We start from the raw sequence: 1,153,433 nt of genomic DNA on the forward strand, positions 1-1,153,433 counted from the left end.
GACCGATGGAGAGCAAGGGAATGCTATAGATGGGAGCTTTGTGGATGAGGGTGGCAACTCCGTATGCAGCTGGTGAGCCTCGACAGCATGTGAGCTCTATGAGCGACAAGAAGGAGAGGCTGTGATCTTGCTAGAGTCTTGTAGAGACTTGACTATGGCGTTCCTAAGTAGCAGGGTAGGAATGCCTTGAACTAGAAGGTGTGCGGTGAGCTGGGTATTGCATGAAGGAGGAAGGTGTCGGGAGTGTTGTAAAGAGAGCATGGGCTTGCATTAGTTGTGGGTTGAAGGCAAAGAAGCCTTAGCTAGGGATAGCGAGCTATTATACGTGAGCTTGGTTCACTTCAGATTCAAAAAATTTAGATGAGAACTCATGGATGGCAAATTTTGTATATGAGATGTGTGAAGGCCTTAAGTGGTTGTGGACGATGAATAATTGTAGTTGTGGACTCCGCTCACAGAGATGGTTTCTAAAAGATGTATCAGTACACTTGAAGATCAAAGAGTTGGCGTGTAGACCTTGAGAACATGTATAAAGGGCTTGCATATCCTATGATTTTGTGATCATGCTACTAGAAGTTGGAGCACTTACTTGATGTTGACAGGACACTCCCTTTTGGTTTCATGATCATGATGACAGTTGAAAGAAGTACTCCTGTGGGGTGTGGGTTCATAGCATGTTGTTCATTTCTTTGCTCATAGGCTATGGGGAAGTAGTGGTTGTGGCCAGAGTATGAGTTTGTATATAGAGGTGTGTAGAGACAAGGATGTTAAATGAATGCCTTTTACCTTGTGATTGTGCTATTCAGTTGTTTTAAATGTGGATGAAGGTGGCTGTGAAGGCGATTTTGGCTATACTGCTTTTGTCCATCCACCGTTAGTTGCATCCTCAGCTCTCTCACTTGATCCTGTGGGAAGTAAAATTGTTCATGATATCCAAGAATTGGTCGGTTAAAAAGACCACCTTGTTCATATATATGTGCATACGGGGAAGGCGTCTTGGCTGCCACTGTGGAGTATCTGGCTTTGTTACTGGAGGCTGCTGGAGTGGAAGGGGTTTTTGAAGAGGAGGAAGGTAGGCTGGGCCATGCTTTGCTGGCCATATCTCCTGTTACCCCCTGGCTGAGCTAACCCCCTAGTTGGGCTGGGGGTTCAGCCCAGCTAGGGGTTCCTAATTCAAGAGCTTGCTACAACCAGCTAGGGGAGCAGGGAGCAGAAGCAAAACGGGAGCAAGAGGTACGGGCGTACGAGTACGGGCGGGAGCGGGAGCAGGAGCAGGTACGGACATGAGCGGGTGCGGGTACAGACGGGAGCAGGTACGAACGTGAGCGGGACGGGAGCAGGTACCAGCATGGACAGGAGCGGCCCGCGGGGGGAGGGGGCTAGTAGAGAGGCTACGAGAGGGGGGGGGTGGAGAGGCTACGGGAGGGGGGGAGTGGAGAGACTACGGGAGGGGGGGCGGAGAGGCTATGGGAGGGGGGGCGGAGAGGCTACGAGGGGGGCGGAGAGGCTACGGGAGGGGCGAAGAGGCTACGAGAGGGGGGGGCTGGAGAGGTTACGAGAGGGGGGGCTGGAGAGGCTACGAGAGGGGGGGCTGGAGAGGCTACGGGAGGGGCGGAGAGGCTACGAGAGGGGGGGGGGCTGGAGAGGCTACGGGAGGGGCGGGGAGAGAGAGAGAGAGAGAGAGAGAGAGAGAGGGGAAGAGGTAGAGTTTGAGAGGCTGAGGGGGCTGAGAAGGGACTAAAGAGAGGGGTTGAGAGCTGAAAAGGGAGAGGCTGAAGGCTGAGGGGGGCTGAGGAGTGAGGGTTAGGTGCTGAGAGGGGAGAGAGGGGCTGAGGGGTGAGAGGGGAAAGGATTAGGCTGAGAGGCGTTGAGGGGAGAGGCTTAAGCTGAAAGGGGCTGAGGGCTGATAGGAGAGAGGCTTAGTGACGAATGGGCTGGAGGCTGAGAGAGGCTGAGGGAAGAGAGGAGAAAGACTGAGGGAAGGATAGAGACCCCCTAGATAAAGCTGCAGAAAATGAATCGACTCCTGGTCCAACAATTCCTGGTCCAACCAGTAAGCTAACCAGCCTTAATAAACAGCAATTGTGTGGCGCAATAAACCAGTGAACAGTACGGCCCAATAACCAGCAGATTGTATGGCCAAATAAACAGCAGATTGTACGGCAATCTAGTACGGAACTCTGCCCTTGTAAACACAGATAAAGGTGCGACTTTTGCAGCAGAGGTTTGGCTCTGTGTATGGACCACAGCTGGCAGCATAAGTACACAGCACTGTGTACGGACCACAGTACAGAAAGGAGAGCAGGAGTACAGCCCAACAGCACAATGATGTAAGGCACGATTCTTCTCTTGGGAAATGGCGAAATATTTGACAGTTTTGGATCTACTTTTGTGGCAGCAAGACCAGCTACAAGGCTGGGGGGGGGCTGAGGATCAATAATACAGCATCCGAAAGTGACTCAGGGACCCTCATGAGCAGCTCCCTATCGTGCCCCTCTTCCCCCTTAGCCTTCTAGCCCACCAAACTTTTCAATGCTAGAGCTCTCGGAAATCCACAAGGGGCTTGTAGAGGAACTCTTTCAACTGCTCAATTGTTCAAAAACATAGTGTTGTAATGTTAATATGAACTGTTTGGCAAGATTTGCATTTTTGACAGTTTGTAAAAGTTCCCCTTATTTAGGGAAGGTATCACTTTAAAATGAAAATTGTTCTGTCCCAAATGATTTTTGTTTGGACGTTTGCAATGGGTGCGACACGTAGCCATTGGATGCTGTGACCTATAAAATTAGATCCATTGTGCCTGATCTTACCACCTTTTCTTAAGAAAAGATCGATTCCTACATGAGCCCAAGTAATTAGTTTGGGATATAGAGAAGGACTTAATTAATGGTTTTAAGGAGTTGGGGATTATCAGGGAGGGTGGGGATATGTTTTGAAGTCTCATGTATTATTTGAGCTCTGCATTTTTCCTGAACTTACCTAGAGGTGTTCTTGTGTGCAATCTGCAATCTTGACAGCAGTTTCTGAGCTACATTTGTTGCATAAAATGAATTTTATGAATCAGATTTGGGGAGAGGGTTTTCTAGGACATGATGATTCTGTAAAACTATGCTGGATTCAAATTTTTTTGAGCTATATAAATGTTTGTTTGACTTTTGTCAATCAGACTGTTGTGGGTCGTAAAGGAACTACATTGCTCACTAACAAAGATGGTGAGGTGACAAGGTGAGTTTGCAGTGGATTTCTTCTCTTTTTTTCCTTCCTTTGCAGATGACATAAAAGTCTAGGATGCAACAACTGCAACAACAATCTATTAATCTTTGTGTAATCTAATTATTGTTACAGCCATTTGCAAGGCATGTTCACTCGGACAATTAGATTGATTGAAGCTGGGCTTCAACCAGTGTAAGTTTCCACATAGATGCACTGATTGCATGTCGTACATATCATGGTATTGCTATGTGCATGTTGTTCTGAAAAGAGTGCAGGTAGTTTTTCAATCTCTATAAGTATCTATGAATAACGCTTGTCTATGTCTCGATGCTGCAGGTATGTATTTGATGGTCAGCCTCCAAGTCTAAAACATGGGTTACTCGCAAAACGGTGCGATACAGATTTGAACATATATTCCATCCAAATTGTTCTTTCGTAATTTCTATTCAATCATATGTGTCTTCCCATCATCCAAATAAGGGATTGATATTGATTTACAATGTATTCAGTGATGCAGCTCGGCAGGTTGCGGCTTTGGATGTGGCAGCAGTGGTGCAGGTGAGTCTGATCTTTTCTTTCCTGGAATGTGGTTTGTTCTTCCACGTAGCTGGCTTTTGGTTTGGTAAGGTCCATATATTACTGATTTTCAGGGCTGCAACAATTCGGAGATCGAAAAAATGAGTAAACGCACTGTTACTGTAAGTGGATCATCTTTTTTGACAAAAGGATTTTCAGTGTTTTGAACTTGTGCCATATGATTTGTTGATCTCTATTTGTGTCTACTTTAGGTCACAAAGCAGTATGCTGAGGATTGTTGCAAGCTGCTGCGCCTTATGGGAGTTCCTGTAGTTGAGGTAGTTTCCAATGCAAACATATTTCAAGCATCAAATTTATTGATCTTTTTTAAATCCTGGTTAACAACCAAGAGCAAAGTTGGGGCTTAAGACTTTGTGAAATTCTTATTTCAGTAGGCAAAAAGGATAGCAGAAAACTTTGAGATATACTTAATAACCATGTACATAGCATGGTGTGAACTTTAAAATTTCTTCACTATTATCAGCACTTTCATGCAAATACTGTGCTCTATTGATAGATTTTTTTTGACACGTTGTCGCCCTTCTTTAGTTTTGAAATTTCCTCTAGTTGAGCTTGTCCTAACACGTGGTAATCAATGGAATATAGATGGCATCTCCCCACCCTTGTGCCATTGGTGGTGCCAAAGAATTTCAGATCCCATAGGATGTTGAACAATTGATCAGGGAATCTTTCTTTTTCCCGCCTTTTTTGTCTCGCTTACTTGCAATGTCAGTCTCCTCTGTTTGCTGCCTTTTTTGTCTCGCTTTCTTGCAATGCCAATCTCCCCTGTACTTCCTATCCCTCGTTCCTCATCATTATGATATTTTAGCGAAGTACTAGGTCTTCTGATCCTTAACAGAATCAGTTTGTCAGAGCCTCTCGACTCTGGCTCTTTTTGAACCAGGGACATCTGCTGTTGCAGTGCCTCTACCTTTGTTGATACATTCAATGAATTTGAATGAGCTCATCAGCATCTTCCCGAAGCCCCGAGATGACTGCCCAGCCATATGTGCTGGACAAGGTGGCCCACGCGGCTGCCCTAGACACGCTTGTTTGACAACCACGATATAGCACCTTGACCAAGAAACATGCATATCCTTGTGTGGATCTTCTGGTCTCATGATCTCCTGCATAATCATTGTCACAGAATCCATGCAACCTTGGATTACTTCCTCTGCATTCTATTCCAAACTGTCTTGTACCTCTGATGTATCTCAAGACTCTCTTGGCTGCATTCCAATGAGACTATTTTGGATTTGCCATAAACTGTGCAAGTGAACTTACTACATAACAAATATATGGCCTTGTGATAGTCAGATATATAAGAGATCCGATGAGCTGTTGATAGTACTTGTCATTGACTAGGCTTGTCTGGATCTTTAGTAAGTTTCAAGCTCTGTTCCATGGAAGTGGTTGCAGCCTTGCAATCTACCATATGAAACTTCTTTAGGAGACTATCAACATATTTCTGTTGGCTCATGAAGGTGTTGTTTGAGTCTCTTCAGAACTCAATTCCAAGACAATAGTGCATAAGTCCAAGATCTTTCATGTCGAACTCTGTAGATAAGTCTTGTTTCAGCTTGCTAATGAAGCTGTCATTACTTCTCATCACAATCAGATAATCTACATACAAAAGTGCAATAGTAATGTCTTCCCCTTGAACTTTGTAATAGAGAGTATGATCTACATTAGACATCATGTATCCTACATTAGCAAAATACTTGTTGATTCTACTATACCAACTTCTGGGTGCTTGCTTCAAGTCGTAGAGGCTTTTCTTGAGATGGTAAGCCTGATGCTCTTTCCCTTGTTCAACATACCCTGTTGGTTGCTGCATATAGACTTTCTCGTCTGGGTAACCATTGTGAAAAGCATTTTGGACATCTAGCTGATATACATTCCATCTACTGAGTGTCGCTAGTGACATTGAAAAACCTATGGAATCCATCTTTGCTACTGGAGCATAAGTCTCATCATAGTCTTGACCATATTGCTGTGCATATCCTTTTGCAACTAGTCTAGCTTTGTATCTTTCAATACTTCCATCTGGATTGTACTTCACTTTGTAAACTCATTTGTTGGCTATGGCCGTCTTTCCTGGTGGAAGGTCGCATAATTTCTATACAAAGCTTCCATTTCTTCATTCATAGCAGTTTGCCATTCTGGCTTGTCAACTGTGTCTTCGAAGTACACTGGCTCTTCTGTAGAAGCGAAGTACCAAGAGGAAGTAACAAGATTCCTTTAAAGAGCAAAGTGCTAATATGTGCCAAGCTGAGGAGGATTTGACAGCCGAGTGCAGGTCACTTAGGAGCAGCTGGAGGGTAAGAAGGAAGTTTATGATGAGCTAATTCAAGCGCACGAGACTATTGCAACCTGCATTGCGAGGTGGATCGCTTGAAGGATCTCGCGAGCAAGGCCTAGGAAGACGTCATCACTATTGCCGAGAAAAACGTGAAACTGCAACATGCTATGCAATGCTTGCAGAAACATGTTTAGGAAAATTGGTAGTACCTCGGGCTCAACTCGAGGCTCTTGAGCAAGAAAACACATACCTAAGGGAAGTTGCCACAGAGGGATATGCATTAAAGGAGGAAAATGGTGTCCAAACTTATGACAGTCATTGCACTGAATGTTTGACACGTTGGTGGATGCATTCCCTCTTTCTTGAAATCTTCCTCTGTTGAAATGATTTCCTCTTGGATGCTGGTGCTGATGTTGCTGAGGATGTTGATGCTGGTACTGACTTTGATGTTGATGTTGGTGACCACTCCTCTGAGACGCTTTACCTCTGCCTCTGCTTCTATTTGAAGCTGTGAATGCTTGATAATTGAAATGACCTTTCCATGCTTGAATGACCCGAGTCCTAAGTTCTTTCACCAAGTAACACTGACTGTAATTCTTTCAGTGTTGGAATTTGCCGTTGAATGGCAATACTCTGGAGTAGATTCTTGTATCGCTCTCTTAGTCCACTCAGGATGACTTAAACCATTTCTACGGGATTCGTAGTTTCTCCCACTGTTGTGAGTTGATTGTTGTAATCCTTGATTCTGAGTATGTAAGCATGACCAGCTTCATTGCTATTGTGAAAACTCTGGTTGATCTGGTTTCTCACTGTAAGAATCCTGGATGTGTTCTTGGACTCGTAAAGAGCTATGGACATATCCCATGCTTCTTTTGATGTCTTCATTGTATTGATCTATCCTAACATGACATCTTGCACATTTTGTGTGATCAAATGATATGCATATTTGTCTTTGTTGTCCCATTCTCCTTGTGCTCGGGAAATGGTAGGATCTACTGCAAATGTAGACACCGTTGTTATAGGTGTAGAACCTTTTGCTTGTGCTGCGGCAATTGTGGGAGTTGCTGCTGAACCGTGAGATGGTCTAGGTGTAGATCCATTGACATACCCCCATTGAAGTACAAGAATGGTCTCCATTTGGCATTTCCATGTGCTGTAGTTTGAATTGTCTAACTTAGCAAATGCCTTCAAATACTAGTAGACATGATGCAAGAAATGTAGTAAATTTGCTGTGAAAAAACATTGTTTGAATCAATTGCAAAACACTGCCTATATCAGCTGAAATTTGAACCGTCAGATGGTCTAGGTGTAGATCCATCGACATACTCCCATTTGTCTTGAAGTACAAGAATGGTCTCCATTTGGCATTTCCACGTGCCGTAGTTTGAATTGTCTAACTTAGTGGATGCTACTAGTAGAAATGATGCAAGAAATGTAGTCAATCTGCTGTGAAAAAACATTGGTTGAATCAACTGCAAAACACTGTCTGTATCAGCTGAAATCTGAACTGTCGGTGAAGATAGAACTGCAATATTTCCAATCTGTTACAAGGCTTGTGTGGCAAACAATGCTGGGAATAGCCAAGAGGCTTTACAAGGCTCAAATAAAGTGTGCACAATGCCAAAAAATAGCCACTAGGCTTTACAATTGTGGTAGGTGAGTGTAATCATGTGCAATCTGTTCTTTGATCAATTGACCAATGCCTCTGAAAACTCTGAAGTTTGCTCACTGATGTGCGAAGGTCGGGTTTCAGGACATGTAATGATGTGAAACCGCATGTGAGCATAGGGACTGACTCCGAGTAGGAACTATTTGAGAATTTTTGGGCATGGCTTCGATTGGCTACTTTGGAGTTCTCTCCTCTAAGGATGATCTAATCTACTCTGATCTAAATCTAGACTAACTGTCGAGCAATGAAAAAGCAGCAAGTAATTCATTTTCTTTTGTTCTTTTTAGGTGCTGGGTCAGATGCGTGGATGAAGATGATTGTGTGCATGCAAGAAGTGGATTTGATGCCGAGGCTACAAAGTGTGTGATACTTGCCCCGAAATGTGTGCGTGATGTGACGAGCCTATAGAGCACAAAAAATCGAGTGTTTTTTCTTTTTAGAGCGTCCTCAAATTCTTTCTAGAGCAAGAGATACAGCTTACTCTAGGTGGAGGGGCGAAAAGAGTGCAAATGATGATGTGACACTGTGATGTGGCAACTGTGTTGACATGAAAAGATTGTGCCTATGGGACACTGTGTGTGAGGTGGCACCTGTGTGCACATTCAACATTCAGAGTGTGCTTGTGAAGAGGTTACTATGCTTGACAGAGGGGCTGTGCCACATGGCAATGGTGAGGTGGCAGTGTGTTGATGTGGCAATGCTGACATGTCTTGATGTGGCAGCTAACGTGGTTGCTGACATGTATGCTGACGTGGCTAGTGACATGGCAAGCTGAGCTGGTAGATCAAGTGACACGTGGGCCTTGATGACGAGCCAGATGGATTGCGCCTGATGACGTGTTAGAGGATGTTGACACGTGGCATTGTGGGGTAAGCTCTATTACGTGTCACGATAAGAGGATGACGACCAACAGCTTATGAAGGCAACCAAGCTCCAAGCTCCACTCACGGATGACTCATCTACATCACCTACGACCCTGCAACAACACACGACCTCAACAGCCACAATCGACCCAAGCGCACCAAGCTCCAACAGACGTGCATATTGCAAGCACAGCAACAATTCGGTCGACTCTCAACTGCAGCGACCAACGGGCACTACACGCCTTTAACCCGCAACGCTCCTGCATCCTCAATCCACAGGTAGCTCTCTCCCGCCACAACTCCTGGCAACCAATTCATCAGGCAAACGAAGGCTCCAATTATCGACTCACGCTCAGGCAATCGACGCCTTCAGCGCGACCACCAAGCGCAGACGCCTGCTAGCAATGGACGAGGACGACGGATGAAAATATCCGTCAACGGAATCCAAAGATTTTGTCAGCATATTCCAATTCTGGGCAGCCTTATCTAAAAGAGATATCCAAGACACGTGGCAACGCTAAGTATTAGCTGCCACGTCTCACTCTATCGTGAAACCGCCACATCATCAGTGGCTAAGAATCTACCAGATCACACTCACTGACATCTCCTCTCTCTTCAGGCTTGGGGTGCAGTTGACTGGGGTTACAGTGGCACTCGTCAAACGTCGGGTAGTGGTTTTGAGGGCACGAGAGGTTACTCATCCAGATAGCAGACAACGATCCATTATGGGCTTCCTGCTTGCATTGCCTAGTCCGCCGTTGGGTGTAACTTGATGTTCTATATGCCTATTGTATATGCCTATTGTATTGTATTGGATCAAATTGTGTCTCCATATGAGGATGATGATGCCAGGATGCCTGCATAGGTTTATGGTGGACATGCACTATGATATCGAATATGTCTACACACAATTTTCTACCATGTGTTAGGATGCTCGCTTGGTAGCTCCACCCTTTTGCTCACTGTATCAGGTTTTTCTTCAATCTCATAGACCCATCGGTCTTTAGCAGAATTTTATAAACTTTTCTTTCCTTTTCTTCCTAAGAACAAAGACTTTGCTCATATCTCTCTCACAAAGAAGAATATTTTTCACAATGAAATGAACGGAAATTTCTCGAACAAACAAGAATTCTCTCACCGGAAGAGAACTCTCAAGATTCTCTCGATCTCTCACTCTTAGAATGGCGCCTCAGTGGAAGGCAGAACCGTGCTCTGATACCATGAACAAATATGGAGAGAAAAGAGAAGAAGAGTGGAGATGAGCAGAGAGGGCATAGCTAGAGAGCACATCACAAATGACTAACTGTGTATACTAGATTTAGTTGAAAATGATGAATATATACAAACCCCTTTAGAGTTAGGGTTAGGGTTAGGGTTTCCAACCCTTTCCTTTTTAGCACTCTTTTGGGTTAGTGCTATGCACATATCGAACATGATGTTGAGATGAATCCTCAACACAACATTACCTTGTTTGGCCTTGTTTGCAAGATCTTACCTAAGGCTATCAACTTGAGACTTGCCCCTTTCTTACCACACATTATTCAGCCTACCCGAAAGGTTTTGTACTGGACTGAAGCATTTTAGATAATATCTTTACTTTTTGGGAGGCCACAACGTTGGCACGGTTCTGCCACGAGAATTTACTCTTGATTTTGAGAAGGCTGCTTCTTGAGGGGACTTTGGACAGGATCCGATTCATGAGATGGTGGATAGTAGGAGTATAGCTCTCTACTCCTGGGCACATAGCCAAATATAGTTAGGGGAGCCCAAGGGGACAGATTTCATGTAGCCATAATAGTGGTCAAGAGGGGATGGCCAATCAGCTAGGGCGAAGGTGGTTTCGGATGCCATTATTCAGAGGAGGGCTAGGCATTGTGGACCCAAAGTGCAAGAGCAGCACATTACTCTCAAAGTTCATTGTCAGATGCATGTTGCATGGCAGTGAGCCGTGTGAAAGGAGCTACTCTTTCACAGACTTCATGAGATATGGCCAGAGTTGGAAGGCCCTTGGGAGCCTTGTGCTAGGTGAATTTTTTCTAGGATGAGGCCTACTTGCTCGGGTAGGAGCTCAGAAGTGTCACATAAGACTCAGTAAGAAATTTGGTATCTAAGCCATTGGGCAGTAAGGAATAGGTGCTTCATGGAAGCCAAACTGTTTCAGTTTCTATGAGCTTCATCATATATAATTCCTGTGCTGTTGATCAGTCTATTACTGTTATATCAGTGTGTGCATGTACACGTGGGTGCGGGAATATCCAGTCATGACAGTCTGAAATGGTAATCACAGAGTGAGGCATGGTCGGTATCACAGAGTGAGGCATGGTCGGTATCACATGTTGTCATGGCCATATACCTTATTATTACAGACAATTGTCATCGTTTATGTCTATGTTTCCAACATCATGGTATCAAAGATCACTGTAACTTTTTGTCTCATAGGCACCTTCTGAGGCTGAGGCTGAGTGGCAGCTCTGTGCAAATCTGGCAAGGTAAATTTCTGACTTCTTGATAACCTGACTATGGCAGTCAAGCTGGTTTTATAGCAGGCTCGTTTCATCTTACATCTTAATTAGCACAGCATTGCAGTGAAAGTCTGTTTTCATTTATATTTCAGGTCTATGCTGTAGCATCTGAAGACATGGATTCACTTCCTTTCGGAGCCCCTAGGTTTTTAAGGCATTTAATGCAGCCCTCCTCTCGCGATCTTCCTGTCCTGGAGTTCAGTATTTCCAAGGTGTCTGAAAATCCCTTTCCTTTTTTCAAATTCTGATCATGCATCAAACCCTTCTCATCTACTTGAAGGTCGTTGAACTATTTGGATACATGCTCCAGTTTTGAATGTGTTTCACTTCTCTGTTCTTGCACAGGTGTTGGAGGAGCTGGGTCTTACTATGGATCAATTTATAGATTTGTGCATTCTTTGTGGCTGTGATTACATTAGTACCATCAAGGGCAAGTTTTTTATTCTGAGTCTTTTTGGCCTATTAAGACAGAAGCTTGCAAAATTTTATGTCTAGTGTGATCAAATCATATTCTACTTAACTGAAATGCTGCAAGCCTAAGCAATTGACATCTGAAGGTGAAGTCAATTACTAGGGCACACGTTCAGCCTAGCATGTCAAAGTAATGTTAAAATGTTTTGAAAATATCATGACTTTCATATGGAGGATTTTGAAGAGCCTACAGGGTCAATGCAAAGTCACTTTTATCAATGTGATAATCCTAACTAAGAAAACCTGAAAGACAGTAACAAGAAAGACAAATGAAATAGGCTATAGTAAGTGGAAGAAGGTTGTTTGGTGTTGATGATCTATGTTTTTAAAAAGAGTGTGTCTCATGATGGAGGATTGACACCATTAGGCAAAGCATGCTAGAATTGAAGAATCGTGTATTTGTATACATCACTTTGATGAAAAATGTGTCCTGTTGGTTGAGATTCTCAGTTCAGAGGTCCAAGGGGGCCACTGTCCAAGGGAATATTAATCCTCACATGACACATGGCCCTGCCTAACCGCCGAGCTCCTCCCATCCCTTTGCAAAAGGAGCACCCAAGGTATTGAGAAGAGAGGGCATTTCACTCTTTTTATATTTGCCATTCATTATTCACCATATGTATGTGGCCACATGGTGCTCAGCACGTTCATGAGGGCCAGTAACCTCTTATTCTATGTGCTCTGCCCATTTGAATGCCACGAGGGGTGGGCCTATGCTCTAACAATCCCCCCTGTAGGCCCAACTCCAGAGTTACTCAGCCATAAAAGTTGTCAACATGTGCACCTGGGTCTATCTGCCACTTGTCAATGAATTTCTGAACTCAGGTCCTACCTCCACCTGTCACCACTGTGAACCCTTGAATCAGCTGTCCAGTAAACAGTTGCCAATAATTGCCATTGGAGAATTGTCTCTCCCCTGCGTCGGCAGCCACAGACTACCATGTCGCACAGAAGCCAGCCACCACCATGAAATGCGCATGCTGTCATGGGTTACTGCCCCCGTGACAGCCACTGCAGGGGACTGCCAATGCCAAGTGTGTCATCATCCATGATAGATCCGCCATTGCCATAAATGCCATGATTTGCGCTGTGCAGTGCCACTGTCATCATGATAATCTGCCTGCGGGGGTCAGCCTGCCAGGCAGCACCTGCTGCTCTGATACCAACTGAGAGGCACAAGCGGGTCACATGTCCAAGGGCATGGGGGTCATCACTTCCCACATGCCACGTGTCTAGGCTGCATGGATTCAGACCCTGCCTAACTGCCTATCTCCTCTTTCCCACGCCTTTGAAAAAGGGGGCCCCCAAGTATTGGGGAGAGAGGGTATTTAGCTCTTTTATATTTCCCATTCATTATTCATCGTAGGTATGTGACAATTATTACCCACTATCTTGCTACATGTGGCGCTCAATACCTTCACGAGGGCCCTTAGCCTCTTATTCTACGTATTCTGCCCATTTTAATTCAACATTGTGCCACAAGGGATGAGCATATGCCCCAACGGATGTTAACCATCATAATTAGTCATGTATCTTCCAGACCTAATGCTAAGTTATGTCTCCTGTTGCACAGGTTGTGTTCCTTAAATGAATACACGGAACTCATCATAAAGATCACATGTTCACTTGCTGTATAAATTTTAGTTATAGGAGGGTTTTTGAAGAGTTCCGAAGGAGAAATGCCATGTGGCATGTAGTGACATAAACTTTGAATGGGTCTTTCTTGCTAAGCCATGCCCAAAGCTAACTAGACAGCAGAAAATGGATGGACCCTCAAGAAGTGAGAGCAGGAGGCTAGGAAGTTTGCATGTGCAGCAAATTTCAGAGTTGAATGAACGTTTGAATATGATGCAACATGTATTATTTACGGAGCAAATTAAACAAAAACTTGTTCAAATCACATAATCGTGTGGTTGGATTGTTTGAGACAAATAAGCGCAATTGTGAGTGACCAAAGATACTTGCTGGTTGGTGAATTATTGGACCAGACAGTTCTCTGCTATACATGTTTATGTCATCGCTGCCCTGTGTGGAATGGAATTTCCTTCTATGTTGCCACTATAGAGCGACAAATGACTGTTCTGTAGGTCCGGTTGGAACAATGTTTGATTTGTGACAACAAGGCTAATTGAGATGTAGTTGATCATTTCATTGGTGTGAAGATGTTCATCGAACTGTTAATAACCAGGATGTGTCAAGAAGTGAATGTGTTTCTGTGGAGCACTTCTTCCCTTCTGATGCAGTGTTTAACCTTATTGCCCTTGCTCTTTAAAAAAATTTAATCAGTAAGATTGGATATATTTTAGTCTTATGAAGGTATATTTTTTGTCACCTTAGCAGACATGCAAGTACTATAACGGTTGGAACAATGTTTGATTTGTGACAACAAGGCTAATTGAGATGTAGTTGATCATTTCATTGGTGTGAAGATGTTCATCGAACTGTAAATAACCAGGATGTGTCAAGAAGTGAATGTGTTTCTGTGGAGCATTGCTTCCCTTCTGATGCAGTGTTTAACCTTATCGCCCTTGCTCTTTAAAAAAATTTAATCAGTAAGATTGGATATATTCTAGTCTTATGACGGTATATTTCTTATCACCTTAGCAGACATGCAAGTACTTCAAGAATTTTTGTCCAAGTGGTGGCCAGCTGATGTGCTTCAATGATAAATCATTGAGGGTGCGTATGCCCCGGCAGCTGCCATATCACGCTTGTTTCAATTTGTAAGATTGGATATATTCTAGTCTTATGAAGGTATATTTTTCTATCACCTTAGCGGACATCCAAGTTCTATAAGAAATTTTCGTCCAAGTGGTTGCTAGTTGCTGTGCTTCAATGATTTATCTTTTGAGGATGCACATGCCCCCGCAGCGACGTTATCGCGCTTGTTCTATTAAAAATTCTAATTTGTGAGATTGGTATATTCTAGTATTATGAAGGTATATTTTTGTGTCACCTTAGTCGACATGCAAATTCTATAAGAAGCTTCGTCCAAGTGGTGGCCAGATGTTGTGCTTCGATGATTTTATCTTTTGAGGATGCGTATGCCCCGACAGCTTTCTTATCGCGCTTGTTCTATAAAAAATAGGATATATTCTAGTCTTATGAAGGTATATATATTTATATTCTATGATTGTTGATTTTATTCGCATTGGCTTAGTGGCAGTTTCTTAGATGAAAGTTGTTGTTTGCAGAGTCTAATTGGATTTGAAGTCTTGTAAACATGGATAGAAATCTTGAGCAATAGTTGGAGCTTGAAGGAGAAACCTGTTGTGTGGACCTTGTAAAATTGGGAGTCCAGCCGATACAATTCCTATCGCATCCTATGGCACACGATATTGAATCGTTGAATGCTAAAGTTGGAACTGGAGAGGATGCCTTGTAACAAATTATGATGCACCAATTGTAGGCAAATCAAGGTTAGTAAGGGTCATGAAAAATTGTGCGTACATTTGCTGAAGTGCATTCTAGAGAGAAAAAGAGTAAAGGACTATTATTTAGTATCCATACACAATAAAATATAAAGCTGAAACAATCAAACATAGTGAACTACAAACCTGATAAATATGCACTTCGAATGAAGTATAGAAATGTTGACATTATCAATAGTTGGCTTCACAAATGAGATCTACGTCGGCTAGCGTAAAAGCACACGCTGCAGCGACACATAGTCAAAAGTCATGAACTGAAAAAAGGACGATGAGACGGAATTCAACGTGAAGTTTAATCTCCTGTGACGACAGATTCCAACAAAACTGGTAGAAGCAAGACATCATGACCAGATATAACAGTCTACGAAGGATACCAACGGAAGATTGAAGGATTCTTCAACAACAAGGAGTAGCTTGCTTGCTAATGGTCTATCATCAGCAACAACTCTGCTGAGTGCTCTGCACCTTCACGAATTGCATTTATGTGAGCTTCCATGAAGCTTATACTCATGAAGGTCGTCTTTGTGGCCATATTTTTTGGTGCATGAAAAGGCTTTATCAGATATATATTTGAGATTGCAACGCAGAGATTCTACTACGACTCGAAGTCAGATTCATCAAGGGTGGCAGCTATCATTCCCTAGAGTTATCTGTTGATTGATTGGGTTGCTCTCTGGTAGAATTTCTATTGATCTATGCCGTCCTTTTAAGTCGGGATAGATTTCGCGTGACATTTGGGCAAACTATTTTTTAAACCTTTGACTAAGCTTTCTAAGGTTGCAATAGAGTGACACATAGCAGCTTGCTTTATCCCTTTTTGGCCCCTTGAAAACTCAGAGATTCTAAGCACCATACCACCAACCATGTGAAATTTTTGGCCAAGTGTAAAATCAAGAAGAGAAAACCGAAATCCTAGTACTACCATCATGAGAAGAAGCAAGGTTTCTTCGATTTCTTAAGCATTAACATGTACTTGTATGGTTGTGGTGACTTTTTCTAGAGCTAGACACTGTTGAGAAGCAACAAGCTTGGTAAGATCATTCCATGGCCTCACATGATGTAGTTGATAAACTCACGGGTGTTGGATACAACACATGGCTTTCCAAAGTCATATATCTACTCATGAAGAAAATTTATGGGAATTGATTAAAGGACGAGATACAAAGGAATCTTTTAAAGATGAGTGGGAGATGAGTAAAGAAAAGGCACTTCGGTACATAACTGCTTCATTCAGAGATGAGTGTATTAACCATATTCACGGAATCCTGGATGCAAAGCTTGCTTAGGAAGAAGTGAACAAGGTGTTCCGGACAGATGCACGACACTCAAAGGCTAAATTATTAATGCAATTGTATATGCTCAAATTTGATCCAAAAGAAGACCTCACTAGTGATCTTAAAATATACAAAGCATATACAATTTTTGAGTTTTCAAGGGAGCAAAAAGGAATAAAAGAAGTTGCTACACGTTACGAGAGACCTTAGCGAAAGATTTAAAAAATGGTCTGCCCAGAAGTCGCGCGGAATTTATCGAGAGCTATAAGGACGACACAAATTAACAGAAATTCTACTAGCGAATAAGTCAATCAATCAACAAACAACTCTAGGAATGATAGCTACCACCCTTGATGAATTTGACTTCGTATCATAGTAGAACCTGTGCTTGCAATCTCAAATGTTTATATGATAGAGTCTTCTTGTGCATCAAAAAACGCGGCCACATAGATGACCTCTATGAGTATGAGTTTTGCGGAAATATAAAGGGTCTAGAAGCTCTCACAAATGCAACTCACAGAAGGTCCAAAGCTCTCAGCAGACTTGTTATTGATGATAGACCAGGAGTAAGCAAGTTGCTCCCTTTTGTTGTTAAGAACCTTTTTGTCTTCCATTGGTGTCCTTTGTAGATTGTTGCATCTGATCATCGTGGATGTTTTGCTCTGCCAGTATTGCTGAAATTTGTCGCAGAAGGTTCAATTTCACGTCGGATTCTGTTGCTTTGATTTTTTCTCACTTCATTGCTTTTAACTGTGTCGCTCAAGCATAAGCTTTTACTCTAGCCGGCGTAGAAGTAATGGTTATCGTTGTATTGCCTGTTCTACTATTCCTAGGTTGTTTGTAGAATGTAGCTTCAACCTATACTAGTTGTGTAGCTAGCTACTGCACGTGGCACGTCATGTATAACTAATGGCAGACAAAAGCATAAGACTGTAACACTCTATAGACTAGCAGTGAGTTGATGGACTAGTACACATCATACTACGGCGACCTCAAGGCATCATACTATGGCAGGAAGGACCCTACAACTTGCTCTGATACCAAATGAAACTAGGGTGGAAAGAGAGACGCCTCGAGAAAGAAAGAAAGAAAGAAAGTTTATTAAAGTCTTCGGAAGACCGATGGGTCCATGAGATTGTGAAAATCCTGATACAACACACTGTGGTAGTGGAGCTATTAAACGAGCGTCCATACCAATGCAAAGTGCAAAAATGCAGAATGGTAGTACTAAGTCCTAAGTACAACATAGTCATCAATATCAGCATCATCATCAATATCATCATCATCATCGGCAACAGCAAGATATCAGGATGGATGAGGCAGTGGAGGCATGAAGTCAGCAATAGAGTGCTGTCGGCCACTCAGAGGTGCGGTCTTGGCACGTCTCCTGGTCGTAGCTTTGCGTTTGATCAGGGCTACTGTGACCCCCGTCGGTCGGGCTTCCGACTCTAAACAAGGAGGGGATGTCCCCAAGTGTGATCTGTGTGTCGATCCTCTGTCTGAGTTGTCGGGTCACAGGCTCCAAGTCACGGTCATGTCGAGGCCTCGTCTCGTGGGGGTCCATGTGATCTAGCTAAAAGAACTCCGTGATAGAGCTCTAAGAGGGATCAACCGAGGAAGAAGTCTGCTCCTGTCTCCATGCTCGGAGTATCCTCTCGCGGTGTCTAAGTGCCTCATGAATGAAACTTGCCAAACACCGTTGGTCTGGGTAGGAGAGAAAACAGGCCAAAATCCCATAACTATCCCTGAAGAGGCAGTGGAAACGCCCTCGGATCTCATAGTACACAGGACACTTGAAGATGAAATGCTCCTTTGTCTCAACCTCCTGCATGTCACACAGTGTGCATATGCGCCTCTCCCTGGGTAGTCACTCTGCTTTGCCGCTCTCGATGCTAAGTCTGTGTGAAGAGACCCGAAACTGCCCAAGAGAGATCCTCAGCAAGTGGGGTAGGTGAATCTGCGTGTATCCTGGTGGGTCAATGAAACCCTCCGCTGTGATATGTAAGAAGTGATCTCTGTAGAAGCTAAGCTTCACTGGGAGTTCACTCGGTCACCAGGTCCGAAATGTGTAGCTGTAGTAGATCCTCACGGATAACCTGGTTGACCTCGTGTGATAGGAGGGGAGAAAACGGAGCATCCATGCTGTACTAGAAGGGAGGTAGTCTATCCATGTGGAGCCCCAGTTGCTCAAACCATCTCTCTATACGTGCATACCAGCACCTCTGGTCTCCTCCTGCTGCAAGTGCCATAGAGGAGGATAGAGCTATCCATGGTAGCTTGCTACGCCCCGAGGTATAATCCCCATATTTCCTAACTCGGTACAGATACGTGATGACCTGAAATGCAGCATCTAGTTGTAAAGGGGGTGACCCAAACTCAGCCTGAATGATCTGGTGAGGAACGGATGACTTACCACGAATCATCCGTGATAACATGAGAACCTGCAACCACACCACACGGGCCCACTCTGTATCCGACAAGTCTGGCTCCCAACAAGGGCTGCCATGCATCCCCGTTGGGCGAACCAAACAGTCAGAAAGCAACCCCTTGGTGCGTGGATCTCTAGTCTGGCCAATGAAGCATACCCTCTACTCAAGCGTGCCTGCATCGCGGGTCTCATAGTGAAGCTGGGTCCGGAGAAGATAACCCCAAGATAAGTGTATGATGAAACTATCTCAACAGATGACCCCTCAAATGTGAACTGCTTCTGACACATGATGGCTCAAGATGTATTGAAGATCATGACCTTGGTTTTACCCAGGTTGACCTTCAAATCATGAGACTCACAAAAGGATTGTAGTGCGTCTAGGTGTCTCTGAAGCTCCTCTGCTAAGGAAGACAAGAGAGCCACGTCATCTGCGTAGAGCAAAATCTGGATCAACGTGTCCGCAAGAGAGCAACCTACACCCCCCTCTGTCTGCATCACTGTCTCAAGCTCGTCAATGTAGAGGCCAAACAAGGTAGGCGACAAAGGACACCCTTGTTTGATTCCAATGGTGCTCATGATCTCATCTGTCCACCCGGATCCTGCCCGAACTCTGCCTGAAACTCTCTTGTAAAGTGCCATGACAGCCCAAATGATCTCCTGGTGATAACCCAAGTTCTGTAGGCGCTGTATGAGGCAGGCTCTCGGAACCGTGTCAAATGCCTTGCGAAAATCCACAAAGCAACAATAAACCCTCTGCTTTCGTGACCTGGCCTCCTCGATGATACATCAGAGTGTGAGAATGTGGTCCATGGTTCCATGATCATGCCGGAATCCGGCCTGTCCTGTTGCTCTAAGTCCTCGACACTCTGTAAGTCTGCTAACCTCGGAGTCAAGTACTGATGCATAAATCTTGGACATGACATGTCCAATCATAATGGTCCTGTAGTTCTTCGGGCTCATGGGATCCCCTGCCTTGTGGATGGGTAAGATAGTGTTAATGGTCCAAGTGTGTGGAAGCCCCAAACAAACAGCTTCATTAAAAAGCTTTGCTAAGATCGGGGCTAGGAGGTTAATCCCATCTGCAATGAACTCAGTGCATAGCCCCTCATGATCCTTTGCTCGGCCATTATGAAGTTTCATTACGGCATCCTTTACCCCTCCTCTAGTGAAGAGGGTGCAGGATGTGGGGCGAGGCATGTGTAAGAGATTAGGGACTGGCTGATTTGGGATGTCATAAAGTGTGCGTGCATAATCAAACTAGATCTGAGTGTCAATGAGTGACGAAGGGGACCGTCCTTCTAGAAATCTCCACCAGAAGTCCTTAGAGTTGTTACTAAACAAAATGTTCAGTAGCTCCTCCTCGTTCCGATGAACGAAGTCTAGTTTCTTCCTCCGTACCGGTCTATGGGAATGCGTCAATTTTACGAGCAAAAACCTATGAGCAGGTTTAGCTGAGCGTGTTTTTCAAGAGATTTAAAAAATTGTATTTCTTTAGGAAACATGGTTTTTACACTTTTATTTTAATAGAAACTAGATCCCTTTATCATAAAAATATATAGACTTGTCACTCATTCATTTTTACATAACATAAATTTTCTTATTCATAGACATTCTTTTGTTCCCCTGTTATCACCTTAAAAAAGTGTTGAAAAATAACTCCTTTAAGAAACATCCCTCATAATCACTCTCAATGTAATAATATTATACATATATAATTACTTATTAAACACTTTTATATCATATGGCAATATCTTTCTATTGTTTTTATAGCATAAATAACAAGATATTTATGGACATCTTTCTAAAGAAGTTTAAATTACTATAAATAAGTATTAACTTGGGCTTCTATATCACTCTCATAAAATACATGTAATGTTTAATACTATATATCCAAGATTTTCTAAAATATAACCCCATTGATGTGCTCAAATGGGGTTTTCCGACCAATTTGAGTGGTTGAATGACTATATTTGGATATTGGATGTGAAAGTTATGTCACTTTTAAAAGTGCTACCCAAGGTAGTTTCGCCAACGAAACTACCTTGGAAGACCTACTTCAGTCTACGGTATTCGCGTACCATATCTGGTGCGCTCAGAAGACTATTTTTGGTTTCGAATCTGAGTTGACGGTGTAAAGCCTTACACTCATCATCGTACCAACTATTACAGGGTATGGTTCCAGGGAGTGGTGGGCGGGTGGAGCGGGTGGTGTGGGGGAAAGCGTGAATGGCAGTCTCGTGTAGTGAGCATGTGACAAGGGCAGCACGATCCTCTAAAAGGGGTATGAAGTCAATATAAGCGAGAAGTATGTATAGACGGCCAGAGTAAGAAGGTGAGTGATCCCGATCAAAGCGTATATCGTGGTAGGTGGAGTAAAGAAAAGATATGTATGATCAGCCCCTGGGGGGAGAGGTGCTACAGTGAAGTCAGTAATGCGAGATGTGAAGACAGGGAATCCCATGATGTAATCAACAACACTAGAGCCCCCCCATGTGGAAAGCATGTGAAACCACCACCTGAAGTGGGCCATCTATCAAGACCATTATAGATAGTGAGATCATGTATCTTGCCGAGGTCTATTAGGCCTTGCCCATAAGATGAGAATGGACCTCGCCTGTCAGCCGAAACCCGTAGCATACCTGCCTCCTCAAGGTCAATATCTGGCAGTAGTGCGGAATCATCTTTGAAGTCAAGAATTGGTACCTGACAAGCCCTTATCCTCGCGTTGAAGTCCCCCACTAGGAGGACTTCTCCGCAGCTAGAGAAGTCAACGATAAACTGATAAAGGGCAGCAAATGGGGATGTCTCATCATCACCTCGGATATCTTTGGCAAAGTGGGAGGTCTCAAGGGGAAAGTAGCAAACTGCGACAAACAGATCCCGGCTGTCCATGTCCCGAATCCAGATCCAAAGAAATTTGGAATGTGTATCTCTCTGCTCTACTAAAATGGTCCCCCGAAGTGTGGATCTGAAAAGGACTGCAACTCCACTTGAACCTCGAACTTCTCTTGTACCCCTCGTCTCATCTCTGTAGGCAGACTCCCATGTATATCCGCTGACTATTGGAAGAGGACGCTCTGGACTCTGATGTGTCTTTGTATAAAAGACTATGTCGTGGCCTGTATAGGATTCCAAGAAGTTCCCTAGTTCTAACCATAAGGTACCATTACAGTTCCAAATGGTGCAGGACAGGGTCTCGGATATCTGAGTCTCATAGACCATGCTTCACTATGTAGGGAAGGGGGCAGGTGCCCTACGGGGGCCTGTAAGAAATCATCCCTGTCGTACCACTGTCCATTTTCCCTCCTTCTGAGCTTGATCCCGCTGCAGCAGCAAAGAGCGCCTCTCCTCAACCTGTAGAGGTGTGAGGTCCTCATCCATAGAGATCGCTGGCTAATCTCGAAGGACTTACCTGCGTCGTAGAGCTGAAAGTCATGCGTGAGTGTCATGGAACCGTATGATCAGGGGTTGCTCTCGGTTGGGATCTCTCCCCACCTGCCATGCCCTCTCTATCCTGTGCTCAGCCACACCCAGGGTAGAAGCCACGAACACAGTCGCATCTACCATTGGTGTAGCCTCAGTGCGTGGGATCCCGTGTACTTTGATGTTCAGAGCCTTACTGGCTCTCTCTGCTGCTGCTCCATGAGGGTAGCCGAAACGGTTACCCTTGCGGGTTCTCGTTTGGCCACGTCAACTCATCTGGAAGTCTCCTCAATAGCAGATTGCATGCTCGCAATCTGTGCCTCGACCATCGGGGTACTCCCTGGGACAGTGTGTATGGCTGTGACCTCCTGTCGGAGCTGCATGATATCCTGTCCGAGTCCTTGAATAAGACCCACCTGCTCCCGAATGGCCCTAGCCTGATCCTGTATGATGTGGCTCTGCTCCTGGTTGAAGCGGGCCTGCTCCCGTGCGAAGCGAGTTAGCTCCATCTCACGCTTACGGAAACTATGTATCTCCATGAGCAAGGTCTCACAGGCCTCTGGTGTATCAGCCCACCCATGTCCATGCTGAAATTGTGATGACTGTGGCATGAAAGTGTGGGACTGAGTCCGGAAACTGGACGGTGACTGGGTGAACTGGGTGAGGAACGGAGATGACAGTGGAATGGATGAGGCAGTCCCAATGGGGTGTGGGAGCGTGGGCTGACTAAGAGGGAGAGGAGAGAGTGAAGCGTAATGCGGAACAGTGTATGGCACCTCTGAAGTAGGGGTCATAAGCGGTGCGAGAGCTGTAACAGGAGAGCTGGGGAAGGGAACAACAACCGGCGCCATGGGCATGAGTATGTCACTGATCGTAGATGTAGAGGGAGCTGAGATTGAAACTGGAGCTGAGCCTGAAGCGGGGGCTGAAGTCAAAGTAGAGATAGAGATAGAGGGAGCTGAGGTTGGAGCTGAAACTGAAACTGTAGCGGGAGCTGAGGTTGAGGTAGAGGTAGAGGCTGAAGAAGCTGAGGCGGGTCCTGCCTTTGCCTTGCTGTCTACCCCGAGTCCACTTCGGTTGTAATGTGTGTTCACATCCTCCAGTTTCAGTTGTGTCGTTTGCTTTTTTGTTGTTGTTATCGTTGTTGTTGTCGTCGTCTTTCTTGGCTTTGTCCCCCATTTCTCTTGGTCTTTTTCTTTTTTGGGGGGGGGTGCAGGTCTTAATGTCCGACTGGGAGGAGGAGCACCGGCTCCCCCCCCATAATGGGAGGCACGTCCAATGCAAGGTGGTGGGGAGGCGGGGTGGAAGCTTGAGGTGGAGAGGCAGATGCAATCGGTGATTGAGGAGACGTCCAGATGAGTCGACGTGGCCAGATGGAAACCTGCAAGGGCAACCGTTTCGGCTACCCTCGTGGAGCAGTAGCAGAGAGCCAATAAGGCTCTCAACATTAGAGTTAGTGGAATCCCACGCACTGAGGCTACACCGATGACAGATGTGACGGATTTCGTGGCCACTACTCTGGGTGTAGCTGAGCACAGGATCGAGAGGGCATGGCCGGTGGGGAGAGACCCCAACTGAGAGCAGCCCCTGGTCATACTACCGTTCCATGATGCTCAGGCATGACTTTCGGCCCTATGATGCAGGTTAGTCCTACGAGATCAGCCAGCAATCTGCATGGATGAGGACCTCACCCCACTACAGGTTGAGGAGAGGCGCTCCCTGTTGTAGCAACGTGATTAGGCTGGTAAGGAGGGAAAGTGGGCAATAGTCCGAGATGGATGACTTCTTACAGGCCCTCGTCGGGTATCATCCCCCCTCCCCCCTTGCAGCATAGGGAGGCAAGGTCTATGAGACCCAGATCTCCAAGACCATATCTTGCACCATTTGGAACTATAATGGTACCTTATGGTCAGAACCAGGGAACTTTTCGAAATCCTATACAAGTTGCGACATAGTCTTTTACACAGAGACACATCAAAGTCTGAGCACCCACGACCAGTAGTCAGTGGGTACATGTGGGAGTCTGCTTACAGAGATGAGACCAGGGACACATGGGGAGTACGTGGATCAGGAGGAGTAGCAATTCTCTATAGATCTACCCTTTTGGGGACCATTTCAGTAGAGTAGAGAGATACACATTCCAAGTATCTTTGGATCTGGATTTGACACACGGACAGCCAGGATCTGTTTGTTGCAGTATGCTACTTCCCTCCCGAGACCTCCCACTTTCCGAGAGAGATTCGAGATGAGGTTGAGATATCTCCATTTGCAGCCCTATATTAGTCCATTGTTGATTTCTCGAGCTGCAGAGAAGTCCTTCTAGTTGGAGACTTCAACGCGAGGACAGGCGCCCGTTAGGTACCACTCCTTGACTTCAGGAATGATTCCATTCTACTGCCAGACGTTGACCTTGAGGATGTAGGTATGATATGGGTTTCGGCTGACAGACGAGGGCCAGTCACATCTTATGGGTAGGCCCTATTAGACCTCGGTAGGATGCATGATCTCATTATCTATAATGGTCTTGAAAAATGGTCTGCCTTGGGTGGTTTCACATGCTTCCCACATGGGGGAGGTTGTAGCGTTGTGGATTACATCAAGGGATCCCCTGCCTTCACATCACGCATCACCGATTTCACTGTAGCACCTCTTCCTCCAAGGGCTGATCACACTTACCTTTTCTTTAGCATTTCCACTCCCTGCCCTTGCACAACAGCTTCCACCCCACTGAGTTCTTACTCCACCTATCATGATATATGCTTCGATCGTGACCACTTACCTACTTACTCTGACCGTCTGTACATACTCCTTGCTTACATTGACTTCATACGGGCAGTTTCGGGTCTCTTCACATAGACTTCGTATAGAGAGCGGTAGCGCATAGCGCCTACCGAGGGAGAGGCGCTTATGCACATTATGTGACATGCAAGAGGCTGAGACGGAGGAGCACTTCATCTTCAGGTGTCCCGTTTACTATGAGATCCGAGTGCGTTTCTACTGCCTCTTCAGAGATAGCTGTGGGGTTTTGTCCCAATTCCTCTCCTATCCAGATCAGAGATGCTTGGCAGGCTTCATTCATGAGGTAGTCTGGCACCGCAAGACGATCACGGAGACAGGAGCATACCTCTTCCTTGGGAGACCCCTCTCAGAGCTCTATCATAGAGTTCTTCAGCCATATCACCTGGACTTCCCTACCTCGACATGATCGGGATCCAGAGTCAGTGACTCGACAGCTCAGATAGATGACGGGTGCATAGGTTACACTTGGGGATATTCCCTCCATGTTTCATGTCGGAGCACGGCCGACAGGGATTACTGTAGCCCTTGAAAGGCGTAGAGCTATGACCAGGAGACATCACAGGACCGCACCCTTGAGCGGTCGACAACACTCTATCGTTGACTTCATGCTTCCAGTGCCACATCTACCCCTGATGTCTTGATGATGATGATGATGATGTGACTGATATGTAGTCGACCATTGACGTGACTATGTTGTACTCAGTACTTAGTACTACCATTCTGCATTTTTTTGCATTCAACATTGGTGTGGATGCTCGTTTAGTAGCTCCACCCTCACAGCTCGCTTTTATCAAGATTTTCACAGTCTCATAGACCCATCGGTCTTCCGAAGACTTTAATAAACTTTCTTTCTCATCCAATCATATTTATCTCTTTCTCTACCACTATTGTACCCTTCTCAAACTCTCAAGCATCATATGTTCCAACATCTTTGGCTTGAATGATCACATAAAACCGGAGGTTAGATAAAAATATGCAAATACATTGGATGGTGTAATAGCAATTAGATTAAATTATGAAGATGTAACAATCAAAATCAATAAGCAAGATGGTGTGGTCATTTTTATCCAAGTACCACCAGAGGAGTCAAAAGAAAGATTTCACCTATGGCGGCCAGGTCGTGGTCACCTAGGAGTTAACTCAGCTGAGTACCATTATAGTAGTGAAAAGAAAGACTTCACCCATGGCAGCGAGGGCTTGGTCAAAGTCGTCTTTTGACTCTTGAGCAGAAGAAAAAAGTAAGAAGGGAGGGCTTATGTTCTAGACGTCTTTAGCCACATCAGTGGAAGGATTGTCCAAAAAATAAATAACGATGTATGGCAAAGATGGTGATATCAAAATGTGATGCAGAGATGGAGGAGAGTTCTAAGGTTGAGAAGCTTCATTTTCAGTTAGCAGGATCTTCTCACAAATCATATTCTATTTTGCTTGTTGTTTGTTGCTAATAAAATAGAAGATGCACTTGATATCCTTCAAAACCCATAGCTAGGGATACTCAAACTTTGTCGAGAGGTAATCTATGTGGCTGAAATGGATCTGAAGAAGATTGATGCTATTCTAGTGTGGCTAGTATTCCAAGCATGTCATAGGTCTGTGGCAATTCTTGGGGTTAACTTTGTTTAATAGAAGACATACCAGAGCAGATTTTGGTGTCTTCTCACTATTAACTGAGTTGACCTTAGATAAAGTACGTTATGTTTGAAAAAAGAATCAACAAGAGAGTTTTGACAACAACAAAGAGAGCATTTGCTCAAGGGAGTGTGTGAAAGATTGTTGATCCTTATAAACCATTTGCCTAGAAAACGATGCAAGTGGTCATGCGGGTAGGAGCAATTTAATTGCAAGAGGGAAGACCTATTGCAAGCAAGTATTTTCATGTTAGCTGAGATGGAGAGTATGAGAGATTCAGAGTGATGGGGCAACGCAGGCTTTTAGGCAGATCATGCTACATTGAACCACGTCTTCACACTAAGAGCTATCATTGAGGAGGCTGGAGCATGGAAGCGGAGAGTTTACTGTTGCTTTGTGGAAAACCTTTGACAGTGTACCACGAGTCTGCCTATTCAGACGGCTACTTGATCTAATCAGGATTGAGAGTCAGAGCACTATATGTGCGGGTATCAAGCAAAGTCAAGACTTCGACTGGATAGACAGAGGAGATCATGAGCATGATTGGGTTGTCCGATATTATTGGCCTTGTTTGACCTATACATCAACAAGTTCGAGCACTTCATCAGGACTGCGGGAGGTGCATCTTCACTCTTAGCTGGCTCCTTGGTGGATAAAATCAAAATCATGATCTTCGACACATTTTGAGCGACAGCAGAGTGAGTGCAGTTTACCTTTGACATAGCTCCAATGGAGATTGTTGCAGCGTATACATACCTTGGGGTCCTCTTTTCAGGCCCGATCTTTATGATGTGATTGGCTATGCAAGCCCATTTGAGCACATGGTATGCTGCAGTAGCCGGACTCGATGTCAGTGCTTTTACTCACATTTTTAGGATTCCAAGAAAAAGTCTCTTCTCTTTGACTCGCTTGTCTTAGTAGTCTCTCTATATGGGGCAAGTCTATCTCCAAAAGATTGGTCCTCCAAAAGATGTGTCCCTCAAAAGAAACGATCGTACATCCCGCTGGGCAGACAAGCGAGTCAAAGAGAAGAGACTTTTTCTTGGAATCCTAAAAATGTGACACTCGAGTCCGGCTAGTGCGGCATAAGCATCAACACCCATGCAAAAAGCAAAAAGCAAAATGCTACATGGTCGTATCATAACTATAGTCCTCTACATCATCACTATTATCATCATCATTAGATCATCTCTCATGAGAATACAAAGTGAAATATGCTCCAATGTCACGACTGTGGTCCTCTCTATCTCCCCTCGTTAAGGGTGGGGAGCGAGAGCTTAAAATCATAGATAGAATGCTGCCGGCTGCTTGTAAGTGGAGTCTTGCGCTGTCTCCTTGTCACAGCTCAACGTCTAACAAGGGCGACAGTGACCCTTGTCGGTCGTGCTCCCACTTTGAACAATGAGGGAATGTCCCGAAGTGTAATTTGTGCGTCAACCCTATCCTTGAGCTGTTGTGTCACCAGCTCTAGGTCCTGATCGTGTCTAGAGCCTATAGGGTGGGAGCCTGCATGGTCCGGCTACTGGAAGAACTCCGTGATCATGCTTTGAGAAGAGTCTACTAGGGTATGCTCCACCTGTCTCTGTGATCGAAGTAGGCGCTCACGATGTCTGACTGCCTTGTGAATGAACGTAGCCAAGCATCTCTGATCTGGAAAAGAGGGGGAGAGGAGAGATGGAAATGGAGGACCACCCAATAGGATTCAGCACACAAGATCATATTAGCTATCGCCTTCATCAAATGGAAAGGTAGAATGATCCATACCATACAAGGGGGTGACCACCCATTAAATAGAAAACCTAGTTCTCATCTCTTAATCAACACCCTATCCATGATCCTCATCCACCAATGACATGTATGTGGATTTACACTGATGTACAAATCTCAACACACATCACGGCTTCCATCCTCTCCATGGGCCTTAGGCATAATATGTACTAGTGTTTCTATGTTCATCTTGCACTTGTCTTGGGTGTAGATGCCTGCTTAGAGGCTCCACCTATTCAGCTCATTGTATCTAGTTTTTTCAGTCTCATACAACCTTCGATCTTTTGAAGTCTCTCTCTCTCTCTCTCTCTCTCTCTCTTTGTCTCTCTGTAGAGCCTTGCTCTCCTCTCTCTAGCCTCCCGTTAGCCTCTCCCGTACCTTCCGTACAGCCTCCCGCTAGCCTCCCCTGTACCTTTCGTACAGCCTCCCTGTCCTCTCCTCCAAGTCTCCCTCAACTCCCTCAACTCCTTCAACATCCTTCAAGACTCGGCACTTTACAGTTGCAGCCATGACACCCTCTCCATATGCATGGAATTACCAACAAGAAGGCTCAAAACGACCCATCCTCGGGCAACAGGATCAGATTTTCTATCTGCAGCAGTAGGCAGTGAGAGAGCTACGATTGGAGCTGGCAGAAGTAAAGGCCCGACTTCGCATCTTGGAAGGGCCTGGTAAGTAGGCAGTAATTGATGAGGCTGTAAAATCTTGTAAGGATCCCCCCCCTACCCCGCAGCTAGTCTCTACAGTCAAAGATCTTGTTCACACTGAAGTACAAACTGCTAAGAAAGAAGTGATTCTGGAAGTGGACAACAAAGCAAGTCTGTGTGATATCCAAGCAGAGATTAAAGAACACGAAGCTGGATGTGAGAATGCGCTGAAGATTAGAATAAGGGGGCTCCCAGAAGATTGGTACAAAGAGGACACATATAGTGAAATATTAACAAAGATCAAATCAAGCTTGCCCAACATTGAATGGGTGAATGATGATGAGCAGGATGATGACGACTCCAAGCCAGCTTCTATTTTGCACCATAGAGGTCATGCAACCTTACACTTAAGTCAAAAGATATGCGGATCAAGCTTCTTTGACAATCTTACAAGCCGAAGGGCACCAAAGTATGGATAGTAGAGGAGCTTACACAAACTCAACTCAAGATTAAGGCAACTGAATTAGCTAAAGTCAGGGCGGCCATAAAGGATGGAAAATGGGCAGTTTACGGTGAAGGGGTGGCACTCATCAGAGAGTTTAAATCAAAACCAAAAGACTCTCAGTCTTGAACTGATGTATGGCTGTTTACTCTTCCAAAATATCATGTAGGTACTCTAAATAATTGGGGTTGCTTTTTGCACTCCTTGGGAGCTGCCATGTGCCCTCCCTAAAGCAAATGTACTAGAGGGTTTCTTGCTGTCTTATAGACCTTTTGGTCTCCAGTGGCCGTTAATAGGCTTTCTTTCTTTCTTTCAGCAAAGGGTCTTAGCGCGCCCTTTGCCTCAGCCCCTTGTGGCTTGTATGAGTTTTTCTCTTTGGTGTCACTTTGTCCCATAGGCCCGCGAGGCCTTCTGTGGACGTTAATATATCTTTCTTTCTCTCTCTTTCTCTCTCTTCTCTCTCCTATGACTAATTGATTCAGTAGAAGCATGAACTGTCGATGAAGGGAACACATTAAAATCTCACACACTCTCTCTCTCTCTCCACCTATTAGTAACTGATTGAGCAGAAGCATGAACTGTCGATGAAAGGAACACACAACACCTGTTGTTTGTTGTGTGTGTGCAAATGAAGGAGGACGTGTTACAACTGTTTGCGAAAAGGATGGAACACCTAGTGTTGTGATGCTTTCAGGAAATATATAAGAGAGTGGAATACTTGGCATGCGAGATGCAACAATTCGTGGCCTCTATGCATGCTTTACATTTTCATAGATTGAGATATCCATCGGTTGTATAGTCCCCATAACTAGATCCTTTGGACTGCTCCAAGGTTCTCATAGCGGCTGGCTTTGTAACTAGCTGATCTGTACATTGTTTTCTTCAAGCTTAGTCAAACTCTCTTATTTCTACAAAAAAAGGAAAAGGAAAAGAAAATGAGTTTCAACTGGTAAGACAATATGTTTGTAATATCACATTTTGTTTGCAAAATTAAAGGGTCAGAGTATTTGTGCATTCTTTTTTGAGTTTTTGAAGCTTTGGAAAATTTGTTGGGTGATGTTTGTTCCGCAGGGGTTGGTTCACAAACGGCACTCAAGCTGATTCGGCAACATGGCAACATAGAAACATACCTCATGAACTTGAACATGCAAAGGTAAAAGAAGTTTTTTGCATATAGATGGCTCTATTTCTAAGATTAGAATTAGTGGAATTGATGAATTCAGAGGTATAAACAAGGTTTCCAAGATGATCTTCCAAAAAACGTGCATCCTCTATGGTGCTGTTTTAGCAAAGTGAGGCCTGCAGCCTCCTGCTTTCCCTTTCATAGGCTGAAAGTTAATGCTACTGCTGCTCGTTTTGGAGACGTTCCCTGGTCTCCATCTAGCTCTCTTAATATGTTGCTCACACTCTGTGCTTAGAAAATTGTGTTGTTAGACAAGAACAATTTCAAAGCCATGGATATGCCTGTTGGAAATGTCACCTCCCCATCTGTAAGCCCCCATATGAGGAGAGCACGGGGGGGGTGAACCTGGGTCTTGAGAGACTGACACATGGGCAGGGTAATGTCTGCCATGTGGGCAGGAATCAAAGAATGAAGAAAAGAGAGGTACCCGGAGGAGCCATGGGAGGGCTGCAACAACTGGAGCTTATGGACGGAAAGTCGGCTATGGCTGCTCAGCTTGGATCAGGCCTGGCAGAAGCATATTTGGAGCAGCACCAGATGGCAGGGTATTTGCAGAAGATAGGCGCCTGTGTGGCAAGCCAGGCGGCGGGGTTCGTGGGCAGGAAAACAACCTACAGCAGGCCCTGGATATGGCACAGCATGGCGGGCCAGAGAGAGCCTGCAGAGGGCTGCAAAAGACAGGGCAGAGGGCAGGAAAAAAGGCTTGCAAGAGGCGCCTACAATGGCAGAAGCAACAGCCCAAAAAGGGCCTGGCAAAAGCAGATTTGTAAAGTTTGTACAAAATGCCTATCTATATCTTTTGAATTCACAATTGCAGATGTATTTCCCTCTTTCCATAGAATGCCCGCTTCCATTTCCATTTCCAACATCATTTGAGGAGAGCCATTGTTAGAAATGACCCAACAAAGGGTACGCACAGCGGAAGACTGATAGAATTACCCAGGAGCTCACACAGTGTGGTGTGGGGTGTGGAATCACAAACTTCTTAAACTTATGTGCATAGCATAGGTGTGCAGACTTATCAATAAACAATGAACCAACCAGAAAGAGAAACCGCCAAAATAATATATTTCCGTCCAAAGCTATGGACACAATACAAAAGAGATAGATCCAAAGTCCCACCAATGGTGTGGTCCTCTGATCTCTCCACAAGGTCCTCCTCCTATCTGCCGGTTATCTCTAGACTCGAGCCCGCGTGCTCCACCTCAAGCGTAAGTAGACTTTCTGTCTAGATCGCAGCTTCTTGCTGCCCTAGAGACAGCCAAAAATCCCAGCCCTCTGTGAGCTCAGTCTGCAGCTCTTCTTGTTCTCCTCTACCTCCTGAATGTAGGCCTGAGGGAGTGTATGCTGATGCTCCTGCTGCTCCCAAGTGTGCTGGCTGCTGGATGATAAAATGAGGCCTGGGGCCTCTCCTTTTATAGCCCCAAGGGCTGCTGACTAGAACCGACCAGTCTGGCCGACCAGACTGGTCTGTAAAATCCGACTAGGTTGGCTGGTCCAACCAGCCCTGTAAAAGGGCAATTGCAAGTTTTTTGGAGTAAGTTCATCTATTTCTTTTGTAAAAGATTGTAATTGCAAACTTGGTCTACAAGTCAACCAAGTTGTTTACTTTGTAATGCCCTTTGTTTCGGGCATAGATTGATGAAATTTTTTGTCACCTTTGGATAGTCAAGTGTGACAAAACTTAGTATATAAGAGTTGGATTTTTTAAAATTCAGATAGTTTGGATCTTCTACTTTGGGATAGTTCTCAATTTTATGCATATTTCAATCATGCAATCGTCTCATGCACTTGGAGTTAGTGCTGAGAGAGATTTTGATGAAGCTGGCCATAGGCAGCTTGTCGATCAGGTCTTCGAGCTCCCCTACACATCTAATCCCTATTTAGTCCCGACCCCTCAAAGGTTCGATGAGTAGGAGGGCAGCTACAAGGCTTCCCAAGGGTACCTCATCAGCTGTGCAAGATGAATGGGTGATGCCCTTCTTGAAATTTTTGTCGGCATTTATCGGCCTGTAGAAGAGCATTGGCAATGTCCATAGGGCATCTCGTGGCCAAGACACTTGCCGCATATGAGGATTGGTTCGATGTAGATTGGGAAACACGTTTCTACAATAACTTTCTATCTCAACTCCAAACATGTGTGTGTAACCACGCACATTGCAAATTGAGGGTGCACTTGTGTGTGCTCAAGCACAAGCTCATAATGGAACAGGAACCTTGCCCAGAGCTACCGAGCATCTCAATAGTAAACATGCCAACAACGGCAACACAGGGAAGGTGCCCATGTCGGGACTTTGACTACATTGACGAAGGCAACCAACCAAGAGTGCATCAATAGGAGAGGCCAGCCAGAAGAGGAAGTAACTCAGTCTGAGGAGGAGAAGGATGAGCCAACAAAGAACAAAGAGTCCAAGGCAAATAGAGAAGAGTCTAACAAACTAATAGACCTGGAAGCGCATGATGAAGAGGCAAGCACGGAAGAAGGGGAGGAACACGGAGAGGATTGGTTAGTGGAGGGCACGACATTGCGACTGTAGACATATGAGGTGAGCAAAACGACTCAATCTCCCCTCCCACTACTCTTAAGGAGCCAACTATGCTCTAGGAACACAGAGTCACTTGATTATCTACCGGAGTCAACAGCCTATTGTACTTCAATCTAGAAGCCCTTAGTCGCAATCATATGCAAGAGGCATGGAACACCCTCAGCAAGAAGGAGCGAGGGCATCCAAAACCTTGCAATACATCACAACACATTGCGTGCCTCTGCAAGTGCTGCTACTCTGAGCAGAAGGTCAAGCTATGGGAGAGCAGACTGTAGGCATGCAACACTGAGCTCGAGCCAAACGAGCAAGCTCCAAGATCGGATTATGGAGCTACTTCGAGAGCTCCACACGGTCCAAGAGGAACACGATGCCTTGCGGGCAGCCCACAACCCATTAAGAGCATGGCAAGAGCAAGAACCCACAACATGGGCACCAACCAAAGAAGAAATAGCTCGCTTGAGGTCTCGATACAAAGCCCAACATAATAAAACTTTGATTGCTAAAGGCATAAATGGCTGAATGCCCGGGGCAAGACAAAATTGAAGCATTCACGGCCAAGCGCAACATGCTTAGAGAGGAGCTCACCTAGCACCGCTCAAAATAAGATGAGTAGGCAAGGACTTTCGACCAGATTTAGGATCTAGTACGAGCCCTCAGAATCCCAAGTAAGCATCCCTTCAAGATGTCATGGCGACGGGGTCTAGATGACTAGCACGAGAACACCGGCTCCCAAGATCCTTGATCCACCACATCCAATTTAACTACCTCTGCTTGGAAGGCCACGACCACAACCTAGGGCCAAACATTGAATGGTTCTTACCAAACAGCACTGACCAAGGCAGGGTAGAAAGAGGTGGAAACTATGGTCGCACTTCAAGATTACAAGTCCCCCGCCACAATCATTCTCTTGGAAAGCGACAAGGAATTGGCCTAAGGATGGCACCTATAAGGTCACGTGATTCCAGAGACCCAACTACTATTGCATGTTGTAAGTGCTGAAGCCAAAGGAAAGCTCAGAAAGCCCTAAGCTAAGCTCAGCTTGTTCGAGGCCACCTCAACCGGCAGAGCTCAGAAAGCCCCAAGCCAAGCCTAGAGGCTAAGGTTGCATGAACGTCATACCAACAACCATCCCATTCTCCGACACACGACTTCGAGCGATCTGGGGTCTGAGGCACGGACATTGTCTCCCATACCCCTATACCAACCGCCTACTTGGATGATCCCTCTCAACTACCAATGAGCCTGTACGACTGAATGAGCCATGATCATGATCTCCATACCAAGGAAAAGACAAAGCGAGAACATGCACACTACCGAGAGGAATGGCGGGTCTAATGGATTGGATCGCGGCATTGCCGATCTCAACCACAAAGACCTTTCCTACATATTTCGCAAACCTCCTCACTCTTGTCAAAAAGCTCTTGGCAATGGCCCTCACCAAGTCAAGATCAATGTGGGTACATCTCACATGGATTTACAGAGAACTAGTGGAGAAGTGGACAAGCAGCCGGGCAGGCTCCAAATTGGGTACAATTCAAGTTTTCCCACAAGGGCATCGTACAACCCAAAAGTGGTGCAGGTCATTGAGTAGTGGAAGGAAGAGTGGCAGATTTACGTGGAGGTCTTGGTGCGAATCACTGCATTATACCGTTGGCTTGCCAAGTTGACTTCCATAGACATCGGTGATCATGCAGTTTGTGTGATCTGAATGGAAGAACTCTGTGATCTTGCTCTCTAAGATGAGTAAATGCTGTCTATGTCAAGGCCGCCTCATGGATGACGGCAGCGAGGCGTCTCTGGTCGGGATATGAAAGAAGTCTAGAGAGGGACGCAAAACCGTTTCTAAAAAGACAATGATAGTGACCACATATGTCATAGGACATGGGGCATTTGAACACGAAATGATCCTCTGACTCAACCTCCTACCGATCACATAACATGCATAGGCGGCTCTCCCTAGGTATCGTATTAGCTTGTCCACTCTCGATACGGAGTCAGTGTGATGAGACTCGGAACTGTCTGATGGAGATTCTCAATGAATGCAGTAAGTGGATCCGAGTGTACTTTGGTGGGACGATGAAGCCAACAGTATACCTTGTGCTTCCATGACCTAGCCTTCTCTATGACACTCCTAAGTGTGAATACATGATCCATGGTCCCGTGGTCACGCCGTAATCCTGCCTTCCCCTCTACCTGGAGACCTAGCATCTCTGCAAAGCAACTGACCTCTGTGTCAAGTACTGATGCATAGATCTTGGACATAACATGTCCAATCATAATGGTCATGTAGTTTTTCGAGCTCATGGGATCCCCTACCTTGTGAATACGTGTGATATTGTTAAGTGTCCATGTTATGCTCTAGCTGAGATAGCATGACCCCAGAAAGATCGGTGGGCATTTTCTCTTAGATGACTGACTTTTGTAATATTTTATGTGCGTAAATAAAATGGTCAAGGGAAGTAACTGCCACGGTCCTAGGTGAGGGTGTATTGGCATCGACTAGGTGGTTCTGAGTGCTAAGGCCTAGGTGCACCTTAATGTGTAAAAATGCGAAGGGGCAAATGTTTTAATTGTGCCCCAAGAGAGGGGTAAATGGTGTACCAAGCTAAAGGTCTAAAATGATGACATGTGGCAGGAGGGAATCATCTAGGGAATTGAGGGCTTGTGGATAAGCATGAATGAAGAAAATTACGTATCTTTTGATGCTTGCAGTCTACAAGAGAGGCTAGGAGGAAATTTATGATGCCAGCGCCTGTGATATTATATTGCTTGTAATTCGACGGAATAGTAAGGATAGAAAAGTGAGCGTATCATTTGGTATCAGAGCTTGCAGGTTGAACGAGGGGATTGCGTACGAAGAGAGCGCAGAACAGCGGGGTAGGCTGGCGACGGGCTTTGACGGGCTCTTGGCGACGACACCCTTTGGACTCTTACTCAGGACCTCGGTGTCCCCTGGGAGGATATCCAGTTTGCTAATGGCCTCGAAGATCACTTCATTTATTCGGGTGATGTCCTCAAAGTCCTTATCCCAATTGTGCCATCCCGTCGGAATTTTTTGCAGCCACTGAGAACACGGCCTTGGATAGTGAGGCTTGGCGACACAGCTTGGGATATCTCAAAAAAAAAAAAAGGGTGGGCATACCGTTGGAGGATCTGCTGAGCGCCAACCCGTCGCTTCGCGAAGTGTTGTTTCCTGGAGAGGTATTACAGGTACTGGAAGATCCGGAGAGAGACTTGAAATTCAAGGTCTCAGCACAGGATTAAGCTGTGTAAACAGTTAGGTGAAGGGTTGCGCATTTGATAGGTGGCGCAGATTTTCGAGGCTTGGCAGAAGAAATAAGTCGAGACATCTCCATTACGTGGAGTTTCCAAGGAGCAGTTCTTTTCTCTTCTATACAAATTTTCAATTTGCAGTTTATTATTCCTGTACATCAAAGGGGAATCTGAAGTGAAAAAATAAATAAATTTATTTTCCCTTTTGAAAGAATGGAAGCAGAGGGACATGATTCCAGGGTAAATCCTGGTGAATCTAGAGTACAATCTATACAACAAGTGTCCCATCATACAACACCTACTCTGGTGGGTAGGATTTTTGTATTAGAAGATGCTTTACAACAGATCATGAACCAGCAGCTTCAAGTGAACGCTGATTAGAGAAATGGTACAAGCCTTGTCGGCTAGACCATCTAGAAATGAAAGGGGCAAAGCTCCAGCAGAGCCAGAGCCCAGTATACACTCATCAGAACGTGTGAAGGTCAAGGTACCTAATATTGCAAACTATAGACCGGAAAAGTACGCTGGTCGGATGACCGAGCGCAGTTCTGATGTGATTGAGGTTTGGTTACACAAATGGGAAGAAGCCTTGGCCATTTGTGAAATCAGATCTGATCTAAAGAAAATCCGCAAGACCATTCACCTGTTTATTGAGGCAGCAGATAGGTGGTGGATAAAGCAACAAAAAGATCAGGTTGCCCCTACCACCTGGGAAGGGTTTAAAGCTGAATTTAAGAAACACTTTCTTCCACCTGACGAAGAGTCCCAAGCTTGGGATGCTTATAGAAACCTTTGCCAGAGGAATTTGTCGGTGGCAGAGTACACTGACAAGTTCAGGGAATGTGTTATGAAGATAACAGACCCTCTCCCTATGTCGGTTCAGTTGAAAGACTATATCTATGGACTGAACGACAAGATTAAAATGGAAGTTCGGGCTAAATATGTAACTACATTAGATGAATCTATTGCAGTAGCCGTGAACTACGAGGATGCTAGGGGCAGACCTAGTGGGTTTGTGTAGGCAGGGACTCAGCATGAGTACCCGAGAAAAGGGGGATTTCAGAGGAAATGGACTTCAAAGACAAGTGTCTCGCAGCCAAGTGGCCAAACCAAGCAGGTGAAGCCGGTTGAGGGACCAGCAAAGACAAGTACCACCATTGGAGTGAAAAGAAAAGTAACTCCAATGGCAGCCCGGGCTTGGTCAAAGTCCTCGTTGATCCCTGAGCAAAAAGAAAAAGCTAGGAAAGAAGGATTGTGCTTCGGCTGCCTTCAGCGACATCAGTGGAAAGATTGTCCACTAAACAAAGACCGTCGCACGGCCAATATGATAATATCTGAATGCGATGCGGAAATGCAAGAGAGTCCCAATGCGGAACATATGCAGATGCAATTGGCGGAACCTTCTCAGAGGTTAGTACCTGTGTTGTTAAGTATGTCTGTTACTAAGTTAGTAAGCGGTGTAGTTGATAACATCCTTTCAAAGCTCGCAGCAACGGGGTATACGGTTTTCGATGAGCTCGAGTTGATTAAAATGAAAGGGCAAGTAGCCAATCATAATGTGATTGTGTTGTTTGACTCAGCGTCAACGCACAATGTAATTAACTCGAAGCTTATTAAGAGGCTTGAAAACTAGTCCGTCTGACTATGCTTATACAGTCAGGATGGCGGACGGAAGTTCAACTGAAGTATGGGACCAGAGGGTTACCCAGTTGGAACTTCGAATTCAGGACTATGTTGAGAAGCTGGACTTCGAGTTGACGAGGCTTGCTCACGCAGATATAGCCCTAGGCATGGCTTGGCATTTTCGGAAAAATCCAGCCATTGATTGAAAAAAGCATATTTACCAGTTCAAGATAAACGGAGTAGAATATGTTTTGCGAGGTGAAAAGGATTTACCTCGAGGACCATTGATTTCAGCCATGGAAATTCGGAAGACTCTGAAAGAGTTTCTGTGTTTGTGTATAGCATCGGTAGAGTCGATTGATGATGCATCGACTAGCACTGAGGCTACCCAAGATGGGAAAATGGCCGAGTTGGCTAAAGAGATATCGGAGAAGTTCTTTGATTGTTTTAGGGATGAGTTATCTTATGGGTTACCTCCAGAGCGGAATGTTCAGCATAAAATTGAGCTTATCCCGGGGGCAGAACCTGTAAATAGACCTCCCTATAGATTAAGCTTTACAGAAGAAGCTGAGGTGCGAAGACAACTGGAAGAATACCTCAAGCTGGGGCAGATTCAACCCAGTTTTTCACCTTTTGCTTCACCAATGATATTAAAGAAGAAGAAAGATGATACTTTCTGTCTCTGTATAGATTACAAAGCATTGAATAATATCACTATTAAGCACAGGTATCCGATGGCTCGGATCGATAATTTGCTAGATGCATTGTATGGGGCCGTAATTTTCAGTAAGATAGATCTTAAGTGTGGCTACCATCAGATCCGTATTAGAGCCGAGGATGTGCATAAAACCGCTTTTAGAAGCAGGTTTGGTCATTATGAGTTTTTGGTAATGCCCTTTGGACTTACCAATGCTCCAGCTACATTCGTCATGCTTATGAACGATTTACTATGTCCGTATATCGGAAAGTTTGTAGTACATTTTATTGACAATATTCTGGTATTCAGTAAAAGTATTACTGAGCATCATGAACACTTAAGAATAGTATTCAGTACTTTGAGGAAAGCCAGTCTTTATGTAAATAAGAAGAAAACTATATTGTGTATGGTTAGACTTGAATACTTAGGATTCATAATTACTCCAGAGGGGGTAGAAATGGATCCAAAGAAAGTGGCTGCGATACTGACTTGGCCAATCCCTCAGAGTCTGACCGCTTTGCGATCATTCTTGGGATTTGTCCAATTTTATCGAAGGCATATCAAAGGATATTCCGAAATAGTATCGCCATTGACTGATCTGACCTCAGATAAAGTACCTTTTATATGGGGACAGAATCAACAAGAAAGTTTTAACACCATAAAACAAGCTGTGGTACAGGACCGGTGTTAAAAATAGTTGATTCCCAGAAACCGTTGTTCCTTGAAAGCGATGCAAGTGGCATTGCGGTAGGATCAGTTCTCCTCCAAGAGGGAAGGCCAGTAGCCTTTGAAAGCAAGAAGCTTTCTCCCTCTCAACGAAATTGGCCAACTCATGAATTAGAGTTGTATGCTGTTGTCCATGCTTTGAAAACATGGCGACATTATTTGTATGGATCAGAGTTTTATGTGGATGTTGATCATGGTACTCTGAAACATTTTTGTAAACAACCTGACTTGAGAGGCCGCCAAGCTAGGTGGGCAGAACTCATGCAGGAGTTTAATTTGACGATTCGGTACCGAAGAGGAAAAGATAATAAAGTTGCTGATGCGTTGTCACGCATCATGCATAACATGAGTTTCACGGTGTTAGAGAGTGCTCTAATGGCTGAGATTAGAGGAACTCAAAAGGTAGACGAGTTTGTCCAGAGCCTTTGGCCTAAGGCTCATGTGTTAAAACCCAGGGAAAAGGATGACCTGGCATCCAGAAAAGGCCACACTTATGCAAGATATGCCATAAGGGATGGTATGCTGAAAAGAATTGGCAAGGTAGTGATACCTAATCAGAATGATCTCAGGCAGAGAGTCATTCGACAGTGCCATGATAGCCCATGTGCGGGACATCCAGGAGTCGAGAAGACACATGATCTCGTGAAGCGAGATTTCTTTTGGCCAAAGATGAAAAAGTATTTTCATGAATATGTGACACGCTGTTTTTCGTGTCAGGTAAGTAAGGCAAAGCGGGTGAAGCCACCCGGACTTTTACAGCCCTTGGAGATACCACTAAGTAAGTGGGAGAGCATTTCCATGGACTTTATTGTAGGGCTGCCTACGACACAAGGTGGATATGATTCTATCCTTGTGGTGGTTGATCGTCTTACCAAGATGGCTTACTTCATTCCAACTAGAGAATTAGTTAGTGCCCTTAAGTGGCGGATTTGTTTAATAGACATATATTTCATCTGCATGGATTACCCAAATCCATAGTGTCAGATAGAGATGTCAAATTTACCGGTCATTTTTGGACTGCGGTATTTGAGACACTAAGGACTGAGTTGGGAATGAGTAGTGGGGATCATCCAGAAACGGATGGCAGACAGAAAGAATCAACCAAATTTTAGAAGATATGCTTAGAGCATATGTGTCATTGAGGCAACATACATGGGACAAGTGGTTGCCATTGTTGGAGTTTCCCTACAATGATAGTAAACATTCCTCTACAGGGTTCAGTCCGTTTGAACTGAACTATGGTTATAGGCGAGCGAATCCAACTATAGTTGGAGTACCTCAGAAAGTGCCTAGTGCCACGAACTTTGTGGTTCAGATGCGGGAGACGCTAGCACTTGCGAGAGCTAACATCCGCCAAGCTATGGATAGAGCTAAGGCGTATGCGGATGAAAACCGTTCCAATAGAGAATTTAAGGAAGGAGAAAAAGTTTTTCTCAGAGTTCCTTCGCACTCTAAGTCTTTGATTGCAGGAGAGTGTGCTAAGTTATCACCTCGATATTGTGGGCCATGGTTAATTCTAAAAAGAATAGGCAAGGTAGCTTATAAATTAGAATTACCACCAGGTGTAAGGTGCACCCAATGTTTCATGTTTCTCGTTTAAAATTTTTTTTGCATACGGGTGACTCACTAATCGAAGGTGTTGTTTTGTTTCAGGAGATAGAGGATAGTGCAAGATACAAACCAACAGGAATCCTAGACCGAGGAACAATGCAAGTGCGCAATCGGAAGATACCCACGATGTTGGTTGCATGGCATGGTTTACCTCTATCAGAAGCTACCTGGAAATCCGTATACGAGTTACGGAGAGTGTTTCCAGATTTCATCATCGAGGACGCTGATGCTTTGAAGAGGGAAGGAATGTTATGCTCTAGCTGAGATAGCATGACCTCGGAAAGATCGGTGGGCATTTTCTCTTAGATGACCGACTTTTGTAATAGTTTATGTGCATAAATAAAATGGTCAAGGGAAGTAACTGCCAAGGTCCTAGGTGAGGGTGTATTGGCATCGACTAGGTGGTTATGAGTGCTAAGGCCTAGGTGCATCTAAATGTGTAAAAATGCCAAGGGGCAAATGTTTTAATTGTGCCCCAAGAGAGGGGTAAATGGTGAGGGTGTATTGGCATCGACTAGGTGGTTATGAGTGCTAAGGCCTAGGTGCACCTAAATGTGTAAAAATGCCAAGGGGCAAATGTTTTAATTGTGCCCCAAGAGAGGGGTAAATGGTGTACCAAGCTAAAGGTCTAAAATGATGACATGTGGCAGGAGGGAACCATCTAGGGAACTGAGGGCTTGTGGATAAGCATGAATGAAGAAAATTACGTATCTTTTGATGCTTGCAGTCTACAAGAGAGGCTGGGAGGAAATTTATGATGCCAGCGCCTGTGATATTATATTGCCTGTAATTCGACGGAAGAGTAAGGATAGAAAAGTGAGCGTATCAGTCCATATGCGTGGAAACCCAAGGCAAACAGCTTCCTTGAATAGCTTTGCTAAGATCGGGGCTAGTATGTCAATCGCATATGCAATAAATTGAGTGCAAAGTCCCTCATGATCTTCCGCTCGGCTGTTATGGAGCTTCAGTGCCGCATCCTTGACACCCCCTTTGTTGAATAGAGTGCAAGTTGTGGGGCAAGGTGTGGGCTGGTGGGGGACATCATACCAGCTGCGTACATGTGTGCGCCAGACTTGGGTGTCAGTGAGGGGTGAAGGTGATTTTCGCTCAAGACTTTCGCGAAAAGTCCTTAGAGTTGTTACCGAACAAAGTGTTCATTAGCTCCTCCTTATTTCGGTGGCGGACAAATGCCTGTTTCTTCCGGTGCACTAGACGACAGTACTCACGTTATCATGTTAGGTTCATTCGGAAGGTCATGTTTGGCCTCGAGATGGAGCTGTTGGCGAAGAGCCTTATACTCCCCATCGTACCAACTACTGCAAGGCATAGAACCAAGAGGTGGGGGTCTAGTGGAAAGCATCTAAATGTACGGGAAAGCATGAAGGGCGGCCTGATGGAGTGAACGGGTTGGCTAACCTTTACCAAGTTCGCAATGAGGCATGTGTTGCTTTCTTATGCAGGCAATTGGAGAATGTCAAAATGGAAGAGCATGGATGCATACATCACAAAAATCAAGGATTTTCAAGAGCAGCTCATTAATGTGGATGAAATTATTTCAGATGCTCAAGTAGTGTCCACGACACTCAATGGACTTCCTGAGCCCTACCAGGGGTTCGCTACTACATTGAGGTTGGCTGCCATGGGCAATCCCAACACTTATACTTTCGACCAGCTTGTTTCCCTTCTCCTATAGGAGGAGCAGAGTGGCACAAAATGTGCTGCCTCTCAAATTGCAAATCAGGCTTTTGTCGCTAATCACGGGCAAAATTACAGCAAACCAAAGCCTTCTAGAGGCTCATCTACTGCTGGACGCTCATCTTATTCTGCCCCGTCTGATGCAAAGAAGAAAAACAGCAAACACTGTAATTATTGCAGGAAGCCAGGACATGACATTTCTGAATGTCGCAAGCGCATCGCTTCTGAAAGAAAAAGTAGCAAAAGGGACTTGCTGCCACTACTACTGCTGCTGCCTCAGATCAGGGTCATGAGGCAGCAAACATTGCTCACCAGGCATTCACGGTGACATGCCAGTACCATCCAGAGAAGCATGCTACAGCCTTGTCTATCTTAGATTCTAAGTCACATTGGTGCTTTGACAGTGGTGCTTCCAAGCACATCAATTCTTGTAGATCACTCTTTCAGACATTGAGGGCTGCTCCACATGGTGGCACAGTGACATGTGCCAACAATGCATCATATCTCGTGAAAGGGATTGGCCAAGTCGAGGTCACTCTAGTGTCAGGTGATACGATCATGCTCATGGACGTTTTGTTTGTCCCAGGTATCAAGAAGAACCTCATCTCCATTGCAGCCATATCCTTGAATGGCTTTCGGGTTCTCTTTGATGGTTATCGATGGGTCCTCCACAAGACCCTGGCAGAGACACATGCACACAACCAACCCAACACCTACTCTAGCCTCACATGGGGTAGGCACACCCCACAACAAAGGCCCTCACTCCTGCTCTACACATGATCCATTTGGAGATGCTAAACTCTAACACAGACACCCAACCCCCATCTTACTGGCTGAGACAGTTGTGGTACCTCTCAAAGGAGAAGCTCTATGCCAATTCATGGCCTACCTCAACAAGGTGGCAAAGATGGATACTAGTAGGATACGCACAAGGCAATGGAAGCTATGCAAAACACTGAATAGCACACAGAGGGGATGCCATGGATGTAATTAGGGGCCATAACGGCTGCTGATATAACGGAAGATGCATGTAAAATCAGGGAGTTAGTGGTGCAGAAAATGTTGATAAAATTTGTGGCAAGTTCGTGAGGGACCTAGAGCTTTTCCAGACTTTCCCATAGTGTATTACACGGGGCTGTGTCAAAGGCTTTCTTGAAGTCTACAAAACAGCAAAAGATGGCCTCTTTTGTATGTTTGGCCCATTCCAATGCAGCCCTTATGGCGACGAAATGGGCCATTGTCAAGTGTTTGGGACGAAATCCTATCTGGGATGGTGCCCTAACTCCTTGTGTCTCAGTCCATTTGCTGATTTTTTACTCAATGATAGTGCCATATAGCTTGCCATTAGGCTGCTTACGATTATTGTACAGTAGTTTTTTGCCACCCTACTATCCCCCCCTGTGGATTCTCAGTGCATGAGATACTCCTCTATCCTCGAGATACTGGGGTTTGATAATGAATCCCTCCTTTGATACTCGCAAGAAGTCGTCGCGATAGAACTGGGTCTTGGTGGGAGTTCCTGGTCCTTCCCCTTAGTCCGGGATGTGTGAAGCTGGAGGAGGTCTAACCGTATAATACGGTTGATCTCATCTTGCATGATCAACTCAGGAGGTGCATCCATGCTATACTGAAAGGAGGGAAGCCTATCCATTTGGATACCGTGCCTGGCCATGTAGATATGCATGCATACCATGTGTCTGCCCCGCTATTTGCGAGTCGTCTGGATGACTCTAGGGCCAATCTCGGGAGTCTCCAATGGGGTAAGTCTCACACCTTGTGGATGAAAGTTACTGTTTGAAAGATGGCATCAACCTGGAAGGTGTCATGGCGAACTCTGCCTGTACTATCTCATGTGGAACTGAGGGCTTACATCGGATCATCTTGAATCCCATCGTCACCTGTAGCCGCTCGAAGCTCCTCCAATCTGTCCCCGGAAGATCACATCCCCAGAAAGGTGCTGCAAACATGACAGTCGGTCGCACTAGTGTGTTGAAAAGCCAGCCCTTTGTCGGTGGATCCTGGAACTGCGCCTGGAAACAGTGCGCTCTAGTCTAGCCCTAGCAATAGCTGGACATTGGCCTCGCACCTCCGCCTCACCCCCGCCTCACTCCCTGCCTCTCCGCCCTCACCCCCTCGCACCTCCGCCCCACCCCCTCGCACCTCCGCCTCACCCCCTCGCCGCTGCCTCTCCGCCCTCACCCCCTCGCACCTCCGCCTCACCCCCGCCTCACATCGCCCCCCCTCGCTACGCCCACCCCCCCCCTCGCCGCTCCGTCTCACCCCCCCGCTCCACCCTCCCCTCCCCGCCGCCCACTCCGCTCCTCCCCCGCCTCCCGTTTCGCCCCCCCGCCCCTCGCCACACCACCCCCGCCCCCTCCCGCCCCTCCATCCTTCCGCCCCACCCCCGCCTTTCCATCCCGCCCTTCCGCCCCCGCCCCCCCCGCCCCTTCGCTCCACCCCGTCTCTTCCGCCCCGCCCTTCCACCCCGCCCCTCTCCCGCCCTCCCGCCCCGCTCCGCCTCTCCCCCGCTCCCGCTCCCGCCTCCTCACTTCACCCGCTCTCCGTCCTCACTCCTCCATCCCGCGCCACCTCCGCTTCCCGTCCTCCCGTCCCGCTTCCTCCGCCCTCCGCCCTCCATCCTTCCCGCTTTTCGCCTCCACACCCGTCTCCTTCACACCCAGGCTCCACCCTCCCGCATCTATCCCCCCTTTTTTCTGGGTGGCAGCCTCTTCTTCATCGAAAGCCTCGCAGTTTGTCTTGGCGGTATAGCGGCTCCCTGCCCTGAACCGGAGGCCCAGTCGGACCCTCCCTCTCCAGATGCCTACCGCGTCATCCTGACAGAGCAACAATCATCTCGGGTTCAGGAGGTTGCCAACGACTTTGCCCTTACCTCTGTTTATGGCAGAGTCATTGGACATTCTCCCTCCAGATCAGCCATCAGGGACTGGCTCCGTCCACTCTCATGCTAGAGGACGGCCATATTGAGGAGGTGGCCCTTATGGGAAGGGGCATCTTCTGGCTCAAACTCTCCAATGCGAAAGCTGCGAGCAACCTGATTGCTGGCTCCCCCACGTCGGTGGATGGAAAGATTATCATGATAGTCCCGTGGTACCGTGGATTCAGCGCAGCGGATTTTGATGCTCGGTTCCGTATACCTCGCTATCCAGTGACGCTAGTTTTTCCAGGTCTTGCTGCTGAGCTGCGGCCGATTGTCAGGGACCTGGGCTCCCACTTTGGCTGGGTTATGCACGACACTTTCGCCGATGCGGTGACTACGGCAGGAGCCCCTCGAGTCCGTGTGGCTGTGGCGGATCCTGCGACTCTCCCTGCAGTGATCGAGATCGTGACAGATGCCGACAGCATCACCCAGAGCATGGTAGTCACCGGACAGCCAGGCCAGTGCCTGAGGTGTCACGGCTTTGGGCACCTGGCGGCTGTTTATCCACGATTCGCCAGCTCTTCTCGGCCTCCCCCGCCCCCTCCCTCTCCGCCCCTTCCGGGCAGCCACGTCAGGAGGAGCAGAGGCAGCCGGAGTTCGGTCCAGAGTTAGCTGGCGGTTGGACTGAGGTTAGAAGGAAAAGAGGAAAGAACAAGAAGATTTCTGATAAAGGCAAGGAGGCAGAGGTTACCCAACCTGCAGCAGCACCTCAGAGACCTGACAGGCAGCCGCCCCAGGGACCTGGGAGAGCTTCTTCTTCGACGGTAGCCCGCCCTTCACAGCCTCAGGTCCCCCTCTCTTCCGTTCCCCAACCTCTTTCCACTCAGTCCCAGCCCCTCCCCCAGCTGCACCCCACCTCTCCCGACCCGCAGCTTCAGCCCCCGCCTCTTCCTCCTCAGCCTCCTCCTCCTCCTTCTCAGCCCCAGTTCCAGATGCATCCCCATCCCCCCCCCGCCTCTCTCAGCTCTCCTGCAGAGTTAGCTGCACCGACGGCTCCTCAGCCGAGGGCAGCCCCCGCTCCCCCTCCTCCTCCTCCTCCGCTAGTCGCCTCCGAGGAGTCTGAGTTGCCTATCCCCCAGCCTCCTCCCCCTCCCCCTCCACTGGCAGGACACCCTGAGTCTACACCACCACTGGAGCAGGCTTCTCTGTCCGCTAGCCCCTCAGTGGCAGACTCTGATGGGCCTCAGCTTCAGGAGAGAGAGCTTCCTCGTGACTTTTACAGATCTGGTCCCTGGGACTACTTGGATGTGGCCGACCTCGGGACCTTCCCTGCTTGCCTCGACATCAGTATCTTCCTGCTCCGCAAAGGGGCGGATGGGAAGATAGCCGCCTTGGCCCCTAGGGATGGCCCTAGCTTTGCTTTCACGTTCCTCAGCGACGGAACCGAGACTTGGACAGACGACTCGGTCTGGGAGGCTCTCAGGGAGCAGACGCACGCTCAGGTCTGCTCTTGGATAGGCCCGTCCGGTGGGCAGCTTCTTGAGACTCAGTGGTCCGAGGGTGATGTGCGCCTGCGGTGGCGTTGCGCCGCCAAACGCTTCAGACTGATTGTGATCCTCAGGCCCCCCCTGTCATGGCCCCTCCCCCAGGATGTCAGAGCGTGGACTCCTCAGAAACTCCGAGCCTTCTACGGGATGACTACTTCAGAGATCTCGAGCTGGCTCGAGAAAGCTTTCGCTCATGGCACCAAAGGCCTCTCGCCTTTGCTGAAGGTGTTGAAGAACAGGCAGGACGACCCAGCCTCCCCCTCCAAACCTTCTCATAAGCGTCAGCGCCTCCACTCCGAAATGTCAGCTTCTTCTTCGACTTCGACCGCGAGCAGACAGTTGTTCGCAGCCTCCCAGTCCTCACCATGAGCCTACACCTCGTATCCTGGAATGTGAACGGGTTTCACTCTTCTGGCACCCGTGGTCCTAGGAAGCTCATTTTGAGACAGGAACTTTAGCCAGCAGTGATTGGTCGTTTGGATGTACTTCTGCTCCAGGAGCACAAGCTTTCTGCGGCTCACTCTCGTAGATGCGGGAAGATTCTCCCTGGACGCTCTCACACTTATTGGGAGCCCTCGATCGGCGCACTGGGGAGGAGTGGTGGTGTCTGTACTTCCGTGGGCGAGCAGCTAGCCCAGGGAGTTTTCGGTCATGGCACGTTGATCCCAGGCCGTGCCCTTTGGGTAGGCCTGGAACTGGAGGGTTCCAGAGTAGGAATCCTCAACATTTATGCTCCCACAGACCTCCGTTGCAGAGCCACCTTCTGGAGGACACTTACAGGGATTCTCCCAGACATGGATTCCTGGATTGTTGGAGGTGACTTCAACAATCTGGAGACCTTGGAGGACCAGCAGGGCAGAGGACCGGAGTTACAGGTATGTCTCAGGCAGAGCAGTCCGCTTGGGACTCTTTTATCTTTGCGACAGGAGGTAGGGACAGTTGGCGAGACCCGTCCTTCCGGCGTTGGCACGGGAGCTTGGACTTCTCGTGGGGCTTCCGCAGGGAAGGAGGTAGACTCCTGGAGAGGCTGGATAGATTTTATGTTAGTGATTGGGCCATCAGCAGAGGCGGTCAGGCGGGTATAGTTCCAGGGACGACACTTTCCGACCATGCGCCTGTGCTCTTATCATTAGACTCGGCAGTTCAGGCCCTTCCCCCCCGCTCATGCCGGATTCCCGACTCCATTTTCTCGAGGGTGGACGTGCGCAGCAGTATATGCAGTCTATGGGATAGAGATTGGGGCGAGTGCGTGGATCTGGTTGATTCGGTGGCGCAGGCTTTGCAGGAGTCCAGCCAGATTTGCCAGCTCGCAACCCTACAGGTTCGACAGGAATGGTGGGGTAGAGAGAGAGCTCTTCGGAGGGACCTCGTCTCCATTCAGCGACTCCAGCAGGCAGCCCCGGGCTCGGAGGAGCTTCGAATCCAGGCCCTTCGAGCCAGAGCCCTTCTTGAGGAGACCCTCCAGCGCCGCTCAGAGTTTTCCTATCACGCCTCTCTCTCCTTCTGGGCTCGGAAGGGTGACCGGATGTGCAGGGAGTTCTTCAGGACGCATGGCCAGAGAGTAGCAGGTGATCAGCTTCGGAGTCTTAGGACAGCGGAGGGGCACATCGTTACGGATCCGGGTGAGGTCTTGGGGTTGGCCACCGACTTCTACAGGATCCTTTTCCAGCAGGAGCCGCTTGCCCCTCACACTCGACGCTCCCGTGAGGAGGTGTGGAGGCACACTCCATCCCTGGTCCAGCCCAGCATGCAGCCGACGTTGTTGGTACCGTTCACCACGGATGAGATGTTGGAGGCCTTGATGGCCATCGACGGGCAGAAATGCCCGGGTGAGGATGGGCTATCCTGGGCATTCTTCACCTCCTTCTGGGATAAGATCCATCAGCCCCTCCTAGCAGCTCTTCAGAGGATTTTCAGCAGCGGTTATATGCCAGAGAGCCTCTCCTCGAGACTGATTTGCCTCATCCCGAAGGGAGGAGATAGACAGGAGATCCGTCAGTGGCGCCCGATCACCCTCCTTACCACTGCCTACAAAATCCTTGCCAAGATGATCAGCGCCAGAGTTCGGCCTCTACTTCCAGACCTCATTCATGACACTCAGACAGGCTTTGTCCAGGATCGCAGTATCCTGGATAATGTCTTCACCTTCTCAGAGGCAGCGGAGTGGGCTCAGCACAGTGGATCACACCTAGCCATCCTACTTCTCGACTTTGAGAAGGCCTACGATCGAGTGGACTGGTCCTTTCTGGAGGGGACTCTGGAGCGACTAGGTTTCCCAGCAGGATGGATTCAGGGTATTTCAGCATTGTACAGGACAGCTTCTAGCAGGGTCATCATTGGCGGCAGGATGGGTGAGCGTTTTAGTTTGGAGAGATCAGTGCGTCAGGGCTGCCCCCTTGCTCCTTACCTGTTTCTCTTCTTCGCTGAGGCTATGACATACTACCTTCGGGCGAGGTCTACTGGGATCAGGGGTGTTCGCCTTCCACTTCGGGAGGACACGGAGCTCCTGGACTCGGAGTACGCGGATGACACAGCCCTGTATGTCCAGGACGATGAGATGATGCTGGAGAGGGTGAGGATGGCCCTGGAGGTCTTCTGTTCGGCTGCTGGTGCGAAAATCAACTGGAACAAATCAGTTGGTTTTCTCACAGACCCCGGGGCTTGCTCTCAGTGGGAGAGGTTTTTGGGTTTCAGGTGGATCCCGCCGGGACAGACAGCTAGATACCTTGGTTTTCAGGTCGGCCTGGATATCACGCCAGCTCAGCAGTTTCTCCCGGTGCTAGATTCCATCCGACGGAAGCTGGCTTTCTGAGCACTGCTAAGCTTTTCCTTGCAGGTCGTGCCCTGGTAGTCAACCAGGTCCTCCTAGCCACGGCTTGGTATGTGGCTTCCTGTTGGTGTTTCTCGAGATCCAGCGTGACACAGCTTAGGAGGTTGGTTCGGAACTTCCTTTGGTCCGGGGAGGATGGCCTCAGAGATACCAGAGCCAGGGTTGCTTGGCAGACAGTCATTCTTCCGCAGGCTGAGGGTGGCCTGGGGGTCATCGATCCAGAGCTTCAGAGTCAGGCCCTGTTAGGCAAGCTAGTCATCCGCGGTTTGACCCCGGGGGGGCAGACGTGGAAGATGCTACTTCAGCAGGGGGTCGGTTCTTGTGTCCCGCGCCGAGGTGGAGAGTGGCTTCCGTCCCTCAGGTGGATCTTCACTTCCGCCCCGCTCACTCAGCCCCGCTCCCCACTCGTTCGTAGCCTCCTCATGGTTTGGAGGCGGCTCCGCCTCAGTCTCATTCAGTCCCCTCCTAGCTGTCAGGAGGAGATCGATCGCCAGCCGCTTATCTGGAATGATCAGGTCAGAGATGCCGAGGGCCTTCAGTTGGGGGAGAGATCACACATCAGGTGGGATGGCTGGATGCGGGGGCCAGCCCGGTCCCTTCGAGTTTGGAGGGACACGTACAGACATTTGGAGACGGCTGATCTCGCAGACGCAGCTGGAGGTGCCCGTGGAGCCCAGGCGAGACATACGGAGATCGACGGCGCGATCCGAGCTGATTGGTTGGTTTCACCTGAGCTTCAGATCCTCATGCCTGGTGACGACCGTTGGCTGGGACAGTTCACCCCCCGTGGCATCCCACTGGTGGTCGCAGGACGTATGGACGACTCCTCTGTTTCCTTCTTCGCAGTTATGGGGGATGGACGACTCAGGAGAGAGGATGCGCTCATCGACCCCCTACTCCCATGGCAGAGGGTTCCGGTCGTAGGCCTCATGGGGAAGGTCTGGCGGACCGATCCTAGCATAGAGCAGGATCAGCTGCAGCTTTGGCAACTCTGGCTCTGGGAGGGGCGGGCCTTGTCAGAGCTTGATTGGGACCCAGGAGAGTGGAGATGGCCAGAGATTGTGACAGGACAGGGGCCGACCTCTTTCTTTGCCTACAGCACGACTTTGGGCAGGCGAGTTCTTGGGAGGATGCAGAGCCGCCCTCCCACCCAGCGGCCCAGCTGGTATCCACAAGGTATTTCCAGGTTCTTTTTGCAGGCCTTCTGGAAGGCCTTGTGGGAGAGCTGGCGGCCGTGGAAGATCTCCTACTTCCTATGGCTTCTTGCCCACAAAGGTCTTCCAGTGGGGAGCTAGTTGCGGCAGATAGGCCAGGACGAACGTTGTCAGATCTGTCATGAGGATGAGGAGTCACCAAAACACTGCTTGTGGAGTTGCACTCGCGCCCAGGAAGTGTGGAGGTGGACTTTCGGGATTCTTACTCGCGCAGCACCGGAGCTAGGATTGATCACTTGGGGCGCGTTCTGTTGGTGCAGCACCGCACCTGGTTTTCATCACTTATTCGAGGCATGTCAGCAGGACCCCACTTTCCTTATCGCACAGGGGACGTGGGGGCCGCTCGAGAGTATCCCGCAGCACCTAGCAGAGGCTGATACAGGAGCTCAGGAGAGGCAGCCAGTCTGGGAGATTATTAGCAGCATCGCAGGATGGCACATTTGGACCTCGCGCTGCACGCAGATCTTCGGTGGCACCTCCTTATCGACTGCCCAGATCATGACTGATATTTGGAGCGAGATTATTCATACCCTCAGAGGCCAGTGGGACCAGATAGAGGGGGACTCCCGGGCCGGTCGGGAGAAGCGGAGACGCTTCCTCCGGGCTTGGGACACACAGGGCCTCTTCTTCGAGCAGACTTCTTCGAGCAGACTTCTTCGAGCAGACTTCACAGGGCCTCTTCTTCGAGCAGACTTCGCAGGGCCTTCGGTGGCGCTACTCACCACCTCTCTGGCTGTTCATTCACACTCGCCTTATCCCTCCGTGAGAGAGAGCTTTACTTTTTTGTTACCTTTTTGGGCTGCGTCCGATTTGTGAACGCAGCCCGTCAGCTACAATGCTGACCTCTTGTATCTTGTTCTCGAAGTAATATAATTAGCACTGTTTTTTCGGCAAAAAAAAAAAAGTCTAGCCCTAGCACTACGCCCTCGTGTTAGTCGTGCCTGGGCTGCATGCTTCATCATGAAGATGGGTCCTGTGAAGACTGCTCCCAGATATGTGTATGACTACACTATCTCCACTGGTTCACCACGATAGGTGAAAGTGAGTCGGTTAGTCACTGCTCGTGAGGTGTTGCAGATCATAACCTTAGTTTTCCCAAGGTTGACCGTCAGATCTCTCTCTCTGTAAAACACCTCTAAAGCCTTCAGATCTCTCTGTAGTCCCTCCTCTAAAGAGGATATGAGGACTATATCATCAGCATATAACAGTATCTATATGAGGAGATCCCCTAGTGATGAGCCCTCACCACCTATGCGATCTATGAAAGATGTGATCTCATCAATGTAGAGTCCAAAAAGAGTTGGTGAGACAGGGCAGCCCTGCTTCACCCCAATGGTGCTCCTGACCCACTCCGATAGGCTGCCTGGGGCACGGACCCTGCCTCTGACTGACTCATATAAGCTCATCACACCCCAAATCAGTATCTCTGGGATTTGCATCTCCTGTAGTCTCTTGATCATGCGGGATCGTGGAACAGTGTCAAAAGCGTTTCGAAAGTCTATGAAGCATGTGTAGACTTTCTGATGTCTGGACCTTGCCTCCTCAATGATAGCCCTCAGAGTAAAAATGTGGTCTAGAGTAGAGTGTCGTCTCCTGAATCCTGCCTGCCCTAGTGCTCGTTGCCCCTGTGCCTCGGTGTGACTGCTGATCTCTCTCTCTAGCACCGATCCATAGATCTTGGCGAGTGTGTGGCCAATCATGAGGGTACGATAGTTCCCGGTGTCCATGGGGTCTCTTGCTTTGTGTATCGGTATGATAGTAGTGGTGCTCCATGCTGGTGGGAAGCCGTGGCAAACTGCAAGGTTAAACATATGTGCAAGGATCGGTGCTAGGACCTCTTGCCCATGTGCGAAGTGCTCTGTCCGAAGGCCTTCGTGATCTTGTGCTTTCCGGTTGTGGAGCCGGCAAAGTGCTGCCCGCACATTCTGCATAGTGAATAGATGACAAGTAGTGGGCCTGGGCATAGTGGACATGTCTGGCGGTGTCTGCCTTGGGACATCATATAAGGAGCATGCATAGGTGTGCCACAGGCCGGGATCGGTGATGGGGATGGATGGCTTTTCCTCCGCGAGGAATCTCCACCCAGTGGTTGGATCTCCTCCGTGAAATGATCTGATGATCTCATCCATCCTATTTGTGAGGAAGGCTTGTCTCTTGCGGTGTGTCAGCCACTGAAATATCCTATGTGCCTCGTGTGGCGTCAACTGACCCAGGGCTCGCTCCCATGTGAGGTGGGCTCGCATCTCTCTGCACTCATCATCAAACCAAGGGTTTTGAGGCATCTTCCCATCTCGTACCCATGAAGACTTGGTCGTAGGAAAGGATCTGGTGGCAGCATCCTGTATCACTGTGACAAGCGTAGCTGAGGCGTGGGCGAGGTCTAGATCAGCCTCCAATAAGGCTGGAAGCTCTCTGGCTAAGTGGCACACATACACTGGATCAAGAGCACGGTCAAAGTGGATCTGGGTACGGGTAGCGGTAGGAACTCTCCCTGTGCCTGGTGTAGTAACAAGAACATCGAAGGCCAGGTATGAGTGGTCAGCTCCAAGTGGGGGGGGGGGGTATGGTGAGGTCATGTATCCGTGAGACAAAAGCTAGTGGGCCCAGTAGGTAGTCCACTGTGCTAGTCCCACCTCCATGTGGGAAGCATGTGAATCCCTCAGATGATGGCCATCTTTGAAGGCCATTGTAGATGATGAGGTCGTGGACAGCTCCCAACTCAAGCAGGTGTCGCCCGTATGCTGTCACATGCGAAGTATTTGCAGAGAGTCTTTGAGTCCCAAGTTCTATTGCATCTAACTCTGGCATCATGTGGGGATCTTTCTCATATGTGAAGTCAAGTAAGCCCACTTGCGGATGCTAGTGGCTGAGAGGCGGAGAGGCTAGGGGAGGTGACACAGGCTGCTAGGCTGCTAGGAGGCGGCAAAGCAGCATGGCTGGAGGGCTGAAGGAGGTGGCGGAGCAGCATGGCGGGGCAGAGCAGAGCAAAGGAGCATGACGGGGCTAGGGGAGGGGCAGCATGGCGGGGCTAGGGGCGGAGCAGCATGGCGGAGAGAAGAGAGAAGAGAGAGGGCGCTTCAGGAAACATATGGATCCCTTGTGTATTGCATTGAAATCCCCCAGAAGGAGGGTGTCTCCCTGTCTGGAGAACTCTATGATATCCTCATGTATCGTCTCATAAGGGCTGTGCTCCTCTGTAGTGACATCATGAGCATATGATGACGTGTGCGGAGGGAAATAGCATACTGCAATGAAGATAGGTCGGGCATCTAGTGGAGAGGCTAGGGGAGGTGATGCAGGCTGCTAGGCTAGGGAGGCTGCTAGGCTGCTAGGAGGAGGCAAAGCAGCATGGCGGGAGGGCTGAAGAAGGTGGCAGAGCAGCCTGGCGGAGCAGCATGGCGGGGCGGCGGAGCAAAGCAAAGCAGCATGGCGGGGCTAGGGGCTAGGGGCGGCGGAGGAGCATGGCAGGGCTAGGGGAGGGGCAGCATGGCGGAGAGAAGAGAGAAGAGAGAGGGTGCTTCAGGAAACATATGGATCCCTTGTGTATTGCATTGAAATCCCCCAAAAGGAGGGTGTCTCCCTGTCTGGAGAACTCTATGATATCCTCATGTATCGTCTCGTAAGGGCTGTGCTCCTCTGTAGTGACATCATGAGCATATGATGACGTGTGCGGAGGGAAATAACATACTGCAATGAAGATAGGTCGGGCATCTTGTGGCTGCACTCGTATCCACTTAGAACTGAACTTCCCCCCAAAACTCAGAGAACAGTCAGCCTGAGAATACTATGAACCCACAGCCCACACTCCTAAGCTTCCATCAAGAACAACAGCTCGTAACACCCACAAAGCTGCAACAGCGCCACCTCCTCTCCTTCTCTATCAGTACCCAGGAATCTCCCACGATCAAATCAGCATAAGATCACAACCATGTCAAAGAGGCTTCCAATTCCTTTAGGATAGCTTCTCTTCCCTCACAAAGCAGAAGATCAGTGATTGGCGAATATCTGCAGCAAGCATCAATCTCACGTTCTTCCACGAAGAGTGACCAGCTCCTTTAGGACAACCATCATCGATGAAGGTCCAGTTCCATTGCCCTTAGCCTGCAATTTCTTCGTCCCTCTATCTCTTGCATACGGAATTCATGGAGTCTCTGTCGCTAAGATTACTCCATGCTGCATCGTAGCGCCACCAACAGTCCTTTAGATGATCTTAGCCAGACCATGCATTCTGTGCATCAGCTCACGTGCAAACGATGACCGTCTTGCCTGTGTGGTAGCCATGCTCAGCCAACTACAAACAGCTCGCTATCTCTGGAGATCTCCAGCGCCAAGGTCTTCTCATCACACACAAGCTCACAAACTCCCTTACATGAAGATAACCAGCAGCATCCGCAATAGCCCTTCTCTCCCATTCGATCTGAATTCACCACGTAGCTGTAACCCCGGAGCACCCAGAGCTTATCCTTTCCAAACCTGGAGTCCCTTTGTGCCAAGCATGCAGTCGGAAATCCCCATCTCATCACGTACGTAGGCCTTCACTTGATGGGCGCTTAGCCTTTCGCTTTCATCTACTAGACTCCTAGTTACGTGCGTCGCTTCCTCTTTACTTCAGAAATTCTAGATTTCTCTACATGTGATCGATCGCAATCTAGAAGCTCTACATTCCTTGCTACGTAGCCACCTTTGCATGAGCAGGATGCCTTCCCAATCAGTCCAGCCACCTCAGCCTAATTTGCCACCTCATCAGTGACATTTTACCACTCTCAAGAGATTTCCCCCAAATCACACACCCAAGCAATAATTGCCCCAAAATCCAACCTTTACGCACACCCTTACCATGCAAGCATTTAATGCTTATTCACCCACAGACTATCATACATAACAAACCAATCCCGACACACCGGAAAATTACTGCCCTCATACACATAAGGCTGGGGACAATCACAAAGACCACATGTCATCCCTTAACAAAACACCGTCGCACATTGGATATCATGCTCTTGATTATCTTGGTGCAACCACACTGCATTATCATCATATCCCATGAAGTCCCTGCAAAACATACTTTATTGTCTCAAAAACTATACATTAGTCCATCATGCTTGTGAAAGAAAAATCCACAAATGCCAAAAGCCCACACCTACCCTAGATGTGTATAACTATGTGCCTACCCACAGCTATAGACAGTGCTCAAAAACTTGATACAGGTTTTGTCCTATCATTTTGCCCATCCCCAAGTCTGCAGACATTCATGTCTTGCAGATAGGGGTATATAAGATTTGCATTTCTTTAGAGACATCCTCATCAATGAGGTCTTCCGGCTTGTCCGGTTTCATCACAGTAGGTCCACAGTTGCCCACACTCATGATCCTATGAAAGTATTTCTTTAGTCTGAAGCCATTTATTCTATTCTTATGCTGCTGACCATCCAAATCCTCAAGTTGATATGAGCCATTTTTGAATTTCTTCGTCACACAAAAAGGTCCATCCCATTTGGTCACAAATTTCTTCTTGAAAGTAGAATCCAAACTACTGTTGTATCTCAAAACTAGATCACCCTCTTATCCTTGAACTTCCTGTTTGCTCTCTTCTGATTCTCCTCTTGAATTAAAGCATAATGTTCCACCGCCTTTTGTCTGTCTAGTTGTGCTTCCTGCAAATCCAATAACCTGTTCTAGAAAGTAGAATTTGAATCCTCGTTTATCTTCATTAACATCTGTAATGCAGGAATTTCTACTTCCAAGGATAATAGAGCTTGATGAAATGGTGAAAACTGGGTGCCTTCTTTTACTGCAACTCTGTAAGCCCATAAAGCCCAGTGCAAAGCAAGGTCCCACTCCTTCTCATGTGTTCTCATGATCTTTCCCATGATATTAGTACACACACCATTAAACTTTTCATTCATCCCATTACATTGGGGATAATAGGGACTTGCATATCTGTGTTTAATCTTCAGCTTTCCACATAATAAATCCATCAGTTCACTTCTGAAACTTGGACCTCTATCAGAAAGCAACTCCAGTGGCACACCAAATCTACAGCAGATATCCTCATACACAAATTTACATACAGATTTCGCATTGACAGCCCACACTACTCGTGCTTCAGCCCATCTCGTCAAATAATCCACAGCTATCAGCACACAACAATTTCCCCTGGCTGTCATAGGTAGAGGACCGATGGCATCTAGCCCCCATTTCTCAAAAATATTATAAGCAAGCATGATATTTCTGAGTTCTGGATGTAAGATTCTCTTACTCATCTGTTGACACTGTAGGCATGACCTGCACCAATGTCTTATGTCTCTCTGGAGGGATGGCCACACATACCCTTCTGTAAGTATTTTCCTCAGCATGATTTTGAAAGCAAAATGTCCTCCACATACTCCCCCATGATCAGCTTGTAGAATATGAAAAACTTCCTCATGCCAGGGAATTCTTCTAAGCACCAGATCAGCCCCTTATGTAAAGAACATCATCTATCAGACAATAAGAAGTACAGCTTTTAATAAATCTGTATATTCTTTGTTTCGGAACTTCTTCAGGCACTTTACCAGTTAACAGGAAGCTTTCCTCACAAGACAATGTCTCCCTTCCTTTGTATAAGGGCTCCTGCACTCCTATTGCATCAACAATGCTGTAATTTCCTGCGCAGCATCATGTATCTCTGGAGATCTCCAGCCTAAGGTCTTCTCAGCGCACACAAGCTCACAAACTCCCTTACGTGCAGATAACCAGCAGCGTCCGCAATAGCCCTTCTCTCCCATTCGATCTGAATTCACCACGTAGCTGTAACCCCGGAGCACCCAGAGCTTATCCTTTCCAAACCTGGAGTCCCTTTGTGCCAAGCATGCAGTCGGAAATCCCCATCCCATCACGTATGTAGGCCTTCACTTGATGGGTGCTTAGCCTTTCGCTTTCATCTACCAGACTCCTAGTTACGTGCGTCGCTTCCTCTTTACTTCAGAAATTCTAGATTTCTCTACACGTGATCTATCGCAATACAGAAGCTCTACATTCCTTGCTATGTAGCCACCTTTGCATGAGCAGGATGCCTTCCCAATCAGTCCAGCCACCTCAGCCTAATTTGCCACCTCATCAGTGACATTTTACCACTCTCAAGACATTTCCCCCAAATCACACACCCAAGCAATAATTGCCCCAAAATCCAACCTTTGCGCATACCCTTACCATGCAAGCATTTAATGCTTATTCACCCACAGACTATCATACATAACAAACCAATCCCGACACACCGAAAAATTATTGCCCTCATACACATAAGGCTGGGGACAATCACGAAGACCACATGTCATCCCTTAACAAAACACCGTCGCACATTGGATATCATGCTCTTGATTACCTTGGTGCAACCACACTGCATTATCATCATATCCCATGAAGTCCCTGCCGCCTACCCTAGATGTGTATAACTATGTGCCTACCCACAGCTATATACAGTGCTCAAAAACTTGATACAGGTTTTGTCCTATCAACGTGCATGTTCCTCTCTCCGTACCACAAATATGAGTGGCCTCAAGTGTGTTTTGAAAAGGACAGCTACACCTCCAGAGCCTCGTACCCCACTCTCTCTCCTCATTTCTTTCCTAGGAGTAGACTCCCAGGTGTATCCTGTCACTGTGGGCAGAAGATGATGTCTCTGCCTGTGTATGTCTGCGAGAAGCCATGTGGGTTGGACCAAAGTGTGCCTTTACGGTTCCATACAGCCATACTCAGCTTGTTTTGTGCACTCTTCTCCCGGCTCTGGCACCGTCATAGTTCACCCTCTTCTTTCTCCCCTTTCTCCCCTTCTCCCTTGTCACCTCTATCGATTCTTTCTCGAATAATCACTTTGCCATCTCTGTAGGCAGCCCATTTCCCTACCTCTCTTGCTGCCATAACCCGTACCATCTCTTCTCTCAGATGCTCCTGCTGCAACAGTGTGAGATCGTTATCCAAAAATATTCTAGTTCCTTTCAGGGTTGCCCTCATGCTCATGAGAGTGGACCTGTCCATAGCTGTTCGTAATTTCATTATGAGTGGTCTTGTTGGAGCTTCAGCTTTGCCAACCCTCCATGCTGTCTCGCATGTGAGGTTGACTCGCATCTTGGTGAACAAGGTCGTAGCATTGGACATAGGGGTGTCTCCAAATGTTAGGCCTCTGACTAGGACATTCAATGCCTTGCTACTCCTCCTTTTCTCTTCCTCCAGGGCTTCAGAGATGATCTCTTTCTTGGGGGCTGCCATACCCTTCTTAACCACATTCTTCCATTCTAGTATGTCTACGTTACCTTTAGTGATTTGGTGTGTGAACTCAGCATGCTTCCCTTGTATGGTTGTTTGTAGCGCTGCCATCTCCTTCTTAAGCAGCTCATTCTCGGTTCTCATCTCTTCCATTGCTTTGCACGTACCTTCTGATACCCCCTGCATATCTCTCAATTGCTGTAATTCTGTCCCCATGGCGTGCATTTTGTCCTTGAGGTTGACCTTCTCATCTTCCCATGCCTCTTTCTCCTTTTCCCATTCATCCTTCTTCCCTTTCTCCTTTCGCCATTCTTCTTGTATACGCCCCCCTTGCTTCTTGATTTCATTCAGGGTCTTATCAATATGCGTCTTTTCTGCCATCAATGCCACATTAGTGGTCTCGAGGCTATCGACCTTTTCGATCAAGGCCAAGAAAATTTTGCTAAGGTGGGTTAATACCTTGGAGGTATTCTTTGGGGGTGTTCCTGCCATGTACGCTGGTGGAGTGGAGGTAGCAGCTCACGGGGGACCCTGGGGCATCATCTTGACCTCCGGTTGCAGTTGGGGGGGGGCTTCTCTGTTCAGTCACAGTCCGGGGGGCCTGCGTACTCCTTGCACAGAATTTCGAGGGTCTTTATTGGCCCTAGTGCAAGCTTTTTGTATTGTTTAGGTAGGTAGGTACAGTAGGTGGGAGGTAGACTAGTGGTGGTGTAGGGGGCGGAGGCGGAGAGGTTAGGGGCTGCGGCGAGGCTTGAGGCTGAGAGGTGGGGCTAAGGGGGGTTGCACAACGGGCTAGGCTAGGGAGGCGGGGCTAGGGGCGGGACTAGGGGCTAAGGCGGAGAGGATAGGAGCTGAGGTGGGGAGGCTAGAGGCTGAGAGGCTAGGGGAGGTGACGCATGCTGCTAGGCTGCTAGGAGGTGACAAAGCAGCATCTCGAGAGGGCTGAAGGAGGTTGCAGAGCAAAGTAGCATGGCGGGGCTAGGGGCGGAGCAGCATGGTAGAGAGAAGAGAGAAGAGAGAGGGCGCTTCAGGAGAGACAAAGATGTATTAATGTCGGCGGGAGGCCTCACAGGCCTATGGGACAAAGTACAAAGTACACCAAAAAAGGAAAAAACTCACATAAGCCTCAATGTGTTGGAGCAAAGGTCGCCTAGGACGGTTCTGATGATGAATCCCTCCTCGAATACTCTTAGGAAGTGGTCGCGATAGAATTGGGTTTTGGTAGGGAGCTCTTGATCCCCCCCCGCCCCCCAAGTCTGAGATGTATGGAGCTGGAGGAGGTCTAATTGTATGATACGGTTAATCTCATCTCGTGGGATCGACTCAGAAGGTGTGCCCATGCTGTATTGAAAGGGAGGAAGCCTGTCCATCTGAATGCCGTGCTTGGCAAACCATACGGATACACGTGCATACCATGTGTCTGCTCTGCTTTGCTCTCTGCAAGTTGTGTGGAGTAGTTTTGCTAGCCCTCCCAGCGGTGAACGAAGCAAGAAAGACGGTTTCTCGTCCGTTGGAATTTTGCTCTTCACCGACAAACAAAGAACTCCCGTCACCGTTGGTCTTAAACTCTTCAGAGTCAGAGAAGAATATCTCAAGCCTGAAGATGGAAGCAGACCAGGAAAGGGAACGGTTTTGACTTCTCCACGTTTCCCAAGGAAGGAAGGCTTTAAGGGCCAAAAAGAAAAGGAAATGCAGCAGACAAGTAAAGACTCTTCCTTCCATTCCCAAAGAGGAGACGGACTAGATGGAACCGCAATGGACGAATGCCGGAAATGGAAGAGAGGAGGTCCAAGTGGCAACACCAGCACAGCAAACCCAAGGATCTCAGGGAGTTTCAGAGCACCAACAGACCCACTCTGATCTCAGTAGGAGGATCTCCAATTCGAGGATGAGGAGAGCACATATTTTAAAGGTAAAGTGGCTGCTTTCTTGGATGAGGATAGACTAGATCAATCTATTGAGTGGTTATCCTCTCATGCCCTTATAGGTTTTCTTCCTGGTCCAAGGCCTCTTGCTGTCGTCCTTGAGAACTGGCTTAGAAATAACTGGATAAGAAAAGGCCTTGGTTTTACTTGTGTGAGATTTCTTCGAAAGGGATATTATTTTTTCTGTTTGAGAAAGAGGATGTGGCCTGGAAAGCTCTCCACCATGGTCTTTGGACCATTAGACACCAACCCCTATATTTAGTGTTCTGATCCCAAGAGCTCAACCCAGATAGACCAAGATCTACTTTCGTACCAGTGTGGGTGGAACTCCCTGATCTCCCCTTTTCATTAGTCAATCAAGCTCCCAACCTCTGTAAGAGCTTGGGTCAAGTGATAGATGTTGAAAAAGAACAGCTCCTTAACCCTAGAGGGCACCCACCCCCAAGTTTGTGTCAAGCTTGATGTGGCTGAGGAGCTGCCATACACTCTGGTTATAGTCAATAGAAATGGGAGCATATTCATGGAACAACCTCTAGTATACAAGAATTTACCAAATTCTTGTTTCCTCTGTGGCTTATCCTCTCATGTTGTTAAAAACTGCCCTTTGAAGAGGAGTACAGCAAAGATTCCCCAGCAACCTCCCAAGCAACCTTCCAAACACAAATGGTCTGCCAAAGAAAAGCAAAAGCCTCAGATACAAGAAGATTTTGAGCAGAAAGGGATTAGTAATGTCCGAGATAAATCTATAGAAACAGTCAAGGAATTCAAGACTCAGTCTTTGAGAGAAACAGTCACCTTTCCTTTGGTAACAAACAATGCTTATGAGGCCCTGATAGAGCAAAAAACTGATAGACTCAAATGTGTTGATAAGAGAAGGGTTTTACTCCTGCCATGAAGAGGGTAGGGGAGGAACTGCAATAGGTGTTCTTTCTCATTACTACAAAGACTGTGTGTTCAATTTTCAGCAGGACATTAATCACAGATGGATCTCTGTTAAGTGCAAACTGAGGAGGGCGACTCTCACAGCGACTCTCACAGTTGCTTCAGTGTATGCCCCTACTGGTGCTATGGCCAGAAGAGCCATGTGGGAAGCTTTAGTTGATATAGGCAGTGATTGTGTCGTTTTAGGGGATTTCAATATGGTTCAGTGGTCTCATGATAGATGGTTGCAGAAAGGTTCTGTCCTGAGAGGTTCTGAGCTTCAAATTTGGGAAGATCTCAAGGAAAACCTGCAACTGGTTGACATAGGTTCAATGGGCCTTTTTACCTTGTGCAACAAACAGATTGGAGAGCTCAGAAGGGAGGCAAGACTTGATAGAATACATGTTTCTCAATCCCAGATCAGGCCTTGGAAGTCAAGCAAAGGGTTTTCTCTTCTCTAACTTTATCAGATCACAAGCCTCTCCATGCTTGGTTAGATTTGGAAACTGGAAAAAAAGGTATCTCATGGTTTAAAGCTGATCCTTCTCTTTTTAGTCTTCAGACTGTTCAGGAGCAAATCTTGGAGAACTGGAAATTAGCTTCTCCTCTACGGATTCTTGTTGTCAAGGGTGGCAAAATCTAACTTGGGTTATCTTCCTCTGTGCCTGAATGGAGATGTCATCAAGCTCATCCCTAAGGAAGGTGACAAATTTGTGTTAAAAAATTGGAGACCTCTGACCATGCTAAATTGTTCTTATAATTTTTTTGTTAAAGCCCTTGCTCTTAGAACAAGATGAACAAATGGATTCTCCAAAAACAAAAAGGCTTCATAAAGGGTGGCAGCTTTTGGAAGCAATCATATACAATCCCTCAAGAGCCTGTGTGGAAGGGAGAGTGTGGAGCACAGACACACACACACAAGCAGGATAAGCAACAAGAAGTGTGGGGATAAAAGGTATGTGTGTACCTCCCCTAGCACACAGTGAAGCTTTTATATGAAAGGATAAGGTTACAACACTAAGTACGGTGTACTTAGTGTACTTAACAAATAAAGTACTAAGTGTACTAACTGTACTTGGGTGGCCATAGAGCCTTTACCCCAACAACCTCCCACTTAAAGGCAATATGCCCTCAAGTAAAAATAAATGAGGCTCAACCTATACCCATCAACTGTCGGCAATGTGCAAACCGCTCTGCAGGCAAGCCTTTTGTCAACAGATCTGCTGGATTATCATCTGTGTGAATCTTGACAAGCTGAATCAGCTTATCATCTATCACCTCCCTGATACTTCACATCAATGTGCTTTGTCTTTGCATGAAAGACAGGATTGTGTGCCAACTGAATAGCACTCTGACTGTCACAATGCAACAATGGAATATCACCTATAATGCCCAAATCTCCCACTAGCCGAGATAACCATAAGGCCTCTTTGCATGCCTCTGTGGCTGCAATATATTCAGCTTCCGTAGTAGACAAGGCTATGCACTGCTGCATCCTTGACATCCATGACACTGCACCTCCAGTGAATGTATAAACATAACCGGTAGTAGACTTCCGGTTATCGGGATGACCAGCAAAATCTGAATCCACATAACCATGCACCTTTGCATCTCGCTTGCCAAAGCATATGCACAACTCCTGTGTGCCCTTTAGGTATCTCATGATACCTTTCACTGCATTCCAATGCTTCTTGCCTGGATTTGCCATATACCTGCTAACCACTCCCACTGCAAAAGCAATATCAGGTCTGGTAGCAACCATGGCATACATGAGACTGCCACAAGCTGAAGCATACGGAATCTTGGCCATTTCAGCCCTATCAGCATCTGAGTGTGGGCTGTCCATTGCACTGAGTTTCACATACGGAGGCAATGGAGAACTAAGGGTTTTCCCACCCTCCATATGAAACCTGTGCAATACTTTGCCAATATATTCGGTCTGAGACAAATACAATAAACGCTGTCCCCTGTCTCTCCGTATCCGCATTCCCAGTATGTGATTTGCATCACCAAGGTCCTTCATATCAAAGGCCTCATGCAATCTTTTCTTAAGGTCATCAAGCTCCTTACGAGCTCTACCAGCAATAAGCTTGTCATCCACATATAAAATGAGAATGATTAAGCTGCCATTGGCAGCCCTTTTGGTATATAAGCAGTGATCGTCATCACTTCTCCTGAAACCTTGGGACTTCATGAAGGTATCAAATTTCTTATACCATTCCCTTGGTGCCTGTTTCAGCCCGTAAAGGCTCTTTTTAAGCTTGCATACAAGTGACTCCTTGCCCTTGACTGCAAATCCTTCTGGCTGCTGCATGTAGATCTCTTCATGAAGATCACCGTGAAGAAAGGCTGTCTTCACATCCATTTGGCATAATTCCAAATTCTCACATGCAACCAAAGCAAGTACAATCCTGAGTGTGGTCATCTTAACCACTGGAGAAAAAATCTCATCAAAATCAACACCATACTCTTGCTTAAAGCCCTTGGCAACCAACCTGGCTTTATACCTTGGCTTAGCTCCAAGTGTGACTTTCAATCTATACACCCACTTGCATGGCAGTACTTTCATGCCCTTAGGCAACTGCACCAATTCCCAAGTACCATTTTTATGGAGACTGTCCATTTCAGACTTCATGGCTAGTTCCCATAGCCTTTTATCATGCATTTGCACGGCTTCCTTGTAACAGGAAGGTTCTCCAGAATCTGTAAGCATAATAAAATCTGCTCCTGGAACAAATCTGTCTGGCGGTTTCATTTGTCTAGTGGACCTTCGGACCCATTGGTCTTGCTGTCCAACTTGCTGCTCACCTAAAACAGGTTGCTGTTCTAGTAGATCAGGCTGCAGAATTATTCCTGGGAGGTCTTCCAAAGGTGGCATGTCCCGTAGTACATCTTCCGCCACTGCGGGCTGTCCATTTGGACCTGCTGCAGCATCATGCATTGGCTGATTACGCTGCTGTTGTGGCTGATTTGCAGCCTGCCTGAACTGTACAGGATGTCCCGAGTCATCAATGTCAACCTCTGAAGCATCAGAAGGCTTATCTGCTGCCTTAAACATACATGACTCATCAAATAAGACATCATTACTGCGTATTAGCTTCTTATTCACAGGATCCCATAGGCGGTAACCCATCTCACCACTGTCACCATATCCAAGAAAAATGCATTTAAGAGACTTAGGATCAAGCTTGCTGCGATTTTCTCTGCGTATATGCACGTACGCAGTGCAGCAAAAGACCCTCAAGTGCTTATAGGAAGGAGGTTTTCCTGTCCAAAGCTCCTCTGGCACTCTGCCATCTAGTCTTTTATTTGGTGACCTATTGATGAGGTGTACTGCTGTTTTTACAGCTTCAGCCCAAAATCCATGAGATAAAGCAGCATGTGACATCATAGAGCGAGACTTTTCCTGTATGGTTCTATTCATACGCTCTGCAGTGCCATTTTGCGCTGGACTGTAGGGAGCAGTGAGTTCTTTTTTAATACCTCTAGCATCACAAAATGCATTGAATGCATTAGACATATACTCCCCACCGTTATCTGACCGCAAAGCCTTCAATGTTCTGCGTGTTTGGTTCTCAACCATAGCAAGCCATTTCTGGAACACTGGAAAGACATCACTCTTCAATCGAAGAGGATACAACTACACCTTCCTTGTGGAATCATCTATAAATGTGACAAAGTACCGTGCACCTCCAAGTGAAGGATTAGGCATCTCACACACATCTGTATGCACAAGCTCAAGTTGAGCATCTTTATGTCCTAATCTCCTTTTATGAGGACACTGTAACTGTCTACCATATATGCAGTGTTCACAAAACATTAAATCAGAAAATTTAAGAGACAGTAAGTAGCCAAGGCGAGCCAATTGCTCCATTCCACTTATGCTCATATGTCCCATCCGGCTATGCCACATAGAAATATTCGGCAGCTCGGTGGCATGAATATCAGCATGATTACATACTTTAGCATGAAGAGTATACATTGTGTCAACCTTAGAGCCTCTAGCAACAACCAGGGCACCTTTGGTGACCTTCCAGAAACCATGACCAAAGCTGGTCACAAAACCTTCATCATCCAACATGCCAGTAGAAATCAGATTTTTCTTGACTTCGGGTACATGCCTAACATTGTGAAGCATAAGCTGAGTACCATCAGCAAATACAAGCCTGACATCTCCAATACCAACAATGCTGCATGCATGATTATCCCCTAGAAAAACGACTCCATTATTGCCTGCTGCATATCTTACAAACAATTCTTTGTAAGGTGTAACGTGGAATGAGGCACCTGAGTCAATGATCCAAGAGTGCATGTCTGCAAAATCATGGTGGGAGACTTCCCATATTGTAAATTTATGAGCATATAAATACAATGGATTTTACCAAAAAAAGCATGTCTGCAAAATCTCCTGCATGGAGAGAATGAGCATCCAAAGTAGAGAGAAATAGAACCTCTCCCTCACTGTCATAACCGTGTGTAGAATGAAGCTCTTCAATCTTCACACTGCTCTTGCCACTGCTTACTGGTACAATTGCTTTTGCATCTGACACATCAGTGTTTTTGGCTTTGTCTCTCTTATCATTTTTCAGTTTAAAGCACTGCTTTTTAGTATGTCCCTTTTTGCCACAGTAGTAGCACTCAACATCTTTGTTGGAGCAGGACTTGCTCCTCCCTTTTCCCCTTTCCTGAGATTTGCCTCTTTGCTGACTTCTCCCCCTTGCATTTAAGGCATTGTTAGGCTTTACTGCATCTTGAGCTTTCAGCTTCTGCTCTTCTTGCAAAATCAGCCCTGTGATATCTGAAAAACTTATGAAAGTGTTTGCATTTGTTACAGCTGTGGTGAATGTATCCCAACTTTCAGGAAGAGAAATCAAGAGTGCCATACCCTTGGTTTCCTCTTCATCTTCAGATTGAAGAACTTGCGCAGCCAATATATCTTTGTGGCTACACTCTGCTGCTCATATGTGTCCTGTAGCTTTTTCCACACACCCCAGGCTGTTTTTTCACCATCCACATTCCAAACAACACTCTCATGGAGTGACAATTCAATAATGGACTTTGCTGACAGATCAGCTAGTGCCCAAGCATCATCAGATGTGCCAGTGGGCTTCACACCTTTGTGTATAATAGGAGCATGAAACTGCCTGAGAATTAGCACATTCAGGACCATCTTTTTCCACATTGGGTAGTTAGCAGCACCCTGCAACTTTTTAATATTGAGAAGAGAAGATTCCGAGGATGAAGCCATTACAATCAGCAAGAAATATAACCCACACTTGGGTGCCTGACTCCCTGCAAACTAAGTGCACAGATGCACTTGTAGTTGTGCTCAAAAGTTAATTCCTGCAATTTTCTCCCACTTAACAGTAAATACTGTTTGTTTCCTGCCGGCTGCAGATCCAGAAAAGTAATACTTAATGCATTAATTGAGGCTCTGTAGTGCAGTACAGCAGTACCTTGATTTGACACAATGTATGTCCCTGCTGTAACAGTGAAAACAGCACTGTTTTATGCACTTTAAACTTCAGTAAAGTGACTGTTTACAGTCCAAAAATTGACTCCGGACAGTACCCGACTGTACTTTCTAGTACAGCAACAGAAATTGACTGTATAACTGTCCAAAACTGTCAGAATTAGACTTTCTCTTGCCTCTATAACTGTGTTACACAGTTTAGAACTTGAATGAGGCAAAAGCTTCTTGACTAGAAGCCAAATTTGAAGATTTTAGTGCATACACAGCTTTCCCAAAGCTCCACTGATTACATAAAGCATCCAAGTGTTTCCCCCAACACTGATATGCATAACAATGTCAAAAGCCCCAATTCATATGCATCTGCCACTGTCCCGTAAGTCATAAAATGCATCAAATCCTTGCACAAATCAACTCCAATCAGGAGGATATACGCAAATAAGTGCGTGTAGAAGCCAATGCTTGGCTGTGGCTACAAAAGCCCCTTGATTCCACAGTTCAGAAATGAGAATTTCTCTCACATTGGAGGAGTAGATCTGCAGATCTACCTCACTGACAACAGAAGGAACCCAAAAAACGGGTGAAGCGGGCTGCTATCTCCGAGCTCTCCGGCGATGGCGATGGCGATGGCGAGGACCTGCACCTGTGGACACTTGGCGCTTATGGCGAATTTGCTGGTGGCCTTGGCCCAGGCTGGCGGCGATGGCGTCACTGGTGGCTGCTGGCCGCTGGCCGTCGGTGGCTGCTGGTGGCACCGATGGCGCCGCTTCACTGGCTGGCGCCGCTTGGCCGGTGGCCCTTGGCCCTGGTTGGCGCCGCGTGGCCTTGGCCCTGGCGACGCACGGCCTCAAAGGGCTGCTAGCGTAGCGCTAGCAGCTGAAGGCGTCAATGGCGCTGTCTGAGGGCATGGCACTGTGCCTAGCGATGGCTGACCGACGAGGCTGGTAGGCGAGGAGAGCAGGAGCAGCTATCGACGAAGCTGGTAGGGGGCGCTTTCTTGCAGGCTGTCGTTGTTGCCTAGCGATGGCTGTTGGTGCTCCTTGGCTGCTGGTAAGACCCACGTTTGGGCACACCCACGAATAGGCTCTGATATGAGTTGTGGAAGGGAGAGTGTGAGAGCACACACACACACACACAAGCAGGATAAGCAACAAGAAGTGTGGGGATAAAAGGTATGTGTGTACCTCCCCTAGCACACAGTGAAGCTTTTATATGAAAGGATAAGGTTACAACACTAAGTACGGTGTACTTAGTGTACTTAACAAATAAAGTACTAAGTGTACTAACTGTACTTGGGTGGCCATAGAGCCTTTACCCCAATAGCCTGGGATTAGGTGAAAATTTCACTTCATTTGTTGCCTTGCTTCTCTCTAATGCCTCAGCCAGAATTTGTCTTAATGGGGAGATGAGCCAAACTTTTGCACTACAGAGATCCATAAGGCAAGGATGTCCCTTGGTCCCTTTGCTCTTTGCCATTGCAGCAGATGCCTTGGGGTGGCTTATAAAGGATCAGGTCTCCAGGAATTCAATTAAGGGAATTTAAGTCCCCTCAGGTAATCAGCTGGTCAACCAACAGTTTGCAGATGATACCAACTTAACTATCAGGAACTTTGATTATTACATTCAAAATGTCTGGATCAATTTTGCCTTGCCTCAGGTTCTAAGATAAACCATGCCAAAAGAAGATATGCCTTGCTCATTCCTATGGACTTCAAAGTGAGTATGAAAGACAGATGGGAATGGTTTTTAAATAGACTTAAAAAAAAGTTGGACAGATTAAGAGGTTTCCAGGCAAATCTAGCAGGCAAAAGGGTTGTCCTTAATCATTGTATCTACCCAATTTCTATTTTCTACCTCTCCTGCTGGTGTCCATCTAAATCAGGATTAGAAAACTTTATAAGAACCTGCAGATCTTTCCTTTGGGGGGGAAGTGACACTAGAAGAAGGATCTCAAAGGTTAGGTGGTCCTACTGTACCAGGCAAAAAAGTGAAGGGGGACTAGGAGTAGTCGATGTATAATTGGCTGCTTTCAAACTTGCTGCCACTTGGATTGTAAAAGCTAATTCCTCTCCTAATATGGATTGGGCTAAGTGACTATTAGAAACTTCAAGTTTGTCAGAACTTACAGAGTTCCTAAGTGGAATTCTTTCTGCTATCTATAACCCTAAGCCATGTATGACTAAGGGCAGTCAGCTATGGAAAACACCGTGGAATGCATTTGAATAAATCGAGTCAAATAGTTTTCTCTGGCAAAGGATCTTTCATGGCATTAGCAATTAAATGATGAGGACCTTTCTAGAGCGTGGCACCTCTTTCAAAAAGGTTTACAAACTTGGGAGGACATGTGGGATAAAGGTAACATCAGATGGAAGACATGGGTAGAGATCAGAAGAGAATTCAGACTGGGCAATGCTGATCAAGAACTTGTCATGAGCAGAATACAGCTCTGGTGTGGGGAGCTGTCTTGGAAAGGGGGCAGAATCTCTCTTGCCCATTCCCACCCTTGCTGAAAATATAGAAGAGATAGTTATCACACTCAACACTAGATGGAAGCTTTTTGACGTAGAGAGAAAGTGGAAAACAAGATTTATTTTGATATGGAAAAAAAGATTCTAGAAAAAATGTCCACACTTCTGTGGTTAATCCTTCACAAAGCTGTCTGGACCAACTGGAGGAGCCTGAGTATTGGTAAAGGGGATGGAATGTGCAAAACATGCCCTGGGACAAAAGAAGATATTGTTCACCTTTTCAGCACATGCCCTGGAGCTAGGAAATCTGGAAGTTTATCCAGATCAAGATAGGAGAACCTGTCAATTGGAAGTCTCTGCTTTTGGGAGATGCACTGAAGATTCCTTATGCCTATTATCAGGGCGCATGCACTTTGGTTTATATGGATTGCCAAAAATGTTTTTTAGTTTAATGATGAATACTTAAGTGCTGAACTACTATTTACAAGTTGGTATGATAAGAATGCTCATTTGCTTACTAACTGACTGTTTTGGCCCAAGCTAAGTTCCATCTAGACATAACTATAATGATCAGCTTGCTCAGTTACAGGTGGAGGTTGAGGAGCATCTCAGAGCCTTTGACAGTTGCACCAACTCCCCACAGGATTGACAGACCTTGCCTATCCCTTCTCTCTTTCCTGTTAAAAGGAAGAACCTGTAGAATCGCGTAGGATAGAATAGATGCATCTTGCAAGAGGTGTGAGAGCTCAATGAAAGAAAGATGGTAGTTCTCTATTATGATTGTGAGAGAGAGGACTCTCTCTTATAGAAAGGGGGAGAAGGTAATACCTTCCCTACATCAGTGGGAATCAGCCCCTACATCAGTGGGAATCAATCCCTACATCAGTGGGATTGCCTTTGTCTTACATCATCACTTAGGTCACACACTAGACACATCATAGCACTTGATGTGCCTTTACAACACACACAAACACACATGTGACTCCCCTAGATGCACACATGCACCATAGAGCAAGCCCTTGATCATACTTATCCCAACATACCCCCCCTCAAGGGGTTGCCTCTTGCAGTGTCAAGGATACATCTAGTCTCATAGTTTCTCATGCCATCTCATGGTGGTCAAGGATAAATCTATGGCTAGGATCTCATGCTAGCAAGGGTTCCCAAGGGTGTGAGGTTCACAGAAATGGGATAGACAAAACACATATCACATGGTCTACATCATATGGTGACCAAAGGTGATTTACCTAACATATTCTTTTTGGAGTACTACTCCAGGCAGAGAACCTCAAGATTTGACCAAGTGATGATAAACAAAAAAGACAAAGTGCCTAAAAAGCATAGTCTTCATAGGAGGCCTCATCTTGTGGAGGCACATCAACTGAAAGTAGATTGGCAGTTTCTGACTTTGTAGTTGCTTCCTTTTTGGCTTTACAATACTTTTCATGGTGATTGTTTTTGCCACAATGTTTGCATGGATTGATCTTGAAGCAATCTTTTGAGAGGTGATTAGTCTTCCCACAATGTTTGCAAGGTGAAAACTTGCCCTTCTGAATTTTTATGGCATAGGCTGTGTCATTGCCTCTCCGGAGTTCCATGTGCCTTTCTTCTTCTTGAAGAGCAGTAATAAGACCTTCAAGAGTAGGATTAGGAAGATTTTTCAAAGTGGTAACAACATGATCATAATCTTCAAGCATACTTTTGAGCAACATTGCCATTGCATCATCTGTAGTGATTGGAGAGTTGATAGAAGCAAGTTGAGTCATGAGACTCCGCATATGATTGACATGGGCAGCCAAAGGAGTGCCACTAGCCATCTTCAATTCAAAGAAAGCAATCTTAAGTGACAATTTTGAGATGTGAGAGCTAGCACAAAAAATAATGTCAAGCTTCTGAAGGAGACTCCAAATCAGAAATGTGATGAATATAGTCATCTCCTAAGCCAAAGAGCAATGATGCCATAGGCTTTCTCCTCTCTAGCAGGATCTCTTGCCGGGCGTGTCGAAGCTGAGGATTCTCCAGCATTAGAGGCTATTGAAGAAGAAGTTGAAGCATGTTTGAGAAGCCCCCAGAGGTTTTCCCTCATCAATGCAAACTTAACCTTCATTTGCCATGTGTGAAAGCCTTTACCATTGAACTTATCCATATTCAAGAAGGTAGCCATGAGAGGGTCTAAACCAGAATGGGCAGTGTCTACTCTTTTACAAGGCTAGAAAGAGTTGAAAAACTTCAAAGTACAAGCATTTAGTGTGGCAAAGACTTGTAACCAAATTCCATACTATAAAACATAATGGAAATGATGCTTCCACTTGCATGCTTCATAGAGGTGGCTAAATGAAAGTATTCCAAGCAAATCCAGGTGTAGCAACTTAAAGGAAAGCTGTAGCCATAGTTTTACTGATGCTATTCAACACTTTAAAACATCAGAAATGCTAAAGTAGCATCTAATCTAGCATCAAACTCACAACTTTGTCAAAACTGTCCAAAAGAGAGACCAGAACTTGGAGGGTGCAATTCTCACAGCTCATAGCTCTATTCAAGGGGATTTTTATGCAGGAAGAAAGGCCTTATACCAGAGAAGAGCTACCAGCAAGGAGCGGCGCAATGTTGCGCAAGGTCGCCATAGCCAGGCTTGAGAAGACAAACTAGTTTTTCGTCATTTTCTCCTCCATCTCTTGTCCAAATGAGCTTAGATTTCAGCAGTAGTTTGCCCTCAGTGTCATGCAGCACGGGCTCAGAGGAATTTACAGATAGGTAAGTACAGAGGCGGCATTGCGCGAAATTTCGTTAGAGAGTGTGAGTGTTGGGGTTGCGCGTACAGTCGAAATTTTTCTGATTGCTTGCAACTGGAAGTTCGCCCATACGTGAGGAGTTTGCAGCTCAAGGGGTTTGGGCAATGGTCGTTTGTAGGCAGAGAACAGAGCTCTCAAAGATTTGGGAAAGGAGGAGGAAAATGGAGAAGATGAGAAACTAGTGGTTTATGCTAGAGATAGCATCTAATGCTAGACTAGGCTAGATCTAGAACCTAATGCTTTGATACCAAGTGTAGAATCCCGTAGGATAGAATAGATGCATCTTGCAAGAGGTGTGAGAGCTCAATGAAAGAAAGATGGTAGTTCTCTATTATGATTGTGAGAGAGAGGACTCTCTCTTATAGAAAGGGGGAGAAGGTAATACCTTTCCTACATAAGTGGCAATCAGCCCCTACATCAGTGGGAATCAATCCCTACATCAGTGGGATTGCCTTTGTCTTACATCATCACTTAAGTCACACACTAGACACATCATAGCACTTGATGTGCCTTTACAACACACACAAACACACATGTGACTCCCCTAGATGCACACATGCACCATAGAGCAAGCCCTTGATCATACTTATCCCAACAGAACCAAGTGTCTAAACTTTGTTGGTTGAACATGAGAAGTATCTCTCTTACTATACCAGATGCATTAGCCTCCAACAGATATTGCAGATCTTCTCTTTCCCCGCTCTCTCTTCTAGTAAGAAGAGCCAGTGGAGTGAAGTGTTTTGGTTTTTCACTTTTCAATGAGACTTTATGTTTCTTAATAGCCATCCCTCCCTTGAGGAGAAGCTTTTGTACTTCAGGGAAATTATTGTATAGATCTTATGATTATAATATAAACATCAGTCCTTTTTTTGCTCCAAAAAAAAAAAGACTGATGCCAGGTATGTGTAGGACTGCACTATTTCTACTGGCTCACCATGGTAGGTGAAGCTGAGTCGACGGAGTACTGCACCTGAGTTGTCGAAGACTATTATAACCTTGGTCTTCCCAAGGTTGACTGTCAGGTCTCTCTCTCTCTATAAAACACCGTGACCTTTATGATAGGCCTCTAACGCACAAACATACACCGAACACTAGAAAAGGGACGGCAATCCATATTTTTCATCAGCACACCTTGCAGCAATCATGACTTCTACAACCCACACTTTCAATTTCTGCTTTTACAAACAAGAACAACGATTAAAGGAGGCTCTCATACATAAGGAATACTCTGGTATGGCGCAAAGTAGGAGCACCACTCTTCTTCTAATCATAGGACACTCACAACCCTTCTCTGCTCCTAAAACACAACTGCTTTCCTATGCCTTTCACAACAAAAACAGGTCGCCTATCCTATTCTGTGTTTTCGACCCTCTCTCTGTGTGCTCGGTTCCTTTTCAAGAGTTCCTGCTTCTAATTGAGACTTATATACCCATAAGAGCACTCTGCTTCTTCATCATCACCCCCTTCAAGCATCTCTAGCTCCACTTCATTGGCCTTTGCCAAGTTTGATTCCTCATCTATGATCTGAGAGTCCAAAGTGTCATAAAAAACTCCTTCACCACCTTTTATAAATGACTCTGCAGCACTATCATTGGCGATGGCAAAAACTCTTTGTTACATCCCATCACATCATTAGTTTCCTCTGATTTCATTACATCGTATCATTGGCATTACCAGTCTGTGAAATTGATACATCGGAAAGAGATCCACTACTTGGCGTATAGGCAACAGAGGCACATCCAAAGAAGGCTATACAAGCTTTGATGCATAAGACCACTTCCCTTGTAAACTGGGCACATTGGTCAAACACAACTGATGCATTTTTCACTGCTTGGTATGTGCAATTTCAACAGCTTCATCAAAGTAACGAGGATTCTTCAATTCCACCTTCAACGACATGAGCCGAGCGACAAAATTCTCGATCTTCAGTGCTTCGAGCGGTACTTCAGGATGCAAAGAAGCCTTCCATTCTTGCTACAACTTAGCAAGGCGATTCAGGTAGTGTTTCACATCCTTAGTGGGCGCTTGCTAGTGGTTACACAACTCCTTCTAGATTGGTGTTGGCCAGCGCAAAAGGTAAACCTCCCTATATAAGGGACCATTGGGGGCCTTGCAAGATTATTCTGTATCCTCACAATTAGCTGCAAGTTGGAGTAGCAGGGAGGCCAGGGATCAGGGGACCTTGTACCTCACACAGTGGCTGCAGACAGGAGCAGCAATGGAGGTGTTGGATAAGCACAAGAGCAGGATCTAAGAAGCCCATTGAAGCTCCATATGAGCTGACATTTTTGGAGGTGCCAGGAGGAGTAGAAGACAGTTCTGAGGAGCCAGGGTCCACGTCTAGGCAGTACATTGATCATGCCTTTTGGAGGCTTTGTCCATCTTTGGAGCAACACATGTCTACTGTTTCTACTCCACTTTGCATGGTTCAATATCTGTGTCCACTGTCTGCATCTATCTCTATCTACTTGTGTGTGCACAATGGACAGGAGCGAAATTTGAATTTATTTCTGTACCTGAATTGAATGTTTGAGCAGTATGAGCCTGTTATTTGTAATGATTGATGAATACTGGACCTTTTTGGAAATGAGGTAATTTGGTTTATCATCTGACTTGGAAACAGCCACGTTCAAACTTAACGTATGTAAGATATTTTATTTCTGGGCTTGCATATTGTACTTCACAGTGCCTCCCTCACTTCCTCTTTCGCCACTTCCTCCTCGTTTAGTTCCTTTAACTTCCTCAGTTCCAAGAGTTTAGTTTCTCGAGACTATAAAACAAGACTACTCTACCTAGATAGAATAATGTCTCTGGGTCTTTTTTCAATAAAAGTTTTTGAAAAATATAATGTCAAAGTTCTTTTTAAACTTCAATACATCTTGGAAAACTTCTCTTTTGAGGATTTGAATCTAAATAAGCTCCATTATATACAACTTAAAACTTCGTTGGATTGCTTCTTAAAAGTAAAAGCTTCCTTTCAAAGCAAAGAAGTCTATCTAAATAAGGAACTCTTGATTTGTATTTTTACTTCTCTCTCTCTTGACAAGATAGGCTTAAACTCAATTGTGAAGTCTCCTGAAGTAACGGATTCTCTCCCTCATTTTGTGAGAAGAATTTGGAGTCAAACTGTTGTTCTACGGCTATGTATAAATGGTGCTTTTGTGGGTCAGTCTGGTTGTCGCATGCACATTTGCCTCGATGCATTCTTAAGTCTCTCTCTTTTTTTGGGGGGTTTGGAGGGGGGGGGGGGGGGGGGACAAGTCTGTAATTGTGTCCTCAGCTACAATGTATTCATTGCATTGTATTATACAGTTATACCTATTGTCTGATCAATTGTATTTTCACAAGTCTGTCCTTGTGAAGTTTTGTTGAATTCCCTCTCCTCAGATACTTCCAGGTGTTTAAATGATTTTTGCTTCATGATGTGCTGTATTTGTGGGAGCAATGCTCAGATATAGAGTGCCTGATCCGTGGCCATATCAACAAGCTCAGCTTCTTTTCAAGTTTCCAGAGGTCACTGCAGCAGAGTGCCAGCTAGATTTTGATCTGGTTGCTCCAGATGAAGAGGTTATCAGTCAATGTATTCTGAACCATGTCTAGTTCTTGCTGCTTAGCTCTCTGATTCTATGCATTTTTTGTTTTAAATGAGATTGATTCAGCATATTATATACAGGAAGTATCTTGTTCATCACCCTAATTATGATCAGAAAATTTGCACAAGCAATACCAACCTGGGAAATTTTTGTCTAGGGATTAAAATCTTTCCTTGTGGAGGAAAACAGCTTCAACAGCACTCGAGTTCTTAAGGTGAGGAACCAGGATTATGAATTTTGTAAGAGATCTAATGGTGAGATGAACTTGTGTGCTTATCTATGGTTTCATGAGCAGAGAACATACTTTCTGAAGACTGTAGTGGTATGCCTATGCAAGTGTGACATTTTTTATCTGTTGTTTCAAATTGGAAGAAATGTCTAAACAGAAAGAGATGTCAGTGTTGATTTGAACGTTTTGTTCTTTTGGAAAAAAAGATCACCTTCTCAGCCTTTGGTAGCACTGGATCAGCCTCTCTCCTTGCTTCTCTTTCACCCGCCTCCACATGCTAGTCCCGCTTGAGACTCCTTTGACTCCCTCCAATCCTCCCCCTCACCTTCTCTTGATTCTGATTCAGGAGCTCTCTCACTTGGGTTCTACCTCTTTTTCAGCAACTATTGCAAGCCCTGTCTAGAACAGCTGCTCCTATGGGAGTTTCAGCGCTTGGGACCCTGGAATTTGGAGGCATATTCCCTGGGTCTTGCAAGGGGACACCATAGGGGCAGTAGGGAGTTCTTCCTGCCCCTTCTAAGGCGTTAACTTTGCAGCCCCACAAGGCAGGGAAAGTGGACCTTGAATTTTGTTGACCTTGCCATGAAGACCTTGATAATGCAGATGCTCGGGCACTGGTTAGGCCTGTAGGACCCTGGATATTGGCTTGAGCTTTGATAGAAGGTTGTCTTTCCCCCAAAGCTAGACCATGGCTTGGATATTTATCGGTAGTGATTCAATTGGATACGAATGAGATTCAACAACATCACTCATTGGTCAGTAAACCAGTGTTCTAGCAAGGTGAGAGTGTCGGCTTTGATTCTAATTTATTGGACCCACAAGGTGGGCATAGAACTATTGATGCCCTTGATGAGTTATCGCACAGATCTGGATTTTCTCCCTCCAAATCCCTGTAAAATCTGCCAGCCTCAGAGATTGTTACACATACCTTAATATAGTAATGATATTTATTACTGGCAACCATCGTCTCGATGAGTTGGACCATAGTGAGCTGGAATGTGCAGTTTTCACAATCATGTAAGAAAACAGACACACCGTCTCATTCTTTGACAAGAGCTGCAGCAGAGGGCCCAACTTTGTGGATATTCTTGTGCCTCAAGCACATGTTTTCTCAGTGGATATCAATATGTGTGGGCACCTTTTGCTAGGGAGAAGCCCTCAAATCTGGTCACCACTGGTGGGATGGAGTGAAGGATTTCAGTTAGCCTCATATCTATTTGACTAGGGAGGTCATGTGAAGAACCAGTCTTTTCGAGAATGCAAATGTGTGCCATGCATGCAGAATTTGAATGCCAATTGGCCCTCCAATTGGGGAAGAGCGCCCTCATTAGAATACTTGTTTCTATTTCAATCTACATGCAAGGTGTGTGTGAGAGATGGCGGATGAATGCAAGGTGAATGAAGAATGCTACGTGAGATTCACAATGAAAGGGTGATACCCTTTCATTAATGTCCCTTGAGATCACTCAAGTTCCATCTTCCCATTTACACCTACCCTTAGCCTATGACCCATGCATCTACCATTCGATGCACCTTAATGCACCCTTCCATTCCTATTGCCCCTAGGACCTAGACACGTGTGTGCACATTTTATTAATAAAATAAGTATCACATGTCCAAATTTGATGCCGTCTGAAGCAACGGCTCCAAGTGACGTAGGATGCTCTGACTTTTTGTACAAAGGGGAACGTAAAGAATTTGAGGACCGTGTTATCTATAGCCATGGTCTACCTAGTTCAATGAAACATTTGGGTGAGAGAATCGTTTTAATACTGACCAATTTGTTGAGAATATGTTTCAGCTTATTAAGCAGGTTACTATAAAGAGATTTCAGCAGCTAGGTATTCAGAAGAGGATTCTGAGCATGAAGAGATACTGAAGAGGCACTGCAGTGGTACTTCTGTATTTTGAATATTCAGCATCAAGAGGAGGATTTAAGTTTTGATTCAGAAGATATCGTGTACTACCATGAGAAGACTATTTGCACATTATGAAGAGGAGATGAAAATGCAGAAGTAAAAGAGAAGTGTATGCAAGAGAAAAAGACAAGAGAGGATCCAAAAGAGGATTTCTGCCGAGTCAAGCCAGAGGGAGTGTCATGACAAGAGAAATCACTAATCCGTGATTATTAGACATTAAAACATTATTATATATTATACGCCAATGGTGTAACATGTATATGTATTTATGATGGACACCGACCGATTTGTTATGGCGGTGGATCATCTGAGTAGACAGGACCCTGATGCCAGAGTCTCATTCTTGAAGAGAGAGCTATCTCATACACATATGGATGAGGGAATTTTAGAGAGCATGTTTGCAGCAAGAAATGATGCCAAAGTCTCGTTCTTGAAGAGAGAGCTATCTCATATACATATGGATGAGGGAGATTCCATGAATGCTTACCTCACAAAACTTTAGGATTTGCGTTGAAGAGCTTCTTAATCTATAGAAACTCATCAATCTCTTTTTCCAGCTCTTCTATTTCAGCCCTATTCATCCCATAAGACACTCTACATGGCGGGGGAAATTCTTTATTCTCTGTCCATACTCTTCAATGAATATGCCTACTCTCTATTCAGTTCAATGAATGGATTGCATTTACTCTTGGTTCTATGTTCATCGTAGAGTCCTGGGATGAAGAGGTAGAAGCCTCACCCTGCTGCTTGGATGCTTTGCCTTTCCCTTTTACCGAATTGGTTTTGGCAATTTTGGCTAATAGAGTAGGACATTTATGCCATGGATGCCCTGGCTTATGTTTCTTACATCTGAAACATTTACCCTTCTTAATAGTCATGGAAGGAAATGGTATCCATTCAGGACGTGATTAGCTGTTAACATTTTGTACAATAGCTTTCTCTTTTCTTTTGTTGAAAGGTTTCCGAGGATTCATTTTTCTCTCAGCAATCTCAACCAACTTAGTGAGGTCTTTCAGAGTGGTTGGATTGAACATCTCAACCTCATACCTCACTTTCGGGGTTAGGGCTGCTAAATACTTCTTCCTTCTATCATCCTTACTCTTCTCAGGTAACTCTAAAGAGAGTTTCCATAACCTAGCTGTAAATTCAGGGTTACTCTCATTATCGAATTGCCTGAACCTTTCCCAGCGGAAGGTCAATTCTTTTTCATGCCTCAGAGGCATGAAAGTGGCCTTAGCTGCTCTATAAATTTGGACCATTGAAGAATAGGCTCTTCTCCGGTTTGTAATAAGAACCACCACATCAAAGCATCCTTTTGTAGATGCAATGTGGCAAGAGCAAGCTTCTTGTGGTCGGTCTTATCTTGATGGGCAAAAAATGGCGAATCCAATTGAGGCTTTTATTTACCTCTCTTGCTCCATCATACTTTGGGAATTCTATTCTCTCTCGAGATTGAAATTTGGCTCCCTTCAAAGGGGTACCTAAATCGTCATCCCCAAAATTCAGCACTCTCTTAGTCCCTAATTTTGTCATCATGGACTGTTCGAGAAACGAGCTTATCAACAGGAGACTCTTGTCTCCCTCTTGCACTTGGATTATAATCCATGTGTATGGGATTTTGAGTTAAAGGCGTAAACAAAGCGCCTTGCTCTTGGATGGACTCGTTTCTCCCTTCGTTTCTAAAGAAAAACTCCCTATCAAGAGATTCTTGAAGTAGAGATGAAGCTAATTCTATACGTGGGTTATCATACTCAATATGTGTGTAACTGTCATCTACATTATCCTCTTCAAGAGGAGGTGATGGTGTTTACTCCTTATCTCCTTCTGGTAGTGGAGAAAAAAGGATAAGTTCATTATTAAATATTCTTTCCTTTTAGTAATGCAAGAGCGAAAATGACTTGCTGTAATTTTAGAAAAGGGGTTTACTTTATAGCAAAAGTCAAGTGTTGTAGAGTTGGTGGTACTTATCTGACTCCCGCTTCGCTTGTGTCGAAAAACCACTTCAAAATGACCTCTTCTTTCTTAGATGCCCCTCCGGTACTCCCACCCACCATCCCGATTGGACCACACACCAACCAAGTCATTCGAGAGGATCTCCAACAGCTACACATCTTTAGGACCTGGTTGGAGCCGAGGGAGCTCCCAGTGAAGCTGCCAGTGAAGCTGAGTTTCTACAAAGATTATTGTCCTTGTATTTCAGAGGAGGGATTCATCACACCACTGGGGTACACTGAGCTTCATATGCCTCACTCACTACGGACCTAGGAGAAGCGTATATTGATGGTGGATCGCTTATGCATATCGTGCGACTGTCAGGAGGTTGAGTCAGAGGAGCATTTTATTTTCAGGTGCCCAATGTACTACAAGATCCGAGGTCGCTACCATTGCCTCTTCAGAGACGGCTCCGGGCTCCTTTCCAGATTCCTCGCCTACCCAGATCAAAGATGCCTTGTGGCCTTCATTCACAAGGGGGTCTGACATAGAGAGTACTTACTCAGGCGACGGGGCTTGGCCACATCATCAGACACCTCTCAGAGCAGGATCACAGAGTTCTTCCCATCGAGTGACATTGATCGTCTAGTCTCTAGCCGCAGACGTGACAGAGACCCCGACCCCGATCGTAGCACGACACACGAGACATCGAGGAGACACACAAATCACTCTGGGCCTCCCGTCATTGTTTAGACCCAGGATACGTCCCACGGGAGTCACGGTGGCTCTGGTCTTATGTCGAGCCTCGTCCAGGGGACCGAGACGCACGGCACCCCTTAACGGGCGCCAGCGTCCCATCATCGGCTATGCACTAGCCAGGGCGACATGACATACGGAGGATTCCACTCCGCTCCAATCCTTTTCTTTTCTTTTCATTGTTACATCCAGATGTATTTGATTATGTATGATCAGACTGAGGGTTCAGCACGGGTGATGATGCTCGTTTCAATAGCTCCACCCTTACTGTGATTTGTATCAGGTTTTCTTTCAGTCTCATAGACTTATCGGTCTTCCGAAGACTCTAATAAAATTTCTTCTTTCTTTTCTCTTTTAGCCTTTCTTCCTTGTTTTTATGCTGTAAACTGGTACACTCCGTTCGGGCTACTTGTTTTGAGCAAATTGGTGCTCTAGATACCGTTATAGGGGGTACTTGGTGGGTGGATCACCCCCTTAAATCTTGTTCCGATCCGAGTTTTCGTTGGGGAGAACGGGGAGGTCTCTTTTCCTCACGGTTTAAGGGTTTTAAGAGTCTATTCACATGGGGGGGGGGTCACCCCGTTAGGACACCCCGTTCCCTGTCCAAAGACCACAAATATTAGAGAAATCCTTTACCTCAAGGATGCCAAATTCCATGCCTATAAAAAAAACATATGGAGCTCTCCTGCCGTCTCGTTTGTCTTGCCAGGATGTCCAGTAGGCCTCGGACTTCACACAAAATCCGACCAAAGGGTTGTTTAAGGCACACATTTGGCGCTCATCGTGTCCTCTTTCGCTCGGTATTGTGCCGCGTCGCTGTTGTCTTGCACACCTGCATCCCTCCAACACGGGTTTTCTTGTGCCCTCTTCCCGTGCATTCTGCGTTGGCTGTTATCCTGTCTGCTTGCGCCCTCCCTCGTTCTCGCTTCTTCTCCTTCTCTTTCTGTCCTGGTAGTGGCTCGTCGATGCTCTGATACCAAATGTGAAGAACTAGTCTTTTCGAGAATGCAAATGTGTCAATGCATGCAGAATTTGAATGCCGATTGGGCCTCCAATGGGGAAGAACGCCCTCGTGTGAGTACTTGTTTTTATTTCAACCTACATGCAAGGTGTGTGTGAGAGATGGCGGATGAATATGAAGAATGCTACGTGATATTCACAATGAAAGAGTGATACCCTTTCATTAATGTCCCTTGAGATCACTCAAGTTCCATCTTCCCATTCACACCTACCCTTAGCCTATGACCAATGCATCTACCATTCAATGCACCTTAATGCACCCTTCCCTTCCTATTGCTCCTAGGACCTAGACACGTGTGTGTACATTTTATTAATAGAATAAGTATCACATGTCTAAATTTGATGCCGTCTGAAGCAGCGGCTCTAGGTCGACTAGTCCTATCTACTCCGATGATCCACTGCCATAACAAATCGGTCGGTGTCCATCATAAATACCTATACATGTTACACCATTGACATATAATATATAATAATGTTTTAATGTCTAATAATCACGGATTAGTGATTTCTCTTGTCATGACAGGTCACACTCATGGTTGGGTACCTCAGATTACGGGTGTTGAACATAAATGCTCTAGCTTACGCACTGCAAAGAGCCCCGTTTCGGTGCTAGTGTCTACTTGAGGATTATCAGAGGAGACTTCAACAACTTGGACTTAGGCCTGGGCTGCCATTGGAGTTACTTTTCTTTTTACCCCAATGGTGGTACTTAATTTAAAAGGAGACTCAACTGGCTTCGCCTACTTGGCTTGACCACTAGGCTGTGAGACACTTCCTTTGCTAACCCACTTCTTCTTACACCCAGTTTTCTTTGGGTACTCATACCCAATCCCAACTGCCCAAACCCATTTGGTCTGTTTCCTTTGGCATCCTCGTAGTTCAAGGCTATGGCAATTGCTTCATCTCGAGTGTTCACGTACTTAGCCCAAACTTCCATCTTGATCCAATCATTCAGTCCGAAATAAAATATTTTACCTGCACCGATTGAAGAAGAGGTTCATAAACCTTCATTACACATTCTCTGAATTTATCGGTGTATTCAGCCACTGATAATTTCTCAGACGTAAGTTTCTATACTGATCCCAAGCTCAGGATGCTTTGTCAGGAAGCAAGAAATGCTTTCTAAATTCTTTCTTGAACCCCTCCCAAGTTGTGGATGCCACTCCATCCCTTTGCTGTTTTATCCACCATCTGTCCGTTGCATCATTAAAGATGTGGGTAGTGTCGCAGATTTTCTTCATGTCATTCCTGATTTCACAAATGGGGAAAGCCTCTTCCCATTTGTGCAACGAGTTTTCTATGACATCAGAATTATAGTCAGACATCCGACTAGAATACTTTTCTGGCCTATAGTTGGCAATATTAGGCACCTTAGCCCTCCTAGGTTCGATTGTATGAACATTGTTTTTAGGCTCCATTGGATCTTTACATTTTTCCTCATGGGATGGTCTAGTCGACAAACTGTGAACCATTTTTCTAAGCTCGGATTGCCCTACATTTGCTTGGAGTTGCTGAGGCAGAATCTATTGTAAGGCATCCTCTAATAAAGCATTCTACGTGACAGTGTATCCACTTGGCGTGACAACTGCGGGGTAGTTCGGACTCCTGATTGTACGAGATCAAGCTTAGAAGCTTCTTCTTCAACTTCCATTGCTATAGCTTTGCCTTTATCTATAGAGCCTTATTTCTAGGAAGTTTAACCTGTCCGGGTTAGTTGAGTTTGAGTGTTTTGATAATTTATTTATAAAAACACTACCGCCTGAAACTGTATCTACAACTGAAAGTTAAACTCCCAAAATCAGCTAACTAGGCATATATGCAACTGCAAACCAAAATTGCTTTTCCCTATGCTAGGGAAATTCCTGCAACCTCAAGTAAATAGAAACAACTACCGCTCCAGTAAAAAAAACTCGGTAAATAAAAACAACTACTGCTCCAATAAAAAAATTCAGAATTTTCCTTTAACACAACAAGCTGAGACTCAGATAAAGCAAGGAAACCCCTTGGTCATTTTGTGCTGCATTGAGAGATCAACTTGCCCAAGCGCAAGGAACCTAGAAGGCGGCAGGAATGATTGCTCAACGTTTTGAAGGAAGAAGCTCATGTGGACATCATCAGCGACGAAGTGATCGAAGGAGGCGATTTTTTTTTTTTGGGCAATCAAAAAGCTCTTTGGAAATCTAGTTCGATGATAATATGTGCACTTCAACTACCAGCCTTTACGCTCTATTCAAGAAAAGAATCACATGTATAAAAAAGTGCTCAGCCTCGCCTTTTGATTATTGCATACGAGGCTCCCAACAAACTAGGGCCGATTTGTTACTGAAGGAATGAGCTGTGCAATGAAGACTGGACCCAACTTGTATAAAAAAAAGGTCGATTATGTGGTCTGCCATGGATCCAAGATGGGCATGTCTTCTTGTGATTTGTTAAGGTCACCTGTGATCGGGGATAGATATTGAATAGACACGTGGGCACAACATCTTGGGAAACGATTGAAAGTTGTGTCGCTTAATATACCAATCGTCGTCTTTTCATCAAGTTGGCAATGGAGAGACAACTGCCAATTGCAACGATCACCAACGAGATCACCAGCCACCCATCATCAAAACCCACGTAACACGCGAAGAACCACCAAGATCTCTGTATGCAATCAAAACGTTGTGTACTATCTCGTCATGATCGCCTCCATCTCCCTTTTCCGATCATCGGCTCTGATACCAAATTAAACAACCAACATGAACCATAACCAAAAGCTACGCACAACACAATTTCTCCTTACAAATCGCGGGCGATGGCACTCAATTAATCCTCCCAGCGAATCTGTGTGACAACAAGCTCGATTTTGAATCATACGTGAATTCTCCTGCATGTTGTACACAAAGTCCTCAACTCCCTGGATGATTTCTACATGTTGCATGTCAAGTTCCTAGGGCTATCTTTAGGTGTATCATTTACCCCTCTCTTGGAGTATCACTTAATTCCATTTGCCCCTTGGCAATTACACATTTTGGTACACCTAGGCCTTTGACCTTAGAACCATCTAGTCAATGCCAATTCGCCCTCACCAAGGACCTTGACATTAATTCCTTTAACCATATACTTGAAGCGCATTAAATGAAATACAACAGTTGCTCCTCTAAAGGAAAATGCCCACCGACCCTTCGGAGGTATGCTTGAGCATAACAACAAAGGCTCCTTGCTAGCTTTGTAAGGTCCATTAGAGCCTTTTTTTTTCCCAAGAGAAAAAGAACTTCTATTTATGCTTGAAATAAACCACCATACAAATCAGCAAAAAACCAAAAATTGGTGCTGACCATGGGACAAAGAAAAGCGAGCTGGTGTCGCCAAAAAATGGCCAACTTGTTTCTATGAGAACCCAACGTATGGCTTAGGGAATCTCGGGAATAGGGGCTAACAACCAAGGTGGCGGGCTATACAACCAACAAATGCCTCTCCCAGTGAGGATATAGAAAATGCTTGCAGGCCATGCCTTGCAGAAATGCTTTCGCCTTTTGGTGATTGCTTTAGAACCTGGAGTCCCGCGCTCCCAAATGGCACGTAGGGTGTAGATGATGTCCTACCAGATGGCGACAAGAGTGGCCACCGGAGTGGTCTGTTGGCCCCCATCACCAAACTGTAGCAAGCAACCTAGATGTTCTAGGCAATGATATTGGCAACTATCTCCCACACACTATCCTCTGTCAAAGGTGTAGGGCGAACGTGGCTTGAAGGAACCACCTCATGTACCTTGATCTTGGCCACAATCTGTGTTATGCTCAAGTTGAGGCAACATGACCTCGAAAGGGTCAGTCGACATTTTCCTTTAAAGGATCAATGTTTGTATTATATTTGTTTGGGCTTTACGTAAATGATCAGAAAGGAATCAAAGTCAAGGTCCTTGGTGAGGGTGATACGGCACTAGACTAGGTGGATCTAAGGCTAAGGGGTATAAATGCATTAAATGTGCCAAGGGGCAAATGATTTCAATGATATCCCAAGAGAGGGGTAGATGATGCATTTAGGAGGTACCTTGAAATGTACACATGTGGCATACTAGATCCATCTAGGGAATTGGGGCTCGTTGGGATTTCGCAAGCAGGAGCTTTTACGTAAAAAATGGAGATTTTGTAAGCTTGCTACCATCGAGGTTGGCTGGGAGGAAAATATGTGCCTATGCCCGTGATTGTAAAGAGAAAGATAGGCCTTTGAATGTTTATATCGTCAATAAAATGTACTACAAACTTCCCGATATACGGACGTAGTAAATCGTTCGATCGAGGACAGCATGTTATTTAGCTGCAAAGCTGTTGGATCGTCTCGGATCGCTTTTCAGGGTCTGAATAGCTGGCGTTAAGATTAGTGGATATCCATATAGCTGTGCTCCGGTTTTCCATTAGATGTTACGGGTTGTGGGATTTTGACGTCAGTGTTAGCGGCTTCGATGCCTGTGTTTGGGTGCCAAGGTCTTAACCTTGAGATCGTGAAGTGTTTCTAAAGACTTCGAAGAAAGACTCACCTGTTACTTGGTCAAAGGATTTTGCTGCGCAAATGTTTAATGGATTCAAGCGATGGTTTTCAAAAGCTAGTTGTAGATATTGTGAACGCTGGTGGGAGCCATACGCTGATTGGAGAAAGCCCTGCGTTAAAGAGTTCATTCACGTCGTCGATGTCACGAGCTGGGCGTAGAGGATAAGTTGATGCACCTGCTTGCGTGTGATTTCGACCGGTTGGACGCTGGGTGATGAAACTCAAATCGTGGTGGTTCAGCGTAGTAATCGGTAGATTTGTATATTCTGTTAGCAAGCTCCGACTAGCGTCAGTTCGTTGGGAAGCATAGTCGAATCAGGGGATACCTCATCCTTGCAGAAGAAGGGGCCAACGTCAAATGAGGATCACAGGAATTAACTTTTTCAAATGAGGATCACAGGAATTCACTTCTACAGACAAAGGGCACAACCTTCTACGTTAATCGTTAGCTGCCAAGTTATCAAAAGCATACATGGGACAAGTGATTGCCATTGTTAGAATTTGCCTACAGTGATAGAAAACATTCATCTACAGTGTTCAATCCGTTTGAGCTGAACTATGGTTATAGACCAGCGAATCCAACTACAGTTGGAGTACCTCAGAAAGTGCCTAGTGCCGCGAACTTTGTGGTTTAGATGCGGGAGATGCTAGCACTTGCGAGAGCTAACATCCGCCAAGCTATGGATAGAGCTAAGGCATACACGGATGAAAACAGATCCATTAGAGAATTTAAGGAAGGAGAAAAAGTTTTTCTCAGAGTTTCTTCGCACTCAAAGTCTTTGACTGCATGAGAGTGTGCTAAGTTATCACCCCGATATTGTGGGCCGTGGTTAATTCTAAAAAGAATAGGCAAGGTGGCCTATAAATTAGAATTACCACAGGGTTGTAAGGTGCACCCAGTGTTTCATGTTTCTCGTTTAAAGAAATTTTTGCATACAGGTGACTCACTAATCGAGGGTGTTTTTTTATTTCAGGAGATAGTAGATAATGCAGGACGCAAACCAACAAGAATCTTGGACCGAGGAACAATGCAAGTACGCAATCGGAAGATACCCACGGTGTTGGTTGCATGGCATGGTTTACCTCTATCAGAAGCTACCTGGGAATCTATATCAGAAGCTACCTCTATAAATTAGAATTACCACAGGGTTATAAGGTGCACCCAGTGTTTCATGTTTCTCATTTAAAGAAATTTTTGCATACAGGTGACTCACTTTTCGAGGGTGTTTTTTTATTTCAGGAGATAGTAGATAATGCAGGACGCAAACCAACAAGAATCTTGGACCGAGGAATAATGCAAGTACACAATCGAAAGATACCCACGGTGTTGGTTGCATGGCATGGTTTACCTTGAGATCGTGAAGTGTTTCTAAAGACTTCGAAGCAAGACTCGCCTGTTACTTGGTCAAAGGATTTTGCTGCGCAAATGTTTAATGGATTCAAGCAATGGTTTTCAAAAGCTTAGTTGTAGATACTGTGAATGCTGGTGGGAGCCATACACTGATTGGAGAAAGCCCTGCGTTAAAGAGTTCATTCACGTCGTCGATGTCACGAGCTGGGCATAGAGGATAAGTTGATGCACCCGCTTGCGTTGTGATTTTGACTGGTTGGACGCTGGGTGATGAAACTCAAATCGTGGTGATTCAACGTAGTAGCCGGTAGATTTGTATATTTTGTCAGCAAGCTCCGACTAGCGTCGGTTCGTTGGGAAGCATAGTCGAATCAGGGGATACCTCATCCTTGCAGAAGAAGGGGTCAACGTCAAATGAGGATCACAGGAATTAACTTTTTCAAATGAGGATCATAGGAATTCACTTTTGCAGACAAAGGGCACAACCTTCTACGTTAATGTTAGCTGCCAAGTTATCAAAAGCATACATGGGACAAGTGATTGCCATTGTTAGAATTTGCCTACAATGATAGAAAACATTCATCTACAGTGTTCAATCCGTTTGAGCTGAACTATGGTTATAGACCAGCGAATCCAACTACAGTTGGAGTACCTCAGAAAGTGCCTAGTGCCGCGAACTTTGTGGTTTAGATGCAGGAGATGCTAGCACTTGCGAGAGCTAACATCCGCCAAGCTATGGATAGAGCCAAGGCATACGCGGATGAAAACAGATCCATTAGAGAATTTAAGGAAGGAGAAAAAGTTTTTCTCAGAGTTCCTTCGCACTCAAAGTCTTTGACTGCAGGAGAGTGTGCTAAGTTATCACCCCGATATTGTGGGCCGTGGTTAATTCTAAAAAGAATAGGCAAGGTGGCCTATAAATTAGAATTACCACAGGGTTGTAAGGTGCACCCAGTGTTTCATGTTTCTCGTTTAAAGAAATTTTTGCATACAGGTGACTCACTAATCGAGGGTGTTTTTTTATTTCAGGAGATAGTAGATAATGCAGGACGCAAACCAAGAAGAATCTTGGACCGAGGAACAATGCAAGTACGCAAAGATACCCACGGTGTTGGTTGCATGGCATGGTTTACCTCTATCAGAAGCTACCTGGGAATCCGTATACCAGTTACGGAGAGTGTTCCCAGACTTTATTATCGAGGACGCTGATGCCTGAAGAGGAAAGGAATGTTACGCTCAAGTTGAGGCAACATGACCTCGGAAGGGTCAGTCGACATTTTTCTTTAAAGGATCAATGTTTGTATTATATTTGTTTGGGCTTTACGTAAATGATCAGAAAGGAATCAAAGTCAAGGTCCTTGGTGAGGGTGATATGGCACTAGACTAGGTGGATCTAAGGCTAAGGGGTATAAATGCCTTAAATGTGCCAAGGGGCAAATGATTTCAATGATATCCCAAGAGAGGGGTAAATGATGCATTTAGGAGGTATCCTAAAATGTAGATATGTGGCATACTAGATCCATCTAGGGAATTGGGGCTCGTTAGGAGCTTTTACGTAAAAAATGGAGATTCTGTAAGCTTGCTACCATCGAGGTTGGTTGGGAGGAAAATATGTGCCTATGCTCGTGATTGCAAAGAGAAAGATAGGCCTTTGAATGTTCATATCGTGATATTCTGGCCTAGAATCTAGAAGACTAGAGTGGTGGGGTCTATCGAGAACGCATTCCCCCCTCTATGAGCCACGCGACTGAGAACGCATGCCCCCCTCTATGAGCCACGCGACCATTCCCCAAGTGAAGTTTCTCTCTATCCACTATTTTCAAAGCTATTGAATCACATCCTCTACGCTGTTGGGCATCCCTAGAGACAGTGCGGAATCAATACAACAATGGCATATGCCATCCACATGCATCTGTCGATGGACAGCAGGCCACCATCTAGAAGAAATAGGACATCTTCCATGTGCGTAGGCTGATGATCCAGAGGCACGACCAGAAGCAAGAGATAACCTCTCTGAGGATCTCTTGCTCTACCCATCGTCGCTCCCTCGAGGGGATCCATGTTGACGCCTCCAAACGCAGACATCGGTGTATAGGAGAAAAAGGGCACCTTTTCCACTCTATCTGAGTGCCCTACTCGAGCAAGCCAAAACCACTCCCCTAGATCCCACTGAATATCCCTAAGAGGGCGACCCTTCCACAACCAGAGTTTCCAATGTTCCCTCTCTATCTGTGAAAGAACCGAGTCTGGATCAACATTCCAGGTCTTGCCCGAGCAGCCCATGTTAGAATTATTGTTATAATTTAGCAGTGACCAATGTAATGTAATAAGTAGGTTAGGGACACTTTTCCCTCATTTTAGAGGTTTCCCCCCCTAACCACAGTTAGTTCACTAACTACGGTTAGTGAAGGATAAGGTTTTGTCACTTAGACAAAACCTATCCCACTCTTCAGTTGTATCACACTCCTCTATTGCAACTATTGCTTTCAGCTCTCACTCTCCTACTCTCTTGCTCTCTTGCTCACACACTCTGCTCTCTCTTCCTTAGTACTCACATTTGGTATCAGAGCAGCAAGATCCTGCTCTTTGCTTCTTTGCTCGCAAGCTCCTTCTCCAAGCTCAACAGCTCACTGCTCCTTTGTATCTGCTCCTTGCTCAACACTCGACGTACAGTCGGTACGACCTCCACGTACCATCGCTGCCTGTCCGTACAAGTACCGTTGTCCATACAAGTGTTGTCGTCCGTACACAGCAGTACAGCGCCGTACTACCATAGCCGTACAACTGACAGCAGCGCCGTACTACCTTCCGCTTCAGTCGTACAGTCTGCACACTGCTCCTGTGAGCAGTCCGTACTCTATCGTACAAGCGCTGTAAGTTTGTTGTATTAAGCGTTGTTTGGTACAAGTACCTGCGCTGTACCTCCATTGTACGACTACCGTGCAAGTGACAACAGACTGCTGTACTGCTTCCCGCCATACATTATGTACATTCAGTACTGCCTACGTCCGTATTGTTCCAGGGCCAGCTCTTCAGTACTAGCTCTTCCGTACCAGCAGCCTGTGTCTCTGTACATCCGTACAGCAGCAGTCCATTCAAGCATCTTCCGTACAATCCGTACTATTGCTGCAAATCTGTACTGTTGGGCATCAGTTATCCGTACAGTTGGGCCCTTGTACCTTTCGTTGGCGTTGGACCCTTCGTTGGTGTCTGCACTTTGTGCAGGTTTTCCTTGCAAGATTTTCTTGCAGGTTTTTACTTTACAGAAGAAGAGCAATTTGGGAACTTTGCAGGTTTTTTGGACTCAGATTGAGTCACATTTGAGCACATTGGCAGTAGAATTTACTTCTTTTGCAGATAAATTGCAAATTGGGGCTTTCAGTCAATTCGCCCCTTTTTTTTTGAGTTGCAATTTCTTGCAAAAAATTGGAGCTTTCTGCTTTACACAGCATCTTCTTGCATTTTTGGGGCTTTCAGGCAATTTGCCCCTTTCTGGTTGCAATTTCAAGCCACAAATTGGGGCTTTTGTGTTGGGAGAGCAATTTTGCAGGTTTCAGTTCACACTGCCTTTCTGTAAGTGCTTTGAAGCACTTTTGGCAGGTTTTGGGAGAGATTGGATGCTCTGGCAGATTTCTAACAGAGACATTACAGAGATTTGAGTTGCATTTTCAGCCAGTGTTTGGCTGTATTTTTTTTGGGAATTGTGCACTCCATTCCCAGCAAGGGAATTCAGATTTGCATTTGCTGTATTTTCTTTCTTAGACATGGCCCAGCAAAATCAAAATGATTTCGAGTTTAGTGGTCTCTCACAAGAGGATAAGCTGGATGGTACCAACTACTCCCTCTGGAGTTTTATGGTACGCAACATTCTGATTTCCCGTAATTTGTGGGACTACGTAAATGGGGATGAGATCCGGCCAGAAATGTGGCACCTAATATCCCTCCCCAGCAAGGAGGAGGCAGAGGTCGTGCACAGGGTACATCTACAGGATAAGTTATTGGTGCAGCTATAGCTACTACTCCAGAGCAAAAGAGATGGGATTCACGTGATGCTTTAGCTTTGTCGTGTATCTCTCTTTCAGTAAAAAGATTCATCATTCCGCATATCCGGTTGTGTAAGACCTCAAAGGCAGCAGCTCGGAATGATGCCAGGGTGTCTTTTTCGAAAAGAGAATTGTCTCATACACATATGGAAGAGGGTGACTCCATGTCAGTGCACCTCACAAAGCTACATGATTTATGAGAGCAATTGCTGAATATTGATGAGATCATTCCTGATTCAGAGATGATTACCACTACTCTGAATTCTCTTCCTGAGTCTTATCTCAGCTTTCATACCTCGCTAAATTTGTCATTGAGGGGGGGTGCAAATCCTCTCAGTTTTCACGAGTTGATAGGACTTCTGTTGCAGGAAGAGCAGACAAGGAAAAACATGGCTTCACGAGCAAGTGAACATGCCATGCTTTCAAAATTCAAGCCTAAAGGAAAGGGACAAGCAAAGACATCAGCAAATCAGCCTTCCAGTGGTTTAGGACAGCTTTCTCAAAAGGCTAAGGGTGATGCAGGTAAGCACAAGAAGAAGGGTATATGTCATTACTGCAAAAAGCCAGGTCATTACATTGGAGAATGCAAGAAGAGGATTGCAAAAGAAAAGAAAAATAGCTCCGGTATGGCTGTTTCAGATTCAGCTCCTCATGCATCTGACAATGAGGAAGCTACAGCCAACTTTGTGGAACACGACTATGCCTTTTTGTCTTGCATTTCAGACTCTCAGTTGGCTGCTCCGGATACTACAGCCACTTGTAATGACGACTCTTATGCTTTTCTGACATGCAGTTATGATTCTTCCAAGGATGCATCAGCTTTCAGTGTCAATGAGACACTAAATACATGGTATTTTGATAGCGGTGCCTCAAAGCATATCACTTCCAGGAAGTGTCTTTTCACATCTGTGCATCCACCTCCCATTGGTAAAAAGGTCACATGTGCCAACAACTCCTCCTATTCAGTTCGTGGTACAGGAGAAGTTGAACTTACAGCCATTGATGGCTCAACATTCAAAATTTCTGATGTCTTGTATGTGCCTGGTATCACAAAAAATTTACTTTCAGTGTCCACTCTTAACAGAGCTGGATTTCAGGTCATTTTTGAAGACGACAAGTGTGCAGTCCGTGACAGAGAGAATGACTATTCCTTGAGATTGTCTGGCACTTTGTTACGTGGTCTTTTTCAGCTTGACATGTATGGGAAAAGACCAGCACATGCTCTTGCAGTTTCCACTCCTACTGCTGCTATGCAGAATGCTGAGTTATGGCATGCCAGATATGGACACATGCATCATGGCAGCTTGATGACACTGCAAAAACATGCTATGGTCGATGCATTGCCTCCTCTTGAAACACCTCCTCCATATGCCTGTGAAGGGTGCATTCTTTGTAAAATGCACAGATTTCCTTTCAAGAAGGATGGATCAGTAAAAGCTGTTCGAAAATTACAGCTTATTCATATTGATGTCTGTGGTCCCATGAGGGGGATTGAATATGCCAAATACACGCAACACGATGTTCTACTCTTGCAGGTAGATATTTTAAAATCCTTTGACACAGTTCAATGGGATTTCATATCGCAAACTATGCGAGCTTTGGGGTTTGGACAAAAAATGCAGCAGGTTATTTATTGGCTTTACAGAGATAGCAATGCAGCTTGCATTATCTCTGGGGATATCTCTGATGAGTGGACTCTTCGTTGTTCGGTCCGCCAGGGATGCCCTCTCAGTGCTTTATCGTATGCCATTGCTACTCATCCTATGCTGCAATATATTGATCATTTTGTGGCTACAGATCACTTCATGGCTTGGAATTGGATGCTAATCGCAGCATGGTTGCTCAAGCTTATGCTGATGATTCTTTCTTTACCCCAAAGAATACGCCCCATGATCTTGGTGCCTTGATGCACGCCCTCTCTATTTATGGTTTGGCAGCTGGTCTTCATGTTAATTCTAAGCTGCTCCCTTTGCATTCCAAAGACTGGCATAGTCTATTATGGCCCGGGGATATCATTCCACGCACTCAATTTGTTCGTCATCTTGGTTACCCTTTGGGGTGGGAACTCACTCATCGACAACAAACTGATTGGGTTTTGGCTAAGCTTCGGAAAAAGCTTGAGTATTGGAAACTGGCAACCTGGCCTTTGCACGTTCGTCTTTGAATAGTGCAGTCCATCCTTGTGGCATATATTCAATTTTACTTGCCATTGATCATGTTCACTTAGGCAGATCTTACATCTTTTATGTCTGTCTTTATGGAACTCTTCTGACGATCAAACATGGCAGAAAAAGTCTCAGGCTGCTTTCGATGCATCACATTTGTTCTCCCAAGATGCATGGTGGATTGAACATCACGGATATTCATGTGCATATTCTTGCCCACAGGGGAAAAATGTTGCTGCAATTTCTGCAAGGTGATTAGCCTTGGGCTCTTATGATTAGGACTCTGGTCACTCATATTAATATTTCTGCGTTTGGTCATTGGCAACTCGATCACTGGGATTTCTTTTTTGGATGTACTGATGGCACATTGCTTGGATGCCCTTTTGTCTCCCGCTTGCTTCTTGACTGGAAGCATGTTCTTTCTCATCAAGAATGGAATGGACGGCAATCTTTGCTTGGGAATTCTTTGAGAGCTGAAAGCATTCACTGGTCGAAAGTCTTTCAGCCTCCCTTGGCTTTACGGGAACCTCGACGTTCCTACTTTGTCTCGTTTAAAGGCATCACCTCGGTTGTTGATGTTATAGATGATGCTGGTACTGTGCTCCCCTTTTCTCTAGTAGCCACTACATATGGATTGGGTCCTCTTCTCGTCCTTTGAGGCTATCTCAGATTACTGTACCTGCATTGTATAAATTCCTTTTGCCTCAACCTTGGGTTTCAGAGAGAGGTGATTTTGTTTGGCGAATGCATCGCCCAGCCAAGTGGTGGAGGAAAAGATTACAGCAACTTTGGGCCTATAAAGTACCGCTTCGGCAACAGGTTTTCTTTTGGCGAGTTCTTTTGGGAGTGTTTCCATCTGGACAGCTATTAGCTCATCGACACATTGCTCCTGCACTTTGCCATAGATCTTCTGCTTCTTCGGAGACTGTGCCTCACTTGTTTTGGCATTGTCCGTGCTCTCATGAGTTTTTTGATCTGCTTCGACAGCACCTGCGAGCGAGATTCCCATCTATTCCGTTTGGGAAGTTCTTCTGGCTATTTGGGTTTCATCCATCCAGACCGGAGTTTCATCTTTTCTTCGTTTGGGTTCGCTTTTTGGGTTCGCTACTGGGCACTATGGACTTTATGGACATATAGGAATTGTAAAGTCTTTGGTGATCCTACTTTCTCTCTGTTTGGCTTTTTAGGCGTTCTCTGCAGCAATCTTTCTTTGATTGCTTGCAGACCCGCTGCATAGATCATGAGGTCTTTTTGGCATATACTGAAATTTTCAGTTGATGTAATTGTAGCACCTTTTTTTGAGGTTGCTACTCATATAATATAGCACCAAAAAAAAAAAAGTGTGTGTTCCCAAGTGTAGAGAAGTGGGTGCAATGAAAAGAGTATGGCCTTTTTTTGCCATTCTGAAATGACTTATGCTTATGACACCTTCCAAAGTGATGATCTGAGGCCAGTAGGAAAAATGCCTGGATTTCATACTTCCAGCTTACAAAAAAGCAATGAGCAAAATAAGATCCCTACATTAGGATACAATCAGATCTTTGTCTTCAGAAAAGCATTCAAGAAACTTGGGCTCACAGGTTCCAAGCTTATAAGACATGCCTTGGCAGAATGGAGATCCACAGATACACATAGAATTATAGTGTAATGTAGCATGTAGGAAACTCCTTTAAAATTCTGCAAGCATCCAGGTAGGCTAGAAAAATGCCTGGTAATGCTGAATCTACAGCTAAAATGCTCAACAGATCACCTCATGATATGTTACAAAAGCCTCCATGGCCCAAGATGGCCAATACTACATTGTGGACCAAAGCCTCCACTATTATACTCCTCTCTAGCCAGCCCAAGGTCGACAGCCCATTGCATTCCCCACCATCCACGACTCTCATCTGCCACTCAAGGGAAACCACAGCCTCATCCTCATGTCGCTTGACACTAACTCGAATTTGTGTGTGTGTGTGTGTGTGTGTGTGTGTGTATATAATTACGATAATAGGGTCTTTGGTGATCCTTTTTTTCCACTTTCTGCAGCAATCGCTTTTTGATAGCTTGCAATCTCGTGTCTTTGATCATGATGTATATTTGTCCTACAGTGAGATTTTCTCTTGATGTATTATAGTTCTCCCTTTCTGAGATAGATTTTTTTGTAATATAATGACTCAAAGATTCCACCCAAAAAAAAAGTGTGTGTATGTGTATAATGGTTTTGTTCCTTGTAGGCACATCACTGATAATATTGCAAATGCCTATGTTGGAATAGAATATGCATAATATACTCAACAGGATGTTTTACTGCTGCGAGTTGATATTGCTAAAGCATTTGACACAATTCAGTGGGATTTTATTTCGCAAACCATGAAGGCATTGGGTTTTGGGCCAAAATTGCGGCACATTATTTATTGGCTCTACAATGACCATAAAGCTGCTTGTATCCTATCTGGAGATGTTTATGAAGAGTGGACCCTTTGGTGCTCAATACAGCAAGGTTGTCCACTACGTGCACTGCTATATACCATAGCCACTCATCCCGTGCTTCAGTCTATGGATCATCTTGTAGCCTCTGATGAGCTTCACGGTCTGGAAATTCAAAACAGCAGCCCTTTGATTGCTCAAGCCTATGCAGATGATTCCTTTTTTACTCAACAAAATACCTAGCTTGCTTGATGCAGGCCTTATCATTATATGGGTTGGCGTCTGGTCTTTATATTTTTCAGAAATCTAAATTGTTGCCTTTGCATTCTAAACTCAATCAGATGGTTTGGCATTTGGGTTATCCTTTGGGTTGGTTGGTTACACGTCGCCAACAAAGCTGATTGGATTTTAGCCAAGCTGAAAAAAAAGCTGGAATATTAACATGGCCTCTTTATGTTAGGCTACGAATTGTTCAATCCATTCTGGTGGCTTATATTCAGTTCTATTTGCCTCTCATGATGTTCAGCAAGGCCGAATTGTCTTCTTTTATGTCCACTGTTTTGGAAACTTTTTGGTGTTCAAAACATGGCAGGAAGAGTTTGAGATTACTCTCATTACAGCATCTCTGTTTACCAAAAATGCATGGGGGATTAAATATCCAAAACATTCTCATGCATATCCTTGCTCACAAAGGACAGATGATGTTGCATTTTCTACAGGATTCTCAGCCTTGGGCTGCAATGATACGTCATTTGTTATTACAGCTCAACACTCCTGCTTTTGGATATTGGCAGCCTACACAATGGGATTTTATTTTGCGTTCAGTGGAAGGAAAAATTAAAGGTTGCCCTTTTGTTTCTAACATGTTGTTGGATTGGAAGCATATCCTCTCTCATTTGGAACAGAATGGACGAGATTCTTTACTAGGCAACTCTCTCAGAGTAGAGAGTACACATTGGTCTAGAGTTTTTGTCCCTCTGTTGCAAGTGTAGGAACCTCGCCGCTCGTCTTTCCTCAGTTTAAAAGGCATCTATTTAGTGACAGATGTCATTCAAGATGATGAGTTTTCTCTTTCTTTTCCATTGGTGCTACAAAATTGACCTTGGTATGCATTACAGATCCATTCGGCGGAAAATTACAGCTATGCTTCAGCCTTTTCAGCCCATTTCACCATTGGAGCTTCAAGAACGTCTTCATGATTGGATTATTACTTCTCCAGGATCGTTCTTGAAACATATTACTATCTCATATTATACAATCACATATTACTGTCTCTTCACTATACAAGGTCCTTTTACCCCCACCACATCTCACAAGCTCAATCAGCTTTGGCAATTGAATCGCACAGCAAAGTGGTGGCACAAAAGATTGAGACATATTTGGCATTCTAAAATGCCACTCAGACAACAAGTTTTCTTGTGGCGGGTACTATTGGGAGTTTTTCCATCTGGGCAACTATTGGCACATAGACATATTGCTCCGGTTGTTTGTCGCAGATGCTTAGCTCCACGGGAGTCTATGCATCTACTTTGGCATTGCTCCTCCACGCAGGATTTTCTCACTTTCCTTGGACAGCGTTTACATGCCATATTTCCACATGCTTTCTTTGGAAAGTCTTTCTGGATCTTTGGGATACACCCAGCTACAAAAGAGTTTGATTGGTTTTTTGTTTGGGTTCATTACTAAGCACTCTAGACTCTATGGAAAGATAGAAATCATAGAGTCTTTGGTGATCCCACGTTTTCAATTTTTGCTTTCTTTAGGCGCTCTCTATAACAATCTTTCTATGATTGCTTGCAGACAAAGTGCATAGCTCATGGTGTATATTTGTCTCATATTGAGGTTTTCTCTTGATGTATTCCTCATCATCCTATTATGGGATGATGATTGTGTGATATAAAGCGACTCAATTTTTCACCCAAAAAAAAAAAATGTGTGTGTGTTGTGTGTGTGTCTTACAATGAAATCTTTTCACCCAAAAAATGTGTGTGTGTGTTTCACCACCCCCCAAAAAAAAGTATGTCTGTCTCTCTATTTGTTTGATACTATCTTTTGATGCTTGTAACTAGAGGTCCCAGCTTTTGGGACTGATTCTAGTAATATAATCTTCAATGAACCCCCCCCCCCCCCCAAAAAAAAAAAAAGTATGCGCGTTTGGACTTTTTTGCTATCAAATTCATTAGGCTCCTTGGACCCTCTGGAAGGACCGTAACCATCCGGGTCTTTGGTGATTATTCTTTGGCTAAATATCAGTTCTTCCGTGCCTCTCTACAACAATCGTTTTATGATTGTCTGCATGCACAGGACATAGATTATCCAGCCTTGTCATATAATGATGTCCTCTTATGTTTGTAATCTTGAGTCCCTTTCTTTGGAACAATATAATGACACATGTTTAAAAAATGTGTGTGTGTGTGTACTGCAACCATTGGATCTTTGGTGATCCCACTCTTGCTAAATATTAGTTTTTCCAGATCGCTTTATGATTGTCTACATGCATGGGATTTAGATTACCTTGCTTCCTAGTCATATAATGACATCTTTGGACGCTTGTAACTGGAGGTCCGAGCCTTTCGGACTAATTCTTGTAATATAATCTTCAATGAATTTCACCCAAAAAACAAGTGTGTGTGTGTGTGTGTGTGTGTTGGAAGTGGATGATATCTTTGATCCAGTTAAGGAGTATGCAAAGCATGCCATTATAATTTTCTTCCTAGGACGGATGCCTGTTGCAGCAGATGTTAGGAATTGGTTGACTCGAACCCTGGGTGGTTCTTATGTCAAAAAAGTTCATTATGCAGCGATGGGCTTTTTTGAGATCATCATGGCTGATGAGGAGCACGGTCAGGTTTTGCTGGAGCACTCTCCTCTCTTCTATGGCCCCGGGATTATCAAGCATTGATTCGGCATCGTTGCCTTGTTTGGGTAGAAATTGTGGATTTTCCTCAATGCTCGTCTTTTCTTCTACCTAAAATTGCAACCTCCCTCGGTAAGGAGGTATGTCCACCGCGACCCAATCGAAATTTGAATCGCTTCTACATTTTGTGGGATACATATCATCCCACTCCATCTTCATATTTGGTTACTGTGAATAATGTTTTCATGGGGAGTGCCTTTTACAAGCTCAAGTGGGGGCTGTTTGTAGGTGCTTGCTTTGAATGCAAGCAATTAGGACACATGGCTTCACAATGCCCTTCCCAAGCTCCATGGCTGCCAGTGCAAGCTGAAATGGTTCAGCCTTTGAATAAGAATGCAAATGCCTCTTCTGTGGTAAAAAACAAAGGGGTTAAACAATTTTTCTCTGTTCAAGACAAAGGCAAAGCCTCGGCTGTTTCAAATGGTAATGCTTCTTTTCTTGCGCCTTTGTCCTCTCCACCTCAGGGGAAGGGGGGAAAAATTTTGACTGATGGATGGCAAACTCCTTGCAAAGTGATCTCCCAGAGGCAACCTTTGCCTTCTCAGACTTGAAGTGGTGCATCCTCTCATGGGAAAACACCTACTGAAAACTCTGGTGTTGGCTTGACCTGGGCTGTTGTCACTGCAAATCGGACCTTGTTTCCTCAAGAAGAAGTTGCTGCACTTTTGTCCTCTCCTCATGCTGATGCTTCATCCCAGGGCAGAGGCCCGGACATTAAGGTGGAAATGCAGATGTAGACAGCCCGTTAGTTGTTGTACATACCTGTCCCCTAACTGTAAATATGCTTGATCATCTGAAGTGTGTTACTCTCATGTACAGGGAATGTGTGATGGTCGCAAATGGAAACTGGTTTGGATGGATCAAACATTTCGTGGGATTTCTTCTCCATTGCTGGTGCAAATTGAAGTTTGAGCTGCTGCTCCTCCCCGTGAGCTACTGTCCCCCCCTCTCCCTCTCTCTCAGCCAGCCCCCTCTCCCTCTCCCTCTCCCTCTCCCTCTCTCAGCCAGCCCCCTCTTCCTCTCCCTCTCCCTCGCTGCTCCCCCCTCTCCCCCCCTCGCTGCTCCTCCTCTCCCTCCCCTCTCGCCAGCCCCCTCTCCCTCCTCCCTCACCCTCCCTCTCCTCTTCCTCCTCCCCGCCCTCCCTCTCCCCCCCCCGCTACCCCCTACCTCTCCCTCCCCGCCCAACCTCTCCCCCACCCGTCAGCCCCCCCGCCCCCCTTCTCCTCCCCCGCCCCCTCCCCCGTCATCCCTCTCCCTCGCCAGCCCCCCCCCCGCTGCCCCTTTCTCCTCTCCCCCCCCCCGCTGCCCCCCTCCCTGCTGCCCCCTTCTCCTCCACCCTCCCTCTCCCCCGCCAGCCCCCCTGCCCCCTTCTCCTCCCCCGCCCCCCTCCCTCGCCCTCCCTCTCCCCCCCCGCTGCTCTCCCCCTCCCCGCTGCCCCCTTCTCCTCCGCCCTCCCTCTCCCCCGCCAGCCCCCCGTCCCCTTCTCCTCCCCCGCCCCCCTCCCTCCCCCACGCTCTTCCCCCCCCCGCTGCTCTCCCCCCCAAGGTGATCCCCCGGGGGGGGGGAAAAAGAGAAAAAAAAAAAAAAACCTCCTCCCTCTCCCTCCCCACCCCCTTCCTTCCTAACTCAGCTCCCCACGCCTCCCCCTCAGCCTACCTCCGTCTCCCCTCTCTCCTCCCCTCTCTTTCTCCTTCTTCCTACCCCTCTCTTTCCCTTCCCTTCCCCTCTCTCCTACCCTCTCTTTCTCCTTCTTCCTGCGCCCGCGTTCAGGGCATCCTGGGTAGTAGTTTCACGGACGAAGCTTTTTCAGTGTTGGAATCGGCCTTTTCACATTGATTGGCAAATGGATCCCCATTCAGCCAATCTCCGTCCACCTCCACCGGCCGCGAGAACCGTCATTTTTTCAGAAGATGAGCCGCAACAGCTCAAGAAAGATGTGGAATTAGAGGGCTCCACATCACTTTTCACCCGCATCTTTGGGTCACACCCTTCCAGATCAAGACTGGATGCTGGTGGCGTTACCAGGAGACCTCGCCCCTCACCTCAAGGATATTCGACTTTTGGGACGTGGATTCTTCCAAGTGGTTTTCAACTCCCACGAGTCCACAGCCCTTGTTCTCAAAGCTAATCCCCTGGCTTTGGGTTCGAGGAGGATCTTTCTTTTGCCCTACACCTTGGGCTTCGATCCGGTCGAGGAGGACAGGTAGGTCACATCACTGTTCATTAGGTTTCCTGGTCTTCCTCAGGTCTACCATCGACTGCTTGCCACTATCGGAGCCACATTCGGAGTGGTCACGGAGATCCCCTCCCTTCCTGGCATGCCTTCTTCCTTGGCAGAGGCAGTCAATGCAGACGGGGTGCCTCGTGTTAGGGTCATTGTCTCTGACCCTAACATCTCAGATGACCACATTATGCTTCAGTGTCCAGACGGCTCTCTCTTTCGACAGAGAGTCAAGATTTCAGGTAGACAGGACTAGTGCAGGATTTGCAGGACCCTTGGGCACTTTGCTAGAGACTTCCCAAGGAAGAGAAAAAGACCCAAGAGGTCTTCTGGTGCGGCTCCTTCACATACTACCATGACTGCACCTCCCCAGCACCCTGTACCACGCACTCCAGGACCACCAAGAGCAACAGGGCGCCCTGCTTCGCGCACCCCAGGACCACCAGGGGCAACAGGGCGCCCAATGCCTGCAGCACACCCAGGACCACGATGGAGAGCTATCAGAGCGGCTCCCTTACCTGAGGAGGAGACTTTTGATCCTGTTCAGACAGATGCCTTCTAGACTCCAGAGGTGGATGTTGCTGCAGCCCCAGACACTACAATTCCACATCAGAAGGGGCCTTTAGATCCACCAGCCCCAGTCACTTTGGTCTCTGACCCCTTGGTTTCTGACCACGAGGGGACTACAGGTACTTCTTCCCCGCAGACTGTTTCTGCCACAGTCAGGACAACCGAGAAAGTGCAGGCGCAGATGAGGGCTCCTGATTCCTCTTCACCTCAGCCACCTCCAGTTCTGCTGATAGAGGCTTCGTAGGTCCTTCTTCTCCATCTTCCACGAGTGCAGGTCTTCTTCGCACTTCTTGGCCAGACTTTCTTATCAGGAATTCTTTTTCGGCATTGGCAAATTCGGCGACTTTCATGGATGATGAGGAGTTTGTGCCCTCCACCTTAGGGGTCCCGGTCATTGGGATTCTTCTGACAAGACCTCCCTTTCAGCAGGTGTGGGGATCCTTTCACCTGTTGAGTTTCCTGCCCTCAGCAGGAGTGTTTTGGCCCAGGGGAAGCTGGTCTCCTCTACTAGGCCGGGTAAGCCTTTCCATCTAGCATCCTCCTGTCGATGAGGATAGTCAGCTGGAACATACAGGGCCTAGGCGGAGTTCCACACCGTTGCCGTAGGCAGCTGATCCGGAACCAGCTTCATCTAGGCATCACTGGAGGTGCTATTGATATCCTTTTTATCTAGGAACACAAGCTGGATGCTAGTGATGGCTCTAAGTCTGGCAAATTGCTTTCGAGACATACCTTCTAGTCGCCTGCTATGGGCACAAGGGGAGGTACTTGCATTTCGGTCTCTCTTTCTATTCTCCCCTTGGTTGCTGGTCATGGTATTATCTCCCCTTCTAGAGCTCAATGGATCATTATTTTGATTGGAGGGCGTAAGATTGGTCTTCTCAATCTTTATGCTCCCAACAACAGAGGGGAGCGGATCTCCTTTTGGAAGGAGTTACTCTCTTGGGCCCCCATTGCAGATTCTTGGATCATTGGTGGTGACTTCAACATGGTTGAGTTGCCTTCAGACAAAAAGGAAGGCAGACAAGGTGGAATTCATTCTTTGGAGAGGGCAGCCTGGGATGCCTTTCTCTTTCAGTTCAGTGGCAGAGACACTTGGTAGGATGATGCCTTTTATATTATGCCACAGTCACTCCTGTACTCTTGGTCGAACACGAGAATACACATGCTCATTCATGCACGGATTGACATATTTTATGTAGACAATTGGGCACTTGACAGAGGAGGATCTGTATGCATTTCTAATGGGGTTTCCACCTCAGATCATTTTTCAGTGGTGTTTAAGATTCTTGAGCCTCATCGGTGAGGACGCTCTGCCAGTGTCAAGATTCCGGATGCTTTCTATGCAGAGGAGGGGTGGAGCTGTCCATCCATCTCAGGTAGCTGCAGCCTTATCCGAAATTAGTGACTATTATCATACAGTCGCTGATTCTAGGAGACGTGAGATTCTTAGGTGTGAGATTGGTATACGCCAGCAGTTAGCATCCCTTCAGAGGGAAGAGCAGAAGAGGCCCACAGATGCTTGGATTCAGGAGCACCTTGCTGCAGCAAGGGTTCTTTTGCAGACATTGTTGGATCAGAGAGCAGAGTATGCCTTTCATGCACGGGAATCCTTTTGGATTCAGATAGGTGGCAGGGTCAACAAACACTTTTTCTCTACTCATGGGCCCAGACATAGTAGAGTTAGTGTTTCGCAGCTTGTTGACTCAGATGGGGTGTTGCAGTCGGATCCTGATGCTATCATGCGTGTAGCTTCAGATTTTTTTGCATCCCTTCTTACTGCAGATTCCGGCACACAGGCCATTGATGATGCCAGAGAGGTTATTTGGCAGTGTATCCCTGTATTGGTGAAGGATGAGATGTATGTTTCTTTGGATGCACCTTTCACCAATGCAGACTTCAAGACTGCATTACTTGCCCTTCACAAGGGCAAGTGCCCAGGTTACCCCCTCCTTTTTTATTACTTTTTGGGAGCAGATTGGTGATCACATTACATCAGCCCTGCAGGGCATGTCGGACTCTGGTGAGATGCCGGACTCGCTTACAGATGGTCTCATTCATCTCATCCCAAAGGGGGGTAATAAGAATCTTGTGTCTCAATGGAGACCCATCACTCTTTTGGGCACTTTTTACAAGATTCTGGCGAAAGCCATCAATCTGCGGCTACAGGTTTTTCTTCTAGATTTGATCATGACACGCAGATAGGGTTTGTGCATGGCAGAAGTATTTTTGATAATATTTTCTCATTTTGGGAGGCCTCAGAATGGGCCATGCAGAGCCGCCAGAGATTGGCCATTCTACTCTTGGACTTTGAGAAAGCTTACGATAGAGTAGACTGGGATTTTTTAGAGGGTACTCTATCTCGCTTTGGTTTTTCATATGCATGGATTAGAGGAGTATCATCTCTCTACAGATCAGCCCATAGCCAGTTGCTCATTGGGGGGGTAAGAGGAGACAGGTTTCAGATTTCCAGATCCGTCCGCCAGGGATGTCCTCCTGCCGCGTTTCTTTTTCTATTTGTGGCGGAAGCTATGAGTATCTACATTAGATCTCAAGCTGATATTTATGGGCTGAGACATCCTATCCGACGGGAAGAAGAGCTCCTGGATAGTGAGTTGGCAGATGACACGGCTATTTTTTTGGATGCCTCTCCCAGGACACTCACTTTCTTCCTGACAGCCTTGGATTTGTTTTGCACGGCTGCTGGTGCACACATTAATTGGCATAAATCCAGTGGTTTTTGGATTTGCGAGGATGACACCCCGGATTGGGTTAATGATATTGGCTTCACTTGGGTACAGAGGGGCTTCTCCGTTAGATATTTGGGCTGCCAAGTTGGGGTGGGCATCTCTCCCTCACAACAGTTTGCTCCGGTGTTGGAAAGCATCAGAAGAAAACTCCTTTTCTGGAGCTCAGTCAAACTTGACTTGTCCAGGGTGGTGGTGGTTAACCAGGTTCTTCTAGCCACAGTATGGTTTGTATGCTCTTGTTGGTGCCACTCTAGGGATTGTATCACTCAGCTTAAGAGGCCTGTACGAAACTTTTTATGGAGTGGTCTAGATGGCACAACTGATGTTACAGCCAGGGTGGCATGGGAGACCTTGATTCTTCCTAGAAGAGAAGGGGGTTTGAATATCATTGACCCAGATCTACAGTGCAGAGCTTTACTCTGCAAGTCCGTTGTGAGAGGGCTTATGCCAGGACAAGAGCCTTGGAAGGATTTTTTTATCAGATGCATACAGTCTCGCACGCCCACTTCAGGAGAGGATTGGACACACAGTACTAGATGGGTTTTCACCACAGCCCACCTCAGGTCTCCCTCTTCCCCTCTTATGGTTGCTATCCTAAAAGCATGGGCTAGCTTCAGGCGTACTCTTCGCAGGATTCCCCTATCCACCCGTGAAGAGATTGAAAGGCAGCCTATCATGTGGAATGACAGGATTTTGGATGAGCTTGGCAGACCACTTGGAGCTTCTCCTTACATGCAGTGGCCAAGATGGGAGAGGGGCCCTGCATCTACAGTGGGAGCATGGAAAGCCTCCAGGAAGCTTCCTGCAGACCAACAGGCCCAGATGGTTCTCCTGGATAGGGGCATTTTCCAGATTGGGAGTTCCTTTACAGGTGATTGCTTTTCTTGACCCACATGAGGATGCCTTAGTATTTGATGTTTCTTCGAGGGGCAAGCTGTCCACATCCACAGACGATATCTTGTTGGAGGTACCGTTTCAGCCAGTCAGGATAGTGGGCTTCATGGAGCATGGCTCTCTTTCATAGTGGTACTTGGATCCTGACCCGCTTCTCCTCGCCCTTGGCTCATGGAGGCTGTGGCTCTATGGAGGTGTCCCAATTAAGTTTTTGCAGTGGGACACTGGGGATAGATGAAGGGCACCGAGAGAAGGGCATCCCCTTCTTTCGTTACACGGTCAGTAATGCCAGGAAATTCCAGCTCAGCTCTAGGGGTTGGAAGCCTACCAGAGCTCCTCATTGGGAGAACTTTCAAATTTCTGCTGACTTGCAGAGAATTTTTTTGCAGAGGCTCTGGAAATTCCACCGGAATAGAAAAATCACTCTCTTCTTTTGGCTTTTTATTCATGGTGGGATAGCAGTGAACCATTGGAGATCCAAGTTCGGAGCTGACCCTTCTTGCCCTCGCTGCCTTTCTGCTTTGGAGACAATACAGCACTGCCTATGGGATTGCAGACAGGCAAGAATCGTATGGAAGGGGATTGCAAGACCTTTCAGTACTTTTGTTCGCCTACCTTTCTATATGACCTGGGGATCAGTGGCTTGGCTTACTCTTTCAGGGCCCCATGTATTTTTTTAGAGACTTGACTCCTCTTGGGCTCTTCACGTCCGACGACACCTTGTGGAGTCGTGCTCTCTAGAGGATGTTCCGGCCACTCTTTTCAGGGCTGCTCACTCCTCAGTCGACTCTCCATGGGAGATCCTAGCTAGCATTGCAGCATGGCACATTGGGAGAGCCAAATGCACCGAGGCTTTGGAGGATTCTCAGGTTCACCCTTCTCAGATCTTGGCCAGTACTTGGACAGATATGATACACACTCTGATGGCCATTTGGGCGACCATGCAAGGATCATCTCGAGCAGCCTCCTCCAGGAGAGTTACTTTTCTCAGAGATTGGAGAGACTCTCCCTTCTTTGTTGAGACTCCTACAGGGTTGAGATGGCATTTTCAGCCTCAGCCTTGGTTTCTTTCTACCTCATTCCTCTGAGGTGTTTTTATTACATGCTTAGCATGGTGTATTTCCGCACAGAGCTTGCTCTAGCGGGTTTCTTTCTTACTTAATAGAAGTCTCTTTTTTGAAAAAAAAAAAAAGAAACTGGTTTGGATGCATATCAGGCAATCGCAGCCTGATATAGTTGCTTTGCAAGAGCATAATCAGCATATGTATGATGGTTAGATAGGAATGATATCTTCTATGCTAGAGACCACTCCTTTTCTGGTTTGGCTTTTTTGGTAAAGCACGACCTTCAACCTGTTGTGGCTCTCAATGATCGTGATTCACCATGGTAGATGGATTATTGTTCAATGCCTTGTTCAAGGGGAAATTTTTAAATTTGCTGCCTTGCCTAAAGCTTTTGCTGATTAATAATAGTTATCTGGAGCATGCTAACTTTAAAGCCTTGGTCTTTGATGCTATTCAGCCTCTCTCTTGTAAGATACACATTGGTTTGGATTATGCCTGGCACGCTTTTGTTGCTCTCATGCAAGCAACTATTCGGGATTATGGCAAATCCTATATGCAAGCCACAAGGGAACTGTAGCACATGCCAAATTTACTTGTCAGAGTTTGACTGAGCTTGCTCATCTTCACCCTTTGTCTTCACAGGAAAGCATGCTCTTATGTCAGGCTCAATTCTCTCTTCAATCCAATGATCGTAGAAAGCTTGCTAAATGGGAAACCCGATCCAAACAACGGGCTTTTTGCTCTTCCAAGAAATTTTTAAGAGTTTATACTACAAAAGACAGGCTGCCAATATCTGTCGGATCCAGAGTCGTGTCTGCATGTCAGCTTCTTTTGCAACATGTTCATCCAATTCTGCCTGATGCTCAGGCTTTGGAACTTGAACATCCCTTCATTGAAAGGGAATTTTCTAATGCACTGAGATCTTGTGACAGATGGAAATCTCCAGGATGGGATGGTCTCACTATTGAATTCTTTCTTGCATTCTGGTATCTTCTTAAATTCACCTTGTTGCAAATGGTATATATAGCATGGCAAAATCAGCAGATGCCTATGTCATGGAAAAAGGGTCTTCTCACGCTGATTCCAAAGAAGCAACTATGTGATTCACTTGGTGGCCAATCACGCTCATGCCAATCATTTACAAGATCATTGCCAAAATGGTGGTTGATCGGATTAAAGGTTATTTACATGATGGGTTGCATCCCTACCGGCTTTGTTCCACGTCGCCATATCACAGATAACATTGCCAATGCTTATATTGGGATTGAATATGCCAAATACACGCAGCAGGATGTTCTACTCTTGCAGGTAGATATTGCAAAAGCCTTTGACACAGTTCAATGGGATTTCCTCTCACAAACTATGCGAGCTTTGGGGTTTGGACAAAAAATGCAGCAGGTTATTTACTGGCTTTACAGAGATAGCAATGCGGCTTGCATTCTTTCTGGGGATATCTCTGATGAGTGGACTCTTCGTTGTTTGGTCCACCAGGGATGCCCTCTTAGTGCTTTACTATATGCCATTGCTACTCATCCTATGCTGCAATATATTGATCATCTTGTGGCTATAGGATCACTTTATGGCATCGCAGCATGGTTGCTCAAGCTTATGTTGATGATTCTTTCTTTACCCCGAAGAATTTTTCATGATCTTGGTGCCTTGATGCACGCTCTCTCTGTTTATGGTTTGGCAGCTGGTCTTCATGTTAATTTTCAGAAGTCTAAGCTGCTCCCTTTGCATTCCAAAGACTGGCATAATCTATTATGGCCCGGGGATATCATTCCACCCACTCAGTTTATTCGTCATCTTGGTTACCCTTTGGGGTGGGAACTCACTCGCCGACAACAAATTGATTGGGTTTTGGCTAGGCTTCGAAAAAAGCTTGAGTATTGAAAATTGGCAACTTGGCCTTTGCACGCTCATCTTCGGATAGTGCAGTCCATCCTTGTGGCATATATTCAATTTTACTTGCCATTGATCATGTTCATAAGGCAGATCTTACATCTTTCATGTCCGTCTTTATGGAAATCTTCTGGCGACCCAATCATGGCAGAAAAAGTCTCAGGCTGCTTTCGATGCATCACATCTGTTCTCCCAAGATGCATGGTGGATTGAACATCACGGATATTCATGTGCATATTCTTGCCCACAGGGGAAAAATGTTGCTGCAATTTCTGCATGCAGCCTTGGGTTTTTATGATTAGGACTCTAGTCACTCATATCAGTATTTCTGCGTTTGGTCATTGGCAACTCGATCAATGGGATTTCTTTTTTGGCTGCACTGATGGCACTTTGCCTGGCTGCCCTTTTGTCTCCTGCTTGCTTCTTGACTAGAAGCATGTTCTTTCTCATCTGGAATGGAATGGACGGTAATCTAGAACCTCGACGTTCCTACTTTGTCTCGTTTAAAGGCATCACCTCGGTTGCTAATGTTATAGATGATGTTGGTACTGTGCTCCCCTTTTCTCTAGCAACCACTACATATGGATTGGGGCTCTCATTATCGTTCTTTGTGGCTCGCCATATTACTTCTATGCTTTCGCCTTTTGTTCCGATTCCTCCTTTGGAGCTCCAGGACCGGTTGGAAGATTGGACTTTAACTTCTCCAAGGTCCTTTCTCGTCCTTTGAGGCTATCTCAGATTACTGTACTTGCATTGTATAGAATCCTTTGCCTCAACCTTGGGTTTCAGAGAGAGGTGAGAGGTGATTCTGTTTGGCAAATGCATCGCCCAGCCAACTGGTGGAGGAAAAGATTACAACAACTTTGGGCCTATAAAGTACCGCTTCAGCAACATGTTTTCTTTTGGCGAGTTCTTTTGGGAGTGTTTCCATCTGGACAGCTATTAGCTCATCGACACATTGCTCCTGCACTTTGCCACAGATGTTCTGCTTCTTCAGAGACTGTGTCTCACTTGTTTTGGCATTGTCCGTGCTCTCATGAGTTTTTTTATCAGTTTCATCTTTTCTTCGTTTGGATTCGCTACTAGGCACTATGGACTTTATGGAGTATAGGAATTGTAAATTCTTTGGTGATCCTACTTTCTCTCTGCCGACACTGCCTCCAGATCTCACAGGAGGGCTTCATCACACCTCCGGGTTACACACAGCTTCATCTACCACATGCGCTCCGGATCTCCCTCGGTCAGTTTAGGGTTCGAGAGCGGACGCGCAGAGGGTATCCCATGAGAGGGCCGCCTTTGCCCACTTTGCGACTTGCAGGAGATCGAGTCGGAGGAGCACTTTGCTTTCAAATGTCCTATCTATTATGCCATTCGAGGCCGGTACCACTGCCTCTTCCGCGACGGATTCAGCCCCCTCCCACACATGCTGCAGTTCTCGGATCAGCGATGCCTCGCTGCTTTCTTACATGAGATGACTCGCCACCGAGATACCTCTCTCTGAGCACGGCGACACGCGCAGCACACACAACGTGAGGACACCCAGCGGCCCATCACTGATTTCTTCCAGTTACAGGATACCTCTCCTCAGTCTAGCCGACGACGCGGACGTGAGCGAGAGCCAGAGCCACGACAGCTGCGCGAGCGGACAGACTCACACATCCGGGTCCATGACATCTCGTCTCTGCTCTCTGCCCGCCCCACCGGGGTTACCGTTGCCCTCATCCACAGGGCCACCCGCCACCCCCGACGACCGAGCTCGACTAGGCCGCATGACGTCAGAGGCCAATCATCTATCGCAGGGTTTTTTCCGGCCTTCCATTTGACGGCCCCTCTATGATTGGTCTCTGACGATCACCACCTGCACATATATATTGTATCTCCCCCCTCTGTCCCATTTTTGGTGCCCTCCCCTTCTTTTTTGTATCATTTGGAGGTAGACACATATTTTTTGTATCAGGACTAGACACACCGTCCTTCATAACCTCTTTTTTGTAGAAACGGTTGGTTGGCCCGTTTTGAGACCACCACCGTTATGCTCATTGTATCAGTTATCTTTAGTCTCATAGACCTTCACGGTCCCCCGAAGACTTTAATAAACTTTCTTTTCTTTCTTTCTTTCTATTTGGCTTTTTTAGGCGTTCTCTGCAACAATCTTTCTTTTATTGCTTGCAGACCCGCTGCATAGATCATGAGGTCTTTTTGGCATATACTGAAATTTTCAGTTGATGTAATTGTAGCACCTTGTTTTGAGGTTGCTACTCATATAATGTAATCAATCAAAGATTTCACCAAAAAAAAAAAGATGTGTGTGTGTGTGTGTGTGTGTGAGTTTTGAGAAAGGAGGAGCGACCTCTGCCCGTACATCCCCGTCAAGGCCTCCGTACAGCATCCCTCTTCCATCCGTACATCTGTACAGCCCCCGTACAACGTCTGTATGCTGTCCGTACGTCCATCCAGGACCCGGTTTGCAGTTCTGTACAGTTTTGCCAGCGCTACCTCCGTACAGTTCCGTAGGGCCTCCGTACATGCCCTGCTGCAGTTCCGTACAAGTTTTGGGCAGGCCCTGTCTTCAGCTCCGTGGTCATTTGCTGTTTTCGTACAGTCCTGCTTCTGTACGCTGCTTCTTCTTGCTGCTGCTATCAGCCCTCTCGATTTCCTGGCTGTCTACCCCTGAGTTTACTCCTCCCTCCCTCCCTCCTTTTTTCCCTAGCTGTTTTTGCCCTTTCTGTGACCTCTTGCAGAGCTTCCTTTTTCTAGTCCAGTCCTTTATTCTTTCTCCTTTTGTTGTTCTATATATATCGCACATTCTTTACCTTTCCTCTTCTTCAGAAAATGGCAGAGTGCCCATATGCAAAGACTTTTCATAAAGAAAGATCAGTCCAAAGTAAAAATGATCTTCACCCTATTGTGGCCTTCAATGATCACCATGGTTAATGGATGATCATACAATGCCTCATTCAAGGCGACATCTTTGAATTTGCATCAGTATATGCTCCTCAATCTTCCGGGAGTCGAGCTTTGGTATGGGATGCCATGCATAAATATCCCTAGCGGCATTATGCTTTTATCTGTGGTCTTTTCAATAATGCCCCACAACCGGGAGATAATACCTCAAGCCACACTCACATGTTGGCTTCTGAAAAGCAGACATGGTCTGATTTTTTGCTTCAGTTGTCTCTCGCTGATCTCTGGAAGGAATTGCAGCCCATGCTTCTAGGTTATACCTTTCAGCATAATTCTCAATCTTCATATTAGGCACGCTTGGACATATGGTATCAGGTTGATCCACAGCACTATGATGCCTTCACTTGTCAGGTTTGGATAGACCATGCTTTCATATACTCTGATCATGCTCCTCTTTAGCTGATGCTCCTCTGATCATGCTCCTCTTTAGCTGAGGCTCTCTCTGCATGACTTTCCAGATGACAGATTGGCTTGTAGATGCCTTTTGCTGATAAATAATGGTTACCTTGACCATGTTGATTTTAAAGCCATGGTTTCTGATGCCATTCTGCCTCTTTCTCATCAGATGCACATTGATCTAGATTATGCATGGCAGGCTTTTGTAGCAAGAATGCAAGCTGTTATTTGGGATTATGGTAAATCCTACATGCAGGCCACACAGGAGACCGTGAAGCATGCCAAATACACTTGCTAGAGTTTGACAGATGTCAGTCATCTTCGGCCTTTGTCTTCAGAAGAAAGCACGCTATTATGCCCAACTAAATTTTGTCTCCACTCGAATGATCGAAGAAAGCTTGCTAAACGGGAGACCCGATCTAGGCAAAGGGATTTTTTGGATAAAGCTTGCTCTTCCAAGCAATTCTTTAAAAGTTTGCATTACTAAAGACAAGCTGCCAATATTTGTCGGATCCGGATGCCTCATGGTTCTTGGTCCTCATCTCAGAGCTTGCTGCTTTTTGTGTGCAACACTTTTCATCTCATTTTGGGCATGTGGACATTCTTTCTCCTCAGGTTGTGTCTGCCCGCCAGCTTCTTTTGCAGCATGTCCATCCCATCCTCTCTGATGCTTAGGCTTTGGAATTGGAAATTCCTTTCATTGAAAGAGCATTGTCGGATGCTGTTAAATCTTGTGAAAGATGGAAATCTCCCGGACGGGATGGCCTCACTATGGAATTTTTTCTTGCTTTCTGGGATATCCTCAAGCAGACTTTGCTGCAAATGGTCAATTCAGCCTGGGAAAATCAGCAAATGCCTATGTCATGGAAAAAAGGACTTGTCAAGCTCCTTCCAAAAAAGCAGTTATGCGATTTGCTCATTGGTTGGAGACCAATAATGCTCATGCCAATTATTTACAAGATCATAGCCAAAATGGTTGTTGATCGTATTAAAGGTTATTTGTATGATGGGTTTCATCCTTCGCAATATGACTTCGTTCCCCGTAGGCATATCACAGATAATATTGCCAATGCTTATATTGGAATTGAATATGCCAAATACACACATTAGGATATTCTGCTCTTACAGGTGGATATTGCAAAAGCCTTTGATACAGTTCAATGAGAATTCATCTCGCAAACAATGCGAGCTTTGGGGTTTGGAACAAAAATGCAACAGATTATTTACTAGCTTTACAGGGACAGCACTGTGGCTTGCATTCTTTCTGGAGATCTCTATGATGAGTGGACTCTTCGTTGTTCGGTCTGTCAGGGATGTCCCCTTAGTGCTTTATTATATGCCATTGCTACCCATCCCATGCAGCAATATATTGATCATCTCGTGGCTACAGGCTCCCTTCATGGTTTGGAATTGGATGCAAATCGCAGCATGGTTGCTCAATCCTATGCTGATGATTCGTTCTTTACCCCGAAGTATACGTAGAATGATCTTTCTGCTTTGATGCAGGCTCTATCTGTTTATGGTTTGGCAGCTGGTCTTCATGTAAAATTTTAAAAGTCCAAGCTGCTCCCATTGCATTCTAAGACTGGCATAGTCTTTTGTGGCCCAGGGAAATCATTCCACCCACTCAAATTGTTCGTCATCTTGGTTACCCTTTGGGGTGGGGTCTCACTCGTCGTCAACAAACCAATTGGGTGATGGTCAAGCTTTGATAAAAGCTAGAATATTGGAAATTGGCAAGCTGGCCTTTGCATGTTCAGCTTCGGATAGTACACTCCATCCTTGTGGCATATATTCAATTTTACTTGCCTTTGATCATGTTCACTAAGGCAGATCTTACATCTTTCATGTCTGCCATTATGGAAATCTTTTGGCGTTCCAAACATGGCAGAAAAAGTATCAGACTGCTTTCAGTGCATCAACTTTGTTCTCCTAAGATGCATGGTGGTTTGAACATCATGAATATCTAGGTGCACATCCTTGCTCTTAGGGGAAAAATGTTGCTACATTTCCTGCAAGGTGATCAGCCTTGGGCTCTTATGATTAGATCTCTAATTACACATATCAGTATTTTTGCCTTGGTCACTGGCAAATCAATTATTGGGATTCCTTATTTGGTCGTATCGATGGCACTTTGCCTCGCTGCCCTTTGGTCTCTAATTTGCTTCTTGATTGGAAGCACATCCTCGCTCATCTGGAATGGAATGGTCGACAGTCTTTGATGGGTAATTCTTTGCGAGCTGAAAGCATTCACTGGACGACAGTTTTTCAGTCTCCACTGGCTTTATAGGAACCTCGTCGTTCCTATTTTGTTTCTTTTAAGGGCATCACTTATGTTGCTGATGTTATTCAGGATCATGGCTCTGTGCTACCTTTCTCTCTGGCAGCTACACGGTATGGCTTGGGCTCTCATTATCGTGCTTTGTGGCAACGAATTGCTTATATACTTTCGCCATTTGTTCCGATTCCTCCTCTAGAACTTCAGGACAGGTTGGAGTTTTAGACTTTGACTTCACTAGGGTCCTCTTCTCGCCCTTTGAGGCTATCTCAGATTACGGTGCCTGCATTTTGCCTCAACCTTGGGTTTCAAAGAAAGGCAATTCTATTTGGCGAATGCATCACACAGCCAAGTGGTGGAGAGAAAGAGATTAAAGCAGCTTTGGGCTTACAAAACTCGTCTTCGACAACGGGTTTTGTTCTGGCGAGTGCTTCTGGGCATTTTTCCGTCTGCACAGATGTTGGCCTGTAGACACATTGCTCCTGCTCGTTGCCACGGATGCTTGAGTCCTCAGGAGACTGTGCCTCATTTATTCTGGTTTTATCCATGTTCTCGTGAGTTCATCGATCTTCTTCACCTAGCGCCTGCGAGCGAGATTCCCGACTAGTCTTTTTGGAAAGTCTTTCTAGCTCTTTGGTTTTCATCCACCTAGACCAGAGTTTCATCTTTTCTTTGTTTGGGTTCGCAATTGGGCACTTTGGACTTTATGGATAGACAGGAACTGTAAAGTCTTTGGTGATCCCATATTTTCTTTATTTGGTTTTTTAAGGGTTCTCTGCAGCAATCCTTCTTTGATTGCTTGCAGACGCACTACATAGATCATGATGTATATTTAGCATACACTGAGATTTTCTGTTGATGTACTTTTGGTTGCCTCGTTTTGAGGTTGCCACTCTTGTAATATAATCAATCAAAAGTTTTCACTAAAAAAAGTGTGTGTGTGATACAATCGGCCATGATGAAGTCTCTAATAGAATTGAGCACTACTTGGACTCCACATTGTTGGTCTGAGCCATTCTCTAGGACTAGAGTGCCTCTTAGGGTACATTTCATTAAGCAGTCACTGGGCTCCTATCGGCGAAGGTACTACAGGAGAGGTGCGGGAGGCCTTCTGACAACAGAGCTTGAGAGAGACCAATGAGATAAGGAGGTTTTGGATCAGCGGACCAAGATTTTGGGCTGTGAGTACTAAGGGAGAGAGAGCAGAGTGTGTGAGCAAGAGAGCAAGAGAGTAGGAGAGTGAGAGCTGAAAGCAATAGTTTCAATAGAAGAGTGTGATACAACTGAAGAGTGGGATAGGTTTTGTCTAAGTGACAAAACCTTATCCTTCACTAACCGTAGTTAGTGAACTAATTGTGGTTAGGGAGAAAAACCTCTAAAATGAGGGAAAAGTGTCCCTAACCTACTTATTACATTACATTGGTCACTGCTAAATTATAACAATAATTCTAACACCCCCCTGCAGTGCCAATGTCATGTATAAGGAAATGATCAATCACCAAAAGGAGATAAGTTCAGGGCACTGCGAAATGCCTCAAACTTTTCACGTGGAAGTGCTTTGGTGAAAATGTATGCAACATTGTCATGTGTTGACACATAGATCATATTGATCTCTCCTGCATGCAACTTCTCTCTGACGTAGTGATAGTGAACCTCAATGTGCTTCGTGCGAGCATGAAACACAGGATTCTTTGCCACTGCAATAGCACTCTGACTATCAGTGAGAATTGGAGAAGGACCCTCCAATGAAAGATGAAGATCAGCAAATAAACAACGCAGCCAAACACATTCAACTGTCGCTGTGAAAGCTGCCCTGTACTCAGCTTCACATGAGGAGGTAGCCACTGTAGACTGTTTCTTGCTCAACCAAGAAATACAAGCTTTGCCCAAAAAGAAACAATTGCCACTTGTGGACTGCCTAGTGTCATAGTCTCCAGCCCAATCTGAGTCACTGTAGGCATGCATCTGCAAGTCACCCCCCCGGGAAACATCAAGCCAAAAGACTTTGTACCTTGCAGGTAACGGAAGATGCGTTTTACAGCCTGCCAATGCATAGTCTTTGGGCTGTGCATATACTTGCTCACCTGAGAAACTGCAAACTGAATATCAGGTCATGTATTGCAGAGATAAATGAGGCATCCAACAGCCTGACTATAGAGTGTGACATCAATTGATTCACCTGCATCATGCATTGTAAGCTTCAGCCCCGGCTCCATGGGAGTAGCTATGGGCTTACAATCCTGCATGTTGAATCTATCCAAGAGTTTCTGCACATACATGGATTGAGACATAACGATGCCACTTTTCTCTTGAGTGAACTGGATCCCCAAATAAAAGTGTAGCAGCCCCAAATCTGACATGTCAAAAGTGGTCTGCAATTCAGCTTTAAAATCTGCAATATTATCCTCATTTGACCCTGTGAGCAGTAAGTCATCTACATAAAGAATGATGACTAAAATATCCCCCCCATCCTTCTTGATGTTGGACTATTGTGCAGCCCCTTGCTGGTTAGAAAGGCATGAATTTTGGCATACCATGCACGTGGGGCTTGTTTCAGCCCATACAAAGCTTTATTCAGCTTGCATACCTGAAGTGCATTTCCTGAAATTTGAAAGCCCGGAGGTTGTTTGACATAAACCTCTTCCAATAAGTCTCCATTAAGGAAAGCTGTTTGAATGTCCAACTGATGAACATTCCATTGAAAATTTGCAGCCATGGCTATAACTAACCAGATGGTTGTCATTCTGGATGTAGGAGCAAAAGTCTTCTCATGGTGTTGAATTTTCTGACTGTACGGACAAAATCATACGGATTTTCAACAGTAATTTTTTTTTTCCTTGACAAGCAAACTGTACAGACTGTACGGATTTTTCTGACTGTACAGACGAAATCGTACGGATTTTTGACAGTACACAAAAAAAATTTCGGATTTTCTGACAGAGCGTATGGACAGAAAACGGACGTCAAAAGGAACCTTGAGGGTGTCAAACTGAGGGAGAAACAAGCAGCTGTAGCGTGGGAGCACGAGGGCTAGCACGGAATCTCACACACACACTCACACACTCTCTACCACTTGGGAACACACACAGGCCAACACTTGGTGCTCTACACTTATGAAAACATAAAACGCCAGCATAAATTGTTCTTGAAACACTCACACTTAGCCCCCCCCCAAAAAAAAAACCTCATGACTCCCACTGCTCTACACTTAGGAATGCATAGAGACCAACTCAATAATTCTTGAAATACTTCTCAAAACTGCTCACCCTAGGCTGTGATATGCAGGAGATGCAGCAGTGAAATACTGCATACAAGTAGATGACCTAGCCTCTGTAGTACCATGGCCATGGGCAGGAAGGCCTATGATATGGATGCCAGGTTGCAGTTAACTAGGTCCTGGACCAGATTCTTCTGTGACATACTAAGCTTGTTTATTCATGACATGCTGAATATGAATCATTGTCTACGGTAAATTTCCTTCTTTTTTTCAAAGAGGGGTGTTGCTGCATGGTGAGTAATGAAACGTTTTGGGCCATTGAGAGTGAGTCTCCCATGTAGGAGAGGTTCATGAAATAAGTTTTTCCGAGTCACATACTTCTGTGCACAGGATAAAGCATCATGGGACCTTATAGAAGCAAGAGCAGACATTAGGGTTTATTTGCAAACTTCAGCATGATAATAATGTTAAACTGTGCTCAGGGAGAGAGAGAGAGAGAGAGAGAGAGAGAGAGTGCACGTTTTCATACTTCCTTCACACATATTCACCGTAGGGCACAAATTTGTGGATCATAGAGACAGATTTCATTTTGCAAGCAGCAGCACAGAAATAAGGTAGGAGTGATGGTTTAGCTTGGCGTAGGGATCTTAGGAGATTATTTAGGTAGTGGAGTGGAGTGGGTGGGGAAGGGATCTAGGCTTATTGCCTTGCTTTGCTCCATATATTCTGTACCTTGTGCTGGTGCAATACGCTCACCAGCTTGACTGCGTCATTGAGGAAGGTGAGACTTAATTTCAAAATGCTAGTGGCATGTCATGGTCAGAGGTGCACCGCATATGGAACAATGCATTCACAGAAAAGATACATCTGTCAATTCTTTTTTCCTTTAATATATTGCTTCTATCTTGTCAATATCAATGCTCACTTTTTTGTTACTTCTACTGAGTACAGGCCATAGAGAGGCTTAAAAATGCTGAGAACAAGTATCTGATGTCCATGAGACCTGCTTCGTTGCTGTAAATCATGGAAACATGCAAATCGCAACATTTCCAATGCAGCACTTATCATCTGTGAGCTGGGCATTTTTCTGGGAAAGGCCTATCATTTTCCAGGTTCTCCTCTTCTGTATTCTCTCCAAATATATAGTTGTAGGATAAATGCAAAAAATAAAGACGCTTCTTGCATTTAGTTGCTTATCTAGCTGGTTGAAATGGTAAGTTTTATCCTGACAGGATGGAAAAGTATGTGGATCAGAGGGAGAGGTAGCTCAAGAAATCTCGACCAGCGATGTGGGAAATCTTGTCTGTTGGGTCTCTTGAAGATCAACTGTCATATCTGAGGCTGGACGTTTTGTTGTGGGAGTCTTTAGTTTCAAAATTTTGTACGCTTACAGATTCTACGGCAAAGACGGAAAATGGGTTGAAAGCAGGGAGGGTTGTGCTTCTTGCTGTGAAGCAACAGCTGAATAGAAAAATGATGTTTTTTCCTTTCGTAATTGTGGAGAAATCCCCCCCCCCCCTCTTTTCACTCTTGCTTCCCACGGACAAGGATCTTAAAATTATGTCGTTACCTGTCAGTGGATATAGATATGCGTGTGCATCAATTTATGTAGCTACCAAAAATGTCAAATTATTACTAGTGCAATGCATTGCCATATATATAAAAGTTCACTTCTTAACGCATTAAATTGTTGAAGCTATGATTAGCCTAATGAAACTTATTTCGTATATTATTTCTTCAGATGGCTTGTAATCCTTGTTTGACTGTGTGATGCTCAATGTAACACGAACATTAGAGTACAAGAGAAAGCATTCATATGAGATTGTTTGATTCCTTCAGCGATTGTTATTATTATCTTGTTGTCACTATCATCGTTATTTCTCATGTCGTTGTAGTTGTCTTTGTTGTTGTTGCTTTGCGTTCTTCTTCCATAGGTTGCTTGAATGTTTACTGGCTAATTAATTGTGAGTTGTTTTTGGTAGTTCTTTTCCTGGATAAAGTCTTAAGGAGGTTTTAAGGAGAGTATCTTTTGTAGACTCTTTTCTGTAGTTTTCAATGTTAATAAGTTGAAAGGCAATGGTGTCTAGTGACTCAAGCTTTGTATATGTTGTCGATAGTAGCTTGTTGTAATGCTAAATTGTTGTTTGTATTTCGTAAAGTGTCATTGTGTTTTCTTTTTGTTGCACTATCAGCAAGTTGTTTGGAAGCATGGCTCCAATAACAAATAGAGGCCACCTAAAATGGGGGAAGGGCTAAGGAGAAAACAGCCCAAGAAGCGAGTTGCCTAAGAAAATAAGGACCAAAAGGAGGCAACCCGATGAAAAGAACAACAAAAAAAGAGAGAAAAATAAGAACGAGACAAAAAATGAGATAATTTCGACCCAAATCATGGATATGAAGAGCTTATCAAGGACGATGGAGCTTCTACCAAGACGAGGGCAAGAAACACCTCGAACAACCAACCCCTAACTTGAACAACATTAAGTTTGTAGTCCATTCATTCGAATAGTGTACATCTAGTATAGCTACTCCAATAAAACCACCTATGGGGAATGAAGAAATAGGATCCAAAGTGTGTGTCTTGTATAGCTACTCGAACAAAACGACCTATGAGGAATGAAGAAATAGGATCCAATTAGAGCGTTGTTGCAAAAATAATCTCGTAAAAACAAGGTAAGTCACGGAAGGGTCTCTTTCCAACTATTTTTAGATCCATGCTCGCAGGGACAACTTAGTTAGCAATCCAGGTCTTCAAGAATCCCATTTCTCAATTCATATTCAAACACGAGACAAAATCTTGGAACCAAGTAAGTTCTAGAATCTCCTTCCCACTATTCCTACTGAGTGCGCTACGATTTACTCCATAGGAACATGATCTTGCCAGATTGGTTGAAATGATATCGAATCGCTCTGGGTATAACTCAAGGGCTCGTATTCTTGCGTTGGGGATCAAATCTGTGCCTTCTCCTCAAGGACTTGAAGTCCACGAACATTCTGTTCGAATGATGGTATAATACCTCTGGTTGCACATTATGGGCTTGTTGGAATTATCTCTGGCAAGTTGTCATTTTTTGAAAATTCCTCGCGAAAACTCAACTCTAGTAAGAAATACATAGAAAAGATGGACGTATACGGATTCAGGGTGGTGTTTCTAGAGCTCCTCATAGGATAGAAGCTGATTTCGTACATTGGGGACGAGGACTCGAATCTAATGAACTAAGTGATAAGGTTGCAGAAGGATGGCCGAGTTGGTGGTAGTTGAGACTTGCATGTTCCATGTAGAGTGCTTAAGCTTGCAATTCTATGCTTGAGCAAGTAGCCAACACAAAGGCCAACTATGTTATTGCTTCAATTATCGATGGTGTGGGAGGGAGTGTGTCGCCTCTAAGAAGCCCTAGATCAAGCGTGAATGAGCTACTTCTATTGTAAAAGAACATCAAAATTGAGGGGATTATCTACGTTTTCGCTAGATTGTAGCAAACTACGCCATTCGGTTTCACTGAAATGTTGTTGTAACCTTTCAAAAATTTCGCTAACAAAATTTCTTCTATGTTCTCACGTTGTGTTCTGATGTTTGAGGCTAAACTAGTGTGAAACCCATGGCAAGCCATGGCCTCTATTTGCATGGTGAAATGCAAAATAGAGCACATAGAATCTTGAAACTCTATAACTTATGAGAAAAGTTCATGAATCTATCAATTAATCTATGTCATGTGTTCATTACATGTTTTAACTTTAAATATTGTGTGTTGCTTCAATAATTTTTATTGTCGTTGTTCATGTTGACTCTTCAACTCCATGAAGGTATTGCCATTACTTTTGAACCCTTGAAAAAGCCTTTAAAAGGATCCTCTATTGTGATGCTGTGGCTTGCAAGAGTTTTGTCATCCTCCATTGTGTTGCCCATATTGAAAGTCAAAATGGCTAGCATAATTGTCATTGAAACATGTGGCATGACACATGTTATATTGCTTGGGGATACATTGTCATATATGGACACTGGCACACGCTACATAGGCCAACCTCGGGCCTATTGGAAAAGCAAGAGCATGCAGGTGTTGGTGGAATGTGGATGCTTGTCCCTTATTAGAGATGTCACTTCAAATGTCATTGGAAAGCGGTCTTGTAGCAAAGACGAAGTGTAGGTTAGTGGCAAATCGATTCATTGTGTACAAAGGTAATCAGGCTTGACATCTTGGTTACCTCAGTATGGATGAGGACATTTTGGGTGGTGACATTGTGAAATGGGACATGTCCATTGTGGACATTCTCATACCTTTTTTCTAGGGAATTTGTAGGGCCACATTTCCGACAGCTTCAAGCAGAATCTGGTAAGATAGGGGCCCCATCACCCACTAAGACAAACATATATTCACTACATTTATCCAAAGACTACCATATTTTACGGTGAACTGCATAATAGGTCATTCCATGGCCAAACTCGTCACATTATGGTTCACAAATGTCTAACCAAAGAAATTGTTCCATGTATGCGATCTTAGCTCTTGGGCACTCAATGCGTCTATTGGGATTGTACACCTGTACAAGCCCTTTTGGACACTTGGATAAATGAGGTCTAATGGCCTAAGGCATGAATGAAGCCTCAAATGGCATTAGGCATTTATGACACATGGAATTTTGTCTTATGTATATGTGGTGAGTGTGAGGGTCTAGAGCTATCCCCCTAGTTCATGGTATCTACATTTTTGTGCTTCATTGCATAGAGGAAATAATTCTTCTTAAGTGGTCCTTATATGATGAAATGAACAATGCTGGAAGGTTGATGTATCTTTCATGCATGAGTAAAGGATGGGAAGCAAGAGCATGCTACCACATGGCAAGGAGGCTTTATCCCACATGTGAGCAAGCAATGCAAGAATGTAATTCACTCTTATCAAAGGGAGGTCATTTTCATGCAATAAAATATGTTAACTCCCAAGTGTCTCTATGAGTGCAAGTCTCAATCTTGTAACTTGATTGAACTTGAGTCTATGCTTATTTAGTCTAACTCTTCATCATGTGTGCAATTAGGATTCATCCACCTAGGCACACCATAGATACTTAAGGTACTCATGTTTCAACATGTTATCTGAACCTGGTCATGCCTTCCGATGAGGCATAGTGTTTGTGAAGAGATTTAGAGAGATTTCTTAATTATGATCTTTTTTTGTGAGTTTGAGTTTTCATTGTGTGCAAAAGGCTACCTTTATCATTTGCCATCTACCGTGAATTCCTATCCTTTGTATGTTTTGAGAGAAAAATATTTAATACTATTATAGTCTGCATGCCTTTTCCTATAGTCTAATATATAGACACAAAGCTATCTACATACTATCTACACTGATGTGCAAGGAACTAGATAGTCTACAACAATCACAAAGAGACTTCAATAGCCAAAGAATTGACAACTAAGTGACATAAAGGCAAGCAACCACCAATGACTTGGAAACAACATGACTACTACAAGCACTTAACCTAGATGGTAATAAGTTACACATGAGTACATCAGATGCCAACTAGCAAAACACCAACGACATGGTGTCAAATGCATCAATCACATGCAAGTAAGGGAAGAAGGCTTGAGATTTTGACAAGTGGCACCAATCCACGAGGTAGATAAGGCACCTGAGCATTTGACACTTGTTAAATGACATGCGATAGGTTAGGTATCCCAATAACTGATATGTGGTAGGTAGCATACTAGTAATTCCATGTCAATAGCCTACCACCTCATCATCGATATGTGAGAGTGCCACATCATCAATACCACACATGGTAGTCCAATCATCAATGCAACCTAGGCACACAATGCCCTACAAGCACAATAGCCCCCTTCTTCTTGATCAAATTTTGGCAAGCCATAACTTTTGATCCAAAAAGAATTTCCATAAACTCCAAAAAGAAAAAGTGATAGTTTTGCATACAGTAGGATTTTGAATGCTTTGTATGCAGAGGACGGCCTCATAGAGGCAATGCTACAAAAATTGGGTGTCTCATATGCAGGGCATAGTGCCATCTCCTTCACATATGGCAACAACAATGTTAGATGTTAGTGATTTCTATCACTCCATCCCTAGTAGTAGGAGACAAGGGACTATTAGACAAGATGTTGGCCTCTGATAAGAAGTTAGTAGTGGTGAAACTAGACATGAGAGCTTTACTTTGATGCAACTTTCACCAATCCGAAATTTGGGACTGCACTTCTTGTTCTTCTCAAGGCCAAGTGCTTGGGCTTAGATGGGTTGAGATCCTCCTTTTTTGATGTTTTTTGGGACAAACAAACTATCATGTCCATCGAGTACCATTTGCATGGCTAGGAGCCTTACCCTATCGAAAATTCAGTGATGCACATTGCACTTAAAAAAGGGATACAACCATAAAAAAAGACGTCGTGCTACTCCAAAATTCAAATGCAATAAAACTTATAATAATATTTATTAATTAGAGGCCTACAAATTTTGGTCCCGTTTCGACCATGGATGCCCAACATGCCCATTGAAACCTGCTGCCCTGGACCCATAGTGTCCTAATACATGCCACATTGGGTTTTGCTTTAAAAAGTGGGCATGAAGAACTATTTTGTAGACAAGATTTGGTAAAATTCTAGGTCCCTTAGTGACCTAGACTCATACCAAGTCTTGTGCCATTATGGGTCATAGAGCCATGGATTTAGCCTTGCCGTATCAAAAATTCAATAATACAAGGTGCGCTTAAAAAAGGTATACATAGCCTAAAACAAGACGTCATGCTATTCCAAATACAATAAAGCCTAGTATAAATCTTTGTACCATCATGAATTAGAGGCTTGCAAATTTGGGTCCTATTCTGACCATGGATTCCCAACATGCCCATGGAAATCCAACGTCGATGACCCACAATGTCTTGATACATGCTACATAGGGTTTGTCTTTGAAACGTGGATGTGCATAAATGTTTTGTGGATAAGATTTGTTACAAATCTTGTTCCCTTAGTGACCTAGATTCATACCAAGTCTTGTCCCATTACGGGTCACGGAGCCAGGGACTTATCCTTGCCCTATCAAAAATTTAGTGATGCAAGGTGCACTTAAAAAAGGAATACGCACCCTAAAACAAGGTGCCGTGCTATTCCAAATGCAATAACACCTAGAAAGAATCTTTGAACCATCATGAATTAGGGCCCTAGCCTGGTCCCGTTTCGACATGGATGCACAACATGCTCATGGAAACCTGATGTCTTGGACCAACAGTGTCCCAATGCATGCTATAGGGTTTTCCTTAAAACGATGGACGTGCATAACTATTTAGTGGACAAATTTTGATACAAAGCTTGGGCCCCCAGTGATGATTGGAGAACATGTTACCTCTACCCTGCATGGCATTTAGGACTTTAATATTATGGCTGATTCACTTAGGGAGGGCACACACACACGCACATACATATGCACATGAACATGCACATATATGTACGTATGTATGTATATATATATATATATATATATATATATATATGTATATATATATATGTATATGTATATATATATATGTATATATATATATATATATATATATATATATATATATATATATATGTATATATATATATGTATATATATATATATATATATATATATATATATGTATATATTATATATATATATATATATGTATATATCTATATGTATGTATATATATGTATATATATGTATATATATATATCTATATCTATGTATATATATGTATATATATATATATATATATATATATATATATATGTATATATACATGTGTGTGTGTGTGTGTGTGCATGTGTGTGTGTATCATAGCTAAGGTGGCTTGGGAGACTGTGATTCTCCCCAAGAGGGAAGGAGCCTCAATATAATTGATCCAAACTTGTAATGCAGGGCCTTGATTTACAAGGTTGTGGTTAGAGGGATGTTGTTAGGGCTAGAACTTTGGGAATATTTTATTTGATGCGTACAATCCTCTGGTCTCCTTCCATAGGTGGAGATTGGATGGATGGTAGTACACAATTTTCACTTGATGCATATAGTCCTACTCTCCTTCCATAGGTGGAGATTGGATGGATAATACTAGGCCAATTTTTACTTCAATTCATCTTAGGAATCCTTCCTCCCCTCTTATGGCTACCATCCTGAAATCTTGGGTAGCTTTAGGAGAAATCTTTGGAGAGTCTCCCACTCTTCTATGGAAGAGATTAATAGGTGCCTATAATGTGGAATGATAGCATACTTGACGATCATGGTAGACCTCTTGGTACTTCTCATCATATGCGGTGGTCTAAATGGAGAGAGGTCCCGCTTCCTCTATGAGTTCTTAGAATGATTTTTAAAACCCTCCGAGTGATCGCAAATTGCGGCTTAGTAACTCACCTAAGAGGAATTGAAAGGAGAATTGAGAAAATTGATGCAACCATACCCTTGGATTGTGTTGTCATATGACATGCCTCACCATTTCTCCCCTTGGATTTAGGGCTTTTACGAGGTCAAGTATCCCACTTTAGGTCATAGGACTATGACGAGTTTTAGACAAGGATGCCATGTTAGTTTTTATGTTCACTCTAGAGGGAAGTTGTCTAGGTCCAAGGATGTGGATATCCTTACAAACATTGTTCTAAGCCTGTTAGTGTTTTTGGTTGTGTTTCTTGACTTCAGATTGGTACATAGACCCTAATCCTTATCGTCGCTGTCCCTTGGGTTCATGGAGGATATGACTCTATGGAGGTGTCCCATAAAGTATTCGCCATGGGACCCCGAGGAGTGGGAGTGGATTGATGCAAGAAACCAAGAGAAGAGCCTCCTCTTCTTCCAGTACACCATACATTATAAGTAATTCTTTGAGATTTCAACTCAACCTCAGAGGCTAGAAGCCCACCAGAGCTCCTCATTGGGAGAATTTTCAGATTTCTGCTAACTTGCAAAAATCCTTCTAAAAGAGACTCTGGAATCACTCAAGAATAGAAAAATCACTCTTTTCTTTTGGCTTCCATTCTCAGAGGGATTGTAGTAAATCAATTCAGGTCCATGTTCGGGATATCTCCTACTTGCCCTTGTTGTCTTTTTATCGAGAAGTCCATTTAGCATTGTCTTTGGGATTGCAGACGAGGAGGGTTATCTGACAGGGTATTGTGTGCATGTGCGTGCAATTGGGCAACACGCACACACACATGCACACATGAGAGAGAGTTGAATCTTTATTGGAATAAAAGCGACTCAAAAATCATGGTAATCAAGCCATATTTAACTTGCTAAAGGAGCATCCAAAAAGTAAATTCTTATGTGGCTTTTCAATTGCATCACTACTAGTTATCTGACAAGCATCTTAGAGTGTGACACACTACTTTGAGCCTACTCATGACGACTAAAATGAAAAATCAAACAATCTTGCTACATATAAGCCATAGCATTAGAAAATGCATTTTCCTCTTTAAAAAAAAGGGCACCACTTACGTGACTTTTCATACGTGCCCACGGTAGGATTATACAAGTTGCTGCCTTCCTTAGACTCATAGCTTGCTTATCCATAATGTAAAATACAAGGCCCTTACAAATCTCAAACCTTAGTGAAGTCAAGTTCTAATATGGCCATCCAAGGCATGTTCAACCACTGCCTTTACTACTTTTCATGCCTTGGCCATTGTCAAAGTCTTTCACTACTTTGCAAATAAAACTATCGTTCAAATAGCTTTGGGACATATTTTGGACTAAGCATTTTCTTTCAATTGAAAGTCATTTGTTGTGTACAAAAATTTGACAAGTCATTGATTTTGCCTCAATGGCATGCCTGAATGATATACCTTTTTTAGTATAGTGTATGAGTTGATTTTATGTTTCCAATGTAATATAAAAACCACAAGATCCAATTATCTAATTTACACAAAATAACGTGTCTTCATTGATTTAATCATAGCATTCCTTCGATTAGCACAAACTCAACATATGAATTAAGAAACATAAAACTTGCAATATATTGCAAGGTCATGTATTACTACTGCACATATGCAATTGAATTCAATTATATTTATTCCTTTCACATCATTTCTATCTCTAGCATAATCTTATATTACACTCAATATGATCAAGTAAATACTTACTTCTAAGAATGTTCATTATTGGTACAACCTACCTTCGTAAAAGCACGTGTGAACATTCACTTTTTTGGGTACATGGGTGAGTCCAAGCACATGATCATAAGTTAATATAATTATTTCATGGTACTAACAAAACATTATATATTATCACTCTCTATTTGATTTCTTAAACATGGCCCTTTATAAAGGTCTTCATAGAGGCATTACTTCTTTGTTTTTATCCAACACATCATATGGATTGTTTCAATGAATAATGCCAACAAGCTATCATCATCAAGGAAAGCATGCAAATCGGTTGATCATCCTTTTGGCATAACGTTTTAGGCTCACACTTTTAATTGCTTTACAAGCTTACGTCCTTGAACCAAGCTTCATAATACGTTTTGCTTCCATTTATAATGGTGCACCTATTTACTTTCTATAAGCTATAATTGTCTACATTCTATAAGCTAAGAATAACCATGTGAGTTTAATTAACTATGCAAGAAATTCCAAGAATGATTAATGTCTTTTCCACTAAATTTGTTTTCTTATGTGACCAAACGAGGACCTAACAATGGGTTGAATTAATCTATATGATATTCCTACACAGAGGACATCAAAAATTTATTGTTACAAACAAAATTGCACCAAGTATAGGATTTTCTCTCAATATTTTGTTCAATTTCATCACCTTGAAATGTATGTTGTACTTGTACTTGTTATACTCCATTGCTATGTTTATCTCATGGTGACAATCCATGAAAAGTGTGGTAATAAGCTTACAATTACCAATTAAATGTGTTCTTTTGTAAGGTCCCTCACAACCCCTTACGATGTGTCTTATTGATTTGATTTAGAGTTTGTTTTGCTTTGTGACCCACTCTTTTGTATTCAACTTTAAATCTAGTGCATTTTGATAAAAATTATTCAAGGAAAAAGATGAAGTCCATATAATTCCTTGTTAGTATTCATGAAAGGCACCGACCAATTCAACAAGGAGCCCTACCTTCTAATTGTAAAGTATGAATTGGCACCTTTTTAAAATGACTCAGCCAACCTTATATCCAACGTCTTTTTAAAAATATTTTTTAGACCGTTTAATCTAGTACATCACCCCATAGCGTAGGATTAAAACATGCCTTGGTTAACCAACAGTAATCCAATGCTTTGATTAGGCAACACGTATCATTTTAATGGTTTTAAAACTGCACTATATCATGTCCCTATGTAATGCATGCATTTTAGTAAGTGAGACTTATGGGTTTTTTTTAATAGTATACATAAGATCTATTAGCATCTCAATTGATCACATGCCCTTGTCCATGCACTCTTTGTTAGAGAGCATTTCCATGTTACCGATTATCATGTCTCTAAATTTTCAATTGACTTAATATATACTTTCCAATCTTCTCGCTAGGGTTTTAAGGGCTACCACCAACATCGGGAAAATTGGGAAGATTAAGTGTGATAGTGTCGCGCTATTAAGGTTAAGTCTATCGCACAACCACCTTGGTGGAAGTATGCCAGAAAGCCTAGCAAAGCCAATTTGCTAGACCTTTCCTCCAACTGGCTTGAGAAGCCTATTCCGGATAAGGCTCTGCTTGATAATGAATCCATCACATATTTGACAAGAAGCCTAAGTGTCGCCAAAACACGCATCAAACCTACAACAAGTAAGCTACCACAAACCCTACATCCTCACATATACCAAATGTGAAGTTTCCAAACTTCGAAGTTGATCGTTTGCATTATTACACCAATGTCGGCTTTAGTAATTATCATTCTTGGCATTACGCTTCGCTGGTATTGCAAGCTTGCGAGACTATCAATTCATTCTAAGCAGTTATGCATGATTCCAAGCACTACTCTTTTGCATTCAAAGTCTTAGACTGTGTTACTATACATTTTGTTCTCACCCATCCTTAGGTTGTTTCAATTGTTGTAAACTCTTTTATATTCAAAGTTTTCACATTTTTTCCTATACGTCTTATTCTCAATCATTCTTGGGTTGTTTCAATGGTTGTAAAATTCTACTATAGACTTCAAATGCAATATGCTATTTGAGGTGGGTGGTAGAGTGTGGTATCATGGTATATCATCATCTCCCCTGAGTGCCAACATAACTATTTTTAGGTGGGAAGATGTGAGTTGAGATAAAAGAGTTTAGGTTTACTCATTTACTAACCTTTTTTACAAATTCATGGGAAAAGGTGGTAAAGCTTGTAACTTTTAGAACATTCTATCTATTCTCCACTTTGCTTGATGAATTTGTTATGTAGTTGGGTTTTTGGTTCTTAAATCTACAACCTTGTAAAACCTTATTCCTTGTATCCTAGCTTCTTACAATGATTGAACTTTGACTTGTTCTTCAATTTGCATTCACATCAATAGTGGCCCATCCTTTCACAATGGTAACAATTCTTAGTTGCTTTGTTGAAGAGTGCTTGTTCTTCATAGTTAATAGTTGTTGTTATAGTTGCCTTCATCTCCCTTTCTTTTGCACATTGTAGAGATGACACACATCCCTCAATGTTGGATCAAAAAAAATCTTCAAGGTTATTGTCAATGCATTGTCTTCTCTAGGCATGCTCTTTAGGAGAATTGTAAGTGCATCCTATGTTTGCATATCTAATCCCTTTTGATTGAGTCATTATGCTTTTTATTTGTTCACAAAATTGTGTCAAGGACTCATTAAAGTTCATTTGAAGCCCTTAACACTTAATTTTGAGATTTATTTCTTTTTTCTTTGCTTTAGCTCTGAGCACCATGTTCAATTTATCCCATGGACATTTAGCATGCTCATTGGACTTTATGTGATGGATGATATTAATATCCAAGTGTAGCCAATAAGTGATATCACTCATTCATATTTTGCCTTAGCTTTGAACACAATGTCCAATACATCCTATGAATCTTAAGCATGTCCTTGGAGTCTATGTGATGGTAGATTAGTGTCCAAGTGTAGCCTAATAAGTGATAATACTTGTTCAATGAGTGTATCAAGAAGTACATTCAGATTTGAGTTTATAAGCTTCAAATGAACTGCAATGAGTCCTCGGCATAGTTTATGAAGAAAATAAAAAGCATCATGACTTGACTAGAAGGGATATAAATGCAAAGCTATGAGAAAAGCATGCACTTGCGCTTCTCCTTTCACCTTGAAGAATCTTCATTTAAGATGTTAACGATGCATCTTCCCTCTAATAAAAAAACATGAGAAGAACTACCACTTGGGAGGATTGACAAAGTAGGATCTTGTGCATGTAAATCGTTCTCCTACTCGTAATATGTCTCATCTTCAACCCTTAGACTTTGCTACATGTTTGGACTGGGCATGTTCTTTTGCAAAAGTAGCATAAGCAATGAGAAAAAGGTGAACAAAAAGGTGAAAAAAAGCCAAAATCTATGAGGCAAAAGGAGAGAAGCAAGGAGAGATAGACAGACAGACAGAGGTGTGGGGGGGGTCCACCTTTAAATGCTCATCATAAAAATTATACAAAGCTAGCTAGTCATAGTATTGCTAAAGCATACATTAGTTAAGTTTGTCAATATGCCATCCAAAACTTGAAATTATAGATAAATTATGTGGATGTATCTTAGTGAAAGGCATCCCCAAGCAACCCCCCATCAACTTGCTTTGCAAAAGCAAGATTTCGAAACTTTAGGAAGCTTCACCCATGAAGTGGGTTGAGGTAGGCAAGACTAGACACTTGATAGCCTTCAAAAATATGCCAAGTAGTATCTAGAACAAAGTAATGGGTCGCTTAGGGAATAGTAGGTCTGACATGAGGTTGACATAAGTCCATTCCCATACAGATATAGGAGTTTTATGCATATCTAAAATCAAAGTTATCATTGTTATTCTTTTGTATGTTTTATGCATATCTGAAATCAAAGCTTGAAGCCTATCATTGTTATTCTTTTGTATGTTCCAATGTTTGCTTGCCACAAGTTTGCCATGAAATAAGGGATTATTGTATAAAAGGCTCATGTTAGCCTTAATACTAGGGGCTATAAATATTTTGTAGCCTTTCTTAAAATGAAAAGTGCTCTCCAATGTGCCACCCTTGAACATGTCAACCTCTTGCAACGTGTCTTTCCTTGGCAAAAGATCTTGAGTGTCAACAAACCTTTAAGCTAGCTTGAATCCAATTATTAGTGTAATAGCCTAGTCTCGATTTTTACTTATCGAATCTCTCATAAAGCAACTAAGTTTGGACGTTTTCTTTCTTTCATTTGTGCCTTTCATTCAGTGCCTAAATCTGACATCGATTTCATTGTCACTGGTTTACCTTGGGAAAATCTTAATGTCAAATGAAAAGGAGAAATGGAGAAATTTTTCATTTTTTCATATAAAGTTCGTATATTATATATGATATGTTTTTTGGTAAGTGAAAATTAATGGTAGAACAAGCTTGTTAATGGAAGAACAAGGCTCATTATGAATCTTAGGTAGTGCTTCCATTAGCTTTGTTTTGTGTTGTTTTTGTGCACTAGTGAATAGTGATTGCAAGGAGGTGCTTCCATTTGCTTTGTTTTGTACACTAGTGAGTGGTGATTGCAAGGAGGTGCTTTCAATAGGACCCGAGGAGGTAGAGGTGCTTCCATTAGGTTTGTCTTGTGTTGTTTTTGTCTTGTGTTGTTTTTGTGGAGTGTGGAGTGGTGATTGCAAGGAGGTAAGTGGACCCTCGAAGTGCAGTTGCTGTTTGCCCACGTTCTTCCAAAACCAACTATTAAAAATTGGCAGGCTTGCAACAACAAGATAAATTTATGAAAAATGAAAAATGCAACACAATACAACAATCTCCTTGTCTCATTCAAAGTGTAAAAGAAGAAGAAGACGACGAAGAGCATGCACGCGCTTCCCATGATGCACTTCGCAAATTTCAATCACGCCATCAGCAATCGCGTGCCAGTTGGGCACATCTTCCAAGGTCTGCCGATCGGAGTTTGCAATCGGCTCGTGATGATCGGCGTTAAGTTTTTGTTGTTCATGGTGGGATCATGGAGGTTTTGAATATGCAACTCGCCGGGATGATGATCGGAGTTTTTACTTTGATCCGATCGCCGTTCATGGTGATCGAAGTTACTTGGATGATGAGCAATGGGCTCGTGATGATCGGAGTTTGCAATGGGCTTGCGGTGATCGGACTCATCGGAGTCATCGGAGTGACTTTGATGCAATCGGCTTTCATGGTGGGTTGCTGATGGGCACGTGATAGGATTCCGATTGCAATCGGTCGGTTTTCATGCCGGGAGTCTGTAGAATGTGTAGATGATCGTATCCTCCTTTCTCGTGGAGAATCGAGATTTGTCCGTCTACATGAAAATCTCCGTCCGGCGTCTACATGATCGTATCCTCGAGATCGGAGTCTGGAGATCTGTTGTGGGAATCGGACTCTCTGAACTCTGTAATGCGTTTTTGGCCGTTGCAGTAAAGGAATGCGTTTTGCAGCAGCAACTTTTTTGCTCATCGACAATTCGACTTTGAAGTTTGAACTCTGTGTAGTTACAGTGTAGAACACGAGCTTTCGTTTACAACTTCCAATTTCGAAACTCGGCAATGTCGGCACTATCGTAGCAAGTTCGAAGTACACACAGACTCAGTGCGATCCCGAGCTTTTAGAGCTCTTCAACTTCGTTTTACATACGAATCTCACTCCCCATCTGCACCACCCACTCCATATATTTGGACGAATGGTCGCCATTAAGAGATGGCAAGACGACAATCCGATCGAGTCAATCGAGGTCGGCTCTCTGCCACACAGAACATGACCGGCTGTCACACCCCTTTGAATGCTCAATCGCAAGCACTCGCAGACGCTGCACGATCGTTAGCTAATATTTGCAACAGGCCACGACGGCAGCACGGCTCTTCCACCTTGCAGCTTTGTCACTTGTGTTTCAATCTCCTGACTCCGTCCTCCTCCTCGCTCAGTTGCTATGTCCAAATCTGCTCCTATCCCCTTCCACGCCCGTGTCCGGTCGCTTTTGCGTAGGTTGTTTCTGTGAGTGCAAGCCGCGTCCGCTTCAAACCTGACCCCTTACGTGCCCCTCTCCAGTGCCCGCCTGAGCAAGAGATTCCCATGTCCCCTCGCTTGCATGTCAATCGACGGAACGTGTTACCGACCATCGTATTGACAATTCAATCAAATCCCAAACTGGAAAACCCATCCGTCACTCACTTCTCCTTCCATCAGGATTTAAAAACATGTAGTCAACGGCACGCAGACCTGAACTTTTGAACACCTTCGACTCACAAAGAGCGTCCTCCTCTCGGTTGCCATGCGCATCTGGTCCTCAAATTGCTAGACACATCCGTTCGCCAGCATTTCTAGCACATAATGGAAGTTCCCATCCAACTCAGAGGACAGCAAACCACACTCAGTTGACCGTAATGCCCTGCTCTAACAACGGAGTTTAAGCTAGCTATTCAGATACGCGCAATTCCGAACATGAAACATCTGATTTCGTTCCCTTCTACACGATTGCCCTTTCTTCTCGCCCAAACATAGCCTTTTACAAGTTCAGTAACTCGTATAACAAAAGCTTGCTCTCTCAAAACAAGGTAAATAAATAATTGCAGAGAATCAATGAGGGAAAACGAAAGACTTCCATAACAAACAAGGTGGAATGAATCTATAAAAGTTTCAAGGATTACAGAATCATCACATTCTCTCCATATTGTTCGGAGAAATTTTATGGAAACTATACTGCGTGAAACCGCTAAGGTTCTTGTCCAAACAGTGGGTATAACTCTGTTTATAGGCTGCAAATTACAACATGGAAAGAGAGATGATGTATCAAATGATGTTCCGATTTGAGCGTCTATGAACACGGGCAAGTTACGGAGGATGTAACTAAGAGCATGTGGCTGCCCTTGTCCGGTCACATTGCACAGTGTATGAATTATCCGTTCAACAAAGCGTCAAGCCTAATGTCGGGGAGGACTGTTAGCCAGGCGCCTCCTCATCATCTTCCTTCTCCGGCGCAGAGGCCTGCAGCTTCACAGATCGACGGCTGCGGCCATCTCTGCTGCTGCTGGATTCTCTGCGCTCCCTCGACAACAAGGGCTGATCTTTGGCCTCCTTTCCGATGTCGAAGTCGATGGTATCCAGTTTGACGCAGGAGCAACGGTCGAGGGAGGTGAAGAAGGCTGTGTAGATGCCAGAGCTAACCCATCCGGCGACACGCTCGAGCTTGCTGGGGGGCAAGGGGGAGCTGGGGGAGCGAGACTTGTGGTGCATCATGGTGACTTGAACAAGAAGCAGAAGTGGAGTGGGAGGCTAATGGGTACCTATTGAACAAGCATAAAAGTTAGCCCTGTAGCTTTTGCTATAAATGTCTAAGTCAACGCCATTTTGTACTTGACTTTACATAACTCGAGTTTAGATTACCCATCGTGAGTTCAAACCCAAGGGGCACGTCAGGATTCTATCTTGGTCACCCCGTATCGGGATGTTGTTGGCACTTTCAATTTCAGTACAATGCAAAAAAAAAAACACCATGGTTTAGACTCAAGCACCAAGGCTGAGTTCACACCACCGAGCGCAGACCCCGGTCGACGACTGCGCCCAAGGTTGTCCACCCATATACATATGGTGGATTCATGTCGCGACACCCCAAGTCACACCGACTGGACATATAGCTCAACCCTAGTTGTTCACGCTTATTGGGTGGTGTGAACCGACCATGGCACTCCCCTCCACCTCTTTGGACGGCCTTGACTTAATTTTATGTACGTCGAGGTAGTGTGAACCCGGCCTAATTAGATCCCATCCCCATGCACAGGATGAGCATGGATCCTCGGCTCTACATTACTGTATGCCAACCATCACGCAACCAGTTGGCAAATCCTTTTTTGAGGCCCCATGCATCATTAGACAAATCTCACCAGCTCTGCTACTACAGGACCAGGCACAATGGTGCACAAGAGAACAAATTTCCCATGGCAGGAGGCAGCGGATCACAAACTGGCAATCCAAAGTGAATGCAGATCTTTTTTGGAACAAAAATGGTGGAGTGAGCATTTCGGTTGATAGAGGGTGCCCCCAGCCACCCCCTAGAGTGGATGAGAATATTCGCTGGACTCATTCCACAAAAATCAGGGCGCGGCAACAGCTGGTTGCATGGGGCCTCAAAAAAGGCTCAAGATCTTTGGACGTGTGGCTTCAGCCGTCCATGGGGACCGGCCCTAATACCTATGCTAGCTCCTCTGGAGGTCGAATGGCAATGCAAGTTTCTTTCAAAGATAAGGTTTTCTAGAAGCAATATGCATCCCTTTCAAAGCCAATAGGGAGAAGGTTCCTCATAAAGTCCTTGTTTGGTCAAATAGGAAGAAAGCAGCTCATAAATTTCTTGTTTGGCTGGTGCAAACATGGGTTCCCCACATAGCAAATAGTGAGGATACACCTAACACATGAGAGAAATTTGAGAAAACACCTCACATACAAATCGTTTCAATATTCATCTCTATCCCATTCTCCGAGTTGGTATTATGTATTGCCATCTTGACCTCATCATCCTAACAATGGTTCATAGCAATGACAATGCCAAAGCATGAGTTTAAGGTCACCCTCTCCAACCAACATTATACCTTCAAGGTGCACACTCACCTTGTGTATGCCATTATAGTATGCACCCGATGAGTAGGTATATGTAGTGGGCCCTTTTCATCCCTATCTTGCCTACCCTACATATGTGATTCCTTGCAAGAGATCAATGCATGCATATTACAAGCATGAAGTGAACATTATCCCTCAATTTCAACCAATCACGTGCTTTTTTTCTCTAATTTTGTCAAATATGTATTAACCTCACACAGTTTGCTTGTATTCAACACACTTAACACATCCACGAATGGAGAGGGCAAGGGTACCTCCACTAAAAAATTGAAAGAATTTTCTCTTCCTCACCATATGCGATAGCCAAGGGCAACCATGGCATGTTGGTGTTCTTGAGGGATTTCTTCCTTCTTTACTTATGAACTCAATTTACATCTCTAGGAAAGGCACATTATGGATTGGCAGGAACGTCCCACCTTCTTAACAAAGATAAGAGGAAGGTCAATATCTAGTCCCTACATTCTAATCTATCAACGCTCCATGAGAGGGAAATCTATCTGTGTGTGAGTATAACATCGGAGAGAGAAAAGCCCATCATAATTAAATGTTGAAGTTCTCTTATCCTCATCATCTTGATGAGAATCATATGGCCATGCCTTGTGTCACTAGCCGATCTAGATACCCTCTACCTTACAACCACTTAACCTTATTATTGGATGTATGTATCATAGATTGATTATTGGATGATACCCTCCGCTTATAACCATTGAATCTTCTAATTGGATGTATGTATCGTTGGATTATAACATCCACTGACAACCACTGAACCTTAGTATTGGACGTATGTATCATAGATTGATGCCATTTTGTGTATTCTATTTCTAACAACCTTCTTAATTAGTACCCTACTATATCATATTTAATGTCCTTATGTGGTCCTATATCACAAAGCACCAAAAAGGATAGTTCTTTATCATTTGGCTCTATGTGCATCGCACTACATAATTATTTCACCTTGATATTTTGAGTGTGCATTCAAGTTTGTGCTTATTACAATATGCCAATATTCCATGAGGGTTGATCTCTTTCATTCTTACTAGTCCTCATGACATTTTTTTATGAGATACCCCTAAAATACTCATAGGTCAAAGCACACGTACAAATACCTTAGAGCTCAAAGATTTTCAATCTTTTTCCTATCTAAAATGATGTTGGTATCTATATATTTATAAGGAAATTTATCAAATTTCTACTTAACCTTTTACCTTCTTATAAATTATTGGTGGTGCCACATTGTATATGTCTAGCTAATAATGAAATCTTTGAAACTTGCAATAAAATGGGCTAAAGTTCTATCAATTCCTCAAATGACACGTTTAAAAAGATGGAGTTTATAATTAGATGACAGCAATATGCAAGGACGAGAAGTTTTTGAATAACATAAGAGAAATTATTTATGATTAAAGAGTCCACAGTATACTTTCCTTGTACAATTATGACTAAAGAGCCTACTATACTTTCCATGTACAATTATGGAAAATTAAAGTGGTGATCTTGACTAATAGATTATACAATAGAGCATATAAGTCATGATCATTGATATTGGCATAATGATATATAGATTTTAACAATTTTGGGAACACCAACATATAATATGAATAAGTACTTTATTCATTTTTGCACCAATAATGTTCTACCTTGTCTGAGAAAGAAGATCCCGCTATTGCACGAGTATAACATAAATTACAAGAGTTTAAATATAAGGGCCCTTGTCATGAATCATAGAGAATCGTGAATAATGGTGCTATAAGACTTAGTGGAGTTATTATACATTACATTGATCAAATCAATCAAATGTCACATACAAACATATAGATTTTCTTGATCCCTAATACTATTATAAAGTTTCTAGTTTGCTTTAAATTTACAGGTGGTGATAGTCAATGTTAAGAAGGTCATGTAACTTTTGACTTTTATTGGACATATCATGACCATCTTTGGAATTATTATACATTACATTGATCAAATCAATCAAATGTCGCATACAGCATATAGATTTCTTGATCCTTAATACTATTATGAAGTTTCTAGTTTGCTTTAAATTTACATATGGTGACAGTCAATGTTAAGAAGGTCACATAACTTTTGACTTTTATTGGACATATCATGACCATCTTTGGAATGCTCTTATACATCACTATGCATCCTCGAAACACAAATGGGTCCCTCTTTTATTAGATTCATTACGATAAATATATTTAAACATCACAAGATCAATGTCAAAAGGCTACACTTATAATTCTTGACCTAGATATATAGAATTTAATTTCATCTCTTTTCTATTGCCATTTAATGAATGTCCATTAAGCAACTTGCCTGAAGACCAAAAATGATGATAGAAGTAACGTAGTTTTTATCACCAAATCAAATTATCAATTGCAATATTTTGGCATAATGACCATAATACGAGTGATCTTATGATGCAAGAGCATACATTCCTCATTTGTATACTTGTGGATGATTTGTGATAAAGTAGATAATTGAAGGTTGTATGCTTAATTAAAAGGCATGCAATATGTGGCAACCCATATTGTAAAGTGAAGAGCTTGTTTTGGGGATAGAGAAAAGTGGCAATTCAATGATTGAGGGAAGGTGGAAGAGAGGCCAAGCTACCACCTTTGTCCCTTCCTTGTTGTTCATACTTCTCCTTCCTTCAAACCTACTGTGGAGAATACTCACATGAGAAATTTTCGTATAGAGAATAGAGTTGAAGCTCCTCCTTCCTTCTTGTTGGCTAGGGTGGTCAGTCTTTATTGAATTCTCCTATCATATGTGTTCAAGTCCTTGTGATAAAAAGCCCTTTATATATTTTTAGAGAATTCAGGAACCCCTAATGTAGGAAAGTGCCTCTTATAGAAAGGCTAAAGTGTATGTACAGACTTAGAATTTTTGAGGTCGTACCCCATCTATACCAGTTACACTTTAAATTCAAGCCCCATTCAAACTAACTAAAAATTGCTTCACCTTCTAAAGAGTAGGTCTCTCCACTATTGAAAAGAATTTAAAACTGCATTCATTAATAAGAAGGAAGGGTGGAATGACAAGGGGAGGATAAAGAGGAGAGTTATTACTGATGACATCCCTCAATTTATGAGGATAAGGGACTCTTCTCATGTTATTTATGAGGGTAAGAATTAAGATCCTTATTACTTTACTTTTTACACAACATCTCTACTGATAGCCTATTGGTAAGACCGGTGAGGATATCTTGGCATGAAATTTTGAAACTATCCCTTTGACCTTATCTTAATTAGGCTACTCTACTTTTGACCTAAGAAATATATTGAGCTTCCCAATTGAAAATGAAAGCCCTTTTCAATTGTGTCTCTCCTTAGGTTAAGTATAACTTGATGAGATTAAGGGTCCATTGCAATTGAAAATACATTTGTTGGTATTCCAAAGTATCTATTACTCTCTTGTATTGGCTCTAAGTTGCTATCATGTTGAGAATTTCATACTTACATGAGAGATGTTGATGTCCATTGTGTTTCTTTGCTTCATTGGTGAATCAATTAAGGATTTGGATGCATTGGGACATGCATCTATGCATGTTGTCAGAGATGTGAGAGCCTCCTTCTGAGAACTTACCTACTACATGTTATTAGCGATGTGAGACCCTCATACTGAGAACTTACTTGCTACAAATTTGCAGGGTTACCAACTAAAATCTAATTACATAACTACATCATATGTCTCAGTAGATGGAGTTGCATCCATGCATACATGTGATGGTTGTGTATCCCTGGAGTTAGCCTATATTTATGTAAATGGATGTGCCTTGTGCTAAGGGACTACTTGCAAATGTGCACATGATAAGAACATGGAGGTTGGTCCATACTTGCAAAATTAGGATGTGTCTATTTCTATTCTCACAAGACATATGAGGTGAGAATTAGGACTATACATTGGTACATACGCTTTCAAGGTAACAAAAGGTCAAAGTAGGTTCTATTTCCACTCATGGATCTAATTTGGAGTCATGACTAGAATATCATCTGTGTGATCTAAGTATGAATAGCTCCATGTTGGAGACTGTGTGGTGCTCTTTAAACCCCTCAAGGGGCATATATCATCCATTGCAGTAGCCTTTAAGGAGTAGACCGGAGTAACAAAATTGCACGGTTTGACCCTACATCTAGGAGGACCAAGAGAGAGTCGGGTGCTACATACATAGCTCAAGGAAGAGCTTCACCCTTGGCTACAAGAGAGAGTTGGGTGATGCATAGATAGCTAAAGGGAAGGCTTCACCCTTGGCTCTCTTTCAGGGCATCAAGGCGTAGGGATCAAGGCACGGTGACAAAGTGAACTTTCACTCACCCACGACCAAATTTAAGGCGCTCGATGAAGATGCTTGCTCTTGTAATTCTTAGTAAAGCATGCTTAGGTGATGGAAGAGATGCCAACATTAAACACTCTGAGTTCGGGGATAGTTGTTAAAGGAAAGAATCATATGGTGATGGCAGAACTAAGTTCACATTACTTAGGAAAAATGACAATACTGAATGTACAACAATATAAATGAATGGGCAAGGAAATCAACTTGTATTAATAGAACTCTTTACAACCAAGCTACCTTGGCTTGCAATGAACACTCAATAGCGACTTCCTAACCTAGCAAGATCAGATGAGAGGGAGAGTGCTCATAACAACCATGCTCTCTTTGCCCTTCTTCCTGTTACAAAGCCTCTTTCTCTAACTAAGCCAACTACCTTCTAAAAGACATCGCGCTTGATGTGCCACACTGCTACTCGCTATTGGTTGGAGCACCCGTTAGTCACCTACACCTCTAACTGTGAATGGTGCTCGACCCAACAAGTTTCACTGCTTCCACTACCCTTGAGCAAGGTAGCACTTAGTAGTTGTGCTCTTGTTTTAACCTTAACCTATGCTTCTATTGGCCTTACCTGAGGGCCAACATTTTGCCTCAGCTATCCTTGAACCGGGTCCTCATGATGATGGACTGGAGGAAACCCTCCATTGCTCAAAAGCTGATGCTCTAAGCTTAAAGCCGCAAGGATGCCGATGTCATCAATGTGGGGTAGCGGAGTGGGTTGGTGGAGCAGAGGTCCAGCTTCATCTCTGGGTGGCGACCGTGGAGATGAAGTGGAAGCCATCAAGTCAGGACCAAAACTTTGTTACACTTGGGAAGGCCATAGATACAATGAACTAATATCTAAAGGTGGCCTCTCTAGTTTGGTGAACTAGTCTACTGTCCATAGCTTGGCAACGGGATCTTTGACCGGATTCGAAATACCAAGTGCTAATTCAAAATGGGTCACATACCTGCGGACAGGTGTGACTCGCTCCTACCATTTAGTTAAAGGGTCCTTGCATAGGTCCCACATATTATTGCGCATGGCCGCCACCTCTATAACATGGGTACTTGGTAACTTTTCTAACTCCTTTAAAATCTATGCGTAGTAGGACAGCGACTCCGGCATAGTAGGCTTGGAGAGTTGGCAGATACGAGCAACAATCAATCATCACTCAGCTTTGAAAATTTATGTTGAAACGTGGCCGACTCGTCAACAAAATGATTGAAGGCTTTTATGGCTCGATCATATATAGAGATGGCAGGTTGAACTTGCCCTAAAACGCCATGATGTAAAGACTGTGGGGGAGCAGGATTAAACTCGACCTCCTCAATTTGCTACCATGCATGATAATGAATGGGCATCCCTTCCCGGCCTAGTAATCAGTATAGGACTTCATATACTACCATGGCTTTTAGAAGATCCTACCTTGACAAAATCGGCTTGGCATCAAAATCAGCTCGAACGTTCGAATGCCCACATCATGACTGTTGTCCACCAAAAATGAGACTTTAACTACGGCCTCTATAAAATTGTAGCAAGTCTAGGTGCCCATGCTCTTGGCTTCAACTAGGCCCACCGGATCAAGCAAAGGTAATGCCTAGGCCATTACTTCCTCTACTGCCTTAATACCTTAGGTACCTCCACCTTCTATAGGTTTTGGCTTCGAGGCACTTGTCTGGGTGTTGGCCTGAGACAATTGGCACACACCAACTCAACCTATTGTTGAATCATCATTGTATGGTGGCTGTCTCTGGGGCAACTTGCGTGGATGCCCATTAGGTACTTGGAGGACTTGGATAAGAGATTGAAGCTGGGCATACTGCTCCAATTGTGCTTGCAACTCAGTGTTCTCCGCCCTGATGTCATCAGCATCTGCAACCACCTTTGACGAAGTCGAGCATTCTCTGTCTTGAGTGCTTCCAGTTGGATTTGGGCTACCTGGAGGACCTTTGGGTTGACCCTTGTCTACTACATTTTCCCCACTTGTCTTGGAGCTTGACATTGGCCGACTGCAACATTCACCAACTCATTTTGGGACTTGGCAGCAACTATTCGTAACCTGTCCACCTCAACATTTTCGGACATTGGCCGAGTGCAACATTCACTAGCTCATTTTGGGACTTGGTAGCTATTGTTCATAATCTTTCCACCTCGCACTTGAGGTTGCCATAGTCTTGGCTATAGCTCAATATGAGTTCGACTTAGTAGGGAATAGTTTTGTGGCAATTCGTTGTGTACTGCCCTCCTGCTTTCTAGCTACTCATGTAAGCTCTTGCACTCGGGCATGAGATCCACCTAGGCCTACCTTAGCCTTGCCATTTACTCTTCAAAGAAACGAGCCAACTCCTCCCTATCAGCGCTTGAAGAAATAAATTGTGATCCAAAACCTGGGAAGGTAGACAGTGGTGGTTAGCTTAGTCAAGGGCTTGAGTTCCATGGACCATATTCTACCTTAGGATCTGCCATTGGGAGTCAGTGGCATTCCAACTAGTGATTATCTTGTGTCAGCAAGGGTCAAGGGAGAATGGATCAAGGTGATGGAAGTACAATGGCACTACCTAGAGGCTCCACTATCTTGCCATCTTTTTGCTTAGGCTATCGCTCCTGGTCAATGGGTGTCTATTGTGGTTATTCGGTATCCTCTTTTTCTTTCCCTTTAGTAGGACCATCTGCCAGTTGCTCCTTGGAGATGTCATCCTTATGTGCCCCCTTAGAAAAAAATTATAACGCTAGTTGCTCCTTGGAGGTGGCATCGCCACCACTGTTCCCCTCTGGTGGCTATTCATTCTCCTCATTGCCTTGTCTGCCATGATCATTCAGCTCCTCTAGGCCTTATTCTTCCAAGCATTGCTCATCATCCTTTGCTCTTGATGGGCTTGCTCCACCAACTGATGGAATCGTATTTAGCCACTATACCTGGCCAGTCGTAAGTCTGTAAGGTAACATGTAGAGGTGGGGACTGAGCTTGCAGTGTGTTTGTCCCTTGCTAATTGCCTTTAGCTAGGACTCAAATGCCTTCTCAAAAGTTGTGAACCTATTCTCCACTACAAGGTCATCCTCAAGAGTTGCCACCAGCCGAGGTACATATTGTTGTGGAACATAACATAGCCCATGCTTTTCTTCAGGCCAAGAAACTCGAATAGAAATCTACAAACCATCCTTAGCCCCTCATCAAATACCTTGCTGATCAAGTAGCCTTGTGCGATCGCACTACTGAGCAGAGGTTAAGTGTCCTGGGTTTGGGTGTGCCTTGAAGTAAAATACCTCCTCTAGCAATGATGTGACTAGGTGACCATGAACATTGTTGATGATGATGATTGGATTTTGGATTCTAGTGCTTCATTCCATGTTACTCCCCATAGGGAATGGTTCTCCACGTATGACAATGGAAAGGCCGTGCATGATTTCACGTTGAAAGTAACCTCAGCTCTGGGTATGGCAAATTTCCCTTCGACCGTTAGATTTCCTTTCACCATCACAGAATACTTGGCCCTCTCTTGCGCTGTGCAGGCTGCTGGATACATCAACAAGCTCATCAAACGCAGCCTTGCTTGGCTCATCCTCCTCCCTTCTCCTCCCTCTCCTCCTCCCTTATCCTCCCTCCTCCTCCCTCATCTCCTCCCTTCTTTTCTCCCTTCTCCTCCCTCCACTTTCTTCCTCCTCCTCCCTCTTCTCCTCCCTTCTTCTCTCTCTCCTTCCCCCCCATGCTCTTATGCCTTCTTCCTCTCCCACTCCTATGCTCCCCTTAGTCTCTCAACCCTTGACCTCCATGATCTATGAGGGAGACGTGTTCTCCACCATGTACTCTACCATGAACCTTGGATGTAAGTGATGGAGCCAAGAAATTTGCAAGAAATTGCAATAAAATGAACGACGAAGATGATGGAAACCCAAAACCAAATGTACCCAAATGGGATCTAAAATTGAGCATCCCATCACTTAAATAGCTGCATGATCAAGAGGAGTACCTCTTTCTTAGATATGATTATCCTAAATTAATGCCCCCATAATGTTCAAACTGCCACATGTCGGCATGTGTATCCCTTCCCCTATCACTAAACAACTAACTGGAACTTGGCCAAATTCCCCTATCACTAAACTGCCACATTTTGAAGGGAAGGCCAACCCTATTCCCTTTATACCACTCTCTTTCCTCATTATTTTACAACCATCTTGGGCCTATTTGGATCCAAGGCATAATCCTAGCTCTACAGACTTCCCACTATCCATCAAATGACATTTCCAACTAATGTAGTTAGCAATCGTGCACCTTTTTTATTGTGGATTTTTTGTTGGACTTATGGATTGGCATTTGTGCAGTAGCTCCATGATTGGAATATTAAGGATCCCTATAGGTGGAAAGGCTTGGAGACATCTAGAAAAGAAGTGGCTAGAGTTTGGGCTTGAGTGCTCATCATTTACATCTTGGACTGGCTCTGGATAGTGTTATTCCCTTCCACATCAGTCCACATCATGGTCCAAGGAGGGTCCAAGTGGCCAGTAGTAGTCAAAATATTCCTCCTTTGCTGACCATAAAGAAGGGGCATTTGATTCTTGCAATCATTGTGCCAAGCAAGCACAAGGTGAAAGACATGGATGTGTATCTAGCACCTTTGGTGGACGAGTTGCAAGTTCTACGGAATGGCATGTAGGTTTATGGCATTTCCAAGCCTTTGGGTCAACATCATTTTTTAGTAAAAGTCATCTTGATGTAAACCATGTATGATTATCTTATTGATTGTGTTCTTCTTTCACTTCTCAAGGATGTAACTTGTGTCCCTGCATTTTAATAGGTCTTCAAGTGTCTAGATACTTGCATGTCTAATAGTTTGTGCAGTCGGTACTCAAAAGATAATTTGAAGATGGTATTTGAGAACCACTGTTGGTTGCTTCCTATGGACCATCCATATTACAATGACTCAAGTAAGAGGGCTCTCCTACTCAGTTCAAATAATGGATAGTTTGTGCATGTCCAAATTGTGGAGATAGTTTGTGTAGTCGGTACTCAAAAAATCTTTTAAAGATGGTATATGAGTAGCACAAGAGGTTTCTTCCTATGGACCATCTATATTACAAAACAACTCAAGTAAGAGGGCTCTCCTGCTTAGTTCCAGCCATCCACAAGATCCACGAGAGAACCAATCGGCTTTAATAGAGAGATTAAGCATCCTTTCTTCTTGTTTCTCCATCATTCTCTCTCCTTCCACTTTTGATTTCTCTCTAGTACTCTCCCCCTAGCCCAGTGCTTGCCACAAGCAGCCTCATCTCGTGGTGCCATGTGTCCCATAAGGGACATCTTTCATTATCCTCTCTTAGGCTATCCTTTGCACCCCTCATAAATGCTTAGAGGCCTAGGTTTGATCCCTCTAGGCCCTACAATATGCAAGCATTATTGGGCTCTTTGCAGTCATAGAGCTTCCATGATTATGGTTGACCTAATATTCCCTTCCCCTTAATAATATTACGTCCTTGAAAAATAAATGGGAAATCTCCTCTGGAGATTGCTTACGCTTTCCCATGTTGAACTCTCTTCAGGTCTATCTTTCCACTTAACTAGACATTCTTGCCATATTGTATGTCATGGTCTTTTTTCTTCTCAGGCTAAAACTTTTTTTGGTTCATGTGGTAAAGTAGCAGGTTCAATGATTTCAAATAGGACTTCACTTCTGATGAGATTGTCATCATCTCCTGACTTTCCTTTTAGCCTACTTACATGAAACATTGGATGCACTCTATGTGGGGGTTAAAGGTCACTGTGCCTTTACCCCGGTTATGTACAATACTCAAACACATATATAAATGAATGAAAAAGAAGATTAGGGTGGTTCTGCACCCACTAAACTTGTGTGGCTCTCTGTCTCTCTCCCTCCTCCTTCTATTCTTGCTTCCGTTGAGAGCACTCTCAACTGGTATCAAAGCCTGGGTGATCTAGCTGAGCGTGCGTGAATGCTTGGAAGCTCAACAGCTCTGTGGGAGGAAGGAGAAGCTCTGTGGGAAGCTTTGTGGGCGACTTTACTTGCATCTGAGTTGCAGAGACCTTGGAGGAACCTTTGCAAAAGTCACTTTGGCTTTGCGAAGTGGTTTTGAGAGCCTGTTAAGTGGTTTCAAAGAAAAAGTCGTTTTTTGAGCTTTTCCCTCTTCCGTTCGATGACAGAGACTCCATATTGACTTATAGAGGCAACTATTGCTTGCTTTTGGTGTCCACTTCACTTCAGGAGCTTGGAAACACCTTCATTCTTGAATCTGGGATCATTTCATTGGATTTCTGACTCACTGTGTCAGTTCCTGCGTTTTTTGCCCAGGTGTTGGAACTTAAGTTTGGAGCAACCATTTGCAGATCTGTCAGTTCCGGTGGACTCAGGAGGTCCTAAAACTTCTATGTTGCTCATCATTCGCACTCCGGTTGAGTTTACAAACAGCTTTGTTTCCAAAAACGTTTTTCAGTCCGTGTGTTGGACCCAGTGATTGATAGGTTTGTTCCAGGGGTAGACTATGTGATGCTTACTGATTGCGGGGAGCCTTCTTGCTATAGAGAGGCTATGATGCGTGAGGATCAACGCAAGTGGGAGTATGCTATGCAATCAGAGATGAGTTCACTTATGAAGAATATGTCACTGTGCCTTTACCCCGGTTATGTACAATACTCAAACACATATATAAATGAATGAAAAAGAAGATTAGGGTGGTTCTGCACCCACCAAACTTGTGTGGCTCTCTGTCTCTCTCCCTCCTTCTTCCATTCTTGCTTCCGTTGAGAGCACTCTCACTCTACATCCCTCTAGTAAGGCTAATTTGTAATCAAGTTCTCCAATTCTCTTAAGTATTACGAATGGTCCACAATACCTAAGAGACAACTTTGGACATTTACCTATCTTTAGGGATTCTAAAGATTCAAGTACCCTAAGATAGGCTTTCTCATTTTCTTCAAACTCCAACCTTCTATGGTGGGAGTTTGCATAGCTTCTTGCTCTATCTTGAGCCTTTTTTATGCTATCTTTAGCTAATTTTAGCATTTGATTCAAATCCTCAAGAAACTCTTTGGGCACTTGAACCTTTTCTTTTTTGAGTCTAACTACCATTAGGGCTCTAGGTTGAAATCCATACATCATCATGAATGGACTAAAACCTATAGCTAAATGTTTAGCACTATTATATGCAAATTCTAATATGGACAAATACTATTCCTAATTAGTTTTCCATTTACTTACACATGCTCGAAGCATATCCTCAATGACTTGATTGACCCTTTCAGTTTGACCTTCACTCTCCTCAATCCTCATATTCAAAGAAGTTTCCAACCTCATAAAACATAGCCCTCCAAAAATGATTGTTAAATTTGCTATCTCACTCACTAACAATACCGGCTAGTAGCCAATACAATTTATAAATATGCTCCACAAATAGCCTAGCTAGTTCTGGAGTTTTTGTTGAGATATCGAGCTCCACTCGAGATATGCTAGGGTGACCGTTGTGCATTTATGTCACCGACTTGTTAGCTACAAATGCGGTTGGTACATCGCCCAACGAATAATAGCTGGATGACAGCTATCCTTATCTACACTAGTTCGTGGCTCAGTTAGTATGCCACCTTAGTTAGTTGAGTTTGGTTTGAGACCCACATATAGGGTTCTTCTATTTTCTTTGTACTTGAGTTCTTTTGGCTTTCACAACTAAGAAGAGGAAAACTGTTTTCAGCCTCCACCTTTGTGTGTATTCCCCCATTGTGATTGTGAGAAAGCCTCAAGTGAGACTCCTTCCCTCTCTCCTACTATCTTCACATGGTATCAGAGCCTTGTTCGTGGTAAGGAGCTCAAGAAAGCAAACCAAGTTCGCAGTGTCTGTTGAGATATCGAGCTCCACTCGCGATATGCCAAGGTGACCGTTGTGCATTTATGTCACCGACGACTTGTTAGCTACAGATGCGGTTGGTACACTGCCCACGAATAATAGCTGGATGACAGCTATCCTTATCTACACTAGTTCATGGCTCAGTTAGTATGCCACCTTAGTTAGTTGAGTTTGGTTTGAGACCCACATATAGGGTTCTTCTATTTCTTTGTAGTAGAGTTCTTTTGGCTTTCACAACTAAGAAGAGGAAAACTGTTTTCAGCCTCCACCTTTGTGTGTATTCCCCCATTGTGCTTGTGAGAAAGTCTCAAGTGAGACTCCTTCCCTCTCTCCCACTATCTTCACAGTGTCCTGGTAAGAGGACCAGTGTTGCTTTCCTTTTTCGAGTTTGGGAGCAAATCTCTGCAGGTAGCACAGCCGGAAGTGCAAGAGTGCACTGTCTCAGATTGAGACGCCCTTCGTGGTGTGGCGAGAGGGCATTATATGCTGCGGGCAAGGGCAAAGCCCTTGGTGACTTTATTTTTTTGATTCGAGGTCATTTCGGGGCCCATTTTGGAGGCGGAAGTTCTCCGCAGGCACTCAAAAAAAGGCCCTGTTTTTGCTGTGCGACCACTGTTCTGCAGGTCGGTGAAAAGTTGCCGCAGATATTGCATCGTATGCCTGTGTGCAGAGACATTGGGAGTTGCAAATTCATGCTTGTTGCCTGTTGATGCAAAATCGTCACTAGGAAGTGACTGTGTGGTGAAATACCACTTTTGTCAGTTTTGCAGATCTGCCCGTGTGAGGCAAAAGCTGTGTTTTTTGCAGTGAGAATATTTTGCAGTGTTCTGTAATGGCATCTAATTCTCTTTCACAGATTGTCACTGAAAAGCTTGACAAGAACAACTTCCAGGCATGGAAGTTTAGAATGACGAATTTCTTGATGGGAAAAGGCTATTGGGAGTTCATTACAGGAAATGAAGAAGAACCTGTTCTTCCTAATGTTCCCAATCAAGAGGAAATGCAGGCATTCAAAGGATGGCATGAGAGAGCCAGGAAAGTTATGTACTGTCTGTCTATCAGTATTTCGGACTCCATGATTGTGCATATTCAGGATGCAAGTACGCCAAAGGAGGCATGGGATACTTTGGCAAAAATGTACAGCACAAATACGCAAGCCAGGAAAATGCAGCTCAAGCAGGAGCTGCACAATGTGCAGAGAGAAAATATGAGCATCAATGACTACCACATGAAGGTGAAGAAAATTGCGGATGCACTTGCTTCCATTGGGTCGCCAGTGGATGATGACGATTTAGTTTCTGTGACCTTGAATGGTCTAGGAAAGGATTATGCACAGTTCCGGACATCCATTGCCATCCGTGAAAAATTTCCTGATTTTGAGGAGTTGATTGCTCTTCTAATTTCTAAAGAGCAGAGAAATGGTGGTGCATCTTCTTCAGCAGGAACTTCAAAAGAAACTGTCTTCTACTCAAATGCTGGCAGAGGTAGAGGCAGAGGTAGAGGAGGCCGATCTGCAGGCCGTGGTAAAAATCAGAATATGCAGCAAATGCAAGAAAACCAGTCCTATGCAGGAGGACGTGGTAACTCTAGAGGCAGGGGGAGCCAAAGAGGTCGTGGTGGATGGCAGAGAGGCCAAAATGCAAATAGCAATGTTGAATGCTACCACTGTGGTAAAATGGGGCATATGGCTAAAGACTGCTACAAAAAGCAGAATGACATTATGAATGGAAAATTGCAGCAAGGCAATTATGCATCCTCTAGTAGACAGGGTGATGACAGAAATGAGCATTTGTTTATGGTGCAGCATATGACAAATTCTGTGACAAGTGCAGAAGAAAGCAATGATGTGTGGTATGTTGACTCAGGTGCGTCAAACCACATGACAAGTCATGCTGAATGGATGCAGGATGCAAGGAAAATGGAAAAACCAGGATTTGTGGAGACTAGTGATGATACTGTACATCCTATTGTGCAGATTGGCAAAATTCCTTTGTCTATGCAGGATGGGAAAAAGAAATACTTGTCTGATGTATTTCATGTCCCGAACATCACCAAGAACCTAGTTTCTATTGGTGAGATGGTTGAGCAGGGCTTGCAGGTCAGATTTAATCCTCATGGATGCTTTGTTGAGGATATGAAAAATAATGGTCGCTTGATAGCAAAAGGAAAGAAGAAGGGCAGGATGTTTACGTTGGATGCGGACATGCCTGAATTGAGTGCAACAATGTTTGCACATGGGACCGGTGTAGTTGCAGATATTGATATCTGGCACAAACGCATTGGTCATGTTAATATACAGCGACTTAAATCAATGCAAGCCCAAAATATTGTTGCAGGATTGCCTAAATTCAAGGTTGCAGAAATGCACAATGTTTGTGAAGCCTGTCAATTTGGGAAACAGGCAAGGAAACCTTTTCCTAGGCATATTCAAGAGAGTAAAAAGCCATTGGAATTAATCCACTCTGATGTGTGGACTACTAAAGCTACATCTATTGGTGGCTATCACTATTTTGTCACATTTATTGATGACTTCAGCAGAAAACTTTGGGTGTATTTTATGAAAAAGAAAAGTGAAGTGTTTGGGCACTTCAAAGCTTTCAAAGCTATGGTTGAAAAAGAAACAGGCCTGCAAATAAAATGCCTAAGGTCAGATGGAGGGGGAGAGTACCTCTCAAATGAGTTTGCAAGGTTGTTGCAGGAGCATGGTATAAAGCAGCAATATTCATGCAGTCATACCCCACAGCAAAATGGAATTGTAGAAAGGAAAAACAGGCATATTGGAGAGGTATCTCGGGCTATGCTAAATGAAAAAGATCTACCAGATTATTATTGGGCTGAAGTAGTTGCTCCAGCAGTTTATATAATGAACAGGACTCCCACTGCAGCAATACATGGCATGACGCTAGAGGAGATGTATACTGGTAGGAAACCAGATATTTCTCATTTGAAAATTTTTTGTTGCATTGCCTATGTCCATGTGCCAGATGAGTTGAGGTCCAAGTTGGATCCAAAAGCTAAGAAGTGCATCTTTATTGGTTATTCTCTACAGTAGAAAGGGTATAGATGCTATAACCCCTCTACTCGTAAGTTTACAGTGAGCAAAGATGTTGTTTTTTATGAGATGAGCAGCTGGTATAAACCAGTAAATGTGATGATTGATGTAGATGCACAAAATGGTAATGCTGCACAAAATTCACAGCAGCAATCACAAAATATCAGTGGACCTGCAGTGTCCTCTAGTAGTGGTTCACATACCTTGCCATGGACAGGTAGATTGAGATCAGGAGAATCTCCTCAAAGCAATGCAGATAGTGGTACGCAGGTATCACGAAAAGGAAAAGAGAAGGTAGATCAGCCCATGTTTGATGTGAATGTAGGTCACTCTTATGTGGATGGTGAATCCAGTGGCTCAGAGCAGAGCATTGATGATGAGTTGGGTATTCCTTCTGTTGTTACACCTGGAGTAAGGAAGACCAGGGATGTTTTGAGAGCACCTGGAAGTGAGCCTATTTTGTGCAGGTCTACCAGGGTTAGGTATCCTATGGATAGGCTGAAATATAATGGATTTACAGCCATTCACTATGCCTATATGGTCAAAGTGATACAGGAACCAGAACCTACTTCTTTTGAGCAAGCCATGGGAAATGAAAAATGGGAGAAAGCCATGGATGAAAAAATGGATGCCTTAGATGCAAATGCTACATGGGAATTGGTGCCTTTGCCTAAAGACAAGAATGCAATCGGCTGTAAGTGGGTTTATAAGATCAAGCACAATGCAGATGGTTCTGTGAATAGATACAAGGCAAGATTAGTTGTCAAGGGGTATGCACAGACATATGGCATTGATTATGAAGAAACTTTCAGCCTGGTTGCAAGGATGGCAACCGTAAGAGCAGCCATTGCTATGGCTGCATCAAAGGGATGGTCTTTACATCAGATGGATGTAAAGAATGCCTTCTTGCATGGTGATTTGCAAGAAGGGGTCTTTATGGAGAAGCCAGTAGGTTATGTTCATGCTATTCATCCTAAGTTTGCTTGCAGGTTGAAGAAAGCCTTGTATGGCTTGAAGCAAGCACCTAGAGCATGGTCTGACAAGATAGGACAGTATCTTATCACTATTGGCTTTCAGATTTCCAAGGCAGATTTCTCACTCTATGTGAGAAAAACAGAGAAAGGGATTATGCTGCTTGTCATTTATGTTGATGATTTGATCATCACAGGTGATAGTGATGAAGATATCCTTCATGTGAAAATGCTATTGAGGCAGAAGTTTGAGATGAAGGATTTGGGAGAGCTGCGTTATTTCTTGGGCATTGAGGTGATTAGATCACCAAGTGGGATACAGCTCTTGCAGAGGCAGTATGGACTGGACATGCTGTCCAAATATGGGATGACAGGCTGTAAGCCTATTTCAGTTCCTTTGGAGCAGAATGTGAAGCTGAGCGCAGATGCAGGTGAGCTTCTGGAAGACCCTACTATGTACAGACGCATAGTAGGAAGTTTGATTTACATGACTATTACCAGGCCAGATTTGAGCTATGCTGTTGGGTTGGTAAGTCAGTTTATGCAGGCTCCAAGGAAACCGCATTTGGATGCGGCTCGATGCATACTCAGGTATGTGAAGTCCACATTGCAGTATGGACTATTTTATGAGGCTGGGGTTCAGATACAGTTGCATGGATACACTGATGCTGATTGGGCTGGTAGTATTTCTGATAAACGATCTACCAGTGGGTATGTGTTCTCTTTTGGGAGTGCTGCAGTCACTTGGAGCAGCAAGAAACAGCCTACAGTTGCCTTGTCGAGCACAGAGGCTGAGTACAGGGGTGCAGCAATGGCTGCATGTGAGGTAGCTTGGTTGCATAAGCTACTCTATGATATGCATCAATCTACAGATGGGCCAGTTGTCATTTATTGTGACAACATGAGCAATATACACTTGGCAAAGAACCCAGTCTTTCATGCTAGAACAAAGCACATTGAGGTGCATTATCACTATGTGCGGGAGAAAGTGTTACTAGGTGTTATTGATCTAGTTTATGTCAGCACAGAGGATCAGGTAGCTGACATCTTCACAAAAGCATTGGGCGCAGAGAAGCTGCGCAAGTTCAGAGACCTGCTTGGTGTGCAGGAATTGGGATTGAGCTCGAGGGGGAGTGTTGAGATATCGAGCTCCACTCGCGATATGCCAGGGTGACCATTGTGCATTTATGTCACCGACTTGTTAGCTACAGATGCAATTGGTACACCGCCCACGAATAATAGCTGGATGACAGCTATCCTTATCTACACTAGTTCGTGGCTCAGTTAGTATGCCACCTTAGTTAGTTGAGTTTGGTTTGAGACCCACATATAGGGTTCTTCTATTTTCTTTGTACTTGAGTTCTTTTGGCTTTCACAACTAAGAAGAGGAAAACTATTTTCAACCTCCACCTTTGTGTGTATTCCCCCATTGTGATTGTGAGAAAGCCTCAAGTGAGACTCCTTCCCTCTCTCCCACTATCTTCACAGTTTTAACCTCTTCATTGGTTGGAATAAAGGGAGCCATCTTGATCAATCGATTCACAATTACCCACATAAAGTCATGCCCCCTCAGTGTCCTATGTAGTCCAACAATAAAATCCATGGAGATACATTTCCTTTTGCAAGAGGGAATCTCCAATTGGTGTAGGAGAACTCCTACCTTAAGGCATTCAGCCTTATTAACCTGGCATTTTTGGCACTTCAATACATAATCTTGGACGCTCTTTCTATTCTAGGCCAAAAGAATTGCCTCTTTAGAAGCACATATGTCTTCTAAATTCCTAGGTGTCCAGCAATCGGACTATAATTACAGTCAAAAATAATTTGGCACCTAATGTCATTGTTATCCAGGGCACATACTCTACCCTTGTAGATTAGGTAGCCATCTTCTAATAGCATATTTTTTCCACTTGAGTCCTTTATCACCAACTTGTGATGTGTCACCATTTCCATGCAACTCCTCAGTGAAAGCTCCTCGATTTATTGAATCCCTACTCATAATTGCTCTCATATTTCATAAAAATGAGGATCAAACTCCCCTTTTTTTCTCAATGAATCTAGGAAATAATTTTGGAATTGAGTAAAACTCAATTCATTAATAATTGGCATTTGGTTTAGGGAGTCTGCTACCACATTGAACTTCCCCTTCCATTTATCAATTGGATATCAAACTCTTGCACTATTTCAGCCCATCTAGCTTGTCTTCCTTTAAGATCTAGCTGATTGGAAATCCATGTTAGCAGCCATTGAGCATGTTGGCGGCTGACCTGAGCTGCAAATGGCTCAGGATTGAGAAAGTCCTATGGGTTTTGAGCCTCACGTTAATAGCCATTGAGCATGTTGATGGATTTAATCCACCTAAGTCCTACGAATCTTGAGCCACAAATGGCTCAGGATCAAGGAAGTCCTATGGGTTTTGAGCCTCGAATGATGGCTCAAGACCGAGGTAGTCATTGGGATTGCCCAAATTGGCAAGGATAACACAATAGCCATTTAGATCCCAAATATGGATAACACAAGAGCCATTTGAAGACAGAGGGAAGGTTGTGAGCCTCAACATATGCCTTGGCACCATATGGGCCCAAGTGATTGTAACAAGAGAGACAGATAGACAGAGAGAGAGAGAGAGAGAGAGAGAGAGAGAGTGGTATAAGGAATAGGGTTGGCCCTCCCTTCAAAAGGTAACTTGTATAAAGGGCCAAATGGTTGACTTTGGTCTTCATTGTTGTATACAATCTTTGAGAAATACAAGCTCTATTCTTAATCATGTGTTGAGATTAAATTTCTCTCCCCCTTCTTCTCGGTGGAAACTCTATTGCAACGATCCGGTAGGCACTCGAGTGACACGAGTGAAGGCTTCACTATGCAATGCTCCCACAAGGAGTTGCATGGGAGTGAGGAGCTCCATCGGCATAGTTCTACCATCCCCACGACATGTGTGTCCATGCCAGACAATGCATCTTTGGCACCGCTGTCGGGGAGATACGAGGTATGCTTTTGCATTTGTTTAGCTTCCTCCCATAAACAACCCACTGCACATGCCTTTAGACCTTGTTAGTGGAGATTATGAGTGGATTGGAAGCGGAAACTAGTGAAGAAAGAGTGATTTTAGAGTAGGAAAGCTCACTTTTCAACTTTCTATCCATAAAGCCATTGTCATGCATTTGAGCTTTTTTTTAATTGTTTTTTCATGTTCATTTATACAAGGAGGCAGCTAGAATGATTGCTAACTAGTTGTAGTGTCAAATCAACTAAAAACACTTGAAAATGAAGATTGGAGTGGATCTTCGAAGTGGTTTTGGGTGCTTAACAGTCCAATTGTAGAAACCACTTGTTTGTGTGCCAAAAGTCATTATTTTGTGATGTTTTTTGTTTGTGGTAGGTATTTTAGGTCCTTAACAACCCTCCATGCACACAAACCTTGAACAGAACTTGGAGAACCACCAAGAATCATCAGAAGGGAGTTGGCGAAATGGCATGTTCCCAAACAATTCCTATCCCCACAACCTGTGGCCTTAGCTCTATTATCCCATCAGGAGTTGATCTGGTGCCATAGCACTATCTTGTGAGACTGACAAATGTCAGTCACTTAACCTGCCACCTTATTTATGACATATCAGGGTCTGCTATCCCATCGGCTTGACAGATGTTGACCCAGTGCCTTAAGACTATACCCACGATCCTGTTAGATATCAATGCTCCTTTCTCATGTAACTACGCGGGAACCAGCTAACTCTACTTGTAAGCCCCCCATATGAGAAGAAGGCATTTGAGTAGCTCGGTTATCCAGTAGGTCTTGGTTTGGACACCAGATGGGGGCCATGTGTGGCCTGATGGCTGGACGGAGTTGGCACACTACCAACTAGGCTATATGCAAGTGCGGGAAGGCATCCCATGACTGACCGCATTGAGGGTCGATGGAGCATTTCTTGGGGCAACCCACTCTCGGGTTGCGGGGCCTGTTTGGAGTCCCAGATGATCTCGGATGGCTGTGGGCCGAACGGAGACTGTAGGTTAGTTGCTCTATTTTACGCACCGGTTCTATCGTGTGGTCGGTGGCCTATTTCGGGACCCCGACCCCCAGTCGACCGTTTTGGGTGGACTGGGTCGGTCACCCAATTGAGCCCAATCGACTATGACTAGTGGCTATATAAGAGCAAGCCCATGAAGCCCATTTCATCACTGGCTATAGCAACCCTGAATCCTTAGCATCCAACCTCCGTCCTCTACTGTTTCCAACTCACCATCAAAGCTTCTTTCACAAGAGCGCACGATTGGGAGGCAGCGCTATCTATTGTATCAGTTCTACAGTAATCAAATTTTTTATTCTCCATACTATCTGTTTTCTCTCTTATGTACGAGATCCTATTATCTGTTGAGCACAGACATTGTATTGTTTTCTTACATGGTATCAGAGCCTGGACTCTAGCAAGAAGATTTGGTAGTGTGTTTCTGTTTGTGAGCAGATTGTGAGAGATGGCCCAGCCCGCAAGACTGCGAATCCCACCGTTCGACGAAAGCGAAAAGTTGGACGGCTCTAACTATCCACTCTAGAAGTTCAAGATGAAGACCATCCTAAGCGCATATGAGCTTTGGGACACTACTACTGGGGTGGACGTGAGGCCGGTTGCGAGACCGGATCCAGCCAATGCATGACAACAGATAGTACCAACTATGGATGAGATTCTCACGTGGACAAGAAGAAATGCAGATGCACTGTTTTCTATTGTCTGCAGTGTAAGTGATTCCGTCAGGGCGTTAATTCAACATGTCACCACAGCAGAGGAGGCATGGACGGTCTTGAAAAATCAGCACGAGACCACGAATCAGACACGGATTCAGAATCTGGAGACTCAACTCGTGAACGAGAAATTGTCTGAGACTGAAGCAGCAAAGAAGTTCATCACCAGGGTGAAGAATCTGCGTGATCAGATGACTGCGATTGGCATCACCATCACCAACGAGGATCTAGCACAAAGGTGTATACGGATTCTCCCACCAAAGTATGACGGTCTTGTTACGATGCTGAATACGCAGAACAGAAATCCGCCCCTCAACTTTGAGGATTTCAGCATGATGCTTCTGGAGGAGGAGATGTGTCAAAAGACGAGGACTGGAGAAGATTTGACTTTCTATGCTGGATCAAAGAAAGGTATGGGTAAGGACTCTGGTAACCCATCTTCTTCTGATGATAAAAAGAGAAAGAAGAAGATCAAGTGCTTCTATTGCAACAAGGCAGGGACAAGCAAAATGAGTGCCAAAAGAAGATTGCAGATGAGAAGAACGGAGTAAAGAAAGAGTCCAGCAACAGCACGCAGGCAGCACCAGTAGAGCTGTTTGTAGCAATTGAGGAGATTTGCACGGAGGAAGTTCATGTACCTGCGGATGAACCTTGGATCATTGACAGTAGTGCATCGCGCCACATGACCAGTCGGAAGGATTGGTATACCTCTCTACAGCCGGTAGGGAATGACATCCTAGTAGCAGTCGGCAATGATGCAAAATGTCCAGCAAAAGGAAAAGGTACGATTGCTCTCAAGTCAGATGGAGTTGTAAAACAGTTGTTCGATGTTCTTTATGTGCCAGATATCAAGAGGAACTTGTTGTCTGTTTCTGCGATCACGGATCGGGACCTCAAAGTTCAATTTGATAAGAATGGTGCACAGATCCTGGATCTTCACGGAAAGGTCGTTGGTAAAGGTACACGGCGCAACAACATCTACGAACTCAGCTTTTAGTGCTGGAGCTGATGTGAAGAACACTAAGCTGTGGCATGAGAGGTTTGGTCATCTAAACCTTAGTTCTTTGAAGGAGATGCATAAAAGTGGAATGATTGCAGACCTACCAGAAATTTCAGATCTGCCCGATGTATGTGAAGCTTACATGATGGGCAAGCAGCATCGGCAGCCCTTTCCTAAAGAGGCCAGTAGGGCAAAGGCTCCTCTAGAGCTCGTTCACATGGACCTCTGCAGAAAGATGGAGATGGAAGCTTTGGGTGGTTCCTACTACTTCATGACGCTGATCGACTACAGTAGAAGGATATGGATATACTTCCTGAAGACTAAAGACGAGGCTTTTAGTAACTTCAAAGAATGGCATGTAATGGTCGAGAAAGAAACGGGGAAGAAGGTGAAGAAATTGAGATCAGACAGAGGTGGAGAGTTCACATCAACTGAATTCGAGAGTTACTGCAAAAGTCACGGGATCAAGAGGCAGAAACCCCCGCTACATACATCACAACAAAATGGAGTAGCAGAATGCAAGATGCGCGTCATCTGTGAAATGGGCAGGAGTATGATGAAAGGGAAAGATTTGCCAAAGAGTTTCTGGGCTGAAGCATGTAACACTACAGTTTACATTCTGAATCGTAGCTACACGAAAGTTGTGGATGGGATGACTCCACTACAGGCCTTTTCTGGTAAGAAACCTTCAGCTGCACATTTTAGAGTTTTTGGATGTGACTGTTTTGTGCATCTCCCTGATGCTAATAGGACCAAATGGGAACCGAAGAGCCGGAAGTGTATTTTCTTGGGCTACAATGAAGAGGCGAAGGGTTACCGTCTCTATAACCCTATTACCAAGAAGGTAATAGTAAGTCGCGATGTGGTCTTCTCAGAATAGCCGCATCAATTGGAGGAGGATGCTTCGTTCCCAGACAACTAGGACTAGGATATCCATCCAGTACCACCACCACCAGCAGACCGAACTCCCCTAATGGTGCTTGGGAGGATTCAAGATAAAGAAGATGAAGAAGAGCCTGCATAACCACAATGGCAAAAGCCATTCCTAAAGTGGATAAAGTAGCTTTTGGATGGCAGAGAACCTCCAGCCATTGAGGAGGAACCATCCGAACACCGCCGGTCCAAGAGATAAGAGGAGCAAAGAAGAGCGTAGGAACACTTGGTCAACTATGCTTTGATGACAGAAGTGATCCGTGCTAAGTGTCTTGAAGAGGCACAGGGTGATGATAGGTGGATGGAGGCTATGCAGTCGGAGTATGGCTCCATAATGAAGAACAACACTTGGGACCTTGTGGATCGTCCACCAAAACACAAGGTAATCGGCACCAAGTGGGTGTACAAGACCAAGTACAAGTCCGACGACACGTTGGATAAGTACAAGGCTCGGCTCATAGCAAAAGGATTTGTACAGGTACATGGTTTTGATTATCAGGATACTTTTGCTCCCACAGCTCGACTAACCACAATTCGCAGTGTTTTGGCTTTAGCTACCCAGGGAAGTTGGCCCGTGTTTCAGATGGATGTAAAATCCGCCTTTCTGAATGGGGATCTCAAGGAGGAGGTATACGTGGAACAACCACTAGGTTTTGTGATCCCTGGTTCAGAAGGTAAAGTCTATAAACTAAAGAAGGCACTTTATGGGTTGAAACAGGCCCCACGAGCGTGGTACCAGCGAATTGATGCCTACTTTCTGCAAAACGGGTTCAGGAGGAGCCCATCAAATGCAAATTTGTATATCTTCAAAGAAGGAGGCAGGTGTATGATCGTGGTCCTTTATGTGGACGACCTTGTCATAACAGGGAACCATGAAGAGAAGATCTCGCAGACCAAAGCATTTGCTAGGAAGAGAGTTTGAAATGACAGACCTCGGATTGATGCATTTCTGTTTGGGGATTGAAGTTTGGCAAGAGCCGAAACAGATCTTCATTTCACAGCTGAAGTATGCTGGAGAGATATTGAAGGCATTTGGCATGGCTGAGTGCAAGACAGCTGGTACCCCTATGGAGGTTGACGTGAAGCTCTCAAACGAGGATTCATCACCACTAGTGGACGAAGCGAAGTACAGAAGGCTTGTGGGTAGTTTGATTTACTTGTGCAACATACGGCTGGACATCAGCTTTGCGACTGGTGTACTAAGCAGGTTTTCCAATAAGCCCCGGGAGAACCATTGGAGGGTAGGGATGCGGGTGCTAAAATACGTCATGGCATCACCTATACCAAGGGCAACATCTTGACCGGATTCTGTGACTCGGATCGGGCAGGAGACGTGGACAGCAGGAGATCAGTGATAGGTTACTGTTTCTCACTTGGATCTAGAGCTGTGTCATGGGTCAGCAAGAAGCAACCCACAGTTGCTCTTTCTTCTACCGAGACTGAGTACAAATCAGCATGCTTTGCTTCTTGCGAGGCAGTGTGGTTGAGGAGGATTTTGGGGGACATGGGTGCAGTGCAAAACAAGCCTACACAGTTATCATGTGACAATCAGAGTTGCATGGCGATTGCAAAGAACCCTGTATTCCACGCTCGCACAAAACACATTGAGATTCAATATCACTTTGTACATGAGCTCATCATTGATGGAGAGGTCAACTTGGTGTACTGTCCGACTACAGAGAATGCTGCGGACATCTTCACAAAGGCTCTTGGAAGAGACTTGCTAGAGAGACATCTTCATCGACTTGGCATTGGACCGAAAAAGTAAGTTCACTTGCGAGTGGACATTGAGGGGGGGTGTTAGATATCAATGCTCCACTCTCATGTAACTATGCGGGAACCAGCTAACTCTACTTGTAAGCCCCCCATATGAGGAGAAGGCATTTGAGTAGCTCGGTTATCCAGTAGGTCCTAGTTTGGACACCAGATGGGGGCCATGTGTGTCCTGATGGCTGGACGGAGTTGGCACATTGCCAACTAGGCTACATGCAAGTGCGGGAAGGCATCCCATGACTAACCGCATTGAGGGTAGATAGAGCATTTCCCGGGGCATCCCACTCTCGTGTTGCGGGGCCCGTTTGGAGTCCTAGATGATCCCGGATGGCTGTGGGCCAAACGGAGAACGTAGGTTAGTTACTCTATTTTGCGCACTGGTTCTATCGTGTGGTCGATGGCCTATTTTGGGACTGATGACCCCTAGTTGACCATTTTGCGCGGACTGGGTCAGTCACCCAATTGAGCCCAACCAACTACGACTGGTGGCTATATAAGGGCAAGCCCGTAAAGCCCATTTCATCACTGGCTACAGCAACCCTGAATCCTTAGCATCTAGCCTCTGTCCTCTATTATTTCCAGCTCGCCATCGAAGCTTCTTTCATAGGAGCGCACGATTGGGAGGCAGCGCCATCTATTGTATCAGTTCTATAGTAATCAAATTTTTTATTCTCCATACTATCTATTTTCTCTCTTGCGTACGAGATCTTGTTATCTGTTGAGCACAGACATTGTATTGTTTTCTTACAGATCCGTCCACCTACACCTAACCCTCTGACTGGTGCCATCCTGGTATCCTACCAACTGTTGCTTTATTACTAACCCCATGACCATTTCCATACTCACATCTCACCGAGTTGAATACCCTGCTACCGTAGCTTTAATGCTAACCCATTGACTCGGAGGCATACCAACCTCAACCTAACCCACCGACACGTGTCAACTGCTATCTCGCCACCCATTACTTTACAACTAACCCTCTGACTAGTGCCATGCTAGCATCCCTCTAAGGTAGGCTATCCCACTGACCATTGCTTTATTGCTAACCCCATGACCATTGCCATGCTCACATCCCACTGACCGTCACCTTAAGACTATCCCTATGATCCATTGGCATACAACTAACCCTCCGACTAGAGGGATAGCTCTGGTAACAAATTTGCTGACACCAAAAAAAAAATTTGAATTTGAAGCAAGGTGTACACTTGCAATGATCTCATACATGCACTTGAGGTCCAGGCGAATTTTGTCCAAGGAGTCGGAGCCCGAGGATAGCATTTCGAACTACTCTCAACCTACCTTTCATCCCAGTTTTGGTTCAACTCCAACAGGGAGTTCAATCCCCAGATCTCACTTAGTGTTAGGGCCCCAATGTAGTGATCCCTCTAGTTTCGAGAGCTTGAATGAGAAAATGCAAGAACCCACGGGCCCAAGGGCCTCCACAGCCCCCTACGCCAACATAGCTCCACCTCATTCTCTTGCTCCTTTTACAGCCTCCAAATTAAGGGGGACTATATCCAACATGTTTGGACAACTAGGCCGATCGGATTCAGCAGAAATGGAGAAATCTTTTGCCAGCATGCCCACAGAGAGGGGAGGCCAGCGACACCTAGTCCTTAAGCCACAGGTAGGGACTAAGGCCATCTTTGTGGACTCAAGACGCATAGCATGCCACAAGCAAGGACTAAGGCCATCTTTGTGGACTCAAGACCCACAACTACCCTGACTCAGAGTGCATGGAAGATGAAGACCCATGGATGAGGTCCTTTGTGAGACAAAAACCCATCCTTGGAAAAGCACGGAATTTCCAAGGGGGAAACTCTTATGAGTTTTAGACCTTCCAGGTGCCCCCAACATTTGCCGGCTATGTGCCCTTGCAAGTTCCACCTTATAGACCAATGCAAGGAGCGTCCATGCAAATGCCTAGTAACTAGCTTGTTCCTGAAACCCAACAATTTATTCCCATAGTTTTAGCCACAATATACAAGGGAGTGGGCTACATAGCCCCAAACATTGGTACCATTACCCCAATGGACCCTGCTACATGGACAAGGCTTGAGGCCATGTCTACATCCTATTAGGCCCACAACAGTGCCGCCTCCACAAGCTTCCCAAATAGTGCTATCGGATGAGGCGATGCACATCATGGTGGATGCACTAGGGAGGGGGGCCACTTCACCCCCAATTATACTCGTATTTCCCACAAGGATCACCAATCCCTCTAGGAGTTGACCCATAGCCATATCCAAGTTGATAACTAAATTTCTCAGGGATGGCGATCTAGTCTCCCACGTGGAGCAATTTGAGCAAATATATGAAGCATTCGATGCTCTCGAAGATCCAAAAATGGTTGATGCATTTGGCCTTAGCCTAGATGGCCAGGTCGGCAATGGTTTAGGGCCCTCTTCCCGCAGGAGAAAGTCAATTGGGAGGTGTTATGGAAAGCCTTGTAGGGTTCACCCCCAGTGGTCACAAGTGGAGTCCAATTAATCAATTGTATGAGGTGAAATAGAATGAGGAGGAATCCCTTCAAAACAGAGGTAAACCATGTGGATAATTGGACAGAAGCTCCTCGTCATCCATCTCAGGTGTGTTTGCATACCTTCAAAGAGCTCTGCGAAGCAAATTTGTTGAGGAAGTATGTACAGGACCAGCATTTTCATGCCATAACTTGTCACATATCTTGCCATGCCTAGCAGAAAAATTTGTCATACCAGTAGAAAAAGTTATCAGACCTAGCCATGCTTGGTGAAACAAGTCTATATCAAACAGATGCTCTCCATGAGATTTTGCAATTACTCTAAAGTAAGAAACTCCCTATTAATTTGTTTGCATGAAACTTGAATGCCCACGTTCAGGTCTATAACTGAAAGCTTCTTCACTCATTTTCAAGGTTATCTACTATTCTTTTCAGTCCAGTACATAAGCTGTCCCAGAAGGACCTTGACAATTCTAGGATCAAACACCTTAATTCTTGCTGTGAACCACATGAGAGGATGAGTGACAAATGACCATTGCCATGCTTTCTCATTGGATTGGCGGATCCAAAGTTGCATGGCTACTTAATGGTTATGAATCCCACTTCTTTCAAACTCTGCAAGAAGGTAACCATCCGTATAAGTGATAATATGATGGATAAGAATGTCAAGGACAAAACTATAGCTCCATCTGAGGTATCACCATCGGTAAGGTCTTCTAGTATAGAGCCTACCAAGAAGGAGGATAAAGAGTCCAAGGAGTTAGATATGGGCGAGTTGACCTCTAGTCTATTGAATTAGCTGGGCTAGTAGTGAAAGGTAGGGACCTCCAATGAAGCACCGAGTAACCCCCACTTATTCCCGAGGAGACAATGTGTGGTGTTGGGTATGCAACGACATTTCACCCCTCAAATGAGTGCCCCTGCCTCAGAGTAAGGTAAGACCTCTACTGTGCACACTTTTATAGATGGGGGAACCACAATATCTCTCAGTGCCGATGCATGGGGGAACCGCGATACCTCTCAATGCTGAAGGTGATCTACCAGTCGAGGACCCAATTGGCCCTAACGACCCCACCCAACCCAATGAATGTGCAAGGAGACCCTTTAGCCAATCCAAGGCAATATAGGGCACAACATGCTCCATTACCACCACCCATATTATGTTCACAACTGCCCCCACCTCATATAACTCCAATCAACCAAGTATTGGTGGAAGAACTACCTAATGATTGGGAAGAGCCGGAGCATGTTCATGGACATCCCGACTATCATCCTTATGAGGAGGGAAGTGGCATCATAAGCCACTACCTCTTGCATGAGGATCAGCATGTTCCAGTATATCAGATAGTTCTCGTGGCCGCGAGGGCAAGAGACATGAATTCTTTGGCGTGAAGGCCCCCTGATCCAATGTTATACACATCAAGGTCCACACCGGGTAAGCAAATGCCCATATAAGGGTGTACCAAACACCCATGTGTCATGTTTTAAATGCCAAGGGCCGTACTTTTTAAAGGATTGCTCATATAGGGATCTTACCCCTGTGGTCCCCCCCACAACAGGTTCCACGCCCTTGTGTACTGGTTGTGGAATGGAGCATTTATTTAAGGATTGTCCCCTATGTAAGGAGACTAGTGACTCCGACCACCCCGCTCAAGAGCACTAGCAGCAATTTACTAAGCATTGAACAAGTTCAAGTAGCAGCAATGCCCTTGAAGGTCATCACAAGGATGCAAACAAAGGCCCTAGGCAAGGAAATGAAGAAGCAAGCAAGGAAAGATAGGACTCCCACATCTCAAATTCCCGAGTCACCCCAGCCCCCGCAGACCAAGTCCAAGAAGGTCACCAAGGTGGGCAAAGGAATGAATCAAGTGCTTATCCAAGATGGTTCAGATGAGCAGACAACCATCCTCACCACCTCCTCTACATTCAGATGAGCCCCTTCTCAGGACGATCCTAGTGTGCCCCCATATTTGGAGGTAAACAATTCAGTGCAAGCCCAAGGCCTCCATCTCCACCTTCTTATAAGGGAGCATATCCGGACCAACCTTAGAGAACAATGCTTAATAGACACTCAGAACTTGGTATAGGAATGCCAAGAGATATTTGAGCATAGTCTTAAAGTCAACAGAAGGTCGGATACCATCCACCTAGACCACCTAACTACTCATAGGGGGAAAAGGCACTTAGGGTGCCAAAGAGTGGAAGAAGAGAAGCCACCCAGCTCCGGTAACTCAAAGGTTATGGACTTGATGCAACGGATGCTTCAAGAGGACCTAGTGCTGCAAAACCTAAGAGAGGAGAAAGACCTCTACGGCTTTGAGGATCCACTGTCGATGGGGAGGGAGACCTCTTAGGAACCACATGATATTGCCGAGTTAGCGGCCTTCCTCTCCACAGAGGTCAGATGCCAACTGCATCCTTGTTAAGGGGGAATCCTATCCTTCGACGAGACCTCTCAAACTAGATGAACAGGACAAGGTCTTCCAACACCGAAGACAAGCAACCACAGGAGGAGGGTTGGAAGCTACCTAATGTCCCCATCAATCAGTTAGGCCAGTACTTCAAAGGTGATGACACTAAATGCAGCTATCCCCATAACCTATCAGAACCAAAAGGTTGATGCCATCCTAGATGGGGGAGCTGGTGTGAGTGTCTGCACCAAAGAATGTTTGGAGATGTGGGGAAAGCATGCCCTCAAGTGAACCCATGTGGTAGTAAAGCTAGCCAATGGTAGAACTGCTGAACCCTTGGGAGTTCTCACCGGTATTAACATTACGGTGTTTGGCTTCACATACCCCATCCAATTTGTGGTTATGGACTTCACCCAACATCCCGCATCCTAGGTAGCTCCTTCCTGCTGTCCGGACTCGTACATAATTGGTGCACGGACAACATCTATTTACATCATGAGGAGCAAATTGTGCAAGTGGACCTACGCACATACAAGTCCCACCCACTGTCAGGCCACCTATTTGCTGTGGAATCCGACACAACGGACAAGACCGCATCCTTGAAACTATTCCAAACTTGTGAGAGAGAAGACGATGAGAAGGAGGTAGATGAGTTTTGGTATGCCGCTCTCCCCGAGCCAAAGTTCTCTCAGAATTGGATGCACATTCTGGTAAACATTGACATCTAAGAAAGAATAGGGTTCAAAATAACAACCCCTAAGAGTGAAGAGTTGAATACGGTGGTGCCCCTTAGGATGTTTAACATGCTCAAACCCTACGAGGGGTAGTAACGGTCAAATCAAACCTCCATTGGCTAACATATGTGGATGCCCCTCTTTCCCACCATGAGTTTTCCTCCAATTGGGGATCTCAATTGAGTATAATTACCTCTCCAGTTGGCTCCATGAGTACCATGAAGGTACCATGGAAGAGCCCCCTTTAGGTCCAAAGCTCTGAAGATCCAAAAGCCCGAAGGCTTCCACCAGGGGCAAGGGGGAAGCCACCCAAAAGGGAGTGGAGGAGGAGAATGAAGAGAAGGAGGACCTACAAGACAAGTACCTTCTCATTTTAATGCCTACATGATAGAGGACCACAAAATCTTATACCAGTAGGCCAAGAGAACCCAGGAAGTAGGCTGCTTCCAAGGATATGATAGCCTAGTCAAAGTTAAGGAAGTAAACCTGGTGCTAGAAGGGGCAGAGCCACAACCGGTATACATAGCAGATGACCTCACCCCCAACGAGGAGAATGCCTTCATTGCCCTCCTTTGAGAGTACAAGGACTGCATGGCTTGGAAATATATAGACATGAAGGGTGTGCCTGCTGAAGTCGTGCAGTAAAATATACCCATGATAGATGATGTCAGGCCAGTGCGATAGCGTCCCTATCCTATGAATCCCAAATATACGTGAGGGAGGAGATCCAAAAACTCATAGATGTGGGATTCATCTATGGCGATAGAGCATACAGACTGAGTGTCACCCATCGTGATAGTCTTGAAGAATAATAAAAAGATCCAAGAATGTGTAGACTTGAAAAAGGTCAATGTTGCTACAAGGCGTGACCACTACCCATTGCCTTTCACAGAGCATGTTCTAGAAAGAGTAGCCAGGAAGGAAGCTTACAACTTCCTAGATGGGTTTTTGGGGTACAATTAAGTATCCATCGCCCCAGAAGATCAACATAAAACTACATTTGCTACAGAGTGGGGTGTGTATGCGGCCAAGGTGATGATATTTGGGCTCACCAACCTGCCCGCCACATTTCAGCGGCTAATGATCACCACCTTCAAGGTTTACCTAAGAGACTTTGTAGAAGTCTTCCTCGATGACTTGTGCATGAATTCGAGATCAGATGATCATCTGAAATACTTGAAGCTAGTCCTTAAGAGGTGCAGGTTGTACCGGATGTCCCTAAATCCTCTCAAGTGTCAATTTTGGGTCAAACACAGCATGATCCTCGGTCAGATAGGGTCCAAGAATGGCATCTCCATGGATTACGATAAGATCAAGCTCATTCTAGAGTTATCTCCCCCCATGAATGCCAAGGGAGTACAGTAGTTTACATGCCATGTAGATTACTATTGAAGATTCATTTTGTTCTACGCAAACATAATTGGCCAGTGTACAAGTTGTGAGTAGTCTTTGAGTGGACCGAGGAATGTCAAAAATCCTTCGAAGCCCTGAAGCTAGCTCTAGCCACATCAACAATATTGTGGGCCCCATACTGAAATCTAATATTCCATGTCCACATCTTGAACTTTGCCATCGGATGTGTGTTAGAGCCCAACCAAGGGAGTACAACTTGGACTACTACCTAGTGAACTTTGCCAGCCGGCAATTAAACGATGTCAAGGTTAATTACACTACAATAAAGAGGGAAGGCCTGGCCATGGTCTATGCAGTTAAAAAGTTCATGCATTACTTGCTCCCCAACAAGTTTGTCTTTTTTGTTGATCATCAAGCACTACTATACTTGGTTAACAAGCCCTACATGATAGGATGCGTAACAAGGTGGATGTTGATCCTCCTGGAGTTCCAACTTCACAATCGCGGTGCGTAAAGTAAACACCCACATCCTAGCAGACCACCTCTCGAGGATTCGCAATAGGGAAGCTCCAACGGGAGTCGAGGATGACCTCCTAGATGCTCTCCTATTTCTCATTGACATAATTCCAAAATGGGCAATCGAAATAGGTCACTCCCTGGCAAACGGGTTACCCTTGGAAAAACCCTCGAGGGACAGAGCCTGCAAACTCATTAAAGACATAACATTGCACCAGCTAATTGCAAGCCAACTCTACCACATGGGCAAGGATGGCATCATGTGTAGGCATGTGTGAAAACACGAATATATTGACGTGCTCAAAGAACCCCATTTAGGGATAGCAGGTGGTCACTTTGTCGATGCTGACATTACGGCACGTAAGGTGTTATAGGTAGGCCAACTCTCTTTGGAGATGCAGCTGAGTTTATCAAGCGATGCAATCCCTGCCAAAGAATGAAAATCCCACATAAAGCAGATATGATGCCCCTAACGGGAATAGTAACTCATCAGCCTTTTGAGAAATGGGGCATAGATTTTATTGGTCCCATAAGCCCTGCAGCTAAAGGAACAGGGACCAGATACATTATCCTGGCCACATATTATTTCACCAATTTGAAATGGGTAGAGGGACAAGCCACAAGGAAAGCTGATGCGTGGTCCACATCTAAGTTTTTATATGAACAAGTCATTGCACGGTTTGGGTGTCCCTTGGAATTAGTCAGCAATCGAGGAACTCATTTCCTCAATGAAACCATAGAGATCCTAACTAACGAATTTATGATCATACATAGGAAATCAATGCCATACTATCCCAAGGCAAACGGCATGGCCAAAAGCTTGAATAAAACATGTTGCATGAATATAACTTGCACAATCAAAGCCATTTGTACCAACTAGGAGCACAAGCTCATCGCAGCATTGTGTGCCTACCGAACATCTTACAAAGTAGCAACGAACTACACCCCCTTCAGCTTAGGTCCTATCGATAGATCCAAGCTCTTCAGGACATCCTCGCACAGGAACGATCCCTCATTGTCGTTTTGCAAGTCAAAAATGAACAGCTTTGCACCTCTAGACACCCAGAGGAGTCCACGTTGGAAGACAAGGAGTAGCAAGAGTTCACAATGTATAGGGAGGTCTCTGCACAACTTGCCAGCTACACATTATCCCCATGCAACATCCCCCAAACACTTCAGATGCACTTCGACACCCTCCGCACACAGAACCTCATCTTCCACATCAATCTCACCACCCCTCTCCCACCCAACCATCGTCCACTGCAATCCCGACCACTGCTGCCCCATCCTCGCCATGTCCTACTTCTCCCTTGAGCTTCAGCCTTCCAGCCTCTCCCTAATCTTCCCCTCCAATTTTCAAGCCTTAGCCGCCCATCCCCTTCTCTTGAACTTCCAGGTTGGTGTTGAGTAATCACTGAGTCCACCAATTAATTATCCACATGACAATGACGTGATGCAACTCGCCAAGCCTGATGAATTGAGCCCATGGGTCTGTACTCCCGAAAGCATCCAAGCCGACATCGATTGGATGCAGACCTATGGCCAGGCTTCAGTTGTTCAAACTCAAGAGCATTTAACTACCTATCGTTCCACAACCTACCACCCCCTAGGCATCATTGGACTCACTCGAGTCCTTGGTTAGCAATTTTGAAACCATTCATGTAGCATACCCCAAAGATGTCACCAAGGAGGAAGGGAAGGAAGGCATCTCTGCCTTCAACGATACTGTGCCCCCGCAAAATTCTACACCCAGATCCCACACACCCTTCAAATCCCACCCACCCCCCTAAATAACTTGCCAATCCCATCCTGCCTCCTCTTCCCCACACAAACCTACCCGAATACTTCTCTAATGCCTCCAACACTAGCACCGCACAACAGGGGACTTCCCAGTCCATCTCCTCCAATGCTCATGTCGACCTCCCAAATGAAGCGCTCAATACCTTGCTCCAACCGACAATTCTGGTCCACAAGCTGACCAACCTTTCGCTTGTGGGGAATGCAGAGGAGGAGGAACCCATGCTAAATGTGGATGATGATGTTTCTCCAGCACCCCCCTCCTCACCACTAGAAGATGTAATGACCTACAATCCTTCCCAGACTTACCTGATAGCACCCTCATGGATCACTGGAAGGCAAAACTCGAAGGCTCCTACCTTCACCTATACAAAATCATGGAAGTTTGCCCCCCTCACTACATTTGTCACTCAGTCCTTCAATGGATGGAGGCAAGGCAATCCAAAGTGTACACATGGTAGCTACCACTTAGCCCCAGACACGCCCATTCCCCTCACCAACTCAGACACTGGCCTTCAACCCCAATGGTGCACCCCCTTTTTTAAAAAGGAGCAAGTTTGGCACTACTATCGCAGCACATCCCTCAAGCGGCAAATCCATCCCCTTTATATGCCCATGGAAGGACGATGGACTGGGACTCAATTCTGGGAGCTCCAATAGAAAGATACCAATATCATATATAACTTCTCTAAGTACAACTTCCCCAAGGAAATGACTCAAGAAGGATTTTGCTTTCGCCTTCAGTCATTCAATGATACCTACGGCTTGGTATTCGACCCCACGGTGGTAGCAGCAATGCACTTCAATTACCTTATCCTCCTTCTGCTTCGAGATCTCCCCACCCATAGTCTTCCCATTGACGACAAACTCCACAACCTCAACAACCAAATTGTCCCCAACCTCGGCCCTTGCCAATTCTAAGACTTACGCATGTAACTTCAGGTCCTGCAACCTCCATGGCCATCACATTCGAACATTCGAGGACATGCATGCCACCCACTTCTAGAAGTACCGAGGGGCTTATTTTAGGCGATTTTCCCCACTACAATTGGACCACTATGCAGTACTCCAAATGATTCTCTCCACCCACCTCCTACAACACGGCTAATCCGAGGATGGCTCAGCAACAAGTTGGGGGGGCATGTTAATAGCCATTGAGCATGTTGATGGATCTGACCCACCCAAGTCCTACAGGTTTTGAGCCGCAAATGGCTCAGGATAAAGTCCTATGGGTTTTGAGCCTCATGTCAACAACCATTGAGCATGTTGACGGATGTGACCCCCCCAATTCCTATGGATTTTCAGCCGCAAATGGCTCAGGATTGAGAAAGTCCTATGGGTTTTGAGCCTCAAATGACTCATGACCAAGGTAGTCGTCGGGATCGCCCAAATTAGCAAGGATAACACAAGAGCCATTTGAAGACAGAGGGAAGGTTATGAGACTCAGCATATGCTCAGGATTGAGGAAGTCCTATGGGTTTTGAGCCTCAAATGACTCATGACCAAGGTAGTCGTCAGGATCGCCCAAATTGGCAAGGATAACACAAGAGCCATTTGAAGACAGAGGGAAGGTTATGAGACTTAGCATATGCTCAGGATTGAGGAAGTCCTATGGGTTTTGGGCCTCAAATGACTCATGACCAAGGTAGTCGTCGGGATCGCCCAAATTGGCAAGGATAACACAAGAGCCATTTGAAGACAGAGGGAAGGTTATGAGACTCAGCATATGCCTTGGCCATATGGGCTCAAGTGGTTGTAACAAGTGAGAGAGAGAGAGAGAGAGAGAGAGTGAGTGAGTGAGAGAGAGTGGTATAAGGAATAGGGTTGGCCCTCCCTTCACAAGGTGACTTGTATAAAAGGCCAAATGGTTGACTTTGGTCTTCATTGTTGTATGCAACTTTTGAGAAATACAAGCTCTCTTCTTGCTCATGTGTTGAGATTGAGGTTTGCTTGCTCTCCTTGTTTGCTTTTGGTGATTGCCATGATCCCCCTTCACCTTCTTCTCCTTATCCCTCCCCTTCAATTCTTCCCTTCCCCTACTCTTGCTCTTTCTCTCCCCCTTCTTCTAAGTGGAAACCCCATTGCAACAATCCGATAGGCACTCGAGTGACACGAGTGAAGGCTTCGCTACGCAATGCTCCCACAAGGAGTTGCACAGGAGTGAGGAGCTCCATCGGCACACTTCCAACATCCCCATGACACGTGTGTCTCCATCAGACAACACAATCCATTTAATGCTTTCTTGACTAAAAATTATCTCAAATTTGACACCATACAAATAGTGCCTCCATTTATGGAAAGCACAGACTATAGCATATAATTCCTTCTCATATGCCAAGTAATTCCCATGGGCACGTCTGTGGTCAACCCTTTCCACTCCAACAACAAAATCATTGGTGTCTATTTTAACCATGAATGGTTCATTGGCATCCACTACCTTTAAGATAGGGCTAGATGCTATAGCCACGTTTCACCCCATTTGAAGGTACTTTCCTTCCCTATAAGTTGGTCTATCATTGGAACATCAATTTTAGCCTAACCTTGAATGAACTTCCTATAAAATCTTGTTAAACCTAATAATGTCTATAATTCTTGTAGGTTTGTCAGTGGTGGCCATTCCAATATGAACCTTACCTTTTCAGGATCCATACGGCGGATCCCTCCTTGGGATATAATATGTCCCAAGTACTTCACTCCTTTTGCAAAGAATTAACATTTAGATTCTTTTGCCAAAAGATAGTTATCTCTAAGCAGTTGGAGCAATTTCCTCAAATGTTCCAGATGCTTTTTTTAGGTTTTACTATAGATGAGGATATCATACTATAGAAAATTTTCCTAAAGTGTGTGTTCATAAGTGTTATAAAAGTTATTGGAGCATTAGTTAGCCAAACGGCATTACTTTGAGCTAATATTGTCTGTACCTAGTATGAAATGATGTCTTAGGGACATCCTCTTCTCTAATTCGCCATTGGTGATATTTTGATCTTAAGTCAATGTGGTAAAATATTTTCCCTTGCTTCAAATGTTTGGGCAAAGGTCATGCTACTTGGAACTACCCTAGAAACAAATAGGTGGGAGCTAAATCCCCAAATAAACCTTCATAAAAACAAGTACATGCAGTGCAGGTGTTGCCTCTTAATGGTACTTAAAAGTACACTGAGTAGAGTTAATCTTGAGGACAACACCCAGGTGTGTTGTCTATCACCTTGGCAATGTGGCAGCCCACCTTTGGTCCTGACGATTCAACAAGGATGCATGGAAAAATTAAGGGACAAAAAGTAAGAGTTATGGTCGATGATAGCGCAACATATAATTTCTTAAACTATTCATTAGTCAAAAGATTGAAGTTGCCATAGAGTTCAAGTTCCAAAAAATATGTGGTCTCTCTAGCAAAGGGCAGTGATAAAAAGGTTGGGACACCATGATTCATGGTGTAGAGGTGGACATTCAAGGCTATCAAGATGCCTTGGATTTCTAAATTATACATCTCGATTGAATAAATGTTCTTCTTACACTCTTTCTTACTAGAGGCAACATAAAGTCACATATCTATTGGACCCATTGCATATATTCAAAAATGTGTCAAAATGCTTGTGGAGACATATGATTGGGAAGAGAGATAACCCAAAGGCACGAGCTAACTTGAAAGTGATGAAAACGAGCCTTTTGGCCAAAACAAAACTGTGCCGGTAGGTGACTTTACCAAAGGCACCATGGGTATTGGAAAAAGCAGAAGAGACCTAGGTTGAGAGCGTTATCGCAATTATGAAAACCTCAATTGCGTACATGCATAACTTAAAGGATGCCTTTACTTCAAATGGCATAAAATGATTCAAGTAACATTATTTCCACTTGAGTTCGACCCATTTTTAACTCTTGTTTCAATTTTACTGACATATCATTGTTTCAATAGTATGTACTTCCAATTGCTTTGCAGGGATGTAGCACTAAAGATGCATTAAAGGCCATCAACAAACTCAATGTATTTGTAAGGTATGTTAGATGGTTTGCAAATTCATGTCTAATTAAGGAGAATCCATTACCTTTACAATACCCTTTGTTCAATGCAATGTGGGCATATGGTAATCACTACCGAGTAGAAAAAATTGATGTAAGGCGCAACATCTTTGATCAAGGAGTCATGGCCAATTTTTTGCAAGATAGTAGAGCTAGTGCAAGGGATACAAATCTCATCACGGGACAAATGTATTATGCTGGAACCATACAAGATATTTTGCAAAGTGAATTTTAGAAAATTCAAAGTATTCATATTTGATGTGAAATTGTTCAAAGTTGTCTGCAGAGGTGCTGAAGCTACAAACAAGAAGGATCCAAGTGGGTTTTTTGCCATTGACTCAACAAAAATTTGGGATGACCTTAGTGACTCATTCGTGCTACCCATGCACTGCAAGCAAATAAGCATTTTCTTATATATATATATCATTTGCCCTTCAACTTCATTAAAGCTTATATGAACATATCATGGTTTTTTGTTTTGGGTGGTGTTTCAACCCGATTGCATGGACAACCAATGGTGCTTTGTGATTCAAGTTGCAACTAGAAACCGACATGTATTTGAAGATGTGAAAGTAGAGAAGGAAATGGAAAAACATGAAATAGATGGGTTGGAAGCTAGTGCTTCCAAATCACCTTCTACAAGAGTTTTGGAAAGTGAAGATAGTTTGAGTTCCTTGGAGGATTTCTCATATGTTAACTTTGGAGACCTCGATCTATGTGCTAAAGATGTGTGAGACCTGGCCACGGATGATTGAGAGGATGAGCATCAATATCACAATGTAGATTTGGGTGACGCTTTAATTGATTAAAAGATGGGGAACAACTTTCTTAAAATATACTTTTGGTTGTGAAAACATTTGAATTTGATTTAATTTTTGCAAGCCCTTTTGGGCTCAAAATTTATCCAAAATGGTGGGAAAAAAAGACAAATAATCATGGAGAGAGAGAGAGAGAGAGTAAAAAAAAAAATCAAAGAACTTTCCTTTAGCCCAAATTGGCATCTAGAGGAGGGCGCCGGCGCCCTCCTCTAGATGCCAGTTTGGGCTAAAAACAATTTCACAACTTTTGCTAGAAATACTGGCGCCCTCCTCTGGACGCCAGTTTGGGCTAAAAACAATTTCACAACTTTTGCTAGAAATATCCAAATTTAGTCATGTTTGGTATCAAAATGATCAAAACACATCAAATGATCTCATTTCTCTTGTTAGTTACATGAAATTCTAACTCTGGTGTGATTCTATGCATGCTAGCTCTCCTTTAGAAGCCCTTTTGGCCTGAAAAATTTACCCAAAATGGTGGGGGAAAAAGACAAATTATCATGGTAAAAAAGTTAGGGGGGGGAAGAGAGAGAGAGAGAGAGAGAGAGAGAACCACAGTGCAAGCATGAGAGAGGGGATATAGAGAGATATGATAGAGTTACGCAGAGAGAGAGAGAGAGAGAGAGAACCACAAGCATGAGAGAGGGGATATAGAGAGATATGATAGAGTTACACGTAGATGGAGATAGAGGGTCTATACATAGGATGAGAGAGAGAGAGAGAGAGAGAGAGAGAGAGAGAGAGAGAGAGTATTGGAACCTCAAGTGGATGAAATTGGGAAGCTATAAAAATGAGATACAGGGCATTGTGCTTATAAATTGTGTACCATATAAGCTTGTTGAGGATGTGTGTGTGTGTGCGCGCGCGTGTGTGTGTGTGTGAGAGAGAGAGAGAGAGAGAGAGAGAGAGAGAGAGGGGGGGGGGGAGAGATGTGACAAAGTTAGACATAGACGAAGATAGAGGGTTGCAATGAGGAGAAGAAGGACGAAGACAGAAAAGAGACAAAAAGAATATTGTGTGTGTGTGTGTGTGTGAGAGAGAGAGAGAGAGAGATGTGACAGAGTTAGACATAGATGGAGATAAAGGGTTGCATTGAGGACAAGTAGGAAGAAGAGAGAAAAGAGACAAAAAGAATATTGTGTGTGTGTGTGTGTGTGTGTGTGCGTGCGTGCGAGAGAGAGAGAGAGAGAGAGAGAGAGAGAGAGAGAGATGTCATAAGTGGAACAAAACATGTTAGTTGCAAAAAAAAACTCGCTTGTTGCCCCCCTCCCCCTCATAAATAGAAGGGAGAGAGCAATACCCCTTATGTAACCTTTTTTTTTTTTTGGCGAAAAAATAACAACTTTATTAAAGTAGTATAAAAGATTAAAAAAAGAAATTACAGTTGTGACAATTCTCGAACTGCTAGCGCTCCTCTTCTATAAGTACAAAATTTCCTTATGCCCAGAGTCTGGCTAAGGCTTTACAAGCTTCGTCCTTGTAGCCAAAAGATACCAACATCCTTTGAATCTCCTCCATGTAGCTTGCTATCGGTATTCTTCCCCGTGGCAGCCGTTGGAAGGCTCTTCCATTTCTAAACTTCCATATGAGAGAAAGTATGGCAGCCCTCAATGGAAGGTAAGTTTGTTATGCTTCCCTCTGTCTCCAAGGAGCGTTGTTCTCCATTGGAACTTGATGTCCACCTTCAAGCTAAACAGTTTCTTCTCCATTGCCGTCCATAGTTCCCTAGAGATGGGACACTCCCATAACAGGTGCATATGTGTTTCTCTAAATCTAGAGTGGGCACTCCAGATGTATGCGGGGGTTCCATTTTGAGAGCTGCACTCTTACCGGCAATTTACCTATTGCTATCCTCCATAGTAGCACGTTAAGTCTGTAGGAATGAGTGGCATCCCACACTCTACTTAGTCTAGCCACCCATCTGTTAGTCCCATCTTGCGAGGCATGGAATTTCCATTGCCTACGAGCTACTAGTGCACCTGTTGCTTCCTTCACAGTCATAAAGTCCTTGCAGGTCATTCGATTGAAAGGCTTGCCTGTGGGGCTGATGAATCCCTTGAAATCCCGTGTCTCTCTCAACAGATTGCTCGTCGGCCAATTGGTGTTGATCCTTTGGATAGTGCTGTCTACTAACTATTTTTCTCTGTTGCTGAGGTCGAATTCCTCAGTGATCTGTTCAAGCCTCTTCCACGTGTTTCCACCTGGGTCCCAAATCTATCTGTATGTTTCGAGACCCTTCTTTGAGATCCGCATAGCTAGTCTAGGATTCTCATGAATTACTGCGGGGCCATTTGAGAGAGACCAATCTGCTACCCATAGAGATCTGCCAAGTGACGCATCTTCGTATAGATTGCGTAGGCCGGTCCAGGTGACTCCTCTCATCTTCATCTTCCATATCTGAAGAAGCTTGGATGGTAATTCCGACTAAGGTATTTTGACCTTCGTGTCCGAAAGGACAATGTCCTGCCACGATGCTCTTACACCCTTTGGTGCATTCCGAATGATCAGTGCTCGTGCTATCTGTGCCCAAGGTTGTTCACTGCCTAGCTGGAGCAATGTTTTCGCACATAGTGTTTCGTTCTTAGTCTACATGCTTGTCAGACCTAATCCTCCTCCTTTGGGAGAGAAGAACAGCTTCGCTTTGAATGCCTGCCATCTTCCTTCCCATACCATATCCATGATGCATTTGTCCACCTCTTTTAGGCATGCGTTCGAGAAGGGGAGCATTGACAGCACATAGACCATCAGGGATTCTAGTACGTGCTTTGCCACTGTTAGTATTCCTGTAAAGTGGAGTTGCTTACCTTTCCACTGGTCAAATTAGACACTTATCTTTTGGAGGGCCTAGTCGAACTTTCTTCTTAGGGTGATCTCTACCCCTAAAGGGCATCCCAAGTATTTAATGACCTACCCAGGTGGCACCCAATTCAACAGTACCCTGTTTGTCCAATCCGGTCTTGGTCCCCAAGCAAGCCACAGTGCTTCAGTCTTGTTGTTGTTGACTCTCGAATCTGATAAGACAACAAATTCATTGAATATCTCCATAAACCTGCATACGTTTATTTTGGAGGCTTCTAAGACGATTGTGTTGTCGTCTACAAAGAACTGGGTGCAGAAGTTAGAGTTCTTCTCCCGGTAGGATCATGCCCTTGAATAGTCTAGCTGACAAAGCAGGGGTTCCGTAGTTACAGCAAACAACAGAGGGGCTAGCGGGCATCCCTGCCTTACTGATCTCTGCAGTTTGAACTTTTGATAGTGGTAGCCATTGACTGAGATGGTTGCCCATGCATTTGTTAACAACATTTTGGTGAGTCTATAGAACCCTGCCCCAAGCTCGAGTGCATTATGAAGTCCAAGCTTACTCTGTCGTATGCCTTCTCCAGGTCCATGTTCAGCATAACATAGCTTTCTCTGCTTCCCATTGCATAGTCGAGTGTCAGTGTGGCATTTGGAACTGCATCTTTGATATTCCTACCGGCCACAAATCCGTATTGAGAAGGGTGGATTGGTCTGCTCAAGAGGTGTTTGATCTGATTTGCAAGTAATTTAGCTAGAATCTTGTAAATGGTGTTTAGCATTGTGAGTGGCCTCCAGTGGTGGGGCGGAGCTTGTTGCGGAGAGAGAGAGAGAGAGAGAGAGAGAGAGACTTCGAAAGCCCCCCAAACAAAAAAACACACACTCTCTCTCTCTCTCTCTCTCTCTTTTTTCAGGTGCTGAATTCAGCAGCAGAGCAGCAGCAGCAGCAGCAGCGCCGGCTTTCGATTTTGCAAACGCCTCACGATTTTGGACGGCTTGGATCTTCCCTTTTTCTCGTGGACGCTACTCGTCCAATCGATTTGTCACACACACTTGCAACAACAGCACCAGCATCATCCTCATCATCATCATCGTCCTGTCCAACAACAACAACAACAACAACAACAACAACAAGCAGCCTTTCTTTTGCACTCCCTCTCAGGTACCCTCCCCTCTTTCCCACCCAAACCTCTCCTCTCGAGTCTCGTATGTCTAATGGGCTCTCCCTTCTTCTCCCTTTCCCCCTGCCCAGCTCCCTCCCATGGCGGACGCCTCTAGCCCCTGTAGCCAAGACAGCCCCGCCTCCGAGGATCGTGGCGCTAGCCATGGTGGTGGTGGTGGTGGTGGCTCTGCGGGCGATCGTGAGCTCTCCGCCGTCCGTGAGCAGGACCGTTTCCTCCCCATTGCCAACATTAGTCGAATAATGAAGCGCGTGCTCCCTGCGAACGCCAAGATTGCCAAGGACGCCAAAGACACTGTGCAGGAGTGCGTCTCAGAGTTCATTAGCTTCATTACCAGCGAGTATCCCTTGTTGCTCTGCTTTCGCTTTAGCGAGGCGAATCGATTAAACTTCCTTACTCATGGACTCGACATCTTGTGTTGATTCAAACTAATTTGAGGCATCGAGATATTCTTTAACGACTAGACGCAGAGCAAGTGACAAATGTCAGAGGGAAAAGCGTAAAACGATCAACGGAGACGACCTATTGTGGGCTATGAGCACGCTAGGTTTCGAAGATTATGTTGAACCATTAAAGCTGTATCTTCAAAGGTTCAGAGAGGTACTGAAGTTTTTTGATGTCTTGCAACTTATGCCTTCTTAAGGATTGTGACTTTTGACATGTCTGACTTAAAGGTTTAAAGTCCGTTGCAGCTGTTGTTTGTTCTTTCAATGCTGACGAACTGGTTCTCTTTCTTTGGTGGCTCTGACTATGCAAATATGATTACGTCCAAATCAGTTGGAGGTGAGACATTTTCTACCTTCCCGCCATATACTTGCTTTTATTAAATCTCTGCACCCGGGAGGCTGCCTTGTAAGTTATTTTTTTAGTGAAAATTTATTATGTTTGAGTCTAACGTAAGTATCACATGGCCGAGCAGGGTGACAATAGAGTGCCTCTTGGGAACAGAAGTGGGTCTGAGGCTCCCCTTATGTGGGATGCGAGTGGCTCAGCAAGTGTGTCCAATATTCAGGTAATTGATGTTTTCTTTGCATTAGTAGCGGTAAACTCTCAGTGTTTCTTGATAACGGAAGTTGGCATCGTGTCGTGTCCTTCCGTGAGCTTTGCATGTGAATAATGCTCCCTCCTTTCCAATAGCAGTGACTCGTGTTACTTCATGTGGAAGGGGAGTCAAGTGGTCAGCTGGTCAGGGACGGAATCTCGGGTCAGCTCTAACTCCTTGCATTCGCATGTCTGTTCATGTCAGCAAGTGGATTTTGTGTATCAGCTTGAGATGATATTCTCACAGGTCTCTGAGAAAGAACCTAAGCTCACTCTTTGTGTGCAATTTAATAGGAATTTGTTTTTACTATTATCTATCTATGCATCATATATGGCAGATATTATGAAATTCAGTAAAGACGATCAAGCACGTGCACCTTAACACATTCTTGCCAGTTGCTTCAAAGCTTTAGACACTAAGGCTACAAACATATTGGGATTATAGGGGCCACATATCCACTTGTAAGGTCCCAAATGAGGACGACATTGGGGAGGTGTACCAGCAGCATGTCTGTGACGAGAGGCCATGTGGGCCCTTCCAAAGGCTGCTATGACTGTATAGGGAGCCTGCCATGTAGGCAGTGTATGGAGATCAGATCTTGCAGAGGGCAGCAAAGCGATATGGAAGCTGCACGGCTGCCTACAGGAAGGAGCCTGGCAGGTGGGTGGAGCAGAGGACCAGGTCAGTAGTAGATGTTTAGGCGGGCCAGTAGGCGCCAGGTGGGTGGAGCAGAGGACCAGGTCAGTAGTAGATGTTTAGGCGGGCCAGTAGGCGCCTGCCACATGGCTACACAGGTCAGCAGTCAGCAGTCTTGATCCGTGTCAGAAGGACAGATGGTTGGGCTGGTAAGAGTACCATGTGGCAGTCTGTCAACCATTACACTGGTTGGCCTAGTCTGTAGATCTGGTCAGGTAAACCCTAGTGTGGGTCATCCAGATCAGCAGGGCTAGGTCATCATTGGGTGGCCTTGGATATTATTCTGTATTAAGTTTTTGCTACGTCCAGAGCAGTACTAAGGTCAGAGATCACCTCATATTTGGGCTGCATCCAGAGAAGCAGGGAAAAAGTGTGCAGTGCCTAACCATTGGGTGGCTGCATTGCAGCGCAGCGAGGAGGTCTGTTGGTGAGGCATCTAAGCATCCCACTGAAGCTCCCTTGGAGCACGCAGGCTGATAATTGATTAAAGGTGCCAGGAGGAGGTAGAAGACAGCTGTTTAGGGTGCCAAGGGTCCAATCTATGTAGTACCTTATCTGCTAGATGATGGCACATTGAGCACTCTTTTGTATCAGGTTTTGTCCATCATTGGAGCAATCTAAATTACATTTACTGTTCTACTCTACCATGCATTGTTCAAGATCTGTGTTTGTATCTATACATGTGTGCACAAAGGAAAAGATTGCGATTTGATTTTAGCATTGTGTGATGCCTGGGCTATGTATCTTTACATTCTTGTGCGATTTGATTTTAGCATTGTGTGATGCCTGGGCTATGTATCTTTACATTCTTGTGCTGCGGAAGTGTTGTCTATTGCAAGCAACCTTCGAACAAGCATTGGCTTTGGTCAATCGAATGAATTTCAAGGACTTCCATTGATGTCCTGACCAACACAAATGATGCTGCTCCCCTGAACCAAGTAGTCCTTTTTTGTGCTGTGGTTACTGTGACACATCAACAAACTTCCAACCAACTTCCTCTGGCTCAGGAAACTCTGCTTTGTTGAGGTTATCTGGCTATCCTTGAGCAGAAGTGGCCTCCAAGTTGGTCCGAGAGAGCCAGGAGCAGGGTTGGCAGACTGGTTGGGCTAGTCTGCTGACTGGGTTGGACATTTTTGGGGGCTTCGCCGCTTCCAGCCCTATAATAAGGGCCTAAGCCCTGGGCATTATTATTCACTCTTTGTGCCTCACAGAAGGCTGCCTAGGAGAGCAGCTGGGAGGCTAGCACCCATGAAGACTTTGTATAAATGGATGCTCAAATATGTGTGGGTGTGTGGATTTGTATGTGTGAGAGCATATTTTTATACTATTGTCTACACCCATTGTTGGGTGCTGATGACTGGGGATGTCATAGTAGCTAGTCCTTGCTATGCATGATGGAGTTTATGGTTTTCAACCTTGTGAGTGACTATCATGAGATTGAAACTGCACTATGTTGTGTTTTTAGAGGATGAGTATGGGAATGTTCCTGGATTCATCTAGGTATAAGCTAGCACCCACAGTGGGTGAGCCTCACATTGCGCGTTAGTCTAGAGTAGCAGAGGCCATACAATGGGTAGTCCATCCTCTAAATCATCTGAAGGGTGAAGAGCAATATACCATAGGGACATGGAAATTAAGGAACTCGAGCAAACAGAGCCTCCATTGTCTGTCCGTCGGGGCAGCAAAGGAGGTCTGTTTGCAGGGCATCATTATGCAGCCTACTGAAGCTCTAGGAGAGCACGCAGGCTGACTGTTTTGAAGGTGTCACGAGGAGGTAGGAGAACAATTTTGTAGTTATGGGGGTCCACATCTAGGCAGCATCTTGCCACTAGATGGTGGCACACTGTGCACTCCTTTGTGCAAGGTTTTGTCCATCTTTGGAACAATATATATATTGTCTCTACCCAACAGATTCTGGAATCTTTTGAAACCAAGATGCGTGGGTACTCATGAGAACAAGATTTGCTCACTAACTTGTTTTTATTTTTATTTTTCTCATTTACTCATCATTTTGTCTAACGTCGCTTTAGTGCCAGCCTTCGCCATGGTTGAGTCTGCCCTTCACCTTAGCACAAAGACTTTGTATAGATGGATGCTCAAGTGTGTGGGTGTGTGGATTTTGCTCTGGAGTACGAGAGGATGTAAGCTCCCTCTTAATCCCACGTGTATCATAGAAATGTTGAAAGTCATGAGAGAGATACTCTCCACCATTGTCAGTCCGTAGGCATTTAAGCGTTCTACCTGACTGATTCTCAACCAAGGCCAGCCATTTCTGAAATACCTGGAACACATCACACTTCCGAGCTATAGCATAAGCCCACACTTTCCTAGTTGCATCATCAATGAATGTCACATAGTATTCAGCCCCGCCTAATGACCGTGTAAGCATGGGACCACATACGTCTGAATGCACCAAATCAACCTTTTTAAACTCTTTCTTTCCCCTTCTTTTATGGGCTGATTTAGTCTGGTTCCCATAGAGACAATGCTCACAAAATTCAAAATCAGAGAAACTCAAATGCGGTACATAACCCAAACGGCATAAGAGTTTCATTCCATTCTGGCTCATGTGCCCCAACCTGCAATGCCACAAAGAAGTGCTTGGCTGCTCGGTTATTGCAACAACATGATCAAATACCCCTGATACATGTAAGGGATACAAAGTCCCACACTTGGCACCCCTGGCCAAAAGCATAGAGCCCTTCTGAATTTTTCAACTCTGAAAGTCAAAAGTGGTGTAAAAACCAGCATCATCTAGCTGACCCATTGAAATAAGACTCTTGGTCAGCTTAGGCACATGTCTCACATGTTTCAAAACAAATGCAGACCCATTTGCAAAAGAAAACTTTATGTCACCTGCTCCCACTATGTCACATGCATAGTCATTTCCAAGATGCACACAACCTGTCTTTCCACTGTCATAAGTGGAGAACCATTCCCTATGGGGAGTAACATGGAATGAAGCACTAGAGTCCAAAATCCAATCCTGGGAATATGCATCATTTGAAGTGGTAAGCAACTCTGCAGATAAACTAGACATGAAGAGAACGTCATTATCACTATCATGTGTGACTGCATTGATCTCCTCGATCTTCACTTTTCCTTTGTCCTCCCTTGGACTCTCTTCCTTTTGATTTGCACCCCAATTTGCATTCTTTTTCTTATCCTTTTGCTCTCTTTTTAGCTTGTAGCAATCCTTTGTCATATGGCCCTTCTTGCCACAGTGGTAACACTCAATGTTCCGTGCCCTGGATTTGCTACGAGACTTCCCTCTTTCTTGGGACTTCTCCCTGAACTGTGATCTGTCCCTTTGCACATTTAAGGCTGCATCTTGCTTGTTGCCGTCCATAGACTTCCGTCTAATCTCCTCGGCTAACAAGCTACCCACAACATCATCAAATTTCAGTACTCCACCAGGTGCAGTGTTACTGACAGCTGTACGGAAGGTATCCCATAAAAGAAATATTGCCTTAGTCTCCGCATCAAAATTCATCTTTTGAGCCTGAAGCTGGCTGAAAATAATATTGAATTCATTCAAGTGAGAAGCAATGGAGACCCCTTCCTTCATTTGCAGCTCAAACAATCTCTTCATTAGGTAAACTTTATTAGAGGCAGTTTCCTTCTCATAAGTGGCACACAGTTTCTTCCACAAATCTTCCGTAGTCTGCTCATTTACTACTGTGAAATAATCTGACTCTGTAAGATGAAGTCTAATAGTAGACTTTGCTAATGCATCCAACTCATTCCAATCATCCTCAGACATATTTGCAGGCTTAGCTTCAATCCGTGCCAAGGGTTTAATCTGCTTCTTTTGAATAAGCACATCCCTTATTTGTTCTTTCCACAAAGAAAAGTTTGTCCCATCAAACTTTTTAATGCTAAAAAACTCCTTTTCAGACATGGAAGAGGATGCCATGATGCAAATGAAGCAAAAATCCCAAATGCTAGTGTCTACAAGAGAGAATCACACCAAATACCAGGTGCACCTAAATGTGTATGCCACAATAGAGTGAAATATCACCAAAACTCAAAGCTCAAAGCATCAAAGATGCATCTGACTCATGTGCATATACTATGCATCCATATGAGCAAATCTGGCCCAAAAGAAGATGTCAATAAGTGCCAAATGACTCAAGCATAAACACCGTCCACTGGCATATGCATCAATAATATCTCATCCAAGAGAGCATAGCACTATCAGTGCATCACCTGCAATGTGTCAAAGTTGTCCCTCAGCATAAAATAGCATCCATGTGCAAAGCGTCCATAAAAAATAGCATGCCACAAGGCAATTTGGGGCTATCGGCGCATCCAATAAGGACCGCAATGCATCCAAATGGCCTATAAATCATTTACTGCAACCCAATGCATACCACGAATGAGTGCACACTGCTCAAACTGCAACCAGAGTGATCTGCATAAGGTATGCTCAAGAAATCATAGTCCCACGGCAATGACCGCTACTGAAAATAGAACCTGAGATGCCTCAAAACATGGGCGCCATTGCATAATCGGACTCAGCAAGAAAATCTACAAATATCTCTCTTCTGCCAGAACTCCAAAATCCCAACCGATGAGTGAGAAATGGAAGTCAACACTTATCCACTGCCATGTGGCATAAATCTAAGGTTTCAAAACCTTAGAATGAAAAATTCATAACAGAGAGACGAAATCGAATACACAGAGATCTATAACTCTGAAAATCCTCCACCGAATCGCGCAAGAACTGACAGGTAGGGGTTTTTGGGCGTTCGGAACGCACTGGGACAGACGGTTTTGGAAACCGTGGTCTCAATCACTGGGTCTAACACACGGACTGAAAAACGTTTTTGGAAACAGAGCTGTTTGTAAACTCCATCGGAGTGCGAATGATGAGCAACATAGAAGTTTTAGGACCTCCTGAGTCCACCGGAACTGACAGATCTGCAAATGGTTGCTCCAAACTTGAGTTCCAACACCCGGGCAAAAAACGCAGAAACTGATATAGTGAGTCAGAAATCCAATGAAATGATCCCAGATTCAAGAATGAAGGTGTTTCCAAGCTCCTGAAGTGAAGTGGACACCAAAAGTAAGCAATAGTTGCCTCTACAAGTCAATACGGAGTCTCTGTTATCGAACGGAACAGGGAAAAGCTCAAAAAACGACTTTTTCTTTGAAAACACTTAACAGGCTCTCAAAACCATTTCGCAAAACCAAAGTGACTTTTCCAAAGGTTCCTCCAAGGTCTCTACACACTCGGATGCAAGTAAAGTCACCCACAAAGCTTCCCATAGAGCTTCTCCTTCCTCCCACAGAGCTGCTGAGCTTCAAGCATTCACGCACGCTCAGCTAGATCACCCGGGCTCTGATACCAGTTGAGAGTGCTCTCAACGGAAGCAAGAACAGAAGAGGGAGAGAGAGGGAGAGAGAGAGAGAGCCACACAAGTTTTGGTGGGTGCAGAACCACCCTAATCTTCGTTTTCATTCATTTATATATGTGTTTGAGTATTGTACATAACCGGGGTAAAGGCACAGTGACCTTTAACCCCCACATGTTGGCTGCTTATGACAGAGTGGGGATGTCATAGTAGCTAGTCCCTGCTGTGCGTGATGGAGTTTATGGTTTTCAACCTTATGAGTGACTATCATGAGATTGAAACTGCACTATGTTGTGTTTTTAGAGGATGAGTTTGGGCATGTTCCTGGATTCATATACCTTCTTTCCTTTGTTCTATAAAAATTTTTGATTTGTAAGATTGGAGATATTCTAGTCTTATGAAGGTATATCTCATGAGCATAGCTCAATGATTGTCTGCATAGCTCTCTATGCACTTGTATACACATAATGAAAGAAGTGATTTGAAATAGCCTTGTGATTTCTGGGTATATGTTTTATAATCTTCTGCTCTGCGGGGAGTGTTGGCTGTAGCAAGCAGCCTCCACCTCTGTTTTCTAGCAAACTGGCCTCCTCTTTGGTTATAGAACTGCTCCTATCGCAATACCACTTGCATTGGTTTCTAGGAGTGGTTTTTGGGGATCAATTTTTTAAAACTCGTCCTTGAGCAACTGCTCTCTTTACTACGTTAAAACTTTCTTATTGATTCGTTCCCCAAACATACAGTACTTTATCTGAGATCAACTTAGTTAAAGGAGAGACAATATTAGGATACATTCTGATGTAAAACAGAACGAAGCGTAAGAATGACCAGGTTGGTTAACCAACCAGTTTGGTCGGTCAACTGCCTGGTCAGGTCGGCCTGTTTCAGGCCCGATTTAAAGGATCCTCAGCCCCTCAAGCCAGGTGGACAGTACAGCAGTCTTTCCAGGGCAGTTCTGGCTTCCAGCAGCCCCACATTTAGTCCTGCATTTTGCCAGCAGTTTCTGGCTCAGTATCTGCATCCGCAGTAGCTGCGTGATCGTTGCGGGCATGCATAGGCAGTAGTTAGGGCATTTTTGCCAGTATTTATATATCATAAATAAAGCAGTGTACAGTGGTTAGGAAGTTCTCTGGTGTCCTCCATGCTTGAGTTCTCTATTTACTTCCATTCATGTACACATGCTCATTTAGCTTCTGCACAGCAAGTCCTGGCATGTTTTAGAATTCTGCATGGCGAGGCAACAAGACTGAATCAGGAGCTGAAAACTGGATCAGGCACTTACGGCCAGAAAACTACAAATTAACCTCAACTTATGAGGGAGGAAACTCTGTGAGGGAGGAAGAGGACAAGAGTGACCCTAGAAGATGAAGACAGTGGCCACACAAGTAGCACATACTCTGTTCCGAATTGAATAGATACAAGGTTATATACATAGCCCTGTTTTTTATTCTGACAAAAATTTACACAATGCATTTACGAATGCTGTTTACACTGTGTGGGACGTGGCCTTGTACACACAGCCCCTTGTGCACCTCATTTTCATAGCTTCTTGATTCGATAGATTCACAATCTGGAAGTCCCTGCCTTGCAGCCCTCTGCAACAACCATCCCTCTTATCTCCAATTGTGTTCTTGAAAAACTCCCTTTCAAAGACACCTTTGGAGAAGATCTGATTATGTTTTCTTTTGCTAGGAACTGCCACCTTGTTTGAGAAAATTCCTATTCAGGCCTGCCGACAAAATGTACCGCCATTGTTGTTCTTCTTTTGTTACCTCTGGCCATTGCTGTTCCCTTGTTTGTTATCATGGCATTACCATATAATGCATTACTCGTGGGTAAGTTTTATGGAAGTGGGCTTCCCACATCGTAGACAAAATAGCAGGTACTTCTCATGCAAGGACTTTTGGAAGCTGTCTCCAAAGAAGCAGAGTCAGGAGCAGACCGGAACATATGGAAACAAAGCAATTAGAGAGTCATAGCTATCATAGGGCTCGGCTTGCAGACTCACTGGCCGCATCATGTTGACTCGAAGTCCACTGCAAATCTTGTTGCTGAAGACGAAGTGGCCATTGAAGTTGTAACAGAGGTTTACTTTTTACTTAGGCTAAACCTAGGCTAAAGTTAGTGGAAAGGTCTTTATTGGCTTGTAAGTGTTTTTTCCCTTTCTTTAGGGGATACCTTAAGTTGCCATGTGGCATCATAGGAGGTAATCCCATAAGCAATACTGCTTTGTACTCCCCTGGGCCATACCTATATAAGGGCTCTAGTTGTACTTGGCATATTCATTCATGACTTGTAGTTCATTACTGAAATAGAATATACAGCAAGCGTTCAATAGTCAGCTGAATTCTAAAAAGGATTGACTTCCTCCTGTCCTTGTGCAGCCCCTCACAAGTCCCTGTTGAAGATCCAGCCCATGATCTTCCTCTCCTACCCTTTTCCTAAACATAACTATAACTTTCCTGCAAATTCTAGTAAACTTAGTAGTGTTTACTGTTAGTTAGGAGCAGTCCTGTTGCATTGGTATCAGAGCACTTTTCGTTGGAATTTGTGGGAAATTCTTTGTGCAATCACTTTGAAATTTGGAGCATCTACTCTTGAGCCTAGGGCCTACCTTTGTGCAAAAATTCAGCGCCAGAAGTGCTCTTTGTTGTGAGCTGCCACATGGCAGGCTTTGAAAAACCCTGATTTTTGAAGTGCTCAGAATTTGGGGCTTCTTACATCAGTGAAAGCCCTTGCTTCCCTGATCATTTCTATGTGTGAGAATCCTGAAATGGTGGAGTATTTAGTCAACATTGAAGTGAATTTTCTCTCTGGCGCAAGAGACTGAAGAAAGCGACGATCTGCTGTTTTCCTGCACCTAACTAAGGCGTTCTTGGCTTGATCTGTTCGCACTAATCTCATAAGGCTGCTCCCTAAGTTTGGTGGTGATCCGAGACTATTTGGAGGAGTTATGAGCTATTTTGACTGGCTGGCATGGAGGAACTGCTGCGAACTTAGGTGTACAGATCCATTTAGGGTCAGCTTTAGTGCATATGGTCGCCTAGCTCCATGAATGCAATTGACAGAGTGTGATAGTGATCTGGTTTTTTGCTACTGAGAATTTCGAAAATCAGTTGCAACAGCTAGCGCAGGATTGTTATGTGCCAAATGTCTATCAATTTCTTACCATCTAGGTGTTATGTTAAGAATTTCTACTCCTGATTGGCTCTTTGGTTCAGTCTTAGCATAAGGATCACCTAATCAAGTGGGAAATTTCAAGCTGACCTACGAAATTAGCGCAAGACTAGCATTTGGGGCTTTTGGTATTGGTTCTTGATTAGGGCTTAAGACAGTGCATTTACTCTAGATTCAAGTCATTGAAGATGCCTGTAAAGAGGTCTACTAGTCAAGCTAGTAAGCAACCAATTGGTATCCTTGATTCCATCAAAAAAGGAACCAATTGAGATCAGGCTGTAGTTTCTGAGCCCAATGATCCTCATATTGGCAATGTTCAAGGGGATTTAGCAGCAACTTCTCAAGTACAAGTATTCCTTAACCAAGAGCAGATCATAAAGAGTTGTATGGACCCAATGCTACAAATATTCAAGGAGTTAACTAATGAGATTTAGACCAATAATCAGAGGATTGACCAAAGGATGTAGAACATGTTTGCCACTTTTAATAAAAGGTTGGACCAGTTTCAGAGAACCCAAATTTATGATGGGAAGAGACCTGTGGATCCCCAAATTGATGGAGACTCAGGTTCAGATGATGATGATAATGATCCTATACATGTAACTGAACCGGTTGGTTTTATGGCTTTTGCCCGAAGGACCTATGACTCTAGTGGAGTTACGGCTCACATGGATAAGGATTCAACATATGGTAAGACTACTAATAATAACAGTTCAGCAGCTGAAGAGTTGTGTAAAAAATTCCATGAATATAAGTTTCTACGAGGAGACCTTAGGGTAGCAATGACATTCCAGCAATATATACAAATAGTTAATCTATCGAACCAAAAGGACCTATTCATCAAGACAAAGATATGAAAGACAAGATTATACTTCCTAAGTTTTAAAGGTGATTCTACCTCTTTTGAGGATTGGGAGGAATGGCTCAGCAAGATGGATGACTACTTACTTCTATATCCAAAGGGTGATCAAGGTTAAATCAGATTTGTTGTTCTTCATCTGGAAGATTATGCCCACTCTTGGTGGAGGCATCTACAGCAAGAAGGGTTAACCTTTAATGCTTGGGATGAATTCAAGGCTGAAATGCTTAAAACTTTTATATCTCCTTTTACTAGAGATCAATATTTTTGTAAGTGGTATGATCTTACTCAGCAAGGATCAGTGAAAAATTATATCAAACAGTTTTGGAAATTGGCTCTGTTTGTTCATGGTATTGATGAAAGAGTTAGAATGCTCAAGATCATCGATAATTTGCACCCTAGTATTGCTTTAGATGTTGCAGCTCAAAAGCCCAATTCTCTTAACAAGGCCATGCAGTTGGAAGAGCTTTATGAACCCAAATACAATTGGAAGGAGAAGACTTTGGGTATTGGTTACTTTGAGACTAAGCCTATGGTCAAAGGGATTTCCAATGATGAAAACAAACTTCCTGCACCTATTTAGGTTCCCCACAGTGTATGGCAGTGGCATGGGACAACCTAAGGCTTACAAGGCTACAGATGTTGGTTAAGTAGGTGATAAAAGAAACAAGTTGGTTAAGCAGTTATCTCAAGCAATTATTGATGACAGGAAGAAGAAGAAGCTACCGTTGTGGTGAGAAATGGACCCTTGAACATAGGAATGTGTGCAAAGCAAAGACAGGAGCAAAGTTGAGCTTGATTCTAGAGATTGATGAGGATTATTCTCCTAATACTTCTGCAGCAGAATCTGAATTTCATGAATACCAGGATTGTGTGAATGAAGGCCTTGATGATGATGGGGATCATAGTTCCAAAAAGGGGACTATGATCCAGGTGGGTTATCCATGTTTGACACCATGCTTATGGATGATAGTTTGCCAAGGTGCCCAAATAGATCTAGATAATGGAACATTGAAGTTGTTGAAGGTTATGAGGATGAGATCAAAAATTCTGATGGAAATGATGCCGTTGATGATGATGAAGTGTATTGGGATACACAATCAGTTGTGTACAGCATATCTCCTGATGTTTTTATGGGCTGCAAGGACTCTCAAACCCTTAGGTTAAAAGGAACAATCAATAACAGACCAGTCCACATTTTGGTTGATAGTGGGAGCACTCATAACTTCATTAATGCAAAGACACTTCAAACAGTGAGGTTATGCCCATCCACTTTGGATCATGGGATCAAAGTTGAGGTGGCTAATGGTCAGCACTCCCACAGTAAGCAATATTGTCAGGTTGCTCAAGTGCAACTTTCTCAAGACTATACTTTTCATGGAGATCTAATTGTCTTGGAAATGGGACCTATTGACATTGTCCTTGGTTGTGAATGGTTGAGAACCTTGGGAGAATTCTCTATGGACCTTAACAGGCTGTATATGAAGTTTATGCATGAAGGTAAGCACATCACTTTGATGGGTCACCAATCTCCTAAATTGTCCTTAATTTCTGCAAGAAGAATGGCCAGAGACCTCAAAAGTGTTTGTGGAGTCTATGCTATTCAGTTGACCAAGTCTCAAGAGGGTAATGGGTTGTTGGTGGAGGATAAAGACATGCAGTCCCTATTACAGCAATACTCTGATGTATTTGCTGATCTTCCCAACCATCTTCCTCACATGAGAGATGTGGATCATGCAATTGTGTTGCAGCTAGGATCTAAGCCAATCAACAAGGCTCCATACAGACTTTCTAGAGCTGAAAGAGAAGAGGTGGCAAGGCAAATAAAGGAACTCCTTGACAAGGAATTTATTATGTTACGCTCTAGCCGAGGTAGCATGACCTCAGAAGAATCAGTCGACATTTCCCTTAAAGGATCTATCTCTGTAATATATGTGTTTGCGCTTCATGAAAATGATCGGGAGGGATTTAATGTCAAGGTCCTAGGTGAGGGCTGATAGCACCAGACTAGATAGATCTGAGACCAAGGGCCTAGTGCTAAGATTGTGCCTAGGGGCAAGGAATTAAATGCATCCCAAGAGAGGGGTGAAATGTTGCATTAGGAAGGCCCTATATGGATGACATGTGGCATCTAGATCTATCTAGGGATTTGGGGTTTGCTAAGGCTAGTGAGAGAAGAGAAGAAATGGATTCACGTGATTTTCAACGTAGATCTCTGTCTCGCTTGCAAGTCTTAGCAAGAATTGGCTGGGAGGAGAATCATGGTGCTGCTCCCGTGATCTGCAGTAGAGGCTAGATTAGAATAGTTGGGTGACATATTACACATAGTCAGTCACCCTTTGCCTCTCCTATGTTATTGGTTAAGAAGAAGGATGGCTCATTTAGAATGTGTATTTATTACAGGGATTTGAACAAAATGACAATTAAGAACAGGTTTCCTATCCCTAGAATTGATGATCTACTGGATGAGCTTAGAGGGACAAAGTACTTCACAAAGATTTTGACTTAAAGTCAGGCTATCATCAAATAAGGATGAAGGAGGGAGATGAACATCAAAGTGCCTTCAGGACAGAACGTGGGCTTTATCAATTTAAAGTGATGGCATTTGGTCTAACCAATGCACCTGCAACTTTCTAGGCCCTAATGAACAAGGTATTGCAGCCTTTCCTCTATAAATTTGTGATGGTATTCTTTAATGATATATTGATGTACAGCAAAACAAAAGAAGAGCATTTATTGCATGTCGAGCAAGTATTGGAAGTATCGAGGACACAGCAATTGTATGCCAAATCAAGTAAATGCACTTTCATGGCTGAAGAAGTGGAATATCTGGGCCATATTGTCAGCAGTAATGGCATTAAGGTGGATCCCAGCAAGGTAAAGTGTGTAAAGGATCGGTCTATACCTGAGAATATCACCCAGCTTAGAGGTTTCCTTGGTCTAGCATCATTTTATAGAAGATTTATAAGGCATTTTTGCTTTGAGACCCAAGCATCATGGGACCAATGGTTGCATCTAGCTGAGTTTTGTTATAATACCACCAAGCACATTTCAATTGGTATGTTTGGCTGTAAAGCTCATGTTCCATCAACCATTATTGATCAAGCATTGACCACCAGCCAGCAAGCCATGCTTGGCTGTAAAGCTCATGTTCCATCAACCATTATTGATCAAGCATTGACCAGCCAGCAAGCCAAGGATGATTTGGCTCACATGACTGCTCTATCACAGCAATGTAAAGATAACATGGTAAGGGCCCAAGCAAGGATGAAGGATTATGCTGATGAGCATAGGAGAGATCTTCATTTTGAAGAAGGGGATTATGTGTTTCTCAGATTACATAAGTCTAGGCATGCTTCTTTGGAAGGTAATACCAATGTTAAACTTGCTTATAGGTATTATGGACCTCACAAGGTTTTGAGGAAAGTTGGGGAAGTGGCTTATGAGTTGGAGCTTCCATCATCCTCTAGAATACACAAAGTATTCCATGTATCACTTCTCAAGAAGTATTTGGGGCCTAAGGAGCAAGTTATGGAAGAGCTACCTCCTATGGATGAAGAGGGCCAGATTGAGTATATACCTGAAAAGATCCTTGGATTTAGAGATCATGTGTTGAGGAACAAGTCCTACATGGAATATCTTATCAAATGGAGAGGTCTACCTGACGAGGAGTCTTCTTGGCAGCCATCTACAATTGTGGAGCAGTACCCTCAATTGCTTAGCTGAATTCTATGGCCAAAATTGCATCTTTATGAGCAGACCTGATTTTCTCTTGCTATATGGCATATATGGACAGGTTGCAGCCAGCATTCACTATCCTTTCTCAGATCAGCATGTCTCACTGGATTTTATGATTAGATCTGTTATATTGGACAGCATAGCTCTGCCACCTGGTTGCTTGGTTTCTTGGGAATATTATGTGATCCATTTACAGATCAGCATGCCTACAGGGAGGTACTTGACTGAGAAACTTCATTATTCAGCTGATATGACCAGAATTGAGCTATTCAGGTTTACAAGGATTGTATGTCCAGGTTACAGCCTTTTCAAATTTGAGGACAAATTTCTAATTGATTAGGGAGGATTGTAACAGAGGGTTACTTTTTACTTAGGCTAAACCTAGGCTAAAGTTAGTGGAAAGGCCTTTATCGGCTTTGTTGGCAGTTTACCAACATGGTATCAGAGCCCTTTGATCCCCCTTGATCCCATTTCTGCCACATCATCATCTTCTTCTCCATCTTCTTCTTCACCATCTCTTCCCCTTCTTCCCAAATCTTGCTAAAGCCTGTTCTCCTCCGTTTCTCTGCCATTCTCCAAGCCCTTCCTGCTGGAGATACATCTTGAAGGGGCGAACCTTTGGTTGCAAGGAATTAGAATATCTTCGTCGCTGCAAGTCGCCATTTCACGCAGATCGTCGAACCTATCTTCCACGATTTCTCTGAGACTACTCCATGTTTCTTTAATTCCTTTCAGAGGGAGCTTCTCCACACCTCGAGCTATCCTGTGCTGAAATCTGAGCAGCAATGGCTGCATATTCAAGGTGAAAACAGAGAAAAACCAGTTGAAATTGAAGAAGCAAGCTATGGCGCTTTGACGCGGATTTGCGCCCTTTCTCCTCAGTGGACCTTCTGTGGTATATGAGCTTTCTTTTGCCTCAGAAAGCCCTTTTTTCTTTGCTTTGGAGAGTGAGATACAAGCCCTCCAAGTTCAGTCCTTTGTTTTTGACAGTTTTGACAAGGTTTTGAAAGTGATGCTACATTACTTGTCAAACCGGCTTCAACTTCTTCTTCAACAGCGTCCAATGCTGGAGAATCCTCAGCTCCGACACGCCCGGCAAGGGATCCCGCTAGAGAGGAGAAAGCATATGGTATCATTGCTCTTGCTTTAGGAGATGATTATATTCATCACATCTCAGACTTAGAGTCTCCTTCAGAAGCTTGGCAGAAGCTTGACATGATTTTTGGTGCTAGCTCTCACATCTCAAAATTATCACTTAAAATTCCTTTCTTTGAATTGAAGATGGTTAGTGGCACTCCTTTGGCTGCCCATGTCAATTCCATCAAGTTTTTCCCCCTCCACCCCTCCACTCCCCCCCCCAACCCCCTCCTCCATTCCCTCCATTCCCTCCCCCCCCTCCCCCCCCCCCCAACCCCCTCCACCTCCCCCTCCCCCCCCTCCACCACCCCCCCTTCCATTCCCTTCCCCCCCCACCCCCCAATTACATGCGGAGTCTTATGACTCAACTTGCTTCTATCAACTCTACTATCACTACAGATGATGCTATGGCAGTGTTGCTTAAGAGTATGCTTGAAGATTATGATCATATTGTTACCACTTTAAAAAATCTTCCTAATCCTAATCTTGAAGGTATTATCTCTGCTCTCCAAGAAGAAGAAAGGCACATGGAGCTCCGGAAAGGCAATGACACAGCCTATGTCATAAAAATCCAGAAGGGCAAGTTTTCACCTTGCAATCATTGTGGGAAGACTAATCACCTCTCAAAAGACTGCTTCAAAATCAATCCATGCAAACACTGTGGCAAAAACAATCATCATGAGAAGTTTTGCAGAGCAAAAAAGGAAGCAACTTCAAAGACAAAAAATGCCAATCTACTTTCAGTTAATGTGCCTCCACAAGATGAGGCATCCTTTGAAGATTATGCTTTTTAAATAATCTCTATGTATGCTGTAGATCTCTCTTTTTATGTTGAGTCAAGGTACTCAGCCTGGATAGTCCTTCAAAATGAATGAAACAAACTATTATGTTTTTGTGTGTTTTTGTAAACACCTCTGGTCACCTTATGATGTAGGCCATGTGTATGTGTTTTGCTCCATGGTACCTCCTGCAGACATTGTGTGCATGTACATGCAGGGGAGATGACCATTGGAAGGTCTTTTGTATCCCTTTTGTTTACCTTACATCCATGGGAACCCTTGCTAGCTTGAGATCCTAGCCATTGATAGATCCATGACCACCATGAGATGGCATGAGACACCTTGTGCTAGCTGTATCCTTGACATAGCCTGAGGCATTCCCTTGAGGGGGGGTTTGTTGGGATATCTCAAGGTGTACGCCTCAGGTACACCTTGGTTTCTATGTGTGAGTGCTAGAGGCACAGTAAGCACAGTTAGGTGGTGGTAGAAGCCACATAGGATGATTGAGAGAATCTAAGAGCAGATTGAGGAGATGATTGTGGAGCTCTGAAGTGATCAGTGATGTCAGTGAGTATGTAAGAGGTGCCTACATAAGGACCTCACTCTTCTTCATTCTATATGCAAGTATTCTGAGTTTGTGTTCACTCTATTATTTCCTTTCAATTTACTAACAGGCTTCTAAGTGTTTTTTCCCTTTCTTTAGGAGATACCATAAGTTGCCACGTGGCATCCTAGGAGGTAATCGCATAAGCAACACTGCTTTGTACTCCCTTGGGCCGTACCTATATAAGGGCTCTAGTTGTACTTGGCATATTCATTCATGACTTGTACTTCATTACTGAAATAGAATACACAGCAAGAGTTCAATACTCAGCTGAATTCTAAAGAATTGACTTCCTCCTGTCTTTGTGCAGCCCTCACAAGTCCCTATTGAAGATTGACCCCATGATCTTCCTTTCCTAACCTTTTTCTAAACATAAGGTACTACACTACTTAAACTTTCATGCAAATTCTACTAAACTTAGTAGTGTTTACTGTTAGTTAGGAGCAGTCTTGTTGCATGAAGTGGAGGAAATAGTTGCAGCACCAGTCCAAGTCCACCTCAAGGAGGTAGACGAAGACTGGACATTCTAATAGCTACCTATGTGAGTCAATAAGGGATCTTTGCCTTGGGTAGGTCCCCTAAAATGATCGTATTTGTGTCTTGCATGTAAGACTTGGTTTTATAAAACACTCTAGATTTATCTAGTGCAGAGTTAGGAGCCAGAGGGGTGACGAAATTGTTGGCCATGCCACCTTGGTTGCAGTGTGTGATTAGAGGACTATTATGACACAAGAGGTCTGCATGATGAGTTGTCTTTGAGACACATCATGTGATGAGTTTGTGAGATACCATCTTTCTTCTCACCACTTTCACTCTGAAGGGGGGTTTGTTGGGTATTTTTGAAGGCTATAGTGTGAATAGGGTTATAGCTTTGCGTGTTGTTATGGATAAATTTGACCAAAGTAAAAGGCATAAATATGTGTGTGTGGCAATAGTATAATAAAATATGGTGTGCTTAAGGTTCATGGTTGAGGTGGCAGGACATGACCATGTGTCACCGGTCCAGTGAAATCTCACGAACTGTAACTCTCTAACCGTAGGGAGTTTTCTCTTGTTGTAAAAAGTAAAAGTACTTCATTTCATGTGCTTTATTCATATCTGATACTAGATTGTAGATTTTGAATTTTTTCAAGTTCACTCTTTGGACGCACGTTACACGAGGAGAGTGGATATTTATGTCACTTCTCGACGAGATTAAGGATTTGGTGCTTAGTCCTCCGCTCATTACGGCTACCAATTGGCGAGATCTCTTTCTTGATCTTCATGTCGATCTTCAACAACTGATTATACAATGCATTGTTCAAGAAGACGACGGGTGGAAAGATACATCGTGGATAATTGAAGGTGAAGAATTAGTGATACACTGGGAAGACTTTGATTTCAATTCTACTCATTATGCAGTGATCGAGCTACTTGCTGCATCGGAGGTAATTAAAAGGATGACATTCTTTGAAGGGTGGGATGCTCCCCAAGCTTGGGGGAAGATTCGACGCATGTGCTTATTAATTCCTGTGGATAAGCTCGTCTTGAATGATTTCTTCTCGATCTCATTACAAAGGTTTCTAGGATCCGGCTATGGTTAGTAATGTTTCGACCAAGGAATCGCTTTGTACCTAATCAACCTTTTGTGCCTCATTTTGAGTTTAAGTTGTAATTCTTTTTTGTCTAAAAATAAACTATCAACAAAGGATTGCAAGTTTATTTGGTGTTGAATGTCTTGCTCAAGTACTGGGAGAGCTTATACTTCAATCATGCATGAAGCGAGTGGAAGCACCGTTCCAACAAAGCCGTAAGCCACGAAGGAGAGTGATCATTTGTAAGGAATGCAAAGGTTGTGGTGATCATGAAATTAAGTTTTGGGCATATTTGATACAAGTTCACCAACTTCGGAAGATCATCAGAAAGGTCCTCAAGGACATTGCTCAAAAGAAGGATGCCAGACTGCACACATCTTGAAGAAATAGCATGGTGATTACAAGAACTGGAAGAAGCTGAAGGTGATGTGCAAGCTCTTCAACTGTTGACATTTGTCATGGCATTCTTATTTACCTTGATGAACAACCTCATGCAACGCCGTGTCTCTAACCCTCGCGTATAAAGATGGATGCGATATCATGAGGGTTGGTTCTTTTAAGATTGTCTACGAGCTATTCTATGCTGAAGATTCTTCCCGTGTAGTATTTCACAATACACCAGTCACATCCTACCCTGCCTATGTGTGCTTTGTGGATGTATCTTCACCTGATTTTCAGTTCAAGCTACCTCTTTCCATTGTTTGCGAATAGATAAGCCTCATTTCGACTCTCTTTTTTATTTTTCAAGCATGGCTGACATTCCCGTGTTCTATAGACGGGTTGAAGAAAATCCAAATAAGTATCTTGTGGCCTTCAAGCGTCGTCGTGTTTCTCTCAACTTTCTTACTAAAGCGCCGTTGTTTCTCTCAACTTTCTTACTGAAGATAGATGGTTGTTGGATCTTCCCATATTTCTAGAGGGTTTGGCTTAAGTCTGGCATGGAAAGCAGGTCGGCGACGTTCGTCAAAGATGACCAAGGTTAACAGCAGCGATGATTGAGTATTTTGACAAAGAAGAGGAGCCGGAGAATGTGTACCTGCGTCGATATGTGGATCGAGCGGTCGTGCTCCTCAACCGTTTAATTATCACACAGGAGGACAATGCCAGATTTCGAGTTGGAATGACTCAGCATGTGTTGGGCTATTGCCTCAAGCTTAAATGGAAGAATCCAGAAACTATGGTGCTATCACATGAGATTGATTAACTACGCCCACAAAAGCACCTGAGTTCCCAAATTTCAAATGGGATCCTAAAGGCCTTGAAGGTGTTTGTAAGGCCGAAGAACCACTCCTTGGGAGTGCGACTCCTATTGAAAATCCATCACTGCTCTCACAAAGCAAAAAGCTTAGAAAGTTCAAGCCCAATGTCAGAAGTTTAATAAAGTTTAGTCTAACCTCGCTTCAAAGAAGACGATTGTCCCTTCGTAACTTTCTCAATTCTTGCAACAACCACTTGGGAGATCTAACTCAGCGGCATATCCCCACCCCTCATCAGGGATTTATCCACCGCCTCTACCTCAAATGTATGGTCCTCCCTTGGATGCTTACCTCAAATGTATGGTCCTCAACAAGGAGTATATCCTCAAACTCCGTCTGGAAGATTTTTTCAGCCTCGTCCACGAGTCTGTCTCCTTTCTACTTCCTCGGTCCGTCCTGCTAAAGAACCCGGAGTCAATGACCTAATCAAGGTCTTGAATGATCTTCGGCTTGAGATGATGGGTATCAGAAATCAAGCCAATCGTCCTCTAAGAGAAGGTGCCAATGTTATGTGCTACGAGTGTCACTAGAAGAGTCATTATCGCACGGAATGTCCCAATATTCCAAGGGTGAATCTTCTGAGTGAATCAAGCACCGAGGATTCTAACGTAGAGATGATCGACCTCGAAAAAATAAGTCATATCACCTCGGATGCTGTCTAAACCGTGGACCGGGCCGTCCCAAGAAGAAGGTGTCCTTCTTAGAGTCCCCAGAGGCTGAGATGGCAGACCCACCAACAAAGAAGACTAAAAGATCTCGCAGGAGTAAGTGGTCGTCCTCGGATTTATTCATCGGCTCGAGACGAGATTTATTCGGTCGTTTAAGATCTTGCTCATCGGTCTTTGAGCATCACACTCCCTCAACTAATAGCATTAAGCCCTAAAGTAAGACGTGAGCTGCAGCAAGGGCTCTCAACAAGGAGCAAGAAAAAGGGAAAGGTACGAGAGGTTTCTTCTATCTTTGAAGAAATTGATCGGCACCCACATACAATAGATGTTCTCGTAGATAATTGCCGTGTTAAAAGTGTGTCGATGGGAGAGCTGCATGTAATATCATGGTGTCCCGTATCATGAAGAAATTGAATTTGAAATGCGCAAGGCGTTCCTCTACTCGATATAAGGTGACGAATGATCGACGACTCGTCGCACTAGGAGTCATTGAGGATTTGCCTATCACTGTTAATGGGTTAATCACCACCGTCAATTTCTATGTAGTGGACATCGATACATGCAGAAGTTACCCAGCCATACTTGGGAGATGATGGTTGAGAAAGAGTGATGCAGTCAGCTAGTGGAAGATAGGACACATGTCTTTTGGTGCTTCTAAGGAGAAGATCTCGGTGCAACCAAGTGTCACGGAACCAGAAGAAGAGGAGCAAGATAGTGATTCTCTCTCATCCTCGGTGTCTGAATCGATGGAAGAATCAGAGGGGGGGAGGACTTCTCAAAGGAGGAAGTTTACTCGATGGAGGTGTTTCCGATCTTGCCACTTGCAGAAAAGGAAACAACTAGTCCTCAACAGCTTGAATCTATGCTTTTCTGAGACCTCACTTCAAGTGAGAAAGACGAGTTCCTAGAAATGTTCAAAGATTTCCCTGACCTCTTCGCAACTAGCTACTGCCACCTTTGCCATGTGATTGTCATAAAGCACAAGATAGAGCTGAAGTCTGATGTGAAGTCTGTGGCTCAGAAGTATCGGAGATTAGGGTCCCTACAAACTGATGCTTTGCGTTCAGAGTTGCAGAAACTTGTAGAAGCTGGGTTTATTGCTCCGGTTCACAATATTGAATGGGTTTCATCAGTGGTAGTCACCTCAAAGAAAAATAAGTGGCGGTCTGCATCGACTATAAGAAACTCAATGCAGCCACTAAGGCGGATCAACATTCTCTTCCCTGTCAAGACCTCATTCTTGAGAAGATAAGTGGTCATGAGATGTATACTTTCTGTGATGGTTACTCCGGGTTTTATCAAATCAAAATTGCTGAGGAGGATGTACTTAAAACCACATTTGTTACACCTTGGGGAACATTTGCATTCAAAGTAATGCCATTTGGCCTCACCAACGCTCCTGCTACCTTTCAAAGATTTATGCAGATGGTGTTTGCTCTTTATTTGGGGGTTTTCTTGGAGGTATTTTTAGATGATTTCTGTATATTCTCGGCACGCAAGGAGCACGTTATGAAGGTTAGGTTGGCCTTCCAAAAGGTCAATGATGCGAATGACAGTCTTAATCCTGATAAATGTACCATTGGAGCCACTTAAGGGAGGTTACTGGGACATATTATCTCATCTGAGGGCGTCAAGCTTGATCCCGAGAAGGTAGAAGATATCCTCAAGCTCTCCCAGTTAATAATCAAACGTTAGGTACGCTCATTTGTCAATCTAGCAGGATACTATCGTCGCTTCATTGATCAATATGTTGCTTTGACGCGACCCATGACTATGCTACTAAAAGATGGAGTAGATTTCTCTTGGGATGAGGATTGTGATCATGGGTTTGTACAAATCAAGAGTGCTCTGGCTTCAGAACCCATTGTACGCAATCTCGATTGATCAAAGACTTTTTATATCAATCCTGGGTTTGGTGAGCACACTCTGGCGGGTATTCTTCTCTAGCAAGAGGAGGATTGGTTCATGTATCTCGTTCGATTTACTTCTCGACAATTGCTCGAAATTGAACGATGCTACTCTGAGGCTGACAAGCATGCTTTGTCTTTGGTGTTATGCATTGGGTTGTTATACCGTCAAGGCTTGGATGGGGTACTAAGACGGGCCATTGATGCAGATGAAGTACCTAAGGTATTGAAGCATTATCATGATGGATTTTGTGGAGGCCATTATGCCGGTGACTATACAGCTAAGAAGATTTTACATGCTGGGTACTACTGGCCGATCTTGTTCAAGGATGTAACTATGTATTGCAAAACTTGTGAACCATGCCAATTCTTTGGTAGGAGGGATTTGCGTCCTGGGCAACATCACCCAGCGATGTCTATCCATCCGTTTCAGAAGTGGGGAATAGATTTTGTTGGGTCCCTGCCCATGACTGCTCGCAAAAGAAGTATCTTCTGGTAGCCACTCAGTATGTTACTAAGTGGGCTGAAGCTATCGCCCTCTCCAGTGTAAATGGTAAGGTAGTTTTAAATTTCATATTTGAACGTATCCGCACAAGATTTGGGATACCCATGGAAATAGTATCTGACCATGGGAGTTCATTCTTAAATGAAGCAGTGGAGTTGCTCATGGATCGCATGGATATTGATTACCACACTTCTAGCATCTATCATCTAGCGTCCATGGGACAAACGGAGCGGACCAACAGCCTCCTTTGTAAAACCATGGGAAAAATGGCCACAGAGAATAGGAGCCAGTGGGATTAGAAGGTCACTGAAGCTATGTGGGCTTACAACATCACTCATAAAAGGTCTATTGGTCACACTTCTTTCGAGTTGGTGTACGGTATTGAGATAAGTTTACCCCTAGAGATAGAGATTCCGGCCTTGAGATTGGCACAAGAACAGAGGATGATTGAAGATGAATATGTAGAGGTCAGGTTAGTACAACTTGAGAAGTTAGATGAAACCCGACGTCTTCCGCTACATCAAACAGAGATTCAAAAGAACCGATGAAAGGTCCGCTTGGATGCTGAAATTCACAAGGGATGGGAAAGACACTTTGCTGAGGGGGATGTTGTGCTATGCTTTGATAACAGATTGGACCACCAAATGGATAAGAAGTTTCTGCCATTGTGGACTGGTCCATACAAAGTCATTAAGGAACGTAGCAATGGGTTTGTACAAGTTCAGGAGCTGCATGAGCTATATGGCAAGAAGGTGATCAACAAGCATTATCTCAAGTCCTTCTTTGTGTGTGATGGTCCCAGGCATGAAAATGCTCTGCATTCCTTGCCTGGGGAGGGAACTGTTATGGATAAATTTGACCAAAGTAAAAGGCATAAGTATGTGTGTGTGCTTGTATGTGTGGCAATAGTATAATAAAATATGGTGTGCATAAGGCCCAGGATTGAGGTGGCAGGGCATGACCATGTGCCACCCTTCCATGTAAGAGGAGCTATAAGGTGTGTTGTACATAATCCATGGTAGTATTAATATAAAATGATAAGGTGGCATGGGTTCTCCATGCACCACTCCTTCACCTAGGCGATCCCACGTCTGCATTTAGTGAGATATGATCCAAGGACCATGGGAGAAGTAATATAAAATAGGTGGAGATGGATATCATATAGGATTATTCCCTCCATGTAGGATAGGCCCATGTGGGGGGGGTGTAGAAAGTCCAAGAATGCAAGTTAAATAATGGGAAAGTAGGATGAGGTGGCAAGATTCCTTGTGCCAACCCTCCTAGATGTTTGAACGTATTATAAAATTGGGAAGAGATCAAGGGAGTATCTTAGACTTGGGATATGGGGGTTGATGTATGTGGAGAAATGAGACAAAGGGTTGTCACACACAATTGAGAGTGCGTAACCGCCTAGCCTACATGGGACACTCTTCCACACACACCATGCATGTGGAAGGATGCATTTATTGGGAGAGATCCCCTCTCTTGGCTATAAAAGGAGGGGGCTATTCCTTAATGGAACACACTCATTCTTGTAAAGCCGCCAAGCTAGTACTTTGATTTTCCCCCCCATCTTTCCAATAAAGCATGACTCTCTACACACCATGCATGTGGAAGGATGCATTTATTGGGAGAGATCCCCTCTCTTGGCTATAAAAGGAGGGGGCTATTCCTTAATGGAACACACTCATTCTTGTAAAGCCGCCAAGCTAGTACTTTGATTTTCCCCCCCATCTTTCCAATAAAGCATGACTCTCTTCCCTTGATGTTTCCATCCCTACATTCCATCTCCCATCATGTACATGCTCATTTTCCCTCTCTTCCTTCCCCCTTGTGCCATAGTTCCTCTCTTCATTCCCACCTCTCTTAATCTTTTTTTTCCCACCTATGTTAATGCTTCTTCTCTCACGTTCCCTTTTCCTCCATAGTCCTCGAGCGTCGCTATGCCTAGCGTCTAGCCTCATGCATTGAATTCTTTTCTAGTTAATAGTGTCAATGTGAAAGGGGTTGTGGCTTAGTAGGGTATGCCAGTGTGAACATGTTTGGTAGGTGTAAGTGGTTTGGTGTGTCACATCATCTATGATATCAGTGAGATTCTCTCATCTGACATCGTCAATGATGTATGTGTGTGAGGGTAAGGCTTCCTCTGCCTATAAAATGAGGCTGCTTGTACTTGGAATCATCGAAATCTATGTTAGTACTTTGCCTCCATACTTGTGTCCATCATGTAGTCTCACTCATCATTCCATCATGAATAAGTACCCTACCTACCTACCTACTCATAAATCTATTCAGACTTCCCAATTGCTGGATCCAATGTGTACCTTTATGGGCTTTCTCCATCCAAACATTGGCTATTAGGCTGCAGAGTTAGCATTGTGTAGGGTACTGTGGTCACACAACCACACTACATGTGGGGGGGCTATTCTGTAGGTCCAATAATTGGCAAGTAGACCATCCACACCCCACTTGGTTGGGCAATTTTAATACCTCCATGTAGCTAGGTTTACCCTTAAGGAAGACTAAGGGGGAATGAAACTCATGTCCTATTTGCCTAGGCATGTGCTCCATTACCACTAACGAGGCTGTTGTGTTGAAGGTTATAAATTGATATATACATAATACTTACAATGCCGTACTTTAATGGGGTTGCGATTATGGTATAAGAAATCTTGGGCCATCTCGGTCGTGTGAAAGATGCCACTAGGTAAGTGTAGGTCTGCATGATCCCGGGGCCTGTACCATGCCTCTTAGTCTCACCCATGTAGGCCTCAGTATTGGGTATATGAGGGTTGTATGCAGCTCGTGGTTGATGAGGAGACCTTCCCAATAATATTTTGTTTGTATATAGATTGGTGCAGTGTGCTCCGATGAAGATTGATCATTGCACTAAGTCCAAATATATAGATTGGTGCAGTTTATGCTCCAGTAGATTGCACCAAGTCCAAATATTTTGTGAGAAATACATGAGAGCGTGCTTAGTGTGGACGAGCACATTCACCTACTGACATCATACTCTTGACATACATGCACTTAAGACACTGATGACAATGGGTCTTGCATGCAAATTTAATGCTCTGAGTTTTTGTGACAAAACTTTGTGGTAATTTGCCTGGAAAGTGGCTGAACCTTTTTAAGCGAGCATACTTCTTGAGAAGGCTAGAAATATTTACTCATCTGCTTTTACTCGGTTAGGGCATGTAATGTGATTGCAATCATGTTGGGATCAAGTGTGTTCTGCAGTTTGTGAAGTTAGTGGTGCTTGTGTGAACTTGTCTCTGTTTTCACTTTTCCTCATTTTACGATTGTAGAGTGTTATAATGTAGCCCGCAAGGTATAATACGTACTGATGGTGCCAGGATCTTATCACAATGTGCAGACGCAGCAAGGAACTGAACTCATGGAAGCCAACTGTGTGAAAAGGCCCAAGCGCCCATCATGAAGGCACAAAAGTGATTGGTACTAGATGACAAAGAGATCAGTCATTGAACAATCTACATTAAGAGGAGTTTTATTTTGCAATTACATAACATAGGTAGATTCTGTGGTGAGATGGATTTTAGGGTAGTCTATATCCTCACTTGAGCCTTCTCTGTTAGTGACCCTCCTAAGCTCTCCATAATATGCATGACAGTGGTATTCTGTATAATGCTATTGTCTAGCCCTTTTAATTGGGCAGTCCAATGTTAGATTGAGAAAGGATTTTCCTCCAAGGTGAGGAGAGATTCAGCACGGTTTTTGGATGAGTGAGAGTGGTAGAAATATTACCCCCAACGTTTTGGCATACATTACTTTAGGGCAACACAGATAACGTTTTAATTGGGCAGTCCAATGTTAGATTGAGAAAAGGATTTTCCTCCAAGGTGAGGAGAGATTCAGCACCGTTTTTGGATGAGTGAGAGTGGTAGAAATATTACCCCCAACGTTTTGGCATACATTACTTTAGGGCAACACAGATAAAGCAATTTTGCTGCATAATTTTGTGTGTATGTGGCAATGCAAAGTGTGCACGGCTAAATCCTTAGGTAGGTATTTGTCATGAGTGCAATTGCAAGATGCTGCTGAGTCTCTAGTATTCTTGTGTTCGAATAAGTTTACAGTGTAATAGGGTTATGGTATGGTTTTGGGGATTAGCCATTCTCTACTTTATTGGCTATTCCATGGTGTCAGGATCTGCAGAGAAACTAAGTATGTGTTTCAAAGTTCTGGGAAGTATCTTGGTACAGAGAAGTGGTATAGAACTTTCTTCAACATGGTTTATATGATTTCAAATTGTGTTGTGGACTGCTAGCACATTATGCATGCACATGGAGAAAAGTAATGAAGAAACTCCACTCTACCTATGCTGTAGTTGTTATGTCTTTGGAATTTCCGTGTGTGGGGAGCTTCAAAGCCCATTTTCTGTAGTTGTTATGTCTTTGGAATTTCCGCGTGTGGGGAGCTTCAAAGCCCATTTTCTTTTCAGTTATTAGGTTTGTTCTATTTTTGGGGGTCAATTTGGCTGAAACTTGTTTCATCAAGCCCACGACATTGCTGATATTACTACTGATATTACTACTCTAGCTTCTCTTGTTTCACTATAATAAGTGGATGTGGGAACGGAAGATGGTTATGAGGCAATTTGTCAAAACAACTAGCTCAAAAATCCTCACTTCATTAGGTACTTTACAATGGTAATAATCACTTAATCTTGTGGGGGGGTCAAAAAGACCCATATGCTATGGAAGCTTACAGTTCCATAACAAATGGCATAGTCATAGTTGTTTTTAACCTGGTTGAACACTCTACATGTGAATTGGTAGTGAACTCAAATATGATCATTGCTTCTTGCTTGAGATGTAAGCCATGACCCATGGTATTGCTTCATGGGCACTCTACATACTATCCTAAGTGCATGTTAATAAAAGAGCACTCAATCCTACTAGATATTCATTGTGTTTCACATTTCTAACACTAGAACCAAATAAATATCACATGAGACTCATTAGTTAGGGATTTAACTTGGAATCAATAAAAGAATCCTTGGTCTAATTTACAGAGTAAGCACATCTCACCACATCTAATGCCGCTTTTTTCTTCTCTTGCTTGAGGAGTAGCCTTTTTGAACCACCGAACCAAGTAAGTATCACTTGAGACTTAATTAGTAAGGGATATAACTTGGAATCAATAAAATAAATCTTGGTCAAATTTATAGATGAAGTACCATCTCACCACACCTAATGTCACTTTTTTCTTCTGTTGCTGGATTTTGAACCATTGAATGAAATAAAATACATGTTGGACAAACAATGTGTCTTGTTATCAATCCTATAAATACAGGATTGGCATGTAAACTTCATAATCTCAAACTCTATTTAGTAAGAGGCAAACTTGTATAGTTCATAGAATTAGCCAAACTTGTTCATTATCACGTTAGGTGTTGTACTACTACCATAGGCTTAGTCTTTCGTGGTATCTGTTGTAATTTTCATCCAAAAGATATTACAATTAACTCACTTAGTTCATCATATTCTTGATAGAAGTAATTTTCAATAAAAGATATCACAAAAACAATAGTGTCTTTGGGGAAACTAATAAGGCACATATTGAATTGTTGGTCTTGTGGGTTGTGTTACATGTACTTTGGGACGGGCTTAAGCAAATTATCTAATAACTCACGTGGTAGCATGATCTTATATGTTAGTGGCTTTCCCTTTTTAAAATCCTTTTGCATTAACTCTTTCAAATTACTAGTACAAGTTTGTCTAATAGAGTCCTATTTAGGCAAACAAGAGGCTTCTATTTTACAAAACGTTGTCTGCATATATAAATGATAGTATCCCATTGTTGCATGAATGCATGCAGCCCAATTACATATTTTTGTTCAAAAGTTTTTGATATTTACGCATATAATGCACATGCTTAAGTAGTGGATTGGAACGATTGGAATGAACCATGTGGATACACTCTAGTTCAAAAGCACTTGGAAAATATCAGGCACCATTTGACATCATGCACAATGCATTGATGTCTCCTAGAAGAGTAATGTTTGGTAGTATGATAGGTCAAGGCGCGTCATTATTGACCCACCTTCAAGTCCAACAATAGAGGTCTAGGTATATATTCACAGCCAAGTCGCTAGCATTGATTTAGATTCCCATCTCTCCTAAAGAGGCCAAGGAGAAAATTCTAGTGAAGGTTCATGGTATGGAGGGTAATGGAAAGCAAGAAGTCATCCATTAGGCAATACAAAAATGTAATGCATCTCCACCGATAATGCAATTGGTTTCTAAAATGCAAGACATGGTCACCACTCAAGTGAAATCTATGAAGCAAGAGATGATCATTGATGTGAATAGCAAAGTGAACAAAGTTGATATTTACAAGGAATTGAAAGAGCAAGAATCTAGGGTCAATAATAGAATGATCTTATGCGTTGGGGGCTTGAAAGATGGATGCCTTCATGATTATGAAGAGAAAGACATAGACAATATAAATAAGAAGGAAATACCATAAGTTGAATACGGGACGAGAGCGATATAAGTAATATTTGTCAAACTCGCACTCAAGCACAAGTCTACTTTAGAGGGAGGGCAACAACAGTTAAGATCCTAAGACAAACACATAAGTTGAAGGGCATGAAGATTTGGATATCTAAGGAGCTCACGCTGACCCAGCTCAAACAAAGAAATAGTGAACTCGCCAAAGTAAAGGAAGCATGCGATTTATCGTGATGGGCAAGCATTGATTAAGGATTTCAAATCTAAACCCAAACACTCTCAGTCTTAAGCTGATGTTATAAAGGGCACACTATAATAGTACTAGAATGTAGTTATGCCCTGGGAGAAGCCGAACTTTGTGCAATCCCCCGATCCTCTCTGGTTTTCCAGATGTAGTTAGTCACTTTTTGGAGGTTGTACTTTGTCTCATAGACTCGTGAGGTCTTCTGTAGACATTAATAAATCTTTCTTTCTTTCTTTCTCTCTCAATCGCTCAGCCATTAGGGAAGGTAGCGAGAGTTAAGATTCTCAGACAAACACATAAGCTGAAGGGTACAAAGATTTTGATATTTGATAAGTTCACTTCAATCCAGCTCAAAAAAAGGAAATGTGAACTCACCAAAGTAAAGGAAGCATGCAAGGCATGTAAATTAGCAGTTTATCGAGATGGGGAAGCACTAATTAGGGAAGTTTATCCCCTCCCCTTGAAAACAAAAAGAAGAAGGGGTTCAGACCCCTTTGTTAGTCATTTGGAGGCCAAATGGCACCCCATTTGAACCCAAATTTCACAACTGTGAAGCTCTAGCATGAAGGAACTTTTTAAGGCTGATTTTCCATCATTTTGAACTAATCAAAGTTAGACTTCATAGTCATATACACTCACTTGAAAGCCACAAGTAAGCATTGTTTATGCACTTGAGATCAGAAAGGAGGATTTTGATCAAACTTGTTCTTTTTGTAGTCCTTCGCAAAATGCCTTGGCTCATCACAACATAAGCATTTATTTACCTTTTCCTCTTCTTCTTGTTCTTTTCATATGAAGAGTTTGCCCTATCATTAGATTTGTCCTTCTTGGTCTTGCCTTTGCTAGGCTTACCCTTGCCCTTGCCTTTGCTCCTATCTTGAGCTAGAACCTCCTATTTTAGAGAACTTTCTTGTACCTACAATGTTCTCCAAACAATTTAATCCCTCTCCCTTGACAAGCAACATGGTGGAATGACAATGTGATGAAGGAGAAATGCATGAAGATGATGATGTTGACAATTATCTTCAATCAACAATGAAACAATACCAACAACAATGGGAGATGACACTTTGGCAAACTAGAAATGCCAAAGTACAATGGATAGGAGATCTTGAAAGATTCCTTGAACTCCTTGGCACAACATTTCATGCTGGAAGTATTGGAACTATTGGAGTCCTAGTGTGTGTGGTCCTAGAGTCCTAGGAATGTCCTACAGTTGTGTGTGTGAAGAGTCTTGAGGCCACTTGTGCCACCTCATGTGGTAGGTGTGATTCCTCCCCTAGATTATAGGATCTAGATTCTCTTGAGTGTGACCTCATCTATGAGATGTCAGTGTGGGAAGATAAGGCTTGCCCAGCCTATAAATGAGGCCATGTACTTACTATGATTTCACCATCTATCATCAGCTATTGTGTCTCAGCTCTTGTCTCCAATCATGTGATGAGTGTCTCTCACCCTCTCCCCATTTTCAACAAATGGTATCAGAGCCATGAGCACGAATTGCCTGGAGATAATCGACACATTTCCATCTTGATGCCGACTTGCTTCTACGCCTATCTTCCACGGCCACCAAATCTGGAGAAGCTGTCGACCAGCAATTGATGAAGCAATGTTCTTGACATCATATGTAGTTGCTAGGCCATGGAGAAAGTCCCTGCGCATTTCTACACGCTCCCCCGCTCAGTTTGTCGCCTGATTCTGCAATTGCGTCTTGTGGAGATGAAGCCACATTGAAGCAGTCGGCCTCCCTCGCAATCTGCTCATGCATCTATCTCGGCCAGGAATTCTGTCCCGACTGGGAGAAAAGCTAATGTTTTGAAGGACGCCACTTTTCTCCATCGCTCCTGGAAAAGCCTTTGCTGAAGACTGCGTGCTCCTCCCCTGTTTTCACTCTTCACGCCACCATGGGAGAAGACTAAGCAGATCTATTGCCTGTTCTTGCTAGGGCCGTGGCCATCGACTCGTACGTCACCGTCTCACCTGACCATCAAAACTGCATCAAAGTGCCTCTGCACGCCATCTCACCTACTGCAAGTTTCAGTCCGGACAGTGAAAGAAAGATGGCTCACATGGTATGACATGAAAAATTGCTGTTTTTAAGCTACTGTCGAGCATGTATTTAGTATAGCTCCATGTCTTCCAATTCCATTCCTGAAGTTATGCTTCTGAAGGCTGAAATCAACATTCTTTCGTGATAGTCTGAGGTCTCCTCTGTGCCTTTTTTTTTTGAATAAACATTGTAAGGGATTTAGACACTGGCTGTAATAACAGCTAAGACCTTGCCACCAATGGATAGCATAAGAATCTCCTCATTCATCGAGAAATTCTCAGGGAGCAATTTCCCAACTTGGCAGACGAAACTCCAACTTCTTCTTATGCGAGAAGGCATATGGAATATCACCAATGGCAAGAAGCCAAAACCCAAAAGTGATGATGCTAGAATCAGTTGGTGGGAGAATCAAAATGATAAAGCAATGGCTATCATTGGCCTAGCTTTAGTTGACAACCTTATCCACCATGTGGATTTTCATAAGACTGCAAATGACGTTTGGGAAAAATTAGAGAATTTGTTTGGAAATAAGATCAATAATTCCAAAGTCTTTCTCAAACAAAAACTCTTCAAGCTCAAGATGAAGGAAAGTGAAACCCTCAATGAACACTTGAGCAATCTTGGGTCAATTCTCCAACAATTATCTGCCATCCGAGCCATTGTTGAAGATGATGATCAAGTTGCTGTATTTCTCTCAAGGATTGAAGACATTTCCAAGTACAGTGAGATCCTTGCTGTCCTAAGAGTCAGCTGCAATATGAGCTTTAAGAATATGGTAGCTCATCTCATTGATGAGGACCATAGGCTTACAGAGAAAGCAGAATCTTCCTTTGAACCTGACAAAGCATTCTTTCTCAAGAAATAGCCCAAGAAGAAAGGAAAACCTCTTAAATGTAATTACTGTCAGAAGCTTGGCCATACAAAGGATCGTTGCTTCAAGAAGATGGCAAAGGTACAAGCCAAAGAACATGCCAATCTGGTTGCGGAGCAGAGCGAGGACGAAGACGATGAAGCTACACCTTCTAGACCTAAGGAACAAGCCTGCACTGTTGCTGTTTCTGGTCTATCCCTCCATGAGGTGATAGATGAAGAGTGGGCTTTCTAGAGCTGTGTGTGTGTTAGGTACTCTGCCTTGGGTAGTCCCCCTAAAATGATGTAATAATTTGTCATTTTGTGTGCCTTGTCCCATAAAAGGCTCCACTTATTTCCATGTACCCAGTTAGGAGACAAGGGGGTTGTTATGTCTTTCCTTTATTAGGCCTAGCCGAGTTCCAGGATGTTGGTGTACTCTCCCTAGACCTATGAGTTGGTCATGCATCCATGCTCAAATTTGAGTCTTTGATCACGTTGACACCTAAGCCATGAGAGTGCTTGGTTCAACCTCTGAATTATGCTCAGTTGTTAGCCTCTGAGATTGCCTGGGATGCACAGTCTGGATGATGTCATAGTTTCTCACCCTAGCTCCGAAGGGGGTTTGTTGGAATTATCGGAGTTCTAGTGTGTGTGGTCCTAGAGTCCTAGGAGTGTCCTATAGTTGTGTGAGTGTGAAGAGTCTTAAGGCCACTTGTGCCACCTCATGTGGTAGGTGTGATTCGTCCCCTAGATTATAGGATCTAGATTCTCTTGTGTGTGACCTCATCTATGAGGTGTTAGTGTGGGAAGATAAGGCTTGCCTAGCCTATAAATGAGGCCATGTACTTGCTATGATTTCACCATCTATCAACATCAGCTATTGTGCCTCAGCTCTTGTCTCCAATCATGTGATGAGTGTCTCTCACCCTCTTCCCATTTTCAACAGGAAGGGACCAATTAGACATCACAAAAGAAGCTTGGTTTCTAATGGTCTTGATCAATGAGGCCTCTACATGGTATTTGGACCTTCTTGTGGAGGGAAGAGTCACATGGGATCTTCTATCTAACTAATTCAAAAGGAGGTTTCAAACAAAGTTACATGTTGACCCGCCGTTTAACTAAAAAATGTCAATCATGCATGGCATAGAAAATGTATCCATCGTGTTAGAGCATTAATCATTTTGGCCAATATTTTGCAATAGTGGATGGTGGGCAGGAATGAACATACTAGCAAAGATCTCTATGAAAAATGGGGACTGCCACCAATGAGGACATCCACATTCAACATAGACTAGCCAACCCTGAGGTGAAGCCACTGGGAACCATGCATAATGTGCCCAAAAACTTACTAGAGTTATGTTCACCATACTACATCTTCCCAAAGGGATTGACATCATACCAAAACATTTCTGGGAAGACCATGGCTTAGAGAAGCTTTAGTACTCCATAATTGGGGAACAAATATGATCACAATTCAAAATGGAGATACTGTATCGAAATAAATTTGGGAAACGAGGAAATCAAACCCACTATCCCAAGAAATATTGATGACACTTCTTCCATCAGAGCGACCAGTCATGCATCCTTTTAGCACTAAAAGAGCTCAAGCCCATGTAAATTGACATCAACAATTGGACACATGCATTGGCCACAATTGATATCTGTGAGACAATACATCCAATGTTGCCAGATGTGGATGCACAAATGGTACAGCTAGAACCACCAATCTAGGATGAAGAATTAGAAGTGGTGGAAATATCGATCATGACAAGTGTAGAATGGGATAGTGATCCAGAAAAGGCCATAATTGAAAGCTATGTTGCAGACTTTGACTGAGACACTTTGACTGAGACCTAGAAAAAGAAGCTGACAATGCCACATAGAAGGTCAAGTCTTTCATAATGATTTGGGAAATCCATCAAGCATTGATGGCAGTAAGTACCCAAGATAGACCCTCTTCCACTAGAAAATAGCAAACAATCTTGAAAAAGGAAAATGGTTGTGCAATGCTAGAAAGATAAGGTGGAACACTTCAATTAATACAAAAGGATACAAGCAAGAGTGATGGAAGTGTATTTAAAAAAGCAAACACAAGAACCTAATCCACCTAATTTCCAATGGGATCCAAAGGAACTTGAAGTGCATGCATGGACAAAGAACCACTACTTGGGAACCAAATGCCCATTGAAAATCCATTACTAGTATCACAGAGAGAGAATTTTAGAAATTTCAAACTAATTTGAGAATGAAGGATGAAATAAAGAATACAAAACAAAAAGAAAAGCAAGAGAAAACCAAAGCAATTGATCAAGCATCTTCAATAGCAACTAGTAGTAATAATAGTAAGACAAGGATCTCACAGTGCTATGAGGGCCTAAGAGAGGTTCTTGATTATTTCAAAAAATGATACAAGATGATATGCAACAATGGTAATGCCTAGACTAGTCAGAGAATCAGAACTCAATGAGACAAATAGTGCATGGGAAACCCCAGTTTATGAGGGCCTACCAAGACAAGGGAATTGAACCTTGCTTTGGATGGAGAAGAAGAAAAGCCTATGTATATCAACAAACAACTCCCACAAGACGAAGAAAAAGAACTAAAAGAATTATTGGTGGAATACATATATTGCATGGTCTTACAAGGAAATGAAAGGGATTTCCCTTAAAGTTGTAGTGCATAACATACATATTAGGGAAGATTCCAAACCTAAGATATATGGATCCTACAAGACAAATCCAAAGTATGGAACCCACATAGATGAGGAACTAGGATAATTAGTAAATGCAGGTTTCATTTATGAAATTGAGCACATGGATTAGGTGTTAATAATTTGTGATTGTGAAAAAGGAGAATAAGAATCTTAGAATATGTGTAAATCTCAAAAATATCAATGTAACAACAATAAGAGATCACTACCCAGGTCCCACTACCATTAACAAAAATAGTTCTAGAACGGGTACCCACATCAAAGTATATAGCTTCATGGATGGGGTTAGCGGGTGCAACAAACTGTGCAAATTGTTCCCAAATATTAGTGAAAGACGTTCTTTGCCACATGATGGGGAGTTTTTGCATGCAAAGTCATGCCATTTGTATCAGCCCTAGCCACTTTTCAAAGGGTCATGTACACCACCTTCAAGGCATTCCTAAACAAGTTTCTTTTTTTGCGCAAAAAGTAGTGCTAGTTATATTACTTGAAAGCGAGAGTACAAGAAGGCCTGAAGGCCAGCGGGCTGTAATCATAAAACGAATTCAGCCCAAGAAGTCAAAAACTAAATACAAGCCTCCTAGGGCATAATCATCGGAGAGTGGACAAACAGCCACGGTGGAGGGGCGTAATGCCACTGAAGACTCTGAGTGGAGTGCTGGAAGAATAACTCCCGGTGGTCCCAGTCGCGAAGGAAACGTCGTCTCTTTTCCTTCCCTGCTCGGGATTCTCCCTGAATCTGATCCCACTGACCCTTAAGCGTGTGAATGATCGTGCTCTAGATATCTACGAGGGTCTGGGTGGTAGAAGAAGTCTGAGCTCCTACAGTCTGCGCACATCTGGAAGTCTAGATATGCCAGCCTGTGGTGCTCCCTATGATCTCCCAAACTGGGTGCCGAGGCGTCGCTCCTGCATCTGTCTCTGTCAAATGCCACGGGAAGCTGTCCATGTATGCCCAAGTGGCCTGCGTGATGAAAAAGACGGGATCCTGTCTAGAGAACTCATAGGCCAAGTGATGTCTCGGCTCAGTGCTGCACCAACAAACGGCTCCCCAAGTGATCGGTCCTAGCTCGGGTGTAGCCCTAGCTAAGATCCCCATGATTCCCTTCCAAACCGCGTCTGCGCATGCGAGCAGCTCCAAAGGCAATGCTTCAGGGACTCCTCCTCCTCAAGACACATCTGACAATGCCCCTCCTGCCCCATCTCTCTCAGCCAGCTACCAACTGGAAGCCCCTTGTGTGCCACCATCCAAAGGAAGTAGGAGATCTTCCTTGGACGCCAACTGGCCCAAAGAGTCTTCTAGAAGGTGTGAAGAAAGACCAAGGATATCCCCTGGGCATACCACTTATGTGCTTGTGTGGGTAGCCCTCTAGCTTTGAAAGAAGCTGATTGGCATGCACTTCTCTGGCCAGGCCACATTATCTCTTCCCATACTATTGTCAGGCATCTAGGCTACCCCATTGGCTGGATATTACCCCGCATCAACAGCTCAAATGGGTACTTCAAAAGATTAACAAGAAGCTGGAATACTGGCATTTGTCCACTTGGCCTCTACATGTTCGACTTCAGATAGTACAGTCCATCATTATGGCATATGTGCAATTTTATTTTCCTCTTCTTCCCTGGTCTTTCAAGAATTTGGCTTCCTATATGTCCCAGGCTATGGAGATATTTTGGAAAAGCAAATCTCATAAAAAGGCCTTGCGACTACTACCTATGTAGTCCATTTGTTCACCTAAGACTCATGGGGGGCTGAATATTCTCAATCTCCAGGTTCATATGTTGGCAAGAAAGAGCACTATGATTGCTGATTTCCTTCAGCAAAAACAGCCATGGGCTATTATGTTAGCAGCTATGTGTGGAAACATGGCGACTCATGCATATGGGCATTGGATTACAGATCACTGGGAAGCAGTCATGTCCACATTTCAAGGGAAAATTCCTGGTTGCCCTGTTTCTTCTACTTTTATTCATGATTGGAAGAGAATTCTCTCATATGCAAAATGGACAGGTGCTTCTTCTCATCATGGTAATTCTTTTCGATTGGAAAGCATCCATTGGAGCAAGGTGTTTGAATTGCCTCTCGCTCTACAGGCACCTATTAAAGCATACAATCTCATGAAATTGGGCGTCAGATTTGTTGGTGATGTTGTGGATCAACAAGGTTGTATGCTTTCATTTCCACAAGCTTGCAGGACATTCTCCTTGGGCCTGCATCATAGGTCCATTTGGAGAACACTTTCAGCTATGTTGCAGCCATTTGTTCCAGTTCCTCCACTGTTTGCACAGAACAGATTAATGGACTGGAATTTGACTTCTTTACCTCCTGCTACCCATACGCTCTCAATGCACAATCTGACCTCTTCGAAGGTCTACAGATTTCTTCTTCCACCGCCATGGATTGACAAGCATGCCAACACTCTTTGGAATTTGGATAGGCCTTTATCTTGGTGGCAATCACGACTCATGAAAATCTAGAAAGCCAAATTGCCATTGAAACAGAGGCTTTTCTTTTGGAGATGTATAGTGGGAGCCTTTTCCATTGGGGTTAAATTGGCAGCATGCCGCATTGCTTCCCCTTCCTGTCCCCGTTGCTCTCATCATTGCGAGATAGTTCCTCACCTATTATGGTCTTGCCCACACTCCCGCATACTGATCACTCATGTTTCTCATTTGCTGCAGCTTCGGTTTCCCTCTATCAGATTTGGGAAACTCTTCTGGATGTTTGGATGCCTCTCATCTCAGATGTCTCCATTCCTCCTCTTCTTTTACTGGACTCGCTTTTGGGTACTATGGACCATTTGGACACAGAGACTGCATTCTAGGATGGGTCAACAGTTTCCTCGGGCATATATTTTCTTCAGAATGTCCCTCAAGCAATCCTTATATGACAGTTTTGCTGCAAGGGACTTGGATGCCACTAGCCTTGAAGTGTTCTCTACCTGTTTTTGAGTTTTTCCATTGGGCTCTTTTTTTGAGTCTCATGTCAGTGAGTGGGAGACTTCCCATCTTGTAAATTTATGATAATATAAATACACTGGATTTTACCAAAAAAAGGTTGTGTGGGTAGCCCACGCTGGAGAGCCCCAAGAGCACGCCGGCCCGTGCGTGTACTGTAAGAAAAGAAGGGGGTAGGGTTCTCTGAGGTCTCCGACGGTGGCCAAAGCCACTCCCCTGGGTTCCACTCCACCTCTGACAAGGAACGGCGCTCCCATATCCAGAGTCTCCAATCCTGGTCCTGCATAATCAGGGGTCTATATGCCAAGTCTTCCCTTGCAGCCCTACAATGCGAAGGCGCTGCCAGGGAAGCTGGGGGTTGATCACGGCCTCTCTGCTCTGTAGGCGACTGTCATCAGTGATGGAGAAGAAATGTACCGAAGAATCCGAGAAGAGGCCTGCCACCACCAAAGGAATGCCTCGTGGAGTGAACTGTCCTAGCCACCTCTCATCTCCTGGGAAGAGTTGTCCGGTGCCTACGGGAATCCTCCAACATGCAGGGATGGCATCATCAATCTCCGCTCGCCGAGTCTGGATCCCACGTGCCGTACCTACTGTTGCTGCCAGCTCGCCTGGGCTCATCCTACTGTAGACGTCCCTCCAAACCCGGAACGAGCGTGCGGGCCCATGCGCCCAGAGCGCCCAAGGGATATGGGATCTCTCTCCAAGCTGACGACCTGTATCATCTATCACCTGGCTGCTCCAGATCAAGGGCTGTCTGTTTGTCTCCTCTCGGCAGCTAGGGGGAACGTGAGAAAGGCTGTGTCACAGCTTCCTCCATACCGAGATGAGGCTACGGAGGAAAGGGGAACGGGGCTGAGTCAAAGGAGCTGAAGTGAAGATCCATCCAATAGAAGGCTGCCAAACACCCCCTCTCTGGGGAGTACACCCACTGAGACCATGCTGTAGCAAGAGCTTCCACGTCTGTCCTCCTGGGGTCAGACCGCGAATGACTAGCTTGCCAAGAAGTGCCTGACTCTGCAGCTCTGGATCTATAATGCCAAGGCCACCCTCTGCCTGGGGAAGAATGACCGTCTGCCAGGCGACCCTAGCTCTGGTGGTGCCAGAACCGTCTGAACCTGACCATAGGAAGTTCCGCACCAATCTCCTCAGCTGGGCTACACAAGACCTCGAAAAACACCAGCAAGAGGCCACATACCAAGCAGTGGCAAGAAGGACCTGGTTGACCACAAGGGCCCTGCATGCCAAGGAAAGCCGAGCCGTGCTCCAGAAAGCAAGCTTCCGTCGTATGGAGGCTAGGACCGGCAAGAACTGCTGAGCCGGTGTGATGTCCAGGCCTACTTGGAATCCCAGGTAACGTGTCGTCTGTCCTCTAGGGATCCAGCGAAACCCCAAGAAAATACCCCACTGTGAGCTGGCTCCCGGATCTGTAAGAAAACCAACTGACTTATGCCAGTTGATTTTCACCCCAGCCGCAAGGCAAAAAATCTCTAGGGATAGTCTCACTCGCTCCAGAGACTCGACATCATCCTGCACATATAGAGCTGTGTCGTCTGCATACTCGGAGTCCAACAACTTGGCATCCTCTCGAATAGGGAGATGCATCCCGCGAAGACCAGTGGTACGATCTCGAAGGAAGTGTGTCATGGCCTCCGCAAAAAATAGGAAAAGGTAAGGCGCTAATGGACAGCCCTGTCGCATCGAGCGCTCGAGTGTGAATCTCTCCCCCATCCTGCCGCTAATGATAACCCGACTGGAGGCCGATCTGTAAAGGCTAGCAATACCTCTGATCCACTCGTCCGGGAAACTGAACCGAGCGAGTGTACCTTCCAAGAAGGACCAGTCTACCTTGTTGTACGCCTTCTCAAAGTCGAGAAGGAGTATGGCAAGGTGTTGGCCAATGTGCTGGGCCCATTCCGTCACCTCTGAGAAAGTGAAGATGTTGTCCAAGATGCTGCGATCTTGGACAAAACCAGTCTGGGTGTCATGAATCAAGTCGTGTAGCATGGGGCGGATGCGACTACTGATCATCTTGGCGAGGATTTTGTAGGCGGTCGGAAGGAGGGTGATAGGGCGCCACTGTCTGATCTCCTGGCGGTCCCCCCCTTTGGGGATGAGGCAAATCAGGCCTGTTGCAAGGCTCTCTGGCATCTGCCCACTGGAGAAGATGTGCTGGAAGGCTGCGAGCAAGGGTCGATGGATCTGCTCCCAAAAGGTGGTGAAGAAAGCTCTAGAGAGGCCATCCTCACCTGGGCATTTCTGCCCATCAATAACACTCACCGCATCCTGCAAATCCGCAACAGTGAAAGGAGCGAGAAGGGTGTCGCTCATGCTGGGCTGCACGAGTCTCGGTATAGACCTCCACACCTCCTCTCTGCAAATGCGGCCACGAGGGTCTGGGGGCTCCTGCTGGAATAATGATTTGTAAAAGTCTGTCGCCAAGTCCCGGACCTCATCTGGATCTGTCCTGACACTACCATCCTGAGTCCTAAGGGAACGGAGCTGCTCCCCTGCTGACCTTTGTCCATGAGTCCTAAAGAACTCGTTGCACATCCTGTCGCCTTTGCTAGCCCAGAAGGACTTGGAAGCATGAAATGAAAACTCTGATCGACGCTGGGTAATCTCCTCTAGCATGGCTCGGGCCCGAACCTCCTACTGTCTGAGCTCCTCTGTCTGAGCTCCTCAGAGCCAGGAGAGGACTGCTGCATCCTCTGAATCGAGGCGAGATCACGTCTGAGACCCCTCTCCCGTGCCCAACACCGCTGTCTGACCTGAATCGCCTCCTGCTGGCAAATGCGGCTAGGCTCAGCAAGCGCCTGAGCTACCTGTGCTGCCATATCCCTGGTGGGGTCCCACTCCTGCTCCCAAAGGTCCACTATCCTGCTGTGAACCGCTGCTCTGGTGTAGATGGAATCTGGGATCCGGCATGAGCGTGGAGGTGAGGACTGAGAGGCCGAGTCCAGGACTAGGATGACTGGGGCATGGTCTGAAAGTGTCGTCCCTGGAACCACTCCTGACTCTCCTCCTCTGCCAAGCGCCCAATCACTAACATAAAAACGGTCCAGCCGCTCCAGGAGTCTGCCTCCCTCCCTCCTGTAGCCCCAAGAGAAGTCCAGACTCCCAAGCCATCTGCAAAAGGACGGCTCCCTCCAGCTGTCCTGACCTCCCACTATAAAGAGGAAGGAGTCCCAATCTCCCTGCTCTGCCTGAGCTATACCGAGGAACTTTGGGCCCCTTCCCTACTGATCCTCTAAGGTCTCAAGGTTGTTGAAGTCCCCTCCTACAATCCAAGAGTCCATCTCTGGCAACAGGTTTGTCAAGGATCTCCAAAAAACGGATCTATGTCTGAGATCAGTCGGTGCGTAGATATTGAGGATACCGATGCGGGATCCCTCAATATGTAGGCCCACCCAAAGCGCACGTCCTGGGATCAAAGTGCCAAAACCAAACACATGCTGAACTAGAGAAGCGTCGATGGAGGTACAAACACCCCCGCTTCTCCCCTGCTCACCAATCGAAGGTTCCCAGTAGGTGTGGGAGCGTCCTGTGAGGACCTTCCCACAAATACTGGTCTGTGACGCCGAAAGCTTGTGTTCCTGTAGTAGGAGCACATCTACCTTTCCCACCAAGGCTAGCTGGAGCTCCTGTTTGAGCACCATCTTCCTGGGGCCACGGGTGCCTGATGAGTGGAACCCGTTAACGTTCCAAGAGATAATGCGTAAACTCATGAGGAGGGAAGGTGGGCCACAAACAGTTGTCTGCTTGCGGTCGAGGTCGAAGTGGTCGGGGGATGTCCTGTGTGGAGGCGGAGGCGCTTCTGTGAAGGTTTCGAAGGGGATGTCGGATCATCGGACCCATCCTCTAAAACCTTCAGCAAAGGGGAAAGGCCCTTCATCCCGTGGTAGTAAGCTCTCTCTAACCAGCTCGACGCCTCTACCAGGGAGATGCCGTAGAAGCCTGCAACCTTTGAAGTCCTCCAGGGATGAAGCCCATCCACGTAGGCCCACTCCAGCGGTGGCCTAATAATGACCAGGAGTCGGAAACGTTTGGCGCTGTGGTGCCAACGCAGACGAACATCACCCTCCTGCCACTACTGCTGAAGAAGCTCCGCTGCTCTGCTACCAATCCAGTCCTGCACTTGCTCCTGGGTCTGGTCTCGTATCGTCTCCCAAACATTTTCATTCGTCCATTGCTCACTCCCTTCACTGGAGATAGTGAAGGAATAGCTAGGACCATCGTGCGGAGCCAGAATGGACACCTTACCCTCCGCCCCCTTGCGGAGGAAGAAGATGCTGATGTCTAGGCATGCGGGAAAGGAGCCAATACCCGCTGCATCCAAGTAGTCCCAAGGACCTGCTAGGTAGAACTCCAATGGAAGAGCTCTAGGAGCAGCCCTTGGGCTAGGGGATGAAGATGAGGAGTGGGCCACCGGTTCCGGGCACGTAGCCGCCATATCGCTTGACTAACTGCGAACTCCCAAGGTGGGGAAGGAAAGGAAGAGGAAGGGGGAGGAATGGGAAGCGAAGCGCGAGCGGAGAGGGAGGTGAGGTGAGGTGAGGTGAGAGGGTTTTTAAAAAAAAAAGTGAAGTGAAGTGAGGTGAAGTGAGGGGAGGTGAGGTGAGGCGAGGGTGGGGTGAGATGAGTGGAATGGAGGTCAGGCGAGGTGAGTGGAGAGGGAGTGAGGTGAGCGGCAAGGGTGGGGGCGAGGAGCGGGCGGGTGGGTGGGGAAGCGTGGAGCGGAAGGGGTGGGGAGCGTGGAGCGGGCGGGTGAGGCGGGTGGGTGGGGAGAGTGGAGCAGAAAGGGGTGGGAAGCGTGGAGCAGAGCGGGTGAGCAGGTGGGTGGGGGCGTGGAGCGGAGAGGGTGGGGAGCGACGAGCGGAGGGGTTGTGAGGAGTGGGGGAGGGGAGCGTGGTGGAGAGAAGGAGGAGTGTGGAGGAGAGGGGGCAGCTGGCTGCGCGGCAGCAGAGCGGAAGGAGAGGGAGGGGCCACGCAAACGGCGAGGGGGGGGTAGACGGGGAACGATGAGGAGGGAGGGAGCTTGCAGGAGCTAGTACATCATTCCTAAACAAGTTTCTACAAGTCTTCCAGATGACTTGTGCATACATTTAGTAGTGAAAATAATGGCTTGAAATGTCTTGAAGATGTACTAAAAAATGCAGAGAGTATGGCATCTCCTTGAACCCTTTAAAATGTCAATTCTTTGGTCACACATGGAGTAGCCTTGGGACACATAGTCCCTAGACATGGGCTTGCTACCGATGGCGACAAAATTAAGATAATCATGGAATTTCCATCCCCAAAAAGTGCTAAGGGTGTACAAGTATTCATGGGCCATGTAGGATACTAGAGAGGATTCACCTTTAGGTAGCATGATTGCAAGACCCCTATATGAGCTATTGGTCAAACAAAACACTTGACAATCTCCTCACCAAAATAGTAGAATCAAAGCATTCTAATTGGTAGAAAAACTAAATGCAACCTTATGGACATATCAAACCACACTTAAGGTTAGTATAGGACTTATGCCTTTTCATTTGATGTACGGACTTGAAGCAGTGGTCCCACTGGAATTTGTCATACCAAACTTATGCATAGCATAACAAGAATGCATAGGACATCAAGAGTTCGTCTAAGAAATTCTATACCAATTAGAGAAGCATACAAAGACAAGGTTAATAGCCTACCATGCCATGATAGCAAAAACCAAAAGAAGGCATGGAATAATAGAAACCTCAAAGATAAACAAATCAAGTAAGGTGGCCTATTTTTATTTCACAACACCAAGGTCCAAAAGGAAAAGATAAAAAATCTACATCAAGGGCCTTATAGAGTAAAAAAGATGAATCATATTAGAGTTATGTTGCTAGACACACTCAATGGAGTACAGTTTGCCTCAACAATCAAAGGGAGTAGAACAAAGCACTACACTATCAACACACAAGGTATCCCTAATAAAAATGGAGATTTGGGAGTCCAAGATTTTCCCTAGTTGGCATTATATTGTCACACACACTGACTTTCATATATATGAGTAGACACAGATAGGTAGCCAATCAATTGATTTTAACATGGGACCCTAGTCATGGGTCCTAGATACCCTATGAGTTTCCCAACAAAGAATCATATAGGAGGAATTCCACCTCACTAGCCAGGCATAGAGCACTTTCACGTTTTGAGCACTGTGCATATAAATTGCATGAATAAAAGAACCAAGAGAAAATTATTTCAGTCCACGCTCATGACACCCTTGTCAAAAGAACAAGTAAAATCTATGACCACTCACAAAAGAACATGCAATATTGGCAATTGACACTATCAAAAGTTCATTAATCAATGTATTAAAATGGCAAGATAAATCTCACATCTTGACATGACAAGGACAAGAACTTCAATACCACCACAATAACAACTACATATAGTAGGCCACATCCACCCCTATGTCAACCACCAATAGAACTAGAAAGTTAAGAGTCACCCCAAAGGCAATCATCCATAAAGTAGAGATGTAGAATGGTGGTAGTAGACATAGACAATGATGCAAAAATGCATCAAGCAGGACAAGGAGAGTTATCACATGCCCATAAGGATCAAGAGCTAGGAGAACTATAAATAGATTCAACAAGCACCATCCAAAATGCAAATAGGGTAACTATAACATTCAAGGTAGGGAAGGAGCACCATTCTTCTAATATCAACATGAATCTCCTCACTAACACCAGATACATACCCACTAGAAAGCCTAATACCTAATTTGGACAATCAACCTTTGCCAAACTTGCACACACAAACAACACATTTGCTAACCTTTGTAAGAAAGCTGAGAGTTCTCACACTAGCATATGGTAGAAAGTCTAGCACCTAATTTTGACAATTCAACATTTGCAACCTTTTGCCAACCTATGAAAATAAAATTGAAAGCAAATAAAACAAAAAATTTAAACTTAGATGCCATTAGTAAGCTAACCTTAGTTACCACAGTATGCATGAAAAATCAATAAGCAAAATACTATACAATGTTTTTACAAAAATTGCATCATCCAATTGGTCATACATAACTATGGACATAGAGAACCATGAGAAATAAAAGGAGAAGAAGAAGATAAAGAATACAAAAGACAGACGTTCATCAGCTACAAGAACTAGTCCATCCTTTAAACATTCAATGAATCAATCCAAATTGGTGGATAAAGTGGTCTTTGTCAAATATGTTCAATGAATGATCTAAATCAATGTTATGTCAATCCCCCATGCAAACAAGCTTCCCATAGCAAAGGGGTATATGAATCTCTTTCATAGATTGCCTACTTAATAGTGTTGTATCGTTGCAATGAAGAGTATAGTAAGCAACTCATTCAAACATACTGTTGCATTAGAAAACAAGAAATATAAGGAACGATTTGAGTGAATGACAAGCCCATCAAAGTGTATTTAGCCAACTCATTGATGAAAGAGGTTTTTTAATTTCTTAATGGACATAAAAGATATCCTACCAAACACAAGGTTACAAAATTTACACGTCCTTCCAGAAAAGTTCATAATGACAGAATTCCAATGACAAAGATAATATGAAACTTTGAGAGGCAATTAGGTGCTTGCATGCATTGACCAACATGCTTGGAGTAAGCACAACTCTCCAAAAATGCACATAGTTTGGACACTTTGCTTGGAGTAAAGCAAAAATTTGCATACCATTTAGGATTGGTCCATGCATTTCCCAAATAATATGTCTAAATATGCTACAGGTGTATATTATACATATAATTACTTTTCTCTCCCTCTTATTCATTGTAAGTTTTGTTAGAGATTAGGTGAAAGGACAATCAAGATAGGAATCTCCTAATTTATTGATGGACATTGAAATCTCAACATCAAGCAAACGAGAAGGATTGTGTAGAAGTATGCACATTGAACTATGCTTAGTAATGTAAGATGAGGCTTAAAATGAGCCAATTGCCAATCCATGATCTCTAGGGAACGATTCCTCGAATATAAAGCTAAAATTCAGCCATTAGGTCTCTAGAAATACCTTCACTAGCTCCTTAAACAATGCAAGACACTACAAACATCACCATTAATGTTAAATTGATGGAGTATCAAGAGGAAATCATTTATTTTCGATTAGTCTCCACCTCCTCCACAACTAGCTTCAACACAAATACAAAGCTTCTCTCAATATGATACGCACGAGGAATTAATTTCATGGTCACTCCAAGGTTACAACTTTGCGAAAGATAAGTGATGAGTGAGAGTGTATAAAAAAAGATCACACACATAAGCAAGTAGAAAACATCGAGAAGGTATGAGTGACTAATTGTACATTAGCTTGTATTTCACAAAAGATAATCCTAAAGGGGTTAGGACCTATCTATGCCCATGAGCATTTTTTGGCACGTTTACACTTACCTATTCACAAATACTACTCTATTACTTAGATGATGAACCTAGGGGTGAAGAGGGATTGAATAGTACTAGATCTATCACTCCCATTACTCCCCCCTTAATGGAAAATCCATTCTTTGTATCAAAATACGAGATTGTGGTGATTCCTTAAAAACTATTTTTAATGTGGTTTGGTAGAAATAATATATATTTTACATTCCATAGCGTGATGTCATCAATATGCAAACTTTCCTTCATGAACTTCTCTCATATGTATGGGTCCTCGATCGATGTAGGATAAATCTCCACCGTCTGATCGAGGACCTTTCATAGAGGGAATTTAACCTCCTATGAATAAGACAAAATCAGCCCCCATTTCCACACAAACCAATAAAAACCTTCCAAGTGTCATTTTCCAACCCCTCCCGTGGGGGAAAGGGCTAGGGTCAAAGGGCCAGGGTCAAAGTCCTCCCCCGGCCCTTTCCTCTAGATATCAATATGCTTTGTTCTTAAATGATATCTTGTATTCTTTACCAATGCTTGTGCATACTATGTTATCGCTATTAAATCTTGTACCTTTCAAGCCAAATTGCTTCATATGCTCTCTTCTTTTTAATTTAAGTGTGTGTGTAGCCAATGTACTAGAGACGTATGCTCTAGTGATTGTTAGATAAAATAATCGAGCGGAGCAATGAGTATTGGTAGTATTTTTCATTCACATTTTAATTATCTTCATTTTTAATCAATTTGAAGTTCTATTCCATAGGATTATTCGTGATCATATAAATGTGATCAAAAAATAATTCATAGCACGATTAGGGGCGCGTAGTCGGATTATCAGTAGTTATAAAGGCAGCGTAATCATATTGCTTGTAAGTAGGGCCTATGCTATTTTGTTTATATATATATATATATATATATATATAAAACTTTGAGATGAGCTCCTTGTGAGTTTTTCCCTATGGTCAACAAGCACGTCATTTTCGGCACTGCTGCTTTTCTGTGTCTTTGGCTCAAGCAGGGTAGCCATTATTTTCTAGGTTAATGTTTTTAGACCATCGCGAACATTGTCTTTTAAGTTAAATGTTGTTGTTCATTGAGAGAAGTATGTAGTGGTGTCGCTTTGCTTCCTAGTCTTTGAATTAGGGGGTTAAAAAATGCACTACGGTTGCTCTTTCTCTTGTGTATACACCGAGAAGACATTATGGCATTTCAACTCTTCTCGATAATGGATAGTGGCTACTTCTTCCCATGATAGAGGGAGTAGTATAGCAATGTTTTGATTAAGCCTAGGATAGATGTGCATGGAGAGATTATGAGTGTTGAGAGATTAGGTATATTATACCTGATTGGGTTTAGAGTTTAGGGTTGGGAAGGTTGGGAAAGAAAAGACATATTTGAACTATGATGCTGCTCTTGCATGACAAATGGCCTCCTTGGTTTTGGTTGAGCACATGGGTATTAACTCTAATATGTATGATTCTGTATCACATGTAGACATTTCATAGTGATTGAAATTGTGTTAGTAAGAGAGAATGAAAATTTTAGATTGATCATTTCGTAAGTCAAGACATTGCACCAATATGAGATAGGATGAATAGCTACATTGATAGAGCAACATGAGTTGTTAATGTGCAATAAAAAAATAGTACATGAAAAGAAAATGTTGCATTATTTGCACGACCCATTCCATTCTTTTTTGTATTGATTGGAAACTATAACGATGGTAAAGCACAATAATCTACAACTTACGATGATAGGAAGAGATCGATGGAACAACCGCCATTATGAAGGACAAAGGCCTTAGGAAGGCTAAAGACTGTGGACAAAGTAGCTGTAAATAAGATAATAAGAAAATAATCAAGGATTGCATTGTTGTTTTTGTCACATAATGGAATGGAAGCATCATCCAAAAAGATGTTGCAGCTAATGAATGTAACCCAAATTCATGTGGGAAACAAAAGGTTATGGCTTATCAATTTCCAAGGTCCGTACATTTTCTTCAAATAAAGGCCTTCCCGATCTCATGGACCTCACTTTTGTGTCCAATGTGTTTACTTCTACCAGATTGAAATATAATCCTGGTTTATAACCATAGTTATATGTGTACTTCGTATTGTATACCAACAGATAAATTTTCAATGTACATTTTTTAAAAACCACCCATTTAACCCCCCTAGCCTTGATGCAACTAAAAGATGCCAGTCCAAGTTGCCTAGCCCATATCTTTCTTCAGCCTGTATACTATCGCATCATTCTTCAGCCCATCTCATATTTGATACTAGCATTGTCAAGGTCCTTTTGGGACAGCTTATGTACTGGACTGAAAAGAATAGTAGATAACCTTGAAAATGAGTGAAGAAGCTTTCAGTTATAGACCTGAACGTGGGCATTCAAGTTTCATGCAAACAAATTAATAGGTAGTTTCTTACTTTAGAGTAATTGCAAAATCTCATGGAGAGCATCTGTTTGATATAGACTTGTTTCACCAAGCATGGCTAGGTCTGATAACTTTTTCTACTGGTATGACAAATTTTTCTGCTAGGCATGGCAAGATATGTGACAAGTTATGGCATGAAAATGCTGGTCCTGTACATACTTCCTCAACAAATTTGCTTCGCAGAGCTCTTTGAAGGTATGCAAACACACCTGAGATGGATGACGAGGAGCTTCTGTCCAATTATCCACATGGTTTACCTCTGTTTTGTTTTTGCTTAGCTGAAATTTTCTAGATGGCTCCTTCAACGAGTCCCTTGATCAAAATACTCGTTTCACTTAGACAACTGAATCCAAAGATGTTTTGTGATATTATCTTCTCAGTTGTTAAATGCTTCTTCTCTTTTCAAGATCCTCTAATCATTGAGAGCGCATATCATAGCAACACCTCGCTGTATCCAGTGGCTTGCAGGATGCTTAGAAGGCATTCTTATACGCATAAGAAAGTTCGTGGAATGCCCTGTTGTGGCTAGCACTCCTTTCCTCTCTGCAGTCCTGTAAACTGGGCAATTGTAGTGGGGATAGTCTTGAATTTCTGATGCCCGGGAAGGCTTCAACCATATTGTCGGGGCAGGAACATAGATTACTTTAGGCTTTGATTCGCACAAACACTTTTCTGTAGAATCCCATGAACATCCTTCCAAAAATAAACCCTTAATAAACACTCCCTCATCAGGTGCACTTGCAGGATCTTTTTCAATCATTTGAAATTCAAATGCGAGTGTGTCAATGGCCGATTTGTGTTTTCGAGCATAGTTTTGCAATGCGGCTGTCATAAATGACTGTGCAAAGAAAAAGCCACTGATCCAGTGAACGATTGGGGGTCCATTTTCATACCAGTCCTGTAGCATTTTCACACGGTCAAGAAGATCGGTAATGTATGAAGAGAGTGGTTTCAGTGATGGATACGAAACTTTCTTCCAGATATTAGGAACCTGAAGAGTGAAAACAATCAAATCTCTTAGGATACCACACATCTTAAGGGGTGTGAAACTCTTAGTCTGAGTATTGCTGTCACATTATTTTAATCAAATTTTGAAGACATCATTTTACCGATTGTTTGCTTTTAAATTTTTTGGGACAAAATAAGCCTTTTTCCTCATCACATCCAAATAAAAATGATTCTATCTTTATCAATCATATACTGCTCAAGTGACGAATGAATAGCTAGATACCTGATTAACAGCAATACTGTGATAGGCAGTTTCCAATTCTGCAGACATTACAACAACTCCTCGTATTGCCTTTTCCATGCTTTTGAGGGTTGTCCGGATCCTAAAATGAGGTTTGATATTGGGATTATCTGTCTAGTTTGGGGAGTTTTTTTTTACAGCTCTGTACTGTATAGGATTGTGCAAAAAACATCATTATTGACTGACAGAAAGTAAGATTTAACTCTAAGGATGCACCATACCGATCAAGAAGCTTGTTGAACCGAGCCATTTCCTGGCTAAGGACCGAATGCATACTTTCTTCATATAGAATAGGATATTTGGTCTCACAAGATTCCAGATCAAAATTTGGTGGTATTATTCTTAAAATATGTTTCACAACTTCAGCAATGGTTTCAGAGGCTTTTTGGCTGCTTGAACTACCCACTGTTGTAGCTGAAGCTTGGAGCATAGAACTGAAAATGAGATTCGTTTCATTTATATCTTTGGTGATGTCTGCATTAGCATGTAAACCAAAAGCCTCTGGCATTGCAATAATGGGAAAGTCATCAATATGAGACAGGTACGATTCTATATCTCCTGGGTGTGGTGTTACGTATATGCCAGACTCGGAAAGTCTGTAGCCAGTTTGAATTATTTCCTTGCAGTACACTCTGCTCAATATTGCATTTAGCAATAATCTGTCTTTGTCATCTAATATTCAACAAAAAGATCAACCATAGAACTTTGTCAATAAATTTAAAGAAACTGCTGCCAATTTTAGATCAACCATAGAGCTTTGTCGATAAATTTAATGAAACTGCTGCCAAGTTTAGTCTACAATATCACTACATTTCCTTAACAAAAAAGCCCCTTCCTGATTTTCGCTAGGTCGTTGGGACTGAATTGCAATTTCTTGAATTTTAAATTTATTTTGAGTCTTTGCACTCTTACTCTGCAGGTCTGGTTTATTCCTATCCATGCCCTTAATCTATTCTTGAATGAAAAGTTAGAAGTTTAGACAAAAGCTACACAGATTGGCAAAGTCAGATGGTCTATAAGAGAGATGCCCTAACTGCATAGAGGACAGTTTTCATTTGTTTATGGTCTGTCTGCCTGCTAGACAGATGTGGAATTTTGTTCGTGCTTGCACTGGTATTAGATGCAATCAAGGCATTTGCCTATTGGGGATGCTTGTTAGAACATGAAGTCAAGTTGAGTGTGTTTTAGTGTGTTCTACTAGGAGTTCTAGTAGAGTCTTATGTGTGGGTGCCATGTGTCATATTGGGAGATATCCCATATACACTTGGTATGATTGTACTTGTGTCACACAGCAACATACATCAAGGAGTCTACATCAAGCTTTATCAAGCTCATTTCCTTTTCCTTTCACTTTCATTATGTTTCCATTTGAGTATTATCTTCTCTCTCCCTAGCCTACCCTCTCTCTCTCCCTCTCCCTCTCCACCATGTTCCTTCATGTGGTATCAGAGCCATCCTCCCTCCTCCCTTTCTTTCTTCCTTCTCCTAGTCTTTTGCCTCTTGCTCCTTGAGGGAGGCCCAAAAAGAGGAGCTACTCTCCCTCTTTCCTCTTGGAAGGCAGTCCTTCCTTCACCCTTAGCCTCTCCATGAGCTACTGATCTACATCGACTTTGGAGTTGTTTTCGTTGGGTTGATTCATGGAGCTTTAGAGCAACTTGGTCACCATTCTCGTGGGCATTAGTGGGCATCTTCGTAGAGGAAAAGACAGCTCGTTTTTTAAGTCAAAAGCAGCCCCGTTTTTGCTGAAAGACAGCTCGTTTTTGCTGTTTTGGGGGTGTTTTTGTGAGGGAAATAGTTGCTTACTGTTGCGGAGACATTTTTACTACTAGTCACCCTAAAAATGACCTCATTTGGAACCCGTTTTTTAAGAAACGACCTAATTGAAGAGTGTTTGTGCTGCTGTTATTCACGACTCAAAATGTTGTTATTCACGACTAAAAAACGCCACCATCTGCCCCGACTGCAAGCTGAGTTGCTGCTACAGTCTAGATTATTCTAGCCTTTGCTCCGAGCTCCCACTTCAGCCCATATTGTTACAACATTTGAAGTAGACATGGAGTATTCCAAAGCGAGATTTGTATTGAAAAGTTTTCTGGTAAAAACTTTCCAACTTGGCAAACCAAGCTGAGGCTTTTGCTTATGAGGGAAGGTATGTGGAAGGTGGTTAGTGGCAAATACAAGAAACCTGAATCTGATGAAAAGAAAATTGTAGCGTGGGAAACTTTCAATGAGAAAGGTCTTTCTACCATTGGTTTGGGTTTGTCTGATGACGTTATTCATCACTTGGATTTTGATGACACTGCACATGAGCTGTGGGACAAGCTAGAGCGCTTATTTGGCAATAAAATTATCAATTCCAAAGTGTTTCTTAGACATAAATTCTTTAAGCTCCATATGAAGCATGAAGATTCTCTTAATGCTCATTTAAATCATATGGAATCCCTCATCACCCGACTTACTGCTTTGAAGGTCCCTGTTGGGAAAGATGATCAGGTGGTTATCCTTCTTTCCAGCATTGAGGATATTCCTTAGTTTCATGATATGATACCAGCGCTTTGAGTAGCACGGGATATATCCTTTGATGAAATGGTTGCAATGCTTCTTGATCATGAACGAAGGCACAAAGATGTCCATACGGAACAGGCATTATATTCCAAGGGTAAAAAACTGTTCAAACCTTTCAAATGTATGGACTGTAAGAAGCTTGGCCATACAGAGGACCGTTGTTTTCAGAAGCTTGCCAAACAACAATCCAAGGAGCATGCTAACTTGGTTGCAGCTACCACTAGTGAATAAGAAGAAGATTGACACTCCGACACCAACTTTTTCTCTCACTGCTCATCTCCAAAATCTATTCTTCCCTTAGGAGGTAGATGAGGATGATGAATATGTCTTCTAAAACATGTCCATGAGCTTGATGTATATGGGTATTCTTTTTTTTTTTGGCAAAAACAATGTGACTCTCATATGGTTTTATGAGAAACCACTTGAGTTATAGGCCTTGTTGGCCTCTTCTTCTCCACATGCTTGATATAGCTTTCCAAGCCCAAACCCAGTTTTACAACCGTTGCCACTTTTACACATAGTAACAACAGCCCTCTCAATGCCTACATGGTGAATGGTAGATTAACTAAGCATACGGATATGCCTTTATAAATTAGGCTTTTACAAGGATAGCTTTTAGGGAAAATGCAATGAGATAAAGTAAAGAAACACACTTTGGTACAACTTGACAAATAGGCCATATAGAGAACCATATGCCCAACATATAAAAACCTGCAAACTACATCCGGTCTTCGATGCTCCATGATTGTAATGCATCCTAAACACCACTCTCATCACATAAATAGATAGGTAAATGACTTCATGGGAATAGGAAGGTCTTACCAATGTCATTTATTGTCGCATATAGTGTCTAATCCTCTACAAAAAAGAAAGAAAGAAAGAAAGAAAGTTTATTAAAGTCTTCGGAAGACCGATGGGTCTATGAGACTGTGAGAATCCTGATACTAACAAACTGTGAGGGTGGAGCTACTAAACGAGCATCCACACCAATGCAGAATGCAAAAAGCTAGTGCTAAGTACTACATAGTCATGTCAGAGTGATCGACTACACACCAGTATCATCATCGTCATTAGGTCATTCAGGTGGATGAGACAGTGAAAGCATGGAGTCCACGATAGAGTGTTGTCGGTTGCTTGCGGGCGTGATCCTATATCATCTCATGGTCATAGCTCTGCGCCTAACAAGAGCTAAAGTGACCCCTATCGGCCGAGCCCCAGCTCCCCAAGTGCAATCTGTGCGTCAACCCTCTGTCTGAGTTGTCGTGTCGCTAGCTCTAGATCCCGCTCATGTCGGGGCCTTGTAGTATGGGGGTCCACATGCTTTGGCTGGAAGAACTCTGTGATCGAGCTCTGAGAAGGGTCTACCAAGGAGGAGGTCTGCACCTGTCTCCATGATCAAAGTAGACGCTCGCGGTGCCTGACTGCCTCATGGATGAAAGCATCTCTGGTTTGGATAGGAGAGAAATTGGGGCAACACCCCAAAAATATTTCTAAAGAGGCAGTAGAAGCATCCTCAGATCTCATAGTAAAGAGAGATGTAATGTGTTTGAGGATAAAATGTTGAAACCATGTGTGCTAGAGACCGAATTTTAAAACATAATCACTAATGTGGATTAATACAAGGCTAGAAGCATGGTTGAAAAATCATGGATGGAACTCACAATGTCCCATACAATTGATTAAAGAAAAGATAATGGAGAGCTCAATATATTACCAGAAATAGCATATAAGAGCGACCATGAATATACCTCATTGTGGCCAAATGCTTGATGGCTTTATTGAAGAGCTCCTTCACACTACAAATGCAGGAATTCAAAATAACCCCCACGTTGATGTACATGCAAGATTTTGTAATTATCTCACATGTGGATGTAGATTTAGAATTCAAAATACCCGACACGTTGATGTAGATGCAAGATTTTGTAATTATCTCACATGTGGAGGTAGATTTAGAAATCTCTGTAAGTAAGATATCATGGCATGGATATAGCCATAATCGGCATGGGATTATAACATACATAGTAGCTAACAAGCTCATTCAGGATAATCAACAACGTCGAAAAAAGCATCCATAGTCATCCTATCTTCACTTTCCAAAACTATTGTAGAAGGGGTGCTGGACTAGCTTCCAATGCATCTATTTCTTGCTCTTCCATTTCATTCTCTACTTCCACATCTTGAAATACATGTCGGTTACTAGGTGCAACTTGAATCACAACCACCATTGGTTGTCCACTCGATCGGGTTGAAAGACCACCTAAAACAAAAATCCATGATATATTCATGTCAGAAACTGTCCCGACATGCTGACATCAGCAATTGCTTACATGGTTGCTTTTCGGCAGCTTGTTGATGTGGTTGACCCTCATGTGGCTACTATTCCGGTGTTGTATTGTTGTCTTGGGACAGTTCTGTTGTCTTGTGATGATGTGCCAGCTTATGTGGTTGCCACATGGAATGTAGACTGTTGGCATCAGCGTGTACCTGCCTAGGATCTATGGCAACCCTTGCTTGGTAGACCTTGGCATGGCCTTGTAGCCCCAGGACAGTTAGTTCTTGTTAGCTTTCAGTTCATTTGGGACAGTTAGGTCAGTTAGTCATCGTATGACTATTAGGACTTTTCCTACACTGGTCTTATTGCTAGCTATTATCTCAGCTTTTTCACAATCTGCAATAAATGCATTGTTGTATCTATTCTTGTTTGCTGCTCCTTGCATCCCAACAATGGTATTAGAGCCGGCCTTCAATTCAGCCCTCAGCTATCCCTTCCATCGATCTCTGCCCTACCCCAGCAAAATCCCTTTCTGGAGTCATCATTAGCCTCTTTCTGAATAGCTGCATTTTTAGGGGAATAGACTCTGTTTTGGAGGTGAAAGTCATCAGTTTGGAGGGGGTTCTTTCTGGTAGTGTCTCCACCATTCAGAAGCAGGGAAAGACTTGCTGTTTTGTTTTTTTTTTGCCATTGCCTCTGTGTGGAGAAGGAGCTGTTGCGATAGCCATTGCCCCCTTCTTGGTCATTCCTCTAAAATTTGCAGGTATGAACACCCTTGGCGCACTTTTTTTGGGCAAAGAAAAAGCCGATTATATTATAATCATATGTTTTGTACAATGATGTCAAGCTTTGACAAAATGTTCTCCTCTAGAGAGGAATTTCTGTCTTGCATACAAGAAAACCACTGACTAAAAGTGGGAAACATCAAAATTGGTAACAAAAATAGAGAGGAGCCAGAGCTCAGTTTGACAGTTTTGAACAGTAAATTATGATCCAGTGATGATCTACTTGTTGAAGGCTGAATGTGCCTCATATTCTGATCCTAGGATGCCTCTTTGTCCATCCATAAAAGAGAAAGTAAGCTGCAAAAAACTATGTACTCCAAACCTTTGCTGCTGCTGTTCTGGCAGCCACCAAGGCAGCAACAATTCTGGTAACCAACATTGATGCAGTGGACCTGGGAACAGAGGAGCAGTACCATAGCCAAAATAAGTGCCAGATGAGGCACTCTAAACAGTAGGTTCTGTTTTGACTGGGAAGAGGGATGGCAGGAGTTGTGCTTGCAAATCCACCCCTGAGTTGGAGCATCTCCCTGCATCCTATGTGTTCTTCCAGCTCTTCCTGGAGTTGAGATACCTGGTCATTATAGTTATGATATTCTTGGTCCAATAAGAACTTGTCCTGGACCACAGCCCATAGTGATCAGTTAGTAAGATAATAGCATTCATACCAATTAACAAAGATCTGTTTAGCATGCATGACCTCTTCATTGAAATGAAAAGCATTTCTGGATATCCAAATAAACTATAGTGCGTAAGCCCTGATGTGTGTCCATGTGGCATAAGGAATTTTGAGAGCATCTCCCAAAAGAATAGACTTCCAGTTTATATAGGTTTACCTATTCTTAATTGCACAAATTTCCAGGCTTTTTTTTGCTCTGGGGCAAGCTATGAACAGATGAAAGATGTCTTCATTGATGCCCACACAGTGTTTGCATGTACCATCGCCCTTACCAATGCTGAAGCTTCTGCAGTTGGTCCAGACAGCTTTGTGTAGAATTAACCATAGCAGTGTGGACATTTTCTCAGGGATTCTTCTGCCCCAGATCAGCTTAAATCTGATAGCCATTTTCTTTCATTGTCAGAACAGTTCCATCTAGAGTGTAGTTTAGTAACAATCTCATCTATGCCTTCAGATGGAGTGGGTATAGGTAAGAGGGTTGAGCTGCCTACCCATCCAAACTCTCTAGAGAAATTAAGAATTCTGCCTCCTTTCCAAATGATGTCCCCTTCCCACAGCTGAATTCTGCCCATAATCAACTCTTGGTCTGAATTGTTGAGTGAACTCTCTTCTTATCTCCGACCAAGTCTTCCACCTGAGATTGGTCTTGTTCCATAAATCCCCCAACGAGATAGCCCCTTTCTTCACCAAGTGCCATGCCCTCAGGAAGTCATTGTCACTTAGCTGTTGTTTAGTGAAAAAGGTAGAAACTTAGATTAAATCTAAAGCAATAAAGCTTCCTTTTCTAGAGAGAGTGATGTGGCTTTTTATCTGTTCAAAGGCCCCCCATAGGGTTTTCCATAGCTGGCTCCCTTTGGTAGTGCATGGTTCTGGGTTCCCTATGGCTGATAACAAAGGATAATCCTTCCATCTAGGAGCTCTGTAAGGCCTCGCATGCTTGAAGTTCCTGAGGAGGAGGTTAGCCCAATCACTTTCAAGAGTTGTGATGGCTTTGATTATCCAAGTAGCTGCTAATTTATAGGCTGCTAGCTGTATATTTATAACACCCAAGCCTCCTTCCTTTCTTGGTCTGGTGCAAAAAGCCCACTTGACCTCGGCTATTCTTCTTCTAGTGTCACTTCCCCCCCATAAGAAGGATCTGCAGATCCTTATGAACTTTTCCAAACCTGATCTCGAAGGACACCAGCATGAGAGATAAAATATAGCAATTGGGTATATGCAGTGGTTTAGTACTACCCTTCTTCCTGCCAGGTTTGCCTGCAATCCCCCGAGTCTGTCTATTTTTTTAAAAACCTTTCAGGAACCAATCCCATCTGTCTTTCATCTTAACATTGAACCCCATACAGATACCTAGCAGTCTAAATATCTGCCCATGAGGGATTCTTTTACAACCCATCTGATCCAGAAGGTTTTAGGTGTCTCCAGATAACAATGCATAACCTATTTTAGAGTGATTTATTTTTGAACCAGATGCATTACATAATGTATCCATACAATCCATAGCTCTTTGTATGTCTACATCTGTGTTTATAATAGTAAGAGAAGTATCATCAGCAAATTGCTGGTTTACTAGCTGCTTTCCTAAGGGGAGCTCAATACCATTGATTTCACATGATCTCACCTGCTCTTTTATCAGCCATCCCAAAGCATCAGCAGCTATAGCAAATAATAGAGGTGCCAGTGGGCATCCTTGTCTTATGGACCTTTTCAACATGAAGCTCTGAGACATCTCTCCATTCACACACACCTTTGCAGAGGCATTAGAAAGTAGCAAAGCTACATAAGAGGTGAATTTGGTTCCCAGCTTCAAACTGCTAAGTGATTGAAGGAGAAAATCCCAATTAAGTCTGTCATATGCCTTATCAAAGTCTGTTTTAATCAGACAGATCTCTTGATTGCTTCTTCAACATGAGTACAACCTTCCCATAGGTCGATGATTGCTTCTAGAAAATGCATGTTCTTTATGAAGCCTTTTTGTTCCTCAAGAATCCACTTGTCCATTTTGCCTCAATCTCAGAGGAATTGCTTTGGCATATATCTTGTAAGAACACTTTAACATAGTGAGGGGCCTCCAATTTTTTAAAACTATCCTGTCCCCTTCTTTTGGTGTAAGCTTAATTACTCCTCCATTTAAGTGTTTTGGAAGAAAGCCCTGTTTAGCACTCTCTCTCCAAACAGACAGTAAGGAGGATCCAATAGTGTCCCAAAAAAACTTGTAGAATTCTGCAGGTAGCCCATCTTCTCCAACAGTTTTGCCATCATCCATTGCAAAGGCAGCCTCTTTGAGTTCCTGAAGGGAGAGATCAATTTACAGATGTTTTTTGTCTAAGTTAGACACAATGGTTTGTCTGGCTGATTGGCACCTATCTCTAGCCTCTAGGACCTTGGTATCTGCTATGTCCACAGTACTCAAAAGGTTTTTGAAGTGACTGACTATGATGTCCATATTTTCTGCTTCTGATTTAACCACTTCACCATCATCCCTCTGCAAAAAAGGAATTTCCTCTATATGTCTCTTTTTTCTAATCCTCTTGAAGTTCTCCTTGGTTGGTTTGTCTATCTTGCCTGCCCACCAATCTCTGAAGTAGATCTTGGTATTATGTAACTTGATCTGCTCCTGTATCCTGATTTCTTTTCTTTTGACCAGTAATTGGTCTTGAGCATTGAGATCATTACTTCTAGCCCTTTGTTCAAGTTCTTCAATCTCTTTCTTAATCTTGTCCATTCTCCTTGCTCTGATGGCAGCTCTGTTTTTTCTGGCATCCTTTAAGATTGTTTGGATGCTTTCAATGGCATCCTTCCAACACTGAGACAATGAGTCAACTGCTCTGCAAAGGAAAAGTTTCAATTTTCTATAATCTGTCTGCACCGTGAACAAGAAGGGGTCAGCTTTGAACCAAGAGTTACCTTTCTTCCCACTCCCCAAATCAATACAAGCTAACACTGGCTTGTGGTCTGATAAGGTGAGAGAGGAAAAGGTAGATTGCTTGACTTCTTGGTCAATCAAAGATTGAGAAATATACACTCTATCTAGTCTGGCTTCTCTCCTCAGATTACCTACTTGTCTGTTGCTCCATGTGTAAATGCTAGGAGTCCCAATGCCCACAACTTGTAGATTTTATTTGAGATCTTTCCATATTTGTTGTTCAAGACCCTGATTATTGATCCCTTCTGCATCCATCTGTCTTTAGCATTCTCCACCATATTGAAATCCCTCGTAATAACACAGTCAATTCCTAAATTCAACATTGAATTCCATGTGGCTCTTCTTCCATGGATCCTGTTGGGACATATACTGATACAGCTGTGAAAGAGAAGCTTTTCATTTTGCATTCTAAAGCAAGCCATCTGTGATTTGAGTCCTGCATGCATTTGATGACACAATCCTTGTAGCGTGAGAGTATCCCAATTGCAGTGCCACCTCTACCTTCCTCATGATTTGTGAAGTACCATATTCTTCTACTGTCAACATTTTTTAGTCTGTTTTCCAGGGTGTCATTAGTTACTTTCACCTCTTGTAACACAAGAAAAGTAGGAGACAAAGAGCTATCTCTCAACCACTTGGCTAGTTCCTGACTCCTCCAAGGGTCAGTTAATCCACATACATCGAGTGTAAGAAAAGTGAATGGCTTATTTACCATTCTTACTCTTTCCCTTTTTAGCCTTGGGGACTGGGCTTGCTTGTGATCTTCTACCTTCTTGCCTGTACTGTTATCTGCCACTATTTCTGCATTTTTTACCAGATCTTGGTTTTTTGGCTTGCCTTTGACAGTACACTTTGGCTTGGGAGGGAGATTGGCCTATTGTTGGGCTGGCTCCTACATTGGTTTAGGACCATTTCTCTTTAAAGGGCAACTTTTGACTGTGTGAGTTGATAATCCACACAGAAAACATGAGTCAGGAAGGTTCTTGTATACCAAGGGTTGCTCCATATAGACACTCCCATTTCTGTTAACTATCACCAGAGTCTCTGGGAGCTCCTCAACAACATCCAACCTAACACACACTTGGGAGTGGCCTCTAGGATTAATGAATTTCTCTTTTTCCACATCTATCACTTGCCCTAAGCTTCTGCATAAATTGGGAGCTTGATTTACTAAAGAGAAGGGAAGATCAAGGAGCTCTACCCAAACAGGTACAAAGGTGGATCTAGGCTTGTCAATGTTGAAGTCCTGGGACCAAAACTCTAGATAGAGAGGTTGATGCCATATGGTCCAGACAGCATGGTGAAGAGCGTGGATCCTCTGCTTCAAAAAGGAAAAAGAAGAACCCTTTTCTTAAGAATCTAACACTAGTTACCACAAGTCCTTTGTTGTCTTTGATTGATGTTGTCGTGGGTCTTCTAGTGCAACACTTTCAGCTTCTCTTCTGTGTTCTGGTGTCTTGGTTCCTCCACTTGTGTTTGTTGTCTTGGGGCCTCTGCTTGCTCCATCCTTGGGTTGAGAATTTGGAGTCCTGCCTCCTGCGTCTCTGTCTGCATTTGGCCCATCCGTGAAGCGGGGAGAGGAGCTCTTGATGGGCGCCTGTAGATTCTCTTTTTTCTGGCTCGAAAAGAGCCCAGAACCCGTGGCGTCAGCATCAAAACTGCTTGCCCTTCGTTCGGAGTTTCCTCTTGGTTCACCTGCTAGTCCCCAGTCATCTCCATTGCGTGCGCTTTGTAGTCTGAGGGAGCTGTGAGCTTCTCTTGATCTTTCATGTTCTTCTTTGCTGGTAGAGCTAGCAAAATGACGCATGAACGGGGGGGTGAAGAGCCCGCCTTCCACTGCCAATGGTTGGAGAGAGAGGGATCACATCGACAGTTCTTGATGGTTCATTCTCTAAAGGTGGCGATGAGAATGTCTCTTTCAATAGAGGGGAAAATGTGCAGGATCTCCATTCTAGACGTCTTTGTCGAAAAGGTCCATGTCGAATGCATGCAGGGGTGGTGTCACGTCTACAGTACTTTGAGAAGGAGCTAGATTTGGAGGACCTCTACCTCCAATGTCAGTCCCCATCTTCAACTCGGTACACAATAGGTTTTCCCTTGGGGCACTTTTCCTAAGAGTTTTTTACCCTAGGGTTGCTCTCCTATGTAGAGGATATAGTCGCCATTTTGTGTGTTCTCCCACATATACAAATTTTTATTCTCAATACAATTCCACATTTTGGTCCTCTCCTCTCATCCCCAAACCCAACAAATCATTCATTTCATTATTGCATCCCGAACTAATGAAGTATTTTCCTGGGGTTTGGGCATAAGCTTGAAGGCATCCTCATTTCCCCTTTCTGTTTCTCCAAGCTTGCCATCTTGTAAGTGGAAAAGAAACTCCTAGAAGTGCAAAAAGAAAGGGAAAACAATTAAGTGTACCTCATTGTTTGGAGTGAAAAAAGATCAACATCAAAACTATAGATGGGCTGGCGGGAAAGGGGCAAGGCAGGAGGCCGGTGAGCCAATATAGCCCCAAAACAGGGTTTTTGAGGCCCAAAAGCAGGCGAAAAGACAGCCCTACGAGACAGGCTGATAGAGGGAGAAACAGAGCAGAAGAGAGGGAAGGCAGAAAGTTAGGTCACAGGGGAGGAAAATGGATAAGAAATCGAAGGGGTGGAGCATGGTGAAAACCCATCTCCATGGATCAAAACCTATGTATTGAATGGTTTGCGAGGGTGCCAAACCTCCTTACTTGCTTCTTAGCACAATAGACTCTGCATCTCATGAATATGACGAGAAATGTTGAGGTAGGTCTATGTAATTGAAAAAATCTATCTCAAGATTGGTTGGATGTGTGTTTATGGGATCCCCATAAAGTACTTGCAGTGGGACAATGGAGAACAGGAGTGGATTGTTGTACTAAACCATGAGAAGAGCCTCCTATTCCTCCTCTACATTGTTAGCAATGCCAAGGAGTTTAGCTCAATTAGGAGTTGGAAGCCCTTGCTGGTGAGGAATATCAGATTTCTGCAGACTGCAGAAATTGTTTTGGGGAGGCTTTGGCAGTATCTCAGGAATAGAAAAAGCTCTACTTTCTTTTGGATTTCTATTCATGGAGTGATTGTAGTAAAACACTAGAGGTCCAAATTTGGCGCTGCTTGTTCTTTCCTGTATTGCCTATCCACTGAGGAGTCCATTCTCATCATTGCTTTTGGGATTGCAGACAAGCCAAGGTTGCATGGAAGGGGATTGCTGGACTTTTGAATAAATTTTTTTCCTCTCCTTTCTTCATCACTTGGGGCTCAAAAGCTTGACTCTCTGTCGGGGCTCCCACTGGTGAGGAATATCAGATTTCTGCAGATTGCAGAAATCATTTTGGGAAGGCTTTGGCAATAGAAAAACCTTTACTTTCTTTTGGATTTCTATTCATATTGCAGTAAAACACTGGAGGTCCTAATTTGGGGCTGCTGCTTTTTTCCCATATTGCCTATCTATTGAGAGTGGAGAGGCTGTACCTTCTTCTTGGACGTCACTACAGATTTGAGGTGGAATTTTCAGCCTTAGCCCTGGATTTTCACCAGGCCTTTCTATTGAGTAGGGGTAGGGCTTCTCTGGGTTTTTTTCTCATGCTATGCATGGTGTACTCTTGCCTTGAGCACCCTGCTCTTGGGGATTTTCTCATTTGGTAGAAATCTTTTTCATGGGAAAAAAAGAAAAGGGTAAAATGTTCGGTCACCGTGAAAACATGTCAAGTACAATATTGAAACAAAAATGGTGAGTCTTGTGTGTTATGTTTTATAGGGATTCTAACAATCACAATCAAATAAAAAAATCTTGGTAGACACATTATTTTATATCTTAAGGTAAAAGATACACCAGGAGACAATTGACAAGTGAAGTATTACACTTGTGGAGCTTGAAAGTGTTAACAATTTCTTTAATAATTTTTTGTTGATCAAGAGGATCTAGTGTGCATGAAGGGTGTCCTTTCTCATATGAGAGAAGTAGCTTTGATGTGGTCTGCATCTTCTGTTTCTTAATGTTTTGTATAAAACTTAATTCAAAGGACTTCTTCTGGAATAGAAGAACCTGAATATAAAGTTTCATGTCCAAAATCTGGGACTGAACCTTTTCTGATAATACTAGAAATATGTCAGAAGAATGGTTGCTATCTATACCTGTAACTCTTCCACCATAATTGCATTCACCAGTAACATACTTCAGTGCTTGTAATGGAAGGTTCTCTGGGGTACTTTCATTGATATACATGTGTAGCTGGCGCACACTGTAATAATAAAAAAAGGATAAGAAACTATAATAAGAATGAGAAAAAACCAGGAATGATAACACTTTGGAAACTCCCCTCACTTCCCCTAATATCTTAGTCAATTAATATATACATATATTAGAGATGTACATGATTATATAGGCAATCTGACTACCTGATCCTCAGGTCTCCATCATCAAAACCATAGGGGATATTCCAACCAAGCGGTCCAAAGTTTCTCCTTTCTTGAACAACAGCATGGAAAAAGCAGAGTCCAAAGAGAAGACTTTTGAAAACTGCAGGCTGTTTACAACTCTCGAAAAACTCCTCATTGGATATTGGATCGAGATTATATGACCTTCTCATGTTTGCTCTCAATCCCTTTGGTGGTTCGTTCGTCATCTTGACTCCATTCTAACATGGTACAAGGAAATACAAGTATGAGATTTACATTCTTGCTAGCTTTAAATATATAACCGATTGCACGAGATCACTTACCCCAATTTAATGTGCCCTTAGTGCACTGCACATGTAAAAGCACATTAAAGTATTTACCTGTGACAATCCTAATAACAAAATTATTGACCTATGACATCTGATAGGGGTCCTAGTAGCAAGATTATAGAGGGGTGTGTTGTTTCTTTCAACATTTTAAACAAAGATGATAATATCATGTGTGGGTCTCTTGTAAACCCGCCTCCGCTATGGAGCCCAGAGGGAGGTGGGGCATCACAAGGGCTTCCGGATGGGGACCATTTCATGTTGATCTGGTCACTAAGGGCCGGGATATGTAATTAAACACGAATGGGTAGGAACGTGTTCTACAGGCCAGGGGACTAGCTCGCAGCATTACCTAGAGACCTCTCATCCCATCTCCCTGATGTTCGCCTATTGGGATGAGGATTCTTCCAGGTGGTCTTTGATACTCTGGAGTTTGCGGCCACATTGCTTAGGACTACTAACCCTCTGATGCTAGGCTTTAGGAGGATCTTCCGCTCACGTTTCCATTTGGGGCTTCGACCCTGTTGAGGAGGACAACCACATGTCTTCCCTCTTCATCAGGTTTCCCAGCCTTCTCAAGTCTACTACCATCAACTCCTTCCTTTCATTTGAGATGCCTTTGGTCTGGTCGAAGAGATCCCCCCCTCCGTGGCATGCCCTCTTCAGCAGTAGAGGCAAATAGGTCCGATGGGGTGCCCAAAGTTAGGGTCCTAGTCTGTGACCCTAATATCACGGATGACCATGTTATGCTTCAGCGTTTGGATGGATCCTTCTTTCACCAGAGAGTTGAGATCACAATTAAGCATGACCAGTGCAGGATTGACTGCTTTAACTGATTTTTTCAAGGAATATGTCGACATATTTGCTTGGTCCTACAAAGATTTAAAGGGAGTCCCGGCTGAGTTCATGAAGCACCACATCGACCTATACCAAGAGGCAGACCCCGTGATCAAAGGCCCTTACCGCATGAATCCCAATTATGGCAAGGCACGGTCCAAGTTGACATCCACAAAATGGAACAAGCCGGGTTAAAATATCCCGTGGACTACTCAGAGTGGGTCAGTGGAATTGTAATAGTTCCCAAAAGGGAGACGGGAAAGCTTCGGGTCTGTGTGGACTATTGCAATTTGAATGCTGGAGACACTGGCTGGTCATGCTCCGTACTCTTTCATGGATGGGTACAGTGGGTACAGCCAAGTTCGGGTCCGAGAACAAGATCAGTTGAAGACCACCTTTATCACCCAATGGAACGTATGCCTACAGGATGATGCCTTTTGGTCTCTGCAATGCCCCGGCAACATTTCAGCAACTCGTCAACAAACTCTTCCAAGAGAATATTGGAAGGTTTCTTGAGGTATTCTTGGACGATTTGTTCGGCTTTCAATGGTGGTAAGAACGTTTCTCACCTCGACCCTGTTGTGCAAACTGATCACATCAATAAGTTGAGATAGCCTCTGTAAGATCCTCCTCTGTGTACAAGGCATCTGGAATCCTGATGCTGGCAGACCGGCCTCTCAAGTGAGGCTCTGAGATAGCCAGCACAACAGGAAAGTGGTCTGAAGTGGAAACCCCAGTAGCAATGCATACCGATCCACCTCTGTCTAGTGCCCAATCATCTACATAGAATCTGTCAATGCGTGCATGAATAGGCATCTGCTGCCTTCTGTTCGACCAAGAGAACAGGAGGGACTGTGGCTGAATAAGAAAGGCATCGTCCAACCAAGTATCTCTGCCACAGAAGTGAAAAAGGAAGGCATCCCAAGTTGCTCTCTCCAAAGAGTGAAGTCCTCCTTCTCTACCCCCTTTTTTGTTTGACGGTAACTCAACCATGTTAAAGTCACCTCCAATCACCCATGAATCCGCAATGGGGGCCCAGGAAAGCAAATCCTTCCACATAAGGACACGTTTCCCTCTAATGTTGGGCATACAAGTTAAGGAAACCAACCTTACGCCCTCCAATCAAAAGAATAATCCACTGAGCTCTAGAGGGAATAATGACTCCGTGTCCAACAACTAAGGAGAGAACCGACTGCGAAACTGAAATAGAAGTGCCCCCCCTGGTACCCAAGGCAGGCGACCAAAAAGTATGGCCAGAAAGCAACTTGCCTGACTTGGCACAATCTCTAGAATCCACTTTGTGCTCTTGAATAAATAAGATATCAATGGAACCCCCAGTACCACCTGGATGAAGCTGATCATGGACCAACTGTCTACGGCGGCGATGTGGGACGCCACCTAGGCCCTGTATGTTCCAACTAATAATCCTCATCGACGAGAGGATGTAGAGTGGAACACCTTACCCGACCTAGTGGCGGAAACAAACCCCTCAATAGGGGAAGACCTCCTGCTCGAGGAGTGAGGAATGGAACCAAGTGGCGGAAAATCAATAGGGGAAAGAACCCTACCACCTGAAGAGGAAGCCCTGTCAACAAGAAACCCAATCACTGGCTCACCAAAAGTAGCGGGCACAAACTCCTCCTCTAGGAAATCTGAATCATCTGCTAGGGCTGAAAATGAGTTCCTGTGAAGCAAGCTAGACACCGGAGTGCAAAGGATCCCTTCTGAGGGCAGAGGATCAATAGTGTAAACCATCCCCTTCCCCCTATCCAAGGGAGGAAGTGAGGACTGCTCTCGATCCTGTGTCTGCCCAGCCGCGGAGACCTCTACTGCCTCAAGGAGAGTGTCTGGCACCACTGGTTCTAGGGAAGAAGCTGCAACCGGGGAGGAGGTCGAAGCTTCAGTGTCTCAGCTCGAGGTGAAGCAGAGTCCACTAGTGTACCCTCGTGAACTGAAGGAGGGATCTGCACACGAGCTGGAACCCACTGGAATGCGTCGCGTGCCCCTGAGGTAGGCGGAGGTCGAGGAGCAGGTGATGGACTTGTACCACCCCCCTGTCGAGGCCGAGGAGTAGGTGCTGGACCTATACCACCACCATCCTGAGGAGGACCGCCATGCGGATGTCGAGGAGCACGTGTTGGACCTGTACCACCCCTCTGTCGAGGCCGAGGAGCAAGTGCTGGACCTGTACCACCCCCTGTCGAGGTTGTGGGGCGGGAGCTGTACCAAAGTGCTTCTTGGGCCTTTTCTTCTTCCTGGGGCAATCCTTGGCAAAGTGTCCAATGGTCCTGCATATCTTGCACTGGTCCTGTCTGCCTGAAATCTCTACTCTCTGGCGAAAAAAGGAACCATCCGAGCGCTGGATCATAACATGGTCCATCTTGAGGTTAGGATCCTTACAAAGGACCCTAACTCTAGGTACCCCATCAGCCTTGGTTGCCTCTGCTACAGTCAATGGCAACCCAGGGAGGGGTGGGATCTCAACAACCGCGCCAAAATGCTCCCCAATAACAGAAAGAAGTCGATGGTAAACCTGGGGAAGCCCGGGAAATCTGATGAAGAGCGAAAAGATTTCCTTATCTACCTCCACTGGGTCGAAACCAATATCAAAGGCGTCAAAGAAGATCTTCCTGTGTCCAAGGTGTAAAAACTCAGCTTTGAGCACAGTGCTCGCAGCATCTGGAGTGTCAAAAACAACCTGGAAAAAACCTCGTCCCAGAAGACGAACATCTACCAATCGTGGAGTGAGGTCTGGGGGGAGAGCCGCAAGCATCCAGTCTCTGGCTGGGATCTAGAGGGGTGAGACCCGAAGATGCGTGCTAGCAACGTGGTAGAGCATTCAATCTCTACATCCTTCTTGAGCTGCTGCAACTCGTCTTTAGAAAAAGTAATAGTTTTCGTGGCTGGTGGAGGTGGAGTAGGATTGGCCGACGGAATATCCATCGCTAATCGAGGTGAGAAGGCCGACTTTGACAAACTTGGGGGCTCCTTTCGCTCCAAAAAATGCTGCGGGAGAGGGAGGAAGGAAAAAGGCGGGGGTAGGGGGGTAGAGAACAGGGATAGGAGGTGAGGAGGGAGTGGGGGTAGGGGGCGAGGAGGGGAGGGGTAGAGGGGAGAGGTTGAGAGGCTGAAGGGGAGGGGGTAGGCTGAGAGGGAGGGAGTGCGCAGCTAGGGAGATGAGAGGGAGAGGAAGGAGGGGCACGGAGGGGGCGGGCTGTGAGGCAAGGAGGGGGCGGCGGGCTGAGAGGAGAGGGAGAGGAGGGAGAGGAGAGGGAGGGAGGGGGCGGCAGCACAGGCTGAGAGGGAGAGAAGAGGGAGAGGAAGGAGAGGCAGGGAGGGGGCGGGCTGAGAGGAAGGGAGGGGGTGGCGCAGGCTGAGAGGGAGAGGAGAGGGAGAGGAAGGAGAGGCAGGGAGGGGGCGGGCTGAGAGGCAGGGAGGGGGCGGCGCAGGCTGAGAGGGAGAGGAGGGAGAGGAGGGGGAGGGAGGGGGCAGCGGCGTAGGCTGAGAGGAAGGGAAGGGGGCGGCGGGCTGAGAGGGAGAGGAGGAGAAGGGAGGGAGGGGCTGAGGGAGGTGGAGGGGGAAGGGCTGAGGGCAAGGGAGAGAGGGAGGGAGGGGCTGAGGGAGAGGGGGCAGCAAGGGAGCGGGGAGGAGCAGCAGCTCAGTTCAGAGGTTTGGGGGGAGCGAGTATCTCTTTGTCCCTAACACATTGATCATGGTAATAGAAACCATTTTGGACCAATGCAGGTCCAAATTGGGGCAGATTCCACATGTATTCGTTGCCTTTCTAGTAAGGAGTCTATTCAGCATTGCTTATGGCAATGCAGACAAGCGAGGATCCTTTGCTAGGGGATTGATAGATTATTAAGCACTTTTATATGTTCTCCTTTTTTCATGACCTAGGGCTTGGTAGCTTGGCTCTCTCTTTCATGGCCTTAGGTATTTTACAAGAGACATGACTCTTCCTGGGCTCTTTCAGATCGATGACACTTGGCTGAGTCATGTTTCTCTAGGTGACATTTTTGGCCTACCTTATAGACCTATGCTTGAGTCTATGGATACCCCAAGGAAGATTTTGGCGAGCATATCAACATGGCATATTTGGAGATCTAAATGCACATAATCCTTGGATGGTTCATAGGTCCACCCTGCACACACATTGGCCAGTATTTGGGCAAACACCGTACACACCTTGGTGGAGAAAGAAAGAAAGAAAGAAAGTGTATTATTGTCCACTAAAGGCCAAAATGGGCCCATGGGACATCAAGAACTCTGCGTACAAGATAGCACAAAATCAACGTGCCACAAAGAAGAGGCATCGTCGAATATCATCTAAGTGCTACGCAATACAATGCAAGTGAAAGTACATAATGTCAAATCCGAGCCTAAATACAAAGTAAGCTAGATGCAAGGAAACCGCCCCTGGGTGCAAAATGGGGGGATGAGTACAATATGTCAATGCAAAGATACAAGTCCAGGTGTCACGGAGTCTGAGAACCAAAATAATACTGGAAATCCTGTCCATCGACTCTGCCTCCTGCTATGAGAGTACAAATCTGAGCAAAAGTGAGGTGAGCGGCTGGTGGGACGAGATCTCCATGAGTAAGTCTCCTCCGAAAAGCTGCCATCATCCTGGATCGTCTGGAGATGAAGCGGCGAGTACGTCCCCTATGTAACAAGATCCTGCGGCATCTACAAACCATCTCATATGTACATCCACAGGGTGGAGGCATGTGTCCTGTGTGAGCTCTGACCTCCTCGTGCTCCTCCTGATACATGTCATCTGGTATAGCGTGTGTCTGAGCTCTATCGGGTTGGGCTCTATCACGCTCCGGTCTGTGCTGATGGTCTCTAAGGTAGTGTCGTTGAAGCATAGTGGCCTCCCTGACATAAAGAGCTAGGCAATGCTGATCCTCATAATCCATCACTCGTGAGAGAGGTCCAAAGCCATCCGTGAAGAGACAGTGGAATCTCCCTCTGATCTCATAATATAGCGGGCATCTGCAAATGAAGTGCTCCTCTGACTCCACCTCTCCCATGGTGCAACAAGGGCAGATCCTGGTCTCTCGGCCTGGACGCCGTCCATCCTCCATGCGTCGCATCCTACCAGCCTCTATCTCGAGCTGATGTGAAGAGACTCTAAGCTGGCCAAGGGCAATCCTCAGTGAGTGGGACATGTGGATACCTGTGTAGCCTGGTGGAATGACAAATCCATCCTCTGAGATCCGAAGGAAGTGGTCACGATATGTGTCCATCTTCGTCGGAAGCTGCGTGGGATAAATCCAAGTGCGGTACGTATGAAGCTGCAGCAAGTCTGCTCTCGTGACCTGACTAAGCTTGTGGCGAGTCAACTCGAGATGAGGGGCATCTATGCTGTATCGGAAGGGAGGCAGAGAGGGGTAGGCTAGGGAGAGAGGAAGTGATACTCAAAAGGAGACATAATGAAATGGAAATGAAATGACTAGGGCAATGAACAAAAATGAGAGTACTCACATGTAGACCAAAGAGCTTGTACCTTGATCCTTGATTGATTTGACACTAGACAAGTACAGCTCTTATATAGAGCACACACACATATGAACACCAATGCATATCGGATAACTCCCAATGTGACACGGTGGCATCCATAGGACACACTAGAGTAGAACTCACTTTTTCTTTTTGTGGGAAGAAATCTTTTATTTCTATAGAATAATTACATTCATAGCTACTTCAAAAACGAAGTAGCTACTACTCAACAAAAGATCTCAGTATAAGCTGTATACACATCTTGATCAATCAAACGAGTCTGAAAACAATCGTAGAATGATTGTTGCAGAGATTGTTTGAAAAAAAGAAAGGATGAAAATAGTGGATCACCAAAGACTCTATGATTTCTATCCATCCATAAAGTCCATAGGGTCCAATATCTCACCCATACAAAAAATAAATCAAAACCTTGTCTTTGTGGATGAAAGCCAAACAACCAAAAAAATATGCCAAAAGTAACAGTAGGAAATCGCTGTCAAAGCCTCTGTCTGATGAGAGCAATGAGATCAGAAGTATTTGGACAGGACCAAAAGATGTGGAACACTGATTCAGTAGAGTGCGGGCATCTGTGACAAACAGCTGAAGCAATATGTCTGTGTGCGAGTAACTGTCCAGATGGAAAAATGCCAAGGAGAACTCGCCATAGGAAAAGCTGTTGTCGAAGAGGGACTTTGTAGTGGCAAAGGAGACGCAGCCTTTTTCTCCACCACTTCATTGGACGATCCATATGCCAAACAGTATTTGCTCTGTTGGAAATCCAAGGTGGAGCTAATAACACTTTATACAGTGATGACACTGTGATATGTGAAAGCTTCAAACGACGGACATATGAGGAAGGAGAGCGTAAAATCTAATCCTCAAGCCGATGCTGAATTTCCAAATGAGGTACCGGCAAGTACGGTTGGAGCATTGCTGAAATTTTATGCCATAAAGGACGATAATGAGCTCCCAAGCCATATTTGCGAGCAGCCAAAGAAAAAGATAGAATTGTGCCATCATCCTGAAGTACATCCGCCACAGATGAAATGCCTTTGACGGAGAGAAAATAAGAACGTCGGGGTTCTTGTATGGCCAAAGGTGGGTGGAATACTTTAGACCAAAAGAGATTCTCTACCCTCAAAGAGTTGCCCGAGAGAGAGTCCCTGCCTTGCCATTCCAAGTGGGATAGAATGTGTTTCCAATCAAGAAGCAGAGAAGAGACAAAAGGGCATCCTCTGATCTTGCCTTAATAAGAGAGAGCGGATCATGAAAGCCCAAGGCTGATCTCCTTGTATAAACTGCATCATCATTTTCCCCCTGTGAGCAAGTAAATGCATTTGAATATTGAGAATGTTCAGACCCCCGTGCATCTTTGGAGAACAGAGACGATGCATGGAGAGTAATCTGAGACTTTTCTTGCCATGTTTTGAACGCCAGAAAATTTCCATGATAGCTGACATAAATGAAACCAAATCTGCCTTAGTGAACGTAGTGAGAGGTAGATAAAATTGTATGTATGCTATCAAAATGGATTGTGTAATTCGCAGACGAACATGTAATGGCCAAGTTGCAAGCTTCCAATATTCAAGTTTTGCCCTTAACTTTACTAGCACCCAATCAGTTTGTTATGAACGGGTGAGTCCCCAGCCTAGAGGATAACCAAGATGTCGAATGAATTGAGAAGCAGGGACAATTTCCCCAGGCCACAGAAGGTTGTGCCAGTCCTGTGCATGTAAAGGCAGCAATTTTGATTTTTGAAAATTTACCCGAAGGCCAGCAGCCAATCCATATGTAGAAAGAGCATGACAGATCAGCCCGAGTATTTTTTGGAGTAAAGAATGAATCATCAGCATATGCTTGAGCAATCATGCTGCGACTGCCAAGAATCTCCAAACCGTGCAGCTGGTCAGTGTCCAAGAGGTGATCCAGATATTGAAGCAGTGGGTGAGTGGCTATGGCAAAAAGTAAAGCACTCAGTGGACATCCTTGTCTGACAGAGCAAGCAAGAGTCTAGGATGGAGAAATATCTCCTGAAAGTATGAAGGCAGCTTCACTATCTTGATATAGCCAATTGATGAGTTGCTACATTTTTGTGCAAAAACCCAAAGCCTGCATAGTCGATGAAATGAAATCCCACTGAACTGTATCAAAAGCTTTGGCAATATCAACTTGCAATAACAAAACATCCTGCTGTGTGTATTTGGCATATTCAATTCCAATGTAGGCATTAGTAATGTTATCTGTGATATGCCTACGCGGGACAAAGCCATATTGTGCAGGATGCAACCCATCATGTAAAAACCCCTTTAGCCGAGCAACAATCATTTTGGTAGTGACTTTGTAAATTACGGGCATAAGAGTGATAGGTCTCCAGTCTGCCAAAGACTCACAAATTTGTTTTTTAGGAAGGAGTTTAACAAGACCTCTCTTCCATGTGTCTGGCATTTTCTGATGTTGCCACGTAGCATTCACCATATATAGTAATGGATGCTTCAAAATAGGCCAGTATGCTAGAAAAAACTCGACTGTTAAACCATCCCATCCGGGGATTTCCATCTGCCACATGATTTGATCGCATCTGACAGTTCCCTCTCAGTAAAGGGTTCCTCCAATTCCAAAGCTTGAGTAGGGGAAATGATTGGAGAAACATTTTGCAACAGTAAATTTCGTGCAAGCAAAACCTGTTGCGAGGGAGGAGTTGCAGAGCCAAATTGCTGGGAGAAGTTATGCACACAAACAGAGGCAAGCTGTGACCGTGAAGTAGTCCATGATCCATCGGGCATAAGCACTCTGCAAATTTCTGTTTTGATTCTCCTCTGATGCAAACTCTTGAAAAATTCTTTGGAAGAGCAACCTTTATCTGTGAAGGCTCTTTGTCTTGCTCTAGTCTCCCATTTTGCCAGTTTTCTGTGATCATTTAGTTTAAGACAATGTCTGGCCTGACATAGTGTGGTTTGCTCATGCATGGACAATGAACGATGATGACTGAGTTCAGTGAGGTCTTGACAAGTAGACTTGGCCTGAGCAATGGTTTCCCTCAGAGTCTTCATGTAAGACTTGCCATAAGCTCTAATCACCATTTGCATTTTAGAAATAAAAGAAGCCCAGACATCATCAGCATGAAGATGGCTGCTAGAGGAAAGACAATGAGCTGCTTCAGTAACCATTGCCTTGAATTCAGCATGTTGCAAATAACTATTGTTTATGATTAGATGTCGCCTTTGTGGCAATCTATCATCTGGCATCTTATGAAAAGATAACCGCAGCCATAGTGGTGCATGGTCTGAATGCACAAAGGCATAGTCAATCCACATTTTGCATGCGAAATCCCCATTTTGTTGGGGAGCGACACTATACCAACGATCCAGTCGTGCCTGATAGGCGGAAAGAGCATTATGTTGAAAAGTGTAGCCCGGTGACAAAGGCTGCAATTCCTTCCAAAGGTCAACCAGATCCAAATGCAAAAGTAGTTGAGACCATGCATGCCTTTCAGGAGATAACATATGATCGTGGCTGGAAGTGTTGTCTCCCTATTGTGGAGCATTATTGAAATCCCCACATATGTAGGCATGATATCTCCACAGGTATTGTTGCATAGCATCCCAAATTGTAGTTCTGTCTCGAGATGACTGCGGTGCATAAACTGAAGCAAACTCAAACACCTCTCCTCTAATAATGCATTGGAGAACAAGCCATCTGCCTTTGTTGTCATTTAATGCAATGACTGGTTGAAGCTCATGTTTGATCAGAAGGACAACCCCTAGGAAAGAGTGCTCCCCAGCATAGAAAATGTCATATCCACAGTAGTGTCCTGTCTTGCCTGCATAAATATGTTGCTTGTACTCTTGTAATGCCACTATGTCAGGCTGAAATCTGTTGATGTACAGCCACACAGATTTCCATTTCCTACTGTCACACATGCCCTAGACATTGAGTGTAAAACATGTGATGTGAGCAGTCATATATACAGATATTTATAGTAATGTAACAACTATGTACAGCAGCAAAATGTATGAGGTCAGCCTTGCATTTCTATCTCAGGGTCGAGGCCTCGCCCCTGAGAACAAGTAGTCGCCTGAGAAGTAGACAGCAAAGCAGCAACCTCTTCTTCAGGGAAGAGTGTTCTGCTGGCTGTTACTGCAGCCCATGTAATCCCAATTCCTGTATTGGTCTCTGGGGTGTTTCCACTAGAAGATGCACCATTCCAAGTGCGGGAGGGTGGAATTCTTTGAGCAGAAATAACTTTTCTTGGGCTCTGCCAGCCATCAGTTGAAGGTTGCTTTCCTTTGGGCAAGGATTTAGTAGCAAGAGGTGAATGTGAAGTGAGATTCGCATTGGTAGCTACTGAATCTTTGCCTTTATCCTGACTCCCAGAATGTTGTCTACTGCTTTTATTTTTGTTGGCAACTGGAGTAGGAGCATCTTTAGTGGGCATGTGGACTGGCAAGGTGACATGAAGCATTTTATGTTGGTTCAGTGGACACTGTGAAGCCATGTGTCCAAACTTTTTGCATTCAAAACAGGCCCCTGCAAATAAACCCCATTTGAGTTTATAAAATGCACTCCCCATGTTCACATTATTCACCGTGACTGAATAAGAGTCCGGTGTGGGATTATCAGTATCCCAGAGAATGCAAAATCTGTTTGAGTTGCCATTTGGCCGTGGTGGGCAGACCACTTTATCTAAAGAGGCTGCAATTTTAGGCAAAAGTGAGGCCATGCATTGGGGGAAATCAACAACTTCAACCCAAACTGGGCATCTGTGTCGGATTAAAGCCTGAAAGTCCCTTGTGGGAGACCATGGCAAGACATGCACCATTTGCTGCCCAAAAAAGAGAGGTGAATGTTCCAAAAGCATTTGTCTGTGGATCTCATCCACCATGATAACCTCGAAAAAGCCCCTGGCTGCATAGTGTACTTTACGAACAAAAGAGCCAGCCAATTTGCGTGTCAGCCAATTGCCTATCTCTGCAGCAGGTGGCATCCGGCCTGGAAAGAATAATGACTATATTCTTGGCATACTCTCTGACTGGATCCACAATTTCATCGACCTCAACCATGAGGCCAACTGAAGGAACCGAGTCTTTCCACTCTTTTCTCGTATCTGCAAATCCTTCATGCATTACATCATATACTAGTTGAGCCTCAAGCGTGTCATGCATCGGGTCATGCTGACCCTCAACCTGCTTTTGCTTCTTGCAGGGAGCTGAGCGCTCCTTTTGAAATATTTTTTCATATGAATACTCTGCCATGACTTGGTAAGAAAAGGAGCTTGAGGATGAAGTACCTGTAAAAGGGTGGCGAAAGCCAAAAAAACCAGTCCCAAAGGAATATCAGAGGAAGCCCACAAGAGAGAAGAGGAAGTGTATAACTGGTAAGGAGAGAGCAAAGGGATAGGTAGGAGTTGGCGGAAGACACAGCTAGGGAAGACACCGGAGGGAAACCCCAAAAGTATTCTGACTGTACAGGAGGGCTATGCTTGTACGGAAAAGTACAAACGTACGGACGCCGTACGGCGGCCGTACAGATGTACGGATGAGGATTGTGCAAGGTTGCTAGCGAGAGATAGAGATGCTGACGGAAGGCGAACGGACTGAAATGTACAGAAGTGTACGGATGCACATAAATAAAGTTTCGGGAAGAAGAAACGGTATCGACGCACACACACGCAGGGTTGGAGCGAGATCACGCAGGATGTGTAGAGGGAGCAGTGTGGTCGTACGGGCTGTCCGTACTGACGTACGGCACCTGTACGACAGCCGTACAGGTGTACGGGCAGACGGGGGAGCTGTACGGGGCTCTCACGACCTGATCACCTCTCTCCAAGCGCTCGCTCTGGACTCCACACACACGTATGTACACCTTCTCTCTCTCTCACACACACACACACACACTAGACTAGAACTCACACTAGAACACACTAGAACACACCAAACTGACTCAACTTGGCTTCATATTCTAACAATCGCTCCTCTCATGAAAATCGATTAATTAATTTGATTTGTGATTACATGATCATAATTAATCTAAGGTGTGTTAACTTGATTAACATACTAATCGATCAATTAACCTACCTCCTTCCGTCGCTCTCTTCCTCCCTCCATCTCCACCATCACCATCTCTCAGCCTCTCCTCGCTCCTCTCCAGCCTCTCCCTCCCTCACCATCTCTCAGCCTCTCCCTCCCTCGCTCCATCTCTCAGCCTCTCCAGCCTCTCCCTCACTCGCTTCCCCCTGCATCCCTCGCTTCCCCTCCCATCACCATCTCTCAGCTCTCTTTGCTCCTCTCCACCATCTCTCAGCCTTTCCTCACTCCTCTCCAGCCTCTCACTCTCCCCTCCCTGCTCCCTCTCCCTCCCCTTCCTCGTACTCTCCCGCTCCCTCTCCCTCTTCTTCCCCTTCCTTCCTCTCCTCTCCCTCTCCCTGCCCTTCCTCCTTCGGCTCAGCGCCTCCGTGTACTTATAGACCTCACCCGTCTAGATCCCTCAGCTTCTAGAGACTTTTGATTTATGGCGCCTTCTGGAGACTTCTAATTAAATGCACCATTGATTAATCGCGATTTCTCTTACGTAAATTTTGACCCACTCCCCTGCTTTTGCTTCTTGCAGGGAGCTGAGCGCTCCTTTTGAAATATTTTTTCATATGAATACTCTGCCATGACTTGGTAAGAAAAGGAGCTTGAGGATGAAGTACCTGTAAAAGGGTGGCGAAAGCCAAAAAAACCAGTCCCAAAGGAATATCAGAGGAAGCCCACAAGAGAGAAGAGGAAGTGTATAACTGGTAAGGAGAGAGCAAAGGGATAGGTAGGAGTTGGCGGAAGACACAGCTAGGGAAGACACCGGAGGGAAACCCCAAAAGTATTCTGACTGTACAGGAGGGCTATGCTTGTACGGAAAAGTACAAACGTACGGACGCCGTACGGCGGCCGTACAGATGTACGGATGAGGATTGTGCAAGGTTGCTAGCGAGAGATAGAGATGCTGACGGAAGGCGAACGGACTGAAATGTACAGAAGTGTACGGATGCACATAAATAAAGTTTCGGGAAGAAGAAACGGTATCGACGCACACACACGCAGGGTTGGAGCGAGATCACGCAGGATGTGTAGAGGGAGCAGTGTGGTCGTACGGGCTGTCCGTACTGACGTACGGCACCTGTACGACAGCCGTACAGGTGTACGGGCAGACGGGGGAGCTGTACGGGGCTCTCACGACCTGATCACCTCTCTCCAAGCGCTCGCTCTGGACTCCACACACACGTATGTACACCTTCTCTCTCTCTCACACACACACACACACACTAGACTAGAACTCACACTAGAACACACTAGAACACACCAAACTGACTCAACTTGGCTTCATATTCTAACAATCGCTCCTCTCATGAAAATCGATTAATTAATTTGATTTGTGATTACATGATCATAATTAATCTAAGGTGTGTTAACTTGATTAACATACTAATCGATCAATTAACCTACCTCCTTCCGTCGCTCTCTTCCTCCCTCCATCTCCACCATCACCATCTCTCAGCCTCTCCTCGCTCCTCTCCAGCCTCTCCCTCCCTCACCATCTCTCAGCCTCTCCCTCCCTCGCTCCATCTCTCAGCCTCTCCAGCCTCTCCCTCACTCGCTTCCCCCTGCATCCCTCGCTTCCCCTCCCATCACCATCTCTCAGCTCTCTTTGCTCCTCTCCACCATCTCTCAGCCTTTCCTCACTCCTCTCCAGCCTCTCACTCTCCCCTCCCTGCTCCCTCTCCCTCCCCTTCCTCGTACTCTCCCGCTCCCTCTCCCTCTTCTTCCCCTTCCTTCCTCTCCTCTCCCTCTCCCTGCCCTTCCTCCTTCGGCTCAGCGCCTCCGTGTACTTATAGACCTCACCCGTCTAGATCCCTCAGCTTCTAGAGACTTTTGATTTATGGCGCCTTCTGGAGACTTCTAATTAAATGCACCATTGATTAATCGCGATTTCTCTTACGTAAATTTTGACCCACTCCCCCCCCCCCCCCCCCCCGCCATTGACTAATTAATTAATAGGTAGTTTTCCTAACCGGGCCGGGGGGGGAGGGGGCGGGGGGGGGCGCTATTAGCAGCTCTTTAAAAAACAAGGGCCCAAAAACAGGTCAAATTAATTTGAAGTTTCACATGTGGAAGGAACAGTACCTGTAATACAGTTATAGGAAACTTTGGACTTGGATAAGATGTCATCCACAACCGGAAACCAGGATTTACTTCAGCTGGAACATTCTCACAGATCCTCTCAAGCTCAGGCATCCAAGAAGGTGCAAGGTGACAATTTTGAAGCAGGACCCATGAACCTGTTTCAGAAAATAGAACCTCAAACATGTCAAAATTGCCATTGTGATCTTCCAATTAAATGTTTATTGCATGTGCGCTACCAGAATGTACATATGGTCAACATATAGAGTCAATGGTTAGACCTGTCGCCATAGCATCCATGATCAGTGTTGTTGCCTTGGGTCCTTGACCTTGACCAAGGGACACAGGTGCAATTTTATCTGCCATTTCCTTTTCAGCTGCAAAAAACAAATAGAGATTCAAATTACCGCAACACCAACATTATATGTCCAATTTCTTGATAAAAAGTTAAATGATATCCTAGACTCAAAATTTAAGTTTTTCTCGAAAAACAAAGCCATTACTCCTCCCAGCCCCTTGCCCTCGACCTGGCTCTACCAGCCTCTTGTCACTCGTAGCCTCCTCCAATTGTACAACACTTCCCCCCCCACTCCTTGCCTTAACCTCCCTCTCTAGCTTCCGTACAGTCCGTACGAATACCAAATTAGCTTGTATGGACATCCGTACAACTGGCCTACTCGGTCCTCTTGGTCTAGTCTATCTCCTCTCCCCTCTCCTCTAGCTCTCACCCCTCTATTAGTCTATATACTGTATGACGTCATACATCGTGTATGGATGCCCATTCAACCCTGTACGTGCCTTCTTCCGTCCTGTCCCTCCCAGCAGTCCTTCCCTCCCGCGGATCAATCCTCCTTGCCTTCACTCCACTCTACTTCCCCTTTAAACCCCATCCACTTTGCTTCACCTTCCCTTCCTCTAGTTATCTTAGTTTCCCTCCATGCGCGGCCAGCCAGAAGAAGTAGGAGATCTTCCTCGGCTGCAAACTGGACCATAGACGCATCCAAAACCTGGAACAGACCTCCTGGGGCACCCTCTGGGCCACCTAATGCCTCTTCCTCGAAGGGGTCCAAGTCGAAGAGTCCATCTAAAGCCTCTTGCTGCACCTCGTCCACCTGCTCGGTGAGGCCAAGCCTGGAAGGCCAAAACCACTATCCTGGATCCCACTAGACCTCCCTAAGGGGCCTACCTTCCCAAAGTCAGAGGCGCCATCTAGGGGCATCCTGCTGGGAGGATCAATGTGCCACTCCTTCTCCAATTGGCCCACCACTTTGATCATCTACCAATGAATCCCATCCCAACTCCCGTCCATGTCTGGGTCTCTCTCCGTGAGTGCCTGAAGTAGGCCGCCAGGCCCTACACGGAAGAAACCAGGCTGCATGCTGCCTCACTGAATCATCATCCTCAAGGGGACCCCAAGTCTAAGAAAACTGACCCAACCACCTGCTATCCATCCACACGCGGAGTCCCTCCCACCAAGACTCAGGGATGGCTAGGTCAATCTCCCTCATCCGCTGCCCTGCCCCTCACATATGCACTATGGCTCCAAGCCTTGCCTCTTCCTCCATGGGTAATCCGCTCCTTTTGCCAAAGGAGCACGCCGGCCACTGTCCCACTGTGCCCATCCAATGTGAGTCCATAGCTCGAGAATACGTCCATCCTATCCATGATCTTCGGGTGTCAAATGAGGGTTGACGCTTGAATACGCCGGAGAATATGTCCATCCTATCCTTGATCTCTGGGTACCAAATGAGGGGTTGCCACTCGAACTCCTCTCTACAACGGGGCTGAGCATGAGGCCCCTTGCTAATCTCTGCCAGACCCTATGGAGGCTCCTCATCATGGGGAAACCTTTCCCCGTAAGGGGGCCTCTGAAAAGATCCATCTTTGTGAATGATGCCACTGCCCCCCAGTGCGTTAGGGTAATCTGGGAATGCCCTTACTATAGGAGGAGCTTCCAGGGCTCTGTGCCAGGGGTGAGGCCGCGAACAACCAACTTGCCCAAGAGGGCTCTGCTTTGCATCTCTGGGTCAATGATACCCAAGCCTCCCAATCTTGCGGTCTGCCAAGCGACCCGAGCTCTGGTAGAAATTCCATACTAAAAGTCAGAGCTGTCCAATGCACTCTTTGTGAAAACGTTAGCAAGAGGCAATTTACTAGGCCGTGGCAAGAAGGACCTAATTTTCCACTAAGGCACGGGCCGCTAGGGAGAGTTTGTCGAGCTCCAGTAAGCCCTGTGCCAGGGGTGAGGCCGCGAACAACCAACTTGCCCAAGAGGGCTCTGCTTTGCATCTCTGGGTCAATGATACCCAAGCCTCCCAATCCTGCGGTCTGCCAAGCGACCCGAGCTCTGGTAGAAATTCCATACTAAAAGTCAGAGCTGTCCAATGCACTCTTTGTGAAAACGTTAGCAAGAGGCAATTTACTAGGCCGTGGCAAGAAGGACCTAATTTTCCACTAAGGCACGGGCCGCTAAGGAGAGTTTGTCGAGCTCCAGTAGAGAAGCTTGTGCCGAACACTCTCGAGGACCGAGGCAATCTGCTGCTCTGCTATAATATCAATACCCACCTCGCATCCAAGGTATCTCGCTGTCTGGCCCTACGGAATCCATCGAAAGCCAAAGGCACTCCACCACTCTTGAATCTCTTGTGTCTCCTTAGAGCCTGTGAAGAAACCAATGGATTTTGTCCAGTTGATCCATGCACCCAAGGCCTCACAGTAGATAGCTAGGGAGGGCTCCCCTGACTCTCTCCAAGCTCGCTGTGGTGCCATCTACGTACAATGCCGTGTCATGAGTCTACTAGCAACTCCTCCTCCTGTCTGATTGTGAGCCTCAACCGATTGAGGCATGCCACTTACAATCTCAAGTAGCAGCCCAATGCCTCGCTAGGCGATGACAACCATGTCACTAGGTGACAACCATGTCAGCGAGCTATCTAGATGACAACCATGTCACCCAGTGACAACTATGTCAGCGAGCTGACCAGATGACAACCATGTCACCGAATTGGCCAAGTAATAACTATGTTAGCGAGCTAGCTAGATGACAACTTGTTACCTTATCACACGACCACCTGTCGACAGGCGTTGACCACATGACGACATCTGTTGACCACATGTTGACCATGTGTCAACACAAGTTAGCCACGCGATCACACGGGTTCATCCAGGAGTACTGTCCGAGGCTGTTAACCACAGGTCGACACAGGTCAACCACAAGTCGACACAGGTCAACCACAGGTCGACACAGGTCAACCAGGAGTACCGTGTCCAAAGTGATCTCATCAAGAGCTGCGCACATGGAGAGTGAGCTTGGCACATGGAGCAATCAGGAGTATTTATATTACACAGTGGTTCAGTGATACAGTGGTGCAGTGGTGCGGTGAACCAGCTCACCTGCACATGGAGAATTTACACCATCGGGCTGGCGAGTCAGGGAGTCAGAAAGTTGCCGAAGCCATCAAGAGGTGCGGTGAACCAGCTCACCTGCACATGGAGAATTTATACCATCAGGCTGGCGAGTCAGGGAGTCAGGAAGTCGCCGAAGCCATCAAGAGAGCCAGCGGCGCAACGGCTATCCTCAATAGCTAAGGAGATAAGAGGATGACCAATGGGAAGAAAGAGGGGAGATTCTCAGCAAAGAAGGGACCCTCCAAGGCGGGGGATGAGGATGAAGGAGAAGGGAGAGAGAAGAGGAGGCATTCGCATTGGGCATTGGGCATTCGGCATTCGAGAGGGGAGCGAAAGAGAGGAGAGTGAGGAGAGATAGAGGCTAGAGCTACGAGCTCGCCAAGGAGAGAATGTGGAGAGACTTGTGTGCACCTTTTGTCTACTATGGGGATAGACCTGTGTATTCTGATGATTTGCGACTTGTGTATTCTTGTGACTTGCGACTTGTGACCTAGGGACACGTCCAGTGATATGTACATTGGCCAACTCGGTCACTTTCTCATCTCGCTTGTCTCTTCCGGATATGGGGATTGTTCACCAGTGTAGGATTTTCTTATTTTGCTTATGTTGTGGAGTTCACCGGTGATTGTCATTTAGCATAGTGCACTCGTACGTCGTTGTCCACTGCAGTATAGCATACGACACTCGCACACTACTGCACGGTGCGCTCTGCACGATCCATTGCATTAGAGCATTGCAAAACTCATGCTTCTCACGCCAGTGGCCTTTGGCCTCCGGTAACACTTCCGGAAGGATAGGAACCCCTCCCCCCCTCAAACAGTTTATGGCGATCACGGTGGGACACTGCTGGTATTGAGTAGCACGAGAGAAGTCGTGATCTAGGGTCCTAGAGAGAGGTCTTATGCCGAGTAGTTCTGAAACCTTTGAAGGAGCTAGTGATAGAACTAGGAGGTACTTGAGGAGAGTGGAGAAAAGACTTCCGGCAGACCAAACTAGGTACAAGAAGCACTACGTGCGACGTAAGTTTGCGAAGCCCTCAACTCGAGCACAAAGTGAGCCCACTGGAGCAGTAGCCAGAGCAAGTAACTTCATCGACACTCTCATTGACTTGGATCAACAGGAACCCTGGTGGTCAGATCCGGGCTCCGGAGAAGAAGAAGTGCAAAGCGGAGATCAGGTGAAAGAAGAGGGTACTAAGGACGAGGGCTCCTCAGGGACTCATCAAGGTCAAGGAAGCCCCTCTTCTCTTCCTGCAACGATGTCTTCATCAACCACCTCTTCTACCGGAGTGGTGACCCCATCTGCTCCTGCCTCAACCTCTTGTGGACAAGCTGCTACCTCATCTGTTATGCATAGCTCCGGGCTCCTAGCTAATCCTTCTTCTACATCTATTCCATTGGGAGGTACTTTTGCTCCGGCCATGCCTTTACCTGCCACGATGGTTTCATCTCCCTTTCCATCCACACCAGTGTTGCCTTTTCCACCACCTCCTTCCTTCCCTTCTGCCTACTCATCCATGACTTCAGCTCCGTCCCTCTCTTTCCCAAATGCTCTCCCATCCTCTTTCACCCCCACATCTTCCATGTTCTCACCCTTTCCCTCTGCAACACCGAGACCCCCCACTTACGCGCTACCATCTGGGTACACTCCCTCTATGACTACATCAGTAGTGACTTCCCCATTGTGGTCCTCCACAGGAGGAGTTGTCGGGGTGGTCTCCTCCTTGGGAACACCAACACTTATTACAGCCCCATCGGGACTCCCTCCAACTCTTGCATCTTCTCCAACCTCTCGGGTGGGGATGGCCGTTCTCAGTTCCCCAGACAGAGCTAGACTTCTTGAGCTACTCAACAAGGTCCACGTGAAGACTCAAAAGTTCAAAGGCCACCTCCATGAGGATGCGGAAGCTCATGTGAGGAAGTTCCTCACAGCATGTAAAGCTAAAGGTGTGGAGAATGAGCATGCGTTCCTTCACATCTTTCCTTCGTCATTGGAGGATGCAGCAGATGTATGGTACAGTCAATTTCCTCCGGACCACTTCCAGACGTGGACAGACCTAAGGGAGGAATTCTTATGCACTTTCAAGTTGGAAAAATTCGAACACATGATTGTCCAAGAGTTGTCCACTGACACCATGAAGCCTGGAGAAAGCATCTCTGAGATGTACACAAGGATGAGGGTCTTGGCGGCAAAGATGTCTGTGCCACCTAATGATGCTGTTATGGAGGGATGGTTTTTGAAAGCATTACCCCCTTCCATTGCTATAAGGTTGGTGGATAAACTCCCTGAACATGCCTCACTTCAAGACTTCCTAAAAGAAGCTGTCAAGATGGAACGGTCACAGTTAAGCTTTGCCTCATCAACGAATACAACCACCCAACTCCCAAGAGAGGAGGGATCATCCGCATGGCAACAACTCAAGAAGGAGTTAGAAGAAATCAAAGAAGGCCTGAAAGATAGGATAAAGGTGGATGGCCAATCGTCCTTTGAGGCCCAAATTCGAAGTGGCCTTTGGTGCACCGAATGCAAGGGTTCTAACCATGGTTACTGGGAGTGCCCCTCCAAGCGAAAGGTACCTACTTCTACCTCATTTTGTACATTTTGTGAGATCCATGGACATGATGCCTCTGAGTGTAGGTACCTCAAAGGATTAAGGAAGCTTCTTCCAGAGTATACCTCGGGGGAACCTCTAGTTGCTGCAGTCAACAGAACGGTACCCATAACTTCTGGTCCAGCAGAAGTATCTTCTGCTCCCCCTCTTGCACGAGCATCTGAGCCACCTCCTCCTCCTATCATGCCACCTCCATTGCTTCCGACTCCCCCTTTGCTCCAAGCTCCGGCCCCCAATTCAATTGGTTCCCCTTATTTCTATCCTCAGCCATACTATGCCCCGTACCAACCACCTATGTCAGGAGGTGGCTATGGACCCTCTTATCAACGCGGTCGAAGGGGTGGTTTCAGAGGTGGACGCGGAGGTGCAGGCAGAGGTACAAACTTTAGAAGACCCATCATGTGTTACAGATGTGGTGAGTACGGCCACTACCAAGATGATTGTGGGACCCTCTTGTACACAGTGCAACACAAACGACCACTACACCAGAGATTGTCCCAATAGAAGAGTGGAACCCGCATCCCAAGTGAATATGGTTGATGTAGTAGTGGCGGGGGAGGGCAACAATCCCCATTTGATTGGCGCAGTGTTGGGCGCTGTGACACGATCACATACAAAAGGTGACAAATGTAAGGGTGACTCAGAGTCAGCACCGGAGACCTCAGCACCAATGAGTTCGACAAGTGTTCCCCCACGGAGGTCATTCTCCTCCTCCAAGGTACACAGTACGCCCAGGAATAGACCACCCATGCTGGCTTCTGATAGTGATTCAGAAACAAACTCGAAGGGCCCACAACCATTAAGGTCAACCACTAACTCTGGGAGTGCCTCATCCTCGGGGGATCACTCTATGCCTTTGAGGTATCAGGAGGTAGTAAAGGGTGTCACGAGAGATCTTCAAACAAGTTCTGAAGATGAAGGTAGCACACCTCAGCTTCCATCCCGCAAGTCCGAAACTGTTAGGTTTGCAACAGAAGTGACAACCCTCGGACAGTACCGGGATAAGGAGGCACGACTAGGTCCTCCCACTTTGCCCCCAACAGCACTCAACAGAGAAGAGGCTATGGGGACAAGACCTAGTTCTGCCCAGGAAAAAGGGAAAGGAGTAATGGAAGAGAAACCCCTGGAGACAATGACTCACAGTTCAGACCTACATCCACATCCTCGTGTAAGCTTCGACCCTCGGCTAGAGGCTAGGAGGATGAAGTTGCAAAAGGCTAATGCTAGTGTCCACCACTACTCCCTGTTTGAAGATCTTATGAGTTTCAAACCCAACCTCACTCTACGACAACTTTGTCTATTGTCCCCCCAAATCAAGCATCAGACTATTACATTTCTGAATCGCCTCCCAGGAGGTCGACACAAGGGATCTACTCCGAGTGGGCCACCACCAGAGACATTACCGGCTCAGCATGGGTCTACACCGGACCACTTCTCTGCCTACGCTGCCCTCACTTGTGAACAAAGTCCCAAGCTCACCGTGGAAATCCATGGAGTGGAGCTGAAGGACGTCTTCCTCGATGGTGGGGCGGCTGTGAACATTATGCCAAAAGGTACACTCCAAAAACTAGGGTTGAAGTTGACAAGTGATGTTCACTTTCAGGTACGCATGGCTGATCAACGCAGAGTAAAACCAATGGGTGCAGTCAAAGGTGTTCACATGAAGATTGGCGGAGTAACTTTTCTCTCCAATTTTGTTGTCCTTGATATGACCGAAAATGAACAAACTTACCCTCTACTTCTTGGTCGGCCATGGTTGCGGTCTTCAAAAGCCATTCAGGATTGGTCAACTAATGAAGTTCGATTGCCCCTGGGATCGACATCCCTCGAAATAGATATGGTCACAGGGCAGGCAAGGCACATACCAATAGAACTAGGAGAGGAGGATTTTGAAGAACAAGCCGGAGTCGAAGAGGAGCATTGGGCCTGTGGGGACTGGCCCAGGGGTGGTGACCAAGGTATCAATGAGGAGACAACCCTAGAAGGATTTGAAAGTTTGACCTACTTGTTGGATCGGGCTGATCAAGAAGACGAGGAGGCTGTCATTTTGGATTGGATGGGAGCCCTGGGCTCATTAGCGGTCAACATGGTGGAACTATGCCAACAAGAAGATCAAGAAGAACACCTACTTGCAGTGTCAGAAATCCACCCAGAACGACAGGGTCTGGCTGAACTAGTTTACGAAAGGATGCCCTTTGGACTTTGCAATAGTCCACACATGTATAAGAGAATGGTCACTAGGGGTACTACAGTGGACACCACAGATCGTACTGAGGACAATGATGGTACTGCAGTAAACATTGAGGATCGTCCAGTGGCCGACATGGAGGACATTGGTCAAAATGATGCTGACAATACTATAGGATACAATGAAGGATCTACTAGGGACGAGGCTAGTAGGGCACAACCCACCAATGGTACTTCAGAGTACAATCATGGTATTACGGTGCACAACCATGGTACTACGGTGTACAACCATGGTACTGCTAAGTGCAATGATGGTGATAGAGAAAACAGGAACACTAATGAAGACGAGACTGATGATGATAGTGATTTAGAAGAAAGTGACATAGACATTGCTGAACTTGAGGAGAATCACCACCAACAGCTTGAGGTCTTGGGCGGACCCAGGGTGCATACCGGATACAGAGATGAGGACATGGTCGATCTCACTTTGCTTGACCTTTTTTTATCAGAAGCCGACCACCCCTCAATTCAAGACCTTCCGGAAACCACTTATGAGGTGGAAGGCTTACCTTACCGGGGCATGCTGAAACAGTCGCCGAGGCATCGAAGGCACACAACATCTGCAACATCTACTGATTCTACATCTCAGTCAATGCCTGAGAACCCCCCAGTTACTTACCCCTCATCTTGGTTGAGAGAAGTGGAGGGGGACTTTCCCCTTGAAGATACTCCAGCACATACAGGACTGAGAATGGGTGAACCAAGTACCTCAACATCCCAATGCATTGCCCCTGTTGATGAGGCACGGAACTGGCGGTATCTCAACATTGGAAGTGAGGACCAACCCAGGCATTTGAAGTTAGCCACTTGGGTCTGGGAACATGACTATCTTCTAGCTGCAGTCACCGACCTTTTTAAAGAATTTGTGGATGTCTTTGCTTGGTCCTACAAGGATCTGAAGGGGGTGCCCGCTGATTTCATGGAGCATAGCATCGACTTATATCCCGATGCAGACCTTGTGATTAAAGGTCCATACCGCATGAATCCCAACTACGGCAAGGCAGTCCAAACAGATATACAGAAAATGGAGCAAGCAGGATTAATCTACCCAGTGGATTACTCCGATTGGGTCAGTGGAATTGTCATTGTACCCAAAAGAGAGACCGGCAAACTTAGAATATGTGTTGACTATCGGAGTTTGAATGCTGCAACACGACGTGATAGGTTCCCCCTTTCCTTCACAGATAGAGTGTTGGAGACAGTGGCAGGACATGCTTTATACTCATTCATGGATGGATATAGCGGGTACAACCAAGTTCGAGTGAAAGAACAGGATCAGCCCAAGACTACCTTTGTCACTCAATGGGGAACATACGCCTACCGAATGATGCCCTTTGGATTATGTAATGCCCCGGCAACCTTTCAACGACTTGTAACCAAACTCTTTCAAGAGAATATCGGCAAGTTTCTTGAGGTATTTCTAGATGACTTCTCTGTTTTTAATGGTAAATCGGCCTCCCATCTTGATCCGGCCATACAAAATGATCATCTACATAAGTTGAGATGGGTCTTTGATAAGTGCAGGGAAGTGCGCCTGTGTTTGAACCCTGACAAATGTTTCTTTCTCGCACTCCGAGGTGTTCTCCTTGGTCATATTGTTTCTGCTGAGGGCATGACCACGGATCCCGCAAAGGTAGAGGTGATCATCTCATTGCCCATCCCTCGTACACCCAAAGAGGTGAAGTCCTTCTTAGGGCATGTAGGATATTACCGAAGGTTCATACGTTTCTATGCCGACATTGCTATTGCACTGACAGAACTCCTACATCAAGACCGATCGTTTGTCTGGGCCACCCCACAACAACTAGCCTTTGATGATCTCAAGCATCGCCTCGTGAAGGCCCCCATCCTCCGGCAGCCCGATTGGGACGTAATTTTTCATGTCCATGTGGATGCTAGTGGGTGGGCAGTAGGTGCTATACTGGCTCAACCTAACTAGGATACTAAGATTGATTTGCCCATCTACTTCGCGAGTCGACAACTCAATGGAGCAGAACGCAATTACAGTACCACAGAAAGGGAGGGCCTCGGCATGGTTTATGCCATGACCAAGTATCGTCACTACCTCTTGGGCAACAAGTTTGTGATCATCACTGATCATCAAGCTCTTAAGTATTTATTGAATAAGCCTACTCTTGGTGGCCGGATAAGCAGATGGATTCTTCTCTTTCAAGAATTTGAATTCGACATTGTGGTGAGGGCTGGGAGACTCCATCAACCTGCAGATCACTTGTCCAGGTTACAATCCGGGGAACCAGCCAGTGGTATCACCGATGACTTACCCGATGCAGGCTTGTTCGGGATAACAACACTACCTGATGAATGCCTATTTGCGGTGGACTGCTTCCCACCATGGTATGCCAACATAGTACACCTCTTGTCTACAGGTGGCTTTCCTCCGGGATTAACTTCAATAGAGAAACGCAAACGGATCCTTCAAGCTGCTCCTTTTAAGTTGATTGCAGGTCAATTGTACAAGCTTGGGAAGGATCAGATCTTGAGACGGTGTGTGCTTCCGCACGAGACACAATCCATTCTTAAAGAGGCACATGCTGGCATAGGTGGAGGGCATATGGCCTCAGATGCTACTGCTCGTAAGATCATGCGAGCAGGGTTCTGGTGGCCCAAGCTCTTCCGCGACTGCCATGTTCATGTGACCAGATGTGATTCATGTCAACGAGCGGGCCCCGAGCCTACGAGGCGTGAGTACCTCCCTCTCAAACCATTCACTCCGGTGCCTCCCTTCTATCGCTGGGGATTGGATTTCATTGGACCCATCTCTCCTGCCACACGCCGAGGGAACAAGTATGCTCTGCTTGCCACCGACTATGGAACCAAATGGGTCGAAGCCAAGGCAGTCAAGAACTGTACAGCCAAGGTAGTAGCCACATTTCTATATGACCAGATCATCTCTCGGTTTGGTTGTCCTGTTGAGTTGATAAGTGATAGAGGGTCTCACTTCCTAAATGACACCATTGCTGCACTAGTTCACCTGCTTCAAATAGTTCACAAATTTTCATCTCCTTATTACCCACGTGCCAATGGTCTAGCTGAGAGCTCAAATCGCACAATGTGCAGGATCGTGCATCGACTTTGCCTAAACTCTCTAGCCGATTGGGATGACGTACTTCCAGCTGCTTTATTCGCCTATCGAACGGCTTACAAGGCGAGTACTGGGTATTCACCCTTCGAGCTGGTCTATGGACTGGAGGCCGTTATGCCTTATGAGTTTCATCTTGACACTCACAGGATTCTTCCAGCCAAAAATGACAACTTTGAAGCCTGCACACAATGGAACGCTTGTGGGATTTGGAAGCACTGGCAGAGCATCGACGTGAAGCAGTTTTCGCTCAAGAAGTTTGGCAGAAGCGACAAAAAGCTTGGCATGACCGGAACCTCAGAAAAAGAAATTTCAAAGTCGGAGATTTAGTACTCTTGTATTCCAGTAAGTTTCTCAAACACAAACCTAAGTTTGTGAGTGGTTGGACAGGTCCATTTTTCATTGCCAAGCTTATCCCAAGTGGTGGAGTCTACTTGGCCACTTTGGAAGGCAGACTCCTACCTGCACCGGTGAATGGGTCACGCATCAAGAGGTACCATGATCAATGAGAAAACACCCTCCTAGTCCTTCTCCTTCCTGGTGACATCTTCTCCCTCTGAGTGAGGGCCACTTTCTCTTTCTACAAGGGTCCTCCTCTCTGCCCCTAGTGTCACTTTCTCTCTCTACATGGCTCCTCCTCTCTCCCCTTGGCGCCAAATTTTTCTCTCTAAATGGGTCCTTCTCTTTCCACCCGAGTGTCACTTTCTCTCTCTAAGTGAGCCCTCCATTTTTCACCCCGAGTCACTTTCTCTCTCTAAGTGAGCCCTCCATTTTTCACCCCGAGTCACTTTCTCTCTCTAAGTGAGCCCTCCATTTTTCACCCCGAGCCACTTTCTCTCTCTAAGTGAGCCCTCCATTTTTCACCCCGAGCCACTTTCTCTCTCTAAGTGAGCCCTCCATTTTTCACCCCGAGTCACTTTCTCTCTCTAAGTGAGCCCTCCATTTTTTACCCCGAGCCACTTTCTCTCTCTAAGTGAGCCCTCCATTTTTCACCCCGAGCCACTTTCTCTCTCTAAGTGTGACCACCTTTTTTCATCCCGTACCACTATCTCTCTCTAAATGACCACCCTTAAAATGTGGCCTCCCTTTTTCACTCTGTGTTACTTTCTCTCTCTAACTACGGCCTCCCCTTTTCATCCTGTTTTACAAACTCCTTCTCCTTCTACCTTCTCTCCAACTCCTACCTCTCTCTTACAAAACCCTTCTCTTTCCACCCTCTGTCCAACTTCTACCTCTCTCTTACAAAAACCTTCTCTTTCCACCTTATGTCCAACTCCTGCCTCTCTCTTACAGAAACCTTCTCTTTCCACCCTATGTCCAACTCCTACCTCTCTCTTACAGAAACCTTCTCTTTCCACCCTATGTCCAACTCCTACCTCTCTCTTACAGAACCCTTCTCTTTCCACCCTTTGAACAGCCCCTCCCCGCTCTCCCTTTACCACCACCCTGCCCCTCCCTCCTCCTCTCCTGCACAACAGCCCCCCCTCTTCCCCCTTTACCACCATCCTTCCTCCCCTCCTCCTCTCCTGCACAATAGCCCCCCCTCTTCCCCCTTTACCACCATCCTTCCTCCCCTCCTCCTCTCCTGCACACAACAGCCCCCCCTCTTCCCCCTTTACCACCATCCTTCCTCCCCTCCTCCTTTCCTGCACACCAGCTCCCCCCCCTCTCCTCCTTTACCCACCACTCTCCCCCCCCCCCCTCCTCCTCTCCTGCACAACAGCCCCCCCTCTTCCCCCTTTACCACTATCCTTCCTCCCCTCCTCCTTTCCTGCACACCAGCTCCCCCCCCTCTCCTCCTTTACCCACCACTCTCCCCCCCCCCCCCCTCCTCCTCTCCTGCGCAACAGCCCCCTCTCCCCCTTTACCCCCCTCCCTTCCCCTCTCCCCTCTCCTACGCCACAAACCCCCCCCCCTCTCCCCCTTTACCCACCACCTGCCCCCCCCTCTCCCCTTCTACGCCACAGCCCCCTCTCCCCCCTTTACCCCCCTCCCTTCCCCTCTCCCCTCTCCTACGCCACAAACCCCCCCCCCCTCTCCCCCTTTACCCACCACCTGCCCCCCCCTCTCCCCTTCTATGCCACAGCCCCCTCCCCCCCTTTACCCCCCTCCCTTCCCCTCTCCCCTCTCCTACGCCACAAACCCCCCCCCCTCTCCCCCTTTACCCACCACCTGCCCCCCCTCTCCCCTTCTACGCCACAGCCCCCTCTCCCCCTTTACCCCCCTCCCTTCCCCTCTCCCCTCTCCTACGTCACAAATCCCCCCCCCTCTGCCCCTTTACCCACCACCTGCCCCCCCCTCTCCCCTTCTACGCCACAGCCCCCTCTCCCCCTTTACCCCCCTCCCTTCCCCTCTCCCCTCTCCTACGCCACAAACCCCCCCCCCCTCTCCCCCTTTACCCACCACCTGCCCCCCCCCTCTCCCCTTCTACGCCACAGCCCCCTTTTTCCCCCCTCTCCTGCGCTACAGCCCCCTCCCTTCCCCTCTCCTTTCTCCTGCGCTACAGCCCCCTTCTCTCCCCCCCCCTCTCCTGCGCTACAGCCCCCTTTTCCCCCCCCCTCTCCTGCGCTACAGCCCCCTCCCTTCCCCTCTCCTTTCTTCTGCGCTACAGTCCCCTCCCCCCCCTCTCCTGCGCTACAGTCCCCTTCCCCCCCTCTCCTGCGCTACAGCCCCCTCCCTTCCCCTCTCCTTTCTTCTGCGCTACAGTCCCCTCCCCCCCCTCTCCTGCGCTACAGTTCCCTCCCCCCCCTCTCCTGCGCTACAGCCCCCTCCTCCCCCTCTCCTGCGCTACAGTCCCCTCCCCCCCCCTCTCCTGCGCTACAGCCCCCTCCTCCCCCTCTCCTGCGCTACAGCCCCTCTCCCCTCCCCCCCTCTCTTGCGCTACAGCCCCCTCCTCCCCCTCTTCTGCGCAACAGTCCCCTCCCCATCTCCTGCGCAACAGTCCCCTCCCCCTCTCTTGTGCATCAGCCCCTCCCCGCTCTCCCTTTTCCCACCACCCTGGCCCTCCCCCTCTCTCCTGCGCAGCCCCCTCTCTCTGCCCACGTCCCAGGAGCAACTCTCCCCCCTTCTCCCCCCTACACCCTTTGCATCACCTCCCCTCCTAGCTCCAGCCCCCCTCCTCCCCCCTAGTCTACATCTGTCCTTTTACACTCCCTCTCCACCGACACCCCTTCCTCACTCTTTTCCTCTCCATCGAAGCATGGGCCTGCACTGGTGGATCTGCTAAAGTAATCTCTCGTAGCAGATTCCGGGCTTAACCTCGACATCAACACCTCCTCCTTCCTCCTTGCCTCTCCAGACCTCGACATCGACACCCCTTCCGTACTCTTTTCTTCTCCATACGACGCCATCGTTCATGCCTACCCGTGCCTCTCGTCACAAGTACAAACCCAGATTACCCCGCGATACTTTATTCGTTGCCTTCCATCGGGCTCGATCAGGCCACACGACAGGATCGGGACCATCTTCCATGGCATCACTTGGCAAACGCACCACTGATGACCTGGGTGCCGGGTCTACACCACAAAGCACTTCGAAACGACCTCGAGCAGTTGCAGATTCACCTCCCTCCGACAGGATCACTATCATATCGGATGAGGAGCTATCCCCTTTTTCGAGTTCCTCTGATTCAGATCATGGAGGCTCTGACTATCTGCCCCCCACAGGTACAATCAAAACACCATCCAAGGCATCCAGTGGGCACAGCGGTCACAGTAATGGTGGCGGTGATTTGGCCCCACAAAGTACGGCTTGTGATCTTCCACCCCCAGCTTCATCCTCCTCAATCATTTGGGTGGTTTTCAAACCTTTCCTCGATCCCACACTCAAGCTGTCTAGCATCTTGTCACCTGATGAGATAGCCCGCATGTCTCTCGTGGAGTTTGATGATGTCACACTTCCCCAGGTGGACGTCCAAATGTGTACTGCGTTCATTCAGTCTTATGACTTTGCAACAGACACATTCGGATTCTTGAATTCCCGTCACATGTTCACTCCTAGTCTCGTATCCACATATCTCCGTCTTCCCACACTTCCCTTTTTGCCACCTCACACTGGCTCACCCACATTCCTGTCCTTCTTGTCTACCTGTAAAACTCATCGCAGAGGACATGAGTGCAAGAAAGTTCTCGAGGGAAACAGCCGAGAGGCGCTTCTAGCGAGGTATCTGTTCACACACTTCTACTCTGCCCCAGGCCACTTCTTCATAACCAAGGCGATCCATTCTGCCTTAGACTCCATCCTCTCGGTCACTCCCTATGATTTCGCCTCACTCTTCTACTCTGCCTTTCGTAACACAGTTCGCAAGCGTCGGGGCACATATACCTGTACTTGTGGGCCCCACCTCACCTTCTTACTTCATCAGTGGAAGGCCAACCCTCCGCCCATTGTCACAGGTCGCCTCCCTTCCACATCTCTCTCCCCTCCTGTCACCCCTCTTCCACATCGTTCACTATCACTCCAGTGTTCCTTCCCCCGGGACTGCCTCTTCTCCTCTTTCGCTCAGGAGGACACCTCGGCGAGCGCCACCTCATGAAGTCTGCACCGGAGCTTCTTCAGAATATTCTATTACCGGTGCCACAGCGTTACCATCAGTGACATGTCTTGTATCGTGCCAGGACTTGCCTCTCCATCAGTCACACTTGTCCAGGCTTCTCCAGCGATCTCCAGACTTTCCAGGGGAGGGATTGCACCAGGTACACCTCCTGTTGTACCAGTGACGACGACTGTTGTACCCGGGACTTCCTCGACAGGTGTATTGTTACGTAGGACTGCAGCTGTTTCGTCTTCACCCCCTACCACTTTCACCGATGCAGTCATCACCACAGTTCAGGCGACCTCTGACCATGTTTTGGACCAGGTGTTGGACCTGAATCTTAGCCTGGGACCCGACTCCCACTTCCATGGGCTTTCTCAGGAGATGTCATCCCAGGGTGTACTTCACATTTCGGCCTCCCCAGGCAGAGACAGGACTAGAGACGGGAGTGGGAGCCCCTCTCGCGGAGATGCTCCATCGGCCACTTCAGCCTCAGAGGAGGTATTTGAGGGAGGGATTCTGCCCAAATCTGTGGATTGCCCACCCCTTCATGAGAATGATATGTTCACAGCTTACATAGCTGCTTCATCGGGCCCACCTCTTTCAAATATTTCCCTGGTGGAAAAACAGAATGAAGATTACAGCCAACTACTATCTGTCCTTCACAAAAAACGCTCACCAGTATGTGGGGAAGAGGAGGATCTCACTCAAATCTTCACCATTCCCTTGCAGGACTGCCTCGCACAAAACAAAAAGATCTCCAGGGCCCCGACATGTTTTGTGCACTTGGACAAATTGGCACCTACAGGAAACCTGTCAACCGAGGAAGAGGGAGCTCTTCCTGACATGTTTGAGGAATTGGGGGACGTCATTAATTTGGCGGACAGGATGAATTACAGCGACAGGTATGCGTGGATGAAAAGGTCCCTGCATCTTGCTCAGCGTATCATGGATGACACCTTCACACAGCTTGGGACAGCGGTCTTCAATTCCACAGGTTATGCTCATAAGCTCCTCTCTCAACAGCAACATTTAAAGTTAGAATTCGAGAGAGCTCAGGCAGCCCAGCAGCGCGCCACTAGCGTAACACTTCGACAACAGGAGGAAAGGTGGCAGAAAGAGAAGGACTCAGCAATACATGAGCGTGACATCGCTTGGAATATTCAGAAGGCTGCCCTTGAGGATCGCCTCCATAGTCACAGGCAGGAATGGGAAGCAGCAATGACATCTTTGCGCAGCCATCATGCTGCAGCCCTGGCAACTTTGCACAGCCAGCATGTCACCGAGGTGACCAGATTTCACCAGGAGATTACCAAGTTAAAAGAGTCTTTGTCTTCCTCCGAGATTGCCAAAGAAAAATCAGAATCCAGAGTGGCTGAATTGGAAAACAAGTGTTCATCCATGGAGGAAGAATTCACAGCTCTTCGGATGCAGTTGGCCACCCTCCAGACTTCCCAGTCCACCTTGCAAGAGCAAAAGGATCATTACTACCGGCGATACCACCGATATAAAGACAAGTATGAAAATCTGAGAAATGTGATGGACACGCTTGAGTGTGAGGAGGAAGCACCCCATCCACAGATACCTATGCCTGAGCCAGAGCAAAGGGATGCGCAAAAAGCCACAGAGCCAAATACGGAGGCAGAAGAGGAGAAGGCAGAGGAACAGGCTGCAGCTTTACCACCCTCTGTAATCTCATAGAAGAGTTGATAGATGGCTGTTGGTGTTTGAGTTTTTTTTTTTTTGCACTGTTAGATTTTGCCAAGCTGTTTGGCCCTCACTGTAAATATCAGTGTTTTACCTCAAGGTGTACTCAGTTTTTTCTGCAATTTTCCATGCTGTCCCTTGTAATACAGCAGTTTATTTTTCACATCTCCACTTAATACAAATCATGGATTACTCCCACGGCCAACCACATGGTCTGTACTCTTTCTTTTTCCCACTCCATCACCATATCAATGGTTTGTAAGTTCATCTTTATTTTTCTTTGACGAATCGTCCAACCTTTCTATTCACCGGGACGGTGAATGATAGTGGCGGGGGAAACTGTTACCTTATCACACGACCACCTGTCGACAGGCGTTGACCACATGACGACATCTGTTGACCACATGTTGACCATGTGTCAACACAAGTTAGCCACGCGATCACACGGGTTCATCCAGGAGTACTGTCCGAGGCTGTCAACCACAGGTCGACACAGGTCAACCACAGGTCGACACAGGTCAACCACAGGTCGACACAGGTCAACCAGGAGTACCGTGTCCAAAGTGATCTCATCAAGAGCTGCGCACATGGAGCAATCAGGAGTATTTATATTACACAGTGGTTCAGTGATACAGTGGTGCAGTGGTGCGGTGAACCAGCTCACCTGCACATGGAGAATTTACACCATCGGGCTGGCGAGTCAGGGAGTCAGAAAGTTGCCGAAGCCATCAAGAGGTGCGGTGAACCAGCTCACCTGCACATGGAGAATTTATACCATTAGGCTGGTGAGTCAGGGAGTCAGGAAGTCGCCGAAGCCATCAAGAGAGCCAGCGGCGCAACGGCTATCCTCAATAGCTAAGGAGATAAGAGGATGACCAATGGGAAGAAAGAGGGGAGATTCTCAGCAAAGAAGGGACCCTCCAAGGCGGGGGATGAGGATGAAGGAGAAGGGAGAGAGAAGAGGAGGCATTCGCATTGGGCATTGGGCATTCAGCATTCGAGAGGGGAGCGAAAGAGAGGAGAGTGAGGAGAGATAGAGGCTAGAGCTACGAGCTCACCAAGGAGAGAATGTGGAGAGACTTGTGTGCACCTTTTGTCTACTATGGGGATAGACCTGTGTATTCTGCTGATTTGCGACTTGTGTATTCTTGTGACTTGCGACTTGTGACCTGGGGACACGTCCAGTGATATGTACATTGGCCAACTCGGTCACTTTCTCATCTCGCTTGTCTCTTCCGGATATGGGGATTGTTCACCAGTGTAGGATTTTCTTATTTTGCTTATGTTGTGGAGTTCACCGGTGATTGTCATTTAGCACTCGTACATCGTTGTCCACTGCAGTATAGCATAGTGCACTCGTACATCGTTGTCCACTGCAGTATAGCATACGACACTCGCACACTACTGCACGGTGCGCTCTGCACGATCCATTGCATTAGAGCATTGCAAAACTCATGCTTCTCACGCCAGTGGCCTTTGGCCTCCGGTAACACTTCCGGAAGGATAGGAACCCCTCCCCCCCTCAAACCCAACTATGTCGGTGAACAAGGTGACCACAATGTCACCATGTCAAACAGGTGACAACTATGTCAACTAGAGATAGAAATAACCATGGTCACTTGCGTACTCCAACGAGATCTCTCGTGACTCCACCTATCAGAACTATGTCAATGGTGGTGCAGGGGCAGCCAGCCAAGATCTCACATGGAGACGATAAATGCACACCAAAGGAGTCAGAGGGCTAAGCGGCGCACAGAGAGGTGCACATGGGGTATTAGAGAGGTGCACATGGGGTATCAGAGAGGTGCACAGAGAGGTGCACATGGGGTAATCATATCACCAACTAGAAGGAGGCTGGCGAGTCAGAAGTGGTTGAAGCCATGAAGAGTCCTAGGGGTGGAATGGCTAAGAGACCAAGAGCCACCACCAATGGGAGGAGGCTGGCGAGTCAGAAGTGGTTGAAGCCATGAAGAGTCCTAGGGGTGGAATGGCTAAGAGACCAAGAGCCACCACCAATGGGACATAAGAAATAAGATTTTCAGCAAGGGAGAGGGACCCTCCATGGGAGCGGAGGGGATGGGGAAAGGAGGGAGAAGGGCATTCTATGATTGGAAGGGGAATAGGAGAGTGACACGGAGGTCTTGGGTGAGCTCTCCTAGTGTAACGTTGTGGTGTTCTACTGATGTACTTCTCTTCTACTCTGAATACTATGCTTCTCCCCCTCTCTGTTCACAACTATAGCTCCCCTTCATCCCGTGTATTCCCCTCTTCATCCCCCTTCACTTGGGATAATGGTCCCTATGTTATGTGGCTTGAGTTCTCTTGTGTTCTTGTTGAAGATGGCTCTTGTAACTTCGTTTTGCTAGGCTTGCATCACTCTTGCACTCGCTCGCACCTTCGGTGACACCATTGTTCTCATGCGTTCCGTCGTTAACAACATCGTTCGGCATGCACCATCGGTGACACCAGTGGTCCTCGCTTACTTGCTCCTCGCACCAGTGGCCCTAGGCCTCCGGTAACACTTCCGGAAGTGTTAGGAACCCCCTCCACGACCCCCCCCCCCCAACCGCCCCTCATACATCATCCTATTCTAAAATTAAAAGAGTGATATATTCCATTCAAAACAAATCATACAACAGGTGGGAGAGAAAGTACTCTATCCCTAGCCTCAACAATGTGGCAAAAAAGCCATGGAGGTGGTCTAAAATGCCACGACATCCCAAAAGGGGTTAAGTGAAAAATGTCCTTATGAAGGATAAAAGTCTCCCACGAGCTGCCAAAGAGGTGCCTATACACCTCTCCCACTGACTCCTAAGAGTGAAGATAATCTCTGCCCAAATGGAAGCGAGAGTGTCAGCCTCCGTGCATCATCCTATTCTGGGATGATGATCTTGTAATATAAAGGAACTCAATTTCCACCCCCCCCCCCCTCCTCCCCCAAAAAATAAAAATAAAAATGTGTGTTATATTGAGGTTTTCTCTTGATGTATTCCTCATCTTCCTTTTCTGGGATGATGATTTTGTAATATAAATCAACTCAATTTTTTACAAAAAAACAAAAAAAAGTGTGTGTTTTTTTGGGGGGGGGACGCATGGTGTTAAATTCTTTGAAACATGAATACACAGGTCTAGTACCTGCAAATCTGAGCAATGCAGCAGTTGGATCGCTTCCGGCTGAAAGAACAAAAATCAGTGGGCAGGTCACACTTGATTCTCTATAACATGCTTCGAGATTGAACTGTGGAGGCTGGACAAATTCAGGTCCTAGCTGCTCAGCCACAAAGTTTTGTATAGCTGGAATCACTTTGTCAGGTCTAATGCAGCGCAACAGAAGCAATCTTTGAAATGAGCTAACTTCTGAAAACTTCCCAGGAAATGTTTGCTTGTGGGGCTCCAAAGAAGTATAAAAGTTCTTCCAATCCCGTTCATTTGATGACATGTGAAGGTCCAGATGCTCAAAGGCTGGTACCTTACTCAGTCTAGTGAGCTCTCCCCATGCTTTTTCAGAAAGCCATTCTGAAGCTGGATTGGGGCTATCTGGTGAAGGTCCCATCCCACCAGTTAAAAGAAACATCCATTCTTGGGCACTGATCTTTTTTTCCACTTCCAAAATTCGGAAAGCCAAGAGACAAGAGAATAGGAGCTTATCTTTCTCAAATAAAGAACGGCATATATTGTTGTACAGAACCAGGAGGAAAAACTTCTGAATAATGGAAAGCCTTTGCTTCAACTCAGAGGATTTTTGACTTGAGGTAATGGACATAATGAAAAGGGAAGAAAACCAGGGAAGGCTATATTGATACATAGGATCAATGTTAGCTAGATCAGAGATGCAGAAGAATAAGGTGGCTGCAGAATCACCACAAGATGCATAACCTTTTCGAGCTTGGTCAATGTTCTTCTCTGTTTCTTCTGCCAATGTCTGGATCATAAGGACTGGATAGGTTATAAAGGAACCCATAAAAACGTACTTGTCAAAATGAACATTGAAATCTCAGAAAATAAGCTTATCCAAAAGTACATTTCAGTTACCTGCTTCACTGTGATGTCGTTGCCAACAATTTTGGCCTCTGATATTATTTTTACTGCAGTCTCATCTTCCAAAATGTTTCCCTCACTGCTAGATAACACTTGCAAAATTTGATCCTCCAGCTCCTTCAGCCTCCTTTTGTTTTCTGCACTCTGGATAAAAGGATTTTAACTTTATCAAGACATTTCTTTTCTACTAGTCATCCTTTATCATGAATTTTTTTAAAATCTTTTTCAAAAAAAAGACTTCTATTAAGTATGAAAGAACCTCCCTAAGCAAAGCTCTAGGGAAAAATACATCATGCTAACATGAAAAAACATAACCCAAAAAGGGAGGGTAAGATTAAACTCTTGTAAGATGGGAAGAGAAAATCCAAGGTTGAGGCCAAAATGCCACCTCAACCCTGTGTGGATTCCTATATCATGAATTGAATATCATGCTTTTAACATACGATTCCAGATTCATGAAACAGAGTTGTCACATTTCATGAATTGAATATCATGCTTTTAACTTGGAGACATGATTCCAGATTAATGCAACCCCCTCTTCCCCCAAAGATTCCATTATTACCATACATGAGTATGGCCGGCTATGAAGGATGATGTAAATACTCCCTCTATTTCATGCTAAAGTTTTTTCTGTGAAGTAAAAAAATGTGTTCAGTCCGCCACAAGATTACAAAGAATAAAAATAGACTGGAAAAATCCTAAAGTTAAATTTATGATACAATGGCCAGCCCTCTGAGAAGCAACCCAAGAGATGCTACTATTACTCTCAGAACCTGTTGGTATTGTATCTTCAAAGGGTGCCATGATTACAAGACCTGACAAATCCTGGCATCCTGAGCTGTAAATCTCTATATAAAGAACGCATGGAGATGTGAATTCCAATCCACAGATCTGTGTTGACTCCTTGTGGAGGGATAAAGATTCCACACAACATTTGCAACATCTGTGAACAGTAAACGTGCCAAAAAGGTAAGCTACTCAATATCTTCTACACTATTTTCAATCACTGGTAACCACAGATCCTCGAGAGGGGCAGGGTTTGCTGGCAATAGTCCTCAGTAGGTGATGATGACCACCATTCCTGACGTAAGCCTTGTTTACAGCAGAATTCTAATTTCCATACTCTCGGAGATTGTCACTTGGCACACATGCTAAGTCCCAATCTTCCTGAAGCTTATATGGGGGTGTGCCAGGCTACCTGCCAAGCCTCTGCGCTCAACAAGATGCAGTGGATCTCGATCCCCTTATGGAGAATAAAGGCCAAAAAACATGAAGGTGGGTGGAAGAGGAGGGAGATGAAATAAAAAAGGAGCTGCAGCAGTGATGATGGAGAGACAACTCTGTGACATGAAGACGCACAATTTACTTTATACCTATTTTGTTAATGTTGACCAAACCCAAAAAAATCTTTGTTGGGATACTAATTATGTATTTCAAGATTGTAAAGTTTGCAGCTACAGCTTTACCTGAACAACAAGCTCATTCTTTTGCTGTTCCAAATCAGGCCTTTCTCGTGCCACCACTACTCCTAAAAGCTGGTCAGATAAACCCTCTTTTGTAATCATAAAATTCAAAAGTGTAACTTTCACTGAAGTTTCTGGTAGGTAATGTGGATTTCGAAGCTTTGTGGTGATGTAGAAGCGAAAGTCATTGTTGTATTCTATAGTCGCATCTCCAAGTCGTATACATGCCATACCCCCAGATTTAAAGACCTGTATGGAGAAATCCGCATTTTTAGAGGTTATGTATTCAACCACTAGCAACAATCTCTCTCTCTCTCTCTCTCACACACACACACACACACACACATTTTTTTTTTTTTTTGGGTAAAACCACAGCTTAAATTATCAAAGACTATGTAATACAGAAGGTGAACTCCGTGATGGAGTCAACCTTTGAAAGTCAAAAGCAGTGGAAAAAAACATCCAAGACCAAAGTATCCAGATCTCCCTGTTGAATACAATCATAGAGTGATTGACGAAGGGATCCTCAAAAGAAATAAAATGGATCAAAGGAACCAGAGCCAAATGATAGATGAGTCCTCTGCAACCAAATGCTCCATAATGACCAGAAACGGACCCAGGTGAGGAACAAGGCAAACGAGCGAAGTCGGGGAGGGGTGCAACCAAAGATCCAATAGAAGCGGCCAAAAACCACCGAAGGAAATTGGAGCCGAAGACAGTGCGAAATCCGATGAATAAGATCCCTGGAGGTGGAGCACGACCATAATAAATGTGGGATGGTCTCCAATGAAGAAGCACAGCGCTGACATCGAGAAGAAGCAATGCCGCGACGAGCCAAAGTAGTGCCCACCGGTAGAGCTCCAACCAAACAACGCCAGAGGAAAAGGCATTGTTTGAGCGGCAAAGAACTTTTCCAAAGAGATTCGAGAGTTCGTTGCCACCAAATCAAAGGCTTTAAAAGATGCCAGAGTCGATTACCATGATCATGAATCCATGGCACCGAACAGAGCCCATGATAGACCCTGTGAGAAGTAAGGTCCTGTAGAGAGATAGGAGCTCCAGAAGGGGAGTGCAGAAGGAGACACCAATCCTGTAGCCGATGAAGAGGCTGCAAAGGAGGGGCCGGCAAAAAAGGGGCAAGCATGAGACCAATAGCATGCCAGAGAGCGCGATGATGTAAACGGAGAGCATAAGTTTGGCAAGCGACAGGAAAAGAAAGGAAATAACCCTGCTGGTCGACCACATCTCCCACAAAACGAATACCTGTCTTCATTAGATTATAAGCCTTGATGGGATACCGCAAGGCTAAGGGAGGAGAAAAAACTGCACTCCAATGTAGACTTTCAAGGCGGAAGGAATTCCCCTGTGGAGAAGGCTGACCTGTCCAAGAAGCAGTGGAAAGTACAGTTTTCCAATTGCGAATGAGTGCCGTAGCACATGGAGCACCTGGAATGCTACCAGAGAAGTGGCCTAAAACTGCTTCCCAATGATCTGTAATCCAATGTCCGTAAACATGCGATCGCATAGTAGTACACATGGTAGCGAGCATAATAGCCCAAGGCTGATCCTGCATAAAGAAAGTGGAGAGGAGGGTAGCCTTTCGCGCTAAGAGATGCAGATGAATATTCAAAATGTTAAGCCCCCCATGCGACTTGGGCGAACAAACCAAGTGCATTTTGAGTAAGCGCAGGGCTTTACAATGGTTCGTTGTTTTCCAAAGTATCTCCATGGCACTGGACATGAATGTGGAAGTATCCTTCTTGGACCATGGAAGAAGTGGCAAATAAAACTGCACATATGACATCAAGATAGATTGGACAATGCGCAGACGGACATGTAGAGGCCAAGTAGGCAACTTCCAATAATGTAGCTTCCTTTGCATACGAGAGAATAACCATTGCATATGCTGCTTGGGAGATAGAAACCAGCCAATAGGATAACCAAGGTGGCGAATGAGAGCATGTGAATCTAAAATCTCTCCTGGCCAAAACAATGCATGCCAATCGGAAGCAGTGAGGGGAAGCAATTTAGACTTTCTGAAATTAATAAACAGCCCCGCTGCCAAGCCAAAATCAGCCAATGTGTCCATTAGTATTTGAACATCAGAAGGAGTATTTTGGAGCATAAAAAAAGAATCATCAGCATAGGCTTGGCTAGAAAGGGCTTGCTGCCCGGAATGTGCAAACCATGTAAGGAATCATCTTCCAAAAGGTGATCCAAACGAAGAAGCAATGGATGCGTAGCCACCGCAGAAAGAAGTGCACTGAGAGGACAACCCTGGTGGACCGATCTTCCCAAATGCCAAATAGAAGAAAGGTGTTTGCCCAAAAGACATTGGGCTGTTGCATCCACATAGAGCCAATAAATAACATGAACAATTTTGGGGCCAAACCCGAGGTGGCTCAGAGTTTGTGAAATATAATCCCATTGGACAGTATCGAAGGCCTTGGCTACATCCACCTGCATAATCAATACATCCTGCTTGGAGTATTTGGCATACTCAATACCAAGCATGGCATTGGCTATATTGTTCATAATCTGCCTGCGTGGAATGAAACCATACTGTCTGGGATGTAATCCAGCATCCAAAACCGTTTTAAGTCTATGGACTAGCATCTTGGAAATAAGCTTGTAGATGACAGGCATAAGGGTAATTGGTGGTCTCCAATCTGTCAAATATTCACATAAAGGCTTCTTTGGTATCAGCTTAACAAGACCATGCTTCCAAGAAGTAGGGAGAGATTGATGTTCCCAAGCCACATTGATAATTTGTAGAAGGGTATCCTTAAGCTCATCCCAAAAGGTATGAAAAAACTCAGCAGTGAGTCCATCCCAACCAGGTGCACGAGATTTACCCAGCTTATGAAGTGCATCGGTAAGATCATCCTGCAGAAAAGGAGCATCCAAGGATAAGGCCTGCTGCGGCGAGACAATAGGGCGAACCATATCCAAAAAAACACTTGCGAGCCTGCATGATATTCTGGGAAGGACAGGTGGGGATCCGAAGAGCTGCTGGAAATGGTGAACACAAATATCCTGCAACTGAGAGGAGGTCTGGGTCCACACACCATTGGGGGTTTTAAGACGATGGATAGACTGATTTTTCCTGGAAGCATGCAAATTCTTGTAAAATAGTTTAGAAGAACAGCCCTTGTCAAATAAGGGTTTGATCCTGGCTCTAGTTTGCCACTTATGTAATTGCCTGCGGTCATTGAGAGCAAGTATATGTTTGGCATGGCATAGATCCTGTTCCTGAGAATAAGATAACACATTATCCTGACTAAAATCAGCAAGAGAGTTGATACATTGCTTTGCCCAGGCCACCTGGCATCTAAGAACAGCCATATAACCTCGACCATAATCCTCTATCACCCCTTGAAGGCGAGTCACTAGTCTCACACACACACACACACTTTTTTTTGGTAAAATCCAGTGTATTTATATAGTCATAAATTTACAAGATGGGAAGTCTCCCACACACTGACATTAGACTCCAAAAGAGAGCCCAATGGAAAAACTCAAAAACAGATAGAGAACACTTCAAGGCTAGTAGCATCCAAGTCCCTTGCAGCAAAACTGTCATATAAGGATTGCTTGAGGGACATTCTGAAGAAAATATATGCTTGAGGAAACTGTTGACCCATCCTAGAATGCAGTCTCTGTGTCCAAATGGTCCATAGTACCCAAAAGCGAGTCCAATGAAAGAAAAGGAGGAATGGAGACATCTGAGATGAGAGGCATCCAAACATCCAGAAAAGTTTCCCAAATCTGATAGAGGGAAACCGAAGCCGCAATAAACCGAAATCCCACAGATCAGAAGCATAAAAAGAAAAGCTCAATGCAAGATGCATGCATATCACCCTCATGGCAGGCATCATATAAAGATTGCCGCAATGAGGCTCTAAAAGATTCATATGACTTTTGAAACTGGCGGCCCAAGTATGCCAAATTGTGCTCTTCCCAGATTGTCCAAAGAGCCCAATATCTCACCCATGAGAGAAAGAGTGAGTATTGAGATAAAGGCCTCCTAAATCTACCAAATAGCCAAAAATGTTTCCCTAATATGTGACTCGGGAAACGGAGGCAAAGATGATCTGAAATTTTCCCAAGGAGGTTCCGAGTAGACGGGCAATGCCAAAGCAAATGAGGGACAGTCTCTGAAGGAGCGTGACAGCGTAAACAGGTGGGTGGTGCAATGTGACGTTTGGCAAGTGTAATTCCCACTGACAATGTGCCGGTCATGCATCTCCAAAGAAAAAGTCTTTGTTTCAAAGGCATTTTACACCTCCATAATAGTCGGAGATTCTTCCGCCACCATGAAAGGGGCTGCCTGATATGCCATAGAGTATTAGCATATTGATGAATCCAAGGGGTAGGTTGAAGAAGCACACACACACACACACACACACACACTTTTTTTTAATGTATTCACTTCCCCTTCCCCTCCTCTACCTCTCAACCTGCCCCCTTCCCTCTCAGCCCGCTCCCCCTTCCCTACCTCTCAGCCCTCTCCCCCTCCTCCGCCCCCTCCTCTCCCCCGCTCCCTACCCCCCACCTTAGCTTGCTCCTCCCCCCGCTCCCTACCCTCTGCCTCAGTCCTCCCTCTACCCCGCTCCCTACCCCCCGCCTCTAACCCCTCTCCTCTACCCCCTCTCCTCTACCCTCCTCTCCTCTACCCTGCTCCCCACCCCCCGCCTCAGCCCTCTCCTCTCCCCCGCTCCCTACCCTCTGCCTCAGCCCTCTCTTCTACCCCCCTCTCCTCTCCCCCGCTCCCTATCCCCCTGCCTCAGCCCTCTCGTCTACGCCTCTCCTCTACCCATCCCCTTCTTTTGCTTCCTGTCTCCCCCCTCTTTCATTCTCCCGCAGCGCTTTTTGGAACGGACGGAGCCTCAAAAGTGTTTGAATCGGCCTTCTCACCTCAATTGGCGATGGATATTCCGTCAGCCAATCCTATTCCACCTCCACCGGCTGCGAAAACTATTACATTTTTTGAAGACGAGTTGCAACGGCTCAAGAAGGACGTAGAGATTGAATGCTCTACCACGTTGATCACATGTTTCTTTGGGTCTCACCCTTCCAGATCCCAAGCCAGAGATAAGATGCTTGCGGCTCTTCCCCCAGACCTCACTCCACGACTTTTAGATGTTCATCTTCTGGGACGAGGTTTTTTCCAGGTTGTCTTTTGACACTCTAGAGGCTACGAGCACCTTGGTCAAAACTGAGATTTTACACCTGGGACACAGGAAGATTTTCTTTGACGCCTTCAATATTGGTTTCGACCCAGTGGAGGCAGACAAGGAAAATTTTTCGCTCTTCATCAGATTTCCTGGGCTTCCCCAAGTTTACCATCGACTTCTTCCTGTTATTGGGTTGCATTTCGGCGTGGTTGTTGAGATCCCCCCCTCCCTAGGTTGCCATTGACTACAGCAGAGGCAACCAGGGCTGATGGGGTACCTAGAGTTAGGGTCCTCCGTAAGGATCTTAACCTCACGATGGACCATGTTATGCTTCAGCGCCCGAATGGTTCTTTTTTTCGCCCCAGAGTAGAGATTGCAGGCAGGCAAGACCAGTGCAGGATATGCAGGACCATTGGACACTTCGCAAGGGATTGACTCAGGAAGAAGAAAAGGCCCAAGAAGCCTTCTGGTACAGCAACCGCCCCACGGCCTCGATAGGGGGGTGGTAGTCGGCCTCGATAGGGGGGTGGTACAGGTCCAGCACCTGCTTCTCGGCCTCGACAGGGTGGTCCTCCTCAGGGTAGTGGTACAACTCCTACTCGCCAAAGTGCTCCACATCGACAGAGCGCTCCTTTGGTACCGTCGCCTATTGCCTCCGGTGCCTCACGACCTTGAGGGGCATCTGCCGCACCTCGTCGGGTTCTAATTTGTGTGCAGATTCCACCTTCAGTTTACGAGGATGCATTAATTGACTCTGCTTCAGTTCGGGCTATCCCTCCAATCTCACCTCACACAGTCCGAGACGCTATAGCTTCGACCTCCTCCTTGGTTGCAACTTCTCCCCTGGACCCAGCAAGTCCCCCTTTATCGGGTTCGGTGCCAGACCCTCTCCCCGTTCTACAGGCAAGAGAGGTCTCCGCGGCCATTCAGACACAGGGTCATCTTGAGCAGTCCTCACTTCCTCCCTTGGATAGGGCAAAAGGGGGTGGTTTATATTATTGATCCTCTTCCCTTAGAAGGGATCCTTCGCACTCTAGTGTCTGGCCTGATTCACAGGAACTCATTTTCAGATCTACCAGATGCTTCAGATTTCCCAGAGGAGGAGTTTGTGCCCTCTACTTTTGGTGAGCCAGTGATTGGGTTTTCTGTTGACAGGGCTTCTTTGTCAAGTGGCAAGGTTTTTTCCCTTGTTGATTTTCCGCCACTTGGTTCCATTCCTCGCTCCTCGAGTAGGAGGTCTTTCCCTATTGAGGGGTTTGTTTCCACCACTAGGTTGGGTAAGGTATTCCATTCTACATCCTCCCGTTGATGAGGATTGTTAACTAGAACATACAGGGCCTAGGCGGCATCCCACATTGCCGCCACAGACAGCTGATCCTCAGCTTCATCCAGGTGTTACTGGGGTTTCCATTGATGTCTTATTTATTCAAGACCACAAACCGGATTCTAGGGATTGTGCCAAGTCAAGCAAGTTGCTTTCTGGCCATACGTTTTGGTCGCCTGCCATGGGAACTAGGGGAAGTACTTCTATTTCAATTTCACAATCGGTTCTCCACTTAGTTGTTGGACACGGAGTCATTATCCCCTCTAAGGCTTAGTGGATTATTCTCTTGATTGGAGGGCGTAAGATTGGTTTCCTCAAGCTATATGCCTCCAACATTAGAGGGGAACGTGTCATTATGTGAAAGGATTTGCTCTCCTGGGCTCCCATTGCATATTCATTAGTGATTGGAGGTGACTTCAACATGGTTGAGTTATCTTCAGACAAAAAAGGAGGTAGAGAAGGAGAACTTCACTCTTTGGAGAGAGCAGCTTGGGATGCCTTCCTTTTTCACTATTGTGGCAAAGATACTTGGTTGGACGATGCCTTTCTTATTCAGCCACAGTCCCTCATGTTCTCTTGGTTGAACAGGAGGCAGCAGATGCCTATTCATGCACGCATTGACAGATTCTACGTAGATGATTGGGCACTAGACAGAGGTGGATCAATATGCATTGTTGATGGGGATTCCACTTCAAACCACTTTCCTGTTGTGCTGGCTATCTCAGAGCCTCACTTGAGAGGCCAATATGTCAGCATTAGGATTCCAGATGCCTTGTATACAAAGGAGGACCTTACTGAGGCAGCCTTGCAGATATGGGTTTCTCATGTCCAGGGTGGGCAGCCATCTCCATCACATGTAGCTGCTGCCTTTTTTGGTATTAGCGACCTTTACCACTCGGTTGCTAGTACCAAGAGACGAGATATTCTCAGACGTCAGATTGGTATTCGCCAGCAGTTGGCAGCTTTGCAGAGGGAAGAGCAGAAACGGCCTTCAGATGGTTGGATTCAAAAGCGCCTTGCTACAATAAGGGCTCATCAGCAGACATTGCTTGATTAGAGAGTAGAGTATGCCTTGCATGCACGGGAGTCCTTGTGGATATAGATGGGTGGCAGAGTCAATAAATACTTTTTCTCTACTCTTGGCCCTAGACATAGTAGAGAGAGTGTGTCCCAGCTTATTGACTCACACGGGGTTTTACAGACAGATCCAGATGACGTCATGCGCATAGCGTCAGATTTCTATGCCGCCCTTCTTACTGCTGTAGATCCTGATACATAGGATAGAGAGGATGCCAGGTTATTTGGTAGAGCATCCCTAAGTTGGTGAAACTGGATATGCATGTTTTTCTTGATGCACCTTTCACAAACACAGAGTTCAAGACTGCACTTTCAGCCCTTCACAAGGGCAAGTGCCCAGGTTCGGATGGCCTCAGCCCTTCTTTCTTCATTGCATTTTGGGATATGATTGGAGACTACATTACATCAGCCCTGTAGAGCATTTGGGACTCTGGCGAGATGCCCGGGTCGCTCACAAAGGGTCTCATCCACCTTATCCAGAAAGTGGGTTGCAGAAATTTTGTGTCCCAGTGGAGGCCTATCACACTTTTGGGGGCATGTTACAAGATTTTGGCCAAGGCAATCAGCCTTTGATTGCAGCCCCTTCTCCCAGATCTTATTCATGACACTCAGACAGGATTTGTGCATGGCAGAAGCATTTTTTATAACATCTCCTTTTGGGAAGCATGCAGAGCGGCCAGAATTTAGCCATTCTACTCTTGGATTTTGAGAAAGCTTATGACAGAGTAGATTGGGGTTTTTTGGAGGGCACCCTTCTACATTTTGGCTTTACAAATGCTTGGATCAGAGGTGTTTCCTCTTTGTACAGATCAGCCCACAGCCAGGTGCTTATTGGTGGGGTAAGGGGTGAGAGATTTCAGATTTCTAGATCAGTCTGACAGGGATGCCCCCTTGCTCCTTTTCTTTTTTTGTTCGTGGCTGAAGCTATGAGTATCTATATTAGATCTCAATCTAAGATCTTTGGGCTGATACTTCCCATCATACGAGAAGAGGAGTTACTTGACAGTGAGTTGGCAGATGACACGGCAGCTCACTTCTTTCAGGACAGCATTGGATTTATTTTGCTTGATGGCAGGGGCACAGATAAATTGGCATAAATCCAATGCCTTTTTGATCAGTGACGAGGACACTCCATATTGGGGGCTTAACATAGGTTCACTTGGGTTCAGAGGGGTGTGCCAACCAGATATTTGGTCTGCCAGGTCGGCTTGGATATTTCTTCCACGCAACAGTTTGCTCCCGTGTTGGAGAGCATTAGGAGGAAGCTCCTTTTTTGGGGCTCAGCCAAGCTGGACCTTGCCTCTAGAGTTGTGGTGGTCAACCAGGTCCTCTTGGCCATGGCCTGGTTTGTTTGTTCTTGCTGGTGCCATTCTAGGGATTGCATCATTCAAGTCAGAAGACCGATCATAAATTTTCTTTGGAGTGGGCTTGATGGCACAGCAGATGCATTAGCCACGGTGGCTTGGGAGACCCTCATCCTTCCTACACAGGAAGGGGGTCTCAATATTATTGATCCAGATTTACAGTGCAGAGCTTTACTCTGCAAGATGGTGGTGTGGGGACTTATGCCAGGGCAGGAGCCATGGAAGGAATATTTTATTGGCAGCATACAGACCTGCACACCTTCTTCAGGAGGATGAGCAGTATTAGATGGATCTTCACCGCAGCACACCTCAAGTCTCCTTCGTCCCCTCTCATGGTTGCCATCCTGCAAGCATGGGCCAGCTTTAGGAGCACTCTTCAAAGGATTCCCCCTTCCTCTCGTGAAGAGATTGATAGGCAACCAGTCATGTGGTATGACAGTATTTTGGATGATCTTGGCAGACAACTTGGTGCTTCACACTACAAGTAGTGGTCCAGATGGGAGAGGGGACTTGCCTCATCTCTGGGGTCATGGAAAGCTTTCCAGAGGCTTCCAGAGGAGACTAAATCTCAGTTGACAGGACATCTCAGAGGGAGTGTAGGGAGGATCTTGCAGATTGAGGCAGCCCTTCTAGTGGATTGGGTAGACACAGATGATATGCCTCTCACTTGCTCCACTTGGGCAGGTGGTTTTACGAGAGGGGGTATTCCTCTTCAGGTTTTGGCCTTTCGAGATGCACATGGAGATGCCTTGGTTTTTTATGTGCATGATGGTGGCAGATTGTTCAGGTCCACAGAGGACATCTTGCTTGAGTCTGCCTTTCAGCCTATCAGGGCTGTAGGTCTTTTGGAGCAGGGATCAGATTTAGAGTGGTTCCTTGACCCAAACCCCTGGCTTCTCTCCATTGTGCTTTGACTCTACGAGGGAGTTCCCATTAGGTATTTGCAGTGGGACCCTGGAGAGTGGGAGTGGATTGACGCAGGGCATCGAGAGAAGAGCATCCCCTTCTTTCGCTACACGGTCACTAATGCTAGGAGATTCCAGCTCAGTAGTAGAGGTTGGAGACCTTTCAGAGTTCCTCATTGGGAGGCATTTGATATCACTGCAGATTTGTAGAGGTGCTTCTGGAGGAGCCTCTGGAAATCCCACAGGAATAGAAAGATCACTCTCTTCTTTTGGCTTTCCATCCATGGTGGTATTGCAGTGAACCTTTGGAGATCCAGATTCGGAGCCGACCCTACTTGCGCTCGTTGCCTCTCTGCTTTGGAGACAATTCAGCATTGCTTATGGGATTGCAGATAGGCGAGGATGATTTGGATGTGGGTAGCTAGAATTTTCAGTCACTTTGTGCACTCCCCTATCTTTATGACATGGGGCTCAGTGGCTTGGCTTTCTCTTACTGGGCCTCAGGTCTTTTATGAGAGACATGACTCTTCTTGGGCCATTTCAATTCGACGTCATCAAGTTGAGTCCTGTTCTTTGGATGTGGTACCACACCTTCCTTTTACAACAGTACATGCCTCTGTGGATACCTCTTGGGAGATACTGGCGAGCATAGCAGCTTGGCATATCTGGAGAGCCAGATGCACAGAGGCAATGGAGGGAACTTAGGTTCATCCCTCGCACACATTGGTTAGTATCTGGATAGACACCATACATACTTTGATGGCTGTATGGACGAGCATGCAGGGAGACTCCTGTGCAGCCTCAGCTAGGAGGGCTTCTTTCTTCAGGGAATGGAAGGATTCTCCTTTCCTCTCTGAGACTCTTATAGGGATGAGGTGGCACTTTCAGCCTCATCCTTGGTTGTTTTCCATCTCATTTTGAGGGGCTTTATTTATCCTCATGGTTACATGTTGTATTTCGCTTTGAGCTTGCTCTCGTGGGTTTGTTCTCTTACTTAATAGAAGTCTCTTTCTTGAAAAAAAAGAAAATGTAGAGTGGTCTACATCAAGCTCGAGGTAATGCACTAATCAGAAAGATCACTGTAGTGGAGTGTGTCGGAGTAGTATCAAAGAACTCACATCTAGCTCGGGAAGTTTTCACCAATGTTGGAGTAGGCACGTGAAGGAGTCACCGCAATGTAACGTCAAGAGCTCACATCAAGGTTGGAGAAGGCGACATGGGCGTTAGCATTAGGGATGGAGGTGGCAAGCTAGTTGATGATCGGAGCCTTTTGCTTCCTGCGTAGTCGTTTGCCGTCCAGTTCTGTAGTGATGGAAGCTTGCTGGAGTTTGGTCGTCAGGCAACAGGAGCTGCGTGGGTAGCAGCTACAGCTAGAGCTAAAGCTGCGTGGGCAGTAGGAGGTGCGTGGACAGCAGCAGTAGCAGTTAGGAGCCAATGTGGGCTATTGTTGGCTAGCGGAGGGGAGTTGAGCAGATAAGCACGATGACGGGTAGAATGATGGGCAAAGGAGCAGTAGGATGGCAGGTAGAAGAGCAGCAGGATGGTGGGTAGAATGAAGAAAAAATGGCAGCTCAGTTGGCTGAGCAATGGCGGGTGCTGCAGCTCCACACGGACCTTCCTTGCTGAGGCTTGGGTGGAAGAGGGAGTGCTCAATGAAGGAGAGGAGAAGAGAGATAAGGTGGAGAGGAACTCATGAGGAGAGGGAGTGGAGGAGCTAACCTCTCCATAGGTCTAAGATGGGCTTCAAGACTCCCTCATTCCTTGAAGAAAGCTAGCTCTGATACCACATGAAGAGACTGAAGAGACATAGTAGCTAGCTAGGAACGGAATGGAAATATGGAAAGCATAATGAAAGGTAAAATGGAAACGAAAGAAAGTACAAGTGCAAGGCAATAACCAAAATACTCACAATGTATTGATAGCTTGATGTTGACTAATATGATAGACTCAAGACAAGTACAACACTATATAGTGTGACACTAGACTCTAGAAAGTCACAATGTCTATGGGATATCTCCCAATATGACACGTGGCACGTCTAGGAATCACTAGACTATAAAACACTACCTAGACCACCTAGAACACTTATTTTAGACTCAATTTGGCTTCATATTCCAACAAATCTATCCTCCGGAAAGTCATGCACGGAGAGCCTCAACCAAAGAGGAGCATGATTAGAATACGTGAAGGCATGATCAACCCAAAGTTGACAAGTAAAGGCATCACAATGCTGCGGATCAACTTGATACCATCTATCCAGGCGTGCCTGATAGGAAGATTGAGCATTGTGTTGAAAGGTATAGCCCGGGAGTGTGGGTTGTAATTCCTTCCAGAGATCCACCAAACGCAGCTGAACCAAAAAGTCAGACCATGCATGTTGTTCAGAAGTTAACATATGAGTGTGGCCCGAAGTATTATTTCCCGGTTGCGGAGCATTATTGAAATCACCACAGATGAATGCGTAGTGTCTCCATGGATAAGTATGCATGGCATCCCAAATCAAAGCTCAACCATTGGAAGATTGAGGGGCATAAACCGATGCAAATTCAAATATTTCTCCTTGAAACAGGCATTGCATAATAATCCATCTACCATGGCGATCATTGAGAGCCACAACGGGATGAAGATCATGCCTCACCAAAAAAGCCACTCCAAAGAAAGAGTGCTCTCCAGCATAGAAAATGTCATAACCAGCAAAATGTCATGTGTGACCAGCATACATGTGCTGATTATGTTCTTGCAAAGCCACTATGCCTGGCTGCAATTGTCTGATGTACATCCACACAAGTTTCCACTTTCTAGGATCACACAAACCCTGTACATTGAGTGTAACATAGTTGATGTGGTCAAACATATTTACAGCTATGGGACAGTTATATACAGCAATAAACAAACTGACTATGTCTGCATCTCCATCTCAATATCTAGACCTCTGCCCTGAGAAGAGGAATCAGCCTGAGGCAACATCCTCTTCTGGGAAGAGGGTACGATTGGCAGTGACTGCAGCCCAAGTCAAACCAATGCCAGAGTTTTCAGCTGGTGTCTTTGCCTGTGAAGATGCGCCATTCCAAGTCCTAGATGGCAGAGGTCTCCTAGGAGAGAGAACTTTGTGAGGAGTTTTCCATCCTTCATCCAAATTTTTACCCTTCATTTGAGACGGAGAGGCCGAGGGCATAGGAAGAGGAGCAGTAGCATTCGAGACAGCCGGGCTTTACCTTTGTCTTGAACAACAAAAAACTGTTTTACCCCTTTGTTTTTGACTACCAAAGGGGCATTTGCATTCCTATTCTGAGGCGGAACCATTTCAGCTTGTACTAGCGTTCTAGGAGCTCGGGAAGGGCATTGTGAAGCCATGTGCCCAAATTGCTTGCATTCAAAGCAAGCACCTCCAAACAGTCCCCTTTTGAGCTTGTAAAAAGCACTGCCCATGGAAACATTATTGACAGTAACTGAATAAGAAGCTGGCGTGGGATTATCTGTGTCCCACAAAATGCAAAAGCAATTTGAATTGCCATTTGGTCTTGGTGGACAGACCACCTTACCAAGAGAGGCTGCAATTTTTGGCAATAAAGAAGCCATGCACTGAGGAAAATCCACAACTTCTACCCATACAGGACAGCGATGCTGAATCAATGCCTGATAATCCCTGGTAGGAGACCAGGGCAGCAATACATGGACCATCTGCTGGCCATAGAAGAGCGGGGAGTGCTCCAGCAAAATCTGTCTGTGCTCTTCATCAACCATTATCACTTCAAAAAACCCCCTCGCTGCATAATGCACTTTCTTGACATAGCAACCACCTAGGGTTCTAGTCAACCAATTGTCAACATCTGTAGCAGTAGGCATCCGTCCCAGAAAGAAAATAATGATGGCATGTTTGGCATAATCCTTCACTGGGTCGAAGATATCATCTACCTCAATCATGATACCTGAGGTACCTAAGGTAGGAACCGGATCATTTCAATTTTTCCTTGTATCCTAAAAACCCTTGTGCATTACTTCATAAACCAGTTGAGCCTCTGGCATGTAGGGGGTCATCCTGACCCATTGCCTGCTTTTGTTTTTTGCTCTGAAACGATTTTTTTTTGTGAAAGGTCTTCTCATAAGGACAATCTGCCATTGTAGCAGAGGGAGAGAAGGAAACAGAAAGCAAGACAAGAGAAGAAAGGAGGATAACTGGAAAGGAAAAACTATACAAAGAAAAGAAAGGACAATGTACAGTACGGAAAGAAAATAGTACGGACAGCCGTACATATGTAATGATCATAGAGCCCAAAAGTGACTAGCAAAAAAGCCAACATAGTCTGGTCGGGAAGCATATCGACCAAATAAATAAAAATGTCTACCAAAAGTAATCTTAGGAAAGTCCTCAACCTTAAAAGAAAGTCTCGAGCAATAAGGACAGGTCTTAAAGAGATGTAGCATAGTCTCCCTCAGATGTGAACAAGTAGAGCAGACTGAGGAAGAAAAACAACATGATAGCCTTTGCTGCCCATCAGACCCTGATCTCTTGGGCAGTGCCCAAAGATTCTACAAATCCGACACTGGGTCCTGCTTGCCCACAACCTCAATTTTCTACCAAAAAATAGGGCCATTTGGATGTTGGAGCATAATATGGTCTTGTCGGATAAGGGTTAAACATGATGACCTTAACCTTGGGAACCCCATTCGACTTGATAGCCTTTGCTATTTTAGAAGAGGGTAAACCAAGGAGAGGGGGAATCCCTATGACCAACCAAAAAGGAAGCTCCGATCGTGGCAAGGAGTTGGTGATAGACCTGAGGCAAACTGGGAACTTTGATAAAGGGTGAAGTGACACATTTGTCCTCCTCCACTGGGTTGAAAGCCTAGTGACAAAGGTAAGAAAAAAATATTCTAGGAAGCAAGTGCCAAGGGGCTAGCCTTGAGCACTGTACTCGCGACTCTAGGAGAATAAAAAACAACCTAAAAGACACCTAGCAACACCTCCCCCCAATAAACAAACATGTGAAAGGGATGAAGGTAGAAAGCTCCAGTTCCTAGCTCAAGTCCTGGAGGGATGGGACCCATGATTGCGTGCAAAGAGGGTGGTGGAGCTCTCGAACTCCACATCCCTCTAAAGCTGCACCAGCTAGTTTTTAGAGACTATGCATGCTCTCACAGCAGGTGGATGGTTGGCTGAATGGATCCCTTTGTCACTTGAGATAGAAGACTAGGATAAAGGAAGAGAGGGGGTGGGGAAGAGGGGGAACGAGAGGGGGAAAGGAGGGGTGGGGGGCAGGTAGCAAGAGAGGGGGGAAAGGGGAGGGTGGGTAGCAAGAGAGAAGGGAAAGGGGAGGGGAAGCAGGTAGGGAGGGAGGCAGAATAGGAGGGGAGAGAGGTTGAGGGGCAATCGCAGGAAAGGGAGAGAGGCTGAGGGGAGTGGTGGGGGGGAGGGGCAGTAGGAGAGGCTGAGGGGTAGGGGTTAGGGGCCAGCAAAGGAAGCTGAGGGGAGGGGGCAGGGTGGGTGTAGCAGCGGGGAGAGTCAGAGGGAAATGGGGAGGGGAGAGAGGTAGAGGGAAGGGGTGGGCAGGAGAAATCAGGGGGGAGGTGGAAAGGGAGGGTTGGAAGGGGAGAACACAGTAGAGGGAAGGGGTAGGCAGGAGAAATCAGGGGGGAGGTGGAAAGGGAGGGGTGGAAGGGGAGAAGACAGTAGAGGGGAGGCGCAAGGGGAGGATACAATAGAGAGGAGGTGGAAGGGGGTGAAAAAGCAGAGGGGAGGTTGAGGGTAGGGGCGGGAGGAGACATGATCAGGAAAGGAGGGGGAAGGGGGAGAGGCAGGTGGCAGCAGAGAGGGGACAGTAGTAGGGAGGATGGGTGACGGTGAGGGAGCTGCAACTTTTTTTTTTTTGCGAGAAAGACTTCTATTAAGTATTAAAGAAAACCATTAGAGCAAGCTTCATACGGGAATACTGGATACACCATGCAATGCATGAAAAGCTCAAGAGCCAAAAAGAAAGGATTGGGGCTGATAGTGCCATCTCAATCCAGTAGCAACCTCCACCTATGATGGGTGTATCTGGGTGTCATCCAAGGCCTCTGTGCATCTGGCTCTCCAAATGTGCCAAGAGGAAATGCTAGCCAAAATCTCCCAAGAGGTGTCCACTGAAGCATGTGAAGCTCTGAAAGGATTATGTGGTACATCCTGAAGAGAGCAGGGCTCTATCTCCTGTCGGCGGATCGAGAGTGCCCAAGAAGAAGGCTCACCCTCATAAAACACCTGGGGCCCAGTAAGGGATAACCATGCGACTGAGCCCCAAGTCATGAAGAAAGGGAAAGTATGAAAAATGCCGAGTATCCGAGCAACTCATTTCCAAACAATTCTCGCTTGATTGCAGTCCCAAAGGCAATGTCACACTGACTCCTCTGTAGAATGACAACGAGGGCAAGTGGGATCAGCCCCAAATCGTGATCTCCACAGGTACACTGCAATCCCTCCATGAATAGAAAGCCAAAAGAAAAGAGTGATCTTTCTATTTCTAAGGGATTTCCAAAGCCTCCTCCAGAAATTCCTACGCAAATCTGCAGTGATGAAGAAGCTATCCCAATGGGGGGCTCTGGAGGGAATCCAACCTCTATTGCTCAGCTGAAATCTCCTGGCATTACCAACCATGAAACGAAAGAAGGGAATCCCCCTCTCTCGGTGTCCATGATCTATCCACTCCCACTCTCCTGGGTCCCACTGCAAGCACCTGATAGGTGCACCTCCATATAACCACAACCTCCAGGATCCCAGGGCCAAGAGCAGAGGGTCGGGGTCTAAGTACCACTGCAAGCCTGCTCCATGGTCCACAAAACCAGCAATCCTGACAGGCTGAAAGGCAACCTCTAGAAGAATATCATCCGTGGATCTAGAGAGTATACCTCCATCCCCAATGTCAAAGACCAAAGCATCTTCCCTCGAACCTCGAAGAGCGATCACCTGTAGAGGAACTGCTGTCCTCGAAAAAGCTCCCATCCAAGTGGTGGAAGTAATAGGCACCTCAAATGTCCATTCCACCGGGATGGCTGCATCTATCTGTTGAATCCTGCGTGCTACCCCTCTGAGGTGACTCATGGACTGTAGTCTCTGATCCTCAGGTAGCCTGATAAAAGCCTTCCAAGTGCCTACTGTGTAGGCAGGGTCTCTCTCCCATCCAGACCACTGCATATAACGGGAAGTGCCCAGAGGTCTGCCATGCTCATCAAGTATACTATCGTTTCAAATGATCGGCTGCCTATCAATCTCTTCAAGGATAGAGGGCAGAACCCTTCGAAGAGTGTTCCTGAAGCTCCCCCAAGCTTTCAGAATGGCAGTCATGAGAGGAGAGGCAGGAGACCTGAGAGAGGCGGAAGAAAATATCCAGCGAGGGCTGTCCACCCAATCATCTCCTAAGGTAGGTGTGCAAGCCTGAATGCGTCCAAAAAAGAAATCCTTCCAAGGTTCCTGCCTAGGCATGAGTCCCCTCACCACCACCTTACAAAGCAATGCCCTGCACTGCAAGTCTGGGTCAATGATATTAAGTTCCCCTTCCCATGTAGGGAGAATAATGGTCTCCCAGGCCACCCTCGCTACAACATCTGCCGTGCCATCAAGTCCACTCCATAGAAAATTCCTGACTAGTCTAAGGAGCTGAGTGATGCAATCCCTATACCGGCACCAGCAAGAACACACAAACCAGGCAGTGGCCAAAAGAACCTCGTCGAGTTTGGCTGAGCTCCAAAAAAGGAGCTTTTTCCTTATACTTTCTAATACTGGGGCAAACTGCTGTGCTGGAGAGATGCCCAATCCTACCTGGCATACCAAATACCTGACAGGAACACCCCTTTGAATCCAAGAAAAGCCAATGTCAACTCCGCAACCTAAAGTGTCCTCATCACTGATCCAAAAGCCAAAGGAATTATGGCAATTGATGTATGCCCCTGCAGCTGAGCAAAAAATATCCAAGGATGTCCAGAAAGAATCAAGTGACTGCGAAGAGGCCTCAATAAAAATAGCAGTGTCATCAGCCAACTCATAGTCAAGAAGCTCCTACTCCTATCTCAAGGGCAATCTCAACCCATAAAGCTCAGCCTGAGATCTAAGGAAGATACTCATAGCTTCTGCCACAAAGAGAAAGAGGAAGGGGGCTAAAGGGCATCCCTGACAAACTGATCTGGAAATTTGAAACCTGTCACCCCTTACCCCTCCAATCAAAACCTGGTTGTGGGCTGATCTGTAAAGGGAGGCCAACCCTCTTATCCATGCATCTGAAAATCCAAACCATAGAAGAGTGCCCTCAAGAAAACCCCAGTCTACTCTGTCATAGGCTTTCTCAAAGTCCAGGAGTAGAACTGCCAACCTCTGCCCGCTCTCCATAGCCCACTCTGTGGCTTCTCAAAAGAAAAATATATTATCAAATATGCTCTTGCCATGCACAAAGCCTGTCTGAGTATCATGGATGAGGTCTGGAAGAAGGGGCTACAACCGGATGCTGATCGCCTTGGCCAGGATTTTGTACAGAGTACCTAAAAGAGTGATGGGTCTCCAATGGGATACAAAATTCTTGTTGCCACCTTTCGGGATAAGGTGTATGAGTCCCTCGATCAATGAGTCAGGCATCTCACCCAAGTCCCAAATGCCCTCCAGGGCTGAAGTAATATGATCACCTATCATATCCCAAAAGGCTGTAAAAACAGGAGTAAGACCATCGGAACCAGGGCATTTGCCCTTATGAAGGGCGGAGAGAGCACTCTTCAATTTTGTGTTGGTAAAGCGTGCATCAAGTGAGCATATCATCTCTGGTGTGACCAACACAGGTAAACTCTGCCAAATCTCATCTCTAGCCACATCTCTGGCCTATGTGTCAGCATCTGCAGAAAGAAGGGAGGCATAGAAAGTTGTCGCTAAGTGCATGACGGTATCCGGATGAGATTGCAAAACGTCGTCAAAGTCAATAAGCTGCATGACACTCTCTCTACTATGTCTGGGACCAAGTGTAGAGAAAAAGTGTTTATTGACTCTCCCTCCCATCTGTATCCAAAAGGACTCCTGTGCATGGAAGGCATACTCTGCTCTCTGATCAAGCAATGTCTGCAAGTGAGCCCTTGCCATAGCAAGGCGCTCTTGTACCCAAGCATCATATGGTCGTTTTTGCTCCTCCCTCTGCAAGGCTGCCAACTGCCGGCGGATACGAATCTCCCGCATGAGTACCTCACCTCGCCGAGCACTAGCAATGGAGTGATAAAAGTCGCTGATACTGACAAGTGCTATGGCCACATGTGAAGGACCGGCCACCCCCCCCTGCATGTGAGAAACCCAGATCTCCAAGACTACCTCTGTGAGGGTCTCATCCGTGTATAAGGCATCGGGGATCTTGATACTGTGAGACCGTCCTCTCAGATGGGGCTCTGAGATGGACAAAACTATCGGAAAATGGTCGGAAGTGGAAACACCAGGTGCAATGCAAACTGTCCCCCCTCTATCAAGAGCCCAGTCATCCACATCGAATCTGTCATTTCGGGCATGGATAGGCATCTGCACCCTATGGTTTGACCATGAAAACAAAAGTGACTGAGACTGAACATGAAATGCATCATCTGACCAAACATCTCTGCCATTGAACCTGAACAAGAAGGCATCCCAAGCCGCTCTCTCGAGGGAATGAATACCACCTTTTCTGCCTCCTTGTTTATCAGAAGGTGCCTCAACCATTTTGAAGTCACCTCCAATAATCCACGAATCTGCAATGTCAGCCCACGAGAGCAACTCTTTCCAAAACAGAACGCAGTCCCCTCTGTTGTTCGGAGCATAGAGGTTGAGGAAACCAACCTTACATCCGTCAATCAGAAGTAAAACCCATTGGGCCTTGGAGGGGGTTATGGTACCGTGTCCAATGATCAGAGGGAGAATAGAATCTGAAACTGATATGCATGTACCTCCTCTGGTTCCCAAGGCAGGAAGCCAAAAAGTCCTGCCTGATCAGCTTACCTGACTTGGAGCAATCTCTGACATCCAGTTTATGTTCCTGAAGAAAAAGCATGTCTAGGGAACCACCTGAAACACCTGGATGGAGCTGATTCCTGATCAGCTGTTTGCGACGGCGATGAGGGATGCCGCCCAATCCCTGTATATTCCAACTGGCTATCCTCATCGGCGGGAGGAAGCGGGTTGGAATACCTTACCCGATCTGGTGGCGGAAAAAGAACCCTCCATCGGAGCTGACCTCCTACCATACACACGAGGTCCAAGGGGAGGAAAGTCCACAGGTGAGAGAGAGAAATATCTCTCAAAAGGGATGCCGATAACTGACTCTCCGAAAGTGGAAGGTACAAAATCATCATTTGGGAGGTCAGAGAAGTCCTTCAGAGTGGAAAAGGAGTTCCGCTGAGCCAGTTCTAGGGAGGGGGTGCGAAGGATTCCTACCGAAGCAGGGATGGAATGTAAGACCCCCTTCCCTCTATCCACAGAAGGAGACACCTGTACTGAGTCCTGATCAAGAAGTGCTACGGATGTGGTGCCAACAATCTGGGCTGCTGAGGAAGGTACAGCCTGATCCTGGGGTGGAGTTGAACAAGGTTCCTGAACACTAGTCTTCTGAGGCTCCAAGGGGGTAAACTCGGAAGCGGTGGATGTGTGATCTAAAGTAGAGGGCCTAACCGCGACTGGAACCCACCGTGGACCAGAGGTGGTGCAGGGTGCAAGAGGGACTCGAGTAGCCCTAGGAAGGGGGGGGAGCCTGTGTCTGAGGTGGTGCCTGTGGAGCGGTAGGTCCTGTACCTGCTCTTTGTCGTAAGCTAGTACGAGCTGGTTGCTTTCTAGGCCTCTTTTTCTTCTTTGGGCAATCTCTCGCGAATTTCCCGAGGATCTGCAAATCCTGCACTAGTCCTGCCGACTTGCAACCTCAAATCTTTGGCGGAGGAAGGACCCATCGGGTCACTGTAGCATGATGTGGTCATCTGAAATATTAGGGTCCTGGACAATGACCCTAACCCTGGGTACCCCATCCATCCTGACCGCCTCAGCAGCCAAAGAGGGCTCGCCAGGAAGAGGGGGGATCTCTGCTACCACACCAAACCTCTCTCCAATAATTGAAAGAAGCCGGTGATAAACTGAGGGGAGACCAGGAAACCTGATGAAAACAAAAACTCCCTGCTTGTCCTCTTCAACTGGGTCAAGCCCCAGTTGAAAGGGAAACAAAAAAATCCTCTTGTAGCCTAGAAATAGAAACCTGCCCTGTAGCAGGTCTCTCGTGACGTCCGGGGAATCTAGACACACCTGAAAGAAACCTCATCCCAACAAACGAACATCCTTAAGGTGGGAGGTTAGAGCTCCTGGGGAAGTGCCGCAAGCATCCAATCTCTAGCTTGTGACCTGGAGGGGTGGGAGCCATGAATACATGTGAAGAGAGTCGTGGAACACTCATGCTCCAATCCTTTTGCAACTGTTGTAGCTCATCTTTTGAGAAAGTGATAGTTCTCGCGGCCGGTGTGGGCGGTAACGGATTGACTGAGTGGGAGCCCATTCGTCAATCGAGGTGGAAAAGGCCGATTCAAACGCAAGGAAGAACTCTGTCTGCTTTCTTGAATCCCAGGAGACCCCTAACGGAGAATAGGGTACTCCAGATGAGGGGAGAGGGTGAAGGGAAGGAGGGAGAGAGAGGATGAGTAGAGGAGGAATTAGCAAGGGGATGGGGGGGGCAGCAAGGAGGAGGGAGAGGAGAGGAGGGGGGGATAGAGGAGAGGAGTGGAGGAGAGAGGGGGAGGGGAGGGCGGAGGGCGGGGGGAGCAGCAGGTAGGAGGCAGCGCGCGGGGGAGGAGGCAGCGCGCAAGGGGAGGCTGCAGCAGCGCAGGGGGGGCTGCAGCAGCGAGGGAGGGGAGGCGGGGGGGGAGGTGAGGGGTAGGGGGGAGGAGAAGCAAGGAGGGGAGGGAGGAGGCGGGGGGAGCAGCAGGTAGGAGGGAGGGGAGGGAAGAGGCTGCGCACGGGGGGGAGGAGGCAGCGCGCAGGGGGGGGCTGCAGCAGCACGGGGGGCCTGCAGCAGCGAGGGAGGGGAGTCGGGGGAGGAGGCAAGGGGAGCAGCAGGTAGGGAGGGAGGGGAGGCGGAGGGAGGGAGGGGAGGGAAGAGGCTGCACGCGGGGGTGGAGGAGGCAGCGCGCAGGGGGGGCTGCAGCAGCGAGGGAGGGGAGGGAGGAGAAGCAAGGAGGGGAGGGAGGGGGCAGCAAGGAGGGGAGCAAGAAGGAGGGCAGCAGGAGCATCGGGGAGCAGCAGCAGTGAAGCTTTTGTGGTCCACCCCAGAGCTGCAACTTCTGAATTCAAGAGCTATTTTAATCTCTAATTTTCTAGAATTTTTGTTGATCGGCCTTTTTTTTTTTTCCCCTTTTTTTCACAAAAGAGACTTCTATTAAGTAAGAAAGAAACTCGCTAGAGCAAGCTCTGAGTGAAAATACAACATCATGAAATCATGAGGATAAATAAAACCCCCTCAAAGCGAGGTGGAAAACAACCAAGGCTGAGGCTGAAAGTGCCACCTCAACCCTGTAAGAGTCTCAGAGAAAAAAGGAGAGTCCTTCCATTCCCTGAAGAAAGAAGCCCTCCTAGCTGAGGTTGCACGGGAGTCTCCCTGTATCCTCATCCATATGGCCATCAAAGTATGTACGGTATCTGTCCAGATACTAGCCAAAGTAGAGATGAACTTGAGTACCCTCCATAGCCTCTGTACATCTGGCCCTCCAGATATGCCAGGATGCTATGCTCGCTAAAATCTCCCAAGAAGTATCCATCGAGACATGTACATTTGTAAAAGGAAGGTGTGGTACCACATCCAACGAGCAGGACTCAATCTGATGACGTCGAACCAAAATAGCCCGAGAGGAGTCAAGTCTCTCATAGAATACCTGAGGCCCTGTAAGAGAAAGCCAAGCCACTGAGTCCCATGTCATAAAGAATGGGGAGTGGACAAAGTGACTGACAATCCTGGCTAACCCCATCCAAATCATCCTCGCCTGTCTGCAGTCCCATAAACAATGCTGAATAGTCTCCGAAGCAGAGAGGCAACGAGGGCAAGTAGGGTCGGCTCCGAACCTGGATCTCCAAAGGTTAATTGCAATCCGACCATGGATAGAAAGTCGGCCATTTTCTTTGGTTATTGGGGTGAAGCATTTTGGCTCACATTTTATTTTTGGTTTTGGGGTGAAGTATTTTGGCTCACATTGTCTGATTGGGTGGAATCGAAACCACATTTTAGGATGGATGTCCCCTTGTATATAGGTACTTCTGCTCCCCCTCCTAATGTACCATTGACATTTTTCATCATGGTTGTATTCATTTGCAGACAATTCTCTGTCCTAATTGTGCCATCTTATCTGTTTTAAGGAATTCACTCCCTGTTATCCTCCTACCTTGAACTGTATCTCCTCTAAACAGAATTTAAGTATGATTTCCCAACCTGCCCTTTGTTTTAAATTCTCCAATTTTTTGTAGGGATGTTGGACTTGTTGGAATTCCCCAAAATACAATCACCAAGAACAGCATGCTCCTTCATCTGTAGAAAATCTATATTTCAATAACATTTACTGGAAGTTGTAAAAGAGGGCAGCTTAAAAGTGGCGAACTATATCAGACTTTATATTAATTGTTTGACAAAGATTCACATAGAAATCCTTGCCTGTCTCAACAACAATGGCTCAAGTGATGGATCAAGCTCCTCTCCCACATTTTCTAAGAGGACAGGAAGCCCAAATTGGATAGCATTCTCCAAAGTCCGCATATATTCACCACCTCCAGAGAGCTTGATAATTTGTAAATTTCTTTCACGCTCCATGTTTCTGATCCACTTGTTTGCCTGACCCTGTGATTTAAGCATGCAAATTTTGCTGTAATTCGCTTTACATAAAAGCCTAAACATGCTGTATCTTTCCAAAAATTTAAGAGGAAAACTTATTTTTCATAGGTCTTCGTGACCGTATGCTAATGCCAATTAAGGAAAAACAACAATACATTTAAAAATTATTTTAATAATAGTAGAAGAAAGTACCTGAGGGTCTATCATCAAGGGCCATCTACGAGAGTTTGCTACAATTATTCCATTATCAGTGGAGAACGAATCATTGGGGAGCCCTGAAATTATCCAATCTCGAATTTGGACTGGATTTCCCAGGACTGCCTTAAAAGAGAAGGTTGGAGAGCGTGGCAAGTCTTCTGATCGACACATTGCCATCCATGTCTCCACAATTTCTTGCCGATAACTACATCAACATTCATTTACATTAATAACTTTGCATGGCCCTAAGGAAAAAATATATGAAACCCGGAATCATAACGAAGTACAACTTCTCTCATGCCAAGAGAATTCTTTCTTGGTGGGTTAGAATTGGTTTCTTTTGTTTCCTGTTTCCAGCCAAGGGAATTGGTGAAAACACCCATTTCCCTTCTCACGATATATCCCTTTACCTCTTTATATATTATGTGTACACTGCTCCAAGTACATTTCATGAATGTTCACATAAAATACAGGTATGTATATGCATGCAGACAACTACCGAAATTTTTTGTAGATTCAAATAGGTTAATATAGAGCCTAAATGAGATATATGATAACTCAGGATTTATGAATGTGGGTAAGGAGGATGCCTTCAATTGAAAACCTGATCTCACTTCTTACAGACTGTTATGGTCTCAACTCTCAGTCTATAGAAGTTTTAATGGGAAAATCATTTAGCCGAAAAACCCTTTTGAGCTTCCATGAAATATTGGAACTGTCATGTACTTGAATAGGCCAATGTAGGGATGATTTTTTCCTCTCTGTTTTTGAGGCAAATCCCACAAAATGCTACCCAATAATATCACACCCAAATAAATAGATATGTCTAGTTGTTAAGTGTTAGAAAATGGAGTCAAGATGAGTCAATTTGGTGTGTTCTAGTGTGAGTTCTAGTCTAGTGTGTCCTACGGATGCCATGTGTCACATTGGGAGCTATCCCTTATGCATCGGTGTTCATATGTGTGTACTTGTCTAGTGTCAAATCAATCAAGTATCAAGCTACAAGCTCTTTGGTCTACATGTGAGTACTTTCATTTTTTCATTGCTAAGTAATTTCATTTCCATTTCATTGTCTTTCTTTGAGTATCATTATCTCTCTCCCTAGCCCACCCTCTCTCTCTCTCCCTCTCCACCATGTGCCTTCATGTGGTATCAAAGCCTCCCTTCCTACCTTCCCCTTCTTCTTGCTCTACCTAGAGGATGATAGAAGCCCACAAATGGAAGCTACCCTCTCCTCCAAGGTAGAGTTCACCCTTAGCCTCACCATTGTTTGGAGCTGTTGGAGGAGGTCATCAACATCGACCATTAGCCTGGAAAGCCTCGCCATCAGCTACCCCTTCAGCCCCCCTGTGGGGAGCTGCTGCCACCGAGCTGCTGATGCGCCATTCGTAGACTCTCAGCCAGGCCCTCGTAGCCTCTCCGAGAGCCCCTCGTTGCCCCCCCGCACCAGCTTTCAGCTGCTCAGTTACCTCCGCCACCCATCAGCCACTCCAGCCTGATCTCCGCCAGTGCTCAGCTACCCCTGCCAGCAACTAGCCAGCTCTTGAAGCTGGCTCCATTGTGTGCGCCTCCAACGAATATGTACTAGGACCCCAAGGCCCCCCCACAACCTGCAAACATGGCCCCAAGGTCCCCCGCGATCTACAAACAGGACCCCAAGGCACCTGGGCTGCTTGCGAATTGCGCTAGGGCTCTATGCCCCCCGGGAGCTCCTTGTGCAATCGAATCTGGGGCTCCTAGCCCCTGTGAGCTCATCGTGAGCTGCAGTAAGCTGCGCCAGGGATTTCACCCCCCCTCCCATGAGTTGCTGCTGTTTTCTTGGCAGCTCAAGGGTTTCTATGGGCAGCCCTTATGTGGTGGACAAACCCACAGAGCCCAACCATGAAGGACCTGCAAATAAGAGCAGAAAAATCAGTAGAATCTGCTTTCCGAAATTACTAGAGAAGAGGACATTAGGCTCTCCTTAATTATATCTTTCTGGAATATGAAATAAATAGTGAATAGTGAACAGCAAACGCTCTATTGGATCATGACGACACGGAGCTATGTAAAAGCTCTCGAAAGTGCAATGATAGTCTACATGGCAGGTTCACCACCCAAGAATACTTCTGAGGTCGTGACTCACCTCAGTAAAATTTGTATGGCCTCCTTTGTCTGCACAACCGGAAAGCACCAGACCATGAGGGGCTATGTACCGAGCACTTCGCACATGGAGAGGAGATCTTGGCCCCGGTTCTAGCACAGTTGTTCAACCATGCAGTATTTCACGAGTTCCCACCTACTTGGAGCACTACCACCATTGTACCGATACATAAGGCAGGGGACCCTATGGATACTAGGAACTACCTCACTCTCATGATTGGCCACACTTTGGCTAAGATTTATGGATTGATATTGGAGAGGGTGATCAGTAGTTAGACAGAGGATCATGGATAGCGGGCTCTAAGAGCCATCATCGAGGAGGAGAAGTCGAGACGTTAGAAGGTCTACACTTGCTTTGTGGACTTTCGGAAGGCTTTTGACATAGTCCCTCGTGATGGAATTGTTTGGATACTAAATCGAGATCCACTCAGCTATGAATAGCACACACACATAAAATATAAGATCACCTCACATATGATATGAAACCCAGAACTCAAATAGTAATGCATGAAGAGAGATGCGACCAGTTTATTCACACACAATATTTTGTTTGTTGGCAATACAAAGATAGGACATGAATCTCTATTGACTCTATAGCAAACCGGCTGCAAGAGAAGACATCTACGATGACTAGATCTCTCTGTCGACTCTCATCAAAGCTCTCTAGACAAAAAGACATAAATCTTCATCTCCATGCGCATATAAAGCTTCATTGCTGCCTTGATCACCGCCACGATCAATCTTGAGAAACCACCATGCACCGAATACTCTAGACTTACCAACACATCGTGTTTCCGCCACGCACCCTCACATGCACAAGTTAGCCAGTCACCTAAGCCCTACTTGCATGAACCAATGAGAAACTGTCAACCAACAACGAGATACGAACCACCAAAAGCCACGTACTCTTTTGTATTCTCCTATGAGGGCGTACTCAACATACCCTCCTTCGACCCAAATAGGGATAGATCAAAAGAAACCTAGATCTTTATCGACACCTAAAACATGATCATTCAAGATCATCTAACACAACTGCATCAGAGTAGTTCTTCAACGTGTCAACCAAACTCCTCAAAAAGCCCAATCCTGGTCCTTTTTAAAATCCTTTGCTGACACTAGATCTGCCTCCTCCTTTCGATTTGCTTTTGCCATATGACTAGTCTCCTTCTTCTTGGAAGCCTCATCCTTCTGCTTTTTCAGACAAAAGCGTTCAATATGGCCGGGTTTACCACAGTAGTGGTAGGCTCATCCTTCCCTCCTTCCCTTGTACTTATCTTTCGTCAAGTAAGCATGATCTCCAACTGGTTGTTGGGCGGCTTCTCACTTTTCTTCGCTTAGCAACAATGATATGCAATCTAAAAAACTTGCTCCATCATCTAGCCTTAGAATACGTACCGTATTTTCATATTTTGGTGGAAGACCTTTAAGTAGGATAGCCTTCTGATCGTCATCCTCGACTTTGGATCCCAATTCATTGAGTTGCCTGATCAAATTCTGCAATCGATTAAAAAACACTCCCAATTCCTCAACCTCGCTCATTTTTATGTCATAGAGCTCCTGCTTGAGCAAGGCCTTTGAATGTCGCATTTTCACTCCAAAGAGTGTTTCCAGAGGTACCCAGTTATCAGATGCACTCTTCAAAATATCAAGGTGATGAAAGTACTTGACTCTCAGTGCTCGTCCCATCATCCCGAGTGCTCTTTCATTCTTCTGATCCCAGACCAAGAGCCTTCTCTGCATCCACTCCATAAGACTTGGGTTTCTTTTTCGGTTCCTGAAACCACTCCCTAGAGATTCTTATGCATAAGCCTTAGTCGAGTCGCCATCTGCCAGCTAACAAAATTCCAACCATTAAACTTCAATATCGATCCTTCCTTCTCTATCTTGTAGGTCTCCATTTTTGTCCGTTGCTGTGAGGTCTTCTAAGCTTCTTTGGCACCACGATCAATGCTTGCTCTGATACCACTGATGGAATTGTTTGGATACTAAATCAAGATCCACTCAGCTATGAATAGCACCCACATAAAATATAAGATCACCTCACATATGATATGAAACCCAGAACTCGAACAGTAACGCATGAAGAGAGATGCGACCAGTTTGTTCACACACAATATTTCTGTATGTATTTCGATCAACTCGACTTGGACACAGTTTGAATTGGACACATGACTTTGCCACACCTCTACTGAGTTTATTGGCAATACAAAGATAGGACATGACTCTCTATTGACTTTATAGCAAACCGGCTGCAAGAGAAGACATCTACGATGACTAGATCTCTCTGTTGACTCTCATCAGAGCTCTCTGGACAAAAGGACATAAATCTTCATCTCCATGCGCATATATAGCTTCATTGCCGCCTTGATCACCGCCACGATCAATCTCGAGAAACCGCCATGCACCAAATACTCCAGACTGTCTTGTTTCCGCCACGTACCCTCACATGCACAAGTTAGCCAATCACCTAAGCCCTACTTTCATGGACCAATGAGAAACTGTCAACCAACAACAAGATACAAACCACCAAAAGCCACGTACTCTTTTGTATTCTCCTATGAGGGCGTACCCAACAACTCGCTCTCGCCTGATCAGGTGACTACAGGAGTTGCATCTCCCAGCGGTCATGATTTGGGGAGTGATGAGTCTATACGAGTCCGTAAGAGGGCAAGTCCGCATTCCTAGGTGCTATCGAATAGTAACGCATGAAGAGAGATGCGACCAGTTTGTTCACACACAATATTTCTGTATGTATTTCGATCAACTCGACTTGGACACAGTTTGAATTGGACACATGACTTTGCCACACCTCTACTGAGTTTATTGGCAATACAAAGATAGGACATGACTCTCTATTGACTCTATAGCAAACCGGCTGCAAGAGAAGACATCTACGATGACTAGATCTCTCTGTTGACTCTCATCAGAGCTCTCTGGACAAAAGGACATAAATCTTCATCTCCATGCGCATATATAGCTTCATTGCCGCCTTGATCACCGCCACGATCAATCTCGAGAAACCGCCATGCACCAAATACTCCAGACTGTCTTGTTTCCGCCACGTACCCTCACATGCACAAGTTAGCCAATCACCTAAGCCCTACTTTCATGGACCAATGAGAAACTGTCAACCAACAACAAGATACAAACCACCAAAAGCCACGTACTCTTTTGTATTCTCCTATGAGGGCGTACCCAACAACTCGCTCTCGCCTGATCAGGTGACTACAGGAGTTGCATCTCCCAGCGGTCATGATTTGGGGAGTGATGAGTCTATACGAGTCCGTAAGAGGGCAAGTCCGCATTCCTAGGTGCTATCAGATTGGGTTGAGACCACCATAGGGGTGCAGCAGGGTTCCCCCCTCTCACCGACTCTATTCGGGCTATACATTGATGAGATCACATCCTTTGTTGATTGCCTAGGGCTACATTGATGAGATCACATCCTTTGTTGTTTGCCTAGGAGGAGAGGGCTCCCTATTGGCCGATTTGATGGTACAGATGCTACTACATACAGATGACATAGTCCTCATTTCGTCCTCAGCTGAGGGTTTGCAGAAACACATGGAGGCCTTGGAGATGTTATGTAGAGAGAGGGACCTGACAGTCAACCTTGGAAAAACCAAGGTTATGATATTCAACACATCCCAAGCAGTGCTTCATCAACATCAACATCAACAAAGTTTCACTTACCATGGGGAGCTAGTGGACATAGTGCAGTCCTACACGTACCTAGGGGTGCTATTCACGGCGATGAACCATGCTGCCAGAGCGTGACTCATACGAGGGAAGGGTGCTCTGGCCCGATTAGAGAGACAGTGATTCTAGGTGCATTTCCAAGATCCACCGATGAAGAGCTGGCTTTTTGACACTAAACCGACTGCCATGTATGCAACACCTTTTCGGGGGAGTGACCTTTCTACTGACACGGTAGCGATGGGGAACCGCATCAAATGTGGGATACATGCGAAAGAAAGATGGAGCCTGTATGTATTCAAGGAGGTACTCTTCATTGAGCATCTTTGGTCTATGCCAAGCAAGTTGTGGCTCCAATTTCATACTGATCTCTGGAGTGATTTGTGCTTGGCAGATACTCATTGAAATTCCGGAGAGTTCCCATCCTCCTTTTGACTATTGCCTCCAAAAGTCACCAATGGGATTACTCTTGGCTAATCTCAATTAGTAGCGATGAGTCCTTGATATTTGTAGCATTCAATAATTTGAAACAATGCTTTTTTGTGTATTATTACAAGCAGAAGTCATTTTGTCAATGCTTCAATCCCATCTATTCCAACAAGTAGGAGTACTTTTGTAAAAGTATTCATCTATCTATTAGATTTATAGGCAGATAGACACCTCCTGTGGACACCTCCTTTCATGATTATCACTCTGTGGAGGTCAGCTGGGTACACTCCACTCCTCTTGCTCAAAACACTACATCCACTTGGCTGATTTGAGAGGCTACAGGTGATCAGGGATCCAGGATGATTTGGAGTAAGCCTTCAGTTCCCCATCAGATCATATAGACAGAGTTCACCATGACACCGCTCCAGGTGGACGCCCTCTTCCAGACTGTGACGTTTCTCCATAGAGTTTGGGCCCTACCTCAGTGGAGAATATTAGAGATTGGCACTGGAGTCATGCTGATGCCTGGCAGAGAGAGGTGATACAACATGGTATGCACGAGTCTCCACATGGTTTGATAGCCACAATATCCAAATGGATAGGCTCCCCCCCGTTTAGTACAGCATGCATGCACCACCAGAGCTCCTTCCACATGATGAGATTAACCGTATCATACGGTTAGACCTTCTCCAGCTTCACACATCCCAGCGGGCTTGGAGGGGATATCAGGAGTTCCCCACCAAGACCCAACTCTATCATGACCACTTTTTGAGGATATTGGAGCATGGTCTCATCATCCGACCCCAATACCTCGAGGATAGGAGAGTCTCACATGCCTTGCGGATTGCTGTGGATGGACAGATTGGATGGACAGATACAAGTCTCGTCCCATCAGCTGCAGATTGAGGCTGGGAGAGCGACTGGCATACCTAGAGAGCAGCGGGTCTATAGACTATGCACGATGGAGGAGGTCGAGATAGAGGAGCATTTTCTATGTGTTTGTCCGGCCTACTATGAGATCCGAGGGCGATACCACTGTCTCTTTCAGGAGGGACTCGGCTTCGGACCACTCACACGACTGATACATTTCCTCGACCAAGTCTGCATTGGGCTCTACCTGATTGAGATGTGGAGACAGAGAGATTCCCTTGTGCGGCAAGCCAAAGATCAGCTACCGAGAGATTCCCTTGTGCGGAGACAGAGAGATTCCCTTGGGAGAACTTTCAAATTTCTGCTAACTTGCAGAAATTTTTTTGGCAGACTTTGGAAATCCCACCGGAATAGAAAAATCACTCTCTTCTTTTGGCTTTGCATTCATGGTGGGATAGCAGTAAACCATTGGAGGTCCAAGTTCGGAGCTGACCCTTCTTGCCCTCGCTGCCTTTTTGCTTTGGAAACAATACAGCACTGCCTTTGGGATTGCAGACACAGGCGAGAATCATATGGAAGGGGATTGCAAGACTTTTCAGCACTTTTGTTCGCCTACCTTTCTATATGACCTAGGGATCATTGGCTTGGCTTACTCTTTCAAGGCCCCAGGTCTTTTTTGAGAGACTTGATTCCTCTTGGGCTCTTCACATCCGACGACACCTTGTGGAGTCGTGCTCTCTAGAGGATGTTCCGGCCACTCTTTTCAGGGCTGCTCACTCCTCGGTCAACTCTCCATGGGAGATCCTAGCTAGCATTGTAGCATGGCACATTTGGAGAGCCAGATGCACTGAGGCTTTGGAGGGTTCTCAGGTTCACCCTTCTCAGATCTTGGCCAGTACTTGGACATTGGTTCTTTCTACCTCATTCCTTTGAGGTGTTTTTTATTACATGCTTAGCATGGTGTATTTCGGCACAGAGCTTGCTCTAGCGGGTCTCTTTCTTACTTAATAGAAGTCTCTTTTTTGGGGGGGGAAAAAAAAAGATCAGCTACAGTTGATGCCTCAGGACACCGAGCTAGATCGAGCACAGACACGCGTCACTGATTTTTACGCATCCGAGCGAGCACCATATGAGATCGAGGGGGAGAAGCTCGAGGAGACGAGAGCACTATGGATCAATAGTGAGACCCGTCATCACTATGATATGGCTGGACGAGAGATGCGGAGACCACACATGACATGTGGGACGACCAGAGCATGCATGATTGAGGTTCGACCTATCTCAACGCTCCTCAGAGGGGACCACTAGAGATGAGGCATTACTCTTGATGTAGTCAATTGGATACAAAGATCCAAGAGAGCGTGCCCCCTGCCACCGTGGGAGATAGCCCGACATACACAAATACGTGAGCTCTTTGCATCACTTCAGAGGGCCATCAGGGAGCCGGGCTATATAGAGCCTCCACACGTACTTGGAGCTCTGGTTTTGAGCAGTGGATTGCCCTCTTTTTTCCTACTATGTTTTGTGCTAATTGTACTAGGCTTTTTGCATTCTTAGCATTTAGCACTCATCAACAAGGGCCTTAGTGAGCCCTTTGCTTCAGCCCACAGTGGCTTGTATGGGTTACATATATCTTGTATCTTGTCTCTTAGACCCGCGAGGTCTCCTGAAGACTCAATACACCTTTCTTTCTTTCTTTTTCCACCATGTGCCTTCATTAAGGCTTCACATTTTGTTTTTCCCAAAAAGTTTACTTCATTAAGTACGAATGAAAGCTGCAAGAGCGAGCTCTAATGTGGGATTACATCATGCCATTCATGAGAAAAAAAAACCAGTTCAAAAAGAGCTATACAGACGACTCGACAGTGGCTGTTGCAATATGACAAAAACTTGAGTACACACACAATTACATAAGCGGGACAGTACGTCCAACATTAACTATACATGCTTGTACTACCAAAACCAATGTACAAGGAAAACAGTGTCAAATTAAATCCATTATTTTTTTTTTTTTTCAAGAAAGAGACTTCTATTAAGTAAGAGAAAAAACCCGCGAGAGCAAGCTCAACAAAGCGGAATACATCATGAAATCATGAGGATAAATAAAAAAACCCCTTAGAGTGAGGTGGAAAACAACCAAGGCTGAGGCTGAAAGTGCCACCTCAACCCTGTAGTAGTCTCAGAGAAGAAAGGAGAATCCTTCCATTCCCTGAAGAAAGAAGCCCTCCTAGTTGAGGCTGCACAGGAGTCTCCCTGCATACCCGTCCATACGGCCATCAAAGTCTGTACGGTGTCTATCCAGATACTAGCCAATGTGTACGAGGGATGAACCTGAGTACCCTCCAAAGCCTCTGTGCATCTGGCTCTCCAGATATGCCAGGATGCTATGCTCGCTAGAATCTCCCAAGAAGTATCCACAGAGGCATGTACAGCTGTAAAAGGAAGGTGTGGTACCACATCCAACGAAAAGGACTCAGTCTGATGACGTCGAACCGAAATGGCCCAAGAGGAGTCAAATCTCTCATAGAATACCTGAGGCCCTATAAGAGAAAGCCAAGCCACTAAGCCCCATGTCATAAAGAATAGGGAGTGGACAAAGTGACTGAAAATCATGGCTACCCCCATCCAAATCATCCTCGCCTGTCTGCAATCCCATAAGCAATGCTGAATAGTCTCCGCAGTAGAGAGGCAGAGAGGGCAAGTAGGGTCGGCTCGACCTCCAAAGGTTCACTACAATCCCACCATGGATAGAGAGCCAAAAGAAGATAGTGATCTTCCTATTCCTGTGGGATTTCCAGAGTCTCCTTCAGAAGCACCTCTGCAGAACCGCAGTGATATCAAATGTCTCCCAATGAGGAACTCTGGAAGGTCTCCAACCTCTACTACTGAGCTGAAATCTCCTGGCATTATTGACCGTGTAACGAAAGAAGGGGATGCTCTTCTCTCGATGCCCTGCGTCAATCCACTCCCACTCTCCGGGGTCCCACTGCAAATACCTGATGGGAACTCCCCCAAAGAGCCAGAGCCTCCAAGACCGGGTGGAGAGTAGCCGGGGGTCTGGGTCTAGGAACCACTCTGAATCTGATCCCTGCACCAAAGGACCTACAACCCTGATAGGCTGAAAAGCAGACTCAAGCAAGATGTCCTCTGTGGACCTGAGCAATCTACCACCATCCTGCACACTAAAAACTAAAGCATCCTCCTGTGCATCTCGAAAGGCCAAAACCTGAAGCGGAACACTGCCTCTCGTAAAAGTACCTGCCCAAGTGGAGGAAGTGAGTGGCATATCATCTGTGTCTACCCAAACCTCTGGAACGGCTGCCTCAATCTGCAAGATCCTCCCTGCACTCCCTCTGAGATGTCCTTTCAACCTTGATTTGGTCTCCTCTGGAAGCATGCGGAAAGCTTTCCAAGACCCCATAGATGATGCAGGTCCCCTCTCCCACCTGGACCACTGCATGTAGAGTGAGGCACCCAGTGGTCTGCCATGATCATCCAAAATACTGTCATTCCACATGATGGGTTGCCTATCAATCTCTTCACGAGAGGAAGGAGGAATCCTCCGAAGAGTGCTTCTGAAACTGGCCCAAGCTTTCAGAATGGCAACCATGAGAGGGGATGAATGTGATCTGAGGTGTGTTGTGGTGAAGATCCACCTAACACTGCTCATCCAGTCTCCTCCTGAAGAAGGTGTGCACCTCTGTATGCTGCTAAATCCATTATGGATGGACCACATACTGAAATTGCAAGACTATATGGAGCAACACCAAGTAACAACCAACAACAATGACTGCAGTGACTCTGAAGATGAAGTTCACACATATACATTGGTACATAGTATATATACTGCAAAACAAGTTGTTGACTTCGATTCTCCCCACTGAACACCGTCCTTTTACAGCTGTACATGCCTCTGTGGATACTTCTTGGGAGATTCTAGCGAGCATAGCAGCCTGGCATATCTGGAGAGCCAGATGCACAGAGGCTATGGAGGGTACTCAGGTCCATCCCTCGCACACATTGGCTAGTATCTGGATAGACATCGTACACACTCTGATGGCCGTATGGACGGGTATGCAGAGGGACTCCCGTGCAGCCTCAGCTAGGAGGGCTTCTTTCTTCAGGGAATGGAAGGATTCTCCTTTCTTCTCTGAATCTACTACAGGGTTGAGATGGCACTTTCAGCCTCAGCCTTGGCTTCTTTCCACCTCACTCTGAGGGATTTTTTATTTATCCTCATGATTTCATGATGTATTCCGCCTTGAGCTTGCTCTCGCGGGTTTTTGTTCTTACTTAATAGAAGTCTTTTTCATGGAAAAAAAAAAAAAGACAAGTTTTTAAAAGAGCTAGCATTTCCAACCTTGTTCTGTGGACAACTAAGAAACTACAATGTCCCTACACGAACACGTTACCAAGAAGTAGCTCGATGGAAGCTTATGATTAAGGACCGTCGATTCGCGTATTGCATAGAGAACCTATTCTTCAAGACGGTAAAAATTCTCATTCGGCAAGTTCTCTCTTCGACTTGGGTGCGTATGACGAAAGCACAGCTACGTGGAAGAATGTTGAATGCAAGGGATAACATAGAAGACACCAACATCGAGAAGCTTTTGTAGTCAAACATAGGGTGCCACATTGCTACATGCCTAAGTACCATGCCTGCTGCCTTGCAAGATGAGGATTTGTTGGGGCCTGAGTCTCACACTATCAACCTTGATGATGCTATGGATAGTGACTCTAGTGCTATTAGTTCCTCTCATGCAGAGAAGAGAGCTAGGAAAGAGGGCGCTTTCCTATTAATAGACACAGCTCCAAGCATCCACCCATCATCCATAACAATTGATGTTGATGTTCTGAAGGCATCCAAGATGATCTCAAACCTAGCTAGTAACCACAAGGTTATTGGTGCCTTGGGATCTGACAATATCATCTACAGGGAAGACCTGGTTACCAAGGTATTTAAAAAACAAGTGTGGTCCAAGGATGGGAGAAAATTTGGAGAAAGTGTCTAAGCCATCTCTAGAATAGGGTTTGTGGAGTGGACATCATAAGCAAGAAAACCCTACATCCATATATGGTCACTTCTTGGATGTGATTACCTTCTAGAGCAAGACTTTCTTGAGCCTTTCGCAGGACCTATCAACTAGTGGTCCTAAGGCCCACTAGGCACCCAATGATTGCTTGATCACTGAGCTCGTGCGCACTGCATGCTCAATGCACTTCTCATCCTTTGGTATAAGCTTCCACTTAAGTTCCTCTGGACAAAACTTAGAGGGTCACCTTAACAACCACACTAGCATTGAGACACAAGCTGCTGCACAAAAAGGAATAGCTCCACAAAGAGGGAACAGAAAAGGAGGGAGGTGAGGTAATGGTGGAAAAGAGCGAGAAGAGGGAGTGTGAAGCGAGAAGGGAACCAAGGGAGATGTTCAAGGAGGACAAGAAAGAGGGATGGAGGGATAAAATGGAATGGAGGGAGGGAGTGGAAAGGGAAGGGCCATGGAGGGAATGGAAGGGGATGAAGGGAGGGAATGGACGCAAGCGGGAGGAATGGAAAGGGCAAAGGAGAGGAGGGAAAGGGGTGTGCAGGGGATGGAGGGAGGGAAAGGGGAGTGTAGGGGATGGAGGGAGGGAATGTGGGAAGGAAGAGGAGGGAAAGGGAAGTGGGGGAATGGAAAGAGGAGGGAGGGAATGGAAAAGGGAGAGCAGAGGAGGGAAGGCAAGTGGGGATGGAAGGGGGGGAATGGTAGGAGGGAAGATGTGGAAAGATTGAAAAGAGAAGGAGAATACGAGGGAGGAAAAACAAAAGGCAGCAAGGTGGGGAAAAAAGCATTTGTGTTGCCTGACAGTAGAGGGCTTCTAGCTGCCGACTGGGGGCTTGGAGATGTTGGATTAAGAAGCCAAAGTGAGTCTAAAATGAGTGTTCTAGGTGATTCCAAAATCCATGTAAAATCATAATTTATTTATATTTTTTATTTGGGGATTTTGCCACCTTAAACAAAATTAACCCAAATTGAGGCCTCTTTCCGACATCTGGTGATTCTCCGACCGACATTTTGAGAGTCACCATGTGAGTGCTCCATGTAGCTGCCCCATGGACTTCACCGACATCTTTATTGGGGCATTCCTGCATAGGGCTTCATCGACATCTTCATCGACAAACAGGAATGGGCACTCATATGTGCCGCCAGCTGCTTGGAGGACATCTCTTAAAGCGATCTTTAATAATATAAAAAAAACTACATGCTTGATGTTATTTTGGGGTCCCCCTAAAATTATATGTATTGAGTGGTTGGTTTTCATTGAGTCTAAAGGTCCTCTGCCTTGGATAGTCCTCCTAAAAAGATGTATTGGTTTTCCTATTTTTTGGTGTGTGACTTCATCCCAGTTTCCCGATATGAAGCCAAGGGGGGATGTACTGTGGGAGCCATATGTATTGGCTTTGATAGGTCTTGTAATCAGGCCTAGCCCAGTTCTAGGATGTTGGTGTATTCCTAGACCTATGAGCTGGTCATGTAGCCATGCTATAACGTGAGCCTCTGAGCATGTTGAGTCTCAAGCCATGAGAGTGCTTGGATCAACCTCTGAACACGCTCAGACTTTAGCCTCTGAGTTACATAGGGTGCATAGTTTGATGACCGTCATTGTCATGTTCTGTTCTTGGTTCCATTCCAGTAGTCTCTCACCTTGCCTTCATGGAGGGGTGTTGGAATATGAAGCCAAAGTGAGTCTAAAATGAGTGTTCTAGGTAGTCTAGGTGTGGTTTTATAGTCTAGTGAGTCCTAGACATGCCACGTGTCATATTGGGAGATATCCCATAGACATTGTGACTTTCTAGAGTCTAGTGACACACTATATAGTGTTGTACTTGTCTATTGTCTATTAGATCAGTCAACATCAAGCTTTATATCATGTGAGTATTTTGGTTATCATTGCCTAGCACTTGTTCTGCCTCTTCGTCCTGCCTCTCCCTACTGCCCTCCGTCCTCCACCCCTCTCCCCGTACCTCCCAGCACTTCCCTTCCCCTCCATCCTCCTCTCCCTGCCAGCCCCTCCTCTCAGGCTGCTGCCTCCTCACCTGCTGCTGCCTCTCCCGCTCCCTTCCCTCCCTCTCCCACTGCTGTCCCCCCCACTGCCTCTCCCACTCCCCTCCCTCCCTCTCCTACTGCCTACCTCTCCCTCCCTACCCCCACTACCTCTCCCTCCCTACCCGACTACCTTCCTGCCTACCCTTGCTGCTTTCCCTGCCTCTCCCTACCCCCCGCTGCCCCTCCCTCTTTACCCCCTGCCCCCCCTACTCCGCTTCCTCTACCCGCCCCTCCCTCCCTACCCCGCTGCCCTCTCCCCTCCTCTCCCTACCCCCCTCGCTGCCCCTCCTTCCTATCCCCCTGCTCCTCCTACCCCCCGCTCCCCCTAACCCACCTCCCTTCCCCTCTCCCGCCCCTACCTTCTGCCCCTCCCTCCCTCCCTCTGCCCCTTTCTCAGCCTCTGTCTCACCTCCTCTATCCTTCCATCCCTCTCCCCTCCTTCCCTCCCCCTCTCCTCCTTCCCTACCCTGCCCCCCCTTGCGTCCCCCCCCCTCTCCCTCTTCAACCCCTCTAGGAACAAGAGAGAGATTTTCTCTCTCTGGCAGCACGTTGTCGAACGGACAGAGCATCTTTGTGTTCATGTCGGCCATTCCACCTTGATTGGCGAATGGGTTCCCATTCAGCCAATCCTCAACCGCTTCCACCGGCTGCAAAAACAGTTATCTTTTCCAAAGACGAGCTTCAGCAACTCAAGACAGATTCAGAGCAGGATTATGCCACCTCACTCTTTGCTCACATCCACGGTTCCGACTCCTCCAGGCTACAGGCTAGGGATTGGATGCTTTCGGCTTTTCCTGGAGACCTCACAGGGCACCTCACCGATGTTCGTCTGCTTGGATGAGGGTTCTTCTAGGTGGTATTTGATTCTCCAGAGTTAGCAGGTTCACTTCTCAGGGCTAGTCCTATAGCATTGAGCTCCAGGAGGATCTTTTTGACACCCTTCACTTTGCGTTTTGATTTAGTAGAGGAAGATAGCAAGGTTACCTCACTTTTCATCAGATTCCCCGGCCTTCCTCAGGTCTACCATTGACTCTAACCGTTGATAAGGAAAAAAAAGGAAAGACAACTAGGAATTATGTACTTCACCACGTTAGATAGCTGAGACTTCATAGGGATCAACTGCAATGTGGGCTCATAGATGATGAGCTTATGAACCAGGTTCCGGAGCAGATATCCAGAGCACGCAAATAACGAGTCAATCTCCCACACAATCTAACTAGAACACACACACAGGAACACACAGACTCTTTGAAAGAGGGGAAAGAAGGCTTCGACTTGTTGTAGCTCTGTGTCAACCAAGAGTTGTTCATACACACAGTCGTTCTTTGTACGACAAATCAACCACACATGATGTATCTACAACATCTCCTTCTAGCAGCTTGTATAAGTAAAACAGCTCGTACTTATGCTTCTTGTACAGAATCCTCATGCACAAAGAACCTCCAAGAATGCTAATCCATCGAGTCATCCCCTCCACCTATAGATTCATGAAACCTCAACGATCAAAGTCCCTATCATGATTTCCGTTCAGTCACTATTGCATCTGCACACAAGCTATACGTCATACTCAGAATTGTAAGCAGCCACATCAGGAGTGCTTCCAGCAGCGACAACTTCCAATTTGTCTTATGTTCCAACTAAGCTCCCCCACAGCGTGCACACTTGTGCGTGATTAAGAAAGCAAACCAAGTTCGCGGTGTCTTAGTAAGAGGATCAGTGTTGCTTTCCTTTTTCGAGTTTGGGAGCAAATCTCTGCAGGTGGCATAGCCAGAAAGTGCAAGAGTGACTGTCTCAGATTGGGACGCCCTTCACGGTGTGGCGAGAGGGTAATATATGCTGCGGAAGAGGGCATTTCGGCCGTTTTGGTGGCGAAAGTTTTTCCCATGCACTTAGAAAAGTACCCTATTCTTGTTGTGTGACCACTGTTCTGCAGGTCGGTGAAAAGTTGCCACAGAAATTGCATCGTATGCCTGTGCGCAGAGATATTGGGAGTGACATAATCATTCTTATTTCCTGTTGATGCAAAATCGTCACTAGGAAGTGATTGTGTGGTCAAATACCACTTTCGTCAATTTTGCAGATTTGCCCTTGTAAGACAGAAGTTGTGTTTTTTGCGGTGACAGAATATTTTGCAGTGTTCTGTAATGGCGTCTGATGCTCTTTCACAGATAGTCACTGAAAAGCTTCACAAGAATAACTTCCAAGCATGGAAGTTTAGAATGACGAATTTCCTTAAATGAAAAGGCTATTGGGAGTTCATTACTGGAGCTGAACAAGAGCCAATTATTCCTAATGTTCCCAATTAACAGGAGTTGCAGGCATTTAAAGGATGGCATGAGAGAGCCAGAAAAGTTATGTACTAGCTGTCTATCAGTATTTCAGATTCTATGATTGTGCATATTCAGGATGCAAGCATGCCAAAAGAGGCGTGGGATACTTTGACAAAAATGTACATCATAAATACGCAAGCCAAGGAAATGCAGCTCAAGCAGGAGTTGCATAATGTACAGAGAGAAAATATGAGAATCAATGACTACCACATGAAGGTGAAGAAGATTGCAGATGCACTTGCTTCCATTGGGTTGCCAGTGGAAGATGATGATTTAGTTTCTATGACCTTGAATGGTCTAGGAAAGGATTATGCACAATTTCGGACATCCATTGCCATCCGTGAAAAATTTTCTGATTTTGAGGAGTTGATTGCTCTTCTAATTTCTGAAGAGCAAACAAATGGTGGTGCATCTTCTTCAGGAGGAACTTCAAAAGAAACTGTCTTCTACTCAAATGTTGGAAGAGGTAGAGGCAGAGGTAGAGCAGGCCGAATCTCAAGGCCGTGGCAGAAATCAGAATATGCAGCAAATTCAAGAAAACTAGTCCTATGGAGGAGGACGTGGTAACTTTAGAGGCAGGGGGAGCCAAAGAGGTCGTGGTGGATGGCAGAGAGGCCAAAATGCAAACAGCAATGTTGAATGCTACTACTGTGGTAAAATGGGTCATATGGGTAAAGACTGCTACAAAAAGCATAATGACATCATGAATGAAAAATTACAACAAGGCAATTATGCATCCTCTAGTAGACAGGGTGATGACAGAAATGAGCATTTGTTTATGGTGCAGCACATGACCAATTCTGTGACAAGTACAGAAGAAAGCAATGATGTGTGGTATGTTGACTCAGGTGGCGTCAAACCGGTCATGCAGAATGGATGCAGAATGCAAGGAAAATGGAAAGACCAGGATTTGTGGAGACTGGTGATTATACTGCACATCCTATTGTGCAGATTGGTAAAATTCCTTTGTCTATGCAGGATGGGAAAAAGAAATACCTGTCTGATGTATTTCATGTCCCGAATATCACCAAGAACCTGGTTTCCATTGGTCAAATGGTTGAGCAAGGCTTGCAGGTCAGATTTAATCCTCATGGATGCTTTGTTGAGGATATGACAAATAAAGGTCGCTTGATAGCAAAAGGGAAGAAGAAGCGCAGAGGATGTTTACGTTGGACGCGGACATGCCTTAATTGAGTGCAGCAATGTTTGCACATGGGACCGGTGTAGTTGCATATATTGATATCTGGCATAAACGCATTGGTCATGTTAATGTACAGCGACTTAAATTAATGCAGGCCCAAAATATTGTTGTAGGATTGCCTAAGTTCAAGGTTGCAGAAATGCATAAGGTATGTGAAGCCTATCAATTTGGAAAACAGGCAAGGAAACCATTTCCTAGACATGTTCAAGAGGGTAAGAGGCCACTGGAATTAATCCACTTTGATGTGTGGACTACTAAAGCTGCATCTATTAGAGGTTGTCATTATTTTGTCACTTTTATTGATGACTACAACAGAAAAGTTTGGGTGTATTTTATGAAAAAGAAAAGTAAAGTGTTTGGGCATTTCAAAGCTTTTAAAGCTATGGTTGAGAAAGAAACAGGCCTGCAAATAAAATGCCTAAGGTCGGATGAAGGGGGAGAGTATCTCTCAAATGAGTTTGCAAGGTTTCTGCAGGAGCAAGGCATAAAGCAGCAATATTCATGCAGTCATACCCCACAGAAAAATGGACTTGTAGAAAGGAAAAACAGGCATATTGGAGAGGTATCTCGTGCCATGCTCAACGAAAAAGACCTGCCAGATTATTATTATGCTGAAGCAGTTGCTATAGCAGTCTACATAATGAACAGGACTCCCACTGCGGCAAGACATGGCATGACGCCAGAGGAGAGGTATACTGGTAGGAAACCAAATATTTCTCATTTGAAAGTTTTTGGTTGCATTGCCTATGTTCATGTGCCAGATGAGTTGAGATCCAAGTTGGATCCAAAAGCTGAGAAGTGCATCTTTATTGATTATTCTCTGTAGTAGAAAGGGTATAGATGCTATAACCCTTCTACTCGTAAGTTTACAGTGAGCAGAGATGTTGTTTTTTATGAGATGAGCAGCTGGTATAAACCAGTAAATGTGATTGATGATGTAGATGCATAAAATGGTAATGCTGCACAGAATTCACAACAGCAATCACAAAATATTAGTGGACCTATAGTGTCCTCTAGCAGTGGTTCACATACTTCGCCATGGACAGGCAGATTGAGATCAAGAGAATCTCCTCAAAGCAATGCAGATAGTGGTATGCAAGTATCACGAAAGGGAAAAGAGAAAGTAGATCAGCCCATGGTTGGTGTGAATGCAGGTCACTCTTATGTGGATGGTGAATCCAGTGGCTCAGAACAGAGCCTTGATGATGAGTTGGGTATTCCTTCTGTTGTTACACCTGGAGTAAGGAAGACAAGGGATGTTTTGAGAGCACCTGGTAGTGAGCCTATTTTGCACAGGTCTACCGAAGTTAAGTATCCTGTGGATAGGCTAAAATATGATGGGTTTACAACCATTCACTATGCCTATATGGTCAAAGTGATACATGAACCAGAACCCACTTCTTTTGAGCAAGCCATGGGAAAAGAAAAATGGGAGAAAGCCATGGATGAAAAAATGGTTGCCTTGGAAGCAAATACTACATCGAAATTGGTGCCTTTGCCTAAAGACAAGAATGCAATTGGTTGCAAGTGGGTTTATAAGGTGAAGCACAATGCAGATGGTTCTGTGAGCAGATACAAGACAAGATTAGTTGTCAAGGGATATGCACAGACATATGGCATTGATTATGAAGAAACATTCAGTCCGGTTGCAAGGATGGTAACTGTAAGAGCAGTCATTGCTATGGCTGCATCAAAGGGATGGTCTTTACATCAAATGGATGTAAAGAATGCCTTCTTGCATGGTGATTTGCAAGAAGAGGTCTATATGGAGCAGCCACCAGGTTATGTATATGATGTTCATCTTGAGTTTGTTTGTTGAAGAAAGCCTTGTATGGCTTGAAGCAAGCACCGAGAGCATGGTCTAATGAGATAGGACAGTATCTTGTCACTATTGGCTTTCAGATTTCCAAGGCAGATTTCTCACTTTATGTGAGAAAAACAGAGAAAGGCATTATGCTGCTTGTCATTTATGTTGATGATTTGATCATCACAGGTGATAGTGATGAAGATATCCTTCATGTGAAAATGCTATTGAAGCAGAAGTTTGAGATGAGGGATTTGGGAGAGCTGCGTTATTTCTCGGGCATTGAGGTGATTAGATCCACAAGTGGGATATGGCTCTTGCAGAGGCAGTATGGATTGGACATGCTGTCCAAATATGGGATGACAGGCTGTAAGCCTATTTCAGTTCCTTTGGAGGAGAATGTGAAGTTGAGCACAGATGCAGGTGAGCTTCTGGAAGACCCTACTATGTACAGACGCATAGTAGGAAGTTTGAATTATATGACTATTACCAGGCCAGATTTGAGCTATGCTGTTGGGTTGGTAAGTCAGTTTATGCAGGCTCCAAGGAAACCGCATTTGGATGCGGCTAGATGCATACTGAGGTATGTGAAGTCCACATTGCAGTATGGACTATTTTATGAGACTGGGGTTCAGATACAGTTGCATGGATACATTGATGCTGATTGGGCTGGTAGTATTTTTAATAGATAATCTACCAGTGGATAAGTGTTTTCTTTTGGGAGTGCTGCAGTCACTTGGAGCAGCAAGAAACAGTCTACAGTTGCCTTGCCGAGCAAGAGGCTGAATACAGGGGTGCAGCAATGGCTGCATGTGAGGCAGCTTGGTTGCATAAGCTACTTTATGATATGCATCAGTCTATAGATGGGCCAGTTGTCATTTATTGTGACAACATGAGCAATATACACTTGGAAAATAACCCAGTCTATCATGTTAGAACAAAGCACATTGAGGTGCATTATCACTATGTGCGGGAGAAGGTTCTAGTAGGTTTTATTGATCTAGTTTATGTCAGCACAGAGGATCAGGTAGCTGACATATTCACGAAGGCATTGGACGCAGAGAAGTTGCGCAAGTTCAGAGACCTGCTTGGTGTGCAGGAATTGGGATTGAGATCAAGGGGGAGTGTTGAGATATCGAGCTCCACTCGTGATATGCCAGGGTGACCGTTGTGCATTTATGTCACCGACTTCTTAGCTACAGATGTGGTTGGTACACCGCCCATGAATAATAGCTAGATGACAGCTATCTTTATGTACTCTAGTTAGTGGCTCATTTAGTATGCCACCTAAGTTAGCTGAGTTTGGTATGAGATCCACATATAGGGTTCACCTATTCCTTTTGTACTAAGAGAAAGTTCTTTTGGCTTTCACAACTAAGAAGAGAAAAATTGTTTTCAGCCTCCACCTTTGTGTGTATTTCCCCATTGTATATGTGAGAAAGCTGCAAGTGAGACTCCTTGCTTCTCTCCCACTCTCTTCATAGGGGATACAGGTACTCATTGGAGAGGAAACTGAAGATGAAGGAAGGTGACTTGCCACTATGGATGGGAGATTGGTCCTCCATTGATATAACAAGTAGGTGAGGTGTAGCCCACAAGTGCACGTGTGAGTCCCCCTATGCTTGCAGATAGTGTTGTGGAAGGCATAATAGAATAGAGAGGGTAAATCGTATGGAGTGGTGGACTCCTATGCCATCCCCTCCCTCCTGCACCTCCCCCTTCTTCTCTCTCTTGCACCACCATCCCCCTCTTTCCTCGTGTCCCATCCTCTTGTGCCACCTTCCTTCTGCACCACCACCTCTGCCCCATCATCTCCTCTTGGGCCATCTTCTTTCGCCAACATCTCCCCTACCCCACCCCCTCTCTGCGCCATCATCTCCTCTTACGCCATCCTCCTGCACCACCATCTCCCCTAGTGCCAACATCAAAAGATCTGGTAAGTCTGCCTCCCGCGACGCCATATTACTGATAACATTGCAAATGCCTATGTTGGGATTGAATATGCCAAGTATACAGAGTAGGATGTGCTTATCCCCGCAGGTAGATATCGCAAAGGCATTTGACACCAGACTATACATGCTTTATAGCTCAGACTATGTAGGCTTTGGGATTTTGTCAAAATTTGCAGCATGTTATCTTTTGACTTTATCGGGATAGCAAGGCAGCATGCATTTTATCTTAAGACGGACTCACAGTGGTTTCTTGACCTCGATCTCCTTCTCCTTGCACTGGGTCTTGGAGACTTTGGTTATATGGTGGTTCCCCTATCAGGTTCTTGCGGTGGGACCCAGGGGAGTGGGAATGGATTGATGAGGGGCACCGAGAAAAGAGCATCCCCTTCTTTCATTATATAGTCAGAAATGCCCGAAGATTTCAGCTCAGCAGTAGAGGTTGGAGGCCCTCCAGAGCCCCACATTGGGATAGTTTTCAGATTTTTACAGTTGTGCGGAAAAACTTTTGGCGTAGGCTCTGGAAATCCCTCAGGAATAGAAAGATCACTCTTTTCTTTTGGCTTTCTATTCATGGAGGGTTCGCAATGAACCTGTGGAGATCTAGTGACCCTACTTGTCCTCGTTGCCACATTGCAGTTAAGTCAGTACAACATTACCTTTGGGAGAGGGGAGGATGGCTCAACAAGGGAGGGGGAATGCACCAAGGAGAGGGAAGAGGGGGAGGCGCAGGAGGGAGGGGATGGCGCAAGAGAGGGAGGGGAGGATGGCATAGCAAGGGGAGGGGGGATGCACCAAGGAGAGGGAAGAGGGGGAGTTGCGGGAGGGAGAGCATGGTGCGGGAGAGGGAGGGGAGGAAGCAGCAAGGGGAGGGGGATGCACCAAGGAAAGGGAAGGGGGAGGCGCAAGAGGGAGGGGATGGCGCAAGAGAGGGAGGGGAGGATGGCACAACAAGGGGAAGGGGGATGTGGCACAATAGGGGGGGAGATGGCCCAGGAAAGTAGATGGGGAGATGGCGCTGTAGGGGAGAATGATGCAATGGGGGAGGGCAGGCACGACACTGAGAAGATGGCGCACAAGGGAGGCCACTATGGGGGAGAGGAGGGAGTGATTGAAAGGAGGGAGGGAAGCGATGGAGGAGAGGGAAAAATAAGGGTTCCCAAAAAGCAAGTTGGCCAAAAATAGGAAAAGTGCTAAAAATAGCACGGCGAGAACAATGGTCACGATGGATATGGTGAAGAGGAGGGATGTATAGAGAGGTGAAGGGAAGGAGAGAGAGTGGTCATGTCAGAGAGAGGTGATGGGTTGGAGAGAGAGTGGTCTGGTGGACAAGAGGTGGAAAGAGAATCTAACATGTAGAGAGAGTTGATGGTGTGACGAGAGGTGGAAAAGCAAGGCAACATGTGGAGAGAGGTGGTGGGGTGACAAGAGGTGTTAAGAGAAGGCAACATGTAGAGAGAGGTGGTGGGGTGACGAGGTGGGAAGAAAAGGCAACATGCAAAAACAAAGGAGCTGGTGCTGCTCCCCGACTCCCCTACTGCACCCTCTCATCCTCTTCCTACTCCGCCCATCTCTCCTCCCTCCCTAACTCCCCTCTCCCTCCTCCCACAACCCCCTCCTTGCCTCCCTACACCCGCCCCCTCAGCTCCTTCCCCCACCATCTATCCCCGCCCCCTTCCCCCGTACCTTCAGCCCCTTCCCCCGCCCTCTACCCCCGCATTGTCAGCCCCTGCCCTCTACCCCCGGCCCCCTACCCCCACCCCCTTCTCAACCCCCTCAGCCCCTACCCCTGCCCCCCTCCCCCGCCTCCCTCAGCTCCTCTCCCGCCCCTTCAGCCCCTTTGCCTCACCCCTCCTTTCCTCCCTCAACCCCTCTCCTTTCAGCCCTACACCCCCCCTTGCTTTTCCGCCTATCCCTCCCCCATTTTCTAGTCTCTTCTAGCCTCTCTTTCTTCAGACTCACCCTCTGCCTTCACCCTCTTCTCTATCCTTGTAGCCTTTTTAGTTGGACGGAACTCAACAATGTTCGAGTTGGCCTTCCCACCCCAATTGCAATGGCTCTGCCTTTAGCCAATCCTCGCCTGCTTTCACAGGGCACAAAAACCATCACATTCTCAGAAGACAAGTTGCAACAGCTCAAAAAAGATACAGAGTAGGAGAGCTCGACATCACTCTTTGCTCACATCCATGGGTCCCACCCTTCCAGGTTATAGATCAGGAACTGGATGCTCACCGCTCTACCTAGAGACCTCACAGGGCACCTCACGGATGTTCGTCTACTTAGTAGAGGGTTCTTATGGGTTGTTTTTTATTCCCTGGATGCAGCAGGTACAGTACTTCAGGCCAGACCCTTGGCACTGAGCTCTAGGAGGATTTTCTCGACACCCTTTTCTTTGGGTTTTGACCTTGTGGAGGAGGATGGACGGACGTTTTCACTCTTCCTCAGATTCCTTGGCCTCAATCAGGTGTACCATAAACTCTTATCTTCCATTGGAGCTGCTTTCGGGATGGTCACCGAGATCCCCCTCCTCCCTGGGATGCCTTCTTCGGCAGTAGAGGCAGTCAGGTCGGACAGGGTACCACATGTTAGGGTCATTGTCTCTGACCCTAACATCACGGATGACCACATCATGCTCAAGTGTCCAGAGGGCCCATTCTTCAGGTAGAGAGTCGAGATCGCTGGGAGACTGGATCAGTGTAGGATTTGCAGGACTTTTGGGCACTTTGCTAGAGATTTCCTAAGGAAGAGAAAAAAGAAAAGGCCTAAAAGGTCCACAAGTGTAGCGCCTCATAGCACCTACTCAGCTGGACCTACTTCACGATCAACTGCACATCCTATGACTTCTCACGCTGCTGGATCTTCCACCTCTCGCCCAGGACCATCGGCTATAGCCTCTCGTCCCTGGACCTTTGTTTACAGTGCGAACGGGACCTTCAACACATCCTATTCCAATCATCCCCCGTTGGGTGCCAGTCAGAGTTGTTGAGCCCGTTCCACCTCAGGAGGCTACTGCAGGTGCCAGAGACCCTAGGAGATATTCATGTTCTAGTTCCTTGTGCTGATGAGGTTGCTCCTGTCCCTTCAGATGTTCATGTAAAGGAGATTTCTCCTATGGAGCAAGCCGTTGTTGAAGCCCGCGCCTTACTCCAAGCTAATGCTACTCTTTTAGCCAAGATCCATCAGCAGCAGCCCCCTTTCTCTCTTGTTCCTACTTCTTTACCTCTTGACAGAGGCAAGTGGATTATCGCTTCTACTCCTTCATCCGGAGGGATCCTCCGCACACGTGCGCAAGGAGCATCATTCAGGAATTCTTTTGCAGTTCAAGTAGACATGGAAGAGTGCAGCTGATTCGTAACAACTTCATCCAGGTGTTACTGGGGGCCCCATTGATGTTCTCATGATTGAGGAACACAAACTGGATGTCAGGGATTGTGCAAAGTTGGGTAAGCTTCTCTCATGTCATATATTTTGGTCATCCGCCTCGGGCACCAGGGGAGATACTTGCATTTTTGTTTCTTCTTTGATGCATCCCTTGGTGATTGGACATGGGATCATAGTTCCCTCTAGAGCTCAGTGGATCATCCTTTTCATTGGTGGACATAACGTTGGTTTCTTAAACCTTTATGCCCCCAATTCAAGAGGGGACTGTGTCCTTCTATGGAAGGACCTTCTTTCTTGGTCAAGCATTGTAGAGTCTTGGATCGTTGGGGGTGATTTCAACGTGGTTGAAATGCCCACAAACAAAAGAGGAGGTGGAGAAGGTGGTATCCATTCCCTAGAGAGAGCAGCTTCAGATGCCTTCCTTTTTCGGTACAGTGGCAGAGATGCATGGCATGATGATGCTTTCCACACTCAGCCACAATCACTCCTATTTTCTTGGTCAAACGGGAGGTTGCAGATGGCTATCCATGCGCAGAATTATAGATTTTATGTGGATGATTGGGATCTGGACAGAGGTGGGACAATATGCATTACACCTGGGGTGTCCACTTCAGATCACTTTCCAGTTGTTCTGTTTGTTTCAAATCCTCATGGGAGGAGTCTCTCTCCCATTATCAAGATTCTAGATGCCTTCTACGCAGAGGAGGGTCTCACGAGACAATGTTGCGGACTTGGGTATCTCACATGCACAATGGGCAACTTTCCTTATTAGATATAGCTGCAACCCAATCAGATATTAGTGATTTTTATCATTCAATTGCTCGTATCAGGAGAGGTGAGATCCTCAGGCAAGAGATAGGTATCCACCAGTAGTTGGCTGCTCTTCAGAGGGAAGAGCAAAAGAGGCCTACAGATGCATGGGTTTCGGAGCGCCTTGCTGCAGCAAGGGCTCAACAGGAGTCACTGTTAGATCAAAGAGCAGAGTATGCCTTTCATGCCAGAGAGTCATTTTGGACTCGGACGGGAGGTAGAGTCAACAAATAATTCTTCTCTACTCTTGGCCCTAGACATAGTAAGGAGAGTGTTTCACAGCTTGTTGACTCAGACGGAGTTTTACAGACACATCCAGATGTCGTCTTGTACGTAGCCACAGATTTCTATGCCTCCCTTCTTATAGGAAATCCTAACACACAGGCCAAAGATGATGCTCGAGTTGTTGTTTGGCAGCACTTACCTATGTTGGTGACTAGAGATATGATAGTCTCACTTGATGCACCCTTCACTAACAGAGAGTTTAGGACTGCTCTCTCTGCCCTTCACAAGGGCAAGTTCCTTGGCTCAGATGGACTTACCCCCTCTTTTTTTATTTCATTTTGGGATCAGATTGGGGATCACATTACCTCAGCCTTGCAAGGCATTTGGGACTTGGGTGAGATGCCAGACTCACTTAAGCAGAGCCTCATTCATCTTATCCCAAAAGGGGGTTGCAGGAATTCAGTGTCTCAGTTGGCCGATCACTCTATTGGGTGCTTTGTACAAAATCTTAGCAAAAGCAATCAGCCTTTGGTTGCAGCCCTTTCTTCCAAATCTTATACATGATACACTGATGGACTTTGTGCATGGTAGGAGCAGCTTTGATAACATCTTCTCATTTTGGGAGGCTTCAGACTGGTGGGCCATGCATAATGGCCATAGGCTTGCCATTCTACTCCTAGACTTTGAGAAAGCTTATCACAAAGTAGATTGGGGCTTTCTGGAGGGTACCCTCGTTCACTTTGGATTCACAGATGCATGGATCAGAGGGGTGTCAGCTCTCTACCGATAGCCAGGTGCTTATTGGTGGAGTCAGGGAAGAAAGGTTTCAGATTACCGGATCAGTCTCTCAGGGATGCCCTTTAGCCACCTATCTCTTTTTATTTATGGCTGATGAAGCTATGATCTATTACCTTAGAGCTCAATGTGATATTATAGGGCTGAGACTTCCGTTGAGGCAAGAGGATGAGCTTGGATAGTGAGTTGGCAGATGACACGGCTGTTTTTTTGGATGCCACACCACAGACACTCACCTCGTTCAGGACATCCTTGGATTTGCTTTCCACTGCATTGATGAAGGGCACCGAGAGAAGAGCATCCCCTTCTTTCGTTACACAGTTAGAAATGCTAGGAGATTTCAACTTAGCAGTAGAGGTTGAAGGCCCTCTAGAGCTCCTCATTGTGATAGTTTTCAGATTTCTGCTGAGGTGCAGAAAAACTTGTGGCAGAGGCTCTAGAAATCCCTCGGGAATAGAAAGATCACTCTCTTCTTTTGGCTTTCTACGCATAGAGGGATTGCAGTAAACCTATGGAGATCTAGATTCTGGGATGACCCTACTTGTCCTCGATGCCACGCAGTAGCAGTTGAGTCAGTTCAGCATTGCCTTTTGGAGTGCAGACAGGCGAGGACGATCTAGAAGGGTGTTGTTAGGATTTTTAGCATTTCTCATAGAGCACCCTTCTTCATGACTTGGAGATTAGTGCATGGTTATCTCTTACTGGCCCTCAGGTGTTTTTCGAGGGACATGACTCAGACTGAGCCTTCATTATACGACGACACTCTGTGGAGTCTTGTTCTCTCTAGGATTCCCTTCACTCCATTCAAAGCTGCTCTGGACACATCATGCGAGATTCTGGCTAGTATTGCAGCTTGGCATATTTGGAGGGCCAGGTGTACGGAGGCCATCTGGGAGAACATGCAAGGATTCTTCAGAGCAACTACTGCCAAGAGAGGTACTTTTTTCAGAGTTTGGAGAGGATCTCTTTTCTTTTTTCAGTCTCCTTCAGGGTTGAGGTGGCACTTTTAGCCTCCACCTTAGATTTTTGTTAGCTTTTGAGCTGGTTTTTTTTTCTTGCATGGGATGTTGCTCTTGCGGTTTTCATTCATACTTAATGAAGTAATCTTTTTGAAAAAAAAAGAAAAGAAGGCAACATGTAGAGAGAGGTGGGGTATGACAAGAGAAGGTAAGATAGAGAGATAGGTGGCGGTGAGACAAGAGGTGGAGAGAGAAGGTGTGATATAAGAGAGAAGGTGAATTGACAAGGGGTGGAAAGAGAAGGTACTCTACAACTGAGAGAAGGTGGAGTGACAAGGGGTGGAAAGAGAAGGTACTCTACAACTGAGAGAAGGTGGAGTGACAAGCGGTGGAAAGAGAAGGTACTCTACAAGTGAGAGAAGGTGGCAGGACAAGGGGTGGAAAGAGAAGGTCCCCTGTAGAGAGAGGTGAGAAGGGGTGAAAAGAGAAGACCCCATGTAGAGAGAGAGAGAGGGGGTGACAAGAAGTGGAAAGAGAAGGTGCTCCACAAGTGAGAGAAGGTAGAGTGACAAAGGGTGGAAAGAGAGTCCCTGTGTAGAAAGAGAGGGAGTGACAAGGGTGGAAAGATAAGGTGCTCTGTAAGAAAGAGAAGGTGGAGTGACAGGGGGTAGAAAGAGAAGGCCCCATGTAGAGAGAGAGGGGGTGACAAGGGTGGAAAGAGAAGCTGCCATGTAAGAGAGAGAAGGTGAAGTAAGAAGGGGTGGAAAGACAAGGTGTTTTGCAAGTGAGAGAAGGTGAAGTGACAAGGGGTGAAAAGAGAAGGCCCCATGTAGAGAGAGGGGGGTGACAAGGGTGGAAAGAGAAGGTGCTCTGTAAGAGAGAGAAGGTGAAGTGACAAGGGGTGGAAAGAGAAGGTCCCATGTAGAGACAGAGGGGGGTGACAAGGTGGTTTGCAAGTGAGAGAAGGTAAAGTGTCAAGGGGTGGAAAGAAGGCCCCATGTAGAGAGAGGGGGGTGATAAGGGTGAAAAGAGTGTTCAGCAAGAGAGAAAAGGTGGAGTGACAACACGCTTGATTGGATGAAGTCAGGAGACAAGATGACATACATGAAAGAAACGCAAATGATATATACAAGCGTGGAAAGGAATTTCCTCATTGAAGATGGTACTTCTTGACTCGTGACCCATTCATTGGGGCATGTAGGAGCTGGCCCTCCAAAGTGGCCAAGTAAACACCTCCACTTGGAATATTGGCTATGAAAAATGGGCCCGTCCAGCCACCACTGACAAACTTAGGTTTGTGTTTGAGAAACTTACTTGAATACAACAGTACCAAATCACTGACTTTGAATTCAATTTTCATAATGTTCCTATCATGCCATGCTTTTTGTCTCTTCTGCCACACCTCTTGAGTGATGCCTCAGGCCGAATGCATTCGGATCCCATAGACGTTCAATACTACATGCTTCTAAGTTGTCATCCATCTCTGTGAGCACCCGGTTGGTATCCATATGGAATTCATAAGGCATAATTGCCTCCAGGCCATAGACCAACTTGAACAGTGAATACCCATTAATCGCCTTGTATGTGGTCTGATAGGCAAATAAAGCAACTAGACATCCTAGTTTGCTATAACAACTAAGGTATAGACGAGTTAAGATCCCACACATTGTCTGATTGGAGCTCTCAGAGTGCATTGTGTAGGGATGTGTTGGTGTCGTAGGTTGTAATGCAGTGAAGCCGGCTGTATCAGTGCATTATGCAAGGGGACGGCATGTTGAGAAGAGAGCCCAGAGAATGAGCACAAGGAGAACAATCATCATATGCGCCATAGTCGTGAATAACCCCATATGCTAGGGAATAGAAATGATGAGAGAGTGACCAGGTTAGCCGAAGTACACAAGTCACTAAAATGGAAAATGAATAGCCGAAGTCATAAGTCACAAGAGGTGGCCAATGCCAAAGTACACAGGCTCATCCCCACAGTGGACACAAGCTAAAACGGGCGAGCTCGTAGCTCAAGCCTCTATCTCTATTCACACTCTCTTCTTGGGCGAGCTCGTAGCTCCACCTTGTATCTCTCCTCACACACTCCTCTCTCACTCTCTCAGGAATGCCAAATGAATCTCCCCACTCCTCCTCTCCTCCTTCATCCTCATCCGTGGTTCCTTGGCGGGTTCCTCCCCTTGCTAAGAATCTCTCCCCTTCCTCCTTATTGTTGGTCCTTCTATCTCCCTTAGCCATTGTGCCGCTCGGTCTCTTGAAGGATTCAGTGACTTCCTGACTCACTAGCTTCTTCTAGTCAGCACCATGTAAATACTCCATGTGTATCTGACTGCTCCATGTGCATCTATCACAGTGGCCTTGTGTAGTGAGCTGGACCATCTAATGACGTCCTTTGCCATGTGCAGCTATTGATGCCCCTAACTACTCCATGTGCGCCACTCGACATGAGATCGCCTTGTGTATGGTACTCCTTGGGTGAACATGTGGTCGACATATGGTTGACATGTGGTTGACACATGGTCGACATGTGGTCAATGCCTGACGACATATGGTTGACATGCGGTCAACACATGACGACATATGGTTGACATGTGGCCAACAAAAGGTCAACAAGTGATTGCTTGAGAGTGTATGTATCTGCAGCAGGGAGGCAAGGGTAGATGGATTGGGCTATAGGTCCACGAGGGGTTGGAGTGGTGGTGGTTGTCTCCTGACAACAAGCTGTTTGCTCCAAAGGCAGTCCAAACAGTGTTGTATAGGAACCTCCCTTTTTGTGAGAGCACCTTCCACTCAAAGTCTCCAACAAGCTATCTGAGGGAAGGGAGTCCTGGTCCTCTAGCACAGGCAGGAAAGGCGTATATCTCCATCATAAAATTTATTCAGAGCTGGCTAGAAAATGTCATTCTTATGTAGCTAGAGAATGCACTCAAAATCTCCAACAAGATATCTGAGGGGACAGAATCCTGGTCCTCTAGCACAGGCAGGCAAGGCATATCTTTGGTACTTCAAATCTTGTTAGAAAATATGTCATTCTTTGGTAGCTAGAAAATGAAGCGATCACAAAATGATAGAAGAAATTGCAGATGAAAGACCCTGCTTGAATGGAATTTGTTATCACATCCAATAGTCCGGTCATTACATTGCCGATATTTCAATTATGCAATAAGCTTTACCTTCAAAAATGAGCTTCAACCAGAAAGCAAATAAATTCTCCTATTCCTCATCATTTTTTTAACGAGCAATGAGATCTTACAAGAGAGTCTTGTTAAAAATGGGTTACTGTTATACATAGATAATATCTTTTAAAAATAAATATGTAAATTAAGGACACAAGGTTTCTGAACCTTGCGGGAAATGCTCCAAGATATGCAATGATTCCAGCAGCAATCAAGACATCACCAACCAAATTCCCATATTGGTTTCCCAACTCCTTGGCTGCAGCCATCCAGCGAGTTCTTTCTCCACCAAGGCCTCCAATAAGTTGTTCAGCCCTCTCAAGTTTGATTGTACACATTTTTACATCATGCTGAGAACAAAACAGAGAGCAGTTTTAAGACACTAGAGTACTAAAGATTTACAATTTCCTTTTGTAACAATTATCTAATCATTAGCATACTTTAGGAGAACATGTTATAACTAAACATCTTGAAAGCTCACAGGGCCTTAAGTTGTGACACATTCCTCAAGCTTTCTGATTCTTTCCTGATCCAAGAATAACAACGATTTGAAAAAATGTGCATATTATCACAGCTTTGAGAGCATTAAAAATTAAAGTTTCAAGAGATCGGTAATGCTGTTGAGATTTTCTGAAAATTTCATCATACATATGTCATTTTGCCTTTTCATTCTCTGATTTACTTTCCAAGCATGTAAAGAACAAGTCTCAGAACAAGAGTTCTAGTCATCTAAACATGCTTTACGTTTTGAGGAAAGGATTGGAGGTGATTGTTACAAAGTTTGTTGTGGGTATCAAGCCTAACATGTTGATACAATTTTCGTTCAATATGGAGCACTAAGGCCTACCACATCATCACTGCCGCATCAGCAGTGACATCAACAATGTTCATACCAGTCTTTGTGGACTCGGCTCCAAGCTCTTGGTTCATGCTACCTCAGCTCAAAAGGCTTCCTTGTACTGATCGAATCAAAGCTTCCTGCCCTGGCAAGAGTCCTTTGACCACCTTGCATAATGAAGCTTTGCTTCGCAGGTCTGGATATGAAATATTGTGGCCACCTTCCTACTTGGGTAGAATAAGAATCTCCCAAGCCACCCTAGCTCTAATATCTGCTGAACCATCTACACCACTCCAAATACAATTCCTTATCGGTCTTCTAAGCTGAGCAACGTAGTCCCTAGAATGGTGCCAACAAGAACAAATAAACCAACTCGTGGCCAGCAATACCCGGTTAACCACCACTACCTTGGAAGCAAGGCCAAGTTTGGATCAGCTCCAAAAGGAAGCTTCCTTTTGACACCCACCAGCACATGGGCGAATTGCTGTGATGGAGATATGCCCACACCGACTTGGCAACCTAGGTACCTGACATGTGCATCCCTCTGGATCTAAGTAAAACTAATGTCAGCTCCCCCAAGTTGGAGTGCCCAATGGATGTTTACTTCAGCCCATCTTAAAGTTCCTTCCTCCCTCTTATGGCTGTTATTCTAAAAGCTTGGGCCAGCTTCAAGAGTACTCTTCAGAGAGTCCCCCCTTCCTCTCAGGAAGAGAGTGACAAACAAGTAGTTATGTGGGGATGACAAGCATGGTGGACCATTAGGTACCTTTCATTATATGCAATGGCCTTCTTGCGATAGATATTCTTCTTCCTTTGTAGGCTCCTGGAGGATTTTCAAAAGCCTTTCAGATGATTGCAACATCTAGTTAGTAGGTCAGCTCAAAGGAAGTGCAAGGAGAATCCATCAGATTGATGCAGACATATCGTTGGATTGGGTTCTTTCAAGTGTCATGGGACACATGGCTAGGAGCCTTTACGAGATCCGGGATCCCACTTCATCTTGTGGGACTACAAGGGTCAGATGGGGATTCCTTGGTCTTTGATGTTCACTCTAAAAATAGATTATCTAGATCTACAAATGATATTCTTATTATGCATATTGCATTTCAGCCTATCAGGATTGTACGTCATGTGGAATATTGTTATTTGAAGTTAGGATGTACTAGATCCAAGTCACATCCCCTTGGGTTCATGGAGGCTTTGGCTCTATGGAGGTGTTCCCATAAAGTATTTGCAGTGGCACCCCGAGGGGTGGGAATGGATTGATGTAGATACTGAGAGAAGAGCCTCCCCTTCTTTCGATACACGGTTAGTAATGCCAAGAGGTCTTAGCTCAGGCTTACAAGGCTCGAAGCCCACCAAAGCTCCTCATTGGGATAATTTTCAGATCTCTATTGATTTGCAAAAATCCTTTTGGAAGAGACTCTAGAAATTCTTAGGAATAGAACAAGTATAAGTACTCATGGGCGCTGCCTTAGGTTGTGCCAAACACAAACGATTGCTAAGATGAATGGATGGAGGGGGAGTAAGAACTCAACCCCTCCCCAGCACGATCACCAAACTATCCTACGCCCTAGGGTAAGGCAACCTACAACCAGAATAGACTCAAACTAGATATAAGGCTCAAATGATGATCCCCCCCCTTTTCCAAAACAAAGGTCCCCTTCAAATACAAGTATGGCCACTTCCCCAAGGCATCTTCACCTCCCATCATATGTGGGATAACTCCTTTTATGCCACATGGCACTCTCCTACTTAATCTCCATTTAGGCCTCTTCTACTACATTCTCCACAAGGCCTACAACATTCCTCTTGAGCTTTATCGGTTTTTCACCACTATGCTCTCTTAAGTGATGTTGTTGCTTCACCATTCAGAGCAGTGCATGCCACGGTGGACACTCCTTGGGAGATGCTGGCGAGTATTGCAGCATGGCATATTTGGCAAGCCAAATATATAGAGTGAAAGATCATAGTGGTAGGGAGAGAAGCAAGCTAACACTAGGAATCGAAAGGAAAGATAGCAAGCATAATGGAAATGAAATGGAAATAAAATGAAAGCAATGGAAAAGTACTCACATGATACCAAAGAGCTTGATGTTGACTAATATAAGAAGACTCAAGACAAGTACAACACTATATAGTGTGACACTAGACTTAGAAAGCCATAGTGTATATGGGATAACTCCCAATATGACACGTGGCATGTCTAGGACTCACTAGACTATAGAGCACCCCCTAGATACCTAGAACACTCATTTTTGACTCACTTTGGCTTCATATTCCAACACCCCCCCATGAAGGCAAGGTGAGAGACTACTGGAATGGAGCCAAGAACAGAACATGACAATGATGGAGTCTACTGCTTTGTGCACCCCAAGTAGCTCAGAGGCTCAAATGAAGCATGGCTACTTGACCCAACAAATCAGTCTTGGGAAATGCACCAACATCCTGGAACTCGGCTAGGCCTGATAGAGAGACCCATCAAAGCCAATAGAAAGGCTCCCACAATACATCCCCCCCTCTGGCTTCATAACATGACTTGGTAGGAAGCCACACACTCAGGAAATAACACATCATTTGAGGAGGACTATCCAGGGTTGAGAACCTTTATTGACTGAAGGACACAAGACTCATTATTACAAGCATTTTTTGGGGACTACCCAGGGCAGAGTACCCAAACACACATAGAATAGAAGTCCCGATCATCAGGTACATAGACCTCTGAATGGAGAGAGAGATCTCTGATGTCGGCAGTAAGAGCATGAGTTAGTGTCGAAGCATCATCTTCTTCTTCGTCTTCACTTGTTGCAGCCCCAACCAAGTTAACATGATCCTTGTGTTGTTGTTTGGCAAGCTTCTGGAAGCAGCGATCCTTGGTGTGACCAAGCTTCCCACAGTGATTGCATTTGAAAGGCTTGAATTTGCCTTTGCCTTTGCCCTTGGAGTACAGTACAGTTGAGTCCAGTGTCTACATACCGTCTTTCATGATCAATAAGCATAGCAACCATATCATGATAACCCATTTGTGTCACACGCAATGCTGGTATGATCTCCCAGTACTTAGAATTGTCCTCAATGCTCGAGAGGAGCACAGCAACCTTCCCCTACAGGGGCCTTCAAACTAGCAAGCTGAGTGACATGCGATTCCATATGATTCAAGTGAGCAAGAAGAGAGTCTTCATGCTTCATTTGCAGCTTGAAGAATTCTTGTTTGAGGAATACCTTTGAATTGATGATTTTGTTGCCAAACAATTCTTCAAACTTAGCCCATAAGTCGTGAGCAGTGGAGTCATAATCAAAATGATGAATAACGTCATCACCCAACCCCAAACCAATGAGAGAAAGAGCTTTGCCATGCAGATTCTCCCAGTGTGCAATTTTCTTTTCATCTGATTGTGGCTTTTTCTCCTTGCCATGCACAACATTCCACACTTTATCTTTCATAAGTACAAGACGCATCTTTGTTTGCCATGTAGTGAAGTTCTTACCATTAAACTCTTCGAACGAAATGGTAGTTGATTTGGAAGACTCCATGGCTGGAAAAGGGTAGAAATGCAAGTGTAACTATGGCAAGATCACCTTGGTAATTTCTTCATGAGCTGGAGCAGGTCTGGAACTTCTTCATGGCAGACAGAAGTAGAAGGACAGCAGCTCCAAGAGAATGATGGGCAGAATACGGGCACCAACTTGCGGGCAGTAGCTCCAAGAGAATGTCGGGTAGAGGAGCAGCAGCTTGGCAGCAATCCCGAGGGCAGCGTGAGCAGCAAATCCAAGGCTGATGGCGAGGGTAGAAGCAGCTGCTATTGGGCACGCATTTCGAGGCTAGAGCAGCAGGTGTACGGGGAGGCAAGCAGGCTGGTACAGCACGGGACTGCACAAAAACAGTCCATATAGTCTGTACGGCCTGCTTACAGCGGGCTGTACGCCTTGTTTGCAAGTCGATGGAGTAGCTGGAGGCGAGGTTACTAAGGCGGCTGAAGAAGGGGTAGTTGATGGCGAGAAAAGAACATGGTGAGGCTTGGGTAGAAGAGGGAGTGCTCAAGGAAGGAGAGAAGAGGGCAGCCTTCCAAGGAGGATGAGGTAGAGTAGCTTCATTGGCCTCCCTTACCTCAACCTCTTGGAAGGGAAAGAGAAAGAGAGAGCAGGGCTAGGAACATGGCTCTGATACCACATGAAAGATCATAGTGGTAGGGAGAGAAGCAAGCTAGCACTAGGAATGGAAAGGAAAGATAACAAGCATAATGGAAATGAAATGGAAAGAAAATGAAAGCAATGGACAAGTACTCACATGATACCAAAGAGCTTGATGTTGACTGAAATAAGAAGACTCAAGACAAGTACAACACTATATAGTGTGACACTATTAGAACATGAAGTCAAGTTGAGCGTGTTTGTGTGTGGTCCTAGAGTCCTAGGACATATGAGTGTGAAGGTACTTGTGGGTGAGCAATCGGTGCCACCTCTTGAAGTTAGGTGTGACCTCATCCATGAGGTGTATGTGTGAGTCAAAAGATAAGGCTTTAGCCTACAAAAGCATGTACTTGGTGAAGCATCAATCAATCAATATCTGCATTAAGTTCTTGCAATATCTTCTTGTATCTCTTGATCCGAGCTCTCTCTCTCTACAATATGGCAGTCACCTTCAATCCACCATCATTGTATGCAGCAATCCCTGCATGTCAGCTTCTTCAATTGGTATCAGAGCAAGGTTACTTGCCCTCCACTTTGGCAACCATCAGAACTGCTATCATCTATGCACGACTTTTTTCCTCTCTATTGCTCTCCTACCCCTCTGCTCAGCACATCAATTCCCTGAATCTTCTTCATCGTGCTCAAGCCTGGTCCCGTTGATTCCCTGCCTACTCATCAAATGTTGTTGATTCCTGAATCTTGCTGAAATTTTCCACTTACTGCTGCTGCGCTGCATTCCCCACTATCGCAGATCAGTTCTTCACGGGATTGGCGATCCTACTGGGAATAGTTCCCTGTAGGTCAGGCTCTTCACCCCCTTGACAAGCATCTATTGCCGCTCCTATTCAAACTCATATTTTCATTTTCTGTCCTACTATTTAAGTCTAGGGGGAAGTGCAGACTCAGATTTCCAGCTGTACTACTTCTTGAGCAGTCTGCACCTCTTCATGCCCCCATGATTCTTGTGTGCTCTCTCAGCTCATGAATCTGTTCAATACAAATCTCATGGAAACTTGGCAGTGAATCCCACTCTGGATCTTTCCTACAACGACTTAAAAGGATGAAGCCTGAAGAACTTAAGCATTGGCTTGCGGCCTTTCCATTTCATAAGGAAGCTCTTCATTTGATGCTTTTCTACTTTCAGGGTATATACCATGTGGCTAAACGCATAGCTGCAGTTCGAAATGTTTATACATGGAAGCCGCCTCAGCAAAAGACCACATATCACATGCTACGCATCCTTTTGTTGATTCAATTGTGTGTAACAGGGGGCAATTGGCTATGGCACTACGTTTTCCCTTCACTGGAAACATGCAAGCAATTAGACTCAATGGATCACGCTGCTTTGCCAGCAGGTCCTCAAGGAATTCGACGTTCAGATGAGGATTCCAATCCAATAAGTTACAAATATCTCCCAATCTCGAGAGATCTTTTATTCCTTTATTTCCTGAAGGTTGGGTGCTCTACCCTTGCATCATCCATAAAAGGAATGAAATAAATTGTGGTGTGTGTTGGTCGATAAAGGTTCTCTGCCTTGGATAGTCCTCCTAAAAAGATGTATTAGTTTTCCTGTTTATTTGTATGTGGCTTCCTACCACTTCATGTTATGATGTATTGGAAGGAGTCCTTCAATTAATGAGTTCTCCATTGTTGAGCCTATGAGCCATGCTTGGTAGAGCCTCTGAGCTTGTTGTGCCATGCTCTCCAGCCTCTGAGCCATGCTCTTAGTCTTTTGCATCCATGCATGTTGGGCCTCTGAGCCATGCTAGATGAGCCTCTGAGTCTGTTGTACCATGCTCAGTAGCCTTTGAGCCATGCACACTTGCCTCTGAGATTGCATAGGCTTAAAGTTGGATGTTGTCATGGGTGTGACTTCTCTCCTCTATTCCCTCACCTTTCCTTCATGGGGGGGTGTTAGAACATGAAGTCAAGTTGAGTGTGTTTGTGTGTGGTCCTGGAGTCCTAGGACATATGAGTGTGAAGGTACTTGTGGGTGAGCAATTAGCGCCACCTCTTGAAGTTAGGTGTAACCCATGAGGTGTATGTGTGAGTCAAAAGATAATGATTTATTGGACACTGTGAAGCCATGTGTCCAAATTTTTTGCACTCAAAACAAGCCCTTGCAAATAATCCCCATTTGCGTTTATAAAAGGCACTTCCCATGTCCACATTATTCACCGTGACTGAATAAGAGTCTGGTGTGGGATTATCAGTATCCCAGAGAATGCAAAATTTGTTCGAGTTGCCATTTGGCCGTGGTGGGCAGACCACTTTACGTAAAGATGCTGCAATTTTAGGCAAGAGTGAGGCCATACATTGTGGAAAGTCGACAACTTCAATCCAAACCGGGCATCTGTGTCGGATTAAAGCCTGAAATTCCCTTGTGGGAGACCATGGCAATACATGCACCATTTGCTGCCCAAAAAAGAGAGGTGAATGTTCCAAAAGCATTTGTCTGTGTATTTCATCCACCATAATAACCTCAAAAAAGCCCCTGGCTGCATAGTGGACTTTACGAACAAACGAGCCAGCCAGCGTGCATGTCAACCAGTTGCCTACCTCTACGGCAGGGGGCATCCGACCTGGGAAAAATAATATGACTGCATTCTTAGCATATTCTCTGACTGGATCCACTATTTCATCTACCTCAACCATGAGGCCAACTGAAGGAACCGAGTCTTTCCACTCTTTCCTCGTGTCTGCAAATCCTTCATGCATGACATCATATACCAGTTGGGCCTCAAGAGTATCATGCATCGGGTCATGCTGACCCTCAACCTGCTTTTGCTTCTTGCAGTGAACTGAACGCTCCTTTTGAAACGTTTTTTCATAGGAATATTCAGCCATAGCTTTGTAAGAGATGGAACTCAGGAATGAAGTACTTGTAAAAGGGTAGTGGAAGCAAAAAAACCAGTCCCAAGAACACAACCAACACGTCTATGCAGAAAAGACAGGACACTACTATGGTTATGATATTTTCTATGCTGGGGAGCACTCTTTCTCAGGGGTAGTCCTTCTGATCAAACATGAGCTTCAACCAGTTATTGCTTTACATGCAACAATATCCATGGAGATATAATGCCTATATATGTGGGGATTTCAATCCACAATAGGGTGACAACACCTCCAGACATGACCATATGTTAACTCCTAAAAGGCATGCATGGTCTCAATTACTATTGCATCTAGATTTGGTTGACCTTTGGAAAGAATTGTAGCCTTTGTCACCTGGCTACACATTTCAACATAATGCCCATTCTTCTTATCAGGCACGTCTGGATCGATGGTATAGTGTAGCTCCACAACAAAATGGGGATTTTACATGTAAAATGTGGATTGACTATGCCTTTGTGCATTCAGACCATGCACCTCTCTGGTTGCGGTTATCCTTTCATGATATGCCAGATGATAGATTGCCACCAAGGAGACATCTAATCATAAACAATAGCTATTTGCAACATGCTGATTTCAAGGCAATGGTTACCGAAGCATCTCATTGTCTGTCCTCTAGCAGCCATACTCATCTTGATGATGCCTGGGATTCTTTTATTTCCAAAATGCAAGTTGTGATTAGAGCTTATGGCAAGTCTTACATGAAGACTCTGAGGGAAACCATTGCTCAGGCCAAATCTGTTATGCTCTAGCCGAGATAGCATGACCTCGGAAAGATTGGTGGGCATTTTCTCTTAGATGACCAACTTTTGTAATAGTTAATGTGCGTAAATGAAACGGTCAAGAGAAGTAACTGCCAAGGTCCTAGGTGAGGGTGAAATGGCATTGACTAGGTGGTTCTGAGTGCTAAGGCCTAGGTGCACCTAAATGTGCAATAATGCCAAGGGGCAAGTGGTTTTAAATGTACCCCAAGAGAGGGGTAAATGGTGCACCAAGTGGAAAGGCTAAAATGATGACATTTGGCAAGGGGAACTATCTAGGGAAATGAGGGTCTCGTGGATATGCATGAGGAAAAGAAAAGAACGAATTAATTAGAATACATGTGATCTACGAGAGTAGGCTGGGAGGAAAATACAGATGCCATCGCCCGTGATCTGTGTCAACAAGGGAATAGAGTTTCTTTCAGTAGAGATAGAGTTTGTATCAGTTGATATCAGAGCCGAGGCTACGAAGGAGATGGAAGTGGGATCGTCGAACGACTTTAGCGCCAAATCGACAGACTAACTGTTGGTGTAACGTGGTGACAACGGACAAATTGGCCTACGTATCGTTTGGCGTAGACTATCTTGACGGAGATCTCATACGGTCCTTCGACATCGGTACTTGGTGGCTGACCAGATAAATACGAAGCCACGGGAAGGAACGTGGTCCGTCAACGAGTACGGGATCTCTTTTAGTCAGCGGATAATCTACCTCGTGGGATTTTGACAGACGACTGCGTGCAGATATTAGGAGGTGAAACGGAACGAAGGCTTGGGGTCATAGTTGACGTAACGAAGACTGTACGGGACGGGACCTGGTTGACGAGCACTTACGTTCATTTACGTAGGCCTCCCTCTATCAAAACGCTGTCATCTATAGCTTACAGAGATCCTGGTTGATTGACGGTGTAACAAGAGAAACAGGAAGAGTCGTCATCGCCATTGTCTGCCAGTTTTTCGTACCTAATTGACATTATAGGTCCAGAAGGTCGCACGTGAACCGACGCGCATCAGAGGAGCTTTGGTATCTTTAACGGTGGAAGGAAAAGATTGTGGTTAAAACCCGATCGTTGAACTCGGGATATATATTAAAAAAAACGAACCAGAGATAAATACGACAAAGAGGACCAATCGAAATTTCGAGGAGAAATCAGGGAGCACCTTCTTTCGATACAGTTTTTATATATGGTCCTGTTGTTTTTGCACCGTAAAAGGAATGTTCAGAGTATTTTATAGTTGGGAGTTTAGGGCGCAGGAGAAAGAAAAACAGGAAAGCAAAATAGAAAAGAAGTGTATATATATCTTTTATTTGGGTTCTAGAAAAGACTGAAAAAAAAAAAAAGAAAAAAAAACCATTTTTCATTGTGAAACTATGGAGGCAGAAGGGCAGAATTCTAGGGTGAATCCTAGTGAGTCTAGAGTACAGTCTACACAACAGATGTCACATCACACAGTAGGATTTCGATATTAGAAGATGCTTTACAGCAGATTATGAACCAGCAGCTTCAAGTGAATGCTGGTCAGAATGAGATCAGGGAGATGGTACAAGCCTTGTCGGCTAGACCGTCTAGAATTGATAAGGGCAAAGCTCCAGCAGAGCCAGAGCCCAGTATACATTCATTAGAGTGCGCAAGGGTCAAAGTGCCTAATATTGCTAATTATAGACCGGAGAAGTACTCTGGTCGGATGACCGAGCGCAGCTCTGATGTGATCGAGGTTTGGTTACACAAGTGGGAAGAAGCCTTCGCCATTTGTGAAATTAGATCTGATCTAAAGAAAATCCGTGAGGCCACACACCTGTTTATTGAGGCAGCGGATAGATGGTGGATAAAGCAACAGAAGGATCAAGTTGCTCCTACCACCTGGGAAGGGTTTAAAGCTGAATTTAAGAAACACTTTCTCCCACCTGATGAAGAGTCCCGAGCTTGGGATGCTTATAGAAATCTTCGTCAGAGGAGTCTGTCGGTGGCAGAGTACACCGACAAATTCAGGGAATGTGTCATGAAAATAACAGACCCTCTCCCTATGTCGGTTCAGTTAAAAGACTATATCTATGGACTGAACGACAAAATCAAAATGGAAGTTCGGGCTAAATATGTGACTACATTAGATGAATCTATTGCAGTAGCCCTGAACTATGAGGATGCCAGGGGCAGATCTGGTGGATTTGTGCAGGCAGGGACTCAGTATGAGTACCCGAAAAAAGGGGGATTTCAGAGGAAATGGATTTCAAAGACAAGTGTCTCGCAGCCAAGTGGCCAAACCAAGCAGGTGAAGCCGGTTGAGGGACCAGTAAAAACAAGTACCACCGTTTGGGTGAAAAGGAAAAATAACTCCAATGGTAGCCCGGGCTTGGTCAAAGTCCTCATTGACCCCTGAACAAAAAGAGAAAGCTAGAAAAGAAGGATTGTGCTTCGGCTGCCTTCAACGACATCAGTGGAAGGATTGTCCACTGAATAAAGACTGTCGCACGGCTAATATGATAATATTTGAATGCGACGTGGAAATGCAGGAGAGTCCCAATGCGGAACATATGCAGATGCAACTGGCAGGACCTTCTCAGAGGTTAGTACCTTGTTTGTTATGTGTATCTGTTGCTAAGTTAGTAACGAGTGCACCTGATAACATCCTATCTAAGCCCGCAACAACGGGGTATACGGCCTTTAATGATATGGAGTTAATTAAAATGAAAGGGCAAGTGGCCAATCATGATGTCATTGTGTTGTTTGACTCGGCGTCAACTCACAACGTGATTAACTCCAAGCTCGTGAAGAGGCTGAAATTAAAGACAAGTCCATCCGACTATGCGTATACAGTCAGGATGGCAGACGGAAGTTCAACTGAAGTATGGGACCAAAGGGTTACCCAGTTGGAGCTTTGGATTCAAGACTATGCTGAGAAGCTTGATTTTGAAATGACCAAGCTTGCTCATGCAGATATAGCCCTGGGTATGGCGTGGCATTCTAGGAAGAATCCAGCCATTGATTGGAAAAAGCAGGTATATCAATTCAAGATGAATGATGTGCTTTATGTCTTGCGAGGTGAAAAAGATATACCTCAGGAACCGTTGGTTTCCGTGATGGAAATCAGAAAAGCTCAAGTAGAGTTTTTATTCCTTTGCACAGCATCGGTAGAGCCGGTTGATGATTCTTCGGCTAGCACTGATGTTACGCAAAGTGGTGAGATGGCCAAGCTGGCTAATCTTATAACAGAGGAGTTCTCTGAATGTTTTAGGGATGAACTACCTTATGGGTTACCTCCAGAGCGGAAAGTTCAGCATAAGATTGAACTGATCCCGGGGGCAGAACCTGTAAATAAACCTCCCTATAGAATGAGTTTTACCGAAGAGGCAGAGGTGCGTAGACAACTGGAAGAATACCTCAAGTTGGGGCAGATTCAACCAAGTTTCTCACCTTTTGCTTCGCCAGTGATATTAAAGAAGAAAAAGGATGATACGTTTCGCCTCTGTATAGATTACAAAGCATTGAATAATATCACTGTTAAGCACAGGTATTCGACGGCTCGGATTGATGATTTGCTAGATGCATTACATGGAGCCATGATTTTCAGCAAGATAGATCTTAAGTGTGGCTACCATCAAATCCGGATTAGAGCCGAGGATGTGCATAAAACCGCTTTTAGAAGCAGGTTTGGTCATTATGAGTTTTTGGTAATGCCCTTTGGACTTACCAATGCTCCAGCAACCTTCGTCATGCTTATGAACGATTTACTACGTCCGTATATCGGAAAGTTCGTAGTACATTTTATTGACGATATCCTGATATTCAGTAAAAGTATTACTGAGCATCGTGAACACTTAAGAATAGTGTTCAGTACTTTGAGGAAAGCCAGTCTTTATGTGAATAAAAATAAAACTATACTGTGTATGGTTAGGCTTGAGTATTTAGGGTTCATAATTACTCCACACGGGGTAGAAATGGATCCCAAGAAAGTGGTTGCGATACTGACTTGGCCAATCCCACAGAGTCTGACCGCGTTGCGATCATTATTGGGATTTGTCCAGTTTTATAGAAGACATATCAAAGGATATTCCGAAATAGTATCGCCATTGACTGATCTGACCTCAGATAAAGTACCTTTTATTTGGGGACAGAATCAACAAGAAAGTTTTAACACCATAAAACAAGCTGTGGTCACAGGACCGGTGTTAAAAATAGTTGATCCCCAGAAACCGTTGTTCCTAGAAACCGATGCAAGTGGCATTGCGGTAGGAGCAGTTCTCCTTCAAGAGGGAAGGCCAGTAGCCTTTGAAAGCAAGAAGCTTTCTCCCTCTCAAAGGAATTGGCCAACTCATGAATTGGAGTTGTATGCTGTTATCCATGCTTTGAAAACATGGAGGCATTACTTGTATGGTTCAGAGTTTTATGTGGATGTGGATCATGATACTCTGAAACATTTTTGTAAACAGCCTGACTTGAGGGGCCGCCAAGCTAGGTGGGCAGAGCTCATGCAGGAGTTTAATCTAACGATTCGGTACCGAAGAGGAAAAGACAATAAGGTTGCTGATGCGTTGTTTCGCATTATGCACAACCTGAGTTTCACGGTATTAGAGAGTGCTCTAATGACCAAGATAAGAGAAACTCAAAAAGTGGACGAGTTTGTCCAGAGCTTGTGGCCTAAAGCTCATGTGTTAAAACCCGGGGAAAATGAAAAGGATGACCTGGCATCCAGAAAAGGCCAAACTTATGCAAGATATACCATAAGGGATGGTATGCTAGTTAGAAATGGCAAGGTTGTAGTACCTGGTCAGAATGATCTCAGGCAGAGAGTCATTCGACAGTGCCATGATAGCCCGTGTGCGGGACATCCAGGTGTCGAGAAGACATATGATCTCGTGAAGCGAGATTTCTTTTGGCCAAAGATGAAAAAGCATATTCATGAATATGTGACACGGTGTTTCTCGTGTCAGGTAAGTAAGGCCGAGCGGGTGAAGCCACCCGGACTTTTACAGCCCTTGGAAATACCACTAAGTAAGTGGGAGAGCATTTCCATGGACTTTATTGTAGGGCTGCCTACGACGCAAGGAGGGTATGATTCTATCCTTGTGGTGGTTGATCGTCTAACCAAGATGGCTCACTTCATTCCGACTAGAGAGTCTGTTAGTGCCCCGCAAGTGGCGGATTTGTTCATTAGACATATATTTCGTCTGCATGGATTGCCTAGATCCATAGTGTCAGACCGAGATGTCAGATTTACCGGTCATTTTTGGACGGCGGTATTTGAGACACTAAGGACTGAGTTAGGAATGAGTAGTGGGGATCATCCTGAGATGGATGGTCAGACGGAGAGAGTCAACCAAACTTTAGAGGATATGCTGAGGGCATATGTGTCATTGAGGCAACATACGTGGGACAAGTGGTTGCCATTGTTGGAGTTTGCCTACAATGATAGAAAACATTCCTCTACCGGGTTCAGTCCGTTTGAACTGAACTATGGTTATAGACCAGCCAACCCGACTATAGTTGGAGTACCTCAGAAAGTGCCTAGTGCCGCGAACTTTGTGGTTCAGATGCGGGAGATGCTAGCACTTGCGAGAGCTAATATCCGCCAGCTATGGATAGAGCCAAGGTGTATGCGGATGAAAACTGGTCTATAAGGGTATTTAAGGAAGGAGAAAAGGTTTTTCTCAGAGTTCCTTCGCACTCGAAGTCGTTGACTTCAGGAGAGTGTGCTAAGTTATCACCTCGATACTGTGGGCCGTGGTTAATTCTAAAGAGAATAGGCAGTGTAGCCTATAAATTAGAATTGCCACAGGGGTGTAAGGTGCACCCGGTTTTTCATGTTTCGCGCTTAAAGAAATTTTTGCATACAAGTGACTCACTAATCGAAGGTGTGGTTTTGTTTCAGGAGATAGAGGATATTGCAAGGCGCAAGCCAACAAGAATCCTGGACCAAGGAACAATGCAAATACGAAATCGGAAGATACCCACGGTGTTGGTTGCATGGCATGGTCAGCCTCTATCGGAAGCTACCTGGGAATCCGTATACCAGTTACGGAGAGTGTTCCCAGATTTCATCATCAAGGACATTGATGCTTGAAGAGGGAAGGAATGTTATGTTCTAGCCGAGATAGCATGACCTCGGAAAGATCGGTGGGCATTTTCTCTTAGATGACCAACTTTTGTAATAGTTAATGTGTGTAAATGAAACGGTAAAGAGAAGTAACTGCCAAGGTCCTAGGTGAGGGTGAAATGGCATTGACTAGGTGGTTTTGAGTGCTAAGGCCTAGGTGCACCTAAATGTGCAATAATGCCAAGGGGCAAGTGGTTTTAAATGTACCCCAAGAGAGGGGTAAATGGTGCACCAAGTGGAAAGGCTAAAATGATGACATTTGGCAAGGGGAACTATCTAGGGAAATGAGGGTCTCGTGGATATGCATGAGGAAAAGAAAAGAACGAATTAATTAGAATACATGTGATCTACGAGAGTAGGCTGGGAGGAAAATACAGATGCCATCGCCCGTACCTAAATGTGCAATAATGCCAAGGGGCAAGTGGTTTTAAATGTACCCCAAGAGAGGGGTAAATGGTGCACCAAGTGGAAAGGCTAAAATGATGACATTTGGCAAGGGGAACTATCTAGGGAAATGAGGGTCTCGTGGATATGCATGAGGAAAAGAAAAGAATGAATTAATTAGAATACATGTGATCTACGAGAGTAGGCTGGGAGGAAAATACAGATGCCATCGCCTGTGATCTGTGTCAACAAGGGAATAGAGTTTCTTTCAGTAGAGACAGAGTTTGTATCAAAATCCGAATGTCAAGACCTCACTGAACTCAGCCATCATCGTTCGTTGTCCATGCATGAGCAAACAACACTATGCCAGGCCAGACATTGTCTTAAATTAAATGATTACAGGAAACTCGCCAAATGGGAGACTAGAGCAAGACAAAGAGCCTTTACAGATAAAGGTTGCTCTTCCAAAGAATTTTTCAAAAGTTTTCATCAAAGGAGACTCAAAACAGAAATTTGCAGGGTGCTTATGTCTGATGGATCATGGACCACCTCACGGTCACAGCTTGCTTCTGTTTGTGTGCATCATTTCTCTCAGCAATTTGGTTCCGCAGTTCCTCCCTCACAACCCGTACACCGCTCCCACTGACTCCTAAGAGTAAAGATAATCTCCGCCCAAATGGAAGCGAGAGTGTCAGCCTCCGTGCATAAATGGCCCCCAAGGACAAAAGAACATCATGAACACCATATCCGCTCATAGGATAAAATCTGTATATATTTTTCTCCACATAGATTGTGCATGAGGGTAGACACTGAACACATGATAGTGTCAATTTGCGGGTTGTGTGTGAATAAGCCAATGTAACTGGCTGCACATGTAAAAGACCTTTTTATTTTGAACTTGAAAGACTAAAAGTTTTTTGCAGGGACTTATCAGGGAAATGATGAATTGCAATGTGGTTGTACCAGACTTCCAGAGCAAGGTGGTCCAGTGTGTGGTCAAGTGAAATGTTTTTGGGGTCATGAAAATCAAGTCATGAAGGGTTTTTTAATTTTATTTTCCTGAGTCAATGTGTACTTGGATGTTACCCATGTCAAGGGGCTTTTCATTTCTGTGTACGGGGGATCATTTTGCTTGCACGAAATTTACTCTTGCAACATGTTTCTCCTATTATTTCCACTACTCAAGCTTTGGAATTGGAGGAACCCTTTACTGAGAGGGAACTATCAGATGCAATCAAATCCTGTGGCAGATGGAAATCTCCAGGATGGGATGGTTTAATAGTTGAGTTTTTTCTCGAAGATTGGCCTATTTTGAAGCATACATTGCTACATATGGTAAATGCTGCATGGCAAAATCAGAAAATGCAAGACACATGGAAGAGAGGTCTTGTTAAACTCCTTCCAAAAAAGCAAATTTGTGAGTCTTTGGAAGACTGGAGACCTATCACTCTTATGCCAGTCATTTACAAAGTCACTACCAAAATGATTGTTGACCGGCTAAAGGGGTTTTTACATGATGGGTTGCATCTTGCCCAATATGGCTTTGTCCGGCGTAGGCATATCACAGATAACATTGCTAATGCTTATGTTGGAATTGAATATGCCAAATACACGCAGCAGGATGTTTTGTTATTGCAAGTTGATATTGCCAAAGCCTTTGATACTGTTCGGTGGGATTTTATTTCATTGACTATGCAGGCATTGGGATTTGGCACAAAAATGCAGTAACTCATCACTTGGCTATATCAAGATAGTAAAGCTGCCTCCATACTTTCAGGGGATATATCTCCATCCGTGACTCTTGGCTTTTCTGTTAGGCAAGGATGTCCCCTAAGTGCTTTACTTTTTGCCATAGCCACTCATCCAATGCTTCAATATCTGGACCACCTTTTGGACACTAACCAGTTGCACGGTTTGGAGATTCCTGGCAGTCATGGCATGATCACTCAGGCATATGCTGATGATTCATTCTTTACTCCAAAAAATACTCGGGCTGATCTGTCCATGATTATGCAAGCTCTTTCTACATATGGATTGGCTACTGGTCTTCCGGCCAATTTTCAGAAATCAAAATTGTTGCCGTTGCATGCACAGGAATGGCACAACCTTCTGTGGCCTGGGAAAATTGTCCCCGCTTCTCAATTCATTCGACACCTTGGTTATCCTCTAGGTTGGGGACTCACCCGTTCCCAACAAACTAATTGGGTGCTAACAAAGTTAAGGGCAAAACTTGAATATTGGAAGCTTGCAACTTGGCCATTACATGTTCACTATGTTCACTAAGGCAGATCTGGCTTCTTTCATGTCAGCTATCATCGAAATTTTCTGGTGTTCAAAAAATGGCAAGAAAAGTCTCAGATTACTCTCTATGCATCGTCTCTGTTCTCCAAAGATGCACGGGGGTCTGAATATTCTCAATATTCAAATGCATTTACTTGCTCACAGAGGGAAAATGATGATACAGTTTATGCAAGGAGATCAGCCTTGGGCTTTCATGATCCATTCTTTCTTATTACATATTCATACCTCTGCCTTTGGGCATTGGCAACCTACTCAGGGGGATTTCTTATTTGGCTCTATCCAAGGCAAGATCAGAGGCTGCCCATTTGTCTCTCGCCTGCTTCTTGATTGGAAACATATCTTATCCCACTTGGAATGGCATGGCAGAGATTCTCTGTCGGGAAACTCTTTGAGGGCTGAGAATATTTTTTGGTCAAAAGTATTCCACCCTCCTTTGGCCATACAAGAACCCAGACGTTCTTATTTTCTCTCCTTCAAAGGCATTTCATCTGTGGCGGATGTACTTCAGGATGATGGCACAATTTTATCCTTTTCTATGGCTGCTAGCAAATACGGCTTGGGAGCTCATTATTGTCCTTTATGGCATAGGATTTTAGCAATGCTTCAACCGTACTTGCCGGTACCTCGTTTGGAACTTCAGAATAGACTTGAGGATTGGATTTTACGCTCTTCTTCCTCATACAACCGTCCTTTGAAGCTCTCACATATCACAGTGTCATCTCTGTATAAAGTGCTATTACCTCCGTCTTGGATTTCTCACAGAGCAAATACTGTTTGGCATATGGATCGCCCAATGAAGTGGTGGAGAAAAAGGCTACATCTCCTTTGGCATTACAAAGTCCCTCTTCAGCAACAGCTTTTCCTTTGGCGAGTTCTCCTTGGCATTTTTCCATCTGGCCAGTTACTCGCACACAGACATATTGCTCCGGTTGTTTGTCACAGATGCCAGCACTGTATTGAATCTGTGCTTCACATTTTTTGGTTCTGTCCACATACTTGTGATTTCATCGCTCTCATCCGACAGAGGCTTCGAGCGAGATTTCCTACTGTTACTTTCGGAAGATTTTTTTGGTTGTTTGGTTTTCATCCAGCGAGACAGGGTTTTGATTTATTTTTTGTATGGGTGCGCTTCTGAACACTATGGACTTTATGGATGGACAGAAATGATAGAGTCTTTGGTGATCCACTATTTTCATCCTTTCTTTTTTTCAAACGATCTGTACAGCAATCATTCTACGATTGTGTTTAGACTCGTTTGATTGATCAGGATGTGTATACAGCTTATACTGAGATCTTTAGTTGAGTAGTAGTTACTTCGTTTTTGAAGTAACTATGAATGTAATTATTTTACAGCAATAAAAGATTTCTTCTCACAAAAAAAAAAAGAGTGAGTCAAAAGATAAGGCTTTAGCCTACAAAAGCATGTACTTGGTGAAGCATCAATCAATCAATATCTGCATCGAGTTCTTGCAATATCTTCTTGTATCTCTTTATCTGAGCTCTCTCTCTCTACAATATGGCAGTCACCTTCAATCCACCATAGTTGTATGAAGCGATCCCTACATGTCAACTTCTTCAGACACTAGACTCTAGAAAGCCAAGTGTATATGGGATAACTCCCAATATGACACATGGCATGTCTAGGACTCACTAGACTATAAAACACCCCCTATACACCTAGAACACTCATTTTTGACTCACTTTGGCTTCATATTCCAACATAGAGGCATTGCAGGTTTACCCCTCTCACACATCGGCCAGTATATGGACTAACATCAAGCATACAATGATGGCCATCTGGGCGACCATGCAAGGGCCTTCTCGCGCAGCCTCTGCAAAGAGAGCTGCATTCCTTAGAGAATGGAGGGGTACACCCTTCTTCTCTGAGTCTATCACAGGGTTGAGATGGCATTTTCAGTCTCAACATGGTTGTTTTCCATCTCTTTATGAGGAGTTTTTTTCGTGCATTGCATGATGTATTTTTGCTTATAAAGAGGAGCTTTTTCGTGCATTGCATGATGTATTTTCGCTTTGAGCTTGCCCTTGCAAGATTTATTTATACTTAATGGAAGTATCTTTTTTACTCGAAAAAAAAAAGATTCTCACACGGAGTGGTAGAGAAGAGCGTTTTCAGATTTCTAGATCTCTCCGCCAATGCTGAGGCAACGCGTCACTTATTCGATTCGTAGACACACATTACTCATACAGAACGATGAAGGACTTCTCGACAATGAGCTTGTGGATGAGAACTTTTAGTGTGTTTCTATGGAGTTCTAGAGTAGTACTATACTACTTTATATCCTAGAGTGCCATGTGTCACTGTGGGACTTATCCCATATACATTTGACACTTAGAGTGTGTGTGTGCCTATCCTATAAAGGCATTGTACTTTTCATGTCAAATCACTCAAGTCTCAAGCCTTTCTTGGTGATGTAAGTACTTTAAATTGGTTGTACATTTCTTTCTAGCTTTCTTTCATTTCCATTATGTTTGTTTAGTCTTGCTTTCACTTTCCATTTCATGTCTTGCATCTACATGTGGTATCAGAGCTAGGCTACCTTCCAAGAGGTTGAGGTAAGAGATTGAGGACATTGAAGCCTCTCTTCCTCATTCCCCTTGGAGAAATGCCTTCTCCAATCCCACCTTGAGCTCTCCTCTTTTCCACCGTAAGCTCTTCTCCTCCTACCCAAGCCTCACCAACATGGAGCTACCCATCCATGACATGATGCTGAGATTCTACCACAACTTGGAGCTGCCACATATCCCATGCTTTGCCCACCATTGCTCAGCCAACTGAGCTGACATTGGTTTCAGATGGATAGAGAGGGACACTACCACTAGATACCTGGGCTGTGAGGTAGGCATTGCAGATATAGTCCTTGTCCCTCTTGCATCTTTCTCGTGATCCTGTTATACATTTTAGATTATATCTTGATGAATTTTGTTTCACTTGTAAGGATTATACTAGTTCGGCTTCTCCACTAAGGGTTTATTTAGTTTTATCGCATTCAATGCACAATCACTTTTGAACAGAGTTATGAGTCATTAAATATCTAGTTACAAAAGTATGTCTTCCATTCCTTATTTTGGTTTCATTAAATATTGTACCTTCAAATTTGAATAGTAAGTTCTAGGAAATGTGATGTATGAGAGGTCAGACATATACCTGAAGATTTTCCTTTTTCAACATGATTGCTTCAAGTTCTGCTTCCAAACCTGCCAGCTTTTGTAGGATAATTTTCAGCTCCTCTTGTTTTGCCCGTAAACCTTCCATGACCTTTTGATATTTTTCTTCTGCAGCCTTCAGTTTTTGCCTTTTTGGAGCCACAAATTTTGCCACTACATCATACTTGTCCATGGCAATTATCCATTTGCAAAGCCCCTCAGCTGCAGCTGAGGCATTTGCAGCTCTTTCTGGTGTGAATTCAGGATTATTTATATAGTTCTGACGTATTTTTGCCATAATTTTAGAGTCTATGTTATCTTTGTCATACTCCTTTAAGTTGGAAAGAAAATCACGATTGTTTAGCAATGTCACAGATGGTTTCCAGTAGTCCAGCACAAAGCCTCCTTTTCCATCAGGAAGCTTTGCCGGTTTTACATCAAGGATCACACAAACAGCCTCCATGACCAGCTTCACAGCTGCTGGAGGATTGGCCAGCTTCTTCACATAATTTATGTCATTTGCTGATAAAGTATCAAGAGCTGCTAATGCTTCTTCGAGAACAGGCATGGCACTTGCTAATGCGGCTTCACATTCATCCCTTATGAGTTTTGCTTCGGCTGCCTGTTTACTTGCTTCTGCCTCATCACGTTGAACAACCGATTTCTTGGGTTCAACTACCTCCTTCTTTTCCCGTTCCACTTTGAGCATCAGCTTTTCCACCTCCTCAACCTAGAAAAACAGCAATGATAGTTCATGTTTTTAGCATAATGTCCTGAACTCACTTCCATGCTTTAGACACAGAGGATAATTCAGAAATTTTCAATGGAAAGGAGGCGAGAAAAATATGATGTTATTATGATAGGTTTATAATAGTATAGATGTATTGCATGCAGCTGCAGTCCAAACGCTTTGAAAATAGCATATCAGATGATGCATCCTTATCAGAAAAATCAGTTCCTACTTACTTTCATTTGGTAATTCAATTAAAAACAAGAGTGCTAAAGTCAAACAGGTGTTTACAAAGAATTGACCTGTTTGATGGCAGATATTTGGATGTGTTTGAAAAATTCATCATGAAAATAATTGTTATAAGGAGATTTCCCAGGCAAGCATAATACTTTAATATAAACATTGTGAAATTGATCACTTAATGAGGTGACGTACAGTCGTGATCAGCTTGGGCTTTAACTCAGTGAGCTCTTGCTGCATGACCGCCACTTGTTCAGCACTAGAGCTAAGTTTTTCCAAGCCCACTTCATACCCCCGTTTTTGCTTCAGCTTTTCTTCCTGCTTTGAGAGCAGAAGTGTCTGCAAACAAATAAGACACCAGATTTGTCATAATCTGGCACATGTTCATTGGAGCCGTCATGTATATCAGGACCATGCCTAAGTTCATCTCTAATGGTCCTGAAAATGAAATGAGAAGTATTCATAGTCCAAAGGCAGGCTTGAATCAAATGCAGATTGTAGGGAATTCGGCACGCTGTATCTTACAAAGAAATGGAAGGTTTGCAAGGCTACTGTCAAAACATATTCCAACCTGAAAAGTTGAAAGAAGCTCCAGATATGACGTAGGTGTCACATAGTTATACCGTCCCATCTTAGTTTTCATTTCATGAGAGAAATAGTGCACCCTTTCATGAAATGCCTACAACAGAATACATCACAGTCGATCAAAAGTTCAAACAATCTAAAAATTGACCGACGTCGATTAAGGATGTGCTTTTGGCAACTCTTAAGCCTTCCTGTGAATATGAAAGAATAGCACATAAAAATTACAGCATGGCATAAATTTTCAGATTTTATTAAATAAACATATAAATAACAAATATATACAAGTCAACACTATGCTCCAATAACTATAAATGACAAATGATCTTATCCTATTCAATTACACCATTCATTTACACAGAAATAAAGCAATGTAGGAAAGCCTGGTATGATTTTCTCACCTTGCATATACGTACAATACTCGTACGTATTCTGGTGTCTAATGAAATTTCTTTCAAAAATTTGTATGCAACCGCCTCTAAGGCATCTTCTGGCCATTCCTATAGATGAAATTGTGTTCTATGTTACTAGATTCACTTCCATCAAAGTCTCTGTAAAATTATATTTTTGAAGAGTTCTCTGTCATAATGTTAAAATAGTTTTTATAACACATACTTATTGGAATGTATCTACGTATGTTTGGGAGTAGTTCTTATGCTCTCTCACCCCCTATTGTGGAATACTCCAGTCACTTAAAGCCCAAATGATCTTCCATCAAAATACTACTCCAGGGTATTAAGTTTTATGTTTATACCTGGAACCAGTCTATGGTGCAACAGTTGACCAACGATGGAAACTGTCTTATCCTGTCTTTAAATGCTTGCCCCACGGGGCTCATACAAAAAATGACATGAAGGTTCTTCTTACATTGGTTTACAAAAAATCTCCAACTTTCTACTGGCGTATGAAGCTCTATTCCCATTTTTGTTGCTTTTTCTTTAACTATTTCTTGGATAGTTGCCTTTTCATCACCGGGAAAAATATTTGGAACCTGTAGGAATAAGATAAGATGATCAAAATTCAGTCAAGATGATGTGTTTTTTATATATATTATAGAAAATACGTGTATCTGATTGCATTATTTTCCATGTGCATCTGGATTCATTTTGTCTTTCTATAACTGCCATTATAATATTTTTTGCACAAAATCTATGTGATAATTATACGACAGTATGTATCTTATTGCCCTGACACTAGATCAAATTTTTGATAGATTAAAAAATTTTAGACTTTGATTTGTGGGTATTTTGTATAGATATCCATAAGGCCTATTTATCCTGGTTCATATCCTGTACCTCTCCAGAGTTCAAGAGATTATTAATATCTTCCACAAAGCCTTCATCTTTGATTTGCGTATCATTGAAAAGGAATATGTTTGGTAATCCTGGATCAGCTCCGGATTTTCTTAACATGCTTTTCAAGTCTTCCCTCCATTCAATCATGGTATAGCTTCGGCTAATCTCAACCTGAAGACATGTGTTAGTGATTTCTAATTCTGAAAGTAGCATGGTTTCTTGTCTAACATTCTTAGAGAAAGAAGATGATATGTAGAAAATGCAGTATTGAAGCTATTCCTATATGATATTAATGAGGATTCCTAAACCTACATAAGTACCGAAATCTTAAAATAATGTGTTTCTATCTCCTAAGAGGACCAACACCATCTGCAGCAGTTTTCTCTAGCACTACTTGTGATCAAGCACCAGGGCGGCATAGTGTGAATGTTCATGCGAGCTAAATGGGGAACAAGTTGCAAGTTCAGGTTACAAGTTTGTGTACATTACTCTAACAAGAGAATCTTTCAAACGTCGGATTGTCCTCTCTCCTCTGTACTGCTCCCCCTATTTCGCCCTTGCCCTCTTCGTAGGTTGCTTACCACTTATCATCTCAGACATCAATGCTCCCCCTTCCTTCAGTCACTTTCACATTTAGAAGTCATAGAAAAGATTAATTGGATTTTGTCAGGAACAAGCAGTCCTATGAGATACAGGATGTGCAAATGGTTGAAAATTACAAGTAATATTTGCACAGGATGTGAGCCAACATTAAAGGACGAGTGAGTGATCCCTGACAGTGTAAAGTCCAATCTTCAAGACGATATTGAAGTTCAATTCTTGGAATCAGTATGAAAGGTTGAAGCATCTGTTACACACACACACACATGTGACTCCCCTAGATGCACACATGCACCTTAGAGCAAGCCCTTGATCACATTTATCCCAACATACCCCCCCTCAAGGGTTTGCCTCTTGCTATGTCAAGGATACATCTAGTCACATAGTTTCTTATGCCATCTCATGGTGGTCAATGATAAATCTATGGCTAGGATGCCTATCCTGAAGTTCCAAACGAGGTACCGGCAAGAATGGTTGAAGCATTTCTGAAATTTTGTGCCATAAAGGACGATAATGAGCTCCCAAACCATACTTGCTAGTAGCTGCAGAAAAAGATAAAAGAGTGCCATCATCCTGAAGTACATCCGCTACATAAGCAATACCTTTGAAATATATAAAATAAGAACGCCTGGGTTCTTGTATAGCCAAAGGAGGGTGGAATACTTTGGATCAACAAATATTCTCAGCCCTCAAGGTATTTCCCAACAAAGAATCCCTGCCATTCCATTCCAAGCAATCATGAAACGATTGCTGCAGAGATCTTTTGAAAAAAATGAAAGATGGAAAAGTAGGATCACCAAAGACTCTATGATTTCTGTCCATTCCCTGCCTGGGGGGGGGAACTGTTATGGATAAATTTGACCAAAGTAAAAGACATAAATATGTGTGTGTGCTTGTATGTGTGGCAATAGTATAATAAAATATGGTGTGCATAAGGCCCAGGGTTGAGGTGGCAGGGCATGACCATGTGCCACTTTTCCACGTAAGAGGACCCATAAGGTGCGTTGTACATACTCCATGGTAGTAATAATATAAAATGATAAGGTGGCATGGGTCCTCCATGTACCACCCCTCCACCTAGGCGGTCCCACGCCTGCATTTAGTGAGATATGGCCCAAGGACCATGGGAGAATTAATATAAAATAGGTGGAGATGGATATTATATTGGATTATTTCCTCCATGTAGGATAGGCCCATGTGGGGGGGGGGGCTATAGAAAGCCCAAGAATGCAAGTTAAATAATGGGAAAGTAGGATGAGGTGGCAAGATTCCTTGTGCCAACCCTCCACTTGTCCTCCTAGATGTTTGAACGTATTATAAAATTAGGAAGAGACCAAAGGAGTATCTTAGACTTGGGATATGGGGGTTGATTTATGTGAAAAAATGAGGCAAAGGGTTGTCACACACAATTGAGAGTGTGTAACTGCCTAGCCCATGGGAGACTCTTCCACACACACCATGCATGTGGGAGGATGCATTTATTGGGAGAGGCCCCCTCTCTTGGCTATAAAAGGAGGGGGCTATTCCTTGATGGGACACGCTCATTCTTATAAAGCCACCTAGCTAGTGCTTTGATTTCTTCCCCCCATCCTTCCTTTCAAATAAAGCATGATCCTCCTCCCTTGATGTCTTCATCTCTATATTCCTCGTCCCATTATGTACATGCTCCTCTTTCCCCTCTCCCTCTCCCCTTGTGCCATAGTCTCCCTCTTCATTCCCACCCCTCTTAATCCCTTTTTCCCACCCATGTTAACGCTTCTCCCCTCACGTTCCCTTTTCCTATATTCCCCTCGAGCATCGCCATGCCTAGCGTCTAGCCTCTTGTCTCGAATTCTTTTCTAGTTAATAGTGGCTATGACAAATAGTAAAGCATTGAGGGGACAGCCTTGCCGAACAGAACAACCAAGAGTCCATGTTGTAGAAATATCCCCTGAAAGTATGCAGGCAACTTTACTGTCTTGATATAGCCAATTAATAACTTGTTGCATTTTTGTGCCAAATCCCAAGGCCTGTATTGTTTGTGAAATAAAGTCCCACTGAACAGTATCAAAAGCTTTGGCAATATCAACTTGCAATAGCAAAACATCCTGTTGCATATATTTGGCATATTCTATTCTAACATAGGCATCAACAATGTTGTCTGTGAGATGCCTATGAGGAATAAAACCATATTGTGCAGGATGCGACCCATCATGCAAATAGCCTTTTATCCGATCAACAACCATTTTGGTAATAAATTTGTAAATAACTGGCATGCACAAAGGCATAGTCAACCCACATTTTGCATGTAAAATCATCATTTTGTTGCGGGGCTACACTATATTAGCGATCCAGTTGTGCCTGGTAAGAAGAAAGGGCATTGTGTTGAAAAGTGTATCCGGGTGAGAAAGGCTGCAATTCCTTCCAAAGATCAACCAAATCAAGATGAATCAGTAATTGAGACCATGCATGCCTTTCAGAGGTTAACATATGAGTATTTCCTGATGTATTGTCACCCTGTTACAAGGCATTCTTGAAGTCCCCACATATAAAGGCATGATATCTCCATGGATATCGTTGCAGGGCATCCCAAATTGCACTTCTATCCCGAGAAGATTGAGGTGCATATACAGAAGCAAATTCAAACACCTCGCCTTGAATGATGCATTGAAGAATAATTCATCTGCCTTGATTGTCATTTAAAGCAATAACTCGCTGAAGCTCATGCTTAATCAAAATGACTACACCTGAGAAAGAGTCTTCCCCGGCATAAAAGATATCATAGCTGCAGTTATGACCGGTCTTTTGTGCATAGACATGCTGATTGTGTTCTTGTAATGCCACTATATCAGGCTGAAATCAATTGATATACGGCCCCACAGATTTCCATTTCCTACTGTCGCACATCCCCTGGACATTTAAGGTAAGGCATTTGATATGAGCAAGCATATTTATAGAGATTTATAGGAAAAAATAGTTATGTACAGCAGCAACCTTCAGGATGTCAAACCTGCATTTCTATCTCAGGGTCAGGGCCTCTTCCCTGAGAAGAAACATCCGGGACAGCAATGCAGCAACCTCTTCTTCAGGAAAGAGGATTCTGCTAGCTGTCACTGCAACGCATGTGATTCCAATTCTTCAGTTGGCCTCTGGAGAAAATCCACTAGAAGAAGCACCATTCCAAGTGCGAGGGGGTGGAGGTCGTCGAACATAAATAACTTTTCTAGGACTTTGCCATCCATCAATTGGAGTTTTTGGTCCTTTTGCTGAGAGTTGAATAGCAGGAAGCGAAGGGGAAGAAGCACTCCCATTTGAAACAAGTGGGGCTTTGCCTTTATCCTGATTTGCAAAAAACTGTCTATTACCTTTATTTTTATTTCCAATAGAGGCAGGAGCATCCTTATTGGGCATATGAGCAGGCAAAGTAGCAGGAGGCATTTTATGCTGACTCAATGGACACTGCGAAGCCATGTGTCCAAATTTTTTACATTCAAAACAAGCCCCTACAAATAATCCCCATTTCAATTTATAAAATGCACTTCCCATGTCAACATTGTTCACCGTGACTGAATAAGACTCCGGTGTGGGATTATCAGTATCTCAAAGAATGCAAAATCGATTAGAGTTGCTGTTAGGCCATGGTGGGCAAACCACTTTGCCTAAAATTGCTGCAATTTTAGGGAAGAGTGAAGCTATGCATTGTGGGAAGTCTACAACTTCAACCCAGACCGGACATCAATGTCGAATTAGAGCCTGATAATCCCTTGTGGGGGACCATGGCAAAACGTGCACCATTTGCTATCCAAAAAAGAGTGGCTAATGTTCCAAAAACATTTGCCAGTGAATCTCATCTACCATAATGACCTCAAAAAAGCCTCTGGCTGCATAGTGTACCTTACGAACAAACAAGCCAGCCAGTGTTCAAGTCAACCAATTGCCTACCTCTGCAACAAGTGGCATCCGACCTGGGAAAAACAAAATGACTGCATTTTCTCTAACTGGATCTACAATTTCATCCACTTCAACCATTAGACCAACCGATGGAACAGAGTCTTTCCACTCTTTCCTTGTGTCTACAAATCCTTCGTGCATGACATCATAAACCAGTTGTGCTTCAACAGAATCATGCACGGGGTCATGCTGACCCTCAGCCTGCTTTTGCTTTTTGCATTGAGCCAATCGATCCTTTTAAAAAGTTTTTTCATAAGAGTATTCAGCCATGTCTTCTGAAGAAGATGGAACCCAAAAAGGGGGGTACCTGTAAAGTGATAAAAGAGAAAAAACAGCCCACAAAGAAGAAGGAAATAATGTATTTGCAAGGAGAAGAAGAGGAAAGAGATATTTGGGGATTTAGAGAGAGGAAAATGTAGGTTCTGGAGAAGGAAAAGAGAAAAAACCAGAAAAAGATCCAAGATGAACTAGAAATCAGAGAAAAAAGAGAGGTTCTGGCGATGGAAAGAGTACACAAGACCCAGGAACCAAAAAGCGTGAGTGGAAGAAAGCAATGAAGGAAGTGAAGACGGACCCCAGTCTACAGCACATTGAGGCACGAAGGATCCAAATGGAGCAATATGGAAACATGCATTTTGGAGCAGGGGGTGTTAAAACATGGGAGGCTCAATTTGCAAGTATCGATCTCAAATTATATTGTGTTTATGTGGTTTATTAGGAGGTTGTTTCTTTGTACTAACCCCTCTGCAAATTGTCATCTTGCAGCTTGATATCGTGGGCAAGTATCCTACTCCTGTTGAGACAATCTACCACCGCCACCATCGCAGAGGAGATACATGGAGGCAGTTCTATGATGACGGGTTGATTACTGAGGAGCAGTATATCCGAGCTACTGGAGCGCCCCCTCGGGTATTTAAAAGTAATTAAATAATGTCAATATTGTAAATAAAGATTTGATTTTTCATACATTGATACACGTTGTCCCTCATTTATAGGGTCCTAGGGCTGATCAGGAGGAAGAAGATGAGGAAGAAGGGAGTGAAGAAGGAAGTAAAGAAGGGAGCGAGGACGTAGAGAACTTAGATTAGTCGAAGAAGTAGTGCTAGCTACTCTTGTTTGTACTTGAAGCCATTGGCTTGGCTTCGTGCCTCTCGTATATATACACTCCTCTTATTTTTTGTACTTGAAGCCAAAGGACATGGCTTGGCTTCGTGCTATATGTATATACAAGAAGTTTTTGCACTATGAATTAATATACACTCCTTTTATTTTTTTGGCTTTCAATTTCCTTGTGCAACGTTCTATCAATAAATGCCTTGTGATCTAAATGTTTTGAAGTTGTAATGTTTTATTCAAAATTGTAATCGTCGGCTATAGACATAATTGGAATCATGCTAATTAAAATGCGGTTGGCTGTAAGAATTGAATTGCACAATGTGAAAATGGGATTCTTGTAACCACATAGCATACACAACATACATAGCATTCTGTTCAACCACACAAAATTCTGCTTTTATTAAAGAAAAAGATTCTATAGAGCGTCTACAAGCACGTCTATGCACACGTCTTTCTGTTTTTTTTTTTAAATTTCTAAAGAGCGTATAAAAGCGCGTCTATAGGCACATCTATCTGTTATATAGATGTGCCTATAGACGCGGGTCTGTAGATGTGCAAATAGACATGCCCGTAAGTTTTTTTAAAAGTTAAGAAAACGCGTCTGTGTGCGCGTCTGTGGGTGCTTTGTCTTGTTGTGATCCACGTGTCCAGACTATCAGTCATCTTAATGCAGGCCGCCACCACCTTTGTATTATATTTGGATACTCTCCCGACCAATACTTCCAACTCTAGATCCTCCAATTGGGCTACCAATTCTCGTAAACCTATAAAAGGTTTCATGTGAAATGTGTTAATTTATGTTGGGAATACATTACCATGTAAATTTGTAATCTAAAATGTTCTCTGTTTTAGGTCCTCCATATCTTGTTACTATTCTATGATGAGCTGGCTGAGCATAGTGATGGCACTGAAGAGGACACTCATGAACCTGTGGAAGAAGAGGATGACCACATAGATGATGGACTGGCTGAGCATAATGATGGTACTAGAGAAGACACTCATTGATTAGCAGAAGAAGAGGATGACCACCTACTTACTGATGTCACTCGAAGGCAGGTGGTGCCGGAAATGACTCTTGGAAGGGTTATTGAATCGATTGTGCATCCTAACCAACCTAGGAGGGGCCAAGAGACTGGATGACTTGAAGGAACCGTCCACATTCAGACTGGAGTCTGGAACTTCAGACTTGCAAGGCAAGGCCATAGCATATAGGGAGAAGAAGATGTCGCGGACCTTGCTCTACTCGACTTATACATGTCAGAAGCTGACCCCCCAATGACACAGGAGGTTCCTGGAACTACATACGAGGTGGTTTTTGATAAGTGCAGAGAAGCTAGGTTGTGCTTGAATCCGGACAAATGTTTCTTCCTCGCCTTACGAGGGGTTCTCCTTGGCCACATCGTCTCAGCTGAGGGAATGAGACCACGGACCCAGCAAAGGTGGAAGTGATATTGACCTTGCCTATTCCTCGCACACCCAGAGAAGTCAAGTCCTTTTTGGGACATGTGGGTTATTATAGAAGATTCATCAGGTTCTATGCCGACATAGCGGTGGCGTTGACGGAACTCCTTCGCCAAGAGCAGTCCTTCAACTAGTCGGCACCTCAACAACTGGCGTTTGAAAACCTCAAGGATCGTCTAGTAAAGGCACCCATCTTGCGGCAACCTCAATGGGATGTCATTTTTCATGTGCATGTAGATGCAAGTGGGCTGGCGATCAGGGCGATATTGGCCCAACCAGATGAAGAGCACAAACTCGACCTACCTGTGTACTTCGCAAGAAAACAACTCAACGGAGCAGAAAGAAACTATAGCACCAATGAACGCGAGGGCTTGGGCATGGTCTATGCCATGACAAAGTATCGGCACTATCTCTTGGGCAGTAAGTTTGTCATCATTACTGATCATCAAGCTCTCAAATACTTACTAAACAAACCAACGCTTGGGGGGAGATTGAGTAGGTGGATTCTTCTATTTCAAGAGCTATTTCAAGAGTTTGACTTTGACATCCTAGTGAGAGCAGGCCGATTGCATAAACCAGCAGACCACTTGTCAAGGATCTCTTCAGGTGAAGCAGCCATAGGAGTTGATGATGACCTTCCAGAGGCGGGCCTTTTCAGTGTCGGTGTCACACCAAAAGATGACTGCCTGTTTGCTGTGGACTGCTTTCCCCCATGGTATGCAAACATTGTACACTTGTTGTCTAAAGTAGAGTTCCCCAAAGGGTTAACTCCAGCACAAAAGCGGAGGCAGATTGTCAGGCTGCTCCTTTCAAACTGATCGCGGGTCAGTTGTACAAGCTGGGGAAGGACCACATTTTAAGGAGGTGTGTGCTCCCTCATGAGACACAAGCCATCCTTCAGAAGGCTCTCACTCAGGAATGGGGGGAGGTCATATGGCACTAGAGGCCACTGCTAGAAAGATAATGCGCTCTGGGTTGTGGTGGCCAAAGCTATTCCAAGACTGCTATGCTCATGTGCGCCGCTGCGGCTCATGTCAAAGAGGGGGGCCGAAGCCTACCTGACGGGAGTACCTTCCCCTTAAGCCATCAGCCTTGTACCACCCTTCTATAGATGGGGATTGGATTTTGTTGGACCCATCTCTCCTGCAACTCGAAGAGGGAACAAGTATGCTCTAATTGCTACTGATTATGGCACTAAATGGGTGGAGGAGAAGGCTGCGAAGACTTGCACTGCTCAAGTTGTGGCCTCATTCTTGTATGATCAAATCATTTCTAGGTTTGGATGTCCTGTGGAATTGATGAGTGACAAAGGTACCCACTTTCTCAATGATGTCATTACTGACCTCATCACCCAACTACAAATTGTTCACAAGACCTCTAGTTCATACTACCCTTGAGCCAATGGTCTGGCCTAGAGCTCCAATCGGACCATGTCTCATATTGTGGCTCGGTTATGCCTTCATTCCTTGGCAGATTGGGATATTCTACAACCAGCCGCTCTTTTTGCTTACAGAACAGCATACAAGGCTAGCACTGGATATTCACCATTCCAGCTAGTTTACGGCTTGAAGGCGGTTATGCCCTATGAGTTCCACATGAAAACTACTAGGGTCATGGCAAAGATGGATGATAACTTGGAGGCATGCACACTTGAGAGATTATGGGATCTTGAAGCCTTGGATGAACATCGTCGTGAAGCAATCCTTGCTCAGGATGTATGGCAAAGGAGGCAGAAAGCATGGCATGACAGAAATCTCAGGAAGAGGGAATTCCAAGTTGGCAACTTGGTCTTGTTATATTCCAGTAAGTTCCTGAAGCATAAACCCAAATTTGTCAGTGGTTGGATAGGGCCCTTCTTTATCACAAGGATTATTCCCGGTGGAGGGGTTTATTTGGCCACCTTGGAGGGCACGAAGTTACCAGCACCCATAAATGGCTCACGAGTAAAGAAGTATCATCCTCATTTACTCTTCTCTCTTTGGATAAGGATTTCCATTCCTATTATTTGGATTTTTATTCATTCAAAAAAAAAATGTATTCCTTTTCCTAATCTTCTCCTTCTCTGGCAAGATGGAAACAGCCCTTGCCTTCTCTGGCACACACATCTCCTTAATCCTTCTTCACCCCTCTGTCACCAAGGTTCACCCTCTGTTCACACATGTTCACCTCATGTTCACTTCATGATCACCCATGTTCATCCCTATCATGTTACCTCTCTGTCACCCATGTTCACCTCTAGGTCACCCCTAGTTCACCCCTGTTCACTCCTATGTCACCCCCCATGTGCACCTCTCTGTCACCCATGTTCACCTCTAGGTCACCCCTGTTCACTCCTAGGTCACCCCTGCTCACTCCAATGTCACCTCCCCATGTTCACCTCTGTCACCATTGTTCACCTCTAGGTCACCCCTGTTCACTCCTACCCCTGTTCACTCCTATGTCACCTCCCCATGCTCACCTCTCTGTCACCCATGTTCACCTCTATGTCACCCTTGTTCATCACCCCTGTTCACTCCTATGTCACCTCCCCATGTTCACCTCTCTGTCACCCATGTTTACCTCTAGGTCACCCCTGTTCACTCCTAGGTCACCTCTATTCACTCCTATGTCACCTCCCCATGTTCACCTCTCTGTCACCATTGTTCACCTCTAGGTCACCCATGTTCACTCCTAGGTCACTCCTGTTCACTCCTATGTCACCTCCCCATGTTCACCTTTCTGTCACCCCTGTTCACCTCTAGGTCACCCCTATTCACCCCTACTTCACCCCTGTTCACTCCTATGTGTTCACTCCTATGTCACCTCCCCATGTTCACCTCTTGGTCACCCATGTTCACCTCTAGGTCACACATGTTCACTCTTAGTTCACCCCTGTTCACTCCTATGTCAACTCCCCATGTTCACCTCTAGGTCACCCATGTTCACCCCTAGTTCACCCCTATTCACTCCTATGTTCCTCCCCATGTTCACCTCTCTGTCACCCCTGTTCACCTCTAGGTCACCCCTGTTCACCCCTAGTTCACCCGTGTTCACTCCTATGTCACCTCCCCATGTTCACCTCTCTGTCACCCATGTTCACCTCTAGGTCACCCCTATTCACCGGGCACCCCTATTCTCTCCTATGTCACCTCCCCATGTCACCCATGTTCACCTCTAAGTCACCCCTGTTCACCCCTTCACCCCTATTCACTCCTATGTCACCTCCCCATGTTTTCCTATGTCACCTCCCCTTGTCACCCATGTTCACCTCTAGGTCACCCCTATTCACCCCTAGTTCACCCCTATTCACTCCTATGTCACCTCCCCATGTTCACCTCTCTGTCACCCATGTTCACCTCTAGGTCACCCCTGTTCACCCCTAGTTCACCCATGTTCACTCCTATGTCACCTCCCCATGTTCACCTCTCTGTCACCCATGTTCACCTCTAGGTCACCCCTGTTCACCCCTAGTTCACCCCTGTTTACTCTTATGTCACCTCCCCATGTTCACCCCTAGGTCACCCTTGGTCACCCCTAGTTCACCCCTTTTCACTCCAATGTCACCTCCCCATGTGCACCCCTAGTTCACCCCACCCATGTTCACCTCTAGGTCACCCCTAGTTCACCCATGTTCACTCCTATGTCACCTCCCCATGTTCACCTCTCTGTCACCCATGTTCACCTCTTGGTCACCCTTGTTCACCCCTAGTTTACCCGTGTTCACTCCTATGTCACCTCCCCATGTTCACCTCTCTCACCCATGTTCACCTCAAAGTCACCCCTCTTCACCCCTAGTTCACCCATGTTCACTCCTATGTCACCTCCCCACGTTCACCTCTCTGTCACCCATGTTCACCTCTAGGTCACCCCTAGTTCACCCATGTTCACTCCTATGTCACCTTCCCATGTTCACCTCTCTGTCACCCATGTTCACCTCTTTGTCACCCTGTTCACCCCTAGTTCACCTATGTTCACTCCTATGTCACCTTCCCATGTTCACCTCTCTGTCACCCCTGTTCACCCCTAGCTCACCTATGTTCACTCCTATCTTACCTTCCCATGTTCACCTCTCTGTCACCCATGTTCATCTCTAGGTCACCCCTATTCACCCCTAGTTGACCCCTGTTCACTCCTATGTCACCTTCCCATGTTCACCTCTCTTTCACCCCTGTTCACCCCTAGTTCACCTATGTTCACTCCTATGTCACCTTCCCATGTTCACCTCTCTGTCACCCATGTTCACTCTAGGTCACCCATGTTCACCCCTAGTCCACCTATGTTCACTCCTATGTCAGCCCTCCATGTTCACCTCTGTGTCACCCCATGTTCACCTCTTTGTAACCCATGTTCACCTCTCTGTCACACCTGTGTCACCCCTTGTCCACCCCTATGCTCACCCTATGCTCATCCCTAGTTCACCCCATGTTCTCACCCATGTTCACTCCCATGTCACCCCTTGTTCATCCATGTTTACCTCTATGTCACCCCTTTTGTTCACCCATGTTCACCTCCCTATCACCTTGGTTCCCTCTCTTGTCACCCTAGTTCACACCTATTTCACTCCATATTCACCCTTTGTTCACCTTGTCACCACTTGTCACCCCATGCCATCCTTCCATCTTTTCTCTCTCTTTTGGAGTGGGCCATGTACATTTGAATTTTTGAACTTGGTGGGATTTTGAAAAATCATGCCTAGTGCTTCCTGCTACCTAGCTATTTTTGGTGAAGGCCTTGCTATTTTTGGCAGCTCTTGGCCACCCTACTCCAGGCATCCATCTCGCGCCTCCATCTTCCAAAGCTACGTAGAACTTACATCTCTTCTTCCAAAAGGCTATTTGTGGCAAAACTGCTATTATTAGCCATCCCGAACACTCTACATCAGCTTGCTGCGTTGAACTCTCCACAACTCGTCATCTTCTCCTAGCGCAAACACTCCCTCTGCATCTGCCATCTGCTCCCAACGATTGCTCCTGGGTGGCGCCATCTTGGATTGTGTCATCTCCCTCTAGCCCCTCACTGCGCCACACTTTGCGCCATCTTCTTCCTCTACCTCCCCACCCTGCACCATCTTCTTTCTCTACCCCCACACCTATGTCCAGTTCTTCCTATGCTATCTTCTGTTCCTGCGCTGCGTCTAGTTCTTCCTGTGCTGTCTTCTCTCCCTGTGCCACTCACTGTGCCTTGGGCCATCTCTACTCCCAGGCAATCCCTATGGGAGCAATTCCTTGCAATACCAACGCCATCTCCAGTTCCTTCTCCACAAAATTCCTGCGCCATCTCCAGTCCTGTTCCAGGTAGCCATCTTGGCTATCTCTAGTTCTGGTTCTTGCTCATTCTAATATATGCGCCATCTTTGCTCACCTCCTCCTTGCGCATCTCCACTACCTGTGCCACCCCTACCACACTCCATCTCCCTTCTCCTGCATTCAAGGTCTCCTTGTACTTGCATCAGCTTTCCCTCTCGATATCACCTGGTCAAGTCCCCTTCCTGCTTCATCAACATCTCCCCTTCTTGCTTCATCATCAAGTCCCCTTCCTGCTTCAGCTCACCTTCCCGCTTCGTCATCAGCTCCCCTTCCTTTCCTGCCTTCCTTTCTTGCCTCGTCATCAACTCACCTTCCTGCTTCAGCTCACCTTCCTGTCATCAGTTCACTTCCTACTTCGTCATCAGCTCCCCTTCCTTTCCTGCTTCCCTTCTTGCCTCGTCATCAGCTCACCTTCCTGCTTCATCATCACTCACCTTCCTGCTTCGTCATCAACTTCTACTTCACATCTTGTTCCTTCTTCATGCTCGAGAAGAAGCCCAAGTATAAGCCATGGTTGCCCAGAGATAAGCTCTTTACCCCTTTCTATACCGCCATGACGTCCCAGGTAGCCTCTACAGTGCAGGTGACCTCATCCATGCCTACAGCTTGTACAATATAGACGACTTCATCAAGGCCCACTTCATCAACAGTACCCACTTCATCAGCAGTGCCTACTTCATCAGAGCAGTGCCTACTTCATCAGCAGGGCCCACTTCATCACCACTATCCACTCCATCATCAGTGCTGACTTCATCAATGATGCCTTCTCCCCATCTTGGCCCGGACATCACTATCATCTCAGATGGAGAGCCACCACAATCACAACAACAGCGGGAGGTTCTTTCCCACTCTCAGAGCTCCAATCCCTCTTCTTCTGACCATGGGGGCTCAGATTACACCCCTTCTACATAGAGACCACATTCAGAGGGGTCGGGTGGGCCAACAGAGATACAGAGCCCTTCGAAAACCACCCCTCCTCTCTCCCACATTCGGGTTATGTTTAAATCTCTTCAAGATCCAAACCTCAAACTTTCCTCGGTGTTGACATCTTCAGAAATCTAGACCCTCTCTCTAACTGAGTTCGACAAGGTCATCTTCCCTCCTGTGGATGTGGAACTGTGTACAGAATTCATAAGATCTTATGACTCCGTCACCGACACTTTTGAGTTCCAGGCAGCTTCTCACACCCAATTTGGTCTCACAGTACATGGGGCTCCCTACTCTCCCTATTCAGCCTCCTTCCGATGATTCACCACATCTCCTTTCATTTCTTTCACAGTGCAAACCCAACAGGAGGGGATATGATTGCAAAAAGGTTTTGGAAGGTGGAAGCAGAGAAGCAGTGATCACTCGCTACTTCTTCACTCGCTTCTATTCAGCACCCGAGCATTACTACATCGCGAAAGGTATCCGTCCTGCTTTGAATGCTCTCTTCACCATCACTCAGTATGATTTTGCATCCCTCTTTTATTCAACATTCCGGGCCACTGCTCGAAATCACACACGCAGAGGCACACACACATGTACTTGTGGACCTTACCTCTTGTCCTAAGGGGAACAGGATTTAGCCTCAGAGCTAGGGGTGCTTATGCAAGTGCCGGTTGCCTATACACTGGCATGGGTGCCACTTGGTATTGTTGAGGTTGAGGTGGGTTGTTACGCATGTTGAAGATGCAACTGTTTTCATCTTGGCCGCCGACAACGTAGATATGGCACCACAACCTTGGCACTGGATTTGCTTGTGTAGTGATCCTAGCTCTTAGGATCGGGCACTTATTTGCTATATGATTGGCCATGCAGTGTGGACACCAGACATTTTCTCGCCGTGGATATGTCTGAATTGGCGGTTGTGACAAGTGAAGTTTTTGTTCCATGGCCTGCATCATGTCTTCTTTCAACTTCATGGTCATGACCTCCAGGCGATCTTCATTTGATTTTTTGCAGTGGACTTTGATTTGCCCTTTTTCAAGCGCTTATCATGCGCCTACCTCTTGCACCAGTGGCGGGCTGCAACACGTGCACTTTTTCCTCCACCTTCACATACTTCATCTTCTCCTCACCATCCACCTTCCATCCCTATGGTTACCCACTTGAGATCACCTTCACTGGCTCTTAGTGCAGCCGCAGCATCCTAGGCCTCTGTTGCATTAGTCTCTATCCCCTCTTCCTCTCCCATCTCCATACCCACTCTTGCTCCACCCACATCTGCAGCACATGTTTCTAAGCCATCCCCTCTTGGGTCAGCCTCTGGAGCTTTGTCATCCGTTGCTCATGCAGGAGTTGCCTCTCCATCCATCCCCTTCGAGGCAGATTTTGATTTCCCTGATGATGTTCTCCCGGTCACTCCTCTGCCCTCCTCAGGTCGCATGACATTACCACTTACCTTCCCCGCAGTCATGACCATTCCCCCTCCGATCATCACATCAGGGTCAGTAGGGTGCACAGATACGAACATTGGCCCCACAACTCAGGGGGGTCCATCGACAGTAATTATGGCAGCAGGGACCCCTGCCTTGGGATCTCATGGTGGAGAGGCATCAGAGCGACATAGGTTATTGAACTTGAATCTTACTTTGGGAGACACTGGTAACGCGAAGACACCACCCCGGGTGTCTCGACGACTGAGCCCTGATCCGAGTATGGAGGCTGCTAAACAGGACCCACTGGAAACTCGACCTGGCGTGGTTATTTTTTATTGGAATAAGATACCTTTTCAAGCTGATTGTCCATCACTGGCCTCAGAATGATATGTTGGATATCTACTTCGCATCCTCCTCAGGAGATCTATTCACCCATGAGGCCCAGATAGAGGAACAGAGCCAGGAACACAAACGGCTTTTGTATGCATTAAAGCAGAAGCGGTCTCCTGTTTGCATGGAGGAGGAGGACCTGGACTAAATTTTCACACTTCCCTTGCAAGAGACGCTCGTTTCCAACAAGAAAGCATCTTGAGCTCCAAGTTGCTACCTAGACATCGACACACTGGCTCCGGTGGCAGCTCTCGAGGACCCAGAGCAGGAAGGGATGAAAGCAGCCTTCGAGGAATATGGCGAACTCATTGACATGGCTAAACGAATGACCTATCGAGACAGGTATACATGGGCTAAAATATCCCTTCATATGGCTCAGCGCATTATAGATGACAGCTTCATTCAGATGGGTGCCTCCCTCTTTAATACTACGGGTCAGGTTTGCAAGCTTCTGTCACAAAAGCAACACCTCCGCTTGGAACATGAGAAGCAGTAGTCAGCATGCATAAAGAATGGGATACAACATTACAGGTGAAAGAAGCGGAGTGGGGAGCAACTCTACATGCAAGGGAGGCTGCGTGGAAAGCTCAGCACGACGAGTTTCAGTAGTGTCTTGCAGCGAAGGAGGCAGAGTGGACAGCCAGTAGGAAAGTTTTGGAGGACAGTCACTCAGCCCAACAGGCTGAGATCCAGAGGGAGCTTGCAGCCCTACAGGACAGATACACCTCATTGGCAGAGGACAAGCATACTGTGGATCAATAGGTGGAGGTGGTGTAGAGTCAGATGAAGCAGATTCTCGAGAAGGACTGTCTCCAAGTTTCACATTCCAAGTTGCAGGACGACTTCCATGGGCTGCAAACTGAAAATTCTGCACTCAAATCTAGATGTGATCATTACAGGTCTGACTACCACAGATATAAATCCAAATACAAGGACATCCGCAACCTCATGGACACAGTTGAGGAGGAGGCAAAGACCACCCTCGGAACATCACCACACCCTCCCCCTCCCCCTCAGTGACCTTCATCCAGCAAGCAGTAGCTCCTGGATCTTTCATTTCAGCATTTCTTTTTCCGAGCTTTGTGCATTTGGATTCTGCAGTTCTCATGTAAATAAAGGAATTTTGGAGTTGTATGGCCATGAGCTAGTTTTATTTCAGTTTTGGCGTTGTATGGCCATGAGCCATTTTGAATTCAGTTTTGCAAACATAATACGGATCGAGCTGCTCCTCTCCCCGTGAGCTGCTACCGCCCCGCCTCTCCCTCTCTCAGCCAGCCCCCTCTCCCTCTCTCTCCCTCCACCTCACCCTCGCTGCCCGCCCTCTCCCTCCCCTTTCTTGTCCTCCTCCCTCCCTTCCTCCTCCCTGCTCTCCCTCTCCCCCCCTGCCAGCCCTCCCGCCCCCTCCCTCTCCCTCCTCGCCCTCCCTCTCCCCACCCGCTGCCCTCCCTCCCCCGCCCCCTCCCCCTCCCTCGCCCCCTCTCCCCCACCCGCTGCCCCGCTGCCCCCTCCCCCCCACCCGCTGCCCCCCCGCCCCCTCCCTCCCCCGCCCCCTTTCTCCCCCACCCTCCCTCTCCCGCTGCCCCCTCCTCCCGCCCCGCCCCTTCCCTCCCCTTCCCCCTTCCCCACCCTCCCTCTCCCCCCCCCCCGCTGCCCCCCTTACCCCCTTCTCCTCCCCCGCCCCCCCCCCCCTTTCCCCCCCGCCCCCTCTTTCCCCCCCTCCTCTCTCCCCTCCCCCGCCCCCTCCCTCCCCCGCTCCTTCCCCCACCCTTCCTCTAACCCCCCCGCCCCCTCCCTTCCTATCCTGCCCCCTCCCTTCCTCTCCCCCGCCCACCTTCTCCCTCCCTGCCTTCAGCACCCTTCCTCCCTCCTAATCCGCCCGCTCCCTCCCTCCTACCCCCCCCCCCCTCTTTTCCTCTCCGTCACCTACCCTCTCCCTTCTATCCTATCTCAGCTTTGCTCCGCTTCTCCTCTCCGTCCCTTCCCCTCTCTCCTACCCTCTCCTTTTCTCCTCCTTCCTACGCCCGTTTCAGGGCGTTCTGGGCAGTAGTTTCACGGACGGAGCTTTAATAGTGTTGGAATCAGCCTTTTCACTTCGATTGGTGAATGGATCCCCATTCAGCCAATCTCCGTCCACTTCCACCGGCCGCGAGAACCGTCATTTTTTCAGAAGACGAGTTGCAGCAGCTCAAGAAAGATGTGGAATTAGAGGGCTCCACATCACTTATCTTTGGGTTACATCCTTTCAGATCACAGGCTAGAGACTGGATGCTGGCGGCGTTACCAAGAGATCTCGCCGCACACCTCAGGGATATTTGACTTCTGGGACGTGGATTCTTCCAAGTGATTTTCGACTTCCACAAGTCCTACCACAGTCTGAGCTGCTGCTCCTCCCCGTTCCCCTGCTGCTCCCCCTCCCTCAGCCCGTCTCTCTCCCCCCTCAGCCTGTCCCTAGCCCCTCCCTACTGCTCCCCCCCCTCCCCCCTGCTGCTCCGCCCCCTCCCCCTGCCTGTCCCTCGCTCCCTCCCTCTGTTCCCTGATTCCGCCCCCTCCCCCCTGCTGTCCCGCCCCCTCTCCCTGCCTCCGTCCCCTCCCCCCTGCTGCTCCGCCCCCTCTCCCTGCCTCCGCCCCTCCCCCTGCTGCTCCCCCCTGCCCCCTGCTGTCCCGCCCCCTCTCCCTGCCTCCGTCCCCTCCCCCCTGCTGCTCCGCCCCCTCTCCCTGCCTCCGCCCCCTCCCCCCTGCTGCTCCCCCTCTCCCCCTGCCTCCACCCCTTCCCCCCTGCTGCTCCGCTCCCTCTCCCTGCCTCCGCCCCCTCCCCCTTGCTGTCCCGCCCCCTCCCCTGCTGTCCCGCCCCCTCCCTGCTTGCTCTCCCGCCCCCTCTCTTCCTCTCACTCCTCCCTTTCTTCTCCTCTCCTTTCCCCTCCCTCCCTCTCAGCTTGCCCCTCTCCCCTCTCAGCCCCAGCCCCTCTCCTCCTTCCCTCCCCTTCCCCCCTGCTTCCTCCTAGCCTCCTTTCCCCTCCCTTGCCCCTCGCAGCTTTTTTGGAACGGAAGGAGCTTTTTTTTTTCTGTTCGAGTCGGCCTCCTCACCTTGATTGGCGATGGATTCCCCGTCAGCCAATCCTACTCCATCTCCACCGGCCGCGAAAACTATCACTTTCTCTAAAGACGAGTTGCAGCAGCTCAAGAAGGATGTAGAGATTGAGTGCTCTACCACTTTGCTAGCACGCATCTTCGGGTCTCACCCTTCCAGATCCCAAGCCAGAGACTGGATGCTTGCGGCTCTCCCCCCAGACCTCGCTCCTCGATTGGTAGATGTTCGCCTTCTGGGACGAGGTTTTTTCCAGGTTGTTTTTGACACTCCAGAGGCTGCGAGCACTGTGCTCAAGGCCGAGTTTTTACACCTGGGACACAGGAAGATCTTCTTTGAAGCCTTTCACCTTGGTTTCAACCCAGTTGAGGCAGATAAGAAATTCTTCTCGCTCTTCATCAGGTTCCCCGGGCTTCCCCAGGTTTACCATCGACTTCTTTCTGTTATTGGGGAGCATTTTGGCGCAGTTGCTGAGATCCCACCCCTCCCTGGGTTGCCGTTGACTGCAGCAGAGGCAACCAAGGCTGATGGGGTTCCTAGAGTTAGGGTCCTTTGCAAGGATCCTAACCTCGAGATGGACCACGTCATGATACAGCGCCCGGATGGTTCCTTTTTTCGCCAGAGAGTGGAGATTTCAGGCAGGCAGGACCAGTGCAGGATTTGCAGGACCTCGGGACACTTTGCCAGGGATTGTCCCAGGAAGAAGAAAAGGCCTAAGAAGGCCTCTGGTACAGCTACCGCCTCAGGGCATCGACAGGGGGGACAGGGGGGGGGATTAGACCCGGCACTTGCCCCTCGACCTCGACAGAGGGGTGGTACAGGTCCAGCTCCTGCTCCTCATTCTTCACGTGGCGGTCCTGCTCAGTCAGGTGGTGGTACAGGTCCAGTACCTATTCCTCGGCCTCATCAGGGGGGTGGTACAGGTCCTGCTCCTCGACCCCCACCTCCCTCAGGCACACGCGACGCTTTATAGTGGGTTCCAGTACGTGTGCAAGTCCCTCCTTCAGTTCACGAGGGTACCTTAGTAGACTCTGCTTCACCTCGAGCTGTCCTTCCTGTCTCACCTTGCACAGTCCGAGACGCTGAAGCTTCGACCTCCTCCCCAGTTGCAGCTTCTTCCTTAGATCCAGCACTGCCAGATGTTCCTCTTGAGGACGGAGAGATTTCCGCGGCTGGGCAGACACCGGGTAGAGAGCCTTCCTCACTCCCTCCCTTGGACAGGGGGAAGGGGATAGCTTACACTGTTGATCCTCTTCCCTCACAAGGGATCCTTGAGGAGCTGCTTGACAGTGAGTTGGCTGATGACACAGCGATTTATTTGGATGCCTCTCCACAGACATTGACTTCTTTCAGGACAGCATTGGATTTATTTTGCTTGGCGGCAGGGGCGCAGATAAATTGGCATAAATCCAATGGCTTTTGGATCAGTGATGAGGACACTCCAGTTTGGGGACTTGACATAGGGTTCACTTGGGTTCAGAGGGGTGTGCCTATCAGGTATTTGGGCTGCCAGGTCGGCTTGGGTATTTCTACCACGCAGCAGTTTGCTCCCGTGTTGGAGAGCATCAGAAGGAAGCTTCTCTTTTGGAGCTCAGCCAAGCTGGATCTTGCCTCTAGAGTTGTGGTCGTCAACTAGGTCCTCTTGGCCACGGCCTGGTTTATTTGTTCATGTTGGTGCCATTCTAGGGACTGCATCATTCAGCTCAGAAGACCGATCAGGAACTTTCTCTGGAGTGGGCTTGATGGCACAGCAGATGCCTTAGCCAGAGTGGCTTGGGAGACCCTCATCCTCCCTACACAGGATGGGGGTCTCAATATTATTGATCCAGATTTACAGTGCAGAGCCTTACTTTGCAAGATAGTGGTGCGAGGACTTATGCCAGGACAGGAACCGTGGAAGGACTTTCTTATCAGCAGCATACAGAGGTGCACACCTTCCTCAGGAGGAGACTAGATGAGCAGTGTTAGATGGATTTTCACCTCAGCACACCTCAGATCACCTTCATCCCCTCTCATGGTTGCCATTCTGAAAGCTTGGGCTAGTTTCAGAAGCTCTCTTCGGAGGATTCCTCCTTCCTCCCGGGAAGAGATTGATAGGCAGCCCATCATGTGGAACGACAGTTTTTTAGATGATCGTGGCAGACCACTGGGTGCCTCACTCTACATGCAGTGGGCCAGGTGGGAGAGGGGACCTGCTTTTTCTTTGGGATCTTGGAAAGCCTTCCGTAGGCTTCCAGAGGAAACCAAGTCAAGGTTGACAGGACATCTCAGAGGGAGTGCAGGGAGGATCTTGCAGATTGAGTCAGCCCTTCCAGAGGCTTGGATAGACACAGATGATATGCCTCTCACTACCTCCACTTGGGCAGGTACTTTCTCGAGAGGCGGGGTTCCACTTCAGGTCTTAGCCTTCCGAGGTGCACAGGAGGATGCTTTGGTTTTCAGTGTCCAGGATGGTGGCAGATTGCTCAGATCTACAGATGATATATTGCTTGAGTCTGCTTTTCAACCTATCAGGGTCGTAGGCCTTTCGATGCAGGGATCAGATTCAGAGTGGTTCTTAGACCCTGACCCCCAGTTACTCTCCACCGGGTCTTGGAGACTTTGGCTCTATGGAGGAGTTCCCATCAGGTATTTACAGTGGGACCCCGGAGAGTGGGAGTGGATTGACGCGGGGCATCAAGAGAAGACCATCCCCTTCTTTCGTTACACGGTCAGTAATGCCAGGAGATTTCAGCTCAGTAGTAGAGGCTGGAGACCCTCCAGAGTTCCTCATTGGGAGACTTTTGGTATTACTGCGGATCAGCAGAGGTACTTCTGGAGGAGGCTCTGGAAATCCCACAGGAATAGAAAGATCACTATCTTCTTTTGGCTTTCTATTCATGGAGGGATTGCAGTGAACCTTTGGAGGTCCAGATTCGGAGCCGACCCTACTTGCCCTCGTTGCCTTTCTGCTTCGGAGTCTATTCAGCATTGCTTATGGGATTGCAGACAGGCGAGATTGATTTGGATGGGGATAGCCAGGATCTTCAGTCACTTTGCCCATTCCCCACTCTTTATGACTTGGGGCTCGGTGGCTTGGCTTTCTCTTACAGGACCTCAGGTTTTCTATGAGGGACTTGACTCCTCCCGGGCCATTTCGGTTCGACATCATCGGGTTGAGCTCTGCTCGTTGGTGGATGTGGTTCCACACCGTCCTTTTATAGCTGTACATGCCTCTGTGGATACTTCTTGGGAGATTATAGCGAGCATAGCAGCCTGGCATATCTGGAGATCCAGATGCACAGAGGCTATGGAGGGTACTCAGGTTCATCCCTCGCACACATTGGCTAGTATATCTGGACAGACATCGTACACACTCTGATGGCCGTATGGACGGGTATGCAGGGGGACTCCCGTGCAGCCTCAGCTAGGAGGGCTTCTTTCTTCAGGGAATGGAAGGATTCTCCTTTCTTCTCTGAATCTACTACAGGGTTGAGATGGCACTTTCAGCCTCAGCCTTGGTTTCTTTCCACCTCACTCTGAGGGGGTTTTTTATTATCCTCATGATTTCATGATGTATTCCGCTTTGAGCTTGCTCTCGCGGGTTTTTGTTCTTACTTAATAGAAGTCTTTTTCATGGAAAAAAAAAAAAAACCCTTGTTCTCAAAGCTAATCCCTTGGCTTTGGGTTCGAGGAGGATTTTTCTTTTGCCCTACACCTTGGGCTTCGATCCGATCGAGAAAGACAGTCAAGTCACATCACTGTTCATCAGGTTTCTTGGTCTTCCTCAGGTTTACATCGACTTCTTGCGACTATCGGAGCCACTTTCGGAGTGGTCACTGAGATTCCCCCCCTTCCTGGCATGCCTTCTTCCTCGGCGGGGTGCCTCGAGTTAGGGTCATTGTCTCTGACCCTAACATCTCAGATGACCACATCATGATTCAACGTCCAAATGGCTCTCTCTTTCGATAGAGAATCGAGATTGCAGGTAGACAGGATCAGTGCAGGATTTGCAGGACCCTTGGGCACTTTGCTAGAGATTGCCCAAGGAAGAGAACAAGACACGAGAGGTCTTCTGGTGCGGCTCCTTCACGTACTACCCCGTCTGTACCTCCCCTGCGGTATGTACCACGCACTCCAGGACTACCAGGAACAGCCCTGCTTCGCACACTCCAAGACCACTAGGGACAGCAAGGCGCCCAAAGCCTGCAGCACTCCCAGTACCACGTTGGAGAGCGGTCAGAGTGGCTCCTTTACCTCAGGAGGAGACCCTTGATCCGGTTCAGACAAATGCCATCCAGACTCTAGAGGTGGATGTTATTGCAGCCCGAGATACTACAGTTCCACATCAAGAGGAGACTTCAGATGCACCAGCCCCAATCATTTTCGTTTTTGATCACGAGGGGGCTACCGATACTTCTCCCCCTCAGACTGTTCATGCCACAGCTAAGGGAGTGTTTGCACAGATGAGGACTACAGATCCTTCTTCAGCCCAGCCATAGGCCTCCTCAGCTCCCAGCTCCAGATCTGCTGATAGAGGCCTGGCAGGTCCTTCTCCTCCTTCCTCCACGAGTGCAGGTTTTCTTCGCACTCCTCGGCCAAACTTGCTTCTCAGGAACTCTTTTTCGACACTGGCTGATTCGGCGACTTTCATGGATGATGAGGAGTTTGTGCCCTCTACCTTAGGGGTCCCGGTCATTGGGATTCCTTTTGACAGAGCCTTCCCCTCAGCAGGTGTAGGGATCCTTTCACCTGTTGAGTTTCCTGCCCTCAGTAGGAGTGTTTCGGCCCAGGGGAAGCTGGTCTCCTCTACTAGGTCGGGTAAGCCTTTCCATCCAGCATCCTCTTGTCGACGAGGATAGTCAGCTGGAACATACAGGGCCTAGGCGGAGTTCCACACCGTCGCCGTAGGCAGCTGATCCGGAATCAGCTTCATCCAGGTGTCACTGGAGGTGCTATTGATATCCTTTTTATCTAGGAACACAAGTTGGATGCCAGTGATTGCTTTAAGTCTGGCAAACTGCTTTTTGGTCATAGGAGAGCTTAACGGGTGAATCTAACGAGAAACCAAGGGCAGCTGCAGCCCCATCATCCCACACAATCCCACCAATCTGCATCAACAGATTGACATTGAGAAGTTTAGGATCTGGGAAAACATCACACCATCGTAGTAAGCCATCCAATGACGTGGAATCTGTATCCATCCCATCTACATTCTTCCGAGCCATTTCACACTGTAGCCTTGCATCTTGAGCCATTGCAAAGAGATAACCGTTGGACTTGAATTGTGAATCTAACGCTCTGTTCACATAGTCAGATGAAGCCAGATCGTAACCATAGTGATCTGGAGAGTCCTCTTGCTCGGACTCGGAGCCAATACCCGGGTCCGATTCCTCAACTCGTGATTCATTGTCATCGTCTGATTCATCATCTCGAACACCCATAGCTCGGTGGATTATTCTCTTGATTGAAGGGTGTAAGGTTGGTTTCCTTAACCTATATGCCTCCAACATTAGAGGGGAACATGCCTTTATGTGGAAGGATTTGCTCTCCTGGGCCCCCATTGCGGATTCATGGGTGATTGGAGGTGACTTTAACACGGTTGAGTTACGGTCAGACAAAAAAGGGGGTAGAAAAGGAGGTAGAGAAGGAGGACGATGCCTTTCTTATTCAGCCACAATCCCTCCTGTTCTCTTGGTCGAACAGGAGGCAGCAGATGCCTATTCATGCACGTATTCACAGATTCTATGTAGATGATTGGGCACTTTACAGAGGTGGATCGGTATGCATTGCTGCTGGGATTTCCACTTCAAACCACTTTCCTGTTGTGTTGGTTATCTAAGAGCCTCACTTGAGAGGCCGATCTGCCAGCATCAAGATTCCAGATGCCTTTTACACAGAGGAGGACCTTACAGATGCAGCCCTGCAGATATGGGTTTCTCATGTCCAGGGTGGGCAGCCATTGCCATCACAAGTAGCTGCTGCCCTTTCTGGTATTAGCGACTTCTACCTCTCAGTTGCTCGTACCAGGAGACGAGATATTCTCAGACGTGAGATTGGTGTTTGCCAGCAGTTGGCAGCTTTGCAGAGGGAAGAGCAGAAACGGCCTTCAGATGCTTGGATTCAGGAGCGTCTTGCTGCAGCAAGGGCTCATCAGCAGGTATTGCGCTTGATCAGAGAGTAGAGTATGCCTTTCATGCACATGAGTCCTTCTGGATTCAAATGGGTGGAAGAGTCAATAAAAATACTTTTTCTCTACTCTTGGCCCTAGACATAGTAGAGAGAGTGTATCCCAACTTATTGACTCACATGGGGTTTTACAGACAGATCCTGATGATGTCTTGTGCATAGCTTCAGATTTTTATGCCGCCCTTCTTACTGCTGATCCTGAGACACGGGATAGAGAGGATGCTAGACAGGTTATTTGGCAGAGCATCCCTTTGTTGGTGAAACCAGATATGCATGTTTTGCTTGATGCACCTTTCACCAACACAGAGTTCAGGACTGCGCTTTCAGCCCTTCACAAGGGCAAGTGCCCAGGTTCGGATGGCCTTACCCCCTCTTTTTTCATTGCATTCTGGGATATGATTGGAGACTACATTACTTCAGCCCTGCAGGGTATTTGGGACTCTGGTGAGATGCCCGGGTCGCTTACAGAAGGTCTCATCCACCTTATCCCGAAAGGAGGTTGCAGAAATTTAGTGTTCCAGTGGAGGCCTATCACACTTCTAGGGACTTGTTACAAAATCCTGGCCAAGGCAATCAGCCTCCGATTGCAGCCCCTTCTCCCAGATCTTATTCATGACACTCAGACAGGATTTGTGCATGGCAGAAGCATTTTGTATAACATTTTCTCTTTCTGGGAAGCCTCAGAGTGGGCCATGCAGAGCGGCCAGAATCTAGCCATTCTACTTTTGGATTTTGAGAAAGCTTATGACAGAGTAGATTGGGGTTTTTTGGAGGGCACCCTTCTACGTTTTGGCTTTACTGATGCTTGGATCAGAGGTGTTTCCTCCTTGTATAGATCAGCCCACAGTTAGGTACTTATTGGTGGGGTAAGGGGTGAGAGATTTCAGATTTCCATATATGTCTGTAAGGGATGCCCCCTTGCTCCTTTCCTTTTTTTGTTCGTGGCCGAAGCTATGAGTACCTATGTTAGATCTCAAGCTGACATCTTTGGGCTGAGACTTCCCATTAGAAGGGAAGAGGAGTTACTTGACAGTGAGTTGGCAGATGACACAACAGTTTACTTAGATGCCACTCCACAGACGCTGACTCCTTTCAGGACAGCATTGGATTTATTTTGCTTGGCGGCGGGGGCGCAGATAAATTGGCATAAATCCAATGGCTTTTGGATCAGTGATGAGGACACTCCAGTTTGGGGACTTGACATAGGATTCACTTGGGTTCAGAGGGGTGTGCCTGTCAGGTATTTGGGCTGCCAGGTCGGCTTGGATATTTCTTCCACACAGCAGTTTGCTCCCGTGTTGGAGAGCATCAGGAGGAAGCTCTTTTTTTGGAGCTCAGCCAAGCGGGATCTTGCCTCTAGAGTTGTGGTGGTCAACCAGGTCCTCTTGGCCACGGCCTGGTTTATTTGTTCTTGCTGGTGCTATTCTAGGGACTGCATCACTCAGCTCAGGAGACCGATAAGAAATTTTCTTTGGAGTGGGCTTGATGGCACAGCAGATACCTTAGCCAGGGTGGCTTGGGAGACCCTCATCCTCCCTACACAGGAAGGGGGTCTCAATATTATTGATCCAGATTTACAGTGCAGAGCTTTACTATGCAAGATGGTGGTGCGGGGACTTATGCCAGGGCAGGAACCGTGGAAGGCCTTTCTTATTAGCAACATACAGAGGTGCACACCTTATTCAGGAGGAGACTGGATGAGCACTATTAGGTGGATCTTCACCACAGCACACCTCAAATCACCTTCGTCCCCTCTCATGGTTGCCATTCTGAAAGCATGGGCCAGTTTCAAGAGCACTCTTCGGAGGATTCCTCCTTCCTCTAGTGAAGAGATTGATAGGCAACCCATCATGTGGAATGACAGTATTTTAGATGATCATGGCATACCACTTGGTGCCTCACTCTACATGTAGTGGTCCAGGTGGGAGAGGGGACATGCATCATCTTTGGGGTCTTGGAAAGCTTTCTGCAGGCTTGCAGAGGACACCAAGTCTCAGTTGACAGGACATCTCAAAGGGAGTGCAAGGAGGATCTTGCAGATTGAGGCAGCCCTTGCAGAGGAATGGGTAGACATAGATGATATGCCACTCACTTGCTCCACTTGGGCAAGTACTTTTACGAGAGGCGGTGTTCCGCTTTAGGTTTTGGCCTTTCGAGATGCATAGGAGGATGCTTTAGTTTTTAGTGTGCAGGATGGTGGCAGATTGCTCTGATCCACAGAGGACATCTTGCTTGAGTCTGCTTTTCAGCCTATCAGGTTTGTAGGTCTTTTGGTGTAGGGATTAGATTCAGAGTGGTTCCTCGACCCAGACCCCCGGCTACTCTCCACCGCGTCTTGGAGGCTTGTTGCCTCGTTGCCTCTCTGCTTCGGAGACTATTCAGCATTGTTTATGGGATTGCATACAGGTGAGGATGATTTGGATGGGGTAGCCAGGATTTTCAGTCACTTTGCCCACTCCCCATTCTTTATGACATGGGGCTAAGTGGCTTGGCTTTCTCATATAGGGCCTTAGGTATTCTATGAGAGACTTGACTCCTCTTAGGCCATTTTGGTTCGACGTCATTAGATTGAGTCCTGTTCGTTGGATGTGGTACCACACCTTCCTTTTACAGATGTACATGCCTCTGTGGATACTTCTTGGGAGATTTTAGCGAGCATAGCATCCTGGCATATCTAGAGAGCCAGATGCACAGAGGCTATGGAGGGTACTCAGGTTCATCCCTCGCACACTTTGGCTAAGTATCTGGACAGACACCATACATACTTTGATGGCCGTATGGATGAGTATATAGGGAGACTCCTGTGCAGCCTCAGCTAGGAGGCTTCTTTATTCAGGGAATGGAAGGATTCTCCTTTCTTCTCTGAGACTCCTACAGGGTTGAGGTGGCACTTTCAGCCTCAGCCTTGGTTGTTTTCCACCTCACTTTGAGGGGGTTTTATTTATCCTCATGATTTCATGATGTTGTATTTCCGCTCAGAGCTTGCTCTAGCGAGTTTCTTTCTTACTTAATAGAAGTCTCTTTTTTGCCCAAAAAAAAAAAAAAAAAACACTTTTTCTCTACTCTTGGCCATAGACATAGTAGAGAGAGTGTATCCCAACGTATTGACTCACATGGGGTTTTACAGACAGATCCTGATGATGTCGTGCGCATAGCTTTAGATTTTTATGCCGCCCTTCTTACTGCTGATCCTGAGACACGGGATAGAGAGGATGCTAGACAGGTTATTTGGCAGAGCATTCCTTTGTTGGTGAAACTGGATATGCATGTTTTTCTTGATGCACCTTTCACCAACACATAGTTCAGGACTGCACTTTCAGCCCTTCACAAGGGCAAGTGCCCAGGTTCGAATGGCCTTACCCCCTCTTTTTTCATTGCATTCTGGGATATGATTGGAGACTACATTACTTCAGCCTTGCAGGGTATTTGGGACTCTAGTGAGATGCCTGGGTCACTTACAAAAGGTCTCATCCACCTTATCCCGAAAGGAGGTTGCAGAAATCTAGTGTCCCAGTGGAGGCCTATCACACTTCTAGGGACCTGTCACAAAATTCTGGCCAAGGCAATCAGCCTCCGATTGCAACCCCTTCTCCTAGATCTTATTCATGACACTCGGGTGGGATTCGTGCATGGCAGAAGCATTTTTTATAACATTTTCTCTTTCTGGGAAGCCTCAGAGTAGGCCATGCAAAGCGGCCAGAACCTAGCCATTCTACTTTTGGATTTTGAGAAAGTTTATGATAGAGTAGATTGAGGTTTTTTGGAGGGCACTCTTCTACGTTTTGGCTTTACTGATGCTTGGATCAGAGGTGTTTTCTCCTTGTACAGATCAGCCCACAGCCAGCAGGTACTTATTGGTGGGGTAAGGGGTGAGAGATTTCAGATTTCCAGATCAGTCCGTAAGGGATGCCCCCTTGCTCCTTTCCTTTTTTTGTTCGTGGCTGAAGCTATGAGTATCTATGTTAGATCTCAAGCTGACATCTTTGGGCTGAGACTTCCCATTAGAAAGGAAGAGGAGTCACTTGACAGTGAGCTGGCAGATGACACAGCAGTTTACTTGGATGCCTCTCCATAGACGCTCACTTCTTTTAGGACAGCATTGGATTTATTTTGCTTGGCGGCGGGGGCGCAGATAAATTGACATAAATCTAATGGCTTTTGGATCACTGATGAGGACACTCCGGTTTGGGGGCTTGACATAGGATTCACTTGGGTTCAGAGGGGTGTGCCTGTCAGGTATTTGGGCTGCCAGGTCGGCTTGGATATTTCTTCCACGCAGCAGTTTGCTCCCATGTTGGAGAGCATCAGGAGGAAGCTTCTTTTTTGGAGCTCTACCAAGCTGGATCTTGCCTCTAGAATTGTGGTGGTCAACCAGGTCCTCTTGCCACGGTTTGGTTTGTTTGTTCTTGCTGGTGCTATTCTAGGGACTGCATCACTTAGCTCAGGAGACCGATCATAAATTTTCTTTGGAGTGGGCTTGATGGTACAGTAGATACCTTAGCCAGGGTGGCTTGGGAGACCCTCATCCTCCCTACATAGGAAGGGGGTCTCAATATTATTGATCCAGATTTACAGTGCAGAGCTTTATTATGCAAGATGGTGGTACGGGGACTCATGCCAGGGCAGGAACCGTGGAAGGCCTTTCCTATTAGCAACATACGGAGGTGCACACCTTCTTCAGGAGAAGACTGGATGAGCAGTATTAGGTGGATCTTCACCACAGCACACCTCAGATCACCTTCGTCCCCTCTCATGGTTGCCATTCTAAGTGCATGGGCCATTTTCAGGAGCACTCTTCGGAGGATTTCTCCTTCCTCTCGTGAAGAGATTGATAGGCAACCCATCATGTGGAATGACAGTATTTTAGATGATCATGGCAGACCACTTGGTGCCTCACTCTATATGCAGTGGTCCAGGTGGGAGAGGGGACGTGCATCATCTTTGGGGTCTTGGATTTCTGCAGGATTCCAGAGGAGACCAAGTCTCAGTGGATAGGACATCTCAGAGGGAGTGCAGGGAGGATCTTGCAGATTGAGGCAGCCCTTCCAAAGGAGTGGGTAGACACAGATGATATGCCACTCAGTCGCTCCACTTGGGCGAGTACTTTTACGAGAGGCGGTGTTCGGCTTCAGGTTTTGGCCTTTCAAGATGCATAGGAGGATGCTTTAGTTTTTACTATGTAGGATGGTGGCAGATTGCTCAGATCCACAGAGGACATCTTGCTTGAGTCTGCTTTTCAGCCTATCAGGGTTGTAGGTCTTTTGGTGCAGGGATCAGATTCAGAGTGGTTCCTCGACCTAGACCCACAGGTACTCTCCACCGGGTCTTGGAGGCTTTGGCTCTACGGGTGAGTTCACATTAGGTATTTGCAGTGGGACCCTGAAGAGTGGGAGTGGATTGACGCAGGGCATCGAGAGAAGAGCATCCCCTTCTTTCATTACACGGTCAGTAATGCCGAGAGATTTCAGCTCAGTAGTAGAGGTTGGAGACCTTCCAGAGTTCCTCATTAGGAGACATTTGATATCACTGTGGATCTGCAGAGGTGCTTCTGGAGGAGACTCTGGAAATCCCATAGGAATAGAAAGATCACTCTCTTCTTTTGGCTTTCTATCCATGGTGGGATTACAGTGAACCTTTGGAGATCCAGGTTCGGACCCTACTTGCCCTCGTTGCCTCTCTGCTTCAGAGACTATTCAGCATTGTTTATGGGATTGCAGACAGGTAAGGATGATTTGGATGGGGTAGCCAGGATTTTCATTCACTTTGCCCACTCCCCATTCTTTATGACATGGGGCTCAGAGGCTTGGCTTTCTCTTAATAGGGCCTCATGTATTCTATGAGAGACTTGACTTCTCTCAGGCCATTTTGGTTCGACGTCATCAGATTGAGTCCTGTTCGTTGGATGTGGTACCACACCTTCCTTTTACAGATGTACATGCCTCTGTGGATACTTCATAGGAGATTTTAGCGAGCATAGCATCCTGGCATATCTGGAGAGCCAGATGCACAGAGGCTATGGAGGGTACTCAGGTTTATCCCTCGCACACTCTGGCTAGTATCTGGAGAGACACCGTACATACTTTGATGGCTGTATGGATGAGTATACAGGGAGACTCCCGTGCAGCCTCACCTAGGAGGGCTTCTTTCTTCAGGGAATGGAAGGATTCTCCTTTCTTATCTGAGACTCCTACAGGGTTGAGGTGGCACTTTTAGCCTCAGCCTTGGTTGTTTTCCACCTCACTTTGAGGGGGTTTTATTTATCCTCATGATTTCATGATGTTGTATTTTCGCTCAGAGCTTGCTCTAACGAGTTTCTTTCTTACTTAATAGAAGTTTCTTTTTTGCCAAAAAAAAAAAGAATTCAGTTTTGCAGTTGTATGGCCATGAGCCAGTTGTTTTCCAATTTTGGAGTTGTAAGGCCATGGGTCCCTTCTTTCTCAATTTTGGGCATGTCACAGACTCAAGGTCACTTTCTTATTTGCAATTTATACTTAAAATTTTCTCACACAGAACCTCAGTCATTCATCGGGACGGTGAATGATAGTGGCGGAGGATCTGTTGTATTCTGAGTCTCCGGTCAGGAACTCCCACCAACAGTCACACCTGGGTCACATCATGGTCACCTGAGCAACATGCCAAGGTTGTTAGACCTTGGTCATACCTAGTCGCATTGTGTTCACACGTGTTCACATCTTGGTCACTCTGGAGCAAACAGTACGTGACTTGGACATGACTTGACTTGGACATGACTTGACATGACTTGGACATGACTTGGACATGGACATGACGGGAGCAATACATGACTGAAGAGTACCAAACCTCAACCTCGACTGACACCATGGATGTTTATCTGGAGCCTTTGATTGATGAGCTTGAGATATTTTGGAGAGGTATCAAGCTGCATGATGTGAGTAGGCCTCCCTTGTCATGAGACATCATCTGCAAGGCAGTGTTGATGTGGATGATGCATGACTTCCGAAGCTATGGCAAGTGTTCAGGGAAGCATTGAAATTGCTCAGCCAAATTGGATCTTGCCTCTAGAGTTGTGGTGGTCAACCAGGTCCTCTTGGCCACGGCCTGGTTTGTTTGTTCATGCTGGTGCCATTCTAGGGACTGCATCACTCAGCTCAAGAGACCGATCAAAAATTTTCTTTGGAGTGGGCTTGATGGCACAGCAGATGCCTTAGCCAAGGTGGCCTGGGAGACCCTCATCCTCCCTACACAGGAAGGGGGTCTCAATATTTTTGATCCAGATTTATAGTGCAGAGCTTTACTCTGCAAGATGGTGGTGCGGGGACTTATGTTAGGGTAGGAACCGTGGAAGGCCTTTCTTATTAGCAGCATACAGAGGTGCACACCTTCTTTAGGAGGAGACTGGATGAGCAGTATTAGGTGGATCTTCACCACAACACACCTCAGATCACCTTCGTCCCCTTTCATGGTTGCCATTCTGAAAGCATGGGCCAGTTTCAGGAGCACTCTTCGGAAGATTCCTCCTTCCTCTCGTGAAGAGATTGATAGGCAACCGATCATGTGGAATGATAGTATTTTAGATGATCATGGCAGACCACTTGGTGCCTCACTCTACATGCAATGGTCCAGGTGGGAAAGGGGACCTGCATCATCTTTGGGGTCTTGCTCTCCGCAGGCTTCCTGAGGAGAACAAATCTTAGTTGATAGGACATCTCAGAGGGAGTGCAAGGAGGATCTTGCAGATTGAGGCAGCCCTTCCAGAGGATTGGGTAGACATAGATGATATGCCACTCACTTGCTCCACTTGGGCAGGTACTTTTACGAGAGGCGGTGTTCGGCTTCAGGTTTTGGCCTTTTAAGATGCACAGGAGGATGCTTTAGTTTTTAGTGTGCAGAATGGTGGCAGATTGCTCTGGTCCATAGAGGACATCTTGCTTGATTCTGCTTTTCAGCCTATCAAGGTTGTAGGTCTTTTGGTGCAGGGATCAGATTCAGAGTGGTTCCTCGACCTAGACCCCCGACTACTCTTCACCGGGTCTTGGAGGCTTTGGCTCTACGGGGGAGTTCCCATTAGGTATTTGCAGTGGGACCCTGGAGAGTGGGAGTGGATTGACGTAGGGCATCGAGAGAAAAGCATCCCCTTCTTTTGTTACACGGTCAGTAATGCCAGGAGATTTCAGCTCAGTAGTAGAGGTTGGAGACCTCCTAGAGTTCCTCATTGGGAGACATTTGATATCACTGTGGATCTGCAGAGGTGCTTTTGGAGGAGGCTTTGGAAATCCCATAGGAATAGAAAGATCACTCTCTTCTTTTGGCTCTCTATCCATGGTGGGATTGCAGTGAACCTTTGGAGATCCAGGTTCAGAGCGGACCGTACTTGCCCTTGTTGCCTCTCTGCTTCGGAGACTATTCAGCATTGCTTATGGGATTGCAGACAGCAAGCGAGGATGATTTGGATGGGGATAGCCAGGATTTTTAGTCACTTTGCCCACTCTTTATGACATGGGGCTCAATGGCTTGGCTTTCTCTTACAGGTCCTCAGGTATTCTATGAGAGACTTGACTCCTCTCGGGCCATTTCAGTTCAACGTCATCAGATTGAGTCCTGTTCGTTGGATGTGGTACCACACCTTCCTTTTACAGCTGTACATGCCTCTATGGATACCTCTTGGGAGATTCTATAGCGAGCATAGCATCCTGGCATATCTGGAGAGCCAGATGCACAGAGGCTTTGGAGGGTACTCAGGTTCACATCCCTCGCACACATTGGCTAGTATCTGGATAGACATCGTACATACTTTGATGGCCGTATGGACGAGTATGCAGGGAGACTCCCGTGCAGCCTCAGCTAGGAGGACTTCTTTCTTCAAGGAACGGAAGGATTATGCTTTATTCTCTGAGACTCCTACAGGGTTGAGGTGGCACTTTCAGCCTCAACCTTGGTTGTTTTCCACCTCACTTTGAGGGGGTTTTATTTATCCTCATGATTTCATGATGCATTCCGCTTTGAGCTTGCTCTTGCGGGTTTTTTCTCTTACTTAAAAGAAAGTCTCTTTCTTGGAAAAAAAAAAAAGTTGATCAGAATGAAGCAGTCTGGCGCAATGTTGCACAGGGTTACACCTGTTGGTGCACATGGGAAGCAGTCCAATAGAGTGCATAGGCGCCGGTACTTGGTGGTGCACATGGGAAGCAGTCCAACAGTTAAGAGGTATAGGTGGTGCACCAACCCTCGCAACCAACTAGTGTCAGGAGCACATGGAATAGACAGGAGAAATCATGGAGCACGGGATTCATTGACTCAGAACGGGTTGGAGTGTTGCAGAAGCCATCAAGGACGAAGCGGCCCACAAACGGTGGAATGGCTAAGGATGCAGGAAGACATCCAATAGGAAGAAGGAAAGGAGATTTCCAATGGGGGGGAGCAGATGAGAAGGTGAAGAGGAGGAAACAGGACATTCTAGCAGGGGGCGAAAGGCATGAGGAGGGAGTGTGAGGGAGAGTCAAGAGCTTGCCTCATGGGTATCTTCCCTGAGTGTATCAGTCATCTTGCTTCCTAATGAACTATGGTACTTCCCATCTCTCAGCTCTCTTCTCTAAGATCTCTTCCCATTGTGTTCTCCTCCCCTACTCTCCCTTCACCTGGTACGACGGACCTTGTGTCATGTGGTTGAAGTTCTGCTCAGTTCATGTCGAGGGTTGGCTTTTATGATGTTGTTCCGCTTTGGTCTTCTTCTTGCTCACATCACTTCAGCACTTGTACCGCTTGCACATAGTTGACACCATCGACTAGCACTCACCTACGAACCATCAGTGACACCTATGGCATGTCTTACTTGCGTATGTTCTCGTACCCATGGAAGTCAAAATACTTCTTGTTTGTCTAGTTTATCGTTGATGGACTACAAATTAAAGTTCAGGTGATTTTATTCTTCTTGTCAAATGAGCACTTGAAATACCTCCTCCATTCAAGAGACAAGTGTTGTCTCTAGTGCCTCCCAAAATCCCAATAGGAATGAAAATCCTCAGAGGGTTCTGGTGTTTCCAGTTCCCAACAAAATTAGGGAGAGGAACATAGGGCCAGGAAAAGGCAGGAGAGGAACATGTCTAATGACGAGAAAAGAAAACAATGGCAAGAAAGTATAGAAAGTGCCAAACTTGGGTAGAAATCATCCAGGTATTTATTTTGTTTGTAGAGAGAGAACTCCATTTTAGAGATTAAAAACCCATCCAATTGATCATCCGATAATCCTATGTTTGTAAGAAAATTAATATTTCAATCAAATCATCTGATGCATATTTTCTCGGGTGGGGTTTAAGACTTCTGCAATGATATTTACCTGGAAGACCTGCATGGCAGAAACACTAGCTGCAAGTCGAGTTAGACTCTGCCTACCACTTCCCCCAACTCCAACTAACAGCATGTGTCCACCAGGTTGTTTCAGAACTCTGCAGATTCTAGAGACGTGTTCAACAGCAAAAAGAAATATTGCTAGGTTCATTGGCCTTTTGCTGACCCCATTATAATCTATGAGGTAATTTTCCATCAGCGTAATAAGATTTGGAACATTGACAATTTCATCATAAGTGCGAGATTCAACATCTTCATTTGTATAGTCTCCAAAGAAACATCTAAATAGCCAGCACCATTTAACAAAAGGTTAATGTTCTTAATCAGTTGGAAAGAAATGCTTCCAACATGCCTTTATGTTAAACTTCACTGTAACCTCTTGATCAAATACAGAAAATATCCCTTCAAGTTCATCTTTAAAAGATCCAGTCAATTTGATTAATAATTTCATACCTCCATACTTCAAACACGCCTTTATGATAAAGCTCAATGTAAAATGCAGAAAATGTCAAGGTCATTAAAAAGATGGAGTTCAAATTCCTTTCCATGCCTTAATTTCAAGCAACTTCGGAAGCAAATTTGATCAATATTTTCATACCTCCTTATTTCATTATGCCCAATATTAGATCCTGAGTCCGACAAAAGATGAGAAAACAACTTCCCAAAATCTTGATTGAAGTGTTTTTTTGTTAGTTCCTTGAGGAAGCTAAGGAGCCAATTTCTGTCTTCATCATCCACAAGACGATCATAAAAGACCCTCAATACTTCATGTGTCCATAACCTGATATACTGCTTGCAACTTTCTGCACCTTGTGGTACAGTCGAAGGCTGCTGCAGCATCATGCCCTATAAGATTGAAAGAGAATGATATCTTAGTTTTCCAAGGAAAATCTCTTATTTGTTCTTTTTATTAGTTCTTGAGAAACAGTTTATGTTAGTTCTCCCAGGATCATTTATGTTCATAAAAAGATTTGCAAACTACCAATAGGACAGATGGGTTAATAGAATCAGCTTGTGTTAGTTCACTAAGGGTCATTCATGTTACCACTAGTACACATGGATTAGTTGTGCAAGGTTCATTATGTCAGTTTCCCCAAAAACAGTTTATGTTAGTTCTCCAAGGGTCATTCATGTTTATAAAAAGATTTGCAAATTACCAAGAGTATAGATGGATTAATAGAAACATTTCAGCTAATTTTACCCTCTCCTTTGGGGATCGAAATTCAGGAGGATGATCTGGAAATTGGTTAACAGGATTGACATGTTTACAAAGACCTCTCTAAGAGGATTGCATAGATGATCAACCGTATCAGCAATATTGACTAAAATTGGACTATATTTTTAACGAAATGCAGAAATAAGTCATGACACTGAACAATTTTCCATTAAGAAAAACTATAACATGTTGGTTCCAAATCCACAGTATAACCTAGAGGGATAAAAAGAGAGATTAATATATTGGGTGATAGTTAATGAGGTTAGTTGTAAGGCAACCTGTTTTTTTTTTTTCAAATGAAGAGACTTCAAGTATGAAAGAAACCCCAAGTGGTGCGAAGTTCATGATAGAAATACATCATGCAAGGCATGAGAGACCAACACTCTAAATAGGCAAAAAGCATTAGCATCTATTTACTATCTTCTTGAGAAATGGGACCTACGGAAGCTAATCCGGCAGCAATAACAGAAGCAGCAGGAATCAAGGGGTTCGTATTAATCTCCTCTTTTTTATTTAATTCAACCAATTCCGACTTAGCAAAAATCAATGCCTACTGGAATAATTCTGTGAATGCTCATAAAGAGAGCTAGAAAAGCACTAAGGTTGAGACTGAAAGTGCCACCTCAACCTTGTGGTGGAATCAAGAAGAATGGGGAGCCACTCCACTCCCTGAGGACCTATCCTCTTGGTAGAAGACGCCCAGGAAGACCCCTTCATGCTCACCCAAATGGCCATTGAAGTGTGTTGTCTGAGGGGGGGGGTTTCCTAACACTTTCGGAAGTATTACCGGAGGCCTAGGGCCACTGGTGCGAGAAGCGAGTAAAACGTGCCATAAGTGTCACTGATGGTACGTAGGTGAGTGCTTGTCGATGGTGTCAACTATGTGCAAGCGGTAGATGGTGTCAACTATGTGCAAGCGGTACAAGTGCTGAAGGGATGTGAGCAAGAAGAAGACCAAAGCGGAACAACATCATGAAAGCCATCCCTCGACATGAACAGCAAAGAACTTCAACCACATGACACAGGTCCGTTGTACCAGGTGAAGGGAGAGGAGGGGAGGAGAACACAACGAAAAGAGATTTTAGAGTAGCGAGCAGAGATGGGAAGTAGCATAACTCATTAGAAAGCAAGATGACTGATACACTCCCAGAAGATACACACGAGGCGAGCTCTTGACTCTAGCCTCTCACCCTTCACTCCCGCCTCTCGCCCCTCCAGCAAAGTCCCCCTCCCCTCCCCCTTTCCCCCTCTTCACCTCCTCCTCCTCTGCTCCACTCCCCGCTACCAATCTCCACTCCTTCCTCCTATTGAGTCTTCTTACACCCTTAACCATCCTTAGCCATTCCACCGTTTGTGGGCCGCTCTGTCCTTGATGGCTTCCGCAACACTCCAGCCTGTCCTGGGTCAGTGAATCCCATGCTCCATGTGTTCTCTGCGCTCCTGACACTAGGTGGTTGAGAGGGTTGGTGCACCACCTATGCCTCTTAACTGTTGGACTTGCCGCTTGGTTGTCTCCGTCAGGAAGCCGGTGTGGCAGCTAATCCTTTATCTCCAATCAATTCCCGTGCTCCATGTGTTCTCTGTGCTCCTGACACTAGGTGGTTGAGAGGGTTGGTGCACCACCTATGCCTCTTAACTGTTGGACTGCTTCCCATGTGCACCAACAGGTGTATTCCGTGTACCATTGCGCCAGTACTTCCCTCTGATTGACTTTGACCATGGTGAGTGAGGTTGAGGTTTGGCACTCTTCAGTCACGTATTGCTTCCGTCATACCCAAGTCATGTATAGGTCAAGTCATGTCCAAGTCAAGTCCATGTCATGTCCAAGTCATGTCCAAGTCTATTCCATGTCACGTCCAAGATGTGAACACATGTGAACACGCTGCGACTAGGTATGACCAAGGTCTAACAACTTGGCATGTTGCTGAGGTGACCATGACGTGACCCAGGTGTGACTCTTGGTGGGTCGCCATAAACTCTGAGTACAACAGATCCCCTGCCACTATCATTCACCGTCCCGGTGAATGACCTAGGATCTTGTGAGAGAAAGTTAAGTGTAAATTACAAATAAGAAAGTGACCTTGGGTTTGACATCCCAAAACTGAAAAGAAAGGGCTCATGGCCTTACAACTGTAAAACTGAAAAAAAAACTGGCTCATGGCCATACAACTATAAAACTGAAAAAAAAACTGGCTCATGGCCATACAACTCCAAATTCCTTATTTACATGAGAATCCAAATGTACAGAGTTCGCAAAAAGAAATGCCGAACTAAAAGATCCAGGAGCTACTGCTTGCTGGATGAAAGTCAGGGAGGGGGAGGGGGTGGGTGTGGTGGGTGTGCTGATGTTCCAGGGCTGGTCCTTGCCTCTTCCTCGACTGTGTCCATGAGGTTGCGGATGTCCCGCTGGATTTGAGCCTGTTGGGCTGAATGATTGTCCTCCAAAACTTTCTTGGTGGCTGTCCACTCTGCCTCCTTTGCTACAAGACATTGCTGAAACTCGTCGTGCTGAGTTTTCCACGCAGCCTCCCTTGCCTGTAGAATTGCTCCCCACTCCGCTTCTTTCATTTGCAATGTTGTATCCCATTCTTTATGCATGCTGGCTACCTGCTTCTCATGTTCCAAGCGGAGGTGTTGCTTTTGTGACAGAAGCTTGCAAACCTGACCCGTAGTATTAAAGAGGGAGGCACCCATCTGAATGAAGCTGTCATCTATAATGCGCTGAGCCATATGAAGGGACCTTTTAACCCATGCATACCTGTCCCGATAGGTCATTCGGTCAGCCATGTCAATAAGTTCGCCATATTCCTCGAGGCTGCTTTCATCCCCTCTTGCTCTGGGTCCTCGAGAGCTGCCACTGGAGCCAGTGTGTCGATGTCTAGGTAACAGCTTGGAGCTTGGGATACCTTCTTGTTGGAAGCGATTGTCTCTTGCAAGGGAAGTGTGAAAATTTGGTCCAGGTCCTCCTCCTCCATGCAAACAGGAGACCGCTTCCGCTTTAATGCATACAGCAGCCGTTTGTGTTCCTGGCTCTGTTCCTCTATCTGGGCCTCATGGGTGAATAGATCTCGTGAGGAGGTTGCGAAGTAGGTATCCAACATATCATTTTGAGGAAGTGGAGGACAATCCGCTTGAAAAGGTATCTTACCCCCAGCAAAAATAACCTCGCCAGGTTGAGTTTCCAGTAAGTCCTGTTCAGCAGCCTCCATACTTGGTTTAGGGGTCAATCGTCGAGACACCCGGGGTGGTGTCTTCGCATCACCAGTGGCTCCCAAAGTAAGAGTCAAGTTCAATAACCTATGTCGCTCTGATGGGTGACTGAGGGTGAAAGCAGCAAGAAGTGACCTAGGGTGAACAGGGGAGGAACAAGGGGTGACATAGGGAGGAGCATAGGTGACAGAGAGTGAGCTTGGGGGGTGACATAGGAATGAACAAGGGTGAACTAGGAGTGCACAGGGGTGACCTAGGAGTGAACATAGGTGACCTAGGAGTGAACATGGGTGACAGAGAGGTGAACATGGGAAGTTGACATAGGAGTGAACAGGGGTGACCTGGAGGTGAACATGGGTGACAGAGAAGTGAACATGGGGAATTGACATAGGAGTGAACAGGGGTGACCTAGGAGTGAACAGGGGTGACCTAGGAGTGAACATGGGTGACAGAGAGGTGAACATGGGGAGTTGACATAGGAGTGAACAGGGGTGACCTAGGAGTGAACAGGGGTGACCTGGGAGTGAACAGGGGTGACCTAGGAGTGAACATGGGTGACAGAGAGGTGAACATGAGGAGTTGACATAGGAGTGAACAGGGGTGACCTAGGAGTGAACAGGGGTGACCTAGGAGTGAACATGGGTGACAGAGAGGTGAACATGGGGAGTTGACATACGAGTGAACAGGGGTGACCTGGGAGTGAACAGGGGTGACCTAGGAGTGAACATGGGTGACAGAGAGGTGAACATGGGGAGTTGACATAGGAGTGAACAGGGGTGACCTAGGAGTGAACAGGGGTGACCTGGGAGTGAACAGGGGTGACCTAGGAGTGAACATAGGTGACCTAGGAGTGAACATGGGTGACAGAGAGGTGAACATGGGGAGTTGACATAGGAGTGAACAGGGGTGACCTAGGAGTGAACAGGGGTGACCTGGAGGTGAACATGGGTGACAGAGAAGTGAACATGGGGAATTGACATAGGAGTGAACAGGGGTGACCTAGGAGTGAACATGGGTGACTAGGAGTGAACAGGGGTGACAGAGAGGTGAACATGGGGAGTTGACATAGGAGTGAACAGGGGTGACCTAGGAGTGAACAGGGGTGACCTGGGAGTGAACAGGGGTGACCTAGGAGTGAACATGGGTGACAGAGAGGTGAACATGGGGAGTTGACATAGGAGTGAACAGGGGTGACCTAGGAGTGAACAGGGGTGACCTGGGAGTGAACAGGGGTGACCTAGGAGTGAACAGGGGTGACAGAGAGGTGAACATGGGGAGTTGACATAGGAGTGAACAGGGGTGACCTGGGAGTGAACAGGGGTGACCTAGGAGTGAACATGGGTGACAGAGAGGTGAACATGGGGAGTTGACATAGGAGTGAACAGGGGTGACCTAGGAGTGAACAGGGGTGACCCGGGAGTGAACAGGGGTGACCTAGGAGTGAACCTGGGTGACAGAGAGGTGAACATGGAGAGTTGACATAGGAGTGAACAGGGGTGAACAAGGGTGACCTGGAGGTGAACATGGGTGACAGAGAGGTGAACATGGGGAGTTGACATAGGAGTGAACAGGGGTGACCTGGGAGTGAACAGGGGTGACCTAGGAGTGAACATGGGTGACAGAGAGGTGAACATGGAGAGTTGACATAGAAGTGAACAGGGGTGACCTAGGAGTGAACAGGGGTGACCTGGGAGTGAACAGGGGTGACCTAGGAGTGAACATGGGTGACAGAGAAGTGAACATGGAGAGTTGACATAGGAGTGAATAGGGGTGACCTAGGAGTGAACATGGGTGACAGAGAGGTGAACATGGAGAGTTGACATAGGAGTGAACAGGGGTGACCTAGGAGTGAACAGGGGTGACCTGGAGGTGAACAGGGGTGACAGAGAGGTGAACATGGGGATTTGACATAGGAGTGAACAGGGGTGACCTGGAGGTGAACATGGGTGACAGAGAAGTGAACATGGGGAATTGACATAGGAGTGAACAAGAGTGACCTAGGAGTGAACAGGGGTGACCTGGAGGTGAACAGGGGTGACCTGGAGGTGAACAGAGGTGACAGAGAGGTGAACATGGGGGTTGACATAGGAGTGAACAGGGGTGACCTGGAGTGAACAGGGGTGACCTAGGAGTGAACATGGGTGACAGAGAGGTGAACATGGGGAGTTGACATAGGAGTGAACAGGGGTGACCCAGGAGTGAGCAAGGGTGACCTGGAGGTGAACATGGGTGACAGAGAGGTGAACATGGGGAGTTGACATAGGAGTGAACAGGGGTGACCTAGGAGTGAACAGGGGTGACCTGGAGGTGAACATGGGTGACAGAGAAGTGAACATGGGGAATTGACATAGGAGTGAACAGGGGTGACCTGGAGGTGAACATGGGTGACAGAGAAGTGAACATGGGGAATTGACATAGGAGTGAACAGGAGTGACCTAGGAGTGAACAGGGGTGACCTGGAGGTGAACAGGGGTGACCTGGAGGTGAACAGAGGTGACAGAGAGGTGAACATGGGGGTTGACATAGGAGTGAACAGGGGTGACCTGGAGTGAACAGGGGTGACCTAGGAGTGAACATAGGTGACAGAGAGGTGAACATGGGGAGTTGACATAGGAGTGAACAGGGGTGACCCAGGAGTGAGCAAGGGTGACCTGGAGGTGAACATGGGTGACAGAGAGGTGAACATGGGGAGTTGACATAGGAGTGAACAGGGGTGACCTAGGAGTGAACAGGGGTGACCTGGAGGTGAACATGGGTGACAGAGAAGTGAACATGGGGAATTGACATAGGAGTGAACAGGGGTGACCTAGGAGTGAACAGGGGTGACCTAGGAGTGAACATGGGCGACAGAGAGGTGAACATGGGGAGTTGACATAGGAGTGAACAAGGGTGACCTAGGAGTGAACAGGGGTGACCTGAGGTTCAACATGAGTGACAGAGAGGTGAAGAGGGATTAAGGAGAAGTGTGTGTCAGAGAAGGCAAGGGCTGTTTCCGTCTTGCCAGAGAAGGAAAAACTCAGTTTTTATTGGTCTCCCACCAAAGAGTGCAACGGGGTAGAGAGTAGAAGCTTGACAGGGTTAGGAAAGGGAATACATTGTTGTTGTTTGAATAAATAGAAATTCAACTAATAGGAATGGAAATCCTTATCCAAAGAGAGAGAGTCAATGTGGATGATACTTCTTTACCCGTGAGCCATTTACAGGTGCTGGTAACTTCTTGCCCTCCAAGGTGGCCAAATAAACCCCTCCACTGGGAATAATCCTTGTGATAAAGAAGGGCCCTGTCCATCCACTGACAAATTTGGGTTTATGCTTCAGGAACTTACTGGAATATAACAAGACCAAGCTGCCAACTTGGAATTCCCTCTTCCTGAGATTTCTGTCATGCCATGCCTTCTGCCTTCTTTGCCAGACTTCCTGAGCAAGGATCGCTTCACGACGATGTTCATCCAAGGCTTCAAGATCCCATAATCTCTCAAGTGTGCATGCCTCCAAGTTATCATCCATCTCTGCCATGACCCTAGTGGTCTTCATGTGGAACTCATAGGGCATAACCGCCTCCAAGCCCTAAACTAGCTGGAAGGGTGAATATCTAGTGCTAGCCTTGTATGCGGTTCTGTAAGCAAAAAGAGCAGCTGGTAGTAGAATATCCCAATCTGCCAAGGAATGAAGGCATAACCGAGCCACAATATGAGACATGGTCCGATTGGAGCTCTCGGCCAAACCATTGGCTCGAGGGTAGTATGAACTAGAGGTCTTGTGAACAATTTGCAGTTGGGTGATGAGGTCAGCGATGACATCATTGAGAAAGTGGGTACCTCTGTCACTCATCAATTCCACAGGACATCCAAACCTAGAAATGATTTGATCATACAAGAATGAGGCCACAACTTGAGCAGTGCAGGTCTTCGCGGCCTTAGCCTCCACCCATTTAGTGCCATAATCAGTAGCAATCAGAGCATACTTGTTCCCTCTTAGAGTTGCAGGAGAGATGGGTCCAACAAAATCCAATCCCCATCTATAGAAGGGTGGTACAGGGCTGGATGGCTGAAGGGGAAGGTACTCCCGTCGGGTAGGCTTCGGTCCCCTCTTTGACATGAGTCACAGCGGCGCACATAAGCATAGCAGCCTTGGAATAGCTTTGGCCACCACAACCCAGAGCGCATTATCTTTCTAGCAGTGGCCTCTGGTGCCATATGACCTCCCCCCATTCCTGAGTGAGCCTCCTGAAGGATGGCTTGTGTTTCATGAGGGAGCACACACCTCCTTAAAATGTGGTCCTTCCCCAACTTGTACAGTTGACCCGCGATCAGTTTGAAAGGAGCAGCCTGAAGAATCTGCCTCCGCTTTTGTGCTGGAGTTAACCCTTTGGAGAACTCCCCTGTAGACAACAAGTGTACAATGTTTGCATACCATGGGGGAAAGCAATCCACAGCAAACAGGCAGTCATCTTTTGGTACTGTGGCGAAGGAGGTGGGGATGCTCTTCTAGTGACTGAGCTGGTATTAGTTGGTGATGAGGCCTCCGATATTGATGTTGAATCATCCTTACTACTGTCACCCTTCATTTGTGACCTAGTCACAGCTCCCAACACTGCACCAATCAAATGGGGTTTGTCACCCTCCCCCGCCACTACTACATCAACCATGTTGACTTGCGATGTTAATTCCCTTCTGCCATTGGGACAATCTTTGGTGTAGTGGTCATTTGTGTTGCACTGTGTACAAGAGGGTCCCCCGAATGGTTGTGTACAATCATCTTGGTAATGGCCGTACTCGCCACATCTATAGCACATGATGGGCCTGCGAAAGTTGGTACCTCTGCCTCCACGTCCACCTCGGAACCCACCCCGTCGACCGCGAATATAAGGGGGTCCATATCCACCCCCTGACATAGGTGGTTGATACTGTGCATAGTAGGGCGGAGGATAAAAGTATGGAGCCCCAAATTCACTAGGAGTAGGAGCTTGGAGCAAAGGAGGATTAGGAGGATTAGGAAGTAGTGGAGGTGGAATGATAGGGTGGGTGGGTGGTTCAGGTGCCTTCACAGGGGCTGAAGCTAGGGGTATTGGCCCTGAAGTGGTCGGTGCAGCTTTGTTGATTGTAGCCACCAGTGGTTCCCCAATTGGATACTCCGGCAGAAGCTTCCTCAACCCCTTAAGATACCTACACTCGGAGGCATCATGTCCATGAATTTCACAAAATGTGCAAAAGGAGGTTGGGGTGCGTACCTTACGCTTCGATGGACATTCCCAGTAGCCATGGCCAGAACCCTTGCAGTCGGTGCACCAGAGACCACTTCTTATCTGAGCTTCAAAGGGTGACGGTCCATCCACTTTTGTTCTATCTTTCAGACCTTCTTTGATTTCTTCTAATTCCTTCTTGAGTTGATGCCATGCCTGTGAGCCCTCTTCTCTCGGAAGTTGGGCGGTCTGGGCGGGTGTTGAGGCGAAACTTAACTGGGACCGTTCCATCTTCACCGCTTCCCTCAGAAATTCTTGTAGTAAGGCATGCTTAGGAAGTTTGTCAACCAGCCTTATAGCAATGGTGGAGGGTAAAGCCTTCAAAAACCACCCCTTCATGACGGCGTCATTGGGTGGCACCGACATCTTTGCCACCAAGACCCTCATCCTTGTGTACATCTCAGAGATGCTCTCTCCAGGCTTCATGGTGTCAGTGGATAACTCTTGGACAATCATGTGCTCGAATTTTTCCAACTTGAAAGTGCGTAAGAATTCCTCCCTTAGGTCTGTCCACGTTTGGAAGTGGTCCGGAGGAAATTGACTGTACCATACATCCGCGGCATCCTCCAATGACGAGGGAAAGATGTGAAGGAACGCATGCTCATTCTCCACACCTTTAGCTCTACATACTGTGAGGAACTTCCTCACATGAGCTTCCGCATCCTCATGGAGGTGGCCTTTGAACTTTTGAGTCTTCACGTGGACCTTGTTGAGTAGCTCGAGAAGTCTAGCTCTGTCTGGAGGACTGAGAACGGCCATCCCCACCCGAGAGGTTGGAGAGGATGCAAGTCCCGATGGGGCTGTAATGAGTGTTGGTGCTCTCGAGGAGGAGACCACCCCGACAACTCCTCCTGTGGAGGACCACAATGGAGAAGTCACTACTGATGTAGTCATAGAGGAAGTGTACCCAGATGGTAGGGCGTAAGTGGGGGGTCTCGGTGTTGCAGAGGGAAACGGTGAGAACATGGAAGATGTGGGGGTGAAAGAGGATGGGAGAGCATTTGGGAAAGAGAGGGACGGAGTTGAAGTCATGGATGAGTAAGCAGAAGGGAAGGAAGAAGGTGGTGGAAAAGGCAACACCGGTGTGGATGGAAAGGGAGATGAAACCATCATGGCAGGTAAAGGCATGGCCGGAGCAAAAGTACCCCCCAATGGAATAGATGTAGAAGAAGGATTAGCTAGGAGCCCGGAGCTATGCATAACAGATGAGGTAGCAGCTTGTCCACAAGAGGTTGAGGCGGGAGCAGATGGAGTCACCACTCCGGTAGAAGAGGTGGTTGATGAAGACATCGTTGCAGGAGGAGGAGAGGGGCTGCCTTGACCTTGATGAGTCCCTGAGGAGTCCTCGTCCTTAGTACCCTCTTCTTTCACCTGTTCTCCGCTTTGCACTTCTTCTTCTCCGGAGTCCGGATCTGACCACCAGGGTTCCTGTTGGTCCAAGTCAATGAGAGTGTCGATGAAGTTACTTGCTCTGCCTACTGCTCCAATGGGCTCACTTTGTGCTCGAGTTGAGGACTTCACAAACTTACGTCGCACGTAATGCTTCTTGTACCTAGTTTGGTCTGCCGGAAGTCTTTTCTCCACTCTCCTCAAGTACCTCCTAGTTCTCTCACTAGCTCCTTCAAATGTTTCAGAACTACTCGGCATAAGACCTCTCTCTAGGACCCTAGATCACCACTTCACTCGTGCTACTCAACACCAGCAGTGTCCCACCGTGATCGCCATAAACTGTCTGAGGGGGGGGGTTTCCTAACACTTCCGGAAGTATTACCGGAGGCCTAGGGCCACTGGTGCGAGAAGCGAGTAAGACGTTCCATAAGTGTCACTGATGGTACGTAGGTGAGTGCTTGTCGATGGTGTCAACTATGTGCAAGCGGTAGATGGTGTCAACTATGTGCAAGCGGTACAAGTGCTGAAGGGATGTGAGCAAGAAGAAGACCAAAGCGGAACAACATCATGAAAGCCATCCCTCGACATGAACAGCAAAGAACTTCAACCACATGACACAGGTCCGTTGTACCAGGTGAAGGGAGAGGAGGGGAGGAGAAACAACGAAAAGAGATTTTAGATTAGCGAGCAGAGATGGGAAGTAGCATAACTCATTAGAAAGCAAGATGACTGATACACTCCCAGAAGATACACACGAGGCGAGCTCTTGACTCTAGCCTCTCACCCTTCACTCCCGCCTCTCGCCCCTCCAGCAAAGTCCCCCTCCCCTCCCCCTTTCCCCCTCTTCACCTTCTCCTCCTCTGCTCCACTCCCCGCTACCAATCTCCACTCCTTCCTCCTATTGGATGTCTTCTTACACCCTTAGCCATCCTTAGCCATTCCACCGTTTGTGGGCCGCTCTGTCCTTGATGGCTTCCGCAACACTCCAGCCTGTCCTGGGTCAGTGAATCCCGTGCTCCATGTGTTCTCTGCGCTCCTGACACTAGGTGGTTGAGAGGGTTGGTGCACCACCTATGCCTCTTAACTGTTGGACTTACCGCTTGGTTGTCTCCGTCAAGAAGCCGGTGTGGCAGCTAATCCTTTATCTCCAATCAATTCCCGTGCTCCATGTGTTCTCTGCGCTCCTGACACTAGGTGGTTGAGAGGGTTGGTGCACCACCTATGCCTCTTAACTGTTGGACTGCTTCCCATGTGCACCAACAGGTGTATTCCGTGTACCATTGCGCCAGTACTTCCCTCTGATTGACTTTGACCATGGTGAGTGAGGTTGAGGTTTGGCACTCTTCAGTCACGTATTGCTTCCGTCATACCCAAGTCATGTATAGGTCAAGTCATGTCCAAGTCAAGTCCATGTCATGTCCAAGTCATGTCCATATCAAGTCATGTCCATGTCAAGTCATGTCCAAGTCTGTTCCATGTCACGTCCAAGATGTGAACACATGTGAACACGCTGCGACTAGGTATGACCAAGGTCTAACAACTTGGCATGTTGCTGAGGTGACCATGACGTGACCCAGGTGTGACTCTTGGTGGGTCGCCATAAACTCTGAGTACAACATGTGTACAATATTGATCCGTCCAAATACTAGCCAATGTGTGTGAATGGTGGACCTGGGAGCCATCCAAAGACTCTGTACATCTGGATCTCCAAATATGCTATGCTGTTTTAGGTGGGGACGCAGAAATACCTCAGGAATAGGAAAATCACTCATTTCTTTTGGTTTTCTTTTCATGGAAGGATTGCAGTGAACTTATGGAGGTCCAAGTTTGGGGTAAACTCCACTCATCGTTCTTCCGTGAAGACTATTCAACATTACCTATGGGATTGCACACAGGTGAGAATCATATGGAAGGGGACTGCCAAGATTTTCAGTATGTTTACTCCTTTTCCCTTCTGTATGATCTGAGGCTTAGTGGCCTGGCACTCTCTTTTGGGGCCTCTAGTTTTCTATGAGAGGCATGAATCTTCTTGGTCTTTCTCGATACGATGACATTTAGTTGAGTCATTCTCTCTGGTTGATGTTACCTTTTTACACTTTCAGGCCTGTGCATGCCCTCACTACAATGTCAAAGTCAAATTGTTGAAAAATAAGTATCCACCTGCTTAATATACCCCCAAGTGTGGGTTTGTTCAGCAAATACTTGAGAGCTTGATGATCAGTGATGATAATAAACTTACTGATTTAAAAATCTCTCTCTCTTGCCCCTCTAATAAGCACCTCTAGCTGTGGGCGGATCTGTAACAAGAAACCCCTCTTATCCAAGCATTTGAAAATCCAAAATGTAGGTGGGTACCCTCCAAGAAACCCCAATCTGCTCTTTCATAAGCTTTCTCAAAATCCAAGAGTAGAATGGCTAGCCTCTAGCCATTTTGCATAACCATATCTAAAGCCTCCCAAAATGAAAAGATGTTATAAAAAATGCTTCGCCATGCACAAAGCCCGTATGTGTATCATGAATGAGAACTGGAAGAATGGATTGCAAATGCAATGTAAAAGGTACCCAAAAAGAATGATTGGCCTCAATTGGAAAACTCCCTTTGGGAGAAGATGAATGAGGAGTCTATGCACGAGTGTACCCGATTTCTGTATGGATTATGTGGGATTCATTTATATTGTTCTATAAATTACCAATTTTATTTTACTCAAGAAAAAATCTCGGCAAAGATCTAGGGCTGAGGGGCAGCATCCCAACATCCACCACAATCCAATACCAATCTTCCTAGAGGACAAACAACTAAGCACATAGTTCAGCAGCTGTAGGACAAATCAATTGTAGGGTGCATTTTTTACTTCATCTCCAAACATGGACATTCAAGGCTGGTTCAAGCAAGCCTCCTTTGGCAAAAGATCACATGTAGCTCTTTAAGTTTTTATTTTTATTTTTTCAAAGGGGGAAAAAAGCGAACTTCTATCTAGCATGACCAAATATACATTGAAGCAGAGAAAAATCGTGTGGAGACTTAAAATAAATCAAGTTGACAAGAAGTGAGGCTGTTTGGACAATTTGGAGAGTGGAAGCGCCATGAAGATCATGTGGCAGTAATTGAAATATAGACCATGTTCCAACTTTCTCACGAAGTCTCTTCTCTTCTAGGCATTAGTGCATGCATGCATGGAGCCCTGAAGTCTTCTCCAGGTGCTCACCAGGATGTGTGTAATATCCTACCAGATCAATATAGAGTGATTGAGAGGTATAGGTTTGGGTCCCATATAAGGCCTCTGTGCAGCTAAATCTCCAATGCGATGATATTAGCAATGATCTCTCAAGTTGAATCTATGGAGGAGGCATGACTTCTGTGCAAGGGAACTGGCTTCACATTGAGAATCATAGGCTGAGGGACTCTCCTAGCTATAAGAATGGTATTGTCTAAATCATCACCCTAATAGAAAATCTTTGGACTCGGTGGCTGAGTGAGCCAAGACACCGATCACCAAGAGATATAACTAGTGCCCCTTCTCATAATCTCAAACAAGTGTGCAATGCCTTGCCAGATCCTCTAGACGTTTTTGTACTCCCAAATGATGACAAATGGGGAATTCAAGGATGTGAAGGATGTCATCTATTCCATGGTCTGTCTCCACATCTTGACGATGAGTCTGTCGAGCCAGAAGAACATGAAAATAGCTATTCTTTCAGGGTCGACCTCTTGCAGAGCTTGACTGGGACCCAGGTGAGTAGGCGTGGCCTGCTCCGGTGGTAGGTGCTCGTCCTCTTTCTTTTTTCCAGTACTCGACGAGGGCAGGTTACAGGCTTCAGCAGAGAGACTCTCATCATCTACCATCTGCCTCGCAGCATTGGCACGCACAGGGACTTACTGCAGAGCTCTTGCTGAGTTACTGGACTCACTTTTGGGGCATCAGTAGAGCCAGGAAAGTCTCCTACTTCCTTTGGCTCACTATTCATAGGGTATACCTATGGGTACTTGGCTTCAGCAGATGGGTAGACCCTCCTTGTGTATGCGTTGTCAGCTGGCAGAGGAATCTAGTAAGCATTGTTTATGGAGATGCCCCAGCTCTAGAGTGGTTTGGACAGGTATCTTCAGGATGTTCTCATATGTTACATCCGAGTCCTTTCTAATGACATGGGGCGCTGCCCTATGGGGGAGAGGATTTGGAGCCTTTGCCCTCTATGAGTCAGAGCCAGGAGACCACGTCGCCAGAGACGGGGTCCCACAGATGTTAGCATCATGGAGCCGCAGGACTTACTTCTGGTACCAGTACCAGCTCAAGATTCCAGGCCTACTTCGCCTGCAGGTTCAGCCTGGGAGGTGATTTCTAGTATTACCCTATGGCGGATATGGTGTTCGCGATGTTCTTTTGTCCTTGGGGGCCATTTATGCACGGAGGCTGACACTCTTGCTTCCATTTGGGCGGAGATTATCTTCACTCTCAGGAGTCAGTGGGAGCGGTGTACAGGCACCTCTTTGGCAGCTCGTGGGAGACTTTTATCCTTCATGAGGACATGGGACTGCTCATTATTTTTTCATTTGACCCCTTTTGGGATGTCGTGGCATTTTAGACCACCTCCATGGCTTTTTAGCCACATTGTTGAGGCTAGGGATAGAATACTTTCTCTCCCATCTGTTGTATGATTCGTTTTGAATGGAATATATCACTTTTTCGGTTAAAATAGCTATTCTGGTAGGATCTCTAGAGTCATCTCCAAAAGTGGGTCTGCATGGGCAAACTAACACCAAAGGGCTCCCAATGTGCTCTCCAAGTGGGGGTCTCGGTAACCTGTAGAGCTGGCCTCATCTTGCATTCCTAACTATGTAAGCGAAGAAAGAAAGTCTTGCGTTCTTGTTGCATCAGTCCATTCATAGCTTCTGGAATGGGCATCCATGATATAGCCAAGTGCCATGGATAAGTCATGACAAGCAAAAAGTAAGGACATCCACCATCGCCTTCATTGAACACGACCACTCTGATTTATGTAAAAGTTTTACTTCTTTTTTTGTAGTCTCATTTTGTTGATAATTTATACAAAGTTTAGATTTATGGTGGTGAATGTTTGTAAGGCGGGACATCCAAGAATGTGCTTTTTAAAATTAGGTTACTAGATCTACAAATTAGTTTCCACGCCTAAAAACCTAGGCCCTCTTGAAAGATTTACTTCACTCTTTAAATACCATCATCTCTAAAGTATTGTTCCTCGTGTTCATGAGACTACTTGCCCACACATCAAGATGTCCACTACACACTTGGCTTATCATGATTTCATACCTACCACCACTCCCTATGGAATAGATAAATTAAATCTATGATGTTTTCAATCATAAAGTTGAAGTGATGTGGATGGCTTAGCCATGTGTAGGGAAGCCTTGGATTTTATGAATGACTACATGAGCTCATCTAATATTTGGTTAGACCTTGGTCATGCACCAATGGGATCCTTATTCCCTTCTGTTGTATTGTCCAGGAAAGAAAATTATGTTTTGGTACACATTATGGAAAATTTGCAAGAATCTTAGTCACCACTAGATGTTAAGAAAATATAAAGCAAATATGAATAAGAAGTCAAATGGCACAAGTTTTGAGTCTTAGAGGTGGCATACTAAAAAGAAAGATCCACCGATATCTAGTTTTGTTGGGTTTCCCACAATTGGAAGAATATTGGGATGTGGAAGAAGCAATGGATACATACAAGTGCTGGGCAAAGATAGTTGCAAGATTGGAAGGGTGATAGAATTTGATGCAATCACGTGGACATTAGAATTTCCCATTCATACAAAGCTACTAAATGCCATAATTATTCATGAAACTTTCACAAAACATTAACTTGGAAAACAAAAATATACTATACTATACTATTATATTATTAATAGAACATTTTCAAAGTGCTTATGTATGAAAGATGGTGATGGAGATGGAGATGGAGACCTGCAAGCTAGATTTCCTTGCCCACCACTCAGGCCAGACTACGGGCAATAAGCCATGGAAAGGACCTGTATAAAAAGATGGAGGATGAGAATGGAAATGGTAATGGTGGTAGAGGAACTAGAACTTTATAAAGAGAAGAGACAGTAATATGTGCAAACTGCAGAGGATGGTATGACAAGCCTACAGAAGAAAGTGTCCAGTCTTGAAGACGATCCTGTAGATGCAATGGAGGAACCGGCTGAAAAGGCTGGAGTTTCAAAGTAATCTTATGCCAGAGTGGACGATAATGCATTCCAAGGCCAAATTTGGCAGCGGCCAAAGGAAAAGTAAGGGGAATTCCAGCATCATCAACAACATCATGAACCAAATGAATCCCCTTGAGACTCAGAATATACGAACGTCGAGGCTCCTGCAAAGCCAAAGGAAGGGTGAACAATCTAGACCAATGTATACTTTCAGCTCTGCAAGAGTTGCCCTGCAAGGGATCACTGCCATGCCAATCCAAGTGAGAGGATATGTTTCCCATCCATCAACAAATGGGAAACCAAAGGACAGCCGGGGATTTTGCTTGTCACAGAACCAAAAGGAAACTCCCACTGGGAAAGCTGCCAATGACCAAAAGCTGGAGATTCAACATGCAAGAGTAAATGACGAATCATGGCAGCCCATGGTTGAGAACCTTGCAAAGACTGCGGCATGAGTTTCCCCTTATGGGCAAGAATGTGCAGATGGATATTAAGAATATTAAGACCTCCATGCATCTTTGGAGAACAAAGCTGCTGTACTGGAAGCAAACGCAAGCTTTTTTTGCCATGGCGAGAACACCAGAAGATTTTCAGCACCTCAGTAACCAACAAAATCCAAATAATGGCTCACATTAGATTAAAAAAACGCTTGTAACATGGTTCCAACAATCATGTCCCAAAAGCAATGAAAAAGGAGGGTGTCAACCCATCTGAGCCTGGGCATTGGCCCTTGCGGAAGGCAAGAAGTGCAGTCCTAAATTCCCAATTGGTGAAAGGTGCATCACAAGTGAGACACTCATGTCTCGTTTTACCAATTTTAAAATACCTTTCCAAACTCTCTATTTGACATCATCTCTAGCACGTGTATCACAATCTGCTGAAAGAAGGGAGGCATAAAAATTAGTAGCTATACGCAAGACAGCATCAGGATCTAACTGTAAAACCCCGTCAGAGTCAATAAGCTAAGAAATACTTTCTCTACCGTGTCTTAGGACAAGGGTAGAGAAGAAGTGTTTATTGACTCTTCCTCCCATTTTAGATTAAAAATACTCTTGTGCATGAAAGGCATACTCAGCTCTCTAATCTAACAAAATCTGCTGATGAGCCCTTACTATAGTAAGGTGCTCCTGAATCCAAGCATTTGTAGGCTCTTTTTTCTCTTCCCTTTGCAGAGCTACTACCTATCAATATTTCCCTTAAGAATCTCATGTCTCCCGATACTATTGATGGTATGATAGAAATCACTGAAACCAAAAAGGGCTGTTGTCACATGTGAAGAAGATGGCAGTCCACCTTGCACTCAAGACACTCAATCTGTAACACATTCTCTATGAGACCTTCCTTTGCATACAAGCATTTGATGGTACTGGTAGATCCACATCTCAACTGAGCCTCATAAACCATCATGACTACTGGAAAGTGATATGAGGTGAAAACCCTTCGTGAAATGCATACTGAGCCACCTCTGTCTAAATCCCAATCATATAAAATTGTATATCTAATCTGCAGTCTCTTGCTCGACCATGAGAACAAGAATGAATGAGGCAAAGAGTGGAAGGCATCATTTGTCCAAGCCTCTTTGCCAATGAACTGGAAAAGAAAGCTATCTCAAGCAGATCTCTCAAGTGAGTGAATGCCATCTATACAGCTGCTCTCGTTGCCCGCCTGGCTGCTCCCGCTGCCCCCCCCGCCATCTCCTCCTTCCTGAAGTCGTCCTCTGCCTCTTCCCCGCCATCTCCTCCTTCTTTACCGCTTTCTCCCCCGCCTCCTCCTCGTCTTCTCCCGCCTCCCCTCCTTGCCATCTCATCCCACCTCCCGCCTCTCGTTGCCCCTCCCGCCTCTCGCTGCCCCTTCCGCCTCTTCCCACTGCCCCTCCATCTCCTTCCGTTGTCCCTCTTGCCTCCTCTCTCTGTCTTCTCTGCATCTTCCTCCCTGCCATCTCCACATCCTCCTTCCCGCCATCTCCGCCTCCTCCTCCCCGCCACCTCTCCACCTTCTCCTCACCTCATTTCTGACTCCCGCCTTCTCCCTCCTTCCTTCAGCTTGCCTTCTCCTTCCCTCCCCCTTGTCTCATCTCCGCCTCCTCCACCGCCATCCCTCCGCCTCACTCCACTCCCTCTTTGCCTCCTTCCCTACCGGTTTTTCTTTTTCTTTTTGTAGTGGGAGCTTTTGTGCTTGTTCGGAGAAAGAAAATCTTGGTGGTGACCCTTGGTTTGGCCAAAGGGGCTCTGTGGCAGCACTCTTGAGTCCCACAGCCGTTAAGGTCCTTCTTTCTCCAGCCGACAAGCAACATAGGTACAGCAAGCAGTTCAGTCCCTCTTCGACAAGGCGATTGTGGGCAGAATTGTGGGTCTCACACCCACAAGGAGACAAGTGCGAGAGTACTTCCTTGACACTTGTGGAGCAGAGCCCCATTCTCCTTGGCCCACATTTGGTGTACCTCTTCCCTTGGTACCACGGCTACCACGGCTTTACAGTAGAGGACATGGACACAACACTCCATGTTCCTCATTTTGCGGTTACGCTCCATTTTCCGAGGCTCCCAAAGGAATACAAAGCCATCCTCCCCTCTATTAGTCAATCGTTTGGCACTATGCTTGAGTCCCTGTCAAATTCGGCCGCATCAGTAGTAGCATACAATGGGGTCCCTAGGATCAGACTGGTGGTTGAGAGCCTAGATTCCCTCCCAGAGTTGATCCTCCTTGAGACCCTCGACAAGAGTACACTTTGCCAGTGAGTGGAGATTTCTGAGTTACCAGGCTAGTGCCTTCATTGCAGACAGATGGGTCATTCAAGCAGAGACTGTCCTCACGAGGCCAAGGCCGGCATCCCTGCCCACCACCACAAGGACAATAGAGTCAGTAGGCCAACGCCCAACACCCCTCCAGACAGGAGCAGCAAGAGTCTCAGACCCCTTGGGTGACACCTTCAGAAGGGGACTGGACCCAGGTTAAAAAGAAAAAGAAACCAAGAAAATTGGCTCGAAAGTGCCGTAGGTAGCGGGCTAGACACAAGGGGGGGGAGAGAGAGAGAGAGAGAGAGAGAGAGAGAGAGAGAGAGAGAGAGAGAGAAAGAAAGAAAGAAAGAAAGAAATTTTATTAAAGGTCCACAGAAGGCCATACATGGCCTATGGGACACAAAATCATCCGAAAGGAAAATACATCATCAACGATGCACCAACTAGGTGGCCTCATCGTAATACCGCTAAGATGCCAAAAATGGCTACAAAAATCCTAGATACAAAATGAAATGAAATAGAGTACCAAAAATGCCTAGATACAAAATGTAAAATATGAAATATGAGGAACATCGTCTTCCCTAAGGGGTTTGTGATCCAAAGAAATGATGGAAGTCATGGCCATCGACCATGCCTCCTGCCATGAGTGTGAAGATCTGGGCAAGTGTCAAGTGGGCTGCTGGCGGTGCCAAGTCTCCATGGAGCAATCTCCTCCGAAAATCTGCCATCATCCTCCGTCGTCTAGAAATAAAGCGACAGGTACGGCCTCTGTGTAAGATCATCCTGCGGTGCTGCCGGATCATGTCATATGTACATCCTCGGGGTGGAACCATTGGTGCTCTCTGGCAAGATGGGCTATCTCTGTGCTCATGGTCCTGCGCCTCGTCCTGCTCCTCATGAATAACCAGGTCTCTGGCAGGGATGCGACGGTGCTCTCTGAGGAATCTCTCTCTGTATCTGGTGATCTCCCTGATGAACAACGCTAAGCAATACTGATCCTCATACTCCATAATCCGAGAGAGAGGTCCAAATCCGTGCCCAAATAAACAGTGAAATCCGCCACGGATCTCATAATATAAAGGGCATCTGCAAACAAAGTGCTCCTCAGTCTCCACCTCCCCCATAGTGCAACAAGGGCATATCCTAGTCTCTCGCCTGGGTCTATGTCCGGTAGCTGTACGACGCATCCTGCCGGCCTCAACGTCTAATCTGTGGAAGATACCCTGAGCTGGCCCAAGGCAATCCTGAGTGAGTGCGACATATGAACGCCGATATATCCTGGGGATATGATGAAGCCATCCTCTGAAATCCTGAGAAAATGGTCACGATATGTGGCCATCTTCGTAGGAAGCTCCGTGGGATGAACCCAAGTGCGAAACGTGTGTAGCTGCAACAAATCTGCCCTGATAACCTGGCTGAGCTCATGTCGAGTGAGAGGGAGGCGAGGGGCATCTATGCTATATCGAAATGGTGGCAGCCTATCCATATCCAAGCCCAACGAGGTGAGCCATGTGGAGAGTGTGTGGTACCAACAAAAAGTATGACCTCTCTCCGCTAACATCTGCGAGGATGTCAGTGCTAGCCACGGTAATCGTGCTCTGCCTACTGCTGAGTCTCCGAGCGCCCTGATCCTATGCAAGTATGTAACTGACTGAAATGCTGCATCTAGCGCTAGGGGTGTAGCTCCAAACTCTGCGAACGTAATCTGATGCGGTACCGTGGGCTTCGCTCTGATCAATCTGGAGAACATGATGATCTGTAACCTCTCTACTCGTCTCCAATCTGCAACACTGAGATCTCCTTCCCAAAAGGGGCTAGCATACATGGCTGCAGGTCTCACCAACGTATCGAAAAGTAAGGACTTCGTGTCGGGATGCTGAAAATGTGACTGTGCACACTGCCTCTCGAGAAGAGCCAAGGCGGCATACCCTCTACTGATCCTATCTCGTGCTGCATGCGTCATGGTGAAGACTGGACCTCTAAATGTGGCACCCAAATATGTATACTCCCTGACTAGCTCCACCTCCTGCCCATCAAATGTGAAAGAGAACTCGCCTCTCCTATAAACCTGGTATGACGTGTTGAAGACCATGACTTTGGTCTTCCCAAGGTTTACAGACAACCCTCTGTCCTGACAAAAGCTGTGGAGTGCATGGAGATGTGCCTGTAAACCCTGCTGGGAGGAAGAAATAAGAACCACATCATCTGCATAGAGGAGAATCGGTATCGTGGATCCTGCCAGTAAAGAACCTGTACCACCCATCGTCTGTATGTACATCTCTAACTCATCGATATAGAGACCAAAGAGTGTCGGAGACAAAGGACACCCCTGCTTCACCCCTATCGTACTGCGTACTTCCCCCGACAGCCCCGCCCGTGTCCTGACTCTACCTGTGACTCTCTCATACAAGGCCATGATCGCCCATTGAATCTCCCCACTGAATCCCAAGTCACGAAGTCGCTGGAAGAGTCTGAAACGCGGCACAGTGTCAAATGCCATTCTGAAGTCCACGAAGCAACAATAGAGCCGTTGCTTATGTGACTTCGCCTCCTCAATCAAAGCCCTGAGTGTGAAGATATGATCTAGAGTCGAGTGCTCTGCACGAAATCCTGCCTGCCCTCTAGCTCTCATGCCTGTCGCCTCGGCATGGTCATTTATATGTCCTTCTAGAATGGTCGCATAAATCTTGGCCATGACATGGCCAATCATAATGGTCCTGTAGTTCGACGCCTCCAAAGGATCCCCCGACTTGTGTATGGGTACTATAGTATTTTCTAGCCAACTAGGTGGAAGACCTGTACAAATGGACTCGTTAAAAAGACGGGAGAGGACTGTAGCTAAGGCATCAATCCCATGGATTACATACTCCGCTTGCAATCCATCATGGTCCTTAGCTCTCCCAGTCTTCAAACGATGAGCTGCTGCTCGGACACTATTGGATGAGAATAAGGCAGAGGAGGTGGGTCTAGGCACATGGGATAAGTCGATCTGTGGCTGGTCTGGAATATCATATAAAGTGGAAGTATAGGCAAGCCAAACCTGCGGGTCTGTAAGAGGAGTTTTTTTTTTTTTCCATGAAAAAGACTTCTATTAAGTAAGAACAAAAACCCGCGAGAGCAAGCTCAAAGCGGAATACATCATGAAATCATGAGGATAATAAAAAACCCCCTCAGAGTGAGGTGGAAAGAAACCAAGGCTGAGGCTGAAAGTGCCATCTCAACCCTGTAGTAGATTCAGAGAAGAAAGGAGAATCCTTCCATTCCCTGAAGAAAGAAGCCCTCCTAGCTGAGGCTGCACGGGAGTCCCCCTGCATGCCCGTCCATACGGCCATCAGAGTGTGTACGATGTCTGTCCAGATACTAGCCAATGTGTGCGAGGGATGAACCTGAGTACCCTCCATAGCCTCTGTGCATCTGGATCTCCAGATATGCCAGGCTGCTATGCTCGCTATAATCTCCCAAGAAGTATCCACAGAGGCATGTACAGCTGTAAAAGGACGGTGTGTAACCACATCCAACGAGCAGAGCTCAACCCGATGATGTCGAACTGAAATGGCCCGGGAGGAGTCAAGTCCCTCATAGAAAACCTGAGGTCCTGTAAGAGAAAGCCAAGCCACCGAGCCCCAAGTCATAAAGAGTGGGGAATGGGCAAAGTGACTGAAGATCCTGGCTATCCCCATCCAAATCAATCTCGCCTGTCTGCAATCCCATAAGCAATGCTGAATAGACTCCGAAGCAGAAAGGCAACGAGGGCAAGTAGGGTCGGCTCCGAATCTGGACCTCCAAAGGTTCACTGCAATCCCTCCATGAATAGAAAGCCAAAAGAAGATAGTGATCTTTCTATTCCTGTGGGATTTCCAGAGCCTCCTCCAGAAGTACCTCTGCTGATCCGCAGTAATACCAAAAGTCTCCCAATGAGGAACTCTGGAGGGTCTCCAACCTCTACTACTGAGCTGAAATCTCCTGGCATTACTGACCGTGTAACGAAAGAAGGGGATGGTCTTCTCTCGATGCCCCGCGTCAATCCACTCCCACTCTCCGGGGTCCCACTGTAAATACCTAATGGGAACTCCTCCATAGAGCCAAAGTCTCCAAGACCCGGTGGAGAGTAACTGGGGGTCAGGGTCTAAGAACCACTCTGAATCTGATCCCTGCATCAAAAGGCCTACGACCCTGATAGGCTGAAAAGCAGACTCAAGCAATATATCATCTGTAGATCTGAGCAATCTGCCACCATCCTGGACACTGAAAACCAAAGCATCCTCCTGTGCACCTCGGAAGGCTAAGACCTGAAGTGGAACCCCGCCTCTCGAGAAAGTACCTGCCCAAGTGGAGGTAGTGAGAGGCATGTCATCTGTGTCTATCCAAGCCTCTGGAAGGGCTGACTCAATCTGCAAGATCCTCCCTGCACTCCCTCTGAGATGTCCTATCAACCCTGACTTGGTTTCCTCTGGAAGCCTACGGAAGGCTTTCCAAGATCCCAAAGAAGAAGCAGGTCCCCTCTCCCACCTGGCCCACTGCATGTAGAGTGAGGCACCCAGTGGTCTGCCACGATCATCTAAAATACTGTCGTTCCACATGATGGGCTGCCTATCAATCTCTTCCCGGGAGGAAGGAGGAATCCTCCGAAGAGAGCTTCTGAAACTAGCCCAAGCTTTCAGAATGGCAACCATGAGAGGGGATGAAGGTGATCTGAGGTGTGCTGAGGTGAAAATCCATCTAACACTGCTCATCCAGTCTCCTCCTGAGGAAGGTGTGCACCTCTGTATGCTGCTGATAAGAAAGTCCTTCCACGGTTCCTGTCCTGGCATAAGTCCTCGCACCACTATCTTGCAAAGTAAGGCTCTGCACTGTAAATCTGGATCAATAATATTGAGACCCCCATCCTGTGTAGGGAGGATGAGGGTCTCCCAAGCCACCCTGGCTAAGGCATCTGCTGTGCCATCAAGTCCACTCCAGAGAAAGTTCCTGATCGGTCTTCTGAGCTGAATGATGCAGTCCCTAGAACGGCACCAACATGAACAAATAAACCAGGCCGTGGCCAAAAGGACCTGGTTGACCACCACAACTCTAGAGGCAAGATCCAGCTTGGCTGAGCTCCAAAAGAGAAGCTTCCTTCTGATGCTCTCCAACACGGGAGCAAACTGCTGCGTGGTAGAAATACCCAAGCCGACCTGGCAGCCCAAATACCTGATAGGCACACCCCTCTGAACCCAAGTGAACCCTCTGTAAGAGGAGTTTGAGATTTCAAGCGAAGGAATTTCTTCCAGAATTCCTTGGAATCACAGCTGAAAAGTAAACTTTTCAGCTCCTCCTCATTCCGGGCTAGAAATTGGCGCTTTTTGCGTCGCACCAAACGCTTGTAACTCTTCTTGGTCTCAATGAGGAGGGGAGACTTCTCCTGTGTCTCAAGGCGAAGCTTCCTGCGGAGTTCTTTACACTCCTCATCATACCATCCATTACAAGGCACAAGACCGACTGGTGGAGGACCGGATGTGTGGCAAGTGACGGGGAAGGACTTGTGGGCTGCCGAGATGATGGAGGTATGTACAAGGTCCCACCGATCCTGTGTGGAGGGTAGGGCATCGAGAAGGTGCGGACGGAGAAGACTACTCAGGTGCTGGCTATAAATATCATCGAACTGGTGGTCAAAATGAACCTCATAGTATGGCTGACGCTCATGATGTCTAGAAGGGGGGGCATGAGGAATCTGGGTAAGAATAAAGTGCAGACGTGCATGATCGGCTGAAGGCATAAAAGGGTCGACTGTGAGGTTATGTACAAAAGGGATTAAAGTCGGGGGACCCAAGACGTAATCAATGACGCTCGTACCACCACCCGCGAAGGGAAAACATGTGGCTGTGGATGAATGCGGCCACTGTCGAAGTCCATTATAAATGACCATGCCATGCGATGAGAGAAGCTCCAATAGGCGATGTCCCTGATCTGTCACCTCTACCCCTCTATCTGAAGATAAGCGTGGAAAACTCTCATCTGGGGCAGCTGGAACTAAGACTGGATCCTCAGCAAAGTCCAAAATCTCTGCCTGTCTGTCTGATGTCCTCGCGTTGAAGTCTCCTAAAAGGATGACCTCTCCGCGGCGTGAGTACTCCAATACATCGGCTGACAAATCCTCAAAAGGTGACTGTCCTGGTCCATCTGAGGCATAACGAGATTGTCTCGGGGGAAAGTAGCATACTGTAATAAACAAGTCTCTCAGAGGGGGTCTCCTGATCCGTACCCAAAGAGAGAGAGGCACCTACAGAGGAGCAGCTGCTGCAGGATCCCATACTTGGAGACCCCCCCAACAACAGGGGCCACTGTTCAGCCAGCTGATCCTCCCCGCCTCCCGCTCCCCTCCGCCCCCACCTCCCCCTCCTTCCCTCCCTCCCTTGGACTTGCCTCGACTCCCTTGCCATTAGGAAAGGGTAAGATAGCACCCCCTTCCACTTTCCAAACTTCAGCTTGGGCATCCCCTACCGAAGGACTTTTGGAGATTGGGGCTCTGGAACTACCTAGAGATTCCAGACTCTTACCCTCTACCCTTGGAGGTAATGCTTGTGATCTTGTAGCCCCAGAAAGGGGGTTCGATCAGCGTAGTAGGCTCCCAAGTACACCAAGTTTGGAGATTCTAGTTCACCTCCACAGGGTAGGAGAAGTGGTTCCCAATGGTATTTGAGGCTACGCTGGAAGATCAGATTTCATGCATGATAGAGTGGATGGGGCCACAGGGACTGTGGACCTTTGGCACGCCCATGGTGCTGAAGTGAATTTTCAGTTGAGCTTCATGCAGGAGAAGCCAAGGTGTGGTTTGGCAGTAGGGGTTATCAGATTGCCACTTGAGGCAATCGATCGAGCATACTACTGGCCACTCTAGAAGTGTGCTAATTTTTTCGGGGTAAAAGTTTCCTTCATGATGAAGTGGGCACAGAAAGTTGGCATTGAGCTGGTGTCCACCCTAGTATGCCAACATGCGGACACGGACTACTCGGCCCCCAAACCCCCGGTAAAGTCACGAAAGGCAGTCTTTTTGGAACAAGCACCCACTCACAGGAGAGCCTTCTTTTCTGCTTCCCCGTCCTCATGAGCTGGACCATAGTGAGTTGAAACGTGCACGGGCTCCACGAGCGTGCTCGTAGTCAACCACAGTACCTCATCCTTTGGCAGGAGTTACAGAGGGCAGTAGTGGACATCCTTTTGATACACGAGCATGTGTTCTCAGCATCAAACATCAGACAGCAATACCATCTCCTTCAAGGGAGAGGCGCAGAGGTGTGGTCCCTTGCTGTAGGACGGAGCCCGAGAGGTCTGCATCTTGGTCTCATAGGCACTGGCCCCATCAGGGTGAACTTATCCCAGGACGGACAATTTAGATGGGAGTCAGGATGGGAGAGTCCAAGATTGGGATCCTGAACATGTATGCCCAAGCATGCAAATAGCATAGTCTGGCCTTTTGGAGGAGACCGACAGAGTGTCTTCCAGATATTGACTCCTAGTTTTGTTGGAGGAGATTTCAACAACCTGGAGTTTGGGGAGTACAAGCAGGGCGGTGCTTCATTCTCTGAGATGCCAGCAGTAGGGCAGAGCACTTGGGAGCAGTTCATCTTCATGATCAATGGCAGAGACCCATGGTGGCGAGAGCCTGAGTTCAGCAAAATACCTGAAAGCCTCCTCTTCTCCTTTGGCCATAGGAGACATGATGGACTTCTTGAGAGGCTAGACCATTTCTACTATGAGCTTGATCTTGTGGTTTTCATTCATACTTAATGAAGTAATATTTTTGGGAAAAAAAAGACGCTTGTCTGTGGACACATGGGCGAGGCGTTTCCTCTCTCTCGCTCAATTTGCCAGGGCTGTCCCCTCGCTCCCTTTCTCTTATTGTTTGTGGCGGAGGCTTTGGGCTACTACTTGAGATCGCAAGTGGTGGGCCTCACAGTGTTGAGGCTGCCAATCAGACAAGAGGAGGAGCTGCTAGACTCTGAGTTTGCAGATGACATGGCCTTGTACGTAGAGGGCACCGCATTGAGCTTAAAGAGAGTCAAGGGAGGCCTTGGGTGCGTGGATCAATTGGACAAAATCCATCAGTTTCTTCACAGGCTCTGAGGAGACACATGAGATTCGAGAGTGGGGGAGCGACTTTGGCTTTCATTGGATTCCGCGGGGCCAGACAGCAAGATACCTCAGATGCAAGGTGGGTATTGATATGACAAGGAGCAGATTGGCCCGGTCCTCGAGAGTGTTCAGTGCAAGCTTCTCTATTGGAGCTCGGCCAAAATCTCCCGAGCGGGCCATGCCCTAGTGGCAAACCAGATCCTTCTTGCCATGGCCTGGTATATCACCTCCTGCTGGTGCTTTCAAAGAGGGTGCATTGGGCAACTCCGACAGCTGGTTCAAAACTTCCTTTGGACAGGATCAGACGGCACGAGAAATACTAGAGCCCAGATCACTTGGTAGATAGTGATCATGCCGCAGGCATTAGGAGGCTTGGGTAACATATAGGAACACAAATGGAGAAGAGTTGTGAACACAAGAGAACAAGAAGTGAACACAAGTGAACTCCAACTGAAATGTTCAAATTAAACAATACAAGTACTTAGTATACATAGTACTCCAACTAAAATGTTCAAATGAAACAATACAAATACTTGGTATATATGGTACCCAAGTACTAGTGGTCAACCATATAGTTGACTTATGGCCTACAACACCGTATCATTGTAGATATCTCTATAAATTCCCCCTCAACGATATGGATGAAGTACTTTGGAGTCTAGTATCAGTAGTACCTCAAGTACCTAAAGTATCATGGTTGCACAAATTCATCCACATGTGGATATAGCAACCTATGGGAGTACAAAAGAAAACAATGAAATTTACAACTCCCCTTGACATTGTTTATATGTCTTGTATCCCCAAGCCATGTCAATGTTGTGTGAAACGAGGCGCTGATGGGATTTTAGTAAAGATATCGGCCACATTGTCCTCAGTGGAACATTATGTCAGGTAGATGAAGCCATCTGTAATACAATCCCGCACATAATGATAGTGATTCTCAATGTGTTTCATGCAAGCATAAAATACAAGATTGTTTCCAATAGCAATGCAACTCTGGCTATCATAGAAGATCTGAGTTGCATCACCATCCTGAGCATGATGCAAGTCATGCAGAAGCTTCCTCAACCACATACATTCCATAGTGGCTGAATTTGCAGCTTTGTACTCTACTTCACTGCTATGGAGAGAGACACTCGGTCTTGTTTCTTATTGAGCCATGAGATACATGCCGAGCCCAATGAGAAGCAATAGCCGGGAGTGGACCTCCGATCATCTATGTTCCCTGACCAATCTGAGTCTTTAAAGCCACTTAAAAAAATGTCGCCATCTGGAGCATAATGCAGTCCATAGTTAAGTGTACCATGTACATAACAGCAGAGTACCCTCTTCATTGCATTCCGATGCTTGACTATGGGACAATGCATGAACTGAGATAGAAGCCCTGTGGCATAGGCGATGTCTGGCCACATAGAGGATAAGTAAATGAAACTACCAACTAGTTGCCTGTAAAAAGTACCATCAAACTTTTCAACCTCATCATGCTTAGTCAACTTGAGTCCTTTTTCCAATGGAGTGGCCACATGCTTACTATTCTCCATCTTAAATTTCTGCAACAACCCCTTGGCATATTTGGTCTGTGACATAGAAATACCCCCTTGGGTTTGCCAAAATTCAATGCCAAGACAATACTGTAAGAGGCCCAAATCTGTCTGTCATGTCAAAGGTCTAACACAAGACGGATTGGCCTACTGCAATTTGCTGCAAATTACTGCTAGTGAGTATGATGTCATCGACATAAAGCACAAGCATGACCAAATCTGATTTTTGTTGCTAAACATATAAATTTAGCTTTGTATGACTGTTAACAAAGCCCTGGGACAGCAAGAACTGATGTATCTTATGATACCATGTATGAGGCGCTTGCTTCAGTCCATACAAGGCTTTCTTGAGCTTGCATACCTTGTGCTCTTGTCCCTGAACAACAAAACCCTGGGGCTGATGGACATAGACCTCCTCCTTGAGATCCCCATTGAGGAAGGCGGTCTTGACATCCATCTGGTACACTAACCATCCATGCAGCAAGAGAAATGACAGAGTGAATGGTGGTCATCCTGGCCACTGGAGAAAAAGTCTCCTCTTCTTGTGCATACCCTTTGCAACCAATCGGGATTTGTACTTCTCAATTGTACCATTAGCATGGTACTTGATTTTGTAGATCCATTTTTTGCCAACCATATTCTTGCCAATGGGCGCATCAACCAAGTCCCATGTAGCATTCTTTTGAATGGATCTAATCTCAGCTTCCATGGCTTTCTACCATGCTGGATTTCCCTGAGCATCCTCAAAGCGCAGAGGCTCAGTTTTAGCTTCCATCATTTGGGTCATGAGAGGAAAATTCACCTACTTCTTTGCATTTTGAGTGCTGGCCCTTGTTCTCTCCAATATAGGCTGATCTTTAGCATCTGCAAGTGTCAACCTAGCCCAACTGAATTTTCAGCTCTCCCGTTGGGAATAGCATCTGAAGTAACATCCTTTGCACGGCGCTGATAATGCTTCCAAATATTGGGCTGTCCCTCCCCATGAGCTGGCTGCAAATCTGAAACATTGGAGGGAAAAGAACCCTCAACATGTGGCAACCCTGCTCGAGTCTGAGAGGTAGAGGGAACATCAACTGGAGAACCCAAATCAGAATCATCCGCAAACTAAATGATGTCCAGAGGTGTATCATCATATGTAGGCAGCTCTCCTCACTCATGGGCTGCATGCTATCATGCTCTGCAAAAACATCCCTGCTTATGATTACTTTCCTTGTGGCTGGATCATAAATCCTAAAGCCTCGGCTTTCAGTGCTACACCCCACAAAGATAAATTTAATGCTTTTATCATCAAGCTTGGATCAATTTTCAGCCGGTACCAAAGCATATGCAACAGACCTAAAGATTTTGAAATGATTTCACCTTGGGCTTGTGCCCATAAAATGCCTCAAAAGGTGTCCTGTAAACATATGCTTGTGTAGGGCAGCGATTCTTAATATATGTGGCTGTAACAATTGCTTCACCCAAAAATGATTTTGACATTCTCTTAAATTTCAGAATACACCGTGTCATCTCCATGAGAGTCCTATTCTTCCTCTCATTATGCTGAGACGTGTATGGCACTCTTTTGTGATGCTTTATCCCATGCTCTTTCTAGTATCCCTCAAAAGCATGTGAAGTATAATCTTCCTATAGGAACAAAGTGGAGATAGGTTGTGTTTCATGCGAGCATGAAAGACAGGATTGTTGGCTATGGCAATGCAACTGTGGCTGTCACAGAAGACAGAGTTTGCTTCGCCATCCTGTGCATGATGCAAGTCATGCAAAAGCTTTCTTAACCACATTAACTCCGTAGTGGCTGAATTTGCAGCTTTGTACTCTGCTTCATTGGAGGAAAGAGAGACTCGCTCTTGCTTCTTACTGAGCCATGAGATACAGGCTGAACCCAATGAGAAGCAGTAGCCAGTAGTGGACCGTCTGTCGTCAATGTCCCCTGACCAATCTGAGTCGGTGAAACCACTCAGCTTTAGATCACAAACTAAAGCATAATGCAAGCCAAGAGAGAGAGAGTGCCATGGACATATCTGAGAACCCTCTTTGCTGCATTCCAATGTGTGATCGTGGGACAATGCATGAACTGGCTCAAAATCCTTGTGGCGTAGGCAATATCAGGCCGTGTAGAGCATAGATATATCAAACTACCAACCAACTGCCTGTACAAAGTGCCATCAAACTTTTCAGCAGCATCATGCTTACTCAGCTTGAGTCCCTTTTCCAATGGAGTAGCCACATGCTTACAGTTCTCCATTTTAAATTTCTGCAACAACCCCTTCGAATACTTTGTCTGTGACATAGAAGTCCCATCATGGGTCTGCTAAAACTCAATACCAGCCTCCTCCAGGAGAGTTACTTTTCTCAGGGATTGGAGAGACTCTCCCTTCCTTGCTAAGACTTCTACAGAGTTGAGTTGGCATTTTCAGCCTCAGCCTTGGTTTCTTTCTACCTCATTCTTTTGAGGTGTTTTTATTACATGCTTACCATGATGTATTTCCGCTCAGAGCTTGCTCTAGCGAGTTTCTTTCTTACTTAATAGAAGTCTCTTTTTTGCAAAAGAAAAAAAAAAAAAAACTCAATGCCAAGACAATAGTGCAATAGGCCCAAATCTGTCATGTCAAAGTTGTGACATAAAGCGGATTGCACTGCTGTAATTTACTGCAAATCACTGCCAATGAGTATGATGCCATCCACATATAGTACCAACATGACCAATTCTGATTTTTGCTCCAGAACATACAGATTTGGCTCTGTATGAGTGTTTACGAAGCCCTGGGACAGCAAAAGCTGATGTATCTTATGATATCACGCACGAGGTGCTTGCTTCAGCCCATATAGAGCCTTCCTGAGCTTGCATACCTTCTGCTCTTGTCCCTTCACCTCAAAACCTTGGGGCTAATGTACATAGACCTCCTCTTTAAGGTCTCCATTGAGGAAAGCATTTGGTACACTGGCCAAGATCTGAGAAGGGTGAACCTGAGAACCCTCCAAAGCCTCAGTGCATATGGCTCTCCAAATGTGCCATGCTGCAATGCTAGCTAAGATCTCCCATGGAGAGTCAACCGAGGAATGAGCAGCTCTGAAGAGAGTGGCCGGAACATCCTCTAGAGAGCACGACTCCACAAGATGTCGTCGGCGGATGTGAAGAGCCCAAGAGGAGTCAAGTCTCTCAAAGAAGACCTGGGGCCCTGAAAGAGTGAGCCAAGCCACTGATCCCCTAGTCATATAGAAGGGGAGGTGAACAAAAGTGCTGAAAAGTCTTGCAATCCCCTTCCATATGATTCTCGCCTGTCTGCAATCCCAATGCCTACAACATCATATCTTTGTAATCTCTTAGACTTCCCAATTGTCAAAATTAAGTGTTCCAATTCTAGAATTGGTTTGGTTCTCAGCCAATACTTTGAACTCCTTAAACCAATAGAACATTTCATATTTTCTTTTTATGAGAAAGAGCCAAGTGAACCTAGAATAATCATCAATGAATATTTTACTTGCCATTGATCATGTTCACTAAGGTAGATCTTACATCTTTCATGTCTGTCTTTATGGAAATCTTTTGGCGATCCAAACATGGCAGAAAAAGTCTCAGGCTGCTTTCGATGCATCACATTTGTTCTCCCAAGATGCACGATGGATTAAACATCATGGATATTCATGTGCATATTCTTGCCCACTGGGGAAAAACGTTGCTGCAATTTCTACAAGGTGATCAGCCTTGGGCTCTTATGATTGGGACTCTGGTCACTCATATAAGAAAATACCGATACTCTTTATGGGTTGCGACATTCATTGGTCCACAAACATCACTATGCACAATCTGCAACACCCGTTATGCTCTTACCGAACCTGGACAATCTTTTTGGAACGGTAGGCGATGCAACTTTCCAAGAGCACAAGCTTCACACACCTCTTGAGCGGGCTGCTGTAATTTTGGCAATCCTTCAGCCATATTATGATTATGCAAATATGCCAAAGCTCTGTGATATGCATGATCAAACCTGGCATGCCATAAATTACCTCGAGTAGAAGAAGAGACAGCCATAGCATGCTGATTATAGGACTGAGCATCAAGCTTGTAAAGACCCATGCTGACCTCATAAGAACCTGTAGCCACAAGCTCATATCCTTTCTTTGGATCCTTGATCCTGCATTAATCATCCTTTAATTCCACAAGCATGTGTTGATCATGAGCCATGGATGGAACGGAAACAAGATTTTTCCTCAAGTCAAGAACATACCAAACATCACAGATATACTTTTCTTTCCAGAATCCAAAAGGATGGGAACATCTCCCACTCCTGTGATGTCCTAAGTGGCATCATTGGCACAAGTAACTTGTCTGCCACCATGAACAAGTTTGATTTCTTCAAACCACTCTTCCCTGTGAGTCATGTGCTTCAATGCACCACTATCTATATACCAAGTATCTATGGCAACAAATGAAGAATCCCCAGATGAAGCAAGAGAAGCATCATATGCAACTAAATCCCCCCCTAGCACCAAAGGTGTCCTGAAATGCAATAAACACATAATCCTTTCCCTCTTGTGTAAAGTTTGCATGAGATGGTGAAGCATTGGAATTTTCAGTTGGTGCACATAATTACTACTTGTGCTTTGCCTCTTTTTCTCATCGGCAATCCTTTACTGTCACTCTGCAATGTAATGACCAGGCTTCTTGCAATAATTGCATTTGCCTTTCTTCACCTTTGCACCTTTATCTGCATTTCTTGCACTTGTGTTTGCATTCCCCTCTTTCCTGGGCTGATAAGCATGGCTGGTCTTTTTCTGAAATTTACCCTTTCCATGAGTGGCAAGTGCTTGCTCACTCGAATGGGTTGAATTGGAAGTCAGCATTTCTTCCTGTAAGAGCAAGCCAACTAACTCGTCAAAACTTAGTGGAGCAGCCCTGAACATAACAGTCAAGAAAGTAACAGACGTATCATATGGAGATGACTTCCCAGAGAGATAGAGGCTTGGAGGCAAGCTCTCTCTTATCTCCGAGGAGCAAGCACCAGCATAGAGGAGATTAAGGAGGCGATCCCGGACTCTTGGTGGGAGGGATTATGGATCCCTTGGACCCCCCATTGCTGGTCAAGACAGTTCTCATTGACAGGGTACCACTCCAGATACACTTCTTTCGGAAGACTCTTGGCTTTCCCCAGTGTCACTTTTACCAAGTGGGACTAGGAGGATCTCTCCAGGCTGAGTCAGAGATGGTGGAGGAGACAGAGGTGGACTTAGAGTGGCAAAAGGTCAGAATTGCTAGCCGCATGGGCGGGCCATGGTACATCGACCCCTCCATAGTCTTATCGACCCAGGAGGGAACAATATGGATTTGGGAGGGCAGACCTTTATGTGACCTTTAGTGAGACCCCGAGAAGTGGTTGTGGGCAGCCCGCAGCGGGCACTCAGACCGGGTGGAGGAGGTCTCCTTCTCATACACTGCTCATATTGGGCGCTGTTTATAGCTTGAGGCAGCAGCATGGTCCCCCATGAGGGAACGTCACTGGCTAGAGTAGGATGTCCTGTGAGAGGTCATGGGCTGCTTTTGGCCCCGCCTTTGGACGAGTTTGCACCCATAAAAGTTTTCTTATTTCTTCTGGCCGTTGACGCATGGGGGACTGCCCATTGGCCTGTGGCTGGAGTAGATGAGTATAGATGGCAGATGCATTGGTTGTATGAATGGAGTTCTGGAGACAATCCCACATGCACAACAAATATGGCTAGCGTCCTTCGGGATTGTTGCTAGCACACGAAGGATGAGCGCAAGGATTTCACGTCGGGGATGGTGGCCTGGCTCACAGAGGGAGGCCACACCTTTGCGATCGACCGTGTCACATCGGATTATAGGATTCAGCCCTCCCATTTAACGCCCACCACCTCTCCCGGAGGATGGGGTTTGGGAGACTGTTTCCAACAATACTGTTTGGAACAACTGGGTGGCTCGTTGCAGCCAGGTGATGGATAGGTAGGCAATTTCTCTGACAACTACCCTAGTAGCCATTTGTCAGGATATCATATTCACCCTAAGCGCCATTTGGGTACTCCACGCTCGAGAGCCACAATCGAGAGATGAAAATGCTTCCGCCAGATTTGGCCGGCAGGCATCTTCTACACCTTGTCCGCGAGAGGCAAGACCACCACCATGGTTGCTAGCTCTTGTTTCGGAATCTCTATAGGCAAAGTGCCTTGAGATCCGGAAATGGGTGTTATTTCTTGTAGCTCGGCAACCTGCACTTTTTCTTGTTTTCATCGGCAGCTCCTTTTGGAAGCTGGTTTTATGGATTTTCAAGCATTACTAGAATTTACCTTTCTTTAAAAATTAAAAAAAGAGAGATGGAGGAGGCAACTGAAAAATGACCTCGACCAACCCTAAATCGTCAAAAACAATGTGGCGGCTGGTAGAGAGGCCACGAACGGCAGTTCGAGCTGTTGAATAGCGAGAAGGTGGCTCTACAATAGTCACCCTTCCTGTAGGAGCTACTTGGAGCTGATTTCCGGTGATGAAGTGCCTCCAAACTTCCTTGAAATGCAACAACAGCCCACGAATTTGTTAAAGAAGGGGTCTAGAGCAGTCGCCCTAGCTGGAAGTTTCCTGCAGACCGCCGACAGGCCCAAATGGTTCTTAATCTTAGAGGGAGTGTAGGGAGAGTCCAACAGATTGGTGCAGCCTTGCCCTTGGATTGGGTGGACACAGATGACATGGGATGGGGGAATTTTCTAGATTGGGAGTTCCTTTACAAGTGATTGCTTTTCTTGACATGCATGAGGATGCCTTAGTTTTTGATGTTTCTTCAGGGGGCAGGCTGTCCAGATCCACAGACGATATCTTGTTGGAGGTACCGTTTCAGCCAGTCAGGATAGTGGGCTTCATGGAGCATGGCTCTCTTTCACAGTGGTACTTGGATCCTGACCCGCTTCTCCTTGCCCTTGGCTCATGGAGACTGTGGCTCTATGGAGGTGTCCCAATTAAGTTTTTGCAGTGGGACCCTTGGGAATGGGAATGGATAGATGAAGGGCACCGAGAGAAGGGCATCCCCTTCCTTCGTTACACGGTCAGTAATGCCAGGAAATTCCAGCTCAGCTGTAGGGGTTGGAGGCCCACCAGAGCTCATCATTGGGAGAACTTTCAGATTTATGTTGACTTGTGGAAAATTTTTTGGCAGAGACTCTGGAAATCCCACCGGAATAGAAAAGTCACTCTCTTCTTTTGGCTTTCTATTCATGGTGGGATAGCAGTAAACCATTGGAGATCCAGGTTCGGAGCTGACCCTTCTTGCCCTCGCTGCCTTTCTACTTTGGAGACAATACAACACTGCCTTTGGGATTGCAGACAGGCGAGAATCATATGGAAGGGGATTGCAAGACTTTTCAGCACTTTTGTTCGCCTACCTTTCTATATGATCTGGGGATCAGTGGCTTGGCTTACTATTTCAGGGCCCCAGGTATTTTTTAAGAGACTTGATTCCTCTTGGGCTCTTCACATCCGACGACACCTTGTGGAGTCGTGCTCTCTAGAGGATGTTCCGGCCACCCTTTTCAGGGCTGCTCACTACTCGGTCGACTCTCCATGGGTGATCCTAGCTAGCATTGCAGGATGGCACATTTGGAGAGCCAGATGCACTGAGTCTTTGGAGGGTTCTCAAGTTCACCCTTCTCAGATCTTGGCCAGCAGTACTTGGACAGATATGATACACACTTTGATGGCCATTTGGGTGACCATGATCTCGGGCAGCCTCCTCCAGGAGAGTTACTTTTCTCAGAGATTGGAGAGACTCTCCCTTCTTTGCTGAGACTTCTAAAGGGTTGAGATGGCATTTTCAGCCTCAGCCTTGGTTTCTTTCTACCTTATTCCTCTGAGGTGTTTTTTATTACATGCTTAGCATGGTGTATTTCTGCACAGAGCTTGCTCTAGCGGGTTTCTTTCTTACTTAATAGAAGTCTCTTTTATGAAACAAGAAAAAACCAACAACTAAAAAATGTGAGATCAGGAGCTGCTCCTCTCCCCGTGAGGACCTGCCTCCCTCCTCCCCCTCTCTCAGCCATAGCCCCCTCCCTCTCCCTCACCCTCGCTGCCCCCCCTCTCCCTCCCCTCCCCCGCCCTCCCTCTCCCCCCCCCCCCCCCTCGCTGCCCCTAACCCGCCCCCTCCCCCGCTCTCCCTCTCCCCCCCCCCCCCGCTGCCCCTACCTTTTCCCCCGCCCCCTCCCCAACCCCTTCTCCTCCCCCGCTCCCTCCCCCACCCTCCCTCTCCCCCCTCGCTGCCCCTTCCCCGCCCCCTCCCCCGCTCTCCCCCTCTCCCTCTTTCCCTTCCTCTCCCTTGCCCTCCCTTTCCCTCCCCACCAGACCCTTCCCTCCCTCCTAACCCTTCCCTCCCTCCCTCCTATCCCCCACCCTCTTCTCCTCTCCCCCGCCCACACTCTCCCTCTCCGCCTGCAACCTCCCCCTCCCCCGCCCCCTTCCTATCTCCTTCCCTTCCCCGCTCTCCTACCCTCTCCTTTCTCCTTCTTCCTGCACTCGTGTTCGAGGGCGTCCTGGGCAATAGTTTCACGGACGGAGCTTTTTCAGTGTTGGAATCGGCCTTTTCATTTCGATTGGCGAATGGATCCCCATTCAGCCAATCTCCATCCACTTCCACCGGCTGCGAGAACCGTCATTTTTTCAGAAGACGAGTTGCAGCAGCTCAAGAAAGATGTGGAGTTAGAGGGCTCTACATCACTTTTCGCCTGCATCTTTGGGTCACACCCTTCCAGATCACAGGCTAGAAACTGGATGCTCGTGGCGTTACCAGGAGATCTCGCCCCACACCTTAGGGATATTCGACTCCTGGGATGTGGATTCTTCCAAGTGATATTCGACTCCCACGAGTCCACAGCCCTTGTTCTCAAAGCTAATCCCCTGGCCTTGGGAGGATCTTTCTTCTACCCTACACCTTAGGCTTCGATCCGCCGGTCGAGGAGGACAAGCAGGTCACATCACTGTTCATTAGATTTCCTGGTCTTCCTCAGGTCTACTATCGACTGCTTGCCACTATTAGAGCCACATTTGGAGTGGTCACTGAGATCCCCACCCTTCCTGGCATGCCTTCTTCCTCGACAGAGGCAGTCAGTGTAGATGGGGTGCCTCGTGTTAGGGTCATTGTCTTTGACCCTAACATCTCCGATGACCACATCACGCTTCAATGTCCAGACGGCTCTCTCTTTTGATAGAGTCGAGATTTCAGGTAGACAGGACCAGTGCATGATTTGCAGGACCCTTGGGCACTTTGCTAGAGACTGCCCAAGGAAGAGAAAAAGACCCAAGAGGTCTTCTGGTGCAGCTCCCTCACGTACTACCCCAACTGCACCTCCCCAGCACCCTAGAGCAGCAGGGCGCCCTGCTTCGCGCACCCCAGGACCACCAAGGGCAGCAAAGTGCCCAATGCCCGCGGCACACCCACTACTACGGTGGAGAGCTATCAGAGCCGCTCCCTTAACTCAGGAGGAGACCTTTGATTTTGTTCAAACAGATGCCTTCTATACTCCAGAGGTGGATGTTGCCTCAGTCCCAGACACTACAATTCCACATCAAGAGGGGCCTTTAGATGCACCAGCCCCAGTCACCTTGGTTGCTGACTGCGAGGGGGCTACAGGCACTTCTTTCCCGCAGATTGATCCTGCCACAGTCAGGACGACCAAGAAAGTGCAGGCACAGATGAGGACTCCAAATTCCCCTTCAGCCCAACCACAGGCCTCCTCAGCACCCAGCTGCAGCTCTGCTAATAGAGGCCTGGCAGGTCCTTCTCCTCCATCTTCCACGAGTGCAGGTCTTCTTCGCACTCCTCGGCCAGACTTTGCTTATCAGGAAGTCTTTTTTGGCACTGGCAGATTCGGCGACTGTCATGGATGATGAGGAGTTTATGCCCTCCACCTTAGGGGTCCCGAGTCATGGGGATTCCTTTTGATAGGGCCTCTTCTTCAGCAGGTGTGGGGATCCTCTCACCTATTGAGTTTCCTACCCTCAGCAGGAGTGTTTCGGCCCAGGGGAAGATGGTCTCCTGTACTAGGTTGGGTAAGCCTTTCCATTCAGCATCCTCCCGTCGATGAGGATAGTCAACTGGAACATATAGGACCTAGGCGGAGTTCCACACCTTCGCCGTAGGCAGCTAATCCGGAATCAGCTTCATCCAGGTATCACTGGAGGTGCTATGAATATCCTTTTTATCCAGGAACACAAGTTGGATGCAAGTGATTGCTCTAGATCGGGCAAACTGCTTTCCGGACATACCTTCTGGTCGGCTGCTATGGGCACAAGGGGAGGTACTTGCATTTCGGTCTCTTCCTCTATTCTCCCCTGGACCTTTAATAAAATTTCTTTCTTTCTTTCTTTCTTGGTTGCTGGTCATGGTATTATTTCCCCCTCTAGAGCTCAATGGATCATTATTTTGATTGGAGGGCGTAAGATTGGTCTTCTCAATCTTTATGCTCCCAACAACAGAGGGGAGCGGATCTCCTTTTGGAAGGAGTTACTCTCTTGGGCCCCCATTGGAGATTCTTGGATCATTGGTGGCGATTTCAACATGGTTGAGTTGCCATTAGACAAAAAGGGAGGCAGACAGGGTGGAATTCATTCTTTGGAGAGGGCAGCATGGGATGCCTTTCTTTTTCAGTACAATGGCAGAGACACATGGTTGGATGATGCCTTTCATATTATGCCACAGTCACTCCTGTATTCTTGGTTGAACAGGAGAATACACATGCCCATTCATGCACATATTGACAGATTTTATGTAGACGATTGGGCACTTGACAGAGCAGGATCTGGATGCATTTCTACTCGGGTTTCCACCTCATATCATTTTCCAGTCATGTTGCAGATGCTTGAGCCTCATCAGAGAGGACGTTCTGCCAGTGTCAGGATTCCGGATGCTTTTTATGCAGAGGAGAGCCTCACAAAGGATATTTTACAGATTTGGGTTTCTCACATACAGGGTGGAGCTGTGCATCCTTCTTAGGTAGCTGCAGGCTTATCCGGAATTATGACTATTATGATACAGTTGCTGATTCCAGGAGATGCAAGATTCTCAGACATGAGATTGGTATACGCCAGCAGTTAGCGTCCCTTCAGAGGGAAGAGTAGAAGAGGCCCACAGATGCTTGGATTCAGGAGCGCCTTGCTACAGCAAGGGCTCATTTGCAGACATTGTTGGATCAGAGAGCAGAGTATGCCTTTCATGCACGAGAACCCTTTTGGATGGGTGGTAGGGTCAACAAACACTTTTTCTCTACTCATGGGCCCAAACATAGTAGAGATAGTGCCTCGCAGCTTGTTGACTCAGATGGGGTGTTACAGTCAGATCCTAATGCTGTCATGCGTGTAGCTTCAGATTATTTTGCATCCCTTCTTACTATAGATCCGGGCACACAGTATAGATGATGCCATAGAGGTTATTTGGCAATGTATCCCTATACTGGTGAAGGATGAGATGTATGTTTCTCTAGATGCACCTTTCACCAATGCAGAATTCAAGACTGCATTACTTGCCCTTCACAAGGGCAAGTGCCCAGGTTCGGATGGACTTACCCCAACTTTTTGGGAGCAGATTCGTGATCACATCACATCAGTCCTACAGGGCGTGTGGGACTCTAGTGAGATGCCAGACTCACTCACAGATGGTCTCATTCATCTCATCTCAAAGGGGGGTAATAGGAATCTAGTGTCTCAATGGAGACCCATCATTCTATTAGGCACTTTTGACAAGATTCTGGCGAAAGCCATCAGTCTGCGGCTACAAGTTTTTCTTCCAGGTTTGATTCATGACACACAGACAGCGTTTGTGCATGGCAGAAGTATATTTGATATTATTTTCTCATTCTGGGAGGCCTCAGAATAGGCCATGTAGAGCCGCCAGAGATTGGCCATTCTACTCTTGGACTTTGAGAAAGCTTATGACAGAGTAGACTGGGATTTTTTAGAGGGTACTCTATCCCGCTTTGGCTTTTCAGATGCATGGATTAGAGGAGTATCCTCTCTCTACAGATCAGCCCATAGCCAGGTGCTCATTGGGGGGGTAAGAGGGGATAGGTTTCAGATTTCCAGATCAGTCCACCAGGGATGTCCTCTTGCCCCTTTTCTTTTTCTATTTGTGGCGGAAGTTATGAGTATCTACCTTAGATCTCAAGCTGATATTTATGGGCTGAGGCTTCCTATCCATCGGGAAGAAGAGCTCCTGGATAGTGAATTGGCAGATGACACGGCTGTTTTTTTGGATGCCACCCCCAGGACACTCACTTCCTTCCGGACAGCCTTGGATTTATTTTGCATGGCTGCAAGTGCACACATTAATTGGCATAAATCCAATGGCTTTTGGATTTGTGATGGTGACACCCTGGATTGGGGTAATGATATTGCCTTCACTTGGGTACAGAGGGGCGTCTCTGTCAGATATTTGGGCTGCCAGGTTGGGGTGGGCATCTCTCCCTCACAACAGTTTGCTCTGGTGTTGGAGAGCATCAGAAGAAAGCTCCTTTTCCGGAGCTCAGCCAAACTTGACTTGGCTTCCAAGGTGGTGGTGGTTAATCAGGTTCTTCTAGCCATAGCGTGGTTTGTTTGCTCTTGGTGGTGCCACTCTAGGGATTGTATCACTCAGCTTAAGAGGCCCGTACGAAACTTTTTATGGAGTGGTCTAGATGGCACAACTAATGTTGCAGCCAGGGTGGCTTGGGAGACCTTGATTCTTTCTACAAGAGAAGGGGGTTTGAAAATCATCGACCTGGATCTACAGTGCAGAGCCTTACTCTGCAAGGTCGTTGTGAGAGGACTTATGCTAGGGCAAGAGCCTTGGAAGGATTTCTTTATCAGATGCATACAGTCTTGCACGCCCACTTCAGGAGAGGATTGGACACATAGCAGGGGATTGCAAGACTTTTCAGCACTTTTGTTCGCCTCCCCTTCTATATGACCTGGGGATCAGTGGCTTGGCTCACTCTTTTAGGGCCCTAGGTTTTCTTTGAGATACATGACTGGGCTCTTCACATCCGACGACACCTTATGGAGTCGTACTCTCTAGAGGATGTTCCAGTCACTCTCTTTAGGGCTGCTCATTCCTCGATTGACTCTCCATGGGAGATCTTAGCTAGCATTGCAGCATGGCACATTTGGAGAGCCAGATGCACCGAGGCTTTGGAGGGTTCTCAGGTTCACCCTTCTCAGATCTTGGCTAGTACTTGGACAGATATGGTACACACTCTGATGGCCATTTGGGCAACCGTGCAAGGATCCTCTCGAGCAGCCTCCTCCAAGAGAGTTGCTTTTCTCACAGATTGGAGAGACTCTCCCTTCTTTGCTGAGACTTCTACAGGGTTGAGTTGGCATTTTCAGCCTCAGCTTTGGTTTCTTTCCACCTCATTCTTCTGGGGTGTTTTTTATTACATGCTCAACATGTTGTATTTCCGCACAGAGCTTGCTCTAGCAAGTTTCTTTCCTACTTAATAGAAGTCTCTTTTTTGCAAAAAAAAAAAAAAAAAACCCAGCAACTTCATCTTCACCAATGGCGGCAGCTCCAAGCTTGAATTTGTTGAAGAAGAGCAGCTCACAGAGAGGCTAAGGGTGAGATGGGGGCTGTCTCCACATGAAGGAACATGGTGGAGAGGGAGAGGGAGAGAGATAATGATACTCAAATGGAAACATAATGAAAGGAAACAAAAATGAAAGAAAGAGAAATTGAAGTACCAAAATGAAAGGACTCACATTGATAAGCTTGATGTAGACTCCTTGATGTGACACACAAGTACAATCATATATAGGATAGGAGCACACACTAGAATACCAAAGTGTATATGGGTTATCTCCCAATATGACACGTGGCACTCACATATAAGACTCTACTAGAACTCCTAGTAGAACACACTAAAACACGCTCAACTCGACTTCATGTTCTAACATATAGCTGGTTTGTCACTGCCTCGGTCTGTTTGTTGTTACGTTGATCCTGCTCTTTTACAAGAGTATATCCATTGCTTCCTTGGCCATACTTCTTTCCCATATGTTTCTTTATCATACAAAACCTAATTATTTTTAGGGGAATATCTTTGTCACAAAAGTATGTCAAATAAGAAAATCAATACCAAGTTGGAAAGAAAAATAGTTAATAATCATTTATATAAATTTTTTCTTTTTATAATAAAGTCACTGCTAAATGAAAAACATAATCATAGATATTGTTTTGAGACAAATAGGAGAGCACCCTACCAACAATGAGGTGCTACCTTTTGTCAAAATCCTAGATGATAGGATGATATCATTGAATTCTAGGTGTGTAAGATAGATACTAATCATTGAATCATTGGAATAAATTTGTTTATTACAATAAAGTTATTGTTAAATGAAAAACATAATTATAGATATTATTTTGAGCCAAATAGGAGAACATCCTGAAAAAATAGAGGTGCTACCTTTTGTCAAAATGCTTGGCATGCTCTACTTAGACAGAACAAGAAACAAGAGAAGGGAAAAAGGTCCTTCAAAGCAATGGCTATATAACACCATGTTTTCATGACACTTACATTAGACTTGGCAGGCTCTTGATAAAATCACTACTCTTAAGTTAAGTCAAGGAAACAAGCACTCTTTTGATTCAGAAATTTTCAAGGGAAACAGAGCAGATAACATGGGAATCTCTAGGGTCTGTAAGAAAACTTGTAAAAATTTCTTGCATTAGCACAATGCCTAACTGGAAGAGGAGCAAGATGCTGTAAAAGCCATTGAAATATTTTATGATGACACATCAATAATTTCCAAGTATTTTACTTTTTTTTTTTTCAAAGAAAGGAACCTTCTATTAATGCTTGAAAGATTTCATACAAGACAACAGCCCCAAAGGTGCTGAGTATGAAAAAACCAGAAAAGGCTGAAAGAAAAACCGGCCTGTTCCAGAGAAGCCCAGCTCACTGCCTAGGGGATCTCTGGAACTGGGGCTAACAGCCAAGTAGGGGGGACTATACAGCCAGCGAATCCCTCACGGAGTGAAGATGTAGAAAACACCTGCAGGCCAGGCCTTGCAGAAACGAACACGCCTCTCAATAGTCGTCGTGGAGCTTGGAGTCCCACGCTCCCAGGTGGACCGTAGAGTGTAAATGATATCCTACCAGATGGCATGCCACCAAGGTAGCCGAGGGTGGAACTGGATGCTATCCCATCACAAGACTGCAGCGAGCCACCCAAATGTTCCAAGCCGGGATGCTGGCTACCACCTCCCAAACACAGTCTTCCCTAGGAGAAGGAGGAGCTAGGGCATCAGGGGGGGCTGCCTCATGGAGTGCAATCCTCTAAATGCTCTAACCCTATATCTGGTAGGCTGGGGAGATCTCATCAATCTGAAACGCGTGTCCTGTCTCTATCAACAAAAGTCGATAATTATGTCGTTATTAGCGTCAAAAAATGTGTGTCGATATGTAAGCGTCGATATATACCGACGCTGGTAAAGACCATCCCCCAGGTGTAGTCTCCTGTGAAGACTCTGCATACATGTCATGATCCTGAGGGCTCTCATCAGATCCTCGCTACGCTACGACAGCTCCATAGGTAGCGTGAGATAGTCTCCAGGACACCATCTAAGCAGCAATGGCACTACCCCTCCACTCGCATTTGCTCCAATCACGGGTCGATGGGCAAGCCTCCGTGGCTGGAGCGAACATTCCGGTGCACTCTCTGGGTCACCCAATGTCTCTCCCTCGAGGGAGTGCCGCCCCTGGTGGAGGGCCAGAATCACTCCCCCGGGTCCCACTAGACCTCCCTTAGGGGTCAACCCTCCCATAGCCAAAGGCGCCATCTAGAGGCGTCCTGCTCTGAGATACTGGGAGGATCAATGTGCCACTCCTTCCCCAAGCATCCTACAACTCTGATCATCTGCCAGTGTATCCCATCAAGACTCCCAGTGAGGGGCTGAAGTAGGCCTCCAGATCCTACACGGAAGTCCTACACGGAAGAAGCTAGGCTGCGTGCTGTTGTGCTGCATCAAAATCTCCAAGGGAACACCAGTACGGGAAAACTGTCCCAACCATCTGCTGTCTCTCCAAATGTGAAGTCCTTCCCACCAGGACTCAGGAATGGCTAAGTCGATCTCGCCCATCTACTGCCCTGCCCCTCTCAAATGCTCTAGGGTGTCAAGCCTCGCCTTTGCCTCCATAGGTACTCTGCTCCAGCGACCAAAAGACCCTGCTCGACCACTATCCCATTGTGCCCAACCAATGTGAGTCCGCTGCCCAAGCATACGTCCCTCCTGATCTTTGACCTCTGGGTGCCTCATAAGGGGCTGACGCTCGAACTCCTCTCTGCATCTGGGCGGAGCACGGATGAGACCCCCTGCGAGTCTCTACCAAACCTTGTGAAGACTCCTCATCAGGGGGGAGCCCTTCCCTGTAAGGGGGGCCTCTGAGAAGATCCATCTATGTGAAGGCTGCCACTGTCCCCCAGTGCGTGGGGTGTTCCTCAGAATCCCTCTCTGTAAGAGGAGCTTCCAAGGCTCGGCGCCTGGGGTGAGGCCACGAACCACCAACTTGCCCAAAAGGACCCTGCTCTGCATCTCCGGATCAATGATACCCAAGCCTCCCAGTGCCTTCGGCATCACCATTTTCCAAGCTACTCGGGCCCTAGTGTTCCTCGTGCTGTCTGAACCTGCCCAGAGGAAGTTCTGTACCAACCATCGAAGCTATCCAATGCATCCTCTGTGAAAGCACCAACAGGAGGCAATATACCAGGCAGTGAGGTGCGACCTACGAGGGAGAGTTTGGCCGAGCTCCAATAGAGAAGCTTGCGCCGAACACTCTCAAGGAGCAGGGCAAGCTGCTGCTCTACTATAATGTCAATACCCACCTGGCATCTAAGGTATCTCGCTATCTGGCCCCGCGGTGTCCATCTGAAACCAAAGTCACTCCCCCACTCACAGATCTCTTGTGTCTCCTCAAAGCCCGTGAAAAAGCCTATAGATTTCGTCCAGTGGATCCGTGCCCCCGAGGCCTCACAATAGATAGCCAAGGCACGTCTAACTCTCTCTAGACTCGCTGTGGTGCCCTCAACATACTAGGCTATGTCATCTGCAAACTCTGAGTCAAGGAGCTTCTCCTCCTGCCTGATTGGGAGCCTCAACCTTGTGAGACAGGCCACCTGTGATCTCAAATAGTAGCCTAGAGCCTCCGCTACAAACAAGAAGAGGAAGGGAGCTAGTGGGCAGCCCTGGCGGACCGAGCGAGAGAGGGGAAAGGCCTCGCCTGTGTGTCCTCTGATAATCATCTGCTGACTAGAGCTCCCTGCGTATAGCGCTGAAAGTCCTCTGACCCATCTGTCTGAGAATCCCAATCTCCTCATAGTGCCCTCCAGGAAAGACCACTCCACCCTGTCGTAGGCCTTCTCAAAGTCCAAGAGAAGGATGGCCAGTGGCTATGACTCCTCCCTGGACCAATCCACTACCTCCCAGAACGTGAAGATGTTGTCGAGGATGCTGCACTCCATGACAAACCCAGTTTGTGTGTCATGGATGATGTCGGTAAGATGAGGCCGTAACTGCAAACTCAAGACCTTGGTGAGGATCTTGTATGCAGTATCAAGCAGAGTGATCGGCCTCCACTATTGGATATCTGACCTATCTCCCCCTTTCGGGATCAAACAGATCCACCCCCTGCACAAGGACTGGGGGAGAAGGCCTGTGTTGAAAATCTCCGAGCAAGCTAAACGGAAAGGGGTGGAGATAATCTCCCAAAAGTTTCGGAAGAAGGCCGGAGTCAAGCCATCCTCCCCCAAGCACTTCTGGGTCGAGAGAGCCTTGAGGGCTTCCTAGAGCTCCTTATCTGTAAAAGGCTCCTCAAGTCTGCTCATAAGTCCCGCGAGACTACTGTCGGAACATGATCCCAAACTAGCTCTCGGGCCACAAGACCAGCTGGGGTCATCCTCTCTGTCTGAAAAAGTTGGCTATAAAATCCGATGGTCATGTCAAGAATCTCCTGCGGGTCAGTGTGCATGATGCTCTACAAGTCTCGAAGACGCTGTAGCTGTGTGCCGGTATATAAGGGCCTAGTGGTCTGAAAGAACTGCTTCGTCATCCTGTCCCTCTTCTATACCCATCGGGCCCAGGTGGAATGGTAGGAGAACTCAGCCCGCCACAGCTTTGTGTCTTGAAGAGACGAGTGCTCTCCAATTTGTCACTAAGCCACTGAGAAATTGGGTCCTACTCCCTGAGCCTCTCGATGGAGGCAAGGTCTCTCCTCAAAGCCCGCTCGTGCTCTTGAAGGGTCCTCCTCCGCCTAAGGGCGTGAGCCTGCAGCTCCACACTGCTCCTCTAAATCGCATCTACCACACATGCAGCCCAGCCCTCACTCAGTGCCATCTCTGAGTGCTCCCAGATCTCTGCGACCCCCTTCTGGGGGAGACCTCAGCGGGGCTGATCCAAGTGAAGTATCACTGGAGAGTGGTTGGACATCGTGGTACCTGTCAGAATCCCAGTAGAATCGCCTCTGTGTAATGCCCAATCCCCAACATAGAAGCGGTCCAATCTCTCGAGCAATCCATCATGTCTCCTGTGTCCAAAGGAGAAGAGAAGGTTGCCGAACTCTGGCTCTCTCCACGGGTCTCTACCACTGATCATGATAAATGAACTGCTCCCACGTACTACACTATGCTGCTAGCATCTCTGAGAACGAGGTGCCGCCCTGCTTGTCTTTCCCAAACTCCAGGTTGTTGAAGTCCCCTCCAACAATCCAGGAGTCAACTTCTGGATGACACTCTGACAGCCTCCTCCAAAAGGCCGAGTGCTGTCTACACGCTAGGGCATAAACGTTCAGGATTCCAATCCTGGACTCTCCCGTCTGAACTCCCATCCAAACTGCCCGTCTTGGAATGAGCTCGCCGCGATCGTAGAACTTTGAAGCCAAAGTCTGTGAGACTGAGATGCAGACCCCTCCGCTCCGTCCTATTGCGGGAGACCACTCCTCTGGACCTCTTCGTGGGAGAAGGTGATGGCGTCGTCTGATGTCTACTGCTGAAAACATGTGCTCCTGAATCATAAGGGTGTCCATTGCCCGCCCTACCACTGCCCTCTACAACTCCTGTCGGAGCATCAGGTACTGCGGTTGACTACAAACACGGTGGTGGAGCCCGTGTATGTTCCATCTCACTATGGTCTAGCTCACGAGGACGGGGGAGTTGGGAACAAGGCTCTCCTGTGTGTGGTTGCCCATCCTAGAAAGACTGCCTTGTATGATTTTGCCGGGGTTTGGAGGTCGAGTAATCAGTGTCTATGTAGCGTCGTACTAAAGTGGATACTGGCTCAATATTAATCTTCCGTGCCACTTCATCATGAAGGAGGTTTCCACCCCGAACAACTCTGCACGCGTCTGGAGGGGCCAGAAGTGTGCCTGCTCCACCTTTGCCTCCATCGGCAATCTGATAACTCCTGTCGCCAAACCACACACGCCAAACCACACACTGGCTCCTTGCGCATGAAGCTCAGCTGAAAGTTCACCTCCGCGCCATGGGCGTACCAAAGATCTAGTCCCTGTGGTCCCATCCACTCGTCCATCATGAGCATAATATAATTACCCAAAATAGCATCAAACACCTCCGAGGACTACTTCTCCAACCTTATAATGGCAAACGGAAATCTCCAAACAGGGTGTGTCTGAGATCCCACTGCACTGATCAAACCCCCCTTTCGAGGCTGAAGGACCATGAGCGTGACCTCCAAAAGTAGAGGGTATGAGTCCGGGATCTCCAAATAGTTCCAGGGTCCTAACCTCTAGAAGTCTCGCAGTAAGGGACACCAGACTGGAAGTGCAGAAGGGGGTGTCGTCATTCCCTTGCCTGATGGCAAAGGTGTTGAAGCGGAAGAAGCTGCTATTAAAGTGGAGAGGGGGGCGGTGGGAGAGTGAGAGGTAGGGACGCGGGGGACGGAGGGTGGGGGGCGGGTGGTGAGAGTGACCATAGAAGGGGGGCTGAGGGGGGGGGAGGGGGCCAAGGGGAACCCTGGAGGGGGAGGGGGAAGTGAAGAGGAGGAGGGGGAGGGGTCGAGGGGGGGCAAGGGGGAGGAGGAGGGAAAAGGGCGACCATAGGCCTCCCCTGATCAAGCACGTCGGGGCTCTAGATCGGCTCCTCCACGGCCCTCGTCAAGCTAGCGTCTGCGGCTTCCGCCATCACTACATCTGGAGCTCTTGGGGCTCTCAACTGCTACAAGGTTGGGTGCAGAGGCTAAAGTTCCGAAGCTGGAGGATCGGCTGGATGGACAGTGGCCTCTGCTGATTGGGGAGGTGGCTCCTATTGTTCCTCTTTCGAGGCCTCTCGATCAACCCTGTCCCTCTCCCTACGGTTGATCCTCTGTCTGCGGCGTTTGCGGGCCTGGTTGCTTGATTTCTTTTTCTTTTTAACCTGTGTCTAGTTCCCTTCCAAGGGGGTAACCCATGGGGTCTAAGACTCCTGTTGCTCCTGCCTGAGAGGGCGCTGAACTCAAGCATGCTAACTCTGCCTACTTTGTGGAGGAGGGGGGGGAGGCGCACGAGGGAGGCCACGGGGGCAATCTTTGGCGAGGTGACCCATCTGTTTGCATCGAAGACACTGGCCTGGTAACCCGGAGATCTCCACCCTATGGCGAAGTGTGCCCCCTTCCAGAGTCTCGAGAAGGATCAGCTATGGGAGGGACTCTGGGCTCTCCACCACCAGCCTAATCCTGGGGACTCCATCATCTACTAGAACAGAGGCATCCGTCTCTAGCGGGGACTCGAGCACTGTGCCCCCCGACCAATGGAAGGGAGGATGGCTCGATACTCCTTGGGGAGGCCTGGGAAGCGGAGTGTAATCAGAAACCGTGGAACATGGTGTGTCGTATCCATGTCCTCCACTGTGAACCCATGATACCAAGGAAAGAGGTAGACAAGGTGCGGGCCAAGGAGTATGGAGCTCTGCTCCTCAAGTGTCGAGGCGGTGTCAGAGGAGCTCGGTTGGATGAGGAAAACACCTTGTCCATAGATGGTGACCTCCTAGATGTTGTCGTCCTCTAATGTCAAGCTCGCCTAAATTCACTCTCCCATCTGTCTCCGTGCAGGCATGAGGCCCACAATTATGTCGGAAAGCGCCTTATCCTGGAGGAACTGAACTGCCTGTTGTACTTGTTGCTTGTCAGCTAGGGAAAGAAGAACCGTAACGGTTGTGGGAGTCGAGGGTGTTGCCATAGCGTCCCTCTGGCCGGACCAAAGGTCACCACCAAGATTTTCTTTCACCGTAACAAACACGAATGCTCCCGCGGCAGGGAGGCAAATGAAAAAGGACGAGGCGGAGAGGCAGAGGAGAGGGCAGGGGGGAAAGGAGGGAGCAAGGGAAGGAGAAGGAGAAAGGAATGAAGAAATGGAAGCAAGCGGGAGACGCGGGAGAAGAGGAGAAGAAGACGGTGGGGAGAGGCGGAATGGCAGGGGGGGGGGCGCTAGTAGGAGGGCAAAAGGACCGGAGGAGGTTCGAGGCGGCAAGGAGGGGAGGTGTTGGCTCTTTCCCACGGCTTCCGCAGGAAGAGCAGGGTATTCTTAGTATGCAGGGTTCCAAGGTTTTTTTCACCTACAGATATATCGGGGTTATCGTTTCTAGTATATGTGTAGCTTAGGACCTCGAGTCGTGTTTCGGTGAGAGACGTAGGCTTAAGTGTGATAAGCAAACATAGTGCATGCATGTGTAAAAGGAACGTGTATCATCATGATTGAGATAATGAAGGCTTTCGCCTTCATTGGGGGTTGCAGGGTTTAGAAAGAGGTTTAAGAGTTAGAAGGAGATTCCAAGGTTTAGAGAGAGGTTCCAAGGTTTAGAAGAGGGTCTTGAGTTAAAAAGAGGTTCTAGGGTTAGAAGAAGATTCCAAGGTTTAGAAGAAGTTCCAAGGTTTAGAACGAGCTTTAAGGGTTAGAAGGAGATTCCAAGGTTTAGAGAGAGGTTCCAGAGTTCAAAAGGGATTCCAGGGTTAGAAGGAGGATCCAAGGTTCAGGGTAGAGTACATGGTGGAGAACTTGTCTCCCTCGTAGATCATGGAGGTTAAGGGTTGAGAAACTAAGGGTTTAGGGGGAGCATAGGAGTGGGAGAGGAAGAAGGTGTAAGAGCATGGGGGAAAGAAGAGAGGATGGAGGAGGAGGAGGAGGAGGAGGAGGAGGAGGGAGGAGGAGGAGAGAGGAGGGAGGAGGAGAAGGGAGGAGGAGGAGGAGGAGGAGGGAGGAGGAGGAGGAAGAGGGAGGAGGAGGAGGAGGGAGGAGAAGAGGGAGAGGATGGGTTGCAAGGTTGGAGAAGAGGGAAGGAGGAGTTGCAAGGTTAGGACATACTTTTGGACGTGGAGTGCAAGGAAGCATGGACACTTGAGACCATTGCTTGGAATACCAAAGTAGAACTCAACACAATGCCCCAAAGAGTCTGGGCTTCATTCCATTATGGGGTATTTTTACAAGTTGGAGAGCTTCTCTCTCTGCATGTAGAAATTGTAAGAAATTCTCTCTCTACATGTGAAACTCGCATGTAGGAGTTGCATGTAGGAGTCGCATGTAGCACTCGCATGTAGGAGTTGCATGTAGAACTCGCATGTAGGAGTTGCGTGTAGGAATCGTATGTAGAACTGGCATGTAGGAGTTGCATGTAAAACTCACATGTAGGAGTTGCATGTAGAACTCGCATGCAGAACTCGCATGTAGGAGTTGCACGCAGAACTCGCATGTAGGAGTTGCATCTATGAATCGTATGTAGAACTTGTATGTAGAACATGCAAGTTGGATTTCTAAGAGGGATTATTTCTAGCCTTATGCAAGTACAAGTGAAGCTTTGCCGCTACTCTACACACACATTCTGTTCTTCCTAAGTCAATGTTGGCATAGAGACAACATACTCCCGGATCCATTTTATTACCTGTCCTCGAGTTATGGCTTATTTTGATTTTGGAGTTGGGATGCCATGTGCGTAACCCAGTGGTTGTTGAGCTTGTGGCATGTGAGTCGTTCCTGCTGTAATGCTTTTGTACCATACAATTTATGGTATGTAGTCAGGAAGCTTATCTCCTCTTGAAGAGGGGTAGACGGTCATGAATTTCAGAGGGGATCTCATTACTGAGGCTGCGGACTCTGCCATCGAATCTTCTTGGGAAGAGGTTTGACGGGGGTCTCGTTGTTGAGGCTGGTATTTCTTGCTATCTTGCATACATGTTGGATGCGATTACACCCATATCATTGAGCTTGTAGATAAGTTTGTATGCAAGTCTGATATTTTTGCATTTAGGAGACGGCTATGATGTTTAGCGGGGGTCTCGTTGCTGAGGCTGCAGACTCTTTTGTCAATTCATCTTGAGTTTTGGCATAGCTTCTTGTCCTGCTTGTGAATTCATTGCATGCTTTGAGAGTATGGAATGAAAGTGTGTGATACTATTACTGATGTAATCTATTATGTGCCTATGCAAAATCGTGTGAGTGCACGTGATGTGTCTAACTTTATGTTTATTTGTGGGATTTAATAGGGAAACTAAGACTTAATCATCCCTAATACGAAATTGATTAGGTCTTCCTAAATGTGCAAAAACGTGTATATGCCAGTGAGTGGGCGTGTAACAATCTAGTGCAAACCATATGTGCAAAAACGTGCATATTAGTGAGTGCTCGTGATACAATCTAATCCTAACTATGAAAGACTTGGTTTCCCAAATCTTCGTTTTTTTCGGGGATGGCTTGCGTGTTGAAGTAGTAGCGCTTCAGTCGGGTCCCGTTTATTATTGTGTTGAATTAGACTCCATCCAATGTTTCTAGCAGCATAGCTCCGATGGGATTCATCTTTCTTACTCGGTAGGGTCCTTGACCTAGATACTTCAGTTTCCCCTTGTGTACTTTGGCATTGTATAATAGAACCAAGTCACCTTCCTTTATGTCTTTAGCTTTAAGATTTCTATCAAACCATGCCTTTCTTTTGCGTTTTTTTGTTATCATGGCATGGTAGGCGACTAGTCTTATCTTTGTATGCTTCTCCAACTGATAGAGTCTTTCTTTCAAGGATTCATGGTCTCCCATGTGTTCCTGTATGTGTTCCTGTACTGCTATGCGTAGACTTGGTATTACAAATTCTAGTGGGACCACAGCTTCAAGGCCATACACCAAATTAAAAATTGTGTTCCCTGTACTGACCTTGAGTGTGGTTCTGTATTCCCATAGGGCTGCATTCAGTTTCTCTGACCAATCAAAACGCTGTGGTTCTACTACCTTAGTGAGGATAATGCATATTATTTTGTTGGTGGATTCGGCCTGTCCATTCCCTTGGGGATAGTAGGGTGTGCTTTTTCTATGAATTACCATAAAGCCAGACAAGAGTTCTTAGATTACCTCATTGACAAAATGTGTGCCTCTATTCGACACAATTTCAATGGGGCATCCGAATCGGGTGATCACATTTTCATATAAGAATCTTGTTGTGCTTCTGACATCTGCCTTTCTGACTGCTTTAGCTTTGGCCCATAGCTTTGGCCCATTTTGTAAGGTAATCAGTGGCCACAATGATGTAGTGTGTCTGTGTTCCTTTTGCTGCTGGGTGGATGGGACCCACATAGTCAATCCCCCATTTTTCAAATGGTTTTTGTGCAACAACTGTTGTTAGGGGATTGAAGTCTTTGTATTGTGGTTAAGTAGTTGATAGGGTGCAGCCTTTAGAATTAGTTTTCTGGCATCTACTGTTTTCATTTCAGGAGGTGGTCTTCCTGTCATTAAGTACCCAATGATATCTCCACACCACTCTGGAACAGTATCTATTTGAAATAGTGTGGCATCTGGTAAGTCGTCTTCTACTCCAGTGGCTTCTTCTCCCGACTTAACTCCAGAGAGAGGGGGGGGGGAGAGAGAGAGAGAGAGAGAGAAAGAAAGAAAGAAAGAAAGTTTATTAAAGTCTTCGGGAGACCGTGAAGGTCTATGAGACTAAAGATAACTGATACAATGAGCATAACGGTGACGGTCTCAAAACGGGCCAGCCAACCGTTTCTCCAAAAAAAGAGGTTATGAAGGACGGTGTGTCTAGTCCTGATACAAAAAATATGTGTCTACCTCCAGATGATACAAAAAAGAAGGGGGGGGCACCAAAAATGGGGCAGAGGAGGGAGATACAATATATATGTGCAGGTGGTGATCGTCAAAGACCAATCATAGAGGGGCCATCAAATGGGAGGCCGGAAAAAACCTTGCGATAGATGATTGGCCTCTGACGTCACGTGGCCTAGTCGAGCTCAGTCGTCGGGGGCGGCGGGTGGCCCTGTGGATGAGGGCAACGGTAACCCCGGTGGGGCGGGCAGAGAGGAGATTGGGGAAGGTGGGGACAAGGTGAAGGAGGGGGAAGAGAAGGGAGGGGCATGGGGTGGGGAAGGGGGGGTGAGCAGAGACGAGATGTCATGGACCCGGATGTGTGAGTCTGTCCGCTGGCGCAGCTGTCGTGGCTCTGGCTCTCTCTCACGTCCGCATCGTCGGCTAGACTGAGGAGAGGTATCCTGTGACTGGAAGAAATTAGTGATGGGCCGCTGGGTATCCTCACGCTATGTGCACTGTGCGTGTCGCCGTGCTCGGAGAGAGGTATCTCGGTGGCGAGTCATCTCATGTAAGAAAGTGGCTAGGCATCGCTGATCCGGGAACTGTAGCATGTGTGGGAGGGGGCCGAATCCATCGCGGAAGAGGCAGTGGTACCGGCCTCGAATGGCATAATAGATAGGATATCTGAAAGCAAAGTGCTCCTCTGACTCGATCTCTTGCAAGTCGCAAAGTGGGCAAAGGCGGCCCTCTCGTGGAATACCCTCTGCGCATCCGCTCTCGATCCGTAATCGGTGTGACAAAACCCTAAACTGACCGAGGGAGATCCGGAGCGCATGTGGTAGATGAAGCTGTGTGTAACCCGGAGGTGTAATGAAGCCCTCCTGTGAGATCTGGAGGCAGTGTCGGCGGTAGAAGTCGAGCTTCACAGGAAGCTCGGGGTGAAGAAACCATGTCCGCTAGGTGTGGAGCTGGAGCAGATCCGCTCGAATGAGCCGGTTGACCTCCTGGTCAGTGGGGGAGAGGGGAGATGGTGGAGCGTCGAGGCTGTACTGAAAAGGAGGCAACCGGTCTAAGTCGAGGCCCAGTCAGGTGAACCAACTGGAAAGACGACTATACCAGCATCGCTGGTCCCCATCAACGGATAAGGCCATAGAGGAGGATAGGGCTAGCCAAGGTAGGCAGAGGCGACCGTCGTCGGAGGAGCTGAAATCCCTGGCTCTGTGTAGATAAGTGATAGTCTGGAAAGCTGCATCGAGCTGAAGGGGTGAGGCGCCAAACTCTGCTAGAATGATCTGGTGTGGTACCAATGGTTTGCTGCGGATCATCTGAGCAAACATCAGTATCTGTAGGCGCTCGACTCGAGCCCACTCTGTGTCTGAAAGGTCGGCTCCCCACCACGGGCTACCGTACATGCCTGCTGGGCGGACCAAAGAATAAAAAAGGAGAGACTTGGTCCGCGGGTCCTAGAAGTGGGAGTGGTAGCACTGTCGCTCCAGCCTGGCAAGAGCGGCGTAGCCCTGGCTGATCCTAGCCTCCATGGCCGGGCGCATCGTGAAGATCGGGCCTGAGAAGACAACGCCCAAGTATGTGTAAGAGTCAACTATCTCAATAGGGTCGCGGTGAAGAGAAACTGCTCTCGGTGCATAGCGGGTCTGAAAGTGTTGAAGATCATCACCTTGGTTTTCCCAAGGTTGACCTTCAAGTCATGTGTATCACAGAAGACTTGAAGTCCATCCAGGTGTCACTGAAGACCAGTAGCAGAAGAGGATAGTAGTACTACATCGTCTCCGTATAGGAGAATCCGGATGACAGCCTCCATAAGAGAGCAGCCTGCACCTCCGAGTGTCCTGATGGTGGTCTCGAGCTCGTCGATGTAGAGGCCAAATAGAGTCGGTGACAAGGGACATCCTTGTTTGACTCCGATAGTGCTCGTGATCTCTGGGGTCCAGCTGGTGCCAATCCTGACTTGGCCCGTCACTCGCTCATAAAGAGCTACTACTGCCCAGATAACCTCCCAGTCGTAGCCTAACTCTTGCAGGCGTCTGACGAGTCGGGCGCAGGGAACGGTGTCGAATGCCTTGCGGAAATCCACAAAGCGACACTCGTCAGACGCAGGGAACGGTGTCGAATGCCTTGCGGAAATCCACAAAGCGACAATAAACTCTCTGTCTCCTGTGTCTGGCCTCCTCAATGATCCCTCTAAGTGTAAAAATGTGATCGTAAGTCGATTGATCCGTCCAGCCTGTCCGAATGCCTTGAGCCCCTGTACCTCTGCGCGAGCACTGACCTCGCCATCTAACACTGATGCATAGATCTTGGACATAACATGTCCAATCATGATGGTCCTGTTTTTTGCCGAAAAAACAGTGCTAATTATATTACTTCGAGAGCAAGATACAAAGGTCAGCTTGTAGCTGACGGGCTGCATTCAGAAATCGGACACAGCCCTAAAAGGTACAAAAATAAATCACTCTCTCACGGAGGGATAAGGCGAGTGTGAATGAACAGCCATCGGGGTAGTGAGTAGCGCCACCGAAGGCCCTGCGAAGTCTGCTCGAAGAAGAGGCCCTGTGTGTCCCAAGCCCGGAGGAAGCGTTTCCGCTTCTCCCGACCGGCCCAGGAATCTCCCTGAATCTGGTCCCACTGGCCTTTGAGGGTATGAATAATCTTGCTCCAAATATCCGTCATGATCTGGGCAGTCGATAAGGAGGTGCCGCCGAGGATCTGCGCGCAACGCGAGGTCCAAATGTGCCACCCTGCGATGCTGCTAATAATCTCCAAGACTGGCTGCCTCTCCTGAACTCCTGTATCAGCCTCTGCTAGGTGTTGCGGGATACCCTCGAGCGGCCCCCACGTCCCCTGTGTGATAAGGAAAGTGGGGTCCTGCTGGCATGCCTCGAATAAGTGATGGAGACCAGGTGCGGTGCTGCACCAACAGAACGCGCCCCACGTGATCAAACCTAGCTCCGGTGCTGCGTGAGTAAGAATCCCGAAAGTCCACCTCCACACTTCCTGGGCGCGAGTGCAGCTCCACAGGCAGTGTTTTGGTGACTCCTCATCCTCATGGCAGATCTGACAGCATCCGTCCTGGCCTATCTGCCGCAACCAGCTCCCCACCGGAAGACCTTTGTGGGCAAGAAGCCACAGGAAGTAGGAGATCTTCCGCGGCCGCCAGCTCTCCCACAAGGCCTTCCAGAAGGCCTGCAAAAAGAACCTGGAAATACCCTGTGCATACCAGCTGGGCCGCTGGGTGGGGGGGCGGCTCTGCATCCTCCCAAGAACTCGCCTGCCCAGAGTCGTGCTGTAGGCAAAGAAGGAGGTCGGTCCCTGTCCTGTCACAATCTCTGGCCAACTCCACTCTCCTGGGTCCCAATCAAGCTCTGACAAGGCCCGCCCCTCCCAAAGCCAGAGTCGCCAAAGCTGCATCTGATCCTGCTCAATGCTAGGATCGGTACGCCAGACCTTTCCCAAAAGTCCTACGACCCGAACCCTCTGCCATGGGAGTAGGGGGTCGATGAGCGCATCCTCTCTCCTGAGTCGTCCATCCCCCATAACCGCGTAGAAGGAAATAGAGGAGTCGTCCATACGTCCTGCGACGCCACGGGGGGTGAACTGTCCCAGCCAACGGTCGTCACCAGGCATGAGGATCTGAGGCTCAGGTGGAACCAACCAATCAGCTGGGATCGCACCGTCGATCTCCGTGCGTCTTCCCTGGGCTCCCCGTGCACCTCCAGCTGCGTCTGCGAGATCAGCCGTCTCCAGATGTCTGTACGTGTCCCTCCAAACTCGAAGGGACCGGGCTGGCCCCCTCATCCAGCCATCCCACCTGATATGTGATCTCTCCCCCAACTAAAGGCCCTCGGCATCTCTGACCTGACCGTTCCAGATAAGCGGCTGGCGATCGATCTCCTCCTGACAGCTAGGAGGGGACTGAATGAGACTGAGGCGGAGCCGCCTCCAAACCATGAGGAGGCTACGAACGAGTGGGGAACGGGGCTGAGTGAGCGGGGCGGAAGTGAAGATCCACCTGAGGGACGGTAGCCACTCTCCACCTCGGCGCGGGACACAAGAACCGACCCCCTGCTGAAGTAGCATCTTCCACGTCTGCCCCCCCGGGGTCAAACCGCGGATGACTAGCTTGCCTAACAAGGCCTGACTCTGAAGCTCTGGATCGATGACCCCCAGGCCACCCTCAGCCTGTGGAAGAATGACTGTCTGCCAAGCAACCCTGGCTCTGGTATCTCTGAGGCCATCCTCCCCGGACCAAAGGAAGTTTCGAACCAGCCTCCTGAGCTGTGCCACGCTGGATCTCGAGAAACACCAACAGGAAGCCACATACCAAGCCGTGGCTAGGAGGACCTGGTTGACTACCAGGGCACGACCTGCAAGGGAAAGCTTAGCAGTGCTCCAGAAAGCCAGCTTCCGTCGGATGGAATCTAGCACCGGAAGAAACTGCTGAGCTGGCGTGATGTCCAGGCTGACCTGAAAACCAAGGTATCTAGCTGTCTGTCCCCGTGGGATCCACCTGAAACCCAAAAACCTCCCCCACTGAGAACACGCCCCGGGGTCTGTGAGAAAACCAACTGATTTATTCCAGTTGATTTTCGCACCAGCAGCCGAGCAGAAGACCTCCAGGGCCATCCTCACCCTCTCCAGCATCATCTCATCGTCCTGGACATACAGGGCTGTGTCATCCGCGTACTCCGAGTCCAAGAGCTCCGTGTCCTCTCGGAGTGGAAGGCGAACACCCTTGATCCCTGTAGACCTCGCCCGAAGGTAGTAAGTCATAACCTCGGCGAAGAAGAGAAACAGGTAAGGAGCAAGGGGGCAGCCCTGACGCACTGATCTCTCCAAGCTAAAACGCTCACCCATCCTGCCTCCAATGATGACCCTGCTAGACGCTGTCCTGTACAAAAGTTGAAATACCCTGAATCCAACCTGTTGGGAAACCTAGCCGCTCCAGAGTCCCCTCCAGAAAGGACCAGTCCACTCGATCGTAGGCCTTCTCAAAATCGAGAAGTAGGATGGCAAGGTGTGATCCGCTGTGCTGAGCCCACTCCGCCGCCTCTGAAAAGGTGAAGACATTATCCAGGATACTGCGATCCTGGACAAAGCCTGTCTGAGTGTCATGGATGAGGTCTGGGAGTAGAGGCCGAACTCTGGCGCTGATCATCTTGGCGAGGATTTTGTAGGCAGTAGTAAGGAGAGTGATCGGGCGCCACTGATGGATCTCCTGTCTATCTCCTCCCTTCGGGATGAGGCAAATCAGTCCCGAGGAAAGGCTCTCTGGCATATAACCGCTGCTGAAAATCCTCTGAAGAGCTGCTAGGAGGGGCTGATGGATCTGGTCCCAGAAGGAGGTGAAGAATGCCCGGGATAGCCCATCCTCACCTGGGCATTTCTGTCCATCGATGGCCATCAAGGCCTCCAGCATCTCATCCGTGGTGAACGGTGCCAACAACGTCGCCTGCATGCTAGGCTGGACCAGGGATGGAGTGTGCCTCCACACCTCCTCACGGGCACGTCGAGTATGAGGGGCAAGCGGCTCCTGCTGGAAAAGGGTCCTGTAGAAGTCAGTGGCCAACCCCAAGACCTCTCCCGGATCCGTAACGATGTGTATCTCCGTTGTCCTGAGACTCCGAAGCTGATCACCTGGCTGCAGCTCTCTGGCCATGCGTCCTGAAGAACTCCCTGCACATCCGGTCACCCTTCTGGGCCCAGAAGGAGAGAGAGGCGTGATAGGAAAACTCTGAGCGACGCTGGAGTGTCTCCTCAAGAAGGGCTCTGGCTCGAAGGGCCTGGATCCGAAGCTCCTCCAAGCCCAGGGATGCCTGCTGGAGTCGCTGAATGGAGGCGAGGTCCCTCCGAAGAGCTCTCTCTCTGCCCCACCAATCCTGTCGAACCTGTAAGGCTGCAAGCTGGCAGATCTGGCTGGACTCCTGCAAAGCCTGCGCCACCGAACCAACCAGATCCATGCACTCGCCCCAGTCGCTGTCCCAAAGACTGCAAATACTGCTGCGCACGTCCTCCCTCGAGAAAATGGAGTCGGGAATCCGGCATAAGCGGGGGGGAAGGGCCTGAGCTGCCGAGTCTAATGATAAGAGCACAGGTGCATGGACAGAAAGTGTCGTCCCTGGAACTATACCCGCCTGACCGCCTCTGTCGATGACCCAATCACTAACATAAAATCTATCCAGCCTCTCCAGGAGTCTACCTCCTTCCCTGCGGAAGCCCCACGAGAAGTCCAAACTCCCGTGCCAACGTCGGAAGGACGGGTCTCGCCAACTGTCCCTTCCTCCTGTCGCAAAGATAAAAGAGTCCCAAGTGGACTGCTCTGCCTGAGACATACCTGTAAACTCCGGTCCTCTACCCTGCTGGTCCTCCAAGGTCTCCAGATTGTTGAAGTCACCTCCAACAATCCAGGAATCCATGTCTGGGAGAATCCCTGTAAGTGTCCTCCAGAAGGTGGCTCTACAACGGAGATCTGTGGGAGCATAAATGTTGAGGACTCCAACTCTGGAGCCCTCCAGATCCAGGCCTACCCACAGGGCACGGCCTGGTATCAGCGTGCCATGACCGAAAACTCCCTGGGCTAGCTACTCGCCCACGGAGGTACAGACACCACCACTCCTCCCCAGAGCGCCGATCGAGGGCTCCCAATAAGTGTGAGAGCGTCCAGGGAGAATCTTCTCGCATCTACGGGAGGGAGCCGCAGAAAGCTTGTGCTCCTGGAGCAGAAGTACATCCAAACGACCAATCACTGCTGGCTGAAGTTCCTGTCTCAAAATGAGCTTCCTAGGACCACGGGTGCCAGAAGAGTGAAACCCGTTCACGTTCTAGGATACGAGGTGTAGGCTCATGGTGAGGACTGGGAGGCTGCGAACAATTGTCTGCTCGCGGTCGAAGTTGAAGAAGAAGCTGACATTTTGGAGTGGAGGCACTGACACTTATGGGAAGGTTTGGAGGGGGAAGCGGGGTCGTCCTGCCTGTCCTTCAACACCTTCAGCAAAGGCGAGAGACCTTTGGTACCATGAATGAAAGCTTTCTCGAGCCAGCTCGAGATCTCTGAGGTGGACATACCGTAGAAGGCACGGAGTTTCTGAGGAGTCCAGGCTCTGACATCTTGGGGGAGGGGCCAAGACAGGGGGGGCCTGAGGATCACAATCAGTCTGAAGCGTTTGGCGGCGCAACGCCACCGCAAGCGCATGTCACCCTCGGACCACTGAGTCTCGAGAAGCTGCCCACCGGACGGGAGCAAACCTGAGCATGTGTCTGCTCCCTGAGAGCCTCCCTGACCGAGTCGTCTGTCCAGGTCTCGGTGCCGTCGCTAAGGAACGTGAAAGCAAAGCTAGGGCCATCCCTGGGGGCCAAGGCAACTATCTTCCCATCCGCCCCTTTGCGGAGCATGAAGATACTGATGTCGAGGCAAGCAGGGAAAGTCCCGAGGTCGGCCACATCCAAGTAGTCCAAGGGGCCGGATCTGTAAAAGTCGCGGGGGAGCTCTCTCTCCTGAAGCTGAGGCTCGTCAGAGTCTGCCACTGAGGGGCTAGTGGACAGAGAAGCCTGCTCTGGTGATGGTGTAGACTCAGGGTGTCCTGCCAGCGGAGGGGGAGGGGGAGGAGGCTGGGGAATAGGCAACTCAGACTCCTCAGGGGCGACTAGCGGAGGAGGAGGAGGAGGGGGAGCGGGGGCTGCCCTCGGCTGAGGAACCGTCGGTGCAGCTAGCTCTGCGGGAGAGCTGAAAGAGGCGAGGGGGGGGGAGGGATGGGGATGCATCTGGAACTAGGGCTGAGAAGGAGGGGGAGAAGACTGAGGAGGACGAGGAGGGGGCTGAAGCTGCGGGTCGGGAGATATGGGGTGCAGATGGGGGATGGACTAGGGCTGAATGGGGAGAGGCTGGGGAGAGGAGGAGAGGGGGACCTGAGGCTGTGGAGGGCGGGCTACCGTCGAAGAAGATGCTCTCCCAGGTCCCTGGGGCGGCTTCCTGTCGGGTCTCTGAGGTGCAGCTGCAGGTTGGGTAACCTCTGCCTCTTTGCCTTTATCAGAAATCTTCTTGTTCTTTCCTCTGTTCCTTCTAACCTCAGTCCAGCCGCCAACTAACTCTGGTCCGGGCTCCGGCTGCCTCTGCTCCTCCTGGCGTGGCTGTCCGGAGGGGGGGGGCGGGGGCGGAGAGGGGGGGCGGGGGAGGCCGAGAAGAGCTGGCGAAGCGTGGACAAACAGCCGCTAGGTGCCCAAAGCCGTGACACCTCAGACACTGTCCTGGCTGTCCGAAGACTACCATGCTCTGGGTGATGCTGCCGGCATCTGTCACGATCTCGATCACTGCCGGGAGAGTCGCAGGATCCGCCACAGCCACACGGACTCGGGGGGCTCCTGCCGTAGTCACCGCATCGGCGAAAGTATCGTGCATAACCCAGCCAAAGTGGGAGCCCAGGTCCCTGACAATCGGCCGCAGCTCAGCAGCAAGACCTGGAAAAACTAGCGTCACTGGATGGCGAGGTATACGGAACCGAGCATCAAAATCTGCTGCGCTGAATCCACGGTACCACGGGACTATCATGATAATCTTTCCATCCACTGACGTGGGGGAGCCAGCAATCAGGTTGCTCGCAGCTTTCGCAGTGGAGAGTTTGAGCCAGAAGATGCCCCTTCCCATAAGGGCCACCTCCTCAATATGGCCGTCCTCTAGCATGAGAGTGGACTGGAGCCAGTCCCTGATGGCTGATCTGGAGGGGGAATGTGCAATGACTCTGCCATAAACAGAGGTAAGGGCAAAGTCATTGGCAACCTCCTGAACCCGAGATGATTGTTGCTCTGTCAGGATGACGTGGTAGGCATCTGGAGAGGGAGGGTCCGTCTGGGCCTCCGGTTCCGGGTAGGGAGCCGCCATACCGCCAAGACACACTGCGAGGCTTCCGATGAGGAAGAGGCTGCCACCCAAAAAAGGGGGGGGGAGCGGGAGGGTGGAGCCTGGGTGTGGCGGGAGGATGGAGGGCGAAGGGTGGAGGAAGCGGGATGGGAGGGTAGGAAGCGGGGGTGGCGCGGGGTGGAGGAGTGGGGGCGGGGAGCGGGTGAGGTGGGGAGGCGGGAATGGAAGCGGGGGGGGGGGGGAGGCGGAGTGGGGCGAGAGGACGGGCGGGGGGCGGGGGAAAGGGGTGGGACGGAGGGGCGGGGTGGAGCGAAGGGGCGGGGGGGGCGGGGCGGAGGGCAGGAGGGGGAGGCAGGGGTGGAGCGGAGGGGCGGAGAGGCGAGAGGGGGCGGGGGCGGAAGGCGAGGGGTGAGGGGGCGGGGGGGGAGGCGGGGGGTGAGCGGAGTGGTAGCGGGGTGGGGTGGAGCGGAATGGCAAGGGGAGAGGGGACGGAGCGGGGAGGGGTGAGCGAAGCGAGGGGGGGCGGAGCGTGAGGCGGGGTGTGAGGGTGAGGGTGGAGGGGCTGCGGTGAGGGGAGGGTGAGACGGGGTTGCGAGGGGGGTGAGCGGAGGTGCGAGGGAGGGTGAGGGCGGAGGTGAGGCGGGGATGGCGAGGTGAGGCGCGGCGGCAGCGGCAGGTGAGGGGGGGTGAGGGCGGAGAGGTAGGGGCGGGAGGGTCGAGGCGAGGAGGAGGGCTAGGGGAGGTAGAGGTACGGCGGGGGAGGGGGAAGCTCGCAGGAGCTACAGTGATGAAGCTCAGGTTGCTTTCATTGAGGGAGTGAACTTTTTGGATACAAGTGAGCAGGCTGAAACTGTACATCAGTTAGAATCATGATGGTCCTGTAATTCCCTGGATCCATGGGATCTCCTGCTTTGTGGATGGGTGTGATAGTGTTCAAGGTCTAGGCTCTGGGGAACCCGCGGCAAACAGCTTCATTGAACAGCGTTGCCAAGATGGGGGCTAGAGTTTTGATGCCATAGGCAATAAACTCTGTGCATAGGCCCTCATGATCCTTAGCTCGGCCGTTGTGAAGCTTAAGCGCTGCGTGGGTGACTCCCTGGGTTGTGAAGAGGGTGCAAGAAGTGGGGCGGGGGGTGGCTGAGAGGTCGGGAGGAGGCTGATCAGGGATATCATAGAGTGTACGTGCATAGGAGTGCCAGAGAGAGAGGGGGGGGGGGAGGGGAGGGGAAGAGAGAGAGAGAGAGAGAGAGAGATAGAGAAGGGGGGTGGAATCACGAGGGGGGGGAGGAAGGGGGGACGGAATGGGGGTTAAGTGGGGGTGGGGGGATGGGGGGTGGTGAAGGGGGTGAGGGAGTGGTGGGTGGTGGAGAGGGAGGGGGGGGGGGGGGAGGGGAAGGGTGCGGGTGGAGATGGGAGGAGGGATGGTGGAGGGTGAAGGGGGTGGTGGAGATGGAGATGGAGGAGGGGGGAAAGGGTGGTGGTGAGGGGGGAGGTGGAGATGGAGGAGGGGGAGGGGAAAGGGTGGTGGTGAGGGGGGAAGGTGGAGATGGAGGAGGGGGGGAGCGGGGTGGAGGGGGAGATGGAGGGAAGGGGAGGTGGTGGAGGGGGGGGGAAGGGGAGGTGGTGGAGGGGGAGATGGGAGAGGGGGTGGTGGTGGTGGAGATGGAGGGGGGTGCCTGCGGAAACCATGGAAAAGAGCCAACATTTGGCGCCGCTGTCGGGGAGACTAGCGTCTCAAGTAAAGAGTAAGCATACACAGGTATGTGTAAAAAACAAACAACTTCGAACTTTCACGAGCTTATCATTGAGAGCTAAAATTTTTCCAACTCAAGTAAATAATTTCCTAGCTGAAACTCTTCGTTATCAGTTTAGAAAAATGCATGTTTTCTGGAAAAACAGCACCTTAAGGAATAAATCAAACCATGTAATGGTTGTCAAAGTGTAGAGCTTGAAATTCTGAACATTTCTTCTTTTTACGGAAGCATATTTTGACACAACCACCAAAAGTTATGGGCAATGAATGATTAAAGGTTCTATATTCCATAACCCAAAAGAAAAATTAAAACCACCTCCCTAGTCAAACGTGGACAAATTCAAAGCTGCACATGTATTTGACTACTCAAAAGTGGACAAATTCGAAGGTGCACATGTGTTTGACTAAATCCAGAGCTCCCCTCTCCTTCCCCATAAGAGAGCACCCATCCCTCTCATACTTTTTCTTTCACATCTTGCCTCCATCCTCTTCCCCATTTCGAGCCCTACGCAAGACACTCCTCCCTCTCCATCGACCACCACCCTACTCCCATCCTTACACGGTGAGTTACTTCACCATCTTGCAGCGATAAGCTAGCCATCCACCCACCGTCCATTCGTCCTCTCCATCGACCACCACCCTACTCCCATCCTCACATGGTAAGTTACTTCGAGCCCATCTCACAGCGATAACCTAGCCATCCACCCACCGTCCATTGGTCCTCAACAATTCCGTTACATCGAGAAAGACTTGGAGAGCGTTCAGGTGACCATCTCTTCCTCCCTTTGGATTCCGTCAAAGTTTTCCATCCGTCAAAGTTTTTTCTTTTTTTCTTTTTTTTTCCCTCCCCCTCCCCCTCCACCATTCCCCCTTTCCCTCCATTCTCCTTTTTGTCACCTATAGATATATCGGGGTTGTCGTTTCTAGTATACGTGTAGATTAGGACCTCGAGTCGTGTTTCCGGTGAGAGACGTAGGCTTAAGTGTGGTAAGCAAACATAGTGCATGCATGTGTAAAAGGAACGTGGATCATCATGGTTGAGGTAATGAAGGCTTTCGCCTTCATTGGGGGTTGCAGGGTTTAGAAAGAGGTTTAAGGGTTAGAAGGAGATTCCAAGGTTTAGAGAGATGTTCCAAGGTTTAGAAGAGGTTACAGGGTTAGAAGGAGGTTCCAAAATTTAGAAGAGGTTCCAAGGTTTAGAAAGAGGTTTAAGGGTTAGAAGGAGATTCTAAGGTTTAGAGAGAGGTTCCAGAGTTCAGAAGAGGTTCTAGGGTTAGAAGGAGGATCCAAGGTTCAGAGTAGAGTACATGGTGGAGAACTCGTCTCCCTCGTAGATCATGGAGGTTAAGGGTTGAGGAACTAAATGTTTAGGGGAGCATAGGAGTGGGAGAGGAAGAAGGTATAAGAGCATAGGGAAAAGAGAGAGAGGAGGAGGAGGAGGAGGAGGAGAGAGAAGGAGGAGGAGGAGGAGGGAGTGTTGGTGTAAGCAAACTCTAGGTTGGTCAATATGAGAGCATGGTTGAAAGGAGGGACTGGATCAGCCACTTGTCACTTGCATGGCTGGCTGCATGGAGTACCTTAAGAGAGAGATTAAGGGCCGTAGTCTCTCCTGTGATCACGGGTTGCTGGTGGCGCAGTTGTCTCTATAGTTGGTGCACTTGATTATGGCTTGGAAGCCGATCGTGATGAGCGTGGTGACAGTCTCCCATATAGTTCATGGCTCGGTGCCTCTGTCAATCAGTCGTTGTAGCTAAGTGTGTGTGAGTTGTAACTCCAACAAGCTCGGTTGAAGGAGATGAATAAAGCTGTCGCCTATGAATAAACGAGGCTGCTTTTCATATCTTTCACTATTATTTCATGCACTATTTCATGCACTAGTTGCTCAGCTCTTGGAAAAGATAGCGATCTCCCTTTTTCTTACTGCATGCAATAGTTTTATATGAGCTGAGATCCATCAGGGAGGAGGAGAAGGGAGGAGAAGGGAGGAGGAGGAGGAGGAGGGAGGATGGGTTGCAAGGTTGGAGGAGAGGGGAGGAGGAGTTGCAAGGTTAGGACATGCTTTTGGACGTGGAGTGCAAGGAAGCATGGACACTTAAGACAATTGCTTGGAATACCAAAGTAGAACTCAACACAATGCCTCAAAGATTCTGGGCTTCATTTCATTATGGGATATTTATATAAGTTGGAGAGCTTCTCTCTCTGCATGTAGGAATTGTAAGACATTCTCTTTCTACATGTAGAACTTGCATGTATAACTCGCATGTATAACTCGCATGTAGGAGTTGCAGGTAGGAGTTGCATGTAGAACTCGCATGTAGGATTGCATGTAGGAATCGTATGTAGAACTTGCATGTAGAACTCGCAAGTAGGAGTTGCATATAGAACTCGCATGTAGGAGTTCCATGTAGGAATCGTATGTAGAACTTGCATGTAGAACATGCAAGTTGGATTTCTAAGAGGGATTATTTCTAGCCTTATGCAAGTACAGTGGAGCTTTGCCGCTACTCTACACACACATTCTGTTCTTCCTAACTCCATGTTGGCACAAATACAACAGGAGGCGAGGAGGCGGAAGGAGGGGGGGGAGCGAGGGCGGGGGAGCAGCAAGGGGAGGTGGAGCGGGGAAGGCAGCGGGCGGGGGGCGGAGGTGGAGTGGGGGAGAAGGCAAGGTGGGAGGCGGAGGTCGAGCGGGGGAGAAGGCAGCAATGGGAGGTGGGGGAGAAGGAAGGACGGGGAGTAGAAGTGGAGCGGAGAAGGCAGGGCGGAGTGGAGAGGGGGGACAGGCGAGGTGCAGCAAGGGCGAGGGCGAGGCAAGGAGGCAGGGCGGGTAGCGGGCGGAGCAAACAGGCCGCCGCAGGCAGAGGGAGGGAGCTCACCGAGCAGCTCCTCCATTCTTGGCTACATACACTAGGACCTACTGTAGGTATATTCCAAGTATTGTACTTATGACAAGATCCATGCCTTTTTTTTTTTTTAAAGTATCAATCCTTAACTTGTGTGTGTTTTTCCATTCAAAATAGGTTTCATATTATCCATGAACAAAGTAACAACAAAAAGTTGCCTCACCTTTGGCTAAGTAAGAGGAACTTACTTGAATAACTTTTGCATAGTCTCGAAGATTGAAGGTATAATGAGATTTATTGGGCGTAGGAAGAAGATGATCTCTAGCTTCATTAAAAACATCCATAGTGGCAGCAATCACACGTGATATCAGCACTGTAATATCATGTGGAAATGAATGTTTGATACAAAGGTGCCATCTAAGTATAGTTGAAAAAATGAGATGAAGGGAATCCTCATCCACCTGAGGAGCATTTCTCATGTCAATACAAAAGTATATACAAGAGCAAACATAAATACACTTCAAGCTTTATATGACTTTGTAGTAATAAAAATTTTCATCTACAATCAATTAGTTATACATGCTGCATATGACAACCAATTATATAGTACCAAAATAAAACAGGGTGTTTAGTGAGATGAATGGAATCCTCATCCACTTGAAGAGCGTTTCTCATGTCAATACAATAGTATACCACGATAGTAAACAAAAAACACTTCAAGGTTCACATCATTTTTTAGTAAGAAAAATCCTTCGTCTACAATCCTAAATCATAAAATGGTTATACTTGCTGCAGACGACAATCAATCATACATAAAAAATTAGAAGAGGTTGCTTTAATATGTCTATTTTATGTAACTAAGGATCTGTAAACTCTAGTTAGATTTTTGTAACATTCTCTTGCAGCAGTGAGCAAATAGTACATAATACTGTATAAGAATGAAACTAGCTATAGAAAGATGTTCAATAAGCATGGAGAGTGCTTCATAGAAAGACTAGTAACTTCGTAGGTGCTTCAATATAGTGAGCTGGTCTCTATTCTTCAAATAAGGCACCCTCTGAAGGAACATGGTGGAGAGAGAGAGAGAGAGAGAGAGAGAGAGAGAGAGAGAGAGAGTAGACTAGGGAGAGAGGAAGTGATACTCAAAGAGAGACATAATGAAATGGAAATGAAATGACTATAGCAATGAACCAAAATAAAAGTACTCAAATGTAGACCAAAGAGCTTGTAGCTTGATACTTGATTGATTTGACACTAGACAAGTACAGCTCTTATATAGAGCATACACACACATACGAACACCTATGCATATGGGATAACTCCCAATGTGACACGTGGCATCCATAGGACTCACTAGACTATAAAACACCTACTAGACACCTATTACACTCATTTTTGACTCACTTTGGCTTCATATTCCAACACCCCCCCATGAAGGCAAGGTGAGAGACTACTGGAATGGAACCAAGAACACAATATGACAATGACGGTCCAAGGTGAGGGACTATTGCAATGGAACCAAGAACAGAACATGACAATGATGGTCATCAAACTGTGCACCCTATGTAACTCAAAGGCTAAAGTATGATCTTGTTCAGAGCTTGATCCAAGAACTCTCATGGCTTGAGACTCAACATGCTCAGAGGCTCACGTTATAGCATGGCTACATGACCAGCTCATAGGTCTAGGAATACACCAACATCCTGAAACTCGGCCAAACGAGACCTATCAAAGCCAATACATGGCTCCCACAATACATCCCCCTCTAAACCTATCAAAGCCAATACATGGCTCCCAAAGTACATCCCCTCCTGGCTCCAAGGGCTAATGAGAGACATGGAGCTAGAGTAATGATCATGCCGTGTCTGCAAGGTGGTATGTGAGCTTTGAAGGGTGGTAAGCTGTGCACGAAGCTGTACAAACTCATCTTCCTTTGTTGCAAGTTTATCTTCTAATTCAGCCACCCGGGAATCTAATTTTTCCTTTGCAGACATCAATGAAGTCAGGGAGTTTTGTAACTGAGTGAACTCATGCTGTAATTTGGTCACCTCACCGGCATGGTGGCTTTACAGGGCTGCCATGTCTGCCTCCCACTCTTTCTGAATGAGGTGGTGATCCTCAAGAGCAACCCGCTGAATATTCCATGCTATGTCCCGCTCATGTATAGTAGATTCTTGCTGTTTTTCCCAGCCCTCTTCTTGCTTCTGAAGCATCACCTCGGAGGCTTGTTGTTGTGCTGCCTAAGCTTTTTCAAATTCCAACTTCAAGTGTTATTACTGGGAGAGGATCTTATGTGTATATCCCCGTTGAATTAAAGAGTGCGGCTCCCAGTTGGGTGAAGGTGTCATCCATTATGCGCTACGCTAGATGCAAGGATCTCTTCGGCCAAGCGTATCTGTCATTAAAATTCATGCGGTCCGCCATATTGATCGCATCCCCCAGCTCCTTAAACATGGCTGGCACAACACGTTCTTCTACTTTTGCCAGACTCTCCACCACTAGGGCCAGATGATCCAAGTCCACGTAACAAGTTGGTGCCCTAGAAGTCTGGTGGTTCTCTGCTAGGGATTCCTATAAAGCGATGGTGAAGATCTGGTCAACATCCTCCTCTTCCAAGCAGACAAGAGAGCGTTTATGTGAAGGACGGATAGCAATTTCTTGCAGTCTGTATTTTGTTGCTCTATAAGGGACACATTGGAGAAGGATGGGCATGAAGAGGCAGCTTTTACGGTGTCAACATATCATTCTGATGGAGGGTGGGACAATCAGCTAACATCGGCAATTTTCCCCCTTCAAATACCTGCCCTTCGGGTGTAGACGCCTAAAGGTCTATCTCGGGTGCACTCCATCTCTGCACTGTGGAGTGTGTAGGGGGGCCTATGATGAGAAATGTGAATAACCCCTTGAGAAGCATGAGGAATGATCTGAGAGTCAGTTCCCAGAGCCAAGTTCAAATCCAACCCAAGGTGGGGCCTGCGAGGCCTACTTGCTGCTGATCCTGGACACAGGTTGTGATAACCACATCCGTGAGAGTAGTAGCCATGGAAGAGGTCATAGACAAGGTCACCATTTGAATACCCGAGGCCACTCCATGTAGGCCTGATGTCGCTCCCTCCAAGGAACCTATGGAGCGCACTGTCAGAGATAAAGTGTTTGAGGTGGTCTCCTGTAGAACATTCATGGAACGAGACGTGACACTTTGAAAAGCATGCCCTGTCGTCCTTGGCTGAACATGGGCCAGACCTATGCTGGGGAGGACTGATGCTAGCTCCTGGATGGCTGATGTGTGCATGTGTAAGAAATCCATGCAACTCCATGTGACCCTCATCCATGAAAGTTGCTAAATCTGCCAGTGCCAAAAAAGAGTTCCTGATAAGCAAGTCTAGCCGAGGAGTGCGAAGAAGACTTGCACTCATGGAAGATGGAGGAGAAGGACCTGCCAGGCCTCTATCAGCAGAACTAGAGCTGGGTGCTGAGGAGGCCTGAGGTTGGGCTGAAGAGGAATCTGGAGTCCTCATCTGTGCATGCACTTTCTCGGTCGTCCTGACTGTGGCAGGAACAGTCTGCGGGGAAGAAGTGCCTGTAGCCCCCTCGTGGTCAGCAACCAAGGTGACTGGGGCTAGTGCATCTAAAGGCCCCTCCTGATGTGGAACTGTAGTGTCTAGGGCTACAGCAACATCCACCTCCGGAGTCTAGAAGGGGTCTGTCTGAACAGGATCAAAGGTCTCCTCCTGAGGTAAGGGAGCGGCTCTGATAGCTCTCCACCGTGGTACTGGGTGTATTGCAGGCATTGGGCGCTCTGCTGTCCCTGATGGTCCTGGGGTGCACGAAGCAGGGCGCCTTGCTACTCCTGGTGATCCTGGAGTGCGTGGTACAGGGTGCTGGCGAGGTGGAGTCGGGGTAGTACGTGAAGGAGCCGAACCAGAAGACCTCTTGGGTCTTTTTCTCTTCCTTGGGCAGTCTCTAGTAGAGTGCCCAAGGGTCTTGCAAATCTCGACTCTCTGTTGAAAGAGAGAGCCATCTGGACGCTGAAGCATGATGTGGTCATCTGAGATGTTAGGGTCAGAGACAATGACCCTAACACGAGGCACCCCATCTGCACTGACTGCCTCTGCCGAAGAAGAAGGCATGCCAAGAAGGGTGGGGATCTCAGTGACCACTCCAAATGTGGCTCCGATAGTGGCAAGCAGTCGGTAGTAGACCTGAGGAAGACCACGAAATCTAATGAACAGTGATGTGACTAGCCTGTCCTCCTCGACCGGATCGAAGCCCAAGGTGTAGGGTAAAAGAAAGATCCTCCTCGAACCCAAAGCCAGGGGATTAGCTTTGAGAACAAGGGTTGTGGACTCGTGGGAGTCCAAAATCACTAGGAAGAATCCACGTCCCAAAACTCAAATATCCCTGAGGTGTGGGGCGAGATCTCCTGGTAACGCCGCCAACATCCAGTCTCTAGCCTGTGATCTGGAAGGGTGTGACCAAAGATGCGGGCAAAAAGTGATGTGGAGCCCTCTCATTCCACATCTTTCTTGAGCTCCTGCAACTCGTCTTCTGAAAAAATGACGGTTCTCGCGGCCGGTGGAGGTGGAGGGAGATTGGCTGAATGGGGATCCATTTGCCAATCGAAGTGAAAAGGCCGATTCCAACACTGAAAAAGCTCCGTCTATGAAAATACTACCCAAGACGCCGTCGAACACACGCGCAGGAAGAAGGAGAAAAGAGAGGGTAGGAAAGAAAGAAAGAAAGAAAGTGTATTATTGTCCACTAAAGGCCAAAATGGGCCCATGGGACATCAAGAACTCTGCATACAAGATAGCACAAAATCAACGTGCCACAAAGAAGAGGCATCGTCGAATATCATCTAAGTGCTACGCAATACAATGCAAGTGAAAGTACATAATGTCAAATCTGAGCCTAAATACAAAGTAAACTAGATGCAAGGAAACCGCCCCTGGGTGCAAAATGGGGGGATGAGTACAATATGCCAATGCAAAGATACAAGTCCAGGTGTCACGGAGTCTGAGAACCAATATAATACTGGAAATCCTGTCCATCGACTCTGCCTCCTGCTATGAGAGTACAAATCTGAGCAAAGGTGAGGTGAGCGGCTGGTGGGGCGAGATCTCCATGAGTAAGTCTCCTCCGAAAAGCTGCCATCATCCTGGATCGTGAAGCGACGAGTACGTCCCCTATGTAACAAGATCCTGCGACGTCTACAAACCATCTCATATGTACATCCACAGGGTGGAGGCATGTGTCCTGTGTGAGCTTTGACCTCCTCGTGCTCCTCCTGGTCTCTATCCTCTGGTATAGCGTGTGCCTGAGCTCTATCAGGCTGGCCCATGGGCAACAAGGGCAGATCCTGGTCTCTCGGCTTGGTCACCGTCCACCATCCTCCATGCGTCGCATCCTACCAACCTCTATCTTGAGCTGATGCGAAGAGACTCTAAGCTGGCCAAGGGCAATCCTCAGTGAGTGGGACATGTGGATACCTGTATAGCCTGGTGGAATGACAAATCCATCCTCTGAGATCCGAAGGAAGTGGTCACGATATGTGGCCATCTTCGTCGGAAGCTGCGTGGGATAAATCCAAGTGCGATACGTATGAAGCTGCAGCAAGTCTGTTCTCGTGACCTGGCTAAGCTCGTGGCGAGTCAACTCGAGATGAGGGGCATCTATGCTGTATCGGAAGGGAGGCAGTCTATCCATGTCTAGTCCAAGAGATGTGAGCCACCTAGTGAGTCTGAAGTACCAGCAGTATCGGGCCCCAGATCGATCGTGCCAACTCCATAGAAGATGCAAGTGCTAACCATGGCAACCGAGCTCTGCCTGCTGCTGAGTCTCCAAACTCCCTAACCCTATGCAAATACATGACCGACTGAAACGCTGCATCCAATGCAAGGGGAGTAGCTCCAAACTCTGCTAGCATGATCTCGTGCGGAACTGTAGCCTTGGCCCTAATGAGCCAAGAGAACATGATGATCTGTAACCTCTCTACTCGTCTCCAATCTTCAGCGCCGAGGTCTCCTGCCCAAAAAGGATCTGCATACATCGCAGCTGGTCTCACCAATGTATCAAAAAGCAAGGATTTCGTATCGGGATGCTGAAAGTGGGACTGAAAACACTGACGCTCAAGATGAGCCAACGAAGCATACCCTTTACTAATCCTATCTCGTGCTGCATATGTCATGGTGAAAACCGGTCCCCTGAAAACTGCCCCCAAATAAGTGTACTCTCTAACAAGCTCAATGGGCTGTCCGTCATAAGTGAAGCAAAACTCATCCGTGCTGTAAATACGATCAGAGGTGTTGAAAACCATAACCTTGGTCTTGCCAAGGTTTACGGTCAACCCCCTGTCCTGGCAAAACCTGTGGAGTGCCTCAATATGTGCCTGGAGGCCCTGAGCAGTAGAGAAAATGAGAACCACATCGTCCGCATACAGGAGGATAGGAATTTAGGATCCTGAGAGAGTAGAGCCCACACCGCCTGTCATCTGTATAAACATCTCTAGCTCATCAATATATAATCCAAAGAGAGTAGGAGAGAGCGGGCAACCCTGCTTCACCCCAATCGTGCTGCATACCTCCTCTGAGAGCCCCTCACGTGTCCGAACCCGACCAGTGACCCTCTCATACAAAGCCATGATAGTCCACTGTATCTCTCCACTGAAGCCCATCTGGCGAATCCTCTGAAACAATTTGAATCGCGGAACTGTGTCAAATGCCTTCCTGAAGTCCACGAAGCAACAATAAAGCCGTTGCCTTCGTGACTTCGCCTCCTCTACCAGTGCCTTGAAGGGAAGGAGAGTATAGAGTGAGTGGGGAGGAGGAGGTAGGCTGAGGGCGGAGGCATAGGGAGCTGAGTTAGGAAGGGGGGTGGGGGAGGGGGAGGTTGCAGGCGGAGAGGGAAAGGGTGGGCGGGGGAGAGGAAAAGAGGGGGGGGTAGGAGGGACGGAGAGCGGGTTAGGAGGGAGGGAAGGGGCTGGCGGGGAGGGAAAGGGAGGGCGGGGGAGAGGAAAGGAGGGGGCGGAGAGGAAGGGAAGGGGGGGGGGGGGGAGAGCCGGGGCAGGGTAGAGCGGGGGAGGGGGGGTATCGACAGTTTTTTTTTTTTTTTTTTTCATGAAAGAGACTTCTATTAAGTAAGAGAAAAAACCCACGAGAGCAAGCTCAAAGCGGAATACATCACGAAATCATGAGGATAAATAAAATCCCCTCAAAGTGAGGTGGAAAACAACCAGGGCTGAGGCTGAAAGTGCCACCTCAACCCTGTAGTAGTCTCAGAGAAGAAAGGAGAATCCTTCCATTCCCATCAAAAATTTTGAAGTTGGTGGCATAAAAAATTGGTGGTATCAAAAGTTTTGAAGTTGGGATTTGTTTGTTGGTCCTGACTTAAGTTACAAATACGAAAGCCCACAACATCTTTGGTCTTTGAGGTTACGAAGATGGGAGTCATTCGTTAATCCATTGGGTCAATAGTTCTCTTGTTTGAAGTTCAGTTTAGGTTGTCTTATGAACCTTGTCTTTATTAGAGCTGGTCAAGCTTATGTTAAGGCTGCTGGCCTCTAAGGCACTTCCCATTTATTTGGAAAGTGTTATATGTATCTTTCACACAACCGAAATATCTATCCAAAAGTGCTTGGCAATAAGGAGATGGAGAGTAAGGGGAAAGAAGATCTATGGTAGAAAAAGAAGTGGGAAAACCAAGAAGCCAAAATGATGTCAGCACAAATGCAGAAGGGGAAGTAAAACAAAAAGAGAAAGTTGTTAGATAAATTGATGTTTAGGGGACACACTTATGGACATGGTCATGTGGTGTGTGTGTGCTAGTGTGCTAGTGCTTGTGCTTGAGTATTGGAAACTGGCAACCTGGCCTTTGCACGTTCGTCTTCGAATAGTGCAGTCCATCCTTGTGGCATATATTCAATTTTACTTGCCATTGATCATGTTCACTAAGGCAGATCTTACATCTTTCATGTCTGTCTTTATGGAACTCTTCTGGCAATCCAAACATGGCACAAAAAGTCTCAGGCTGCTTTCGATGCATCACATTTGTTCTCCCAAGATGCATGGTGGATTGAACATCATGGATATTCATGTGCATATTCTTGCCAACAGGGGGAAAATGTTGCTGCAATTTCTGCAAAGGTGATCAGCCTTGGGCTCTTATGATTAGGACTCTGGTCACTCATATCAGTATTTCTGCGTTTGGTCATTGGCAACTCGATCACTGGGATTTCTTTTTTGGCTGCACTGATGGCACTTTTCCTGGATGCCCTTTTGTCTCCCGCTTGCTTCTTGACTGGAAGCATGTTCTTTCTCATCTGGAATGGAATGGACGGCAATCTTTGCTTGGGAATTCTTTGAGAGCTGAAAGCATTCACTGGTCGAATGTCTTTCAGCCTCCCTTGGCTTTACAGGAGCCTCGACGTTCCTACTTTGTCTCGTTTAAAACAACTCGGTTGCTGATGTTATAGATGATGCTGGTACTGTGCTCCCCTTTTCTCTAGCAGCCACTACATATGGATTGGGCTCTCATTATCGTCCTTTGTGGCGACAAATTACTTCTATGCTTTCGCCCTTTGTTCCGATTCCTCCTTTGAAACTCCAGGACCAACTGGAAGATTGGACTTTGACTTCTCCAAGGTCCTCTTCTCGTCCTTTGAGGCTATCTCAGATTACTGTACCTGCATTGTATAAAATCCTTTTGCCTCAACCTTGGGTTTCAGACAGAGGTGATTCTGTTTGGCGAATGCATCGCCCAGCCAAGTGGTGGAGGAAAAGATTACAGCAACTTTGGGCCTATAAAGTACCGCTTCAGCAACAGGTTTTCTTTTGGCGAGTTCTTTTGGGAGTGTTTCCATTTGGACAGCTATTAGCTCATTGACACATTGCTCCTACACTTTGCCATAGATGTTCTGCTTCTTCGGAGACTGTGCCTCACTTGTTTTGGCATTGTCCGTGCTCTCGTGAGTTTTTTGATCTGCTTCGACAGCACCTACGAGCGAGATTCCCATCTGTTCCGTTTGGGAAGTTCTTCTGGCTATTTGGGTTTCATCCATCCAGACCAGAGTTTCATCTTTTCTTCGTTTGGGTTCGCTACTGGGCACTATGGACTTTATGGACATATAGGAATTGTAAAGTCTTTGGTGATCCTACTTTCTCTCTGTTTGGCTTTTTTAGGCGTTCTCTGCAGCAATCTTTCTTTGATTGCTTGCAGACCCGCGGCATAGATCATGAGGTCTTATTGGCATATACTTAAATTTTCAGTTGATGTAATTGTAGCACCTTTTTTTGAGGTTGCTACTCATAAAATATAATCAATCAATGATTTCACCCCCAAAAAAAAAAGCTTGTGTAGGACATGGTGTGAGTGCTAGTGAGCACCATGGTAGGTGTGTCAGGTGACTCATCAGTTAGGTGTCACCCATCTAGGTGTGATTGAGATAAGTTAGGGACTTGGTGGCCAGTTTGATGGAGAACTTGGGGGTGTTACTGATGGAGACAATCAGGGAGATAATCGTGGATCTAGAGCCACCTACTCAGGGGCATGGATATATCTGATATTACACATCATTGGGGTCATTTTACTACTTTTAAATGGGTTCTTCTAACAATCAGACTGGCAGCTTCTGAATATGGACAAGATGCATTAAAGAGTGTGGAGAAGGACAAAGAGCAAAAGAGTTACGCAAGGAGCTACATCAATATTGATATGCTTGTGCTCTCGGAAACTATGAAGAAAAGGATGACTTCACCAACATTGAAGAAATACAAAGGTGCTGCAAAGACCTCTATCACGGAGGATTTCATCCAAGGGGGCATTGACCCTACCACCTAGTTTTACGTTGTGTGTTTGAGTCAATAAGGTGCTCTGCCATGGATAGTCCATCCTGAAATGATATGTTATTTCCATTTTAGTTAGTCATGTTTGCCTGCTTTGAGTCATATGTCCTATGGTGATACCCAAAGACACATATTCCAGGTGGACTCTCTTGTTGTAAACTGAGGTAAGAGTGAGGCCATGGTGGAGCTAGGGCGTCCACATGTGCCTACTGCCAATGCAATTGGAGTGAGACATGAAGGGCTACTGCCATTTAAGGGGGGGTATTGGATAAATTGATGTTTAGGGGACACACTTATGGACATGGTCATGTGGTGTGTGTGTGCCAATGTGCTAGTGCTTGTGTAGGACATGGTGTGAGTGCTAGTGAGAACCATGGTAGGTATGTCAGGTGACTCATCAGTTAGGTGTCACCCATCTAGGTGTGATTGAGATAAGTTAGGGACTTGGTGGCCACTTTGATGGAGGACTTGGGGGTGTTACTGATGGAGAGAATCATGGAGATAATCATGGATCTAGAGCCACCTACTCAGGGGCATTCCACTATATGTAACTATACTCATGAATGAAATCACTACTTGTCATTGCTCTCATTTGCTCACTTGCTCTTGCTCATGCTCCATTTCTAACAAAAGTACGGTCATAGAATGTGAAAATAATTAAGGGTAAGGCATGAAAAATGGGACAGATGTATAAAAAACTTTTAATAAGGTCAAAGTGTTGTGCCAAAAGTTAAGGCATGCTATAAATCATCGTTACAAGCATTTGAGCATAGCTTTCAAGACCAATTTGGTTCTTTTCAAAGTATTCTCATTGTATCATACATAAGTACCAGTAATGTGTCTTCTAAATGAAGCATTTCAAGCGCTTCTCCATGCGGATGGTCCTTATGAGTTTATCAATGAGATGCACTGGCCTTCTGCTACTGTTCGATATTCCATTTTGAAAGAAAGAAATACAATGAACCATGAAAGCTACTTACACGGATTTCTTATGTGATTAAGTCTCTTACTTGAGAAATGGCAATAGTATTGAAATGTCTTAAATATCTCTGTGTGACATAATTTCTTCCACCTCCTGGAGGACCCATTGCACATACGAATTGAACATCCACAATATCTCGGAACACATTATCTCTCCCAAACCACCCTCCATGATCCATGTATTGTCGTAGAAGCTCTATAGGAGGTTGAGCACCATACACTTCAGGCTGCATCAACACAACAAGTAAGATAATATTGTTAAAAAGTTACATGCCCCATGAATATATAATGCTTGTTTTGGAAAAGAGACTTCTCTTCAATATGACTAACTACATCAAAGCTAGGAAGAACTCCTGTGATGAACAATGCATCCCAATGGATATTTAGAAATAATCTGGCTGAAAATGAAAGCACCATAGCCAATCAGGTGCATAATACATAATTTAAAAATTAAGGATCAACAGAATCACAATAAAAGTTATCATATCAAGAAAGAAAACTGCTTTGAAGTGAGATAAGTCTTATAGGGTATTTGGAAATTAGCGCTACAGTTAAGAATAACAGAAAAGATCTACAAGCATGCAGAAGTACCAAGACAACGTTCTAAGAGGTGAGATTCCCTTTAAAACATACAATGATAATGATCTTGTAATGTGCGGCTTCACAAAATCCTACATCATGCTTTTGTCAATAATACACGTCATATCCCTTGATGTATTTGAGGATTTTATTCTGACTTCATGTATTTTTATCATACTTAATCGAAACTCATGTTTTTGCGTATGTGTATGTTGTACTCTCAATTTCTGGCTAGGGAGTCACACCTGGGTCACATCATGGTCACATGAGCAACATGCCAAGGTTGTCAGACCTTGGTCACATCTAGTCGCATCATGTTAACATGTGTTACATCTTGGTCACTCTGGAGCAAACAGTACATGGCTTGGACATGACTTGACGGTACATGACTTGGACATGACTTAGACATGACTTGACATGATGACTTGACATGACTTTCATGACTTGACATGACTTGAAAGTACATGACTTGTACAAGACCTGGACGTGACTTGGATCTGACGGGAGCAACAATACTGACTGAAAAGTACCAAACCTCAACCTCGACCGACCATGGTCAAAGTTGATCAGAGTGAATTATTGGCGCAATGATGCATAGGGGTACACCTGTTGGTGCACATGGGAAGCAGTTCATCAGAGTGCAAAGGTGCACATGTACACAAGCGGTACCAGTTGGTACACATGGGAAGCAGTCCAACAGTTAAGAGGTATAGGTGGTGCACCAACCCTAGCAACCAACTAGTGTTAGGAGCACATGGAATAGACAGGAGTACACAAGGAGCACGGGATTCATTGACTCAAAACAAGCTGGAGTGTTGCAGAAACCATCAAGGACGAAGTGCCACGGATGTATGGTACAGTCAATTTCCCCCTGACCACTTCCAGACGACCTAAGGGAGGAATTCTTACGCACTTTCAAGTTGGAAAAATTCGAATACATGATTGTCCAAGAGTTATCCACTGATACCATGAAGCCTAGCGAAAGTATCTCGGAGATGTACACCAGGATGAGGGTCCTGGCCACGAAGACGTATGTGCCACCCAATGATGCCGTCATGAAGGGGTGGTTTTTGAAGGCTTTACCCTCCACCATTGCTATAAGGTTGGTTGACAAACTCCCTGAGCATGCCTCACTACAAGACTTCCTGAGGGAAGCGGTGAAGATGGAACGGTCCCAATTAAGTTTCGCCTCAACAGCCACCCAGACCACCCAACTTCCGAGAGAAGAGGGCTCAGAGGCATGGCGCAACTCTTCATGACTTGGGGCTTGGTCGCATGGTTATCCCTTATTGGGCCCCAGGTGTTTTATGAGGGTGAGCCTTCTTGGGCACTCTCGATCCGCCGGTAGGTTATAGAGCCCTGATCTCTTCAAGATGTATCAGTTACTCCCTTCAGAGCTTCACATGCTTCAGTGGACACCTCTTGGGAGATTTTGGCTAGCATTTCCTCTTGGCACATTTGGAGAGCCAGATGCATAGAGGCCTTGGATGGCACCCAGATACACCCATCATAGGTGTTCACGGGTATTTGGAGTGACACATTTCACACTTTGATAGCCATATGGGCTAGCATGCAGGGCCCTTCACGGTCAGCCTCTTCTAGGAGGACTATATTTCTTCAAGTTTGGAGGGGTTCTCCCTTTTTCTCGGAGGTTTCTACCGGATTGACATGGCACTATCAGCCCCAATCCTTTCTTTTTGGCTCTTGAGCTTTTCATGCATTGCATGGTGTATCCCGTATGGAGCTTGCTCTAACGGTTTTCTTGAATACTTAATAGAAGTCTCTTTTTGGGAAATAGGAGTAGTTGCCCTCCCCTACCACTACTACGTCAACCATATTCACTGGAGATGTGGGTTCCACTCTTCCATTGGGACAATCTCTGGTGAAGTGGTCATTTGTGTTGCAATGTGCACATGAGGGTCCCCCGAATGACTGTGTACAATCATCTTGGTAGTGGTCTACTCGCCCCATTTGTAACACATGATGGGTCTTCAAAAGTTGGTACCTATGCCTACACCTCCACGTCGACCTCGGAAACCACCTAGTTAACCACGTTGATAAGGGATCCATATCCACCTCCTGACATAGGTGGTTGGTACGGTGCATAGTAAAGATGAGGATAGAAATATGGGGCACCAACCGGATAGGGTGCACATGCTTGGACCAAAGGGGGAGTCGGAAGTGATGGAGGTGGAATGATAGGAGGAGAAGGTGGCTCACATGCTTTTCCAAGAGGAGCAGCAGGAGGTACGGGTGCTCGCTAGAAGTTATTGGTGCGGCTTTGTTGACTGCAGCAACTAGAGATTCCCCCAAAGTATACTATGGGAGAAGCTTCCTTAATCCTTTGAGGTACCTACACTCAGAGGCATCATGTCCATGGATCTCACAAAATGTACAAAATGAGTTAGAAGTAGGTACATTATGCTTGGAGGGACACTCCCAGTGACCATGTTTAGAACCCTTGCATTCGTGCAACAAAGACACCACTTCGAATTCGGGCCTCAAAGGAGGACTGGCCATCCACCTTTATTCTATCCTTGAGACCTTTGATTTCTTCTAACTCCTTGAGTTGCTGCCATGCTAATGATCCCTCCTCTCTTGGGAGCTGGGTGGTCGTAGTTGATGATGAGGCAAAACTTAACTGTGACTGTTCCATCTTGATTGCTTCCTTCAGGAAGTCTTGGAGTGAGGCATGTTCAAGGAGTTTGTCAACCAGCCTTATAGCAATGGTAGGGGGTAATGCTTTCAAAAACCACCCCTTCGTGACAACATTATTAGGTGGCACAGACATCTTCGCCGCCAAGGCCCTCATCCTTGTGTACATCTCAGAGATGCTTTCCCTAGGCTTCATGGTGTCAGCGGACAACTCAGTCATATGTTCAAACTTTTCCAATTTGAAAGCTCGTAAAAACTCATCCCGTAGAGCTGTCCAAGTTTGAAAATGATAAGTAAGAAATTGGCTATACCATACATCAGCTACATCCTCCAATGACAAGGGAAAGATGTGTAGAAAGGCATGCTCACTCTCCACACCTTTAGGTTTGCATGCTGTGAGAAATTTCTTCACATGAGCTTCCACATACTCATGTAGGTGACCTTTGAGCTTCTGAGTCTTCACATGAACTTTGTTGAGTAACTCAAGAAGTCTGGCTTTTTCTCCAGGTTCTAAGAACCACCGTACCCACCCTGGAAGCTGAAGCGGGTGGGAGAGCTGAAGTGTCTCCCGATGGAGGAGTACTCAATATGGGTACCATGGAGACATATGGTGGAGCAGCTGATGAGACAACACCCCGTGCAAGAGACCACACTGGTGCCATTACTACTGATGTAGCCATAGTGGAGATAGATGGTACTGCATATGCTGCACGCACTACCGTTGCGAAAGTAGATGGTGAAGACATAGGGAACGTGGGGGCCAATGAGGATGCAGAGGCAGTTGGGAAGGAGAAGGAAGGGGTCAAAGCCATGTATGATGAATAAGAAGCAGTAGAAAGGGTAGAGATAATGGAAATGGCAGTGTAGAGGATAAGGACATGACCGGAGCAAAAGGTGACACCACGGGTGTCACGGGGATGTAGAAACTAGACTCGAAGGACCGGGGTTATGCATAGCAGACAAGATAGTAGCTTGATCACTGGTGGATGTCAAGTCCGGCGCTGAAGTGGGTACTACTCCCATTCAAGTCGTTGAAGTGGTTGTTGCTGATGAAAACATCGTTGCAACATGAGACAAGGGGCTCTCTTGACCTTGATGCGCTTCTGAGGAGCCCTCATCCTTAGTCCTTTCCTCTTTCACCCGTTCCCCACTTTGTACTTATTCTTCTCCAGAGTCCGGATCTGTGACCACCACCGATCTTGTTGGTCTAAATCGATGAGAGTTTCTATGAAGTTACTTGCTTTGGCTACAGCTCCAATAGGTTCACTTTGTGCTTGCCCTAAGGACTTTGCGAACTTCCGTCTCACGTAATGCTTTTTGTGTCGAGTTTGGTCGGTCGAAAGTCTCCTCTCCACTCTCCTTAAGTACCTCCTAGTTCTCTCACTAGCTCCTTCAAGGGTATCAGAATTACTTGGCATAATAACTCTCTCCTCTAGGACCCTAGAGCTCCACTTCCCTCTTGCTACTCAACAACAGCAGTGTCCCACAGTGATCGCCATAAACTGTCTGAGGGCGGGGGGGTTCATATCCCTTCCGGAGGTGTTACCGGAGGCCAAAGGCCACTGGTGTGAGAAGCATGAGTGTTGCTCTAATTCCATGGATCACACAGAGTGCACCGTGAAGTGTTGTGCGGGTGTCGTAGGCTATACTGTAGTTAATTGTGCCGTATGAGTGCACTATGCCAGGTGATGGTCACATGAGAAATCTATAACATGAGCACAAGAAGAGACAGTCATCATGCACTAGTGAACAATCCCCATATAAGAAGGAAACATAAAGAATGAGAGAGTGACCAAGTTGGCCGAAGTACACATCACTAGAATAGCATCCACAAGTCACAAGTCACAAGAACCAGAATACACAGGTCTATCCCATAGTGGATAGAGAGGTACAACAGGCGAGCTCATAGCTCAAGCCCCTATCTTCTCCACACATTCTCTTCCCTCGGTGAGCTCGTAGCTCCATTCTCTATCTCTCCTCACACTCCCCTCTCTCTCTCTCCAATGCAGAACGCCGAATGCTCCATGCTCCATCCTCAATACTCCCCTTCTCCTTCATCCTCATCCCTCTGCATTGGAGGGTCCTCCCTCGCTAAGAATCTCCCCCCTTTCCCTGATTGTTGATCCTCCTATCTCCTTAGCTGTTAAGGATAGCCGTTGCGCCGTTGGCTCTCTTGATGACTTCGGCAACTTCCTGACTCGTCAGAGTCAGGGTGGTAAATACTCCATGTGTGTGTGAGCTAGATCACCATTGAACCATTGTACACATCTTCACCATGTGCAACTATTAATGCCCCTGACTGCTCCATGTGCACAGCTCTCAGTGAGATCACCTTGGGCATGGTACTCCTGGGTGAACATGTGGTTGACGTGTGTCGACTCATGGTTGCCTTGGGTATGGTACTCCTGGGTGAACCTGTGGGACGCATGTTGACAGGTGGTCAACGCCTGATGTCATGTGGTTGACATGTGTTGACAGATGGTCAACATGTGGTCAACACATGTCGACATGTGGTCACACCTGAGGACAACAATTGCTTGGGGTGTCTCTATTGTAACATGATTTCTCTAGTCGCGCTAGTTGCATCACCAACCAAGTAGCCTGGCTTTTCAATTAGGACCTCACTCCAGCCAACATACAACTCTTGCAGCACTCTCAACACCATCCCTAATCCTTTTAAAAAAAACAACGCCTACACCCATGAGCCTTCAATGCAACATCTCATCAAATAGTCCACTAGTGCACACAGTTTCGTCCATCCAAAACGGCTCCCTCTCTCTTCAGCTCTGAAAGTCGTGCGTGTGTACAGCCTAGACACCTCACACCCCCGTACTCAGCAACTAAGCTCTCCGCTCACGATCCATGTAGCAGTCATAGGCGATCCGTGCATCAACGAGCCAGTAGCTCTCACCTCTCTTCAGCCAGCCAAAAAGCTTTTTGCTCATCCGCTCCCCCTTCTCTCTTTCGTGCGATTGTCCTTTTCATGAGATCACCAAGCTCTCTTCGAGGACTCTCTAGCAGCCGCCATTCCACATACCTTGCCAGGTCGTCGATCCAAAAGCACCACAATTCTCTTTACGCAGCTACCTTGCATGCACATGCCAACCTTTCCAGAAATTCCAGCCACATCACCACTTCCATTTTACCACTCTCCAATTCCTTTCCCCCAAATCGCACACCAAGGGAATTAAATGCCCAAAACCCCACCCTTAGGCACACTTCTTTCACAAAGACTCAAGCTAGGCATTTAATGCACGCATGCCACACATGACCATACATAAATCAGGCCCAAGGAGTACATGAGTGCTCACATGACTTCACCACAATACGGAACCACTAATGACATTATAAACACTTGGCAAAGGACTACTATGACAGACATAGTTCATCCACAATCAACACCGTGACACATTGGATACCATGTCCTCTAGATGCTTGGCACCCACACTGCATCTCATCATCTCCCAGGAATCCCTGCAAAAACACTTTTTTTAGTATCTTCAAATACAGAGCCAACCTTGTAACATGTCACATTGGCAAAACCAAACACCCCCATACCTATACAAATATGTGCATAGTTCCTATCCACAAATATCTCTGAATTGTGAAAAAATATCTAGAATTTTCCTCCCATGAATAGGTTTCCCATCGAACCTTGACAGACTCTTCTTCGAATATACGACATCACAAATGACTACTAACTGTACATGACAAAGAAAGATTCACAACCCTCACATAACGTTTGCAATACTGCTCTGATGCCAATTGTTAGGAAATTGGTGATTTACTTTAAAACTATCTGCATATGTTTGCATGAAAGGGATAAAGCTTCATACATAATTTGAACTACATAAAATGATCATGAATCACATGCAATCCTCTGACAGTTGAAGAAAAGCAATTGTGACAAAATGCATGAACCATAATCTCTTTATTAGACTCGACACAACATTGCTCATAGGGACTTCTGCTCACCTCGACCAAAGCTTGCCTACCCGTATCCGGTTTGAAGCTTACAACAAAGAAGACTGAGACTGGTAAGACTCACTAAGGACGGTAATCTAATGAGCAGCTTCTCAACACATTGACACCCTCACGAGCCTGGACAAAAGGAGAGATCTCTTTGCTATCACATAGATTTGTAGGCGCCATGCACTGCCTCTGGAACAGTCTCTACCACGCCGTTCACCACCAAGTGTCTACCGTAATGGCTAGTCATAATAGGGATGGCCAATCACCAAGTCCTCTGTTGCATGGACCGATCACGTCCTAGATACTACGGCAAAGAGTCCATGGTTAGGGCTGTGTCCTTTCTTTTCCACGGGCCAGGAGGCAGTTTTTCTTGGGTTTACATGACAGGCCTATTTGGCATCCTCTTTCTGATATGTTGCAACCTTTTCTTCCAGTCCATCGTTTGTTTACTTCTCTGCCAATTTTGGATTGGAAATTTGATAGAGCGCTCCCATGCTATTCTTCATTTTCATAATCTTTTTTCTAAATAATTTTTTACTACTGCAGCCATGGATTCAAGATCATCCAAATCATTTACGGCATCTCAAGAAGCCCATTACTTGGTGAAGGGGTTGTCTTGCCCAAATCTGGGGTAGTAAGCTTCTTCTCAAGCTTGAAGTAGGGTGTTTTCTTATGGTGATCTTTGGTGGGGGAATTACCGCTTGGATCTTTATTGGCTGCCAAATGTATAGCCTCTTTAGCATGCCCTGTATGTTTGCATCCTAGGGAGTTTGTGCAACGTCCTTTCTGGACTTGTCCTGCCACTCGTGATTTTCTTCCCAGGCCGTGAGCTGGTCTTCGTGCTCGTTTCTAGGGATGTCCTTTGGCTTGCAGTTTTGACTATTTGGTAGATATGCCTCTAGGCCAGATTATGATCAGTTCTTCTGGTAATGCCATTTTTGGGCTTTGTGGTCGTTATATCATGCTCGTAACATTCGTCTATACGAGCACTCTTGGTTGGTTATTTATAATTTCTTCCATTCTTCCTTGCATCGATCTCTCCAAGATGCACATTCTCTTGGAGACGTCCTTTGGCCCAGTTAGAAGTCTTTTACTATACTGTTTCCAGTTTTAAGTAGTAGCTGTCTCATTTTGAGACAGCTATAAATGAATATTTTTTCTAATGAATACTGCTTCTTACCCAAAAAAAAGTGTGAGGAGTTAAAGTGTGTGAATGGGTGAAGGCTTGTGTAGGTGAGTGAAATTGGGAACGGGGTGAGGGTGGAGTGGAGTGGACCAGCTGTGAGGGGGGCAGGCTCCTGTAGTGAAGGAGCCTGTACTGCATCCATACAGGCTTTATGGGGATCTATACAGTCTGTACAGACGAGTGGGGTAGGGTGGCACACAGGGAGGTGGAAGGGCTGGGAGAGAAGGTGGAAGAAGGGCAGGGGGAGGTGAGCACAGGCGGACAGCTCAGAGGGGAGGTTGAATGGAGTGAAGGCCGGATGGAAAGGCAGAATAGGACCCGATTCTAGGAGAGGCTGAGAGGAGGCAGGCAGGTGAGAGGGAGACTGGATGGTGAGATCTAGAGGGAAGGAAGGAAGGACAGCAGGATGAGGGATGGGACAGCAGGGATCGGTTGGCAGCTGAAAGGAGGAGGAACCAAAACTGTGTAGTTTAAGATTATATTTCAGGCTAGAAAGGATGGTATTTTGATTAGCACAAGCAATTGATTCAATGTGACATAGTAGGGTTTAGATGATTTCAGAGAAACATGGTAGGTTTTAGGGAGGACAATCCAGGAGTAGATCCTCAAGTCTCTCATATAGCTTGAAAATGGTTTTAAAAATCTGTGCATGATTAGAATTGTGAAGTCTCTTGACTTTCCAATTGATAGTTCACAAGTTTACCTGGGGCATATTTAAGTCATCCACAAAAATGATTAGACGCTTTCCCAAAGGAGGTCCATAAATTCCTCTTTTTCTTCTATCAAGCTGCCCATCAATTTGATTCTGAGTCATATTAGCTGAGGTACGTGCCGAGAGGCAGACGAGAACAAACATAAATGTTTCTTTTGAGAGACCCTGAATAAGGTGTTGATTGATATATATAGTTTTTCCAGTGCCAGTGGGCCCCACTAAAAGCATTGGGATACCTGCCAGAATGCATTGATTTAGCAAATATGTGTACCTCATTGTGTCTTTCGTAGGTATAATAATTTCATTAAAGCTTGTAGTCTCTGGGATTTCAATATTTATAATAAGCTCTGTCCAGAGGGCCCACTTTGACAATCCCTTGTCAAACACGTAGTCATACATTGTTGCACCATCATCATTTGGCATTAGCTCCACCAGTAGAGTCTCAGAATTTGTCAGGATGTAAGCTTCGTAACCTTCAGGGGTATGGCCAGTTGCTAATTTCCTAAAAAATATTTCAAAAGTATTGCGTCCTTCATCCTCACCAGTACATCCAATTGACCAGACCAATGAAAATATAAAGATGGAATCTACCCAGATTTTCCTCTTTTCTTTGCCCATTGATTTAACAGATTCTTCATTTTTGAACTCATCAATTAATGAATAGAACAATCTCATCAGTGACATGACAAGATTTGCATCTGAAGTTTGAGATACTTCCTTGATATTTTTACGAACAAACTTGATTGAAGGAGGCACCAACCACTCAAACAGCCCTTTCAGATGAGATCTGCTTTGACCATCAATACTTGTGGGAAGAGTTTCCAGCCATGAAAGCATAAGTGGATGCCATCCTAACTGATGTGGCTCTAAGTATACCATACCACAGCGACTTACAGTCGCTGGCGAGGCTACTGCAAGGTCACCAACCTGCAACAGAAACTTCTGTACATCAAACTTTGAGATAATTCCCAAAACTAAACATCTGAAAATGCATTGATGATTGTATGAATCCATGTCATATGGATCTAAAACGTGAACGTAGAAAATCTATATTCATCCATAAATTCAGCTCCAAAAAGAAATACAATAACTTGGTCCAAAATAGAGAATAGACATGAGGACGTTGAAGAAGTTAATGACTCAAAAGAAAACCATGATGTGGATACAAATTGATATAAGATTTCTAAGGCTGTAATATTAGATATGTTGAAAACATCAACACAAGAATGCATTTGTATTACCTCAAAGATCATGTTCATAGATGATGACATTTGGATGATTTCACTGTTTGGAAGACACAGCTTTTTATTATCATCCAAAACAGTATTCATGTTTTCAATCCAAATAGCATCAACTGGACCATCAAGAACAAGCCATTTGCGGTAATCCGATTGATCAGATGCTTGCTCTCGAAAGCGAACAGCTAAAACTCCATCAATCCATTCTTGGGTAACAGCATCAGCTTGTCCATACAGTTGTCCCATAGTGACAGATTTTGGATTTACGAAAGCAACCTGAAGAAGGGTTATACAATCATCATGACATGTTTGACAGAGATCACCATTCAAATATCATCAGACTGTATGCTTACAGATTCAATTCTCCTCCCAGAATGAGAGATTAATTTTCAGTGGCTGAAATGCACATGCTATATTTTTTGCTGATATCAGAATCTCTCATGCTTGTAACAGCAGGAGATCACAGGCAAATATTTGGCATTCTATGACATATATTATGATCTTTCAGTTGCATATATCATAAAGCAAAATACATACATCCTCATAATGTTTTCTAAGCATGGAATGAAAAGTGAGGAGTGGATATATATTCTTGAATTTTCTAGTTCTATAAAATGTTATGAATTCCTGAATCCACACGTACCTGGAAACCACATTGTTATCTCTTAATGTAATCCACACAGAATGTGACTAGTAACAGTCATTATGTTGAAGAGAGAAGCATTGGACTGGCATTTGTAACTGTTTCTGCTTACAATTCCTTCCTTTCTTCTTTACGCCCTCCATGTTCAGGTTCCTATCTCCTCGCTTACAACTACAATGAGGCAGCTATATATTTTCGAAAAAAAACATTCCCTGCTCGTCACACTTCCTCTTCTCCCTGCCATCTCCTTCCTCTTTCTTTCCCACTCCTTCCTCCTCATGCCCCCTTCTGGTTTGTTGTCAGCTCTCCCCGCTCCCCGCTCCCCTTTTCTGCCCTTTGCTGTCCCTTTGACGGCCTGTTTTGCTGTGCCTTTTGTTTGCTGAAGGCTGCAAGGCTGCCCTTCAGCTCCTCCTGGTACTCGCACCATTTGGCACTCCTTCTAAGAGTTTTTCTGCAAGCTTTTCCTCTTGGTGATCCTGGCTGGTCGTTTTCTTGCAGCCCAATACAGATTTTATCAGTTGGAAGGGGATTTGCTGCTTGTGCTGGTGGCTCGGGGGAGTTTTTGCAGGCTGGGTGTAAAGCCTTGGCTCCGCCCTGCCTGTACAACCCCTGGCCCTTCTCACAATGGTTCTTTGGACCCTCTCTTGGCTAGTGGTTCAGTGGTTGGCCCTGGAATCCCTTTGGGGTGATAAGCATTGCTAGTATTGGTGCCCTCTCTCATTTCCCCTTGAGAGGCCACTTCATTGGAGATTTCCTTGAGCTATCTTTTTCAGTTTTTCAAAGGCTCTTCTAAAGTTGTTGCAGCTGCTCCAATCAATTGGGAACAGACCCTCCAGCTCTCCTTTGGTGGTGGAGCTAGTGGCCCCCGAGCCTCCTCGTGTGTGAAAGCAGAATCGGACCTGGTGGGGCACGAACCATTGGTTGAAAAACCAGAGAAATACTATGAAGACACCAAAATGTTTTAGAGGGCTACGACCAAGGAGCTACTGGAGCATCTTCATCGACAGACTGGGATTGGGCCAATGTGGGTTGGTGAGAGGGGGTGTTGGAATATGAATGGTCACCTCCCCACTTGTGAGCCCGTGTGCATTGGGAAAGAAGGACCAGAGAGAGAGAAGAAAAGCATGGGGCTGCCATGTGGGTAGCACAAGGCAAGGGAAAGTACCTAGCCATCTAGGACTGGCTAGAGCCAAGAGTGTGAACACAAACAAGCCTAAACAAGAGGCGATGATGTCAGCCATGGTACGTATAGTACGGAGTTGAGGTGCATGTGTATGGGCAGATCAAGGTACTAGCAAGGGGTTGTAGCATGGCGCTGATGAGACTGGCATAGCTAACCTTAAATGCCTTTATAGAGCTGAAACCATAGTCATGTTTGCAAACACACCGAGAAGAAACACAATCCCAATATAAACTCAAATCACCATAACTAGAAAACACTGAGAGAACATCATGTACCAATAACTGCCAATAATTGTCGAAAACACAAAGATCACTGAAGCATATATCAATCACATCCTCCTAGGAATCATAAACTCATAAGAAGAACCCTTGTAGGATCAGATAGAACCTTTATGCCAAAGACTAACTAGGTGCCTGGAATCTCTTGGACCTTGCTCTCAAATCCTTTGCTAGCTTTGCTATTAGAACTTGTGAGCATATCCGGAGACCTATTTTGCAATCAAATCCACCATCTCACACATCGGTATTATTTCTTTTAGAAACCTTGAGTGTATGTGCTCAGCCCATGTTATATATGCATGGGAAAACCAATTGGCCAGCCCCGACACCAAGAGCAATAATGCTTTTCTCAGTTAGCTCCTTACTGATACGTCCTAGGTTGCCAAAATCTCGAATAAAACCATGTTTGGCTGCCTTCTAGATGTGCACGTCCTTTATGCAGTCGACTCACTCGAATTCCTCTCAGTCTACACATGACCAACCATGATAAACTCTTGCAGTCTACTCGTAATCTATTCACTACACCCACAGTGCCAATGTGTGTATATTCACAAAGGACCCACAGCTGGTTTGCTTGTGACTATCAAACCTTCACGCCCATCCTCTTGCACAACCCAAAGCAAGACATATATGAACAACTCGGTTCTTATTCCTTCAAACGCAGCCACAACGATCAAAGACAAACCAGCGGAAGCATTGAATCCATTCAGCCTCTTCATCGTGCTCAGCACCGATCACAATTGCTTGCTGCATCTCGCAAGCACCATTGCAAATCAGAACTAGAGCCGCCTTTGATCATATGTATCATCAACATAAAAGACCTGTTACGACCAGCACAAATCTATCAAACAAGCCCACACTAGAACCATGCGTTGTGGCCAAGAGCCCAGCCAAACACCCTTGGCTTGCTACAGCCGCCTGCCTTCACAGTGCAAAATCAAAACTAGAACACCGTGAGTATATGGGATCCATCCAACATCAACACAAGCTCATCAATGGCTCTCTTCAAAGGAGCCATCTATCTTTGCAACAATTTACATTAGAGCTGCACCTCAGACTATACACAATATAAGTCACAAGGTGCTAGCTACGAGTAGCACAACCCGTGGCCTCCACAATCAATCAACTCACGCTATAGTGAGGATTGCCATGAACTCTTGAGCAAAATCTCTATTGCCTTTTGTGTGTTATCTCCTCTCCAACTTGCCTTCGAACTGCAAACTATTATGATCACATACGTGATTCTTTGTATTCTGTGAACAAGTTGTTGTCCTTCTTGCCCTATGACACAATCAGTTCATTCCAATCAAAAGAACTCAGCATGAAGCTGACCCATTGTATTCACTTGACAGATATGTTGTCCACGAACTTCAAAATCAACCATATGCCTTCTCTATCAAATCGACCACCCACACTATAGATGGCACAACCCAAACTTCACTTGAATCAATCGAAAACTCCTCTACAAAGAGCATAAGCTCATGAAACCATCCAACTGAAAATGAGCCCAAAGCTCATGAAATATCTGATCAGCTGCTCTCTTCGACCTGAGACAAGAGCAAGAAGATGGTCTCAATCTGATCCTTTTATCCTTCTTATGGATGGCTAACTGGTAGTTGCTTTTCACTTCCTTTACTTCTCATCCCTTGCTTTTCCATGCAAATCTTTGGGGCTCCTTTCATCCACCAATGAGAGCTTAACCTTTTATCTCTCTTTCCCACCCTTATTTATGGTACTCCACTTTTTGTTGTGGCCATGCAAAGTACTCCTTACCTATAGTCTCTTCAAGAAAAGTATGGGTTCTTCTTTTAGCGCCTTAGTGACCACTCCTTTTTCCTGTTTCACTGCCCCTTCACTATGAGTTCCTTTGAGAGCACACAATCTTCACTCAATCCACCATCCATTCCTTGTGTCAATGCAAGATCCAAAGCCCACATCCAGGCTCCATGGCCATCCAATCACCACATTAGCACCAAAGTCTTGTCATCATTTCTTGCAATGGTTCTCCATACAAGCATATTTATTTATGAAATATATAGTTAATACAAAACATTGCTTTCAAAAAATAGAAGAGGTGGTTGTCATGCTATTCACTAGCTACCATCTCCTACCCTATCCATGCTAGCTACAGGTGTACCTATCAGTGCTATTATCACCTACACATCAGTGCTCTTATATATGACCTATATAGCATTTTCCTTCTTGTACAAAAAGATATCAGTTGCACAAAAAAAGCCCATCAGCGCAGACATGGCGGGGGAGATCACGAGCTTGGTCGGCCACTAGACAAGGCTGGTGGGACTGGTTGGAGCCATCCAACCAGGCCAACATGTGGGAAGACCAAGGGGCCGGGCTCCTGCATGGAATAGTGGGCCAAAGGCCTTGTTTCATGGACCCCAAGTCGGGTTTTTGGGGCCAAACATGTCAGCCAGTAGGTCGGCTGAAGCAAACCCCTGGGTTGGCCAATTGGGCATGGGGGGTTGATTATTTTGCCGAAAAAACAGTGCTAATTATATTACTTCGAAAACAAGATACAAGAGGTCAGCATTGCAGCTGACGGGCTGCGTTCACAAATCGGACGCAGCCCAAAAGGTACAAAAAGTAAAGCTCTCTCTCACGGAGGGATCAGGCGAGTGTGAATGAACAGCCAGAGAGGTGGTGAGTAGCGCCACTGAAGGCCCTGCGAAGTATGCTCGAAGAAGAGGCCCTGTGTGTCCCAAACCCGGAGGAAACGTCTTCGCTTCTCCCGGCCGGCCCGGGAGTCTCCCTGTATCTGGTCCCACTGGCCTCTGAGGGTGTGTATAATCTCACTCCAGATGTCAGTCATGATCTGGGCAGTCGATAAGGAGGTGCCACCGAGGATCTGCGCGCAGCGCGAGGTCCAAATGTGCCATCCTGCGATGCTGCTAATAATCTCCCAGACTGGCTGCCTCTCGTGAGCTCCTGTGCCAGCCTCTGCCAGGTGCGGCGGGATGCTCTCGAGCGGCCCCCACGTCCCCTGTGTGATAAGGGGGTCCTGCTGACATGCCTCGAATAAGTGATGAAAACCAGGTGCGGTGCTCCACCAAGAGAACGCGCCCCAAGTGATCAATCCTAGCTCCGGTGCTGCGTGAGTAAGGATCCCGAAGGTCCACCTCCACACTTCCTGGGCGCGAGTGCAGCTCCATAGGCAGTGTTTTGGTGACTCCTCGTCCTCATGACAGATCTGACAACGTCCGTCCTGACCTATCTGCCGCAACCAGCTCCCCACTGGAAGACCTTTGTGGGCAAGAGGCCACAGGAAGTAGGAGATCTTCCGCGGCCGCCAGCTCTCCCACAAGGCCTTCCAGAAGGCCTGCAAAAATAACCTGGAAATACCCTGTGCATACCAACTGGGCCGCTGGGTGGGAGGGCGGCTCTGCATCCTCCCGAGAACTCGCCTGCCCAATGTCGTGATGTAGGCAAAGAAAGAGGTCGGCCCCTGACCTGTCACAATCTCTGGCCATCTCCACTCTCCTGGGTCCCAATCAAGCTCTGACAAGGCCCGCCCCTCCCAGAGCCATAGTCGCCAAAGCTGCAGCTGATCCTGCTCTATGCTAGGATCGGTCCGCCAAACCTTCCCCACGAGGCCTATGACCCGAACCCTCTGCCATGGGAGTAGGGGGTCGATAAGCACATCCTCTCTCCTGAGTCGGCCATCCCCCATAACCGCGAAGAAGGAAACAGAGGAGTCGTCCATCCGACCTGCAACCACCAGTGGGATGCCACGGGGGGTGAACTGTCCCAGCCAACGGTCATCACCAGGCATGAGGATCTGAAACTCGGGTGGAACCAACCAATCAGCTAGAATCGCTCCGTCTATCTCTGTACGTCTCGCTTGAGCTCCACGGGCACCTCCAGCTGCGTCTGCAAGATCAGCGGTCTCCAAATGTCTGTACGTGTCCCTCCAAACTCGAAGGGACCGGGCTGGCCCCCGCATCCAGCCGTCCCACCTGATGTGTGATCTCTCCCCTAGCTGAAGGCCCTCGGCATCTCTGACCTGATCGTTCCAGATAAGCGGCTGGCGATCGATCTCCTCCTGACAGCTAGGAGGGGACTGTATGAGACTGAGGTGGAGCCGCCTCCAAACCATGAGGAGACTACGAACGAGTGGGGAGCGGGGCAAAGTGAGCGGGGCAGAAGTGAAGATCCACCTGAGGGACGGTAGCCACTCTCCACCTCGGCGCGGGACACAAGAACCGACCCCCTGTTGAAGTAACATCTTCCACGTTTGCCCCCCCGGGGTCAAACCGCGGATAACTAGCTTGCCCAGCAGGGCCTGACTCTGAAGCTCTGGATCGATGACCCCCAGGCCACCCTCAGCCTGCGGAGAAGAATGACTATCTGCCAAGCAACCCTGGCTCTGGTATCTCTGAGACCATCCCCCCCGGACCACAAAGTTCCGAACCAACCTCCTAAGCTGTGCCACGCTGGATCTCGAGAAACACCAACAGGAAGCCACATACCAAGCCGTGGCTAGGAGGACCTAGTTGACTACGAGGGCACGACCTGCAAGGGAGAGCTTAGCAGTGCTCCAGAAAGCCAGCTTTCGTCGAATGGAATCTAGCACCGGGAGAAACTGCTGAGCTGGCGTGATATCTAGGCCGACCTGAAAGCCGAGATATCTAGCTGTCTGTCCCCGCGGGATCCACTTGAAACCCAAAAACCTCCCCCACTGAGAGCACGCCCCGGGGTTTGTGAGAAAACCAACTGGTTTGTTCCAGTTGATTTTCGCACCGGCTGCCGAACAGAAGACCTCTAGGGCCATCCTCACCCTCTCCAACATCATCTCATCATCCTGGACATACAGTGCTGTGTCATCCGCATACTCCGAGTCCAAGAGCTCCGTGTCCTCCCTGAGGGGAAGGCGAACACCCCGGATCCCGGTAGACCTCGCCCGAAGGTAGTATGTCATAGCCTCGGCGAAGAAGAGAAATAGGTAAGGAGCAAGGGGGCAGCCCTGACGCACTGATCTCTCCAAACGAAAACGCTCTCCCATCCTGCTGCCAATGATGACCCTGCTAGAAGCTGTCCTGTATAATGCTGAAATACCCTGAATCCATCCTGCTGGGAAACCTAGTCGCTCCAGAGTCCCCTCCAGGAAGGACCAGTCCACTCGATCGTAGGCCTTCTCAAAGTCGAGAAGTAGGATGGCTAAATGTGACCCACTGTGCTGAGCCCACTCCGCCGCCTCTGAGAAGGTGAAGACATTATCCAGGATATTGCGATCCTGGACAAAGCCTGTCTGAGTGTCATGTATGAGGTTTGGAAGTAGAGGCCGAACTCTGGTGCTGATCATCTTGGCAAGGATTTTGTAGGCAGTGGTGAGGAGGGTGATCGGGCGCCACTGACGGATCTCCTGTCGATCTCCTCCCTTCGGGATGAGGCAAATCAGTCCCGAGGAGAGGCTCTCTGCTGGCATATATCCGCTGCTGAAAATCCTCTGAAGAGCTACTAGGAGGGGCTGATGGATCTGATCCCAGAAGGAGGTGAAGAAAGCTCGGGATAGCCCATCCTCGCCAGGGCATTTCTGCCCGTCGATGGCCATCAAGGCCTCCAACATCTCGTCCGTAGTGAACGATGCCAACAACGTCGCCTGCATGTTGGGCTGGACCAGGGATGGAATGTGCCTCCACACCTCCTCACGGGAGCGTCGAGTGCGAGGGGCAAGCTGCTCCTGCTAGAAAAGAGTCCTGTAGAAGTCGGTAGCCAACCCCAAGACCTCACCCGAATCAGTAACGATGTGCCCCTCCGCTGTCCTAAGACTCCGTAGCTAAACACCTGCTGCTCTCTGGCCATGCGTCCTGAAGAACTCCCTGCACATCCGGTCTCCCTTCCGAGCCCAGAAAGAGAGAGAGGCGTGATAGGAAAACTCTGAACGGCGCTGGAGAGTCTCCTCAAGAAGGGCTCTGGCTCGAAGGGCCTGGATCCGAAGCTCCTCCGAGCCCGGGGCTGCCTGCTGGAGTCGCTGAATGGAAGCGAGGTCCCTCCGAAGAGCTCTCTCTCTGCCCCACCACTCCTGTCGAACCTGTAGGGCTGCGAGCTGGCAAATCTGGCTGGACTCCTGCAAAGCCTGCGCCACCGAATCAACCAGATCCACGCACTCGCCCCAATCTCTGTCCCATAGACTGCCGATACTGCTGCGCACATCCTCCCTTGAGAAGATGGAGTCGGGAATCCGCCGGCACGAACGGGGGGGAAGGGTCTGAACTGCCGAGTCTAATGATAAGAGCACAGGCGCATGGTCGGAAAGTGTCGTCCCTGGAACTATACCCGCCTGACCGCCTCTGCTGATGGCCCAATCACTGACATAAAATCTATCCAGCCTCTCCAGGAGTCTGCCTCCTTCCCTGCGGAAGCCCCACGAGAAGTCCAAGCGCCCGTGCCAACGACGGAAGGACGGGTCTCTCTAGCTGTCCCTACCTCCTGTCGTGAAGATAAAAGAGTCCCAAGCAGACTGCTCTGCCTGAGACATGCCAGTAAACTCTGGTCCTCTGCCCTGCTGGTCCTCCAAGGTCTCCAGATTGTTGAAGTCACCTCCAACAATCCAGGAATCCATGTCTGGGAGAATCCCTGTGAGTGTCCTCCAGAAGGTGGCTCTGCACTGGAGGTCTGTGGGAGCATAAATGTTGAGGATTCCTATTCTGGAACCCTCCAACTCCAGGCCTACCCAAAGGGCACGGCCTGGGATCAACGTGCCATGACCAAAAACTCCCTGGGCTAACTACTCGCACACGGAAGTACAGACACCTCCACTCCTCCCCTGTGCGCCGATCGAGGGCTCCCAATAAGTGTGAGAACGTCCAGGGAGAATCTTCCCGCAGCTACGGGAATGAGCCACAGAAAGCTTGTGCTCCTGGAGCAGAAGTATATCCAAACGACCAATCACTGCTGGCTGAAGTTCCTGTCTCAAAATGAGCTTCCTAGGACCATGGGTGCCATAAGAATGAAACCCGGTCACATTCCAGGAGACAAGGTGTAGGCTCATGGTGAGGACTGGGAGGCTGCGAACAACTGTCTGCTCGCGGCAGATGTCGATGAAGAAGCTGACATTTCGGAGTGGAGGTGTTGACGCTTATGAGAAGGTTTGGAGGGGGAGGCGGGGTCGTCCTGCCCGTTCTTCAACACCTTTAGCAAAGGCAAGAGGCCTTTGGTGCCATGAGCAAATGCTTTCTCGAACCAGCTCGAGATCTCTGAAGTAAGTAGTCATCCCGTAGAAGGCTCGGAGTTTCTGAGGGGTCCAGGCTCTGACATCCTGGGGGAGGGGCCATGACAGAGGGGGCCTGAGGATCACAATCAATCTGAAGCGTTTGGCGGCGCAACGCCACCGCAGGCGCACGTCACCCTCAGACCACTGAGTCTCGAGAAGCTGCCCACCGGACGGGCCTATCCAGGAGCAAACCTGAGCGTGCGTCTGCTCTCTGAGAGCCTCCCAGACCGAGTCGTCTGTCCAAGTCTCGGTGCCGTCGCTGAGGAACATGAAAGCAAAGCTAGGGCCATCCCTCGGGGCCAAGGCTGCTATCTTCCCATCCGCCCCTTTGCGGAGCAGGAAGATACTAATGTCGAGACAAGCAGGGAAGGTCCCAAGGTCGGCCACATCCAAGTAATCCCAGGGGCCAGATCTATAAAAGTCGCGAGGAAGCTCTCTCTCCTGAAGCTGAGGCCCACCAGAGTTTGCAACTGAGGGGCTAGCGGACAGGGAAGCCTGCTCCAGTGGTGGTGTAGACTCAGGGTGTCCTGCCTGTGGAGGGGAAGGGGGAGGTGGCTGGGGGGTAGGCGACTCAGACTCCACGGAGGCGACTAGCGGGGGGGGTGGAGGAGGGGGAGTGGGGCCTGCCCTCGGCTGAGGAACCATCGGTACAACTGACTCTGTAGGAGAGCTGAGAAAGGCGGGGGGGGGGGATGGGGATGCACCTGGGACTGGGGCTGAGAAGGAGGAGGAGGAGACTAAAGCGGAAGAGGCGGGGGCTGAAGCTGCGGGTCGGGAAAAGGGGGGTGCGACTGGGGAGGGCTGGGATTGAGTGGAAAGGGGCTGGGGAGCGGAAGAGAGGGGTACCTGAGGCTGTGGAGGGCAGGCTACCGTCGAAGAAGAAGCTCTCCCAAGACCCTGGGGCGGCTGCCTGTCAGGTCTCTGAGGTGCTGCTGCAGGTTGGGTAACCTCTGCCTTTATCGGAAATCTTCTTGTTCTTTCCTCTTTTTCTTCAGTTGGGTAACCTCTGCTGCAGGTTGGGTAACCTTGCCTTTATCGGAAATCTTCTTGTTCTTTCCTCTTTTTCTTCTAACCTCAGTCCAACCGCCAGCTAACTCTGGACCGGACTCCGGCTGCCTCTGCTCCTCCTGACGTGGCTGCCCGGAGGGGGGGGGAGGGGGCGGAGGGGGAGGGGGCGGGGGAGGCCGAGAGGAACTGGCGAATTGTGGACAACTAGCAGCCAAGTGCCCAAAGCCGTGACACCTCAGGCACAAGCCTGGCTGTCCGGTGACTACCATGCTCTGGGTGATGCTGCCGGCATCTGTCACGATCTCGATCACTGTAGGGAGAGTCGCAGGGTCCGCCACAACCACACGGACTCAGGGGGCTCCTGCCGTAGTCACCGCGTCGGCGAAAGTGTCGTGCATAACCCAGCCAAAGTCGGAGCCCCCAGGTCCCTGACAATCGGCCGCAGCTCAGCAGCAAGACCAGGAAAAACTAGCGTCACTGGATCGTGAGGTATGCGGAACCGAGCATCAAAATCCGCTGCACTGAATCCACGGTACCAAGGGACTATCATAATAATCTTTCCATCCACTGACACGGGGGAACCAGCAATCAGGTTGCTCGCAGCTTTCGCATTGGAGAGTTTGAGCCAGAAGATGCCCCTTCCCATAAGGGCCACCTCCTCAATATGGCCGTCCTCTAGCATGAGAGTGGACTGGAGCCAGTCCCTGATGGCTGATCTGGAGGGGGAATGTCCAATGACTCTGCCATAAACAGAGGTAAGGGCAAAGTCATTGGCAACCTCCTGAACCCGAGACGATTGTTGCTCTGTCAAGATGACGCGGTAGGCATCTGGAGAGGGAGGGTCCAACTGGGCCTCCGGTTCCGGGCAGGGAGCCGCCATACCGCCAAGACAAACTGCGAGACCTCCGATGAAGAAGAGGCTGCCACCCAAAAAAGGGGAGATAGATGCGGGAGGGTGGAGCTTGGGTGCGAAGAAGACGAGTGAGGCGAACCGGGGCGACGTGAGTCGGGTGGGGGAAGCGGAGGCGCAAGTGAGAGCGGAGGCGGAGAGCGGGAAGGATGGAGGGCAGAGGGCGGTGGAAACGAGGGCGGGAGGCCGGGAGGCGGAGGTGGCGAGAGGTGGGGGCTGAGGATGGAGGGCAGGTGAGGTGAAGAGGCGGGAGTGGGGGTGGGGGCGGGGCGGGGCGGGAGGGCGGGGCGGAAGGGCGGGGCGGAAGGGGGCGGGGCAGGGCGGAAGGGCGGGAGGGGCGGGGGGCGGCGTAGCAAGGGGGCGGGGGGGTGAAGCGGGGGGGCAGGGGGGAGCGAAGTGGGGGGCGGGGGGCGGGCGAAGCGAGGGGGCGGGGGGGTGAGGCGTAGCGAGGGGGGGGTGGAGTGAGACGGAGGGGCGAGGGGGATGAGGGCGGAGAGGCAAGGGGAGAGGGCGGGGGAGGGCGGGTGAGGGCGCAGCGGGGTGAGGCGGAGGGGCGAGGGGGTGAGAGCGGAGAGGCGAGGGGGTGACGCGGAGAGGCGAGGGGTGAGAGCGGAGGGGGCGAGGGGGTGAGAGCGGCGAGGCGAGGGGGTGCAGGCGGCAGCGGCGGGGGTGAGGCAGAGGGCGAGGGGGTGAGGGCGGAGAGGCAGGGGGTTGAGGGCGGTCGAGGCGGGGGGGAGCTAGGGGGGGGTAGAGGTTGCGGGAGGGAGGGGGAGGGCTCGCAGGAGCAGCTCGAGATGCTAGAGTCCAATCATAAGGTGATTACTGATTTTTTCAGTCAGATAGCATGGACTGGTGGGGTTGATTATTTTGAGCAGGGCTGGAGCCCTATATAAATGGGCTATATGGGCCTCCATATCACATCACCTGGAGCAGTAGACCAGCATCTTTTGGGTCTCATCCAAGAGGAGAGCAGAGGACTAGAGAGATGCATACTAAGCTTGCCCACCTAGGCTGAGGTTTTGGATAGCATCGTGCAGTGATCCTTTGGATAGAGAGTCTACATATGCTCAATGGAGCACACGGGCTCAGAGATCTAGAGGTCTAGAGGGATTTATTAGGAGAACCTTTTGGTATTGTATCTTGTCCAGTTTGTGGACGGACAAAAACATAAAGTGTTGCTTCTATATTTGTCTCTAAGCACAGTCTATTTGCTAGTCTACACACACACACTACACACACACATGAATGTTGTGAAGTACACGCTTTTTTTTTTTTTTCGTGGAATCTTTTAGTCATTATATTACAAAGAAGCTATCCCAGAAAGAAGAGCTATAATATAAGAAAATCTCACTATAGGACAAATATACATCATGATCAAAGACACGAGATTACAAGCAATCAAAAAGCGATTGTGAAGTACACACTTTTTTTTGGGTGAAATCTTTGATTGATTATATTATATGAGTAGCAACCTCAAAACAAGGTGCTACAACTACATCAGCTGAAAATTTCAGTATATGCCAAAAATACCTCATGATCTATGCAGCAGGCAAGCAATCAAAGAAAGATTGCTGTAGAGAATGCAGAAAGTCGCCTCTCTGTGAAACCCAAGGTTGAGGCAAAACGATTTTATATAATGCAGGTACAATAATCTGAGATAGCCTCAAAGGACGAGAAGAGGACCCTGGAGAAGTCAAAGTCCAATCTTCCAGCCGGTCCTGGAGTTCCAAAGAAGAAATCGAAACAAAAGGCGAAAGCATAGAAGTAATTTGTCGCCACAAAGGACAATAATGAGAGCCCAATCCATATGTAGTGGCTGCTAGAGAAAAGGGGAGCACAGTACCAGCATCATCTATAACATCAGCAACCGAGGTGATGCCTTTAAACGAGACAAAGTAGGAACGTTGAGGTTCCTGTAAAGCCAAGGGAGGTTGAAAGACTTTCGACCAGTGAATTCTTTCAGCTCTCAAAGAATTTCCAAGCAAAGATTGCCATCCATTCCATTCCAGATGAGAAAGAGCATGCTTCCTGTCAAGAAGCAAGCGGGAGACAAAAGGGAAGCCAGGCAAAGTGCCATCAGTGCAGCCAAAAAAGAAATCCCATTGATCGAGTTGCCAATGACCAAACGCAGAAATACTAATATGAGTGACCAGAGTCCTAATCATAAGAGCCCAAGGCTGATCACCTTGCAGAAATTGCAGCAACATTTTGCCCTTGTGGGCAAGAATATGCACATGAACATCTGTGATGTTCAATCCACCATGCATCTTGGGAGAACAAATGTGATGCATCGAAAGCAGCCTGAGACTTTTTCTACCATGTTTGGATCGCCAAAAGGTTTCCATAAAGATAGACATGAAAGATGTAAGATCTGCCTTAGTGAACATGATCAATGGCAAGTAAAATTTAATATATGCCACAAGGATGGACTGCACTATTTGAAGACAAATGTGCAACGGCCAGGTTGCTAGTTTCCAATACTCAAGCTTTTTCCGAAGCTTAGCCGAAACCCAATCAGTTTGTTGTCGGCGAGTGAGTTTCCACCCCAAAGGGTAACCAAGATAACGAACAAACTGAGTGGGTGAAATGATATCCCCGGGCCATAATGGACTATGCCAGGGCCTGCATCAAGGCACCAAGATCATGGGGCGTATTCTTTGGGGTAAAGAAAGAATCATCAACATAAGCTTGAGCAGCCATGCTGCGATTAGCGTCCAATTCCAAGCCATGAAGTGATCCTGTAGCCACAAGATGATCAATATATTGCAGCATAGGATGAGTAGCAAACAATGGCATATAGTAAAGCACTGAGAGGGCATCCCTGGCGGACCGAACAACGAAGAGTCCACTCATCAGAGATATCCCGAGAAAGAATGCAAGCCGCATTGCTATCTCTGTAAAGCCAGTAAATAACCTGGTGCATTTTTTGTCCAAACCCCAAAGCTCGCATATTTTGCGAGATGAAATCCCATGGAACTGTGTCCAAGGCTTTTGCAATATCTACCTACAAGAGTAGAACATCCTGCTGCGTGTATTTGGCATATTCAATCCCAATATAAGCATTGGCAATGTTTTTTGTGATATGGCGACGTGGAACAAAGCCATATTGGAAGGAATGCAACCCATCATGCAAATAACCTTTAATCCGATCAACCACCATTTTGGCAATGATCTTGTAAATGACTGGCATGAGCTGAATTTAAGATGATCCCATAATGCAAGAAAGAATTCAAAAGTGAGACCATCCCATCCTAGAGATTTTCATCTACCACAGGATCTCAGTGCATCAGACAATTCCCTTTCAATGAAGGGATGTTCAAGTTCCAAAGCCTGAGCATCAGACAAAATTGGATGAACATGCTACAAAAGAAGCCGATGTGCACACACAACCCGAGGAGAAAGAGTATCCACATGCCCAAAATGAGTGAAGAAGTGGTGCACACATAAATCAGCAAGCTCTGAACGAGATGTTGACCAAGAACCATCAGGCATCCAGATCTGACATATATTGGTAGCCTGTCTTTTAAAGTGAAAACATTGGAAGAGCAACCTTTATCCAAAAAAGCGCATTGTCTGGATCGGGTTTCCCATTTAGCAAGCTTTCTGTGATCATTAGATTGAAGAGAGAATTGAGCCTGACATAAGAGCATGCTTTCCTCTGAAGACAAAGGGTAAAGATGAGCAAGCTCAGTCAAACTCTGACAAGTAAATTTGGCATGTGATACAGTCTCCCTTATGGCTTGCATATAGGATTTGTCATAATCCCGAATAACTATTTGCATCCGAGCAACAAAAGCCTACCAGGCATAATCCAAACCAATGTGTATCCGACGAGAGAGAGGCTGAATAGCATTAGAGACCAAGGCTTTAAAGTCAGCATGCTCTAGATAACTATTATTAATCAGCAAAAGCCTTCAGCAAGATTCCTCATGAGAAAACACTTACTGCAAATCGGACCTTGTTTCATGAAGAAGTTGCTGCACTTTTGTCCTCTCCTCAGGCTGATGATTCATCCCATGGCAGAGGCCCAGACATTGAGGTGGAAATGCAGACGTAGACAGCCCGTTAGTTGCTATACATACCTGTCCCATAACTGTAAATATGCTTGATCATCTGAAGTGTGTTACTCTCAATGTACAGGGAATGTGTGATGGTCGCAAATGGAAACTGGTCTGGATGGATCAAAAAAGCTGCTGCTGCTCCCCGCTCCCTCCTGCTGCCCTCCTTGCTGCTCCCTCCCTCCCCTCCTTGCTGCTTCCTCCCTCCCCTCTTACCCTCGACTCCCTTCCTCCTCTTCCGCTGCTGCAGCCCCCCCTGCGCGCTACCTCCTCCCCCTTGCGCGCTGCCTCCCCCTTGCGCACTACCTCCTCCCCTCTGCCGGCTGCCTCCCCCCTGCGCGCTGCCTCCTCCCTCCTCTCCCCCTTGCCTGCTGCTCCCCCCTTCGCTGCTGCAGCACCCCCCCCGCTGCCTCCCCCTTGCGCGCTACCTCCTCCCCTCTGCGCGCTGCCTCCCCCCTGCGCGCTGTCTCCTCCCTCCCCTCCCCTCCCCCTTGCCTGCTGCTCCCCCCTGTGCTGCTTCTCCCCCCTGCGCTGCTGCCAGCCCCCCCCTGCGCTGCTTCAGCCCCCCCTCGCTGCTGCCAGCCCCTCCCCCTCCCTCTCCTCCACTTCTCCTCTCCTCTTTCCTCCCCTCCTCTTCCTTCTTCCTCTCCCTTTGCTGCCCCCTCTTCTTCCTTCCTTCTCCTCCATCTTCCACGAGTGCAGGTCTTCTTCGCACTCCTCGGCTAGACCTGCTTCTCAGGAACTCTTTTTCGGCACTGGCAAACTCAGCAACTTTCATGTATGAGAAGGAGTTTGTGCCCTCCACCTTAGGGGTCCCAGTCATTGGGATTGATTTTGATAGGGCCTCTCCCTAAGCAGGTGTGGGGATCCTTTCACCTGTTGAGTTTCCTGCCCTTGGCAGGAGTGTTTCGGCCCAGGGGAAGCTGGTCTCCTCCACTAGGTCAAGAAGCCTTTCCACCCAGCATCCTCTTGTCGATGAGGATAGTCAACTGGAACATACAGGACCTAGGCGGAGTTCCACACCATCGCCATAGGCAACTGATCCGGAATCACAGCTTCATCCAGGTGTCACTGGAGGTGCTATTGATATCCTTTTTATCCAGGAACACAAGTTGGATGCCAATGATTGCTCTAAGTCTGGAAAACTTCTTTCAAGACATACCTTCTGGTTGCCTGCTATGGGCACAAGGGGAGGTACTTGCATTTCGGTCTCTCCTTCTATTCTACCCTTGGTTGCTGGTCATGGTATTATCTCCCCCCCTAGAGCTCAATGGATCATTATTTTGATTGGAGGGCGTAAGATTGGTCTTCTCAATTTGATATTCAAGTTTCTCAAAGAAAAATTGTTTCTTTCCCTAAAGTCCTTTAATAAATATACTAATTCTCCACTTTCACTCAATATTTCATATTGTTTCACTTCATTGTATTGAGGCTTCATAGAGGGTGGATCGAAAAGTCTATTTTAACTTTTTTATAAGATAATCATTCTTACTTCACTAGATGTCTATTAAAGGAATTAAGTTTAAAAGAAAAAGAAAAGGTTGCTTACCATGGGTGGGTAATCTTTCCATGGCGAAATTTTATTCTGGTCTATCAATTGTTCTCGTCTTAGATTTTTCTAGCTAGATAAAGTTGTAAGTGTATAGGAGTTTTTGGTTTGTCGAAAAAAAGTTTTCTTTCTTTGATTGAAGTTTAATTAGCTTTTTGCTTGGTCTTGTTCATTATTGCGTGAACCTATAATATATACATATATATTTATATCTATAATTATTTATATTTATATTTATGTATATTTAAGTAATTTATGAGAGTCAAAGAGTATGGTAATGAGTACCTCACCCATTAATTTAGTGGCTTTCTCTCATTGAAGTTTAATTAGCTTTTTGGTTGGTCTCGTTCATTATTGTGTGAGCCTATAAAATAAATAAATAAATAAATACATATATATATATATGTATTTATGTATGCATGTATGTATGTATTTATGTATATATTTGTATTTTGTATTTATTTCACCCTCTCCCCTCATCTGGAGTACCCCTATTTTTGTTAGGGGTCTCCTGGGCTTCAGGAAAGCGGACGGAGTTCTTTTTTTGGTTTTGAATCGGCCTTTCCCACCTTGATTGACGAATGGGTTCCCATTCAGTCAATCCGTTACCGCCCACACCGGCTGCGAGAACCGTCACTTTCTCAAAAGACGAGTTGCAGCAGTTGCAAAAGGATTTGGAGCATGAGTGTTCCACTACTCTCTTCGCACGCATCCATGGCTCCCGCCCCTTCAGGTCACAAACTAGAGATTGGATGCTTGCGGCAGTTCCCCAGGAGCTCACCCCCCACCTTAAGGATGTTCGTTTGTTGGGACGAGGTTTCTTTCAGGTGTGCCTAGATTCCCCAGACGTCACGAGAGACCTACTACAAGCCGGTTTTCTTTTTCTATGCTTCAAAAGGATTTTTTTGTTTCCCTTTCAACTGGGCTTTGACCTAGTTGAAGAGGACAAGTAGGGAGTTTCTGTTTTCATCAAATTCCCTTGTCTTCCCTCAATTTATCACCGGCTACTTTCAGTTATTGGCGAGAGGTTTGGTGTGGTAGCAGAGATCCCCCCTCTTCCTGGCGAACCCTCTTCGGTTGCTAAGGCGGTCACGATGGATGGGGTACCTAGGGTTAGGGTCATTGTCCAGGACCCCAATATTTCAGATGACCACATCATGCTACAGCGACCCGATGGGTCCTTCCGCCAGAGATTTGATTGACGGACGTAAGGTTGGTTTCCTCAACCTCTATGCTCCGAACAACCGAACCGTGTTCTGTTCTGGAAAGAGTCGCTCTCGTGGGCTGACATTGCAGATTCATGGATTATTGGAGGTGACTTCAACATGGTTGAGGCATCTTCTGATAAGCAAGGGGGCAGAGAAGGTGGTATTCATTCCCTCGAGAGAGCAGCTTGGGATGCCTTCTTATTCAGGTTCAGTGGTAGAGATGTTTGGTGAGATGATGCATTTCATATTCAGTCTCAGTCACTTGTTTTTTCATGGTCGAACCATAGGGTGCATATGCCTATCCATGCTCGGATTGACAGATTCTATGTGGATGATTGGGCTCTTGATAGAGGGGGGACTGTTTGCATTGCACCCGGTGTTTCCACTTCTAACCATTTTCCATTAGTTCTGTCCATCTCGGAGGCCCATCTGAGAGGACGGTCTCACAGTATCAGAATCCCCGATGCCTTATACACGGATGAGACTCTCACAGAGGCAGTCTTAGAGATCTGGGTTTCTCACATGCCGGGGGGGGGGGGGGGGGGCGGTCCTTCACATGTGGCCACAGTACTTGTCAGTATCAACGACTTTTATCACTCCGTTGCTAGTGCTCGGCGAGGTGAGGTACTCAGGCAGGAGGTTGGTATCCGCCGGCAGTTGGCAGCCTTGCAGAGGGAGGAGCAAAGACGACCATCAGATGCTTGGGTACAGGAGCACCTTGCTGCAGCAAGGGCTCACTTGCAGACATTGCTTGATCAGAGAGCAGAGTATGCCTTCCATGCACGAGAGTCATTTTGGATACACATGGGAGAGAGAGTCAATAAACACTTTTTCTCTACACTTGGTCGCAGACATAGTAGAGAGAGTGTCAGGAAGCTTATTGACTCTGACGGCGTTTTACAGTCTCATCCGAATACCGTCTAGCACTTAGCGACAACTTTCTATGCCTCCCTCCTTTCTGCAGATCCTGACACACCGAGAGATGTGGCTAGAGAGGAAGTTTGGCAGAGTTTACCTGTGTTGGTCTCACCAGAGATGATATGCTTACTTGATGCATGCTTTACCAACACAGAATTCAAGTGTCCCTCTCTGCCCTTCATAAGGGGAAATGCCCTGGTTCCGATGGTATTACTCCTTCTTTCTTTATAGCCTTTTGGGATATGATAGGTGATCCTATTACTGAGTGGACTATGCAGAGAGCGGGCAGAGGCTAGTAGTTCTACTCCTGAACATTGAGAAAGCCTATGATAGAGTAGATTGGGGCTTTCTTGAGGGCACTCTTCTACGTTTTGGTTTTTCAGATGTATGGATTAGAGGGGTGGCCTCCCTTTATAGATCAGCTCACAACCAGGTTTTGATTGGAGGGGTAAGGGGTGACAGATTTTAGATTTCTAGATCAGTTCGTCACGGATGCCCTTTAGCCCCCTTCCTCTTTCTTTTTGTGGCAAAAGCTATGAGTATCTTCCTTAGATCTCAAGCTGAGATTTTTGGGTTGAGATTGGCCTTGACACGGGAGCAGGAGCTTCTTGACTGTGAGTTGGCTGATGACACTACTATATTTATTGAGGCCTCTTCGCAGTCACTTGATTCTTTCCGGACAGCCTTGAATATTTTTTGCTCAGCTACAGGGGCACACATTAATTGGCATAAATCCTTCGGCTTTTGGATCAGTGATGAGGAAACTTCAGACTGGGGAGGTGACCTTGGCTTTTCCTGGATTCAGAGGGGTGTTCCTGTCAAATATCTGGGATGCCAGGTAGGGTTGGGCATCTCTTTAGCACAACAGTTTGCCCCAATACTAGAAAGTATAAGGAAAAAGCTACTTTTTTGGAGCTCAATCCAACTCGACGTTGCCTCTAGAGTTGTGGTAGTGAACCAGGTTCTTTTGGCCACCGCCTGGTTTGTGTGTTCTTGCTGGTGCCGGTCTAGGGATTGCATCACTCACCTCATTAGACTTGTCAGGAATTTTTTATGGAGTGGACTTGATGGCACAGCAGATGTTGCAGCGAGGGTGGCCTGGGAGACCATTATTCTCCCTACATCTGAAGGGGGCCTTAACATCATTGACCCGGATCTACAGTGCAGTGCATTGCTTTGTAAGGTGGTGGTGAGGGGACTCATGCCTCGGCAGGAACCTTGGAAGGATTTCTTTTTTGGACGCATTCAGGCTTGCACACCAACCTTGGGAGATGATTGGGTGGACAGCCCAAGATGGATTTTTACTTCAGCCCCTCTCAGATCTCCTGCCTCTCCTCTCATGTTTTCCATCCTGAAAGCTTGGGGGAGCTTCAGGAACACTCTTCGAAGGGTTCCGCCCTCTACCCTAGAAGAGATTGCGGTCATTTGGAATGATAGTATACTTGATGAGCATGGCAGACCATTGGGCACTTCCCATTACATGCAGTGGTCTAGATGGGAGAGAGGCCCCGCCTACACAGTAGGTACTTGGGAAGGCATTTATCAGGCTACCTGAGGATCAGAGACTGCAGTCTGTGAGCCACCTCAAAGGGGTAGCACGCAGGGTTCAGTAGATAGATGCAGCCATCCCGGTGGAATGGGTAGTTGAGTTGCCTATTACTTCCACCACTTGGATGGGAGCTTTTTCGAGGACAGCAATTCCTCTACAGGTGATCGCTCTTCGAGGTCTCGGAGAAGATGCACTGGTCTTTGACGTTGGGGATGGAGGTATACTCTCTAGATCCACGGATGATATTCTACTAGAGGTTGCCTTTAAGCTTGTCAGGATTGCTGGTTTTGTGGACCATGGAGTGGGCTTGGAGTGTGGTACTTAGACCCTGACACTCTGCTTTTAGCCTTGGGATCTTGGAGGTTGTGGTTGTATGGAGGTGCACCTATCAGGTGCTTGCAGTGGGACCCATGAGAGTGGGAGTGGATAGATCATGGGCACCGAGAGAGGGGAATTCCGTTTTTTCGTTTCACGGTTGGTAATGCCAGGAGATTTCAGCTGAACAGTAGGGGTTGGGTTCCCTCCAGAGCCCCCCATTGGGACAGCTTCTTCATCACTGCAGATTTGTGTAGGAATTTCTGGAGGAGGCTCTGGAAATCCCTTAGAAATAGAAAGATCACTCTTTTCTTTTGGCTTTCTATTCATGGAGGGATTGCAGTGAACCTGTGTTTTGGGGCTGATCCCACTTGCCCTCGCTATCATTCCGCAGAGGAGTTAGTGCGACATTGCCTTTGGGACTGCAGTCAGGCGAGGACTATCTGGAAAGGGGTTGCGAGGATACTCAGCATTTTTTATACTTCCCCTTTCTTCATGACTTGGGGCTCGGTCGCATGGTTATCCCTTACTGGGCCCCATGTGTTTTATGAGGGTGAGCCTTCTTCTTGGGCACTCTCGGTCTGCCGGCAGGTGATAGAGCCCTGCTCTCTTCAGGATGTACCACTTACTCCCTTCAGGGCTTCTCATACTTCAGTGGACACCTCTTGGGAGATCTTGGCTAGCATTTCCTCTTGGCACATTTGGAGAGCCAGATGTACAGAGGCCTTGGATGGCACCCAGATACACCCTTCACAGGCGTTCACGGGTATTTGGACTGACACGGTTCACCTATTGTGATGTAAAGATTATCTAAAAGAAAATCTATCCAAGAGCAAACATCTTCCACACTTACTACCTTTGTGTATCTTTTCTTTTTAGAATCTATGTCATGATCTTTATTTTTTAGCCACAAAAAGTCAAAGCATAAGGCTGTTTTCTTTGTCAAATCTCAACTTGAAAACTTCAGCCACTAGCTTTTTTATTCTAAACTTCAAGTCTTCCAGCTCGATCTTTGTGTAAAGCGTGGTAAAATCATAGGTTTGAAGGAGAATAGGAGACTCTTTTTCCTAAATGCTTCGAGAGGAATTAAAAAATTTTACAACAGGAATCACTCCTACAGAGTCATTTAAAATCCAGCTTGAGTGCAAGGGGACATCTGCCTCTTTTAATAAGTCCCTCCAAAGTTCATGGATACTAGGCAACATGGCTTTGAAGTAGTAGCTTAGCATTTAGAGACATCCGTCAAAGTAGTCTCACAAGCAGCTGCAATAAATCTTGGCTTTTTTGGAGTTTTGTGAAACTTCCAAGCAGCACAAAGAAAAGGTATACTTGGATTGCAAACAAACCCATAAGACTTGCAAAAACTTTGATATTTTGAGATTAGATCCTTTTGAGAAACTAAGGTAGGGGCGCAAGTTTTGGCAGACAAGTTCACTTCTCTCAAAAGACAATCTAAGTAAAACTTTTTGCAAATAAAAACAAAGTTATTGGAACATTTGTCCATATAAGAAATGACAAAATTCCTAAGGAATTTTTGAAGAAGAGTTTCATCTTCTTTAGAAAGATGGTTACTTTGCTTTGAGCAATTAACCGAAGGGACTTCTTCTAGTTTCAAAGCAACTTTCTTCAAAATCTTCCCTTTCCATTCTAATAAGATATTTTGAACTCCTAAACATTCTTCTAATTACGAAACAAACTTAGAGATTCCCTTATCGATAGCTTTTAAAAGGCAAGACTCTTTAAAAGAGTACAATCAAAATTTCGTGCTTTTCATGAAAAGGTCTCTTAAGTTACTAGAAAGCAAAATTGAGGTATCAGCCATGACTACATGTCCTAAATCAGCATCAATAAAGCTTTGGAATCTCTTACTTTTACAACAACAAGGTTCTCTAAGGATAGAAGATTTTGAATGCTCTGAAAGCCTTTTACCTATCTCTCCATAGTTGAAAGCCTTTTATCCTAAAGTTTTTACATACTTCCAAGCTACTACTGGATGCTTCCAAATTCTCCTCACAAAATGAGGGAGAGAATCCATTACTTCAGAAGACTTCAAAATTGAGTTTAAGCCTATCTTGTCAAGTGAGGGAGAAAAATACAGTCAAGAGTTCCTTATTTAGATAGACTTCTTTGCTTTGAAAGGAAGCTTTTACTTTTAAGAAGCGATCCAATGAAGAAAAAGAACTTTGACATTATATTTTTCAAAAACTTTTATTGAAAAGAGACCCAGAGACATTAATCTCTCTAGGTAGAGTAGTCTTCTTTTATAGTCTCGAGAAGCAAAAACTCTTGGAACTGAGGAAGTTAAAGGAACTAAAGGAGGAGGAAGTGGAGGAAGAGGAAGTGAGGAAGGCAACTCACGAACATCAAGTGAGATTGCAAGAGAGCTAGGACAACCCCGTAACATAACTTTAGGTTTCCATACGATGTTAGGTGTATGACTATGTTGGTAATGAGGAATGTTAAAGGGCTTGATATGAGTTCTCCACATCAAAGGGTTCTTTTTAGAGGTTCTTTTATTTTTACGAAGAGTTGACTTTCCTTCCAAATTAAAACCTCTTGGGAAGAAAGTGTGTAAAATTCTCATCCAAAACAATTCACGAGGACGAGCAGCCTTGTAAAAATCCTTGGCATTATTAAAATGGCCCTCTATATGCTCAATGGGAAAGCAATGAAAAGATTCAAAACCAAACTTTGCCATTGCCACATATAAGGGTTTTGACTTCTCAATTAAGGAATTCTTCCTATGAACTTTTCTAGCTTCCCTAACATGTTCTTGAAAACGAATAAAAGCTGTCCTATAGGTTTGTCTTACATAAAGTATATTACTACTATGTATGTTATAGACAACATAAATTACTCGCGTGGCATGAATAGAACTAATAGAAACAGAAGTCTTGAGATGCTTGTTTCTAAGACGTCTTAGTTTATTAAGAATTCTTATGTTATTATTAGTATAATGAGTGCTAACTAATAAAGCCTTAAATTTAGACCAATTAATTTCACCTTTCCCAAAATCATGAAGATCAGTCATGTTTGACCTAGCTAAAAAGTTAAACCTTTCTCTATATATATTTCTTCTAACTTTTTGGTTTTGATTTACCGAGCTAGACCCAACTAAATCACCTACTAAAGAGACAAGACCATCACTAGTATTTCCAATGCTGTTCGGTGAGGTCAAACGATCCAACATTGGGGAACTTGCTTGCACTCTCCCTGCCCATCCCAAGGCAATTTCTCCCTTGCTATATCCCCTAACTCTAGCAGGAGCGAGACTAGTATTTAGGGGGGGGCTTGCTTGCACAGTCGTTACTTGTCCCAAGGTAACTCCTCCCTTACTATTACAAGGGAATGTCACAGGAGCCAGATGACATCCCAGGAGATCGCCCTGTTGGTTTCCAAAAGGCGAATTCATCATAGCATATATCGCTAAGCCAATATATCCCCAAACTGGCGATTACAATCAGGGTTAGCTAGGGCCCCAAGGCCACTGTAAGAGCTTAATCAACCTAGAAGCACCAAAGAAAGAGAAAGAGAAAAGGAAAGTTACCAATAATTTTAAAAATAAAAATAAAATAAAATAAATAAAATAAAAAATAAAGCGGTCATACAGTGAAATAAACCGAGGAGAGCAACTAAAACAAAATGCAAAAGCACACTTTTTAAAGAAATAAATTTAAAAAAAATTAAAATTAAAATTAAAAGAGAGAGCAAGACCCTTCACGGGCAGCCTCTTCTAGAAGGACTGTATTTCTTGGAGTTTGAAGGGGTTCTCCCTTTTTCTCAGAGGTTTCTACCGGATTGAGATGGCACTATCAGCCCCAATCCTTTCTTTTTGGCTCTTGAGCTTTTCATGCATTGCATGGTGTATCCCGTATGGAACTTGCTCTAACGGTTTTCTTTAATACTTGATAGAAGTCTCTTTTTGCAAAAAAAAAAATTAAGAGAGAGAAAGAAAGAAAGAAAGAAATTTTATTAAAGGTCCACGGAAGGCCATACATGGCCTATGGGACACAAAATCATCCGAAAGGAAAATACATCATCAACGATGCGCCAACTAGGTGGCCTCATCGTAATACCGCTAAGATGCCAAAAATGGCTACAAAAATCCTGGATACAAAATGAAATGAAATAGAGTACCAAAAATGCCTAGATACAAAATGTAAAATATGAAATATGAGGAACATCGTCTTCCCTAAGGGGTCTGTGATCCAAAGAAATGATGGAAGTCATGGCCATCGACCATGCCTCCTGCCATGAGTGTGAAGATCTGGGCAACTGTCAAATGGGCTGCTGGCGGTGCCAAGTCTCCATGGAGCAATCTCCTCCGAAAATCTGCCATCATCCTCCGTCGTCTAGAAATAAAGCGACGGGTACGGCCTCTGTGTAAGATCATCCTGCGGTGCTGCTGGATCATGTCATATGTACATCCTCGGGGTGGAACCATCGGTGCTCTCTGGCAAGATGGGCTATCTCTGTGCTCATGGTCCTGCGCCTCGTCCTGCTCCTCATGAATAACCAGGTCTCTGGCAGGGATGCGACGGTGCTCTCTGAGGAATCTCTCTCTGTATCTGGTGATCTCCCTGATGAACAACGCTAAGCAATACTGATCCTCATACTCCATAATCCGAGAGAGAGGTCCAAATCCGTGCCCAAATAAACAGTGAAATCTGCCACGGATCTCATAATATAAAGGGCATCTGCAAACAAAGTGCTCCTCAGTCTCCACCTCCCCCATAGTGCAACAAGGGCATATCCGTCTCTCGCCTGGGTCTATGTCCGGTAGCTGTACGACGCATCCTGCCGGCCTCAACGTCTAATCTGTGGGAAGATACCCTGAGCTGGCCCAAGGCAATCCTGAGTGAGTGCGACATATGAACGCCGATATATCCTGGGGATATGATGAAGCCATCCTCTGAAATCCTAAGAAAATGGTCACGATATGTGGCCATCTTCGTAGGAAGCTCCGTGGGATGAACCCAAGTGCGAAACGTGTGTAGCTGCAACAAATCTGCCCTGATAACCTGGCTGAGCTCATGTCGAGTGAGAGGGAGGCGAGGGGCATCTATGCTGTATCGAAATGGTGGCAGCCTATCCATATCCAAGCCCAGCGAGGTGAGCCATGTGGAGAGTGTGTGGTACCAACAAAAAGTATGACCTCTCTCCGCTAACATCTGCGAGGATGTCAGTGCTAGCCACGGTAATCGTGCTCTGCCTGCTGCTGAGTCTCCGAGCGCCCTGATCCTATGCAAGTATGTAACTGACTGAAATGCTGCATCTAGCGCTAGGGGTGTAGCTCCGAACTCTGCGAACGTAATCTGATGCGGTACCGTGGGCTTCGCTCTGATCAATCTGGAGAACATGATGATCTGTAACCTCTCTACTCGTCTCCAATCTGCAACACTGAGATCTCCTGCCCAAAAGGGGCTAGCATACATGACTGCAGGTCTCACCAGCGTATCGAAAAGTAAGGACTTCGTGTCGGGATGCTGAAAATGTGACTGTGCACACTGCCTCTCGAGAAGAGCCAAGGCGGCATGCCCTCTACTGATCCTATCTCGTGCTGCATGCGTCATGGTGAAGACTGGACCTCTAAATGTGGCACCCAAATATGTATACTCCCTGACTAGCTCCACCTCCTGCCCATCAAATGTGAAAGAGAACTCGCCTCTCCTATAAACCTGGTATGACGTGTTGAAGACCATGACTTTGGTCTTCCCAAGGTTGGGAGGAAGAAATAAGAACCACGTCATCTGCATAGAGGAGAATCGGTATCGTGGATCCTGCCAGTAAAGAACCTGTACCACCCATGGTCTGTATGTACATCTCTAACTCATCGATATAGAGACCGAAGAGTGTCGGAGACAAAGGACACCCCTGCTTCACCCCTATCGTACTGCGTACTTCCCCCGACAGCCCCGCCCGTGTCCTGACTCTACCTGTGACTCTCTCATACAAGGCCATGATCGCCCATTGAATCTCCCCATTGAATCCCAAGTCACGAAGTCGCTGGAAGAGTCTGAAACGCGGCACAGTGTCAAATGCCTTTCTGAAGTCCACGAAGCGTTGCTTACGTGACTTCGCCTCCTCAATCAAAGCCCTGAGTGTGAAGATATGATCTAGAGTCGAGTGCTCTGCACAAAATCCTACCTGCCCTCTAGCTCTCATGCCTGTCGCCTCGGCATGGTCATTTATATGTCCTTCTAGAATGGTCGCATAAATCTTGGCCATGACATGGCCAATCATAATGGTCCTGTAGTTCGACGCCTCCAAAGGATCCCCTGACTTGTGTATGGGTACTATAGTATTTTCTAGCCAACTAGGTGGAAGACGTGTACAAATGGACTCGTTAAAAAGACGGGAGAGGACTGTAGCTAAGGCATCAATCCCATGGATTACATACTCCGCTTGCAATCCATCATGGTCCTTAGCTCTCCCAGTCTTCAAACGATGAGCTGCTGCTCGGACACTATTGGATGAGAATAAGGCAGAGGAGGTGGGTCTAGGCACATGGGATAAGTCGATCTGTGGCTGGTCTGCAATATCATATAAAGTGGAAGTATAGGCAAGCCAAACCTGCGGGTCTGTAAGAGGAGTTTGAGATTTCAAGCGAAGGAATTTCTTCCAGAATTCCTTGGAATCACAGCTGAAAAGTAAACTTCTCAGCTCCTCCTCATTCCGGGCTAGAAATTGGCACTCTTTGCATCGCACCAAACGCTTGTAACTCTTCTTGGTCTCAATGAGGAGGGGAGACTTCTCCTATGTCTCAAGGCGAAGCTTCCTGCGGAGTTCTTTACACTCCTCATCATACCATCCATTACAAGGCACAAGACCGACTGGTGGAGGACTGGATGTGTGGCAAGTGACGGGGAAGGACTTGTGGGCTGCCGAGATGATGGAGGTATGTACAAGGTCCCACTGATCCTGTGTAGAGGGTAGGGCATCGAGAAGGTGCGGACGGAGAGGGTAGGGCATCGAGAATGTGTGGCAAGTGACGGGGAAGGACTTGTGGGCTGCCGAGATGATGGAGGTATGTACAAGGTCCCACCGATCCTGTGTGGAGGGTAGGGCATCGAGAAGGTGCGGACGGAGAGAGAAAGAAAGAAAGAAAGAAAGTGTATTATTGTCCACTAAAGGCCAAAATGGGCCCATGGGACATCAAGAACTCTGCGTACAAGATAGCACAAAATCAACGTGCCACAAAGAAGAGGCATCGTCGAATATCATCTAAGTGCTACGCAATACAATGCAAGTGAAAGTACATAATGTCAAATCCGAGCCTAAATACAAAGTAAGCTAGATGCAAGGAAACCGCCCCTGGGTGCAAAATGGGGGGATGAGTACAATATGTCAATGCAAAGATACAAGTCCAGGTGTCACGGAGTCTGAGAACCAAAATAATATTGGAAATCCTGTCCATCGACTCTGCCTCCTGCTATGAGAGTACGAATCTGAGCAAAAGTGAGGTGAGCGGCTGGTGGGACGAGATCTCCATGAGTAAGTCTCCTCCGAAAAGCTGCCATCATCCTGGATCGTCTGGAGATGAAGCGGCGAGTACGTCCCCTATGTAACAAGATCCTGCGGCGTCTACAAACCATCTCATATGTACATCCACAGGGTGGAGGCATGTGTCCTGTGTGAGCTCTGACCTCCTCGTGCTCCTCCTGATACCTGTCATCTGGTATAGCGTGTGTCTGAGCTCTATCGGGCTGGGCTCTATCACGCTCCGCCGGTCTGTGCTGATGGTCTCTGAGGTAGTGTCGTCGAAGCATAGTGGCCTCCCTGACATAAAGAGCTAGGCAATGCTGATCCTCATAATCCATCACTCGTGAGAGAGGTCCAAAGCCATCCGTGAAGAGACAGTGGAATCTCCCTCTAATCTCATAATATAGCGGGCATCTGCAAATGAAGTGCTCCTCTGACTCCACCTCTCCCATGGTGCAACAAGGGCAGATCCTGGTCTCTCGGCCTGGACGCCGTCCATCCTCCATGCGTCGCATCCTACCAGCCTCTGTCTCGAGCTGATGCGAAGAGACTCTAAGCTGGCCAAGGGCAATCCTCAGTGAGTGGGACATGTGGATACCTGTGTAGCCTGGTGGAATGACAAATCCATCCTCTGAGATCCGAAGGAGAGAGAAAGAAAGAAAGAAAGAAATTTTATTAAAGGTCCACGGAAGGCCATACATGGCCTATGGGACACAAAATCATCTGAAAGGAAAATACATCATCAACGATGCGCCAACTAGGTGGCCTCATCGTAATACCGCTAAGATGCCAAAAATGGCTACAAAAATCCTAGATACAAAATGAAATGAAATAGAGTACCAAAATTGAGAGAGAGAGAGAGAGAGAATTTTTATTTTTTATTTTTAAAAATTTTATTAAATGAAAAGAAAAGAATAATAATAAGAATAAATGAGAATAAGTTTAGCCCTTGGGGCTTCTGCACCCGCATAAGATAAAACAATAGTTGAACAGCTGATCACCACTTGGACGAAAATTCAAAGAATTCACATGTCCGCTAAGGTGATAGAAAAATATACCTTTGTAAGACTAGAATAAGTCCAATCATGCAAATTTAGATTTTTTGTTGTTCTAAAGATTAAAAAACTAAACAGAAAATAAAAGAGAAAATGAAAGAGAAGAAAAAAGAGGTAAACAAAAACACTTATGAAAAACAAAAGGAAGACATACTTAGCAAGCAAAGCAACACTTATGTCGTCATCAGTGCCCAAGCATAAGCAGCTATACTGGGTTTCTAAAGACCCGCGGAGTCTCTTGGGCAAACCCAGGGCTTACTAAAATACGTCAAATAAACAAAAGAGAGAGAAAACAAGAAATAAAGACGAAAGGAAGCAGGTGACTAAGCAAAAATAAACAAGCAAGTCAAGAAACAAAATCTTCCAAAAAACTGGAATATCGCTCTCTCTCTCTCTCACTCTCTCTCTCTCTCTCTCTCACTCTCACTCTCACTCTCACTCTCACTCTTATTTAAAACATAAAAAGCTAAATGGCCCTTTACACTTATGTATCATTTCCTACAAAGAGGCGAAAATACATTTCTAACTTAGAAAGCACAAGCACACTCAAACAAACTTCCTTATATAGGCCTAAGCTCCAACAACCCACCACGGTAGTTGCATGGAGATACATCTAGAAAAACAAACAATCACGAGCTTGTCAAGTCACAGTCACATTCTATAAAAAATCGGGTTAATATTGTACTTCCACAAAAGTAAAAGAAAAGAAATCTCTCTCTCTAGCTTGTTATAGTCTTGTCAAAATCTTGTTTGTTTTTTGGTCTTTGGTGGCATGCAACCATCCACATTAACTGGAAAGTTCCTTGTTAGCTTTTGTACACAAACTTGAATTATGATAGTCAGGATTCATCATGGATAAAGAATTTCACCTGTACTTTCCTCTCATCGTTCAATCCTAGTGCTGCTAAATCTGAAAGAGCACGTTGAAGAATCCGTATAGCAGATGTTTTACCAGAAAATGGTTGTCCTACTAACATGAGTCCATGACGGACTATGATCATTTCATACAATTGAATGATTTTTGTCATGAAATATGGAATTGCTTGAAGATTCATCTGCTGGCAGTTATCTTTAATGGCTTTATGTAAATTGGTATAATCAGGCTCAGGAAGTACTACTCCAGGAAACAAATCTGAAACAATTCCATTGAATAAAGGTACATCTTGAGACAAAAATTTGCAAAGATTTACATCGATAATAGATCGCAACATGAGAACAAATTCATCCTCCTCGGGGTAACGCTGCTTCAGGTTGGATGCTGCTCTAAGAACGGCAATTACTGCTCTCATTCCATAATCGTAATGATCTTGACTTGAAAGTTGTTCACTGCAAAGTTGATAGGTAGCTACAATCTTCCTTGCACAATCTCGAGCCTGCATGAAAATTCAAGAAAAGTACATGAAGCTTCATGAATTCTTGAACCGTGCACCTATAACATCACCAGATTCATTGTAGTTCAGCACATTGCAATTACTAGAATATTGATACAGATAAGCATTTTGTGGAAATATCGGTTATCAGCGATACCAGATAGAAATGAAAATCACTGGGTGACAAACAATATCACTCCTTCAAGTTCACATTTTCCAGTTAGAATCATGATGGAAATCAAATATTATTCTTATGACTTACATAAGTTCAGCCAGGCTGCAAAAGGATCATGGTAATTACCAGAAGATATCCACTACTGTACAAAATAATCTCACTTATCATAGCATAGTCAGGCACCATCATGGCAACTGTACGGAATAATGCCTTAAGATTATCTGGGAGTTCACTCCTCCCAGCATATCCGGGGTTCATTGTTATGAATACATTACACGTAGGCTTTAAGATCAGCTCTGTGCCCTCAAAAACAAACGTTTTGACTTTGTTCTGTATTGCCAACTGTATCTCCAGGACCTGAAGTGTGAAAAATAAGAAGACAGGTCACATCAAAATCTGAGCCATCCTGCGACTGCATAAAGGCACTGTAAACATGGTGACAAGCAGACCAACTCACTCCATAAGATAGTAATCCCAAGCTACAATCTAAAGTTCTGAATTGCATGACCCAAGTTGCATGAAAGTAATTAATTCTGTAGACATACGAACACTCTTTAAAATGAAAGGAAGAGCTGTTTAGTTCTTCTGTGTGGACTTGTTCATTCAGTCCCAAAGGAAACCTACTTGGATCAGAAAGTCTCAAAGATGCACAGAAAAAAACATATTTACAATTGAATTTTCAGCTAGACATATTTACAATTGAATTTTCATATTTCAGCAAGACAGAGCTGATATACAACATTCAAAGTTATGCTTAATATTTTAGTCTGAAAAAGAGAAATAGGTTAAATCTGAGGGAAAATATATACAAAACGAGTTTAAAAAACCAATCATATATAAAGAACATATTTGGGGGGAATACAAACTTTCTCAATGAAGAACACAGAAAAGTACATCAAGAGTTTAACATGTATTATGTCTCAGAAACAAGAAAAAATGCATGTGCGATGTGCGATTAGTAAAGAGCATCACTACCAGAAAAGTTACAGCCTGCTCCCTGTCATGCCTCCTCTTACCCCCCTATCTCTTCCCCTCTAAGTGCCTCCCCCTCAGCCCTCTAGCTCCTCCCCCCATCCTTGCTTCCTAATTGCTCGTTTGTTGCTTCTACCAGGCTTGTAAAACACACCATCAGCCTGTCTTGGATTTGCAGCACACTCCTGCAGCCTGCTTTGGAATTCGTGACACCCTCCTGTTGCACTTACTCCAGTCTTGGAGCAGAACGAGCTGATAAATGAACTGAACCTTGCAGCTGGTACAACGTTGAAGAAATTGAAGTTTGCAGCTGAGTTCAAGGAGAATGGCGAGATGGTTTTTCCAGAAAATGGCACAAATGAAGCAGCTCTGAAGTTACAATTCCTGGCAGCTATGATGACTCCGAAGTTTGAGAGCAGGACCCTTCAACAGTTGCACAACTGAGTTCTAAAGCAAAAAGGCTCAGCTTCAAGAAGGCAATAGAACAGGTTCAAATTAATGGAACTAGATAGGAGGCATGCGAGGCTAGGCTAGATAACAAACATAATGAAATGGAAATGGAAAGCAAATGAAATTCTTAGAAAGAAATGAACAACCAAAGGAAAGTACTCACTGAAGGAACAAGGGAGAAGGGAGAGAGATACGAGGCAATCACATGATGAACAATGAGATGGGACCATGAACTTGATGTAGATTGATTGGTACTTTGATAGCAACAAGTACAAGGCCTCATTATATAGACTCGTGAGGACACACACTGACATCACTGATGATATCACAGAAGAGAATATCTATGACATCACCAAAATCTAATCTAGACTCTTGACTAGGCCAAAGGACACTTGACCTTTCAAACTCACACAAGACAAACCACAACCATGTTCACACTAGAACCGTGTTCACACTACCTAAGCTCCAAAATGCTCCAACACCCCCCCTCGGAGCGATGGCGGTGAGACCCTCGGGAAGAAGTAACCGATCTCCAACTCTACCGCAATACTGCAGAGAGCGGGCTTATATTGTCAACACCTCCCATGTTATAGTAATCCCCTCAATCAGCTTGCGACCAGCAGCAAAGACCATCACCACTTAGTCACCCCCCCTTTCTCCCATGTGGGTGCAAGTGGACATCTCAAAGCTAAGGCTCACATAATAAAAGAAATACAATCATTTTAGAGGAACTACTCAAGCCAAAGTACCTGTTATTGACTTACGAACGCACAAGGACATTTTTATTGCATTCATTTTGGGGAGCGACCCCGGGCAAAGTACCCTACATGCAAAGACTGAACTAGAAACCAAAGGGGTCCTCAAAAGACTCGGACTTGAGCAACTCCTGCAAAGATCTCATCTGGCGGGTTTTCAGGTAGAGTTTCCTCCTCTGCAGCAACCAAGTGTGCATGATAGGAGGTAGGTATGTGATTGGATTCAAGCGACCTTGGTACTAGAGGGTGACCTTGGCTCTAGAGGGTGACTACATTTAGGAGGTTACCATCTATGGTAGGGGGTCTTCCTCCTCCAGTTGAGCTCCCCCGACACTTTCCAGGCTCTCATGGAACAAAGACCCCTCCCTCTTGGCCCACACATGGTTTACTTTATTCTTTGGTACTACAAGTTCACTATGGAGGAGATGGAGTCGACGCACCATGTGCCCCGCTTCCTGGCAGTGGCGCTTTGCTTCCTGAGGCTCGCAAAGGAGTATTGGATCATTCACTCCATACGCAGGGCTTGTGGCATGGCAGCTTCATTGGTTGGATGATGGGATAGCCCAACTCAGGTTGATAGTGGCGTATCCAGAGACCCTCCTAGAGGAGATCTTCCTCGAGACTCTCGATGGTGGAGAATTCACATAGCATATCAAGATCTCTGGGTTACCTCGGCCAGTGTTTATGGTGCAGGGAGGTAGGTCACTTAGCTCGTGAGTGTCAGAGAGGTGAGAGCAAGGCTCCGACTCACACCCGACAGGAGTAGAGGGTTGCTCGCCCAGAGAGATCTCCGCACGAGTCTGGTTAATGGATGAGACCCCCTGGGTAGAGCCCTAGGGAGGGGGGGGGCTTGACTAAGGTGAAGCACAAGAAACCCAATAATAAGGTATTCCGACAAAATCATAGTAGGTAGCATGCCAGACTCCTCGAGAGTAGGATGGTAGAGGGTGAGACTGTGCCCTCACCCAAAAGGAAGCAGTTTGAGAGAGGTTCTTCAGCCCCCCTCAAATTCCAAAGGAGGAGATTTTCTTCGACACAGTCCCCCTGGCAGTAGGAGCTCTGCAACAACATACTACAATGAAGATCGGTCGGGCATCTAGTAGCTATACTTGCATCCACATGTGACATGCATATTCCTCTCTTCGTACCATAGGTATGAGTGGTCTCAAGTGAGTTTTGAAAAGGACAGCTACACCTCCAGAGCCTCGTAGTTCCCTATCTCGTACTCCACTATCAGCCTACTACGAGATTCGGGGACGCTACCACTGTCTCTACCTAGAGGGGAGTGGCTTCGGTCCTTTGTCACAACTGATCCATTTCCATGACCAGGTCTGTATCGGGCTTTATCTGATGGAGATGCGGCGACACAGGGAGGCGCTTCTACGACAAATCAATGAGCAGCAGGGGATGGTCAGGCCACTACAAGACACGCCTTCGCTGTTCTCCTAGCCGCTCTAGAGGCAGCCCTTGTCCCCCCCCACACCAGAATTCCCCCCCTGCTGCTGTTACCCTCACCTTCGTCTCAATTTCTCTCTGTGCTAGGGCATGAAGACCCATCTCTCAACCGTAGCTTCATTGTATTTTGTGCGTTGAGGTTCATCCTCCATAGCAGCTTCCATGAGTGACTATGCTTGCACAAGGAAAATGGCATGCTTCTTTGCATACTCCTCTTTCTCATACAAGTTTGCACTTGTTTAAGGAGTTGGTCCAAGAGTTGGAGGTTGTCTCCACGACCCTAAGGATAGCTTTAAGTGTGAAAAAATAGCGTCAGTCTCAATCTTTTCATTAGAGAGAACTTTAGCACACATTTGGTACCAGATGCACCACAAAAGAACACTCCAAATATTATTCTAGTTGGAGGGCGCCCTAGTTGGGTAATCACTGAGAAGTATATAAGCAAAATTAAACGGCAAGGGAGAGATTCGTTTTTGAACTAGATCCTAGAGGGACCTAGAGGAGGGACAAATAGATGTGGACTTCCTGTGCTATGTGGCATCTTCTACACCGCCAATCTCTCTCGCCAATTCGTCTAGCCCTTCTTGTTATCCACACTGCCTTGTATATAATGAGCCACAACATATAAGATTGTTTCTCAAGAATGCTCCTATCTCAAATTCTAGTAAATCTTTTAGTCCAGATCTTTTTTGAGTCGCACCTGTGCCATTTCTGGTTGAGTTATTCTACAAAGAGGCCTGGTCGTCAAAAAATATTGGAGTAGGAAAGATTTGTTTCCAAGCTACCCATATAAATTCTTTAAGAGAGGGTTGTAGCCATCCTTCCATCCATGGGAGGGTGTCCCTCTCCTAGAGGTTCCTTCGTTAGCAGGGGGAAAATCTTTCGGCGAGCTTTTTAATGTGAGCTTTTTTACCATTTCCTTTGTTTTTGCGAGCTTTTTTTAGAAATCCATATATGTTTTTGTTATAAGAAAGATGGGGAGGTTAGAAAGAGGGGGAGAGGATATAGGATATGTTCATTTTCATAGCATGTGGGAGGGGTGGAAGAGTGTATACTATGCACAAGGGGGGGGGATATGAGTGGCAGTAGGAGGCAAAAAATTGTAGAAGATATGTCCATATTCAAAGTAGAAGGGAGGAACTATGGGAGAGATGTTCATTTTAAAAGTGTATAATTTGAAAGGTTTGACCTCATATTTGGATTCCTCGTCGAATTCCGGTCATTTTGAGTACCAACATGGCCATATTCCGATAAAAATTGTAGGGCCTATTTTGAGTACCAACATACTAGGCCCAACATACTAGCGCAGACTCAAAATAGGCCCAACAATTTTTATCGGAATATGGTCATGTTGGTACTCAAAATGACCGGAATATTGTCACGTGCCGCCAAAATCTTCAATGAGCACTGCACCATGAGCTGCTGCTCCTCCCCGTGAGCTAATGCCCCCCCCTCTCCCTCTCTCAGCCAGCCCCCTCTCCCTCTCCCTCTCCCTCGCTGCCCCCCCTCTCCCCTTTCGCTGCTGCTCCTCTCCCTCCCCTCTCGCCAGCCCCCTCTCCCTCCTCCCTCACCCTCCCTCTCCCCTTCCTCCTCCCCGCCCTCCCTCTCCCCCCCCCGCTGCCCCCTACCTCTCCCTCCCTGTTGCCCCTACCTCTCCCTCCCCACCGGCTAGAGACTGGATGCTAGCGGCGTTGCCAGGAGACCTCGCCCCACACCTCAGGGATATTCGACTTTTGGGATGTGGATTCTTCCAAGTGGTTTTCGACTCCCACGAGTCCATAGCCCTAGTTCTCAAAGCTAATCCCCTGGCTTTGGGTTCGAGGAGGATCTTTCTTTTACCCTACACCTTGGGCTTCGATCCGGTAGAGGAGGACAGGCAAGTCACATCACTGTTCATTAGATTTCCTGGTCTTCCTCAGGTCTACTACCATCGACTGCTTGCCACTATCGGAGCCACATTCGGAGTGGTCACTGAGATCCCCTCCCTTCCTGGCATGCCTTCTTCCTTGGCAGAGGTAGTCAGTGCAGACGGGGTCCCTCGTGTTAGGGTCATTGTCTCTGACCCTAACATCTTAGATGACCACATTATGCTTCAGCGTCCAGATGGCTCTCTCTTTCGACAGAGAGTCGAGATTTCAAGTAGACAGGACCAGTGCAGGATTTGCAGGACCCTTGGGCACTTTGCTAGAGACTGCCCTGTTGGGGTAAAGGCACATTGCCACCCCTTTATTAAAGGTTGTTGGGGTAAAGGCACATTGCCACCCCTTTATTAAAGATATGACACCTATGACTGTCTTAAGACAGTCATAGGGGGAAAACCTAATCCTAATAAAACTTAAGAGTTTGTGGTGTGGCTCATCACTTCACACCCGCATCTAGAGTGTCACTCTCTCTCTCACCCTCTCCCTGTTGTTCTTCTCCCTCTTCCCTTCCCCCTTCAACTGGTATCAGAGCCAGCCTCTCTTCCCCCTCTACCCCTGCCTACCATACCCTCTACCTCCCTCGGGACTTGTGCCCTTGGCATAGCGCAAGTAGCTAGGGCTGCAGCGCGGGCAGTGCGCAGGCAGCGCGTGGGCATAGGCATCGCACGCGTGGCCGCAGGCAGCGCACGAGCAACAGCTGGGCTTCGAGCCTACGTGTATGGACGTACGGTCGTCCGTACAGCCGTACGGACGACCGTACTGTCAACCGTACTGTACGGACCGCCGTACGGACTGCGACAGTGAGGTGTTTTCTTTCGATTGGGAGCAGCGTCAGGGATCTGCGTCAAGGAAGGCTTTTTTCGAAACTTTTTTTTTGTACCCTACACAAGTACACAGGTACAGCAGGTACTACAGTGCTGCCAGTACAAAGGTACAAAAGTACACAGGTACAGCAGGTACATCAGTTTTTTCTTTTTTTGAAAAAAAGAAAAAGAGAAGGAGAGAGAGCACTCTGCTCTTCATTCAGGATCATTTTTCAGTTCTCAAAACTGTGTTTTGAAAGTACAGCAAGTACCTTCGTCTCCCTCGTGCTTGAGGTGACCAGTACCACAGTGTGTGGTTGATTGCACAGTTATCTTGTTTTGGGAAGGTAATGCCTTGATTTTGCAGAGGACTTTTATGCCTTTGCTGAGTGCAAATCTCAGCTTTTGGGTGACATTTTCAAAGGGCTTTTGCCTGGAAGTCTATGCAGTGTATGCCTTGAGGCAGTGTGGAGCCAGGGAGCCCACATTGGTCTTGTTTCCGCAGTGTATTCAGTGACATTTCTTGCAGGTCACATTTTGTGTACGACACCTTGGAAAATCTCAGTTGAGCCACGCTTGGCCAGGGCGCATCGAGTTTACTCGGTCCCTAACTGTCCATCGTTGACAGTGCTCAAAAGATTTTCTCTTCAGTGTTTGTACGTTGGGATCTGTGTTGTTATTGTGTACACAGGGCTATTTATGCATTGCATTGTGAGGCGAAAGTGCCAGGAGAGCGCTGCATTTTGTATGCTACCTCAGTGTTGAGGTGTTTTTCACTTGGTACAGTTGTTAAATCAAGGGGCTTTTGCCCAGATTTTGCTTGACAGCACTTGGGTTACTGTCAGAGACCTTCAGATGCCTTTTATCCCCTTGGCAGAAGGGTGATTGCTTGGGATTTGTCCCATTTTTTGTTGCAGGTTTGTGACAGGCTGAAGAGTCTGGAGCTTCTTTTTCAGTGAACAAAACAGTGTATGACAAGTGGTTTATGCATATAAAATCAGTGCAATACCTCATCTGAGGTGGGAGAAGTGATCAAGACAGCAGTGTTTTGTGCTTTATCAGCTGATGATGCACTGTTAAAGCACTTGTGGAACAGCTGCAGCATTCTGAAATTACTGTTTTATGCCTATTTGAGCACGGTACAGTGTGTCAGAAGGGAGTCAGGTACTTTCCTTATCTGATATGGCATCAGGGGGAAGTGAATCATCAATTCTGAACATAAAGAAGTTGGAAGGGGCACACAATTATGCATTATCGGCAGAACAGTGTTTGAATGTACTTCTGCTTAAGAAGATTTCTAAGCCCATAAGGGTGAAGGGTGTCAAGCCATCTGGGATGTCAGATGATGAGTGGGAGGAGCTAGATCTGTCCGCGAGGGCTGCTATCATGCTTACTCTCAGTGATTCTCTTGTGTACAATGTTCAGGCTGAAAAGACCTCTTATGGTGTATGGCAGAGGCTAGCAGAGTTGTATGCCCAAAAGAGTTCAGCCAGTAGGGTGTATTGGTTGAAGAAGCTGGTTGATCTTCGCATGAAGGAAGGTACAGCTATGACCTCACACTTGAGTGAGTTCAATGCCATCTTTACATAGCTGATTGCACAGGGGTTGAACCTTGATGAGGAGTTCAAGGCTACTTTCTTGTTGTGTACCCTTCCTGAGAGTTGGGACACTTTCAAGACCACCTTGTCTAATTCAAATGTCACTCTTATATATGCTGATGTAGAGAGCTCTCTTCTCATGGAGGAGATGAGCAGGAAAAATAATGCGGGCAGCAAGTCTTCAAATGCTTTGCAGGTACAGGAAAGAGGCAGGACTCAGCAGAAGGGGAGATCTGCTAGTAAGTCCAAATCCCGCAGTCAGTCCCGTGGTAAAAAGGATATTGAATGCTTTTATTGTGGCAAGAAGGGACATGTGAAGTCTAAGTGCTTCAAGTTTATACGGGATCAGAAAGCCAAGAAGGCTGAAGCAAAGGATGCAGGCAGTGGAAGCAAAGGCAAAGGCAAGGCCAAGGTAGATGACTTGGATGTAGTGAATGTTGCAGCAGAGGATAGTGACAGTGACAGACATGAGGTATTATGTTCTTCTGCTGTAATTGCACACATATTGGTTATTGATGGCCATGACATGCACACCTGGCTCTTGGATTCAGGTGCTTCTTTTCATGTTACTCCTCATAAGGAGTGGTTTACTTCCTACACAGGTACTCATGGAGTTGTTCACCTTGGGAACAACTATGCATGTCAGATTGCAGGGATTGGCAGTATACAGATAGTATTCCCTGATGGACGGTCATTTATGCTTGATGGTGTTCGCCATGTGCCGCAAATCAAGAAAAATCTGATTAGCACTGGCTTGTTGGATGACAGTGGTTACCACACCACATTTGGGGATTCCAAATGGGTGATTACTGATGGCCAGGTTGTAGTGGCTGAGGGTTATAAGAGTGATACCTTGTACCCTCTTTATGTTTCCAGTGTAGGTAATCATGTTGTTGCCATAACCGAGCTGCCAAAGATTTCATTGTGGCATAGCCGGTTGGGACACATGTCCGTTAAAGGAATGCAAGAACTATCATGTTTGGGTTATCTGCCGTCTCTTTCTTTTTCAGATTTGCCTACTTGTGATCATTGCATATTTGGCAAGCATTCTGTGACTCCTCATAAGAGGAGAACTCCCCAGAATAGAGCACCGCTTGATCTAGTGCACACTGATTTGTGTGAGATGCCACAGTTATCACTAGGGGGTGCAAAGTATTTTATTACTTTTATTGATGATGCCACACGTAAAGTGTGGGTCTATTTCTTGAAGCATAAAAGCGATGCCTTGGATGCTTTCAAGAAGTTTGTCGCTCAGGTTGAGAATCGGACAGGTCGCAAGCTGAAATGCCTCAGATCCGATAATGGGGGTGAGTATGTGTCACATGCTTTTGTGCAGTTTTGCGAAGCTAAGGGCATCAAACAAGAACTCACAGCCCCTCATAATGCATCTCAAAATGGTGTAAGTGAGCGGATGAATCGAACTATTTAGGAGAAGGTTCGATGTATGTTGTCTTATGCTGCATTGCCCCATGGCTTTTGGGCAGAAGCCGTGCAAACAGCAGTTCACATTATTAACAGGTCGCCAAACAAGGCTTTGGAGTTGAAAGTGCCAGAGGAGGTGTGGTCTGGCAAGCCACCCTCATATAAGCACTTACGTGTGTTTGGCTGCGAGTGCTTTGCTCATGTACGCAAAGAACTGCGCACCAAATTGGAGCCAAAGTCTCTCAGATGCATCTTCATGGGTTATGGTGACGAAGGTGAAATGGGGTACAGGTTATGGGATCCCGTTAAACGGAAGATTATACGCAGCAATGATGTCATCTTTAAAGAGGATAGTGTACACAAGGAACCCGTGCAACCTGTGGAATACAGGAGGGTTATTTATGATGATGTTGGACAGCAAAGAATGCCCATTCATATGCAGCAGCAGGCTCCTGCAGATAACCCTGTTCAAGAGGGTATACAGGCTAGAAATCAGCCAGATAATTTTGCCAATGATGCACCACTAGATATGCCAGCAGATGGGGCTGTAGAACAGCCAGATATGGTGGTACAGCCACCCGTCATGCATGAGCTGGACAGCAGCCTAATCCGGAACATTTTGTTAGGAGGAGCACCCGTGTACAACGGCCTCCTGCCAGGTTTGTTCCAGGAGCCAATAATGTGGCTGATTTTATCATGCTGACAGATTGTGGTGAGCCTTCCAGCTTCAAGGAAGCTATGGGAAGAACATAGAAAAGGAAGTGGGAGAAAGCCATGCAGTCAGAAATGGACTCCTTACTTCAAAATGATACATGGGACTTGGTGCAGCTACCTGCAGGCAGAAAGGTTTTGCCATGCAAGTGGGTTTACAAAGTCAAAGTGGATTCAAATGCTTTACCGAGGTATAAGGCCAGATTGGTTGCCAAGGGATTTAAGCAGGAGAAGGGCATTGACTTTGATGAGATCTTTTCCCCTGTCGTCAAGATGACTACTTTGAGAGCAGTGTTAGCTCTTGTTGCTCATGAGGACATGGATTTATGTCAGATGGATGTGAAGACTGCTTTTTTTCACGGAGATCTCCATGATGAGATCTACATGAGTCAGCCAGAGGGATATGCTGTTAAAGGGAAAGAGCAGCTTGTGTGTAAGCTCAAAAGGAGCTTGTATGGACTCAAGCAGGCACCAAGAGAATGGTACAAGAAGTTTGATGCCTTCATGCAGTCTCAAGGGTATCATAGGTGTGAGACCGATCATTGCTTGTACACCAAACGGGCAAAGGATGGCAGTTTGATGCTACTCATTCTATATGTGGATGACATGCTGATTGCTAGTAAATCTCAGCATGAGATTAGTGCTTTGAAGAAACAACTGCATAAGTCTTTTGACATGAAAGACTTGGGTGATGCAAACCATATTCTTGGCATGCGGATTACTCGTGACAGGTCCAAGGGACTTTTGTTTCTGTCACAAAAGGAGTACATTGACAAAGTACTGCAGAGGTTTAAAATGGAGGGGGGGAAGTCTATTAGTACCCCGTTGCCTCCACATTTAAAACTCAGCAGTAAGGACAGCCCCAGATCAGATGATGATAAGGCTGAAATGGCCAAGGTTCCGTATGCATCTGCAGTTGGTTCTTTGATGTATGCCATGGTTTCCACTCATCCGGATATTGCTTTTGCGGTGGGAGTCATCAGCAGGTATATGGCAAATCCAGGCAAGCGGCACTGGGAAGCAGTGAAAGGTGTCTTGAGGTATCTCAAGGGTACCAAAGACTTGTGCATATGCTATGGTAGGCAGGATGCATTGGTGCATGGTTTTACAGATTCAGACTATGCAGGGAATGCAGATAACCGGAAATCTACTACTGGTTATATTTTCACATTTGCAGGAGGTGCTATATCATGGGTGTCTCGGTTGCAGAAATGCGTTGCACTGTCAACTACTGAAGCTGAATATGTTGCAGCCACTGAGGCCTGCAAGGAAGCAATATGGCTTACTCGGCTGGTGGGAGATTTGGGCATTACAGGAGATATGCCAATTTTGCATTGTGATAGTCAGAGTGCTATCATGTTGGCAAAGAATCCGGTCTTTCATCAAAAGACCAAGCACATAGATGTGAAATATCATTTCATCAGGGAGGTACTGGAAGACAAGCGACTTGAGCTTGTGAAAGTGCATACTGATGATAATCCTGCAGATTTGCTCACTAAGAGCTTGCCTACAGAGCGGTTTGCACATTGCCGCCACATCATGGGATTAGGATGAGACCACTCTTATTTTATGGTCTTGTATACAGTAACTGTATATTGCTGTAATTTTTATTCTTTTCTCCCCTTTAGGCATATTGGCCTTTAGGTGGGAGGTTGTTGGGGTAAAGGCACATTGCCACCCCTTTATTAAAGGTTGTTGGGGTAAAGGCACATTGCCACCCCTTTATTAAAGATATGACACCTATGACTGTCTTAAGACAGTCATAGGGGGAAAACCTAATCCTAATAAAACTTAAGAGTTTGTGGTGTGGCTCATCACTTCACACCCGCATCTAGAGTGTCACTCTCTCTCTCACCCTCTCCCTGTTGTTCTTCTCCCTCTTCCCTTCCCCCTTCATGCCCATCTTCTAGTGCGGCTCCTTCACGTACTACCACGATTGCACCTCCCCAGCACCCTGTACCACGCACTCCAAGACCACCAAGAGCAACAGGGCGCCCTACTTCGCGCACCCCAGGACCACCAGGGGCAGCAGGGCGCCCAATGCCCGCAGCACACCCAGTACCACGATGGAGAGCTATCAGAGCGGCTCCCTTACCTCAGGAGGAGACTTTTGACCCTATTCAGACAGACGCCTTCCAGACTCCAAAGGTGGATGTTGCTGCAGCCCGAGACACTACAGTTTCACATCAGGAGGGGCCTTTAGATCCACTAGCCCCAGTCACTTTGGTTTCTCACCACTTAGTTTCTGACCACGAGGGGGCTACAGGTACTTCTTCCCCACAGACTGTTCCTGCCATAGTCAGGACAACCGAGAAAGTGCAGGTGCAGATGAGGGCTCTTGATTCCTCTTCACCCCAGCCACAAGCCTCCTCAACCCCCAGCTCCAGTTCTGCTGATAGAGGCCTGGCAGGTCCTTCTCCTCCATCTTCCACGAGTGCAGGTCTTCTTCGCACTCCTCGGCCAGATTTTTCGGCACTGGCAGATTCGGTGACTTTCATGGATGATGAGGAGTTTGTGCCCTCCACCTTAGGGGTCCCGGTCATTGGGATTCCTTCTGATAGGGCCTCCCTTTCAGCAGGTGTGGGGATCCTTTCACCTGTTGAGTTTCCTGCCCTCAGCAGAAGTGTTTCGGCCCAGGGGAAGCTGGTCTCCTCTACTAGGTCGGGTAAGCCTTTCCATCTAGCATCCTCCTATCGATGAGGATAGTCAGCTAGAACATACAGGGCCTGGGCGGAGTTCCACACCGTCGCCGTAGGCAGCTGATCCAAAACCAGCTTCATCCAGGTGTCACTGGAGGTGCTATTGATATCCTTTTTATCTAGGAACACAAGCTAGATGTCAGTGATTGCTCTAAGTCTAGCAAACTGCTTTCAGGACATACCTTTTGGTCGCCTGCTATGGGCACAAGGGGACGTACTTGCATTTCGGTCTCTCTTTCTATTCTCCCCTTGGTTGCTGGTCATGGTATTATCTCCCCTTCTAGAGCTCAATGGATCATTATTTTGATTGGAGGGCGTAAGATTGGTCTTCTCAATCTTTATGCTCCCAACAACAGAGGGGAGCGGATCTCCTTTTGGGAGGAGTTACTCTCTTGGGCCCCATTGCAGATTCTTGGATCATTGGTGGCAACTTCAACATGGTTGAGTTGCCTTCAGACAAAAAGGGAGGCAGACAGGGTGGAATTCATTCTTTGGAGAGGGCAGCCTGGGATGCCTTCCTCTTTCAGTTCAGTGGCAGGGACACTTGGTTGGATGATGCCTTTCATATTATGCCATAGTCACTCATGTACTCTTGGTCGAACAGGAGAATACACATGCCCATTCATGCACGGATTGACAGATTTCATGTAGACGATTGGGCACTTGACAGAGGAGGATCTGTATGCATTTCTACTGGGTTTCCACCTCAGATCATTTTCCAGTGGTGTTGCAGATTCTTGAGCCTCATCGGAGAGGACGCTCTGCTAGTGTCAGGATTCCGGATGCTTTTTATGCAAAGGAGAGCCTCACAGAGGATATTTTACAGATTTGGGTTTCTCACATACAGGGTGGAGCTGTCCACCCATCTCAGGTAGCTGCAGCCTTATCCGGAATCAGTGAATATTATCATACAGTCGCTGATTCTAGGAGACGTGAGATTCTTAAATGTGAGATTGGTATACGCCAGCAGTTAGCGTCCCTTCACAGGGAAGAGCAGAAGAGGCCCACAGATGCTTGGATTCAGAAGCGCCTTGCTGCAGCAAGGGCTCATTTGCAGGCATTGTTGGATCATAGAGCAGAATATGCCTTTCATGCACGGGAATCCTTTTGGATTCAGATGGGTGGCAGGGTCAACAAACACTTTTTCTCTACTCATGGGTCTAGACATAGTAGAGATAGTGTTCTGTAGCTTGTTGACTCAGACGGGGTGTTACAGTCAGATCCTGATGCTATCATATGCGTGTAGCTTCATATTTTTTTGCATCCCTTCTTACTGCAGATCCAGGCACACAGGCCATTGATGATGCCAGAGAGGTTATTTGGCAGTGTGTCCCTGTATTGGTGAAGGATGAGATGTATGTTTCTCTGCATGCACCTTTCACCAATGCAGAATTCAAGACTGCATTACTTGCCCTTCACAAGGGCAAGTGCCCAGGTTCAGATGGACTTAACCCTCCTTTTTATTACTTTTTGGGAGCAGATTGGTGATCACATTACATCAGCCCTGCAGGGCCTATGGGACTCTGGTGAGATGCCGGACTCACTTACAGATGGTCTCATTCATCTCATCCCAAAGGGGAATAATAGGAATCTTGTGTCTCAATGGAGACCCATCACTCTATTGGGTACAGAGGGGCGTCTCCGTCAGATATTTGGGCTGCGAGGTTGGGGTGGGCATCTCTCCTTCACAACAGTTTGCTCCGGTGTTGGAAAGCATCAGAAGAAAGCTCCTTTTCTGGAGCTCAGCCAAACTTGACTTGGCCTCTAGGGTGGTGGTGGTTAACGAAATTCTTCTAGCCACAGCATGGTTTGTATGCTCTTGTTGGTGCCACTCTAGGGATTGTATCACTCAACTTAAGAGGCATGTACAAAACTTTCTATGGAGTGGTCTAGATGGCACAACTGATGTTATAGCCAGGGTGGCTTGGGAGACCTTGATTCTTCCTACAAGAGAAGGGGGTTTGAATATCATCGACCCAGATCTACAGTAGTGCAGAGCTTTACTCTGCAAGTTCGTTGTGAGAGGGCTTATGCCAGGGCAAGAGCCTTGGAAGGATTTTTTTATCAGATGCATACAATCTCGCACGCCCAATTCAGGAGAGGATTGGACACACAGTACTAGATGGGTTTTCACCACAGCCCACCTCAAGTCTCCTTCTTCCCCTCTTATGGTTGCTATCCTGAAAGCATGGGCCAGCTTCAGGAGTACTCTTCGCAGGATTCCCCCATCCACCCGTGAAGAGATTGAAAGGCAGCCTATCATGTGGAATGATAGGATTTTGGATGAGCTTGGCAGACCACTTGGAGCTTCTCCTTACATGCAGTGGCCAAGATGGGAGAGGGGCCTTGCATCTACAGTGGGAGCATGGAAAGCCTTCACGAAGCTTCCTGCGGACCAACAGGCCCAGATGGTTCTTAATCTTGGAGGGAGTGCAGAGAGAGTCCAACAGATATTGCCCTTGGATTGGGTGGACACAGATGACATGCCTATTACTTGCTCCACCTGGATGGGGGCATTTTCCAGATTGGGAGTTCCTTTACAGGTGATTGCTTTTCTTGACACACGTGAGGATGCCTTATTTTTTTACGTTTCTTTGGGGGGCAGGCTGTCCAGATCCACAGACGATATCTTGTTGGAGGTACCATTTCAGCCAGTCAGGATAGTGGGCTTCATGGACCATGGCTCTCTTTCACAGTAGTACTTGGATCATGACCTGCTTCTCCTCGCCCTTGGTCATGGAGGCTGTGGCTCTATGGAGGTGTCCCAATCAAGTTTTTGCAATGGGACCCTGGGGAATGGGAATGGATAGATGAAGGGCACCGAGAGAAGGGCATGCCCTTCTTTCATTACACGGTTAGTAATGCCAGGAAATTCCAGCTCAGCTGTAGGGGTTGGAGGCCCACCAGAGCTCATCATTGGGAGAACTTTCAGATTCCTGCTGACTTGCAGAAATTTTTTTGGCAGAGACTCTGGAAATCCCCCTGGAATAGAAAAATCACTCTCTTCTTTTGGCTTTCTATTCATGGTGGGATAGCAGTACACCATTGGAGATCTAGGTTTGGAGCTGACCCTTCTTGCCCTCACTGCCTTTCTGCTTTGGAGACAATATAGCACTGCCTTTGGGATTGCAGACAGGTGAGAATCATATGAAAGGGGATTGCAAGACTTTTCAGCACTTTTGTTCGCCTACCTTTCTATATGACCTGGGGATCAATGGCTTGGCTTACTATTTCAGGGCCCCAGGTATTTTATGAGAGACTTGATTCCTCTTGGGCTCTTCATATCCGACGACACCTTGTGGAGTCGTGTTCTCTAGAGGATGTTCCGGCCACTCTTTTCAGGTCTACTCACTCCTCGGTCGACTCTCCATGGGAGATCCTAGCTAGCATTGCAGCATGGCACATTTGGAGAGCCAGATGCACTGAGGCTTTGGAGGGTTCTCAGGTTCACCCTTCTCAGATCTTGGCCAGTACTTGGACAGATACGATACACACTCTGATGGCCATTTGGGCGACCATGCAGGGATCATCTCGAGCAGCCTCCTCCAGGAGAGTTACTTTTCTCAGAGATTGGAGAGACTCTCCCTTCTTTGCTGAGACTTCTACAGGGTTGAGATGGCATTTTCAGCCTCAGCCTTGGTTTCTTTCTACCTCATTTCTCTGAGGTGTTTTTTATTACATGCTTAGCATGGTGTATTTCCACACAGAGCTTGCTCTAACGGGTTTCTTTCTTACTTAATAGAAGTCTCTTTTTTGAAAAAAAAAAAAAAAGACCGGAATTGGACGAGGAATCCAAATATGAGGTCAAACCTTTCAAATTATACACTTTGAAAATGAACAAATTTCCCACATGCTCTCCCTTCCCCTTTGCATTTAGTAGATGAACATAACTTTCACATTCCTCATCCTCTCTCTCCTCCTTGCACTCCTCTTTGCATACCTTATAAGTTCCCCCTCTACATTCTCCACTATGATAATGAATATATGTTTCAACTCCCCTCCCCTCCCTTCTCCATGCCACCTTACCCATGCGCCCGTCCCTCCCCCTTTCCTTTATCTCCCCTCACCCCCTTCTCTCCTCTTAACCGCAACCACAACCCAAACGTTCAACCCACCCCACTCCATGTCCCCCTCCCCCCCCCCCTCTCTCTCTCTCTCTCTCTCTCTCAGGTGAATGAAAAGCTCGCAATATTCATGAAAATTGAAAAAAAACTCGTGACAAAAAGCTCACAAAAAAATCACACCCGATTAGCAGGAGGTCAAATCTGTTTAGCTTGAAGTTTTCTTGGAGGACATCGTCTTCAATAGATCTACTCTGCTCTCTATTCCAAATGTGACCCCAGACCCTAATTCCCTTTTTGTTGAGTCTAATGGCTCCTTTTAGGGAGATGTCCCTCAACTGACTATCACTCCATACTATCAAGAATCTGATGGATTCCTGGCTACAGAACCTGCATGTCTTTCTAGAGAACCCTTTCTAGACAAGAAATGGCTTCAAAGATTCCCACGCTTTCCACAATTCATAACCTTTTGCTAATCATGGTTCCTTTCCGAACAAAGCCGCCCCTAGAGGGAGATGTTTCCAGTGTTTGCATCTAGCAATCTTCACTCGGGAGATATTTCTGCGAATGAGGATAGCCCAGGTTGAGAGCCTGGAGTCTGAGTCTGATAAGCTTTTAGGATCCACTAAACCATAAACCTAGCTAACGATTTTTCAATATCTACTATGCGTAGGCCCCCACACAAACTTGGGAAGAGTACATACCTGCCACCTGAATTTGGCCTTTTTTTTGTCCCAATTCTCCACCCCAGAGGAAAGTCCTGAAGAGGATATTTATCTGGACAAAGCCTTTCTTTGACGGGAACCAATAGGAGATAAAATATATTAAGGATGGATAGATGTAATGGTTGAGCACAAACTTTCTTCTAGCCAGCGTTGGTTGAATACCTTGACATCTTTGCAATTTGGACATACAAGCCCCACTATCTTGCCCATGACTACTCTGTCCTGTAAAGTTTTGATTGCTTTCTACACCTGTTGTTTGTCTTCTGGGGAGATTCGAACCTTAACAATTGAGGGAGTCAAGGTTGCTGCCATTTGAGCTCCTCTTGCTAGACCAAGGAGATCACTGCCAATACTCGAACCCCATAAGAGACAAACTTGCATATTTGCTACCCAGAAGAAAGGGAAGGGTGGGAAAGAGAGGAAAATAAAGAAGGAAGACCGTATCCGTCTTCTAAGCTGAGTGATGTAGTCCCTACAATGGCATAAACAAGAATAAATAAACCAAGTTGTGGTGACAAATACCTGGTTGACCACCACAACCCTGCAAGCGAGATCAAGTTTTGCAAACACAGACGCAAATACTACCATGGAGTTATGCCCACTCCGACCTGGCAGCCGAGATACCTGATAGGGACACCCCTCTGGATCCAAGTAAAACCAATGACAGCCCCCTAGGCTGGAGTATCCTCATCACTTATCCAAAAGCCATTGGATGTGTTTCAATTAATGTGTGCACTTGCTGCAGCGCAAAACAAATCCAAGATTTTGTGCATTGGCATCCAAAAAAACAGCAGTATGTCAGCCAACTCACTATCCAAAGAGCTCCTCATCTTGTCTGACTAGAAATCTCAGCCCAAAAAATGTCCGCCTGTTATGTCAAAAAATCTATTCATTGCTTCAGCCCTAAATAATACGAAAAGGGGACAAGAGGGCATCCCTGACGGACTGATCTCAAAATTTGAAATCTCCCACCCCCTTCTCCTCTGATGAGCACTTGGCTATGCGTTAATTGGTTAAGGAGACCCCTCTAATCCATCCATCCGAGAATCCAAAGCATGCAAGGGTACCTTCCAAAAAAAACTCCAATCTACTCTGTCATATGCCTTTTCAAAATAATGGCAAGGCATTGGTGGCCATTTTTCATAGCCCAATTCGAAGCTTCCTAGAAAGAAAAATATTATTGAAATTGTGTTTGCCATGCACAAAGGCTGTCTACATATCATGAATAAGATCCAGAAGAATGGGCTGCAATTAAAGACTTATTGCCTTGGACAAAATCTTATAGTTCCTAGCAAAGTGATGTGTCTCCATTGGGTGATAAAATTTCTGCAACCTTCGAGATAAGATAAATGAGACCCTCAATAAGTGAATCAGGCAATGCACTAGAGTCCCAAAAGCCCTGCAAGGCTGGGGTAACATGGTCCCCAATCATGTCCTAGAAAGCAATATAGAAGGAAGGCGTCAATCCATCTGAGCCCGAGCATCTACCCTTATGGAGGGCATGAAAAGCAGTCCTGAATTCTGTATTGGTGAAAGGGGCATCAAGTAAAAATGTCATATGTGGTCTCACCAATACTAGAATACACTGCCAAATCAAATGTTTGGCTTAATCTCTAGCAGGAGAAACAGAATCTGTTGATAGCAACAAGGAGGCATAAAAGTTTGTAGCAATCTGCATGACGGCATCAAGATCTATTTGCCAAACCCCATCAGAGTTAATAAGCTGAGACACACTCTCTCTACCAAAAGTAGAGAAAAAGTAATAATTAACTCTTCCTCCCATCTGAATTTGGAAGGATTCCCGTGCATGAAAGGAAAATTCCACTCTCTGATTTAGCAAGATCTATGTATGAGCCCTTGCTGCAGCAACAAGGCAATCTTGAATCCAAGCATCTATGGGCCTTTATTTCTCTTCCCCTTGAAGGGCTACCAACTGTTGCCAGAGGCTCCTCTCCTTCTGAAAATTGCATGTCTCCTTGTAATAGCAATAGTATGATAAAAATCACTAGCACCAAACAATACCGCTCTGCCACATGTGAAGGAGATGACACTTCACCCTATAAATGAGAAACCCATACCTGCAAAACATCCTCCCCGAGCCTCTTCTCTGCATACAGTGTATCTAGAATTTTGATTCCAGCAGAGCGATGCCTCTCATGAGGCCCAGCAATCATAAGAACCACACGAAAATGATCTGAAGTGGTAATCCCTGGTGGTGGAATGCAGACTGAATCTCCTATGTGAAGAGTCCGATCATCAACATAAAATTTTTCTATCCGTGCATGGATGGGCATTTGCAATCTTTTGTTCGACCAAAATAAAAGGAGAGAATGTGGCAAAGTATGAAAGGCATCATCAGTCCAAGCTCTGCCACTATATTGAAAAAGAAATGCATCCCAAGCTACTCCCCCCAGAGAGTGAATGCCACCATCTCCCCCCCCCCCCTTTCTATCTGAAGGCAACTCCACCATGCTAAAGTCACCTCCAATAATCCATGAGGCTGTGGTGGGGCCAAGAAAGGACATGATTGCCTCTATTATTGGGAGCATAGAGAGACCAACCATATGTCATCCAATCAATAAGATAATCCACTGTGCTCTAGAGGGTATAATGACTCCGTGTCCAATCACAAGAGGGAGAAAGGAGTCAGAAACTGAAATACAAGTTCCTCCCCTAGTGCCCAAAGTAGGAGACTAGAAAGTATAACACAAAAGTAATTTGCTATACTTTGAGCAATCTCTGGCATCCAATTTATGTTTCTGAAGAAAAATAATATTAATAGTGCCCCCAACGACACCTAGATGAAGCTATTTGTGAATCAGCTGCCTACGACGACAGTGCAACACACCACCTAGGCCTTGATGGTTCAAACTAACTATCCTCATTAGCAGGAGAAAGTGGGATGGAGCACCTTACCCAACCTGGTAGTGGAAACAAACCACTCTGGGGTAATGGACCTCCTGGTAGATGCATGAGTGAGGGTGGGGTAGGCCTCACGGGTAAGAGCCCCAAGAGACACCCTATTGACAAGAAAGCCCATAATTGCATCCTCAATGGTAGAAGGAACAAAATCCTCCTCAGCATAGTCAACCAAGGCAGAAAATGAGTTCCTGTGAAATACGCTTGGTGTTGGAGTGCGTAAAATCCCTGCACTTGATGGAGGAGATGAGGTAAAAGGCACCCTCTACCCTTGATTGATAAAGTGAAACTGCACAACAGAGGAAGAGGGGGCCTGCACCAATGAGGAATCATGACCTCGAGAGACATCTGGTAGGAGAAGCATCATTGGTCCTGACCAAGACTGGAATTGGCACAATGCTAGCCGTGACCTGAGAAGGATCTAGAGCTGCAGAGAAGAAGGGAGCTGCTCATGGGAAGGACCTCGAAGAACATCTGTAGGGGAATCATGACTGGTCCTAACCAAGACTGAATTCGGTACAATGGTGGCCCTGACCTGAGAAGAATCCGTGCCTCAAAAATGCCAGAAGGCTCACTAGGGGGGGTGGAATGCCTCTCCTAATCTATGCATGGCGGAGAAGCCACTCTCACTAATCGGTACCCAACGTAGGCCATCAGCAGGTACATGATGTGCAACTGGTGACGAACGATGAGGTGCTGCCGAAGATGAATTCTGATGAGTACTAGAAGGAGCCGCACGGAAGCTTTCTAATGTCTTTTCTTCTTCTTTGGACAATCTCTAGCAAAGTCTCCAAAGACCCTACAAATTCGACACTCGTCCTGCCTGCTTGCTATCTCGACTCTCTATCAAAAAAGAGAGCCGTATGGGCGCTGAAGCATGATGTGGTCATCGGTAATGTTAGGCTCAGAGACAATGACCCTAACTCTAGGCACCCCGTACTACCTGATTGCCTCTGCCAATGAAGAGGGAAGGCCAGAAAGGGAGGGGATCTCAATGATCACTCCAAAAATAGATGCAATCCTGGAAAGAGTCGATGGTATACCTTGGGTAGACTTGGAAATCTGATAAAAAGAGATGTCATCTGCTTATACTCCACTACTTGGTTGAATCCAAGAAAGAAGGGCTTGAAGAAGAGCTTACTAGAACCGAGCCCTAAGGGGATGGCATTGAGCACAGCTCTGGTGGCTCTAGGCATGTCAAATGCCACCTAAAAGAAACCTCATCCCAATAAACAAACACCATTGAGGTGCGGGGTGACGTCCTCGGATAGGACTGCAAGCATCCCTGTGATCTGGAAGGGTGGCACCATGGATGCAAAGAGTGAGGTAGAGCTTTCAAGCTCCACAGCCTTTTGCAACACTAGTAGCTCGTCTTTTGAAAAGCTACATGTTCTCGCAGCTGGTGGAAGTGGACAAGGATTGACTGGATGGGTCGCCATTCATTAATCACGGGTGGAAGGCCGATTCAAACTAATAAAATCCGTTTGTTGTTCCGAAAGGCTTGAGGGGGAAGGGTAGCCTTAGAGAAAGGAATGGGAAGGGTATGAGAGGAGAGAACCTAAGAAGAGGCTAGGAGAGAGGCTAGAAGGCTAGGGGAGAGAGAGAGAGAGAGAGGCTAGGAGAAGGAGAGGATAGGCTGAGAAAAGGAGAAGGTAGGGGAGAGGGGCTTACCTTGCTGCTGATAAGAGTTAGGAGCAGCAGGAGGCAAAAGGAAGCTGTAAGGTGCTCAATTTTGCTGCAAGTTGAGACTGGTACAACACTCAAAAAAGAAGCTGTTGAAGGAACACTAACTTGTAGCAGATGGAAAGAGGCTGATTAGAACAGCTTGAAGGGAAGCCTGTTTTGCACGATTTGCTGGCCCTGGTAAGCAGCCTGTTTGAGGCGAAATGAAGCAGCGGGGAGTTGCGCAATCTGGCCCTGGGCTTCAGAAACAAAATGCAATTTCCTGGACCTGGAGAAGAGCAACAAATGAGACGAAATAGAACAGCAAGGAGTTGTGCAATCTGCCCCTGGGCATCGAAAATGAAATGCAGCAATAATGCTGCATCTACAGTCGTGAAATGGAGCTGAGACAAGGTGGACCTGTTAACTGCCACAAAAGGGTTAGGAGAAGGAGGTGAAAGGGTGAAGGGAAGGAGCAGGAGGAGCAAAGAGAGCAGACAACGGGGGGCTACCCCAGTACTTCAAACCGCTTTTTCGACACCCATTTCAGTCCGACTTGGCCACGAACCTTCCGTAAAAATCCTAAATGAGGGTCTTGGCCACGCCCAATTAGAGGGTGCCTAAGGGATGGGGCTAGGCATTCATACTTTGACTACGCTTTATCAATGTTAAGGCCTCCTTAATTAATGTTATTTTATTAACTGATGAAGCATTCTTCAATTAGTATGCTACTTTGAACCTAACCACAACAAAAACTTATGTTTCAATAAAACAAATATCTATCTATCCACGAACCATGAATATAAGCGGACAAATATACATATCTTTTAAACTATTAGGGAAAAACGTCAACTTAACAATGGCTAGCTTAGTAAAGCTACCTGCTGTGCAATGACAGACAAAACCTCCAAGTCAATACGATTGAATTCATCAAAGCAGGCCCAAGCACCAGAAGCTGCAAGACCTTTAAAGAACTTCGCCATGGCAAGATAGTCCAAACTGTCACTGCAGTTGAAGACAACACACTGTCGTGCCAGTGCCTGTCCAAAAGAAAACAGTAGTGGAGACAAGGCATGTCTATAATTTTATTTCTTTCCTGAAAACAGGTACTACATTCAAAATTCTATAGACAGCCAACTAGATCTCATCACTAACATAACTTATACATATACTATTCATGCTAATTGGTTTACTCTGAAAAGATTTTCATGTGCTAAAAACATGAAATATTTAAACTGCACCTTCGCAAGATCCTTTGTAGTTTCTGTCTTTCCTGTGCCTGCAGGTCCTTCTGGAGCACCTCCGAGGTTCAAATGTATTGCACCCATCAATGTTCGATAGCATCTATCTGTCAATGGAGTGATAACTAGTCGACTTGAATTTCCCAGATACTCATACCCATATTCACGACAGCAGTTCATCATACGGACAAGACATGTTTCTTTTTCCCAGTACATCCGTAGCTGACTTTGCCATAAAAAATCTGTCTCGTTTTCAACACCCTCCTTCCCTAGCAGTGCAACCACATCTCGAGCATGAACTTCCATCACCACTAGTGCACTTAATGTAGCACGATTGAGCTTGGTGAGGTTCCCTCTTACTAATGAGACAACGTTACCAAGCTGCTCTGTGCATTTCTTCTCAAAATCACGTAAGGAATACCCCCCTACAAGAATGCTATCTGTGAGCATTTTAGTCCAATATATGGCACTTACTACTAAAACAATTTGTCCCGGCCACTGAAGGACCCAGGTTTCACGAGGTACTTCTGCATAGGCAAGCACAGATTTTGAACATTGATCCTGTAAAGATTGAAGCATTCCTTCTTCCACCTACAAAGGATTACATGTAAATATGTCAATAATGATTGTCCCTAAATAAAAGAATTTAAACCATGTATTACTATTGTTTGTTTAATAAAAGAAAACGTTTTTCTCAAATGAAAATGGATGGGAGATATACATTATGCGAGGCATGAGAAAACAAGTACCCTAATAGGCCAAAATTAACTTATGTAAGAGAGCTAGAGAAAACCCAAGGTTGAGGCTGATAGTTCCACCTAAGCCCTCTGTGGGGACTCTAAGAAGAACGGGGAGCCGTTCCACTCCATGAAGAAAACAGTGCTCCTAGTGTTGGCTGCCTGTCAAAACCCCTGCATGCTCCCCCAAATGGCCACCAAGGTATCTACTATATCTATCAAACTACTGGCCAATGTATGCAAGGAAATATTCTCACTTTTCCAGTAGCATGTCGACAATAGAATCTGGGGATGCATCATAGACCTATTTGGAAAGCTATTGCTGATCTCTTACTCCCTCTGCTTCCGATTCCGACATTGAATGTCAGAGACAGGCTTCAAGATTGGCACCTTCAGTCTTCAAATACAAGCATATCCTCTAGGCCTTTGCATTTATTGACTTCTATACAGGCTTATCGATTGATATTACCTCCTCCCTGGATTGCCCATCATGCTAATTCTCTATGGCATTTGAACAAGTCATTAGCCTGGTGGAAAGGAAAATTGCAATTGATATGAAAGTTGAAAATGCCATTGAAGCAACGACTCTTTTTATGGAGATGTATTGTTGGTATTCTTCCAGTAGGGGTGAAATTGGCTCAAAGACGGATAGCTTCACCTCTTTGTCCAAGATGTCACCTTACATCTGAGAGTATTCCGCATTTACTGTGGTTTTGTTCATATTCCAGAGAACTTCTAGACAAAATCCCCTATTTCTTCTCTCTCAGATTTCCAGCACACAGGTTCTACAGGTTTTTCTGGATGTATGGCAAACTATCAGCTTCTTTGTCACAGTATTCTCTTTTCTTCCACTGGATCAGATACTGGGCCTTATGGACCCTCTGGCTGCAGCGCAATCAAGCATATCTGAATTCTCCCCTTCAGCATCCATATGAGTTCTTTCGAGCCTCATTGCGGCAGTCTTTATATGATGCCTTACATGAGGAAGATTTGGATGTTTCTTGTATTCAGCTTTTCTTTTACTGCTTCTGATGGATAGGGCTTTGGCTCTCTTTTGAGCACTGCCCAGATGTAAATGAATGTTTCATAATATAAGTATCTTGGTTTCACAAAAAAAAAAAGTGTGTGAGGTGGATTAGGAACCATCCAAAGCCAATCAAGAAAAAACCCGCAATCCCTCATTTGACGAATGTCTTTGTTCTTTTTTCAAAGAAAAGGCTTCTATTAAGTATGAAAGAAACTTCAAGACCAAAGCTCAAGAAGACCAAAGCTCAAGGGAAATATACATTATGCGAGGCATGAGAAAACAAGTACCCTAATAGGCCAAAATTAACTTATGTAAGAGAGCTAGAGAAAACCCAAGGTTGAGGCTGATAGTTCCATCTAAGCCCTTTATGGGGACTCTAAGAAGAACGGGGAGCCGTTCCACTCCATGAAGAAAACAGTGCTCCTAGTGTTGGCTGCTTGTCAAAAAGCCCTACATGCTCCCCCAAATGGCCACCAAGGTATCTACTATATCTATCAAAGTACTGGCCAAATATGCGACACTAATATGCTATATCTATCAAAGGACTAGGAACCATCCAAAGCCTCTGTGCATCTAGATCTCCAAATATGCGACACTAATATGCTAGTTAAAATCTCCCATTGAGCATCCACAAAGACATGTGTAGAGTCAGAAACGTCATCTAGAGAACATGACTAAACCAAATGTCATCGAGCCGAAAGATTCGAGGAAGAGTCACGTCTCGCGTAAAACACCTAAGGCCCCAAAAGAGAGAGCTGAGCTACTGAGCCCCAGGTCTTGAAGAAAGGAGAGCGCATAAAGGTGCTCAATAATCTAGCAATCCCATTCCAAACGATCCTCGCTAGTTTGTAGTTCCATAAGCAATGTTGAATAGACTCCTCAACAAAAAGGCAATGAATATATGTTGAATAGACTCTCAATAGAAAGGCAATGAATACATGTGGAACGTGCCTAGAACACGGATCTTCACTGGTTCATTGCAATCCCTTCATGAATAGTAAGCCCAAAAAAAAGTGTGATTTTTCTATTCCTGAGGGATTTCTAGAGTCTCTTCCAAAAGGATTTCTACAAATCAGCAGAAATCTAAAAATCCTCCCAATGAGGAGCTCTAGTGGACCTCCAGCCTACTAGGCTAAGCTGAAACTTCCTCACATACTAAGCATCTATGAAAGAAGGGGAGCCTCTTCTCTCGGTGCCGTGCATCAATCCATTCCCATTCCCCGGGATCCCACTACAAATAGTTTATGGAGACACTCCATAGATACAAATCCTCCATGAACCCAAGGGAATCTAATCCGGGATAGTGCCTAGATACCATTCTAAGGCCAAGAAACACTGCTCCACATGATCTACAACACTGATAGGATGAAATGGAAAATGTATAAGTATATCTTCCATAGACCTGGAAACATGCCCCTAAAATGGACAATCAAGACCAAGGCACCCCCATTTGATCTGCGAAATCCTATGACTTGAAGTGAGATCCTTGATCTCTTAAGGGCCCCTAGCCAAAGTAAATCGAGAAAGAGGCTTGTCACCTGAAAGAATTGAAGGGTATGGTTGCATCAATCTGTTGAATGCTCCTTGGACTCCCTCTTAGGTGACTTACTAATTGGAGTTTGAAACCATCTTAGAAGGCTTTTGAAGAACTTCCAAGAACCCAAAGAGGAAGCAAGACCTCTCTCCCATTTAGACCAACTGCGTATAGTGAGAAGCACCAAGTGGTCTACCATGATCATAAAGTTAACTTCCATTCCACATGATAGGCTATCTATCAGTCTCTTCTCGAGAGGAAGGGGAAACTCTCTAAAGAGTAATCTTGAAGCTGGCCCAAGCTTTCACATTAGCCGCATAAGAGGGGAGGAGGGAGCCTTGAGATGGGTTGAGGTAAATATCCACCTGGTGCTATCCATCCAATCTCCACTTGTGAGATGGGATGAGGTAAATATCCACTCATGCTATCCATCCTATCTCCACTTATGGAAGGAGAGTAGGACTGTATGCATCTAATGAAGAAATCCCTCCAAGGTTTTTGTCCCAGCAAGAGTCCTTTGACCACATCTTGCATAATAAAGCTCTATTCTACAAGTTTGGATCTATTATATTGAGGCCTCCTTCCCACGTGAGTAGAATCAAAGTCTCTCACGCTCTAGTGTTTGCTAAGCCATCTAGACTACTCTAGAGGAAATTCTTTGAGTTGAGTCATGCAGTCTCTAGAATGGCACCAAAAAGAGCAACAAACTATGCCATGCCCAATAGTACTTGGTGGACCACCACCACCCTATAAGCAAGGTCAAGTTAGACTGTGCTCATTCAACACTAGGGTAAATTGCTACAAAGGAGAGAAGTCCATATTGACCTGGCAGTCCAAATATCTAACAGAAACATGCCTCCGAATCAACCCCCCAACCTAAAGTGTCTAGGTCACTAATCCAAAAACCATTGGATTTATTCCAATTAATATGTGCATCTGCTGCGGATCAAGAGTACCCAAGAAGAAGGCTCACCCTCATAAAACACTTGGGGCCCAATAAGGTATAACCATGTGACCAAGCCCCAAGTCATGAAGAAAGGGGAAGTATGAAAGATGCTGAGTATCCGAGCAACTCCTTTCAAAACAGTCCTTGCTTGACTACAGTCCCAAAGGCAATGTCGCACTGGCTCCTCTACAGAATGACAGCAAGGGCAAGTGGAATCAGCCCCAAATCGTGATCTCCACAGGTTCACTGCAATCCCTCCATGAATAGAAAGCCAAAAGAAAAGAGTGATCTTTCTATTTTTGAGGGATTTCCAGAGCCTCCTCCAGAAATTCCTATGCAAATCTGTGGTGATGAAGAAGCTATCCCAATGGGGGGCTCTGGAGGGAATCCAACCTCTACTGCTCAGCTGAAATCTCCTGGCATTACCAACCGTGAAGCGAAAGAAGGGAATCCCCCTCTCTCGGTGCCCATGATCTATCCACTCCCACTCTCCTGGGTCCCACTGCAAGCACCTGATACGTGCACCTCCATATAACCACAACCTCCAGGATCCCAGGGCCAAGAGCAAAGGGTTGGGGTCTAAGTACCACTGCAAGCCCGTTCCATGGTCCACAAAACCAGCAATCGTGACACGCTGAAAGGCAACCTCTAGAAGAATATCATCCGTGGATCTAGAGAGTATACCTCCATCCCCAACGTAAAAGACCAGAGCATCTTCCTTGAGACCTCGAAGAGCGATCACCTGTAGAGGAACTGCTGTCCTAAAAAAAGCTCCCATCCAAATGGTGGAAGTAATAGGCATCTCAACTGTCCATTCGCATCTATCTGTTGAATCCTGCATGCTACCCCTCTGAGATGACTCACGGACTGTAGCCTCTGATCCTTAGGTAGCCTGATAAAAGCCTTCCAAGTGCCTATTGTGTAGGCGGGGCCTCTCTCCCATCTAGACCACTGCATATAACGGGAAGTGCCCAGTGGTTTGCCATGCTCATCAAGTATACTATCGTTCCAAATGATCAGCTGCCTATCAATCTCTTCAAGGGTAGAGGGCGGAACCCTTCGAAGAGTGTTCCTGAAGCTCCCCCAAGCTTTAAGGATGGCAGTCATGAGAGGAGAGGCAGGAGACCTGAGAGAGGTGGAAGTAAAAATCCAGCAAGGGCTGTCCACCCAATCATCTCCCAAGGTTGGTGTGCAAGCCTAAAAGCGTCCAAAAAAGAAATCCTTCCAAGGTTCCTACCAAGGTATGAGTCCCCTCACCACCACCTTACAAAGCAATGCCCTGCACTGCAAGTCCGGGTGAATGATATTAAGGCCCCCTTCCCATGTAGGGAGAATAATGGTCTCCCAGGCCACCCTCGCTGCAACATCTGCCGTGCCATCAAGTCCACTCCACAAAAAATTCTTGACTGGTCCAATGAGCTGAGTGATGCAATCCCTAGACCGCACCAGTAAGAACACACAAACCAAGCGGTGGCCAAGAGAACCTGGTTCACTACCACAACCCTAGAGGCAAGGTTGAGTTTGGCTGAGCTCCAAAAAAGGAGCTTTTTCCTTATACTTTCTAGTACTAGGGCAAACTGCTGTGCTGGAGAGATGCCCAATCCTACCTGGCATCCCAAATATCTAACAGGAACACCCCTCTGAATCCAAGAAAAGCCAATGTCAACTCCCCAGCCTGGAGTGTCCTCATCACTGATCCAAAAGCCAAAGGATTTATGCCAGTTAATAAGTGCCCCTGCAGCTAAGCAAAAAATATCCAAGGCTGTCCGGAAAGAATCAAGTGACTACGAAGAGGCGTCAATAAAATACGCAGTGTCATCAGCCAACTCACAGTCAAGAAGCTCCTGCTCCTGTCTCAAGGGCAATCTCAACCCATAAAGCTCAGCCTGAGATCTAAGGAAGATACTCATAGCTTCTGCCACAAAAAGAAAGAGGAAGGGGGCTAAAGGGCATCCCTGACGAACTGATCTGGAAATCTGAAACCTGTCACCCCTTACCCCTCCAATCAAAACCTGGCTGTGGGCTGATCTGTAAAGGGAGGCCACCCCTCTAATCCATGGATCTGAAAATCCAAATCGTAGAAGAGTGCCCTCAAGAAAACCCCAATCTACTCTGTCATAGGCTTTCTCAAAGTATAGAAGTAGAACTGCCAGCCTCTGCCTGCTCTTCTGCATAGCCCACTCTGTGGCTTCCTAAAAAGAAAAGATATTATCAAATATGCTCCTGCCATGCACAAAGCCTGTCTGAGTATCATGGATGAGGTCTAGAAGAAGGGACTGCAATCGGGATGCTGATCGCCTTGGCAAGGATTTTGTATAGAGTGCCCAAAAGAGTAATGGGTCTCCAATGGGATACAAAATTCATATTGCCACCTTTCAGGATAAGGTGAATGAGTCCCTCGGTCAGTCAGTCAGCCATCTCACCCGAGTCCCAAATGCCTGCAGGGCTGAAGTAATATGATCACCTATCATATCCCAAAATGTTGTAAAAAAAGGAGTAAGACCATCGGAACCAGGGCATTTGCCCTTATGAAGGGCGGAGAGAGCAGTCTTGAACTCTGTGTTGGTAAAGCGTGCATCAAGTGAGCATATCATCTCTGGTGGGACCAACACAGGTAAACTCTGCCAAATTTCATCTCTAGCCACATCTTTGGCATGTGTGTCAGAATCTGCAGGAAGAAGGGAGTAATAGAAAGCTGTCGCTAAGTGCATGACGGTATCCGGATGAGATTGCAAAATGCCGTCAGAGTCAATAAGCTGCCTGACACTCTCTCTACTATGTCTGGGACCAAGTGTAGAGAAAAAGTGTTTATTGACTCTCCCTCCCATCTATATCCAAAAGGACTCCCGTGCATGGAAGGCATACTCTGCTCTCGGATCAAGCAATGTCTGCAAGTGAGCCCTTGCTGCAACAAGTCGCTCCTGTACCCAAGCATCTGATGGTCGTCTCTGCTCCTCCCTCTGCAAGGCTGCCAACTGTCGGCGGATACCAATCTCCTGCCTGAGTACCTCACCTTGCCGAGCACTAGCAACGGAGTGATAAAAGTCGCTGATGCTGGCAAGTGTTGTGGCCACATGTGAAGGACCGGCCACCCCCCCTGCATGTGAGAAACCCAGATCTCCAAGAATGCCTCTGTGACAGTCTCATCCGTGTATAAGGCATCGGGGATCTTGATACTGTGAGACCGTCCTCTTAGATGGGGCTCTGAGATGGAGAAAACTACCAGAAAATGGTCGAAAGTGGAAACACCAGGTGCAATGCAGACTGTCCCCCCTCTATCAAAAGCCCAGTCATCCACATAGAATCTGTCAATCCGAGCATGGATAGGCATCTGCACCCTATGGTTCAACCATGAAAACAAAAGTGACTGAGATTGAATATGAAATGCATCATCTGACCAAACATCTCTGCCACTGAACCTGAATAAGAAGGCATCCCAAGCTGCTCTCTCGAGGGAATGAATACCACCTTCTCTACCCCCTTGCTTATCAGAAGGTGCCTCAAATATGTTGAAGTCACCACCAATAATCCATGAATCTGCAATGTCAGCCCACGAGAGCAACTCTTTCCAAAACAGAACACGGCCCCCTCTGTTGTTCAGAGCATAGAGGTTTGAGAAAACCAACCTTACGTCCATCAATCACAAGTAAAACCCACTGGGCCCTGGAGAGGGGTATGGTACCGTGTCCAATGATCAAAGGGAGAATAGAATCTGAAACTGAAATGCAAGTACCTCCTCTGGTTCCCAAGGCAGGAAGCCAAAAAGTTCGGCCTGAAAGCAGCTTACCTGACTTGGAGCAATCTCTGACATCTAGTTTGTGTTCCTGAAGAAAAAGAATGCCTAGGGAACCACCTGAAACACCTGGATGGAGCTGATTCCTGATCAGCTGTCTGCGACGGCGATGAGGGATGCCGCCAATCCCTGTATATTCCAACTGGCTATCCTCATCGGCGGGAGGAAGCGGGTTGGAATACCTTACCCAACCTGGTGGCAGAAAAAGAACCCTCCTCCGGAGCTGACCTCCTGCCATACACACGAGGTCCAAGGGGAGGAAAGTCCACAACTGAGAGAGGGAGAGAGAGAGATCTCAAAAGGGATGCCGATAACTAGCTCTCCGAAAGTGGAAGGTACAAAAGCATCATCTGGGAGGTCAGAGAGGTCCTGCTGAGCGGAAAATGAGTTCCATTGAGCCAGCCTGGGGAGGGGGTATGAAGGATCCTTACCGAAGCACGGAGAGAATGTAAGACCCCCTTCCCTCTATCCACAGAAGGAGGCACCTATACTGGGTCCTGATCAAGAAGTGCTGCGGACGAGGTGCCAACAACCTGGGCTGCTGAGGAAGGTACAGCCTGATCCTGGGGTGGAGTGGAACAAGGCTCCTGAACACTAGTCTCCTCACGAGGCTCCAAGGGGGTAGCCTCCAAAGTGGTGGAGGTGTGATCTGAAGGAGAGGGCCTAACCGCGACCGTAACCGCGACCGGAACCCACTGTGGGCCAGAGGTGGTGCGGGGTGCAGGAGGGACTCGAGAAGCCCTAGGAGGGGGGGGAGCCTGTGTCTCAGGCAGTGCCTGTGGAGCAGTAGGTCCTGCTCTTGCTCTCTGTCGTGAGCTAGTACGAGCTGGTTGCTTTCTGGTGCTCTTTTTCTTCTTTGGGCAATCTCTGGCAAAGTGCCCCGAGGATCTGCAAATCCTGCACTGGTCCTGCCGACCTGCAACCTCAAATCTCTGGCAGAAGAAAGACCCATCGGGTCGCTAAAGCATGATGTGGTCATCTGAAATATTAGGGTTCTGGACAATGACCCTAACCCTGGGTACCCCATCCATCCTGACCGCCTCAGCAACCGAAGAGGGCTCGCTAGGAAGAGGGGGGATCTTTGCTACCACACCAAACCTCTTGCCAATAACTGAAAGAAGCCAGTGATAAACTGAGGGGAGACCAAGGAACTTGATGAAAACATAAACTCCTTGCTTGTCCTCTTCAACTGGGTCAAAGCCCAGTTGAAAGGGAATCATAAAAATCCTCCTATAGCCTAGAAATAGAAACCCGGCCTGTAGCAGGTCTCTCGTGACGTCCGGGGAATCTAGGCACACCTGAAAGAAACCTCGTCCCAACAAACGAACATCCTTAAGGTGGGGGGTTAGAGCTCCTGGGGAAGCGCCGCAAGCATCCAATCTCTAGCTTGTGACCTGGAGGGGTGGGAGCCATGGATGCGTGCAAAGAGAGTCGTGGAACACTCATGCTCCAAATCCTTTTGCAACTGCTGCAGCTCGTCTTTTGAGAAAGTGACGGTTCTCGCGGCCGGTGTGTGCAGTAACAGATTGACTGAATGGGAACCCATTCGTCAATCAAGGTGGGATAGGCCGATTCAAACACAAAAAAGAACTCCGTTCGCTTTTCTGAAGCCCAGGAGACCCCTAAAAGAGAATAGGGGTACTCCAAATCAAGGTAGAGGGTGAAAGGTAGGTGGGAGAGAGAGGAATGAGCAAGGAGAGGAGGAGTCAGCAAGGAGTAGGGGGGGGCAGTAAGAGGAGAGGAGGAAGGGAGAGGAGGGGAGGATAGAGGAGAGGAGGAGAGGGGGGGGGAAGGGGGGGGGCCGGGGGGGGGTGTGCAGGCAGGCAACAGCATGGGGGGGAGCTGGCAGTAGCGCGCGAGGTAGAGAAGAGAGAGGGAGGGGAGGCGGGGGGAGCAGCAGGTAGGGGAGAGGGGAGGGAGGAGGCAGTGCGCGGGGGAGGAGCTGGCAGCAACATGGGGGGGGCTGCAGCAGTGCGGGAGGTAGAGAAGGGGAGAGAGGGAGGGAGTCGGGGGGGAGGCGGGAGGAGCAGCAGGTAGGGAGGAGGGGAGGGAGGCGGTAGCAAGGAGGGGAGGGAGGGGGCAGCAGGAAGAAGGAGGGCAGCAGGAGGAGCGGGGAGCAGCAGCAACTATCTAGATCAAACCCTAGAGTTTGGAATCTAGATAAAGTGAATCCAGAGCGAGGGTACCCAAAAACCAAAGAAGAGTTTCAATCGAGTACTTGGGATGCCAGGTTGGTATGGGTATCTCTTCGTCACAACAATATGCTCCTGTTTTGGAGAGCATCAAGAGGAAGCTTCTTTTTTGGAGTTCAGCTTTGCTTCTAGGGTGGTGGTTGTTAACCACATGTGCTGGCCATAGCATGGTTTGTTTGCTCTTATTAGTGCCACTCTACGAACTCTAGCACTCAGTCCAAAAGACCAACAAGGAGCTATCTATGGAGTGGACTAGATGGTTCAGCACATGCTAGAGCATGGGTGGCTTGGGAGACCTTGACTCTCCCTACGCGAGAAGGGGGTCTTAATCTTATTGTGAAAATCACTAAATGAGAGGGCTCTGCGACTAAATCACCACCCAGCCATGGTAGTCTAGAGTGCCCTCGCTATATCCTGCAAATCCTTTCACGAGAGCTCTTCCTTTAGAAACCTCCCCCTAGCCCCAGCACTTGCCAAGTGGCTTCTTCTTTTGGTGCCATGTGTTCCATGAATGACCCCTTGTGTTAAAGCCCTCTCCTAGGCTTCCCTATGCACCTCCTCGGTAATGTCTAGGTCTCGGTGTGACCTCAATCTAGACCCTCTAGCCCTTTTATACCACAAGTGTTGCGAGCCCTTTGGTTTCCCACTTTTCCGCGATTATGGTTGACATAACACTTATAGATCGAGACTTGCAATGTAGGGCCTTGCTTTGCAAATTCGTTGTGAGGGAACTTATGCCTAGGCCATGGATAGAATTCTTCATTCGATGCATACAGTCCTATATGCCTTCTTCGAGTGGAGATTGGATGGATAGTACTAGATGGATTTTCATTTCAGCCCATCTCAGGTCTCCTTCCTCCCCTCTTATGGCTACTATATTGAAGGCTTGGACCAGCTTCAAGAGTACTCTTTGAAGATTTTCCCCTTCCTCTTTAGAAGGGATTAATAGGTAGTTGGTCATGTGGAATGACAATCTACTTGAGGGAGCATGGTAAAACACTCGGTACTTCTCATTAAATGCAATGGTCTAGGTGATAGAGGGGCCCTAATTCTTCCACAGGATCTTGGAAAGCGTTCAAAAAGCTTTCAGAGGATGGACTGTAAAATTTAATTAGTAAGTCATCTACAGGGAGGATTCAACAGATTGATGCAACCATTCTAGTGGGGGATAGGATGGAGATGGCTGATATGCCTACATCGTGTTCAACTTGGATGGGAGATTTTATGGGTTCGGGCATTCCACTTCAAGTTATTGCTTTACGACAGTCACACGAGGATGCCTTGGTTTTTGATGTACAGGATCATTGATTTTGTGGAGCATGACTCAGATTCTCAATGGTACCTAGACCCCTATTGGGTTTATGGAGATTGTGTCTCTATGCTTTTGGCTTCTATTCATGGTGGGATTGTAGTTAACCTGTGGAGATCCCAGTTTGGGGTAGACTCTACATGCCCTTTTTTGCTGTGAAATCAGTTCAGCATTTCTTATGGGATTACAGACAGGCAAGGGTTATTAGGAAAGGGATTACAAGGAAATTCAGCACCTTTACACACTACCCTTTCTTTGTGACTTGGGGATCAGTTGCTTTGGATTTCCCTTTCAAGTCGTCATATATTTTATGAGAGGCATAAATCTTCTTGGGATTTCTCCATTCAGCAACACTTATTTAAGTCATGCTCTTTGGATGATGTTCCAACCTCACCCTTTAGAGTGGTGCATGCTTCTGTGGATTCCTCTTGAGAGATTATGGCAAGCATTTCAGCGTGGCATATTTGAAGAGCTAGATACACAGAGGCCTTGGATCACTCCCAGGTCCACCCCTCTCACACTTTGGTTAGTATTTGGATAGATACTATACATACTTTTTTTTTTTTTTTTTTTTTTTTTTTTTTTTTGGGTAAATCCATGATCATATTATTAGCAAAATTTACATGAGGGTCTCAAAAAAGCAGAGAGCCTCAACAGGAAATCAAAAGCAAAGAAAAACTATTTCCAGGCATGACTGAGGAAGATCTCCTTGATAGCAAGCATCATAGATAGATTGCCGTAGGGAGAGTCTGAAATATTCATAAGATTGCAAGAACGGATTCCCAAAATATCGCATGTTGTGATCCTGCCAGATGGTCCAAAAAGCCCAATATCTGACCCAGTTCAAAAATAAGGAATAATGGACCAGGGTTGCAGGAAGTCTGCCAAAAAGCCAAAAATGTTTCCCAAAGGGTGAGTTAGGGAAACGAAGGCGAAGCGACATGGAAATTTTGCATAAGAAGGTCTTAGTGCTGGAACACCTCCAAAACAAATGAGACACCGTTTCAGAAGGGGCCATGCATCGAAGACAGGAAGCAGATGCAATCCTTCGTTGAGCCAGAGTGACCCCCACGGATAAGGTTCCTGTAAGACAACGCCATAGGAAAAGCTTTTGCTTGAGAGGCAATTTGCTTCTCCATAAATTGCGGAGATTCTTCCGCCACCAAGCAAGCGATTTTGCCATATGCCAAAGAGAATTAGCATGTAAGTGAATCCATGGTGACGGCTGGAGGATAGAGTATGTCGTGCTGACCGTTAGGTTAGGAAGAGGAACAGGACGAGAATTTGAGCCCACCGGGTGTAACTGCCAATCATGTAATCGGTCCCTGTTAGATAAAGGAGGGATGGGAAGAAAAGGCTGCAGTAATCCAGCAATTTTTCCCCAAATAAACCTGTGATGCATGGCTAGTGGATAAGAAGCCATGGCTTGAGGGAAGGAAAGCATGTGCCCAGTAGCATCAACAACGTCATTTATACACCTGATCCCCAATTTGCTGAGATTATATGCCCGAATCGGCTCTTGGAGGGCCAATGGAGGATCAAAAACAGCACTCCAATAAATACTTTCTTGCCGAAGGGAATTGGCATGAGATAAAACGGAAGGGGCCCAATGAGCATGCGAAAGGACTTGTTGCCAATCGCTAATAAGTGAAGTAGCAAAGGGGCAACCCGGGATAGAGCCTACAAATCTGCCCAAAATGACCTCCCAAAAATCAGTGAGCCAGGCACCATGTGCAGTAGTACGTAAGGACGTGCACATGGTTGCAAGCATATGAGTCCATGGCTGCTTCTGACGAAAAAAGGTGAGTAGAAGAGGAATTTTCCTGGCCAAGACATGGTGCGCAATATTCAGCACATTCAATCCACCGTGCATCCTTGGGGAACAGACTTTTGTCATCCTCATAAGTCTTAGAGCTTTAGCAGAAGACTTTGTTTTCCATAACAGTTCCATAGCATAAGACATAAAGGCAGAAATGTCGTGAGAAGTCCAGTGCATCAAAGGCAAATAATAATATACACTAATGGCCACTTGGATGAGCATGCATGGGTCCTCCAGGACTGCCTCTACTAGGAGGGTTACTTCCTTATGGAACGGAGAGGCTCCTCTTCTTCTCAAAGTCTATTGAAGGGTTGAGATGGCATTTTCAGCATTAACCTTGGTTGTTTTCTAGCTCTTTTTTATGAGCTTCTTTGGCCCATTTTGACGCCTTATTTTCATGCATTGCATGTTGTATTTTCGCCTTGAGCTCACTCTCATGGGTTTTGTTCATACTTAATATAAGTCTTTTTCTTGAAAAAAAAAACTTGAGAAGATGAATCTAGAAGATGGAACAAGTGGAACAAAGGCCAAGACAAGGTAATCGCAGAACCCAGAACCTAGTAACCAAATAAATAAATCGAGAAGATGAAACAAGTAGAATTGGGACCCAAAGCAAGTAATCTCGAACTAGAATCCTGAATGAATGAATGGAATGCGGAAGACGTAATAGATAGCAAAACAATCAATCAATCTACCAGCCAAAACAACATGAAGTCCCAGATTCCATAAAAGATAATCCCAGAGCCCGAAATTTGGGATCAATGATCCAGGATCCTTAACGTGTAGGATTGGGATACAATCTACTGATTAACAGAAAACCGTGTGTGCATGTGTGCGTGTGCTTGTAAATCTTCAACAGCTATGCTCTCTTTAAGTGATGGATCCTGAGGACTTACCTGTAGAAGCCATTTCTCTACTGCCCCTTGTGCAGTCTTTGGATTGAATTTTTCTGTCAGTGTCACAAACTCTCCTTCGGCAGATATCATGGCAGTAACATCAAGATTATTTTCAAATTTTAGGCTATTAATTCCCTCAAAGCACTTCTTCAAATGAGGCTGAACCCTAAGGGGATCCTTTGTCTCTGAAAGAATCTCGAGCATCTCATCATTGGAAAGGAAAAAAAATCTGGGAAATGCAACTCTTTTCACCTGATTCAGAATCACGTGAGAATGTTAATTATGTTAACTGCATACATAGGTCATCAGAAAGAAATGACTACGTGCATCTGCCCTTGGATACATTCCGAGGCCATGCTATGTTGGTTGTAAAGACTCTAGACTAATACAACTGATTTTTGGGTCCACATATAAAGACAGAAAATTATTGGTATCAAGATCTCATACATAGACAATACCATTCAGAATAAAGCTAATTTCTAATTGTAGAAGGAAACCACCATTCTATAGTTCTGTGAAGCGGCTACAATGTGACCAAAGCATTAAAATTTTAATGTTAGTAATACTTTTACAAAATAATTAGAATTTAGAATTGGAACATGGGTATAAGATTGTGATGCAATTATTGCAGCAGGTACACTCTGGGATACAACAATACCGTTATTGGCTCTCCCCCTAGTGTAACATCTTGACTTAGTTTCGTGTGTGGGTTGAGTTCATTTTTTAGTCCCTACGTGATGTACTGTGTTTGGGTTAATCCATGCTGGTTCTTTGTTCAGTGAATGGTCCATTGTTGGTATCTAGACTACTCAATTTACTTAATAGCATTTGGTACAGAAGAGCAGTACCGATCTCATCCTTACAGAGTCCTTACGGTTCTTTATCATGTAAATAAAAGATATGGCTTCTCGCTCTATTTAAGACATGCCTATGAGTGGGAACAACTGTAGTACACCTACACTTTTTCTTTTTTTTGCGCAAAAAGTAGTGCTAGTTATATTACTTGAAAGCGAGAGTACAAGAAGGCCTAAAGGCCAGCGGGCTGTAATCACAAAACGGATTCAGCCCGAAGAGTCAAAATGCTAAATACAAGCCTCTGAGGGCATAATCATCGGAGAGTGGACAAACAGCCACGGTGGAGGGGCGGAATGCCATTGAAGACTCTGAGTGGAGTGCTGGAAGAACAACTCCCGGTGGTCCCAGTTGCGAAGGAAACGTCGTCTCTTTTCCTTCCCTGCCCGGGACTCTCCCTGAATCTGATCCCACTATCAGAGCAGGACCAGCTCCCAGATCTACTCCTTCTGTCACTTGCTTGCCACCATCATCTCCAAGCCCTTTCAGTCACGCTATCAATCGTACACTTAGTACGGACTGGTTCCGTACAGTCGTACAGGTACTTGCGCCGTACACAGATCTACAACGCAGCTTGTCCGTACATCCATACGGTCGACCAGCTGCTCATCCATACAATTTATATGTTATTCCTGCACGGGCTGTGCTGCTGCTCCATTCCGTACAGCCCCACGTCTGCAAGTGCCGTATGCTTGTCCGTACCTGCACGCGCTGACAGCGCCATCCGTACAAACAGTCACTACTACAGCCCCTTGCTACGCACGTGATCCGTACAGCAGGCTGACCTGTTGTAATTGTTTGTACGTACAAACATGCGCCTGGTCATCGCCATCAGATTGGATACTCTGTTGTTCAGTACAACTGCCATACACAGGAGCTGAACCTGTCCATACACAAGAGGGTACCCGTCTGTACAGCCTAACTGGTCTGGGTAGTAGAAGTAGTCTGAGCTCGTACAGTCTGCACGCATCTGGAAGTCCAGATATGCCAGCCTGCAATGCTCCCTATGATCTCCCAAACTGGGTGCCGAGGCATCGCTCCTGCATCTGTCTCTGTCAGATGCCAAGGGAAGCTATCCATGTATGCCCAGGTGGCCTGCATGATGAAAAAGACGGGATCCTGTCTAGAGAACTCATAGGCCAAGTGATGTCCCGGCTCAGTGCTGCACCAGCAAATGGCTCCCCAAGTGATCGGTCCTAGCTCGGGTGTAGCCCTCGCTAAGATCCCCATGATTCCCTTCCAAACCGTCTGCGCATGCGAGCAGCTCCAAAGGCAATGCTTCAGGGACTCCTCCTCCTGAAAACACATCTGGCAATGCCCCTCTTGCCCCATCTGTCTCAGCCAGCTGCCAACTGGAAGCCCCTTGTGTGCCACCATCCAAAGGAAGTAGGAGATCTTCCTCGAACACCAGCTAGCCCAAAGAGTCTTCCAGAAAGTGCAAAGAAAGACCAAGGATATCCCCTGGGCATACCACCTATGTGCCTGTGTGGGTACCCTTCGCTAGAGAGCCCCAAGAGCACGCCAAACCGTGCGTGCACTCTAAGAAAAGAAGGGGGTAGGGTTCTCTGAGGTCTCCGATGGTGGCCAACGCCACTCTCCTGGGTCCCACTTCACCTCTGTCAAGGAGCGGCCCTCCCATATTCAGAGTCTCCAATCCTGGTCCTGCATAATCAGGGGGTCTATATGCCACGTCTTCCCTTGCAGCCCTACGATGCGAAGGCGCTGCCAGGGAAGCTGGGGGTCGATCACGGCCTCTCTGCTCTGTAGGCGACTGTCATCAGTGATGGACAAGAAGTGTACCGAGGAGTCTGAGAAGAGGCCTGCAACCACCAAAGGAATGCCTCATGGAGTGAACTGTCCTAGCCACCTCTCATCTCCGGGGAAGAGCTGTCCGGTGACTATGGGAATCCTCCAACCTGCAGGAATGGCAGCATCACAATCTCTGCTCGCCGAGCCTGGATCCCATGTGCCGTACCTACTGCTGCTGCCAGCTCGCTTGGGCTTAGCTGACTGTAGACGTCCCTCCAAACCCAGAGCGAGCGCGCGGGCCCACGCGCCCAGAGCGCCCAAGGGATATGGGATCTCTCTCCAAGCTGACGACCTGTAGCATCTGTCACCTGGCTACTCCAAATCAGGGGCTGTTTGTCTATCTCCTCTCGGCAGCTAGGGGGAACCTGGGAAAGGCTGTGTCGCAACTTCCTCCAGACCGAGATGAGGCTACGGAGGAAGGGGGAACGGGGCTGAGTCAAAGGAGCTGAAGTGAAGATCCATCGGATAGAAGGCTGCCAAACACCCCCTCTCTGGGGAGTACACGCACTGAGACCATGCTGTAGCAAGAGCTTCCACGTCTGCCCTCCTGGGGTCAACCCGCGGATGACTAGCTTGCCAAGAAGTGCCTGACTCTGCAGTTCTAGATCTATGATGCCGAGGCCGCCCTCTGCCTGGGGGAGAATGACCGTCTGCCAGGCGACCCTAGCTCTGGTGGTGCCGGAACCGTCTGAACCAGACCATAGGAAGTTCCGCACCAGTCTCCTCAGCTAGGCTACACAAGACCTCGAGAAACACCAGCAAGAGGCCACATACCAAGCAGTGGCAAGAAGGACCTGGTTGATCACAAGGGCCCTGCTTGCCAAGGAAAGCCGAGCCGTGCTCCAGAAAGCAAGCTTCCGTCATATGGAGGCTAGGACCGGCAAGAACTGCTGAGCCGGTGTGATGTCCAGGCCTACCTGGAATCCCAGGTAACGTGTCGTCTGTCCTCTAGGGATCCAGCGAAACCCCAGGAAAATACCCCATTGTGAGTTGGCTCCTGGATCCGTAAGAAAACCAACTGACTTATGCCAGTTGATTTTCGCTCCAGCCGCAAGGCAAAAAATCTCTAGGGACAGTCTCACACGCTCCAGTGACTCGACATCATCTTGCACATATAGGGCTGTGTCGTCTGCATACTTGGAGTCCAGAAGCTCTGCATCATCTCGAATAGGGAGACGCATCCCGCGAAGACCAGTGGTACGGGCTCGAAGGAAGTGGGTCATGGCCTCCGCAAAAAATAGGAAGAGGTAGGGCGCTAATGGACAGCCCTGACGCACCGAGCGCTCGAGTGTGAATCTCTCCCCCATCCTGCCGCTAATGATAACTCGACTGGAGGCCGATCTGTAAAGGCTAGTAATACCTCTGATCCACTCGTCCGGGAAACCAAACCGAGAGAGTGTACCTTCTAAGAAGGACCAGTCTACCCTGTCGTACGCCTTCTCAAAGTCGAGAAGGAGTATAACAAGGTGCTGGCCACTGTGCTGGGCCCATTCCGTCGCCTCTGAGAAAGTGAAGATGTTGTCCAAAATGCTGCGATCTTGGACAAAACCAATCTGGGTGTCATGAATCAGGTCGTGTAGCAGGGGGCGGATGCGGCTGCTGATAATCTTGGCGAGGATTTTGTAGGCGGTCGGGAGGAGGGTGATTGAGCGCCACTGTCTGATCTCCTGGCGGTCCCTCCCTTTGGGGATGAGGCAAATCAGGCCTGTCGCAAGGCTCTCTGGCATCTGCCCGCTAGAGAAGATGTGCTGGAAGGCTGCGAGCAAGGGCCGGTGGATCTGCTCCCAAAAGGTGGTGAAGAAAGCTCTAGAGAGGCCGTCCTCACCTGGGCATTTCTGCCCATCAATAGCGCTCACCGCATCCTGCATCTCCGCAATAGTGAAAGGGGCGAGAAGGGCGTCGCTCATGCTGGGCTGCACGAGCCGCGGTGTAGATCTCCACACCTCCTCCCTGCAAATGCGGCCACGAGGGTCTGGGGGCTCTTGCTGGAACAATGATCTGTAGAAGTCTGTCGCTAAGTCCCAGACCTCGTCTGGATCTGTCCTGACACTACCATCCTACGCCCTAAGAGAACGGAGCTGTTCCCCTGCTGACCTCTGTCCATGAGTCCTGAAGAACTCTCTGCACATCCTGTCGCCTTTCCTAGCCCAGAAGGACTTGGAAGCATGAAATGAAAACTCTGAGCGACACTGGGTGATCTCCTCTAGCATGGCTCGGGCCCGAACCTCCTGCTGTCTGAGCTCCTCAGAGCTTGGAGAAAACTGCTACATCCGCTGAATCGAAGCGAGATCACGTCTGAGACTGAAGATACCTGAGCATCGTCGTACAACGTATCTTCAGTCTCAAGGTTGTTGAAGTCCCCTCCTACAATCCAAGAGTCCATCTCTGGCAACAAGTCTGTCAAGGATCTCCAAAAAATGGATCTACGTCTGAGATCGATCGGGGCGTAGATATTGAGGATGCCGATACGGAATCCCTCAATATGCAAGCCCACCCAAAGCACACATCCTGGGATCATAGTGCCAAAACCACACACATGCTGAATTAGAGAAGCATCGATGGAGGTACAGACACCCCCGCTCCTCCCTTGCTCGCCAATCGAAGGTTCCCAGTAGGTGTGGGAGCGTCCTGTGAGGACCTTCCCACAAATACTGGTCTGTGAAGCCGAAATCTTGTGTTCCTGTAGTAGGAGCACATCTACCTTTCCCACCAAGGCTGGCTGGAGCTCCTGTCTGAGCACCATCTTCCTGGGGCCACGGGTGCCTGATGAGTGGAACCCGTTAACGTTCCAAGAGATAATGCGTAAACTCATGAGGAGGGAAGGTGGGCCACAAACAGCTGTCTGCTTGCGGTCGAAGTCGAAGTCGAAGTGGTCAGAGGATGTCCTGTGTAGAGACGAAGGCCCTTCTGTGAAGGTTTCGAAGGAGAGGCCGGATCATCGGACCCATCCTCTAAAACCTTCAGCAGAGGGGAAAGGCCCTTCGTCTCGTGGTGGTATGCTCTCTCTAACCAGCTCGACGCCTCTGCCAAGGAAATGCTGTAGAAGCCGCTACCTTTGATGTCCTCCATGGGCGAAGCCCTTCCGCATAGGCCCACTCCAGCGGTGGTCTAATAATGACCAGGAGTCGGAAACGTTTGGCACTGTGGCACCAACGTAGACGAACATCACCCTCCTGCCACTGCTGCTGAAGAAGCTCCGCTGCTCTGCTACCAATCCAGTCCTGCACCTGCTCCTGGGACTGGTCTCGTATCGTCTCCCAAACATTTTCATTCGTCCATTGCTCATTCCCTTCAGTGGAGATAGTGAAGGAATAGCTAGGACCATCGTGTGGGGCAAGGATGGACACCTTACCCTCCGCCCCCTTGCGGAGGAAGAAGATGCTGATGTCTAAGCATGCGGGGAAGGAGCCAATACCCACTGCATCCAAGTAATCCCAAGGACCTGCTCGATAAAACTCCAATGGAAGAGCTCCAGGAGCAGCCCTTGGGCATGGGAACGAAGATGAGGAGTCTGAACCAGAGGGAGGGGTGCTGGCCACCCGCGGGGAAGGGTCTCTCCCCTCCGCCGGGCCCGGAGGGATAGGCGAGGGTGAGGTCTGTGCTGGCTTCGGGGCTGCAGGTGGCGCAGGTGGAGGGGGGGACTCCCTCTGGATCATGCTCGAGGAAGAGAGTGGAGTGGAAACCACCGGTGCGGAGGGGAATCCTGGAGGGGGTGGGGGTCGGAGAATCGAGGAGGAGGGGGGAGAGGGAGGAGGGCGGGGTGAAGGATGAGGGGGAGGCTGGCTAACCTTCTCCTTTCCCTTCTCCTTCCCCTTACCGGGCTGCTGATGAGTAGGGACCGTCGGAGTAGGTTTTTTGGGGCCTGCTTTGTTTCCCTTCCGTTTTCGTTTGACCTCCGTCCAGCCTTCCCCTTCGGGAGGGGATGTCGCTGACTGGTGCGGAGTATCCTGAGTTGCCTGAACGGGGGTCTTCTGAGGTTCTGTACCTGTGAAGCGAGGACATGAGCGCGCCTGGTGCTCGAAGCCATGGCATCTCAGACATTGGTTTGGGCGACCACAAGTGACCAGAATGCGCTGCGTCACCACACCTGTGTCTGTCTCTATCTCGAACTCTGAGGGGATGCTCTGTAGATCAAGGACTGCCACTTTGACACGTGGCACCCCTTGGGCTGCCGCCGCATCAACATAGGTGTCCTGCATAGGCCAACCAAAGTGTGCCCCCAGGTCCTTGATGATCGGGCAAAGCTCGGTTGCGAGACCTAGGAAGATAAGGGTAATTGGATGGCGAGGAATGCGAAAGTGGGCATCGAAGTCCGCTACACTGAAACCCCTGTACCATGGGACCATGAGGATGATCTTCCCACCCACATAAGTAGGGGATCGCCTGACCATGTCGCTCGCAGCCTGTGCTTAGGAGAGCTTAAGCCAGAAGATGCCACGTCCCATGAGTGCAACCTCCTCAATGTGACTGTCCTCGAGGTAGAGGGTGGACTGCAACCAATCCCTGATGTCTGCTCGTGAAGGGGAGTAGCCGATGACTCTCCCATAAACTGATGTCTGGGAGAAATCCGTGGCGGCCTGCTTCACCAAGGAGACCTGGTGCTCTGTCAATGTAATGCGATAGGCTGATGGAGGGGGGGGGTCTGTCTGGGCCACCGGTTCCGGGCACGTAGCCACCATATCGCTTGACTAACTGCGAACTCTCCGAGGCGGGGGAAGGGAAAGGAAACGGAAGGAACAAGGATGGGGATTAAGGTGGGGGCGGGGGGAAAGGGGGATGGAGAGGTATGGGGAAACGGGGGGGGAAGAAGGTGGTGATGAAAGGATTGGCGGGGGAAGAGGAGGAGAAAGAGAGGGGGGGGGGAGGCAGCGCAGCACAGGGGGGTGAGAGGAAGGGGAAGGGAGGGTGTGGCAGCGCCGCACGAGGGGGTGGGGAGGAGAGGTAAGGAGGGGAGGGAAAAAGGGGGGGCAGCGTGGCGCAGCAGCGGGGAGGGGCAGGAGGGAGCGAGGGGGTTGGTAGCGCCACGCGAGGGGGTGGAGCGGGTGGGGGGGGCTGAATGCGGCGAGGGGGGAGCAAGGCGGAGGAGCGAAGCGAGGGGGGGGGGGGGAGCGACGGGCGGAGAGGGGGTGAGGTGAGCGGAGCGAGGCGGGGTGAGGTGAGGTGCGCGGAGCGTGGCGAGGGGGAAGGGGAGGAACGACGGGCGGAGGATGAGGAGAGGGGGGCGGCTGGCTGTACGGCAGCAGCTGACGGAGGTAGAGGGAGGGCCGCACAGCACGCGAGGGGGGGGGTAGACGGGGAACGGAGGAGGGAGGGAGTTCGCAGGAGCACACGGCAAAGAAGATCATAGCGAGCCGCGATGTGGTGTTCAGGGAGCAGCCACATGCAGTTACCTACACTTTTTCTTGCTTCCATCTACGGATTATTATTGGACATTTTATTTCCATTTTTTTTCATGTGCATATGTTTACTGCCTACATGCATAGTTTCTTTGTGTGAGTTTTGTGATGAGACTTTACACCGCAGCCAGCTATTTTCGACAAATCATGTGCAGATGGTTATTTATAGTTCAGGGGTTACCTCTCATCATGGCTGATCACCATGCATACAATCTTCAAAATAACTTTGTCACCTTTAGTGCGATCATGTCATCTTCAAAGTGACTACATCACCTTCAGTGTGAATTTGGTCATCTTCAGTATGACCTTACCATCGTCAGTATGGTCGATTCCTTACCGTCTTCAGTATGGTCCTATTTTACATCATCTAGAGTATGGTAATGGACCTTTTGTATCCATAATAATCACATCTAGTGATAGGATGTCGGAATCTAGTGCGTGGGATGGGCATCACATCAGTGAAGTTATGAGTCGTTTGACTATTTCCTACTAGATCACCCTCCACCTGATATTGAATATCAATATGCCATATGAGGTTGATGATGAAGTGCATATCCACAAGGGTTTCCTAACACATCTGCCAATGGGTCTACAGTGCCCAGGGTTTCTTCTTGACACCTTCAAACTAGCTTTGGGGGCCTTGCTACATTGGGATGGGCATCGCATCAGTGAAGTTATGAGTCGTTTGACTATTTCCTACTAGATCACCCTCCACCTGATATTAAATATCAATATGCCATATGAGGTTGATGATGAAGCGCATATGCACAAGGGTTTCCTAACACATCCGCCAATGGGTCTACAGTGCCCAGGGTTTCTGCTTCACACCTTCAAACTAGCTTTGGGGGTGGGTGAGCCTTGCAACGTTGGGCAATGATGCTTGTAGTAATGAGCAGCAGATCAAGATCACCTAGTATTTAAGCATTATGAAGATGTGATCTTAAGAACCTATAATCTTGGAGAGTTAGGATTAGTGCCGTGATCACTCACATGCAATCAGTTAGGATACATTGAGTTCTAGCTAATGGTTTCAGTTCGGGTAAATTCTAAGCTGTCTAGATCAAATTATGAGCCTAGAAAGCCTAAGGTTGTATTTGTATTAGGCCTATTTGTTTAATTAATTGTGTGCATGGGTAGAGGGGTCATGGGGAAACATTATTAAAATGACATTGAAAAATATTATGCTAATTAATTTATTCTTCTTGCAATCATTTTCAGCTTCCAACCCTGCTCTCTTACTCTCTCCCTCTCTTCTAGTGAAGCTCTCTTGTTTTGGCATTCCTAGCACTTGCTTGTGATCCATAAGGCTGCCAAAGTCTTGCAAAAGTATTTTTTCAGCAAAAGGATGGGCTGGGAAGCAATTTGCAGCAACATAACACCTTCCTCAGAAATTCGTGGTGGGCCACATAGTACAAAATTTTGATCTTTGTTTGCTCTTACTTCCTCTTAGGCTGACAATTTGCTGAAATGTCTCTCTACCTCTGCCCCTTCTTCCATTGGCTCTACTTTGCGCTTCTCCATGTAGGAACAAGAATGGAGAAGAGTTGTGAACACAAGAGAACAAGAAGTTAACACAAGTGAAATCCAATTGAAATGTTCAAATGAAACAATACAAGTACTTGGCATATATAGTACCCAAGGACTGGTCAACCATAAAGTTGACTTATGGCCTACAACACCATATCATTGTAGATATCTCTACAAAACCCCCCTCAATGATATGGCTGAAGTACTCTGGAGTCTAGTCTCAGTAGTACCTAAAGTACCATGGTTGCACAAATTCATCCACATGTGGATATAGCAACCTATGGGAGTATAAAAGAAAGCAAACTAGAGAGAGACACTCGGTCTTGCTTCTTACTGAGCCATGAGATACATTCTTGCAATAGCCGAAAGTGGACCTGCGATCATGTATGTCCCCTAACCAATCTGAGTCTGTAAAGCCACTCACCATCTACAGCATAATGCAGCCCATAGGTAAGTGTACCATGTACATAACGGAGTACCCTCTTCGCTGCATTCCAATGCGTGACTCTAGGACAGTGCATGAACTGAGATAGAAGCCATGTGGCATAGGCAATGTCTAGCCATGTAGAGCATAAGTAAATCAAACTACCAACCAGCTGCCAGTACAAAATACCATCAAACTTTTCAGCCTCATCATGCTTACTCAGCTTGAGTCCTTTTTTCGAAGGAGTGGCCACAGGCTTACTATTCTCCATCTTAAATTTATGCAACAACCCCTTGGCATATTTGGTCTGTGACATAGAAATCCCCCCTTGGGTTTGCCAAAATTCAATGCCAAGACAATAGTGTAAGAGACCAAGATCTGTCATGTCAAACGTCTGACAAAGAACAGACTGCACTGCTGCAATTTGCTGAGAATTATTGCCAATAAGTATGATGTCATCAACATAAAGAACCAGCAAGACCAAATCTGATTTCTATTGCAGAACATATAAATTTGGCTCTGTATGAGTGTTCACAAAGTCCTAGGACAGCAAGAACTGATGTATCTTATGATACCATGCACAAGGTCCTTGCTTCAGCCCATACAAGGCTTTCCTGAGCTTGCATACCTTGTGCTCTTGTCCCTGAACAACAAAACCCTGGGGCTGATGCACATAGACCTCCTTCCTGAGATCATTGAGGAAGGCGGTCTTGACATCCATTTGCTACACATACCAACCATAAAACGGAGCAAGAGAGGTGATAGAGCGAATGGTAGTCATCTTGGCCACCGGAGCAAAAGTCTCCTCATATTCTATCCCCTCTTCTTGTGCATACTTCTTGGCAACTAGATGGGCTTTGTATTTCTCAACTGTATCATCTGCATGATACTTTATTTTGTAGATCCATTTTGTGCCAACCACATTTTTGCCAATGGGCGCATCAACCAAGTCCCATGTAGCATTCTTTTGAATGGATCTAATGTCAGCTTCCATGGCTTTCTGCCATGCCGGATTGCCTTGAGCATCCTCAAAGCGCTGAGGCTCAATTTCAGCTTCCACCATCACCTGGTTCATGAGAAAGAAAGAAAGAAAAAAAGAAAGTTTATTAAAGTCTTCGGAAGACCGATGGGTCTATGAGACTGTGAAAATCCTGATACAACGAGCTGTGGTAGTGGAGCTACTAAACGAGCATCCATACCATATATCAATCTCAGCATCATCATCAATATCATCATCATCCCCAACAACAGCAAGAAATCAGGATGGATGAGGCAGTGGAGGCGTGAAGTCGGCATTAGAGTGTTGTCGGCCACTCAAAGGTGCGGTCCTAGCACGTCTCCTGCTGATCGTAGCTCTGCGTCTAACCAGGGCTATTGTGACCCCCGTCGATCAGGCTTCGACTCTAAACAAGGAGGGGATGTCTCCAAGTGTGATCTGTGTGTCAACCCTCTGTCTGAGCTGTCGGGTCACGGGCTACGGGTCACGGTCATGTCGAGGCCTCGTCTCGTTGGGGTCCATGTGATCTAGTTGAAAGAACTCCGTGATAGAGATCTGAGAGGGATCAACTGAGGAAGTGAGGCACTTAGACACTGCGAGAGGATACTCCGAGCACGGAGACAGGAATGAAACATGCCAAACACCGCTAGTCTGGGTAGGAGAGGAAACGGGCTAAAATCCCATAACCATCCCTGAAGAGGCAGTGGAAACGTCCTCGTATCTCATAGTAGACAGAACACATGAAGATGAAATGCTCCTCTGTCTCAACCTCCTGTATGTCACATAGTGTGCATATGCGCCGCTCCCTGGGTAGTCGCTCTGCTCTGCCGCTCTCTATGCGAAGTCTGTGTGAAGAGACTCAGAACTGCCCAAGAGAGATCCTCATCGAGTGGGGTAGGTGAATCTGTGTGTATCTTGGTGGGTCAATGAAACCCTCCGCTGTGATATGTAAGAAGTGATCTCTGTAGAAGCTAAGCTTCACTGGGAGTTCACTCGGTTCCAACCAGGTCCGAAAAGTGTGTAGCTATAGTAGATCCTCACGGATAACCTGGTTGACCTCGTGTGATAAGAGGGGAGAGAACCGAGCATCCACGCTATATTGGAAGGGAGGTAGTCTGTCCATGTGCAGCCCCAATCGCTCAAACCATCTCTCTGTACGTGCATACCAGCACCTCTGATCTCCTGCTGCAAGTGCCATAGAAGAGGATAGAGCTATCCATGGTAGCCTGCTACGCCCCGAGATATAATCCCCATATTTTCTAACTCGGTACAGATATGTGATGACCTAAAATGCAACCTCTAGCTGTAAAGGGGGTGACCCAAACTCAGCCTGAATGATCTGGTGAGGAATGGATGACTTACCACGAATCATCCGTGATAGCATGAGAACTTGTAGCCGCTCCACACAGGCCCACTCTGTATCCGACAAGTCTGGCCCCCAACAAGGGTTGCCGTACATCCCCGCTGGACGAGCCAAGGAGTCAAAAAGCAACCCCTTGGTGCGTGGATCCTGAAAGTGTGAGCGGAAGCATTGCCTCTCTAGCCTGGCCAATGAGGCATACCCTCTACTCAAGCGTGCCTGCATGCGGGTCTCATAGTGAAGCTCGGTCCGGAGAAGATAACCCCAAGATAAGTGTATGATGAAACTATCTCAGCAAATGACCCTGCAAATGTGAACTGCTCCTGACGCATGATGGCTCGAGATGTATTGAAGATCATGACCTTGGTTTTACCCAGGTTGACCTTCAAATCATGAGACTCACAAAAGGACTGTAGTGCGTCTAGGTGTCTCTAAAGCCCCTCTGCTGAGGAAGACAAGAGAGCCACGTCATCTGCATAGAGCAAAATCTATATCAGCATGCCCGCAAGAGAGTAACCTACACCCCCCTGTGTCTGCATCACTGTCTCAAGCTCGTCAATGTAGGAGACCAAACAAGGTAGCGACAAAGGACACCCTTGTTTGACGCCGATGGTACTCGTGATCTCGTCTGTCCACCTGGATCCTGCTCGAACTCTGCGAGAAACCCTCTCGTAAAGTGCCATGAGAGCCCAAATGATCTCCTGGTCATAACCCAAGTCCTGTAGGCGCCGTATGAGGTGGGCTCTCGGGGACCGTGTCAAATGCCTTGCAGAAATCCACAAAGCAACAATAAACCCTCTGCTTCTGTGACCTCGCCTCCTCGATGATACATCTGAACTTGAAAATGTGGTCCATGGTTCCATGATCACGCCGGAATCCGGCTTGTCCTGCTGCTCTAAGTCCTCGACACTCTGCAAGTCTGCTAACCTCGGAGTCAAGTATTGATGCATAAATCTTGGACATGACATGTCCAATCATAATGGGTTCTGTAGTTCTCCAGGATCATGGGATCCCCTACCTTGTGGATGGGTGAGATAGTGTTAATGGTCCAAGTGTGTGGAAATCCCAAACAAACCGCTTCATTAAAAAGCTCTGCTAAGATCGGCGGGGCTAGGAGGTTAATCCCATATGTAATGAACTCAATGCATAGTCCCTCATGATCCTTCGCTCGGCCATTAGCAGCTCCAGGCTTGTGTAGGGCAACGATTCTGATATATGTGGCTGTAACAATTGCTTCACCCCAAAATGCCTTCGACATTCTCTTAAATTTCAGCATACACCGTGTCATCTCCATGAGAGTCCTGTTCTTCCTCTCTGCAATCGGATTATGCTGAGGCATGTATGGCACTGTTTTGTAATGCTTTATCACATGCTCTTTCAGTAAGTATCCCTTAAAAGCATGTGAAGTATACTCTCCCCTATTGTCAGAATTAAGTGTTCTCAGGGCCAATGCTTTGAACTCCTTAAACCAATTGAACACTTCAGATTTGCTTTTCATGAGAAAGAGCCAAGTGAACCTAGAATAATCATCAATGAATGTGATAAAATACCGATACCCTCTATGGATTGTGACATTCATTGGTCTACAAACATCACTATGCACAATCTACAAGATCCTTTGTGCTTTTTCTAAACATGGACCATCCTTTTGGAATAGTAGGTGATACAACTTTCCAAGAGCACAAGCTTCACACACCTCTTGAGTAGGCTGCTGTAATTTTGGCAATACTTCAACCATATTATGATTATGCAAACAAGCCAAAGCTTTGTGATGTGCATAACCAAACCTGGCATGCCATAAATCACCTGGAGTAGAAGAAAAGATAGCCATATCATGCTGATTATAGGGATGAGCATCAAGCTTGTAAAGACCCATGCTGACCTCATAAGAACCTATAGCCACAATCCCATACCCTGGATCCTTTATCCTGCATTGATAATCTTGAAATTCCACAAGTATGATTTGATCATGAGCCATGGAACGGAAACAAGATTTTTCCTCAAGTGAGGAACATATCAGACATCACGGATATATTTTTTCTTTCCTGAATCTAGAAGGATGGGAACATCTCCCACTCCTGTGATGTCCTAAGTGGCATCATTGGCACAAGTAAATTGTTTGCCATAAATCCCCCCTAGCACAAAGCTGTCCTGAAATGCAGTAAACACATAATTGTTTCCCTCTTGTGCAAAGTTTGCATGAGATGGTGAAGCATTGGCATTTTCAGCTGGTGCCACATAATTACTCCTTGTGTCTTGCCTATTTTTCTCATTGGCAATCCTTTTTTGGCACTCTGCAATGTAATGACCAAGCTTCTTGCAATAATTGCATTTGCCTTTCTTCACCTTTGCATATTTATCTGCATTCCCTACATTTGTGTTTGCATTCCTCTCCTTCTTGGGCTGATAAGCATGGCTGGTCTTTTTCTGAAATTTACCCTTTCCATGAGTGGCATGTGCTTGCTCACTCGAACGGGCTGAATTGGAAGTCCGCATTTCTTCCTGTAAGAGCAAGCCAATTAACTCCTAAAAACTGAGTGGAGCAGCCCTGAGCATAATAGTCAAGAAAGTAACAAACGTATCATATGAGGGTGCCAGACTATTGAGGGTGATAGAGACCAATTTATTATCTTCTATATCCTCACATCAATAGTTGTGAGCTCATCCTGAATGTCAGTAATCTTTGCAATATGAGTTGAAATAGTTTGACCTTCCTGCATGGACAAGTTGTTGAGCTTATTATCAAAGGAATGCTTCTTGCTTCATTCTTCACATTCCATATACTTTTCACTCTATCCCAAGCTGACTTTGAAGTCTTGCAAGACTTGATAGTGGACTTAATGTGTGTCTTCATAGACAATGCAAAAAAAGACAACGCTTGCGCATCCCTGCTATGATCAAACTTCTTCTAATCCTCCGTGGGAGCTGTGTGTGGATAAAATTGTAAATAATTCTTCCACTTGTTGCATGCTGATGAGTAGGTACATAGCTATGCACATAGCTAGTGGGTGGTGGCTTTGAGTTATGGACACTCTCATAAAAGACTCTATATAGATGTAATATTTTCTTGAGATTGTAAATGCAATTGCAGGGACTCATGGGCAATTATGAGAGTAGTGTGGGTGCACCAGGGTAATCCATAGCATGATATCCAATGTACGACAATGTTTAATGATGGGATGACATGTGCTCCTTGTGATTGTCCCAAGCCATGTGTGTATAAGGGCAATAGTTTTTTTGTTGAGGGCGTCTTGTAAATTTCCCGTGTGTCAAGATCAGATGTGATAGTCTATCGAATTAAATGCTTGCTTGAAGGTTATGTGCAAATGTGGTGTGCATTAGTGTGCACACAGTCTAAGTATAGTGCATTAAAGCGTTGGTCTAAGTTTTTGGGAAAAACCTTTGAGAGTGGTAAAAAACATGGGATGACGTGGCTGATTTTGGAGAAGAGGAGTATGCATGTAAACCTGGCTACGTGATTGAGAAAGGAGACTTCTGGATCGACGAGTAAGCACACACGTGGAGATGGCGGCCGGAAGATGGTCTTGAAAAGAGATCGTGGGCACACGGAGCATGGACACGTGAGCTTAGGGACAGAGAGCTTTGGGCGGGGCGTCTCCATTATGGAATCCTGGAGGACTTTGGAGGGGGGGGTCATAGGCAAGCGGGTTGACGAGGGAGTCCAAGCGATCGGTTGTCAGGAGCTATGGAGTGCTAGGAGCTTATGGGTGACAGAGGGGGTGAGCTCTGTAAGGGTAGTGGAGCTACTAAACGAGCATCCACACCAATGCAGAATGCAAAAAAATCCAAAAGGCAGTACTAAGTCCTAAATACAACATAGTCATATCCCGACTATATATATCAATCTCAACATCATCGCCGACATCATCATAACCATCATCATCATCATCGCCAACAGTAGGACATCAGGATGAATGGGGCTGTGGAAGTGGAGGCATGAGGTCAGCAATAGAACAATGTCGCCCCCTCAAGGGCGCAGTCCTGATACGTCTCTTGGTTGTACCTCTGCATCTAACCAAGGCCGCTGTGACCCCCGTCGGTTGGGGGCTCCGACCCTAAACAAGGAGGGGATGTCCCCAAGTATGATCTGTGAGTCAACCCTCTCTGAACTGTCGGGTCACAGCCTCCGGGTCACGGTCATGTCGAGGTCTCGCCTCGTGGGGGTCTATGTGAGCAAGGATAAAGCAACAGTGCTAGTAATCAATACGTGACGGAAGTGCGTGAGCTCTACTGGAGGCATCGGCTGCTGCTCTTGAGAGGGGTTGGGGTGCCTTGGAAAAAGGAGGCGTGAGTCCGTGAGCAAGGGAGAAGCTGCGAGGCAGCTATCATCGTGTGAAGACAGTGAAGGGCGAGAGGGGTGCTGCAGCGAGAGCATGAGCTGGTTAGTCATCCGGTGGGCACATGTTTGCTACGAGGTTGATCGTCGTGAGAGGTCTCCTACCCGTGCCTTTCATGGCCAAGCAAAGGATGGCAAGCTGCGACACAGAAGCATAGCTCACCTCAGACTTCCTGAATCCATTGGGAGCTTGTGGGTGGTAGATGGCATTGCCAATGGGTTGCTGGCAGTTCGGTGATTAAATGTGAAGGCAGATAGGTCGCTTTAGAGAGCTTTATGGCTCTCTTCATGTCACTTCAATCCACTCCTCATCCTGTACATGCAAAATCAAGTGCCACATGCCACTTGATGTCTTTGTATTAACAATAGATGTCGCTGCCACTTCATTTGTCACCTATAAAATGAGTGTCCACTGATCCTCAGTTAAGCTATTATGAATCATCTCTACTTGCCACCCTGTAGGATACTGAACTCCTTTACATTAGGGTGCATCTCAAACACTATAAAGATATGCTCAGTTTCAGCTACCTGTTCCCCACTGAGTCTCTTTTTGAAAACCTTCTGGATGTCACCTGTTGGCTGTTTTTTGCTGCAGCCACCAGTTCTTGCTGCCCACAGCTTTTGTTAGTACAAATTCAGCTCCGTTGGCCGCAATTTCACTCTCCAAGCTCTCCAGCAAGTGCTTTTTGGCAGTCTCCTCAACATCTACAGCTCCTCCCAAGCCACACAGTCGGGTACCATTGATTTCTCCCGCTACTACACACGGATCCTATTGTGACATTTAAGTACCGACGTTTAGTGCGTGCGGGGCGCTAATCGTCGGTATGGGAAGCGCGTCTCATAAAGCGTCGCTATATAGCGACTTTAAGCAAATGTTGCTATATAGCAACGATTACTAAAGTCGCTATATAGCGACGTTTGTCAGAAGTGTAAGTGTCGCTATATAGCGACACTGAGATACTATTTTATAGCGACGTTTTCCAAAGAGCTTTTTTACTCATATATGCCTTAAAAGTTAGTTTTTTCCAATGACAATTTTTTTTTAATTCAAGAAGCTCCCGGCCAAGGATGCACTACGTCTTTACAAGCCATGCATAGAGTTTTACAAAACTACAATCTCTCTATCGAGAACTCGCCACCCACAAGGTCCTATTTATTTCCTTAGATCTAAGTTGAGCCAAGCTCACATGATGTAGCTCGCCATCCTATGCTCATCTCTACCCGTTGACCCTTTCATCAGCCCACATCCTCCCCTCCTGCTTAGTAGTCACACCACCAAATCCCACAGCTCCCTCCAAATGCATAGTCAACTACTTTCCGCCTTCTTACTTGTGCAACCAAAAACCCTTCACAGTAGATTATCGACTGTCTCTACTCGCTGTCAGTCATAGTGTGAATCTACACATGATCACCAACTATCACCAAGTTCGCTACAGCTAGCCACTTGCTTCACACAAGCCATGAAGAGAGCCGTAAAGCTCTCTAAAGCGACCTATTTGCCTTCACATTTAATCACCGAACTACCAGCCTTCACAGTAGATTATCAACTCTCTCTACTCGCTGTCAGTCATAGCGCGCCTCTACACATGATCACCAACTATCACCAGGTTCGCTACAGCTAGCTCATATTCTCTTCTTTGATCCACTTGCTCACACAAGTCATGAAGAGAGCCATAAAGCTCTCAAAAGCAACCTATCTACCTTCACATTTAATAACTGAACTGCCAGCAACCCATTGCCAATACCATCTACCACCCACAAGCTCCCAATGGATTCACGGAAGTCTGAGGTGAGCTATGCTCCTATGTCGCAGCTCGCCATCCTTTGCTTGGCCATGAAAGGCACGAGTAGGAGACCTCTCACGACGATCAACCTCATAGGAAACATGTGCCCACCCGACGACTAACCAGCTCATGCTCTCGCTCTGCTGTAGCACCCCTATCACCCTTCACTGTCTTCACACGATGATAGCTGCCTCACAGCTTCTCCTTGCTCACGGACTCACGCCTCCTTTGTCCAAGGGCACCAGAAGAGCAGCAGCCGACGTCTCTAGTAGAGCTCACGTGCTTCTGTCACGTATTGATTACTAGCACTGTTGCTTTATCCTTGCTCATGGAGCACGCCCTCCATTCTCTAAAGCACCCTCAGCTGCACAGTAGCATCACAGCTTCCCTCTTACCTTACAGAGCTCACCCCCTCTGTCGCCCACAAGCTCCCAGCACTCCATAGCTCTTGACAGCTGATGGCTTGGACTCCTTTGTCGACCTGCTTGCCTATGACCAAAGTCCTCTAGGTTTCCATAATAGAGACGCACCGCCCAAACCTCTCCGGGCCCTGAGGTCGTGTGTCCATGCTCCGTGTGCCCATGATCTCTTTCTAGGACCATCTTCCAACCGCCATCTCCACGTGTGTGCTTACTCATCGATCTAGAAGTCTCCTTTCTTCAGATCTCTTTCTAGGACCATCTTCCAACCGCCATCTCCACGTGTGTGCTTACTCATCGATCTAGAAGTCTCCTTTCTTCATCACGTAGCCAAGTTTGCATGCATAGTCCTCTTCTCCAAAATCAGCCACGTCATCCCATGCTTTTTACCACTCTCAAAGGTTTTCCCAAAAAAGACCAAGGCTTTAATGCACTATACTTAGAATTTGTGCACACTAACACCACATTCGCACATAACCTTCAAGCAAGAATTTGATGATTAATTTAACAGAGTATCACATATGATCCCAACACACGGGAAATTTACAAGACGTCCTCAACATTCGAGATCCAGGTTCGGGACTGACGCTACTTGCCCTCGTTGCCTTTCCGCTTCGGAGATAGTACAGCACTGCCTTTGGGATTGCAGACAGGCGAGAATCATATGGAAGGGGATTGCAAGACTTTTCAGCACTTTTATTCGCCTCCCCTTCTATATGACCTGGGGATCAGTGGCTTGGCTCACTCTTTCAGGGCCCCAGGTTTTCTTCGAGAGACATGACTCGTCTTGGGCTCTACACATCCGACGACACCTTGTGGAGTCGTGCTCTTTAGAGGATGTTCCGGCCACTCTCTTCAGGGCTGCTCATTCCTCGGTTGACTCTCCATGGGAGGTTTTAGCTAGCATTGCAGCATGGCACATTTGGAGAGCCAGATGCACTGAGGCTATGGAGGGTTCTCAGGTTCACCTTTCTCAGATCTTGGCCAGTACTTGGACAGGTACGGTACACACTTTGATGGCCATATGGGCAACCATGCAAGGATCCTCTCGAGCAGCCTCCTCTAGGAGAGTTACTTTTCTCAGGGATTGGAGAGACTCTCCTTTCCTTGTGCTGAGACTTCTACAGGGTTGAGTTGGCATTTTCAGCCTCAGCCTTAGTTTCTTTCTACCTCATTCTTCTGAGGTGTTTTTTATTACATGCTTAGCATGTTGTATTTCCGCACAGAGCTTGCTGTAGCGAGTTTCTTTCTTACTTAATAAAAGTCTCTTTTTTGCAAAAAATAAAATAAAATTTTTTGCCCTTATACACATATGGCTCGAGACAGTCACAAGGGGCACATGTCATCCCGTCATAAAACATTGTCATACATTGGATATCATGCTCTGGATTACCCTGGTGCACCCAAACTACTCTCATCATTTCCCACGAGTCCCTGCAACTGCATTTACAATCTCAAGAAAATATTACACCGTCGGTCCTTTCATCAGCCCACATCCTCCCCTCCTGCTTAGTAGTCACGCCACCAAATCCCACAGCTCCCTCCAAATGCATAGTCAACTACTTTTCGCCTTCTTACTTGTGCAACAAAAAACCCTTCACAGTAGATTATCAACTGTCTCTACTCCTTGTCAGTCATAGCGCGCCTCTACACATGATCAACAACTATCACCAGGTTTGCTACAGCCAGCCCATATTCTCTTCTTTGATCCACTTGCTTCCCTGATGAAGAGGATTTGCCTAATGAGCTGTAATCTATTGGCTTGTGTATAGACAAAGATTTTGAAAAGCTTTGAATAAAGTGTACATTTTTGTATATGTTTCTAGTTTTTTGTGGCTTGGGATGTGGATGTAAAGAGTTATGAGGGTGTGTATTGCTCTACTGTTTTAGTTCATCCAGCGGTAGTAGAAGCTTGAGTGGTAGTGTGCCAGAAGTGGATGATACACTCGTGCTAGATCCAGCAGGTCTAGCCTCATCACCATTCACAATATCCCATAAGCCCTTTCCAACCCAGATATTCTTGAGTGTAAATGACCACAAAGCATAGTTGGGTCCATCCAACTTATCTGCTTCAGTTATGGTACCAAAATTCTCATTGAGAGACATGAGTTCAAGCTCAAGAATAAAGGCAAGTGTACCTGCAAAGGAAAAGACAGCAAATGGACAACTGAAAGACCACTAACTCCTATGCAATCACTACAATGGCATTCACTGACAATTGGCTGCTTTGAAATAGCAGTAAATCTGTCCCAAAAATTCACCTCAAACCTCAATCCCTTCCGGGATATAGTATGCAATCAAGCACTATATTTCTGTCCCAAAAAAGATATCCTCACCCACAGCCAAACACTGAAATGCAATGTGCTTCTGCCCCAAAAAATGATCCTGTATCTCATCCAAACAATGGCTCACAATGTGATAGCAAACTCTTGCTCAATAGGCATCCAAAGGTGCATCAAATTACAGCCAATACTTGGCTTCAAATATGCACAACACCTGAGCAATGATTTACACTCAATGTGTAGCCAAAAAACTGCCAAATGCACTGATACCTGTTCGATGCAATCTGCAAGACACATGCGCAATGCTATCTGCAAGAACCAACTGGAAATGAGCTGAAGCAAGGATCTCGAGCTGGAGCAGGAGCAAAAGTTGAACCACCAAGTCGAATCCGGAGATGGAGATGTAGTGGCGATCTAGAGAGGCAACGGGTAAGCGGGCAAGTCAGATGGAGAGGTGGAGAGGCAAACTGTACGAAATCAATTAAAATCATCAAAACGTAAATGATATTGTTGCTATCTTCTTATTTGTTGCTCATAATGAAATTCTGATAGCACGAACTGCTCCGAAAGGGAGTTAAAAGCCTAGTACGGCTGGTCAAAACTCTTTCGGGTTGCCCAACGCAGCTACACAACTTCCAGTATCCAAAATTGCTTGAAAAAACTGCTCGTGCGACGCAAAACAAAGTCACCCAGCTGAGGAATGCTTCTTGGTGCAAAATCTCGCAACAAAACTGAAGCTCAAGATCACGCGAAGCTCAGGATAGCCAAAAGAGAAGTCGACCAGCAAGAACCAATTTCTTCTCTGTGCGACAGAAGTGCAACAAGAGCACGCAGGAGAGCGGGGAAGCGAGTGAGAGGGCTAGAAGGACTAGCTCTGATACCACATGTAGGAACACGAATGGAGAAGAGTTGTGGACACAAGAGAGCAAGAAGTGAATACAAGTGAACTCCAACTGAAATGTTCAAATGAAACAATACAACTTACAAGTATTTGGTATATATAGTATCCAAGTATTGGTCAACCATATAGTTGACGTATGGCCTACAACACCATCTCATTGTAGATATCTTTACACTCCGCCTTTGTCTCTTCCAACCTCAACTTGGGATGAATCCCCAGCCCAACCACGGGATTAGTTCCAGCTAGGGGCTATAGTTAGATACGATGGACAAGATCCTAACGTCACAAACCCCCCTACCTCGACTCCATTGAGCAGAATCTTCTATTTTTGCAATTGTTATGCACACCCCACTCCATAGCAAAGACGTATCAGAGATAAAAAATAAAAGGTGCGAAGTTGCCATCCACTGCAAAAGATCTCATCCGGAGAATCGAGGCCCCACTAGCCTCCACATGCATGCCTCCACATGCATGCTGCTTGACATGAACAATACAAAAAACATCAAGACCCAAATAGAAATGCTGCCATATATTGCATCAATGCATGCCACACAACGCCCTCCCAAACCTGGGCAAGGCACAAAGTAAAAAACACTTACCGGATACCCCCAAACTAGAGTCGTCCATGCTATCTCAATACTCACACCATACTGAAAAGTATTGAAACCCACATGTGCTATGCCTAGTATCCAACCCACATCAACAAACTCACCCCCTGCAGGGACACCGCACAACTCCACTAGTCATTAAGCCTCACTACCGTACCATGAGGTCGGCTAAACTTCTCATGAGCCACAACCTTTGAGGTCACCTCCACAAACACAGATCCCTTGGACTCATCCAGCCCATGATCTGTAACTGAAGACCCCTTAATAGGCTCCACTACCCCATCTCTGCAAGCAATAATACCCTAAGATACATCATCCAAGACATCAATGAAACCCAAGAGCAAACTAGCATCCTCCCCATCAGAAGAATGCTCATAGAAAATACTTGAAAGGCACCCATGCATGGGTATAACATCACACTGACTGCAATGCACCCAGTCCCCGTGAGAGCTTCACCCTCACTCATCCTTCTTCAAAGCATCTAAGACTCAACTCCTAATCATGCACAACTCGGTGCCCTCCTAGACACTCACCATTTCCTTCAATTCCTCATACTCAATCACATCATCAATCTCCTTTTCCTCCTCTAGTACAGATGAAGGCAACATAGCATCAACACAATCTGCAATTGAAAAAATGGGTTTGCCCATCCTTATCTTCCCTACCATATCAGAATACTCAGCCACTTTGCAATTTCCATTCTTTCTTTTCAGAAATGTACACTACATTCATCAAAAGGTATCTTTACGACATAACTTCAAAACTGTTGTAACAATGCATCCGCAAAGCACTTCACCTTAAAATATTTTAGGCTACCATCATCCGTGGAGCTAAAAGTGCATCTGCATACTTTGCCCATACTTCTCTAAACCTAAGTGCCACCTTAAAGACATTTTCCCCTTCTAACTGTTCTAGACCTTCAATCTGTTACAATAACTGAAGGGGACTCTTGCAGTAAACTGCTCAACCAAGGCACTCGACAAGGCATCCCAATAGCTCCTCACTACCAGAGGCAAAGATTTGTAGCAAGTGCATGGGCCTCAAGTAAATCACCCAAGATGTCAGCCCACTCTACTTCAGGCCATTTTATTCAAGACATATGCTTGTCGAAAAACATGTAAATACCCCCCTAGGGTGCTCTCGCGTATACCCATAGAAAATTGGCAACTCCATCAAAGGCAAGCCACAAATTGGTCACCCAGAAAACCCCAAACTATCCACAAAATATTTCAACTCAAAAACACAGTCAAACAGCCACTGCTACCTCTGTACATAGTCAAGCAGCCATTGCTACCTCTGTACACAGTCAAACACAATAACTTTGGGATGGTCCATTGACCATGCGACCGTTAGATATCTATCCAAAGCCCAAGCTGTCCACAAAATGTTTCGATGCTATAGTCTTCTCACACCCTTGTAATCACTATGGTGGTGAGAAGGGTCACTATTGGAGAAACTTCCTTGAGTAGAGCCACAAGAAGGGTATCGGTTCATCAACTGCTGCTGCAACCATGACCCTGAAGGCAAATTGGAGCTATAATCACTATAGTGAGAAGAAAACCACAAGGGGGGGGATTTTCTTTAGAAAAGAAGTCATATGGATTGTGAGACCCCGAAGTTGTAATCATAGTGGTGAGAAGGGTCTATTTTGGAGAAAGTGCCTTGAGTAGAATCACAAGAAGGGTATTGGTTCATCAGCTTCTGGCTGCAGCCTTGACAACCTCAATGTTTGTACGTGTGGAGATCATGGACATGGATAGCTCCTTCTTCTTCAAGTAGGGAGGTAGTAGGTCATACCGTTGGTGAGTCTTGATAGTGAATTGACAATCGTGCTTCTAAGCACATGATACATTCTTGAGAGCAATTCTTTTTTTTTTTTTTGGCAAAAAAGAGACTTCTATTAAGTAAGAAAGAAACTCGCTACAGCAAGCTCTGTGCGGAAATACAAAATGCTAAGCACGTAATAAAAAAGACTTCAGAAGAATGAGGTAGAAAGAAACCAAGGCTGAGGCTGAAAATGCCAACTCAACCCTGTAGAAGTCTCAGCAAGGAAGGGAGAGTCTCTTCAATCCCTGAGAAAAGTAACTCTCCTAGAGGAGGCTGCTCGAGAGGATCCCTGCATGGTCGCCCATATGGCCATTAGAGTGTGTACTGTATCTGTCCAAGTATTGGCCAAGGTCTGAGAAGGGTGAACCTGAGAACCCTCCATAGCCTCAGTGCATTTGGCTCTCCAAATGTGCCATGCTGCAATGCTAGCTAAAACCTCCCATGGAGGGTCAACCGAGGAATGAGCAGCCCTGAAGAGAGTGGCCGGAACAACCTCTAAAGAGCACGACTCCACAAGGTGTCGTCGGATGTGAAGAGCCCAAGACGAGTCATGTCTCTCAAAGAAAACCTGGGGCCCTAAAGAGTGATCCAAGCCATTGATCCCCAGGTCATATAGAAGGGGAGGCGAACAAAAGTGCTGAAAAGTCTTGCAATCCCCTTCCATATGATTCTCGCCTGTCTGCAATCCCAAAGGTAGTGCTGTACTGTCCCCGAAGCAAAAAGGCAACGAGGCCAAGTAGGGTCAGCCCCGAACCTGGATCACCAATGGTTCATTGTTATCCCACCATGAATAGAAAGCCAAAAGAAGAGAGTGATTTTCCTATTCCGGTGAGATTTCCATAGCCTCTACCAAAAATTTTTCTGCAAGTTTGCAAAAATCTGAAAATTCTCCCAATGAGGAGCTCTGGTGGGCCTCCAACCCCTACAGCTGAGCTGGAATTTTCTGGCATTACTAACCGCGTAACGAAAGAAAAGGATGCCCTTCTCTCGGTACCCTTCATCTATCCACTCCCATTCCCCAGGGTCCCACTGCAAAAACTTAATTGGGACACCTCCATAGATGCAATGTAGATCCGGGTTGATGATATTCAAACCCCCTTCTCTTGTAGGAAGAATCAAGGTCTTCCAAGCCATCCTGGCTATAACATCAGTTGTGCCATCTAGACCACTCCATAAAAAGTTTTGTACGGGCCTCTTGAGCTGAGTGATACAATCCCTAGAGTGGCACCAACAAGAGCATACAAACCATGCTGTGGCTAGAAAAACTTGGTTAACCACCACCACTCTGGATGCCAAGTCAAGTTTGGTTGAGCTCCAGAAAAGGAGCTTTCTACTGATGCTCTCCAACACCGGAGCAAACTGTTGTGAAGGAGAGATGCCCACCCCAACCTGGCAGCCCAAATATCTGACGGAGACACCCCTCTGTACCCAAGTGAAACCAATATCATTACCCCAATCCGGGGCGTCATCATCGCAAATCCAAAAACCATTGGATTTATGCCAATTAATGTGTGCACCTGCAGCCGTGCAAAATAAATCCAAGGCTGTTCGGAAGGAAGTGAGTGTCCTGGGGGAGGCATCCAAAAAAACAGCCATGTCATCTGCCAACTCACTATCTAGGAGCTCTTCTTCCTAGCAGAGAGGAAGCCTTAGCCCATAAATATCAGCTTGAGATAGATACTCATAGCTTCCGCCACAAACAGAAAAAGAAAAGGGGCAAGAGGACATCCCTGGCGGATTGATCTACAAATCTGAAATATGTCCCCTCTTACCCCCCCAATAAGCACCTAACTATGGGCTGATCTGTAGAGAGAGGATACTCCTCTAATCCATGCAATCTGAAAAACCAAAGCGAGATAGAGTACCCTCTAAAAAATCCCAGTCTACTCTATCGTAAGCTTTGTCAAAGTCCAAGAGTAGAATGGCCAACCTCTAGCGGCTCTGCATGGCCCATTCTGAGGCCTCCCAAAATGAGAAAATATTATCGAAAATACTTCTGCCATGCACAAACCCTATTTGCGTGTCATGAATCAAATCTGGAAGAAAAACCTGTAGCCGCAGACTGATGGCTTTCGCAAGAATCTTATAAAAAGTGCCCAATAGAGTGATGGGTCTCCATTGTGACACTAGATTCCTATTACCCCCCTTTGGGATGAGATGAATGAGACAATCTGTGAGTCAAGCATCTCACCAGAGTCCCACACGCCCTGCAGGGCTGATGTAATGTGATCACTAATCTGCTCCCAAAAAGTAATAAAAAAAGAAGGGGTAAGTCCATCCGAACCTAGGCACTTGCCCTTGTGAAGGGCAAGTAATGCAGTCCTGAATTTTGCATCAGTGAAAGGTGCATCAAGAGAAACATACATCTCATCCTTCACCAATACAGGGATACACTGCCAAATAACCTCTCTGGCATCATCTATGGCCTGTGTGCTCAGATCTGCAGTAAAAAGGGATGCAAAAAAATCTGAAGCTACATGCATGACGGCATCAGGATTTGACTGTAACACCCCGTCTGAGTCAACAAGCTGCGAGACACACTCTCTACTATGTCTGGGCCCATGAGTAGAGAAAAAGTGTTTGTTGACCCTGCCACCCATCTGAATCCCAAAGGATTCCCGTGCATGAAAGGCATACTCTGCTCTCTGATCCAACAATATCTGTATATGAGCGGTGGATCTGTATGCATTTCTACTGGGGTTACCATCTCAGATCATTTTCCAGTGGTGTTGCAGATTCTTGAGCCTCATCGGAGAGGACAATCTGCCAGTGTCAGGATTTCGGATGCTTTTTATGCAGAGGAGAGCCTCACGGAGGATATTTTACAGATTTGGGTTACTCACGTACAGGGTGGAGTTGCCCGCCCATCTCAGGTAGCTACAGCCTTATCCGGAATTAGTGACTATTATCATATAGTCGCTGATTTCAGGAGACGTGAGATTGGTATACGCCAGCAGTTAGCGTCCCTTCAGAGGGAAGAGCGGTCGAACACGAGAGTACACATGCCCATCCATGCACATATTGACAAATTTTATGTAGATGATTGGGCACTTGACAGGTACAAGAGTGACTGTGGCATAACATGAAAGGCATCATCAAACCAAGTGTCCCTGCCACTTGCCACTATATTGAAAGAGAGAGGCATCCTAGGCTGCCCTCTCCAAAGAATGAATTCCACCCTATCTACCTCCCTTTTTGTCTGATGGCTACTCAACCATGTCGAAATCGGCACTAATGATCCAAGAATCTGCAATGGGGGCCCAAAAGAGTAACTCCTTCCAAAATGAGACTCACTCTCCTCTGTTGTTGGGGCCATACAGATTGAGAAGACCAATCTTACGCCCTCCAATCAAAATAATGATCCATTGAGCTCTAGAGGGGGAGATAATACTATGACCAGCAACCAAGGGTAGAATAGAAGGAGAGACCGAAATGCAAGTACCACCCCTTGTGCCCATAGCAGGCGACCATAAGGTATGTCTGAAAAAAGTTTGCCACACTTAGAGCAATCACAGGCATCCAACTTGTGTTCTTGGATGAAAAGAATATCAATAGCACCTTCAATGACACCTGGATGAAGCTGATTCCGGATCAGCTGCCTACGGCAACGGCGTAGAACTCCGCCTAGGCCCTGTATGTTCCAGCTGACTATCCTCATCGACAGGAGGATGTTGGATGGAAAGGCTTACCCAACCTAGTGGAGGAGACTAGCTTCCCCTGGGCCGAAACACCCCTGCTGTGGACAGGAAACTCAACAGGTGAAAGGATCCCCACACCTGCTGAGTGGAGACCCTATCAAAAGGAATTCCAATGATCGGGACCCCTAAGGTGGAGGGTACAAACTCCTCATCATCCATGAAAGTCGCCAAATCTTCCAGTGCTGAAAAAGAGTTCTTGAAAAGCAGGTCTGGCCGAGGAGTGCGAAGAAGACCTGCACTCGTGGAAGATGAAGGAGAAGGACCTGCCAGGCCTCTATCAGCAGAATTGGAGCTGGGGGCTGAGGAGGCCTGTGGCTGGGCTAAAGAGGAATCTGGAGTCCTCATCTGTGCATACATTCCCTCGGTCGTCCTGACAATGGCAGGAACAGTCTATGGGGAAGAAGTATCGGTAGCCCCCTCATGATCAGAAACCAAAGTGACTGGGGACTGGTACTCGTGCATCTAAAGGCCCCTCCTGATATGGAACTGTAGTGTTTGGGGCTGCAGTAACATCTACCTCTGGAGTCTAGATGGCGTCTATCTGAACCGGATCAAAGGACTCCTCCTGAGGTAAGGGAGCCGCTCTGATCGCTCTCCATCGTGGTATTGGGTGTGCTGCGGACTTTGGGCGCCCTGCTGCCCCTGGTGGTCCTAAGGTGCGCGAAGCAGGGCGACCTGCTACTCTTGGTGGTCCTGGAGTGTGTGGTACAGGGCGCTGGGGAGGTGCAGTCGGGGTAGTACGTGAAGGAGCCACACCAGAAGACCTCTTGGGTCTTTTTCTCTTCCTTGGGCAATCTCTAGCAAAGTGCCTAAGGGTCCTGCAAATCCTGCACTGGTCCTGTCTACCTGCAATCTCGACTCTCTGTCGAAAGAGAGAGCCATCTGGACGCTGAAGCATGACGTGGTCATCTGAGATGTTAGGGTCAGAGACAATGACCCTAACTCGAGGCACCCCGTCCGCTCTGACAGCCTCTGCCGAGGAAGAAGGCATGCCAGGAAGGGGGGGGATCTTAGTGACCACTCCCAATGTGGCTCCGATAGGAGCAAGAAGTCGATGGTAGACCTGAGGAAGACCAGGAAATCTAATGAACAGTGATGTGACCTGACTGTCCTCCTCGACCGGGGATCGAAGGTGTAGAGCGAAAGAAAAATCCTCCTCGAACCCAAAGCCAGAAGATTAGTTTTGAGAACAAGGGCTGTGGACTCGTGGGAGTCGAAAACGAGCTGCTGATCTACATCGACTTTGGAGATGTTTTCGTGGAGCTGCTACATGATTTGTTGTGGGTTTCTGCTGTTGCGAGACTATCAGCCTCAAATTTGCTGCATATTTTTGCTTAGATTTGGAGCAACTTGGTCACCATTCTCTTGGGCATTAGTAGGCATCTTCATAGAGGAAAAGATAGCTTGCTTTTTGCTCAAAAGTAGCCCATTTTTTGCTGAAAGACAGCTCGTTTTTGCTGTTTTTGGGGCGTTTTTGTGAAGGAAACAGTTGCTTACTGTTCGACTGGTCACCCTAAAAATGACCTCATTTGGAGCCCGTTTTTGAAGAAATCCTTAAACTTTATCATATTTTAGTTTTACAACCATGGAGTCTGAACAGAAATCAAGTTCTAAGTTTCACTCTTGTAGATAGCCTGCCAGTCTATAAACTAGAATCTAGATTACAGAACTCAAGAGTCAAGAGTGTAGGCATCAACTTTAAATTTCAAACAAAACTAAAGTTCAAACTCTACTGAAATCTGAAATAAAATAGCAAGTTTATCAGCAAGATCTACAGGTGTTTGGGCATCTTCCCCCTGGTCCTCAGCCCCCTCCTCCTCCCCATCATCACTACCTATTAGAATCTGCAAAAGTGGATGAATCCTCTTCTGATGATGAGGTCTCCTACTCTTCTGGATCAACTGATATTAAAGTTGGTTCTGTTCTCCCTCCTCGTCTGTGTGCCTGAGATCGTCGTGTGTCTCCCACTCAACTGAGTGTCACACGGAGACATGCACGAGCTGAGCCAAGCTCCCCGAAGGAGTTCCTAAATGAGAGGAGTTGATCCTCCAAAGCATCTTGCAATATCGCATCCTGATATGCACGTTCAAGGAAACCTGTCCACCCTGTAGTCAACTCAGCATCATCCGATTGGTCCTCCCTCCTCCATAGAGGATGCAAAATGTGTGCTACTGCATGAATAGGCCTATGGAACCATGTCCATCTTTTTTACCACAAGGCCATAATCTCTTGCTGTCTGTAGGGTGCAAATGAAATATATTTAGGCTGCTGCAAATCTAGAATCTAGATTCTAGATTCTAAATACAAATGTAACATCATACATGCAAAGCCTTAAGGCTGCAAATAAGAAAATTAATTGCAGCCAACAGTCGATTGGAAAGTAAAGATTCCTGATTTGCATTTACCTTGTTGCATCAAGCCATGTGCACCCTTTCAATGCCTCTCCAACCTTCTTCATGAACTCATACACAAGTCCAATTGTGCATCCTTCTCTATAAACAAGTCGAAGGGTACTGAAAAGGGGCTGCACATCCCCACAATCTCCTCAGTTGCATGCCAAAAATCACCCCCATCAAACACAATGTCCTCAAAGGCATGTGCCTTTGGTTTGCTGGACTTATCCCAGCTCAACCATTCCTCACTAACTACCATGCGTCTTAAGTTAGGCTTCACCTTTATTAAGCATGACAAGACTATAAAAAGATAGGCAAAGCGGGTCTTTGAGGGCTTCAGAATCTCATAGGAGCTATGCTGCCGAAAATTTGCAAGGGCTCTATGCTTCCTTGTCAAGAAAGTCACCATGCTCCGATGCCTTGTCAACATCGAGGAAATCTAAGGAAGCTTCCCTATGTCCTCTATAAGAAGATCCAAATTGTGTGCAGCACAGGGAGTCCAAAAGATATGCGGATAGTCACTCTCGAGTAGCGCACCCATGTGCTGACAATTACTTGCATTATCTATAACCACATGTACTACATTCTGAGGCCCTACGTCCTCCTTAATGTGGTTGTAATGTACTCACCCGTATGAGATTCATTTGATGCATCTATAATTCTCAAAAACATAGTACCCACGCAAGATGATACAAGAATGTTAATGAGAGGGCGCCTCCTGGTATCTAACTACCAATCACACAAAATGGAGCACCCGTATCTACTCCAAGATGCCTTAATAGGCTACAGCTCCTTCTTAACTTGCAAGACCTCTGCTTGCTCCCGAGTGCGTAAAGTCTCTGAAGATGGAGCCCTAAATGAAGGGTCAGCCTCGGACACTGTCTGCACAAACTCTTGAAAAGCTGGAGTACGAGCAAGGTTAAAGGAAAGGTCACACTCATAAAAGAGCTTGTAAGTTGGCCAACGAGTAGATGCAAGCAAAGTTGTGACCCAACTGGCTCGTAGAGTCCCTGGCTTGAGTGGTACCCTGGATGAATTTGGAAACCTTGGAGGCTTCACAACTCACACTGGTGCCTATCTAGTGGAAGCACTAGCAAACAGAAAAAGAAGCCCCCTCTATAGGTGGTGAAAGTGGAGGAGGAGGTCCACGAGTGACAGATACGATGGGACTCCTAGAGGAGATAAGATACCCACTGTTGTTGATGTGGCCTCAACTCGTGCTCTCTTTGATGGGCCACCTGGTGTGCCTCCCAAAGAAAGAATTACATCATTTGGAACTTCCCCTGCACACAGATTGACACCCGTTCCAGAGATGCCAAGAAGATGTGCCCTCACTTGAGGTGCACTACCACGAAATGACACATCAATGTCATTGTTTGGAACCCGAAGCACCATATTGTCGCTCCACATGTACTTGCTCCCAAACAACATCCTTTCCAGAGATGCCAAGAAGATGTGCCCTCACTTGAGGTGCACTATCACGAAATGACACATCAATGCTTACATTTCCATTGTTTGGAACCCAAAGCAACATATTGTCGCTCCACATGTACTTGCATGGCCCATGTCTAAGTAATTGTCTGTTGTCCTATCCTTGCAACTCATTACAGGAGGTTATTAGAGTCCCCTCTAAGTCTTGACACTTTGACAGCTGCATACATTCAGTCCTCAAAGTAGCTAGCTAATAGCTAGCTACACCAATGAGGAATGAGCAGCCAGCTGCTTCCAATGCTCAGAGGAGCTAGCCAACTATTGGTAATTAGTAGCATGCACTAGCTGCTTGCCAACACGACGACACACTCACAGAGGTAAACTAAAGGGACCAATGCAAAAGCGACGCTTGGAGAGGCCTGGCGGTGCGAGATTCGTCGGTGCATGAACACGTTGCATGGCTGGTTGCTCTACGCAGGAGATGGCCTAGTGGAGGCTACTAAGCTTGGCTTTGCAGGTAATCCAAGAGCAGGGCTGTCACACCCTAAGCCACATTTCATTGAACATGAAACGTTTCAAAACGTATTGCACGTTTCGAAACATTTCATATTCAATGAAACGTGTTTCATTGTGACTTTGATACCAACGCTTCGAGTAGCATGAGATATGTCCTTTGATGAAATGGTTGCAATGCTTGTCGATCATGGAACGAAGGCACAAAGATGTCCATAAGGAGCAGGCATTATGTTCCAAGGGTTAAAAGCCATTCAAACCTTTCAAATGTACGTACTACAAGAAGCTTGCTCTACTCTACATCTCGGGATCAATCTGCCCTACGCCTAAGGCAAAATCACTATCTGCTAGGCCACCTTGGCTCTAGTGTTGCCCGTGCCATCCAATCCTGGAGCAGAGGAAGTTCCTCACCAGGCGCCGGAGTTTCCCCATGCAACCTCAATGAAAACACCATCACGAGGCACCTTGATGAAAACACTAGCAAGAGGAAATGTACCAGGATTTGGCTAGGAGTACCTCGTTAACCACTGGTACTCGGCTCGCTAGCGAGAGTTTGGCAAAGCTCCAATATAAGAGCTTCCACCTAACGCTCTCTAGGACTGGGTTGAATTGCTGCTCCGCCTAGATGTCGATGCCTACTTGACATGCCAAGTATCTCGCTGTCTCCCCTCTCGGCATCTAACAAAACCCAAATTAGATCCCCAATCTCGTACCTCTTGGATCTCCTCGGTGCCTGTGAAGAAACCAATTGATTTGGTCTTATACGAGCTCCGGAAGCCTCGCAATAAATGAACAGGGCCCCTGTGACCCTCTCCAGATTGACTACGGAGCTTTCCACGCAAAGCGATGTATCATTTGCGAACTCAGAGTTTAGGAGCTCCTCCTCCTGTCTGATTGGAAGCCGCATCCTTGTGAGGCCAAGTGTCTGAGATGGCATAAAAAGGGGCCAACGGGCAGCCCTGCTGCCTCACTGAGCAGGAAAGAGGAAAGGTTTCGCCTGTGTGGCCCCCAATAATCATTTGGTGTGGATAAAATTGTAAATATGTTTCTCACTTGTTGCATGCTGATGGCTAGGTGCATAGCTATGTACATAGCTAGTTGGTGGTGGCTTTGAGTTATGGACACTCTCATAAAAGACTCTACACTGATGTATATATTTTCTAGAGATGGTAGATACTTCTACGGAGACTTTTGGAAAATGATGTGAAGTGCAGTGTAGGTGCGCCAAACAATCCAGAGCATGGTATCCAGAGTGTGATGATGTTTTGTTGTGGGATGACATATGCCTTTCATGGTTGTCCTGAGTCATTTCTGTATGAGGGCATGGGCATTTTTTTTGTTGTGGTTGTCTTGTAAATCCATTGTGTCGGAATTGTGTTAACCATATGTGGCAGTCTGGGCAACTAAGCACTAAGTGTCGGTGGCATGCATTTGTGTGCACTAAGTCTATGGTTTGGGCATTAATAGCCAAGAATCAGGAGGAATGAGTTGGAGGAGACGTGGGTTGACGGCTGTGAAGGGAGTCTGGAAGAGTCGACCGTGGCTTCAGGGGAGTTCTGAATTTGGGTGTTGGGGTCTCGATTATGGATTGCGGCGAGGACCACCAGTGATGGGGGCTTCGTGAACATAGGGAAGGACCGTGGAAGCTGATCAACTTGGCTGTGGTCGGGCAAAAGAGGTTGCATGTTACGTGTGTGGTGAGCTTCTGGGAGCTGGAGGGCTACGAGACATTCGAGAGGCTGTGAGCTACAGGGAGCAGACGGGGAAGGATACGTACGTGACGGAGGGGTGAATCTCCGATCGCATGCCCTGGCGCAGATGATCTCTGGGTGCTCCGTGAGGATGAATGAAGCCACGGTGCTGGCTAGCTAGGAAGGAGGTACGTAAGGTGTGGGAGAAGGAGCTTGGGGAGTGGGGTGGCGTCGCTATTACAGGCCTGGAGGTCTTTCGGAGGGGTGGTTCTCTGAAAAAAGCTTGGTTGGAGAGGTGCAACAAAGAGGGAAGGAAGGGGATCGCGAATGCACAGGGAGAGTGGACAGTGGCCTCTGTGGGAGTTTTTTCTTTTTGCTGGCTGGGGCGTCACTAATATTCGAGCGTAGAGTACCTTGACGGGGAGCTCCGTGATGGCGGGGAGCTTCTTGTGAAGAGGGGGTCTCTTCTTTATAGAGGAGGAGGACCGGAGGTAAGAGCTGATTAGGACTCTGTGAAGTAGAGGTCGACTGTGTAGGAGGAGCTTTGAGACGTGGGAGCGACTCTGTAGGAGGTTGGTTGGCGGAAGCTATGGCCTGGGGCTTGTAGACGACGGGGGACAAGGAGTTGTGAGCATGAGTAGGAAGTTGTAAGTCTTGGTCATGGGCTTTCCTTTACTGGCGTTGCTCTCTAGTGGACTATGGCTTGGTGGAATGCTTGGGGACTTGGTTGTATCTCTACTATGGGCAAGCATCGCTACTATGCAGGCTTGGAGTATTATAGGCGACGAGAGGCCAAGGTATCCGGGTGCTCCGCGAGGAGGGAAGCTGCGAGACAACAGGATCTTCACATGAAGGTGACGGGCGACAGGTTTCTGGAGGTGGCGCCTCAACTGTAGGAAGCCGTTGATATCTTTACGTAAGGGAGTCCGTGAGCTTGTGTGCTCTCTGAGAGTAGAGAAGTTGCAAGTGCTGGGTATCTTGACGCATGGGACGTGGGTTGTTGCTTCTGGAAGGGATAGGAGGTTGACGACTAAGTGGCAGTAGCAGTTGGTTGTGGCTGTAGGATTATGGACATCGCTACTATGTGGGCTGGGAGTACCAGGCGATGGGAGAAGGGCAATATAAACCGTGAGCATGAGTGAAGCTACAAGGCTGCTATCATCACAAGAGAGAGTGCTTCGGACAACAGAGGGTTGAGCTTTGTGAGCAGAAGGATAACCGCAATGTTTGATAATGATTATGTGAAGGCATAGGTGAGCAACAGGGTGATGCAGCGAGGAAATGGCTGGCTCTTGGCAACAAAGCATGATTGTTGTAGTTGCTTTTGAAGGAACAAGAATCAAGTTGCTGTCTATGTCTCGCTTTGGGTTGTGGATTGATATCTTGAAGAGACATGAAGATTAGTCTTCATGTGGGTTGTGAAATCAAAAATCTCCTAGCAAGCTAATTTGAGTGAACTGGGTATATACTCCCAAAAGCATCAAAAAAAGGACAAGGTGAGTCCATCCTTTCTTGGGAACTTTTGGGATGGAAGGGCCTATAAGGCCTCCCACAACTTCTCGCCAGTGAAGGGTGGCTCCAACCGTCTGCTAAGGCCCTGTGAGACTACTGAGGGGACCTGCTCCCAAACCACCTCCCTAGCCAGAAGAGTGGTGGGCAAAGCCTCTCCGACTGAAAGAGCTGGCAGTAGAAGGGCCTAGTCATCTCAAGGATGTCCTAAGGGTATGTATGCATATGCCTTTGAGAGCCCCTAAGCCGTTGTAGCTAGATCCCTGCAAAACATGGTCTTGTGGTCTGGAAAAACCGTCTGGCCATCTTGTCTCCCTGTTGGACACAGATGGCCTGAGAAGAATGATAAGAAAACTCTGCTCTGCGGACCTCTAATTCCTATAGCTCCAAACGTGCACATTCCAAACGGTCCCTAAGCCATTTGAACCTCGGATCTTGCTCCCTGAGTCTCTCGATAGATGCAAGGTCTCTACAAAGGGCTCTCTCCCACTCTTGAAGAGCAACTCTCCATCTAGGGGCCCTGGCTCTGGAGCTCCTGGCTGCTCTGTTGAATCCTCCAGCCACCCATCCCTCATCGGGTCTGCTCTTGGACTGTCTCTGAGCTCTACTATCAACTGTTGTACGTCCGCCTCCTGGAAAAGATCATCTAAAATACGGACCACCTTCTGAGGAAGTCCACGAGACGGGGCTGCTCCAATTGAAGAACCACGTGAGAGTGGGGCTGCTCCAATTGAAGAACACAGGCTCGTGCCATGGATCCCTGTCGTTGATCGCAAAAATGAATTGCTCCTAGGTACTCCTCTCCCAAGCTGGCATCTTTGCAAAAGAGGCTCCTCCCTACTTATCCTCCATGAACTCTAGATTGTTGAAGTTCCATCTAACAATCCATGAGTCCACCTCTGGGAGACAATCTGTGAGCTGTCGCCAGAAAGAGAAATCAGCTCCTACACAGAGGCACATGGGCAATGGGCTTTGAACAGGTTGATTTCCAAAGGCAGATTCCACTTTGACCACATCTTCACCCTACAAGCTATCATCAAGGAGCCAAAATCAAGATCCCAGAAAGTCTACACCTACTTTGTACACTTTCGGAAGGCCTTTGACATAGTCCCATGAGCCCGCATGATCGGGAGACTGTAGGAGATGCAGATCCCATCAGACATGATCTGGGGGATCAACTTCTATGGCCTTGCATGCTGTGAGGAATTTCCTCACGTGCTTCTACATCCTCATTTAGTTGGTGCTTGAACTTCTGGCTTTTACATGAACTTTGTTGAGCAATTCTAGGAAGCCTTCTTATCCTCGTGGCTCTGAGAACTACCAAGGATGATGCAACACCTCTACCCACTCCAGGGCCTAAAGCAGTCGCAAAATTTGAAGGGGTTCCTGATTGAATGGGAGTAAGTGTGGGTGCAATAGGCACAGATGGCTGGGAGGCGATGCTGAGGCAAAAAACACTAGGGAAGACCACACTTGTGTAGAGTACATGGAAGGTGCTGAAGGTAATGAAGGCGCTACCAAAGCAAATGTAGATGGACAATACAATTAGTATCGTCTAAGGATCCTAGCCAGTAGAAACCACTCCCATCCAACATCTTGATCCACCTCTCCAATCTAACAATTTACACACCAATCTAACAGCATGGGAGATATTGGATATTCTTGTTTCAGCCCAGAGCATAATTTCAAGGCAAGAGAAGGTCATCTGTTTTGTCCTATGAAGCCCAACAAAAGGATGTACATGTAGACGCTCATTTTCTTTTGAAAAATAAGTGTATCTTACAATCTAAAGCTCGAAAATATAACTCAAAAAGAGACTATTTCTATGAAGAAGAAAATTGCACGAGAGTATATACAGCTTTTGAAAAGATTACAATTGCATAAGATAATAATATTGCACTATATTCTGAGTACTTAATTTTCAAAATGTATTTCAATTATATTCAAAACTTCCATAACTCTTGATTGACTTGAAAGCCTGCTTCATGTTCATTATAAATTTTGTAGTTATAGGAGAGAATGGTGCACCTCCAAATATGATGCCAAACCTTTGTTGATTGCTTCCAAAAGCCTATTGGCCTCCTTAAGTTTTTGTAACCTATCAACATCTTTTGCAGCTTCTAAACAAGCAGAGCTTGCAGCAGTTCTTTTCATCACATCTCTCCAAGTTTGGTCAACAGTCAGAAACTTCTGACCTTCCTCTGGCATTTGGCGCATAATGTCTTTAGAGCCAAAAATTGGCCCCAAATACTGCCAAGTTGCTTGACATTCCAACCAATTATCTAGTAGATCCTAGCATGCCCACAATAAACACACATCAACACTGAATTTTTCGGGAACGAAAAAAGTAGATAATAAAACAGCTTCAAACAAAAGCAATGCGAGTATCTTCTTCAAGTCTCCTCAAGTGTCGTTCATAAACAAGAGCTCTCGAGGAGGCATCCCCTCAATAGTTTGTACAAAATATTTCGTGAGCCTGAAATACCTGCTATCTTAGTTATGCTACCAACCAAGGTAAAAATAGAGAACCTGCATGGAGTGAATGATATCTTCTAGGGAATCTATCAATGGTTGTTCATACATCAGGTTTTCATGCATAGATTACTGGTAGCTTATCACAAAGAGGACTATACCTTAGGTTTCAATCATATAATTAAATTTTGCAAAAATTGAAATGGGACAAATATAAAGAAGGATACAATTAATACTTGCATATTCAGCATCAGGCTCCGCCATCTAGATGCCCTTTCTTCAAAAACCTTTATGAAAGGTGAAGCACACATAGATTGTATTTTCACAAGTTGATCATCAAGGATTTGCTGAATATCATCCATGCCTCCCAATATATAGGTGCCAGAGTCCTTGTATGGTAGAACAAAAAACTCAATGCCATTCCAATCTGCAGCCATTTTGTCTAAGGTTTTCTCAAATGAGTACTCTTTGCTTGCAATTGCACTCAATGCCCGTACCTGGACACATTCCATATTTCTCTTAATGTTTTCATAGTAAATTCCAGCTTAGTCAATGTTTTTTGCCAATAAATTACAATTATATATATATGTGTGTGTGTGTGTGAGAGAGAGAGAGAGAGAGAGAGCTCAAGAGCTTCAGCCCAGCCCGTGTGCTAGCTATCGTGGCCTCCCACGTCTTTTTTCGGTTCCCACGTCAGCCCTCGAGTCCAAGTGCTGCATCTGCTCTGGTTTTTTCGCCCTTTTTGGTCCTCGTTTTTTTGTTGCAAGTCCCGTCAAAACTCCCATACTGTTTCCGTACAGTTTGTACGGATTCTGTTAGGTCCTCGTACCTTGTTAGGTGTCCGTACCCTGTCAGGTGTCCAAACTGTGTCAAGCATCCGTACAGGTATTCCGTACTGTGTCATGTATCCGTACAGGTTTTCGTACTGTGTCAGTTCTTCGTACAAGTATTCCGTGCAAGTGTCCGTATAGTTTTCCGTACTGTGCCAGTTATCCGTACAGGTTCCGTGCAAGTGTCTGTACAGTTTTCCATACAAGTGTCCGTACAGGTGTTTCGTACAGGTTTTTGTACTGTCATGCTGTCCGTTCAACTTCTGCAACTGTTGTACCTGCTGTGCTTTCCTGCTTCCAAGCCTTCCACTTTCAAATGGCGGATTATTCCTATGAGAAAACCTTTCACAAAGACAAGTTGGTTTCCAACAAGAAACAAAAACAGGTGATGGATTCAGATGATTCCCCTCATGCCTCTGCTGAGGCTCGGCTTGTTTATGAGGTTATGCATGAAGGGTTCGAAGACACCCACAAGGGTTGGAAAGATCCAGTTCCCACCACTGGCATTATGGTGGAAGTGGATGATATATTTGATCCAGTTAAGGAGTATGCAAAGCATGCCATTATAATTTTCCTCCCAAGACGGATGCTGCTGCAACAGATGTGGAGACTTGGTTGACTCAAACTCTGGGTGGTTCTTATATAAAAAAAGTTCATTATGCAGTGAGGGTTTTTTTTGAGATCATCGTAGCCGATGAGGAGCACCGTCGGGTTTTGCTAGAGCACTCTCCTCTCTTCTATGGCCAGTAGATGGTCCATGTCCTGCCCTAGTCTCCCACCCGGGATTATCAGGCATTGATTCGGCATCGTTGCCCTGTTTGGGTAGAAGTTGTGGATTTTCCTCAATGCTTGTCTTCTCTTCCACCTAAAATTGCAGCTTCTCTTGGTAAGGTGGTATGTCTACCGCAACCCAATGGAAATTCGAATCGTTTCTGCATTTTGTGGGATACGGATCATCCCCACTCCAGCTTCATATTCGGTTACTATGAATAATGTTTCCATGGGGAGTGCCTTTTACAAGCTCAAGTGGGGGCTGTTTGCAATTGCTTGCTTTGAATGCAAGCAATTTGGGCACATGGCTTCACAATGCCCTTCCCAAGCTCCACCGATGCCAGTGTAAGCTGAAATGGTACAACCTTTGAATAAAAATGCAAATGCCTCTTCTGTGGTAAAAAACAAAGGGATCAAACAGTTTTTCTCTGTTCAAGACAAAGGCAAAGCCCCGGCTGTCTCAAATGGTAATGCTTCTTTTCCTGTGCCTATGTCATCTCCACCTCAAGGGAAGGGGGGGGGGGAAATTTTTGACTGATGGATGGTAAACTCCTCGCAAAGTGATCTCCCCTAGGCGACCTTTGCCTTCTCGGACTTGGAGTGGTGCATCCTCTCATGGGAAAACACCTGCTGAAAACTTTGGTGTTAGCTTGACCTGGGCTGCTGTGACTGCAAATCGGACCTTGTTTCCTGAAGAAGAAGTTGCTGCACTTTTGTCCTCTCCTCAGGCTGATGCTTCATCCCAGCGTAGAGGCCCAAACATTGAGGTGGAAATGCAGACGTAGACAGCCTGTTAGTTGTTGTACATACCTGTCTCATAACTGTAAATATGCTTAATCATCTGAAGTGTGTTACTCTCAATGTACAGGGAATCTGTGATGGTCGCAAATGGAAACTGGTCTGGATGTATATCAGGCAATTGCAGCCTGATATCATTGCTTTGCAAGAGCATAATCAGCATACATATGCTGGTCAAATAGGACATTTTGCTGGTTATGACATCTTCTATGCTGGAGAGCAGTCCTTTTCTGGTGTGGCTTTTTTGGTAAAGCACAACCTTCAACCTGTTGTGGCTCTCAATGATCGCCATGGTAGATGGATTATTGTTCAATGCCTTGTTCAAGGGAAAATTTTTGAATTTGCGTCGGTTTATGCCCCCCAATCTTCTCGTGATAGAGCTTTGATCTGGACTGCCATGCAATCTTATCTATGGCGACAACATGCCTTCATTTGTGGTGACTTTAATAATGTCTCTCAATCGGGTGACAACACCTCATGCCACACTCATATGTTGGCTTCTGAAACACATGCATGGTCAGATTTTTTGCTTCGGTTGCGCCTGGTTGATCTCTGGAAGGAATTACAGCCCATGCTTCCGGGCTATACCTTTCAGCATAATGCTCAATCTTCTTATCGGGCACGCTTGGACAGATGGTATCAGATTAATCCACAGCATTGTGATGCCTTTATTTGTCAAATTTAGGTTGATCATGCTTTCACACATTCAGATCATCCTCCTCTTTGGTTGATGCTTTCCTTACATAAATTTCCCACTGACACATTGCCTTGCCGAAGGCTTTTGCTGATTAATAATAGTTATCTGGAGCATGCTGACTTTAAAGCCTTGGTCTTTAATGCTATTCAGCCTCTCTCTCGTCAAATACACATTGGTTTGGATTATTCCTGGCAGGCTTTTGTTGCTCGGATGCAAGTAGTAATTCGAGATTATGGCAAATCCTATATGCAAGCCACAAGGGAGATTGTAGCACATGCCAAATTTACTTGTCAGAGTTTGATTGAGCTTGCTCATCTTTGCCCTTTGTCTTGAGAGGAAAGCATGCTCTTATGTCAGGCTCAATTCTCTCTTCAATCCAATGATCGCAGAAAGCTTGCTAAATGGGAAACTCGATCCAAACAACGGGCATTTTTGGATAAAGGCTGCTCTTCCAAGCAATTTTTTAAGAGTTTACACTACAAAAGACAGGCTGCCAATATCTGTCGGATCCGGTTGCCTGATGGTTCTTGGTGAACATCTCGTTCAGAGCTTGCTGATTTATGTGCGCAGCACTTCTCCACTTGTTTTGGGCATGAGGATATTCTTTCTCCTCGGGTCGTGTCTGCACGTTAGCTTCTTTTGTAGCATATTCATCCAATTTTGTCTGATGCTCAGCCTTTGGAACTTGAACATCCCTTCACTGAAAAGGAATTGTATGATGCACTGAGATCCTGTGGCAAATGGAAATCTTCAAGATGGAATGGTCTCACTGTTGAATTTTTAGATACAATAGCACAATCAGGATGCCATGTCATGTCATTACATAGTGCCACATGGGCTGACCCAAATAAGTCCATTTGGATAGCCGCTACCAAATTCTAAAGAGGCTCCTCATCAAGGGGAATCCCTTTCCTGTGAGGGGAGCTTCTGAAAAAATTCACTTGTGTGGCTGCTGCCACATCTGTCCACTGGTGCAAGGAGTGTTCCCAAGAAGCCTGCATTGAAGGAGGAGCTTTTAGGGCTCCGAGCCTGGGGCGAGATTTTGTACCACTAGCTTTCCCAAGAGGGCTCTGCTTTGCATCTTCGAATCATGATGCCTATTCCTCCTCCCTGTGACGGGGCTGAATCGCCATCTTCCATGCAACTCTGTCTATAGTGTTCCGCGTGCCAACTGATCCTGCCCAGAGGAAATTCTGCTAGCCTCCGCATCGTGCCCTCCAAAAAGGACCACTCCACCCTGTCATAAGCCTTCTCGAAATCCAAGAGAAGAATTGGGAGAGGCTGTGACTCTTCCCTGGCCCAGTCCAATGCCTCTCAAAAAGTGAAAATATTATCCACGATACACCTCTCCTGAAGAAAACCTGTCTATGTGTCGTGCATGATGTCTGGAAGGTGGGGCCGAAACCGCAAGCTCAAGACCTTGGCCAGGATCTTGTATGCGGTATCCAATTGCATGATCGGTCTCCACTGCCAAATGTCAAATCTATCTCTCCCTTCGGGGGGGGGGATCAGGCAGAGGGAGGGGCAGCTGGTGGTGGCGAAGAGGGGTCAAGAGGGGGGGCGGGACAACCTCTCTTGACATGGAGGGAGAAGCCGGGGATGCGGCTAGAGCCAGTCTCTGGGATCTGGCCTACGAGCCTGGAGTCTCCTCCTCGACCACCAGAGTGAGTCTGTCGGCCTGCAGAGCGGGGTCCCTCACACCTCTTGGGTGCTCACACCTCTGAGCCCTGCTACTACTGAGTGGCTAAATGCATGGCCGGGATCCCTTCCCTAGCAAGCTCTATTGGGGAGGGCTCCTCCTCCATGGACTGATCTCCCTGATATTGAGAGACTGCTTCACACTCAGCTTTCGCCTTCACTTTAAGGCGGGCTCTCCTTCGTCGGTTCTTCAAAGTTTTTTTGGAAGGTTTCTTCTTATGCTCCACTTTTGTCCATTTCCCATTGGAGGGCTCCACCCAAGGGGTCTAAGACTGTTGTTGCTGTGTACGCAAGTGACTCGAGCTGTCCACTTGTGGCTCTCGTTGGCGATCTTGCAAAAGGGGAATCGTCATGGACCTCAAGAACAGGTGTCTATGCTCTTTGCAACGGAGACACTAAACTGGTAATCCTGAGATCTCAATCCTTTGACATAGCTCCCCTCCCTCAAGAGTCTCGAGAAGGATCCACTCCGCAATGGACTCAGGGTCCTCTATCACTAGTCGGAGTCTAGGGACCCCCTTAGATGTCACCACTGATGCAGCTAATCGTGGAGCTCTAGTACCGTACCAAAAGCTCTGCCAATGGAAGAGAGAATGGGCCAGTACTCCCTAGGAAGTCCTGGAAAATGGAAGGGAGAATGGGCATGTACTCCCTACGAAGTCCTGGAAAATGAACCGACACTGGAAAGCGAGGCACATGGTGGGACAAGTCCATGTCCTCTACTGTAAAGCCATGGTACCATGGGAAAAGGAAAACCAGGTGCAGGCCCAAATAGATGGGTCTTTGCTTGACTAGTGCCTGGATGGTGTCGGGTAAGTGTAGCTGGAGAAGCAAGACTCCTTGTCCATGGATGGTGACCTCCTAGATGTGGTCCCCCTCTAATGCTAAACTCGCCTGTAATCGGTTGCGGATTTGGCTTCTAGAAGGGGTGAGCTCTACTATCCGGCCTACTACTACTTTGTCCATGAGGGATTGAAATGCTTGCTTCACCTGTTGTTTTTCCTGGGGAGGGAGAATAAACGGCTCGGGGGTTTGAAGGTGCTGCTATTTGAGCCCTTCTGGCCACACTAGAGTCACCACCAGGTTCTCTTTCTTCCAAGTGTCAACAATAAAAGGAAAAAGCCACGCTGGCGCTGTACACGGTTTGACGCTCAAGATGAGAGCTGAGCAAGACTCGAGCCACGTGCAAGTAGACTGGAAAGCCACGACATCTCCAGGCTTCTCAAGAAGCACACAACGCTCAAGTCCTACTCTGAGGGGAATCGGAAAGAGACCCCTGAGGCTCAGCCCAGCCCCAACACAAGCAGCTAGTCCGCCTAACTGCAGCTGCTCCAAGCAGAGGCAAAAAAGGCAAGACAAGGAGAAGAAAAACTCCCGCAAGGGGGAGCGGAAGGGCATTGCAAGAAAAAGGGGGATGAAGAAAGGCAAGGGGAGTGGGGGAGCTGGAAAACAAGAGGCGGGAAAGAGAGAGCGCGGGAGGAAGTCCTACGCGTGCGAGGGCAGAAGAAGGTTGGGAAGGGGTGAAGAGGGGGCGGAGGAGATAGAGAAGAAAGGGGTGGAGGAAGAGGTGAAGGGGAGGTGGATAAGAAGGCACAAAGGAGGGAGAGGATGCGCGGGGGGAAGTAGAGAAGGCGTGGCCGGGGGGGGGGGTTTGGGATGGCGCAGCAGGGGGGATGCGGAGAGGCGCAAGGGGCAGCATAGGGAGGGGCGTGGGGGGGAGGTGGAGCAACGAGGGTGGAAGGGTGGGATGGGTGGAAGGGAGGGGGGCTATGGCTAAGGCAGGGAGGAGGGGGAGCTTGGGAGCAGGGAGCAGCTCTGCGTTGGCAGATAATCTGAACACCTCCTTCAACTTGGATTCCGCTAATCGTGCCCCTGTTGGCTTCATCCTGTATCAACCACCCAAGCGAGTCTGCCGCAATAGCAAAAAGCAGTGGGGCTAATTGAACGCTTAAGTGAAAAATGAGGAGAGACACTACCGTTTATCTTGACCTTTGCTTGAGCCTGCTGAAGCAGGGTGTTAACAAAATTAGGAGAGAATAAAGCCCCATTCCATTCTGTCATCTCCTTTGTCAAAATCAGCCTTTAGGAAACATACATCTTGATGGGTTTCATCCGTGTGCTCTAGGCGCTCTCCCATAGAATGAGGATTGCCTCCAAAATGTGTCTACCCTTGATGAAGCCCTTTTGATCTTCCCTGATCCATGACTGCATCTTGTCCTTGAGCCTTAATGCTAGAGCCTTTGCAAAGATCTTGTAGCTGATATTTAGCATTGTTAAGAGGCGCCAATTCTTCAGCTCATCCTTGGGGCCTCCTTTCAAAATTAGCTTAATCATTCCAGTGTTTATTCCTGGGTCCAAGAATCCTCTACCCATAGATTCTTCCCAAAGGTTTAGAAGGTAGGGACCTACGGTTTCCCAGAAAACCTGATAAAATTCAATTGATAATCCATCTTCCTCGGGGGTTTTTCCTTTTGCCATTTGGTCCATTGCTCCCTTCAGCTCTTCTAGTGTCAGATCTCTGTCTAGATAGTGAGCATCAAACCTTGCTAACATGATGGGTTGCCTATCAATCTCTTCACGAGAGGATGGAGGAATCCTCCGAAAAGTGCTCCTGAAACTGGCCCATGCTTTCAGAATGGCAACCATGAGAGGGGACAAAGGTGATTTGAGGTGTGCTGTGGTGAAGATCCACCTAATACTGCTCATCCAGTCTCCTTCTGAATAAGGTATGCACCTCTGTATGTTGCTAATAAGAAAGGCCTTCCATGGTTCCTGCCCTGGCATAAGTCCCCGCACCACCATCTTGCATAGTAAAGCTCTGCACTGTAAATCTGGATCAATAATATTGAGACCCCCTTCCTGTGTAGGGAGGATGAGGGTCTCCCAAGCCACCCTAGCTAAGGTATCTACTGTGCCATCAAGCCCACTCCAAAGAAAATTTCTGATCGGTCTCTTGAGCTGAGTGATGCAGTCCCTAGAATAGCACCAGCAAGAACAAACAAACCAGGCCATGGCCAAGAGGACCTGGTTGACCACCACAACTCTAGAGGCAGGATCCAGCTTTGCTGAGCTCCAAAAAAGGAGCTTCCTCCTGATGCTCTCCAACACGGGAGCAAACTGCTATGTGGAAGAAATATCCAAGCCGACTTGGCAGCCCAAATACCTGACAGGCACACCCCTCTGAACCCAAGTGAATCCTATGTCAAGCCCCCAAACTGGAGTGTCCTCATCGCGGATCCAAAAGCCATTGGATTTATGCCAATTTATCTGCACCCCCGCCGCCAAGCAAAATAAATCCAATGCTGTCCTGAAAGAAGTGAGCGTCTGTGGAGTGGCATCCAAGTAAACTGTTGTGTCATCTGCCAACTTACTGTCAAGTAACTCCTCTTCCCTTCTAATGGGAAGTCTCAGCCCAATGATGTCAGCTTGAGATCTAACATAGATACTCGTAGCTTCGGCCAGGAACAAAAAAAGGAAAGGAGCAAGGGGGCATCCCTGACGAACTGATCTGGAAATCTGAAATCTCTCACCCCTTACCCCACCAATAAGTACCTGGCTGTGGGCTGATGTGTACAAGGAGGAAACACCTTTGATCCAAGCATCAATAAAGCCAAAACGTAGAAGGGTGCCCTCCAAAAAACAGCAATCTACTCTGTCATAAGCTTTCTCAAAATCCAAAAGTAGAATGGCTAGATTCTGGCCACTCTACATGGCCCACTCTGAGGCTTCCCAGAAAGAGAAAATGTTATAAAAAATGCTTCTGCCATGCACAAATCCCGTCTGAGTGTCATGAATTTTGGGAGAAGGGGCTGCAATCGGAGGCTGATTGCCTTGGCCAGAATTTTGTAACAAGTCCCTAGAAGTGTGATAGGCCTCCATTGGGACACTAGATTTCTGCAACCTCCTTTCAGGATAAGGTGGATGAGACCTTCTGTAAGCGACCCGGGCATCTCACCAGAGTCCCAAATACTCTACAGGGCTGAAGTAATGTAGTCTCCAATCATATACCAGAATGCAATGAAAAAAGAGGGGGTAAGGCCATCCGAACCTGGGCACTTGCCCTTGTGAAGGGCTGAAAGTGCAGTCTTGAACTCTATGTTGATGAAAGGTGCATCAAGCAAAACATGCATATCTGGTTTCACCAACAAAGGGATGCTCTGTCAAATAACCTGTCTAGCATCCTCTCTATCGCATGTCTCAGGATCAGCAGTAAGAAGGGCGGCATAGAAATCTGAAGCTATGTGCAAGACATCATCAGGATCTGTCTGTAAAACCCCATGTGAGTCAATAAGTTGGGATACACTCTCTCTACTATGTCTAGGGCCAAGAGTAGAGAAAAAGTGTTTTTTGACTCTGCCACCCATCTGAATCCAGAAGGACTCCCGTGCATGAAAGGCATACTCTGCTCTCAAATCAAGCAATACCTGCTGATGAGCCCTTGCTGCAGCAAGGCACTCCTGAATCCAAGCATCTGAAGGCCGTATCTGCTCTTCCCTCTGCAAAGCTACCGACTGCTGCCGAACACGAATCTCACGTTTGAGAATATCTCGTCTCCTGGTACGAGCAACTGAGAGGTAGAAGTCGCTAATACCAGAAAGGGTAGTAGCTACCTGTGATGGCAATAGCTGCCCATCCTGGACATGAGAAACCCATATCTGCAGGGCTGCCTGTGTAAGGTCCTCCTCTGTGTACAAGGCATCTGGAATCCTGATGCTGGCAGATCGGCCTCTCAAGTGAAGCTCTGAGATAGCCAGCACAACAAGAAAGTGGTCTGAAGTGGAAATCCCAGCAGCAATGCATACCGATCCACCTGTGTCAAGTACCCAATCATCTACATAGAATCTGTCAATACGTGCATGAATACGCATTTGCTGCCTCTTGTTCGACCAAGAGAACAGGAGGACTATGGCTGAATAAGAAAGGCATCGTCCAACCAAGTATCTCTGCCACAGTAGTGAAAAAAGAAAGCATCCCAAGCCGCTTTCTCCAAAGAGTGAAGTCCTCCTTCTCTACCCCTTTTTCTGTCTGACAGTAACTCAACCATGTTAAAGTCACCTCCAATCACCCATGAACCCGCAATGGGGGCCTAGGAGAGTAAATCCTTCCACATAAAGACACGTTCCCCTCTAATGTTGAAGGCATAGAGGTTAAGGAAACCAACCTTACACCCTCCAATCAAGAGAATAATCCACTGAGCTCTAGAGGAAATAATGACTCCGTGTCTAACAACCAAGGGGAGAACCGACTGCGAAATTGAAATAGAAGTGCCCCCCCTGGTGCCCAAGGCAGGCGACCAAATAGTATGACCAGAAAGCAATTTGCCAGACTTAGAGTAATCACTGGCATCCAACTTGTGTTCCTGGATAAAAAGGATATCAATAGCACCTCCAGTGACACGAAATGAAGCTGATTCCGGATCAGCTGCCTACGGTGACGGTATGGAACTCCGCCTAGGCCCTGTATGTTCCAGCTGACTATCCTCATCGACAGGAGGATGCTGAGTGGAAAGGCTTACCCGACCTAGTAGAGGAGACCAGCTTCCCCTGGGCCGAAACACTCCTGCTGAGGGCAGGAAACTCAACAGGTGAAAGGATGCCTACACCTGCTGAGGGGGAGGCCCTGTTAAAAGGAATCCCAATGACCGGGAGTTCCTGAGAAGCAAGTCTGGCCGAGGAGTGCGAAGAAGACCTGCACTCATGGAGGAAGGAGGAGAAGGACCTACCAGGCCTCTATCAGCAGATCTGGAGCTGGGAGCTGAGGAGGCCTGTGGCTGGGCTGAAGGATCTGTAGTCCTCATCTGTGCAAACACTCCCTCAGCTGTGGCATGAACAGTCTGAGGGGGAGAAGTATCGGTAGCCCCCTCGTGATCAGAAACGAAAATGACTGGGGCTGGTGCATTTGAAGTCCGCTCCTGATGTGGAACTATAGTATCTGGGGCTGCAACAGCATCCACCTCTGGAGTCTAGATGGCATTTGTCTAAACCGGATCAAGGGTCTCCTCTTGAGGTAAAGGAGCCACTCTGACCGCTCTCCAACGTGGTACTGGGAGTGTTGCAAGCTTTGGGCGCCCTGCTGTCCCTGGTGATCCTGGGGTGCGCGAAGCAGGGCGCCCTGTTGCTCCTAGTAGTCCTGGAGTGCGTGGTACAGGCTGCGGGGGAGGTGCAGGCGGGGTAGTACATGAAGGAGCCGCACCAGAGGGCCTCTTGGGTCTTTTTCTCTTCCTTGGGCAATCTCTAGCAAAGTGCCCAAGGGTCCTGCAAATCCTGCACTGATCCTGTCTACCTGCAATCTCGATTCTCTGTCGAAAGAGAGAGCCATGTGGATGCTGAATCATGATGTGGTCATATGAGATGTTAGGGTCAGAGACAATGACCCTAACTCGAGGCACCTCGTCTGCTCTGACTGCCTCTGCCGAGGGAGAAGGCACGCCAGGAAGGGGGGGAATCTCAATGACCACTCCGAAAGTGGCTCCGATAGTAGCAAGAAGTCAATGGTAAACTTGAGGAAGACCAGGAAACCTGATGAACAGTGATGTGACCCGACTGTCCTCCTCGACCGAATCGAAGCCCAAGGTGTAGGGCAAAAGAAAAATCCTCCTCGAACCCAAAGCCAAGGGATTAGCTTTGAGAACAAGAGTTGTGGACTCGTGGGAGTCGAAAATCACTTGGAAGAATCCACGTCCCAGAAGTCGAATATCCCTGAGGTGTGGGGCGATATCTCCTAGTAACGCCGCCAACATCCAGTCTCTAGCTTGTGATCTGGAAGGATGTGACCCAAAGATGCGGGTGAAAAGTGATGTGGAGCCCTCTCATTCCACATCTTTCTTGAGCTATTGCAACTTTTCTTATGAAAAAATGATGGTTCTTGCAGCCGGTGGAAGTGGACGGAGATTGGTTGAATGGGGATCCATTCGCCAATCGAAGTATAAAGGCCGATTCCAACACTGTTAAAGCTCCGTCGGTGAAACTACTGCCCAGGACGCCCGTAGGAAGGAGGAGAAAAGGAGAGGGTAGGAGAGAGGGGAAGGGACGGAGAGGAGAAGCGGAGGGGAGCTGAGATAGGATAGAAGGGAGAGGGCTGACGGGGAAGGAGAGGGTAGGCGACGGAGAGGAAAAGAAGGGGGGGTTAGGAGGGAGGGAGGGGGCGGGTTAAGAGGGAGGAAGGGGGCTGAAGGCGGGGAGGGAGAAGGTGGGCAGGGAGAGGAAGGGAGGGGGCAGGTTAGGAAGGGAGGGGCGGGGGGGTTAGAGGAAGGGTGGGGGAACGGGCGGGGGAGGGAGGGGGTCGGGGAGGGGGAGGGGAGGGAGGAGAAGGGGGCGGGGGGGGCAGCGGGGGGGGGAGAGGGAGGGTGGGGGAGGGGGAAGGGGAAGGAAGGGGCGGGGAAGGAGGAGGGGGCAAGGGGGCAGCGGGAGAGGGAGGGTGGGGGAGAAAGGGGGTGGGGGAGAGGGGGAGGGGGAGGGGGAGGGGGAGGGAGGGCAGCGGGTGGGGAGAGGGAGGGCGAGGAGGGAGAGGGAGGGGGGGGGTGGGCTGGCAGGGGGGGAAAGGGAGAGCAAGAGGGAGGAAGGGAGGGAGAAGGGAGAGGGGGCTGGCGAAGGGGAGGGAGAGGAGGAGAAGCAAGGGGAGGGAGAGGGTGGGCAGCGAGGGTGAGGGGGAGGGAGAGAGAGGGAGAGGGGGCTGGCTGAGAGAGGGAGAGGGGGGGGGGGGACAGCAGCTCACGGGGAGAGGAGCAGCTCAAATCCAACTGTTTGAATCCAACACGCTCCACCGTTGTGAACTTTAACCGTGGGGATCTTACCTTTTCTAGGCTTTCCATCTGGTCGATTACTTGCTTCATCTTTTTCGTGTGTTCCTGCTCCTCTAGAGGTCTCTGCGTCTTCTTGTTATGGTCTTCAAAAAATCTTTTTTGTTTTGAGGTGAGCATCTCTCGGGACCAAGGGGCCTTAAAAAGGCTTCTGCTTACTCCCTAGAGAGTGCCAGCATAGGACCCCCTTGCTGGCACCTCCAACAGGGGCATTCTGGTGCATGTTGGAGGGCTTGGGGGCTCCATAGGGCAAACACTTCTAGCTAACGAATGAAAAAGAATGCACCTTTGCTGTGCTTTGTATCCTGCTACCTTTATGTCCAAAGCTAGGGAAGTTTTCTGGAGCGTTTCTGGATTCTATCAATAGTTTTTTGAGCAGGTCAGCTTTGCCCATACTTCTATGGAGCTCTCAGATGTCACTTTCCCACAAGTGTAACGTAAATCCAGGGAGGGGGGAGGCGAGATTTGGCCTATCTGTAAGTCCTTTTTCAGTCCCTTGCATGTCAACATCAACGTGACTACCACTGTCCACACCGTGATTGATCATGTGTCCCTTTGCTCCTTGATCTTCATGGCTAGTTCGTCACCAGTGGCGGCTAAACTAGTAGAAACCCTATCTCCTACGCCATCGCTGGTGGAAGCCATTGATCATCGCTACCAAGACTCCAATCCCAGAAAAGACAAACTCCCGTCTTTGCTGCCTATACGGAAGGGAAGGGTGGAAAAAGGAAAAGGAAGAAAGGAGAGCCCACAGCCCTCCAAAAAAGACCACCACCAAAGAGCATACCAACAAACTCTGACCTACATGAGCCTTTTCCAAGGAAGCTAACTGGGCTCCCAAACCGGAAGGGGGCTCCTCAAGGACAAACCTGCAGCTTAGTCACCTCACACTAGAGGGGACCCAAGAAACCTTGCTAGCAGCCTCAAGGGTGAAAGGGCGAGAGGCAGGGTCTGTAAAAGCACCCAGCCTGCTAGGTGCCCTCTTTACCCTTGAAGGCTTCTTGAAAAGCCTTCGAACTAGTTCCCAGCTGAGAGGGGAGAGCTGAGAGCCTCCAGCTACACTAGCAGCTTGAAGGCCGGCACTTGAGACGCCTTAGGTGGTGCGAAAGTAAAGGCGGCTGGAGGTCGGCCTCCAACACGCAACAGCAGTGGCAAACAGCCCCTGAGGGGGTGCGGTGGCGAAGCAAGGTGGGGCAGGAAAGGCGCCAGGAGCCCTCAGTTCTGCACGGGCAGGAGAAGGCTGCAAGGCAGGGACTGAGGCGGGGTAGAGAGGTGAGGTGGGTGAAGAGGCGGGAGGAGAGAAGGGGTGCAAGGACGGAGATGGAGATGCCGCAGGCGGAGGGGGAGAGGAGGAACAAAAGGGGGAGGTGGGGGGACGTGAGCACGAAGAAGGCGGAGCAGCAGGAAGGTGGGGGGAGCAGCTTGACACACAGGGAGGTACTTGTTTATCATCAATTTCTATAATGCCTGCAAAGACATCTGCAACTGAAATTTATATGCCCAAAAAAAAAGAGTCAATGGAAGAAACTTAAGTTTGTTACCAAAACTAGTAAATTTGAAAGGACATAAGGTGAATTATAGGTACAAGAAATAAAACCTCCAGAGTTCATGTGCCCAGGGAAAATTGATGAGAAGAGAATTCACCTCTTCAATCTTTGAGAGTATCCCAAGCTCTAGAAGATTATCAATGCTAAAGTTTGACTCTGCTGTGAATTGCACTCCAAGAATATTAAATATTTGTACCCAATGGCGATCCTTTAATGCTTCATTAGCAAGTTCTTCGATCATAGGTAGTATCTGGAATATTACAAGAATTGTAAATCTTAAACATGTCCACCAACTCTGTTTATATGATCCATGTCACAAATCAAATGGTACATCTAAGAAGAGATGTTTTTACAATACTGTACATACGTAAATGTAGAAAACACATTAAACCATGGCAACTTATGGTATAGACTTACAAGGTCATTGGCAAACATGAAGTAATAATATGGACCTTCCAAGTTTTTGTATTTCCACAACCAATACTTACTTTTTTGAAGTCATCAATTGTGTCTTTAAGCCTAAAGACAACAGTATCTTCCTTGCTGGCCTTACCCATCTTGTAGGCCTCTTTTGCATATTCATCAGTCTTGCCAATTATTTCTGGTCCTTTCAAATTCCTAATGTGTCCAGTCCTCCAACCATGTGTCAATGTAATCCAGTCATACAGTGATCTCCAAACTCCATATCTCATGCTGTATTCTTTTTCAGTCATCATCAGATTGCTCATGTCATCTACAGCCATCTGTACCATTTTAAATGAAGTTTCTATCAGATATTTGCAAGAAAATGTGATTGCTGACTATAAGACTAAATGATACGTAAAAAAATTATATCTACTTGTTTGAGCCACAAGCATATCAGCCTTCATAGAGGAAAAATATGGAAAACTTGTTACCAGAGCTAAGCACTTGAAACCTTTTAAAGAGGATCCCTCAACCTTGCACTCTAAAATGAAACAGAGGATATTATAACAGTTCAATTTTGAACATCTCAGAACCTGTTCTACACTTCATTTGTTGATGCCAGAGTCAGCTATTTAAGAGCTATAGAACCAGAAGCTAACTTAAAGATGAAGATCTGCTCACAGGCAACTTGCGTCCTACAATTTCCAAACATTTGAAATGGTGCTTTTCATACAAAGTTTATAGCATCTCACTTACTATAAGTAGAAGTTCCCATAGACTCACCAATGAAACATCCAAACCGGGAATCTTTCATCCAGGAGTGTACTTCAGTTGTTCAGTACAGTGTGCTTTATACGGTATTTGTTATATGCCTTATGTTATCAGGAACCAAGATGAATAAAGGTATATAAGTCTCTTACACTCACATCTTGCAATAGTAGATGGAACTTGATATAAGGATGAGAAAAAGGACTAATCAGCAGAAATCTCAGGGCTCCTTTTTTTTAAGTGCAAAAAGTGAACTTCTATTTAGTATGATCAGAAAACAGGAACCCTAGGATGAACTCCTATAAAAACCTCATGCAAAGTCACACAGAAAAGAAATGAAGCAGCAGAACTGATCATGCTTGGAGGGAGAAGAGGAAAGGGTGAATTGGATGCAAAAGGGAAGAGACATAACCAACAGAGCCAGGCACAATGCATTGACGGGAGTGGGGTGCCCTCCATTTGCTAGATTTAGAAAGCAGCTTGAAAAAATACCGATGAGCCAGGGCCGAGCAAAAGGAAGAAAGGAAAAAGGGCCCTGGGGGGTGCCGGGGGGGGGGGGGGGGCGGCGGGGCTGAGCAGGAAGCTTAGCACCGCCCCATCTTGAAAGGAAAAGCTAGGGGGACAGTGCGACAAATTGAGATTAGGATAGTAGATCAGCCTCAAATTTGCTGCAGATTTTTGCTTAGATTTGGAGCAACTTGGTCACTATTCTCATGGGTAATAGTGGGCGTCTTCGTAGAGGAAAAGACTGCTCGTTTTATGCTAAAAAACAGGCGTTTTTGTGAAGGAAATAGTTGCTTACTGTTGTGGAGACATTTCTACTACCTGTCATCCTAAAAATGACCTCATTTGGAGCTCGTTTTTGAAGAAACGATCTACTTGAAGAGTGTTGCTGCTACTGCTATTCATGCCTCAAGAATGCCACCATCTGCCTCGACTGCAACAAGAGTTTCTGCCCACGCTATTCCAGCTGGTCGGATGCCTTTCTTGGCCGTTTTCTACCTCGACTACAAGCTAAGCTACTGCTATAGCCCATATTATTCTAGCCTTCGCTTCGAGCTCGCACTTCAGCCCGTATTGCTACAATATTTGAAGCAGACATGGAGTATTCCAAAGCGGGAATTGTCATTGAAAAGTTTTCTGGTAAGAACTTTCCAACTTGGCAAACCAAGCTGAGGCTTTTGCTTATGAAGGAAGGTGTGTGGAAGGTGGTTAGTGGCAAAGAAAAGAAACCTAAATCTGATGAAAAGAAAATTATAGCATGGGAAACTCTCAATGATAAAGGTCTTTCTATCATTGGTGTGGGTTTGTTTGATGATTCTATTCATCACTTGGATTTTGATGACACTGCACATGAATTGTGGGATAAGCTAGAGCGTTTTTTTGGCAACAAAATTATCAATTCCAAAGTGTTTCTCAGAAAGAAATATTTAAGCTCTATATGAAGCGTGAAGATTCTCTTAATTCTCATTTGAATCATATGGAATCCCTCATCACCCAACTTGCTACTTTGAAGGCCCATGTTGGGGGGAAGATGATCAAGTGGCTGTCCTCCTTTTCAGCATTGAGGATATTCCTAAGTTTTGTGATATCATACCAACGCTTCGAGTAGCCTAGGATATGTCCTTTAATGAAATGGTTGCAATGCTTCTCAATCATGAACAAAGGCATAAAGATGTCCATACGGAGCAGGCATTATATTCCAAGGGTAAAAAGCCGTTCAAACCTTTCAAATGTACGTACTGTAAGAAGCTTGGCCATACAAAGGACCGTTGTTTTCAGAAGCTTGCCAAACAACAATCCAAGGAGCATGCTAACTCGGTTGCAGCTGCCACTAGTGAAGAAGAAGAAGATGACACCCCGACACCAACTTTTTCTCTCACTACTCATCTACGAAATCTATCCTTCCCTCAGGAGGTAGATGAGGATGATGAATATGTCTTCTAAAATATCTCCCACGAGCTTGATGTATATGGGTACTCTGCCCTGGGTAGTCTCCTAAAAATTGGATGTAATAATCTCTTCGAGTCCATAAAGGTTTTCAGCCTTGGATAGTCCTCCTAAAATGATGTTTTGCTATCTATGGTGTGTGGCTCCATGTCACCTTATTTTGGAGCTAGGAGGGGGATGTATTGTGGGAACCATGTATTGGATTTGATAGGGTCTCTTTATCAGGCCTGGTTGAGTTCCAGGATGTTGGTGTGTTCCTAGACCTATGAGCTCGTCATGTAGTCATACTAAGACATGAGCCTCTGAGTCATGTTGAGTTTTAGGCCATGAGAATGCTAGGATCAACGTTTGAACATGCTCATACTTTAGCCTCTAAGTTACTTGGGGTGTACAGATTAGTAGTCTGTCATTGTAATGTTCTGTTCTTGGTTCCATTCCAATAGTTGCTCACCTTTCCTTCATGGGGGGGTGTTAGAACATGAAGTCAAGTTGAGTGTGTTTTAGTGTGTTCTACTAGGAGTTCTAGTAGAGGCTTATGTGTGAGTGCCACGTGTCATATGGGGAGATATCCCATATATACATGTGTGTCTATCCTATATATGATTGTACTTGTGTGTCACATCAACACACATCAAGGAGTCTACATCAAGCTTTATCAATGTGAGTCTTTCCATTTTGGTCTATTGCTCATTTTCATTTCCTTTTAATTTCATTATGTTTCTATTTGAGTATTATCTTCTCTCTCCCTAGCCTACCCTCTCTCTCTCTCTCCCTCTCCCTCTCCCTCTCCATCACGTTCCTTCAAAATCTACAATAGAGCGTTGAGCATGGTCAGTGCGGGTGACTCACTATGGTCTCCTAGCGGTCCTGCGGTCTGACAAGAGCCACTGTAACTCCCATCGGTTGTGCCCCTGATCTATGAACATGGAGGAAAGATCTACAAGCGTGATCCATGCATCAACCCACCGTCGAGTTTGTTGTGTCACTAGCTCTAGATCCCACCTTCGCTAACTACTGTGGTTTGCTCGTCCAAATGACCTAGCAAGAAAATCTTTGTGACCATGCTCTGAGAGGTCTAGATGTGTGCCCTAACCTTGCTTATACATCACCTAATGATGTCATGGATGAAGGCAGCGAGGCATTTCTGATCTAGTTAAAAAATTAAGCTAGAGAGGGATCCAAAATCATCTCTGAAGAGATAGTGATAACAACCTCGAATCTAAAGAGACATGGAAGCTAGCTAGGAACGGGAATGGAAATATGGAAAGCATAATGAAAGGAAGAATGGAAAGGAAAGAAAGTACAAGTGAAAGACAATAACCAAAATACTCACAATGTATTGATAGCTTGATGTTGACTATTGTAATAGATAATAGACAAGTACAACACTATATAGTGTGACACTAGACTATAGAAAGTCACAATGTCTATGGGATATCTCCCAATATGACACGAGGCACGTCTAGGACTCACTGACTATAAAACACCACCTAGAACACACATTTTTGACTCACTTTGGCTTCATATTCCAACAGTCCCCATGAAGGCAAGGTGAGAGACTACTGGAATGGAACCAATAACAGAACATGACAATGACGGTCTTCAAACCTGTGCATGCTGATCTAGAACTAGACATGACTCCCACACAATCTCAAAGGCAAGTGAGTATGGCTCAGAAGCTAGTGAGCATAACATTGAAATCTCATCTAGCATGGCTCAGAGGCTCATCATGCATGGATGCATGATCAACTCAGAGGTCTAGGAGACCAATGCACCAACATCCTGGAAGTCTCAAGCGAGGCCCAATAAACAAATAGACCTATCAATGCCAATACATGGCTCCCATAGTACATCCCCCCTTGGCTTCATAACACGACATGTTAGGAAGCCACACACCAAAATAGGAAAACCAATACATCTTTTTAGGAGGACTATCCAAGGCAGAGGACCTTTAGACTCAATGACAACCAAACACTCAGTTACATATCATTTTAGGGGGACTACCCAGGGCTGAGGATCCCAAAATACATCAAGCTGTAGGAATAAAAATAGATCTCTTAGGAGTTAGAGATGTCCTCCAAGTAGCCACTGCACATGTGTGCACAGCCCTGCGAGTCGATGACGATGTCGATGAAGCACTAGGCATGGATGCCCCAAAATATGTGTCGGTGAAGTCCATGGGGTAGCTACATGGAGCGGTCATGGCATGACTCTCAAAATACATGGAGCGGTCATGGCATGGTAGCTACATGGAGCGGCGGTCATGGCATGACTCTCAAAATAGAAGATGGAGAGTCACCAAAAAATCAATGTAGAGGCCTCTAGTACCACGAGCTATCAGGAGTCAATAAATGTGTAGTACCTTAGGCGCCAATCAGAAAAGCAAGGTCAGAGAAATCACTTTTGATAGACAGTGGTCTATATCTAGCTCGAGGTAATGCACCAGTGTCGAAGTAGAATGTCGAAGTAGAAGAGAGTGACCAAGGGTAAGGGCAGCTTCACATGAATACTAGACAGGAGCTGCTCAATTGTGACCAGGCTGCTGAAGAGGAGCGAAGGAAAGTGGCACGCTTTTGGGGCAGATATGCAGCAGTAAAAATGTGAGCAGTAGGAGCAATTGCGTGGGCAGTAAGTGAAGTGCATGGGCAGCGTGAGCAAGAGAGCAGGCAGAATATATTAGATGGACTGTTTGGAGAAGATGGCGCACATTTCGAGGCTGGCTGTACGGGCAGTACTGCAAAAGCATACGGACAGCAGGCCTGTTTGTACGGCGCAACAGTCCGTACAGTCCGTATGGCTGTACCGCTGATTGTACGGCCTGTTTTTTTTTGCCGAAAAAACAGTGCTAATTATATTACTTCGAGAACAAGATACAAGAGGTCAGCTTATAGCTGACGGGCTGCGTTCACAAATCGGACACAACCCTAAAAGGTAGCAGAATAAATCATACTCTCACGGAGGGATAAGACGAGTGTGAATGAACAGCCATCGGGGTGGTGAGTAATGCCACCGAAGGCCCTGCGTAGTCTGCTCGAAGAAGAGGCCCTGTGTGTCCCAAGCCCGGAGGAAGCGTCTCCGCTTCTCCTGACCGGCCCGGGAGTCTCCCTGAATCTGGTCCCACTGGCCTCTGAGGGTATGAATAATCTCACTCCAAATCTCCGCCATGATCTGGGCAGTCGATAAGGAGGTGCCACCGAGGATCTGCGTGCAGCGCGAGGTCCAGATGTGCCACCCTGTAATGCTGCTAATAATCTCCCAGACTGGCTGCCTCTCCCGAACTCCTGTATCAGCCTCTGCTAGGTGCTGCGGGATACCCTCGAGCGGCCCCCACGTCCCCTGTGTGATAAGGAAAGTGGGGTCCTGCTGGCCTGCCTCGAATAAGTGATGAAGACCAGGTGCGGTGCTGCACCAACAGAACGCGCCCCAAGTGATCAATCCTAGCCCTGGTGCTGCGCGAGTAAGAATCCCGAAAGTCCACCTCCACACTTCCTGGGCACGAGTGCAGCTCCACAGGCAGTGTTTTGGTGACTCCTCATCCGCATGGCAAATCTGGCAGCATCCGTCCTGGCCTATCTGCCTCAACCAGCTCCCCACTGGAAGACCTTTGTGGGCAAGAAGCCACAGGAAGTATGAGATCTTCCGCGGCCGCCAGCTCTCCCACAAGGCCTTCCAGAATGCCTGCAAAAAGAACCTGGAGATACCCTGTGCGTACCAGCTGGGTCGCTGGGTGGGGGGGCGGCTCTGCATCCTCCCAAGAACTCGCCTGCCCAGAGTCGTGTTGTAGGCGAAGAAGGAAGTCGGCCCCTGTCCTGTCACAATCTCTGGCCACCACCACTCTCCTGGGTCCCAATCAAGCTCTGACAAGGCCCGCCCCTCCCAGAGCCAGAGACGCCAAAGCTGCATCTGGTCCTGCTCGATGCTAGGGTCGGTACGCCAGACCTTCCCCAAAAGGCCTACGACCCGAACCCTCTGCCATGGGAGTAGGGGGTCGATGAGCGCATCCTCTCTCCTGAGTCGTCCATCCCCAGAAACCGCGAAGAAGGAGATAGAGGAGTCATCCATACGTCCTGCGATCACCAGTGGGATGCCACGGGGGGTGAACTGTCCCAGCCAGCGGGCGTCACCAGGCATGAGGACCTGAGGCTCAGGTGGAACCAACCAAACAGCTGGGATCGCGCCGTCGATCTCCGTGCGTCTCGCCTGGGCTCCACGTGCACCTCCACCTGCGTCTGCAAGATCAGCCGGATGTCTGTACGTATCCCTCCAAACTCGAAGGGACCGGGCTGGCCCCCTCATCCAGCCGTCCCACCTGATATGTGATCTCTCCCCCAACTGGAGGCCCTCGGCATCTCTAACCTGACCGTTCCAGATAAGCGGCTGGCGATCGATCTCCTCCTGACAGCTGGGAGGGGACTGAATGAGACTGAGGCGGAGCCGCCTCCAAACCATGAGGAGGCTACGAACGAGTGGGGAACGGGGCTGAGTGAGCGGGGCGGAAATGAAGATCCACCTGAGGGACGGTAGCCACTCTCCACCTCGGCGCGGGACACAAGAACCGACTCCCTGCTGAAGTAACATCTTCCACGTCTGCCCCCCCGGGGTCAAACCGCGGATGACAAGCTTGCCTAACAAGGCCTGACTCTGAAGCTCTGGATCGATGACCCCCAGGCCACCCTCAGCCTGCGGAAGAATGACTGTCTGCCAAGCAACCCTGGCTCTGGTATCTCTAAGACCATCCTCCCCGGACCAAAGGAAGTTCTGAACCAACCTCCTGAGCTGTGCCACGCTGGATCTCGAGAAGCACCAGCAGGAAGCCACATACCAAGCCGTGGCTAGGAGGACCTGGTTAACTACCAGGGCACGACCTGCAAGAGAGAGCTTAGCAGTGCTCCAGAAAGCTAGCTTCCGTCGGATGGAGTCTAGCACCGGGAGAAACTGCTGAGCTGGCGTGATGTCTAGGCCAACCTGAAAGCCAAGGTATCTAGCTATCTGTCCCCGTGGAATCCATCTGAAACCTAGAAATCGCCCCCACTGAGAACACGCCCCAGGGTCTGTGAGAAAACCGACTGATTTGTTCCAGTTGATTTTCGCACCAGCGGCCGAGCAGAAGACCTCCAGGGCCATCCGCACCCTCTCTAGCATCCTCTCATCGTCCTGGACATAAAGGGCTGTATCATCTGCGTACTCCGAGTCCAAAAGCTCCGTGTCCTCCCGGAGTGGAAGGCGAACACCCCTGATCCCTGTGGACCTCGCCCGAAGGTAGTAAGTCATGGCCTCGGCGAAGAAGAGAAACAGGTAAGGAGCAAGGGGGCAGCCCTGACGCACTGATCTCTCCAAGCTAAAGCGCTCACCCATCCTGCCTCCAATGATGACCCTGCTAGACGCTGTCCTGTACAAAGCTGAGATACCCTGAATCCAACCTGCCGGGAAACCTAGCCGCTCCAGAGTCCCCTCCAAAAAGGACCAGTCCACTCGATCGTAGGCCTTCTCGAAGTCGAGAAGTAGAATGGCAAGGTGTGATCCGCTGTGCTGAGCCCACTCCGCCGCCTCTGAAAAGGTGAAGACATTATCCAGGATACTGCGATCCTGGACAAAGCCTGTCTGAGTGTCATGGCTGAGGTCTGGGAGTAGAGGCCGAACTCTGGCGCTGATCATCTTGGCGAGGATTTTGTAGGCAGTGGTAAGGAGAGTGATCGGACGCCACTGGCGGATCTCCTGTCTATCTCCTCCCTTCGGGATGAGGCAAATCAGTCCCGAGGAAAGGCTCTCTGGCATCTGACCGCTGCTGAAAATCCCCTGCAGAGCTGCAAGGAGGGGCTGATGGATCTGGTCCCAGAAGGAGGTGGAGAATGCCCGGGATAGCCCATCCTCACCTGGGCATTTCTGTCCGTCGATGGCCGTCAAGGCCTCCAACATCTCATCCATGGTGAACGGTGCCAACAACGTCGCCTGCATGCTAGGCTGGACCAGGGATGGAATGTGCCTCCACACCTCCTCACGGGCACGACTAGCACGAGGGGCAAGCGGCTCCTGCTGGAAGAGGGTCCTGTAGAAGTCAGTGGCCAACCCCAGGTCAGTGGCCAAAACCCCAGGACCTCCCCCGGATCCGTAACGATGTGACCATTCGCTGTCCTGAGACTCCGAAGCTGGCAGCTCTCTGGCCATGCGTCCTGAAGAACTCCCTGCACATCCGGTCACCCTTCCGGGCCCAGAAGGAGAGGGAGGCGTGATAGGAAAACTCTTAGCGACGCTGGAGTGTCTCCTCCAGAAGGGCTTTGGCTCGAAGGGCCTGGATCCGAAGCTCCTCCGAGCCCGGGGAAGCCTGCTGGAGTCGCTGGATGGAGGCGAGGTCCCTCCGAAGAGCTCTCTCTCTGCCCCACCACTCCTGTCAAACCTGTAGGGCTGCGAGCTGGCAGATCTGGCTGGACTCCTGCAAAGCCTGCGCAACCGAGTCAACCAGATCCACGCACTCGCCCCAGTCTCTGTCCCAAAGACTGCAAATACTGCTGCGCACGTCCACCCTCGAGAAAATGGAGTCAGGAATCCTGCATGACCGGGGGGGAAGGGTCTGGGCTGCCGAATCTAATGATAGGAGCACAGGCGCATGGTCGGAAAGTGTCGTCCCTGGAACTATACCCGCCTGACCGCCTCTGCTGATGGCCCAATCACTGACATAAAATCTATCAAGCCTCTCCAGGAGTCTGCCTCCTTCCCTGTGGAAGCCCCATGAGAAGTCCAGGCTCCCGTGCCAACGCCGGAAGGACGGGTCTCTCCAACTGTCCCTCCCTCCTGTCGCGAAGATGAAAGAGTCCCAAGCTGACTGCTCTGCCTGAGCCATACCTGTGAACTCCGGACCTCTGCCCTGCTGGTCCTCCAAGGTCTCCAGATTGTTGAAGTCACCTCCAACAATCCAGGAATCCATGTCTGGAAGAATCCCTGTAAGTGTCCTCCAGAAGGTGGCTCTGCATCGGAGGTCTGTGGGAGCATAAATGTTGAGGATTCCTATTTTGGATCCTTCCAAATCCAGGCCTACCCAAAGGGCCCGGCCTGGGATCAACATGCCATGACCAAAAACTCCCTGGGCTAACTGCTCGCACACGGAGGTATAGACACCCCCACTCCTCCCCTGTGCGCCGATCGAGGGCTCCCAATAAGTGTAGGAACGTCCAGGGAGAACCTTCCCGCAGCTACGGGAATGAGCCGCAGAAAGCTTGTGCTCCTGGAGCAGCAGTACATCCAAACGACCAATCACTGCAGGCTGAAGTTCCTGTTGCAAAATGAGCTTCCTGGGACCACGGGTGCCAGAAGAGTGAAACCCGTTCACATTCCAGGATACGAGGTGTAGGCTCATGGAGAGGGATGGGAGGCTGCGAACAACTGTCTGCTCGCGGTCGAAGTCGATGAAGAAGCAGACATATCGGAATGGAGGCGCTGCCGCTTATGAGAAGGTTTGGAGGGGGAGACGGGGTCGTCCTGCCCGTTCTTCAACACCTTCAGCAAAGGCGAGAGGCCTTTGGTGCCATGAGCAAATGCTTTCTCGAGCCAGCTCGAGATCTCTGAAGTGGTCATCCCATAGAAGGTTCGGAGTTTCTGAGGGGACCAAGCTCTGACATCCTGGGGGAGGGGCCATGACAGGGGAGGTCTGAGGATCACAATCAGTCGGAAGCGTTTGGCGGCGCAACGCCACCGCAGGCGCACATCGCCCTCAGACCACTGAGTCTCGAGAAGCTGCCCACCGAACGGGCCTATCCAGGAGCAAACCTGGGCGTGTGTCTGCTCTCTGAGAGCCTCCCAAACCGAGTCGTCTGTCCAGGTCTCGGTGCCATCGCTGAGGAACGTGAAAGCGAAGCTAGGGCCATCCCTAGGGGCCAAGGCGGCAATCTTCCCATCCGCCCCTTTGCGGAGTAGGAAGATACTGATGTCGAGACAAGCCGGGAAGGTCCCAAGGTCGGCCACATCCAAGTAGTCCCAGGGGCCAGATCTGTAAAAGTCTCGAGGAAGCTCTCTGTCCTGGAGCTGAGACCCATCAGAGTCTGCCACTGAGGGGCTAGCGGACAGGGAAGCCTGCTCCAGTGGTGGTGTAGACTCCGGGTGTCCTGCCAGCGGGGGGGAGGGGGAGGAGGCTGAGGGGTAGGCGACTCGGACTCCACGGAGGCGACTAGCGGAGGAGGTGGAGGAGGAGGAGCGGGGGCTGCCCTCGGCTGGGAAGCCGACGGTGCAGCTAACTCTGTAGGAGAGTCGAGGGGGACGGGGGGGGGGGGATGGGGATGCATCTGGAACTGGGGCTGAGAGGGAGGAGGAGGAGACTGAGGAAGAAGAGGCGGGGGCTGAAGCTGCGGGTCGGGCAAAGGGGGGGGAAACTGGGGAAGGGGCTGGGACTGAGTGGAAAGGGGCGGGGGAGCGGGAGAGAGGGGGATCTGAGGCTGTGAAGGGCGGGCTGCCGTCGAAGAAGCTCTCCCAGGTCCCTGGGGCGGTTGCCTGTCAGGTCTCTGGGGTGCTGCTGCAGGAAGGGTAACCTCTGCCTCCTTGCCTTTATCCGAAATCTTCTTGTTCTTTCCTCTTTTCCTTCTAACCTCGGTCCAACCGCCCACTAACTCTGGACCGGACTCCGGCTGCCTCGGCTCCTCCTGACGTGGCTGTCCGGGGGGGGGGGGCGGGGGCGGAGGGGGCGGGGGCGGGGGGGGTCGAGACGAGCTGGCGAAACGTGGACAAGCAGCCGCCGAGTGCCCAAAGCCGTGGCACCTCAGGCACCGACCTGGCTGTCCGGTGACTATCATGCTCTGGGTGATGCTGCCGGCATCTGTCACGATCTCGATCACTGCAGGGAGAGTTGCAGGATCTGCCACAGCCACACGGACTCGGGGGGCTCCTGCTGTAGTCACCGCGTCGGCGAAAGTGTCGTGCATAACCCAGCCAAAGTGGGAGCCCAAGTCCCTGACAATCGGCCGCAGCTCAGCAGCAAGACCTGGAAAAACTAGTGTCACTGGGTGGCGAGGTATATGGAACCGAACATCAAAATCCGCTGCGCTGAATCCACGGTACCACGGGACTATCATGATAATCTTTCCATCCACCGATGTGGGGGAACCGGCAATCAGGTTGCTCGCAGCTTTCTCATTGGAGAGTTTGAGCCAGAAGATGCCCCTTCCCATAAGGGCCACCTCCTCAATATGGCCATCCTCTAGCAGGAGAGTGGACTGGAGCCAGTCCCTGATGGCTGATCTGGAGGGAGAGTGTCCAATGACTCTACCGTAAACAGAGGTACGGGCAAAGTCAATGGCAACCTCCTGAACACGAGATGATTGTTGCTCTGTCAGGATAACGCGGTAGGCATCTGGAGAGGGAGGGTCCGACTGGGCCTCCGGATCCGGGCAGGGAGCCGCCATACCGCCAAGACTAACTGCAAGCTTCCGATGAGGAAAAGGCTGCCACCCAAAAAAAGGGGGTCGAAGCGGGAGGGTGGAGCCTGGGTGTGGAAAGGACGGTTGCGGAGGCAGAAGGTGGAGAGAATGGAGGGTGGAGGACGGAGGGGCGAAACGGAAGGGAAGGCTGGGAGGCGGGGGTGACGCGGGGGGAGTGGGGGCGGAGAGTTGGTGAAGTGAGGAGGCGGCGGGAGCGGGGTGAGGCGAGGCGGGGCGGAAGGGAGGGGGTGGCGGGGTGGAGGAGTGGAACGGAAGGGCGAGCGAGGAGGAGTGAGGGGGCGGGGGGTTCGGGGGCGGGGGACGGGGTGAAGGGTACGGGGTGCGGGAAGACGGGGGGCGCGGAAGGGCGGGGGGGGCGGGGTTGGTGTGGCGAGGGGCGGAGAGGTGAAGCGGGGGGCGGGGAGAGCGGAATGGAGGCGGGGGGGGGCGGGTGAAGTGAGGGGGGTCGGGCGGGTGAGGCTGAGCGGCGAGAGGGGGGGTGAGGTGAAGCGAGGGGGGGGTTGCGTGAGTCGAGGTGAGGCGGAAGGGGGCGGGATGGAAGGGAGCGGAGAGGCGAGGGGCGGCTGAGACGAGGGAGGGGGGTGAGAGCGGAGGCGAGGGGCGGCGATGGAGAGGCGAGGTGGAGGGGAGCGGAGGGACGAGGTGGAGGGGAGCGGAGAGGCGAGAGAGCGGCGAGGGGGGTGAGAGCGGAGGCGAGGGGCGCAGCGAGGTGGGCGACGGGTGAGGGGGAGGGGCGGCGGGGGGCGAGGGCGGAGGGGCAGGAGGTGGGGGTGGTCGAGGCGAGGGGAGGAGCTAGGGGGGGGGAGGTAGAGCTAGCGGTGGGGGGGGAGGGGAAGCTCGCAGGAGACAATGACCCCTATAGAAGTTGATTGTACGGCCTGTTTGCTCGTCAATGGAGAGGCATAGATCCAGGCTGATACGGGCTGTTGTACGCTGATGCTGAGGCTAAAGAGAAGTCGATGATGAGGCTTGGATAGGAGAAGAGGAGCTCATGGTGGAGAGGCAAATGAAGAAGAGGGAGTGCTTCAAGGAAGGAGAGGAGAAGAGAGTGGAACCAGAGTGGAAGGAGCTAGCCTCTCCATAGGTCTGAGATGGGCTTCAAGGCCTCCTCATTCCCTTGAGGAAAGCTAGCTCTAATACCATATGAAGAGATATGGAAGCTAGCTAGGAACGGAATGGAAATATGGAAAGCATAATGAAAGGCAAAATGGAAAGGAAAGAAAGTACAAGTGCAAGACAATAACCAAAATACTCACAATGTATTGATAGCTTGATGTTGACTGTTGTAATAGACAATAGACAAGTACAACACTATATAGTGTGACACTAGACTCTAGAAAGTCACAATGTCTATGGGATATCTCCCAATATGACACCTGGCACATCTAGGACTCACTAGACTATAAAACACCACCTAGACCACCTAGAACACACATTTTTTACTCACTTTGGCTTCATATTCCAATAGAGTCTCATAGTACACAGGGCACCTGAAAGCGAAATGCTCCTCCGACTCGATCTCATGTCAATCACATAGGGTGCAGATGCTTCTCTCCTGGGGTATGCCATCAACCCATTCACTCTCAATACAAAGTTGATGTGATGAGACATAGACCTACCCAATTGCTATTGTCAATGAAAGTGGGAGGTGGATTTGGGTATACCCTAGTGGATCAATGAATCCCTCCTCTAAAATCCATTAATAGTGCTTCTTGTAGAAGATGAGATTCATTGGAAGCTCACTGGATGCCAACTAGGTCCTGAATGTATGTAGCTACAAGAGGTCCTCTCGACTAACCTGGTTGACCACGTGATATATGAGCAGGACTAAAGGAGCCTCAATGCTATATTGGAAAGGGAGTAATCTATCCATGTGGACACCCAAACTCTCAAACCATCTTCATGTATGTGCATACCAAACATCTCCAATCACCCTCAATTGCTAAGGTCATGGAGCAAGATAGGGCCAACCATGGTAATCTATGTTGTCCTAAGGTACTAGAGCCATAATCCCTGACTCAGTAAAGGTATGTGCTGAGCTGAAATACCACGTCAAGCTATACTGGAGGTGCACCAAACTTATGCATAACAATATGATGTGGTGCTAATTTCTTGTTGTGGATATCAATGAACAGCAAGAGAAGCTAGAGCCGCCTCTACTCGAGCCCAATCTGCCTCTAATAAATCAAGCCCCCAACAAGGTCTGCCATACATACCCAGCGGACCAAGGAATCAAAGAGAGGAGACTTGGTTCACGGATCCGAGAAGTGGGAGTGGAAACATTGTCACTCCATTCAAGCAAGTGCATCATATCCCCTGCTCAACCGGGCCTTCATCACCACTCACATCATGAAAATCAGCTAGAGAAAAGAATGCCCAAGTATGTGTATGATGAAATGACCTCCAATGGTAACCCATCTAGCCTAAACTACTCTCTATGCATGGCTGCTTGAGATGTGTTGAAGATCATAACCTTGGCCTTACCAAGGTTGACCTTCAAGTCATGTGACTCATAGAAGGTGTGCAATGCATCCAAATGTCTATAGAGGCCCACCACTGAGGATGAGAGCAGGGCCACGTCATCTGCACATAAAAGGATTGAATCAAAGTCCCAGCGAGAGACAAACCTCCCCCCTAGTGTCTCCATGAAAATCTCAAGCTCATCTGTGTAGAGGCCAAATAGGGTAGGTGACAACGGACAACCTTCTTTGACTCCAATAGTGCTCATGATCTCCTCTGTCCAACCTTGCACCGGTCCGGACCTTGCCTGAAACCTTCTCGTAGAGTGTCACAACGGCCTAGATGATCTCTTGATCATAATCCAAAACCTGCAAGCATCTGATAAGGCGGGATCTTGACATTGTACCAAAGGCTTTGTAGAATTACACAAAGCAACAATATACCATCTGCCTCCCTGAGTGTGAGTATGTGATCTAGAGTCCCATGATCGCACCAAAATCCAGCCTGTCCCTCAGCCCCAAGTCCCTACCCTACATCATTGCAAACCTGCTAACCTCTGTGTTGAGTACTAATGCCTAAATCTTGGACTTTACATACCTACTCATTAATGGTGTTGTAGTTTTTCAGGCTCATGGGGTCCCCTACCTTGTGAATGGGAGTGATGGTGTTAATAGTCCATGTGTGAGGGAAGCCTAAGCACATCACTTCATTAAGTCTATTCATTTGATCCAACAAATTTCTACCCCACGAACTGTCCATCGTACATTCCTCCCTCAACACCTTCCTTTAAGGTCTCAAAAATCCTCAAACTCTCCAGCCTTCCAGATATTTCTCACAATCCTTATTTACACTAAACCTTGGGCTTCTATGCTAAACCAGTCTACCCCCCCTTCTGGAAACAAGTCCCTACACTAACTCATTCAGTTACATATCTCAAGCCCCAGTGACCTGATCAACATGAAACAAGTCCCATCCGAAAGCTAACTCAACACCCCACCTCCCTCTAGACTCCATAGTGGAGGTGGACTTACAAAACAACCTGAGACAGCCTCCTACACAGAGTCATTAAAACCCGCTAACCGCCTCTAATACTAACAAAATAAATTTTCACATAACAATAGGTTGTGTTGTGGACTACGTTGTGAGGCAAGGGATGAATACACTAAAAAAGAGATAAGTGTGATCTACTGTCTTGGAGGAGGTGCTGACATAGAGAAATTGGTGAACACAGGGGATCCCATAGGTAGTCAACTATGATAGATCCCCCTCCCTCATGTGGAAAACAAGTGAATCCACTCGAGGAGGGCCATTGATCCAAATCATTATAGATGACAAGATTATGTATCCTTCCCATGTCCAAGAGTGCATGCCCATATGATGTGATCGAAGCTCGCATATCTGCGAAGATTTGGGACATGGTTCATCTAGATTAACATCTGGTTGTAAGATAGAATCATCATGAAAATGTAGGAGTGATACCTAATGCACACCTGTCCTCGCATTGAGATCCCCAACAAGGAGAACCTCCCCATGTTTGGCTCAAGAAATCCATTATGTCTGGATATAGGGCTGCATATGGCGATGCCTTGGCCTCCTCTTATAGGTCCCTGACAAAAATGAGATATCTCACGGAGAAGTCACATACTGCAATGAATAGGTCCCGTTGAGAGGCATGTCAAATCCATATCCATAGAAATCTAGAGTGTATGTCTTGCCTCTCAATGGAGATCGACCCAAAGAGAGAGAGAGGGAGAAAGAAAGAAAGAAAGAAAGTGTATTATTGTCCACTAAAGGCCAAAATGGGCCCATGGGACATCAAGAACTATGCATACAAGATAGCACAAAATCAACGTGCCACAAAGAAGAGGCATCGTCGAATATCATCTAAGTGCTACACAATACAATGCAAGTGAAAGTACATAATGTCAAATCTGAGCCTAAATACAAAGTAAACTAGATGCAAGGAAACCGCCCCTGGGTGCAAAATGGGGGGATGAGTACAATATGCCAATGCAAAGATACAAGTCTAGGTGTCACGGAGTCTGAGAACCAAAATAATACTGGAAATCCTGTCCATCGACTCTGCCTCCTGCTATGAGAGTACAAATCTGAGCAAAGGTGAGGTGAGCGGCTGGTGGGGCGAGATCTCCATGAGTAAGTCTCCTCCGAAAAGCTGCCATCATCCTGGATCGTCTGGAGATGAAGCGGTGAGTACGTCCCCTATGTAACAAGATCCTGCGGCGTCTACAAACCATCTCATATGTACATCCACAGAGTGGAGGCATGTGTCCTATGTGAGCTCTGACCTCCTCGTGCTCCTCCTGGTCTCTGTCCTCTGGTATAGCGTGTGCCTGAGCTTTATCAGGCTGGGCTCTATCACGCTCCGGTCTGTGCTGATGGTCTCTGAGGTAGTCTCGTCGAAGCATAGTGGCCTCCCTGACATAAAGAGCTAGGCAATGCTGATCCTCGTAGTCCATCACTCGTGAGAGAGGTCCAAAGCCATCCGTGAAGAGACAGTGGAATCTACCTCTGAGCTCATAATATAGCGGGCATCTGCAAATGAAGTGCTCCTTTGACTCCACCTCTCCCATGGTGCAACAAGGGCAGATCCTGGTCTCTCGGCCTGGTCGCCGTCCATCCTCCATGCGTCGCATCCTACCAGCCTCTATCTCGAGCTGATGCGAAGAGACTCTAAGCTGGCCAAGGGCAATCCTCAGTGAGTGGGGCATGTGGATACCTGTATAGCCTGGTGGAATGACAAATCCATCCTCTGAGATCCGAAGGAAGTGGTCACGATATGTGGCCATCTTCGTCGGAAGCGAGAGTATTAAAGGTCTTCAGAAGATCAAAAAGGGTCTATGAGACTAAAAGAAGCAAATACAATGAAGTAATGCCAAAGATAGTCGACACGCAGTCATTTATATTTAGGGGTCTCAGGAAGATCTTTTGATATTCTTTTTATCCAAAAGCACAAATTGGATATAAGGGATTGTAGAAAGTCTGGTAAGTTTCTCTTTGGTCATACTTATTGGTCTAATGCCCTTGGTGCCATGGAAGAGACTTGCATTTCACTTTCAGCGACAATTCTCCCTATTGTGTGGTTGGCCATGATATCAATATTCCATCTAGGGCTTAGCGGATTATCTTATTAATAGATGGACGTAAGATCGGCTTCCTCAACCTCGATGCTCCCAATAATAGAGGGTAAATAATTATGTTTTAGAAGGAATCACTCTTGTGGACCCATGTCGCTGACTTCTAGATAATTGGAGGTGACTTCAACATGGTGAAATTGCCTATAGACAAAAGAGGGAAAGGCAAGGTGGCATTCCCTCCCTTGAAAGAGCTTCTTGGGATGCTTACATTTTTCAATTTACAGGTACAGACTTGTTGGATTGATGATGCTCCTCCTACCTTGCCACAATCACTCCTAATTGGTCAAATAGGGCACCCTTGAGGCCCATCCACACACGGATTGACACGTTTCACGTAGATGATTGGCTTGTGGCGGTATCTCTGTTGCCCTAAGGTATATACTTCTGACCACTATCTGATTCATATTTCTTTTTTTGAGCCTCACACATATGCTCTGAAGGACAAATTGATGTAATGGGATCTAGAGTCCTAAGGTCTAAGGTTGTGAGTGTGTGAATACATGGTGTGTCTGGATAGGTGTCAGTAGGTGTGATTGAGTGAATTTAGGTGTGTGGTGAGTGATTGAGAGATTCATGGAACTGATTGAGAGACTTGTGGATCTAGATGCTCTACTGAGCTCACATGTGATGTCACTATTGGATGTGACTGGAGCCTATATATTGGGCCTGTCTCTCTTGAATAAACTCTCTCTTTTGCTTCACTTGCTGAATCCTTTTTGCAAGTCCAACATGTGGTATCAGAGCAGGTTCACTCTCCTTGAGACCTCCTTGAGTGCCATGTCATCATCTTCTTCACCATGAAGTTTTTGAAGCTTTTCTTCTCCTTCTTCCCACGAAATTTCCAAGTGCTTGTTCTCCTTCGTTCCGAACCATTGCACCTGCCCTTTCAGCTGTAGTTTCCCCTAGTTAGGGCGCACTTCCAGCTGGGAGGAACTGAAGAAAGAAGGCGTCTACAGCCCGTGCTGCTGCTCGCTCCATTCTGCAACATTTCTTCAAATTCAGCTTGCTGGAGCCACCATTTCAAAAATGGTCTGAGGTGCACTTAGGAGACCCTATGGACTACCTGTTGGTGAATTTTGAGGGCAAATGGTCAAGGGAATGAGGAGAAACTAAGAAAAAACCAGTCGGGTTTTGAAGAAGACATGTTTTTTGGAGTTTGCTGCTGCCCCTGGTGGTGTGAAGCTTCATTTGGTCTAAGACTTGCACTGAGTCTTCTACTTCCAAGTACCTTCAATTGCGCAGAAAATGCCCTCTATTTGATGCTTTGTGGAGTGAGGTAGCAATCCTCCAAGGTTCCTTTGCTTTCCGCAAGCATTTCTAGATTATTTTTGAAGTTTGATGCTACACTAAATGCTAAGGTGATGCTTGAGGAGTTAAAGTACAGGTCAGAGATTTAGAGATTCCTTTTTAAGTTCAGTTGAATTCATTTTTCACCTTTTATGTTGAGGATTGAGGTTATGATACTTTGAAGTGGATTTAAAGTCATACTATCTTGTTGACTAGTTGACTAGTGTCGATTAACTATGACAAGAGCTTACATGAAGAAAGGATATATCATGACTTGCATGATGATTTCCAATGGATATGATTGGAACAAAGGTTTCAACTACAACCATCATGATTCTTATTTTGAAGATGTCTTAATTATGGTTTCTGTAAGAAAATAATACAACGTCTGTGCTCAACAGATAACAGGATCTCGTACGCAAGAGAGAAAACAAGATAGTATGGAGAATCAAAAATTTGATTATCGTAGAACTGATACAATAGATGGCGCTGCCTCCCAACCGTGCGCTCCTGTGAAAGAAGCTTCGATGGCATGCTGAAAACAGTAGAAGACCGAGGCTGGATGCTAAGGAATCAGGGTTGCTGTAGCCAGTGATGAAATGGGCTTCACGGGCTTGCTCTTATATAGCCACAGTCGTAGTCGGTAAGGCTCAATTGGGTGACCGACCCAGTCCGCCCAAAACGGTCGACTGGGGGTCGCCACCGACCATACGATAGAACTGGTGCGCAAAACAGAGCAACTCACCTACGGTATCCGTTCGACCTAGAGCCATCCGGGATCATCTGAGGCTCCAAACGGGCCTCGCAACCCGAGAGTGTGGGCTGCCCAGGGATGCTCCGTCTACCCTCAGTGCGGTCAGTCAAGGGATGCCTTCCCGCACTTGCATGTAGCCTAGTTAGCGGTGTGCTAACTCTATCTGAAGCCGTCCAGCCATCAGGCCACACATGGCCTCCATCTGGTGTCCAAACCAGGACCTACCGGATAACTGAGCTACTCAAATGCCTTCTCATATGGGGGGCTTACAAGTAGAGTTAGCTGGTTCCCGCGTAGTTACACGAGAGTGGAGCATTGATATCTAACACCCCCCCTCAATGTCCACCCGCAAGTGAACTTACTTTTTTGGCCCAATGTCAAGTCGATGAAGATGCCTCTCCAGCAAGTCTCTTCCAAGAGCCTTCGTGAAGATGTCCGTAGCATTCTCTGTAGTCGGACAGTACACCAAGTCGACCTCTCCATCCATGATGAGCTCGCGTACAAAGTGATATTGAATCTCAATGTGTTTTGTGAGCGTGGAATACCGGGTTCTTTGCAATCGCCATGCAACTCTGATTGTCACATGATAACTGTGTAGGCTTGTTCTGCACTGCACCCATGTCCCCCAAAATCCTCCTCAACCACACTACCTCGCAAGAAGCAAAGCATGCATATTTGTACTCGGCCTCAGTAGAAGAAAGAGCAACTGTGGGTTGCTTCTTGCTGACCCATGACACAACTCGAGATCCAAGTGAGAAACAATACCTTGTCATTGATCTCCCGCTGTCCACGTCTCCTGCCCAATCCGGTCAAGATGTTGCCCTTGGTATAGGTGATGCCATAATCAAGTGTGCCTTTGATGTATTTGAGCACCCGCATCCCTGCCCTCCAATGGTTCTCCCGGGGCTTATTGGAAAACCTGCTTAGTACACCAGTCGCAAAACTGATGTCCGGCCGTGTGTTGCACAGGTAAATCAAGCTGCCCACAAGCCTTCTGTACTTCGCTTCGTCCACCAGTGGTGATGAATCCTCGTTTGAGAGCTTCGCGTCAACCTCCATAGGGGTACCAACTATCTTGTACTCAGCCATGCCAAATGCCTTCAGTATCTCTCCAGCATACTTCAGCTGTGAAATGAAGATCTGTTTCGGCTCTTGCCAAACTTCAATCCCCAAACAGAAATGCATCAGTCCGAGGTCTGTCATTTCAAACTCTCTTCCTAGCAAATGCTTCGTCTGCAAGATCTTCTCTTCATGGTTCCCTGTTATGACAAGGTCATCCACATAAAGGACCACGATCATACACCTGCCTCCTTCTCTGAAGATATATAAATTTGCATCAGATGGGCTCCTCCTGAACCCGTTTTGTAGAAAGTAGGCATTAATTCGTTGGTACCACGCTCGTGGGGCCTGTTTCAGCTCGTAAAGTGCCTTCTTCAGTTTGCAGACTTTACCTTCTGAACCAGGGATCTCAAAACCTGGTGGTTGTTCCACGTATACCTCCTCCTTGAGATCTCCATTCAGAAAGGTGGATTTCACATCCATCTGAAACACGGGCCAACTTCCCTGGGCAGCTAATGCCAAAACACTGCGAATTGTGGTTAGTCAAGCTGTGGGAGCAAAAGTATCTTGATAATCAAAACCATGTACCTGTGCAAATACTTTTGCCACGAGCCGAGCCTTGTACTTATCCAACGTGCCGTCGGACTTATACTTGGTCTTGTACACCCACTTGGTTCCGATTACCTTGCGTTTTGGTGGTCGATCCACAAGGTCCCAAGTGTTGTTCTTCATTATGGAGCCATACTCCGACTGCATAGCCTCCATCCACCTATCATCGCCCTGTGCCTCTTCAAGACACTTGGGTTCATCAGCACGAATCACTTCTGTCATCAAAGCATAGTTGACCAAGTGTTCCTGCGCCCTTCTTTGCTCCTCTAATCTCTTGGACCGACGATGTTCGGATGGTTCCTCCTCAATGGCTGGAGGTTCTCTGCCGTCCAAAAGCTGCTTTACCCACTTCGGGAACGGCTCTTGCCGTTGTGGTTCTGCAGGCTCTTCTTCATCTTCTTTGTCTTGAATCCTCCCAAGCACCGTTAGGGGAGTTCAGTCTGCTATTGGTGGCGGTACTGGATGGATATCCTGGTCCTGGTTGTCTGGGAAGGAAGCATCCTCCTCCAATTGATGCGGCTGTTCTGAGAAGACCACATCGCGACTTACAATTACCTTCTTGGTAACAGGATTATAGAGACGGTAACCCTTCGCCTCGTCACTGTAGCCCAAGAAAATACACTTCCGGCTCTTCGGTTCCCATTTGGTCCTGGTAGCATTAGGGACATGCACAAAACAGTCACATCCACAAATTCTGAAATGTGCAGCTGAAGGTTTCTTACCAGAAAAGGCTTACAGTGGAGTCATCCCGTTCATAGCCTTCGTGTAGCTACGATTCAGGATGTAAATTGCAGTGTTACGCTTCAGCCCAGAAAGTCTTTGGCAAATCTTTCCCTTTCATCATACTCCGGCCCATTTCACAGATGACGCACATCTTGCGTTCTGCTACTCCATTTTGCTCTGATGTATGTGGCAGGGGTTTCTGCCTCTTGATTCCGTGACTTTTGCAGTAACTTTCGAATTCAGTTAATGTGAACTCTCCACCTCTGTCTGATCTCAACTTCTTCACCTTCCTTCCCGTTTCTTTCTCGACCATTACATGCCATTCCTTGAACCTACTAAAAGCCTTGTCTTTAGTCTTTAGGAAGTATATCCATATCCTTCTACTGTAGTCGTCGATCAGCGTCATGAAGTAGTAGGAACCACCCAAAGCTTCCGTCTCCATCTTTCCGCAGAGGTCCGTGTAAACGAGCTCTAGAGGAGCCTTTGCCCTGCTGGCCTCTTTAGGAAAGGGATGCCGATGCTGCTTGCCCATCATGCAAGCTTCACATACATCAGGCAGATCTGAAATTTCTAGTAGGTCTGCAATCATTCCACTTTTATGCATCTCCTTCAAAGAACTAAGGTTTAGATGACCAAACCTCTCATGCCACAGCTTAGTGTTCTTTACATCCGCTCGAGCATTGAAAGCTGAGAGTTCATAAATGTTGTTGCGCCGTGTACCTTTACCAATGATCTTCCCTTGAAGATCCAGAATCTGTGCACCATTCTTATCGAATTGAACTTTGAGGTCCCGATCCGTGATCGCGGAAACGGACAACAAGTTCCTCTTGATATCTGGCACATAAAGAACATCCGACAACTGTTTCACAACTCCATCGGACTTGAGAGCAATCGTACCTTTTCCTTTTACTGGACATTTTGCATCATCAAAAGACGAGGACTGGAGAAGATTCGGCTTTCTGGACCGGATCAAAGAAAGGTAAGGGTAAGGACTCTGGTAACCCATCTTCTTCTGATGATAAAAAGAGGACCGGATCAAAGAAAGGTAAGGGTAAGGACTCTGGTAACCCATCTTCTTCTGATGATAAAAAGAGAAAGAAGAAGATCAAGTGCTTCTATTGCAACAAGGCAGGGCACAAGCAGAATGAGTGCCGAAAGAAGATTGCAGATGAGAAGAACGGAGTAAAGAAAGAGTCAACAGCACGCAAGCAGTACCAATAGAGCTGTTCGTCGCAATTGAAGAGATTTGCATGGAGGTAGTTCATGTACCTACGGATGAACCGTGGATCATTGACAGTGGTGCATCGTGCCACATGACCAATCAGAAGGATTGGTATACCTCTCTACAGCCGGTAGGGAATGACATCCTGGTAGCAGTCCTCCTCCAGAAGCATCGCGCTGAAATCCTCAAAGTTGAGGGGTGGATTTTTGTTCTGGGTATTCAGCGCCGTAACAAGACCGTCGTACTTTGGTGGGAGAATCCGTATGCACCTTTGTGCTAGATTCTCGCTCGTGATGGTGATGCTAATCGCAGTCATCTGATCGCGCAGATTCTTCATCCTGGTGATGAACTTCTCTGCCGCTTTAGACTCAGACAACTTCTCGTTCGCGAGTTGAGTCTCCAAATTTTGAATCTGCGTTTGATTCATGGTCTCGTACTGATTTTTCAAGACTGTCCATGCCTCCTTTGCTGTGGTGACATGTTGAATTAACACCATGACAGAATCACTAACACTGCAGACAATAGAACACAGCGCATCTGCATTTCTTCTTGTCCACGCGAGAATCTCATCCGCAGTTGATACTATCTGTTGTCATGCATTGGCTGGATCCGGTCTCGCAACCGGCCTCACGTCCACCCTAGTAGCAGTGTCCCAAAGCTCGTATGCACTTAGGATGGTCTTCATCTTGAACTTCCAGAGTGGATAGTTAGAGCCGTCCAACTTTCCGCATTCGCCGAACGGTGGGATTCGCAATCTTGCGAGCTGGGCCATCTCTCACAATCTGCTCGCAAACAGAAACGCTACCAAATCTTCTTGCTAGAGTCCAGGCTCTGATACCATGTAAGGAAATAATACAACGTCTGTGCTCAACAGATAACAGGATCTCGTACGCAAGAGAGAAAACAAGATAGTATGGAGAATAAAAAATTTGATTACTGTAGAACTTATACAATAGATGGCGCTGCCTCCCAACCATGCGCTCCTGTGAAAGAAGCTTCGATGGCATGCTAAAAACAGTAGAAGACGGGGCTGGATGCTAAGGAATCAGGGTTGCTGTAGCCAGTGATGAAATGGGCTTCACGGGCTTACTCTTATATAGCCACCAGTCGTAGTCGGTTAGGCTCAATTGGGTGACCGACCCAGTCCGCCCAAAATGGTCGACTAGGGGTCGGTCCCGAGGACGCTGATGTCTGAAGAGGGAAGGATTGTTACGCTCTAGCCGAGGTAGCATGACCTTGGAAGAATCAGTCGGATGATAAAGTCTGGGAACATTCTCCGCAACTGATATACGGATTCCCAGGTAGCTTCGGATAGAGGCTGACCATGCCATGCAACCAACACCGTGGGTATCTTCCGATTTCGTATTTGCATTGTTCCTCGGTCCAGGATCCTTGTTGGTTTGCGCCTTGCAATATCCTCTATCTCCTGAAACAAAACCACACCTTCGATTAGTGAGTCACCAGTATGTAAAAATTTCTTTAAGCGCGAAACATGAAAAACCGGGTGCACCTTACACCCTTGTGGTAATTCTAATTTATAGGCTACACTGCCTATTCTCTTTAGAATTAACCACGGCCCACAGTATCGAGGTGATAACTTAGCACACTCTCCTGAAGTCAGTGACTTCGAGTGCGAAGGAACTCTGAGAAAAACTTTTTCTCCTTCCTTAAATACTCTTATAGACCAGTTTTCATCCGCATACACCTTGGCTCTATCCATAGCCTGGTGGATATTAGCTCTCGCAAGTGCTAGCATCTCCCGCATCTGAACTATAAAGTTCGCGGCACTAGGCACTTTCTGAGGTACTCCAACTATAGTTGGATTTGCTGGTTTATAACCATAGTTCAGTTCAAACGGACTGAACCCAGTAGAGGAATGTTTTCTATCATTGTAGGCAAACTCCAACAATGGCAACCACTTGTCCCATGTATGTTGCCTCAATGACACATATGCCCTCAGCATATCCTCTAAAGTCTGGTTGACTCTCTCCGTCTAACCATCCGTCTCAGGATGATTCCCACTACTCATTCCCAACTCAGTCCTTAGTGTCTAACTAACCTACGGTTGCCATTCAGCCTAGAGCCCCATCCGAGATCATTTGAGGCTCCAAACGGGCCCCGCAACCCGAGAATGGGCTGCCTAGGGAAATGCTCCGTCTACCCTCAGTGCGGTCAGTCAAGGGATGCCTTCCCGCACTTGCATGTAGCCTAGTTGGCGGTGTGCCAACTCTATCTGAAGTCGTCCAGCCATCAGGCCACACATGGCCCCCATCTGGTGTCCAAACCAGGACCTACCGGATAACCGAGCTACTCAAATGCCTTCTCCTCATATGGGGGGCTTACAAGTAGAGTTAGCTGGTTCCCACGTAGTTACACGAGAGTGAAGCATTGATATCTAACAGTTTCAATATCTTTCATGATGTATGAAATGTACTTGCATTTGGTTGAATATACCTTGCCATACAATCATGACCCCACGTAAGTGTAGAGGAGTGTGAGATAGAAGAGATGCATCATGGCACAAAGAGTGAGAGCACAAGTGAGGCAAAATCCATATATTAGAATAAAGGAATGACCTCCATTTTATAGAAAGAGAGGATGGTATAGGCACCTCCCCTAAATAAGTGGCAATCAGCCCCTACATCAGTGGGATTGGCCTAAATCAAAGGAACCTCCCATGTGGGGGCCTTTGGCTTACATCATCACTTAGGTCACACACTAGACACATCATAGCACTAGATGTGCCTCTACAACACACACACACACACACTTTTTTTTTTTTTAATTGTATTTATATTCTCATAACTTTACAAAATGGGAAGTCTCCAAAATGGACAGTATCCCATAGATCAGAAGCATAAAAAGAAAAGCTCTATGCAAGAAGCATGTATATCACCCTCATGGCAGGCATCATATAAAGATTGCCGCAATGAGGCTCTGAAAGATTCATATGACTTGTGAATCTGGCGGCCCAAGTATGCCAAATTATGCTCATCCCAGATTGTCCAAAGAGCCCAATATCTCACCCATGAGAGAAATAGTGAGTATTGAGATAAAGACCTCCTAAATCTGCCAAATAACCAAAAATGTTTCCCAAATCTGTGACTTGGGAAACGGAGGCGAAGATGATCTGAAATTTTCCCAAGGAGGTTCCGAGAAGACGGGCAGTGCCAAAGCAAATGAGGGACAGTCTCTGATGGAGCCTGACACCGTAAGCATGTGGGTGGTGCAATGTGACGTTTGGCAAGTGTGATTCCCACTGACAATGTGCCGGTCATGCATCTCCAAAGAAAAGGTCTTTGTTTCAAAGGCATTTTACACCTCCATAATATTCGTAGATTCTTCCGCCACCATGAAAGGGGCTGCCTGATATGCCACAAAGTATTAGCATATTGATGAATCCATGGGGCAGGCTGAAGAAGCTTGTAGGCTTTGATGGAGGTCAAAACATGCAGAGGAATAGGATGAGAGCATGTAGCAGAGGGGTGCAATTGCCAATCCATAAGCCTGTCTGTGTCAGCCACAGGAGGAATAGGCAGAAAAGGATGCAAGAGATCAGCAATTTTCTTCCATATCAACCTATGATGCATTCCCAATGCATAAGAGGCCCAAGGGTCTAGGTTTACAAAAATGGGATAGACCAAACACATATCACATGGCCTACATCATATGGTGACCAGAGGTGATTTACAAAGGACAAAACATATGACATTCTTTTTGGAGTACTACTCCAGGCAGAGAACCTTAAAATTTGACCAAGTGATGATAAACAAAAATTCAAAGACAAGTTGCTCAAAAGGCAAAGTCCTTGTCTTCTACTACAAAGTTGGATGCTTCTTTTGCTGATGGAGTTCTCTCTTCAACCAGATTTGACATAGTTCTCTTCTTCTCATTGCAAAACTTTTTAGAGTGATTATTCTTTCCACAATATAAGCAAGGGTTGATTCTATAACAATCCTTCTCAAGGTGATTGTTTTTCCCACAGTGTTTACAAGCCTTGTAATTGCTCTTTGAAAACTTCACTGCAAGAGCCTCTGTATGCATTTTGCCCATTCTTGAAGTGTTCTTTCTTTCCTCTTCTTGTAAGGCACTAATGATGTACAAGAGTAGACACTTCCCTTGCTTGACAAGCGGTAAGACCCTCTTCAGTCCATATGATTCACAAAATGTTTTTAAGGCTTGGACACTCAAAGAAGGTGAAGGACTACAAGGATTTTGTATTATAGAATATGGACAAGATACATTAAAGAGTGTGGAGAATGACAAAGAGCAAAGGAGCTATAAGATTGGCTACACCAAGAACCTCTCCAATGACAATGAACCTACACTATGGTAGCTTGGAAGAGAAGGAGGAAAAGGACAAGACATGCCATCAAAGGGGGGTATTTCCCCACATCTTTCACCTAGAATGTTTTGTGTGTGTGGTCAATAAGGGTTCTCTGCCTTGGGATGTCCCCCTCAAATGATTGTTAGTCTTATGTGTTACCTTGTTGGACCTAAGGGTATTCCCATGCATATTCATTGTCTATCTCCCAATTGTAAACCAACAAACCAAAGTCAAAGTGAGATCATGTTGGGATGAGGATGCCCAAATGAGTCTACTACTAGAGTGAATACCAGATTGTGGATCATGTGTGTTGCCACTAGAGGTGGGCAAGCCATGAAGTTTCCCATGGACTATTGCTAGGATTGAGGTCATCAATTTGTGGGGGAGAATGAAGGACAAATTGATGTAATGGGATCTAGAGTCCTAAGGTCTAAGATTGTGAGTGTGTGAACACATGGTGTGCCTGAATAGGTGTCAGTAGGTGTGATTGAGTGAATCTAGGTGTGTGGTGATGAGTGATTGAGAGATTCATGGAACTGATTGAGAGATTTGTGGATCTAGATGCTCTACTGAGCTCACATGTGATGTCACTATTGGATGTAACTGGAGCCTACATATTTGGCCTATCTCTCTTGAATAAACTCTCTCTTTTGCCTCACTTGCTGAATCCTTTTTGCAACTCCAACATGCTCTATTTGCCAGCATTAGGATTCCAAATGCTGGCACAAGTGGGTTTTACAATCTTGCAAAAGCTTGATTACATGCCCTGGTGTATAATTGATTAGTTGATAGTGCAAACCTATAGCCCACAAAAAAGTTGGTTATTTTGCCAAGTAACCAACCGACAACATAGCAATCTGACATGTCTCCTATCAACAGATCCACATTGTGTGATACAGTCTTGGAGGAGCTCCCGTCTGCAGCTGCCTGCCACCACCCCGTCGCCATCACCTAGCCTGTCTGGCCGTGCCCTGCTCCCTTGGCCACGCCCCCTGTGCCCTTCTGGTCGCCCCCCTTCAGCCCGTCTGGCTGCGCCCTACTCCCTTGGTCGCGCCCCCCTTGCCCTTCAGGTCGCCCCCTTCAGGCGGCCATCTAGGCCGCCATTCACGCTGCCAGTCGCCGCTAGTTCCTGCAGCTGTTGTCCGCCCCTTCATTGCGCTTCAGGATGGGCTGCTTCAGGGCCCTCTCCGGGGCTGTTGCTGCTCGTGTTCCGGCGTCTTCAAGCTGAGTTCCTAGGCTGATTCCAGGGCATTGGCGAGGGTTTTTTGCTTCAGCATTGAGTGGCCTATTTTCATCCCACGCAGGCTGAAGGTTGGGGCATTCATTAACCAAGTTTTTTGGGGATTGACTAGTGGTTGGTTGCGAGTTCTTGGTGGGTATTTTCAGCAGAGGTAGCTCCTCCACTCAGGACAGCGCAAGCTGAGACAATGGAGGGCACTAATGCCACTCCCGTCACCAAACCTGAGGAGATTGAAGTCACAGTTTCTTTTCCTCCCGACATTGTGCAGATGATTGAGGTAGCAGAGGAGGGTTTTCGTTTGACGCACATCATTGGCTTACTACCTAGTAGAGGCCAACAGTTACGTGATTGGGTGTACACCAGCATGGCCTCATTGGGTGTCTCAGTTACGGTTTTCCGATTGCTTGGTAGAGGGTACTTTTCTTTTGGCCTTCAATCTGCAGAGAAGGCTCAAAGAGTACTTATGAGCTCATCGATTCAGTTTCAGAGTAGAGTCATCCATTTGTGGCCTTGGCGGAAGCACTTCAATACTACTTCCCCGGGACCGCGACAGGTCTCTTTTTGGATGCTTTTCCCTGGACTTCTTGATGAGGTCAGCTCTTGTCGCAGAGCTGTGGAGCATATGGCTGGTGTGGCAGGTACAATCATCCCATCAGGTGCTAGACTTTCCTATGCTCAATCACTTACTAGTACAGGTGTTACGAGGGTCAGACTCACTTCAGAGTTCCCCCCTCCTCGACCTTTGCCTACTTTGATTTCGTACTCCACGGGAGATGGGATCCAGATCCAGCAGAGGGTTTTGTACGAGGGTCTTCCTGATCAGTGTCTTTTCTATCGGAAGAGAGGTCACTTTATTAGGGATTGCCCCAGTCGTCGGCCTCGATCAGAGACTCCGGATCCATCTCATCCTACGAGTGACCCAGAGCCTACAGTTCAGCCTCCAGGGGTCTCTGAGCCTGCTTCGACTCATTCTGTAGAGAGAAATGAGACTCCTCCGGGGGAGCTTCCAGTGGACTCAGAGGACTTGGAGGTGCCTCCAGTGGAACAGCTTTCACGGAGAGCTTGGAGGAGACGGAGACAGAGGGAGAGCCAGCAATACGAGCAGCCCTAGGTACGATGGTAGAGAGTTGAGACACATGTGCAAGAGACCCTGGAAAGGGGACCGTCCGCAGGCAGGTCTTGACACTATGCAGGAGATGGTAGCTGAGGGAGTCGAGACACATGTGCAGGAGACCCCGGAAAGGGGAGATGTGGAGGACCAGGTCATGACACTGTGTAGGAGACTGTAGCTCACGATTTGATGACTCTTGACACTACTAACCCGGAGGTTCAGATATTTGTTCCTGAGATAGTTATCCAGCAGGAGATTGCTCAGGCTGCAGTTACTGTGATGGATGCCTCTTCCCAGCAGTCCATTAAGAGAGTGGTATTTTACGACACAGGTCAAAGTTAGAGCCCGTTCCAGGATCTCATGCGCCTATACGAGGTTCCCTCGAGACCTCTTTCTCTTTCCCGTTGCACAGTACCTTCCTTTGTTGCTATGCGCAGCGTCCTTTTAGACACCCCTCCCAGTACAACCTCGTCCTCGCAGCTTTTCACACCTGATTTATTCAGATCTTTTGCGAGTGCGGTCACAGATTTCGCTCAGTACCCAGACAGGCGTGAGGATTGGGAGATCCTACCAGATGAGATCGAGCGAGATTATCAGTCACCCACGCTGACAGGCACCTCGTCGCAGATTCTTCCTCTCCTTCTCACCTATTCTAGGAGCAGAGTTAGGACGGCTCAGCCCATTTCAGCTCTTCTGGCTCCTAGACCTGACCCCAGGATGGTTGATAGAGATCTGCCCGTTGAATTTTGGCCCTTTTTGGCTCGAGGGGTTACCACAGACTCCCTCACTCGATTGGAACTTCTCTCGGTGTTTTGCCGACGGTTAGAGGAGGTAGAGGAGTACTTGGGATCAGTTACTCTCTCCAGAGAGGGGCACATTCTTCGTTTCTCCGCAGGCATCTTTCGATCTCGGGGGAGCGAAAGTTGGTCAGTTGAGTTACCTGACAGCGAGATTGCTAGACAGCTCATGAGCATGACTCGGTTTTCATCGGTTCACCGTATTGTCAACTCGCAGATTCATTCATGCCCTAGGACTCTTCGACCTGGCTTCAGTGGCAGGGCCTTTCTGTTTCTGTTCTTTGAGGTTCAGGGAGACTTTGATTTGCCCAGGAGTGCTGGTTGGTTTGACTCTCAGCTCATCAGTTCGTGCCAGAGTACTATTCCCTTGGATGGAGCCATTTTACATGAGTTGGGGCAGATTTGGATTTTGATCAGAGACCGACTTTGGATTGCGCCGTTAGAGAGAGAGATTTGTGCCGTTGCCTCTGGCACCCCCTCACTTCCATCCGATGTCTAGGTTGTCCATCATTTCATGGAATGTGAGAGGACTGAACGGCCACAGATTTACCTCAGATGCAGATGGTCGTAGATCGGGAGTTCCTAGATTGCAGTTGCTTAGGGACTCCCTTCAAATTATTTCCTCAGTGTCCCCTCCAGACATTGTGCTATCCAGGAGCATAAGCTCTCCTAGGACAGGATTGTTAGATGCAGATCCTTACTCAGAGGAAAGAGCCGGACATATTGGAGCCTAGCGGATGGCACGAGGGGAGGACTTTGCATTTCAGTTTCAGCCAGATGGGCCTCAGAGATTACCCAAGAGGGTACATTAGTGGAGAGCAGGGCGTGTTATGTTATTCTTCAGATTGAGAGCACAACAGTTGGTGTTCTCAATGTGTATGCTCCCATGGATCCAGCCCACAGACGTGCTTTTTGGAGACAGCTCAGAGAGTCCCTTCCTCAGGCAGACACCTTGATTATTGCAGGAGATTTCAACATGGTTGAATTCTCTGAAGACAAGTCGGGCCAGACAGAGGGTGGCCTTTCTGACAGGGAGAGAGTGGAGTGGGATAGTTTTGTTTTGCATGCTGGACTTCACGATGCAGCTCGATTGGACGATTTTCGTCACTTGGTTGACAGTCTTCAGTTCTCTTGGTCCGGGGTTTTCCATGGCTCTCTTTCTTTGGCCAGACTTGACAGGTTTTATATTGGCCAATGGGGCCAGGCCAGAGGAGGACAGATTGGGATCCGCTCGGGTTATGTTTTATCTGACTATGCTCCAGTCCTATTGCAGATTCTTCCTACCTCTCGATTGGAGAGCACAGGCTCTGTGAGAGTTCCGGACTTTGTTTTTCAGGACACAGAGTTCGTGGAACGGTTAAAAGAGGCTTGGTTGTTAGAGGACACTCCTGTGGATCAGGGCTGGTTGATGTGGGTAGAGGGGGCCTTGGCTAGAGTCAGCATGGCCTGCCAGTTGAGGGCAAAAGAGGAGAAGAAAAAGCTCAAAATCAGAGATCGGAACGCAAGAGCGGAGGTATCCAGACTTCAGAGATTGATTCAGAGTTTTCCTCATTCTCTTTTCATCAAAGGGCAGCTTTCAGAGGCTCAGGAGAGACTAGAGGAGATTCTGGGCAGGAGGGCCCAGTTCAGGTTTTACTCCCAACAGACTTTCTGGATCCAGAAGGGGGATAGATGCTCTCGAGAGTTCTTCAGGGCAGTGGGTCAGAGATACTCTTCGGACAACCTTTGTAGACTTGTGGATGAGACTAGGTCTCTTCAGACGGACCCTCACCGTCTTGTTGAGATCACTTTCAATTTCTATTCCACTCTTTACACCACCGATCTAGTCACCGAGGAGATGATCAGAGCTAGAGAGGAGATTTGGAGTCATGTCCCCCAGATGGTCTCAGACAGGATGAGTCATGTTTTGGATAGCCCACTATCACTCCTGGAGATCACGAACGAGTTACATGAGCTGCCCAGAGACAGATGCCCGGGGGAGGACGGTTTGTCGCCACTTCTTTTCAGAGCTCTTTGGGATACGATTGGGCCTCATCTACTCTTTGCCTTTTCAGAGGCTCTCGATACAGGATCTTTGGGCAAGACATTATGCACAATATGATTTGTCTCATCCCGAAAGGGGGAGACAAGACAGTCCTATGCAATTGGAGACCCATTACACTTCTAGGGACATCCTACAAGATCCTAGCAAAGACCTTGGCTCTTCGCTTAAAGCCTATGCTGCCAGATATCGTCAGAGCTACTCAGACAGGATTTGTCCAAGATCAAAGTATCTTGGATAACATCTTCACTTTTTGGGAGGCCACTCACTGGGCGCAGGAGAGTCAACAGGAGATTGCAGTTCTTCTTCTCCATTTTGAGAAGGCTTATGACAGAGTGGACTGGGGTTTCTTGGAGGGCACTATGAGGAGGCTAGGCTTCAGTGATAGATGGATTTCATGGGTCTCCTCACTTTACTCTCACTCTTCTAGCAGGATCATGGTCTGTGGAGGCAGAGGACCGACTTTTCAGCTATCCAGATCGGTACGACAGGGATGCCCGCTTGCACCTTACCTTTGCCTTTTCGTAGCGGAGGCTATGGGATACTTTATGCAGGCTACCAGTCATGGCACTTTGGGCCTTCATCTGCCTATCCAGCAGGAGCAAGAGCTTCTGGACACTGAGTTTGCTGATGACACGGCACTGACAGTCAGAGGAGATGCATATAGTCTTGCTACTACTGCGGATTCAATTGACAAGTTCTGCTAGCCTCAAGGGGACTTGTCCATTGGAACAAATCAAAAGGCATTTGGACTGAAGCTCAGCAGGATACCCCACAATGGGGAGGAGACAGAGGCTTTGTATGGATACCCAGAGGCACCTCCACGAGATATCTAGGCTTCCACGTTGGCATTGAGGTGTCCCCGATGCAACAGTTTGCCCCAGTTCTTGAGAGTATCTGGAGAAAGCTAGCCTACTGGAGTACGGCTAGATTTATTTGGCCGGAAGAGCGCTGGTACTACTCAACCAGGTTCTACTAGCGACTATGTGGTACGTTGCGTCATGTTGGTGCTTTCATGCTGACTCGATCCGTCAGGTGAGGAGATTGCTTCGGAACTTTCTGTGGAGTGGTGGTGATGGTTCTGAGGACACTAGGGCCAGAGTTTCATGGGATACTATCACTTTACCCTCCTCGCAGGGAGGACTTGGGGTTCTTTATCTGGAGATGCAGAGCAGAGCCCTTTTAGTGAAACTTCTTATTAGAGGTTTGACTCCAGGAGATCAACTGTGGAAGGAGTTCCTACTGCATGGGATTCACCAGTGCACCCCCAGAGCAGCAGGCCAGTGGGCAGGTAGAGTCAGTTGGATCTTCCTGACGGACCAGCATTCTCAGCCTTCCTCACCACTTGTGAAAAGGCTTATTCAGATCTGGGATCATTTTCGACAACACCTCATCAGAGCAATTCCCTCCTCCAGAGAGGAAATTGCCTGACAGCCACTTTACCATAACCCCCTGGTTTGGTATTAGGGATCTTCCCTTGGTATAGAACTTAGGACTCCCTTGGCCCGATGGCATGCTCAGGGGGTTGTGACAGTTGGAGATTGGTTCAGGGGAGGTGTGGAGATGTCAGAGGAGGTGATCAGAGATAGACACGGGCCACTTGGACAGATTGCTGCCACCAGATTACTGATCACGGAAGCTATTCCTCAGCAATGGAGGGATATACTTACAGATCCAGCCTATGTTCACCCCATCTCTACTTGGTCAAGTTGTTTTAGTGAGGCTGGGCTATGCATTGGAGTTCGTTTAGGACCAGCACCGTTTATTTATTTTGAGACGGACTCCTCTCACAGATGTATCCCACTCAGCCCCTGGATCGACAGGAGCTCCTTTGATAGAGAGTCAGGGTCATTGGTTGCCTGGGTAAGGAATGGGCCATAGATCCTTCTAGGTTGACCATTGCAGAGGATACTAGATGGAGACTTTGGATTTTTCAGGGTCGACCTCTTGCGGAGCTTGACTGGGACTAGGGTGAGTGGGCATGGCCTGCTCCGGTGGCAAGCGATCGTCCTCTTCCCTTTTTCCAGTACTCGACGAGGGTAGGTTACAGGCTTCAGCAGAGAGACTCTCATCACCTACCATCTTCCTCTCAGCATTGGCACGCATAGGGACTTCTGCAGAGCTCTTGCTGAGCTACTGGACTCACTTTTGGGGCATCAGTAGAGCCAGGAAAGTCTCTTACTTTCTTTGGCTCACTATACATAGGGGCATACCTGTGGGTACTTGGCTTCAGCAGATGGGTAGACCCTCCTTGTGTATGCGTTGTCAACTTGCAGAGGAATCTAGCAAGCATTGTTTATGGAGCTGCCCCAGCTCTAGGGTGGTATGGACAGGTATCTTTAGGTTGTTCTCACATGTTACATCCGAGTCCTTTCTGATGACATGGGGCGCTGCCCTTTGGGGGAGAGGATCTGGAGCCTTTACTCTCTTTGAGTCAGAGCCAAGAGACCACGGTTTCTTCATGCAGTGTCGCCAGAGATGGGGTCCCACAAAGGCCAGCATCATGGAGCCGCAGGATTTGCTTTTGATACCTGTACCAGCTCAGGATTCCCTGCCTACTTCAGCTGCAGGGTCAGCCTGAGAGGTGATTTCCAGCATTACCCTATGGCGGATATGGTGTTCGCGATGTTCTTTTGTCCTTAAGGGCCATTTATGCACAGAGGCTCACACTCTCGCTTCCATTTGGGCGGAGATTATCTTCACTCTCAGGAGTCAGTGGGAGCGGTGTACAGGCACCTCTTTGGCAGCTCGTGGGAGACTTATATCCTTCATGAGTGTGGGGTTAAAGGTCACTGTGCCTTTACCCCGGTTATGTACAATACTCAAACACATATATAAATGAATGAAAAAGAAGATTAGGGTGGTTCTGCACCCACCAAAACTTGTGGCTCTCTGTCTCTCTCTCTCTCTCTCTCCTTCCGTTCTTGCTTCCGTTGAGAGCACTCTCAACTGGTATCAGAGCCCGGGTGATCTAGCTGAGCGTGCGTGAATGCTTGAAGCTCAGCAGCTCTGTGGGAGGAAGGAGAAGCTCTGTGGGAAGCTTTGTGGGTGACTTTACTTGCATCCGAGTGTGCAGAGACCTTGGAGGAACCTTTGGAAAAGTCACTTTGGCTTTGCGAAGTGGTTTTGAGAGCCTGTTAAGTGTTTTCAAAGAAAAAGTCGTTTTTTGAGCTTTTCCCTGTTCTGTTCGATGACAGAGACAACGTATTGACTTATAGAGGCAACTATTGCTTGCTTTTGGTGTCCACTTCACTTCAGGAGCTTGGAAACACCTTCATTCTTGAATCTGGGATCATTTCATTTGATTTCTGACTCACTGTGTCAGTTTCTGCGTTTTTTGCCTGGGTATTGGAACTCAAGTTTGGAGCAACCATTTGCAGATCTGTCAGTTCCGGTGGACTCAGGAGGTCCTAAAACTTCTATGTTGCTCATCATTCGCACTTCGGTGGAGTTTACAAACAGCTCTGTTTCCAAAAACGTTTTTCAGTCCGTGTGTTGGACCCAGTGATTGAGACCACAGTTTCCAAAACCGTCTGTCCCATTGCGTTCCGGACGCCCAAAAACCCCTACCTATTAGTTCTTGCGCGATTCGGTGGAGGATTTTCAGAGTTATAGATCTCTGAGTATTCGATTTCGTCTCTCTGTTATGCATTTTTCATTCTAAGGTTTTGAAACCTTAGATTTATGCCACATGGCAGTGGATAAGTGTTGACTCCCATTTCTCACTCATCGATTGGGATTTTGGAGTTCTGGCAGAAGAGAGATATTTGCAGATTTTCTTGTTGAGTCCGATTATGCAATGGCGGCCATGTTTTGAGGCATCTTAGGTTCTATTTTCAGTAGCGGTCATTACCGTGGGGCTATGATTTCTTGAGCATACCTTATGCAGATCACTCTGGTTGCAGTTTGAGCAGTGTGCGCTCATTCGTGGTATGCATTGGGTTGCAGTGGATGATTTATAGGCCATTTGGATGCATTACGGTCCTTATTGGATGCGCTGATAGGCCCATATTGCCTTATGGGATGCTATTTTTTATGGACGCTTTGCACATGGATGCTATTTTATGCTGAGGGACAGCTTTGACACATTGCAGGTGATGCACTAATAGTGCTATGCTCTCTTGGATGAGATATTATTGATGCATATGCCAATGGACGGTGTTTATGCTTGAGTCATTTGGCACTTATTAGCATTTTCTTTTGGGCCAGATTTGCTTATATGGATGCATAGTATGCACATGAGTCAGATGCATCTTTTGATGCTTTGAGCTTTGAGTTTTGGTAATATTTCACTCTATTGTAGCATATACATTTGGGTGCACCCGGTATTTGGTGTGATTCTCTCTTGCAGGCACTAGCATTTGGGATTTTGTTTCATTTGCATCATGGCATCCTCTTCCATGTCTGAAAAGGAGTTTTTTAGCATTAAAAAGTTTGATGGGACAAACTTTTCTTTGTGGAAAGAACAAATAAGGGATGTGCTTATTCAAAAGAAGCAAATTAAACCCTTGGCAGGGATTGAAGCTAAGCCTGCAAATATGTCTGAGGATGATTGGAATGAGTTGGATGCATTAGCAAAGTCTACTATTAGACTTCATCTTGCAAAGTCAGTTTATTTCACAGTAGTAAATGAGCAGACTAATGAGCAGACTACGAAAGATTTGTGGAAGAAACTGTGTGCAACTTATGAGAAGGAAACTACCTCTAATAAAGTTTACCTCATGAAGAGGTTGTTTGAGCTGTAGATGAAGGAAGGGGTCTCCATTGCTTCTCACTTGAATGAATTCAATATTATTTTCAGCCAGCTTCAGGCTCAGAAGATGAATTTTGATGGGGAGACTGAGGCAATATTTCTCTTATGTTCATTGCCATCCTCATGGGATACCTTCCGTACAGCTGTCAGTAACTCTGCACCTGGTGTACTGAAATTTGATGATGTTGTGGGTAGCTTGTTGGCCGAGGAGATTAGACGGAAGTCTATGGATGGCAACAAGCAGGATGCAGCCTTAAATGTGCAAAGGGGCAGATCACAGTTCAGGGGGAAGTCCCAAGAAAGAGGGAAGTCTCGTAGCAAATCCAGGGCACGGAACATTGAGTGTTACCACTGTGGCAAGAAGGGCCATATAAAAAAGGATTGCTACAAGCTAAAAAGAGAGCAAAAGGATAAGAAAAAGAATGCAAAGTGGGGTGCAAATCAAAAGGAAGAGTGTCCAAGGAAGGACAAAGGAAAAGTGAAGATCGAGGAGATCAATGCAGCCACACATGATAGTGACAATGACGTTCTCTTCATGTCTAGTTTATCTGCAGAGTTGCTTACCACTTCAAATGATGCATATTCCCAGGATTGGATTTTGGATTCTGATGCTTCATTCCATGTTACTCCCCATAGGGAATGGTTCTCCACTTATGACACTGGAAAGACAGGTTGTGTGCATCTTGGAAATGACTATGCATGTGACATAGTGGGAGTAGGTGACATAAAAATTTCTTTTGCAAATGGGTCTGCATTTATTTTGAAAGATGTGAGACATGTGCCTAAGTTGACCAAGAGTCTTATTTCAGTGGGTCAGCTAGATGATGCTGGTTTTCACACCACTTTTGGCTTTCAGAGTTGGAAAATTCAGAAGGACTCTATGCTTTTGGCCAGAGGTGCCAAGTGTGGGACTTTGTATCCTTTACATGTATCAGGGGTATTTGATCATGTTGTTGCAATAACTGAGCAGCCAAGCACTTTTTTGTGGCATTGCAGGTTGGGGCACATGAGCCAGAATGGAATGAAACTCTTATGCCGTTTGGGTTATGTAACGCATTTGAGTTTCTCTGATTTTGAATTTTGTGAGCATTGTCTCTATGGAAAGCAGACTAAATCAGCCCATAAAAGAAGGGGAAAGAAAGAGTTTGAAATGCTTGATTTGGTGCATTCAGACGTATGTGGTCCCATGCCTACGCGGTCATTAGGCGGGGCTGAATACTATGTGACATTCATTGATGATGCAACTAGGAAAGTGTGGGCTTATGCTATAGCTCGGAAGAGTGATGTGTTCCAGGTATTTCAGAAATGGCTGGCCTTGGTTGAGAATCAGTCAGGTAGAATGCTTAAATGCCTACGGACTGACAATGGTGGAGAGTATCTCTCTCATGACTTTCAGCATTTCTGTGATACACGTGGGATTAAGAGGGAGCTCACATCCCCTCGTACTCCAAAGCAAAATCCAGTTGCAGAAAAGATGAACCGTACCATTCAAGAAAGGTTGCAATGCATGCTTTCCAATGCAAGTCTATCTGGTGGTTTTTGGGCTGAGGCAATGAAGACTGCAGTGCATGTGATCAATAGATCACCTAGTAAGAGTTTGGATGGTGGTATTCCTGAAGAGGCATGGAGTGGCAAGAAGCCCTCTTACTCGCTATCGTCTCCGGGATCCAGAAGCAAAGAAGATCATACGCAGCCATGATGTGGTCTTCAATGAGAAGAAGATGCATAAGGCACCCATGAGGGATGTGGAAATGAGGAGAATCACTTTCCAGGATGTGAATCCACCTATATATGTTGATAGACAGCAAGCTGTCCATGCACCAAATGTGCAAGAAATGGTACCACCAAGTACTCCCACAGGTATACAATCAAGGGTAGATGATGGATCATCTATTGGTGGAAATGATGAGCCAAATGTGGCTGATATTATGCAGGTGGGACAGCAAGCTGAAATGCCCTTGAGAAGATCATCTAGAGTGTCTAGGCCACCTGATAGGTTTGTTCCAGGGGTAGACTATGTGATGCTTACTGATTGTGGGGAGCCTTCTTGCTACAGAGAGGCTATGATGCGTGAGGATCAACGCAAGTGGGAGTATGCTATGCAATCAGAGATGAGTTCACTTATGAAGAATAAGACTTGGGACTTGGTTTCTTTGCCACATGGAAAGAAAGCATTGCCATGTAAATGGGTCTACAAAATGAAGGCCACAGGTGATGATGTGCCTAGGTACAAGGCCCGTTTGGTTGCTAAAGGATTCAAGCAAGAGAAGGGTGTGGACTTTGATGAGATATTCTCTCCGGTTGTGAAGATGACCACACTTAGATGCATGCTTGGACTAGTGGCATCAGAGGATATGGAGCTTATGCAGATGGATGTCAAGACAGCGTTCTTGCATGGGGATTTGCATGAGGAAATTTACATGGTGCAGCCGGAAGGCTTTGAAGAAAAGGGCAAAGAGCATTTAGTTTGCAAGCTGAAGAAGAGTCTCTATGGTTTTAAGCAAGCCCCTAGAGAATGGTATCAGAATTTTGATGCTTTCATTCGGTCCCAGGGTTTTAGAAGGAGTGAAATTGATCACTGCCTCTACACTAAAAGGGCTAAGGATAGTAGCCTGATAATCCTGGCACTATATGTGGATGATATGCTATTGGATAGCAAGAATACTTATGAGCTAGATGCATTAAAGGCCAAGTTGCATGAGGCCTTTGATATGAAGGATTTGGGATTTGCAGGTCATATTCTTGGTATGCGCATCACGCGTGATTGGAGTAGGAAACTCCTTTGGCTTTCACAAAAAGAGTACGTTATAAAAGTATTGCAGCGTTTCAAAATGGAGGGGGGGAAGGCAGTGAGTACTCCATTGCCTCCATATGTGAAACTGAGTCATACAGATAGTCCCAAATCAGATGAGGAGAGGGCCATGATGGCCAAGATTTCTTATGCATCAGTAGTTGGGAGTCTTATGTATGCTATGATAGCTACTAGACCAGACATTGCATTTGCAGTGGGAGTTATTAGCCGGTATATGGCTAATCCAGGAAAGAGGCATTGGGAGGCAGTTAAGTGCATCATGAGGTACATGAAGGATACCAAGGAGATGTGCATCTGCTTTGGTAGAGGAGACATGCGTATACTTGGGTACACAGATTCAGACTATGCAGGGCATGTGGATAGTAGGAGATCCACTTCTGGTTATGTGTTCACCATTGCAGGTGGTGCAGTGTCGTGGATGTCTCGCGCACAGAAGTGCGTTGCTTTGTCTACCACAGAGGCTGAGTATGTTGCAGCCACAGAGGGTTGCAAGGAGGCTATATGGCTTGATCGGCTAGTGGGAGATTTGGGGATTCATACAGGTGTACCGACATTGCATAGTGATTCCATGAGTGCTATTCAGCTAGCACGGAATCCGGTCTTTCATGCAAAGACCAAACACATTGAGGTCAGGTACCATTTCATCAGGGAGGTACTTGAGGACAAGCGCATAGAGCTTGTCAAGGTTCATACAGATGATAACCCTGCAGATATGCTGACGAAGAGTCTACCTAGTCAGCGGTTTGAGTATTGTCGTGTATTGATGGGCATTGGATAGTATGCTCACTGGTTGTTCTCCCTTAAAGGCACATTGTCCTTTAAGTGGGAGGTTGTGGGGGTTAAAGGTCACTGTGTCTTTACCCCGGTTATGTACAATACTCAAACACATATATAAATGAATGAAAAAGAAGATTAGGGTGGTTCTGCACCCACCAAAACTTGTGGCTCTCTGTCTCTCTCTCTCTCTCTCTCTCTCTCCTTCTTCCGTTCTTTCTTCCGTTGAGAGCACTCTCAATGAGGACATGGGAATGCTCATTATTTTTTCATTTGACCCCTTTTGGGATGTCGTGGCATTTTAGACCACCACCATGGCTTTTTTGCCACATTGTTGAGGCTAGGGATAGAGTACTTTCTCTCCCACCTGTTGTATAATTCGTTTTGAATAAAAGATATCACTCTTTTTACTTAATCTGACATGTTTGACCACGCGCCATTTGGTAGAGGGTATGCATCATTTCTTGCATACAAATTTGGTGTAAACCAAGGAAATTGTGACTTTGGAGGGTATCAACACCCAAGACAAATACCAAATCTATAACCGAAATTCATAATCCATAACCCTGCCCATAAAGGTGTTAGTACATAGAAGGAAAAAACTCTCTGAGTGGGAGCCAATGAGGGTGCCAACCCTAGGAGGAAGGCACATGCAATTCTGACTTGATCAAATACAGTTCATGAATCCTTCTTGGGAAACAAAAATACACTAGCAAGCTCCCTGACATGATGACAAATCAAATCAGTACACTTAAGAGATTATCTTTTTTGTGTAGCATGTACAAGCATTTGAATTAGAGCATGTATAATGTCATAAACCACTTTCTTTGTAGTAAGAGTAAGTGCGTATTAGACCCGAATTCAGCTTTGAGAAATTAAACCTGAAACAGCCGCTGATATCCTCTATATGTCTCCAACCTTGTGCGAATCTCTAATATTCTTTCATTGATTAGTTCTAATTCTGTCACTATTTCTTTGGGATCTGACTCTGGCATTAAATATTTTCCCGAGTGTAATATTCCCAATATATATATAAGCTCTTCATTCATCCCATTGACCTGCCTGTCCAGGTCTGCCATCATGGAGTTTTTATTTTCTTCAATAAAAAAGTCTGCTGACTCGATAGAATCGCCATAGTGTTGGACAGCATCGTGTAGATCATCGAGCTTAATTTGATCATCTGTTGGAACTTTTACTTCATAAGCAGAGAGCAAGGAGTACATTTCATCAACTAGGGAAGCCTCCGCAAGAACTGCCTTTCTTCTTTCCATTGTTAGCTCATAAGTCTGCCAAGGCGTGATATGACAACTTGAGGATAGATTGGAAGGCAAATTTTGATTAATACAAAACAATTAACATTACATTGTAATAATAATTTAAAAATCTTGCAAGAAGGATTGAAATTGAGAGCCGATTCCCCACCTTTATAAATTCAACAAAAGTACTGAGCTCAGTTGGTCGAACACAAAGCGCATGTATTCTTTCTTGAAACTTTGTCAACACTGATATTGTCTCCTCCCTTGCAGAAGCTAGCAAAAGACCCTTTATGACATCAAGTGTTCTTGTAGTGATAGGCAAAAGAGAATTCCTCAGATATTTTGAGTCAACATGGAGTACTCCAGTAACACTGTCAAATATGTGTTTTTAGTACTGACATTTTTTGGGAAGTTGAAGAAATCATATTCCAACTAGATTTACAGCTGTTGTTTGGAATTGCAGTGGTTTACAAATTTATTTGATCACTAATCTGTCCTTGATTCACTCAGCAAAAATATTGTCAAATAGGATAGAATGCTTACAATAGGAATATTTGGGGTGGAGAGATACCTTTGAACTGGATAGCTTGGGCTTACAAGGTGGACTTGGAGTCGGTGATTCCCTCAGCATGAATCATACTAAAATTAACTACTAGACATCCAAACTTTCTTCAAAGGCCAGTACACGGGTTTCATGGCCATGCTACAAAGCAACCTCAGAAGATGATTCTCAGGACTGCCTTGCCACCTTCTTCTAGGATAAGTTCTATGAAATGGTCACCACCATGTGGACAGAGCAAAGAAGTCTGTATCTCTATTGACCGGACCCTGGCTCTAATGTTTTTTCAATCAAGAAGATTCAATGTGGTTGGACTGCCAGTCGTTCGGGGACCTCATGATTGGCATCTTGAATGTTTATGCTCGATAATGTCAACAACAAAGTAGGCATTTCTAATATCAGTCACAAGCTGCTTGATAGAAGCAGCCCTAGATTGGTTCCCCCTGTCTTTCCCCCCCCCCCCCAAACAAAGAAAAACAGAACCTTTGATATTATGCTCTCAAAATTCGATACAGTATCATCTATCCATGCATGGTGCAAATGAGGGCATTGACCAAAAAGGCTTTGCCTCAAAACTATGAATGGTCATGCACCCTTTGAAACTTAGGCTTGCAAGCTGCAGTCGCGCCCCTGGCTTGCTGTATTCAATTTCCACCATCACAGATCCTTGGGTCACCCTGCTTTCCTTTGCTTGCTTCTTGAAGGATTTTCCCTTGCCCAATTTACAGTTTTGCAAGCTTTGTCTGCTTTGCGCGGGTCTCTTTCTCTGCAACTTTTACAGAGGATTTTTCTTTTTCCTGAGTATTCTTCAAGAGTGTCTAATACTCATGTTTAAAATTGTGTGCAATTGTGGTCTATATGACTGCCATATACACAAGTTTAGGGAAACCTGGATGTGATACCATGAAAGAAAACATGGGAGGCCTACTGGACTATAGTGCCTTTGACACACAGGTGGGAATAGATGCACACAATAAATTGCTACAAATAATGCTAAAACTAACTTGAATTTATGTGCCAAAACTGAGATGTATCAATTGAACTACGAAATAATCAATGAAGGTGTGAAGGAGAAGCCTCCTGATGGTTTCTCACAGAACCAAGGCATCAACCTCATCCTACTTGGCACATTGACACAGTGTACCCACTCATAATACGTCAAACACATGCATTGAATGCAATACTTGCATCAGATTGGCTGCCCTAGAGAGTCATGTAGTGAGTGCAATGGTTGGACAAGTATGGGTGCCATCTACGATGGATGTTCATGGGGGCTTGCCACATCATGTGACCCCTAAAAAACCTCTAACCTATGTTGATGACATAACATCATAAATAGGCTACCCTAGGACCTAAGGTCTACCTAACTCTCTTTTTTACCTTGAACTAATCCTAATAAAAAATTACGCCAAGGGTAATATAATGAATTAACTCCATAGCTCATCACTTTCCCAACTGAAAACACCTGCAGAAGAGGGTTTGTGAAGCCTGAAAATATCCACAGGATGTAATATAAGACTTCTTCTAGTTGTACCTTTCACGTCACAAGTTGAGGACAATGCTACTTGCCCTAAGCAACGGCAAGTATCTAACTATTTTAATCATGCATTGGAACTCCATGGGGAATCGTGGTCTGGCTGAGATCATATGGCAGGGCTCTGTTTTTTTCTGATTGAGGAAGCTACGTGGCTGTGCGGGTGACGCTATAAATGTGAGCTAGTCTCTCCGTGAGAAATGAAGGCAGCATGGCTATTGCTGGAAGTGTCTTCCATTGGGTTTGTGCATAGTTGGTGATGATCTATGGATTAACACAGCTTAAGGCATAGCTGTGTATCGTTGTCTGCTAGCTGAAGGATTTTGGGCGACAGAGACTCCATGAACTCCGTATGCAAAGAGATAGACGGACCAAGGAATTGCAAGCTAAGGCGCAATGGATCGTGACCTGCATCGATGATGGTTGTCCTAAAGGAGTTAGGCAATTGATGCTTGCTGCAGATGTTCGTCAATCACTGATCTTCTGCTTTGTGAGGGAAGAGAAGTTATCCTAAAGGAATCGAAAGCCTCTTTGACATGGTTGTGATCTTAAGTTGATTTGATCGCGGGAGATTTCTGAATACTGATAGAGAGGGAGAGGAGGAGGCGCTGTTGCAGCTTTGTAGGAATTATGAGCTGTTGTTCTTGATGGAAGCTTAGGAGTGTGGGCTGTGGGTTCATAGTATTCTGAGGTTGACTATTTTCTGAGTTTGGGGGGAAGTTCAGTTCTAAGTTCAGTCTGTTTCGGGCTGTGTAGTCTTTTGTCTCTCTTTGAGTCTGTGTGATCCATGTTCAGCCAGGTTTTTTTTTTTGTGGGGATTTGTCTCGGTGCCTATTACAAAGACACATACCCTGGAATCTGGTTCATAAGCTCATCATCTACGAGCCCACATTGCAGCTGATCCCTATGAAGTCTCAGCTATCTAACGTGGTGAAGTACATAATTCCTGATTGTCTTTCCTTTTTTTTTTCTTATCATCTTTTTTGTGGCGATCCTGCTGGGTACAGGAGGAGTTTTGAATTGAGATTGGGTACTTAAGACAAAATGGCCCAGAAGATTGGCTGGGGAATGTTGCTTAAATTTCTGTGTGGTTAGGGATTGAAACTATGAAGACAAAGCCTCGCATAAGAGTGATTCATTGTGAGTTATGTGGGAAGGGTGGACACAGGAGAGATAGATGCCTTGATGTTGAACTTTGGGTGATACGTCTCCGTGCTAAGGTCAAAAGGCTTTGAAAGTGATTGGTCTTAGGAAGAAGTATGCCAGTCAGATGCAGGGTAAGTTTTCTTCAGTAGAGTGATTATTTTTGTTTTCTTCCCAGAAGAGGTTGGGTGGTATTTCTGGTTGGAAGTGTGTTTGAGATAAGTTAGTCAAGAGGAGAGATGGCTCATGAATTTCCTCGATTTCACGGGTTGCCCAATGAAGACCCAAAGAGGTTTTTAGAGTGCTTGGAGTTCACAGCTCTTATTAAAGACAGGAATGCTCCATAAGTCCTTCTTCAGATTCTATCCTTTTGTCTGTTGGGAGAAACGAGAACTTGGCTATAGACTTTCTCTGCAAGGATGCATGATGATCAGGGTGCTCGCAGAAACCCGACTTATCCAGAGGTGAGGACAGCTTTCCTGGACAGGTTTATGTGTGTTAGAGATCCTGATGGCATCTGGAGAAAGCTATGTTTATTGCAGCAACAGCCGACTCAATTAGTGGATGAGTATGTCAGTAAGTTCACTCTGTTGTGGAATAAATGGCAGGTGGCCTTATTACCTCAAGTTCCTCCCAGAGTCATAAAAAAGGATAGGTTGTTGCAGCCGGAGATTAGGATAAAGATTGAATGTAAAGAGCTGGTCACTTGTGAGAATGCTCTCAGGGTAGCAAAAGAGAAGGAGAGGAAGCAGATAAGATTGTCACAAATGATGCAAGAGATGCCAATGGTTCAACATGTGCCTGAAATTCTCTCTCATGTGAAGCCAGAAATATAGAAGCCTGAAGTCAAGAAGGAGGAGAATATAAAAGAAGAAATTCATGGAATGTCGGAGCTTATGAAGAGTTTGAGTTTGAATTTGATGAACGGTAGGGAAAGAGGTAGATCATCGGGTGGTTATGGCAGAGGCAGCATGCCTTCTTCAAATAATTTAGGCTCGTGGCAAGCAGGACGAGGTCAAGGGTCATTTGCACCTTGTGTCTAGTGCTTTAATTGTAGAGAGTGGGGACATTACAGCACACACTGTCATAAGCCTTCTCGTGTTGGAGGTGATGTTTATCCATTGCCAACATGGTTAAATAATAGGGTGAATGATCATAGTGTAGAAGTAAAAGATGCAGGTCAGCCTAGTACCTCTGGAATCTGTAAAACCACCACTGCAGAAGAGAAAGGGAAAGGTAAGGCAGTTACATTTGGCTTGTTGGAGTTGGAGGAAGTTAAAGATGTCATGCCATTAGGGAAGAGAGAGAGAGAAGAGGAGGTTGGTCCAAGTGCAAAGAAGGGGAAGCAGTCTGAGGAGATGATGACCTACCAAAAGAAGAGCAGAAAGCCCAGAAGGAAGTACAGAACTGCAGATTATCCCACGGGGAAGGAGCAGGGAGATTATGATTTGGTGGAAGATCTTTAAGCGAGAAAACCAGACATTACATTTGCTCAAATGATTGGTCTATGCCCAAAGCTTAAAAAAGAATGGAGGTGGGCTGTAAATCCAGCAAAGAAGAACTCTCATAAAGGTACAATTAAGCTGATGTCTGTCTCAGAGTTGTTGGATCTTTTACCTGCTGTAGAAGCCTGGCATAAAGGAAAGGGTTTTGGAGAGGCCTATATAGATGGGGGTGCACAGATTTTTGTGATTACTCAGGCTTGTGTGGAGAGATTAGGACTAAAGATATCCCGCTCCTCTAGTTATCGCATCATAATGGCAAACCACTCCAAGGTGAAGACTTTAGGGATAGTACCTGGTCTGGAGGTTGAGGCATTCAGTGTTTCATGTCGAGTGGATTGTCATGTGATGCCTGCGGGGTTGGGAGCCTATCCTTTGATTCTTGGAAGGCCGTGGTTGAGGAAGGTAGGTGCAATTCAGAATTGGCAGAGAGGAATCTTTTCTATACATACGAATGGGAAGAAATTGAATTTCGATATGGTAAGCAGGGCTGAAGTTTTAGATTCAGCAAGTGAAGAGGAAGAGAGAAGTGAAACCAGCAGTGAGGATGAGAGTTCGGTGACTTCAGAAAGTGATGAAGGAACAATAGCATTGGTGGATTTGGTAGATGAGGATTCACAGGTAGATTTTGTGGGGGCAGCAGGGTTCGGTGAGGAAGAGGTGGATAGGTTTGAGGTTATCGAGGATTTAATGCAGCCCAAATGTTCTCAAGAATCAACCCAGGTGTTGATTGAGCAATCATTGAATCCTGATCTCAATGTTGAGAGAAAGAAGAATATTTGAAGATGTTGCAGAAATACCCCAATTTGTTTATCACCTCTTATGAGGAGATCACGGGATTTAAAGGGAAGCCTCTGAGGATTGAGCTGAAGGAAGGTGCCAAACCTGTTTTTCAGAAAATAAGAAGATTCAGCTCGGAATAGAGAGATGTGCTGAAGGAAGAGGTAGATAAGCTTCTCAAGGCAGGAATAATTTATCTTGTAGTTCACTCTGATTGGATAAATCCTGTGGTCATAGTGCCAAAAGGTGTAGACAAATGGAGAGTCTGTGTTGATTACAAACCTCTGAATGCAGTGACAAAGAGAAACCACTATCCTCTACCTTTTCTGGATGATTTTGTTGATAAAGTGGCGGGTCATGAAATGTACAGCTTGTGTGACGGATATTCAGGGTACTTCCAGATAGCCATAGCCCAGGAAGATCAAATCAAGACTACTTTCATACCCCCTGGGGCTGTTTTTGTTACAAGAAAATGCCTTTTGAAGTTACCAACGGCCCCTCGCACTATCAGGAGAATTCAGATCTGATTTTATCACCTTTCTTGGATAAATTTTGTAAAGTGTTTATTGATGACACCTGTGTGTACAGTGGAAGAAGGGTGGAAGAAGGGAGCACTGTGGAAAGTTGGATTAGGTACTCTATGAGATTGATAATAATGGTGGTCAATTAAATCCTAAGAAGACTCAGTTAGCTCAGACCAGCATTAAAATATTGGGGCATATTGTATCAAAGAATGGGATTGAGCCAGATCCAGGTAAAGTAAAAGCTTTAGTTATGCTGTCCTCTCTTGAGAATACCAAGCAGTTGCATACCTTTCTCTAGAAGGTGAAGTATCTGTCGAGATTTATTCATATGTTATCTCAGATTTTGTATCCCCTTCAGCAGGTGGTAAAATTTGAGCCTCTGAAATGGACGACAGAGAGTGGAGGTGTTTGAGGCAGTTAAGGAATCCTTGACTCATATTTCAAGTGTAAAGCCACCAGATTATTCCAAGACTTTTTATGTGAATCCGTCTGTAGGACCAGATGCTATTGGTGCTATTCTTTTGTAGTAGGGAGAGGGTTCCAGATATATGAGGCCAGTCTATTATGCCAGTAGGGTGAAGAGTGAAGTAGAGAGGAAGTATTCAGCAGCTGAATTGGTCCTGGCTAGCCTCTTGTATGCTTGTAGGAGATTTCGGTCCTATCTATTGTCCAAGCCTTTTGTGGTTCTCACCTCATGTTCACTATTGCCTCATATGTTGAATAGTACAAACATCTCCAGGAGCATGATTAAATGGATAGTAGAGTTACAGGAGTACTCTTTTACCTTCTTGGTTGAGAACTCTACCAGAGTTTCCTTGGCTGATCTCCTCACCTATAAGGAAGGACCTATTTTAGTTGAAGATGTGGAGAAGAACACTGACATGAATGAAGAAAAAGTACTAGAGGATGCATTTGTTTCACTTTGATGGATCTTACAAAAAAAGTTTAAATAAAAGTATAGGAGGAATTGTCATTTATGATCCTAGAGGAAAGGAGATTCAAAAAATGGGAATTCAGCTCGAAGCTAGCAGTAATAATGAAGCTGAATATGCAGCCCTCTTCGAAGGTTTGAAAGTATGCATTAGTCTGGGCATTAAGAGACTCATGATTAAGGGAGATGCTCTGTTGGTTGTGAAGCAAATTTTAGGTGTCTGGAAGGTTAAGCATGTTCATTTGAAGATATGGATAAGCACGGTGAAGAAACTGTTAAATCAATTGGATCCCTGGACACTCCAGCATATTGAAAGAGGTAAGAATGTAAATGCACATGATGCTGTGCAGGAAATTACAGCCGCTTATGTTGATGCAGTAGGAGTGCAGGAGCCCTTATACAAAGGAAGGGAGACATTAGCTTGTGAGGGAAGCTTCCTATTAACTGGTAAAGTGCCTGAAGAAGTTCCGAAACAAAGAAAATACAGATTTATTAAAAGCTGTACTTCTTATTGTCTGATAGATGATGTTCTTTACATGAAAGGGGCTGATCTGGTGCTCAGAAGAATTCCTTGGCATGAAGAAGTTTTTCATATTCTACAAGCTAATCATGAGGGAGTATGTGGAGGACATTTTGCTTTCAAAATCATGCTGAGGAAAATACTTACAGAAGGGTATGTGTGGCCATCCCTCCAGAGAGACATAAGACATTGGTGCAGGTCATGCCTACAGTGTCAGCAAATGAGTAAGAGGATCTTACATCCAAAACTCAAAAATATCATGCTTGCTTATAATATTTTTGAGAAATGGGGAATAGATGCCATCGGTCCTCTACCCATGACAGCTAGGGAAAATTGTTATATGCTAACAGCTGTGGATTATTTGACGAGATGGGATAAAGCACGAGTAGTATGGTCTGTCAATGCAAAATCTGTATGTAAATTTGTGTATGAGGATATCTGCTGTAGATCTGGTGTACCACTGGAATTGCTTTCTGATAGAGGTTCAGGTTTCAGGAGTGAACTCATGGATTTATTATGTGGTAAGCTAAAGATTAAACACAGATATGCAAGTCCCTATTACCCTCAATGTAATGAGATGAATGAAAAATTTAATGGTGTGTGTACTAATATCATGGGAAAGATCATGAGAACCTATGAGAAGGAGTGGGATCTTGCTTTGCACTGGGCTTTATGGGCTTACAGAGTTGCAATAAAAGAAGGCACCTAGTTTTCACCATTTCATCTTGTTTACGGGAAAGAAGCTCTATTACCCTTGGAAGAAGAAATTCCTGCATTACAGATGTTAATGAAGATAAATGAGGATTCAAATTCTACTTTCCAGAACTGGTTATTGGATTTGCAGGAAGCACAACTAGACAGACAAAAGGCGGTGGAACATTATGCTTTAATTCAAGAGGAGAATCAGAAGAGAGCAAACAGGAAGTTCAAGGATAAGAAAATCGGGGAGGGTGATCTAGTTTTGAGATACAACAGTATTCTGGATTCTACCTTCAAGAAGAAATTTGTGACCAAATGGGATGGACCTTTTTCGTGTGATGAAGAAATTCAAAAATGGATCATATCAACTTAAGGATTTGGATGGTCAACAGCATAAGAATAGAGTCAATGGCTTCAAACTAAGGAAATATTTTCATAGGATCATGAGTATAGGCAGCTGTGGACCTATTGTGATGAAACCAGACAAGCCGGAAGACCTCATGGACGAGGATATCTCTGAAGAAATGGAAATCTTATATACCTCTATCTGCAAGACATGAATGTCTGCAGACTTGGGGATGGGCAAAATGATAGGACAAAACTTGTATTAAGTTTTTGAGCACTGTATATAGCTGTGGGTAGGCACATAGCTGTACACATCTAGGGAAGGTGTGGGCTTTTGGCATTTGTGGATTTTTCTTTCACAAGCATGATGGACTGATGTATAGTTTTTTGAGACAATAAAGTATGTTTTGCAGGGACTTCATGGGAAATGATGAAATGCAATGTGGTTGTACTAGACTTCTAGAGCAAGGGTGTCCAGTGTGTGATCAAGTGAAATGTTTTTGGGGTCATGTAAAGTCAAGTCATGAAGGGTTTTCTTATATTTTCCTGAGTCAATGTGCACTTGCATGTTACAGAAATTTGATATGTTATGGTGTCCATGTCAAAGAAAAAAACCCACCAAAAAAAAAAAAAAGTGTGTGTTATAGTTACAGCATGTGTATGTGGGGTAGTGTGTGTGTATGTGGGGTAGTGTGTGCGTGTGTTGGTTGCCCGCACTCTCGGATATTGATCACTCATGTCTCTCATTTGCTGCGGCTTCGGTTTCCCTCTATCAGATTTGGGAAACTCTTCTGGATGTTTGGATGCTTCTCATCTCAGATGTCTCCATTCCTCCTTTTCTTTCACTGGGCTCGTTTTTGGGTTCTATGGACTATTTGGACACAAAGATTGCACTCTAGGATGGGACAACAGTTTCCTCAGGCATATACTTTCTTCAGAATGTCCCTCAAGCAATCTTTATATGACAGTTATGCTGCGAGGGACATGGATGCTACTAGCCTTGAAGTGTTTTCTGACTGTTTTTGAGTTCTTCCATTAGGCTCTCTTTTGGAGTCTAATGTCATGTACATTGATTTCATGTTAATAATATAGTTACTGGTTTCACAAAAAAAAAGTGTGTGTGTGTTGGTGCTCCCATGCTACAGCTGCTTGTTTCTCCCTCAGTTTGACACCCTCGAGGTTCCTTTTGACGTCCGTTTTCTGTCCATACGCTCTGAAAGAAAATCCAGAAAAATAAAAATAAAAAAAATCGTACTGTCAAAAATCTGTACGATTTCGTCCGGACAATTAGAAAAATCCATACAGTCCGTACAGTTTGCTTGTCGGGAAAAAAAATTTCTATCGAAAATTTGTACAATTTTGTCCGTACAGTCAGAAAATTCCGTATAGTTTTGTCCGTACAGTCCGTACATTTTGCCCGTCAGGGGGAAAAAAATTTTCCGTATTGTCAAAAATCCGTACGATTTCGTCCGTACAGCTAGGAAAACACTACAGTTTTGTACCTACTGTGCTTTCCTCCTTGTAAAGCGTTGCTGCTTCCAAGTTTTTTCCTTAACTCGAATGGCGGATTATTCCTATGAGAAAACCTTTCATAAAGACAAGTCGGTTTCCAACAAGAAACAAAAACAGGTGATGGATTCAGATGATTCCCTTCATGAATGTGCTGAGGCTCAGCTTGTTTATGAGGTTATGCATGAAGGGTTTGAAGACACCCGTAAAGGTTGGAAAGATCCACTTCCCACCACTGGCATTATGGTGAAAGTGGATGATATATTTGATCCAGTTAAGGAGTATGCAAAGCATGCCATTATAATTTTCTTCCCAAGTCGGATGCCTGCTGCTGCAGATGTTGGGAATTGGTTGACTTGAACCCTGGGTGGTTCTTATGTCAAAAAAGTTCATTATGCAGCGAGGGGCTTTTTTGAGATCATCATGGCTGATGAGGAGTACCGTCAGGTTTTGCTGGAGCACTCTCCTCTTTTCTATGGCCAGCAAATGGTCCATGTTTTGCCCTGGTCTCCCACCCGGGATTACCAGGCATTGATTCGGCATCGTTGCCCTGTTTGGGTAGAAGTTGTGGATTTTCCTCAATGCTTGTCTTCTCTTCTACCTGAAATTGCAGCTTCCCTTGGTAAGGTGGTATGTCCACCACGACCCAATGGAAATTCAAATCGCTTCTGCGTTTCGTGGGATGCAGATCATCCCACTCCAGCTTCATATTCGGTCACTGTGAATAATGTTTCCATGGGGAGTGCCTTTTACAAGCTCAAGTGGGGGCTGTTTGCAGGTGCTTGCTTTGAATGCAAGCAATTTGGGCACATGGCTTCACAATGCCCTTCCCGAGCTCCACGGATGCCAATGCAAGCTGAAATGGTTCAGCCTTTGAATAAGAATGCAAATGCCTCTTTTGTGGTAAAAAACAAAGGGGTCAAACAATTTTTCTCTGTTCAAGACAAAGGCAAAGCCCCGGCTGTCTCACATGGTAATGCTTCTTCTCCTGTGCCTTTGTCCTCTGCACCTCAAGGGAAGGGGAAGGAATTACAGCCCATGCTTCCGCGTTATACCTTTCAGCATAATGCTCAATCTTCTTATCGGGCACGCTTGGACAGATGGTATCAGATTGATCCACAGCATTGTGATGCCTTTACTTGTAACATTTGGGTTGATCATGCTTTCACACATTCGGATCATGCTCCTCTTTGGTTGAGGCTTTCCTTACATGAATTTTCCATTGACAGATTGCCTTGCCGAAGGCTTTTGCTGATTAATAATAGTTATCTGGAGCATGCTGACTTTAAAGCCTTGGTCTCTGATGCTATTCATCCTCTCTCTCATCAGATACGCATTGGTTTGGATTATGGCTGGCAGGCTTTTGTTGCTCGAATGCAAGAAGTTATTCGAGATTATGGCAAATCCTATATGCAAGCCACAAGGGAGACTGTAGCACATGCCAAATTTACATGTCGGAGTTTGACTGAGCTTGCTCATCTTCGCCCTTTTTCTTCAGAGGAAAGCATGCTCTTATGTCAAGCTCAATTCTCTCTTCAATCTAATGATCGCAGAAAGCTTGCTAAATGGGAAACTCGATCCAGACAACGGGCATTTTTGGATAAAGGCTGCTCTTCTAAGCAATTTTTTAAGAGTTTACACTACAAAAGACAGGCTGCCAATATTTGTTGGATACGGATGCCTGATGGTTCTTGGTCAACATCTCGTTCAGAGCTTGCTGATTTATGTGTGCAACACTTCTCCACTCATTTTGGGCATCTGGATACTCTTTCTGCTCGGGTCGTGTCTGCACGTCAGCTTCTTTTGCAGCATATTTATCCAATTCTGTCTGATGCTCAGGCTTTGGAACTTGAACATCCCTTCACTAAAAGGGAATTGTCTGATGCACTGAGATCCTGTGGCAGATGGAAATCTCCAGGATGGGATGGTCTCATTGTTGAATTTTTTCTTGCATTTTGAGATCTTGTTAAATTCACCTTGCTGCAAATGGTAAATACAGCATGGCAAAATCAGCAGATGGCTTTGTCATGGAAAAAGGGTCTTCTCAAGCTAATTCCAAAAAAGCAGCTATGTGATTCACTGGGTGATTGGAGGCCAATCATCCTCATGCCAGTCATTTACAAGATCATTGCCAAAATGGTGGTTGATCGGATTAAAGGTTATTTGCATGATGGGTTGCATCCCTCCCAATATGGCTTTGTTCCACGTCGCCATATCATAGATAACATTGCCAATGCTTATATTGGGATTGAATATGCCAAATACACGTAGCAGGATGTTCTACTCTTGCAGGTAGATATTGCAAAAGCCTTTGACACAGTTCAATGGGATTTCATCTCGCAAACTATGCGAGCTTTGGGGTTTGGACCAAAAATGCAGCAAGTTATTTACTGGCTTTATAGAGATAGCAATGCAGCTTGCATTATCTCTGGGGATATCTCTGATGAGTGGACTCTTTGTTGTTCGGTCCGCCAGGGATGCCCTCTCAGTGCTTTACTGTATGCCATTGCTACTCATCCTATGCTGCAATATATTGATCATGTTGTGGCTACAGGATCACTTCATGGCTTGGAATTGGATGCTAATCGCAGCATGGTTGCTCAAGCTTATGCTGATGATTCTTTCTTTACCCTGAAGAATACGCCCCATGATCTTGGTGCCTTGATGCAGGCCCTCTCTATTTATGTTTTGGCAGCTGGTCTTCATGTTAATTTTCAGAAGTCTAAGCTGCTCCCTTTGCATTCCAAAGACTGGCATAGTCTATTATGGCCCGGGGATATCGTTCCACCCACTCTGTTTGTTTATCATCTTGGTTACCCTTTGGGATGGGAACTCACTTGCAGACAACAAACTGATTGGGTTTGGCTAAGCTTCGGAAAAAGGTTGAGTATTGGAAACTGGCAACCTGGCCTTTGCACGTTCATCTTCGAATAGTGCAGTCCATCCTTGTGGCATATATTCAATTTTACTTGCCATTGATCATGTTCACTAAGGTACATCTTACATCTTTCATGTCTATCTTTATGGAACTCTTCTGGCGATGCAAACATGGTAGAAAAAGTCTCAGGCTGCTTTCGATGCATCACATTTGTTCTCCCAAGATGCATGGTGGATTGAACATCACAGATATTCATGTCCATATTCTTGCCCACAGGGGGAAAATGTTGCTGCAATTTCTGCAAGGTGATCAGCCTTGGGCTCTTATGGTTAGGACTCTGGTCACTCATATCATTATTTCTGCGTTTGGTCATTGGCAACTCGATCACTGGGATTTCTTTTTTGGCCGCACTGATGGCACTTTCCCTGGATACCCTTTTGTCTCCCGCTTGCTTCTTGACTGGAAGCATGTTCTTTCTCATCTGGAATCGAATGGACGGCAATCTTTGCTTGGGAATTCTTTGAGAGCTGAAAGCATTCACTGGTCAAAAGACTTTCAGCCTCCCTTGGCTTTAAGGAACCTTAACGTTCCTACTTTGTCTCGTTTAAAGGCATCACCTTGGTTGCTGATGTTATAGATGATGCTGGTACTGCGCTCCCCTTTTCTCTAGCAGCCACTACATATGGATTGGGCTCTCATTATCGTCCTTTGTGGCGACATATTACTTCTATGCTTCCGCCCTTTGTTCCGATTCCTCCTTTGGAACTCCTGGACCGACTGGAAGATTGGACTTTGACTTCTCCGGGGTCCTCTTCTCGTCCTTTGAGGCTATCTCAGATTACTGTACCTGCATTGTATAAAATCCTTTTGCTTCAACCTTGGGTTTCAGAGAGAGGTGATTCTGTTTGGCGAATACATCGCCCAGCCAAGTGGTGGAGGAACAGATTACAGCAACTTTGGGCCTATAAAGTACCGCTTCGGCAATAGGTTTTCTTTTGGCGAGTTCTTTTGGGAGTGTTTCCATCTGGACAGCTATTAGCTCATCGACACATTGCTCCTGCTTTTTGCCATAGATGTTCTGCTTCTTCGGAGACTGTGCCTCACTTGTTTTGGCATTGTCTGTGCTCTCGTGAGTTTTTTTATCTGCTTCGATAGCACCTGCGAGCGAGATTCCCATCTGTTCCGTTTGGGAAGTTCTTCTGGCTATTTGGGTTTCATCCATCTAGACCAGAGTTTTATCTTTTCTTCGTTTGGGTTCGCTACTGGGCACTATGGACTTTATGGACATATAGGAATTGTAAAGTCTTTGGTGATCCTTCTTTCTCTCTGTTTGGCTTTTTTAGGCGTTCTCTGCAGCAATCTTTCTTTGATTGCAGACCCACTGCATAGATCATGAGGTCTTTTTGGCATATACTGAAATTTTCAGTTGATGTATTTGTAGCACATTTTTTTTGAGGTTGCCACTCATATAATATAATCAATCAAAGATTTCACCCAAAAAAAAAAAAGTGTACGGGGTGCATGCTAATGTGTGTGGGAATTGTGTGACTAAAGGTCCAAAATGTGCAGTTAATGTGATTTGGGGGAGATGTCTTGAGAGTAGTAAAATGTCACTAATGAGGTGGCAAATTAGGCTGAGGTGGCTAGACTGATTGGGAAGGCATCCTGCTCATGCAAAGGTGGCTACGTGATGGATGAAGGGGAGCTTCCAGGCTGTGAGCTGGAGCTACATGGAGATGGCGGCTCGGAGCTGATTCAGTTTTACGCTGGAAGGATCTACGATGCAAGGGGGGCTCCGAGAAGAGGAGGCTGAACGATGAAAAATGAAGGGGGGGCTCTCGTAGATGAAAGAGGGTGTACGCGATGAGAAGACCTTGGAGCTGGGGATCTCTAGAGATTACGAGCTGTTGTTCATTGGCTGAGCATAGCTACTACGTAAGTAGGACAGTCGTTGTTTGCGTGTGAGCTGATGCAGAGAATCATATGGAAGGGCTCTGTTTTTTTCTGATTGAGGAAGCTACGTGGCTGTGCGGGTGATGCTATAAATGTGAGCTAGTCTCTCCGTGAGAAATGAAGACAGCATGGCTATTGCTGGAAGTGTCTTCCATTGGGTTTGTGCATAGTTGGTGATGATCTATGGATTAACACAGCTTAAGGTGTAGCTGTGTATCGTTGTCTGCTAGCTGAAGGATTTTGGGTGACAGAGACTCCATGAACTCCGTATGCAAAGAGATAGAGGGACCAAGGAATTGCAGGCTAAGGCGCAATGGATCGTGACCTGCATCGATGATGGTTGTCCTAAAGGAGTTAGGCAATTGATGCTTGCTGCAGATGTTCGTCAATCACTGATCTTCTGCTTTGTGAGGGAAGAGAAGTTATCCTAAAGGAATCGAAAGCCTCTTTGACATGGTTGTGATCTTAAGTTGATTTGATCGTGGGAGATTTCTGAATACTGATAGAGAGGGAGAGGAGGAGGCGCTGTTGCAGCTTTGCAGGAATTATGAGCTGTTGTTCTTGATGGAAGCTTAGGAGTGTGGGCTGTGGGTTCATAGTATTCTGAGGCTGACTGTTTTCTGAGTTTTGGGGGGAAGTTCAGTTCTAAGTTCAGTCTATTTCGGGCTGTGTAGTCTTTTGTCTCTCTTTGAGTCTGTGTGATCCATGTTCAGCCAGTTTTTTTTATTTATGGGGGTTTGTCTTGGTGCCTATTACAAAGACACATTTTCTGGAATCTGGTTCATAAGCTCATCATCTACGAGTCCACATTGCAGCTGATCCCTATGAAGTCTTAGCTATCTGACGTGGTGAAGTACATAGTTCCTGGTTGTCTTTCCTTTTTTTTTTCTTATCACCAGGATTATGCCTCCCTCCCTTTCAGAAGGCCTAATTCATCTCATCCCTAAAGGGGGTTGACCTTGATTACCTCGTAGGGGTCTGTCACTCTTCTCAACATGCCTTTGAAAGTCCTCGTCAAGGCAATGAACTTGAGACTACTTCTCTGTGGTCTCATTCATGAGACCTAGACTAGATTTGTGCACACCAATAACATTTTTAAATATATTTTCCTATTATGGCGAGTAGTTGAATAAGCAAAAGAGAGGCATCAGCCTTTCTCCATTCTCTTGCTTGACTTAGAGAAATCATACGATAGAGTGGCTGGGGGGTTTTTTGCAGGGACACTTCGAGATAGGGGATTGCAAGTCTCTCTTCTCTTTAATCAGCTCATAGCAGGGTACTCCTTTTCTCTTTATCGATCAGCTTATAGCAGGGTACTCCTCCAGGGGCCTCTATAAGGAGGACAATGTTGTACTAGAGTACTAACACTCTAGATTTGGCTTTGAGGGATTTGATTGTTAACCAAGTACTATTCTCTTCTTCCTGGTATATTGTTTTATGCTGGATTATGGAATAGTGCAATCTTGCACTACATAAGCAGACAGTACATCAGCCACAGCTCAGGAGGTTGATCAGGTCAGGAAGAGATGGTACAGCTAATACTAAAGTGAGGGTAGCATGGAATGCCCTATCTTACCTATACACACGTGTGGACTGAACATAATTGACCTGGACATATTTGAGATCCAAATGCAAAGAGGCCATTGATGGTTCTCAGACTGAACCAGCCCAATCTCTCTGTGTTATTGCCATGACATCATACAAACTCTCATGGACACCTAGGGCAAGATTCACGGTTCTTTCCAAGCGGCTCTTTCTAGGAGCATCTTTTATAAGAAAGTGGGATCATGGAGGACTTTTCTTTTCACACACACCCACAAGACCCACAGCATTTTGATACACGTGACTGACTAGCTACATCGCCATATTATTTGTAATTATCCTTAGGATGTTTTGCTGATCACAAGAGCTTCTCGAATCTCTGATGTATTTGGTCATTCTTAATAAAAATCCCTTTTCTGGAAAAAAAAATTCTGCTTCAAAAGACTTTTCAGGGGTCATGTTTTCTGCAGAGCTGCATGTAAGTTGGAATATCTCAGCCGCAGCATGGTGCTATGTCCAGATGTCAATCAGGCCACAGGATCTGTGTTGTCTGGCCTCATTAAGGGGGCATCTTGTCCCACAAATCTACTTGCTGAAGCTCAGCTTTTCCATGTTTTAACATTAATTATGGCATGCAAGTCCTTCATATCTAACAACTGGCTTGGGTGTGCTGTTCTCTGGTTTCTGTGGATTAATTTTGCCAGTTTCTTTGCGTCTCTTGACATGTTGAGAGCAGTCCCTGACCTATTTTGCGTTTGTTTCCAGCATCACATCTTCATTTCATGGATAAGACAATAAACTTTGGTAATTCCTTTGTATCCAAGGGATGTAAAAATACTCTTAGGAGCAATGTTGAATAAAATTGCTCTCATCAGACAGCATCAACAAAATCTCATTGAATTTATTCCCACAACAACGTAGTTTTAGCCATGGCATATAAATAAGCTTACCCCCGTCCTACCGGCAATGTACAGACAATAAAATGCTGATATAATATAAATGACTGATAGTCCAATATATTAAGTTTTGAGAAGGTTCAGCTGGATGAAATGGATTAACTTACCAACCTATGCGCATCTTCTCCAGATCTATTCTCCATTCTCTTTGGCGGGCAAGCTCCTCTCTGTATTGGCGAACAGTTCTTTTCTCTGCAACATATGTATCATTGTTCCATGCTTCTCCAAACAGGTATAATGGCCTGTACTCTTCAAACATCTAAAGCAGCAAAACCTATCCTTAATTACATATAATCCATATCTTATTTTACGCTGAGATACTGGATAAAAGTTTGCATGTTATCAACAAATATTACAATTCTGAATCATATCTAACCTGTGAATATTTCTGAGCTTCCACAAAAGCACTTCTTATTATGTGCTCAATATTACTTCGAATCAGTAAGAAGTGTTTTGATTCTCTGATAATGTTCACAGGATTAAGACCAAAACATTTGGTACCAAAAAAAGATGAGTAAACTCTCATGTACAAAAGTCGAGGAGCTGTCTGCAGAGTCTGAATGATTCCTTCCACTGCAGCTCCCAGAGCCTGTGTTCAGACAACTCTTCTTTGATGGACTAAATTCTTACAATATTTTATTTTAAAAAAAATATTGGACATTCTTACAATATATTTATTTTAAGAAACTTTCAAAGGACCTTAAAAAAAGGAAGATCATGAATGTTTTTAGCACTCTCCTTAGGTTTCACGTCATGTGATAAAAAGTTTGAGCTAGTTTGTACATTTCTTTTCAAAGCGATGTAAGTAACAGAATATTTGGGAAATTTTAAGAATGTTTCAGATGGAGACAAAGTCCCTACAAGAATAAATAATGAGAATTTACTGTGTAGTAGAAACAGTTTAAAAATACTTTCAGATTAGTGTAGACATTGAGCATGATAGGAAAAAATGGAAGTTAAGAACGTCATTATAATTGACTTTACCAATTTTAAGCTAACTAAGAAACCATAGTACCTTTTATATGGAATCCCATAGCATTCTAAAGATTTTTAAATAAATACGTCTGCTCGTGCTCCAAGCCTCTGTGTCAAGAGGTGCAAACTGGTTGAGAAACATAGCTTTGATAGAGCTTATTTCTATTTATAACTATGCCAGGGTCTCTAATTGAGATGCCACATTGTCACCTTCTGAAGTACACTACAATGGTATATCTGCCAGCCTTGACTGAGCTTCTTTCGGCCAGCTTGAGATATGATGGCCTCTGGTAGCAAACCCTTATTTTACAAAATTAAAATACCGAGCACACTTTGAACATGGCTACACTCACTCACACATGGGGAGAAGGAAGACACCGAGTGTGCTAAACAATATGTACACCTTCTGCATTACGAACAAAGCATGAAAATATTCAAGCGAAAAACACAATCTAAGTACGAGTATGCAAGTCGATGAGAGGAAAAATAGAAGATAAGTACTATAAAACTAAAGCTTAGATATCAAACAAAATCCATCTATGCCTCCTCAGACAAATGAGTCTTGTTTGAGCTCACCATAACATTTACTACAACTGTATCAAGACTGCTTCGACTGCTATCTAGCATAAGAAATACAACAACGTAAATATCCAGATGATTGTCAACTATCATAGATCTTCCTCGAAGCCCATGACATATACGCTACTCCTACATAGCTGCCCTAACTCCTAACAAATGCCTTGTTGAGGTGTGATCCTCTCCCCCTTGGTGATGCACGTGGATCATTACATGTGTGGCTAAAGAGGCCTAATGTAATCTAATTTGGAGAGTGTGCTAGAGAGGTGCATGCTAGTGACATAAATTCGATGAAATGTAAGTGCTTAAGGACCCCTCCCTCCTTTGCCTTTGAGCAGGGTATAGGTATCTGTACATGTATATGTATATACGTATGACAGCATTCTTGGCATATTCCCGTATAGGATCAACTATGTCATCAATCTCTACTATTATGCCACAGGAAGGAGCATGATCCTTCCAATCCTTTTGGGTATCCTCAAAACCTTCATGCATAACCTCATACACAAGTTGAGCTTCATGTGAATATCGAGCAAGGTCATCTTGACCCATAACCTGCTTTTGTTTTTAATTTTTGGAAACAAAAGTTTTTTCCACTTGAGAAGTAGCCATGATGAACGAAGCGCCCTGTTATGGTAGATACACGAGAAAACACACACTTTTTTTTTTGTGTGAAACCAGTAGCTATATTATTAACATGAGATCAATGTACATGACATTAGACTCCAAAAGAGAGCCTAATGGAAGAACTCAAAAACCAGGAGAAAACACACACACACTGTGGGAAACAAGTGTAAACACACATGCTGTGGAATAGATTTTAAGAAGACATATATCAGAAGGAAAAACAGCAGCTAAAAGAGAGATGGAAGAGTACTCACGAAAAATCAAAGTCAGCCAAAAAAACGTCGAATAAAAACACACACACACACCCAAGCGACAAAGCAAAGAGAAAAGGCAAAGAAGCGGTTGAACCCACACAGTGGACTGCATCAACACGGTGATGAAAAACTGCAGGTCAAAAGGCGAAAGAGAGGGGAGCATTTATGGCGATGCAAATATGCAGGTGAAAAGGCACGCAAGCAACTATTGGAGCTGAATGCAGAACTGTGGGCAGAATTGAGATGCGAAGAAGGGGCTTTAAAGCAGCGCGAATACCCAGCAAAGGTAATCACACATGCAAAGAGGGCTCCAGGGAAGGCAGAATTCAGAGGAACAGGGCTCAAACCTGATTGCAGACAGGGGCATAGGGTCTCACACGAGGGTTGTGAAAGCTATGGTGATCCCAAAGGGGAAGCGTTGTGCATGAGCAAAGCCCTAGGCCACCTGGAAGCTAGCTCTCACCATATCCCCCCTCACACACGCGTACATACATACAAATCTGATTAAGAAAGGGGACAAGCCTCCAATAACGGCTGGCAGACTCAAAGGAAAATCCTCACTCCTAGGCGACCTCCTCCACCTCGCACATGGACTGGGGCATCCTCAAATGGCCATACACCCACTGCTGAAAATTCTGGGATGGTAATTACTTGGGCTGCAGTTTACTGCTAGTCGCACCCTTTTCCCTGAAGATGGTGTGGCTCTTTTATTGCTAACTTCTCAAAATCATGTGGCTGACCCTGAGTTGGATATGCAGCCTTGACATATTTTGGCATTATGCAGCATGTACATACCTGTAAATCTGTAAATATGCAGTCACATATGAAACCCCTAACCTACAATGTACAGGGAATGTGTGACTTGAATAAATGGAAGATCGTCTGGGCTTATATCAATAAGATGCAGCCTGATATAGTTGCTTTGCAAGAACATAATCAACATGGTTTTGCTGGCAGCACAGGCCACTTTGTGGGCTATGATATATTCTATGCAGGTGATAATTCCTTTTCTAGAGTACTGGTGCTGCTCAAGCATGAATATCAGCCACTCATGGCATTCAATGACCCACAAGGCAGGTGGATTGTCATTCAATGTTTATTATTTGGGGAGGTTTTTGACTTTGCTTTGGTTTATGGTCTCCAATCACCGCATAGGGCTGCTGTCTAGCAGGAATTGCAAACCTATCCTTGGAGGCAAAATGCATTTCCGTCTAGTGACATCAATAATGCGCCTCAGCCAGGTGATAACACCGTGCTCAAACACATATGCTTGCACAGGAAAGGATGCAGTGGACTCATTTTCTTTCTTAGCATGCACTTGTTGATATTTGGAAAACTGCGCAGCCTGTTCACCCTGGCTATACTTTTCAGCATAATGCTTGCTCTACCTATCAGGCTCGCTTGGATCGCTGGTACATGCTTAATGCTCAGCAATATGCTGCATTTACCTGCAAGATGTTGGCAAATTATGCTTTCCCTCACTTTGATGATGCTCCCCTTTGGCTAAATCTTTCTTTCTTTCACATGTGGGATGACCCCTCTCAGGAAGAAAGATTGCTTATTGTCAGAAAAAGTTACTGGTAGATGTAATTGCTTCGCTATGGGCATAGGCTCATATTGATTTGGACTTTGCGTGGCTGACATTTGCATATCGAATGCAGCATGTCATTCGTGACTATGGTAAATTTTATTTGTCTTCTCTTTGCAAAGAAGTTGTAGATGCCAAATCCCTCTATCAGCATCTTACCCAGCATGGTCATCTCAAGGAATTATCTTTGATTGAAGTAACTTCTCTATGCCAGGTCCATCATTTTCTTCGGAGCAATGATCATAGAAAACTCCGTAAATGGGAAACCAAGGCAAGGCAAAGGCCTTTACAGATAAGGGTTGCTCTTCCAAGGAGTTTTTTAAGAGCCTTCATTATAAGAGGCACCGTGATAACATATGTAAAGTCAAGGCGGTGGATGCAGTTGGACCAATTCCAAAGGGCTCAATTGGCTGATGAATTTGTTTACTATTATGCCACTCAGTTTGCAAAGGTTGCCTTTGTATCGCAAGATGTGGTTCCTACCGGTCAAGAATTGTAGGAACAAAGTGGAGACAGGTTCTGAACACAAGTGAGCAAGAGTGCACACACAAGAAAGCTCCAATAGAAATGTTCAAATGAAACAATACAAGTACTTAGTACTACTGGTCAACCATAGGGTTGACTTTATGCTTACAAACCATATCTTTGTAATCTCTTACAAATTCCCCCTCAAAGATATGGCTGAAAGTACCCTGGAAACGTCTCAGGTGTACCCTGTAGCAGTACCTAAAGTACCAAATTCATGGATATGCAACCTATGGGATGTCGATGTCGTAAGAAAAGATCTGTTGATAGGGATTTGGTAAAGATATCCACCACATTGTCCTCAGATGGACAATAGATGAGATCAGTGAAGCCATCAGAAATACAGTCCCGTACATAATGATAATGATTTTCAATGTGTTTCATGCGAGCATGAAAGATAGGATTGTTGGCTATGGCAATGCAACTCTGGCTGTCACACAAGATAGAGTTTGCTTCGCCATCCTGTGCATGATGCAAGTCATGCAATAGCTTCCTTAACCACATTAACTTCATAGTGGCTGAATTTGTAGCTTTGTACTCTGCTTCATTGGAGGAAAGAGAGACTAGCTCTTGCTTCTTACTGAGCCATGAGATATAGGCTGAACCCAATGAGAAGCAATAGCCAGTAGTGGACCGTCTGTCATCAATGTCCCCTGGCCAATCTAAGTCGGTGAAACCACTCAGCTTTAGATCACAATCTGAAGCATAATGCAAGCCAAGAGACAGAGTGCCATGGACATATCTCAGAACCCTCTTTGCTGCATTCCAATGTGTGATCGTGGGACAATGCATGAACTGGCTTAAAAGCCCTGTGGCGTAGGCAATATCAGGCCGTGTGGAGCATAGATATATCAAACTGCCAACCAACTGCCTGTACAAAGTGCCATCAAACTTTTCAACAGTATCATGCTTACTCAACTTGAGTCCCTTTTCCAATGGAGTAGCCACATGCTTATAGTTCTCCATTTTAAATTACTTTGTCTGTGACATAGAAATCCCATCATGGGTCTGTCAAAACTCAATGCCAAGACAATAATGCAATAGGCCCAAATCTATCATGTCAAAGTTGTGACATAAAGCGGATTGCACTGCTGTAATTTGCTGCAAATCACTGCTAGTGAGTATGATGTCATCCACATATATACCAACATGACCAATTCTGATTTTTGCTGCAGAACATACAGATTTGGCTCTGTATGAGTGTTTATGAATCCCTAGGACAGCAAAAACTGATGTATCTTCTGATACCACGCACGAGGTGCTTGCTTCAGCCCATATAGAGCCTTTCTGAGCTTGCATACCTTGTGCTCTTGTCCCTTCACCCCAAAACCTTGGGGCTGATGTATATAGACCTCCTCTTTAAGATCTCCATTGAGGAAAGCGGTCTTGTCATCCATCTGGTACACTGACCAACCATAAAACGCAGCAAGAGAGATGACAGAACGAATGGTGGTCATCTTGGCCACTGGAGGAAAAGTCTCCTCATAATCTATCCCCTCCTCTTGTGCATACCCCTTGGCAACCAAACGGGCTTTGTATTTTTCAACTGTGTCATCTGAATGGTATTTCACCTTATAAATCCATTTCGTGCCAACCACATTTTTCCCAATGGGCGCATCAACCAAGTCCCATGTGGCATTCTTCTCAATGGATTTAATCTCAGCTTCCATAGCTTTCTACCATGCCGGATTATGCTGAGCATCCTTGAAGCTCTGAGGCTCAATTTCAGCTTCCTTCACTGAGGTCATCAAGGCAAAATTGATATTTTTCTGATTTTTCTGAGTGCTGGCCCTAGTTTTCCCTAAAGTAGGCTGATCCTTAGCATCTTGAATGGCCAACCTTGCCCAACGTAGGCTGATATCTCTTGCTGTGTTTTATGGTTGGTCAGTGTACCAGATGGATGTCAAGACCGCTCTGATACCAAATGTAGGAACAAAGTGGAGATAGGTTGTGAACACAAGTGAGCAAGAGAACACACACAAGAAAGCTCCAATAGAAATGTTCAAACTCATACAGGAATTCCTCCATTAAGTTGAAGGAACATGGTGGAGAAGGAGAGAGAGAGGATAGGCTAGGGAGAGAGATAATGATACTCAAAGAAGACATAATGAAATGGAAATGAAATGACTAAGCAATGAACGAATGAAAGTACTCACATGTAGACCAAAGAGCTTATTTGATACTTGATTGATTTGACACTAGACAAGTACAGCTCTTATATAGAGCACACAAACACATATGAACACCAATGCATATGGGATAACTCCCAATGTGACACGTGGTATCCTTAGGACACACTAGACTAGAACTCACACTAAAACTCACTAGAACACACCAAACTGACTCATCTTGACTCCATTTCCTAACACCCCCCCATGGAGGAAAGGTGAGTGACTACTGGAATGGAACCAAGAACATAACATGACAATGACAATCATCGGATTGTGCAATGATATTCTAGAATGTGACACGTGGTATCCATAGGACACACTAGACTAGAACTCACACTAGAACTTACTAGAACACACCAAACTGACTCATCTTGATTCCATTTCCTAACACCCCCCCATGGAGGAAAGGTGAGTGACTACTGCAATGGAACCAAGAACATAACATGACAATGACAATCATCGGATTGTGCAATGATATTCTAGAATTAGACATGGCTCCCATGCTAACTCAGAGGCAAGTGAGCATGGCTCAGAGGCTAGTGAGCATGGTATTAACTCAGAGGCTCACCTAGCATGGCTCAGAGGCTCATCATGCATGGATGCATGACCAACTCAGAGGTCTAGGAGACCATTGCAGCAACATCATGGAACTCACATGCCATGCCCGATAAATAGACCTATCAAAGCCAATACATGGCTCCCAACATACCCCCTCTTGGCTCCAGGGACTAATTAGGGACATGGACTCTGGTGCCACACACCATAAATATTAAAGGAATATATCATTTTTGGAGGACTATCCAAGACAAAAGACTTTTATTGACTCAACACACCTTATTTATTGCATTCATTTTTTGAAAACACCCCCAAGCAAAGTACCCAAATACAACATGCTTAGAAAACAAATGGATCATCATCTCCATCGTCCTCTAGAGGGAGAGAGAGATATCAGATTTGAGCAGTGAGAGCATGAACTTGTGTCAGAGGGTTATCTTCATCGTCACTAGTGGCGGGGCTGCAACCCAACTGGCATAGTTTGCTGTTTGGCAAGCTTTTGGTAGCATCTGTCCTCCATATGACCAAGCTTGTTACAAAAGGTGCACTTGAGAGACTTGAATGAATTTGTATTTCCATGTGTTGGTGGAGGTCTAGGTTTTCATTTGCTGGGGGAAATAAGAGCCTCTTCAGTTACGAGTGTAGGAGTAGATTCATTTTTCTTGTTCCAACGGTCTTTCTCAATAAGAAGAGCAACCAAATCATCAAATGTGGTAGCTACAAGTTGTAGGACCTCAATGGTTTGCTCAAAACGAGAAATACCTTGCATACTCTTGATTAGGACAGCCATCTTGTCCTCATCATCTGGAGGGCACTTCAAACTTGAAAATTGTTGAACAAGAGAGTGAAATTTGGAGAGATGATCACCTAGCTCTTCATTTTCTTGCATTTTCAGCTCATAAAACTTCAATTTCAAAAAAAATTTAGAGTTATTAACCTTGTTCTCAAATAGGCTCTCCACCAGTCAGTGCTAGATCTCCTTAGACTTGGATTTGAAGTCAACATGATGAATGAGAGAATCTGCCAAGCATAGCCCAATAAGAGAAATAGCTTTGTCATTCTATTGCTTCCAAAGTTTGAGTTGTTGTTGATCCGTTGGAGTGGCATCAGTTGCAATGATGTCCCTCTCTCCTTCCTTCACGAGAAGCAACTGCAGCTTCGTCTGCCAAGTAGGAAATCCTTGGCCCTTGAACTTCTCCACGAGCAGAGAGGTGGATAATAGAGATGTCATCATGAGAGAGATGGAGCAACAATTTGTGGGCAAAATGAGGGCATCTCAGCTCACTAGCTCATGCAGAATGGGAAAGGCAAAGAATATCAGCAATGGTACGCATCCCAATGCCACAAAAGGGCTGGTATGGACAGCAGCAGTGGGCCGACAGTACGAACAGGCTAAAACAGCCTGTATTGTTCGGGACAGTCCGTACAACCTGCTTACAGTGGGCTGTACGGCCTGTTTGCAGGTCGATGAATCAGCTGATGGCGAGGCTAATAAGGCGGCTGATGGCGAGGCAAAAGAAGCGGCTGTTGGTGAGGCATTTCAGGCTGAAGAAGGGGTAGTTGATGGCAAGGTAGATCAGCTCCAAATTAACTCCAACAGCTCAAAAGGTGAGGCTAAGGGAAGCAAGATGGGAAGAAAGGAGTGGAAGATAGCTTTGTCTTAGAGAAGAGGGGAGCTTCCATTTGCGGGCCTCTCTCATCCTCTAGGTAGAGCAAGGAGAAAGGAAAAATAGGAAGGGAAGCTCTGATACCACATGAAGGCACCTGGTGGAGAAGGAGAGAGAGAGAGAGGATAGGCTAGGGAGAGAGATAATGATACTCAAAGAAAGACATAATGAAATGGAAATGAAATGACTAAGCAATGAATAAATGAATGTACTCACATGTAGACCAAAGAGTTTGTAGCTTTTTACTTGATCGATTTGACACTAGACAAGTACAGCTCTTATATAGAGCACATACACACATGAACACCAACGCATATGGGATAACTCCCAATGTGACACGTGGCATCCATAGGACACACTAGACTAGAACTCACACTAGAACTCACTAACACACCAAACTAGCTCATCTTGACTCCATTTCCTAACATAAGTTACTCTGATTATGTCGCCTCATCAGGTGCCATGAGCTGAGAAGAAATACTCATTGACTCTACCACCTATCTGAGTCCAAAAGGAATCTCGTGCATGAAAGGCATACTCTGCTCTCTAATCTAGCAATGTTTGCTGAAAAGCCCTTGTTGCAGCAAGGTGCTCATGAATCCAAGCATCTATAGGCCGTTTCTGCACTTCCCTATGAAGGGCTGCCAACTTCTGACAAAGGACAAGTTCTTGTCTAAGAATCTCTTGCGTTCTGGTTTTAGCGGTCGAATGATAGAAGTCACTAATATTAGAGACTGGTGCTGCCACATGTGAAGGGGATGACACTGCACCTTGCATATGAGAAATCCAAATCTGTAAAACTGCTTTTGTAAGGTCCTCCTTTGCATATAAGGCATCTGGTGTTGGCGCATGGTGGTAGTAAAGAGAGAGAGAGGGTAGGCTAGGGAGAGAAAGAAAGAAAGAAAGAAAGTTTATTAAAGTCTTCGGAAGACCGATGGGTCTATGAGACTGTGAAAATCCTGATACAACAAGCTGTGGTAGTGGAGCTACTAAACGAGCATTCGTACCAATGCAAAATGCAAAATGCAAAAAATCAAAAATGTAGAATGGCAGTATTAAGTTCTAAGTACAACATAGTCATGTCCATGGTTGACTATATATCAATCTCAGCATCATCATCAATATCATCACCATCCTCAGCAACAACAAGATATCAAGATGGATGAGGCAGTGGAGGCATGAAGTTGGCAATAGAGTGCTGTCAGCCACTTAGAGGTGCGGTCCTGGCACGTCTCCTAGTCGTAGCTCTGCGTCTAACTAGGGCTACTGTGACCCTTGTCAGTCGGGCTCCGACTCTAAACAAGGAGGGGATGTCTCCAAGTGTGATCTGTGTGTCGACCCTCTGTCTGAGCTATCGGGTCACGGGCTCTGGGTCAGGGTCATGTCGAGGGCCTCGTCTCGTTGGGGTCCATGTGATCTAGCTGAAAGAACTCCGTGATAGAGCTCTGAGAGGGATCAACCGAGGAAGAAGTCTGCTCCTGTCTCCGTGCTCGGAGTATCCTCTTGCAGTGTCTAAGTGCCTCATGAATGAAACCTGCCAAACCCCGCTGGTCTGGGTAGGAGAGGAAATGGGCTAAAATCCCATAACTATCCTTGAAGAGGCAATGGAAACGTCCTCGAATCTCATAGTACACAGGACACCTGAAGATGAAATGCTCCTCTATCTCAACCTCCTGTATGTCACACACTGTGCATATGCGCCACTCCTTGGGTAGTCGCTCTGCTCTGCCGCTCTCGATGTGAAGTCTATGTGAAGAGATCCGGAACTGCCCAAGAGAGATCCTTAGCGAGTGGGGTAGGTGAATCTATGTGTATCCTGGTGGGTCAATGAAACCCTCCGCTGTGATATGTAAGAAGTGATCTCTGTAGAAGCTAAGCTTCACTGGGAGTTCACTCGGTCCCAACCAGGTCCGAAAAGTATGTAGCTGTAGTAGATCGTCGCGGATACCTAGTTGACCTCGTGTGATAAGAGGGGAGAAAATGGAGCATCTATATTGGAAGGGAGGTAGTCTATCCATGTAGAGCCCCAGTCGCTCAAACCATCTCTCTGTACGTGCATACCAGCACCTCTGATCTCCTCCTGCTGCAAGTGCCATAGAAGAGGATAGAGCTATCCATGGTAGCCTGCTATGCCGCAAGGTATAATCCCCATATTCCCTAAGTTGGTACAGATATGTGATGACCTGAAAGGCAGCATCTAGCTGTAAAGGGGGTGACCCAAACTCAGCCTGAATGATCTGGTGAGGAACGGATGACTTACCACGAATCATCCGTGATAACATGAGAACTTGTAGCCGCTCCACACGGGCCCACTCTGTATCCGACAAGTCTGGCCCCCAACAAGGGCTGCCGTACATCTCCACTGGGCGAGCCAAGGAGTCACAAAAAGCAACCCCTTGGTGCGTGGATCCTGAAAGTGTGAGCGGAAGCATTGCCTCTCTAGTCTAGCCAATGAGACATACCCTCTACTCAAGTGTGCCTGCATCGTGGGTCTCATAGTGAAGCTCGGTCCGGAGAGGATAACCCCAAGATAAGTGTATGATGAAACTATCTCAACAGATGACCCCGCAAACGTGAACTGCTCCTGACGCATGATGGCTTGAGATGTATTGAAGATCATGACCTTGGTTTTACCTAGGTTGACCTTCAAATCATGAGACTCACAAAAGGACTATAGTGCATCTAGTTGTCTCTGAAGCCCCTCTGTTGAGGAAGACAAGAAAGCCACATCATCTGCATAGAGCAAAATTTGGATCAACGTGCCCGCAAGAGAGCAACCTACACCCCCCTGTGTCTGCATCATTGTCTCAAGCTCGTAAATGTAGAGGCCAAACAAGGTAGGCGACAAAGGATACCCTTGTTTGACCCCCATGGTACTCATGATCTCCTCTGTCCACCTGGATCCTGTCCGAACTCTGCCAAAAACTCTCTCGTAAAGTGCCATGACAGCCCAAACGATCTCCTGGTCATAACCCAAGTCCTGTAGGTGCCGTATGAGGCGGGCTCTAGGGACCGTGTCAAATGCCTTGCGGAAATCCACAAAGCAACAATAAACCCTTTGCTTTTGTGACCTCGTCTCCTCGATGATACATCTGAGCGTGAGAATGTGGTCCATGGTTCCATGATCACGCCGGAATCCGGCCTGTCCTGCTGCTCTAAGTCCTCGACACTTTGCAAGTCTGCTAATCTCGGAGTCAAGTACTGATGCATAAATCTTGGACATGACATGTCCAATCATAATGGTCCTGTAGTTCTCAGAGCTCATGGGATCCCCTACCTTGTGGATGGGTGAGATAGTGTTAATGGTCCAAGTGTGTGGAAATCCCAAACAAACCGCTTCATTAAAAAGCTTTGCTAAGATCGGAGCTAGGAGGTTAATCCCATATACAATGAACTCAGTGCATAGCCCCTCATGATCCTTCGCTCGACCATAATGAGGTTTCATTACATCATCCTTTACCCCTTCTCTAGTGAAGAGGATGCAGGATGTGGGATGAGGCATGTGTGAGAGGTTAGGGCTGGCTGATTTGGGATGTCATAAAGTGTGTGTGCATAATCAAACCAGATCTGGGTGTCAGTGAGTGGCGAAGGGGACCGTCCTTCTAGAAATCTTTGCTAGAAGTCCTTAGAGTTGTTACTAAACAAAATGTTCAGTAGCTACTCCTCTTTCTGACGAACGAAGTCTAGTTTCTTCCTCTGTACCAGTCTACGGTATTCACATCGCGTATTTGGTGCGCTTGGAAGACTATTTTTGGTTTCGAATCTGAGTTGACAACGTAAGGCCTTACACTCATCATCGTACCAACTATTACAGGGTATGGATCTAGGGGGTGGTGGGCGGGTGGAGAGGGTGGTGTGGGGAAAAGCGTGAATGGCAGCCTCGTGTAGTAAGCAGGTGACAAGGGCAACAAGGGCAACACGATCCTCTAAAAGGGATATGAAGTCAATATAAGCGAGAAGTATGTACAAACGGCCAGAGTAAGAAGGTGAGTGATCCCGATCAAAGCGTATATCGTTCCACCCTGTATGTGAGAAACCCAAATTTGTAAAATATCCTCCGTGAGGCTCTCCTCTACATAAAAAGCATCCGGAATCCTGACACTGGTAGAGCGTCCTCTCCAATGAGGCTCAAGAATCTGCAACACCACTCGAAAATGATCTGAGGTGGTAACCCCAGTAGAAATGAGATCCCCTCTGTCAAGTGCCCAATCGTCTACATAAAATCTGTCAATACGTGCATGGATGGCATGTGTACTTTCTTGATCGACCAAGAGGATAGAAGTGACTGTGGCATAACATGAAAGGCATCATCAAACCAAGTGTCCCTGCCTCTGTACTGAAAGAGAAAGGCATCCCAGGCTGCCCTCTCCAAAGAATGAATTCCACCCTGTCTACCTCCCTTTTTGTCTGATAGCAACTCAACCATGTTGAAATCGCCACCAATGATCCAAGAATCTGCAATGGGGGCCCAAGAGAGTAACTTCTTCCAAAATCTCCTCTGTTGTTGGGGGCATATAGAGAAGGACCTGCCAGGCCTCTATCACCAGAACTAGAGTTGGGGGTTGAGGAGGCCTATGGCTGGGCTGAAGAGGAATCTGGAGTCCTCATCTGTGCATGCATTCCCTCGATCATCCTGACTGTGGCAAGAACAGTCTGTGGGAAAGAAGTATCGGTAGCCCCCTCATGATCAAAAACCAAAGTGACTGGGGCTGGTACTGGTGCATCTAAAGGCCCCTCCTGATGTGGAACTGTAGTGTTTGAGGTTGCAGCAACATCTACCTCTGGAGTCTGGATGGCGTCTGTCTGAACCGGATCAAAGGTCTCCTCTTGAGGTAAGGGAGCCGCTCTGATCGCTCTACATCGTGGTACTGGGTGTGCTGCGGGCTTTGGGTGTTCTGCTGCCCCTGGTGGTCCTGGGGTGCATGAAGCAGGGCACCCTGCTACTCCTGGTGGTCCTGGAGTGCGTGGTACAGGGCGCTGGGGTTAGCTACCAAATCTTTGGAGGATTCACAATGCTTGAAATGTTTATCATCTGAAACCTTTCCAGGTAGATGTGCCAGAGGATATGCCTTCTGTGTGTAGCCAGAGGAATGGACCAAGGTTGTAGGATCAGATATTGGGCTTTTTGGACCATATGGCAGGATCACAACATGAGATATTTTGGGAATCCGTTCTTGCAATCTTATGAATATTTCAGACTCTCCCTACGGCAATCTATCTATGATGCTTGCCATCAAGGAGATCTTCCTCAGTCATGCCTGGAAATAGTTTCTCTTTGCTTTTGATTTCCTGTTGAGGCTCTCTGTTTTTTGAGACCCTCATGTAAATCTTGCTGATAATATACCTCTCATGGGTTTACCAAAAAAAAGTGTGTAGCCAGAGGATGGGGAACTTGATGACATCTTAATTCCAAAGTAGGTATTGGCACATAAGGGAAGGAAAGTCAGAGGTAAAGTTTCTTTGATGAAGTTTTGGAATCACTCACCATCGTATGAGAAGTGGCTAGAAGAGGGTGATCTGGCAGATACACCTCAGTTGTTTCAGCTTTACTTGAAAGCTTTTTAGCTTGAGCCGAAGTTCCTTCAGGCTCAGCAAAGTGTAGGTCTAGAGCATGGCCTGAAGCTCAAGAGAGGGGTAGAACCTCTGTCTCTTTGTTACAGACAGGCTCAGATATCTAGAGGTCGCTTGGTGACATTGTATGTTTCACCTGAGGTACTTCTTGCTAACAATATATATCTGCCTTGGGACTACTATGATTGGTGTACTAGTCACTATGAGGTTTTTGCAGTGTATACGGATTGCTACCCTAGGCTTTGAACAATCATATATATTATGACAGTTTGTAACACATGCTTTAATGATGGTATATTCACATGTATTTCAGAATGCAACCGAGGATGCTTGCAATGTTGGGTATGTCACGAGGGCCTGATTTCTAGTGCATGCATGTTGTCCTGTATGTAGGTAGGAACCTGGGAAAGCAAGGGGTGAGGTCAAGGGTTGCTCGATGTGCTAGAACCACTAGCAGTTGTGCCTTGGGGGCAAATGAGAGGTCTAGGGCCAAGAGGGGCCCAAAGAACCTTAGGAATTGAAGTTAGTCATTGGTGGGGTTTTAAAAAAGGCCCACTAGAGGGGGTGGGGTTTTAAAAAACGCCCCACTAGAGGGGGCCTAGGGGCAAATGAAAGCCCTTCGGGACAACCTAAGACATGGGCTGCCATGTGGCATGCCCATGCAGCCCAAAAAAGAAAAGAAGACCTTGGAACAACGTAGGGGGCTGGCCGACATGAAAGGGGAGACGTGACCTTGGAAGAGGGTAGCGGGATCGTGCACGAAGAAAAAAGACCAGGAAGGCTCCTTGAATTGATGGTACAATCGCCGTACAGGCTGGCAGTGGTGTGCTAAACAGAAGGTATGGGCTATGGAGTATTGTAGCTTGAGTACGGACTGCCCGTACGTGGGCAGTTAATGCGATTGTATGACTTGCTTGGGATTCCTTCTACGGGTTGTACGAAACAGACCAAACATTAAGTGCCAGCTGTATGGAGGAGTTTCCCTGCTGCTGCTGCTGTACGGGCTGGTACGTATGAATTATATGAGCAAATGCATACGAGCTGTACGGAGTGTGTGGCCTCCTTGATGGCCATGGGCTATAAGGTGTTGGTTTTGAGGTTCTATGGGCTGTACGACAGCCACCCATTTGCCTTTGAATATGGGCTGCTGCTGCCACAAAGTGGCTGAATGGAGGTACTTGTCAGCTTGACAGGGCGTGTATTGAGTCCATGAAGGTGTGCAAATAGCTCATGAATGAGCTTGGTTGAGCTCCTGGTTGGTAAAGGCTGCACTTATGCCTTCTAGTGATTGCCCGTGAGCATTGGGCTGTGTTTTTGAAGAGACTTGCTTGGCAAGATGGTTCACAACGAATGCTTGCGGAGGTTGTTTGTGCTTCTGAGCATTGTGGGCAGTTCAGTTATTTTTTCACCCATTGTTTGGGTATTCCAGTGAGTCAGCAGACACTTGTGGTTAGTTGGGAGTGTGTGGTCCTGTAAGGGCTGCTAGTAACAGTTCCTGAGCTCTAATGCAAGTGTTTTCACTGAGAATGGATGCCTATGGTCATATGGGTGTGAAAGCAGAGCCCCGCAGGGCTTTGGAGTTCTGATGCCTACCGAGAGTGGGAAGAGCACTGAATGCAAGTTTGAATCCATTGTTTGCTGGATTTGGCAAGTATTATGTTCCGTGTGGGAATGTGTATTTGTTTTCTCGAGGAGATGAGTCACATGCAAGCAGTGGTTGTTAGGCAGATGGCACATCTTAAGTACAGCCTCGTTGTTGCTGAGTAGGTAGGGGTCGGGAATCCATGCTTGGAATGGTAAGTATCCCTGGAACCCCGAGAGGGATGGTACAGGTGTGAATGCAACAGTGTTTGATGTGTTGTGATGCTAGTTCTCTTATGGGAAACAAGTTGTTATATCAGGATATGTGTGACCCATAGGGTGAGAGACTATTGGTCATGGCAGTCCTGGCCAGAGGAGAAAGCTTGTGTATGCTTCCTTTCTGCTTTGAGCAGATAGATGGCTAATTGGGCATTGGTAACAGCTATGGGGAATTGTATGGCCAAGTGTGGTTACTAGTGATAGTTCTGGGCTGTGTGCAAGCTTCTTGGAATAGGGATGGAGACCTACTGCCAGGAGTGGTGAGAGCAGTGAAACAGTCACGGTGAGAGCTGAGGAGTCCATCTTCAACATTGTCTTTGGGATTGCAAATAGACAAGGTTGATTGGAAAGGGATTGCTAGTCTTTTGAGCACTTTTGCTCCCTTGCCCTTCTTCATGACATGGGGTTCAGTGGCTTGGCTCTCTCTTTTGAGCCTTAGGTCTTTATGAGAGGTATGACTCTCTTAGGCTCTTTTGGTTTGATCACATGTAGTTGAGTCACACTCTTTGGATGATGTTCCCCACACTTCTTATAAAGCCGCACATGACTCAATGGATACTTTTCGGAGATTCTAACGAGCAAGGCTCTAGATGGCTCCCAGGTCCATGCTTCACACACGTTGGCTAGCATTTGTATAGGCATTGTACACAGTTTAATGGCCCTCCAAGAGGACTAACTTGCTCTTTTCTCGGAGTCCACCACACGGTTGAGATGGCACTTTTAGCATCAACCTCGGTGTTTTCTAGCTCTTTTCCAGTGAGTAGGTTGTTTGTTTACTTAGGGTATTTAGTTTCTCATGATATGCATGATGTATTTCCACGTGCATTGCTCTTGGGGTGTTTTTCTACTTATTAAAAGTTTCTTCATTGAACAAAAAAGAGAGAGAGGATGTTTCTAAGTTACGAAGTGTTCTTTTGTAACCCTTAGCTAAACAAAGCACATGCCATGGTAGAAGAGATTACTCTGATTCTTGGAATGTGCTGCTGAATTAACAAGATTGCTTAGGTTGTTCACAAGTGTGGGATCAAGCCAAGTGGTGTAGCAATAGGCTGCTGAAAATCTTTCTATTTGTGTTTCAGTAAAGAAGGTTCTTTTTTTCCCTTGGGGGGGGGCGGGGGGGAGCTAAAGTCTTGAAGTAAGAAAGAGTCTTGAAGTAAGAAAGATAAAGTATTTAGCTACACATTTAACGAAGAATCTATTTATCCACCTAGGTCTTTACTTTTTTAAGACTGATAAGCACACAAACTGCTGCCACAAACTGCTATCCAGCTTTGATTATAAAATAAGTTTTTACTTACTGCAATAACTGTATTTTCATCGGGTGCAAAGGATATACTTGTCTCTGAGAAAGATACTGCTGTAATGAACACCCCTTTGGAACTTTTTTCCAAACCAGTCCTTGTAGATTCCAAATAGGTAAAAATTTCCTCAACAGACATGATACTTCGATTCAAAAGGCTTTCCACAAACATGTAATCAACCAGCCTTATAAAACTTCCAAGCATCTTCTCTTCTGCCATAACCCGATGATATGTTTTTGCACGCTCAATCTTTTCATTGCGAATGCTCACCATGCCTTGCACTTTGCTCCCTCTTGGCTGATGTAGATTGACACCCGTTACATCGTCAAGCTCACTTTCATCACGCACGCTTTCCTGGATACAGATCCATTAGGTCAGCAGTCTATATTAAACCTGATGTTCTGTGGATTGCGAATTTTTTGGATAAAAAGTAAACACAGCTTATAGAGTAAAAAATGGAAAGCCTTCTATAATGCGGTATTGCATATCAAGGAGATAGAGTACTTAATTAAATTCTTAGAATAAAGGTCGAATGACTCATCCTAGTAAATAGGCAAAACCACTTAGTGACCCAAGAAAGGACACTAGACAAAATAAGTTAACCAAAAGGTAGAAGATTCAAAACTAAAACACTTCAAGTTTTGTAAGATGTGTAGAATCCTGTGTTGTGTTTATCTAGGTCACCTCCCCACCTATGAGCCATCAAATGAGGACATGGGGGAGGTAAACCATAAGCCTAGGAGAAATACCCCATGGGCAGAGAGATGGACTGCCACCGGGTCGAATCTGGGTAGGCATGCAAGGGCTGCCACGGGCATGCATGCAAGCTGCCATGTGGTCAGAAGACTGCAACTAAGGCAGTACCAGCCTGGAGCCAAGGACACTCTGCAAGGGCAGCCAACAGGAGCTGTCAGGGCCAAGTCAGAGGACTGCAAACAATGCTGTGCAGCAAACAAGAGCATTTTAGAGCAGGTCAATAATGTGCAGCAGACAGGTGCCAGTTGAAGCACTGCCACATGGCAGCACATTGCAATGATTGGGCAAATATGTGTCTACAAGACAGGGTCGGGTCAGTCTGCAGACTGATCAACCTATTTTTAGGGGTTTCCAAGCCCTATATAAAGGGCCCTAGGGGAGGCATTCCAAATTCACTTGCAGAGTCTCTGGTGCCTTAATTTGGGCTGCCTACAAAGAAACAAGGAGGTCCAGAACACCTACAGCAGGTCCTCATACCAGGCTGCCTACGCAGCAGCAGGAAGGACAGAATCAAGGGAGACTTTTGCCTCACCATTGGCTGCAGGAGGTCAAGGATCAAGCAGTAACCACTACCTTAACATTGGCTGTCCATTGAAGGAGCAAGAAGGCGTGTTTGAGGGGCAGCGTTACTACACAGCCCACTGAAGCTCTAGGAGAGCATGCAGGCTCAGAGTGTTCTGAAAGTGCCACCAGGAGGTAGGAGAACAGCCTTGGAGTTACAAGGGTTCATATCTAGGCACACTCTGCTGCTAGATGGTGGCACACTGTGCACACCTTTTGCACATGGTTTTGGTTCATCTTTGGTACTGTACATATTACTGTTCTACTCTCTCTTGAGCATTGTTCTATTACTATCTGCATCTGTCTCTCTCTCTCTCTCTCTCTTTCTCTCTCTCTCTCCAGTATTATTTTGGTTCTCAGACTCTGTGACACCTGGACTTGTATCTTTGCATTGGCATATTGTACTCATCCCCCCAGGGGCGGTTTCCTTGCATCTAGTTTACTTTGTATTTAGGCTCAGATTTGACATTATGTACTTTCACTTGCATTGTATTGCGTAGCACTTAGATGATATTCGACGATGCCTCTTCTTTGTGGCACGTTGATTTTGTGCTATCTTGTATGCAGAGTTCTTGATGTCCCATGGGCCCATTTTGGCCTTTAGTGGACAATAATACACTTTCTTTCTTTCTTTCTTTCTTTCTATCGTGACCACTTCCTTCGGATCTCAGAGGATGGATTTGTCATTCCACCAGGCTATACAGGTATCCACATGTCCCACTCACTGAGGATTGCCCTTGGCCAGCTTAGAGTCTCTTCGCATCAGCTCGAGATAGAGGCTGGTAGGATGCGACGCATGGAGGATGGACGGCGACCAGGCCGAGAGACCAGGATCTGCCCTTGTTGCACCATGGGAGAGGTGGAGTCAAAGGAGCACTTCATTTGCAGATGCCCGCTATATTATGAGCTCAGAGGTAGATTCCACTGTCTCTTCACGGATGGCTTTGGACCTCTCTCACGAGTGATGGACTACGAGGATCAGCATTGCCTAGCTCTTTATGTCAGGGAGGCCACTATGCTTCGACGAGACTACCTCAGAGACCATCAGCACAGACCGGAGCGTGATAGAGCCCAGCCTGATAGAGCTCAGGCACACGCTATACCAGAGGACAGAGACCAGGAGGAGCACGAGGAGGTCAGAGCTCACACAGGACACATGCCTCCACCCTGTGGATGTACATATGAGATGGTTTGTAGACGCCGCAGGATCTTGTTACATAGGGGACGTACTCGTCGCTTCATCTCCAGACGATCCAGGATGATGGCAGCTTTTCGGAGGAGACTTACTCATGGAGATCTCGCCCCACCAGCCGCTCACCTCACCTTTGCTCAGATTTGTACTCTCATAGCAGGAGGCAGAGTCGACGGACAGGATTTCCAGTATTATTTTGGTTCTCAGACTCTGTGACACCTGGACTTGTATCTTTGCATTGGCATATTGTACTCATCCCCCCATTTTGCACCCAGGGGCGGTTTCCTTGCATCTAGTTTACTTTGTATTTAGGCTCAGATTTGACATTATGTACTTTCACTTGCATTGTATTGCGTAGCACTTAGATGATATTCGACGATGCCTCTTCTTTGTGGCACGTTGATTTTGTGCTATCTTGTATGCAGAGTTCTTGATGTCCCATGGGCCCATTTTGGCCTTTAGTGGACAATAATACACTTTCTTTCTTTCTTTCTTTCTCTCTCTCTATCTATCTATCTATATATATATAAATAATTTTTTATTTTTTTATTCATTTATTTATTTATATTTGTATATTTATTGGCACTGCCCCGAGACACGCAGCTTCTTGGGTATCCTTTGGCAGAGATTGAGACTGAGATTTCCTCAGGCTTCTGTTCTGGCTGTTTGGAATCTATCCTCAACGGCCGAATTTTGAGTTGTTCTTTACTTGGGTTCGCTACTAGGCACTCTGGACTCTCTGAAAAGATAGAAACCACATAGTCTTTGGTGATCCAGTTTTTTCTACTTTTGCAGTAATTGCTCTTCGATTGTCTGCAAAGTCACTGCATAGATCATGATGTATATTTGACCTACACTGAGATTTACTGTTGATGTAATCTTTCAGCTTACCAATTTTCTGGGATAGCTATCTTGTAATATAAAGCATTCAAAGTTTTCACTTTTTTTATATTAAAAAAAGTGTGTAGCAAGAAGAGCTTGAGATTGCTCTTAGCACAACATCTTTGTTCACCAAAGATGCATGGAGGACTGAATATTCTGAACATTCAAGTCCATATTCTTGCCCACAAGGGAAAAATGGTGCAGCACTTCTTGTAGGGTTCTCACCCTTGGGCTGCCATGATACGCCATTTGCTTTTACAACTCACCACTCCTGCTTTTCGATACTGATAGCCTACACAATGGGATTCTCTTTCGGGTTGTATTGATGGCAAGATCAAAGGTTGTCCTTTGGTCTCAAATATGTTACTGGATTGGAAGCATGTCCTCTCACATTTGAAATGGAATGGTCAGGATTCATTACAGGGAAATTCTCTTAGGGCTGAGAGCATACATTGGTCAAAGGTTTTTACGACTAGACTCTTTCTTTACCAGGGTCATCTTGCCGTCCTTTGAGGCTATCACATATTATTGTCTCTTCTTTATATAAAGCACTTGTGCCTCTGCCATGGGTTTCTCAAAAGGCCAATCAGCTTTGGCAAATGTAAAGTGGTGGTGAAAGAGTTTGAGACAGATTTGGAATTAACAAATTCCCCTCCGACAACAGGTTTTTTGTGGCATGTTTTGCTGGGGGTTCTTCCATCTGGGCAACTTTTGGCACGCATAAATATTGCTCTGGCTGTTTGCCATAGATGTTTGGCTCCGGGGGAGTCTGTGCCTCATCTTCTTTGCATACTCGTGATTTCTTGAGCTTCCTTGAGCAGCGTTTGAGAATTCGCTTTTCTAATGCTACCTTTGGAAAGTTTTCTTGGCATTTTGGGATTCATCCACCATAGAGTCTTTGGTGATCCTACATTTTCCACTTTCTCTTATTTTAGGCACTCTTTGCAGCAATCTCTCTTTGATTGTTTGTAAACTCATTATATAGAACATGATGTATACTTGTCATATAATGAGATTTTCTGTTGATGTAATTTGGCATATCTCATTTTTCGGGATAGCCAAACTGTAATACAAAGTATCAAAATTTCACCCAAAAAAAAAAAAGTGTGTATGTGTAAGACAGAGGCGAGTGTAAAAAATATGTCTCTGTGTGTGTGTGTGTGTGTTAAAGTGTGTGTCAGTGTGTGTGGTGTGTGTGTGTGTGGTGTAATTATTATATAGAAATAAAAGCTTTCTTCTCACAAAAAAAAAAAAAAAAGTGTGTGTCAGTGTGTGTGGTGTGTGTGTTCTACTGCTCTGATATTGGACTGGAAACAAGTGCTTTCTAAAGTCAAATGGGCTCCTGATAATCATTTGGGGACAAACTCAATGAGGAAAGAAAGTATTCATTTGAGTGCCATTTTTGACATTCCACTTGCGTTACAGGAACCGGTTCGGGCATATAATCTCATGAAATTGGGAATTAGATACATCAATGATGTGGTAGATGATCACGGCCATGTCTTATCTTTTCCTCAGGCCACTGCCCTTTATGCTTTGGGAATGCATCATAGATTGATATGGAAGAAAATTGCTGATCTCTTGCATCCATTTCTACCTATTCCCCCTGTGGCTGACACAGACAGGCTAATGGATTGGCAATTGTTCCCCGTTGCTACATGCTCTCGTCCTATACCTCTGCCTGTTTTGACCTCCATCAAAGTCTACAAGCTTCTTCAACCTGCCCCTTGGATTCATCAATATGCTAATACTCTATGGCATATCAGGCAGCCCCTTTCATGGTGGCGGAAGAATCTCCGACTATTATGGAGGTGTAAAATGCCTTTGAAACAAAGACTCTTTCTTTGGAGATGCATGACCGGCACATTGTCAGTGGGAATCACACTTGCCAAACGTCACATTGCACCACCCACCTGTTTACGGTGTCACGCTCCTTTAGAGACTGTCCCTCATTTGCTTTGGCATTGCTCGTCTACTCGCAATCTCCTTGGGAAAATTTCAGATCTTCTTCGCCTCCGTTTCCCGAGTCACATATTTGGGAAACATTTTTGGCTATTTGGCAGATTTAGAAGGCCTTTATCTCAATACTCCCTCTTTCTCTCATGGGTGAGATATTGGGCGCTTTGGACAATCTGGGAAGAGCACAATTTGGCATACTTGGGCCGCCAGTTTCAAAAGTCATATGAATATTTTAGAGCCTCATTGCGGCAATCTTTATATGATGCCTGCCAGAGGGTGATCTGCATGCATCTTGCATTGAGCTTTTCTTTTTATGCTTCTGATCTGTGGGATACTCTCCATTTTTTGGAGACTTTCCCTCTTGTAAAGTTATGACAATATAAATACACTGCACTGGATTTTACCCAAAAAAAAAAAGTGTGTGGTGTGTGTGTGTGTGTGTGTGTGTGTGAGAGCTTGGAGAGGAGATCAGGTCGCGAGTCAGAGGAAGCCCCGTACAGCTCCCCCTTCTGCCCGTACACCTGTACGGCTGCCGTACAGGTGCCGTCGTACGTCCGTACGGACAGGCCGTACGACCAGTCTGCTCGCCCCTGCGCAACCTGTGTAATCCCACTCCAACTCTGCGTGTGTGTACGTCGCCATCGCTTTCCCTTCTGAAGCCTTATTTGTGCCTCCGTACACTTCCGCCATCTCCGTACAGTTCAACTCGCCTGCCCTCCGTCAACATCCCTGTTCTGCTTCTTCTGTCCCGTACAGTTCCTATTTGCCCTGTCAGCCCTCCGTACAGTCCGTACGGTCCTTTCATCCGTACTGCCCGTACAGTTTCCTCCTATCCGTACAATTTACCTTCTTTCTCCCGTGCTGTTTGCTCTGTTCAAACCCGGCTGTACAGCTCTGGTTCCTTCTACCTCTTCATCAATCTTGCCCTGCTTTACTCCATGGAAGATCATCTCAAAAGCTATTCCCGGAAGGACCTGTCCCGGGACTCCAAAAGACAGCAAGTTGACTTCTCTACTTCAGCCTCGGTAGATGCTCATTATGTTTTTGACATGCTCAAGGATGAATTCCATCACAGCAGGAAGGAGTGGGCCAAACCTCCCCCGGACCTCAAATACAAGCTGAAGCTGCCCTCTTTGGTGGCTCCTCTTCGAAAGTTTTCTCAGCAAGCAATCATCATCTTCTTTCCAGGGAAGCTACCTTCAGCAAATGATGAAGCTCAGTGGGTCCAGGCTTTGTTGGGAGGTTGCTTTGTTGAAGGAGTATATTTTGCCTCTTGAGGTTTTTATGAAGTGCACTTTTTGGATGCATCTTATCGCCAACAGATATTGGAGATGTCCCCTCTATTTTATATCAGACAAATGGTCCATGTCATGCCATGGTCGCCAAACAAGGATTATCATGGTCTCATCCGACATCACTGCCCTGTATGGGTTGAGGTTGTGGATTTTCCGGACTATATGAGGGTTGAGTTACCAAGCCTGGCAGCTACTTTGGGACAAGTTGTATGCCCACCCCGTCCTTCGGGCAATCGCAATCGATTTTGTGTTCTTTGGGATACAGATCACCCAACTCCGCCTTCTATTGCGGTAGAGGTAGAGGATGTTCCCTTGGGCGAAAAATATTTTGATTTGAAATGGGGAGTCTTTGCAGGTGCTTGCTTTACATGCCATAAGTTTGGCCACCTAGCTTCACAGTGTCCTGCAGTCCTGCATCCGCTCCCACCTACAGCTATTGCTCCCAAAAATAATCCCCCACCAACTTATGGTCCGGGGCCTAAGGCTATGCCTAGCAAGGCAGCGGATATGGCATCTACAGCTACCCCACTCAAAGAAAATGTGGTTCAGATTCCAGCCAAGCAAAAGGATAAGGGAAAGGGCAAAATTTCAGAATCTCATGTTGCTCCTCAAGGTGCCTGGCAGCAACCCAAAAAGGTATTTGCGCTCAAACCACGACCGCTGCAATCTCGCCATTGGGATGCCTCTATTTCCACTCCTGGTCAAGTCTCTACCCCTGCTGATAGCCCCACTTCTCAACTATGGGTTGATGTGCTTAAGAGGGGCATCCCTGTATGTGACAATGATGAGGATTATAGAGCTACTGATCCAGGAGGCCAAGTGGATGTCGATGTCATGGCTGAGGCCTGACAACTCACACTGTCACTACGCTTTTTGGTTCAGCTGTACATACTTTCTATGTCTACTTCAATTACTTGCATTACATACAATGTTCAAGGTCTTTGCAATGTCAATAAGTGGAGACTTTTTTGGCACTATGTACATAGAACGCACCCCGATGTAATCTCTTTACAGGAACACTACCAACACTTCTTGGCTGGCCAGCAAGGCCATTTTGCTGGTTATGACATCTTTTATGCTGGTACAATGCACTTTTCGGGGGTATGCATGTTGGTGAAGCATGATATGCAGCCCACGCTTGCTTACAATGACCCCCAGGGTCGATGGATGGTGATCAGATGTATCTGTCATGCTGAACTTTATGAAATAGCATCTGTTTATGCCTCTCAGACTTCTACGACAAGAGCTCAAATGTGGGCATCCATCAAACAATATCCATGGCTATCCAATGCCTTTTTATGTGGAGACTTCAATAACTCACCAGCCATCCAAGACAACACCACTCATCGTTCTCACATGATCCCCACTGAGCTTCGCCATTGGGAAGATATGCTTTCTTTCTTGCATGCAGAAGATTTATGGTTGTCCACAAGGGATACAGATAGGGGTTACACATACCATCACAATGCCTTTACTCATTACTGGGCTCGACTTGACAGATGGTATTTGTTGCATGCTCAGCAGTATGCTGATTTCACATGTGTACTATGGGTTGATCATTCCCTCCTCCTATCTGATCACCTTCCAGTATGCATGACATTATCTATAGCACGTTTGACAGATGATATGCCTTTTTTTGGTCGTCGCCTGCTCCATGTTAATGGTGCCTATTTGCTGCATCAACAATTTCAGAACATGGTAAGAGTGGCTGTCCGACCCCTCCTTTCACATGCTCAGGAGGACATGGATTTCGCCTGGATCAGTCTCGCCCATCGTTTGCAGGCTGTCATTCAAGATTATGGACGGACTTACATGGGAAATCTCAGGCTTAAGCTGAAATGGGCTCAATCTCATAAGCAACAAATGGATTTAATCAGCTCTCATAGGCAGCTCACCTCCTCTGAACAGGATTCCTGTGCTTATGCGGTTCACATCATCCATCAAAATGATCTTCGCAAATTAAAGAAGTGGCAAATCCGAGCTCGCATGAAACCCCTTTTGGATAAGGGCTGCTCCTCCAAAGCTTTCTTTAAAAGCCTGCATGCGGATAGGCGAAAGGAGGACATTTGCAGAATTAGGCAAGATGATGGCACCTGGACCACATCCAAATCAGAATTGGAATCGCAATGCTATAGTCATTTCCAGAATCTCTTTTCTCCTCAGCCCGATCACTCAATGCAAGTGAATGCAGCTAGGTCTCAATTTCTTATGCATGTTCAGCCCATATTGTATTCTAGGATGGGACAACAGTTTCCTCAGGCATATGCTTTCTTCAGAATGTCCCTCAAGCAATCTTTATATGATAGTTATGCTGCGAGGGACTTGGATGCTTCTAGCCTTGAAGTGTTTTCTGACTGTTTTTGAGTTTTTCCATTAGGCTCCCTTTTTGAGTCTAATGTCATGTATATTGATCTCATGTTAATAATATAGTCAATGGCTTCACAAAAAAAAAAAAAAAAAAAGCGTGTGTCAGTGTGTGTGTGTGTTAAAGTGTGTGTGTGAGCGTGAGAGAGTGCGGCCTCTGCTGTTCAGCCTCGCCAAGGATCCCGTAAAGCCTCCCTTTCTGTCCGTACCCTTGTACGGCCGCTGTACAGTTTTCGTACGACCGTACGAACAGCTAGGTTAGGTCTGGCTTACCTCTGCGCAGCTCCGAGTGCAGTTCCGTACCTGTCTCCATCGCTGTACTTTTTTCTGACAACCACCTTCCGTACGTCCATACAGCCCCGTTAGCATTTCCGTACAGTCCAATCTTTTCCGTGCCCCGTCTGCATCTCCGTACAGTCTAGTCTTTTTCCGTACAGCCCCGTATGTATCTCCATACAGTCCAGTCTTGCCTGTACAATCCAGTACCTTTTCCGTACAGTCCCGAGTCTTGCTCCTTTACTTTTCCGTACAGTCTTGTGTCTCGCTTGTTTTGATTCTATACTTCTCCGTATAGTCCCTCTTGCCTTGTCGTATCTCAATCATGGCTTCAAGTTCAGATGTTTGTACATATGCTCGAAAAGAAAGACCCGCAGATGCTAAGCACCGCTCTTCACAGCCTGCAACACAAGATGATGAACTTACTATGGAAGCTCAATATGTGTTTGATACCCTTAAGGATGACTTTCAGCAGTCACGACAGGAATGGGGCAAACCAGTTCCAGAGGTCACGTACAAATTGAAATTGCCATCCCTCGTGAATCCTCTCAGGAAGTTATCTCAAACTGCGGTTATAATTTTCTTTCCAGGGAAAATCCCAGCAGCCAGTGATGTCGCACAGTGGATTATGTCCATCCTTGGAGGATGCTTTGTAGAGGGAGTATGTTTTGCATCTAGAGGCTTTTATGAGGTGCATTTATCAGATGCTTTGTGCAAGCAGAGGCTACTTGAGCTCTCTTCCCTCTTTTATGGGAAGCAGATGGTACATGCTATGCCCTGGTCCCCAAACAAGTATTATCAAAGCCTTATACGACATCATTGTCCTGTATGGGTTGAGGTTGTTAACTTCCCAGACTATATGCATGAAGAATTGCCTGGCCTGGCTACTTCTTTGGGACAGGTCATTTGTCCTCCACGCCCTATGGGAAACTGTAATAGGTTCTGCATTCTCTGAGACACTGATACACCTACCCCTCCTTCTATTGTAGTGTAAGTTGAGGGAGTGCAATTGTTGGTGCGTTTGCAAGAGCTTGTTTTGCCAGCCACAAGTTTGGGCATCTAGCCTCTGAATGCCCAATGGTCCTGCATCAGCCCCCTCCCAATGCCTTGCCGCCCTAGACATGGGAAATAATTAGAATTTGCAAGCTAAGACAGCAAATAGAAATGGATCAAAGAATGCCAAACCAATCAATCGGGTGCAATCACTTGCTGGAAAAGGAAAAGATAAAGAAAAAGAGAAGATGGAGGAATCTACGAGAACTGATCGGGATGGTTTTCAACAGCCTAAGAAGGTGGTTGTATTGAAGCAACGCCCCTTTCAATCTCGTCAATGGGATGCTTCTTCTCTCTCACCAGGACAGGCTTCTACTTCAACTCTTGTCCTTCAAAACAGGGTGGGGGTTTTGAAGAAGGGCATCCCCATATGTGATTTTGAAGAGGGGGAGAATGCTATGTCTTTCATGGATCATGAAGGAATGCAGCCCATCCAGGTAGAGGCTTTGCCTCTTTGATATCTTGTTTCATACTTATATTTTACTGTATATACCTCTTTCATGCATCAAACACTTAAGTGATTTACATACAATGTACAGAGCCTTTGCAATGTCTCAAAGTGGAGGCTTTTATGGAATTATGTACATAAAATACAGCCAGATATTGTTTGTTTGCAAGAGCATAATCAACACTCTAAGGTTGGTCATCGTGATTATTTTGGCGGTTATGATATATATTATGCTGGTACCACTACCTACTCAGGTGTATGCATAATGGTTGGACATGAGCTGGAGCCTCAGCTAGCCTTCAATGACAGCAGTGGCAAATGGATGGTCATACAATGTAATGTCAATGGTGATATACTTGAGTTTGCATCAGTCTATGCCTCCCAGACCTCTACCATGAGGGCTTCTTTATGGGATTCTTTAAGCAAATATCCATGGAGATCTAATGCATTCATCTGTGGAGATTTTAATAATTCCCCTCTGCCAAGAGATAACACCACTTCAAGATCTCATATGCTATCATTGGAAAGGCAGAAATGGGATAGCATGCTTCTTTCTGTGCAGGCTGAAGATTTATGGCTGCTTCTCCAAGGGTCAGTGCCCGGATATACTTTTCATCATAATGCACTTACTACATACTGGGCAAGGCTTGACAGATGGTATTTGTTTTACCCACAACAATATGCAGATTTTAGCCCTCATCTCCTCATAGATTTCTCATTGGCCTTGTCAGATCATGCCCCATTATGGATGAATCTGCACCTTGGTATGCCACTGGATGATTTGCCACCCCTTTCCAGTAGATTATTGGATGTTAATCAGGCTTATTTCCGACATCACTATTTCCAGCAAATGATCAGACTTGCAATTCATCCCTTGCCTTTGCATGCCCAGGAGGACATGGATTATGCTTGGGACAGTTTTATCTCTCGTATACAGAATGTCATTAGAGAGTATGGAAACTGGCATATGACTAAATGGAGGAATGAGGTTGAATGGGCAAAAAGGACAGCACAACAATTGACTGAATTTTCACATTTAAGGCCTCTCTCTGAATTAGAAAATGATTCCCTTTCACATGCTCGGATTAAATTGACTCTTAATGATCAGAGGAAATTGCACAAATGGCAAATTAGAGCAAGAATGAAGCCCCTTATGGATAAGGGCTGCTCTTCAAAAGCCTTTTTCCAGGGCCTGCATGCTACTCGAAAGAAAAACTCATGTCTAAGGGTAAGGAAGCTAGATGGCTCTTGGACGCACTCTTTCTCTGATCTCCAAGATGAATGCCAAAATTATTTCCAGAAATTGTTCTCTGCTCCTGGTTCCCCATCAAATCAAATGACTGATGCGAGGACTGAATTTCTCCAATATGTTTCTGAAATAGTGGAAATGGATGATGCTCTTACCTTGGAGAGACCTTTTACTGACACAGAACTTGATAATGCATTGTTCCACCTCAGCAAATACAAGTCCCCTGGCTGGGATGGCCTTACGGTGGAATTTTATATTTCTTTTTGGGATGATTTGAAAGATGTCCTCTTGCAAATGATCAATGTTGCCTGGCAAGAAAATCAGTTACCGCACTCTTGGAAGCATGGCATAGTCAAACTTGTGCCCAAAAAACATGTGTGTGACCATATGTCAGATTGGAGGCCTATTACTTTGATGCCTGTAGTTTACAAACTCATTACCAAAATGATTGTGCATAGGCTTCACAGGATACTGGATGCGGGACTTCATCCTCATCAGTATGGATTTGTGCCGCGAAGACAAATCCATGATAATATTTCCAATGCCTCGACTGCAATTGAATATGCTAAGTATTCGCATCAAGATGTCCTTATATTGCAGGTGGATATTGCTAAGGCATTTGATACTGTTCAATGGGATTTTATCTCTCAAATTATGACAAAGTTAGACTTTGGTCCCAAGATAGCAAATGCAGTTTACTGGCTTTATTCTGACTCTACTTCTCGGTGCATTCTTGGGGGTCATCTGTCTCGGTCATGGACATTGGGTTGATCAGTTAGACACGGCTGCCCTCTTAGTGCTCTCTTCTATGCCATTGCGACACATCCCCTTTTGATGTATCTTGATCATCTTACAAACACAGGACAGATGACTGGTCTTCAAATCCCTGGGGCTGCATCTTTTTTGGCACAAGCATATGCTGATGATTCCTTCTTTATGCCACAGAATTCTCCCCGGGAAGTTCACATGCTTATGACCACTCTTTCATTGTATGGTTTGGCAACAAGATTGCATGTCAATTTTGACAAATCTAAATTACTTCCCCTGACACAATGTGATTGGCATTCTATTCTTTGGCCAGGTTAGGTGGTGCATTCCAAAGATGTAGTTAGGCATTTGGGATATCCCATAGGATGGCATATCACCAGGAAGCAGCAGCTAAAATGGATCTTCCAAAGGCTTCAACACAAACTAGAATACTGGAAGATTTCTACTTGGCCTCTTCATGTCAGGCTCATAATAGTACAGTCCATTGTAATGTCCTATGTCCAGTTCCATTTGCCTTTGATACATTGGTTCTCCAGAGTTAATTCAGCCTTTATGTCTCAAGCTATGGAGATGTTATGGAGGACAAAAACTGCTGTGAAAGCATTGGGACTGATGAAGATGGAAATGGTGTGCTCTCCTAGGATGCATGGTGGACTTAATGTCCTAAATATAAGATATCATGTGCTTGCAAGGAAGGCGACTATGCTGCATACTTTTTTCCGCCAACAACAGCCATGGACTTGTATGCTAGCATCCATGTGTGTCAACATGAGGACTTGTGCTTATGGTCATTGGACTACTGATCATTAGGAGGTTGTCATTGGCAGATTTGTAGGAAAGATACCTGGCTGTCCTTTCTCTACTGCTTTGATACTTGACTGGAAACAAGTACTTTCTAAGGTCAAATGGGCTCCTGATAATTGCTTGGGGACAAACTCAATGAGGAAAGAAAGTATTCACTGGAGTGCCATTTTTGCAATTCCGCTAGCTTTACAGGAACCTGTTCGGGCCTACAATCTCATGAAATTGGGAATTAGATACATACATGATGTGGTAGATGATCAGGGATATGGCTTATCATTTTCTCAGGCCACTGCTTCCTATGCATTGGGAATGCATCATAGGTCTATATGGAAGAAACATGCTGATTTGTTACATCCTTTTCTACCTGTTCCTCCTATGGCTCACACCGACAGGCTTATGGATTGGCAATTGCAACCCTCTGCTACCTGCACTCATCCTGTTCCTCTTCCTGCCTTAACCTCCATCAAAGCCTATAGGCTTCTTCAACCTGCTCCATGGATTCAGCAATATGCTAATTCTCTGTGGCATATAAGGAAGCCCCTCTCATGGTGGCCAAAGAATCTCAGGATATTAGTGTAAAACGCCATTGAAACAAAGACTTTTTCTTTGGAGATGTATGACAGGTACATTGTCAGTGGGGGTCACACTTGCTAAACGTTGCATTGCACCATCCACATGCTTAAGATGTCAGGCTCCTTCAGAGACTGTTATTCATTTGCTTTGGCACTGCCCGTGTACTAAGATCCTCCTCAGGAGAATTTCAGATTATCTTCGGATCCGTTTCCCGAGTCACAGATTTGGGAAACATTTCTGGCTCTTTGGCAGATTTATGAAGTCCTTGTCTCAATACTCACTATTTCTCTCTTGGGTGCGATATTGGGCTCTTTGGACAATCTGGAGTGAGCATAATTTGGCATACTTGGGTCGGCATATTCACAAGTCATATGAATCTTTCCGAGCCTCATTGCGGCAATCCTTATATGATGCCTGCCATGAGGGTGATATGGATGCTTCTTGCATACAGCTTTTCTCTTTATGCTTCTGAACTTTGGGATGCTCTCCATTTTAGAGACCTCCCATCATGTAAATTTATGATCATATAAATATATGCACTGGATATTACCAAAAAAAAAAAGTGTGTGTGTATGTGTGAGTGTGTGTAAATTTATGATCATATAAATATATGCACTGGATATTACCAAAAAAAAAGTGTGTGTAGGAACAAGCGAGCGATGGAGCCCTCCTCCTCTGCCTCACCAGCCTCGTCTTCCTCCTTGCTCCTGTCCGTACTACCACCTTTGTCGTCTTTTCAGCCTTTTGTACAGCTGCCGTCAGTTGTACGGTCTTTCGTACTGCTTCCGTGCAGCCCGCTGCCCCCCGTACAGTTTCTCGTACAATTTCCCATACGACCTTCCGTACAGTTTCCCATACGGCCGTCCGGTCGACCGTACAGCCTGTACGGCCAGGTGCGCAGCCTCCTTCCTCCTCTTTTGTCTTCTCTGCCTCAACGCATCCCTCTGCCTTTGCCTCTACTACTCGTGTTTTTCTTCAGCGGAAGCATGGTGGTTTGCCTGCCTCACCTTTGATCAAATCGGCAAAGCTGGTTGTCTCTACCTCAGTCGCAGAAGTTCCTTCATCGAATTCTCCACTTGTTTGTTCCTTGGATTCTGCCCTTTTGGTCTCTGGTCTTCGACAAGCTCAACAATTTGGAGTCTGCCTCTATTTCATGGGCAGGGTTTTATCTTCGGCTCAACTTCGTCATTGGGCTGATGTTGCAGTGGGTCTGGATTGTATTTCTTCCTTTGTCTTTCTGGGCAAAGGATTTTATTATGCCCGCTGCTCTTTGACTGAGGTGATAGAGCACCTTGTCAGTCATGCTGGTGTTCCTGGGGCTGGTTTCTTCACCTACGTTATGCCCTGGGATCCACTTTTTGATCCTTTTGCAACTCTTCTGACTGATTGTCCGGTTTGGATTACTCTCAAAGCGTTGCCTGTGCCTCTCCTTCAGCATCTTCCAACTCTTGCAGCTTTTTTGGGAAGGCCTCTTCATGTTCCGAGACAGGAGTTCTTGCAAGCCTCCCGTGATGTTCATCTTTGCATTTTGTGGGACATGACGCAGCCTGTACCATCTACTTTGGATCTTGATTTGGGATTTGCCCATCCGATGCACATTAGACTCCACTTTGCATCTTTTCCCACTGCATGTTATCGGTGCCGACAGGTTGGCCATTTTGCGCGTACTTGCCCTTCTACATCCAGGCCCAGTCCTCCTAAGAGAGTGCTGAATTTTGGGGATGACGATTTAAGTACCCCCTCAAAGAGAGCTAAATTCCAACCCCGAGAGAGAATAAGAGTTCCCAAAGTATGATGGAGCAAGAGAGGCGGATAAAATCCTTAATTGGATTTGCCATTTTGAGCTATATTTTGCCCATCAAGATAAGACCGATCACGAGAAGCTTGCTCTTGCCAAGGTTACTCTCCCTTCTCCTCCGGTTTCTGCTAAGGCTTCTTTGGTGAAGCCCTCTACTGCAATGAAGCACTACTGGAGGAAGGTTGATAAATCACAGGCAAATCTTCCTCTTGCCGAAGAAGCTTAGGATTGCACCCTTGTTGAGCACCGTCAATTTCTTTCTACTCAGGATATGGATGTACCCCTTGCAGAGGGCATTTTACAGGATGATATGCAGGTTCTCTCTCAGGATGCTACTTCTGCTATTACTCAGATTGATCCTCCGAATGAAGCTCAAATGCTAATCCCTATTTTATCAGCTGCAGCTTCTTCATCGGAAGATACGGATGTTGATTTAGCTTCTCCACCTTTGCTGCCAGTGCTAGAGTTTTCTTCTGTCCGGGATGTAGAAGTACCCTTTTTACTGGAATCTTTTCATCCCATGTTACAACAGGTTTTTGACCCTCTGATTCAAAAGTTTCGCGTACCAGCCTATATAAAGAAGAATCACAAGGGCAAAAAACAGCTTGTTTTTATTGATGGTGTGGTTTCATCACTGCATCAGTTTTTACAGAGCAACAACTTGAAGCTGGAGGATGCCGTGTTTGATCCTCCTCCAGCTTGATATGTCACTTTTACCTGGCTACCTCATGACTTTTGCTCTGAGGTTTTACTTGTAAAGCTTTTTTCTTGTACTTATTGGTGGGTTTTTACCTCTTTTGAGGTTTCCCACACAGAAATATAAAGATTTCACCCAAAAAAAAAAGTGTGTGTGTATGTGTGAGGTGTGAGAGAGAGAGTGAGGTGTGTGAGAGAGAGAGAGTGTGTGAGAGAGAGAGAGAGAATCGGTGTGTGAGAGAGGTGGAAGAGAGAGCTCTAGCCCTCCGCAACAGCTCTAGACCCTCCCTCAACCAGCCCGTGAGCCTCAGCTTCCTTTTGCCCTGTATCGGAGCTCAAAATACGGTGTTTTGGAGCAGCCACTATTTGTCGTACAGCCCACCACATCCCCGTACAGATTCCATACATGTGTACGGCCTGTACAGACTGTTTCACCTGCTACAAGTTGTTGCTGCCAGTTCATCTCCGGCTCCTGGATCGATTTTATACAGGAATTTGCTTGCGGACTACATCTATACACTGATTTTGAAGGCTCCTTGCTCCCGTTTCTCTCCTCTTGGGTCTCTGGGTCCGGTGCACCTTTTCCATTGCCAAAATCTTCCCTCTTTCTCTGAAATATAGTTCATATGGGAATTTTTTACTGGTTTTTTCTCTCCTTTTCCTCTATAAAACTGTTTTATCTTTTCTCGACCTCTACATCTCTCTTTCCCCTTGTTCTCCTTACAAATACACTCTTTTTCTCTTCTCTGTGGGCTTTTTTTTTGGGACTGTTTTTTTCTCTACTATCACTTTACAGGTACCTCCTTTTTGGGTTCCACTTTCTTCCAAAGATATGGCTGAATATTCCTATGAAAAAACTTTTCAAAAGGATCGTTCAGTTCATTGCAAGAAGCAAAAGCAGGCTGAGGGTCAGCATGACCCGGTACATGATTCTGTTGAGGCACAACTGGTCTATGATGTCATGCATGAAGGCTTTGCAGACACAAGGAAAGAGTGGAAAGACTCAGTTCCATCGGTTGGCCTCATGGTTGAAGCGGATGAAATTGTGGATCCAGTTAGAGAATATGCCAAAAATGTAGTCATTTTATTTTTTCCAGGTCGGATGCCACCTATTGCAGAGGTAGGCAACTGGTTGACTCGCACACTGGTTGACTCGCACACTTGTTCGCGATGTACACTATGCAGCCAAGGGTTTTTTTTGAGGTCATTATGGTAGATGAGATTCATAGGCAAATGCTTTTGGAACATTCGCCCCTCTTTTTTGGGCAGCAAATGGTGCACGTATTGCCATGGTCTCCCACAAGGGATTTTCAGGCTTTGATCCGACACCGATGTGCGGTCTGGGTTGAAGTTGTAGACTTCCCGCAATGCATGGCTTCACTCTTGCCTAAAATTGCAGCGACTTTAGGCAAAGTGGTTTGCCCACCACGGCCTAATGGCAACTCGAATCGATTTTGCATTCTCTGGGATACTGATAATCCCACACCAGACTCTTATTTAGTCACGGTGAACAATGTCGACATGGGAAGTGCTTTTTATAAATTGAAATGGGGATTATTTGTAGGGGCTTGCTTTGACTGCAAAAAATTTGGACACATGGCTTCACAGTGTCCAATGAATCAGCATAAAATGCCTCCTGCTACTTTGCCTGTTCAAATGTCTACTAAGGATGCTCCTACCACTATTGGAAATAAAAACAAAGGTAGTATACATTTTTTTGGAACTCAGGATAAAGGCAAAGCTCTAGTGGTTTCAAATGGGAATGTTTCTTCACATTCACCTCCTGCTATTCAACCCTCAACAAAAGGACCGAAACCTCCAATTGATGGATGGCAAAGTCCAAGAAAAGTTATTTCTGCTCGAAGACTTCCACCCCCTCACACTTGGAATGGTGCGTCTTTTAGTGGAAACTCCCCAGAGGTCAATACAGAAATTGGGATCACATGGGCTGCAGTGACAGCTAGCAGAACACTCTTCCCTGAAGAAGAGGTTGCTGCTTTGCTGTCTACTCCTCAGGTGGATATTTCTTCTTAGGGAAGAGGCCTTGACCCTGAGATAGAAATGCAGGACTGACATTATGAAGTTTGCTGTTGTACATAGCTGTTATTTTACTATAAATATCTGTAAATATGACTGCTCATATCAAATGTTTTACACTTAATGTCCAGGAGATGTGTGACAGTAGGAAATGGAAATCTGTGTGGCTGTATATCAATAGATTTCAGCCTGACATACTGGCATTACAAGAACACAACCAGCATGTCTATGCAGGAAAGACAGGTCAACACTGTGGCTATGATATTTTCTATGCTGGGGAGCACTCTTTCTCAGGGGTAGGCTTTCTGATCAAACATGAGCTTCAGCCAGTTATTGCTTTAAATGACAATAAAGGCAGATGGCTTATTCTTCAATGCATCATTCAAGGAGAGGTGTTTGAATTTGCTTCTGTCTATGCACCTCAATCCTCTCGAGAAAGAACTGCAATTTGGGATTCCATGCAACGATATCCATGGAGATATCATGCCTTTATATGTGGGGATTTCAATAATGCTCCACAACAGGGTGACAATATCTCCGGACATACCCCTGAAAGGCATGCATGGTCTCAATTACTGATGCATCTTGATTTGGTTGATCTTTGGAAGGAATTGCAGCCTTTGTCACCACCCGGATACACCTTCCAACATAATGCCCTTTCTTCTTATCAGGCACGTCTGGATCGATGGTATAGTGTAGCTCCGCAACAAAATGGTGATGTTACATGCAAAATGTGGATTGACTATGCCTTTGTGCATTCTAATCATGCACCTCTATGGTTGAGGTTATCCTTTTATGATATGCCAGATGATAGATTGCCACAAAGGCGACATCTGATCGTGACCATTAGCTATTTGCAGCATGCTGCTTTCAAGGCCATGGTTAATGAAGCATCTCGTTCTCTGTACCTCGTTTGGAACTTCAGAATAGGCTTGAGGATTGGATTTTACATTCTTCTTCCTCTTCAGCCTGTCCTTTCAAGCTCTCACATATCACAATGTCATCTCTATATAAAGTGTTATTATTTCCGCCTTGGATTTCTGATAGAGCCAATACTGTTTGGCATATGGATCGCCCACTAAAGTGGTGGAGAAAGCGAATGCGTCTCCTTTGGCATTATAAAGTCCCTCTTCGGCAACAGCTTTTCCTTTGGCGAGTCCTACTTGGCATTTTTCCATCTGGCCAGTTACTCGCACATAGACATATTGCTCCGGCTGTTTGCCACAGATGCTTACACCATGTTGAATCTGTGCTTCACATCTTCTGGCACTGTCCACACACTTGTGATTTCATCGCTCTCATCCGACAAAGGCTTCGAGCAAGATTTCCTACTGTTACTTTTGGCAGGTTTTTGTGGTTGTTTGGTTTTCATCTAGCTAGACAAGTTTTTGACTTATTTTTTGTATCGGTACACTACTGGGCACTGTGGACTCTATGGATGGACAGAAATCATAAAGTCTTTGGTGATCCCCTATTTTCATCTTTTGTTTTTTTCAAACGATCTCTACAGCAATCATTCTATGATTGCATTCAGACTCGTTTGATTGATCAAGATGTATATACAGCTTATATTGAGATTTTCAGTTGAGTAGTAGTTACTCCACTTTCGAAGTAACTATGAATGTAATTATTTTACAGCAATAAAAGATTTCTTCCCACAAAAAAAAGTGTGTGTGTGTGTGTGTGTGTGTGTCTGTGTGTGCAGTGAGAGAGAATGATAGTTATGCTGCAAGGGACTTGGATGCTACTAGCCTTGAAGTGTTTTCTGATTGTTTTTGAGTTCTTCCATTGGGCTCTCTTTTGGAGTCTAATGTCATGTACATTGATTTCATGTTAATAACATATTAATATGCTTTCACCAAAAAAAAAAAAAAAGTGTGTAGTGAGAGAGCGTGAGAGCGATGGAGACCTCCTCCTCTGCCTCGCCAGCCTCGTCTTCCTCCCCGTTTCTATCCGTATAGCCACCCTTGACGTCTACCTTGCCTTCCGTACAGCTGCGGTCAGCTGTACGACCTTCTGTACTATTTTCGTGCAGCCTGCTGCCCCTCGTACAGACCCCCTTACAGCTTCCACGCTCCCTGCACCTCCCCGTCGGCCTTTCGTGCCTGCTGTACGGCCATCCGTACAGGCTGTATGGTCGACTGTACAGCCTGTACGGCTAATTGCGCAGCCTCCTTCCTCCTCTTTTGTCTTCTCTGCCTCAGCGCCTCCTTTTGCCTCTGCTCCTCCTACTCGTGTTTTTCTTCGGCGGAAGCGTGGTGGTTTGTCTGCCTCACCTTTGATCAAATCGGCAAAGCTGGATGTTTCCGATGGCCCTTTTTCTTCCCTCCAGCTTTTGCCAATTGTGCTCTACCTCTGTCGCAGAAGTTCCTTCATCGAGTTTCCCGCTTTTTTGTTCCTTGGATTCTGCCCTTTTGGTCTCTGGTCTTTACAGGCTCAGCAATTTGGAGTCTGCCTCTATTTCATGGGCAGGGTTTTATCTTCAGCTCAGCTTCGTCATTGGGCTGATGTTGCAGTGGGTCTGGATTGTATTTCTTCCTTTGTCTTTCTGGACAAAGGATTTTATTATGCCCACTGCTCTTCGACTAAGGTGGTAGAGCGCCTTGTCAGTCATGCTGGTGTTCCTGGGGCTGGTTTCTTCACTTATGTCATGCCCTGGGATCCACTTTTCGATCCTTCTGCAACCCTTCTGACTCACTGGCCGGTTTGGATTACTCTCAAAGCGCTGCCTGTGCCTCTTCTTCAGCATCTTCCAACTCTTGTAGCTTTTTTGGGAAGGCCTCTTCATGTTCCGAGACAGGAGTTCTTGCAAGCCTCCCGTGATGTTCATCTTTGCATTTTGTGGGACATGACGCAGCCCGTGCCATCTACTCTGGATCTTGATTTGGGATTTGCCCATCCGATGCGCATCAGGCTCCATTTTGCATCTTTTCCCACTGCATGTTATCGGTGCCGACAGGTTGTCAGGCCCATTTCTCCTGCTCCTTCTTTAGCTGTCAAGGTTACTCTCCCTTCTCCTCCGGTTATTGCTAAGGCTTCTTTGGTGAAGCCCTCTATTGCTCCGAAGCAGTACTGGAGGAAGGTTGATAAATCACAGGCAAATCTTCCTCTTGTTGAAGAAGCTCAGGATTGCACCCTTGTTGAGCACCATCAGTTTCCTTCTACTCAGGATATGGATGTACCCCTTGCAGAGGGCATTTTACAGGATGATATGCATGCTCTCTCTTAGGATGCTGCCTCTGCTCTTACTCAGATTGATCCTCCGAATGAAGCTCAAATGCTAATCCCTGCTTTATCAGATGCAGCTTTTTCATCGGAAGATACGGATGTTGATTTAGCTTCTCTGCCTTTGATGCCTGTGCCAGAGTTTTCTTCTGTCCGGAATGCAGAAGTACCTTTTTTACTGGAATCTTTTCATCCCATGTTATAACAGGTTTTTGACCCTCTGATTCAAAAGTTTCGGGTACCAGTCTATATCAAGAAGAATCACAAGGGCAAAAAATAGCTTGTTTTTATTGATGGTGTGGTTTCATCACTGCATCAGTTTTTACAGAGCAACAATTTGAAGCTGGAGGATGCCGGGTTTGATCCTCCTCCAGCTTGATATGTCAGTTTTTACATGGCTACCTCATGACTTTTGCTCTGAGGTTTTACTTGTAAAAACTTTTTTCTTGTACTTATTGGTGGGTTTTTACCTCTTTTGAGGTTTCCCACACAGAAATATAAAGATTTCACTAAAAAAAAAGTGTGTGTGTGTGTGTGTTCACTAAGAGATCCGTGCTAGCTCTCGTGCTCCCACGCTATAGTTGCTTGTTTCTCCCTCAGTTTGACACCCTCGAGGTTCCTTTTGACGTTCGTTTTCTGTCCGTACGCTCTGTCAAAAAATCCGAAAAAAAGTGTTTTTTTTCGTACAGTCAAAAATCCGTACGATTTTGTCCGTACAGTCCGTATAGTTGGGAAAGTTTGTACAATTTGCCTGTCAGAATTTTTTTTCTGTCAAAAATCCGTTCGATTTTATCCGTACAGTCAGAAAATTCCACACAGTTTTGTCCGCACAGTCTGTACAGTTTTGTTCCTACAGTCGGGAAAGTCCGTACAGTTTTCCTGTTAGGGGAAAAAAATAGTACTGTCAAAAATCCGTACGATTTTGTCCGTACAGCCAGGAAAAAACCGTACAGTTTTGTACCTACTGTGCTTTCCTCCTTGTAAAGCGTTGCTGCTTCCAAGTTTTTTCCTTAACTCGAATGGCGGATTATTCCTATGAGAAAACCTTTCACAAAGACAAGTTGGTTTCCAACAAGAAACAAAAACAGGTGATGGATTCAGATGATTCCCTTCATGACTGTGTTGAGGCTCAGCTTGTTTATGAGTTTATGCATAAAGGTTGGAACGATCCACTTCCCACCACTAGCATTATGGTGGAAGTGGATTCCTGTTAAGGAGTATGCAAAGCATGCAATTATAATTTTCTTCCCAAGATGGATGCTTGCTGCTGCAAATGTTGGGAATTGGTTGACTCTTATGTCAAAAAAGATCATTATGCAGCGAGGGGCTTTTTTGAGATCATCATGACTGATGAGGAGCACCGTCAGGTTTTGCTGGAGCGAAATGTTTTTGGGGTCATGTAAAGTCAAGTCATGAAGGGTTTTCTTATATTTTCCTGAGTCAATGTGCACTTGCATGTTACAGGAATTTGATATGTTATGGTGTCCATGTCAAAGAAAAAACCCCCACCAAAAAAAAAAAAGTGTGTGTGTTAGTTACAGCATGTGTATGTGGGGTAGTGTGTGCGTGTGTGTGTGTGTTGGTGCTCCCACGTTATAGCTGCTTGTTTCTCCCTCAGTTTGACACCCTTGAGGTTCCTTTTGACGTCCGTTTTCTGTCCGTACACTTTGTAAGAAAATCCGAAAAAATAAAAATAAAAAAAATCGTACTGACAAAAATCCATACGATTTCATCCGGACAATTAGAAAAATCCATACAGTCCGTACAGTCGGGGAAGTCCGTACAGTTTGCTTGTCGGGAAAAAAAAATTTCTGTCGAAAATCAGTACAGTCAGAAAATCCGTACAATTTTGTCTGTACAATCAGAAATTTCCGTACAGTTTTGTCCGTACAGTCGGGGAAGTCTGTACATTTTGCCCGTCAGGGGGAAAAATTTTTCCGTACTGTCAAAAATCCGTACGATTTCATCCGTACAGCCAGGAAAACACCGTACAATTTTGTACCTACTGTGCTTCCTCCTTGTAAAGCGTTGCTACTTCCAAGTTTTTTCCTTAACTCGAATGGCGGATTATTCCTATGAGAAAACCTTTCACAAAGACAAGTCGGTTTCCAACAAGAAACAAAAACAGGTGATGGATTCAGATGATTCCCTTCATGAATGTGCTGAGGCTCAGCTTGTTTATGAGGTTATGCATGAAGGGTTTGCAGACACCCGTAAAGGTTGGAAAGATCCACTTCCCACCACTGGCATTATGGTGGAAGTGGATGATATATTTGATCCAGTTAAGGAGTATGCAAAGCATGCCATTATAATTTTCTTCCCAAGATGGATGCCTGCTGTTGCAGATGTTGGGAATTGGTTGACTCGAACCCTGGGTGGTTCTTATGTCAAAAAATTATGCAGCGAGGGGCTTTTTTGAGATCATCATGGCTGATGAGGAGCACCATCAGGTTTTGCTGGAGCACTCTCCTCTTTTCTATGGCCAACAGATGGTCCATGTTCTGCCCTGGTCTCCCACCCGGGATTACCAGGCATTGATTCGGCATCGTTGCCTTGTTTGGGTAGAAGTTGTGGATTTTCCTCAATGCTTGTCTTCTCTTTTACCTAAAATTGCAGCTTCCCTCGGTAAGGTGGTATGTCCACTCACGGAAACTGGTCTGGATGTATATCAGGCAATTGCAGCCTGATATAATTGCTTTGCAAGAGCATAATCAGCATATGTATGCTGGTCAAATAGGCCATTTTGCTGGTTATGATATCTTCTATGCTGGAGAGCAGTCCTTTTCTAATGTGGCTTTTTTGGTAAAGTACGACCTTCAACTTGTTGTGGCTCTCAATGATCGCCATGGTAGATGGATTATTGTTCAATGCCTTGTTCAAGGGGAAATTTTTAAATTTGCATCGGTTTATGCCCCCCAGTCTTCTCATGATAGAGCTTTGATCTGGGCTGCCATGCATACTTATCCATGGGCATGCCTTCATTTGTGGTGACTTTAATAATGCCCCTCAATCGGGTGACAACACCTCAGGCCACACTCATATGTTGGCTTCTGAAACACAGGCATGGTCTGATTTTTTGCTTCCGTTGCGCCTGGTTGATCTCTGGAAGGAATTACAGCCCATCTTCCGGGTTATACCTTTCAGCGTAATGCTCAATCTTCTTATCGAGCACAGGACAGATGGTATCAGATTGATCCACAGCATTGTGATGCCTTTACTTGTCAAATTTGGGTTTATCATGCTTTCACACATTCGGATCATTCTCCTCTTTGGTTGAGGCTTTCCTTACATGAATTTCCCACTGACAGATTGCCTTGCCGAAGGCTTTTTGCTTATTAATAATAGTTATCTCGAGCATGTTGACTTTAAAGCCTTGGTCTCTGATGCTATTCAGCCTCTCTCTCGTCAGATACGCATTGGTTTGGATTATGCTTGGCAGGCTTTTGTTGCTCGGATGCAAGCAGTTATTCGAGATTATGGCAAATCCTATATGCAAGCCACAAGGCAGACTGTAGCACATGCCAAATTTACATGTCAGAGTTTGACTGAGCTTGCTCATCTTCGCCCTTTGTCTTCAGTGGAAATCATGCTCTTATGTCAGGCTCAATTCTCTCTTCAATCTAATGATCGCAGAAAGCTTGCTAAATGGGAAACTCGATCCAAACAACGGGCATTTTTGGATAAAGGCTGCTCTTCCAAGCAATTTTTTAAGAGTTTACACTACAAAAGACAGGCTGCCAATATTTGTCGGATCCGGATGCCTGATGGTTCTTGGTCAACATCTCGTTCAGAGCTTGCTGATTTATGTGTGCAGTACTTCTCCACTCATTTCGGGCATCTGGATACTCTTTCTCCTCGGGTCGTGTCTGCACGTCAGCTTCTTTTGCAGCATATTCATCCAATTCTGTCTGATGCTTAGGCTTTGGAGCTTGAACATCCCTTCACTGAAAGGGAATTGTCTGATGCACTGAGATCCTATGGCAGATGGAAATCTCCAGGATGGGATGGTCTCACTATTGAATTGTTTGGGATCTTCTTAAATTCACCTTGCTGCAAATGGTAAATACAGCATGGCAAAATCAGCAGATGCCTTTGTCATGGAAAAAGGGTCTTCTCAAGCTGATTCTAAAAAAGCTGCTATGTGATTCACTGGGTGATTGGAGGCCAATCACGCTCATGCCAGTCATTTACAAGATCATTTCCAAAATGGTGGTTGGTCGGATTAAAGGTTATTTGCATGATGGTTTGCATCCCTCCCAATATGGCTTTGTTCCACGTCGCCATATCACAAATAACATTGCCAATGCTTATATTGGGATTGAATATGCCAAATACACGTAGCAGGATGTTCTACTCTTGCAGGTAGATATTGCAAAAGCCTTTGACACAGTTCAATGGGATTTCATCTCGCAAACTATGCGAGCTTTGGGGTTTGGACAAAAAATGCAGCAGGTTATTTACTGGCTTTATAGAGATAGCAATGCGGCTTGCATTATCTTTGGGGATATCTCTGATGAGTGGACTCTTCGTTGTTCGGTCCGCCAGGGATGCCCTCTCAGTGCTTTACTGTATGCCATTGCTACTCATCCTATGCTGCAATATATTGATCATCTTGTGGCTACAGGATCACTTCATGGCTTGGAATTGGATGCTAATCGCAGCATGGTTGCTCAAGCTTATGCTGATGATTCTTTCTTTACCCCAAAGAATACGCTCCATGATCTTGGTGCCTTGATGCAGGCCCTCTCTATTTATGGTTTGGCAGCTGGTCTTCATGTTAATTTTCAGAAGTCTAAGCTGCTCCCTTTGCATTCCAAAGACTGGCATAGTCTATTATGGCCCGGGGATATCATTCCACCCACTCAGTTTGTTCGTCATCTTGGTTACCCTTTGGGGTGGGAACTCACTCGCCGACAACAAACTGATTGGGTTTTGGCTAAGCTTCGGAAAAAGCTTGAGTATTGGAAACTGGCAACCTAGCCTTTGCACGTTTGTCTTCGATTAGTGCAGTCCATCCTTGTGGCATATATTCAATTTTACTTGCCATTGATCATGTTCACTAAGGCAGATCTTACATCTTTCATGTCTGTCTTTATGGAACTCTTCTGGCGATGCAAACATGGAAGAAAAAGTCTCAGGCTGCTTTCGATGCATCACATTTGTTCTCCCAAGATGCATGGTGGATTGAACATCACGGATTTTCATGTGCATATTCTTGCCCACAGGGGGAAAATGTTGCTGCAATTTCTGCAAGGTGATCAGCCTTGGGCTCTTATGATTAGGACTCTAGTCACTCATATCAGTATTTTTGCGTTTGGTCATTGGCAACTCGATCACTGGGATTTCTTTTTTGGCTGCACTGATGGCACTTTGCCTGGATGCCCTTTTGTCTCCCGCTTGCTTCTTGACTGGAAGCATGTTCTTTCTCATCTGGAATGGAATGGACAGCAATCTTTGCTTGGCAATTCTTGGAGAGCTGAAAGCATTCACTGGTCGAAAGTGTCTTTCAGCCTCCCTTGGCTTTACAGGAGCCTCGACGTTCCTACTTTGTCTCGTTTAAAGACATCACCTCGGTTGCTGATGTTATAGATGATGCTGGTACTGTGCTCCCCTTTTCTCTAGCAGCCACTACATATGGATTGGGCTCTCATTATCGTCCTTTGTGGCGACAAATTACTCCTATGCTTTCGCCCTTTGTTCCAATTCCTCCTTTGGAACTCCAAGACCGACTGGAAGATTGGACTTTGACTTCTCCGGGGTCCTCTTCTTGTCCTTTGAGGCTATCTGAGATTACTGTACCTGCATTGTTTAAAATCCTTTTGCCTCAACCTTGGGTTTCAGAGAGAGGTGATTCTGTTTGGCGAATGCATCGCCCAGCCAAGTGGTGGAGGAGCCTTGGAAGGATTTTTTTATCAGATGCATACAGTCTCGCACGCCCACTTCAGGAGAGGATTGGTCACACAGTACTAGATGGGTTTTCACCACAGCCCACCTCAGGTCTCCCTCTTCCCCTCTTATGGTTGCTATCCTCAAAGCATGGGCTAGCTTCAGGAGTACTCTTCGCAGGATTTCCCCATCCACCCGTGAAGAGATTGAAAGGCAGCCTATCATGTGGAATGACAGGATTTTGGATGAGCTTGGCAGACCACTTGGAGCTTCTCCTTACATGCAATGGCCAAGAAGGGAGAGGGGCCCTGCATCTACAGTGGGAGTATGGAAAGCCTTCAGGAAGCTTCCTGCAGACCAACAGGCCCAGATGGTTCTTAATCTCAGAGGGAGTGAAGGGAGAGTCCAACAGATTGATGCAGCCTTGCCCTTGGATTGGGTGGACACAGATGACATGCCTATTACTTGCTCCACCTAGATGGGGGCTTTTTCCATATTGGGAGTTCCTTTACAGGTGATTGCTTTTCTTGACCCACATGAGGATGCCTTAGTATTTAATGTTTCTTCGGGGGGCATGGCTCTCTTTCACAGTGGTACTTGGATCCTGACCCGCTTCTCCTCGCCCTTGGCTCATGGAGGCTGTGGCTCTATGGAGGTATCCCAATTAAGTTTTTGCAGTGGGACCCTAGGGAATGGGAATGGATAGATGAAGGGCACTCGCCTTGGGAACGCGAAAGATCGTAATCATCCTTCAATTAAAGCTTCAGTTTGTGTATCTCTGTGTAGACACCTGGATGGAGCTGCTGTTTGCGACGGCGATGAGAGACGCTTTGCTAGAAATTTAAAAAAAATAGAGAGATGTAAAAAGGTATAACTCGGAAGCATGGGCTATAATTCCTTCCAGAGATCAACCAGGCGCAACTGAAGCAAAAAATCAGACCATGCCTGTGTTTCAGAAGCCAACATATGAGTGTGGCCTGAGGTGTTGTCACCCGATTGAGGGGCATTATTAAAGTCACCACAAATGAAGGCATGTTGTCGCCATGGATAAGTATGCATGGCAGCTCAGCAGATCAAAGCTCTATCACTGGAAGACTGGGGGGCATAAACCGATGCAAATTCACAAATGGTCAGCTTATGGACCAGAATTGTCGACTGGAGCAAGGTATTGAGCGCTTCATCTGGGAGGTCAACATGAGCAAAACACACTTGCATGACACACACAATAACAAGTGTTTCTCTCCTTCAACTTCCTACTATAGTATGGTTTCAACATTTAGAAGGCCCTAAACCCAATGTTACACGTTGGATTTTTTCCTTTAAAGTGTCAAAAGAACTCAGCTTGCTTGGCAATATTAATGTTAGATACTAAAAATATAACACTTTTTTAAGAGTATGCATGGTGTCATGCTTGTCTCGTTTTATGAGATCATATGTCTTCTTGACACCTGGATGTCCCGCACACGGGCTATCATGGCACTGTTGGCATCCCCTTCTTTCGTTACACGGTCAGTAATGCCAGGAAATTCCAGCTCAGCTGTAGGGGTTGGAGGCCCACCAGAGCTCATCATTGGGAGAACTTTCAGATTTCTGCTGACTTGTAGAAATTTTTTTGGCAGAGACTCTGGAAATCCCACCGGAATAGAAAATTCACTCTCTTCTTTTGGCTTTCTATTCATGGTGGGATAGCAATAAACCATTGGAGGTCCAAGTTCGGAGCTGACTCTTCTTGCCCTTGCTGCCTTTTTGCTTTGGAGACAATACAACACTGCCTTTGGGATTGCAGACAGGCAAGAATCATATGGAAGGGGATTGCAAGACTTTTTAGCACTTTTGTTCGCCTACCTTTCTATATGACCTGGGGATTAGTGGCTTGGCTTACTCTTTCAGGGCCCCAGGTATTTTTTGAGAGACTTGATTCCTCTTGGGCTCTTCACATCCGATGACACCTTGTGGAGTCGTGCTCTCTAGAGGATGTTCCGGCCACTCTTTATAGGGCTGCTCACTCCTCGGTCGACTCTCCATGGGATATCCTAGCTAGCATTGCAGCATGGCACATTTGGAGAGCCAGATGCACTGAGGCTTTGGAGGGTTCTCAGCTTCACCCTTCTCAAATCTTGGCCAGTACTTGACATGTACTACCACGACTGCACCTCCCCAGCACCCTGTACCATGCACTCCAGGACCACCAAGAGCAACAGGGCACCTTGTTTCGCGCACCCCAGGACCACTAGGGGCAACAGGGCGCCCAATGCCTGTAGCACACCCAGTAGCACGATGGAGAGCTATCAAAGCGGCTCCCTTACCTCAAGAGGAGACTTTTGATCCTGTTCAGACAGACGCCTTCCAGACTCCAGAGGTGGATGTTGCTGCAGCCCCAGACACTATAGTTCCACATCAGGAGGGGCCTTTAAATCCACCAGCCCCAATCACTTTGGTCTCTAACCCCTTGGTTTTTGACCACGAGGGGACTACAGGTACTTCTTCCCCACAGACTGTTCCTGCCACAGTCAGGACAACCGAGAAAGTGCAGGCGCAGATGAGGGTTCCTGATTCCTCTTCACCCCAACCACAGGCCTCCTCAACCCCCAGCTCCAGTTCTGCTGATGGAGGCCTGGCAGGTCCTTCTCCTCCATCTTCCACGAGTGCAGGTCTTCTTCGCACTCCTCGGCCAGACTTGCTTATCAGGAATTCTTTTTCGGCACTGGCAGATTCGGCAACTTTCATGGATGATGAGGAGTTTGTGCCCTCCACCTTAGGGGTCCCGGTCATTGGGATTCCTTCTGATAGGGCCTCCCTTTCAGTAGGTGTGGGGATCCTTTCACCTGTTGAGTTTCCTGCCCTCAGCAGCAGTGTTTCGGTCGGCCCAGGGGAAGCTGGTCTCCTCTACTAGGTCGGGTAAGCCTTTCCATCCAGCATCCTCCTGTCGATGAGGATAGTTAGCTAGAACATACAGGGCCTAGGCGGAGTTCCACACCGTCGCCGTAGGCAGCGGATCCGGAACCAACTTCATCCAGGCGTCACTGGAGGTGCTATTGATATCCTTTTTATCCAGGAACACAAGCTGGATGCCAGTGATTGCTCTAAGTCTGGCAAACTGCTTTCAGGACATACTTTCTGGTCACCTGCTATGGGCACAAGGGGAGGTACTTGCATTTCGGTCTCTCTTTCTATTCTCCCCTTGGTTGTTGGTCATGGTATTATCTCCCCTTCTAGAGCTCAATGGATCATTATTTTGATTGGAGGGCGTAAGATTGGTCTTCTCAATCTTTATGCTCCTAACAACAGAGGGGAGCGGATCTCCTTTTGGAAGGAGTTACTCTCTTGGGCCCCCATCGCAGATTCTTGGATCTTTGGTGGCGACTTCAACATGGTTGAGTTGCCTTCAGACAAAAAGGGAGGCAGACAGGGTGGAATTCATTCTTTGGAGAGGGCAGCCTGGGATGCCTTTCTCTTTCAGTTTAGTGGCAGAGACACTTGGTTGGATGATGCCTTTTATATTATGCCACAGTCACTCCTGTACTCTTGGTCGAATAGGAGAATACACATGCCCATTCATGCACGGATTGACAGATTTTATGTAGACGATGGGCACTTGACAGAGGAGGATCTGTATGCATTTCTACTGGGGTTTCCACCTCAGATCATTTTCCAGTGGTGTTGTAGATTCTTGAGCCTCATCGGAGAGGACGCTCTGCCAGTGTCAGGATTCCGGATGCTTTTTATGCAGAGGAGAGCCTCACGGAGGATATTTTACAGATTTGGGTTTCTCACATACAGGGTGGAGCTGTCCATCCATCTCAGGTAGCTACAACCTTATCCGGAATTAGTGACTATTATCATTCAGTCGCTGATTCTAGGAGACGTGAGATTCTCAGATGTGAGATTGGTATACGCCAGCAGTTAGCATATCTTCAAAGGGAAGAGCAGAAGAGGCCCACAGATGCTTGGATTCAGGAGCGCCTTGCTGCAACAAGGGATCATTTGCAGACATTGTTGGATCAGAGAGCAGAGTATGCCTTTCATGCACGGGCATCCTTTTGGATTTAGATGGGTGGCAGGGTCAACAAACACTTTTTCTCTACTCATGGGCCCAGACATAGTAGAGATAGTGTTTTGCAGCTTGTTGACTCAGACGGGGTGTTACAGTCAGATCCTGATGCTGTCATGCGTGTAGCTTCGGATTTTTTTGCATCCCTTCTTACTGTAGATCCAGGCACACAGGCCATTGATGATGCCAGAGAGGTTATTTGGCAGTGTATCCCTGTATTGGTGAAGGATGAGATGTATGTTTCTCTGGATGCACCTTTCACCAATGCAGAATTCAAGACTGCATTAGTTGCACTTCACAAAGGCAAGTGCCCAGGTTCAGATGGACTTACCCCCTCCTTTTTTATTACTTTTTGGGAGTAGATTGGTGATCACATTACATCATCCCTGCAGGGCGTGTGGGACTCTGGTGAGATGCCGGACTCACTCACAGATGGTCTCATTCATCTCATCCCAAAGGGGGGTAATAGGAATCTTGTGTCTCAATGGAGACCCATCACTCTTTTGGGCACTTTTTACAAGATTCAGGCGAAAGCCATGAGTCTACGGCTACAGGTTTTTCTTCCAGATTTGATTCATGACATGCAGATAGGGTTTGTGCATGGCAGAAGTATTTTTGATAATATTTTCTCATTTTGGGAGGCCTCAGAATGGGCCATGCAGAGCCGCCAGAGATTGGCCATTCTACTCTTGGACTTTGAGAAAGCTTACGACAAAGTAGACTGGGATTTCTTAGAGGGTACTCTATCTCGCTTTGGTTTTTCAGATGCATGGATTAGAGGAGTATCCTCTCTCTACAGATCAGCCCATAGCCAGTTGCTCATTGGGGGGGTAAGAGGGGACAGGTTTTAGATTTCCAGATCCGCCGTCCGCCAGGGATGTCCTCTTGCCCTGTTTCTTTTTCTGTTTGTGGCGGAAGCTATGAGTATCTACATTAGATCTCAAGCTGATATTTATGGGCTGAGGCTTCCTATCCGCCGGGAAGAAGAGCTCCTGAATAGTGAGTTGGTAGATGACACGGCTGTCTTTTTGGATGCCTCCCCTAGGACACTCACTTCCTTCTGGACAGCCTTGTTTTGCACGGCTGTAGGTGCACATATTAATTGGCATAAATCCAGTGGTTTTTGGATTTGCGAGGATGACACCCCGGATTGGGGTAATGATATTGGCTTCACTTGGGTACAGAGGGGCTTCTCCGTCAGATATTTGGGCTGCCAGGTTCGGGTGGGCATCTCTCCCTCACAACAGTTTGCTCCGGTGTTGGAAAGCATCAGAAGAAAGCTCCTTTTCTGGAGCTCAGCCAAACTTGACTTGGCCTCCAGGGTGGTGGTGGTTAACCAGGTTCTTCTAGCCACAGCATGGTTTGTATGCTCTTGTTGGTGCCACTCTAGGGATTGTATCACTCAGCTTAAGAGGCCTGTACGAAACTTTTTATGGAGTGGTCTAGATGGCACAACTGATGTTACAGCCAGGGTGGCTTGGGAGACCTTGATTCTTCCTACAAGAGAAGGGGGTTTGAATATCATCGACCCAGATCTACAGTGCAGAGCTTTACTCTGCAAGTTCGTTGTGAGAGGGCTTATGCCAGGACAAGAGCATTGTAAGGATTTTTTGATCAGATGCATACAGTCTCGCACGCCCACTTCAGGAGAGGATTGGACACATAGTACTAGATGGGTTTTCACCATAGCCCACCTCAGGTCTCCCTCTTCCCCTCTAATGGTTGCTATCCTGAAAGCATGGGCCAGCTTCAAGAGTACTCTTCGTAGGATTGCCCCATCCACCCGTGAAGAGATTGAAAGGCAGCCTATCATGTGGAATGACAGGATTTTGGATGAGCTTGGCAGACCACTTGGAGCTTCTCCTTACATGCAGTGGCCAAGATGGGAGAGGGGCCCTGCATCTACAGTGGGAGTATGGAAAGCCTTCAGGAAGCTTCCTGCAGACCAACAGGCCCAGATGGTTCTTAATCTCAGAGGGAGTGCAGGGAGAGTCCAATAAATTGATGCAGCCTTGCCCTTGGATTGGGTGGACACAGATAACATGCCTATTACTTGCTCCACCTGGATGGGGGCATTTTCCACATTGGGAGTTCCTTTACAAGTGATTGCTTTTCTTGACCCACATGAGGATGCCTTAGTATTTGATGTTTCTTTGGGGGGCAGGCTGTACAGATCCACAGACGATATCTTGTTGGAGGTACCATTTCAGCCAGTCAGGATAGTGGGCTTCATGGAGCATGGCTCTCTTTCACAGTGGTACTTGGATCCTGACCCGCTTCTCCTTGCCCTTGGCTCATGGAGGCTGTGGCTCTATGGAGGTGTCCCAATTAAGTTTTTGCAGTGGGACCCTGGGGAATGGGAATAGATAGATGAAGGGCACCGAGAGAAGGGCATCCCCTTCTTTCGTTACACGGTCAGTAATGCCAGGAAATTCCAGCTCAGCTCTAGGGATTGGAAGCCTACCAGAGCTCCTCATGAGAACTTTCAGATTTTTGCTGACTTGTAGAGAATTTTTTGGCAGAGGCTCTGGAAATCCCACCGGAATAGAAAAATCACTCTCTTCTTTTGGCTTTTTATTCATGGTGGGATAGCAGTGAACCATTGGAGATCCAAGTTCGGAGCTGACTCTTCTTGCCCTCGCTGCCTTTCTGCTTTGGAGACAATACAGCACTGCCTATGGGATTGCAGACAGGCGAGAATAATATGGAAGTGGATTGCGACTTTTCAGCACTTTTGTTCGCCTACCTTTCTATATGACCTGGGGATCAGTGGCTTGGCTTACTCTTCCAGGGCCCCAGGTATTTTTTGAGAGACTTGACTCCTCTTGGGCTCTTCACATCCGACGACACCTTGTGGAGTCGTGCTCTCTAGAGGATGTTCCAGCCACTCTTTTCAGGGCTGCTCACTCCTCGGTCGACTCTCCATGGGAGATCCTAGCTAGCATTGCAGCATGGCACATTTGGAGAGCTAGGTGCATTGAGGTTTTGGAGGGTTCTCAGGTTCAACCTTCTCAGATCTTGGCCAGTACTTGGACAGATACGATACACAGTCTGATGGCCATTTGGGCGACCATGCAAGGATCATCTCGAGCAGCCTCCTCCAAGAGAGTTACTTTTCTTAAAGATTGGAGAGACTCTCCCTTCTTTGCTGAGACTTCTACAGGGTTGAGATGGCATTTTCAGCCTCAGCCTTGGTTTCTTTCTACCTCATTCCTCCGAGGTGTTTTTATTACATGCTTAGCATGGTGTATTTCCGCACAGAGCTTGCTCTAGCAGGTTTCTTTCTTACTTAATAGAAGTCTCTTTTTTGAAGGAAAAAAAAAAAAAGAACCGTGGGTGATTGCTATGTAAAAAAATTTCATTATGCAACAAGGGGCTTTTTTGAACTGATCATGGCAAATGAAGAGCATAGAAAGATTATATTGGAGCACTCCCCTCTCTTCTATGGGCAGCAAATGGTTCATGTGTTGCCCTGGTCACCTACTAGATGTGAGAGAGGAGAGCACACACAAAGGAATACGGAGACACCAAAAGTGGTGGAGCAAAAGCTAATCCAGCTTATTCCTCTATCATATATATATGAGTATACATGGGCACTGTACAAGTGGGTGGGCACACTGCCCTTTACCCCAACAACCTTCCACTTAAAGGCAGTGTGCCTTTAAGGGAGTATAGTACACATATAATACAATCAGCCATAGGCTGAAAACAAGATGACCACACCATCATCCTATGCCCATCGGCACTTTACAATGTGCAAAGTGCATAGAGGATAAGCTGCTAGCAGACATCAAGATAGAAAATGACAAGCTGTAGATGCCTGTCAACCAAGATCTCATGCCAGATCTCACTGGGAGAGTGAACTCTCACCACCACGTGCTCCTGTGCTAAGTCCATAGCACCTGAACTATCACTGTGTAAAGAAAATAATGTCTCTGTACCACCTGTGACCATAAGCACATGCCCTACAATAGACCTCTGCTGGTCTACCCAACCTGCATCACCTGCATGCTGCTCGTGGAAGCATAAGGACCTGATGTCCACAACCGCTTCCCTACTGCCAAAATCTACCATAATCATGCTACCAACTCCCACTGCAACGGAAGCAAGAACTGGAAGTGTAGCACCAATGGCAAACATGTGAGAACCAAGTCTCAACACAGTCATGGATGCATGAAGTACTATGGCTGCCATATCAACCATAACTTGCTGCTCAACTGATCTATGATCGTCAAACCTACAGTGTTTCAAGTATGGAGCCAATACAGGCAATGGAGTACTCAGTAACTTCCCCCTCTCCATACTGAAACAACCAAGTATCTGACAAACATCATCAAGACCATGCAGCTTCCACTGCAAAGCATCCCTGTCCATAAGGAACCATATGGCAAGTAACCTCAGAAGGATAGCAACCTCCTGAATACTGAGACCATAACCTGTCTCACTGTGCATCACATCCTGAGCTCTCATAACGGTATCAAACCTATGAAGCCAAGCTCGAGGGGATTGCTTCTGGCTATGAAGGCACTTACGAAGCAAACATATCAATGATTCCTGCCCATGTGCAATATGACCCGAGTCAATAACTGCAGAAACCACATCTGTCCTGGCATAACCAGCCAATGGGTCATACCGGGCATCATTAGCCAATGTATCCTCCTCACCATGCATAGCCTCATCCTCATCTGCAAGAGGCACTCCGCATCCTGGGAATAAACTGTAACTGTCCATAGAAGATGCATCAACAATCTCCATAGGAGTATAAACCTGTGGAATACTAGAGACATCTGACCGTCTCTGACCAAAATCAGGAAGTAATCGTGGCTGTCCCAACTTTATAACCTGCTCACCATGGGAAAAACCTCCCACTCCAAGGGATATAGGCTGCCCCTGCAAAGAATTCGGAGGTATCACTGCACTTAAGCCCTCCTGGAACACCACTCTCCTGCTATCCACAGTCTTGGGCTGTCTAAATATAGCATCCTCTCTGAAATAGACATTATGGCTGCGTATCAACTCTCTAGTTGAAGAATCCCATAATCTGTAGTCCCTACTGGACTCATTGTATCCAAGGAAGATACACCTCCTCGATCGGGAACCATGAGCATAAGCCTCGCAGCCAAACACACATAAATGCTCATAACATGGTGCCCTGCCTGTCAAGAAGTCAAATGGCACTCTACCATTCAGAGATCTCCTGGGTGACCTGTTAAGCAAGTATGCAGCTGTCTTACATGCCTCAGCCCAATAGCATTCGGTAAGACCTGCATACCGTAGCATGCTACCAATCCTGTCCAATAGAATCCGATTTATGCCTTCTGCCAAGGCATCATGAGCAGAAAGATGAGGAGTGGTCAACACCCTCCTAATACCAAGTGTATCACATAGATGCTGAAATCTAAAAGAGGTAAACTCTGCATCACCATCAGTCATCAAGCTCAATAGCTTCTTTCCTGTGACTGATTTTCAGCATTACCCAAGAAGCGCTGAAATGTATCATATACATCATTCTTCTGCCGAATCGGATAGACCCATATGTACTTTGTAGCAGCATCAATAAATGTCACAAAGTAAGAGGCGCCACCCAGTGAAACAGTAGGCATAGGCCCATAAACTACACTATGAACCAACTGCAATGGCTCAACATACCTCTCACTGACTGTCTTTCTTACAAAAGAGGGTCTTGATTGCTGATCATCATCACAATCATGACATAAAATTTGAGAGACATCCATAACAGGAATGTATCTCAATGTTATAAGGGCTTCCATACCTGCAGTAGACATATGTCCAAGTCTGGCATACCATAAACTAACTGATGGCTGCTTACTAATCATAAGCATCTTATCCTGGACACCTGATACATGCAATGCATAAGAGAATCCAACCCGTGATCCCCTAGCCATAACCAGATTGCCTTTAGCAATCTTCCATGCATGATCACCCAAAGAGACATGATAACCTGCCTCAACCAACTGTCCAGTACTGATCTTGCTCGTAGCAAGTCCTGGTATATGTCTAACCCTCTGTAGAACAAGAATAGAGCCACTAGGCATAACAAGGTGGATATCCCCATAACCATAGACATCCATAGAATGATCAATGCCCATCAAACCACTCTCCACAATGCATTCCTGATATGCACTGAACCATGACCTATGAGGGGTCATATGACATGAAGCACATGGATCTAACATCCAATCACCAAGAATGGGTACATCAGTGGCCAAGAAGGAGGTGTCAGACATAGACAAAAGAATGCCTTCATCACTGCTACTATCAGTGGAAACCCTGGCATCCACACCTTGAAGCTCAACATGCTTCTTCTCCTTCTTCCTGTCATTCTTAACCTTGCTCTTCTTTTTGTATGTTCTCAGCCATTTCCAGCAACACTTTTTCATGTGGCCATACTTTCCACAATAGAAACATCTAACACAAGTCCGAGAGCTAGACTTGCTCTTGGAATTCCCCCTTGAACATGACCTGTTTCTACCAATTGATCGACCTTTGGAGTGCATATCAAGGCTGTATTTCAGCCCATCATGCTGTAACATAACACTATCATGGTCATACATCCGGCATATACGAGTGTAGAACTCATATGCATGGTAGTCTACACCCTGTACACCATCCTGTTCCTGCAAGTAGACTGACTTCGAGAGTGATGACTGAATGATAGAGCATGCTTGCTCATCCATGTCATCCCAATCACTCTGTTTAATGCTATTAGGCTTGACACCTTTGCATTGAATGGGCTTATGCTGCCTCTTCTGCACTAACACATCATAAATCTGCTCTTTCCAATACTGAAAGTTTGATCCATCCAACCTCTCAATATCAAAGAGGGCACTACCGGCTGTAGATGCCATATCTGTGGCACAATAGCTTACAACCAAAGAGCAGTATAGTGCAATAGGCAACCCAAATGACCAAAAAATATAGTGTTGTCCAGACCAATCAGGTCTCCAAATAAACTGGCTGATCCAATGCTCAAAAGCACTCAGCCATAAAGAGGCATAAACAAGAATATATGCAGCCCAGTAACCTGCCAATGCCTGGCAATCCAAGTAAGAAATGCACTGAACCAAATGAGCAATGCCTGCTCAACCAATGGCAATAGGAGCCCAGCTCAAATATCCATAAACATCAGTGCGGCATCCACCAATGCAAATCCATAATGCATCGAAATGGCATTTCCTGCAACACCAATGCATCACCTCAAGTGTGCAATCCTTTGGCAACAAAATCAAGCATTCACCACTTGCCAAATGTGCCAAAGTGACTTGCCAAAATGCCAATAATGCCCTTGGACTGAAGTGAGATCCCAATCACTTTCTGTAATTTACTTTGAGTTCCCAATTCACTGTTGTGCAAGAGAAATTCCTACAACAATACCTCACAGCCACTTTGAGCAAAATAACACGCTGTCCCTGTTTTTGAACAGCGATATCTTTTCACTGAAAGACCGGATGCCAAAGCTGTAAACAGCAAAGTTGTAGCTTGTAGAAAAATCTACAACTTGTCAGTTGACCTCAAGAGCCAAATCCTTGTGGATTCTCAGATATTCTCACCTGAAAAACAGCTTCACAAATAGACAGTAGACTGCAACTTTTTGTGGTTTTGCAGAGGCTGTAACTCCTGCAGCTTATACCGGATCAACTTGCTTCCAAAAGCAAAGTTGTAGTATGTTCAGTGAACTACAACTTTCCAGTTCGGCACAAAGTGCAATTTCGCACCAGGAAAGAGATATTCAGTCCTGAAAATGACTGTTCTGTCATTAAAAAAAAACAGCAGCAACTATTCAATGACCTGTCAGTCAAGAATATCAATCATTTTCTCGTGGGCTTCAAAGCATAACCAGATATTGAACATCCAATTTCTGAGCAAAATACTTGCATATACTGTGGCATCCAATGCATAAACTGCTTTCTGGAAATTGCATACCAGAGAATAAAAAATGCCTTTCAAGAGTCCCCAAAATGCATTTACTGCATGTATATGGCCTCATTATATTGGCATTCAAGTGAACATCAAATTGTATGCATTTGCCACTCACTTATGCATCCAAAATGCATCACCAATGGCATATACCAAGTGACATTTACTGCATCATTTTGCCAAAATGCATCAACTTGCCAAAGTGTATCAACATGTATGCATTTGCCAATATACAGTCTGCAAAATGGCTGTCTGCACACTGATCACGAACTGTCCCTATTTTGGATAGTAAATAACTCTGTACTGTAAACTCGGATGACCGAGCTGTCAACAGAGAAAACGTAGCCCTTCCAAAGTTCTCCGACTCCTCTGTTGGGCACCAAGCCTAAGTCCTTATGGATTTGCAAATACTTGCTGTCGAAAATGGCATTCTGCTCACTTTTACTGTCTGAAATACTGTCAGATTTCCAGACTCAAAACAAAGAACTCTCTCTTTTTCTCCAAAGTGGATGTTGTTGCTATCACTGGGCTGCTCTTCCTTTGCTCACGGGAAGGAGAAGGGTATGGAGAGAAAGAGACTCCTATCTATTCCATCTAGGAGCTCGCAGTGGCTCACGAGCCATCTGCAGCAGCTGCAGCTACAAAGAGCTTCCCTACAGCCCTCTCCAAACAACGCTCTCCAATGAAGGCTCAACCTCAACTCCAGCCTGCAGCACACCCCAACGTAGAAACCTCTGCATTGAGCAACTCCTACAACGCCAGTCGCACGGCATCACACCTCTCCAGTCAACGTCCTAACAACAATGCATCGCTCAAAGCTCTAGCCGTAGCAGTAGTAGCAAGCCTAAATGACGCTCCTACAATCGGATCTCCGAGTCTCCAAACACTTCACAAGCAAGCCCAAGCCTACGCCGTCAACGATCTCCAGCAAGTATCTACGAAGCAATGCCTCCATCAACGAGGCAATGAAGCTCCCAAATGATGTCTTCTCCAACCACTCCTACTCACGGCTCTACAACAGTGTCCTGCAACACACGCTCATGGGTGCCTCAATAGCCTGGGCTCCCTCGATGGCTCCATTGAACTTTCTCCTTAGGCTCTTCTCCTCGAGCTCCCCGTAGATCGAACGCCATGTGCTCTGATACCAGTTGTGGGAGAGGAGAGCACACACAAAGGAATACGGAGACACCAAAAGTGGTGGAGCAAAAGCTAATCCAGCTTATTCCTCTATCATATATATATGAGTATACATGGGCACTGTACAAGTGGGTGGGCACACTGCCCTTTACCCCAACAACACTAGAGATTATCAGGCATTGATCAGACACAGATGCCCTGTCTGGGTGGAAGTTGTGGATTTCCCCCAATGTCTGGCTTCTCTTTTGCCAAAAATTACAGCCTCTCTTAGCAAAGTGGTTCTCTTGGCAAAGTGGTTTGCCCACCACGGCCTAATGGCAATTCAAATAGATTTTGCATTTTGTGGGATACAGACAATCCAACCCCAAACTCTTATTCGGTCACAATGAATAATGTTTCGATGGGCAGTGCCTTTTATAAATTGAAATGGGGTCTCTTTGTAGGTGCTTGCTTTGAATGCAAAAAGTTCGGGAACATGACCCAACTACATGTCATTGGATCAATAGGACCCAAGAAAGGTCATGCTCTCGTATAGCACCTAAGGCTTGTAAAGGAAAAGCCAAGCTATCATGCTCAAGTCCTATAGAAAGAAGAGTGTGTAAAGGTGCTCAATAGCTTTCCAAATAATCCGCACCTGTCTGCAATCCCATTGGCAATGCTGGATGGAATCCATTGAGTGCAAATAGAATCTACGCCAAACCTCAACCTCACTGCAATCCCTCCATGTATAGAAAACCAAAATAAGAGAGTGATCTTCCTATTCCTTGGGGATTTCCAGAATTTCTTGCAAAAGTATTTCTGCAAATCAGCATAAATGTGAAAGTTCTCCAATGACGTGCTCTGGTGGGCCTCCAACCTCTCAGGTTGAACCGAAATTTCCTAGCATTACTCACATTGTACTAAAAGAAGGGGAGGCTCTTATCTCAATGCCTTGCATCAATCCATTCCCATTTCCTGGAAACCCACTACAAATACTTGATTGGGACCCCTCCAAAAATCCAAAGCCTACAAGAGCCCAAGGGAATGTGATCTGGGTTAGGATCTAGATACCAACTTGAATCCAAGAAACTTGGCTCCACATGAACTACAACCTTGATAGGCTGAAAGGGAAAATGCGTAAGTATATTCTCTGAGGATCTTGACAATCTGCCCCCAGATTGAACATCAAAGACCAAGGCATTCCTATTTGTATGTGAAATTCCCATGACTTGAAGTGGGATTCTTGATCTTGTGACGCCTCCTAGCCAAGTAAGGACAATGGTATCTGTCACCTGGGAGGACCCAATCCATGGGTATAGCTAAGCTGGCCCAAGCTTTCAAGATGACAACCAGAAGAGAGGAGGAGGGGGTCTTAAGCGGGCTAAGGCAAATATCCACTTGCTTGTATCTAACCAATCTCCATCTGTGGAAGGAGAACAAGATGTACGCATCCAATGAAAAAGTCCTTCCAAGATTCCTACTCTGGCATAAGACCTCTAACCATCATCTTGCATAGTAAGACTCCGCTTTGTAAGTCAGAGTCTATGATATTATGGCCTTCTTCTTGTGTGGAAGGTTCACAATCTCCCAAGCCACCCTAGCTTTGGTGTTTGCCAAACCATCTAGACCACTCCAAAGAAGATTCCTTATCGGCCTTTTGAGCTGAGTGATGCAATTCTTGGAGTGGCAACAACAAGAGCATACAAATTAAGCCGGTGGCCAATAGCACCTGTTGACCACAACCATCCTAGAGGTGAGGTCAAGCTTAGCTGAACTCCAAAAAAGGAGTTTCCTTCTGACACTCTTCAACACATGGGTGAACTGGTGTGAGGAAGAGATGCTCGTACCGACCTGACAGCCTAAATATCCGATAGAAACACCCCTCTGAATCCAAGTAAATCCAAAATCAATCCCCCAATCCAGAATGTCTTGGTCAATTCAAAATCCATTGGATTTATTTCAGTTAATATGTACACCTGCTGCCAAACAGAATAATCCAAGACTGCCCTGAATGAGGTGAGATTTAGTGGAGTGGCATCCATAAAAACCGCGGTATCATCAGCCAATTCACTATCCACCACCACAAGCTCTCATGTTGTATCAGGGGGAGTCTCAGCCCAACAACATCTACCTGAGCTTTCAAAAACAAGCTCATCACTTCAGCCACGAATAAGGAAAGAAAAGGTACAAAAGGACATCCGTGTCAGATTGATCTTGAAATCTGAAACCTCTCCCCCTTTAGTCCTCTAATAAGCACTTGGCTGTGGGCTGATTTGTACAATGAGGAGAACCCTCTAATCCGTGCATTCAAGAATCCAAACCATACAAGGGTGCCCTCCAAAAACTCTATCATAAGCTTTCTCAAAATCAAGGAGTAAAATGGAAAGTCTTTGGCCAGTATGCATAGCCCACCGTGAAGCTTCCCAAAAGGAAATATATGTTATCACATATACTTCTGCCATGCACAAAGACATCTGAATGATGTGCATGTTTCTGCAAGGCATAGCTTGCATGCACCTTTTACAATCATACAAATCAAGAGAAAGACATCTGAATGATGTGCATGTTATAGAAAGACATCTGAATGACGGTTATAGAAAGACATCTGAATGATGTGCATGTTTCTGCAAGGCATAGCTTGCATGCACCTTTTACAATCATACAAATCAAGAGATTCACTGGTTTTATAGCCCGCCACATTGGCTATTAGTACCTGCTTTGGGTTAACTTAGGTAATGAGCTGAAACCCTAAGAAGTAGGCTGCAAAATGCCAGCCGCTTGTCCTTTTACAATCACACAAATCAAGAGATTCACTGGTTTTATAGCCCACCACACTGGCTATTGGTACCTGGTCTGGGTTAACTTAGGTAATGAGCTGAAACCTAAGAAGTAGGCTGCATAATGCCAGTCTCTTTCTTGTCAACACCCTCACACATAGCTGAACTTGTGTTGATTTTTAAAGCATAATATAGAAGGTTATTTTCTTTGGAAAAGGAAAATATGAGTATCGAGGCTGAAATTGTAAGAGACTTCAAGACTATACCAAAATGAGTGCACCCTAGAATGTCCCGATACACTACAAGTAATTCAAGAAAACAAAGTCGTTGGGAAGCAGGGGCTTTGCTAAATGAGTGGTCTCTGTCAAAGCGAGATTAAGAATAAAATCTCCTTGTGGTGACGTCTTGGGTGTGGCCACCCTCCTCTCAAACTTGTCATCCTAGAGCTCCAGAACAACTACTCTAACTATGCTTAGGGAAAGCAAGACTTCTGATGGTGGTAGGAGTTGAAGAGCCCCTTGACCAGTCCAAGAGGTCACCGTACAAAACCCTCTGGGCAAACAATCCAGATAGTTTCAGAAAAGGCTAAGATCCTTGACAATTTATTGCAGAAGGGAGGTAGATAGGAAAGAGAAAAAAGGTGACAAGGGGGGAGGCACAAGAAAAAAGGAATGGGATAGGACTAATGAAGGTAGGGAAAAAGGAGGAACAAAGGAGGGCCAGAGAAATTTGGGTCTTTGGCACATATACCCACAGCTTTCTTGTTTCCATGGGTACATCTCTTGTGAGAAGTCTTGGCCTACATACTACTATAGCAGGCTCTTCTGCATGATTAAGACTGGTTCTGCAAAATCCCCCTTTGGGAGAGCAGATTGGTCTCCTCAACTTTATCATGGGCTGCCATGATGGAGACAGTGTAGAGATTAAAAAAAGAAAAACATAAGAACGGTCGCATCTCTGTTCCAGTAGTGAAAGGCAAAACTATTGAAGAGACAAACATTGATGCTCACTCGATGTTTATAAGAGGAAAATAGTAAGAACAACTCCAACGCTCAGAGCATTTTAATAAGGTTGTTCTAAGGACATAGATCACATGACATAAGATAACTGCAAGCTGGACAGAGTATATTGCATGGCAGACCATAACTGCAAGCTTGACAAAGTTTTAACAGTAATAGTATTAACAGGAGAAGATAATGCGAAGAACTTACTCGAAAAATTTGGGCTTGCTTCTTCACATCTTGACAAATTTTCCCCAAAATTTGCTGAACTTTTTCAGAACATGCTTCTATGGATGGACTTGCAACATTGTGGCGTTGTTGGCTTTGAGCTTCCAAGAATTCGTCCATTGTATACAGGTGATTGGGTGCAAAGAGCAACATTTTCAGGTCCATAAGATCACAGATACACCCATGGATTTGAAGCAATGCACTGATGAAAAAAGGTTTTGCCTTGAACATTTTTAAAATTAAAGTTTCATGCACCCGCCTAAAATTTCTCTGACCAATATGTTTTCTCCAGATTGAAAATGCTTTTTGAATCAGATACTTTCCAAAGAACTTAATGCGCCGTAGTGAGAGGAAAATAGATTTCTCACGTAACCACTCTTCCAAAGGCAGAAAAGTACCTTCACTGATTGTGCCTGCAGAACGATTACTTCTCAATGACAGCAATCATTACATGTGTCTTAAGTATAGAAGTGGAGGAATTACTGATATGTGGTGGTGCCTCAATCTATGGTGAAGGGTAATCTTCTACCAAGGTATGGTCTGTGGCATGGTCTGTCGAAGAGTCTACGAAAAAGCTGACAAACCAGAAGACATACAGTTTATATGTATAGGTGGAAGACAAATGATGTGTTTTAAATATTGAAGTTTCTCTCTGCAACAGACCATATTGTTGTGATAACAATCTGAAGTTTACAGCATTGCTAAGCCTTAAATGGATGGAATCAATGTCAAAATGTCAGAACATGATGGAGAATGGACAATCCATATCAGGTAAGTAGTTATGATGAATTTTTTGACACAGAAATGTGCATGAGAGTGTACATGTGTAGGCAGTGAAGCACATAACAGAGTCATCTCACATAGAAAGGCTATGTCCTGTTCTCCTCAATCAGACCACTCCCTCCTCTTTCCACATGCTGTCTCCTCCCTTTCCTTCATTTGTCTTTTTTCTCGTATTCAATAATTCCTATGTTTCCCAGCTTGTTTTCACTTTTAACTTTTTTTCTCCTGTTCAATAATTCCTATGTTTGTTTTCAGGTTTCCCAGCTTGTTTTCACTTTTGTCTGTCTGTTTTTAGGTTAGGCAGATCTTGATTTATGTGGGCACAACTTTGCCAGTTAGTTTTGATTTCTCTGTTTGGGCCTGTTTGCAGTTGTATTTTTCTCGTCTCTGCTCATTTTGCACGTTGTGTACTATTTTTCCCTTTTGTTCTCATTTTCTAGTATTCGCTTCCCTTTCTCTAATAATTTATGCCTGTTCAGATTTGCCTACATTTGTTTGTCATTTAAGATGCTTCCCTAACCCCGTGTCATGTTACTAGATTGCTCCCTCACGTTTCCATCCTTTGCTTGGTAATCCATCCATTCCTCCATATTCCATCGTTCTCCCTTCTCGTCAGCCATTATTTCTCCCTTGGTCCGGTGCCAACTTTGCTAGCCCTTTCCTCTATTCTTGCCCTGGCGCCCCTCTTGCTCCTTTACCCTCCAGTTAGTATTGTTTTTCGCTTTTTCACAAATTGGCGAGAGCCCCCATTTCCCCCTTTATTCATCTGGGAAAGTCCTGTTAGCATTACCTTTACTTGTGGAAATTCTTCCCTAACACATTGTAGCAAATATCAAGGCATACCAGCTCTGCCAAGGTTAGTGCCACTCTCCCTATGAGGTTATGGAGAATCATTTGGGATATGGAAAGTGGCACTAGTGCCAACACTCCCTATGAGGTTATGGAGAATGGCTGTAATTCCCCTCTCCCTATCAGGTTAAGAGAATGCCATTCTCCTAGGATCATAGGGAGAGTGGAAGTAATGGTTGACCACAGAGATCCCAAAACCTTCAAGTTGTGTGCTCCTCATAGGGAGAGTGGAAGTAATGGTTGACCACGGAGATCCCAAAACCCTCAAGTTGTGTGCTCCTCAGTGAGCTTCAGCGCTCATCTGAAGAGCGAGTTCTTTAGACTGCACCCTCCTGTACGTGTGCTCTCCTACTGGCTGTGAGTGTGCATCAGATGATGCTCTACAAGGATAAAGGCTGAACTGATGAACTGCCCTAGATGGCCTTTTATAGAGCTGGGTAGCTCTCAAGGTGTGTGCTCTCCAATGTGGAGGCTGTAGGTTGTTGTAATGAAGGCTGTAGCTGCTGCTGTTGATCAAGATACGAGAACGAGAGTGAGCCTTTATATAGGTTTGGCCTGGAGCCCTAACTGGGTGAACTGGAAGAGGAGGTTGACTAAGTTTGTAGATTTGGCAGACCATCTGATCTGGCCAGCTAGATATAGAGCCTATAAATAGCCCACCCTGGCTGTGTTGCCATTCGCCGATCCCTTCATGATGCCACTCTTCAGTCTTTCCCCCACACTACGAAATCCATCCACCCACCACCAATTGGATTGGTCCCTTACAATAGCTGGTATGATGATTGTAAGGCCTTGTGCTATCAACATTGATTCAAGATCAAGAATCATCTTTTGACTAAAGCAGAGACCAAACAAAAATATTATCGTTTGGTCTGTCAAAGAAGAGAGACTTCATTTGCCAAAATGAGGAATTATTAAGCATTATATTAGCAGTAACTCCAAAGACTTTGGTGGAAGCTTTACAAGCGGAAGTCCTCACCCCTGCTCACTGATTCAACCATCTGGCGCACCAGCAATGTCCTATTACTGAATTCCTTTCTGGACTTCTCACCAGAGCCATTGTCAGCCGAGATCATCTCCTCTATCCTCAATCGACCAGTAGATTTGGTCCCCCAAGCAGCATACAGACGTTCCAACACTCTCATGAATAGTTACCCAACTCGCCCATTGATGGTGTCTCTCCCCTCCTTTTTTCGGGCTGTCATGTAGACAGTCATGCTAGGCTACTGTACCCTTCCGCAAAAACTCGCAGTGTATGTTCAATACTCTTGTCTCAGACATCAGCCGCTCTCTCTCTTTCAGCCTTCTCAGATTGTATTCCCAATTTTGTGCAAGAAACGAAACAGTACTCTTTCAGAACACAAGGATATTCTTGCTGACAGTAAGACAACAATGTGCCTCACATTGAGACACACACAAATGATCAAGGATGTAGCGATCTTTTTCAGACTATTCGAGAGAGCAAAAATGGTGCAAAACCACATTTATGCTTATACTAACCTGATCCAGGCTCAATGTGAACCATGCCCGCAGAGGAGATTATGAAATATTCCACGTTCACCTCTTCCCTCGGGACAACAACAAGGTCATATGGTGAAAACTCCTCTCCAGAATCAACTCGATTGCAATAAACAAACTTCACAGGATCTCCAGTTTCCAGCTCTGCAAAATAGCGCATGGCATCATCACCTGTTCTCAGATTGGAAAATCTCAGATCGTCATCTGCATAAAGGGATTTTTCATCCTTTGGTGAAATTTTGGCGGGTCCCGTGATATTCAACTCTGCTGTCGTTGGACGTATTTGGTGTCCGACCAGCCCAGTCCACTGCTTGGTATCCATGGCAAAGTCAAATGGCTTGGCTTTAGGAGCCAGTATCATATGCTTGGAAACTACCTCTTTGACGCCCAGCGGTAAAGGTTCCATACATTGGAAGAGGAGTGCCCAGCCTGGACCGTCTTCTCTTTCCCTCCGCCTCCTTGTGGGAAGCTTGTAAATGGCATCCAACTCGTCTACCTTTGGTACAATAAACAAACTTCCAGATTCTTTTTTAACAACAGAATCATCCGGATGCCAGACCCCAAAGCGGCCTAATTCTGTGGTGCTCGACGAGGAAGCCATTCCATCTCTTGCGTCGAAACCTTCGTAGTTTGCCTGTCCAGTGCTTCTGCCAGCTTCATGACAATCCCCGAATTCGGGTTGATGGGGTTGCCTTCGTTTTTGGAGTCCTTGTTCCAAGTCCAGCTCCTTATCGTTCGAAGGTGTCCGTTCGGCCTTCTTCCTCTGCGATCTATGTTTGCGTTTAAGCCCAGCGAATTGGGCGGGGACGGATGAGCCATGCCATTCATGTGTATGAGCTGAGGGACTGGTAGAGCCGGGGATGTCCCCAAGATGCGAGGATGAAGCGAGTGCCCGTTTAGTGTCATTGATGGGGGGATGTGGGGTTCTCATTTCATCCCCGAATTGCACGAAGCTGAGGGGCAGCGACGTGGGGAGAGACTGTTGCTCTTCCGCTTCCCAGGACATGGACACCAGACCGTTGATTCGTAGCCCTTTTCAACTAGATTCCCATCATCATGCATTAAAGCGCATTCACATGGATTTCTCTTATTGGCCCTCCCCTTTCCCACATGATCCTAACCGCCTAAGTTTACACACTCGGCCACAAAGGGCAGCATCACATCTGATCCCCCTTTTAAAGGCATGGACAGTCTTGAGCAGGCACGCTTCCTCGCCTAACCACTCGTTGTTTTTACCATTTGCCTTAGCTTGTTTGTTTGTATTCTCATGGGCAGGTGCTTGTATGTATAAAGACTCCTGCCTACCATGAGGCACAAATAGGCTCTCTGGTGCGGCAGGGAGGCGGTGTATAATGACCTTAGCTAAGACTGGGTTCAGACAAGGCCCCCTTTGGGAGGATGGTTGTAATCGTGCCATGTTCAGACAGGGAAGCTAAAGCTATTAATAGAGGATGATCATTCATCCAATACCCGATAGCTTCACGTCCGTGAATTTCTGATTGGTTGAACGGTGCTTGGTGGGCAGAGCGGACAGGGTTCTCTTCTAGCAGATATCTTCTCCCTCTGATCAACTTACTACAAATCTTGGGGCATTCCTTTTGCAACGATGGCCACCGTCTGAACCCGCCCTAAGTTTATACTATACATAATTTGACTTTGTTCTCTCTTTAGAATTGATGCCCTCTCTACATTTGGTCACATTTGCAAAGTTACAACTTACTTTGGGGCTTTTACCAAATTTTCCTCTTTTTGGCATATTTGTCCTCTCAAATTTTGGGAGTTTTGCCACATTTGCTGTTATTTACAGTGACTTTTGTTTGACACAGCCAGATTTGTGTTCTATTTGCATTTGCCCTTTGATTTGGGCTATTTGTCCCTTGAAATTTGTGGCATTCAGCCAACACTTGGGAGGGATCCATCTTAGCATTGGACAGATTTGCAGACATTTTTCCTTTGCTTTGGGTTGGTCATTTGCAAGACATCTATTTGCAGGGGGGGTCCTTTTATTGGACATGTATCGTTTGTTGGTTACTCTTTGGGGATAGCTTGAGCATTTTGCCCAGTGTTTAAGTAGCTTACTTGGCATTTACGGTTGCTGAGCATTTCCTATCATTTTTGGGTTGGCACTTGCAGATTTGCAGTCAGCTTTCGAGCAGCCAGCTCATTGCATTATAGCCTCGAGGCTTTGACATTTGCAAGGCTCACTTTATCTTTGGGGATTTTTATTTGCAATGGCTCACCATCAATCTATTGGAATGCTTCCCCATGAAGACAAGCTTGATGGTACCAACTATCCCATGTGGTCATGCGGGTGCGCCACCTGTTAGTATCCCACAAATTTTGGGGTATTATCAATGGATCAAAGACTAGATCTGTCTCTTCATCACAGGCACCTACTGCCACTGCAGCCACTTTTGGCTCATGTACCACTACTCACGCAGTGTCTGCCGCCGCAAACCCTCCATCACCTAAATAGATTCTTTGGGATCAAAGAGATGCACAAGCACATGCACTAAATTCTATGAATAGCAAGAGGGAGGTTATACCTCACATTTGGTCTTACAAGACAACCAAGGATGCATGGGATACTTTGGCCATTCTTTATCAAAATTTCAATGAAGCCTGTGTTGCCTATATATGCAGGTAGATGGATAATGTTAATATGAATGAATGGGATGGCATGGATGCCTATCTCACCAAGATAAAGGATTTTAGAGAGCCACTCATCAAAGTTCATGAGATTTTTCCAGATTCACAAGTAGTGGCTACGACACTTGATGGGATCCTTGACTCATGCCAGGGATTTGCTACAACATTGAGGCTAGTAGCCATGGGTAATCCCAACCACTATAGCTTCAATAAGCTTGTTTCCCTTCTCTTGCAAGAGGAGAAGAGTCGCGCAAATCAGGTTGCCTCTATTCAGGTGGATCATGCCTTTGCTACATATCATAGAGGCAAGGGCAAAGGGGGCAAGAATTTTAGCAAGCCCAAGACTTCTCAAACTTCATCAACTTCTTCCTCATTGTTAGATGGGAAGAAAAAAACAAGCACTATAATTATTGTAGGAAGTATGGCCATGACATTTTTAAATGTCACAAGCGTATAGCTTCAAAGAAGAAAAAATACCAAACAGGTCTTGCTATCACAATTGCCTCTGCTACCCCTGAACATGCTCATGAGGCAACAATTTGTTGTGAAATGCTAGTTCCATATAGCAAAGCATGCTACAGCCTTATCTACTCAGATTCTGAGTCAGATTGGTACTTTGACAGTGGTTCTTCTAAACACATTACTTCCTTCAAATCTCTCTTTTAGTCTTTGGGTACTCCTCCACATGATGGCACAGTGACGTGCCAACAATGCATCTTACCCCCTGAAAGGCGATTTCCTCCTTCAGCTTTCTTGCAGGATCTTCTGCTGTTATTCAACTTTGGAGGTTGCAAATTTTGCAAGGAAGTAGAAAAAGCACTGTTCTCAGCTTTGATAACAAGTACCTGGAGAAACCTCTGACTATAAAGGAGTTTTTTGAAGCTATCAAGGTGATGGCTGATGGTAAAACACCAGGAGAGGATGGACTATCAATTGAATTCTACAAAAAATTCTGGTCCACTGTTGGCCCATACCTCTTCTCTTATAGCAGGAAGTGTTGAAAGTGGGTTCTTGCCTACACATATCAATGGTGGTGTTATAAAACTTATTCCTAAGGAAGGAGATGCTCTGAGGATTAAAAACATAATGGCCAAGTGGATCCTACCAGAGCAGAAAGGCTTCATAAAGGGTAGACATTTACTTGAATTTATCATCAACATTTGGGAGGGATGTGAATATGCCAGAGAAACAAAACAGGTTTGGAAGCTCGACTGCCATTAGGGCATGAAGAATGGCTAGGTCATTGTCAAAGATTTGATCTTCAATTTCAGCATTCTCAGCCTCAGTTTCAAGGTCCCAAGGGAAATCAGAGTCATCATTGGTATGGGTACTTGCTTCAGGTTCATTATCCCATTCGAGGTCAACCATAAAGAATGGCACCTCTAGATCGATTGGTTCTTCATGTGTGAGTGCAGGATCTACCTGTAGCACCTTAGCATCAATTTGCAAGAAAATGGGGTCTAATGAATGGTAGTTGTCGATGGTTGCCAATGTCTATATCCAGTTATTGACATTGCTTTGGGAATCGCCCGCTATGGCATGCTGTTGCAAGGGAGCTGATTTGCTTGAGATCGTCGCGTTGAAGATGTGTCATCCAACGCTGCACAATTGGTTTTATAACTCCTACCCCCACATTCACCCTGACTGTGGTGTCGCGATTTTGAATTGTCAGTTTATTAGTTCCCCAGTCATGGAGGACTGATGCTTCCCATATCCAAGGACGTCCTAGTAAGATTTGATGGGACTTTTTGGGGAGATCCAAGATTGTGAATTGAAGGAAAAAGCGGACTCCTGCGACGTTTATAGATATGCCATTCACTATTCCCAAGGGTTTATCCCGTGAATCATCGGCAAGGCGTATGTTGAAATTAGCCTTTTGCATTGGTGGGAGACCCCGTTCATCGTAGAGCTCCTTTGATAAGACATTTACACTTGCTCCACCATCCACTATGGCTTGGACTTCATTATATGCCTTGTGGATCAAAGGCACAATAATGTTGTGTATGTCATCTCTCTCACCCATCTGCACACGGATATCTTCGATGTCATCCATAGGTGGGGGGGGATTTGCGAGTTCAATCCAGCCTTTGAAACTCTCCCAGAGATATGGGACAATTTCGTAGGAGGATTCCAATGGGAATTGACACATGGCAACTCAGGATGCTAGAGAGTGCGGCTCCTTCAAGTTGACATGGCGTTACATTATGTTGTGGAGTCTGTTGTTGGAACAGAGGCTCGAGTACAGTATCAATGCTTTGTGGGGCTAAGTCATGGATTGGGTCTTGAGCTTGTTTCTCAGCCTCAAATTGAGCTTGTTCCTTTTGTACCCATTGTTGAAGTGCCTGAAAACGAGCCTTCTCCACTTCTGCATTTGGGTATGGAGCTTCTTTTATTTGAGGCTTGGGAGCTAATGTGGATGAGCTTGGCTGCTCATTGCTTAGCAGAGGTGGAGGAGGGAGGTGGTGGTGGAGAGGGGGGGGGTGGTGGAGATGGAGAAGGGGAGGGGAAGGGGGGGGGTGGAGAGAGGGGGGTGTGTGGTGGAGATGGAGGAGGGGGGGGAAAAGGGGGGGTGGTGGAGATGGAGGAAGGGGGAGGTGGAGGTGGAGATGGAGGGGGTGGGGGGGGGGGGGGGGGGGTTGTGGAGAGGGGGGGGTGGTGGAGATGGGAGAGGGGGGGGGTGTACTGGAGATGGAGGAGGGGGGGGGGGAAAGGGGGGTGGTGGAGAGGGGGGGGGTGGTGGAGATGGAAGAGGGGGGGGGGTAAGGGGGTGGTGGTGGAGGGGAGCGTGGAGGGGGTGGTGGTGGTGGAGGGAGAGGGGGGGGGGGGGGGAAGGGGGCAGGGGGGATGGTGGTGGAGGGGTGAATGGTGGAGGGGGAGGGGGAGAGGGAAAAAAAGAAAAAAAACTTGATGGATGGAAAACTTTGACGGAAATCCAAAGGGAGGAAGAGATGGTCACTTGAACGCTCTCCAAGTCTTTCTCGATGTAACGGGATTGTTGAGGACTGGATGGCTAGGTTATCGCCTGCGAGATGGGCTTGAAGTAACCCACCGTGTGAGGATGGGAGTAGGGTGGTGGTCGATGGAGAGGGAGGAGTGTCTTCCGTAGGGCTCGGAATGGGAAAGAGGATGGAGGCATGATGTGAAAGAAGAAGAATGAGGGGGTGGACTGGGTTTTTATACGAAATGGGTTACCCTAACCTCTGCCCGAGTCACAACTTTTCATGGTTAGCTCAGTTTGCTCTTCTGCAAAAAGGTGAAATGATTGAAATTACAAGTTCTATGCATTCGTGTCCACTACCTAGCCTGATTTATTTATCAAGTGGCATCTTTTTAAGAAATAAAGAAAATTTCTTAAGGTAGTAACCCAAAGTTGATGCTATGTTTGGCTAGAGTTGGAAAAAATTTTACTCTCCTTGACCTTGAGTGTTATGTTCGTGAAAATTCATAGTAGTTTGTCTTTTACACATACCTGCGTATGTTTACTCGTTTCTTGAGATGCTAGTCTCCCCGGCAGTGGTGCCAAATGTTGGCTTTCCCACGGCTTCCACAGGAAGAGCGCGATATTCTAAGTATGCAATATTTCGAGGCTTTTTGTCACCTACAGATATATCAAGGTTGTCGTTTGCAGTATACGTGTAGCTTAGGACCTCGAGTCATATTCCGATGAGAGACATAGACTTAAGTGTGGTAAGCAAACATAGTGCATGCATGTGTGAAAGGAACGTGCATCATCATGGTTGAGGTAATGAAGGCTTTTGCCTTCATCGGGGGTTAACGGGTTTAGGAGGAGTTTAAGGGTTAGAGAGAGCTTCCAAGGTTTAGAAAGAGGTTCTAGAGTTTAGAAGAGGTTCAAGGATTAGAAGGAGGTTCCAAGGTTTAGAGAGAGGTTCCAAGGTTTAGAAGGAGGTTCCAGGGTTAGAAGGACGATCCAAGGTTCAGGGTAGAGTACATGGTGGAGAACTCGTCTCCCTCGTAGATCATGGAGGTTAAGGGTTGAGGAACTAAGGGTTTAGGGGGAGTATAGGAGTGGGAGAGGAAGAAGGTGTAAGAGCATGGGGGAAAGGAGGGAGAGAAGGAGGGAGGAGGAGGAGGAGGAGGAGAAGGGAGGAGGAGGAGGGAGGAGGAGGAGGAGAGGATGGGTTGCAAGGTTGGAGGAGAGGGGAGGAGGAGTTGCAAGGTTAGGACATGCTTTTGGACATGGAGTGCAAGGAAGCATGGACACTTGAGACAATTGCTTGGAATACCAAAGTAGAACTCAACACAATGCCCCAAAGAGTGTGGGGCTTCATTCCATTATGGAGTATTTATACAAGTTGGAGCTTCTCTCTCTGCATGTAGGAATTGTTAGAAATTCTCTCTCTGCATGTAGAACTTGCATATAGAAGTTGCATGTAGATGTTGCAAGTTGCATGTAGGAGTGGCATATTGCATGTAGGATTTGCATGTAGAACTCGCATGTTGCATGTTGCATGTAGAACTTGCATGTAGGAATCGCATGTAGGACTTGCATGTAGGAGTTGCATGTAGAAGTTGCAAGTAGAACATGCATGTAGGAATCACATGTAGGACTTGCATGTAGGAGTTGCATGTAGAAGTTGCAAGTAGAACATGCATGTAGGAATCACATGGAGGACTTGCATGTAGAACTCGTATGTAGGAATTGCAAGTAGAACTTGCATGTTGAGGATCCCTAAGAGAGATTATTCCTAGCCTTATGCAAGTACAAGCAGAGCTTTGTCGCTACTCTACACACACATTCTGTACTACCTAAGTCCATGTTGGCACAGAGACAACATGCGGGTAGCCAAGGCCTAAGCTTGCTTGCTGTCTGTAGAGTATCCAAGAGCCAGCTTGGAACTCAATTTTGATGTCTAATGATAGCATGTTCCTCTGTAACTACCTATTCAATAGCATGATCATCATGTGGCTACAAAGCAAGCTAAACATGGGTAATAGGAGGAGGATGTCAGCTGCTTGAAACATGTGGCATTATGCTTTGCACTGGTTGTTCTGAATTTGTAGGTGATTGGAAGAGGAACATCAAAGAATAAAAGACATTTGAGGACTCAATGGATGGTTGTTTTTTCTGCTCCAACCAAGGTAAAGGCACATTTATAGCAAAAACAACATCCATGCTAATGATAACCTTGCTTGTGTTAGGGTGATACAACCAACATCCCTTGCTTTATGAGTTGTAGTAGCTAATTTGATGGCCTTGTCCTCAAGCTTATACCTCAGCTGAGATGGAAAATGTGCATGTGCCAATGACCCAAAGACCCGCATATGTGAAATGACAAGCTTCCAAGTTGGCCCATGCCTCATGGGGTGTGATAGTCTTCAATGCTTGGGTGGGTACTCTATTGAGTACATAGTTGGAGCACATGATAGTATCCAACCAAATTTTGTTTGGCAAAGACTTGCCCTTTAGCATGCATCTGCTCATCTCCATCTCTGTACAATATTTCCTCTCCTGCAAGCCGATTCTGTTGTGCAGTATATGGCACTCTGCATTGACAAATGATACCCCAGACTACTAAAAATTTAGAAAACTCCCTGACATGTACTTACCCTCTATTAGTATGGAGAGTCGAGAGGTTATTCTTGCTTTCATTTTAGCCATGGTAATAAAATATCTAAAACATGAGAAGACATATGACTTGGCTTTCATGCCATAAATCCATGTGAACCTATTGAAGTCATCCATGAATTTGGAAATGAATAAGTGGCCTCTAAGTGATGTTGTCCGCATTAGCCTAAATACTTCACTATGTACGAGATGCAACTTTCTAGATGCACCAATAGCCCCATCCTTTGGAAATGAGAACATGTACATTTTTTCGAATAGGCAACCCTCACAAACATGTTTAGCACGTGCATGTTGGGTGGGAGTGCAACCACCATATCCTTTGAGTGCATTCTCACCAGACTCTTGTAATTGAGATGCCCTAATCTCTCATGCCACAAGTGAGAATCTAAAATTACAGATTTTGACACAAGGTTTGCCTCAATAAGTGGCTATTTTTTCATAAACATCAAGGTGGTACAGCTCATTGGAAAGTGACCTAGTAAGTACAGTACTGTCATCGTATCGGTTGTCATGCATGACACAATGACAACCCTAAAAAAGGACTCAAAATCCATTCAAGGAGATGGCTGAGATAGAAATGAGGTTCTTTTTTATACCTTCACATAAAACACTTCCAAAAGTGTTATTGTATCCCTTGATATTGAGGTGACCTCAACTTCTATAATAATGACTCGCATCGATACAGACCTCCGTATACTTAATTGAGGTGTATATCAACACATCCTACAATGGCAGGATGTGTGTGTGTGTGTGTAAAGAAATAAGTGTCTCTGTGTGAGATACATTTACTAATCAAATTTGTGTGTGTGTGTGTGTGTGTGTGTGTGTAAAGAAATAAGTGTCTGTGTGTGAGATACATTTACTTATCAAATTTATTTTTTGTGTGTGTGTGTGTGTGTTCGTAAACATGGTATTCATTTGAAACCATACATTATCTTATTTTTATCTATTCATAAATGTGGTATAGTTGATCGATATTACTTTAGGGAACCTAGCTCGCTGTGTGAGTTTATTCACGTTAGTTTGGTTATGCTAGGTTGGTTGAGTTACAAATTTTTATGTTAGAGTATTTTTTTCTTGATCAAGGTCCAAGTAATGTAAATTTTAAAGTTGCAGATTGAATTAGTTGAACAGCATGTGATTTTTCTCCACATTAAAAAAAAATGTCAACTTTGGAATCATGCTCATCATTAGATCCCAGGCTATGGATTTTTTTAAAGGAAGATGAGAATATGTTAAATAAAAGGCATGAAGACAATGTAAAAAAGGAAGAAAGGCAGTGTGGACAATGTCGCCCTGGAGCTGACTCAAATGCGTAGAAGTAAGTGACATGTCTCTGCGCTTGGTCTACCTCAGTGTCCTGTGGTGTGGTGGTGGTCACATCTTGCTGCTCTCTGATCTGCCGTAATAGTGTCTCCCTGTGTTGCCGCATCTGCATCAAGTAGAGTCCAACACAGACCTAGTTTTGGAAGTGGATCAGTCATCTCATGAGAGTGGTCCAAAACCGCGTCCCTCCTGAAAGAGGCAATGGTAGTGCCCTCAGATCTCATAGTAAGATGGGCACATCGAGAGAAAGTGCTCCTTGGTCTCGACCTGCTGACCCATCATGCATAATCTACAAGTCCGCTGAAAGAAATGCATAGGTTAAATAAAAGATCAAATGAAAGAAATAAAAGAAATGCATAAAATGCATAGGTTAAAAAAAGAAATGCATAGGTTGTAAAAGTCACCCAGGTTGCTTGTTGTTGGTCATTGCACAGGTGACAAAATCTCTATAAAAGGAGCCCTCCTCTCCCTTGTTCAAAATATCTTCCACCATTGAGCCTCATGTTGTTGTAGCTCTAGTCTCTTCAAGCCTCTTCCATGAGCCTTCTCTCTCCCTATTGTAGATATCCTCTTATGTAGACTCTCTTGAGTCCATATCTCTTGAGTTCATTCTCTTTCTATGAGTAGTCTTGGAGCTCCCACTCCCTCTTGTATGTATGAAATCTCTTATTTTTTCATGTGTTTTTAGTATTTTGAGTTGCATTTGAGTGGAGTCTCACTCTATTGGTAATGAAGGTCACTTCAAGTTCTTGCTCTTGATGACCAAGCACATTGAGGTGCACTATCATTATGTTCGAAAGCTTGTGTCAGTTGGAGGTAGGCAGTTGTCCTATGTTCCCACGGAGGATAGCTTAGCAGATCTCTTCACAAAGGCTCTACCATGACCCAAGTTTAAGGATTTTCATCATGCCTTACACTTGGCACCATTTATTACATGATGTTGATCTCCTTGTACTATCATAGGTTGCTATATCCATTGTGGACGAACATGTGCAACATGATCTAGTTTCCACGTATACCTGAGATGTTTCCAGGATACTTCACCCATACCATGGAGGGGTTGTTGTTAGCCCTTAGCCTTAGTATGTGCTTTGTTAGCACTTAGCCTTGGCATGTGCCTCGTATGATTAGTCAACCCTTTGGTTGACTTCTTTGATCAACCAATATGATTTCCTATATTAGACACCTCTTATACTTTTTAATTATCTATTTTTGCAAGCAATCCTCATTTCCTCAGGTTGTTGTTTGCTCCCTTGCATTCCATATCCATTCCATTTCTCCCTATACCCAACATATGATCGCATTCATCCAGTATTGCCTTTTGTGTGGCTCATTTGTTTAGAGGATTTCTTGATGTCACACTTTTTTGTGTGATGTTTAAATTAGGAGGGATCTTTTTTATGGGGGCCATATATCTCCCTTGATTAACCATCCCATTTTCTTGCCCAGATTTTTGAAACAGTTCTTCCTCCACTTGTGGAATTTTGCCACATGTTATTGCACGTTGTCCTCAGCCACACGACGATATGCCAGTTTGTCCAAGCTTCTTCTATGTGGCACCACATGTCATGACTTGCCAAATTGCAGTGTTTCCCACATAGCTATCTGATTGTTTCTTGGGTTTCCCTGGTGTCATGTGTAGTCTTAAGCTAGCTCGGTGGCCCCATGACTAATGTTGCGTTCTAGCAACACATCCGATAGGCAACATTCTTAACAAATTTCAATCTCTAGTACATGTGTGCTCAACCTATCTATATGTATACATACATTCTCCCCTTTGAGTGAAAAATTAAAATAAAAGGGCAAGTGCATGATTAAACTCCCAAGAGTGTTTAGACCAAGTGGCTAAAACCTGTGGGTGTGGCCAACAGCTGTTTGACCAAGTGGTTAAGACATGTGGTCTTGGTTTCAATCCCTAGTAGTTGCTTGGTCCTTTATCTTGGTCACCCTATATGGGGGTGACGTTGGCACTTCAAATTTCAATACAATGACATTAAAAAAAAAAAACGTGTGGGTGTGTATGTGTTGGTCCTGAGTTCAAGCCCCAAAGGTAGCTCAAGGATTTATCTTTATCACTCAATATAAGGGGAAACTATTGGCACTTTCAATATGAGTACAACACCAAAAAAAAGTGCATGATTAAACTAAAGGGGACATTAAAGATATATGTAGGAGAAGGTATTCACATAGTGACTGATGGAAGAATCCTCATCGATGGGTGACCAAGAGGAGCATTGCCATTATTTGTGAGCAATGTAAGAGTCCATTTTTGATTATGGTTGAGAAAGGGAGTTGCAGCCATAAGCAGACAACTCATAGCATTAAGTGGAAAAACATCATGGTGTAGCCCTTGGTGAAGAAGGTGGGAAATGTCAGCAAGAAATTGGAAGTAGTCTGTATTCGTCCCCCTACTCAACAAAAGTTCAAACTTCATTGGTTCTTGAGAGGGGGGTGAGGAAGAGGCAAGAGCATGCTTAAACTATGGGAGAGGTGGAATATTCTATGGCCATTTTCTAGATGTGACGGTGATGATGATGGTTGGGACATTTCTAATTGACATCGATAAGTAGAGCATGCAAATCAGACTTCTACAATAAAAAATATCCTGCATCAAATAGCTAGAATTAAATTACGGCAACCCCCCAACCTTGACATCATTGGGAGGAGTGAGCATTTTGACTCATTGCTAAGGAAGCAATCTACGGCCATAAGCAATAAAATCGAGTAGAGAAAAATAATCTTGTAGCCCTTGGTAAAAATAGTGGGAAATGTTGCAATGAGGAATTGGAGTTGTCCCTGTATGTCCTCTACTGAATAAGTTATGGGACTATTAGTTGTGCAAGGAGAGTGAGGGGTGAAAAGGAAGAGGGAAAGTGCAAGATTAAACTGAGGAGAAGATGGAATAAATAGGGGAGGGGAGGGGGGATTGGGGACCTGAGCATTAAGTGAGGGGGGGACTTGAGAGTTAAAAGGTAGAAGGAGGGGGGGGAGATGGGCTACGTTTCAATATCCTCACTGTGCTTCCATTGGAGAAGTAGTTATTCGATATATATATATATATATGTTGCAATATACTTTAAGAAAGTAATCCAATTCACACACTCAAGGAAAAGACATTTACAAAGTGATGGAAATGATGGATTATAGGAGGGAAGTATCTTCAAGATGCGTGACTAGTAATACCAAGTCGATATAGTAGCTTCAAACATGGTGAGATAGGTGACATAGATGACATGAATTGTTTACAAAATTGAGGCCCTTCGGAATTGATTCATTTTTTGTTCCCTTACTCAACAAAAATCAAATTTCAACTAGTTGGGGAAGTATCAATTGTGGAGGGAGGGTGAATAATGAAAAGAAAGAGGACAAGTACATGATTAAACTAAGGGGGAGATTAAATAAAGGGGCGAGGGGAGGAAAGAGTGGGATATCAGCATTAAGTGTAGAGGAGGGGGAAGGGAGAGGGGAGAGGCAATGGGTGGATGGTGGGGGAGCATTAAGTGAAGGGAGAGAGTTAAGGGTAGCAAAGCATTGAATGAAAGGGGAGAGCTTAACAGGTCAAACCCAACAAAAGGCTAGAGATACAAAAAGGGTCAAGAACACAAAAGAGAGCAGACTGCTCAAGATTTATGTTGCATTGTAGCCTACATCACAACTCTAGAAACTTCCAAGAGGAGCCTACTCACGCCCGGTCTTTTGAATTGGTGATCACACAATAGTTAACTAAGCATCTTAAATTCATACCCACATCAATCTTAACCCCTCATCCAGTATCTCCCTACCACATCAAAAGCCACAAAATTATGCACCCCTCGATACCCAAAAGGCTGACTCCTCACAAATACGGCAAGGCCACTACCACCATCAATGAAAACGCAAGAGTCACCAATCAACACCATCTTCCAACTAAGGTAGCAATAAGCCGAGGAAACCAGTCCAATTCAATAGAGTGCACCTTCCAAATGATGTCACGGGGACCTTACGACTACACACTCATAGAACAAGTGCCTCACAAACTCCATTGCACGTTTACATGGTGTGCGAGAGGGATCACCTTCCAAATGACGCCATGGTTTCCTTATGACTACACACTCCTAGAACAAGTGCCTCACAAATTCCACCCCACTTCTACACAATTGGCATAGAGGGGCCACCTCTTGGTCACCTTAATCCTTTTCCCTAGTCATAGGATCTAGTTTGGTAATACCGTCCAATTCATCTTACCATCACCAACCTCTCATCCAAATATCCCTGCCACCACTCTTCATGTCGCCTTAGGGGCCACTTCTCATTTAGCCTTGCCCCATCACAAATCTATTCGATAGTGCTATCTTTGTAAATTTCCTGAGTTGAGACATTCCTTAATGAATAGCTTGACCTAGAGTCCATAGCCCCACTACCTACCTTTGATTAGTCACATAATTAGTTGGCCACAAGTCAAAAGTAAACCACAATGCCTCCTTGATAAGCATTACTTCAAATTTTGCCCTTAGAGCATCTTGAGGTTTCTCATATTATCCCATCATTGGCACCACATCCTAAATCCCCTCTTTTGAAGCTTTCTTATTTTGGGAAGGTTTATTAAGGCTAATGTCTTGTCATCCTAAGTACCTTCCCTGCTCCACCAAATCCTAATCCATCAAACTAGCGTCACCTTGTAGGCTCACCTAGTTATTGCCAATACTTTTCCATGTCGTAAGTAAAACTTGCAACCAAAATCCAAGCCAACAACTTTCAATGGTAAGGACATCAGATTAGTGTACAAATTCATATGATCCTAGGAGCAAACCCACACCCCGTATCACTGTTGATGTACAATTTTAACTATATCAACCCATAGGGCATTACACTCCAATAACATATGAAGCCATTTACACAACAAAGAAAGGTTCCTAGCGCCAACATCAACTAACCCCATACCACATAAGCTAACCCCATACCACAACTAGAATTAGGAACTTTGAGAGCATCTAAAGGAATGGAGGGTAGCAAGCAACATCTCCTAACACTATACCAATGATACACTTAGGAGCTTTGAGAGCATCCTAGGGGTTGGAGTGCAGCAAGCAACATCATCTAACCCTATACCATAATACACACTAAGATTTATGAAGAAAAGGCACTTAAAGAGAAAGTATGAAGAACAAATAATGAAGGAGAAGTACAAAGAATAGAAAGTGAAGGAGAAGTACAAGGAATAAACAAGTTTGGATGTATCCATAGGCTAGCAACAATATGAGACATCGTATAGATATGTGAGGAAACTTCAAGTTCTTTTGAGAAGGAAACTGTTGATGAGTGTACATCAACATCAAAACCTCTATCTACATAGGTTAGAAAATTGGAGGAAGCAAAAGACTTTGTCAAAGGCAAGAAACCCATATGTCAAATTCTCTCTTGTCAAATATCAAAATAAACCAACACCTTTTGAAGAGGCACCCATGTTAAGACATTAGATTGAACCAATTAAGGAAGGATATAAAGGCATCTTGAAATACAAGACTTAGAACACCTCTAGATAATGCATAAAGTTAAACTCTATGGAGATGGTGTGTTTGAAAGATGCAAACTCAAGGCGGTTCGAAAGTTTACTCTTAGTAGGAGAAAGTAGATTTTGAGGAAACTTTTGCAGCATTGATTAGAATGAAGATAGTCAGATTTCCATTGTCAGTTGCATGCACTCTAGACTTCTCAATTCATTAGATTAATGTCAAGAAAGCTTTTCTCATGGACATTTATTAGAAGATGTATACATGTAATCGATTTGAGGTAAAGCACATTATGGTTCAAAAAATGCTCCAAGAGGTTGGTAAGACAACATTGATGTACAGTTTACATCAAGATTTTATGTTAGAAGTGAAGATGACATTGGATTATGTAGTCAAATGGTAGATCATGTCAAGATAGACTTAATTGGATATTAAAATTTAATTGTCAAGCTAGACTCAAATGGAAGATCATGTCAAGGTAGACTTAATTAGATATGAAAAATTTTGAGAGAATTTCACTACATTTTGGGCATATAGGTAAAGAGTGACTAGTTTCAAGATGCTATCCTATCTCGACAACAAGAAGTTGGTAATCTGATTTATCAGATGATACCAATTAGTCATGCACTAGGCTTGGTTAGTCATTTTCTGGCAAACCTATGTGAGATCATTAAAATTGATGAAGAGAATTGTCAAGTACCTAAAAGTTACAATGGAGGATCATTTTTCATATGTAAAAGATACAAGTTAGAGCCAACATCTCATAGAATTATGTGATGAAAACTAGGGTGGAGGTCAAGAGACAAACTCAAAAACTAATTTTACATTCTAAATCAATAAAAAATTCATAGTTTGATTAATTGAAAAATAGGATAAATTTTATTTGTTCACAATAAAAACAAAATATATTCCTTTATAAAAAATGTCGATATGAAGCAATATATTGCTTTATCAAAATATGTGTCCAATACAAAAGACTCTAAAAGTGTGAAACAAGAGTATCTTACACATGCTCAGGAATTAATGCTGCCCTAGAACATGCTCATGAGGCAACAACATTGCTCATGATGAGTGGGAATTGTTGTGAAATGCTAGTGCCATCCACCGAAGCATGCTATAGCCTTTTTTGTATCAAATTCTGAGTCATATTGGGACTTTGAAAATGGTGCTTCTAAGCAAATTACTTCCTAAAACTCTCTCTTTTAGTCTTTGGGGGATGCTCCACATGGTGGCACAGTGATGAGCCAGCAATGCATCTTATATTGTGAAATTTTTTCACCAAGTGGAGGTCACCTCAGTATCAGGGGATATAGTTACGATTTTGAAAGTGTTATATGTGCTAGGTATAAAAAAGAACCTCATTTCTATCTCAGCCATTTCCTTGAATGGATTTTGAGTTCCTTTTGAGGTTATTGTTGTGCGGTGTATGACAACCAATAAGATGACTTATTGTACTTACTGGGTCACTTTTTAGTGTGTTGTACCACCTTGATTTTATTAAAAACAACTAGCTATTGAGGCAAACTTCATGTTAAAATCTATAATTTTAGATTTTGGCTTGTGGCATGAGAGATTGGGGCATCTTAATTACAAGAGTGTGGTAAGAATGCACTCAAAGGATATGATGTTTGCACTCCCACCCATGCATGCACCTGCTAAACATGTTTGTGAGGGCTGCTTATTGGGAAAAGTGCACACGTTCTCATTTCCAACGGATGGGGATGTTGGTGTAGCTAGAAAGTTGCATCTCGTACATAGTGATGTATGTGGGCTAATGCAGATAGCATCACTTGGAGGCTACTTCACCATGTTCAAATTTGGTGTACATACTCTTATATTTTTTATCTTTCAAGTGGCGTGGCGCTACTTTGAAGCTATTTGGAGTGATGGTCATCTATTTGATGCTCGTGCCAGCTGCCGTCATGGAGGTTCGCATCAAAGGAGATAGCACCTACTTTTTAAGCCTTGATGTTGCTATGGCGCTATCGCTACAGGCCAAGGAGGAGTCTGCGAGGTGATGATGCAGTCTTGAGCCTGTGCGTGGAGGTCTCTGCTGCAAGCCAACCATTTAGTCGAGGCTTTGTTGAAGCTTGGGCTTCATTACTGCTGCATGGGCTTAGAGCCTTAGAATGGGAGCGAGGTCCTTGAAGGAGAAGCTTGCTAGTGCCCATTGGTTTTGGTCGCTCGACGGATGCGTCAATTTTACGAGCAAAAACCTATGAGCAGGTTTATCCGAGCGTGTTTTTCAGGAGATTTTTAAAAATGTTTTTCTTTAGGAAACATGGTTTTTACACTTTTATTTTCACTAGAACTAGATCCCTTTATCATAAAAATATACAGACTAGTCACTCATTCATTTTTACACAACATAATTTTCTTATTTAGAGACATCCCTTTGTACCCCTGTTATTACCTTAAAAAAGTGTTGATTCCTTTAAGAAACATTCCTCATAATCACTCTCAATGTAATAATACTATGCATACATAATTACTTATTAACACATTTATATCATATGGCAATATCTTTTTAGTGTTTTTATAGCATATTTATGGACATGTTTCTAAAGAAGTTTAAATTACTATAAATAAGTATTAACTTGGGCTTATATATCACTCTCATAAAATACATGTAATATTTAATACTATATATGAAAGATTTTCCAAAATATAACTCCATAGATGTGCTCAAATGGGGTGTTCCGATCAATTTGAGTGGTTGAATGACTATATTTGGACATTAGATATGAAAGTTATGTCACTTTTAAAAGTGCTGTCCAAGGTAGTTGGGAGACTTGCTTCAAAGGGGTTTCGCTGGCGAAACTACCTGGATGGCTTGCTTCAATGAGTTTTCTTTGAAGAAACTCTTTCATGAAGATAGGTTGAGAGAGGGTTTTCAATGTCACCCCCTATTAAGTAAAAGTTGTAAGAAGGATCATAAGGGAATTTTCATAGAGAAGTCTACTCTACATGTGGGTTTCTTCAAAAGCCATCCCATTATGCTCTCACCATTCCTACAGATTCACCTAAAGATTTTTGTATAAAATAGGCATTGCTATAATACTTTGCATATTTCTAAGTGAAACTATGTTTTCTTCTGATCGATTTTTGCCATATTTATGCATAGTTGGAAGCTTTTTTTTTCCTTCGCTCGGACGCTCGGAAGATTTCGCTCAGAAAATGCTCGTCCCCGTCGCTCGACTACATGCAATTGTTTAGAGCGTTGGAGAGTATATCGATAGGCTGTGGCATTTAGCAGGAGCCTTCACATTGGTGAAGAGTCGAGAGTCTTTATTCGAGGGAGCCACCTATGCTTGGCTTTGCAATTAGCTATCATCATTCGTGTTGTTGAAGAGCCGTTTGGGACATAGAGGAGCTGCCCATGAGCCCGAAGTTGTTGCAAGTCGTAGTTGAGGCTCTGCTTGCTGCTGAGGTCGTTAGGCAGCTCGTTGGACTACTGTGTGTAGGCAAAGAAGGCAGAGAAAGTCGTTGATATGGAGCTGTGAGGCTGGGCTTGTTGGAAGAAGCTTGCCTCGTTGTTGGAGTCTTTGTCGGCCGTTGCTGGAATGCCTTAGTTGTTCAGATTTGAAATCATTGATGTATCTTTCTCTCTTAGAGAACAAGGATAGAGAGAATTATCTAAATAAAAATACCTCTCTCTCACAAGAAGTTCTCGATGAAAACTTTGCTCCCTCATGAACTCTCTCTTTCTCACATAATCTTCCAAAGCAAATGAACATAATTCTCTCACATGGGAGAAAATGGACAAAATTTTCATAAGAACTCTATCACTCTCAATCTAAAACTAAAACTAACCTAGGAGAAAAACATGTACTCCTAAGGCAAGCCTACAACTAATCTAGCAGACTAGACCTAAGTTCTGATACCATGAGAAAGCATGCATGCCTTAGGATCCATGGAGTGCTCCAAGGTGGATGGAACCTATGTGGAGACATGATGAAGAGAATGCTCATAACATGTACCTCAAGTCAATTAGGTTCCAAGATAGATTAGCTTGGACTCATAAACAGAATCTTGAGTGAATGTGCATTGCTTCTCTTGTACTCAACAATACATGATAGGCCTCTTATATAGAGAGTGCCCTTTGAATAGTCAACACTTGTGGGATCCTTTGATCCACATCTCTCCTTGTGGATATCCTCAATCCATATCTCCACATCATGTAGTTCACATCTTAGGGTGGCTTCTTTAATACATTCCTTATCACATACCTTTTCCCTTTAATCTATGTTCATGGCACCACAACTCTCAACAACATTTGTGCACTTCATGCTATTGTGAGAATAATTGAAAAGTTGGCGCACCTGTACATCATTGATGCATATAATTTGAAGCCCCAACAAGAGAGCGAGAGGATGATTGCAAGAATTGAAAAGGTTCTTTCAGATATGGGACTACACTCTGGGCAAGTAAAGATTACAAAAGATGAGAAAAGATCTGGAAAAATAGGAAATGTTTCTTGTAAGCCAAGCTTTGGTGGTGTCAAGGCTTTAAAATTCCTTTCTGCAAAGAAGAAGAATGACAAGCTCAAATGTGCTAATGAGTTTGATGTATGGAGAAAGTTACACAATGCCTAGTGAACAAGGGGGGAAGGGACAAAAAAGATTGGAAAAGGCATGAGTGCGGTTAGCTCTTGATAGCTTGGTATCTTTACTACAAAAGAAAATATTTAAAGATGATGATGCACAATGGTTTCATCAATGGTATGAATGACTTTAGCTGGAATATGGAGATAGCTTGGGGAAAGAATCGTTTCACACATTACATGGTAATTGTTAACAGATTGGTTAACAATATGCCACCGCGGGTTAAGTGATGTGATTTGATGGAAAATGGCAAGTCCATAGAGCCAAGATGGTGTCTTGGAGCTAGATGGGCCCAAGAGGATGGTAAAAGATTGAGAAGGGAGAGTGGTATAAAGAGATTAGGGTTGGCCCTCCCTGCAAAAGGTGACTTGTGTAAAAGGCCAAATAGATGACTTTGGTCTTCATTGTTGTTTGCACAAGTTTGAATACAAGCTCCCTCTTCTCTTCCAAGAGAGTGTTTTGGGTGTTCTCTTGTTTCCATTGTAGTGCCCTTGTGTCTGCCACTCCATCCCCCTTCACTCTCCTCTTCCCTTCTTCTTCCTCTTCACTTCTCCCTCTCCTTCCCTTCTTCCCTCTTCTCTCCCCTCTTCCTCTTCCCCCTTTCTCGCGTGGAGACACATTGCAACAATCCAGAGGCCGCGTGAGTGACACTTGCGGATGACTCGTGCCTTGCATTGCTCCCACAAGGAGTAGCTAGGAGTGGAGGCTCCATCGGCATATCTTCAACATCCCCACAACATGTGAGTCACTGCCAAGACCCACTACAGTAATCTCTAACTTGGACATTGAGATGTGCATATTGAATGGTCCTATATTTACTAATTTGTTTTTCTATTTGGCAGCACATTTTATATGCTCATGCACCATACATGGCATGGAATTATGGAAGCATCGGAGTGTGGTCCACTCAGGGCATTGAACAATCGCATTGGCAAGCACATTCTGCATATAATAGAGCGACCCAACATGGGGGTGGTAGAACTAAAGTCAAGCCCAATGGTTCAATTGGTTCAATGGTGGTACAGGCGTATCAAAATAAGAGTAGCTACAACACTAGCATTCAAAGAGTCCTTAGTGTCCCATGCAGTGCAAGATGTTAATGCGGAACCTATATACATGTAACTCATCAAATGCATGACAGAATCATGCAAGGTGGCATGCAACCCGTCATAAACAAGGGCACATATGGGTGGAGACAAATGAAAATGATGGTGTAGACTCTTCCAATGTGGATGCCCATGTATAAGTTTCAGAATTTCGTTGTAATTTTAGTTATGTGATTTGCAGTAAGCCAATGTATAATGGCCATGACTTACAGTACAAATGAGAAATTTTGAGTTATTGGATGTTAATTATAAGTATTTAGATCAAGGTTGCACCAATTTTACTTTTTTTAGAGTTTTTATTAAAACAAGTATTTTTTAAAATGTAGGTTATTGGGCCCTATATAAAAGAATGGGTCCTCATTTTCATTTCATTGTTTAAAGAGATCTCCACTCCCACACCACCTCCCACTTGCCCCTGACATTTCCACTCTATCTCTCGCACCCTCACCCTTTCTCTCGCACACTCTCTCCATCCCCCATGGCCAGGCCCAAGATCAAGGCACCACGGAGACTGGCACAGCAAGACCCACCTCCAGACTTAGAGATAGAGAGTGATAGCCTCCCCCCCTCTCCCTCCGATGATCCTCGTCGAAGGGAGAAGTTGCCAATCTAGAAGCCTGATAGGGACAAAGGAGTAGGCCCACAGATAGAGGGACAAAGGAAGGCACAAGAGGATCATTATGCAAAGGCCGATGACTCAAAGAGCACAGAGGAGGAGTGCGAGGAAGAGGAACAGTGAAGAACAGAGCAGAGGACAAGGCAAGAACATACACAATAAGGCTCCATGCCAACGGGGGAGAGGACACTGAGCTCCAGGTCTAGGGCAAAGAGGCCCTCAACATTCAATAGAGGCCCTCCACATCAAGGGCAAAGAGGCCCTCTTCCAGTGAGGTGATACAGACGGTGGCACTTTGGGAGATCAGAAAGTTTCAAAAGTCCATCGATCTGGTCATCTCGATGGCGAGCTTCGCAAGGGTGGTACGCGAGGTCATGCAGGACCTCAACAATAGCTCAATGTCCCAGTTTTACATGTAAGGATTTGTGGAGGCTCCCTGGTGTATTTCTAGAGATGCCTTGCTTACCATACAGCATGCAGCTGAGGCCTACCTAGTAGACCTTATGGGTGACACCCAGTTGGTTGCCATCCATAGAAAAGGGTCACGGTAACTGCCAAAGACATGCAGTTTGTTGTCCGTCTAAGGAAGCCCAAGGGCACTTAGGAATGTTGTATGCTCCACCTTGGGTGATAGTTAGAGTTCATGTACTCTGCCTATGGGCATCTGTCTTGTATCAGCCTCTTTTGAATATAATAAAATGTCTTTTTTGAATTGTCTTTGTATGTGCAATCTCAAATTTATTTTCATTGTATTTGCAATCTATTAATTTACTTACATGCAATCTCAATTTACTTACAAAAGACTTTCTGATAGGAGACATGCGTTAAAAAGTAAAAATCAAAGAAGCCACCCTAGGTAGATTCCAAAGAGGCTGCTTCAAGCTCATGGATACTATGAAGGCAATGAGTATATTGGGTGCATAAGACTCATTACACAGTCACTCCGCCTTCCTTTGGAGCCCCCATTAATACCAAGTGGCCTTTGGTGACATCTAACGGCAAGGCAGTAGTAGCACACAAGAACTTGCCTCTAAAATGGAGGTAGCACCACAAAAACCTATTGCTGCCCCTCAAAGAAAAATATTGCCAAGGCAAAGTCACAAGAATCTTCTTTCTACATGCAAATTCTTATGTTGCAAGAGAGGACATTGTCAACCATCGCAATAGTCACACAAGAACTTGCTCCTAAAAAGGGAGTAGAACATAAGAACCTACTATATCAAGGGAGAATTTTAGAACCCAATCACCTGATGTGCCCCAATGGATTCCTAAAAGCAAACCATTGGATTTCTTTTAGCAAAGCAATAAGTGGGACTATGCTAAGAGAAAATAGCAAGGGAGCTAGTGGGCATCCCTCTCTAATGGATCTACTTAGCTCAAACGTCCTACCACCCCACCATTCAAGCACAACACTACTAAGGCATTCCCAAAGAGCATCTTCACCATACCAACAAAGACGTCACCATATCCCAATTGCAACAATACCCTTCAATATAATCCCAGTGTACTCTATCATAAGACTTATCCAAATCAAACTCGAAGAGGCTAAATTTTTGACTCGAGGAGCAAGCAAAATCTATTGTAGTCGAGATATTAAGGATGTTCTTGAATATATCTCTACCTTTTGTTTCCTATCAACAACCAAACACAAGGCTGTTCTATCGTTTAGGAAAAAGTTTCACCAACCATGCATTCACATCTTTAGAAAGAGTTTCCCTCTAAATATAGCATCATTGGCCAAATCAAATAGATAGAATATAAGGCAATCCCCAAAACCAAGAAAAAACTTCAGGGTTAAGCCATTGGGGCCAAGAGACTTCTCCTTTTCCATAGCAGACAAAGCCTCCAATAGTTCTTATTCTAAGAAGGGCATAGCAAGGCCGACATGTTGCATGACAAAGACTCGACAACCCATATTAGATAGTGCACCCTTCAATTTCTCTTCCCATACTTCATCCATTCCCCACTATATCACTATGTTCCCTCTGGAAGACCTTTGCTATATGCCAAAATTTTGTGACAATACCGCCATGTTTATCTTGCATACGGTCAACTAATTCTCTAGACTCCTTCCTCTTTATAGCCTAAAAGAACACATGGGATGGGCAGACACCATGAACCAACCAAGTCAATCTACTCTACAACCTAGCTTTTTTAACCTTCTCCAACTCCCTAGTTCCAAAATTAATGACACCAACATATGGTATTCTAGATAGAGACCCAAAAGAGAGTGTAACATCTCCCTGAACTTTACGAAGTTATCCTCCTACATAGCAACCCTATTGGTCTGATCCCATCTTAGGCAACGATCAACCACTTATGACATTCATTCTAAAACAATGCAATCACAAATTTTTTTTTGATGGGATATCTTGAGACCTACCCAAAATAGCAAAAGAAGAAACCAATTCGCAAGTAGATTAAGCATACCAAAGTTAAACAAAATAACACCCTCTCATTAGGGCTTTCATCCACCAATCCTCCCGAGAAGCATGAAAACGATCAATCCTCCTAGCATAGAATGTTGAGATATCGAGCTCCACTTGTGATATGCCAGGGTGACTATTGTGAATTTATGTCACTGACTTGTTAGCTGCAGATGCGATTGGTACACCGCCCACGAATAATAGCTGGATGATAGCTATCCTTATCTACTCTAGTTTGTGGCTCAGTTAGTATGCCACCTTAGTTAGTTGAGTTTGGTTTGAGACCCACATATAGGGTTCTTCTATTTCTTTGTACTTGAGTTCTTTTGGCTTTCACAACTAAGAAGAGGAAAACTGTTTTCAGCCTCCCCCTGTGTGTGTATTCCCCCATTGTGCATGTGAGAAAGCCGCAAGTGAGACTCCTTCCCTCTCTCCCACTATCTTCACATGGTATCAGAGCCTTGTTCGTGGTAAGGAGCTCAAGAAAGCAAACCAAGTTCATGGTGTCCTAGTAAGAGGACCATTGTTGCTTTCCTATTTCGAGTTTGGGAGCAAATCTCTGCAGGTAGCACAGCCAGAAGTGCAAGAGTACACTGTCTCACATTGAGACGCCCCCGATGACTTTATTTTTCTGATTCGAGGCCATTTCAGGGCCCGTTTTGAAGGCGGAAGTTCTTCGCAGGCACTCAAAAAAAGGCCCCGTTTTTGCTGTGCGACCACTACTCGGCTGGTCGGTGAAAAGTTATCGCAGAAATTGCATCGTATGCCTGTGTGCAGAGATATTGGGAGTTGCAGAATCATGCTTGTTGCCTGTTGATGCAAAATCGTCACTAGGAAGTGACTGTGTGGTCAAATACCACTTTCGTCAGTTTTGCAAATCTGCCTGTGTGAGGCAAAAGCTGTGTTTTTCGTAGTGACAGAATATTTTGCAGTGTTCTGTAATGGCGTCTGATTCTCTTTCACAAATTGTCAAAGAAAAGCTTGACAAGAACAACTTCCAGGCATGGAAGTTTAGAATGACGAATTTCCTTATGGGAAAAGGCTATTGGGAGTTCATTACAGGAAATGAAGAAGAACCAGTTCTTCCTAATGTTCCCAATCAACAGGAAATGCAGACATTTAAAGGATGGCATGAGAGAGCCAGAAAAGTTATGTACTGGCTGTCTATCAGTATTTCGGATTCTATGATTGTGCATATTCAGGATGCAAGTACACCAAAGGAGGCATGGGATACTTTGGCAAAAATGTACAGCACAAATACGCAAGCCAGGAAAATGCAGCTCAAACAGGAGTTGCACAATGTGCAGAGAGAAAATTTGAGCATAAATGACTACCACATGAAGGTGAAGAAAATTGCAGATGCACTTGCTTCCATTGGGTCGCCAGTGGAAGATGATGATCTAGTTTCTGTGACCTTGAATGGTCTAGGAAAGGATTATGCATAGTTCCAGACATCCATTGCCGTCCGTGAAAAATTTCCTAATTTTGAAGAGTTGTTTGCTCTTCTAATTTCTGAAGAGCAGAGAAATGGGGGTGCATCTTCTTCAGGAGGAACTTCAAAAGAAACTGTCTTCTACTCAAATGCTGGAAGAGGTAGAGGCAGAGGTAGAGGAGGCCAATCTGCAGGCCGTGGTAGAAATCAAAATATGTAGCAAACTCAAGAAAACCAGTCCTATGGAGGAGGACGTGGTAACTCTAGAGGCAGGGGGAGCCAAAGAGGCCGTGGTGGATGGCAGAGAGGCCGAAATGCAAACAACAATGTTGAATGCTACTACTGTGGTAGAATGGGTCATATGGCTAAGGACTGCTACAAAAAGCAGAATGACATTATGAATGGAAAATTGCAGCAAGGTAATTATGCATCTTCTAGTAGACAGGGTGATGACAGGAATGAGCATCTATTTATGGTGCAACACATGACCAATTCTATGACAAGTGCAGAAGAACGAAATGATGTGTGGTATGTTGACTCAAGTGCATCAAACCACATGACAGGTCATGCAGAGTGGATGCAGGATGCAAGGAAAATGGAAAAACCAGGATTTGTGGAGACTGTGATGATACTGCACATCCTATTGTGCAGATTGGTAAAATTCCTTTGTCTATGCAGGATGGGAAAAAGAAATACCTGTCTGATGTATTTCATGTCCTGAACATCACCAAGAACTTGGTTTTTGTTGGTCAAATGGTTGAGCAGGGCTTGCAGGTCAGATTTAATCCTCATGGATGCTTTGTTGAGGATATGAAAAATAACGGTCGCTTGATAGCAAAAGGAAAGAAGAAGGGCAGGATGTTTACGTTGGATGCGGACATGCCTGAATTGAGTGCAACAATGTTTGCACATGGGACCGGTGTAGTTGTAGATATTGATAAACGCATTGGTCATGTTAATATACAGCGACTTAAATCAATGCAAGCCCAAAATATTGTTGCAGGATTGCCTAAATTCAAGGTTGCAGAAATGCATAAGGTTTGTGAAGCCTGTCAATTTGGAAAACAAGTAAGGAAACCATTTCCTAGGCATGTTCAAGAGAGTAAAAAGCCATTGGAATTAATCCACTCTGATGTGTGGACTACTAAAGCTGCATCTATTGGAGGCTGTCACTATTTTGTCACTTTTATTGATGACTTCAGCAGAAAAGTTTGGGTGTATTTTATGAAAAAGAAAAGTGAAGTGTTTGGGCACTTCAAAGCTTTTAAAGCTATGGTTGAAAAAGAAACAGGCTTGCAAATAAAATGCCTAAGGTCAGATGGAGGGGGAGAGTACCTCTCAAATGAGTTTGCAAGGTTCGTGCAGAAGCATGGCATAAAGCAGCAATATTCATGCAGTCATACCCCACAGCAAAATGGACTTGCAGAAAGGAAAAACAGGCATATTGGAGAGGTATCTCGGGCCATGCTAAATGAGAAAGATCTACCAGATTATTATTGGGCTGAAGCAGTTGCTACAGCAGTTTACATAATGAACAGGACTCCCACTGCAACAATACATGGCATGACGCTAGAGGAGATGTATAATGGTAGGAAACCAGACATTTCTCATTTGAAAATTTTTTGTTGCATTGCCTATGTTCATGTGCCAGATGAGTTGAGGTCCAAGTTGGATCCAAAAGCTGAGAAGTGCATCTTTATTGGTTATTCTCTGCAGCAGAAAGGGTATAGATGCTATAACCCTTCTACTCGTAAGTTTACAGTGAGCAGAGATGTTGTTTTTGATGAGATGAGCAGCTGGTATAAACCAGTAAATGTGATGATTGATGTAGATGCACAAAATGGTAATGCTGCACAAAATTCACAGCAGCAATCACAAAATATCAGTGGACTTGCAGTGTCCTCTAGCAATGGTTCACATACTTCGCCATGGATAGGTAGATTGAGATCAGGAGAATCTCCTCAAAGCAATGCAGATAGTGGTACGCAGGTATCACAAAAAGGAAAAGAGAAGGTAGATCAGCCCATGTTTGATGTGAATGCAGGTCACTCTTATGTGGATGGTGAATCCAGTGGCTCAGAACAGAGCATTGATGATGAGTTGGGTATTCCTTCTATTGTTACACCTGGAGTAAGGAAGACCAGGGATGTTTTGAGAGCACCTGGAAGTGAGCCTATTTTGCGCAGGTCTATCAGAGCTAGGTATCCTGTGGATAGGCTGAAATATGATGGATTTACAGCCATTCACTATGCCTATATGGTCAAAGTGATACAGGAACCAGAACCCACTTCTTTTGAGCAAGCCATGGGAAATAAAAAATGGGAGAAAGCCATGGATGAAGAAATGGATGCCTTGGAAGCATTTGGGAGATGTATGTATGTAAACTAGTAAGGAAGCAATCCAATTCACGCTCTCAAAGATAAGGTATTGACAGAGTGATTGAGATTGCAGATGATGCGAGGGAATGATCTTTGTAGTGGGTGAGTGACCGTACTAAGAGATCAGTGTTGTTAGACACTGGTTGTATAGGTGATATAGACCACATACGACACTTAAGGTCTTTCACAAGTGATTGAGTTTTTGGCTACCATCTCAACAATTGGACATTCTAATGGTTTTTCTTAAGCTCATGACAGCTGGGACCTTTTTTTGACAAGGATAAGTTCATGATGGAGATTAGACTGTTGCAATGGACATCGAAAGGCTAGATTTTGTCGAACTTTGGACCTTGACATCATTTGAAAGCACTATAAGAGTTCATTCTTGCTAACGCGTAGACCTTGACATCATTTGGAAGCGATGTATGAATGCATTCTTGCTCATTCGTTTAGAAGCACTATAAGAGTACGTTCTTGTTCGTTTTTGAGCAAGCAAGTTGTGGCCATAAATGATCAATTGTTGAAATGTTCAATTGTGAGTGCATGAGGTGTAGCTGTAGAAGGGAGAGCTAAAGTAAAATGGGATGTCTAATTCCAAGGTATATCATTTGAAAGCACTATAAGAGTTCATTCTTGCTAACGCGTAGACCTTGACATCATTTGGAAGCGATGTATGAATGCATTCTTGCTCATTCGTTTAGAAGCACTATAAGAGTACGTTCTTGTTCGTTTTTGAGCAAGCAAGTTGTGGCCATAAATGATCAATTGTTGAAATGTTCAATTGTGAGTGCATGAGGTGTAGCTGTAGAAGGGAGAGCTAAAGTAAAATGGGATGTCTAATTCCAAGGTATATGAAGCCTTAAAGATAGGGACCTCCATTACCCTAGATCAATATTTTGGGGAGAGGTCCTTGGAGCTAGGTGCCTAGGGTCGAGGAACACTTAGTACACGGCTCCACCATTCAAGCCAAATGTCAAATTATCAAGATGGTATCAAAACCACCTCCTCTGACTACCTGTGTGCTTGGTGCGTGGAGCATATGCCACATGGTATAGGGGATTGTGTCCTCCAAAAGAAGGACTTCTAGAAGTCTGAGTTGGTGCCATGTGGCACACTTAAAGAAGCTAGGTAGAGTGTGGAAGACCAATAATAGAGTGGCACAAATCATGCAACCTAGACTGTGGACCACAACACCATGTAGTAGGACCAGACTATCATGCATTGATGAGTGATTCACAATCTGCCACACGATGCATAGATGAATGCGGCATGGCAAACCAATAGAAGTAGCTGTAGTAAAAATTCGCGGTGGCAGTAGAGATGCAGTGAGTAGTCTGCAATGGCCGGCCAAAAAAAAGCTAGTAGAGAAGCATTGATAGAACCCATCCGTTGCCAAAATTAGGAGCACATGGCTGTCAGAAGTCGGTCGGATTTTATCGGAGTAATAGTCACATGAAGCGCGATGGAGCCACCGTGCACTGGTTGTCACATCATTGCCCGCTCATCAAAGTCGTCGAGACTCGGACTTTCGAGCCAGATAAGTGGCTCTCATAGCCGAAAAATGGTGGGCGATACATCATGGATGTGTGTCGTGCACAACCGAGCAACCTACATCATAACCTAATGGCTCATCAACTTTGACGGAAGGTAGAGGCCATGGGTCAGCCTTTACCTCCAATTAAAGTGTTTTACTGCTCGCCACTTTTATAGGAGGTTAGGGCTCCCTATGGCCTCTTCCTTGTCCTTCGGGGGCCTCGTGACCCCTCGTCATGGCTCCAAAATGCTATGCCCAGCATTATACCCTGCCCAACATTTTCCTTGGCCTTGGACCAGCATTCCATTGCCCAAGCCGTGCGATTGGTGCACAGACTTCGAGCTTCTTTCTCATTAATCAAGAAGCTGGGATCATAAAGCTTTCAAGGGGGAATTGCCTTTCGCTAGCAAATGCTGGCTTAGCATCTCCCTGCTAGAGTGTGAGCTTTAGCATGAGTGAGGGGAGAAGTCCGATGGCAACAGTGAGGCACGGTTTGACCTTCCGGTTGCCACATCAGCTGCAGGCTGCCTGAAGGGTATACAAAACGGCTCATGTGCCGAGGCATCAGAACATTGGACAAACTCGAGATGACGGCTTCCTCCGAGGCTCCTTGCCAAGGAATCAGTGCACCGAACCACGACGCAGTGGAGTGCTCCACTCGAAGTACTTCCATTTCAGGTACCTCAAATCTCATTGTCAATCACTCGCACTCCTCTGGCAATTCGTTTTCATTTTGGTCACGCTTTGCAGGTAGGTTAAGGACAGAGCGCTTATGGCAAGAGTATTTCACAAATCCCTCCCAGTGGTGGAACTACCGGAAGAGCAAAGTAAGTGCACGATAAAATCATTTGCACGAGTAAATCCGTCGAAATTTCTGGTCATTTTGGCCAGTCTGACGAGTGTGTTTGTGAGTTTTACTAGGCAAACCGTAAGGCTCCAGATTTCAAGCATAAAATTACCAAGGATCCGCTTTGGATAAAGGGCTGGTATAATCCAGGTTGGGTCAAAGACATGCTTGAGCAAAAGGAGTGTGAAAGCAAGGCAATGCATGCGGCCAATGCATCCACTGGTCAGGCCCATTCGGACTGTGAAGACAATGGCTTGGTGGAGATTGTCAACAATTGCAAGGCTGACGTTTCGTCTAGAGTACAGGGGAACTCGTCTAAAGCACAAGACAACAGTGGCTGGGAAATGCTGAGCTTAAAGGAGGCACTCAATTCTTTGGAAGACAACCCCCAGCTACCTTCTGTTGAGAACGTTTTATGCATCTTACAGAAGTGCAGAAAAGAGAAAAATTTAGCGTCTGCCAAGCGCTTGCATGCGTACATGTGCAAACGTGGGCTTGAAACTCATATATCCCTTGGAAACCACCTTGTCCCAATGCTGGTGGACTGTGGAAGCATGTATGATGCTCTGCAGGTTTTTGACAGGTTGGGAGACCGGAATGAGCATTCATGGACTTCTCTCATAACAGGTCATATTGAATGTGGAGAATTACAGCATGCCCTCAACTTGTACCTGAAAATGAAGGAGGATTGTGTACATCCTAGCAAGTATACATTTGTGGCTTTATTAAAGGCTTGTGCTAGGCTGAAGGATGTGGAAAGAGGCCAAGAAATACATGCTGAGACTGCCAGAAAGGGATTGGAAAGAGATATTTTTCTTGGCAGCACCTTGGTGGATATGTATGCGAAATGTGGCTTTCTTGCAAAAGCAAGGGAGGTGTTTGACAAGCTTCCAGTTCGAAATGTAGTCTCGTGGAATGCATTAATCACAGGATATGCACAATACAAGCTTGGTGAGGAAGCACTCGACTGTTTCGAGCAGATGCAACTGGAAGGTGTCTCTCCTGATGCCGTCACGTTTATTTGCAGTTTGAAAGCTTGTGGCCACATAGGAGCCATAGACAGAGGTCGAGAAATTCACATTGAGACTGCTAGAAAGGGATTGGAAAGAGATCCTTTCCTTGGCAGCACCTTGGTCGATATGTATGCCAAATGTGGCTTTCTTGCACAGTCACTTGAAGTTTTTGACAAGCTGCCCATTCGAGGAGTCGTTGTGTGGAGTGCACTAATTGCAGGATATACCCAACAGGGCCTTGGGGAGGAGGCACTGCTCTGTTTTGAACAGATGCAACTGGAGGGTGTGCCTCCAGATGTTGTCACGTTTGTTTACAGATTGAAAGCTTGTATCAGCATAGGAGCCAGAGACAAGGGCCTAGAACTACATGCTGAGATTGCCAGACAAGGGTTGGAGAGAGATCCTTTGCTTGGCAACACCTTGGTGGATGTGTATGCCAAATGTGGCTTACTGACAAAAACACGGGAAGTGTTTGACAAACTTCCAATTCAAGATGTTGGCTCGTGGACTGCACTAATTGCAGGTTATGCCGAACATGGACATGGTGATGAAGCGCTGATCTGTTTTGAACAGATGCAACTGGAGGGTGCATCTCCAAGCGCTGTCACGTATGTTTGCAGCTTGAAAGCTTGTGGCAGCATAGGAGCCATAGGAAAGGGACAAAAAATACACTCTGAGATTGCAAGAAAGGGTTTGGAAAGAGATGAGTTTCTTGGGAACACCTTGGTTTATATGTATGCCAAATGTGGCCTGCCTGCAAACGCACGTGATGTGTTTGACAAAATCCCAGTCCGAGGTGTGGTCTCGTGGAATGCATTAATCGCAGGATACATGGAACACGAGCTTGGTGATGAAGCACTTAATTCTTTTGAACAGATGCAACTACAGGGTGTACCTGCAGATGCTGTCACTCTTGTTTGCTGCTTGAAAGCTTGTGGCAGCATGGGAGCCATAGACAAGGGTCAAGAAATACACGCTGAGGTTGCCAGAATGGGGTTGGAAAAAGATCCTTGTCTTGGTAATGCCTTGGTTGATATGTATGCCAAATGTGGCTCGCTTGCAATAGCGCAGGAAGCATTTGACAAGCTTTCAGTTCGAGATGTAGTCTCTTTTAATGCACTAATTGCCGGATATGCTGAAGGCAGCTTTGGTGAGGAAGCGCTAAACTGGTTTAAAGAGATGGAGCTAGAGGGAGTGTCTCCAGATGCTGTCTCATTTGTTTGCGGCTTGAAAGCTTGTGGCAGCATAGGAGCCATAGACAAAGGCTGTGAAATACACACTGAAATTGCGAGAAAGGGGTTGGAAAGAAATCCTTTTGTTGGGAACACCTTGATTGATATGTATACCAAATGTGGCGCGCTTGCAAAAGCAAATGAAGTGTTTGACAAGCTTCCAGTTCAAAATGTAGTGATGTGGAATGCACTACTAGCAGGATATGCTGAACATGGGCTTGGTGAGGAGGTGCTGAACTGTTTTGAGCAGATGCAACTGGAGGGTATCTCTCCGGATGCTGCCTCGTTTGTTTGCACCCTGAAAGCTTGTGGCAGCCTAGGAGCCATAGACAAGGGCCGAGAAATACATGCTGAGATTACCAGAAAGGGGTTGGAAAGTGATCCTTTTCTTGGCAGCAGCTTGGTTATTTTGTATGCCAAATGTGGCTCACTTGCAAAGGCAAAGGAAGTTTTTGACAAGCTTCAAGTTCGAGATATAGTCTCATGGAGTGCGCTAATTGCAGGATATGCCCAGCTAGGAGAAAGTGAAAATGTTTTCCATATGCTTGATAGAATGAGAGGAGAAGGCATAAAGCCAGATGGAGTCACCTTTCTTAGTGTTCTTACCTTATGCAGTCATTCTGGTCTAGTGGATAAGGGCCAAAGGTGCTTTAAGGCCATGAGCAAAGACTTTGGCATCACTCCAACTATTGAGCACTATATTTGCATGCTTGATCTCCTTGGCCGTGCAGGCCAAGTAGGTGTGATGGTAGCAATGGTGGAGGCGATGCCTTTCCAACCCAATCTTGCAGTTTGGTGTATTGTTTTGGGTGCTTGTCGAAAATGGGGTAATATAGAGCTCGGAAGACAAGCCTTTGAACACGCGGTGCAATTGGATGAAAATGATGCTGCAGCTTATGTCTTAATGTCTAACATCTATGGAGACACTCACATATAGCAGGACAAAAAAGAAGTTGAGGCAATGAAAGTGAGCAAAGCATGGAAGGAGCCAGGCAGACTTGGACTCAGTTGGCAGAATTATCCATACATTTGCGGTGGGGACCTTCCTAAAATCAAAGATATATATGTGAAGCTAGACGACGTTTCTCTCAAAATGAGGCATGTCCCAGATTTGCGTTGTGGTCCACCGGATATATTCAATGATGCAAAAGGATGGTTTATGTGGGCGCATTAAGAGGCTGGCTATTGCATGTGCTCTCCTGAATTCATCCAAGGGAATATTGGAATATGAGGGTCAGCTGACCCACCTTTGAGCCCCCATATGACGACATTGGGGAGGATGACGTACACCATAGGATGTGAGAAAGGGGGTAGGATTAGGGCTGCCATGTGGGGAACAAGTATCTCCTTGCTGAATTGTAATTATGGCAGCCTCAAAGGGCACCCTGGCCAGACCCTTGTTGAGAGCACATGAACTGGAGCAATGCGCAACCAAATGGGGCCAGCAGACTGGCTTGTATAGGCTCCAATGTCAGGCTGGTCGGCCTGTTCCAGGTTGGCCATAGAGGTCTGTAACAGCAGGTTGGGGCAGCAAACAGAGGGGCGGCCAGAAGAATGTAGGAGTTAGTGTCGGCCACCTGGTCGGCATATCCAAAGACCTTGGTCGGCAGCCAGGTCTGGTTGGGTGTTCTTTTTTGGGGCCAACCTGTCCTATGGGGGCGGCCTAACCCTAGGGCCAGTCAAACGTTACAGCAGGGCCTTGTGCCCTATCAAAGGCCTCCTTTGGGGGGCATTCAACAGGAGAGAACTAGGCATTCAAGGGTACTCCAGCCTGCAGACCAATGAACTGTTGGAGAGCAACAAGGAGGACATGAGTGCAGCAGTTGTCATGGGCACGCAGAGCCCATGTCATATTCCTCTCACATATTGCCACATCAGCAGCACAGCAGGACAGATCCAAGAGTACAAAAGTCAGCACAAGACCAAGCAGGTCAAAAACGCAGTTGACTATTTCAGTCAAAAGTCAAAGCGTTGGCTTTTCAGCCAATCTTGACATTTGACCAGCCGACCAGGGTCGGCCAGTCAACAATGCTATTCTTATAAAAGCCATCACTCCTCTCTCATTCTTCCATCTCCCGGTGTAGCAATAGTTCCTCCAGCTTACCCAGACTTGGCTCCAGCAGCAGCAGCGGCAGCAGATGGTGCCACAGTTCCAGCCCTTGGACCAGCAGCATCAGCCCCAGCAACAGCAGCAGGTTCATCTTTATCCACAGATCCTCGAACCCCCATAGTAGCAGCTCCAGCAGATGCAGTGGCAGCAGGTCCTTCCATGGAGACGACTCCCCTTAGTTAGCCTCAGCCTTGCAGTAGTCAGCTCAGCCTCTGCCCTACAAGTATAGCCCGATGGGATTCGATTCAGTCCTCTTTCATGAGGATCAGCAGTTGTAAAAGGATATAAGGTGTTGGCCAAGCCCAAAGCATGAAGACGGAAGATAGTAGCTTAACATAAACTTTGAGTTCATTGATATGCTTCAATTATCCTCTCCTTCTCTTTCAGTTAGCATTTCGATGCTTCCGCTAGTAGGGGTTGAAGATTTTCCTTGAGGTTGGAAGCAGCAGCAAGGGCATAGGGAGCTGCATTGGCATCTTCCCTTCATCCTTCAGCCTTGGTGGGAGATCCAATACGACCAATAGACATATGGTGACAACCTGCTGCGGGAAGACACCATGAGGCCTTTGTAGTTCTGCCTATAGTACATCCGCCTACAAAAGCCCCCTGTGAGTGATGGAATCAGCTACAGAAAGATGAGTGCAACAAGCCCCTGAAGTTCCTTCATGGTTTGTGACCAGACATTCAATTGTATGTTTGGAGCTTCATGTCCGCAGGATTTGACAGTCGTATGAACTTGGAGCTCATGAGCAAGGGATCAGGGCCTACGAACAAAAATACCCAGGAGACCTCCGGTTCCACAGGCGGTGGCACAACAGGGCCAACCCACAACCACCAAGTTCAAAGGTTTTCTCAACGTAGAGGAGAAGCTACTACATGACAGAGAGCATCTCTGCTACCACTGCCACGAGAAGGACCATGACGAGTGACACTGCTTTCATTTGCATCTGTCAACGAGTGCAACCATTACAGCTTTCCGTCCATCAAGCCAGCCATGGCTTCAGGAGCAGTTTTTGCTATCTCGTATGTGGCAAAACAATAAAGAATCTATCAGAGAGCTTCTCATATGTTATGGACAAGTAGCAGGCAGGAAGATCACCATTCTTTTTGATGGAGGCAGCTCGGAGGATGTGCTTGATGCCACAGTAAGCAGCTGAACTCCGTCCTTTCCACAGTGTAGTGAGGTTCGATGTTTGAGCTTCATAGTGCATTTGGCATGGCTCAGCACTTATTTAGCACCAGCTCATTAGCCAAGGATGTCAAGCTTCACATCAGTGGGGTGGTAGAGAAGCATACCCTCAATGTCTCTAGGTTAGGCCCAGCTAACATCATCCTTGGTGTCATGACAAGAGAAATGATTATTTAGTTAATTAATAGTCATTAGAACCTTATTATTATTAGGTGCCAATTTGATGGTGCGGTTATATGTTTGTATTTATGATCGATCAAGCTGTGTAAATAGTACCGCCAAAACTATGTAACATTGGCCAATGATTAGTAATAAAGATGTGCACACACGTGTCTAGGACCTAGGGGCAAAAGGAAAGGGAAAGGGTGCATTAGAGTGCATTGAATGGTAGGTGCATGGGTCATAGGAAAAGGGTAGGTGTAAATGGGAAGATGGAACTTGAGTGATCTCAAGGGACATTAATGAAAGGGTATCACCCTTTCATTGGGAATCTCACGTAGCATTCTCTCTACCACATTGCATTCATCCGTCACCTCTCTCCCACCTTGCATGTAGGTCGAAAAAAAAACAAGTACACTCACGAGGGCGCTCTTCCCCATTGGAGGGCCAATTGGCATTCAAATTCTGCATGCATTGCACACATTTGCATTTTCGAAAAGTGTGGATAGTTCACACTTGGTGTGCCATGGCTTGGTGAGTATGCAACAGTTGTCTATTGGCAAGATCACACCGTTATAGTTGAAGTTGAAAAAAACACTGGTACGGGCTGCCCTTCTTCGACTTCATAACCGGAGATCACTAGATCAGGAGGGACTACGCACTGAGCACTTCGCACATGGGCATGAGGTCCTGACTCCGGCTCTAGCGCACTTTGCCGTATGCCACGGTTTCCCGGTTTTCCACCTTCCTGGAGCACTACCACCATTGTACTGATATACAAGGCAAGGGATCCCATGGACATTGGGAACTACCACTCTTATGATTGGCCACACTTTGGTTAAGATATATTGATTGGTACTAGAGAGGGAGATTAGTAGCTACACAGAGGGTCATGGGCAATGAGCTCTTGGACAGGCAGGTTTTCAGAGACGGCACTCCACCTTGGACCATATTTTCACCTTGAGGGCTATCATTGAGGAGGCGTAGTTGAGACGTCAGAAAGTCTATACTTCCTTTGTAGACTTTCGGAAGGCCTTCGACATTGTTCCATGTTCCCGCTTGATAAGGAGATTACAAGAGTTGCAGCTGTAGAAGTCATGATCTAGGGGGTGATGAGCCTATATGAGTCCGTTAGAGGGAGAATACGTGCCCCAGGAGGTCTGCTGGATTGGATTGAGAGCACTATCAGAGTGAAGCTAGGTTGCCCCCCGTCACCGACTCTTTTTAGACTCTATCTCGATGAGATTACATCCTTTGTAGACCAACTAGAAGGAGAAGGTTCACTTTTGGCTGATTTGATGGCACAGAGACTGCTTTACGTAGATGACATAGTCCCCATATCATCCTCAGCTGAGGGATTGCAGAAACAGCTAGAGGCTCTAGAGGTGTTCTGCAGAGAGAGAGACATGATAGTTAACCTTGGGAAGGCCATTGTTATGATCTTCAACACCTCGCGAGAGTAGGCTCCATCGACATAGTTTCACTTATCGAGGTGAGCCAGTGGAGAGAGTGCAATCGTACACGTATTTGAGGGCAGTGTTCATAGGATCAGTCTTCACGATGACCCATGCAGCTAGAGCACGACTTACACAAGGACGGGGTGCTCTGGCCCAACTAGAGAGGCAGTGCTTTCAAGCGCACTTCGAGGATCCCTCGACAAAGGGTTGGCTTTTCGGCACCCTGGTGAGACCGATTGCCATGTATGCAGCACCTTTTTGGGGGAGTGACCTTTCGGCGCGAGAGTGGAAGAGATTTGAGAGGATACAAGTGACTATGGGATCTAGGATGATTCGGAGTAAGCCTTCCGTCCCCCATCAGATCATACAAGTAGAGTTGGCTATGACCCCTCTCCAGGTTGGTGCCATCTTTCAGATAGTGACATTCCTCCACAAAGTTTGGGCCTTACCCTAGTGGAGATTACTGAGACTTACGGTAGACTATGCATGATGGGGGAGGTCGAGACAGGAGAATTTTCTCTGTGTCTGTCCAGTCTACTATGAGATCCAAGGATGGTACCACTGCCTCTTTCAGGTTGGGCATGGCTTTGGTCCGCTTACATAGCTGATTCATTTTCCTGACCAGGTTTGCATTGGGCTCTACGTGATTGAGATGCGACGACACAAAGATACACTGGTGCAACAGATGCAAGAGCTATAGGGGGTGAAGCCACAGGACACTGAGGTCAACCGAGCATAGACATGTGTCATAGACTTCTATGCATCTGAGTCAGCTCCAGGGGAGGTTGAGGAGGAGGAGATGAGATGAAGGCATCATGGGTTAGCAATGAGAGCCAGCGCCATGATGCTACCGGACGAGAGGCGCACATATCACATGCGGCATGGAGAGTGACCAAAGCACGCCTTCCGCCACCTCGCGAGACAGCTCAACAGATAGATACGAGAGCTCTTTGCATCTCATCAGAGAGCCACCATGGTACCGGGATATGTGGAGCCTAGACATGCACTCGAAGCATTAGCTTTGAGAGCCTGATGCTATTTTGCTGTTACTAGTTTAGCACTTTAGCACACAGCAAGGGCGTTAGTGAGCCCTTTGCTCCAGCCCACAGCATCTTGTAGGAGTTACTTTTGGTTTGTACTTTGTCTCATAGGCCCGCAAGGCCTCTCAAAGATGTTAATACATCTCTCTCTCTCTCTCTCTCTCTCTCTTTGTCTCTCTTTCAGTTAGTATTTCCTATCTTTGAGCAGCTATTGCAACTTGCATAGAGGCACGTGGCAAAAGAGGAGTCTACTTCAAAGGGTGCAACAATCAGAACCAGATTTGGTACCTTACATCAGTGATTGTTTGCTGAAGGTGTTGGTACATGTGTTTGTGGTTTTTGTACTCAGTTTCCACCATTATATATATATATATATATATATATATTGGTTGTACATCTGAGTTCTCATTTCAAATCTGTGTTGCTCTCTTAACTGTCCAGTAAGCATTCAAATTGAGTTGTCTTTCCATTAGTGTCTCGTGATATCAAGGTTTATATCTGCTGTGAGAGGAGTTGGCCAATAGCAAGCAACAACCCTTTGCTTTCTACAGGGTATTAGAGTCTGAGGTTGCCATTCAGGGATAACCTGTTGGGATATGTGTCTTTGTGGCCCAAACTCCTCGTGTGGCAAAGAAATGGGGAGGGGTTGAAAGGGCTCCTCGCGTGCATACGACACATGGAATTCGAGGGACTTAGTCCATATGCAGTTGTGTAAGCTTGTACTCCTTGGATATAATGGCGATGAGAAGACTTTCTGAGTATCCCTCCTGGGATCTTTTGAGAGCCTCTGGAGAGATTGCATGGCTAGGACACGGGGGAGTGGAACCCCTTGTACTCAGCACTTTTGGGGCTGCCAAGTGGCATCCACCATTGGTATCAGAGCAAATTTGAGCTGTGGACTGTGTCTGGATTGTGCACTCTGGACGGCGGCTGATGGATTGTGATTGTGCGTGCACTCACGGGAAGTGGCGACCCGTGTGCTTCAATTGTAATGACACTGTTTGTTTTGATGGGCTGTTATTGCTGTTGTGATAGAGAAAAGACTAAGGATGCAAAAACGGACTGTACTATGTTGCGTATTTGTTCAGAGAAGAGTATTGTAGAAATCTGAAGATGACACACGGGAATTATGGCCCTTGTCAGTTTGTGAACTGCTTGTGAACTGTCCTGTGTGTAGGCAGCTGGTCGTATTTGGTTGGTTGACCTGGCCCTCTATGGTTGGTGGACTTGGTTGACTGGTTGATCTACTCTTTGTGGATGGTCACTTTGGATTTGATTGGTTGGTCACCTTGATTTGACTAGCCTAGCCTTGTGTAATGGCTAGTTCTCTACTTGGTGTTTGGATCATGGTACGTCTTTGTGGTGTGCAAAACCCCTTGTGTGGCAAAGGAATGGAGATGGGTTGAAAGGGCTTCTCGCATGCTTACGAAATACGACACATGGAATTTGGGGGATTTTGTCCTATATGCATTCGTGTAAGCTTGTACTCCTAGGATACAATGGCAGATGACAAGACCTCCGGAGTATCCCTCCCGGGACCTTTTGGGAGGCTTTGGAGAGGAGAGTGGGACTTTTGGGTCTGCCAAGTGGAAGCCAACATAGCCTTGTGATTCAAATCAAAGACGGGACCTTCAAATTGAAGGGTGGTGTCCTTGCCGAGAAGGAAGGAGCTCCCACATTCAGGGGTGCTTTTTTGGCTTGCAGTTAGTGGAAGGAATCTACATGAAGTCATCTACACCCTTTCCATGGCGACCAGCTCATCCATACCAGACTTTGGTGAGGTTGGAAAATTGGATGGAATGAATTATCCATTCTTGAAAGTAAAAGTTTGGAGCCATTTGGTGGTGAGGGAGATATGAGAGGTGTTGGAAGGAACGGAGCCGAAGCTTGTTGACATTTTAGATGCCAACGGGAAAGTCACTATGTCAGCAGAGTTAGATAAAGTAAGGGAGTGACATTGAGTGATGCAGTTGTCTCTCTATGATCGGTTTGAACTACGGACGCTGTGATTCCCAATATCCAGTTGCCACCTACAGTAAATGAAGCATGGGAGATCTTGAAGGGTTTTTAATGGTAGATGTGATCTGTTGACCAATTTGATGTCCCATCTGGGCGAGTCTCTTGCATAGCCATGGTCATAGTAAGCTGCTGGTGGTTGAACTGTTGTCCTATCTAGCGGAAAGCACCCTAGAGCATAGAAGCAAGGGCATCCAAAAACTGTGCTTGTGCTGCTTGCGCTTCTCGAGATGTAGGGGAGAGTGGTTGAGTGGTAGGAACTTTTGTACCACAAGTGGATGCACCCACTGTGGTAGACACTTGTTCATACTGAGCAGCCTCATAACTGTTACACAATATATCACGAGGGGCACGCTTGGGTGCCATGTGAACTGTCATTATGGGAGAGTGGAATCTTGGATGCTTCTTGCAAGAAAATCCCAACATGACAAGCACGGCTACCCCAACAAGCAAGTACAAATGCGGGCAAGGAAATGAAATGGACTTAGAGGAACAGACAGTAAAACCCTGCTGTAATGAGCACTTGATATAGTGTGTAGAACCACGAAAAAGACCGATGGAGAAGCTCGAAAGGAAGGTCGACGAAGAGGCTTCAAATGGAGCCCAAATGAGGCCAAATGAGGCTATGGAAGGGTTGGAAAATACTATCTTTTTTTTTCTTTTTTCTTTTTTGAGGAGGGGTCCCTAAGTCACCTAGGATAGTTAGTACACTACCCTAGAACAACTAAGATAGTTAGGACCTTAAGTCACTTTGGTTACTTTAACTCAGTCCTAGCAAAAACTTAACTCAACCTTGGTTACCTTAGCCACTAACCTAACCCAACCAACTAACCTAATTAACCAGACTGACCTAATGTAACCCACTCTAACTGACCAACCAAATTTACCAACCTAACTAACCCACTCTAACAGACCAACCAAACCTAGCAACCTTGGGCACGCTAACCTAGGAATTAATATTTTTTAGGCTAAGGCTTTGTTGTCAAGGATTCAAGCGACGGACGGTCATGGTGACGGAGATGGATGACATGAGGCGTGGCCAGACCATTTGCAAGGCAGAGAGGGGGAATTGGGAGATGGAAAGGACACCATCGAAGGAGCCAATGCCATAGCCACATGAACTTGGTGAGTGTTTCCGAGCAAGAACGTGAAAGGTATGAGCTCAAGCTGCAACGAATGGATCATGGACAAGAACATCGGCAGCAGTCGGTCAATTGCATATTGTTCGTCAATTTCCTAACTTTAGGCTCCTGGTCGCTTGAACTGTTGGTCGGCAGTGGTATTGGTGTTGACACGTGCAATGTGTGAAGGAGGATGATGGCGAGTTGTGCTATAGCCTGTGGTTTTGTGGCTGATTGTTGGTCGTTGGTAGTGTCCACGTAGTCTTGAGATGGCGCTTGTTGATCGTCGTTGGTCACGCTCATCAGTGCCCAATCTCAAAGTGACGCTGAGCCAGTTGTGCGGTGTTGTTCTTCATGTGGGTCTCCTCTTGAAAGAGGGCAGAAATCATTCATTGCCTTGACGATTGTCTCCTCTTGAAAGAGGGTAAAAGCCATTCGTTGCATTGGTAATGATGTTGCTTTTGGCGCCAATCGTCTGTGTTAGAAATGGCTTGGTCTAGGAGAAATGCAGAACAAAGGGTGAAAGAGGAAACATAGGTGTTAGAGTTTGGAGCTCTGATACCAATGTAGAGGAGGCAGGCGCATATTGGAGTAAGGAATAGAATTAGCAAGAGGGAGAGAGAGGAAGGGAGAGAAGAAGTGAGAAGTGAGGAAAGGGGGTAGAGGGAGAGGAAGAGAGAGAGAAGGGTGAGGGGAAGAGAGAGATCGAGAGAGATTGGGAGAGAGTGTAGGCAGCACGTAGGAGGAAGGAGGAGGGAGTAGAGAGGATTAGATGTCACATCCGAAAGTGTACAATGAGTGGTGGATGGAGACTTATATACTCCCTCCACATTTCCCACCTAAAAGACCTCTAAAATAGCTCTTTCCCCCCCTTCATTGCATCCTCCCCACTTTGAGTTAGTGTATCCTTCTAGCTGAGCCCTTCAGAGTAGAAGATACCATAGTCCGAAGTTAGCCTTTGAGCTCAAGCTAAAAGATTCCCTTCCACCATTGCTCAACCTCTTGATGTAAGTGCTAATGAAAATTAGTTGCTAATTATCTGCTTGTTAAATTCAGCTTTGGTTATATATAGGGCTAGATCAGAGTCATCAGACGTGCTTTGTGAATTCATAGATTAGCTCTCTAGCCACACAATGTGCAACATCAACCTCTATACTTGGTTGGTCTTGAAGTATTAAAGGTATACTGTGCATATTTTCAAAAATTGCAAAGAGCGATTTCAAATAGTCTCTCTTAGACCTGTAGAACAATGTATTTGGTGTGGTGATTGTGAGAATTTGCTCGACACGCCAAACTCAAAAGATATGTGTGGGCGTGTGTTGGTGAGATAGAGAAGACACCCCACCAACAGATGATATCGTGTGCCATCCACCACAAGAGAAGAGTTGTATTTGGAAAATTTACTCCCTCGATCCACATGATTAACTGCTAGACTGCAATTTGCCATCCTCCAGACAATAAATGTGCTAGGTAAGAAATATTTCATTAGTTGTCCTTTGAATCTCCATGCCAAGGAAAGGGCCAAAGGAGGAGAGAGGGATGAGGCATCTTGAGAGAAAATGAGTGCAGGCAGTAGTCATGTATGAGGGAAGGTGTTTGGGGCGTCGGGTGGGGGGGGATAGATAGAGAGAGAAAAGATAGGTTGTGTGGAGGAGGCTGAGGTACTCAAAGAGGGGGCACAAATCGTTTTGGGAGGGGGGGTACTTGTTGTCGAGAGAGGCAGGCAACAAACAGGGGTTGTGAAATGTTGAAAGAGGAGGGGTCTTGGCAGAGTGAGGCTAAGACTTGATGGGCGCAAAGAGCAAGGGCGAGGCAACAATCTCAAATTCATTTTGAAGCATGGCCTACGTATCTTCTATCATTCTCAAATGATTTCTAGAGAGGATAGGGTCATCAACATCCATTATAATGCGGAATCACCTTGTAAGATGAGTAGAGGTTGTGACATCCAATCAACTGGAAGTGAGTTTGATAGTGGTGAAGAATTGATCAATCCTTTTATATCAAGCTCTTGGGGCCCATTTCAACATGTGCAACGTCTTGTTCAACTTGCACACCAACTGCTTTCCTTTTTCACCTCAAAGCCTTAAGGTTGCTCTTCGATGTCATGTGGGTTGTATGAGCAAAAGTCTCATCATATTCCAACCCCTCAGCTTGGGCATACCCCTTTGCCACCAACTTGGGCTTGTACTTGTCAAGATTGCTATTGGAATTGTACTTGGCCTTGAAGATCCACTTGGTAACCTATGAATGTGCATTTCGATGGTCATGGATCAAGGTCCTAAGTCTTAGTTCCTCTGAATGGAATCCATCTCTGACTCCTTGGATGCCATCTATGTTGGATGCTCGGTTGCCTCCTCAAATGTGCAAGGGTCCGCATCATGTGATACCAAGGCTATCTATCCAACATGTGCATAGACTCGATCATGGATGTGTTGAAAGTGCCCCGTTCCTTGATTGCTGGGCTAAAAAATATCAGTGAATTTAGATTCTTGCACTGTTTGGATACACCACTTGGGCATTGTCTTTGTGAGAATTGCAACAAAAGCAGAGAGAAAGAGAGGAGAAAGAGAGAGAGAGAGAGAGAGAGAGAGAGAGAGAGAGAGAGAGAGAGTAAACCACTCACAAACTCAACTGGAAAGGAGAGAAAGAGGCAGGAGATATTGCAAGGGATATCAAGATAAAACCCTGCAATTGATGAGGAACACCTGTGCTCATATAAGCACCAAATTGCTCCACATTGAGATGCTACAAGTGAGGGAAGGGGGGCCTATATCCTAGTCGGATAATCATGTGGGTTGACCCTTGCCCTCAGTGGGCTGCCCCCCTCCAACACATAGCGGTTGGTATACAACCCTATAAACCGACTCCCCCCCTTTCCATCAATAGGTCGACTAGGCCACTTCAGCCTCCTGCCCTATAAAGCAATGCCATGCAGCCAAATTTTGGCTGATTCCCCACCTTACATGGACTGACTAGGCAGATTAGTGGCCGACCAGTAGGTCGGCCTACCTCTACCTACAAGTAGGCTCCTAGAGGGTCGAAACACTGCAGGTATCCTGCCCCAAAGGTGGCTACACAAGCCCACCACAATGGGTTGACATAGGTGCCTCCAAAAGAGTTGCCACATGGCACATAGCCTGCCCCTGGCTAGCCCATAGTTGGTGTGAACTTGTCTGCATATCTCTTGAGAGCGTCCATAGTTAGTGTGTCATCATGGGTTGCCAAGGTGGCAAGCTATCATCTATCCTATGCCCTAGTCAATACTACCCTCATAGGGGGGCACGCACACCAATAGCAAAGGCCCTCACGCATGCCCTACCCTAACCTCTCATAGGGCAGGCACACTTACAAGCAAGGCCCTCACCCTCTACCTAAGCCATGTGACATTAGGAGATGCTGGCCAATAACACCCTTTCTGAGCTCTTGGATAGAACATGATCTATAAGGAGATGGGCATGCCACTGGAACAACTGGAGGAATCTTTCATGTGATGCTCCATCGGTGAGGACCACCACCATAGGTCTTGTCGAAGAAGCCCTCTCTTGGCACGAACCATCTCAACACAATCACTAGAAACCTGGCACTAATGCTCCTAGGCTATAGAAGCTAGGCCTACTTCTCTGGTTTGGTATTGGTACAATAATCTAGATGATACTGCCATTGGTGCAAGGTCTGCTTCCCTACATGGGTAATTGTATCTCAGAGCTATGCAACCCCCTCTGAGCCCCCTCTCAAGTCCACACTGGTACACTGCCTCCCCAGATCGATGAACCTCGGTGCTCCAATAACAATGGACACCCAACTGCTCACTAGGATGAATCTGCGGTGTTTGGATTCCCGCACTTGCAATCAGCTGACCCATCCGGATCTCCAACAGCTCAACAGAAAATATTGTATCAGAACACAAGGAAACTCCCTCTAGATTTGCTAGGTCATGACGTCCAAACAAATATATACTGGTAAACATATTTCCACTTGAGTCAGTGGGAACGGCTTGAGGTCTTGCTTGAAAGCCTACCTTGATCAAAGACTCCTTTGCCACTGCACCTGTCTGGCAGGTCACACTTCCACATACAAGCAAGCAATCCTCCATTGGGAACCAGGAAGCCTGCTGGCATCACATCTTGTCTCGTGCTACTAGAAGGTTAGAATAATCGATGTGACAGTCGTAAAAACTTCCTTCTGCTCATTGGTCCCTCATTGACCCTCTGAGGACACTCATCCCAATAATGACTTTCTAGCCACAATGGTTACATGTACGTGAGGCCTTTATTGATTCCCTTTCCTTAACTGTCAACTTCTTCCTTCACTTCTGCTTAGCTGACCAAGCCTTTGAGTGACTATCGGTACGATCTACAAATCTCTCCTATTGGTTGAGCACCATTGGGACCAATTCCTCCCAGGTCAATGTATGTTTCACTGGACATCAAGGACAAATAGAATGCAGTGTACCAAGACGTCACACCACCTAGCTCACAAAACATCACCTCAGGGATGCTGGGAGAAAAACTTGATCAACTATTATATTTATTGTGTTATTTGATTCTGCTAACATCTACTGGTCGTCTTCCATTCTTAGATTTATCGACTTCTTTTTGTAATCCTTAGCAAGGTGTCATGGCTTGTCGCAGTAGTAAAAGCATTTTCATAATTTCTTTTTATTGGCTTCATCTTCTATCGAGTCCCGTTGTCCTTAGAATCCTTCTACTTTTGCTACTTTCCCTTGTTAGACTCGCTCTTAGCCCCATGAAAGCTTGATCGTCACCACCTGCATCATTGTATAGCTTCATTTGGGCCTCCTCTTGAAGCAACAATAGGCAAAGTTCTTCAAAAGTTATTGGCCTCGTCATTCTTTAACTATAAGAGTAGTCACCAACCCTCTAAAGCTCCTTTGAAGCTTACTAATCATGAGCATTGCCAACTGGTCGCTATCCACCTTTAGACCAACTACCTATTTGAAAGAGGGCAACACCTACATGTGAGTCCCTTTATGAAGACACTAGGGTTGCCTAGGGCTTTTATTGTCCCTAGATTTTGGGTAGGCACTAGTGAGGGAATAAATTTTGTGTGCTCACTATTGTAGGGCCTGATAGACCTTGCTATCTGTAGTAGTTTTCCTCAAAGTTTGGCAGCATTAGGAGTTGCTTTGTGTTGCTGGAAGCAATCCGAGATCTGGGCAACAAAGGTCAACAAGTATGGACCAAGTAGGGGAGCAAGTATTTCTCCATTTTTCTACATGGTATTAGAGCCCAAGGTGTTCACATAGCAATAAGCTTAGCCAGCTTTTCAGAGCTCTCTCTTTCTCTCTCTCTCTCTCTCCCCTCTAGGTTGGCACTAGAGTCGCCTCGACCACTAGCTGAGCATGAGGACAACAAAGCCTGGTATGTACGCATCCCCAAATGGTTTTGGTCTTGTGGCATTCAGATGGACGGCCTCCCCCCTTTTAGTATAGTTTGGATCGCATTCAAAAGGTTTCGGTCTTGTGGCATTCAGATGGATCGCCTCCCCCCCTTTTAGTATAGTTTGGACTCCCCATCCCTTTAAATCCCATGAGATGAGATCAACCATATCATATGGGTGGCTCACTCTAGTTATACACACCACGGACTTGGGGAGGGGAACAAGAGTTCCCTACCAAGATCGAGTTCTACCGGGACCATTTGCCATAGCACAGATGGGCTCTCGTCTCACCAGTTGAGGATCGAGGCAAGAAGAGCTGCAGGTATACCTAGAGAGCAACGGACTTGCAGTTTATGTAAACTGGTAGCACTAGAGACAAAGGAGAATTTCATATGTGCAAGTATACCTAGAGAGCAATGGACTTGCAGTCTATCTAAACTGGTAGCACTAGAGACAAAGGAGCATTTCATGTGTTTGTCTTGCTTACTGTGAGATCCTAGGGCACTATCATTGCTTCTTTCCGGAGGGACACGAATTCGGTCCACTCTCTCACCTGATCCACTTCTGTGACTAGGTATGTGTTGTCTTCTTTCTGATGGGGATGTGCCGACATAGGGAGACTCTGCTACACGAGATCAGACAGTAGAGGGGGCAACACCATAATGCAGCACTGATCGAGCACAAAGACATGTCACTGATTTTTATGACTTTGAGTCAGTCCCAAGACATATCAGAGTAGAGGATGGAGAGATAGCCCACACAAGAGCAGCATGGATAGGCTTGCAGAGACGATGTAAATTAGCAGAGTATGCACCATAGAGAATGATCAAATCACATATGATAGAGGTCGTTGCTCTACTCAGAGGAGATTGATCGACTTGAGGTGTCACCCTTGATGTCGTTCACCATGTATAGAGATATTAAAGGCCACGTCCCCTACCATGGCGAGAGATAGGTCAACAACTATAGATACGTGACATCTTTGCATCCTATGAAGAGAAAGACATAGACAATCTAATCATATGCCTTAAGAAGGAAATACCACAATTTGAATGGGACAAGAATGATATAAGCAATATTTGTCAAACTAGCACTCAAGCACAAGTCTACTTTAGAGGGAGGGCAGAGTTAAGATCCTGAGACAAACGAACAAGTTGAAAAGGGCACAAAGATTTGGATATTTGAGGAGCTCACGCCAACCCATCTCAAACAAAGAATTAGTGAACTCGCCAAAGTAAATGAAGCACACAGAGTAGACAAATAGATAGTTTATAGAGATGAGCAAGCATTGATTAGGGATTTCAAATCTAAACTCAAAGGCTCTTAGTCTTAAGTTGATGTTATAAAGGCTATCTTATGATAGTACTAGAATGTAGTTATGCTCTATAATAATTCGGGAGGATCAAAGCTTTGTGGATCCTCTCTGGTTTTGTAGTCAGTCACTTTTTGAAGGTTGTACTCTGTCTCATAGACCTGTGAGGTCTTCTGTAGTCGTTAATGTCTCTCTCACACACACACACACACACACACACACACACACACACACACACACACACACACACACACACACACACACACACACACACACACACACACACACACACACACACACACACACACACACACACACACACACACACACACACACACACACACACACACACACACACACCTCCTTGAGGAGTATAGGATAGTGTGTTTGGATGCTACGGCAAAGACACTATCAGGTCTACATTTTACTGAAACAAGCAACTATTCGTTGTGGACGTCCAAGGTGAAGACTTGGCTCATAGGAAGGAAACTATGGGGGGTTGAAGCCTCCATTCTCAAGCTCCATTACCCCAAAGAAGATCTTTAAAATGATGATGCTAATGATGATGAGGACCTAGAGATGTCCGAATCGGAAGATAAGGATGCACGAGCATTGTTTATCATCAGGATGATGGTAGCTGACAGTGTAATACCAATCATGCAGATGGCAATGACCATAGCAAAGGAACTAGCTTTCTCATGCTTGCCAGAGTTTTGTTACGATACTTGCTCTTGGTGAGAGGAGTGAACCACTAACCTTTGAGGGGTTGAGATCCTTGTTGATTCAAGAAGAGAAGCAATATGAAGGTGGCTATGAAGCTATGCAAGTGGCCCAAGGAAAGAACAAGAAGAACAACACTAAGGGCGGTAAGCCCACAGGAGAAGCCACTTCAAAGAACATGAAAAAGAAGAATAAAAAAAACAAGTCAAGTGCTTCTCCTATCAAAATCTTGGGATATCTATGCCAAGGATTGTTGGATAAAGGAGGTAGACATTGCAACAAAGAAGTCTCAGTCTACTTTGATAAAACTAGTAATTAACATGCGAAGGATGAGTTACACTTCACAGAGGTCCATGAGGTGCACTTGGTTCTACTTCGGAGGACCCATGGTACATTGACAAGAGAGCTACTTAGCACATGACTTGGCACAAGGAGTGGTTTTCACAGATTGAACCTGTACCTTGAGAGTTGGCAATCACCGTAAGTGATGATTCAAATTGTTTGGTAAAAGGGAGAGGTTTCTTTTCTTTTCCTACTCATGATGGTGTGTGTAAAATTTATCCGGTATTTTGCATATGCTAACTCTTGCAAAGGAATTTGATTTCAGTTTATCCCCATGACCAGGAACAACATAAAGGTCGAGCTCAATGACAAGTAGGTTTTGGTGAGAAATCACTAAAACGACGAGATTTTGGCTCATGGTATCCAGCAAGGTGGATCTTACCGGATAAATGCATTCCTTGCTCGTGATTAAGAGCATGATGTGGCATAGAGTGCTTCAGGCAAAAACCACTGACCATGTTCGTAGAAATGCATGAGAAGAATATGGTGATATGACTTACAAAGCTTTACCCAAATTCTTATTTTTGCATAGCTTACTTTGAGGGTAAGCAATATTGATAATCTTTTCTACTTAGCCAAAAGAGGAGCACCACATTCTTTGAATTGCTCCATATTCTGACTTGTGTGGGTACATGTCCAGAAGGTCCTTTGGTGCCTTTCTGTATTTTCTCACATTTATGGACGATTATTCTGGGTTAAAGGCGACTGTGCCTTAACCCTGTTTATGTGCAATACTCAAATACATATATACATATACATACATACATACATATATATATATATATATATATGGATGACACAGAAGATTAGGGTGTTCTACACCTACCAAAACTTGTGTGGCTCTCTTCTGGCTCTCCCTCTCTATCTCCCCTCTTCTATTCTGCTTCCGTTTTGAGAGCACTCTCAACTAGTATAAGAGCCCAGGTGGTTAGGCGAGCGATCACGAGGGCCAGGGATCAAGCACAGCTCATGAGGGCCAGGGATCAAGCGCAGCTCACGAGGGCCATGTTGTGTGTCCTTGGAGCCTGTAGTCTGCTACTATAGCTTTGTGGGAGGACGGAGCAAGTTTGTGGATGCTTGTTGAGATGCCCAGTGGTATTGGAACCTTGTAGAAGCTTGCAAGTGGTTTTTGGAAGTCTTTACGTGTTTCTTTGCAAGCTTGCAGGTGGGTTTGGAGCAAAAAGATATTTTTTGACGATTCTCCTATTCCTTTCGACGATTGAGACTATGGAATGACTTATAGAGACAACCATTACTTACTTCTGGTGTCCATTGCACTTTGGGAGTTTGAAAACCCCTTTATTCATGAATTTGGGATCATTTTATTGGATTTCTGACTCAGTCTCTGCTTCAACATTTTTCTGCTAGTGTGTTGAAACTCAAGTTTGAAGCAACCATTTGTCAGATTTGTCAGTTCCAGTGTACTCAAGAGGTCGTAAAACTTTTGTATTGCTCATCATTTGCACTCCAATGGTGTTTAAAAACATATCAATTTGCAAAATGTTTTTTGGTCCGCATGTTGGACCTAGCGATTGGGACCACAGTTTTCAAAATTGTTTATTTCATTGCATTCTAGAGGCCCAAAATCCCCTACCTGTCAATTCTTACGCGATCTCATGAAGATTTAAAGTTCTCTCTTAGAGACATCAAATAGTCTTCTTTTTTCTCTTTGCTAAAAAATCATTCAAGGGTTCAATTTCAAGTCAATTGCAAGGGTTGACTGGCTTTTACTTTCTCACTGAATAAGATTTTGGAGTTGTGATAGAAAGAAAAAATGTATAGATTGCATCATTGAGTATAGATATGCAGTAACATACATCTTTTGAGGCATCTCATGATTTATTTTGCAGCATCGATCATTGCTATGAGAACATGATTTTGGGCATACCTTATAGAGATTACTCTAGTTGTAGTTTGAGCCGTGTGCCTCATTTGTGGTTTGCATTGGGTCATAGTGGATGATTTATAGGCCATTTGGATGCATTGTGGTCCTTGTTGGATGCATTGATAGGCCCAGATTTCCTTCTGGGATGCTATTTTGATGGATGCTTTACACATGGACGCTATATTATGTTGAGGGATAGCTTTGACACATTGAAATTGATGCACTGATAGTGCTATGCTCTTTTGGATGAGATATGTTGATGCATATATCCATGGATGGTGTTTATGCTTGAGAAATTGGGATTGCCATTGTAGTTGGCATTTTCTTTTGGGTCATATTTGCTGATATAGATGCATAGTGCACATGAGTTAGTTGCATTTTGATGCTTTGGGCTTTGAGTTTTGGTGATATTACACTTTATTGTGGCATACACATTTGGGTGCACCTAGTATTTGGTGTGATTCTTCCTTGCAGTCACTAGCATTTGGGATTTTGCTTTAATTGCATCATGGCATCCTCTTCCATGTCTGAAAAGGAGTTTTTTAGCATTTAAAAGTTTGATGGGACAAACTTGTCTCTATGAAAAGAACAGATAAAAGATGTGCTTATTCAAAAGAAGCAGATTAAACCCTTGGAAGGGATTGTAGCTAACCCTGCAGCTAAGTCTGAGGATGATTGGAATGAGTTGGATGCATTAGCAAAGTCTTCTGTTAGACTTCATCTTGTAGAGTCAGTTTATTTCATAGTAGTAAATAAGAAGACTACGGAAGATTTGTGAAAGAAATTATGTGCCACTTATGAGAAGGAAACTCGCTCTAATAAAGTTTACCTTATGAAGAGGTTATTTGATCTACAAATGAAGGAAGGGGTCTCCATTGCTTCTCACTTGAATGAATTTAATATTATTTTTAGTTAGCTTCAGGCTCAGAAGCTAAACTTTGATGCAGAGACTAAGGTAATATTTCTCTTGTGATTCATTACCATCCTCTTGGGATACCTTTCATATAGCTCTATCAGTACCTTTGCATCTACTGGAGTACTGAAGTTTAATGATGTTGTGGGTAGCTTGTTGGTTGAGGAGATTAGATGGAAGTCTATGGATGGCAACAGGCAAGATGAAGCCTTAAATATGCAAAGGAACAAATCACAGTTTAGGGGGAAGTCCCATGAAAGAGGAAAGTCTCGTAGGCAAATCCAAGGCACACAACATTGAGTGTTAGCAATCTGGCAAGAAGGGGCATGCCTATGGACTGACAATGGTGGAGAGTATCTCTCTCATGACTTAGCATTTTTGTGATACACGTGGGATCAAGAGGAAGCTCACGTCCCCTCGTACTTAAGAGAAAAATCTAGTTGCAAAATAGATGAACCGCACCATTCAGGAAAGGTTGGAATGTATGCTTTCAAATGCAAGTCTTTCTGGTGGTTTTTAGATTGAGACAATGAAGACTACAGTGCATGTGATCACAATAGAGATTCGAAAGAAGCTCTCTTACTCTCATTTGCATATATTTGGGTGTGAGGCATATGCACATGTGCCAAAAGAGATTCGAAAGAAGTTGGATGCATTGAAGGCCAAGTTGCATGAGACCTTTGATATGAAGAATTTGAGACCTGCAGGTCATATTCTTGGTTTGCGCCTCACGGGTGACTGGAGTAGAAAACTGCTTGGCTTTCATAGAAGGAGTATGTTACAAAAGTATTGCGGCATTTCAATATGAAGGGGGGAAGGAAGTAAGTACTCCATTGCCTTCATATGTGAATCTGAGCCAAGTAGATAGTCCCAAATCAGATGAGGAGAGAGTCATGATGGACAAGGTCTCTTATGCATTAGCAATTGGGAATCTTATGTATGCTATGATAGCTACTAGACCAGACATTTCATTTGCAGTGGGAATTGTTAGCCAGTATATGGCTAATCTAGGAAAGAGGCATTGGGAGGCAGTTAACTGCATCATGAGATACATGAAGGGTACCAAGGAGATGTGCATCTACTTTGGCAGAGGAGATATGCATATACTTGGGTACATAGATTCAGACTATGTAGGATATATGGAGAGTAGGAGATCCACTTCTGGTTATGTGTTCACCTTTACAGGTGGTGCAATGTTGTGGATGTCTTGTGCACAGAAGTGCGGTGCTTTGTCTACCATAGAGGCCAAGTATGTTGCAGACACAGAGGGTTGCAAGGAGGCTATATGGCTTGATTGGATAGTGGGAGATTTGGGGATTCATATAGGTGTACCGACATTGCACAGTGATTCCATGAGTGCTATTCAGCTACCATGAAATCTGGTCTTTCATGCAAAGACCAAACACATTGAGGTAAATTACTATTTCATCAGAGGACAAGCGTATAGATCTTGTCAAGGTTTATATAGATGATAAACCTACATATATGCTGACGAAGAGTCTACCTAGTTAGTGGTTTGAGTATTGTCATGTATTGATGGGCATTGGATAGTATGCTCATTAGATGCTCTCCCTTAAAGGCACATTGGCCTTTAAGTGGGAGGTTGTGGGATTTAAAGGCCACTGTGCCTTAACCCTGGTTACATACAATACTCAAACACACACACACACACACACACACACACACACGCACACATATATGGATGACATAGAAGATATATATATATATATGTATATATATATATATATATATATGGTTATATACAATACTCAAACACACACACACACACACACACATATATATATGGATGACATAGAAGATTAGGGTGTTTTGCACCTACCAAAACTTGTGTGGCTCTCTTCTGGCTCTCTCTCTCTCTTAGCCTCTTCCATTGAGAGCACTCTCAATTATATCTAGAAGGTGTGGGTGTATCTTTTAAAAAAGAGTCACACAATTTTGGAAAGTTTAGAGAATGGCTACCTAAGGTAGAGTGGGAGAGCGGACACCGATTAAAGACTCTTTTAATTCATAGAGATGGAAATTGTATGGAGAACAAGTTCCTAGCATTTATCAAGTAGAGGGGGACGAAGAGAAAAATGACAATCTCTCTCTCATCAATATGAGGTGTTTATACCATCAACAAGGATGGAGACATGCACTTCATAGTCAACATGGGTCGTTTAGGATTACATAGCTACATGATGGTGGAGGGTACTTCTAGAAGGTGCCCTTCTTGGTTCAATGGCAAGCAACAATCTGAGTTTCCAGGGTACATTTTTTCAATTCATTTGATTAGACTTTAGTAGTTTACTTTGGATTGACTGGTTGTGCAAGAGTTCTCAATTACTAGAAGAACGAGGGTGGAAGCCTTTCTTATGGACAAAGGGGAATTTCTCCTTGTGGAGGCATTTAGCCTAATACAAGATTACCAGACTTTGAGGAGTTTGCAATGCTGGCTAGTACAAGTGATTGGGAGACCTTACCATGGTTATGCAGTTGTGTTATCTTGGAAGAGCCAAGTGGTGAACTAGTTCAAAAGTTTTGAGGTGGAGATTGGTGATCCAAAGAACCAAACAAGCATGTGTATACTAGATGGAGATGAGATGGTATTTTTTGGATAAGATTATGGATGGGGTCAACTCATAGATGGGTTGAAATAGACTTGGAGACTTGGTGCTTTGGAAGATTTAGGATGTTCTCAACTTATGAGGGGGATAGCTATATGGATTGTTCATGGTACACGGATTGAGCAAAGAAGCTGATGTGTTCGTGAGATTAGTGCTGCTAGAGGTGATTTTGCAAGTATGGAATATACATTTCAAGATGGCTCGCATGTCTGGAGCCAGATCTGATGGAGCAAGAGTTGCAAAATTTTGGACCTAAATTCAAAGATGCCTTTGAATTGTTTAAGAATCAAGAGAGCTTCTCCAGGGGTGCCAATGTAGCATTTGCACCAGCTAGTGGGTGCAACCCCACTGTGGGTCAGTGAGAGGGAATGTTGGAATATTAGGGTCATCTCCCCACTTGTGAGCCCATAGAGAAGGGCATGGGGAGGATGACGTATACCATATGATGTGAGAAAGGGGTAGAGGATTAGCCACAATAGATTGGCTACCACATGGGAAGAAGAAACATTATGTTGGGACAATCGCCTTATCTAGCATCAAGGGTTGGCACTAGACCCTTGTTGTGAGGGCACATGAGATTGAGCAATGCCAAACCCAATGGGGCCAATAGAAAGATCTTTATAGTCTCTATTGGAAGGCTATTTGACCCGTTCCACATTGCTACAGAGGGATAAAAGCATGGCCTAAAACAACAAGTTGGGGTAGTATTTACATGGGCGACCAGAAGGATGTAAGAGGTGGGGTTGGCCATCTGGTCAATAGATCCATTGACATTGGTCAGCACCAAAGTCTGGTGGGTTATATTTTGGGGCCAACATCCTTCCCCTTCACCCTATAAATGATGCCACTGATGACACTCAGCACATCTTGTGTTCACAAGGCCTGGTGAAGTAAGATCGGGTTTTGATAGAATCAATTATAAGAGTCAAAGAGATGTAGATAAGAAGAACAGTGATACCACAAAAAGTGAGTGAAAGAATTGCAAGCAAGTGACTTGGAAAGCGATTGTTTGGTAGAATTTAAGGATTGCAATGCAAGGAGTAGGAATTTGGCAGAAAAGGAACGAACACCATAAGAAAAAAGGTAAGATAGGAAAGAAGGTAAGATCTTCGCACCCATTCTTTGCATGGGAAGAAAGGATAGCATTCCATTTGAGATGATTCTCCCAATGGAAACAATCTCATTTCTCTTTCTTTGCTTGAAATGCTTCATTATTGGAGAGGTGATCTTGAAGATCCCATGAACCATATGTCAGTATTTCATCATTGGAGAAATCATCTTGAAGATCCCACGAACCATATGTTTAGTATGTGATTGAGATCAACATAGTGCATGACAGTAAGAGCCACACTGAGAGAGAGAGAGGGCCAGAGAAAGAGCTTCATATGTTCAATCTGTGATTGAGAGGACATAGTTCTTGATAGTAAGAGGCACACTAAGAGAGAGAGAGAGAGAGAGAGAGAGAGAGAGAGAGAGAGAGAGAGAGAGAGAGAGAGAGAGGGAGGGAGCGAGGGAGGCAGGGAGGGAGGGGGGAGAGAGAGAGAGAGAGAGAGAGAGAGAGAGAGAGAGAGAGAGAGGTGTGGTGAGGCTAGGGAAGACTTGGTGGTGGTAGCTACATCAAAGACAACAAGGCAATGAGCTTCACAATTTAAAGGTAAGAACATTTTGCTATTGTTTTTCTTATGTGTGTGTGTGTGTGCGTGCGTGCATGTGTGTGTATGTGTGAGATATTTGTGTATGTGTGTGTGTGTGTGTGTGTGTGTGTGTGTGTGTGTGTGTAGAGAGTCACCTTGCCAGTCCACATGCCCACTAAAGATGCTCCTACTCTAATTGCCAACAAAAATAAAAGCAGTAGACAGCATTCTGGGAGTCAGGATAAAGGCAAAGATTCAGTAGCTACCAATGCGAATCTCACTTCACATTCACCTCTTGCTATTCAATCCTTGCCCAAAGGAAAGCAACCTTCAACTGATGGCTGGCAGAGCCCAAGAAAGGTTATTTCTGCTCGAAGAATTCCACCCCCTCGCACTTGGAATGGTGCCTCTTCTAGCGGAAACACCCGAGAGATCAATACAGGAATTGGGATTACATGGGCTGCAGTAACAGCCAGCAGAATACTCTTCCCTGAAGAAGAGGTTGCTGCTTTGCTGTCTACTTCTCAGGCGACTACTTCTTCTCAGGGGCGAGGCCTCGACCCTGAGATAGAAATGCAAGGCTGACCTCATATATTTTGTTGTTGTACATAGTTGTTACATTACACTCAATGTCCAGGGCATGTGTGATATAGGAAATGGAAATCTGTGTGGCTGTACATCAACAGATTTCAGCCTGACATAGTGGCATTACAAGAGCACAACCAACATATTTATGCAGGCAAGATAGGACACTACTGTGGGTATGACATTTTCTATGCTGGGGAGCACTCTTTCTCAGGGGTTGTCCTTCTGATCAAACATGAGCTTCAACCAGTCATTGCATTAAATGACAACAAAGGCAGATGGCATGTTCTCCAATGCATTATTAGAGGAGAGGTGTTTGAATTTGCTTCAGTTTATGCACCTCAGTCATCTTGAGACAGAACTGTAATTTGGGATGCTATGCAACAATACCCATGGAGATCTCATGCCTACATATGTGGGGATTTCAATAATGCTCCACAACAGGGAGACAACACTTCCAGCCACGATCATATGTTATCTCCTGAAAGGCATGCCTGGTCTCAACTACTTTTGCATTTGGATCTAGTTGACCTTTGGAAGGAATTGCAGCCTTTGTCACCGGGCTACACTTTTCAACATAATGCTCTTTTCGCTTATAAGGCACGACTGGATCGTTGGTATAGTGTTGCTGCCCAACAAAATGGGGATTTCGCATGCAAAATGTCGATTGACTATGCCTTTGTGCATTTAGACCATGCACCACTATGGCTGTGGTTATCTTTTCATAAGATGCCAGATGATAGATTGCCACAAAGGCGACATCTAATCATCAACAACAGTTATTTGCAACATGCTGAATTCAAGGCAATGGTTACTGAAGCAGCTCATTGTCTTTCATCTAGCAGCCATCTTCATGCTGATGATGCCTGGGCTTCTTTTATTTCTAAAATGCAAATGGTGATTAGAGCTTATGGCAAGTCTTACATGAAGACTTTGAGGGAAACCATTGCTCAGGCCAAGTCTACTTGTCAAGACCTCACTGAACTCAGTCATCATCGTTCGCTGTCCATGCATGAGCAAACCACATTATGTCAGGCCAGACATTGTCTTAAACTAAATGATCACAGGAAACTGGCAAAATGGGAGACTAGAGCAAGACAAAGAGCCTTCACAGATAAAGGTTGCTCTTCCAAAGAATTTTTCAAGAGTTTGCATCAGAGGAGAATCAAAACAGAAATTTGCAGAGTGCTTATGCCTGATGGATCATGGACTACTTCACGGTCACAGCTTGCCTCTGTTTGTGTGCATCACTTCTCTCAGCAATTTGGCTCTGCAGCTCGTCCCTCGCAACAGGTTTTGCTTGCACGAAATTTACTGTTGCAAAATGTTTCTCCAATCATTTCCCCTACTCAAGCTTTGGAATTGGAGGAACCCTTTACTGAGAGGGAACTGTCAGATGCCATCAAATCATGTGGCAGATGGAAATCCCCTGGATGGGATGGTTTGACAGTCGAGTTTTTTCTAGCATACTGGCCTATTTCGAAGCATCCATTACTATCTATGGTGAATGCTGCATGGCAACATCAGAAAATGCCAGACACATGGAAGAGAGGTCTTGTTAAACTCCTTCCTAAAAAACAAATTTGTGAGGCTTTGGCAGACTGGAGACGTATCACTCTTATGCGTGTAATTTACAAAGTCACTACCAAAATGATTGTTGCTTGGCTAAAGGGGTTTTTACATGATGGGTTGCATCCTGCGCAATATGGCTTTGTCCCGCGTAGGCATATCACCGATAACATTGCTAATGCCTACATTGGAATTGAATATGCCAAATACACACAGCAGGATGTTTTGTTATTGCAAGTTGATATTGCCAAAGCTTTTGATATAGTTCAGTGGGATTTCATTTCATCGACTATGCAGGCTTTGGGTTTTGGCACAAAAATGCAACAACTCATCAATTGGCTATATCAAGATAGTGAAGCTGCCTGCATACTTTCAGGAGATATTTCTCCATCTTGGACTCTTGCTTGCTCTGTTAGACAAGGATGTCCACTGAGTGCTTTATTTTTTGCCATAGCCACTCATCCACTGCTTCAATATCTGGATCACCTCTTGGACACTGACCAGCTGCACGGTTTGGAGATCCTTGGCAGTCGCAGTATGATTGCTCAAGCATATGTTGATGATTCATTCTTTACTCCAAAAAATACTCGGGCTGATCTGTCCATGATTATGCATGCTCTTTCTACATATGGATTGGCTGCTGGCCTTCGGGTAAATTTTCAAAAATCAAAATTGTTGCCTTTACATGCACAGGACTGGCACAACCTTTTGTGGCCTGGGGAAATTGTCCCTGCTTCTCAATTCATTCGACATCTTGGTTATCCTTTAGGCTGTGGACTCACCCGTTCACAACAAACTGATTGGGTGCTAGTAAAGTTGAGGGCAAAACTTGAATATTGGAAGCTTGCAACTTGGCCATTACATGTTCGTCTCGAATTACACAATCCATTTTGATAGCATACATACAATTTTATCTGCCTCTCACTATGTTCACTAAGGCAGATTTGGTTTCATTTATGTCAGCTATCATGGAAATTTTTTGGCATTCAAAACATGGCAAGAAAAGTCTCAAATTACTCTCCATGCATCATCTCTGTTCTCCAAAGATGCACGGGGGTCTGAACATTCTCAATATTCAAATGCATTTACTTGCTCACAGGGGGAAAATGATGATGCAGTTTCTACAAGGAGATCAACCTTGGGCTTTTATGATTCGCTCTCTCTTATTACATCTTCATACATCTGCTTTTGGGAATTGGCAGCCTACTTAGTGGGAATTTTTATTTGGCTCTATCCCAGGCAAGATCAGAGGATGCCCTTTTGTTTCTTCTCTGCTTCTTGATTGGAAACACATTCTATCCCACTTGGAATGGAAAGGCAGGGACTCTCTCTCGGGCAACTCTTTGAGGGTAGAGAATCTCTTTTGGTCTAAAGTATTCCACCCACCTTTGGCCATACAAGAACCCCGACGTTCTTATTTTCTCTCCTTCAAAGGCATTTCATCTGTGGTGGATGTACTTCAGGATGATGGCACAATTCTATCTGTTTCTTTGGCTGCTCGCAAATATGGCTTGGGAGCTCATTATCGTCCTTTATGGCATAAAATTTCAGCAATGCTCCAACCGTACTTGTCGGTACCTCATTTAGAAATACAGCATCGGCTTGAGGATTGGATTTTACGCTCTCCTTCCTCATATGTCCGTCCTTTGAAGCTTTCACATATCACAGTGTCATCATTGTATAGAGTGTTATTACCTCCACCTTGGATTTCCAACAGAGCAAATACTCTTTGGCATATGGATCGTCCAATGAAGTGGTGGAGAAAAAGGCTACGTCTCCTTTGGCATTACAAAGTCCCTCTTCGACAACAGCTTTTCCTATGGCGAGTTCTCCTTGGCATTTTTCCATCTGGACAGTTACTCGCACACAGACATATTGCTTCAGCTGTTTGTCACAGATGCTCGCACTCTACTGAATCAATGCTCCACATCTTTTGGTCCTGTCCAAATACTTCTGATCTCATTGCTCTCATCAGACAGAGGCTTCGACAGCGATTTCCTAGTGTTACTTTTGGTAGATTTTTATGGTTGTTTGGATTTCATCCCCAGAGACAGGGTTTTGATTTATTTTTTGTATGGGTGTAATATTGGACCCTATGGACTTTATGGATGGATAGAAATCATAGAGTCTTTGGTGATCCACTATTTTCATCCTTTCTTTTTTTCAAACGATCTCTGCAACAATCATTCTACGATTGTTTTCAGACTCGTTTGATTGATCAGGATGTGTATACAGCCTATACTGAGATCTTTTCTTGAGTAGTAGCTACTTCGTTTTTGAAGCAGCTATGAATGTAATTATTCTATAGAAATAAAAGATATTCTCACCAAAAAAAAAAAGTGTGTGTGAGAGAGAGAGAGAGAGAGAGAGAGAGAGAGGCAAGGGCAGACTTGGCAGTGGTGGCTACATCGAAGACAACAAGGCAATACGCTTCACAATTTTAAAGGTAAGAACATTTTGCTATTGTTTATTTTTACGTGAGTCTTGGATGTGACATTATACCAAGATAAACTAGTAGAAGGAGCCTCAGTGAAAGCCTTGGGCCAAATAAGTTGAACACCTTCTTGAACACTCCTTAAGTCAAAAAATTTGGGATCAACCTTAAACCATGATGTGGTTTTTTGGCCTAGGCCAAAGTCACACTTGAGAAGGATTGGATTGTGGTCTGAAAGAAAGAAAGAGGAAAAGACATGAGTTGGCAAGAGCTGGTTTGGATAACTACATCTTGTGAGACATATATCCTGTCCAATCTGGCCTCTCTTCTGTTGTCCCCCACTTGACTGTTTGACCATGTGAAGGTGTCCTTCATCCCCATGTCCACTAGACTTAGCTTTTCTTTCAAGTCCTCCCAGGAAGTCAGTTCTCTATATGATTGTTCCTTTACCCATCCATTTGTCCTTGGAGCTTTTCACCATGTTAAAGTCACCAGCCACAAAACGTATATTTCTTGCCCCGCAGGAGTGATTCCCAGCTATCCATTCTTTCTTGTGAACTGTAGAAGCATAAAGTGACACTACTGTGAATGTCTGCCCATGTATCATGCATTTAACCATAATCCATCTATTCTGTGTATCCACTTCCACATCCAAAATACCTTGAGCATAGTTAGATAGTATACCAATTTCTACTCCACCCTTGCCCTCCTCATGGTCAGTGAAGTACCATTTCCTTCTCTTGTCAATAATAGTCAGTCTTTTCTCCAAAAAAGGTCCAGAGACTTTAACTTTTTGTAGAGTAAGGAAAGTAGGAGAAAGAGCATTAGTTCTCAACCAATAAGCTCACTCTCCTCCTCTACCATGGTCAGTAAGACCTTTGACATTGAGTGAGAGGATGGCTATTGGTTTACTTGACATTCTTCTTAGTTCCCTTTCTAGCCCTTAGATTGGGGCTATTTATCTGAGGGGAGGCATTTTTTCCTTGAGAGAGTTTTCTCTTGCTTTGTACCTGAGTAAAAGCCTTACCTTGGTTGGCAATATCCTTTTCAACCCCCATATCTTGATCACCTCCTAGGTCTTCCTCATTGATTCTTGAAGAGGCCATCTCATCCTCTTTGTTTATATCCGCAATCTATTGACCAACCAGCTTCAATCTGAGAGTCAATGTCTAAGTTTTTATTTTTTCTCATTCATTCCTCAGTTTCACTGTCTGCTAAGGTGTCAAATGCATTGTTCATAGCTATGGTGTCATCAATCATCCCTTTGCCTTTATCCTAGGGGAGCAAGGGTTTAACAGAGTTTATCTTCTGGAGAAGGGTTTTTTCAGTAGAAACTGACTTGGGGATCCCTTTTTCAGCTTGTTTACTACTGGTGGTGTAGAATCCTTAGGCTTGCTTTGGTCCTCCTTTGTGGGCAGTTCTTAAGTACATGACTAGAGAGTCCACACAGGAAACAAGAATTTGGAAGATTTTTTGTAGAGAAGGGGTTGTTCCCTGTACACACTTCCATTCCTGTTGACCATAACCAAGGTGTTGGAGAGGTCCTTAACAATATCCATCTTAATACACACTTGGGGGTTAGCTCTAGGATTGATGAAGTTTTCCTTCTCAACTCCAACTACCTCACCCAAATAGTTGCACAGGGAAGCTAGTTGGTTGCAGAGAGAGGGATAGATCTGAGAGCTCTACCCACATAGGAGTAATAGTGGATATAGGGAGATCAGGGTTAAAGTTGTGCTTCCACTTCTCTAGATAGAGAGGTTGGTGTCTGACAGTCCAAAGATTAGAAAGCAAGTCTTCATTAATGAAGGCAGCAATCTACTTATCTCTTGTAGATTCTTGGCCCTCACCACAAGTAGCCTCTTCTTCTTTAGCTGGTTTGATGCTGTCTTCTTGGGTCTGTGAGTCATTCTTTTCCTTCTTACAGTGAAGGGGCTCCTTGTTTCCTTCTTATTCTCCCCCTTGGGGTCTGTTGCTCCCACTTCGGTGGATTTTGGCTCTTGGAGAAGTTCTAAAGTTTCCTCTTTCAACTCCTTTGCTATGATTGAAGGGCTTTGAACTGCTTTGGGGGGCTCTGGTTTCTTGTGGGTTGGGGGCTGAGGTAGAGGCAGCAAGTCCTTCTTTGGCCTCCTCTGTCCTTCTTGAGCTGGCAAAGCGAGTAGTAAGATCCTTTCTCGATGGGAGGGAGAAGAACCCTCCTCTAGCTTTCTGAGCAGCAGTCGAGTAAGATATCATGGTGCCTCCCCTCCTAGCTCTGAAATCTGGTAACGCGCGTCCATTCTTTTCCTGTGGTGTTGGTTTTTAACTCAAGGTGGGAGGAAGTCTACCTTGTCTGAGGGTCCTTGAGCCCTTTTTAAGGCTCGAATGGCGGAGGTTGGCAGCAGCGAGTGTTCTTTCTCTGGGGAGTTTTGGAAATGTGTCTTCAAAGGTCACATCAGAAGACCAGTTTGACTGGGATTGATGATCCTGTCGATTTAGGTCATTAGTTCTATTTGCTGACACCAAATCTTCATCATAGTCAATTCCCAGACCTTGTCCTTTGTGAGCACTCAGTGGTGGGCGGGGGAATCTAGTGCGTACTCTTCCATCTTCCTTTCCATCTCCTTCGTCAATTTCCATCATTTTTTGCTCCATTCCGAGATGAAAGATTTTTGACAAGATGAATATTGCTTTTCATCTTGGAGATTTTACAAGACTATCATGATAAATTTATTTCATTTAGAATAATTTTTTATAGAGGGCTCTATTTTTTCTATAGTTTTGTTCAAAACTAATTGTAAAAATTATTTTGGAGGGAACAATATTCTAAAATTAATGAAATGGGTGTTGCAATGTGCTAGAAGTCTAGATAGATTTGAAAAATGTCCATATCAACATAAAACTCCTAGATATAAACCTAGTCACAATAGCACTAAAATCCTCCTCTCCTACTGCCAAAGACATAGCTATTGCCATCAATGCCCTGCCATGAATGTTCGATCAAAAAGCATTGATAGTAGCTAGGCAGTGTACGAAAATCACTTTATCAGCATTTCAAGTAATGTTGGAGTATCCAATAGCGCACGAAAATGCCTTGCACTTTAGCAGCTTCGAAGGACCTTGAGGAGAAAATTTGATGTGGAAGACCACAAGGTGCTCTGCACTTTGCCGAGGTAATGGGCCAAAGAATGATCTCGCCCAAATGCGTTGCGAATATTACCCTATTGAGATGAGAATTCATCAAGCTCAAACGCATCCTGCAACAATTCAATAAACATTAGAAGACCGACAAAACAAATTATATCAAAAGAACATCAAAATAAAAAATATTATTGGAACTTACCACTACAGCATCGTCGGCTTCTATCCCTTCCTCATTTGCAATGTTCATGGAACCAGGTGCTGTGTGATGTTCCATTTGGGAGGTGGATGCTTTCTCCTAACCTGTGTTGGAGGTGGAAGCTTTTGCATGAGAGGGCTATGCATCATATATGGACATGTCTGCATCCCTCATTGAAACCAGGATCATCAAGAGAAACTCTTCCATTGTCTGGTTTTCAGAACCTAAAAACCCAGGATCTTTGACACTTGTGTCAACATCAAACCTAGATAGGACTCCGAGTGCCTCACCCTCTCATAGTCCAAAAAGAACCTCTATGTCATGGAGGAATACGTACTCTTCTCCATCAATGATGAGGGGGGACAAGGACCATAAGTCTGATTTTGGGTCAGTGGTCTTTGATGTAGATTCTTGCTCTACTGGGGGCTCTTGAAGTAGGCTTGATGCTTGAGCTACTTCCATCTCCTCTCTTGCATGGTCAAGACTCTCTTCCATGTACATGTTAGATTCTAGTCTAGGGATGCTAGAGGGGGTGTTGGATGATGAGGCTTCTTCCTCTAAATTTCCTTCTTGGAGAAGAAGATGAATGTCATCTCCCATAAAAGGAATTTAGTGCCTTTATTTCCTGTGATCCCCGCTTTTAGGATCTCTTTTACTTCTACCATCCTAAACCCTTCCTTTATAAGATTATCACAAAAGCAGGTCAAGCACTTTATAAACTTGGGTTCCTCTAGGGACAAATACTTATGTAATCTATGGGAACCCATCTCTTTGATGACCTTGATCTTTCTGCTTGTTTGGTTTTCTACCATGGCTTTGAATTCTTGAAATCTGGAAAACACTTTAGATTTCTCTTTTAGAAAGTAGACATAACAATATCTGCTGTAGTTGTCGATGAAAGTCAAGTAATAAAGTGAATACTTATGTAATCTATGGGAACCCATCTCTTTGATGACCTTGATCTTTCTGCTTGTTTGGTTTTCTACCATGGCTTTGAATTCTTGAAATCTGAAAAACACTTTAGATTTCTCTTTTAGAAAGTAGACATAACAATATCTGCTGTAGTTGTCAATGAAAGTCAAGTAATAAAGTGAACCATTGATGTTGTGAGTCTGGGCATAACCCCATACATCTGTATGTATTAAATCAAGAATACCTCGTGCACGAGAGGTACTTTTGACAAAGTTGGTTCGCTTTTGTTTGCCGAAGCAGCATGCTTCGCAAACTTTTCCAAAAAACTGTAGCTTCGGAATCCCAATTGCCATATTATGATTCTTGAGATCTAATAAGTACTTGAAGTTGACATGACCATATCTCTTGTGCCATTTTGCAGATAGTGGCATCTCTTGCAATTGAGTTAACATGGCATGCTTATCTAGTACTATAGCTAGCATTCTGTATAAGCATCCTTCCTTGACACCTTTTGCTACTAGCTGATATCTTTTGGATTTATCTCTAATAGTGCATTCATGACTGTCGAAGATGACTTTGTAATTGTGTTCTGTCATTTGACCTACTGACAAAAGGTTCTTGCTGAGCTTCGGAACATAGAGCACATCTTTCACTAATCCTTTCATACCAGTGAAATTGTTCATAGGGATAACGCATGTCCCTTGAACCGGATTCGGTGTATTGTCTGCTGTATAGATGACATTTTTCTGACCTTCTAATGGCTTCATTTTTGTGAACCATTCTTGATAATTTGTCATGCGAGATAATGCACCGCTGTCAGTGTACAAAGGATCCTGTTCCACTTGGTCGACTTGATAGCTTTGATGCATTTCCTCGCTTGTAAGAAACATATTTCCATGTTCATTTGCAAAATGATTGTGACTAGAATGTCCACCATGATGATTTCCTCTACCTCAAGAATTCCCTTGATTACTACTGGATTGACCGCCTTGGTCATACTGCTTCTTGCAACAATCTCTTTCATAGTGTCCAAACTTGTGACAATAGTTGCACTGGATGTTTGACACATTGGTGGATGCATTCCCTCGTCCTTGAAATCTTCCTTAGTTGGAATTATTTTCTCTTTGCTGATTCTGATGTTGCTGAGGATGATGTTGATGCTAATGTTGATTTTGATTTTGTTGATGATGTTGTTACTGATGATGACCACTTTTCTGATATGATCTACCTCTGCCTCTACTTTTGTCTAAAGCTGTGAATGCCTAATCATTAGAATGACCTTTACGAGCTTGAATAGCTTGAGTTCTGAGTTCTTCACCAAGTAGGATTGACTGAAGTTCTTCCAGTGTCAGAATTTACATTGAATGGCAATACTCTGGACTAGATTCTTGTATCCCTCTCCTAGTCCATTCATAATGACTTGAACCATTTCTGCAGGGTTCATAGTCTCTCCTGCTGCTGCAAGTTGATTGTTTTAGTCTTTTATGCGGAGTACATAAGCATGACCGGTTTCACTACTATTGCAGAAACTCTGGTTCATTTGGTTTCTCAGGGTGAGAATCCTGGATGTGTTCTTGGACTCGTAGAGAGCTGCGAACATATCCCATGCTTCTTTTGATGTCTTGACTGTGTTGAGCTCTCCTAGCATGACATCTTGCACATTCTGCTTGATTAGATGATAGGCATACTTGTCTTTCTTATCCCATTCTGCCTGAGCTCGAGCAATGGCAAGATCTGCTACTGGTGTGAAAACTATTTGTGTAGCTGTACATCCCGTTGCTGGTGCTGTGACAATAGATGGAGTAGAGCTACTTGTGGCTGGATTGTCCAATGGTCTAGGTGTAGACCCGTCAACATACTCCCATTTGTCCTGAAGTATAAGAATGGTCTCCATTCAGTATTTCCATGTACCGTAATTGGAGTTGTCTAACTTAGCAAATGCCTCCAGATTGAGGTTGCTAGTCATAGACATGGTGCAAGAAATGTACTCAAAACTGTCATGAAAATCTCTGTATGAATCAACTGCAAATACACTGACTATGCCAAGTGAAATCTTTGAACTATCGGTGAAGATCAAACTGCAATGTATAAAATCTGATTTGTATTACAAGGCTTGTGGCAATGATGCCGAGAATAGCCAAGAGGCTTTACAAGGCTGAAATGATGTGCACGATGCCGTGAGATAGCCGAATAGGCTTTACAATGGTGGCATGTGTGTGTGAAATCAAGTGCTATCTGCCCACTGAAACAATCTGCAATGCCTTTGTACTCTCTGAAGTCTGCTCACTGAATTGATGAACGTAAAGTTTCAGGTAATGTAATGATGTGAAACCGTATGTGAGCGTATGGACCGACTCGGAGTAGGTACTAGTCGAGAATTTTCGGCATGGCTTAGATTGGCAACTTAGGAAAATTCAAAGCGTCCCCTCTATGGTGATCTAGTCTACTCTTATCTAGATCTATACCAACCATTGATCAATGAAAGAATAGCAAATAATTCCTTTTCTTTTATTCTTTTTAAGTGCTGGGTCAAATGCATTGATGTAGAGGCAAATGTGCGTGAAGGAAGTGGTTTTGTCGGCGAGGCTCAAATTCGAGTGTAACTTGCACCGAAATGTGTGAGTGATGTGAGAGCGCGTAGAGCACAAAAAAACAAGCGACTTTCCTTTTTGGAGCGCCCTCAAATTCTTCTTAGATCAAGAGATACGACTTGATCTAGGTGGAGGGGCAAAAGGAGTGCAAACGGTGCTCAATGATGATGTGTCACTATGGGTCACATGCAGTGTGATGTGGCACAGTGCCTAGCAAGATGTGTGCCTGTGAAGCCCTGTGCTGAGGTGGCAGGAGTGGTCACATGAAGTGACAGTGGAGCACTATGTGTGCCTGCAGAGGTCAGTGCAAACTGGACAGCTGAGGTGGCACTGTTGAGGTGGCACAAATGATGATGTCAATAGATGGCATGGCACTAATGACATGGCAGATGATGTGGCACTGATGACGTGTTCCTGATGACATGGTAGGTAACGTGTCACTGGTGACGAGGGAAATGATGTGTCATTGATGACATGGCTATGTTGATTGTCCTTGATGATGTGGTAGCTGAGCTGGCAGGGGTGATGTGGCAGCCTCACGGGGCTGCTAATGTGTCAGATAAGGTGATGTGGTAAGTGCAAGAGGCTACCGATGTGGCAAGTGCACGAGACTACTGACATGGCAGATAAGGAGATAAGGCCACGTATCACCTTGATGACCAATGAACCTTGACCTTGAGGGTAAGGTTGGGTTGGTATTGTGCCATGTGTCGCTCTCCAGATGACCGGAAGCTTCAATGATTCCGTCTATCAATGCATGATTCCGTCCGAAGGTTCCGTCAACTGAGGAGTCATGGGTGTAGCAATCTTTTGGAGCAGACGTTCGTGGGCTGTGTTGAAGAGTCGTTGCAGAGGCTAGTAGCTTCGCATCACTGGTGTGGAGAAGCTGGCCGTAGGACTTCACTGTCATTGGACTGCACTGGAGTTGTTGCGCTAGTCGTCGCTGAGCTCTATGGAGCTAGTTTTGTAGCACGGTGTAAAAGCCCTGCGCACGGGCTGTTGTTGAGAGGTCGCGCTGCTAGGGAGCCGATTGAAAGAGCCGTCATAGAGGTGTTGCAAGGCCTTTACTGTCGTCTGTTTTCCATTGAAGGAGAAGGCCCGTGAGTACGTGGGCTCGTAGAAGGCCACTTGGAAGACGGGAGCTGTTGAGGTTTATTTGATGCTTTGGAGCTTTGTAGAGGTTGCTGCTGTAGTCGAAGGCGCTGCTGAAGCTTGGGCTTTAGAGGATATATCATCATGAAATTTGGAGCGGCGGGCTGGAGGAGTACCGTCTTGAAGGCGTTGCTTGCTACCTAGTAGCCAGCCGTTGTAGAAGGGCAGAGCTTGGCTATGGACGGAGCCAGTCATTGGCAGTTTGGTCTGTAGTACTTGTTTGGAGAGTGTTGGCTGTTGGAGCTAGCCGTGGAGAGCTCTTGTGGGCTTTGAAGACTAGTTCACAGTTGAATCAGTGCTTTGAAGGCTCGAGGAGGTGCGCGGTGTATTGCTTGGAGTAGGAATCGTAGATGCTAGAGGTCGTAGTACAGGATAGGACTTGGAAAGAGATTCTCTATCTCTGTCTCAAAGACTCTCTCAAAGCGAAGTCTCTCTCTCGCAGTAGAAATCTCTCAATAATCTTTCAAGCTCGAAGAATGTTATATCTCACGAACACTCAAGAAGTGAAGAAGAAATACTCTCTCTCACACATATAATATGTCTCTAAAAGAAGGAAACCTTTCAATCTCACATGAACAGAAATATTTCTCAAAGAAATATTTCTCAAACAAACGGATTTTCTCTATCACTCTACGGAAGTGAAAGGATGGAAATGCTCGATCTCTCTCGATCTCTTGATCTCTCTCACAATGATCTCGATGCCTCAGCGGAAGGCAAGGGAGCTCTGATACCATGACAAAATATGAAGAGGGAGAGGAGAAGAGTGGAGATGAGGAGAGAGGGCACAGCTAGAGAGCTCACCACAAATGACTAACAGTACACTAGATTTAGTTGAAAAAATAGAATATATACAAACCCATTTAGGGTTAGGGTCAGGGGATCTAACCCTTTCCTTTATAGCACTCTATAAGGTTAGTGCTATGCACATATGATCACTTGATGGTGTTATGCACACATGATCACATGATGTTGAGCGTGAACTCTCAACAAAGGCCTACTTCATGATGTTGATCTTAAGGGAAGGTGTTGAGAGACCACGCTCAACATCATGTGATTACATGTGCATAGCACTAACGCACATAGAGTGCTATAAAGAAAAGGATTAGATGCCCTAACTCTAACCCTAAATGAATTTGTATATATTCTACATTTTCAACTAAATCTAGTGTACAGTTAATTATTTGTGGTGTGCTCTCTAGCTGTGCCCTCTCTCCTCATCTCCACTCTTCTCCTCTCCCCTCTTCATATTTTGTCAAACCGTGATTCAATACAACCATGATAGTGTGAGCCGTCGAAGCCTGAACAATCGTGATTCAATACAGCCATGTTTATGTTACCCGTCCAGCTTCTGAAGCCTAATGGTGATTTAGAGAATAGAGGATGATATGGATTCTATTGATTCTTCATCATAGAGTGAAAATCACGTAGATCTTACGGGAATTGATTGCACAAGAGAATACACAACATATCTATACGAGACGACTCTACAGATATTCATTATTGTCGTAGTTCCAAAACAGAGCAAAGGTTCGTCTACTGGTGGCTACCGGACTCACTGCAATAGCTTCACTAACACAAAAAGTCAGCAATAGCCATCCATGGTTTACGTGTTGTGCTCGACTCCACCGTGTGGGGTGTTGGTTGGACATGGCTGAATCGCTTTTAAACGTTTAAGATAGACTCAGAAACTTGAATATCAAGCCACAAGAATAGGAGGGTGAGGAAGCCTGCGTAGTTATTTGTTCTCAGTCTAATGCACTTACAGCTACACTTTGTCTGTGTTGCCAACTACGAAAACTATTTTGCTATGGTATGAGCTCGCCCCACTTCGCCTTACGCTACTCCATGAGCAGTCAAACTTTTGGCCTTTGGGAGAGAGGGGAGTATTGTGTACACAAAAGGGGTGGAGACATTGGAACAAGGCAGAATCAAGCCAAGAATTTTACATAATTCGATCAGTGTGTGGAGTGCAAAGCATTTGATCAAAGGATCTAACAGGAAATAGGGTGGTTAATAAATATGGTAGTAGGAAATAGATGTACTGAAAGTAGGATACAAGCAATAGGGCAGTGTGATTTATGTTTGCAAATTTGAAATCTAGACCTTGGACAATGGATCTTTAGGCAGGTACAACCACAGATCACCATCACGAACCTTTAATTGTTTTCAAGCCCATTCTGATGGCCAGCTCGTGTTTCACCTTCATGAAATCATATGGATCTATTAACATCAAACCACTTCGCCTTAAGTTGCTCCATGAGCACTCGAGCTTGTGGCCTATGGAGAGAAGGGAGTGTTGCGTACATAGAAGGGGTGGAGACATTGGAAGAAGGCGAGATCAAGCCAGAAACTGGAGACAGGGCGGTTAAAAACATGGTAGCAAGACCTGAAATCAAAGATCACAAGACCTTCAAGTAATAGGGCAAGAACTAGCACCAGAAATCGAAGATCGCAAGCTCAAATAGTGATGATGGCTATAGATTTCTTGGTCATGGGTAAGGGTCATGATGCCTACAAATTTCTTGGTCAGAACAAAGTACATCCGAACGTTCAGGACGAGCATTGTTCACACGCAAAGACAAGGATAAGCGAATTCCTCCTCGCAAAACGACCCGAGCCCAAGAATGTATGCACCTAGAGCACAATGCCACGTTGGAGCTAAAGACGGTTGCTAAGCAGAACAGTTGAAGCTGAAAACAATTGCTAGACAGCACGAAGCACGGTTGAAGCTGAAGACGATGGCAAAGCAACTCGTATCACAACTGGTATCCATGCCACCATCAAAAGCAAACCGTCCTTATTAGGAGGTGAGCATTGCTTGAATTAGAATGGAGGTGACCACGGCTTGAATTAGGGTGACACGTGGCTTGGCTTTTATATTGATCTCGCTATGCTGCCTACCTAAAAATATGCATATACATCTTGGCAGTTTCCAAGATGTCCACATTCTTGCAAAATGATTGAAACAAAACTTCTTCTCTCTCCACATAGGGAGAAAACTATGAAAGGCATCCCTTGCACTCGCCATGCTTCTTGCAAAGAAGAACAAGTGAAATGAGAAATAAACTACTCCTCTTATGTAGAAGGCACTTACGCAATAAATAGCAACCACCACTTGAAGGCCGAATGTTATAAAAGGAAAAAGAAAGCAAAAGCATGTGAGAAAAAATCCATTCTTGCATAAAAAGAAACACCACTCTTTTAGGCTTTGTTATGAAAGGCACATGAGTGAAAAAGCATATGGAAGCAAAGTCATGTGAGCTAAATTTCCTCTATGCATAGAAAGCAACTCCACGCTTTAAGAGTGTTATTAAAATCATGCTTGACCATGATAGAATAATATTCCATAATGTATCACTACAAATAATGGATTCTCATGTCACAATCAAATAATCAAGGTAGCACATTGCCACATATGACACAAGGTAACACATTTCACAATTATTGTGGCATCTACCAAAACAACACTCCCCAACTTTCTTTGCCTTGGCACTAACAAGTTACCAATGAAAAGTTGTTAACACTAACCATATTGCAATTATAGCCTCGTACATTGCAATAACACCCTTGTGAAGCAATGAGCTATAGTTCTGACCACATTGCAATAACACCCTTGTGAAGCAATGAGCTATAGTTCTGATACTGAAGTCACGACTCTTTAATTCTCAACTCGCGCATTTCTCTTCACCCATCACTTTCCAACCTGCTTGATGGACTAATGCCATAAGAGATGTCTAGAAGCACTGACTCCTTTCTTCCAATTGTCACTCCCTGCACGTTTATTGACTTCATGCAATGCCTTTGAAATAGCAAGTGCTCTCCCTTTTTGCTCCAATTTGTTAAGACCCAAAATGCATCAATAGAACTAATTGAATATCTCCATCAAAGCATTACTTGGTGTTAGTCCTCCACCATGCCTTGTATTCTTGAAATAGGCTCCCTTTGATTTGTAGTGTGATTTTTCCATTTCTCGTGCACTCCAAATACTCAAGGACTTGTAGAATCCATGTAATATGGCCCATGCATAAACAAAATATGTTGCAACCAACAAAAGAAGGTAAGATTAGGGTATGTTACAAAATTAATTATATGGATAGAAACATTACAAATTAACAAATAAATAAGTACAAAACTGCCAATGGATGCACCAATCAGTGAACAACCACAGGTAAGGTACCAAATCTGGCTCTGATGGCTGCACCCTCTCACATGGACGACTCCTCTTCTGCCATGTGCCTCTGTAGGCTTCAGTAGCTGCTCAAAGGTAGAGCACTCCTGCAAAGGTCTGCTCCTGAGTTCACTACTGACAGAGCTCCCTCCTGTTCGGAGCTCCTGTTCACCAATTTATTCTATCCTACAGGCTGTAGGTATGCACCCAGGTAGGCTTTGGACTGCTGGGACTACTGCACATGCAAGAACTCCTTCAGTGTACTGAACTGCCCTATTTATAGGGTTGGATGCCCCAAACCTGGCTTACAGGCCAGTCTGTAGGCCTCACAGACAAGGGTCAGCCAACCCAATCTGAAAGGAGCCGACTTTTTACACAGTTAGTACGGAGGTTTTCGGGCTCTATTCAAGAGCACGAAACAAATTCACCACTGCAAGGGACCATTTGTCATGGGACTTCTCTAGCTACAATTTTTGCAGGAACTCGTTTACCCAAGCTTGTTGGTGGGCTCCACCCTGCTCCACCTCTCTTTCCAAGAGATTTGGGTTGAATAGAGCTAGAAGCCAGCTATGTCGGTTTCTGGCTGCTCAAATATAGAACCCAATATGCTAGCATCTGTTGAGGGAGCATGAGCAGCCAGGTCATTTGTCCTGCTGCTCCAACTACTTTGCCTATGTAAGGACTTCCTTGCAGTCCCTTGTACCTGAACCCTAGTTCTGATGTACCTGCCGACCAGCTCTGCTGTACCTGCCAACCTGTACTGCTGTTCTCCCGACCTGTACCTTCCATACAGCCCTGCTCTGTCGTACCTTGGGCTGTCATCCCTCAGCCCATTGACCCTTTCCATGGGCCCTTGGCTGGACTGCATGCAGCCCCATGTGCTGCCCATGTGGCAGCCTTACATGCTGCCAACATGGCAGCCACTCCTTATATTCTCCTTCTAAGCCAACCTTGCTGACAAGGGTGGCCAATAAGGCTGCCCTAAATCTAATCTAACAAGGCATTTTATGTGCTGCCCACATGGACTCCCATCCTATACTGTGTCTCATCCTCCTCCATGTCCACATATGGGGGGCTCCCAAACGGGGAGGTGACCCTAATATTCTAACATCTACCCTAAAGGGTGGGTTTTCATTAAACCCAAGAAGAACCTCTGTTTGCTGCCCACATGGAAGTCTGTGTGCTGCCCATGTGGCAGACCCTTCAACACTCCATAATCCCCCTAACCCTCTACAATTGTAAGTCCCGCATGCTCTGCTCATTTGGGGGCTTACAAAGGGGGTGGTGACCCTTCTTTTCTGACATGGGTGTCCCCTCAGCTGAATTGATTAGGGCACACCATAGCCAGCTTCTCACGGTGCCCACATAACCCACCTTGCTTTGCATCAACAGATATGTCTCGTGACAATCCATGCAAATCCGGGGCATACCCTTCCTCATTTTGAGGGATAGCTTTGCAGTTATGTTTTTGCTTTGGGAATGTTCTGTATCCTAACAAAAACAAATGCACAATCTCCCTACTGTCAGCCCACCAACTCTGTCAAAGTTTGTTGCATGCTTCATTTTTTCACTCTCATTGCCTCAAGCTGCTTTTCTTCCTCCTGCATTTGAGCATCTGCATAGATGTTGGACATCAAGACATAAGATGCAGCATCCTTTTCATCTATTTGCAATGCATGTTCAAAGGCCAGTCTTCCAAGCTCCACATTACCCCACTTCCGACAAGCCGCCAACACTGTATGCCATGCCATGAGATTAGGAGGGAAAGGCATCTTCTTCACCATTGCTACAGCCTCGTCTAATTGACCTGCACGGCCAAAGAGATCAACCATGCAGATGTGGTGCTCAATAGTTGGAGCGATGCCGTACTCTCTGCTCATGGCCTCAAAGTAATTCTGGCCCTTTTCCACTAGACCCGCATGACTGCATACAGTAAAAACGATAGAGAATGTGACCCCATTTGGTTTTATTCCTTTTCCTCCCTCTCTCTCGAGCATATGGAAAACCATTTCACTTTCTCCATGCTCAGCATAGGCTGTGATCAGTGCATTCCATGAGACCTCGTCTCGAACTGGCAGCTTGTTAAACACGTCCCGTGCTTCTGCAAGAAAGCCACATTTGGCATACATATCCATCAAGGTGTTGCCAACAATAAGATCTCTTTCCAGCCCTTTTCTGGCTATCTCAGCATGCATTTCTTGGCCCTTGTCTATTGCTCCTATGGTGCCACAAGATTTCAAGCTGCAAACAAACGTAACAGCATCTGGAGAGAGACCCTCCAGTTGCATCTGTTCAAGACAGTCGAGCGCTTTCTCACCAAGCCCATGCTCGGCATATCCTGCAATTAATGCAGTCCAAGAGACCTCATTTCGAACTTGCAGCTTGTCAAATGCTTCCCGTGTTTCAGCAAGTGAGCCACATTTGGCATACATATCCACCAAGGTGTTGCCAACAACAAGATCTCTTTCCAGCCCCTTTCTAGCTATCTCAGCATGCATTTCCCGGCCCATCTCTATCTCTCCTATGCTGCCACAACCTTTCAAGCTGCAAACAAATGTATAAGCATCTGGAGAGAGACCCTCCAGTTGCATCTGTTCAAGACAGCTGAGTGCTTCCTCACCAAGCCCATGCTCAGAGTATCCTTCGATCAGTGCATTCCACGAGGCCTCATCGCGAACTGGCAGCTTGTCAAACACTTCCCGAGCTTCTGCAAGCAAGCCACATTTGGCATACATATCCACCAAGGCGTTGAATACCACAAGATCTCTTTCCAGCCCCTTTCTGGCTATCTCAATGTGCATTTCTTGGCCCTTGTCTATTGCTCCTATGCTGCCACAAGCTTTCAAACTGCAAACAAATGTGACAGCATCTGGAGAGAGATCTTCCAGTTTCATCTTTTCAAAGCAGTTGAGGGCTTCCTCACCAAACCCATGTTCTGCATATCCTGCGATCAGTGTAGTCCATGAGATTACGTTTCGAACTGGCAGCTTGTCAAACGCTTCCCATGCTTTCTTAAGGGAGCCACATTTGGCATACATATCCACCAAGGTGTTGCCAACAACAATCTCTTTTTCCAGGCCCTTCCTGGCTATCTCAACGTGCATTTCTTGGCCCTTGTCTATCGCTCCTATGCTGCCACAAGCTTTCAAGCTGCAAACAAATGTAACAGAATTCGGAGAGAGACCCTCCTGTTGCATCTGTTCGAAAGAGTCGAGCGCTTCCTCACCAATCCCACACTCGGTATCTCCCGCAATCAGTGCAGTCCACGAGACCTCATTTCGGACGGGCAGCTTGTCAAACACTTCCCGTGCTTCTGCAAGTGAGCCACATTTGGCATACATATCCACCAAGCTGCTGCTGACAACAACATCTCTTTCCAGCCCCTTTCGAGCTATCTCAGCGTGCATTTTGTGGCCTTTGTCTATCTCTCCTATGCTGCCACAGGCTTTCAAACTGCAAACAAGAGTGACAGTATTTGGAGAGAGACCCTCCAGTTGCATCTGTTCAAGACTTTTGAGTGCTTCCTTACCAAGCCCATGATCAGCATATCCTGCAATTAATGCGGTCCATGAGACCTCGTTTCGAACTGGCAGCTTGTCAAACGCTTCCCATGCTTCTGCAAACGAGCCACATTTGGCATACATATCCACCAAGGTGTTGCCAACAACAAGGTCTATTTCCAAACCCTTTCTGGCTACCTCAGTGTGCACTTCTCGGCCCTTGCCTATTGCTCCTATGGTGCTACAAGCTTTCAAGCTGCAAACAAATGTGACAGCATCTGGAGATAGACCGTCCAGTTGCATCTGTTCAAGATAATTAAGCGCTTCCTCACCAAGCCCATGCTCAGTATATCCTGCGATCAGTGTATTCCATGAGACCTCGTTTCGAACTGGCAGAGTGTCAAATGCTTCCTGTGCTTCTGGAAGCGAACCACACTTGGCATACATATCCACCAACGTGTTGAAAATGACAAGATCTCTTTCCAGCCCCTTTCTAGCTATATCAGCGTGCATTTCTCGGCCCTTGTCTATCGCTCCTATGCTGCCACAAGCTTTTAAGCTGCAAACAAATGTAACAGCATCTGGAGAGAGATCTTCCAGTTTCATCTGTTCAAGACAGTTGAGTGCTTCCTCACCAAACCCATGCTCCGCATATCCTGCAATCAGTGCAGTCCACGAGATTATGTTTCGAACTGGAAGCTTGTCAAACGCTTCCCGTGCTTCTGCAAGAGAGCCACATTTGGCATATACATCCACCAAGGTGTTGCCAACAACAAGATTTCTTTCCATCGCTTTTCTGGCTACCTCGACATGTATTTCTTGGGCATTGTTCATGGCTCTAATGCTGCCACAAGCTTTCAAGCTGCAAACAAATGTGACAGCATTCGGTGAGAGACCCTCCACCTGCATCTGTTCGAGACACTTAAGTGTCTCCTCTGCAAGTCCATGCTGGGCGTATCCTGCAATCAGTGCATTCCAGGAAACCTCATCTCGAACTGGCAGCTTGTCAAACGCTTCCCATGCTTCTGTAAGCAAGCCACATTTAGCATACATAGCTACTAAGGTGTTGGCAGTAACAAGATCTTTTTCCAGCCCCTTTCTGGCTATCGCAGCGTGTACTTCTCGGCCTCTTTCTGCATCTTGAAGCCTAGCACAAGCCTTCAGTACAATAGCTAAGGTAGGCTTGCTAGGTGGTACAGAATCCTCTTGCATTTTCTGGTACAGGTTCAGGGCGTGTTTTGAATCCCCAAATTCAATATGTCCCCGGATAAGAGAAGCCCAAGAATACTCATTTCGATCAACCAACTTGTTGAAAACCTGCTGGGCATCGGACATGCATCCAACTTGCGCCAACAATGGAACAACGTAGTTCCCAAGGTATCTATGATCTTCCAGCCCATTTTTGCACAAATAGGCATACAAGCGCTTGGTATACGCCAGATTTTTCTTTGTTCTGCACTTATGCAAGATGCACATAAGGCTCTCAATTGACGGCGGCTGGGGCATGGGCGTCCGTTCCATAGACGTGAGTGCCTCCTCTACGCTGAGCATTTCCCAGCCAATCTTCTCGCACGGTTCTTGTGCTTTGGATGGATTGACCTTGACTTCAACCTTGCCACAGTCTACTGCCAATCCATGGTCTTGGGCTTGACCAGTGGATGCTTTGGGCTTTTCCTGTAACATGTCTTTAGCACAACCTAAATTGTACCAGCTGTCTATCCATAGCGACTCCTTGGTAATCTTATGCTTGAAGTCTGGCGATCTTGGGTTTTTGTGCTGTTAAGATTCACAAGATACTCATCAGACTAGCCAACTATAGACTTACCTGTGCAATTGTTGGGTTTAGACTTGTCACACGCTTACTTTGCTCTCTCGATTGTGCCACCATTGGGAGGCATCCGTGGAATACTCGTTCCATAAGCGCTCGGTTCCTGACCTACCTGACCACAACAAAAACCAACTGCCAGAAGTGGGTGTCCCAGCAAAAATCTTTATCACCAAACGGTAAAAGTAAGAACCCCTCGTCCGGTTTTACAGCTAAATTACTCATGTAAAGAGGGAGAAAGATCTGATCGAAAATACACTAAAGGACAGCGGTACCTGAAGGTGAACATTCCTCCAACACTGCTCTACTGTTCTCAGGGGAAGCGAACAATGAGTGAGGGCTTGATTGCCAGCGCAGATGAGCTGCCAATCGTCGGGAGCGTGAATATCCGGAGATAGAACGGCATGGTTTGCTTGCATCAGACGCATGACATGGATCTCTGCCTCCTCCTGTACATACGTTCATCGTCATTGCGAGAAGCACAAGGGGAGGCGGACAAAGTGGTCTCGGCTATGGTCTTTTATTGGCTTGCCAAAGGCAAAGGCACAGCTCCTGTATTGGGTTTGGGAATTGTGCAAGGGCTTAAATGAATGCTATGATTGAAGGAGAAAGAGCTTCCCACGAAGCTTCTCCTTCCTCCCACAGAGCTGCTGAGCTTCCAGGCATTCATGCACACTCAGCTAGATCACCCGAGCTCTGATACCAGTTGAGAGTGCTCTCAACGGAAGCAAGAATGGAAGAGGGAGAGAGAGAAACAGAGAAGTTTTGGTGTGGGTGCAGAAGCACCCTAATCTTCTTTTTCATTTATTTATATATGTGTTTGAGTATTGTACATAACCGAGGTAAAGGCACAGTAACCTTTAACCCTCACACCATTTACTATGGCTAGAGCACCCATGAAGAGAGTGGAGCAGATGTAAATTGGTGGGATTGGATGAATTGGAAAGATCAAATGATGCGCATATGCATTTTGAGACTTGAAGTGGTGAAGACCTTCCAGGACAACATCGAGTACAAGTATGTCATGTACAAGTACCTTGTACAAGTACCCTCTTGTGCTATGGACCACAATGAGAACACTATGCAATATAGCAAAGATGTAGGCATGAAGGTCCTACTGAAGACACACATGGTTTATGGCCTCACTCTAGACTCTAGAGCATGGTAGTCAATGTGGATGTGGATTGGTGGGATTGGATGAATTGGATAGGTCACCTGCATCTTGAAGTGGTTTTGACCTTCCATGACAACCTTGAGTACATGTATGCACAATTGCTTCTTGATATGGAACACAAGAGAACTTGTGCAATAGAGAAAAGACACAGGCATGAAAATCCTACTGAAGATGCACCTGTTTTATGTCCTCAATCTTGACTCTAAAGCATGGCTCACCATCCTTCGTCTTGAGTTTGTTAGATATGCTCAATGCCCCACCCTTCTGCTAACCACCAGTGGTCCAAGGTGCTCAAGTTGTAAGGCCCCCATATGAGGAGAAGCCATGTGTGAGCCCAGGACACTAGATCCTGACTTGCATGTCAGATGAGGTCTATCACAATGAGACCGTTGATGGTAGAAAGGTGATTGTGTGGGAGCCCCTTGCTCTCGCTGGGGTCTAGGGGCCCCAACTGGCCTCCAGCTGGGGGGTCCCAAGGGGGCCAGTGCCCCCCTAGTGGGGGTTGAGGGGTGAGAGCCCCCGAGGTGACGGTATAGGAAATATTCCCTGAATATTCCATGGACGACTAGTCAGTTCCACCGACTAGGTTTACTGCTCGGCTCCACCGACTAGGTTGATTGGTCGACTCCACTGACTACGTTGATCTGACTATCACCCTCATAGCTATAAAGAGGCGACCTCCCCAGTCCATTGTATCAGATCAGTTCAGATCAAATCAGATCTTCCAGCTAGTAGCTCTTCACCTAGTATCTGTCTAGATCGCCATCTAAGCTGGGAGTGCATGGGTAGACAGAGCCATCATTTGTACTACATCAGTGTTGAAGGAATATTTTGTTCGTCTCCATTTTGTTGTATACTCTCTATTCTTTGTTCAGTTTCTATTCCACTACACCGTGTAATTTAACATGGTATTAGAGCCCAGGCAGCTCTAAGGATCAAAGAGTAGAAGAGAAGCGAGGGCTTCAACAGCACACGGAGTGATGGCAATAGGAAGCGGTTCAAGTTCAACAGCTGTAGTTGCACCAGCTGCACCAACAATCCAGGCATTGAGGATTCGCCCACTAGCCTTCACTGAAGGCAAGCTAGATGGTATAAACTACACTTTGTGGAAGTCTAAAATTACTGCTATTCTGGATTTATATGAGCTTCTAGAGACAGTACTAGGGACTGACCAAGAACCACAAGGAACCCCCGACCCAACAAATTCGGGGAGTACAATAACCCCTAATGCCGACCTTCTATGAGCTTGGAAATGTAGGAACACAGATGCTTTGTGTACCCTAGTTACAAGTACTACTGATAGTGTTTTGACCTTGATTCATCAGCATACATCTAAGGCAACTATGGCGTGGAACATATTGAAGAGTCAGTATGAGACGCGGAATCAGACAAGGATCTAGAACCTAGAGAATCAGCTCACAGCTGAGAAGTTTAATGAAGGAGAGACAGTGGAGGTGTTCATAATCCAAATAAAAAATCTATGTGACCAGATGGCTAGTGTCGAGATACAAAAGACTAGCGAAGAGCTAGCTCGCGGCGGTGTCTCCGGATATGTTCACCAAGGTTTAACGGACTAGTAACAGTGCTTAACACTCAAGTGAAACCCCAACCATTGTCATTTGAGGAGTTCTGTGCTTTACTTATGGAGGAGGAATTGAGGCTTAAAGCTCGAGATGGAGGCGACAATGGGGATGATGCATTCTTTGCCATTGCAAAAGGCAAAGGTGGTTCCTCCCCTCTACTAGTGGTGACAAAACGAAGAAGGGCGACAAGAAGAAGTTTCAGGGAGAATGCTTAGACTGCAAGAAGAAGGGCCATGTGATTGCAGAATGCTGGGTCAAGAAAGCAGATCAAAAGAATGGTACCCTGAAGAAGATAGATAAGGGGAAAGAGACAGCTAACACAATGGAAGTATCTAATGTGTTGTATGTTCCACAAATCAAGAGAAATTTGCTATTAGTTTCTTCCATAACTGACCTTGACCATGAGCTGAGGTTCAACAAGATAGGAGCAAAAATTCTGGATAGTGCAGGCAATCTTGTTTGGCATAGGAGTAAGGAGGAACAACCTATATGAGCTAAGTGCTCTTATAGCCACCATTGGAGTGGGCACAAGCAGACTTTGGCACAAAAGATTCGGCCACATCGGATTTGCAGTGCTAAAGGAGATGCAAAAGCAAGGTATCGTTGCTCACTTACATGCTGCAGTAGCAGAAATCAAAGAATCGTGTGACGCTTGCATGATGGGCAAGCAATAGAGAAAGGCATTTCCACAAGAAAGCAAGAATAGAGCAAATACTCCTCTAGAGTTGGTGCATGTTGACTTGTGTGGTAAGATGCCTACACAGGCCTTGGGGGGATCTTCCTATTTTTTATTGATTGTTGATGACTATAGTAGGAAGATGTGGGTGTACTTTCTTCGCCCAAAAAGGCTCAAGCTTTGGTAAATTGAAAGAATAGCTACAGCTTGTTGAAAATGATATAGGGAGAAAAGTGAAGAAAATCAGATCGGATGGTGGTGGTGAGTTTATTTCTACAGAGTTTGGAGGCTTGTTGAAAATGAAACATGGAGAAAAGTGAAGAAAATCAGATGGATGGTGGTGGTGAGTTTATTTCTACAGAGCTTGGAGATTTTTGCAAGAGCAAAGGGATCAAGCGACAAACGATGACACCACATACGCCTCAGCAAAATTTGATTGTTAAATGCTGAATGCAGGCCACCGTGATAATGGGGAGGTGTATGTTGAAAGGTGTTGGACTGCCAAACCACTTTTGGGCTGAGGCTGTCAATACTGTGGTTTACATCCTTAATCGTAGCTATACAAAAGGCACACAAAGGTAAAACACCACATGAGGCTTACAGCGGTAAGAAGCCATCTGTCTCCCATTTCAGAACGTTTGGGTGTGAATGCTATGTGCATGTACTAGACAAAGAGAGAAACAAGCTACAACCAAAAAGTACCAAATGATCTTCTTAGATTATTGTGATGAGAAGAAAGCCTATAAGTTGTATGACCGAGAGGTAAAGAAGATCATAGCAATCTGCGATGTGGTGTTTAGAAAGCAGCCACATGTAGTGGAGGCAGAAAAAAGCTCTTCCACTTTATCATCAAGTAAAGAGGTAATTCACTATGGACCTGTCCTAGGAGCTATAAAGGAGGAGGAAATATTAGATGATGAAGGTATAAGTCACCAACCTATTGTTACACCACCGGAAGAGCCATTACCGCGATGGGTAAGGGAGCTCTACGACCATGATAACTAGATGCCTATGTTTGTTGAGCAGCATGCAGATGGATCAAGGCGCGGTCTCAGAGAATCAAGGAGCAAAGGAGGGCTTCTGCTCACATATTCAATATGGCCTTGATGGCTGAGATTATTGTAGAAGTAAAGGAGCCTGCGAGTTTGGAGGAAGCATTGCAGACCGAGATTGGAAAAACGCTTATATGCAAGTAGAATATGATAGCATCATGAAGAATGAAACTTGGGAGCTGGTAGATCAACCACCTAACAGAAAGTTTACTGGCACCATGTGGGTTTGGAAGGTAAAGTACAAGGCCGATGGGACTTTGGAAAAGTACAAAACCAGATTGGTTGCACAAGGATTTTCGCAGGTTGAAGGGTTTGATTTTCAGGAATCTTTCGCTCCGCGACTGCGAGAATGACCCCACTATTCGCACAGTACTATCGGTGGCTGCTCATAAAAAGCAGCCAGTTTATCAAATGGATGTTAAATCAGCATTCCTGAATGGTGACCTCAAGGAGGAGGTGTACGTGGCTCAACCACCAGGGTTTGAGGGCCCCCACTCTGAGAACAAGGTATTCAAACTAAAGAAGGCTCAGTAGGGGAATGAAACATGCCCCAAGAGCATGGTACCAATGGATAAACAAATTCTTTCATAAATTAAACTTCAAAAGATGTGCCTCAGATGCTAACTTGTATGTGTACAAGAAGGTGGAAAATCTACTATTATTGTTCTATATGTGGATGATCTCCTTATTACAGGTGACTATGAAGACATGATCCAGCAGACTAGAAAGGCATTCAGCATGGAGTTTGAGATGACAGACTTAGGCTTGATGCACTACTGTTTGGGGATTGAAGTCTAGCAAGATCCAGGCAAGATCTTCATCTCTCAGTAGAAATATGTAAGGGAGATCTTGAAGGCATTTGGTATGTCGCATGCAAGGAGATAGCTACACCTATGGAGGTAAATGTGAGGCTATCTATGGAGGATGCCTCACCACCAGTAGACATTGGGAGGTATAGGAAGTTGGTCGACAGTCTCATCTATCTGTGCAACACTAGACCGGACATCTGTTTTGTTGTTGACATTTTGAGCAGGTTCTCCAATAGGCCCCGAGAGAATCATTGGAATGCAGGGATGCGGGTGCTCAGGTATGTGAAGGGCACTCTTGATTATGGCATCACCTATGTTATGGGCATTTCCTTGGCTGGTCATTGTGACCCAAATTGGGCTGGAGATGTTGATTCTAGGAAAGTAGTTTCTAGATATTGTTTCTCTTTAGGTTCAGGTATCTTCTCTTGGATCAGTAAGAAACAACCAACAGTGGCATTGTCTTCTATCGAGGCTGAGTACAAGGTAGCATGTTTTGCTACATGTGAAGTAGTGTGGTTGAGAAGGATCTTATGGCACATGGGAGTGCAAGAGGATGAGGCAACTGTGCTGAGTGCGACAATCAAAGTTGCATGGGGGGGCCATTGCTAAAAATCCAGTGTTTCATGTGCGCACAAAACATATAGAGATTCAGTGTCACTATGTGCGTGATTTGATCGAGGATGGGATAGTGGAATTGGTCTACTATCCAACAGAGCAAAATGTAGTAGATATCTTCACCAAGGCACTTGGGAAGGATCAACTTTAGAGTCATCTTTAGAGACTCGACATTGGGCCGCGAAGGTAGTTCACCTACGGGTGGACATTGAGGGGGTGTTTTAGATATGCTCAATGCCCCACACTCTTGGCAACCACCAGTGGTCCAAGATGCTCAAGTTGTAAGGCCCCCATATGAGGAGAAGCCATGTGTGAGCCCGGGACACTAGATGGATCCTGAATTGCATGTCAGATGAGGTCTGCCAACAATGAGACCGGTGATGGTAGAAAGGTGATTGTGTGGGAGCCCCTTGCTCTCGCTGGGGTGGCCAGTTGGCCCCCAGTCAGGGGATCCCAAGGGGGCCAGTGGCCCCCCTAGTTGGGGTTGGGGGGCGAGAGCCCTCAAGGCGATGATATAGGAAATATTCCTTGAATATTCCATGGACGACTAGTCGATTCCACTGACTAGGTTGACTGGTCAGCTACACCGACTAGGTTGATTGGTCGACTCCATCAACTACGTTGATCTGACTACTGCCCTCATAGCTATAAAGAGGTGACCTCCCTAGTCCATTGTATAAGATAGATCAAATCTTCTAGTTAGTAGCTCTTCACCTAGTATCTCTCTAGATTGCCATGTAAGCTCCACTGTGGGAGCGCACGGGTGGATGGAGCCATCATTTGTACTACATCAGTATTGAAGGAAAATTTTGTTTATCTCTAGTTTGTTGTGTACTCTCTATTCTTTGTTCAGTTTCTGTTCAACTGTGCCGTGTAATTAACAGAGTTAATGTGGATGGGTTTGTCATCCCTACCTACTACACCTTGAAAGGTAACAGAATTGCTCACAGTTACCTTTAAGAGTGTGAGAATGGAGCCATCATGTTCATCTAAGCTCTTAGAGATGCCTTTGCCAAGCTTTATGCTATCAGTGGACAACTCCTGGACAATCATATGTTCAAACTTTTCCAACTTGAAAGTGCATAAGAATTCCTCCCTTAGGTCCTTTGAAGTCCTACATTTTAGAAATGAGAATGAGCTCATTTCACAAACGAATCACTCGAGGTCATACTTCTTGGAATGCTATATATGACAACTCATACAAATAGAAGACGATATTGAATCAATTGTTGAATAATATTGCAGGGTGCACATCCTTATTGATGCGAATCAACACTAACAAACAAATATGATTCTGCAAAAGAGTCCATTACGTGCATTGAATGGAAATTGTATAACATCAACAGATCTCGTATTTCAATCCTCCGAATGATAGATTAGTTCAAGGAATTTGGAAAACCACTCTATTATCTAAGCAACAAAATGTTTATGATAAAATTACTAAATTACCAAGAGGCCTTCATGTGATATGTGGTACACCAGGATCAGGAAAGACCTTCATGATTAAATATATCACTTATAGGTATATAAAACATGGAAAATCAATAGTTCTTATTGCCACAATAGGCACAGCAGCACTAAGACTCAACCGCTTAGCAACTACAGTCCATCATCAATTTACTCTTCCAAAGAAGTATGATATGTTTCGTGCATAGCTTCTAGTAATCAACAAATGCTATCAAGACCTAAAATCTATAAACCTCATCATCATTGATGAAATCTCGATGATGACTTGCCAAATGCTAAACATGGTTGTCAAACAATTGTGTGAGGCTTGTAATCAAACACTGCAACAACCATTCAACAAAAAAAAAAAACTCTTATTCGAAGACATAGCACAACTACCACTTGTTTGCAAGTGCAAAATTCAAGAGAATCATTACTGTCGAAAGTGCCACATATACAACTGAGGCTTTTGGACAATTTCTAGCTTCTCATTTCTACAAACATCCATACATCATCTCAAAGATCCTGCATATGTTGAATTCCTAAACATTATTAGAATATGACATCCCAGCATAGAAGAGATTCAATACTACTTAGGAGACTTGATCATCAATGAAACTGAGGTAGCGGAATTCATTAACAACAATACAACTATAATTTGTACTCATCAGAACGACACACACCACTACAATGAGCTCATTCTGCACAAACAATTTAGTGGAAGACAAATCAAGAAAATTAAAGTGACTTCGAATGTAGAAAATATAATCAAGTTATGAGAATGGGTAAAGGATTCCGATTTCCACTCAATACAAGACACAATCAAAGCATGAATTGTGATTATTGAGAATATAGATGTCTTTATTGAAGCTACAAATGGTGTGATTGCAACCATTGTTGCATTAGATAATGATAACCAAATGAACAATTTAATGAAAATCCATGCAAAGATTTTATCAACCAACAAAAAGATTACACTTAGATGATCTAAACACAAATGCAAGGTCTTGAACTCTATATGACAAGACAACCTTTCCATTAACACTTGTGTATGCAATCATTGGACATAAGTCTCAAGGATGCACACTCAGTGGAAAGGTTCTTGTTGTAATACAAAAGTCATTTGCACCTAGACTAACATATGTAATGCTCTCTCGAGTTACAACTCGCTGACAACTACGAATTCTTAATCGAATTTTACCATCAGATTTCATTCCCATGCCATCAAAATTTTGATTGTGTAAGCCTAATTCTATTATGCAGGGGGGAAAATGAATTCTAACAAAATGTGCAAATTCCAAGATTACATTCTCTAATATTTGAGAGTTTGTGTAGATTCGGTCAGATTCACTCGATTGTAATTATACGACGCGACAGAATGGCAACCACAGATGAGGTATAACTCTTACATAAAATGTTTGAACAATATCATCAATACAAAAATTAAAGTCTTCTTCAGCCACATGTCAATTAACTTTCACATTGATTGCTATACATTGCTAAATTTTATTTACTTAATTGACTTTCATATTGATTGCTATACATCGCTAAATTTTCTTTACTTGAACTTAAATTCTTTGTCTATAGATTTTTAATCAATTCAAAAAGAAAGCTCAATTGGCTCAGCAAGATCAATCAGCAAAAAAAACAAAGGGACATACTTACTTCTTGTATATAGCTCAGATGTGACTCGTAAACATTGTTGGAAAAGAGCCATAGGAGTACATTCATGGATGGAGAACACTACAAGAGCTCAGCAATTTCATGGATGACAATCAACAAGAAGTAGAGCAATGGAAAATAGAACATGGGAAACAAAGACATGAGGGTTGATGGTAAATATCATCCTCCTTGCCTTTACAAATCTTTTCCTATTCCACAACTCAATACAAGAATGATGCAAGGCTAACAAAGTACTTGATTTGAAAGATAACAAATAACAACGATCTAAATACTCTAATGATGTTGAGAACAGAAGCACAAGCTGTAATAGATCAACATTCAGAAGGGATTTCAACTTATTTCCTTGAAGCTCTCCATTTTGGCTACAATGTCAACTTATATGAGCTTCTCAAAATAGATTGAAAGACTAGAAATATGGTACTAGCAAAGTTCAACAACATCTTCCAAACTGATCAAGAAAGAAAAGAAAAGGAGTTACCGATTATAATAGAACGTGTGCTGCCATTGTTGATTTCATTTTTGCAAAACAAGCATATGGCAAACATTTTGAATTCTTCCCGACTCCATCAAAGACCGATGTAACACCGCCATCTACAAGTACATTCTTCACTCCAAACCTTACAATACATGCTACCTTGAATTTCACATACTCATGAAATAATTCATACATCTTTGATGTCCTATTTTGCATAGGAAATGGCAACTAAGACAAAGAAGAAAGCACAGAGGGCCCTTGTTACGTATATATATTCAATGCATTCCTATAATAAAATGATATATTGGACAAACTGGTGACCTTCAAAAATGGCTTGCACAACACAAAACTAATCCTGCTTTGAAAATGAAACATGATGTCAATAGGTACAAACTGTACCACAAGAATTTCAAAGCTGAGGTCCTAGCAACAATAGACAAAAAAAGCAAGGCAGATACACTTGAAAAATTCATAAAAGATCTCAACACAACTGACTTAACACATGGCTACAACAACCTTTGTGGAAATCTGTCATCTACAAAAAAAGACTACTTCCTTAAAAATGGCACATAGTCTACAATACGTGCATAGAAGCCCATTTTTGATACATGCACAGGACTTCCAATTTTGAACTACCATTAAGTCATACCTTTGTAGGAGGCCTAAATTTTGTATTCATAAAAGCAGGATCACTTCTTTTTTGTATTCATGAAACTTTTTAAATTTTGTTGGAGTTATAATATTGCTCCAGTATTATTACTATTAAAACTCGACTTCAATCTTGATCAAGTATTTTTGCTATTATTGTGCGATTCAAAATTCCAACATTATTAATTCTCAAGTTCAAAGTCATCGTACTCACTTGCATCACCATCAAACATCCACTTGTCATTCCCTTTCACAATCTAACAGCTGCTTGACCAGATCAATCCACTATGGATTACATGTCCTCCATTATGGCACCACATGCAGTGTAATTTGGAGATTCTCTCAAGGTATGGGTTCCTTGTAAGTTTGTGCATCGTCTCTTCAATGTTTAACTATTAGGAGAAGCTTCTTAGCTTTGTAGAAACTTTGAGCTCGGAGCACTTTTGTGAAGTGGAGAAGGAAGGAGTTGAGAAAACAAACTTAGATGCCATAGGATCTAAATTTATATATTGGGAAATGTGTTTGTTGTACTTTGTTTATGAAACTTCTAATAAATAAGGCTCTTCATTAACTCATGGGGGAGAAAAGAACACAAAAGGGAAGGAGATTGAGGACCCTAAGGAGGTTGAAGAGGATTTTGTGGAAGAACAGGAGGCTTTGATGCTTGCAACATTCATTATAGGTGAAGGTTCACAACATGGTGAAGGAGATGGTAGTGAATCTCAAAATGCCAAAGAAAAGTTGTCATTCCTTCCATCTTTATTAGTAGATGGGGAAGCTTATATTGTCTTGCACAATATTGAGTTATGCTTCAAGCTTAAGTTTGATAAAGTGTTGGGAATCCTTTGCGAATCTCTAGATTCAACTATCATTGAATATGACTTTGAGGATCCTATCTTTTCTTCAGTTGAAGAAATGCTTGTTAAGGAGGCCATTACTACTTGTATACAAGCCATACACAGTGTGGCGTCCAATTATCAACCAATGCATGAGGACATACAACCACTTGTTCTTACCAATGGAGCAACTTGCTATGGTCCTATCAATGTATCTACAATGGAGCTTGTCATGTTTGATGAAGAGGAATCGGTAAGATGGTGAGACTAATATTAGTCTTTATTATTTTAATTTGATGTACTTTAAATGTAATATTGTGCATGGTGCATGCAGATTGAACTACGGCATGATCAATTCTCCAGTCATGAAGGTGGCTCTCATGTTGGGATTGGAAGAAATGCATCATTGGCACACTACATTGGCTTGATTCCAAAGGGTGTTTTAGCTATCTTTCACAAGAGTTACTCTTTAAATGGTTTAGATGAGATTACCAAGTCCAAGGTTTTCTCAAGGGCCCTTAGCGAATCTTCTATGAGGGAAAATGTGGAACAAGTGGTGTTAGTGTGACAAGATGTGGTGAATTATGTGTTTGGGTTGAACGTAGAAGCAAACATTTGGGTGAAACCAACTATGGACACATGAGAAATCAAAATTCAAAAAACATTAAACAAAATCTATCTCACGAGGCACTAATGGGGGATGAGCGTAAAGAGTTTTTGCTTAAATTGATCTCAAGTTCTCGAGATCGATTTTCCCCCTTCTCATTAATGAAGCAAAGATTAAGAAACATTCTAGGTTTAAATGTTCGTATGTCACGAGATATGGCCGTATATAAGTCAAAGTAGCATAAATTTATGCTAGAATCAAATATTTCTTCACTACTTGCAAACAAAATGAGCGTTTCAAATCCATATGATCTTATAGCTATCAATTTGCACGGGATGCTTAAGGGTTTGAAAGAATAACAAAAGAAGATTAACGCTTGCCAGGAAAGAAAATGGTGTGCCACTAGCTACATCAGGTTCAGTGAGAACACATTGCTTGAGATGAAACACATCAAAGAATGATTACCAGGAGTCTTATCTCTTATGTATCTCTTTGCACAAAAAAGGAGAGATTTTATTAGAGAAAAAGGAAATAAAATTACAAATGGCCCACAATAGAGCGAGACTTTAGCATAGTAACTGCTATTTTGAAAACCTCATATCTTGTAGAGTATAATTGAAAAACACTAAGAATTCAATTCTATCTTGTAATAGCCTACATACATCAGATGAGAGACTCATATGATGGAAAATAATCTTGTTCCTGAAAAACCATACTTGCTCTATCACCACCACTCTAATAATGTATCTCTTAATGTTCCTTTTTTATTTATATTCTATTGAACATGTACATGTATCCAAAAGTATAGTTAGTGTTATAATTGTGGCATCTTAGGGAGGGGCCCCCAAAGGCAAATAACATTGGGATCATAGGGCATCGAGGGGGGTGTGTAGTAGGCATGCTGAAGATGAGTGGGTGAGCATCAAATGAGCAGGGGAGAAGATGAGTGACGAGAGTTGGAGGAGGGAGCATGGAGCAAAGTAGAGTAGGGGTAGAAAAGAGCTAGAGGAGGGGTCTGGAGCAAAGTAGTAGAGCAGAGGCAGATGAGAGCAACGTAGTAAAATGCCAAATGCCACGGATCTTATATACTATAAAGTTCGAGCCACTGTGGTGGCTAGAGCTCGGGATTCCATCCATATTAATTGTAGGCCACCGCGATGGAATCTTAGGTGCCACCGTGGACAGCAATTTTCACTACACTCATAGTGATCATGCATGCTTAAGCTTGGTGGTGGGTGAGCGGTGGGTGGTAATTTTAAAGCCTGGCAGAATTGTAGCCATGACAAATGTGGCTGTAATCACTCATTACCATGCACTCTAGTACTCTACTGAGCATGCGAGCCTAGTGACTAGTAACTCTTACTGCACTCGTAGTGATCATGCATGCTTAAGCCTAGGGAGAGCGATGGTGGCTGGTAATTTTAACTACCAGCATGGTGGAATCGTAGTCACGACAAACACGTAGCCATGACAGACATGGCTGATGATAGCTACCACCATCGGGTAGTAATTCCCACAAAAGTAAATCATGAAGCCTAATCACCTCTAATCCCTCATTACCATCACTCTAGTACTCTCCTGAGCATGCAATCACTGGTAATTTACTGCACTCATAGTAATCATGCATGCAAGCCCAGTGGTGGTAACTAGAAGCTGAGTAATTGTGGGCCACTATGATGGCTGGTAATGAACTTCTAGCTTGTTGGGTCTTAGCCGTGACCATAGATGTGGATGGGAATCTTAGATGCCACCACCTCTAATCATTCATTACCATGCAAGTTAGTATTGTCGCCTTGAATTAATCAAAATTTGGGCCAACCACCACAGTGGCTCTCACCTTGACAGTGTAGTTAAGCTACAACCGCCGTGGTGGCTCTCACCTTGACAGTGTAGTCAGGCTACAAACTGCTATTCCATTCCCTTAACTATTTCATCTTCTATCCCTCTCAACTGTTTCTTTCTCCCTTGCAATCTCAAGCCTCCATTATTCCCTTTCCTTCAGTGCTTCATCTTCTATCCCTCTCGACCATTTCTTTCTCCCTTGTAATCGGACTGGAAACTCAAGTCTCCACTATTCCATTTCCTTGACTTTTCATCTTCTATCCCTCTAGACCATTTCTATCTCCCTTGCACTCTTCTTGCAACTTCTATCCCCTCTTGTAATGGACACTGCATAGTCTAGGAGCTCCTCACATAATCTTTCCTCCCCCTTTGCAGTACAGTGCGAGAGTCCCTCCTCCCTTGTTCTTGAAATCGTGACATATGGGAGCTCCTCTCTCGCTCTTCAAAAGCCCAATTTGGATGCTCTCCAGAACTTCACTAGGTTGGTACAAGAGGTGAACGTGAAGGAGGGGCAACTAGTCTATCATGGTTAGAAGATTACCATCAATGAATGCATGATTGAAAATGCTCTAGGAATTTCTGGAGGCAGTTTGCAAGCACACTTTTTTGAGAAGCGGTGGCAGAGACATGATATTCTAGATGTATACCCCAACGCTCAAATTAGTAAAGATGGTGGAGACAAGATTTTGAGCTTGTCAACAGACCTCCAAGATGTGCTAAAGAAGACCATTCACTTCTTCCCTGATACGAGAGGAACTTGCAAGTTCTAGCAGGTTCAAGCAGTAGTAGAGCAATTGAAAGGACGTGATGTATCTTTCTCAAGGGCGATCTCTAAGAGCGTGTCAACCAACCTAAATAATTGCATGGATACCAAATCCCAATTATCACCTTAGTTTGCTGGAGTTGCAATGCACCTGATGGCATCTACCCTCAAAGGAATTTTTGAGTAATACGATAAGTAGATGTCTTAAAAGGTGACTTTTCTACAAGAGAAAGCCACTGATGCAGCAAAGGCAGTGCAACTTGAGAAAAGTCTCAGGGAAGGTGCAGAAGCCAAGGTAGAGGAGACACAAGCAAGGGCCTTGTAGGCACAAGAGCAAGTTGAGGCTGCTACAAAAATGGTCGACATGGAAAGGCATAGAAGAGAAGAAGCAGAGAAGTGCATGAAGGAGCTCCGAGATAGGCTCGAAGAAGTGAGAAATGATAGGGACATGGCGGACAAGGAGCTAGAAAAGATGCAAAAGTATCTTGAAGATCAGAGAGCCAAAAAGGAGGGTCTTTACAAATAGCTCTGCAACATGCAAAACGCATTGAATGTTGAAAAAGACTAGATGATGGAGGAGCTAAAAAGGGAGAGTGCAAAAACCAAAAAGGGAGAATGCAGAAACCAAAAAGGTGATGCAGGAATCGCGAGACACCTTCAAGGCCAAGAAGGATGGGGTAGAGAGCAGCCGGGGTGGAGATGACAATGAGGAAGCTCCCCAAGCCAGGAAGGATGTAGAGAGTAGCCACGGTGGAGCAAGTTGTAGTAGCCACAGTGAGGGTTGTTTTTTCAAAACACTGTTGGAAGTCCAAAGAGTAAGCTACAAGACCCCGCAAGAAGATCATGATAGATGTGTGCATGAGCTTGCCGTGGCTTTCGACAGTTATGAAATCAGTCCGCTGTCCTGAGAGATTTTCAAACTAGGGTGGAAGTCTTGGAAATGGTCCATGAAGATTTTTTTCAGCAATTTACGTAGCTTCAACAAATGCTGAGCGATGCAGATGAAGCTGTTGCATAGAGTGAGCAAAAAGTGGAGGAGATGAAGGAGAACATCTGTAGCCTTAGGATGAGGGAGGAAGGAATCAAGAAGCAACTTTGTCATGTATAGAGCAAGACTGTGGTATTGATGGCCACAATAGTTAAACCAGATGCCTATCCTACTATGCAGCAAGGTCCGAAATAGGTCCAAAATACATGGTCTACCCATCATAGATGACTGCTATATCTGATGGCCTGCCTGCTACCACCCTGTGCACATTTTTTGCTTTGGGGTGTTTGTGCATACAAAATCGCTATGTAGAGAATGACATTTGCCATTGCCCAGGTCATGGATAGATCAAATGTGCATGCTTGCTATACAGCTATCTACGACGAGAAAGTAGATGTTGCAGCTCAATTTGCCATTTGGGCAAAAGATACAAAAGACAAGGAGCTCAAATTAAAGAAGGCCAAGACTGAGCCTGATTGTGAGGAAAAGGAACCTGAAGGGAGGAACCAACCCCCTTTAGGAAAGGAGCAAGAAGGGTCGAGCCTGCAACAACCAAGAAGTTCAAATCAAGGAAAGAGGAAGTGGCATCAAGGGAGGGGCCGGGATCCTGCAGGAAGGAACTAGCTCCATTCTAGAAAGGAGCAAGGAGGGCCGAGCCTGCATGCCATCAGGGAGCTCAACAAGGAGTACTTGAGATGTAATCTGAAGTAAAGGAGTCTTTGAGATTGTAATCTATGTAACCTGTGTGTAATCTATTGAATTATTATTCTTCTCTAGAGTTTACTTGGGCAATGTTTTCTCAGCTAATAGCATCCTTTAATCCACACTAGCATGGTGATAATAATGAGATGGAAGATTTCCATTTGACAAGTAATGTGAGATGAAATATTTCAATTAGATCACTAATGTGAGACTGAAAGATTTTGATTAGTGAACTAATGTGAGACAAAAGATTTTGATTAGACAACTAATGTGAGATGAAAGATTTCAATTAGACAACTAACATGAGATTGAAGAATGAGAAGGTCGGGCTCAATGAACTCAAAGATTTCAATTACCAAACTAACATGAGACTGAAAATTGAGAAGGTCTGGCTCAATGAACTCTCTCCCTATTTAAGTATAGTGCAGACACAACTAAGAGCCCATTATGAAATCTAGCCCCAAAACTCTGTACATCGATCCACCTACTACTGATCCACCTACAACGAATATGTGGCATACCCAAATAACTTTGGAATGATTTTTTTCTATCTGAAAACACAGATCAAAGGCACTACAAAGCAAACAAGAGAACACTCAAAAACTCTTGAAAAGAAAGAGAGAGCTTGTATTCCAAACTTGTGCATACAACAAGGAAGACTAATTTAGTCAAATTTTTAGCCTTTTATAGATACCACCTTTGAAGGGAGATCCAACCCTATTCTTTCTTTCCACTCTCTCTCATGCTTACAAGCACTTGGGCACATACATTTCCAAAGGAGAATTCCATTATCTTCCTCGCATCCTTTCCTTCTTCTTCACTCTAGCTTGCAAAATATCTTGAAAATTGTGAACCATTTGAAGAGATGCATAATTGTTAAGTGTGGTCATTAAGATTCCTCCCTTCCTATTCATGATCCATCCTTGGATCATAGCTTGTGGGGACCTGGGAGTTGATAGACACTTGCATGAGGGAGTAGCAACCCGGTTGACGAGGGGAGATTTTACAAAATTGTGAGCGGTGCTTCCAAAAGTGAGTATCATGCATGTCCTCATACACACAAATATGGTAGCCATGTAACTTGTAAACTTGGAGGTACATGCAAATGTCCTGCCCTTGTGATGGCCCTTGATTCATATCAAAAACTATTTCAAGTCGAGGTGGAGGTGGCTTTCTTTGGCCGTTTTCTCCCATTCCATAATATCCCAGTGTAGAGTAATGAAAGGCTAGAAAAAATTTGGCATTGTATAGCAAAACCAGGTCACCTTCCTTGATGTCTTTGGCTTTAAGGTTTCTGTCAAACCATGCCTTTCTTATGCTTTTTTCTATTGTCATGGCATGGTAGGCAACTAATCTGGTGTCTGTATGCTTCTCCAATTGATAGAGTCTTTCTTTCAGGGATGCATGATCTCCCATGCATTATTGTATTGCTATGCATAGGATTGGTATTACAAATTCCAATGGGACCACAGCTTCAAGTCCGTACACCAATTGAAAAGGTGTATTTCTTGTACGGACCTTGAGTTTGGTTCAGTATGCCCATAAGGCTGCATTTAGTTTCTATGCACAATCAGAACACTTTGGTTCTACTACCTTGGTGAGGATAATGAATAATATTTTGTTGGTGGATTCATCATGTCCATTCCCTTAGGGGTAGTAGGGTGTGCTTTTTCTATGAATTACCATAGAGCCAATAAAGAGTTCTTGGATAACCTCATTGACAAAATGTGTGCCTCTATTCGACATTATTTCAATGGAACCACAGGTGGATAGATAGAGCTTAGGAACTTTGTAACAAAATGTACAATGTACAACTCAATAGAGCAAAGTAGTGACTATATTAGGTAAAATTTGCAAATTCAATACATGTACACTTAAATTCCTAGCAGTGGATATATGATGCAAGGTTTGAAATTCAATAAAACTACTATCAAAAGCAAAGATACAATATGATTCAAAATCAATTGCTACAATTTGCAAGAGTTTGAAAGCTTACTAACAATACATTGTTTGTACAATCACTATATTATGCTTGATTTTTGCACTATGCATATGCAAAGGATCATGCCCATCGGATATGTGCTTGGTTGAATAACACACCTCAATTACTATTTTTTGGCTTAAGGTTTAGGATCTAGGGTATACGGTATAGGCTTTGAGGTTTAGGGTATAGGTATTGGGGTTCAAGTTATAGGAAACAGGGTTTAGGGTATAGGAACTTGGGTTTAGGCTATAAGGATTAAGCTATAGGGATTAGAGATTAGGATTTAGTGTATGGGGTATAGGTTATAGGGATCAAGGGTGCGGGAGGGTCAAGGTAATCTCTAAGAGGGATAGATGATTATGGGAGTATAGGTCATTGGGCAATATTTTTCCTAGGCTAGTATTACAAATATTAGCCATGCTATATATATATATATAAAATTAAACTTCATTTACAGGTCTTTAATAAGCTGGAATTTGAAAATTCTAACCATATAGATGACTTTAGATGGCTTATGCTGATTGATTTGAGTACTTGGAGGGGACATCCTAAGAGGAAGTTATGTTAAATTTTGGGCGAATTTATCAAATTTTAATATTCACACCAATGTGGAAAAGCCTTTAAATTTGCCTTTGGGCAAATATTTGCCTTAAAAGGTTACCTTGGGGAGGGTAAGAAAAAAAGGGAATTAATGGAATGGAGGAGACAAAACAGAAGGAAGGGGAGGGGAGGGTGTAAAGGGGGGGAGGGAAAAAGAGAGGGGGGAGGGGAGGATGGAAATGGGGAAAGGGGGAAAGGGGGAAGGTGGAGGGGAGAGGAAAAGGGAGAGGGGGGCAGGGGGGGAGAAAGAGGGGGGGGAAGGGAAAAGGGGGAGAGGGGGGGGGGAAGGGGGGTGGGGCGGGGGAAGGGGGGAGGGGGGGCGGGGCGGGGGGGGAGAAGGGAAGGTGTGGGGAAGGGGAAGAGAGAGAGAGAGAGAGAGAGAGAGAGAGAGAGAGAGAGAGAGAGAGAGAGAGAGAGAGAGAGAGAGAGAGAGAGGCAGGAATTTTGAATCCTAGAGCAAGAAGTTGGAATTTTGAATCCTAGAGCAGGAAGTTTGCTTTCCTTGAGGAATATATATTGACTCTCACCTCTCCTGTGACTCATTTTCAATCACATTCTCCCTTCTATTCTTGTCCCCATTGTGTTCCCCTACCATCCTCTCTCCCTCTCCCTCTCCCTCACGTTGCACTCTCTTCCCCCTCTCCCTCTTTGTCTCCTTCTCCCTTGCGTTATGCTCCCTTCACCCTCTCCCTCTCCCTCTCCTTTCTCATACCTTCTCTCCCTGTCTCTTTCCATTCTCCTCCCTTCTCTCGCTCTCTCCTCCCTTCTCTCTCTCTCTCTGTCTCTCTGTCTCTCTCTCTCTTCCCCTTCTCCTCTCCTCTCTCCCTCCCTTTCTTCCCCACCCTTTCCAAGGCCTCTCCCATGCCTCTCGCTGCCACAACAACGCAAGGGGCCGTGGTGGTTTTAAAAAAAAACTAATAATAATTATTATTTTTGCTACCGTGGCATGCGACCCCTCTGCCTCCCCTCCATCACCCATCCCTTCCCTCTCCCATCCCCCATCCCCCTTCCTTCCTTTTTGTGTTAAAATTCTTGCTGTCGGAGCAGCGCAAAAGACCTCTCCTCTCCCCCCTCCTCCCCTTTACTCTCCCCCTTTCCCTTCCCTCTCCTCTCTCCTCTCACCTCTTTCTTTCCCTTCCTGCCCCCTTCTCTCTCTCTCTCTCTCTCTCTCTCTCTCTCTCTCTCTCCCCCCTCTCTCATCCCCTTCCATCTCCCCCTCCTCCCTCTCTCTTCCCCTTCTCGTGCCCTCTCCCGCCCCCCCCCCTCTCTCTCTCTCTCTCTCTCTCTCTCTCTCTCCCCCTTTCCCTTCCTTTCATGAGAGCTACCCTTCCCTCTCCTACCCCTCCCCTTTCCCTTCCCCTCTCCCTCTTCCTCTCCCCTTCCCCTCTTCCCCCCCTCCCCCTCCTCTCTCTCTCTCTCTCTCTCTCTCTCTCTCTCTCTTCTCCCCTCCCCTCGTTCTTCCCTTTCCCTTCTTTCCTTCCCCATGGGCAAGGGGCTGTGCAAAAAAAAAAAAAAAAGGGTGTTGTTGCAGCAACAAGAGAGCTACCCTACCCTCCCTTCCCTCTCTTCTCCGTCTCCCCCTCTCGTCCCCACCCCTCTCTGCCTTCTCCTCTCTCTCGCCCCCCCTTCTCTCTCTCTCTCTCTCTCCTCTGCTCGCTCTTCCATTACCTTCTTTCCTTCCTCCTCCTTTCCTTCCTCAAGGCTTCCCCCTCCATTCCATGTTGCCCCTCCTTCCCCTCCCTTTCTCCTTCCTTTTCCTTTTTTCCCTCTCTTTCTCGCCCTCCATCAAGATGCGTCATTTGAAGAGCATTTGAAGATGTGTGCTTCACTCAGTGCAAATACATCTTTAAAAACCTTTGTAATTATTGCAAGGTGTTTATAAAGTTCTTTGAGATTATATCGCCATTGTTTTTAGAAACTTTTAAAGGTGTTTATTGGCACCATTATCAAGTCTTGGAGATTTTAGAGGTCCAAAACTAAAAAAGGTGTTTATTAACACCATTATTAACTCCTGGAGATTTTAGAAGACTCTCATGGTAAATTAATCTCATACATGGAACTTTACTATATAAATAAATAAATAAATAAATAATATATATAAAATAATTTAATGGTTTTTTGTATATTTAAATTATTAATAAGTTAAGAAAACGTTAGTTCCTAAAAGAGGATTGAATTTCTTTGAAATAAATATTTATATTAGGATTTTTGCAATATAGAGTAAGGGATGAATTATGTTTCCTAGTTTTTGCATTATTAGTTCAAAATAATAATGTGAGTAAATATAATATTTATCGAGAAAGGATAGTGTCAAAAAGTAAACTTTTAATTTGGGAGGGGTAATTAAAACTCGCCCAAGAGGGCCCACCTCCTCTTGAATGCCATTTGGAGCTGATGTGGGGAAGGTGGACATGGGAGGAGGGTTAAGCATGGGTTAAGGGGGGGGAGATGGGTGGTCCCTACTGTAAGGGGAATAACCAACAAGGGCTCTTTTAGGCCTTCCCACCCTCCTTCTCAACATACCATTGTCCCACACCTTGGAGCACTCTCATTGGTACACCTCAAATCCCTCCCTAATATCCTTGAAATTAGGAAACACTAATTGAAGGCCCTTTTGAGACCCCATTTCTGACCTAATAATTATAGAGAGATATTGTGAAATTTATTGTGTGGAAATGACAGTGCTAGAAAGTAAACTTTTGATTCTCAAATGACATTTTCATAAAGTAAACTTTCCATTTGGGAAGGATTTTATGCATACTTGTAAGATCTCAAAGATTTAAAAGAGACAAAGTCACAATTCAAGAGTGTATATAGGGTCACTGGTAGGAGGGGTGATATCATGTTTTGCCTTATCAAAATAAGTGTTTATCATGTTTTGCCTTATCAAAATAAGTGTTTGAGCTATCTATTACACCCAGCTTCATCACAATTAGTATTACTATTCTTTCCTTTTTATTATCAGTGTTTAAAGGGAGTTTCCAATCATGATGATGAATAAAAGTTCCAATTAGGGTAGCATGAGAGCATACACAAGATCTGTTATGCATAGCTGATATGTACTGATAATGGTTTGTAGATATTGCCAAGATGATCGACTCAATTTGCAAAGGGCTTCCTTATTGATCTTTTGAATTGATAGCGGATTAGGAGATACTTTCTTGTCTCCTTATCGAAGCAATCACCCCAGTCCAAGCATATGTAGACTTTAGAAATAAGAGAAACAACTCTCCCATACCATTTGATGGACTGGAGACCAAGCCGATCACCACAAAGAATATAATTCAAACTGATTCAAACTAAGATCAAAACTACAATTGTTATACTAATGCTCATTGAAAAGGCAAGGCACCCTTGCTTTACTAGCTAATTTTAGCTTTTAGGAAAGCATGTACTAAAAGCATGGCCATGAAAAAGTAGGGCAAGAAAATCTCCTTCCATTGCATATGATTTCTCCAAATACCCAAGCTGCCATGGAGATAACAAATATAATTTCAAACCTCCATGGCTCAAACTTCTGTGGCTCAAATTGACATAAGATTTCACATAGTAACGGTATTCCCATTTTAGCACATGATAAAAAATTTCTTGATGTAAACAAATAAGTTCTAAATGACGAATTTCATCACTTGGTCTTAAAGATGGAGAGAAAACATAGAATTGATAACTTATACAAGCTTGTGCTAATTAGACTTTTAAAAAAAAATGAATTTGATAGAGAGAAAACATGTACCTGGTCTCAACTCCATCAATCACAAACCCGATCTTGAGTGCATCAAGATTTATGCATAGAATTTGACAAATATGACAACATTAACAGCTCCAAAATGGCCCAAATCCCTAAAAACAATAGTTTTTGTTAGAGATCCTACGTGTGCCAAAATAAAAAAGCAAGCCATCACTTTTGCATCTCATGGAGGAATACCATCATGTTGGGTCTTTAAATTCTTAGGATAGGCTAATTTACAAGACATCGGAGACTGATTCATAAAAATTCATAAAAAAGTCGACATGCTATGAGGGGGACAACCTCGTACTAGTTTAACTGAAGTCAGAGAGTGAACCATAACTTTTCAATGTTGTGATAGAATACCATCAAGTTAGGTATTAAAATTATTGGAAAAGGCCTACTATACAAGAAAATATGGACTAGTCTATCAAAAAGCATCATATATAGAAGTCAATGTGCTATGAGGGGGGTAGCCTCCTGTTGGTATAGTTGAAATCGGAGAGTGAGCCATAACTTTTCAATCTTGTGACATAACACCATCAAGTTGGGTTTAAAATAGGCATGATCTATAAGACAAATTGGGTGAATTTACCAATAGACATCATATGTAAAAGTCGATGTGCTAAAAGGAAGGTAATCTAGATCTAATACCATGTTGGAAGGAGAGGAACAGAGGAGAGAGTCAAAATTGCTCCCAGAAGAAGTGATTGTATTGATAGATCATAGGCATACATATAGTGGACTAGATTGATTAGGGGAGAGCTATATGTAGCTCTAACACAAAATGCCTATGCTCAACGAAGGAAAATAATAGGGCACATGGCATGCAAGAGTACACTATGGAGAGTGAAATAATTGAAAGGCACTTACTTCTTAAAAAATCTCTATATTTCAAAAAATTAAGAAATAGTATGCTTAAATTTAAGTAAACAATTACTCAATAACTTCTATTTTAAGCATCTTTGGGCTAATGAGAATGCTCGTGGTTGTGGAAAGATTAGTGCATGTGTTTTGAGTGGCATCATCACCAAGCGAATTAGCAATGCAAGGTGGTGAAGAAGTTGAGTAGATGGATACATTCAAGAAGTTTGGTCTCAATCTGGTGAAGGCTTTACCTCTCCATTGCTACCCCTATACTTCCTCCACATGATTTACCACATATTGCTAAAGGCATGGCAATTTCATGTTTGGTAAGAAACATTTAAGCTCTCCTTCTCTTAACACATAAACCCTCCTCCTCTTGCCACATGAAATCTCATTTTCCTACCCATAATGTAGTGCCAATATCCGTGCCTATGGCATGCATGGAGAGATACAAAAGCATCTATCTCATAGCCTCAATTTGTATATTGAAAACTATATATCTAGACATAAAGAGAATGAACGGAAAGATATTAGAAGAGATAAATTCCATGCACCTTATTGGAGACATGAGAGGGACTGGGAACCACATTACCTTAAACTAAAGAAAGTTAGAAGAGGAGCTCAAGGGGTTGATTGCAAAAGAGGCACGAATATTTAAATCATTAGTACACTTGAATTGTCCACAAGGATGTGTGTAATTGTTGGGATGTAGACACAAATTATACTATTGTAAGTAGTGCTAGCCTTGGGATGTTAAGAGTTAATGTGAGAAAGCAACAAGAGAGCAATAGGCCTCAAGCCAACATAGCAACCTTCCCTCCACATTAGATGGCCTACACATACTTTAAATGGAGAATACACCCACAAGTTTTATCCTCGTATACAAACTTATGATCTAGGGCACTATCTCCTGATGACCCTCGCTCCCGATAATATGCCAATATTATACCCACTTGGACATCACGTCCACTTGCTTTTAGATTCATCACTCTTTTGTCAAAAGGATTAATTTTTAGCTTTCCTTAGATATCCACACAAAAGCAACAAAATTTTCCTTAGATCTCCCTTTTTTTTTCGTGGAAAATTGATTAAGATAATAAAAAAAGTGGAAATACAATTAAGTAGATGCACGAAGCGTTCGAAACACTATAAGCACTTCAAACCACCTAGCACTATAAAACCCCAACACCACCAAAACCTCAGACATGAGATTAGCAGTCATATCATCCTTAAGTGACACTCCTTTGAAAATCAGAGCATTGCAAACTTTCCATATGAACTGGAGAGTCACTATGCGTATGATATGCCAAACACGAATCAAACTTGGATTGAGATTGCCACAATCTCCCAATAGAGCCATCTTCCAATGAAGACAAACAAGCTATTATGCTCGATGTAGCCATCACCCACCAAAGTCTCCTCACCACTACACAACCCCTAAAGAGGTGATAGTGGGATTCCAAAGCTATCTTGCAAAGAGAGCAGACTGGAGAGATCTGTTGCCACTACCAAGCCAGTCCTTAGTGGATCACTTACAAGTCACCAACCTCCATAAGAAAAAATTACATTTGGGAGAGGGTGTAGCTTGCCACATCTTCATGATATGTCCCCTCCAAACAGTTACACTATCTATGGGTGCCCAACATCTGCACTGAAGCTGAGTATGAAAAGAAATTCCAGGATCCATTTAAGGCACAAAATCCTAAAGAGAAAGCCTGTAGAGTTGTTTCCCTTTGCTATTCACCCAACCTCGAAGGTTTAGGCTGCGAACCACAACAGTACTAGTAGGCCAATCCACTCTCACCCTTGATAGTGTGGGTTGAAGAAAACTAGCTTCTCTTGGAGTCAATCGGAATCGCCGCACTAGAGTATCCATGGAGCACCAATATTCCCTCGTATTAATATTCCACAAGTCAGCCCTCGATTATTGAGCCGGACTGACAAGCATAGACTCAATTGAATTGGAGCGATTCGGTTTGCAAAAGGCCAAGTATGGATCCAAACATTGAGTGTCAAGGACACATCACCTCTAAGAGTATTAGATCCCTCCCAAAGACAATCACCCAATCATTTTCTCCACAAAATGATTATCTGGAGAGAATTTGTGAATGAGGTATCTGAATGGGAAACTGAGAGAGAATTAACTCCTGCCAACCTACAGAATCTCTTGAGATCTGAAGAACACCTTACTGCTGGATTAAGCCTCTTGCAATAATAGCCCATGGCTGCATAGAGTGTAGCTTAAGTAGCCATTTATAGCACAACTTGTCACACTGAACTTTATAAGAAAGCACACCCACTCCTCCCTGCTCTTTAGAAGTAGTTACATAATCCCATGGAATTGGGTGCCATTTGCTTTGCCATAAAAAATCTTTTGCAAGTCTATCAACTTCAACAAGTCCCTTTTCTGAGAATGACAATATTGAAGATGCATAAACAAGCATTGGAGAGAGAAAATGCTTGAGTGCAACAATCCTACCTAGAGTGGAAAGATGCTTACTCCTCCACTTGTGGAATTTGGCCTGAATTTTAGTAATGCTCCAATCTAGTCTTTGTTGCATAGTGATTCCAAACCCGATTGGGCATCCAAGGTATCGGCAAACTAACCCTCAAGACAACTGAAAAACCATACTATACTAGCCAATCAGGAGGACACCATGTTTACACATCAATGATGTTGTGCATTATGTGTTGTGTGTCATGTGTGTTTTCCACTACATTTTATGTCAACAACCCTTGTTGGTCTTGAAAGCTATGATGCCATGTGAAAATCTATGGTGCCTTTAAAAAGGTCACAATGTTATGCATCAATGTTTTCTTTTGGCAAAAGGAGGAGGGGAATTTATATTAAGAGAGTTAGGAATACAACAAATTAAATATATACAATAGACCCTAGACAGCCTGCTTTAATGTCAAAGCCACAATGTTATGCATCAATATTGTAGTGCATAATGTGCAACATATTGCGAGTGTCTCCATTAGGCATGACATGTAAAAATATACTACCATACAAAATATTTGGGCGTAGAGAAGACTAAAAGATGTAAAAATATACTAACATACAAAATATTTGGGCACAGAGAAGACTAAAAGAGAGCAAGTATGAATTAGTATACAAAGTTTTGGCGAGAAAGAAAATTCATATTAAAAAAAGAAATGTACAAGCATTTAAGTGGGAAATTATAGCTTCATAAGCTCATTTTTCAAGGCAGTGCTCTTCTCCTAAAAGTTGCAACAAAATCCTTTTATCTAAATTTTACTAAAGTATCCTAATGTATCTAAGGTCTCGATGTTGCCTTCTCAATGGAAATCTGAAGGAAGTGAAACGTGATGCAAGATGATTGAGTTTCTCTTCCATACTTGTTGAATAACGCTTGCCTTGACAAGATGCCAAACTCATAGTTGAGAGTCGTTTCCTTTTCCTTTGTCACTAAGTAGATCTTGCTTTCACTTAAGAGGCACAAATAATGACTCCCTCATTTGCTGCTGGTGAACATACAATCAAAGGGAACGAGTGACAATGCAACCCTAAAACAATTGAAAGTGATTTTTCATGTTAACTTTACAAAAAGGGTATAGTGGAGAAATATCCTCCTGATTTTCCATGTTAACCTTACAAAAAGGGTATAGTGGAGATATCCTCCACTTGGTAAGCCTACTCTAAGTAGAAAGCTTACAAGCTAACAATCTCTAATAAAAGGTGTGGGAATCCAAACATTTTGCCGTCGTCACCTCTAGTCGATTAAAGAATTGCCGAATAGCACCCACTCATTCAATGCAAGCTAGACTCTGTGTGGGATATCATTTGAACATTGATCCAAAAAATCCTTCAAAGTCAATGTATGTAGTGCTTTCCCTTTATGATCACACCAGCTGCTTGAGTTAAATGGCTAGAGATAAGATCACCCTATTGGTAGGACATAAAGGCTGAAGGGAAATGTAGATCAAAAGAATGTCTCCTCCCTTAAGGACAACTAAAATTGACCTATTGATTTAGCTGCGTGTGTGTGTCTAACACACACACACACACACTATATATATATATACATACATATATATATATATATAGAGAGAGAGAGAGAGAGAGAGAGAGAGAGAGAGAGAGAGAGAGAGAGAGAGAGAGAGAGAGATGGTTTATAAACACTTTCCTTCTTGAGACTTCACCCCATTTACTCATTTTCCACGGTATCTCACAAGTTTCTTGGCAAGTGGCCCCCTTCTATTTTGGTTCTCTCTCTCTCTCTCTCTCCCTCACACACACACACACACACACACACATACTTTTTTAAAGCTCTCTCTCTCTCTCTCTCTCTCTCTCTCTCTCTCACGCACACATACATAGAGTTTGCAAATCTCTTTGCATTTGCAAGTGGTTGCATTATAGCATTCAAAACTTTCCAATGGTTCTATGCAAGGGCTTCCATGACAAGTGTTACAAATTAATCATCCATTCCTCTTGACAATTGTTTGCGTCTAGCATAACCTAAGGTAGTGCTCACGAGTACTTGTACTCACTTGTTTTAAGTGTACTCACTTGTTTTAATTCCTTACTAATGTATTAGCGCTCTTTTTCTAGGGAGTGCTATAGTTTACTGAATTAAGGCTATGTGAAGCTAAATTAGCTCTAAATAAGACTAGAGAGTGCATGAGGTATAATCCTCTCGCTCTTGTTTGATCTATGAAGGACTTTTTAGACTTCTCTCTTATATTTGAAGACTGTAAGCGTCCTCGCAAACGTACCTAGTCCTAAAATTGACATACGGACATGAAGGTCTCGTCATGCCAATTCATTCCCGTTGCAAGGCCACGGATAAGAAAACCAGTTCCAACTTTATTTGGCCGAGCTATGCTTTGCGTATTCGTTAAACGTGGAGCCTCTGAAAACGTCGCTCTACAACCTGCAAAAACTAAATCTAGAAAAAGGCAGTCCGAAGGCGGCAAAAATTCCTTAGTCAGTTAGCCATAGCGGAGATATTGCGTTGACGAGCTACTATGTTGCGCGGCTCGAGTTCTCAACGCGACGACAAACGAAAAATACTGCAGCGGAGCGGAACATTGATTAAACTCCGCAGCTTGGCACGATGCTGCCCGTTCGAGCTCAAAATGCAGTTGGAGGACGTTCATGGTTCCAAAGCCAAACCAGAACATATAACGGCCTGGAGGAATTTGGAACGCGGCGGCATTCTCGCCTATAAGAAAAAAACGATATCAGACTTTGGATCCGTTTCGCCCGGGCAAAAAGAAGAGAACAAACGCTGGATTTCTATGAAGCGAAACTTGCATCCATCATAATTAAAGACGCATCCAGTGAAAAAGTAAAATTACATTTCTCTTTACGAGTAGGACAGACGAAGGCATGGAAAGGCTGGGTAGATAGACAGGAAGAACATATTTCGATGCCCCCTCCAATAGCTCGAAGCAGGACGTCCTGTATCATCAGAAGAACGCAGCGCTTGTGCGCAACTCAAGCCCACGTCATGCCCACAACGTCCCACAGGTTTGTGTAGGCTTGAGTTGTGCACAAGAGTAGCGCACTACCAAATAAACCAGTATATGCTGACACCCGTTAGCTCAAGGGTACGTTTGAAAGACTCTGTACTCTGTAAGAAGCGGGATTGGTGACAACGGAATCCCATTATCGAAATTGAAGAAAGAGGACAAAAAAACCTGCATGGGCATCGCTCTGTGAACCAGATTGCCCAAGTGATGGACCGCTTCAGATCTGACTGGAAAAGAAGGGGAAAGTAGAGGGTCATGTGGAATATCACGAGACGGGACTGAAGCGTTAAGAAAGACGGCGCAGAATGGCTGCAGCTTCGACCGTCAGAGGAAGTAGGACGAGCACAAGAGATACTGATCTACAAGGGAAGGGACGAACAAGAGGAATGAGAGGCTTCAGCAAAGAATGGAGAAAGGGCAAGGGGGAGGAAGAAATGGGGATGGGCGAGGCTACAGAGACGAGAGGGGAGTCATTTTAAATAGGAGGAGAGGCGAGAGGGATGAGCGAGCGGAAAATGTCGTGGAATGAGAAGAGAATGAAGATGGGAAATAGAGGTGGGCAGGTGCAGCCTGCAGGGGGATGGACCAAAGGCCCCTGGCCCTTTGATTCTTTGAATACGACGATTGGATATCTGCCATGTTAACGTGGAATGGACGTGCAATGGTGCATACTTCAGCGTAGTAAGAATAATAATATCCACGCATCTCTGTAGATATCTTTCTGAAATAGTTCTTCTACGATCATTGTACTTGCCGTCATTTAAACTTATCGTGATTAGAACCCGACTCGGCAGTGCGAACGACGTTAGAACTGTATATTATTAGCAATCGTGATCCAGACTCCAGAGAAACGTAGCAGATGATCGGTCGCTCGACGATTGATAAATGTCAGCGACAAACGATTTTGATAAATGCCAGCGAGAGACGATTTTTCTGGACTTTGTAAAAGGTCTTTTAAGAAGGTAACGGCGCCGGTAAGAGCAGAAAAACGTAGCACATGATCGGTCGGTCGACGACAGCGACCATACTAGTGCTGATGGAGCCAGCTGCCAAGAAGCTCACGACGATAAGAACTATATATATTTGCTATATTTATCCAGAAAAACGTAGCGAATCCATCTGTCGACAATTACCAGCGACAAACGATCTTGTTACACTTATCAAAAGTCGCCTGATCGAGCCAAGAGAGCTTCTGGATTTGAAACTTGAAAGTAAAGTTGCAGCCTGCAACTGCCGGCATGGATCGATCAGGCAGATGATATTTACTTAATTCATCGTAGGTTCACACGCCGTGGTTTTCTTAATTTTATGCATCATCACTATCCATTTCCTAAGTAACTACATAACGGACGCTGTGTTCTTGCTTTATATTGGAAACTTGAGGAAGCTGATATCACCGTGAAATCATCGGGTGAATCATTTTCTTCGTCGTCGCTGTATATCAACTTTGCTGCTTATTAAAAACGTCCATTTTGATTATTACATTTTGAAGATACTTGCACGTCAATTTCGCATGCATTCTTGCCCTTTTTCCACGATATCATAAAATGCCCGTAAAAACAATATAATTCTACATAGGTCTCAAAACGTTTCAATTGGCATAAACACATGCACAAGCAAGATCATCTAGGAAATAGACTAATTTGGACAAAAACTAGAATCTGCGCTCTCAAGGAATAGCAATACATGGGTTTAATGTTTTGACCTTTCTATAGAAAGCTGACATTTTGTATAGTTTTTTTTTCCTATAATATATTTTCCTAGTTCAATATAATAACACATACACAAGGATTCCAACAGACCACCAGTTGATGAGAAATCACTACGTGTATCTAAGTAGGGCTATGTATTCCATATGGGTCCTCATTTGTGGTGATTGCCTTAGGCACAAATGAAAATATATAAGCATGACATGGCTATTATCAAAGGCATACATTTTTAGGATTTGATCTCTATAAATGATTTTGAATTTATGTGGAGGTTCTCGAAGACGACTCCCAATTGCAATCTATAAAACTTGAGAAGGAAGCCAACAGTGTAGAATGGAGCATATAATTTGGTGGTTTGAGTGTTCTCAACACCATGCACCCATCAAGCAATAATATAGAAACAAAGATAGGAAGAGAGGGGTGCACCAAAACAACTAGCAACATTATTGCATGTTTTCTCTTGGGTAGACACAAATTAGGTCCCAAATATATTGAGTCCCCTCCTATAAGAATTAGTTTTTAATTTAAAAACCCATTTGCCTTTCCTTCCCCTAGTAACTTGGGTATTAGCTCTCAGATCCCATGTCTTTGGATATCCTCCATCTACAATTCCATGGCTATCATCCATGATGCCCAATCATGCCTAGTCCAAGGCTCTTGAACTATTTGAGGTTCTCTTGATATCCTCTCATCTCCTATTGCCATGAAGTCCATCTCATTAAAGCATACAAGAGGCTTTCCATTTGTTTGTGGACCTCCTATGTTGTATGTCTTCCCCAATGCCATCCTTGGCATTCCTTCTAGGCACCCTTCATAAACATCTGCCTCTTCTTGTGCCTATGGTTGCCATTGTTCTTTAAGTGGTTCTAGCGGCTAAAGTTGATGCCTAGCTTCATGTTCATTTTGTATTAGTAGTTTATGCATAATTGTTTGCCCTACTTGACTCATTCTCTCCTCCAACCCATGAGCTACTATTATGACTGATGTTCTTGTGCGTGTCCTTGCTCAAGTCCCTTATCTTTCTTTAAAGTCAGCATACCCTTGAACTATGACTCTCACTTCATCAAAGACCACATTATGGGAGATAAGGGCCTTCCTCTTATGAGGATTTACAATCATAGCCCCTTCATGTTGGTGCAATAATTGACAAAGATAAGTAGCTCTTCTTGTAAATTCAGTTCATTCCTGAGTTCCTATCTCTAATTTCAAGGAATAAGTTCTACTTCCATAAGCACAAAGATGACTTACCTTCAAATGGTCTCCTAATTCTCAACTATGCTTCCTTGGGTGTCATCTTGATAGCACTCATGTCTATGCTCTATAGTGTGCCACATTTACTACCTCTACCTAAAGAAACCTTGGTCGTGCCCTTTGGTACATCTATGTTTATCAATGTTTGATTTTCAATCTCATCTTGTAAATCGTGTTTTGGATTACTTGGTGCTAATAAAACTAATGTGGGGTCCTGTGTTGCTCGTAGGCTTTGAACCAATCTGACATATGGTCATCTCCATTATATATTTCAAGGACTTTCATTTGTCATCCCATCTAGTTCTCTACTAATTCCTTGAAAGCCTTTAAACATCTAACTTCTTAGCTATAAATTCCATGAAGACGTTTTGTCACAAAGTACTAGGCTCCCCACATACATGAGGTTGATAATTTATTTGACCCTCTATGGCATAAGTAATGTCTTCTAGTATTTGATTTTGCATACCATCTCTTTCTCCATGAGCATCCTTCCACTGATATATATTACACCCAAATTGTTGATTCTACAAAACATTTGGGTTTGTTTCGTGCTATTGGCTTAAGGTTCCAACACAACAAGACAAAGCAACTATAGACGTACTTGATAGACTTGCAAAATAGCGGGCACGTCTATAGGCACTGCTAGAATAGCGAAAACACAGGCGCATCTAATAGTGCGTCTGCACTATGAATTAGACATGCATTTAGATGCAAAACAGAGAATACAGAATGTGAGATTTTGGTGCAAGCTGATAAATGTACATCATTGCTTTCCAAACATTGCCCATGATTACCAAAGCACATAATTTTAACAAAAATATCAATGCTTTTTGGCAAACACACATATACAAAAATTAAGTGAGGTGAGGAGAATGAGACAATATGTAAAATAGTTTTACCATTATCAATGATGGGCTATCAATCTCATCCTCAATGAGATCAACCCTTGCCAAACTATCTACTTCAAAATCCAAACCAATGTTGAGATCTACAAATACATTCAGCCCACCACTACTTGTGCTACTCATGTGCTCATCGAAATCAGCATCACCAATGGTAGGCTCGTCCTCATGAGTAATGGCCTCAATATCTATATCTCCTATCTCATGATCATCCTTCTCTCTCGTATCACGGTCATCATCACCTCCATGGCCATGATCATCCTCCATATGCTCCATATTAGTAAATGTACTATACATCACTTTGGAACGTAGTGTGACATGGGCCACCACCTATTATTATCCACCATTGGTTGATAGACAACCTAATTCAAACACAAATACAATCATGCTATTTTCCTTACATCGAAGGTATCAAATATTTAAAAGTGACTATTTTTATATGTGTGTACGATACTTGTTCACATTGTTGCGGTAGTACTAGTGTGTCCTTCTTACTTTGCCAAAACTTTGTGGAGTCAATAGTTGCAAAGCCACTTGCATGGCATTTGATTGTTGCATTAGGGCCTCTTTCCACCACATCCTTAAACCACTTTACATCCAAAACATACACAAAGAAGCATCAAAAGTCAAGCTTAATTATATCTTGGATTATGCCACAATAATCATCCATGGCTCCATTGGCTCCCTCAAAGCTAGCAATGATGCTGTAATCTTGTGTGTTTCTCTTATCATCAATCCATTGTGTTCGAGAATGCTTGCCTTCACACCATATAGCATTGAATATAGTACACTACACTAAGACAAAATCAATTAAATAAGCAATCTAAATTGTTGAAAGCTCCTAACTTATGCATAACATTCTATATACTGACCTTGCTCAAGCATCCCCTAGCATACTCCCATTCTTCCATTGTGATATGCATCCCCTTGTCTCTCTCTGCTTTCTCCATTTTGTCAAGTAGCCAATCCACATGAATATCCTTTGGGAGTGCTCTTAGATGCTGAGGGTATGGCACATGAGGTCCATGGTGTGTACGAAAGAGGGCCCTTTCTCCTTGTCTTCTTGCCTTTGCATCCTCATATCTTGTCAACCATCTTTTCATCACATCACTATTAAGCAGGCAATAGAGCTTGATATTTTTAAGCAACTCCGTGTCTATTACTTTGCTGTGTCCTTTGCTCTCTATTACTTTGCTATCTATTACTTTCCCTTAAACGATAAAAGATGGAGTATCTAAACACCTCATCCAATCTCCTGAAGTGAGTGATTGTGCGGGGACTTCATATCAAGGGGCGACATATCTAGGATGATCAGGTGGAAGAAATCGATGGTGATTCTCATAGATGACCTTATTCAATGCGTCTTCCCGTGAGGCACCTAACGAAGGACCACAAACAGGACATGCATGGTAACCCGATGTAGTGAGACTTGAACAATAGACACAATTAAGAGTTGAAGGTGGGTTTAGGGTGCCACATCAATTGCCTACTCATAATTAAAAGTGCAATGCTTACCTGAATACTTGCCATAGCCTCAGAAGTCATGCATCATCCACATCAAGACTACTTTGCAGTTGAAGTCTCATGACGAGGGACGCCTGCTCACATCATGCACCTTGATACCTCTCCAAAGTATCTCTATCTCATCAATCAAAGGCTCCAAATAAACATCAGGATTTTTAACTTTATGTTTCTCTAGAATTAGAAGGGATAACATAACATGTCCTTTCTTAATTGGCATAAAGGGTGGAAGATTATAATTTACCAATATCACTAGCCATACACTATAAGAGATGCTTTTGAGACCAAATGGATTCACACCGTCCATACCCAATGCAAGTCTCAAGCTCCTAGGTTCTTCCTTGAAGCTTGGCCATGTGTCTTCAACATATTGCTTCCACGCAGGAGTGTCTGCGGGAGTTCTCCACTTGCCATCAGTTGATCGATGGGAGGAATGTCATGACATGAGCTTTGCAATGGATTTGCACTTGAACATATGTTGGATGCGAGGGATTATGGGAAAATGTCACAGAACCTTACGAGGCACATCCAAAGTTTTGAGATCTACTCTATATCTTGCCTCTCCACAAGTAGGACACTCTCTTGCATCCTTATGTGGTCCATGAAATAGAACGCAATCATTGACGCATGCATGGATGTGCTTGTAATCTAATCCTCCAAGAGAGGTCACATGTTGCCTTGCCATATCTCTTGTAGTCCTTCTCTCTTTTTCTCTCTTTTATCCCCACTTTTTCTGTTTTCACTTTCTCTCTTTTTCTCTCTTATCTCCTCTCTTTTTCTCAATCTTTTCTCCTCTCTTTTCTCCTTTTTCTCCTCTCTTTTTCTCTCTTTTTCTCCTCTCTTTTCCTCTCCTTTCTCCTCTCTTTCCTTCTCTTTTCTCTTCTCTTTTTCTCTCTCATCTCCTTTCTTTTTTCTCTTCTCTTTTCCTCTCTTTTCGTCTCTTTGCTTCTCTCTTTTTTCCACGTAAAGCTTCAATAGCCTAACATTGAGCAAGTAGATATAGACTTCTATCACTCTAAATCAAAGAATGCAAGACTCTGTAAATGCTAATGTCAGGATGTCACTCTATTTTTTCTTTTGCATCTCGTGACGAGGGCATGCTCGATGGTAATCTTCTTCTTTTCTTTTCTTCAGTTCATCATGTGGCCAAGAAGCTCTTCAGCCTCACTTGATCTTCGGGATGCCATCTTTCGGGAGTTATATAACATTTTGGGGCACCCTCCCACTCTTGGGGAGTTATACACATACATGACGAGTACTACAAACACCCCCTAGGAGTCGGCAGTATAGACTCCAAACCACCCCACACCAACTGAGATTACCCCAGTGGAGTTGAGATAGCCCAGTCGACTACAGAGCTGAGCCCCTTCTCCTCCCCTATGGTTAGGAGATCCTTCTGCCTCGCAGAGCCGCCGGCATACTCCTTGTCATCAAGAGTCGCTTCTCCAGCTATGAGTGGCCAGCGTACTCCCATGTAGTCGAGAGTCGCTTCTCTAGCTACCAATGGCCAGCGTACTAGCTCGACACGACAAGGCAACAGGCATAGTAGCAGGAAAAGCGGTAGGGGATGCATGGCACAATGTTTTAGGGGGGGTAGTGGTGGGGATAGGGATGATTCAGATGATGCAAACATGCCAGAGGGTGATGGTACAATGTTCTATGGCATCAATCAAATAGGAGGCATCTTAATGGATGCATGGGGGAAGGACATCATGGCCTTCATGCACTCTCTAATCGCTAACAACTATAGAGATTGCCTTATTCACTACAAAGACCATCCAAAAAAGTTTGCTAATGAGACCCTCACTGCTGTTCGCTCTAGGTATCCCAATCCCCCCAATGTTCAGTTCACAGATAAATGGGCCAAGTCAAAGATTGTTACGATACTTGGTAATAAAAGATCTTCATTTAAGAGGCAAGCACTAGCCGAGATTGCCAGGAGAGGGGGAGGTCAACCACCAAGGGGCCAGCCCCACACTACTCACAAGCATGAGTGGAAGAAAGCAAAGGCAGAGCCCAGTCTGCAGCACATGGTGGCATGAAGGATCCAAATGGAGCAATATGAAAGCGTGCATTTTGGAGCAGCGGGTGTTGAATCATGGGAGGCCCAATTTGTAAATATCGATCTCAAATTATATTGTTTATGTAGTTTATTAGGAGGTTGTTTCTTTGTACTAACCCCTCTGCAAATTGTGTCATCTTACAGCTTGATATCTTGGGCAGGTACCCTACTCCTATCGAGACAGCCTACCACCACCACCATTGACGTAGAGGAGATACATGGAGGCACTTCTATGATGACGGGTTGATTACTGAGGAGTAGTATATCTGGGCTACTGGAGCAGCCTCCTAGGTATTTAAAAGTAATTAAATAATGTCAATATTGTAAATAAAGATTTGATTTTTCATACATTGATACATGTTGTCCCTCATTTATAGAGCCCTACGGCTGATCAGGAGGAAGAAGATGAGGAAGAAGGGAGCGAAGAAGGGAGCAAGGACGTGGAGAACTTAGACTAGTCATAGAAGTAGTGCTAGATAATATTTTTTGTACTTGAAGCCACTGGCTTGGCTTCATGCCTCTCTTGTATATACACTCCTCTTATTTTTTGTACTTGAAGCCACAGGACGTGGCTTGGCTTTCGTGCTATATATACATACAAGCACTTTTTGAGCTATGATTTAATATGCACTCCTTTTATTTTTTTGGCTTTCAATTTCCTTGTGCAACGTTCAATCAATGAATGCCTTGTGAACTAAACATTTTAGAGTTGTTATGTTTTATTCGAAATTGTAATTGTCGGCTATAGACGTGCTTGCAATCGTGCTAATTAAAATGCGGTTGGCTGTTAAAAATTGAATTGCATGATGTGGAAATGGGATTCTTGTAACTACATAGCATACACAACATACATAGCATTCTATTCAACCACACAAAATTCTGCTTTTATTAACAAAAAAGATTATGTAGAGCGTCTATAAGTGCATCTATAAATGCGTCTATGTACGCATCTTTCTATTTTTTTTTAAATTTCTACCAGAGCGTCTATTTGCACATCTATAGGCACGTCTGTCCATTATATAAACACACCTATAGATGCGGGTTTGTAGATGCACCAATAGATGCACAAATAGATATGCCTATAAGTTTTTTTTAAGTTAAGGAAACGTGTCTGTGTGCACGTCTATGGGTGCTTTGTCTTGTTGTGCAACATCTTCCCTTTTTCTTCCTTCTAGCATGAAGAGTCCTTGGATTCATTTCCCTTACACAAATACCTCTTCCTTTAGAATGTGGCACCTCCATTTGTCAAAGGTCACTCTTGGAAATTCTTGGAAATTTGAAAAGGACATCATTGATTACCCTTTCATTCTCTATTTAGTATCAAAGGAAATTCCCCACCACAAGTGTGTACATTACTATGTTCTTGCCCACATGAGGATAGTCATGATCCTTGGCAATGGCGTATAGGAAATAAGAAGCTCCTTATTCTTGATCATGTGTCTCCTTGCTCTAGAATTGAGGTACCACACATCTTCATCCATGTTGGATTACATGGCTGAGATGTATTCCTCAGCATGCAAACTTGATTCATCTTCTTCTATTACGTGTCACATGAGTCCCTCCTCTCCTTCTTGCATGCCCTCTCCATCATGTCCATCTTTCCTTGTACGTTCAACTAGACTCACTTTCTTCCATAATGCTAGGAGTGCCATGTTTCCTTTCTTTATGTCCCTCACATTTGCTCAACCACATCCTATGAGCCTCTAAACTCTAAACGACTTTCTTCCTTAGCATTGTTAAGGTTGGCTTGGTTCTTTGGATTCCCCTTCCCATCTCTTACCCTTTACAACAAATCCTTGATATGGTGCCCTACCTTAGTACAATCAAAATGGATCACCTCCTTCTTCCTTCTACCTCAAGAGTGCCAATCTCCTTTTGCATTGTTTGGTCCATCTTTTTCACCCCTTTGTTGCACGCCTATGGTGAGCTTGTTGTCTAGGGCATGTTATCCTTTGTTAGTTGTCCTTGGTCCTCTTGCCTTTCAATTACATTTCCTTGGCATTAGCATTATTATGGCTCAGTCTAGATTAGGCTTCATAACGCATGCTTGAATGGCCACCACGAGAGTCTCATATGAACTCCATATGCTCTCCATATGAAGGAGGTATGCTATTCATGAAATTTGACTTCTTGATCTCAGAGTCTACTACTTCTAATTAATTTGTATACCTCTAATTTTTTGAAAATGTTCCATCATCTAATTGCCTTCATCTGACCACCATCATCTAATCATTTTCATTCATTTTAAGAGCAATTAGCTATAGCCTATCTTAATAGCATCATCTTGTCCATGGTAGTATTTCCCCCATAGATCTTCTCTAGATTCATTGATAGTTCTTTTGCTACTTGCTCCTCTTTGACTATGACTATCAGCCCATTAAGAAATATGTAGCATATAGAGACGTACACACACGATATACCTCTCTCATGTAATTTGAGCATGTTGACTCTCCACTTCTAAATAGAGAAGTTGATCCCATCAAACTTCTTGATGACACAAATTCACGTCTTTGTTTACTTACTAGTGGGTCCATCCACCTTGCCTTTGCTCTACCAAACCAACTATGATAGGTGGGTTGATAAGCATCTATTTGGGTGTCAATGGGAATTTGTAAACCTTTTGCTCATCTTTTAGCTCTTCAAATTATATTATAAAGTATATGTGCTTTCTACTCCTTTACGTAGCCAACAAAAATGTGTTTTACTAATTTGACATTTAATTTCCTCCTCTTCTCATCTCAAACATGTGTATAAGCAATACAACCAAGAAACTTGAGATGCTTAAATGTAGTTGGATTCATCCCTATAAAATGTATTCTAGCTTTTATTAAAAAATTAAACAAGTGTATTCACAACCTAGGCCCCAAAATATTTTTGCACATTTTTGTCCATGGTTGAATCAAATATTGCACTATTTTTTATTTTAGCCACCCCACCCTACTCAAGCTACTATTGAGTGCCTTTGAATGCCACATTTTCTTCATTACTTACTAAATCTTGAATATTGACACCTAACGTAATGACTTTGATACTTTTCTAGTCTATTGCCTTGAGCATTTCAAAGCATCAAACTTTGTCGTTAAAGATTTATACTAAAATTTGATCTTTTTTCTAGTCTACTTCACTAGTGATTTAAACATTCTAAATAATCAAACTTTTGTGCCATCATAAATAACCAAGTCTTATTGGACAAAAGCGACGAAGAATTATGCAGCACCAAAACCAACGACCTCCAACAAAAGGTCGGGCCACAATGTTTATATGCACTAGCTCAAGCAGCTCCTTTAATGCTCTATGTACACGCTTTTTAGGAAAATGATTCTAACTTTTATTTCCTTTAAAATGACATATCTTCTAGCCTTCCTTAGTCACATGAGATAGACCACCATTAGTTCTTTGTGCAATTTTGCCTAAATTTCAACATTAATATGCCCAAACCTCCTATACTACCAAAGCCATGTCTTTTCATTATCCTTAGAGTTAACTTGCATAATTTGATGTCATAATAGCTCTACAAGTTACACGGTCTCACAACTTTTGTAATGAACTTTGTATCATATTGTATACCTAGGACTACATATTCATCAATGTCAAATTCCTACACGTTAATCATTAAAAGTTACCCAATCATTTGTCTGATATAAAAGTTGATAATCATACCCAATCATTCATCACAGTCAAATTCCTAAACCTACTTTTGCAATGACCTTCATATTGTGTGTTTGTCTAGGACTACATATTCATCACTAGCAAATTCCGCAAATTCCACCTTAATCATTTGTTGATATAAAATTTGACTAATAACGCGAGGGGGCCACTAAGAAATATGTAAGATAGCATGTGTGATCGACAAAAGGGGTTTTATATTTTTATGGAGTTATAGATGCATACATAAGGGATTTTAAATTCAAAATGTGAAAATTTCCATACATAAGGGATACTTTAATCATCTCAAAATTTACAGAAGGGGTGGTTATAGGTTATAAAAATCCATAGGTAGGGATTTTTTTAAATATTCCTTGATCACACGTGCTATATAAGGTTTTTACATAATGGCCCCCCCCGAAACTAATGAATAGCACATTTGTGGATGAATGTAGAATATAATATAAAATTGGTACATATCTTTGGCTACCATAATGCTTCCAATGTGATGTCACAATTTCTTCGATTACCATTAGGCCATAAATTTATACAATATGTATGTATCCAAGGTTACCATTAGGCCATCCAATAGGAATGTCACCAATTATCTTTGATTGTGAGCTTTTGACCGTTCCCACAAATCACATTTGGATATCCAATATGAATATTTGGTATCAAATTAATATGTGAACCATACTTTTCCTATATATCATAGGACATGGATCAAGACAAAGAAGAAATGTGTAAAGTTGATTGTTTTCAACAACAAAAAACAAGAACACTCTAGCATATCCATGACACATTCCATATAAGGTGATTTAAGTAACGAGTAATTGCATCCCCACTGCATCCCAAATTTGAAATCATTTTCATCCTTTGTAGTAGTTCATGAGTTTCTTTACCTACATGACCTTTAGCTCTATGTTTACCTCTACTAGCAAGTGAATTTCTTTCTCTTCCTTTGCCTCTATATCTATCTCTGTGTTTGCCTATAGAAGAACCTTCACCCACATTTTTATACCATTTCTTTCTCTTCCTCTACCTCTATGTCTAATGGTGGAACTCAAACTGACCAGAGCCTATGCACTGTTACCTTGCAAGTTTCACCACCTACTTAGAAGCTTTTCTCCACCTACTCAAAAGCTTTAGAGGAGCTACTACTCAATTGCTTCTACCATCATGCAAATTAAAATAAAAAAAAAGAGTGAGGTCATATTCACCACTGAAAATCAAGAAGACATTCCCAATTGGGGTGCCCTACACTTCATGATGGAGTGTGTATCTGAGTGTGAGAATGTGGTCTAATGAGGCAACTCGCCTCCCCTCTCTACTTTGTGCACGGGTTCACGACTACATACATATATGATATAGATAAAGGGAAAGCTATTATTTGACAATAGAGAGGAGTTTTTGTACACAACTCCAATTATTGGTGGGGTCCAAGCTCCGATTCCATTACGTCCAAGTACAGCCTAGATATCTAATAGCTCTTCGTCTTGGGATTCTCAATTGACGTTCGGTGACGCCCCTCATTACTCAGCCTTTCATTTCTTCTTTCCTTGCCCTCGCCTTCGGCATCGCCATCGCCACCCTTCTGCCTTGTTTGCCTTCACCCTTTCCCTGTCTTGCCTTGATACCAACTCTTCTTTCCTCAATCGTTTGCATTCACATCACCCATCAAATCCTCCACCTACCTCCCTCCCTGTCGCGTGCCAGCGCTCGCCCCACCGAATCAGCACACGCCATCTGCTCGCCAACGATGTACCTTTCAATTAACTAAAAGCGTAGCTATTGAGTTCTGGAGGTTGTTACTTGCTGCAGCGGTGGACACTCAATAGGTAGCGACACACCATTTAGAGGTCATCCCAGCTTTAAAAGCTGCCGTGCTCAGGCTACACGTATGTCAACACCTTTTGCATTGACACGGAGTCGATTCTTGAGGTGGATCATCCATTTTCAAGGACTCTTGAATCTTGTGACTTATCCTACTGTTTCTAGGAGGGCAGCAAATTATTTTATTCTATTTTTTGGGCGCAAAATTATTTTTGGGGTGCCCAGTGTGTGAAGCCATACGAATGGCTCTCTCCTACTCAGCCCATAATCAAGCCTGAAAGTTGGAGTATAGCCTGCAATTTAATTTCAAAGGATAATTTAGAAGTAGTCCTTCTAGTTAAGATATTTTCCATCATCACCCACGGCCTACAACATGGAAAATATCTTAACTAGAAGGACTACTTCCTCTCTTTTTTGTTTGGTCTTTTGGGGTTTGACCATCCGCCTTTTTGATCTAATACAAATCTGTTAAAAAAAAAGAAGAAAAGAAGATGTTTTCATGTAAAGCATTATGTTAGTTTGTTTATCCTAACTCTAACCTATTACAAGTTGTTAATGGATTATAAAGAGTGCCTTTCTTTAGTACTACCTCAACTACTCCTTTCATTAAAGGAGGGCCATTGATAACTTTAGAATTAGCTTGAAATGTTGACGAATATAATAAAAATATTTTCATCTTCCCTTTGATTGGAGGGTTAGAAAAACTGCTTTTGTCTTATCGCACAATCCCATCATTGGTTATAGATAGAAAAATGTAGCAAAACCACTATGGCGTTGCTTTAATGAAAGGAAGAGTACTAAAGAAAGGCAACTATTAATGCCCTTTAATAACTACTTTCTAAAATGGTCAACGGCTCTGCTTTAATGAAAGGACGAGTAGTTGAGGTAGTATTAAAGAAAATACCAATTAACAACTTACAATAGGTTAGAGTTACGGTAAACAAGCCAACACAATGCTTTAATGAAAGGAAGAGTAGTTGAGGTAGTACTAAAACAAAGGCAACTATTAATGCCCTTTAAAAAGTATAAATTGTAATCTCTAAAGACATTATGGCCTCATACTTTTATGGCTAATGAAGTCTCTTTAATACTGCTTTAAATTGGCAAAGATACAAATTTATCTTATTCCCTAGCTATTGGGATATATTTTGCCCCTTCAAATTGCAAAAGGGCAATAAAAGCCATCACTTAAGAATACGAAGAAACTTACACAAGACCCATGGCCAATGTCTACGATAGCTTACAATTCATTGAAAAATTCAAGCTTCCAAGGGTGATGACATGTATGACTCTTTTGTGCTTGTTTAGCATTATTTACTTATCTTGGCATCTAATGGTAGCAAATTTAGTCAGTAAAATGTTAAATTGCTATTATAAATTGTTAAAAAATAATGTCAATTTTGACACTACTTTTTGAGTTTCTAACATCTAGAAAATATAAAACATTGAAATAATTTTGGGCATCGAAATAAGTATCAATATTTTTGGCAACATAAGTGTTGATATGAACATTGAAATAACTTTCCAAATAAATGGTGAAAGCCTTGCTAGAACAACCTTTCATAATTATAAACATGAATTCTAAAAGATAAATTATGGATCATGTGTATAATATGGATAATTCAAAAAGCATTTAGATGTAATTCACTATTCGGTCCAAAGAAACCTCAGATGGTTCCCTACCTATAGCAAAGTCATGTGCATCTTTTGTATTAATCTACAGATCTCCCAAGTCATAGTCATCCCAAAAATCCTCAAATGAGCTCAAAGAATCCTCATTCTCACAAACACATGTAGGAGCCATTATTAGAAGTATTACGTTCCATGTCCTCTATTTTGAGCTTTCTTGGATGGAGTGGTCCAATCCCACATCTTTGAATACATGATGTTTTTGAGGTGCAATCACATACCACCACTTCTCATCGATGCATCAGGCTACAAAAGAACCTTAGAGTTAAAGAGAAAAATCCATGATAAGTTCATGGCTCACATGGTCACAATGCTTGCATAGAACAAATGCATCCAATGTATGATAGAAAGTACTTATTTGCTAAATGGGTAGAATGAATGTATCTCTAAGATCAACCCAAACTTTAATCGAATCAATGGCAAAAAAACCATTCAAATATTTCCTCATTGTAGCTTGAGCCCCTCTATACATGAACTTTGAATTCCCTAAATGTCAATTGGAGAATGTTTTGCTCCAATAAAATTTGTTGAGCATAAAGTGATTTGTAAATTGTATGCCTAGCTGAAAAGTTTTCCATGATAAAATGTATTGCACTTTGCATCAATCTTCTCTACTCGAAAGTGGTTACCATGTGACCACATTGCATTGAATGAATGATATTAATGATATTAATGATAAACCAAATTAGCACTTTGTTAATAGTGAATATTGAAAGTAGTTGAGAAAACAAAGATGCAAAATGAAGGCAGTATTGTGCTTATATACTTGGAGATCAAAACCCCATGCAAATTATCTTTCTCTATTTATTACTTCCTCCTCACTTTGCTTAGCCTCTGTAAGAGCTCCTTCCAACCATTCGATAGTACATTAAATAGGATTGTAGATAATAAGGGATAAGGCCATCCTCTGTTGGGCTTCTGTTCCATTGCCTAAAAGTCCTCGTGTTATCCTCTCAATGTTTTTTTGCCTTTTGTATCTTCCTATCCATCCTCCATTTCTCCATAGTTGTACAAATAAAAGGAGTTGATTTTCAGTACTAGGATATGCTCATATTTCTTTGCTTCGCCTTTCCTTGTGCAATCTATCCCTCCTCCCTTTTATAATCTCTATCATCCCAAATTTGAGAAATGGATGGATTGAATTACACTAAAATCCTAGTAACATTAAACATTGACTCTTGCACGAGCCACCCTTCCACCATGGTATCCTCTAGTCTTGTTTTTTGTCATACAAACCGTTTCAATAGCCTCATGAAACTTTTTGAAATGAAACATCCATCAATTATGCATAGTCTTTAAGTAAGAGACTTCATCCACTAATTGCATGGTAAATGCAATTAGATATCAATAACGCTCATTGGGAATTATTTCTTAATTAAACATATAGCTTCAATGACTTGGATCTTCATTGGCTCAATGGAATATTTTTTTATTTCTTATGAGGCTATCCATCTGCATTCAAAAAAGAAGGATTAGCTAATGTAGGTAAAAAGAGTACTCTATATGGTTAACATTAAGCTCCTCTTCATTCCCATCTTCTTCAAGTCTTCATGATCTTTCAATGTGTTTCTATTACCAATCACATGTCTCCATAGTCTTTTAACCACATTCTTGAATAATGAATTGAATATATGCATCAAATCCAAAAGATATGTGACTTTCATATTCTTCCCATAAGGAATATTGGAGAGTCAGCTCATGCTGGGTGGAAGGTGTCAAGTTGCAAGCATCCATCCAAATACCACAATGGATCCTCAAATTTTATGATTAAAGGAACATTATACTGGTCACAAGCACCAAATATTGGATTCATGCCTCGGGGAGATCACTATGTATAAACCCTATATATCACATGCGTTCCAGGCCTTTTACAATTATTTTGAATAAAACACACTCCTTTTTTATTCAAACAGTGAATACCCCCTTTATATAATATGCTTCCATATGTAAAAAATGGGGTTTAAAAAACACCTTTGTTGAACCCACTAGATGCCCTAACCCTAACCCTAAAAGGGTTTGTATATATTCTCGACTGGAGCGATGGCAGCTCTTAGCACATGCTCCAGCCAACTGAGGTGATGCACATAGCCAACCAAGGCACACCCCAACTATAGCACTCGATCTTCCACCAACAAAAATAGCCCACATGCTCTTTGCGACTCCTCAACATCGCCATCGAACTTTTGCCACAACCAAGACAACGACAAAATCAACAGATTTCATTGAGCATCTAAAGATTCTATTGGGAATATTGATTGATTCCATTAGCACATGTGGCACCACTAGTACTAGACATGTGGCATCATCTCTTGAGGATAGGGTTGGTTAAGTTAACCTCAGGATAGGGTTCACCATGGGTCAGTGAAGCTTGGTCAAATCTCAGACACATGACACCATGGACTTGTGACATGTGGCACCTTATCCTTATTTGTCACATCAACAGTGACACATGTGACCACCACATCATTAAGCCCAATCAACGTTGCCATATCAACATCTATCACGTGGCAGCACCCCCTACTTAGCACTCTTACCCCTCTGCAGCAGGCACATTGTGCATTGCAGGTGAATCCTCTTGCCACCTCATCACATAGGGCTTCACAGGCACACCCCTTGCTAAGCATAGGCTCTGCATGTGACTCACCCTGCCACATCATCATTTTGCAGTCCTTTTGCCCCTCCACCTAGATCAAGCTGTATCTCTTGATCCAAGAAGGATTTGAGGGCACTCCAAAGAGAAAAAATGCTTGATTTTTTGCGCTCTACGCACTCGTCACATCATGTGTACATTTTGGTACAAGTATCACACACTTTTGAGCCTCAAGGACAAGTCCACTTCTTACACGCACATCAGCCTCTACATCAACACATCTGACCCAACACTTAAAACAAATAAAGAAAAGGAATTATTTGCTACTTTTTCTTCACTTGATGGTTGGTCTAGATCTAGTTTAGAGTAGATTAGATCATCTATAGCAGAGAGGACTCCAAAGTAGCCAAACAAAGCCATGCCAAAAAATTCCTAAATAGTTCCTACTAGGAGTCAGTCCCTTCGCTCACATGCGGTTTCACATCATCACATTACCTGAAACCTGGCGTTCCATAGCTCAGTGAGCAGACCTCAGAGTGTTTAGAGATATTGATCGATCGTTTAGTGGGCAGATTGCACATGATTTGATTTCACATACACATACCATCATTGTAAAGCCTATTTGGCTATTTTTTGGCATTGTGCACATTATTTCAAGCCTTGTAAAGCCTCTTGGCTATTCGTGGCATTATAACATATTGGATTATATATTGCAGTTCTATCTTCATCGACACTTTAGATATAGAAATAGTCTATCTTGACATTGATTGCAATTTATCAAGTCGACCATGCAGATTAGGATCCTTAGTACATCGACAGTGGTGCATCATCTCATATGACAAAACACCTGGAATAGTTACAAATTATCGAGATGAAGACATTAGAAGGTCAGAAGAATGTTATCTACAGTTCAGATAACACACCAAATCTAGTTCAAGGGAAAGGCATTGTCCCTATGAGCAGTTTCACTGGTACGAAAGGATTGGTGAAAGATGTATGTACTCTATGTTCTGAAACTCTACAAGAACATCTTATCAGTTGGTCAAATGACGGAACACAACTACCGAATAGCTGCAGTACCAAGTTTGCATGCCATGTTAGCTCAACCGCAAACAGATGCCACTTTCTACAAAATGGCACAAGAGATATGGACATGTCAATTTCAAAAGCTTAATAGAGCTTAGAAATCAAAATATGGCAATTGGAATTCCTAAGCTTTAATTTCTTGGAAAAGTTTGTGAAGCATGCTACTTTGGTAAACAAAAGCAAACAAATTTCGATAGAAGTACCTCTTGAGCACGAGGTATTCTTGATTTGATTCACACAGTGTATGGGGTTATGCCCAGACCCACAGTATCAATTGTTCAAATTACTACTTGACTTTCATCGATGACTACAATAGATATTGTTGGGTCTACTTTATGAAAGAGAAATCTGAAGTTTCTTTTAGATTTCAAGAATTCAAAGCCATGGTAGGAAACCAGAGAGGCAGAAAGATCAAAGTCATGAATTAGACAACTAATGTGAGACGAAAGATTTAGATTAGAAAACTAACATGAGAATGAAGAATGAGAAGGTTGGGCTCAATGAACTCTCTCCCTATTTAAGTGCAGTGCAGACACAACTAAGAGCCCATTATGAAATCTAGCCCAAAAACTTTGTACACCGATCCACCTATTGCAAATCTATGGCATACCCAAAAGACTTTGGAATGCTTTTGTTCTATCTGAAAACGATGTTGGATGGCATTCTCGTAGAAACAGAACCAGAGAAGAAGGAGGAAAATAGCTACAAGGAGGACATGCTTCGATGGTGGGTGTATTACTTGGACTCGACACAGACGGTGATTATTAATTTTCTTGGCTATTGTTTTTTTTGCTCCTTTACGGTACTTATCAAGATCATGATGTAGGCTTCTTTTGGCAAGACATGAAAGAGGCTCGAAGATGTATAGAGCGCAAAGAGCAGGATGAAGAGGACCCCCAGCGAAAGGAGTTACTATGGCCATATAAGTCGGCAGAGTCAAGCAAGCAGTGTGTGATCCGAGTGTGTGAAGAGCTTTGCCATAGTGTAGCAGACTGGCTTCCAGAGCTAGGAGATGCTTGCTATAGGGAGGTTGATAAGATAGTTGGGAGTTTGGAATTTCCTTGAAATAATAAAAATCTTGCAAACATTTCTTGAACTTGTGGATATTCTCATGGTGCTCGTAATACCTGCTTTTGTATCGACGTGCTTCCATGTTAGTACTTAAATGTTTTAAGTAGCCTGGTGGTTGAAATCTGACGGTTAATGATAACCAGTCTAAAGGGCACTAGCACTGTGCAATAATTTTTAGGATAGCATGGCAGCAGTGTAGGGATAGCATGGTAGTAGTGTAGGATAAGTTATCGCTAGCGCAGTGGTTGGTTGCACTAGAATATGAACAGACCAGTGCAGTGGTTTGCTTCTATTATTACAAGATGAATGGATTCGTTATGGGAAACCAGTGTGGTGGTTGTTGGGATATGTTAAAAGTAAGCATGGGATGAAATATGACGGTTAACAAAATGATAAACGGTCTAAAGGGCACTGTTTTAGTATAGCACTGTGCAAAAAATTTTAGGATAGCATGGCAGTAGTGTAGGAATAGCATGGTAGTAGCGCAAGGTAAGTTGTCACCAGCGTGACTGGTTGGTTTACAATAGGATATGAATAGCCACCAGCACAGTGTTTTGCTTCTATTATTACAAGATGAATGGATTTGTAGGATGTGTGGATTCGTTATGGGAAACCAACACGGTGTTGTTGGGATATACTTAAAACAAGCATGGGTTTTACCGTTTGGGATTTACAAAAATATTTTAATAAAACTAGCATCGTGGTTGTTTGGGATATAAGAAGAAGCAATCTCAATATAAATTCCATTTTGTAGGACAAGTGGACATATTGTTTCCCTACAATGAGACTACATACATTTTCTTAGTACTATCTCAGTCGTTCTCGTCCACCGCTCCAAGACACCCCAAGATGTGCTCATGTGAACTCACGTGATAGGGTTACATATGATGAGTGACCCCCCCGAGCTACATTCCCTGATGTCTGCAAGATCAATGAAGCACATACATCTTCACTCGCAACATAGATATCCCAAGGCATTTAACATGTTCTCCTCCTTCATTACTCTCTTCCTCTTTGGTTGCTTTTGTGGATCTGCTTGGATTCGCTTTCTCTTCATGCATATGTATGACCGTTTTCGTTCCTCGTGCACGTTGTTATCTGTATTTATGCACTTCTTTTCCTCACATTTGTTTGTAACCAAGCATCCATGATTGGTCGTTGCATCCTTGTCCATATCACAATCAAAGTCAAATATTGAATAGCAGCCTCCCTTGGAGGGGAGGAAGGGGAAGGGGAAGGGGGGGCGCGGTCGCCCCCCCCCCTGGAGGGGGGAAAGGGGGGCGGGGGAGGAAAGGGGGGGGGGGAAGGGGGGCAGGGGGGAAGTGGGAAGTGGGGGAAGGGGGGGTGGGGGCTGGCGGCCGTGGCTGCCAGACCCCCTGGAGGGGGGGAAGGGGGGATGGGGGGTGGAGGGGGGCAGGGGGTTGGCGGGGGGGGTGAAGGGGGGGGGCTGGCGGGGGGGGGGGGGGGGAGGGGGGAGGGGGGGAAGGGGGGGCTAGCGGCCACCAGCAAGGGGAAGGGGGGAAGGGGGGAAGGGGGGGTGGGGGCTGGCGGCCGCGGCCGCCAGACCCCTTGGAGGGGGGGAAGGGTGGATGGGGGGTGGAGGGGGGCGGGGGGCTGGCAAGGGGGCAGGGGGAGGGGGGGCTGGTGGGGGGGGGGGAAGGGGGGAAGGGGGGTTCCAACCACCGAGTTGGTTTAGTAAAATAACAATATATTGCAAAATATATTGCTATTAATTTTTGCTCAACCATGCCACCGGGCTAAACAACAACTAATGTCTGTTCAACCACACTGGTTCAGGACAATCACATATTAGACAATAACAAGTATATTTCTTTTCATTTCTAAATTTCACCATTAGAAAATAACAATATATTGCTTTTCATTTCTGAATCCCACAATTTAACAGTGGTATATGATCCGAATAGCAAAAAATTAAATTTAACCAATTTAAGTACTAAGAAACACAATAATTTCAACCACCGGGCTGGTCAAGAAGTAATGTCTATTCAACCATATTGGTTCAGGATAATCACATAACTAGTGATTGAGCTGAAGCAACCATGGTTGCATGATGTTCCAACCACCAAGCTAGTTTAGTAAAATAACAATATATTGCAAAATATATTGCTGTTTATTTCTGCTCAACCATGCCACTGGGCTGGACAACAACTAATGTCTGTTCAACCATGCTTGTACAGGACAATTACATGTTCGACAATAACAACTATCTCTCAACTTCACATATTAGACAATAACAAGTATATTTCTTTTCATTTCTGAATTTCACCATTAGAAAATAATAATATATTGCTTTTCATTTCTGAATTCCACAATTTAATAGTGGTATATGACCCAAATAGCAAGAAATTAAATTTAATGAATTTAATTACTAAGAAACACAATAATTTCAACCACCGGGCTAATCAACAACTAATTTCTATTCAACCACGCTGGTTTGGGACAATCACATAACTAGTGATTGAGCTGAAGCAGCCACGGTTGCATGATGTTCCAAACACTAGACTGGTTTAGTAAAATAACAATATATTGCAAAATATATTGTTGTTAATTTTTGCTCAACCATGCCACCAGGCTGGACAACAACTAATGTCTGTTCAACCATGCTGTTTTCATTTTTGAATTTCACCATTAGAAAATAACAATATATTACTTTTCATTTTTGAATTCCACAATTTAACAGTGGTATATGACCCAATTAGCAGGAAATTAAATTTAACGAATTTAAGTTCTAAGAAACACAATAATTTCAACCATCGGGCTGGCCAATAACTAATGTCTGTTCAACCACACTAGTTCAGGACAATCACATAACTGGTGATTGAGCTGAAGCAGCCACGGTTGCATGATGTTCCAACCACCGAGCTAGTTTAGTAAAATAACAATATATTGCGAAATATATTGCTATTAATTTTTGCTCGACCATGCCACCGGGCTGGACAACAACTAATGTCTACTCAACCACGCTGGTTCAGGACAATCAAATCACTGGCGATTGAGCTGAACCAACCTACGGTTGCATGATGTTCCAACCATCGGGCTAGTTTAGGACAATCGCATTTAGTTCAAGCCTAATTTAAGAAAAGAAATAAGTAAACTATCCCAAAGCTCAATCACAAACAACCACTGTGTTGGTTTAGGCACCACTGACATGCGTTGTATCTAGCATGTGTATGATGTGCTCCTCAAACAGCTTTCATCCCGTCCGCTTCTCAGAGAAGTCCTTTCCATTTGGAGAAACTCTCGTATTTTCATGCCAAAACGTCGTCACTGTAGCAATGACTTTCGCACTTAGGATGTCTCTCCTTTTCTTGCATTTTGTTGAAGCCCACTGACTTCTCGGATCGGGATGATCGTGCATTTCTTCTACTCTATGTTAAACCGCTGGAGCCATGTTGGTCCTTCAGATTGACATCTTCCACATTGTGCGCCCAAGCCGTTTCTCCTTTGTTTCAGGGGACACCAACATAGCTAATGTCGCCCTCTTTGCAGCTAGTTGATCTAAGCTGTGCACCCCTTTCACTTTCTAAAGGCCATTTCTCAGGTTAGAGAACATCGCCTCTTGGGCGTGCATCTCCCGAGGTGTTGGTAGGTTTGTTACTCTATGAACTTTAGGGTGCAGGCTAAAGCTTGTGAAGACTCGAGATTGGTAATCACTTGAATGGCCTGATGTTGCTACCTTGAATGCTCCCACCAATTGTGACACCATAGCTCGTGTTCTTCGCTCCAATGGCAATAATCAAATGCATGCATCTGCAACCACTTCTTTCTATTGCTCTGCAAGGAGTGTTCTTTGTTCTTGTTGTTTCTCCCTTCGCAAATGTTGCAAAAGTGTCTTCCGTTGCCGATTAGATACTGTGCTAGCGCTTTCCTCGACTCGCACTCTTTTCCTTATGCCTTGACCTGGCTTTTTAGCTTTCCTGTCTTGTAGCCTCTGTTTTCTTGCAAGCCATGGCGAGCTACATGTTGCCATTGACGCCATGGCCACAATCAGTCTAGAATACACCCAGAGAAGCTAGCTGGTGAGGCAAGCAAAGAATACAAGACAACTTACCTGAAAGAAGACAATGGCAAACCAAAGTCTATGTAAGGTCAGGTCGAGGTGCGTGCAGGTTGCAGGCGGTTTGCAAGGCGGGGGCAGATTGCAGGTACTTAAATCTTCCAAGATTCAATGGGCGGGAGGTGTGAAAATTTAAAATTCGTGAGAATAGCAAAATTTCAGCTGCCAGTTTTTCCCTCTCCAACAACACGTTAGCAGAATTGGATATCCCAAACAAGTGCAATGTGGGCAAAATGCTTCAAAATACAAATAGGCCAAAGGGCATGCTATCGGGTTTGATGCTATGTATTATTAAATGCAATGACCTTTGGCATGCTTATCAGCCATACAGCAAGTAAGTGCATGGAAAAAGAAACAATTCAAAATTGTAAATAGTGTTGGATGTATTAAAATATATTTGCACATGCACAAATTGCACTTTTCCAACTTCTTCCATTTTAGGGTGAATCTAGATACCAATGCCAACAACTGTCAATGTTTTAAGACCACCATGCACCCAATAGTTTGGATTCCAAATTTTCAATCCATTTTGGTTTTCAACAAATCAAAAGAAAGTTATGGAGCATGCCCTCAATGGGTATGCATCACTTTAGCACAACATTGGAGGCCCATTAACCCATGCATAATGATTTCATTTAGGTGTGTCCTTGGGTTGAGGATACGCTCACGTAGTGTACTTTAGAATGATTACTTGGTTGCATGTATGTATAGAACAAAATTTTGATGTTTTTGAATAAATTGCTATATCCTATTGTCTTCAGGATGCATGCTTCACATGCAACATAGCACTTATAATGCTTTAATGGTCTCGTTCAAAATCCTTATTTCATAATTATTTGCTCTCATGTTCAAGTTTGGAATGTACTACAACTTGGAGACAAAGTTTGCCACATTCCCTTGATTAATGCATAAGTTATGGGTCATGCAAAACACCCATATACAGAGAAGTCCATGAACCTCACCAAAAATGGCTACACCCAAGCAAACAATGACCCACTTTGGAAAGTTTGTGCAAAAATGTGTGCTTTTAGTGTGTGAAAGATGAGTTTTGATTGAGTTTATTTTGGGCTTTATTTGGGTGATATATGGCCTTTCAAACTTATTTTGAGCTTTATTTGGGTGATAACTTATGGTGAAAATAGGGAATGGCATTTTGTTCAAGGAATATTCCAAGCATATTTCTAATTTGGCATCTTAATTGTGGGTTCACAGACTATGATTATAATTAATTGTGGCTCTTATAGCAGTTAGGGGGACTTGAGCATTGTCATGTTGACCATCATGACATGGCAATGATGACTAGGTGGACGACCTAGAAAATTTGATGGGGTAGATAAGTTTTACACATGTCAAGTGTGCATGGCTGGCCCTATCTAGTACCTAGAAAATGCATGCACATTATGATGTGGTAGTTAATCCTGCCACATGGCAACCATTTGTTCATCACCTTTGTGAGGTTTGTAGTGGTCTATAAGAGCTCAGAAGCCAAAAGTCACATTGTCACTAAAGTCACCATTGTCAAGTTTGTAGGTTGGTCTATAAGAGCTCAGAAGCCACAAGTCACATAGTTAAGAATAGTAGATTGGAGAGATAGTCAATGAAAATCAATATTTGTGATAGCTGTTGCAAGTTTATTATCAAGTTAAAGACAACTAGGTTCTTGAAAGGTGATCAATTCTTATGTTCGAGCTACCATGTCACTAAGTAGTTTGCACTTGTTTTTCTTATGGGACTTGTGATTTGGTCCTTAGAGGTTCATGTTCAATACAACTTGGTGTACATGTAGATATATTTTGTGGACTCCTCTCTCTCTCTCTCTCTCTCTCTCTCCCTCCCTCTCTGACTTCTGCTATCATGGTATCAAAGCACCAAGTGCTCCCAAGCCCTTGGATCTCCATGCAAGTAGAGAGTAAAACCTATATAAATTTTTTTTTAATGAAATTGAATTGATTCAAAAGGTGTAAAAGAAATCCCCACGTTAGTAGAAAGTAAGAGTTATATAATATTTTTTATTGTGAGATTGACTTGATCAAAGGGTTCAAAAGCACTCTAATGTTTTTAGTCATATGATATAGGTCATGGATGGCTATATCAATCAATTGATAAAGTGAAATTGGTATGTTGTGTGCTAGCCTCATAGTGTCAGAGGAAAGATTTAGAATTAAAACATAGACCATATAATGTGCAAGGTTTTGACCCCCAATAATTTGTTGTCCTCATCCAATAAAGGCTTTGGGTAGCTGGGTACTAAGGTATAATTAACCAAGCATCCAAGAGGTGAGATTCTGACTGGTAAGGAAAGGTTGAATATCACCACATAGGTGAACCAATTGGTAGAAATGGATTTAAGAAGTCCTCAGATCAAATCTAGAAGGCAATTTTGGGAATCGACTAGTCTAGAGAGTTATAGAAGCATTTATAGAAGAATTTAAATAGAGAATCAAAAGTAGGACTGTTGCCACTATGTGTCTAGTGTTGAGTAGTGGTCCCAAGCCATGTTTGCTCCCAAGTGATAAGGTAGTTCTTTGAGTTGAAGTGAGATTCTATGAGTCATTTAACCAACTCGTAGTAGGAGCACCCTTGCAAATATGGTTGGTTCTTGGATGGTCGTGACAAGCTTCGAGCCAATTTCTATACTGAAAGTACTTAGTTTGCATACTTGTTTCATTATTTGGTCCCTTTCCAACACTTTCTTAATTTGTGTTGGATCAAACACCTATGGTTGTCGTAACAAGCTCCGAGCCAATTTCTATATTGAAAGTACTTAGTTTGCATACTTGTTTCATTATTTGGTCCCTTTCCAACACTTTCTTAATTTGTATTGGATCAAACACCTAGCTTCATACATTTTTTTCCATTGAGGTTTAAGCTTGATAGCGGAAGTGAGAGGGAGAGAGAGAGGAGTGCACATGACATAGCTACTTGTACACTAAGTGTCTTGAACATGAACATGAACATATACATGTGAACCCCTTAGGGTTAGGGTTTTCCCCTATGCCCTATGTGGATAGTGCAATTTACACTATCTTTAACACCTTCTCTTAAATTGCACAGGGTGCATGTACAAGACTTGTTTGTGTATTTTGTTTTGTTCATATGATAGCATCCAAAACTAAAAAAGAAATCAGAGTAGTATGTGCATATGTGAGCACAATGACTATGTAGTGGAAGCATGTTCAATGAGTACAACTTATGTGGTCCTATACAAGATGTGTGTTTCCCCCTCTTAGGTTATGCATCATCCTTCACCTTTGGGAGCACAGTCCATTAATGTCATAGCACAGACTCCATGGAATCCATACTCACCGTAGGCCACAGGACCTGAGGGATCTAGGGATTCGACCCACACTTTATGTCTTGGACTGTACAATAGTAGTCCAATTCCTAGTACATGCATAGCTTCCCCTCTTTGCCCGACACATAGTCCAATAAAGGCACTATAGGATTCTAGGATACCTGTGTGCTCAGCCTCCATCGTATCCCAAGGCCCTTTGATTTTTAGGACCATCACTATGCCGCCCTACGCAGGCTCTATTGATGGCACTCCTATGTGCATTGTTTATTGCACTAGCACTTAGCAAATCATGTAAGTGTGTGCAGTCCATGCTGGTCCCTAATGTAGCCTAGAGACCCACGCCTCTACTCTGTGTCTGGAAGGTAAGTACATGCTTACACATAAAGGTAGATTTTAAAGGTATACTACTATTCATACCTTTACAGAGAATGTACTGTGCACACAAAGTGAGAGGTCATGCAATCCACGAGGTAAGTTGAGAGTCGAACCACTTCTTCTCCCTGTCATGAAATATTAGGAGACTAGGTGGCATTTATAGAGGTTACAACCCTATAAATGACGGGTTACCCCCCACAAAATGAAGGGCCATTTACCTTTTCAAATTCCTTATGCCTTTTCAGATCCTGATGCCCTGAGATTAAGGGTTACTTGTTAATATCAAATATTCCACCACTCTCGTGCATACATTTTTATCTTTAATCAAAAAGCAAAGGTTAATTATATGCTATTGAGCCCAAAATAGCAACCCCTTGTGGTCATGCGCTATATGCCATGAATTTTATGAGGTTACTTTAATGCTTTTGGCCCCATTTTTTTCCACCTTATGACTTATTAAATGCCATGCACAAAAACAAAATTTGGAACTAGCTATAAAGGGAATCATTCATTGACCAACACTCAACGAGCTTTACGACTCGTTAAAAAAATTGGTCGATAAGGAACATCAATTCTAGAACCTGATTGTCAAGAAATGGTGTGTGTGTGTGTGTGTGTTGACCTACTCAAAGCTAACCTATTAGTGCTAAGGACTCCATTGCCATTTTATTGCATTCCATTATCTATTCAACTCTTCGTAAGTCATTAAGTGACCAAATACAACCCAATTGTACGTAGGACCAACCCAAATATTTTAGTGATATAGGTAGATGCAAGTGATGAACAACCAGTAAGTATATGCAATAACTCATCTAATTAGAAGAAGAGATTGCCTGCCTATAATGCGTGCTTCCTCAACAAAACTTACATAAGTATATTCCAAATGGCAAGGGGATTCCCTTGCTCATTCATTCTCCAAAGTCCAACAACTAATGAAATGGGAACGACATCCCATCATATCCTAATTAAATATATCCATTAAGTAAGATCTAACTCAAGTTTTTGCTCAAAAATTGGAGAGTGTGCAATAAAGCTTGCCTTGGGTATGGTAACAAAGTTTAGAAAACCGAGGGATATTAGTCTCCAATGTATTGCAAAATTTATAAATGACATATTTCTACCACTCTAAGTCTAGGAAGTCCATCTTTCAAGTATATCCTATTCTAGCGAGGCTTATGCCATCCCAAAAAGAGCAAATCTATACAATCATGAACATTTGCTACAAGTCCATAACAGAAAGTGTTAATACAAGTCCATCAAGAAAAAACTCATTGGAGTCACCACCACCACCATTTCCATGCTTTAAAAGATTAAGATCAAGATTGAGTATTGCTAATTCGACGGAGAATTGCATCAACTCACCTAGAACCATCACAATAGGACAAAAGTTAGAACATTTTATACTTGTTGTGGAAGCCAAGCTTCAATGCTGGTGCACAGTGTTATCCTTGTCACTCCTAGATTAACAATATTAAATTCTTAGCATTCCAATTATTAATGGTAAGCAGGTACTCAAAAAGCTTCAAACAAACACTTAAGTGTAGAAATTTAATGTAAATAATTCCGTTCATTTTTCCATAACATGGGTTTGGTATATCTTTTGCCATGAAGGCTCTTTCTCCTAGAAACCAACAAGTTTGAAAAAATTGTAGGCATTCCAGTCAAAAGGAGGAAAGATACCAAGAAAGATTAGTATTCAATGTTTCCAATTCTCCAAAAACACAACCATCTCATGGGGAATAAGAGCTAAAAATGTGCAGCAAGCACCTAATAAACTATCATGGAAAAAAGAATATAAAATTTTCCTATAATATCCATAAATCCAACTAATAACCACTACAATACCATGATGATACTTGCTTGTTATTCTAGTGTCTTTTTGGGGCAAAATCATGTTGCAATTGATAAAAGATTATTGCAATTCATAACCTCATGCCCAATGCAAATTATGAATGATTAGCACACTTATAACTTAAGTTATCCTTCTATCCCTAGCTTTGGTTTAACGATTTCACCATCCATGGGTACAAGAATAGGTATATCACCATCTTTACCAAAATAGCATGTTTCTACATGCTATTAATGATGCTACAAGAATAGGTATATCACCATCTTTACCAAAATAGCATGTTTCTACATGCTATTAATGATGAGATATTTGTGATAAAAGGCTTGCTCTAAGGTGCATGTGTGCATCTAGTAGGAGTCACATGTTAGAGTCTCCATCCATCTTAAGCTCAAAGAACTTAATTTTCAAAGTCAATTTAGAGTTATGAGAGCTAGCAACTGGTGCCCAACTAGCATCCAAAACTTGGAAAAAGCCCAAACAAGCTTCCAAATGCACAAATATGGGCACTTGAGAATTTTTAATTGCAAATCTACAAATGGAAGAGGAATTGATGGAAATGCTGGCAGATCTACAGATGTAATAGGATTTGATAAAGATGATCATACCTGTAGTAGTGGGAGATTCGAAGCCAGCATAGGTGGGGATATTAAGGCTATGGCAGGGGCAATATGCATCCTAGCTAAGGGCCTACACATGGGGTGCATGATGCTTATAAAGTGCAAGCCAAGGTTAACCAGTCTAATCTAGTTGGCCATAACAACAACCAGCCTGTAAGGTTTGTATCTCCATAGGGAGCAGCTGGTCAGCCGAGTCATATCAATGTACAAGTGATGACCATTGGCATGGATTTATTGAAGTAGATTGCCATATGGCATGTGAAGTCTTGTAAAAAAAATCACATAAATGAATCAATAAACATGTGCACAATAAGTAAAATTAAAAAATTGGCAAAATAAAAATGGATATCAACGGAGTAATGAAGACTCGTTACGTTCCGTTCATTGCTAAAACAATTGTCCACATCTAACAACAACAAAACTAATCAGATATGAAAAGCTTGGTCATAGACCTAAATGAGACTAGGATACTCATACGAGTAATGTCGATCATCTCACTTAGTATCCATAGTCAGGTAATGCTAAACCTTGAGCAAAAAATACTTGTAAGAAAAACTTGAGTCTACTCTTAGACTTAGCACCATAACCTATTCATAAAACACTGTGCTCCCAAATTTCTATGTAAAAGGAGTCCACGATGACTAGCATGGATCATTAGCCACCATGACTCTATGCAGGTGGTGTACATAGGTGCAAGTCCAATACAAAATTTTGGATTTGTAGATAGAGCAATCATTGCTACCTATCTATCTGTTCTCCAAGAAAAACATGAAAGCTTGTCTGTTGTATTAACAATAGCCTGAAATAGCCAGCCGTTGCAATCCTGCATGACATGGAACTAAAGTACTCTATGCTTATATGTTGTGATGATGAATATGGTTTCAAAAGATCCTTGGTTACGGTGGTGATTGGCTCAACGGAGGGCAGTAGTGTCTTCCATCTAATTGTCATGTTTGACCTCGACACATCACAAGACAGGGGGTAAATGTAAGCTTGGCCTACATTTATTGAATCTTAACTTCACACCTTCATGGAAATTTTGTGAGCTATTAAGCAGATGGAAATCCATTGCATCTAGAAATACCACACATAGGGAAATCTAATGAGATAATGGAACACTTGTATCATTCTCCATCTATGAGAACAAAGAGATTACTCATATTTGACCTGATAGAATTTCGCTTCTCAAGTCTAATAAACCTTCTGGTGTTCACAAAAGCATACAAATTCAAAGGATTGTGCTTCAAAATAGATATGTTCAATTCTTTGACAGATCATTTGAGCACTTTCATGTGTACACATGGTCAACATCGTTGACCAAGAATGTGGTTTATATGATAAAAATCCTTGAGAAGCTTGCAAAAAAAGAATTTCCATTCTACAAAATTATGGGCCAAGAGCAATGCTACATTTCAAGTTATATAGACCGGACAAGCCAAATGTTGAGTGCATGTTTAAGACATTGCTTGCCATTTGGGAAAATGATAAAGAATTCAATCGTAGTAGCACCTTGATTATTGAGGATTCTCCCGTTAAGGGGTGTGTAAACCCTGGAGAAATTTGTATATATACAAATGCTTTTAACTGAATATTGAACTTCTCCCTTATCTCCTTCGATTGAGAAATGTGCCAAATATAAGGAATATTATCAAGCTTGACCAATATGGAAATGAAGTACTACATATCAATCATCATCAATATACTATTTCAAAGAAGTGATTTTGGAGTAGGACGAGTTTACTACTAGGTACATAAAATAGTTCTTGGAGGAATATGATCCAAGCCCAATATTAAGTTCGACGAGCATAGAAATTGAAGTGGAGATGCTTGTGAACTAGACAAGGAAGGATCAACAAAATTCCAAGAGCACGAGCTCAAAATAGGCCCAACTAGTATGAATTCTTCTAAATAGGAGCTCTTGAACATTGCCATCCTCATGGGATACCTTCCATACAGCTGTCAGTAACTCTGCACCTGGTGGAGTACTGAAATTTGATGATGTTGTGGGTAGCTTGTTGGCCAACGAGATTAGACGGAAGTCTATGGATGGCAACAAGCAGGATGCAGCCTTAAATGTGCAAAGCGGCAGATCACAGTTCAGGGGGAAGTCCCAAGAAAGAGGGAAGTCTCATAGCAAATTCAGGGCATGGAACATTGAGTGTTACCATTGTGGCAAGAAGGGCCATATGAAAAAGGATTGCTACAAGCTGAAAAGAGAGCAAAAGGATAAGAAAAAGAATACAAATTGGGGTGCAAATAAAAAGGAAGAGAGTCCAAGGGAGGACAAAGGAAAAGTGAAGATCGAGGAGATCAATGCAGTCACACATGATAGTGACAATGACGTTCTCTTCATGTCTAGTTTATCTGCAGAGTTGCTTACCACTTCAGATGATGCATATTCCTAGGATTGGATTTTGGATTCTGGTGCTTCATTCCATGTTACTCCCCATAGGGAATGGTTCTCCACTTATGACAGTGGAAAGACAGGTTGTGTGCATCTTGGAAATGACTATGCATGTGACATAGTGGGAGTAGGTGACATAAAGTTTTCTTTTGCAAATGGGTCTGCATTTGTTTTAAAACATGTGAGACATGTGCCTAAGTTGACCAAGAGTCTTATTTCAATGGCTCAGCTAGATGATGCTAGTTTTCACACCACTTTTGGCTTTCAGACATGGAAAATTCAGAAGGGCTCTATGCTTTTGGCCAGGGGTGCCAAGTGTGGGACTTTGTATCCCTTACATGTATCAGGGGTATTGGATCATGTTGTTGCAATAACCGAGCAGCCAAGCACTTCTTTGTGGCATTGCAGGTTGGGACACATGAGCCAGAATGGAATGAAACTCTTATGTCGTTTGGGTTATGTACGGCATTTGAGTTTCTTTGATTTTGAATTTTGTGAGCACTGTCTCTATGGGAAGCAGACTAAATCAGCCCATAAAAGAAGGGGAAAGAAAGAGTTTGAAAAGCTTGATTTGGTGCATCCAGATGTATGCGGTCCCATGCCTACACGGTCATTAGGCGGGGCTGAATACTATGTGACATTCATTGATGATGCAACTAGGAAAGTGTGGGCTTATGCTAAAGCTCGGAAGAGTGATGTGTTCCAGGTATTTCAGAAATGGCTGGCCTTGGTTGAGAATCAGTCAGGTAGAACACTTAAATGCCTACGGACTGACAATGGTGGAGAGTATATCTCTCATGACTTTCAGCATTTCTGTGATACACGTCGGATTAAGAGGGAGCTCACATCCCCTCATACTCCAGAGCAAAATCCAGTTGCAGAAAAGATGAACCGTACCATTCAAGAAAGGTTGCAATGCATGCTTTCCAATGCAAGTTTTTCTAGTGGTTTTTGGGCTGAGGCAATGAAGACTGTATGGCCGAGTCTAGGGAAGAAACTAGGCTAAGACCTAGAGGAGGAACCCAAACAGGCTATGCACATGTGCCAAAAGAGCTTGGAAAGAAGCTAGATCCTAAGTCTAGGAAATGCATCTTTCTGGGTTATGGTGAAAGTGGAGAGATGGGCTATCGTCTCTGGGATCCAGAAGCAAAGAAGATCATACGCAGCCATGATGTGGTCTTCAATGAGAAGAAGATGCATAAGGCACCCATGAGGGATGTGGAAATGAGGAGAATCACTTTCCAGGATGTGAATCCACCTGCATATGTTGATAGACAGCAAGCTGTCCACGCACCAAATGTGCAAGAAATGGGACCACCAAGTACTCCCACAGGTATACAATCAAGGGTAGATGATGAATCATCTATTGGTTGAAATAATGAGCCAAATGTGGCTGATATGCAAATGGGACAGCAAGCTGAAATGCCTTTGAGAAGATCATCTAGAGTGTCTAGACCACCTGATAGGTTTGTTCCAGGGGTAGACTATGTGATGCTTACTGATTGCGGGGAGCCTTCTTGCTACAGAGAGGCTATGATGCGTGAGGATCAACGCAAGTGGGAGTATGCTATGCAATCAGAGATGAGTTCACTTATGAAGAATAAGACTTGGGACTTGGTTTCTTTGCCACATGGAAAGAAAGCATTGCCATGTAAATGGGTCTACAAAATGAAGGTCACAGGTGATGATATGCCTAGGTACAAGGCTCGTTTGGTTGCTAAAGGGTTCAAGCAAGAGAAGGGTGTGGACTTTGATGAGATATTCTCTTCGGTTGTGAAGATGACCACACTTAGATGCATGCTTGGACTAGTGGCAGTAGAGGATATGGAGCTTATGCAGATGGATGTTAAGACAGCTTTCTTGCATGGGGATTTGCATGAGGAAATTTACATGGTGCAGCCGGAAGGCTTTGAAGAAAAGGGCAAAGAGCATTTAGTTTGCAAGCTGAAGAAGAGTCTCTATGGTCTTAAGCAAGCGCCTAGAGAATGGTATCAGAAGTTTGATGCTTTCATTCGGTCCCAGGGTTTTAGAAGGAGTGAAATTGATCACTGCCTCTACACTAAAAGGGCTAAGGATAATAGCCTGATAATCCTGGCACTATATGTGGATGATATGCTATTGGCTAGCAAGAATACTTATGAGCTAGATGCATTAAAGGCCAAGTTGCATGAGTCCTTTGATATGAAGGATTTGGGACTTGCAGGTCATATTCTTGGTATGCGCATCACGTGTGATCGGAGTAGGAAACTCCTTTGGCTTTCACAAAAAGAGTATGTTACAAAAATATTGCAACGTTTCAATATGGAGGGGGGGAAGGCAGTGAGTACTCCATTGCCTCCATATGTGAAACTGAGTCATACAGATAGTCCCAAATCAGAAGAGGAGAGGGCCATGATGGCCAAGGTTCCTTATGCATCAGCGGTTGGGAGTCTTATGTATGCTATGATCGCTACTAGACCAGACATTGCATTTGCAGTGGGAGTTGTTAGCCAGTATATGGCTAATCCAAGAAAGAGGCATTGGGAGGCAGTTAAGTGCATCATGAGGTACATGAAGGGTACCAAGGAGATGTGCATCTGCTTTGGTAAAGGAGACATGCGTGTACTTGGGTACACAGATTCAGACTATGCAGGGCATGTGGATAGTAGGAGATCCACTTTTAGTTATGTGTCCACCTTTGCAGGTGGTGCAGTGCGTGGATGTCTCATGCACAGAAGTGCATTGTTTTGTCTACCACAGAGGCTGAGTATGTTGCAGCCACAGAGGGTTGCAAGGAGGCTATATGGCTTGATCAGCTAGTGGGAGATTTGGGGATTCATACAGGTGTACCGACATTGCATAGTGATTCCATGAGTGCTATTCAGCTAGCACGGAATCCGGTCTTTCATGCAAAGACCAAACACATTGAGGTCAGGTACCATTTCATCAGGGAGGTACTTGAGGACAAGCGCATAGAGCTTGTCAAGGTTCATACAAATGATAACCCTACAGATATGCTGACAAAGAGTCTACCTAGTCAGCGGTTTGAGTATTGTCGTGTATTGATGGGCATTGGATAGTATGCTCACTGGTTGTTCTCCCTTAAAGGCACATTGTCCTTTAAGTGGGAGGATATGGGGGATAAAGGTCACTATGCCTTTACCCCGGTTATGTACAATACTCAAACACATATATAAATGAATGAAAAAGAAGATTAGGGTGGTCGTGCACCCACCAAAACTTGTGTGGCTCTCTGTCTCTCTCTCTCTCTCTCCTTCTTCCGTTCTTGCTTCCGTTGAGAGCACTCTCAAGATGCATACTCAGGTATGTGAAGTCCACATTGTAGTATGGACTATTTTATGAGGTTGGGGTTCAGATACAGTTGCATGGGTACACTGATGTTGATTGGGCTAGTAGTATTTCTGATAGATGATCTACCATTGGATATGTGTTCTCTTTTGGGAGTGTCACTTGGAGCAGCAAGAAGCAGCCTACAATTGCCTTGTCGAGCACAGAGGCTGAGTACAGGGGTGCAACAATGGCTGCATGCAAGGTAGCTTGGTTGCATAAGCTACTCTATGATATGCATCATTTTACAGATGGGCAGTTGTCATTTATTGTGACAATATGAGCAGTATACACTTGGCAAATAACCCAGTCTATCATGCTAGAACAAAGCACATTGAGGTGCATTATCACTATGTGCGGGAGAAGGTTTTACTACGTCTTATTGATCTAGTTTATGTCAGCACAGAGGATCAGGTAGCTGACATATTCACGAAAGCATTGGGCGCAGAGAAGCTGCGCAAGTTCAGAGACTTGCTTGGTGTGCAGGAATTGGGATTGAGCTCGAGGGGGAGTATTGAGATATCGAGCTCCACTCGCAATATGCCAGGGTGATCGTTGTGCATTTATGTCACCGACTTGTTGGCTGCGAACGCGGTTGGTACACCACCCACGATGACAGCTATCCTTATCTACTCTAGTTTGTGGCTCAGTTAGTATGCCACCTTAGTTAGTTGAGTTTGGTTTGAGACCCACATATAGGGTTCTTCTATTTCTTTGTATGAGAGTTCTTTTGGCTTTCACAACTAAGAAGAGGAAAACTGTTTTCAGCCTCCACCTTTGTGTGTATTCCCCCATTGTGCATGTGAGAAAGCCACAAGTGAGACTCCTTCCCTCTCTCCCACTATCTTCACAAAACACACACACACACATGCATGCACACACACACACACACACACACACACACACTTGCACCCCAAAGGGGCATAAACCAATGGAAGAATATGTACCCACCCTAACAATGAGGGAGTACAATATCAGAGGGAAATACACGCCTTTGGTAGTAGGCCAGTGATGAGACCCCATTAGATTAATATTAGCACATCCGAGGATTACCATGGATAACGTTTTTTTATTGAGAAATACACTTAAAGGATGTATAATATACACTCCTCAATTACATAAGCATGCTTGTATGCTTGATTGACTAACAAAATATGCACTCATATAGGCATATATATAATAGGAAAAAGGCCCAAAAGTGTTGATAAGGATAAATGTATATGCTAATACCTTGTTGAGGGATATATATACCTTAGTTTTTTTGGTCATAGGGGTATATAATTACCTGAGTAGATGAAGGCTCAAAAAGAAACTATGCCCCCCGAAAAAGGGAATGTAAAAAACCCCCTATGGGTGGATGACAATACGAATAAGAGGGTCTTGACTACCCACAAGATCGAGCCCCTTGCCATCACGACTGATAGAGATACACATGAGGGAATATTGAAAAGAAGCAAGGTGGAAAAAATGGCCACTAAATGCAAAGGTGCTTCCTGTCGAAGAGAGGGAGAGAGAACAACACCCACGCGGACTTTGAAAACTCATGACCCCCTCGATCTTGGAAGGCTCTAGACTTGAGTCTGCAAGCACTTCACAACATAATACCCAAGAAAGGAAATCCAAGGTGTCTTCTTGAGAGAAAGCACTACCGACAAAGAGGACATGAACAACGAGAGAGAGCAGAATGACTACAGGAGTGTGAGGAATATGATGACAAGATAGCTTGCAGGGATACTTGCAATACGCCATCAATCCTACAAGACTATGGATACTGCCTAGGTGAGTAGAGGAGTGTGTGGAAAATACTGCCACCGACTTGATGAGCGCTAACGTGTGACTTAGCACCTCCTTATGCAAACCCTTCATGCCTCTTAACAATGTCCATGCACTAGTATAGAGCCCCATTCCCACAAAATATTGAGAGTTCATGCTCAACATCATGTGATCACGTGTGCATAGCACCATCATGTGATCATATGTGCATAGCACTAACCCAATAGAGTGCTATAAAGGAAAGGGTTAGATCCCATAACCCTAACCCTAAATGGGTTTGTATATATTCTACATTTTCAACTAAATCTAGTGTACAGTTAGTCATTTGTGGTGTGCTCTCTAGCTATGCCCTCTGTCCTCATCTCCACTCTTCTCCTCTCCCCTCTTCATATTTTGTCATGGTATCAGAGCATGGTTCTGCCTTCTGCTGAGGCGCAATCCTTGTGAGAGTGATTGGGAGATTGAGAGATCGAGAGATTGACCATTCATCTTTCATTCCGTTGATGGTAGATTTCTATTGAGTGATAGAAATTCCGTTCATTGGAAGATTTCCGTTCATCTCCTTTGAGAGTTCCTTGAGAGATTATGTGTGAGAGAGCTCCAGGTCCATTTGGGATTGAATGCATTGCTTGTTTCAGAACTTTAGTTCAAAGGCTCTAAGGTTTCTGGTTCTCAAGTGCTGGATTCATTTTGAGAAACTAGCCTTCAATCCCGCTTTGCAGGTCGTGGTCACCTCCAGCAACTGGTAGTGATGGATTCTCTGAGGCTATCTTGGCCTTGGTTGGTGGTATGAGCCATGAGCACCTGAGACTCAAACTTAGCAACTTGCGCTAGCAAACGAGTCTTCAAGCTTTGCAATCAGAGTCTACATCACAACGAGTTGACTCCAAGCTATGTCTAGCAGCTCTACCTCTAGTGGACTGCAAACGTGACCTCTTCAATAGACTAGATAGCAAAGGTTTGGAGGCACAACCTGAGTAAAGCTCCTGCTATGGGCATCGCCCTCACCATGACCAAACCATTCAAATGTGCCTTCTCTGCAACCAAACTTCCAATAGTGCTCCAACTACTCGACTGCTCATTAGCCTTCTCTAGTGGCAATGCTAGGCAACCTCTATAATGCTCCACATAGCCAGTGCCGAGATGGGCTCCTCCAACAAACTCCAATCATGACGACCTCCTTCAAAGTAAAGACTCATGGTCAACGCCAAGACTCACGACGAGCACTCGATTGCTGTAGCACCGGCTTGATCAATAGCTCTAGAGCCAAGCTCCTACTATGGATCCACCCAATTATATCCAAGGCGACCTCGCTCGCTCCTGATTTGCAAATGGCAGCAACCAAGTAGCTGCGCCACGAACAAATAACTGCCTTCAAAACCTTGCCCGTGATCCAAAAAAACTCCTAAGCCACCACAGCTGCCTGACGGCCTACTCTACAGCTAGCAAGCCCGAACGGACACCACACCTCTCCATCAACATAACGATCTCCTGGTATTATCTCCTAAGTCCAACACTTTCACAATCGATTGGCCTCTTCAACAACGCACACAACGCTAGCTCTCCAACATAGGCCCTCAACGAGCCACGCTCTAATGCCCAGCTGCTCTAATGATGGAGCATCCAATGACGGCCTTCCAAGCCATGCTCTAGCCAACAGTCCCACCAATGGACTCCTGCACCTGAGCTAAATGACTAGATCTCCTCACTGGTAGACGAAATCTTTTTAGATTCCATAGGAATCTTAAAAGATTTCGGTGCCCCAAAACCAAACACATGGCATTGACCTTATCTCAAGGTCACCACACAAGAGGGGTGGTAAAAGAAGTGCCATGTGGCACTCTATCTGCCACCTCAGCAACTACCACATCAACAGCCCTGTGAGGCTACCATGTCATCAAGTCATCCGATCTACCAAATCATCAGATCTGATCCTCTTGCCATGTTAGCAGGCACGTCAGCCTACGAGCTCATCAGCCATGTCAATGAATTGCCATGTCATTTTCCAATTGGTCAATAGCCACATCATCACTTTGACCAATCCATAGTCAACTACCAACTCATCAGTCAATAGTTGACAAGTCAACACTACCACATCAACATCCCAATCAACTACCACATCATCACTGCCCTGTGGCATTGACCCCTACAGGCACAATCCCCTGCCAGGCACACTGTGCACACAGTTGCCACCTCAGCACATTACTCCATAGGCACACCTCTTGCTAAGCATAGTGCCACATCATCACTACATGTGACCCATAGTGACACATCATCATTGAGCACCATTTGCACTCCTTTTGCCCCTCCACCTAGATCAAGTCGTATCTCTTGATCTAAGAAGAATTTGAGGGTGCTCCAAAAAGGAAAGTCGCTCATTTTTTGTATGCTCTACACACTTGTCACATCACATGCACATTTTGGTGCAAGTATCACTCACATTTTAGTCTCGTCGACAAATCCACTTTCTACATGCACATTCGCCTCTACATCAATGCATCTGACCCAGCACTTAAAAAGAACAAAAGAAAAGGAATTATTTGATGTTCTTTCATCGATCAATGGTTGGTATAGATCTAGATCAGAGTAGACTAGATCACCATAGAGAGGATGCTTTGAATCTCTCCAAGTTGCAAATCTAAGCCATGCCCAAAATTCTTGAGTAGTACCTACTCGGAGTCAGTCCATATGCTCACATATGGTTTCACATCATCACATTACCTAAAACCTAACATTCATCAGTTCAGCGAGTTGACTTCAGAGTTTGTTCAAAGGCATTACCGATTATTCAGTGGGTAGATAGCACAAGATTTGATTTCACACACACATGCCACCATTGTAAAGCCTACTCGGCTATTTCACAGCATTGTGCATATCATTTTAGCCTTATAAAGCCTCTTGGCTATTCCCGGCATCATTTGCCACAAGCCTTATAACACAGATCAGATTTTTTATATTGTAGTTCTATCTTCACCGCCGGCAGTTCAAATTCCACTCAGCACAGTCAGTGTATTTGCAGTTGATTCATACAGAGATTTTCACGACACTTTGAGTACATTTTTTGCACCATGTCTACGACTAGCACCTTCAACAATGAGGCATCTGCTAAGCTAGACAACTCCAATTATGGTACATGGAAATACCAAATGGAGACCATTCTTGTACTTCAAAATAAATGGGAGTATGCCAATGGTTTTACACCTAGACCATTGGATGATCCAGCCACCAATAGCTCTACTCCACCTGTTGTCACATCACTAGCAGTAGGATCTATAGCTACACAAATAGTTTTCGCATCTGTAGCAGATCTTGCCATTGCTCGAGCTCAAGAAGAATGGGATAAGAAAGACAAGTACACCTATCATCTGATCAAGTAGAATGTGCAAGATGTCATGCTAGGACAACTCAACATAGTTAAGACATCAAAAGAAGCACAGAATATGTTTGTAGCTCTTTATGAGTCCAAGAACACATCCAAGATTCTCACACTGAGAAACCAAATCAACCAGAGTTTTTGCAACATCAACGAAGCCGGTCATGCTTATGTACTCTGGATCAAATTCTACAACAATTGACTCGCAGGAGAGACTATAAACCCCACAGAAATGGTTCAAGTAATATTGAATGGACTAGGAGAGGGATACGAGAATCTAGTCTTGAGTATTACCATCCAATAGCAAATTCCAACACTGGAAGGACTCCAGTCAGCCCTACTTGGTGAAGAACTCAGGACGCAGGCCATTCAAGCACGAAAAGGTCATTCTAATGATCATGCATTCACAGCTTCAGACAAAAGCAGAGGCAGAGGAAAAGGTAGAGGTAGATCATTCCAGAGAAGTGGTAATCATCAATAACAAGGTCATCATCAGCAAAGTCAGCATCAACACTAGCATCATCCTCAGCATCAGAATCAGCAAAGAGGAAATCATTCCAATCGAGGAAGATTCCAAGGATGAGGGAATGCATACACCAACGTGTCAAACATCCAGTGCAACTACTGTCACAAGTTTGGACACTATGAAAGAGATTGCCACAAGAAGTAGTACGACCAAGGCGATCAATCTAGCAGTAATCGAGGAAATTTTCGTGGCAAAGGAAATCATCGTGGTGGACATTCTAGTCACAGTCATTTTGCAAATGAACATGTTAATATATTTCTTGCAAACGAGGAAATGTAGATGACTGATACACTGTACCTAGACATTGACTAAAATCCAAAAGAGGATTTCAACTATCAAGTCGACCAAGCAGAACAGGATCCTTGGTATATTGATAGCAGTGCATCATCTCACATGACAAATCATCAGGAATGATTCACAGAGATGAAACCATTAGAAGGTCAAAAAAATGTCATCTACACAGCAAACAATACACTGAATTCAGTTCAAGGGACATGCGTTATCGCTATGAACAATTTCATTGGTATGAAAGGATTGGTAAAAGATGTACTCTATGAAGCTCAACAAGAACCTTTTGTCAATAGGTCAAATGACGGAACATAACTATTGAGTCATCTTTGATGGAGATGAATGCACTATCAGCGATAAATCTAGAAGATGCAAGCTACTAGTAGCAAAAGGTGTCAAGGAAGGACACTTATACAGAATGCTAGCTACAGTACCAGATAAGCATGCCATGTCAGCTCAACCGCAACATATCCCACTATCTACAAAATGGCACAAAAGATATGGTCATGTCAATCTCAAGTACTTGTTAGATCTCAGGAATCTGAATATGGCAATTGGGATTCCGAAGCTACAGTTTCTTGGAAAAGTTTGTGAAGCATGCTGCTTCTGCAAACAAAAGCGAACCAACTTTATCAAAAGTACCTCTCATGCACGAGGTATTTGATTCATACAGATGTATGAGGTTATGCCCAGACCCGCAGCATTAATGGTTCACTTTACTACTTGACTTTCATCGATGACTATAGCAGATATTGTTGGGTCTACTTTCTGAAAGAGAAATATGAAGTCTTTTCCAGATTTCAAGAATTCAAAGCCATGGTAGAAAATTATATAGGCAGAAAGATCAAAGTCATGAGATCAGATAGAGGAGGTGAATACATGTCTTCAGCATTCATGAACTTTTGCACAAGTCACGGCATTTGAAGACAATTCACTTATGTAGATACTCCTCAGCAGAATGCAAGAGCTGAAAGGAAGAATGGGACTTTAGCAAACAGCGCTAGAGCAATGCTTAGTGAGAAGCATCTTCCGAATCAATATTGGGTAGAAGCAATAGCCACTACAAACTATTTTCTTAATTGGCTTCCTACTGAACCGATATAGGGTATGACTCCTTATGAAGCATTCATTGGACACAAGCCACACATTGGGCATCTCCCCATATTTGGTTGCATAGCATATGCCCACATACATGATGATCATCACAGGAAATTGGATGCAAAGTCAGACAAATGCATCATGGTTGGCTACAGTGAAGAAAGCAAAGCATACAAGTTGTATGATCCCATCAACCGAAAGGTAATTATCTCCAGAGATGTAATCTTTGATGAGGAATCAGAATGGAAAACCTCAAATACACAAGAGATAGAAGCATCGACTTCAGAGTCATCTACAGAAAAGGTTGATGAAGAAGAGCAAGAGCCATTGGGCTAATGTACTTGTGATTTGCTGAGTGTGCCGTGTTGAGAACCTGAAGAGGACTGACCACCTATTTTCACCTAGGACTTCCACATGTGACATATTGACCAATTGTGATCCAAACCTAGCAAGAACATCATTTTGTAGACCCACTAGAGGAATAGGAATTGTATAGCTATTTGGGACCTCATGTTAGTCTGATAATCACTTCAAAGGAGAGTCACTAAGACATTACTAGAGATCTTCATTGGTGAGCAGTTGTCATTCTGTTGTTGGCAGCAACGTTGCTTGAAGTTATTTGAGATCCTTGATTGTAGCAGTGGGTTCTTGTGGAGCTACTCCCCTTTTAGGAGTAGGTTCTTGTGGATCTACTCTTGACATGTTTCTTGTTATTGGTGTTGCACCATTAAACATTGCGATCTCCCACATGTACCACTTCTATGATACTCATTGTAATAAAGTGATGTTCTATGTATCAAATGTGAGTAGGATAGCAATGTCTTAGAGATCTTTTGCTTTTTTTGAGCCCAAATTTCAGTTGAGAAAGTTGTCAGGGATGAAGATAATTTGTTGTTCACATTGGAAGGTTCTTGTGGGACTTCCATTGTGTTGGGAATTACTTGTGTGGCCGATTCTTACATAGCTTACCTGGATGATAGATGCCAAATTTCTCAGTAAGGAAGGTTCTTGTGTGGCTCTCAACGTGGATTCAGCTTTTGTCTTAGTAGGTTCTTGTGTTACAATCTCTCTTGTCAAGACAGGTTCTTGTGTTATAGTTGCCTTGAAGATGATGCAATAAATTGACTGGACTTTTGATAGACTTGCAGTCGAGGAGGTTCTTGTGTTACTCTCTCCCTTTTTAAAACAGGTTCTTGTGTGTAACTACTCTAGAGGAGGTGGGTGAACTCCCTTGCATATGATCCTCTTGCATTGGTGCTTTTCCCTTATCCTTGCAAACCGGTTCTCACTATTCTTGGCATCTTTGTAGAGTAGGTTCTTGTGTGACTACTACTAGTGCATCTGTACTCGTTGATGCTTTTGTATTGATTGCAAAAGAGAACATCTTCACCTGAGCATTGAACAGGGTTGGGGTCTATTCATGAGCACCAAGCACTTGTGAGTTAACCCATCGGGAGTGAGAAAACAAGAGCGTCAACATTTGGCGATCAATCGTCAACTATCTACTAACCAGGTAGCAACTAACACCTGGCATGATAGTGGCAAGCCACGATAACTCAAGCAAAAAGATAAGGATAAGGAAGGGTAAGGAAAAGAAGAGAATGTTTCTGCTATGGAGAGAATCATCTCCATTCTGACTGTCTAATTCCACGAATCACACCCCTGAATCAAATATTGGTGGAAGAGCTTCAGTGGAAACAACTATTCCCAAAATGGCGACAATGCAAATCGGTCCAACATAATAAGTCACTACATTATACAAGATGGCCAATACATTCCGGTCTACCAAACGGCACTGATTTCTCAAACAATGGGAGATAGGAACAACCTGGACAAGACACCACCCATTCAATACCATATGTCTCAAGGGCCCACCACACCTAGCCCAATGAGTGTCCATATAAGCGGCAATCTAATCAGCCAATCACATGTGCACCTACGTCTAATACACCACTGCCATTGTGCACTGGGTGTGGTGTGGATCATCTTTTTAAGAATTGTTCTAAGTCCACAAGCCTTAACTTGTTAAGAGTTGAGAGAGGCCAAGTGTCATCAGTATCCTTGAATGTAATACAAGGTTGCAAGATAGAGACCTTATCCAGGAGAACAAAAAGGTAGATGAGTTGAAGTGTCCACTATAAGAAAATAATACAACATCTGTGCTCAACAGATAACAGGATCTCATATGCAAGAGAGAAAAGTAGATAGTATGGAGAATCAAAAATTTGATTACTGTAAAACTAATACAATAGATGGCGCTACCTCCCAGCCCTGTGCTCCTGTGTAAGAAGCTTCGATGGCGTGCTGGAAACAATATGGGACAGAGGCTGGATGCTAAGGAAGTAGGGTTGCTATAGCCAGTGATGATAATGGGCTTCATGGGCTTGCTCTTATATAGCCACCAGTCGTAGTCAGTTAGACCCAATTGGGAGACCGCGACCCAATCCACCCAAACCGACCGAATGGAGGTCAGAGGCCACCGACCACACGATGCAACCGTGGCACAGAATAGAGCAACACGATGGAACCATTCGGCCCACAGCCATCCGGGATCATCTAGGGCTCCCAAACGGGCCCCGCAACCCGAGAGTGGGCTGCCTCAGGAAATGCTCCATCTACCGTCAGTGCGGCAGTCATGGGATACCTTCCCGCACTTGCATGCAGCCTAGTTGGTAGTGTGCCAACTCTATCTGAAGCTGTCTAGCCATCAGGCCACACATGGCCCCCATCTGGTGTCCAAACCAGGACCTACTAGATAACTGAGCTACTCAAATGTCTTCTCCTCATATGGGGGGCTTACAAGTAGAGTTAGCTGGTTCCCACATAGTTACATGAGAGTGGAGCATTGATATCTAACACCCTCCCTCAATGTCCACCCGCAAGTGAACTTACTTTTTTGGCCCAATGCCAAGTCAATGAAGATGCCTCTCCAGCAAGTCTCTTCCAAGAGTCTTCGTGAAGATGTCCATAGCATTCTTTGTAGTCGGACAGTACACCAAGTCGACCTCTCCATCCATGATGAGCTCGCATACAAAGTGATATTGAATCTCAATGTGTTTTGTGTGAGTGTGGAACATGCAAGGAGATTCTCAACTCGTGTGTGAACAAGTTAGTGGAAGGTGCAAAGGGAAGGCTTGGTTCCATGACATCAACAAGCATCCAAACTTTGCCAACAATTTGAAGAGGTAAAAATTTACCATATCCCTCAAGCTCAAAATATAGTGCTGATTTCTTAGCACATGAAGCTTGTACTTCAATCACACATGAAGCGAGTGGAAGCACCGCCCCATCAAAGCCACAAGCCATGAATGAGCGTGATCATTTGTAAGGAATGCAAAGGTTGTGGTCATCATGAAACTAAGTGTTGGGTATATTTGATACGAGTTTATCGATTTTGGAATCACGCGTGAAGTGAGTGGAAGCACCGCCCCAACAAAGACACAAGCCATGAATGAGCGTGATCATTTGTAAGGAATGCAAAAGTTGTGGTCATCATGAAACTAAGTGTTGGGTATATTTGATACGAGTTTACCGACTTCGAAAGATCATCAAAAAGGTCCTTAAGGACATTGCACAAAAGAAGGATGCCAAACTGCACACCCCTCGAAGAAATAGCATGGTGATTACAAGAATTGGAAGAAGCTAAAGATGATGTGTAAGCTCTCCGACTATTGACATTTGTCATGGCATTCTTGTTTGCCTTGATGAACAACCTCATGCAGCACCGCGTCTCTAACCCTCACTTGTAAAGATGGATGCAATATCATGAGGGTTGGTCCTTTTAAGATTGTCTATGAGCTATTCTATGCTGAAGATTCTTCCCGTAAAATATTTCACAATACACCAGTCACACCCTACCCTACCTATGTGTGCTTTGTGGATGTATCTTCACCTAATTTTTAGTTCAAGCTACCTCTTTCCATTGTTTGCAAATAGATAAGCCTCATTTCGTCTCTCTCTTTTCCATCTTCCAAGCATGGCTGACATTCCCGTGTTCTGTGGTCGGGTGGAAGAAAATCCAAATGAGTATCTTGTGGCCTTTAAGCACTGTTGTGTTTCTCTCAACTTTCTTACTGAAGATAGATGGCTGTTGGTTCTTCCCACATTTCTAGAGGGTTTGGCTCAAGTGTGGTATGAGAAGCAGGCCGCCAAAGTTGGCCGAGGTTGACAATAGCTATGATCGAGTATTTCGGCAAAGAAGAGGAGCCAGAGAATGTGTACCTACAAGTGGCAAACCTGAAGCAGTCAGAAGGTGAGATGGCGTGTTGATATGTGGATCGAGCGGCCGTGCTCTTGGACCATTTAATTGCCACATAGGAGGACAATGCCAGATTTCGAGTTGGAATGACTCTGCATGTGATGGGCTACCTCGTAGTAGGAGCAAGTGATGAATCCCACCTCAAGCTTAAATGGGAGAAACCAGAAACCATGGTGCTAGCACATGAGATTGCTCAAAAGTTTGATAAAGTTTAATCTGACCCCGCTTCAAAGAAGATGATTGTCCCTCTACAACCCCCTCAATTCTTGCAACAACCACCTGGAGGGTCCTACTTAGGGGCATACCCCCACCCCCCATTAGGGATGTATCCACCGCCTCCACCTCAAATGTATGGTTCCCCCTTAGATGCTTACCCTCAACAAGGAGTATATCCTCAATCTCCACCTGGAAGATTTCCCCAGCCTCGCCCACGAGCCCCCCTCCTTCCTACTCCCTCAGCCAATCCTACTAAAGAACCCGGAGTCAATGACCTAGCCAAGGCCCTGAATGATCTTTGGCTTGAGATGGTGGGCATCAAAAATCAAGCCAATCACCCTCCAATAGAACGTGCCAATGTTGTGTGCTATGAGTGCCACCAGAAGGGTTATTATCACACAGAATGCCCCAATATTCCAAGGGTGAATCTTCTAAGTGAATCAGGCACCAAGGATTTTGACGTAGAGATCCTTGACCTTGGGAAAAGAAGTCGTACCACCTCAGACCCCTCTCCAACGAGCCACCCCAGGAAGAAGGTGTCCTTCTCAAAGCCCTCAAATGCTGAGATGGTAGACCCACCAACAGAGAAGACTAAAAGATCTCACAGGAGTAAGTGGTCGCCCTCGGATTTTCCAATTGGCTCAGGGCAAGAGGACTATTCGATCGTTCAGGACCTTGCTCATCAGTCTTTGAGCATCACACTTCCTCAACTAATAGCATTAAGCCCTAAGGTGAGACGTGAGCTATAGCAAGGGCTCTCAACAAGGAGGAGCAAGAAAAAGGGAAAGGTACGAGAGGTTTCTTCCATCTCTGAAGAAATTGATTGGCACCTATGTGAAGACAGTGGGAGAGAAGTAAGGAGTCTCACTTGCAGCTTTCTCACATACACAATGGGGGAATACACACAAAGGGGGAGGCTGAAAACAGTTTTCCTCTTCTTAGTTGTGAAATCCAAAAGAACTCTCTCTAAGCACAAAAGAAATAGATGAACCCTATATGTGGGTCTCAAACCAAACTCAACTAACCTAGGTGGCATACTAACAGAGCCACTAACTAGAGTACATAAAGATAGCTATCATCTAGCTATTATTCATGGGCATTGTACCAACTGCATCTGCAGCTAACAAGTCGATGACATAAATGCACAATGGTCACCCTGGCATATCACGAGTGAAGCTCGATATCTCAACACTCCCCCTCGAGCTCAATCCCAATTCCTACACACCAAGCAGGTCTCTGAACTTGTGTAGCTTCTCTGCACCCAATGCCTTTGTGAATATGTCAGCTACCTGATCCTCTGTGCTGACATACACCAGATCAATAAAACCTACTAGAACCTTCTCCCGCACATAGTGATAATGCACCTCAATGTGCTTTGTTCTAGCATGATAGACTTGGTTATTTGCCAAGTGTATACTGCTCATATTGTCACAATAAATGACAACTGGCCCATCTGTAGACTGATGCATATCATAAAGTAGCTTACGCAACTAAGCTACCTCACATGCAGCCATTGCTGCACCCCTGTACTCAACCTCTGTGCTTGACAAGGCAACTGTAGGCTGATTCTTACTGCTCCAAGTGACTGCTGTACTCCCAAAAGAGAACACATATCCACTGGTAGATTGTCTATCAGAAATACTACCAGCCCAATCAGCATCAGTGTATCTCCCAGCCGCATCCAAATGCGGTTTCCTTGGAGCCTGCATAAACTGACGTACCAACCCAATAACATAGCAGCTCAAATCTGGCCTAGTAATCATCATATAAATCAAACTTCCTACTATGCATCGGTACATAGTAGGGTCTTCCAAAAGCTCACCTGCATCTGTGCTCAGCTTCACATTCTACTCCAAAGGAACTGAAATAGGCTTACAGCCTATCATCCCATATTTGGACAGCATGTCCAATCCATACTGCCTCTGCAAGAGCCATATCCCACTTGTGGATCTAATCACCTCAATGCCCAAGAAGTAATGTTGCTCTCCCAAATCCTTCATCTCAAACTTCTGCTCCAATATCATTTTCACATGAAGGATATCTTCATCACCATCACCTGTGATGATCAAATCATCAACATAAATGACAAGCAGCATAATACCTTTATCTGAAAGCCAATAGTGACAAGATATTGTCCTATCTTGTCAGACCATGCTTTGGGTTCTTGCTTCAAGCCATACAAGGCTTTCTTCAACTTGCAAACAAACTCAGGATGAACAGCATGCACATAACCTGGTGGCTGCTCCATATAGACCTCTTCTTGCAAATCACCATGCAAGAAGGCATTCTTTACATCCATCTGATGTAAAGACCATCCCTTTGATGCAGCCATAGCAATGATTGCTCTTACAGTTGCCATCCTTACAACCGGACTGAATGTTTGTTCATAATCAATGCCATATGTCTGTGCATACCCCTTGACAACTAATCTTGCCTTGTATCTGCTCACAGGACCATCTGCATTGTGCTTTGCCTTATAAACCCACTTGCAGCCAATTGCATTCTTGTCTTTAGGCAAAGGCACCAATTCCCATGTAGCATTTGCTTCCAAGGCATCCATTTCTTCATCCATGGCTTTCTCCCATTTTTCTTTTCCCATGGCTTGCTCAAAAGAAGTGGGTTCTGGTTCATGTATCACTTTGACCATATAGGCATAGTGAATGGCTATAAATCCATCATATTTTAGCCTATACATAGGATACTTAACTTTGGTAGACCTACACAAAATAGGCTCACTACTAGGTGCTCTCAAAACATCCCTTGTCTTCCTTACTCCAGGGTAACAATAGAAGGAATACCCAACTCATCATCAAGGCTCTGTTTTGAGCCACTGGATTCACCATCCACATAAGAGTAACCTGTATTCACATCAAGCATGGGCTGATCTACTTTCTCTTTTCCCTTTTGTGATACTTGCATAACACTATCTGCATTGCTTTGAGAAGATTCTCCTGATCTCAATCTGCCTGTCCATGGCAAAGCATGTGAACCATTGCTAGAGGACACTACAGGTCCATTGCTTTGACGAGATTCTCCTAATCTCAATCGGCCTGTCCATGGTGAAGTATGTGAGCCACTGATAGAGGACACTACAGGTCCACTAATATTTTCTGATTGCTGCTATGAATTCTATGCAGCATTACCATTTTGTGCATCTACATCATCAATCACATTTAGTGGTTTATACCAGCTACTCATCTCATCAAAAACATCTCTACTCATTGTAAACTCACGAATAAAAGGGTTATAGCATCTATACCATTTCTGCTGCAGAGAATAACCAATAAAGATGCACTTCTCAGCTTTTGGATCCAACTTGGATCTCGACTCATCTGGCACGTGAACATAGGCAATGCAACCAAAAACTTTCAAATGAGAAATATCTGGTTTCCTACCAGTATACCTCTCCTCTGGCGTTGGATGGACAAAAGTAGTAGAGCCCAATCTGCCTTCACAGCCACCCTCATCCACATTTAAAACAACCAAACAACACCACCAAAAGGTAAAAGGCATTCATTCAACATCATTGTCTCTACACATTCAATTCATACACTGGCTACATTTTCCCCGGAAGCCAGACAACCTCAAAAAAAACCCAGTGGACCACACAGCCCAACACAAGCTCCTACCAACTGAGCTCAAGCTCAAGAACATAGATGAACCATGAACCATAAAACTCCAGAAAATGACAACTTCAAGATTGCATAACAACCATGCTCACATTTCCCGTGACAAAGTCCATGAAGAACAACCCCGGATCTCTTTGACCTCAAGTAGCTAACTGCCTTGTATGCTCAAACTTCAACCTTGTAAGAGAACCCACACTGATAGACACACAAGCAATGCACCTTGTACCCTTTCTCAACCACAACAAAACTGGAAGGCAACAAAACAAACACACTACTGAAGAAGCTCACTCTGCATTCGAAGAGCATTCTTTTTCCTGCGGGCAAGCACTTTCAGAGCTCTCTGCACTCTGGCTCGGAGTCGGATCACACGTAGCTAGACTTCAATGCATCTGTTGTTCCTGTGACCACATTCTCCACACCACTCACATTGTATCACTCTCATGTGTGGATTTCTCCCCATTGCTTGCAACACATCTCAGAACATCTGCTCTTCCAATCTTGTAAACTGAAGTGAACTGCCTCCGTGGAGGCACAAAAACATGGATGGACAAAAACAGTAGAGCCCAATCCATCTTCATAGCCACCCTCATCCATGTTTAAAACAACTGAAAAGCACCACCAGAAGGTAAAAGGCATTCATTCAACATCATTGTCTCTACACATTCAATTCATACACTGGCTACATTTTCCCCGGAAGCCAGACAACCTCAAAAAAAACCCAGTGGACCACACAGCCCAACACAAGCTGCTACCAACTGAGCTCAAGCTCAAGAATATAGATGAACCATGAACCATAAAACTCCAAAAAATGACAACTTCAAGATTGCATAACAACCATGCTCACATTTCCCGTGACAAAGTCCATGAAGAACAACCCCGGATCTCTTTGACCTCAAGTAGCTAACTGCCTTGTATGCTCAAACTTCAACCTTGTAAGAGAACCCACACTGATAGACACACAAGCAATGCACCTTGTACCCTTTCTCAACCACAACAAAACTGGAAGGCAACAAAACAAACACACTACTGAAGAAGCTCACTCTGCATTCGAAGAGCATTCTTTTTCCTGCGGGCAAGCACTTTCAGAGCTCTCTGCACTCTGGCTCGGAGTCGGATCACACGTAGCTAGACTTCAATGCATCTGTTGTTCCTGTGACCACATTCTCCACACCACTCACATTGTATCACTCTCATGTGTGGATTTCTCCCCATTGCTTGCAACACATCTCAGAACATCTGCTCTTCCAATCTTGTAAACTGAAGTGAACTGCCTCCGTGGAGGCACAAAAACATGGATGGACAAAAACAGTAGAGCCCAATCCATCTTCATAGCCACCCTCATCCATGTTTAAAACAACTGAAAAGCACCACCAGAAGGTAAAAGGCATTCATTCAACATCATTGTCTCTACACATTCAATTCATACACTGGCTACATTTTCCCCGGAAGCCAGACAACCTCAAAAAAAACCCAGTGGACCACACAGCCCAACACAAGCTGCTACCAACTGAGCTCAAGCTCAAGAATATAGATGAACCATGAACCATAAAACTCCAAAAAATGACAACTTCAAGATTGCATAACAACCATGCTCACATTTCCCGTGACAAAGTCCATGAAGAACAACCCCGGATCTCTTTGACCTCAAGTAGCTAACTGCCTTGTATGCTCAAACTTTCACCCTGTAAGAGAACCCACACTGATAGACACACAAGCAATGCACCTTTGGACTGCAACTACAAGCCTTTTACTACCCATAATCTCTCTTTTGAAAATCCGCCATCCACAAGCTCCCATTGAGTCATGAGTGTATTGAGATGAGTAAGGCTTCTTTGATGGAGCTCACCATCCCCATTTTCTCTCACACCCAAGTCTTTGAGGCAAGCACTCGACACCCACCTGGCCAAGGCCTCTCTGCTCTCAGCCCATGCAGCCTATGAGCACGCTGCAGCACCTCTGACCCAAAGATCATGACCAATGCAACCACCAACTTCATACTCAGCCGCTCTTACGCATCCCAGAGCTCACGAAGATCACAACCTCCTCCGTCTGATAAGTTTCCATCTACACAGTAGCCACACTAACCAAATTCAAGAACTCTCTACAAAGAGTCATCGTCCCTCAAGCTCTAATATGGACATTCGTCCTCCTACGTAGCCCATCTCTCCTCATGCTATCAAACCTAGTACTGCGGCTTCTTCCTTCCTCATGGAGCACTCATGGACCTCTCGCGAGATCCCTCCTTCTATACCAGCAGCCACTCCTCGACCCTTTTTGGCACCCTCCACCGAGCAACAATAGACCTCCCTCGCTCACAGTTCTCCTCTTCAATCAAGTGGCCCTTCGATCTCTGCCCCTCTGATGGACCTCTAGGCCTTCACAGTTGTGACCTCTGAACCCGAGAGCTCTCCACAGCAAACCAGAGAGAAGTGCCAGCAAGGGAAGCCCACGTCCAAGGCTTTAGTCTCCCAGCAAGAGCCCATCGAATACTGCCTCCCCTCTTGGTCCTGAAACTCCCTTCTGCCATCGCCTAGCTCACGGTTCTCCACCAAGCCATAATCATGATCCCCCGATCACCAAGTTCTCCTTGCTTCACATCCCTCTTCTCACCACATTCGAGTTCTCCACTCCCCGTCATTTGAGCTTCCCCTCCCTTCATTCTTCACCAGCTTAAGTACCCCCCCGCTATCTTCTTCTCCCACATAGGCCTCTCTCTTTGCTCATGGAGTTCCCGCAATCGAGTCTCCTCATTGCACACACAGTCGTCATGACCCCTGCTCCTCCTTAGTACAAATCCCCAGCCAAAAGCCTCTCCTCTGAGCTTTCGTGCCCACTGCCCCGTAGCTCCTTTGCGAGCTCACTGAACCACCGAGTTATCCCCTTCATCCCCAAACCTCTTCCAGCAGTCCTTCACATAGCATGCCAGCTCATCGTCGAGAAGCATCCTCCTCTTCTACGTAGCACATTGCATGGCCTCCTGCTTTGAAAATCAGCCACATCATGCATTTCCTTAAAATTAGCCACGTCACCTTTGCTTTTTTACCACTCTCCCACTCTCTCCTTCAAACTTTATACCATGGCTGTTAGTACCTATATTCCAACCTTATGCATACCAATGCACATAACCTCCTTACTAGGATTTAATGCTTAGCTCTCCGCAGACTATCACACAACCATGAAGAACACATTGAGTCAATGAGTGCTCCCATGACTTTACCACAATACGGAACATCACTCATGTACACATGTACAAGTTGAGTTTGGGGTTTTCAAAAATCTTCACACAGCGTCATGCCATGTATTGCTGCAGTGGGAGTCCTATTCATTATGCAGACTGTTGTAACAATTGCTTTAGCCCAATAATAATCTGGCAGGTCTTTTTCATTGAGTGTGGCACGAGATACCTCTCTAATATGCCTTTTTTTCCTTTCTGCAAGTCCATTTTGCTATGGAGTATGACTGCATGAATATTGCTACTTTATGCCATGCTCCTGTAGGAACCTTGCAAACTCATTTGAGAGGTACTCTCCCCCTCCATCTGACCTTAGGCATTTTATTTGCAAGCCTGCTTCTTTCTCAACCATAGCTTTAAAAGCTTTGAAATACCCAAACACTTCACTTTTCTTTTTCATAAAATACACCCAAAATTTCCTGCTGTAGTCATCCATAAAAGTGAAAAAATAATGACAGCCTCCAATAGATGCAGCTTTAGTAGTCCACACATCAGAGTGGATTAATTCCAATGGCCTCTTACTCTCTTGAACATGTCTAGGAAATGGTTTCCTTGCCTATTTTCCAAATTGACAGGCTTCACATACCTTATGCATTTCTGCAATCTTGAACTTAGGCAATCTTGCAATAATATTTTGGGCCTGCATTAATTTAAGTCGTCGTACATTAACATGACCAATGCGTTTATGCCAGATATCAATATTGGCAACTACAACGGTCCCATGCACAAACATTGCTGCACTCAATTCAGGCATGTCCACATCCAACATAAACATCTTGCCCTTCTTCTTCCCTTTTGCTATCAAGCGACCTTTATTTTTCATATCCTCAACAAAGCATCCATGAGGATTAAATCTAACTTGCAAGCCCTGCTCAACCATTTGACCAACAGAAACTAGGTTCTTGGTGATATTAGGGACATGAAATACATCAGATAGATATTTCTTTTTCCCATCTTGCATAGACAAAGAAATTTTACCAATCTCCATAATAGGATGTGTAGTATCATCACCAATCTCCACAAATCCTGGTCTTTCCATTTTCCTTGCACCTGAGTCAACATACCACACATCATTGCTTTCTTCTGCACTTGTCACAGAATTGGTCATGTGCTGCACCATAAACAAATGCTCATTTCTGTCATCATCCTATCTACTAGAGGCTGCATAATTGCCTTGCTGCAATTTTCCATTCATGATGTCATTCTGCTTTTTGTAGCTATCTTTAGCCATATGACCCATTTTACCACAGTAGTAGCATTCAACATTGCTGTTTGCATTTTGGCCTCTCTGCCATCCACCACGACCTCTTTGGCTCCCCCTGCCTCTAAAGTTACCACGTCCTCCTCCATAGGATTGGTTTTCTTGAATTTGCTGCATATCCTAATTTCTTCCACGGCCTCCAAATCGGCATGTTGTACCTCTGCCTCTACCTTTTCCAGCATTTGAGTAGAAGACAGTTTCTTTTGAAGTTCCTCCTAAAGAAGATGCACCACCATTTCTCTGCTCTTCAAAAATTAGAAGAGCAATCAAATCCCCAAAATCAGGAAAATTCTCACGGATGGCAATGGTTGTCCGGAACTATGCATAATCCTTTCCTAGACCCCTCAAGGTCACAGAAACTAAATCATCATCTTCCATTGGCGACCCAATAGAAGCAAGTGCATCTGCAATCTTCTTCACCTTCATGTGGTAGTCATTGATGCTCATATTTTCTCTCTACACATTATGCAACTCCTGCTTGAGCTGCATTTTCCTGGCTTGCGTATTTGTGCTATACATTTTTGTCAAAGTATCCCATGCCGCTTTCGGCATGCTTGCATCTTGAATATGCACAATCATAGAATCTAAAATACTGATAGACAGCCAGTACATAACTTTTCTGGCTCTCTCATGCCATCCTTTAAATGCCTGCAACTCCTGTTGATTGGGAACGTTAGGAATAACTAGTTCTTGTTCAACTCCAATAATGAACTCCCAATAGCCTTTTCCCTTAAGGAAATTCGTCATTCTAAACTTCCATGCTGGGAAGTTGTTCTTGTCAAGCTTTTCAGTGACTATCTATGAAAGAGCATCAGACGCCATTACAGAACACTGCAAAAATATTCTGTCACTACAAAAAACACAACTTCTGCCTCACAAGGGCAAATCTGCAAAACTGACGAAAGTGGTATTTGACCACATAGTCACTTCCTAGTGACGATTTTGCATCAACAGGCAATAAGAATGATTTTGTCACTCCCAATATCTCTGCGCATGAGCACACGATGCAATTTCTACGATAACTTTTCACCGACCTGCAGAACAGTGGTCGCATAGCAAAAACAGGGCACCTTTCTGAGTGCCTACGGAAAACTTCCGCCACCAAAACGGGCCCCAAAATGGCCTCGAATCAAAAAAATAATGTCACCTAGGGCTTTGCATTTTCCTACAGCATATACTACCCTCTCGTCACACCGCGAAGGGCATCCCAATCTAAGACAGTGCACTCTTGCACTTTCCAGTTGTGCTACCTGCAGAGATTTGCTCGCAAACTCGAAAAATGAAAGCAACACTGATCCTCTTACCAAGACACCACAAACTTGGTTTGCTTCCTTGAGCTCCTTACCATGAACCGAGCTCATGTGAAGAGAGTGGGAGAGAAGTAAGGAGTCTCACTTGCAGCTTTCTCACATACACAATGGGGGAATACACACAAAGGTGGAGGCTGAAAACAGTTTTCCTCTTCTTAATTGTGAAAGCCAAAAGAACTCTCTCTAAGTACAAAAGGAATAGATGAACCCTATATGTGGGTCTCAAACCAAACTCAGCTAACCTAGGTGGCATACTAACTGAGCCACTAACTAGAGTACATAAAGATAGTTGTCATCCAGCTATTATTCATGGGCGATGTACCAACCGCATCTGCAGCTAACAAGTCAGTGACATAAATGCACAACGATCACCCTGGCATATCACAAGGAGCTCGATATCTCAACAACTCGCATACAGTAGATGTCATCATAGATAATTGCCATGTCACAAGTGTGTGTGTCGATGGGGGAGCTGCATGTAATATCATGGTGTCCCGTATCATGAAGAAATTGAATTTGAAATGCACAAGGCGTTCCTCCACTCGAATCAAGGTAGCAGATGGTCGACGACTCGCCACCCTAGGAGTCATTGAGGATTTGCCCATCACTATGAATGGGTTAATCACCACCGTTTATTTCTATGTAGTGCACATCGAAGATACAGGCAGGAGTTACCCAGCCATACTCGGGAGACCATGGTTGAGAAAGAGTGATGCAGTCAGCTATTGGAAGACAGGTTACATGTTTTTTGGTTCTTATAAGGAGAAGATCCCGGTGCAACCAGATGCCACCAGAAGAAGAGGAGCAAGATAGTGATACTCTCTCATCCTCCGTGTTTGAATCAATGGAAGAATCAGACGAGAGGGAGGAGTTCTCAGAGGAGGAGGTTTACATGATGGGGGTGTCTCCGACCCCACCACCTGCAGAAAAGGTAACAGCTAGTCCTCAACAACTATCGATGCTTTCCCTAGACCTCACTCCAAGTGAGAAAGACGAGTTCCTAGAAATGTTCAAAGCTTTCCCTAACCTCTTCGCAACTAGCTATGGCCACCGTCGCCATGTGACTACCATAGAGCACAAGATAGAGTTGAAGCCTGATGCGAAGCCTGTGGCTCGGAAGTATCAGAGATTAGGGTCCCCACAGACCGATGCTTTGTGCTTAGAGTTGCAAAAACTTGTAGAAGCTGGGTTTATTGTTTCGGTTCACAATACTGAATCGGTTTCACCAATGGTAGTCACCATAAAGAAAAACAACAAGTGGCGGGTCTGCATCGACTATAAGAAACTCAATGCGGCCACTAAGAGGGACCATCATCCTCTTCCCTTTCAAGACCTCATTCTTGAGAAGGTAAGTGGTCATGAGATGTATACTTTGTGTGATGGTTACTCCGGGTTTTATTAAATCAAAATTGCTGAGGAGGATGTGCTTAAAACCACATTTGCCACACCCTGGGGGACGTTTGCGTTCAAAGTAATGCCATTTGGCCTCACTAATGCTTCTGCTACCTTTCAAAGATTTATGCAGCTGGTGTTTGCTCCATATTTGGGGGTTTTCTTGGAGGTGTTTTTAGATGATTTCTGTATATTCTCGGCACGTAAGGAGCATGTCATGAAGGTTAGGTTGGCCTTCCAAAGGGTCAATGATACGAATGGCAGCCTCAACCCTGATAAATGCACCATTGGAGCCACTCAAGGGAGGTTACTGGGATATTGTCTCATCCGAGGGTGTCAAGCCTGACCCCGAGAAGGTAGAAGCTATCCATCAATATGTTGCTTTGACACGACCCATGACTATGCTATTAAAAGATGGAGTTGATTTCTCTTGGGATGAGGATTCTGATCATGGGTTTGTACAAATCAAGAGTGCTCTGGCTTCAGAACCCATTCTACCCATTCTACGCAATCCTGATTGGTCAAAGACTTTCTATATCAATCTTGGGTTTGGTGAGCACACTCTGGCGGGTATTCTTCTCCAGCAAGGGGGGGATCAGTTCATGTATCCCATTCGATTTGCTTCTCGATAATTGCTCAAAACTGAACGACGCTACTCTGAGGCTGACAAGCATGCTTTGTCTTTGGTAATCTGCATTGAGAAATTTAAGCATTATGTTGCTGGAAAGTCCTTCATTATAATTTATAGCAATGGTCTTGCAAAGCAGGTTCTTCAATCACCAAATCCCATGGGCCGGTTGGCCAAATGGTTGGCAGTTTTATAAGAATATGATTTTTCTTTCAAAATTGTAAAAGGGGGTTGTTCTGACTTGAAGAATGCTTTGATTGACTTAGAGAAGTGCCTCGATGTAACCCTTGTAGTGGCGATAGAAGTTGGGGATCCATGGTATGGTGGTATCTACATGTTTCTAACCGCTTTCTCCTTTCCTCTAGAAAGTACTAGCTATGAGAGAAAGAAAATCTGTAGAGATAGTAGGCGCTACACTCTCTTTGATGGGGTGTTATACCGTCAAGGCCTAGATGGGGTACTAAGACGGGCCATTGATGCAAATGAAGTACCTAACATATTGAAGCATTATCATGATGGACTTTGTGGAGGCCACTATGCCAGTGACTATACAACTAAGAAGATTTTACATGCGAGGTACTATTGGCTGACTTTGTTCAAGGATATCACTATGTATTGCAAAACTTGTGAACCATGCTAATTCTTTGGTAGGAAGGATTTGCGTCCTGGGCAACATCACCCAGTGATGTCCATCCATCCGTTTCAGAAGTGGGGAATAGATTTTGTTGGGCCCCTACCTGACTGTCTGCAAAAAGAAGTATCTTTTGGTAGCCACTCAGTATGTCACTAAGTGGGCTGAAGCTATCGCCCTCTCCGCTGCAAATGGTAAGGCAATTTCAAATTTCATATTTGAACGTATCTACACAAGGTTTGGGACACCCATGGAAATAGTATCTGACCATGGGAGTCCATTCTTAAATGAAGCAGTGGAGTTGCTCATGGATCGCATGGGTATTGATCATCACACTTCTAGCATCTATTATCCAGCATCCATGGGACAAACGGAGCGGGGGCCAATGGCCTCCTTTGTAAATCCATGGGAAAAATGGCCACAGGGAACAAGAACCAGTGGGATCAGAGGGTCACTGAAGCTGTATGGGCTTACAACATCACTCATAAAACGTCTACAGGTCACACTCCTTTTGAGTTGGTGTATGGTACTGAGGCAGTTTTACCCCTAGAGATAGAGATTCCGGCCTTGAGATTGGCACAAGAATAGAGGATGACAGAAGATGAACATGTAGAGGCCAGGTTGGTACAACTTGAGAAGTTAGATGAAACCTGACGCCTTGCACTACATCAAACAGAGATCCAAAAGAATCGACAAAAGGCCCGCTTGGATGCTAAAATTCGCAAGGGATGGGAAAGACACTTTGCTGAGGGGGATGTTGTGCTATGATTTGATAATAGATTGGACCACCAAATGGATAAGAAGTTCCTGCCACTGTGGACTGGTCCATACAAAGTCATCAAGGAACGTAGCAATGGGTCTGTACAAGTTCAAGAGCTGCATGAGCCATATGGCAAGAAGGTGATCAACAAGCGTTATCTCAAGCCCTTCTTTGTGCAATTGAAGAATGTACCACCAATGTTCCAGTCATGGATCCAGTTCAGGTCTTTGAACCATATCTAACCACATTCATGCGGGTGTTCCTAGATGACTTTAGCATGTTTGGGAAGAAATCTAAGCACCTAGATCAGTTATGGTTGTGCTTTGAGAAGTGAAAAAGCACCAGGTTAAGCTTAAACCCAGCAAAGTGTGTGTTTGCATTAAAGAGATGAGTGTTACTCGGTAACATTATTTCAAAAGAGGGAATAGCAATAGATCCCAAGAAGGTGGAAGCCATCCAGAAAAGGCCAAGAACTGATGGAATGTTAAGGAGTTATAGAGATTTGTGGGCTTAGCAAATGCATTGAAGCTCTTTGGGCTTAGCACAAATCATAGGTAGCAAGCATCCCAGATTACCAAAAAACCCTTGTAATGATGTACACCCCATAAACATCAAGTTTTTTCATCTCTGCTCTCATGTGACAACTTTGAAAATGTGAACAAATTTAGGTGCATCAAATGAAACTCAATGCAACATGTGTAATGGCAGTGCAGATTTGTGGCAAATATTGACCAATAGATGCTACGACCAGACTCGACAAATATGAGGACATTTAGCATGATCCAAGTTAATGGAAAGAAGAAAATTTAGAATGTATTTCTAATCCTATAGGGATCCTACTATCGTGCTTAATTCAACAGTGGACAGGAACAACATGCCAACTAACCAACATCCTCAAAAGATACATTATTTTGGCGGTAGATTTTCTCATAGGCAAGGCAACTCCATCAAAATGGCAACGAGTTCTCCATAAGAATGATGATGGACACGCCCTGAACACGCTCTATTTGACTCCCTCTCACAAATAATATCAGCCAAGAAATGGGACAAGAGGAGAGAAGGAATGAAGCCTAGCTCTCATACCAATGGAAGGGGTTATGGGGGCTCAAAGTGCTCCATCATAAGGAGAAAGGGAAACAAATTACTAAAGAGAAAAAGGAACACACATATAGACAAGATTGAGGCAAAGTACCACTATTTAGTATCTAGAATGGGTGACTACAAGCCTCATATTGTACGCAAGGATAGCCTCTAGAATGTCTCATATTGTACACAAGGATAGCCTTATCTTCAAAGCCACATGGATAGCCTTATCTGCCCACATGTTGTACACATATTTTACAAGCCTCATATTGTACGCAAGGATAGCCTTATCTTCCCACATGTACACCTCATAGATGACGCCACACCAAAAATCAAATCAAATCTAATTTAGTCTACTTATTAAACAAGTGGATCACATTCACACCCACACTTTGAAGGACATTTTAGGCCCAATGTTTGCACATCTTGGCTACAACTTTTCCCAAAAATTACCAGTAATACATTTAGCTCGTAATAGTGGTAAAGGTCACAGCATCGACAAAAAATAAATGGATTTCCATTTTTTTAGATCAACAAGAAGTTTTCATCATTGCATGCATGATTTCATGAAAAGGATGTTCACAAATGTAGATCATGCAAGAAGTGCATGCGAATATGTGAATATGTAATCTGTGATAGGTTGTCCTACAAGCATTAGTGCTTTTGGACGTACGAGGAAATATATCTACACATTGTCTTCTTGCTCCTAGTTCAGCTACTCCTTTGCTTGATACTGGATTGGATGCACCATCTCAATAATCAGATGAAGAATATGTGTCATGGGAGGGTGTTGAAGAGGTCGTAAATTACCAACCATTGGGCTATGGGAGTTGTTGATGATACTTCCACTATGTCCAAAGAATGGAGATGAGCATGCTTTCAAAAAGAAAGAAGTGGTAAAGAATTTAAAGAGGAGAAAGGTTGTTTTGGATAATCTTTATGCATTTTTTACTGGACGCTATTTCAAGTCCATCATCTATAAAATATTAAAAGCAAAACTTACTTAAAAAGTTGCTTCACCAAACAACTTCAAGCTGAACTTGCACAAGTCGTGGAAGGAAATAAGTTAACCAATTGATCTTTAAATTAATTAGGCTTTTGGTTTTAATTTTTATACGTTAGATTTCTTTGAGTCATAGTCATTATTTTATTCTCTTTTGTAGGATGTACCTACATATGTAATAAAGCAAACAAATAATTTACGACAATCATCTGGTCCAAGTGATGAAGGGTATGCAAGAAATGGTTGATCACCAATAATTCTCTTTTAATATCAATTAAGTTCTTCATCCACTTGTTGATCCATCAATATAACTACATCCTCTAGAAAAACACAAGCATTATTCCAAGCAAGTTAAAAACATAAAGGGAAGGATGCAAAACAATCCTCATGCAATAGTTGTGGGTTGGGTACTTTTCATCGATCCCATTAAATTTCCTTCCAAAAAGGACATGAATCGTTCCCCATGGAAGAGCATGCAATGAATCAAAGATGAAAATATTATTCTTTGTATATTGAGGAGTATTATCTGGCTCATTATCACTGGAAGAATGTTAAGTGAGTTCATTGAGTAAGTCTCTTTACTTTCTATGCTAAAGCTAAATTTTGTATTTTTTATAATGTTATGCTTTTGGAATGCTAATGATTTGTTATGGTTTTGGAAATCTGAATGATTAATTTATGTTCCTGAAGGCATTAAACCTATATTAGAATTCAAGAGACCATGGTGAGACTCTTGAATTGTGCGGATGAAAGGAGGTACAAGAGCACCCTAAATCAAGAAAATTGGAATTCCGTACTGCCTTCTATATGACTCAACATGAATGAGACTCCTGAAACAGTAAAAAGGGGACAAGAGAATAAAGCTCTAGCAAATTTTCATCAACTAATTGATCATGCAAAGAGAGAGAGAGAGAGAGAGAGAGAGAGAGAGAGAGAGAGAGAGAGAGAGTTCAAAAATAGATAAATATGAGCCATGGTTGATGACAATATAGATTCCACATACACTCATAATTTAGGGACTTTTTTTTACTATTGAGTGATCATGGGTGACTGTTTGAATTTGATCATGGGTGGCTACTTGGATATGATTCTTTGGGGTAGCTATGGCGTGGTGATTGTGAATATTCCACATGGGTTCATTCATTCAAGATTCACTTTTGATGAGAAGCCTTTTACATGTCAAAACACTAGGGAGCTTATTAAGCATGTTAAGGAAGTCTCAATTGCTTCTATTTGAAGAATAGTTATATTATATTCTACTCAACAAGCAAGACAAGCGGAGTCAGCTATGCAACATGAGAAACTATGTTCTTGTGATCCCTTTTATTGGTAATCTCTTTTTTAACGTGCATGTAAATGAGAATTTTTCTCCTAAGATGTTGTTTTCTCTTTACACGCTTAAATAAATTTAAATATTGTGATAATATATACAAACACATGGCACAAAGGACCAACATGATTTGAAGGTTTGTCTTTTTTTATATAGTAGAGAATGAAATATCATGATAGCATGTAGAAAGTACTAGCAAAATTATTCATTTATCAATATGTGGGACCAATATGTTTTGAAGGCCATGCCCTTTTGTATAATGGAGAATGAAATATTATGCTATATAGAAAGTGCTAGAGATGTTATTCATTTTGTAGTATGTAAGTAGAGCCCGTGAAATATACCTTTATTGCATATTATTGAGATAAATAAAATAATAATATTTTCATATGTATTACTGATTTGTTGGAGGAAATGAAAATAGTATCACTAAAGATTGAGTTATGCAAGCGTACATTGTTCTTTAAATATTTATGAACACATATCTCTTTGTAATAAAGTCACCTTTTGGGAGACATGCGATGTGCTATGAACCCGGGGACTCCCATCCATCATAGAGCTCCACCAGGTCTTCCCATTCTTGCCTACAGTGCGCCAGGGCTCTTTAGTTGCACCCTTAGCCATCTTGTTAGAATCCATGGATAAATCTCTCTTCTTCGAAGTGATCTGTGGCTTAGGGCCTTGCATGTTACACGCCTGTTCCTGTAGCGACTTTGAGCCTTTGATATGACCTTCCTGTAAGTTGGGAATCTTTTCACCACTCAATTGCAAGTGCCATTATTGAGCCTTAAAAGAACAATTACAAGCAAAATGACTAGTTTCTTGGCAAATAAACAAGAATCCGAAAAGAGGCCAAAATTAACTTGTGTGCCAACCCCAATTCATCAATAAGCTTAACCACGAATGTCTTGGCCTGTATCCCATAAAATCCATGTTGTGAGACTAGATGCTGTTCTCGATCATGGGGGGATGAGTAACGCTTTGCCTAATGTAGTTGCCATCCTACCTACAACGCCCCCGAACCCAGTACTACATGAGGGAAGTCAATCCCCACACTCGAAGGGCTCCAGGGAATTAGAAACACTGCAATGCCCGCAAGTAAGAATGATTTGCCCACCAATTCATTCTTAAGAGCCTCAGAAACACATCCTGGAAGTATAGCCATTTGCCATACTCCAACTCAAACCGATCAATCTCCTTGGCGCACATCACGTTTGTTGCTCGTAGTAGCAGCTTCCGATCATCCCCCAACACCCATCCCACCTTGCCCACCGATGAGGTCTCCTTGAGAATAGTACCGCTCGCCAGCTCACTCCAGCGACGCCCAGATCCTTAGAGTTAGTGCACACGCTGTGAAGACTGCGTGGGTGAACTGAAATCAGCATGCGTTTATTGGAGCTCACGTATTTGCAGGGAGCTCTCTGTGAGCCGCAGTGCAATGCTCAGGTCCACATGGCAAATGAGGATTGGTGGAAGGAGCAATGGCGCACTAATGATGAAATCTACAACCTCTGGAATGGAGGTGCGAATGCTAGCATCAATGGCGCTACACAATGACCTCGAAGAAAGTGCGAGCGTCCAACCACGCATTATGTGATATGCGAGTGCACTGAGCCTTAGACCTACCATTGCCCCTTCTCACCTTTGAGTCACCTTTTGCATAGCCCCTACGGACGGCACTTTAGTTAAAGATCTAACGGTTAGACTTAAACTTTATGCACTTCAGTTAAAGATCTAACAGTTGGACTTGTCCTCTTGATCATGATGAATATATGTAGAGTTGTCATACGACAACAAAACCACCATGCAGGTTGGGCGATGGCGATCAAGCCCTCACTCTCAGATGGTTCCTCCCCCCGACGATCGTGGAGCAGTCGTAGATGAACTTTTACGTTCAGATTCACTGTCTTTTTGCAAAGGTCAGATTTCAGTCCCTCTTTCATTTTGTAATTCAGCTATCACACCGGGCACCATCCACTTCTGGCAATTGGTTTTCTTTGTGGTCATGCTTCGCAGGTAGTGTCAGCAAAGCGTTTATGGAAGGAGTACTTCACGTATCCCTCCCAGTGGTGGAACAAAGTAAGCGTTCCACCATTCTGAACTGGAAGCATAAGATCACCAAGAACATGTTAGAGAGAAAGCCCAAAGTATCCTTTGGTCAGGCCCATGGCCGGGGCTTGGTCGAGGATTGTGGCAAGAATGGAGTACAGCTCGATGCATCTAACGCGCAAGAACTGTGCGAGAAGAGTGGATGGGAAACGCTCTCCTTAGAGGAGGCACTCACGTCTATAGAACTGATGCCTAAGCCGCCTTCAGTTCAGAACCTTACATTCATTTTGCATAAGTGCAGGAGAAAAAAGAATCTAGCGTATACGAAGCGCTTTCATACCTACCTGTGCAAAAATAGGTTGGAAGAACATAGATCTCTTGGGAACTACCTTGTCCCAATGTTGATACAAGTTGGAAGCATATGCGATGCTCAGCAGGTTTTTAACAAGTTGGTTGATCGGAATGAGCATTGTTGGGCTTCTCTCATCCGGGGATATATTGAATTTGGGGATTCAAAGCGTGCTCTCAACCTCTACAAAAAAATGCAAGAGGATTCTGTACACCTTACCAAGCATACGTTTGTCGTCGTACTGAAGGCTTGTGCTAGGCTGAAAGATGCAGAAAGAGGCCGTGAAATACACGCTGAGATAGCCAGAAAGGGGCTGGAAAACGATCTTGTTACTGGCAACACCTTGGTGGGTATGTATACCAAATGTGGCTCGCTTGCAGAAGGACGGGAAGTGCTTAACAGGTTACTGGTTCGAAATGAGGTCTCTTGGAACGCACTGATCTCAGGATATGCCGAGCATGGGCTTGGTGACGAAACACTAATCTGTCTTGAACAGATGCAAATGGAGGGCCTCTCTCCAAATGCTGTCACATTCGTTTGCAGCTTGAAAGCATGTGGCAACATAAGAGCCATGGACAAGGGCCGAGAAATGCATGCTGAGATAGCCAGAAAGGGGCTAGAAAGAGATCTTGTAGTTGGCAACACCTTGGTAGATATGTATGCTAAATGTGCCTCGCTTGCAGAAGCACAGGAGGCGTTGGACAAGCTGCCAGTTCGAAACGTGGTCTCATGGACCGCACTGATCACAGGATATGCTGAGCATGGGCTTGGTGAGGAAGCACTCAACTGTCTTGAAGAGATGCAACTGGAGGGTCTTTTTCCAGACGCTGTTACATTTGTTTGCAGCTTGAAAGCTTGTGGCAGCATAGGAGCGATAGACACGGGCCGAGAAATTCATACCGAGATAGCCAGAAATGGTCTTGAAAGAGACCTTGTTGTTGTCACCACCCTCGTGGATATGTATGCCAAATGTGGCTCGCTTGCAGAAGCACGGGATGCCTTTGATAAGCTGCCAGTTCGATATGAGGTATCATGGAATGCACTAATTGCTGGATATGCTGACAATGGGCTTGGTGAGGAGGCGCTCAACTGTTTCGAACAGATGCAACTGGAGGGTCTATCTCCAAATGCTGTGACATTTATCTGCAGCTTGAAAGCTTGTGGCAGCATAGGAGTGAGAGACAAGGGCCGAGAAATTCACACTGAGATAGCCAGAAAGGGGTTGGAAAGAGATCTTCTTGTTGGAAGTACCTTGGTGGATATGTATGCCAAATGTGCTTCGCTCACAGAAGCACATGAAGCGTTTGACAAGCTTCCAGTTAGAGGCATAGTCTCGTGGAATGCACTAATAACAGGATATGCTGAGCATGGGCTTGGTGAGGAAGCGCTCAACTGTCTTGAACAGATGCAACTGGAGGGTCTTTCTCCAAATGCTGTCACATTTGTCTGCAGCTTGAAAGCCTGTGGCAGCATAGGAGTGATAGACAAGGGCCGAGAAATGCATGCCGAGATAAACAGAAGGGGGCTAGAAAGAGATCATGTTGTTGTTGGCAGCACCTTGGTGAATATGTATGCCAAATGTGGCTCACTTACAGAAGCACGAGAAGCGTTCGACAAGCTGCCAGTTCAAAATGTAGTCTCATGGACTGCCCTCGTGGCAGGATATGCTGAGCATGGGCTTGGAGAGGAAGCGCTCAACTGTCTCGAGCAGATGAAACTGGAGGGTATCTTTCCAGATGCTGTCACATATGTTTGCAGCTTGAAAGCTTGTGGCAGCATAGGAGCGATAGACAAGGGCCGAGAAATGCACGCTGAAATAGCCAGAAAGGGGCTGGAAAGAGATCTTGTTGGCAATACCTTGGTGGATATGTATGCCAAATGTGGCTCGCTTGCAGAGGCATGGGAAGCATTTGACAAGGTGCCAGCTCGAGATGAGTTCTCATGGAATGCACTGATCACAGGATATGTTGAGCATGGGCTTGGTGAGGAAGCGCTAAATTGTGTTGAGCAGATGCAACGGGAGGGTCTCTCTGTGGATGCTGTCACGTTTGTTTGCAGCTTGAAAGCTTGTGGCAGCATAGGAGCCTTAGACAAGGGCCAAGAAATGCACGGAGAGATTGCCAGAAAGGGGCTGGAAAGAGACGTAGTTGTTGGCAACACCTTGGTGGATATGTGTGCCAAATGTGGCTCACTTGCAGAAGCACAAGAAGTGTTTGACAAGCTGCCAGTTCGAGACGAGGTCTCCTGGACTGCATTGATTGCAGGATATGCCGAGCATGGAGAAAGTGAAGTGGTTTTTAATATGCTTGAGAGAATGAAGGGAGAAGGAATGAAGCCAAATGGAGTCACATTCTCTGTCATTCTGACTGTATGCAGTCACACGGGTCTAGTGGATAAGGGCCAAAATTACTTTGAGGCCATGAGCAGAGAGTACAATATCACTCCAACTATTCAGCACAAGATTGGCATGGCGGATCTCTTTGGCCGTGCAGGCCAATTAGACAAGGCTGTAGCAATGGTGAAGAAGATGCCTTTTCAGGGCGATCTTGTGGGTTGGCGTGCAGTGTTGGGCGCTTGTCGAAAGTGGGGTAATGTGGAGCTTGGAAGAGTGGCCTTTGAACATGCAGTGCAGTTGGATGAAAGGGATGCTGCATCTTACGTCTTGATGTTCAACATCTATGCAGATGCTCACATGGAAGAGGAAGCAAAGAAGGTCGAGGCTATGAGAGAAAAATGGAGCATGGAAGAAGCCAGGACAGAGTTGGTGGACTGACAGTATGGGATTGTGCATTTTTTTCCCGGTAGAAGATACAACATATTCCCAAAGCAAAAATATATATGCAAAGCTAGAAGGTCTTTCCCTCAAAACGAGGCAGGAAGATTATGTCCCAGATTTGCATTGGCTGTCACAAGACATTGATTGATGCAAAGCAAGATGATTTATGTGGGCACATTAACAAGCTGGCTATCGAGGGGACAGCCATAAGTGTTGTCTAACTGTTATGCAGCCATATCGTAGAGCAGTGAACTATTCTTGTCAAAGATGTGCAGAATGCCTGCCCTTGGAAATCACCTTTCTCCTCGCCTAGGCTCTCCTCGCCTTCTTGCCCTTCCTCCCTCAGCTTTGCCCCTCACCTTGCTTGTGCCCCTTCTTCATCCTCTCAACAACCTCTTCGCCTCCTCCATTTCACTGTCCATTGTACCCCGTTTCTCCTCCCAATCACCTGCCCCTCTGTCCACCTCCATCCCCCCCCCCCCCCTCCCTGCCCCCCATCCCTTCCCCAATTCCTTGTCTGCTGGTGCTTCCGAATTGGCTAGCCTAGGCTCATCTATAGGTTCCAATGAATAATTTGCTATTTCTTTAGGGATAGCCGTCAAAAGCTCTTCTTCATCCCCGACATTCGGATTGATCTCACTTGGACGAAATGCTCTACCTGTGCTGCAGAGGATTGCTCCCAACTAACCTGGATTATACAGGCATTGCAAGTATAGGCAATCCTTTGTCCTCGCGTTTAAATCCATCACGCTCTGTGAACGATAAGCCACAGTCATTGTCGTCTCGGCTAGCTGCTGATCAGTCGTATGCAAACAAATTCTCCTACTGCCGGCTGATTTCTTTGGGCCGTCTTGCATCAGCGGTCTACTGGCTGCTTCATGAGAACTCTTGCAGTACAGCTCTGTAGTATAGGCCATTGGTAACGAATCCATTTGCAAAGACTTACTACTACGTAAATGTTGTACAAATCAAGGTTGTAAGCATTGCACTGTCTATTTTGGAATCTTGATTTCCAAGGAAATGGCAGGACCATGGTTGGTTGTGGAACGACACTCACTCAATTTGCAAATCCGGCCTACAGACTGCACTTCCTTTCAACAAGTTGCGCATTATCCTTTGACACACCCGATTGGAGGTTTGGATCTGGGTTACAATATTAGTGGGATCGATAACATTCACTTTCTTGAGTACTCTGCAAGAGAACTTAATCCTTTAGCTGCATGAAGTTTCACCTACTCTCCTCTAGTAGAATCACAATCTGAGTTTGATTAAACTTCACAATTGCCTCGGCTTTGCTTGTAGAACCGTGTGCGAGTCACACTTTGAAAGCACACACACACTCTCTCTCTCTCTCTTGCTAGGTATGTGGAGGTTTGGGGATGGATTTTAGAGGTTCGGGAAGAGAGGAGGCTTGCCTTCGGTTAGATCAAGATGATCGAGGGGGTGAGAGCTAACACGTGCCGATCATGTGGGAGGGAGGGGCAAGCCAAAGACTGGACTCTGGAGGGGGCACATTGCTGCAGGAGCAGAGTGCGGGACAAATTGGGCACGGGATGCCATGTGGCAAATTGGGCGCGGATCAGACACAACAGCAGTCAGCACGTGGATCCAAGCCACCACTAAATGCGACACGAGGCGGGGATTGTAAAGTAAGTGTGAGGCGGCGAGTTTGTGTACGAGGTGGCATAGCATTGATGTGTAGAGGACAAGCACAAGCGATGGGACCGCTTGACGTGATGTCTGTTGCAGCAAACATGTGGTAGCCGCTGGTTCGCTTGCAATGCGTAGTCAGGGGATTTGACTTTTATTCCACACGAACCTGAGTGTATTCTTGAATTTCGTGACAGACAGATTCGTAATAGAACTATCACGGAATACAAGATCAAGTGGAAGGATCGTGTTGAGGAGGATGCAACATGGGAGACATTACAAAACCTCCAGAGGACATTCCCGGGTTTTTTAGCGAACTCAGGAGTGAGTTCTTAGAGGAGGGGAAGTATGTCATGTGCACGGATTGGTATATCCGACATGTACTGGATACACAAGACTAGCTCAGGTAGCCTGGGGAGGCTTAGAGCTAGGCAGGCTTGATTCTCGGGTTGAGTGGCAAGGGTACGAACTAGTTAGAGATCTTCGCTATTTTTGGCGCTTGGGGCCCGAGTCTATATAAAGGGCCCAAAGGTTCAGTTCTCAGGGAGCCGATGGGAGCAAGTTTCGTTCCCAGGTGCTAGGTCTGATCTTGGATTGAGTCGCGGACGTGCGCTTGCATCATAGCGTAGCCCAAGGCCCAACAACAGATCCCAGGCTTCACAGCGCCACCTGGTGGTATGGGACACCAGGCTAGTTAGGATCTGGTTGGGAGTTCGTGCCAGTAGCTCAGCTTGTGGCTCGGAGGGGACATCTCTTGATTCGGGATCACATCCCGTAGATGTCATGGTTGGGTGGTGAGCAGCCTGCTCAGTTTCCTCACGTTGGTGTGTTCTTGTGTTTGCTTGCAAATCAAAGGTTTCAGGAGTGTTGGGGACGTGTCAGTTATGGCAAAGGAAACGCAAGAGATGGCCTGAGCAGACGACTACGTGATACCTCGGGCGGAGGGCTAGCAGAGATATCAGACGCCTTTACGCGGACACACAAGGCGCAAGACCGTTGCTTGATGGAGATTTGACGAAGACTGTAGCCTTTTGGTATGCCACGCTTGATAGAAGGTTCATGACGGAAAAGCATTTCGCCAGGTTCTATGCACTGGTGATGCATGCGTGAAAAGATGAAGAATATGATTGTCGTGAGCCAGTGACGCTGACGTGATGATGTACGATCTTCTCGACGGAGATTATTTTTGCAAAGGTTTGGGTAGGCCTATGCAAGTGCTGATGTGGCACTGACACATGCGAGCTGATGTGGCAGTATACAGAACAGTGCTAGCACTGACACGTGGCTGCTGTTGCAAACCATGGATTAAAATAACCTAACTTTGGTTAGTGAACTGGTTAGAGGTCTAGTTAACTTGACCCAACCAGGCTAGTTTGGTCATAGTAACCAGATTGTGACCAATCTAGTTAGTCTAGTTGTAGACTAACCAAACTAGAACCAATCAGTCTGGTTAGTGTAACCAGTCGGTTACCCATCTAATTGCTGTCCAAAAAACAAAAAAAGACAGTTGCAGAGACTGTTTCTGTCAACAGATTTCACCGAAGTGTCAGACTTTTACTAGCAAAAAAAGCAGCAGAAACACATTAAAATCAGAGATTTGCAGAAAAGAGAAAATGCATGCCTTTGTGCACAGGAAAGATGAACCAAATTCATTCTGAGTGCTTTTTGCAGCAACCAGGAAATGGGCAACACCGTCGTTGATGCTTTGGCAACTTTGTGGGTATATGCTTTGACTTGAGGTCCCATTACTGACTCAAGTTGTGAATGCAAGACACCTCTTGTTGAGGTAGTTTCTCTTTGAAAAGCAAAGGCTGCATGCATCAACTGCATACATAGTGTGCGTGAGAGCTTGCAGACCTCAAACAAGTTGTAGGAAAATGGCTCAATCACCTATCCAATGGGATTCACAAGATAGGGATGCACATCCAAGACAAAGAAGTGTGCAGCAAACTCAGGAAGAATTTAAGTAGATGGAACGCATACGTATGCAGGAGATGGAAAAACTCAAAAGGGATCCAAGAGCTCAGCATTTGTTTCAAGCAAAAACTATGCCTGATGCAGCTTATGATGTGCCAATGCCAGAGGCACACTTTGAGAGAGAGGATCTCATAGGGAACGGTCCCATAGCAAGAAGAGATCGAGGCATCATCACCGATCTTCAAGCCCTTCACCATCTACTTCAAGCTCAACTTCTGTATCTTCTTCTTCTTCCTCTTCATCAGATAAACCATCTAGGAAAATAAGGAAACACAAGAAGTCTAGTAAGAGCTCCCCTGGCACGAGTCAGGGGCAGAGCACCTCAGCTACCCCACGAGTTGCTCGGAGTTTCTCACAGTTAGATCAAGAAGAAGATGAACGTAAGAGTCAGTGCACACAAGACCAGTTATGCGTGGCTGGTGATGCATTTTCTACGTTGGCACTATTTTCGAGGGAAAAGTGAAGTGGCTTTGGTGTCAAGAATGGCACCTCCATTTTGGAGGTTCCAAAACCGAGCACCAGAGCGCCATTTTCTCCAAGCCAATCAAAATCTGGCATGTGGCACTAGTGCTGGGTTGAGCTACCTTTAATGCTTCAGATCTTGATGGGCAAGCCAATCAAAGATGCACAGCTCCCTCCAAATATTCAAAGGACTACTGCACTCCATTAAATGCTTGTAGTCCTCCATTAAAAGCTTGAAGCTCCTTGAGTATTTTTGTGTGTAAACCAAACGTCGATCTGGAACAACCACGCATTCTTTTGAGCGTGTGCACTAAGCCTAAGATGATGATCATGCGTTAGATCAAGATGCGGGCCTGCGACTACTATTGGTAGAGGCAGATGCAGAGCTCAAGCGGAGCCGGAGACAAAGGTGAGGTGGTGTGAGGCGAAGCTGTGGAGTTATGTCAGCAAGGAGATGATGCCAAATGGCAATTCGCCAAGCAGCGAGGACTCAAGACTCAGGAGTTATAGCAGGCAGGAGGCGGCGCCATGCCTCTCCAGTCGCTTCAACGCCCCATAGCCTCCAACAAACTGACTCTAAGCACACAAGTTCACAACTCCCAGCCTCTCCATCAAAGAGCAGCAAAGCTAGCCATACCTGCTCCAAGTGCAACAAGCACACAAGCAGCCGTCGACTCTCCAACAACATCCACGGGCTACTCAATCGACAAACTCACGCAGATTGTGGGCCTCGCGCTATGTAGCAGATCGTGGGAGTCTCCAGTTGGGATGACGCGACGAGAAACACATGGTGCCAGGTGCATAGACTGTGACGACCCATTAGACCCGTAGCAGTGAAGTGGCAGACATGCCACATGGCAACACATAGACCCGTGCAGAAAAGACACATGGCGGTAGACAAGTGCCTGCACGCGGATGAGGTAGCACGAATAGGGTGGCACACATAGTAGCTAGAGGAGCCTGGAGAGAGAGAGAGAGAGAGAGAGAGAGAGAGAATATAATAGAATATATATAATATAAGATATATGTATTATAATATATTATATTATATTTGAATATAGATTATAATATATATAAGATATATAGAATATATTTTATGTTTTATATGATATAATATATTAATGTAATGTGTGTGTGTGTGTGTGTGTGTGTGTGTATCAGAGTCTAATCATCACTGAAAGCAAGACAGGGAAGAAAGGGTGTTCCCAGTGATGAGTGCGAGGAAGGGGCCTTCGGATCTTTTCCTCGGGAACCTTTCCTCTTCCCAAATGTCGGCCCACGTTAGAATGGAGACCTCAAATAGCTTTGAACATTTAATATCTAGAAGGATTACTCAAGATTCTGATACATTGTTTCTCTCGAATGCAATATATACAAGAATGAAGAGTTTTGGCCAACTAGACAATGCATTTTCAAGTGAGCATAGATTAGTAAGATTATGGGTACATAGATACTATAAAGGCTCTAAAGTGGAGGGAGCAATTTCATTTAAGCCTGCGATTCACTGCTTGAGAGGTCTTTCACAAAGATTAGACAAGTGAATATATATATATTATTGCTAGCCCAAAATGGCCACAAAGGTGACGTAGGTAGTGTGACATGAAGTTGGGGGTAATAAACTTCACGCACCTCTTCACTTCCTGCAGCATTCGAACTGACTGCCAAAGATACTTATCATTGAGAATGAGACATTAGAAAGAAGCTTTTATGCCAAGATACCACACCATACTTTCCTCCCTTAGATGAGAATGAAGATGGTAACATCCCAAGTGATGTTGTAGTCAAGCATAGGGAGAAGGAAAGGATCAGCAGAGGCCATAATCTCAGCGAGCCGGTCTGCACCAAAGAGAAGAGCGATACGTTGTTGAAAGAAGATCTTGCGGCTCAACATGACATGAACTCATATATATCGAGGAGTTTGAAGGGGCTGATTAGGTCGGATGGGTAGATTCCGAGGAAACATTGCACCTCCTTCATAGACACCTTTATACTTAGCTCAAAACACTCTACAAACTGTCATTAGACACAGAGGCCTATAACTTTCAGTAGAGACATGATATCAAAGATTCAAGTACACAAAGAGATGCGCCTTGATATGGGCTTCGCGCTGATATAAGTTTCATTGAAAACAGACAGACGGTTGAAGAGATATGGACAGTTTACTAGAAGGGGGTAAAAACTGTCATGAAAACAGACTGTCAAACACAGAGACTCATTACTTTTTGCAGCAGTATCTGATTCAAGATCTGATTATATAGGAACATGCATCTTGAAGAGAGCTTCGCGCTGATATAAATTTTATTACAATAATCAGACTATCGAGCAGAAAGTTATGAGCAAAACACTAATAGGGGGTCAAACTATCATGAAAACTACCCTCCACCTAGGCTAATTTCGCCTGAGTAGGATGCTCCCTCAAGACTCCACCTTCATCAACGATCCACCCCTCATAGATTTCGCCTAGAAGAAGGGAAAAAGTTTGCATAGTGGCTCGAGAAACAAATGGACCATGTGTGCACAGTGAGCAGCCGAATAGAAAGAACTTTTAAGGCTTTGAAAGAAAGAAAAGGGAAGAGACACTCAAGAGAGAGAGAACCTGAAGTGACCTTCATTACAAATAGAGTGAGAATCCACCTCAACACTACAAACACAAGGGAGAAGAAGAGGTTTCATACATACAAGAGGGAGCGGAAGCTCCAAGACTACTCATAGAGAGAGAATAAACTAGAGAGAGAAGGACTCAAGAGTCTACGTAAGAGAATATCTACAAGAGGAAGAGAAGGCTCATGGAAGAGGCTTGGGGAGACTAGAACTACAGCAACATAAGGCCCAATGGTGGAAGAGATTCTGATGAACAAGGGAGAGGAGGGCTCCTTTTATAGAGATTTTGTTACCCTCCTTCACCCATTTACAATTGCTGCCTGTAGATTCCTTTCCCCATCAATCACATAAGCACGTATGTCACCATCCATGTTCTTTTTGGCTACTCTTGCCATGTGTCCCATCAAAAGATGCTCAAGACTCTTAAAATATTGAGAAAGTCAAGAGTCTCCTCACATGGAGCCCATAGGGACCCTCTCTTTTCCACATGTCCACATCCTCCTTATTCCACATAGGAGTTCTAGAAGGATTCCTCTTGACTTCACACTCCTCCACATGCCTTCCACACGCTTGGCATGTGGCCTCTCTTATATTATTGGAACACATGGACATGAGCCCACCTCTTTATATGACTCACTCTTTCTATCTTCTAAAACACTCATAATATCCCATACACAAATAACTCTCACCCCATACCAAGGTATCTATAATTCATACCTATGGTATTTACAATGAGCCATTCCACTCATCCTCTCAATCCCATACAATATCATAGAAAATAGAAATAAGTGAGAGCCGCTAGGCTATCACTTGATACTCAAACCCTTATCAAACATAGAGAAAAACAATATCAATGCCAAGTTAAAAATATCAATTTTTGGCGTCACATCTTTCCCCCCCCAGCAGATCCTCTCTAGTACAGAGAGGGTCTGCTGGCCCTCAAGGTGGTCGAGCATAGAAGAATTTAAGGCGATACTCATTGGTGCGTCCGGGTATCATCATGCCATCAATATCCTCAAGCTGATAGGTTCCATTCGTGACATTCATATACATCCTTATGGAGGCGTGGCCAAAAGTAACCAATCTCTGCTTCTGTTGTTGTGGAGTTAACCCTCGAGGAAACATTCCTTCTTCCACATATTGCTGAACATCTTGTAGTTTTGGCCATCCAGTGTCTACCCCAGTGTCTACCCAAGAAACCACCCCCCGGTCTGGCACTACAATGGCTTTAGCTAACTCATCTGCCCTTTGATGTTCTTTTCTGTTTATATGAACAAACTTGCAAAAATTGAAGCGACTACATTGTGCCATAGCCTTTTGATTAAGCTCCTTCAAATGAGGACTTCTTGTCTTGTAATGCCCTTGCATTTGCTTTATAATAAGCTGAGAATCTCCTCTTACTTCCAATTCTTTAACTTGACTTTGAAGACAACCCTCCAAACCAAGAATCAAAGCGTTATACTCAGCTGCATTGTTAGTTGTGATACCTGGAAGCTCTTGTCCTCTTGCCCATACCTCTTGACCTTCAGGATTCATCAAGACTATCCCCCCGGCTCCTTGTTGGCATGAAGGACTAAAAGCCCCATCAAAATACAAAACAAAAGCTGTTGGTGGTGTATCCCTTTCATCTTTAATGTTCTCCTTACATTTCTTTTCTTCTCCTAGATCCTCCCGCCCTGTGAGCAAATCTGCCATAGTGGACCTAGTGGTATTTTCAGTGATAAAAGAGAAAGAGAACTCTTGAAGCTCTAACAACCATTTTGCAAATCTCCCCCCAGGATTAGGCTTGCGAACTAGATATGCTAATACAGACTGAGAGGTAAGGAAGAAAAATGGTCGAGGTAATAAATAGGAGCGAAACTTTCTGATGGAAAACACCAAAGAGAGAGCTTGCTGTTCCATTTCTTCATACCTTGTTTCCACATCTGTAAGCTGTCGGCTGGCATAATAGATGGGTTGCATTCTACCTGCCTCTCCTTTTTGTAGCAATACGCCAACTGAATGCAAAGATACACTTGGATTTACATAAAAGTCTTGAGACCAATCAGGGGGCTTCAATATTGGGCCCTTACTCATGGCCTCCTTAAGTTGCTGGAAAGACTCTTGTTGCTCCATACCCCATTGGAAAGAAACTCCTTTTCTTGTCAACAAGTTCATGGGATGCACTATCTCTGTGAAATCATCACAAAAGCGTTGATAATACTTGCTCTTTCCTAGAATTCTGCGAACACCAGTGACACTCTCAGGACTTGGCAATGCCATGATTGCTTGAACCTTGTCAGGATCCATTTGCAAGCCTTCTTGAGACACAATATGCCCCAACAAGACTACTTTTGTTTGAGCCAAATGACACTTGCTAGGATTTAGACACCCTTTTGCTTCATCAATCCTAGCTAAGGCCATCTTTAACTTCTCCATGTGATCTATGCGCCGAGAATGAATGCAAAAATCATCCAAAAACACCCGTATGAACTTTCCCAAGTAAGGCTCTAGGACTTGACTCATGAACCTTTGAAATGTAGCTGGTGCATTGGTCAACCCAAAAGGCATCACTCTGTAAGCAAAAACTCCCCAAGGTGTGACAAATGATGTTTTCTTTTGATCTTCCTCCCGAATACGAATTTGAAAGTACCCAGAATACCCATCACATACAGAATACATCGCATGCCCTGCTACTTGGTCTAGTATTTCATCTTGGAATGGCAAAGGAAAATGATCCCTCTTAGTGCATGCATTCAAAGGACGAAAGTCCACACAAACTCGCCACTTATATCCTTTCTTTGGTGTGACAACTACAGGAGATATCCATTCTGAATCATCAACAGGAAAGATGAATCCCACCTCAAGTAGTTGTGTTACCTCTTTCTTTAGTGCCTCAGCTTGGATCACCCCCAATCGCCTTAAGCGTTGCACAACTGGCTTGCTTTCTGGCTTCAACTCAATCTTGTGCTCCACAAGAGAGACTGGCCGAACCTGTGAATAGCTTGTTGCAAAGAGACATGGAAAATCATCTAGCATATCTAAGTACTGGAGCTTCTCACTACCTGATAGAGAATCACCAAGAAGCTCTTCATTGCTTTGGCGTCGTTTAATGTGCTCCACATCCTCCACATGAAGTGTCTCTACAGGATCTTCTTGCACCACCACCTTGTTCCTTCCTGACTCATCCCGATCAGCACCAAGACAAAGACCAAAGGCCACTCCTTCCACATCACCCTCTGAGTTGGACTCCTCGGAGCTACACCCTGTCTCTTCTTCTTCATCGGTTAAGTCAGAGCTTGAACTCTCTGATGTTGAAGACTCCTCCTTGACAACTTCCTTTTTGTGGCTTCTGATGTTGTAGCGCACCTTCTTATCATTTCCCTACAAAATCAATTCTCCAGTATCCCACTTTTGAACAGCCTTCACCTTGCGTAGCCAAGGCCTTCCCAAAATCAATGGATAGGCACGTGCATCTAGCTTGGTAGGGATCACCTGAAAAGTAGTCGGCACAGAAATTCCACATACATCCACTTCTAGATTCTTCACAACTCCCAAGGTCTTAACCCTAGTGTTGTCAGCCAATTTGATGCGATAAGGAGAGGTAGTACTAGAGTATTTTAAATCAGCATCAATCATGGTCTTCTCACTCATGACATTAATCGATGCACCTCCATCAATGTACACATTAGAAATCACTTGACCATCAATGATCACATCAACCACAGGTACATCATCACCAACATCTATATCTACCTTTTGAACAACAGGATTGGCACTTTTCTTCTTTTTCTTCTTTGACACCCTTGTGCTTGCTAGTTTTCCCCATTCCTTCCGTAGTTTTGGAGACAAAGCAAGTAATTGACCAAAGGTGATATGAGCTTCCTTTTCTTTAAGGTCGGACAACAAGTCATAGCTTCCAATTCCTTGTCCTAAAGGAAAGTCTGACTGGCTAATTCTCCTTCTAGATGCCTTCTTTTTCTTACTACGGTGTTCCTCTTCCTGATGTTCCTCATCTACTTCTTCCTTGCTTTCTTCTTCTTCTTTTGGTTTACCACGCCCCCGTTTAGCCATCATTACCTCTCTTTCCTCATCCCCTGAAGAAGCTTCTAACAAGGATACTTGTTTTTCTTCTTTCTTTCTCAATCTAGGACACTCGGGGCGATAGTGACCTTTTTCATTACATTCATAGCAAGTGACCCCACTCCTATCTCGAGGCCTATCTTCACTCTTTGGTGCTCTAGGTTGTCGTGCATTAACCAAATGCAATTTCAAATCAGCAAACTATGCCATTAATTGGGAGATATTATGATCTAACTCAGAGGACTTTGGTACCTGAGGAGTGCTCATTACCTCCACCTTAGAAGTTGAAGCTGTTGAAGACACAAAAGAGGATTCGATCTTTAGAGAAGCTTCTTTCTTGGTCGCAATGCGAAGTGCCTCCATGTATGTTGTTGGATCTTTACTCATTACTTTTGAGCGAAGACGAGGCTCCAAAGCCATAACAAATTTGCTCATCTCTAAGTGCTCCATCCCTGAGAGACTTTGAGGGGCTGATGATGCAGATGCCACAGCTCGCAAAGCTGCCCTTTCATACTTTGTCCATAAAGTTTCATATCGGATTGCCAACGCAGAGACCAACTCACCCTCTCCTTGATAGAACCGGTCCAATTGCAACATCAAAGCATTTGGCGACTCCACTGCCCCAAATCTCTGCTTCATTGCTGCCACCACTTGGTCCCAGTCCTCCTTGGTAGAGTTCGGCAAGGTCTCATGCCAACTCAAGGCTACACCTTCAAGAAAATCAGGCAAAATCTCCGCCCGATCCTTCATGGACCATCCAGAAAGCCGGCATCCTCGAACAAAATCCCGAAGATAAGACTCCGGGTCTTCCCCTTGGGTCCCTCGAAACACTGGAATCTTCACCATGATGAAACACAAAAAGGAAACACCAAGATCCAAATAATATCCCAAAAAAGATCCGAACAAGATCCCACAGAGCCTTAGTATACCAAGACCAACTTATTATGCATAATCACTTGTTGAAAACCCTCCACAATGTGATCCTCAACAAAATCCTCAAAAATTAGTGACCAACCAACACCATGAAAAGATCGTGTATACATGCATTCTAGAATCACCCTTCTCACAATAGGAAGTGCACATAAAAGCTTCAAGATATTGTACTCTTCATCATTTGCATAGCAAAAGAAGTTGAAAGCATTAAGAATCACCACTCCACTGTTATAGTCGAAAACTACCCAAAGACTCAACTCTTCTTCACACCAAGTTGCCAGTGCATGGAGCAATCCCCAATTTATCATTGTGCCTACTGCCGGCGTTGTCGATTCACTAACATATTCAACAATGCAAACATAAAGGATATGATCATGGTGATTGTGCGAATAGCTTGAGCATCACCTTCACAATCTTCAAGTTCTCTTAAACGGGTTGCAATCTCTTCTAACGGAGTTCTTCCAGGCATCTTTTTTATCTCATCAAACACATGCCTCTTCTAGGAATAACATGCAATCAAGTACACCCGAGACCGTTTAGTAAGGTGGGATGAATCCAATACCAAACGTACCCGGCGTCTCCACCAAAAGATGTGACATGAAGTTGGGGGTAATAAACTTCACGCACCTCTTCACTTCCTGCAGCATTTGAACTGACTGCCAAAGATACTTATCATTGAGAATGAGACATTAGAAAGAAGCTTTTATGCTAAGATACCACACCATACTTTCCTCCCTTAGATGAGAATGAAGATGGTAACATCCCAAGTGATGTTGTAGTCAAGCATAGGGAGAAGGAAAGGATCAGCAGAGGCCATAATCTCAGCGAGCCGGTCTCTGCACCAAAGAGAAGAGCGATACGTTGTTGAAAGAAGATCTTGCGGCTCAACATGACATGAACTCATATATATCGAGGAGTTTGAAGGGGCTGATTAGGTCGGATGGGTAGATTCCGAGGAAACATTGCACCTCCTTCATAGACACCTTTATACTTAGCTCAAAACACTCTACAAACTGTCATTAGACACAGAGGCCTATAACTTTCAGTAGAGACATGATATCAAAGATTCAAGTACACAAAGAGATGCGCCTTGATATGGGCTTCGCGCTGATATAAGTTTCATTGAAAACAGACAGACGGTTGAAGAGATATGGACAGTTTACTAGAAGGGGGTAAAAACTGTCATGAAAACAGACTGTCAAACACAGAGACTCATTACTTTTTGCAGCAGTATCTGATTCAAGATCTGATTATATAGGAACATGCATCTTGAAGAGAGCTTCGCGCTGATATAAATTTTATTACAATAATCAGACTATCGAGCAGAAAGTTATGAGCAAAACACTAATAGGGGGTCAAACTATCATGAAAACTACCCTCCACCTAGGCTAATTTCGCCTGAGTAGGATGCTCCCTCAAGACTCCACCTTCATCAACGATCCACCCCTCATAGATTTCGCCTAGAAGAAGGGAAAAAGTTTGCATAGTGGCTCGAGAAACAAATGGACCATGTGTGCACAGTGAGCAGCCGAATAGAAAGAACTTTTAAGGCTTTGAAAGAAAGAAAAGGGAAGAGACACTCAAGAGAGAGAGAACCTGAAGTGACCTTCATTACAAATAGAGTGAGAATCCACCTCAACACTACAAACACAAGGGAGAAGAAGAGGTTTCATACATACAAGAGGGAGCGGAAGCTCCAAGACTACTCATAGAGAGAGAATAAACTAGAGAGAGAAGGACTCAAGAGTCTACATAAGAGAATATCTACAAGAGGAAGAGAAGGCTCATGGAAGAGGCTTGGGGAGACTAGAACTACAGCAACATAAGGCCCAATGGTGGAAGAGATTATGATGAACAAGGGAGAGGAGGGCTCCTTTTATAGAGATTTTGTTACCCTCCTTCACCCATTTACAATTGTTGCCTGTAGATTCCTTTCCCCATCAATCACATAAGCACGTATGTCACCATCCATGTCCTTTTTGGCTACTCTTGCCATGTGTCCCATCAAAAGATGCTCAAGACTCTTAAAATATTGAGAAAATCAAGAGTCTCCTCACATGGAGCCCATAGGGACCCTCTCTTTTCCACATGTCCACATGCTCCTTATTCCACATAGGAGTTCTAGAAGGATTCCTCTTGACTTCACACTCCTCCACATGCCTTCCACACGCTTGGCATGTGGCCTCTCTTATATTATTGGAACACATGGACATGAGCCCACCTCTTTATATGACTCACTCTTTCTATCTTCTAAAAAACTCATAATATCCCATACACAAATAACTCTCACCCCATACCAAGGTATTTATAATTCATACCTATGGTATTTACAATGAGCCATTCCACTCATCCTCTCAATCCCATACAATAACATAGAAAATAGAAATAAGTGAGAGCCGCTAGGCTATCACTTGATACTCAAACCCTTATCAAACATAGAGAAAAACAATATCAATGCCAAGTTAAAAATATCAATTTTTGGCGTCACAGTAGGTTTCTATGGTAGTGTAGCTTGCACGATGGGAATTTCCTGAAGCGATGGCGATAGGCAGACAAGAACCATAGAAGAATCAAGAAAAAAAGATGGATGGACTAGGGATGAGAGGCAACTATGGTAATGAGGAAATCTCTATGTTCCTTATTTGTGAGGTTGGATGCCAAGGCACCCCTCCTCTTATGAAGGTAAACAGTGAGGGTTGGAAAAGAGGCAACAAATCCTCATGGGAAATGATGATTGTGGTAGCAGTCGATCACTTTTGTCTTTTAGGACGCATGCTAAATCAACTTGAAGGTGAACCAAAAGTTGCCACAATCAACAGCTCCAGTTGACATGCCTCTAGGAGAACATCAATAGTAAGGGATGTGAGTAGAAATTTGGAGCAGAGGCGGATGCTCAATAGATTGAATTGAAGGTGAACTCAAAGTTGCCACAAGTAGTGAGACTTAAATCCACACGCCTCTAGCAGAGCATCGATCGTGAGGGGATGATGTTCACAACGTGCAAGAAGTCGGGTAGCCTCAATACCACAAGGATATGCAAGGGGATATTCTCACATTAATAAAATCATCATTCCTTAGATGAGGATGCTTGAAGGATAGCACTTCGTTGCATAGATTGAAAACCATTCAATAGTTTTAGGGCATGTTCTTAGAAGAGTATCGAGGATTTTAGGAGGCAAAAAGAGATTTTTAAATTCTTTTGGAGCACTATCGAAATTTGAAATTCTTAGAAAATATAATTAGGTACCTGTAGTTTCATATATGAATACCATGGAGTTTGTATACATATTTCTATCTCCCATTTTTTCATAAGAGAAATATTGCCTTAGTCTCCACATCAAAATTCATCTTCTGAGTCTGAAGCCTGGCTGAAAATAATATTGAATTCATTCAAGTGAGAAGCAATGGAGACCCCTTCCTTCATCTGTAGCTCAAACAACCTCTTCATGAGGTAAACTTTATTGGAGGCAGTTTCCTTCTCATAAGTGGCACACAGTTTCTTCCACAAATCTTCCGTAGTCTGCTCATTTACTACTGTGAAATAAATTGACTCTGCAAGATGAAGTCTAATAGTAGACTTTGCTAATGCATCCAACTCATTCCAATCATCCTCAGACATATTTACAGGCTTAGCTTCAATCCCTACCAAGGGTTTAATCTGCTTCTTTTGAATAAGCACATCCCTTATTTGTTCTTTCCACAAAGAAAAGTTTGTCCCATCAAACTTTTTGATGTTGAAAAACTCCTTTTCAGACATGGAAGAGGATGCCATGATGCAGATGAGACAAAATCCCAAATGCTAGTGCCTGCAAGAGAGAATCACACCAAATACCAGGTGCACCCAAATGTGTATGCCACAATAGAGTGAAATATCACCAAAACTCAAAGCTCAAAGCATCAAAAGATGCATCTGACTCATGTGCATATACTATGCATCCATATGAGCAAATCTGGCCCAAAAGAAAATGCCAATAAGTGCCAAATGACTCAAGCATAAACACCGTCCACTGGCATATGCATCAATAATATCTCATCCAAGAGAGCATAGCACTATCAGTGCATCACCTGCAATGTGTCAAAGCTGTCCCTCAGCATAAAATAGCATCCATGTGCAAAGCGTCCATAAAAAATAGCATCCCACAAGGCAATTTGGGCCTATCAGCGCATCCAATAAGGACCGTAATGCATCCAAATGGCTTATAAATCATCCACTGCAACCCAATGCACACCACGAATGAGCGCACACTACTCAAACTGTAACCAGAGTGATCTGCATAAGGTATGCTCAAGAAATCATAGTCCTACGGTAATGACCGCTACTAAAAATAGAACCTGAGATGCCTCAAAACATGGGCACCATTGCATAATCGGAATCAGCAAGAAAATTTGCAAATATCTCTCTTCTGCCAGAACTCCAAAATCCCAACCGATGAGTGAGAAATGGGAGTCAACACTTATCCACTGCCATGTGGCATAAATCTAAGGTTTCAAAACCTTAGAATGAAAAATGCATAACAGAGAGACGAAATCACAGAGATCTATAACTCTGAAAATCCTCCACTGAATCGTGCAAGAACTGACAGGTAGGGGTTTTTGGGCATCCAAAACGCAATGGGATAGACGGTTTTGGAAACCGTGGTCTCAATCACTGGGTCCAACACACGGACTGAAAAACGTTTTTGGAAACAGAGCTGTTTGTAAACTCCACCGGAGTGCGAATGATGAGCAACATAGAAGTTTTAGGACTCCTAAGTCCACCGGAACTGACAGATCTGCAAATGATTGCTCCAAACTTGAGTTCCAACACCCGGGCAAAAAACGCAGGAACTGACATAGTGAGTCAGAAATCCAATGAAATGATCCCAGATTCAAGAATGAAGGTGTTTCCAAGCTCCTAAAGTGAAGTGGACACCAAAAGCAAGCAATAGTTGCCTCTACAAGTCAATATGGAGTCTCTGTCATCGAACGGAACAGGGAAAAGCTCAAAAAACGACTTTTTCTTTGAAAACTCTTAACAGGCTCTCAAAACCACTTCGCAAAGCCAAAGTGACTTTTCCAAAGGTTCCACCAAGGTCTCTGCACACTCGGATGCAAGTAAAGTCATCCACAAAGCTTCCCATAGAGCTTCTCCTTCCTCCCACAAAGCTGCTAAGCTTCCAAGCATTCACGCACGCTCAGCTAGATCACCCGGGCTCTGATACCAATTGAGAGTGCTCTCAACGGAAGCAAGAACGGAAGAAGGAGAGAGAGAGAGAGAGAGAGAGACAGAGAGCCACACAAGTTTTGGTGGGTGCAGGACCACCCTAATCTTCTTTTTCATTCATTTATATATGTGTTTGATTATTGTACATAACCGGGGTAAAGGCACAGTGACCTTTAACCCCCACACATCTAGCCGCATCCAAATGCAGTTTCCTTGGAGCCTGCATAAACTGACTTACCAATCCAACAGCATAGCTGGCCTGGTAATAGTCATATAAATCAAACTTCCTACTATGCGTTTGTACATAGTAGGGTCTTCCAGAAGCTCACCTGCATCTGTGCTCAGCTTCACATTCTGCTCCAAAGGAATTGAAATAGCCTTACAACCTGTCATCCCATATTTGGACAGCATGTCCAATCCATACTGCCTCTGCAAGAGCTGTATCCCACTTGGTGATCTAATCACCTCAATCCCCAAGAAATAACGTAGCTCTCCCAAATCCTTCATCTCAAACTTCTACTTCAATAGCATTTTCACATGAAGGATATCTTCATCACTATCACCTCTGATGATCAAATCATCAACATAAATGACAAGCAGCATAATCCCTTTCTCTGTTTTTCTCACATAGAGTGAGAAATCTGCCTTGGAAATCTGAAAGCCAATAGTGACAAGATACTGTCCTATCTTGTCAGACCATGCTCTAGGTGCTTGCTTCAAGCCATACAAGGCTTTCTTCAACCTGCAAACAAACTCAGGATGAATAGCATGAACATAACCTGCTCGCTGCTCCATAAAGACCTCTTCTTGCAAATCACCATGCAAGAAGGCATTCTTTACATCCATCTGGTGTAAAGACCAGCCCTTTGATGTAGCCATAGCAATGACTACTCTTACAGTTGCAATCCTTGCAACCGGACTGAATGTTTCCTCATTAGCAATGCCGTATGTCTATGCATACCCCTTGACAACTAATCTTGCCTTGTATCTATTCACAGAACCATCTGCATTGTGCTTGATCTTATAAACCCACTTACAGCCAATTGCATTCTTGTTTTTAGGCAAAGGCACCAATTCCCATGTAACATTGGCTTCCAAGGCATCCATGGCTTTCTCCCATTTTTCATTTCCCATGGCTTCCTCAAAAGAAGTGGGTTCTAGTTCCTATATCACTTTGACCATATAGGCATAGTGAATGGCTGTAAATCCATCATAATTCAGCCAATCCACAGGATACCTATCTCTGGTAGACCTGCGCAAAACAGGCTCACTTCCAGGTGCTCTCAAAACATCCGTGGTCTTCCTTACTCCAGGTGTAACAACAGAAGGAATACCCAACTCATCATCAATGCTCTGTTCTGAGCCACTGGATTCACCATCCACATAAGAGTGACCTGCATTCACATCAAACATGGGCTGATCTACTTTCTTTTTTCCTTTTCGTGATACCTGTGTACCACTATCTGCATTGCTTTGAGGAGATTCTCCTGATCTCAATCTGCCTATCCCTGGCGAAGTATGTGAACCACTGCTAGAGGACACTGTAGGTCCACTGATATTTTGTGACTGTTGCATTGAATTCTGTGCAGCATTACCATTTTGTGCATCTACATCAATCATCACATTTACTGGTTTATACCAGCTGCTCATCTCATCAAAAACAACATCTCTGCTCATTGTAAACTTACGAGTGGAAGGGTTATAGCATCTATACCCTTTCTGTTGCAGACAATAACCAATAAAGATGCACTTCTTTGCTTTTGGATCCAACTTGGACCTCAACTCATCTGGCACATGAACATAGGCAATGCAACCGAAAATTTTCAAATGAGAAATGTCTGGTTTCCTACCAATATACATCTCCTCTGGTGTCATGCCATGTATTGCTATAGTGGGAGTCCTGTTCATTATGTAAACTACTGTAGCAACTACTTCAGCCCAAATATAATCTGGTAAATCTTTCTCATTGAGCAAGGCCCTAGATACCTCAATATGCCTGTTTTTCCTTTCTGCAAGTCCATTTTGTTGTGGGGTATGACTGCATGAATATTGCTGCTTTATGCCATGCTCCTGCAAGAACCTTGCGAACTCATTTGAGAGGTACTCTCCCCCTCCATCTGACCTTAGGCATTTTATTTGTAGGCCTGTTTCTTTTTCAACCATAGCTTTAAAAGCTTTGAAGTGCCCAAACACTTCACTTTTCTTTTTCATAAAATACACCCAAACTTTTCTGCTGAAGTCATCAATAAAAGTGACAAAATAGTGATAGCCTCCAATAGATGCAGCTTTAGTAGTCCACACATCAGAGTGGATTAATTCCAATGGCTTTTTACTCTCTTGAACATGCCTAGGAAATGGTTTCTTTGCCTGTTTTCCAAATTGACAGGCTTCACAAACTTTTCACAAACCTTATGCATTTCTGCAACCTTGAATTTAGGCAATCCTGCAATAATATTTTGGGCTTGCATTGATTTAAGTCGCTGTATATTAACATGACCAATGTGTTTATGCCAGATATCAATATCTGCAACTACACCGGTCCCATGTGCAAACATTGCTGCACTCAATTCAGGCATGTCCGCATCCAACGTAAACATCCTGCCCTTCTTCTTTCCTTTTGCTATCAAGCGACCGTTATTTTCCATATCCTCAACAAAGCATCCATGAGGATTAAATCTGACCTGCAAGCCCTACTCAACCATTTAACCAACAGAAACCAGGTTCTTGGTGATGTTTGGGACATGAAATACATCAGACAGGTATTTCTTTTTCCCATCCTGCATAGACAAAGGAATTTTACCAATCTGCACAATAGGATGTGCAGTATCATCACCAGTCTCCACAAATCCTGGTTTTTCCATTTTCCTTGCATCCTGCATCCATTCTGCATGACCTGTCATGTGGTTTGATGCACCTGAGTCAACATACCACACATCATTTCGTTCTTCTGCACTTGTCACAGAATTGGTCATATGCTGCACCATAAATAGCATGTGAAGATAGTGGGAGAGAGGGAAGGAGTCTCACTTGCGGCTTTCTCACATGCACAATGGGGGAATACACCATAAACACCCCGTCAACATGGCACTCAAAGAACTTAAAAGCTTATAACAAGTAATCTCTATATTACATTCCAATAGTATGTAAAGCTTGAAAATACATCAAGAAATCAAAGTTGAATCTTTCAGGTGTCCAATACTCTATGGTCGAGATCCACTTACTCCCACCATCCAAAAAAAACCAGTTGTTAGAACAATAGAGTTTTAAATGGGTAGACAGGTAATGCTTGCACACCTCGGCTTGTTATTGCTTTATCTAGAAGGAGCCCCATCTAGATTCGTAATTTGCATGTTACAAAGTAAAAATATTAGGGGGACATCATGAAATGTAGGAGACAAAAGTATTGGCCTACCATATAGGAGGCATTAGGAATGGCAATAATTTTGAAGTCAAATTACCTAGCCTACCATATAGGAGGCATAGCACAGCATTAGAAATTTCCTAGCCTTCCATAGAGGAGGCATGATAGATTTTTAAGCCTTCCATGTAGGAGGCATCTAAAATTAAAAAAACAAGGAATGACTGAGCCTTCCATAGAGGAGGCAAAATTAGCTTAGCAAAAAGGAGACAGTGAAAGGAGAAATTGTATCAAAACACAAACATCTAACCTTCAATAGAGGAGCATGAAATAATTATCTCTGACACTATGTTAGGAAATCATTAAAAAGTCTCAAATCACAAGTAGTTGCCTACATACGCAAATATACGACTTGACCCATACAAAGGTGGGAATAAATTAGAGAGAGACACCTCAAAATATATATATTATTAATGATAGGTGCATGTTGCACCGGAGGATGCTTCAAAAGGGGTATGCCAAAAGAGTATCTCAATGTATCATGGAAGAGATAAACCCAAGTTAGGTTAGGACTAGTGGAATCTCATTTTCATATTTTCTTGGTTTTTTGCAAAACATAGGGTTGTGTTGTAGCATTTGTATAAGCATGATGCAAAGTCAATCTGTCTTTTCTAGCCTCATGTAATTTTTTATTGACATAGGCCATAGCGGCAGGATCCAAGTTAACGGACATACGAGCCATCTTTCAAGGGGTATAGGTGCCAGATGTGTCCTAAAAGGAGACATCCAATCATGAGTACAAAGGGTAAGTAGACAATAGAAACTATCCAATATCTATAGAGTGCCCCTTATCTTACTATAAGGAAAAATATGACATCACAAAGAACTACCCAATATCTATATAGGAAATACATGATTTTGTAGCAATATATTCTAGCTAATCAACTACGTAAATGAGAAGTCTCAAAATGCCCTAATAAGTGCACAATTAAAGGGTTGAAAAGATGACACTGCAAAATCCTGTAGCAAAATCGAAAGGGAAAACTTTTTTGGGGGGCATAGGCAATTAGATACAAAAAAAGAAAGATGTTTAGTAAATAGCCTACTTAATGACTAAGCACTTACCCAAAAAAATGCTAAAGTATAAGTCACCCACATCTAAAGACTTACCCTTATAGGAACCAAACCATACACTATCTAAAACCTTAGAACACCTAACCTATAAGACTAAGAAAAAGACAGCGCGCTAGAAAATAACGTAACCAAAAGGACTAAGACAACACTTAAAACTAACACTAAAACTAACGCTACCAAAAGGAGTAACATTAAAAACAACGTTACAAGTAACAATAAAAGTTAAACGGCTAACTACTACTACACACACAAAAATGCACAACACACGATCACACAGCGATTAACAACAGTAAGACTAAAGAAGTGAGCAAGGCAATTTGAAGAGCGGCACTAGTTTCTTAATAATGCATGACGTAAAATCCAAGCATGCACAGAGCTTGGAGTCTTGTGGAGGAGACGATCCACTACGAAAAAAGAATCTTTATGGAGAGGGAGAGTAGCGCCAACTCAAAAGACTGTGTCACCATTTGAAAGGATTGTAGCCAAGATAGAAGGGATTAGGAAGGTCAAAGAATCCGATTAGTATACAGGCAACAGCAACGAGCAAGAATCGAAGACTATTGAGGAGTATTGGCCCAACAAGAGTGTACAAGGCAACGAGTAGCAAGACAGCAAGTAAGAAGCTCAAGCAAGAGAGGTAGCAACCAAAGGTAGCTACAGAGCTAGCTTTAGCAATGTTATCCCACCTCTGGGGCACAACACACCTAGCACAGCACGATTCCAAATACAGGCTTAAACTTTATTTGTTGTGAGTCTCTTTATCTTGCAAAATTTGAACCAAATTCAATCTCAATGCTTGGTGTCCTTAGTTCACATTTCAAGTCAAATGTGTGGCACTTATTCATTTCATTTGTTATAGGTTTGACCTTTCAACTCAGATCTTCTGACTCTAATGAGTCCAACTCCGACATTAGAGGCCATCCTCAAATGTGAACTAGGGCTGAATGATGGCACGATTGAGCATCGAGTTGAGTTAGGCACATAGGAGTGGTATCAACACAACACATAAATTGGTATCTTGGCATTTAAAGGGCATTCCACTTGGATAAGTGAATGTTGGAAATGGACATCGGAGGCTTGCCACCTATATTATTTTATGGTCCCTTCCGACTCTGACTCCCTCCATTGTTTGGTTGATTGAATAGGGTATGTGAGCTGAGGCCCATAGATTATTAGGAGCTCCTTGATGTTATTCAAACGTTTTGGGCATCCTCGTTTTCTCTCTCTTGTTGAGCTCACTATGTGTTTCAGTGTATCTACTTGAGTGAGCTCTTTGACTGCCCGTTATGGGTAGATGCTCTAGCTACTAGAAGCTGCTAATTTGATGCCCTTTGAAAGCGGAACAATAGCACTTATACTTAACCACTTGGGGGTGGTGCTCTAGGCACGTGTGCCTCTTGTTAATGGGGGTTTTCTCCGGTTAAGACTTTGGCACTCCCGGTAGTTTCAACTTTAATAGTTGATAATTCCAAACCTAGACTTTTCGGTTTACTTGAACATACCCCCCCCTCTCTCTCTCTCTCTCTTCCTTCTCTACTCTCTCTCTCTCTCTCACCCCCCCTCCTCTCTCTCTCTCTCTCTCTTTCTCAACTTATCGCCCTCTTTTTCACTAGGCACATCTCAAGGCAAACCTTCTGAGAGCATTCACCTTGTCAGCCTGCCATTTGTTGTAGGTCTTAGTGAAGGACTCAAACTAAAGCGACACTCTTGAGAACCATTGATGTGACATTTCCTTTATAGCATGTCTCATTTTCCCTTGGATCATTATGTCATGCATCATAGGAACAAGGTGAATTAGATTCATAAGGCCTACCTTTTGAAGTCATCGAATGAGTAAGAGTAGTTCTTATTGCACCGTTGGAATGGCCGTGTAGACCGTGAAGTGGTTTGTTGACCCAGTAAATGTAATTGCAGCCACGTGTGGAAACTCTTGGGTGGGGGATGTTTGTTCAGATGTGTTCAATTGTGGACCCTTGAATTGTTGTTGGTTGCTTGATTATTTGGTGCAAGCAATGGGACGACATAAACTATTGTAGAGTGCTAGCTGTCTTGTTCTTTGTTTCATAGCACATGTTTAAATCGTCGACAATGTACCTATTTGTGGAAAGGAGACAATTTCGTATCATTTCTTCCAAGCTATTAATTAGTGCGTGGACGCTTGCACATGGTGACTTGTAGATGTTAATGACATTTACTAGTCCACATCCCATGCAATTGAATGCAGTGTAAAGACATTCGACTCTCTCATTGTGTGAGAAGGTGCTATCCAACAATTGTTGTTGGACAAAGTGTTGTTGTAGTACGTGGTGATGCCCAACCCATTGTTGCCAATCTCATGCTTGAACTCAGTAATTGAGCTCCGATAGGCATCATTTGTGCGGAGTTCTTGCATGCATAGGATGGATGCCGCACAAAGACTTGGACATGAAAGAATTGTGAAGATAGTGGGAGAGAAGGAAGGAAGCTCACTTGTGGCTTTCTCACATACACAATGGGGGAATACACACAAAGGTGGAGGCTGAAAATAGTTTTCCTCTTCTTAGTTGTGAAAGCCACATGTTCGTTGGATAGCTTTTTTAGCATAGTGTCCTCAAGAATCAATCGTTGTTTAGGATTGAGGAGGTCATGAAAGTAGTTCCTGTTAGGCATCAACATGTAAGTAAAATTGCATGTGCTTGTTTGTGCGGCTTTTTTGTTTGTTTGGTTGAACTCAGTACGGAGGTCAAACTTTGCTGCAATGCGAGGGAATTTGTTTGTGTTGTGGACGTGGATGTTATTGAAAGCACAGTATCGTTTTGAAAAGGCAGCATGCCCTTGTTGAAGTCGCTAGAGTTGTGGTCGATTATTTCTCCTGGTCTATGTATCTCTTGTCTATGTACAAGTCGTGCCATGTTGCCAACTCATTATCAGGACTAGGCTCCTTGTTTGAGAAAGGCAAGTATAGCAGGCAGAGTTCTCTGTAGTGGTTTTCAGGATCTTTGGCCTTGCTGTAATTGTTGAAGTGATTAATTTTTGCTCTCTTCTATTTAGCGGCTCCACATGCACTTGTATTGTACGTACTTGCGTACTGAGCTAAGCAAAGATTGTGTAATGTGCTTGTTTTGGCATTATACTTTGCAATTACGTCTTCAAAGAAAACGTTAGAACTATTTGGATCCATTTTCTCTAGTTGTGAACGACGTTTGAATAGGAACATTTGTTCTTCAATAGGACTGGTGTTTATGTATCAAAACTCCCTGGTGGAACTAGTTAATGGCAAGGACAACCTGGTTAAATATGTTGCCTGCTGTGAGCTGATATGCTGAGTGTTTACAATTGCATTCCCAATTTTGCGTATGCGCTCATTTGCTGGGACATCTACCTACAGGCATCGGTCCATCGCTTGCTTCATAGCTTCTACAGTTGAGTGGTCCACTTTGGTCATATATGAAGTGCAATATGTAGCTGTGGCATGGGGGTTCATCACGAATTGGATGTCAGTGTTTGCTTGCCATAGCGGTGAAAATGTTGCATTGAAATTGTTTGTGTAGATATCTTTGGGTTCATCATGCAAGAAAAGTCATGGCTAAATTCTATGTTGTGGTCACTCAAGAGAGCATGTATTTTACCATAATTGTGCTTATGCTCGGTTGCTCTTTCGTTTTCTTATAGAGGTGTCAATATTGTTGTTGCTTTCATAGGTGGGCGTGGGAAGGAGGTGGGAAGTGGAAGTGGCAAACATTGCCCTTTTTTTTGTGCTTGTGTTTCTAGATGTCTTTGTTGTTCAATAAAACTTTAGCAATGTCAGTGCAAATGTATTGATCCACAAATGACACGACATCTGCATCTAATGATTCACTGTACGTAGGTGCACCTTCAATCCATAGAAGACTGTGGTCATGCTAGCTGCCTTTGTTTTGGAATTCAGTGACAAAGAAAAAGTCAAGCACTCGTCCTAGTGTTGATGAATCTTGTTTAAGGAAACGTTTCATTGCTTGGAACTTGTGAATGTAGTACCTTGAAGTTGTGATTGGGTCACCATGAACTATTGATCGAAGTGCCTCTATGGGTGAAAGATCAGTTTGAGTATCATGCAATGGATTGAGTTTGTGCAAGCAATCTACAAGTGGCTTCCAGTTCTTCTTTGCAGCGGAGAAAGTCGGGAAGTAGGTGGACCTAGCTGTCTAAGCATCGCAAACAGATTTTTTTTTAGTTTGTGTTTGTAATCAGCGGACGTGCCAAGACATGCAAAGTCACGGAAGCCAATGTGTGGTTGAAGGAGTTGTTCAATGTTTGTGTCTTTGCCTACATCTTTTGCCAGTATTCTTTGTCCTCTCAGCTTTCCTTTCCTCATGCACACCCAAGAGGATGACAAAACTTGCACGACTAGTAATTTCGTCTTGAAAAATAAGTTCTCTATGCAGAATGCAAAGCGCCTGTCTTTGTTAAGTAGCTCCCACCGTGCAATGTCTTGGTAGGAAGTTTGATCATGCAATTTATATTGTCGTGGGTGGTCGTAGAATTTTTTTTTAAATGTGAGCTCTTTGCAATGCTTATCTCTGAAGATGCTTAATGGGTTGAAACCTTTGGAAGGTGCAATGTTGATCACTTTGTCTTGAAATTCAACTACTTGTTGAGTTGTGTAAATGCCATGGACGAGTGTGTCAATTTGGTTCTCATCCTCTTGTGGGTATGCAAAGTCTTCTATATCTATTTGTGCTACGTTGACATTCGTAGTCTGGCTAATTTGCAAGGTAAAGTATGGATCCATTGTGACATTAGATTCTTTGTACAGTGGTGTGCCTAGTAATTCAACAAGTGCTCTAAGTGTTAGGGTCAATCAAACCAAGCCACTCATATAGTTGTGGGTGAACTCAAGTTTTCGCTTTACAACAACAAAAACTGTTGAGCTGTCGTTCAAGAAACGTGGCAGAACGCATTGAACTCGATCATTATCCAGCGAACACATTGACTATTGCCCCATGAAGACCAAATTGTCCTTCGTATGTGAGTTCGCATATTTGAGCAAATGGAATTCTGATGGAGATCAGTCTCGCCTCGAGTGTGTTGAGTTTGTCTATGAATTGATTTGAGAGTGTTAATGACACGTTGAACTTCAAAAGTGCTCGAGTACATTGACATGAAGTCCATGATAAAATCTTTCCATGGAGGAGTTGTACGCGTTGCACTACTAAGAATGTGATCGCAAAGCTCTTGCAACAACGTTTGGTACGTGTGAGCCGTAGAAAATTCAGCCAGACATAGCACAACATCGTATTTTTGTGGATGCATTTTTATAAAGTTTGCATGTCTCTCTGTGTCGTACTTTCTAATGTCAACATGCGAAGACATTTTATTGACTATTGAAATACTCAAAAAAAAAGTAGGTGCAAAAGTAGCAGCCACAAAGCCAGCAAACTCTATTGCAAGAAATATCGAGTGAATGCAATGGCACTCCTCAACTGTTCACTTTGAATGCCACCAAGTGATCGGAACTATTGATAGAGAAGCTTCCAATTGGTTTCATGGCTGAGAGCATGGAGTGCACAAACAAAACACTCTCTACATACAAGTCCAAAAAAGGTGTTTGGAATTGAAGCAAACCATCCACCTAGGCTCCCCAAATAGTTACACTCACGTTGTTTCCATTACAGACATAAATTCGCCCCTTCAAGACATCGACCTTCGAAATGTACTGAATTGACTTACAAGTGTAGTAGTAAAGGTGTTTTGGATCACTGCTAAAACACATGCTATCGTAGTTGCCACATCGGAACTCCACTAGCTGGGCATTCAGGTTCGTGAAGTGCAGAATCCCTGAGACTCGTTGAAAGGCAATTTTAATGGTTAGAAACAAAGTTACAAGGAAAGGGCAGTTTGAGATTACTCTTTGGCCATAGCCAAGCTTCGACACTTGAGCCATGAACACTTGCTGGAGCTCCGCTTTCTTGTTGCCGTCGGGGATCTCCTCCAAGATGGAGAAGTCGTAGAAGCCCAAAGTGTTTTTCGCTGCTGTCATGTATGAAACATTTCTGAGGGTGTACATGACAATCCCATGCTCGTTGTACTCTTGGATGAGACATGACAAGATGATCTTCTGCTCTTTGACGAATGTGAGCTGCAACAAATGGATAGTTTTAAAAGCTTGTGTTGAAAAGTGACAAAACAAGCTCAGCGTTTTTGCTGGGAACTTATAGCAGCACGATCTTGATCGTGTGGATTGTCAGCTACAATGACTTGGTCGATTGCGCCTCCCTCGCTATCTACCTTTATGATGACCACACTGATAGTGCCTGTGAAAGTTGAAATTTCATCTTCAACGTCCATGATGCAAGAGACGCGAAGTCGGCTATTGTTGTTTCATTCACAAAGTGAATGGTGCCTTCAAACTCCTCTGCTTTGACCACCAGGGTGGTTGCATCAACATACAGAGAGTAGTATGAGCTGCCTCCTTCACCTGAGCTTTTTTTCGTCGGGATAGTGCCCTCAATCGTGTAAAAGGAATATTGCAGCAGAATGTCCTTGTACTATTAGACATAGGAATGAGGAACAACTAAGGTGATAGTTTCACAATTGTGGTGATCAGTGTAAGCGTGTGTCGTACTTGGCATCTTCGCTTTGAATGTGCCATACTTCACCAAAAGTTTGCTCTTAAAAGCAAACCTATGTGTGATGTCATCTGTGATTTCACTAATGGATAGCAAGGGCAAACCATTCCCACCACCTACAAAGTTACTGTACAAAGGTACTATGGCTTTGTGCTCTACGGGAATGTCTTTGTCCTCAGCTGAAATTGCTTCATTAGGATCGAGAGGTTGCACTAAATCATTCTGTGGTGTTTTCTTCATAGATGTTGCTTTGCTTGCTGCAAGGATTCATGGAGTGTGTGAATTTAAAAGAACAAAATTTTCGTGCACCAAAAAAGACATTCATAAAGACTTCTAAATGTATTTCAATCAAGATTTATTACGATTGCATGTTGTATTGCTCTTTCTTAGCGTACTTATTAACATACATTGTCTTTACTGATTAGCATATGTTAAGATTTAAACACGTAGATAAAAAGACACTCCACATCACAAAATTAAAAACACAACAAACTAAGTTTGAAATACCATGAAACTGGAGCAGCTTCAGATACTAGAAGAAGCTCAAAATTACACAACCAAAAAGCTGACCCGCAAAAACGAATAAATAGGCACCAGGGGAAAAAAAACGAGTCAAGGAATTGCACCATTCGCGGATCTCAGAAAAGGATATGCTGCCTGTGGATTTCCATCCGTGATATCTTTCTCGCACGCAATCTTAATTACAGAAATACAACACAACGCAACGCACCCTAATAGTGCAATGCAAGTTACAAAGGTGCCAAGTTGTTTCTACAAGAGCTAGTGGGTTGGATCTGCTCGTTAAAAGGGACAGTTGGTGGTGTTGTTCGTAGCAAAAAGTCAGATAACGAATACAACCAAAACGAAAAATGCGATGCAACAAACTGATAGCAAAACGCTGGTTTTGTAAGGAAAACTCAGGCAATGGACTGACAACAAGACGCAACTTATAAAAACAGAGAGAAGCTGGAATGTTTGATCGAAGCTAACAACAATCAAAGTATCTGAAGGAGGACGGACAAAGAGAAGTTGCAGCGTTGCTCGAAGCTAACAACAATTACAATACCTCAAGAAGAACGGGTAAAGGAAAGACAAATTGTTTGAAGGATCTGCGTTGAAGCAAAAGGAGTGCCTGAACGCAGGAAGATGCCACGAGAAGGCCTTGTGATAGGGAGCTAAGATGAGAAAAGGAGTCGAGTCGACTGGGCAGTTAGAGGAAACCGAGATGGGGAGCGAGCACCTCAGTAAGACTTGAACCCATGCGAAAAGTTTGGCATAGAAGCAAGAAGCAGAGAGTAGGTGATGGAAGTTGGAGTACACCCAAAGGCAAAGCGAAACAATAGGGAAGGCAAAGGAAAGACAAGTAGAGAATTGGGAAGCTGAGTCAGAACCAAGGAGGCAGGAAGTAAGCGATTAGAAGAGTACGTGACATGAGACAAAAAAGAAGGGACGCTGGTTGATACTCTTCTTCGTAGAATGGAATATCTCTTACATAGGTTTCTTCACACTGTCAACAGAGATTTTGCGAATTGGAGAGTCCAGTCCCACAGAGTTTTTTATAAATTTTCAGTATGTTTCGTCCAACAGCACAGAGAATTTGCGAATTGGAGAGTCAAGCCCCACAGAGTTTTTGACAAATTTTCAGTATACTTTCAAACCAGAACAATGAACACTACCTTCAGTGAACGCCTTGTGAGCTGCTGCCTGGAAGTGCTTGCACAAAGAACGTTTCGTATCTTTACCAATCGGTGAGTTTTTCAATAGCTCAGACTGCTTCGGAGGTCTAGCAGTACATGACATTAAAACAGGAGAACTGAATGCTGCTGGTGACTTTTTCTCTTCCAGCTTATGGTCGGTCGAAGGCGCAGAACGGGCTCGCGGGACCGGCTCTACAAATGCATGCAAAACTATTACAAACACATGCAAAACTATTACAAACACAGCAACTATGTAATCCTACACAAGAGCTACCAATTTCATTGCATCCACCAGCACCACGCATCACTGACATGGCATCTTCTTCTGTTTTCGCAATAGCTTTGCCCAGCGCATGTTTCACCATTTCTGTACAAGGCAGCGAAATAGTTAGCAAAAACTTAAAAAATGAAAAGAAATGAATAGGCGAAATCAACCCCTGTGAATGGTATTATCTCCAGTGTACATCGACTGTGGGGAACCGTGTGCTCCGTTAGACGAATCCATGCAAATGTGCTACCCAACGCTGTCTTCCGCGCTCAGTTGACATTCACCCATGGCTTCAAGCATACGAACAATTACGATGGAGCAGTAGAACAGCGCATGTAAAGTGGTTGTAGGCACGAAGAGTGTACAAAATAAGCAAAGGCATGTTCGCCCATCCCTTTGCACCTGACTCCTCTTGTATTTTCTCCACCGCCACAGAGAGGACGGACATGAAATTCGCTGCCATCAGAGGAAACAACGCACGAAATCCACAACAAACAAGCCAAACGAAGCTATCCATGCAGATACATTAAGACTACTAACGAAATAGTAACACGTGGAAGGCCATCGGCATGCATGCACAAAACAAGGAACCCACACCACACAAAACGAGACAAGTGTCGAAGCCATCGAACTACCAATTTACACGTGGAAACTTCTCTAAGAAATTGCACCGAAATTTATTTTTGACTTCTTAAAGCCAACCTTTACTAAGGCCTCCCATGGTGGCAGGCCAAAAACATCAAAATTCAAATAGCCATCATTATTTCCGCCCTTTTATCCTTCCATGACATAAGCCCGTAAGGTCCCTACAATTGTAGATGAGATTGACTCATCAACTGAGCCGGATAACTGATTGGCTTTCAGATCTACCACACAGAGAGATAAGCCTTTGGCGAGTTGATTGATCTTCCATGCCATGGAAATCAAAGAAGCCGGAAGCTGCAAGGCAGAGCGCCTGAAAAATGTACGGCACCGCAGCTGCCAAACGGTGTTTCATTCGGTAAAGACCCTTTGAAGTTGTTGGTCTGCATCCTGAGCTCAACGAGGCTTGGTTTGTCGCTAGAACGAAGCTTTAATCGCTTCTTTTCCGATTTCGGCACCCAACAAGCGTCCGTATCCTTGCTGCCAACCCACCTGCTTTATGCCCTTCACAGTCACATCGCCACACTCGCAGCTTATCTTTCCCCATTCTTGAGATCCTATCGTAGATGCGGAGGTGCAACCATAGTGATCCAGACGCACCTGCAAGACATCTAAGCTCATCTCTTGCTGCTTGTAGCTGACAGTGAGCGCCCAATGAAGGCATCTGCAACCGAGCAAGTACCCCCAAAAATCAAATCGTTGAGCATCATGCTTTTTCTTTTTTTTTGGGTGAAAAGTGTTATAAACATACTCTTTTTTTTTGTTTTTTACTTTTTTTTTTTGGGGGGGGGGGGGGGGGGGGGGGGGGCTTAAAAGAGCATCGCATCTCCATTCCTACATAAGGCCGCCCAGGGTGAATCTCCACCGTCCATCCTACACTGGAATGTAGCCACCCCCACATATCTTGCCTCACATTCCTAAAAAGTTGACGGGCATTTGCATAGTGGCAACTCAAGAACTTGAGAAGCATCGATTAATATTCTCGATTTTTGCTCCCGGCTTGTTGATCAGTTGCCTGATTCTCACAGGAACCTTCTCCTCTTTATCAATGTGCTCATTAAGGAACATGTTTCTTCCTATGAAAGCATTGTAGGGCCATTAAAGGTCACGTAACAAGACACTAAGAATGAAGATTAAGGGTTCAAACATGACACATAAATCAATTCTAAGGTGTCTCCTCTCAAACAAGAAAACCATTTTATCATGTGAAATCTATGGAATGGAAGCTCATGTGACCAAGACAAGCTTTATGGAAAGAGAAAGGGAGTAATTGTTTCCTTAACAAAATTTATGTTCAACAATTTCGCTATTTGGACTACCCATTATTTATCTAGAGCCATGCCCTAGAGTAAATTTGCACCTTCACCCAAAAGTCTATCGATAATAGATACATAGATACTATATTATAATGTTTCATGAACCACAAAGGAAATTATTTAATTATGTTACATACATTGAAGTTACATCAGATATAGTTGCTCATTTGTTTCCGTATTTTATGGGACTTAACTCTCAAGCTACATTAAAATATTCCATGTTCATATTAATTATCACATTGGTCCATTATTACACAAAACCCCAATGAAATTTTATTTATTTATGTGCATACAATTAATAATGCAGACTTTCCCAAAGGCCACAAAGTACGCATACCCATGTGGAAGTAAGAGAGAGAGGGTTCACCCATAAGATATTATTAAATAGTTATTATGATTGAAGAAGAATTCACACAATAATATGAGTTCATTACCTCAACGTGGCATCAAATTTTACAACTATTGACCCGGGGCCATAAAATATGATTTTGTCTTCAAAGAGTATTTGTTAAATGGTAGTTCTTAGTGCCTACCATTCATTGTGTAAATGGGGTAGGCAACAGGGACAATTGGTTGGTGCGCATCACATCTTAAAGGGTTGATGATTATACTTCGCTTCAAAAGCTATGAAGGTGACATGCATGTTTGCGCTTAAGGCAGGCTCAGAGTTCAAGCTTGGGCTCAAGCAAACCCATCAATGATCAATTCTTACAAGAGTTTCAAGGACTCATTGTACAACCTTTATTTAAAAAACAAATAACATTAAGTGGGTGGGTGGGGCAAGAGCCACTTAATTGATAAACAATGTGGGGCTCAAGAAAAGTAGGCATCAAATATTTGGAAACCCCCCTTTTCAAATATCTCGGTGTGTTTGGCAACCCCCCTTTTTCAAGCCTCTCTCTCCCATTGTACATATTTCATTGTATGCAAAGAAAAGAGGCAAATATAAGAAATAAGTGGGCCCCACACCTCTCTCTCTCTCTCACAAACACACACAAATATGCAATCTATCCATCTTTCTCTTCTTTGTTTACCTCCCAATCATGTACTTCACAAGTGTTTGTGCAACTCTTTCATTGTGTTGGAATAAGTGAAGCTATTCTCTCACCCATTCTCATAGAACCTCTTGAAGATGGACATCTTTCATGTGAGGGTACCCTCAATGCAAATCCATCAATGATGAATCAATCTGTGTTAATAAATCTTAGAGAGCTTTATCGTCTAGAAGATTAAGATATATTTATTTAATCTTTGCAAGCTTTAAGGCTCAAAAGATTAAGATATTTGAAAGGATACACAACTTTCATTAATATCTCATGCAAGTTGAGACTAAAGCAACTTTCATTAAGATATCTTATGACATGGTTGGGAAATGTTTTAGTGGAAAAAGTCAATTCCCCATGGGAAATGTGGAGTAGTTGTCTTTTTCAACCTTTAAAAGCTTCACTAATTCCCTTTTTCTACAAATCCCCTATAATAAAGAGCTCCCTCGTTTGGCGGGAAAAAATGGGGAAAAGGGTGGGGGACCACATGCCACCTTGGCATTAAGGTTCCAATTTTCCACACCATGTCATAAGGCCGTAAGACCTTCCATTAATGGTGGACGCATTCCTCTCAAAATGTTTGCATGGTTCTCAAGTGGTGCTTTAGTCAAAGGAGTCTTTACAAGTTTAGTGTTCTCAGCTTGGGGGGCAACATTGTGTCTTAGGATCTGCATGAGTGGTGTTGGACCTTTGATCAGCAAAATCACCAATTTTACAACGTAAGAATACCTGCATCATGCACTCTATAGTTAGAGATTGTGATACAGAAAAGTCAATTATTTGAAAAATGCCAAGATGTGTGATGACGTTGCTAGCCCTGAAAGAAACATGTAATTTTATCTGACCAAAGAGGTTTTTCCAGATCAAGGGAGCACGTTCAAAAAGGGAAAGGGGGGTTTCCCGAGTGGAAAGCATGTGAGACACCCAAAGCAGGGAGCTGGGGACTGCTTGCATACCAAGAACAGGGGCTATTTGGGGTGCATTACGCTGGATTGAATGCATGGGTTCATGTGGGCATTTTTGGAGGGCGTTAACGGTGCAGGGACAGGGCCCAGGATGTGGGGGTGTTCTGTTCACAACAAAATTAAAAAAAAAGTATATCCAAAAACAAACTCATATGTGATACAAATCAAGAGCAAATCAGCCACCTTATTCAGAGTCAGACCTCGATATCCTCAATAATTGGCAGACATCATGCACCCTCCAGACTTGCATAGAGGGATAGTACAGATGCCCTCAGCTCATACAAACATTTCACATAAGACCTAATCTAACAATCCATAACTGTTACAAAAACAGCAGGTATAGTGAAAAGGCCAAATCGTTCCTCTTGCAGTCCAAAATCAGGAAACTGACCAAAAATGTACTTCCAGAAAAATACAAAAATAACGTTTATACTCATTAAGACTCCTTTCCCTCCAAATTTCAAATAGTTAAAGCCAGCCCAGTCTCTTGTTTGAAATCTTCCCTCCAATATTCAGGTTGCATCTTCCAAGTATGCCTTAACATTAACATGTGCCGAACTAAAATCCTGGTACAGAACAGAAACCAGATGTTCCAACCACCTGGAGAATATAAGGAGATTAAATTCCTACAGATTCAGGTCAAGAAAGGAACGTTAGACTCTGTGATACAGCACCCACGTCAGCCTCCAAGGACCAAGTGGCAACTCTTTCTCACAAACCTCACCACACCAGATGGCCCAGATCCCCTGGAACGTCAACTTCACATTTGCTCAGGCTATGAAACATGTCCCAACAAAATAATAAAAAAGGAATGAAAACCTGGACCAAACACCAAAAGTCAACTACCCAAACAAAAGTCTTCAAGATAAATCAAAGAAAAATACAAAAAGGTTGAAACATGGCCAGCGCACACTATCATGAACCAACTGTACAATAAGTTAGCACAACAAATATAGGGAGCTTAAGATCTCAAAACAAGTCCCGCGTTTCTTCTGCTGTTACAGAACGATTAAAAAGAATCTCTACCAGGATCTCTTAGCTGAACTTACCACACCCCCCCCCCAAAAAAATAATAATTTAACCAAAAAAATCACTACTATTACTACCAGATCAGTTTGGTTATCCTGAATCAAGAGAGACTTAAATTACAGTAATCTCTACAAATCAAATCTTGGAGATAAAAAGGTTGGACAAGAACTTGCACTTTTCAGAGAGTATTCGCTTACCTTCAGTTTAATTACTCAGCAACTACAACAAGATGGGCTGACAGCAAGTACAAAGCCTATTTGACCTTCGAGAACAAAAAGCATGTTCCGCATGCAGGGGTTAGACTTCTACAGCTGTATAAACCTAGATTGCTCAAGAGACAAAGACTTAACCCCTCCTCACCCCAAACTCAAAAACTGCTAATGATGTCCTTACTTGTACATTTGTTACAAGCAAAGAATGGATGTAACAGAAATTTGTAAGACACAACTCAGCATAAGGAAAGGCGCTCAGGGGGCCTTTTATCAGAAACACCTGCAACTTTTCAAAAGCGCAGGCAGAGAGGCACGTGCCAGCTTATCGGCAGCCAACAGGAGAGCTATTGTGTCAATGTTTAGGAGGCCTTTCATCTTTCTCACTGTCGTCATCCTGATCTTTACTTCTCTTTCGTTTTAACGAGGCTGCAGCTGATTCCTCGTCATCCTGGTCCTCATCATCAATATCATCATCGTCATCTTCGTCTTCCCCCGGCTCAAAATCACTAGCACCCTCCTCATCTTCGGCACGAGCGATAGGTTGTACGAGGTATTCAGTACCATAATCCTCCTGCAAGACAAAGAGCTATTAAGTCCACCGGGAAGATAAAGGGAGACGGATCTTTGCACAAGAAAATCAAAGGTAAGTTCAACTCAGACAAAGTAGGACTTTGTGTAACAAGATAAACCGCCAGTTTTGCCGAGGAACGAGTGAAAGACGAAGATCTGTTTATCCAGATCACGCAGAAGGTTCAGGCAAAGCGGCAAACAGAAGAAGAAACGGAAAGAGAGAATAATACCTCTTCGTCCTCATCTTCTTCCCCGTCATCGTTGTCGACGCCTTCATCAGCGTCATCTTCCTCATCGCCCAATTCACCGTTCTCATCTTCACCGTCATCTTGGGCTTCAATCTCACCCTCAGCGCTCCCAAAACCTCCCCCAACTTGCTCAGTGCCTTCCTCCTCTTCGTCTTCATCATCCTCATCCTCCTCTTCGCCTTCCCCACCATCTTCCTCATCGTCCCCCGCTTCCTCCTCTTCACTTTCTTCGATATCCTGAACTTCGACGTTCTCTGCTTCGTCTTCGTCGTCGACTTCTTCCTCCTCGGATCCGGTTTCGTCGTTGCTATGAGCTAAGTGATTTGCAACACCACGATAGCGAATACTATCATCTTCATCTAATTCATCACTCTCTTCGCCATCCTCATCCTTCTCATCATCTTCATCTGCGTCGTCTTCATCTTCAGGTCCGGTTGAACTGACAACCCTACCCCCCGACTTTGGCAACTCGTCATCATCCCCTTCTACCTCAAGCCCATCTCCCAATTCGTCTTCAACATCATCTTCCTCATCTTCTTCTTCGTCGTCTGATTCGGGCCTCTCATTATTCTCCGCATCCACCTTATCAAGATACTGCAGAGACTTGATCAGCGAGAAGACCTTGGTCCTGTAATCGGGCAAACGAGTGACCGGGCACTCGTATAAATCCAAGCAAAGCAAATTGAGCTGAGCAAGAGGCGCGAGGTCGTCCAGGAGCTGGATTTTGTTATTGGAAAGATCCAAGTCACGGAGGGAGAGCAGGCCGGCCTCAACGAGGAATTCGAGGCCACCGGCAATGCGATTGTCGCTGAGGATGAGGCGCTCGAGGTGGGGAAGGGAGGGGAATTCAGCGAGGGAAGCCAAGCCAACGTTGGCGATGGAGAGAACACGGAGCTGGGAGAACTGTTCGAGGAGGGAGGAGGAGGGCAAGCGACCTTGGGAGCACTTGAGGGCACCGTCGAGGGTGAGGGAGCGAACGGAAGGGGGGTCTTGGCCACTACGGGCGGCCTCGACAGCGCGTTCCCAAGCTTCATCCATTGGGGGCTATGGGAAGGGGAGGAGGAAAGGGGGCATTAGGGAAGGGGATGAGGAAGAAGAAGGCTGTGCTGTGCAGAAACCCTAATCCACCATAGCTAGGAGCTTGAAGCTCTGATATGAAGAGGAAGAAGATGATGATGATGAAGAAGATGATATCTTTTGTTTTTCGAAACGTCGCCGTTAAATTTCGCCGTTATCTTTGACGTCCCCCGTCTACCCTTGACGTCCCCCACCGGCTACCCCCCGTTGCCCCCACCCCCCTCCACTGACTGCCCCCGGTCACCCCCCCCTTAGCACACCCTCCTCCCCCCCCCGCCGTCCGATGGCGCGGATCGCTGACCTGGACGGCTGCGATCAATCCACCCAACTTTTTTTATTATTTTTTGGATTTGCGAGTTTTTATTTTGATTTTTATTGGAGAAATTAAGTCTTTTTTTGCTTCTCACCCAAGGCAAGGGCCCCGCCCCCCTCTCGAAACTTCCCAACGCCTATCGAGGCTTGCTTTTCAACTACTTTCATTTAGCATTGGAGTTAACACTTGCCTAGTAACCAAAAATTTTTCAAATTTCCATTAGTATTAGTGGATGGATGTGCGTGGGGGGAGGGTGAACACAAACTATTAAAGGCTAAAGGGTTGGGGGTGGGAGGGGGTTCTCTCATATAGAAATTAATTTCTCCCAAAAAAGAAATTGTTTTAGAATTTCCTTATCAATGCTCCATCTACATTTTCAAAACATTATGGGAGAATTATTGGCATGAGGAAAAACCATTATATATCATGGGTACACCATGACAAATAGATGGTTTCTCCTTGATAATAGAGGATAATGAGGATTGAAAGTAAAAACTCATTTTCTTTAAAGAACAAGATGGCCAAACCACTCTGGCGCTGCTTTTTGAAGTTTTGAATTTTTGGAATATGAAAAATAATATGTTTTTGTTGTGATGAGGAAAGATAAGCGTAAATGGAGTGATCTATCCGGTATGCATATACAGTTCCAGCTTTCGTTTTTTTTGTGGGTTTGTTGGTCATGAGGATCTAATTATGTTTCATATATTATTGTAGTCTCCTTGAGTTATAGCTGCAATTAAAATTATTTATGATTTGTTCTTAGGTTGATGATTGTGTAGTTTTTTGTGACATTGAAGTCACCTATTAATATAAGGGTGTATTCCCACTACCGGTTAAATCGCGCCCATTAATTGTGCGAACTCAATTTTTTTTAAGTGTGCTTTCCCAGTGTTACATTTAAACACCTGTTTAGTTAAGACTATTAATGGCCCCCCTAAAGTTTAGTTGATTTTTAATGGGTCAAAAGCAGGTACTTTAACATGTCATTTGTGGGGCAAGCAAATGATGATCTATGCAAATGTCCTAGAGCAGACATCAAGGTGACGAACTCGTGCAAAGGCAACAACAACAGCTACATCACGAAGTACTTGAGTAGAGGAGCTCGTTGGAGCTTTGAGGACTAGCAATGGAGAGGCAAAGGTCGCTGCTGCAGAGAAGCCGCAGCTGGCGGCGATTGTGAAGCTGAGGAGGAGCTTGCAAGCAGGCGACGAGTTTGGGAGAAAGTGGGGAAGCTGCAGACGACCATCTTCAAGCGAGTGTGGCATCCCTAATTTGGTGAGCCTTTTTCTTTCTGGATCTGCGTGTTTGTGCCCTACAACATTCGCTGGCAATTGTGAGTTTATCGATTCAGCAATTCAACAGTTTGTTTCGTGGGCTCTCTCTCTCTCTCTCTCTCTCTCTCTCTCTCTCTCTCTCTCCCCCCCCTCTCCCTCTCCGTATGTGTCTCTTTTGCTCTCGAACTTGCTACTTGTTTGCACGGCGTTGAGATGTAGTGCAATTGTGGGTGGTTTCTGTTGCAAAGAGAAAGGCGGTTGCTGTGTAGTGGGCGCTCTTTGGAGCGTCAGAAATGGCTGTTGATCAAGGAAGAAGGGGGGCAAGGTTTCTGGTGATAATTTTTGAAGTGGGTTTTTTGTCTAGAGGCTACTGTGAGCGTATGTGTGTGTTGTGTTTGGGGTGTGTGTGTGTGTGTGTGTGTGTGTGTATCAGTAGACTTCAACAACGTATTAGTGTATGCACATCTTGGAGAGGGTAATACCATTCACTAATTTTGCCTAATGACGTAGCAGCGTCATACTACAAAAAGACGAGACATTTTCACAAGCTTTTATTAAATTATTAGAAGTAAATAAAGAAGAGCTTGAAACCATATTGTCTGCTCTAAGCACCATCAAGACAACAATCACGAGAACAATAAAAAGGGGTTTTATACTCGAGTCCCATGTATAAGAGATCCATTCAAGGGACTAACAAATATGCAAATGTAATCTCGCACTAGCATGTAACCTTTGGTTACATAAAAATCAGATGAAAAAGAATTAATTGTATACCAATGTGACATTAAAAATTATTATCGAGACCATAAAAGCAATACTGAGACATTACTTATATGCCCGAAATTAAGAAATGACTTTAAAACTTAAGGAAATGACTTTAAAAATTAACTTGTAAGAAATCAATTCTAATGCTAAGAGGCTAATAAGTACACTTAAAAAAGACCATTAATAATAGCCATTAATAGAAAATATTAGAAAACAAATCCAATAATAATTTAAAGAAAATTATTAATAAAGGTAACCTAAGCCTCATGTGGCATATAAAGCGAATACATACTAGATAAGTTAAACCCCCAATGCAGTAGAGATAAAAATGATAGATATAAAAAAAGGAACACTACTACTGATTTCAAAGGCTGGCTAATACCACACTATTAGATAAACCTAGGGTAAAATTAGTTAAGGAGTTTAGTATACCAACACCCATAATCTGCTTACAAAGGCGGATTACTACAACCAAGCCTGGAAGTAGCATGGTCCATTTTATATTAAGTAGAAGGGCATTTATGTCCATTTGAGACTACTTGCAACAAATTACTGAGCTACAAATTATATTACTTTATGCAACATTTATAAACTAGACTTCAACTACCTTTAAGCTAAGCTTGAAGTGGCTATGCTATTATCTCAACACATAGATCAGTAGCAGAAAACCTCATGACTTAGATGCATTACCATGTTAGAAATGAGACTATGTAAGGTTTGGCAAAACAGCAATGGACGACAATAGAAATAATCTGACAAGCAAGCTAACCGTATCACCAACCTACTATGTGTGTGAAACTCGTACTTAATTATTGTGCATTTCATGCATTTTTAGCGCACTAGGTGATTAATAATTGACATATTAGTTAGCATGAACCATGCGAGGACAAATAGTATGCTATGATAAAGCACGATACAACCTCATGCAAGCCATCAGCTGCGGAGTATCCAAGCTCATGAATATTCAAATGGTGAAAGACGCTCAACATAACGTATAATCCATCAACTAGGCACAGTTTAATCTTGAGCAAAAGCTGCACCAAATGAGTCAACATCACAATGACGAAGTTGACGAGCTACTAACACTGCTTCCACAGGCAAACAAGCAACAGCCTTAGCTAAGAGAATGAATAACGATGTGATTGTGTAGTCCCAGAGTAACCAAAGTTATAACTAGTGATGCAAAGCGTAGATGAAGAATAAGAGTGCAGGTGTGTGACTCACGGCTTCCATTGAGGTAGCTTCTTAAGGTAAGGATGTGTAGACTTGATTAGCTACCAGCGCACCAAAGATTCAAAACAGTAGGTGAAATGTCCTCAAGGCATGGAGGGAGTCGCGTGATCTGCCACCCATTCACGTAACCTACAACAGGCATGACGTAGATCATTAAGCTAGCCCATGCACAGGATAGCTAGTAAACCATTATCAAGAAGAATTTTATAAGAAGTTTGAGTCTAAAAACACGTTCGACAATGGGATAGCAACGAGTGGGAGCGGCAGGTGCGTCTATGCATGGGAGTGAAGACTATACAGAATATCCCCACAGAACCAGAGAAGGATGGTTAAAGAGATTAAAAAAGAACTCGCACCCAGGCACCAGCCAAGAACACAGCATGCCAAACAAAGGGAGTGTGTGAGGGCGACAATGCCACCTTAAGAAGCACTAGAGCATGCATGCAACCTTGCAAACGATCCCAAAATGCATACGAAGCCACGAGTCTAAGAACACAATTCGATTGAACCATTTAGTCTGTAAAGCAAGATGCAAAGTAAAAGAATAGACCACTCAACAAAGTAGCAGTAAGGTAGCACGTAGCCATGATGAAGCTAGTGACTTTGAGTACAAAAACATGAAGAATACCCCCCGTAAATCGCAAGGGAAGAAGGAACACACCACTCAACCATAGAATGTCACTACACTACATCAGAAAGAAACAATCCATACTAAACCAAAGCAAACAAAATAAATTCTCCTTGCATAAGTCATGTAGAAGGCATCCCTTCTTCATGTATGACCTCTCAATAGATCTTTCTCCCCCCAAATTAGTGGTACCCTGTATTAACCATAGAATGAACACCATGCTGTAAGTGTGATAATGAGGCATCAGTACGCATATTACAAAATAAGGGGCTACAAGCATTGAAGAAATGATTTATTTAGGTATTAGCAAGTAGTACCAATGTGATGATGATGTGTGTCAAAAGTGAGTGAGTGTGTGTGTGTGTGTGTGTGTGTGTGTGTGAGTGTATGTGCGTGTGCGTGTGTGTGGGTGTGTGTGTGTGTGTGTGTGTGTGTGTGTGTGTGTGTGTGTGTGTGTGCGTAAGTGTATGTCTGTGTGCATGTGTATGTTATGTAAGGGTAGTACATAGATGTGTGTGTGTGTGTGGCCCACCCCCAGCCCAGAGGATAAGACCACATGGTGAGAGGTAAGCCCACCATGTGGAACTTATCCCTCACTTGTAAAGAGATAAAGGAGTTCTGAAATGTCAAACCGTACACCCAAAAAGGTGTTATTTTTCAAGAAATGCAAGATATTTTTGGTGATCAAGTGCGTATTAAATCCATTATTTTCAAATAGCCCAATTAGTCACATTAAATCAATATATGCCCATGACGTATGCGAAGCATTGTAAATAAGGGGTAACACTTGTGAGACACAAACCTTGTACACAATATTCTTGGGTCTAGTGCCAGCTGCATGAATAAACGATACATTCGCACAAGGTAGTTTATCTTTCTTCCAAAAAGTATGTGTTTCATAATCACCAATAAAAGGTCTAGAAAGGGTATTGGAAGTGTTCAAATAAGTGGTGGAAAAAGTGTCATAAGTGGGCTTGATAGTGATAATCTCAAAGGGTAGATACATAGCGGATCTTCTGGATCAAAAGGCTTGTTGTGTGTGAAACAATCCGAGACAAACCTGTTGTTAATAAATATAAGATCATCCATAAACCGTGCCGAGAGATAGAAGGCTTTTAGTCGTATCTCAAACCAGGTAAGATACAGGTTACACCAAAGGGGTGAACATGAATATCCCATAGGAATACCTTTAGTTTGCACATATATATCTCAACCTAGCTTAGTGAAGCAATTGTCTAGTATAAAGATGTTGAGTTTTATGAAATATTTGAAGTTGACTGAACACTCTTTATATTTCTTTGTTAGTACAAATTGCTTCTTGGTTTTTTAAAACTCAAGGTAGCCAGCTTTACTAAGGGTATTGATAAGATTTTGAAGCGAGTCAAAAAGGCTAAACCTACCTTGGTGGGGGGAATGGCTTCATAGCATGACATGATGTCAAAGGTAAATACTAAGAATATACTCGTTTTGGTAGATTAATCAAAAAGTCATACTGGTTGTGGATAATCCAATATGCATTTATGTGGGTGTGGGTAAATGCCCATAGATCTTTATGAACACTTTCAAGGAATTCTTGAATACCAATATCAAGGGCAATCAACATTTTAGTAATAAGGGTAGTAATGTTCATAAACATATAGTTGTGAGCATTAGTAAGCCATCTAATGTTTTTTAATGAGCCTTATACGTCCCCATGAGATAAGGGAAAGTTACATTAGATGGTTGCTATATAGCATATGATAATGAATATATTCCAACATATTCTGCAACGTCATTCTCTGTGACCTGAGATATTATGTATTCTGGTGAATCAAGTCTTTGCTTAGCAGCAAGCCTCATTAGCTTTTTACAGATGAAGGTAGGGGTCTGCAAGGATTTATCAAGCCCTAAAATATAAAGATGTTGCGTAAGATATTCCACTTCATCCATAAGATTTTTATCTAAAAACCATGGCTTTTGGTTGAACCTATGATTCGAAAAAAGTGTTTTGAATTTGCTTTGGAAATCGCCTTAATGCAATCAGTATGTTTTGGACGAACATTGATGCCCATCCAAGAACAAAGCTTAGTCCAAGCAATATTTAGCTCGTTAATAACAGGGTATGGGTTAATAGGTACAAGAGGAATATGGTTAAGGCCTTTTCTCATAAAGTCTTGCAAGGTAACGTTCAGATAGATTCCAAAAATCAATTTGAAATTAGACAGAGATGACATTCTTGCATGAGATGGCATAACATGTCGGGGTAGATCAGTACTAGATACAGAAGTAGAAGACATCATCAGAAGCTTGCAGGTTGGATAAGAGATGGTGCAAATTGCAAAAATTAGCATAGAAAAAAAGGCGTGGCTATATATTTCTCTCTGCAAGGCGTCAACAGGATGAAACACATCTACATGTTGCTAGTCAATTGAGTAGGTGCAGATCACATAGCTCCACAAGAAAAACAATGCCTTGACTAGCATAAGAAGACTCAGTTTGAGAAGAAGGGGAAAAACATATGTCCCTACCTTCGAAACCCATACGATTGAGAAGAAATCTAGAAAAGACCAGAGAAAATGGTGCAGTGGAGTGTGCCTGGCACATTGACACACGACTGTTTTTTTCACCAAGATAGTTGGGTTGCTTTTTGGAATGGATGAGGGAATGGAACAGGCTGGGTGCATGCTCCGCTGCTTGTAGCCTAGGCCATGGGTTTTCAACTGAAGAGGTACAATATGTTTCCAAATTTCTAATGCAAAAGGAGGGAATCTGTAATGCAAGAGGAGGGGGAAAATATTTGTGAATCTGTTATGCAAAAGGAGGGAACATATGCGAATGTGTAATGTGAGAGGACGTGGAAGATGTGGATCTGTCATGCAAAGGCAAATGCTTGTCAATTTGTGTTTGTGAACTTGTAATGCAAGAGGAGGAGGCAAATTGAATCTGTAATGCACTAGGAGGGGTTAAATGTGAATTTGTAATGCAAAGGCAAATGCCTGTGAATCTGTACTGCAATAGAATTTTTTGATGGCAACTTTTGGATCCATTTTTGTGACTGCTTGAAGAAAGACAACCTAATTGTAGGTTACTTGGATTTAGGCTATTGTGGCTTATCTTGCACCTTCCTTGCCAAGGAAACCGATGGAGCAAAATAAAAGACAAGTTGGTCATGTCAATGCTTTGTGGAGCCACTGCTACAACAGAGCATCTTATTGTTTGTGGAGAAAAGACACTGGGGTTCAGTAAAGCAAGTACAAATATGGCATCCTGCCAATACCTCTTCAATGATGAAGAAGAGAGTGAAAGTTATTATTCAAGTTGCATTATATGCTAGTTGCCTTCAAGATGAAGGATGGTGGGTTAAACCACGTAGCTTGATTTGGGTTCTTCAATTATTCTTTAACACATCGGCAACTTTGCTGAATGCATTGGCTAAGTTTCCCAGTTATAAACACAACTCTCTCCTATCTTGAGATTTCCTCTCCATCTGCTCCCTCTCAAGAGCAATCTTCTCATGTTCAAGATCAAGGGCCTGCTTGTAATTCTTTTCTTCATTTGCCTTGTATGCTGCAGAAAGTTCTAAGATGGCATTGATTGCACTATTACTTCTCCTCCGTTTACCACTTAGCCCTTGCTCCATATCACCATGAGTCCTCCCACTATTGTTGGAGTCTGATTTTGTAGAGGAATCCATCATGGAAGGCAGGGTCACTGTAGGACGCCTTCCCAAAAACTCATCGAGTTTCATAAACATCTCTTGGTCTAATTGGGCAAGAAGATTTTTTTTCTTTCTGTCACCTTTTGTCATATTGAAGTAATCTGGACGTCCTTATTTATTTTGAAAATCTTTAACAAGCTTGTACTCTGATAGCAAATTCTCCTACTTCCCTTTGCACTAGTTGACATTTCAGTTTTCAAATCCATTCTCTTTCAAATTTTGAACTATAGAATTCCACCTTTCTATGCTACTTACCATCTTGTCTCTGGATGTACTACTCTCATACTTGCCCTACTCTGCTTTTTTGGCTAGAATCAACAAGGCATGACCATCAATGCTACTCCAATTCTTGGCCCTCTTTCTTTTCAATGTGTCATGATGAACCTGTGCTTGCTAACCTTGTGTTCACAAACTTTCTTTGCCTACATGATGAGTAGTAGGGTCTGTTGTGAGATCTATTGTCTCCTCCATATCTCAACAATAGAAAAACCCTACCAAATACAAGCGACATACAAAGTTAGACGCCCATATGTGACACCAACTTCTTCACTAAACCAGTGCTAATATTACCCAAACAGTTGGGGCAAAACTAAGCACTTTTATAGTCAATGTCATTTTGCATTCGCCCTTTTGCAATAGTACCAGACATGCAACTAGCAAGCTGGCTGCTATGCTTGGACCAAGGAATCGAAATCAACAAAGCTAACTTCTAGCTAGAATAGGAGGAGAGAGAGAAGTTATGTAGAGATGTAAAGAGGCATGGAGGTTGACATTTTAGGAACAAGGACGACCAAGCAAAAATAGGGACATTTTAGGAACATGGATGATCGAAATTTTGAATGTTGCCTTAGTCACCATGCAAAATTTGCATCATTTTGATTTTGAGAGCTCATAAAGAAGCCAACAATTCCATGCATTGCAGATGATCATTAGGAGCAAAGCCATTGAGAAAAGATCTTCTTGCTCATAAATCATAGTAGAGATCATCATAAGTTATAGTAGAGATTAGTCACTCTTGGGGTACCTATTATATTCACAAGTCACAGTAGAAATCATCACAAATTACATTAGAAACCATCACAAATTACAGTAGAAATCAGTCGCTCACTTGCAAAGCCATTGGAGAAAGAAAAGAAACCAGTCACTCTTCTTGCTCATCACAAATCACAAAACATTCTGAACAGACAGCAAACTATTTGAGAAAAGAAAAGAAATCAGTCAATCTTCTAATTCCTCAGCAAATCACACAACATTCCAGACAATTTCGCAGAGACTTTCATCAGGCTCATTCGCACAGCATGTGCAAGAAAGCAACGGAGATTCACTGCATGAGAAAAGCGTCGGAACAAACTTGTTGAGAATCAAGATCTCTCTCTCTCTCTCTCTCTCTCTCTCTCTCTACATTCGCCCTTGCATTTTCCTAGTAATTCTCTTGACCCTTTATCAAAGACAAACACACACACACACACACACAAAACAAAAACCACTACAGCACCAACCCTAAATGATAGAGAGAGAGAAACACACACACACACACACACATCTATGTTTACCCTTACATACACATGCACACACACATACACTTACACATATGCTTATATACACTCACACTTACACACACACACACACACACACACACACACATCATCATCATCATCATCACATTGGTACTTCTTGATAATACCTAGATAATTCATTTATACAATGCTTGTAGCCCCTTATTTTGTGATATATGTACTCATGACTCATATCACACTTACGGATGCCTTCTACATGACTTATGCAAGTAGAATTTATTTCATTTTCTTTGGTTTAGTATGGATCGTTTCTTTCTGATGTTACAGTGCACTGACATTCTATGGTTGAGTGGTGTGTTTTCATTACTGAATTTGGGTGTGGATCTTGAATTGTAATAAATCTATGAGGTAGTACTCATGAACATTTAAGCAATAAAATCATTATGGCCTCTCTACCTATATGGTGGACTTCATACATTTTAAAAGTCATCCATGGTTTCAGTTCAACTATTGTAAATTTTCCTTGGGGACTCTTCATGGATATTTGAGGATACAATTGGGGATCCCTCCAATAATATTATGATGACCTCCTTGCTTGGTACTATGCTTCACAATTCCACAGTATATATTTCAAACTCATAATTAAATGGTGTACTCGATTGTATATACAATAGTTTGGTAGTTACTTGCTTCGTATATGTAATCTAATGCCTCAACTCTTTTAGCATGGTCTTGTAGTTTTTATACATGGCAATAGTAATGCAACCAAATGCTAATGTTACTACTTGAATGACATTGTATGGATGGAATAATGTGGTCATGATAAATTTGGTTTAGTTGGTGATAAGATTTGTCATTAATGTTTTTTGGTGAAGCTCTACCTAAAATGGTGGTGATATGGTTGCCTTCTCTTCTTCCCTGTATTGAGGCACTGCATTATCATGTGGGCAAGCTTTCCCTGCCCTCTACCTAGTCTCTCGTTGTTTGCAAGCCTCTCCATCCTAGTCTATTCTTGACAAAAGAACATTAGGAGTTAGATGTTCTGTTTCCGCTTGGCCATGTACCACTCCTGAAAGAAAAAGTATTTGCTGCTCGGCATACACCCCTCCTCCACCAGATTCTTGGTGAGTTGAGCATCACACATCCCTGGTTCAAGTGGCACAATGGCGACCTGTCAGGTACGTTTGTATTTTATATGGACAAAGTCCTTTACGTATGCACAAGAACACTTAATTGCAGAAAGTAGGCATCAATTCAATGGTACCACGCTCGTGGGGCCTGTTTCAGCTCCTAAAGTGTCTTCTTCAGTTTGCAAACTTTACCTTCTGAACCAGGGATCTCAAAACCTGGTGGTTGTTCCACGTATACCTCCTCCTTGAGATCTCCATTTAGAAAGGCAAATTTCACATCCATTTGAAACACGAGCCAACTTCCCTGAACAGCTAAAGCCAAAACACTGCGAATTGTGGTTAGTCGAGCTGTGGGAGCAAAAGTATCTTGATAATCAAAACCATGTACCTGTGCAAATCCTTTTGCCATGAGCTGAGCCTTGTACTTATCCAACTTGCCGTCGGACTTGTACTTGGTCTTGTACACCCACTTGGTTTCAATTACCTTGCGTTTTGGTGGTCGATCCACAAGGTCCCAAGTGTTGTTCTTCATTATGGAGCCATACTTTGACTGCATAGCCTCCATCCACCTATCATCACCCTGTGCCTCTTCAAGACACTTGGGTTCATCAGCACGGATCACTTCTGTCATCAAATCATAGTTGACCAAGTATTCCTATGCCCTTCTTTGCTCCTCTAATCTCTTGGACCGGCGGTGTTCGGATGGTTCCTCCTCAATGGCTGGAGGTTCTCTACCATCCAAAAGCTGCTTTACCCACTTCGGGAATGGCCATTGCTGTTGTGGTTCTACAAGCTCTTCTTCATCTTCTTTGTCTTGAATCCTCCCAAGCACCATTGGGGGAGTTCGGTCTACTATTGGTGGCGGTACTGGATGGATATCCTGGTCCTGGTTGTCTGGGAAGGAAGCATCCTCCTCCAATTGATGCGGTTGTTCTGAGAAGACCACATCATGACTTACTATTACCTTCTTGGTAACAGGGTTATAAAGACGGTAACCCTTCGCCTCTTCACTGTAGCCCAAGAAAATACACTTCCGACTCTTCGGTTCCCATTTGGTCTTGTTAGCATTAGGGACATGCACAAAATAGTCACATCCAAAAACTCTGAAATGTGCAGCTGAAGGTTTCTTACTAGAAAAGGCTTGCAGTGGAGTCATCCCGTTCACAGCCTTCGTGTAGCTACGATTCAGGATGTAAACTATAGTGTTACATGCTTCAGCCCAGAAAGTCTTTGGCAAATCTTTCCCTTTCATTATACTCTAGCCAATTTCACAGATGACGCGCATCTTGCATTCTCCTACTCCATTTTGCTGTGATGTATGTGGCAAGGGTTTTTGCCTCTTGATTCCGTGACTTTTGCAGTAACTTTCAAATTTAGTTGATGTGAACTCTCCACCTTTGTCTGATCTCAACTTCTTCACCTTCCTCCCCATTTCTTTCTCGACCATTACAGGCCATTCCTTGAACCTACTAAAAGCCTCGTCTTTAGTCTTCTGGAAGTACATCCATATCCTTCTACTGTAGTCATCAATCAGTGTCATGAAGTAGTATGAACCACCTAAAGCTTCCATCTCCATCTTTCCGCAGAGGTTTGTGTGAACGAGCTCTAGAGGAGCTTTTGCCTTGCTGGCCTCTTTAGGAAAGGAATGCTGATGCTGCTTGCCCATCATGCAAGCTTCACATACATCGGGCAGATCTGAAATTTCTGGTAGGTCTGCAATCATTTTACTTTTGTGCATCTCCTTCAAAGAACTAAGGTTTAGATGACCAAACCTCTCATGCCACAGCTTAGTGTTCTTCACATCCGCTCAAGCATTGAAAGCTGAGAGTTCGTAAATGTTGTTGTGCCGTGTAGCTTTACCAATGACCTTCCCTTGAAGATCCAGAATCTATGCACCATTCTTATCAAATTGAACTTTGAGGTCCCGATCCGTGATTGCGGAAATGGACAACAAGTTCCTCTTGATATCTGGCACATAAAGAACATCAGGCAACTATTTTACAACTCCATCTAACTTTAGAGCAATCATACCTTTTCCTTTTGCTGAACATTTTACATCATTGCCGACTGCTACCAAGATGTCATTCCCTACCGACTATAGAGAGGTATACCAATCCTTCCGACTGGTCATGTGGCGCGATGCACCACTGTCAATGATCCACGGTTCATCCACAAGTACATGAACTGCCTCCATGCAAATCTCCTCAATTGCGACAAATAGCTCTACTAATACTACCTGCGCGCTATTGCTGGACTCTTTCTTTACTCCATTCTTCTCATCTGCAATCTTCTTTTAGCACTCATTCTGCTTGTGCCCTGCCTTGTTGCAATAGAAGCACTTGATCTTCTTCTTTCTCTTTTTATCATCAGAAGAAGATGGGTTACCAGAGTCCTTACCCTTACCTTTCTTTGATCCGGTCCAGAAAGCCGAATCTTGTCCAATCCTCGTCTTTTGATGCATCTCCTCCTCTAGAAGCATCGCGCTGAAATCCTCAAAGTTGAGGAGCAGATTTCTGTTCTGCGTATTCAGCACCGTAACAAGACCATCGTACTTTAGTGGGAGAATCTGTATGCACCTTCGTGCTAGATTCTCGATGGTGGGGTGATGCCAATCACAGTCATCTGGTTGCGCAGATTCTTCACCTTGGTGATGAACTTCTCTGCCGCTTCAAACTCAGACAACTTCTCATTCGCGAGTTGAGTCTCTAGATTCTGAATCCACGTCTAATTCGTGGTCTCGTACTAATTTTTCAAGACCGTCCATGCCTCCTCCACTATGGTGACATGTTGAATTAACGCCATGATGGAATCACTAACATTGTAGATAATAGAACATAGCGCACTTGCATTTCTTCTTGTCCATGCGAGAATCTCATCCGTAGTTGATACTATCTATTGTTCCGCATTGGCTAGATCCGGTCTCACAACCGGCCTCACGTCCACCCCAGTACCATTGTCCCAAAGCTCATATGTGCTTAGGAAGGTCTTCATCTTGAACTTCCAAAGTGGATAGTTAGAGCCATCCAACTTTCCGCTTTCATCAAACGGTGGGATTCACAGTATTGTGGGCTAGGCCATCTCTCACAATTTGCTCACAAACATAAAACACGCCACCAAATCTTCTTGCTAGAGTCCAGGCTCTGATACCATGTAAGAAAATAATACAACGTCTATGCTCAACAGATAATAGGATCTCGTACGCAAGAGAGAAAACAAGATAGTATGAAGAATAAAAAATTTGATTACTGTAGAACTGATACAATAGATGGCGCTGCCTCCCAATCGTGCGCTCCTGTAAAAGAAGCTTCAACGGCATGATTTAAACAGTAGAAGACGGAGGCTGGATGCTAAGGAATCAGGGTTGCTGTAGCCAATGATGAAATGGGCTTCACGGGCTTGCTCTTATATAGCCACCAATCGTAGTCGGTTAGGCTCAAGACCCAGTCCACCCAAAACGGTTGATTGGGGGTCGGTGGTCTCGAAATAGGCCACTGACTATACGATAGAACCGGTGCGCAAAACAGAGCAACTGTCCTATGGTCACCGTTCGGCCTAGAGCCATCCGGGATCATCTGAGGCTCCAAACGGGCCTCGCAACCCGAGAGTGGGCTGCACTGGGAAATGCTCCATCTACCCTCAGTGCGGTCAGTCAAGGGATGCCTTTGTCCAAACCAGGACCTACCAGATAACCGAGCTACTCAAATGCCTTCTCCTCATATGGGAGGCTTACAAGTAGAGTTAACTAGTTCCCGCATAGTTATACAAGAGTGGAGCATTGATATCTAACAGATCATCGGATAGAATTAGTTCCAAAAGCTTATTATGAGCATAGCACTTTACAAGGTGAGTCAAATAAAAAAACATGAGGTATCTTGACAGTTGTCAGAATATGTATACATGGAACATATTAGGAAAATAACATGAGGTATCTTGACAGTTTGTCAAAAATCTCGGGTGTATAAAAAGGGGATGGAATGAGAATTGTATTTACCATTGGTTCAAATATGTGTCAATGCACTTGAAACTACAATCTTTCCTCTTAATTGCAAAATCCTAAAGTGTGAAAGATGGTGCACGGCTGAGCTGATTGATTATCATAGTATATTGTTGTTGGCTTTGACTCATCAAAGTAATCTGTTTCTAACAATAGTCTTTTGAGCCATATAGCCTCACATGCACTTGTAGTGAGTGCTCTATATTCTGCTTCAGTCAAAGAAAAAGAAACATGTTCAAGAGAGTAAGAGGCCATTGGAATTAATCAACTCTTATGTATGGACTACTAAAGCTGCATCTATTGGAGGTTGTCATTATTTTGTCACTTTTATTCATGACTACAGCAAAAAAGTTTGGGTGTATTTTATGAAAAACAAAAGTGAAGTGCTTGGGCATTTCAAAGCTTTTAAAGCTATGGTTGAAAAAGAAACATGCTTGCAAATAAAATGCCTAAGGTCAGATGGAGGGGGAGAGTACCTCTCAAATGAGTTTGCAAGGTCCCTGTAAGAGCAAGGCATAAAGCAGCAATATTCATGCAGTCATACCCCATAGCAAAATGGACTTGCAGAAAGGAAAAACAGGCATATTGGAGAGGTATCTCGTGCCATGCTAAACGAAAAAGACTTGCCATATTATTATTGGGCTGAAGCAGTTGTTACAGTAGTCTACATAATGAACAGGATGCCCACTGCAACAATACATGGCATGATGCCAGAGGAGAGGTATACAAGTAGGAAACCAGATATTTCTCATTTGAAAGTTTTTGGTTGCATTGCCTATGTTCATGTGCCAGATGAGTTGAGATCCAAGTTGGATCCAAAAGCTGAGAAGTGCATCTTTATTGGTTATTCTCTACAACAGAAAAGGTATAGATGCTATAACCCTTCTACTCATAAGTTCACAGTGAGCAGAGATGTTTTTTATGAGATGAGTAGCTGGTATAAACCAATAAACGTGATTGATGATGTAGATGCACAAAAGGGTGATGCTGCATAGAATTCACAGCAGCAATCATAAAATATTAGTGGACTTGTAGTGTCCTTTAGCAGTGATTCACATACTTCGCCATGGATAGGCAGATTGAGATCAGGAGGATCTCCTCAAAGCAATGCAGATAGTGGTATGCAAGTATCACGAAAAGGAAAAGAGAAAGTAGATCAGCCCATGGTTGATGTGAATGTAGGTCACTCTTATGTGGATAGTGCAGAACAGAGCCTTGATGATGAGTTGGGTATTCCTTTTGTTGTTACACCTGGAGTAAGGAAGATAAGGGATGTTTTGAGAACACCTAGTAGTGAGCCCATTTTGTGTAGGTCTACTAGAGTTAAGTATCCTATGGATAGGCTGAAATATGATGGATTTACAGCCATTCACTATGCCTACATGCTCAAAGTGATACAAGAACCAGAACCCACTTCTTTTGAGCAAGCCATGGGAAAAGAAAAATGGGAGAAATCCATGGATGAACAAATGGATGCCTTGGAAGCAAATGCTACATGGGAATTGGTGCCTTTGCCTAAAGACAAGAATGCAATTGGCTGCAAGTGGGTTTATAAAGTGAAGCATAATGTAGATGGTTTTGTGAGCAGATACAAGGCAAGATTAGTTGTCAAGGGGTATGCACAGACATATGGCATTGATTATGAAGAAACATTCAGTCCAGTTGCAAGGATGGCAACTGTAAGAGTAGTCATTGCTATGCTGCATCAAAGGGATGGTCTTTACATAAATGTGGCGGCTGAAAACAATTTTCCTCTTCTTAGTTGTGTAAGCCAAAAGAACTCTCTATCTTATACAAAAGGAATAGGTGAACCCTATATGTGGGTCTCAAAACCAAACTCAGCTAACTAAGGTGGCATACTAACTAAGCCACTAAATAGAGTATGTAAGGATAGCTGTCATCCAACTATTATTCAGGGGCAGTGTACCAACTGCATCTATAGCTAACAAATCAGTGACATAAATGCACAACGGTCACCCTTGCATATCATGAGCGGAGCTCGATATCTCAACACTCCCCCTCGAGCTCAATCCCAATTCTTGCACACCAAGCAGGTCTCTGAACTTGCGCAGTTTCTCTGTGCCCAATGCCTTCATGAATATGTCAACTACCTAATCCTCTGTGCTGACATAAACTAGATCAATAAAACCTACTAGAACCTTCTTCCACACATAGTGATAATGCACCTCAATGTGCTTTGTTCTAGCATGATAGACTGGGTTATTTACCAAGTGTATATTGCTCATGTTGTCACAATAAATGATAACTGGCCATTGATGCATATCATAAAGTAGCTTATGCAACCAAGATGCCTCACATGTAGCCATTGCTGCACCCTTATACTTAGCCTCTATGCTCGACAAGGCAACGGTAGGCTGTTTCTTACTGCTCCAAGTGATTGCAACACTCCCAAAAGAGAACACATATCCACTGGTAGATTGTCTATCAAAAATACTACCAGCCCAATCAGCATCAATGTATCCATGCAATTGTATCTGAACCCCGATCTCGTAAAATAGTCCATACTACAATGTGGACTTCACATACCTTAGTATACATCTAACCACATCCAAATGTAGTTTCCTTGGAGCCTGCATAAACTGACTTACCAACCCAACAGCATAGCTCAAATTTGGCCTGGTAATAGTCATATAAATCAAACTTCCTACTATGCATCTGTACATAGTAGGGTCTTCCAAAAGCTCACTTGCATCTGTGCTCAACTTTCCATTTTGCTCCAAAGGAATTGAAATAGGCGTACAGCCTGTCATCCCATATTTGGACAGCATGTCCAATCCATACTGCCTTTGCAAGAGCCATATCCCACTTTTGGATCTAATCACCTCAATGCCCAAGAAGTAACGCAGTTCTCCCAAATCCTTCATCTCAAACTTCTGCTTCAATAGCATTTTCACATGAAGGATATCTTCATCACTATCACCTGTGATGATCAAATCACATAAATGACAAGCAACATAATACTTTTTTCTGTTTTTCTCACATAAAGTGAGAAATCTGCCTTGGAAATCTGAAAGCCAATAGTGACAAGATACTATCCTAACTTGCTAGACCATGCTCTGGGTGCTTGCTTCAAGCCATACAAGGCTTTCTTCAACCTGCAAACAAACTCAGGATGAATAGCATGAACATAAGTATTCCCCCATTGTGTATGTGAGAAAGCTGCAAGTGAGACTCCTTACCTCTCTCCCACTCTCTTCACAGTAACAAGGCTTGTATTTTTAGAATTTGACTCCTCTGGTCAAGGACAGGGAAATCCTCCGTAGCTTTTCGAAGCTTCAACATGAACTCATAAAGCAGGCCCATAGTACAACCCTCATGGTAGGTCAATGGATGCACAAAGTACAAGGCCTCTATGGACATCTAAATGGAAAGAACTTCTTGCCAAAACTAATTGTCGAAGACAATCCCCTCTACATTTTGTCTAGCAAGCAATCTCCAATCATTCTAGTCCAACCAATCTGAACTGGTCATCATTTGATGAAGGCTCTCTTTGGTCTTATCCAGCCTATGAAAATAAACCCTTTTGTGACCCTGGGTGAAGAAATTTTAAGAGAGAATTACAAACAAGTTTAAGAGCTAGGATAATTTTTTAAGAGAGAATTAAATACCTGCTAAGCACCAAGAAAATATAGCAAAAGTGCATCTTGGAGGGTCTCACAAGCCCCCCCTTACACTCCCTTCTAAATAGGACTAGTGCATGTGACTTACGAGTGATGTAAGTCACTAACTGCATCGCTTTTTTGAACACAACAAACACCCAAGGCAGCTTTCCAATATCCTCCTTTTATCAACAAGTCAAGGGAGTGTGAAGCACAAGGAGTCCATACAATCTTGGGATAGGAGACTTCCCATTCTCTTACAATTGGAGCCATTGTCGATGATGACTTGCACCACACTGTATTCACCAACAACCTCCTTGATGGTTGCCTCAATGTGACCCCATATCCACTCTACGATGATGTGCAGGTCGGCATGTGAAGAATCAACCACCCTCAAGAAGATACTACCCACACAACAGGTGACCAAAATATTAATCATGTGTCACTCCATCCGTCAGAGACAATGGTGCATCCATATAGACTCCAAGCTTCCTTGAGTCTCTCCATGTCTTTCTAAATTAATCTCATATGCTTCTTCAAACGTGTGTTGCGGAGAGTCTCAGAACTAGCAAGTGCAAGGGATGATGCTCTACCAGTAGCTATAAGTACATGGTAAAACTTCTTATAGGCAGGAGTCTTTATAGCATGGAAGCGAATATTGCAAGCATAGAAGAACAATTCCTCTACAATTTCAACCTCTTGCTTCAAGCATGGTGACCAAGCAGCCTGTATAGGAGCAACTCTCAGAGTGATAGATGCTAGACCATGTGTCCTCTTGGCAGGATGCCATGGAGGAGATGATGGTATAGTGGACAATCCATTTGACACAGATGTCAATGGAGTGATGTCATGTAGAGGCTCAATAGAGACACTCCCATATGCTTATGATGACAATGTAGATGGGCCTCCTCTCCTGTTGTGAGAGAGACATACCCGAACCCTCCACATCCTCACTATTTGACTGAAATGATGTGGCATGACACGACCCCAACACTCATGAAACCTCTGTTCTATAAGCAAACACAAGAACACACAAAATGTGAGGAATTTGAGCAGGCTTCTCGCCACCCAACCATGACATCTACGGGATGCAATCCCAAATCAGGAGACATCTCCTCCAAGCCATAAGCTATGAGCTACTGGTACAAACTCCCAACCAGAGATCTTGACTAGCCTAGTGTCCCATACCACTAGGTGGAACCTAGAGGCCTTGGATCTGCTCTGCTGGGGCTTGGGCTATGCTAAGATGTAGGTGTGTGTCTGTGACTCTCAAGCAAGGATCAGACCTATCATCTGGGAACGAGACTTGCTCCCATCGGTTCTAAGAGAATTGAACCTCTGGGCCCCTTATATAGACTCGAGCACAATGCACCAATAATAGTAGCAAAGACCTCTAACTGGTTCATACCCTTGCCACTCAAACCTAAGAATCAAGCCTGCCTGACCCTAAGCCTCCCCAGGCTACCTGAGCTAGTCTTGTGTATCCCAGTACACATTAGATACCGATCCGTGCACACGACATACTTTCCCTCCTCTAAGAACTCACTCTTAAGTTTGCTAAAATACCCAGGAATGACCTCTAGAGGTTAGGTAATGCCTCCCATGTTGCATCCTCCTCAAGACAATCCTTCCACTTGATCTTGTATTTCATGATACTTGTATTACAAATCTATCTTTCATGAAATTCAAGAATACTCTCAAGTTTGTGTGGAATAAAAGTCAAATTTGTAACTTCTATTATTTCTTTAGGAGAAAAAAGTTGATCATTAGCACCCAGTAACTCTTTCACTAGTAATAAAATCCATGGAAACACTTTCCTATTTATTACCTAGAATTTGCAATGGCTGTAAAAACGTGCATTTCTAAGGAGTTCTACCTTAGTAACTTGACAAATCCCAGCAACCTACCTCAATAAATGCATGCATCTTAGGCCAATAAAAGGTATGTTTCACAAGAGATAGAGATTGATGTATACCTCGATGTCTAGCACTAGAAGCATCATGACACTCCTAGAGAATCTTGGATCAAAGATCCAAAACATTTGGCACACATATCTTTCCATTCCGGAATAGCAAGCCGTTCCTAATCATCCACTAACCTCCTGCCGCCTGTACCATAGGTGGCACAATCGTTGAGTCTTGGTCAACCATGGAGCTCCCACCCTAGAGTTTCTACCAAACAGAGGTGAAATGACTAGCAGTTGTGCAAAGCCCTCTCAAGGATTGAAATAGGTCTGAGGATATTTTTGTAACTGACATAGCATTTACAAACTTGACTCGACTTAAGGCATCCGCCACACTATTCAATGAACCCTTTCGATAATGTATTTCAAAATCAAAATCTTGCATTAACTCTATCCATCTAGCCTTTCATCCCCTCAATTCAAACCCATCACACACATACTTGATTGTCCGATGATCTGTCAATACAAGAAACTTCGAACCATAAAGTAGTGTCTCCAAACCTTTAGAGCATATACAACTACATAAAGTTCTTTTTCTAGAGTGGGCCAACAATATTGGTGTTGTCTAGCTTTTTACTCTCAAAAGCTATAGGTATGCCCTCCTGGATTAAAGCTGCCCCAATTACAAAATCACTTGCATCAGCGTCTAAAACATAAGGCTAGGTAGGATCAGGTAATGTAAGAACAGGAGCCTCCTTAATAGTTAGCTTCAAGGTTTCAAAAGCCTAAACAATCTAGACATGAATGAGGCCAACAATGTTCATAACCATCTAAAAAAAGTCAAGGTGGTAAGGGACCAACTCGTGGCAGTTGGTCAGAAGGTAGACTCAAGTCATGTAGCATTGCTGACATTACACAAGCTACCTCACAATTTGAGGAGTTTCGTGACTACAATCACTGCTACAGGATAGAGGACCAATCCTCTCACCTTCGAGGAGCTTGGCCCTTTACTATTGCAAGAAGAGGCCCGGGAAAAGCTATTTACTCAATCGAACGAGAAGGATCTCGTGGCAAGGGACGAGCCCGGCAAGGGTAAGTTCAAAGACTCCAAGAACAACTTCAAGACCGAGGATGCAGAGAAATAGAGGTAGATGAAGTGCTTCTACTGTGAGAAGCTTGGTCATTTTGCTAAAGAGTGCCACAAGAAGAAGGCAAACCTCAAGCAAAAGAAGGAGTCCAAGTCCAAGGAGGAGCAAAGACCGAATTCGCAAACATCACGACTGGTGCTCTCTTCATCATCAGTGAGTACTGCTTCACTTATGTAGTCAATGAAGGAAAGGAAGGTTGGTACGTGGAGAGTGTAGCTTCAAAGCACATGTCCAACAAGAACAAGTGGTTCAAAACCATGGAAGGTATGCATCCCAATTCCAAGGTCACTATGGGGGATAACCGGACATGCCTTGTGAAGGGTGTTGGTAGTATTCCTTTCATCATGACTACAATAAACAAGGAGCTGATTTCCCATGTACTATATGTACTGACCTTGTGCAAGAACCTTTTGTCTGTCTATCAGATGTTGGGCTATATTGGCTCAACGCTCTATTGGTGCATGGGGACCATGCATTAGGGGAATTTTGGACTCAAAAAGGGCCTCTTAGTTTAGTCCCTTAAGATTTGTGATTAGTAACCAACCAATGGGAAGGCTTGGGCATTAAAAGAATGGAGGATTCCATATTGGCCTCTCATTGGTGGAGAGACTTCCCTTGGTCCCCACTAGGCTCCCACTTGCCTCCTCTTTTCCCCCCCACCTCCTGGGGCATTTACTCCCCCCCTTGACTTTTTCATGGTTCCCCTACCCTCCTCCCTCACTCCGTGGGCCCCCAAAATCATGAGTTTTTTTCCCTCCAAAAAATTAAAAATTTCCAAATGTCTCTCCATGCCCCAAATAGTGGTTCCCAACAAATCACGGATGCCTAATAGTTTTTTTTTTTGGGGGGGGGTCAAGATTGCCTAATATTTTTCATCTTTTTTCTCTTTTATTATTGGGAACCACTATTTGGGGCTCAATCTTGTTGAAGCCTAGTTCAAGTGGTTGCCTTTCTTTGTTACACAATACTTGTTCTTCTTGGCTCAACTGATTTTTTGTATAGATGTGTGGCTAATGGGTGGTACTGGTGTTCATTATAGAGAAACTTGCTAAATGACCAAGAAGGGGCTAATTAGGGGCAAGCAATAATGTCATAAGACACAACAAAGTCCTCTTGGCCAAGCACACATTTGGGTCAAACTTACATTGTTTGATCTAATTGCACACCCACATGCACATTGAGGCCGAGTCCTCTTTGAAATTGAGTTTTGGGTAAACTTCAACAAGCAGCAAGAATAAGACAACAATAATAAAACAACATAGATTATGATTTTACCTTATTTCATGAGAATGATAACATTTATTTATTTTAGAATGAAATAATATCAATTACCATAGAAAGGGCAAGTACAAGCAACCTCCATTGGAGAGCCAAAATATAGTGTTTAGAAAAGGACACACTATAATATGATAGGTGACCTCTAAAGGAAAAGGACACATACAAGACAGATAAATGTTGATGGGTATAGTGGTAAATGCTAAAGAATGACCACTTCCATCACGTTGAAGAAGATTCTTCCCTCTACCTTTAATTTCCTCCTTGTTCAATCCATCCATGCTCAAGTATCTTGAAATCCAATCGAGATTACTTCCACATATTTGAAAAGATTTGAATAATGTTTATCCAATAAGCTACATGGAGAAGGTAGTTCATAATCCCTAGACGTAGCCCTCATGCACCATGTAGCTAGTACCCTTTGATTGATTGATTGTTCCACCGCAACCTGCCAAGAAAACATTTTGTCACATGCGCATGTAACTCAGGAAACGCTTCTACTTATTGTTGGTAACATTGAAATGGTAAAATGAGAGATGTGAGAAAATAGATTTGAGTTACTGGAGTGAAAGTAATTAAACAAATTAGAATACAAAATAGCTTTGTTGTTACACTATCAACTACCAAGCACCACATTGTAGGAGAATCTTGCAATGGAGCCATGAGAGGGTTAAAAAAGTGACGAAAAATAAATATGGTGAGAAGAAAAAGGATTTAGCGTTTAGAAAGTGATTAGGTGAGAAGAAGAAGGATTAAGGCATTGGAAAGTGAATGTGGGGAGTAGAAGAAGGATTCAAGGGTTGGAAAGGGATTTGGGTGCATATGCATGGTTTGGGGGAAGGTTTGGAAGGGTTTCAAGTCATTTTTGGCACTTTTGAAAATTTTCAAATTTTTGGGGGTAGTAACCGCAAGATACTTTTTAGGAGCGGGGACTACCTTGGGGTATAAAGAGGGTGGACTTCTTGCACATGGTGGGGATCCTCCAAGTGGGAGAGGGAGGTGCACTTTTTGGGACCACTAAAGCCTAGGGAGGTGTACTTTTTTGGACTCATATGGGGGTGATGGGACCCTTTATAGACCTTATTAGTTCTTAATCCATTTTTCTAATCCACTCCTTATGAGGCCCTTTTTGAGTCCAAAATTCCCCTAATGGTAGATCCAAATTGTGGCATGAGCGGCTCGGTCACGTCAACTATGGCACTCTAATCGAGATTTAGAAGACAAAGATGGTGGATGGAATTCCACCGATTCCAAGCAATGATCGTGTTTGTAGGACTTGCTTGGAGGGCAAGCAACATAGGGACAAGTTCCCATAGGAGGCCTCATCACGGGTGCTCATGTTGGTTCATGCCGATATTTGCGGCCCAATGTCAACAAATTCATTCACAGGTTCATGGTATTCTATTTTATTTGTGGATGATTTCAATCGCATGATGTGGGTATTCTACCTGACCAAGAAGTCTCAGGCTTATGAGAAATTCAAAGATAGGAAGGCCCGAATAGAGAAGGAGAGCGGGGAGGTAATCAAATCCTTTCACACCGACAAAGGGGGAGAGTTCACTTCTACTGAGTTCAATGGATTTTGCAAGAAGCATGGGATCAAGAGACAACTCACTACAGCTTGCACATCTCAACAAAATGAAGTTGCTAAGAGGAAGCACAGGACTGTTACAGAGACAGGTTTGACCATGTTGCGAGGGAGGAATCTCTTGAAAGCTTACTGGGGTGAAGCCATGACACTACCATTCACATCCTTAACAGAACCAAGAGCAAGGCTGTTAATGATAAGACTCCATGTGAAGCTTACTATGGTCAAAAGCCCATGATATCTCATTTACGGGTTTTTGGTTCCAATGCATTTGTTCATGTGCATAAAGATGAGTGGATGAAGCTTTATTCCCATAGCCGAAAATGTATCTTTGTGGCATACAATGAAGAATCCAAGGCCTATTGCCTTTTTGATCTGGAAAAGAAGAAGATACTTATCAACAGGGATGTGATCTTTGAGGAGTCAGAGCCATAGCTTGCGCAAGAGGTTCTTGAACTTCCGACATTACCCCCGCCCAAGGTCACCATCCAAGAGGTGGAGCCAACTAAACACCCCAAGGAGGAGGAGGAGGAGGAGGAGGAGGAGCATGCTATTCCAGAGCTAGATCCCAAGGAAACTCCATCAAAGGCACCTCCATCAGAGAAGAAGCTACTTCAATGGTATTTGAAGACTTTAGCAGACTCACGGGTCACGAACATTCCTGAGAGTAGTTTCGTAGTGTGGCAGTCTCAATGCAACATGAAGACTCCCTTTGTGAACTACACTATGGTGGCTCAACTTGAGGAGTCCCGTTCCTTCCAAGAAGCAAAGGATATTCCAGAATGGCAAGAAGCCATGCAGGCAGAGATGGATGCCATTTTGAAAAATGACACCTGGGATTTAGTGCCCAAACCAACCAAGCGAAAGGTCATTGGGACTAAATGGAGCTTGGACAAGTACAAAGTGAGATTGGTGGGGTGAAAGGCTATGCACAATCACAAGGACTTGACTTCGATGAGACCTTCTCCCCCACAGCTAGGATGGTGACTATTCAGACAATCATTGCCTTGGCTGCTCATCACAATTGGCCTAATTTTCATATGGATGTCAAGTCTGTATTTTTTAATGGTGCCCTGGAGGAGAAGGTACATGTGACACAGCCACCAGAATTATTCCAGGATCCCCATCGAAAGTTTGCAAATTAAAGGCCTTATATGGGTTGAAACAAGGCCCCAGAGCTGGTACCAATAGCAACAGATAGATGTTTTCTTTCAAAAGAATGGGCTTCAACGAAGTCCATCAGAGGCAAATCTTTGTCTCGACACAAAGGGGGGATTTGTGGCTGGTATTGATTTTACAAGTGGATGAGCTCATCATTACAGGGGATCATACGAAGAAGATTGCTCAAGTCAAGAGACTTCTCATGGAGAAGTTCGAGATGAATGACTTAGGTATACTTCACTTCCTTGGGATTGAGGTGAAGTAGGGAAAGAGTTGGATCTTTATTTCATAGGAGAAATATTATAGGGAACTACTCGAATGCTTGCAAATGGAAAATTGCAAAGCAACAATAGTGACTCCCATGGAAACTAGTCTGAAGCTGAGTGTGCATGATCCATCTCAGTCGGTTGTTCATCACTGTATCGACGCTTGGTGGGGAGTTTGCTTTACCTCACCAATACCCAACCGGATATTTCCTATGGGGTTGGATTGCTCTGCCAGTTCTCCACCACACCCAAGAAGGCCCATTGGGATGTAGGTATGAGGGTGCTAAGGTACTTGAAGGGTACCTACACCTACGGCATCACTTATACGAGAGGCATTGAGTTGGGAGGTTTCTGCGATAGTGATTGGGTAGGTGATATTGATACTGGGAGATCGGCCTCTAGGTACTATTTCTTACTCTCATCAGGAGTTGTGTCATGGTTGAGTAAGAAACAACCTATTGTCACCCTTTCATCTATAGAGACAGATTACAAGGCTGCTTGTACAGTGTCATGCAAAGCATTGTGGCTCCAGTGGATCTTGGAGGACATGAATGTGGCCCAAGAAGATGCGATGGTGGTTATGTGTGACAACCAGAGTTGCATAGCGATTGCCAACAACCCCGTGTTTCATGCATGAATGAAGCACATCGAGGTCCACTACCACTTTGTTTGAGAACTCATCGACAAAAAAGTCTGCTAATCAATCAACATCTCATATGTCTTCATCACACGAAGGCACTTCCCAGGGAGCACATGGAACACCTCATTCGACACATGCAGATTGGCCCACAGTTGTGTCATTGAGAGGGGGTGTTAGAAATGTCACTACCCCACCTGTGAGCCCTCGATTGGAGGGGACAAGGGGGAAGGAGACTGTAGGGGAAAAAGGGGTGAGATTACCTGGCTGTGTAGAGGAATGCACCAATAGCCTATGTGGAAGAATGCACCAGCAGACAGGGAGACGCTAGAGCAGCATATAGCACATGTGGAGGCTTGGCATCAGCATCCCAAAAGGCCCACAGAGAAGGCCTATTTATAGGCTAGACTAGCCAGGTCTAGTCGGCCTAAATTGAACCCCAAAAGGGGACCTGACTAGTCGATTGAGTCAGCTAAAACAGGCTGGCCTGGTCGATTGATTTGAAGGCTTCAGGATCTCCTATATAAAGCCCCCCATTTCTCCTTTATTATCTATCACCAGCACTGACCTGCCTTGCACTAGGCAAGGGTGCAGGGAGAGGACAATACTCAGTTCTTGTTGACAGTAGCCTTGTTATCCTTTATGCTCATCTTTGAGCTTTTGTCTTCCCACTATTATGGAGGAATATATCTAAGTTTTATACTCTCTCTCTCCATTTCTTTGAGCGTTGTTTGAGCTAGATCAGGAGTGTGAGGTGTGAGTGATTCTATCCTCTATTTCCAACACTAGTACCTGTTCTAGAGGTAAACCTTCCGACAGGTGAGCAGGGAATACATCCATGAAATCATCTAACACCGTTCTCATTCACGGTGTTCAAACACGCTTCGTTGGCTCTTTCCTACGACTTTTGTAGGAAGAGCAGGGTTTTCTCAGTATGTAGGGTTTCGAGGCTTTTTGTCACCTATAGATATATTGGGGTTGTCGATTGTAGTATATGTGTAGCTTAGGACCTCGAGTCGTGTTCCAGTGAGAGACGTAGGCTTAAGTGTGGTAAGTAAACAAAGTACATGCATGTGTAAAAGGAATGTGTATCATCATGATTGAGGGAATGAAGGCTTTTGCCTTCATTGGGAGTTGTAGGGTTTAGGAAGAGTTTAAGAGTTAGAAGGTGTTCCAAGGTTTAGAAGGAGGTTCCAGGGTTAGAAGGAGTTCCAAGGTTTAGAAGGAGATTCCAGGGTTCCAAGGTTTAGAAGGAGGTTCCAAGGTTAGAAGGAGTTCCAAGGTTTAGAAGGAGGTTCTAGGGTTAGAAGAAGGATCCAAGGTTTAGGGTAGAGTACATGGTGGAGAACTCATCTCCCTCGTAGATCATGGAGTTTAAGGATTGAGGAAGAAAGGGTTTAGGGGGAGCATAGGAGTGGGAGAGGAAGAAGGTGTAAGAGCATGGGGGAAAGAGGAGAGAGGAGAGAAGAGGAGGAGAGAGGAGAAGGAGGAGGAGGAGGAGGGAGGAGGAGGAAGAAGAGGGAGGAGGAGGAGGAGGGAGGAGGAGGAGGAAGAGGGAGAAGGATAGGGAGAGGATGGGTTGCAAGGTTGGAGGAGAGGGGAGGAGGGGTTGCAAGGTTAGGACATGCTTTTGGACGTGGAGTGCAAGGAAGCATGGACACTTGGGACAATTGCTTGGAATACCAAAGTAGAACTCAACACAATGCCCTAAAGAGTGTGGGATTCATTCCATTATGGGGTATTTATACAAGTTGGAGAGCTTCTCTCACTGCATGTAGGAAGTGTAACACATTCTCTCTCTACATGTAGAACTTGCATGTAAAACTCGTATGTAGAACTTGCATGTAGAACTCGCATGTACAACTTGCATGTACAAGTCGCATGTAGGAGTTGCATGTAGAAGTCGTATGTAGAACTTGCATGTAGAACTTGCATGTAGAACTCGCATGTACAACTCATATGTAGAACTTGCATGTACAAGTCACATGTAGGAGTTGCATGTAGAAGTCGAATATAGAACTTACATGTAGAACTCGCATGTAGAACTCGCATGTACAACTCGTATGTAGAACTTGCATGTATAAGTCATATGTAGAACTTGCATGTAGAAGTCATATGTAGAACTTGCATGTAGAACTTTTATGTAGGAGTTGCATGTAGGAGTTGCATGTAGAACTCACATGTAGAACTCGCATGTAGAAATCATATGTAGAACTTTCATGTAGAACATGCAAGTTGGATTTCTAAGAGGGATTATTTCTAGCCTTATGCAAGTACAAGTAGAGCTTTGCCGCACTCTACACACATTTTGTTCTACCTAAGTCTCTGTTGGCACAGAGACAACATACTCTCGAATCCATTTCATTACCCATCCTCGGGTTATGGCTTATTTTGATTTTGGAATTGGGATGCCATGTGTGTAACCCAGTGGTTGTTGAGCTTGTGGCATGCGAGTCATTCCTACTGTAATGCTTTTGCACCATACAATTTATGATCTATAGTCAGGAAGCATATCTCCTCTTGAGGAGGGGTAGATGGTTGTGAATTTCATAGGGGATCTCGTTGCTGAGGCTGCGGACTCTGACATCGAATCTTCTTGGGAAGAGGTTTGGCAGGGTCTCGTTGTTGAGGCTAGCATTTCTTGCTATCTTGCATACATGTTGGATGCGATTGCACCCATATCATTGAGCTTGTAGATAAGTTTGTATGCAAGTCTGATATTTTTTGCATTTAGGAGACAGCTGTGATGTTTGGCGGGGGTCTCATTGTTGGTGAGGCTGTAGACTCTTTTGCCAATTCATCTTGAGTTTTGGCGTAGCTTCTTGTCCTGCTTGTGAATTCACTGCATGCTTTGAGAGTATGGAATGAAAGTATGTGATACTATTATTGATGCAATCTATTATATGCCTATGCAAAATTGTGTGAATGCATGTGATGTGTCAATTAGGTAGGGACTAACTATATGCTTATTTGTGGGATTTAATAGGGAAACTAAGACTCAATCATCCCTAATACAAAATTGATTAGGTTTTCCTAAATGCGCAAAAACGTGCATATGCTAGTGAGTGTGCATGTAATAATCTAGTGCAAACTATATGTGCAAAAACGTGCATATGCTAGTGAATGTGTGTGTAACAGTCTAGTGCAAACTGTTGAAGACTGGGGTTCCCAAAACTTTATTACTGTCAGGGATGGCTTGCGTGATGATTTTGTATCACTTCAATCAGCTCCTGTTTATGGTTGTGTTGAATTGGACTCCGTCCAATGTTTCTAGCGGCACAACTTGAACTTTAGATTCTTTTAGTGGTCTTGGAATTGCTATAGGGACACTGCCACTTGTGTAATTCTTGAAGTACTCTAGCACTTCTTGAAGATCAGCCTTTGATGGTGTTGAACTAGCCTGACATGTGCCATGTGTACTTGTGTAATTCTTGAAGTACTCTAGCACTTCTTGAAGATCAACCTTTGATGGTGTTGAACTAGCTTGACATGTGCCATGTCTACGAGGGGGCATAGTATTACAACCAATTTGTTTGGCTCTTGGAGACCCCTTTTTTTTTCTTCTTCTTCTTTTCTTTTCTTTTCTTTTCTTTTTCTTTTTTTTTTTGGGTGAATTCTCTTGATCGATCTTCATATGCACATGTGGCTTATACTTTCGAAACTTCTTACATTGGGAACTATGGGGTAACTTTTCCATTGGTAAGGTGTTTCCAAGTAAGGGTTCATTTGATGTGCATAGTCCTTACAATACCTCAGGGGACCATTCAAGAGGCAGTGGTTCTGATTTTGAGGGAGCTGGCTTTGCAAGGTACAATTCGACGATCCTTGTTTAGACTCATTCGAATTCATTGAAGTGTTTGGCCGTGACTTTTCTATGATTTCCTTCTTCAGCTTTCTTGCAGGATCTTCTGCTATTATTCAACTTTGGAGGTTCAACTTTTGGGAGCTCGACTACCATTAGGGCATGCAGAATGGATGTCATTATCAAAGATTTGATCTTTAATTTCAGCATTCTCAGCCTCAGTTTCAAGGTCCCAAGGAAAATCTGAGTCATCATTGGTATGGGTACCTTCTTTAGGTTCATGATCCCACTCAAGGTCAGCCATAAAGAATGGCATCTCTAGATCGATTAGTTCTTCATGTGGGAGTGGAGGATCTACCTGTAGTGCCTTAGCATCTATCTGTGAAAAGATGGGGTCTAATGAATGGCAGTTGTCGATGGTTGCCAATGTTTGTATCCAATTATTAACATTGCTTTGTGAGTCACTTGCTATGGCATGCTGTTGCAAGGGAGCTGATTTGCTTGAGATTGTTGTTGAAGATGTGCCATCCAACACTCTAGGTGCAACTGGTTTAATGCTATCCTATCCCCACATTCACCCTGACTGCGGTGTCATGATTCTGGATTGTCAGTCTATCAGTTCCCCAGTCATGGAGGACTGATGCTTCCCGTAGCCAAGGACGTCCTAGTAAGATTTGATAGGATTTTTGGGGAGTTCCAAGATTGTGAATTGAAGGGAAAAGCGGACTCCTGCGATCTTTGTGGACATGCCATTCACTATTCCCAAGGGTTTAGCCCATGAATCATCGGTAAGGCGTATGTTGAAATTAGCCTTTTGCATTAGTGGGAGACCCCATTCTTTGTAGAGCTCCTTTGATAGGACATTTACACCTACTCCACCATCCACTATGGCTTGGACTTCATTATATGCCTTGTGGATCAAAGGCATAGTAATGTTGTGTATGTCATCTCTCTCACCCATCCGCACAGGGATATCTTCGATGTCGTTCATAGGTGGAGGGGGATTTGCGAGTTCAATCCATCCTTTGAAACTCTCCTAGAGATTGGGACAATTTCGTAGGAAAATTTCAATGGGAATTGACACAGGGCAACTCACAATGCTAGAGAGTGCTGCTCCTTCAAGTTGACGTGGCAGTACATTATGTTGTGGAGTCTATTGTTGGAACAAAGGCTCGAGTACAATATCAATACTTTGTGGGGCCAAGTCATGGATTGGGTCTTGAGCTTGTTTCTCAGCCTCAAATTGAGCTTGTTCATTTTGTACCCATTGTTGAAGTGCTTGAAAACGAGCCTTCTCCACCTCTGCATTGGGGTAAGGAGCTTCTTCTTTTTTAGGCTCGAGCTTGGCTGCTCATTGCTTGGCAAAGATGGAGGCACTTGTGCTTTCTTTTTTAGAAGTCACTTTAGTTGGATTGGAGTGTTAGGGTCCTTGGTGGACTCTTTTTGTTTGCATGTAATTACATTTACAGGTTGTGATTTTACATTGGTCTTGTAGCCTCTCTGTTTGAAAGCATCTTTTAAATTTTATTTGAAGTAGGTCCCATGTGGTGCACTCTTCCACTAGAAGGTCTAGGTACCATTCAGACACTTCATCAGTTAAGGCCATGGGAAACCAAGCCACCTTGGTTTCATGGGATTGATCTCCACCTGCTTGGCATGCGGCATCAAAATGTTAGAAGAAGCAGGCTGGATCTCCCCTACCATCATATTTGGGAAGTTCTAGTTTTCCCAAGGGGCATCTGCCTTGATTGTTATTATTTTGCGATTAAAGAAATTGTCAGTCTCTACATCAAGGTCAATATCCCCATCATTGTCGCAATGGCATTCAGCCATGTTGGGACGTGGAGGAGTTAAAGGGAGTGATTGAATTTCAGGGGGAGATTTGGGGTAGAGGATTAGCGGGGGCAGTGGCTGCAATAGAGTTGTATGCGGATGTGGCGAGTGTTGGAGTCAGAGGCATTGGCCGAAACGTAGCTACATGCAAATTGGGCGAGATTTGCCAAGGGTGTCTCTGCCACAAGTGCGTAGAGTGGTGTTAGTTTGTGTAGGGACCGTCATGTTAATAATGTGCCTAAGACTTTCGTACGTGTGTAGTGAACTATGCCAGTGCAAACAGATCGTTAATCGAAGGTCACAGTGTGAAGATATGAGCGAATTTGTGTGAAACAAGGCCCACATGGGGGCACGAATGAGAAAGTTCTAGGGATGCCAAAATGGTATGCAATGGGTTGGAAAAATAGGCCGTAACATGGTGTTTCCGTGTATGAAATCTAGGTTCAAACGAGGTTCAGTTTGGGTCCCAAATGGATGAGATACGAGGGGTTAAAGTAGGGGTAAATTTTGCTTTTTATGGAAGGAGGTCCTAAGGGTGGTGTAAATGGACTTTAAGTCCAACTAAGGGGTTGGAATCAAGTTAATCTAGTTAGGTTAACTAACCTAGATCCTCCACATTACTATAATTGGGAGGTTAATCGAACTAATTTTACTAACTACAGTTAGTTACTAACTGAAGGTTAGTTAGACTAACCTAAATGTTAGTAGCTAACCTAGGTTAGACTAACCTAACCTAACTAGACTAAACTAATTTAAGTTAATCTAACCTAACCTAGGCACCACTAACCTAACCTAGGTTAATCTAACCTAGCATTAGTTTAGGATTAGTTTTTTTTCTTTAACTAGGGGGAGGGGGCTTCCCCAGCAGTGGCGCGGCAGGGGTTTTCATTGCACGCCGGGGGGTGCAGGGGAGGGGAGGGGAGGGGAGGGGAGCGGCGGCAGGGGGGAAGAGGGGACAGGGGTGAGGAGGTGAAGGGTGTCGTTGGGGTTGGGTAGCAGGGCGGGGCGGGGGGAAGGGTGTAAGAAAATAATACAACGTCTATGCTCAACAGATAACACGATCTCGTATGCAAGAGAGAAAACAAGATAGAATGGAGAATCAAAAATTTGATTACTGTAGAACTGATACAATAGATGGCACTGCCTCCCAACCGTGCAGTCCTGTGAAAAAAGCTTCGATGGCATGCCAAAAACAGTAGAAGACGGAGGCTGGATGCTAAGGAATCAGGGTTGCTGTAGCCAGTGATGAAATGGGCTTCACGGGCTTGCTCTTATATAGCCACCAGTCGTAGTCAGTTAAGCTCAATTGGGTGACCGACCCAGTCTGCCCAAAATGGTCGAATGGGGGTTGGTCCTGAAATAGGCCATCGACTGGGGGTTGGTCCCGAAATAGGCCACCGACCATATGATAGAACCGGTGCACAAAACAGAGCAACTAACCTACAGTCTCCGTTTGGCCCACAACCATCCGAGATCACCTGAGGCTCCAAACGGGCCCTGCAACCCAAGAGTGGGCTGCCCCAAGAAATGCTCTGTCTACCCTTAGTGCAGTCAGTCAAGGGATGCCTTCCTGCACTTGCACGTAGCCTAATTGGCGGTGTGCCAACTCTATCTGAAGCCGTCTAGCCATTAGGCCACACATGGCCCCCATCTGGTGTCCAAACCAGGACCTACTAGATAACCGAGCTACTCAAATGCCTTCTCCTCATATGGGGGGCTTACAAGTAGAGTTAGCTAGTTCCCACGTAGTTACATGAGAGTGGAGCACTGATATCTAATACCCCCCCTCAATGTCCACCTGCAAGTGAACTTACTTTTTTAGCCCAATGCCAAGTCGATGAAGATGCGTCTCCTGCAAGTCTCTTCCAAGAGCCTTCGTGGAGATGTCTGCAGCATTCTCTGTAGTCGAACAGTACATCAAGTCGACCTCTCCATCCATGATCAGCTCATGTACAAAGTGATATTGAATCTCAATGTGTTTTGTGCGAGCGTGGAGCACTGGGTTCTTTGCAATCGCCATGCAACTCTGATTATCACATGATAAGTGCGTAGGCTTGTTCTGCACTGTACCCATGTTCCCCAAAATCGTCCTCAACCACACTGCCTCGCAAGAAGCAAAGCATGCAGATTTGTACTCGGCCTCGGTAGAAGAAAGAGCAACTCTGGGTTGCTTCTTGCTGACCCATGAGAACTCCAGTTCCAGGTGAGAAACAATACCCTGTCACTGATCTCCTACTGTCCACGTCTCCTGCCCAATCCAAGTCACAGAATCTAGTCAAGATGTTGCCCTTGTATAGGTGATGCCATAATCAAGTGTGCCTTTGATGTATTTCAGCACCCGCATCCTTGCCCTCCATTAGTTCTCCCAAGGCTTATTGGAAAACCTGCTAAGTACACCAGTCGCAAAGCTGATATCCGGCCGTGTGTTGCACAGGTAAATCAAGTTGCCCACAAATCTTCTGTACTGCACTTCGTCCACCAGTGGTGATGAATCCTCACTTGAGAGCTTCGCGTCAACCTCCATAGGGGTACCAACTGTCTTGCACTCAGCCATGCCAAATGCCTTCAGTATCTCTCTAGCATACTTTAGCTATGAAATGAAGATTTGTTTCGCCTCCTGCCAAGCTTCAATCCCCAAATAACAATGCATCAGTCCGAGGTCTATCATTTCAAACTCTCTTCCTAGCAAATGCTTCCTCTGCGAGATCTTCTCTTCATGGTTCCTTGTTATGACAAGGTCGTCCACATAAAGGACCACGATCATACACCTGTCTCCTTCTTTGTAAATATACAAATTTGCATCAGATGGGCTCCTCCTAAACCCGTTTTGCAGAAAGTAGGCATCAATTCGCTGGTACCACACTCATGGGGCCTGTTTCAGCCTGTAAAGTGCCTTCTTCAGTTTGCAGACTTTACCTTCTGAAGCGGGGATCTCAAAACCTAGTGGTTGTTCTACGTATACCTCCTCCTTGAGATCTCCATTCAGAAAGGTGGATTTCACATCCATGTGAAACACGAGCCAACTTTCCTAGGCAGCTAAAGCCAAAACACTATGAATTGTGGTTAGTCGAGCTATGGGAGCAAAAGTATCTTGATAATCAAAGCCATGTACCTCTGCAAATCCTTTTGCCATGAGTCGAGCCTTGTACTTATCCAACGTGCCGTCGGACTTGTACTTGATCTTGTACACCCACTTGGTTCCAATTACCTTGCGTTTTGGTGGTCGATCCACAAGGTCCCAAGTGTTGTTCTTCATTATGGAGCCATACTCCGACTGCAGAGCCTCCATCCACCTATCATCGCCCTGTGCCTCTTCCCTGTGCCTCTTCAAGATACTTAGGTTCATCAGCACGGATCACTTCTATCATCAAAGCATAGTTGACCAGGTGTTCTTGCGCCCTTCTTTGCTCCTCTAATCTCTTGGACCGGCGGTGTTTGAAGGGTTCCTCCTCAATAGCTGGAGGTTCTCTGCCATCCAAAAGCTGCTTTACCCACTTCGGGAATGGCCATTGCCGTTGTGGTTCTACAGGCTCTTCTTCATCTTCTTTGTCTTGAATCCTCCCAAGCACCGTTGGGGGAGTTCACGGTCTGCTGTTGGTGGCAGTACTAGATGGATATCCTAATCTTGGTTGTCTGGGAAGAAAGCATCCTCCTCCAATTGATGCGGCTATTCTGAGAAGACCACATCGTGACTTACAATTACCTTCTTGGTAACAGGGTTATAGAGATGGTAACCGTTCGCCTCTTCACTGTAGCCCAAGAAAATACACTTTCAGCTCTTCGGTTCCCATTTGGTCTTGGTAGCATCAGGGATATGCACAAAACAGTCACATCCAAAAACTCTGAAATGTGCAGCTGAAGGTTTCTTACCAGAAAAAGATTGTAGTTAAGTCATCCCATTCACAGCCTTCGTGTAGCTACGATTCAGGATGTAAACTGCAGTGTTACATGCTTCAGCCTAGAAAGTCTTTGGCAAATTTTTCCCTTTCATCATACTCCGGCCCATTTCACAGATGATGCGCATCTTGCGTTCTGGCACTCCATTTTGCTATGATGTATGTGGCGAGGGTTTTTGGCTCTTGATTTCGTGACTTTTGTAGTAACTTTCGAATTCAGTCGATGTGAACTCTCCACCTCTGTCTGATCTCAGCTTCTTCACCTTCCTCCCCTATTCTTTCTCGACCATTACATGCCATTCCTTGAACCTACCGAAAGCCTTGTCTTTCTTCTTTAGGAAGTATATCCATATCCTTCTACTGTAGTCGTCGCGATCAATGTCATGAAGTAGTAGGAACCACCCAAAGCTTCTGTCTCCATCTTTCTACAGAGGTCCATGTGAATGAGCTCTAGAGGAGCCTTTGCTCTGCTGGCCTCTTTAGGAAAGGGTTGTCGATGCTGCTTGCCCGTCATGCAAGCTTCACATACATCGGGTAGATCTCAATATTTGGTAGGTCTGCAATAATTCCACTTTTATGCATCTCCTTCAAAGAACTAAGGTTTAGATGACCAAACCTTTCATGCCATAGCTTAGTGTTCTTCACATCTACTCAAGCACTGAAAGCTGAGAGTTCGTCAATGTTGTTGCACCGTGTACCTTTACCAACAACCTTCCCTTGAAGATCCAGGATCTGTGCACCACCATTCTTATCGAATTGAACTTTGAGGTCCCAATCTGTGATCGCAGAAACGGACAAGTTCCTTTTGATATCTGGCACATAAAGAACATCGGACAACTGTTTTACAACTCCATCTAACTTTAGAGCAATCATACCTTTTCCTTTTGCTGGACATTTTGCATCATTGCCGACTGCTACCATGATGTCATTCCCTACTAGCTGTATAGAGGTATACCAATCCTTCTGACTTGTCATGTGGCGTGATGCACCACTGTCAATGATCCAAGGTTCCCACAGGTACATGAACTACCTCTATGCAAATCTCCTCAATTGCGATGAACAGCTCTATTGGTACTATCTGCGCACTGTTGCTGGACTCTTTCTTTACTCTGTTCTTCTCATCTGCAATCTTCTTTCAGCACTCATTCTGCTTGTGCCCTGCCTTGTTGCAATAGAAGCACTTGATCTTCTTCTTTCTCTTTTTATCATCAGAAGAAGATGGGTTACCAGAGTCCTTACCCTTACCTTTCTTTGATCCAGTCCAGAAAGTCGAATCTTCAGTGCCATAACAAGACTGTAGTACTTTGGTGGGAGAATCTGTATGCACCTTCATGCTAGATTCTTGCTGGTGATGGTGATGCCAATCGCAATCATCTGATCGCACAAATTCTTCACCCTGGTGATGAACTTCTCTGCCACTTCAGACTCAGACAACTTCTCATTCGCGAGTTGAGTCTCTAGATTCTAAAACCGTGTCTAATTCGTGGTCTCATACTGATTTTTCAAGACTGTCCATGCCTCGTCCGCTGTGGTGACATGTTGAATTAACGCCATGATGGAATCACTAACACTGCAGACAATAGAACACAGTGCATCTGCATTTCTTCTTATCCACGCGAGAATCTCATCCGTAGTTGGTACTATCTGTTGTCCTACATGGGCTGGATCCAGTCTCAGAATCGGCCTCACGTCCACCCGAGTAGCAGTGTCCCAAAGCTCATATGTGCTTAGGATGGTCTTCATCTTGAACTTCCAGAGAGGATAGTTAGAGCCGTCCAGCTTTTCGCTTTCGCCAAACGGTGGGATTCGCAATCTTGCAGGCTGGGCCATCTCTCACAATCTACTCGCAAACAGAAACACACTACCAAATCTTCTTGCTAGAGTCCAGGCTCTGATACCATGTAAGAAAATAATACAATGTCTGTGCTCAACAGATAACAAGATCTCGTACACAAGAGAGAAAACAAGATAGTATGGAGAATCAAAAATTTGATTACTGTAGAACTGATACAATAGATGGCGCTACCTCCCAACCCTACGCTCCTGTGAAAGTAGCTTCGATGGCGTGCCGGAAACAATAGAAGACGGAGGCTGGATGCTAAAAAATCAGGGTTGCTATAGCTAGTAATGAAATGGGCTTCACGGGCTTGCTCTTATATAGCCACCACCAGTCATAGTTGGTTAGGCTTAATTAGGTGACCGACCCAGTCCACTCAAAACAGTCGACTAGGGGTCGGTCTGAAATAGGCCACCGACCATGCAATAGAACCGGTGCACAAAACAAAGCAACTAACCTACGATCTCTGTTCGGCCCAGAGCCATCTGAGATCATCTGAGGCTCCAAACGGGCCCCGCAACCCGAGAGTAGGCTGTCCCGGGAAATGCTCCATCTACCCTCAGTGTGGTCAGTCAAGGGATGCCTTCCCGCACTTGCATGTAGCCTAGTTGGCGGTGTGCCAACTCTATCTGAAGCCATCCAGCCATCAGGCCACACATGGCCCCCATCTGGTGTCCAAACCAGGACCTACTGGATAACCGAGCTACTCAAATGCCTTCTCCTCATATGGGGGGCTTAGAAGTAGAGTTAGCTAGTTCCCACGTAGTTACATGAGAGTGGAGCATTGATATCTAACAAAGGAGAGGGTTGGAGAGAGGGGTGGAGGGGAGGGGTGAGGGGTGGGTGGGGAGGCAAGTGGGGCTTGGGCGGCAAGGCAGGCAGAGGACGGCTGCGGGACGTGGGCGCAGGCGGTGGGGCGGGGTGACATGCGCGGGCGCAGGCCACGAGGCTGGGCAACGAGCACGAACACGGGGGGTTGGGCAGGGCGAGGCGGCGAGCGGTAGGTGCGAGGGTGGGCAGCGGGCGCGGGTGGTGGGCTGAGGTAGGGCAGGCCTACAAGGGGGGTTGTGATGGGGGAGGGGGAGAGCAGAGAGGGGAAGGGGGGTGGGGGAGGGGGAGAGAGAGAGAGAGAGAGAGAGAGAGAGAGAGAGAGAGAGAGAGAGAGAGAGAGAAGTGGGAGGGGGAGGGAGAGAGAGAGAGGGGGGTGGAGGAAAAGAGAGAGAGGGGGGAAAGAGGGAGAGAGAGAGAGAGAGAGAGAGAGAGAGGAGAGAGAGAGAGAAGGGAGGGGGACAGAGAGAGAGAGAGAGAGAGAGAGAGAGAGAGAGAGAGAGAAGAGGGAGGGGGAGGGAAAGAGAGAGAGATAGAGATAGAGAGAGAGAGAGAGAGGAGGGAGGGGGAGGGAAAGAGAGAGAGACAGAGAGAGAGAGAGAGAGAGAGAGAGAGAGAGAGAGAGAGAGAGAGAGAGAGAGAGAGAAAGGGGGAGGGGGGGAGGGGAAAGGGGGTGGTGGAGATGGAGGGGGAAGGGGGGAGGGGGGAAGGGGGGGTGGAGATGGAGGGGGGGAGGGGGTGGTGGAGATGGAGGGGGAGGGGGGGAGGGGTTGGTGGAGATGGAGGGGAGAAGGGGGAGGGGGTGGTGGAGACGGAGGGGGAAAGGGAGAGGGGGGAGGGGGAGATGGAGATAAAGGGGGGGAGGGGGGAGGGCTTGGTGAAGATGGAAGGGGGGAAGGGGAGGGGGTGGTGGAGATGGAGGGGGGGAGGGGAGGGGGGAGGGGGTGGTGGAGATGGAGGAGGAGGGGAGAGGGGGTGGTGGAGACGAAGATGGAGGGGGGATAGGGGGAGGGGGTGGTGGAGATGGAGATGGAGATGGAGGGGGGGAGGGGGGAGGGCTTGGTTAAGATGGAGGGGGGGAAAGGGGAGGGGGTGGTGGAGATGGAGGTGGAGGGGGGGAGGGGGGAGAGGGTGGTGGAGATGGAGGGGGGAGGGGGTGTTGGAAATGGGAGGGGGGAGGGGGGGGGAGAGAAGAAAAAAAACTTGATGGACAGAAATCCAAAGGGAGGAAAAGCTGGTCACCTGAACGCTCCAAGTCTTTCTCGATGTAACGAGATTGTTGAGGAACAATGGACGATGGGTGGATGGCTAGGTTATCGCTGCAAGATGGGCTCGAAGTGACAATGTGAGGATGGGAGTAAGGTGGTGGTCGATGCAGAGGGACGAGTGTCTTGCGTAGGGCTCAGAATGAAGAAGAGGATGGAGGCAAAATGTGAAAGATGAAGAATGAGGGGGGGAAGTGGGTTTTTATAGGAAATGAGGTTAGGGATAGGGTTAAACCCTAAACTCTTCTCGAGCCATAACTTTTTATGGATAGCTCGGTTTGCTCTTTTGCAAAAAGGTGAAATGATAGAAATTGCAAGCTCTATGCATTCATGTCCTCTACCTAGCCTAATTGTTTATCAACTGGCTTCTATTCAAGAAATAAATAAAATTTCTTAAGGTAGGAACTTAAGGTTAATGCTTGGGGTTGATATGTTTGGCTAGAAATGGGAAAAAAAAATTCTCCTTGCCCTTGAGTGTTATGTTCGTGAAAGTTCAAAGTAGTTTGTTTTTTTTACACATACCTGCGTATGTTTAGTCATTACTTGAGATGCTAGTCTCCTCGGCAATGGTGCCAAATGTTATCTCTTTCCTACTGCTTTCGTAGAAAGAGCAGGGTTTTCTCGGTATGCAGGGTTCTGAGCCTTTTTGTCATCGGGGTTGTCGGTTGTAGTATATGTGTAGCTTAGGACCTCGAGTCGTGTTCCAATGAGAGATGTAGGCTTAAGTGTGGTAAGTAAACAAAGTACATGCATGTGTAAAAGGAACGATCCTGACCAGTTTGGTGTCTCATACAACCAGGTGGTGCCTAAAGGACTTAGATCTGCTGCTGGGCCTTAGGCTACGCTATGATGCAAACGTGTGTCTACGACTCAATCCAAGATCAAACCTAGCACCTAAGAACGAGACTTGCTCCCATCGGCTCCCCGAGAATTGAACCTCTAGGCCTGGACCCAATGCACCAAAAATAGCAAAGACCTCTAACTGGTTCATACCCTTCCCACTCAACCCGAGAATCAAGCCTGCCTAGCCTTAAGCCTACCCAAGCTACTAAGCTAGTCTTGTGTACCCTAGTACACGTTAAATACCAATCTGTGCACATGACATGGCGGTTGCCTCAAGGCCAACTTTTGCTACCCAATCGACATCTTCACTTAAAGAATCTGATTTACAACCACAAGATGGAGGAGGTGTCGAATCTCAGCAAATTTGGTATAGCTACCTCCATATGCCAAGAAGATCCCCTTTGGAAGAACATGTTGAGATATCGAGCTCCACTCGTGATATGCCAGGGTGACCGTTGTGCATTTATGTCACCGACTTGTTAGTTGCAGATGCGGTTGGTACATCACCCATGAATAATAGATAGATGACAGCTATCTTTATGTACTCTAGTTAGTGGCTCAGTTAGTATGCCACCTAGGTTAGCTGAGTTTGATTTGAGACCCACATATAGGGTTTATCTATTCCTTTTGTATTAAGAGAGAGTTTTCTGGCTTTCACAACTAAGAAGAGAAAAACTATTTTCAACCTCCACCTCTATGTGTATTCCCCCATTGTCTATGTGTGAAAGCTGCAAGTGAGACTCCTTACTTCTCTCCCACTCTTTTCACATGGTATCAGAGCTCGGTTCGTGGTAAGGAGCTCAAGAAAGCAAACCAAGTTCGTGGTGTCTTGGTAAGAGGATCAGTGTTGCTTTCCTTTTTTAAGTTTGGAAGCAAATCTCTACATTATTTTTTTGATTCGAGGCCATTTTGGAGCCCGTTTCGGTGGTAGAAGTTTTTCACAAGCACTCAGAAAAGTGTCCTGTTTTTGCTGTGCGACTGTTGTCCTACAAGTCGGTGAAAAGTTACCGTAGAAATTGCATCGTATGCCTATGCGCAGAGATATTGGGAGTAACAAAATCATTCTTATTGCCTGTTGATACAAAATCGTCACTAGGAAGTGACTGTGTGGTCAAATATCACTTTCGTCAGTTTTGTACATTTGGCCTTGTGAGGCAGAAGTTGTGTTTTTTACAGTGACAGAATATTTTTGCAATGTTCTGTAATGGCGTCTAATGCTCTTTCACAAATTGTCACTTAAAAGCTTGACAAGAACAACTTCCAAGCATGGAAGTTTAGAATGACGAGTTTCCTTAAGGGAAAAGGCTATTGGGAGTTCATTACTAGAGCTGAACAAGAACCAGTTATTCCTAATGTTCCTAATCAACAGGAGTTGCAGGCATTCAAAGGCTGGCATGAGAGTCAGAAAAGTTATGTACTACAGTAGTCTATCAGTATTTCAGATTCTATGATTGTGCATATTCAGGATGCAACCACGCTGAAGGAGACGTGGGATACTTTGAGAAAAATGTATAGAACAAATACTCAAGCTAGGAAAATGCAGCTCAAGTAGGAGTTACATAATGTGTAGAGAGAAAATATGAGCATCAATGAGTACCACATGAAGGCAAAGAAGATTGCAGATGCACTTGCTTTCATTGGATCACCAATGGAAGATGATAATTTAGTTTCTATAACCTTGAATGGTCTAAGAAAGGATTATGCACAGTTCCGAACATCCATTGCCGTCCGTGAAAATTTTTCTGATTTTGAAGAATTGATTGCTCTTCTAATTTCTAAAGAGTAGAGAAATGGTGATGCATCTTCTTGAGGAGGAACTTCAAAAAAAACTGTGTATTACTCAAATGCTGAAAAAGATAGAGACAGAGGTAGAGCAAGCCCATCTGGAGGCCGTGGCAGAAATCAGAATATGCAGTAAATTCAAGAAAACTAGTCCTGTGGAGGAGGACGTGGTAACCTTAGAGGCAAGGGGAGCCAAAGAGGTCGTGGTAGATGGCAGAGAGACCAAAATGCAAACAGCAATGTTAAATGCTACTACTGTGGTAAAATGGGTCGTATGGCTAAAGAGTGCTATAAAAAACAGAATGACATCATAATTGAAAAATTATAGCAAGGCAATTATGCATTCTCTAGTAGACAGGGTGATCACAGAAATAAGCATTTGTTTATGATACAGCACATAACCAATTCTGTGACAAGTGTAGAAGAAAGCAATGATGTGTGGTATGTTGACTCAGGTGTGTCAAACCACATGACAGGTTATGCAAAATGGATGCAGGATGCAAGAAAAATGAAAAGACCAAGATTTGTGAAGACTGGTGATGATACTGCACATCCTATTGTGCAGATTGGTAAAGTTCTTTTGTCTATGCAAAATGATGTATTTCATGTCCCGAATATCACTAAGAACCCGGTTTCTATTGGTTAAATGATTGAGCAGAACTTGCAGGCCAGATTTAATCCTCATGGATGCTTTGTTGAGGATATGAAAAATAAAGGTCACTTGATAGCAAAAGAAAAGAAGAAGGGCATGATGTTTACGTTAGATGCGGAAATGCCAGAATTAAGTACAGCAATGTTTGCACATGGGATCGATGTAGTTACAAATATTGATATCTAACGTAAATGCATTGGTCATGTTAATGTATAGCGACTTAAATTAATACAGACTCAAAATATTGTTGCAGGATTGCCTAAGTTTAAGATTGCATAAATGCATAAGGTATGTGAAGCTTGTCAATTTGAAAAACAAGCAAGGAAACCATTTCCTAGACATATGCAAGAGAGTAAGAGGCCATTGAAATTAATCCACTCTTATATGTAGACTACTAAAGTTGCATCTATTGGAGGCTGTCATTATTTTGTCACTTTTATTGGTGTATTTTATGAAAAAGAAAGAGGCCTGCAAATAAAATGCCTAAGGTCATATGGAGCAAGAGAGTACCTCTCAAATGAGTTTGCAAAGTTCCTGCAGGAGCATGGCATAAAGCAACAATATTCATGCAGTCATATCCCACAGCAAAATAGACTTGCAGAAAGGAAAAACATGCATATTGGAGAGGTATCTTGTGCCATGCTCAACGAAAAAGACCTGCCAGATTATTATTAGACTGAAGCAGTTACTACAACAGTCTACATAATAAACATTTCTCATTTGAAAGTTTTTGGTTGCATTGCCTATGTTCATGTGCCAGATGAGTTGAGATCCAAGTTGGATCCAAAAGCTGAGAAGTGCATCTTTATTGGTTATTCTCTGCAACAGAAAGGGTATAGATGTTATAACCCTTCTACTCGTAAGTTAACAATGAGCAGAGTTTTTGATGAGATGAGCATCTAACATAAACCAGTAAATGTGATTGATGATGTAGATGTACAAAATGGTAATGCTGCACAGAATTCACAGCAGTAATCATAAAATATTAGTAGACTTGTAGTGTCCTCTGACAGTGATTCACATACTTCGCCATGGACAGGCAGATTGAGATCAAGAGAATCTCCTCAAAGCAATGCAGATAGTCGTATGCAAGTATCACGAAAAGGAAAAGAGAAAGTAAATCAGCCCATGGTTGATGTGAATGTAGAGCACTTTTATGTGGATGGTGAATCCAATGGCTCAGAACAGAGCCTTGATGATGAGTTGGATATTCCTTCTGTTGTTACACTTGGAGTAAGGAAGACAAGGAATGTTTTGAGAGCACCTGATAATGAGTCTATTTTGTGTAGGTCTACCAGAGTTAAGTATCCTGTGAATAGGCTGAAATATGATGGATTTACAACCATTCACTATGCCTATATGGTCAAAGTGATACAAGAACCAGAACCCACTTCTTTTGAGCAAGCCATGGGAAAAGAAAATTGAGAAAGCCATGGATGAAGAAATGGATGCCTTGGAAGCAAATGCTACATGGAAATTGGTGCCTTTCCCTAAAGACAAGAATACAATTGGCTGCAAGTGGGTTTTTAAGGTGAAGCACAATGCATATGATTCTGTGAGCAGATACAAGGCAAGATTAATTATCAAGGGGTATGCACAGACGTATGGCATTGATTATGAAGAAACATTCAGTCCGGTTGCAAGGATGACAACCGTAAGAGCAGTCATTGCTATGGCTGCATCAAAGGGATGGCAACCGTAAGAACAGTCATTACTATGGCTGCATCAAAGAGATGGTCTTTACATCATATGGATGTAAAGAATGCTGTCTTGTATGGTGATTTGCAAGAAATGGTCTATATGGAGTAACCATCAGGTTATGTACATGCTATTCATCCTGAGTTTGTTTGCAGATTGAAGAAAGCCTTGTATGGCTTAAAGCAAGCTCCGGAGCATAGTTTGATAAGATAGGACAATATCTTGTCACTATTAGCTTTCAAATTTTTAAGGCAAATTTCTCACTTTATGTGAGAAAAACATAGAAAGGTATTATGCTGCTTATCATTTATGTTGATGATTTGATCATCACAAGTAATAGTAATCAAGATATCATTCATGTGAAAATGCTACTGAAGCAAAAGTTTGAGATGAAGGATTTGGAAGAGCTGCGTTACTTCTTGGACATTGAGGTGATTAGATCTACAGTTGGGATATGGCTCTTGCAGAGGCAGTATGGATTGGATATGCTGTCCAAATATGAGATGACAGACTGTAAGTCTATTTCAATTCCTTTAGAGCAGAATGTGAAGTTGAGCACAGATACAAGTGAGCTTCTGAAAAACCCTACTATGTACAGACACATAGTAAGAAGTTTGATTTATATGACTATTACCAGGCCAGATTTGAGCTATGTTGTTGGGTTGGTAAGTCAGTTTATGCAAGCTCCAAGAAAATCACATTTGGATGCAGCTAGACACAAACTAACGTATGTAAAGTCCACATTGTAGTATGGACTATTTTATGAGACTGGGATTCAAATACAATTGCATGGATACACTGATGCTGATTGGGCTGATAGTATTTCTGATAAACGATCTACCAGTGGATATGTGTTCTCTTTTGGGAGTACTGCAATCACTTAGCAACAAGAAACAACCTATAGTTGCCTTGTCGAGCACAAAGGCTGAGTACAAGGGTACAGCAATGACTCCATGTGAGACAACTTGGTTACATAAGCTACTCTATGATATGCATGAGTCTACAAATGGGCCAAGTGTCATTTATTGTGATAATATGAGCAATACACACTTGACAAATAGCCCAGTCTATCATGCTAGAACAAAGCACATTGAGGTGCATTATCACTATGTGCGGGAGAAGGTTCTAGTAGGTTTTATTGATCTAGTTTATGTCAGCACAAAGGATCATGTGGCTGATATACACGAAGGCATTGGACGCAGAGAAGCTACACAAGTTCAGCTGCTTGGTGTGCAAAATTTGAGATTAAGCTCGAGGCAGAGTGTTAAGATATCAAGCTCCACTCGTGATATGCCAAGGTGATCGTTGTGCATTTATATTACCGACTTGTTAGCTACAGATGCGATTGGTACACCGCCCATAAATAATAACTGAATGACAGCTATCTTTATGTACTCTAGTTAGTGGCTCAGTTAGTATACCACCTAGGTTAGCTGAGGTTGGTTTGAGACCCACATATAGGGTTCATCTATTTCTTTTGTATTAAGAGAGAGTTCTTTCGACTTTCACAACTAAGAAGAGGAAAACTGTTTTTAGCTTCCATCTCTGTGTGTATTCCCCCATTGTGTATGTGTATAAGCTGCAAGTGAGACTCCTTACTTCTCTCCCGCTCTCTTCACAGAACATGGCACGGATCTTTACCCTAGCCTCCCTCCCATACGAAATGCGCTCAAACTTGAGGGGCAGGCCTTGTCAATGTGTCACCACAAAACTTGCACACTGATCTCCTTGTGCCAGATGTGCCATATCTATTAATAAAAATTGTATCTTGCCACACATCCTGCCTTGTGCTTGCAACGGCACGTCTCAAGGCCATGCGATAGAGAGAAGAGACTCGAGAGGTTGGAACTTAGAGAGGATAGAGCTAAGATGATAGAGGAGAGGTTTGAGAGAAGAGAGGTTGTAGAGGCAAGTAGAGGTTGGAGAGGATAGAGGATAGAGGAGAGGGGAGAGCCTAGAGGTAAAGTGTAGCAGTAGAGGGTAAAGGCTAGGATAGCAAGGAGCTTAGTAAGGGACGGTAGAGCAGGGAGCTAGGAGGCAAGCGTGGAACTGCAACAGCAAAACCTGTGAAGATTCAGCACAGAAAACTGAGAAGAAATGTCATGTCGCGTAGCCAAGTGTTTCGTCCTAGCATCACCGAAACGTGAAACGTTTCGATGCATTTTGGTGCCTGAAATGCATTTTTTGGTCACATTGAAGTCAACATGGCCTACTTGGTGGCTTTGGTGGAGATGATATCCTCAAAACTCCTTGAATCTCCAAGCATAAGGTCCTTCTGCCTACCGATCTGGCCGTAAAACTAAAACATCGTGGGAAAGGCGTGAGGCTCCCCCTTCTGCTGATCTTCAATCTCCTCGATGACCATTGATGTTATCTTCGTGTGAGTCAAAGACGTGGATGAACCATTGGACATGGCTCCTTCTGCCAAGAGCTTCTTGAAGTGAGGCTTGTTGTGGCCCTGCACATAACAATAGAAACACTGGTTCCCTTTGGTATGATTGCTCGAGTTGTTGAATCCAAGAAACTGCCATAGCCATTACTGTCTTTCATCATCCAACTCTGCTTCTAAGGCCCATTTCCACCATCTCCTGGTGTGGTGGAGTCCTAGGACTTGCTATGGACTGACTTGAATCTGTGACCCTTGTGCTTGAGCTAAAAGTTCTAGGCAAGCTCGTATGCACTCTAACAATCCTCCTATTGCAAACTCATAATTTATGCAAACTGAATCCATCCTTTAGGCCTCGATGTGCTCTATCTAATGTGCATGTGAGTAATCAACCTATGTAAACCTGTTGGCGTAATGATTCACCATGCCGATGTCCCACCGGTGTATCTTGAAGAACCGACTCTGCAATCTTTCCAAGTATTGAGGTGATAGAAACTTTGTCATGATATCTAATGAGCTCCATCCACCCATAATAAGGTGTCTCAAGGTCTACACCATAATTATCATTCTGCCACTTGTGCCACCAGGTGACCACCTCGCCTGTGTGGTGCATCAATGTGAGAATACCCCTCATGTTGCCTTTCGAAGGCACAACTGAGAAAAATCTCTCGAGCTGGTTAAGCCAAGAAATCAATACTAAGAGTTCGTTCTTACCATCATATCGAAGAAAACTGAGCTTTTTGGACAATCAAGCTTCAATGGATTGCGGCACTCTCTCCCTGTCCTCATCTCTCTATGGGTTCAGTAGAGAAATGAGATGTCAATTCCGTTCTTCCGTCACATCCTGAGCTCTGCGCTCTTTGAGCTCCTTGGTGTCTTAAACCTCGCAATCAGCTGCTCTCTTGCACTCTTTGGCAGTCTACTCATGATCATCCTGCATCTCCTCGAGCTCAAGCAAGCGAGAAAAGGCTCTCTGACTGCTCTGCATCATGGCTACCATGGCGAAAGCTGTCATCGGGGCCTCTGTGACCACCAGAGGTGCTATTGGGCATGGAAAGCACTTCTTCCTTCACACTGGGGTTGGACTTGTCACTCGCATCCATGGTGTCCTTGCCGGATCTTGTCTGAACCATAAAGCAATCGTTATCCCTGATTGAACCTCCCTATCTCAGGAAATAACTTTTGAAGCTCTCATATCAATGTAGCAGGGAGAAAGACGAACTCATACTCTCTCCTACTAACCGCTGACTTGAACTGAGAGAATAATGCACTAACACAAGTGGAAGCTGTGAGACGAGCATGAGAATCTGAGGATGAATATAAGGGGCCTCTGAAGAGGGAAAATGAACTGAATAAATGTCTGCCCAATAGGGCTGAATACAACTGTAGATAACTGAAAGAATAAGTATTGTATGGAAGGAGAACCTTCTATGCAAAAGACTGGAGAAGTTACTGTATGGAGGGGAATACCCCTCATTGTAGAGCTGTAGACTGAGGGTTGCTCTGATGCAGACACTTTGCTGCTGCTGTCCGTACTGAACTGGGCCTGTAGGTAACCCTGTAGAGATCGTGGCTGAGGGACAGATCTGCTGTTGTCTGGCCCAGCCTCATCTGCTGCTGATCCAGTGCTGTTGACTAAGGACTGCTGTTCCAGCTCAAGCCTGAAGATGGATGAGAAATGAGGCCCATGGGGGCCGCCTATATAGGCCACCAGCGCCATTAAAACTGACCGACTAGGGCCTGGATCTCACCGACCAGACCCCTAGCCTGCTGACCTGTCCAGACTGGTGTTGGATCTACTGCAAGCACCGACTGCAACGTGGCTGTTGATGTGGCATGGCTGTATGGCACTCCTGCTGGCTGCTGCAGGTGCTGAAGCAGTGACATGTCTGCTGTGGCTGCCTGCTGCGTTGACGTGGCTGCTGATACAGCCAGTTAGCTCCAGGTGCTGCCTGTGTGGGTGCCACTAGGCTGCTGCTGATTGCTCAGCCCTAGCAGTATGGCCATGGGCTGTAGATGCCTGTGACAGGTGATCGTGCAGGTTACCCCTCATTTACCCCAGGACATTTTTCAAACCCTTATCTCTCATCCAGTTTATTACCTTTGCAGCATCGATTTCCCGCCCAACTGCTGCATAAATGTTAGACAGTATCACATAAGGTGCAGAATTTTCTGGATCCAGATCAAACAAATGCTTGGCAGCACGTTCTCCTCGTTCCACATCAACCAGGCATCTACATGCACCAAGCAACGCCATAAATGACACAGCTGTAGGTTTAAAAGGCATCCTGAAAATCAATTCCTCTGCCTCATCCAACAATCCTGCTCTCCCAAGTAGGTCAATCATGCAGTCGTAGTGATCCACATCAGGGGAAATGGCATAGTCCTGCATCATGGAATTGAAAAAGTAGCAGCCTTCATTGACCAGACCAACGTGGCTACATGCAGCAAGAATACTGACGAAAGTCACTTTGTTCGGAATGATCCCTTCACCTTGCATTTGAACAAACAATTGTACAGCCTCCTTGCCCTGCCCATGTTGGGCATGCACTGCAATCATGGCAGTCCATAAGATCACATCTTTCTTCAGGACTTTATCAAAGATTTTCCGTGCAACAAGCAGGCTGCCACACTTGCCATACATGTTAACAAGGCCAGTTGCCACAGCGACATCTGAGTCCAATCCTTCGTCCACAATGCAGGCATGAATCTGTTCACCTTTGGCTAACTCTGTGCAGTCAGCACATGCCTCAAGGACGCTCACGAACGTTGCTTTCACAGGAATTAAGCCTTCCAAGTGCATTTGGTCAAAAAGTTTGAGTGCCTCCTTGCTTTTCCTATGCAGAACATATGCCGAGATCATGGCCGTCCATGATACTGCATCACGTTTAGACATCTTTTCAAACTTGGTAAGTGCATCCTCTATGCTGCCAAATTTGCCATACATGTTCACCAATGCATTCCCCAAAACTGTGTCTGGTTCAAATCCATTTTCTATGATGCGGATATGCATTCGCACTCCGTCGTTTATTGCTGCCTCACAAACACAGGCATCAAGAATGCTCACAAAGGTAACCTTGTCAGGCAATACCCCTTCCCACTGCATGCGATCAAAGAGTTGCAATGCATCCCAACCCTTCCCACAATGTGCATATACTGCCATCATGGTGTTCCATGAAACCACATTTCGCTCAGGCATCTTGTCCAACAGCCATCGAGCAGCATCCAGGCTGCCAGACTTGCCGTACATGTTCATAAGGGCAGTCCCCAGAACAACATCTAAATCAACTCCTATGTCTAGGATGCAAGCATGTGTATGCTCACCTTCAGCCAGGAGTGCCTGGCCAGCACATACATCGAGAATGCTAACAAAGGTAACCTTGTCTGGGGTTACTCCTCCGTGTTGCATTTTGTGGAAGAGCTGGAAGGCTTCCTTGGCTTTCCCGTGCTGAGCATAAGCTCCAATCATGGCATTCCATGTGATCAGGTTCCGATCAGGCATACTATCAAATACATCATGCGCCTCCACCAACCTGGCACACTTGCCATACATACTCAAAATAGCCGTTCCTAGAACGATATCCTGCTCACATCCCCCAGTTGATGAGCGAATGTGCATCTTCTTGCCTTCAGCCACGGCTGCTATGCTGGCACATGCAGAAAGGCTATTTATATAGGTCACGTTGTCTGGAAGCACTCCTTCTTGCTGCATTTTATCCAATAGTCCGAGGGCTTCATTGTTCAGGTCAGACTGTACGTATACTGCAATCAGGGAGTTCCATGAAACCACATTTCGCTCAGGCATTCTGTTAAACATCCTTTGAGCATCCTTGAGGCTACCACACTTGCGATACATGTTGACAAGGGCAGTTCCTATAACCACATCTAACACGAAGCCACTTTCTACAAGAAGGACATGTATCCACCTACCATGAGCAAGGGCTGCCTGGCTGGCACACGCAGAGAGGATGCTGAGTAAAGTGACCTTGTCTGGAAGTACTCCTCTCCCTTGCATCTGATCAAAGAGTTGCAAGGCATACTCGCACCGACCATGCTGTACAAATGCAGCAATCATGGCAGTCCAGGAGATTATATTCGGCTTAAGCATTTGATCAAACATGATCCGTACATCCTCCAGGCTTCTGCAGTTGCCATACATGGTAAGTAGGGCATTGCCCACAATAGGGTCTGATGCAAGCCCACTACTTACAATGCGGGCATGCAGACGCTTGCCTTCAATTAACGTATACTCGCAACAACATGCAGAGAGTGTGCAAACAAATGTGATACTATCTGGCAGCACTCCTTCGCAATACATTTGCTCTAAATAACGGAGGGCAATTTGACCCTGCCCTTGCCGTACATGTGCCCTTATCATGACATTCCACATGAATACATTTCGATGTTCGGTGTCTTCAAATAATGTGAGTGCGGTTCCAAGCGCGCCACATTTATTGTACATCTGTATGAGCAGGGCTCGTAGAAATACGTTTCGCTCGAGCCCACTGCCAATAATGTGGTCATGGACGCGCTTGCCTTCCGACAAGGCCTTCACATTCCCACACCATTGTAATAGAGAAGTGTACAAAGCAGAATCCACGTGAATCGCAGGTTGGTCCAAGCGATCGAGCATCTTCTTACATGGGTCGTGGCCCGAGTGGCTTACAGATGAGTCTTCTTTAGGATGCAATAACCTCGTCGACCTTCTCGAACATCTCTCATACAAAGAGAATCCCATTTCTGACAAAGTGCTTGAACCTTGAAAGGCTTCATGGCGCTGGGCACGCCAAACTGCCCAGTACCATCGCCATTCCGGCAAGGGAAGTTGAGCCACCTGTCTGTGTAGAGCTCCTCCTCTTCCAAGATAAGCCCTCTGCGTAGTGGCAACTTGGACATTGGAATGGTTCGGAGGAACACTTTCCTGGATGGAAAGCTCTTTCCAGCCCGGAATCGCCTACGCCGGTTTATTCCCCGGCGTGGAGGGTCGACGGGAGGGTTCCAATGACTTACACGTGGCGTACAACGGTATGGTAGTTAGTGGTGTAGTTAAGTGGGTGTTATGTTTATTTATTTTTAAACGTGGTTGGTTAAGTGTTTTTAGGTAAGGTTAAGAGTTTTAGTAGGTGTAGCTAGGGATAGGAAATTCGTCTTTGAAAGAGTCCAAAACGGACGGCGGAGATTCATCCTCCGTCGAACATGGACCTTTACGTATAGAGGAATAGGCTCGGAGGATATTTCGCTCAAGAACTTGCTTAGAATCCGACAAACGGCGAGTCGCCATTGCGCCAAATTGGAATGGCCAACATCAATTCATTCCCCCACGCGCATGGCTTCGAAGAGGCGCCACGTATATGCCACATGTACGCCTTGGATAGTGCATCAAATGGCCCACGTGCAATTGTGCAATGTCATCCCTCATACATGCAACATCATCAGATCTTGGTTGTCGTTTCGTTCGACCTTCAGTGCCTATTTTGAGATCGTGTGCAACGCCTATTATTTGAGTGTTGGATCTGGACTTGCCTACAGCTGCCACTGTCTTGTAGCGTTGGACCGTTGGTGCTATCAGAAATTGGGATAGGTTTCTGTCTAAGAAAGTGTGTGGATTAGAAGCTGAGATTGCAGGACGGCTGAGATTACATCTCAGCCGACCCCAGACGTTCACTTATTGGGGAAGGGGTTAGAAGAGGTAGGAAAGTACCGGCTAGAGGCTGCTAGCCAAATCCTGAGGACTTTCCTTCCAGGAAAGTCGGACTGCAGTCCCTTCCAACAAGAGGGAGGGGTTAGGGGATTAACCATGGGTGAGGTTTTTAGTTACTTGAGTACAACTTAGCTTAATGGTGGGCGGGATAGCAAGAGGGAAGTGAAATTCCTCTACGAAAGTGCGATCATCGAATGGCTAAGATCAAATCTCAACCGACTTGTACCACTTTATGTTAGGGGAATGGAATGTCACAGGGATTTCATCATTCTCTTTGAGCATTGATTTTGTACTTGTCGCTGGTTACTTCTTCCATGACATGGGAATATCGTCAGACATATACAATTGTTGTTTGTTGTTTTCAAATTCGACAAGCATTCAAATGATTCCATCAAAATGCCAATGACTGACAGAGGCTAGTACTTTCTATGTATCACTCTTTTCATGCTAACCGAAAATTTCAGAACGCCAGGGTGTTTACACACTAGTGCACCATGGGCACCGCCCACGGATCATGGACAGACAAGATTGCTCGCAAACGTCCAGCCCACAACCCAAATGCATTCCGTGCAGCTCTAGTTCCTTAACATTGAACATGATTATAACATAATATTTGCAAGTGCACATTAGTAATAGTGTTCTATATTCTATGAGATGAGCTTAAATAGAAATACTTTGGCTATCAATAACAAATACTATATAGTTGAAGTGCATCACTTGAGAGAAACATAACCTCACTATATGTATGTACTGATTGTTAATAAAGCTTTATAGTGTCACCATAATTTTGATGATGATTATAATATAAGCTTGTAAGTCTACATTAGTGATAGTGTTATTTATTCTCATGAGATGAGCTTGCATAGAGATGCTTTGGCTACCAACAAGTAGTATATAGTTGAAGTGCATCATTCAATAAAAACTTCAGCATTGAACATGATCATAAGATGTTATTGAAAGTCTACCTTAGTAAAAGTGTTCTATAAATTTTCATCAGAAGAACTTGCATAGAAAACATTTGATTTTTTTGTCCCAATATATAAATAGAGTTCTAACAGGTTCCTATTACGAGTGGCCTTGCTCTAAATCTGGTGCAAGAAACTGGCAAAATTTTCATTAAATTCACATTTTGATGCAATCAAAAGATACAGGACGTCAAAATTCTCATCTTTTGGGCCAAAAGAGAGAGCGCATTAACAATCAAAATATGAATTTAATAAACAATTAGCCGATTTCTTGGAGAAAGTTTACCTAATAGGGACCATGTCAATATGTTGTCTATTTTGGCTTCTACCATTGATTTCTATAAGCAAAGATTGATTTGTTTTGGAATTTAATTCATTTTAAAGAAAGGGATGTACTTACTCTTTAGATTTTGTTGGATTGATGGGATGCAAGAGTGATTCATTAGGGAGCGTTTTTTTGCAAATAGAAAAACATGGGTTTTGTTCCAAGAGTGAATAGAGTTTCAAAAACCAAGCATTTGCACATGCATGTAATGTGGAATATTTCATTCAAGAAGTCCTATGAAACTTTGGACTTGTGTGGAATATTTCGTTGGTGATCTCACTTATGTTGGTGGAGAGAGAGAACTTGATTATGGAGGATTACAAAAAATTGAATGAGTAAAAGTGAGCGAAGATAGGGCGAGTCTTTACTAATGATGCCTCAGCAATGACATAGGTCCAACCCTCTGATGGACTTTTGAAGAACTTCGACAGTTGCTAAAATAAGGATTTGTCAATCTATTATTGTTTTTTTTTGCTCGCTCACTTTTTCTTGCTCGCTTTTTTTGGTTCGCTCACTTTTCCTTGCTCACTTTTTGGTAATTGTTGGTGATAATTTCAATGCTTCAACACCCCGAGAAGCATGCTTGGTTTAAAACCAAGCTTTATAGCTTTTTTTCTAGTGCGGTAGCTACCAACACAAATTCGGGGATGCGACATTTGTAGCTACAATTGGTGGAATCTCGCCAGTATTGTAGCCATCCACCATTAATAGAAATAGATTATCCCAATCTAAATGTGGCCTGTTGAGACCATTGCCTTGATGGTCTAGTTCAATCTTCAATTTATGTGTGATACGATGTATTACATGATTGATTGATGCCTATCGTAGGGCATATACTTAAGAGTATCTTAGATGTAAATTTTGTGCCTTAATCAGCAATAGTAGATAATATGCATTTTGCATAGGTGTGTTTACATGGTATTTTTTCTATTAGAAATTTTGCACTATGCTTATTGAATTAGTCTAGAATGGTAGTATGCAATCAAATATTTTGTGAATACAATGACGTATCCATATCCATTGATAGATACAAGCAATGCATCTACATATCATAAGGTACTAATTGAAAGGGTACCTTCACAGTATACAGTCAAATATTTTGTGAATACAATGATGTATCCATAGCCAGTGATAGATACGAGCAATGCATCTACATGTCATAAGGTACTAATTGAAAGGGTGCACTCATGATTATAGATTTTAGTACTCATTTCTTATTTGTGGAGCAGTTTTGAATGTTTGATAGCTTGTATAGTCTAAATGAGACACATGATGTCTCATTTTGGCCAATAATACTATGATCATGTGCAAAAGTTTGTTAAAACTTGAATGTGTATGCAATTTTCAATCGTGGTTATATTTGACATAGGATAATTGGTGGGAATGTTTTAATACAAACAAATTGGACTAAGCATTTGCATTGTCGTGCATGATTGAAGGAGTACTCCTCCTAGTGTTTGGTGCATCTACTTGCTACTAAAATGTATGGCTAGTGTAATACAATTGTTTATGCTAGAGTTTCTTTGAGTTGGATGAAAGATTTTTCTTAAAGTAGTAAGGACATCATCATATTTTTTCACAAATTTGGAATAGCATGTTGTCATAAGGGCTTTCATATTTGCTAGTGTCAAGCTTTGTTAGACTACTTTGCTAGTGCCAAGCTTCATAGACTATTTTGCTAGTGCCAAGCTTTGTTAGACTACTTTGGCTTTGTTAGGAGCAATTTCGATGCCTTCTTCCAAAGCATAGAATAGAGGCCCATAAATTTGAATTTCGTTTGGCCCCATCTACAATTTTTCATTTTTAGCTTCAAATTGTATTTGGAGAATCTTATTCGTATCCCTTTCAACATTTTGAGATGATCATCCCATGATTTAGTGCATCTTAGCACATCATTTAAATATAAATCCTTGGTGTATCAAATTAGCTTGCTTGTATAAAGAAAATACTTGGAGACAAATAAAACAATACTGAAGACTATTAATGGCTGAAGAAGAAATATATATCACAAACGGAACTCAGTACAAGTGAAGATATGAGAGAAGCTCTGGAGGAAGCAAACATCAATCCTGACAACTATAGTGGACTTCTGCACTAGCTCCACAAGTTGGAACCGAACCAAATCTGAGACAGCAAACTGATGCAAGGGTTGCTGCAGATTTGGAATAGAAAGAACATAATCAGGAGCAGAAGTTGGAGGTAGATCTGGAGCAGAAGTTGGAGAAGATCTGGAGCAGAAGTTGAGGGCAGATCTAGAGCAGAAGTTGGGACAGATCTGAAGCTGAAAGGAAGGCAGATCTGGAGCAGAAGTTGAGGGCAGATCTGGAGCAGAAGTTGGGACAGATTTGATGCAGAAAGGAGGGCAGAACTGAAGCAGAAAAGGAGGCAGCCAGGAGGCAAAAATTGAGGCAGCAGAGGAGGCAGCTAGGAGGCAGAAGTTGAGGCAGCCAGGAGGCAGAAGTGGCTCAGGGTGTGCAGGTACCTCTGGAGCTGGAAGAGAAGAGATTGAAGAATACCTAGCCCCCCCTTTAAATAGGAAGGGGCTTAGTTGGTCAACCAACAGGTTGACCCCAGAACTGACCGACCTGGTCAGATTTGACCGACCAGGTCAATCTGGTCGGCCAGATTTGGTTAGCCAGCAAAAAACTGTTTTTTTTTTATTTTATTTAATTTTTTATTTTGTTTGACCTCCGAACCGGGGCTTTTTGATAGAGCTTTGGTTGTGGATTTTGCCTCCGATCCGGGGCTTCTTTGACAGGGCTCGGAGAGTCACCAGTGGTGTTTGTACCTGTTTATCCTGTCCTCTAGAATTGGAGATTGCCTGGCTTAACACCCCCTCTCAATGTCCAATGTAGACAGGAGAAGCAAAGAGGTGTTCCATGAGTGATCTATCTTCTTCATTAGCCTTTCTTTCTTTCTTTCTTTTTTTTTTTTTGAATAAAGGGTTTTCATTTAGATGGAGATGCCTACAAAGTAGGTTTTCATCTTCACTAAATGCCCAGATGATGGTACAAAAAAGAAATACTTGAAGGAGTGCCCTCAGGGGATTTGTTCACTTCCTTAAGTACACAAAAAGAAAAAACTGCTAAGAAGAAGGAGGTAAACCAATCCCCAACCATGGGCAGAGATGCTCAAGAGTAGGGCGATTAACCGGCTTGGTAAGAATATCAGCATGATTATCGGCAACTGGAACATAGATCAACCGAATAGTACCTAATTCTAGTTGCTCGCGAGTAAAATGAAAGTGAACACCGACATGTTTGGTGCGATTGGAAAAAATGGGATTGCCTGCGAGAGCGATGGCACTTTTGTTATCGACGTAGAGGATCATGGGTTCAGTACAAGGAAAGTGTAGCTCTGCCAAAAAATGTCGGAGATATATGGCCTCTGTGGTACAATATAAAGAAATACTTGGAGACAAATAAAACAATACTGAAGACTATTAATGGCTGAACAAGAAATATATATCACAAACGGAACTCAGTACAAGTGAAGATATGAGAGAAGCTCTGGAGGAAGCAAACATCAATCCTGACAACTGTAGTGGACTTCTACACTAGCTCCACAAGTTGGAACCGAACCAAATCTGAGACAGCAAACTGATGCAAGGGTTGCTGCAGATTTGGAATAGAAAGAACATAATCTGGAGCGGAAGTTGGAGGTAAATCTGGAGCAGAAGTTGGAGAAGATCTGGAGCAGAAGTTGAGGGCAGATCTAGAGCAGAAGTTGGGACAGATCTGAAGCTGAAAGGAAGGCAGATCTGGAGCAGAAGTTGAGGGCAGATCTGGAGCAGAAGTTGGGACAGATCTGATGCAGAAAGGAGGGCAGAACTGAAGCAGAAAAGGAGGCAGCCAGGAGGCAGAAATTGAGGCAGCAGAGGAGGCAGCCAAGAGGTAGAAATTGAGGCAGCAGAGGAGGCAGCCAGGAGGTAGAAATTGAGGCAGGAGAGGAGGCAGCCAGGAGGCAGAAGTTGAGGCAGCAGAGGAGGCAGCCAAGAGGCAGAAGTGGCTCAGGGTGTGCAGGTACCTCTGGAGCTGGAAGAGAAGAGATTGAAGAATACATAGCCCCCCCCTTTAAATAGGAAGGGGCTTAGTCGGTCAACCAATAGGTTGACCCCAGAACTGACCGACCTGGTCAGATTTGACCGACCAGGTCAATCTGGTCGGCCAGATCTGGTCAACCAGCAAAAAACTTTTTTTTTTTAATTTTATTTAATTTTTTATTTTGTTTGACCTCTGAACTGGGGCTTTTTGACAGAGCTTTGGTTGTGGATTTTGCCTCCAATCCGGGGACAGGGCTCGGAGAGTCACCAGTGGTGTTTGTACCTGTTTATCCTGTCCTCTAGAATTGGAGATTGCCTGGCTTAACACTTTGCTAGTGCCAAGCTTCATAGACTACTTTGCTAGTGCCAAGCTTTGTTAGACTACTTTGGCTTTGTTAGGAGCAATTTCGATGCCTTCTTCCAAAGCATAGAATAGAGGCCCATAAATTTGAATTTCGTTTGGCCCCATCTACAATTTTTCATTTTTAGCTTCAAATTGTATTTGGAGAATCTTGTTCGTATCCCTTTCAACATTTTGAGATGATCATCCCATGATTTAGTGCATCTTAGCACATCATTTAAATATAAATCCTTGGTGTATCAGATTAGCTTGCTACCATCATATCATTTTTTAATGAAAGTGATATGAGACCATGTGGCATTACTTAGATTTGGTAACCATGGAAGATTCTAAATATGATCATTTTATTGACCCTTGGATTCAAATGTTTCTGCCAGTATCTTGAAGCCAAGTCTAATGAAGTGAAATAGCATGCCTATCCCAATTTACCCAAGAGGCCATCGATTATGAAAAGAGGATACACCTCATATATACCAGTTTACAATGATGCTCACATGGGTTTGCCATAGGTTGATTGACCAACACTATTAGTTAATTGATAATGGCCTATTTTCTATCATTAGATAAATTACTTTGTTGGTTGCTTGCTAATACAATTTATCATTTTGGAACTTCTCATCCTCATCTTAAAGGTACTTTGACTACTTTTAATTGGAGAGCTGATAGGCTTGAATTCTATCTTATCAAACTTTTTTAGAATTCCATCAATGTATCTCCTCTAATTGAGAAAGATCCAATCTTCATTCCTATTGATTTCAATGCCCAAAATGTAATTAAATTTTCACAAACCTCTCATGTCAACTTAAGTTTTCCTTGCCTTGATCCATCATTTGTATGGTGTTGCTTGCAATAGTCATATAAGGCAATGATTGTCATAGTTCCATTTTGATTTTGAGTGTATAGCCCATAATAAATTATTTTGAGTTAGAGTGCATAGTCCATGGTCGTCTTTACTTCTAATAAATTATTTTGAGTTGAAGTCTGAAGCAATCTTGTTGAATTTCCATCATATGCATGTTGTTGCTTGCAATAATCATATAATCTAGCTAAGGAAATGATTGTCATATTTCCACTTTGAGCCCATGATCATATTTACTTCTAATAAATCCTAGTGAGTTGAAGTATAAAGAAATCTTGTTGTACCAGGGTCTTAGAGCATGTCCATGCTTTTTTCAATATCCATATGGTACATTCTTTTCTTTTTACTTTAGAAACTAGTGGTTTTTGCATGTAAACTTCAATCTATAAATTTCCATTGAGAAAACCTAACGTGACATCCATTGATAAACATACAAATCCAAAGTGCATGTGACTAATAATAACAGTTTGATACGTTCATTTTGTACAGTTGTGAAAAGTTTCCTCAAAATCGACTCCTTTTTGCTCAGAATAACCTTTTGCAACCCACTTTTCCTTGCATATTTGCATTGTGCCATTTGTATTAAGTTTAAAATTGTTAACCCATTGACAAAAAACGGTGTTACTTTTTGGGAGGTAGTTCCACGAGTTTCTATGACTCAGTCTTCATTTTGTCTTCATATTCTTCCTCAATGGCTTCAATCCAGTGCTTGACTTGGTTCCTTGTCGAAAGATGTTGTTCCTTTGATATTTGTTAGTAAAACATAGATCTTGATATCTAAGTTTCTTGTCCTTCATAACATCTTGTGCTTTTCCACCATTTGTCTCATGTAGCTTGGTTTAGGTTTTGATACTAATGCAAGTCAATAAACTTCCATTATTGACAATGACTTGATGAATTAGATTGTTGGGGTGCTGATGACTTGGAGTTACATCTGAGATTGTTTGTTCTTTACATACCTCCTTCATTGCTCTTATTTTCTCACATTAGGGGAGAACTGGGGTCTCAAAAGGGCCTTGTAAGGAATGGATTGGGAAATGGATTAGGCCTAATGCAAGCCCTATTGTGGGATCCAAGGGAGTCCTAACCCCCTACTTGTTGTATGTGGAGCCTGATCCTTTTTCAAATATTGTTTTTGGCCATGCTTTGGACCTAGGCTTGTTAATAACCATCCCATGAAGGTGGGGTAGGGGGGACTGTTGAGATATCGAGCTCCACTCGTGATATGCCAGGGTGACCGTTGTGCATTTATGTCACCGACTTGTTAGCTGCAGATGCGGTTGGTACACTGCCCATGAATAATAGCTGGATGACAGCTATCCTTATGTACTCTAGTTCGTGGCTCAGTTAGTTGCCACCTTAGTTAATTGAGTTTGGTTTGAGACCCACATATAGGGTTCTTCTATTTCTTTGTACAAGAGTTCTTTTGGCTTTCACAACTAAGAAGAGGAAAACTGTTTTCAGCCTCCACCTTTGTGTGTATTCCCCCATTGTGTATGTGAGAAAGCTGCAAGTGAGACTCCTTCCTTCTCTCCCACTATCTTTACATGGTATCAGAGCCTGGTTCGTGGTAAGGATCTCAAGAAAGCAAACCAATTTTGTGGTGTCCTGGTAAAAGGACCAGTGTTACTTTCCTTTTTCAAGTTTGGGAGCAAATCTCTACAGGTAGCACAGCCGGAAAGTGCGAGAGTGCATTGTCTCAAATTGAGACGCCCTTCGTGGTCTGGCAAGAGGGCAATATATGCTGCGAGGCCATTTCAGGGCCCGTTTTGGAGGCGCAAGTTCTCCATAAGCACTAAGAAAAAGGCCCTGTTTTTGCTATGCGACCACTACTCTGCAAGTCAGTGAAAAGTTGCCGTAGAAATTGCATCGTATGCCTGTGTGCAGAGATACTGGGAGTTACAGAATCATCCTTATTGCCTGTTGATGCAAAATCGTCACTAGGAAGTGACTACGTGGTCAAATACCACTTTCGTCAGTTTTGTAGATTTGCCCGTGTGAGGCAGAAGCTGTTTTTTTTGCAGTGACAGAATATTTTGCAGTGTTCTATAATGGCATCTGATTCTCTTTCACAGATTGTCACTGAAAAGCTTGACAAGAACAACTTCCAAGCATGGAAGTTTAGAATGACGAATTTCCTTATGGGAAAAGGTTATTGGAAGTTCATTACAAGAAATGAAGAAGAACCAGTTCTTCCTAATATTCCCAATCAATAGGAAATGCAAACATTTAAAGGATGGCATGAGAGAGCCAGAAAAGTTATGTACTGGCTGTCTATCAGTATTTCAGATTCTATGATTGTGCATATTCAAGATGCAAGTACGCCAAAGGAGGCATGGGAAACTTTGGCAAAAATGTATAGCACAAATACGCAAGCCAAGAAAATGTAGCTCAAGCAGGAGTTGCACAATGTGCAGAGAGAAAATATGAGCATCAATGACTACCACATGAAGGTGAAGAAAATTGCAGATGCACTTGCTTCCATTGGGTCGCCAGTGGAAGATGATGATCTAGTTTCTGTGACCTTTAATGGTCTAGGAAAGGATTATGCACAGTTTCAGACATCCATTGCCGTCCATGAAAAATTTCCTGATTTTGAGTTGTTTGCTCTTCTAATTTCTGAAGAGCAGAGAAATGGTGGTGCATCTTCTTCAGGAGGAACTTCAAAAGAAACTATCTTCTACTCAAATGCTGGAAGAGGTAGAGGCAGAGGTAGAGGAGGCCGATCTGGAGGCCATGGTAGAAATCAGAATACGCAGCAAACTCAAGAAAACGAGTCCTATGGAGGAGGACGTGGTAACTTTAGAGGCAGGGGGAGCCAAAGAGGTCGTGGCAGATGGCATGTTGAGAGTTCACGCTCAACATCATGTGATCATGTGTGCATAGCACCATCACGTGATCATATGTGCATAGCATTAACCTTATAGAGTGCTATAAAGGAAAGGGTTAGATCTCCTAACCCTAACCCTAAAAGGGTTTGTATATATTCTATTTTTTCAACTAAATCTAGTGTACAGTTAGTCATTTGTGGTGTGCTCTCTAGCTGTGCTCTCTCTCCTCATCTCCACTCTTCTCCTCTCCCCTCTTCATATTTTGTCATGATATCAGAGCTCCCTTGCCTTCTGCTGAGGCATTGATATTCTTGAGAGTGTGAGAGAGTGATTGAGAGATTGTGAGATTAAGAGTTCTCTTGAGTGATTGTGAGATCCTTCCCTTCACTTCCATTGAGAGGAATTTCTGTCCATTCATTTTGTGAGAGATTCATTTGAGAGATTCATTCGACTCTCTATTCCGTTCATTCTTCCGTGAGAGTGAGAGTTGTCCTCTTCCAAAGAGAGAGATTTAGATAGATCTGTTTTATATTTGTGTGAGAGAGAGCTTTGTGATTTATGAGAAAGAAAGGTTTTAGTCTCATTCTGAGAGAAAGAGATAGAGAGGTGTCTCAACAGAGTTTTTGAGTGTTTTTGGTGGAGGTTTCATTCTCTATGTTCTAGTTTGAGTCCTTCAATTCACAGCAAGCCAAGATGGGTAGCCTTTTCATATATAGCTCCTGGCTCCATTGACCTCCAAAGCCTTCCAAAGCTCCTCACGGTCGGCAGCCCCTCTAAGCCACATCCAAAGTCCTCGATTGTAGCTAAGTAGCCAAAGCCTTCCCTTCTACTATAGTGCTCACGAATGCGAGGACCTTCAACCATTCAACGAGGGCCACACAACGCAACCTCTCCAATGACTGGCCAGCAAAGCTCCTATGACCACACGACCAGCGGCTACACAAATAGCGGCTATGAAAGGAGGACAAGGAAGTCGAGGCAATCCGCTATGGAGCTCACTATGGGAGTAGTGGAGGCATGATTGATCGATTGATCGATCGATCAAAAGAGTAACAGAGGAGCTGGGAAGCATCGTGCTGCATCGATGGATGGTATCGCCTCGTGACTGCTGCTCCTCGATGCGCTTCTGCCTCCAGCTCGAGCTTGTGGGCTATAGCCTCTGATGGAATCTTTAACAAACTTCAGCGTGCCTTCCCACTGACTGCTCCATGGCTTTCTACAGAAGCTACAAGCGAACATGCCAGCCCAGATGGCTACTCCTCTAGCGACGGCTCTTGGTAGCAGCCTCAGCCTCTACACCGACCTACAGACTCTCTGAGAGCAAAGACTCACAAAACTCGCCTCCAACACCTCCATCGACTGCTGTGACGTGCTCCCAGCATGACGAGCTCATGGGACTCCAACACCTACAAGAATGTTGACGAAATCGACATCTTCGTCAGCATCTTCTAAAGATTCCGATGCACCAGTAGGCAACACGTGGCAGATCTACTTATCCTATCCTCAGGGTCACCACACCCCAAAGCCCAGCCATGTGGCAGACCCTATTTGCCATGTCAGCCTCGCTTGCCACATCATCAGGCACTCAAATGTGCCATGTGTACCTAGCTTATCCTTTAGCACGTGGCATCCTTATCCACAGTGCCACCTCAGTTGTCCAGTCAGCATTGACCCCTGCCAAGCACACACAGTGCTCCATAAGCACTTCATGTGACCACTCTTGCCACCTCAGCACAGGGCCTCACAGGCACACCTCTTGCTAAGCACAGTGCCACATCATCACTGCATGTGACTCACAGTGACACATCATCATTGAGCACCATTTGCACTCCTTTTGCCCCTCCACCTAGATCAAGTCATATCTCTTGATCCATTTAGAATTTGAGGGTGGTCCAAAAAGGAAAGTCGCTCATTTTTTTGTGCTCTATGCGCTCATCACATCATGCACACATTTTGGTGCAAGTTACACTCACATTTGAGCCTCACCGACAAAACCACTTCCTTCACGCACATTTGCCTCTACATTGACGCATCTAACCCAGCACTTAAAAAGAACAAAAGAAAAGGAATTATTTGCTATTCTTTCATCGATCGACGGTTGGTTTAGATCTAAATCAGAGTAGACTAGATCGCCATAGAGGGGACGCTTTGAATTTCCCCAAGTTGCCAATCTAAGCCATGCCCAAAATTCCTGACTAGTACCTACTCAGAGTCAGTCCATATGCTCACATACGGTTTCACATCATTACATTACCTGAAACCTTACGTTCATCAGTTCAGTGAGCAGACTTCAGAGTTCAGAGGCATTGCAGATTGATTCAGTGGGTAGATAGCACTTGATTTCACACACACATGCCACCATTGTAAAGCCTATTCGGCTATCTCACGGCATCGTGCACATCATTTCAGCCTTGTAAAGCCTCTTGGCTATTTTTGGCATCATTGCCACAAGCCTTGTCTTTCAGATCAGATTTTATATACTGCAGTTCTATCTTCACTGACAGTACAGAGATTTCACTTGGCATATTCAGTGTATTTGTAGTTGATTCATACAGAGATCTTCACGACACTTTTGAGTACATTTCTTGCACCTGGAGACCATTCTTGTGCTTCAGGACAAATGGGAGTATGTCGATGGGTCTACACCTAGAGCATTGGCCGATCCAGCCACCAGTAGCTCTACTCCATTTGTTGTCACAACACCAGCAACAGAATCTACATCGGGATCTACATCTACACAAACAGTTTCTGCACCAATAGTAGATCCTGCCATTGCCCGAGCTCAAGCAGAATGGGATAAGAAAGACAAATATGCCTATCACCTGATCAAGCAAAATGTGCAAGATGTCATGCTAGGATAGCTCAACACAGTCAAGACATCAAAAGAAGCATGAGATATGTTCGCAGCTCTCTACGAGTCCAAGAACACATCGAGGATTCTCACCTTGAGAAACCAAATCAACCAAAGTTTTCACAACAGCAGTGAAACCGGTCATGCTTATGTACTCCACATAAAAAACTACAACAATCAACTTGCAGCAGCAAGAGAGACTATGAACCTCGCAGAAATGGTTCAAGTAATCCTAAATGGACTAGGAGAGGGATATGAGAATCTAGTCCAGACTATTGCCATCCAATGGCAAATTCCGACACTGGAAGAACTTCAATCAGTTCTACTTGGTGAAGAACTCAGGACTCAGACCATTCAAGCACGTAAAGGTCATTCTAATGATCAAGCATTCATACCTTTAGACAGAAGCAAAGGCAAAGGCAAAAACAGAGGTAGATCACACCAAAAAAGTGTTCATCATCAACAAAATCAAAGTCAGAATTAGCATCAGCATCAGCAACATCAGAATCAGCAAAGAGGAAATCATTCCAATCGAGGAAGATTCCAAGGATGAGGGAATGTATCCACCAATATGTCAAACATTCAGTGCAACTACTGTCACAAGATTGGACACTATGAAAGAGATTGCCACAAAAAGCAATACGACCAAGGCGGCCAATCCAACAGTAATCGAGGGAATTCCCAAGGAAGAGGAAATCATCATGGTGGACATTCTAGTCACAGTCATTTTGCAAATGAACATGGAAATATGTTTCTTGCAAGCGAGGAATTGCATCAGACTGATACAATGCACCTAGACACTGATTTCAATCCCAAAGAGGATTACAGTTATCAAGTTGACCAAGTGGAACAAGATCCTTGGTACATCGACAGCGGTGCATCATCTCATATGACAAATCATCAAGAATGGTTCATAGAAATGAAGCCATTAGAAGGTCAGAAGAATGTCATCTACACAGCAGACAATACACCGAATCTAGTTCAAGGGACAGGTGTTATCCCTATGAACAATTTCACTAATACAAAAGGATTAGTCAAAGATGTGTTCTATGTTCCAAAGCTCAACAAGAACCTTTTGTCAATAGGTCAAATGATCGAACACAATTACAAAGTCATCTTCGACAGTGATGAATGCATTATCAGAGACAAATCCAAAAGATGTCAGCTAGTAGCAAAAGGTGTCAAGGAAGGACACTTATACAAAATGCTAGCTACAGTACCAGATAAGCATGCCATGTCAGCTCAAATGCAACAGATGCCACTATCTGCAAAATGGCACAAGAGATACAATCTGCACAATAGGATGTGCAGTATCATCACCAATCTCCACAAATCCTGGTCTTTCCATTTTCCTTGCATCTTGCATCCATTCTGCATGACTTGTTATGTGGTTTGATGCACCTGAGTCAACATACCACACATCATTGCTTTCTTTTGCACTTGTCATAGAATTGGTCATGTGTTGCACCATAAACAGATGCTCATTTTTGAAATCACCCTGTCTACTAGAAGATTCATAATTCCCTTGCTACAATTTTCCATTCATGATGTCATTTTGCTTTTTGTAGCAGTCTTTAGCCATATGACCCATTTTACCACACTAGTAGCATTCAACATTGCTGTTTGCATTTTGGCCTCTCTGCCATGACAAAATATGAAGAGGGGAGAGGAGAAGAGTGGAGATGAGGAGAGAGGGCACAGCTAGAGAGCACACCAAAAATGACTAACTGTACACTAGATCTAGTTGAAAAAATAGAATGTATACAAACCCTTTTAGATTTAGGGTTAGGAGATCTAACCCTTTGCTTTATAGCACTCTATAAGGTTAGTGCTATGCACATATGATCACATGATGGTGCTATGCACACATGATCACATGATGTTGAGCGTGAACTCTCAACACCTTCCCTCAAGATCAACATCATGAAGTAGGCCTTCCCTCAAGATGATGATTTTGGGGAATCGAAGAAGGACTGAGCATTACATTCCATCACACCCCTTTAATAGGAATGTCCTTCCTCTGCATCAAACCAAGAGCTAGTCGGTGTTTCTCAAATAGCTCTTTACCAAGTGGTTTGGTAAAGATGTTTGCAACATTTTCTTTGCTATCACAATGCTGTAGTGTGATGTCACCAAGTAACACTCTTTCTCTGATGAAGTGCTCTCTGACATCAATATGCTTTGTCCTGGAGTGATATACTAGATTTTTGGCCAATGCTTGAGCTGATTGATTATAACAGTATATTGTTGTTGGCTTTGACTCATCAAAGTAATTTGTTTCCGACAATAGTCTTCTGAGCCATATAGCCTCATATGCACCTGTAGTGAGTGATCTATATTCTACATTAGTCAAAGACAAAGAAACATTTGGCTGTTTGTTTAACAACCTTGATATAGCACCTTGACCAAGGAAAAATGCATATCTCTGTGTCAATCTCCTAGTCTCATGATCTTTGGCATAGTCATTGTCACAGTATCCATGCAATCGTGGATGACTTCCTCTATATTCTATCCTAAACTGTCTTGTACCTTTGATGTATCTCAAGACTCTTTTGGCTGCATTCTAGTGAGACTGTTTTGGATTTGCCATAAACTGTGCTAGTGAGCTTACTGCATAACAAATATCTGGCCGTGTGATTGTCAGATATATAAGAGATCCGATGAGCTGCCTGTAGTATCTGTCATTGATTGTAGGCTTTTTCGAATCTTTAGTAAGTTTCAAACTCTGTTCCATGGGAGTGGCTGCAATCTTGCAATCTGCCATATGAAACTTCTTCAGGAGACTGTCAACATACTTGAGTTGACTCATGAATGTGCTATCTGAATCTCTCTAGAACTCAATTCCAAGACAATAGTGCATAAGTCCAAGATCTTTTATGTCAAACTCTGCAGATAAGTCTTGTTTCAATTTTCTGATGAAGCTATCCTTGCTTCCTGTCACAATCAAATCATCTACATACAAAAGTGCAATAGTAATGTCTTCCCCTTGAACTTTGTAGTAGAGAGTATGATCTGCATTGGATTTCATGTACCCCAGATCAGCAAAATACTTGTCAATTCTACTGTACCAACTTCTGGGTGCTTGCTTTAAGCCGTAGAGACTTTTCTTAAGATGGCAACCTTTTTCTCCTTTCCTGGTTCAACATAACCTACGGGTTGTTGCATGTAGACTTCCTCGTCTAGATAACCATTGAGAAATGCATTCTTGACATTGAGCTGATACACATTCCGTTTGCTGAGTGTCGCTAGTGATATCAAGAACTGTATGGAATCCATCTTTACTACTGGAGCATAAGTCTCCTCATAGTCTTGACCATATTGTTGTGCAAATCCTTTTGCAACTAGTCTGGCTTTGTATCTCTGAATACTTCCATCTAGATTGTACTTCACTTTGTATACCCATTTGTTTGCTATGGCCTTCTTTCCTTGTGGAAGGTTGCATAATTCCCAACTGTTATTCTTATACAAAGCATCCATTTCTTCATTCATAGCAGTTTGCCATTCTGGCTTGTCTACTGTGTCTTTGAAGTACACTGGCTTTTTTGTAACCATGATGGTAGTCATAAGAGCATAGTTGGTGGTTTCCACCTGAATTGCTTTGCCTTTCTGAGCATATGTCAATCTGGCTGGTGGTCTGCTTTCCCTAGTAGACCTTCTGAGCTTCTGTGGCACTGCTTGGGGTGTTGCTAGCAATTGTTGCTCTTCTTCATCAACCTGTTCTATAGATGACTATGAAGTTGATGCTTCTATCTCCTGTGTAGGTGAGGTTTTCCATTCTGATTCCTCATCAAAAATTACATCTCTGGAGATAATGACTTTGCGATTGATGGGATCATACAATTTGTATGCTTTGCTTTCTTCACTATAGCCAACCATGATGCATTTTTGTGACTTTGCATCCAATATCTTGCGATGATCATCATGTATGTGGGCATATGCTATGCAACCAAATATGCGGAGATGCCCAATGCATGGCTTGTGTCTAGTGAATGCTTCATAGGGAGTCATACCCTGTATAGGTTCAGTAGGAAGCCGATTAAGCAAGTAGTTAGCTGTAGCTATTGCTTCTGCCCAATACTCATTCGGAAGATGCTTTTCACCAAGCATTGCTCTAGCACTGTTTGCTAAAGTCCCATTCTTCCTTTCAACTATTGCATTCTATTGAGGAGTATCTGCACATCTGAATTGTCTTCGAATGCCGCAATTTTTGCAAAAGTTCATGAATGCTGAAGACATGTATTCACCTCCTCTATCTGATCTTGTGACCTTGATCTTTCTGCCTATCTGGTTTTCTACCATGGCTTTGAATTCTTGAAATCTGGAAAACACTTTAGATTTCTCTTTCAGAAAGTAGACCCGACAATATCTGCTATAGTCATCGATGAAGGTCAAGTAATAAAGTGAACCATTGATGCTGCAGGTCTGGGCATAACCCCATACATTTGTATGTATCAAATCAAGAATACCTCGTGCACGAGAGGTACTTTTGACAAAGTTGGTTCGCTTTTGTTTGCCGAAGCAACATGCTTCACAAACTTTTCCAAGAAACTGTAGCTTCGGAATCCCAATTGCCATATTCTCATTCTTGAGATCTAACAAGTACTTGAAGCTGACGTTAAATTCCTTTGTCTATGCAGGATGGGAAAAAGAAATACCTGTCTAATGTATTTCATGTCTCGAATATCACCAAGAACCTAGTTTCTGTTGGTCAGATGGTTGAGCACGGCTTGCAAGTCAGATTTAATCCTCATGGATGCTTTGTTGAGGATATGAAAAATAACGGTCGCTTGATAGCAAAAGGAAAGAAGAAGGGAAGGATGTTTACGTTGGATGCGGACATGCCTGAATTGAGTGCAGCGATGTATCTGGCATAAACGCATTGGTCATGTTAATGTACAGTGACTTAAATCAATGCAAGCCCAAAATATTATTACAAGATTGCCTAAATTCAAGGTTGCAGAAATGCATAAGGTATGTAAACCCTATCAATTTGGAAAACAGGCAAGGAAACCATTTCCTAGGCATGTTCAAGAGAGTAAGAAGCCATTGGAATTAATCCACTCTGATGTGTGGACTACTAAAGCTACATCTATTGGAGGCTGTCATTATTTTGTCACTTTTATTGATGACTATAGCAGAAAAGTTTGGGTGTATTTTATGAAAAAGAAAAGTGAAGTGTTTGGGCATTTCAAAGCTTTTAAAGCTGTGGTTGAAAAAGAAACAGGCCTGCAAATAAAATGCCTAAGGTCAGATGGAGGGGGAGAGTAACTCTCAAATGAGTTTGCAAGGTTCCTACAGGAGCATGGCATAAAGCAGCAATATTCATGCAGTCATACCCCACAGCAAAATGGACTTGCAGAAAGGAAAAATAGGCATATTGGAGAGGTATCTCGGGCCATGCTAAATGAAAAAGACCTACCAGATTATTATTGGGCTGAAGTAGTTGCTACAGCAGTTTACATAATGAACAGGACTCCCATTGTAGCAATACATGCCATGACACCAGAGGAGATGTATACTGGTAGAAAACCAGATATTTCTCATTTGAAAATGCATTGCCTATGTCCATGTGCCAGATGAGTTGAGGTCCAAGTTGGATCCAAAAGCTGAGAAGTGCATCTTTATTGGTTATTCTCTATAGCAGAAAGGGTATAGATGCTATAACCCTTCTACTCGTAAGTTTACAGTGAGCAGAGATGTTATTTTTTATGAGATGAGCAACTAGTATAAACTAGTAAATGTGATTGATGATGTAGATGCACAGAATTCCCAATAGCAATCACAAAATATTAGTGGACCTGTAGTGCCCTCTAGCAGTGGTTTACATACTTCACCATGGATAGGCAAATTGAGATCAAGAGAATCTCCTCAAAGCAATGCAGATAGTGGTATGCCGGTATCACAAAAAGGAAAAGAGAAGGTAGATCAGCCCATGTTGTAGGCTCAATATGTGCTCCATGGTCTTCGTTTGTAAGAAAAGCAGCACCTTGAACATTAGAGATTTTTGAAAGATGAAGAAGAATTTACATTATGCACTACACATGTTGAGAAGATACTTTTTAGACTTAGAGGATATGAAACTTAAGGGGGTAACAAAATATTTATTTGATTTTTTGTTTCTAAAATGATGTTTCTTCATGTGTATAGCAAATTCTCTATGTGCATGGACCATTGTTGTAAAGAAATATGGGAATCTATCCATTTGGAACAAGGAAGCATGGAGAAGTCACACTATTGACCCAAGAAATCCTACATGATCCATTGCTATGTGTTGAACACGAGTTTGTAAAATATTACAAGTTTCTAAGAACTCACTCAAGGATTTAAAGACCTCAATTCTTGATATTTAGAGTTAGAAAAGAAGAGGGACAAGCTATGAAGCCTCTTTGTAATACAATTTCAAATACAAGTATTTTGATAATGTTCTTCTATCTAGGATTAATTTTCTCAATCATCTTTTTTTTTTGGTGGAAAAATGTGGGTTTATATTAAAAAAGAGTCAACTATATTTACAATAGTAAAAAAAGACTAACATAATTCTGACAAATCTACTCACTATCGAAGCCTATACTAGAGTCTATACCAGATGAACTAGACACCATCTTATTAGTAGATGATCCACAAGTAGTAGAAATACGCAACGTGTTATGTCATCTCCTATAGCTCTTCCTTTGGCGCCAGGTTGGCCACCACTCATAGAATGATCGTGCCAAGAATGCAAGGATGGGGGCACGGCTTGCGAATTCTGCTTTGAGGTTTGGAATCTGGCAACTTGAAGTCTGGAGGAGGAGTAACTTCATTGTGAACCTTGACAGAGACATCGAATGGGTCGTTTTGTGCCACCGGCCTCTTGTAAACAACTAGAGGGGGTGCCAGTGGAGAGGGTGTAACAAAAGATGTCGAGGTATGCATAGGCACTATGGTGGTAGGGAGAGTCATCGAAGGGGAGGTAGTGAGAGTCTGAGCTACAGGGGGGCAATGGGCATCTCAGTCATAGGGGAGGTAGGGAACAATTGACCCGAGGGGACATGGTCGTACATCATTGGGGCTTTGGCCGTTGATGATGCCTAGCCATGGGGAGGGATCCTCTGAGTAGTAGTGGTGGTAGGGAGCTATAGCCCCTTTCAACTCTTCTAGAGATAGGTCTCTATCCAAATAAATGATGTCAAACACTGAGACTCTTCTTTCTCTTGATCTTGAGCACGTTCCACCTGCTATGGCCTTTTCTGTCGTGATGATCTCCTCTTCGCCAAGCAACTGCTTGAAGTGCATTGTGATTACCTCGAGGATTTCTTGCAGATCTTGGATGTTCCTATCACCAACTAGAAGAGAATTGAGGGATTCTTGGGTGTTCTTTTTCTTCAGACTTTCAAACATATCTTCGTTAGTCTTGTCTGCTCATCCTGCCCACCAATCTCATGTAGATTCTAGCCTGGTTGGTTGTTATTTCCGATTCTACCTTGAGTTTTGCTCTAATAGACCTCAGTTGATCCTGTCCCCATATAGTGTAATCGCTTTCTAGGAGAGTCAGTTGTTCTTCAAGCTTATGGATTCTCAGAGCTCTAGCTTTAACTGCTCTCCATTTGATTGCTTGTAAAAAGGTTCTAGTCCTCTCGTTGCTTTGATCCACTTGTCAGTAGCATTGGCTATTGCCCCAAAGGCATTTATCCAAATTTTTCCAATCTTGTCCCTGACGTAAGGAAGTTGGAAAAAAAAGGGTTGGCTTTGAGCCACGATCGACCAATTCTCCTCTCTTCCTTTTCCAAAACTACAGTGATAGCCTTGTGATCCAAAAAGGGAAGGGTGCCAATTGCTCTACACTTAATGAACAAGTCCACAATTCTCTAAGAGTAGTAAGTTCTATCAAGCCACACTTTCCTGTGGAGGGACTCCACCTATTTGTTTGACCAAGTGTAGGAAGCGTCTCCTAAAATGTCCAAGAGTTCGGCCCTATCTTTGAAATTTGACCACGAATTTAACTTGCAGCCTCTTATAACACTACCTATTCCTTCCCATCTATCACCTCTGCTCTCAACCATGTTATAATCTCTAAGAAGAAGCACATTGTCATTTAGAAGGACTGACTCCCACAGCAAAGCTCTATCTCTAACCACATTTGGGGCATACACAGAGAAGATTTGACGAGAGATGAGGGTGGTGAAAATCCACTCCTACCCCAAATTTGCCAAAGTTTTGAAGGAATCTTCCTATCCCAGCTGCCAGGTGTTTAGCTACCCCAAGAGCCGCACCTCCTCTCCCCTCCTCGTGGTCTATTGTGAACCAAGTCCTGTTGTCATCGACCTGTTTTTGTTGCCAGCAAAGCTTACCTTCTCCAGCTTTGACTTCTTGGAGTACTAAGAAGTCAGGGTACAACTTGTTTATTCTCATCCATCTCTTAAAGACTAGGGGCTTCAAGTCATTTGTTAACCCATGCACATTAACTGAAAGACACGTGAAATTTTTTTGGCTCGTCATTGAGTGGAACTTTTTTTCCTCAACTTCTTGAAGGTGACCAGGCTCAATTGAGGGGAGAGTGCAAATCCTCTAGATAATCTTCTCTTTTCCCTTTCTACTAAAGCTCTCTTGGTCGGGATGTCTAATTGGGCACTGTTCATCTTTCTTTCAAGTTGTGTGGCTCTTTTCCCCTTTACTACGGTGAACTTCTGATCATCCTCAATGATGGATTTGAATTCTGCTTGCTCTAATTGAGCTTAGAAATTTTGCATGTTGGGAACAAATTCCTCTTCATCTAAGCTCTCTTCCATATTTTCTTTGCTGCTTCTTTCTTCTACTCTCTGATTATTTACCTTCTCTAGAGTAGCTCTATCCCCTTTGGTCTGGTTAGGCTCCTCTTCTTGTGGCGGTGGGATGGGTACCCCAACCCTTGTCTTGGCCCCTGCCTTTGCCTCCTTGCTCTTCTCTAATAGCTTCTCTCGTTGCTTCTCTTTACCACGGTTGATTCGAGAAGGACAGCCTTTGATGAAATGTCCACTTAGCCCACATAGGAAGCAGGAGTTCAAGATATTTTTATAGAAGACTTTTTGTATCATCTCTACCCCATCTCCATCTAGCAATAGAATGGCGTTGGGAGGGTCTATGGATAATAGGTACATTAGCACATAGGCTAGAGGGTTTCCTCTTAGGTATATGAATCTTTCAGTTTCTACACCTAGAAATTGGCCAAGGGGCAAGTAGAGTGCCTCCAGCTATGGGAAAAGGAAAAGGGGCAGGTTGGGGAACTCAACCCAGATGGGTGCCTTAGTGGGTGGAGGTGAGTCAGGATTGAAGGAAGGCTCCCAGAGCTGGACTAATAGAGGTTGATTTCTAATCATCCACATTCCCTTCTGAACTACTTTCGTCGCCATCTCTGCTTTTTCAAAGATAAAGATAATATATCCGTATCTTAAAAAATGAATGCTCGTGACATTTAAACCTTTTCATGACCAGAGGTTCCTAATCCATCCTTCAAGAAACATTGTAGGAGGGCGCGGTCCATGGATATACCCAACTACCACACATGAACATAGCCATTTTGTCATTTTGTTAAGCATTCCATTGTGAACTTCTACTATTGGAAGCTTACCTTTGACAGCACTTACATCTGCACTAGTAAGCTTATCCAGTCCTAAGTTGGAGGGATCACCAAAGATGCGCTTGGCCCATAGAGAGAGCTACTCCCACACTGTTTGTTTTGGTGCTTGAGGCACTTTGAAGAGGCTTTGACCCCTGCTTTGAACTACTCTAGCATAGGAGCCTCTCTGCATGTCTGGCAAGGGTGCCCCTGCTTGCGCCTACTGCATTGGATTTTGTTCGGATCCATTGGATTGTTTGTCTTGTTTTGGAGCTGAAAAAATGACACTTTTGGGCTTTTCTATTGTTTTCTTTCCAGATGATGACGGTTGGCTGTTGGTGGTAGTTTTGAGAGAGCTGAATATTTTTCTAAACGTAGCCTCACCGGTACTTGATAGAAGTTCATTGCATGGACTAGTGAAGAGCATAGTAAAATAGCTATAACTTTTTCATAGTAACTTTGATTGTAGGGCTTTTTAGGTTAAAATCGAAAGCACGAGTAGCTCTATGATATTTGACCCTTTTTTTTGTCGAATGTTCAAATTCAATGTAAAAGACCCTTAAAAATCACTCACAAATTGAGATATTTTTGCAACTACTTTGGATAAAAAATGAAGGAAAAGGGACATGTTTGTATACAAAAGATTCCACTCTCTACATAACAAACTTGGAGGTGGTGTATTTAATACTCTATAATTCAAAGTGTTATTGCCTAATACTATAAATAACAACACATTGAAAATAGCTGAACAAAAATATTACTTATGACATGGTATCTTTGCAAGGATGAGAATGCGATTAAAAATACATGTTTATATTATAATTTCTCATTTGAATACAAAGAGACTTCATATTATAAAAATATATGTTAAAAATGCATGTTTATATTATAATTTCTCATTTGAGTACAAAGAGACTTCATAACCTGTGCCTCTTCTTTACTACCTCTAATACATAAATAATAGAGGCTTTTGAAATCCCAAAGCGAGTTCCTAATACAAATACCACTAAGGCTATACTCTTTGGTAGCCAAGCACAGAGTTTATTCCATCATTGCTGATTGGATACAATGCATTAAGGGAAGCCATGTCATGGCTCACAATGATCAATTTGTCAATATTTTTATCTCACTTTAGCTGTTGAGTAGAGCCTTGTGAAAATTTGATGTGGAAGACCATAGTGTGTCCTCTTGATCAACTAATGTAGTACACCAATGAGTGATTTCATATCACTCTACGAAATGTGCTATGAACGTTGGCCTATCGAGGAGATAACACATCAACCCCAAATGCCTTCTAGAACAATTCCAACAACCATTACATTAGTAGGCCTAAAAAAACATATTAGATTAAAAGACCATAAAAAACAAATCAATACATAGGCTGCTTACCATCGTAGCATTGTCTCCTTTTATGCATTCCCTTTGCTTTTCTCTCTTTTAGTTATGATTGATCTCCAAATTTTTTCCTCTCTTCCAATGTTCATTGACCTTTGTATGATGCAAGCAAAGCAAAATGATAGCTTCTACAAGAAAAGTGAAGTGAAAGTGCCTCTGTTACCCCTTTATATCCTCCTTTCTTTCACTTTAAATTTCCCTTCAAACCCTTCTTCTCCTATTTTCAACTAAGTTTCACTCACCTCAATCCTCTCACTAGACATATTGCAGTTGTGCATAAGCTTGAACCCATTTGGGGATCTCACAAAACAATTCTCATGGCTCCACATAGCACTTGCACTCAACAAGCACTCTTTTTGTTTTAAAAAATCTAGTTCAACTCCAAACAATCTTTTAATGGATCTCTTTTTTTTGTGTTTAGAAACATAGTTGAGAGATATGTCATGTTGAAACTTGTTTTGAGATAAAATCAATTCACATCGGTAACAACATTGCTAAGCTATCCCAATTGCTCCACTATTGGTTCAAGTTTACCAATGACTCAATACCATGCATAACCTCAACTATTGCATATAGATCCTCCATTTTAAATGACTCATAGTCCACAAGATTAAGCACAGGTAGCTTATTAGCATCTTTATCTATAACTGAAACAAACACCTCAAAATTCTTATCTGATTCTTTTGGAAACAAATTATCAATAATCAACTCAAATGTTTGTGTAGCATAAAGCAAAGCTATAGTCTGATTGGAGACAGTACTGATTCAGTTTTCTTGAGATACCATTTCTTTTGCATTCAGTAAAATTTTGGCTACTTGGGCATCACCAGATGAGTCTCGATTGCCCTTTCTTTATTGGTTGGAATAAATTGAGCCATCTTGATCCATCGGTCCATAGTTACCCACATAGTCGCGTCCCCTCTATGTCTTTGCCTAATCGATAGATTCAAGAAGATTACTAGCCTTAGAAATTAATAAATTCACTCATATAGAGCACCCCTTGAACCTAGAGATTCCCCAATTGGTGACCTATGGCCACCTTGACTTCTAGAGGTTTGGTACTCTGAAGACATCTCTTGCTCATAAGTCAATGGTGCTTTAGATTTGTCTTTATGAAATCCTTTCTAGAACTCTCTATTGTATTGTAGTTGCACATGCTTAATTAAATTATCTTCCTCGCTTTTATACAACTCAAAGGGTCTATTGTGAAGATGTGTGAATTTTATCTAGACGTGCTACCACAGATCCTACATATGCATAGTTAATTTAGCTTTCAATTCTAAAAGTTGAATGTCACTAATACAAGAACCAGAAACCTCCATGCCTTCATCCTCCATCATCGTCTTCATATATTCTTCCACTTCTTGGAGTGCATTTACCCTCTTTGTCATTAGACGATTTTCCATCACCAAATTAGAATTATAATTTATTTGTTCTTGTAGTAGCTGATTTAAAAACTAAATTCTAATATTAAAAATTCCAATTAGTAATCTATGTTTCCATATTTTCTCTATGTTGCAATCTTGTCTTCAATTAAAAGGCATAGTTCTCCATCTCTACTTTCTCTACCCTCCAGATGGTGCATTTTAATTTGATGTTCCTACACCATTGTTTCCATTTTTTGCTCCACCATGATTTTTTGCTCTAACATTGGCTTATTTTGCTATTACAACAAGGAGTTTCATACACTAAGCATATCAGAGTGTCCCTTTAATACATGCATTTCTTGTTTATAAGTGTGAACAATTTGTTCTTTTCCCCTTTGCTGAGCCATGAATTTTTCCATTTTTTGAAGGGAAATCTTAGCCTTTGCTACCAAGGCTTCTATCTCATCTTGCCAAGCATTAAATTTAATTGTTGGGGTCAAATTACCCTTAGTTTCTTGAGGTTTCTTACCCCCTTCTATTGCAAACATTTCTTGAATTTTAGGTAATCGCTCCTAAACTAGTATATCTTGCAGATTATCAACTTTCTGTTAAAACTATTGACTATAGGACTTCCTTCCTTTGCCCTTCTTTATTTAGCACTTAGTCTCTCTACTTTTCTTGACCATTCTGTAGTGTAGACTGAGGAGGTATAAGAACCTTGGATTTCTTCTTTGTGAACTTAATGCTCTTCTTAGGCAAGTTGATTGTTGATGTGTCACCTACTATAAGTGAGAGTTTCTTTATGATTTCTTTGTATTTTTCTCTAAGAAGGCATATGGACATCTACCTCAACATAGAGACACTTCTACAAATTGGAAACAATCTCTTGTATACACCTCTCAATGTTGGCCCCAAAATCTTCAACTACATTCTTAGATGAAAATAATAGACTATGAATTGATCTATTTACTAGTTTTACCAAATCATATAGAACCTTTAAGATACTTTGACATTTATTGTGGTGTGTATTGTGTCTCTTATTAGTTCCTAACACTTCTCCCACTATGCCTTTATGCAAGGCATATGCAAATAATAGACTATGAATTGCTCTATTTACTAGTTTTACCAAATCATACAGAACCTTCAAGATACTTTCGTTTATTGTGGCATGTATTGTGTCTCTTACTAGTTCCTAACACTTATCCCACTATGCCTTTATGCAATACTCCTACCCGATTAATGGCTTTATTTTCTCTACCAAATGTAGTAGGGTGAAAAATTCCTACTCATATAGTTGTATTGTCAATAAAAAAATTCTCTCTAGATACCAATAGCATTGGACCTACCTAACTTGCTTCCTATAATTCTTAATTACATAATATCACCTCTTATGGGCCAACTTGCCAAACTCTTTAGGCATCACATCATATGAACACTTTACTATGACTTTTGATGGCACATCATAATCCAAAGGTAAACTAAAAACTCAAGAAATCAATTCAAGAGTGATCGGCATCTGTGATGTTAAAAATCCCTTATGGGACTAGAATTGCAAAAACCTCTTTGTAGTATGAAGATTCAATGCATAATTACACCAATCCAACTGATGATATCCATACAATCCAATTTCCTTTAGCTAGGACACTTTTAAAGGTATTGGATCATCCAATTCATATTTCAAATCCTAGAAAATAGTGAAAACGTTAGTGGCCAATTTTTTTGGAGATGGTTCCCTCAATTCCGTTACTTTCTCCTCATCCTTTGTAGCTGGAGAGGTTTGATTGCAAAGGCTCTTTTGGGTAGAAATTGATACTTTGCATTTTGCCATGTTCATAGATGGCAGTACCATTTTGCCACAATCTACAAACTTGATGTTGTGCTACCAATTGCCTCCTCTTTAGCTAGATGAAAATTTGATAGCTCTCGGCATCCTCGATTGATAGGTGTTAAGGTGATATTTTGCACAGTGGAAATAGAGGAGAAGACATGCAAGATTCAAAATGATCTAGCACTTTAGATTTCATGCAAACAAAAGTGAGTGATGTGACAAACCCAAGTGTACGATGCATAAATCATGAAAATTTGATGAGTCATGTATTTTTATAAGTTCTAGTAGTCCAACATCCATGGTTGACTCTTAACAGATTGGGAAATTTGACAAAGGGTTGCAGTAAAAAAGAATTTATGGGTTTCTCCCAGCACATTTCCATGTAAATTGGCAATCCTGAAGGGACCCTGATTGAGGTTCTCAAAGATTTGGAATGGTCCATTGCACTGGAGTTTCAAGATTCTGCAAGCCAGTTTAGAATTATACATCAACACCAATTATCCTTCTTGAAAGATTTTAAACTTAATGTTTTGGTCTACCCATGCCTTTCACCTTACCTAGATAACCTAGGTCGCATGTCTACTTTGCTCCTCATCTTCTTCCAATTGTAACAATTGGTCTTTCCAAAATTTCACAAACTTCCCTGGGCTAAGCTTCTTTGCCGTAATTGGGAGGCCAGATATGATAAACTCAATCAAGACCACCACTTCCTTGTACTAAATTTATATGCTATCTTGAATGCCCAATGCAACAAATCCAACTTCTTATCTCAAACTTTCCTGTTTTTCAATACTGTGAGCTTTAAAATGCACGTCATTCTTTTGTTACTACCTTTACTTAACTAACATTTTATGAGAAATCATGTGAACTTTTGTTAGCTTTAAAATGGTCTCATTCAAAAAATAACCCCTTGATCTAAAATTAACTCAAACAAATATCCAAATTGTGTCATATGTTCTTATAAATGAATTTTGTTATCTCTAAGTGCTTGCCCTTCAGTCCATTTCATGTTGTAATCTATAGCCACAAGGATGTATTTGTTTCCTGTGTACCTTGCTTCCTAGGTTTGGAATGGGGTTCCAATGGGGGTACCAAATCTCAAGGCATCCGATTTGCATTCACTAGGCATCCATCCCACCGACAGTACCAACACTATTTAGAAAAATTGTGAGCATCCTTAATTGCCATTGGTGACCATTAGAGGCCTGCTTGAAAACATTCTTGGATGTATTTTCTTCAAAAACATGTACCTCAAAAATACCCTAATGTGCATCTTGGAGCTATTCATGATCTGATACACACTACTAGACTAGTAGATCAATACCATGCCTATAAAAAACTCTTGCTATCACCATAGTTTTTTGATTTTGAGTTGTAGTGCCTCTACGTATTGGATAAATACATTAAAAGAAATCACAGAGAGTTGCATAATGGATAAATAAGATATACACTCATGTGTAGTTGGAAATACATAGAGATAAACTTGAAAACACCGAACATAGAAGGAAAGGCCATCTCTATTTCATAAACATCCATGATAGAATGAATGAATAAAAACTTATAGGGCACATGAATACAAGGCTCTAATTGACAATCATCATACACATTTGAGCAGTTGTGACTACTCGCACCTCTTGGAATCCCCATTCGAAACCCTAAGATCGCTAATGTCTCAACACATGACACTCATGGTGGGGACTACACAAATCCACAATGTGATAAATATCCCCTAATTATAAGTCAAATGTGTGCAAGAGCATTCCAATAATCTTGGGCCAAGCCAAGGCAGAGAACCTTTGCAAGAAGGAAAAATTCCCCAAGTATTCATTAGACACAACTAGTATTCTAGACAAGATTGAACAATAGGTGTCTTTTTCTTGATCAAGAAACAAAATAGTATGCTTCTTGCCACCAAGGTGGTAAGGTGGCATATGCATTGCCAAATAATGTGTGCCTAACTCCAACAAAAAACACAGCCTCTAGAGATTGTGCTAAAATTGAAGAATACATGCCATTTGAGTATTGACAGACTTCATAAAATCAATAGATAGAGCATTATACTTTTTCCTCCCAATATTCCCACTCCACCATTGCATTGCATCACCATCATTACAACAACTTGGTCTAAAGTGTGGAGTGCAAGAGTACAGACCAAACCAAGGCCCACATCCAACCTAAGGACTCTACCAACCACATCTAGTTCTTAACAGCTTGTAAGCAAACTATGGCATGTCTTCAGAACAACAGTGCATCGCTAGTGTGCAATCCAATTATTCAACTCTTACTGCACCACCACTTGTAGAGTACTTAGGAGATCTTCCAATTGATTCATGTTGGCTGACACATTCCCTATGCCAAGTTGTCTGATGTCCTTTGGCATAGCAACTCCACATCTATACTCTATACATAATCTTCATGGAGCTACCATGTCACCTTTGTAGATGCCTTCATCTCTCTCTCTTGATTCCAAGGTTGTTAGGAAAGCCTCCATTTTCCACATTTAGTCTGCTTGCATTCTCCATCTGTAGCGTGGCGACTTCAGACTACAAGTGTGCAATTTTTTATGCTAAGCTTCTTGGTTGGTTGACCATTGGCTTGCCATATCCATCAAGAAATGTGCACAAGCCTCCAGCTGGGCAGCTATAAATCTAGCTATGGTGGCCTCCATGGTGTAACCATCATCATGACTTCTTGTCAAGATGGCTGAAACAAGTCTCTCACTAGACTGGAAAAGAAATATTCCTTTAGCACCTCACCTTCCAGCTATTGAGCTTGTGGAACCCTTTGTAGAATCTGGCAAAACCCACTAGTCCTTGACTTCCTAATTGCCTTGCTTCAAGAGTGGAAATCCCACCAAAGTCTGTCAAATTTAGTTTCCTTACAAAACTACTTCAAGAATGCAAATATTATAGCATCATAAGTCAGGAAATGATCTATAGGATACTCTTCCAACATCCTTGATACTATACCCCCTAGATTCAAGTCAAAAACTATCTCCTTCTTGGCTAGAACCATTCCTCCCAGTGCATTCAGTGCATACACCTTTCCGAACTGCTAGATGTGTGTGTCCAGATCCTCCTTGGACTTCTCCAAGAACTTAGTATACTTGACACAATCTGAGGCTAGAATTGGCACAATAAATGCAATTGGAATGACTCCCAAAGTTAGAGGTGGAGGGTTTATTGAAGATGAGAACAATCCTTATGGCCATAGAACATGCCTTCCCAACATTCAATGAGGATGGCTCACTTAGTGCCCCTTGCTTAACCATAGAAGCTTACACCATTGACTCTCCCCTTCATCAGGTAGAGTAACCTTGCCTCTCCCAATGGGGTTATCCAATTCTTGCTAGAATTTGAATTTTTCTACTGGATCTCTATCATCTAAGAAGGTCCATTGATGATACCATGATTGTCATCTCATTGGCACCAGTGGTTTTGGGGGTCCTTGTGACCATGTGTGCATGTGTTATATGGCATGTTTTGGGTTAGGACTAGAAAGAGTACATATCTCTGCCAAGACATTCTAAATCAAATGAACTAGAGTACTGACAAATAGGAGATTACCATCTACTTTGTCTAGTGGGTTTGTCCGCATAGAATAAATTGTGTCATGAGCCTCATGGAATTCTTGTCACTTCCACAAGATATTTGCATGAATCTGCACCTGTGTGAGTACATTTCTCATAGATTCACATGTCCGTCCATAGCACAAGACAAGAACTAGTGACTAGACATGAAAACTCAAGAATAATGCATGTGAAGGTAAGATGAATTGTGGTCGCCAATGTGTAGTGCCTCTACAAATTAGATAAAACACAATGGAACATCATCGAGAACCATATAATGGATAAATAGCATATACACTTATGCACAAATGGAAATACATAGAGATAAACTAAGAAATAGAGAACACAGGAGGACATCACATCTCTTTTGCATAAACGTTTGCAATAGAATGAATGATGAAATACTCTAGGTTGCATGAATACAGGGCTTTGGCTAACAACCATCATACCCACTTGAGCGGTTGTACTCCTACCTCTTGGAATCCTTGCTTGGATCCTCAAGATCATTAATTCCTTAACATGAGTGCTAATCTTTTTTTTTGATCCATTGTCATTTTTGTATGAAACATGCCATTCAAGTTTGCAGGAAACACTCCATCTATTAAAAATTTTAACAGGTCACTATACTAATCAACCCTTGGATCAACTCAACCCAAAATAATGTAGCATTCGGCAAATCATTGGGAATGCCATCTATCAAAAACTCATTGGATTCCATCTTGTTGAGGTAATCTACAACTAAATGATAGTTCCCTAGAGTATGGATTACCCTATATACAAATTCCTAAAGTAAAAGTATCTAGCATGCTAGTCTCCCCATGGGGTATGTGTTAACAGCCATTGAGCATGCTAATGAATCTATCCCATCTAAACCGTACAAGTTTTGAGCCACAAATGGCTCAGTTTCAAAGTACTTATCGAGATCACCCCAATTGGAAAATCAACATATGCCTTGGTGCCATATGGGACTAAGTAGTTGTAACAAAAGAGAGAGTGGTACAAGGAATAGGGTTGGCCCTCCCTTCAAAAGGTGACGTATAAAAGGCCAAGTGGTTGGCTTTGTTCTTCATTGTTGTATGCAACCTTTGAGAAATACAAGCTCTCTTCTTAGTCATATGTTGAGATTGAGGTTTGCTTTCTCTCCTTGTTTGCCTTTAGTGTTTGCCATGATCCCCCTTCACCTTCTTATCTCTTACCCTTCTTCCCTCCGCCTCCCCTCTCTCTTTCTCACCCCCTTCTTCTTGATGGAAAACCCATTGCAATGATTTGGTAGGAACTTGAGTGACATGAGTGAAGGATTTACTACCAATGCTCTCACAAGGAGTAGCATGAGAGTGAGGAGCTCCGTCGGCACACTTCTAGCATCCCCATTACATGTGTGTCTCAACTAGCAGACCACATCTTTGGCACCACTATTAGGGAGATACGAGGTATGCTTTTGCATTTGTTTAGCTTCCTCCTATAAACAACCCATTGCACATGTCCTTAGGCCTTGTTGGTGTAGATTAGGAGTGGATTAGAAGCGAAAAAGATTGATTTTAGAGTATAAAAGCTTACTTTTCAACTTTCTGTCCATAAAGCCATTTTCATGCATTTAAGCTTGTTTTTTATTATTTTTTGAAGTTTGTTTATACAAGCTAGAATGATTGCTAAGTTGTAGTGTCAAATCAAACTGAAAACACTTGAAAATGAATATTGGAGTGGAATTTCAAGGTGGTTTTGAGTGCTTGATAGTCCAACTTGTAGAAACCACTCGTTTGTGTGCCAAAAGTCATTGTTTTGTGATATTTTTTGTTTGTGGTAGGTATTTAGGTCCTTAACAACCCCCCTATGCACACAAACCTAGAGCAAAACTTGAAGAACCACCAAGAATCATCAAAAGAGAGTCAGTGACACTACATGTTCCCAGACAATTCCTATCCTAACAACCCATTGCCTTAGCTTGCTATCCCACCAACCCGTCACCTTAGTCTCTATCCTGTCGACCTGACACACATCAGTCACCTAACCGACCATCTTAATTATGATGTGTCAGAGTTTGCTATCCCACCAGTCTGACAGCGGCTTAGTACCCTAAACATGATCCCTCTGACCGGTGCCATTTTGGTATCCCTCTGAGGCAAGCTATCCTGCCAGTGGTTAACCCTATGACCGTTGTCATATTTCCATCTTGCCAACTTGAGTTATCCCACTGCCCGCTGCTTTAACGGTAACCTATTGATCTGGCAGCATACCACCAACCCCAAGCCAACCTTCTGACATGTGCCATCTATTATCCCACCATCCGTTGCCTTAAGGCTAACTCGTCGACTCGATGGCATACAACTAACCCACCAATCAAAGGGATAGCTCTAGGAAAAAATTCTCTAATAAAAAATACAAATTTGAATTTGAAGTAGGATGTACCTTCGTAGGGATCCCATACATGCACTTGAGGTCTAGGAGAATTTTGTCCAAGGAGCCCAAACCCAAGGACAACATTTCAAACTACGCAGCCCACCTTTCACCCTAGTTTTGGTTCAGCTTAGCTCCATTAAGGAGTTCAATTCCCAACTCTCACTCAGTGTTAGGGCCTCGGAATAATGATCCCTCTAGTTCAAATGAGATCGAGAGCTTGAACGAGGAATTGTAAGAATCCACTGACCCGAGAGCCTTCGAATCCCCCTACACTAGCATAGCTCCACCTCATTCTCGTTCTCCTTCTATAGCCTCCAGATTAAGGGGGACTATATCCAACATGTTTGGACAGTTAGGCCAAATGGATTCAGCAAAAATGGAAAACCCTTTTGCTAGCATGCCCACCAATTGGGGAGACCAGTGACAACCAGTCCTTGAGCTATAGGTAGGGACTATAGGTAGGGACTGAGGCCATTTTTGTGGACTCAAGACCCACAATCTTCAGTGGGTACCCTGACCCAGAGCGCATGGAACACAAAGACCCATGGATGAGGGACTTTGCAAGACAAAACCCTGGCCTTGGAAACTCATGAGACTTTTAAGTGGAAAACCATTATGAACCTCTAACCTTCCACGTGCCCCCAACATTTTCCATTTGGTCACAAGCCACCATGCAAGTTCCACCCTATAGACCAATGCAAGGAGTGTCCATGGGGCAGATGCCTAGTAACCCACTCCCTCATGGAGTCCAACAGTTTACTCCCACAGTTACAACCCCAATGTTTGGGAGAGTAGGCCTTACAGCCCCAATGTCGGCACTAGCAAATCAATGGACCTTGCTACTAGGGCAAGGCCTAAGGCTATACCTCGACATCCTACTAGGCCCACAATAGTGCTGCCTCATCAAGCTTCCCAAATAGTGTTATTAGATGAGGTAATGCACATCCTAGTGGATGGACTAGGAAGGGGGGCTACTCCACCACCCTCGGTCGTACCCATATTTCCAACACGGAACACCAATCCCTCTAGGAGTTGACCCATAGCCATCTCCAAGCTGATAACTAAATTTCTTAGGGAAGCAGATTTGGTCTCCCACGTGGAACGGTTTGAGCAAATATGTGAAGCATTTGGTGCTCCTAGAGATCTGGAAATGGTTAGCACATTCAGTCTCAACCTAGATGGCAAGGCATGCCAATGGTATAAGGCCCTGAGCCCTGAGGAGAAAGTCAACTAGGAGGCATTGTTGAAAGCCTCCATTGTAGGGTTTGCCCCAAGTGATCACAAGGGAATGGATTGCTAATGATGGCTACATTTTAACTTTTTTTAAATCTACACAAATGCACAATTTTCCATTCTTTTTCAGAACAATCACAATAGGCAAGACCCATGTCATGCTCTTCAACGGGTATATGAACCTAACTTTCTAACAACTGGTCGATCTATTGTTTCACCTATTTGGCAAAGCTCAGATTCATCTAATACCTTTTCTAAGCTGCATCCTTCTTAAATTACTTTTATGGGCACATAACTTTGGGTCTACTCCCCTCATGTCTATGTTCTCCAAAGCAAAAACATCTTTGTATTATGTGAGGGTCTAAACTAGTTCTTCTCTAAATTGCCCCTAAATATGCACACTTATTCTGTGAGCATCTGAACCATCTCTTCTCTAAATTTCCCCTAAGTATCCACACTTATTTTGACTATTTGCAGCTTCTCCACCATTCCTAGATTAAACTCTTCAAGATTGTCTTCCTTGACCCTCAAGGTTCTAGGCATCTATTCTTCATATAACTTTCTTGTTTTTTAAATTACATTTTCACTCCATTGCTACTGATGGGAATTATCCTCTAGATCAGACTTGAACTTTGAATATCATGCATGAACTCTAGACTCCATCCAGAAAAGACTAGGTTCTGACCTTTCTGCAGCAACATACCTAAACCACTAGCAACTCCAATTGTTTGTACTACTAAACAAAGTGAGCAACACTTACCTCAAAGAGGGGTACTATTGAAGGGTTGGCCTCAAGAAATGCTTGCCCCTTATTCAACATATTCTCACATTGTGCAATTAGTAGGACAATTTTCTTTTATCAAAATCAATTTTGAGATCAAATCCAACTTCAGCTTCTTTTTTCCACTATGGATTGTGATTTTAGAAGTGCCCCAATCTTGTTTGACTTTAGTGCCTTTTGAACATTGATATGTCTCCCTGAGGTATTTTTGCATTCCATAGTTTACATCAGTTTAATTTCTTATATGTGCACATGGGATGCAAGATCGAAGGATAATATTTCATGTGGTTGTAGTCCATGACACAATATTATTTAGGTTGCAACCAAGGATGAGTTATGAGCTCTTGTGAGTGTAGTCTCATGTATTCATTGGGCAAATCTTTGCACATCACCAAGGCAATAATAAAACAATACCCCTAACATTTGTAGGGAGGATTGGGTCTTGATGGACCCTGTGTCATTGTCTCATGTTTACATTTTTTTGTTCTTTTTTTTTCTCTTTATGATATTTTCATTAAATAGTAGGGTACAAGTTTTAGTTTAAGATTGTAGTTATGTGCTCCATGACAAAAATAGGAACTTTGTAATATAAAGAGCTATCAATGACAATAACAGGGTCTCTCAAGGTTAAGTAGAGGCTATCCACTTTGAAGTAACATTGCATTTTTCAACTACATGGATGTAGAAATTGTCCTTAAATTTCTTTTTGAATCGAGATCAGGAAGGGGGGCATGTTAACTGATTGGTTAACAATATGTCACCACTGGTTGGTGATGTGATTTGATGGATTGTGTCTTGGAGTTAGATGGGCTCAAGAGGATGGTCAAAGAATGATAAGAGAGAGTTATATGAGATTAGGGTTGGCCCTCCCTTCAAAATGTGACATGTATGAAAGGCCAAGTGGTTGACTTTGGTCTTCATTATTGTTTGCACAAGTTTGGAATACAAGCTCCCTCTTCTCTTTCAAGAGTGTATTTGGGTGTTCTCTTGTTTCCCTTGTAGTGCCCTTGTGTTTACCACTCCATCCCCCTTCACTCTCTCTTTTCCTCCTCCTTCTCGCTCCCTTCTCCCCTCTCTTCTCCCTTCTCCCCCTTCCCTCTTTCTCTTGTGGAAACACATTGCAACAATCCGAGAGCTGCTTGAGTGCCACACATGCATATGAATCATGCTTTGCATTGCTCCCACAAGGAGTAGCTTGGAGTGGAGGCTCCACCAACATTCCTTCAAGATCCCCATGACCCCTGAGTCACTGTTGAGACTACACATAGAGGTATGCACCTAGGTGAGACATGTTTGGAACATCACTAGACATATGCAACTAGGTGACAAGAGCACCTACACTAAGGCAAGGTGACGGTGTTGAAAAATTGATATGAGACCAAACCAAATATGGATTCAAAGACAAGGATGGATGATTTATGGCCAAGAATGGAAACATTGGTTAGCCCCCAATAGTGGAGAGCACAAGGAGTGAGACGACACATACTCTAGGAGAGAGGCATCATTTGAGTATTACATCAAGAAAAAGAGTGAACCAATCCCTATTTTGTAGCCAAGAATGTCAAGGAGCCAAACACAAAAGGACCCTTGTCATGGTTGAGTAAAGATTGAGCATTCTACAAAGATCCTAGATTTGGTTGACTTCAAAGATCCCACCTATGAGCCAATCAATGAGAAAGGCCACTATGCCAACTAGTTGAGTACCAAGTAGGTGCACTTGACAAGTTACAAGCGAGTCTGGACCATGACTATGTACCAACAAGAAGCTAGGAATTAATACCTACATGATTTGGGGAGCAAGTGCAGGAGCAAGGCCACCCAAGAGTGTACAAGTAATAAGCCTTGAGTCTTAACATGCCTCTAATCGAGAGCAACACACAAGACCAAAGAAATAACATCCCACATTTAGACAGGTGTTTGATGAGATGAAATACACACTCGGCTTGAGGAACATCATGCTAAGTATAAATGAGTGTCCAATATTGAAGAAAGCCTTGTATGGCTTGAAGCAAGCACCTAGAGCATGGTCTGACAAGATAGGACAGTATCTTGTCACTATTGGCTTTTAGATTTCCAAGGCAGATTTCTCACTCTATGTGAGAAAAACAGAGAAAGGGATTATGCTGCTTGTCATTTATGTTGATGATTTGATCATCATAGGTGATAGTGATCAAGATATCCTTCATGTGAAAATGCTATTGAGGCAGAAGTTTGAGATGAAGGATTTGGGAGAGCTGCATTATTTCTTGGGCATTGAGGTGATTAGATCACCAAGTGGGATACAACTCTTGCAGAGGTAGTATGGATTCGACATGCTATCCAAATATGGGATGACAGGTTGTAAGCCTATTTCAGTTCCTTTGGAGCAGAATGTGAAGCTGAGCGCAGATGCAGGTGAGCTTCTGGAAGACCCTACTATGTACAGATGCATAGTAGGAAGTTTGATTTACATGACTATTACCAGGCCAGATTTGAGCTATGCTGTTGGGTTGGTAAGTTAGTTTATGCAGGCTCCAAGGAAACCACATTTGGATGCAGCTAGACGCATAATCAGGTATGTGAAGTCCACATTGCAGTATGGGCTATTTTATGAGGCTGGGGTTCAGATACACTTGCATGGATACACTGATGCTGATTGGGCTGGTAGTATTTCTGATAGACGATCTACCAGTGGATATGTGTTCTCTTTTGGGAGTGCTGCAATCACTTGGAGCAACAAGAAACAGCCTACAGTTGCCTTGTCGAGCACAGAGGCTGAGTACAGGGGTGCAGCAATGGCTGCATGTGAGGTAGCTTGGTTGCATAAGCTACTCTATGATATGCATCAATCTACAGATGGGCCAGTTGTCATTTATTGTGACAACATGAGCAGTATACACTTGGCAAATAACCTAGTCTATCATGCTAGAACAAAGCACATTGAGGTGCATTATCACTATGTGCAGGAGAAGGTTTTACTAGGTCTTATTGATCTAGTTTATGTCAGCACAGAGGATCAGGTAGCTGACATATTCACGAAGGCATTGGACATAGAGAAGCTGTGCAAGTTTAGAGACCTGCTTGGTGTGCAGGAATTGGGATTGAGCTCGAGGGGGAGTGTTGAGATATCGAGCTCCACTCGCAATATGCCAGGGTGACCGTTGTGCATTTATGTCACCGACTTGTTAGCTACAGATGCGGTTGGTACACCGCCCACAAATAATAGCTGGATGACAACTATCCTTATCTACTCTAGTTTGTGGCTCAGTTAGTAAGCCACCTTAGTTAGTTGAGTTTGGTTTGACACCCACACATAGGGTTCTTCTATTTCTTTGTACTAGAGTTCTTTTGGCTTTCACAACTAAGAAGAGGAAAACTATTTTCAACCTCCACCTTTGTGTGTATTCCCCCATTGTGCATGTGAAAAAGCCGTAAGTGAGACTCCTTCCCTCTCTCCCACTATCTTCACAATAAAGAGGTGGGCTCATGTCCAGGTGTTCCAATAATATAAGAGAGGCCACATGCCAAGCATGTGGAAGGCATGTGGAGGAGTGTGAAGTCAAGAGGAATCCTTCTAGAACTCCTATGTGGAATAAGGAGGATGTGGACATGTGGAAAAGAGAGGGTCCCTATGGGCTCCATGTGAGGAGACTCTTGACTTTCTCAATATTTTAAGAGTCTTGAGCATCTTGTGATGGGACACATGGCAAGAGTAGCCAAAAAGGACATGGATGGTGACATATGTGCTTATGTGATTGATGGGGAAAGGAATCTACAGGCAGCAATTGTAAATCGGTGAAGGAGGGTAACAAAATCTCTATAAAAGGAGCCCTTCTCTCCCTTGTTCAGTAATCTCTTCCACCATTAGGCCTCATGTTGCTGTAGCTCTAGTCTCCCCAAGCCTCTTCCATGAGCCTTCTCTCCCTCTTGTAGATATTCTCTTATGTAGACTCTTGAGTCCATCTCTCTCTAGTTTATTCTCTCTCTATGAGTAGTCTTGGAGCTTCCGTTCCCTCTTGTGTGTATGAAACCTCTTCTTCTCCCTTGTGTTTGTAGTGTTGGAGTGGATTCTCACTCTATTTGTAGTGAAGGTCACTTCAGGTTCTCTCTCTTGAGTGTCTCTTTCCTTTTCTTTCTTTCAAAGCCTTAAAAGTTCTTTTTATTTGGCTGCTCACTGTGCACACATGGTCCATCTGTTTCTCGAGCAACCATGCAAACTTTTTCCCCTCTTCTAGGCAAAATCTATGAGGGGTGGATCGTTTATGAAGGTGGAGTCTTGAGGCAGCATCTTGCTCAGGCGAAATTAGCATGGGTGGAGGGCAGTTTTCATGATAGTTTGCTCATAACTTTCTGCTCGATAGTCTGATTTTAATGAAATTTATATCAGCATGAAGCTCTTTTAAGGCGCATGTTTGTATGTGATCAGATCTTGAATCGGATATTGCTGCAAAATGTTATGAGTCTCTGTGTCTGACAGTCTGTTTTCATGATAGTATTTACCCCCTTCCAGTAAATTATCCATACCTCTTCAACCGTCTGTCTATTTTCAATGAAACTTATATCAACACGAAGCTCATATTAAGGCGTATCTCTTTGTGTGCTTGAATCTTTGATATCATGTCTCTACTTAAACTTATAGGCCTATGTGTCTAATTACAGTTTGTAGAGTGTTTTGAGCTAAGTGTAAAGGTGTCTATGAAGGAGGTGCAATGTTTCCTCGGAATCTACCCATCCAACCTAATCAGCCCCTTCAAACTCCTTGATATATATCAATCCATGTCATGTTGAGCCACAAGATCTTCTTTCAATAACGTATCGCTCTTCTCTTTGGTGCAGACCGGCTCGTTGAGATTATGGCCTCTACTGATCCTTTCCTTCTCCCTATGCTTGATTACAATATGACTTGGGATGTTACCATGTTCATTCTCATCTAAGGGAGGAAAGTATGGTGTGGTATCTTGGCATAAAAGCTTCTTTCTAATGTCCCATTCTCAATGATAAATATCTTTTTCAATCAGTTCGAAAGTAGTAGGAAGTGAAGAGGTGTGTAAAGTCTATTACCCCCAACTTCATGTCACACTACTTTGAAGAATCTTCCTCAACCCTCATAAGAAGGCATCATTAGTGCTGTGACATGAAGTTGGGGGTAATAAACTTCATGCACCTCGTCACTTCTTGCTACTTTCGAACTGAGTGATAGAGATATTCATCACTGGTGAAGGGACATTAAAAAGAAGCTTTTATACAAGGAGACCACACCATACTATCCTCCCTTATATGAGAATGAAGATGGGAACATCCCAAGTGATGTTGTACTCAAGCACAGGGAGAAGGTAAGGATCAGCGGAGGCCATAATCTCAGTAAGCCGGTCTGTGCCAAAGAGAAGAGCGATATGTTGTTGAAAGAAGATCTTGGGGCTCAATATGACATGAACTGATATATATCGAGGTGATTGGGTCAGATGGGTAGGTTCTGGGGAAAATATTGCACCTCCTTCAAAGATACCTTTACGATTAGCTCAAAACACTCTGCAAACTATCATTAGACACAAAGGCCTATAACTTTCAATAGAGACATGATATTAAATATTCAAACCCATATCAATATGTGCTTTGAGATGGGCTTTGTTTGATATAAGTTTCGTAAGAAACATTCATATGTACAAGAGGGAGTGGAAGCTCCAAGACTACTCATAGAGTGAGAATGAACTAGAGAGAGATGGACTCAAGAGTCTACATAAGAGAATATCTACAAGAGGGAGAGAAGGCTTATGGAAGAGGCTTGAGGAGACTAGAGCTACAGCAACATGAGGCCTAATGGTAGAAGAGATGATGAACAAGGGTTCCCATCAATCACATAAGCCCATATGTCACCATCCATGTCCTTTTTGGCTACTCTTGCCATGTGTCCCATCAAAAGATGCTCAAGACTTTTAAAATATTGAGAAAGTCAAGAGTCTCCCCACATGGAGCCCATAGAGACCCTCTCTTTTCCATATGTCCATATCCTCCTTATTCCACATGGGAGTTCTAGAAGGATTCCTCTTGACTCCACACTCCTCCACATGCTTGGCATGTGGCCTCTCTTATATTATTGGAACACATGGACATGAGCCCACCTCTTTAGATGACTCACTCTTCCTATTTTCTAAAAACCCCATAATATCCCATACACAAATAACTCTCACCCCATACCAAGGTATTTATAATTCATACCTATGGTATTTACAATGATCCATTCCACTCATCCTCTCAATCCCATACAATATCTTAGAAATAGAAATAAGTGAGAGCCACTAGGCTGTCACTGATACTCAAACTCTTATCAAACATAGAAGAAAACAATACTAATGCCAAATAAAAAACATCAAATTTTTGGCATCACATCTTTCCCCCCCTAGCAGATCCTCTCTAGTGACAGAGAGGGTCTACTGGCCCTCAAGGTGGTCGAGCATAGAAGAATTTAAAGTGATATTCATTGGTACGTCCGGGTATCACCATGCTGTCAACATCCTAAAGCTGATAGGTTCCGTTGGTGACATTCATATACATCCTTATGGAGGCGTGGCCAAAAGTAACCAAACTCTGCTTCTATTGTGGAGTTAACCCTCGAGGAAACATGCCTTCTTTCACATATTGCTAAACATCTTGCATTTATGGCCATCTAGTGTCTACTAAAGAAACCAACCCCTAGTCTTATACTACAATGGCTTGAGTAGCCAACTCATCTGCCCTTTGATTTTCTTTTCTGTTTATATGAACAAACTTGCAAAAATCACACTGACTACATAGTGCCATAGATTTTTTATTAAGATCCTTCAAATGAGGACTTCTTATCTTGTAATGCCCTTGCATTTGCTTTATAATAAGCTGAGAATATCCTCTTACTTCCAATTCTTTAATTTGACTTTGAAGACAACCCTCCAAACCAAGAATCAAAGCATTATACTCAGCTGCATTGTTAGTTGTGATACTTGGAAGCTCTTTCCTCTTGCCCACACTCTTGACCTTCAGAATTCATCAAGACTATCCCCCCGGCTCCTTGTTAGCATGAAGAACTAAAAGCCCCTTCAAAATACAAGACAAAAGTTGTTGGTGGTGTCTCCCTTTCATCATTAATGTCCTCCTTATATTTATTTTCTTCTCTTAGATCCTCCTGTCCTATGAGCAAATCTACCATAATGGACCTAGTGGTATTTTCAGTGTCACAAAAGAGAAAGAGAACTCTTGAAGCTCTAACAACCATGTTGCAAATCTCCCCCTAAGATTAAGCTTGCAAACTAGATATGCTAATATAGACTGAGAGGTAAAAAAGAAAAATGGTCAAGGTAATAAATAGGAGTGAAACTTTCTAACTAAAAACAATAAAGAGAGAGCTTGTTGCTCCATTTCTTCATACCTTATTTCCACCTCTGTAAGCTATCAGTTGGCATAATAGATGGGTTGCATTCTACCTGCCTCTCCTTTTTGTAGCAATATAGCACCAACTGAATGCAAAGATACACTTGGATTTACATAAAAATCTTGAGACCAATCAAGGGATTTCAATATTGGGCCCTTATTCATGGCCTCCTTAAGTTGCTAAAAAGACTCTTGTTGCTCCATACCCCATTGGAAAGAAACTCCTTTTCTTGTCAACAAGTTCATGGGATGCACTATTTCTATGAAATCATCACAAAAGTGTTGATAATACTTGCTTTTTCCACCAGTGACACTCTCAAGACTCGGTAATGCCATGATTGCTTGAACCTTGTCAGGATCCATTTTCAGGCCTTCTTCAGACACAATATGCCCCAGTCAGACTACTTTTGTTTGAGCCAAATGACACTTGCTAGGATTTAGACACCCTTTTGCTTCATTAATCCTAGCTAAGGCCATCTTTAACTTCTCCATGTGATCTATGCACCGAGAATAAATGCAAATCATCCAAAACACCCTTATGAACTTTCCCAAGTAAGGCTCAAGCACTTGACTCATAAACCTTTAAAATGTAGCTGGTGCATTGGTCAACCCAAAAGGCATCATTGTGTAAGCAAAAACTCCCCAAGGTGTGACAACTGATGTTTTCTTTTGATATTCCTCCCGAATATGAACTTGAAAGTACCCAGAATACCCATCACATATAGAATACATCTCATGGCCTGCTACTTGGTCTAGTATTTCATCTTGGAATGGCAAAGGAAAACGATCCCTCTTAGTGCATGCATTCAAAGGATGAAAGTCCACACAAATCTGCCACTTTTTTCATTTCTTTGTTGCGACATTTACAGGAGATATCCATTCTGAATCATCAATAGGAAAGATGAATCCCACCTCAAGTATTTGTGTTACCTCTTTCTTTAGTGCCTTAACTTGGATCACCCCCAATCGCCTTAAACATTGCACAACTGGCTTGCTTTCTAGCTTCAACTCAATCTTGTGCTCCAGAAGAAAGATTGATTGAACCTGTGAATAGGTTGTTGCAAAGAGATATGGGAAATCATCTAACATATCCAAGTACTGGAGCTTCTCACTACCTGATAGAGAATCACCAAGAAGCTCTTCATTGCATTGGCATCGTTTAGTGTGCTCCACATCCTCCACATGAAGTGTCTCTATAGGATCTTCTTGTACCACCACCTTGTTCCCTCTTGACTCATCCCAATCAGCACCAAGACAAAGACCAAAGGCCACTCCTTCCACCTCATTCACTGAGCTAGACTCCTCCGAGCTACACCCTGTCTCTTCTTCTTCATCAGTTAATCGAACTCTCTGATGTTGAAGACTCCATCTTGACCACTTCCTTTTTGCCACTTCTGATGTTGTAGTGCACCTTCTTATCATTTTCCTGAAAAGCAATTCTCCAGTATCCCACTTTTGAATAGCCTTCACCTTGCATAGCCTGGGCCTTCCCAAAATCAATGGATAAGCACGTGCATCTGGCTTGGTAGGGATCACCTGAAAAGTAGTCGGCACAAAAATTCCGCATACATCCACTTCTAGATTCTTCACAACTCCCAAGGTCTTTACCCTAGTTTTGTCAGCCAATTTGATGTCATAAGGAGTGGTATTACTAGAGTATTTTAAATCAACATCTATCATGGTCTTCTCACTCATGACATTAATCTGCACCTCCATCAATGTACACATTAGAAATCAGTTGACCATCAATGATCACATCAACCATCGGTACATCATCACCAACATTTATATCTACCTTTTGAACAATAGGACTGGCACTTTTCTTCTTTTTCTTCTTTGACACTCATGCTTTTTTGCTAGCTTTCCCCATTCCTTCCGTAGTTTTGGAGACAAAGCAAGTAATTGATCAAAGGTGATATGAGCTTCCTTTTCTTTAAGGTCGGACAACAAGCCATAGCTTCCAATGCCTTGTCTTACAGGAAAGTCTGACTGGCTAATTCTCCTTCTAGATGCCTTCTTTTTCTTACTACGGTGTTCCTCTTCTTGATGTTCCTCATCTACTTCTTCCTTGCTTTCTTTTTCTTCTTTTGCTTTACCATGCCCACGTTTAGCCATCATTACCTCTCTTTCCTCATCGCCTGAAGAAGCTTCTAACAAGGATACTTGTTTTTCTTCTTTCTTTCTCAATCTAGGACACTTGGGTGATAGTGATCTTTTTTATTACAGTCATAGCAAGTGACCCCACTCTTATCTCAAAGCCTATCTTCACTCTTTGGTGCTCTATGTTGTCGTGCATTAACTAAATGCAATTTTAAATCAGCAAACTCTACCATCAATTAGGAGATATTATGATCTAACTCAGAGGACTTTGGCACTTGAGGAGTGCCCATTACCTCCACCGTAGAAGTTGAAGCTGTTGAAGACACAAAAGAGGATTCAATCTTTAGAGAAGCTTCTTTCTTGGCCGCAATGCAAAGTGCCACTAGGTATGTTGTTGGATCTTTACTAATTACTTTTGAGCAAAGACGAGGCTCCAAAGCCATAACAAATTTGCTCATCTTTAAGTGCTCCATCCCTACGAGACTTTGAGGGACCGATGATGTAGATGCCATAGCTCACAAAGCTGTCCTTTCATACTTTGTCCATAAGTTTCATATTGGATTGCTAATGCAGAGACCATCTCATCCTCTCCTTGATAGAACTGGTCCCCAACTGCAACATCAAAGCATTTGGCAACTCCACTGCCCCAAATCTATGCTTCATTGCAGCTACCACTTGTTCCCAATCCTCCTTTCTAGAGTCTGGCAAGGCCTCATGCCAACTCAAGCCTACAACTTCAAGAAAATTAGGCAAAATCTCTGCCCGATCCTTCATGGACCATCCAAAAAGCCGGATCCTCGAAAAAAATCCTAAAGATAAGACTCTGGGTCTTCCCCTTGGGTCCCTCGAAACACTAGAATCATCGCCATGATGAAACACAAAAAGGAAATGCCAAGATCCAAATAATATCCCAAACAAGATCCAAAAAGATCCCACAGAGCCTTAGTATACCAAGACTAACTTATTATGCATAACCACTTGTTGAAAACCCTCCACAATGTGATCCTCAACAAAATCTTCAAAAATAAGTGACCAACCAGCACCATGAAAATATTGTGTATACATGCATTCAAGAATCACCCTTGTCACAATTGGAAGTGCACATAATAGCTTCAAGATATTGTACTCTTCATCATTTGCATAGCAAAATAAGTTGAAAGCATTGAGAATCACCACTCCACTGTTATAGTAAAAAACTACCCAAAGACTCAACTCTTCTTCACACCAAGCTGCCAATGCACGAAATAACCCCCAATCTATTATTGTGCCTACTGCTGGCATTGTTGATTCATCAACATATTCAAGAGTGCAAACATAAAGGATATAATCATGATGACCATGCGAACAGCTTGAGCATCACCTTCACAATCTTCTAGTTCTCTTAAATGGGCTGCATTCTCTTCTAATGGAGTTCTTCCAAGCATCTTCTTTATCACATACAAAAACACATGCCTATACACTTAGGTCACACACTAGACACATCATAGCACTAGATGTGCCTCTACAACACACACACACACACATGTGACTCCCCTAGATGCACACATGCACCATAGAGCAAGCCCTTGATCATAGTTATCCCAACAAACTCCCCCTCAAGGGTTTGCCTCTTGCAATGTCAAGGATACATCTAGTCTCATAGTTTCTCATGCCATCTCATGGTGGTCACACATGGCCATATCATGGTGGTTAAGGATAAATCTATGTCTAAGATCTCATGCTAGCAAAGGTACCCAAGGGTCAACGTTTACAAAACTAGGATAGACCAAATACATATCACATGGCCTACATCATATGGTGACTAGAGGTGATTTATAATAGACAAAACATATGACATTCTTTTTGGAGTACTACTCCAGGCAAAGAACCTCAAAATTTGACCAAATGATGATAAACAAAAGTTCAAAGACAAGTTGCTCAAAAGGCAAAGTCCTTGTCTTCTACTATAAAGTTGGATGCTACTTTTGCCGATGGAGTCCTCTCTTCAACTAGATTTGACATAGTCCTCTTCTTCTCATTGCAAAGCTTTTCAAAGTGATTATTCTTTCCACAATATGAGCAAGGGCTGATTTAGACATGATAACCTGCCTCAACCAACTGTCTAGTACTGATCTTGCTTGTAGCAAGTCCTGGTATATGTCTAACCCTCTGTAGAACAAGAATAAAGCCACTAGGCATAACAAGGTGGATATCCCCATAACCATAGACATCCATAGAATGATCAATGCCCATCAAACCACTCTCCACAATGCATTCCTAATATGCACTGAATCATGACCTATGAGGGGTCATACCTGTTTCTACCAATTGATCTACCTTTGAAGTGCATATCAAGGTTGTATTTCAGCCCATCAGGACATTTCAACCCATCATGCTGTAACATAACACTATCATGGTCATACATTTGGCATATACGAGTATAGAACTCATATGCATGGCAGTCTACACCCTGTACACCATCCTGTACCTGCAAGTAGACTGACTTCGAGAGTGATGACTGAATGATAGAGCATGCTTGCTCATCCATGTCATCCCAATCACTCTCTTTAATGCTATTAGGCTTTACACCTTTGCATTGAATGGGCTTATGCTGCCTCTTCTGCACTAACATATCATAAATCTGCTCTTTCCAATACTGAAAGTTTGATCCATCCAACCTCTCAATATCAAAGAGGGCACTACCAGCTGTAGATGCCATATCTGTGGCACAATAGCTCACAACCAAACAGCAAATAGGCAACCCAAATGACCAAAAAATATAGTGTTGTCCAGACCAATCAGGTCTCCAAATAAACTGGCTGATCCAATGCTCAAAAGCACTCAGCCATAAAGAGGCATAAACAAGAATATATGTAGCCCACTAATGCCTGGCAATCTAGGTAAGAAATGCACTGAACCAAATGAGCAATGCCTGCTCAACCAATGGCAATAGGAGCCCAACTCAACTATCCATAAACATCAGTGCGGCATCCACCAATGCAAATCCATAATGCATCGAAATGGCATTTGCTGCATCACCAATGCATCATCTCAAGCGCGCAATCCTTTGGCAACAAAATCAAGCATTCACTACTTGCCAAATGTGCCAAAGTGACTTGCCAAAATGCCAATAATGCCCTTGTACTGAAGTGAGATCCCAATCACTTTCTGTAATTTACTATGAGTTCCCAATGCACTGTTGTGCAAGAGAAATTCCTACAACAATACCTCACAGCCACTTTGGGCAAAATAACACGTTGTCCTTGTCTTTGGATAGCAATATCTTTTCACTGAAAGACTAGATGCCAAAGCTATAAACAGAAAAGTTGTAGCTAGTAGAAAGACCTACAACTTGTCAGTTGACCTCAAGAGCCAAATCCTTGTGGATTCTCAGATATTCTCACCTAAAAAACAGCTTCCTGCACATTGGTCACAAATAGACAATAGACTGCAACTTTTTGTGGCTTTGTGGAGGTTGTAACTCTTGCAGTTATACCGGATCAACTTGCTTCCAAAAGAAAAGTTGTAGTATGTTCTATGAGCTACAACTTTCTAGTTTGGCACAAAGTGCAATTCCCCACCAGGAAAGAGATATTCAGTCCTAAAAATGACTGCTTTGTCATAAAAACAGCAACAGCAGCTTCCTTGAATGTTTGCTGCCCTTTACAGCACTCATCTGCTCCGGCAAAAAACAGCCCCAAAAATGGTCAAAATACATCCAGCAGATCACGCATATGTCAACTGCAACACCAACAAAATGGCAAGTACAATGCCCAACCAAATCAGCCCCGAGAATGCTCACAAATCAGCAATAAAATAGCCCAAAAGCACTGGCAAAACAGCCGCGAAATGTGCTCCAAACAATGCTAATCTGGCATGATCTCAATACATCACCATACCACCGTATGTATCCAACATAGGCAAATAACCATGCATCCAATGAACAATCAATGCATCTCAACCAGGCATGTACCACTGTCAAAGATATACAGTCTGCAAAATGGCTGTCTACACACTAATCATCGAACTGTCCCTATTTTGGACAGTAAATAACTCTGTACTGTAAACTCAGATGACCGAGTTGTCAACAGAGAAAACGTAGCCCTTCCAAAGTTCTCCGACTCCTTAGCTGGGCACTGAGCCTAAATCCTTATGGATTTGCAAATACTTGCTGTCAAAAATGGCATTCTGCTCACTTTTACTGTCTGAAATACTATCAGATTTCCAGACTAAAAACAAAGAACTCACTCTTCTTCTCCAAAGTGGATGTTGTTGCTATCACTAGGCTACTCTTCCTTTGCTCACGGGATGGATTTGCTGCTAGTGCTGGGATGCTCTTATTCCTTTGCTCACATCTCTTCTCCTATCTACTCCATCACAAGTTGCATATGCAGCGCTCCTTCACGGTCTCCTACGCCAAAGAAGTTGCTCACCAACCAAATCCTAGCTCACAGAATAATAGCAGCAATTGCTCTTGACACCTATCTACTAGCTACCCATGACACCTAAATAGCTTCCATTAAGCTCCTTATGACCTTAGCAGCTTCAATGAGCTCCAAGGTGCCCTCAACTAGAAGGGTGATAACAAATGACCGGCTCCATCAACCTCACAGCAAAGCAATGGGCTCTACAGCCCCACCTTCAAGCAATTCGCCTCCTTCAACAAAGCACGCAGCATGGGCTTCAATGCTTCCAACATTCACACAACAAAGAACCCGACTGCTCACAATGGATGTACCAAAACTCCCAGTCGCTCCATAGTTGCCGTGATTCTTCCAACTCAGCTAGTAGCGTCAAGTGCCTTCATAGACCAGCTTAGCAAGCCTCTCTCCATCGACCAAGGCAAGGCCAACAAGACGCTTCGTCCAACCAACTGGACTACAACAGCTAACGTCTATGGACCTCCAAGCGCCAGCAGTTGAGATAACAGTATCGCCTCCTTCCATATCCACCACGGCTACAACAACTGTAGCAATCGGTCGCTCCACAAGCTCAATATCCAACAACTCTGATACCAGTTGAGGGGGAAGAGGGAGCACTCAGGAAGGGATAAGGGACACCGTATAGGGTGGAGCAAAAGCTACTCCAGCTTATTCCTCTATCATATATATATGAGTATACATGGGCACTGTAGAAGTGGGTGGGAACACTGCCCTATCATTGGCAATGTGGTAGCCCACCTTTGGTCCTCATGACTTAATGAGGATGCATGGAAAAATTAAGGGGCAAAAAGTAAGACTTATGGTTGATGACAGCACATTTCTTTAACTATTCACTAGTTAAGAAATTGAATTTTCCAAAGAGTCCAAGTGCCCATAAATATGTGGTCTCTCTAGCAAAGAGTAGTGATAAAAAGGCTTGGGACAACATGATTCATGGTGTAGAGGTGGATATACAAGGTTATCAGGATGCCTTGTATTTCCAAATTATGCATCTTGATTGAACAGATGTTATTCTTAGTCGGTAATGGTTGTATAGTCTTGGGCATAGCTTCCAGTGGATTTATTTAAATAGATCCATTATGTTTTTGAATATGGTTAGTGATGATCAAACTGAAAGGGTCAATCAGGTTATTAAGGATATGCTTCAAGCATATGTAAGTAAATGGCAAAGTAATTGGGAATGGCATTTTTCCATATTAGAATTTGATCAATGTAATTATAACTACAGAAGAGAATAAGGAATTATTAATCTTTTCCTTGATAGCAATTTCTCGGTTCCATATGGCTTGTGCTTCATGTGGTGGAATCTCCTATAACAAGTGCTACAAGATGTGACCTCACTTAGAAAGTGTACTAGTTCTCTTCTATATGAAATTAAAGTATTTACTTTCATAGTAGACCTACTTATTTTTTCCCTGTCCTCCCTCTCTATGCACCTGATGAGCAAACTCCTCTTTTTCATCCTGTTAGTGGAGCTCATTGTCTCTTTCTTTTCTCTCTATTCACCTCGGTGATCCAATCTTTAATATTGCTTTTGGAGGGGCTTGCTTGTCTAGCGAGTTCATTGCAAGCATAAGCGCAATGCTGACCATCAATTAGCTCAAATTTACAATGTAGCAAGAAATTTCTCTTTGCCTCGTTCAAAATTCTCTCAAATTTTGCCTCTTCACCCTGTTCAGGCAAAATTTGTCAAAGGTATTGTGTGAATACTTGGGTGAACATCTCCTCAAAATGCGTAGGTCCTTCAAACATAACTCCATTGTCATGTCTACCTATATTTGGATAGAACATGATTGGACACAAGACTACACTAGAGACCACAAGTTTCTTGCCATCCACTAAAACCTTGAATATCTGCATAGCATAAGATATATCAAGAATCCTAAAGTTGGTGAAAATGGTTGCTGACTCCACATCTCGAGCATTCATAGGATAGGGCTTCTATCCCCATGTATATCCGACATCACCTTCTGTGATTGTCTCATTAAGATGCAAATTGAGGTTCTTTATTGACCTAAGCTCACCTGAGCTCATCTCTATCTTCCTCAACCTCTTGATCTGACTCTTCTTCCTCTTTCTCTTTTCTGTCCTTTTCCTCTTTTACCTATAGTTTCTGAATGGAGGAATGTTGTCATTTTTTGAAGGTAGCCTTTAAAACTATGGCCCTTGCAGTATCAATCTTTTCATTTTTCATCTTTCTTTGCCTTTGATAGGTTGCACCAACATGACTGTGGCTTTTGTTCTTCCTCTTCTTCTATCTTTTGTACTTCTTTCACATGCAATAGTTGTGTTGCTTCTTTGTTTTCTATTCAAATGTAGCATCTGCATCTGCTTTTGTTTCTATCTCGAAGAGTTTGCATGTGGACCCTTGATGTGGGACTCCTTGTCTAGGCTCCCTCTGAACCAAAGTAGCATCCCTCTAATCCTGCTTATGCTCTCTTTGTTTCTAAACCAAACTAACATTCCTCTAATCCTTCTCATGCCCTCTCTATTTCTGAACCAAACTAGCATCCCTACTATCATGCGTGTGCCCTCTCATGGAAATCCCAGCTTGATGCTATGAAGCTGTATGAGCACTTCCAATCTCGCATGTGTTCAACCTTCCCCTCACATAGGAAGAGGATGTGTATGACAAGAATGTGAAGGCCGACATGTAGAAGGAATTCGGACCTCTAGAAATGGCAAAGAACTATTTCTTTGTCAACAAAGTTCAAGACCCTACTCGACAGAGCAGCTCAAAGGGTACTTGGAACGGGTTCAATTGCTTGTAAAGACAAACACAATGAGTCATGAGAGCTATGCAATCATCTAAGCAGTGAAGAAGGGCATGAAAATTTCTTGGGCAAATGTGCTCCACTCTAGACTCATGGTGGCTGAGTTGTCCAAGAAGGACCTGAGCACCACTAACAAGCACTCCAAGTAGCTCCTTTCACTACTTCTCTGTTTGATTTTGCAAACAAATCTGCATTGCATCCTCGAGAGGTCATTGTACAATACATGGAAGAAAGAACCAAGGATGGTCACAACTGACAGGAAGACCCCAAAGAAAAGGCAAGAGCAGTACAACAGCTGATTGAGGCAAACTAAAGTATAGAAGAAGTAAATCAAATGATATATGGGAAGCCTCTTCTAGACATTCTATGGGATACTCCTATTGGAGGAGAAGAATTTTTGGCTGGACCCTCCAATGTAAAGAAGGCCAAGAAGACCAAGCTGACAACATGAAAGATGCCAATCCCCAAGCTCATATAGCAGATCAATGACAGTGAAGAGGACATTGAAACAATCATGCTGACACCTCTAAAACATACAGTAGAAAGTCCGATGACTCTGACCATTCTGAAGCAAAGAACCATAGGTGGTACATTGGGCAAAGTATCCACTTCAGAGGTTGAACATGCAATGGCCATTCTCAAGTCATTCCATGACTAGCAACATAGTGTTCATCTCAACTTAACAAGACAAATTCAAGATCTTCAAAAGGAAAGGGATGCAATCAAGCAACAGCTCAACATGTAGCGGGAATAGTAGAAGCAATTGGAGGAAAGCCAAGAGGAGTTGGAGAGACTCGAGGAGGAATATTTAGAATACAAGGAATCTCGAGAACAACATGTGTCCAAGCTATGTGCTCAAGGGAAGATTCAAAAGAAATGTCTACCAACAATTACAAAGTGGCTAGATGAAATGAAGGATGAGTTCTCTTGAGAGACTTTCAGCTAAAAACACAGACCAACAGATCAAAAATACATTGCTCAAAGAGAGAACTAAAGCCCTAGAAGGAGTAGAACAATCACTCAAAGAGATGGCTAAAGAGGTAGATGGTATTTTCATGTCTTTTGTGGAGATGGCCAACTTGAAGCTACACTTGATAGAAACATCTCAGGCCCTATGGGCTTATGTGAAGAACCAATTACTTGTGATTGCCAGAAGGCCATATGAGGCCTTTGCTTTAGCAGCTTATGCTTATGAAGCCATGGCCCAAAAGATGGAGGACATGCGAGCTAAGATGAGAAAGATACCACAACAAGAGACCCCGATGGATGAACCTGAATTTGAACACAGCCCCCAAACAAAGTTTCTCAACTCTAAGGTCAATATTTTAATCGAGGCTGTAGCAGCAGAGGTGGAATCAGAAGAAGAACCCATGCTTGTAGAAGAATGCACAAAGCCCAATTGTGTTCCTAGGGAGGAACAGAGTAGAGGAAAGGAGCCAATTGTCACTAACACTAGTGAATCTAATATGGCAGATGAGCCTATTGGAGGCAAACCTGCAAATCAAGAAATGGTACCCACTTGGGATGAAGCTCTCTTTGGCATGAAAAAGAGTTTTGACATAAAATATAGCCAAACAATCAATTTCCAGTGCAGTAAATAATATTTCCAGTAAGGTAAGGGTTCGAGTCTACATCTTTTTGTTCCAAAAATTTTAACCATAGGGGAGTGCCAGGTGTTGAGGGGTACTCCACCAGCCCACAAAACCACTACCTCTAGGAATAGAATATAGCTTGTAACTGAAAAATGGTTATAACTATCACCAAGAACTCTCTTGGATTTTGTCTCTACAACGATTCATGCAGCCGACTGTTAACGAACTACAGTCTAACTAAGGTATAAGTCTGGTTTTGGCTCAATCTGAGCTCAGTTATTGTTCAAGGAAATATCAAGAGGATAAACTTTTGTTTTAGCTCTTTTATACCTTTGAATGTCTTGAATTATATTTGCAGTCCTTCTTTGAGTTATCCGCTCTAGTTCTGACTATGTATTATTCTTCAAAATTTCATTGCTTCCAGTTAAAGTTAGTCAACTGTTTTGCATTGTGAGTTAATTGTGGGAACATTTGGCAATCTGCTCATCTTTCAACTTCTGTTTGATATCTGTAACTCCATCAGTCTCGTGACTCAATGTCCTAAGGATATGGATCTGTGACTTTATAATTCTTTGGTTGACAACTACTCGAAACCTTCCAAGGGTTGGTCGGTATACACATATCTTGACTATCTGTCTTGATGATCATCTCTTCTAAATCCCAACCATGGAGTACTTTTGCACTCTTCAACCAAGGTCATCCCAATAGTATAGGCTAGGCATGTTGTTCCATGGCAATCACAATGAAGCTAACTGAATAATAGATGCCGCCTATAGAAATGACTACATCATGCAGCATACCCTTGGGGTGAACTAGTCGTTGATATGCCATGCGTACTTGAAAAGGTGATGGCTTGTATGACTTAAACTTCAATCTCTAAGCAATCTCTTCAAAAATGATATTCACTACGAAGCCATTGTCCACTATCACTCTCGGTATAGTTTGCTTCTTAACCTTGATGGTGAATATTGCCACTTCCTCATCAATTATCGGAGTACCAATCAATGTTTTAGTGCTAAGGATTGTACCTCTTTAGGTTGCTTGGTTGATTGTTTCATCTGTTGAGCAAAGAAATATCAAAAGTACGGAGCTATTCTCATTAACTCGGCGAATACCAAACTGACTTGCATATTCCGAAATATTTCCCATGCTTGGGCTAGCTTTGTGCTAGGTTCTTGTGTAGCACTCGGATCAGTTGCATCTTCCTTGGATTTTGAGGAGTCCCCTTGTTTGGTGATAGACTACTAAATCTGCTCGGACATTTCTATTCTTGGAGCTTTTCCTTTCAGCTCCCTTGCAATCATGGCTACCAAGTCCTTTTGAGCCTTCCAATTGATATCTTTACTTGAAGAATTTGTGTCTTCAGTGGTTGCTACTGATCCTTTCGATCAAGTGACCACTTGGGCGTCAACTGAATCTGGCAGCTCAGCTACAATTGCTTGGCATTCTAGATCCACTTCCTTTCTTTCCATGTTAGTCTTGAGAAACTTCAAATGTTTAGCCCATATTGGACAATCAAAAACAAATAATTCTCTCCACAATAGAAGCATTAATCTTCAATGGGTTGGTTTTTTCTTAGCCTTTTCCTTCTACTCGAGGCGTGGTGGCTTACCACTTGGCATCAGTCACCACTTGGTTTGTTGCTGACACTTCACGATTTTTACCATTGACTGAACCGACAATCTGATTCATCATGCCCAAACTTGGTGCAGGTGTTGCAATACTTAGTCTTGCATTCCTCTTCCACGTGTCCACCTCTGGAACACTTGTTGCACCATTTCTCATTGTTACCCAGCTTACCTTGAATGCCCAATTCTTTTAAGGCCTTCTTCAGCTTGGTTTTGAGTTTGTCTTTCTTTGTTGGTGTCTCCTCGATATCAATGTCAGCATCTTTCTTCGCCTTCACTCTTTTCCAAAGCAACAGCTTGGTCTAATAGCTCTTCATAGGTTTTAGTTGTATTGATTATCTCTGGTTTGCGCAAGTCTACCTGGGTGCAACTTGCGATCGACTAGGCTCACATAGAATTGTCACTTGGAACCATGCTTAATTGATTGATGAGAGCTCGCATCCTGAGCACAAAGTCTTGGATGGATTCTCCTTTATTCTACTTTAGCTTGCTTAACTTCATCTCAAGACATCTTCTTCATTTATCTCCTGCTTGGACCTATGCAGGAATGCTTCTGACATTGCATACCAATCAAGGAAATATCCAATTGGAAACTGATTAAACAATCTCTTGGAATTTTTGATTAAGTTATATTGAAAATAATCCATGTACTCCTCGTCTATTGTTGTACCATTAATGCGACAAACACGCAAGAAGCTTTGCAAGTGACTGTAGGGGTCTTCATCATCTATGCCTTTGAAAATTTGAAATTTTACCTTGATGTTGGAGCTATACTTAGGCTTCTTTACTCCACAACCCGAGTAGGCAGGTCTTCCACTTGGAAGGACTGAGTCACTAGCCTTCCACCTGTCATAACCACCTTCATGTGTGTGAGGTTGCATCAATCTCGGTTAGTGCTGTCTTTAGGCCTTAGAGGTACAATTCGACATACGCATGTTGGTGGAGTAGAATTTCTATCTAGTGTAAGAGGAACTCGAGGAAATTGCCTTAGTTTCTCCACATTCACCTCGGGTCTTTGGTGGCATCTCTCTGCATCAAAAGCACGCTGCTGTTCTTGACGCTTGTTTCTTGGGCGATCAAGTGTACCTGGACTTATACCTCCGTATCTTTCTCGACGTAATTCTATTGGAATGTTAGCCCAGTATTGTCAAAGATGCCCTCTTTGTTCTCTGAGTCGGGCTTCTTATTCATTTTGTTCCACCAAGGAAATGGCCATCCGCTCAAAATCCAAACTCTATGTACATGAGTGCTTGAACTCCATCATTTGCCAAGACGGACCTTCATCTGCCAATCTTCTTGGTCGCCTTAGCCCAACACCATTGTTCCGTCCTTTAGGCTTAGCATAGTAGTCAACTTCCACCCTTGGGGTAGCACAGCCGAGTCTCTCTCCTCATGCTTGTCGCTTCTATTTGACAATTGCTTCTACTAGTCTCCTTCAAGTGTTGAACCCTAATTCCGAGATTGCTCTAGTTTTCACGGTCACATGTAACCAATTCCTTGGGCTTAGGAACTCTTCATGCCTGTCCACGTATCTTCTTGTGTGTCGATTAAGGCATAAAATATGCGACTAGTAATACAAATACTTTGTGTATCCCACACGTTGACGGTCTTCAGGCACACCACAAGACGATGCCACTCATCTGGAGTCACTTGTAGGAATTTCCTGTAGTAGCCCATGATTCCCAGCAATTGTCTCACTTTGTTTGCTAGTTAGCATGAACCTTATTGTCCTCGACACATTTTACCAACTCAGTTCTCTAAATCTCCTAACTTGACAGCTCATCAACTCACAATTTAATTGACCCTTCCCCAACAGGATCGCAAGATGTTGATGCTTCGGTTCCCTTGCCCGAGGCTAACTCAAAAAAGGTCCTCAGTGTAGACCTCACCTGGTGCTTTGCTTGGTAAAGATTCCCTCTCTTGCAATCCTAAGGATGGCGTGCTCATGAAAGAAAACATTCACACTTGGAGTTTGGGGTTAGCTGTCGTCACGTAGGAGAACCGTATGATGACGGGATAATACTGAGTCTCACACACACTTAATAGAACACATGAAGTGTATTACACCAACAGAGTCAAGGAAATAAGCAAATAATATCAACTTGTATTGAACCACTCAAACTGTCTTGAGTATGACCAAGCCTGCAATGAACACTCCCTATCTTGGCAAACTTAGGTCAGAGGAAGAGAACTCAGCACACTACTCTCTTGTGCCTATTATAGCATATCAACTACCTAACAAAATCGCCTTCTAAATGAATACACGCTCGATGTGCCAAACCGCATCTTCTGATTGGTTAGTGATGCCACAATCTCTTGCACCTCCGCTACAAAATGGAGCTCGGTGAGGCTCCATTGCTTCCAAGGTCAGCACTCGGTGACCATCCTTAGACTGGCTCAATGTTAGCCTAACCCAAGGGCTAACAAATGCCTTCAAAAAGAGTGTCACGAAAATTAAGAAGTTCATATAATTACGTTCCTGTGTGCTCTCTCACTCACATTTCATAAAGCTTTTAGAAAATGCTTTACAAGACTAAGAAGATATGTGCTTACATGCGTCATGAAAAAGGGGTATCTTGGGTAGTAAAGTTTAATGATAATTTCAACAGTAAATTATATATGTCGAATTTGAAAATTCATTGTAATAAGGATAAGAATATCTTATGTAAAACATAATCTTCAAGCAACAAGAAAAGATCATTCATTCTTTGTCTCTAATGATGGGAGCAAAAATAAATAGCAAAAGGAAAGTGCAATTTACTAAAGAATATAAAGCATAACACAACATCTGTCCACCTACAAGTAGATGTACTACACCATGCATCTTCAAAGAAAAGTGAAGGAAAGGAATCTCTTATCCACCCTATACTCCATTGCTTTAATGTGTTTTCAAAGATCAACCCTAGTTTAGCAACTTCATGTGTGACAATTTGAAGTAATTAAGGATCAGATTAGAGGTCTGTACAATCTAAGGTTATGTTCCTTTGATTTTTACATATTTGTTAGGTGGAAACCATGACACCATGACATAAAACAAAAGAAGTAGCAATCCATGTTTAGAGGAGTATCTTTTTGGGCTTTGGCCTCGAGAGAAGTGCAATCACATTAAGTCCATTTAATGAGCACATATCCAACACCTTTTGGTTCGGTTTAGTGTAATAGATTTAGCACACCAACAAAGGAAATAGTTGCCAAGGAAGCCATGAACTAACTTTGTGTTGCTAGTTTGACACTGAACACTTGCAAAATATAGGCATCAAGATGGAAAGCTGAAGGGAGGTGAGTCGATGATTAGTAGATGCATGTCATTGGCTTGCTCTTGATTGGCTCATAATGGGATATGATTGGTTGGCTCACCATGGGATACGATGATTGATCTTTGATACCCCACCTACCCAACTGTTTCATGCAGAATTGTAAATTGATAAAGTGGATGAGAATTCCTTGTATGCACCCAAGGGGTGTGCAAATGATTTAAGAATCTACGAGGTGCTAGGAGAGTGCTTCCTTACCATCCGTAGTACTATCCTAATGGTGGGTTACTAATTTGCACTCCAAATAAAGAACATTGAGGATGCATAGGTTCGTGGAAATAGCCCCCATTTGTGACCATGTGTCTTTGTAAGTGAAGGAGTGATTTGCAAAGCTCATAGGTTGGAAGGACTTCTTTGATAGAGCATACTCAATTAAAGACTATGTAGATGGAGGCTAGCGAGTGGAGAGGCCTTGCGATTGCCTTTGCATAACCTCTTGTTTGGAGGAGGGTGGAGATGGTAAATCGAGAGCTTGATAGTCAAACCACCTTCAATGAGCATACAACTGGTTATGATGGAATCGGGGTAAGCTTAGCCTTTAAGTGGGTTGTGCATGAATAAGCGCTTAACCCTCCAGAGGGCTAGGTTTGCCATCACCCACTAGGAAATGAGGGGTGGCCCTTCAGCGGGTCGAGAATGAAAATGTGAGTAAGGTTGAGTACACATCGCCAAAGGGTGCCCCAAAGGTGCCCAACTTGTGGGCATGCAAAAAATGTCATGGGAAGTCTTTACGGTTTTACACATGACCCAAGAGATACTCTACTTGAATTTGATTGGTGGGGTAATGGGTGCCAAAGCTTGGGTAGCCAAGGTTGCTTGCCCAAGAAATCTCTTTTGACGGGCAAGAGGTGGTAGTAGGTGACTCAACTTTTGGAGTCACCCAAATTTCTGCTGCATGTGAAGGAGGTTGAGCCCATCCACCCCAATGGAGAGCATCTTGATTGGCCCCAGCCATTAACGCAATGAGCGGACTCAACCGATGCCAAATTGATGGGATAAGCCTGGTTTGTAGTTTCGAGCAAGTGGTTTTTTGGGGCACGTGTGTGCATGCAGCTTGACCTGTCATGTAGCTGTGGTTGCTGTTGTTGTAGGTGGTTGTAGGCCCGGTCTGGAGCAGGGGCAAAGCCCAAAGGCCGGTTTTCAGGTACAGGTTGAGAGAGCTAGGGTGGTTTACAGACGAGGCCCTTGGGGGGAACTGGCGGTGATTGAAGACTAGGCACTTTGGGTGAAGAGGCTCAAAAACAGTTTCGAGGTACATGAGGGGTTAGCTCAAAGGCCGAAAGACAAAGTTTTTCGAGAGTTAGGGAAAGCAAAACCTGGCTTTTCTTACACTCATCAGTGAGTGTGTTTGCTTCGGAATCCACAAAAAACAAGCCTTTTGGTGTTGTGTGCAGCTCATCCAGTTGCACACGCCATCGCCAGCAGACCAACAACAAGACCAAGCCCACGACGAACAGTCCATCTCCCACCTCCCCACGCCCCCATTCCCCATCGTGGTCGTGTATTTCTCTCCACCGAGAGCATCTCTCAACAGAATCTCCGTCGCTTCCCCCCAGACAGCGCCGGAGGACAATCTAATTGTGGGACGGAATCTGCCGTACACTCCCTGCCCGCCTTCACATCCTTCGCGCAACCGCCGCGCTTCGGCTCATCATCCATCCATCCATCCATCCATCCATCATCAGCTGGCTGAGGCATTGGCGCTTGAGATCGTGCGTTCGCTCTCAGGAGAGCCGCGAGAAGCCAATTTTCGTCCCACTTTGCTAACCAGGAATTTAGCGAGCAGAGCCTGCCAGAGTGGCAAAGAGCGCGAGGGGGGGACATCGAGCTAGGAGAGAAGAGTGATTGAGAGGCAACAGAGGCGGCGGAAACTGTTCCTACAATCTAGGTAGCTCGAGGGTCAAAGGCCGACGACTTCTCGCAGGCCGTGATGTTCTGCGGGAAGGAGAAGCAAAGCAGACTGTCATTTGGGGCGGGAACAAGACGTGCGGAGCAATCGGTGCGCTAAGAAGGATGCGGTTTCTCGAGGGAATGAGACATTTGATTTAATTTGGGAGAGAGCGAGAGCGAGAGAGTTCCGAGAAGGTACGCGAAGACGGAAGGTCAATCGCAACTTCCATGGCGGGGATGGTCTGAATGCTGGCGCTTGTTTGTCTCCTTCCTCCCGATGTTGTTGTGACTGCTACAGTGGCAGTCCATCCATCCATCCATCCATATCCATATATTCCTTCGATTCAATCGGTGAAGCAGATTCCTTCGCTCGCGATCAGAGAGGCTACAGGCAAAGATCCACAACTCAGCGATGCAGGACCAGCAGTTGTGTGCTCGCAAGACCCAAAATGTCTGGGCGATACTATGGGAGGTTTGCTTGCAATGGATCATGCTCTTCTTTCAGCTGCTTATCCACGCTCTCGAAGGCATCCCGGCGTTGCGGCAGCTCCTGGAGCTCTCCGGCTTGCGTTTGTACGTCCCGGCTTCTCAACGTTTTCAGCCCCCACCGCACTCGACTCTCCTTCCGCTCCGCGACATCAAGGATTCCCAAAAGCTAACGGTATTTCCCCTCGTGGCTCTTGAAAGTTTCATTTGGGTTGAGAGCTTCGGTAGCAGTTTCAGTTATGATTGTCCTTGTAGGATTACGCAACAGGCTTCTGGATGCGTCACCGTACTCACTCCAACCCTCTCAATACGCTTCGATAAAGGCACGCACCGCCTTAACCCGATTCAAACACTAGGCAGTAGCTACTTAGCTAGTGCAATTAGGTCTGCTTCAAACTCTTTTCATGCTTCAAAGTGTCAAAAAGCGAGGAATACCCAACCTTTCTTCGGTGCTTCTTTTATCCATATCACACCCACGTCCTCAAAATTTCCAGGGAGGTAGTGCTTTGATCACCTACTACAGCTCTTCCCTCTCTTATCTCTATCAGGCCTAGCTTTAATCACTGGACTGCGACCAAATTGCTATGTAGCTTATGTACGCATTTGAAAGCATGTCTGGATAAATGGCGCAGTTAAGAATCTCCTCGTTTTGCAACTTTGGAAGTATCACAATAAAATGAAGGTTTTGTTAGCAGCCAGCCGAGCTAGGCTTAGTGTCAATGAGAACATAAATGGAGCCGTTTGCAATGTTGGGCTTAGCGAAACATGCCTAGGAGGTTCTTGGTCAGGCAACTCATAGGCCTGCTTCCCACCCTGTGGCTGTTTGATGCTTTTACAATGAGAGTTACCTGATTTTAAGAGTGTTTGCCGCCTTGGCCTGACTTTTCTTTGGGAGTGCGATTTCCAAAAGCTGGAAACTGTCATGGGTGCATGACCAGGAATGTGAACCAACTCTGTTTTTTTGTATCTGACACTCGTCAAGATACTAGATGCTTTTGTTGCTTGTAGCTATCTATAGCAGAATTGTATTAAGGAAGTAGGATGCTTTCAGCATGTATCACAGGTGACAGTATTGAATCTGGCCAAAAAGACCTTATGGTACAACCTGGCAGTTAAAACAGAGTCTGGTAGTGCATGCATTGGAGCGTCTGTTGCTTCCTGTAGCTACTGCTTAGATTAGCGTCCCCCCAGGCTGATCATTCTGTCACACTGCTATGGGCCATGCAAGCATGGAAAATTATTCCTTGCTCTACGCTCTACCTCTTTTATAGGAAGCTATTGCTTAGATTAGCGTCCCTTGAGGCTGATCATTCTGTCACACTGCTATGGGCCATGCAAGCATGGAAAATTATTCCTTGCTCTATGCTCTACCTCTTTTATAGTCATCTGTGTTTTGACCTGTCCTGCAGTACCAAACCTGCTTGGCTGATCAAGTTGGCTGACCAGGTTATGAATGGGCCTTCCCGGACTAAGGGTTTTAGCTGTTGTGGATCTGGTGGCCCCTTTCCTGCTGAGTGGCAAGTTGTGCGCAATCTTCAGGTTACATAAAAGAAGGAAAGCCCCTCAAATTCACCAGCTAAGTCAGGGGCTGGACTAGAATTGACCCGGCTGTGAACTTTTTTTGAATACCTGCAAGTCATGATAGCAATTCAAAGTACATTCCGTGAGCTTTATTACATAGGAAATATCTAGCTAACCTCTTTTCACATCGAGATTGTCCTCGATACTAGCAAGATGAAAATTTAAGCACACCCTATTTCACTCCAGAATGCTTTAAAAGCCCACTAAAATCTTAGCTACGTATCTAGTCCCTATGTTAGAGGCTTCCCTGCCCCCCCCTGAATATATATTACCCAAGAGACTCCGCGGGTCTTTATAAACTTAGTATAGCTGCTTATGCTTGGGCACTGATGACGACATAAGTGTTGCTTTGTTGCTAAGTATGTCTTCCTTTTGTTTTTCATAAAAGTTTTTGTTTACCTCTTTTTTCTTCTCTTTCATTTTCTCTTTTATTTTCTGTGTAGATTTTTGGTCTTTAGAATACCTGGGCTGTCAGGTAGGCATTGATATTTCGGCAGGGCAGCAGTTCAGCCCGGTTCTGGAGAGTGTTCGGCGGAAGCTCTTGTACTGGAGCTCCGCTAAACTCTCGCTCGCAGGTTGTGCACTAGTGGTGAACCAGGTACCCGTTGCCACATCTTGGTACATCGTTTCTTGTGGTGCTTCCACTGAGGTTGCATGGGGCAGCTACGGCACTTGGTTCAGAACTTCCTCTGGTCAGGATCGGATGGCACATGTAGCACCGGAGCCAGGGTGACCTGGCAGACTGTTGGAAAGGTCACCTCCCCATCTGTAAGCCCCCATATGAGGAGAGCGTGGGGGAGGGAGACCTAGGCCAGGATGTGCCCAAGAGAAAAGAAAGAGCAGATGGACAGCCTCCAACAGAGCCTACAGGTGGCGCAACCATGGAAGAGAGCAACAGCCCCTGGGTCGGCCATTGGTGGCCAGGTGGGTTGAATCCCTGGAACAAAGGCTGGAAAAAGGGCCTAGAGAAGACCCTTATATAGGGCCCTGATTGGGCTGGTAGGGGCAGCCAACCAGGTCGGTTTTAGGGCAGACAGAAACTCGGCCATTTAGGGGTCTGCCAGTCGGTTTTTTGCAGCAGGCCTTGGGGCCTATGAAAGCAGAGGCCCTTGGCCTGATTCCATATCATCTGAAGCAGCAGAGCCTCAGCAGACTGGAGCAGCAGATCAGCACCTATAAGGCTGAAGAGCTGCAGACAAGCTGAGTTAGGGCTGCACACCTAAGCTGACATCCAGGGCAGCAAGGTGTAGAGATCAAGGCACGGTGACCATGTCTACAGAAGCTCGACAAGGAGCACGCGGGCTTGAGTCTAGAGATAGCCGGCAGTTAGGAGAAGGACCTTTTGGTAAGATTAGAGGACCACACCATTGGGGGGACTCTGGATCTCTCTCTTTTGTATTGTGTCCATAGCTTTGGACGGAAATATATTAGTTTTGGTGTCTTCTATATCTGGCTGGTTCATTGTGTATTGATGAGTCTGCACATCTTTGTGATGCACATTAAGTAAAGAAGTTTGTGATTCCACACCCCACGCACACTGTGTGAGCTTCTAGGCATTACTATCAATCTTCCACTGTGCATACCCTCTGTTGGGTCATTTCTAACATGGTATTAGAGCCCAAGTAGGAGGCTCACAGGTGTGGGAGCCTGAAGCGAGGGACCTTGCTAAAGGACGACCCTGATTCAGACACTCTTGGGAATCGACTTCCACGACTGGAGGATTGTCATCCTTGCGAGAAGGATGACTTAGGTTCAGTCAGGTGCGTTCAGAGTTCTAGTCTACTGAAATTGAGTTTGGTTGACTTGTTGTGTGGTATAAACAGCAGAGATGTCGACCTCAACAGGCTCTTCAGCCCCTGCTCTCCCTTCCTCCTCCCCCAGTTTTCTCTCATTCTCTATCCCTAACTTTGGAGAGTCTGGGAAACTGGACGGGACCAACTCCTCGATCTGGAAAGTGAAGATCCGGAGTCATTTACTGGCTTAGAAGTTGTGGAAGTTGACCACGGGAGTGGAGGTGAAGCCGGAGGACATGGTCTACAATCTTGATATGGAAGGAGATACGGTACATAGCCACTTGATGAAGGTCAAGGTGGTGAGGGATCAGCTGGCAGCAGTTGGTTAGAAGATAGACTCATGCCATTTGGCCTTGATGGTACTGAGGAGACTACCTAGGAGTTTCAAGAGCTTTGTTACGACCGTGATAGCAGGACAGAGGACCAAACCTTTGACATTTGAGGAGTCTCTAGATTGCGGGTCTCATGAGTCTAGATCTGAGTTGAGCCACCTTGTATACAAAGAATGTGATCCATCTTTGATCTAGATACTCAATGACTTTGCTCATGTCTGTGTATCCATGGGTGAAGAGGCAAACAGTATCTCCCTCGAATCTCATACTATCTAGGGAATCGCATCAAGACATGCATCTCATCTGGGTGTCGCAGAGAATGCAGCGCCTCAGATCTCTACGATCGGCTGTGGCTGCTATCTCACGCCCCACCTTGATCTGGAATCGGTGGGATGAGGTCTTGGGCTAGCCCATGGTGATCTGTATTGCATGAGAGAGGTGGATCTGTAGGTGTCTTGGTGTCTAGATGAAGCCGTCCTCGCTCAGGTGGAGGAAATGCTCTCTGTAGAAGGCCATCTTGGTTACATGTGGCTATAGGGGGAATACCCATGTTCTATGGATGCATACCTGCCATGGGTCCATATAAGTTGATGAATCTCCTGTGAGTCAGGCTAGGAAAGGGGCATCTAGTGAATACTAGTATGGCAATAGGTGGTGATGATCTAGAATGATGCATTTGTGTGGAGGGGTCTTGCTGCAAACTTGTTATGAAACAGAGGTGGAGGTTGCTTGCTCCAGCCAACACCCCCTGAAGCAGGAGATAAACAAAGACGTAGCTCACGAATCTTGTAGTGCTAAATTCAAATCCAACTTCTTTCCTTGGTATATAGAGAGAGATGTGTAGACTGTAAATGAACTATGCTCAAGGGAGAGAGTAGAAACAGTAGTATATATTATCCCAATGATGGACCAAAACCATATACAAAATGGGTGCACAGTGTGCCACTATCTAGCATCAGGGTGCTGCCTAGATATGGACCCATGTGACTTCCAGAACTGTTCTCTCTGCCTCCTTGTGGCTCCTTCAAAACACTCTCAGCCTACATGCCCTCCTAGAGCTTCAGGGGATGCGTAGTCGTGCTCTGTGGATACTCCTTGCTACTACTCTTCCTGATGAAGACCTGTAGATGAGTGCTCCACGAACCTCAGATCTGCTGCTCCATGAACCTCAGGTCTGCTTCAGGAGCTGCGTAGTCGTGCTCCGTGGATCCTCCTAGCTGCTGCCATTCCTGACGAAGACCTGTAGATGAGTGCTCCACGAACCTCATATCTGTTTGCTGCTCTGGAGCTGCAGCACCTGTAAACCCTAAGTGCAGGGTACTGCTCTTCACCCTGTAGGTGATCCACAGGCTGTACTGCACAGCAACCAAATAATCCTTAGCCTCCCTGCTGCCCTGGTAGACAGCCCAGAATAGAGGCACTGTAGATTAATATGGCCCCAGGGCTGGGGGCCCTTTAATAGGGCTGAAAACCCACCAGAAATACCCAACCGTCTGAAGAGCCCAAACCTGTCATACTGGCCCATTTTTGCTGCCTCGCTGCCCCGTGGCATTCCGGCCCCTGGCTCCTATCTTTTGCATGCATCCGACCTGTTTGTATGCCCCAACCTAGCTCCTGTGGTGCTCCAACACACCATGGGTGCTGTGCAGTCTGTTGCTGTGTGTTTCAGCCTCCCTTGCAGGTCCAACCCTTCCCATATCTGAGCAGCCTTTGCTGCTGGTCTTGGTCACAGCGGTTGCCCCATGGGTGGGCCCTTCTGCCCACAGTTCAGGGCTTGTAGTGCCCTTCAGTAGCGGCATGCTTATGCTGCCCACATGGAAGCTTGCATGCTGCCTATGTGGCAGCTCTGTACACCTCCTCCAAACTCTCCTCAGTTGGGGGTTCACAGGTGGGGAGGTGACCTAGATAACTTCAGCACCCCCTCTCGTCGACCCAGCATAGGCCAATACCCGCACGTTGATGCAGATGCTCATATGGAGAAGCTCTTGGAGCAAGTCGGAGACATCCTTGTTTGTAGGTCTTTCGATCCACAGTTCATGCTCCTGCAAGTCCAGTCCCGTGCAAGCAAGCCATCCCTGTACACAGGTGCATCCAGGTAGTACCAAAGGTCAATGGCACCACCATCCTCGTTCACGAGTCCGCTAGTATTCTTGAGCAATCCTGGTAGAAACAATATCCAGCTGTCCCCCTCAGCATCTAGGGACAGCCTGGATCCTGCCAAGCACCACATTCTCGAGGTCTGTTTCAACCTGTCTTCAATCTGGCAATATCCGCAGCCCAGTAACCCACCTGACCAATAATCCCAGTAGCTGATCGACATAGATCTCCAAAGCCAAGTATATCTCTCGAAATCTTGGACCATGAGGTCCAGATGAGCTCTCAAGTAACTAATCCTCTAGTGATAGTATATTCTCTTGACCTGTAGATGTCCCGGTCTCGACCATGAAGGCTCTAACAGGTTCATTAAGTTCTCCTTCTAGCAACTTGCAGCTGAGCTTTGAAGAAGCACGAAGACTTCCCCCTTTACCTACCAGGAATGCTTTTCAACACCTGAGACACATAAAGCAAAGATTCTGCCCATAGCATGCCGCTAAAGTCTGAATGTATGCACCAAGAATATACATACCGATGAATCCACCCATTTGTGTGCTTGCTTTGAAAACAAGCTATGAAAGCAAGCCATGTACCTAATGGAGGCACCCACAACATCCCTTTGTAATCCTGTAGTGCCATCTTCAGTGTCCTTGCATCCATCTAACTCTGATCCTTGATTTCCACGACACCTCCCTCATGCAAGTGATACCAGCTTTGCACCCAAAGTAATCTGAGCAAGTGCTTTCCTTCACCTTCATAAAGGTTTCTGGTCTCTCTGACTCTTAAGACCATCTCTCAATGTCAGAGATACACATCGGTACACCAAGATCTGAAGGTATCACCTCAGTAACACTAGGAGCCTGCATGCTGCCTATGTGGCAGCCCTGCATATCAACCCAAATGTGCCCCCATGGAAGTTGCTTTCCTTGCCCCGGTGGCATCTCTAAATCCAATTGGTACACCTCCCCCCATGCTCTCCTCTATTTGGGGCTCGGTGACCTAGATAACTCCAACAAAACTCTGCTATAGGATAATGCCATGTATAGTACATCTCTTTCCCCAGATCATGTGATCTTTGTGTGTGTGTGTGTGTGTGTCTCTCTCTCTCTCTCTCTGTGTGTGCCCACCCTCAGCCCCTTCGATTTATGCACTGAGTTTGTTGCATTCGGGATTGATATCCTAGCCCTGATCCTAGCAAAGCTATTCAATGAAGTAGTTTGCCTTAGTTTCCCACGCATGTGGACCCTCAACACCATTGCTCCTATTCACAAGGTAGGGGATCCCATGAGCCTAGAAAACTACAAGACCATTATGATCGGGCTTGTCATGTTGTCCAAGATATATGCCTCAATACTTGACATGGAGGTCAGGCAGAGATACATGGACTCAGGGTAGAGGGGCAGGGAGGGTTTCGGCGTGATCATGGGACCATGGACCACAAACTTACACTCAGGAGTGTCATAGAGGAGGCTAGGGCACGGAAGCAGAGGGTCTATTGCTGCTTTGTCGATTTTCGCAAAGCCTTTGATATAGTGCCATGCGGATGTCTCATCAAGCGGTTACAGGAGCTGGGTTATGGCTAGGAGATTGTCTGGGCTGTTTATGGCATTATACGAGTTGCCCACTTTCTCCGACCTTGTTTGGCCTTTATATAGACGAGCTTGAGTCTTTTATGAGGACCCTCGGGGGAGCTGGATGCTCTCTTGCGGGCTCCTTGCTCCAGGTTCTGCATCTAACTGCAATGGAGATGCCCCGAACCCAACCTGAATGATCTGATGGGGAACCGATGGCTTATGGTTGCCCTCGATCGATGTACGGAACGTCCCGTACATCCCGTACCGTACTGTACGATCCGTATGTTATGTTTTTTTTTTTTGGGGTTGCCTTCATTTGTTTTGGATGGCTGGTTTTGTTATTGTTGGTGGTTCTGCCAAACTGTTTTTGGGCCTCCCAAATGGCAAGGTTCCATATAAAACCCCTCTCTCCTCACTATGATCTCACACTAAGGATCTACCTCTCGACTCTGAGTCTCGACTCTCCCCTCTCCATCTCCAACAAGTGACAAGGCTCAAGTTGCATCAAGCATCTCCATCTCTCTCCCTCTTTATCTCCATCAAGCACCTATATAACATGTTTGTTAAAGCTTGTACATGTACCTACTCCAAAACTCAAAAATCTTTTGGGGGTATCGAATGTACCATCGGACGTACGTCTTAAGATTTTTTAGTTCATTTAGTACCACACTAATATCAAATGGTACGCATCAAACGTGATACATACGTGTCAACCATGATGCTGATGACGTGGTGCTCTTATCTTCATCCGCCGAGGGGCTCAGAGACACCTAGATGCATTACTGGCTTTGTATGAGTCCCACGACTTGAAGGTCAACTTGGGTAAAACCAAGGTCATGTTGGGGTAAAGGCATTATGGCCACCCCAGTACAGTTAGTACACTTAAGTACAGTTAGTACTTTTATTGCTAAGTACACTAAGTACGGTGTACTTAGTGTTGTAACCTTATCCATTGATATAAAAGGTTGACTGTGTGCTTGGGGAGGTACACACATACTTCATTATCCCCACACTCTCGTGACTACTGTGTGTGTCGGTGTGCTCTCTCTTTCTCTCTCACTCCCACCTCTCAACTGGTATCAGAGCTTGAGCTTGTACATCTTCCTCCCATTCGTCCAGCAGCAGCAGCATCGTGTTGTGGAGCTTGCCAGCATCAGCGCCTTCAAGCAGTAGCAGCAGCAGCCTAAGCTGCTGCATTTCGCCGCCAGCAGCAGCGAGCTGCTGCTTTAGCAGGGCCAGCAGCACCTAGCGCTGCCATCTCCAGCAGGCAGCGAAGCCAGCCAATGCCAGCAGCAGCGGCACCAGCAAACGCGACCAGTGTCGCCCAGCCAGGACCAGCCAGGCGACGCCAGCTAGTAGCGCCGCCAAGTCGCCAGCTAGGCGACGCCTTCAGCAGCCCGCCATCAGCTCGCCACGCAGGCGAGCAACCCGCCAGCAGCCCGCCAGGCCTACGAGCTCCCGCCAGGAGCTCGCCAACTGCTCCGGCAGCGATACAGGTACAGGTGCAGTCTTCGAGCTCATTGTGAGCATTACTGGTCAAATGCAAGTACAGTGAGCGGATATACAGTCTATGCCTACTGTGTGAGGAAATCCTCAACATTGGATTGCAGAATCAAGGGGCTTTTGTAGCCAGTGCCAAGTATTGGCTTGTATACGCACGCATTGCGTTTATCCTCCTGTTTGGAGTTGATTCTTGCAGGATTCGTATGCATTTACTGACCTACGGGACAATGGAAGATGCATTGAGCACTACATTGTAGACTTGAGCACTGAATGTGCTAGTCAAATTGGGGGTTTTGCAATTGGATGCATATCAGTGCTGGGGGAAGCAATTAAATGCCTTACAGTGGTCAGTGAGGCGGTAAATGCACTCAAATTCTGAGAATTTTTCCTCCAGTCAAGGGGCTTTTGCCTAAATCCTACTCTAAACTGTGTTATACAGTTTTAGTGGTATCTTGAAGCTTGAAGTTGACAGGTTTGAACAGTCAAACAGTCATTTACTGATTCTGTACTTTCTGGTACAGTTAGGTACTGTTCTGTGTCAACTGTGGGGCTGATTACAATCACTATACAGAAGTACAGAGTGCAAAATACACTGCTGTTTTTCACTGTAATTGCAGGGCAGATGCTGCTTTAATGTCAGAGTACTGCTGATTGTACAACAGTGCATTTAATGATGCAAACAGAGTTGCTGTTCGGAAACTGCAGCAAGCAGTAAACAGTTATAATTCTCTGTTTAAGTGGGAGAAACAGTTGCAGGTGCAGTTCCTGTTGTTCCGCTGCAGGAATTAAATTTTTTGAGCACAGTTCAAGTGCCTGTGTGCACTTGGTTTGCAGGGAGTCAGGCACCCAAGTGTGGGTTATATTTCCTGCTGATTGTAATGGCTTCATCCTCGGAGTCCTCTCTTCTTAATATTAAGAAGTTGCAAGGTGCTGCTAACTACCCGATGTGGAAAAAGATGGTCCTGAATGTGCTAATCCTCAGGCAGTTTCATGCTCCTATTGTACACAAAGGTGTGAAGCCCACTGGCACATCTGATGATGCTTGGGCACTGGCCGATCTGTCGGCAAAGTCCATAATTGAATTGTCACTCCATGAGAGTGTCGTTTGGAATGTGGACGGTGAAAAAACAGCCTGGGGTGTGTGGAAAAAGCTACAGGACACATATGAGCAGCAAAGTGCAGCCACAAAGATATATTGGTTGCGCAAGTTCTTCAATCTGAAGATGAAGGAAGGGACCTCCATGGATGCACATCTCAATGAGTTTAATTCAATTGTTACTCAGCTTGCGAATCAGAAGTATGTGGTGGATGAGGAAACCAAGGGTATGGCACTCTTGATCTCTCTTCCTGAGAGTTGGGATACGTTCACCACAGCTGTGACAAATGCAAACACTTTCATAAGTTTTGCAGACATCACAGGGCTGATTTTGCAAGAAGAGCAGAAGCTGAAAGCTCAAGATGCAATAAAGCCTACCAATGCCTCGAATGCAAGGGGGAGAAGTCAGCAAAGAGGCAAATCCCAGGAAAGGGGAAAAGGCAGGAGCAAGTCCCGCTCCAACAAAGATGTTGAGTGCTACTACTGTGGCAAAAAGGGACATACCAAAAAGCAGTGCTTTAAACTGAAAAATGATAAGAGAGACAAGGCCAAGGACACTGATGCGTCAGATGCAAAGGCAATTGTACCAGTAAGCAAGGGCAAGAGCAATGTGAAGATTGAAGAGCTTCATTCTACACACGGTTATGACAGTGAGGGAGAGGTTCTATTTCTCTCTACTTTGGATGCTCATTCTCTCCATGCAGGCGATTTTGCAGACATGCACTTTTGGATCATTGACTCAGGTGCCTCATTCCATGTTACACCTTACATAGAGTTGTTTGTCAGGTATGCAGGAGGCAGTAATGGAGTCGTGTTTCTAGGGGATAATCATGCATGCAGTATTGTTGGTGTTGGAGATGTCAGGCTTGTATTTGCTGATGGTACTCAGCTTATGCTTCACAATGTCAGGCATGTACCCGAAGTCAAGAAAAATTTGATTTCTATTGGCATGCTGGATGACGAAGGTTTTGTGACCAGCTTTGGTCATGGTTTCTGGAAAATCACCAAAGGTGCCCTGGTTGTTGCCAGAGGTCCTAAGGTTGACACGATGTATACCCTTCATGCTAAAGTATGTAATCATACTGATATTCATGCCACCGAGCTGCCGAATATTTCTATGTGGCATAGCCGGTTGGGACATATGAGCATAAGTGGAATGGAGCAATTGGCTCGCCTTGGCTACTTACCGTCTCTGAAATTTTCTGATTTAAAGTTTTGTGAGCACTGCATATATGGTAGACAATTACAGTGTCCTTATAAGAGGAGATTAGGACATAAAGATGCTCAACTTGAGCTTGTGCATACAGATGTGTGTGAGATGCCTAGTCCTTCACTTGGAGGTACATGGTACTTTGTCACATCTATAGATGATTCCACACGGAAGGTGTGGGTGTATCCTCTTCGATTGAAGAGTGATGTCTTTCCAGTGTTCCAGAAATGGCTTGCTTTGGTTGAGAACCAAACAGGCAGAACACTGAAGGCTTTGCGGTCAGATAACGGTGGGGAGTATATATCTAATGCATTCAATGCATTTTGTGATGCTAGAGGTATTAAAAGGGAACTCCCTGCTCCTTACAGTCCAGCGCAGAATGGCACTGCAGAGCGTATGAACAGAACCATACAGGAAAAGTCCCGCTCTATGATGTCACATGCTGCTTTATCTTATGGATTTTGGGCTGAGGCTGTAAAAACAGCAGTACACCTCATCAATAGGTCACCAAATAAGAGACTGGATGGCAGAGTGCCAGAGGAGCTTTGGACAGGAAAACCTCCTTCCTATAAGCACTTGAGGGTCTTTGGCTGCACTGCGTACGTGCACATACGCAGAGAAGATCGCAGCAAGCTTGATCCTAAGTCTCTTAAATGCATTTTTCTTGGATATGGTGACAGTGGTGAGATGGGTTACCGCCTATGGGATTCTGTGAATAAGAAGCTTATACGCAGCAATGATGTCTTATTTGATGAGTCATGTATGTTTAAGGCAGTAGATAAGCCTTCTGATGCTTCAGAGGTTGACATTGATGACTCGGGACATCCTGTACAATTCAGGCAGGCTGCAAATCAGCCACAACAGCAGCGTAATCAGCCAATGCATGATGCTGCAGCAGGTCCAAATGGACAGCCCGCAGTGGCGGAAGATGTCCTACAGGATATACCACCTTTGGAAGATCTCCCAGGCATAATTCTGTAGCCTGATCTACTGGAACAGCCACCTGTTTTAGGTGAACAGCAGGCTGGACAGCAAGACCAATGGGTCCGAAGGTCCACTCGACAAACGAGGCAGCCAGACAAATTTGTTCAAGGGGCAGATTTTATTATGCTTACAGACTGTGGAGAACCTTCCTGTTACAAGGAAGCCGTGCAAATGCATGACAAAAGGCTATGGGAACTAGCCATGAAGTCCGAAATGGACAGTCTCCATAAAAATGGTACTTGGGAATTGGTGCAGTTGCCTAAGGGCATGAAAGTACTGCCATGCAAGTGGGTGTATAGATTGAAAGTCACACTTGGAGCTAAGCCAAGGTATAAAGCCAGGTTGGTTGCCAGGGGCTTTAAGCAGGAGTATGGTGTCGACTTTGATGAGATCTTTTCTCCAGTGGTTAAGATGACCACACTCAGGATTGTACTTGCTTTGGTTGCATGTGAGGATTTGGAATTATGCCAAATGGATGTGAAGACAGCTTTTTTTCACGGTGATCTTCATGAGGAGATCTACATGTAGCAGCCAAAGGGATTTGCAGTCAAGGGCAAGGAGTCACTTGTATGCAAGCTTAAGAAGAGCCTTTATGGGCTGAAACAGGCACCAAGGGAATGGTATAAGAAATTTGATACCTTCATGAAGTCCCAAGGTTTCAGGAGAAGTGATGTCGATCACTGCTTATATACCAAAAGGGCTGCAAATGGCAGCTTAATCATTCTCATTTTATATGTGGATGACATGCTTATTGCTGGTAAGGCTCGTAAGGATCTTGATGACCTTAAGAAGAGATTGCATGAGGCCTTTGATATGAAGGACCTTGGTGATGCAAATCACATACTGGGCATACGGATACGGAGAGACAGGGGACAGCGTTTGTTGTATTTGTCTCAGACCGAGTATATTGGCAAAGTATTGCACAGGTTTCATATGGAGGGGGGGAAGACCCTTAGTTCTCCATTGCCTCCATATGTGAAACTCAGTGCAATGGATAGCCCACAGTCAGATGCTGATAGGGCTGAAATGGCCAAGATTCCGTATGCTTCAGCTTGTGGCAGTCTCATGTATGCCATGGTTGCTACCAGACCTGATATTGCGTTTGCAGTGGGAGTGGTTAGCAGGTATATGGCAAATCCAGGCAAGAAGCATTGGAATGCAGTGAAAGGTATCATGAGATACCTGAAGGGTGAGAGGCAAGGAAACGGGGAGAAGAGCAAAAGGGGAGAGAGTGAGAGAGAGTGAGAGACTCAAATGTGCGGGTGTGAAGTGATGAGCCACACCACAAACTCATTAGTTTTATTAGGATTAGGTTTTATCCTATGACTGTCTTAAGACAGTCATAGATGTCCTATCTTTAATAAAGGGGTGGCAATGTGCCTTTACCCCAACAACCTCCCACCTAAAGGCCAATGTGCCTAAAGGGGAGAAAAGAATAAAAATTACAGCAATATACAGTTACTGTATACAAGACCATAAAATAGGAATGGTCTTATCCTAATCCCATGATGTGGCGGCAATGCGCAAACCGCTCTGTAGGCAAGCTCTTAGTGAGCAAATCTGCAGGATTATCATCAGTGTGCACTTTCACAAGCTCGAGTCGCTTGTCTTCCAGTACCTCTCTGATGAAATGATATTTCACATCAATGTGCTTGGTCTTTTGATGAAAGACCGGATTCTTTGCCAACATGATAGCACTCTGACTATCACAATGCAAAACTGGCATATCTCCTGTAATGCCCAAATCTCCCACCAGCCGAGTAAGCCATATTGCTTCCTTGCAAGCTTCAGTGGCTGCAACATATTCAGCTTCAGTGGTTGACAGTGCAATGCATTTCTGCAACCGAGACGCCCATGATATAGCACCTCCTGCAAATGTGAAAATATAACCGGTAGTAGACTTCCGGTTATCTGCATTCCCTGCATAGTCTGAATCTGTAAAACCATGCACCAATGCATCTTGCCTACCATAGCATATGCACAAGTCTTTGGTACCCTTGAGATACCTCAAGACACCTTTCACTGCTTCCCAGTGCCTCTTGCCTGGATTTGCCATATACTTGCTGGTGACTCCCACCGCAAAAGCAATATCCGGACGAGTGGCAACCATGGCATACATCAAAGAACCAACTGCAGATGCATACGGAATCTTGGCCATTTTAGCCTTATCATCATCTGATCTGGGGCTGTCCTTACTGCTGAGTTTTAAATGCGGAGGCAACGGGGTACTAATAGACTTCCCCCCCTCCATTTTAAACCGCTGCAGTACTTTGTCAATGTACTCCTTCTGTGACAGAAACAAAAGTCCCTTGGACCTGTCACGAGTAATCCGCATGCCAAGAATATGATTTGCATCACCCAAGTCTTTCATGTCAAAAGACTTATGCAGTTGTTTCTTCAAAGCACTAATCTCATGCCGAGATTTACTGGCAATAAGCATGTCATCCACATATAGAATGAGTAGCATCAAACTGCCATCCTTTGCCCGTTTGGTGTACAAGCAATGATCGGTCTCACACCTATGATACCCTTGAGACTGCATGAAGGCATCAAACTTCTTGTACCATTCTCTTGGCGCCTGCTTGAGTCCATACAAGCTCCTCTTGAGCTTACACACAAGCTGCTCTTTCCCTTTAACAGCATATCCCTCTGGCTGACTCATATAGATCTCATCATGGAGATCTCCGTGAAGAAAGGCTGTCTTCACATCCATCTGACATAAATCCATGTCGTCATGAGCAACAAGAGCTAACACTGCTCTCAAAGTAGTCATCTTGACTACAGGGGAAAAGATCTTATCAAAGTCAATGCCCTTCTCCTGCTTAAATCCCTTGGCAACCAATCTGGCCTTATACCTCGGTAAAGCATTTGAATCCACTTTGACTTTGTAAACCCACTTGCATGGCAAAACCTTTCTGCCTGCAGGTAGCTGCACCAAGTCCCATGTATCATTTTGAAGTAGGGAGTCCATTTCTGACTGCATGGCTTTCTCCCACTTCTTTTTCTCTGTTCTTCCCATAGCTTCCTTGAAGCTGGAAGGCTCACCACAATCTGTCAGCATGATAAAATCAGCCACATTATTGGCTCCTGGAACAAACCTGGCAGGAGGCCGTTGTACACGGGTGCTCCTCCTAACAAAATGTTCTGGATTAGGCTGCTGTCCAGCCTGTTCGTCATGCATGACGTGTGGCTGTACCACCATATCTGGCTGTTCTACAGCCCCATCTGCTGGCATATCCAGTGGTGCATCATTGGCAAAATTATCTGGCTGATTTTCAGCCTGTATACCCTCTTGAACAGGGTTATCTGCAGCAGCCTGCTGCTGCATATAAATGGGCATTCTTTGCTGTCCAACATCATCATAAATAACCCTCCTGTATTCCACAGGTTGCACGGGTTCCTTGTGTACACTATCCTCTTTAAAGATGACATCATTGCTGCGTATAATCTTCCGTTTAACGGGATCCCATAACTTGTACCCCATTTCACCTTCGTCACCATAACCCATAAAGATGCATCTGATAGACTTTGGATCCAATTTGGTGCGCAGTTCTTTGCGTACATGAGCAAAGCACTCGCAGCCAAATACACGTAAGTGCTTATATGAAGGTGGCTTGCCAGACCACACCTCCTCTGGCACTTTCAACTCCAAAGCCTTGTTTGGCGACCTGTTAATAATGTGAGTTGCTGTTTGCACGGCTTCTGCCCAAAAGCCATGGGGTAATGCAGCATAAGACAACATACATCGAACCTTCTCCTGAATAGTTCGATTCATCCGCTCACTTGCACCATTTTGAGATGCATTATGAGGGGCTGTGAGTTCCTGTTTGATGCCCTTAGCTTCGCAAAACTGCGCAAAAGCATGTGACACATACTCACCCCCATTATCGGATCTGAGTCATTTCAGCCTACGACCTGTCCGATTCTGAACCTGAGCGACAAACTTCTTGAAAGCATCTAAGGCATCGCCCTTATGCTTCAAGAAATAGACCCACACTTTGCGTGTGGCATCATCAATGAAAGTAATAAAATATTTTGCACCCCCTAGTGATAATTGTGGCATCTCACACAAATCAGTGTGCACTAGATCAAGAGGTGCTCTATTCTGGGGAGTTCTCCTCTTATGAGGAGTCACAGAATGCTTGCCAAATATGCAATGATCACAAGTAGGCAAATCTGAAAAAGAAAGAGACGGCAGATAACCCAAACGTGACAGTTCTTGCATTCCTTTAACAGACATGTGTCCCAACTGGCTATGCCACAATGAAACCTTTGGCAGCTCGGTTATGGTAACAACATGATTACCCACACTGGAAACATAAAGAGGGTACAAGGTATCACTCTTAAAACCCTCAGCCACTACAGCCTGGCCATCAGTAATCACCCATTTGGAATCCCCAAATGTGGTGTGGTAACCACTGTCATCCAATAAGCCAGTGCTAATCAGATTTTTCTTGATTTGCGGCACATGGCGAACACCATCAAGCATAAATATGCGTCCATCAGGGAATACTATCTGTATACTGCCAATCCCTGCAATCTGACATGCATAGTTGTTCCCAAGATGAACAACTCCATAAGTACCTGTGTAGGAAGTAAACCACTCCCTATGAGGAGTAACATGAAAAGAGGCACCTGAGTCCAAGAGCCAGGTGTGCATGTCATGGCCATCAATAACCAAAGCATGTGCTATTACAGCAGAAGAGCATAAAACATCATGTATGTCACTGTCACTGTCCTCTGTTGCAACATTCACTGCATCCAAGTCATCTGCCTTGGCCTTGCCTTTGCCTTTGCTTCCATTGCCTGCATCCTTTGTTTCAGCCTTCTTGGCTTTCTGATCCCGTATGAACTTGAAGCACTTAGACTTCACATGTCCCTTCTTGCCACAATAAAAGCATTCAATATCCTTTTTGCCACGGGACTGACTGCGGGATTTGGACTTACTAGCAGATCTCCCCTTCTGCTGAGTCGTGCCTCTATCCTGTACCTGCAAGGCATTTGAAGACTTGCTGTTCGCATTATTCTTCCTGCTCATCTCCTCCATAAGGAGAGAGATCTCTACATCAGCATACATAAGAGTGACATTCGAATTTGACAGCGTGGTCTTGAAAGTGTCCCAACTCTCAGGGAGGGTACACAGCAAGAAAGTAGCCTTGAACTCCTCATCAAGGTTCAATCCCTGTGCAATAAGCTGTGTAAAGATGGCATTGAACTCACTCAAGTGTGAGGTCATAGCTGTACCTTCCTTCATGCGAAGATCAACCAGCTTCTTCAACCAATAAACCTTACTGGCTGAGCTCTTTTGGGCATACAACTCTTCTAGCCTCTGCCATAGGCCATAAGAGGTCTTTTCAGCCTGAACATTCAACACAAGAGTATCAGAAATAGTGAGCATGATAGCTGCCCTTGCGGACAAATCAAGCTCTTCCCAGTCATCATTTGTCATGTCAGATGGCTTGACACCCTTCACCCTTATGGGCTTAGAAATCTTCTTTAACAGAAGTACATTCAAACACTGTTCTGCCCATAATGCATAATTGTGTGCCCCTTCCAACTTCTTTATGTTCAGAATTGATGATTCATTTCCCCCTGATGCCATATCAGATAAGGAAAGTACCTGACTCCCTGTAATTCAAGAAAGACTGAATAAAATTCTGATTTCTCAGAAAAACCCTGCTCTATCAAGAGCCAGGAGCACTCACAATAGTGCTGTTTTTTACTGTCAGAAAATCTGCAGCAAAACAGAAAATTCCCCCCAGTTACTGTACCTTCTGAAACACTGTACCGTGGTCAAATAGGCATAAAAACAGTAATTTCAGAATGCTGCATCTGCTCCACAAGTGCTTTAACAGTGCATAATCAGCTGACAAAGCACAAACACTGTTGTCCTGATCACTTCTCCCACCTCAGATGAGGTATTGCACTGATTTAATATGCATAAACCACTTGGCATACACCAAAAAAAAACCTGACACTTCAGCCTGTCACAAAACCTGCAACAGAAAATGGGATAAATCCCAAGCAATCACCCTTCTGCCAAGGGGATAAAATGCATCTGAAGATGTCTGTCGGTAACCCAAGTGCTCTCAAACAAAATCTGGGCAAAAGCCCCTTGATCTGACACCTGAACCAAGTGAAGAACACCTCAACACTGAGGTAGCATGCAATGTGAAAATCTCTCTGACAAAATCAACCAACAGTGTAATGCAAATACTGCCCTGTGTAGAAAAGACATACATAGATCCCAACGTACAAACACTCAATGAGGAACCTTTTGAGCACTGTCAACGATGGACAGTTAGGGACCGAGTAAACTCGATGCGCCCTGGCCAAGCGTGGCTCAACTGAAGTTCTCTGAGTGTTGCACAAGAAATGTGACCTGCATGAAAATGTCACCTCCACACTGCGGAAATCGAGGCAAATGTGTGCTCTCTGGCACCACACTACCTCAAGGCATACAAAGCATCAACTGCCAGGCAAAAGCCCTATGATCTGCTCACCCGGAAACTGAGATTCAAGCCCAGTAAAAGCATAAAAGTCCTCTGCAAAATCAAGGCATTTCCTTCACGAAAACAGATAACTGTGCAATCAACCACACACTGTGGTTCTCTTCACCTCAAGCACGAGGTAAATGAAGGTACTTGCTGTACTTTCAAGAAAACACAGTTTTGAGAACTGAAAGATGATCCTGAATGAAGAGCAGAGAGCTCTTTCTTCTTCTTTTTCTTCCAAAGAAAAAATTCTGTGCCTGCTGTACTTCCTGTACCTGCGCACGTGTGCAGGGTACGGAATCCTAGAAGAGAAAAAAAATTTTCGAAAGTTCTTCCCTGATGCACGTCCTGTACCTGCGCAGTGTACGTCCGTACGGTATGGCTCCTGTACGGCGTCCGTACGGCAGGTACGGATGGTCGTACCTGGGCGCGCGCTGCGCGCTCTGGCTCTGCGCGGCCTAGTGCTGTGCGATGCACGCACTGGCTGCCCCTGTTCAGCTAGCAGCAGCTAGCTGCTGTTGTAGCTTTAGCTGCGTGAGCAGCTGCGCTGCTCGTGTTGCCCCGCTCGCCGTCGCCCGTGCTCGCGCTGCCTCGCTCGCCTCTGCCCTTGCTCGCGCTGCGCCGCTGTGCCCCGCGCTGCGCCGCCGTTGTTGCCCGCAGATCTGCTGCAGCCCTGTCTGTACGGATGTACGGGCGACTCCTGTCCGTACGGATGTACAGGTGACTCCTGTCCGTACGGATGTACGGACGACGTACGTCCGTACACCTGCGCGCCGCCTCTGCTGTCACGCTGGCTGAGGGCACGAGTCCCGAGGGGGTAGAGGACAGGAGTGGAGAGAGAGAGATGAAGGCTCTGATACCAATTGAGAGGGAAGGAAACGGGGAGAAGAGCAAAAGGGGAGAGAGTGAGAGAGAGTGAGAGACTCAAATGTGCGGGTGTGAAGTGATGAGCCACACCACAAACTCATTAGTTTTATTAGGATTAGGTTTTACCCTATGACTGTCTTAAGACAGTCATAGATGTCCTATCTTTAATAAAGGGGTGGCAATGTGCTATCTTTAATAAAGGGGTGGCAATGTGCCTTTACCCCAACAAAGGGCACACAGGAGTTGTGCATATGCTTTGGCAAGCAGGATGCAAAGGTGCATGGTTATGTGGATTCAGATTATGCTGGTCATCTAGATAACCAGAAGTCTACTACCGGTTATGCTTATACATTCACTGGAGGTGCAGTGTCATGGGTATCAAGGCTGCAGCAGTGCACAGCCTTGTCTACCACGGAAGCTGAATATATTGCAGCCACAGAGGCATGCAAGGAGGCCTTATGGCTATCTCGGCTAGTGGGAGACTTGGGCATTACAGGTGATATTCCATTGTTGCATTGTGACAGTCAGAGTGCTATTCAGTTGGCACACAATCCTGTCTTTCATGCAAAGACGAAGCACATTGATGTGAAGTATCACTTCATCAGAGAGGTGATAGATGATAAGCTGATTCAGCTTGTCAAGATTCACACGGATGACAATCCAGCAGATTTGTTGACAAAAGGCTTGCCTGCAGAGCGGTTTGCACATTGCCGACAGTTGATGGGTATAGGTTGAGCCTCATTTGGCCATGTACTCCATTGTGTATATGCTGTATTTTTCTCATTTATTTTTACTTGAGGGCATATTGCCTTTAAGTGGGAGGTTGTTGGGGTAAAGGCATTATGGCCACCCCAGTATAGTTAGTACACTTAAGTACAGTTAGTACTTTTATTGCTAAGTACACTAAGTACGGTGTACTTAGTGTTGTAACCTTATCCATTGATATAAAAGGTTGACTGTGTGCTTGGGGAGGTACACACATACTTCATTATCCCCACACTCTCGTGACTACTGTGTGTGTCGGTGTGCTCTCTCTTTCTCTCTCACTCCCACCTCTCAGGTCATGGTCTGCAACACCTCCCGTGCAGCTATGCACAGAGAGTAGTTTACTTTTAACGGGTCATTGGTTGAGATTGTCTCATCATACACATACCTGGGGGTTCTATTTTCTGGCCCTATCTTCACGATTAGACTCATCTCAGAGTGTGATTAGGGACTTCTTCCAGCCAAAGCATACTGCCCCCTGATCACGGGCAGCAGGTGAGGTAGAGACCTTGAGAGCAAGACTCGACAACTAGACAGAGGACAGACGCACATATCACACTAGTTGACATCTCATCTATGTTCAGACCCGGGATACCACCAATAGGGGTTACTGTGGCGCTTGTCAGGCATAGAGCCGCGGCTAGGAGGTTAGGATAGACTACACTTCCATATTATAGACAACGATATATCACGGGCTTTTTGCCTGTACAGCCTAGCGCGTCATCGGGCATACTTTGACGTATCATGCCGTGTGTGTGCTATATTGTATTATATTGGATCAGGCTGCATCTGCTATGATGATGATGATGTTAGTGTTAGAGAATAGGAGGGAATGAATCACTCAAACCTCCACCCAAGATCTCTCCAACTCTTACACACACTCAACTCAGATAGATGATCACAGATGCAATAAACACCCACTCAGAAATAACTTGGACGGAGAGAGAGAGAGAGAGAGTATATTCATCCACCGGGTGGTGGGCAGAAAAATCAGCTCACAGGGAGCAATACAAAATACAGCAAAGTGCTGGAGAATACTGAAGGACTCTCTCTCTCACAAACTGCTCCAGAACTGAGTGCACAGCACAGCCTTGGAAGGAGGCTTTCAGTCTTGCACTGGATGCTGGAAACAATGAAGGAGTGGGCCTTTTATAGGCACTGCCCAGGCCCCTTAGGTTGACTGACCAGCAGGGTCGGTACCCTGTCTGGTGGCCGACCAGATGGCCCTAGAAAACTGACCAGGGTTGGCCCTGGTTGGGCCGACTTGGCCTGCCACAGGCCTCTATTTAAGGGTGCCCTGTGCAGCCAGTCTGCGCAACTGCAGGCGCCTCCAAGTGAGGCCTAAGGCCTCTGTTTCCCTGCTGTTGCAGGCAGCAACCAGCCTGTGTGCTGGTTGCCTATGATGCCAGCCTGAGTCTCTCTCTTCCCCAGCCGTCCTACCTCTCACTGCCCCTTGTCCCCTCAAATTGAGGGCTCACAGGTGGGCATAGTGAGTTTCTAACACCCCCCCTCAATGTCACAACTGTGGGCCAATCCCCATACGTTTGATGAGGTGCTCCATCTGTTCTTGAGGGAGTGTCTTCGTGAAGAGGTCGGACAAGTTGTCGGCGGTCGGGCAGTACATAATCTCGATCACGTCGTCGATGATGAGCTCTCGAACAAAGTGGTAATGAACTTCGATGTGCTTGGTCCTTGCATGGTACATTGGATTCTTGGCAATGGCTATGCAACTCTGATTGTCGCACATCAGCATTGTTGCGTCCTCTTGACACACGTCCATGTCCTCCAGAATCCACCTCAACCACAGTGTCTCACAAGCTGCTGTACACGCGGCTCTGTACTGTGCCTCTGTAGATGAAAGGGCCATTGTGGGTTGCTTCTTACTCAGCCAAGAGATGGCACCAGATGCAAGTAAGAAACAATACCCTGTTGTCGATTTTCTGGTGTCAGCATCACCCGCCCAATCACTGTCACAAAACCCGCCTAGTTCGATGCCTTTGGTGTAGGTGATCCCATAGGTGCAAGTGCCCTTTAGATACCTCATCACCCGTAAACCTGCATCCCAATGACTCTTCCTGGGAGAAGCAGAGAACTGGCATAATAGCCCAACTGCATAACAAATATCAGGTCGAGTATTAGTACGATAAAGCAAGCTTCCTACCAATCGTCGGTATAGAGGAGTATTGACCGGCTGAGATGTGTCGTGAATGCTTAGCTTGAGTCCGACCTCCATGGGAGTTACTGCTGTCCTGCAATCCTCCATCTGAAATCTCTTCAGAAGTTCTCTGCAATATTTCTCCTGTGAAATGAAGATCCTGCCTTTGGCCTGCTTTACTTCTATCCCAAGGAAGTAGTGTAATAACCCAAGGTCAGTCATCTTAAACTCAGACATGAGTAGCTCCTTGACCTGTGAAATCTTCTTGACATGGTCACCTGTCAAGATAAGATCATCAACGTAGAGGATGAGCACGAGTCGCAATCCCTTCTCAATGAACAAGTAAAGGTTTGCCTCAAAAGGACTCCGACTTAGTCCTATCTTCTGAAAGAATACATCAATCCTTTGGTACCAAGCTCTGGGGGCCTGTTTTAGCCCGTATAACACCTTCTTCAACCTGCAGACCTTTAATGGGGACCCTGGATCTTGAAAGCCCGGTAGTTGCTCCACGTATACCTCCTACTTTAGGGTTCCAATCAAGGAATGCGGACTTCACGTCCATTTGAAAAATAGGCCACTGGAATTGGGCAGCAAGGGCAATCACTGTCCGGATAGTAACCATGCGGGCTGTGGGTGCAAAAGTTTCATCAAAATCCATGTCTTCAGTTTGAGCAAAACCTTTGACCACTAACCTTGCTTTATACTTACCCAAGCTGCCGTTTGATTTGTATTTAAGTTTGTATACCCACTTAGTGCCGATGACTTTCCATCGCGGGGGCCTGGCCACTAAGTCCAGGTATTGTACTTCAGGATAGCATCCATCTTTGCCTTCATGGCAGCCTACCATTCTGGATTGTCCTTTGCCTCCTCAAAGGTCCTTGGCTTGTCAAGTTGAGCCACCAACGCAAAATTCACGGATGGGGTCTTTTGAAGACGTTGGGACCGACGCAATTCGGAACTGCTACTCTCAGGTAATTCGGTGACCCGAGACTCTTCCAATGTCCTTAGGTACCATTGGGGCAACCTTTTCTGCTCCTCAGTGGGAGGAGGAACGGGAACCGCTTCTGGAACATCCTGCTCTTCCTCAGTATCTTGTGAAATATCAGCTTCCGATTTTGCCACCTCTTGGATGGTATACCCGGGGCGGGGTGGGTTCGGGGGTTGAACAATCTCCTCCTCCTCAATCTGAGACTCCTCCTAGGGTTCAGGTTCCTTTTCCTGGAAGACAACATCCCGATTGATAAGGATCTGCTTCTTTATTGGGTCGAAGAGTCGATAGGCCTTGGATTCTTCGCTATACCCAACAAGGATACATTTTCTGCTCCTAGAATCAAGCTTGGTCCTATCTTCCTTGTCCACATGCATCCATGCGTTAGAACCAAAAATGCGAAGATGAGTGATGGAGGGTTTCTTACCATAAAATGCCTCATATGGAGTTTTGTCCTTGACGGCCTTCGTCTTGGTCCTGTTGAGAATGTGTACCGCTGTATTGATAGCTTCACTCCAATAGGCTTTAGAAAGGTTCATCCCTCGGAGCATAGCAAGCCCTGTCTCTGTGGTGGTTCTATGCTTCCTCTCGGCTACCATATTTTGCTGAGAAGTATGTGCTATTGAGTTGTCGCTTGATCCCATGCTTGCGACAAATGTGTTGAACTCATTTGAGGTGAATTCTCCCCCCCTGTCTGTGCAGAATGTCTTGACATCGTCCCCTTTCTCCTTTTCAACTCTGGCCTTCCAGTCCTTGAACTTCTCGAAAGCCTGTGACTTTTTAGCCAAACAATATACCCAGGTCATTCTACTGAAATCATCCACAAAGAGAAGTGAGTACCTGGATCCTGCCCACGATGCTGTAGACATTGGGCCACAAATGTCGGCATGAACCAACTCAAGTGGTTTGCTGGCCCGAAATGAGGCCTCTTGTGACTTCCCATCCTAATGGTTGCAAAAATTCAGTCATAGTAAGTAAGAGATTGCCACTTTTTGCTGGTCTTTCATAGTGGACGGAGAGAGAGAGAGAGTATATTCATCCACCGGATGGTGGGCAGAAAAAACAGCTCACAGGGAGCAATACAAAATACAGCAAAGTGAGCAGAGGTGTTTTTTATGAGATGAGAAGCTGGTATAAACTAGTAAATGTGATTGATGATGTAGATACACAAAATGGTAATGCTGCACAAAATTCACAGCAGCAATCACAAAATATTAGTGGACCTATAGTGTCCTCTAGCAATGGTTCACATATTTTGCCATGGACAGGCAGATTGAGATCAGGAGGATCTCCTTAAAGCAATGCAGATAGTGGTATGAAAGTATCACAAAAAGGAAAAAGGAGAATACTGAAGGACTCTCTCTCTCACAAACTGCTCCAGAACTGAGTGCACAGCACAGCCTTGGAAGGAGGCTTTCAGTCTTGCACTGGATGCTGGAAACAATGAAGGAGTGGGCCTTTTATAGGCACTGCCCAGGCCCCTTGGGTTGACCGACCAGCAGGGTCGGTACCCTGTCTGGTGGCCGACCAGATGGCCCTAGAAAACCGACCAGGGTTGGCCCTGGTCGGTGGCCCTGGTTGGGCCGCCTTGGCCTGCCACAGGCCCCTATTTAAGGGTGCCCTGTGCAGCCAGTCTGCGCAGCTGCAGGCGCCTCCAAGTGAGGCCTAAGGCCTCTGTTTCCCTGCTGTTGCAGGCAGCAACCAGCCTGTGTGCTGGTTGCCTATGATGCCAGCCCGAGTCTCTCTCTTTCCCAGCCCTCCTACCTCTCACTGCCCCTTGTCCCCTCAAATCGGGGGCTCACAGGTGGGCACAATGAGTTTCTAACAGTTAGTGAGGACTATGACTATAGTGACATTGATGATGATGACATTGACTATGTTCCACACAGTTTTCTAGCATGGGTTAGGATGCTCGTCTAGTAGCTCCACCCTTTCTGCTCATTGTATTAGGTTTCCTATTAGTCTCATAGACCCATCGGCGGTCTTAAGTAGATTTTAACAAACTTGCTTTCTTTCTTTGTTTCTTTCAGCCCCCTAGCTTCACCCTCAGCCCTCGCCCCTTAGCTCCACCCTCAGCTCACCCCCCGCGCTGTTGGAAACTTGGCGGCGGCACCCTAACTGGTGCCTGTTCACAACTGGACTTCCAACAGAAAAGGAGTAACAAGCTTCCATGAAATGAAAGGAAGAGTGATAAGAGAACTCAAACCAGTTCCAAATGACTTAAATCGAGCTCCAAATGGTTCCAAATTAGCTTGAAGGAGCTCTAATCCAGGCCAAAACACCTCTAGGGGCAGCAGATCCACCAAGCAAGAGGCAGCAGGAGGAACTGGCAGCTTGGAGAGGGGAAGGAAGAAAGAGAAAGAGAGCAGGAGGATCACGGCAAGATGTGTCGAGATGCGTGCCAGCAGAAGAAAACAGCCGTACAGCCAATAAAATCACCCGTACCAGCAGAAAATTAATCCGCACAGCAGTGAAGAGGATTCCGTACAGTTCGCCTTGGATACTGTGCAACAGCCCGTACCACAGCAATAAATGCTTTCGTACAGCCGTACAGAAGCTTTGGAACACAAACCTTAGAGACAAAATGAACGCAAATGATTTCGGGATGCTTGAGAATGAGAGCAAGGAATCAGAAGGCAATTCCGTACGTTTTTGCTTGGGAGAAGGGTAAAGGAAAGGTAGGCTTGCATGGGGAATTGCCATGTGGCTCCTCATTAAAGTCTAACCCTTCCAAACCAATGGAACATTGGTTTGTCCCCACAATAAAGTCCTAACTCCTTAAACCAATGACAACATTAGGTGTTCTTGGGCCCAACTTTATGACCCCTCTAAACCTTGCCTCGCCCCTAGCATTTTAGGCCTAGTTTGTGCACAAATTCACGTCCCCGTGACAACGGCCTTTAGAGATGGTTGTCCTCTGGTCAGCAAACGGAGTAATGTTTGGGGTTCTGTTTCAGCAGCTCTTTTCAGTTATCTTTTACAGTTTGCACAGCTCACTTTATCAGCTCTATATTTCAGTCATCTCTCAGCTCTCTTTACGGATCTATCACTCCTAGCTTTCACTCTCTGACTCACGCAGTAACCTTGCATTTCGGTAAACAGCACAAGCCTCTTTGGTGCCCTACATTGTCAGTGTGGACAGCATCAAGGTCTCGGTATTGGTCGCCTTGCCTCTCAGGTCTTTGGGTCTGCTATACGTGTGCACAGTGTGCTCTTCGGAAGCGCGTTTCCATGCTCTCTCGAAGAGTGTTATTTGTATTTCTCAGTTCTCCAAGTATAAAGCAAATTCTCCCCTCATTGGGGGAGGGGGTCCTCAGTGGGTACAGGGACCCAATCGGTTGTCGTTTCCATTCTCTCTCTGCCCTTATCTCCTTTCTCTCTCTATGGTGCATAATGCTAATTCCTTGCTAAAGGTTTAAAGAAGGTCTTGCTGTGATCACACGATCAGATTACTGTTGCATGTTACATTGGTATCAGAGCTTTGGTCTATATCTAGCTTGACTAGCGTGAGTGTACGGTTGTGTTGAGATCCGGAAAGGACACACAATCAAGTTGCCAGATTACTGCAGTCCAAGCCGCTCCTCCGATGGGGCGGGCAAGTTATGGTAGATCTACTCCAAGAGTTCCAAGACATGATGCTACGGGATGATCTGCCACCCTAGCTACCTCCCAACCGACTGGAAGACCATCGCATTGATCTGCTTCTGGACTCGTCAATGGACCAGAGGGAAGCAAGCAAGGCCAGCCTGTAAAGGCTTCCCACAAAGCTCCATGGCAAATGAGCCATGGAAGGGCCTTTATAGGCCAAGGGGGCCAACAACCAGTGGTTGGCTGGCTGCCCAGCCCCTATAAATAGGCCCTTGCTGCCCTCTCATTTCTCATTCAGTCCTCCCACCTTCAGCACTCCTACAGCTCCACTCCAGCCCCTCTTGAACAGCCTGACACCTCCAAAAGTTGGCCTCTAACCAGCCTCAGCTCTTGGCCTCAGTTCAGTCCTCTTGGAAGGCATTCACCAGCGCATCAGACGGGGAGTCGGATCAGCAAGCAGAGTAATGTTTGGGGTTCTGTTTCAGTAGCTCTTTTCAGTAATATTTTACAGTTTGGACGGCTCACTTATCAGCTCTATATTTCAGTCATCTCTCAGTTCTCTTTAGGGATCTATCACTCCTAGCTTTCATTCTCTCACTCATGAAGTAACCCTGCATTCCGGTGGACAGAACAAGCCTCTTTCTTGCCTTGCAGAAGTGCCCTACATTGTCAGTGTGGACAGCATCAAGGTCTCGATATTGGTCGGCGTTGCCTCTCAGGTCTTTGGGTCTGCTATACGTGTGCACAATGTACTCTTCAGAAGCGCGTTTCTGTGCTCTCTCGAAGAATGTTATTTGTATTTCTCAGTTCACCAAGTATAAAGCAAATTCTCCCTTGATTGGGGGAGGGGGCCCTCAGTGGGTACAGGGACCCAATCGGTTGTTGACTCCATTCTCTCTCTACCCTTATCTCCTTTCTCTCTCTATGGTGCATAACACTAATTCCTCACTAAAGGTTTAAAGAAGGTCTTGCTGTGATTACACGATCGAATTACTATTGCATGCTACAGGAGATAGTACAGTCCTACACATACTTGGGAACAGTCTTCTCAGGGCCAGTTTTCAAGATGACCCATGTAGCCAAAGTAGGGCTCACATGTGGACAGGGGGCTCTGGATGGACTAGAGAGGCAATGTTTTCAAGCGCATTTTCAAGATCCATCGACAAAGGGCTGGCTTGACACACTAGTGAGACCTACTGCCATGTATGCAGTACATTTTTGGGGGAGTGACCTTTCAATAGTAGAGTGGAGGAGATTTGAGCGGCTACAAGTGATTAGGGGCTCTCGAATGATTCGGAATAAGCCCTCAGTCCCCCATCCGATAGTACAGGTAGAGTTCGCCATGGCACCTCTCCAGGTTGATTCCCTTGTTCAGACAGTGACTTTCCTCCATAGAGTATGGGCCTTACCTCATTGGAGATTATCGAGACTAGCACTAGAGTTATCCATACACTTAGCAGAGAGGGGGGCCGACGCAGTATGGTATGCACGTGTATCCACATGTTTGCCAATCACGGTATCTAGATGGACCGGCTTCTCCCTTCTAGTACAACATGGATGCTTCTCCCGAGTTGATCCGTCCAGATGAGATTAACTGTATCATACGGTCAGATCTCCTCCAGTTACGTACCTCACGGGCTTGGGGAGGGGACCAGGAGCTTCTTGTCAAGACCCAGTATCTATCATGATCACTTCTTGAGGGTATCGGAGGATGGACTTATTGAGGCAGGTAACCTAGAGAGCAGCGGACCTACAAATTATGCACATTGGGGGAGTTGAGTCAGAGGAGCATTTCTTATGCGTCTGCCTAGCCTACTACCACATCCAAGGAAGATACCACTCTCTCTTTTAGGAGGGGTACGGTTTTGGTCCACTCTTACGATAGGTCTGCATTGGGCTCTATCTGATTGAGATGTGATGGCACAAAGATACGCTACTACGATAGATCAGACAACAGCAAGCAGGTATAGCACCATAGGTTTTGGAGGCAGACTGAGCACGACGTGCCACCGATTTCTATGCTTTTAAGTCGGTTCTAGGACACAGTGGGGTGGAGGAGTTAGATGACTTGCGAGTGCTATGGATCAGTGGAGAGAGATGACAGGATTGACCGAGAGATGCATAGTCCATACATGACACGAAGAGTGACCAGGGCACACGCGATTGAGGTCTGACCTATTTTTGCCCTCAGAGGAGATTTGCTCGAGACGAGGAGTCACTCTTAGCATAGCCCATCGGATGCAGATGTCGAGGAGACCATGCCCTCTACAGAGATACTACTGTGCCGGGTTTCGGTTTTTGATTCAGCTATGGACTCTAACAGATTCTGAGTTTTTGGGATTTTGAGATCTATAGCTATAGCTTAGCTCATAGCACTCAGCAAGGGTCTTACCACCCTTTGCTTCAGCCCTTTGAGGCTTGTACGAGTTTCCTTTCTATTTTGGTGTACTTTGCCCCATAGGCCCGCGAGGCGTTCCGTTGCGGACATTAATATATCTTTCTCTATGTGTGTGTGTGTGTCTCTCTCTCTCTCTCTCTCTCTCTCTCCCCCCTTGTCTCTGTCTCGAAATATAAATAAATACATGCATGCATACATTTATCCATACCGCCCTTTGCTTCAGCCCTTTGAGGCTTGTAGGAGTTTCCTTTTTATTTTGGTGTACTTTGCCCCATAGGCCCGTGAGGCGTTCTGCCGCTGACATTAATATATCTTTCTCTGTGTGTGTGTGTGTGTCTCTCTCTCTCTCTCTCTCTCTCTCTCTCTCTCTCTCTCTCCTTCCAAGCTATTACTTATCTACAAGGGACTTCAGGGACTTCAGCTCCTCTTCCGACGGTCGCCTCCGCCTACCCTGGCTAGCCTTATCCTCCTCTATGGCCTTATCCGCTGATGGGGACCAACGATGTTGGTATAGACGCCTTTCCAGTTGGTTCACCCGACTGGGCCTTGACATGGACCGGTTGCCTCCTTTTCAGTATAGCCTCGACGCTCCACCATCCCCTTTCTCCCCCACTGACCAGGAGGTCAATCAGATCATCCGAGAGGACCTGCTCTAGCTTCACACCTGGAGGACTTGGTTTCTTCATCCCGAGCTTCCTGTGAAGCTCGATTGCTATCGCCGACACCGCCTCCAGATCTCATAGGAGGGTTTCATCACGCCCCCGGGTTATACACAGATTCATCTACCGCATGCGCTCCGGATTTCTTTTGGCCAGTTTAGGGTTTCGTCACACCGATTATGGATCAAGAGCGGACGCGCAGAGGGTATCCCATAAGAGGGCCGCATCTGCCCACTTTGCGACCTGCAGGAGATCGAGTCAGAGGAGCACTTTGCTTTCAGATGCCCTATCTATTATGCCATCCGAGGCTGGTACCACTGCCTATTCCGCGACGGATTCGGCCCCCTCACACGCATGCTGCAGTTCTCGGACCAGCGGTGCCTAGCCGCTTTCTTACATGAGATGACCCGCCACCGAGATGCATCTCTCCAGACACGATAGCATGTGCAGCCCACACAGCGTGAGGACACTCAGCGACCCATCACTGAGTTCTTCCAGTCACAGGATACCTCTCCTCAGTCTAGCCGACGCGGACGTGAGCGAGAGCCAGAGCCACGACAGCTGCGTCAGCGGACAGACTCACACATCCGGGTCCATGACATCCCTTCTATGCCCTCAGCCCGCCCTACCGGGGTCCCCGTCGCTCTTGTTCTTCAACATAGGGCCACCCGCCGCCCCTGACGACTGAGCTCGACTAGGCAGCGTGACGTCAAAGGCCAATCATCCATCGCAGGGTTTTTTCGACCTCCCATTTGACGGCCCGTCTATGATTGGCCTCTGACGATCACCACAAGCATATATATATATATTTGTATCTCCCCCCTTCTTCTCCATTTTTTGTGCCATTTTTTGTATCATCAGGAGATAGATACACATTTTTTGTACCAGGACTAGACACACCGTCCTTCATAACTTTTTTTGAAGAAACGGTTGGCCGGACCGTTCTTGAGACCGCCACCGTTATGCTCATTGTACTAGTTATCTTTAGTCTCATAGACCTTCACGGTCTCCCGAAGACTTTAATAAAATTTCTTTCTTTCTTTCTTTCTCGAAATATAACTATAAATATAAATAAATACATGCATGCATCCATTCATCCATATGTATGATATATATATATATATATATATATATATATATAGAGAGAGAGAGAGAGAGAGAGAGAGAGAGAGAGAGAGAGAGGTTTCTGAAGCTCAAACAGTTTCAGTGAAACATTTCATGGTGACTATGATTTAGCGGTGCTTGCAACTTCACATTTGTTAGAGTATTTTACTGTGTATGTAAGCTTATAAGCCTTTCACAAGAACTTCTCTTTTGATTATGCCTAAGTTTGAATGAGATGTCTAGTCCTCTTTTTCTTAAATACCATTACTTACACTTGGCAGGGCGAGTCAATTGTTTGCTGAGATTTTGTTAGATTTTCTTTCTCCAGCCAACAAATTGGGATGAATAATTCATATTATGTTTGTATTCTTCATATTCCAGCATCTGTTGTTCAGGATAGGATTTGCCATGTACGTACCACTGGCTGCCTGATTTTATCATTGTACAGGTGGTGCTTGACCTTGATGAGACGCTAGTTTGTGCATATGAGTCAACAGGGTTACCTCCTCTGCTTCACAGTCAGGCTTTGCGTACAGGTGTAAAATGGTTTGAACTGCAGTGTGTGGCAATTGACAAGGTCACTGCCTGCCCCGTTTCCTTGTGCTGTTCTTGTTAAGTTTGATCATAGTATATTAGGGTGTATCAGGTTTCCCTTCCAATCCTCAGTTTTGTCAATGCATGTTGTTACTCTGTTACTCAAAACAAATTAGTAATTCTATAACATGAGAGTTGGTGGGCATGGGTTCAACAGGATAGTGAAGGAAAGTCAAGAGTAAATCATGTCACAGTTTATGAACGTCCTGGATTACAAGAGTTCTTGAAGAGGGCAAGTGAATTTGCAGAGCTTGTCCTCTTCACTGCAGGCCTTGAAGGTTGGTTCTGATATGTGATTGTGCAGTCCAATGTGGAATGCCCCATGCTTGGAAGTACACATTCATTGAAGGTCGTTATCACTGTGATGCAGGTTATGCCAGTCCTCTTGTTGATAGAATCGATCCTGAAAAGAGGATTGTTGCAAGGTTATATCGGCCAGCTACTGTTGTCTCGTAAGTCCATAAGCTTGATTCTATTCCTTTATTATGTGAAGGATGTTGAAATTCTGTGGTTAAGGGTATGTGGTCCTGGTTTGTAGAAAAAATAGGTTGCTTTTTGAGAACACATATATTGGATCTCGCTCTGTATGACTGCTTCTATTGTTGGATTGCTAGCTGCTGATTTCCCATTGCCTTATAAATCTTCTGCTGATTGCAACCGAGAGCAGACAGGCTTCTCTTCTCCAGGGGTTATATCACATTAACTGAACTAGTGGGTTTTTTTCTTATTGCATGCTTACCACATTTAAAAGGTTTTTTTTTTTTTTTTTTGGGGGGGTTTTTGGGGGATGTGGTGGGCGGCAGGGGGGGATAATAAAAAGTGTCCCTTGTTTTATGCCGAGCATTGGTGTAGGAGAGTTTTATGCTAGCATGTATTTTGTTTATCATGGGGGACTTTGTTCTACATGTATTAAGTATGTGGGGGATGTATAAGGGTTGCAACTAAAAGTTCTCGTTAATTGCTTGCTCTTCCTTGGGTATAGCAATGGTGTCTAGTAGGGGTTGCAATTAATGCTCTCAGTTAGACACATAAATGTCCTCCGTCCCTTGTCTTATTATATGGAAAAGGAGTTAGACTTTATCATGTCAGCTAGATATTTTGTTTGTGGTTCTAATTTGTTGCAAAGTTCGATATGCAGATATGTCTTTTTTTCCAGGTTTTGCCAAAACAGGATTGTGTGTGGGATAGAGAGGCAGGTAGGAAAAAAAAGCATGGAAAGTTTCTGGAAGTCTTTAGAAGACAGACCCAAATGGTGTGTGTGTGTGTGAGAGAGAGAGAGAGAGAGAGAGAGAGAGAGGGAGAGAGAGATTATGATATTCTGCTGCAGATCCGATCCAACAGGATCATGTCCTGGAGTACAGGCTGTAGCTTTAGGAGCATCTGACAACCACATTTCTGTGCATATCTGTGTCCAAGAAGCCTAATACGTGTGCTGTTCGGCCTAAAACCTTTTTCAGTGCTTAGAATTTTGTTTATGTATGATCCAGTTTCTTGGCTGGTTGTTCAAGAAGGCTATGCACGTCTTATGTTTTACTTGTCTCCGAGGTGAAATGCGTGACATTGAATACGGTGTCGTGCTCATCCTTTGTGTTGTTTGTTTGGCATACCTTTCAGATTTTTTTTTCTGTTATGTATTTCTTCAGATACTTGCTTCCACTTCAATGTCATGTGAGCTGGTACTGATCTTGTATAGTGTGTATGTCTTGAAGAGGGATATATATTCATTAAGGCATTCTTGTCTTCCATACGTTGATAGAGATGGATATCCCTCATATAGAAGTACAGCTTCTTCTCATCGTATGTCTTGCCCAAATGTGTAGTGCTGTATTCCACTTATGTACCCATGTTTCTAGAGCTAGAAACATATCCGCCTCTATCATTATGTCTTCTTGGGCCATAACTGCTAGACCTCTGCCCTTCCAGACTTTGTTATACGGGTCATGAGTTGCTATGCATTGCTATTCTTCCCCTTGTCCATTATAATTGCTTTACCCTTGGCCAAGGCTGATATGGGGTTGGCCTAGCCTTAACCCCGGCTTTTACCAACCTTGGGTTGGAGGATTTCTGAACGCTTGATTTGTCCAGATCCTAGGCTCAACTGGCCACTTGTAGTCCCAGTACGGATGTAACATTTACCCCTTTTAAACCAAATTTGTGTCCATGTTGGGGTAAAGGCACATTGCCACCCTTTAAAAGTTATGACCTCTATGACTGTCTTAAGACAGTCATAGGGTGAATCCCTAATCCTAATAAAACCTATGAGTTTGTGGTGTGGCTCAACACTTTTAACACACCCACACTTCTTGTGTCTCCCTCTCCTAACGTTCCACACCTCCCCTTTTTCCCTCACAAGTGGTATCAGAGCCACCCTCTCCCTCTCACTTCAGTCTACCCCTCCCTCTACCCCTCCCTCTCCCCTCGGGCCTCGTGCCCTCAGCGCGAGCAGGGCGCAGCAGCAGCAAGCAGGGCGCAGGGCACAGCAGGGCGCAGCAGGTGCGCCAGCACCCATAGCTGCAGCAGCAGCTAGCTGCTACCCGCTACCCGGCGGCCGCAGCCTACCAGGCGGGCGCAGCCAGCGTGCGCAGCGCGCAGCACCGGCCGCGTGCAGCCAGTCGATCGGCTGAAAGGCAGCAGCCGCGACAAGTACGGCCAGCCGTACCGGCTGTACGGAAGCCGTACAGGCAGCCGTACCGTACCAGCTGTACGGAGGCCGCAACAGGCAGGTACAGAAATTTCGAAAATTTTTTTGGGGATCCGTGCCCTCGCAGGTACAGGGTACAGCAGGTACCCTGCGCAGGTACAGAAGGTACAGCAAGCACAGATTTTTTTTGGGGGAAGAAGGAAAAGAGAGAGCACTCTGCTATGCATTCCCGGAATTTTTCAGTTCTAAAACTGTGTGTTTGAGGTACAGCAAGTACACTCGTGTCCCTCGTGCTTGAGGTGACTAGTGCCATAGTGTGTGGTGGTTGCACAGTTATTTTGTTTCGGGAAGGTCAGATGCCTTAATTTGCAGAGGGCTTTTATGCTTTTGCTGAGTGCAAATCTCAGTTTTCGGGTGACAATTTCAAAGGGCTTTTGCCTGGAAGTGTATGCAGTGTATGCCTTGAGGCAGTGTGGAGCCAGGGTGCCCACATTGGTCTTGTTTTCCGCAGTGTATCAGTGACATTTCTTTGCATGTCACATTTTGTGTACGACACTTTGAAAATCTCAGTTGAGCCACGCTTGGCTAGGGCGCATCGAGTTTACTCGGTCCCTAACTGTCCATCGCTGACAGTGCTCAAAAGATCTTCTTCTCGGTGTTTGTACGTTGGGATCTGTGTTGCCACTGTGCACACAGGCAGTTTATGCATTACTTTGTCAGGTGAAAGTGCCAGGAGAGCGCTGTTTTTTGTATGCTACCTCAGTGTTGAGGTGCTTTTCACTTGGTACAGGTGTCAAATCAAGGGGCTTTTGCCCAGATTTTGCTTGTGAGCACTTGAGTTACTGTTTGAGAACTTCAGATGCCTTTTATCCCCTTGGCAGAAGGGTGATTGTTTGGGATTTGTCCCATACTTTGTTGCAGGTTTGTGACAGGCTGAGGTGTTTGGAGCCTTTTTCAGTGGACAAAACAGTGTATGACAAGTGGTTTATGCATATAAAATCAGTGCAATACCTCATCTGAGGTGGGAGAAGTGATCAGGACATCAGTGTTTTGTGTTTCGTCAGATGATGATGCACTTGTAAAGCACTTGTGGAACAGCTGCAGCATTCTGTAGTTACTGTTTTATGCCTATTTGAGCACGGTACAGGGTGTCAGAAGGTACAGTGACTGGAGGGAAAATTTTCTGTTTTGCTGCAGATTTTTTGACAGTTAAAAAAAAAAACACAGCACTATTGTGAGTGCTCCTGGCTCTTGATAGAGCAGGTTTTCTGAGAAATCAGAATTTTATTTAGTCATTTTTTGACTTACAGGGAGTCAGGCACTTTCCTTGTCTGATATGGCATCAGGGGGAAAGTGAATCCTCAATACTGAACATAAAGAAATTGGAAGGGGCACACAATTATGCATTATGGGCAGAACAGTGTTTGAATGTACTTCTGCTAAAGAAGATTTCTAAGCCCATAAGGGTGAAGGGTGTCAAGCCATCTGGGATGGCAGATGATGAGTGGGAGGAGCTTGATTTGTCCGCAAGGGCTGCTATCATGCTTACTCTCACTGATTCTCTTGTGTTCAATGTTCAGGCTGAAAAGACCTCTTATGGCCTATGGCAGAGGCTAGAAGAGTTGTGTGCCCAAAAGAGTTCAGCTAGTAAGGTTTATTGGTTGAAGAAGCTTGTTGACCTTCGCATGAAGGAAGGTACAGCTATGACCTCACACTTGAGTGAGTTCAATGCCATCTTTACACAGCTTATTGCACAGGGATTGAACCTTGATGAGGAGTTCAAGGCTACTTTCTTGTTGTGTACCCTCCCTGAGAGTTGGGACACTTTCAAGACCACTCTGTCAAATTCAAATGTCACTCTTATGTATGCTGATGTGGAGAGCTCTCTCCTTATAGAGGAGATGAGCAGGAAGAATAATATGGGCAGCAAGTCTTCCAATGCTTTGCAGGTACAAGAAAGAGGTAGGACTCAGTAGAAGGGGAGATCTGCTGGCAAGTCCAAATCCCCGCAGTCAGTCCCGTGGCAAAAAGGATATTGAATGCTTTTACTGTGGCAAGAAGGGACATGTGAAGTCTAAGTGCTTCAAGTTTATACGGGATCAGAAAGCCAAGAAGGCTGAGACAAAGGATGCAGGCAGTGGAAGCAAAGGCAAAGGCAAGGCCAAGGCAGATGACTTGGATGCAGTGAATGTTGCAGCAGAGGATAGTGACAGTGACAGACATGATGTATTATGTTCTTTTGCTGTAATTGCACATACATTGGTTGTTGATGGCCATGACATGCACACCTGGCTCTTGGATTCAGGTGCTTCTTTTCATGTTACGCCTCATAGGGAGTGGTTTACTTCCTACACAGGTACTCATGGAGTTGTTCACCTTGGAAACAACTATGCATGTCAGATTGCAGGGATTGGCAGTATACAGATAGTATTCCCTGATGGACGCATATTTATGCTTGATGGTGTTCGCCATGTGCCGCAAATCAAGAAAAATCTGATTAGCACTGGCTTGTTGGATGACAGTGGTTATCACACCACATTTGGGGATTCCAAATGGGTAATTACTGATGGCCAGGTTGTAGTGGCTGAGGGTTATAAGAGTGATACCTTGTATCCTCTTTATGTTTCCAGTCTAGGTAATCATGTTGTTGCCATAACCGAGCTGCCGAAGGTTTCATTGTGGCATAGCCGGTTGGGACACATGTCCATTAAAGGAATGCAAGAATTGTCACGTTTGGGTTATCTGCCGTCTCTTTCATTTTCAGATTTGCCTACTTGTGATCATTGCATTTTTGGAAAGCATTCTATGACTCCTCATAAGAGAACTCCCCAGAATAGAGCACCGCTTGATCTAGTGCACACTGATTTGTGTGAGATGCCACAGCTATCACTAGGGGGTGCAAAGTATTTCATTACTTTTATTGATGATGCCACACGCAAAGTGTGGGTCTATTTCTTGAAGCATAAGAGCGATGCCTTAGATGCTTTCAAGAAGTTTGTCGCTCAGGTTGAGAATCGGACAGGACGCAGGCTGAAATGCCTCAGATCCGATAATGGGGGTGAGTATGTGTCACATGCTTTTGTACAGTTATGCGAAGCTAAGGGCATTAAACAGGAACTCACAGCCCCTCATAATGCATCTCAAAATGGTGTGAGTGAGCGGATGAATCGAACTATTCAGGAGAAAGTTCGATGTATGTTGTCCTATGCTGCATTGCCCTATGGCTTTTGGGCAGAAGCCGTGCAAACAGCAGTTCACCTAATTAACAGGTCGCCGAACAAGGCTTTAGAGTTGAAAGTGCCAGAGGAGGTGTGGTCTGGCAAGCCACCTTCATATAAGCACTTACGTGTGTTTGGCTGCGAGTGCTTTGCTCATGTACGCAAAGAACTGCGCACCAAACTGGAGCCAAAGTCTTTCAGATGCATCTTCATGGGTTACGGTGACGAAGGTGAAATGGGGTACAGGTTATGGGATCCTGTCAAACGGAAGATTATACGCAGCAATGACGTCATCTTTAAAGAGGATGGTGTACACAAAGAACCCGTGCAACCTGTGGAATACAGGAGGGTTGTTTATGATGATGTCGGACAGCAAAGAATGCCCATTAATATGCAGCAGCAGGCTGCTGTAAATAACCCTGTTCAAGAGGGTATACAGGCTGAAAATCAGCCAGACAATTTTGCCAATGATGCACCACTGGATATGCCAGCAAATGGCGCTGTAGAACAGCCAAATATGGTGGTACAGCCACCCGTCATGCATGACGAACAGGCTAGACAGCAGCCTATTACGGAACATTTTGTTAGGAGGAGCACCCATGTACAACGGCCTCCTGACAGGTTTGTTCCAGGAGCCAATAATGTGGCTGATTTTATCATGCTGACAGATTGTGGTGAGCCTTCCAGCTTCAAGGAAGTTATGGGAAGAACAGAGAAAAGGAAGTGGGAGAAAGCCATGCAGTCAGAAACTTCAAAATGATACATGGGACTTGGTGCAGCTACCTGCAGGCAGAAAGGTTTTGCCATGCAAGTGGGTTTACAAAGTCAAAGTGGATTCAAATGCTTTACCGAGGTATAAAGCCAGATTGGTTGCCAAGGGATTTAAGCAGGAGAAGGGCATTGACTTTGATGAGATCTTTTCCCCTGTAGTCAAGATGACTACTTTGAGAGCAGTGTTAGCTCTTGTTGCTCATGAGGACATGGATTTATGTCAGATGGATGTGAAGACTGCTTTTCTTCACGGAGATCTCCATGATGAGATCTACATGAGTCAGCCAGAGGGATATGCTGTTAAAGGGAAAGAGCAACTTGTGTGTAAGCTCAAGAGGAGCTTGTATGGACTCAAGCAAGCGCCAAGAGAATGGTACAAGAAGTTTGATGCCTTCATGCAGTCCCAAGGGTATCATAGGTGTGAGACCGATCACTGCTTGTACACCAAACGGGCAAAGGATGGCAGTTTGATGCTACTCATTCTATATGTGGATGACATGCTGATTGCCAGCAAATCTCAGTAGGAGATTAGTGATTTGAAGAAGCAACTGCATAAGTCTTTTGACATGAAAGACTTGGGTGATGCAAACCATATTCTTGGTATGCGGATTATTCGTGACAGGTCCAATGGACTTTTGTTTCTGTCACAGAAGGAGTACATTGACAAAGTACTGCAGAGGTTTAAAATGGAAGGAGGGAAGTCTATTAGTACCCCGTTGCCTTCACATTTAAAACTCAGCAGTAAGGACAGCCCCAGATCAGATGATGATAAGGCTGAGATGGCCAAGGTTCCGTATGCATCTGCAGTTGGTTCTTTGATGTATGCCATGGTTGCCACTCGTCCGGATATTGCTTTTGCGGTGGGAGTCATCAGCAGGTATATGGCAAATCCAGGCAAGCGGCACTGGGAATTAGTGAAAGGCGTATTGAGGTATCTCAAGGGTACCAAAGACTTGTGCATATGCTATGGTAGGCAGGATGCATTGGTGCATGGTTTTACAGATTCAGACTATGCAGGGAATGCAGATAACCGGAAGTCTACTACCGGTTATATTTTCACATTTGCAGGAGGTGCTATATCATGGGTGTCTCGGTTGCAGAAATGCATTGCACTGTCAACCACTGAAGCTGAATATGTTGCAGCCACTGAGGCTTGCAAGGAAGCAATATGGCTTACTCGGCTGGTGGGAGATTTGGGCATTACAGGAGATATGCCAGTTTTGCATTGTGATAGTCAGAGTGCTATCATGTTGGCAAAGAATCCGGTCTTTCATTAAAAGACCAAGCACATAGATGTGAAATACCATTTCATCAGCATAGTTGCACGAAACGAATGTTTCGTGGGAAGAAACGGAAACGGCGAAACGGAACGAAACGCCGTTTCGTTTTTCCTGTTTTTCCAGAAACCCTAAAAACGGGTTTTCTTCCAGAATTTCGCCGCTGCTGTTTTTCGCCGCCTCCCGCATTCTTTCAGCATCCTTCCAGCATCCTTTCAGCATCCTTCAAGCTCTCTCCATCCCATCCTTTGCTCTTGGACCCGCCCTCACCTCCATCCTTCTCTGAGCTCTCTCCATCCTCTTCATCCTTTGCTCCATCTTCTCCATCCTGCAAGTTGCAGCCTGCAGCTTGGCAGCCTGCTCTCCTGACTCCATCCCTCCATCCTTCTTCTCTCCATCCTCTCTTTAATCTTACCTTCTACCTCTCCATCCTCCTCCTCTCCATTCTCCTTCACTTCTACCTCTCCATCCTCTTTTACCTCTATCTCTCCATCCTCCTTCTACAGTCTACCTCCCATCCTTTCTCACGAGTCACTTGTGACCTGTCCATCCTCCTTCTCACCTCTCCATCCTCCTCAATGCCGAGAGATGCTTATTGGGTCCATGTCTCCCTCCTGGATAGTTATAAAGGAGGCGGTGGCTCCAAGAAGTGGAGATGCAACTATTGCGGCATAAGCAAGACGGGGTCTGTCACACGGGTGAAAGACCATCTAGCAGGTGTTCCCTGCAAGGATGTAGGACCTTGTGAGTTCGTGCCTACTGCAGTGAAAGGTGGCCTAGCAGAATGGAAGCGTGCACGTATGGCAGCCTTGGCTGCAAAAAGTGGAGGACAAGGGCTGCAAGATGAAGAAGAGGCTGCTGACACTGAGCCATTGGATGATGCCAGCACATTGGGTTCTGCAAAGAGAAGTAGAGGGGCATCAACTACATCGAGCGCAGGTCCTAGTGCCACAAGAACACCCTTGCCACATGGATCAATTAGTGTGGATGCTAGTGCGGGGAAAAGAGGATCACTGCAAAGGTCTAGCATTCAAGCACGCTTGCAAAAGCAAGCAGTGAAGGAGGCCACTAGTGAGCTCACAAAGCTCTTCATACAATGTGCAATACCCTTTCATGTGGCGAAGACTACACGATGGAGGAAGGCCATGAGAGCCGTAAGCCGCATTGGGTATGAATGGGAAGGGCCTACATATGAGGCCTTGCGGACAAGAGAGCTAAGAAGAGAGAGGGAATGTGTGGAAGACGAAATGAAGCCCTTGAAAGAGACTTGGAAAAAATATGGTTGCACACTCTTATGCGATGGATGGTCAGATGCATGCAAGAGGAATGTGTACAATATTTTAGTGTCTTCTTGCAAGGGAACCATTTTCTTGAGAGCCATAGACGCTTCCACTGCAGGTACAGTGATTACAGGGCTGTATATTTGGGAGCATTTACGGGCAGCCATTATGGAGATAGGTGTTGAGTATGTGGTGCAGGTGGTGACAGATAATGGCAGCAATTGTGTGTCAATGGGTGCCATGTTAGAAGATGAGTTCCCTAAGATTGTGTGGACAGCCTGTGCCTCACATTGCCTTGATCTTTTGATCGAGGACCTAGGGAAGATACCTTGGATTGATGCCATCTTCTCCACAGCCCGCAGTATCGTGAAGTTTGTCACGAAGAGACCCAAAGTCCTCAGCATCTATCGGGCTTACAGTGACCTTGAGCTATTGAAACCTCCAACCACAAGGTTCGCTTACATGTTCATAGTGGTGGAGAGGCTTGTGCGAGTGCGCCAGGGCTTGTTGCGCACGGTTGTGTCTCGGGAGTGGGGAGATTGGGATGATAGAGGCCAAGCAAAGTCTATCAAATTTTTTCGCATGATCATGGATGAGTCTTGGTGGAATCAGGCGGAGGCATTAATCAAATCGATTAATCCTATCTACACGGTGCTTCGCATCACAGACATGGAGGGAAGCACATTAGGGCTCTTGTACGAGTTTATGGACAAGATTGGAGAGGCCCTCAACAGAAACACTTCCCTATCGCCTGATAAGTAAGACTTTTTACTTTTGTAATATGTATAATTATTGCAGTTACTAAATGGCAATTTGTTATCATGAAGCCTGGAATTTTCAGATATATATTATGTATGTACTATTATCTATAGTCTATGAATTTTGCATGCATAATGCATTCTAATTTCTTGTGGCATGATTTAGGGTTGAGTCCATCCGTGCTATATGGAATAAGCGGTGGAATTGGTTCCACCGCCCAATCCATGCGGTGGCACATGTATTGCATCCGCTCTGGCGCAGTCAAGAGCAATATGAGAATGACGAGTTGGAGGAGGGGATGCAACAGTATCTACAAAATTGGACGAGTGGTGACTTGGAGATGCAACGAAGACTGGAGGATGAACTTCTATTGTTCCGCAATCACAGCCTCTCCTTTGGTCGACCTACAGCTAGGCTCCGAGAGACACAGTTGCAACCTGTCTCCTGGTGGGAGAAATATGGCAACTGTACTCCTACTTTGGTAAGAGTCTAAGAGACAAGTTCCAACGCCACTAGTTGGAGCTTAGTCGTTAAGTAATTTGAAGTTTTATCTACTACAAATATGTTTAAAGTTATCAAGTTCCTGATACTTATCTCGGCTTAATTGGCTTATGGCAGAAACGCCTTGCTATACGTGTTCTCTCACAGGACTGCAGTTCCGGTCCTTGTGAGAGGAACTGGAGCACTTGGGCCCTCTTTCACACAAAGAAGAGGAACAGATTGAGCACGGCTCAATTGGAGCGGTTGGTGTTTTGTCATTGCAACCTCCGTCTCCTTGAGTTCACCGCCGGCTGCCCCGAACCTCGCCAAGTGAATGTAGACAAGGTGGACGTGGAGAAGATGGAGGTCATACCAGATATCCCACGGGAGGAGCTGGACATATACACCATGTTGTATGAGGAGCTGTCAGCACCAGCACACCACACACGATCATACACTCAACCATCTGGAGATGGTGCTAGTACTTCAGTTGCACCCGATGGTCCTGATCCTGATGTTGATGATTCTTCTTCAGACAGTGACACAGATGCCTCGAACTTATCTGAGGACGCAGAGGATGACGATGACGAGGAGTCCATGGATGATGCAGATGATCAGTAGTCCTGCTGTTTTTTTATATCATCCATGAGTGCTTTTATTTTGAGTCTTGCATGACTCATGAGTCATGAGTCATGAATCATGATCATGAAATTTGTGGACCATGAATCATGATCATCTATGGAGTCTGGACATTGAATACTGTCAAGTTTCAAGTTTCAAGTTTCAACTTGTGTGCTAAGTTCAAACTTTTAAGTACTTCAAACTTCTAAATTTCAGATTCTTGTAATGCCAAACTTGTTAGTCATGACTCATGATACATGTTGATTTCAGATTATTGAAGCATCATTCAAGAATTTAGAATCATAGAGGCATGAATCATGAATGATGCATTGATGCTTGAAGGCTGAAGCCTGAAGCTTCAGCCTTCAAGTATAGATAATTGTAATTTGTATTATGTATGATTTGCACTCTATTGATAATTATATTATGTATAAAAAATAAATTTTTATACATAAATTGTATCATATTGCCGTTTCTTCCGTTTCCGTTTCGGCGGGGCTCGGAAACTCCGTTTCTTCCGTTTCCGTTTCGGCTGGTAACTATGTTCATCAGGGAGGTACTTGAAGACAAGCGACTTGAGCTTGTGAAGGTGCATACTGATGATAATCCTGCAGATTTGCTCACTAAGAGCTTGCCTACAGAGCGGTTTGCACATTGTCGCCACATCATGGGATTAGGATGAGACCATTCTTATTTTATGGTCTTGTATACAGTACTGTATATTGCTGTAATTTTTATTCTTTTCTCCCCTTTAGGCACATTGGCCTTTAGGTGGGAGGTTGTTGGGGTAAAGGCACATTGCCACCCTTTAAAAGTTATGACCCCTATGACTGTCTTAAGACAGTCATAGGGTGAATCCCTAATCCTAATAAAACCTATGAGTTTGTGGTGTGGCTCTTGACTCATGGACTCTTCCGAGCTGGATAATTCAGTTGGTGGTGGTACTTGCAATGAGTGAGAACCGACTTTTGCACTTCTTGTGTCTCCCTCTCCTAACGTTCCACACCTCCCCTCTTTCCCTCACAGTCCACATAAATCAGGGGAAAAATAAATCTAGAGATGTAATCATTGAACATTCATTTTGGATTCGTTTATCATACTTTTCCATGAGGATTGGATTCCCAAAGGATAATTGATGCAATAGAATTCCTTAAGCTACTTTTGGAGATGCATACATGCAGAATCATAGTAGCTAGTCCTTGCTATGCGTGATGGAGTTTATGGTTTCAGCCTTATGAGTGACTATCACGAGATTGAAACTGCACTATGTTGTGTTTTTAGAGGATGAGTTTGGGCATGTTCCTGGATATATGCGTTTGCCGTATTAACGGACATGCGCATTTCACCTTGTGAAGTTTTCGTCTATGTTGCAGCCTGCTGGTATTGTGTTTAACTCTTTCTATCTTAAGCGGTGCATTGCCCTATCAGCTAGATGATCTAAGCATTTTTTGCTTGGATGCTCGTTTGGGAGAGACTAAAATGAAATTGTATAGTCTTCCCAAGAAGTTGTAGCTTGAATGAAGAGAATGTGGACTACTTTATGATTAGCCTTCTCCTTTAGTGCTAGCCTTTGTCACGGCTGAGTTTGCCCTTCAACTCTAGAAAGAAAGAAAGAAAGAAAGTTTATTAAAGTCTTTGGAAAACCGATGGGTCTATGAGACTGTGAAAATCCTGATACAAGCGAGCTGTGAGGGTGGAGCTACTAAACGAGCATCCACACCAATGCAGAATGCAAAAAAATGCAGAATGGTAGCCGTACAACATAGTCATGTCGGTGGTCGACTACATATCAGTCATATCATCATCATCATCAGCATCATCATCATCATCATCACTATCAAGGCATCAGGGGTGGATGAGGCACTGGAAGCATGAAGTCAGCGATAGAGTGCTGTTGACCACTCGATGGTGCGGTCCAATGACGTCTCTTGGTCATAGCTCTACGCCTAACAAGGGCTACAGTAACCCCTGTTAGCCGTGCTCCGATGCGAAACATGGAGGGAACATCTCCAAGTGTAAAATGGCTACAGTAACCCCTGTTAGCCGTGCTCCGACGCGAAACATGGAGGGAACATCTCCAAGTGTAAAATCTGCACGCCAGTCCTTTGTCTGAGCTGTTGAGTCACTGGCTCTGGGTCCCGATCATGTCGAGGTCTCGTCTTGGGGGAGTCTAGGTGATATGGCTGAAAGAACTCTGTGATAGAGCTCTGAGAGGGGTTTGCCAAGGAAGAGGTCTGCTCCTGTCTCCATGATCGAAGTGTCCTCTCGCGGTGTCTGACTACCTCATGAATGAAGCCTGCCAAGCATCTCTGATCTGGATAGGAGAGGAATCGGGACAAAATCCCATAGCTATCTTTGAAGAGGTAGTAGAAACGCCCTCTGATCTCATAGTAAACGGGAGACCTGAAGATGAAGTGCTTTGTATCAACCTCTTGCATGTCACATAATGTGCATAAGCGCCTCTCCTAGGTAGGCGCTCTGCTTTGCCACTCTCGATATGAAGTCTATGTGAAGAGACCCGGAACTACCCAATAGAAATCCTCAGTGAGTGGGGTAAGTGGATTTGCGTGTATCCTGGTGGGTCAATGAAACCCTCCTGTGTGATATGTAAACAATAATCTCTGTAGAAGCTAAGCTTCACTGGGAGTTAACTCGGCCCCAACCAGGTCTAGAATGTGAGTAGCTGTAAGAGATCCTCACGGATTACTTGGTTCACATCGTGTGACATGAGGGGAGAAAATGGAGCGTCCATACTGTTCTGGAAGGGAGGGAGTCTGTCCATGTGGAGCCCCAATCCCTCAAACCATCTCTCTGTGCGTGCATACTAGCATCTCTGGTCACCCCCTGCTGAGAGTGTCATCGAGGAAGACAATGCTAGCCACGGCAGCCTGCTGCGTCCAGAAGAGTAATCCCCATACTCTCTGACTCGATATAGATATGTGATAACCTGAAATGCAGCATCTAGCTGTAATGGAGATGACCCGAACCAAGCTTGAATGATCTGGTGAGGAACGTATGGCTCATTGCGAATCATCTGTGATAGCATGAGAACATGTAGTCGTTCCACCCGTGTCCACTCTGTATCCGATAAGTCTGGCCCCCAACAAGGGCTGCCATACATTCCTGCTTTGCGGACCAAGGAGTCAAAGAGCAGCCCCTTGGTCCGTGGATCCTGAAAGTGCGAATGGAAGCACTGCCTCTCTAGTCTAGTCAATGAAGCGTATCCTCTGCCCAAGCGTGCCTGCATCGCAGGTCTCATAGTGAAGATGGGTCCGAAGAAGAAAACCCCAAGGTATGTGTATGATGAGACTATCACAATAGGTGACCCATCAAACATGAACTGCTTCTGGCGCATGACGGCTCGAGATGTATTGAAGATCATAACCTTGGTTTTACCTAGGTTGACCTTCAGATCATGAGACTCACAAGAAGACTGAAGTGCGCCAAGGTGTCTCTGGAGTCCCTCTGCAGAGGAAGATAGAAGAGCCACGTCATTTGCATAAAGCAATATCTGGATCAGCGTGCCAGCAAGAGAGCAACCATACCCTCCTAGTGTCTGCATCACTGTCTCGAGCTCGTCTATGTGAAGGCCAAACAGGGTAGGTGATAAAGGACACCCTTGTTTGATCCCAATAGTGCTTATGATCTCGTCTGTCCACCCAAACCTTGCTCGGACCCTGCCTGCGACTCTCGTATAGTGACATGACAGCCCAAATGATCTCTTGGTCATAACCCAAATCTTGTAGGCGTCGTATGAGGTGGGCTCTGGGGACTATGTCAAACGCCTTGCGAAAATCCACAAAGCAATAGTAACCCTCTGCTTCGTGCCCTTGCCTCGATGATACACTTGAGCGTGAGAATGTGATCCATGGTGCCATGATCACGCCGGAACCTAGCCTGTCCTGCCGGAACCCAGCCTGTCCTGCTGCTCTAAGTCCTCAACACTTCGCAAATCTAATGACCTTGAAGTCAAGCACTGATGCATAGATCTTGGACATAACAATGACATAGCAGCTAGTCCTGGTATGCGTGATGGAATTTATGGTTTCAGCCTTATGAGTGACTATCATGAGATTGGAACTGCACTATGTTATGTTTTTAGAGGATGAGTTTGGGCATGTTCCTGGATTTATCTAGATATATGCATACGTGCAGAATCCTCTAGTAGATAGTGAAGTTGATTACCAATCAATGAGATTAGAGGCAAATACCATTGCTTGTTTGATAGAGGGTACAGAGACATGCGATAGGTTGTCTAGACTACTAGGATCAGAGATGGGCAGCACTCTTTGTGTTAGAGGTCATTAGACATTGACGAGCACTCATGTTATCCATAGAAGACCAATGACATCAGCAACAGAGGATCATTGACTTGTTCTTCACAGGGGAGGAGGATATACTCATTGGACATTGTAGAGCATGGGATCCGGAGCCCACATGCATCGATGATAGGTCATTAGGAGGCTAAGCACAGCGGAAACGTTTCGGGATTTCTAGGAGGGCTGAAACGGGGAAACGCCACGTCAGCAAGGGAGGGGAGTAGATGATGATGGAGGGTTGAAGCAGGCTGCAGGAGAGAAAGGAGAGGAAAGGAGTGAATGGGGCTGAAGGAGGGCTGGAAAACCTTGAGGATGGAGAGAGTATGAGGCTGAAGGAGTGGAAGGAGCCTGGAGACCAAAATCAAAAGCAAAAAGACAAAAAATGTGATTTTGGAGACCTAGCAGCCTGTGTTGTTTGAAACGGCACGTTTTAAGGGCTCTGAAACGCGTTTCAGACTGGCTGAAACGTTCAGCCAGCCGTTTCAGGGTCCTGAAACGTTTCAGACCCTGAAACGCGTTTCAGGAAACGGCTGTCACACACCATTTCTTCTTCCCCTCTGTTATCCTCTGCCTAATCACGGGAGTAGCACCTTCATATTCCTCCCAGCCAACTCTGCCAAGACTACCAAGCAAGAGAGATAGGGCTGCACACACACTCACGTGGACAAATCCAAATCCTTATCTTCTCTCACTAGCCTTGACAGACCCCAAATCCCTAGATAGATCTAGATGCCACATGTCATCCATATAGGGCCTTCCTATTGCAACATTTCACCCCTCTCTTGGGATGCATTTAATTCCTTGCCCCTAGGCACAATCTTTGCACTAGGCCCTTGGTCTCAGATCTATCTAGTCTGGTGCTATCAGCCCTCACCTAGGACCTTGACATTAATCCCTCCCGATCATTTACATAAAGCGCAAACACACATATTACAAAGATAGATCCTATAAGGGAAATGTCGACTGATTCTTCCGAGGTCATGCTACCTCGGCTAGAGCGTAACATTCCTTCCCTCTTCAGACATCAGCGTCCTCGATGATAAAGTCTGGGAACACTCTCCGCAACTGATACACGGATTCCCAAGTAGCTTCGGATAGAGGCTGACCATGCCATGCAACCAACACCGTGGGTATCTTCCGATTTCGTATTTGCATTGTTCCTCGGTCCAGGATTCTTGTTGGTTTGCGCCTTGCGATATCCTCTATCTCCTGAAACAAAACCACACCTTCGATTAGTGAGTCACAAGCATGTAAAAATTTCTTTAAACGTGAAACATGAAAAACCGGGTGCACCTTACAGCCCTGTGGCAATTCTAATTTATAGGCTACACTGCCTATTCTCTTTAGAATTAACCACGGCCCACAGTATCGAGGTGATAACTTAGCACACTCTCCTGAAGTCAACGACTTCGAGTGCGAAGGAATTCTAAGAAAAACTTTTTCTCCTTCTTCAAATACTCTTATAGACCGATTTTCATCCGCATACACCTTGGCTCTATCCATAGCCTGGCGGATATTAGCTCTCGCAAGTGCTAGCATCTCCCGCATCTGAACTACAAAGTTCGCGGCACTAGGCACTTTCTGAGGTACTCCAACTATAGTCGGATTGGCTGGTCTATAACCATAGTTCAGCTCAAACGGACTGAACCCAGTAGATGAATGTTTTCTATCATTGTAGGCAAACTCCAACAATGGCAACCACTTGTCCCATGTATGTTGCCTCAATGATACATATGCCCTAAGCATATCCTCTAAAGTCTGGTTGACTCTCTCCGTCTGACCATCCGTCTCAGGATGATCCCCACTACTCATTCCCAACTCAGTCCTTAGTGTCTCAAATACCGCTGTCCAAAAGTGACCGGTAAACCTGACATCTCTGTCTGACACTATGGATCTAGGCAATCCATGCAGACGAAATATATGTCTAATAAACAAATCCGCTACTTGCGGGGCACTAATAGACTCTCTAGTCGGAATGAAGTGAGCCATCTTGGTTAGACGATCAACCACCACAAGGATAGAATTATACCCTCCTTGTGTTGCAGGTAGCCCTACAATAAAATCCATGGAAATGCTCTCCCACTTACTTAGTGGTATTTCCAAGGGCTGTAAAAGTCCGGGTGGCTTCACCCGTTCGGCCTTACTTACCTGACACGAGAAACACCGTGTCACATATTCATGAATATGCTTTTTCATCTTTGGCCAAAAGAAATCTCGCTTCACGAGATCATATGTCTTCTCGACACCTGGATGTCCCGCACACGGGCTATCATGGCATTGTCGAATGACTCTCTGCCTGAGATCATTCTGACCAGGTACTACAACCTTGCCATTTCTAACTAGCATACCATCCCTTATGGCATATCTTGCATAAGTTTGGCCTTTTCTGGATGCCAGGTCATCCTTTTCATTTTCCCCGGGTTTTAACACATGAGCCTTAGGCCATAAGCTCTGGACAAACTCGTCCACCTTCTGAGTTTCTCTGATCTCGGTCATTAGAGCACTCTCTAATACCGTGAAACTCAGATTGTGCATAATGCGAGACAACGCATCAGCTATCTTATTGTCTTTTCCTCTTCGGTACCGAATTGTTAAATTAAACTCCTGCATGAGCTCTGCCCACCTAGCTTGGCGGCCCCTCAAGTCAGGTTGTTTACAAAAATGTTTCAGAGTATCATGATCTACATCCACATAAAACTCTGAACCATACAGATAATGCCTCCATGTTTTCAAAGCATGGATAACAGCATACAACTCCAATTCATGAGTTGGCCAATTCCTTTGAGAGGGAGAAAGCTTCTTGCTTTCAAAGGCTACTGGCCTTCCCTCTTGAAGGAGGACTGCTCCTACCGCAATGCCACTTGCATCGGTTTCTAGGAACAACGGTTTCTGGGGATCAACTATCTTTAACACCGGTCCTGAGACCACAGCTTGTTTTATGGTGTTAAAACTTTCTTGTTGATTCTGTTCCCAAATAAAAGGTACTTTATCTGAGGTCAGATCAGTCAATGGCGATACTATTTCGGAATATCCTTTGATATGCCTTCTATAAAAGTGGACAAATCCCAAGAATGATCGCAACGCGGTCAGGCTCTGAGGGATTGGCCAAGTTAGTATCGCAGCCACTTTCTTCGGATCCATTTCTACCCCCTGTGGAGTAATTATGAATCCTAAGTACTCAAGCCTAACCATACACAGTATAGTTTTCTTTTTGATCACATAAAGACTGGCTTTCCTCAAAGTACTGAACACTATCCTTAAGTGTTCACAATGCTCAGTAAGACTTTTACTGAATATCAAAATGTCGTCAATAAAATGTACTACGAACTTTCCGATATACGGACGTAGTAAATCGTTCATAAGCATGACGAAGGTCGCTGGAGCATTGGTAAGTCCGAAGGGCATTACCAAAAAACTCATAATGACCAAACCTGCTTCTAAAAGCGGTTTTATGCACATCCTCGGCTCTAATCCGGATCTGATGATAGCCGCACTTAAGATCTATCTTGCTGAAAATCACGGCTCCATGTAATGCATCTAGCAAATCATCAATCCGAGCCATCGGATACCTGTGCTTAACAGTGATATTATTCAATGCTCTGTAATCTATACAGAGGCGAAACGTATCATCCTTTTTCCTCTTTAATATCACTGGTGAAGCAAAAGGTGAGAAACTTGGTTGAATCTGCCCCAACTTGAGGTATTCTTCCAGTTGCCTACGCACCTCCGCTTCTTCAGTAAAACTCATTCTATAGGGAGGTCTATTTACAGGTTCTGCCCCTGGGATCAGTTCAATCTTATGCTGAACTTTCCGCTCTGGAGGTAACCCATAAGGTAGTTCATCCCTAAAACATTCAGAGAACTCCTCTGTTATGAGATTAGCCAACTTGGCCATCTCACCACTTTGCGTAACATCAGTGCTAGTCGAAGAATCATTCACCGACTCTACCGATGCGGTGCAAAGGTACAAAAACTCTACTTGAGCCTTTCTGATTTCCATCACGGAAACCAACGGTCCCTGAGGTATATCTCTTTCACCTCGCAAGACATAAAGCACATCATTCATCTTGAATTGATATACGTGCTTTTTCCAATCAATGGCTGGATTCTTCCTAGAATGCCACGCCATTCCCAGGGCTATATCCGCATGAGCAAGCTTGGTTATTTCAAAATCAAGCTTCTCAGTATAGTCCTGAATCCGAAGCTCCAACTGGGTAACCCTTTGGTCCCATACTTCAGTTGAACTTCCATCGGCCATCCTGACTGTATACGCATAGTCAGATGGACTTGTCTTTAATTTCAGCCTCTTCACGAGTTTGGAGTTAATCACATTGTGAGTTGACGCTGAGTCAAACAACACAATGACATCATGACTGGCCACTTGCCCTTTCATTTTGATTAACTCCGTATCATTGAAGGCTGTATACCCCGTTGCTGCGGGCTTAGATAGGATGTTATCAGGTGCACTCGTCACTAACTTAGTAACAGACACACAGAACAAACAAGGTACTAACCTCTGAGAAGATCCCGCTAGCTGAATCTGCATCTCTTCCGCTCCGGGACTTCCCTGCATCTCCACGTCGCACTCTGAGATCACCATCTCAGCCATCCGACGATCTTTATTACGTGGACAATCTCTCCACTGATGAGGTTGAAGGCAACCAAAGCATAAGCCTTCTCTCCTCGCTTTTTCCCTTTGTTCCGGGTTCAAGGGAGACTTAGACCAAGCCCGGGCTGCCATTGGAGTTACTTTTCTCTTCACTCCAATGGTGGTACTTGGTTTAGGAGTTTCAGCCGGTCTCGCCTGCTTGGCTTGAGCACTCGGCTGCGAACCACTCCCTCTACTAGTCCACTTCTTCTTAAACCCAGATTTCTTCGGATACCCATACTGGGTTCCGACCTGTGCAAACCCACTTGGCTTGCTGCCCTTGGCATCCTCGTAGTTCAAGGCTATAGCTATTGCATCATCTAGCGTGTTCGCGTACTTAGCCCGAACTTCCATTTTTATTCGATCATTCAATCCAAATATGAAATCTTTTACTTGGATTGATTGAGGCAGGGGTTCGTCAACCTTCATTACACTCTCTCGAAACTTATCAGTGTATTCTGCCACTGATAAATTTCTCTGACGCAGGTTCCTATATTGATCCCAAGCTCGGGATGCCTCGTCAGGAGGTAAGAAGTGTTTCCTGAACTCTCTTTTAAACCCCTCCCAGGTAGTGGATGCTATCCCGTCTTTTTGTTGTTTAATCCACCACCGATCCGCAGCCTCACTAAACATATGGGTGGCCTCGCGGATCTTTTTGATGTCATTTCTGATCTCACAAATGGCGAACGCCTCGTCCCATTTGTGTAGCCAGGTCTCAATGACATCGGAGCTACGGTCGTTCATCCGACCAGAATACTTTTCCGGTCTGTAATTAGCAATGTTTGGCACTTTAGCCTTCCTAGGCTCGACCGTATGGACACTAGACTCCAGTTCCATTGGAGCCTTTCCCTTCTCTTCTCGAGAAGGTCTGGCAGACATACTCTGTAGCACTCTCCTAAGTTCAGATTGCCCTGCGTTGGCTTGTAATTGCTGCGCTAACAACTGTTGCAAGGCATCTTCCAGCAATGCAATCCTGCCAGATAAAGTGTGAGCTACTGGGCGCGATCCTTGCTGGGTCGGCCGGACTCCTGATTCGCCAGGGTCCCTCCTGGAAGCCCCTTCTTCTGCTTCCATTTAGTTCAATAGGTGTTTTATTTTGGGGTTTTTTTTTTTTTTTAACACCCTTAGAACACTGTAATCACAAACTGACACTCTGAACACAATTCCCTATACTAGGGAATTCCTGCAATCCCACCTTCACACCGATCACGCATTTAATACAGGCATGTATCACATATGGCGCTTTTCCCTGTACTAGGGAAATTCCTGCAGTCAAATTCTAACTGAAGCACACAGGCATCTACACAGGCATCATATGTCCCTATACCATCGTAGACCGTAAATTCTATGCAAGCGGAGCATCAGCAAATTGACTCAAAAGAAAAAAAAACACCGAATTGACACAAGTGGCAGAGAGCTCCCTGGTCTATGAACTCGTTCACCAATTAGGCCCGTGAGATAATCACAAATCCCGATGTCCACGAAACCTGCTCTCTGATCAGAACCTGTATAAGGAACTCAAGTCTAACCCCTGTCACGGATCAACCCTCCACGTACTGTCTACTTGTAAATAATACGTGGCTGTCGAACCCTTTGTAGTCTGTGAGTCACCGATCGGCGCCGTGCCTTCAGCGATCCCTGTTCCGTCAGGGCTCCGGTGATACCAACTGACACACCGTTCCCGTCGATGACGATCTCCACCCTAGACTAGGACCTGCGCTAACGATCTACTCTCCAGCTAACCCCTCGAACTGCCTTCGTCAAAAGGGTGCTGCACATCGACGTCGCAATCGACGCGTCCCCTCATCTAATAGTCTGGACGACCGACCAGACCACCATCAGCCCGTCACTGCTCACGGCCGCTGCGAAATCGCTATATTCCTCGCTTGTGGGCATCGCGTTCCGTAAATCCACCACCTACGGGACCCCAGTCTGAAATCTGTTCATTCGTCGATTCGTAGGGCCCCACGTCCAGCCCATCGACATGCGTTGCCCACAGGTCTACGCTCCACTCCTTTCCCCTACACAACCTAAGCTCTGATACCAACTGTCACACACCATTTCTTCTTCCCCTCTGTTATCCTCTGCCTAATCACGGGAGTAGCACCTTCATATTCCTCCCAGCCAACTCTGCCAAGACTACCAAGCAAGAGAGATAGGGCTGCACACACACTCACGTGGACAAATCCAAATCCTTATCTTCTCTCACTAGCCTTGACAGACCCCAAATCCCTAGATAGATCTAGATGCCACATGTCATCCATATAGGGCCTTCCTATTGCAACATTTCACCCCTCTCTTGGGATGCATTTAATTCCTTGCCCCTAGGCACAATCTTTGCACTAGGCCCTTGGTCTCAGATCTATCTAGTCTGGTGCTATCAGCCCTCACCTAGGACCTTGACATTAATCCCTCCCGATCATTTACATAAAGCGCAAACACACATATTACAAAGATAGATCCTATAAGGGAAATGTCGACTGATTCTTCCGAGGTCATGCTACCTCGGCTAGAGCGTAACAACGGCGCTTCTCTGAAACGGCGTTTCAGGCCTGCTGGCTGGGCTCTGAAACGCGTTTCAGCGTAACTGTGATGCAGACAGGTTTTGTTTAGGAACGCAGCATCCTAGACAACATCTTCACCTTTTGGGAGTCCCTAGATTGGGCTAGGGAGGAGTCTCAGCCTCTTGTGATCCTCCTCTTGGATTTTGAGAGGCCTATGATAGGTTGGAGTGTTCCTTCTTGGAGGGCACCATACATAGATTAGGCTTTTCAGACATGGATTAGAGTCAAGCTTTAGTTAGATGCTTATTTGTAGCCATTGTGGCAAGGCCTTCTCTCTATTCCGCTCAATTGGGTAGGGGTGCCCTCGCGCCACCTTTCTTTTCTTTTTCGTAGATGAGGCCTTGGGTTACGTTTTGCGCTTTTAGGCTGTAGGCCTCACTGGGATGAGGCCCCCAATCCCACTGGAGGAGGAGCTATTGGACTCAGAGTTTACGGATGACACAGCCCTCTAGGTGGAGGGTTCTATAGAGAGCCCTAGGTAGTCAAAGGGGCCTTAGATATTTACTATGAGGCCTTCGGGGCTAGGACGAAATGGACCAAATTAGTTAGCTTCCTTACACAAGGACAGAGGATGTCTAGAGATCTTCGATTGGGGGGGTTGCCCATGGTTTTTGGTGAATTTCGAGTGAACAAACATTGAGATAGCTTGGATGCCAGGTGGGCATGGACGTATCATTAGAGCAAACAGATTGCCTTCGTACTAGAGAGTGTGCGGTGCAAGCTTCTCTATTAGAGCTTGACCAACTCTCCTTAGCAGGCAGGGCCTTGGTGGCCAACCAGGTCGTCCTCGCATGGCGTCATACAATACCTCTTGCTGATAAGGATGTTGTCATGCTCGGACGGCGGACTCACATAGGACAGACACAGTGAGGCAGTGGCCCCGCCAGCTCTTTTAGGACTCGGAGTAGGCTCCCCATAGAGGCAGAGGCGCGGCTCACTGGTATTTCTCATCTCTGAGGGGTAGGGCCGCGGAAGAGGGAGGCATTCTTGAGTCGTGGCGGGTAGGACCATATGCTTGTAGTCAATCGGGCAGGTCGATCTTCTAGGACAGGAGTACCCTTGAGGATTATGCTTAGGTGCAAGGACCAAGCCCTGCGTTTCTTCAGAGTGGGGCTAGGAGGGCTTCTTCAATTGGTGTATATGGGAGACCCAGAGATGGATGGGAGCTTGGGTTCGCTTTAGTGGCAGATGATCAAAGTAGTGGGCGGGTTGGGCAAGGAATGGTCCATCGGCCCATCTCGCATTTCGGACCAGGATGCACCACGGTGGCGCATTTGTCTTTGGGAGGGCTGTCCCCTTTGTGAGGTCCAATGGGATCCAGTAGAGTGGTTTTGGCCATCCAGATTAGGTCACTTAGAGCACGTGGAGGAGGTGGCTTTTTCCTAGACGACACATATAGGACGTCGTCTTTTGCTAGAGGGGATGGCTTGGACTCCTTCGATAGAGACACTGGGCTAAGCAGCAAGCACCCTAGGAGGTCAGATCTACAATTTGGACGTGGTTATGGGCCAGCCACCGTTGGCCACGGAAGATCTCTTATGTCTTCTAGATGTTGCCCATGATGCGGGCCTTACCATTGTCCCCCATGGCTGAAGCGACCGTGTGGATGGACGGTGTCACTACTGCACTAACGGAGTTCTTGAGTCGATCTCTCATTGCTTATATGGAGTTGTCCTTGTGTACAGAGGATCTGGTTGGGATCTCTTTGGATTGTGGCTTGGGTGCAAAGGATTCTGCAGTGCAGCACCCGAGTAGCTAAATGCATATTTGCTTAGAAGCATCTGTTTGGTAGGGGCAAAGATGACTAATAATCTTAGCTTTACAAGCAGCTGGAGTTTGGATGAAGGGATATTGGACTAATTTTAGTAACTTTAAGTGCTAGCTTTCATGATGACTGGATCTGCCCTGACCTCAGATGCCCTTTGATAACTCTATGCTTGTGTGTATGGATATGTTGGATGTGATGCATACATGAGAGCAATCCCTTGATGCATGATGAATATGTGTCATAGCCTCGTCAACGACCTATGAATCTAAATAGTGCATGGTGTCTTTTGCTGCACATGTTTTCTGGATTTATCCAGATGGTCTTATCAGTATTTGCGATATTTACATTCTTACATAATCAGATAATGTGACTGCATTTTGTCAGACGTTTTGGTTGTCAGGAGGACCGAAGGGATCCTGGAAAGATTTTGTGCATATGGGTGTGTGCATGTGCTTGTATTTTGAATCCTTGTGGTTCAGCTACCTAAATAGTTCTTGTCTGGATCTTTGAAGGTTATTTTGAGAGGTTTGATACCAAAGTGCTCAGAATAAAGCGTGCATATCACTCTTTGTGAGTTGAGGAGATTAATCTTAATCTTCTAACCTAAAGCAGTCCTGATAGTTGAAAGAATGTGATTCTTAGAAGCTTCCCCTGTGAATTAATTCAATGGTTTTATCTTTCCAACAGAAGATACAGGGAACATGTGAAAGACCTGTCTTGTCTGGGAAGGGACATGCGCCGAACCGTGATTATTGACAATAATCCTTTCAGCTTTGTTCTTCAGCCTCTGAATGGCATCCCTTGTGTTCCTTTCACTGGTGAACATCCAGAAGACCAGCAGGTATGCATGCACATATTTTAATCTAGAAGCACGTGTTTTGAAATTCTGCTTGACAATATAGACAGCTAGCCAGCTGTGTTTATAGATGCTGCTCACATTTAACCTCATTCTATTTGCCTTCAGCTCTTAGGAGTGCTTTTGCCACTCCTACAGCATCTGTCATTACAAGAGGACATACGACCAGCATTGTATGAGAGGTTTCATATGCCTGCATGGTTTCGTAAGCGTGGCATCCCAACATCTGATTGGCCAGCTTGAAAGATGGGAAGCTTTTGAGCATGAATTAAAAATACGCAACTGATTACACATGGGTATGCAGGCAAATTCTGAATTATCTTGAAAGTTGTGGAAGGTGCTCATGACTGCATGTGTGCAGACCGGAAAGGGCTAATGTTCAGCTATGGTCTGCAACTTTACGAAGGAGAATGGTCACGGGCAGAGCATGCAGATCCATGATCATAGTTTCGCAACATGGTATGACCTTTATTAATTTTCTTGCATGTAAACATTAAGGTGATGGGAATGGGGTTTTCTTTTACCAACATTCTTTGTATTCTACAAGTTAATTTATATATTCAGCAATGTAGAAGAGCTGCTTCCTTCTGTTAAGTAGTTCATTATCTTTGTTTTGCACAGGTTGATTTTCACATCTTTCACATGAGATCTGTAGTTTTTTTCTTTCTTCTATTCTGTTGGAGAGTTATTAAAAGCACTATTGATAGTCTAAGATCAAAGATGAGGGATAATGAAAGTAGAATTTAGCGTTTCTCTTCTGATCTTGGAAAAAGGGTCCAAGAAATTCTGGTAGGCAAAGGTGGTGTTATAATCCCAACAGGGGGCAAAAGTGGTGTTATTCTTGTGACATTCCCAAAAGGGTGGTGTTATTCTTGTGACATTCCAAAAGGCAGCCACCCCCCCGCCCCCCCCCCCCACCCCCCCCGAGCGCTGCCTTGGGCAAAGTGGTCTTGATGTGTTAAGAAAGAAAGAAAGAAAGAAAGAAACTCCACCCCCCTTTCCTCTTCCCCCCCTCTCTCTTTCCCCCTTCAGACTTCGCTCTTTAGTGATAAGGACAGACATCCGGGGATGCCAAAAAATTTTTAAGGTGGGATAGTCAGAAAGAGTCCCATTTTTTAAGAGAGTCAATAGACGAGCAGGAAAAAGCAAGCGAGATTTGTTGAAGGGGTATGCAAATCAAAGGAGCAAAGAGGATAAGGGTTCCCCATCCAATAATGACTCAGAGCAGAAAGTATTCAAAAGTGAGGTTACGGATCACATTTCTTGAAATTGAGCTGTCCAAAGTGAAATGAGTATGATTATTATATGCATTATATCTGTAGAAGACGCTTGACATGAATATCCAATCCAGATTGATACATTTCGTGAAATGGTTACAAAATGTTCCATCATTATCCTGTTGCTAAATGCATGATTCAAAAGAGGCTTAAAAGAAGGTTCATGCATACTACGAAGTGGTCCATAAGATCGCTGACCAAAGTTATGTCCATGCATGTGATCAAAAACATAGTATACATTAAAAGTCTATCCAAAATAACATGCGTCTCCGCCATATCACCACATGTTCTTAATCGTATCTACTCTCGATATTTATCACCATCAAATAACTTGCGATCATGTGGCCTCTCAAAATTTCTCATGCATCTCTCCTATGGGCTTACATTATTTTTGCCATTTCTTCTACGTAATATATCAAAGAACTACATCGAAACATACATTTCAAATCTTAATAAGTCCAAATATCTCAAGTAATAGAACGACATAGCAATCACAAACATCGCACAAAAGGCCAAAAGCTACTAAAATCTCAAGCATAGGATGAAATGGAATACTCTATTGTCAAAGGATTATGGGTGGGTGTGATGGCATAATCAGAGCTTGGTTTTTGTGATTGAATAATGGAGAGGTCAGGAACAAGGATTAAACATTATCTAAAAACCACTCTGTGGGTTATAGGGTCAAGCCTTGATGACAATAGAGGTGTGCCATCTTCTCTTCTTCCTACCTTGAGGTGTACCTCACTATCCTTAGCTTGTAATGTAGAGAACATGTGCTTTCTCCCTTAATTTTGATATCTTGCAAGTACTGCTCAGGTATTGCTATAGGACGAAGCATGCTTGAGAGTGTACACAAACTCTCCAAACTAACAATGGTTGTCTTAATCTTTTCAAACAAGACATATCTTACAAGCCATCTATGTTACATATACAAAGGTGACATCAATGCTAGCAAGACAACTTCTCCATGTGGAACAAAGCTAATTCATATAGGAGCAGTAGAGTCTTTTGCTAAGATATGAACTTAAGTTTCTTTGAACTCACTATTGTATCAGGACAATCATAGTGAGGGGCAAACAATCTAGGCTTTCACTCATTACTAAGTCCAGGATCAAGGCAATTCAAAACGTACAAATCATTTATGCCAGACACAGCTTAGAAAACGAGACCTCTAAAAATGCACTCAAATTACCTTGTTTATTGTGTTTGAATTCCTTTTTAGGATTGAATAGTGCTCTCCTTTTAGCTTCTTTCCTTAGTGCCATAAGGGCATCTTACTTGTTATGTTGTCCATTGCTTTCTCCAATTTTATATTGTCTTTATCCTTTTAAGAACTTAAGAGGATGAGAAGGTAATAGAAGGCTTATTAAGCTTTACGTAATAAATTAAAAAATTAAGTAATGTATCATCTGAAATACAAGACAAGACAAGAAGCCTTGAGACAAGGCATTCCGTGTCCTTTTTTGATTCTTTTATTTTGCTCTCCACTTCTCTACTTTACTGGACTCCTCATGAGGCAAGGAGCTCAAAAAAATTTAAGGTTACACTTCCATAGGTTGTTTTGATGATAGCTTGTTCATTAAGTCTACGAGAAAAAGATAGCAACAAAGGAATATAAATAAAATGATAGCATTGTTCATTAAGTCTACAAGAAAAATATAGGAACAATGGAAAATTAATAAAGCAGCTTAAGATTACTATATCTAAATTTAGATCTAATTGCAAAATATAGAGGGGAAAATGCTACATGCCATTTCATCCTTTGAAGTCCATAATTTAAGTTGTCTTCCGATCGATCAAAATATACGATTGTTATGTGCCTCAATTGCAACTCCCTATATGCCTTATCAATTATTGACATTTATGCCATTGTTTCATGATTTCCTTCCCACACATAGAACATATTCTTTGACATGAACTTAAACTCCATCTTGCGTATTTCCTTTTACCATCCACCCCCTTCCATAAACGAGACCATGAATTTCTAACCACATCAGTTTCATTTGTTTCCTCTCCATCACATTTGCATGGAAACAATAAATGCTCTATTTCAGGCAGACATCCCTCATATTGAAAGGCAACTTTCAATGAAGCAACATCACTACTCAAATTGCTTACCTCTGCATAGGAACTCAAACTACATAATGGAATTTGAGGGCACACATTTGAGCTTAGCAGTGCACGCGTAGAGATAACATCATATCCATTGATTGACTAGAGATCAATGTCTATCGAATTAAGATCAACCTCTTCCTATCAACATTAGCATTTTCATATGCAAAACAACATGATTATCTATTTTGAAATTACTAGCAATCACATTCATTAGAATGGGTTCAGAGTATCTATCCACAAAAGCCTCACTTGGGGAATCCTTTTTTTTTGCCCCGCTGCACTACAGGAACACTTTCTCTCAATTTCATGGATCTCATCTCTAGATGTAGATTTGGCTTTGAATTTGTGATGTCATCCAATCCTAGATCAGGGTTTGCTATTGCAATTAGGTTCAATTCATCATTGAAAAGTGATTTTGAGGCTACGTCACTGTTTGGGGATTTAATCTCTCGAAAGATCACATCTCAGCAAATCAGAACGTTCTATGTCAATGAATTAAACCAATTGATAGGCCTCAAATAATTCATTGTACCTTACGAAGATGCACTTTTGGGTCCTTGGATTAAGCTCAGTTTAGGTGTTGCTATGCATGTGGAACCAAGCGTCTAACTTGAACACCTAAAGATGCTTGTTGATGGTCAACTATGTCGTGTTCCCTTCGATTGCCTTTGTGGTAGTTTGATTTAGAATGTGGTTGACCTTTTGATAGAATGAACGTTGAAGATCTTTCCTCTAAGCATGCCTAGCCCCATCTCCACAATCACTCATTTTAATCTTTTTGCCACTTGAATTTTTGTTGGGAATTTATTGCCTTGGTCAACTATCATTTGATTCCACCCTCTTTTTAGTACCTATCAAACTTTGTTGATGTAAATTCCACTACTCTATCTTCGAAGAATCTTTAGAGTGTATAACCACATTATTTGACAATAGTCGTCGATGAATGTGAGGAAGTACTATGATTAGACAAGGGATTTTGTGGGCATTGGACCACATATATCTAAGTGAACTGCACTACTCAACTCTAAACTATAGCTAGATTTGCAATAATGACTACTGCTCAACATTCTTGAAGTCCTTGGGTCTCAAATCTAATCTCCTTTAGCAACAAGTGACTCCAAACCTTCACCTTTCACAATGGATAGTTGGATCCATCGAGCTTTTGGTCTCCCCACAATTGGGGATGGGAAACTGGTTAGCCATTTTTAAGTGGCTTTTTAGTGAGTTCGCAAACTTCGAAACTTTTTTAAACATTGAGCTTCCTTAACTTGAGAGGAACTCTTTTGTTTAGAGTTGGGGTAGACTTTGAAAACTTTTAGCAACTCGCCTTTGAGACCATGTTGCAACGTTGCTCTATAACCATGTTGATTATTGGAACACCTTGTGACCAACCATCCTTAGATCATTACAAAAATTTTGGACTGAAAAAGGGGCCCTTGGAGAATTACTAAAATATTAGAGGCTTGGATAAGGGAATATGGTATCCATGAAGGAGATTATGCCATGTGGACTTCTCTGTAACAGAGGCTCCCCAAATCTAGGGAAAATTTCAGTTTTTTTTCAAAATACCCCAAAAAATGTCATTGGTGGTTCACAATAAAAAATTATCTTTGGCAAGCCTGCCCTAACCATGTCAGGCCTCCTTGTTTTCCTCCCAGGGCAAACTATCCCCTAGCTAGAACTATCTCACGTTTTCCATTTGGTTCAACAATTTGGCCCAAACTTTGACTTCCTAACCAGCTCTCCCCCTATTCTCTCTCTTTCAAAACATTTCAAACATTCATTCCCGCCACTTTCTAGTAGCAGCTGGTTTCAAAATATCTTCTTTCCACTCTTGCTTAGTCATTCTCTCTCCTCTTTGCTGACATTTTTCTTCCACATTCAAAAATCTCTCAGAGAAACTTCCGTCCAAGACCTAATCAAAGAGTTTTGGGAGGGAGAGAGAGAGTGATATGATATTGATAATGTTTTCTTTGTTTGTGGAGAAATAGAGTAGGAAGAGAGCATATCGTAAACTAAGTATTTCAAAAAAATTTGATGTTTGTTTGTGTGAGGGGTACCTTAGAAGACAGACCAAGAGAGAGAAAAGTATTCTATGTTTTTTGTAATAATATTTTGTTTGTTTTTGTGAGAGGTTTAGTTAAAGGGGGGGGAGAGAGAGAGAGAGAGAGAGAGAGAGAGAGAGAGAGAGAGAGAGAGAGAGAGAGACCTACAAAGAAAGAGAAAGAGAGAATAGAAGACATAAATTTGGATGGTCTTTGGAAGTAGAAAGAGCTAATTTTAATCATATAGTACAAGGGCAGAAACTATGGAAGTAGAAAATGATAGATATATGCGATTTATCAATTGCAATTGGCAACAGCAAGCCCTCCCCAAGACTATTATTTTAGACTTGATAATCGCAAAGTTAGATATAGGGATGAGACAAGTATCCTTTGTAAGATTTGTTGCCCCCCCCATACTCTAGAGATAGTAGAGACATGATGGCACATATTTCATAATATCCAGTTTCTTGGATCCTTAGTGCTTCAACAATGCACTTGGCAATGAGGTATTGTTACATGTATGAATAGAAATCATATATAATACAAAGGCATTTATTTATTTGCACCTCTAAGTTGAGAAAGAGAAAAATACGAAAGTTAATTAAGGTCTTTGAGAGACTATGATATTGGAAAAAACCCCAGATACAACAGATCGAAAGGGTGGATCCACTAACAAAATACAAAAATTGTATATGTAAAATCAATGTCCATGACAATGGAGACGAGGACAAAAAGAGGGAGATGGAGAGTGGGATAGAGAGAGAGAAAGGTAGAGAATTAGAGGAGAGAGAGTTAAGATTTCATTTATTCATTTGCACCTCTAAGTTGAGAAAGGGAAAAATAAGAAAGTTAATTAAGGTCTTTGAGAGACTATGAGATTGAAAAAAAACCCAGATACAACTGATCCAAAGGGTGCAGCCACTAACAAAATACAAAAAGTGTATATGTAAAGTCAATGTCCATGACATCGATAGCTAAGGGCAAGATGGCAACAAGATGATGATCGTGTGTGTGTGTGTGTGAGAGAGAGAGAGAGAGAGAGAGAGAGAGAGAGATAGAGAGAGAGAGAGAGAGAGAGAGAGAGAGAGAGAGAATAGGGACACACAGGGAGGGAGGGAGGGAGAGAGAGAGAGAGAGAGAGAGAGAGAGAGAGAGAGAGCAAGGGAGAGAGGGAGGGAGAGAGAGAGAGCAATGAGGGACACAAAGGAAGGGATAGAAAGAAAGGTGTATTGACATCCTCAAAAGAGCTTACGCGTCTATGAGAGAGAAAGAGAGAGAGGGAGATAGCTAAGGGCAACGAGAGAGAGAGAGAGAGAGAGAGAGAGAGAGAGAGAGAGAGAGAGGAGAGGGAGATAGCTAAGGGGAGAGAGAGAGAGAGAGAGAGAGAGAGAGAGAGAGATTTTCCAAAAAATTAAGAGAATTTTTAAGGGCAATGCCCATTTATAAAGTACACTTCTAAGGTCATTTTCACATTTTTAGTTTCCCACTCTTGAGTAACCTTGCATTCCACAGCCTCCTCTTTCATCTTCCCGAGCATCCTCCTACACTCATGGCTTCCCCTAGAGAGGCTTTTGACCAGTGGATTTCATCTACTGATTCCCATGCCTCTGCAAATCAAGTTTATCCTATCTTCTGCAAGGCATTCCATCTTGAGTCACACTTGAGAGCTCTCCTTCCTGCTGATAATCCCTCTCTTCAATTTTTTGAAAGACTTATCCATGGGAAATCTGTTGTGATTGCTAACTCCCCTAACCAATGGGTTTCATTGGATATTTTGAGCTCTTTTGACCAGAGTGCTAGCTTTAAGAAGACACTAGGTAGGGCCATGGATAATGTCCCTATCTCTCTCCATGAGTATGCTATTCCCATCGGGGATGAGTCATCTTACCCAATTCATTTGATCGAGAGAGATGTAGCCCTTACCATTCTCCTTGCGACTAGCAAGTTTGATGAGGATGTTGGTGAGTAGCCCGGGGGTCCTGCATCCACAAGTGGTAGAGCAAGTCCATCAACAAGTGGTGGAGGAGATGACCTAAACCTAGACCTGGAGCCTAAGGAGTGTACTATTAGCCTAGCTGAGGAGCAAGTTGAAAGCAAGGTCATCTTATCTTCATACCTGACTCATGCATATCCATCCTCTACCTATAATACAGATGAGGTAGCAACCAAGCCACACCTTGCCCTATTGGAAGTGATGGAAGAAACTGGTCTCCGAGAGGATGAGGTGCTATGTTGGCTCTTGAATGACACTTTTGATGATGTCATTGACTTTGATGCTCCAATCAATCCAGCAATCGATGAGATTGCATGCCTTGATGACTCGAGCCTCACCGATCTGGAGGCAATCCAACTAACACAGAAGGCAATCGAGGATGTTGCACCAGAGTACGACATGTGCGATGAGCAGTTCATGAATTTGCAGAGGGAATCGTTCAGGGAGAGAGATGAAGAAGCTAGAAGCTCAAGCCAACATGAAGTTCAAGACCAACCACAAAAGGGAGTCCAGTTGGACACTGTAGCTGACGCACTCCGCGATGAGGTAGAAAAGGTATGTAGCTTTGCCAGCTTCATCATGTGATTCAAAATCATTAGTATAATTCTAGGTTCCATTTTAGCAATAGAAATCATTGCTTTTTCTTCAACTGGTAGGGAATAAAAAATAGAGTTTAGGATTTAGAGTAGAAAACCCAACCAAAATTTATGATTTTAGACCCAAGACATCCTGCCATAGCCACTTGCCCCTGCCACTCCATTTTTGGAAACAATTAGGGTTATGGTTTTGTAATTTAGGAAAAAAATATTAAAAAAAATCAAATTTGGGAGGCCATTGACACCCTAGCAACCATGTACATCATTTTCAAGCAAAACCCCCCCTGAAAATCCTAAATTCGACATCATGCAACTAGAGCCCTATTTTTGCACATGGTTGCTAGGGTGTCAGTGGCCTCCCAAATTTGATTTAGGGAATAAAAAATAAGGTTAAGGGTTTAGGGTACAAAACCCAACCAAATGTTATGATTTTGAACCCACGACATCCTTCCACTGTCACTTGCCATGCCACTTCCTCCTACCACTTGCCCTTAACACATGCCCCTGCCACTTGCCCCTCCAATCCATTTGTGTAAACAATTAGGGTTATGGTTTTTTCACAGATGAAAAATCATATCTTTAAAAAATTATATTTGGGAGGCCACTGGGACCCTAGCAACCATGTGCAAAAATTTTATGCCAAAAAGCCCCCTACAAGCCCAAAATCCGACATCATGCAACTAGAACCTAGTTTCTGCAAATTGATGCACATGGTTGCTAGGGTCCTAGTGGCCTCCCAAATATAATTTTTTAAAGATATGATTTTCCATCTGTGAAAACCCTTATTCTTATTAATTCTTGAAAAATGATATTTTATTAATTTATATAATCTTTGGGTTTTGATGTAATATGTAGGTTGCAAGATATCTTATGGGTTGATGAGTATACCGAAAACAAGGGTGGAACCAAAGGGTCTTTTGGTGGGTGGATGGCCTCGATTGGCCACTACATCAACAGAGTGGCTCAACACATTTTGGTGTTCCATCGATAATTATCACCAGATGGAAAGATGAACATCATGAAGTCCAGGGTCCTCAGTCGGATGGTGAAGAAACCATCCATCCTACTACCGATCGTGTTGTTCTGATTAGGCATATTGTAGCTTTATTTTTGTTCTCGGACACAAGATCCAGTTTGCTACATAGTATTATAGCTATTGCAGGGCTAGCTGGCATTATAGATCCCTAGGCTATAGAGAATGAAATTATGTAGCCCTCTCTTCTTTAGCAAGCAAAAAAGGGATCTGAGCCAAGCAGGAAGAAGCATAGACTAGAGTAGCTTATGCATTCAAGCTTTGATGATCTTTGTCATACTACTCAATGTAAATTAATTATTTATTAAATACAAGTAAAATTATTATTATTTAATCAAAGTTTAAAAATTAAATTAAGTATAAGATATTTATTTTAAAAAAATAAATTGAATTATTTTTAAAATATAATTAACATTTATTTATTTGTTTGTTTTCAAGGCTAGGGCGAAAGAGATTGCGGTTGCACGAGCAGAGATTGAGGCAACCAGAGGAGGTGGGGACCAACAGACGAGGCTAGGGTGGGTGAAGCCACGTCGATAGAGAAGGTTGAGGCAAGAATGTTAAAAATTGACTAACATAGGGTACGCATAATAGCAAAAGACTGATATAATAGCCCAGGAGCTCACACAGTGTGGTGTGGGGTGTGGAATCACAAACTCCTTAACTTAATGTGCATAGATGTGCAAGATAGTAAATAGACAATGCTCAGAGACAAATATAGAAGCAACACTTTATATTTCTAGAAGGATCTTCTCAACCTGACTGCCCTGTGTGTCAGCCTAGGAGGAAGGTAGCCCTTTTCAAGCTTTGTTTGTAGCAGACAGGTCCTCTTGGTCCTCCCGAATGTAGGGCCTAAGAAAGCTGCTCCACTGCTCCAATCTGCTTGTGAAAGGCTACTCCAAAAGATATCAAGTGAGGGCTGAATGCCCTCCTTATATAGGCCCAAGGCCTAGCGAACGAACCCAACCCAGCACACCCAAATTGGCTTACTACTAGTTGGTTCATTACTCCCCCTCCCCACTGACTTGGGGTCCTCCAAAAAACTAGGCACAAAGGCCCTTTATTATGTGTAGGGTCTAGCCCCTTTGTGCAGCTCATGGCGTTTTTCTTTGCTTCCTTCATTACATCCTTCCTTCATTTTGTATTTGGTTTTTCTTATTGATAACATTTTTTTGTCCTATGCAGGGCTTGCTAAAGCATACCCTAAAATCATACAATCCCCGATGACTCTGGATTCAGGGAAGGTTGTTGTCTTGGTGCATGGGAACAACGATTTGCAAAAACAGAATGATGTTGCCGATGGTATAGCCTTTGCAGTTTTATGTTGCCGTTGATTTCATTCATTGCGAGAGATTTAGTTCAAAATTTCCTTTGCATGCAATGCGACTACATTTCTATTGGTCCATTGCCTCATTCTCCCACAGCCCTAGATTGGGATGCATGGGAATGCTCCCAAGCACCTGAGGAAGTCATTGCAATGGTGGCAGTTCAACTTGAGGCAACTTTGGAAGAATAAATTGCCTTTGCAAAAATGGGTTTTCCTATGGCGATGCCTGGTTGGAGTACTTTATGTGGGGTCACATTAGCCAAATGATGAATAGCCCCTTACAAATGTTTGTGATGCTTGCATAGTCATGAGATTGTTCTGCATTTGCTCTAGCATTGTCCTCAATCATTGTCTTTCCTTGATCAAATTTTCCAACGTTGAATAAAGGTTGCCATAAAGGTTATTCAGCCATGTTATTCAGCATATGGCAACCTTTATTCAGCACTACACCTTGTTGTGCCTACTCCTGTGCCTAAATCTTTGATGAGATCTTTACTCCTTCGAATCAAGGTGTAGTGATGAGAAAAGATGGATGTGCATTCTCCCTTGAATATTTCCACTCACTATAAAAGGTATGATTTGCACTTATCTGTTATGCTATAGTTGTCTCTTTTGTATACAGTCAACATACATCACAAAAGATGAATCAAGGTGAGTGATGATGGAGACAGGTATGCACATTCTTCCTTCAAATATTTCTACTCACTCTAATAGATATGATTCCTACTTCTCTATTATGCTAGTATAATCTTTCTCTTTTGTATAAGACCAACATCCATGTCAAAACTTTGGGGTACTTAAAATCCCTATATATCACATGCATTGAAGGGGTCCTTATCTGTAAATTGTATGGCTTTAAATCACTCCTTTTTATATACAAACTTATGCTTTTTTTTTAATACCCCAATTTTAAAGCCCCTTAAGTAAGTATATTTTTATTTTTTAAACTTTGCTTATTAAAAAACCCCTTATGTTGGACCCGCATACTATATTTACATATGATGAGTAACATCCACGAGCTCAAAAGGGGCTTAAAAGTTATGTAGCTTCCAGCATTGTTCTACTTAAAAAGGGCATTCCACTATGGTTGGTCCATTAAGCTATTGGGGGATATCAATCTCTTCCTCACTTTTGTTTATGTAGATTTGTCTTTGCCTTTTAAATTCCCTCTTATTTCCTAATGGTTTTAGCCTTGGGGAATGAAGATCACAACCTTTTTATACCACCATTCAAACCGAGCCATGTCATGCATAAATTGTAGTCGCCAAGCCAAAGCATGATTGGATGTATCCATTATCAGGTATTTGTGGAAGATGTACATCAAATTATTTAAGTTGTTGGTTGAAATCCATGTAAAAATACTTTTAAAGCATATTGATAATTGCATATTATTTTTAAATTATTTTATAAATGGCATAGGTATTTTTAAATCAGTTGAAGATTTTAAACTTTGAACTTTTGGTGCTTTTTTTGAAAAACATAAAGGCTTTTGGTGTTTAATTCATAATTGATAGTATTCAAATTTTTTATAAATAATAAATAGATAGTCATACTAATATTTCATATAAAATCAACATTTAGTAGTCTTTAAAAAAAGGATTTGTGTGTCGATTGGAAGGTTATGTTCTGCTCTAAGTAGAAAAATTTGAATTCGTGATTCGAAAAAATCGCTCGAATGATTCGAATGGAAGAAAAAATCGATGAAAAAAATGGTGAAACGTCATGTTTTTTATATAAATCACCACATCATCACCACATATTCATACGAATGACTTTTATTCATACGAATAAGTATTCGTACGAATAAACTTGTATTAGGATGAATACGTTCCTTTGATTTTGCATATAATCTCATTGTTTGCTAATTTTTCTTATTTCACGCTTGGTTCCTCAGCCGAGCATAAGAGATCTAAAAAGGAAAAGAGGAAGAATAGCCCTCAAGGATGTGAAAGCAATCTAGAAGATTCGAAATAAGATAGATTCTTTTTAGGGAGCTTTAGGATCTCATTCTGAGTTCCTAAGATCTCTTGTTTGGATTTCAGTTTTGGTCTTTTCTTTCGATTTTTGGATTTCTAGGTTCTTTATTGAGTACCTTCAATCTCTTGTGATAAAAATATTTTAGATATTTATGTGTTTGAAATTTGTTTGTGGGAGTTCTAGGTTCTCTTTATTGAGTTCCTTCAATCTCTTGTGATAAAAATAATTTAGATATTTATATGTTTGAAATTTGTTTGTGGGAGTTCTAGGATCTCCTTGTTGAGTTCCTTAGATCTCTTCTGAGATAAATTTTTTTGTTCGAGTTTGAGGATCTCCTTGTTGAGGTCCTTAGATCTCTTGTGAGAAATATGTTTGTTTTTGTGTCTATGAAATTTGTTTGTGGGAGTTTTAAGATCTCCTTGTTGAGTTTCTTAGATCTCATGTGAATAGATTTTTGTACGTGGGAATTCTAGGATCTCTTTGGTGAGTTCCTTAGATCTCTTGCGATAAATGGGCTTGTTTTTTTGTCTATGAAATTTGTTTATGGGAGTTTTAAGATCTCCTTGGGATCTCTTTGGTGAGTTCCTTAGATCTCTTGTATAAATGGGCTTGTTTTTGTGTCTATGAAATTTAATTGTGGAATTTCCAAGATCTCCTTGTTGAGTTTCTTAGATCTCATGTGAATAGATTTTTGTACGTGGGAGTTCTAGGATCTCTTTGGTGAGTTCCTTAGATCTCTTATGAGAAATGAGCTTGTTTTTGTGTCTATGAAATTTGTTTATGCGAGTTCTAAGATCTCCTTGTTGAGTTTCTTAGATCTTATGTGAATAGATTTTTGTATGTGGGAGTTCTAGGATCTCTTTGGTGAGTTTCTTAGATCTCTTTTGATAAATGAGCTTGTTTTTGTGTCTATGAAATTTGTTTGTGGGAGTTCTAAGATCTCCTTATTGAGTTTCTTAGATCTCATGTGAATAGATTTTTGTACATGGGAGTTCTAGGATCTCTTTGGTGAGTTCCTTAGATCTCTTATGATAAATGGGCTTGTTTTTGTGTCTATGAAATTTGATTGTGGGAGTTCTAAGATCTCCTTGTTGAGTTTCTTAGATCTCATGTGAATAGATTTTTGTACATGGGATTCTAGGATCTCTTTGGTGAGTTCCTTAGATCTCTTGTGATAAATGAGCTTGTTTTTGTCTCTATAAAATTTGTTTGTGGGAGTTCTAAGATGTCCTTGTTGAGTTTCTTAGATCTCATGTGAATAGATTTTTGTACATGGGAGTTCTATGATCTCTTTGGTGAGTTCCTTAGATCTCTTGTGATAAATGGGCTTGTTTTTGTGTCTATGAAATTTGTTTGTGGGAGTTCTAAGATGTCCTTGTTGAGTTTCTTAGATCTCATGTGAATAGATTTTTGTACGTGGGAATTCTAGGATCTCTTTAGTGAGTTCCTTAGATCTCTTGTGATAAATGGGCTTGTTTTTATGTCTATGAAATTTGTTTGTGGGAGTTCTAGGATCTTCTTGTTGAGTTTCTTAGATCTCCTGTGAATAGATTTTTGTATGTGGGAGTTTAGGATCTCCTTGTTGAGTTCCTTAGACCTCTTGTGAGAAATGGGCTTGTTTTCGTTGTCTATGAAATTATCAAATTAGTTTGTGGAAGTTCTATGATCTCCTTGTTGAGTTCCTTAGATCTCTTGTGGAGTTTTAGGATCTTCTCATTGAGTTCCCTAGACCTCATGTGGAGTTTTAGAATCTTCTCATTGAGTTCCGTAGACCTCATGTGAGAAATATGATTTTATTGTGTTTGTATTCTCACACTTTCTTTGAATGAATATGTAATATTCTTTCAATAGAATGTGAGAATACAAAGAGTTTTAAAGTGTACAAATTGAAAGTTTTAAAAGTTATTAGAAGAGTTGTCTCATTCTTACACTTTCTTTTGAATGAATATCTAATATTTTTTCAATAGAATGTGAATTATTTTAGAAGAGCGTGATTGAATGACAATTAATATATTGCATATTTGAACGTTTTTCAAAGGATATGTGTTGTTCTTTATAAAATGTGTATTGCAATATGTTTCTATTGTATACTCAAATTAGTTTTTTTTGCATTTTGTTTTTGGCAACTTCAAAAGCATGGTGTGCGACAAGATTTGGTCATACATGACGGAGATACGAAAAGTACGTGTCTCTGTCTCTTTCTTGCAGTGTAAATATTATGGACACAAATTCACAGGTGGTTCTACTCGCATCAAGCAACATTTTCTCGGAATAGGCAGTGACGTTGGAGCTTGCACATGCACTCCATCTAATGTTCTTCCATTATGCAAATCGTATTTAGAGAAAGTGAAGAAAGTGGTTAATCCGACCCTAATAAGAAATTGTGCAAATCAACAAGATGTGAGCATTGAGGTTGATGAGACGGTTGAAGGAGAAGCACCAATAAATGCGAGGAGTGTATCCATACATGAAGGTGATGTAGATATGCTAGCAAGCAGGTCGTAGGTGAGTTTTAATGCGACTAATGTCTATCAGGTAGAGAAGAGAAAAAAGGGAGAACAATCTTCTATGGAGGATGGATTTCTTCGATAGTAAGTTCATGAAGAGCACTTAAGATGCACAGAAGTATTTGTTAAAAATGGTATACCATTCAATGGTATGAGAGATGACATGTTTCGTAATGCCTTGAAATCATGTGCTAGACTAGGATTTATTTTGCCAGATTATAATAAAATGCATACTGATCATTTTGATAGAGTCAAACAAACTGTGGCAGACTGCTTGAAAAAACAGATATTGGACTTTATTCCTATATATGGGTGCACTCTTGCATTTCATGGATGGACTAGCAAGTAGGCCAGACCTTGATAAATGTAATATGCATTACTCCCAAGGGAACTATGTTTTTGGAGAGTATTGATACGTCTCTAAAAGAAAAAACTTTGGCATATATTGTAAAAATATACGAAAGACCAATCCGCAAAGTTGGTGGCAGTGAGAATGTTAGTGCATTAGTAACAGATTATGCATCGAATTACAAGACCGTAGGTGAGATAATCATAACAAAGTATCCCACTCTGACATGGGTGCCATGTGGCGCTCATACTCTCAACTTATTATTGAAGAATATTGGACAATTGCCATTTGTGCAACCAATACTGCAAGATGCTAACATCGTAGTGAGTTTTATAAAGAGTCATCAATACTTGCATGCAGTATTCAGAGAGCACTCTGTGAAGCAACTCATGAAATTTTGTCAAACTAGATTTGCCACTTCTTTTCTAGTTCTTGCTAGATTGTTGGAAGTGCGTCAAGCTTTAGTTGAGACTGTTGCTGATAGATGATGGGCGAATTGGCTAGAAAAAAAGATGCACTATGCAATACCAAGCTCTAAATGTGTACATCTTGTACAATCATCTCTATTTTGGAAAAATTTTGAAAGAATAAAAGAAGGTGTAGAACCATTTGTAATAGTATTGAGAATGGTTGATGATGATGCCTTTGTTATGGGTAAAGTGTATTGGAAGATGTCAGAAGCAATATGACAAGTTAAAGAATTTGTGTGCTTTGCTCCTAGGGAGAAGCAACAAGTGGTATATTTGGCCGATAAGAGATGGAAGAAAATGCACACCCGTTTGCATGGAGTTACATTTGCAATACATCCACAATATCAAATGCATGCTCAATCACAGAATCCTGAAATCATAAGTAACTTTCAAGAGGTTTGTAAAAAGTTACTTCCTAGAGATCAAGGAAAATTGGCCTACCAGCAACGAGTGAGATATACGAATTGAGAAGACTCTTTTGGAGATCCTTGGAATCTTGATGCAATTAAGATGACTATTGCACCTACTTGGTGGAAGGAATATGGTGGAGAGACATTGGAGTTACAACATGTTGTAACTCGTGTGCTCTCTATTGCTACATCATCAGGTGCATGTGAGCGAAATTGGAGTGCATACGATTCATTATTCATTCTAAGAGACACAATCGCTTAAAGCCATCAAGAGCTACAGATTTGGTATTTTGCTTTGGAAATCTACGATTGTTGAAAGGATTTAATGTTGCAGCTAGGGCAGCAAGCGAAGCCGTTGTAATGAGAATTGTTGGACAACAATTAACTACAGAATTAGTAGCTGAGGGTGCCTTCAGTGAAGAGGAAGACGAGCTTGAGCTACTCAATGACAATAGCGAAGTCGAAGAGATAGACGATATTATACCTGTGTTGAATGCAATATAGAGTGATAGAAGAATATGATAGGTGATAGAAGCAGTGGATGAAGCTCTAATTATATAGGATATAATGTTGTATGCGAGGGGATGGATGGGAGAATATGTCAAGCGATGGGAGAGCACATGTGCTCGTATCCATCTCGTCTCCTTTTGTATTGAAATCTATAACCTTGTGGGCTATAAGCGATGTGTTGTAATTATTGAGATTGTGGATGATTTTGGTATACATAATAGTTAGAGACAACCTTGTGACTTGCAAGTACTTTCAAAGAAACATCGAAGGGAACATCAGAAAGTTGGAAAGAATAATCGAATATGCACAATCGAAGTTTATATTTTCAAGTCTCAAGGGTTGATTTAGCTATTATGTGCACTAATTCACATCGATATATTTTAATATTTATGTATTAACTTTACAAGTCCACCTAATCCATTGAAAACAACGTAAATCACTTACACTTAAATCACTTAGTCCACTTAAATCACTTAAATCACTTAGTCCACTTAAATCACTTATACCACTTAATTCACTTAGATCACTTAAATCCATAGAAAATTACTTAAATCAATTATACCACTTTATTTACTTAGATCACTTTAGTCACTTAAGTCACTTAAATCACCTAGTCCACTTAGATCACTTATACCACTTAAATAACTTAGTCCCCTTAAATCACTTATACCACTTAATTCACTTAGATCACTTAAATCACTTAGTCTACTTAAATCACTTAAGTCACTTAAATCATCTAATCTACTTAGATCACTTATACCACTTAAATCACTTAGTCCACTTAACTTACTTATATCACTTGAACCATCGTTGCAGAAGAAGAGTATTATAAAGTTATATATGAAGTTTACAATGTACATAATGTTGAGAGTTCACGCTCAACATCATGTGATCATGTGTGCATAGCACCATCACGTGATCATATGTGCATAGCACTAACCTTATAGAGTGCTATAAAGGAAAGGGTTAGATCCCCTAACCCTAACCCTAAAAGGGTTTGTATATATTCTATTTTTTTTTCAACTAAATCTAGTGTACAGTTAGTCATTTGTGGTGTGCTCTCTAGCTGTGCCCTCTCTCCTCATCTCCACTCTTCTCCTCTCCCCTCTTCATATTTTGTCATGGTATCAGAGCTTCCTTGTCTTCCGCTGAGACATTGTAATTCTTGAGAGTGTGAGAGAGTGATTGAGAGTTCTTGACTGTTCTCTTCCGCTGAGAGAACTTCTGTTTTCTTTGAGAGAAATTTCTGTTCATGTGAGAATTCCATCCATGAGAGATTGAGAGATTTCCGTTAATCTCCTTTGCTCATTCTAGGACAATTCCGTCCATTGGAGTTCTTCTTGTGAGAAAGAAAGAGTGAGAGAGAGAGAGACTATGAGAGAGTCTTCTTTAAGCTTCTTCTCAGCTTTGGGCTTGGCACAGCTTTAGGCTTGATGGTCTCCTTGGGCTTGATGGCTATCTACACCCTCGTCTTCTAGCAACTAACGGCTTCTACGACCCTCCTACAACACGTCTAAGGCTCACGGCCTTCTACAACCTCTTTACTGTTCCCACTTCTTTGATGGCAATGATAATCTTCTCCTATTCGAGGATTGCCGGTCCTTCGACTGTCGAGATGACAACGTCCACTTCTTTGATCGCAGCGACGAGGCTAGCATGATTGTCTAAGGATCCTTTTCTCAAAGGTGGTCTGATGTAGACAATCTTGTTCAGTGTCCTCGGATCATCAATTGTCTTGACAGTGTACGTTCCAATGTCCTCTTCCTTGACAAAGATTGCTTTGGCGTCGCCTGAGCCATAGATGGTGACTTTATCCCTGGGAGGAGCAGGCTTTCCGAATTGCACAAGATTTGCCAGAGAATATCCAGCAAACGCATTGCTGGAAATGTACGTGTAAGGGATTCCTGCGGCCTCAATTTTTCAACAGATAGAGGCTTTCTTCCCATACATTGTGTTGATAGGCTCCACACACTCCAGCAAGTAGCACACGCCTTCAAGCGAGCCGCCTTCAACTCATCTAAATCCGACGGAATCTTCCTCTCCATCCGTCGACCATCACAGACGACAACAAAATCTCTGAGATTCCATCGGCATCTCCAAGATTCTGGTCCTCCACAAATCGACACGTGGAGGATAGAATTTACCCATGGTAAGGTTACGATGACCCGAGGTTGTGCAGTGGGTCCCTACCTAACCACAATAAGGCTCCAAGGGTGAGGGCCACCTAAGGTCTATCTGCCACCTCACGTAGTTGACACGTGGCAACCTCATCTAATCACACCATGTCACCATCAACTACCATGTCATCATCGACTGCCACATCATCATCGACTGCCACATCATCACTGATTGCCATGTCATCACTGACTACCACATCATCACCGACTTCCATGTCATCAGTGACACATCATCAACCACGTCACCTGTGCCATGTCATCAGGGACACATCATCAGTGCCACGTCAAGATTGCCACATCACCCTACTGACATCATCTGTGCCACCTTAGCACTGCCACCTCAGTAGTCCAGTCAGCACTGACCCTCTGCAGGCACAGTCTCTTGCTAGGCACACTGTGCACACACTGCATGTGCACACTCCTGCCATCTCCGCATAGAGCTTCATTGGCACACATCTTGCTAAGCACAGTGCCACATCATCACTGCATGTGACTCACAGTGACACATCATCATTGAGCACCATTTGCACTCCTTTTGCCCCTCCACCTAGATCAAGTCATATCTCTTGATCCAAGAAGAATTTGAGGGTGCTCCAAAAAGGAAAGTCGCTCATTTTTTTGTGCTCTACATGCTCGTCACATCATGGGCACACTTTGGTGCAAGTTACACTCACATTTGAGCCTCGCCGACAAAACCACTTCCTTCACGGCACATTTGCCTCTACATCGACGCATCTGACCCAGCACTTAAAAAGAACAAAAGAAAAGGAATTATTTGACAATTGATTGTACAATGCATTGTTCAAGGAGACGATGGGTGGGATGATACACCGTGGATGATTCAAGGTGAAGAATTAGTGATACACTGGGAGGACTTTGATTTCAATTCTACTCATTATGCGGTGATCGAGCTACTTGCTGCATCAGAGGTAATTAAAAGGGTGACATTCTTTGAAGGGTAGGATGCCCCCTATGCTTGGGGGGGGGATTTGGTGCATCTGCTTATTAATTCCTATGGATAAGCTCGTCTTGAATGATTTCTTCTCGATCTCATTACAAAGGTTTCTAGGGCTTGGCTATGGTTGGTAATGTTTCGACCAAGGAATCCGGTTGTACCTAATCAACCTTTTGTGCCTAATTTTGAGCTTCAAGTTGTAATTCTTTTTGGTCTAAAGATAAACTATCAACAAAGGATTGCAAGTTTATTTAGTGCTGAATGTCTTGCTCAAGTATTGAATTCTCCCCACATGTCAATATTAGATAAAGTGGAAAGAATTTTACAATTTGGGAATGAAACTTTAATATTATTCTTGCTATATATCAAGCATACAAACTCCAAAATTGTCAGAGATTACAGATTTAATCTCTACCATTTGAGGTCTTTCCAATGATATGTCATATGAGGGGGTTTTCACAAAATCTTGTAAAGGTTCACTAGACACCATTGTTTCTTATGGGAATTGGGATTTTCCTATTTTATCTAATATTGAGTTCCACCCTCTCCTTCTACCTATCTTGGACTACCGAGAAACTTGGGATGTCTGAACTTTAGTCTTAGTGTGATGACATCTTGGCTCCTCCAATTTGACCGTGCATACAAACCTTCGACCAAGGCTGCTGGTGTGGGTGTGAAGCTCACTTCACCAGGGGGTAAGGTGTATTGTTATAGCAAGTCTGCACCAGCAAGTACTTGCAACCAAGCTGAGTACACGGCACTCATTTTTGGGCTACAAAAGGCACAAGAACATCACATCAAGCAACTTGAGGTGCAAGGAGATTCTCAACTCGTGTGTGAACAAGTTAGTGGAAGGTGGAAGGTGTGGAGCGAAGCTTGGTTCCATGACATCAACAAGCATTGGAACTTTGCCAACAATCTGAAGAGGTAAAAATACAGCATATCCCTCGAGCTCAAAATATAGTTGCTGATTTCTTGGCACATGAAGCTTGTACTTCAATCATGCATGAAGCGAGTGGCAGCACTGCCCCAACAAAGCCGCAAGCCATGAAGGAGGGTGATCATTTGTAAGGAATGCAAAGGTTGTGGTCATCATGAAACTAAGTGTTGGGCATATTTGATACGATTTTACAGACTTCAGAAGGTCATCAGAAAGGTCCTCAAGGACGTTGTTCAAAAGAAGGATGCCAGACCACACACCCCTTAAAGAAATAGCATGGCGATTATAAGAATTGGAAGAAGTTGAAGGTGATGTGCAAGCTCTCCAACTGTTGACATTTGTCATGGCATTCTTGTTTGCCTTGATGAACAACCTCATGCAGCGCCATCTCTCTAACCCTCGCTTGTAAAAATGGATTTGATATCATGAGGGTTGGTCCTTTTAAGATTGTCTACAAGCTATTCTATGCTGAAGATTCTTCCCGTGTAGTATTTCACAATACACTAGTCACACCCTACCCTGCCTATGTGTGCTTTGTGGATGTATCTTCACCTGATTTTCAGTTCAAGCTACCTCTTTCCATTGTTTGCCAATAGATAAGCCTCATTTTGACTCTCTCTTTTCCATTTTTTAAGCATGGCTGACATTCCCATGTTCTGTGGATGGGTTGAAGAAAATCCAAATGAGTTTCTTGTGGCCTTCAAGTGCCGTTATCTTTCTCTCAACTTTCTTACTGAAGATAGATGGCTATTGGCTCTTCCCACATTTTAGAGGGTTTGGTCTAAGTGTGGTATGAGAAGTAGGCCGACGACGTTCGCCAAAGCTGGCCAAGGTTAACAACAGTGATGATTGAGTATTTCAACAAAGAAGAGGAGCCGAAGAATGTGTACCTGCAAGTGGCAAACTTGAAGCAGTCAGAAGGTGAGACGGTGCATGGATATGTGGATTGAGCGGCCGTGCTCCTAGACCATTTAATTGCCACACAGGAGGACACTACCAAATTTTGAGCTGGAATGACTCAGCATGTGCTGGGCTATCTTGTAGCAAGAGCAAGTGAGGAATTCCACCTCAAGCTTAAATGGGAGAATCCAGAAACTATGGTGTTAGCACATGAGATTGCTCAAAAGTTTGATAAAGTTCAGTCTATGACCTCACTTCAAAGAAGATGATTGTCCCTCCGCAACCCCCTCAATTCTTGCAACAACAACCTGGGGGGTCTAACTAAGGGGCATACTCTCACCCCTCATCAGGGATGTATCCATCGCCTCCACCTTAAATGTATGGTCCTCCCTTAGATGCTTACCCTCAACAAGGAGTATATCCTCAACCTCCACTTGGAAGATTTCCCCAGCCTCGCCCACAAGCCCCCCTCCTTCCTACTCCCCTGACCCCTCCTGCTAAAGAACCTAAAGTCAATGACCTAGCCAAGGCCCTGAATGAGAGATGGTGGGCATCAGAAAACAAGCCAATCGCCCTCTGAGAGAAGGTGCCAATGTTGTGTGCTATGAATGCCACCAGAAGGGTCATTATCGCATGGAATGTCCCAATATTCCAAGGGTGAATCTTCTAAGTGAATCAGTCATCGAGGATTCTGACATATAGATCCTTGACCTTGGGAAAAGAAGTTATACCACCTCGGACCCCTCTCCAAAGGGCCGCCCCAGGAAGAATGTGTCCTTCTCAGAGCCCTTAGATGCAAAGATGGCAGACCCACCAACAGAGAAGACTAAAAGATCTTGTAGGAGTAAGTGGGCGCCCTTGGATTTTCCCATTGGCTCAGGGCAAGAGGACTATTCAGTCATTCAGGATCTTGCTCATCGTCTTTGAGCATCACGCTTCCTCAACTAATAGCATTAAGCCCTAAGGTGAGACATGAACTACAGCAAGGGCTCTCAACAAGGAGGACCAAGAAAAAGAGAAAGGTACGAGAGGTTTCTTCTATCTCTGAAGAAATTGATCAGCACCCACATACAGTAGATGTCATCATAGATAATTGCCATGTCAAAAGTGTGTGTGACAATGGGGGAGCTGCATGTAATATCATGGTGCCCCGTATCATGAAGAAATTGAATTTGAAATGCACAAGGCGTTCCTCCACTCGAATCAAGGTGGCAGATGGTCGACGACTTGCCACCCTGGGAGTCATTGAGGATTCGCCCATCACTGTCAATGGGTTGACCATCACCGTCAATTTCTATGTAGTGGACATTGAAGATATAGGTAGGAGTTACCTAGCCATACTCGGGAGACCATGGTTGAGAAAGAGTGATGTAGTTAGCTAATGGAAGACAGAACACATGTCTTTTGGTGCTTCTAAGGAGAAGATCCCGGTGTAACCAAGTGCCATTGAACCAGAAGAAGAAGAGGAGCAAGACAGTGATACTCTCTCATACTTGGTGTCTAAATCAATGGAAGAATCAGAATGGGGGGAGTCCTTAGAGGAGGAAGTTTATATGATGGGGGTGTCTCCGACCCCACCATCTACAGAAAAGGTAACGGCTAGTCCTCGACAACTTGAATCTATGCTTTCCCCAGACCTCACTCCAAGTGAGAAAGACGAGTTCCTAGAAATGTTCAAAGATTTCCTTGACCTCTTTGCAACTAGCTACTGCCACCTTTGCCATGTGACTACCATAGAGCACAAGATAGAGCTAAAGCCTATGATGCGAAGCCTATGGCTCAGAAGTATCAGAGATTAGGGCACCTACAGACCGATGCTTTGCGCTCAAAGCTGCAAAAACTTGTAGAAGCTAGGTTTATTGTTCTGGTTCACAATACTGAATGGGTTTCACCAATGGTAGTCACCCCAAAGAAAAGCAACAAGTGGCGGGTCTGCATCAACTATATGAAACTCAATGCAGCCACCAAGAGGGACCATCATCCTCTTCCCTTTTAAGACCTCATTCTTGAGAAGGTAAGTGGTCATGAGATGTATACTTTCTGTGATGGTTAGTCCAGGTTTTATCAAATCAGAATTGCTGAGGAGAATGTGCTTAAAACCACATTTGCCACACCTTGGGGGACGTTTGCATTCAAAGTAATGCCATTTGGCCTCACCAATGCTCCTGCTACTGCTCAGAGATTTATGTAGATGGTGTTTGCTCCTTATTTGGGGGTTTTCTTGGAGGTGTTTTTAGATGATTTCTGTATATTCTTGGCATGTAAGGAGCATGTCATGAAGGTTAGGTTGGCCTTGCAAAGGGTCAATGATGCGAATGGCAGCCTCAACCCTGATAAATGCAACATTGGAGCCACTCAAGGGAGGTTATGGGAGTCCATTATTAAATGAAGCAGTGGAGTTGCTCATGGATCACATGGTTATTGATCACCACACTTCTAGCATCTATCATCCAGCGTCCATGGGACAAACGGAGTGGACCAATGGCCTCCTTTGTAAATCCATGGGAAAAATGGCCACAAGGAACAGGAGCTAGTGGGATCAGAAGGTCACCGAAGCCATCTAGGCTTACAACATCACCCATAAAACTTCTACAGGTCACACTCCTTTTGAGTTGGTGTATGGTACTGAGGCAGTTTTACCACTAGAGATAGAGATTTCGGCCTTGAGATTGGCACGACAACAGAGGATGACAAAAGATAAACATGTAGAGGCCAGGTTGGTACAACTTGAGAAGTTAGATGAAACCCAACGCCTTGCACTACATTAAACAGAGATCCAAAAGAATCGACAAAAGCCCGCTTGGATGCTAAAATTTGCAAGGGATGGGAAAAACACTTTGCTGAGGGGGATGTTATGCTATGGTTTGATAATAGATTGGACCACCAAATGGATAAGAAGTTCCTGCCACTGTGGACTGGTCCATACAAAGTCATCAAGGAATGTAGCAATGGGTCTGTACAAGTTCAGGAGCTGCATAAGCCATATGGCAAGAAGGTGATTAACAAGCGTTATCTCAAGCCCTTCACCTAGGCAGTCCCATGCCTGCATTTAGTGAGATATGGTGCAAGGACCATGGGAGAAGTAATATAAAATATGTGGAGATGGATATTATATTGGATTATTCCCTCCATGTAGGATAGGCCCATGTGGGGGAGGTGTAGAAAGTCCAAGAATGCAAGTTAAATAATGGGAAAGTAGGATGAGATGGCAAGATTCCTTGTGCCAACCCTCCACTTATCCTCCTAGATGTTTGAATATATTATAAAGTTGGGAAGAGACCAAGGGAGTATCTTAGACTTGTGATATAGGGGTTGATGTATGTGGAAAAATGAGGCAAAGGGTTATCACACACAATTGAGAGTGTGTAACCACCTAGCCCACATGGGACACTCTTCCACACACACCATGCATGTGATAGGATGCATTTATTGGGAGAGACCCCCTCTCTTGGCTATAAAAGGAGGGGGTTATTCCTTGATGGAACACACTCACTCTTGTAAAGCCACCTAGCTAGTACTTTGATTCCCTCCCCCCATCCTTCCTTTCAAATAAACCATGACTCTCTTCCCTTGATGTCTCCATCCCTACATTCACCTCCCATCATGTACATGCTCCTCTTCCCCCTCTCCCTTCCCCCTTGTGGCATAGTCCCTCTCTTCATTCCCACCCCTCTTAATCCTTTTTCCCCACCTATGTTAATGCTTCTTCCCTCACATTCCCTTTTCCTCTATAGCCCTCCAGTGTCACCATGCCTTGCATCTAGCATCATGCCTGGAATTCTTTTCTAGTTAATAACACACACACACACACACAAATAACAAATTTTTAGGTTATTATTCAATATTTGTGTGGTAGACGTATAAGGCGTGTTAAATGTAACTTTGGGTAGTGGAGTTTTCATGATCAATAGCGAGTGCCAGCTATAAGTGCTTGGGGGGGTTCCCCTCATAAAATTTTAGTGTACCATGTACATTCAAAAGGAAGGGTATTTTAATTCAACCTTTGGTAAAGTTTTAATAGGATAACAATAATAGGAGGGGTTATTTAATTCAATTTTTTGAAAAAATATGTTAGTTCATAACTAAAGATGAATGGTTTTATTGGGGGAGAATTTTATCTGAGGGGTTTTCTAAATATCCCTTCAATGCACATAATACATAGGGTTTCTTAGTAGTGCACCTCGTGAGTGTAAGTGCAACTTTTATGTTAATAGGTGGTTGCTTGCACCAATAGTTGATTGTCTATCTATGTGGCATGGACTTTGAGGCATTTTGGGCTCTGTGTTGACCCCTATCTCACATTATTGGGTTTCATCAACTCACATCTCAAGGTGCTTAGCCCACGAGGAGAGTCGAGCATGAACTATGGGCTAATCCCCTTGGCATACCCTCTTGTGGCTTGGATAGCAATGGGTTGAATTTGGCTCCTTATTGTTCTTATGTGAGAGTTACAACTTTGTAAGGGTTAAAAAACACTAGAGCATGTGGACATTTGAATAAATATCCCAATAGCCATTTATTGATCATGTGGAAAGGAATATCATTTTTAGCCACCTCATGATTGTTAAATAGTCTTTTGGCATAATTAGTTGCTGTTGACTTTGTGCCAACATGAACTTATGTAGAAAGAGAATGTGATACAACTTTGTGTTACAACTTTGTGATACAACTTTGTGTTACAACTTTGTGTTACAACTTCTACATACGACTTCTATATGTAGAAAGAGAATGTGATACAACTTTGTGTTACAACTTTGTGATACAACTTTGTGTTACAACTTTGTGCTACAACTTCTACATATGACTTCTACATGTAGAAAGATAATGTGTTACAACTTTGTGTTACAACTTTGTGATACAACTTTGTGTTACAACTTTGTGTTACAACTTTGTGAATACAACTTTGTGTTACAACTTGGTGTTACAACTTCTACATATAGAAAGAGAATGTGTTACAACTTCTACATGTAGAAAGAGAATGTGTTACAACTTTGTGTTACAACTTTGTGATACAACTTTGTGCAGAGAGAGAGAAGCTCTCCAACTTGTATAAATACCGCATAATGGAATGAAGCCCACACTCTTTGGGGCATTGTGTTGAGTCTACTTTGGTATTCCAAGCATTTGTCTCAAGTGTCCATGCTTCCTTGCACTACACGTCTAAAAGCATGTCCTAACCTTGCAACTCCTCCTCCCCTCTCCTCCAACCTTGCAACCCATCTCTCCTCTCCTCCTCCCTCCTCTTCCTCCCTCCTCCTCCTCCTCCCTCCTCCTCCTCCTCCTCCTCTCTCCTCCTCCTCCTCCTCCTCCTCCCTCCTCTCTCTTCTTTCCCCCATGCTGTTTCTCCCATGTTGTTACATCTTCTTTCTCTCCCACTCCTATGCTCCCCCTAAACCCTTTATTCCTCATCCCTTAAACTCCATGATCTACGAGGGAGACGAGCTCCACCATGTACTCTACCCTGAACCTTGGAACCTCCTTCTAAACCCTAGAACCTCCTTCTAAACCCTAAAACTCCTTCTAAACCCTGGAACCTCCTTCTGAACCTTGGATCCTCCTTCTAACCCTGGACTCCTTCTAAACCCTGGAACCTCCTTCTAAACCTTGGAACCTCCTTCTGGACCCTGGAACCTCCTTCTAACCCTGGAACCTCCTTCTAACCCTTAAAATCCTCCTAAACCCTACAACCCCCAATGAAGGCGAAAGCCTTCATTACCTCAACAAAGATGATTTACGTTCCTTTTACACATGCATGCACTTTGTTTTGCTTACCACATTTAAGCCTACGTCTCTCACCGAAACACGACTCGAGGTCATAAGCTACACATATACTACAACCGACAACCCCAAATATCTGTAGGTGACAAAAAGCCTCGGAACCCTGCATATTGAGATAACCCAGCTCTTCCTATGAAAGTAGTAGGAAAGAGACAACATTTGGCACCGCTGTCGGGAGACTAGCGTCTCAAGTAGTGAATAAACATACGTAGGTATGTGTAAAAAACAAACTACTTCAAATTTCACGAACATAACACTCAAGGGCAAGGAGAGTAAATTTTTTTTCCCATTTCTAGCCAACCATATCTACCCAAGCATCAACCTTGGGATACTACCTTAAGAAATTTTATTTATTTCTTAAATAGAAGCCACATGATAAACAATCAGGCTAGGTAGTGGACACAAATGCGTAGAGCTTGCAATTTTGATCATTTCACCTTTTTGCAAAAAAGCAAACTGAGCTATCCATAAAGAGCTATGGCTTTGGGAAGAGTTTAGGGTTGAACCCTAAACCTAAACCCTAAACCTAAACTCAAATCCTATAAAAACCCATCCACCCCCTCATTCTTCATCTTTCACTTTTTGGCTCCATTCTCTTCTTCATTCCGAGCCCTACGCAAGACACTCCTCCCTCTCCATCGACCACCATCTTACTCCCATCCTCACATTGTAAGTAACTTCGAGCCCATCTTGCAGTGATAACCCAGCCATCTAGCCACCATCCATTGTTCCTCACAAATCCCGTTACATCGAGAAAGACTTGGAGAGTGTTCAGGTGACCACTTCTCCTCCTTTTCGAATTCCGTCTATCAAGTTTTTTATTATTATTTGCTCTCTCTTTTTTTTCCCCCCCTTCCATCTCCACTCCCCCCCCCCCCTCCATCTCCACCTCCCCCTCCCCCCTCCACCTCCCCCTCCCGCCTCCCCCTCCATCTCCACCTCCCCCTCCCCCTCCCCCCTCCATTTCCACCTCCCCCCTCCCCCTTCCCCTCCACTCCATCTCCCCCTCCCCCTGCCTCCTTCCCTCCCCCTTTTCTCTCTCTCTCGCTCTCTCCTCCCCCTCCATCTCCCACCACCCCTCCCCCTCCCCCTCCCTCCTCCATTTCCACCACCCCCACCCCCTCCCCCCTCCATCTCCACCTTCCGCTCCCCCTCCATCTCCACCTACCCCTCCCCCCTCCCTCTCCTTCTCCATCTCCCCCTCCCCCTCCCTCTTTCCCTCCCCCTTTCTGTCTCTCTCTCTTTCCCTCCCCCCTCCATCTCCACACCCCTACCCCTCCCCCCCTCCCCCTCCTCTCCATCTCCCCCTCCCCCTCCCTCTTTCCCTCTCTCTCTCTCTCTTCTCTCTCTCTCTCTCTCTCTCTCTTCTCTCTCTCTCTCTCTCTCTCTCTCTCTCTCTCTCTTTCCCTCCCCCCCATCTCCACACCCCCTCCCCCTCCCCCCCCCCCTCCATCTCCCCTCCCCCTCCCCCCTCCATCTCCACCACTCCCTCCCCCTCCCCCCTCATCTCCACCACCCCCTCCCCCTCCCCCCTCCATCTCCACCACCCTGTCCCCTACACCCTCCATCTCCCCTCCCCCTTCCCCCCTCCCCCTCCCCCCTCCATCTCCACCACCCCCTCCCCTCCCCCTCGATCTCCCCCTCCCCTCCCCCTCCCTCCCCTCCATCTCCCCTCCCCTTCCCCCCTCCCCCTTCCCCTCCCCTCGATCTCCACCACCCCCTCCCTCCCCCCTCCATCTCCCCCTCCCCATTCCCCCCTCCCCCTCCCCCTCCATCTCCCCCTCCCCCTTCCCCCCTCCCCTCCCCCTCCATCTCCGCCCCCCCCTCCCCTTGCCCCCTCCATCTCCCCCTCCCCCTTCCCCCCTCCCCCTCCATTTCCACCACCCCCACCACCTCCCCCTTTCACTCTCTCTCTTTCTTTCTCTCTCTATCCCTCCCCCTTTCTCTCTCTCTCTCTCTCTCTCAATCTCCTTCTCTTTCTCACTCTCTCTCTTTAACACACTCTTTTTTCTCTCTCCTCTCTCCCCCTTACCCCCCTCTCTCTACCATCCCCCTCTCTCTCACTCACACACACACACACACTCTCTCTCTCTCTCTCTCTCTCTCTCTCTCATTCTCTCCCCCACCTCCTCTCTCTCTCCCCCTTACCCCCCCCCCCCCCTCTCTCTCTCACTGCCCCGAAGCACCGCCCCACCTGCGCCCTCCCTCGCCATCCCACCTGCCGCCCACCACCCTCCGACGCTTGCCCCGCAGCGGCGCTGTAGGTCAGTTACTCTAAGTAGGTTGGGTTAGTATTAACTTCGATTAGTTTAGTTTTATCCTAGGTTAGTGTTAACCTACGTTAGGTTAGTTTTGACATTAGTTTAGTTAGTTTCACCTAAGTTAGGTTAGTTTAACTGTTACTTAGTTACACTTGGTTAGGTTAGTTCCCCTAACTAGATTCACTTTGAGGATATAGGTTAGTTCCCCTAACTACATTCACTTGGTTCCAACCCCTTAGTTGGAATTCAAGTCCATTCACACCACCCTTAGGACACACACCCCCCCAAACCCCAATTTTACCCCTACTTTAATCCCTCATAACTCATCCATTTGGGATCCAAACTGAACCCCGTTTGAACCCAGATTTCACACACAAAAAACACACGATACGGGGAATTTTTCCAGCCCATTGCACACCATTTCGGCATCCCTAGCACTCATTCATTTGCACCCCCGTGTGGGCCTCGTTTTGCACAAATTCGATCATATCTTCATGCCATGACGTCTGATTAATGATCCGTCTGCATCGGCACATTTCCCTACACACGTAGGATAATCTTAGGTACATTATTAACATGACGGTCCCTACACAAACTAACACCACTCTAACCCTCCTAAGGAAGCTACATCTACACCCGCACTTGCGGTAGAGACAACCTTGGCAAATCTCACACAATCTGCATGTAGCTACATTCCGGTCAATGCCTTCAACTCCCATGCTCACCACATCAACATATAACTCTGCTGCAACAACCACCCCCGCCAATCCTCTACCCCAAATCCCCCCCTGAGATTCAACCACTCCCTTTAACTCCTCCACGCCCCAACATGGTTGGATGCCATCATGACAATGATGGGGATATCGAGCTCGATGCAGAGATGCAGAGGCTGACAACTTCTTCAATCGATGAAATAACAACAATCATGGCCGATGCCCCTTAGGAAAGCTGGAACTTCCCAGGGTCCAAAATGAACAAACTCAATTTGAGGCTGAGAAATAAGCTCAAGACCCAATCCATGACTTGGCCCCACAAAGTATTGATAATGTACTTGAGCCTTTGTTCCAACAATAGACTCCACAACAGAATGTACTGCCACATCAACTTGAAGGAGCCGCACTCTCTAGCATCCTGAGTTGCCCTATGTCGATTCCCATCGGAATCCTCCTACGGAACTGTCCCAATCTCCGGGAGAGTTTCAAAGGATGGATTGAACTCGCAAATCCCCTCCACCTATGAACGACATTGAAGATATCTCTGTGTGGATGGGTGAGAGAGATGACATATGCAACATTACTGTGCCTTTGATCCACAAGGCATATAATGAAGTCCAAGCCATAGTGAATGGTGGAGTAGGTGTCAATGTCCTATCAAAGGAGCTCTATGAAGAATGGGGTCTCCCACCAATGCAAAAAGCTAATTTCAACATACACCTTGCCGATGATTCATGGGCTAAACCCTTGGGAATAGTGAATGGCATGTCCACAAAGATCATAGGAGTCCACTTTTCCCTTCAATTCACAATCTTGGATCTCCCTAAAAAATCCTATCAAATCTTGCTGGGATGTCCTTGGTTATGGGAAGCATCAGTCCTCCATGATTGGGGAACGATTGGGGAACTGATAGACTAACAATAAAGATCGAGACACTGTAGTCAGGGTGAATGTGGGGACATGAGAAATTAAACCAATTGTGCCTAGAGCATTGGATGACACATCCTCAACAACAATCTCAAGCAAATCAGATCCCCTGCAACAGCATGCCATAGCGGGTGACTCACAAAGCAATGCCGATAACTGGATACAAACATTGGCAACCATCGACAACTACCATTCATTAGACCCCATCTTCTCACAGATAGATGGTAATGCGCTACAGGTCGATCCTTCACCGACACATGAAGAACCAATAGATCTAGAGATGCCATTCTTTATGGCTGACCTCGAGTGGGATAATGAACCTAAAGAAGGTACCAATACCAATGATGACTCAGATTTTCCTTAGGACCTTGAAACAGAGGCTGCGAATGCTAAAATTTAAGATCAAATCTTTGATAATGACTTAGCCATCATGCATGCCCTAATGGCAGTGGAGCTCCCAAAAGTTGAACCTCCGCAGTTGAATAACATTAGAAGATCTCGCAAGAAAGCTGGAGGAAATTGCAGAAAAGCCAAGGCCATGAGCACTTCAATGAATTTGAATGAGTCCAAACAAGGATTGTCGAATTGTACCTTGCAAAGTCAGCTCCCTCAAAATCAGAGCCACCGCCTCTTGAATGGACTGGAAGGAGTATGCGCAGCAAATGAACCCTTACTTGGAAACACCTTACCCATGGAAAAGTTACCCCACAGTTCCCAACGTAAGAAGTTTCAGAAATGTAAGCCACATGTGTGGATGAAGCTCAATCAAGAGACTTCAAAAAAAGAAAGAAAAGAAGAGCCTAACAAATTAATAAATGCAACTATGCCACCTAGTACACATGACACATGTCAGGCTAGTTCAACCCCATCAGAGGCCGATCTTCGAGAAGTGCCAAAATACTTCAAGAATTATACAAGTGGTAGTGTGCCAATAGCAATGCCAAGACCACCCACAGAATCTGAAGTTCAAGAAACCGATAGCATTGGAGAAACTCCAATCTATGAGGGACAGGCAAAATCATGCACAATAAACCTCCCCTTGAAGGGGAGGAAGAAAAATTGGTTTTCATTGGGAAACAGCTTCATCAAGAAGATGAAACCAAACTCAAAGAACTCCTAATGGAATACCGTGACTGCCTAGCATGGTCATACAAAGAGATGAAAGGAATTTCACCAGAAATGGCAGTACACACGATACCTATAAGGGAAGGTGCTCACCCTAAGGTATGTGGACCTTATCACACAAATCCTAAATATGGCACCATGGTTTATGACGAGCTAGAAAAACTACTAGATGCCAGATTCATCTATGAGATAGAGCACACTGATTGGGTTTCACCCATTGTCATTGTGCCTAAACGCAACAAGAAGCTCAGAATATGTGTAAACTTAAAAAATGTGAATGCTGCCACAATTAGGGATTAGCATCCCCTACCCTTAACAGAAATAGTGTTGGAAAAGTTGGCAAGATCCAAAATATATAGCTTCTTGGATGGCTTCAATGGCTATAACCAAGTGCAAATTGCTCCTTGAGACCAATAAAAAACAACATTTGCTATAGAAATGGGGTATTTTTGCATATAGAGTCATGCCATTCGGCCTTTGTAATGCCCCGGCCACATTCCAGTGAGTCATGTTCACAGCTTTCAAGTCTTTTTGAATAAGTTTTTATAGGTGTTCTTGGATGATTTGTGCATCCATTCAAACAAATAGGACCACTTCAAATGTCTTGAAGAAGTACTAATCAAATGCAGGGAGTATGGCATCTCCCTAAATCCAACAAAATGCCAATTCATGGTCACCCACGGAGTTGTTTTGGGACACATCATCTCTCAACATGGGATTGCAATTGACATGGAACAAATCAAAATCATCATGGAATTACCTCCTCCTACAAATTCCAAAGGTGTATAGGTCTTTATGGGACATGCTGGCTATTATAGAAGATTTATATTGCGGTATGCCATGATAGCTAGACCACTTTACAAATTATTAGTGGAGTTCTTATGGACCGAAGAGTGCGACCAAGCCTTTGAGCTTTTAAAGTGGTGCCTAATCACAGCACCCATCCTTATATCTCCCAATTGGGATATTGATTTTCATGTACATACTGATGGATCCAAGTATGCAATTGGGAGTGTGCTTTGTCAACTTGGTGAACATAAGAAATACTACCCCTTCTACTTTGCCAGTCGACAACTCAATGATGCAAAGATCAACTATACAACCACAGAAAGTGAAACCCTAGCAATGGTGTATAGTGTAAAGAAATTTTGGCACTATCTACTAGGAAATGGTTTTGTCTTCTACACCGACCATCAAGCATTGCTTTATCTTGTGAATCGTCCCTGTACCATTGGAAGAATAACTAGATGGCTCCTCTTGCTGCAAGAATTCAGCTTCAAAATCATGGTCCGCAAAGGTGCCCAACACTACATTGCCGATCACATGTCGAGTCAAGTTAGGAGAAGAAGCCACTGGATGACAAAATATGAAGAGGGGAGAGAAGAAGAGTGGAGATGAGGAGAGAGGGCACAGCTAGAGAGCACACCACAAATGACTAACTGTACAATAGAATTAGTTGAAAAAATAGAATATATACAAACCCTTTTAGGGTTAGGGTTAGGGGATCTAACCCTTTCCTTTATAGCACTCTATAAGGTTAGTGCTATGCACATATACGATAGAGATTACTCTGCCGCAGCATACCTTCGTCGTTGTTGTCAGTTCTTTTGGGTTGGTGACACCCTCGTATGTCACAACCTACAGGATTGTTTCTCCATAGCTAGTTCAACTAGCTTCACATCCGGATGCCTCTTCTATAGAGCAGTTGCACAGTCCACGACGACGACACATCACATGTTCAACACGCAGCCATACACATAGTTCTACACGTAGTCATCTTTTGATTGACCAATCTTTGATCCAAGTGGACTTCACTTTCTGCATATTTCCTTCCACTCCCTTTTGTCCTATCTTATGGGTTTTATTCCCAAAGGCGAAGGATGACCTGCAACTTAAGAGGGGAAAATGCATGTTATGTACATGATCCAGTAAGTTGTACTCATTGTACATACTTTCGCTACGTAGTCACTGGGCTTATAGCCGCATCCAAATGCGGTTTCCTTGGAGCCTGCATAAACTGACTTACCAACCCAACAGCATAGCTCAAATCTGGCCTGGTAATCGTCATGTAAATCAAATTTCCTACTATGCGTCTGTACATAGTAGGGTCTTCCAGAAGCTCACCTGCATCTGCACTCAGCTTCACATTCTGCTCCAAAGGAACTGAAATAGGCTTACAGCCTGTCATCCCATATTTGGACAGCATGTGCAGTCCATACTGCCTCTGCAAGAGCTGTATCCCACTTGGTGATCTAATCACCTCAATGCCTAAGAAATAATGCAGCTCTCCCAAATCCTTCATCTCAAACTTCTGCCTCAATAGCATTTTCACATGAAGGATATCTTCATCACTATCACCTGTGATGATCAAATCATCAACATAAATGACCAGTAGCATAATCCCTTTCTCTGTTTTTCTCACATAGAGTGAGAAATCTGCCTTGGAAATCTGAAAGCCAATAGTGACAAGATACTGTCCTATCTTGTCAGACCATGCTCTAGGTGCTTGCTTCAAGCCATACAAGGCTTTCTTCAACCTACAAACAAACTCAGGATGAGTAGCATGAACATAACCTGCTGGCTGCTCCATAAAGACCTCTTCTTGCAATTCACCATGCAAGAAGGCATTCTTTACATCATCTGATGTAAAGACCATCCCTTTGATGTAGCCATAGCAATGGTTGCCCTTACAGTTGCCATCCTTGTAACCGGACTGAAAGTTTCTTCATAATCAATACCATATGTCTGTGCATACCCCTTGACAACTAATCTTGCCTTGTATCTATTCACAGAACCATCTGCATTGTGCTTGATCTTATAAACCCACTTACAGCCAATTGCATTCTTGTCTTTAGGCAAAGGCACCAATTCCCATGTAGCATTAGCATCCAAGGCATCCATTTCTTCATCCATGGCTTTCTCCCATTTTTCATTTCCCATGGCTTGCTCAAAAGAAGTGGGTTCTGGTTCCTGTATCACTTTGACCATATAGGCATAATGAATGGCTGTAAATCCATCATATTTCAGCTTATCCACAGGATACCTAACCCTAGTAGACCTGCACAAAATAGGCTCACTTCCAGGTGCTCTCAAAACATCCCTGGTCTTCCTTACTCTAGGTGTAACAACAGAAGGAATACCCAACTCATCATCAATGCTCTGTTCTGAGCCACTGGATTCACCATCCACACAAGAGTGATCTGCATTCACATCAAACATGGGCTGATCTACCTTCTCTTTTCCTTTTCGTGATACTTGCATACCACTCTCTGCATTGCTTTGAGGAGATTCTCCTGATCTCAATCTGCCTGTCCATGGTGAAGTATGTGAACCACTGCTAGAGGACACTCCAGGTCCACTAATATTTTGTGATTGCAGCTGTGAATTCTGTGCAGCATTACCATTTTGTGCATCTACATCAATCATCACATTTACTGGTTTATACCAACTGCTCATCTCATCAAAAACAACATCTCTGCTCACTGTAAACTTACGAGTAGAAGGGTTATAGCATCTATACCCTTTTTGCTGCAGAGAATAACCAATAAAGACGCACTTCTCAGCTTTTGGATCCAACTTGGACCTCAACTCATCTGGCACATGGACATAGGCAATGCAACCAAAAATTTTCAAATGAGAAATATCTGGTTTCTTACCAGTATACATCTCCTCTGGCGTCATGCCATGTATTGTTACAGTGGGAGTCCTGTTCATTATATAAACTATTGTAGCAACTGCTTCAGCCCAATAATAATCTGGTAGATCTTTTTCATTTAGCATAGCCCGAGATACCTCTCCAATATGCCTGTTTTTCCTTTCTGCAATTCCATTTTGCTGTGGGGTATGACTGCATGAATATTGCTGCTTTATACCATGCTCCTACAAGAACCTTGCAAACTCATTTGAGAGGTACTCTCCCCCTCGATCTGACCTTAGGCATTTTATTTGCAGGCCTGTTTCTTTTTCAACCATAGCTTTGAAAGCTTTGAAGTGCCCAAACACTTCACTTTTCTTTTTCATAAAATACACCCAAAGTTTTCTGTTGAAGTCATCAATAAATGTGATAGCCACCAATAGATGCAGCTTTAGTAGTCCACACATCAGAGTGGATTAATTCCAATGGCTTTTTACTCTCTTGAACATGCCTAGGAAAAGGTTTCCTTGCCTATTTTCCAAATTGATAGGCTTCACACACCTTATGCATTTCTGCAACCTTGAATTTAGGCAATCCTGCAACAATATTTTGGGCTTGCATTGATTTAAGTCACTGTATATTAACATGACCAATGCGTTTGTGCCAGATATCAATATCTACAAATACACCGGTCCCATGTGCAAACATTGCTACACTCAATTTAGGCATGTCTACATCCAACGTAAACATCCTGCCCTTCTTCTTTCCTTTTTCTATCAAGCGACCATTATTTTTCACATCCTCAACAAAGCATCCATGAGGATTAAATCTGACCTGCAAGCCCTGCTCAACCATCTGACCAACAAAAACCAGGTTCTTGGTGATGTTCGGGACATGAAATACATCAGACAATTATTTCTTTTTCCCATCCTGCATAGACAAAGAAATTTTGCCAATCAACACAATAGGATGTGCAGTATCATCACCAGTCTCCACAAATCTTGGTTTTTCCATTTTCCTTGCATCTTGCATCCATTCTGCATGACCTATCATGTAGTTTGACGCACCTGAGTCAACATACCACACATCATTTCGTTCTTCTGCACTTGTCACAGAATTGATCATATGCTGCACCATAAATAGATGCTCATTTCTATCATCACCCTGCCTACTAGAAGATGCATAATTGCCTTGCTGCAATTTTCCATTCATAATGTCATTCTGCTTTTTATAGCAGTCCTTAGCCATATGACCCATTTTGCCACAATAGTAGCATTCAACATTGCTGTTTGCATTTTGGCCTCTCTGCCATCCACCACGGCCTCTTTGGCTCCCCCTGCCTCTAGAGTTACCACGTCCTCCTGCATAGGATTGGTTTTCTTGCGTTTGCTGCATATTCTGATTTCTACCACGGCCTCCAGATCGGCCTCCTCTACCTCTGCCTCTACCCCTTCCAGCATTTGAGTAGAAGACAGTTTCTTTTGAGGTTCCTCCTGAAGAAGATGCACCACCATTTCTCTGCTCTTCAGAAATTAGAAGAGCAATCAACTCCTCAAAATCAGGAAATTTTTCACGGATGGCAATGGATGTCCGGAACTGTGCATAATCCTTTCCTAGACCATTCAAGGTCACAGAAACTAAATCGTCATCATCCACTGGCGACCCAATGGAAGCAAGTGCATCCGCAATTTTCTTCACCTTCATGTGGTAGTCATTGATGCTCATATTTTCTCTCTGCACATTGTGCAGCTCCTGCTTGACTGCATTTTCTTGGCTTGCGTATTTGTGCTGTACATTTTTGCCAAAGTATCCCATGCCTCCTTTGGCGTACTTGCATACTGAATATGCACAATCATGGAGTTCGAAATACTGATAGACAGCCAGTACATAACTTTCCTGGCTCTCTCATGCCATCCTTTGAATGCCTGCATTTCCTGTTGATTGGGAACATTAGGAAGAACAGGTTCTTCTTCATTTCCTGTAATGAACTCCCAATAGCCTTTTCCCCTCAAGAAATTCGTCATTCTAAACTTCCATGCCTGGAAGTTGTTCTTGTCAAGTTTTTCAGTGACAATCTGTGAAAGAGAATCAGATGCCATTACAGAACACTGCAAAATATTCTGTCACTGCAAAAAACACAGCTTTTGCCTCACACGGGCAGATCTGCAAAACTGACGAAAGTGGTATTTCACCACACAGTCACTTCCTAGTGATGATTTTGCATCAACAGGCAACAAGCATGAATCTGCAACTCCCAATGTCTCTGCGCACAGGCATACGATGCAATTTCTATGGCAACTTTTCACCGACCTGTAGAACAGTGGTCGCACAGCAAAAACAGGGCCTTTTTCTGAGTGCCTGTGGAGAACTTCCGCCTCCAAAACGGGCCCCGAAATGACCTCGAATCAAAAAAATAAAGTCACCGAGGGCTTCGCCTATTCCCGCAGCATATAATGCCCTCTCGCCACACCACAAAGGGTGTCTCAATCTGAGACAGTGCACTCTTGCACTTTCGGCTGTGCTACCTGCAGAGATTTGCTCCCAAACTCGAAAAAGGAAAGCAACACTGGTCCTCTTACCAGGACACTGCGAACTTGGTTTGCTTTCTTGAACTCCTTACCACGAACAAGGCTCTGATACCATGTGAAGATAGTGGGAGAGAGGGAAGGAGTCTCACTTGAGGCTTTCTCACAAGCACAATGGGGGAGTACACACAAAGGTGGAGGCTAAAAACAGTTTTCCTCTTCTTAGTTGTGTAAGCCAAAAGAACTCTAGTACAAAGAAATAGAAGAACCCTATATGTGGGTCTCAAACCAAACTCAACTAACTAAGGTGGCATAATAACTGAGCCACGAACTAGTGTAGATAAAGATAGCTATCATCCAGCTATTATTCGTGGGCAGTGTACCAACTGCATCTGTAGCTAACAAGTCTGTGACATAAATACACAACGGTCACCCTGGCATATCGCGAGTGGAGCTCGATATCTCAACAGAGCACTCACTTGCATATGTACGTCTTCCCACATATAGGTAGCATCAATCAATTTTACCTAGGGCTCAGAAGTGATGAATGATTTCTGGCTACCCTATGAAAATCCCAACAAAAAAGCATATAGTTATTCCCTACCTAGCTACTAGGTCACATGCACTCACATGCTTTCGCTTAGACACATAGATGATTGCATGAATAATTGTACCACACACTTTCATTCCACACTCTCAAAGCATGTATAAAAAAAGATCTCTCTCCCACACACACACAGAAAGGTCATACCAGCATGCCAATCAATCTAATCATCAATGGTACACTACATGCACATGGATGCAGGTTCAGAAAAGATGCCGCCACTAAAGAGGATGCATAGAAAGAGCCCACTGCCTCAACCACGGGACCCCCTCTAGAGTTCATAGCCATCTACATCTTCTCAACCATGGAGACCATAGGCATTCATGGCTCAAAGCGATAGCTCCAAAGAAGATTCAGTGCATGACCAAGCAGAACAAATGCCACCCTAGTCACAACCGGCCTACACAACCATTAACAAGGCCCAATCACTAGAACTTGTTTGGCCATCCACATCGACTTATGCTCTTTCCCAGGAAGCAACATCTTATATAGAGCAACGGGGTCTAGGCAGTTTGCATGAGAGCCTCAAATCCTTGGAGGACAGTCCTACCCTGACCACCTATATCAAGGACTTTCTCCATTCTTACTACTCCAGCAATGCAAAGAATGGCAAGTACGGTACAATCACTATACAACAGAGCCCACTCAACATTATCCTCAACAGTACAGTCATTCAAAAGGCTTTCTCACTGCCAAAACAAGGTGGCAAATACCCTAAACGGTTTGCCGATGCAAAGTTTATCGAAGTACAGTCTCTCCTCACCAAGGGCACACTGATCCATAGAGATGGCATATTGCTTCGCACAATCCTTGACCATTGCCTCAAGGAAGCAGCACAATTCCTATCCACAATCCTGGGAATTAAGTACGGCAAAGATCGCTCCCTTCCACTCCGCACGTTTGTTTTGCTGAGTAGGAAGCTAACTGGGTCCAGCACTTCATCATTTTCTTTACCAAAAAACTCGATGGTTCTTAAGGCCAAAAATGTAAAATTCCACACTTATTGGCTATAATCATAAAAAAGGAGCTACAAGAAAGAGAAATGACTCTGCCCCAGTCACCAAAACCAATTGAGGAGTTGGACATACCCTTCTCACCAGTATGGGAGCCATCACCAACTTCTCCAACTATCACATTGATAAGTGCAGATGCCTTAGCAGAAGTACCTATTCTGGAGGTTGAGATTGTGGAATTGCCCCACGAGATGCTACAGCTCGGTGCACAACCACAACCAATAAGTTTCCACCAATAGCACAACCCAAGCTCGAGACAAGATCGGCACCCAAACTAGAGGAAAGATCAGCACCAGAGCCTGAGACTACATTAGCACTCGAACTGCCCATCGACACCATGCCAGTCGATGAGCCACAAGGGGAGCTAGTGCCAGAGTAACAGTATGACTGTTGTACACAAGGGAC

At 44.9% G+C, this 1,153,433-nt stretch overlaps 9 protein-coding genes, 1 long non-coding RNA gene and 1 pseudogene across 16 annotated transcripts in view; 6 read left to right on the forward strand and 5 right to left on the reverse strand.

Moving 5' to 3' along the window:
• The window catches only part of LOC147899383 (flap endonuclease 1-B-like), a 134,801-nt pseudogene extending 15,154 nt beyond the window's left edge, over positions 1-119,647 (forward strand). The window contains exons 3-16 of the transcript XR_015541408.1: positions 3,167-3,225; positions 3,346-3,405; positions 3,550-3,603; positions 3,723-3,771; positions 3,864-3,911; positions 4,002-4,067; positions 11,063-11,112; positions 11,238-11,357; positions 11,491-11,575; positions 30,588-30,669; positions 76,611-76,725; positions 76,909-76,965; positions 119,233-119,393; positions 119,514-119,647. The product of XR_015541408.1 is annotated as a flap endonuclease 1-B-like (transcript). The remainder of the gene's footprint in view (positions 1-3,166; positions 3,226-3,345; positions 3,406-3,549; positions 3,604-3,722; positions 3,772-3,863; positions 3,912-4,001; positions 4,068-11,062; positions 11,113-11,237; positions 11,358-11,490; positions 11,576-30,587; positions 30,670-76,610; positions 76,726-76,908; positions 76,966-119,232; positions 119,394-119,513) is intronic.
• Positions 119,648-178,087: 58,440 nt separating this feature from the next.
• On the forward strand, positions 178,088-206,887 carry LOC147899384 (nuclear transcription factor Y subunit B-1-like). 4 transcript variants are annotated; one of them, XM_087378081.1, is made up of 7 exons: positions 178,088-178,104; positions 179,447-180,053; positions 180,184-180,313; positions 180,406-180,496; positions 180,633-180,725; positions 180,854-180,917; positions 206,392-206,887. In XM_087378081.1, exons 2-5 carry the CDS (start codon positions 179,794-179,796, stop codon positions 180,635-180,637), a joined length of 486 nt encoding a protein of 161 aa, XP_087234207.1. In that variant the 5' UTR covers positions 178,088-178,104; positions 179,447-179,793; the 3' UTR covers positions 180,638-180,725; positions 180,854-180,917; positions 206,392-206,887. The 4 variants fall into 4 exon arrangements, with proteins under 4 accessions (XP_087234207.1, XP_087234208.1, XP_087234209.1 ...); XM_087378085.1 differs by lacking the exon at positions 178,088-178,104 and having other exon boundaries at positions 179,447-179,694; positions 179,785-180,053; XM_087378082.1 differs by lacking the exon at positions 178,088-178,104 and having other exon boundaries at positions 179,410-180,053; positions 180,851-180,917.
• Positions 206,888-228,820: 21,933 nt separating this feature from the next.
• Positions 228,821-732,160, reverse strand: LOC147899385 (uncharacterized). Its single transcript, XM_087377716.1, has 41 exons — positions 731,137-732,160; positions 727,987-728,417; positions 683,069-683,425; positions 665,778-665,990; positions 665,509-665,660; positions 648,193-648,397; positions 647,652-648,056; positions 605,590-605,844; positions 605,199-605,351; positions 591,199-591,459; positions 590,519-590,782; positions 552,713-552,964; positions 538,460-539,050; positions 538,100-538,258; positions 515,191-515,421; positions 514,389-514,892; positions 484,139-484,411; positions 482,889-483,824; positions 473,823-474,020; positions 463,222-463,434; positions 395,456-395,703; positions 394,847-395,138; positions 360,143-360,313; positions 359,602-359,838; positions 359,249-359,347; positions 358,837-358,944; positions 358,461-358,604; positions 357,297-358,025; positions 336,839-337,020; positions 305,807-306,017; positions 305,438-305,620; positions 281,954-282,199; positions 280,482-280,631; positions 279,585-280,371; positions 259,124-259,219; positions 258,846-259,000; positions 244,022-244,260; positions 243,758-243,864; positions 230,595-231,045; positions 230,356-230,455; positions 228,821-230,115 (listed from the first exon to the last, which is right to left on the reverse strand). The coding sequence occupies exons 1-41, from the start codon at positions 732,158-732,160 to the stop codon at positions 229,537-229,539; spliced, it is 12,591 nt and encodes a 4,196-aa protein (XP_087233842.1). The 3' UTR covers positions 228,821-229,536.
• Positions 732,161-760,493: 28,333 nt separating this feature from the next.
• Positions 760,494-765,180, forward strand: LOC147899386 (pentatricopeptide repeat-containing protein At2g39620-like). The gene is made up of 3 exons (XM_087378024.1): positions 760,494-760,979; positions 761,052-761,128; positions 761,223-765,180. The coding sequence occupies exons 1-3, from the start codon at positions 760,853-760,855 to the stop codon at positions 764,328-764,330; spliced, it is 3,312 nt and encodes a 1,103-aa protein (XP_087234150.1). The 5' UTR covers positions 760,494-760,852; the 3' UTR covers positions 764,331-765,180.
• Positions 765,181-803,231: 38,051 nt separating this feature from the next.
• LOC147899387 (pentatricopeptide repeat-containing protein At2g39620-like) lies at positions 803,232-809,953 on the reverse strand. The gene is made up of 3 exons (XM_087378023.1): positions 809,652-809,953; positions 809,415-809,491; positions 803,232-809,327 (listed from the first exon to the last, which is right to left on the reverse strand). Exons 1-3 carry the CDS (start codon positions 809,845-809,847, stop codon positions 805,611-805,613), a joined length of 3,990 nt encoding a protein of 1,329 aa, XP_087234149.1. The 5' UTR covers positions 809,848-809,953; the 3' UTR covers positions 803,232-805,610.
• Positions 809,954-836,970: 27,017 nt separating this feature from the next.
• On the reverse strand, positions 836,971-838,460 carry LOC147899388 (uncharacterized). Its single transcript, XR_015541413.1, has 3 exons — positions 838,121-838,460; positions 837,779-837,987; positions 836,971-837,642 (listed from the first exon to the last, which is right to left on the reverse strand). It is a non-coding gene; the product is annotated as an uncharacterized LOC147899388 (long non-coding RNA).
• Positions 838,461-902,719: 64,259 nt separating this feature from the next.
• Positions 902,720-906,356, forward strand: LOC147899389 (pentatricopeptide repeat-containing protein At5g27110-like). Of its 2 annotated transcripts, XM_087378027.1 has the most exons (2): positions 902,720-904,362; positions 904,975-906,356. In XM_087378027.1, exons 1-2 carry the CDS (start codon positions 902,928-902,930, stop codon positions 906,216-906,218), a joined length of 2,679 nt encoding a protein of 892 aa, XP_087234153.1. In that variant the 5' UTR covers positions 902,720-902,927; the 3' UTR covers positions 906,219-906,356. The 2 variants fall into 2 exon arrangements, with proteins under 2 accessions (XP_087234153.1, XP_087234152.1); XM_087378026.1 differs by having other exon boundaries at positions 902,720-906,356.
• Positions 906,357-941,305: 34,949 nt separating this feature from the next.
• On the reverse strand, positions 941,306-943,348 carry LOC147899390 (uncharacterized). The gene is made up of 2 exons (XM_087377940.1): positions 942,161-943,348; positions 941,306-941,931 (listed from the first exon to the last, which is right to left on the reverse strand). The coding sequence occupies exons 1-2, from the start codon at positions 943,214-943,216 to the stop codon at positions 941,713-941,715; spliced, it is 1,275 nt and encodes a 424-aa protein (XP_087234066.1). The 5' UTR covers positions 943,217-943,348; the 3' UTR covers positions 941,306-941,712.
• Positions 943,349-991,306: 47,958 nt separating this feature from the next.
• On the reverse strand, positions 991,307-995,098 carry LOC147899391 (pentatricopeptide repeat-containing protein At5g39350-like). Its single transcript, XM_087378455.1, has one exon. The coding sequence runs from the start codon at positions 994,962-994,964 to the stop codon at positions 992,280-992,282; it is 2,685 nt and encodes an 894-aa protein (XP_087234581.1). The 5' UTR covers positions 994,965-995,098; the 3' UTR covers positions 991,307-992,279.
• A 59,770-nt stretch (positions 995,099-1,054,868) lies between these two features.
• LOC147899392 (Haloacid dehalogenase-like hydrolase (HAD) superfamily protein) lies at positions 1,054,869-1,113,724 on the forward strand. Of its 2 annotated transcripts, XR_015541447.1 has the most exons (7): positions 1,054,869-1,056,061; positions 1,087,520-1,087,648; positions 1,087,823-1,087,943; positions 1,088,036-1,088,117; positions 1,112,699-1,112,852; positions 1,112,976-1,113,326; positions 1,113,489-1,113,724. XR_015541447.1 is itself a non-coding variant. In XM_087378547.1 (6 exons), exons 1-6 carry the CDS (start codon positions 1,055,813-1,055,815, stop codon positions 1,113,108-1,113,110), a joined length of 870 nt encoding a protein of 289 aa, XP_087234673.1. In that variant the 5' UTR covers positions 1,054,869-1,055,812; the 3' UTR covers positions 1,113,111-1,113,449. The 2 variants fall into 2 exon arrangements, 1 of the variants encoding a protein (XP_087234673.1); XM_087378547.1 differs by lacking the exon at positions 1,113,489-1,113,724 and having other exon boundaries at positions 1,112,976-1,113,449.
• LOC147899393 (uncharacterized) lies at positions 1,097,910-1,098,712 on the forward strand. Its single transcript, XM_087378127.1, has 2 exons — positions 1,097,910-1,098,092; positions 1,098,230-1,098,712. The coding sequence occupies exons 1-2, from the start codon at positions 1,097,910-1,097,912 to the stop codon at positions 1,098,710-1,098,712; spliced, it is 666 nt and encodes a 221-aa protein (XP_087234253.1).
• Positions 1,113,725-1,153,433: the final 39,709 nt, after the last annotated feature.

Source organism: Dipteris shenzhenensis, chromosome 8 (genome assembly GCF_047967505.1).
Source record: "Dipteris shenzhenensis isolate YYH24624 ecotype China chromosome 8, Dip_SZ_1.0, whole genome shotgun sequence".
In the NCBI taxonomy this organism is placed as follows: Eukaryota; Viridiplantae; Streptophyta; class Polypodiopsida; order Gleicheniales; family Dipteridaceae; genus Dipteris; species Dipteris shenzhenensis.

Excerpts from the sequence above, each read along its gene's own strand:
- LOC147899389 (XM_087378026.1), top strand. The coding sequence starts at position 902,928 with ATGAACTTTTACGTTCAGATTCACTGTCTTTTTGCAAAGGTCAGATTT.
- LOC147899392 (XM_087378547.1), top strand. The coding sequence starts at position 1,055,813 with ATGCAGGACCAGCAGTTGTGTGCTCGCAAGACCCAAAATGTCTGGGCG. Across the intron at positions 1,056,062-1,087,519 it reads AGGATTCCCAAAAGCTAACG|GTGGTGCTTGACCTTGATGA; the intron begins GTATTTCCCCTC and ends ATCATTGTACAG. Across the intron at positions 1,087,944-1,088,035 it reads CTTCACTGCAGGCCTTGAAG|GTTATGCCAGTCCTCTTGTT; the intron begins GTTGGTTCTGAT and ends ACTGTGATGCAG.
- LOC147899393 (XM_087378127.1), top strand. The coding sequence starts at position 1,097,910 with ATGCAACAGTATCTACAAAATTGGACGAGTGGTGACTTGGAGATGCAA. Across the intron at positions 1,098,093-1,098,229 it reads GCAACTGTACTCCTACTTTG|AAACGCCTTGCTATACGTGT; the intron begins GTAAGAGTCTAA and ends GGCTTATGGCAG.
- LOC147899391 (XM_087378455.1), bottom strand. The coding sequence starts at position 994,964 with ATGGGATTCTCTTTGTATGAGAGATGTTCGAGAAGGTCGACGAGGTTA.
- LOC147899387 (XM_087378023.1), bottom strand. The coding sequence starts at position 809,847 with ATGACGATGAACGTATGTACAGGAGGAGGCAGAGATCCATGTCATGCG. Across the intron at positions 809,492-809,651 it reads GGAGGAATGTTCACCTTCAG|GTAGGTCAGGAACCGAGCGC; the intron begins GTACCGCTGTCC and ends TGTTGTGGTCAG. Across the intron at positions 809,328-809,414 it reads GGCACAATCGAGAGAGCAAA|CACAAAAACCCAAGATCGCC; the intron begins GTAAGCGTGTGA and ends GAATCTTAACAG.
- LOC147899386 (XM_087378024.1), top strand. The coding sequence starts at position 760,853 with ATGTGCCGAGGCATCAGAACATTGGACAAACTCGAGATGACGGCTTCC. Across the intron at positions 760,980-761,051 it reads TCGAAGTACTTCCATTTCAG|GTAGGTTAAGGACAGAGCGC; the intron begins GTACCTCAAATC and ends CACGCTTTGCAG. Across the intron at positions 761,129-761,222 it reads GGAACTACCGGAAGAGCAAA|GCAAACCGTAAGGCTCCAGA; the intron begins GTAAGTGCACGA and ends GAGTTTTACTAG.
- LOC147899385 (XM_087377716.1), bottom strand. The coding sequence starts at position 732,160 with ATGTCCTGGGAAGCGGAAGAGCAACAGTCTCTCCCCACGTCGCTGCCC. Across the intron at positions 605,845-647,651 it reads GATATCAGCGGCTGTTTCAG|ATGGCTGTAGATGACATGAG; the intron begins GTTTAATTTCTC and ends AAAATGGTACAG. Across the intron at positions 358,605-358,836 it reads AGCTTCTTTCAACTTTTCAG|ACACTTCTGCTCTCAAAGCA; the intron begins GTTGGAATATGT and ends ATTTGTTTGCAG.
- LOC147899390 (XM_087377940.1), bottom strand. The coding sequence starts at position 943,216 with ATGGATGAAGCTTGGGAACGCGCTGTCGAGGCCGCCCGTAGTGGCCAA. Across the intron at positions 941,932-942,160 it reads AAGAAGATGAGGACGAAGAG|GAGGATTATGGTACTGAATA; the intron begins GTATTATTCTCT and ends TTTGTCTTGCAG.
- LOC147899384 (XM_087378081.1), top strand. The coding sequence starts at position 179,794 with ATGGCGGACGCCTCTAGCCCCTGTAGCCAAGACAGCCCCGCCTCCGAG. Across the intron at positions 180,054-180,183 it reads ATTAGCTTCATTACCAGCGA|AGCAAGTGACAAATGTCAGA; the intron begins GTATCCCTTGTT and ends GACTAGACGCAG. Across the intron at positions 180,314-180,405 it reads ATCTTCAAAGGTTCAGAGAG|CTGTTGTTTGTTCTTTCAAT; the intron begins GTACTGAAGTTT and ends AGTCCGTTGCAG.